At 42.6% G+C, this 1,093,684-nt stretch overlaps 5 protein-coding genes, 1 non-coding gene and 1 pseudogene across 15 annotated transcripts; 2 read left to right on the top strand and 5 right to left on the bottom strand.

Moving 5' to 3' along the window:
• Positions 1–1,750: 1,750 nt before the first annotated feature.
• Positions 1,751–51,270, bottom strand: RBM25 (RNA binding motif protein 25). Its single transcript, XM_063091229.1, has 19 exons — positions 51,116–51,270; positions 43,509–43,629; positions 37,966–38,015; positions 35,790–35,957; positions 33,157–33,214; positions 30,239–30,396; positions 23,789–23,974; positions 22,059–22,112; positions 21,710–21,793; positions 18,047–18,333; positions 16,120–16,342; positions 15,923–16,012; positions 13,499–13,572; positions 12,068–12,218; positions 10,546–10,870; positions 9,913–10,187; positions 9,480–9,578; positions 8,255–8,302; positions 1,751–4,385 (listed from the first exon to the last, which is right to left on the bottom strand). Exons 2-19 carry the CDS (start codon positions 43,612–43,614, stop codon positions 4,293–4,295), a joined length of 2,529 nt encoding a protein of 842 aa, XP_062947299.1. The 5' UTR covers positions 43,615–43,629; positions 51,116–51,270; the 3' UTR covers positions 1,751–4,292.
• A 35,865-nt stretch (positions 51,271–87,135) lies between these two features.
• ZFYVE1 (zinc finger FYVE-type containing 1) lies at positions 87,136–136,630 on the top strand. Of its 5 annotated transcripts, XR_010022920.1 has the most exons (13): positions 87,450–87,575; positions 88,673–89,594; positions 109,547–110,051; positions 114,046–114,260; positions 126,164–126,270; positions 128,619–128,727; positions 129,275–129,372; positions 129,456–129,573; positions 131,324–131,494; positions 132,459–132,639; positions 133,233–133,346; positions 134,878–135,679; positions 136,123–136,630. XR_010022920.1 is itself a non-coding variant. In XM_063090406.1 (12 exons), the coding sequence occupies exons 2-12, from the start codon at positions 89,112–89,114 to the stop codon at positions 135,108–135,110; spliced, it is 2,334 nt and encodes a 777-aa protein (XP_062946476.1). In that variant the 5' UTR covers positions 87,136–87,322; positions 88,673–89,111; the 3' UTR covers positions 135,111–136,630. The 5 variants fall into 5 exon arrangements, 4 of the variants coding, with proteins under 4 accessions (XP_062946476.1, XP_062946477.1, XP_062946475.1 ...); XM_063090406.1 differs by lacking the exon at positions 87,450–87,575 and adding an exon at positions 87,136–87,322 and having other exon boundaries at positions 134,878–136,630; XM_063090405.1 differs by having other exon boundaries at positions 134,878–136,630.
• An 8,108-nt stretch (positions 136,631–144,738) lies between these two features.
• On the bottom strand, positions 144,739–174,009 carry DCAF4 (DDB1 and CUL4 associated factor 4). 3 transcript variants are annotated; one of them, XM_063088993.1, is made up of 15 exons: positions 173,930–174,009; positions 164,445–164,529; positions 162,125–162,228; positions 161,546–161,703; positions 160,513–160,595; positions 159,133–159,235; positions 157,073–157,216; positions 156,497–156,535; positions 156,090–156,139; positions 150,503–150,582; positions 149,082–149,183; positions 148,858–148,955; positions 147,763–147,936; positions 147,295–147,409; positions 144,739–145,743 (listed from the first exon to the last, which is right to left on the bottom strand). In XM_063088993.1, exons 2-15 carry the CDS (start codon positions 164,519–164,521, stop codon positions 145,550–145,552), a joined length of 1,521 nt encoding a protein of 506 aa, XP_062945063.1. In that variant the 5' UTR covers positions 164,522–164,529; positions 173,930–174,009; the 3' UTR covers positions 144,739–145,549. The 3 variants fall into 3 exon arrangements, with proteins under 3 accessions (XP_062945063.1, XP_062945062.1, XP_062945064.1); XM_063088992.1 differs by lacking the exon at positions 173,930–174,009 and adding an exon at positions 165,189–165,324; XM_063088994.1 differs by lacking the exons at positions 156,497–156,535; positions 173,930–174,009 and adding an exon at positions 165,189–165,323.
• Positions 174,010–183,275: 9,266 nt separating this feature from the next.
• Positions 183,276–183,706, bottom strand: LOC134373355 (large ribosomal subunit protein uL14-like; annotated as a pseudogene).
• Positions 183,707–205,287: 21,581 nt separating this feature from the next.
• LOC134374405 (small nucleolar RNA SNORD50) lies at positions 205,288–205,355 on the bottom strand. Its single transcript, XR_010023254.1, has one exon. It is a non-coding gene; the product is annotated as a small nucleolar RNA SNORD50 (small nucleolar RNA).
• A 6,477-nt stretch (positions 205,356–211,832) lies between these two features.
• DPF3 (double PHD fingers 3) lies at positions 211,833–462,932 on the top strand. Its single transcript, XM_063090345.1, has 11 exons — positions 211,833–211,864; positions 318,378–318,538; positions 345,516–345,623; positions 363,279–363,406; positions 370,234–370,329; positions 375,461–375,539; positions 394,271–394,408; positions 410,195–410,323; positions 449,194–449,306; positions 461,644–461,725; positions 462,237–462,932. The coding sequence occupies exons 1-11, from the start codon at positions 211,833–211,835 to the stop codon at positions 462,305–462,307; spliced, it is 1,137 nt and encodes a 378-aa protein (XP_062946415.1). The 3' UTR covers positions 462,308–462,932.
• A 57,939-nt stretch (positions 462,933–520,871) lies between these two features.
• On the bottom strand, positions 520,872–1,054,924 carry RGS6 (regulator of G protein signaling 6). 4 transcript variants are annotated; one of them, XM_063091836.1, is made up of 18 exons: positions 1,054,512–1,054,924; positions 1,031,023–1,031,125; positions 688,452–688,551; positions 617,286–617,336; positions 614,205–614,311; positions 612,885–612,936; positions 607,441–607,505; positions 603,326–603,402; positions 601,002–601,083; positions 599,454–599,528; positions 597,712–597,810; positions 596,549–596,610; positions 579,874–579,984; positions 569,165–569,290; positions 560,507–560,693; positions 545,966–546,055; positions 542,258–542,311; positions 520,872–521,003 (listed from the first exon to the last, which is right to left on the bottom strand). In XM_063091836.1, the coding sequence occupies exons 2-18, from the start codon at positions 1,031,104–1,031,106 to the stop codon at positions 520,953–520,955; spliced, it is 1,473 nt and encodes a 490-aa protein (XP_062947906.1). In that variant the 5' UTR covers positions 1,031,107–1,031,125; positions 1,054,512–1,054,924; the 3' UTR covers positions 520,872–520,952. The 4 variants fall into 4 exon arrangements, with proteins under 4 accessions (XP_062947906.1, XP_062947907.1, XP_062947908.1 ...); XM_063091837.1 differs by lacking the exon at positions 1,054,512–1,054,924 and adding an exon at positions 881,104–881,195 and having other exon boundaries at positions 1,031,023–1,031,103; XM_063091840.1 differs by having other exon boundaries at positions 520,915–521,003; positions 542,258–542,307; positions 1,054,512–1,054,923.
• Positions 1,054,925–1,093,684: the final 38,760 nt, after the last annotated feature.

Below are 1,093,684 nucleotides of genomic sequence, written 5' to 3'. Positions count from 1 at the left end.
TAGTAATGTAATCCTCTTAAGACAAGGATGACCATGTCTTCAATACCATGAGTATCAAAGACTAAATATACACAAAAAATGGAGGGTTTGGCTGCTTAATTCAGTCCCCATTCTGTGCACAAGAATCTGTAAGTCACCACTCCAACTAATATGTGATGTAGCAGAGTAGACATTTTCAGGAATGTCATTTAAGTGAAACAATAGGGCTTGAAAAGAATTTTTATTCATTTTTGTTTATAGAAATTATCTTTATTTCCCTGGCATTTCAGATTGCCATTCCTAATTTGGCCTTCATGACTCATGACTCAAGTAATAAAATGTAAAGAATCTGTCAATTAAAGATAAAAAGCCAAGTATTCAAATGCAAATAAGCAAACATAAATACCTCAGTAATTTACCATAATCACATTTCAAAAACTCTACCTCTTTATTAAAAATCATAAGCTCACTTTAGTCTACAGTATGAATGTAACATTAATAGCTCCTGGGATTAATATGTATTTCCATGTTTTCTTCTTGACACCCAGACTATTTCTTTGCCTGCTTGGGATTCCTTCTCGCACGCTTTTGTTTCCAAAGACATTCGCAAATCAATTTCATCACCTTTGCTGGGCAGAACTATTTTTCAATTTCATATTGTTAACAGAAGGCTGAAATATAACCCAGAAAAATGTGTAATGATTTTGACACAGAATCTCTCAGGAGATTTTGGGTATTAATTAGGGACATTCGTAGAACTTTTAGAAAGAGCTGGATAAAATAAGCCTCACATAAATACTGTGTACCTGCTTACATTTATTTGCACTTGAAAATTTTTTTACTTCATATAGAAAGTAAAAAATGATAGTGTTTAGTTCAGTTTGTCTCTCAAGCCCAATGTTTCTTCAGTTTGTCCACCAGATCTGGTACTCATGCCTGATTAATACCTGCAACAGCACTCTCCACAAAATAATTAGCTTATACTACACTCATGCGGCTCTTAACAAGGATTTGTCTGAGAAATGTGTCATTAGGCAATTTCATCATCATGCAAACATCACAGAGTGTACTTACACAAACCTAGGGAACATAGCCAACTCCTCATCTGGGCCATATGGTATAGTCATTACTATCTTATGGGACCACTGCTGTATACACAGTCTGTTGTTGATTGAAACATCATTATGAGGTGCATGACTGTATTACATAGTTAATAGGGAAGTGCTATGATAAGTTTCAAAGTAAGTAACAACATGTTGTCTAAGGAGTAAACCTGAAGGGGCTGGCTGGAAATAAAGCCTAGAATACTAGGGTTGTTCTCAGGCACCATTTTGGAAGACTATGTTTATGAATATAAAATAATATGTATATTTGCCTCAAAAAATGTTTTTCTTCAAACTCTACTTAAAAAATATGTTGTATTTGTATAGTCTGTTGGGCTAAAATAATACTGAGTGGATACCTTACAGTGTAGTCCTTGAGTCAGTTGGTATTGGCATCACCTGGGAGCTGGTCAGCAATGCAAAACCTCAGGCCCCACCCCAGAGTCTGCATTTTAACAAGATCCCCCAGGTGATTCAGGTGCACACTAAAGTTCGAGAAAAATTTCTTCAAATTTTTTTACTTACCGTTCCTTTTTGTGAACAGATATATGTATTTAAAATTATTTTATTTTTAGGGTCAAATGATAAAAAAGCATTTTAGTTTTCAAACTGCCAGATAAAATTGATTAAGACTTTCATATAGTTTTTATAACAACTTGATTGGGCAATATGAATTAATGTAAGGTTTCCAAACTGAAATTAACTTACAGGCTTTAATGGTAAACACAACCAGAAAGTTCAAGCAATTTAATAGAAATTTATGTGCTTCCCCAGACACTAGAATATGGTAGTTTATACACATCCAATTCTTTATATACAATTCTCAAAAGCAACAAACTTTTCAGGAGGCTGGCTGGTTTGCTCAGTTGGTTAGAGCACAGCCTTATAATACCAAGGTCATGGGTTTGGATTCTGCCAAAAAAAGTCCCTAAGCAGTTTTCATGAAACTTGGTGGCAAAATTGGATTTGAACTGGCATTAAGCTATTAATTTAATGGCTTTTAGCTCTCACTGTGACCATTACTCCTCTGCTACAGAAATGTTAATATATGAATTTGGGGTTCTGCCACAAACTTCTTTGGAGGTGGTATATGGTATATGCCCCTATGGGTTTCAGATAAGTGATATCTCTAGTTTTTTATACAGGGTCCTGTAAGATGAGTATAGCAGAAAGAGCAAGAGAAGAGACCAGCAAGGGAAATTAAATCTGAATAAACTTTCATAATACTGGCTAAATAAAAACTTAATACGATGCCTTAGAAGCAGTAATTGTGCAGTATATAAACAAAAGACAAAGAGGCATAATAAACTGCTTAAACAAGGTCTTAGGCTGGGGGGTAAATCTGAGGAAAGCTTAGTAAATAAATTTGTAAATAGCAAGGGGCATCTTTCTGAAATCTTCCCTTGAGAAAACAAAATTTAATATAATACTAAATAGAGGTATTTCCACAGATGGAGACTCATCCAAAATAATGTAAATGGCCTCTTTAACCTTCAGATATCAAGTCATAAAAAACAAATCCATAAAAAATTCAGCCCATATTTTCAAGTTTTCTAGTATGCACCACACAATTACAACATGATGCCATTTATTTACAAGACTCTAAAAGCATGAGTCTCCAAGATCAAATATATACATTTTAATATTTGAAGTATTTACATAATGAAACCATATCATGGTTCAATGTTAAGAACAGTGTTTTCAAATGTCCTCTCAAAATGTAAAAAATCTAATAACTCAAACTCACAGTTATGCTTTTCTAACAGGCCACTGTTTAGCTTTCTTTTAAATAAATATTCAGACATGGGAACAACTAAACCTAATTTGTGTTAAGAACTATTTAAAACTTGTTACACTTTCAGGTCATTTTGCTCCCTGAAGTTCTGATCTACAATAAAGAAAGTTCTAGATATGTCTCTAAGCACATCGCCAGTATATTTCTGAACTTTGATGAGCAGAGGCAAAAACCAGGTGTGTGTGTGTGTGTGTGTGTGTGTGTGCGTATACACATACAAGATATAAACCAACCCTCTACAGAATAAAAATGCAAACAAAAATTAGTGGTAGGTAAATGCCTTGAATGATTTACTTTGTCCTTAGAAATGAGATGAAAAACTGTACATTGCCAAGCTAAATTTCTATTGTGTTGTCAAACTCTCCTGTCTATAAACTTGCCAAATTTTATCTTGTTTTTAAAAGGATGTTTTTCCACTTATGCTTTTGGAATAAAGACTTTCTTAAAAAAAAATAAAAAAATAAAAAACAAAGGAGTACACCAAAATTAAACTAAGGACCAATTAGTGCAAAAATGCATTAAATAAAGCTCTCCAGAACTTTATCTGCCTCATTTCTGAGCAATAAAATTAGGGACAAAAATCACTATGATCCACCCTCCTTTAAAAGAAACTGAAAAAAAAATTAAATAAATAAAAAATAAAATAAAAAGAGAAGCTGAAGCAGCCAGCTAACAGGGAAACCCCATCCTGATACCAAACTGTTGTTCACCACAGGAGAATACCATGCTCTGGGAAACTAATATCCTAATTATACCAGACACTGGGTTGGCACAATATCACTTTTCCTTTACGATTCTATTCTTCAATTAGGAAATATATAAGGGAGCCAAAGCAATTGGAGGAAAAGATTTTTACACATACATTCACACACAAACACATTCATACAGAGATACAGTAGGAATAGATTGTCTGCTACTTTTTGCACTCTAAGTTTAAATTTCACACCTTCACGAGGGCTTACCATTTCTGATCATAGGGGGAGGGAGTGGCAATAGATATGACTGGTATTCTTTCAATTGAAATCATTCATGTTGGTTCCTATACAGTACAGTTCAATATTAAGTGCAATTCTGCATAAGAATTGGGGAGTCATTTTAATATTTACAAGGAATAAATCAGCAGAACAAGATTATATCAGATAGGCTGTGTACAGTAGCTGCGTCTTATAAAACATACCAGTAATCTGTACCTGGTGAGTGTAAAGAGAACCAAGGATTCAGATGACTTTACAACCAAGGGAGTACACAGAGCATCAACAAATTAGAGGACAAAAAAAATTCACATTTTCTACATTAAAAAAAAAAATTACAGATCTCACAAATGTCTTTGAAGACAAAAAAAAAAAAAAAATCAAAGTCCTCTAAAAGGTGAGAAAGAAGAAATCTGAAATAGAACTCTAAATGTAAAAAGAGTTTTACTTCACAAGACCAATTTTCTTGGCTTCTGTTTCATATATCAATAATCTCCACATTTTGACTATAAAAACTTCTGCTTCTTCATCAAGTACCTAGGAAAGAAAACAGTAGCACGTGTAAGATAAGCAATCATTAGAATCTCCCAACAATAGAGAATAATGTAAAAAGGTTTTATCTTCTGACAAGCATTTACTTTCAATACAATGACATGAAGGAAATCTGTCTAGTGCGAGAAATGAATTAAAGTTCATGTAAATTACCAATAAAAAGAAATTAATCCAGCAAAATTCCATAGTTTACAAAACACTAACACAACAGTACTTTTTTAATCCAACTTTTATTCTAACTTTTACTTTTAACTATACAGATTTTAGCAAGTGTTTATTATGTATGTGACACTGAACTAAACATTAAACGAGAACATAGGTAAAAGCATTTAATACAGTGTCTGGGCTACAGTAAACAGAGTAAGTGAACACGATCATCAACACAGGGGACACAGATTACTGAACATGAATAAGTCAAATTATCTTTCTCTTTTTTTTTTTTTTTTTGGTCTTTTTCGTGACCGGCACTCAGCCAGTGAGTGCACCGGCCATTACTATATAGGATCCGAACCCGCGGCGGAAGAGTCGCCGCGCTCCCAAGCGCTGCACTCTCCCGAGTGCGCCACAGGCTCGGCCCATTCAAATTATCTTTCTATCTGTACTTATGAGTTAAGTGCCTTGTGTCCCCCCTACTACTCCTGCCCTCATCCCACACACAATATTTGGCCCTCTACACCAGGGCTGCCGCAAGGAGAAATTTCTGTCAATTTCTCAATGATGGCAACTAACTAAAGAAGTTTTAATCCAAATTCTATGAGCCAGATTTGACCATAGTTTGAGAACTATGCTATAACAGTAATTCATACGGAAGTCACACTTCAGAAATAATATATAGGCACAAAATGCAACCAAAGTTCAAATTGAAAACGAAGAAAGGTATAGTTTGCAAAAGTCAGATTTTTAATGAGTAAAATACTACTTGAGCTAAAAATTCAATCTTCTCATTTAAGAAACATTTAGAAGGCCCATGAGCTTTTGCCAGAACAGACGCAATTAGCTCAATTGGTTTCCTCCCACTCTGATCAATGAACCACAAAATTATAAAAAATAGGACTAATAATTTAAATACCAAAGAATTTCAACAGGCAAAAATGGATTAACACTTACACTATAAGATCCGTGCACCATGCACAAATCCCACAGACTGGGACGGCTCACTTCACAAAGACCATGAGACTGAGACCGATGCAATCAAGCAAGAGGGACTTTATTCCAGCATGCTGGGGTCACCTTGTCCCCTGGACAGAAGCGACCCCCAGTTTACAACACAAGCATCTTTTATACAGTTTTTCTGAACAGATCTTTGTGACAAGATGAGTTGTTGGTTATCTGTGGTGCCTTTAGATTTATGGGTAGACTTTAGCAGGCTGGTACCCTGACAGATTTGTGGCGCCTCTAGATTTACAGGTGGGCTTTAAAGCAGGCTGGTACCCCGATAAGGAACAGCACATTTCTCAATCGTTTATCTTTCCTGGGGTCTGGCCAGGTGGCCTTTTGATAAGGAACTAGTTAGTTCCTGGAACCGGGTGGGGGACATTCCCTTCCTTGGAATGTTTAGTGTGCTCGGGCCTGACCTTTGTATGGCCCCTTAGAAGCTGCTTTACTTAGGCATTTGTTACAAAACTGCATACATTAAAGTTATATTTTTCTACAATTCCCTTACAATTTCCTACAATTTTCTACATTTCCTACAACACATGAAATCTTCACTGCCTGTGACTGCAACTCAACCAAAAACCAGACCACTGATTTAAAAAAAAAAAAAAATTCCTTCACTCTGTCCTAACTATGACATCCTCTCTTCTACCCAAAGGATTTAAACATTTAAGAGCCTATAAGCTCAGGAAAGTTCAGAAACCACTCCCAGGGAATAATATCTATTCATGTTTCTCCTTTCCTTTCAGACTAATGTATTGTGGAAGCAACAAACTTTCCACAAACTTTTTATCAGTTCTAAGTAACAGCTGCATCAGGCTGGCCAAGCAGTAGAAAACCTTTGTTGTCTGCCTTTCACATCACATAGTGCCTGGGCACTAAACATCGCGACCTAACAACTCTTTCTTTTGGCTAGAAACCCCACTATGCTCCTCTCTGATGTCTTTGGCTGTGGTTCAAAATGCAATTTCTACCAATCATCTATCACCTCCTATGATGCTTGATACTGCTTCTTCCTCTCTGACTCATCTTCCCATTGATGCCTTCTCACTCTGGCCTTTGGACACCTACTCCGTTTTACAATAGCCATCCTCAACTTCTTTAGTTTTTTCATCCCCTTACCTTAATGCAGAGCCTGGTCTGTCCCCAAGAGCCCCTGACACTCCTGGAGCCGTCTCAAGAAGTTCCTCACAATGTCTTAGCCTCCACAGAGAGACTGTTGGATCTTCACTGTTTCTAATCTTGTTTTAAAAAGCACCTCCATGGAAGTTCCTGAGATCTCACTATACCACCTTTTTCATCCCAAAAGCAGCTGTCCAGCAAATACCTAGTCCTTTCCCCATGTTAAATGAGTGCTTTGGCACTTGGTTCTGTTATTTCTCTCCAATTCCTGTCCCAACACCCAGGAATTTCCCATGGCCATACCTTGTGCCTTGCCATCATCTGGACTGATTCTCAGCTTATTTTTTCATTTGTTTGTTCTGGTTTTTTTGCAGCTGGTTGGTATGGGGATCCAAACCCTTGACTTTGGTGTTATAAAGCCATGCTCTAACCAGCTGAGCTAACCAGCCAGCCCCACAGCTTTTATATATATATATATATATATATTTTTTTTTTTTTTTTTTTGTCTTTTTTGTGACCGGTAAGGGGATTGCAACCCTTGGCTTGGTGTCACTAGCACCGCACTCAGCCAGTGAATGCACCAGCCATCCCTATATAGGATCCGAACCCGCGGCGGGAGCACTGCTGTGCTCCCAGCACCTCAACCTCCCGAGTGAGCCACGGGGTTGGCCCACACAGCTTATATTCTTAACTTTACATTCCACTCTCCAACCATAACCTCTCTTTCTAGTTGTTACCTTCCAACACACCTCCCACAACTTCACGGGAACCAACACTCGTTAATTCATTCAAACCACCAGCTCTATTCAGGTATTATTTTCTTCTCTTCCTAACTTGGAGCTCATATTTCACTGAATCACTCTCTCACCTTTACCACCAATTCTCTTCTCCCTTCCTTTCCTTAAAAAATCACAAAGTTTAATAAATGCAAACACTGACTCTAATCCCAAATGAAATGCAATTGAGGATTTGATGTTTAACCACTGTGACCCAATAGACACCTGTCCAGACAACAAAATAGTTACACAAACTTCATGTCTCCATTTAGATGGTAATTTCCTGTGATGCTTTCTCTAACTGCCCTTAACACCACCAGATGCTCTATCTCCTCTGCCCCATTATCCTTTTCACAAGGAATACCTGATTACAAGCACATTATGGTTTCAACATCTGTATACCTGTCTCTCTGATAGTTCTTTAAGGGCAGACATTCTACACTTTATGCTTTTAGCACACTGCTCTAATAATCATCTAATAAATGTTCTCTAAATGTCTGAATGAATCTAGGATTTATATTTATAAACAAAATATCGAAGGCTGAATGAAGCAGGAGGTGGGAGTGTGGGACAGAACCAGAAAAAGAAAGAAACTCAACGTTTTAAGTGATGGGTGAAACTATCTTGCTGTGGGTGCTTTTAACCTTTTTAAGTGTATATTCAAATTTTAATTCACACCTATACGAGTCTAGAACCAACACGAGTCTAGAACCAACACAGGAAGAAAATGGATCTAATTTAGGAGTTACTTTGTTCACAGATACTAATTAAAATATTAATAGTAGTGAATTTCTAACTTACCATGGCAACATCATCTAAAATGCTCTGTGGTGAACTATGAGCCATAACCTAAAAGAAACATAATTGTTATGTTAAGAATAAACATAAAAGTAGAAATACAGTCAAGAAATTTTAACGTACAAACCCTCAAAACTGGTATGAGAATTTCTTGTGGCTGAGGAACCTTCCTATAAACTTTTTAATTCTCAGAATCTCACTCTCTTCAATGAAAGTTGGACACCAAAACCTGGGATCTTAATCTCTATAGTGTCTGTCTTCTAACTGTAAGCCAAACCTTACTTACATAAGTTTTAACTCTGCAATAACTAAAAGTGGAGACAGCAGCTTAAATTTGCTCTTCATATATATATATATATATATATATATATATATATATATATATATATATATATATATATATATATTTTTTTTTTTTTTTTTTTTTTTTTTTTTTTTTTTGGGCAGCTTAGCACTACAGGGATCAAACCCTGGACCCTGGTGTTATGAGCATCATGCTGTAACCAATGGAGCTAACCGGCCAGCCGCTCTTCATAATATTAAGAAAGCACTACTGGTGGAAAAGTAGCAGTTATACCTTTACAGGCATATGGTGCTCCTACTACAGTAACTATCTTATTAATAGTAAGAGTATGCTTTCAGGAGACAATGGAAAGATATATCTTCGTGGTTAACAGCAAATGTTTTAGAGGCAAGACTCTGTTACTTATGTATAATCACTGCCAAGACAATCTCTCACTAAACCTCAATTTCTTAATGTATAAAATGGGACTTAACATTTTGTTACATTGTGGGGAGGTTTAAAGAAGCATGCACAGTCAATAAACATCGACTATTATCATGATATGGAAGGAGCCATTCTGCTCGTCTTCCACAACATGGGTGTTAATGAGACAAGCTATCAGCTATCCCCACAAAACCTCCTCAACTGTATTTCAACAGCATTCTTCTAACCAAGACAAGAGGGTGGCATGCCATTCTCAGGGTCAGGAAGAGAGATCATAATTGGCAGCAGCCAGCAATTCTGTCCTTCCTGACCCTCTTAAATGAAAGAATGCAGCACGCAGAGTCTGAAGTAGAGGTGGGAAGGTTCATTAAAGCAGCCATGATTTGCTTAGTTGAAACTAAATTATCATAGACTCAGCTCTGAAAGACTTTTGCTTTAGAAAGTGTCTAACATTTTAAAATATAAAATAAACATTGGGAGTGGAGGGCATAAAAGACTAACCTTAGAACAAACAAAATCAACTAATGTAGCTTCTTCTTCACCTATGTATTCTATGATTTTCTTATTAATCCATGGTCTAATTCGTCGTTCCATCAGTATCTGCAAAACAAAGCAAGCTTACTGAATTAAAGAATTAAGGCTTTTTATTATACTTACTAAAAAGCCTAAAACCTCACCATTTTTAAGACTGTATTTGCATGTTTGTTCATAAGTTGAACTAAGGTAGGTATTTTATCAAGACACAATTATTTGCTTCTAATCTATGAAGACATCAAGTACCAACAAGAATTTTTCCAATAACATAAAGTCCTTGGCCATGGCATTTACATGGTGTCAAGATGATCATCCCAACTTATGTGTCATTAACAGAATCAAATGAGTTGATATGCCATATTAGAAACTACTCCCAATAATACGACGATTTGCTACTCACAGAATCCACAATAGACCAATCCAGGGGATAAGCAAAGAGCTCAGGTTTGGCTGTAGGGATTTTCTCGATGAGGCTCTTAATGTGTTTGCGCTTTTCTTCAGTGTTTACAGTGCCTTTGGCAGCATTTTTATCATCTTCACCATAATCCAAGGGAACTAGTTTCCTTTTTCGGGGTACATCATCACTATCTTCATCCTCAAATTTGTTAAAGACACTATCTACAGGTAGTTTCTTTCTCTTCACAGAATTAGGTTGACCAGGACTATTGGAAGCACCTACAGTAAAAACATTGTTAACGTGATGACTTAATTTTCAAATGTTACATCACACAACCCACCATCCCTCAAAAGCAGTGAAAAATATACTTCCGCAAATCTCAGAGAAAGATCCCAACTGTAAAAAATAACTCACTACTCACAAGTGCTAGAAAATTTAACTTTTCACTTCTTCTCAGAACTCGAAGCAGCTGCAGATATAGGAGCACTAGTAGAACTATGAAAACAATTGTGAGCTAGAAGGGCATTTTTGAATAATTTTCTATCTACCTACCAAGCAGCACAAAATTATTTTTTTCCTTAAATCAAAATACAGGTAATTGCAGGGGAGAAAAAAAGGAACGAAATGCTAACATACCCAATTTAAGACTCAGTCCTATCTTTGGCCTATGCTCCTCAGGTTGTTGTTGATCTGGAGAGTTTTCGTGAGGAATAATAATGCCACATGGAGACTCATCCCCAGGAGTGTTGGGTGTTGCATTACCACTGGCAGAGGAAACAGATGGGGCAGAGCTGATGGGCCTCAGAGTGGGTTTGAGACAGGGCTTTTGCTCTGGCTCTTCTTCTTCTTCCACAGGCTCTTCTCGTTTTTCTTCTTTTTCTTGCTTTTCTTCCTCCTCCTCCTCTGATTCTGGCTCTTGCTTTATTTGTGGTTGTCTGCGCCTCTCAGCCTCTTGTTCCATCTAAAACCAAAAAAAATAATCTGATTAACTTGGAAGACACTACAACTATACTCAAGTTGCTTTTTGTTTTACATTATCTTTTATAAAATACCTTTTTTCTTTTTCATTAGGAATAACTGAATGCTAAATTCAGAAAGAAACAGTATATTTTTGTGTTTTTATTAAAGAAATTATAACCAAAAGTTTTATTTTAGAACAATATACATAATACATAAAAGGTAACTCAAATTCTCAGCTCTGTTATATACAATCATTTGTTCTTTCTAGGTAATGGCTGAAGGTAGTAGTCACTTTTGCATTCATAAACAATAGGGAAAGGAAGAAATAAGGAAAAGAAGGGACCTTTGGCATCAAAGGCCTATATTAAAATGAACATTCCCCCTTAAATGATGAAAGATGTTTTTAAAAAATCATCACAAGAGCATTATAAAAAATTGTGTGAATGGAATACTGAGTTTTCTAAGCATGAAACAAAAACCAGAAAAACAAAGATAGAAATACAGATCTTAAACTACATAAAAATCCAAAATGTGTGCATGACATAACATACCATTTAACTACCAACTCATAAAGGAAGTACGACCATTAAACAATCCATAAAGCATTCAAACCTGCTCGTAGTCAGAGAATCAAAAAAATAAAAACATCCCCCAACCAAAATGCTACAATGCAAAAATATTAAAAAGACTGACAGTATGCCATGATGGTGAAGGTACGGTCATGCACTTAGGAAACTTTGTATGTGTGAGGGTTGTATACGTATACTTGTGTGATGACATTTTAAAAATCACCCCAGCATTCATAGTGATAACTGAATTATAAATCATATGCTATTTAACTGCTTCATTATTGTTTTTGTTGCCTGAATTTTGTTTTGAAAGAAAAAAGGGACATCTAACAAGACATGGTTTCTTTATCCAAAAGCATGTAACAGGTTAAAAAAAGTTGATATGAAAAAGATGTATTAGGTCTATGAGATAATAACCATTTAAAACTTTTCTACATGACACATTTTATTCTTAAACACAAGAACAGTGTATGACATGACACAGTCTTCCTGTTTTATATGAGAACTGTTCATGAAAACATCTTTATTTTAAAAACAAAATATTTAGGGTAGCAGTAAAAGAATAAACTTATAAAAAGATGACATGATAATCTTAAAACACCATCATTATGGATGTTACAGTATCTCACCCTCTGCAACTCTGCATCCGGATCTGGGTGCCCTTCTGCTAGAAGACGTTGCCTGATTTCCTCAAGCTCTTCCTTTTCTCTCTTCCTATCTCGTTCATCTGCTTCCATCTCCTTTTCTCTATCACGCAACCTTTTCTGAAGAGCACTTCCCCTGCAAAAGTAAATCATAACAGGCCTCATTTAATATTCAGATCATTGGCTATTACATGTGATGTTTCCAACAGCACCTTTTTTCGATACTAAAAGCTGTGTGCAAGGAGACTGAAGACTTAACGTTCTTTATCTACAGAACACCCAAGACACTCCACATGTTCATATGTAATAAGCACTGTCTTGTCATTTATCACCGTGCTTCTTTCATTCTTAGTCATTCTAAATAAGTGTCTATAACAAGTAAAAAGGAAGCTTTTAGGGGGAAAAAGATGGCTCTCATTTTCTGCCCACTCCACAGGGAATCCCCAACACATAATTTGCGTTTTCTTAGACACCAATCAGTGAAAAAGTAATACAAGTAGCATTAATACCACTAAGAATAAGTTCTATATCTACTCAAATTCTTTCCCTTGTAGAAAAATTCCAGAAGTAGTGCACAACAGAAAACAGAGATTCTTTCTATCTTGCAGTTCATTATGTCTCAGAATGCTGAAGTCATGCACTGCCATTTTGAGTCTAGTCTTTGATAATTTTGTTTTTGTAGCATTTTGTACAATCAAATCCTTAGCCTTCTTTCAGTAAGGTGTTAATATTTTCATTATTTTGACTAAAACCGTATTAAATTTAATTATATATTAAATGTTTTCATTACGCCTGCATATCAGACACACTACAGATAAAATGATATATCAACAACACTGTCCATATTCTCAGGGAACTTATAGTTTAGATGGGAGGTAGCAGAACAAGACAAACAATTTTACCATAATGTTATAAACGCTACAATAAGAATTTAGAAATGCCATGGGATTCAGATCCCCATACTGGCCAGCTGTCCCCCCTTCCCCCACCAAAAAAAGAATGCTGTGGAACAAAAAGATGACGGAAGGCAGGTCTCACAACTCTCACTGCACAGTAATATATCAATTTGAAAATGCGGTGGGGGAGATTTGGACTGCTATGTGTCATTCTTGAAATCCTGAAAACAAAAATTTCTAAACAACCCTAGATAGTTATAAAAATTAGTTATAATTTGCTATAAAAATTGAACCTATATAAAACACAAGAAAAAAACAGTTCTCCCGCAAAAGATGCATAGAATTGTTGATCCTTTTCTAACAGCTCTTTTTTGCCCAGAAAGCAGCATATGAGCAATGAAAGTGATTGCAAGATAGTGTGAAGATTTCTTGTTTTATTCCACTTAGTGAACCTGCACTCTCAGACAGACAAGGAAAATACAGTTAATAAAAAGCTGGAAGTGAATTCATAACGCAATACCTGTAGTATTTGGGATCATCTCTGTCATCATCATAGTCTTCTAAGAATTCTTTTAGTCTTTTAGCTTCTTTTGCCTTTGAGGAAATGAAGGACAAAGTGTGAAAAATTAACATACAAGTCATTCAGATCACCACCTCCCCCTTGCGTGGGAATAGATTTTCTCTTATCCATACCACTTAAATTTTATAGTTCTCATATACTTCACATATTAACTGTAAATCACATTAGACATTTACTATCTTTTACCTGTAAAACAAGTCAGCTTTAGAACTTATCTGTGAAATGAAAACCACATATATATAGCATGCTGCAATAAATATCCTCTCTGATATAATCCTCAAAGTACAATAATTATTGTTTCTTAAAACCTGAGCACACCAGGAAAATAAAAAGTTTTTGTTATTAAACTTATTAATTGGACAAAAATACTTTAAATTTCATTTTGTAGGTAGATGATGCTACAAGAAGTAGTTCTTATGAAAAGCAGGATTAAAAATTTGATCACATTCACGCATCAATCTAAAAGGCAATACCTATCTAACCTATAGTAAGCAAACTATAAAAGTACATAAATTTCTAACTCCTATTTTTGGAATTCCAAAGGCAACAACTATTATATATAAAAATTATATCCAACAATTTTATAAATGTTTTATCTACATATATATCTATATATATCTAATTATTATATCAAACCATGATTATATCAACACCTATCTTATCCACACATAACATTTTACACATTTTATCTAGTTCAAATGCTACCTTTCTGTAAAGGCTGCCCCAACCTAACCATCTACCCATGAACAATCCCCTCCCCACAGGCAGAATTAGTGTTCTTTCTCTGTACTCCCAAAATACTGTGAACACACCTATAACACACCTTAAATACACACACCCCCTTTACAATGTTATCTTATCTGACTACATTGCTCACTTGTTTCAAAATTGGGATCATTAGCCATTCTTACACACCCAGTACCTAGCACAAGGCTGGAACAATGTAAACTCAAAATCTGTCAAACGAATGAACGTAAATTGTCAGGTGCTAACAGCCACGACAGTATTTACAAATATTTTCAATTACTAAAGTATAGGCACACAGCAAGGCCCATAGGTAAATACTAAAATATAAACACCATATACTACTCAAGAAGATGAGGAGAGCCAAGCCCGTGGCGCACTCAGGAGAGTTCGGCGCTGGGAGCGCAGCGACGCTCCCGCCATGGGTTGGGATCCTATATGGGAATGGCCGGTGCGCTCACTGGCTGAGTGCCGATCACGAAAAAGACAAAAAAAAAAAAGAAGATGGGGAGAAACTTGCACTGTTACTTTATAAACCTGTGTTACTTGAACATGAGCAAGAACTACTTATGTAACTGGATTTTTTTTTAAAGCTCCCAAATGAAAAATAATAGGAAATTTTTCTCTAGGAAGATAGGTTGCAGATGTGCTCACAGGAAGCAGAATCATTTCAAGAAGTTTATTCCGTGATGATGTTGGTGACATTTCTTCAAATAATTATATCTCTTACTCTATTATTCTCTTCCTATTTCCTAATCTAGGGGTGAAAAAGAGTTTAGAATGGGAGCTATAGTCTCATTTTAAATTTAACTTAGAATAATTAAAATTACTTTAAATAATTCTATAATGTTAGAGATCTAATAGCTGAAAAACCCATATTATCTACCTAGTTGCTGCATGTACCCTTTTGGTTACTTACAAAAATTCCCTCTATGTCTCATGTTCATAAGCTATTTGAAGAAGATTCCTAACTTCAGTGAAGTTTTTGGAAGAATAATCTCCAAACTGGAGATAAAGAAACTTTCATGAAATTATGGCAAAGACAGAACACATGGAACAAACTACTGAAGCAAATACCATGATAAAGTAAATTATCTCTTTATTAGTTTACTTAATAACAACCTGTGCCAACTGCTTCACTGTTAGTTTATCAACAGTGTAAATTCGAAAAGCCAAATTCATTTCATGATCTTGCAGTAAAATGAAAGAATATGGTAGCATAAGGAAAAACTATATTCGTACATGTTATATACAAAAATAATTCTGATGTATGAAAAACAGTTCTCACCACATTTGCTTCATCCAAATGCAATATACCAATTAACCGATTTTGCAGATTCTTAAAGAATGGTCTATAAATTTTCAGTTTATATACTGTAGTGCAACAAATTTACTTTGACAGTATGCAAAACCAATTTTGTTTATGGTCAGCAAAAATTTGAAAACAGGAAGAAAAGATTTTGACGTACTGATATTGTCTCAAGGCTGCTAAAATACACAAAAATTATCTATGGATTGAGAAGCTTGTACATTTCAATTATCAAGTTACTTCTGGTTAAGAGTAAAGATTTGATCTGATTTTTATCTGAAAAATCACTTATTTTTAACCCAGAATCTTACCATTTCTCTTCTCCTTTCCTCTTCTCTCTCAGCCTCTTTCTCATATTCCCGGGTTTTCTTTCGTTCTCTGATTTCCCAATTCTTAAGGCGCTAAAAAATGAAATTTTTGAAGTTTCACAAACTTATACAAAGGATTCTATGAATTTTGACTACTAAGTATATCAAGCTTTACAAATAAAAACATTTCCTCAATTTACCTCTTGATAAGCAGCTTCTTTCTCTCGGAGTTTTCTTTCAAGTTTTCTTCGCTCATATGCATCTTCTTCATCCTCTTCTCGGTCCCGTTTCTTATCTTTCTCTCTCTCTCGCTCCCGCTCCCTCTCTCGCTCTCTCTCTCGCTCTCGTTCTCTTTCTCGCTCTCGTTCTCGCTCTCTCTCTCGCTCCCGCTCCCGTTCCCTTTCACGATCTCTGCTCTTTTCTCTATGTAAACAAAAGATTTAAAAATCTGTCAGTCTACATTCTGTTTGCCTTTAAAGACCAAGGGAAAGGGGGACATTTAAAAAATCATATATAAACTCACAAGCCAAAACTTAGCATTTGATTTCTGCAGAATTGTAAACTCCTCTATACTCATCAGAAACACAGACGGTAATTCCAGCACCAAATTCTGAACTGCATTCTAAAGTCAATGTTAATGCTTATTGGTATATCAGAAAACAAATAAAACCTAAATATAAACTATTATAAAGGATTGAAAAATGATTACAGAATGATTAATTATGGCTCATCATATTCTGAATTACTAGGGTACTTCAAAAAGTTCATGGAAAAATAGAATTAAAAGATAATATGAATCTAGAGGCCAGCCCGTGGCTTACTTGGGAGAGTGTGGTGCTGATAACAACAAGGCCACAGGTTTGGATCCCTATATAGGGATGGCTGGTTAGCTCACTTAGGAGAGTGTGGTGCTGACAACACCAAGTCAAGGGTTAAGATCCCCTTACCAGTCAACTTAAAAAAAAAAAAAGATAATATGAATCTTTAATTGAACTTTTCAAGTTCCCTTGTCAATCACATAATGGTATATAATAGAAAAAAGGAAAAATATTAATTCCTCGTCAATCCCCCCCAAAATATGAAGGACTAATGAACATGTTAAAAAGTAGTCTATGCCTCACTAGTGATCAAGGGATAGGGTGTTGGGCATACATGTGGAGAGAAGAGAATTTTGGCATGTTGTATGGATCAATTAAAATTATATGTATGAGCACTGGGAGCTCTCAAATATTTAATTCAGAGTGATAAAACCAAATTACAGAATTTATATAGCATTATGCCATGGATCTAATTATATAAATGTACATATGAAACAATATACTGTTTAATACATGTATGTCACAAAAGCACAAAAACATTGATTTTATACATGCCAAATTCTCAATAATGGCTATATCAGGGAAGGAAGAAAAGCAGGGATTTTAATGTTCACTAAAGATTGAGAGCATGGGACTTCAGTTCCAGCAACACGGTAAACTGACCTAAAGTATACCTCCCTCCAGCTACAATCAAGTAAAAAACTACAACACAGTACTGCACATTTTAAAAGTAGCTTGGATATGATGACCTCTCCTCTGGTTCCTTCCCCTGTTCATTTTTGCTCTACCCTCACTCCTGAAGAAAGACTCATCAAATGAGTTCATTATAATTAAAAAATTTTAAATAACAAAACAAACAAAAAGGTATAACTACTAGGAGGCATAAATGTAAATTTAGAACCAAAAAGGTTAAGTTGTGGCAGGTCAATGGGCTCACCTACACACAAACAAGGGCTAAAAGAAGTGGTGCTAGAACTGATTTCTCAGTATACAGAGGCTGAATGAAAGGGTAACTAGAAAAAATGTCCAGTGGTCCAGGGAGACAACAGGGAATCATGTCTGCCCAGAACACTGAGTACACAATCAGTGTGTTCTGGGTCTCTGTAAAAACTAGCTTCAGACAGAAACTAACCAGAGTTGAAAACGGTAACTTTCACCGATGTTATCCAAGTGTGTTAAACAGAAAGCTAGGCACACCCTGTGGCCTTACATGCTCACATGAATCACATGAATGCAAACAGTCCTACAGAGGGCTACCCTGTAGGTCTATTAAAGCTATCAGGAAACAGTAACTTATATAAAGCCTTACCTTGATCGACTCCGATCCTTATTACGATCTGAGCTCCTTTCCCGGTCCCGGTCACGATCTCTCTCTCGATCCCGATCCCGATCTCTCTCTTTTGTCCGGTCACGGTCCCTATCTCGTTCTCGTTCCCGCTCCCGTTCCTTCTCCTTTTCTCGTTCACGTTCTCTTTCCCTTTCTCGTTCCCGTTCTCGCCTTTCTCGTTCCCTTTCACGCTCCCTCTCTCTTTCTCTCCGTTCTTTCTCAATTTCCTGTCTTTCTTTTTCCTTTTTGCCTTTCTCTTCTTCCAGTTTCTAGAAACCAATAAAAGTACTTTTAGAGTTAACTCTGTAGCTCCAGTATTAAGATTTTTCCCGGTGCAATACTCAATATTGGGAACAAATACACCAAACCACTGGTACTTTATATAAATACTTGTGGTTCCACTTGACAAATTAAATTGAAGCAATCATAAGACTAGATAGATTTGTGCAAAACCATATATTCTACACAGACCAAGAATCTCCAATTGCAGATGCTGGGAGATTGTGTTAAGTGTGGCTGGCCACTCAATGACTATGTAATAACCAAAATGACCATGAAGAATGTGGTGGTTCACAATTATTCCTAGAAACACAATCACTTGTCTAAAACTTCATTCTGCCCATTATGAATTTCTATAAATCAGTGGGACTATTAGTACTAATTATAACCCCAGACTTCCCATTATCTAAAGGTGAGGATTTTAAAGGGCAAGTGGTGGGAGGAGACTAAGGTCACTATAATGCAACTAAATGTTCTGCTCTCTGGTTTGCCCGCCCACCAAAGGAAACACAAGTGAATTCAGCCAACATCTAACTTCTCATCTATGGAATCATTTACTCCCACTATTACAAGATGGACAGCCCACCAAATACAAAAAGTTTGAAAATCACTCACTTCAAGCAAAATGTACATAATTGTAACATTTTCATTTAAAATATTTAAAAGCAATATATATATATGCCCATTATGCCTGTAAGACAATAAAAATATATTTACAATGATAAATCCATCCTTGGAAGGAACGATTGTTTATTAACTTACAGATGCTGTGCTAGGACATGGATCTCCAACACTGGATTAACCTTGCCTACAAGCTATGTTTCTGGGAGGAAGAGCAAGTACATGGTTCACAAATAAACCAAATAACAAAGTCAGACCAAGTTTGTACCCTGACAAGATTACCAGTGCACACGGTTTCTATATAAACGCAGAAAAAAATACTCCAAGCAGGTAAAACAAAACACATTAATCTCTTTGGCTCCACGTTTAGTTTCACCAAAATGAAATTTAAACTGTAACAATAAAATGTACATTTTTTCTTTTCTCAGTCATGTAAAGCATTTAAAACAACTTTAAAAAGCAATCTTACCTGTTACTCTTTCTCTCTTGCTCATGGATCAGAGAACTGATAGAGGATTATGAAAGAAAAGCTAACGTATAAGAGATCAATATATTCAGCTGCTGTGCCAGTCTATATGAAAATAGAATGCAGGCAAAGCCAATACTGAATACATTGAAATTACAAAAGGAAGAGATAAGAAATGGTAGAAAGAAGACAGAATCTGAAAGCTATTAAAAAGGGGCAAAATATCATTTCTGAAACAGTTCTAATGGAATATAAAAACTTATACTGTAAAATGAGGCTAGACTACATAAAACTTACCTCAATGTCATATAAAGAAATTTATTTCTGAGATAATAGATACTTACAGATTATTTTAGCTGTTCCAATATTATTTTCTTTTGTAGAATTCCTCAATTTTTTACTCTTGCTTATTTACTGTGCTGCTTATTCACTTATGTAAGTAACAATTTGTTTCAGAACTCATTTCAAAAGTTTGGCTCTAAGTAAATAAAAATGTGAGTCAATCTAGCCATAATAAATGTTTTTCTAAAAGGTTATATATGCTATACACATATATATGCTCATATATTTAGCATATCCATGTATATTTTTAAGAAAGACTAGAGAAAGAGGAAATGAGTTGAGCCTAAAAAGATGTAAGAAAGTAATGAAGAGGAAGGGACAGATTTTTAAAAAATCATAAATCTTACCTTATTCTCTCTTCAGACTCATCCGTGCTGTAAATGGACGCCCCCTGCCACGCTGATACCCTGACAGTCCGTGGTTATTTAATAAACTCATACCAAAACATGCAAAGGTTCACTGAGCTCATATTTTGTTAATGGAGTTTCAAACATCCCCTTTAACCACACCACCCAATAAAAAGAACTGTTTTTGCTTTTCATTTTGATTTCTTTTTATTTTTAAGACACATTTTGGAAATTCAAAACATTCCCCACAGTAAAATACTAAGGCAATGAAATGCCTGAGGATTCTCAAACTCTGAAGCAAATGTCTTTTGAATTAATTTTTTAAAAACAAGATTTCCTCATAATTTACCAATAATATGACAGGGTTTAACAAATAAATAAAAACAAAACAGGGGTAAACCACACACACAACTATATACCATTTTTAAGCTTACTCAAACCTGAATTTGACTACTGAACCTAAGCAAAAGTATTCCTATAAAATGACTTCCCACAGACCATCTTTTTAACTCTCAAAATTAATTTTGGGAGAATTACATTTGTGCTTTAGACACGTTTAATTCCTGAAAAAGCATTATGTATGTAAGCTAGGGCTGGGCATCTGGATAATGTGTGATCAGCAGCACTGATTCACTGGCATTAATTGTCAAATCGGATTTTGAAAGCAATGAGAAAAAAGACAGAGAGAAAACACTGAACATTTCACCGAGTTAAATGTCTCTTGGTCTTGTGTAAGAACCAGTAAAATCATATTACCTCTAACATCAAAATACATTTCATGCAGTGTTTGCATTTCACCACCCGTAAGCATCACCTTCAACACCAGCGAACATTCACAGATGCACTGTCATTGAGAGAAGCTTTAAATAGGCAAAACTCGTGAGTGGGATTTACTATGCACAAATACCCATTTCCAAGCCAGTTACCCCTTTGCATATTTTTCTGAGGGGGCATCCATAAATATAATAAAAAACAGAAGCTCATACTTACATCCTATTCCTTGTTACTTTCCAAGCTGAGAGTTTCATCTTGCATTAGTCACCATATGATCTCTATCATAATGGTGGGGGTCAATGAATAGATTAGCTTTATGGGAATTTACAGTTCTTCCATGCATCTAAAATTTGGTAAGTCTGGTAACCACTGACCTACTTTTAAAAATCTCCCCCACTCAACTTAAATCTATACAAATATCAAATTTTAATCTCAGCTCTAAAGAAAATGTTTTCCTAAGATTAAATAACTGCCCCCAAAAATACACTACAGTGTCTGTTATCTTGCTGCCCCCTTGAATCTAGTTTAAATCTGACCTTGATGTTTATGTTGAAATCTAAAAACAAAATTAGCTTTTATTCTTATTAATGTGAGATGACTGCAGAGTAGTCAGAAACTGAAAATACTAAGCAAAGTATGTCAAGGACCACTTTAATATGTTACTGATCTTCTGTTTCTTTGTTTCTATCTAAATATCAATTAAACCTAAAAAAAAAGCATTTAAAATTATATTCTAATGTAAGGTTGATTTTTTTTGTCTCTTTGGACTGTGTAAAAAGTCTAGATTGGTATCAAGTGAAAAAGCAAGAATACTACCTTGTGTGTGTCTCTGAATTTGCTGATCTCTCGGGAAATCAGGTCTCTTTTGTCTTCTTCCATTTCTATCGCATTTATATCCTCCTAAAAGAAAAGGGGGAAAAGAGGGAATGAAAAAAGCTCAATCTACATCAATATAAAAAAAGCTAAATAAAGGTTAGATATTTTGTGCAGGTCTTACAAAATATATGAGTAAATAACATCTTACAGTAACAAATCTAAAAATCTGACTAAATAAACATCTACAATAACAAATCTAACAATCTGAAGTTAAAAATCAGACAAGAATCACAATTCTGGCAACTAGCAATAAATACAGGTATTGTCAAAGCCTACAATTTAAACAAACCTTAGTGATGAGTGGATAAGGGATCAGTGGGGCCACAGGAAATCTGCGGAAAATCTGCGGAAAGATCCACGAAGATTTTTTTAAAAAAACAGAGCTCATACTACTTTGCAAAGCAATGCCCTACACATTTACACTGTAAACAATACAGTACTTCTGTGATATTTTCTTGATTTCAAATTACTTGATAATAAAAATGATTCTACTCTCTTTACAACCCCTCCAGTCACCCACAACTTCACTTCCACTCCCTTTAACACTCCCAAACAATGGAATTAGGATGGTCCCCTAGTAGCAGGGCTTTCTCCTTGATCTCCTCCAAGACACAGGAAATAATCATACCAACAAAATTTACCTATAATTCCTGCCATAGAGCAGGATTCCTCTGATCCTCTCCTCCTAACCCACATTAAACAAATATGTCTAGTTATTTTTCTCCTTTCCCATCAATAGAGGAAGAGGAAGGACAAAGTCTACAGGCCTCAATTACCCTATACTTGACTGACCCTACCAATTACCATTCCCAACAGACTACAGCTCACTAGACAGGATTTTATGACCAAATGAGGAAGAACAAGCCAAGTAATAAAAATGTACTTGACCACAAAGAAAACCGAAGATGACCTAAAAAGGCACTGAAACCCAAAAGAATATGAACTGTCACTATCCCTTGATAATTAATCATAATATATATATATATATTTTTTTATAATAGTACTTTTTTATGGCACATAGCAGGGTACTTCAAAAAATTTGTGGATTTATTTTATCTTTTAATTCTATTTTCCCATGAATTTTCTGAAGTACCCTTGTACCATCCATATATATATATATATATATATATATATATATATATATATAAAAAAATAAAATACTTCTGATATTTTTTAAGAACAGTCCCCATAATTTCCAAGTTTATCTGAAGGAAATGAGTTTAAGAGAACCAAACATTTCCTTTCAACCTTGATTCCCTATTCTTCAATTAGCTTAGGCTGACAAAGAGGTGACATTCAATTCACTGAGGAGTATGTCATCTTGTGCTACTCTTTCAGAGTCCTCCAGTTTGATGTTCAATACCATTATTGTCCATGTAGGGGAATGAGACATAGTTTCTAAAAGAAAGGCAGCTAAATTTTTTTAAATGGGTGAAAATCTTTAGTGAAAGTCAGTTCCTACTTTATCACTACTCGAGTTTTTTGTTTCTGTTTTTTACTTAATTGAATCCACAGATAAGTACAAGCCTCCATGCCAGTGCATGCCAAACATACAAAACAGGAAAATTTGGGGCAAAAAATTAGGAAAGTAGCTGATAAAACATGGTCAAAATAGGATTCTATATGTATATATATATATAGAAAAGTATACTCTTTAAATATATAATACATATTGTATAGTGCTTTTTCATGGCATATAAAATAGTTCCAGTTTTTTGGGTTTTTTTGGTGGGGGAGGCAGCTGGCCGGTAAGGGGATCCAAACCCTTGACTTTGGTGCTCTTAGCACCATGCTCTCCCAAGTGAGCTAACTGACCAGCCATTCCAATATTTTCAAAGAGCACTCCCCATCATTTCTCTAAGTTTATCCAAAAGAAATGAGTGAAAAGTACCAAATATTTTCTTCCAACCTGTACATTGCAATAAATTCTAGTCATTCTGCTCTCCAAAAGTTAGAAAGCTCAAAGTGACACCATAAAAAATAAATTATAAAAATACTGTGTGTTGTCAGAACACATACGTCTTCCTTCTTTTCCTTCTTCTTCTTCCTAGGGTGAGAGTCAGATTCCTGTGAGGGGGCATTTAGCTCACTGGAGTATTCACGTATTAAAACTTCAATGGCCCCTTTAATCATCTGATCCCTTCTCTTTGTTTCTTCATCTAAAGCTTCTTCATCATCATTAGTGACAGTTTCTGGTCTGGCAGTCTTAAAAAGCAAGGCAAATTCAGGGGGGGGAGAGAGAGAGAGGAAAAAAAATCAAAGAGAAATATGAAAATCTAAAACAAAAGTTAATAAACAAAACAAACATGTTTTTTCAAAAACATCATTGTAGTCCTATTAAATGCAGAGTTGGTTATGATCTTAACATCACAAAACTAGCCTCATTTCTTTTACTAAGTGTTTTCCTGAGATACTGATACTTTACCATTTTCTTTCTTCCCTCAATAGCTAAAATCTTCGCCCATAACAAGCTACAAAAACATTAAATCACAGGACTAGCACACTATACAACACATCTGCAAAGCTTTCACAATCTGTCAGATGGTCTTGCTCAAAAGTTGACAAACTAATGATAATTACAGGTTGAATATCCCTACTCTGAAAATCCAAAATCCAAAATGCTCCAAAATCTCAAAGTTTTGGAGTGCCAACATGATGCTCAAAAGAGCATCTTAGATTTCTGGATCAGGGGTGCTCAACAGGTTAAGTATCTGCAAATATTTCAAAATCCAAAAAAAATCTGAAATCTGAAACATTGCTGTAAAAGCATTTCAGATAAAGGATATTCAACCTGTAATAAATAATGAACTCATTCTGGCAAATAAATATTAAACAGCTGGTAAACTGTTGAGAAAGTTATATGATAAAAGCAAAATACAATTTTAAGTAAACTATGATAGCCACCATGTCAAATGAGCAGAAGCATGTTTAGGTTAAACAAAAAAAAAAATCCACTAGATACATATATACAACAAAATGCAAGCATCAGAGGGTAAGGGACTGAAATGACAGTTTTTTTCTCTCTCTGCTTTCTGTAATTTCTATAACACGGAGTTCCACTTGTAAAAACAATATACTTATACACCAAAAAAGAATCAACTCTAAATACTGCACAAGTCTTCCTCCCCATAACGTTCACATGTAACATTATAAAAACTAAAAACATAAAATTCATGTAATGCTACTTGCAAATAAGTAACTGATTATTTGTAGGACTTTATTAATAATCTTTAAGAGAGTTAAGTTTAGATTGTTAACTCTGTGTCTCTCAGGGAAAAAAAATCACTGGCTTCTAATGTGGTGCTATTCTTGTTTCTAAGTTTTATTTTAAGTCCCCTGGTTATGGACTAAACCCAGGTCAAACTAGAAAAACTTCACAGAATGACCTCCAAACTTTGGATAATTTCCAGTTATTCTCAACTCCTCTTTACTTAAAACATGGAAAGAGGTAAAAGTATGACAAAGAAACAACAAGATAAACAAAAAAGAGTACGTATACAAAAACATTTTTTTCTCATTTAAAACCATATACACACACACTGCAAAATATTTATCAATTTACTTGGTAAACATATTCCATGCACATTTTCAGATACATGCAGGAACCACGCTCTTCTGCATAAATTCCTAGCTCTTGGACATAATGCACAAAATCTACTGAAGGTGGGTTTCATGCCTTGTGGCTCATTAACAATATAACCTAGCAATGATTTCATAACTCAACCACCAGCATTTTGAAAGCTGTCTCCAAAGGATATACATTTAACAAACATTTCTTTCTTAGCTTAATTTGCTTAATGAATTTTTATTAAGAGCATACTGTGTGCTAAAAAAAGAACTTAACTTCAAGCATCTACTACTACTTGGTAAAATATGGGTCATGACATATAACCTCAATATAAGGCATTATGTGGTATTACTATAAAACTAACCACATCGAGTTTCCTACTTTCTCAAACCTGCCTGTTCATCCAATCTTCTTGCAGACACCTTTCTACTTGACATCTTAAATAAAGATGAGATGCTTTACTCAAGTAATTAAACTGTTAAAATTATTTACCAACAATATAGTAAACTCTAATTGTGGTGACATGTTCCTTTCTTATTTTAAGTCAATAATATATCGCAGGGCTGGCTGATTAGCTCAGCTGGTTAGAGCATGGTGTTTATAATCCCTGTACCAGCCAACCCCTCCACCCTCCCCAAACCTTTGGTTTACTCACCTCTCACTAAAATCCCTTCAGTGATACTCTGCTTCTCTGAAAGTTTTGAATGAAAGAGCTAATCCTCCAGTAACTTGGCACTGAAACCTTACATATTCAGGCACATGTAGCTATTTCAACCCAAACTCTTGGCTGTTGAGTCCTAAATTCTGTATTATCAAAATATTAGTTGTTTGGGCTGACCCCATGGCGCACTCAGGAGAGTGCGGCGCTGGGAGCGCAGCAGTGCTCCCGCTGCGGGTTCAGATCCTATATAAGGATGGCCGGTGCGCTCACTGGCTGAGCGCGGTGCGGCCTGTCACAAAAAGACAAAAAAAAAAAAAAAAAAAAAAAAGTTGTTTATAGCATGGCCTTATAATACCAAGGTCAAGGGTCAGGTTCTCCCTACCGGCCAGCCAACAACAACAACAAAAAAATAGAAGGCATCCAGTCTTATCTTTGGCATATTCCATACATGTTGAACTCCTTCCAGTGAGCTGCTCACATCTCCACACTTGTCTAAGCACAGGGATAGAAGTAGGGTTATAAATCCAAAGGCCTACTCATATAAAAATACTAATAGCTCCTAAGTTGATTATTGCCCTGTTGTAAACCAAACTTTAAATATCAGTACGGGTATTTTACATGAATTAGAAATCAAACATTTGTAATGAACTAATAATTCACACACTTTTCAATTGACTGATTGCCCCTCGATCTACATTTTTAGAAGGAAAGCTTAAAAACAAAAATAACCTGATACACCATGGAAGGAGAAATTTTTTGTTAGAGAGACCATTCCATAGGCCGACAAGTTTCATCTAAAGCTCTACTTCTGGGTCCTAAAACATAAAAAATCTTCTGATTTCCAGTTTCTTTTTCCATATCAGAAAGTAGAAAGTATATTCAGTAATACTAGGGAGCAAAGGTAAAGGTTTTGGCCATACAAGAGGTTCACAGAAATCAAGTAATTATTTGGGATGTTTGTGTAGCCTGCCTATTTGGCTCTTTTCAGAGGAATTAAAAGCTTCAATAGCAAAGCTTTATTTTATTTATTTATTTTTGGCAGCTGGTCAGTACGGGGAACCAACAGTTGGCCTTGGTGTTATAACACTGCACTCTCACCAACTGAGATAACTAGCCAGCCCATGAAGCTTTATTTTAATTAAAAGCTACCAACTGTGAAGTTGTTAAATAGTTCTTCTTGACTCACTCTTTGGCACTGACTTCTAGAGTCCAAAACAAGAACATCCTTGGGAACTTAAGCAAATGCAGAGTTCTTCCTCTTGAGAAAATATAAACTCAAACCAGACTAATTTCCAAGCAAAGATGTGAAGGTGTTCACCTGGAACATCTGTCCTCTATTAGAATATAATACACATGGCTCTTTCCAGAGAATAGCTACTTTCAACACTTGTCAAGAGTTCCCATTCTGGAATGTATGATTAACAACCACTACTGTGACAACCAAATAGATATATCTACTCCTATACTATTACTGCTGGACAGTCAGAAAGCAATAGGACATGGATTAGATCAGCTTACCTCAAATGAAATACTTTTACTAAAGGCCAATTAAGAATTGGAAAGGAAAAAAAAGTTTTTCCCACAAACTTCACAAAATCTAAATAAAATTTTTCAATCGGGTTTTTTGACAAGGCACCTTACGCAGGCACCTAATTCCTCTTAAAATTGTGGATCACGCAAAATCTCTCCTTCCTTCCAGACAAACTTATGTTTCTTTTTAGTCAATGAGAACTACATAACTAATTCCACCTCAGAGTCAGAGGAAAAAGCCTGAATAAAGTAACACGAGGTTATCAATGTCTCATTCTCCTACCATATACCTAAGGATGACTGCTTTCTAAATTGCTCATATTTTATCTTGAGAAATCATGGCAAATCTGCAATATACTTCACGATATAGTTATATTTGCTTAAGTTATTTGAAAAAATTATGACTTTTTTCTTTTTATCTATATTGAGTAAAATTGACATTCCAAGAAAATATGCCATGTTTGTCCTATAATTTCAAGTACCTCTGGGTACCACACTAAGTACACCCAGAAGTACACATATAATAGTTGGAAAAATAAAACCCATGATGTCTGTTGTTTGAATTTAATTTTATCTCAAATAATTGTTTTGCGTCTTTTTACTGGAGCTGGCTTCAGGACCATTCTTAAAGAAAGATACAAACAGATTTAAAGTGTGGTTATTCTGGTAAACGGTGATCACAAATGAAACCCAGAGTCACACAATTGTGCATTTTCATATTTACATAAGATGACTTACGTCATTTTCCGAGTTTTTAGTGTACCATTTGCAAACGCTCCAAATTACACCACCTCTCAAAGCAATGATTAAACCCAATAAAACAGCGAGTCCTACACAATTAGACAAAAAGCTCTGAAGACATTGAATCCATGCTTTTATAAAAATAAGTATTCGGTTTTCACAGCAAGAAAAATCTAAAATTCTTGTTGGAGACAGTTTTTTTTTTTTTTTTTTTAAAGGTTTTAGTGATGAGACAGGCAACACTGATGATGTGAGATACAACTTATATTCCAGAGAAGTTGTATTTTATTATTTTCTTATAAAGCTGGGTAAGGATAGACTTAGACTATCAGCTAAGAACCATAACTGCAACTGTTATTCAATAAATGTTAATTCCATTCTTGATATGGACAAGACATTGTCCTATATGCTGCAGAGGTACAAGATGTAAGAGACACAGGACGTGAAACTTACTGTCCTTTCCACTTGTAATCAGAGATGGGGAGGCGGGGAAAGTATGGGAATGAGGCAGGGTGCAAGGGACTGTGAGAGACAGACAGATACAATACATACTACAAAGCAGACTGACACAGAGCAGTAAAAACCTGCTCTATCTGGGAAGAGAGAATTTAATTCTGCCTGAGAGGATCTGAGGGTACGGTTGATGAAGTCTATATGAACCAAGGGACATGTCAATTACAAGTCCATGGATAGAACTTCAACAGGGAGCTTGGATGAGCAATAAGGACATGAGATATCAATAAAGAACAAAAGAAGTTTGTGGGGGTAGGTGGACTGGTACATGGAAAGGGAGGGCAGGGGAAAGCTAGAAAGGTAGACTGAAGTGAGCCTTGAATGCCATGATAAAAATAAGGGCTTATTCTGTAAGAAATCCAAAATCGTTAAGGATGGGTTTGACATAATAAGCAGTAGTCTGACGTAATTATACTTGTTTTAAAAATACAGGCAGTACTGTGTTAGCTGAAACTAAATGCAAGGAAATCAGTTAAAGCATTAGTAAAAGTCCCAGGAAAAATAGGAATAAGAAAAAGCTGTTTATAAAACGATACTTAGAATTCAATTTCATATTCAAGTTAAAACTGTATTCATCCACATAGAGAAAAGTGTCCGGAAGAACATGCAATTGAAATGTCTACAGCAGTTATTTATGATTATGGGATTATGGGTGGTATTTAATTTGTCCTTAAACTTTGCTTTTTTTTTTTTTAAATACAAAGAACATACAATGTTTTTTTAAAGGGGGAGGGCAAGAAAGCAATTTCTATTTTAAAAGACAGTGAAAGCTTGACGAAGGCAAAGACTATTTTGGTTTTGTTTCTGTTGGAAGGGAAACACAACAATAAATCTATTTTTTGATCTGTTCGGCTTGAGGTGCCAAAAAAGAATAAGGAAGAGAAAATGAGAAATAGATACTCAGCTTTTAGATATGTTTTACTCTGTTGAGAGAGGATAATAATGCATACGTTACAATACAGCATACAAAAACTTCCTTTACTTTAGCTTCACTATATAGTGAATATATATATAGCCTGAATAAAGCCATCCAGCTGAGAAAAGTAGTAAGATTTATTTTCATTCATTTTAGAATCTATGTAATTCTAAAAGAGAGGGCAACTAATAAAAATTCTATAGGTTGAAACATATTTTATACTTACTTACAAAGCTGCCTTAATGAATTAGCTCTGTTTGGAATAGTCTGTACCAGTGTTTTCTCTGGCAAGTTAACCTTGTCCAGCCTCCCTTACTACCTTCATCCCAACCTGGAACAAGCAAACCAACAGTCATCCACCCACTGTGGGTAGACAAAAGACTTAAAATAACTACAAACTATAAAATACCCTCCTGCATTTAAGCCACACGCACATAGTATGATGATGATGATCTTGTGAAGCCCCATATAAGATTCATTTATAATGAGAGTATTTACACTGAAATAGTGTAGCTAGCCTAGAAAAGACAGAAAACATACCCCATTAGCTTTCTTCTTTGCTTTCCATTCATCCAGTTGCGCCTTTGTCTTTGCATCAACTTTAACAAGTAGCTTCTTCTCTCCAATCTGCAGGTCATGCAATAATCTGAGTGCACGAAGAGTAGATTCAGGCTCCTTATACTCACAGAATCCAAAGGCTAGCAATGCAAGTAAAGAATTAGTGAAGTATCAATGCCATTATGAAAGATAATAAAAATTTTTGGAAAAGTAAAATCACTAGAAACCAAATGTTATAATATGAAGATTACTCAAGTCATCACTCCACCCCTATTCTTTAATTCCCTCTGATAATCATTTCACTCTTAGCACCCTCAAACAACCAAAAGAGGGCTGGCTGCTTAGCTCAGTTGGTTAGAGCGTAGTGTTATAACACCAAGGTCAAGGATTTGGATCCCAATACCGGCCAGCTGCCAAACAAACAAACAAAATAAACAACCAAAAGAAAAGAGAAAAACAAAAATAGAGGAAAGGAAGAAAAATTCCACTAAGGCAGAATGCTACTCATTAGAAGCTCTGATAAAATATGTAGCAGAGTCAGTGAATTTCATGACTAAAATAATTCTTAATTATTGCATAAATCCATTCCAGTCAGACTTCCTAACAGTCACAAATAAGTGAGAACAGACTGTTTGAATCTATATCCTATATTCTGAAATGTTAAAAATTACAAAAGTAGTGATCGTTTATCCTAGTTGCCAGTCTATTTTTCCTATATATATTTCATTTTATAACTAGTCAATCTCACCATTAACATAATTTTAAATCAAGCAGGGATATTAAAACAAAATTAAACTTAAAAAGAACAATCCAAAACTTGAAAATAAAATTATACAAATGAATCTACATATGTATGCAGTTAATGAGATAACCACACCATTCTGAGTGATATTAAAACAGCAAATCTGTAGCTGGCCGGTCAGCTCACTAGTAGAGTGTGGTCAAGGGTTCGGATAACGGTACTGGCCAGCTGCCATAAGTTTCAATAATCATATTCTTGATGATAGTGCTGGTGCTGTTAGTCTGAAACTGTAATGTGAGATAAAGCAAGTCAGTAATTACTTAATGAGTCTGTACTCCCTAGTGTCCTTAAAACTCAAGATTCTCCGTGCAGGTGAAAGGAAGCACAGATACACGACAGAAGAAATTAAATAAAAACCTTTTAGCCCTAAACTTGAATTAGTGTGCCTTGGAAAAACCTAGAAATGGTTTTTCCAAACAACACTTACAATGAGTACACCTTTTGCCCACATTGTGATTTTGAAAACAATATCCCACTAAAAGGAACCAGAGTTCCCCGGAGAAATGGCAGATTCCAAATCTGGGGCAGAAAAACTAGATAAGCTTGGAACATCCTGCCATACCAGATAACAAAGGCAGAGTCATACCAAAACCAGGAGATATCCAACTTGCAGAGGTAACTTAAGACAACTTAAGCTTTAACAGCAATAATAACTACAATGAACCCATATTAAATATAATAACATTGAATATGCTTCAATCCATAAGTTCAAAATGATAAAAAAAAAAAAAAAAAAAAGCTAGTCACTGCTAGAGAATACTGAAGACACCAGCTCATTCTTTTGAGAAATAAAAAGAAGCACAAAAGCCATTTATCCTGTTTTTCCTAAATTATACGTCTCAGTAACCAAAGATGGAGGAGGAACTTTTCCTTATACATATTTTTCCCTAAAAAGTTCATGGAAAGATTCCTACTATCTTTTAATTCTATTTTTCCACAAACTTTCTGAAGTACCCTCACATTCTACTAACAAATGAAGAAATCTTGCTTTCCAATGAAGGAATGATAGATTCTTCAAAACAGACTTACATTTTGCAACCACCTAATGAATAAGTCAACCTAGGCATTGATAATCAACAGCTGCTACCATTAAAAAAAAAAAAAAAAAAAAAAAAAAAAAAACAACCTGGAAGAATACTACTTCTATAGTATTCTTGCAAATAAAAGCACGCCCCCCCCCCCAAAAAAGCACATATAAACTTAAATCTGAGTAAGTCTCAAAACAGAACTACTGACCAGTTTACAGAAAATGCAGAAGATAAATCCATGGCAAATTATACTACTGGAGCTGCAACTCTCAAAACCAGACTAAAGAAATGCTACTAGGCAAATGACTTAGTTTCAACAAATAAATTGCAAAGGAAATGAGAGATACAGAATAACTTAAAATACTAAGAGACTTAAAACCAACTGCCAACCAAATGGAATGGATGAACCTCATATAGATCCTGAATTAAATGAACTATTAAAATAAAATGGCATTTGAAACAACTGGACATCTGAACACTGACTGGCTATTAAGTTATTTTTTTAGGTCATCAAGAGTATTTATAGACAAAATAATCTGGCTCTTGGGATTGATTTAAAATAATATAAAGAAGAGGAAATAGGCAGGGTATAGATGAAACACAAATGGCCATGAATTTATAAATGTTAAAGCTGGGTGATGAGCACATGGGCGTTCATCACACTATTCTATTTTTATGTATGTATGAGTATTTACATATAAAAAGTTTTTAAAAATGCATAGCAAACAAGTGTAATGAAAAAGTTTGTTTTCAAGAGTAATAGGCCATCTCATTATCTCTTCTCCTACTCTAAGTTCTGATTGTTCCACCTTGATCATACAGTCCTGCTCTGAGATAAAAAGGACTTTATAAAGTATAAGAAACCAATTAGTCTGAATAATTTTAATTTTTTCCTCTCCTACCTCCTTCCTGTTACACTTTTCAACCTTCTAATCTCAACTCTCAGCCAACATCTTCCCAAATGCCTTTTAATCCTATTCCAATAAGAAGAAAACAGAGTGCTAATAAAATAAAGATCAAATTAATTTACACACACAGGTTAAAGTTATTTCAATAAAAACATGACCTACCTTGAAGTTTTCCAGAAGCACCCTGTACTCTCTTCCAGCTCAAAACCAAGCCACATTTCTTAAAAAGAAAACATATAAAGATCAAAGAAGAAAAAAAAAAAAACAGCAACCAAGTTTGTTAAAATTCTCCCATTTTCCACAAACTTATTATATGAAAGGTACAACAAATCATTTTAAGAAAAATATAAATTCTTACTGACTTTTTTATTTGCAGAAAATTCCCTTTTAGTAATTTTGAAAGTTTACACCATTATTTATCCTACCAAAAAAAAAAAAAAAAAAAAAAAAATATATATATATATATAAAAATCTAAGGCCTAGTATTAGAATGGTTAAAACAAACTATAATAAAGTAAATATCATGAGCTCATTAAGATTGTTTTAAAGCTAAATATATATTTATAAAAAATTTTTAATGACATGGGAGATGTTTGATATGGTATGCAAAAATAACTTGGGACAAGAAATTGCTGATATACAGTAAGATTTTCACTATGTAAAGAAAAAACAATTTTGTTGAATGATCAGAAATATTCCAAAATGTTAAGGGCGTAGGATATCTGAAGGGTGGGACATTATTACACTTTGGGAAAAAAGAAAAAAAGAAAAGGAAAGAAAGAAAAGAAGGAAAAAAAAAAAGAAATGAACAAATGAAAGATCACTCAAGGAGCCGAGGAAAGCTTAAAAACAGTGTACTACACTACACATATAAATCAAAAACAGGTTTTAAAAAGGAATGTTTAAAATTGAAAACATGTCCACATAAAAACTGGGACACGAATATTCACAGCACCATTATTCATAACGGCCAAAATGTAGAAACTCAAATGTCCATCAACTGAGAAATGGATTTAAGAAAATGTGATATATCCATAAGATGAAATATTATTTGGTAATAAAAGGAAATACTGATCCATGCTACAGCATAAATGAACTTGAAGACATGATGTTAAGTGAAAGAAGCTATGCACAAAAAGCCACATATTCTATGATTGTATTTATATAAAATGTCCAGATTACTTCTGGGCAAGAAAATAAACAGGAACTGGGACTTTCAATCGTAATGTTTTATCTCTTTGGGGAAAAAAAAAAAGTCTGAAGCTAGTATTATACAATAATATTAGGATTTGACAAAGCTGGGTTTTGTGGGTGTTCATTTTATTCTCTACTAAACTTTGATGCAAGAATCACACAATTTACAAAGCAGAAACGGCTATCATGTAGAGTACCTATAAAAAAAAAAAAAGAAAAGAAAAAGATTTTAAAATAACTTCTCCAAGGAAATAATGGAGATTAAGGAGGAAGTGAGTACAGGCACTGCTATTTTTTCATAATAAAATCATTCGGTATTATTTCACTTAATAAAGTGCATATATCACCAAGATAATATTTTTAAAACTAAGAAAGAAAATCTAAAGAACTTATTATTTCTGCTCAGAATAAATCAGTCAATCATCACTGGATGCTAAAATCATTGTTTTAAGGGTTGTTAGGGAAAAGTACTCACTCAGTATCAAAATATTAAAACAGAATTGGCTCATTAATAATAAGGGAGGGAAGATACCATTACTATGGAGAGAAAGGACCACCTTAACCAAGTAACTCAATGTCACCAAAAATAGGACCAAGAGACATCATGCGTCTTTTGCTATGCTGCACTGAGAATACATCATCCATAAAACATTCTCCCCAAAAATGCTTAATCTGAATCTAACCATGAGCAAGCAGCCAGTCCAAACTGGGAGAGACACCCTGCAAAAGATCTGGACCCTTCAAAAACGTCAATGTCATGGAAGACAAATACAAAACAAGAGAACAAACAAAAGCATAAAAGGCAGGGAACTGTTTTAAAGAAGCTATCTAAAGAAACATGATAATTACATGCAATATAAAACCCTTCACTGGGTCATAGATGAAAAACAACAGGTATGGGCCGGCCTCTGGCTCACTCGGGAGAGTGTGGTGCTGATAACACCAAGGCCACGGGTTCAGATCCTATATAGGGATGGCCGGTTAGCTCACTGGCTGAGTGTGGTGCTGACAACACTAAGCCAAGGGTTAAGAGCCCCCTACCGGTCATCCTAAAAAAAAACAACAAAAAAACCCCCAGGTATTATGGCCATAATTGGGAAAATTAAATATGAACCACAGATGTATGAGTTAACAATTTTGTATCAGCCTTAAATTTCTTAAAAGTGATAATAGCATTGGGATTATGTAGGAGAATGCCCTTGCTATCAGGAGATACACGAAGGATTTCAGAGGTAAAAGTCATGTCATAATTTACTCTCAAATTATTCAGAAAAAATGTCTGTAGTATGTGTGTAACTAGAGATAAAGTAAATGTAGCAAGACATGTTCACTGATGAATCTAGCTAAAGACTACAAGTGTGTTCATTGTTCTACTATTTTGTCTTTTCTGCAGGACTGAAATTTTTCAAAATAAAAAGTATTCGCTCTGCTTTTTCTTAAGTTCGAAATTTATAACAATAAAAAACTTTCTGGGCTGGCTCATTACTTCACCTGGGTAGAGCACAATGATGATAACACTAATGTTAAGGGTTCAGATCCCCGTACCGGACAGCTGCCTTCCAAAAAATCCTTTTCAATGAAAAATAAACAGTTCAACTTACAGCTAAGAGCTGTCTTATAAGCATGTCTGAGGCTTTCTCGGAAATGTTGCCAACAAAAACTGTCGTCGTAGGACCACAATTTTCATCATTCTCTTTAGTCTTTAGGCCTGGGTGATCCTTTCTTGCTCCCAAATGCTTTCCAACCATAGACACGGTGGGTACTAAGACCTAAGGTGAAAAAAAGGGAATAAAATTTGATCTGGCAATTAAATTTCCTATCATGTTTAATGTAATGTTAGGCTAAAAACATTAATTGTGAAGTTGACCTGTGAACAACATGGGGTTAAGGATGAAAATGCACATATAATTTGACTCCCCAAAGACTTTACCAATTGCATATTGCTGACTAGAAACCTTATCAATACCATAAACATTCAATTAACACATTTTTATGTTAATGTATTATATACTGTACTCTTACAATAAAGTAAGCTAAAGAAAATGTTATTCTGACAGGTCATTTCAGATAAAAAGAAAAAAAGAAATGGTATTAAAAAAATCATAAGGAAGAGAAAATACATTTACAGTACTGTACAATATTTACTGAAAAAAACCTGTACTTAAGTGGACCTGAGCACTCTAAACCCATGTTGTTCAAGAGGGTCAACTGTGGTTAATACACAGCACATTATTATTAAAGCTTCTGCATATTCAGTCTAACGTTCCTAAAGCACACAGCATGTTTCATTAATGCAAACTTATTCATGACAAGTAAGCTTACACTATTAGATTACCTTTCTTTAAAAAAAAAAACAAAAAAACTTGAAAAGCAAATAAAAATAACATAATTTTTTTATGTCTAAGACATTGTAAACCATTTAAAATTATCAAATATATCCTGAAGGGTTTTTTTCACAATTGTACTGTAAGTAGCAGTATAAAAGAAAATTTCAATTATCTCTGTTAATCCTCTGAAAGAATATTCAAACACTCCATAGCACTCTCCACACACTTAAATTTTGCCTTTGATCAGTTACTTATGTTCCTATCTTATTTTCCCTTTATAACTTTCAACCTCCCAGAGGAACAAATCTTTGTACTTGACTATGAATTCAGCAAAACACCCTCAGTAGGCACTGAATAAACAGTGGTGAACTTGGGAATCTGCTCCAAACACCAAATTCCACCTTTTCCTAGCCCTAAATATATGAGGGAAGAGTACCTGTCACTGGAGGCTTTCCAAAATAGCCCAACTATGGGTGTCCAATGCAAAAAAAGCTGGACTCCTCTTGGACTGCAGAAACACATCTTCTTAGTAGTTCGCCTCACAGCAGATTCCCATGTGCCCATGTAGTTCCCCTCTCCCTTTTACTATGAATACCACCAACCCCCTCCCTTCTCAAAACCCACAGATATTAAAAAAGTTGAAAGTAATGAGATCTACCCTCCCTCATAGTACAATTCCAAATGAAGACTGTTATACTAATTAGCTCAAAGAAAAATTCTGGCCAAATAAAAGTTAATAGGGTTATTATTTATTCATGTGCTATAGTACATTAGCATTCTTAACTAAGATGCTTGGAGTGCCCAGAAGCTTTGATTAATGTGGAGAACTAAGGTTCAAGATATAAGAATGAATAATAGAACACTTCAACAGAGGAAAAATTTCAGTAAAGCTTTATAAAGCTTGAAGATATATTAGAGGACAGAGAAAAGGAAGATGAAAATAGCTTGGTCATACTACTCTTAATGGTTAAAAAAAAAAAAAGAAAGAAAATAGCTTGGAAGGGGCTAAAAATTCGGGAGGTGGGATGAGAGAGTTAAGTACTCAACACTAATTTCACTTCAAAATTTAAATTTTTGTGGATTATTCCTACATTCTTTTCTTTTAAGAGAATAAATATGTCAGATCATTCTCTCATCTCCCAGGACCAAGATGAGATGAAGGAATGATGAAAGGGCAAATATCCTAAATCTGTAATAAGAAGATTCTAAAGTAAGGGAAAAATTTTAAAACTATCTATTTAGGGAGCATATTTTAGGGGCAACTGCACATATGCACATTAACACATAGCTGAGTGAAAATGGTATTTATTCAAATAAGTGAATAATATACGCATGAGTGCTCTCATTCTCTTATTATTCTTTTAAAACACATAATTTATCAAGCTTTTTTTTAGCATTAAAAGCACTAGCACTACCATAACTCCTAGTAAGTCCTTTAAATTATACTTACAGTTGGAGCAGGAGCCATAATGCTCATTGGTACAGGAATCATTGGGGTTCCTAAGAAAAAAGCATTATGAGACTTAAGAATACCACTATATATGACTGTACAGTATTCTATATCAAACTACATGCCATACAAATAAGTATCTTCTCTCATAGATAAGTGGAAATATAGAACAAATAAAAATGAGATACTGATGTCTTATTTTCAAAAGCAGTGTGGTATCAGGTTGCTGTATATGAACCTACAACAAAAAACTATACTGAAAGCAAAGCGGCTAGCAAAATACTCTTTTGCCTTAAGGTATATAAAAATCTGGATAGTTATCAGTTCACGTTCATCTGGATCAGTGATCCTCAAAACCAATACCTTTCACAAATACAGATTCACAGTTATGGGTTGTAGTGGATTGAATTATGTCCCCCCAAAACTCACTGAAACTTGAATTGTGTCCCCCAAGTTTCATGTATTAGAAATTTAGCCCACACTGTGACTGTTAAGAGGGTGGGAAATCCTATTATGGTAACTGAAAGGTGGAGCCTCGAAGAGGTGATTAAATTATAGGATCATGCCCTAGTGAATGGATTAAAAATGGTGGTCATGGGCATAGTTCTGAGGGCTTTAAAAGAGGTGAGTCTGTCTCTCTTGTGCTCTCTGCTCTCTCTACTTCCACCATCTTGCAATGTGAGACCCCCGAGTCACTGTCGCCACCACCAGATGGTCTTTGGACTTCCCAGCCTCAGAAACTGTAAGCAATAAATGCCGTTTTTCTTTATACATTACCCAGTTTCAGGTAGTTTGTTATAAGCAACATAAACAGACTAATACACAGGTGAACAATGGTATTAATGAATCCTTTAAATGTGAAAACACATTGTACAACATGGTGACTATAGTTAATAACAATGTATTGTATTCCTGAAAATTGCTAAGAGAATAGATTTTAAGTGTTGTAATGCATGTTAATTAGCTCAATTTAGCCATTCCACAATGTAGCCATATTCAAAACAACATTGTTGTCCACAATAAACATATACAATTTTGTCAATTAAATAAATACATTTAAAAAATCCTTCGGGGGGCGGGGGAAGGAAAAAAAGTATCAGATGAGAAACTAATCTGGAAACCTAAGAACCTTGTTATTTCTAGTTCTTTCAGATAATGGAAATCATGCAAAAAATGAAGATCAGTCATCTCAGCACTGTCAAAGAGGAAACTAAGACAAATGTGCTGCACTGAATAACTCATTCTAAGGGTTTAAAAGCTGTCAATAGCTATTCTACTACTGACAACTAAAGGGTATCTTTTTCAACTACACTGTTTATTAATCAATAGCTGTTATATTGAGAGTTCTTGTGTCCTTCCTTGTTCACAGAAGGAAGAAATCAAACCATTCAAGAACTAAGAAAAAGTTTGCAATGCAGGCAAAATTAAAGACCTGCCCACATTTCTAATATAAATTTTAAAATGCTTCTAAATATCTCAAGAAATTCTGAAATCACCCTTCAGTTCAAATTTAACATGAATTTAAGATAATTCTCCATCTAAGACTGGTAATAAATTCTTAAACATTTAACACTATCTCTTTATTTTTTAACATGATTTATTTAAAATAATGTTTTCAAAATAAAAATTTTTAAAGGTACAAATCAAAATTCCTATCAATAAGTCTACAGTAAACTGTGTAAAATAGAAAAATCACATTTCAGAGTCAAATTTGGGTTCATTTCTTCGTTCTATCACTTTCAGTTATGCAACCTTGGGCAAGCACTTTAACCTCAGCTTGTTTCAATTCCACTGAAGTAATTATTTCCTAACAGTTCCTGTGAAAGAGATAATTTATGTGAACCACTTACATACAGTGGATGCTCAAAACTATAATTAATCACCTTAACTTTGCAAAACAAAAATGAATAATTTCTCCCATTTATCAACTGTAATCTATGTGGCACTTCTTCCCTAGGTAAACTTTCTATTAAAGAAAACATTCAGAAAAAGACATCTTGAGGAATTTTTTTTCCTTTTTACAGTTACTCAGTTTAACAGTACCTCTTCTTTTTTTTTTTTTTTTGTCGTTTTTTCGTGACCGGCACTCAGCCAGTGAGTGCACTGGTCAGTCCTATATAGGATCCGAACCCGCGGCGGGAGCGTTGCTGCGCTCCCAGCGCAGCACTCTACCAAGTGCGCCACGGGCTCGGCCCTTAACAGTACCTCTTCTACCCCAACTTACTAATATTATGAAATTTAGAATTCACATTGAAAATGTATTGCTACTCATTATAAAAATCTATGCATATTCAAATGAAAAAAATTAAAGTGCACAAAATGTGAACAATGTGTTACTACCATTTGAGTTTTTTTAAAAAAGGAAGTGGGGAAAGAGTAAACATAAGCAAATACACTAGGAAATGCATGGTATCTCTCTAGAGAAATACACATTAGAAACTGATAAGGCTGCCTTTGGGGAAGGGAACTAAAAAACTGTGGGATGAAGACTTTTTTCTATATGCATGTATTATTTTTTAAGAAAAATAATAGCTATTTTCCAAATTTATTTTCTAATTTAATATATAATGTGATCACCACATACATTATCTCACTTAGAGATTACACATTAATTACACATGAAAACGGGTACTGCGGTTCTGAATCATTACAGCAGTTTAGCATACTATTTCATTACTTACTTTTTAAAGTACTGATGCTGTACACAGGCTGCTGACAGTGAGTGAGCTGCAACTAAAGTCTGATTTATCACCCAACTAAAATACATTTCCCCAGACACAAATGATATTGTACACTGCTACAAATGAAATCAGAATTGTAAGTGTTACCACTCTGTGAATAAATGCCACATTAGTATGGCATTACCTAAACAGCAACAAGAAATACAAAAAAATGGGCTTTCAGGGTCGCTCAACCCATTTAAAAAGATATGCAGGGATTAGTCTTCAAAGAAATACGTCCCACTTAGCTTCTACTTCCATTTATAATTTGGTATAATGCTCATGTGAATTTGTTATACTTAGATTTTTTTAATTCAAAAGAATTTAAATCTTTTCTAAACCTCATCTTCTGATAAGGAAATTAAAGCATGGATTTTCCATTGTTACCTTTCCTGATTCTGAACAAATGATTAAGCTTAACTCTCAATCCTTTCCTTAAATTTCTTCACAAAGAAATAGTAAGTAAACTATCCTTCCCTGTAACTCCTACAACAGCAAGGCTTTGTATCGTGGTTATAGTAAGGTCTATCAAAACCAGATCTGTAGGGGCTGGCCTGTGGCTCACTTGGGAGAGTGTGGTGCTTGCTCATAACACCAAGGCCACGGGTTCGGATCCTATATAGGGATGGCCGGTTAGCTCACTTGGAGAGCGTGGTGCTGACAACACCAAGTCAAGGGTTAAGATTCCCTTACCAGTCATCTTTAAAAAACAAAATGAAACAAACAAACAAAACAGATCTGTATTATCAAACTATAAATATATGAAAAAATAAGGATACATAAACCAAAGAAAAAAACTGATGCCTAAATGAAAGTGGTTCAGAACACTGTCCTTTTACAGTTACTAATCTGTTTGATGGCTGATAACTTTTTTCAGTTTTCTGCAAACTATACCTTCTCAATCCCCCTTTCAGCAGAATTTATAGTCAATTTATGATCCATTGTAGAGCACCTAAGTTACTATCTAAAATTCAGTAACTGCTACATGGATAAACTGGTTTTTAAACTTTTATACTACTCCCCTGGCAGATGATAAATACACATCCATGGTTATCTTGCAGTCCTGTTACAAGCAAAATTTGTATAAATACTGCATTCTAATTCCATGGAATATATGCATAATTGTTCTGATTTTTTAAATTATGATTTTTCCTCCAAATTCCTGAAGTCTTAAATGATATTACACAAAAATTATCATGTTTATCTTGTGGCTTTTTAAATACCTTTCTGAGGGGTAGGCTCTCAAAGCCTATGGCAGTAAATTCCCTAATTCAAAATTAAGAAGTCAAGTCTAATCCAAAATAAAGACAGATCTGCTGTTTGCACAATCCCTGTAACATACATGCTATGAAGAAACGACCTATCATATGAGCCACCTGCAATGTATTTTTAACTCTGCAACTTTCAAGCTCTTTAGTAAAACACTATAATTTCAAATAGAAAATCTGATTTTAAAACACAAGCCCCCCAAAGTAAAAGTTTCCTCAAATAAATACTTCTGGATAATTTACAAGACCATTTGCTGATTTCCATCTCAATAACATGGATTCTACATCAAAATACTTCTAGCAGGCAAATTAAGAGAGCTCTTAGATATTATCTTCAGGAAAGGTAAACAAACTAATTTTGTATGAAATGCTTTCAACCCCATTAAAATATAAAAATACCTGAACTATCACCCATAAACCAAAGGAAAACTATCTGTTTCCCTTAGGCCAAACAATGCTAACTATATACTTCAGGATAATGGCTCCCAAATATGGGTTCCCTATGCTTAAATGGATGCCTAGAATTACCTATAAACTTGTTAACAAGAAAAAGATTCCTGGACTCCAATTTCTAATGACCTGATTCAGGTTTTTGGGGTAGGGCTTGAACATATTTTTTTTTTAACTCCACAGAACTTTGGAGAAAGGAAACTTTTACATAGTGATTTGGAAAGCTCTCCAAGATATATTGTGAAGTGAAAAAAAGCAAGGGGCAGAATAGTGTATACAGGATGCTACTATACGGGGGGGTCTTCAAAAAGTTATGGAAAGATCAGTTATTATCTTTCATTCTATTTTTTCATGAACTTTTTGAAGTACGCTTTTATGTGTGTTGGACAAAACAAAAAAAAAACCCCAAAACTAAGAGATAAAATAATATATACTTCTCAATTCATAGTTCAGAAAAAGAAAAAAATATATATATGTATATTTATTTATTTATAATGGCTTACAATATGCATTTTTTTTTAAATCTGGAAAAGAAGGCTAGCTACTTAGCTCAGTTGGTTGGAGCACAGTGTTTATAACACCAAGGTCAAGGGTTTGGATCCCTATACAGGACAGCTGCCAAAGAAAAAAAAAATCTGGAAAAGAAGAAACTAATGACTCTGTTTTGTTTCCCTTTTTCAGTAAGGGAATAGTGACAGCAGTTTTGTGGGCATGTGAGGGAAACCTTTCACTGTATACCTTTCTATACTTTCTGATTTTTGAACCATGTGAATGTATTACCTATTTTTAAAATATATATATATTTTGTTTTGGTGGCTGGCTAGTACAGGGATCCAAACCTCTGATCTTGGTGTTACTAACACTGAGTTCTAACCAACTAAGCTAACCAGCCAGTCCCTTAAAATGTTTTTTAAAACTTCCCAGATGAGTTTGATACTCAGCCAGACATAAAAACTACTGCCATAGGAAAAAGAGACATCCATATTTCCAGAATGATGCTGACATCATTACTACTAATATAATTAATATACATATCATTTTCCTATAGTATCACGGTGACGAAAATACAGGTTTAAAAAACAAAAAACAGTATCAACAAACTTACCTGGAGGTACAGGTGGAGGAAAGCCAGGAAACTGTGGGGGTGGAATCCCTGGTGGGAGAGCTGGGATTCCCATGGGAGGGCGATTCAAATGTGGGGGGAAAGACATTCTTACTGCAGCAGTCTAAAGAAAGAAATCAAGACAAATTATTTTAATTGAAAATTTTACATTTTGATATGTCCTGGTTTGTTGGCCTTCATTTTTAGAGTATCTGCAAAATTCTAAAGTTTTCTTACCCAAAGGAGTTGGCAAAGACCCTCTTTTCTCTGTCTGTCCATTGAGAATTTTTAAACCTTAGATCTTTTCTAAAATAAGTTCCCAAAATGTACACGATCTAAATTCAGGATAGACTCCTACAATCATACGGGAATACATATAAAGAAAAAAAGAATTTTGAGGTTCAGTTAATATTCAAAAATTAAATACTAAACATCAACGACTCTTTTTAAACCAAACTTAGACTCCAGGAAGGTATCTAAGTGTTTTTTCAGAAGTGTTCTAAGAGTTTTTTTTTTAGAAGCGTTCACTTTTTTTTATATACCCATCAGCACCCCAAAAACTAAATTTACAAGGTAACACAGTATTTGTTGATTCAACGTTGGCCAGTTCCTCAAGGACAAATGTGTCACTGAACTACAAACCTGGAAGTGGGGGAAGAACTCCTGACATCAGGTCACATAGTAACCACTCAAATATAAAAAGAACACCCAACTTGTGACAATGATTTAATTTTTCTTAAAAATTAAAAGCAAGCCTCTTAACCATTCTTGAATCAAATCCAAGAATCGCATGCTAGTATTTGATTTTTTTAAGTATAAAAAGATGGGCTGGCCAGTTAGCTCAGCTGGTTAGAGCATGGTGCTGATAAAACCGAGGTCCAGGGTTTGATCCCTGTTTAGGCCAGCCAAAAAAAACACACAGAACAGGAACACATTGAACTGTTTCATTTTGTCATAGTATTAAAGGAAACTCTGTCCTTTTGTTAAACAAATATAAGTATTTAAAGCTTTTCCTCCCTCAAAATTTTATATTTCATCAACATACTTAAGCCTCCAGAACTACTGGAAAAAGTAGAAACACAGTGTTAGGATGTCCTAGGAGGGGGTTCTGTGCACCAATTTTTAAAAAGCAGCCAAAATAAGAGGGTCAATCCCCCATCAGTGATTCCACTAAAATTAGTGATTTGGAGGTATTTCTGTTGGACACTAGGAAAAATTCTCCCACTTATAACTGAAATTTCCCCACTTTATAAATCATCTAGAGTTGTTAAAACCTTCTTAAGAATGTCTGTCTCTACTATTTTCTCCTTTGTGTTTTATACTTTTACTCACCCTTCAGAAGAAAGAAGATAAAAAGCGCAAGTCTTCCACACTTCCTTGCCCCCTAATCCCAACATTTTGGTACATATTATTGTTTCTTTTAAATATCATTCATACATAATCTAATATATAATAATTTTTCTACATACAATTTAATCATACTATATTATTACATGCATTTCTCCCTCATTATCAGTGACCTCTCTTCATGTCAGTTCATAAAATTCTACCTCACAATTTGTAATGCAGTAAATTATTCTAATACAAATATACAATAATTATTCAACCAACATTAATGATTGGCTCTACTTTTTAGCTCTTACAAATAATGCTGAACATTCTTGGATATACTGGACACATGCACCTGTGCAAGTAATTTTATAATACAGGTTAGTACTGCACACATCCACAATTTACCTAATAATCACCCCCCCAAAACTAGTGTACAAATTTATATTCCCACCACCAGTATGTCCTTTTCTCATATCCTCACCATTACTGGAATAAATCAGTGTTTAGATTCTAACAATGTGATATGTAAAAAATACTTTTTATTTCAATTTACATTTCCCTGACCACTAATGAAGTTGCTATCTTTTTATCTGTTTATTAGACATTTCTTTAAAACAGAAAAGCATGTCCTTCTTGCCCACAACTGTTTTTCCTCAGACTGTTCCTTTGATTTAATAAGTTAGGATAATATAATATTCTATAAAATCTAAATTTCAACTTCAGAAAACACTTTAAATATTTAAAAAGCTTTAAAGGTAAAGGAATTCCTAGGATGACTTTATATACTTAGCAAATAAGGAACTGGAAATGCTTTAAATATTAGGTACATATCAGCATATATTACAAAAGAAAAACACAAGATTCTAAGATTGTAAATGTGTTGAGTTCTTTAATAACCTTTTTGTAATACTTTTGGCCCCCAAACAAAAACAAATACTCTACATGAAAGGGCATGTGTGTGAAGGGGGGAAGTCTCCTTTAAAAACAGAGAGGGCTACTGTCCTACTTACAGAAGCTCTTGTATTATCATTATAATACTCTATCTCAGCACTTTCTTAGGAGGGCAGTTGGTTTTAATACCTGTTGAATAAATAAATTGATTAATGAATGAATCAGTAAACAAACCCTGAGGACCTCAATAAACAAATTTATTAAGAAGCTATCACATGCTAAGTAGTATGCTAGCAATGGCTCACTTCCTAGCTTCAGAATGATTACAACATTGGGCCATGAATTCATCTTTAGAACCACTTTTTCCCCACCAGTATTAGATACAAGTAACACTAAAATAAAAAACTCTATATTCCTGGTGTGTAAGCTAGATTGTTTGATTCTAAATGTATAATTCATCCAGTTATAAGTTAACCAGATAGATTTAACTTTAGTTTATGCCAATATACCCATTCTGTTCACTCCTAAATTTTCTATGAAATATTTCCCTTTTATTTGGAGCTGCTCAAAACTTGCTTATTCATATGCTGCACTTCAAAGGTACAGGTAAAAATACCACAGTTAATGGCTACTTTTTATGAATATTCCTTTCCTTCCTTTAAGAAGATAATGGCTCCTCCCATGGAAATTCAGAAAACAAATATTTCTGGAGATCTTTGATAAATACTAATCCTCACTTTAAACATCTTAATTAGAGTACCAACTACTTATTTCAACATAAAGTTTAGTATGTTTTGCCATGTGAAAATAATTGAGAGTTGTTTTACCTACAGATGATAAATAAGACAATAGAAATTATAATACTTAAAATCATATATACACTGAAAGTTGTTAGGAACTTTGTAGACAAATAAAGCAGGGAAGAGAGCTAGGAAGTGGTTTATTTTAAATCTGGTGATCTGGCCTCATCAAGAAGGTGAAAACTTGAACAAAGATTTGAAAGAGGCTGAAGCAGAAAGCCCTATTTATATTTGGGGGAAGAGCCTCCCAAGCAAAGGTAACTGCAAATACAAAGAGCCTAATGTAGGAATGGCATGTATGAGAGAGGGACAGCAAGGCCAACAGTATGGCTGGAGAAGAATAAATGAGGAAAGACAGAGATAAACACGGAGTATTGCTTTGGGGAGGGGGGTTCAGAGAATGTAGAACTTAGCAGTACATCATAAAGGTTTTGATTTTTACTCTGAATGAAATGGAAAATATTTGAAAGATTTTTGACTTGATTTACATTTTAACCATACCAATAACCCTGGTGTTAACTGGAAAGGAACAGGATGGAAGCTAGAGATTACTGCAGTAAACCACACAAAAGTGGAAAAGGTGGTAATGGTGAAAGCAGTATCAAGTTATTGGATTCTGGATGTATTTTGAAGGTAGTCAATACGATTTGCTGAGGGACGTATGTGGGGTCTAAGAAAAAGAGAGAAGCAGTTATTTTATTAACACTGAAATCATTTAAATAGCACTTTTAAAAATATTAAAAGTGCTCATTTTTACCTGCCAAGTATGAAACTATGTGGCCCAAAATAACAAAAACAAGCACCTATAATGGAAGCATTTCCTATCCCTAGTGTGGCAGTGGTTACACAGGTGTATGCACTTGTTAAAACTCACTGAAACTAAAATGGATGCATTTTACTGTGTATAAATTTTATCTCAACAAATTTGGTCCAAAAAAGGAAAAAAAAAATCTATCAAGGGTTCAGATCCCAATACCAGCCAGCCTCCCAAAAAACAGAAAAAAAAAAAAAATCTAAATAACATTTATCTCTATTACTCAACATATGCATACACTCTGCTTTTCTCTTTTCCACTTTTTTCTCTTTACTTTTTCAAACCATTCTTTTTTTCTGCACTCCTGAGAATTCCAATACCATAAGCATACAAAATATAGTGAAACACTGCTTTTAAGTATTCTTACACTACACTACAAACTTATACTATACTACACTATACTTATACTATACTACAAATTTATCCAGATAGGAACAAAATATTTCACCAGTGACAGATTTATAGACTAGCTCCATCAGGACACCTCACCAAATTTCTGAACTGATAAGAGTGAACCAATAAATTCCTCTCAGGAAACATTCACATACAACTTATTAATTAATTCATTCCTTCAATAACTAGCTAGCTCCAATTATATGCCAGGTTCTTTTCTAAGTACTACTTATAATAGTTCTGAAAGGGCAAAATTTAAGTTATTATATAAAGTTATACAGCTAGTCCAATGGTTCCACAATGAATATATCCAATAACTACTAGTGTAACATGGAGTTTCCCACCCTGTTGATAGCCTGCAAGGTACTCTGGGGGCTGAGATTAACTGCCCCATCCTAAGCAAAGCAAGACCTTAAAACATTACTTTTCAAATTGAATTTCACACAATACTGGAGGCTGCAGGAATTATTCTGACAAAAAAGTGTTCCATGCCCAAAGAAGAATGGGAAATGCTTGATTAGCAAAAAAAAATTCTTTTACACCAAAGCTTTTCAGAGTCATGAAAATACTCAAGTGTTCTGAATATCCAAAAGGGAGCTGATCTTTTCCTGAGAGATTTCCATTTTGTTGTTTTACCATTTTTAATGATTAAAAAGCAACACTATCTATAGAAAAAAATCAGTGGTTGCTTGGAACCTGGGTGGAACAGTGTAACTTGCAAATAGGAAGGAGGGATCCTTTTGGGTAATGATCACACAACTCTGTACATTTAATAAAAATCATTAAAGTGTACATCTACAACTAGTAATTTTATGTGTCAATTACACCTTCATAAAGCTGTTTTTTTTTTTTTTAAAAAGCAATACCAATTCAGGACAACTGGCAAAATCTAATTAAGACCTATATATTAAATAATATTGTATCAATGTTAATTTCCTGATTTTGATCATTGTACTGTTGTTAAATAAGAGAATGTCCTAGTTTTTAGGAAATACACAAATATTACTAGTTAAGGGGCATCATGTCTGCAACTTACCAGCAAAACATTTCAGAAGAAAACTATAGAGAGAAAGAGAAGAGGATAAAGCAAATTGGTAAAATGTTAACATTTGGGGACTCTGGGTGAAAGATATTTAAGAATTCTTTGTACTACTCTTGCAACTTTTTTTGTAAATTTGAAATTATGTCAAAATAAAGTTAAAAAGGCAATATCAATATTTCTAGGTAATGGAAATATTTTCCTTTTATTTTCTACAAGTTAAAAAAAAAAGTAAAAAAGCTATTCAAGAAACTAAGAAGGAATCAAAATCTCCTTTTGTGAACGCCAGTAGTAGTGTTAGAAAAGATAAGAGATTTTAAAAATACACAGAATGTTTTTATAAGATGTTACGATTCATCAATGATTACTTTTGCTTACAAAGCTATAAAATAAGCAATATAATTTTTCTCCAAACCATGTGTAAATGAAAAAAGTAAATTGCTAACTTGTCTGTGGCCAAAAAAGTAATTTAACTTGAAAATCCCAAATTCCTATTAGGTCTGAAGTAGTTACCCCACGTTAACATGGATTAGTTTTATTAAAAACATATTTTCAGACACAGTGGAATAAAACAACAGCAAATCATGAAATAAAAAAAACAGTCAAAACCGTGATTAATACACAGTGCCTATGTGCAATAGTGGGACAATAAAAACCTTTTCTTCGTAAGAGTCTTTTGGTACTCCATTGGGGGGGACCACTTTTGCTGCCAATTAAGAGGAAATCTGGTAAATCCCCAAAGATGAATTTTTTAATAAAATTATCAACATTTTTATTTACTTTGGTTTACAAAAGTGTTCATCATACATTATCTCATTTAATCTTCCAAATTACCTGGTGTAGATTTATTATTCTCTTTTTACAAATGAAAAAGCTAACCTATGCAGAACACAATAAGTAAATGAAGACTCCAAGGTCCCCACTATCCTGAAATTACTTATCCAAAAGCCGTTTTCACTGTACCCTAATGCCTCTTTCTAGTAATAACATACCAATGATAAAAAAAAAGAAACTTAAGGATTAATTTTGACTTTGTTTATAAAAGTCTATTCAAAGTATACCGGAAGAAATGTTAAGAGTCAGGGCTAGGCTCTTGTACCTCCCTGAAAATTCTTAAATAATAAAACTATTAATACAGACTAAATGTTTACTGTATGTTACTTGGATATTGCGCTATGGGTTTTACATACGTTTTTCTCGATCAATCCCCAACCCCAACAACCTATGAGGTGGATACTATTATAATCCTCATTTTACAGCTCAAGACGAACAAGGCTTTAAGAAAAGCTAAATGAATTAGAATAGTATAATATCTACTTGAATCATGAGGAACTGATAAACTGAATTGCCTTTCTAGGCCTCTGAATGCTTTTGGAAATAACCTTTAAAAACGTAAAGCTCCAAAAACAATACAAAAATCGTTTATACACTACTGCCAACTACACAGTACTTCATATGCAAGAGGGGTCCACTCTCTTCCCTCCTTTTGGTCTGCTCCATTCTGCCCATTATCAAAATGGCATTTCCAAGGCAACATAAATCCATATCACACAACTTCAAAATGATCTCCATACCGCTAGATCTATTTCGAAAAACGTATTTAAAAAGCAATATTGAAGACCAAGAAGTGTGAGAAAGAAGTAACACATTTTAATATGGAGCTTGGTAATCGCCTAGAATGAATGGAGGGAGATATGGTTTACTGCATCCTTCAGTGCCGAAAGGATCAGTACGGCAGTACTCATCACAATCTTAAGCAAGCCGAGAGGTCTGCCTACGACAAAAGGTAGGCAACAGCTAAAATCACGGCGGTTGGGGCCCAGTTCCTTTGGTGGCGGGCTCTAGATAACCAAACAGAAAAGGAAAAAAAACCGTTGGTGGCCAGCACCTCGCCAAAAAGGGTAGGTGCAGGCTGTCTCCAAGGCAGAGCCTGGGGCGAGTGTGTCCTAGGCCCGGAAAACCTACCGTGGGGCTCCGCGGGCTCGGGTAAGAAAGGGTCCTCACAGAAGGGCTCCCCAGGGGTACACCGACTGTTCTATGACTAACACAGAGCCCAGAAGGTGCCCAGGCGATTCAACCCGTGGCGGAACGTGGAAGGGAAAGTGGGCGACAATGCAAGGAGAAAAGAGGAAAACTCAGGTAGCAGGTCCGGCCTCCACGGGCTCCCGCTGGGCCCACTGGTTCTCGAGGCCTCAGAGAAGCGGAGAAACCCAAGCCTCGTGCCCGTCCCCTCCCCCACCCCACCCCCCGCTCACCCCTACCCCACCCCGGCTTTTCCTCCTCCCCCAGCCGAGGTACCCGGTCTCCGGGTTTCCACACGCATTCAGAAGCGTGAACTCACCCGCCGCTGAGGAAATATTACTGTCTTCGCTGCCTTCCAGGCTCCAGGTTACGAGTGGGCTCCACCAGATCAAGGTTTCTGCGCGCCGCTCGCCCGGAGAGTGCGTCCGTAGCTCCTGGTCGCACAGGCCGCAAACACAGCCGCGCTGCGCGGGGAGCTTCTAGAGGTCTTCCTCTTGCCCGACGTGCACTGCGGCAGGGGGCGTGGAGCGGAGAACCATAGAGAGGAACATATATAGATAGTCTCCGCTGTTGGCTCTGACTCACCACGCAGAGACGGAATAACCATAGAGAAGGAGAGGCTAGGGGTGACTAGAAAGGCTCGAGCTGTAAATTACAACCCACCCTGCCATTTTTGATTGGAGGCGGTCGAATCTTATGACTACGCGACGCCATCTTGAGGTCAAGGTTCCGCTTCGGCACGGCGCTAGGGTTCTTAAGACTTTCTCATTTTTCGTAATTTTTCTGGGATCAGAATTCTTCTCTGTGATTCTTTCAGGTTCGAGGAGCTGATAACTGGGCCCAACGCAGAACCTCCGTAGAAACCCCGAGTGCTAATTTTTCCCTAGAAAACAACTACTCAATATCAAGGAATAATCGGCAAAGGCCGGAGTGGTTTTCTCAAAAAGTGTACACACGTAAAAGCTTTTGCACTATTGGCTGTGGTGGGTCGAAAGAGGTGGCTAGAAGATGTTGGAAATACGTAAAAAGGCCTGTAAGGTTATTTAACAGAGCTTCATTCTGTAACGTAAACGTGCTGAAAAGAACTTGGCTTATTAAATTAATGGGAATGGGGCTGGCAGGTTAGCTCTGTTAGAGCGTGGTGCTGATAACACTAAGGTCCAGGGTTCGATCTCTACTGACCAGCTGCCAAGAGTTTTAAAAATTAATTAGTGGAAATGAACGAAACTATTCACAAATGATTAGATTCAACTTACGGACTTTATATGTAATATCTATAGGCCTTTGTTTCCCAACTGCTTGGTTCTCAGATTTATAATTTATTTTCAAGTTATTGCTTCCCTGAGTACCTAGTTCTGTGCTAACTGCTGGAAGCACGAAAGTAAGTGGGAGTAAGATTTGCTCTTGTCCTGGAGGAACTGCAGCAAGTCGGAATAGATGATAAACCCTGACCACCTTAATAAAAAATGGAAACATATCTACACACTTCCTGCTTAAATTTGCTCTGTAGCACTTATAATCATCTGCCATATCATATATTTTTAAATTGATTTTAGTGGTCTGTCTGCCTTTACTCCTCTAGCATGTAAACTTAAGGAGTACATGGATTTGTCTGTTTTGTTCACTGCTGTAGCCCCTGTGCCTACAACAGTCCCTGGTACATAGCAAGCGCTCAATAAATATTTGTTGAATGAAGAATGATTATCAATTGATAAGTATCAACAGAACACAAAATGCAGTGGGAGCACTATTAGGAGATTCTACATATAACTCTTTACTACCATCTGTAAAATTTACAACCATCTGTATGTCTGCTTGTTACAGTTCCTTAGCATTAAGCAAGGTTAGTAATACTTATTCCCCAGAGAAATTGCCAAGATTAAATTAACTAATGTATGTAGAAGTACTCTGTTCAGAAAAGTGTTAGTCAAATGCTACTTACATTTTGTAAATAAAAAGAGTTTGTGCCTTTTTTTACATCCACAGGCAGAAACACAGAAATCCTCTCAGGTTACACTATCCGTTTGTATTGTTAGAAACACTGTATATGAATTCATGTATTATTTGTGTAATAAAATAAAACCTTAAGGAGAGAGAAGTTGTTTCAGACAACAGTTTGCTAACTTTCTTGTAGTAGGCGTTTATTGTTTATGTTTACCCAGCATGCATTCCCCCCACCCTTTAGTAGTTTGGATGGGAAGTCCCAGCTCTAACCAGACCCGTTAAGACACAAGAATAGATTTATATCCTAATCAAATCTTGATAATTTAGCCCTTATATTGTACCAGGCATTATATTAAGCATTTTGCAAACATCAACTCCTTTAATCCTCATAACAACCCTCTGAAGTAGAAACTATTGTGACTCAGATGAAGAAACTAAGGCTTGGAAAAGTTAAATAACTTGCCAAAGTTTATTCAAATAGTAAGCAAGCAAGCCAGTCTGGTTCCTGAGTTCGTGCTCTCAGCCTTTACACATATCTGCTTCATCCTATCAGGAATAATGCTAAAAAAGAGGGGAAGGGGACTCTATATTTTTTACTTAACTTAAACTTGGGAGGAATTAATGGGGATAAGAATTAAACCATTCCCGAAGAAAGCAGAGCCAAGAGAGGATGAGAGATTTTTGACAATATCAGTTGAAAACATGGATTCAGCTATTCCTGAAGCCAGCTGTGCTTCTAGGCTTCTTGGTATGTGCTATGGGTCAAATGTGTCCCCCAAAAGTTCATGTGTTGGAAACTTAATCTCTATTGTAGCAGTGCTAAAAGGGTGGGAAATCCAATTATGCTATTTGAAAGGTGAGGCCTTTAAGAAGTGATTAGATTGTGAGGCCTGTACCCTTCTGAATGGATTGATCCATTCATGGAGTAATGGGCATAGTTCTGAGGGCTTTATAAGGGAAGTGAGAAGATTAACTCACTCTTGCTCAGCCTTTTCTTACCATGTGATACCCTGCACTGCTGTAGAGAGTTCCCACCAAGAACAAGGCTCTCACCAGATGTATTCCCTGGAATTTGGACTTCCCGGCTCCCAAAACTGTAAGAAATAAATTTCATTTCTTTATAAATTACCCAGTTTCAAGTATTCTCTTATAAGCAATGAGGAATGGACTAATACAGTATGTAAGCCAATAAATCACTTTTCCTAAATCAGTTTGATTTGAGTTTTCTATTCCTTCGACAGAAAGAGCCCTAAATGATACATATACTTGTATATCACATGTAGAGGACAGGCCAAGCCATTTACTTGCAATGCCAATCAAGCCCCTCTGAAGAGTTCTTCACAGGACCTTGCTGAGCAAAGTGGCTGTAGAGAATTAATTTGGATATTGGTGGCCATATTATGTGGATTCTGACTGTATTCCTGTGGCCACATCTGACCCAACTGGTCAGCAGTATATCAGGTGACCTGTCAGGAAAACATTGTTTAGCTGGACCAAGCAGATCATCTCAAAAATTTAAACTGGAGATGTAGTGGAGAGAGCCAATAAATTGATAGAAGAGAAAAGCAGTGATAGGGTATGTGAAGCATGTTAAAGACAGGTCACTAGAATAAACACCTTTGCATATTGGATTGGGAGGAGGAAACTATTGCAATTCTTGTGAAGGCGCCTGAACTGTCATCAGAACTGCCAGACTTAAGGTGGTATCCTGATGTTCTAGTATCCCAGAAGCCCAGCTTTAGTTCCTACTTTGTCATTTCAGGGTATATAACACTGGATGATAATGATCTGTTTGTTCACATGGTCTCTCCTATTAGTCATGGAGTGTTCTGAAGGAAGGAACCATGTTTACCTTTAAATGGCTAACCTAGACACATAATATTCACAAAATTAATGTTTGGGCTGGCCTGTGGCTCACTTGGGAGAGTGTCATGCTGACAACAGCAAGTCAAGGGTTAAGATCCCCTTACCAGTCATCTTTTGTTTTAAAAAAAAGAAGTCTGAATATAGTATGACACCATTATGAGCTCAAAAACTGTCGTTACTAATAATCTATTGTTTAGAGAAACATATTTTAAAAACTATAATTTTCAAAAAAACTTTCTATTAGGGAATACTTAATAGAAAATGCAGGATATTGGTTCCCTCTTAGAGGGAGTAAAGGTGATGAGACTAGAAAAGTGCACACAAGTGGCCTCAATGGTTTGGATAATGTTCTACTTTATAAATTCAGTGCTGGGTTGACTGGCTTCAGTTTTATTATTATGCTTCATAATTTATTTTTACATTACATATTTCTTCAATTTACCAAATATTACATAAATTTTATTTATTTGTTTGTTTATTTACTTATTTTTTAACTTTACAAACTCAAATGACCCTTCTCTCTCTTTTTTAAAAAAATTTTTATTGAATCAAAATTGATTATACAAATTTGGGGAGTTCAACATTGAGATATGTTGATCAAATCAATATTACTAGTATATATATTGTTACAAATCATAATTATTATTTATGCCCCTTGTCCAATCCCTCCCAATCTCCCTTTCCCTCCCCCCTCCCCCCAATCACCCTAGATTTCTTCTCACCCTCTGAAAGAATAATGGTTACTCTGTTGATTTGCTGTCCAAATGATCTGTCCAATGCTGAGAGGTGTGATCAGGTCCCCCAATACTATCATAGAGCAGATGCCTCTTCCATCACTCTGAAATGGGCTCTGTGGAGGGAGACATCTCTTCTTTTCTTTATCTCTGCTGGTGACTCTCCTTGTGTTAATGCACTCCAGTGGCTGGCAGACCATCTGCATGGTGGTTGTGGTGTCTAGCCACTTTTGTGGCAGCCACAGTTATTGTGGTGGCTGTGGTGGGCTGCCCACATGGAGATGTTTTTGGCATGCTCCTTGGTGCTGGTGGTGTGCCTGGTTGTGGAGAGTTTCTGATCCCCAGCTCCATACCCCAGGTCCCTGAGTGGGTCCCGAGGCACTGGCATGGAGTGCCTGGTTGTGGGAGGGGGTTCTGGTCCCAGGCTCCATGCCCTGGGTCCCAGGCAGGCCCCGAGGCACTGGTGCAGGGTGCCTGGTTGTGGGAGGGGAGTCTGGTCCCCTTCTTCATTCCCCAGGTCCCTGGGTGGGCCCCGAGGCACTGGAGCAGTGAGCCTGGTTGTAGGAGGGGGGTCTGGTCCCTTTCTCCATGCCCCAGGTCCCTGGGTGGGCCCTGAGGCATTGGCGTGCCTGGTTTTGGGAGGGGGGTCCAATCCCCTTAACCATGCCCCGGGTCCTCCGGTGGGCCCCAAAGTGCTGGAAAGATGTGCCTGGTTGGGGGAGGGGGTCCGGTCACCGGTTCCATATCCTGGGTCCCTGGGTGGGCCCTGAGGCACTGGCATGGTGAGCCTGGTTGTGGGAGGGGGGGTCCAGTCCCCTTCTTCATGCCCCAGGTCCCCAGGCAGACCCTGAGGCACTGGTGCAGTGAGCCTTGTTTTGGAAGGGGGTCCAGTCCCATTCTCCATGCCTTGCCCCCAGACGGGGCCCTGAGGTGCTGTCATGGTGTGCTTGGTTGTGGGAAGGGGGTCCAGTCCCTGGCTGCTAGCCCTGGGTCCGTGAGCAGGCCATGAGGCATTGGTGGTGTACCTGGATTTGGGAGTGGGGTCCAGTCCCTGGCTCCAATCCTCGGGTTCCTGGGTGGGGCTCCAAGGTGCTGGCAGTGTAAGTGGTTGTGTGTGGGAGTCCTGTCCCTGGCTCCATGCCTCATGTCCCCTGGTGGGCCCCAAGGTGCTCCTGGTATGCCTAAGCCAAAACTAATTTTTTGTCCTTTGCTTACTTGTAACATGGGGGAACATCCTGTGGGAACCAGTACTTGAGTGTGTGGTTGAGCTAAATTGCTAGGGAAGACTTTTTGTGTAGCTCAGGGTTTAATTGTTGACCTTATAGATACTTCTGGCTCTGATACTCGGTGCACCAGGGTAGTGTAGAAATTCTGATGTGGGCCTGAGTTTTTTCATTAAACTGCACCCCATGCAATTCTGCATTATTACTGACCAGTCTCCTCTGAGTGGTCCTGTGTTGATTGGGGGATGGGTCGCTGTCCTTGCTGTGTCCCATTGTTCTGCCGGTGGGCCTGTCTCCCCCACCACCCATGCTCCAAACACTTCCCATGGGATGGGCCTTGCACCAGTCCCCTGTGTTGACTCACCAGCCTGTGAATGGTCCCCCTTTTTTTAGCTGTTCTGGCTCCTCACTCCTGCATGGGTCCACGGGAACCCTATTTGTGGTCTTGCTGTCCTGGGGGCCACCAAAGTCCTCTTCTCCCCTTCTGCCTCCAAGTAACTCCATCTAAAGGGCACAGCTGCGGCTTCTGCTGGTTCCTGCTCCATGCGCTCCAGCATTAAAGTGGCCTCAGGCCAAAGCGCTGAGAGCAGATTTTTTCTTTCTCTCATCGTTGTTTCTCCTGCCTTCGTGAGTTCCATAGGTCTCTCCTCTTCACCTGAGCTCCAGTGGCCCCAGCTTGGCTGATATTACATTTTTATAGTTGTAAATTCATTGATTTGTGAGAGAGAGTGATGCTGGGGACCATCTATTCCGCCATCTTGACTGGAACTCCTAAATTTTAAATTAAAAATAAATTATGCTAGCATACCTATATATGCTTATAGAAAATGTCTGATTTATTTTGCTATTTTAAATTTTACATAAATGGAATGAATAATAGTTATTCAACTTTCATTTATTGTTTTTTATTTTATTTTATTTTTTCTCAACTTTCATTTATTACTAGGGCTATGAAAGATTTGTTTGTTTGTTTGCTTTGCTTTTTAAATGAGTATATAGAGATTTACCTCATTTCAAAAACTGATCTTCAGATCCCCATACCCATCAGCCACCAAAATAAAAAATAAAAAACCTGATCTATCATTGTTTAAAAAAATTGCTACATTGTATTTGTTGTGGGCCCAACGCACAGAGGAATCCAAGACCAGCATCAGTGTTACATCTCTTTATTTTGTGTTGCAGCTCTTTGTTCAGTGTTATGTGCCTCTTTTGCTTATAAGCAAGGAGAGCACTGAGGAGCAAAGACTCCTAAACCAGTGTCTCCCAGAACAAAGGAAAAGACCATCTTATATAGCCTAGATTCCTGCCCTTTCCCCGCCCAAGTTCCCATTCAGGTCCGCTTATGTAAATAAGGGATGCAGTCCTGCTAATTTGGATTGGCTGATTATGGGACACACTGCATTGGTAACTTCTGGAGCCTAATTTGTATCCAGCCCTTGCGGGATGTGAGACTGCTATTATCTCACAGAGGGTGGATGCAGGAAGCAAGCAAGCTAGGTCACAGAGGCCAGAGTCTGCAGTTAAGGCAGTCAAGCATAGAGTTTCTAAAACAGTTTCTCAAGTGGAAAAGGGGAAAGGCTTAACAAGTAGAAAATATTTAGGGTTCCCTGCAACATATTCTATAATATGGTTGTTTCATAGCATATCTATTAGGATACTTTTGGAAGTAAGTAACAGACAACCCAACTCGAAATGGCTTAAACAATAAGGAAATATATTCACTCATTCAGCATAAATACTAGATAGGCTGCCCTTCAGGGTTGAGTGATCCAGAGGCTCAATAATTCATCAAGAACAAAGTCCTTCCTGTCTCTTTTTTCCTGTCTCTGCTCTACCATCTTCAATGTGGGCTTCATTTTAAGGATGGCTCCCCTCATGGTCATAGGATGGCTACACTGAGCCCACATGCTTTTTAATTCAGAAAAGAGATTGAGTTGATTTCAGAAGCTCTCTCAGAAAATCAAAGAAGAAGTTTCCAGAAGCCCCAGGAACCTCAATTGAATCACATGCTAAATTGAGTTTCCTGCTCTTTCCTGAAACAATCATTGGCAAGACAGATGCAGTTATCCTCAGACAGTCAGACGTATCCCTTAGCTAAAGGTGAGGTCAGCTTTCTTTAAAACCCAAGGTCCCAAGGGATAGGTAGACATCTGCACAAAATTTAGAATTCTGTTAGAAAAGAGGAGGAGGAAAAAAAAAAAGAAAAAAAGTAGACAAGGAAAATGGGTGCTGAGAAGGCAACCATCATCCTCTATATAATTTATTTCATCGTTCCCTCAGTTATGGACATTTGTTTCTCTGATGATGAATTTCAGGAGTTAACTTGTGTTTCTTTGCCTCTCACGCATTTGTCACCTCTTTTCCCCTGGGTGACGGAGCCACCAAAGATTACTCAAAGCCCATATCTTCTGAGCAGTGAGATACCCCACAAAGGGGTTAATATCCCAGAACCCTCAGGCATGAGGCATTTCTTCCATGTAGGAAATTAACCATGAATTGGGGTTCTCTTACTGTATTTATTCTCCAGGCCAGCAAGTTACAAGAAGAGACATAGGTAGGGTTTTTGCTAAGCACAGTTTAACAAGTTTAATAATAGAAGCTGGTAACATACAATTAAGTCAGTCCATTAACAAAAGCTTGATCGTAACAAACATTCTCTTCTTACAGCAATTTCCCAGTATCTTTGCATATCAATGTAACTTGCCTTTGAACCAGCAACCTTGCTGTGTAACAATTCTTTATCTTACAACAGAGACTCAATAGCCTGGGGAAAATTTCCTGTCCCTTGCAAGGTCAATATTTGAAACTGCAAGCCTTTGGAAAACCAGGCCCTGTGAAGTACATTTGCTTTATGAATCCTCTACATCTCCCCCCATTTTATTTATTAAAAAGAAAAAGCAAAAGTTATAGATCAGGTTTTCACAGTTAAGACAAAAGCATTTAAAGCAAAGTTGGTATCATTTAGCATGGCAAGTCCTTTTAATTTACTTCAGGTGAAGACTGATGATGTCATCATCTCAGAGTGGCTGCATTGGCATCATTCCAGGTGCTGTGAATTGGGTGTAATTACCAATTGTTGAAACTCCAGAATGGGATTCTGCTCCATATAATAGTTGATTCTGAGTCCAGAGAGTTTGTCAAACTGTCCAGGATATTACTGCTTTCAGAGCATCTAGTCTTTTGTAAAATTTTTGATTAATTACAAGTCTTTTGTTTAAGAACAGGATGTCTCATCCAAGTTACAAACACCCTCTTTAAAGCCAGGAAAATTTAGAGAGCTGTTTTTGTAGAGAAGATTTTCTTTCCCCATTTATGATCAAGGCATTCCTCATAAAAGCATTGATGATCAATATCTTGATTGAAAAGGTTTTACTTTTCTTTGAATAAGTCCCACAGAACTGGGAATGCTGTTTCCCAGGAGGGGATTGAAAGAAGCATCTCAGCTCACTTTCTTTCAGTGATCTGTCCCATGTCGCTTGGAAGACTGTTTCCTAGGTTGTGTTTTGTCCCAAGTTGGGGGAAAGATGTACAGCAGGATGAAGCAGCAGATAGGCCAAATTAAGGCAACATGAAAGAGGGGTCAGCAACTTAGAAGTGAGACATGCTATCCTATATCCAAAGTTTCGAATTATATCCTGTTATAAAGAGAGAGAGTTAATTTTCATTGAACTTATAAAAATAGCCACATTGCCATAATAATCATAAGGATACTTAAAGTTATTAAATTTGGGGGCAGATCAAATAGGGAGAAAAAAATACTTTTATCTCTGTTTTAAATGACATTTTACCAAACTGCTGTTATAGATCACTTGAGAGAGAGAGAGAGAGAGAGAGTTTTCTTACTTTTGGAAAACAAAACATTAGGATAGCCAGCAGTGTTTCAAAGTAGGAAATTGTTAAAACACATATTTTTAAAAATTTGTTCACTAATTAACCTTTGTTGTTTTGACCTTTGTGAACAATTTCACAAACCCATCAGTTTCTTTATTAAGATTTTGGGACTTTAGTTTAAAGCTATGAACTCAAAGTTTGGGGCTGGCCCCGTGGCTCACTTGGGAGAGTGTGGCACTGGTAGTGCTGAGGCCACGGGTTTGGATCCTATATAGGGATTGCCGGTGCACTCACTGGCTGAGCGTGGTGCAGACCACACTGTGCTGAGGGTTGCAATCCCCTTACTGGTCAAAAAAATAAAAATAAAATGTTTGTCAGGAAACTGTACCTATCAGAGTTTTTTCATGAGATATTTGAAGACATAACACTTTAAAATTATAAGTAAACCAAGATTATGACTGGTAGCAATTATATCAAGACACAGATACTTAAGAATCTTATAAGATTTTGGAACACATATCCATAACACCTTCAATACTGACAATGCTTTCCCATATGATCTAATTTATTAAATAAGCCAATTAGTTTTGATATATTTTTTATATATCCTTTAAGAAGTTCCAGGGCCCTTGGAATTCCTCAAAGTTATTTTAAACTTTCAGAATTTAGTGTTGGAAAGCTTTGTTAAATAACAAAAGGCTTAAAACACTTAGTTGAATAAAATCACAAATTATTACAAAAAGTAAAACAAAAGTGACAGAGGGTTTTAAAGGCAAAGAGCACAAGGAATTATCATGAAATAAGTTTCTTAAACCAGTTATCTAAGGGACAAAGAAAACCTTTTACAATTTTGTATTAAGAGCAGTCAAGTGACAAGACCTCTAGTAATCCTGTTTGATTAGTAAACCCAGGCAATGATGTGTGCTGATAAGAACATTTTTATACATTCATGTCAGTAAACAGGCAACCATTTATCAGAGTAAAACATACAAAGCCCAGTTTGAGTTTTAGCTATTTTTACCAAATACATATTTATGGTTTCCCAGCCAAAAACTTGGTGTATTAGATCTATACGCTTATCAGTTAATGTTAACTAGGGCCTATGCAATATTGGGCATAGGTCTCCTTTCACTAGCCATTTTGGGTCCCAGGTTTCCACATGGCATTTGGAGCCATGTGGAGCTAAAGACAGAGGGCGGTATTTACAAAGATAATGTCTAAAAGATATTGTTTCCAATCAGCATGGCCAGGAGGCAGAGCTGAGATAACAAGGAGACATGTTGACCTAGAGACAAATTTAGGTAAAAGGTTTAAATCAAAATTTGAAAATATACTTATCAAAACTTTAGAAAATTTAAGTCACATGAACTTGAAAAGTATACTTATTTATTTAATGAGCACACATTAATTATAAGCCAATTTGGTACCTTGTAAACAACACAATTGCATAAACAGACATGAACATATAGACATAACATACAGCTTAAACACGCATATATGCAGACATAAACAGCAAGAACAAACAAGGATCTTATTCGTTTTGTTCAGGATGTAAAAAAAAAGCTCACTAGTAAAAAGGACAGTTAGGTTTAGATTTTGTGTGTGTGTGTGTGTGTGTGTGTGTGTGTGTGTGTGTGTGTGTGTGTGTGTGTGTGATTTTTAAAGACTTATTGGTGAGGCCTCATCCTGCCTTAAAGAAAGCAAGATAACAAATCTACATTGTAAAGCAATGTATGCAAGTCTTTTCAAGAAGATGCAGAGAAGACTTTCTTCCTTTTAAGAAAATAGCATAGAATTCTACCATAGGATTTTGTGAAGAAATACACAAATGAGACTAGGAGAGAATTTAGAAGTCTGTTTAAGATAACCGGTTTGAGACCATCTAGTTAAACAGGTAGATTTTAGGCTAGTTTTTGTTTCTCAAATGAGTTACTGAGCTTTAGGGCTAAACTATTGAAAGCTATTTGACTGTTGAAGTTTTTTAATTACCCTGGGTCAATTTGGAGCTTGTTGTCATTGTTTTTATCACTGCTGGTCTGATATGTACCATCCCTGGTGAGATGGATTGAGGTGTGATGGCAAGGCATTGAGATTTTGGGATCAGGTTCAATTTTTTATCTGGTCTTGGGTTTCACATAAGGTTTAATTGCCTTAGCAGGAATCCACAGCGGTTCTGTGGGTTAGAGAACAGACACATACCCTATCCCACATGTTAACTATTTGGCAGATCTCAACCATTGTGGTCCCATTGGTAGATGGCAGTATAAAAACAAGGGTCTAGGTGTTTTTTTAGGAGGTATAAAGTGTCGCTCTGTGGCTGTTAATTTTGGGGAATTACAATTTTAAAAATTTAGTGTAAACAGAGCTTTAAAGACCTGTTCATGAGGGGCCAGTCCTATATCTACATTACCTCTCCTTTGCTTACTTATTTGAGATTTAAGAAGGCCGTTAGTTCTTTCAACAATTGCCTGGCCAGTGGGGTTAAATGGGGTTCCTGTGACATATTCAATGTTCCAGTTGTCACAGAATACTTGAAAGACTTTGGAGGTGTAGGCCAGTCCATTATCTGTTTTAATTTGATTTGGAATCCTCATTGTGGCAAAGGCAGAAAGACAGTGTTTTTTAACATGTTTAGCAGCTTCTCCTGTTTGGGCAGTTACATGAATAAGACCAGAGTAAGTATCAACAATAACATGTAAATATTTAAAAGTGACTTCCACTTGCCAGATTTCATTACCTGTTATTCCTCAAGGATTAACTCCTCCAAGGGAATTAGATTTAGAAAACTTCTGACAATCAGGACAAGCACAAACAATATCTTAAGCTTGCCTGTAAGAGATCTGATGCATGTTAGCCAAAGCTTGTGTACCCTGATGAAAAAACTGATAAGAATCAATAGCTTTCTGTAAAACATTATTATACATAACAAAGTGATCAGCCATATCATTTCCAATTGATAAAGGTCCATGAAGACCAGAATGAGAATGCATGTGAGTTACACAGAAAGGATGATGTCTTTTTTGAGTAAGTATTTGTAAATGTCCAAACATTTCAAAGAAAAGAAAATCATTTCCCTCATGGATAGGTGCATCTTGAATTACCTGTAAGACTCCAACTAGTAGGCAGAGTCAGCTACTAAACTAAGTGGCTGATTGTAAAAATGTTGCAAAGCTGCAATGGCAGCTGCCAATTCAGCCATTTGAGTGGACCCATGATGGACAGCAACAAAATGCCTCCAGATTCCCTGCTCCTGCCATGCTATAGCTTCTTTTCCTGATCTGCCAGAATCATAGACAAACACAGCCAGCACCCAAGGGAGGGGAACAGGGGACAAACAGGATCCTAACTGCATGGGTAGCATTCAGAGTCCCTGCAAAACTCTATCATGGGGTAATGAGAACTGCATCCCACCAACAAAATCACCCATAGCCATCTGCAAAGATTCTGGTCATTCAAGGGCAGTGCAAAAATCACCTCCAGAAAGACCAGGATTAACAACATCAGATCACACCCAGCAAGCACTCGACAATGGTGTCCTCCCCCAGTGAGCAGCCGAATACATTGCTCCAATTCAGTATATAATTTCCTTTTTTGTTGATGGGGTAAGAAAATCCATTTAATGACTCCTATTTGAGGAAGAAATTGGCAAAGCAAACCTGTGTGACTATGTGGGGTGTTTAAAATAATGAAATGAATGACTTGAGATTTAACAATATGTGTTAATTGTCTGGAATGTAAAAAGGATTCAATGTGTTTTAATTCTAATTTTGCTTCTTCAGATAAGTAATGAGGGGAGGACAGATCAGGGTCTCTTTTTAAGGTATTAAACAAATGTTGTAACTGATAATTTGGAACACGCATAGAAGGGCAGAGTCAGTTAATATGGCCAAGTAATTTTGTAAGTCATTTAGAGTAAAAGGCTCCTGAATAGGGAAAGATATATTTTGTGGCCATATATTTCTCTGAGTGACCAAAAAACCAATGCATTTCCAAGGCTCCTTTTTTTGAATTTTATCTGGAGCTACTTGTAAACCAGCATTATTAACTTGTTTGATTAAATGTAAATAAACTAGTGATAGCAGTTCTGGATTGTCACGAGCATTGTCAATTTGTCTAGTTATAGCATCTTGAAGACAATTAATAAAATCTATCCAAGGCACAGTGGGTCCTTGCCTAACAGTAGCAAAAGATTTATTGGGAATATTCTAGGGACTATGCAATAGCTTTAAATGTCCCATTTGTAACTGTTGTTTAACAAATAAAGTAGCTTGATTTAATTTCTCCCCTTTAAGAGGCCACTGCTCCACCCAAACTGGAGGACCAGGGGTCCATTGTAGTTTGACTGGTGGGAGTGTGGCTGTGGCCATCATGATAAATTTTGAAGGAGATGTCCCAATATAAACATCCCATTGAGCAGGTAGGTCTCTGCCCCATAGGGTTTGAGGTATATGGAACATAAGGCATAATGGAGGCAGTCTGTCCCTCGAGGCCAGTACACAACAAAGGATCTTTACTTTGAGAAGGGATTTTGAACCCACCTAATCCAGTCAGTGTAACTGGTAAAGAAGTTATTTTCCATAATGGGGTCCAATCCTTTTTAGCAATTATGGTAAGATCAGCCCCCAAATCCATAATTAATTTTTGTTCAACAGATAATGTCAACAGTGGCTGAGTCTTATCTAATCTTTGTATTAAAAACGCATCAGGGGAAGCAAGACTTTAAAGTTTAGATTTTCTTTCAGGAATTTTGTCCCAAGCCTTTAGGGGTGCTCTAGCTGTTTGGTCAAGCAAAATGTCCATGCTAATTTGAACCTCATCTAGTAAATTTTCAAGTGAAATAGCATGTAAGTCTTCCCAATATTCTCGTTGCCATACAGTATACTGAGCAGGAGTTAGAACAGTTTTTCCAAGTATTTTCCAATGCCGAGGGGTCATATTATACCCATTAGCAATTGATCCAAAATATTCCTCAGTAAAAGTACTATGTAAGCCATTTTCTGTGATGCTCTTTTTAAACCTTTTAAACAAGGAGAATGGGAGGTTTTCATGTCTCGATTGAGTCTCAGTTCTTACAACAGGAAAGACATGATGAGCATCAACTCCCATGTTATGTCTTTCTTTAAGACAGGACTCCATCGAGGGAACAAATGAATTGTTGGCCTCCAAAGGTGGAGGTGAGGGGAGAGGAGGAGGAAGCAGGGATTGTTTTTCATCCTCTTTAATGGCATAAACATGTTTTTTCCTTTTGTTAAGGTTCTGAATAATTTTTAAAGCAATTCGACAAAATTTCCAAACCACTATAAGCAATAATAATTTAGCTAGATGACGGTTAGTTACTTTATAACCTACTGCCTTAAGGAGACATAGAAGGACCAAACTATGTTGAATTTCCCTCTAGACAGTAAACTACCCATACTCGCAAGAATAGAGAGTTGAGAGAGTAAGAAAGCAAAACGTCTGGGCAAAGCCCTAGCTAAACCACAGCAGGCATGCAATCACTTAATTGAAAGCCACCTCTGTGATTCCCTTTACCAGGGTGAGTCCCCCTTACCAAGATTTCACTCTTGATAGGATGAGTAAACATCCTTTTTCCTTCGCTTCTTTTGTCGAGGCCTCCCCTTTTGACGGGGACTTCCCTTTTTTTTTTTTTGTCTTTTTCGTGACCGGCACTCAGCCAGTGAGTGCACCGGCCATTCCTATATAGGATCCGAACCCGCGGCGGGAGTGTCGCTGCGCTCCCAGAGCCGCACTCTCCCGAGTGTGCCATGGGCTCGGCCCAGGGACTTCCCTTTTGATGGGAACCTCCCTTTTGTTGGGATGAATGGTGGACTCCCTCTTTCTTTTCACCTCTTTTGTCAAGGCCGATTCTTTTTTTTCCTTTCCAAGGCGTGGCAGGTCAGTCTCCAATCCGTGGACTCAGAATTTCCTCACACTGGGCACCATTTGTTGCTTTGCCTCCCATGGATTTGTCACCCCTTTTCCCCTGGGTGACAGAGCCACCAAAAATTACTCAATGCCCATCTCTTCTGAGCAGTGAGATACCCCACAAAGGGGTTAATATCCCAGAATCCTCAGGCATGAGGCATTCCTTCCATTTGGAAAATTAACCGTGAATTGGAGTTCTCTTCCTGCATTTATTCTACAGGGTAGTGAGTTACAGGAAGAGACATAGGTGGGGTTTTTGCTAAGTACAGTTTAATGAGTTTAACAATAGAAGCTGATAATATGCAATTAAGTTAGTCCATTAACAAAAGCTTGATCATAACAAACATTCTCTTCTTACAGCAATTTCCCAGTATCTTTACATATCAATCAGTAACCTGTCTGTCTTTGAGCCAGCAACCATGCTGTGTTACAATTCTTTATCTTACAACAGAGACTCAATAGCCTGGGGAAAATTTCCTGTCCCTTGCAAAGTCAATATTTGAAACTGCAAGGCTTTGGAAACCAGGCCCTGTGAAGTACATTTGCTTTATGAATCCTCTACAGACTTGACTAGATTAAAGAATACATAGAAGCCCGGTAAAGCATTATTTTTTGGTGTGTCTATGAAGGTGTTTCCAGAAGAGATTAGCACACAGGCCTGAGTAGAATAGGTGGGAAGGATCTTCCTTCAGTACAGGTGGGCACCATCCAATCCACTGGGGGCCTGCAGAGAATTAAAATTGAGGAAGACTCTCACTCTCTATCTACTGGAGCAGGGATACACTCTTCTCTCCTGTGCATGGACATCCAAATCGAAACCCTTCAGGCTTTGTGTTCCAGGACTTACACCAGCGACACTTCCAGTTCTCAGGCCTTTGGCCTTAAACAGAGAATCACATCGTCAGCTCCCCTGGTTCTGAGAATAGGGGCTGGCTGGTTAGCTCGGTTGGTTAGAGGGGTGGTGCTGATAATACCAAGGTCTGGGGATGGATCCCTGTACTGGCCAGCCATCCAAAACAAATGAAAACAAAAATTCTGAGGCATCTGGACTTGGACTGAGCCATGCTGCCCACATCCACTTTGCAGACACCCTATCATGGGACTCCTCAGCCTTCACAATCACATGAGCCAATTCTCCTATTAAATCTCTTATATATTTGTATAATACCCTATTGGTTCTGTCTCTCTGGAGAACCCTGACTGATATGGTTTCCAATATACACACACTTAAACAATTCTTCAGTTTTCATCTTGTACATACTTCCTTCTACGTATGTGCCTGTAACTCTCTATGGCTGAAATCTGTAAGTGGAAAGGCAAGGTGGAAGGAAGTGTATGTTCATTTCTAAATTTGAAGACACTGCCAAATAGTTTTTTTTTAAAAAAGCTATACCAATTATATTTCTACAAACACTTAAAATTTTAAAAATCTAACACTTTAATGAGAAACAATGGCATATAATTTAGTGTAACTTTCACATTCCTGACTTCCAGTAAGGAAGTTATCTTTTCCTACAACTGTTATCTGGATATGGTCCCCACCAATCCAATGAAACTACTTCTACCTTTTTGCTAAGTCCAATGCATACTTCTTAACCTTTATCTTATTTTACTCCTCTAGCATTTAGCACTTCTAACCACTACGCTTTGGCAAATTTCTTTCCTTGGCTTCAGTGTTCCCACAGTCTTCCTTCTTCCACTTTGCTTTTTCCTTTTAAATCTCCTCAGGAGGATCCTTTTCTTTTCTTTTTCTTCTTCCTTTTCTTAGCATGGAGAGTCCTTTTCAACTTTCATGTCTTAAAATGTTGCTCTTCCACAGGGTCCTGTCACAGGTCTTTCTCTTTTCTTACTCTAAGTGATTCCCTAGCTGATTCATCTATGCTCAGGGCTTTAACAACCATCTGTTACCAGGTCTATATCTATAGCCTAGTTCAACTTGAGTTTCCTTCTCTATGTCCAGCTACCTTCTGAGCATATCCACTAAGACGTTCCTTGGGCACTTTAAACCCAACTTGGCCAAACTACACTCATTATTGTCTCCCTTGCTTTTCTTTCTCCCCGCCCCGGAGTAAAATTCATATAATGAAATTCACATTTTAAGTATTTAAAAATGTATAATTGAATGGATTTTAGTACATTCACAATGCTGTGCAACCATCACCACTATCTAATCCCAGAATATTTCCTCACCCCAAATAGAAACTTCATAAGCGTTAGGCAGTCGCTTCCTAGTATCCATTCCCACAGTCCCTGGCAACTACAAATCAGCTTTCTGTCTCTATGAATTTGCCTATTCTAAGTACTGCATATAAATGGAATTATAAAATAGTGGCCTTTTGTGTCTGGCTTCTTTCACTTAGCACAGTGTTTTCAATTCATCCATGTTGTAGCATGTGTTAATACCTCATTCCTTTTTATGGCTGAATTATTCATTCTGAATGATAATGCTACATTGTATTTATCCATTCATCAGCTGATGGACATTTGGGTTGTTTCAACTTTTTGTCTATTAAGAATAACGCTATTATGGACATTTGTGTACCAGTTTTTGTTTAAACATATGAGGCTACTTCAAAAAGTTTGTGAAAAATATAACTAAATATAATATGAATCTTTCCATGAACTTTTGAAGTACACTTGTATGTTTATAATTCTCTTGGAATTTATTGTTAGGAGTAGAATTGCCGGATTATATGGAAATTCTATGTTTAACTTTTTGAAGATATACCAAATGTTTTCCACAGCAAGTGAACCATTTTACATTCCCACCAACAAAGTATGAGAATTTCAATTTGTCTATATCACTGCCAATACTTGTTATTCTGTTTTTACCCCCCTAATTATACCCATCCTAATGGATGTGAAGTGATATCTAATTGTGGGGTTGATTTGCATTTCCCTTATGTCTAAATATGTTGAACATATTTTCATTTGGTTGTTGACCATTTGTACATCTTCTTTAAAGAAACGTCTACTCAAATCCTTTGCTCATTTTTAATCGGGTTATTCATCTTTTTATTAAGTCTTGAGAGTTCTTTGTATATTCTAGATATTAAACCCTTAAAAGATATATGATTGCAAATGTTTTCTTCATTCCGTAGGTTGTCTTTTCATTTTCCTTATAGTATCCTTTGAGGCACAAGTTTTAAATTTTAATGGATTCCAATTTATCTATTTTTCTTTGCTTATGCTGTTTGTGTCATATTTAAGAAACTATTGCTTCATCCAAGGTTACAAGGATTTATACCTATATGTTTCATGAGAGTTTTTCTTTTTTTTTTGGCAGCTGGCTTGCATAAGGATCGAACCCTGGACCTTAGTGTTATCAGCACCATACTCTAACCAACTGAACCAACCAGCCAGCCTTAGGTATTCTGTTATAAGCAATAGAAATGGACTAATTCAATGGGCTACATTTGTTATAATTGATGAACCAACATCGACACATTGTTATTAGTCAAAGCCTACAGTTTACATTAGGGCTCACTCTTTGTGTTATACAGTTCTATAGATTTTGACAAATGCATAATGCCATGTAGCTGCTGTTACATTAAAGTATCATTCAGAATAGTTTCACTGCCCTAAAAATCCACCCCCTGTGGTTCCACTTATTCATCCCTGTGTTGCTCCTGCCCCCAACCACCTGGCAACCACTGCTATATATATTTTTTTGTTTGTTTGTTTGTTTTGGGCGGCTGGCCAGTGCAGGGATATTGAACCCTTGACCTTGGTGTTATCAGCAACACTCTCTACTGAGGGAGCCAACCAGGCAGCCACAACTCATATTTTCACTGTCTCTGTAGTTTGGCTTTTTCCAACCTGTCATATAGTTTGAGTTATAAAGCATATAGACTTTTCAAAGTGCTTGTTTCACTTAACAATGTGTTTTAAGGTTCTTCCATGTCTTCCTGTGGCTTGATACTCATTTCTTATTTTTTTTCCAATTTTTTTTATTGTGGTAAAATACACATAACATAAGATTTAAAATTTTAACTTTTTTTTTTGGCAGTTGGCTGGGGGAATTACAATAAACATCTTAATTTGTAACAATCTAATTCAAATTAATGTGGCCTTAGTTTCTTTTCTTCTTATTTTTTTTTTTTAAAGATGACCGGTAAGTGGATCTTAATCCTTAGCTTGGTGTTGTCAGCACCATGCTCAGCCAATGAGCTAAGTGGCCATCCCTATATGGGATCCGAACCCGCGGTCTTGGTGTTATCAACACTGTACTCTCCCGAGTGAGCCACGGGCTGGCCCTATTCTGGGCTTAGTTTCAATAGCGTCAAAACCTTTGTTCCTGTATAACTCTGTTCCTCCTCACTTATACTGTTATTGTCACAAATTATGTTTTCATACATTGTATACCCATCAACATATTTATACTTAATGTTTTATTAAGTTGTCTTTAATCATATAGGAAAAATGAGGATTTACAAACCAAAAAAATACATTAATACTTACTTTTATACTTACCTATGTAGTTAGTTTTTATTTAGCCAGTGTTCTTTATTTGTTCATGTGGATTCAAGTTACTGTTTAGTGTCCTTTAATCGCAGCCTGAGGACTCCCCTTAGTGTTTTTTTGTAGGGTAGTATTACTAGTGACAAAAGTCTTTCAGTTTTTGCTTGTCTGGAATATCTTTATTTTCCTTCATTTTTGAAGGATAGTTTTGCCAGAAATAGAATTCTTGGTTGACAGTTTTAATTTTCAGCACTTAAAACATGTCATCCCACTGCCTGCTTGCCTCCATGGTTTCTGATGAAAAATCAGCTAATGATCTTATTGAGGCTTGGTCATACATTACAAGCTGCTTCTCTCTGGCTGTGTTTAAGATTATCTCTTTGTCTTTGGCCTTTGATAGGTTAGTTATAATGTGTCTCAGTGTGGATATCTTTGAGTTTATTCTACTTGGAATTTGTTGAGCTTCTTGGACGTGTAGATTGATGTTGTTCATCAAATTTTGAAGTTTTCAGCCATTATTTCTTCACATATTCTTTTTGCTTATTACTCTCTCATCTCCTTCTGTGACTTCCACTATGCATATGTTTGTACATGTCTCAATCCATTTGAACTGCTATAACAAAATACCTGGGTAATTTATAAACAACAGAAATTTATTGCTCACAATTCTGGAACTGGAAAGTCTAAGATCAAGGCATCAGCAGATTCAGCGTCTGGTGAGGGCCTGCTCCTTACACATGGTGTCTCCTTGTTGCGTCTTCATATGGCAGAAGGGGTGAACAAGCACCCTCAAGCCTCTTTTATAAGGGCATTAATACTATCTATGATGGCTCTGCCATCATGACCTAATCACCCCCTAAGGGCCTGACCATATAATATTGCATTGGCGATTAGGTTTCAACATATGAATTTTGGGAGAACATACCTATTTAGACCATAGTAGTATACCTGATGGTATCCCATAGGTTTCAGGCTCTGCTTATTTTTCTTTCTGTTCTACAGACTGGAAGGTCTCCATTGTCCTATATTGAAGTTCACTGATTCTTTCTCCTGCCTGCTTAAATATGCTGCTGAACTTCTCTAGTGAACATTTTTTTTTTTTTTTAGTGGTTGGCCAGCATAGGGATCTGAGTGCTCGACCTTGGTGCTATCAGCACCACGCTCTCCCAAGTGAGCTAACTAGCCAGCCCCCCCAGTGAACTTTTTATATGAGTTATTGTACTTTTTAACTCCAATTCCTTTTTATAATTTCTATCTTCTTACTGATATTCTTTATCTGGAGACATCATTCTTCTGGTTTCCTTTAGTTCTTTGTTCATAGTTTCCTCTAGCTTGTTGAGCATATTTAAAACAGTTCATTTAAAGTCTTTGTCTACAGTTGGTTAGAGCATGGTGCAGATAACACTAAAGTCCAGGGTTTGATCCCTGTACCAGCCAGATGCCAAATAAATAAATAAATTAATAAAAAATAAAGTCTTTGTCTAGTAAGTTCATTGTCTGGGTCTCTTCAGGGGCAGTTTTTATTAACTGCTTTTTTCTCTGTATAAATGGATCATACTTTCTTGTTTCTTCCTTTTCTTTTCTTTTCTTTTTTTTCTCTTTTTTGGTGGCTGGTTGATACTGGGATCCAAACCCTTGACCTTAGTGTTATCGACACCATGCTCTACCAACTGGGCTAACCATCCAGCTTAAACTGGACATTTTAAATATTATAATACAGCAACTCTGGAAATAAGATTTTCTCCTCTACTCAGGGTTTATGTTTGCTGCTTGTGATTTTTGTCTATTTGTTCTTTAGTGACTTTTCTGAACTAATTTTGTAAATTCTTTATTTTTTGTCATCTGTTGCCACTGAAGTCTGTTTTTTTAGCTTACTGTGTCAATTAGCAATCTGGTAGAGATTTCACTAAATGCCCAGAAAGCCACAAAAGATGTGGGAACTTTTCAAAGCCCTTATTCCCCATAGTCTCTTAATTTCCCAGCCTTTCCTCCCAAGCATTTTGGTTAGTCTATTGCTTGTTGCAACTTTTTATTCCTTGCCCCAGGTGCCAACAACTAACACATTTACCTTTGAATGTTTTTTAAAATCTGAACAAATGCTTCCTTGGTAGCTGCCTCAGCCTTGAGAGAGTTCTGAGTTAGGTGATATAAAGGCATGCCCTTTGAGTCAGTTCTTTGGGAGAGCCATGAGACAGACCAAAATAAACAACTGTGATTCTTTGAGTGTAAAGTCTATTCTGCTCCCTCTGGTACTGGCTACTGTTATTACAAATGCAAGCTGTCTTCAAGGTCACTGCTGTGCTGGGGAACAGGGGATGGTTCCATGTAAGTTAAAATGCACAAAGCTCTTCTATCAATGTCAGCTGTTTTTTCTTGATTAAGCATCCTCTTGGCTTTGGAAAGTCTTTGATTAGCATCCAGAGTTCTGAGAAATGATCATTCTGTCAGTTTCTGCCAATTTATTCATTACTTTTGTGAGGAGACAGATTCTTGATGTTACTACTCTGTCATTTTCACTAACTTCCCCTGTTTTCTCCTCCTTTGTTCCCCATCCCAGTAAGGTCTTCACCCTACCCAATTTCTAAGCCATTATCCTGGCATTATACCTTATTCTCTCTCTCCTCTCCAAACCCTTACAAACCTGCCCGTTTCCTTCAGTATTAAATGCAAACTTTTTTTTTTTTTTTTTTTTTTTAAGATGACTGGTAAGGGGATCTCAACCCTTGACTTGGTGTTGTCAGCAACACGCTCTCCGCAGTGAGCAACCGGCCATCCCTATATAGGGATCTGAACCCGTAGCCTTGGTGTTATCAGCACCGCACTCTCCTGAGTGAGCCATGGAGAATTGACAATGTGGTTTATAAGGTCCATCATGATCTGACCATTATTTACCTCCCAGCTTTATCTTTTGCCACCCACTCCTGCCCAGTTTCTCACTCCACTCCTACCACATACTCTATATTCCATAGGGAACTACTTCCTGTTCCCAGAATGCTCTTGCACTCTTATCTTGGGCTTTCAGTCATGCTATTCCCATCCTCCTGGAACATTATCTTCTACTCTGCCTACCCTGGATAACTCAATTTATCCTTTAGGTCACAGCTTAGAATCACTGCTTCTTTTTAGCTTTCCTTAGCTGCTCTGGTATAGATTAGGGGTCAGCAAACTTTTTCCGTAAAGGGCTAGATAAATATTTTAGGCTTTGTCAGTCAAGAAGCAAATCCAAGGATATTGTGTAGGTGCTTATATACCAATAATAATAAGGAAATAACATTTTTGTAAATTTTATTATTGACAGAATTCAATATAGTAATAATTCAGTACAATTTTTTGTAATACAGGTCTACTAATAGGAAAATAGAATTTTTTGGGGGGAGGGTTATAATGTTCTTGCTCAATTGGGTGTTGAAAGTTATGTTCCCATTATCAAAATCTATTGCAAATGCTGATTAGTAATAATATTTTATGTACTTTATCTTTGAAAATGTCTTTTAACACAGATCGATACTTCCAAATACTTATTTTAACCCACAAGCATATGATTTTCAAGGAGCATATTCAGCACTTGGAAGGCATTTGTAAAACACTAATAATTTCTTTTCTTGATATTAGTTGTTTACCATGTTATTACATTGCTAATAACAATGATTCTTAATCATTTCCAATGGAAGGTTAGGTGGAAGCTCATCTATGGAAAAATTAAATGGATTTTGAAATATAGAAATTTCCTTTGCTCTTGCATTGAAGCCTGAAAGGTGTTGCTGGAACTGAAGTTTGGGCTCATAAAACATATCCACAGCAAATCTGTGTGGGAATGGAGATCTTGCTTCTTGTGTTAACTTTTGACAGCATGGGAAATCTATCAAGCAACTTGACGTTACTTGTTATTGAAATAACATTGTCATTGCGATCAGAAAACTGCAGTAAAGATATCACGTATTTACAAGACTGTTTTGCTGTGTAATTTTAGGTTGAATTACTTAAGAAACATTACAAGTCTGCAGCAAAAGCTAATTTCCAAAACTATTCAGTGCTTGATAATGACTGAGAGCAGCTCTTCCAACCATTTAAAAATGTAAAAACTATTCTTAGTTTGCAGGCCATATAAAAACAGGTGGCATGTAGGTTGCTGATCCTTCATAAAGATAAAATGATCTCTGAGGCTCCTTCCTGCTCCAAAATACTATAATTACTATAAGTCAGCCTCTCCCCCAAATCCATCCAAATATATTTATTCTACAACCATTCCCTAGGGGCTGTTTTCTATGTTTTCCAAAGTAAGAGCTAAATAATATGATAAACTACACCTGTTTGATATATTTTAGCAGGCATCCTGGAGAATTTGGCCCTAATATCCCCTAAGAGATTCATTTTACTGTCAATTATATATGACAAGGGAAAGACTGTTTGAGGCTCTTCAGCTCATCTCTTATTGATTTAGTTCTAGGCTTTTCCACTCTTAGTTGCATGTTGGAATCACCTGGGAAACTCTGAGAAAACAAAACAAAAAATGGATGCCAGGCCCAATAAATCAGAATCTCTAGTAGAGCCTGGATATCTGTATTATTATTATTATTATTTTTTTGGTCTTTTTCGTGACCGGCACTCAGCCAGTGAGTGCACCGGCCATTCCTGTATAGGATCCAAACCCGCGGCGGGAGCGTCACACTCTCCCGAGTGCGCCACAGGCTCGGCCCAGATATCTGTATGTTTTAAAAAAATCTTCAAAAACCTTTTTTTTTTTGGAATGGGGTTCAGAACCCTTGACGATGTGTTATAACACTGCACTCTAACCAGCTGAGCTAACTGGCCAGCCCTAGATAATTTAAAAGTGTAATCAGGGTTGAATACCACTATGCATTTCAACTACTTAGAGGCAGTTCTTTTGTTTTGTTTCTCTTTCCCCCCCCCAGTTCTATTTACAAATTTTAATGTGCATAATAATCACTGCGGTATTTGTTAAACAGGGAGATTTTTCTTTACTCCACCCTCAGAGATTATAATTCAGTAGATCTGAGTGGGGTTTAGGAATCTGCATTTTTAAGAAGTGGCCCCAGATGATTCTCATTTGGGTGCTTTGAAGACCTTACTGTAAGAAACACTAACATAGGTATTGTGAATGTATCAGTGAGTTGGAGATTGGTAGTCCCATTTTTTCTCATCGTTTGATTTTTATAATGATCTGTTGAACATGATTTGTGTTCTAGACAAACTAATCTATGGCAACAGAAGTGATAATAGTGGCTGTGGGGTATTAACTAGGAAGGGGCAAGAGAGAGCCTTCTGGGGTGCTGGAAATACTCTATATCTTGATTTGGGTGGAAATTACATGGGGACTGTCTGTCTATTGCTATCTCTCTCTCCTTCTCTATCACTGAGCTGTATACTTAGGATTATTGCACTTAACTGTGTATATTTTACACCTCGAACAAAATAAAAGGAAATTTTAAAATGGCTTCAGTTCTTATCCCCTCTTATTATAGATTGTGGAGTTAGAAAGAAATTTCAAACATTTTATTGAATTTATGATCCAAATATACGAGCCCTTTATAGTTGTTTTGAGAGGATGAAAACTATAATGGGATACAATTCCCAATTCTTGGCTGTAACAATAACCATTTTTCAATACTAGTTTTTAAGTGATCCCTAAATGTAAAGCTACTAAATTTCAGTTCTTCTATACACCATCATTTACTGTAGTCTTTTTGTGAAGATCATGAACATAGGAACTAATTTATGGCTATAAACTTAAACTTTCTACTAAGAGGTATCAAAGTATATATTTCAAAAGGTTAAAAACATGACCAGTACCAACAAATATAGAAGATGTGTCAAAGATTTGTTTAACTCAATAGAACTAGTAGGATGGTGAAGATGGTTCAAAGACCATTTGAAAACAGATTTACAGTCAGATAGGAAAGGAATGGTGAAACAAGTTTGCTGAATTACATGTAAAGCAGAATAATGTATGGAGAAATAAAGTTGTATGTTAAGATGATCATATCTACTAAACATATGAATGTCCAATTGTTCTAGCAAAAATTGTCAAAAAAACTTTTCCTATTGAGTTTTCTTGGTACCTTATAGGAAAACCAATTGACCATATATGTGCGGGTTTATTTCTGGGCTACGTATTAAGTTCCACTGATCTATATGTCTAACCTTACATAATTACTACACTGTATTGATTACTATAGCTTTACAATAAGTCTGGAAATGAGGTAATGTAAGTAACTTTTCTCATCTTTAATAAATTGTTTTGGGTATTCCACACAGATTTTAGAATCAGCTTGTCAATGTTTACAGGACATGCTGGGATGCTGTTTAGTATTGCATTGAATCTAGAGATCAATATGGGTATAATTGACAGCTTAAAAATATCGAGTTTTCTGGGCTGTCTGGTTAGCTCAGTTGGTTAGAGTGCAGTGTTAGAAGACCAAGGTCAAGGCTTCGGATCCCCAGACTGGCTAGCCGTGAAAAAAAAAGAAATTGAGTTTTCTGATCCACGAACATGGTATACTGCTCTATTTTGGTCTTTTAGAATTTCTCTCAACAGAGTTTTGTAATTTTTAGAGCACAAGTCTTACATACTTTGTTAAAGGAATCCCTGGGTATTTCATATTTTTGATGTTGTTATAAATAGAATTGATTTTTAAATTTCAATTTCTGATTGTTGCAAGTATGTAGAAATACAATTCACCTTTGTATAGATTGTTGATTTTGTGAACTTATCAACTCACTTATTAGTTCTAGCAGCTTTTTCTTTTTTGTCTTATTTATTTTGGAAGCTGGCCAGTACTGGGATTAGAACCCATAATATTGGTGTCATAAGGCTGTGCTCTAACTGACTGAGCTAACTATTCAGGCCAATGTGATGACTTACATTGTTTGATGTTTAAATATTATGCAATTCTTACATTCCTGGGTTACAGACCACTTGGTCAAAATGAATTATTCTTACATATTCCTGAATTTCATTTGCAAAAAATTTTTAAGGACTTTGTGTTTATCTACATGAGGGATGAGGGATATTGGTTTGTAGTTTTACTTGAAATGTCTGCCTGATTTCTATATCAGGGTAATAACTGGTCTTATAAGATGAGGTGGGAAGTATTTCCTCCTCTTCTATTTTCTGGAAGAATTTGTGTAGAATTGGTACTGTTTCTTCCTTAAGTGTTTGGTAGAATTCACCAGCAAAGCCACCTGGTCTTGGAACTGTCTTTGTGGGAAAGTTTTTTTTCATTTTGGAGGCCAGCCAGTATGGGGATCTGAACTCTTGACCCTGGTGTTACAACACTGTGCTCTAATGGACTGAGCTAACCAGCCAGCCCCTGGGAATGTTTTTAACTAAAATTCAACTTAGTTAATAGATATAGGGTTATTCAAATTATCTGTTTCTTCTTGGGTGATATTTGGCAATTTGTACCTTCCAGGTATTTGGACATTTCTTGCAAGTAGTTGAATTTATTGACATTATCAATAGTATTTCCTTATTACTCTTTTATGGTATGCTTTTTTAACCAATCTGACAATTTTTGCCTTTTCATTGTAGTGTTCAGACCATTTACATTTAATGTGAATTTCAGCATGGCTGAATTTAAATATATTACCTTGCTATTTGTTTTCTTCTTGTCCTACATGTCCCTTACTCCTTTTCATGTCTTTTCTTGCCATATTTTGGATTGAGTACTTTTTATTATACAATTTCATTGCTAATACTGGTTTATTCCTATATATCTTTCTTTTGTTTCTTAGTGGAGGATGGGGTTCACAATATATATCTTTAACTTATTACAATGTATCTACAAAAATATAATACCATTTATATGGAATTTACCAATGCATACTTCTATTTCCCCTCCTGTCCTTTGTGCTATTATTTGCCTACATTTTACATATGTTATAAACTCTATGATACATTGTTATTTTTTTGTTTGTTTTAAACAGATAATTACCTTTTAAAGATATTGTCTTAGTCTGTTCTTGTTGCTATAACAAAATATCTGGGATTGGGTAATTTATAAAGAACAGAAATTTACTTCTCATAATTCTAGAGGCCAGAAGTCCCAGATCAAGGTGCTGACAGGTTCAGTGTCTGGTAAGGGCCTGGTCTCTGCTTCCAAGATGGTGCCTTGTTGCTTTGTCCTCACATGGTGGAAGGACAGAAAGGGGCCTAGGTAGTTTCCTCCATCCTTTTGATAAGTCTGCTAATCCCATATATGAGGCAGAGCCCTCATGGCCTAATCACCTCTTTAAAGGCCCTACCTCTTTAATACTGCTGCACTGGGGATCAAGTTTCAATGTGAATTTTGGAAGGGACACAAACATTTAAATTATAGCAGATATTTTCTGGCAATCTTCATCCCTTTGTGTCAATCTAAATTTCCCTCTGATACCATTTTTCCTCTGCTTGGATAATGTTCTTTATCTCTTCTCGGAGTGTAACTCTGCTTATGACAAATTCTTTACAATTTACTTTTTTTCTTAAGTTTATTTATTTATTAATAAATATTTTTTACATTCTATGATGTTGCAGAGCAGTTGGGGGGAGGGGAGAGGGGAAGACGGAAGGAAATAGGGTGAGAGAAGGAGGAAGGAGGAGGGGTGGGGCTGAGGCCTGTGGCACTCCCCTCATTCCTGCAGGGGACACCAGGGAACTTCCAGTGGTGTCTTGGTCATTGCTGGGCTGGGTGCAGATGTCAAGGGGCTGTGGCTAAAGCCCTTGCCCCCCACCGCCCTGGCTCCAGAGAGCCCAGGGAGCTTCCTGTGGTAGCTTGATGGTCGTTGCTGGGCTGGTTGAGGGTGTCCAGGGGTATGGCTGAGGACCCTAGCCGTCCCTCCTCCCTGGATTAGTAGCCCAGGGGAATTTTGGTCCTTCTAGGTTTTATAGGTGTTCTTTGGTGATGTGAGACCTTTATTAGTTAATATCAAACTTTGTCTCTGATGTGTGGGTATTTTGTTTTCTCTTCCAGTTCTGTGTTTGATTATTTGCTGTTCCTACCAACTCTATGCTGGAACTAATTTGTTGTCCTTTGCTTACTTCTAAATGTGGGAACGTCCTGTGGGGACCAGCACTTGAGTTCTGTGGTTGAGCTAAATTGTTGCTTTGCTGCTGCTTCCCTAGGGAAGGCTTTTTGTGCAGCTCAGGTTTTAATTGTTGACTTTACAGGTACTTCCAGCTCTTGTGAGATCTAGTACACCTGTGTTGTGTAGAAACTCTGGTCTGGGACTGAGTCTTTTCAGCAAACTGCACCTCCTGCAGTTCTATATACCTGATGAGACTCCTATGAGTGGTCCTGCGCTGATTGGGGGGCAAATCAGCTGTCCTTGCTGTGCCCCAGCGTTCCCCTGTTGGGTCCATCTCCCCCACTGCCTGTGCTCCCAACACATCCCATGGGATGGGCTGTGCACTGGTCCCTTGTGATGACTCACTGGCTTCTGAGTGGCTCCTTTTTTTCATTTGTTGTGGCTACTCACTCCTTCGTGGGTCCATGGGAACCCTGTTGGTGGTCTTGCTGGCCTGGGGGTCACCAAGGCCCTCTTCTCCCCTGCCACCTCCAAGCAACCTCATCTGAAGGGCACAGCTGTGGCTTTTGCTGGCTCCTGCTCTGTGTGCTCAGCAGCTCCAGCCTGGAAGCAGCCGTGGCACGAAATGGTCGGAGCAGTTTTTTCTTTCTCTCATCGTGGCTTCTCCTGCCTTCATGCACTCAGTACGTCTCTCCTCCTCTTCCCCTGAGCTCTAGCAGCCTCAGCTTGGCTGTTGTTGCTTTTTTACAGTTGTAACTTGGTTGATTTGTGGGAGAGAGTTACGCTGGTGACCATCTATTCTGCCATCTTGACCAGAAGCCAATTTAGTTCTTTGAAAAGAACTAAAAAACTTTATTTTGCTTTGATCTAGATATTTGGTAATTATAATAACTAAGAATCTCAGAGGTAAAATAACTTGCTCGTTGCTGATTCTTATTCATGGGAAATAGTTTTCGTCAGTTCATATTTAGCCTAAGTTTATCTGTGACAATACTTGGGAGTTTAGCTGGGGATGCTTTCCTCTAGAGAGGATTTGCATTTATACTTGCTCTGCGCCAGATACACTACCAGCCTGGGATCACTTCAATTCAAACCTCAGATGCTCATGAGAGTAAAACAAATTCTCAGAAGAGACTCTTATTATCATAATTATTATAGGATAGCCCACCTGGAGTCACACACACAGAGACAGTTTTCTTTTTTACCTCCCTTTGCTGGCAGGCAAATTTTTCTCTAGCCCACTTTTTGATTCAGCCTGTTGAGACTCCAGGCTCTCTTTTTTAAGGGCTCTCTTTTGTTACCCAATGCTTAGTCTCCCATTCTTCTACACAGTAATTAATCATCAACAATCTAGGATGGCCCCCAGGGCTTCCCTACTAATTTACCACTTTGGGGTTAGCTTCCTTTTCATTTTTTTTTTAACACCTGAGAATTCCTCCTGTCAGTTCAATAATGCATTTAAATATATATTTGTAGCTTGCTGGTTTGCTCAGTGGGTTAGAGCTTGGTGCTGATAACACCAAAGTCCAGGCTTGATCTCTGTACCAGCCAGCTGCCAAAACAAACAAACAACAACAATAAAATATATATTTGTTGTAGTTTATCCAACATCTAAATGTTCTTCTACATAGGGGTATTTAGAATATCAAGTCAGGTATACTCTTAGAAATGGAAGTCCCATACTGAATTCCAAACAGTTTTTTTTCTTTTTTTTTTTGTCATTACACTGGACTCATGGTCCTTGGTCAGCCCATTGATTGGATAAATGTCCCATCAACATTCATACAATGCTCATTTCTCCAAACATAGGAAGGAAATTAGACATTGGGCACACTTTCAGTAGCAAATGTCCACTCTACTCATTGTTTTTGGATGTCAATTCCAAATTCCCTGGGTGCCAGTTGGGATCAGGCTGATGTTATATAAATATGATTGGTCAGAGACCACGTCAAGGGTTGGTGTGGCAGTTTTCAGTGAAAGAGAAAATAACTATGCACTGAGAAGATACTTTAGAAGGTATCTATTTAAACTTCTGTACCTACTATAGAGTTTTAAAAGAGTTCATCAGTCTGCAGGTGCAAATGACATAATTGTTTTAGCCTTAACGGTAAAAACAAAGGGGCAATGTTTGAATACTGCCGGAATTCCTATGTTGAATACAACCTTGGTCTATATTTTTGGTTTATTCTCTCAAGTCCACATGGGCTTTTCTAGTACCTTTTCATAGAGGACAAAAAATTAATTTTATGAGGTCTAGTTGTATCTATTTTCTCTCTTATGAATTGCACTCTTGGTGTCATGTTTAAGAACTCTGCCTAGTCTAGGTCTTGAAGATTTTCCTGTATGTTTTCTTCTGAAAGTTTTATAGTTTTACATTCTCTATTTAAATCTACGATGCATTTTGAATTTACTTTTGTGTAAGGTGTGAAGTTCTGATTAAGGTTTAGTTTTTTGCCTATATTTTGTCCAATGTCTCAGCACCACCCTTCCTCTAGGATACAGTAAATGGTATCCCTCCTCTATGGAATTGCTTTTACACCTTTGTTAAAAATAAATTGAAAAAAAAAATTGGGTGCATTTCTCAAAGCTGAGAAGTGGAGAAGGAAACAAGTTCCTGAACATATATTATTTGAGTCCTAAATTGAGCTATGGCTAAAACTGTAATTTCCCAGATTGTTTAGTTATGTGAGCCAATACATTTCTTTTATGGATTAAAGCAGTTTGATTTGTGATTTCTGTCAACTAATGGGAGAAAGATACAGCTCATAGGTCAGCAGGACTTAAATGTAATTTGATGACATATTTTTGTATTTAAAGAAAAATGTATTGACCAGTATTAGAGTAGGTGAGCCACTCAAGTATAGAAAAAACAAAGTCCTCTTGGCAAAATATAGGGTTGCCTTTAATAGACATTTGTTCTTATTTTGTGGTCCAACATCTAATCCCCCTTCATATTTGGGGGTGATCCCCCACTGTGACATGCCTTCCACTCCAGAATTCAAGAGAAAAGATCCTTTCTTTCTCTACTTCCCTTACATCTAGGCCATATGTATGCCATCCATGTGAAATTATTGGATTCTCTTGTCCAGGATTTCGGATCTTGAGAAAGAGATACATAAAGACGCAGAGACAATTTAGAAATTATTCACAGCAGCATTGCTGCTTAGTTTTCTAATGCTGCTGTAATTAATACAAACCTAGTGGCTTAAGACAACATGGAGTTATTACCTTATATAGTTTTATAGGTCAGAAATCAAACACAGGTGTCTCACTGGGCTGAAATCTAGGTTTTTTTTTTTTTTTTTTTTTTTTTTGAGGCTCCAGGGGAAAATCCATTTCCTTGCCTTTTCCAGCTTCCAGAGGCTACCAGCATTTCTTGGCTCATGGCTCCTGTTCTCCATCTTCAAAGCCAATAACTCTCTGACTCTTTTTTAGTCATCACATCTGTCTTTGACAACTTTTATTTCACTGCTTTGTGATTACATTGGGCCTGCCCTGATAACCCAGAATAATCTTCTCATGTAGGTCCTTAACCTTAGTCACATGTGCAAAGTCCCTTTTGCCATATAATGTAATGTATCTACGGATTTCGGGGATCAGGAGGTGAACATCTTTTGGAGGTCTTTATTCTGCCTACCACAGTTGCCATTGTTGAGAATGCAGTGATGGAGGTGGCACAGAGAGTGTACTGGAAAAGGTGCTCAGTAGAATCAGTGCCAACTATGGTGTCCTACTCTGACGTCCTAAGGTGAGAACTTGATTGTGATTCCCAGTAACTACCGTCCTCGTTCCTGACCATTTTTTTGACCCAGGTTCTCCAACCTTCCAAACAATTCTAAGATACCTAATATTTTCCCAAAAGTTAAGTTTCTTCTTAAATTATCCAGAATCAATTTCTGAGCTCTGTCTTACTGGATAGCAAAGTAATGTCAAGGAGAAAAAGTAACTAGAGGAATCAGTTGTTGTTGCTTTGCCTCCCACAGATTTGTCACCCCTTTTCCCCTGGGTCATGGAGCTGCCAAAGATTACTCAAAGCCCATCTCTTCTGAGCAGTGAGAAACCCCGAAAAGGGGTTAATCTCCTGGAACCCTCAAGAGAGAGGCATTCCTTCCATTTGGGAAATTAACCACAAATTGGGGTTCTCTTCCCCCATGTATTCTCCAGACCAGGAATTTACAGGAAGAGAACATAGGTGGGGTTTTTGCTAAGTAAAGTTTAACAAGTTTAACAATAGAAGCTGGTAACATTCAGTAAGACAGGCAAGGTGACCTTCCATAATGCAGTTTGCAACAAAAGCTTGATTTTAGCTAACATTCTCTTCTTACAGTAATTTCCCAGTATCTTTACATATCAATCAGTAACCTGCCTCTCTTTGAGCCAGCAACCTTGCTGTGTTACAATTCTTTATCTCACAACAGAGACTATGGCCTGAGGAAAATTTCCTGTCCTTTGCAAGGTCAATATTTCAAACTGCAAGGCTTTGGAAAACTAGGCCCTGTGAAGTACATTTGCTTTATGCATACTCCACAAGTTGTTCTGCTACCATGGACAAAGACCATCTCTAGCAGGAGGTCTACACATGTTAGCCTTTTACCATGAATATTCAATTGATGTGATTCCTTTCCTCTTGTTTTGATTCTATACTCACCAAGCACCTTTTTCACTATGGTTCTCCTATAGCACCTTTATCATGAGAACAAATGTGCTGTGTTAATTTTGAACATTCCAGTCTGGGTAACAGTAATATCTTATTATAAACTATTGGCTTGGCATCATCAGTCTAGCAAGCTTGGTTAATGTGTGTTTACCACTAAGAGATGAATCTACTCTAGGTGAGTAATAAAACTAAATTTCTGTGCCTGCAAGGCTGAAGGTTGGTCTCTGAGCTCTGGCAAATTCACCAAGGAAATGAGTACCATCTCTTACAACCATGTGGGAAACAGACTTTGCTTAACCCTTTAGGTACCTGGATGTAGCCATATGAACTTAGGAGAGTATATCTTAATAGCTACATACCAGTTGTCTGTGTGTCTGTGTGTTTATACTGAGGACTTCCTTTAAGGGAGAAGTGGGATGAGAAGTTGAAGGGGACAAGCCTGGAAACCTGTCTTCTACTTGTTTTGTAACTCCTATTGTGGTTAAATATTGTCAAAACCTTTAACATGCTGTGTTGAATGGCTTAAGGAGATAATTTTTATTAAGTCCAAGCACTTGGCCTGCTTATCTTGTAGAACCTAATTTCATGGCACCTTTTACTTTATTCATTTCTTTTTCCTAATTAAATGTTTTAATTTAATTTTTTATTGTGAGATATATTATACAAATGGAAGAGTGCAAGTTAGATATCAACTGTTTAACACATAATTATCAAGTGAAGATTGGTGCAACTACCACCCAGGTCAAGAGCAGAACACTGCCAACACCCAGAAACCCACCATGTGTCCTGATCACATCAGCTCCCTTCCTGAGCTAACCGTTAGCTCAACTATTCCTTTTTTGTAATATGGCTCACAATATGGCAAACCAACCACCTGCTGAAAACAACAAAAAATGTTGGTAAAATATTGGAGTCATGGTTACAGTGTGGTGCTCGTAACACCAAGGTCCAGGGTTCAGTCCCTGTACTGGTTAGCTGCCAAAATTAAAAGAAAAAAAAAATTGAAGAGTCAAAAGGAAGATAAGGAATTATCAGACCAAAATCTAGGTGAAGGCAGGATTCAGAGAGTAAGCAGAGAAATGATGCACTTTTACCATGAGGGCATGTGCCTTCCTTGGTGAACTTAAGCTTGGTTTTTCAAGGCTTCATGGGGCAAGTAGGACAGAAGACAAAACCCAAGACCTGGTAGAAGTGGAAGTCTAAATCTGGGCACTCAAAGGCTACAGTTTCAGTAGGGTGAATAGGAAATAAACACATCCCCACCCAATGGACTGGAAAAGAAATTGCTTGGAAGGGAGAGTTTGTGGAGGATTCTGTGGGTGGCACTAGACCCTTAGGCCAGCCTTTCTAGGGATATGCAGCCCAGATACATAAATTTCCTGTTCTTATTATCCTGGTTTGTGATCTGGCATAGGAAAAAAAATTCTCAGCCACGTTGTGCAGTTAGTCGAATGATTAACTCTCTGCCCAGTCTTGAAAACATAATTTTCAGCAGTATAATCCTCATACATGGCTCATTCATTATTATGTAGATTTGGTTTTCCTATTGGTCGAATTACGTCCTTTGAATCATTAAGTAAAAAAATATGGACTTACAAGTAAGCTGATAGGGTCTAGTCCCAGCTTTGGCAATAATTTGCTGTCTGACCTTGGCAAGTCGCTTAACCTAAGTTTTCTCTCCTGGGTTAACAACTATCAAGATAGAACCACAGAAGGTTAGAATTGGCAGGGACCTCAGAAATTACACAGTACAATCCCTTCATGTACGGAGATGTTGAGTGATTTACCTCAGCCACCTATACAGTCAGGAGCTCTTCTAGAAGAAGTACCCAGTCTTTGGCATCGCAGACCAATGCTCTTTTCATTTCATCAGGCTTTCTTTCAGTGTTGTTCCAAGAAACGACACTTTTTCCCCCCCAAAAGTGAAAGCATTAAACAAATATAAGGCCATATTAAAAAAAAGACAAATAAATGTTAACCATTAGCCTGCCCTGTAGCCTGAAAGCTTATCTGAAAATGTACCACGCCTAACTTAAAGATAATTTGAAATTCAGAAGTTCTGAACCTATATGAGGAACGCTCAGAAAAATAATACGTAGGAAAAAAAAAAAAAAAAAAAAGATTGGCTTGGAGAATACCCTGGAGGGGAAAACAAAACTCCCACAAGAGTACTTACATTTGCTTATCAATTCTTACTGGTCTTTTCCGAGTTTGTGCCGGGGAAGTGGGGACTGCCTGTTTTAACACATTTCTGAAGAAATGGTGTGCAATAAGGGTTACTTGAAACCAAATTATTTGCCTCGCCATTTCCCACTTATACTAAACATTATTACATCACTTCTCTAATTTAGCACCATTCTTTCCCCTGCCACTAACCAAAACAACGCGCTGAAACCTGCAGAAACCACAGTCAATGCAAAAACTCCAAGTCCCGAAAGGCTCGACGGCCGAGTCCACCGCCTCCTGGCAAGAGCAGCCTCTTGGTACTGGGAGTTGTAGTTATTCAGAGTCTTCACTTCCGGGACATGGCCGAGGACCCACGACGGGGAACTACATCTCCCAGGAGGCTGTGCGCGCCTTCCCCGCCTTCGCTGGCGCCGGGCTCCACCCTCTCCCGCTCCTCCCTCTCTGGACTGCACCGCTCACGCCTTCCTGTTAGTCCGAGCTGGGAGAAGTTCACTCCGATCAGCTGATCCCAACTGACAACAGGAGAGGAGGAAGCCCGGGAGGCAACGAAGGAGGAGGGGGGCGTAGGTGGAGATGAGGATGGACCCACCGGTGCCCTGAGGAATAGCCCCCGCCCCACCGGCGCCCCGCGGCACCCCGACGCCGCCTCGTCGCTGCCGAGCTGCTCAGTGGTGGGATCCCCGGGCCACTGCGGGCAGGGCTGGGAGGGCACGGCCCAGTGCGGGGCGAGCGATCGTCCTGAGGCTTCTGCTGCCCCGGGAGGAAGAGGGTGCGGGTGCGGCTGTGGTGGGGGTGGGGTGGTATAAACAATGGATTCGGCTCCGGGCTTTGCCGGATTGGGGAGGTTTTGGGGGGACCTTCTTTGTTCTTAGGCTCCGCTTCTACCCCTCGGGTTGTGGTGGTGGTGTCCAGGAGGAAAGAAAGGTGAGGAACCCCCGGCTGGAGAGAGGCATTGAGGTGGGGGGGGCTCGAGTGGACAGATGGTTTGCTTGGCCTGGTTGGGGGGTGAGGTGTTCTTTTCAAGGTTGATTTTATATTTTTCTCAATGGTGACAAGTTTGGGGTTTTGTTTCCGTTTTGGAAGCTAGCTGGGCATGTCTGAGATCAGGGTGTAAATAAGGTCCCCTAGTCACTCCCTTCGCCTTACTTGTTTATCTAAAAATGAAATTGATAGATTGATTACCGTAGGGGAGGAGTAAATATCTAAAAGGAGGGCTGTACACTTTGTTGGGGCGTTGGATCAAGGCAATGGCGAGTTAGGAATATAATTGTTGAAGTGACAAAAGCCCCTTTCCTGCTTTTCCTGCCCTAGTTATCTTTTCTCCTTTTTTTTTTTTTTTTTTTTGAAGTTATTTTTAAGTTAGTTTTTGAGTGACAAAGAGAAAAATTATTTGTTTGACTCACTGCAGGCCTGGCTTTGCAATGAGGAATTGTCTCCTGTTGCTCCCTTATTTTTGCAGTTAGAGAAAGAAGGGACAAAAGGAAGTACAATAATTGTTTTTTAGTGTTTCTAAACAAGAAACTGTGACTATTGTTTCCAGGTTTAGAGCTTAATAGGCATCTGTCTAGAGTTGAAACAATCCAGTTACAAGGATAACTGGATCTGCCCATGTCTTTGATGATCTGAAGTTTATTACTATTAATTTTTTAGCATTTTACAGGCCTCTTACTTCACCTCTCCCATCTGGGGGGTTCAGGGATTTATCCTTCCAAGGAATTTTTGCTTAGTGATTTCGATTCTGAATTTAATAACTGAATGAACAGAGCAGTTCAGTCTGGGAAATACAGCAGCAAAGTCTCTTAAATGCTTTGGGCCTAGAGGTGGTGTTTGTTTTCAAAAGGAGCAGCCTTAGCCATGATATGAGAAGAAATTTCTAGCATCAGAACAAACCAGTATAAGTTTCACAAGAAAGAATGAGATTTCTTTCAATAGTTTTGGCCTAGTATTTAATAACAATCTTTTTTTTAAAGGTGCACTTCTGTTTTTTAGATGAGTGAAATCTTTTCCTTCCTCTATTCTAGGTATCCCCTGAAATATTGACTTGAGGTTGAAATATATTGAAAAGTCCCTGACCACTTTCTTTCGTTACCAAAACTTTGTGGCTGAGGCCCAACAGATGAACCCACCTCTGTGAACCCATCAGACCTCTCTCAGATAACCATAAAAGACCTTTTCAAGATAACTTTGACCACATATTTGCCTGCACTTTATAGAAGATGAAACCATCAGACCAAATCGACGTTGCTGCTGACACCAGAGCCTTGGAGGCAGAAAATTAAAAATTTGAGTATTTGTAACTGTGTAAAGAATTACAATACGACACTGAAGATTTTCTTTTTGAAGGTGTCCAGAACCCTGTGGAAGTTCTGTGCAGGCTTCAGACTCAAAGCCTTTGTCTTCACTGCTAGGGAAAGCTCAGTGACTGTTATATGGTGGGTGTGTTTCCTTGCCAATCTGATTATGAGTGCCCAGACTTTTCCAGCAGAGAAGGGCCTGAATCCGGGGCTGATGTGCCAGGAAAGTTATGCCTGCAGCGGGACTGATGAAGCTGTCTTTGAGTGTGATGAGTGCTGCAGCCTGCAGTGCCTTCGCTGCGAGGAGGAGCTCCATCGGCAGGAGCGCCTGCGAAACCATGAACGGATAAGACTCAAACCTGGTCATGTCCCTTACTGTGATCCTTGCAAGGGCCCCAATGGGCATTTGCTGGGTGTTAGGCAGAGGGCAGCTGTGAGGTGCCAGACCTGCAAAATCAACTTGTGCCTGGAATGCCAGAAGAGGACTCATTCTGGGGGTAACAAAAGGAGACACCCTGTTACTGTCTACCATGTCAGTAAGGTCCACGAGTTGCTGGAGGCAGAAGAGATGGATGAGGAGACCAAGAGGAAGAAGATGACTGAGAAGGTTGTGAGTTTTCTTCTAGTAGATGAAAATGAAGAAATTCAGGTAAGCATTTGGATATGGTGGGATTCACGTGGTAGTGGAGCAGTTCTACTGTGGGAAGGTAGCTCTCAAAAGGAAAGTCCAGGAGGAGCTCACATTTTAATCATTAAATGGCAAGACCTCTGAAGGCTTAAGTTGCATGGAGTCAGATTTAGTTACCAGCTTCGTAAGGTCGGGCTGAATTACTCTACTTCTCTGGGTCTTAGTTTTCTCATCTAGAAAATGGGGACAGTGCCTACTTCATTGGGTTGTTGTGAAGATGAAATGAGACTGTTTGTAAACCCTGTCACATAATAAATGCTCAGTATATGGTAACTGTTGTTAGTATTGTTATTAGTATTATTATTAAGAAGAAATGATTTACAACAGTTTTCTGAATGAGAGAACTTTGGCAAGTTGTGAGTAAATGTTAGTGATCAGAGACTGTGCGTATCCAGTCAAAGAAATAACAATGGGTCCAACGGGCGTGTAGGCAATATGGCATAAACCTGCTATCTCAATTTAAAGAGGCAGGTCTTTAAAAAGTGGCTTTTAAAAAGGACAGTATTCTCCCAGATCACTCTTATTTTCATGTACAGGCTTCTGATCAGTAAAAGCCCATGAGGGCATCTGGGAGTACAGAATGATGAGAGGATATTTGGTTTGCTTCCGAGTTGGGGAGAAGGTAGTGTGTGATGGGAGCAAGCTAGGGAGATAGTGTGTGACAGTTAGGAGCGATTGGGGAAGGGGTAGTATAATGTTTATATTTTCGAGTGGCCTTTCAAGTGAAGGCTGATTTTATTCATATCCTAGTTCACAACTCACTGGCTATGTAACTGTGGGCAGGTTAAGCTCTGTGCCTCAGTTTCACTTCTACTTTATAGGATTGTTGAGAGGGTTCAAAGAGATTAGGAATGGAAAGGGCTTACTACAGGGTCTGGCACATGGTGTCCAGTATCAGTTTGTTGTTGTCCTCAGTGTCATTGGAGTATTTGTGGTCCATTGACTCAGTACTTTTGGTGGTGATGACTCCAGTCTCCAGATTGGAGAAGTACCTATGTAAGTTACCGTTTAAGAAACTCCCCAGTTACCTGCTAAATATTTTTCATCTCTACTTTTTTCTCTCCTTGTATAAGCTTTGGAAATGAATTGCATCATGATTCCTATGTACTTCCATAGTCAGCTAAATACTTTGCTAACACAGACTATCCTTTATTGGTTTGAGAGGAACTAATAGAGTTATGGAAGGGTGATGCAGATCCCATTCTGCCTCCCTTGTCAGCGATAATGTCTTCATTATGGATTATGTGCTAATTGGGCGACATTGTGGACTAAATATCTTATAAATGGAACCCTTGGATTTGGATGATTCCTGTTGGTTTTGCTGTCAGTTCTCTTTAATGTCAAGCTTCAGAAAGTTAGAGTTTGAGTTGCTGTCACTTTTGTAAAGTGAGAGGAAGATTTGGAATGAACCAGTAACCCTCATAAATATTGTGTTAGCACCTTTATCAGCACCACACTCTCCCAAGTGAGCCACGGGCTGGCCCTAAATTGTGTTAGCACCTTTAAAATGAACTTTTTTGGGGGAAGAGGATGTGCATTTTTTTTTTTTCTTTTTGCAACATGTTCCTTAGTTGAGAATTAGGAGAATACAATGTGTCATGAAGAAGACAAATCCAGTTGCCCAGAGATACTTGTCCTTCATCTTTTTTTTCTTGTAATGTGTAGTATGTATATAATTGGGTTGTTTGAAAAGATTCTTCCTGTTTTTCCTCCTTTCAGAAACATTAACCACTTCCCAGGAAATAACAGTTTATTAATCACAAACAAGATTTGTTGGGACTAATGGGTTAGAGATAGAATTCATTCATTTTAGATGGAGATTTGTTCTCATAGAGTCATAAGTGGAAAAATACTTACAGAAAACATCTGGTTCAGTTTTCTGATACGTGGATATCCGAAACAATTAGAGAGATTATTGTCTGATATGTATCTAGGTTATAAATTAAGCTAGATTGTAAATTCTTGGAGAACAGGACCATGTTTTACGCCCTATACCACGTACAGTGGCAAGCAGGTCGTCAGTGCATACACGCTTGTTGATTGGCGATTCCTTTCAACTTCAGTTTTTTTAAATGGATATCACACATATAGCTAGTAAAAAACTAAAGTAATTTAAAAGGGTGTACAGTGAAAAGAGTTTCCTCTTACTTCATACCCTTAATCTCCTTTCTTAGAACAGTTGCTATTAACAGTTAATTGCATGCCCTTCTAGAATTTTTTCATGTATACTTATGAATAAATATATATCCTTTGTATTTTTAAACAAAAATAAAACCTAATAAACTTGCTGTTCTGTACTTGCCTTTTTTTTCACAAAAGGATACATCTGGTAGAATTTCCCTTATCAGCACACTGAGGTGTACCTCATTACTCAAAGGCTGTGTAGTATTTCGTTGAATGGCTTTTCTATAATTTTAGCCTCTTAATGGATTTTGAGTTATTACAAACAAGGATGTGTTGAATATCCTGTGTAGTTATCTGTAAATGGTATGTGAATTTTAAATTTAGGTAGATATTACCAAATTTCTGGGTTGTTTTTTTTTTTTTTTTTTTTGGCAGCTGGCTGGTATTGGGATCTAAACCCTTGACCTTGGTGTTATAATGCTGTGCTCTAACCTCCTGAGCTAACTGGCCAGCCCCTATCAAATTTCTGAACCTCATTTTCTTAACCTCTGAAGTACTTCTAGGAGTGTCCACTGGGTTCTGGTTTTGGCTTGTAATAGCTAAAATTTAAAAAGCTCTTTTTATGGTGCTGGGTTGAGCACTTTATGAGTACATGTATGAACTCATTTAATCCTGATGATAACCCTATGCATTAGTTTCTTATTGCTGCTGTAACAAATTACCACAGATGTAGTGGCTTAAAACAACACAAATTTATTCTCTTATACTTCTGGAGCTCAGAAGTCCTAAAGTGGGTTGACAGGGCTGTTTTCCTTTTGGAGGCTCTAGACGAGAATCTATTTCTTTATGTTTTCTAGCTTCAACAGGCCACCTGCATTCCTTGGCCCTGTCATTCAGCTATGAAGCCAGCCGTGTAGCATCTTCCAATATCTCTGTCTCTCTCTGCTTCCCTGGTCACATCACCTTCTTTGTGTGTGGCCCGCCTGCCTCCCTTTTATAAGGACCCTTGTGATTACATTGGGTCCACCCAGATAATCCAACATAATCTCCCCATCTCAAGGCCCTTAACTCAATCATATCTGCAAAGTCCCTTTTGCCACATAAGACAGCATAATCATAGGTTCCAAGGATTAGGATGTGGACATCGTTTTGGGAGAGAGGGCAGTTCAGCCTCTCACACTCTATGAAGTATGTTGTTTGTAGATGAAGATGCTGAGGCACAGAGAGATGAAGTAACTGGCCTACATCAAGTTACAGTAAGTGGCAAAGGAGTGGAACACAGGCATCTGGCTCACAAATCCTTGCTGTTAATTATCTCACTCCTGTTGTCTCTGACTGAATCATTTAAACTTTCTAATTGGACTTCATTATGGTCAATAGTACCAGCCCAGCAACTCCTCATGGCTACCGTGAGGACCACAGGAACCATAGAGCTATGTAAGTGTATCATCATTTGTCATTATCAAAGTGTTCTCATTGAAGAACTCCTTTCTCATAGCAGTAAAGATTTATGAGTTAGGCACCAACTTTGTTTTTCTTTTCATTTCTATGCATTTGTGGGTTTTGAGCACTTTCAGTTTAGTACATAGGAATTATTCTAGCACCTTGTAGGCAGTGACTGTTCTGTATGGTTTCCTCAAATTCTGTTACCTAGAGTCCCCTAAGATTTGTTGCTTGTGATTTTAGTATTTAGTTTCTTTTGGAAAACCTAGAAGGACAGAAACCTCTTTCCTTTTAGAGATGAAAATTTTATCATTACCTTGTCATTTGAGTGTGTACTATAGGGTAAATGTGAGGAGAGACTGACTTTTGGTCTCAGAATTATAAAGTCACTGTGTCTTAAGTTGACACATTTGGCCTGCTAGCCAAGGATATTCACTAGTTCATCACATTTTTTGAGCATATATTATGTGCCAGGCACTTTCTAGGTTCCAGGTTAATTATACAAAGCTAATAAGATGTGGTCCATTCCTTCATAGAGCTTACTGTTCGAGTAGGGAAAGCAGATTTCTCATGTGGAAACACATAAAAAGACAGTTCAGATGCAGAAGTGAGTATTCTTAAGGAAGAGTGACTTGGAAGCCACTTTTGCAGGATGGTCAGAGAAGGTCTTATTGTAGAGGTGACTTTTAAGCAGAGACCTGATGCTTAATACTAGCTGGGGAAATAGACCTCCAGATAGAGAGACTGGGAAAACAGTGAAGATGGGATGACATGTTTGAGGTCCAAAAAGAATGCAGTATGGCTGGAGGGAGTTGGCAGAGAGTAGTAAGGAAAGAGGTGCTGAGGTAAGCAGGTGCTGGAGCATGTGATGCCTTGCAGGCCATAGAAATAAATGTGGATTTTATTTTAAGGGTAATGGCAAGCACCAGACCGCTTTAATGCTAGGAAGTCACATGACCTGATAGAATAACTGATTGCTCTTGACTTTAATGTGAAGACTAGATTGTAGTGATTGCAGAGAGACAGAAGAGATGGCAGGGAGACCACATAGGAGTCCATTGCAGAAAATGAAGTGAGAAGTGGCATAGATTTTGGTGTTATTGAGATGGGGAGATGGGGAAACTGATGAATTTGGGACGAAGTCTGGAGGTAAAACAGTTAGGAATGCTGATATATTGGGCAGAGGAGTGAGGGAGTAAGAGAACTTAGTGGTGACTCCTAGGTATTTGGTTTGCAAATAACACCTGCTTAGTACCCCAGATTTTACTGACTTAAATTGATAAAACTAAGTCTTTAAGATACTGCTTCATAACAATAAAGAGAGCTAAAATAGTCTCTGTTATCTAACATAGTGGTTTGAAACCAGGAGTGATTTTGCTCCCTCATGGGGCATTTGGCAATGTTTGGAGACATCTTTGGTTGTCACAACTGGGGAATGAGTGGGATATGCTACTGGCTAGTGGGTAGCGGCCAGGGTGCTGCTTAATACCTTACACAGAGCATGTGGCAGCCCCCTGCAAAAAGAATTATCTAGTACAAAAAGATCAGTAGTGCTGAGGTTGAGAAAATGATCCAACAGATGAAAATTTAGTCTGATAGGTGATTTGGATTCTAGTGAAGTGGAAAATATATGAGGGACAAAAAATTTAACGAAACACCAGTTTTTCCTCTCTTGGTTTTGTTCGCTCCTCAGAAGTAATCTCGTTGGTGAAACCAGTATTCTCTTTTGGCATATTTTGTAACCTCTCTAGTGAAATGTTTAGACTTTCTGGGTTGTATTTATTGATTATTCTAGACCCCATTGGAACTGTACTAGGAAAACCAAAGGACTTACAGATCCATTATTTAGAGCCCATAATAGATAAATGATCCACGCTACAAGTCAGCTACAATCTCTTGAAGCCAGAGGCAACACCCTTGGCAAATAACTCAAAGGTTAGAAGAATAAAGTTTCTAGCCATTAGAGTTCTTAGTGGAGGAAGGGGATAGTATTTTCCTGGCTGTTGGGTTTTGAGAGGGAGTCAGACATCTTGCCTTATCCGAATGTTTACCACTTGGGGGAAGAATGTGAAACACTACAAGGCATTGTTTTTCTTCATTCTTGTATTTTTTTTAACACCCCATACAAGCTTTTCCTTTTTTCACAACCACCCGGTTCTCCTCTTTGTCTCTTTTCTACGAACTTCCTATGACTGTTCTCTTTACAAGGGAGTGGATAGAGCAGGAGACTGACGAGAAAGTTTCACTTTCTTGCTGACTGACCCCTGACTGGAACGTAGGGGAGCCTAGGAGCTTTTCATGCCAAAGACTCCTGAAGTTAAGTCCTCTCATGCTGAACATGCAGGCTGGTAAGGAAGCCCAGTGACCCAAGAGTGGTCACCAAGAGGCTAGGAAAGTATCCACCTGGGGCAGGCTCTCCTTGACTCAGAAATAGCCCTGGGCCCTCTCTAAAATGGGAGTCCACGATGAGAGTCTTCTGTCCTTCCATTTACAGGAGTCACTGGTGGACGTCATCTCGCTGAGACCGTTCCTTTAAGAAGACCCATCACATTGCTTGGCTGCATCACTTGTTTACAGTCCCAGAATAGTGCAGCTGAAAATATGGGGACTTCGCTTGTTGTTTTTTAGGTTGGCTAAATGATTCTAGCGGGTTTCAGGAATGGAGAACAGCAGAGGATGTTTTCTTACTGTATGGGAATTCTTTACCACAAGCTGGCTGTGCTGGTCTGCTACATTTCTGTGCTGCATTTCTGTCTCAGTCTCGTCTGCTGTTGACCTCCTTGGCCCTGTCCTCTGCTTCCTGGTCTAGGGTAGCTTCTTGGGGCTTGCTCTTGCCAAGCCGTCTGTTTCAGATAGTCTGGCGGAAACCCCTCAGGACTTCATTTTGGTCAATGGGTCTTGAGCCAGAGGGATGATAATCTCCTAAATTCTTGGCTTTCCCATTTTTCTCTTTAAATGGCCGGACTGTTATAGAATAAAGTATAATATAAGTATAGTATACATTATAAACTAATTTTGGTGCTGTACCTGGTTAGCCCTTTGGCAAATTCTGGTCAAAACACGAATATATTTACTATTGGTTTCTTAGGAGGCTTTTTTAAAAAAAGTAACAAAAACATAGATCTGCTTAGGAGCTGTCTGTCAAAATCAAAAGCAATAGTTGGAGGAGTAGCAGAGCCTCCTTCCCCCACCACTGCCTTTTACTCACAGAAACCCAAGTAAAAGCCCCTTTTGTTCAGTGATGGTGGTGGTAGAGGGGAAGGCATTATATGGGATTTACTGGGAAACACAGGGTTGAAGATGACTCAGACAAGCAGAAAGATGAAAGAGCCCTTATTATGTGCCTTCAGTTTCTGCTCAGCATCTTGTGAGCTTTCTCTGCCTTGGGTTCATTCAGTTATAATAGACTCCTGGCATTTAACCTGGGAGGCTATTTTGTTTAGTACAGGGCTGTTTAAAAATTGACCTGTGTAAGCCATTGAAACCACTGTGAGTCAGCTTTTCAGGGAACCTATCTTTAACTGTTTTAAGTTACCTCCAGTTTGTGTGATTCTGTTATTGGTCTGTCAATGCCTTGAAGTGATTGATTTTTCTGGAGTTGGACAAGCATTTGGCTTTTTGAGCCAGGGTTGATATAATAGGGAGATTTCTCATTAAATTTATCTTATATGTTTTCCCTGTGAATGCATCTACTGCTGTGTCATCCTTGAATTTATCCTGGAGATTATGTAGCACTGAAGCACTTCTCATGGCTGGTTGAACTTTTCTGGGGAGTCTTGCCTGCTTTCAGAGGAGCTCCCATGAGATTATTTCTATGAGGTTGGAACTGCTAAATGCACTGAGCACATTTGATTGGTGATGGGAAATCAGAGGAAAGCTAGTGGACAGACCATGAGGATGGAAGAAAAACAAAGATGTAGAAAGTTCCAGATAAGAATTGGAAAGACCTATGGGAAGAGACACGGAGGGACTTTTGAAGGCAGGAAATGGCGGATGCTTCCTTGGAGGAGGATTTGTTCATTTTGTCCTTTCCAGTGCTTTTGGCCAGCAATTAAAAGGCTCTGTTTGACTGGTTTGTGTGGTCAGCTTGGTGTTGGCTGGAGTTATTGGGCAGAGATATATACCAGCCATATGTGAGCACCTGCCTTCTGGCTTAAGGATAATTTGACTTTCTGGTAGCTTCTGGAATTTTTTTTTGCCCTTTGGATTTCCTTCTACTTGAGATTGGATTATTGCTGTCTTTCCCAGGGAATTTGACTCTAGGTACTAGAATGCTTGAAAAGAACTGACAGATCCTGGTTCTGGCACATGGTAACAGACACTCCAGTTTCAAATTGAGGACAGTATAATCTCAAACAATCCAGCAGTCAAAGAATATTCCAGAAATTCCTCTACTTTCCAGCTCAATCCCTCTGTCTGGGGAATATATCGTCTACATGGTTATACTGTTCTATAATCTCTCATAACCCTTTCTTTCAAGGAGCTCAATACATTTACATAACAACAGTTATGAACGTTTATTGAATTGAGTATCAATTGTGTACTTTGTTAGTTTGGGTAATCTCTCTGTGGAAAAATGTTTTAAAATGAAAACTCAGGTTGAGTGGGTCTGGGGAGGGATGGCAGAGGCCTTCATTCCCTGGAAAACCCAGCTTTTTAGTGTTTGTCTCTGAGTAGAGGCTGTTTGAGGATCCCACAGTTCTTCCTGCACACCCTTTCTGGTCCTGGTGACCATGAGTTTAGTTTGTAGTTGATAGGTCATTGGGTGCACTATTGTTTTTTTCCCCATGTTTCAATAAACTCTGTTATTTAGATCTGGAATATTTGTCAGACAGACAACCTCCCTACATACCTCCTTCCCTTCTTTCTTTCTTTCTCTTCCTCTCTTTTCCCCTAACCCCACTCCTTTCATGAATGAAGAAATTAAATCTGCCACTGCCAGGGGAAAAGCTTCTTTCTAGAACTGTATATAAATGATTTTAGATCTATGTACTGTTTTGTATTGTTCACGGCATTTTTTTTTTTTTTTTTTTTTGGCTGCTGACCAGTAAGGGGATCTGAACCCTTGACCTTGGTGTTATAACACTGTGCTCTAACCAGCTAAGCTAACCAGCCAACTCTGTTCGTGACTTTTATTTTCCTTCCATTACCACAGAAAATTGAGTTTGCTACATTTTTTAAAAAAAGGTTGGCCTAAAAAAGGTTTTGCCTTATAGTACTTCCTTGAGTGCCATATTTAAAAGAGCAACCCGTCTCCACCCTGTCTGCTGATTTTCCTTCTTACCGCTTGCCACCATGACATAATATGTATTTTTAAAAATTTATTTTTTTTTATTGTACATGATTCTGGGGTACAGTTTGTTGTTTCAGTTCATGCATATATTGTCTAATGATCTACTCAGAATAGTTAGCATATCTATCACATAAACATTTATCTTTGTGGTTATAACATTAACATTCAAGATCCTCTTTTCCGGCTATGTTGAAATACACAATACAATATTGTTAGCTATTGTCACCCTAGAGCACCAGAACTTATTCTTCCTATCTAACTGTAACTTTGTAACTTTGTACCCTTCTGCCAAGCGTTCCCTGTCCCCAACTCTCGTCTCCTTTTCCCTACCTCTGGTAACCACTACACTACTCTTTATTTCTCTCTCTTTTTTTTTTCCTTTTATTTTTCTTGATTGACCCATGATAATTGTATATATTTGTGGAGTACAATATTGTTGCTTTGCCTCCCACGGATTTGTCATCCCTTTCCCCGTGGGTGACGGAGCCGCCAAAGATTACTCAAAGCCCATCTCTTTTGAGCAGTGAGAAGCCCCGAAAAGGGGTTAATCTGCCAGAACCCTCAAGATAGAGGCATTCCTTCCACTTGGGAAATTAACCACGAATTGGGGTTCTCTTCCCACATTTATTCTCCAGATCAGGAAGTTACAGGAAGAGAGCATAGGTGGGGTTTTTTCTAAGTACAGTTTAACAAATTTAACAATAAACATTTCATAATGCAATTTTCAAGAAGTTAAGTCGATCCTCCAACAAAAGCTTGATCTTAGCAAACATTCTCTTCTTACAGTAATTTCCCAGTATCTTTACATGTCAGTCAGTCACCTGTCTGTCTTTGAGCCAGCAACCTTGCTGTGTTGCAATTATTTATCTTACAACAGAGACTATATAGCCTGGGGAAAATTTCCTGTCCTTTGCAAGGTCAGTATTTGAAACTGCAAGGCTTTGGAAAACCAAGCCCTGTGAAGTACATTTGTTTTATGCATACTTCACACAATGTAATATTTGCATACATTGATACTGTGTGCAATGATCATTTCATGGTGCTTAATATATCTATCACCTCAAACATTTGTCACCTCTTTGTGTTGGGAGCATTCAGCATCATCTTGACTAGCTATTCAAAGATACACAGTACTTTGTTGCTGACTGTAGTCTCCCTATATTGCTATAGAATGCTAGATCTTATTCTTCCTATCTCACTATAATTTTGTATCCACTGATCACTCCGTCCATCTCCACCAACCACTTCCCCCCACTAGTTTCTTTTTTATTTTTATTTTTTAAAGATGACCGGTAAGGGGATCTTAACCCTTGACTTGGTGTTGTCAGCACCACACTCACCCAGTGAGCAACCGGCCATCCCTATATGGGATCTGAACCTGTGGCCTTGGTGTTATCAGCACCACACTCTCCCGAGTGAGCCACGGGCCGGCCCTCCCCCCACTAGTTTCTAATAACCACTATTCTACTTTCTACTTCTATGAGATTAACTTTTTTAGCTTCCATAAATGAATGAGAACATGTGGTATTTCTGTCTCTGTGCCTGGCTTATTTCATTTAATATAATTTTCTACAAGCTCAGCCATGTTGCTGCAAAAGGCAGAATTTCCATCTTCTTTTTATGGTTGAGTAGTATTCCACTGGGTATACATACCACATTTTTTTTTTTTTTAAAGATGACTGGTAAGGAGATCTTAACCCTTGACTTGGTGTTGTCAGCACCACGCTCTCCCAAGTGAGCCATGGGCCAGCCCCTTACATACCACATTTTCTTTATCTAATCATCAGTTGAAGGACATTTCGGTTGGTTCCAACTCTTGGCTATTGCGAATAGAGCCATGATAAACATGGGAGTGCAGGTGTCCCTTCAGCTTGTTGAGATATAAAATGTATTTTTAAAAATCAGGTCTATTGAGGTAGAATTTATGCCTGATATATAAACATTTTAAATGTGCAGTTCTATGAGTCTGACAGATGTATACACTTGTGTAACCACCACCACAATCAAGACATAGAACGTTTCTGCTACTTGAAAAAGTTCCCTTTTGTGTCTAGGAAATCAGTCCCCAGCAATCACTGATCTGTTTTCTATCACTACAGATTAAAGATTTGACTTTCTTAGACATTCATATAGAATCATATAGTATTGTTTTATGTCTGTCTTCTTTCACTCACTATAATGAGTGTTTTTAAAGTTCTTCCATGTTGTTGCATGTCTCAATAGTTCATTTCTTTTATCCGTTCACTTGATGATGGACATTTTGAGTATCATATATTTAAATATTTGAGTATTGTCTCTCTTTCCCCATTAGAATGTAAGTTCCAAAAGGGCATTGTTTTTTTTTTAATTAAAAAAACTTTTTTTATTATTGAGGTATAATTCACACAACATAGAATTAAACATTTTATTTATTTTTCTATTTTTTTTCTTTCTTAGTGGCAGGTAGTTATGGGAGGAAAAATTAACCATTTTAAGTGTATGGTTCAGTGGTATTTAGTACATTCACAATGTTGTGCTACCATGACCTCTATCTAGTTCTAAAATATTTTCACAGGGCAGTGATTTTGTCTTTTTAATACAACTTTTATTATTTTCTAATTGTAAAAATAACATAGACTCAGCATCTGAAAATACTGAAAATATAGAACTACAGAAAAGTATAAAATTTTACCATAATTTTATAGTGTAAGAAAGCTATTTTTATCTCAATCCTTTTCAATGTTGCGTTTACTTTTTAAAAGAACTTTATGGAGATATAATTCACATCCATGCAATTCACCCATTTAAAGTGTACAGTTTTAGTACACTTTTAGTACATTCACAGATATGTACAAACATCACCACAGTCGATTTTAGAACATTTTCATTTAGCAGTGTTTCCCCCAAACCCAACCCAGGCAGTGGTTTTTTACTCTTCTGTTGATTAGCATCTAAACTAGTGTTTAGCACATAGTAGTACTCAAATAATATTTGTTAAATAAATGAAATGTGTATCTTAGTCTATTTGTGCTCCTCTAACAAAATACTTGAGATTGGGTAATTTGTAAACAATAGAAATTTATTTCTCACTGTTCTGGAAGCTGGGAAGTTCAAGATCAAGGTGCCAGCAGGTTTGGTATCTGGTGAGTGCCCAGTCTCTGTTTCTAAGATGGTGCTTCTTCCAGAGGGGACACATCCTGTGTCCTTACATGGAAAAGGGACAAAAGGGAGTGAACCCACCCCCTCAAGTCCTTTTATCAAGACCTCCTAAGGGCCCTGGCTCTTTATACTGTCACATTGGTGATTAAGTTTCCACATGAATTTTGGAGGGGACACAAACATTCAAACCATAGTGTGAGCTAATGAGAATAAATCAGTTAATTCAGCAAACATTTAAGCTGTGCCATCTGTGTGCTGACATCTGAGGGAGATACAAAGCGACACTGAGACACAGAGCTTGCCCTTGGGGAGAGGACAATCTTGTGGTAATAGAAGACAAATATATAGAAATAAAGTGGATAATGTCAGAGTGGTATGGAGAGGATATTGTGGGAATTCAGGGGAGGGTGATGTTGCTGGAGGGGTTACTATTATTATTGACTTTAAAGAGTTGTATGCTATATTGTTACTTCACCAGGGCTCCTCTATCCCATTTCATATAGAATAGAGGGCTGGCTGGTTAGCTCACTTGATTAGAGTGTGGTGCTCTAGAATCAAGGGTTTAGATCTAAATCTGAGGTCAAGGTCTAAAGTGAAGGGTTTGGATCCCCATACCAGCCAGCTGCCAAAAAACCCACAAAAAACCAAAATACTAAATCGTGTAAGATAGAAATCAGGCCCATTAGTCTCCACCTCAGATACCAAAGGTCTCCCTATAAAGCTGTGTCATCTATTAAAATATTCAGCATAAACTATGAGAACAACATTTTAGTGGGTCTCTGGTGTAGTAATAATTCTTGGAATCATGTTATATTCTTTTAAATACTTTCCTATGCATAATATAAATTATGCAATGTGATAATAGCCTTTTTTAAATTGAAAAGATACATCCTTTCGAGGGAGGTAGTGGAAAGTATTGAGTAAGTATCCTCCTCGTTCAATTATCCCTGTTTCTTTAATGAGGCATTTTTAGGAAACCTTCCCTAAGGAGGGTTTTTACTTGGGATAAGGAATGAAATTCTGTGGTGGTGGTGAAGACTGTGGCTCAGGGGCGAACCAGAGCAGCTACAACAGTGATGTCAAGCAGCTCAACCCTTCTCTAGCATTTACTATGTCCATCCACTGTGCTAAGTGCCTGATGTATATTATCTCATTTAATTCTCACAGCAACCTTATGAAGTAGGTTGTGTAGTTATCCTCATTTTACAGATGAGAAAACTGAGGTCCAGAGAACTTAAATAACTTCTTCAGTTTTATTCTAAAGTCAGTGAATGGTAGGTTTAGGCTGGTTGAACCCTTAGTGGTGATATTACACTGTTCTCTCCCCCAGAGAGAATATAGCATCTAGACATTCTGTGCTGTGTTCATTCATTCATTTAACAAATATGTATCGATTTCCTATTATGTGTCAGGCACTATGCTAGGGATACAGTGATGAAAAACACAGACCAGACCCCTGCTAGCATGGAGTATGTTCTAGTTGGGAAGCTCAGAGTTGGAAAAAATGGGCAAATATTAACAGACATGGTGGGTGGCAGCAGAGGCTTTGAGCAAGACAGAGGTTCAGTAAATTGCCCATAGTGTGATTTGAACCTAGCTTTCTTGTCTTCTGTCTAGCTTGGTTTGTCTAGTGTAGCTTTTACTGCTAAGGATAGAACCTTTACCAGAGCTTAGATCTGTTTTCATAGCTGGCCAACATGGGTATACCATGCCACTTTAAAGGGGGACTGCATCTCCCATATGAAAGCTCCTTGGAAAAGTCCCTGGAGGATGATGTGGGTCTTGAGGATGACTCAGTATTTCCAATCTGTCCTCAGAATTCAGCTTTGCCTTGGAAAGCTTTTTATTCAGATATAAATGGAGAGCTGAACTGGGTGAGTTGCGTGTCGTCAAAGAAACTGACTCTTTTGAAAGCATTTGTTTGTGGATCATCTCTACATAGAAACAACCTCTTTCCTACCAGAGGGCAGGAGAGGAGCTGTAGGCAGTGTCTGTGAGGTGAAGTGTCAGAAGCACCCCTGGTAGTTATAAGACATGGGAGGGGAATTCCGGACCTTTCAAATACTGGAACACTTTCAGAACACTGGTGTGGAAAAAAGTGATCTTTGCCCTTGCCAAATGTGCTCCATGTGTTCGTGAGGCCACCCTTGTGACTTCAGTGGTCTTAGGAAAACATTTCATTGAGAAACTATTGTGTTTTTTCATGAAAGTCTATTTCACATACATGGATAAACAAAATATATACTCTTTAGGATAGAATGAAAGGAAATTTTTTGAACTTGCTTTGTTAGGGAAACGGGTTTTTTTTTTTTTTTTTGTCCTTTTTGTGACCGGTAAGGGGATTGCAACCCTTGGCTTGGTGTTGCCCGCACCGCGCTCAGCCAGTGGGCGCACCGGCCATCCCTATGTAGGATCCGAACCTGTGTGGTGGGAGCACCGCTGCGCTCCCAGCGTTGCACTCTCCCGAGTGCGCCACGCGTTCGGCCCGGGAAACAGGTTTAATAGAACTTTCTGGCAATAGAGGTTTGCTATTGGAATGGAACCTCCTTATCAGTTCGACTTTAAAAATAGATGGGCTAATGATCTGTTTGACATAGTTTAAGTAAAATTTTGTTTGACAGTTAGGCCATGGACTTAAATCATTGCCTGAAGCTCTTTTCAGTATGATGAAGGTGGCTCTGGAATTCTTAAGGGTCCTCTCACCTTCCACTTCTTCTTTCCTTCCCCTAGAAGAAAGAAAATGTTACCTAAGTTCTGCACCTGTGCTGGTTGAACATCAATAGGTCAGTGCTGGACACTAGATGAAGCTTGAGACATGTCTATTGACTGAATGAAGCAATCAAGTTCTACTTGCCTTTTGGGGTACTGGTCCCAGTTCTGATAAGAGCGAGAATATTGTTTGGTTTCTCTGGTTCTCTCTCTCTGAACTCAGCCAAAAATGGAATGAAAGCAAAATAAACCAGACACCAGCAAATAAAAGTCATTAATAGGAATTTAATTTGGGGAATAACTATCAAGTTAGGTTTAGCATCTCAGCAGAGATGTATACAATAATCATTTGTTGGCCCAGGGGTGGAATTTTTATAAGCATTCAGTTGAGATGGGAACAATCAAGCTTCCCATACCTCTGTGCATTACTTGGGGAAGGAGCTTGTATTAATCCATTTCTGTTTATAACAGGAATATCAGAAACTGGGTAATTGGTAAAGAAACAATATTTATTGCTTACAGTTTTGGAGGCTGGGAAGTCAAAGTCCAAAGGGAACATATCTGGTAAGAGCCTTGTTGGTGGGTACTGACTGTTCACTGCAATGCGTGGTGTCACATGGTGGGAATGGTGGAGCAGAGAGAGAGCCAACCCTTCACTCTTTCTCTTTTTAAAGTCCTCAGAGCCACACCCATGGCCACCATTAAACGTCAGTGGATTAATCTATTTACATGGGTGTGGTCCTCACAATCTAATCACCTTGTTGAGGTCCCACCTTTCAATTACCATAATAGGATTTCTCACCCTCAACAGTTACAGTGGGGATTAAGCTTCAATGAGTTTGGGGGGACATCCAATCTGCTGCAGAGCTGATTTGTGCCCTCAGTCACAGGGAACACCTTTGTAAAAATTTAGAAGACTGTATGATTGTAGTTGGAACAAATTAGATCCTTTTCATCCAAAGGGGCCAGAACTGAAAGGACCTTGGTGCTGAGCTACTTTACTTAGGAGTGTTTTCTGGTGTCTTTGTGGTTTAAGTTCTAGAGTGTGACTGTGCTCTGTTGAACTTTCCTCTTTCCAAGGCTCTTTACTTTAGTTCCTTTTCCATCTCTTGCTTTTCCCTCTCCAGGCCTCCTTGGAACAAAGCCCATGTGTGATCATTCTTCCTGGAATGATTCTCTGAGGGCTAAGAAGGGACAGTGTCTTCATTCCCTTTGCCTGCTTGGATTGACTGTGGAACACTTTTCACTACTATGAACTACTCTAAATTCTAAATTGGAACAATGGGGATCATTGAGTACTGTTATATTTCACTTTACAAACTCGGCTTGAAACTCTATATGAAGTAAGCTTTGTGGGTGAGATAGAAGGAGAGAGAGAGAAATAGGTAGGTGCTATTGGGTTTCTTAAAGAATAATATGATATTAGATAGTTACTAAGAGCCAGCTATAAAGCCAGTATTAATAATAAAACATTATTTTGATTAGAGGGAGAGGAAAGGAGTTATCTGAAGCAAGCAGTGAGAGCTTTCGTTTTTTGGTAGAGTCAGTTTAGATCTCACCACATTGCCGAACGGTCCCTGAATGAGCAACTTCTGAGCAATAAGCAGGTGCAAGTCCACTTGCTACTGCGGCTCACCTGGGTGCTTTCCCAGCAAGCTGGTCTTTAAATAGTAATGGCTTACATTTATCTGTGTTCCAGGCACTGTGCTATGTCCTTTACATGCTTTATCTTATTTAGTCTTCTCGGTATACCTAGGAGTTGTATAGTTATTATCTTGTTTCCCTGAGGCTTCAATAGTTAAGTAACTTTTCCAAGGCCACACAGAGGCAAAGCCAGGAGTGGAATTCGGGTGTTTCTGACTTGCCTGAGGCCTAAGAATCTAGCCAGCTCAGGGAGGGTGGAAGGCAGAAGTTGGGGAGGGGCAGCTGTGGTGTCACTCCTGCCTTCACTGTTGTGTAAGGGCCAAGGACCATTTCAAACATGTAAATGGGGGTGGGGTGGGGTGCGTGGCCATTTGGTAGGGCTCAGGTCAGGTAGCTTATTTCACTCCAGGAGTGGAGCAAAGTGGGGTCATTGATTGCAAACAGGCAGAATGAGTAGAGCAGAAGCTTTGTTCCCTTCTGGCTCCTTCCTTCCCTCAACAAAGGGAATCTTATTTTTCCTTTACTTTTGCCTTCCCTGACTGAAAACCAGTCTTGCTACCACCTAGGCCCAGGCTGTTCTCTCCTTTCTGGCTCAGGGGAAGATGCCCACAGGTTAAGGATGAATTAGTAGTAACAAAGAGCAAAATAACAGGAAAGGTGGAGGAAGGAAGAATGAAGCGTAGTTTCAGCTTGCCAGGCATTTTCTCATTTATCGGTTTATTTGATTAGCAACTACTACTTGGTCAAGGGAAGCAAAGATGGTTATATCCTCATTTTACCTGTGGAAAATGCAGTCAAGGCATGTTAAATGATTGTCCATGGCTTGTCAGTAGAAAAACCAGCCTAAGGCTTTGAGCTTCTCCTCCAGAGTTCTTTGCACTGGACTCACATGCATTTGCCCAACACATGAACACATGTGCTTAACATACCCTAGGACACCGCCTGCCAAAATAATATCCCCAGATGCTGACATGGAGTGTTTTATTTCTATCCCAAATGAGTTATTTGTTTACATAATGTGCATCATTTGGTGGGAACTTAATATGAATCCTGAGATATTTAATTTTGTATCTAAAGGCTCCCACATGCCCCTTTTCAGGTGCCCACTCTTAGGTATTTGGACAGCAGTTGTTGGTTGGTTTGTTAACAGATTCATGACAGTAGATTTCCATGGGGAAATAATCCTTAGGCCTAGCTTCCCACCCAAGGACTGCTTGAGAAAGTGGATGGCTCCTCCAGCCAGCCACCCTGACCTGATCTGACTCCTTGCTGGTAGAGATTCATGGAGCTTTTATTTTGTTTCTCTTGCTGGCCAGCTTAACAGCTTGGAACCAGGCTGGCCGAGTGACACAGGTCCAAATGGACTGTTCTGTGTAACTTCTTGTTTCTCTCAGTTGTCTGGTGGGTCAGTTAGCCCATCACCAGGTTTATCAAATGCTGCTGTGTTTCAGCCCTGCTGAAGGTGTATGGTGGGGAAAAGTGATTAAAGTACCTAGCAAGGTGCCTGGCATTCATTCATTTGTTCATTCAGTAACTAGATATTGAGCTCCTCTGTGCCAGGCTGTATCCTGAGTGCCGTGCATGTGGCTCTTAATACTGTAACAATGGTGATGTCATTAATAGAATAATGAGTGGTTTACCATCTTGATGAGGTTACAGGAAATAAGGCTTATCATATTTTCACTCATTGGTCTGTCTACATTTCTCTAACGGTTCTCTATCAAACAGCAGAATCTTGAGAATCAAAAAGGTGTTTTTTTCTCTGATGGCTGGAGGATACTTGGTGTAAATGTTCATCAGTCCTTTAGCTGGAATAGAAACAACCTATTTAGATTAGGAGCTTTGACCCTGGGGTTCTGTATCCTAAGAGTAGGAACCTTGAGCATCTGGAGTGCCAGTCTGGGATCTCATTGGCCCCAGATCTTTCTTCCTGGCCTGGCTTTTTATAAGGACTGCAGTGTTTTTTAAAACTGTTAGTGGTGGGGTTATGGGTGAGTGAAGTAATTCCCATGCCATAATATTCACCCTCTTAAAGCATACAATTCAGTGTTTTCAGTATATTTATAAAGTTGCCCAACACTTACCACTATCTAATTCTAGAACATTTTTATCACTCCAAATAGAAACCCTGTACCCATTAGCAGCCTCTCTCTATTCCCTGCCTACTTTCTGTCTTTATGAATTCACCTGTTCTGGAGGTTTAACATAAGTGGGAGTCATACAATGTGTGGCCCTTTGTGTCTGGCTTCTTTCACTTATGTTTTCAAGGTTCATTCATGTTGTAGCATGTATCAGTACTTCATTCCTTTTTTGTTTCCCAGAAGTGTAAAGCAAATATCATTTGGTAGTTACTTTAATTTCACACAAAAATGTTTTGACATTTCTACTTAAATATTATTAGATAACAATGACATTTTTATTATGTCTAGAGGGAAAATATTTGCACTTCGGCCTCTCCACTCGATAATTGGGGATGGAGGGTGTAAAACTGTTGCTTGTCCACTTCATAAGCATATTTGAGGTTTGGATTACTGATAAAAAATACTTTGGAAATATAAAACAAAATATTACGAAGCCTATAATTATAACTGTGCAAAATGTTTTAATGTCTTTAGAATAAGAGAAATGTAATTTTTTTCTTTTTCTTTTTCTTTTTTTTTAAATATCTTTGGTACTAAGACAAATGTGATATTTTACATGCTTTTCCCATTTTCCCAGTCTAAGGTTAGGTAAATGAAACTTACCTAAAAAGACTTACCTTAAAAGACTACCATGAATTGAAGGAAAATCTGCCATCATAATAATTTTTCCCCACTGAAAAACTAATGGAAATGGTTCAGGATACATTTTCCCATAGAATCTTTCAGATGTAATTTCCTTCAAATGCTAGTCTCATTCATTTTCTAGCCAATCATAACAAGTCAATAGGGAAATAGTATAGTTTTATAAAACCACTACTAGGTCAGTAGACATTACTTCAGTACAATGCACGTTATTTTCCAACAGTAGGAATATATAGTCTCACTGTAGCATTCTAAACCCCCTCTGAAGTTTAGCAAGCAAGGATTTAGGAAGACTATCAAAGAGGAACTGGTACAGTCACGACAAGAAACAATTAGGACACAAATATTTGCTGAACACTAATCCCTTATCAGATATATGATTTACAAATATTTTCTTCCATTCTGTGAGTTTTCTTCTGACTATCTTGATGGTGTTCTTTGCAATACAAAGTTTTAAATTTTGATCAAGTTTATGTTTTTTCTTTTGTTGCTTGGGCTTTTGGTGTCATATCTAAGAAACCATTGCTTAATCCAAGGTCACAAAGTTTAATTCCTATGTTTTCTTTTTAAAGTTTTAACTCTTTCATGACCACTAAGTTCTTTACTGACTAAGCCTTCAGGGGCTCCTCCTGTGGGGGGCTCTTTTCTTGGGGTTTCCTTTCCTTGCCACTTTGACAAGTCAATCAAAGACTTTGACCCTGGGAAACACTCATTCTTCTTGTAGGTATTCCTAGCTATTTTGCAGTTTCTATATTTCACTATCTTTTTTTTTTTTGAAGGTAACAAATGAAGAGGACTTTATTAGGAAATTGGATTGCAAACCTGATCAGCATCTGAAAGTGGTTTCCATTTTTGGAAATACAGGTGATGGAAAGTCTCATACCCTTAACCACACTTTCTTTTATGGCCGTGAAGTCTTTAAAACCTCCCCTGCCCAGGAGTCGTGCACCGTGGGAGTGTGGGCAGCCTATGACCCAGTCCACAAGGTAGCAGTGATAGACACGGAAGGGCTCTTGGGGGCTACGGTGAATCTAAGCCAGAGAACACGGCTGCTACTTAAGGTCCTGGCCATCTCAGACCTCGTCATCTATCGAACTCATGCAGACCGGCTGCATAATGACCTCTTCAAATTCCTTGGGGACGCCTCAGAAGCTTATCTGAAGCACTTCACCAAGGAGCTCAAGGCTACCACTGCCCGCTGTGGCCTGGATGTCCCCTTATCCACCCTGGGCCCTGCAGTTATCATTTTCCATGAGACTGTGCACACTCAACTACTGGGCTCTGGTGAGTACATGTGGTACTGCATCCCAGATTGACCGTTCTGGGTACAAGAAGGCGGCCATTAGGCTGCAATAGCTACTTGGTGATTGTGGATTGCCCAGAAAAATTTCTGCTGTGGTAAGACATAAGAAGTGTTTCAAGAAAGATGGAATGGTTAACCATAGCAAAATCTGCTGGTAGGTCAAGTGGGATAAGGATTGAGAATGGTCAATTGGCTTTGGCAATATAGAGGTCCTTGGTGATCTGGACAAGACCTGTTTTTCTGAGGTGATGGGGATGAAAGCTTGATCAGAATGAGATCAAGAGAGAATAGGAGAAGAATAAAGGTAGTAATATATTCAACTCTTTCGGAGTTCTATAAAGGGAAGTAGAACAATGAAGTGGTTGCTGGATGCTGATGTGGAATTTCAAAGAATTTTCCCTTCTTAAAATTTAAGATGTGAGATATCACAGATATTTGTGTACTGATGGGAATGATTTGTTAGAGAGGGCACAGTGCAGATGCGCCTGCATGTGAGAGAGGAACAATGGGGTGATGCCCAGGTAGAAGGGCGGGCCTTAGTTAGGAGCATGGACAGTCCATAACAACAAGAGGGAGAGTAGATGGATACGGTGGCAGGTACACACGTGGATGTGGTGTGTGTGTGTGGAAGTTATTGTTGTATTGTTTCTATTTTCTTAGAGAAATAAGCATGATCATTACCTGAGTGGAGGATGAAGGAGGAGGTACAACAGCAGTAACTAGATGCAGGGGGACAGTGGTATGGGCCCCTAAAACAATGACACTATTCACCTGTCCACTGTCAGCAAGTTTACTGAGTGCACATGTCATGTGCTGAGCACTGAGGCTCAGAGCTAAAAACAATTCCCACCCTTGAATAGCTAGCAGTCTAGTTGGAGAGACCACGTGGTATTCTGTTCTGTAGTATATGCAGGCTCTGAGTTGTGGGGGTGCAGAGGAGGGATTCTTTATACCTCCTACTGGAATCTAGGGAAGAGGAGGTACATTTGAACTCTGAGAGACTTGGCTAGATAGAGGAGGGAAGGAAGATGTTCTAGGAGGAGCAAACCTCTAGTGACTTCAAGGAGCAAGCTGTGTTCAGGGAACCTCAGGTGGTTCTGCAATAGTTTCCTAAATCCCATTCTAGCCCCCTTCAATGCATTCCGCACACAGCATCCAGAGTGATCTTTTCAAAAGCTTAACTTATAACTTAGATCATGTTGTACTCCTGCTTACAACCTGTCAATGGCTTTTGACTACATCAAAAATAAAATCCAAACTCCTAAATATGGTGTCCTCACTCTAACTCCTGCTGGTGTCTCTGACCTCCTTCTCTAGGTATCCCCCTTCTTTCTCCCCCACCCACTGAACGCTCCCCCTACCATGTGAATGCGTGTGCATGGCACACACACATGGATGTATACACTCACCCCACTAGGCGTACCAGCCCTTTCTCTGTTCCCACCTTTGTGTATGCTACTCTATATGCCTGGAGCACTCTTCCCCCAGCTAGCTGTGTGTCTCTCGGATTCAACTCAACTCTCACCCACTTAGAGCCTTTCCCAACTGCCTCCTGTCATGTGGTCCTTCCTATGCCCTAGTGATTACACTCGCATCGCATCACCCCGTCCATTTGTGTCAGGGCACCTGTCACTATCTGAAGCCATCCTGTATGTTTGCTTACTTGTTGTTGGTCTTTTCCCATTAGAATGGAAACTCCATGAAGGCTGGAACCTTGTCTGTCTTATTCACTGCTGAATCCATAGAGCCTGGATGAGTGCTTGACACCCAGTAGGCTCTCATCAGATGTTTGCTGAATGAATAAATGAAGAGGCTTAGTATGTCTGAAGCATAGCTTGGTTGGAAGGGAGTGGTGATAGAGATAGCGGGGATCAGATAATGGGTGGCCTTGATTCAGTTCTCAACTATGACAAGAGCCCCTTCAGGATCTTAAGCAGAGAGTTATATGATTGGATCTATATTTTCAAAAGATCCCCTGGCAGCCCATTGCAGGATGAATTAGAAGGATATGCTAGACGGCAGGAAGACCAGTCAGGAGGTTATCACAGTTCTCAGATGAGAAGTGGTGGGGACTGAGCTAGGGCTGTGGCAGTTGGAGGGAAGTGGACAGACAGGGCCATGAAGGAGGTTGAATTTGAAGGACCTGGGACCAGTTGATTCTGGAGGTATCAGTGACTCATGACCTATAGGAAGACAAGAAATCTAAATGTTCCAGAACGAAGGAAGAGACTCATTAGCAAGTGACTATGAAGTAAGGAGAGCAGGTGAGAAATGCTGACGTTAAGATGTCTCCTGTGATCAGTACTTTTATGCCACTTTGGATCTTTACACCATGGTGAGGAGAAGGTTTAATTGCCAGTTCAGGATTTTGAAATAATCAGCCCCTGAAAAGTTATTTATTGTACTTTTTGCTATGTGCCATATACTATGCTAGGTGTTTTTGAAATAAATGCTATCTTACTGTATCTTTGTTATTCAGCCTATAAATAGCAGCCCCTTTTACAGATGAAGCAACTGAACTCAGAGCTTCTTATGTTATGTACCCAAGGAAGTTCTAGCTAGTAAGTTGCAAGAGTGGGATTCAAAACAAAGTTTTTTAACTCCTAAATCCAGAGCTGTTTCTGGAATACCATGCTGCTCTTGAAACCTTGAGATAGAACCAAAGCAGCCAGATTTTATGTAGGGTAGGAGAGATGCTAGAATTGTGGGCAAATTGATGAGATTTTTCTCTGTCTCCTATAATTTCTGATTTTCTGTTTGATCCTGTTTTTTTAGTGGATGGAGAATTCCTAGGTAGGAGTTTAGTAGGCAAATGAATTATTCCTGTTTTACAAATGGGCAGAACCAACTTATTTGGGAACTGTGATATATATGTCCAGGGACAAGCTGTGAGGTGCTGTTGGGAGGAAGTGAAGTTAGCCTGGCTGGGCTCCTGGATGGCTTTGGGAGAAGTTGGTGACCGATGAGCTACCCCCAGGGCACTGCCTGCTACTTCCCTCAAAAATAGCTGCCACTGGAAAAGTTAAAGAGAAAATGGGTTTAGGGCATAACTGCAGAATTATGGCTAAGTCTCTTTGATGACTATACCTTTAAATTTGAGCTAATATATCTTCAATGTTATTTGGAGTGATTTTGTTGTTAAAATATTCAAGGAAATTAAAACAAAAAGTCCTTCCAACCTTTACCTCCAAATCATTTACTGAATCCATCTGTACAACCACTGCCCAAATTTCTGGACAAATGGTGAGACTATAGGCAAGTTAATACTCTTATACATTAGCAGTTTGGCTGCAACTTCATCACATGAGATCAAAAATTTTTAAAGTACAGAATTTTAAATCTTCTTTAGTAAGTGACTGGTTAAATATGTGCACAGGATGGACGACTATATAGCTGTTAAAAAGAATAAGGAACTTCTCAGAGTATATTTGACAAGGACATTTACTGACAATATGTAATTAAGTGATAAAAAAGCAAGTTGCACATATATGTTGCTAAGTGTATATTAAAAAAGTTGGAAAGAGGGAACATTGAACTGTAGTTACTTTTGGGGAGTGGAAGGGAGTGGAGGACATATATTTCTTTCCTTTTATGCTTTGGCATGTTTTGATTTTTCTTACAGTGAAATTTTTTTGTTTTTAAGATTTTTCCTTGAAATATAATATAGACAAGTGCACATCATATCAAAAGTGTATGATGTGATGATTTTCACAACCTGAACACACCCATGTGATTAGTACCAGACCATGAAACACCAGCTTCCTCTTGCTAGAAGCCCTTCTCATGCTCCTTTCCAGCCAGGGGCAGCTGAATCCTAACAGCATCCATTAGCTCTGCCTGTTTATGTACTTTACATACATGGAGTCAGAGTATGATTTACTTTTATAATGAAAGATAGGTAGTATATATATATATATTTTTTTTTTTAAAGAACGGTCGCTCACTGCTCACTTGTCTGTGATTCTCATTGCACAGATCACCCCTCAGAGGTGCCAGAGAAGCTCATCCAGGACCGGTTCCGGAAGCTGGGCCGGTTCCCTGAAGCCTTTAGTTCCATTAGCTACAAGGGAACAAGGACCTACAATCCTCCCACAGACTTCTCTGGGCTTCGGCGTGCTTTGGAGCAGCAACTAGAGAACAACACCACCCGTTCTCCCCGGCACCCGGGGGTCATCTTCAAAGCCCTGAAGGTCAGTTAACGCCTGCCCTGAGCGCTTCTCATTGGGGTACCCACGGTGGTGAGAACACTCAGTCCCCAGCTTCTTTGGTGCTGATCATTGGAAATCTGGGATGGAAAAGAGAGACTTGTAAGTAGAAGAAGTGCATGAGTGGAGTTTGCACCTGTTGAAGGCCTTTATCTTGCTAGGAGCTTGAATACAGAGGAGTGATAGTAAAAAAAATGACAGGTTCGCATCTTGGAGAAAAAGCAGGCATTTGGGGAATAGGAAAAAGCATTCATTTCTGGATGGTTTGGCCCTGCCCTGGGCCTTGTGTTGAGGCTCAGTTATCTGGACAGCCTTTATGCTTTATATCCACTCATTTTACCTAAATTAATTTATTGAAGAAGGAATCTTTTATCACTATAAATGGAAAGCTAGTATCATAGGTAGAAAATTACCAAGACAAAAAACAAACAAAACCCAAGTACATGATAACAATAACTACTGCTTATTATGTACCAAAGTTCAGAGTACTGCACTGGTATATGGACTAAGTTCATTTCATCTCCACACCAACTCCCTGAGTTGTGTTCTATGATCATCCTCATTTTGCAGATGAGGAAAGTGAAGTGCAGAGAGATGAAGTAATTGGTTCCACACCGTTACTAAGTGACAGCAGGCTTAAACCCTAGAGCTCCTTCTTATAACCGGGAAGACTCTGCTGCCTCTCAACAAATAAAATATAATTTCGTAGCTAGAGATTGTTGCTCATGGAATGTTTGAGATGGGGGCCTGTTTTTTCTTTATTTGAAAGGGAGATTTGGGAGATGATAAAGATATACTATTATCTCATGTGAGACTTTCTCCTTAACAGAATCTGAGATTTTGAAAAGGGATTGGAAAGGGAGTAATTTCTACTGTGGACCAATTTTTTTGGTGTTATTCAGTGCATTGCCTATAGTCGTGTCCTGTATCACCTAAAATCCATCATATATACCAGTGATATAAGGCCTACCTTTGGGGAAACTCATCTCTAAGCATTATATCTTTTGACCCTTAAAATCAGGTAAATTGTTTTTTTGGTGTGTATCCCAGTAGTAATATCAATGTATCGTTTTGGTAGTACAGTAAAATCCCTCACTGTTCCAGATTCAGTTTCCTTTGTAGCATGTCCTGATGGACATTGCTTGCTTCTTTGTATCACAGAAAGTCTGCTACCTGGGTGGACTGCAAGCCTTCAACCTTGACAGGTGCAGTGTAACCCATCTGAGCCCCTCAGGGATTCATCTGTTGCTCTTTCTTTATCAAATGGTATCTTAGGCCTCACAGCTACCTGGGTAGGAGGAGATTACTGTACTGGATGTAATCGCTTCACTCCTATAGTGGTACTGCTGCCATGCTACTCCAACACTGTCACAGCCATCACCAGGCAAGAAATTGCTATAAAGTGACAGTAGGGTTAACAGAATAGGATAACTGAAAACTATGACTTGGGGTATTACTGATTATTGAAAATTGCCTTTTTAGAATTGGTTAGATAGTCTCGGTAAAATTTTGATGTCTTATCACACGTACATTGGTCAAATCATTCCCTGGGCCCATTAAAGCTGGGAAAAGTTTTTCCAAAAGAAATTTAAAAGTTGTTGATATCATATGGAAATAAGAATTCTAATTTTAGGACAGTTTATTCAGTGATCAATTCATATTGCATTTGTCTAAATTCATATCCATCTAGTTTACATAAGGAATCTGTGCTAAGTGTAGAAAATGTGGATATCACAGTAGAGTATAACTGAAAACAAAGACTCCCTATAATCCTTCACCTAGGGATAGGTGTTAACATTTTCATGTGTGCCCTTTCAGTATGTGCAATAAAAAGAAGAAATATGGCTTGCCATTATATTATAGATACAAATTTGTTATCCTTTCTCCATGCAACATCATAAACACTTTACTATTTGGTCTTTGTAAATAGTTTTGGTTGCTGCACAATGTTTTCTGTTCCAAATTTATGTCTAAATGTACGAAATTAACAACTGTTGTACAAGATACTGTTAGTAAATTTTCTCTATTATAAATAACACCACAACTAAATATCATAAAAGCTCTATGTTTGGAATTATTTTCCTAAGTTATATTTTCTTGAAAAAGAATATTGTATCAAAAGGTTATGACTATAAATATACATATTTTTAACAGTGAACATCTATCACATTTCGAACATTTCACATAGTTGGATATATAATCCTATTTAAGTATTTTTGCATTTGTGGCATCTTTTTCTATTTTGCCTGTTTCTAGTATTTCAAGGATTTTACTTCAACATAATCTCTTGTCTTAAATAGGTACTTCTTTAATTTCCCATTCTTCATAATGGATTCATCAGCTTGATGCTTGCTCTTTGCAGTTTGCTCTGTACATACCTAGTGTTTCCATGCCTGTGGGTCTAGGGCAGAGGACAGGAGAGGAGTAGGGCCTTTGGGACAGTGCTGGGGGTGGGAGATCTTGGAGAGAGGGCAGGGGGAAATGTTGACAAGAGGATAAGAGCTAGGCATGAGGATGCCCAATGGGTTAGGCGAGACAGACATGGGACCAGGAGGAATGGGAAGGAAGGGATAGGAGAAGGGGGTTTGACGTAAAGCTGGGCATGGTGTAGTTTACACAGGAACATATTCTGGGTATATGCTGATTTGCTGAATCTATTGAATGTAAAAGGTTTGCAGTGGGGCCCAACGGAAACAATGAGTGAAGGGCCGACCCCGTGGCGCACTCGGGAGAGTGCAGCGCTGGGCGCGCAGCAGTGCTCCCGCTGCGGGTTCGGATCCTATATAAGGATGGCCGGTGTGGCCAGTCACAAAAAGACAGAAAAAAAAAAAAAAGAAAAAGAAACAATGAGTGAATCTGGGTAAATTGTGTATGGGAGTTCTTTGTACTATTTTTGCACCTTTTCTACAAGTTTGAAATTACGTAAAGTGAAAAGTTACCAAAAAAAGGAAAGGGAAGCTGGCTCGTTAGCTCAGCTGGTTAGAGCAAGGTGCTGATATGGGTTCAGATCCCCTTACCAGCCAGCTGCCAAATTAAAAAACAAACAAGAAAAAAGGTTTGTGTTTTTTTGCACAGTATTTGAAAGAGTGGGCTCTAGAGTCAGATAGACTTGTGTTGGAAGCCCAGCTCTGCCACTTACTAGTTGCTTGGTCTTGGGAAATTTGTTTATTTTTTCATTCATTCATTCAGCAAATAAATGAGTATGTCCATGTGTCAGGTAGTATTTGAGGTGCTGCAAATACAGTGGTGAATAAAATAGACAAAAATCTCTGCTCTTGTAGTACTACTTCTTCAAACCTTTCCCTCATCTATAAAGTAGGTGTGATACTAGAATGTTCCTAACAAAGTTGAGGTGGGGACTAAATGAGGACATACATAAGAAACAAAGTGCTTGCTACATAGTAAATATTCAGAGAAAGTTAACTATTGTGAATAGTATTAAGGAAAAACTATGAAAATTATTATAGTTGAATGATTTGTGAAATACGTATTTCTTTCTTTTTTTTTTAATTTTTATTTTAAAAGATGACCGGTAAGGGGATCTTAACCCTTGACTTGGTGTTGTCAGCACCATGGTCTCTGAAGTGAGCTAATATAGGCCATCCCTATATAGGGATCCGAACCTGTGGCCTTGGTTTTACCAGCACCACCCTCTCCTGAGAGAGCCATGGGACTGGCCCTGTGAAATACATATTTCTAATTAGAATTTGAAGTTAAAGTGTACTTAGATGTCTTGGCTAATAATGTCCTTGTAATGGCTAGAAGGCAGTCAGAGTGGAAGATTACACTTGAGTAATGCAAACATTCTTGAGAGAGGCTGAATTCATGCTGTATATACAAAGGGCTGTAAATCTGATCACTATAAATTCTAAGGCAAATTGGCCAATGGCCAGATTATAACGGTTCTTTAGCTCTTCTTGAAGCTAACCAAGCTTAATGTTTAAATAAGACCATCAGGGACACCTAGTATTGTAAGCAGTAATTAGTGCTCAGGGATTTTCCCCCTCAGGAGTCTTGTATGTCCTACCCCAGGCCAGTTTATTAGGCATCTTGAGAAAATAGTTACACTGTATTCTTATGAGGTGATGTGATTCATGAAGCTTTCTGTGATTAAAATGAGCGTAGTCATCTGGAATTCTGATTATTCTTGGTAACTAGTTGCTATGGGGTTAAATGTGTTCCCCAAAAGTTCATGTGTTGGAAGCTTGACTCCCATTGTAACAGTGATAAGAGGGTGGGAAATCTGACTGTGGTATTTGCAAGCTGGGGCCTTTAAGAGATGATTAGATTGTGAGGACTGTGTCCTTGTGAACGGATAGATCCATTCATGGAGTAATGGCATGGTTCTGATGGCTTTATAAGGAGAGCAAGTGAGAAGATTAACTCATTCTTGCTCAGTCCACTCTTGCCACGGGGCACCCTCGTCACTGTGGGACTCTGTACAGAGTTCCCACCAAGAAAAAGGCCCTCACCAGATGCACCCCCAGGACCGTGGACTTCCCAGCTTCTGAACTTGTAAGAAATAAATTTCATTTTCTTTATAAATTACCCAGTTTTAGGTATTCTGTTATAAGCAACAGAAATGGACTAATACACTGGTATGCCCCAAATTTTACCTGGACCTAATATTTTCTATTCTCTGAGGTAGGGGCTGTGCTGTACTGAGATGTGGGACCTACCCCTGTCTATGGGAAGGAGTAATCTATTTTAAGCTGGTTTGGGCTCTCCCCAGGGAATTGTGCATTTCTTGCAACCTACACAGATCTTTCAAAAAATTGTTTCTGCCTCTTTTTGTTTTGCTTTTAACCTCTTCCTTTAAATTAGAAGTGTTTAATTCTCTGATTATGACTGTAATAGGAAGCCACCATTTCGATCTACATTAGGCCAATCGGCCAAGTAGAGTTTTTTTTATTGCTGTTTAAGTGGACTCTAGCTGAAGTTTTCATAGTTCATAGCAGTGCATAATATAGTGACTGTCTATTCTTCTCCACTCAATTTTAATTTTGTTTTATGCTGTTATATTTACTTTTATAAGTAGCATTGAATCATTTTTAGGATAAGAGAGTGGGGGTGGGCATAAACAGATAAATTATCAATGCCGGAATAAGTCGTTTGGCTTCTTGTTTCTCCCATTTTTTTTCTCTCTCTCCTTGATAGTCTTTATTTCTTCCAGTTCCTCACTAATTCAACTGAATAACCTCTTTGAGAAGACTGGGAACATGTTTTAATATGATTGATATGCTTCTTTGCTTCTTTATTTATTTATTTATTTATTTATTCATTCATTCATTCATTCATTCATTCATTGGCTGGCAGCTCGCTGGGACAGGTATGTGGACCCTTGACTTTGGGGTTATAACACCATGCTCTAACCAACTGATCTTTGCTACTTATTTAAAAAAGAGTATTGGGGTCATGACGTATGTACGTGCAGTTATGTACTATGCTTTTTTTCATAGAACATTGAAGCCTAGCATTTTTTCCATGCCCTTAAATTGTCTATGAAAACTTGGTTTTTAAATAGCTGCATGCTTTTCATTTATATGGATGTATCACTTTTTACACTTAGTAATTCTGCCCTTATTTTAATAGTGATTTCCATTTTTCCCTATTGCATTTCCCTATTGCATATTGTATATAAAAATATTTGTCCACATTCTGCCTATTTCCTCAGGATAAATTGCTGCTCCCACTACTGTTGGCCAGCCTTTCTGGAGTGCTTACTGTATGCCATGTACTGCTCTCTGCACTTCATGTGTTATTAATTGATTTAATCCTCATACGAACTGTATGAGGTAAGGAAACTGAGGCACATAGAGGTTAATTAATTTGCCTGAGATGACTCACCTAGTAAGCAGTGGAGAATTTCAACCGGTAGTCTGGCTCCAGAGAGCTTTTAATCCTATGCTATATACCTTCTCAGTGGTTATTCTACTTCTAAGGAGGTCAGAGGATGTGACTATTAGTAAAGGTATCTGATACGTATTGCCAGTGGCCTTTAGAAAAGGCATTCCCATAAGCAGTACTTAAATGTTCGGTTATTTTAATTAAAAGAAGATGTCCCTTTAAAAATTATGAAAGCAAAGTATGTTCATGTTAAACAATTCAAGTAGAAAGTGAGGCACAAGTTAAGTCCCATTTTCTTTCCCACCTCCGCCTCCTCACTCTGTAGAGAAAACCATTATTAATACTTTCTTACGTATGCCTCTAGAATTTTGCAGTGCTACGTAAGTGCATACATAAGTATATATATAATGTGTGTATTTTTCTTCCTAAATAAGTGAGCTCATAGAGAAGTTAAATTATTTTCTCCTTCCCCATGTCCTCTTCTCACTTTGCAGATAGCCATTGTTAGTAATTTATTGTATATGCTTCTAGAAATTTTCAATGCTATATAAGCGTATGTATATTTTATACATATCTATTTTTTTCTTTCATAATGAGATTCATTCATACTGTGTTAGTCCATTTCTGTTGCTTATAACAAAATACTTGGAAGTGGGTAATTTATAAGGAAAAGAAAATTTATTGCTTATAGTTTCTGAGGCAGGGAACACATCTGGTGAGTGACAGTGACCCAGGGGTCTCACATGGCAGAAAATAGCGGAGCCTAGAGAGACTAACCTCTTGTGTGCTCTTCTTTTAAAGCTCTCAGAACCATGCCCCTGACCACCATTATTAATCCATTCACTACAGCATGGTCTTACAATCTAATCATCTCTTCAAGGCCTTGCCTTTCAATTACCATAAAGGGATTTCCCACCCTCAACAGCTACAGTGGGGATTAAGCCTCAGTGAGGTTGGGGGGCATCCAATCTATAGCAATACTATTCTACAGTTTGCTTTTTTCACTTAACTATGCATCTTCGTTATCTTTCTATATTAGTAAATAATATATGCCTTATTCTTTTTAATGCCATTAGTATTCTTTTCAAAAGTTATTAGCTATGTCTTATTTATGAGGTTTTACCTGATTAATGCAGCACTATTGAATTCAAAGGAAGTCCAGGTGCTACCTTTTGTGTTCATTATTGAACAGAAAATGTGGATTTGGAAATGTGCTTAATGAGAAAGAATGAGAGTTTGGCGAGAGAGAGAGAGAGAGAGAGTGCGTGTGTGTGTGTGTGTGTGTGTGTGTAGGTAGGTAAGAGAGAGAGAGAGAAAGGGAGATCTGCAGCCACTTTCTGTCCTTGTGGCTTGCCCATATGTGCCTGGAGTGATTTCCTTATTCTCCCTCCCTGCTGACAAGATCATTTCTCCTGCCGTTCAGCCACATTGTGGTTCAGGCCCCAGTCCCTTTTTTTCTAGCTAGGTTATTTCCTACTTCTTGACCATTCAATTCACTCCTTTGCTCAGGATCCACAGTGTAGCAGCAGCCCAGATACCTATAGGCAGAGCATACCCTCATTGAACAGGTAAATCTGTTTAAAGGAAAGAGATGCTCAGGTTCCTGTTGAATAGGGGAATTAATATTGAATAACAGGGAATTGAATATTGACTTAACTATGATTGTCTATACTTACAGTTCTGAATAATTGGGAGAACAATTTTAAAGTTGAATTTGTATAGATTTTATGTAATCTTTAGCTTCTGATCTCTAAACTCTGACTTTCCAATTCCATCACATTGGCAAGAATCTATTAAGTATTTATAAAGTTATTATGTTGGGGAATGGCATCATTGATTATAGAAGAATGTCCATTTTGAGTCAGGAAATTCACTGCTAGCCCTTGACGACTAGTGTTAACCTTATAGGTACAATAGAAAGAGCCACACTGTTGCCAAGACAACTAAAGTTCAAGATCATCTGGTCTCCAGGCAACCTTTTCCAGACTTGCCTCAAATGCTTTCCCAAGCTTTCTCAGGAGAGGCCCTTCCCCGCCTTTCTCTTCCAGCTTTGGGGCCACAGGAGCAGGAGAGCCCAAGAAATTGTGGAATGATGTGAGGTTTGGAATTTGGAACAGGCAAAGTATATGGATTAGGTGGTAGGTTATGTCAACACTGGAAAAGAAAAATCAGGTTATAGAGAAAGGACAGTTTCTTCCTACCCTTGTGTCTAAAACACTTAACATGGGGTGTTTTTTAAAGAGTTACTGTTATATTCCCATACCCTTTATTCTTGTAAGGCCCCCTGAAGCTTGTCAAGGTCTGATTTATTACTGTCAGCTTCTGACTTGTGAAAGAAGTGACATGCTTGTTCTCTTATGCAGCATGTGAGAGGATGGGTGACCAGCATCTGCAGTGATAAGGTTGCTTTGTCTAGGAGCTCTTCTCTTTCTGATGTCATAAGAGGGTCTACGGCCATAGCACCCTGAACACACCGATCTCGTCTGATGTCATAAGAGGTTACTGTTGCCTTGGACAACACAAGCTAAGACTTAATATGTCTAGGGCAGGGAATGATGGTGGTTTTATGGGCATAAATACAGTGGGAAATCAGGCTGTAGACTGTTTCATGCCAAGCCATGAGATACTTAAAAATGCCCCCTATTTCTCAGAAGAACTTTCAGAGAAGTAAACCAGGCCAGTTGGGTTGAAACAGAAAGAACCTTGTGCTGTCATTGTTACTGGGCTATAATTTTGTATTTATTGGGGGGGTGACATCCTCCTGAATTCAACCCAGCTATTGCATTCATGCTAAATTTGATATTTGTTTCTTAGGAAAACTAGTGTTTAGGTTAGCCTTTCAGTTACCTGTTTAAAAGAAAAAACTCTGAGGCTAAAAGATACTATTCTTTGGTTTTCCTTATACCTTCTATAGTGGCTTCTACATTCTTTAGCTATCTTCTCTTTTTTCCTGAGTTTCTTGATCACCTCATTACATACATGAACATCTTTGTGAAGCTATGTATTCACCCACAAATGCAACCAGCCATGAAGACCAATGAACTGTCACGGAAAGGAGAGAGGTTCCCATATCTCCTGCATTACCTGGATTAGAGAGTGCCCAAGGAAGAAAATAAGACAATTCTCAGCATTAAAAATAATAAAAATGATATTAATAATGGTTTAACTCTTTGTGAGCTCTCGGTCAATGCCACGTTCTGTACTTGAGTAACCTCATTTGATCTTCACAATATTGTCTGTGAAGAGACCTGTTGAGGAAGATACTACTGGCATTGCCATTTTATAGATAAGGAAATAGAGGCACAGAGTTCCAAAGCTGCCAACTACAAGCTGAAATGACTTTAAGAGTCACATGTTCTATTTATGCAAATTTTCCATTTAGTTTTATACTATAGCCTCTTTAAAAAAATACATATAAAAATAACTTCCTGTCCAAATCTTTCAGTACATTGACGCATTAGGAAGATAATGCTCTGTGTTCCCACCATGTATCCCTAGAGTTGAGTGCCTGTTTGAGAAACACAGCCTTAAGAGTTATCATTAATTTGGCTAGTTAGGGAGTAGTTAGCCTTAAATTTGAGAGGCCTGTGGGCATGGGATGAAGCCTTGGGCAAGGCCAGGGGTGGGGTTGGCATGTGAATGGTGGGTTGGTGCTGGGACACTTCATTCCAAAGGTCCTAGCTGAGTGCCCATTAGGACCTTTGCTAGGATTTGGAGGATACCAAAGGTAGGAAACTGCTTTCACTGCATTTATGATCTAGTCTGGGAGGTAAATTCATACAGTACTTCCCCCTTATTCTAAGGGGATACATTCCATCACCCCCAGAGAATGCTTGAAATTGTGAACTTTACTAAATCCAGTTGCTGCCAATCGGAATATGTTTCTGTTCCTGTCTTCCAATCACACATTTAATGCCTTCTCCATCTTAACTAAGCACTTACCATGTACCGCGGCTGAAACTTTTGTACACTGAGGTATGGCAGCAAAACTAGCATGGATTTCTTTCTCCTTCTTCACAAGATTCATTCTTACTGTAGATCTTAGCAACCTCAGTATATGATTTTTTTTTCTTTACTTATTAAGTCGAGAACCTTTTACCTTTTCACTTAAAGGAAGCACTTTACAGCTTCTCTTTGGCATATCTGAATTGCCGGCATCACTACTTTGCTGTTTTGGGGCCATTATTAAGTAAAGTAAGGGTGACTTGAACACAGGCACTGATACCGCGATGGTAAATCTGATAACCTGGAGGGCCACTCAGTGACTACTAGGCAGGGAGTGTCTAGAGCATGGACACGCTGGACAAAGGGAGGGATCATGTTCCAGGCGGGCCAGGGCGAGATTTCATCACACTACTCAGGATTGTGTGTGATTTATGAGTTATTTCTGGAATTTCTGTTTAATATTTTTGGACTGCGGTTGACAGTGTAACAAACTGGATAAGGGAGACTACAGCAGACTTATAGCTTTGCATCGTTGCCTAATTACTCAATAATTAATAACCACCTAGTTCAGGTGATGCAGAGAGTGATATGGTCTGGAGTGGTTGGGAAGCCTAAATTGGAACAGGTGAAACCAAAAAAAAAAAAAAAAATCCCTTGAGGGATGGGTCACATTTAGAAATAGGAGAGAGAAGAATGATGTATCAACTAACGAGTGATTATGCTTCTCATTTATGCTTACTAGTACTCAGGAACATATTCATTCATATTTTCTTTCAGAATCTTCATGTTTTCACCAAGTTACTCTTTACAAAATTACCCCCAAGAAGGACAGGACGTATATGTGATATTATTTGTCCGACCACTTTTTGTTGATCTAAGTCCAGGATCGCTCTTGGTCAGCCACTGCTGACAGATGGTGATTTATGGGCCTGCATTATCCTTGCAGAACCTGAAGTTGAATGTCCTTGGGTGAGTCGTGCACCCTCAGTTCGACACACTCCTGGCCACTACTCTTGTCTTAACACCCGACCTGACTCAGAATTGATGTGGTGTGCCTTTGTAGGCACTTGTGTCTGCAATTCATTAAAAATAATAAAAAGAACCTTAAATAAGTTCTCATGAAGTGAAACTCTTCAGAGCTTGAGAACCTTAGTTTAAAACCTAACCTGCCCTTTTTCTAAATCTCATCTTAAAATTTCTTCTGCTGTTTTTACTGAAGGAAATAACATCTTGCCCTTTCGTTTAGGCTACTTTCCCTTCTCTTCCCCTAAATAGTGCCTGGCTGCCTCAGACTGAGAGACTGAAAATTAGAAGCTTGGAACAGCATGCATTTAAATGATTTTTAACGCATGGAAAGCCCATTTCTGTAATCAGCCTGAAAAATACTCTCAGTATAATCTAATGAGTGAAAACAGAGGATTAGAAATGGAAGCTAATGAGTGAAAAAGCAAACATAACATTTTTAGTTTGCTTTGCATATACTTTCTTCTTGTCATTTATTCTGGCCATTTGCTATCTTTTAGGTTAGAGTTGATAAGCAGCAGCCAAACATTATAATTCTTCTTCCTTGTTTTTTTGGCTAATGACATTTTTTTCTACGTTGAGATAGTTCTGTGGCCTATGAAACCCCAAGTGAGCACCTGTGGTTAGAACTGGGCTAGAAGCCCAGGAAACTCCCAGCTCGCTTCTTGGCTCTGCCCCTGACTTAAAGAGGAGTCACTCTCATGAGTCTTGGTTTCTTGGTCCCAGCTTTCCAAAGATGAGATGGGCAATGGTCAATATTTGTGATGGTCTTGAATGTGTGACGTGTTTATAACCTCCAAGGCTATTAGGAGAGAACAGTAACTGCTTAATTTTGACCTCTTGGGAAATGGGCTGGTTCTTTCCAAGGTTTGCTTTGGTAAGGCTTGGTGCAGGTTGGGTCAAGAGGGTCGAGAGTAATGAGCAGAAGTTATTGGGTTCCCTCCTTTGCTCTGGTGCTTATTAAGAAATATGCCAGCAGTGAGGGGATCTTAGAAAGGCAAAGAGTAGTGAAAGGGCCAGAGCACAGGGCTGTCTCCTGAGTGCCTTCGTGTGTCACCTTCTCTCCTCGGCAGGCATTGAGCGACCGCTTCAGCGGTGAGATCCCTGATGACCAGATGGCGCACAGCTCCTTTTTTCCAGATGAGTACTTCACCTGCTCCTCCTTGTGCCTCAGCTGTGGGTAAGTGAGGCCAGCAATCTCCCGCCCACCACCTTGAGACATTTTTCCTATGCTGAGATAGTTCCATGGCCTAGTAAACTCCAAGTGAGCGCCTGTGATAGGCCTGGGATAGAACTGGGATAGAAGCCTGGGAAACTCCCAGCGTGCTTCTCGGCTCTGCCCCTGACTTAAAGAGGAGCTTAGAGTAGAGGCTTAGAGTAGTGCTTCTCAGACTAAAGTGTGCATACAAGTCACTCTGGTTCTGGCTAAGTTACGGGTTATGATTTAAAAGATCTGGGGTGAGGCCTGAGATGGTACATTTTCAACAAGTTCCCTCAAGATCCTCATGGTCTGGGGACCACACTTAGAGGTAGTAGAGGTAGCAAAGGCTTCAAGGACACACAATTATGAATAATCCCCTGAAAATTCCAACCTGGTGTAGATGTAAAATTGACTGGCTTCTGGTTTGGGCAGTTTTTATGGCAGAAAACTTTGGGTTGCCTGCTTTTATATGGTTCTTCCACCAGGGCTTTCAATAGTATTCAGTTTATTCAACTAATATTTGAGTGAATCACTTATTCACAGTGTTCTATATATATTCAGCTAAAATTTGAGTGCCCCATGTGTGCAGAGTGCTGTGGTATTGATCCGAGGTGATTTCTTTCACGGTGATGGTAAATGCTTAGAGCGTATTAGAATTTTCTGGGGAGCTTTCAAAATTACTGAGGCTGGGGCTCCATCTTTAGGGAATCTCATTTTACTGATCAAGGTGGGGCCTCAGCATCAGTGTATTTAAAAGGCTCCTCAGATGATTCTAATGTGTAGCCTGAGCTGAGAATGTTGAGTTAGAGCAGTCCTTTTCACACTTTAATCTGCATATGCCTCACCTTGAGATTTTGTGAAAATGCAGACTCTGGCTCAGCAGGTCTGGGCAGGGCCTGAGATTCTGCATTTCTAACAAGCTCCCTGGTGATGTCTGTGCTGCTAGTCCATGGACCTCACCTTGTTACAGAGGATTAGAGCATGATTCTCAAATTTTAGAATGTACTATATCAGAAAAACCTGAAGGGAGTGTTAAGACAGATTGCTGGGAACGGGTAAAGGGTCATGAAAATCGACTACAATGTATATTAAGAAGTTAAAATTAAAACAAAAACAAAACCAAAAAACATTGCTGGGCCTGCCCCCACAGTTTCTGACTCAGTAGGTCAGAGTTGGGGCCTGAGAATTTGCATTTTTAATAAATTCCCAGGTTATGCTGATGTTCATTGGGACCACACCTTATGGGTCACTAGATGAGTTTGAGCTGCTGATGGCTATCATATCAGTCTGGTGACTTGTCTCGTGGGGCCCAGGGGATTGAAATGCAGCATGGCAAGGTCAGAATGCAGTCTTCATGGCCTGTAGACACTCCTTACCCACCCCGCCCCCAACCTCCTGCAGGCCCCTACACCACCGAATTCTTTGTTCCTCTCAGGACCACTGCCTGTGTCCTCTACACTTGTCCATCTACGGAGGAGACCTGAGCCTACTTCTGTTATGAATGGCTTTTTTGTATTGACCCCTATAGTTTACCTGCTGGGTTCTGAACCACCTGTGACCTTGGTGAAGAGGACTTGGCTCTTGGATTATGCAGCCTGGGCTAGGGAGAACTAAGGATTATCTTGGAGAGTTTAGCTTGGAAAGGGAAGAGGGATGTTCATTGCCATTGTGACTTGCTCACCCCATGAGCCCAGCATGAGGAGCTGAAGGACTGTTGGAGCATTGCTTTTCCATTCTAACAGCCTCATCAGGATTTCCAGAACTTTCCCTTTTATCATGGTAAAATTCTGAAGTCCCGATCTGTTTTTGCATTGTCAGGATGGCAGAGATCACTGTTCATCTGGACGGTTTTCATGTTCAGTTTAAGCCTCACCTTAATGCATTGCCAAGTTTTGGGGGTTGGTTTTTGTTTTGCATCTTGGCAGCCTGTTCTGGTTAAACTTTTCATTTCATCCTGTTTGGATTTTTGAGTTTCCTCTCAGGAATGAGCCATTCACTTTTTATCTGTGCTCAAGTTGGTGTCTTCTGGCTCTTCCATTTCTGCTGAGGAGCCAGGTAGTTTTTCCAAGAAGAGATTCCTTTTCCCCTTTTCCCTCATATAGAAGTAATAGTTGGTCTGGGTCTGTCTCTGTAGTGCTATTGATTGCGAGTGGAACAGAGGCATGTAGGTTTCTGAGATGAACTGCCCTCTCTGTGCTCAGCATCCAAAGCCCAGTTAGTAACCAAGGTCTAGTTTTGGCCCTGTGCCTGGCTTAGGTTCGACTCTTCTGTGTAAGTGGCATTGGTTCCTTTAGCTGTTTCATTGTCAGTTTTTGGGCTTCCCTCAGGGTTGGATGTAAGAATAGCATGAATCATGGGAAGGAAGGAGTGCCTCATGAAGCCAAGAGCCGCTGCAGATACTCCCACCAGTATGACAACCGAGTGTACACCTGCAAGGTGAGTCCTCTGAGCCTCTCCCTGCTCCAGCAGCTGGCTTGCTGGCTACCCTCTCCTTTTGGAAAGACTGCCTTGGGGCTGCCCTTTGCTGCATCCCAAACTATTTGATATTCAAATTAAATAAGTCTGGAACTTCTCCCCAGCTCTAACCAAAAGAACTCAACAGTTCAGTGCTGGGGCCCCCTGTGTTTAATTTTTAAGCTTATTTCCCCCCTCATTCTGTCGAGCTTGTTTGTAAGGGTCATATACGGTGACTATTCATTTTTCCTAAGAGCAGAAGTGCTTTTCAGGAAACTAGCTTTGATAGATTTCTCCTGTCTGTGAAGAGCTCAGTTTTGGGGACTGGGATGGGTACACATTCAATTCAATATCATTCAGGGAACTGGCTTTTTTACAGAAATGTTAGCACCTTCCTCTGAGATGCTAAACTCAGGGTCTGTAATCTTTAGCTGGTATGGTTTGCGGGGAGTCGAGCTGGATGGGGGATGTGAAGAGGTCACGGGTCTGGTGTACCTAGAATAAGCTGGCAGAGTGCTCCATGTTTCAGGCCTGCTATGAGAGGGGCAAGGAAGTCAGCGTAGTGCCCAAAACGTCTGCTTCCACCGACTCTCCCTGGATGGGTCTCGCAAAGTATGCCTGGTCTGGGTGAGTTTCATTCACATAGCTAAAGAGGTTTTGGTGTGTTTGTCTCCCCTGGCACCTGACTGGGTATTTTGCCTCCCTTGTAGGTATGTGATCGAATGTCCTAACTGTGGCGTGATCTATCGTAGCCGGCAGTACTGGTTTGGGAACCAAGATCCTGTGGATACAGTGGTGCGGACAGAGATTGTGCATGTGTGGCCTGGAGTAAGAACTTTTTTCTTTGTTTTTCTTCTTTCTCTATTGTTCAGTTATCATGTGTGTGGAAAAGTGGAACTTGTTTATAATTAAGGTTAACCATGAATTTTGATATATTGGTGGTTTAGAAAGGCATGATCTGGAGAGCCTTTCTTGTTCTAGGCCTTCACTGTTTTAATTTTTAATTGCGTAAATTAAAACACAACTTTAAATAAAATTAAAAAAAATTAATCTAGAGTTCTCCTTTGGCAAATAAAACTTCATTTTTTCATGTTCTCCTCATTCGTTTTCCATATACATGTTTTTATAGATGCGATTATAATTTACACGTCATTTTTCTGCTTTTTTCTCATAACACAATTTTATTTAGTATTTTTTTCCACATCGCTTCTACTTTTCACGATTTGCATTTGTAATCATGGTATAATATTCTGCCCACGGTTACATTTTGAGTCACCATTCCCTTCTTTTTGGACATTTATACTGTTTATGATTTTCCATTGTCAAAGAAAATGCTATAGTGACCATCTTCATATAAGAAAGCCATTCCTGTGTTTTGGGAAATTTTCTTGAATAATATTCTAAGAAGTGGGATTACTGCAGACCTTTAATTACTATTTTTTAATTTGACTTGAATTCAAGATGTTGGAAGAACAAATTTGTTTATGAGGCAGTGATATGGTACTTTTATTCTGCATTAAACCACTATTCACACTTGGAATTATCTGTAAATCACAACAAATCCAAAACCTTTTTCCTCATGGAAAAAAAAGACAAGTGATTTTCTCTAAGGAACTTATTTTACTCTGTGTTGTTACCCTTGCTGGGTAATTCCTAAAGTCACCATTCAGCCTAACAGTTCTACCTGCAGATCCACCTTTTAGCTTTCTTATATCCTATAGGTATCATGAAACCTGAAGATTTTCTTACTTTTCTCTTTTTTCCAATTTCCAGGCCTACTGTAATTTGTTATTATAGTGAGGTCCCATTTCTGGAGCCCATCCCCTTGGTATAATGGCCTAGGCCATCCTGTCTCAAGGATTTAATGTGACCTTAAAGTGAGAAAGTGTAAATGGTAAGATAGCTTATATTCCAGAAAAACAGTAGTACAGTAGTTTAATCTTAGGCTACATTCCTCATAGTCCTTGGGATTTAGGAGATTGTAGGTGCTTCCCTTTCTGTTTTTTTGTTTGTTCATTCATTTATTCATTCATTATTTCAGTATTTGTTGTCAAGTACTGTGTGCCCAGAATTGAGCTAGACTCTGTACAAAAATAAAAAATGAAAAAGATAGGTTATTGTTTTCAGAGAGTTCAGTCTAATAGGGAGTCAGAGATGTAAATAGATACTGCACTTGCACACAGAAATAGGGTCCCTAGAGATGTATAGGTATTAGAGGAGATGAGAGGAAGGACTCCTAACTGAGCCTGGGATGGGGGGCTTCCTGGAGGAGGTGTCATCTCCTGTATCGTATGGGCAAAGTCAGTCCTGAATTGAACACTGCACATTGAGTCTCTGATCACCTTGAAGAGACTAGATGAGTATTGCCTAGAAGCCAGAGAGATTCCTGGCTGTCCCCATTCTCCCCTGCTGGGGAGTTTCTGAATCTGAGTTGGCTGTGGTGAGTGTGCAGGTCCCCTGGGGAGTTTCTGAATCTGAGTTGGCTGTGGTGAGTGTGCAGGTCCCCAAAGACCCCTCTCCCTGCTTCCTTTTGCTCCCTTCACTCCGAGCATGACGGGAGCCTACGTTTTCGTTTCAGACTGATGGATTCCTGAAGGACAACAGCAATGCCGCCCAGCGCCTGTTGGACGGGATGAACTTCATGGCTCAGTCGGTGTCTGAGCTTAGTCTGGGGCCCACCAAGGCTGTGACTTCCTGGCTGACAGACCAGATCGCCCCTGCCTACTGGAGGCCCAACTCCCAGATCCTGGTATGGGGTGGCAGGATGCCCTCTGTCCCTGGCACAGCTGCCCTGCTTTTGCTGCTCTGCCCTGTGCTAGGCTTGTTCTGTGAGGGAGGCTGTACTAGTCTGTTTCTGTTGTTTAGAACAAAATACACGGAACTGGGTATTTTATAAAGAACACGAAATTTATTGCTTACAGTTTCAGGGGCTAGGAAGTCCAGAGTCCAGGGAACACAGCTGATGAGGGCTGTCTTCAGTGACGGCAGGGTACCACGCTGCGGAAATGGCACAGCAGAGACAGCAACCGCCTCATTCACTCCCCTTTTAAAGCCCTCAGAACCACGCCCCTGACCTCTATTTTTAATCCCTTCACTACTGCACAGTTTTACAACCTAATCACCTTTTCAAGGCCCCACCTTTCAATTACCATAATAGGATTTCCCACCCTCAACAGTTACAGTGGGAATTAAGCTTTGGGGGTCATTCAACCCAAGGCAGAGGTGCACAGTTTTTCTCCCAGTGACATGGGCTCCAAGAGTATTGGAGAGGGCAGGATGTGTTGAGGCAACCAGTGTCCTCTTTGCCCACTTATTTCCCTTTGTGTTATTCTGCAAGTATTTTCTTTGTGGTGGGTTTTAGTTTTCTCACCTGTGAGAGCCAATTATTATTGCTCAAGATGTCTGAGGTCGTAGATACAGAATCTGGGAAAAAAGGGGCCTTTGGAGGTCATTTAGTGTCATCCTCAGCTTGATACATAAATCTCTACAGCACCCAAAGCAAAGAGCACTGAGCTTCAGCCCAAACGCTTTGTGACAGGAAGCTCACTACTTACCTAGCTTCCTTTCCACTTCCTTTCCTCATTACTAGAAAGTTTTTGTTCTTGTTGAGCTGAAATCAACCTCCCTTGGTTTCTGGTTGCTCCCTCATGTCTTGTTGACTTTCTCAGCTGAGCAGACACCTGCCTCTCTGTTTTGTTTTGGGCTTGGAATAGAGCTGCAACAAGTGTGCGACATCCTTTAAAGATAACGACACTAAGCATCACTGCCGGGCCTGTGGGGAGGGCTTCTGCGACAGCTGTTCATCCAAGACCCGGCCAGTGCCCGAGCGGGGCTGGGGCCCTGCACCTGTGCGGGTGTGTGACAACTGCTACGATGCCAGGAATGTCCAGTTAGGTAACGTGGGGCCCGGGAGCTGCAAGGGTGGAGGGGGAGAACCTCCCTCCTTGGCACTGAGTGTTGGGAACTGGACTCCCGCGTGCCCCAACTCTGATCCTAACCGCATCACTCTTCTGAGAACTCCTGATCCTCTGGACTTGGCCAGTCATCCTCCAAGCTCTTTGTTAACAGAGCCTGTGGGTGCTATTCCTCAGGGAGGTTGAATTGCACTCTGAGCTTCAGAGGTGCTTCTGAGGGAAGGAAATACACGTAGCAGTTGATTTCTGAAAAGGTTTCAGTGTTTGCCAGAGATGGCTTAGGCTGTGTCTTCTCTCCGGAGAAGGTTCTAGGTCATGCTCCCAGAACCTTCTGGCTTACTTTAGAAAAAGGTTATAAAATAGCTCGAGGGTTGCAGGTAAAGGACTAGTAAGATGCCACCCAGTTTCAGGATCTGGGCTGAGGGTCGGGACAGCCCAGACCCTCGCAATCATTGCAGGACAACACAGTGGGACCCTGGGAGAAAAATCCAAAGTGCTCGGCTGTTGCCCCCTGAGTTTTCCATTTGGGAAGTGACTAAGAGGCAACAGCTTTTCCTTTATCATTGTCTGCAGATGTTATTGAAGCTCAGGCGGACGATGAAGGTGGAACACTGATTGCTCGGAAGGTGGGCGAGGCTGTGCAGAACACCTTGGGAGCTGTGGTGACAGCTATTGACATACCACTAGGTGGGCCTGGCAGTGCTTCTCTTGGGTGTGGTGTATGTGGGATGAGGGGTTTCGGGATGCCCTGGGATGTCATTTTTGTCAAAGGCTTGCCAACCTAGATTGAGTTGGGCAGCAAGAAATCAATTAAAAATTTACATGTGCTTCTGCTGAATACCTTAGTGGTTTCATGTTTATTCTTGGAGGCCATCCTCTTATACCATAACAAACTACTCTATAACAAACTACCTTAGAATATAAAGGCTTAAAACAACAACCATGTTATGATGTTGTACAACTTTGTAGGTCTTGAAGTTAGGAAGGATAATTATTCTCCAAGTAGTGGTGCCTGGTTTTCCAGGATGGCAGCTGGACTGGTCTCAAGGGTCCAAGCTGACCTCACTAACATGCTGGGTGTCTTGACAGGGACAGCTGGAAAAGCAGGCCCCCTCTCCCTCTCCTTGTGTCCTCCAGGTCTCTTCACATAGTTTCTCCAGTGGTAGTTGTTCTGAAGTGGTGGCTCAGGGTTCCGAGAGCTAATGTTCTAGAGACAGGAAGTAGAAGCTGCCAGTCTCTTAAGGCCTGGGCCTGCAAACAGGCTCTTCTACTATTCTGCAAATAGTCTCTTGTAGACTATTGTAGTCACAGAACCTGCCTAGATTCAAGGGAAGGGACCGGAGTGTCATAAAATCTGTGGCTGTCTTTCATCCATTACACCAGCCAACCTGTTACTAATTTAATTTAAGGTTTAAGATAGGTACTCAGCTCCAGATGCGAGGGGTACCTGTAGCCAACCAGTGTGTGGAGGGTTTAGGCAGGCTTGGCCGGGCCTGGGGCAGTTTGGCTCATTGTAGGGAAGAGACCAAAGACTCCTGGGTGGGTGGTAAGTAAAGTGGCTCATGAAATGAGTAGATGATGAGCCTTTGACTCAAGGGTGTAGGACTAAATAGATTTGCCCAGGCTTGACGCTCAGGTTGTAGCTGCCTTCAAGTGTACCTGGCAGAGGCATGGCTGCCCTTGGCACTGATGGCTTGTCAACTGTGCTCACCAACTGCTCACTAACCACACCCCCACCGAGTGTTGGGCCCCAGTCCAGTGTGTTAGACACATTATTTCTTGTCATCCCCATAACAGCTCTTGAAGGTGGGTTGTTAAAGATGAGTAAGCCCCTGAGAGGTTAAGTAACCTCTCTTAATCCTGAGCTCCTAATGAACTTGTGCTCAGTGCAAATGGAATTTGAATGAAAGTACGTCTGACTCCAGAATCTGGACTTCTTGATAGTTCCTCCAGTGGTTCTTAGTGCACCTGCACTCTAAGATCACGTGGCGAGCTTAATAGATACATAAATATCAATACCTAGGCCCAGCCCCAAAGATTCTGATCTGACGGTAAGGGGTGGAGGCTGGGCATCTGCATGTTCTAAAAGCTCTGTGGTAATTTTGGGTGCAATTGGGATTGCAAGCCAGTAAGTGACTTAGGATGTCTTCTTGCCAGTTGGGACTCAGGGTATTGGGTTTTGTGTGTCCTGACCATTGTTGTTCCTTCCCTGCCACAGGTCTGGTCAAGGATGCAGCCAGGCCGGCCTACTGGGTGCCTGACCATGAGATCCTGCACTGCCACAACTGCCGCAAGGAGTTCAGCGTCAAGCTGTCCAAGCACCACTGCAGGGCCTGTGGACAGGGATTCTGTGATGAGTGCTCTCATGACCGGCGGGCTGTCCCCTCTCGTGGCTGGGACCATCCTGTCCGAGTCTGCTTCAACTGCAATAAAAAGCCCGGTGACCTTTAACCCCAGCTCCCTCTCCGAGTCCCTCACAATTCCTTAGGTTCTCAGGGTTAGAAGCCGAAGTCTTGTTGAGGTAGGGCCTTCTCCCGGTCACCTCTTGCGGTGTTTGTCCTCTCCTCTCCTCATCCTGGGGCCACTTTCCCTCAGTGGGGGCCGAGCCTGGTGGCAGGCCTGAAGGCAAGAACCCCTCAGGGCAGGGGACCGAGCAGCTCATGGTAAAGGGGAATGAACCTGAATCCGTTGCATTTATTTCATTTAAAAATAATAAATATATATATGTGTGTGTATGTATACATATATATATATATATATATATATATATCTCCATATGGACATATGAAAGGAACTTGGAGTGTATTGAGGCTGTGGCTGGCTGCAGAGACTTACCACAGTCTGTCCCCAGCGCAGGGAGGAGGTGGCAGTGGCCATAGGTCTTCCCCACAAAGCCGAGCCCAGCCCAAAGCCACTGTGTCGCGGGTCACCTGCTGCTGCTTCTCGCCCCGTCCTGGAAGCCTCTCCTTCCCTGGCTTGCCCCGCCGCGCCTCCGAGTTGCCTGGGGAAGCCGCCTCCAGGTGCGTGTGCTCAGAGCAGCCGAAGGCCAATTCTGCCTGCGCCCTCCGGGGATCCAATCCCAGTTCTTGGCTTAAGCGTGTTTTAGTCAGAGACCACCCAACTCAGCGTGCAGGTCACCAGAGTGGGTGGAGGCTCAGAGGTCGGTGTTCAGCCCTGAGAAGTCAAAATGCAGGCACTGGGGGGGTGTCCCTCGTACTAGGGAGAGCACAGAAGGAAACGGGCCTTCCCTGGCAGCGTTTCCTGCGTGCTGACACTTCTGGCTGTCTCCACTGGGCTTTCCTAAAAGGCCGCACTTGGCTCCTAAGTCCGAGCACCTGCCGTGTTCCCCACCTCAACCCCCCATGCCCCCACCCCTGCCTGCTCAAGTCCATGATTTGCTTCTGAGTGTCGCACTAGGATTTTTTATTGCTTATTTTAAAGTGTCTTAATTCTTTGTTCCCAGACATGCCACCTCTCTAGCTATTGGAGGGCAGGTATTGTGAGAAACCTTCCAGGGAAACAGCACAGAATGGACTGCTAGTTTTTTTTTTTTTAAGGTATATATATATATAAATATTTCAACAAATCATAAAGAAATTCTATCTCTTCGATCCTTACAAAAGAAGTCAAATGAACTTTTTTTATCAAGAGCTGGGACATCTACATATCTATCTGGACTGGAAAGAGACTGTTGTGCTAAAATCCTGTCATCATGGTGGATTTTATCTTCAATGGCCAAAAATGAAGAATTGAAGCAACATAGTTCTTGACTGAACCGGTGGGTGGGTTGAGCTTCAGGGAGGTACATGGGCGGTCGTTCCTGGCATGAGTATCAGTGTGACATGAGCCCTGGAGGATGCCGGTCCTTCTCAGACCTGTCCCTTACTGCCTCCTGTGGCCCAGTGACTGAGGCCCTACCCTAGAACTGTGTATTATCAAATTTGCCATTATAAAGCAATCTTCCTGTGGAATGTGGACTGTGCTGGCTCTTTCCTCTAACTCCATCAGTAAGTCTTGCTCACCACCCCCTTTCCAGCTGATGGGAGAGTAGCTGGTGGCTTTCAGAGCAGAAGCCAAGTGAGGCATATTTCTAGGGTGGAAATATTTTACCTGTAAATACCTTTTTATCAGTCTGACAAATACAAATTTTTTTTTTTTTTTTTTGGAAAAAGCATAGCCAGAACCATAAAACCATTGTCATGTGGAGTTGGGTTTTAATCTCAGAATGTTTTCTCTCAGCTTTTAGGTAGCATGCCCCAGACCAGCTCATGTGATTGTCATGAGTATTTCTTCAGTTCCTATTCCTTTAGGTGATAACTGATGGGCACAGGACTCTTTCTAGTGACTAGAGGGCTCCACACGCTCTCACTCACCATCATGCTTTTGTCTTGTACTTTTGGCTGTTCCTCAGACTTTTCACAGTGGAGATGGGGACTAGGTGGGGGTGGGGAGGGCCACAGCACAGGCTGAGCTAAGCTGGCCTGGCCCCTGTGGGCAGCTGAGTTGGTGCTGCGCAGCTCTGTGATAGCAGGTGACAGTTTTGGTTCTCCAGGTTTCACTTGGGGAGCTGTCAAATCAACGTCCATGGGGGAATCCTCTGTCTCACAGTAGAAGAGACTGGGCATTACTCCTGATTTGCAATTTCTAGGATTATTTATTTTAATTTTTATTGAATCAAAATTGATTACACATATTTTTGGGGTTCAACATTGAGATATGTTGATCAAATCAATATTACTAGCATATATATTGTTACAAATTGTAATTATCTTTATGCCCCTTGTCTAATCTCTCCCCATTTCCCTCTCCCTCCCCCCGCCCCTCTAATTACCCTAGATTTCTTCTCTCTTGAAAGAATAATGGTTACCCTGTTGATTTGTTCCCTAGATGATCTGTCCAATACTGAGAAGTGTGTTCAGGTTCCCCAATAATATTGTAGAGCAGATGCTTCTTCTATCACTCTGCAATGGGCTTTGTGGAGAGAGACATCCTCTTCTTTTTTCTCTCTCTGCTGGTGACTCTCCTTGTGTCAATGCACTCCAGTGGCTGGCGGACCATCTGTGTGGTGGTTGTGGCATCTAGCTGCTTTCACGGCAGCGATGGTTATAGTGGTGGCTGTGGTGGGCCACCCACATGGAGGTGATATTTTTGGCATGCTCCTTCGTGCTGGCAGTGTGCCTGGTTGGGTGTAGTGTCTGGTTCCCGGCTCCATACGTTGGGACCCCAGGCAGGCCCTGAGGCACTGGTGGTGTGCCTGGTTGTGGGAGAGGGGCTGGTCCTTGGATCCATGCCTTGGGTCCCCAGGTGGGCACCGAGGTGCTGGTGTGGTGTGTCTGGTTGTGGGGGGGTGTCTGGTCCCTGAGTGGGCCCTGAGGCACTGGTGCGGTGTGCCTGGTTGTGTGTGGGGGGTCTGGTCCCTGGATTCATGCCTCATGTCCCCTGGTGGGCCCCAAGGTGCTGCTGGTGTGCCTGGGCTGGAACTAATTTTTTGTCCTTTGATTATTTCTAAAACAGGGGAACTTCCTCTGGGAACCAGTACTTGGAGCTGTGTGGTTGAGCTAAATTGCTTCTTTGCTGCTATTTCCCTAGGGAAGGCTTTTTGTGCAGCTCAGGGTTTAATGGTTGACCTTATTGGTACTTCTGGCTCTCCAGAGACCAGGTGCCCTGGGTTGTGTAGAAACTCTGATCTGGGCCAGAGTTTTTTCATCAAACTGCACCCCATGCAATTCTGCATTCCTGACCAGTCTTCTCTGAGTGGTCCTGTACTGATTGGGGGGAGGATCGGCTGTCCTTGCTGTGCCCCAGTGCTCTCCCAGTGGGCCTGTCTCCTCCACTGCCTGTGCTCCAAACACTTCCCATGGGATGGCTCTGTGACAGTCCCTTGCGATGACTCACCGGCCTCTGAATGGCTCCCCTTTTTCAGTTCTGGCTCCTCGCTCCTGTGTGGGCCCATGGGAACCCTATTAGTGGTCTTGCTGTCCTTGGGGCCACTAAGGCCCTATTCTCCCCTGCCGCCCTCAAGTAACTCCATCTGAGGGGCACAGCTGCAGCTTCTGCTGGCTCCTGCTCCATGCGCTCATCAGCTCGAGATTTAAAGCGGCTGCAGCCTGAAATTCTCAGAGCAGTTTTTTCTTTCTCTCATTGTGGCTTCTCCCACCTTCATGCACTCTGTAGGTCTCTCCTCCTCTTCCCCTGAGCTCCAGCAGCCCCAGCTTGGCTGATGTCACATTTTTAAAGTTGTAACTTGGTTGATTTGTGGGAGAGAGTGACTCTAGGAACTGTCTATTCTGCCATCTTGACCGGAACTCCAATTTCTAGGTTTAAAATAGACCCTCCTCGTGATGCATGGAAGCGTTGAAAAGAGATGTTTTCTACCCGTGATTGTGCCACTTCCCGCTTCATCTCCCCTCCCCTTCCTTGTCCCTGCAACTCCTGTGTCCCACCGTGTCCCCATTCCCTGTGGCCACTGACACTCTGGTCTTTGTCCTCTCCCTTCTTGCTTGCCCCATCTTCTCTCATCTTTCTCTTTCCTGCTCCCATCTCTTTTACCCTTCTCTTTTTATTTTTTGGGTGGGTGGGGCAGGGTGGAGGGTCTGGGGAGGGCAAGTGAAAGGTGGTGGCCATATTAGACCTGGTTGGTTGTTCTGTCTTCTGGCTGGGGCACCTCTGAGTGTGAGCCCACCTAGCCACATGGTAGTGACATTTCTAGCCCGTCTCTGTCCTAGTTTAAGGCTCTCTTCATAGGAATCATGCAGAAAAATCTTTTTTTTTTTTAAAAAAAGATGACCGGTAAGGGGATCTTAACCCTTGACTTGGTGTTGCCAGCACCACGCTCTCCTAAGTGAGCCACGGGCCAGCCCTATATAGGAATCCGAACCCTTGGCCTTGTTGTTATCAGCACTGTACTCTCCCGAGTGAGCCATGGGCTGGCCCAGAAAAATCTTCTGAACTCCCTTCCTTCCAGTCCAGTGGAGGAAAGAGACGGTACCAATGTCAAATTCATAGGAGTTTCCCTTGTTCTGTCTGAATCTAATCCCAGCCTGAACTAAATATATGGTGAAAACCAGCTACATATAAGGTGAAAACAAAGGCTTTAAAAAACCTACTGAACTATGATCTATCTACATTTCAGCTTGATTTTCTCACAACACATTTTTTTTTCTCACAACCAACACCCAAATTAAGAAACAGAACATGACTGTACTTCAGGAAATGCCAGTCCTTTGCTCCACCAGAATTAACTACTATCCTGATACTTAATAGCATAGATTTGCACCCCGCTCCTGTTTTAGGGGGCTTTTAATAACTTTCTGGTTTAAAAGACTTGCTCGTTGGTGGAGATGGTTGTTGAATACATCCCTGAGGGCTGAGACTAGAGATTTTAGCTTGTGGCTGAGAACTAAGTGGTCTCCTAAGCAATGGGACCCAGTGGGATCCTTACACATCCCTTGGGTTTAACTTTGCTGGTCTGACTTATTTGGGAATTGGAAAAGCAAAGAGAACCAATATATAGGTGCCTGTTACATGCCAGGCACTGTGCTAGGAGCTTTATATGGTTGATAATTCTCACAAGCACATCAGAAGGTAGGCGGGCAGTAGTGTTCATGTTTTATAGCCGAAGACATTGGCTCAGAGAAGTTCAGAGCCCAGAGTAGCCTGGCCAACGACAGAGACTGGAAGCCAGCATGTATCCAAGCAGGCCGATCTGGAGTCTCCAGAGTGAGCAATCTGCACTCTGCCTTGTGCAACAGTCTGCCAGCAAGGTGGCACAGACCTCCCCTTAAGTTTTCCTTCCCCTCCCAGGTTGTGAATTCTTTAGCATTTTCAGATGACCTTATGGTCAGTATCTTTTCCTTAAGAGGAAAGTTTAAAAAAGTCAAGGTAGCTACTAGCTACCTGCTCCTACTGCATCATTTCCGTTATCCTCAGAGGTTCTCATGGCAAAGGACAGTAACACTTCTCTTTCACTAAAAGCAGCAAGGAAACTGGCTTAGAGATTAAGCAAATTGGTCTAGCCTATGAAACAAAAGCTAAGTTTACAATTGTTAAAAAAAAATTCTGATTTAATGGTAATTTTGCAACCATATTTGCATTTTCAACTTCAGAACTACCCTCTTTCAGGGAGAGAAAATTGAACTCGTAGTGGTAGCCTGTAACTCTTCTTGTCACATTAATGGAGTTAGTTTTAGTTAACTGTACAAAAGTCTGAATTCTTCCTTTCTAACTATTAAATTGCAACCCCTGAAGGTTGGCCGGTTAACTCACTTGATTACAGCATGTTGCTGATAACACCTAGGTCAAGAGTTCCGATCCCATTACTGGCCAGCCTCCAATAAGTAAATAAATAGATAGCACCTGGTACAATTTTTTTTTCTTCTTGTACTTAAGAAATTGTCACAGACTTGTGGGTTAGAGAATCTGTAACTTAGTGATAGGCTCATATGACCAAAGCCATCTTTGAACTACTGTTTGCAGACAACACAGTACGGTATGGAGGTTTATAGGGTTAGAGAATCTGTAACTTAGTGACAGGCACGTATGACCAGAGCCATCTTTGAAACTACTGTTTGTAGACAATGGTATGTCTTTCTGTGCTTGGCAGAATCCACCAATACTATGATGCTAATACTGAGTAATTTCATCCATTGCCGTGTTTTCAACTGCCACCTTATACTGATGATACACAACTCTAGCCTGAATCTCTCTGCAAGTCTCTGGCCCCATCTTTAGACAACTCCCTTCCATATCCCGAAGATGCAACTCAACCAGAGCCTAGAGTTCCCAGTTACCACGTCACCTCCGTTCTGGCTGCCTTGGGCTATCAGAGCATTTTTATGTATGTGCCTTTGCTTTTCTTCAGTAAATTGGAAACCTACTTCAGAGTTGTAAGAATGAAAAGGAAATAATGCTGGCAAAAACTGTTCATTCGACATACCGAGTGTCTAGTTGTGTCAGTTGCTGGGGAGACTAAACTTCCTGAAGATGTCTTTCAAGCTAAGCCTTAAAAGTTGGATTTTTCTAGACGGAAAGGGGTGGAGGGTGGCTTGAGCAGAAGCCTAGATGAGGGAAAACTGCATATGGGAGAAACTTGAAACATTTGTGTCCTAAGAGCAGCAGGTAGGAGGCAGAGATGGGGCAAAAGGAGGGAGAGGCACATGCAATCAAATCACAAAAGGTCACAGATTCTATCAAGGCACAGGAAGCCACTGAAAGCAGGGATCTGGAACGATCATTCCTATGGCAGTACAGTGGCTGGACTAGAGGAGTGGGACCAGAGGTTTTTAGCAACATATACAAATAGAAGAAGAAACTGAATTTAGCCTGAAACTGGTTTTGGAGATGGTTATGTGGAAGATTTAGATCAGAGAGGAGCAGGCTTGGTCTCAAAGGACACCTCTGGGGACTCCAGAACATGCTGAGCCAGCCGATTCTAGGGTGATACACATCAACATGGAATATAAAGCAGTTTATTTGTGGGCATTTTCGATAACCAGTACGTGCCATTGTTCTCAGCTCTATTTATTTATTTATTTATTTATTTGTGTGTGTCGTTTTCATGACCGGCACTCAGCCAGTGAGTGCACCGGTCATTCCTATATAGGATCCGAACCCGCGGCGGGAACGTCGCCGCGCTCCCAGCCCAGCACGCTACCGAGTGCGCCATGGGCTCGGCCCCTCAGCTCTATTTAGAACGCTATTACCAAGCAAACACTGGACTAGTAAGCAAGGGGTGTGTCATAGCTCAATGCTGCTGTCACAATCACCTGCTCATTCTCTACCTATCATTGTCACCTGGAGAGTAGGGAGAAATGCCCTAATAGACCTGCAGTTGAAAAATGCTTCAAGACTGTAATGTATTAATCTTTATGACACCATGTGAACAAGCAAACAGACCAAAATGCTTAATCAAATTCTCAGCCAAGTTTAACCACTTTTCATACAACCTAGACCAAATATTAGGTGCAGTGATTACTAACGAAATATCAGACACACACTGCTGAGTTTTTTTTTTAATTGAATCATAATTGATTATACATATTTTTGGGATTCAATGCTGACATATGTTGATCAATATTACTAGCATATATATTGTTACAAATTATTAATTATTCTTTATGCCCCTTGTTCAATCTCTCCCCACCCTCTCCCTCTAATTACCCTAGATTTCTTCCCTCCCTCTGAAATAGTAATGGTTACTCTGTTGATTTGTTGCCTGGATGATCTGTCCAATGCTGAGAGGTGTGTTCAGGTCCCCCAATATTATCATAGAACAGCTGCTGCTTCTGTCACTCTGGAATGGGCTTTGTGGAGAGAGACATCCTCTTTTTTTCTTTGGTCTCTGCTGGTGACTCTCCTTGTGTCAATGCACTCCAGTGGCTGATGGAGAATCTGCGTGGTGGTTGTGATGTCTAGCCACTTTCAAGGCAGCTGTGGTGGGCCACCCACATGGTGGTGATATCTTTGGCATGCTCCTTGGCACTGGTGGTGTAGATGGTTGTGGGTGGGGGGGGTCTGGTCCCTGGCTACATGCCCTGGGCCCCTGGGCAGGGCCCCGAGGTGCTGGTGTTGTGCCTGGTTGTGGGCTAAGTTAGACGTTTTTAAAAACTTTCTTTTTGGTGGGGGAGGGCTAAATAGAACCTAACATGCTTCACTTTACCATTGTATTTGCCTTTAAAAAAAAATTGGGCTGTGGCAGTTGATAAAAGGAATTAAGAAGGTATGTGGCGATAGGACCATACATGCCAGAACTCATCTGGTATTGAGTGGTCAGACTGTCTCTGTTGCTTGGGGAGAGACCAAAGTTCGACTGAATAGCCACCTATGGGCTCTCTGCTCCATTAAAGTAGTATAAAACTATGGGAAAGCTTTGCTTTAATGTGCAAGACCAGTAAGTCTAAATTGCAGATCCTATAATCAATATACCTGAATAGTCTATTGTGATAACCTAGAATTTGATGGGGACAAAAATATGGGTAGATGTTAGTAGGGTCATGGCTCAGCATTTATTGTACTTGTTTGTGCTCCTGGCAGTGGCCTGTCACCAAACTTAATCCAAAAGACCCTGCAGTGACAGGGGCCATCTGGACCCTTCCTGTGTATAGATAGTTCCTAGGGACTTACATGCAGGTCAGTATGCCAGGGCTGTAGGGACAAAATCTAAACAATTCAACACATGAGAAGTTTGGTAGTTAGCAAGCTTCTTACTTACTATTGAGTGCCAGAAAAACTCATTTACCTGGTGATTAAATGTCATGAAATTAGCATCACCCATAAATGTGTGTCTTGCACCGAGCCACTTGATGGTTTTTCTACAGCACTGTGATACATAAGTCAAGTATTCTGTCAGTGGTTTATCTGTAAAATGACTGCTGATAATTTTATATTAGTACTACTGTACTACCTCCTTCATGGGTTGTTATGAGGATCAAATCACACAAGATGGGGTAAAGTTATTTATAAAACGTGAGACACTAAAAATTATTATAAAATGGAGCTCATCTAAAACATAACAAATCTGATAGTCATTACTTTTTTTTTGATTTGGTTTTCTTTACAGTAAGTTGTATTAAGAGTTCTGGCACGAAACAATTGGAACATTCAATAATTGGTGAAGCATCAACAGTGCTTCACAGTGAGGTGCAATGACCAGCTGTAGGTTGGAGGATAAAAGTGGAAAGAACAGTTATTGGAACCCGGAGAGCTGCGTTTCACCAGCCCAGCAGGAAGTGGGCCAGAGAACTGATAATTCCACCTCACTCTGCTCTTGCCCTCTGCTTTCGTGCTGGTACTTCCCATTGGCTGAACTCACCTGGCCCTAGGGGTCAGGGAGCCCTGACTAGTCCAGAGGTCAGTCTCCTGGGGCATGCACAGAGCAGAGTGGATATGGGGAAGGGCAAAGTGGGTCTAGGGGGCAAAGGGAAGCTCTCCAGCAAGGCTATATTACAGCTTGTCTTGGTCTCTACCCTTCTGTTTTGTCTTCACCCCAGATTCGAGATGAGACATCACTGCAGCTGGTTTGCTGCTACAGCAGCCCAAGCATCAAGATCTTCTAAGTCATAAACAGAAACAACACGCCACACCGTGGTTCTTTCTTGTTTATTGTTTCGTAGAAAACAGGTTCCTTAACACTTTGTACGAACATCTCACAAACTGCTGCTCCTAGATTACAAAATGTCAAAGCCAATTTTCTTTGACACTAGGCCCTTGAATCTGACGTTCAAGTCACCAAATAGAAACCGAAGCTGCTCATGGCTGTATCTTACATTCTGGAAGGTGCCTCAACAAAAGCACGTTAAAGACTTTAAAACTTCTAGCATTTAAAAAGATCCATCTTCCCTTCCAAAGCCTATGAATGATAAAGTAGAATCCCAGAGATCTCCTGCTGATATTGAGCTTGAGAAGACCAAGCTTAAGAATTCCAAACTCCAGCCTTAAATGTCTCTATGGAGACTCACAGAAATGACCTCCCCCGTCCTCTCCTCTCCAGTGGGCTTTCTCAAGTACAGATGCATATCTTCCTGGCACCCAGGCAGTGACTACTCAAACGGTCTCAATAGTCTCATCATTAGGCTTGTCCAAAGGGCTTTTAGTGAGAGATGCAGCTTTAATTTAGTCCTTAGAAAAGTTTTTTTTGTAATAATAAAAAAAAAAAAAGGTGGGGGACTATGCTAAGAAATAACAAGAAAAAGAAGTACCTTTTATAAAAAGGACTTTCAAGCTCCCTGAGCCCACAATTTAACTGAAATAACTTTACTGAAGTGTCTTCACGTAAAACACTTAGCACCTTGCCTCCAGCAGCCAAATGGAGGGGATCTGTGTACACTGAGCGTCACTTAAAAGTGCCCTCATTTAAGCCAAATCCACATTCCTCCAGGCTGCACCCTGCAAAATTAGCTGTAGGTGAAACAGTAAAGGTCCCGCCGGACAGCCATGAGCAGCCCTGGCGCTCCCCGGAAGCCCCCAAGACGAGAGGAGAAGGCCACACTGGGAATGTCAGCCTTGGAGGCGGGGTACGGGGAGGGTATGGTTCTGAGTAGGTGGCCATCGTGGAGGCTCCAGATTCTGGTGTAGCAGTCCTGGCCCACTAAGAAAGAGGGAACACATGGCAGGTTAGCGAGAGAAGCAAAGGAAAACTTACACACACGTGGACAAAGCTTCTCATGATTCCTTAGGGATAAATGTGATTTCATGTGAGCCAAACATAGACTCATTAATACAAAGTATTCCTACTGATAATATGTACTTTCTGAACATCAAAATTATGAGTCACCTTGGTGCTCTAGAACCATAACAGGTACTGAAAATGACAAGAGGCACTGGTTGGTTGTGACACCATGGGTGGCTCAGCAGACATCCTGGCTGATGGGTGGGGATTCTGCTTCTCTTGGTGTCAAGAGCTGTTCAAGTGGGAGCCCAGCCTACAAGGTCTAGATGACAGGCAAACCACTTCCGTTTTATGAAATAATAACCAGGAAGATCTCTCAACTTTATTACCTCCTGGTGACAAACCAGGAGAAACTCTCCTCAGAACTCTTTCTGGTTTAATGGTTTAGTTCATGAGGCCAGTCAAAGGCTCTGGGCTCCCAGTTCTGAGGATGTGGCACATAATACTGTGGGTTATGGTAGCCCAGGCACATGATATATGCTACTGGGGATCTTCAGCAGGAGCAGGATGGCAGGCCTTAGGCAGTCATGGATTCCACATTTGTGCTGTGACCGCCCAAGTGACTCTTCAGACCACAGGTGCTACCTTGGCTGAGGATGAATTCAGGTTGCAGTTTATTATTGCAGTTGGCTGACTACCCACATGTGCCTCTCCACTATACAGCATACAAACTCTTTTGAGATGAAAACTTGTGGAAAACAGACTTAAAAAGGAAGCTAAGTGCTGGTATTGATGAGTACTAAATACGTCAAAGAAAGTTCTAACAAAGTGATGTTTCTTAGCCACAAAAAAGTTATATGGGGAATAAATACTTTTGGTAGAAACATTAGCAAATTTGAGGACTCATGAAGAGTGAGAACATATTCAAAGGCCTACTATTTCATAGGTAAAAACACGTATCTTTCACACTACCAGATTATTCTACAGCCCAGAAACAGTGTAAACTATAATCAATTTGTAACTCAAGGGGGTTTAGTGGCTAGACAGCTGCTCCTATTCTACAGATCATGGATCCACAGGCAAGGTGTTAAAGGGTCAGGAATCAGTTACTTTACAATGACCTTAGTTTCTTTTCTCAGATCCTCTAGTGGAAATGTGAGCAGAAAAAACAGGGAACCCAAGTTTTTGGACAAAACAGTTACATGATGGGATAACACTGACCTGATGAATAGACTCAAACCCCAAACCCAGGTCCCCAAGCTCCTATGTTTTATTTCCCATCACCTGCCTGTCTCTGCAATGTTCGTCCACTGACATGAGGACAAAGGGCTGTCCAAGTAGTGTGTTATTTACTAATATCCAACTCTACTTCCCTTCTAGTCTCCCCACCTAACTTTACTCACATTCCCCTTTTACTCCACATTCCCCTTTACTCAATCCTACTTTTAAGTAACATCTCCTGCTGCTGCTGAAGTTGCTGGGACTCTAAGATAGTATTGGATGGGATGAAATCTCCACTCCCCCAAGTACCTGCCACCAGGATTCCTTCTTCCTCGTGCACATGCAGGGGCAGGTAGGCGTACTCATTTACGTGACCTTCGTATTGCCTTATACACTTAGTGGCCCTCAGGTCCCACAGTTTGATCTGTGGGAAGAAGCACAAAGGGCCTAAGGGAGTGTCTGGCAGGTACACTGGTGAACCCCAGGTATAAAGCCAGGGAGGAGGCCTCTTCAGGTTATGAAGATCTACATCTTGAACTCCTGAGCCCTAGAATCCATCAAAAGCAAATAACCAGAGAATTCTTTTCACTTCTGTCTAGGCCAGATTAGGATCAAAGCAACCCCCCTGGATGGCCTATAACTTGCTTGGTTGCCAGCTACCTCCTCCCTGTCTGGTGTCTCTGTACAAGGGCCTCGGTCTTATCTGCAGAAACCCTTCACCTGGTAGGGCTCTGGGCCACCAGCTCCTGTGACTTGAGAAAGCCAGTGTGCCCCTACCTTTCCAGCCATGTCTGACGCCATCAAACATTTCTCTGTATGGAGGATTTGTATGGAGGTCACTGCTGAATCGTGGAACAGGCGACTGGCCTTCCAGCCCTCGCCTTGATTTGGGCAACGCAGATCAATGGCAAAGATCTCCCCAGAACGACAGCCATTATACAGCAAAGGAGCCTGTGGAAAGAGGGACTACTCGGTGCCCAACTCTTACTAACTCCCTCTAAAGCTGGGAAGGCTGTGGCCTCCCGAATATAGCCGCTGGGTCAGTGAGGGTGGAGATGGGTCAATCACGATTTGGGTGTCAATGGAGTTGGAAGGGAGGATGAGTCCTTGTGAGGGGGTAAAAGCCTGGACCCCATGTATCCTCCAGCATTCTCCTTGCGGGGGGCACACAGGCCCTAGGTGGCGGCCCCACTGGCTGCACTGGCCCCTTAGGTCTCTCTCTGAAGCCCCTGTGACAGTGCACTGTCTCTGCCAAGGCCTCTGGTGAGAAGCTGGGGTGATAAGCATTAAGTAGAGGAGACTAGAGATCCAGCTAATTAGGATCCAGGGGTCCTCATCAGAGGGGAAAGAGGACTGAAGAAGGTGAAGATGGCCAAGATGAACTCTATGCTTACTGCCAAAAGCAGGTCAGCAGACTCCCTTCTCCATGCTCCTAAAGAAGGATGGTATTTTCCACAAGGTAAGTCTTAGAAATACAGTAATGACTAGAATTTTGATTTATAAATATGTAAAATGTACAACTTGAAAGCTGTGTATAAAACTAATAAATGCATTGGTACTAATAAGTACATTCGTACTTAATGTATACATTTTAAAAATAATTTGTCCTGCTGGCTAATCCACGTACTCAAGAGTTGCTAACAATTCATTTACATGTGAAACTGCTTAAAGCCAGCCTAGGCAGGCCTCTCTGGATCAGCCAACTTTCACTGAGTTCAGACATATTCAGGAAGTAACCCATTAATCCTTTCCAATGCTCTTTTTCCCCTGTAAAACTGGGAGCACTGATGCCACACAGGGGAATCTCATTTCAATCAGCAAAATTTCCACTCTGGGGAAACTTTCTATTACGCCCTTTCCAATCCAACCAACCAGGAGAGCAAACTGCTGGGCCAAGACATCGCTGCTGGTCCCAAAGGACTGCCGGTGTCCCGTCACCACGTTGGTCAGCAGGACCCGCTGAGACAAGCCTGGTGGAGACAGAGAGGGGCCAGTGAGACAAGTGTCACTTGCAGTTTGGGAGAGGGACCGCTGGATGGGATTTTCAGGCCTGTTAAATACTGTTCTCTGGGCACTGAGAGGCAGCCACGGCTCACCTGTACTGAAGCAATTATTTGCCTGGATGTTCAGGGACCATGCACAGGACCAGGCACCAGGGATCCGGAAACTGCAGAGCACTCCAGGCCGGTCTCTGACTGCTGTGGAGATCAGAGAAAGTAGAACATGACTGGCCTCTAGGATATAGATTTTCCCTCCACGCTGCCAGGCCAGTCAGAGGGTTTATAGCTTGGCCCCATTCTGGGTTTCATGGAAGCAAGAGAGACAGTCAGCTGGGGTGCCTGGCTCAGTAGTTATTCTGAGAGTGACTGTATGTTGCATTCACAGGAGCAGTGTTAGCAGTACTAACAGCTGGCAGGGAGGCAGAATGATGTCAGACAAGATGGTTTCAATCCCAGATCACACCCCAGCTGTATAATCTCATGTAAAAAAAAAAAAAAAAGATGACCAGTAAGGGGATCTTAACCCTTGACCTGGTGTTATCAGCACCACACTCTTCCAAGTGAGCCACAGCCAGCACCTAAAATATTTCTTAAAATAAACTTTTGTATTGACAGAACATACATAAAGAAAACAAACTGTAAGGATGCAGTTCAATGAATTATCACAAAGTAAGTATAGCCAGGTACCCACCATCCAGATTAAGAAATAAAACATTCCAGTACCCTAGAAGCCTCCCTCATGCCCCCTTCCCAATTACAACCCGTCCCAACTCCTCCCCAAAGAAAACCACTATAAGGCAGATTCTGAACCTCTCTTTGCCTCAGTTTCCTCATCTGTAAAATGATGGTTAGCCACACTCTTGCCCCATAAGCTTGCTGCTATACAATGAAATGCCAGGCACTGGGCTAAGTGTACATCACCTCATCTAATTCTCTGTGAAACTTGATGGGGTAGGCACTGCCTTCACCTTGCAGAGGTTAAGCAATCTGTTCAAGTTGGTACAAGGAGAGCTGGGATTTGTGCCAGTTCTGCCTGAATCCTGCACTCTTGAAGGCCTGACCCTTTTCTTGTCTTATTGATCCTAATTCTCTGAAAGACTAAAAACTTAATATTCACAGTGCTGCCAGGAAGGAGCAAACTGCTTTTAGCCAGAGAGAGTGTAATTATCCCTGATAGCACCTGTCATACAGTAGGAGCTTAATAAATGTTTTCCAAATGATCTGTACAGATGGCCCAAATCAATGGTTGATCTCTCACACACTTTAACTCTGCTCTGGCTGCTGAAATGACCCACAAAGGGTAAAATGGAGGACACTATACAAGTACACATTCTTCCAGCACTAATCCTGGGAGGGGATTCAGGAATCCTCCCACAGTGTTTCTGCATAGCATCCCCACCCAAAAAGCCTGTGCTTCCCACACCTCCTCTCCACCCCACCCCATGCAGCTGCTGGGAGGCAGAAGTCAGAGACCACCCTCAGAGCACTGACTTACCCAAAGGATAAGGACCCCTTACCTGGGTGACTAGTGACGAACAGCGATGCTGGGAGCAGAGTGGCGCAGCCTGGAGAATCTGCGAATCCCATGAGGCACAGCCTGGAGAAAGCCGTTAAGGACAATCAAGTACAAGGCTCTCCTTCGTGAGCAAGAATGGGCATTAGTATCCTTCAAGAAAATCACACAACACACAAAGTAGGACAGAGAATAGCACCCATTACCTAGATTTCACACATACACACTTGCCATCTATACCCTCCTATTTTTTTCAAGGAAAAAAATGCCATATATACAGTTAGAAGATCTTTCTGACCACTCCTGTATTAGTCCATTTATGTTGCTTATTACAAAGTACACTGAACTGGGTGATTCATAAAGGAAATGAAATTTATTGCTTACAGTTTCTGAGGCTGGGAAGTCCAAAGTCCATCTGGTGGTGGTGACAGTGACCCAGGGGCCTCACATTGCAAGATGGTTGAAGCAGAGAGGGCAGAGAGAGACAGACTCTCCTCTTCTTTTAAAGCCCTCAGAACCATGCCCCGAGCACCATTTTTAATCCATTCACTACTGCACGGTCCTACAATCCAATCACCTCTTCAAGGCTCCACCTTTCAATTACCATAATAGGACTTCCTACCCTCTTAACAGTCACAGTGGGGGCTAAGATTCTAATTTTTTTTTTTTTTTTTTTTGTCTTTTTTTTCCGTGACGGGCACTCAGCCAGTGAGTGCACTGGCCATTCCTATATAGGATCCGAACCCGCGGCGGGAGCGACGCCGCGCTCCCAGCGCCGCACTCTCCCGAGTGCGCCACGGGCTCGGCCCTAAGATTCTAATATATAAAACTTGGGGGATACAATTCAAGCTCTGGGAGTTTTGGGGGGACATAATTCAATCCACTACACCTCCCTAGTCCAATTCTCCCCTCTCCCTCACCCAGAGAGAACTGCTCTTCTTAAACACGTATAAGTTTTTCTGGGCCATGTTATAATACTTCCACTACAAATGATGTTTGTCCATGAACAATATAAAGTACTGTTTATGTTTTTAAAATGTATGTAAATAGCATTACGCAGAATATCTTCTACAACTTTTCAATCTCCATCGTCTCCTAGATTCAACTATGTTGATTCTTACAATTCCAGTTCATTCATTTTCATCACAGGGCACTCCTTTATGTGAACACACCACAATTCATCCAGTTTCCTGCTGACGGGCAACTAGGCTCTTTTCAGTTTTTTTGCTCTGCTGCTGGAGTGAGCATTTCTCCGTCTCTCACTCCCATGTGTGGGAGCTTCTCTAAGGCGGGGTTTCCTAAACCTGTGCTAAGAGTTTCGTTTTACACTACAACACAATATATACACACAAACATTTGAAACGTAGTTTCGTATTTACCCTTATTAAATATAAAACTGACATTTTCTAATCTAGTTCATTAAAAAAATGCTGCTCAGTAAACTGATTTGATGGCCTGTGAGGAGCTGCCCGAAATCGCCATTACAAGATGGCGCTGATTTCCGGTGGAGGGCAGGGCTGCTCGGTAACACGCCTGGGCCGATTAGGCAGCCACCAATAAGGTAGGAGCACGTCCTAGGCGAGGAGCAGTCTCTATATAAAGGGCGCGGGTTCCCTCGCTCGGGGTCTCCATTTTTGGCAAGCTTATGCTCTCCCTCTCAAGATGCATTAAAGCTGATCTGCAGAAGGATCCTTTGTGTGCCGCGTCGTTCTTGCTGGCGAGACGGTAGCGCGGGACAATGGCCCACCACTAGGTCATGACCTGCAGTTTGAAAACACTGCTCTAGTGTCTATATCTAGGGTGGAATTGTGGGGTCGTGAGGCACATACACCTTCAACTTAAAGTGGCTGTATCAATTTACTTACACCAGCAGTGTAAGTGTTCCTGATTCTCCACATTTGCCCAAACTTGGCTCTATCAGTCCTTAGAATTTCTGCTTATCTGAATGGGTATAAAAAGCCATCTCATTATTACTTTGCATTTCTCGGACTACAAATGGGTGCATCTATTCATACAGTTACAGTTATTTGGGTTTTCTTTTTTTTTTTTTTTTAAAAGATGACTGGTAAAGGGATCTTAACCCTTGACTTGGTGTCAGCACCACACTCTCCAAAGTGAGTGAACCGACCATCCCTATATAAGAATCCGAACCCTTGGCCTTGCTGTTGGCAGCACCACACACTCCAAAGTGAGCCACGGGCTGGCCCTGGGTTTCCCTTCAATTGCCTCTTTATACCCTTTGCCTACTCATCTAGTGGGCTGTCTCTTTCCCTTCACAGCCACACTTCTCCTCAAAGAGAATATGTTTTTCCCTGCTTCCTCACCTTTCCGTCTTCAACCCATTGAAATCCAGTCCTGACCATCACCTTTCCACTTTAACGTTCTCAGCAAGGTTTCCGATGAGCTCCCAGTTTCTAAATCTAATGAAAAGGTTCTGGTCCTACCTTTCGGCCATGTAGGCCAATTTCAAACTGCATGCTCCTGCTTGGCCTCCAAGCCAGCACTGCCTTGGAGTTCCATCCGTGGACCTTCTCCTGTCACCGGATTGCCTGGTTAGAACCTAAGCGCCGTCCTCCAGTGCCCTCTCCTCCACTCCTGTGCATCAGTCGTGCCTGCACTGCCGCCCCTAGTCCTGCAGCAGCTTTCCATTTGAGGTCTCACCCTTGCCAGTCTAACCCCCTACAGTAATCTTTTACCAAAGTAATCTTTTAAAAAATGACTCCACAGTCACAGTCCCCCAGGGCTGTCCTTCAATCCTGAAGATTCAGTACTGAAAGTCAGCTCTACCTAGCCAGAGACAGCATGGATTCCAAACTGCTGCTAAATGTACCAAGCTCTTCCTGCCTCTTCCTTCAGCTAAGAGCTCCCATCCACTCCTTCCCATGTGGGTACCACTTCTAGGAAGGCTGCTGGCAATAACCTGTTGCTGTGGATTGAATATCTCCCAAAACTCACTGATGTTTAATCCCCACTGTAACTATTAAGAGGACAGTAATCCTATTAAGGTAACTGAAAGGTGGAGCCTTAAGGAGGTGATTACATTGTGAGGACTATGTCCTAGTGAATGAATCAATCCATTCATGTTGTAAAGGGCGTGGTCTGATGGCTTTAAAAGGAGAGCAACTAAGAAGCTTTGCTCTCTCTTGCTCAGTCATTTTGCCATGTGACACCCTGTGTTACTGTGAAGAGTCACCACCTACCAAAGAGGCCCTCAGTGGATGTGTTCCCTGGACTTTGGACTTCCTAGCCTTCAAGAATGTAAGCAATAAATATTTCTTTAAAAATTACCCAGTTTCAGGTGTTTGTTGTAAGCAACAGAAACTAATACACCTGTTGAACTGCCTGTCTCTAGCATCTTGTACAGGTTTGTATACGATCAACAGACATTCGAAAAATTTTCAAAGCAACCAAGCAACATTCTTGACCATATGAATTTGTAATGTGTCTGTGACATATTGCCTTGGGTGGTAAGCTCCATGTTAAATATCTCCAGTACACAGAGGCTACTAAGCTATAAATGAGAATACTGTAGCTGGGTGGCTAAATTCCTTTCTAAATAAACCTCTTTTGCTTTTGGGCTTGGAGGGCAAAGATGTGGGAGAAAGGCCTTACCCACATGCACTTTTAGTTACTGCAGCTAAAACCCAGGTTACAATCAAACTTTGTACAGTATTTATGGGGCCAGTATCACAGATTTAATTCTTTAATGGGCCATGGGTTAACTAAAAGCCCGGTAAGTGTAGAAAGAATTCAAATTTCCCATCACAGCAGTCACACAGGAGGAAAAATGTGGACTGCAGGTCTGAACAAGGTGCCATTTTTGTAAAGGGATAAAGTTCCATGAACTTCAGTAGAAGCAAAAAAAAATCTTCAGCATAAAAGCCTGAAATGACCACCAGAGGGCGCCACTGTTAAAGCCACAATAGACCATACTCTATTATAGTCAATTACAGTTGTCCCTAGGTATCCCTGGGAGATTGGTTTCAGGACCTTCCTCAGGTTCCGAAATCCATAGGTGCTCAAGTCCCTTATATAAAGTGGCATAGTATTTACATTAGCTACATATATCCTCCTGTATACTTTAAATCATCTCTAGATTACCTACAATACCTAATACAATGTAAATACTATGTAAATAGTTATTGTACTATATTGTTTACGGAAAAACAAGAAAAAAAACTGTATGTGTACAGTACATACACAATTATTTTTCCCTGAATATTTCTGATCCATGGTTGGTTGAATCCACAGATGAGGAACCCATGTATATGGAGTGCTGACTGTATATGGATTTTTATCACTCTCCTTAGCCCAAAGACAGAAACATGAAAAAAATCCATACTGTTTTAAGATCGGAAATGAGAGCAAGGTTCTTGTTTTCTTTCTCTGTAAAGCTTGGCCTCTTCTCTCATCTAGTTAGATCATCATAGAAACAGACAGTCCCATTACCCCACAGAACCCCATCAAATGAAAGTCATGTAAAATTTTCAGTATAGAGAACAAACAATTTTGTGCCTTACATAAAATTTATAATCAGATAGGTAATGTACTTGAGGCTTTAAAACCCTTTGAAATGGAGTGCTGTGAAAGTAATTGAAAGGCTCCAATTCAGCTGTCATTTTGCTGAGGACCAATGATGTGCCAGAAACTGTGCCAAGCACATTCACAGAAGTTAACTAGTGTTAATCTCATGACAGCTCATGAAGTAGGTGTTTAGTGCAAAGAGCAGTCACACAGCTTCAAGAACTCATTTATTGTGGGAATGAACCAAGTACAAGAGTTATTAACATGTGGCTTTAGCTCTAGGCCAAACAAGTCTTGTGCAGCATTAAGAGCACCTAAGGGTCCCAGAGAAAGGGCCCAGGCACCATGACACTGCACTACTGTGGTCCTAGCAAAAAAGCCCTGACCATTCTCTAAGAAGCAGAAACTAAAGTGAGAGTGCTCTAAAGAAGGCCAGCCCTGCAGAGACCCTATGCCTGGAGCCCACAGACCTGTGGCCAAGGCCAGAGGAATCCCTTCCCTGGCTCTGCCCTCAGCCTTTCCTGGGAGACACCTCCCTCCCCCGACCCCTGCCGTCACTGACCGCTGCTTTCTTCCTTTGCCTTGGGAAGATTTGGGGTTCTTCCCCAAGGCTATACTGTTCCGTTCTGCTTTCTCTGCTAAAGCACTGACACTCTGGCATGTAGTGACCCCAGAGACCCAGACAGACCCACCAAGTCTGTCTAGTGACCCCAGAGCCCAATGCTGCATGCCACAGTGGTACTGTGCAGGTTCTGAAGCCAGACTCCCTAGGTTCTGATCCTGTCTCCACCGCTTACATGTGAAGTTCCAGAACAGTATCTGGCACATAGTGACAGCTATTTCATCCTGAGAAACAGCCACCATGGGACCCTGACTATTCCCATGCTCCACGAGAATCCTTGTTTTCTACTCAGGTGCACTACTTTTTACTGCAGGGTGATGAGACATAAGTGCGGAATGGCCCAGCCCTCTGGCCACTAAGATGCTATTTTGCAAAGTCCACAGATGCCCAGATCCACATCAGGGCATGGCCTGCCCACCAAACCTCTTCAACTGCCAAAGGATATAGAATGTGGGAGTCCAAGTGATTCAGCGAGGCCCAGCACACAGAATTCACCTGGTGAGGAAGCACATAGCAAGATGGACAGATTGGCTGGACTGTCAACAAATGGAGAAAAATAGTAGAATGCTTTCTTCTGGAATAACTAATGGGGATGCAGACATGTGACTTCTTTAGGTTGTGACCTCTTAAAATGGGCTGGAGCAAGCATTCTGAGGACAGGGGATCTCCTTGCCCTGCAATGTGGGGCCTTGAGTGGGACAGAGGGAGCAACCCCCAGGTCTCAGTCCTTCAGCATCAGCACAGGTCCCACAGTGAGCCATCTGGCATACCAACTGGGCTGGGGCAGAATTCTCCACAATAGTAGGGGACAAAACTAACTCTGAAGGTGTATTGTATACTTCACTCACGGACCATTTTTAACCTGTATCCATCTTGTGGCTCATGTCCCAGCTGAAAAGAAAATCACAGCTTCTTACAGATGCAGCCATTACCCCACTGTAATTTAAGGCCACCTCAAAGATGGCGAGCTCTTTACATTTACTTAAACCTCAGTGTTGGCCACGGACTGGCTGATGGATGCACTGTTCTGATGCACAGGGGAGGATCCCTCCCATCCAGGCCACACCCACTGGTGCCCACATCCCAGGAACTCTGTGCCTTGGTGTGGGTCACTTCAGATCAACACCTGAGCCTCCTGGAGGAAAGGTCCTCATGACCAGTTAAAGAAGCACTGCCTCAAGCCTACCCAACCACCTAAAAGCATTTTTTCTTCCAACACAAGAAACTCCTGGGACCTTTTCCTTCCCTTATGGGTTCTCAGGAACTGAAAATCCACTTGTCCTTTGGGAAAATGAGGTAACCGTGCTCTGCCTCCTTGATAAAGATCTCTCCTCTACTCTGAATTTGGCCAACTGTGGCAGTGCCCCCGGATCCAAAAGCAAAGCAGGCTAGGCAGTGGGCTACGAGGCTACCGAGTGGGCCACACACCTTCCGGTTGGTGAAGTAAAGGTTTTCATACATTCGCACGCTGAGCGTAGGGGTCTTCAAACCACGCAGGCTGATGATGCCGTACTTGGAGCCTCCGACTTTCACATCATTCACTGTGAAGAGCCGGCTGCTGTTGGTGTCTGCCTGCAAGAGGGAAGTGGGCTGTAGGTGACCTCCCAGGCCGAGCCAGGTGGGCTGCCTGGGACCACCTGCCTGTCTCTCCTGGACCCTATGTTCTGTGCATTTTCACAGATAAGAGCTCCTCTCCATGAGGGGGCACGGAGATGACCTAACTTTGCTTTACTCAGCATAGCCATGTCTGGTCAAAGCTAACAGGTGTCTGGTCCAACAATCCAGGAGCAGACATGAGGACAGCAGGGAGGGGGTGTGGCCAAGAAGAACGAGGCTCGCACAGTAACCCCACTCAGAAGTGGGTTTGGAAGAGTCCCAACATCTTCCCGGAGAATGTATCAAGTGGCCATCATGAAAGTCATGCAGCAACATGGAAAATGTTAGCTATAATTTATAATTGTTAAGAAGTAAAGGAGAATACAAAATTGTATTCCTATACCAGGAAAAAACAACATTGCAATGAATAAAATGTACAATAAAAAAGACTGCATTAGGATGTGAGCTATTTTCAAGATTTTTGGTTCTCATTTAAAAATATAATGTGGTTAATAATTATTTCAAAGCAAAAACTGTATAAACTCTACATTTATGTGTTTTGTATCTATTAATAAGTATACACACATACACATGGGTTTGGATGCTGGTGAAACTGCATTGACTTTGCAAATTTACTCAGGAAGAACAGTTATGTTCCTGGAAGAATCATTACCAGTGACTAGAATCAGATCTGAAAAATTATTCTCTGGGTTGCAAACTGCCTTTCCCAGCCCTCTGGCCACACCAGCCAGCGAGAGTCGCCTGTAATTTTGGGTGAAGGGGAAGATCTACAAGGGCTGCCCACACAGCTAATGTAAGGTGAGATGAAGCGTGAGGATCAGCGTGTTCAGGTTTATAACTAAGCAGCATGTGCAATACCAGACTCCACACATTAGTGATCTCCACAGTCCCCACTTGGTTTACCCTAGGGAAAGGGTGCCCGAGGGAAACCACGGCAAGAAAATATTCTACTGATTCAGGTTAAACTGCATCCCCAAACGCACACGGAGAGTAAAGCCAAAGGAGAATCTGGGCCATGTTCCCCAATACCCCTTACGTGGAAGGGCTCTGCTGCTGAGGCCTCCTGGGGCCAGAGGACTTGGCATCAACCTCAAAGGTCAATGTGTAGCTTCAGTGCCCAGTACTGCCAGCAGATCACTGAGCCCAAGCTCTCTGTTTCTGCATCCTCCTCTCACTCTCCTAGACTTGCCCTTGGCCTCCAGGAAGGGTGGGGCTTGCCAGGCAGGCCATGCTGTCCTGTGGCCTGTGGAGAGGTGAGGCTTCTTTCATTTGCAGCACACCCTCAGCTCTCTGCCAGCGTCTCCCTGGCCCCTGGGCTCAAAGCGTTGGCCTGGTTTCCAGCTTGGGTCTAACCAAAGGCAGAGATGACTTTGCACACCCTACAAATGGTGATGGAGGTGTGCTGATGTACAGGCCCAGGGACACAGGCTTGCAGGCCCTGCCACTGAAAATAGAGACAGCAAGCAAGGGAGTCATACCCTGCTGCTACCAAATCCTGCCCCTGTTTAGGAAGGGTTAGAAGTGGCCCCTGGTCCCATGAACCATTTCAATTGCATACACAACACAGGCAAGGAGAATCTTATTTTGTGATGGTTCTTAGTCAAGGTGTGGCTAAGCCTAGGCTCCAACATCAAATGACAGGGCAGAAGTGGGGGTGACAATGGTCACAACATAGCCTAACCTGCCAGCTCTCCATCTACCAATGGGGAGCCAGTAGGTAGATTAAAATTGTAAAACCAAGACGCCGCTACCTGCTTTCAGAGCAATTGGCTTCTACATAGCCAGGCCTGACAACCACCAATGCTAAACCACAAAGTGTTTGGGTGGATGGCAGCCATACCCCAGCATCCAGACTTCTCCTGTCCACTCACCAGTATGAGGTTAAATCGGTCGCTTGCCAAAGCGGAAGGATCTGAGCTTTGAATGTGGACCTTCTTCCTCTGCATGCAGCTCACACGCAGCTCATGGGCTAGACTGCAGAGGGAGACAGCAGAAGGGCGGGGAGAGCGCTGGCACCATAGCAAGACATCCACAAAGATGATTCAGGGGATTCTGCCCTCTCCCACCCCTGAAGGCCGTCTCTCCTCTTTGGCCCACTTCACATTCCTTCTCAGCAATGGAGCTGAACAAGATCCCACATAATTTGAATCTTAGTTTTCCTACAAAATGCTCAGGAAAACTAAAACAAAGAACTGGGTGGTCCATTCACAGAATCAAAGAAAGTTAACTAGAGTGATTTGTTTCTAGATCACCTAGTACAACTCCTTCTCTTGAGATGAACAGAATGTGCCTGAGATGAAACGACACACAGCCACTGAGAACAGCCCAGGTGTGCACCCGCCTTACTGACCCCGTTCCCGCTTCCACAGCACAGCTGCCCCACCACTAAGAACAAAGCACATTTTAGGGTGAAGAACAGATCTGTCTAATGAGAACTTTAAGTCTTTCCCTCTCAGAAGAAAGGAGATACAGGGTTAGAGTGTGATGCTGACAACACCAAGGTCCAGGGTTCAATCCTCATTGTGGCCAGCAAAAATAAAAAAGAAGGGAGATATAGGAGAGGCCTGCCCTGGTGACACTCCCTACACGGGGCTGGCGTCTCCTAAAGGGGTAACTGCTCTAAGGTGAGAGGGCTGTGTCCCTGGTAAGGAACCTCAAATGCATGTCTTGTACAGCAGGAGACAGCAGAACACAGGGGTTAGGAGTTCAGGTGTTAAGAGTTAGAAAGATCCTGCTTTTCTAGCTTTACCCTGAGCAAATCACTCTACTCTGAACCCCAGTCTCTACTTCAAGAAATGGGTTAGTGTCAACCTACCTCATAAGGTTTTAGTTAGAATTCTATCAGCCACCACAATTATTCTGATAAAGTTTAGTATATACACATCCATTTAACACCTCATATTTTGTGACAACTCATTAGAATGGGAAGAGAAGGAGGCAGGAATTCCATGGGAATCATAAAAATGATTTATGAGTAACAAAGAGTGAACATCTTGAATGATTTCTGCCCAAATCCCCTTGTCCTCTCTCCCTATCCTTCTGGAAGAGTCTCCCTCACTCCCTCACTCTAGATAATGACTTTCTCAGGGCTGGTTTAAGCAGCAGAAAGCAGACTGTGAACTGGAGCCCCTCAACGGTGAAGACTCCTCACAGAAAATCCACATGTCCATCCTCATTGCATTCTTGGACCATGGAAATAAAAAACAGGAAAAGAACATTCATGAAGAAAATATAATGAAGCACTGTCTTACCGGCAATAACTGGTGACACTGAGAAAACCCAGCTGACTTTTTTGTAGCAAGGAAGATGCATTAAATCCCATCCTGGCTATTTTCTAAGTTAAAAAGAAAAAAAGAAAAATTCACTGAAGATTTATTTATGTTATGGGATAACCAAGAATGTTTTTAGGTTCACAGTTTTCAAAGAAGGAAACAAGCACTAAATTGGCAGAAATTATGTGCATAAAAATCTGACAGTGTCCTTTCCAAGTCTCCTCTTCTTGGCAAAAGGAAAAGCCCAGCACAAACAAGGAAGTATGTGAGAGCTGGAAAGTATGCTCAATATCTCCATCCCACCCCCCGACCCTGCCAGTCAAGTTACACCTGGGTAGATGATGCCACCAAGCTAGTGAGTGCAGCAATGGAACTAGAAACACAGGGCTGCACTGTGCTCTCCATTTGCCCTCTGGTGACGCCAAGGCCAGGATTTTCCAGTCCACTGCCACCACAACCAAAGAATATCGCATTGCAACCTGTCTTCAAGACTGCCTGAGGCACTCCAAACCATGCACCCCAGTTTTCTGTTTAAAACATACAGCTACTGAAATTAAATCATGCTGCTTCCCAAGATTCCCCTAGGGAAGGACAAAATGTGAAAACTACTGATGAAACTTAGCAAACAAGAAAAGAGGGGTAGGGGGCTGGCTGGTTAGCTCAGTTGGTTAGTATGCGGTGTTGTAACAGCAAGATCAAGAGTTCAGATTCCCATACCAACCAGCCACCAAAAAAAAAAAAAAAAAAAGAAAAGAAAAGAAAAGGGGGATGGGAGGAGGAGGGGATTTCTTGCCTGTTCCTATTCTCTTCATTGTTTTCCTATAGGGAAAATCTGGGGCCACACTCCTTGAAGTGCCTACACTACATATCTTTTTGTATTCTTTTTCTTTTTCTTTCTTTTTTTTTTTTACACTACATGTCATAGGGGGTCCAAGTGGCACCTCCTTGCAGCACCAATGCATGCTGGCAGGAGTGAAGGGGACAGGGCGGCCCTCAGGGGCATGGAGCCCACCTTTTTCTGCTTGTCTTCTTCCTCTAGCAGCTGCAGTCTCTTGCTCTCCATTTCCTTCTGCCGGATGCCCTCCTTCGTGAGGGGGTTGCAGTTGTTATGTCCAGGAAGCAAGCGGAAGTAGCGGTTCTTTTCAGGGTCGAAGTAATACCCTGGTAAATCTTTGTTAGAAAAATTAAACTCACCAACTTAAACCACTATGAACTGACCCACCTAGTAAGGAGCTCAGCAGTCTATCCATGGCCTCTCACAGCTTCCTGTCTTTTCTGAGGCCCAGGCTGGCACTGTCTGTCACCATGCTAGACTGGATTCACTCCTGGGGGAGACCATTTGCCTCATGATCACTTTTCCTGACACCCAGCTTCTTCCTTTAGTGTTTCAATTTGCTCCTAGAATTCCCATCAAGCCAGGAATGGGCTGGTGAGACCCATGCAGTGAAGAGACACATAGAGACATACACTTGAGCCCTCGCTGAGGAGGAAGGGCAGCCAGAACAGACACAACCAGGTGATGAGGCATGATTAGGTTTCATCTTTCCCTGCAGGCAGGGCCAGAGGTGTCCTGCCCAGTAGACTGCCTTACCTGGCACGGAAGAACTGCCAGCTGTGTCAGATGAGGTCGATGGGGAATCACCATCATCGCCATGCTCAGAATCCTGCGGGCTCTGTAGTGCCTGGGTGTTATACCTGTTGATACACAGCGGTGGTAACTTGCAGTGAAGGGCTTGAGTTTCCAATCACTCTCTGACTGGAGGGGTCCTATTCAGGCAGTTCTGTAGCCTTCACCCTGGCCCTCTGATCTTTCTGATTGTTTGGGGAGCACTGACCCCATACTAAAAATACATCAAAATGAGGGCAAGGTGTTGGTTTCTCATTCTTTTCTTTCTTTCTTTTTTTTTTAAAGAGGATGCATGACACAATAATTCCCTCTTATCTCACTTGAGCATTCTGTAAGGTCTTCTGGAATTTTCCAGATAAAAAGAACAGAAATCTTTGCCAATAATAATTTTACCAGCAGGGCTCATTTGTCAGCTCAACAGCAGTTACAAGGTCAGGTGAATTTCATTTTTTATTGGATTCAGTAGTATAAAGAGTTTAAATTTTACTTGGCCACTCAGCTTTACAGATGGAGAAACAGGGGTTCAGGGAACAGTGGTAATTTGCTCAGCAATACTGGGACAGAGCCATGGTTAAAACACTTTATGTGTAAAGCCACAAACACCTTCTGTGGCAATTACATGCTGAAGGAGAGTGATAAAACAAAAGACCTTATTTTAGAATCCTGATAAAATTTACTTTAAAATCAAGAACTACCACCACCTCCACCACCACCACCAAAAGGAATACAAACTGCAAGATCTAGGTTGAAGGAATGAAAGAATGTTCTCTTCCTTTCATAAATACTAATGCTATGCATAGTTTCAGGAAAATTATTTATTCCCTTTTGTGGCCCAGAGCTTCCTGAGGTAGCTCATCTGTGATTAGCAGGAGGAGGAAGGATTAAGTGTCATGACAAATGTGTATGTTTCTAGTTCAAGGAGTGCTGCTCCATTCTTTCTGCACGGAGCCTAGAGGGTAGCCGTCCAGCAGTTTCCAAGCCACTCTGCCAAAGCTGGGCCAGGACTCTCTTCTTGCATAGATCACATTTTGCTGCAGTGTGTTCTTGTGGGAAGGCTTGGGGCCCAAGAAGTATCCATGGTTCTCTGTACAAAACATACAAACATTGGGCACTGTCCTGATCTTTCTACAATATGGTAAATTTGGAAATTTGTACCTAATGACACCCACGATGTACTGAGGGCCTACTCAAAGCCAGGCAGCCCACTAAAGGCTTTATACACATTACACCTCCTAAAGGGGTATTAGCACTGTTTTCTACAAGAAGAACAGAGACTCGGTGTGATACAGTAAGTTGCCCAATTCCCGCAGGAAAGCATGGTGTCCAACCCAGACTTCCTAAATCTAAAGCCCCATCCTCTCCACAACCTTTAGATGCTTTCTGATCCTGCTTGGGTTACTCTGTTCTCGAGAAGCATCTTGATATTTGACATCTTCTGACCCTATAACTAGAAACCTGTTCCTTTTAAAAGAAGGTCTGGAGTGTGCAAGAGTTTGAAAATTGGCAGACGTGTCCCCTTTTGTGTGGAGGGAGCGTGTGAAACTGAGGGCTTCTTATGGCCAGGAGTCACAGCAGCAGCCCTGAACTTGTAGAGATGTCCTCTCCTCCTGGGGTGCGGTAAGGAGAGGGGCATCTTGTTTGGAGACGAAATTGTACTTCCTTTGTGCAGAAAAAGAAGCAGAATGTGGAAAATGTTTATATGGGAGATTTCAACTAAGTATAGTCTAGGTTTTATTTTCTAAGCTGGGAGGTGGGAACCTGGTGTTAATTGTGTTATTTTTACATTTCTGTGTATATTAAATACATATTTATAAATATTTATATATTTATGTGGGTATATATATTATATATATTTATATAAACTAATGTAAACATAAACATCTGTATTTCATTTTCCAGGACTTAGGCTGAATTAGTAAAATTATATTTCCACAAAGATATTTTTATTCATTGAAAAAAAGAAAAAGCCTGCAAAATGGAGAAGTAGCTCTCTTAACTGTATCAGGTAATGTCTACTTCTAGCCTGATGGTTAATGCTCTGGCCAGAAGTCATGGTCACTCTGAAAGAAAGAGTGTGGCTCTATCTCTTTACTACTTAAGGTGCGGTGTGCTGACTGGTGGCATGCCCTCTCCCTAGGCCCTGCCTTAGACTCACTGAATCAGAATCTGCATTTTGACCAGACCCCCAGTGATTCCCATGCACCTGAGCATGTGAGACGCACTGTGCTGGACAATGCCAAAACAGCACTAAGCAAAAGCCAGCTCTCCAGCCAAACACACTTGCCTCTCATTAGAATCGTGTGGTCTGAACCAAGGGCTCTGGTATTTTCTTCTCCTATTCTGCCGGTTGCTTTTACTCATTTCTGTTCCTAAAAGAGAAAAAAGAAATAATGTTCATCCCCATATATGCATGCTTTTTTTTTTTTTGCTTCTTGACAGTTCTTCACGCTCAGAACTAGGCAAGAGGATGGCCCAATCTGGGTTGTCATCAAAGCTGCCACACCAAGCCTGGCCTGTAAAGGGCTGCCTCCAGTACTCTCCCAATGTCCCTTCCTGTCACCCTGAGTAGATATCATAGTGCTCTACCCCACAGAGAAGGGATGTTACATGTTATCAGTCATGAACACCCTGAATTCTCTTCTACCCACTCCACAAATATCTGCTCTTACTAATCCTAATTGTCTTCCCTTGTGGAGAAAGAGATGTCCCTGTGCCTTTCCAAGGCAAATACCCATCCCATCTGGCGGTTGATCTCATCCCTCCCCCCAGGGACTCTGCTGACATCGGTTTCCATATATGTATAATGTCTCCCTCTCCTTATCTCAGCTTATAAATATGCTGAGGCTTTTCATTTGTATGTGTTCCATCTCTAATCCAAAAGAAATAGAAATACGCTGAAAGAGTGGTCTACAAGCATAATTTCAATGTCTTCACTTCCTAATATTCCTGAACCCAATGTAGTCAGGATTCCTCCATCTTACCTGTCTACTAAAATGCTCTTGCTAAGGTATTAATATCTCCTACTCACCAAAGTTAGTGGTCTCATCTCAGCCCTTAATCCTGCAACACATGACACCATGAAGCTTCACTCCTCCTTTGGCTTCTCCACTATCTTTCCCTTGGTTCGCTTGATTGTCAAATTAATCCTTTGTTGGTTTCTCTTGGGTCACATTCCCTGTAGCTGTGTGTTTTCCACTGTTCTGTCCTAGATCCTCTTTTTATACTAAACACCATCTCATCCGCCAACACTGGTTCATTGCCAACCCTATCATATGGTCTTCTGGGCATCAAGTTCTTATACTGCTGCCTCCTGTCTACTTCCACACACCCAGCAGGCTCAACAGGTTCAAAAGTGAGTTCGTGATCCCTCTTTAGTCCCCAATCTGCTCTTTTGCCTATCTATATCTCCCTTTTATGTAAATAATACCACTGTCCTCCCAGTCTAAAGGTATAATCATTTTATTCATTTTCCTAAACAATGGTTCCTGAATACCTCATGTGTGAGATATGTTCCAGCCAAAGAATAAAGTTATATTTATTACTAGTTAAGTCACAAGCTGAAAGGCACTGTGCACAGGAAGGGAAACATGTATGGCCAGTGCTAAGAAGAATGTTAGGAAAAATAAGCCATATTATTACCACCTCTACAAAAAGGTCAGAATTTCTTTAAAGTGCACATTCTGAACACGAAATGATTCTAGTTAGTTTTAATTATGTAATAACGTATGAATACAGTGAAGAACACATGTACTGGTGAGTCGAAGACTTCAGATCACCCATCAGGAGGCAGGACCATGCCTGCCTACACCATTATCCTCAATAGGGGGCTGCACAATCAGGACACAGTAGATAATAAAATAACTGGTGAGTGCTGACTTTAGCCAGGGAGAACATTTCTAAACCACCAACTCGCACAGGCACAGGTTCAAGCACTGTAATAGGATAAGGGAGGATGAGAACATCAACTGATGTTATGAGCAAGATCAAGCCAAAGTCATTTTAAAAAGCCACACTAATAGAAGCCTTCTAAATATAGAGAGGGTTTAAAGACTAGGATGAAAATAGTATCTTTCCAGTACTTTTAAGAAACCAGTTTCAGGTGTGTGGAGTGAGCCTTCCCCAAATGCAAATATAGTTCTCTCTCAATATCTACTCTATGGCTTATGCTTACACTTATCATTCTGTATTAAACTTTGCTTATCCTCCCATTTCATACTGGATGTGATGTGAATTCTTTAAGGCAAAGATCCTGTGTCTCACTTTTTTCTCTTCCTATTCTTGGCATCCATGACATAGCTGTCTCTTAGTGAATTTTTCAGACTAAATTTTTGAACTAAAACAAAACCTGCAGCTACTATAAATCCTTCTGTTCTGGGTATTTTCATTTCATATTCAACCCACATTTACTTCTCGCATCCACCCCATGTCAGGTGTGGCACTGGGAAGTGGACAAAGATGAGTAAGCTGTGGTTTCTGGCCTCAGGCACTCACTGTTTAGTAGAGGAGATGATGCATAGACCAATTCCTGCAGTGCAGAACGAGGGTGAAGACCTGGGTCTCTCTGGTGTGGTGGGAGAGGAGTGATTGCTCTGTGTGGATGGGCCAGAATGGGAAATAGAGAGAGGCTGAAGCGCAGTCTGAAAAATGAGCACGCCAGGCAAGGTAGTGAGGGGAAGGAAGGGTTTACAAGTGCTTTGGTATGGTCAGAGTACAAGTGTTTGGGGGATGACGCCGGAGTGGCAGGGCAGGCCAGATCATGAGGACTCCTGGTGCTAGGGGAGTGGCATGATTAGCTCTGCTTAGAAAGAGCACTTTAAAGGCAGCAGCATAGAGAAGGTGAAAGTGAGGGACTGTTCTAGCAACCCAGGTGAGGTGAACTCACACTTACAACCTATAGAAGTGGCACTTGGGATAGAGGAACCTGAATTAAGAAAGATTTGAGAGGTGAATTTAATGAGAGATGTGGTGAGAGAGGAGCTGAGAATGGGTAAGTGAATGACTGGCTGTTTCATGAGTTGGGAGACTAAAAATAAAGGAGGAAGAGCAGTTTGGGGAGAGAAGAGAGTAAATTTGATTTTGAACAAACCATACAGGCAGTTGGAAATAAGGGTCTGGGAATTCACAGAAGAACTGAGGCTAAAGACACAGATTTTGAAAGTCATCAGCACGTGGTGACCCAGATTGAGATAAATATGGTTCCAAGGCCAAATATGTAGTGAGAATTCAAATTTACAATTAGAGACAATTTTTTTTCTGACAATAATATGAAATCCAGCATATATCACAGTGTATAGATCAGTGCTTCTTAACCAAGTACAATTTCTGCCCACCAGGAGATCTTTGGCAAAGTCTGGAGACACTTTTTGTTTGTCAGAACTTGGCAGGGAGGAGTAGGCTGTTATTGGCATCCAGTAGGTAGCAACCAAGAATGCTGCTCACCATCCTACAATGCATAGGACAGCTCCTTCAATAAAGAATTATCTGGGCCCCAAATAGTGCTAAGGTTGAGAAATTTGTTTCAGATAGGAAGTGCTCAATAATAACTTGCTTGAAGGAATGTTGCATCCAGAACCTTTGGAGCTACTCCGCAGGGCAGACATTACAATCAGATGTGTTGCAGAAGGCTGAACTTGGCTTCGCCTTACAGATTACTGAGGTTTTTTTTTTTTTTATTATTTATATTTATAGGAAATTTATTCATAATTGACAAAACTGGGAAGCAACTGAGGTGTTCTTCAGCAGGTGAATGGATAAATAAAAGGTCACATCCAGACAATGGAATATTATTCAGCCCTGAAAAGAAATGAGCTATTAAGCCATGAGAAGACATGGAGGAACTTTAAATGCATATTACTAAGTCAAAGAAGCCAATCTGAAAAGTCCACATAATGTATGATTCCAACTCTACGACATTTGGGAAAAAGTACAACTATGGAGACAGTAAAAAGATAAGTGGTCACCAGGGGATAGAAGGGCAGGGAGGGATGAACAGGTAAAGCAGAGAGGATTTTTAGGGCAGAGAAAATAATGTATGATACTGCAGTGGTAGATACATGTCATTACACATTTGTCCAAACCCACAGAATGTACACCACCAAAAGTGAACCCAAATTTAAACTATGGACATTGGGTGATAATGATGTTATCAATGTAGGTTCATCAATCGTGACAAATGTACCATCGGGTGGGGGATATTGACAGAGGGAGGCTGTGCACTTGTGGGGGTCGGGGGATACGAGAAATCTCTGTACCTTCCTCTCAATTTTTCTATGAATCTAAAACTGCTCTAAAAATATAAAGACTTTGAAAAAAATATTCAAAGAAAAAAGGAAAGCAAAGCTTGAGGAGTCTGGGCAAGATGCCCCAGAGTCTAAGGCAGGTGGATTATTTTTATTGCTTCTGTTTTTTGCCATAATTCCTAAGCAGGAGATTTGGGACCTCCCCATTTCTTCTTCAGTCAGAATCAGTTACTCATTTGGGGTCAGAATCACAATTCTGAGAATTTCCTAGCCTCCTTAGAAGCAACCTGTTTGACTCTGGACAAGCTTCTTAGCCTCTCTGAGCTTGTTTCCTTATCTGTAAGATGGAGTTAATCATGCCCATCACAGACAGTTGTGACAATTAAATGAAATGACCTGCATGAGGAACCAAGTGCAGAACCTAAAATGTAGATATTTTTTATAAAATGTGATCCCCCCCCAAACCAGATAATCTTTTGAGTACTTAAAGGCATAAAGAAGAATAGTTTCTAAGAGAGCATTATTTTGAAAAGACCGAATGTTAATCTCAAGCAGTAAATAAACATGATTTGACTTTTTGGAAAATGACTGGGAAATATTTATCAAGTAACTTATAAATGTATATGCCTTCCTCCTTTTGGGAGTTGATTCTAAGAAAATAATCCAAAAGACTGTAAAAGTTATATACAAGATATTTATTACAACTTTCCAAATCATTTTATGAGACCAGTATTACCCTGACACCAAAACCAAAGACATTAGAAGAAAACTATAGATCAATATACCTTATGAATACAGAGACAAAAATCTTCAACAAAATGTTAGCAAGCCAAATTCTTCTATAACCAGGATTATATACTGTGACCAAGTGGGATTTATCCCAGAAATATAAAGTTCAACATATGAAAATCAATCAACATAATACACCATATTAAGAGAATAGATGGGGAAAAATCCCTCCATGATTATCGTGATTGATGCAGAAAAAGCATTGTTAACAAGTTTAACAAAGTTGCAGGATAAAAGATCAATATATACAAATCAGCTGTGTTTCTATACACTAACAATGAACAATTTGAAAATGAAATCAAAGAAAAGTTGGATTTACAATAGCATCAAAGAGAATAAAGTACGTAGGAATATATATTTAATAAAATAAATGCATGACTTGTACACTGAAAACTATAAAACACTGTTGAAATAAAGTTAAAATAAAAAACTGCTGTTTTTGCAGAAATGAATAAGCTGATCCTAAAATTCATATGGAAATGCAAGAGACCCAGAATAGACAAAACAATCTTGAAAAAGACAAAATTGGAGGACTCACACTTCCCAATTTCAAAACTTAACTACAAAGCTACAGTAATCAAGACACTGTGATATGGAAGTCTGAGTCTAGAAATAAACCCATATGTCTATGGCCAACTGGCTTTCAGCAAAGATACCAAGACCATTCAATGGGGGAAAGAACAGTCTTTTCAACTGCTAGGACAATTGGATATTCACCTGCAAAAGCATGAATTTGGACACCTACTTCACACCATATGCAAATTACTAAAATGCATCCAGAATCTAAAACTATAAAACTCTTGGAAGAAAACAAAGGTATAAATCCTTGTGATCTTGAACTAGGCAATGGTCTCTCAGATATAACACCTAAAGCACAAGAAGAAAATATAAGATTGGATTTAAAATTTAAAAGTCTTAGGCATCAAAGGACACTATCAAGAAAATGAAAGACAACCCACAGAATGGGAGAAAATATCTGCAAATCATGTATCTAATAAGGATCTAGTATCCAGAATAAAGAACTTAAATATCAAAAAGAAAAAGACAATCTAACTAAAAAATAAGCAAAAATGCTGAATAGACATTTCTCCAAAGAAAATACACAACTGGCCACTTAGCACATGAAAAGATGTTCAATGTTGTTAGTCATTAAGTAGATGCATATCAAAACCACAATGAGACACCACTTCATATCTACTATTATAGCTATAATTTGAAAATTAAGTGTGGGTGAACATATGGAGAAATGAGAATCCTCATACACTGCTGGGGGGAATGTAAAATGCTGCAGCCACTTTGGAAAACAGGCAGTTCCTCAAAAGGTTAAACATAGTTATCAATGACCCAGCAATTCCACTCTTAGGTAAACACTCAGGATAAATGAAGACACATGGCCATACAAAAATTTGAATGCCAATGTTTAGAGTACCACTATGAAGGTACTTCAAAAAGTTTGTGTTAAACCAAGGTCAAGGGTTCGAATCCCTACATCGGCCAGCCACCAAAAAAAAAGAACAAAAACAAAAACAACAAAAAAAGTTTGTGTTAAAATAGAATTGAAAGATAATAGAAATCTTTCCACGAACTTCTTGAAGACTCCTTGTATTTATAATGGCCAGAAAGTAAAAACCCAAATTTCCATCAACTGACGAATATTATTCAGCCATTAAAAAGGAATTAAGTATTGATATATCCTACAATGTGACTGAACCCTGATAACAATAAGCAAAAGAAGACACAGAAGGCCGCATATTTTATGATTCCATGTATATGAAATCTCCAAAATAGGCAAGTCCAGAGAAAGGGAAAGATTATGGGGAGGGTGTGGGAGTGACTGCTAATTGGTATAAGGTTTCTTTAAAAAAAAAAAATTAATTAATTAATTAATTAATTTTTTGGCATACAGGCTGCCATGACATGGGGCTGGCAAGGGTTTTTTAAAAAAAAAAGAAAGAAAAAACTTTCTAGAAAGTCTGTTATGAATTGCTTTTCCCAGTTATTCCAAATGAGCTGATAAAGGATCTAATTAAACTGTTTTATATTTTCAGGAATAAGAGTGACTATACCCTTTTATTAACCAGGTGGTAGCTTAATAAAATTTTTATAGAATTTTATTTATTTATTTTTGCAGTTGTCTGGTATGGGGATCTGAACCCTTTACCTTGGTGTTATATCGCCATGCTCTAATCAACTGAGCTGGTCTTTTACTTTGTGGAATAGAATTAGAACGATTACATACATAGGATCCTCTTCTGGTGTCAACATAAAAGAAGTTGGAATTGTTAGAGCCTCTGGCTTTTATATCTACTTACCATACCACTACCAACTAAGTATAGAACATTAATACAAAATACTTTGAAATCCACAATCTAAAAAAAAGGGAAACGTATACAAAAAGATCAAATATCATTAGGTAGGGCACTGAAATAACTGGGTGCATAATATTTTTTAAATTTAAATTTTTAAAATTTTAATTTAATTTTATTTTTTAAAAGATGACCGGTAAGGGGATCTTAACCCTTGACTTGGTGTTGTCAGCACCACGCTCAGCCAGTGAGCTAACCGGCCATCAAAATATAGGGATCTGAACCTGTGGCCTTGGTGTTATCAGCACCACACTCTCCCGAGTGAGCCAAGGGCTGGCCCTCATGATCTATTTTTTAAACCTTGGTTTTAGGTCAGCATAAATTTCCTTTTTCCCCGTTTCAGTAGCACTTCATTTTAAGTTTAACACAGCGGGCAAGTAAAAGTATAGTATCTGTAGCATATGCATACAATATACGCAGAGGGTCCCGAAACTTCCCGGATGACCGGCCCTTCCCTTCCTCCAGACCTAGCCTCGATATCCCAACGGTGTAGGCCCGGCAGTGCTGGAACCCTGGCCCTGGGAGCCCAGCCAGAGCCCCAGAGCGCAGCCGGGCGGTCCAGCCTACCGTACAGGGCCAGAATTCGGGCTGAGGGAGAGGCTCCACTTCCCCACCGGGCTGTCACCGGTTTCCAGGCTGAGCCTAGTCATCTGCCTAGCACGTGGCGGAGGGGGCTGAGAAGACGGAGGACACAAGACCAAAAACCTCGGCTCTGAGACCCTGGGCCACACTGGGGCCCATGGGGTTTCTTTTTGTGGTGACAAAAAAATGTTCTGGAGTTAGAAAGGGGTGATGATTGCACAACCCGGCGAATACACTAAAAAAAAAAAAAAATCCCACTGAATTTTACACTTTAAAATGGTGAACTCTATAGTACGTGAATTATATCTCACAACAAAACAAAAAAGATGTTTACATAACATTTAAAGTGGAAAACATCCTAAATATCCAGCAAAAGGCGAATGCAGTGAGATTCTGGAGACGACTGGACTATCTTGTCGAAAACGCTGATGCCACTGGTTTGTAAAGCCGAACGCAAAATTGGTTCTAAGATAAGCTTTCCTGTCCGTCAAAACTTAGTAGACACATGCACAAGAACTGGAGAGAAACAGAAAAATGCAGGCGGGTTCAGTGTGTTTTGTTGCGCGCAACCCCCGCTCCCCCCCAAACCTTAAAGTCTCCTGTTAACACTTAAGAAATATTTCAAGACGGCCGACTTTGTACCACCGTGAGCTGGTATTTTTAGCCTCATTTTACAAAGGAGAAACTGAGGCTTGGAGAGCTAACACATCCAGAAAGACACAATCAGGGGTGGAAAGGAAACAGGGATTCCTCCCCTGCAGGTCGGACCCCAGGGCTTGGTTAACCACAGGACACCACCTCAACCATAACTTCCATTGTTATTTAAAGCAAGAAGGCTTTGGGGCTTTGGAATTCTGCTTCCTCCAGAAGTTGTACCACCAGTTTTTTTTTGTTTTTTAAATTTTCTTCTTCTGGCGGTGTTGCTCGATTCACAAGACAATGAATACCACCGAGGTGAAGAGTGCGTCACTGGGGAGACGAGTCTTCCAGAACCCTGAAGACCTAGTGTGCAAAAGCCGGCTTACACACACACACACACACACACACACACACACACACACACACACACACACACACACACACACACACACACACACACACACACACACACACACACACACACACACACACACACACACACACACACACACACGGCTCGGCACGCAGGTGAACGCAGAAGACTCGGTCCCGACACCCCAGGCTTTCCCACTTGCTAGCGCGTGCGTTACCGGGAACAAGCGACCTCACTACGCCCCCTTCTGCGTCTGGCAGATACCATAGGGACTGCATTCGGAAAACTTAACGCCTGTAAAGCATTATTAGTGCCTAGCGCTTAGCAAGCGCTCAGTATGTGTTGCTGTTAAGTTGCCCCGTCAGGAAAAGTCAACCACAACGTGAATTTTACGGGTGAAAACGTTTCAAGGGCCCGCAACCCAGTCACTGCCAGGTGTTGGGTGGGACCTTCAGCATTGGGGCTTAGAAAAAACGCTCCTACCGAAGACGAGGCGACACTCGGGGCACCGCCCTCCCTTCCCGTGTTCACGGCCGCAGATCCCTGCCGGCAGGACACGCCGGACCCACGCGCCCGCGGACACCGCCCTCCCTCACAGGCCGAGCGCGACGGCCCAGTCCCCCACCCACGCCGCGGTCGGCCGGCGTCCCACGTGCTCGCGCCTCCCCGCCCCTCTCCCTGGCCTGTCCCCCGACGCCCCTATCCCACCCCGAGATCTGTGGCAGGAGCAGCAGCAGCCCTCGGACCGACGTCACGGACACCGCAGCCAGCACACGCTCACCTGTCCGGAGGGTCCTTCCCGAACACCCCTTGGGCCCAGCTCGGCAGGAGCAGCGGCAAAGTGTGGAAAAACCCGGAAAGCTCAAGATGTAGCGTCAGCCAATGGGTGTGCCTATTTTTGTGTTTTCGCAGCCGATAGGGCTACGGCGGCCGCCCCTTCCTGCTCATTGGACGTGGCTTCTGTGTGTCATTGTCATAGGGGCGGGCTTACGGAGAGGGCGGGGAGTGAGGCTTCGGCTCCGCCCAGGCATGGAGGGTCGGGGCCGGCGCACGTGGGGGCGGGGCCGGGGCTGCGTGGGGAGTCGTGGAGCTGTCGGGTGGCCTCCTCCCGGGCGTTGGGTACCTTCTTTTCCCGCAGCCGGCTGGCCAGTCCCCGAACTCCCCTCGCCGCTCGCGGTCGCTAGCTAATCCGCGAACTGAAACTGAGATCTGGGGAGAAGGAAAGATTGTGTTGTGGAAAGGGTGAGGGAAGCGTGAAATGAGGAAGAGTACAAGGAACAGGTGGTGACGTCTTCGGTAGTGACCTCAGGTGGCTGAGCTTGCTGACCGTAGACCTATCTGTGTGTGGCTCAAAGGTGTCGAGGAGCGTGCCCCGAACTGGGTTTTAGGAGGCCTTGGTTCTAGGTGTAGTTCTGTTTTCTACTTGCTGTGTGACTTAGGGCGAGTTTCGTTCCTTCTCTGTGCCCTGATATTTTTCTGTCAAAGTATCAAATGGAGGAAATGGAGGCCTGTGTGTAACGGTCACTTGGCCAGAAGTGGCAGTTTTGTGAGGAGAGCTGGCTTCATACAGGCCAAGCTTGGTGGAGGCCACTAGCAAGCCCCATGTACTTTGTAACCTGTTAACCCAGGCGCCTGTGAGTGGCTGGACCCATTAGAAACTAGGTTGTGTGTTTTATCAATGGTACCCCATGAGTGAAGGCATTTCTGTCGGTAACAAGGAAGGTAGAGTTTTGGCTGTCAAGGAGCTTGCATATTTATAAGTGACTAGGTGGTGAAAGAAGTGAGAATTGATTATAGTCAGAATAAAGGACGGCTTCATGAAACTTGAGAGGCCTCAGAGAGAAGGCAGAGAGAAATTCTAAGCGGAACAGACAACATGGCTGGAAGCCTGATGAAGGAATAGTTTCGGTGGGATAGGAGGGGTGTCTTGGAAACAAAACCAGCAAGGTGGATTGGGGCTCGATAACACAGGGCCTCAAGTGCCAGGGAAAGAGGAGGCAGTGGGAGGCTCTGAAGGTTGGAGAGTTGGGGAGTGAGAGGACTAGAGCTGTTCTTGGGGAAAATCACCTGGGCAGCACTGTAGAGGAGATTGGAGAGGAAAGAATGTGTTAACTGGGAGATTTGTTAGGAGCTGATGGCAACAACAGGCCTTGTGAAAGGTGGTCGGGTGTGAACCAGGGTGGTGGCAGCTGAGATGGGGATGGAAGGGAGGGGTAGATGGGAGACACGTTTCAGAGAGAGAATCTGCCAAGACTTGAACTCTGTGGGAGGAGTTAAACAGGATTCTGTGCTGAAAAGCATGGTTCACTGGAAGAAGCAGGGCGGAGGAGTTGGCTTGGGACTTGCTGAGTGAATGAATGGCAAACAAAAATGGCAAAAAAAAAAAAAAAAGAGCCTGGGGCTTTGTTGACTGCCCACTAAGGGAACAGTGGGGTAGGCACTGAATGTGCCTTGGGGACCTGTAACAGACACACAGAGAAAAAGTTAAATAACATTTGCAAGTCAATGCTTAAAGGAAGCTTGGCCTTGGTCAAATCCTTTGGTAACTGAACCTCAGTTTCCTCACAGGTAAAATGAGGATAAGATACTGAAGAAGGTTGTTGTGAGGAGTAAATGCTATGATGAAAAATCACCTCACCCAGTACTTGGTCTACAGCTCCCGTTGATTAAGCACCTTCTATTGTGAATATAGCTTGGTATCTAGATGGTGCGACTTTAACCATCAAAAGTAAAAATAATTACTTTTTTCCATTTCATTGCCAGAATTTGAAGTCAAGGCAATTAAAAGTTTTTCTTTGAAATGGGATCTGGAATAACTTAACACTTAATTTGACAACCTAAAGAAGTATACCTTTCTAGTTCTTGCCATATGCCAGATTATTTTTTCTCTCTTTTTTAAATTGAAACATAATTGGTTGTACATATCTGTGGGGTACTGTGGTGCGTATCAATACCTGTGTGCAATATGTGATGCTCAAATTAGGATAATTAGTATATTCAGCATTATACAATGTAATCATTTTTTGTGTCCCTTTGCCAATTTCTCAGTAACCCCCCGCCCCCTTGCCCGTTCTCACCTCTGGCGACCTCAGTTCTCTACTTCTGAAAGTTCAGTGTATTCTTGTGATAATTATATATATATATATTTTTTTTAAATTTATTTTTTTGCTCCCACTTACGAGTAAGGACATGTGGTATTTCTCTTTTTGTGCCTGCCTTATTTCACTTAGAAATTTCTCTAAGTTCATCCGTGTTGCTATGAATGGCAGAATTTCATTCTTTTTTGTCATATGCCAGATTTTTTCTAAACCCTTTCCATGTATTCTCTTAATTACAACAACTTTGTGAGGTAGGTACTGTTAATATCATGACGTTACTGATGAATTGTGTGACAAGAGAGGTTAAGTAACTTGTGCAGAGTCACACAGCAGGTGAGTGGCAGAGCCAGGACTCAAACTCAGGCAGTCTGGTTCCAGAGTTTGTGCTCTCAAGGCAAAAACTATCATAAGAGTTGAAAGACATATGCAAATTTGGTAAAATATTTGCAAATCATATCATGGGAAAGGGCTAATTTTCCTAAGGTATAAAGTGCTCCTACAAATAAACTCAATAGAAAAATGAGGAATGGCTATAAACAAATATACAGAAAAGGAAATAAACACAAAATGATGCTCAACTCACTCAATATAAAGAAAATACAGTTTAAAATTCCTGTGACATATTCTTTTCATAATCAGCCATAATCCAGTGTTTGTTACTACAGTCTTCAGCAGGGGGACTAGTATCCAGACTAGTGCGGATACCAAAATCTGAGGATGCTCACGTTCCTTATATAAAATGGCGAAGTATTTGCATATGACTGATAACCAAAAGAATCTGCTCTGACCAGGTCAGAGCACCTTGGGAGATCTGGGATAAGTCAGTAGTCACGTCTACCTGTCTTGGAGAACATTATGATAAGACCGTTTTTACTTAGAAGCAGACTTAATGGCACCAGAAAGTCATAAAATAACCTAGAATGCTTTTTGTAACCCTTATGTAACCTAGTAATCCCAAATCTACACGTTATGTACAACCAATAGATAACCTGATAAAGTAATTAGGCAGGGCTGTCCTCTCTTTCTCCTTTGATCATTCCCCCTTCTTGTGATTATAAAATTCTAAGCTCTGCTGGCTCTCTTTGGAACACATTTCTCAGTGACCTGAGTATGCATCTCCCTGGCTACAGTCATAACATTGGCTCGGTAAATCCTTGCTATGTGTATTTGGCCTCAGTTTTTTTATTTTTTCATTTATTATTATTACTTTTTTTGACAGCTGGCAGGTATGGGGATCAAACCATGGACTTTGGTATTATCAGCATCATGCTCTAACCAACGGAGCAACTTGCCAGTACCTACTCAGTTTCTTTTTAGGTCAACATAAACTATGCACATACTTGTGTATACCTTAAATAATCTCTAGATTACTTATAATACCTAATACAATGTAAATGGCGATGTAAACAGTTATTCGGTATTGGTTTTTATTTCTATTTTTAAAAAATTTTTAAATTTTTATTTTTTGAATATTTTCCACTTGCGGTTGGTTGAATCCAGGGATGTGGAACCTGCAGATATGGAGGGCCGACTGTACTCAGTGAGGCTCTCATAAATCTCTAAGGGAGACAATTTGGCAATATATCAATATTTATCAAAATTTAAAAATGCATATACCTTTGACCTAGTAATTACACTGCTGGGAATTTATACTAAAAGTATATTTGCTAGGCTGGCCAGTTAGCTCAATTGGTTAGACCATGGTGCTGATAACACTAAGGTCCAGGGTTCAATCCCTGTACCAGCCAGCCCCCCCCCAAAAAATATATGTGCGTGTGTATGTATATATATACGTATGTGTGTGTGTGTGTGTGTATGTGTATGTACATATATTTGCTTATATACAAAGTGACTTAGGAGCATTGATTATCATAGTAAAAGTTTAGAAGCAATCTTAATGTCCATTAGTAGGATACAGTTAAAAAAAGATGGTACACTGATTTTTTGGAATACCGTGCAACTGTTAAAAAAAGAATGAGGAGGATCTTTATATACCAATGTAAAATTACCTCCAAGATAGATTCTTGGTGAAAAAAGCAAGGTGAAGAGCACCATGTAAAGTATTGTAATATATAGGGTGAAAAGTGTGCATGTGTGTGTATACATGTATGTGTCTCCCTGGAAGATACACAGGAAACTGATAAGATCTGTTACCTCTAGGGAAGGGATCTGGGTAGTTAGAAGACGGGGATGTGAGGGAGTTTTTCACTATATGCTTTGTTGTGCCTTTTGAACTCTGACTATGTATATTAACTATCAAAATATAAAATTTAAATGTTACTTTAAACAAATCAACATATTGTGTACAGCAACCAACTGCAGAAGTTGTCCATTTTAAGAGGTGACTTGTACATGTGTTGGTAAAGGACCTAGGATGCCTGTCAAATCCCATCAAGGAGGCAATAATCCAAAATATAATCAATACAAGAGAAACGTAATTAAATTAGCATGTCCATTGTGTGGTAAGAGTTCACCTACAGCCCAGAAAAAGGATCCTTTTCATTAGAATTTGTCAATATTTATTTGGTAGTTTCCAAGGGAGGTAAGTGGCTTGGTCACTGGAAATATGGATCCAGAATAATTCTCTAGTCCATTCCCTAAGCTGAATGAAATATCCCACAGAAATCTTCAAACCCCATTGTATGATTGATTACATGTTCACCAAAGTGCTGATGACTGACTCCACTACCATGATTTTGGAAAAGAGGGAGCCCTGGGTATGGGCAAGAACATTCTAGGCAACAGGAGGTTATTTATCCCAGAAGTAATTAACCTATCATGTTGGTATTCTATGTACATGAGTAGACTTTAAGCAGTTTTCAGTTATATATTATATAACTGATAATATAAAATGCTGGAACCTGCAAACTCAAAGGTAAGACTTGTGCTTCTAAAATACTCTTAGCTGGGCCGAGCCCGTGGCGCACTCTGGGAGCGCGGAGAGGCTCCTGCCGAGGGTTCGGATCCTATATAGGAATGGCCGGTGCACTCACTGGCTGAGTGCCGGTCACGAAAACGATAAAATACTCTTAGCTGGTTAGCAGCTTGACCAATTTAACAATAATGCATGATTCATGCAGAAACATGAAAGAAACAATTCATGTGAAGAAAAAGAAAAGCACAAAGCAAAAATATACCCAAACTACTCGTTATAAATTTATCCCTCTAAAAAACCACTGTTAATATCTGATGTCTTTTCTCCTAAGCATTCTAAGCATTTTTCTAAGCAATTGTAGTTGTTTATATACTGTATTTCATTAATTCTTTTAAAAAATACTCACTGAGCACTTGGAGTGCCCGGTCTATTCTATGTGCTGGGTATGTAGTTGTATTTTCTTTTTTAAACTAAGAAAATTATTTTTCAAACTGAAAGAAAGTGAGCCAAGATGCCAGGTACCATTCGAGCTTTATTAAAGGAAAAGAATCTGTCGGGTTGTGCCCAAAGTGGGCGGCAGCCCATGGTTGCCCTCAAAATGGAGGACAGCACTAGATGTGGGGGGTGAGAGAGCTTATATGGACTGATACAATCAAGGAGGGGCATTATGCTAATGTGGATCAAGGTGGAGAACTGCGCCCTTGCAGAAGCAAAAGGGGTTTCTGTTTAAGTCAGGAGGCTTCTTCTAAAAGGGAAGGGGGGAGGGGCTTGGTGCTGGAGTGGAAGACGAGGCCGGTGACTGTCTTGTGCTTATTTTGTGCACAATGGCACTGTTCACGTCCCAAATCCATCAGAAACAATCACAAACTAATAGAAAAGTTCCAACTACAGAACTTCTTTTAAATTTTTTCCATAAAAGTAACTACTGACCTGATGCCATCACTCTGGAATACTTTTAGTTTATATTTTCTACAAACAGGGGCATTTGTTGATGTGTCCAAAGTATAATGTTCAAAATCAAGAAACTAACACTAATAAACTACTACCATCTAATCCTCAGCCCCATTCAAGTATCATCCGTTGTCCTCAAATTTTCTTTATGGCAAAGGCTCCAGTTATGAATTACATGTTGCATGTTTCTTAAGAATCCTTCAGTCTCAAAGAGGTCTTGTCTGTCTTTGATTTTCATGACCTTGGCACTTTTTTTCCCCTTTATACTTCCGCTAGAGACCTTGCCATTTTTGAAGATTACAGGCTAGTTAATTTGTAGAATGTTCCTCAATTTGGGTTTCTTTGATGCTTTCTCGTGATTAGATTCAGACCACATCTTCGTTAGGAAAATCTTAGAAATGACACTGTGGTCTTCTCATTGCATTCTATTGAGTGGCACATGACTCTGTCCCATAACGAATCATGTTAACATTGACTTCTTTCTTAAGGTTATGTTCGGCCAGGCTTCTCCAATGTAAAGTTACTTTTTTCTATTTTTTTTCTTTAAAAATTAAAAAACTTTTGAAATACAGACTCACAGAAAATTGCAAAAATAGTGCAGAGAGGTCCCCTGAACCCTTTATATAACTTCCCCAATGGTAATATCTTACCTAAATATAGTACAACATTACTTTCTTTTTGCAAGTTTTTCTTTTCTTTCTTTCTATTCCTTTCTTTTCTTTTCTTTTTTTTTGCTTCTGGCTGTATGGGGATCTGAACATTTGACCTTGATGTTATAACACTGTGTTCTAACCAACTGAGTTAATTGGCCAGCTCTCTTTTGGTAATTTTATAAGTGTTTGTGAGGCTATGTAAATATTCTATTCCTCATCAAACATTCAGCTTATTCATTTATTTGTTTATGGACATGGTTTTCTATGTTATTCATTAGATTAAATCCTTTTTTATCATTATTTATTTGGATGCTCAAATAGTCTCAGTTTGGCCAGTCAAAGCCCCTTCAAACTGGCTTCTGTGTCCTTTGGGCATGTGTTCTCATCATTCTTTGAGCATTTCCTTGCTTTCTGGCAAAAGATATTCAGGCTCTTCTTGCATTTTCTCTGGCCTAGCCATGATATGAGTCATTTCTCTAAGGAGTTCTAGGCCCATTTAATGGAGATTGGTATTTAGAAGCCAAGATCTGAGTGCTATGTGTGCTCCTTGCTATTAGGATGTCCCTGTTCCAAGGCCCTCTTAGTTGTTACATTTGGGAATATACATCTACACACTCCCACACACAACACACATACATTTATATCTATATTCATTTGTACATCTATCTATTGTCTATCTATCTTGAAAACCATGAGTTCACACCAGTACCTCTGATTCCAATCCCATCACTAAAGGGCTGATTCTAGTTTTCTTCCTTTCCATATTGTATTTCCCTTCTCCAACATTGAAGTTCTCATTTTCTTTAATTTGTTAATCCCCCTGCCTGTAGCAGTCTCCTGTCTCTGCCCCCACACCCTCCCCAATGCAGATGCCCTCCTTACCCCACTCAGGCACTGAAAACATGTGCTGGGCCATGCCCTCCACCTCTAACCTCTACCCATGAGGATGCCATCCTCACTCTTCCTGGGCTCCAACATTCCATGTGGAAATAGAGTTTTGAACAAGATAGAAATTCCTTGCTTTCAAGGAGCTTACATTCTAATGGTGGGGAAGGGAGGACAAAGAACTAAAAAGAAAATAATGAAAAGTGCCGTGATAAAACAGGATGATGTGGTAAGAAGTGACTGGGGTGCTACTTTGGGTGGGGTGTTGGCTATTCTCTCTTTGTGTTTCCCCTGCCCCCATCTACTCTCTACCCATCTTTGGCCTGCTGTATACATCTACAAAATCTACCTTGGCTCCTTTGCTGCCAGCTTTCTGGTTAAGTTCAACCAATGGGAGGCTAGTAGATAGGTGAGTGGGAGGAGAGAGAAATGAGGGTTTTGCTTGCTCCCTTCCTGTTTTGGGATGTGTTTTCTGGCAGTGGTCTCTCTTCCAGGCCCCAGAAATTCCATTTCTTTCCTTTGTTCCTTCAAGCCTCCTAGTGGTAATAGCTTCCCGCTCTTGCTAGCTCCTGGGTGTCCCAAAGGTCTTGTTTCCCTTTACCTTGCCTGAACCTCTGCTAGTAGTTCCTTCATGAAAGTCTCCTGAACCATCTGTGTTGAATTCTATTTCAGGAAGGGGCTCTTTGAGGAAGTCACTTTTTTTTGTTTGCTTGTTTAAACAATTTATTATGAACAGTTTTTTTTTTTTTTTTCCAGGTCAATACATATTCTTATGCAATATGACTTTCAAAAGCAGTCTGATTAGTTAAAAAGGAAAACATTAGCCAGGCTTGTCTTTCTGGATCTGAGTGCAGAATGGATTACCCTCTTGTTCTTCCCTAACCTGATGGCTAAGTATCTGAAGTTGTACATTCAAGGGAGTGTGTGCACATTGTTGTGACTCGACCTCCCCAGGCATCTAGATTACCCAAGTAATGTCATTTTTGGTTTCTTTATAGTCCAGAACTGCATTTCCTTCATCAGGATTTATCCTCAGCTGTGCATTTCTCCACTCCCTGCTGCAGGGAAGGGTCTCAGTCATTAGGAATCAGAGGCCTTTCTTGGACTCAGAGACAAGCCATTGCAGGGGTTGGTGCCAAGAATTGTGCTTTTATTTGGAGGATTCTTCAAATAATTTTAAAAACTTTCCCCCACTCTTTGTGCAAATGTGGGGTTTTCTTCCAAGAATGGTCTAGACTAGAGAATGAGGAGGGACTCACAGGAAGAGTACCTTGCTATAGTTTTCATGAGCATCATTCATTTCCTCAGCAAGACAGAAGAACATTAAAAGGATGTGCATTGTTTTCCTGGACCGACTTTATTGGTGTCAACAGCTTTATAAACATAAAAAGCTACAAGATTGACAGAAGGGAAAAAAATCCTGTAGAATAAGAGCAGGGAAAAAAATTGAAGCATGTAGTTGTTCAAACCTTACTGCTTCCCTTGTTTCTTCTGCATTAGAATTTCTGCTTAACATTGATAGGAGGATTGCCCTTAGGGGACATGATGGAGTGGAGAAGAATCCTGCCCTAGATAACTACAGAAGGACTTGAAGCCAACTTAATTCATGGGTGTGTGCAGGTGCCTGGGTGTTTTTTTATTTTTTTTTACAAATACACTGGAGAATCATGCAATGCTGCCAGCATTAGACGCAATCCTGGATGCAAGTCTGCATACTCCTTTGCAGCTGGTCCTGTGATGGCAGAACCTTTCATCTCACCTTTATTGTTTACTATGACCCCTGCATTATCTTCAAAATAAAGAAACACGCCATGTTTTCTTCGGTATGACTTTTGTTGTCGAATTACCACTGCTGGATGTACCTTCTTTCTGAGCTCTGGTTTGCCTTTCTTGACTGTGGCCATCATCACCATGTCACCCACGCCAGTGGTGGGAAGTCTGTTCAGGCGTCCCTTGATCCCCTTCACAGAGATGATATACAGATTTTTGGCTCCTGTGTTGTCAGCACAGTTGATCATGGCTCCCACTGGAAGAACCAGGGAAATCCGGAATTTCCATCCAGAGTATATGGACTCACCATGTCCTCGCTTCAACATCTTGGATGCCAGAAAGGGAGAGAAAGAAAGCCCTGGGTTTTAAAAAAAAAAAAAATCTGATGGGAATGTTGTTCCTGGCCCCAGAAGGGCATAGGGATTGGATGAGCCTCTCTGTTGTGTTTTCTGGGATTGCATTTGTATAAAATTAGGTAAACCAAGTAGGCTAGAGTAAGGACCCTCTTCCTTACATTAAATTTAAATTGTGTCTCCCACCCCCACCCCCTATCTCAGGTGAGTCAAAACCTATGGGCTAATCTTCACAAAATCAATTTCTTCCTTGTTCTGTCCCAAATTCGACTACCTAGTCCTCTGTTATGCATTAAAGGAGGTAATTTGAGGGACTTGTGAACCTAGCTTTTGAGATTAGAAAAGTATCGCAGTTTGTATAAATGAGACAACTTATTTGAAAGTGTTTTGTGTATTGGAAAGAAGACACTTTATAAATATTGCTTATTACTGTTAATCATCACCCAAAATACAGCCTAAAGGTTAAAGCTGTGTGATGTGGAGCAGTAAGCATGTGTTCACATTCCTGTGCCTTCACAGTTTAGCTGTGGAACTTTGGGCATGTTACTTGACCTTTCTGAGCCTCAGTTTTGCCATCTAAGAAATGAGGATAATAAGAGTATTCACCTCAATGTGAGGATTATATGTACTTGGATCATGCAAAGCACTTAGAACCGTCCCTGACCCACAGTGAGCACTTGAGACCTCAGTGAAACTGAACCCAAAAGTCTGCATGATCACCTTCCTCCACAGACATAGTGGAAATCCCAGCAGCTTAGCTGCATCTCCTTGAGCAAAAGCTAGAAAAGTAACAGAGAATTGCAGAAGGAGCTTTTCTAGGCATCTGTTTTCCCATTCTGAGGCATAAGTGTGATTTCTTCTCTCCTTAAAAGGCAGCTCCTTCAAACAAAGCTAAAATTCAGCCATGATGTGTTCCTGTTGCAGAAGCTTTAACTACCTCATCTTACAGTGGAGGTTTCAGCAAAATAAGCTTCTTTTTCTGTAAATGGCTTCTTCCCGTTGTACCTCTGTGGACAGTGTCTAGGGTTGGCTCATTTTCTCAAACCAAATAAACATTTGTTCCCACTAGCCCTATGATGCTGTGCCACCATTAATGAGCTGCAGTGTTGCCCATTGCTGCAGGACTCATTAGAGAAGGCCTGATAGAGTTCTGTTTATTGCCAGGGGAGGTGTCAGAGGCAGAGAAAGCACAGCTGGGGCTTCCAGCCCCCAGCAGATTGTGTAGTGCAAGCAGCCAGAGCAATCACTCTTAGTCTCGTGAAGTCAGGACATAAATTCCAAGAGGAGTAAAACTGGGTGAGATAAAGGATTTGGGATCTGTGATTTAGAGTCATTTTCAGGTTTCTGAAATTTTGAATAAGTTAAGGTAATAAGGTAGTGCAATTTAAAGCACACTTCCGGAGGGGGTAGCAATTTGAGCAATGCTCTAGTAAGGAACAAGCTAAGCTCTGAGCTCGTTTCTTTGTGTCAGAGATTGTGCTCTCTGGTGTTCTGTAAATATGCGTTGTCAGTGTTGCAGATTGGCTGAGCCATTGGGGAGATCATCAGAACGAATAGGGTCTATCATAGTGCAACATGTACAGAATGTATGTTCGCACAAAATCCGTTGGCCTCTTAACTATATAACACCAAACCAGTCTCTGCAAACACTCTGAGACTGTGCACAGCCAGTTGTTCAGCAGAGAATACTGAATGTATATAGAACATGAGATTGCTACAGAAATAGGGGCTTCTCAGAACTTGCTTGTGGCAGGCTGGACTATCACAAAACATTTGTAGGTGCTGGTTTTAGATGAAATTGCCTTTGGCTGGGTGGATCTGTATTAGTTTGCTAGGACTGCCATAACAAAATACCACAGACTAGGTGGCTTTAAACAACAGAAATTTATTTTCTCACAGTTCAGGAGGGTAGAAGTCCAAGATCCAGGTTTCAACGGGTTTGTTTTCTTCTGAGGCCTCTCTCCTTGGCTTGTAGATGGCCTTTCCTCTGTGTGCAAGCATCCCTGGTGTCCAAATTTCCTCTTCTTATGAGGACACCAGTCAAATTGGATTAGGACCCAGCCTAATGACTTCCTTTTAACTTAATCATCTCTTTAAAGGCTCTATCTCCTAATACAGTCATATTATGAAGTACTAGGAGTTAGGGTTTCCCTGAATTTTGGGGGGGATACAATTTAGCCCATAATATAATTCAATAAGTAAATATTTTGCAAATAATGGGAGATGGGGTTCTCACTGTTGCAGAAGGGAGCTATACATTAGAAAGATAGAAAACTAGGTTGGAATTGAGGTACTAACGTGAGATAATGGAAATACACACACAAAATACACATGTAAATGTGTGTATGTACATATGTATGTATTTCCTATCTCTGGCCACAGAGAGGGCTCAGGAGCAGCCAGCACCCAATAGTAATAAGCACAACTAGTGTTCAGATCTTGGTACCAAAATACTATTTTCTACCAGAAGGAACCAGGTTTTGTATTGTTGTTGTTTTTGTGAGAAATGGCTGATTCCAGAGTTAGGGCTGAGAAAGTCTAAGATGAATCTGGAATATCCAATTTGAAGGGGCTCCTTCTGGCCAAATCTGGGACTATTTGAGAATTGGAATGAATAATATTAGTAATGGATTATAACCCATTGAATAAATAGGAATCATCAAGTCCATACTGATATAACTAAATGAATAAAGAAGTGAGAAGATAAAACTTTTTCTTAAAGTAGAATGTCAATGAATAAATGGAGAAGGGATGATTGAGTTAGAAAATTACTATTTGGCAATCATCATAGTGATGCCAGAGGAGAGGGTCTTGGAGGCCTGGTAGTCAACCTCAACCCACCCTGTCCTCTTACCACGTTCTTGACTCCACCACAGGAAAGAATTCAAGAACAGAGTTGCAGTAGAAAGTGAGAACAGGTTTAATATGACAAATAAGAGATACAGATTTCACAGAGAGAGTGCAGCATAGCTCCAGTGACTGAGAAGTGCCCACACCAAGTTTAACACAAAAGTAAGAAATACACACTTAAAGTTTAGGAGAGAGTACAGGCTGGCCTAAGAGAGTGAGCAGCTACCTGCTAAAAGTAAGCTTTAACACAGAAGTAAAGCATACACAGCTCAGCCGGTGAAGTGCAGGTTGGCCCCAGGAAAGTGAGCAACAACCCCACTTCTGCTGGGATTCAGCTTTTATAGTTTTGCTATCTAATTCATATTCATGCTATCTAATTAATATTCAGTTAAGGGGGTGGTTCCCTGTTAAGTCACACAGTCTTACACGTGCTTATTTGGTCTCTTTTTGGAGCATGTTCATTCATCAGATCCTATCACATGCACTGAATATATTCAAGAATATTCTGTGCTCTTTAGCACTTCTAGTGGAAGGTCATTCAAGGGATTAAGTCCACTTTAAAGAGCTTGCTTGGTTGCCAGGGTCATATAACCCTTCTCTACTGAGCATGCCCAGCCACTGGATTTGCATAAGCCAAACCCCTTGCAGTCTCAATTTCCCTGTGTTAGTGCCAAAAACAGGTCTAACAAGCAACAGTAACTTTCCTCTAGAGAAGGGCCTAAAGGGAGAGCCTGAGACCTTAGGGAGTGTTTTGAAACCCAGAGGTGTGTCCTGAAACACCAACCCAGGGAAACTGAGCACCTCCTATCTCAATAGTAATAATTAACTCAGCAAAGAAACATCAATGGATGCTGAAACTAGAGGGCAAGCATTTGATGATGTAAGGATATATACATACTGTAATTTCAAAATATCTCCTAAAAACACTTTGTAATTACAAAGAGGAAAAGAGTTACTATACAGTGAAGAAGGCTGGCAGATACCACCTTAATCAAGTGATCAAAGTTAATATCACCAGTAATGACACAAATCTAGATTGGGTACCATCTGATGGGATGCAGTGAGAAGAACACAGCATCACTTTTGTAATATTCCTGCCAAAACACATAACCTAAATCTAACCATGAAGAAACATCAGACTCACTCATATCAAGGGACATTCTACAAAATAACTGTCCTGTAATCTTCAAATGTTTCAAAATCATGGAAGACAAGGAATGTCTAAGGAAATATTCCAGATTGAAGGAGACTAAAGAGACATGACAACTTAATGCAACATGTCATCTGAATTGGATCTTTTTTTCTCTTTGGCAGCCAGTACATGGATCCAGATCATTGACCCTGGTGTTATAAGAACACGCTCTAACCAACTGAGCTAACCAGCTGGCCTGGGTCTTTTTGTTTTCTACAGGATGTTATTGGAACAATATGCAAAACTTGAATAGGACTCTAAATTAGATGGTGATAATCTATATTGTTAATTTCCTGATTTTGATACTTGTATTTTGGTTATGTAGTGAATGCCCTTGTTTATAAGAATTACACATTAAGGTGTTTAAGCGTGATGTTAAGCTATCATGTTGGCAGCTTATTTCCACACATGGTTCAGGAAAACACGAGTTCTTTATTCTAGTCTTGCAAATTTCTTTACATTTAAAATTATTTCAAAGCTACAAAATTGAGCAAAAAAAAACAATGAAGATAAAATAAAGATAATTTTATTGGACAAACAAAAACTGAGAGTTCACTACTAGCAAGCCAACTAAAGGAAATTCTAAAGCACATTTTCTTTCAAATAGAATGAAAATGATCTCAGATGAAAAGCTGGAGATAAGTGAAGGAATAAAGAACAAAGTAAGGGGTAAATAAATGGGTTATGTAGAAGAACACCCACTGTAGAGTTTTAAAATAAAATACATGACAATAATAACATATAAGTTGGGAGTGGGATACATGGAGTTAAATATTCTAAGATTTTCTTGCATTTTCTGGGAGGAGTAGATGTACTGATTACATTAGATTTTGATAAGTATGCATATTGTGATTTTTAATGTACACACTAAAAGAATAGAAAAAGAATATATAACTTCAAAGAGGGTAAGAGAATAAAATAAGAAAATGCTCAATTGATTCAGAAGACAAAAAGTAGAGAAAAGGACATAAAACATATGAAACAAATAGAAATAATAATAGTAATATAATAGATTTTAATCTAAATATATTAGAATTTAAATTAACTGTATGTAGACTAAATGCTTCAGTTAAAAGACAGAGATTGTCAGACTGAGTACAAAACAAAACAAAACAAAACCCTACTATCTGCTATTTAAAGGAGACACATCTAAAACATAAGGATATAAAAAGTTTGAGAGTCAAAAGAGAGTAAAAGTGTAGCATGTTAATAAGAAGAGACAGTTGTGGCTATGTTAGTATTAGACAATATAGATTTTAAAGCAAAAAGCATAACTAAAAATTAAATAGTCACTTCTTAATGATTACAGGTTCAATTCACCAGGATGATCCAATAAATCTACATTTGGATGTACCTAATAAGTATGACTTAAGATATATAAAACAAAAATTGACAGAACTACACAGAGAAACCAGCAAATCCTAACAATGGAATGTTTTAACATACATCTCTCAGTAAGTTATTGGACAAGTAAACAAAAATCAGTAAGCACATGGAAGATTTGAACAATATGATGAGCAAACTTAATAGACTTATCAACATATAATACATTGTATCAAATTACTGCAGAATACATATTCTTTTCAAGACCAAGTAATATTTATAAAACTTAAATATATGCTGAGCTATTTAAAGCAATTCTTGACAAATTTAAAATGATTAAAGTCATAGAGTGTGTGTTTTGGGACCACAATGCAATTATACCAGAAATCAACAACAAAAAAAGATAATTAGAAAATAGATCCTCTTTGTGTGTGCAAACTGTATTCGTCAGCTTTAATTAGGTTATCCTGCAGACAAACAACCTCAGACTCTCTCTGACTTACAATACATGTTTATTTCTCATTCATGTTAATGTCACTGTTGCAGCCCTGCTCCCAACAATGGGTTAGCTTCAGGTCTGCTTTCTTTGTCTTTTTATTTTGGGTCACATGTTGAAGGAGCAACCACCACATAGGACATGTCTTTCTCATGGTAGGAGGCACTGAAGTAAAAAAGGCCTGGCCAAAACACACAATCAAGTGTAAAGCACTGCTCCAATATGTCACACATCTACTCACAGTCTATTGGCCTAGGAAAAACACATGGCTGAATCCAAAGCCAATGGGGTGCGCAATGTGTAACACTACTATAGTAAGGAAGGAGTGGATAATTGAGAAAAATAATATGATCTATGACTTAAATTAAGAAATATGTTTTCACCCTCATTTGTATAGTGGTGAGTAAAAAAAAAAAAAAAAAAGAAATAAGTTTCTAAATAACCTATGGGTCAAGGAAGAAATCACAATGGAAATTAGAAAAAAATTTGAATTAATAAAACAACATATTAAAACTCTGGTATGCAGCTAAAGCAGTTCTTAGAGGAAAATTTATACTTAAATGCATATGTTAAAAATGAAGGAAGAGTGAGAATGGGATAAGCATTGATTTGAGGAAGTGAGGAAATGAACTAGTCTACAGTGGTAGTGTCTTGGGAGGGGCACTGAGTGGCTGGGGACAGAAGTAGAAAGGAGAATTCTTTTTCACTTTATATCTTTTTATATTTTATACCATATATCCTTATAATTTAGTTTTAGGAAGCACAGTTTTGAATATGGCTTATGATGTGTCCTTTTCTTGTATATATTTGTTTTGAGGGGCTTGAAAGGAAAAAGAGAAAAAGTAAAAACAGACAAGTTTAGGAATGAGAAAGGAAACGTACCATAGTCCGAAAAAGAAAAAGATGAAAATAATTTTAACAGTCTGCAACATGCAGTTCTATGACAGCAAATTTAGAGTTCCAGAGAAAATGAATTATTTCTATCAAAATACAAACCATTAAATTTGACCCAAGAGGAAATGAAAAACCAGAATAGATTACTTACCATAGAAGAAATTGGAAAAATGATTGAAAATCTACCATTTAAAAAAGGGGACCAACTAGATTCGGAGCTGGATTTTATCTGACTTTAAAGAATGGATACTTCTGAAGTTGTTCACAATATTCTAGGCTGTAGGAAAAATTAAAATTCTCTAAATTGTTTTACAAAGTCAGCATAACCTTACAACCCAACCTTATTAAAGTAGTACAAAAATAGAGAGAATTATAGAACAATCTCACTAATGAATATATATTTTCAGAAATTCTAAATGAAATACCAGCAAATAGTATCTAGTGAAAAGAGCCTAGCAATATATATAAAAAAACAACAACAAAACTTCAATATACCAGAATGGGAAGGCTTTGTTGAGGTGACTCAATGTCAGAACATTTCTTAAGAAAATCCTTGATTTAAATAATGGAGAAAAAACATATGATCACATCAATAGATGCTAAAAAGGCATTTGATAAAATTCATCTAATTCCTAACAAAAACTCTACAAAAACAATAATAAAAGGAAACAACTTAAATATGTCAAAAGCTGTTTACACTAAACTATCAGCAAATATTATTCTACATGATAAAACATGAAAACAATTTCCATTAAAATCACCATTATAATTGGACTGGCAAATTAGAAAAGAGACAAGCTAACCTTTTTTTCCCTGATGACATGATTATATAGCTAGAAAAACTGAGACTCTAATTAAAAAAAAGAGGTATCAGAATTAATAAGAATTTGATAATAGGAACGGATTTTAAATAAGTCTAAAGACAAATCTACAGTCAAATCTCAAGCTTCAGGGGGTTTCAAGATGGCGGTGGCTGCGGCGGTTGGCGTGGAGTAGCTGAGGTGGAAAAGGCGGCCACTGGGCCTCAGGCAGCCGGGAAACTTGTGGACCTTCCTCTCGCCATCTCTTAAGGGAGGACCGCTGCTGGTGGCCAGTCGTGGGGGCTGACCGCCACTTTGTCCTCGGCAGGAGAGGCTGCCCCATTTATAGGCAACAGCTTTGAAGTATGGAACAGGAAAAGAACTGTTTCGTAGCTGCGAAAGCGAGTCTCTAAACAGGGAACACGGCGCCAGGGCTGCTGTGGATGCAGACAGGATCCCGGAGGCCGGGGCTGTGCTGAAGGCGGCCAGCTGCCCTATTCATGATTCGAGGTTTCAGTCCTGCATAAAAGAAGATTCCTGGGAGCGCCCGAGCTGCCCCGCGGGACCGAGCAAGCAGCCCGAGGCGGCAGGAACCGAGAATGGGGAAGGCGACAAACCAGAGGCAGAGAGTGAGCGCCAGACCTGGCACAGCCCTGTGAGTGACCCCTGGCCTGGCCCCGCTCAGGGGGCTGACACCCATCCGGCTTCCGCCTGCATCACCGGGCCACTCACCGCCCCGGGGCTGCCTCCATTTTCTCAGGTGGTGGCAGCTCCGGCCTGGCTCGGCTCCTCACTGAGCCTTCCCACTTGCTTGCCCCGGCGCGGGGCTTCCCGGGGCTTGCGGGTGGGCCTCCACTCCCACTCCATCCGTGGTTCTCTGGTGGGGCTGGTGGCGTGGGGCGTCCCTGGCCAGCGTCGGGAGGGCAAGGAAGTATGGGCAGGGCCGACTGTCACTCCACCACACCCTGGACTCTGGCCCCTGGTAAACTTCCTGTTACTGGGAGGCAGATACCATCTCTGAGGCCACCAGTTCAGAAAAACGCCTAACCAATTTATGGTTGGGAATAGTGTGGTAGGAGAGTTCCCAAGTCTGCTTAAACCTGCCGGAGAGCTGTCTGCAGGCGGGCACTGGACTCGTCCAGGCCGGGGGGATACAAAGGTGAACCGTGTGCTGCAGGCTCCTCCCCCGAGGAGCTCACGCTCTGGTGTGGGAGATAAGACAAGTACACAAATAACTGTGATACCAGGAGGAAGGTGATAAGTCCCGAGAAAGATCTACACAGTGCTACAAAGGCACCCAGAGCGACCGGTCGTCTGTGCCTAGCAGAAACCTGGTAGACTTCCTGGGCGAGGTGGTGCCGAACAGTGTCTTGAAGGCCCAGCTGATAGATGAGGGTTGCAGAAGACACGTCCCAGCCCAGCCCAGTGCGCACAGAGCGGGGAGACGTGCGGCCAGGGAGGTGGAGACTGGACAGAAACCACACACCCTGTGGGGTCGCCACTGCACGATCCAACAGCCTGGGCCAGAGCACACGGAACAGGGAGAAGTCCTGCACGGGAAGTGGAAGCTCAGCAGAGATCACACACCCTGTGGTACGTGATCCAGCAGCCCAGCAGAGTCCAAGCTGACCAGAAAGGTGGCTCCCCGGAGAGGCCCAAGACCCGAGGCAACCATACACACAAGGCACTAAAGGCCAACTGAGCAGTCGTGGAGGTAGCCATACCAAATTGGCAACCACAGCAACATCTTAGTTAGTCAATAGTCTCAAACCGGTGGACTGTGAAACCCCCTGCCACAATGAATAAACATCAAAAAAAAGATACCAGAAATACAAAAAATCAAGAAAGTACACCACCAAAAGTTAATAAATCTCAAACTCTAGATCCTATAGAACAAGAAGCCCTTGAAATGACTGACAAGGAATTTCGAGTGATAATTCTAAGGAAACTGAATGAGATACAAGAAAACTCAGCTAAACATCATGATGAAATGAGGAAAAGTATACAGGACCTGAAAGAGGAAATGTACAAGGAAATCAATGTCCTGAAAAAAAATGTAGCAGAACTTGCTGAACTGAAGAAGTTATTCAGCGAAATAAAAAACACAACGGAGAGTTTAATCAGCAGGCTTGTGGAAGGTGAAGAGAGAACCTCGGAACTTGAAGATGGGCTGTTTGAAATAACACAAGCAGACAAAAAAAAAAAAAAAAGGAAAAAAGAATCAAAGGCATTGAACAAAATCTGAGAGAGATATCAGACAACCTTAAGCGCTCAAATATCCGAGTCATGTGTATTCCAGAAGGGGCGGAAAAAGGAGATTGCATTGAAAACATATTCAACAAAATAGTGGCAGAAAACTTCCCAGGTATAGGAAAAATCACAGATCTTCAGATCCAGGAAGCTCAACGATCTCCAAATGTATTCAACCCAAAAAGGCCATCTCCAAGACATGTTATAGTCAAATTGGCAAAACTCAGAGACAAAATGAGAATCTTAAAAGCTGCAAGAGAGAAGTGTCAAATCACCTATAAGGGAGCCCCAATCAGGCTAACACCAGACATCTATATGGAACAATAAAAGACCACGCATAGCCAAAGCAATGCTGAGCAAAAAAAATAAAGCTGGAGGCATAACGCTACCTGACTTTAATCTATACTACAAAGCTATAATAACCAAAACAGTATGGTACTGGCATAAAAACAGACACACTGATCAATGGATTAGAATAGAGAATCCAGAAATCAACCCACACACTTACTGCCATCTGATCTTTGACAAAGGCACCAAGCCTATTCACTGGGGAAGGGACTGCCTCTTCAGCAAATGGTGCTGGGATAACTTGATATCCATATGCAGGAGAATGAAACTAGGTCCATACCTCTCACCATATACTAAAATCAACTCAAAATGGATTAAGGATTTTAATATACACCCTGAAACAATAAAACTCCTTAAAGAAAACATAGGAGAAACACTTCAGGAAATAGGACTGGGCACAGACTTCATGAATATGACCCCAAAAGCACGGGCAACCAAAGGAAAAATAAACAAATGGGATTATATCAAAGTAAAAAGCTTCTGCACAGCAAAAAAAAAAAAAAACAATTAATGGAGTTAAAAGACAACCAACAGAGTGGGAGAAAATATTTGCAAAATATACATCTGACAAAGGATTAATATCCAGAAAATACAAGGAACTCAAACAACTTTACAAGAAAAAAAACAAGCAACCCAATTAAAAAATGGGCAAAAGAGCTAAGTAGGCATTTCTCTAAGGAAGATATACAAATGGCCAACAGACATATGAAAAAATGCTCAACATCACTCAGCATCCGGGAAATGCAAATCAAAACCACACTGAGATACCATCTAACCCCAGTTAGGATGGCTAAAATCCAAAAGACTCTGAACGATAAATGCTGGCGAGGTTGCGGAGAAAAAGGAACTCTCATACATTGTTGGTGGGACTGCAAAATGGTGCAGCCTCTATGGAAAATGGTATGGAGGTTCCTCAAACAATTGCAGATAGATCTACCATACGACCCAGCTATCCCACTGTTGGGAATATACCCAGAGGAATGGAAATCATCAAGTCGAATGTATACCTGTTCCCCAATGTTCATTGCAGCACTCTTTACAATAGCCAAGAGTTGGAACCAGCCCAAATGTCCATCATCTGATGAGTGGATACGGAAAATGTGGTATATCTACACAATGGAATACTACTCAGCTATAAAAACGAATGAAATATTGCCATTTGCAACAACATGGATGGACCTTGAGAGAATTATATTAAGTGAAACAAGTCAGGCACAGAAAGAGAAATACCACATGTTCTCACTTATTGGTGGGAGCTAAAAATTAATATATAATTCACCCCCCCCACAAAAAAAAACCGGGGGGGGGGAAGAAGATATAACAACCACAATTACTTGAAGTTGATACGACAAGCAAACAGAAAGGACATTGTTGGGGGGGAGGGGGGAGGGGGGGAGGGAGAAGGGAGGGAGGTTTTGGTGATGGGCAACAATAATCAGCCACAATGTATATCGACATAATAAAATTAAAAAAAAAAAAAAGTCTAAAGACTAAGAACTTTTTTCTGTTAAATGTGAAAATGAGAAAAAGTATTGCATTTTCAATAGCAACAAAACTGGTCAAATCCTTAGATATAAATTTAGCAAAACACAGGACCTATATAAAGAAAACTGTAAAATATTATAATAAAAACACAAATGGAGATCTGAATGGCAAAGGCATACCATATTCTTGGATATGGAGACAATATTTAAAATGTCAGTTCTTGACAAAATAACATATATATATAAAATACAATTCCACTTAGAGTGCTTATAGAGTTTTTCTAAATTAGATAAAATAAACTTTACACAAAGAATAATTTAGATGACATGAAAAAAAGAATATCAAATATCAGAACTTATTGGTATAGGAATCATTAGATAGAGCAGTGAAACAGAACTGAGAACCCAGAATTGGCACACACAAGAGGTTAATATACGATAAAGAATGCATTTGAATTTAGTAGATAAAAGATGAACTACTTTTTAAGTGATATTGGTTTGGGGAGAAACTCAAGATGGCAGAATAGATGGTCTCCAGTATCACTCTCTCCCACAATCAATCAATTTACAGCTATTAAAAAAGCAACGACTGCCAAGCTGAGGCTGCTAGAGCTCAGGGGAAAAGGAGGAGAGACCTACGAAGTTTGTGAAGGTGGGAGAAGCTGTGATGAGAGAAAGAAGGGACCGCTAGACTGTTTGGAGCCCTGGCCATTTCAAAGCTGGCCCTGGCGAGCACATAGAGAAAGAGCTGTCAAAGACCACAGCTGTGCCCTTTTTGTGAAGTTGCTTGAAGGCTGCAGGGGACAGGAGGGCCTTGGTGGACCCCAGGCCAGCAAAACCACTGAAAGCGTTCCTGTGGACCCCCATAGGAGTGAGGGGCCACAGACAACTGAAAAAAGGAGCCACTGAAGGCTGGTGAGTCATCGCAAGGGACTGGTGCACAGCTCGACCCATGGGAAATGTTTGGAGTGTGATGGGGGAGACGGGCCCACCAGGGGAACCCATGATCCATCCACAGCATGGATCCAATCAGCACAGGCGCACTCAGTGGAGACTGGCCAGGAATATAGAACTACAGGGGGTGCAGTTCACTGAAGACTCAGGCCCAGACCAGAGTTTCCACACAACCCAGAGGTACTGGACCTCACAAGACCCAGAAGTGCTTACAAGGTCAACCATTAAAACCTGAGCTGCGCACAAACCTTTCCACAGGGAATCAGCAGCAAAGCAGCAATTTAACTCAACAGGGCTCAAGTGCTGGTCCCCACAGGAAGTTCCCACATTTTAGAAGTAAGCAAAGGAAAACAAATTAGTTCCAGTGCAGAGTTTAAGTGGTGGGGGTAGCTAAGAATCCAACTCAGAACTGAAAGAAAACACAAAACACCCACAGATCAGAGACAAAGTTCTGTTGTTAACTAGTAGAGGTCTAACACCACCAAAGAACACCTATAAAACCTAAAAGAGCTGGAAGCCCCCCAGGCTCCCAAGCTGGGATGAGGGGAGCCCTAGGGCCTCAGCCACACCCCCCAATGTCCATATTCAGGCCAGTGATGACTGAGCCCCAACCAGAAGGCCCTGGGCTCCCCAGTCAGTGTGGGGGTGGGTACAAGGGCCTCAGGCTTGCACCTCTGACATCTGCATCAAGCCCAGTGACAACCGAGCTGCCTCCTGGGCTCTCAAGCCAGGGTGGGGAGCTGAGGGCCTCATCCACACCCCCTGACGTCCTCATCCAGCTCAGGAACAACTGAACCACTGCCGGAAACCCCCCAAGCTCCCAAGCCAGAGTGGGGAGAGTCTGCAAGCCTCAGCCACGCCCCCCCCTGCCTCCTCAACCAGGCCAGCCTCGCCCCCCATCTCCACTTCCCTTTCCCTACTCCCCTCCCACCTTCCCTCCCACTGCTCCACAACATCTTTGAATGTGAAAAAACAAACAAAAAAAGATATTGGTTCAACTGGTTACCCTGCTGGAAGAAAATAAATTTGGACCCTTATCTTACTTCATATACACAAATAAATTCCAGATGGAGAAGAAAGATAAATGTAAAAAGTAAAATAAATATTTTACAAGGTAATTTAGGATACTACTTGTATTTTCTGGGGATCAAGGAGATCTTTTTAGCCAATGCTGAACTGCAAAAGTTATTAAAAAAACAAAACAAAACATATATGCCTAAAATAAAAAAAACCCTATATTGTAAATGATACCATTAACAAAGTTAATGGGCAAATGATAGTATCTGTAATGCAGATGATAGAGTTAACTTCCATAAAGTTAATCTTTCAAATTTTAGCTCTTTTAAATTGACAAGAAAAATACTAAATAATGGAAAGAGAAATTTTCTATTGCATTCCAACAGAAAAATGAGCAACAGATAGGAAGGGAAAATTTATACAAGAACAGTTCAAATATCCAACAGCCATTTAAAAAGATGCTCAATTTTTTTGGTGGTCAGGACAGGGCCACTGGCAGCACCTTCCTATATAGAAAATTTCGGGGCCCCTGCTTCTGCACTAAACGCAGTCAGGATGTGGTTTTTACATCATTTGTGGGCTAGGTTTCAGCCTCACCACCCTATCCACAAACTGCACAGTGTATACGGTGGCCCAGACTCAGAGAAATGCAAATTAATAATGAAATTTTGCTTTAAATGCATTAAACTGGCAAAAAATTAAGAGCTATAATACCTGTTGCCAGCAGGGATTTGGGGTAAAATGTGCTCTTGTCCATTTCTGGTGGAGTTGTAAAGCATTCCAGACTTTTTTGGAAAGCAATCTGGCAAATCTATTATCTTTCTTTTGTTCTTTTCTTTCTTTCTTTTTTTTTTTTTGGCAGATGACCGGTACAGGGATCAAATCCTGGACCTTAGTGTTATCAGTACCATGCTCTAACCAAGTGAGCTAACCAGCCAGCTCTGGCAATATCTGTTAAAATTAAAAATGCACATTCCCCTTGACCCCAGAATCCTACTCCTAGGAATCTATTCCATAAAAATAAAAGTGCTAATTTGTAAAGACGTGTGCAAGAATGTTCGTTGCAGCAGTGTTTGTAGCTGCCAAGAACTGGAAACATGGTTAATGGCCATTAATCAGGAAATGGCTGAAAAATTAAAATATATTACTCCATAGAACATTATATGGTCATTAAATGGAATGAATTATATAGCCTTACCAGATGTCTTAGAGAGATTTCCATGAGATACTGGTAAGTGAGAACAGTAAGATGCAAAATGAGTGTAACATGATTCCATAATTGTAAAAAAGAACAAAAAACTTCTCTGTATATGTTGGTGTATATGAAAATGTATATATGTGTGTACAATTACAGAGGAAATATATATGGACAAAACACACTCTAGCTTGTTAATGTTGGGGAGGAGAGGAAAAGAGAACAGTTGTCCATAATAAAAACAGCAAGTATGATATGATCCCATTCTTGTAAAATTGTGGGAGTGTCTGTGCATAGGTGTGTGTGTGTACAGGGGTGCACATAAATGCATCGAACGATGTTCACCTCATTGTTAATGGTTAGAAGTGAGATTTCAGGGGGATTTTATTTTCATGATTGTATCTTCATGTATTGTTCCACTTCTTCGTAATGGACATGCATTATTTTTATATCCAGGAAAAAGATGAAATTATTTACACTTTGAAAATAAAATAACAGCAAAAATAACCCCCAAACTCATAATGCTAGTAGGACTCAGTAATGCAGACGTTTTTATTTATAGCTGGCATGAAAGGGATCAACTTGGAAAAGGAATGGAAAAGAATGAAGAAAAGGAACACACCTATTGCGCTGCAGTGTTACCTCCATTGCAGATTATGGGGCGGGGAGGGGGAAGTGTTTAAAGTCACACGTGTATTTGTTATGGTACGTTTTTGATGGTTTTACTGTGTCAGCAGAATTATTTGTTGCTTTTGGTAAACTTTTAAAAACATTTATTAGACGTTTGATATTTTGGCATTTGCTTTTTTCCTTATGGGGTGTGTACTACAGTAAACTGGTTTTGAAAATCTCCACCCTCTTCAGAGGGGGAACATAGAGGTGGCAGAGAGGCCATGGGAGGAGAAAAAACTATACAAAACAAAGGGTGGCGAGGCCTCTAACAGTTGGGGGGCTCTGGCTTTGTGTTGCCTGATGCTTAGAAGGTGTCCTTACTTTTATCCATTTGAGAAGGAGATTTCTTTCCTGCTTTTCCTATAGCTAATAAAAATAGCATTGGGTGATACCACAAACCCAACCTTGCAAATTTTAGATTTGAGAGTTAAATTTATTTTTGTATTTTGAAAGAAGAGTTATTTGGACGGGGATTTAGAGATTGGTAAACTTGTTGATCTAGTTTTAAGTCAAGGCTGCTGGTTAATATGGGTTTGCTTTTGCTCAGTCATTCTTTCACACACTGAGAAAACAGAGGAAATCTTTCCTGCCTGTAAAAGGAGGTTCTTGAGAGTATGTCTAAGGAGTTGTTGAGAGGCTTAAATAGGCTCATACGGATAAAGCGCTTCAGAACAGTGCCTGCACTTGGGAAGCCCTATCCAAGAGTGGCTCTTATCATTATTATTATTATTCATCCTCTCTCATTGGTTGGGCTTGCCTGTCTGCTTGCACAGGAAGCACACTGAAAATTTTTCTTTTGGAAATTGCCTGTAATATAATTTAAGGTATTGATGTAGTTTAAGATTCTGAGATAATGCTTACATTACTTTGCATATACTTCACCCAATAACGTGAACTTGAGGGCACTAAATTCTATTCAATGGCAAAATTCAATCAATGGTTACTTATAGTCAATTTAAAATGAGATTCAGGGATTTAAGAGGATGTTAAAAATACTTTTGATTTCTTTAAATAACTGTGCTTTACAATAAAATCAGGTGTCACGGCTGCTGTTTGGAATAGGACACATAGAAAGTTTAGCTCTATGGGATATCTAGCAGGTTTCATGAAGGATTTCTTTTTTTAATAATTAAAAAAGAGGATCTTTTATGATATCATGCTATGAGGATGAATGAAACGGTTTTGCTGTTGGTTTTGGCATTTTGTTTCATCCTGTTACAATGTCCCACCACCTATAGGACCTCTATAGTTCTGAGAGCAGAGTCTTGGAATGCCATTACTCACTCTCTATACCTCTTCCTCGCTCCCTCCTCCAATTCTGGATAAGCTATTTTGACTCACCCACTGGGAGAGCACTCTTGGTGTTGGAAGGTCAGGAGCCCTGAAAAGAAGGCAGGAGAAGAGAAGGCCTAATTCCTCTGCATTAGCTGTGAGCCTGCAAAAGAATCCCCCTCCAGGGCTCCCAGATTTTAAAAGCACCCTGGTGAGTAATGACCTGGTGAGTAATGCTCCTGCAGAGCAAATGCGGGAGGACTCTGCTCTGTCTCCTACCTCATTCCTTGTAGTCATTACTTAAAATAGAAACCAGTTAAATGTGCTGGCCAGTTGGTAGCCTGAATTTCTACTCCAATTGCTCACCTACCTGCCTCACTTTTAGAAACATTGAGAAAGTTCTATCCTGTTTTGGCATCTTCTTATAAAGGGCTTTGTTAGGGGGACAGTTTTATACCCTTTTCCCAGCAGCAGCATGTACTCTTGATGCATTTAAGGCATCTGCTCTCCCTTTATTCTCCTGGTCCTAGAAAGAATTGGGAATAATCATTTGAGCTTTCATACAGCACTATTTAGGTACTCTCTGTAGAGTATCTAAGGGCATAAGTCTGTCTGAAACTTCTAGCCAAATGAATAGTCAACCGAAGCATCAACTATCAGTAGGTATGGCCTTTGGGACTTTTCCAAAAGGCAGGGCAGGCCTACTCTGTAAAACAACATCTCTGGCTGTTCTGCTGGATGATCAATTTCAGGTAGTTGCTCATGCAGGGGACATAAATAAAAACTATAGGTACAACATGCATTCACATGGGAAGAAGTAGTAGTTGCTACAGATTTCCTAAATGAAGAAAGTAGCATGGTGTGTGCCATACATTTGCACTGAAGTTGTACAGGGCGTGTCTCTCCAAGCTCTCAGAAGCAGGGAGAATGCAGGTTCCAACGCATTAATGGCTACCCAGCAATACAGGCACTCTGATCACAGTGGATCACATGCTAGGGCTGTTTTCTTTTTTTTTTTTCCCTTAAGCCTTGCAATCCTTTTGGGCAAAACTGAAACTGCCAGGGAATATTTTCTCCGTATATGAGGGTACTTCAAAAACTTCATGGAAAGACTCATATTATCTTTTAATTCTATTTTCTTCCCCACGAACTTTTTAAAGTACCCTCATATTGTTGAATCCACTGAATATAAGTTTCCAGCAACAAAAGAACTGGACTGGCAAGCAATTTGAGGTGAGTCGCTGTGGTTAATTTTTTTCTTCCCCTCTCAGTGAGTAACAGATCTGATGCCAAAACAGCTCTGGTTATGGAACTGGGCATGTTTTTTCCACCTGACTCAACATGGGTAATAAATAAATCAAGTATATTTTACTGCTCTCATAGTACGTGGGATCATAGGTAATCTTTTCTCAGAGGCAAGCCATGGTTCCCCACTCCCCACAACTTTGCAGATGAATTCATCAAAGCTCAGAGAGGGAAAGAGGACTTGCTTTTATGACAGCATGCACATTTAGGTTGACCCAGTAGAGCAGATTCTTTAATTTTAGCGAGGTGACCTAGCCATGGTTGTTACTCAACTGTATCACCCAGAAAGTGAAATATGAGCAGTCAAATTTTTCATTGCTGCATTGGTTTGATGGGTGGTGAATTTATTACATGTCAATACACTGATGTGGCACTTAATCTAGGACTGTTTCCATGGACCTAATGCCATTCACTCATTCAACAAACATCTTGTGAATAACTGCTATATTTCAGAACCTCATGACAAAAGGACTCATTTGTATCACATTGGTGCTTTTTCAATTCCTGTAAATACTGTTGTTTGGCAATTTCTTTTAGGGCTGGAACCCAGCAGCGTTTCCCAACTCATGGCTTTCAAAAAGTGCTTTTCCCAGTAAATGGCACTAGAGGGTGCTCAACTGTCAGTAACAAATGTGGGCTCTGGGACTTGGTGTACTCTTTCCAGACTTTGGTTTTACTCTTTTCAGTAAAAAACAGTCATACAACTCCGTCTTCCTCCCAATTGGGCAACGAAACAGGAGACATTCTAATGTGGACTAGACATTGGTTTCCATTAAGGCTTTCTGCCTTAAAATCCAGGCTTTTGAAATATCCCTGTTAACAGTGAACAACTTGGTAGTAACTGCCTAGCCTGGATGTTACATTTAATCCCATCCTATTGTCACCCACCACATTCATATCTAATTTCATGATATCCCAAAAGGAAGCTCTTGAAAGGACTGTCTCCTTTCTAAACCTCAGAGGGTTTACATATGGGCAAATCGGGCTCTCATTTTGCTTTTTGTTTGTCTAGTGCTCTTGGGCATAGGCAAATCTTGTCTCCTGTTTTGGCGCAGAATTATCTGGCTTCAGCTGATTTGCTGGGTCACATTCTGTTAATCTCTGACTCCCCCTGACTCCACCGTTCCTTGTCTTCTGTTCTTTCCCTTCTTGGTGCCTCTTCGGCAGCAACCAGTACTCAGTCTTTCGTTCTCTATTTAAGGAAAAGGGAGAAGTACAGACATTTCTCAAGGGCTTACCATGTGTTGTTATTCTTCTTTATGTCACTTACACTATTGCACGTAGAAGCTGGTAGGAATATCCCCATTCTATAGCGGACTAAAGCAGAGTCCAGCATCAAGTCACCCTCCAGAGGTTGTATACCTTGTAAGCAGCTGAGCTAGGATTTAGTTCTAAGGTGTTCTGATTTTGCTCTCTTCTGTCCCACACGACTTATTCAGACTTTCATACCCTTTAATATCATCATGAGTGTTTCCAGTCATATTCCTCGTCATGTTCCTTGGTTTTACCACATGAAAATTTGTTTAAAATTCATAACTCTTGATTGAAAAACCTAGCTTAAGACATTAAAAAATGAAAAAGTACTTAAGTTCTAAAGAAATTATCCCTCTTAACCTCAATATATTTTAATAAAAAAGAAACCAGAACTTGAGATAGGCGTAGCTTTGGTGATTAAGTAAAACAGGTTCTTGGTTCAGCCCTGGTGTAAGATTTCACCTTAGGAGTCAGTCAGAATGGCTAATATGCAAGATTAAAATACTTATATTGGGCTTTGTAGAAAGACTTCTTTAGAAACCTGGAGGCCTTCAGAATCATTGTTAATGAGCTCACTTGTTTGGTCAGGGTTATAGATTCAATATTTCAAGCTTTTCAGGGTAAGGCATTACTTGGTATGAAGCAAGAGGCTAACAGGAATATAGAATCACCAAATTTAAAATTGAATTTCCTTTGATAGTCTACATTTTCTACATGTCTAATGCAGTTTTAAAGAAGAAAATAGCCATAGACATTTCTGGCTTATTGGGCTTCTGGCAATTATTACGAATAGAGATTAAAAAACCCAGCTTTATTGAAATGTAATTCATATACCATACAATTCAGCCACTTAAAGTGTACAGTTCAATTGTTTTTAGTATATTCAGAGGTATGTGCAACCATCACCACAGTCAATTTTAGAACATTTTTATCACCTCAAGAAGAAACCCTGTATCCTTTAGCTACCATCCTCTTATTCCCACATTTTTGCCTCCTCCAGCCCTGAGTAACCACTAATCTACTTTTCATCTCTGTGTATTTCCCTGTTCTGGAATTTCATGTGAATAGAATCATACAGTACGTGATCTTTTGTAACCAGCTTCTTCTACTTAGCAGAATGTTTTCAAGATTCATCCACGTTTTAGCATGTATAGATACTTTGCTCTTTTTTATGGCTAAATAATATTCTATTGTATGAACACACCACCGTTTGTTTATTCATTTGTTTGTTGATGGACATTTGGGGTACTTACATGTTTTGGATATTATGAATAATGCTGCTACAAACATTCATGGACAAGTGTCTCTGTAAACATGTTTTCATTTCTTTTGGATACATACCTAAGAGTAGAATTGCTGGGTCATATGGTAACTCTATGTTTAATTGTGGAACTTCCAGACTGTTTTCCAAAACAGCTGGACTATTTTATGATCCCACCATCAGTGTATGAAGATTCTGATTTCTCCTGCATTATTGATAACACTTGTTATTTGACTCTGATATAACCATCCTCATAGATGTGGAGTAGAGGTTTTTAAAAAATAGTGTGGGATTTATATCACTAGATTTATTTATTTATACTTTAATTTATCCTTTCAACTACCCATTATTAACTGTCTGCTAAGCCTTGGGCCAGGGTCTGGAGGTTTCAAGGCGACATACCTGCCTTCTACATCTCGTGGGATAGGGAAACAGAAAATGAGATGCACCAAAATACGAGTATTTTAATAGAGCTATGGATAAAAGTCTATGAAAGCCCAAAGTAGCAAGTGACTAACTTGAGTTCCGTTTAATTCAAAGAGGTTTAAATTCAGGCTGCTAAATGGGTAAGATTAAAATATTTAATACCAGCTTTATAAAAAGCCTTTCTAGAAACAGGATGGCTTTTAGAAAGTAGCTCTGGTTTCCAGAATTGTCATTGAGTTCCAACTATTACAATATAGTCGCTGTACCAATTTTTGTCTGCTGTACAGGGATAAGATAAGTCGTGTCATCCTTTGATTGGTGAGAACAGAGAACATCTGATAACTTTGGGAATTCAGGCGCCAAAAATGATTTTTTTTGCTGCCGTGATCTTTAATAGTTCCATTTCATTGGATTTTTGCTTTTCCCCTTAACAAAAGCAATTGCTTCCATTTTTTTTTTTTCTAGGAAGGGGAAAACATGAGATTTACAAGACTATCAACATTTATTTTATTTAAAACCATAAAATATTTTTATTAAAAAGTATTGTCCTTACAATTGTCTATCTCAGAAGCCAGGTCCATATTTTTTTTCAACAAAAGTTCAGGTTTGGGATAGTATCATCATAGATCTCCTTCCAATTTGTCTCTTCTCCCACCTCACTGATTTGCTCTGAACCATTCCTCTGTTCATTGTTTCCTTTGAGGTTCTAGATCCTCTGGGCTGTGCCTTCTATCCCAGAACCCAATGCTGTTGGATTCCACACATGGAGAAGTTGTCCTCACGCTGGCTTAGATGCATTAAAAATGCACTGGGCCTTCTGTGGACTTAAGGAACATTTTTTCACCTCCTTCCTTTTTCCTCTGGAGTAGAATAAACATGGAGTTGAAGTCCTTGTGCAGCTATGCAGGCCAGAGTTCATCGCCTCGAGCTATCAGAGAATAGAAAACACCTGCTTTAATTCAGCAGGCCTCTGTCCTTGTCTTTGCCAGAGTGTGGGACATTTTAGGTCCTGTGGCTTCTGTCCATCTCTCCTGCTGTGGACACCTATTTTTATATGGTGGTGTAAATATTTGCAGAACAACCGGACTTAATATGCCCTCCTGTACTTGGCTTGTAGAGTTCTCCTGGATGATTCCTGCCTAATGACAGAGTAAAAGCCTGAGGTCATGTAAATTGTGTGAGTGAGGGAAACAGGTGCCTGGGAGTGTCACCACACTTAAAGCAACACCCTGCAGAAAGCCCTTTTTGGGGGCCCGCAGGGCAGCCACCTTTGCAGATGGAAAGAAGCTTCTTTACCCAGAAAGTGGTCAAGAGGATGCATTTATTTCTCCATGTATATACAGTCTTACAGAAATTTGGTTCATGAACATTTTGGTCATTCTCCATGGTGGTAATGGTGGAGTTTTTTTTTTTCCCTGCTCCATTCTGTCCCTTGTTGCAGGGGGCTTTGTCAGTTGCTTTGACTTAGGGCGCAAGAGCTACCAGGATTTCAGATATGGTGCCTGTGTGGATGGGCCAAGGGAGGGCTTGGCAAATGCAGACTTGGCACGTAGAGGAGGGTATAAGAGAGAGGAGTTTGCTATCTTAAAAAAATAAACACCCCAGATCTCCCAGTGGCCCTATCAGGAAGAAGAACTAAGGCCCACTTGTTGATAGTCCGGCATTAGTGAGACAGAAAAGGGGCTGGGGCTGGTCCCCAAAGTAGACTGTGATTACTTTGTGTGATTTGAGTGGAGAAAGCTCCTGTGTAAAAATATCCCATCCTCTCTTTCCTGGTGCCTGAGTTTCTAATCAAGACACAGCTTGTGTGTGTGTGAGTGTGTGTGTGTGTGTGTGTGTGTATGTACTGTGTATCTCATGAAGTCTTGACCCATTCCTTGTGAAGGTTTTGGGGTGTCCTAGAATCCCCTCTTAAAATGCAACTACCCAGGAGGAAAACTCCTTTAAGCCAATTTAAAGCATGTCCTGAGGGAAAGGGTGGGGATTAGCAGGAGGGGATTGGAAGAGGGCCTTAATTGAAGGTGGGATTGAAGGGGAGTCCATGGAGAAAGGAAAAAGAGAACCCAGCCTAGGTCACCATACCCCCAGAAGAAGAGATTTATACCAATAGTAGGGAAGGGTTGGGGGATGAGGGATTAAAGTCTTCTAGGGAGCCAAGTCCCTCCCCCACAACAGAAAATCCCGGTGCTTCCCTAGTCTCCAGCCTTCAGGTCTTGGCCTTGACTTCATGCTTCTCCAGTTAAGTGGAGCTGACTGATGTCCATTCCCAGGGTCATCATCCTGGGTCCCTCCCCTGTCCCTCAAGCCCATAGCGTGCTGGTCACCAAGTCCTGCAGGTTCTACTTCCTTAGAAACCAGATTCTGCTCCTTTTATCTTCCCCCTCATGCCACAGCCTTGGCTGCCTGCCGCAGCTCCTAGAAGGTTCCCAGGCCTCCAGCTCAGCCTCCTCCAATCCATGATTACTCTGCTGCTGAAATAAGCTTTCTAAAAAGGCAAATCTCTTCCTTTTTACCCCTGCTTCAACTCTTTCAGTGTTGCCCGATTGCCTCCCAGGAAAAATAGTACATTTCTTAGTATTGGCACCCCTCCATGCCTCTCCAGGTTTTTCTGTCTCACTTGTCCCCCCTGTAACTACCTTCCTACTGCAGGAATCCCCTGAAATTACAATGCCCTCTCCCACTTCCCCGAAGGTGCAGCCAAATCTGCAGAGCCATCCTTTATTCCTTTGGGTCATTCTGGACTCTGCTCAGGCATCACCTCTTCTAAGAAGGCAACCTTGACCTTCTGGTCTGGTTGGTGCTCCTCATCCACCCTCACAGTGCTCCCTGCTCCTCCACCTCCTGGCTCCTCCACACTGTAACTGCCTACTCCCCTCCCCTACCTTTCACATAGGATCCCTTTAAAGGTGGGGATTGTCTTAGGTGTCTCTGTACCCCAAAGCCCAGCGGTAGGAAACCTGAGAATATTTGCTCTATGAATTAATTGTTGCTAGGTTATATTTTTGGTCTGAAAGGCCTCTCACCCCTTGGCTCACTTCTAAGATCTCCCCACGCAAGGCCCAATTAGATGTGATCTCCTTGAAGCCTTTCCCTCCCCCAATGTTAGAACTTCCTGCTCTCTCCACTGAGGTTCTTCTCCTTTGTTTTATTCTAATTTACGAAAATCCTGATATCTTTAAACCATGAAAACCCAAAGGAGTGCATGCACTCAACAGACACCCAAGGAGGCATCCATTGGGTTATTGGCACCAGGCCAGGAACAGAAGACCGGCTGGGCAGGCTGCTTTTCTCTTTTAAGTCACATCAAGTAATTGCTCTGCTTGCTCACAGGGTTGGGCCTACTGTCTTTATTCACTCTCCAGATGGATGGAAATTGCTTTCTGAGGGTTGTTTCCATGTCTGGTTTATTTTTATTTTGCCACCTGTGCCTAGCACAATGCTTCCCTCAGAGAAAGCCCCCAGTGGATGAGTGAATGAATGAACTGTTAGTGGAAGCAGTGATTATTTGACTCTACCCTGAAATATAAGCCTGCCCTAGGAGCATCACCCATCCCAGAACTTGATTTTTTGGGGGGTGAGGGGAGGAGTTTGTGCTTTGAGATGCTGTGAAGGGAGTAAGAACCCCTCTGCCCACATCCCCCAAGAAAAGAGAAAACCAGAATGCAGTTTTAACCCCTCTTTTCTTCAAAATAATTCCTCTTCAACTCAGTGTCTGGAATACACCAGAGCCAGTTCTGGAACTCAGGGAGCCAGCCACGGCCACCTAGCTGCAGAGTGCATGACTGGTTGTTCTGTGGATGAATGAAGGGGTTGAGGGTGACCTTGTCCTTTTTCTTTAGAGGCTGGCTGGTCCAGGAATCGAACTCTGGATCTTGGGGTTATCAACAACACACTCTAACCAAATGGCCAGCCCTATTCTTGTTTTTAATAAGCCCAGGACTTAAAACTCCTTCAGTTCCCAGAGCCCTCTAGGAACTACATTTGTGTTGGATGGTTTTGTGGCACACTTCCTCTTTCAGATGAACTCTTTGGCTGCTTGGGAGCCCTGTGTCTCTTTCCCTTACTTCTCTCTCATATTTAGATGTGCCTTTAAAAAGTCAGCACTTGTTACAGAAACACTATTCTTCTCTGCTTCTGGATGGGCATCTCCTCAGAGGTTCGTCTCATTGTCTGCTGAAACAGCCTTCGAACTTTTTTAGGAGTAAACAGAGGTAGGTGCCTCTTGTGATCCTTGGTTCCACGCCAAATGTTCCTTTGGATGGGTGGCATTCAACACATACTTGAGCTGCGGCAGGGAGTTTTTTAGGTTTATGTAGTTATATGATCCCTCAATACATTTCTACTTATTTTCTTCTCAAAGTGTTGATTTGCTCATTTTTCTGGGATTGAGCTTAAAAAACTAAACTTGATGGACAGTTTTACTCTTTATTGTGTCCTCTTATTCAGATTCCCTACATTCCTTATGCCACCAGGAAAGAATTAACTCTATAAAAAAATAATAATCAACGTATACTGAGAGCATGCTATGTGTGAGACTTCACATTATGCTCATTCAATTCTGGCAAAAAGTTGATGAAGTAGGTTCTATTATTATTGCCATTTTTCAGGTGAGGAAGCTGAGACATTCAAGTTGCGAAGTAAACTTGCCCACGATAACCCAGCTGGTAAGTAGTAGACTCAGGCTACTAGACTACTAACCATATACAGCACTGTTAAAATTTAACAGTCTCCAAAACTGTGTTCAAGGCACCTGTCTCCTTCAAACACATCTACTCTAAGCTCCCATGCTTTTGAGAATTCTGCAAAAAATTTGTGTATTTTTTACCTATGATATAAAAACTAAAGTTAAAATAACAACAACTCACTCATATGTCTCAGAATTGAAGAAAGGTGAATTTACAATAATTCTGTTTACTTAAAAGTCATAACTATATTAACAAAGTTAAAATGACATTCTATTGGATTTCAAAAAGCAAGGCTACCCTACTTTTAAAAAAATTAATATCTTTCATTATTTTTCAATTCAATCATTATAGAACATAACTTCAGTGTTTAACTTCTGGATTAAAATTTCTCAAAGTGAAGACAGATCTGATCTTCCATTTTCACGTGTGCCAGGTAGTTAGGGATTATGCTGGTTTCTGCATTTGGGCCTTTTAAAACAACAAACGATATGGACATGCTAAGAGTATCTATTTTTTCTTTAATAGATAATATAAATTTCTTTTTTCTCTCTTCTCCCATTAAATTGTAAACCTTGTTCAGAGCAGGTTCTACATTTTCTACTTCCTTTATCAGGCTGCATATATTAAAATATGTTGTCTTCTAATCTGAATTACTGTGCTTTTGATATCTCAAGGAGGTTGGTGGGAGTTCTGCCTGATACTTCAAATTCATACTTCTTGTGTCAGAATACAGTGCTTGCTTTGTAATGATGTTAAGGCCCATTTCAGGCAATGTACAAACTTTTGAACCCATCCCTTGACAAATTAATAAGGAAGGAATTTTTCAAGCCTTAATTTTAGAAAAGGAGACAGCCCGTTTAAACTGTAATCGCTGCAAAGATGCTATGCAAAGAATTTACGATGGAATCTATAGAACTAGATTCTGATATTAACCAGGCAGAGAGAAGGGGTTAAAAATTTCAGGTCTATTACAGACGTACTGATTCAGCCCATTCTGTTTATCTGTAACTCTAATAGTGCATGGAGTTAAACTCTGAAAGTTCTGGAACGTTTTATTTTTTATTTTATTCATTGCCTTGGGAGGAGGGAAAGGAAGAGAGAAGGCACATCTCTGAACTGGCAATGTGGCATCTCCTCTCCCCCTTCCACCCCTCCCCCACTATCTTAGTTATTCGACCTGATTAAACAGCTTTGAGATGGTAGCCGGACTTCTGTATGCTATCGAGGCCCCTGCCTTGTTCGTGATTTAGTGCGATTTCCATCCCTCCCGAGCTTCCCAGTGCCCAGTGGAAGCCCGACTTCTCAGAAGTCTCCCAGTTTTGTCAGGGGTTCGCCAGTGAAGAGTTCACACTGACTTGACGTAGACACAGACTCTCTGGATGCCTCGGGTCACGTCGGATTATTCACTAGCAAATTCTTTTCACCTTCCATCTAAGTCGTGAAAGGTGACGCCAGAATCGCGTGTGCCACTCCCTGAAAAGGACTCTGGCAACACCCAGTCTAGGTTCTACAACGTCTGCCTAGTTACTCGCTTTCCTAGTAGCAGAAAGCGTTCCCCCAAATTGCCTTAAATCTCTCCCGCCCCTGTGCCTACAGGTCAGAGCGCCAGGTCTCAGCGCTCCAGTCAGCCGGAGTCTGATAATTTCGGGAGTTTCTGTCTTGGGGGGACAACAGAAGGAATGGTAGTGGGGAACCGCTCAGTGACCACCGGGCGTTACGTAACGACAGCCCTGGCTGCAGGAGGGAGTGAGACTGACATTGAGACAGACATTCCAGGGGGAGGGTAGTTGCTGTCCTGGAGTCACCAGGAACAGCGGCTGCAGTTCCAAGAATCCGAGGGAGGAAGGTGGCCGAGATAAAGGAAACACTCCGGGAATAAGAATATTAAAAAGCCGCAGGACCCAGAGCATTAGCTAACGGCAGGACACGTGTAGTCATTTGTTAGACAAAACGGCAGCCTTCCAACTTTTGCACGGGAACACGGGGATTTACCCTTTGGGGGATTAAAAACGTTGATACGCAAAGCCAAGAGCTAATGAATGGGATTCAACGGTTTGTTGGCGATATTTAAATATTTCTGTCCAGGAACGCAAACTCTCTGCAGTTATTTAGAAAAGTAGGAACTCAGATCAAACTATAATACTCTCCCGTGCGTCTCCACTTTCCCTAATCCGAAAAGGAGCTGCTAGCGAGGTACTGCCCCTTTAAGACCTGCTCGCTCTCGGGCTCTACAAAAGGGAGTGACCTCTGGGCTTTGACAGCTCCCCTAATAACTACCACCGCGCAGGCCCCGCCCACTTGGCGACCAGCCGCGCCGATTGGCCGGCGGGCCGGTATCCCGTGCTCTGATTGGCCAGCCGCTTCCCCTGAGCGAACCTTTAGAACTCTGAGACAGACAATATTCTGTTACATTGTAGCAAAATGGCGACTGTCATTCACAACCCCCTGAAAGCGTAAGTAAGACTAAAAAATGTACATATTCCGCGTGGTTTCAATATGAAAAAAAAGGCGCCTTCTGCGTGCGGAGCGCTGCCAATGCGCTGCGCTTGCAGGCGCCTCCAGCCGCGGCGGGGCTTCTCTCTTTTCTTCCAGCTCTTACTTCTTCATCTTCTTTTTTTTCCCAGAGCGCAGAAATGTCAGGAGATGCAATTAACAAGAAGAAAATTGTTACATTTGTGCTCTGCTTAATTGGCGGACCTAGAGAGAAAGGGGTTGCCGACAGGGAAGCCGGGCGCTCGAGCGCTCTACAGCTAGGGTCGAGGGCAGCTCGGCGACCGCACGGTCCCCCGAGTCCCCGGGCTGCGAGCGCGGCGCGGGGGGCGGCCAAGCGGGGGGCGAACGCTGGGCAGGGGCCGCCTCGGTGCACTTGGCTGAGCCCCGCGCCTCTGGAGCCCGCGGCCCCCGCCCCGCGGCTAGGTCCGCCGGGGCAAGCGGACAGACCGCGGCGGCCCCGGAGTTTGCAGGGCGCTCTCCGCCTTCCGATCGCTCGCGGGGAGTTTGTGCAAACCTTCCGGAGTTGGGAGGACCGCGGGGGCAGCCGCGAGTCTCGGGAGCCCGAGGGCCCGGGTGGTTGCCCGGGGCTCTCCTACCCCGGCAGCCCCCGGATCATGAAGGCGCTGCGGGCGGTCGCCGCTGTGTCTGCGTGTGTTTGTGGGCGAACTGGCTATAGCACATTAACGACCCGGACCAACTTGGGGTTGACTGGGAGGCAGGAAAGCTGCAGGTCTTATGAATGGTGTTGTCGCCTCCTCTGCGTGGAAAGCCGAGGCGGGCGGAGAGGCGGTGTGGGGCTCCCGGCCCGGGCGAGGGGCAGGTGCCTCTGGCCGCCTCGGGGAGACTTTGAGCGGATGCCCAGATCCGGGACAGAGCGGGGCGGCTGGGCCAGGACTCGCGGGGGCCAGTCCCCGGGTCCGATAACCAATTCCTGCCTGCCTGCCTGCCTTCCTCCTCTTTTTCATCCTGGCTTCCTTCCTTCCTTCCTTCCAGTCGGTGGAACTGTTAAGCCGCCAAGTCCGCTCGCGATCGCAGAGCCTGGGGTGGCCCCAGAAAACTAGTGTCGTTTTAAAAGGGGTACGTTGGCAGTGATGTTGGGAGAGGGTGGCTTCCTCCTTATCGCGGCGCGACGTGGGCTCGGGGTCCGCGCTCTTTCGACCAGGACTTCCCCTCCCGGCTGGAAGCCGCCGACTAGGGGAGGGGGAGGTGCGGGTGGGAAACGTTTCGTGCCGGATTCTCCCCGGTGCGCGGCAGATGTCGACCCTGGTTCTGTCAACTCCGCGCACCCGCACCCTCAGCCCAGGCTCCTCCTGGAGTTGAACACCGGGCGCGCAGCGGGGGGCGGTAGGGGGGCTCCTAACGCAAAGGAACGCGCAGGGAGAACCGGACGTGTTTGCACCAGCTGATCGCTCGCCAGTAAAAAGAAACAGGGGCAGGAATGTCCCAGGTCTCGGAGTTTTAAATACACATGTAATATTAAAGCTACCCCTCAAGAAGACATTGGGAGCTGAGGCTGATCGAAGAAGAGCTCCCGGGTTCAGTTCTCGCTCGGAAGCTCGGACATATACTTCACCTGAATGCCACGGCGTTTCACCTGAGAAAGAAAATGTTTTATGGCAGAATAAATGGGCGTAACTTCGCCGCATCCTTGCTCCGGGTTACTGGCGCCGCCACATCGCTGATGCTGTGAGTTTCTACTGAACCCACAGCTGATTTGCAGTTTCCCCATTTCCAGCCGAAATCACGTAGCAGGGCTGATGCCACCTGGTAAACTCAAGTTAGAGAAATCTATTTCACATGTGCGCCGGGTTTGTTTCCTGCTGGGAAAGCCGTAGCCCTGTTACCCGGGAGCGCGAGGGCGGGCGCAGTATCTCTCAGCTCCAGGGTTCCCCTGCTCGCTCCAGTTTTTTTGGACCACAGAAGGGATGTGTGCTTGGGGAGGGCGTCTATCTAGGGTTGGGCTAGGAGTGGGGGCAGGGACGGAGAAGCGGGAAGAGGGTGGCCGAATCCCGGCTGGTTAGTGGAATTAGTTTTGAATTATACTTGTACATAGTATAATTAGAAACAGTTGCAATGTGATTTATTTGTAATTCTGTGTCGCCACACACACGCACACACGGCATACACACAACACTCCTACCTGCTTTTGCTACGTAGGAGTTGAGTGGTCACTTATAATTAGCCGTTCCTTTTTGCATCTCAAACCCTTTCCCTGGGGTTGAAGGGTGTAAACAATACTCTCGACCAAACCGATTCTCTTGCGCCCTGGACGGTTTTTAAACTCCTAATGCAGGAGCACAGGCGTTGTTATTGGAATACGGAAACCATCTGCCTTTATTTTTTAAAAAATAACTTGTTTAATAAAACATATTTCATTTGTTTTTAAAAGTTGCTGATCAAGAAGCAATACACACGTGAATAAATTATGCATGGGATAAATTAGAACAAAGCACAGAGACTCATCAAGCCGAAGGGATGGATGGTGTTGCAGGGAGGAGGGGGTGCGGGGAGAATGGTTTAGAGAGCTATGTTTTTATCCTCATGTGTCCCTCCTGACAATGAAACGGAGCTGAACGACATTAGCATTTTCTCTGTGTGCGTTGTGAGTCTCTCTCCCCATCCTTTAAAAAAAAAAAAAAAGCCAACACCAGGACGCCCCCTACAGAAACTGGTTTCACAAAGGTTTCCACTAGGATTGGGGGATAAAGTGGTAGTAGTTAACGCGCTGGTGAGAAAGAGCTCAGGTTTCACGCAACACCTATGAAGGCTCTGCCAACTCTGAGTATGGACCCTTTTTCACTATACCAGCTTTTTCCACATGGGGTATTCAATAATTCAATTAGCTGGGGTAACTGGCTGGCACAATTTGAATCTCATTGCTTTGGGGTCTTCCTTAGGCCCCAACCTCGTGAAGCCACATCTCCTCTCTTAGCAGTTTGGCTTTCTTCCTGCCTGTCTTTGATCTCCCCTCAACTCCCTTTCTTCTTCCTCCTTGTACCCCCTTGTTCACCCCCTTCCTCTCTGAAGCTGACAGCCTGGCTTCTCTCTCTGTTGTTGCCTTTAACATCTTATTACTGCCCAACAGGGTGTTAGAGGCAGAAACTGGAGCCGCCTGGACTGATCAGATCACAAAGGGGACGCAGCAGGTGGCCCCACAACCAAGCAGTCACATCTGGACAAATAGAATTTAAAAGCACTGATGGACATGTATGAAGTGTAAATGTGTATTACACATTATTTAATTTAGCAGCTACATTGTCTGAGCGAAGATGCGTGAGAGTAATCCTCATTTCTTATATATTCAAGCAAGATAAAGGCCATGCAGTGAAGTAAATACACGTAGGTAACAAATATGGATTTGATAAAGGTCTGCCTGTAATCTAGTCATATTACATATTGTATTCTGGTTGATTTCTGCATACTTGGGAAACAAGCTTTTAATATAAATTCTAATCTTAATATTGTAGTTCAGGTAAGCCACCTTCCCCCATATCTGCAATCTGCGCTTTAAACAATTTACTCTTTTATTAAGTTATCAAAACCCTGGTTTTGTATGCACTTAATTGGGAATGCCTGCCACCTTCTGCCAGACTTGATTATGCAGATATGTATCTATTATTATAACTGCCTACTTAGAAAAGAATAACTGTTGTTATTATTTAATTATTTCATATAAACCAACAGGCTTTACCTCAAGTTGATATTTATTAATAAAGAATGAGATTAGCAATTTATTTTGTCATGCTTATAACTGTGAAGATACATATACACACTTATACTGAAACTTTCTTTTGTAGGAAGTTACCCTTGCTTGGAGGTATGTGTTTATATCCCTGTTTTATTATTAACGGCACAATAAGGTCAAACAGCAGGTCATGTATATAGATGGATCTCAGATCTTCATCTCTTTACACATTCTGTGATCTGGATACAGTGTATTCCAATCTAAAGTGGTTTTGTGCATGTGAAAGTTAGAAGCCAGACTTCACTGTTGCTGTGGCACTCAGATATCAGAGAGGAAGGGGCAGGGGGGGCGCATTCCTGGTTCTAATCTCCTCTCAGCTCTTCAACTCTTTCCGTTGGGGAGGGGGGATGTGGATAGGTACTAAGTGGAGAGTATTGGGGTTGGGACTTTGTGAACTTGCAGCCTTTTATGGACATTATTTTAGCCCCTTATGAAAAAGGACCCTCGGACATTTTAAGCCAACATATGCGTAACAACTACCTTCTCCATCTGCTTCTGGTTGCCACTGTAAAAAAGCCCTAAGTTCTCCAATCTTCATTAGCACACATTATTTTTCAGTGAGATGAATGTCTGGTTTTGATGAGATACCCATAAAGGATGTTAATTTTTGCCAGACCCCAAGTGGAGGCATTGTCACAGGGTAAACCTCTGAAAATAGCCTGGCCTGCAGACCTCCCGGAGACATCCGAGATTGCCAGTGAAATGGGAACTGCTCAGACCCATAAGGTGGGCTGGAATTCAGAGACTACTTAGTTGGAGACTTCTCATCCTTTGTGTTTTTGGAATCATGCAGGTAGCTGGATTTGGATACATCTGAGAAAGACTATAATGTCTAAAGCTGTTTCAGAGCAGTCTGCTCAGATCAGTGCAGAAAACCAAAATATCATGGTCAGCATGTTTTGTTTTGAGCAGGCCCCAGGAAAAGAATGGAAACTGAGGCCAGTGTTTCAGTTTTCAAAATACAGCCATGCTGCTTGTTGGGGGTGGGAAGGCTGGGTCATAGAAAGACACCAGAATACAGGCCTGTTTATTATCCCAACCTCTGCAAAGTAAGTTTTGTGGTTTTTGAGTGTTTTCAAAGTGACTAGAAGACAGAAGTTTAGCCAAATGTGGCAAACCTCTGGCCAAAAAAAATCCCACAGCCACTGAAATATTTTTTACGCAGCCATGAGGTCTTATGTAAGCATGACCCTAGTCTTAAATAGTCTTTAAATGTAAAGGTATTTAAAAAGAAAGATAAAGAGTGGCCTGGGGGTGGGGGGTAGAGGGAGGATGGATGAGTGGATAAAACCACTGTGTGGCCTGGAAGTCTGAAAAGATTATTGTTTAAGTGCAAGAGAGATGATATTATGATCCACTCCAAGTTCCAAAGTTTTGTGTGAGTGACTGGAGAGAGAGGAGGTGTTGCAGGATTTTTGTAATTTGTTTTTCTTATTGGTCCGGTTACTGGTGTCTCACAGTCTGTCAAACCATATGGATGAATGGAGCTAGCCTCGTAAAACTGTCACTGGGAGAAGGTTTTTGAAGCCTGTGATTTGCATCAGAGTTTTTAAGCAGCGGTTAGGAGGTGTTGGGGTGGGGGTGGGAAGGAGGAGCAGACCGTGGAGACTTTCTAGGTTGCATGTTTGTGAATAGTAGTAGTGTGGGGGTGGGCGGTGGCAAGGGGGGAGAGAGAAGCCTTGAGGAGGTTAAGATTTAGGGGCTAGGTGTGGAAGCAGGGAGGGGTGAGGGGATTAGGCTCAGAGCTCCTAATAATGGGGTTCAAATAGCCCACATTGAGTCCTCCAGCACCTAGGCCTTGATTCTGAGCCTGGGGAACAATATGACACACGTCTAATCCCCCTTTTGCACCCTCTCCTCCTTCCCTGAATCCAGGGACTGTGGTCATCTCAGGTTGCTGTGAAGTGATGAGTTCTTTTTGTTGTTATTCACCTTGAAAATCTGCTGTTTGTATTGTCTGCAATTGGAAGCTCCACTAGAAAGTTTTTCCTGTCCCCAAACTTTCACCTGCCATTGGCGTGGAGCAGTCTCAAACTCTGTCCCCCTTCTGTGTTTATTTCTCACAGAGGCTGGTCTTTTGTAGCTTTGGTGACTTCAGGGTAGTAATGCAGGAGAGAAAGCTCTGGGAGAGGAATACAGATTCGTGAGCTCTGCTCCCAGCCCTACTACCAACTAACTATGTGATCTTGGACATGAACTTCTTTGAGCTGTGTATTTCTTGTCTTTAAGATGAGGATGATGTGCCTTGATTGCCAAAATTCCTTTCAAGTCAACAACTTCCTGGCTCTTACTATGGTTGATTAGAACAGGGAGCACAGCTAGGGGCCAAAGTTCTGATTCTTTCTTGTTTTTAAAGTGTGGCGCTAAAGAGGAGTTGTAAGACTGGGAGACTTTTCTGCAGTTTCTTATCCTCTGGTCAAGTCTTGCCACATAGGGCTCCAATTTGGGGTTCTAACCTGAATGGAACTTCCTATCCCTCCTCAGGGACTAAGGCTGAGGACCAGGTTGTGGGTCATTTAGAACTTGGGCTTTTCCTTTCTTTGAGTGTTTTTCTGCTCATTAGCACCCCAACCAGAGGCTTAGGAGAGAGGAAAGAGGAGCAGGAAGACCAATTGGCCTATTTTGATGTTTATAAACACTCAGATAAAGTTTTTGATTGTAAAAAAGACTGGGATTACTGAGAACATCTATCTTCTTTCCCCTTTTTCTTTTTAAAAAAGTGTTTGAAAGAAGAAGGGGAACCAAGCCTTCAGCCAATCCTCTGGATTTTATTTATCTACACTCCGTCTGGTCTCCTGCTCTACCATGCCATGCATCCCAATTAATGTGAAAATAAAGTGCTTATTTCACTTCAACTGGGACAGCCTCAGGTATCTAAATGTTTAGTGAGCTAAAGTAAGTGGATCTGTACTGATGTCTCACTGAGCTTCCTCTGGTGTACCCTGTGTGACCACTGAGGAAAAGAAGGTGCCCAGCAGACACACAAGGGCTGGCCCGCATCTGGGTAGGTATTAGCAGTGTCTAGGTTGGAATTCATTGCCTCCCCTTTAGTTACATGCCTCCAAGCATCCCAGATTCCACTGGGCCATTGTTATCAGGCTTTTCCTTGGTCAAAAGGTCCTTTGGCAATTTTCTGCAAGCCTAAAGGAGGAAGATGGGGTTGCAAAATCCATCAGAGAATGCACAAAATCTGGTGTGTAAATTATGAGACTTAAGCAAAACAAAAGAAAAGCAAAATGGTCACCCTGACCTCCAACAGAGAGAGGCATCTCCTTAATATTTTTTATCATGGTAAAATACACATAATATACAGTGTACCATTTTAGCTATTTTTATGTGTGCAATTCAGTGGCATTAAACATTTGTAATGTTGTACAACCATAACCACTATCCATTTTCAGAATGTTTTCATCATCTCAAACAGAAACTCTATGCCCATTAAACAGTAATTTCCCTATTCCCTGCTTCCCACAGCCCCCAGTAACCACTGTTTCACTTTCTGTCTTTATACATTTGCCTATTATAAGCACCTCATATAAGTGGAATCGTATAATATTTGTCCTTTTGTATCTGGCTTATTTCACTTATCATAATGTCTTCAAGTCTTGTCCATGTTATAACATGTGTCAGAACTACATTCCTTTTTAAGGTCATTGTATGTATATACCACATTTTGTTTATCCATTTATCTGTTGATGGACACTTGGGTTGTTTCCACCTTTTGGCTATTGTGACTAATGCTGCTATGACCATTGGTGTACAAATATCTGTTTGAGTATATGGCTAGGTCTCCTTCATATTTGGACTCTTTAAAATTTAGATAGTACAGGCAACCCACACCTTATAAACTTTAAAGAAAATACTGATAGTATTATAGAATTCAACCTCTTCACCTCCCCCTCCATAGGCATATCACTGTTTTTGGGGGCAAATGCACTGTGAACTGGGAACCCAGAGACTCACCTCTCCCATCCCTAACCACAAGGTTTGCATTCCCCTTGTACCCCATTCCCTTGAGGGCAGGGACTCCTTGTGGGGGTTCAGGGTTTGGGTTTGGGAGGGTTCCAGGGGCTGTAGCAGTAGTAGTTGCCTGGTAAGGCTTGGAGTGAAGGTTCCCTAGGCAGATGTAGCTGTGCTGTATGACAACAGGGGGTGGAGGGAGCACTAGGATGACAGGATGACTTGAGAGTCAAGAGTTAACAAGTCAGCCTGTCTTTTTTGTTTCTTGGTGGCTGGCCCATACAGGGATCAAACCCTGGACCTTGATGTTATCAGCACTACGCTCTAACCAACTGAGCTAACTAGCCAGGCTAGGCCCATCTTTTCATACAGTAAGAAGGGCTTGTATTTCCCTTCTCCCACCCCCTGTGCCCAGCCCTGCTTATCTCACAATGGGCCCAAATGACAAAACATTTCAGAAGGTAGGAACTGCAAGTGTGAGGTGTTACTAGGAGAATGAAAAAGTTTTCTGTAGCTGACTGAGGCCTTCTCAGAGAGTCAACAACGCCTAATCTATTAAACATTATTTTAAATGTTAAAACTAGAATAAATGAAATGTTTCTGGCATTGCACATCATGTCTGATCATTGTTTCTCGGGAAATGCAAAGCCTTACTCATCTAGCCATGTGTAAACAGCCCTGGGATCTCAGTGGGATTTTCCCATTGTCTGGGTTTGAAATAGGTGAGAGTATGAGCTCAAGGGAAGCCCTCACTTCCCATCATCAGCCCGGAATTGAGTCCACCCACAAAATCAGAGGAAATGGAGACTCAGTGGGCAGAGAAGAGTGCTTTCCTGGGAACTTGGGCTTGGGTCTTCTCTAGTGTCTGACTCTCCTTCAAACTAGGAAGAGAGAAAGAAGGGGTAAAGGTGGGACTGGAGCTTAGATCTGCTAGTGAACAAGGACTGGGAGCCATTGACATAGGCCAGTGGCAAGAATGGATTCTTTAGTAGACTATGGAGAACCTCACGGTGGGGTTCAGATCTCAGAATTAAGAGATATGTCTTGGTTACCAACCTTAGAAATGCTTCAGATTCAGTCTTGCTGCAAAGCTACAACTTTCCTTCACTTTCTAAGAGCAAATTAAGCAAAAATATCATCCCTACTCCCATTATACCCTCAACTGACAACTCTTTACATGTCTTTGTTTGCTGCCAGTTGAGCTCAGTGAGAACTGTCTCAGCCTCCTTGGAGCTTTCGTTACCCTGTTCTGGCCACCACGGTTGCCAGCCTGTCCCTCAGAATTCCCTGCCTCTAGGAACTTCTACTCCAAGAAAGCCCTCTGGTCTGTCTGTTTCTCCTTCTAGACCCTTGTTCTTTGGCAAAGTAAGTGCTCTTAAACCAGGAGCCTGACTGCTCCCCTAGGTCTCTCCTAGGAAAACCACTGTCAGTTGGGGAGGTGGAGAGAGGGGAGGCAATGTGGTGCTGGAGATGGGGGGAGGGCAGGGTAGATGGGGCAGGGGGAGTGGAGAGAATATATTCTCTCCTGCTAATTATTTTCCCTGAGGACTTAACCAATGCAGAACCATCTATTATCGTGGGAGCGCTCTATGGTGGCTCTGCCTGTGATGAATGCTAAGTGGAAACAAGCAAGAAAAATTAACAGGCGGCTGCTTCTGTCCACCTAATTAAAATGCATATCCAAATGCATAATTCCTTATGTTTCCCCATGCACACACTCCCTTTCCAATCCCAGTTTTACAGAGGAGAAAAAACACTTTCCCCCAATCATTTCTCTTGATTATATTTTCATCAAGGAAGAACTGGAGGGTTTCTCTTAGAATAGAGAAGGGCCCGTTCTTCTAACACTTCTAAAATGGCCAGGTTTTGACTTAGATTGGGCCGAAAATTCTGTGCTTCTTTTGTTTAAAATAAGAACCAAGAACTTTATCTGCCGAAAAAAAGGAGGAAGGAAGGAAGTAAAGAAAGAAAGAAAAGAAAAAGCGTTCCCACCTTTTCTGCTGACCATTGAGTTTTGAACTAAAAGTCTGGCTTGGACCAGCAGTGAGAATTTTGAAGGTCTTTTCAATCTCCTCTTCCCCTCTGTTCCTTGACCTGATGTTGTACTGCCTACTCCAGTCCCCCCAAACAAACATAACCCAAGCTTTTGTAGAGAGATTTTAGAAGAAGAAGATGCGTCTACCTTTGCAGATCAGGTAGACAGAAACAAAAGCCTCTGCATTTGGGCGCAATATCAGAGGCGCTGACACCACAGTACCAAGTATGTTTCAAATCAAACAAACAATACCTTCGTCTTTATCTTCCCCTGCGTTCACCCGGCTGATCATTTTCCCCCTCTCCCAAGAACAACTTTATTCAGTGGTCATAAAATATTTAATAAAACATGAAACTTAAGTCACTGTGTTCAATTTGCCATCACAGCCGTCTCTGGCAGGCCCCCTCCCCCGGCCAGCCCACCCCTCCTGAAGCCCCCGGACTGCCCTCCATGCAGCCCCAGCTGTTGATTTATCGGGGCCGGCTCAGCAGTGCATGGAGATTGCTTTTAATTAACTCTCTTCATTTTTCCCAATCTTCAGGGAGCAGCAGTCCTTTAATGATTTTAATATTTTATCTGAATTTATATCCGCCTTATTTGTTGTTGTTTGACTTCTGCATTTGTTCTTCCTGAATTGCTTCCAGATTGATATATTTATTGCCCTTTCCCTTTCCCCCTGTCACCCCCAAGACCATTCAGGAGAAGGGAGCATGGGTTCCAGAGAAGGCTGTGTTCCCCAGCTTCCCACTGTCTGCACAGGGAGAGGGGCCCCGTATTGGCCAGGGTGAGGGTTTGGATAGGAAACTTTGTCTTAGGACCCCAGTCTCACCTGACTCTTAGCCGAAGGAGTTTCTGAGCTTTTCACTTACAAACAAACAAAAAAAAAAAAAAAAAAAAGAAAAATTCTGTATTTTAGAAAGTGAGGTCTCTGCCTCTTTTATGCTTACTCCCTCTGTAAGGGAGTGAGCTGCCCTGGAGAGGTGGTTAGAAAACGGCTTCCTGGATTTCACTGAGAGTAGTAGTTTGAGGTCTGTCTTTCCACCCAGCCCAACCTTACAGAGTTCAATGGGGTTTTTGGAGCTGCTGCAGGATGATGGCTTTAGGGCAGGGCTAGATGTAGGTTCGGTCAATCTTCATGCCACTTCATGTGTCTTTAGGTATGGCTGGAATCTGCTCAGTAACTGCTTGGAAGAATAATTGTAGGTACAGCCTGAGAGAGGGAGTGAGGTAGCACCAAAGGCCTTCTTTACCTGAGGCTGCCTTCTCCTTCAACCCTCTGTTCCCCTTTTCATGCCCCCTCCCAGAGATGGGAAAACACACAACCATCGGCACGTCCTCCCAGCGCCCCCTCCCAGCCTTCTTTTGGCTGCAAAGTCTGCCTCTTCCTCATCAGCCCCAGCAATGCTGGATATGGGGGCTAGTTTTCAGAACCAGCTTGTTCACCAAATGCCCTTTTGGCATCTTGGTTTGGTGATGTGTCTTCAGGGTTACCCATTGCTAGGCTACTGCCCACCAAAGCTGGAACCTAATTGGGATTGCAGTGAATTGCCCTGGTGACTTGTATCCACATTTAGGGACTTTGATTTGTAATATTGGCTCTGGGAACAGGAAGCTAAGATATTCTTCCATGTGCCTTTCTGGAAAGAAATATTGGTTTTTAACATCTGGCCCAGTGCCTGGCACACAGTCAGTACACACTGATGTTTGTTTGGGTGATGAAAATGGTGATTTCTTCACATCCCCTTGCACTGGAATGCTCCTCTCATCCCTTTATGTCTGTGAGGTCTGAAAACCAACTATGTCAGGCTAAGCTACATGAAGGAGACGAGGGAAAAACATGGCTTCCCCCCACACAGTCTAGTGTTCAGGCTCCTCAGTGTCCTCTTGGGTGTTTCTTCTTTACCTTTCCTTGGCAATCATGAACCCTTTCAAGAATCCTACAAAAGTTGTGGATCATCTCCCCAGAAAAAATGCACAGAAGTATAAATACCTGTACATGAATTTATGGGTTCACAGAGCTCAGGGAGTCTGTCTGTGGATGCTCTAGAGGTGCAAGGACTCCAAGGTAAGGACCTCAGCATGAGAGATGGGGTGAGCTTTGTGTCCCTACTTGGAGAGACAGCCCTGGTCATACTTGCCCCTGTCGTCTCACCAAACTGCTTGTGGCTCCTCTAGGCAGCTGTTTGATTGTCCTCTCGCACATCCCCCTCTCTTCCTCCCAGTTGTGCTTGGTGCACATCGGCCTACTCATCTCCAGGCAGTGTAAATGGCCCCTCTCGCAGTAAAGCCCTTGCTGACCCTCAGGTAGAATTGGCCACACCTGCCCTTGGCCCTACAGTGCTGAGTATACTCTTCTCTCAAAACGACTGAAATACTTGACGGTGGTTAGTTAGATGTAAGGCCCTGGAAGGCAGGGACAGTGGCTGCCTGTGCCTCTCTATCGCTAGAATCTAGCCTAGCAGGCATTTAGTAAATATGTGTGGAATGACTGAGCTAATGAAGTCAGCAGACAGGCACACTGCTCTGCCCTCCTAAATGTGCTTCTAGCCCTTTAACGTTGATGCATTTCTCATTCTCTCCCTTGACGGCAGGAGTTTGAGAAAGGCAGCAGAATGCCTCCCCAAAAATTCTTCAATTTCAGTTTCTTTCTTTCTTTTTTTTTTTGTTGGCTGGTCGGTCCAGGGATGGAACTCTGGACCATGGTGCACCGTGCTCTAACCAGCTGCACCATCTGGCCAGCTCTAGATTCTTCAGTTTCAGGTGTTGGGAAGGAGATGCAGGCTTAGCCGTGCTTGCATGTAGGGTGTGCGGCTGTGACGCAAGGCAGCCCCACTCATCCTGGTCCTTTGTTTCTTGATCATGTCATCCTTGTAGATCTAAAAAGCTTGGCTTTTCCCCTTTGGGCTTGGGAGGTAAAGACAAACCTTTTTGCTTTGCTTTCTTTCAGGGAATAAGTAACCTAGGGCTTGTGAATAGCCACTGATAAATCAACCATATTTTTATTGAGTGCCTACTATGTGCTTAGCTGTGTGTGGGATTTCCTTTAGCCTTCTTTATATCTTGGGACTTTTTTGGTTTTTAAGATGGAAAAGACCAGAAGATGCAGAGTACTATAAAGGTTTCACCTAGGTTGGGATGTAGTGAGAGTACACTGCCTGTTCTATTGAGCTTTGGAAGTGACTTTAATCTAGTCACTGCTTTCAGATACATCTTCTTTGAGAGAATGCCTACTGTATACTTTCATGGTATCAATGCCTAGTCAGATAATAACTTTCCTTATGACTCAGTAGCCCAACCATATACAATGCACATAACTTCGCTTGACAATGAAACAAAAAGGATGTCCTGGTGATCACGCAGGGACCCTTACCTCTCAAATCGAGAGAGATAAAGATATCAATCTATCATTGTAACTTTTGTATGTCCTCTTATTGCTTTGCCACACTCCGAATCATTCTGCATTGGGGGCTATTTGTTAGAAGTCACCACCCTGGAGAGGCCTGGCTCTGTGTCAGGAGGAAGATGAAGACCCAAGGAGAAGACGGACTCCTGGAGACAAGTTTTAGTTAGGATCCTGGTCTGCTAGACACTGTTCAGCATGGAAAGTCAGAGAAAATGCTGATGGTGCACAAAATATAGGCTGTTGTACAGAATTGTAGAGAAATATTTGTCATTTTAGGGAGGTCATATTACAGTGACACCTACTCTTGAAGGTAACTCTCTCTCATTCCAGCGCACAGCCCTTCCATACAGAGGTGCACACAGGGCTGTCCAGTTCCTGACGCTCATTTCCTTTCTGGGAAGCCATCCCAGTATAACAGATACTTATACACATTCTGTCCTCATTTTATCTAATCACACAATCTCTGGGGGATTTTGGACCATTCAATTTTAGGTCAGTTGTGTACAGGGTAGCTGGGATGAGTACTGATCTATGGAGTTCTATGAAAGTTGGAAAGTTCCTGTAGTTCCCTGACCCAGAGCACACCAGGGGGCATTATTTGCCATCTCAGGGGCTGGCGATCCCAGCAAGCGTCAGGGCAGAGATGGAGCCTGGCCAGTTTGTGAGTCTGAATTTCAGAACCTTTCTGAGACTCAGCTAGCTCTTGCTATCCTTAGAGCAATAGGACTCTCGTTTTAGTATTTTATGATCTGCCAAACTGACCCTAACCCAATAATATTGTAGGTTATCACCCTACTCTGGTGATTCATTCTTATCCCTTACCTGGAATGTGTTCAGTTTCCTGAGAAGTACAGAACAAAGAAGCTCTGATTGATGGAACAATCTTTATCATTGCCCATTGTTGCCCCAAGTGTCTGTCTCCTTTACTACCCAGATGAACTGGTCTGGGTAATGTGCAAGTTCCAAAACATCTGCACATTTCTCTAAGACCCAGAGCCAGCAGCCTCAGGCAGCCTCATCTCCTGGAATCTCTCCTCCAGGCTCTACTGTAGCCTTTTAAATCCTCAGGAAGAAAAAGCCCCCTAGGAACCCTTTTATTTTATTTTTTTGCTTCTGCTTCTTATTTCATTTCTTGACTCAGAGCTAAACCACCCCAAGACCCTCTGAGCCTTGCATGGAGGAATGAATCACTTCATGCTGAATATCAGGGTTCATACCTCCAACCTAGGTTTCCTTCTGACTTCTTATCCCCTTCATCCATTCCCCACTGATGTCTTTCTCCTTCCCCACATGGTTGGCATCTTGATCAAAAAGCATTGAAGGGGCACAAAGGAAGGGAAGAGTCTTCTGGCTTTGTCCCCAAGGAGGGCCCACTCAATCTCATGGATATGGGAGTGGGTAGATGGAAGGAGGAAAAGGACAAAGCTTATGTACAGCAAAGGGTGCCTCTGTGGGAGAAGAAACAGGGTGGGTGAGGTGCCACGGTGGTGAATACTGCACTAGATGATGCGTCCAGGCCGTGAGGGATCTGTGAAATCGGAAGGGAGAAAGCACCGGGTCCTGAGGTTGGGATGTCAGAGAGGGCTTCAGGGAGGAGCTGAGTTTGGAAGGAGAGTGGGGTCTGAGCAGGCTCGGTGGAGGGTCAAGCTAGGGGACTTCAGGCATGAAACGGAAGTGAACAAAGACTTGGAAAGTATTTGAGTGATTCCTTAGAGAATCCTCTTCCTTTCTGGGGGAAAGAAGGCCAGTTAGGAAGGAATGTGTGGAGGACAGCAAACAGACCCTTTTGGCTTGATGGGAGTGGAGGGGTCCATGAACACAAGGGAAAAATGGAAAATACGCCTGGGCCAGGTTGGTCTGAGGTGGTTCTTTCTCAGAATACCCAAATATCAGCTTCAATTAAGTAGTACGCAGTCATCTGGGCTCCCGATTGAGGTGGAGCCGCAGTTTGGCAGCCAATTCCTGGAAGTACTCAAGCACTTTGGGGAAAGAAAGAGAGGACAGGTTGGAGGTGTCATTCCGTATCCCCCAGCAAGGAAGATTGTCCACCTCCAGTCACTACCCCTCACTGAGGGGCTGAACTGAATCTTGGTCCTCAGTTTTTTTTTTGTTCTGTGTTCTGGGTACATTCCAGGGCACCTCTCAGACGGTTTAGAGGTGAGGGGGATACACTATGGGGCCTGCACTGGTGGGAGCAATGAATCCTGTCGGATACGGGGCAGCCCTGCCCAGCTGATGGTGGATTTGCTAAGGAGGGCAGACTTGCTGGGTAGAGCCCATCCAAGTGGTGGCTCTCAATGTCTTCTTCCCTTTCTATGCTTTAGTCACTATCCCTTTTCTTTAACCACCACCACCTATAAATGGTATAAATAAAATGTACAAATCCAACCTGGGGTGGAAAATATAAACATTGACCTTTGTAGCTCAAAGCCTGGTACCCTAAGAATCAGTTTTCATGGTTTGAACAGGGGAGAACAAGCCTATAGGTCTCTTAAAACAGTGTGTTTCCTCCTGGGGGGCTGAGGTGGTTTATTTGCAAGGTGGTACTTCCTCTCTCCCACCCAGGCACCCATTCAGCTGTCCACCTGCATGCTGGCCGCTCCCTCCTGCAGGCAGGCCCTGGGCCCAGGGAGCTGGCTCTCAGGGGGAGGCGGGTTGTTATACAAGTCCTTGGGGTTCCTCCGGGGCCTTGCACTCTTTATAAGCTCAGACTCTCCATCCTCGGTGTGTGTGGGGGCGGCAAGGGTGTGGTGAGCAGTTGCCCTGTGACATGTGGCTTGGGTGCAGGCTCTGGAACCAGAGTCTGGGTTCAAATCCAAGCACCATGACCTTGGGCAGGATTTCTAACCCCTGTGCCTTAGTTTCTTCATCTGTAAAGTGGGAGTGATAGTTTCTTCCTTTCTAGGGTTGCTGGAAGAATTAAATAAGTTAATGTATGTAAAGTGCTTAGAAGAGTTGGCACTTATTACCCTCTTAATAGATGTTTGCAGTGACCTTGTTTTTCCATCTGTAAAATGGGAAGACAGACTAGCTGATTCCCTGCCCCCCCCATATTGGCATCTTAAGGAAAATGAGATAAAAAGTAGGAGAAGCTCTGATTTTCTTAGAAGAAAGAAGTTGTAGAAATGTATGGCATTATTATTAATTTACTTTTTTATACTTAGAACAAAGTGCTAGAGAGACTTTGAGAAAGATTTTTCTATGGATACTTTGTCCAGGGGCCCAGATTATTGCATACTATTTAATTGGTGCTGATATCAGGTCCTTCTAAGAAAGAATAAGAATTTCAAAGGTGCCTGTATTTCACAGATGTGGAAACAGAACACAGAGCGGTGAAGTGACTCTAATGTGACAGGACTCCTGGTGCATGATGCCATTCTCCACTCATGGCTGCCACATCCAAGGGGAAGGACAATGCTTCTTGCCTGGATAAGCTCTGTCCTTTCCACAGCTAGAAAAGGGCTTGAAAGTCCTTCAGACCAAAAGGGGTGAGGGTTGAGGGTTGGCCTGCATGTTCATCTCCTGAGTGAGCCTGACACACTGCTGTCAGGGTGGTAGGTGACAGGCTGAGGCACCTTGTTCATTGGCCACCCTCCTGTGCTGGTTGGTGTGTGTATGAGTTCCCAGCACACACTTTTGGTAGGCAGGGATCGTGCTTGACAAGCTGGCATTCCAAACTCCAGATCTTCCAAACACCAGACCCCTATGTTATTTTTAACTGTCCAAAGTTTTTTCCATGGGGTGTAATTAATGGGACTCAATAGCCTAGTCAGAGAATCTAAACTTCAGCTTGTTTTGCATCCCTTGAATGGGCATGTTACTGATAACTAAGCAGAAAAACACCCTGTTTTTTAAATCGACTGTTCAAAATCTTCCTGCCAGCCCTACCCCACACTCATCTCTGGGGAAAGAAAGCAAGCTCAGAGATAACCTGAGTTTGACTGTTTTTGTGGCTCCAGATAGGAGGGAGGAAGATCATTTCTGTCCATGACCTTCTCCTCCCTACCTCTCTGAGCCCTGATAGTGAGGGACAGAGCTACATTTTCAGAGAGATAACAAGCAGGGCATTGAGGAGGTTGGCAGTCCTCTCTCCTGACCCTCTTTTTCAGCCCCTGCATTCCCCAGAGGTAAGCCACTTTCTCATTGTCCTCTGTGGATAGTCCCAGAGAGATGCCCTTATTTAAGAGAGCATGAGATCTTGTGGTGTCCAGTGACCAACATCCTTGTGACAATTGAGAAGGTTTTCAGTTTCTCATGTCCAGGAGAAAGTGTGCTGTCTCATGCTAGCCTAACATTTGCATCATGAATTTCCCCAGCTTGTGCCTCACTTTTCTTCTCCATCCACATGTCTCCCCAGGCCACAGTGCACTAGGCGATTATGCTCTAACTGTATTAGTTGAGCACGTATGATGTACCAGCTACTGTGGCTCTGGATACATAATGGTAAGCAAAACCAACATGGATCCTATTTTTGCAGAATTTATGGTCCAGTTGGGGAGACACATTAATCATGCAATCATATAAACATATAAATAAAAGTGGAATTTGTGTAATGTTGAAAAGTTCAAGAAGATGTAGAGAGTATAGTAGGGGGAACTGCTCTGCTCTAGTGCGTTGAAGGAAAATTTATTTGAAGAGGAAAAATTTCATCCTAGGAAGGGGGAACAGTATGTGCAAAGGTCCTGTGGCATGTTGGAGGACCCAAGAAAGGCCACTGTGGCTGCAGTTCTAGAGAGGGAGGGAAAGCACAGTTCATGATATGGTAAAAGAGGCCAGAAGAGGCCAGAACACACAGGGCCTTGATAGATAACCTTAAGAATTATGTATTTTATGCTAAGAGCAGCTGTGGAAGGATTTAAGTTAGTAAGTGACTTGATCCAATTCACATTCTAAAAATTTCCCCCTGGCTACAGGGAGATTTAGTGATGGAGCCTGGGAAAGAAAGGATGAGTAAGCTCTGGGGAGGCTTTTCTGGGTAAAATTTAGAAAATAAAAATGAGATATGAGCATATACATGAGGGACAGTGTATTAGCTGGAGAAGGCTTTGACAAAAGAGCTGTCCCTCTTTCTACCATTCCCAAACCCACTTGGTAATTTAAATAAATGGACACCCCGTGTCCATCCTTGGAAGTTTCTGGTGCTGTGGATAGATTTGTTTTCCTCCCAAGTCCCTGCTGCCTGCTCCAACTGTTCCTTTGGGGTTTCTCAAGGTGTGGTCTGAGGACTACCTACATGAGGGGCACCTGTGTGACCAGGTCAATTCCTGAGCCTCACCTTAGACCCACTGAATCAAGATCTCTGGGAGTGAGGCCATGCGATCTAATTCTCATGCCCTGGGAAGTGTGAGCACCACGGTCCTTCCCAGCCCTGCATATGCAACAACAAATGTAATGATGATTTCAATGTGTGTGGGGCTATGGGGGTGCCAAGTGCTTTCGGGGCACAGGTGGTCTCCTATAGGCCTTGCAACACTGCAATTGAGGAGACCAGGGATTTGGGCCCTTGGGTATCCTAGTTGATGTAATTACAAAGTGATGTAGTTGGTGGGAGGATGGGGCTCAAAGCCAGATGTCTGACTCCACTTTACCCTTCTTTCATCACACCTCTTTTCTCCAGGGTGCAATGTTATAAAACATTGAATTCTGACAGTTTCCAGATGTAGTTCCTTTAAAAGAAAGATCAGTATCTCTATGGGGGCTAATGAGATCCATCTGGAAAGTGGGTATCCTGTTAGTACCTGGAAGGGTGGATCAGGTGGGTTTATTGGTGTTATTATTATAACTTTTTATTACGGAAGATATCAAATGTATATTAAAGTAGACGGAATAGTATAAAGAACCCCCATGTATTCATCACCCAACTTCAATAGTCATGGGGACAGCATCTTTTCAGTTCAGACTTTGCCCTGTGATGCTCTTGTTTTTATGTCCAGAGAATGGGCGGAAGGGACAGAGAAGCTTTCAAAGTACCCCTACCAGCTGTTGACTACAGAGGGAGAGAGTTCTTTTGACTCATCTGTCCCTCAACAGTACAGCTCATAGGCAGAGCTAGTGCTTGGATGATAGATCTAGGAAACAACTTACAGATAACTGGAGGTCTCCCTCTCTGTCTAGACATGACAACAGAGGCCTGGCAAGGTCTGAAATAACCCTCAGGCCTCACACAGCTATAAGAGGTGGATCAGGTCCCCCATGTAGTGCAGCCCCATCTCCCTTACAAATCACAGAAGGTCTCTTGACATTTTTTTGCTCTAGTGTTTTCTAGCATGGAGCTGTAGGAGATAGAACTCATATGCAAAGCTGTCCAGAGCTCCAGTGGTTGATATACCAGTATTTGGCCACCTTGGCCTTTGCTTCATTCTTTAAAAAAGACCTCTAGTGTAGCCTGGAGGTCTCAAGGTCTGGCTAGAAAAGAATACACTTATAAAATAGAGTGAGTACCAGTGGAAGCAAGATGGGCCACATGCTTAATGTCCCTTATCTCTGCCTGTCCTAAAAGTCTAAAGGCTTGAAGTCAGCATATGACACAACAGTGGTTCAGACAATGAGTACCATAGAATTTCAGGGAAGGAAGAAATCAATTTCACTGGCCAGCTCCATGGGGGAGGCAGGGTTTAAGGGAGCCTTGAGGGATGGGCAGAAGTTAGGGAGCTGTTGAGATGGGAGCCTGCCCTCTGAAGAGGGGAGCCAATCTCGGCACAGCACATCAACCAGAAATCATGGAGCACCTCCTAAGGTGGAAGCCTCTGTACTTCACACTGTGAGGGTTATTGTATTAGACTGTTTCTGTTGCTTATAACATAAATACCTGAAACTGGGTGATTTATAAAGAAAACAAAATTTATTGCTTACAGTTTCGGGAACTGTGGCTGGGAATTCCACAGTGTAGGGAACATATCTGGAAAGGGTCTTGGTGATGGCAACAGTGACCCAGGGTTCTCACTTGGCAGAAATGGCACAACAAAGAGAAAGCCCTCAGAACCACTCCCCTGGCCACCATGAGGGTCACCTGTGTGACCAGGTCAATTCCTGAGCCTCACCCTAGACCCACCGAATCAAGATCTCTGGGAGTGAGGCCATGCGATCTAATTCTTATGACCTGAGAAGTTTCAGCACCACGGTCCTTCCCAGCCCTGTGTATGTAGCAACAAATGTAATGACGCTTTCAACGTGTGTGTGGCTATGGGGTGCTAAGTTAATCCATTTATACGCCGTGCTCCTGCAATCTAATAACCTCTTCAAGCCTCCACCTTTTAATTACCATAATAAAATTTCCCACCCTCTTAGCACTTTCAAAGTGGGGACCAAGCCTCCAACACTTTAAACTTTGAGGGGACTCAATTCAGTCCATAATAGTTACCAAGAAGTAGAGGATACAATTTCTGTTCTCCAGGAACTTTCTGTGTAGCTGAGGGACAAGACATATGTTGAATACCAATCTAAGTTGAAGACTATAATACTATATAAGATGTAAGTTGACTTTTAAGATAAGCCCAAGGAAGAGTGCAATGGAAACCAAGAGGTGAATCAGAAAGTAGAACATAGGACCAATGGCCTTGTATCCAAAGTCTTCTGTGTGTGTGGCTGAGTGCTGGATGCTGCGATAACCACAGCATTCCACAGGATCCTTTCAGAGCAGTGACCATTCTCAGTCCAGCTACTGTCACTTGAACACACCTGTACTTTGCTCCACAGCCCTGCGCTATGAGCTTTACACACATTGACTCATGTAATCCTAACAACCCTATGATGCAGGTAGTAGTAACTTTTTTATAGAAGAGAAAACACCAAAGAGTTTAAGCAAAACTTGCCCAAGACCTCACAGCTGGTAGAGGAAGTCCAGGCATGTGCATATGAACAAGTTTGGGTTCAAAAAGGAACCATGAGAACACCAGCCAGCCTGGGTTGTTGAGAGAGAGAAGGCTGGACGGGTAATGAAGGGCCCCGGTTATACACACCTGTGGGAAAAGTCAGGTGGTGATCCTATAGGTGCTGGGGAGTTATTTAAGGTGTGGCAGGATGGATATTGAGGGTGATTAATTTGCAGGGTGGCTTGAGGGAGGAGGCTGAGGCAGGAACGCACACTGAAGTGACAGGGGTGTAGCGGAGGGGGTGGCAGAGGGAATGTGCCTGGTTAAACCAAGTAATCAAAACCCTCACGGCCCAGTAGACATAATTAAAATCAAATGAGCACCCCAGCAAACCCATCTCATACCAAGTAAGGATGGAGATTCCGGATCACTACGAGGGTATTAGTGCTGGTTTCGCTCTAGCTGCAGGGACACAAATCTTCATCAATATATGATATTTGTAAAATATGCATATGCTCTGCATCGATTGGCTCGTTACACATTTATGGTTTCAGCCCTCAGTGAGATCTCCGTGGTCCATTGTATCTCTTCTCACCCCCTTCCATTTCTTCCCTATGGCAGGGAATATTCCAGTATTTTTCCATTTACCTGAAAACTCTTTCCATCTCCTCGTTCTCAGCAGATGACATCACCCCAGACTTGTCCAAGAAAATCGAAGCCTTGAAGCAGGAACTTTTCTTGTCATCCCTGTCCTCTGCCTCATCATGGCAAAAGCACCTCTTTGGAAGGGCCTTCCTTGCCCACCCATCTGATATTGTCCATATATCATGATCCCATGACCCTGTTCTATTTTCTTCACAGCACACACAATATCAGAAATTATCTTCATGAATTTGTTTGTTCACCTGTCTTTTGTCTGCTTTTCCTCTTGGAATATAAGTTCCATGAGAGCATAGACCTTGCTGGTCTTGGGATTTGCGGCGTTCATAGTCCCTGGTACACAGTAGATGCCTGGGATGTGGCAGAGGCTCAAAAAGATAAATGAATGAGTGAATTCCCTTGGCTGCAGCCAGCCCCATGATTCAACCTTCCTCTTTCCTCCTGACTATCCTACTGCCCAGATGTTCCCCCTCAAACTTATATCCTAAATGAATTTAACTTCCTCCTTTAAAGCTGCTTACTCTCTTTGGGGTTCCTGGTCATCAAAGGAAAAATCTCGGGGTCCTCTTTGGTTCCTCCCTTCCCTCATCCCCACTTACACTTAGTCCTGAGTCCTGTTGACTTAACTTTGGCAATATCTCTGGACTCTGTCCCCTCTCCCATTTGCCTCTCATTCAGGTCACATTATGGTTCATGGGGACACTGGCAGGAGTTTCCTAATTGTCTTTCCAGCCTGCGGTGTCTCTCCCCCATCAGGCCATCCCTCTCCACAGGGAGAGCTTTGCATGGTTCAGTTTCATTATATCTTTGACAGCTCCTACTGATTACAGCATTCATCTGTCCATCCATCTGTCCGTTCATCCATCCATCCGCCATTTCCTGAGTGCCATGCCTGTGCAGCACTGTGCAAGGTGCTGGGGTAGAGAGCTGAAAGCACAATCTTTGTTCTCATATACATTTTCCATCTGGTAGGAGGGGACAGAAATAAACAACCCAAATCAAGTGTAACTTTTTATTCATTCATCAAATATTTATTGAGCTCTCACTATGTGCCAAGCACTGTAGGTGCCAGGGATACAGCAGTCTATAAAACAAAGTCCCTGCCTTCATGGGACTCACATTCTAGTAGAGGAAACCAACAATGGCCAAATACACAAGTACAAATGCAATGGAGGAAAATAAAGTGGGGTAAAGGGCACGAGAAGGTGACGACTGAGCAGACACCTGCAGGATGGGAGGGGGTGGCACTTGCAGATATCTGGGGGGGAAGCCTTCCAAGCAGAGGCAGCAGCTGATGCCCTGTGCCAAGACCCAGACTAGGAGTGTGCTCCGGGGAATGTGCCAGGGGGTGTGGTGGGATGCAAAGGAGAGGAGGGATCAATTCTATCTGGAGGGATGAGGGGGAAACACCAAACTCCCTAGCCCAACATTCACACTCCAGCTTCCCATTTTTTCTATTGACTATGGGCTTGAATCGTGTCTGACTGTGGAATTCCCACCTCTGGGTCTTTGCTTCTGTGACATTCTCTGCCATGATCCTCATGCTTCTACCTTATGAACTTTCCCAGTTTCTACTCACCCTTCAAGGCCTGAGTCTTCTTCAGGCAATACCAGCTGGCCCCTCTGTGGGTCCCAAGGCACTTAGTTCATGCTAGCAGTGCACTTAGCATAGTGACTTCTGGGAGGCTGTGCCTGTGTCAGTCACTTCCACCAGCCGGAGCTCCATGAGAGAAGGAATCGTGTCTTAGATTCTCTCAGTCTGCTGGGCACCCAGTAGGTGGTTCCATGCACATTCAAAGCAAATTCTTTTTTTTTTTTTTTTTTTTTTTTCGTTTTTTCGTGACCAGCACTCAGCCAGTGAGTGCACCGGTCATTCCTATATAGGATCCGAACCCGCGGCTGGAGCGTTGCCGCGCTCCCAGCGCAGCACTCTACCGAGTGCGCCTGTTGGAAAACAACTTGTTTTGTTACCAGATCACTCTATCTGGAGATGCAGGCAGACACACATACCCTTTTTCTACACATCAGTTGCCTTTTAAAAGAGTCCTGCAGTTCCCAATGAAAGCAACAGGGTCATGAAATTAATTTGTCACTCTGGTGCCAGCTTCACTCAGCTGACTCATGGCCTGAGAAGGAATTTTTTAAACATGTGTTTCTCATCTATGTGCTAATTTCTCTTCCTTTTCTCAGTAATCTTCTCTTCCTCTCAAATTTGTGAGTGGTAATTGCCTTCAGGTTGGTGGCACCTGCACCTCCTCCTGTGTTCACTGAGCAGATGTTTTCCAGCTTTGGGCCTGGGAGGAGAGGTGGGGGTCCCTGACTTGGGAAGGGTTAGAGGGAGTAAAATGAGATGAGATTTCCTTCTCTTTTGAAATTCATCCAAGACTGTTTGCTTGAGAAAGGCCTAACAATTAAAAAAAAAAGGTATACACACATATATATGCAAATGTAAGTGCAAACAAACACATAGGCACATGAGGGTACTTTAGAAAGTTTGCTGAAAAATAGAATTAAAAGATAATATGAGTCTTTCCATGAACTTTTTAAATACCCTCATAAATAAATGTATATATTTGCTATGAGCCGATCATATGTCTTTAAGGAGATTTGGTTATTTTCCCTCCCTGATGGGGGTATAAGAATATTTCCAGGTGTCCTGGGATTAATTTATTAATTCAACAATATTTATTGAGCACCCAGCACTATTCAATAAAGCACTATTTTACAGCAGTGGACAAAATTGCCAAAATCCTTGCTCTCATGGAGCTTACATTCTAGTGGGGACAACTTGATGATAATCTGAGTAAACGAGACATGGTGGTAAGTCTCTGGAGGCAGCTAAAGCAGGGAGTTGGGACAGGGAGTGTTGGGGGAGGATGATTTAAAATAAGGTGGCCAGGGAGGATCTCACCAAAAAGTGGCATTTCAGGGCCATTTGGGAGAAGAGCATTCAAGGTGGAGGGAACAGCAAGGGCAAAGGTCCTGCTGTGGAGATGTGGCTGATGTTTTGAAGAACAGTAAGGCAGCCAGTGTGGCTGGAGCAGAGTGAGAGATGACAGGATTTACAAAGGAATTGGAAGTGGGAAACTGACAGCAAGAGAGGCATCATGAATGACCCCAGAGTACTTGGCTTGAGTGAACGGAGGATGAGATGGAGATTGCTGAGATGGTGAGGACTGGGGGGCAGCAGGTGTGTGTGGGCTCAGTTTTGTACTTGGAGAGCTTGAGATGTCAAATTGACATCCAGGTGGAAATGTCCAACAAGCAGGTGTATTGCTGGGCCTGCCCTTGTCGAGTGTCTACCCAGGGAGATTAGGACACTGTCCAGTGGGTCTCTTTGGGACCTGGATACAAACCGGTCACTATAAAGGCACGAGGAACTAACTCTGGGCTTGTGTCATTGAGCCTTAATTTTTAAATAAAAAAATTTTTTTAAGGCACATCAGGATTCAATTCAAGAATTATGTACTAGCTCCAACTATATGCGAGGCATTGTGCTAGGTGCCAAGCATATATCACAAGAGTAGGACTGAAATGGATTGGCTCCTTGGAGCTTATGGTCTATGGGTGAAAGTGTATAAGCATACATTTTTATTAGAACGATGGTAAATCCAGAAGTAATACAGAATAGACATTACATCTTTATCAAATAAATTAAAATCTTTACTTAACGACACTCCATTTCCATTATTGTGATAAAGCAAGGAAATTTGAAAATGTTTGTGGTTTTTCCAAATTAATATATATATATATATATATATATATATATATATATATATATTTTGCCAAGAAAGGTGATTGGGAAGTTCCTGTGCACCGAGTGCAGGCATTATTAGGCTTCACCAAACATGGCTAAACATTTTCCCACTATTAAGCATTCATATAGGAGGTCACTGGTTATAATACCAAGGTCATATAAATTATCCCTGGCAGGGAAGTTTTGCTTTTAAAAATAACTGCTACAATCATGTATGCTGGTGAAACTGCCTAATTCATCCTCAAAAGTGAGTGAGAAATATGTACTCAACATATTGAGAGAGGACATGCACAACTTAAGGAGAGCTAGGGGTTTAAATTAGTGGTGAGAACATACACTACTAAGCAAATGAGTTAAGACAATTATTAATTTCAGAGAATATAAGTTATACAGGGGAGGAAATGTAATCATAGAGTACTACGTATCTCAGCTCTGAATAGAGTTTACATAATCATAGTAATATAAAGAGTAATCACTGAGAAAATGAAAATATTATATCCGTTCAAAAGTATGCACACACACGCAGAGGGAAGAAGGTGGGGGAGAGATTATAGCAGGCAGAGAACAGAGGACAGAGAGAAAAGTTGTGTATGGTGGGGACAGGTAAAGGAGAAAGCACATAAAAGAAGGGCACCCCCAATTCTTCCTTACTGGAAATATGATAGAGTCTCAGACTGAAAGATCAAGAAATAAGTTAAAAACACATTATTTAGAGGTGTGTAGGTAAATATCAAAAGAATCAATTAAAAGAGTTAAGTGGCAGGAGACCACTATTTTGTAAAACAAACTTTATAACACTAAATTTAAAATGTTAATCAAACTAAGAATGAAATGAAAGCAATGAAAAATAAGTGGATGAGAAATTTTGTCACCAAGGGAGTCAAAGTTATCAAAACTCTGACATGCACTTGGCCCTGGTGGCCTGGAATGGTGAGGCCTGGATGCCCTGTCCTCTGCCATTGTTTGCTTACATGGTGGGCTTACATCATTTGGGTCTTTGTGTCCCATGAAATGGGGAAATGGGTTGGGGTGGGTAGATAGGTGGTATTTTAGCTCTCGGCATCAGATTATTTATGTCTTGCAGGTTGACATTCCTTATTTTGGACAAGATCCCAGTGATCAGGGATGTCTTGCAGAATATACCCTGACCCTAAATCTTGGGGGGTTGGGGAGATGACATTTATAGTAGCTCCTTCTCTAGTACGAAACTCTGCAAAGGTGGCAATTTTGTCTTGTTTACCACTGGCTCTCCAGCATCTGGCTCAGTGCCTGCTGCAAAGTAGGTGATTGGCAAGCATTTGTTGAGGGGAATGAATGAAACGTGCCCCCATCAACTTCCCCCCACCAGTCAAAGTGTTCTGTCTCTAGAGCAAACAGAGCCTGCCAGTAGTTGACTTTGAACGGAGGTGTGTGGGAGTAGTGCTCAGGCTCATACCCTCTGTCCCCTGGGCAAAGGTAAGGTCGAATAAGGATGGCCTGGGCACCAGAATGCATCAGTGGTCTGGATGTGTGATTCTAGAAGGTTTGGGGGATGGTGTGGGAGTGCGAGGCAGCCGCAGAAAAGAAATGAAGTTCAACCGTGACAGTGAAAGAGAAGAGGAAGCCAAGTGACAAGCCTGGGTAAAAAGGCTGCCAGCTGGGCACTTAGCTTTTGGGAAATATTCTCTGTGGCCTTGAAGGGAGATCCTTTTTTACCTGTATAGTGTGGAAAATTTCAAAAATATAGCATAATGAATCCTCATATACCCATCACCCAGCTTCAACAATTAGCAATGCATGATCAGTCTTGTCTCACATAGAGTGTATCCCTATCCTCCCACAGTAGGGATTATTTTGAAATAAATCTCAGATATCATAAATATTTTGGCATGTACCTGCAAAAAATAAGAATTCTTTTAAAAAACATGTTCATTAATCTTATCTAACAGTAACTTCTTAATATCATCGAATATCTAGTTAGTGTTGAGATATATATATACATATCTGTGTAATATGTATGTGAGTGCATATAGACACACATACATGCACATAAATAGGAGGGCTCTTCAAAAAGTTCATGGAAAGATTTGCCGTATCTTTTAATTCTATTTCTCCATGAACTTTTCGAAGTACCCTTGTAGTATTGTTTAGCAGTATTTAAAAAATGCCTGTTTTTATAGAAATGATGTATATTTGTTACTAGAAATTCATGCAACATATAAAAGTAAAAAGATGAGAGCAAAAATATCACCCCAAATCCATTAGACAGACATTATTTCAGAAACCTCTCCATGCCCCAAAGAACAAATAGCAGATGAGTGTAAATACTGTCCGAAATACTTCGTATGTTCAAGAGGAATCTCTGAGTAGTAGTTTAGAGCTGAAAGGGCACCTAAAGCTCCTTAGCTTTTAAGGCAGGGCTGGACAGTAAACTCCTGGAGGGAAGGACCATGCCTTAGTTGTGTTTATATATCCCCCCAACCCCTATCACAGTGCCCGTCACTGAAGTGGTAGGTCAATAACTGGTTTGAATTGAAGGGGCTCGTGAGAAATCATTTGATTATTTTATGGGATAGAATGGCCCATGAGTTGAAATCATTTGCTAAGATCCCACAGCTAGTTGGACACATGTGGGGCTGGAACCAGCTCTCCTGAGTCCTATTTCAGGGCTCTTTCTGAAGCCCATGGGATTTAGCCATATAGCAGAGAGGTTAAGTGCACAAGCCTGAAGTTGGACACACCTGGGCTTGATTCTGCTCTGAATCTTTTCTGTGACTTGGCAGCTGTGTGATTTCTCTTTCCTCCCAGTTTACCTACTTCAAAGGGCTGTTGTCAGGAGTAAAGGAGATGGTGCATAAAAAGCTCACTGCACAGTCCTAGCATGTACTGGGTGCCAGATAAATGCTCACTGTCGTTGTTATTATTATTTGTAATAATAGTAGCAGCAGTAGTTGTAGCATTATTATTTTCTTATTCTTTGGGTATTGTCAACTCTAACTCAAAGATACTTCAACTCCCCCCCCCCCCCCCACTCAGACTTCTAGTTGCAGGTGGAACCAAGTTTATAACTTTGACTTTTGCTTTCTCCCTGCCATGGGGAAGAAAAGATTATTTTATGTGGGAATCCTTTTCCTGTATTGCATCAGCTTCTGGTTGGCCATTTACATTTGGTGGTCAAGGTTCATGTGTCTTCTCTCTATACATGGTTTAGACGTGCTGTCTTAACAAGGCTTAGCAAATAGTTATTCTAAACTCTTCAAATAGAAATCCTGGGCAAAGGGCTGGGTGCAAGATGTCTGGCCTTCCTGGCTGACCCTTCAGTCTGCTGACTCAGCAGCCCTTCCAGGGCCCTCCTCCAGGCCCTGGGTCTGTCAGGTCGCTAATGGAATCTGCTGGAAGCAAATTAACTCATGAAAAAAGGGCTAGCAAATCACTTCAGCTGTTGGTGTCTGCCCCAGGAAGGCTGGCACTTCCCCATTGATTCATAAATCCTCACCCCACATTTCATACCTCTCCTGGGAAGCCCCACTTTCCCTTGCATGGTTAATGAGGAGCATAGAGGCTGCTCTGGAATCTCAGCCTCACCACAGCAGAGCTCTGGCCTACGCAGGTGAAAGGCCGTCTGTGGGGTCTGCCTTGTCCTCTGGTGTGGGAGGTGCAGAGCCGGCTTCATGCATTATTCACACTTTGGGGTTTGGGTTGGCTTGGCCACTTGCTCTAAGTCGGGGCTGGGAAAAGGGGGACAGGTCGAGGAGCAAATAGCTATGTTCTTAAGCCTGGGCATGGGCACTTCCTCTTCCTCAGTTAAATGTGTGCTCTTTTCCAAATATTGCCTCCTGCAGGGGGGATCCATGCTCCTGCAGGTCTGTCCAGCCCCCCTGCATTCCTGGAGTGCAGTTTTCCTCCCTAGACCTGTGTAGGGTTTTGGGGGGGCCTTCACCATGAGGGCTGGGAAATAGCTTGCTTCCAAAAGTGCCAGCCCCCCATTGCGGCCTTCCTCCTCCTTTCTTCCCCCTCCCCCAACTCCCCCAAAGATGCCTCATGGATCCCTGAGTAAATTGAGGATGTTCTGGCTGGGGGTCCTGCTGGCTGCACTAGGGATGATCAGAGGAGAGGGAAAGATGTTCTCCTGCTTCAGAGGAGAAAGGTTCAGGGGCAAGGATTTTGTGGGTTTAAAGAACCCACAGCAGTACCCTGAGGTACTCACAGAAGAGGAGAGTTTGAGTAGTGGAATGGGGACTGATACTGTGTCTAGGGTGGAGGGAACCATGCACATCCTCCTCCTTGACCTGTGGATGGAGAAAGTCCAGACAAGTTGTGTCCTGCCCGAAGCCATAGCATGAGAGGAGCTCTGTGAAAGCCAAAGCACAGGCCAGGCCGTAGGAGTGTGTAATGAGGCCACACTCATTAAACACTTTCTTTCTTTCTCTACAATTCTTCCAGCTCTTGGGTAGTAGTGGTTGATCTCGATTCTAGAACCTAAGTTTCCTGACATTCCCTGCCCAAGAATAGATCCCCTGAGCACAGGGATCATGATATGGGCCTCTTGTTGATCACTCATGCCTCAAGGCATTAAAAACCCCTGAGGTATGAGGTCCCAGCTAACAGCACCTTGATGCTGTTCTTTCTCCTGTCCTGGTGTCCCCGGGTTGTACTTGTTGGTTGGGACCAAATTTACAAATGGGTTATATATACTGGCTCCCCACCACCCCTTGGCCAGTGGAACTCTGAGATTGGTTTAGTTAAAAGGCTCCCTGTAAAGCTAAGTTGGGTAGAAGCAGGATGAGCCAAAGGAGAGAGCTCCAGGCTGCTGTGGAGGAGGCCTGAGTTCTGTCTCCCACTGTGTGGCTGAGCCTTCTAGACACATCCCACAGAGGTCTTCACAGACCAGTATCACTGAATACATATCAATGTACTAAACAGACCAATGCTGCTTCTACAAACCGTGCTGTCCCGGTCAGGTCACCACTCTGTGCCTCAGTTAACTTTTCTGTAAAATGGGGCTAATAATAACAGTCTCCTTTCTCACCAGGGATAAGGATAGGATGGTATATGTGAAATCTCTTTGAAAAGAAGGTAAAGGGTGGGCTCAATTCCTAGTTCCCTCATTCCTATTGATTTTTTAATTGTCATGGCAATAAACCATTGGAGATTTCATTTCACTCATCTCACAGATAAAAAGGTAGAGGGTTAAGCGTAGATCATCCCTGCTTAATAAACAGGAGTGATTGTCACCAGATGAGTCAGTAATGGAGCTGGTAGAAGCTGGGCCCCAGGCCTCCCCGTTTGGTCTCCCAATCCCTCCTGCTTGTTACTTTTTCATATTCCATATCAAAGTGTCAGTTGTTCTTTCAAGTCCTATGTAGTCTGGGCTCTGATCATCTGGGGACTGCACAAGTCTTATTAATATTAAAGGTGAGGGTTTTTTTAGTCTGTTTCCCTTTGTTTCTAAATCAGTCTTGGAAAGGAGAGTGCAAAAGTAGAATCAGAAGGACATCTATGCCCCAAAAGGAACACATTCTGGTTTCTTGCAAATTTTGGCTCCCTCTGGTGACTTTAAGGATTGCGTTGAGTGAAGTGTGAACAGTAACTGATTAGCGGCAGAACTTCTGTGACTATTTGAGGCTTTTGATTTCAGGGTCAGGCTGGAAATTGATAATTTGATCCTGCTGCCTAGCTCTGCCAAATACCAAGAGTTTGAGAGACCTAGAATGTACATTTTCCTTCATTTCAGATTCCAAGCCACTGGTTTGCTGATAACAACTGTATCAAGGTATATTCATGAGAAAAACAGATATAAGTGAAAATTTTGTAAACAAATTGGATTCTTCCATTGGCTTCATAACTTCAACACAGTTTTTAATCACTAATTACTTTACCACTGGGAAGGGTCCTTTGAGGTTAGGTTTCCATTTCTCAAGCTTCTAACTGAAATATTCTCTAAATAAATACTTAAATGACCAAAGAGGCTGCTGTCACTTGAAAAGTACCTTCTTTAAGAGAAGAAGATGATTTTAAGAATTGGAGGGATTTCAGTCTATGGGTTGGTTTTGTGAGTTTGTGTGTTCTGGCAATTCATAGGGATCAGAGAGTGGGAACAGAAGTGTCCAACTTGTGATGGACAGGAGTAAAAAAAGAGTAATGGCTTTTCAGCTGTGCTTGTCAGGTCATCCTTAAAGAAGTCAAGTCACGAAGCCTGAGTTGTTTGCCAGGTATTGGAGTATCTGACTTAGTGTCCCGCCACATGCGGCTCAGCCTCCTCTTTTGTTAAGTGGGTTTGAAGATACTGTCTCTTCTTAGCACGGTACATTCCAGATGAAGCAACCTGAGTATTGACAGATGATAATGAAATTTACAATTTTTTTCATGTGTAAGAAACATCAAAATATTTCCAAAATCTACTGGCTTACGTCACATAGGTCTGGTGACAAAGTATCACACTTGGGGAAAAATATATGATCTTAGAGTAACTTTTTCATCTCATGATTTCGAACACTTAAAAAGCAATGTACTGATTGTAGAAAATGCACAGTACCAAAGGGGGATAAAACAAGAAAACAAAAGAAAAGGAAAAAGAGACTTCCTCCCTGTCTGCCCGTTCTGTTCCCACAGCTAAGGACAGATTTTTGTATATCCTTCCAGATATTTGCTATATTTTCTGCAAGCAAGAGTGCGTGTATGCAAGGCTATGTCAGAATAGCCGTTGGTATTTGAATTAAAAAAAAAAATGTCATAGAAGAATTTTTCTTATTTCTTTGACTATTGGTAAGTTGAGAGAAATCCCATTTAGATCCTTTAGGAAAATCCTTTCAATAAACACTTAAATATCTCCAATAAGCCTCTAACTTTATACATGGCATGGGCTCTCTTTAGTGATGCAGACGGTGCATAGCATGTGGCAAAGAAGGTTATTCTCAGTGTTAAACAAAATGCAGGCTAAACACATTTGACGTAGAAATCAGTGTGTAAAGCAGTAACACTGCTTGTGTGAGTGCAGAAGAGATTGTGAGCTGTTTTTGTAACATTTGACCAGTGGCATACAACTTTTCCAGGAATCTCAGAACAAAATATTAAAGGTTGAATAAAAGTGTAACGTGAGATTGTGTGATGTTTATTGTCAAACACGGTGACAGACTGTGATCCTTACAACTGTGATCCTTACAAGTGTGATCCTGGATTGGTTTCCTTAAGATGGAAAGACCAGCCAGGCAGGGCATTGCCTCTGTTTACACACATAAATCCTACCTGCCCACCCCCCATGCATTTCAAGAAAGGTGGGGGTTACCAAACCAGACTCAGTGTGGCAGATTGGATCCAGAGTTCAGTTTTTCCTCCTCCCACAGACTTAGTGGTCATTATGCTAAAGAAGGGTTTTTGGGTGCAGGTTCATTGTTTTAACTCTTTCTCTGGTTCCTGGCCTGGTGCACACAGAGCTGTGCTCAGGCCTCTGACCCTATTTTACTTGTGGCCTCCTGGGGGATGGAGCAGCAGGAAGCCTTGAGGGCCACACTCAGGAGCGGTGGCTTCTCTGCCACCTCCTCCTTTGCCCCGGTTCTGTAGGTTCATTCTTCTGCAACCTGACTCTCTTTGGAGAACCAGATCTGGGGCTGGGAGCCCAGTGCTCCATTTTCTCCTCTCCTCTGTCTTCCTGTCAACTACCTGCGGCACCTCTTAGCTTCTACATCTCCAAAAGGGATAATGTTCTCCTTGAAAGCATCTTTTGAGGATTAATTGATGTGTACTCTATGCTTTGAAGAGAGAGAGAGAGAGAATCCTATCAAGTCACTCTGCTCTCCTCAAAGCTTGTCCTGGTTCCAGCTGGTGCCAGGCTCGGCCAATCGGGCTGCAGGGCGAGCCGTCTGCTCATTGGCCGCCTTTCTGGGCATACTGTTCCTCTGCTCATTACACGTAGTAGAAGGGCGATTACCCAAATAGCGAGAAACAGATCCTCCAGTGGACATTTTGTACACTCTACATTTTTCACTTGGAGGAGGAGTATTTGCATCAAATTGATCATGATTATCCCTCAGGAAGTTAGTTGGTGGCCATCTGTGACATTTTCTCGTTTGGAAATTGTTCTTTTCTGCCTTTTTTTTTTTTTTTTTTAAAGCTTTATAAGTGTAGGAGCAAGAGTAGTTATAATCTGCCACCTCTCAAAGAAGTCCCTTTGCCAGGCCATTTATATGTTAATTGCATGTGGTTTGGGGAGGAAAAGGATGTTACCTGCTCATGATAAGCAATTTCATCTCAATGAATTCTTTGTTGGAGTCGTTTAATCAAAGAAATGGAAACGGCAACCTACTTATTGGAGAGATCCAGATAATGCAGCCTGAGTTAAGAACCTGAGAGCTCTATGGAGAAGATGGATAAGGAAAAGAAGAAAAAAAAAAGTGGGTTTTTTTGAGGATAGACCAAACAGGGACCAAAAAACTATTAGTCAAAGACATTCTTAGTTGTTTTGTCACCATGGAGGACAAGGTAGGAGGGCAAAGCCAGCCAAGCATGCTGGGGTCCTCTTCCAAGTCCTAGGATGGGCGTCAGGGCACGATGAGGGATGGAGGGAATAATGCTGACTTTTCTACTGGGCTGTTCAGCGGGGAGCCTTTGTTTCCTGGCATCCGTATTTGCCCTCCAGCACCTGATCCTTGGGAAGTCTGTCAAGCATGGGGGTGGCGGGTGGGGAGGTGGGAAATTTGTTTCTCAACACAGGTTTTATTAATAGAGTCCATTGTTCCCCTTGTCCAAATTATATTCCTGGCTTCTTGAAAAATTGAAAAAATCTCTGAATCTTGATTCCACCAAGGCAACCATCAGCAAGCAGTTCCTGCCCCTATAGATAGGGCAGTGGGATAGCTACTCTCTGGTTCAACAAGTGGGACAAATGTTGACTTCTCATCTGTCTGAGAAGTTAATGAGAAGAGTGTTAATCTAGAAGCACATGTGTGAGCATGTGTGGGTGAACATGCATGTGTGTGTGGACACACACACACACACACACACACACACACACACACACACACCCCACCAGGATTCAGGCCCAGGGGGATTAACCTAATAGAAAGGTTACCCCTTAGCAGGTTCAGGGGTATAATCTGAACGACAGATTTGAGAAGAGTTAATCTTGGGGTGAGGTGAGGAGAATCAGATTATCACCCAATAAAAGAGATGCTTGTGACCCGTGTGTTGAAAAGCTGAAGTGCCACCCTCTGGCATGCCACGTGGATGAGTGTAGTGACTGGATAGAGGCATGGTCAAGGGACCTGCATTTAAACCTGTGTGAGTCTGGGACATCCAGGAGCTTGGTAAGTATGATCTAATGATAGCTAGCCACGTATATGCTGATGAATGCCACTTTGAGATCTGGAGGACTAACTTCTGTTCTTTCTCAGTTTGCTCACTAGCAAAATGGAGACACTACAACAGGCTTTGCAAACTTGGATGCAGAAAGGGGCCAGGCAGGCCATGTAAGCCAGCAAGGAATGTCTGAATGGGAGAAGTAGAGGGGACAGTGGTAAACTGGGAAGTTCATGCCAATCCTGTGGGAAGTCCAAATTCAACTCCAGCCAGTTGCACATGGGCAGGTGAGCCTGGTGTTGTAAGGGCTCCTGATTTTTAAAGAGAGGTTTCACATTTGAATTTGTATATGAACTCTTTTATTTGGTAGCTGGCTGGTACAGGGATCGAATCCTGGACCTTGGTGTTATTAGCACCATGCTTAATCAGTTGAGCTAAATGGCCAGCTCCTGTATATGAACTCTAACAACGTTAAATGTAGTTAATTCACTTTACAAAAAGCGTACTGCAGACTAAAGAAAACATACCTGGGGATAATATTTGACCCATGGCACTAGGTTTGCAACCTCTGGGATACAGCCCTCCCCACCTGGCTGCTAACTCTACTTTGCTGCATCTAGGGTACGAGGAGAAAGGACTTGTTGTGGATGAACATTGATGTAGGGACAAAGTTGGGGGGAGGGTGGGATGTGAAACTTGGGCCACATCATTGTCAGGCTATTTGGGCAGGTCTGGACCCTGCTGACTTTAGCTAGAGAAGCTGCAGGGCTGGGCAAGGATCGTGCGTGGAGGCAGGCAGGAAGCCAGGGAAGGCAGCTGAGGGGACACTGTGTGGGCTGTGGGCGGTAGCAGCGCGGGCAGGAGGGAGCACAGGTCAGGAAGGTGGCAAGGGCAGCCTGGGGAGCAGGAGAGGGCAAGAGTGAGCTGGCATGGACCCCGTGGCTGAGGCAGATTGCCTTCTGCCCTCATGTAGCCTGGTGGGTGTGCACATCCCCTCCCCAACCATGCACAGAGGGACAGTATTATAGCTACCAGTAGAAGCTCTGTGCATTAGGCATCTATTGAGATAAGCACACAACTTGGCCTGGCACCCCAAACTTGTAATCATAGTTGGGAATATATGCCTGTCACACATGAAAGGAAAAAGAGTAGCAGACTGTGGTTAAGAAGAGAATAAAATTGGGCTCAAACAACTTGGGTTTGAATCTTACCTTTATCACTTACTAGCCATGCAGCTGGGGCAAGTTACCTAACTATTTTGGGGGTCTGGTTTGCTCATTTGGGGATATTAATTGTTTCTACCTTGTAGGGTTATTGTGAGGATTCAATGAAAATGAATGCTGTAATGCAAATGAAGTACTTAATACAGAACCTGGCGCGTAGTAAGAACTCAAATGGAGCTCATTATTATTATGAGACAAACAGTAACCTCAGCTAGCTTGTGGTGAAGCACAAAATCCATTGTCTCAGCAGTCAAAGTTTACCGCTCCCCTATTGTAAACACTTTCCTAAACATAGACTCTCTGGCCTGAGCTTCTGTTTGCCAGGAAAGCAGGAGACATTGTACTTACCTGGATGAGGGTCATCTGCAGAGATTGGGTAAGTCAGTTTGGCCCTGGTACTACCTGCTTTACATAATGGTGTTTGCATTCATGTAACAAATATTTACTGAGCCACTACTATGTTCCAAGCCCTAGGAGAGTGTTTTGGGGATGTTGACTAGAATAAGATAAGGTGTGGGCCTTTTGGAGCTGAATCTAGCATATAGACTAAGCTGCTGTGACAGAGATCCCCTAATACAATGGCTAAATAAGACAGAGGTTTATTTATCTCTCAGGTAAGTCCTACGGTGAGCATGCCAGGCTGACAGGGTTAGTCCATGAAGTCATTTATGGATCCAGGTTTTTTTCCATTTTGCATCTCTAAGTCTGTGTTTCAGGATGTGAGAAGCGTGAGGTGAGGAAGTCCAAGACGAGCAGCTTGTCATTGAGGAAGTTCTCATATCCCATTGGTGGGAATTTAGTTACATGGTCACATCTAGCTGCAAGGGCTGCTGGGAAATGGAGTTTGCAGCAGATGGCCATGTACTTAGGTGAACCAGAGAGGTAGGAGTTCTCATAAAAAGGAAGAAAGTAGTGTTGGTAATGCCAAGATCAAGGATCCCCATGCTGGCCAGCAGCCAAAAAGAAAAAAAGAAATAGAATGAATACTGAGGTGCAGTTAACAGATTATGCTTCAGGGAGATAGAGAAGTCAATTAATGCTCATAATACAGTTAGCCAGACACTCCTTTCCAGAGCACCAGCTGAGCCCTTAAGTGGAGAAATAAGTTGTGGCCCTCCTGGAAGCTTGGGCTTTGGAATCAGACTTCTGGGTTCAAATCCCAGCTCTGTCACTTACCTCTGGTACCTACCCCACAGTGTTGGTATTAGGGTGAAATGAGTTAACCCATGTGAAGCTCTTAGGACATGGTCTGGCTCTGGCTCAGACTAACTGCTCAGTAAGTGTGAGCTCTTACTGTTGGGGAGTGAGGCAGGATGTGTTTGAGTAAGGAAACCGACTCAAGGATATCTGTGGAATTGCTCACAATTTACCACCTCCCAGTTTGACAGCTTCCTACAGGCCTGTCTCTGTGGATGCAACAGGGGGGTGTTGAACCCTTTGCCCCTCTTATCACTGAGAAATGTTAATGAAGATAAACTAGGCCATCTGAAGGGGCTGGTGTTTTGAAAAGAATGGAATCAATTTGTGTTTGCCTGGACAAAACTAGGGGAGGAATTTAGAGAGGATGTTTCAAGGTCCTGTTCTACAGCTTGAGTAGGAACCAATGAATTTAGTCCATGGTCTGCAGGTCTCTGTGGGAAGAGTAAGAGCCCCTTTTCCTGGGCATGTCTCCAGATAAAAGACTCTAGAAATTATTTAAAAACACTGCTTCTTAGCTAAATAAAAGGAATGGTGGGCAGTGAGGCCTCATCGGGACCTGGGGAGAACTTTACTCTTGGGGAGAGCCCTGATGGCCTTTCTAGGGCTCCTTCAGCAAGAGGAGAAAAACGGAAAAGCTGCCCCTGCTGGGTTCTGTGCTGGCAGGAGTTGGGGTATCCTCCTACTGGGAGCCCGGTGTCCTCTGATATTTAGAGGATATCAGGTTTTCCACCTTCTGCAGCTGCTGTGTGGAAAGAGAACCTTCTTTGCTCCGAACAAGAAGCTTTACTTTCCTTGGCAACTCACACAGTTCATACATGTTAGCAGGAAAGGAAACGTTCGGAAACAGTTTTCCACTAGCTTTCTGTCCCATGTCATCTTCTAAGCTCTGAGGGGCTTTAATACCTGTTTTGCCCCTTTGTCTTGGAATTGGAGTTCACACTCCTCTGGAAAGTGGCATTGTGTGCCATGTGGCCATGGGCACCATTTCTGACTCTCTGAAGGTATCTAATTGACTCCCAGGAAGTGGGATGGACATGGGAGAAGGCAGCAAGATCCTTCTGTGTTTAGGACCCCACCTGTGCCTGTGGAGAAGCTACAGAGGTGGGCCAGGGCGAGAGCAGAGCTTCCGAGGGGCTGGGTAGGACTAGCTCATGGGCAGGTAGGCTCTGGTTGTGTTCCTGCCTGCCTCTCTTGTGTAACCTTGGCTGACCTCCCAGACTTGACCTGTAGAAGTCCTGAGGATCCTACGCCTGGCTAGCCTGGCTCTGCTGGTGGCCATGGTCCAGTATTTTCACCCACATTTTCTCCCACTCTGTGCACCTCATTTCTTCCCTGTCACCTTTTCCCACCTGGGCCTTTGCTGTTCCCAGAGGTAACACTGGGCCCAATCTTTTGTTCTCCTCACCTCACAGAAGGCTTATGAAGGGGGTTGGGATGGCAGTGGGAGCTGATTAAACTTGGGTTTCCCATTCATGGAGGCCTCAAATGAGACTCTGATATTATCTTTGCACCAGATTCTATGTGTAGTCATCAAAAGGCTTATCACAGAGCGTCAAATGCATCATCTGTGCCAGGACCACGCTATCCACAGGGCATTCTGAATTAATATTTTAAAAAATAGATACTGTAATTCTCTTGTGAGCTTAATTACTTTACATCGTATTTGAGTTTGTGTGTGCGTGTGTGCAAAGTGTGAGTTTGTGAACTGTGAGCGTCTACAGTGTGCCACAAATGCTGTAATTTTGCTTTGTATTTCTTCATTTTTAATATACTGGGTATCTGGCCCCCTCTCACCCTGAAGGGCGGCCCTGTATTCAAGCCTGCCAGATCAGTGGTGAGCAATCCTTTTTACACAAGAGGGCAAGTCAGGAAAAAATAAACATATTTACAAGGTATTCCTTCCCCACCCCCCCATCAAAATGAAGAGAGCTTTATTGAGTCTCATGTCCCAGGGGTGGGAGGTGATGTGTCAAGGAACTAGCTTAGACTTACAAATTACTCTTTTGAATAAAATAGTATCAGTGAGAAAATGGGTACTGCTTTTTAGTCATTGAAAACTTAATATCCAGGTGTTTAGATACAGTTTTCTAAATTTTCATTCTGAATTTAGACCTCTGGATGCCTGTGTGATCTTCATCACTGCATGGACTATAAGCCTGTAATCCACGGACCAGTGTTTTATACTTCTCAGTAACCCTCTTGCCTAACATAGTGTCCAGCACATAGTAGAGACTTAATAAATGCTTATTAGGAAACAATATGGTATAATGATTAATAGTACAGATTCTGTAGCCAGACTGCCTGCCTGCCTCTGTCACTTATTAGCTATGTGACTTCAAGTGAGTTACTTACCCTCTCTGGGCCTCAGTTCCAGTCTGTAAAGTGGAGATTATATCAATCCCTACAACATAGATGGAGATCGAATGAATTAACGTATGCGAGCTCTTAGAGCAATGGCTAGCATATATAAACCCTGCCAAGTGTAAGCTGTTATTATAAATATTATTATCAAACTGAATGGAAACTCAAGTTTGCCTGTGGCACTAGAGCCTTACAGTGATTCGTTTCCATCTCTGGCTTCCATTTCTTCACCATTGACCAGATCTCTTCTCCAGTCTCTCTTTGTGAAAACAGATTTGATTTCCATGTAAAATAACAATACCTTCTTTCCTCTTTCCAAACAATTTTTTAAAGGGAAGCAAGAGCAAAAAACAAAACCCTCAGATATTTTTGAGTCAAACCCAGGTCCAGCTGTAATAGATAGTGCATTAAATTAATTACCTGGGGTAGGGACTGCACATCTAGATTTTGGAAACTTCTCTTTTTCAAAGAAAGTGCCAGACTCTCCGTTCCTTTTCACCTCTTACAGAATGCTCCCCTCCATGCTCAACTCATCAGTCATTGCATCGACAGGGGTGGGCTCCCTGGAATGATATACGCCAGATATGACCTGGCTCCAAGAGCCTTGTCCACCTGACTATTTTATCCTTAATCATGTTTATTTTTGTTCATTGGCTTATTATTATTTTTTTCACCTCCAATCTCTCAGAAATTGGCTTATTTTTAAAAGTTTTAAAAATGGAAGTATAATACATACGGAAAAGTGCATGTATGTTCAGCCAATACATTTTGAACATGCTTGTGTCCACCAACACTCAGATTAAGAAATGTTACAGAAGCTCAGCTGTGCCCCTTCAGTTCTACAATACCCCCTACCCAGCCATCAAGGGTGACTATCCTGATTCTAACCCCATTGAGTGGAATCTTCTAATATGCCCACTTTAGTGTCTGGATTTCCCCCTCAACATTGAGTTTGTGAGATTCATTCATTATGTTGACTGTAATTGTAGATCATCCATTCTCATTGCTGTATAGTATTCTGTTATGTGAATACACTGTGATTTATTTGCACATTTTACTCTTGATGGGCAGACAGTAGTTTCTGGTTTGGGACTTCGGTGAACAGTGCTGCTATAAACATGCTGGTACATGTCTTCTCGAGACCTTAAGTATGCAAAGCTCTCGGTGGAATTGCTGGGTCATGGGGTAGGTCATAGATGTTTAGTGGATGCCGCCAGATCCTTTTCCAAAACGTGGATGCCAATCATTGGCTAGATTTTGATGAAGAAAATTATCCTATAACTAGACTGAATTCAGATTTTAAAGAGGAGTACCATTACACTAATTCAGCTGATTTTACCATTTCTCATACTCTCAGGCTTAAGGTCCACATGGTAATCAGGTAATTTCACTTAACTTGCTGTAACTGCTTCTTTATGGGGAGGCTCTTGAAAGACTTTTAGCACTGCTTGCTACTTGAAATGGAAGTTTTAGGATTTTTTTCACCCTAAAATTTCTCCTTTTTTTCAAGAACAGAAAATACAGTCACTAAACCCCTTGCAAAAGTTGTTCTCCAACCCACCCCACACCTTTTACTGAATGAAATTTAGAGTTTAGGAAACTTTTGAGTGAAAATCAAACACCTGTGAGATTCCTGATTTTCCAAAATTTGATAATTGGATCATTCCTCTCCTCACTTCAATTGCTATTGCCCCTTCTTTGAAATCTGGCAAAGCTGGGCAAGTGGAGAGTCAAAAGTTCCTCTGTCCAGTTTCTAACTTTTCCTTGTAAACAATCACAGTGCAAGGTGCTTCAGAAATGCAGAGAGAGAAAGAGAGAGAGAGAGACTTCCCATCCAGCCCCAAGTACCTTATAAATCTCAGAGGGCATATAATTGAATCAGTTTTGGCTTGCCCTCCCTTCCCTGACCTCCAAACAACAAGCTAGAAACACCATCCCGTAGAATAACAGCAAAAAATATTATTTCACACACTGCTCCCTCGTAAAAATCCCTTGCCAAGCACTCTCGAATCCTGCAGCCTGGGGCAGTTATTATTTTATTTTACAGATGGGAAAATGAAGACCTGCAGAGTTGACCTGACACAGTAAGACCCTGAAAGAACTGGTGTTTGGAAGCCAAACCCATGCCTAGGGATTTGTACTTCTAGGAGCGGAGGGTTTCTTTTCTAAGGAGAATTTTAAGAATGATGTGGCTACTTTGGGAACTCATCATGAGGTCCTTTTGATGGGGGACATGCACATCCTGATGCTTGGCATTTTGTCTGGTTAGAAAATGGTTTTTGGTAAGGATATATGGTCAAGAAATTCATTGCTTTTTTGTTTGTAGTGACCAAGAATTTTGGAATGGAGTGAATACCTATCAGTAGGGGGATGGCTTAATAGCTGTGATAAGTTCATATCATGAATCATAACAGAATTATTGAAAGGATTTTGGCAAATTATGGTAGGGAAAAAAAAGAGGGAGAAGGATGTGTATGATATATAATTCCATTTTTGTTAAGCAAAAAATAACTGCCCCTCCAAACCCCCACTATTCGTGTGTTTTTGTGTGTGTGTGTGCGTGTGTAAAATTACATGATTATGGAGAAAAACGTGAAAGGATACAAATAAGGTGTTTACATGGCTACCTGGGAAAGCAGGGATGGGGGTGCTTAAGTAGGAGGATGGGGTGTAGGGAAACAGCATAAGTGATATAATGCCATTTAAATAAATTATATATGTATGTATATGTATATGCATGCATAAAAGAATGCATAAAAGTATGTGTATAAATAAAAAAAACCAAGCAAACAAAAGAGCAGTTCTAGTAAGAACAAGGCTCTGAGCCCCCATGGATCAGTTAGTGTGGCAAGGGTGAGAGCTGCATGCTGTGGCCGAACACTTAACCCTCCAGGCCACTTATGTGGCAAGTGAATGACACTGGTGGAAAGTGGGTGGCTGAGCACAGACACACTGCTGTGTTTGGAAACCAACAATCACAGCTACCATCTTTGAAGGGTGTACTGTGTGCTGACATTCTCATAATTTCTCAGAGTTTGATATTTTTATCCCCATTTTATGGATGAGGAAAAACAAGGACAAGTAACTCAAGGCCACCTAGTGAGTGAGTGGGGTTGAGATTCAAGCCCAGGTCAGTTTAATTCCAGAACTCCAGCTTTTTAGGTCTTGCTTCATTGGCCTCCTGCTGCTCTTAGTGGGGTGAGCAGAGCTGGGCTGCTTTGATCCAAGCTGAGATTACTGCAGGGCACGGTCTCACAGGCCTGGGCTCTAAAGTGCAGGTTTTGCTATGAAAACTAATCAAGCCACCTGCTAGTGACTGTTTCCTGTGTGCACTTGCTGGTCTCTTTCCTGGTTTTGGAGGCAAAGCTTCCTACCAGGGTGAGGGGAAAGCAGCCTGTTCAGGCCTCTGTTCCCCAGGGAGCAGGGCTGCATCGCTAAGTAGGATATTGGTTGTCCTACCTCAGGACAGGTAAAAGGCAGATGGGCTTGTAAAAAGGAGGACAGTTGGACTAAGTCTGACATCTGGGCCCTGAGCCATCTCACCAGCCACTTGGGGAGTAAATGCTTGAGCTTGCAGGGGGATCTCTCTTCTACCTCTGCTCACCATGCCCCCAGTCTCACTACCCACAGAAGAACTAACAGTAGTAGTTTGTTTTGTGGCCTGGTAATGTGACTTCCACATAATCCCTGAGTGCCGTTGTTGTGCTGTGCCAAAGGTCCCTCAAAGTGAGTTCTGAAGATAAAAAACCCAGTTCTACAAATGGATGTCGCCTGAGATGACCCCTTCTCTTTTCTTTGCCTTGGTTTCCTCATTCATAAAATGGGAATCTGATTTTTCTCTTGCTTACCATTAAAAGAATATATATGATGTATAATCTTTTTTTAAATAGCAAGTGACATGTTATATACTAGGAAGATAAGGCCAGTTCTGTGTATTATGTTTTGGCTGAAAACGACAGTGCTGCTGACACCAACAGTAATCGCCATTTTTATTTAATAAGTCTGGATGTTTCCAGTGCGACTGGACCACTGTTTCCTACAGGGTGCTGTGTTTTAACAACGTCGTTGACGACTTCCAGGAGCAGGCCTGGTTAATACAGGTTAACTTGACTGCTGAGGCTAGCTGGCTGCAGGGGCAGCCTTCCCTGGTGGGGTTGCGGCTGCTGGCACCGGAGCCACTGCCTGCTGCCTTTCTCACTGCCCAGTGGAAGGCGCCACAGATCCAGGCAGGGGAGGGTGGAATGAGGAGAAGGTGTGCAGCAGTCCAGGGGCTCCACGTGAGGATTTGGGGCAAGGCCTGCCCACAGCCAGCACTTTTGCTCTCTGCCCACAGATTGTAGATGGAGCCTCATGGCCGTAGACAAACTGCCTGGTCTTTCAGAGCCTCAGTGTCTCTCTCTAGAGGGGTAAAATTCTTTTAAAGAAGCCTGTGTAGGTATCATGATGACGAACAATGATCTTATTATTAGTTCCTTAAGGGCTGGGACTAGATCTCCAGTACTTGGCATAGTTCCTGGCACATAGTGTGACCCCAAAGAAATGCTTTTCATTGGCATGAAATCCCCTATAGATCCACGGCTGGGCAGCACAAAAAGTAATCATCGAGAGAGTATTTTTCTTTCTTCCTTTACATTCCTCTGTGCATGATCAAGTGTGGGATTTGTATACCTTTCCCCCATCCTTAGTCCTCTTTGCATTTATTTTACTTAAAAAGCAATTTCCTTTTGACCAATTAAGTAAAGCTGATAGGACCTTACCACACACCCCTCTTCTATTCTGAGAGGGGATGGTGAACTACGTTCTATTTGGTTCTGCTTAAATCTGGGAGATGGACCAGCTTGGGAGGAGAGCTCTTTCTGCCTCCTGGGAGCTGTTCCCATTAGGACTGTAGAGTTTTCTGAGGTCCCTGGATGGTGTAGTTTACCCAGATCCAGATAAGACATGGGCTGGAGCTCCCAGTGGGCCTCCAGGCACTGGATAGGAGGGTGTCCTTTAGAGAAAAGGAAAAAAATCCACCCAGATGGAATGATAAAAGGAGTGACATCACAGTAGGCATGGCAACCGCAGGGGAATCATAATCTCCCCGTGAGGTGGTCAGAACCCCCAAGGGAAGGCCTCGTTTCGTGGTGTGCCCTTCCCTTTGGGGCAGGCAGGGTCGGGGAGGCATGGAGGAGGGGTTGCTTATCTAGTGGTTAGAGCAGGCCAGGGGGCTTGCTTTTCACCCCAGAGCTGCCTCCCTGCTCTGACAATCTCTCTGGTGTGGTGGCGTGCCACCTGGAGGCATTTGCATCCTGTTACTTTATTATCCAGGGCTGCCCTGGGAGTTTGGCAGATGAGAGGGAGCGAACGGGACAGTGAGGGAAGCACATCACTGGAGACTGAAGTAGAGATATGCTTGACCAGCAGGAAGTTCTGCAGAACCCTGGAGCTCGTCCTCGGCTCCTCCTCCCCAGAGGCTCTGACCCTTCTGACAAACGCACAGTCAGCCCACTGTCCTCCGCTTGGCTTCTTCGGGTCTGGAGTTCTGCAGTGGCCGGTGTGGAGCTGGGTGTAAACCATGTAAGTTGTGCTCATTTCAAAGCCACCCATGTGTCAAGCCGAAAGAGAAAAAAGATTCCCAGTAACTCCCTGAGCACCCGTGTGTACATAAAGAAGCGTAGGGTAATGCTGGCACTCGGGGACCTCTGGGAATGACAACTTGGGCAAGTGTATCTCGAACACAGTGCAAGGGTTTTAGGTGTCAAAGAGCTGAGTAAGAGGGATGAAGGGTGAGGCCGGTATTCTGGGGTTTCTAGGTGCCCTTGGCCCAGAAATCATTTCTCCTTTCCTGCCCATGTGGGATAACTGTGCCCAGGCACACCTGGGTGCTCTCAGTAGGTCAAATCGCAGTTTCTTGTTTGTGCTCCTGCCATCCTAGCATTTTGGGGTCTTAGTGGGTGAGGCAGCCTGAATGAGGAGCTAGTAGCTGTCATGAGGCTGGGTGATCTATCTTCTATGCTTCTCAGAGCCCGTCACCCCCAACTGTGGACATGTAAGGGTCTCCTGAGAAGCACACTCTTGGCTTTTTTAGTCAGAATATCTGGAGTTCCTGTTGCAAGCTGGGGAATCTGCTTACCCAGATCCTCTTGCCTATGGGTAACTTTGTAAAGTGAGTTTAGTTATTATTTAATTATTTTATTGAGATAAAATTCATATAACGTAAAATTCACCATCTTAACCATTTTAAAGTGCATAATTCAGTGGTTTTTAGTATATCCATAGTGTTCTGCAAACATCACTGCCATCAAATTCCAGAACATTTTCATCACCCTGAAAAGAAATCCCATACTCATTAAGCAGACACTGCTCTTTCTCCTGTGCTCTCAGCTGATGAGAACCACTAATCTACTTTCTGTCTCTATGGATTTCCCTATTCTGGATATTTCATATGAATGGAATCATGTAGTATGTGAGTATGCGGGCCTTTGTGTCTAGCTTCTCTCACTAAGCATAGTGTTCTCAGTGTGCAACCATGTTGTAGCATAGATCAGTACTTTATTCCTATTTATGGCTGAATCATAATCCGTTGTGTGGATATACCACATTTTATTTATCTGTTTATCAGTTGATGGACATTTGGGTTATTTCTACTTTTTGGCTATTACGAAGAATGCTGACATAAACATTTGTGTACAAGTCTTTGTGTGGACATACGTTTTCAATTCTCTTGAGTATAAACCTAGGGGTGGAATTGCTGGGTCATATGATATATGTACATTTAGTTGTTAAGGAACTGCCAAGCCATCTTTCACAGTGTCTGCACCATTTTACATTCCCACCAGGAATATACGAGGGTCCAATTTCTCCACAGCCTTGCAGACACTTGTGATTATCTATCCTTTTGTTTAGAGCCATCCTAGAAGGTATGAAGTGGTATCTCACTGAGGTTTTAATTTGCATTTCCCTAATGACTAAATAATGCCACATATCTTCTCATGTGCCTATGAGCCATTTGTATATTTTCTTTGGAGAAATGTTGATTCAAATCTTTTGTCCATTTTTTAATTGGGTTATTTGTCTTTTTGTTGTTGAGAGTGAGTTTATTTTAACACATCATTTTTCTTCCCCAGTCCAGCATGGTGTGACCAGCCTGTGGAGATGGAGTTTAGTGGATCACTTAAAAGCAGGCTTAGGTCTTTGCCTCTTGGGCTACTCTTCAACGTCCTTGGGGAGTCTCCTCTTCCTTGACTACCCCTAAATGTTTTTCTACCCAGAGTTTCTGTCCTTGACTCAATTCTTGTTTTGCTCTCAGTTCTTCCCCCGCTGACCCCAACCACACCCATGGCCTCTATCACCATATATGAGGGTACTTCAAAAAGTTCATGGAAAGATTTGTATTATCTTTTAATTCTATTTTTCTATGAACTTTCTGAAATACTCTTGTGTATGCTGATTACTCCCAAATGCATATATCTAACCTGGACTTCTCTCTGGAGCTCCATATTTACATATCTTCCTGGAACCTCAACATGTTCAATTACCACATTCCTTTGCCAAGCTTTTTTCTCCTTCTGGATTCCCACCTGGATGTGCATCCTTCTCATCTACCAGGTCAGCCAAGCTGGAAGTCATCTTGGACTTCTCTCTCCCGGGCACATCTGCCCTCTTCCCATCAAGTCCTGACCACTTGTTCTTTCCAATGGCCCTTTCTAATTTATCCTCAGTTCTTCACTCCTGTTCTGACTGCCTTAGATCGGGTCTTTGTCATTCCAACTAGCCTCCCTAGTTTCCAGTTACCTTCGTCCATCCATACTCTGCCAGAATGACCTGATTATATCACTGCTCTCTTGAAACCCTTCAGCGACTCCTTGTTGCCTGAAGCATAAACATCTGACTCCTTTGTTGAGCATACAGGCTCTGCTGGATTTGGCCTCCACCTCTCTCTCCAACCTCATATTCTCTTGCTCATTCTCTCCTCCGTCCTTCCTTCAGCCGTAAGAAATCCCTTGAAGTTTGCTGAGTGGGCTGTGTTGCCTCAAATCGCCATGTCTTCAATGCTGTGAAAATGGACTTAGATATGCTGAGGGTGAGGAAAGGAACTGGGGAGAGCAGGGTGATTGAGGATTCATTTATTCAATCAATGTTAACATATTGGTATGAGTTTTATATATGTGGCCAACGACAGATTTTCAGGGCTGAATTACGGATCTAACATGGCCCAAAATAAATGCTACTACGGATAGAGAACATGGTGACTGTTGTTGTATATGGATTTTGAGTCAACAGTTTATTTATGTGAAATAATTTCCTGAATAGAAATTAAATTCACAAATTCCCTATATTGTAAAGGTGATGGACTCTTTTGGAAAAATTCTGGCTTTTTTTCCATCCATATCCTGTAGTTACTTTACTTTCCAAACCAAAACCAACAGGATACATGGTGTGACAAACGTATGTATTTTGGGAGCTATGGGACAAAATATTTTAAATCAGATTTGGATCCCAAGGTTGCTATAGCTACTGACTACTATGAGCACCAGCATCACATATGTGTTGGAGTCCTACACCTTTAACCTCTGGGACGTCTTACAACTTTTTCTGAGGATGTTAGTCCCTAGTTAGAGAAACTGAATGAAACTGAAGGAGTGATTCCTGGTCCTTTCCAAACAATTTTTAAGAAAGTTCAATTTACCTTAGGTTGTTATTTTGTGCTTTCTTTTTCTCCCTCAAATTGTTACTTAGAAAAACTTCGAACCTTTTGAAAAGTTGAGAGAATTGTACACTGAACACTCCTGCCCCCTTTGCTTAGATTCACCATTTACTGACATTCTGCCACCTTTGCTTCCTTTCTCTCCCCACCTTTTCTGCACATGTGTGTGCATGCATGAGCACACACTCTGCCCAGAATGCTCTTTACAGTTCTCTTTGTATTTTGGCCACAGTATCAAGGTCTGGAGAAGACAGGTGATGTGTGATGGGACAGAGAAAGAAGTTGCTGGATTCTCCCACGGAAGGTGATTTATTCTCTTCTGTTTTCCAAATGGATGGAGAAGCCATGGGACTAGATCCATAGCCCCTTCTGAGAACTTGTTAGCCCTCTCTCTCCTCATCTCAGGCTGTGGATGTGATCGTCTATATTTTCAGGAAGAGTGAGATTTAGTTTATAGTACACATTCTTCTTCTCGGTGTAATTTCAACCCTCCGGCAAAACTCAATGCCAGAACTGAAGCCTTGAGTTCTTGGTTCGGTGCTGTTAGTCACTGACTGGAGCATGCTTGGATGACCCTGAGCATGTTCCTTTCCCTCTCCGAGCCTCAGTTTCTGTATCTATAGAATGAGAGCTTGGACAATCTACTCTTTAAGGCCCCTCCCTGTATTCAGAGTCCTGTGGCCCCATGATAACCAGAAAACTCAGTCCTTAGGGAGATTGTCAAAATTGTGAAGTGAACCCTGGAAATTTATTGCTGTCTGGGCTTTGGTCAGGACTGTGTCTGGTATATAACAAGGAGCATTTCTCCCCTTGTGAGAGCTGTCAGTGTTTTGCCTGCGGAGGTGGGAGGTGGGCTTGGTGGGGACAGAGGAAGCAGCAGGAACTCAGATCTGCTTGCTGCCAAGTGAGCAGCTCAGAGAGGCTCAGAACCCCCCGCCCCCGCCACGGTTCTTTGAGGTCGCCTGCTTGTATCATTTGTTGTTTGCCTTGCTTCCCCCCACGCCCTTTTATAGCTACTTTTGTTCAAGGATCTTGCCACCTCCTTTTTCTGTCCCTGGCCCAATGCCAGGTTAAATATCTAGGACGGACAGCAGCAACCTGAAGATGTTCATGACATGGGTGATTTTCATGGCTGGATGTAAACAACAACAACAACAACAACAACAACAACAAAAAACAACCCTGCACTCTCACAGGTGGGGTGAGAATTATTCAAAGACCAGGTAGTGAGTGGGGTATGGATACTGCTTGCTAGAGGCTTCCACAATGGTGCCACACACAGAGCCTGGGCAGAAGTCCTAGACTGGCCAGACTTATTTTATGGGTTTAATTCCCATGGTAGGACTTGAGAAAGTTCCAATAAGGGAGAAAAGGACTTAGATTTGTCGAGGATGAGGAAAGTAACTGGTGAGAGCAGAGTGATTGGGGATTCATTTATTCATTCAATAAATGTTTGTTGAGGACCCACTATATTCTGTGCAAGGTCCTTTTACCCACAAAGTCTTAATTTTGGGTAGCTATTGTTCATATGTACCAGACACTGCTATGTGTTATAGAAGTGGTAGAAATATTAATAATTGTCATGCCTCTCTGACAATTGCATGCTACGTGTGTTACTTCTATTCCATTTAATCCTCCCAATGACTATGATGAGGTAGTGTGGTCCTCATTCTTCAGGGGAGGAAAGGGGGGCTTAGAGCAGCCCCTTGCTCAAGGTCAGGCAATGAGTAGAGGCAGGATTGGGATTTGAATTCAAGTTTGATTTCAAGTCCTACAGTCTTAACCTCTGTGTCTCTTGTTCCCAAAAGCTGGTTTATGGACCGATACCAGTCTGTGATAGTTTTCACTGATTTAACTAGAATGCTAATCAGGCTTACTTTATTTTATTCGGCAGTTCTCAACTGGGGTGATTTTGCCCCAGGGTACATTTGGAAATGCCTGGAGATATTTTTTGGTTGTTACAACTGGGGAGTGCCACTGGTGTTTAATAGATAGTGACCAGGAATGCTGCTAAACATCCTACAGTGCACAGGACAACTCCCCCCCCCCATCTCCTCCCCACCAGCAAAGAATTATTCAGTCCAGAATGTCAATAGTGCTGAAGTTGTGGAACTCTGACTTAATCTGAAGAATTATCCTTAATCATAAAATTATATTATTCTGACTTTGGGGATATGTGTGAAATGTCCCTTTTTAAAAGAAACAATGTTGTTAAAAAAAAAGTTGACAAGACTATATTGATCCTTCTGATTTTTTATGTTGTTAAAAATTTCTTGGACTGTGAAATTCAAACATCTAGGAATTACTTGATCTAGGAAATTACATAAAAAGTACTGTTTGTTAGGGATTAAAGAAAGAAAGGGTCTCAAGTTGCAAGTGAGGCAATGCCTAAGGTGAAGAGTTCTTGGTGCTCCTGGAGTTTGATTTAATAGCAAACATTTACTGAACACTTGTTACCTAGTACTGTGCCAGCCTTGTGGGAGGTCAAAAGGAATTTTGCCCTGATGATCTTAGTGATCTCCACAGGACAAAAAGTAGACATGCACGAAGTAGGCAACAAGGAAAGCCTGGCAAATGATGGTTAAATTTATTCACTGGTTGGTGCTAACATGGCAGGGGGTTTCTACGGGAAAGAACTTTAGATTGTTGCCTTAGTTCTGCCATCAAGCAACTTATGTGACCTTAGCCAAGACACTTAATTTTTCTGCCTCTTGCTTTCTTATTGATTTGCTATCTTGGATTGAGGGCCCTTTAAGCCCAAGTGAGAAAACTGTCTCTGAAACCTCCTTTTCTTCCTACCTCCAGTAGGGCACCCAGTCCTGCTGATTCTACTTTGAAAATATTTCTAGAGTCTGCCCAGTATCTTCCTATTCCAGTGCATTCTCCACCCAGCAGCCAGACAGAATAATCTTGCTAAAACATAAATCTGATCACATCACCTACCTTTGCTTAAAACAGTCAGTGGTTTCCTGATTGCCCACAGGATAAAGTCCAAACTCTCTGGCAAGCCTTTCTTGGCTCTGTCGCCTGAGCCCAGCCTCCCTCTTCAGTCTCTTCTTAGCCTTTGCCCTTCTCCACACTCACTCGTGGTCTGGACACACAGATGGCCCACTTCTCTCTGAGCACAAATTGCTGACCCACATCTCTGGAATCCCCTGGCCTCTCTTTTCCACTGGGAAAAATCATACAAATCTTTTAAGGCCTGTCTCAATCATCTCCTCTGGAAGCTGCCGCAGACCCTGGAGACAAAGTTCACCTCCTTGTCTTTTTCCCCTGGTCTGTGACCCTGTTAAAGGCAGGGCCTGCCTTTGTCTTGCTCTGTCTTGCAGATCGTATGCTCAGCTTGGTGCTTAGTACATGGTAGGTGCTCAACCATCATTTACTGAGTGGAAAATAAATGGAAAAAGCAGGAAAAATTTAAGGTGGAGATAATAATGTTCATCCTTTGTTACCACCCAAGGTTGCTTTTGGCATGAACATGAGATGATATTTAGTGAAGAACTTTGAAAAAACATAAGGATCCTCAAATGCAAAAGAAGGTATTCATCATTGTTTCCAAAAGTAGAGATTATTAACCTTTGAACTATGGATAAAAAACCTTAGCGTTTCCTCCATTACACACCGGGTTTCTAAGAGTAAAGGGGATGGTTGTTGGGTACTGAGAGTTGGTATACCAAGTGGAAAAACCTCCAGGGGGTAAGAATTTTGCACAGTTATGCAAAAATATGCCTTGTTGGTACAGGAAGCAAATGTGGCTTCAGTTGTGACCCAGTGGCATGGCTCTGCCTGGAGGCCTCTGTTGAGGACGTGTCCTTTTTTCTTCCTGAACTAGGACTGAAGGTAGTGAGAGCCATGGCAGGAGGGAGGGGCTTGGTTTTCTTTCTCTTGTGTGTCCTATTTTCTTTCTCCTCTTTCTGATTCCCCATTTTCTGAATGTTGTCTGTCCCAATCATCCCAAATTGAATGTGCTACGTAAAAGAAAGAAGCAGCAAAGAAATGGAAAAAGAAGACTTGACTTGGGTAGCACCTTGTGAATGCTACAGTACTAACTTTTATGATTGACATCTCTGAATGTATATTATTCCCAGCACTACCCCAGACTGCAGTTCCATTGAGGGCAGGTGTTTTCCTGATATACGTTTGCACCCTCTATAGGTAACTTGCACACAGTAGGTGTATGTGAATGTTTGCTGAATGAACAAATGAATGCACTGAGTAAGAATAAAGTTCACCTCTTGCATGCATTCCCTGATGTACCACGTCTCTCTTTTGTTTGTTTTTTTTCTGAAAGGAGGGATTCTTCCTCCTTTTACCCACATCAGGATAGAGGCAATTTTCTTTGACACTCCCTCTGGGCAATCCTCACTGTCACCCCTTGGATTCTCCTCCAGACAACACCTGAGGACTCAGAGGCACTGAGTCTTGGGGCTGGATCCCTCGCTTCTCAGACCCTGAAGGTTGCCCTGTTACTGAAAGGGGGAGCTGGGAGGAGACAGGGTGCAGGGAGAAAGTCTAAAGGATTAATTGGTTAAACTTTAGTGTGAAGGCTGGTCCTATTGTTTACAGGCCATTAAAACCATTATCATCTTCCCAGGCTGGGCAGACAGCCCCTAGTGGCTTTGATGCATGTCTTAAAGAGATAAGGAAAATTTATCCCTTGTTTTGACTTCATAATTTCTTCTTGGTTTATTATCTGACACACTATTCAACTTTCTCTCCAAAGTTCCTGATCTCAGACAACTCTTTCAAGTTGTTGGTAGGTGAGGTTCAGGTCAGAATCCTACAATTTTGGATTGGAAGAGACCTCTGAGATATATGACTGTTCCTAACCTACCCCCTCCCTTTCCTGCCCCCTGTGTATCTTTCCTCCATGGCAGAGCAGTTCTTGGATGTACCAGCTTCTCAGGTAATTTGCACTTATTGATCTCTGAGCAGAGCAGACTTTTCTCCTGACCTTCAGCTAATCCTCCCACCTTCATGGCCACATCTTTTACTCTGTGGACAAGACTTCTTAGAGCTCCCCCTGTCCCATTCCAAATGACCAGCTCCTTACTTAGTATCCCCAAAGGACTGTGCACATGGGTGAGTGAGTTATCTTAACTGCCGTCTTCTGTGATAGGTACATCTAGGGTTCCCCTGGGCAGAGCCCTTGGGGGCCCTCACCTGCATCCCAATCTGTCTCTCCCAGGGGCCTTCTTGAGGGTGTAACTTTCCATTTGGACAGATACAGGCAATGGAGGTAGGCTGAACCTACCTACCCTGCAGTGGTCAGTTTTTTTCCCAGTGATCCTCTGGGATTTTCTGTGTCCCATATCTGAAAAGAAGCCCTCAGTCAATACTCAACTTGCTTTTAGCTGCTTGATTAAAGAGTTCACGTGTGCTCTGTAAGAGAGAATGAGCCAGATTGGCAGACATTAGGCACTCACATGGTGGTTGAGCAAATGAATGAATAGATGTAAGAGTCAGGAATGTCAGCTAGTACCATGTTGCTCCTTGTGGGTCTGTGGGAAGAACTGAGGCTGGGAGGTCAAAAAGATGTGTATGACCTGAGCCTTGACATTCAAGAGTTCACATCTAGAGAGGAGCAAGACTGATTATAAGGCAAGGCAGGAAAGCCTAAGTGGAAACAGAGCAACAAACATCTTGTTGAAGGCGCATAAAGGGCAGTGGGTTAATTCTGAATGAGGAGATAAGAGAGCTTCATGGAGGAGATGAGCTTTTAGGATTCCAATGAACTGGCAGAGTGGGGGGAGATGAGATCCACGCTAGTGAACAGCAAGGGCAAAATTACTGAGACCCGCAAGGGCCCTCAGCTTGCCACAGACAGTCCTGACAGCCCGAGTGCAAAATCACATCCCTCTTCCAGCCCGGGTGGCTCCAAGTCCATCTCAGACAACACTGAATAATCCCAGGAATTTTTTCCAGGCGTCTGACCCTGTGGCAAGGCTCAGGGCAGACATTCCTTTCCTCTTGACTTTGCTGGTGCCCTTGGCTGCTAGATTTTGTTCTCCTTGGAGGGTGCATAGGATACACAAAGGGATGCCCTGGAGTTGGTGAAGGTAGAAAAGCTTCCAGTGCCAGATCCCTCAGCTTCCATGAGACATTTCTTTGCCATTCCCCAAGCCTTCCTCATTGTCAAGACAAGAACCACCCATCTCCCAGGCTTTGCTCATGCTGTTTCACCTCCTAAAAGTCCTTGCTCCCATTTGTTTGTCCAGTTGTGTCCACCCCTCCCCAGATTCCCTCCACCTGGAGGGAACCACACCATTTGCTGAACTTCCAAAGCATATCCCCTGCTCTCAGCAGGGTCAGAAATCGGCCCCTCCCTGTCTCTCACAATGCATGCCACTGGGTGGCTGTCCCTTAGATGGAGGAAAGAATGGAGCTTCTTTCTCTGTTTTATTATAGACATGTATCTAGGGTCAATATGATTTTAACACAGTAAAGCAACTCACACAGAAAAATCCCTGATATTTCCATGTTCTCAAGGTAACTGCTTAGTTGTGTTCCAGGACTGCGATGAAGCCAGGGAAGAAGATTCTTAATCTTGGGGAGCAGGATTGAACGCAGAAATGTCTTGGAAATGGAAGATCCTCTACTCCTCGCTATGACAGTGCTGCAGCCCATCTAAAGCTGTGGGCAAGCTCCCTCGCTGCACGCTTATCTCTGTCTCACAGTCACAGACTCACCAGCCTGGAGTCTCTCTGGATGTTGGCCAAGCCAGTTGGGAATGCATAATAGCTGAGATATGGGCTGGGGCGAGTCCGCCATGTCCTTGCGTGCCACAGTGAAGGTCCCCTGACTCCCCCTCTTTCCTCCCTTCTAGCCTTTTCTCTAGCATTGGGAACTAATCTTTCTGGTCTCACCTTTTTAATCTTTGAAAGAAGGGAGACCCAGATCCCACATTAGCAGGTGGCTGTGCAGGTAATTACGGACACCCCTGGGAGAATGGGAAGGAGGTCTGGGTGAGTAGATTTAGACCAAATGGCCTTTAGACAGCTGCCATTTTGAAACCTCAGTTTTGGTTTTGTTTTAGCGTCTTTCTGTTTTGCTTTCTGTCCTGGTAGCAAGAGGGACGAGGAAAGGAAAGGTGTCTGGAAAGAAGATTCTAGCCTGATGGGAGCAAGTGACTCATGGAAAGCCGGAGCCTGCACTGGGGTTGTGGCAGAGGCAAGTGGTGTAGGACCTTCCTGTCATTGTTCTTGCTCTGGCATCCTCTCCGTGTTTGATATACAGCTGGGCACCCCACTGAGTCCCTGACTATTGGTAGAACTATGGAACAGTTGTGAAAAATGTAGCTTCTTTTTTGAAGATGTCTTGGGCACTGACAGATGGGTAGTTTCACTTCCATAGACAAAAGCTGAGTCACTAGCTAGAGTTACTGGGGGTTCTCTGGTATGTTCTTTAATTTAATTCAACACCATGGATTCTGGGCAAGGGCCCATTTCCCCTTAGGTGGGTGGTTGCAGTACTGACGCTTAAGATTGTAATAAAGTCAGGTGCCTTTGGTGGTTGTTTTATGTTTTTAGGTTGTGTGTGAGAGTGTGTGAGTGTGTGTACATGTAGCATTTACCCCACAGCTACAAGAGCGGGAATAGGGTTAGATGATGGGGTTATGGGATAAGATGCTAGTGATGTTCCTAGGATGGTTGGTTTGACCACTGTGAACCTTATTTTTGGTTTGATTTTGTGTTAACATTCTTCCCTGTATTAGTTTTCTAGGGCTTCTGTAATAAAGTATGACAAACTAGGTGGCTTAAACAACAGAAATTAATTGCCTCACAGTTCTGGAGGTCAGAAATTCAAGATCAAGGTATCAGCAGGGTTGGTTCCTTCTGAGGCTGTGAGGGAGGACAATATGTTCCAGATCCCTCTTCTAGCTTCTGGGGCTTTGCTGGCAATCTTTGGTATTCATTGGCCTGTAGAGGCATCACGCTAATCTCTGACTTCATTTTCACATGGTGATCCCTCTGTGTGTGTGTGTGTCCATATTTCTCCTTTTTATGACACCAGACAGGTTGGATTGGGGCCTACCCTAATGATATCATCTTAACTGATTATATCTGCAATGATCCTATTTCTGAATCAGGTCACATTCTGAGGTACTGGGAGTTAGGACTTTGAGATATGAATTCTGGGGGACACTTGCCTTCTTAAAATACGTATGTGGTGTGTGTGTGTGTGTGTGTGTGTGTGTGTGTGTGTATTTTATAGAAATTTTTTTTGGTGGCGTTTTTTGAAAAAGAAAGACCTGTATATGGTAAAAAAAAAAAAAAAAAATTCAAATACTACATAAAAGTAAATTGGGAGAGAAAAGTAAATGTAAGTATACCTCCCTCCCCTGTTCCCACATCCTTGGACCCTGGACTTCCAATATAGAGTTGCCTATTTTGTTTCTGGTGTTCTATAAACATAAATATATATCTATCCTTTTATTTTTTTTCTAATTTTTTTTCTCCCTTCAAATAGCTGCATTCTAAATGTCCTGTTCTGCACCTTGCTTTTTTAATTTAACAATATATCTCAGAGATTATTCTGTATCAATAGGTACATATCTGTCCTATTTTCACAGATGCGTAGTATTTCATTGTGTGTATATACTATGATTTAATTTTATCTCTCTTGATGGACATTTAGATGATTTTCAGTTTTTGCTGCAATGGAAAAATTTGTACATACCTTTCTCTCCCCGTGAGTGTAAATCATCTACACATCTTATGCCTTCCTAAAATTCTTATATAGTTTATAAATTGGGCACATTTAAGAAATATTTGTTAAGTTCTTACCTTGGACAAATATTTGATATTTCATCATATTGACGTATCAGTGTTTGCTCGACCCAGTGACTTACCCTAGATTGTTTCTTGCTGTATAAACAAGTCAGTAATAAAAATTCTTGCACATATGAATCTCTAGTTTTGATTCTCTATCTTTGATTGTTCTTCAGCATGGGTTCCTATGAGTGGGCAGATAATCTGAAATTTTTTAGGATATTTGTGTTCTAGAAATGTACCAATTTATATTTTTACCAACAGAGTGCCCATCTCTCCTTACAATTATCATTACAACAAAAACAAAAACTCTTTGCCAGTTTAGTATGTGAAATATGGCATTTCATTTGTTTATTAGCTATTCTTATTTCCTCTTTTCTGGCTTGTCTGTGTCCTTTGGCCATTCATCTATTAAGGTCTTATTGCTTTTTATATCAAATTTGTATGGGCACTTTATATATGAGGGATATTAGTTTGTCATATCTGTCATACACATGGCAAATGTTTTGACCAGTTTGTGGTCTGACTTTTAAAAAGTTCTTTTTAAACTAACTTTATTATGGTATAATTTACATGCAATAATATGCACTCACTTGAAGTATACAGTTCTATGAGTTTTGACAAATGCATATACCCATGTAACCATAACCACAACCACACAGAATATTTTTATTATCACAAAAAGTTCCCTTGTGTCTCTTTGTAGTCAACTCCATCTCTGGCCCCAGGCAGCCATTGATCTGTTTTCTGTCACTATAGATTAGTTTTGTTGGTTCTAAAGTTTTATATAAACAGAACCATACAATATATACTCTTGTGTATTTAGCTTATTTTACTCAGCATTTTAATAAAAGACTTATCCATGTTGTTGTGTATATCAGTAGCTTGTTCTTTTAATTGGCGAGAGTATTCCAGTATATGAATATTCCATTATATGAATATTTTTTATCTGTTCACCAGTAGATGGACATGTGGATTGTTGCCAGCTTTTGGCTGTTATGAATAAAGTTGTCATAAGCATCTGTGTATAAGTCCCTTTTTTTTTGGACATAATTTTTTCCCCATTCCTCTTGGGTAAATACTTAGGAGTGACTCCTCTCACTCAGCTGTATGGCGACTGCACATTTCTTTGTGAGCAATTGCCACACTCATTTCCAAAGTGGTTGCACCATTTCATGTTCCCCTCAGCAATGTACGAGCATTCTGGTTGCTACACATCCTCACCAGCAGTTGATATCATCAGTCTCTTTTAAATTTTAGCCATTTTAGTGGGTGTGAATGGTATCTTATTGTAGTTTTAATTTGCATTTTTCTGATGATTAACAATGCTGAACATATTTTAATGTGCTTATTGGCTGTTTGTCTTCTTTTGTGAAGGGTCTGTTCAAATTTGCCCATTTAAAAAATTAGCTTGTTTATCTTCTTATTACTGAGTTGCTAAGGTTCTTTATATATTCTGGATATAGGTCTTTTGTCATATGTGTATGTACATATATGTACAATGCATGTGCTGTATATACACACATATGTATATGTACTACATGTATGTACTATGAATATATGTACTATGTACATATATGTACTGTAAATGCTTTTTTCCAGTCTGTGGCTTGCCTATTCATTTTCTTAATGGCATCTTTTAAAAAAAAATTATGGTAAAATATATACAACATAAAAGATGCAATTTTAAACATGTTAAGTATACAATTTCATGGCATTAGTTACACTCACATTGTTGTCCAACCATTACCTCTATCTTTAACAGTGTCTTTTGAAGAACAGAAATTTTTAATTTTGGTGAAGTCCAAATTATTTTTTTCCTTTTGTGGTTCTTGTTTTTTGTGTCCTAACAATCTTCACCTATACCAAAGTCGTCAAGACTTTCCTCTGTGTTTTCTTCTGGAAGTTTTATAATTTAGCATTTACTTTAATTCTATGATCCATTTTGAGGTGTTTTGTGTGTGTGTGTGTGTGTGTGTGTGTGTGTGTGTGTGTGTGTGTGTGTGTGTGTATAATGTGAGGTAAAGGTTGAGTTTTATGTACTTTTAAAATATGGATATCCAGTTAAAATAAGTAAAAATAAGTAAATGTTAACTATTATTTATTTTTATTATCCTCTGATTTATTCCACTGCTATGTTGTTTAGAAATTCCAACTCCCATTCAGCTATCAGATAGATAGTCACCTATATAATCTGGATTTTTTGAAAGTTAGTTATTTTTTTAAACTCAATTCTTTGATTCACTTGGACTATGTTAAGTTTATGTAAGAGTTGAGGGTCTAATTTGATATCCCCCCGTAGCTAATTGAATACTGGGAAAGGGAGTTCCAGACATAGTGGAGACATAAAAGTGGGATGAGGGTAGAGCTTTTGAGAAACAGGTGCCACTTAGGCTTGCTTGGGGTGGAGGAGTTGTGAGAGACCAGCTGGAAAGCTTGGCTGGGGCAGCCCGTTAGGACCCCTGGGCTGTGTCCACTGGGGGGTCGCAAACCACTGAGAGATGTGATTGGAGTGAAGCTTTAGCATCAGGTAGGTTGGTTCTGATTGGGGAGAGGGATGAGGAATGAGGGCTGAAAGTGGGCACTGGCAATTTCTAGCTCTAACAAGGGACTGATTGCAAGAGAGATTGAGGATGGATGGTGGGTGGATGGGTAGCTGTCACTTCTTGATTTCAGAAAGGGTGAAGCTGGAAGGAGAAATTAAACATTAACCTTGAGATTCAAGTTGAAACGTTGGGTAGAACATCTCTGGTTTAACCAGAAATAAAGATGACAGGAGGAGGAACTGGCTAACAAGGGGATGAAATTTAAAAGAAATGAAAATTATTCACTTTTGGAGAAAATTTGTGACATTCCTTGAGAGTATGATCAGAACAGTTCCTTATATCTTGTACGGCATTTTAAAGTTTTCAAAGTGCTTTTACTTACTACTTCTCCCCCACCCCCCCATTTATGGCTGGTGTGATATGCAGGGCAGGTATTATCTCATTTTCCATCTTACAGGTGAGGAAGGTGAGGCTCAGCTAGGTTAGGTGGATTGCCTGAGTTCAATTCTAAGTTAACAGGGACTTGTGGTGTCAGGGGATGGGGTGGGGGTAAGATTCTGAGCTTGGCTTCTGCCCACTTGCTGTGTAACAAAGTACTCAGCTTTCTGAGGGGTTAATTATATGGGGTCGATAATATCTGCACCATTAGCCTCACATAATGGGGAAGACCAAATAAAATAACCCAAGTGAAAGAATGCTGATAAATACAAAGCAGGATGCAAATGTCAGTCTTATTAAGGTTATAATTTCATCATAATAGGGCTGTAAATCATCTGGTCCCCAGGTGGGGAGGTGGGGAGACCCAGGGTCATGCCTGGCTCCACAGGCTGAGCTGCTAGTGAGGTATACAGAGGTAGGGGCAGTCACCCTTGGGCTGGGGTGGGAATGCCCATCCAGCGTAAGGCCTCCAAGGTTAAGGGCAGGTGGAATCCAAGGGCTCACATATACTAGGAAAAACTCTGGATTTAGATTCAAAGGCTTTGGGTTGAGTATGATTTTCACTATGTCCTGGACCTTGGGTGAGATACTTGATCTCTTTGAATCTCGGTTTCCTTATCTTTGAAATGTTACATTACACACCCTGGAAATATGGAATTACTTGAGTTTCCCAAACTTGCTATGCCTCTGGGTCTTTGATAAACTCCTCCTCCTTCAAGCAGAGATTGAGAGAGAGATCAGAAGGCGTAGTACTGCTGGCTTTGAAGGAAGGGGCCAGGAGCCAAGGAATGCAGGTGGCCTCTAGGAGCTGAAAAAGATAAGGAAACAGACTTTCCTCTCAGAGCCTCCCAAAGAAACGAGTCCTGCCAACACCTTGATGTTAGTACAGTGAGACTGATTTTGGGCATTCTGACCTCCAGAACTGTAAGATAAATTTGTGCTGCTATAAGCCACTAAGTTTGTGGTAATTTGTTGCAGCAGCAATAAGAAACTAATACAATGCACTTAAGATTCATCCATGTAATTGCAGGTATGGATGCATTCCATTGTGTGGATGTATCACAACTTGCTTATTCATTTATCAATTAATGAATATTTGGGTTGTTTCCGAGTTTTGGCCATTGTGAATAAAGCTGCTATGAACATTCATATATAGGTCTTTGTGTGGACATATGTTTTCATTTCTCTTGGGCACATGCCTAGGGGTAGGATTGCTGGATCATAAGTGAATATTTAACTTTATAAGAAACTGCCTGACTGCTTCCCAAAATGGCTGTATCATTTCGCATTCCCATCAGCAGTGTTGAGAGTTCTGGTTATTCTATATCCCTGCCAGCGCTTGGCATTGTCAGTCTTTTTAATTTTAGCTATTATAATAGATGTTAATGGTATCTCATTGTGATTTTAATTACATTTCCCTAGTGACTAATGATGTTGAACATTTTTTCACATGCTTTTGGCCATCTGTATCTCTTCTTTTGTGAAATGTCTGTTCAGTTCTTTGGCCCATTTAAAAAAAATTGGAACGTTTGTCTTATTATTGAGTTTTAGGAGTTCTTTATATATTCTGACTACATGTCCTTTATCAGATATATGTTTTGCAAATATTTTCTCTCAGTCTGTGGCTTGTGTTTTCATTTTCACATTAGTGCCTTTCAAAGAACAGACATTTAAAATTTTGATGTAGTTCAATATATCAGTTTTTTCTGTTTATGGCTCATGCTTTTTATGCCCTATCTAAGAAACCTTTGCTTAACCTAAGGTCACTGAGATTTTATTTCAAGTTTTCTTCTATAAGTCTTATAGTTTTAGCTCTGTGATTCATGTGAGTTAATTTTTATATAGGGTATGAGATAAGGGTTTTAAAATTTTAAGAAAAAATTATAATGTCTTTGGTTTTGGTATCAGGGTAGTGCTGGCCACATAAAATGAGTTAGGATTGTGCTAGGTACTTCACAGAATACAAAAGGTAAGACTCAACCCCTGCTGGAATCACACACACACCCACACCAAGTATGATAAAGGCAGAGTTTGATGAGCTCATAAGAGACGTGCAGATGACCTGCTGTGGGCTTTTAGAAAAGGGAGAAGCCATGGGAAGCCTCAGAAAAAGTCTACATGAGGGAAGTGACATTAATAGCTTTAGTAGGGCTGCAACATTGTCCAACTCGGGGGGCAGTATTCAGACAGTAGTCTATCAAATGGTGCTCCCTCCAGGGCACAGAGAATTAAACATGGATGATGCCCACCTGGAGTTGTAAGACAGAGTGGCTCTGCTAAAAAAAAAAAAAAAAAAAAAAGCCTACCAGTCAAGAGCTGGTAGAGATGGGGCAAGGTGGGTGGGGTGGGTAGGAAAGGATGTACTGGGTTAGAAAGGATTCTATTAAACTTAGCACTGGTTGTTTTATGTAACTATGCTTTTGTCTCCTCAATTTCTTAATTAAACTCCCGTTGATTTGCATCCTCCCACATTGAATATGGTGCTGGAGGGCCCTGGAGAGGAGGAAGGTAGGATAGAGGGGACCAGCCCTTGTGGAGCTCCCTAGCCTATGTGCTCGAGATGCAGCACACATCACCTCATTTAGTCCTCCCACCAACTCTACCAGAGAAGCTTCATTATTTCCATTTTTGTAGATTAAAAAATGAGACCTATAAAGGTTAAATGCCCTGCATAGGGTCAGCTGCTGGTGAGTGACGCAGCTGAAATTGCTGTTAGCCTGCTGGATCCCTTCGGCCCCTGAAACACCATCTCCCAGTGCTCTGGGAGGACTTCATTTCTGAGGAAGGCAGAAACTTGGACAGGAAAGGAGTGGTTGCCAGGGGGAGGTCAGGACTAGACATTTGTGAGTGGGTTTGTTCTGATTTAGCAAAAACAATCTCAGTGCTGTAGGCCGGGAGGTGGCTGATTGGCTGCATGGTCAGGGTTTGCAAAGCTTTCAAAGATCCTTTTGCTAGAAGGGCTTTAGAAGCTGCAAGCTCTCAGCAATTTCTATCAGTTGGGTTTTTCCCTCCAGATGGAATCCTGTCAGGGTTTTACTGGCTTATATGTTTGCAGAATGACACCATGTCCCCTCACCTGAGCAGAGCCAGTCTACCACTCACCATATTTCCTGTCACCTCATGGCTCCTGTGAAGGAGTTCTTCACCAGCCCTCTTTTGGTCCCTAACCACCTCGTCACTCTCCCCAAACTCTTTGTTTTCTCCAAGAAGTGTGGAGTTGAGCCCATCAAGGACAAAGGAATGCCAGGATCTTGTTTTGATCTCAGATTTGGGGGTTCGCTCCCCTTCCTGGTCTCATGTTTTGAAACATTTTCAAAGGAGCCCCTGAAAAGCAAGGACCCCATGGAGAAGCTAGTGCCATGAGGAGGGGGGGTGCATCTGGGAAACCAGAGGCCACTCTGTATGAAAGTTCTGTTGTCCCCGACCCCATTCCTATTCCCAGTCCCCCTGGCCCCTCGCTACCCTCAGACCCCTGTTGGGGAGCCTTCCTGCTTGCCTCTGGGCATTTGGCTTCTGGTCCTTTGTTTGGTCACCACAGGCCCTGCCCACTCAGGCAGACAAAGCTGGGGCCAGGCCCTGGGTGCCCAGCCTCCCGGACAGCATTACACACTGCTCTGTGTCAGCAGAAAAGGAATCCACTGCAAGTGGCATTCTGAGTGCCCTCTCTCTGGCCCCCAGCCCGCGAGGCCCCCGTGCCCTGCCTGTGCCCTGCCCATGCCCCGAGAGCCTTGTGCACCAGGCTGAGCTCGCCTCTGCCTGTGGTACCTCAGGAGTCCTGAGATAGGTGGCACCAGGTGACTTCGTGGGAAGTGTTCTGGGTTGTTTCTCCTTGCCCCCACCCCCTTCCAGACTTGCCAAAGATGACACCTCCAAACCCCTCCCTGCTCCCGAAATACCATTCCTGCCTCTGGGCTCTGGCAGAAAATGCTTAGCACATTAGCGGGTTTAGGTGCCACAGGGGCAGCCATTTAGGAGGCTGCAGAGGCACGTAGATTTCATTCTGGAATTCTTTCCAGTGCCTTGCTGTTTTGACAATGCTGGACAGCCCCGTTACCAAGAACCTGCCCTGCCTGTGAGGTGGAAGTGGGTGGGTGAAAGGCCAGAGGGTGGCGGGAGCAGCAGGGTGAGGGACCTTGAGAGGGACTGCACCAGTCTCTGACCCTGCTGCTGCACGTTTGCCTCCAGCAGGCCTACCTGGTGGGCCTCCCTTCCTGCCTGCTGGGTCTTGCTTGGAGCAGATCTGGGATACTAGCAACTTATTTTCACAGTCGCACAGTGTAGAGGCTTCTGCTGGCAGGAGGCAAGGGGCTCCAGGACCGCCAGGGAGGCAGCAAGACAGGCTGAGAGAAAACAGCCATGCTGAGCACAGTCTTGGATGCAGACGCTTTGCTGCGGTTCCTTCTCTGCCGCTTCACCAGCTCTCCAAGACTCAGTGTTCTCATCTGCAGAGTGGCAATACCATGGCCCGCCCTTCCCATCTCAGTGTAACGTTGGGGGAGCTACAAGAGAAGAGAGACGGTGTATGTAAAAGTGTTTCGTAAAGTGACACACATCTGCATACACATGAGCTCCTGGAGGGCAGGGACTGTCTTGTGTATCTTTGAATTCCTCCACGATATTCGGTTCATTGGATAGGGAAGCAAATATAGTGACTTTTTTTTTTTTTTTTTTTGTCTTTTTCGTGACCGGCACTCAGCCAGTGAGCGCACCGGTCATTTCTATATAGGATCCGAACCCGCGGCGGGAGCGTCGCAGCGCTCCCAGCGCTGCACTCTACCGAGTGCGCCACGGGCTCGGCCCTATAGTGACTTTTTGGAAGTTCCCGATTTGCCCCATTGGTGATCAGTGTGGTGGAGAATAGTGAGACTCTGGGTGGACTAGTTTGTTGGGGCTGCTATGACAAAGTCCCACAGACTAGGTGGCTTAAACAACAGAAATGTGTTCTGTCACAGCCTGGAGGCTAGAGGTCTGAGATCAAGGTGTCAGCAGGGTTGGTTCCTTCTCAGAGCTGTGAGGAAGAATCTGTTCCTATTGCCAAAACTGGTGGGCAGGGGTCTTTTTTGAAAGCCCAGGGGCCAGATCCAGGATAGGGAAGGTCAAGGCAGGGCACCAGGCCTGGCTGGGAAAAGAAGAGTCTTCTGATGAAATACTGAAGGTGTTTGCTGGGTGAGAGATCCTATTTTCTATGCTATTCTTGGATGTTTTGGAGGGTTCTTGTCTCTTATCTCTTAGAGTGAGTGTCATTTTTTCCTTTCTGAGTAGCTCCTGTTAAGTAGAATCCCTCCATTTGCAGTTGTTTGTTTGTTTTTTTTTTTTGGGTGGCTGGAGGGCATGGGGATCTGAACCCTTGACCTTGCTGTTATCAGCATTCTAGCCAATATTCTAGCCAACCCTCCATTTGTGTTTTAGACCCAAATGCGGTGCCTCTCTCGCTCTAACCCACTAACCCCATACATGCTTGGCCCACAGTTGCTGATGTAGAATCCTCTGGCACGAATATGGTTCACGTTCTCCTCCCCTCCCCTTCTTCTTTCGTGGTCCTCCACCACAGTGTCCCTCCAGCACATATATCTGATGGGAACCCCCATTCTGTGTGTCCCCATTTGACCTGGGTGCTGGCACATCAGTAGGCATGTTCTGAGTTGGAGGATCTGGAGCGGGCATGTTGCTGGACACATTGTTGGTGCCGGCAGTGGGAGCGCATAGAGGCGGCCTGGCCCCTTTGCCGCTGAACAGGAGGCCTCACTCCATCTGTTCCCATCTTCCCCGTGACATGCTCCTGTTTGGTAAGGGACTGATGTGAAAGAATGCATTTACAGAAGTCAACCCCGGATGGTAGGAGGGATCTACCGGATTCTCACTAAGGACTAGGCACAATGCTAAGTGCTTTGCATCCTGTTTCTCACTTGTTCCTCTCAATAACCCTAAGAAACAGGTACTTTCATTATCCTCCTTCTACAAATGGGTGGCTGAGGTTTTGAAAGGAATGTAAACTGCCCAAATTCACTCAATGAGTGAAGGCCTTAAACACTTGTTTCTAGAACCTCCAGTTCTACTCTCTAACCCACAGGATGCCTCAAGAGGTGGGCAGTGGCTGCTGGCATCAGAATTTCCTGGAGAGCTGAGTAAAAAGTTGGGTTCCTGGGTCTCCCCCTGATATACTGGATGACAAGAGACTGGGGTGGGGCCCAGGAATCTGTGTTTCAAACCAGCTCCCCAGTGACCCTGCTACACACAAAGGTCTGAGAACCTCTGTCCGGTCTAGCCTGCTGCCCAGGGGACGGTCTCCTCCCCAGTTCTGCTTTCCCTTCCTGTTTGTCCCAGGCTGCCGAGATCCACCATCTGCTGCAGACAGGGCTCTGGTGTGAAGGACACCTGTGACCTGCCTCCTGCCTCTACCTAGACTCCCCACCCCTCTTTTCCTCCCTGGTGTGGCGGCCCGGGAGTTGCGGTGGAGGACGGGCAGTCAGGCTGCACATGGCGGGAGACAGGGTGGCTTGCGTGGCTGTGCTGACCCCCCAGCTCTTCGCTCTTCTGGGGGTCCCCGTACCCCTCCCTGCACCACTTGCCCTGAGCTCCCAGGTGGAGGGACTGGTCTGGGGTCAGCAGGGCAGAGCAGGCCTGAGCCCTGTGTGATGATGATGGGGAAGTGTCCCCATGACCGAACATTCCAGAGTGAAGTCTTTGTGTGACCCCAGCAGAACTGCAATACCCTCCACTTAGAATTGAGCACCCTTTTCTCTGCATTGTCTTTGTCTGCACGTTTCTGTCTTCCTCACCATTTTTACACTCTCCTGTCCCCAGTTTCATTTTGTATCCTCTCAGCAGGAAATAATCCCCGAACCAACCAACAAACAAAAGCTCCCCTAAAAACCCAGTCCCTCCATCAACTAAAAAAAAAAAAAAAAAAAAAAAAAAAAAAATTGAAGGAACTAGTGCTGTTGTCTTGTTTACTGACTGGGTAATCATCACTCGCTCATCCTTAAGCTTCAAGTTCTCTCCTAGGGAGCCCCTGCCCAATCTCTTTCTCTGGGATATATAAGCACATCACGCAGGGTTTAGTTTTCCAAGGTTCTTAGGAATCAGAGGACACTGGAGCTAGAATGTCAGCCCAGTGAAAGCAGGAGCTTGCTGTGTCCCCAGAGTTTAGGACAGTGGCTGGCATGTAGTTAGTTGATGCTCAGGGAACATTTTTTGACAACGAATATTAGCACTGATGGGCATCATCAGGTTAATCTTGTCTAGAAGGACCTGATGAGCAAACAGAGGCTCAGAGAGGTGAAATCTCTTGCCTGAGTTTGCACAGCAAGTAGGTGGTGTGGTTGGGGCTAGAACCTAAATCAATAGAGTTGTTCCTGGACTTCCAAGAGTGCCAAAATCTATTTTTTTTTTTTCCTATGGTAAATCCAGGGCTTGTACATTTCAGATTAATTCAGTAAAAACTCACAAGTAAAGTAATGCACACTTAAGGGAAATATTATACAGACTTTTTCACACAGAAGTACATAGTAAGATTTAAAAAAATCTATTGCCATTCATTTATTTTTAAGAATGCCAAAATCTAAGCCATGGTTTCCGAAAACGGATATCCTTACAAGCCCGGAGACCACTGGCTGCTTCCCGGGTATAAGAAGCTGTTCAGACCTCTCTACCTTTCTGGATCTAAGCTCTTGGTGGGTCTGGGTAGAAGTAACAAGCTGTTTTCTCCCTCCCAGAATAGGCAGCATCCCTAAAAATGCTGGCTTGGATTTCTAGGCTGACATTCTAAACACTGCCTCATCCTAAGAGTAAATGGTGAACTATTTTCACACACTATTAAAATTTTAATTTGGAAAACTCCTGTCCTTGGAATGCAAAATTCACCAGGCATTTTATATCCTGTGTGCTGAGCTAGTCATAGAACATTCTTGCAAGTCCTGCTTGTGAGTCCCACTTGTGGAATTGCAGTGAGTACTGGTGGGAGTTGGTCAGCATAGTGACCTTTACTATTTGAGTTCAAAATGTCTTGTCTGTTTTAAAACATTCACTCAGTTAAGGTTTTTTTCTTCCTGTCCCATCTCCTTCCCGCCTCCCCCACTCCACAAAGCAGGACATTTTGATGCTATAGAGCGGCTGGGGGATGTATAAACAATTAAAGTTATTAATAAAAATTAAAATTAGAACCATCAATCAGATAGTCCTCAATTTCACCTCCAACTGCTCTCCAACCCTGCTCCTTACTCCATTCTGATCTTCCTACTTCCAGACCTCAAATCCATCTCTGATCCTCCCCTTTTCTACTTGTCACTCCATTCCTGACCTTTACCTCATTCCTAACTCCCACACATCCCTTATCCCAACTCTGAGCTTTTTTCCCAGCCCTGAAGTTGGTGTGGGGGACCCTGGGGGAGGGAGTAAGGGCGTTTGTTTCTCACATTACCTGGTATTTTTTAAAAGCTGAATTTAGTGGCTTATTTTTTAGGTGTTGTCAAAAGGCCCATTGGTTAAAATTAGCCAAGTCAAAGGGGCAGTATCAAAGCTATGCTGAAGTCACTGTCATGCACCCTATTTAACCTGTCAATGATAGTAATAGTAATAATAATGCATTTATTGAACCTTTGCTACATATCACACACAGTGTTAGGCACATTCTCTAGAGCTAATTTGTCATATCCTCACAATAATCCTAAGAGACAGGTATTTTAATCCTTGTTTTATTGATAAAATAAGGAACAACTATCTTAAGGAGTTTGCCCAAGGGCAGTTAGTAAGGAAGGCAATTACATAATGACTAAGTGACACAAGCTCATTTAGTTTGTGTCCTCAGTAGGTGAAGTGTTCGCTTCAAGGTCCCTGGATGTCCTACTTGTGGGCCTGCTTGGATGTTTTAGCGTGGTCTGATGGCGGCCTCAGAAGTGCCCAAGGTCAGAGAAAACTCACCTCCTCGGCTCTGCAGGTAGGCAAGCCCCCTGCCAGGCCATTCTAGAAATAAAGCTGCATGGGGACTCAGAAGAGAGGAAGCTCACAGCTCAGAGGAGACTGAGAAACTGAACTCCATGACCAGGGTAGACATACAAAGTGCCCAGGGAGAGGGGCTGGGAGGGAACGACGCCCAAGAACCTGTCATTTGGAGGCATTTGTTTGCACTTTTACCAGGGAACTTCAAAGTTTGTGGAAAATAGAATTAAAAGGTAATACAAATCTTTTCATGAACTTTTGAGGTACCCTCATAGTAGAGGTTTTCCACACTTCCAGAGTAGTGTTGGTTACAAGAATAAGCTCCTCTCTTTTCTACTGAAAAAAGTTTTGACAATGTAGAGTGTTTTTTCAAAGTTTGTGGAAGTGAATTTTGTTATTACAAGAGGTAATGAATGCGCAGGTGCTTTGAGTTTTTTAAAACCTTTTGCTGAGGGAAGGGGGGATTTGGAGCCATAGCAGCAGGTATGTACAGCGTCTTATCTATTGCTGTATCCCCGCCACCTAGCACAGGCTCAGGGAACTTTCATGGCAGGAACTGAATGGATGAGTAGAATCAGGGTTCTGAGAAGTTCGAGGAGTAGGTGACTAACAGTCAAACGTTGATCAAGCGGCACGACTACCCAGAAGTTGGATTTGGCATGAAGGAGGAAATTAGTGACTATGAAAAAGTAGTTTCTGAAGAAGGATGGTTAAGAGCTGAGGGGGATGGGCAGATGGGAGGAGCTTTTCAATAAATGTAAGGACTGAAGTTGGATCATTGCTAGATAGGCCTTTGATGATTTAAAAGAATTGTGTCCCTATGTTAGTGTGTGGGGAAGGTGGAAGGAAAGGAGGCCGAGCAGTGTTGAGGCTGAGGGTGCCCAAGAGGGAAGGAAGAAGCCGTGACTGGATTCCAGAAGAGGTGGCACCCGTGGGACCACAGTTCAAGAGGATGGGTCCACTTTAGAGGGAAGAGAGCTCTTTTCCTTAGAAACTAGAGATGTATTTGAAAACACCAATCCTAGTTTTCTCACCCTTTCTATTGCCAGGACACTGTCTGCTCCTGTGCTGTGGGAGTTCAGGCTGCAGTTCAGTTTCAGAAGCAGCAGGGTTCCTCCTTCCTCAGTCGTGGCCTGTGGAGGCAGGTCCCACATGTGGCTGGCGCTGCACCTTGAATTTAGAAGCGTGAGGATCTCCAGGGCTGGTGGGACTCCCTCATCTTGCACACGAGGAAACTGAGGCTCAGAGCGGAAGGTGACTGCTACTTTGTTATTTCCCTTGGTTGCTAGCCTCATGCTCGCCTGTGGCATGTGTATCCAAGGCAAATAGCTAGTTGGTGGCAGTGATACGAGAGAATTCAGATGTTCTGATTTCTTGTCATGGTCTTTTTTGTGACTCCACTAGGGTTCTGCATGTTTTATACTGAAGTCCCTGGAAACTAGTTTTAATGGAGTAGCAAAAAGGAATCTCTTTATTAATGGAATGGGTTCTCTCAGTAGAATCAGATTCAACTACCGTTGAGGGCTTCCTACATGCCATACCCCAGCCTTGGCACTTTTTCATGCCTCACTACTATTTCTCTTATTTTCTGCCTCCTTATTGAAAAAAAAATACAACTTCCCAACCCCTTCCCCCAATACTCTATCAATTCCAATGAAAGAAGGTCTTGTGCTTAAATAATCATGTGAAAAGAAAAAAAATCCCACCCCCCATAAATGTGAAAGGGTGCTGGCTTGGGCAGCTTCCAGCCTTGAATCAGAGATTTTGTGGATTGTTGTTATTGCCGTTGTTTGCTTCTTGTGGGATGGTATCCAGTATTCCAATGTTCATGTAATGCCTTGACTTTGCTATCGCTTCTCCTAGGATAATTATAGGTTGGCATAATGTACCTATTGTTCTAGTCCACAAAGAAGCACTGTCACAGAATGATGGGATGGGGCTGGAGGGGGGCTGCAGCGTGGATCTGGAGGGGAATCTTTGTCTGTGTTTGTGTGAGTGTGTGTGTCCTGGACAGCTATGCTGTGTCCTGAATTATTTTTCTTATTCCCTTCTTTGGATCCCTCCTACTCATGCCTTGTTTCCCTACTTGTTTGTCCCCCATTGTCCTCTCCAAGTTCCTGCTCTAGTCTTCTCTGTATTCTTCCCTTCTGGAGTTATCACTGAGTGCTGGGCATGGTGACTTCAACCACAGATGCTGAGCTAAAGTGTGGAAGAAAGCATTTAAATTCTTTCAGTGACCTAACTTGCCTGAGTATGATAGGCTAAGGGTTCACAGCATTGCAGGTGACCTCAGAGGTCATCCAGGCCAACCCCTTTCACTGGACATGTTTGTGTTTCTCATCTGGGTTGTTCAGAGCCCTTTGCACTACAAAGCTCATGATACTTTCTGGAACACATTGGACAACATATTCATCCATTCATTCATTCATTCATTCACTATAAGCTCATTGAGTGCTCACTATGAGGCTGGGTCCTGGACTAGACGGTGAGTCTTCAGTGATGAGGGGGGAAAAAGGACACCATTCCTGCCCTTGCAGAGTTTCCATTCAGTTGCCCACCTAGGCCACAGATCTTGCAGATGTGATGCCCTCTTGACTCCTGTGCAATCCAGGGCTGGGTGACATGCTAGGCTTGTCTTTTGTAGCTAGAAATTAGAACTAGGTCTTCATGGCTCATGTGTCAGCCATCATCAGACAACACCTTTTTCGTAGTGAGTTCTCCTAGGCTGGGATCTCCTTTGGAGGTTTGTATGTTAATACTGACTTCTCTTTTCTCCCTCTCCCCAGACCCTTCTGCATTGGAGCTGGGAGTCACGCTTAGAAAATTTTTATTCCATCTAGGCAAATTGGATATGTTAAGAAAAACAATATTTTTGACTCCAGCCATAAGCAGCTTTTTGACCAGGCCGCTTTGGCATCAGAAAGGGATGATTACCTATGTTACCACCAGCCTCAGAAGCCATGGCCTTAACACCTTACCCTAAGAGGGGCGGTGGCAGGCTTCATTGAACCCAGGACACAAATGCCACTGGGCTGAGGTTCTACGAGCACAGGTTTAGGACAGGAGGTTTTCTATCCTTGGAAGGAGACTGCCTCAGTTGTGCTGCCTGGGAAGGCAAATGTTACACTAAAAAATGATTTGTTTCTTATCTGATGCTGATATTTAACTCAGTCTTGTATTTGATCTGTCAACCTTATAGGGCTAAAGTGGGCAGCAGGGCAGGGACCCTACACCTCCAAGGGGTGATGATGGCAGGATGTGGTTTTTGGAGTGTTGAGGTCCTGAAGGGTGGTATGATCGTTTCCCATGTTCAAGGTATCAAACTGAGACAGGCTAGAAGACAAGAGATCAAAGATCTCTGCCATTTGTGGACTTTGGAGAAATCACCATGGAAGAATAGCATGCATATGAGCCAAAGAAAAAGAATGGTCTTTAGCCTTGCTTCTCACCCAGTTTGTATCTGAAATTACATTCTGTAAAATAAACAAATGCATTCCCTTTGTATATATTTAAAAAAACAATTCAAATTCTTCCCTCTTGGTAAGTTAAAACAAACACTCGGGGCCGAACATCATCCATGTAGTCAAGGACAGTGAGAAGGGTGTCTTGGGCCTGGGCTGCTTGGAGGGGGGGCATGTGCTGACATGAGAGGTTTGAGGTATAGCTTCTTTGCCCCCACTCCTAGGAGATGATTTTGAGCATTAATATCTACGTGACTGTCAAAAGCATAGGATGTGGGCACTGGGCAGGCCCTTGGAGATCAGCGAGTCTGGGAATCAGGGACTCACAGAACTTACGAGCTGTGAGGGTTTCACCTTACAGATGAGGAAACGGAAGCCCAGAAAACTCAGGATGGGGCTTTGCAGCCCCAGAGCAACAGAGCAGGAGGAGAACCAGGTCTCCTGACCCCCAGGTTGTATGCAGCATTTGCTGCGACTCTCACTCGCTGGTCTTGTCCCCTCTCTCAGGGATAAGCAGGCTGAGGGCAGAGAATGTGAGTGCTGTCTGTTTTGCAGCGTCCCCGGGGCAGTGAGGGCCCTGCACACCCAGCGTCCCTCTGTTGGCATTTGCTTGCTGGCACACACATGCTGCCATCTGTTGGTGCCACTCTCTCTGCTGCTCAGCAGGAATTTGTTTCCATGGCTCATCCCATGCCTGTGTTTCCTTGGCTCTGGGACTGAGTCACTCTGAAGGTGGATCCTGGCAGGGCTGGTGTCAGCCATGAAGGATTATTCCTAAGAAGCCAGTTCTTCTGAGCCCTTGGCAGCTACCCTTCCTCAATGTCCTTGGAGTGCCTGTGCGTGCAGCTCCATTTTCTCCCACCGTCATGAGCCTTCAGTTCTGGGCCTTAGGAGACACGAGATGCACAGTCCTCACATTGTGTTTTTGTGCCTTATCTTTGGGGTGGCATACCCGAGTGCGAACATGCCTTGTACAGGCGCCATTCAGTACGGGGCTGCTTTCCTGATCTGTCCCCACCGGACACCCACTTCCCGAGCAACGATGGCTGAACCCACCTGGCTACAGTATCACTCCTCAGCAATCCCTGGGAGGATTTTTCTGTTCAGAACTTTGGGATGATATCATGAAGACAATAAAAGGAGGAATATGATTCATAGTGGAATGAATGATATGTAGTTTTCTAAGCAATTGCCTGAACTCTGAGCACACATATCCACAATGAACAGTTCACAGTGTGGTTCTGTGTGAATCACCAGTTACCTCCCTGAGGTCATGGTGATGTTTTCAGTCAGGTGGCTGAGGGACAGGCCTTGTCTTAGATCTGACTCTGGTCTCTATAGCTGCTGTGTTTTTGATTTTTCTCAGTTCTTTGAACCATTACGTGTCCCTTACCAGGGACTCCTCATATCCTGTTTCAAGGCCAGAGCCCTATGGATACATTTGTGGATATCTGCCTGCAATTATTCCAAGTCCAGACACCAAAACACAGCACCTGCATCCTCTGTCACTTTTTCTGTTTCTGTGGCTGCTGCCCAGATCTGAGTGGATGCTGGGGATTGAGGTGGGCCTCTTTCTAGGTCTAGATTTTCATCCTTTGAATGCCAGGAATGGTTTCTCCTTGTGCTGCATTATTGGTGAGGTTGGTGAACCACCCTGTCTTGGGAGAGAGGAAGGCAAGTATCAGCGAATACTACCCTGAGAGTCATCCCCTGTTGTTACAAAGACTGAAATGCTGCAGAAGTCAGTCTATGGTTATCTCCTTTCCCATATTATCAAATGGTCCCCTGAGAGCAGTGGCCTGGGATTTTAATTCTTTATTTGTATCACGCTTATTTGTGTGTAGGCTCAACTTGCAAATATATAACCACTTGCCTGGCTGCCCATCCATCCATCCATCCATCCATCCATCCATCCATCCATCCATCCATCCATCCATCCAATTCACCCAATAAGGGATGGTAAACTTACGCACTTAAAGGGAACAGGCTGTTTGTAAATGAGGAAAAAGGGCTTGGTAAAGACAATAGGGAGTGGTGAGGACCATGGTGAGCTGGAGAGAGCGCTTCACTGAGCTGCCTTCCACAGCATTCCCTGGCTCAGATTTCCTCTCAGGAAATCTGATGTTCATGTGCTACAGTGAACCATCTTTATTTCAAAAGCATTTCAAAAGCATTTGGGTTCAAGTAGCCTAGAAGTGTTTAGATGGGGTCCCCGGGCTCTTCCTCAGCCCTGTATAGAGTCTGTTGGTAAAATCAGACTGGAAAGAGCCTCACTCAGGCCTTTTTAAGGTTGCAAATGGCGAGAAACTCAAGCTGCTTCAGCATGCAGAGGCATGCCTGGGCTCCCATACCTAGAAGTTCATGAGAGCATCTGCTGCGCTTGTGATGCAGCTGGGTCTAGTGGCTCCACAAGGCCATCTTGACTCGCTCCAGCTCCCTTCATCTCTCAGCTCCACTTTCTTTAACACTGGCCTCCTTCGCAGACAGACCATCTTCATGAATGGCTCCCCACGCTTGAGACACATTTTTATCCACTTCCATACCAAGCAAAAGAAAGCACCTCTTTCCCCCAGAAGTTCTAGGATGCACTCTAATTTGTCTGACTCAGGCTACATGTTCAACCTTGAACTAAGGCCTGGGGAGGTCGTTTTCTCATTGGCCAGGGCTGATCACAAGCCTGACTCTGAAGTTAGAGGGTGGAGTGCGGTTGACTTTACACAAGTGATGGTGAGGGAGCAGAGGTCCCCCTGAGGAAAAGAGGAGCATTTTTGCTAGAAGGAGGTGGCATGGCATCTGGGTAGTCAGATGACCCATGCCCATCACAGAGAGGAGGGCCCTTACAATTGCACTGTGAAGCAAGACCCAGAGTTCTGAGCAGGGCCAGAGTGGCCCATCCTTTCAGTCCTGCCCCACCCCCCAGTTTGAGGAGTGGTCACCCCTGACAACTTCTGTCCAGCCCCATCCTCCACAGGATGAGGAGAGGACACTGTCTAGTGGACATAGGCTGCCTTGCCCTGCCTCCTGCATACTTCTGAGATGCTTGGGTACAAGGACACCCAGTGCTTACTCCAGGACTGTGACTTTTGAAGGTCTCAGAAGTTCTGGGAGAGGTCAGTAACCCAAGAGGGTTCTGACATGCTTGGAGCACTCTGAACTCTTGTCTGGTTCTGCTATTGTAGGAGGAGTTGACAAAATAAAGGGTTTCCTTTTAGCAGTGGCAGACCTGGACTCAGAACTTGGCTATGCCGATCCCATGACTTCACTCAAGGCACAAACTGAGGCCTTGGAAGAGCCATGTTTGGAGTTTGGAGCCTCTGGCTTCCCACCCAGGGCAGAATGCCCTAGTAGGGGAGAGAGACCAGACAGTGTCCTTAGCATCTGGCAGCCCCTGCTGTAGCCTAGTGGGGGCCTGGAGTTCTCCAATGGGACTCTGACCCCAGAGAATAAATCATGTAAGTATGGGGTCTGACCATAGTCACATGTAATCCTCAGTGCCTGAAATACCAGGTCTCTTTGGATTGAGCAATAGTTTTCTTTGCTGTCCAGGGTAATTTTAACCATTTCCTACCTTGGTTGGTTGTTGTTGAAGATATGGCTACCAGAATGTAGAATATTAAAAGGAAGATAGCAAAAGGGTAAATGGAGCTCATAAGAGGATATATTACAAAAGCACTAGAAACTGTCAAAAAGTAAAACTCTGTTTATAGAAGAAATAGAATTATTGATGGTGGAAAACACTCAAGAGCCTTCACAACCTATTTATTTGCTACAACAACCCAGTAAGGTTGACAGGGAAGGATCATTTTCTTTTAATGTCTGTTTTATAGATGGAGGAATGGTAGTTAAGAGAATTAGAAAGGTTTCCCAGTTATGGGGAAAGTTGAATCAAGAACCCCAAACTCTTAACATCTAGTCTAGTTTTTAATCACTGTCCCCTACATTATAAGTTCATGTGAAACTTTTTTAACTGGTGGATATCTGATAACCAAGTCTAAAAATAGTCCTTAAACCAAAGTATCCCAATAGAATTATGTGATCTTACATAATTTCAGCTTTCCAGCATGTCACTTATTAATTCACAGTTTTATTGATTCATCAACTCAATACTGTATTCATGAAACATTTTCTGTATAACTATTATATACTAGGATTTTTATAAGCTGTTGAGAATATGAAGATAAAAGAAACACTGATTTCTGCCTGTATCTGTTAGTTTTACTGCTTACAAAAACACCCCAAAGCTTAGTGGCTTCAAATAGCAACCGTTTATTTTACTTACGTGGGTTGGCAATTTGATCCGGGCTCAGCTGGGTGGTTCTTCTGGTCTTGGCTAGGCTCACTTATGTGTCTGCAGTCAGCTGCTGGGTGGGTTGTGGGCTGCCTGGTCTAAATAGCTTGTCTGTGCTCCATGTCTCTGTTTATTCCTCACACCTAAGCTTGTTCACAGGCCAAGCAACTAGGCAGGATTCCAGGAGAGCAGAACAGAAACTTGTAGGGCCTTTTAAGATCTGGCCTTGGAAATGGCATAACTTAACCTCTGCTGTGTTCTTTTGGTCAAAGCAAGTCAATGAGTGTGTCCTAGTAGACTCTTCAGTTGCGGAAAGGCAGTATTACTTAGTCTGCTATCCATGTGTATTGCTTAGTCTTCTCTTCTACATGCCTTGCTGCTCTTGTTACTTCTCTGAGCCTCACCTTACCCCACTAGGAAGACCTGCCCTCTCTCTTCTCTTTTTCTCTAAATATAACTAACTTTTAGGTTCCACCTTCATAAAATCTCCTCAGGGTGATTTCAGACTCAACTGACCCCTCAATTCTTTTAATCAGCAATGATACCTATAGATTGCATCTGCCACTCACAGGGTAGTGCTAGGGGATGAAGACGCAAAACATATCCCTTCTTTCAGGAGGCCTGCTTTCTAGGAAAATGGGATAATAAAGAATACCTACCTCATAGCATTGTTGTCAGGATTAAATGAATTACTGCACATACAGTGCTTAACATAATACATGCTCTGTGAATCCAACATGCCAAGAGTTTTGTGTGATATTTTACCCATGGTACAATCTCTAGAGGCAAGTTTTCCTGTCTCCTTTTGCAGGCGAGGAAAGGGATGCTCAGATAAGTTATGTAATTTCCTAGTCAGCAGGTAATTGGCATAGGATCTGAGATCCAAATTCTTTTTGTTTGTTTGTTTGTTTTAATAAACCTTATGTTTTAGCACAGTTTTTTTTCTTTTTTTTTAGTGAAACATAGTTGATTGTACATTTCTGTGGGGTGCAGTGTTGAATATCAATATCTGTGTGTAATATGTGATGCTCAAATCAGGATAGTTAGTATATTCAACATTATACAATGTAATGTTTCTTGTGGCCCTTTACCAATTCCTCTGTTACTCTCCTCTCTTTCCCCTCTTCCCACCTCTGCTAACCTTAGTCTGAGATCCAAATTCTAGCATATATTTTTCTAGAATATATTTTTTTTAAGTTCACCTGAGATACTTCAATGATATAATCAAATAACTCATGATGTTGTTGTAGTAGGATAAAACCCTTGTTCCTTTGGTCCCTACCTCAGCTTGCCCATCTACAAAATGGAAAGGCAGAAAGATTCATGATGGAAATTGTTGAATATAACATGTAGCTCAAATTTATCACAATGCAATTTAAAATAATATGCTATGGTTTATAAGAGAAAGCAGAGGGAGATGGAGTTTGCAGAAGAGTGCTTTGGCTTAACCTTGTCTTCTTCTTTCTGCAGAAAGTAAACTGAGATCCCTGTATTGGTCCATATCCTAACTAGGAAATTTTGGTCTTACCTCTTGATTTTGGGTGTCTCTGCTGGGGCCCCTTGGACCTCATCATGAAAAGACAGTCTATGTGGGGCCAAGCAGTCCATCTGCTTCCTGAGGCTTGATGGGGCCTGGTGGTATTTGCTGACAGCCAAGTAGTTCATGTCAAGCTGGGTTTTTTAGTGACTGGGCCTGATAGAAGCAAAGTAACAGAATAACAGGAGTAGTGGCAGTTCATTAGTTGCCATCTACTGAGCATTTACTGTGTGTCAGGCAGAGAGTGAAGGACTGTGCAAGCATTTTATTCTTCATTCTTTATGATACATGGACCCTGCAAAGTCAGTACTTCTAGCTGGGGAAGTGGAAGTTCACACAATACCAAGTGGTGGAGCTGAGATTTGAGGCCAGAGCTGTGCGGCTCCAAAGCTCATGCCCTTAGTCGCCACACATATGCTTTGTACTTTAAATTAGTGTCACGAAGTAGGACTTCTGCAATATTCTTGAGTTTAAGGCAGAACCGTATTTCCCCCAATTCCTCACCATTGCTATGAGAGTATTCTAGTATACTTTGCAGCAGAACCTGCCTTCGATAGACAGAAGAATGGCCCCCAATGATGTCCACATCCTAATCCTTGGATCCCATGGATATGTTACCCTGCATAGTAAAAGGGACTTCACAGGTGTGATTCAGTTAAGGATTTTGGCATGGGGAGATGATCCTGGATTATGTGGGTGGCCCCTGTGTCATCGCAAAGGCCCTCCTAAGAGGGAAGGCAGGAGGGTCAGAGCAGGAGAGGGGTGATGGAAGCAGAGGTTGAAGTGAAGCGATGGGGGAAGAGGACACAAATATAAGAAGCCTCTGGAAGCTGGAAAAAGCTAGGAAGCAGATTCTCCCTTGGAGCTTCCAGAAGGAGTGCAGCCTGGCTGTAACCTTGATTTTAGCCCTGTAAGACTTGTTTTGGATTTCTGACCTCCAGAACTGTGAGATAATAACTTTGTGTTGTCTTAAGTCACTAAGTTTGTGGTAATTTGTTACAGCAGCAACAGGAAACCAATATACCACCTTTCCACATGTGCTGTTGAATATTCCCGAGTTCCTACCTGCTAAGGTCCTCCTACTTTGTGACTCAGTGCTCTCTAAACAAAGGCGATGGATGCCCTCTGCCCCTGCTGGGAGGATCTGTGCCATGAGTAGGGTTCTGCTGGCAGGGCTGGTTTTGCATGGAGTCATCCACGCTCATGGCTGTGCTTCTGACCACTGACCCTATGGCTGGACAGCTGATTGGAGGCTGGGAGGCTAGTCGTGTTGTGATCAGAACCAACGGCCTTGAGTTATTTTATGTTTTAAAACATTCTGCTCCTGTGCACGTGTGTGCACAGAGACCCCTGGAACAGACAGAACTGCTTGCGAGTTAACTCACAAGCTGTCTTTTTCCTGCCACTGGTGATGGCAGTGAGTGGAAGGTGGGACCCCACATCTTAGTAACAACAGCTCATATTTACTGATCATGCACAGTGAGGTTTTCCCATTTGTTCTTGTCAGTGAACCTGTGAGGAGGGTCCTATTATTATCCCCATTTTACAGATGAGGAAAGTGAAGCTCACAGAAGTCAATAGTCAGACAGCAAGTAAATAAGGAGCTGGGACTCAAACCCGGTATCCTAATGCCATTGTCCCAGCCCTTCATGAAGTGCTTTGCTGTTTCCACATGGGGCCATGTGGCATGGAGTAGGCACTCCTTAAACATTTACTAGCTAGAAGGATGAATGACAGCCACTTAGACAGGCCATGGGTGGCTTTATGAATCCACATCCAGAGGCAGCAGGGCTGCTAGGAAGCCCAGCCGGACAGCAAGGCTTGCACTTCTGGAGGTGCAAAGATCGCAGGGAGCTGGCTGTTCCTTCGGCTCTTGCATCTGAGCCGTGGGCAGGTCTGCCTGGATTCTTGTCGAGTTTGCCCACATCCTCTCTGCAGTGGAGCTGCAGGCAACAAGAGTGGGCCAGGGTTGCAGGCTCTCAGTGTCTCCCTCCCCCCTGGGGACTCTGTCACTGTATCTTTGGATGCTGTATATTGCCCAGCTGGTGGTCCAGGATGGATGTTGGGTGCAGGCTTGTTGATTTCCTTTCTTCCTCCCTGGATATGGAAGAGAGATGGGGGTGGAGCGTGAGGATGGAGACAAACTTATTGTGAAGCTGCAGGGGGAACCCGTATGGCCTTTGCCTGCCTGGAAATTACCAGTGTCCTTAATAGACTGGCAGTTCGTGGTGTTTCCTGCCTTTTGCTGTCTTTTGTGTCCTGCTTTTGTGAGAGAGTTGAGAATTTTCTACCAATGAGCTTCATGCCTCAGGATGAATAGAAAGCAAGTGACCTCAGCCCTCTCTCCCCTCCCTCTGTCCCCAGTCGTGTGAGCTTTAGTGTCTTCTTCACCAGCCAGTCCGTATGGGGCAATACTGCCTTGTTAAATTGCCTCCCGGTTGTTGTGTGACATTTTTGGTTTCCTTCCTCCCCAAATCTCCTTCAAGTTATTACTTCATTTGCAGCAGTGATCAGAGCAAGACAATCCTATTGATTTTTTTCCTTCTTTTATTCTCTGTTTCTCTATAAATTAATTGTGTCTAATCACGTTTGCCATCCCACCTTTAGGGGGGGTTAAACTTTCTATGTTTAAAGGGAGGGACAGAGAGTGTTTTTGATTGGAACGAGAGTGTTCAAACTCTAGTAGTGCAGAGATTTTAAGATGATAACCAGCTTGGTGTTTCAGCAGTTTTTTTTTTTTTTCTTATTTTGAAGAATAGTCTCTGTTCTGGATATTTTCCCACAGTCTGTAACATGCTGTGAGAGCCATTCCCCTATAGAAGTTGCATCAGCGATCTAAAGTTTGGAGGAATTGGGGGAGAGGAGGTTCAGGGCAGCTCTAGAGATTTGGGCCCCATCTCACACTGGGTCACTGGAAATGGCCTCTGCCAACTAGACCTTGTCTTGTCAGGACACAGAAGACTAGGCCACACTGGGTGGGCGGAATGGTCTGTAGATGCAGGCATAGCCACTGCTGGGTACTGGGAGTGCTTTGTTACCCTGGGGTATGAGAGCCAGCTGGCAGTCATGTGGACCAAGGTCAGGAGGCTGTGCTGAGCTGGGTTCTCCAGGAGCCCGTAAGAGCCAGGACCGAAGTGGGGACTATTTTGGGCTGTGTCGTGGCAGTGCTGTTGTGTGTTGGGTTTAGGGAAGCACAGTTTGGCTCCAGGTCCTGTAGCAGGAAGCCTATCCCCTTTTTGTGCCACCCTGTCCCTCTACCCTCCCCTTCAGTTTCCTGTGACTGTCCTGGGCATGACGTGGAGGGGGCTGTGCCATGCCTGCTGGCATGTTTTGTTGAAATGCTGGTGTGTGCCCAAGGACTAGTGCATGGCTCCTGGCCAGCTCTGCAGGAAGGAGCAGTGGGGACGTGTTCCAGCCCCCGGCTGATCAGCCCTTGCTGTGGTCAAAGAATGCCATGCCTCTGGGACAAAGTGACGCTTTAGGCAGCATGGAGCCTTCAACACGCTTTTCCTGAACCCTCACCAGTTCCCCTTGACCTTCTCCTGGTCATAGGTGGCCAGTGTACTTGAGTGGCCTGCCTGGACTGAGTTTGAGTTAGTGGCCCTCCTGCAGAATGAAGGGATTGGCCATGGGGCAGTGTGCACCAGTGGGAAATTAAGGTATCCTAATCCCAGTTCTGCCACTTCGTAGCTTTGTGGCTTTGATTAAATTCCTTAACCTCTTTGAGCCTTAGTTTCCTCATCTGTTAATATTAGAGTGAATGTATACAGATGGCGGCCAGTATGAAACCTGATAGTAGTTGCTTGATTACTGAAGCTGTGATGTTGGCTTTGTTTGAGCTATACAGTCTGAGGGGTCCCCCAACACCTACACATGAGAAGCCTAATCCCATATGCGACCCCTGCATTGGACCCAACAACCTCTGCTTTCATGTCACAGGTAGACAGCTTCCCGTGGTCCTCGCAGGGTTTCCTTGGAGTACCACTCTCCCCCAAGGACTGCCTCAGCATTAGTGAAGGGGCTGGTAGGGCCCAGGCAAAAAGCAGAGGCTGCCAGGGCAAACCTTCAAGCCAGCAAATCAAGATTTATTTATAGGTCTTGGAGGGAGACCGCAACCCCAGGCAGCTGCAGTGAGCAGGGGGCAGGGAAGGGGGCAGAGGCCGTGGTGGGGGGACTGGAGGTGGGGGAGAGGCCAGGTGGCACTGTGTCTGCAGAGTCAGGGTTCCAGCAAAGCAGCAGATTCAAGTAGAGTAGACCGAGGAGTGTTTAATAACATGGCCAGTTACAAAAGTGTGGGCAGGGAAATATACAGGGGATGGTGCAGAACCTGGGGGGCTCAGTCAAGGGAAGCGGGGAAGTCACTGGGATCTCTGAGATAGCTGTACAGAGAGCGCTGCCCCACAAGAGCTGTGACCTTCAGTGCACGGAGGGGCTGGGGGATTAAATACCACCCCCTCTCCATCTCTCTCTTCCTTTTCTCTGATCTGCTGTTGGCATCTGCCATTGGCCCAGGCCACCAGAAACAAAGGGAAAGGGACAAGTGGCTGACCATTCAGGTCAGACTCGTGCAGCCCTGAGCAGGGAGGAGGGTGGTGGAGAGAGATCTGGAGGGGCTGATGGAAGAGAGCCAGCCCAGAGGAGGGGAGTGGTGGTGGGGCTCTCAGAGGGGAAAAGTGAGGCTGGCACATTTTAGCATTTTAGGGGTACATGGGTTAAGGGAGCTGAGTTGCAGCAGAGGCAACAAGGCATGAGGATTAACATCGCAGACTCAGGGAGGCAGACAGAATGGGGGTTAAATCTTACCCTACTTCTGTATGGTCTTGGGTCAGCTGTGCAACCCCTCTGAGCCTCAGTTTCCACATCTGTAAAATGGGAGTGAGAAAGACAATATTCTCTATCTCACAGTGGGGTACAGTGTAATCCTAAAGGACTCAGCAAGGTGCCTGGTACCCTGTAAAGGCTCAATAAAGACAGAACAGATAGAGGGGTTTACATGAAAAAGTGTCCAATTGAGTAGCCAACATGTATTGTGGGACATTAAATAATTCATTTATCCAACTAATATTTATTGAGTGCCTACTATACTCCAGGTCCAGTTTTAGACGCTGGGAATACAGGAGTGAACAAATTAAACCAGTCTTTCTCCCAGGGAGCTTAGATATCTAGGGGAAAAGACAGTAAGTAAACATACAAATAAAATAATTTTTGATAATTGGCATAGCGCTAAAAAGACCATAAACCAGAGTGCTGGATAAAGAATAAGTCTGTAGAGAAGGAGTTGGGGGAAGGTCTCTCTGAGGAGGTGGGAGTGAGCAGAGCAGCTTGCAAAGATGAGAGAAAAGTGTGTCTGCTGGAGGGAGCTGCAGGTGCAAAGGCCGTGAGCATGAAGAGATGGGTGTTTGAGGAGGAGAGGTGGCTTGGTGGGTGGAACGTGGAGCTGATGATGGCCTTTAGTGTGGATGCGATTACTAAGTGGAAAGCTCTTAGCGCCATGATTGGCACCTGCACATGCTCACTGACCATTAGCTGTTGGCTATTATTATTATTCTTACTTTAATAAAAATTGTTATTTTAGAAAAGGATGGCATAAATATGTGGATAGATACAATACCAAATATCCCAATAGGTCAGCCAACGTTTACTGTAGAGGCACTGTGGGGTGGGGTGGCTGAGAGCCCAGACTCTGAAATGAGACCTTCTGCTTCAAATCCCGACTCTGCCACTGACTAAGTGACCTAAGACCTGTGACATAAGCTCTCTGAGCCCCAGTGTCCTCATCTCTATAATGGGAGATAGCAATAGCATCTCTCTCCTAGGGTTGTTGTAAAGATGAGATGCATTACTGTTTCCAAGCACTAGGACAGTGGCTGGCATGGTCGGGGCTGCCTGAGTATTATTTTTGGTGCTCAGGCTCAGTGGTAGATGCAATACTGATACAAGGAGATGCAAACCCAGGACTCTGCTCCCGAGGAGCTCACAAGTGGGGCCGGGACATGAATTTGAAGGGATTCTGGCATCCCCAGGCAACATATGATGGTCATCAAATAAGTAGCTAGACCATCATGGGAGGGAGGCATCATTGGAGGGCTGGAGTGGGGACGGGAAGACTTTAAGGAGGGATGTGAAGACAAAATAAAATTAATGCTAACCAGATCTAATGGCATTAGTCAGGTGGACAAAAACAATCAAATCAGTCTGCCCCAAAGCACTGCTTCTGCTTGTATGGCTAGGGCAATTGTTGGAATCCTGCCCACGTAGCCAATTGTATTACTAGGGCTAGGGCTCACAGACCCTTCAAACCTATTGTACAGACTGGGTCACAGACCCCTCACATGCCAGGCTGGGTCACAGCCCCCTCACCGGACCCCTCACATACAGGTCCACGAGCTAGGTAATTGGGAAAGATCCTGGGAGCTATTGGCACATGACACGAGCTCAGTCCTCAGCTTCCTCAGCAGCAGCAGCAGCTCACAGCAGCCTCCAGCAGCAGCGGTGGTGGCCTTTTGGAGAGTCCCAGGGGCCCTGGGAGCAACAGCCTCCAGCAGCAGTAGTGGCCTCCCTGTGGTCCCCCTGGTGGCGTCTTGGGGGTGGGGGGTCCCAGGGATCAGAGCCGCTTGACCAATAACCCAGGACACCTGGGTGCACATGAGCAATTATATTAGACAATAACCAAGGAACACCTGGGCGAACGTGCATATTTACATCAAATGCTTGGTAAGATTCTGAACCCCTGGAAGGATCCAGACCATTTATCTTCACTTTCCCTACACTGCCCTTCCCACATAGACTTCCCACGTAGCCTTCTAAACAGTCTACACTTCCCCAGGTCCAGGCCTCAGCTTTGGAGGGTTCTTATCTCTCACATCTGTCATTAAGTGACACCCCCCAGCCCCTTGGCCAGCTCCCACTGAGTCCTTGAATCTGCTGGAAGTTGTTGAGACCCCTCTGCCCCCTAGGCCAGAGAGGTATAGAAAGGTTAGAAGTCAGAGGAAGTTGGGGGTTAGGAGTGAGGGGTTGCCAAGGGGAGAGGAGCCAGGGAGCTGGGGCCAGGCAGAGGTAGAGAGCAGTGTTGATGGAATTAACCAGAACCCTGTGTGTCTGGCAACTGGCAGATTCTTCTGGTAAGATAAGTGGAACCCTCTGCAAGGTAATTATTAGAGAGCATAAATTCCCCAGATAACCTGTCCTCGGAAGAGATATTGATGGCTGTGGGGCACTTGCTGGAGGCCGCTCTCCCTCCACCGATATTGGCTCCCCCCTCCCCCCCCTCTCCTTCTTTGTTGCTCTTCCTTTAATCAGCCGCCCTGCCCCTGCCTCCTCCCCCACAGACCACAGCCTTCCGCTCACAGGAGCTCTTCTCGACCTTTCTTTTTGCTTGCTTCCCGGCTCTCTCAGAACACAGCATGGTCCTCTTGCATCTCTGTGGTTGAGCAGAATTGGTGGTAGAGGTGCAGCCCCGTGGGGAGGTGTTTCCTGAGAACAGAAGGAGGCTTCAAGCCAGGGAACACTTACCAAGTGTGGTGTCAGTCAGGGCCAGGCCCTGGGAAGAGCTAGGACTGGACCTTGCCGCAGGGATGGAGGGAATGTAGACCAGGTGCTGAGCACGACCAGGTGGGTAGTAGGCACCTGTGGGCACATCTCTTTCTCCTTAGAGTGCTTTCCACAGTCCTGTCTTCAATCCAGAGCCTGTGGGCCTCCCAGGGAGCTCCCACTATGGCTGACGTTCCCTAAATGTTTGTTTGATGAATACAGGTGTTTAAGAGGGGCAAATGGAGAGGCAGGGCCAGCAGAGAAAGCAATTCTGTTCTGGCTCCAGAACTGCACTACAACTCTCGACCAAACTGGACCCGTCTTCCTTAGAAGCCCATTTACTGCCATCACTGACCATGTTGGGGGGCTTCTCACCTCACTCTGACCCCAAACAGCTTATCAGTAAGGTGACCTTATCCTTAGGGCACTTTTGAGAGGGAAAGGTGTACTAATGACCTCGCTGGGACCTCCATGTGAACAAGGGCTGTTCCATGCAAACTGGGTCCTCTTCATCCAAGTTCTCTGCCTGAGCTGATACTAGTCAATATGAGCCTCTCCAACTTTGTACTTTTCGGGTGATGATTTGAGATAACTTAGCGATTGGACCGTGGGTGCTGCCTGGCTGGCCCACCCCGCCCCTTAATTTGGCTCAGCACATATGCTGTCATTTAGAATATCTGAGGATAATTCTCTCCATTTGACTAGTGGGAGCCTGGGGCCCAGAGAGGTTGACAGACTTGCTGAAGACCCAAAGTGGCGAAGCTCAACCTGGAACCCAGGTTTCTGGATTTCCACATCAGCCTGTCAGGGACAAACTTCCATGCCTTTATTTCATGGGATGACAGAGTGTCCTCACCAAGACGGTCGCGGGCTGTGATGCTTCTGTGAGCCTTGTGCGTATCCAGGTCACTTTCTGATGGATAAGCAAGGCAGGAAGGTACAGTAGGGAGAGTAGCCTAAATGAAAATCTCTTCTGTGCCTGGCTATTCCTGAGGATTTTATTTGGAGCAGTGGGGAAAGGATTTTGGCACCATCCTCTTTGACAGAGAGCACCAGCTCTCTTGGAGTACACCCTAGGGACAGGGCAACACTCAATTCTCCAGCTGCCTCAGCAATAGCCTTGAACTCAACAGGAGGAAATTAGGGCCACGCGGCTATAAGCAGCGTCATTTCACTCACTGGCTAACAGTGTTTCCTAAATGAAAAAGGGCTTTCAAGGGAGGTTAGAAAAAAAATTAATTTTCAGTGATGAGTTTTGCTTGCTGTAGTTAACAGTAATTATTAAATAGGTAGGGTGAGCTAGTGCTTGTTTTCCTTATTATTAACTGTATTTATGGGTTTTTATTAAGTTGTACCAAGCTGAGATAATTGTAAAACTATTTGTTTAAGCTGTGTGACTCTTAGGTCTCCTATTTTCTTTCATTTTGAGGGTGGAGTGTTTTCATTATTCAAGGCTTATGCCATAAACCAGGAGTCAGCAAACTTTTTCTGTAAAGGTCCAGATGGTAAATATTTTAGGCTTTGCAGGCCACGTGGTCTCTGCTGGAAATACTCAATTCTGCTATTGTAGCATGAAATCAGCCATAGACAATACATAAACAAATGGGCATAACTGCCTTCCAATAAAACTTTATTTGAAAAAATTCATGATGGGCCAGATTTGACCCAGGTGTTGTAGTTTGCAGACCGCCTGCTATGCATGGTAAAGAAATCCCTGAACTAGGAGTCTGGATACTCCGGATCTAATCCCAGCTTTGCTGCTGTGCGTCTACGGGACATCACTCATCTCTCTGGTTCTTCATTTTCATTTCACTAAAGCTGGGCATCAAGACTAGACAGTCTCTAGAATCCTGAGATTCTTCAATTTGACCCTTTAGTTGATGACAATCTGGCATTTCTCTTTTCCTCCCTTTAGTGTTGGTGTTCAGAACCACGGTGCCTCTTAGAATCCATTGCCCCTGGCTCACATTTGGGATGGATTTGGTTTCTAAACTACACAACCTTTTGTATTTCTCTGATATGTTTTGAAGAAGCTCCATCATCAACTCTCTTCTTGAGTTCCTGTGAGGTGGATCTGTGTGAACCTAGGGCTTACAGACCCCTCGAGTCTGTTGCACAGACTGGGTCACAAACCCTCCACACGCAGGTCTGTGAGCTAGGTAATAGGGAAAAAAAAAGGTCCTGGGAGCCGTGGGTATAGAAAAATGAATGGATTTTATTCAGATCTAGGAGCAACTGTCCTAGTGGCTTCTCTGAGCGTTCTGAGAGGCACTGTGGATCACAGCTGTTAGTCTTTTATACTTAAGTCCATAACCCCGGACACTTGGGTGTCCATATGCAATTATATTAAGTAGTAACAAGGAACACCTAAGGATATTTGTAGCAAATGCTCAGCAAGATTCTGAACATCTGAGGGGCCCTGACCATTTTCCTATGTTTTCCCAACAATCCACCCCTTCAGGGTCCCTCGCCGTACAATCTATGCGTTCAGAATCTTCTGCGATGTTCCCTTAGCAAGGATAAGTGACCCTTACATTCATATAACCTATTGTCTGTCCAATATGCCTTAAGGCTTGTCCTGTAGTTTTGTTCTTTCAACTATTAGCCACACATGTCCAGTTAGTAGTCATCATTGGTGTGAAGTTTAGTGTATATTCAATAAGCATATTCAATAAGCCAACACATTGGTCACACAAACATGTGTCTGTATCCAGTTGACTCTGGTGCCCACAGCCAAAACACTGTGGGCAAAAAGACAGAAGGGTTATTGGTACCAATAGGGGGAGTTCTCACCCCTCTGGTAAGATACATGCCAGTTTGCCATCCTGGGAAAGCACGGTTGCAGGAATAAGTATCTTATCTGGTTTATGATACCATACATTATCTGCTAGTACTGTTGGATCTGTAGGTTCTATATGTAACAGTATAGGGGAACTCATAATTGGCCATAGTGATAATGCAAATGTTCCCTTTGGAATAGAGCACTTATCTGTTCCAGGCCATGTTACCTTTACTCGAGGAGGCCAGGTACTTGTCACCCAAGGTGAAAATTGCAAGTCTTCTTCTAATCCTCTCCCCCAAGGCCTTATTAGGCCTACCCAGCGTATATAGGGGGCTTCTATTCTCCAAGGCCATTCCCATTGTACTGTCTGTCCCTGTTGTAAACAGGTTGGGGCCAGTAAGAGAATATTTCCATTCTTGCCATATCCTGGCTTCAAAAGCTCATCTCTAGTACTGACCCTATGCAACAGAGCTTCCACTGGAGAGGGTCCACCCTTGCGGGGTCTCTCATTTAGAATCCTGACTGTCGGCCATAACCGCCATGTCCACCCCTTCAGGAATGGGGGTTGGGCAGATAACCTTAGCCCCTTTTAAAAAAGACCATTGTATCGCTCAATCATCCCTGCTGCCTGGGGATGATATGGCATATGTAACTTCCACTGAATAGACAACTGTGAAGCCCACTTCTGAACATCATGTCCAGTAAAGTTGGTTCCATTGTCACCCTCTATGACTATAGGCTGGCCATACGTGGCTGTAAGGCTATTCAGTGCCAGTCTGGGGCCTTATAAGGCCATACAAACAGAAGACCAGTAGCTGTATCAACAGCAGTGAAGATGCATCTGAAATTCTCTGACCTTGGCAGTGGTCTGACAATGTCCACTTGCCATCGAGTCAGGGGCACCCTTCCTCGAGTTATTTGCCCATCTATATGGGGTACCTGCCAGGGGTGTGGACTCTCTTGAGCACATACTGGACAAGCACGACAGGCATTTGCTACATCTTCCCATTTTATAGGCAAGGCCCATCTTTGAGCTGCCATCCACATGGTTTTGCTGCCAGCATGCTACATTCGTTGATGTAACGTTAGGCTACATCAGTAGCTGGGGCTCTCTCCAGCGATCTTACCTTAGCCAAGGCATCGGCTTCATAATTTCCTGGAGTCGCTAAGGGGAAGTGTCCTGTGACATGGAAAAGAGTTACTTCTTTCTCATGCCTCAATTCCCATAACTCTTGCCACATGGCTTGTCCCCACAGGGGACGGTGGCCTACCACCGACTGTTAATACTTCCAAGTAGAAATCTGAAGGGTTAAACCTTTGTGCACAGCTCAGCTGTCAGTACAGATGGTTAATGGCCCAGGTTCATTTTTTATCACCATCCAAACAGCTGTCAATTCTACTCACTGACTGCTTTGCCCTGTGCGATTTTTATACCACATGGTATCTGTTAAGGGCTGGACAGCAGCAGCTGTCCATGATGCTGAGGGTCCCATGCTAGAGCCATTTGTATACCAAGCTTGCTCTGTGATAGGTCCCTGTCCCTCATGGAAAGGTGTAGCCTCCACCTCCATGGGTAAGGGTTGTGTCAAAGTTTCCTCCACAGACTCTACTGGGACTAGCACAGATTGCAACTCTTTGGACAGAGGACTCGTTGACACAGTGCTTCTTTGGTCTATATATGCTCCCCATTTAGACAGAGTGGGAGTCTGAGCTATGCCTGTTTTAGGGTTGGTTGCCCACGTGTGCAACCAACCTAGTATGGGATATGTTGTCCTTACTAGGACTTTGGCAGTTCCTGTGATAGCTTCAGTGGCCATCAAGGCAGAATACACAGCTGCTAGCTGTTTTTCTATTAGAGAATAATGCACTTCAGCACCCTTCAGAGCTAAGACCAGAATTCTACAGGTGTTTGGAATTGGTCTTATCTCTGCCACAAACCCCATCCTAACCCCTCTCGAGTGATATTTACATCTAATTCAAAAGGCTTAGTGGGATCAGCCACTTGTAAAGCCTGTACTTGCTGTGTTGCCCTTTTTGTAGCCTGGTAAGCCTGTTCTACTTCCTCAGTCCAATCTCAGGGGGCTCCTTTCTTTGTTAATGCATACAGTGGGCATGCCTTTTGAGCCATATGGGGTACAAAAGCTCTCCAATACCCCAGAGGTCCCAAATATGTCTGTAGCTGAGCTACAGTTGTGGGTCGAGGGTATGCCTGTATCTTGTCTACAATAGCTTCTGGGATGACCCTTGTCTTACCTGACCAGACCACTCCTAAGAATTTGACTGACAGCCCAGGTCCTTGTACTTTGGCTGTGTTCACGGCCCACCCACATTGTTCCAAATGGCTTAGCAGCATTGGAGCTGCCTGTGTTAAATCTGTAAGAGAATCAGGGGTTAACAACACACATCAATGCAGTGAAACATCGTAACTGCACTGGGCTTTGTCAACTTGGCTAGGTCCCCAGCCACTAAACCATAACAGATGGTTGGGCTATGCAGATAACCTTGGAGCAATACTTGAAAGATCCACTGCCTCCCTTCCCAGGTGAAGGCAAATTGATCTTGGCTATCATCCAAGATTGAATAGAGAAGAAAGCATTTGCAAGGTCCAATGCATAATAAGTTCCCAGCTGAGTCATCAGCTGATCCATCAAGTCATGAACTGAAGGCACGGCTGCATGCAAAGGAGGCACTACTTTGCTTAGTTCTTGATAATCTACAGTCATTCTCCAGGTACCATCGGGTTTTTTCACTGGCCATACTGGAGCATTAAGTGGGCTATGAGCTGGATGAATAATGCCAACTTTTTCTAACTCCAATATAGTGGCACCTATCTCTGCATGTCCTCCTGGTAGATGATATTGCTTTACATTAACTACATGTCTTGGCTGGGGTAACACCCTGTGGGTCATGTTTAGCAGATCTCCGTAACACAGGCTTTACTGTCCATATTCGTAGCCAAAACTCTCCAACTGTTGTTTGCAGGTGCAAGCCATAAAGTACATCTGTACCCAAGACGTATTCAGCTACTGGGGATATATATACAGTATACACATGAGGGGGTAATCGTCCTATGCCCAATGGCAGTGACACAGTTTTGACTTCAATAGTATGTCCTCCATAGCCATCTATATGAACTGTGGCCCCTGGAAACTTATCTGGATCGCCATATATCAGGCTACATTCTGTGCCTGTATCTACCAACACCAAAACATGCTGCACATTAGTCCTTGACCAGTGTATTGCCAATTCAATGTGAGGCGTCCAGTCCTTGCCTGCCCTCAAAAGATGAGTACCTTGGCCTGTTCCCTAATCAAACTGGAACGTTTCATCCCCCTCCTGGGAAGCAATCAAAAAATCCTTTAAGTCCACCAAGCGCACTTTGCTACCTGTTTCTGGATGTTTAGTGAAATGCTGTTCAGGGCATAATTGCTGCCACAAGGCAAACAGGACTGCATTTGGCTGCCGTTCAGTTTTCTTGCTATCAACCTCTGCTGCAAACAAGTCAAGCCACATCTGCTTATGGCTAGTCTTGCTTGGTCCCCTTGGTATAAGATCCTGATAATTTCTTAGGGCTTGGGTCTTAGCCACCTTCAAAAAAGGACCTCTTTTGCTTGTCTTTTCTCCTCTACTTTACCCAGGCTAGGTATCATGGTTGTTACCTCATGTACAGGATGACCAATGTATGGGGCCAGTATGGCCATCAGTGACCCAAAGGATGTTGATGGGGCATTTTGCAGCACTATGTCTCTCATGCTGCCTGTAAAATTTTCATCGTCCAGGCCACGGTGTTCACATTAAACATGGACTGCCTCATCCCCAGCTCCTGAATTATTTGAACCAAGTCAGTATATGTTTGCCATTTACTCACAGTCTTGAGCAGTTCTCCAGCAATTGCCCACACGGTTCAGGCAGCTGCACTCACCCATTCCATTAAGGGGTGATTACCTGGCCCTTGTGCATATCTGTGGCTATTCTGTAGCCACTGCCTCAGGGATGGGTGCATAGTAATAGATTCTTGGTTCCATTTCCTCATCAGAGCATATCACACTATCCACCCTTAGGTCCCATAACTGCAGCAGCCAAGCTTCTAGGGGCACCCCCTGTTTCTGCCAGAACTGTCTCCCTAAATCAACTAATTCAACCTGGGTATCCAGGACATAGGTAGTGAATTCAGTCACCTGTGGATCACCTGCTGGTTGTCTACCTGGTCTTATAGGCTACTCATGTTTCAATTTCTGGTGCACAACAGGTCGTGCCTGGAGACGCACAGTCTCCTTCAACTCACCACTGGGTTTGTCTTTCTTCCAAGTGTGACAGGTGGGGGTGCCCAGTCACAGCACATCATCCTTCAGACAAATTAACTGTGCTTCTAACAGCTCTGCTTTCTTCTTTAAATCTCGATCCGTTTGTATCATAGTGAGTAGTAGCCAGGCTCTGGTCAGCAGAAAAGTGGCCACCGGGCACCACATACTCAAGGATAGCCATATTTCCTCCCCCTCCCAAGGGGCTCTCTGAGGCTGCACTGCTTCATGGAGTGCCTGGTCTATGCTGATTTTTAGTATAGGAAGCAGCAACCAGATCCCGGTCAACAGGAAAGTGGTCACAGGGCACAACATATTCAGGAGTAGCCACATTTCCTCCCTTTCCAAGGGGCTTTTGGCTCCTGCACCTGCTCAAATATCCCGACGACTATGCCAATTGTAAAGCTAGGGCTTACAGACCCCTCGAGTCTGTTGCAGAGACTGGGTCACAAACCCTCCACACGCAGGTCTGGGAGCTAGGTAATAGGAAAAAAAGGTCCTTGGAGCTGTGGGTATAGAAAAATGAGTGGGTTTTATTCAGATCTAGGAGCAACTGTCCTAGTGGCTTCTCTGAGAGTTCTGAGAAGCACTGTGGATCACAGCTGTTAGTCTTTTATACTTAAGTCCACAACCCTGGACATCTGGGTGCCCATACACAATTTACATTAAGTAGTAACAGGGAACACCTGAGGATATTTACAGCAAATGCTCAGCAAGGTTCTGAACAACCGAGGGGCCCTGACATTTTCTTATTTTTTCCCAACAATTTGTGATAGGAAATTTATCTCTTAGCTATTTGGCAGTTTGGGAAACTGAGGCACAAAGAAGAGAAATAGCTAAGATTACCCAGCAAATTGGTGATGCTCTTAGAGAGAAACCTGTTGTCTCCAAGAAAAGAAGTATTGCTCAGGTTATTCTAGTTCTGGGGGCAAAACTCACTGTGAAGGGATAGTGGTGCTAGTGTGGGAGTCAAGAGCAAGGTCTGGGCTTATATCTTAACTGCCACCTAAGTCCCTAGGCAAATCACTTAAAACTCTCTGTGCCTCAGTTTGTTAATCTGTAAAATGGGAGGAAATCAGTGTATGGGGTTGTATGAGGATAAAATGAGATAATACATGTAAAGTGCTTAGAATAGTACCTAGCACACACATTAAGTGCTCAATAAATATTAGCTCTGCCACTATTATTATTACCATCCTCCTGTTATCCTGCAAATATGTTGACGGTGTCTCTTCTTCATTTTTATGCCAGACTAATCTTCAACTTTTGTATTGGAGGCTTGGGCTGAATGTTTTCCTCTGATCTCTATGTTGCATGACTTTTTTTTTTTTTAACCAATTATACTTTATTAATTTTTTCTTTACATTTTGTGAAGTTGTTGTGGAGCAGTTGGGAGGGTGGGGGAGAGGAGAAAGGGGAAGGAAATGGGATGGAAGAAGGAGGAAGGAGGAGGGGCAGGATTGAGGCCTGTAGCAGCCCCCTCATTCCCACAGGGGAGACCAGGGGGCTTCCAGTGGTGGCTTGGTCCTTGCCAGGCTGGGAGAGATGCGGATGTCAGGGGCATGTGGCAGAAGCCCTCACCCCCCCCCCCCCCCACTACCTAGCTTGTGAATCCAGGGCCCTTCTTTCTGCAGCTTGGTGTTCTTTCTCTGGGTTAGTTGTGGGTGTGGGGGGAGCGTGGCTGAGGCCCTCAGCCCCCACTGCCCTGGCTTGGAGAGCCCTCTGTGCTTCCTGTGGTGGCTTTGTGGTCGTCACTGGGCTGGTGTGTGGGTTGGGGGGCATGTGGCAAAGACCCTTGGCCCCCACCCTTGGGACTGGTTGCGGATGTTGGGGGGCATGGCTGAGGCCCCTGGTCCCCCTTTCTTGCTTGGTATCCCAGGGGACTTCTGGCCCTTCTAGGTGTTATAGGTGTTTGGTGAAATGAGACTTTTACTAGTTAATATCAAACTTTGTCTTTGGTTGTGGGTACTTAGTGTTTTCTTTCAGTTCTGTGTTGTATTATTTGCTGTTCTTACCACTTAAACTCTGTGCTGGAACTAATTTGTTGTCCTTTGCTTACTTTAAAATGGGGGAACTTCCTGTGGGGACAAGCATTTGAGCTCTGTGGTTGAGTTAAATTGCTGCTCTGCTGCTGATTCCATGGGGAAGGCTTTTTGTGCAGCTCAGGTTTTAATGGTTGACTTTATAGTTACTTCTGGCTCTTATGAGATCCTGTTACACCCGGGTTGTGTAGAAACTCCGATCTGGGCCTGAGTCTTCAGCAAACTGCACCCTCTGCAGTTCTATATTCCTGATCAGTTTCCACTGAGTGGTCCTGTGCTGACTAGGGGGCAGATCAGCTGTCCTTGCTGTGCCCCATTGTTCCCCTGCTGGGCCTGTCTCCCCTATCACCTGTGCTTCAAACACTTCCCATGGGACGAGCCGTGCTCTGGTCCCTTGTGATGACTCACTGGCCTCCGAGTGGCTCCTTTTTTTCAGTTGTTGTGCCTCCTTGCTCCTATGTGGGTCCACGGGAACCCTATTAGTGGTCTTGCTGTCCTAGGGGCCACCAAGGCCCTCTTCTCCTCTGCTGCCTCCAAGCAACTTCATTGGAAGGGCACAGCTGCAGCTTTTGCTGGCTCCTGCTCCGTGTGCTCAGCAGCTCCAGCCTGGAAGTGGCCAGGGCTTGAAATGGTCAGAGTGGTTTTTTCTTTCTCTCATTGTGGCTTCTCCCACTTTCATGCACTCTGTGGGTCTCTCCTTCTCTTCTCCTGAGCTCCAGCAGCCCCAGCTTGGCTGTTGTTGCTTTTTTATGGTTGTAAATTGGTTGATCTGTGGGAGAGAGTGACGCTGGGAACCATCTATTCTGCCATCTTGACCAGAAGTCTGTTAACATGACTCTTAATGAGATGGAAGGATTGGGGCAGAAGATGGTGGAGGGGAAAGGCATGGGAAGGAAGGAAGGATGGGAATGTGGGAAAATAGGGGCAGGGATAAAGGAGAATCAGATTCTAACTTCAGTCAAGCTTCCTGGTGGTTTTTGGGTAGGAAGAGAAAGTGATTTCCCTTGCACAGCATGGAAGTTTTGGCATCCTTTGTCATCATTGGGGATGTAGAGGTGATGAGGGCAGATTGAGGTGTTTCTAGAATGCACTCAAGCTTTCAGTTTTGGATTTCTTGGATGTTCTTGGATTTCTAGGGTATTTCCACTTTTTCCTTCAGAGAGAACTTAAATTTGGGGACATAACTAGCTTCTTGGTCAGTGTGGCTTTGTTCTGTCCTTAATAAAACTTTCACAAGTATGTGCTTCAAAAAATGGCAGGCCTGAAAGTTTTCTTAGGGAGCTGCCAAGAGAAACTGGGGGGACTCTCAACCTTGTAGCAGGTTAAATGAGACTCAGTGCTTCTTTGTTTGGCTGGATGTCCCTTAGAAGGACGGCCCAGAGATCATTTGATGTGCAGGGCATTTGCTTCTGCAGGCTGATTTTAACCAACTCTGACAGGAGAGCAGAGCCCCCCAAGCAAGGTCAGGACCACAAATCCCATCCCAGCAGGTGCATGATGCAGAGACAGCGCCCTCCAGATGACCTTCAAGTTCCCATTGATTTCCTGTCAAGCAGCTCCCCACTGCCCCTGGCATTACCCGTAGGCTTGGGGCTCTGCATGAGGACATGGCTCAGCTCTCTGGGAAAGAACATGCAGAGGAGGTTAATTCAGAGAGACATCCTTTCAGGCACAGACATTGGAGGCCGTCTTCTGGCACTGTTAGTTTACAGTGCTAATGTCAGGCCTGGAATACCCCGTCTGGGCATAGAAAGGAGTGACTGATGAATGGCATCCACTTGGCCCCACCCCCTTTGCAAGTTTCCAGGCACGTGGGTTTTACATGAACAGGATTCAAGTCTAGACTGTGGAATGGCCGCTAGCCTGCTGTCATGGGCGTGTTGGGCATAGAGGGTTAGGAGGGAGGAGGCAGCGGTGTAGTTCTCATTCCCCTTGCTGGGGCTCCCTCAGAACTGACTTCCAGCCCTCTAGAAAGTCACACTCCCACACTGTCCAAGCTGTCTCTTGCAGGCAGGCATAGCACTTTCATTTATTTGTTCAATGATATCTGTTGAGCAGTTCCTATGTGCCAAATCCTGTGTTGGGTATAGGGGATCTGGTGAGACAAGGACCTGCTCTCACAGAGCTTGCAGTTTAGTTGTACAGAGATGAGACAATCAGCAAGCAAAGAGAAAAATTTTGACAGTGACAAGTGTTACAAAAAAAAAAGTAGAATATGAGATAGCAAGGAACAGAGCAGGAGTGGGTGGGGTGGGCTGCTGTAGATGGGCTGAGTCAAAGAAGACTTCTCTAAGGAGAGGCCAACCATGAAAAGATCTGGGAGAAGAGTGTGCTGGGTGGAGTAGACAGCATATGCAAAGGTCCTGAGGTGAGGTGACCTTGGTATATGAGGGGAACAGAAAGAAGTGCAGGGAGGGTGGGCCCAGCAGGCAAGGGGGGCAGGGATGAGATGAAGCAGGAAAGGGGAGCACAGCCAGGGCTGGGGGCCTATAGCCAGAAGGAGCTCAGATTTCATTCTGAGTGCAGTGAGAAGACACTGGAGGGATTTAAGGGGGAGAGAATGTCATGGTCTGATTTCCATTTTAATAAGATCACTTGGGCTGCTGTATAGAGAATTGACTATAGAAGAACATGTTCTCTGTGGCTTTGGTAAATGCCAGACCAACATTCCCTTTACTGGGGAGGGCAGCACCGAGGCCCTTGTATTTCAGCAGCGAAGATGAAGGCTGAGGATCTGAGAGTCTAAAAATTGTTGTCTCTAATCAATGGTCTGCTTCTACAGTGGATCACACCCAGCAGGCAACATACCAGTGCCTGGCTCACAGTTGGGATTTCAGAAAGGACTCAGTCTAGGAACCAGGGAAACTAAAAATACTTTCTCGATCAATGAAGTTTCTGTGATGAGTGTGTATTTTCTTTCTAGGTATGATTCACTCTAGATAAAGCAGGCTTTTTTGGTTTCTTGTTTTCACTTTTGAAAGTTGGTTGCATGCTACACATTCTTAAGCCTCCAGAGGAGAGATTTATTTTGTCATGTCTGGGTGCCATTTGAATGGCAAACCTTGGATATGAGACAAGCTACAGTCTCTTCCTCCCGAGAGCATCCCCCTTTTCTGATTCCTCTGCCCCTCCCCCCATTATTTACTGGAAAGAATCACACTGCTTTTCTCCTGCCTCCAATCTCCTGTCCTTGGCAGCCCCTTGACTTCAACCCTGAGTTGCGTATGTCATCAGAACACCCAGTGGCAGCTCAGAAATCATGGCCAGGTTCAATATAAATTCTGTCTTGCTTAGGCAGCTTTGCGTAATAAGACCCTGAAAAGTCTTCACCAGAGTAGATGCTGGGAAAGGGATTTATTGGGTCTAGTGGGCCTGAACATCAGACTGAGTGGCATTTAAGTCATGACGGAAGTTTTAGGGATCAAATTCTTTGTCTGATGTGGCTTTCACAAGGAATATCCTTGCCACCAATTGCCTTTCCTGTGATGTTCTGAAGGTCAGAGCCACTGACAGAATGATTCCCTGAGGATGTCATGGTCTTCTCCATACATTTGCCCTGACCAGTCCTCGTAGACATTTTATTAGGGATGAGGACTTCTGTGAGGTTAGTTTGCTACAGGTTAGTGCTGCCAGATTAATTCATGCCAGCTGCCTGAAAGAGGTTCTCCCATAGGAACAAAACCAGCTGAGTTAAACAAAGTCAGCTAACTGGGGTTTCCAGCTCTGCCATTAAAACATGGTGGCCAAAGAGCGTTGCAAAGGGTGTTTTTCATGCCTTTGTTTTAGAGGTTGGGGAGCTATCCTCAGATCAGTGAGTCTCATATTTTCAGAATCACTGGAGGATCTGAGATGTCTGGATCCAATTCTAAACCTCTAGAATCAGAAGTTCATAGACTCCCACCCCCTACTGATTCTTTTGCAAACCCAAGTGTGAGAGCTACTGCCCACACCATTCTTGTAGAGAGTGGGGTGATGGCATTCTTGATAAGCATGAAAGGGGCGTTTCCTGCATCAGCAGAGGAGGAGCTGGTTCTCTTGGGGTAGGTCTGATGTCAGCACAGTAGAGTTTTCAGTGAGCTTCTTGTAAAGTTCAGAGAAGGGGAATGTCAGTCCTGTGGCACCTTGCAGGGTGGTGTGAATTTTATAGATGGAGAAATGAAAATCTCAAGAGCTGAAATGACCTTTTTTTTTTTTTGTCTATTTCGTGACCGGCACTCAGCCAGTGAGCGCACCGGCCATTCCTATATAGGATCCGAACCCGCGGCAGGAGCATTGCCGCGCTCCCAGTGCCGCACTCTCCCGAGTGCACCACGGGCTCGGCCCTGAAATGACCTTTTTTTAAGGAGCTAAGAAAATTCAGTAGAATTTGAATTTGTAGAATATCTGTTTTTGGATACCCAATCCTGTGCTCCAGAAAAGAAGCCAGATAACTTCCTTATGTTCATATGGAGAAAGTTAGAGCATCCCAAACATCTCTCAACTGTGAAGCTTCCATCAGATTGCTAAGCATGGCATGACATTTCAATCAAGCAGTCCATATTTATCACATGCTTCTACATTCCCAGCATGGTGCTTGGTTGGGTAGCATGCAAGTATAGAGTTCTCAGTCCCTGTCTTCAAAATGCTTAAAATCTAATTGAGTAGGGAGAAATAAGGAGGGTGGTAGATACTGGCCAAATTAGGTAGCTCAGAGAAAGCAGAGAGCAAGCAGGGATAACCAAAGAGACTTTCTGGAAGAGGCAGAACTTCAGCCAGTCCTCAAACAGGGTAAGATCAGCTGGGCCCAGGACAGAGGGCAGGGCAGGTGGGAGGAAGGACATGAGTAGGGTATTTTGGCGGGGTCCAGGAGTAGAGCTGTTCACTTCATATATGCGGGAAGATCAGGTGAGGATTCATTAATTCATTCATTCACCCACTCACTCATCATTCAGCCAATGTGGCAGGCTCTGTACTGGAATTTGAGCAACAAATAAGCCAGGTGCAACTGTGCACCCAGGGCAGGCTTTGGGTGACTGCTGGGATCACCACGCTCCAGCCACTCTGCTTGCCCTGAGGCCTGGGGTTCAGTCTTGGGGACCTGGCTGCTTTCTGTCTTGGGACTGAGGTTTGGGTGGGCCCCTGATAGCCTCAAAGAGACTGCCATGGTGGGTGTGGCATGTATGTGTGTCATGTGGAGGGGATTAGGCTGCTGTGGCAGAAGGTCATGCCACAAGTGACAGAAAATACTACTCTTTGGGGGAAGGAGAAAGGAACGACTGCTGATTGTAGGTATTTACATCTGTGTGCTGTGTGTTCTGTCTTAATAAATTCTATCACAGACCTGAAGTCTGGGCTGTGTTACCCATATTATGGGTGGTAGAATTGAGGCTCAGGGAGGGTAAGTGACTTGCCCAGCACTGTGTCATTAGTAAGTGGTGGACCTGGACTCAGACCTATCTGATTCCAAGTCTCTTTTTCATTCTACTCCAATACACTGACTTTCCAAGAGCCTCCACAGCCTGGCAAAGGGATTTGGGCATCATTGGGAGCCATCCTGGGTTCTACACCAAGGAGCAAAAGACTAAAAACTGGGTTTGAGGGAGATTTTGCCTGGATGGGTAAGAGGAGAGCTGTAGTGATTACAGTAGGCATGGGGTGATGAGGACTCAAGGAGAGTGATTGCAGGCATTCTCTCTCTCTTTCTTTCTAAATTGCAAGTAGACAGCCATGCAGTCCAAATCCCCAACCTGTATGTGTAAGAAACTCTACAGACTGTGCATAGCATGCAGCATACATTTTACTGCTCTAATTTAAACACCTGCCCTAAGTGAGTGGTACGCGAGTGATGTCAAGTGCAATTCAGCAAAGACTTATCGGGCACCTGTGAGGGTACTTCAAAAAGTTTATGGAAAGATTTTCATTATCTTTTAATTCTATTTTTTCTAGGAACTTTTTTGAAGTATCCTGGTACTCTGCTGGGCTCCATGCTGGACAATAGGGGGAAATCAGCAAAAAGGCCAGATATGCAGGGTTGCTGGGCTACCCCACTCTAGGAGGTGCCATTCATATTAAAGTTGATATGAACAGCACCCCTGGAGTTTAGTGCCCAGCCCCAGTGGCTGTGTGCTGTGGCCCTGCAGATGTGGTATCTGCCCTCCTGGAGTCTAGTAGGGAAGACAAATATTAACCATTGACGTTATTAGTAGTATCATTATTGTTGTTTTTATTGAAAGATAAAATGAGGGAGGAAGAGGATTGTAATGTCTCTCTCCCTTATCCTCCTTAGCACTTTCCTATTTGAAACATCCAGAAATACTGTGTTAGCTACAGCTGTTGTAACAAAATAACCATAGATGGGGTCGCTTAAACAACATTTATTTCTCACAGTTCTGGAGGCTGGGAAGTTCAAGAATAGGGTGCCAGCATGGTCAGGTTCCTGGTGAGGTCTCTTTTCCTGGCTTGCATACGGCTGCCTTCTTGCGCTATCCTCCCGTAGTAAAGACTGAGAGAGTGTGAGAGCTATCTCGTGTCTCTTCTTACCCTCATGACCTAATTAATTCTCACCTCCAAATATTATCACATTGGGGGTTAGGGCTTCAACATATGAGTTTTGTAGGAAAGGATGACACAGTTCAGTCTATAACCATCACTAAACTTTGTTTTCTGTCAAGGGCTGCTTTAGGAACAGTAGAACTTCAAGGGAAATAGAAAGGTTCCCCCATCTTGCCAAATATTTCCCCTACTTGCTATTTATTATAAAATAAGTAAATGGGAGACACAGCCTTCCATGCCACAGTTAGAGTTAAATGTGTTTAAATGCAAATATTGGGGAGTTAGCATAGTGGTGTAGGTGGCTTTAGTGTGTGTTTGTGGGCGACTGTGGAAGTATGGGCAGCTGAGCGAGAGCAGGAAAACCAGGTGCCCACAGAAAAGAAGAGGCGCTGCTGGGGGAAGGAGGGGCCAAAAATCCTGCCACAGGCCAGGACTTCTCTTTATCTCTGCTTATCTCTGTTTATGTGCACAAATGGCCGTGATGGTCAAGGGCCTGTTTTTACAGCAAAAGAGGACTTGTTTTATGCAATGGGAATGGAGAAAAAAGGACAGCTCCCTGAGAAATGAAAGGACTCAGTGTGAGATGGTACGAAGGCAAAGGGAGGGTCAAGGCCAATTTGCTAGGGAAATGCAGAGCAGTTTCTTGCAGGCCTCACTCCCACCCCTAGAAGAATGGAGATTTAGGAGTGAGCAGGCTTCTGAGAAGATGAGGAATTTGCTTTTGGACATGTGTTTGAGGTACGGCAGGACACTGTACTTGGGTCAGAACACAGAACCAGAGGGACAGTGAAGGATTCAGCCCAGGTGTCTGAGTTGGAGAGAAGGACCCAAGAGGGGTCATTCTAAGAGAGCAGGTGAGGTCTCAAGAACAGAAGGTTGGAAGAAGAGCAGCAGAGGGTCTTGGAGGGGGTGTGACAGGCTCTGAGAATCACATCTGGAGCCTAGTTGGCAATCATTTTGGAGAAGCCTCATTTTTTCCCACCCTGAGTCCTTCTTAGCTCCCAGGAATTCATCTCGTCAGAGATATGCTCAACAGAAGTTTGCTGGAAACTTCTCATAGGAACACCCAGCTCTCAGAGCAAGGGTGGCTCCCTTACTCCAGATGGGACCAAAAAGGGACCACCTCCTCTTGCAAAGCCCACTAGAATGAGGCAGCCAGCAGGCTGCTGGGGGGTTCTGGCTTGGCTCTCGCAGAGAGCCCAGCAGTTTGTCCCCCTAGCTTCTCCTGTTTCTGATTGCAGCCTTGAGCAGCCTGAAGTCAGCTGTTGATGAGAACATCATTTTGCCCTGCCTTGTGCCAGCTTCCTCGAGCCTCAGACATCCATCATCTCCTGCAAATCCAACCCCCCCATTTGGTGTAGACAGGTGATAGCTAATGGCATGCTGGTCCCCAATCCATAAAATGAGTCATTGGCTGCCAGCCTTTCTCTATTCCCTCTGCCCCTTGTGACTTCAATGCAAATGTCACCCCTGGGATCCTATCACGGTGGGATTTTTTGTTTTGTAGGAATGCCTATATTGGAAAGGACATTTGTCCTCTCTCCCATTTAAATTGCTTTCTGTGGGTTAGGAAGACCTGGCCATCGAGTTTCTCCTCGAGCACAGCATGCCCTGTGAAGATTTTGGCTAATTAACTTTTGAAGTGCTACATGAGATTATCAAGGAGGTTAAAGTCTCTCTTTTCTTCCCATATCTTGAAAAAGGCTTTAAACTTTTGTTTCTGAATCTCTGCCAACACCTGGTCTGTTTAAGATGGACTTCCCTGGAGATGGTGGCAGAGGGGCTGTTAGATGTCATGTTTTTGCAACTTTGATCTTTAATATAGTTGTTCCAGTCCTCAGAAAGTCTTTTCTGTTTATGTAACAGAGGTATCATTCACACAAAGATTACATTAAAAAATATACATTTCCCCCCAGCACGCCTGTTACTAATAACATTGCATGTTGTGAGAATGGAAAGTATTTAAGATGACATTAATTTTCTCCTGGCATGCCACTTTGTTTGCCTTTCTCGTTCCATTTGGTGTGGGGCACCAATGTTGGCCAAGCTCACTCTTCATTTTTAGCAAGTTCACTTTCTTGTTCCTCTCCTCTGGATTGACGCTGTTGGAAATAAGTTATGAACGTATCAGGAAAAATCCAATTTGAAATCCTACTGTCGATTTCTTTTGTATTGGCTTCCAGAAGTTTGTTTTGAAAATGGAAACACTGTTTTCTCCAGTAGATGAGTTTCAGTGTATAATTTTCCTTTTTTTTTTTTTTTTTTTTTTTAAGACCTGATGTTATGGGCTCTTTTTCAGTGGAATTTCTGGTGTTAGAATAGTTAACATCTTTTTTGGTGGTCTGTCAAAAGATTGCAAGAAATAGATGACTGTTTCTCACATCAGACACCTCTTTCATGTCTTCTGGTCACTTCTCATCAATATGGCATGACTGGTGGCTGTTTCACAGTGGGAGCTGCAACATCCAGGACACCCTGGACAGGCTATGTCATCTTGGCTGGGCTGGGCTACCCATAATTCCGTTCCACTGAGCTACATCTCCTTAGCAGGAGGTTTTTTTTTTTTTTTTGTCTTTTTCGTGACCGGTAAGGGGATCGCCCCGCACCGCGCTCAGCCAGTGAGCACGCCGGCCATTCCTATATAGGATCCGAACCCGCGGCGGGAGCGTGGCTGTGCTCCCAGCGCTGCACTCTGCCGAGTGCGCCACTGGGTCGGCCCCAGAAGGAGGTATTTAAGCTGGTGTGACAAAGATGAACACTTTGTGGAACATGGATCTTTATTTTTGATCAATCTCACGATCCTTGTTACCAACTTTGATTACATCAGCTTATGTGCCATTCTGTTTTATGGCATTTTAATGGGCTTTCATCTCCCTTCCCCAATTCATTTCCAGCTGTGTGACTATTATGATTTGATCACAGTTTGATTTTGTGACTTCCAGGACACTTTGTGAGCATGTTGTGCCTGCCTTATCAGTGTGAGCATGTTCAGAGGTGAAAAAGGCGCAAAGGGGTTTATTTTTTTGGATGCTTGTCAACAAGTAATTACCAAATGATGCCTCAGAAGCTTCCGTGGTTGTATTCTCCTGTAGTAAGATATCTGCCTTAGACTCTTTGGTAAAATCTGACCCACTGACTTTTTAAGAAGCATATAGAAAAGTCCATTTAAAACTTTGCTTTTGAACAAGTGGTGGAGAGGATGCGGAGTGGTTGGAATCCTTGAGCTCTGTTGGGGATAATGAAATGGTACGGCAACTGTGAAAACCAGTATGGTGGTTCCTCAAAAAACTAAAACTAGAAATACCATATGACCCAGCAGTTCCTCTTCTGGGTATATACCCAAAAGAATTGAAAGCAGGGTCTTGAAGAAATATTTGTATGCTCATGCTCACAGCAGCATTATTCATGAGAGCTAACACATGGAAGCAACCCAAGTGTCCAATGGCAGATGAATAGATAAGCGAAATGTGGTCTCTACATACAAGGGAATAATGCTTAGCTTTAAAAAGGAAGGAAATTCTGACAAAGGGTACAACATGGGTAAAACTTGAGGACATCATGCTAAGCAAAAAAAGCCAGTCACAAAAAGATAAATACTGTATGATTACACTTAGATGAAGTTCTTAGAGTAGTCGAAATCATAGGCACAGAAAGTAGAATGGTGGTTGCTAGGGCTGGGGGCAGAGGGAGAATGGGGGATTACTGTTTAATGGGTACAGAGCTTCAGTTTTGCAAAGTGAAAAGAGTTCTGGAAATGGGCGGTAGTGATGGTTGTACAACACTATGAATGTCCTTAATACCACTGAACAGTACACTTAAAAATGGTTAAGATGGTAAATTTTGTTATGTGTATTTTACCACAATTAAAAAAATTGGAAAAACTCCCCACAACTTTGCTTTCTTTATTTCTCTAAATATTTTGGTTAAGAAATTTATTATTTTTAACTTAGAGACTTTCCCTCCCAGATTTTGGCCTCCTCAAATCTATATAGAACCCAAACAAAGGGACAGTCATAATGTTGCCTCAAAATGCGCTGTCGAGTCTCCCTTTTGCCGCAGCAACCCCTGTAGCTCCTCTCCTTCCCACCTCTTCCTCTACCTCCCTTCCCCAAAAGGCTCAAGTTTACCTGGCAGAAATTACGTTATTACGTTTGTAGTTCCTTAAGCCACTTATTAGCCTCCACTGTTTGCCTATGTCACGTATTCGATTTCATGGATTATTCTTGTGCTTTATATTTGATCAATTGTATCAATGTTATATTTTTGGCCTTTGAAAAGGGCACTATCTTTGCTTGATACTTTATTTTAAAAAAGAAAGGATCACTATCTTAAAATTAGTAGCATCGCCACCTGTCCAAGGATCCCAAAGATTCAGGAACATGAAATTTACTGTGCTTAATCAGATCACCACTCCAGTCAACCCGAAAGGTCTTTCTAGTTGTGCTTTAAACACTGGGAGTTGAATTATTTTGAGTTCAAAATTCAATCATTATTATTTTATTTTACTTTTTAAATTTGCATTTACATTATTTTATTTTATTTGTTTATAAATAATAATATTTTTTCTTAGCATCTTAACCTAGAGATATTACTTTAAATGCTCCTTTTATTTGTTTTCCATCCAGAAAGTTATTTTTCTTTAAATGAGTGGTTCCAAAAGATTAGTGCTTATCCCGCCTTCCCTCTTTCCGTGCGATAGCTCCTTACAGGATGTTTCCTCTGTCCTTCTTCTAGACTTCGTTTCTATGGAGTTTTCCTTTTCGATAGTAATGGAAATCTGGTTTGGGTTCATCTAGGGGGCCTTTGCTGGTGACCCTGAGAGCACAGTGTGGCTAACGGGCGTGCTAATGAGGGGCTCCTGCATGTCCTTGCAGATCCCATAGCCGTTCCGGAGTTCCTCCATTCTGGAACAGGTCCTCGTGCTTTCTAGAACAGGGACTTGTCTTACCGAGGATGGTTAATTCTTGGGACCCTCGGCTCTTTGTTAAAGGAGTTTTCAAGTTCCCTGTTGGATTCGGGATGTAACTAGCTGGCCGAGACCTGATACCGAGTGGCATTGTGCCCGTTGGTAAGGCTCTTGGTATTCAGGACTGCAAAATCTTCCCAGGGAGATGGATGGGTGACATCAGTTTCCCTTTGGGTGAGTTTTGCTTTTCCCTGGTCTCACTCCTTCCTTTTCCGTCTCCCTGCAGGCTCGGGGACCAGTTCTACAAGGAAGCCATTGAGCACTGTCGGAGTTACAACTCGCGGCTGTGCGCAGAGCGCAGCGTGCGGCTCCCCTTCCTGGACTCGCAGACCGGGGTGGCCCAGAACAACTGCTACATCTGGATGGAGAAGAGGCACCGAGGCCCAGGTAAGCTGCGCCACTCGGGGACGTGCGCCTGTGCCGGCCCCCCGGCTGCAGGCCCGAGCACCAGAGCGCGTCTGGGAACCCACACTGCCCTGGCGGGTGGCGGTGGGGCAGGCCGCACTGGGGGGCCTTCCAGAGGCTTGCAAGAAACTCAGCTACTTTGGGGCTGTCCAGTTAGCTCAGTTTGTTAGACATGGTGCTTGTAACACCAAGTTCTGGAATTCGATCCCTGTACCGGTCAGTCCACAAAAGCAAAACAACAAAACCCACCTGCTTTTGTAGCTCCTGGCAGGTGTTTCAAGGAGGGGGGCACTGAAGCCACGTGGCCAGGAGTGAAGGAATTCAAAACGTTTGTCCCAGAGAAGGCAAGACTGAGGACACACAGCAATCTTCATCTTGTAGTCTTGGGTGTTGGTTACAAGCCGAAAATCTGTAGTCAGATCTGGGTGTGAGGCTTAGCTTTGTCACCAAACCTCTGTCCCTCAGGTTCCTCATCTGTAAAATGTAGATAATTATAGTACTTACCTCACAGGCTCTTCTCAGGATTAAATGAAAATATTCTTAAAAAACTCATAGCATGACTTTAGCACATAGTATGTGCTCTGAAAATGCTGGCTATTACTGTTGATGTTACTATTTATTAATACCGTTACTGTGACACTAGCCTTTGAGGCTCATGAGGACAGATTAAAAGGAAGCAACTAGGAACACACTTTCCTGGCTCTATATGGGTATATTTAAAAAAGCTTTTTATTTGGAAAGATTTCAAAGCTATGTAACAATGGAGACAATAGTAAAATGAATCTCCATGAATCCCAGCTTCAATAATGACCAACTCATGACTGATCTTGTTTCTTTTATACTCACCCATCTCTTTCCTCCTTGACCCCAGATTCTTTTGAAGCAAATCCAAGACAGCATATTATTTCATCTGTAAATGTTTTGTTGCATATCTCTAAACAGTAAGGGCTTAAACCCACAATTGCTATTAAATCTCAAAGAATTAACACTAAGTCTTTAATATCATCATGTATTTGGTCAACATTCATTTTTCTGATTTTTAAATCAGAATGCAAATAGTCTCTCTACATTGCAATTTGTGGGTGTGTCTTTAAAAACCTGTAGGTTTCTCTCTGTTTCTGTCGCTGTCTCTTTCCTCCTTGCATGTTATTTGTTGAAGATACTGAGTTGTTTGCACTGTAGGGTTTCCCAGAATCTGGATTGCTGATTGTATCCCTGTGGTGTTATTTCTGTGAATTGTTAGTTAGGTCTAGAGACTTATTCAGGTTCAATTTTTGGGGGAAGAATAACTAAGTGGTAGTGTGTACTTTCATCAGGAGACTCAAATGGTCTAGTTATCTCTTACTGATGTTAGCAGCCCTTGATGATAATTGCCTAGATTCTTTACTTCATTAAGGGTTGCAAAAAGGTTATTATATTTGATTCAAGACTATCATTATTTCTTCATTTATTAGCTCTTCAACTTCTATAAAGAAAAACACCCCCTCATTAAAATTTTGGTTATTGCGAGGTACAGTTCACATGTGAAAGGCAGGGTAAATGATTTTTTCCCCTTTATTTACCAGTTTTCATAATAATGAGTTGGTTCCCTAACGTTCTCCAAAGGTGATTAATAATTTTTTTTTTTTGAGTACCATCATGAACTCAGTTTTAAGCATATTTGGTGTATTTTAATTAGCTGTTATTCTTATTGATGCTTACCATTATCGTATTTTTGGCCAGTAATTGTTTTGCCCAGTGCTGGTGGTTCTTTTGGTTTTTGGTGGCTGGCCAGTACAGGGATCTGAACCCTTGTCCTTGGTGTGATAACACCGTGCTCTAACCAACTGAGCTAAGTGCCAGTGCTGGTGTTTTGAAACAGCCCTAATAGTTTCTCATAGCCTCCTTGCTATCCTGATATTAGGACAAGATTGTTCAGGCTCATCTTGTACACTTCTTGCCCCATGCCTGGAATCAGTTATTTTTCTAAGAAACTGGTTCCTTTTAGTAGGAAATGTTATTTAGAGACCACAGTCTGGTGATATTCATTGTTTCTGGGTTGGTCATTGTTTTTAGGCCTTTTCAGTGAGAACAACTAAGAAATTTGATTTAATTTTTCTTTATCTTTTTTTTAAAAGAAAGAATATATTATGAAATTATGAAATTATACTGATATTTCCCATTCAATTCAGTTTTAAACAGTTTTTACTTAACTTCCTTTATTCTGTATCTCCTTTCTCCCACACCGGAAAAAAAAAAAAAAAAAATCCTGGTCATTAATGATACCGATGTAATTACCTATTTGCTTTATACCACAATGCACAGACATAGTATTGGAATAATAGTAAGACTACCAAAAATAACATTATTGAAAACGGTTTAAGATTTTTTTCTTTTTTTATAACTGTTTGTGTCCTTATGGTATATCCCATTAAGGATGTAGAGTCAAATTACACTGCTTTAAGGTCACTTGAAATAGTTCCTCTGTGTGGTTGTGCCACTAACTCAATACACAGTTGGATTTATTTGTCCCATTTTGCTTTCACTTAGCAGGGGTTGCTTTGGGGGTGGTGGTGATTTTATATAATTTCTTCTTTTTTAAATTAGCTTTTTATCTTGAAATAATTATATATCTACAGGAAGTTGCAAACATAGTACAGAGAGATCCCCTACACCCTTCACACAATATCTCCCAAGATGGACACGTTTTACAATGTCAAAACCAGAAAACTGACATTGGTAAAGTGTGTGGGGTAGTTCTATACCGTTTTATCACGTGTAGATTTGTGTAACCATCACCACAATCAAGATACAAAACTTCCATCACCTCAGAGATCTTCTACGTACTACCCCTTTGTAGTCACACCCAGCTGTTCCTGTCATTTAAATCTCTTTACCCTCTCCCATTTGTGATATAGTTTGCTTAAACATTTCCTTTACATATGCTGAAAACCACACCAGACAGTGTTATAATTTTTGCTTTAGCCATAAAACTTAATTTAGAAAACTTAAGAGAAGTGTTTAGTGTGTGCTCATATTTTCACTCTTGCATCATCCTTCCTTCCTGCCTGATTCCTTCTTTTATCCTTTCCTTACTTATGAAGTACTTTCTTTAGCCATTCTTTCAGAGCAGGTCTGCTGATGACAACTTCTCTTCCTTTTCCTTCATCTGGGAGTGTCTTGATTCTTCCTTGATTCCTGAAGGATATTTTTGCTGGTTATAAAATTTGGGGTTGACAGTCTTTTTATCATAGCTCTTGAAAAATGTATTACCACTTCCTCTGATGGTTTGTGATGAGAAATCTGCTGTCATTTTAATGGTTTTCCCCTTATAAGTGAGATATCATTTCTCTCTCATTGTAGTCAAGATTTTGTCTTTGTCTTTGGTTTTCAGAAATTTGATTTTGATGTGTCTTGGTGTAGATATCTTTGGATTTATCCTATTTGAGGTTTACTCAGCTTCTTGAACCTGTAGGTTTATGTTTTTTGCAAAACTTGGGAAATGTTTAGCTGCTATTTCTTCGAATACGTCTTTGGGCTCACTGTCCTTTCCCTCTCCTTCCGGACTCCAAAAACACAAATGTTAGATCTTTGGTTATAGTCCCACAAGTCCCTAAGGCTCCGTTCATTTTTTTCAGTCTATTTTCTCTCTGTTGCTCAGATCGGGTGATTTCTACCATTCTCTCTTCAAGTTCACTACTTCTTTATCCTCTCCTCTGTATTCTGCTGTTAAGTTTATTCATTTAGGGTTTCTTTTGGTTACTTTTTTTTTTTTCCCAGTTCTCAAATTTCCATTAGGTTCTTCTTTACATCTCCTATTTCTTTGCTGAGACTTTATATATATTTTTTGTTTGTTTCAAGTGTTCATAATTGCTTGTTAAGACATTTTAATGATAGCTGCTTTAGAAGCCTTGTCAGATAATTCTAACATTTCTGTCATTTTGGTGTTGGTATCTGTGTCCTTTCTCATTCAAGTTCGGATTTTCCTGGTTCCTCGTATGATGAGGCATTTTGATTGAATCCTGGACATTCTGGCAGTTATGAAACTCTAGCTGTTATTCAAATCATGTATTTTAGCAGGCCTCCTCTGACACTGTGCTACTGCCCCCACCCTTCATTACTGTCAGGTGGCTGTGAAAGTCCAGGTTCCCGATTGGCCTCTGTTGACACCCCAGGGGGCGGAGCACTTTGTTGTTGCTGGGAGTGGGTGGGAGAGCAGGATCCCCACCAGGCTCCCACTGACACCAACCCAGCAAGGCTGTTGGTATACCTAGCTGTCTTGCTAGGCTGCCCCTTTCCTGGTCCTTTGACTAGAGAGAGCGGAATTTTCTTGGCTTTTTTTGGTCTACATTTGTTGGTGTTATTGGGTTATCAGCTTTTCTAGAACCCAGGATAGGGTATATGAGATTAAAAGAATACCCAGGGAACTCACCACCATATTGTTCCTCAGGCCCCAATGTCCCTAGCTGGTCTGCCATATTTCCTTCACTTTTCAGTGCTTTCTTATGTTTGTTGTATGAATGATGTCCAGGATATTTAGTTGTAATTAGAGGGAAGAATATGGAAAAATTTTATCTACTCCGTCTTTCTAGAAGCAGAAGTTCTTGGGATTGCTTTTTCATTAAAAAAATTTAACAACTTTATTGAAGTATAATTATATACGATAAACTGCACATATGTAATATGTGATAAATTTTGACATGCATACACCTGTGAAACCATCACCACAATCAAAATAATAAACATATCCACGACCCTCCAAAGTTTCCTGGTGTCCCCTGTGTCCCTTGTGATCCACCCCTCCTGCCCTTCCCCATCTTCACACTTCTTTACTCCTTCTCTGCAGGCAAGCACCGACGTGCTTTCTATACTGGAATCATACACTATGTACTTCTTTTTGTCGAGGCAGGGAGGATGTCTGGCTTCTTTCACTCAGCATGATTATTTTGAGATTCATCCATATTTTACAATGTATCAGTAAGTCCTTTATGCTAACTAGTATTCCATTATATGGCTATATCACAGTTTCTTTATTCAGTCACTACTGATGGACATTTGGATTTGTTTCCCGTTTTTGGCTATTATAAATAAAACTGCTAGAAACATTTTTAAAAAACTTTATTTTTTTTAATTGAAACATAATTGATTATACATATTTATGGGGTACAGAGTTGACTATCAGTATTTGTGTACATGCTATAAACATTGTGTACCAGTCTTTGTATGGATAGGTGCTTTCATTTCTCTTAGGTAAAGTACCTAGGAGTAGATAGAAGGGCTAGATCATAAGGAAGGTGTATGGTTAACTTTCTAAGAAACTGCCAAGCTGTTTCCCAAGGTGTTTGTACCATTTTACATCCACTGCAGCAGTGTATGAGAGTGCCTGTTCCTTCCTATCCTTGCCAACACTTGGTATAGTCAGTTTTAAAAATTATGTTAGCTATTCTAATAGGTATATAGTAGCATTTCACTGCATTTTAAACTTGTATTCCCCTAGTTAATGGTTTTGAGCTTCTTTACATGTGCTTATTTGCCATCTTTAAGGGAAAACAAACTGTTTTCTTCTCTGTACTCACACCCAACACTTCTGTGACCAGATATGTGGAGTTTTAATTTTTCTATACCAAGCAATTCTCCAATTCTCTGCAGTCACCAACTGGGTGTCTCACAATATAACTCAACATTGACACTATCCACCTGGAGATACCATCAGATCCCACAGCTTAAGGGTTCAGTCCCACAAAATTGCTCCCACTTCATATGCCAAATGCAAGTACAGGTTGTCAGCCATGCTTCTGACGGACCAGCTATATATCAAAGGTTCCCAAGCCTGCCTCTCAGGTTTGATCATTTTTAAAAGTGGCTCACAGGACTCAGGAAAAGAGTTTACTTACTAGATTACCAGTTTATTACAAAGGATTCACCTCAGGAGCAGCCCATGGAAAAGGTGCATAGGGCAAGGTATGGAGAAAGGTACATGGAGCTTCCATGCCCTTTTCCGTGCCACTCTCCCAGTGTTTACCAAAACGAAAAACCTCCACGTGTTTACCAATGCAAAGCTCTCTGAACCTCGTCTTTTTGGGTTTTTATGGAAGTTTCATTATGAAGGTATGATTGATTAAATCATTAGCCACTGGTGAGTAATTCAACCTCCACTGCCTCTCGTCTCCACGGAGGTCAGAGGTTGGAGGTTGGTAGGTGAGGCTGAAAGTTCTAGCCTTCTAGTCACTTGGTTGGTTCCCCTGATAATATCCCCAATCCTGAGGGTACAGAGGAGCCCCCAGACAGGGTCATCTCATTAGCATACAAAAAGACAGTTATGACTTGGAGATTCCAAGGGGTTTAGGAACCGTGTGTCAGGAAATGGGGACTAAGACCAAAATGTGGATTTCTTATTATATCAAAATATCACACCTTCCATATATGTTCTTTGGTAAAGCGTTCAAATCTTTCATCCATTTTAAAATTGAGTTGTTTGTCTTCTTTTTCTTGAATTTTGATATTTCTTTATATATTCTGTATATAAGGCCTTTATCCGACATATCCTTTGCAAATATTTTCTCCCAGTCTGTGGCTTGTATTTTCATTACCTTACCAGTCTTTTTCAAAGAGCAGAAGTTTTTAATCTTGATAAAATCCAGGTTATCAATTTGTTCTTTTATGAATTGTGCTTTTGGTGTTGTATCTAAGAAATTGCTGCCTAACACAAGGTCAGGGTTTTTTCTTGCTTTTTTTTCTTAGCAGTTTTATAATTTTAGGTTTCACATTTAGGTATATAATCATTTTGAATTAATTTTAGCGTCAGTTTTTTTTTTTTTTTTTTTGTGGCTGGCCAGTATGGAGATCTGAACCCTTGACCATGACCTTGACGTTAAAACCACGCTCTAACCAACTGAATTAACCGGCCAGCCCTTGAATTAATTTTGTATATGGTGCAAGGTATGGTATAGATTTATTTTTTTTACAGATAGATATTCAATTTTTCCAGCATAATTTATTGAAAAGACTAGCCTTTCTCCATGAATTGCCTTTGTATCTTTATTAAAAATTTGATGTCTACATGTATGTGGGTCTATTTCTGGACTCTCAGTTCTATTTAATTGATCTACTTTTCTATTTTTACAGTATTATCACACTATCTTGATTATTGTAGTTTTATAATGTATCTTGAAATCAGCTCTACAAATTTGTTCTTGTTTTTCTAAGTTATTTTGACTATTCTAGGTCCTTTGCACTTCTATATGGATTTTACAGTCATTCAATTTCTACAAAAAATCTGCTAGGATTTTGATTGGGGTTGTGTTGATTCTGTAGATCCATTTTGGGAAAATTGGCAATTCTTACTATTGAGTCTTTTAGCCAATAAATAATGACATATCTCTCTGTGTACTAATGTCTGCTTTAATTTTTCCCATTAATGAGTTTTAGTTTTCAATGTATAGGTCATTCACATTTTTGCCAGATTTATCTTAAAGTGCTTAGTATCTTTTAATACTATCATAAATAAATCTTAAAAAATTTCAATTTCTGATTTTTTTTTGCTGGTATACAGAAATATAGTCGATTTTGTATATCTATCTTGCATTCTATAACTTTGCTAAACTCATTTATTAGTTCTAGTAGCTTTCTGTAGATTCCATAACATTTTCTACATAGTTGATTATGTTAATGAATAAAGAAAACTTACTTCTTTCTTTTCAATGTGGATGACGTTTATTTATTTTACTTGTCTGTTGCACTGGTTAGACTGTCCAGTACAATGTTATGTAAAAGTGGTGAGAGTGCGCATCCTTGTGTTGTTTTTATCTTAAGGGGAAAACATTCACTTTTTAAATAATTAAATATGATACTAGCTGTAGGTTTTTGTATATACTCTTTATCAGATTGAGGATGTTCCCTTCTATTTCTACTTTGAGAGTTTTTATCAGAAATGGATATTTGATATTATCAACTGGTTTTCTGTATCTATTGAGGTGATCATGTGGCTTTTCTTTTGTGGTTTGTTAATATGAGTTATATTGATTGATTTTTGAATGTTAAACTAAGGTAAATCCCAAATTGACATGATGTGTTTATTCTTTTTATATATTGTTAGATTTATGTTGCTAAAGTTTTATTAGAGTTTTTGCATCTACGTTTGTGAGGGATCTTGGTTTATAGTTTTCTTGTAATCTCTGTGTCTGGTTTGGATATCAGGGTGATGCTAACTTCATATAATGAGTTGGAAAGTATTCCTTCCTTTTCAGTTTTCTGGGAGAGTTTATACAGAATTCGTATTATTTCCTTTATAAATGTTTTGTACCATTTACCAGTGAATCTTCATAGACCTTTTTGATCTTTTCCCTGGCTAGTGACCTCGCAATTTCCTTGTGCGAATGTTTTAAGCTATAAATCTAATTTCTTTAGTAGGTATAGGGCTATTCAGGTTATCTCTATCATCTTGAGTAAGCTTTGGTGGTATGTAACTTACAAAGAATTTGTCTATTTTGTCTAAGTTGTTTAAATTAGTTACACAAAATTTTTCATGATATTGATATATTATGCTTTTAATATATGTAGAATCTGTGGTGGTGTATCACTTCATTCCTTATATAAGTAGTTTGAATTTTCTTTCTTACCTCATCATTCTGATGGGAAGTTTATCAATTTTATTGATATTCTCAAAGAAATAGCTCTTAGTAGATCATGGTACTGACAACACAAGGGTCAAGGGTTCAGATACCCATCCTGGACACCTGCTCCAAACAAACAAACAAACAAAAAAGAGATAGCTTTTGGTATAATTGATTTTCTCAATTGATTTTTCTGTTGTTTATTTTATAGTTTTCTGCTCTGATCTTTATTTTTTCTTTTTTTCTACTTACTTTGTATTTAATTTGCTCTTCTGTTTCATATTTCTTAAGGAGGAAACTGAGGTCATTGATTAAGATCTTCCTTATTTTCTTCTAGAGGCATTTTCTAATATAATTTCCAGTAAATATTGCTTTAGCTTCATTTCACAAATTTTTACATTGTATTTTCATTTTTGTTTAGTTCAAAATACTTTCCTTTCTGGTTTCTTCTTTTAGCCATGGATAATTTAAATGTTTATTATTTAGTTTCCAAACATTTTGGGTTATTTTCCAAAGATGTATCCATTATTTATTTCTAATTTAATTCCATATGGTCATAGAATTCTTTATATAGCTTGAATCCTTTTGAATTAATTGAGACTTGCTTTATGGCCCAAAATATGGTTTATCTTGGTTAGTGTTCTCTTTGCTCTGAAAAAGAATATGTATTTTGTTGTTGTTGGTTGAAATGTTCTATAAATAACACTTAGGTCAAGTTGATTGATAGTGTTGTTTAAATATTCTAAATCTAAATATCTAAATATTCTAAAAATCAGTACTTACTGATTTTTCTGTCTATTTGTTGTGTGAATTATTGAGTGGAGTAGGTATTGAAACTTCTGACTATAATTGTGGGTTTGTCTGTTTCTCCTTATAATTCTATTGGTTTTTGTTTCATGTATTTTGAAGCTTTATTATTAGGTACATAAACATTTCAGATTGTTATGTCCTCCTGATAAATTGATGCTGTTATCATTATGAAATAGTCTTCTTTATTTCTTCTAATATTATTTGCTCTGAAATCTACTTTGTCTGGTATTAATATAGCTACCTCAGATCTCTTCAGATTAATGTTAACATTAATGTTCAGATTAATGTACCTGTTTCCATTCCTTTGCTTTTAACCTATTTTGCATCTTTATGTTAAAAGCAGCCTTTTTTTGTGTGTGTAGGCAGCATATAGTTGTGTCTTGCTTTTTAAATATAATCTGATGGCAGAGGCAGAGAGGGAGCCGCCCGGCCTGGCACAGCCCCGTGAGTGATCCCCAGCCCGGCCCTGCTCGGGGGGCAGACACCCGCCCGGCTTCTGCCTGTCCCACCAGGCCACTCACCAGCCCTGGGGCTGCCTCCATTTTCTCAGGTGGTGGCGGCTCCAGCCTGACTCGGCCAAGCCTGTCCTCCTTGCCTGGCTCAGCTCCTCACTGAGCCTTCCCACTTGCTTGCCCCGGCGTGGGGCTTCCCGGGGCCTGCGGACGGCCTCCCCTCCCACTCCCTCCACGGTTCTCTGGTGGGGCTGGTGGCGTGGGGCGTCCCCGGCCAGCGTTGGGAGGGCAAGGAAGTACGGGCTGGGCCGACTGTCACTCCACCGCACCCTGGGTTCTGGCCCCCAGTAAACTTCCTGTTACCGGGAGGCAGATACCATCTCTGTGGCCACCAGTTTGGAAAAACGCCTAACAGATTTCTGGTTAGGAATAGTGTGGTCGGAGAGTTCCCGAGTTCGCTTGAACCTGCCAGAGAGCTGACTGCGGGCGGGCACCGGAGTCGGTCCACGCCGGGGGGGATTCAAAGGTGAACCGTGTGCTATGGGCTCCTCCCCCGAGGAGCTCACGCTCTGGTGTGGGAGATAAGCCAAGTACACAAATAACCGTGATACCAGGAGGAAGGTGATAAGTCCCGAGAAAGATCTACACAGTGCTACAAAGGCACCCAGAACGACTGGTCGTCTGCGCCTAGCAGAAACCTGGTAGACTTCCTGGGCGAGGCGGTGCCAAGCAGGGTCTTGAAGGCCCAGCTGATAGACGAGGGTTGCAGAAGACACGTCCCAACCCAGCCCAGTGTGCACAGAGTGGGGAGACGTCCGGCTAGGGAGGCGGAGACTCGACAGAAACCACACGCCCTGTGGGGCTGCCACCGCGTGATCCAGCAGCCCAGGCCAGAGTGCACGGAACAGGGAGAAGTCCTGCATGGGAAGTGGAAGCTCAGCAGAGATCACACATCCTGCAGTACCGCCCTGTGATCCAGCAGCCCAGCAGAGTCCAAGCTGACCAGAGAGGTGGCTCCCCGGAGAGGGCCCAAGACCCGAGGCAACCACACACACAAGGCACTAGAGGCCAACTGAGCAGTCATGGAGGTAGCCATACCAAATTGGTAACCACAGCAACATCTTAGTTAGTCAATAGTCTCAAACTGGTGGACTGTGAAATCCCCTGCCACAATGAATAAACATGAAAAAAAGATACCAGAAATACAAAAAATCAAGAAAGGACACCACCAAAAGTTAATAAATCTCAAACTCTAGATCCTATAGAGCAACAAGCCCTTGAAATGACTGACAAGGAATTTCAAGTGATAATTCTAAGGAAACTGAATGAGATACAAGAAAACTCAGCTAGACATCATGATGAAATGAGGAAAAGTATACAGGACCTGAAAGAAGAAATGTACAAGGAAATGAATGTCCTGAAAAAAAATGTAGCAGAACTTGCCGAACTGAAGAAGTTATTCAGCGAAATAAAAAACACAACGGAGAGTTTAACCAGCAGGCTTGTCGAAGTTGAAGAGAGAACCTCTGAACTTGAAGATGGGCTGTTTGAAATAACACAAGCAGACAAAAAAAAAAGAAAAAAGAATCAAAGACATTGAAGAAAATCTGAGAGAGATATCAGACATCCTTAAGCGCTCAAATATCCGAGTCATGGGTATTCCAGAAGGGGAGGAAAACAGAGATTTCATTGAAAACATATTCAACAAAATGGTGGCAGAAAACTTCCCAGGTATAGGAAAAATCACAGATCTTCAGATCCAGGAAGCTCAATGATCTCCAAACGTATTCAACCCAAAAAGGCCTTCTCCAAGACATGTTACAGTCAAATTGGCAAAACTTAGAGACAAAGAGAGAATCTTAAAAGCTGCAAGAGAGAAGCGTGAAATCACCTATAAGGGAGCCACAATCAGGCTAACATCAGACTTTTCATCACAAACCCTAAAAGCTAGAAAGGAATGGGATGATATATTCAAAATACTAAAAGACAAAGATTGCCAGCCAAGAATACTCTACCCTGCAAGGCTATCCTTCCAAAATGAAGGGCAAATAGTATATTTCTCAGACAAACAAAAACCGCGGGAGTTCACTACCACACGACCACCCTTACAAGAAATCCTCACGGGAGTACTGGGTTTGGTTCCTGAAGAATAACTACCATTGCTATAAAAACCCAAGAAAAATCAAAACCCACTAGTATAATAAAAATGGCATTCATGAAGAGAAAACAATCAAACAAAAATGCTATCTATAACCTAAGGAACCAACAAACACAGAAACCAAACAGTAAATCAGAAAGCAAGGAACAAAAGACACCTAAGACAACCAAACAACCAATAAAATGCTAGGAATAAATCAACACCTTTCAATAACAACTCTTAATGTAAAAGGCTTAAATCCCCCAATCAAAAGACACAGACTGGCTGACTGGATCAAAAAGGAGGACCCAAGTATATGCTGCCTACAAGAGACCCACCTCACCCATAAAGATTCACATAGACTAAGAGTGAAAGGATGGAAAAAGATTTACCATGCAAAGAGAAAAGAAAAACGAGCTGGAGTAGCTATTCTTATATCTGACAAAATAGACTTTAAACTAAAAACCATAAAAAGAGACAATGAGGGACACTACTTAATGATAAAAGGACTGATCCATCAAGAAGACATAACAATCATAAATATGTACACACCCAATGTTGGAGCAGCCAGATTTATAAAACAAATGCTATTAGACCTAAAGAAGGAAATAGACACTAATACCATAATAGCAGGGGACCTGAACACCCCACTGTCAATATTAGACAGATCATCTAGGCAAAGAATCAACAGAGAAACACAATATCTAAAAAATACTCTAGACCAATTGGAATTGGCAGATATCTACAGGACATTCCATCCAACAACCTCAGAATATTCATTCTTCTCATCAGCACATGGATCATTCTCCAGGATAAATCACATGTTAGGTCACAAATCAAGTCTCAATAAATTCAAAATATTGGAATTATCCCATGTATTTTCTCAGACCACAATGGATTAAAACCAGAAATTAATAACAAAGGAAACTCTGGAAACTATACAAACACATGGAAATTAAACAGCATTCTACTTAATGACATATGGGTCCAAGAAGAAATCAAGCAGGAAATCAAAAAATGTATTGAAACTAATGAAAATAATGATACATCATAACAAAACCTGTGGGAGACTGCAAAAGCAGTATTAAGGGGGAAATTTATTGCATTAAATGCTCACCACAGAAGAATGGAAAGATGGCAAGTGAACAACCTAACACTTCACCTTAAAGAACTAGAAAAACAAGAACAATCCAAACCTAAAGTTAGCAGATGGAAAGAAATCATTAAGATCAGAGCAGAACTGAATGAAATTGAAACCCAAAAAATAATACAAAAGATCAATGAATCAAAAAGTTGGTTTTTTGAAAAGATAAATAAAATTGACAAACCATTAGCATGGCTAACAAAAAAAAGAAGAGAGAAGACTCAAATAACAAAAATTAGAAATGAAAAAGGTGATATTACAACTGATTCATCTGAAATACAAGGAATCATTCGAGACTACTATAAACAACTATACGCCAACAAATTTGAAAATCTGGAGGAAATGGGTAAATTTCTGGACACACACAAGCTCCCAAAACTGAACCATGAAGACATAGAAAATTTGAACAGACCAATAACAATAAAGGAGATTGAAGCTGTTATCAGAAGGCTCCCAACAAAGAAAAGCCCAGGACCAGATGGATTCACAGGAGAATTTTACCAAACATTCAAAGAGGAATTGACACCGATTCTTTACAAACTATTCCAAAAGATTGAAACGGACGCAAATCCCCCAAACTCATTCTATGAAGCAAGCATCATCCTGATACCAAAACCAGGTAAAGATATAACCAAAAAAGAAAACTACAGGCCAATATCCTTGATAAATATAGATACAAAAATCCTCACTAAAATACTAGCAAACAGAATACAGCAACACATACATAAAATTATTCACCACGATCAAGTGGGATTCATCCCAGGGATGCAAGGTTGGTTCAACATATGCAAATCAGTAAATGTGATACACAATATTAATAAAGTCAAACACAAGGACCATATGATTATCTCTATAGATGCTGAAAAAGCATTTGATAAAATTCAGCACTCATTCATAATAAAGACCCTCTATAAGTTAGGTATAGAGGGAAAGTATCTCAACATAATTAAAGCCATATATGACAAACCTACTGCCAATATCATCCTGAATGGGGAAAAGCTGAAAGCTTTTTCTTTAAGAACAGGAACTAGACAAGGATGCCCACTTTCACCACTCCTATTCAACATAGTGTTGGAAGTACTAGCCGGGGCAATCAGAGAAGAGAAGGAAATAAAGGGTATCCAGATTGGAAAAGATGAAGTCAAACTGTCCCTGTTTGCAGATGACATGATCCTATATATCGAACAGCCTAAAACCTCTACAAGAAAACTCTTGGAATTGATAAATGATTTCAGCACAGTAGCAGGATACAAAATCAACACACAAAAATCAGTAGCACTTCTTTTCTCCAATAGTAAACATGTAGAACGAGAAATCAAGGAAGCCTGCCCATTTACAATAGCCACCAAAAAAATAAAATACTTAGGAATTGAGTTAACCAAGGATGTGAAATGTCTCTATAATGAGAACTACAAACCACTGCTGAGAGAAATTAGAGAGGATACAAGAAGATGGAAAGATATCCGATGCTCTTGGATTGGAAGAATCAATATAGTGAAAATGTCCATACTACCCAAAGTGATATACAAATTCAATGCAATCCCCATCAAAATTCCAAAGACATTTTTTTCAGAAATGGAACGAACTATCCAGACATTTATATGGAATAATAAAAGGCCACGCATAGCCAAAGCAATGCTGAGCAAAAAAAATAAAGCTGGAGGCATAACACTACCTTACTTAAGCTATACTACAAAGCTATAATAAACAAAACAGTATGGTACTGGCATAAAAACAGACACACTGATCAATGGAATAGAATAGAGAATCCAGAAATCAACCCACACACTTACTGCCATCTGATCTTTGACAAAGGCACCAAGCCTATTCACTGGGGAAGGGACTGCCTCTTCAGCAAATGGTGCTGGGAGAACTGGATATCCATATGCAGGAGAATGAAACTAGACCCATACCTCTCACCATATACTAAAATCAACTCAAAATGGATTAAGGATTTAAATATACACCCTAAAAAAATAAAACTCCTTAAAGAAAACATAGGAGAAACACTTCAGGAAATAGGACTGGACACAGACTTCATGAATACGACCCCAAAAGCACAGGCAACCAAAGGAAAAATAAACAAATGGGATTATATCAAACTAAAAAGCTTCTGCACAGCAAAAGAAACAATTAACAGAGTTAAAAGACAACCAACAGAATGGGAGAAAATATTTGCAAAATATACATCTGACAAAGGATTAATATCCAGAATATATAAGGAACTCAAACAACTTTACAAGAAAAAAACAAGCAACCCAATTAAAAAATGGGCAAAAGAGCTAAGTAGGCATTTCTCTAAGGAAGATATACAAATGGCCAACAGACATATGAAAAATGCTCAACATCACTCAGCATCTGGGAAATGCAAATCAAAACCACACTGAGATACCGTCTAACCCCAGTTAGAATGGCTAAAATCCAAAAGATTCTGAACGATAAATGCTGGTGAGGTTGCGGAGAAAAAGGAACTCTCATACATTGTTGGTGGGACTGCAAACTGGTGCAGCCTCTATGGAAAGTGGTATGGAGATTCCTCAAACAATTGCAGATAGATCTATGATATGACCCAGCTATCTCGCTGCTGGGAATATACCCAGAGGAATGGAAATCATCAAGTCGAAGGTATACGTGTTCCCCAATGTTCATTGCAGCACTCTTTACAATAGCCAAGAGTTGGAACCAGCCCAAATGTCCATCATCGGATTAGTGGATACGGAAAATGTGATACATCTGCACAATGGAATACTACTCAGCTATAAAAACGAATGAAATACTGCCATTTGCAACAACATGGATGGATCTTGAGAGAATTATATTAAGTGAAACGAGTCAGGCACAGAAAGAGAAATACCACATGTTCTCACTTATTGGTGGGAGCTAAAAATTAATATATAAATTCACACACACACATACACACAAAAAAACCGGGGGTGGGGGAAGAAGATATAACAACCACAACTACTTGAAGTTGATACGACAAGCAAACAGAAAGGACATTGTTGGGGGGGAGGGAGGAGAGGGAGGACGGAGGGAGGTTTTGATAAGGGGCAACAATAATCAACCACAATGTATATCGACAAAATAAAATTAAAATAAATAAATAAATAAATAAATAAATACAATCTTACAAAACAAAACAACAAAAAATAAATTAAAAAAAATTATTGTAACCTGACAATCTGTTTTTAAATTGGGGTTTTTAGACCATTTATATTTAATATGATTATTTATATAGTTAGGTTTAAATCTGTCGTTTTGCTATTTGTTTCCTATTTATTCCGTCTGTTTATTCCCTTTTATTTCTTTGCTGCCTTTCACTGGTTAATTGAATTTTTTATGATTCAATTTAATATATATCTCCTTTTGGTTGGCTTATTAACTATAACTCTTGTTTTGTTATTTTACTGATTGCTTGTGTTTATATTATGCAGATGGTCCCCAATTTACAATGGTTCAACTTACAATGTTTGGACTTTATGCTGGTGTGAAACTACTGCAATTTCAACTAATGTCAAATTTTCAATTTTGATCTTTTCTCTGGCTAGTGATACGTGATACATGAGATATTCAGCACTTTATTTATTTATCTTAACCCTTGACTTGGTGTTGTCAGCACCACGCTCTCCCAAGTGAGCTAACTGGCCATCCCTATATAGGGATCCAATCCTGTGGCCTTGGTGTTATCAGCACCACATTCTCCCAAGTGAGCCACGGGCCAGCCCCAGGTTCAGTAAATTAAATGCATTTCCAACTTATGATAATTTCAACTTAAAATGGTTTTGTAGGGATGTAACCCCATCATAAGCCGAGGAGCATCTGTACATCTTTAATTAATTATAGTTAACTTTCAAGTGATATTATTCTATCACTTACAGAACTCTACAGTAGTATTGTGATAAACAGAATAATGCCCCCCCAACATCCATATCCTAATCTCTGAAACATGAGCATATGTTACCTTATATGAAAAAGGGACTTTGCAGATGTGATTAAGTTAAGGATCTTGAAATGGTAAGATCATCCAGGATTATCCACATCGGTCTAATGTAATCACAAGGATTCTTATAAGAGGGATGCAGGAGGGTCAGAGTCATAGTAGGGGATGTGATGATGGATGCGGAGGTCAAAGTGATGCAGTGAAAGAAGGGGCCATGAGCCAAAGAATGTAGGTGGCCTCTAAAAGCCAGAAAAGGTGAGGAAACAGATTCTCGCCTAAAATCTTCAGAAGGAATGCAATCCTGCTGACACCTTGGTTTTTAGCCAGTGAGACTTATTTTGGACTTCTGACACCCAGAACTTTAAGATAACAAATTTGTGTTGTTTTAAGTCTCTAAGTGTGTGGTAATTTGATACAGCAGCAATAGGAAACTAATACTGGTATGCTTATATTTTTCCCCTATTGACCTTTGTGCAATTGTTGTTATTCAATTTATTTTAACATATAGTATAAACCCCATACTACATTGTCATTATTATTTTTTAAATAGTCAATCATCTCTCAAAGAATTTTAAATATCTAAGTTTTTTTTCCCTCCAGTAAAAAAAAAAAGAAAAAAGAGTATTTTAAATAATAGAGATGTCTTGTATAATTATTCATGTACTAAACCAATTCTGATAGTCTTTATTCCTTTGTGTAGATCCAGATTTAGATCTGATGTTAATCTCCTTATGCCTAAAAGACTTCTTTTAAAATTTCTTATAGTGTCAGTCTACAAATGATGGATTCTTTCAGCTTTTGTATGTCTGAAACTATTTTTAGTTTGACTTAGTTTTTTGAAAGATATTTTTGCTGGGTATAGAATTCTAGGTTGACAAGTTTTTTTTTTTTGTTTTTTCTTTTGGTACTGTAATGATATTGAACCACTCTTTTCTTGCTTGTATTGTTTATGATGATAAATCATCCTTATCTTTGTTTCTGTATATGCAACATGTCTCCTTTCTCTGGTTGCTTTGAATATTTTTCCTTTTTCACTATTTTTGAGCAGGTTTGATTATGATGTGCCTTGCTGTAGTTTTCTTCATGGTTTTTGTTTCCAGTTTTGTTGTGCTTCTTGGATTTACAGGTTTATAGTTTTCATCAAACTTCATAAATTTCCAGCCATTATTTCTACACATATCTCTTTTCTCCTCTCCAATTACACATATATTAGGCTGTTTCATGTTGTCTCATAGATCATTGATGCTGTTCTTTTTTCTGTGGGTTTTATTTTGGATAATTTCTATTGCTGTTTTCAAGTTAACCAGTTCTCTTCTGGAATGTCTAATTTGACCATTAAGTCCATCTGATATGTTTTCATCTCACACATTGTAGTTTTCATTTCCAGAAGTTAAATTTGAGTCTTTAAAAAATACATATTCTAAGTTTTTACTAAACTCTTAAACATGTAGCTCACAAATAATAACTGTTTTAAAGTTCTTGCTACTAATTCTAACATCAATTTCAGGTCTGGGTAGGTTTCAATTGATTGATTTTTCTCTTCTTTATAGGTAATATTTTCCAACTTCTTTAAATGACATAATTTTGGATTGGATGCCATACATTGTGAATTTTACCTTGCTGGATGCTGTGTATTTTTTCATTCCTATAAATGTTCTTGAGTATTGTTTTGGAATACACTTAATAAAGAGTTTGATCCTTTCTTGTCTTGTTTTTAATTTGTTAGGTGGAGCTGGAACAGTACTTGGTCTAGTGAGACAAGACTCTTCTCTACCCAGTACCCCATGAATTATGATATTTTTCATACTGGCTGGTGGGAACAGACTATTCCTGGCCCCTTGTGTACACCAGGCATTGTTACTTCTAATCTTTTTGGGTGGTTCTTTCCTAAGTCTTGGATAGTTTCTTCACAAGCCTGCACTTATCAGTACTGAGCTGAATACTTGAAGGGGACCCTCTGTGGATCTCCATAGTTGTTTCTTTGTACAGCTCTTTCTGTTTACTATTCTGTCCCTTGAATTCTAGTCACTGTGGTGTCCCCAGACCTTCAGCTCTTTCCCTTTAACTTAGACTCAGGGAGTCTGCTGGGCTGTATCATTGTCCCTCCTCTTTGTGCTGCAATCTGGAAACTATTTCAAGGCTATAAGCTGGGGCAATCATATGGCTTATATTGTTTGTTTCCAGTGTCTCAGAGATTACTGCCCTTCAATGCCTGATGTCCAGTGTATTGCAAACTGTTGTTTCATTTATTTTTCTCTCTTTTGGTTTCAGGTAGTGGCTAAATTTAGTCCTTATTTTCCATTGTAGTCAGAAATAGATGTTAGTTTTTTATTTTAATTTAATTTTACTTTAAAATTGTGTAAAATATTTGCATAGTTCTAAAGTCAAATCTATAAAGCATGGTATATTTAGAGAAAGTCTAGCTCTATCTTCCCTTTAACCCTGTTCCTTTCTTCTTCCTATAGGCAACTTCCTCCTCCTCCCCCTCCTCTTCATCTTCTTACAGGTTGAGTATCCTTTTTCCTAAATGTTTGGGACCAGAAGTGTTTCGGAGTTTGGATTTTGGAATATTTGTATATATGTAATATGTCTTGGGGATGGGACCCAAATCTTAACAGGAAATTAATTTATGTTTTATATACACCTTATACACATAACCTGAAGATGATTTTATACAATATTTTAAATAAAGTTTGTGTACATCAAACCATCAGAAAGCAAAGGTGTCACTATCTTAGCCACCCATGTGGACAGGTTGAGGTTGTTTGGCATCACTATCATTTCTGATTCTGAATTTATGTGCTATGATAAGCAATTACTTACATTTATTTACACACGAGTACTTAACAGTAAAATATATGACATACCATTCATACAGTGAAAAAATATGGTGTTGATAACATCAAGGTTCAGGGTTCCATCCCTGTACTGGCCAATTGCCCAAACAAACAAACAAAACAAAACAAAATAATGTGTTCAAGGTAACTAAGCAGCACAGTGACATCACCAGAGTACCTGGGGCTGCTGAATAAACTGTGTGTTGTGTGCTTTCGTTTTTCTTGTGACATCACATGAGATCAGGTGTGGAATTTTCCACTTGTGGTGGCATGTCAGCCCTCAAAAACTTTTGGATTTTGGGGCATTTTGGATTTTGGATTAGGAATGGTCAGGCTATACTATTATTTTGTTTTTGTGCTCTCTAAGTAGCCTTTTTTTTTTTTTTTTTTAGTTTTTGGTTTATCTTTCCATTAAAAAGAACTTTTGCAAACATATAATACATTTGTTTATGTACATATATGTGTGTATCCCTATTTGTTAGATAAACACTGTATATCGTACACACCATTCTCCACCCTGCTGCTTTCACTTAACAATATATGCCATTGCAGTGTATACTTCTCTGTTGGTCTGTTTTTCTTTTAACAGCTTCGTAACAAGACATCGTGTGTATATACTATTGTTCATTTAACCAGGTCTTTATAGATGGACATTTGGATTGTTTCTAGTATTTTCCTAGTATAACAAATACTAAGTGATACATAATTTTTTATTTTTGCACGTGAATCTGTGATATAGATTCCTAGAAATGGAATTGCTAGGTCAAAGGGCAAATACATATGTAGTTTTGCTAGATATGCTGAATTCTTCGTTACAGGGTTGTGCTGTTTGCACTCCGCCAGTGGTGGATGAGAGTGGCAGGCATATTTCTATCAACAGCGTAGTTTGATAGCACAGTTGAATGCTTAATGTCAGGGTGAGAACTAGAATTATTGAAATAGAGGCTGGCGTGAGGGGCACTTGTCGCGGATGTTGTAGAGATGATTCTTATATCAGGTAGGGGTCAGACCGAATAACTTCTGAGTTCCCTCCCTACATTGTAATCATATTATTCTTTAAAAATATTCGTCTGATGAATTTAGAAAGTAGATCCTGGTGTTTTTTTTGCTTCTCCATACATTTTACATGCCTTATTACAATGCTTTTATATTACCAGGATGCATTTCTTTCTGAGCAATTGTAGTTGGTAATGTCATAGGAAAGGAAAAATAAATTCCACAAGAAGCGGTTTAGTGGGGGTGGGTGGTGGGCTGGGGGCTGTTTTCCTGCATGGCTTTGGTGTGGGTATCTGTTTTCCAATAACGGCAGGCCTCTGGGTTTCAATCCTGCTGTGTCTGGGCCAGCAATAGGATGGCTCAGTGGGGATTTAGGTAGGATGTGGAGAGATTTTGCACATGCGCTGTGGGCTAGACTCCCCTTGGGAACTGTATGATCTTGGGCCAGTTACTTAATCACTGTCAGCCTCACTGTCCTAAACCTTTAAATGCCTCATAGGGTTGTTGCTACAATGAGATAGTAGTGAATGTGGGATGCTAGCCTTGCACAAAGTGAGAGCTCAGTAAATGTTAGCTATTGTTACTGTGTCAGCTTTGGCTGTGGTGGCAGCTGTGAGGAACTTGGGAGCCCCTGGACCAGAAGAGGTGGGAAGAATTCTGGATTTGAAGTTTACCTTGTCAGGAAGGCCTTGGCGCAAGGGACACTGGAATTGAATTTTAGAGAGAACAGAGGGAGAACATTGGGAGAGCAGGCAGGAAGGGGATGGTTGGTGGGCTGGACAGAGAGCTGGGCTGAGTCCTGGAGTGTGGTGCCACGTGCCCATCAGGGAAGACAAGGTGCTGTGGCCTGGGTTGGTTCAGGAGGGCTTTACTGAAGAGGTGGGCCTTGAAGTCAGGACAGCTTTTAAAGGGGCCAGAGAAGAGGTGAGGCAGAGCCCCAGGGATGCTGCTGGTGTAAGCACTTGTGAAATGCTTGCCCACTCCTCAAGACCTACCCAGGGGCTCGTGGCTCATCCCTCCAGCTCTGTAGAGTTGCTTCAAATTGGTGTTTTCAACCACAAACACGGATGGAACGCCTGTTATGTACGGGGCAGGCCCTGCGAGTGTAAATATGAGTAAGATGAGATCTGGTGCTAAGTTCGTTATGTGGCAGTTTTTCCAGCTCCAACTGCCTTGGTGTGTCTCCGATATTCTGGTTCGGTAGGGTTGGGCTAGGGCCCAGGCATCTGCCCTTTCTAATAATGCTTATGCAGCTCTGATGCCCAGTCTTGGTGAAAAATCCCTGGCTCATGGCATTATCTGTTTATAAACATGGAGGCTGTTAATGACCCATTGTGCTGACACGTGTGGGAGCAGGATGGGGAGGAGCTCTTTCAATGGCACAGAAAAGCCTGGAGAGGAGCCTCCTGTTCCATCGGCAGCTGCGTTTGGATTCTTCATTTGGAGCCTTTGATCCTGTTACCTGGTTCTGAGCAGGTGTGGTCATTACCTCTCTCCTCCTACCCACTTTCACTCCAGTTCCTCAGCTTCTTGGTTGACTTCTCTTCAAACCCAAGTGGCTATAAGGGATGGAGGCTTGGGATGCGGGTGATTCTTGTTCATTGTTGGGACAGAGGGTCGACACATTGGCATAAGTTACATGAAGGTAGATTTTGATTCAAAATAAGGGTGGGGTGAATCTTTTTATCATGATAAACGTTGGCCAACAGTGGGACAGACTGTCCTGTGGAGTCACAGGTTTTTGTTGTCGAGAAGGTTCAGCAGCAGCTGCGGGTCTGCCCCTCTGAGTCGCTGCAGGGAGAGCCCTTTGCTGAGCGGGCTTGAACTGCCGCAGTTCAACTCTGATTGGGGAAGAGGAAGCTGCTCCAGCTCTTTTCTTCCCCCCAGTATCCTTCCCTTTCTTTTCTATCCCATTTCATCTTCTGAATTCTTAATCGCTCATGCTGTGTCTGTTAGAGAGGCTCAGAACACTCAGGCTCCACCTGCTGAACTTGAGCAGTGTGGATACTCAGCTGTTTGTCTGGAGTCAGCTGACTGTGTAGGCATCAGGCCCAACATGCCACGTTTTTCTACGAGCCCGTTCTCCCAGCGAGTGTATGAATTTCTGTGCGGCTGTGTGTGTGCGCGTGCGTCGTGCCTGTGCTTGCACACGGGCGTGAGTGTTGTAACTGTAGTTGGAGCTCAAAGTAACAGAAAAGCAGTTTGCTCAGTGGGTGTGCAAATGGAGGAGTAGCTGTGGCCTTGGTTACCAGGGAGGACTGGTCCCCCCTCTTGTTTCCTGCCTCCCGTTTCCCCTCGTCTGTATCCACCTCTAGCCCCAGGCTTATTCCTCAAGGTTAATTTCCCTGATAGCAGCTGTGACTCCATCCTTCTCTCCTTCTCTCCTCATCCTTCCTCCATCACACACACACACACTCACACACAAACACACACACACTCACACTCACACACACACACACACACACACACACGCACACACACACGCGCACACGCTTTGAGTTATGTACCTCCTGTTCTAATGAGATAAACAACATAAGTCTCATGAGGCTCTGCTTTTCCCTCCACAAGTGGAACTCGGGCTGAATGTGTTGGTTCTCTAAAGAAACCCTGGTGCCTGTCAGCCTCGCGAGGTGGTGAGGAAGGGAATAAGGATTGTCGAGACAAGGTGGATTCAAAGCAGACATCAAAGAGAAGGCTGTTTCCACCCTTGTGGCTAAAGGACCAAACAGCAACATGGGGGGCAGGGTGGGGGACCTTGCCGTGCCATGTGGGCAGATGCCAAGAATCGCCTAAGTCAGCTAACTCATAATAACAACTGACATTTGTCAAGTCTTCGTGGTTATGGAGAATGTCCTCTTGAATATAAGTTAATCCCCATTACAATCCCTACGAGGTAGGCATTACTAACTCCCTTACCTTACAGGCGAGGGACAGGCTCAGAAAGGTGTTGGGATATTTCCCGGGACTCACGGGCTCTTCCTCTGCACCGTGGAGCTTCTTCAATCCACCAGAGAAAGAATGAAACAAAAATAGTCTCCTCTTCTGGACAAACTACTTATAAAATGGACTCTCCTAGGAGAGTGGGCTGACAGCTACAAGCAGGGTGGCCCGAGGCTGCCTCGGTGCCGCTGACCAGCAAGCACAGACACTGTAGTCTCAGGGAGAGGGTAGGACCTAGACAAGCACTGGCATTTTCAAACTCCTGCCACTCAGACCTTCGAGAGTGCTCGTGTGGACTGGCTCCTTCTCACTCACCTGCTTTGGATCAGCAGCCTATGGGGCAAGAAGGAGACCGCCATGCTGAGGCTGGTGGGCTGGACTCAGTTCTGGGTCCACCTTCTGGAGTCCCTCTTGGATGGTTTGGATCTGGGTAGATGAGTCTCTTGTAGTCATGAACAGCAGGGCCAGTGGTCATTTCTATATTTCTGAGTCTGGTTCAGTGATGGTTGAATTTATGTGATAAGTATTCCTTGATGTGCCTGCCAAGCACTGTGTGCTAAACGTTGGGGAATACTGCAAATGGATGCAGTTCCTGCCATCCTGGATCTTATAAAACCAGTAGGGGAAACAATCTAGTAAGCAGGTAATTAATTATAATGCCTTGGGGAAATACAAGGAACCTCAGGATCCTACAGGAAAGACCATTAAACCAGTCTTGGTACATCAGAGAAAACATGCAGTGACTAGATGATGCTTAGACATCCAGAGGTCCTCACTTAGACATTGGAATGATCTACAAAGTTCTTTAAAAAAAATAGTTGCCCGGGCCGACCCCGTGGCGCACTTGGGAGAGTGCGGCGCTGGGAGCGCAGCAGTGCTCCTGCTGCGGGTTCGGATCCTATATAAGGATGGCTGGTGCGCTCACTGGCTGAGCGCGGTGCAGCCGGTCACAAAAAGACAAAAAAAAAAAAAAAAAAAAGTTGCCCAGTTCCCTCGCCTACCACATTCAAGTCTGGCATGGATTTTGATCATTGGTGTTTTTGAGAAGTTCTCCAGGGGATTTTGTTTTTAGCCTGGGTTAAGAATCACTAACCCCAAATGAGTGGGGATTAGTGGGACCAGTTCTGGGACGTGGAGTAATGGGCCAGCCCTTGTACTTGGCCTTCTCTGGGATCCTGGGGAACACCATTTCTGGAGATGGCCTGCACATATGGAAGGGACCCAGAATCAATGCATCCATTCAGGAATTACAGGATCAGGGATGACATGGTCCTGGAGTGAGCCACACCAGAAACATTGAGCCATTCCCAGTGATGCCTTCCCTCAGAGGTCACAATCAGACCTCCCAGGGGAGGGATGGCAAGCTTACCTTATTTGATTCATTTGGTCACCACAAGTCTGGTCCTCAGAGCTCAGGGAGCTCAGTGCTGCAGGATCCTCCTACTCTGCAGAATCCCATGAAGCAGGAACCCCCTAGGCTCTGTCACCCTAAATGGTTTCTAAGAATCAAAGGGGGAGGGGGCAGAACCTCCAACTTGTTTATGGTTTTGCAACCTTTAGGAGTAGCTGTGTGATTAAAATGATGCTTAGCACTTTAAAGAGACCTGAACATTTTGGTTCCTTTAATGCGGGGATAGTTGCCTCCGTTTGGGACCCAACCCAATAAATGGGTAGAGGTGACTAGTGAAAATGGAAAATGAATGAATGGATATATAGCAGCGAAATGTATGTGGATTTTCTTTGCAAAGGCACAGAATGAAGTCAGTTTCCTTCTTAACTTTTAAGGGCTCCAAGGTGGAAGCCAGTGGATGGGAACAGAACTGATGTTTTCCGAGCCTGGTGGCCCTAGGTAAATGCAGGGACACTCTCATGTGAAGGTGCTGACAGCTAACAGCTGTTGCCTGCCACGTTTATCTATAGAAGACAGAGTTGTGACTTCACGTGAAGCCGGAACATATTCGTTCATTCTTTCAACACATATGTAGTTCGATCTCCCACATGTTAGGCACAGTTCTGGTTCTGGGGATTCTGACAAGAGCAAGACAGAAAAGTCCTGGTCCTCACTAGGCTTTTCTCCCTGGCGGGGGTTGGTTGGTTGGCTTGCTGATTTATTTGGGGGCCATCTGACAGCCTTTTTAAGACTGCAAATCACCTAGCCAGTCTTAAGCACCTTCCTCTTACCCTTAGCCTTCAGCTCCTGCCCTTTTCTCTGGGAAAAGACTGTGGTCTAGTGTGGAGAGTCCATGTTTCTCCAAGGCCTCTGGCTGCCACACTATGTGCCACAGGAGCCACAAAAGTGTTGTCTGATGAGCAAGAGGGCTCCTCATGGGGTGCTTGGCATGACAATGATGCTTGTGGTGTCAAAGGCCAAATATAAATGGAGACTGTCATTGTGTAATGGTTTGGTACATAAGCCCAGCCACTGGACTCCTGCCCACTTCTTTATGTAAGGCCCAGAAGGTGGTCAGGGATATACAGATGTGCTGGCTCTGCAGGCCGTGGAGCCTGCTCACCAGAGTAGCCTTATATTTTCATGGAGGTTGCTTAGGGCTCCCTTTGGCTTTGGCGAGCTACCAGCAGCCATCAGTAGGTGGGAGAAGCCAGTAAGTAGATCTGGCTCCTTGGATCCTGTTCCCTTGAAATTCTTCTCAATCCAGGCTGTCCCTAGTGTAGGCCAGCTGCCTTCTGTTGCTCCACCTTGAACAGAAACTATTTCACTTGGATCTGGACAGAGGGGCAGTAGCTGGAGACCCCACTGCCTTGAAAGTACTGTGGTGAGGTTGACTCTGGAAATGTCCCTCTTGTGGTCTGAAGGTCCCTCGGTTGTTCTGTCCAGTCTGGGAGAGCAGAACTGGTTTTGGTAAAGGTGATGGCTGTTTCTGGCTTGGGCCTGCTGAACAGCATGGTGGAATAAACAGAGCAAATGTCCTGGGGTTAGATGACATAAATTCAGCCTTGGCTCTATTGTCAACCAGCTGTGTGACCTTGACAAGTCACTTTGCCTCTCTGGGCTTCAGTTTCCTCTCACTGTGAACGACAAGATTAGTCAAGGTAGTTTCCAAAGCCCCTTCCAGCCTGGAGCATTTAATCTTTACATTGTCTCTGTCCACAGGCCTCGCCCCAGGCCAGCTGTATACATACCCTGCGCGCTGCTGGCGCAAGAAGAGACGATTGCACCCGCCGGAGGATCCAAAACTGCGGCTGCTGGAAATAAAACCTGGTCAGTGCCCTCTGGAGCTTGGCTGGATCCATGATGGGAGAGGTGGGGAGGGCTGGGCTGGGCCCAGGACAAGGGTGGGTTCTCCTTTGTCTGTAGAGCTAAGGTTTCCAGGAGGGTAAACATGCCCACTGGTGCTCTGTGTCCCTCTGGGCCAGCTCTTGTGTATAAACATGTCTGTGTGTCCACCTGAGCTTCCCTCCCCTCTGGGCATCGCGTGGCTTCTCCCTCCTTTTGTCTCCCCTCTTTCCATCCCAGGAGTAAAGCAGGAGCAGCAGGGTAGGCCCCGGCCCAGGGGACTGACTTTCCAATAGAACCAAAGGAGCTGTGGCTCCTTTGGGTCATCTGATACCTTCGTTCTGGCCTCAAGTAAAGAGACCTTGTCCCAGGTTGTGTGTTTCTAGGGAAAGAGTACATGTGGAATCTCTCCTCACTTGCCCTGTGTAAACTTCTGAGCGTCTTACACAGAAAGGGGTCAGTTTGCTAAAAATAGAACTTGCCTTGGATACAGAAGTGGAAGAATTTAAGCTCAAAATTTACCTCTGGGTGATGCAGATGGCTTTGTGGCCATGTGGAAGGAATTGGTTGGTTGGTTTATCTTGACTATTGATTTATTATTACACTTCCGACTCTGTGGCTATCTGCAGCCAGGCCATGTGATTGCCCCCAGGTCCTTAGCTTTAAGGGAACCTCCGTTTTTGGGGTGTTGAGGATGGGACATGACTCAGGATGGTGGGAACAGTACTATCCAGTGGTGCAAATACAGTGTTGACACATTTCTTCCCGCTGTCACCAAAATGTTGCAGATCAGTGAGGCTGGCTGCCTGGCAGTGTTACCCAACTCCTTCCTTCCCACACTGACCACTTGGGCTGTGTTTGCTCTGCAGAATCTCTAGCTATAGTCATTTGGAGTGTTTTCACTCACAGTTCTATGGCTAAGACTGTTTTGATTGTTCACTTTAACCCAGGTTTCACTTGTGTTGAAGTTTGATTTCTTAGGGGGTGGATGGGGGCTAGATTCTTCAGTGTGCTCCATCCAAGTTCTCAAATGTCCTTTCATAATTTACAGATCCTTGCAAACACTCCAGTGATGACTGAGGTTCCAAACCCTTCCCTTTGCCCCCCACCCCCAAAGATGCAGGTCATAGGAGAGTCAAGTCTCCTAGAGTGACTTGATCCAGTAGAAATATAATACAAGCCAGTGGTGTCATTTTACATTTTCTAGTAGCCACATTAAAAAAGGAAAAAGAAACAGGGGAAATGGATTTTAACAATAAATTTTATTTAGCCCACTTACCCAAAATATTATCATTTTAGTGTGTCATCAATATAAAAATTATGAATGAGATTTTTTTGTTATTTTTTTGGCGCTGTTTTTGAATTCCAGTGTGTATTTCATAGCTCCCCACATCTTGTTTTGGATTAGTGACATTTCAGGTGCTCAATAGCCACATGTGGTGAGTGGGAGTCATATTGGTCAGTGTGGTTCTAGCTCCACTCAGAGTGTGGTCATAATATGGAGCTTGTTAGAAATGGAGACTCTTGGGCCTCACCCCAGCCCTGCTGAGTCAGAACCTGCATTTTATCACGATCCCCAGGAGTGCATTCTAGAATGCTCGCTGAAGTGTGAGAAACACTGGTCTCAAAGACTGTGGCTGGACTGCAAGTCAGCATGGCATGATTCCACATCGTCTACATTTAAAAAAAATTAGATATAAAGAATTATTGATAGGGACAGTTCTTTTGAGGCCAGGAATGCCCTCCTCCCTTGCCCCAGCTCCCTTGGTCCTGGTCTTGTGGGAGTGGCATGATGAATGACGAGGTTTGATCCTTACCTGGACTTAGTTAATTCTCCCCCATCCAGAGCCCTTCAGGAGCTGCTGCAGCGAGAGGATAAGCACATGCCAGGTTGGCTGTGTGGACTTTGCGGGAGGGTATTACTCAGGCGTCTGCCACTAGTTGGATGTGTCCCCTTGTTTGAGTATGTGAACCTTTTGGATATATGTCTCCATCTGTAAAAAAGGCACCGTGGCACCTGGGATTTCTAGCTTGCCTTGCAGGTTTATTATGAGGATCAAAAAAGCTATATGTAATTTTTAAATTAAAAACTTTAAAAAATTTGTTTGGCTTTGAGTAGGTAATACAATCACATGTTTTGACATTCAGAAGATAAAAGGGACATGTTATGTAGTGAAAAATAAGACATGATCTCCCAAGAGGCAATCAGTAGTACCAGTTTTTTTGAGATTCCTTCAAGAGATAGTTCTCCTGCATGCACCAGGAATTACATCTACATGGTTTTCCCCTCCTCTGTTTACACAGCATAACTACCTTGGATTTCCACTTTCCACTTAAAAATGTGCCTTAGATATTGGCCATATCACTATATAAAAAGTTTCCTCATTCCTTTTTTGAAATAATGTAATATTCCATTGTACAAATATACTGCAATTTATTTAAACAGGCTGTTCCCAATTTTTGTTTCTAATTTTTTCCAATTTGACCAGTGATGCAATGAATATTTTCCATGGATATGAGGATGTCTCAGATGTAATTTGTTAATTTGAAGCATTTTATTATAAGTACTTGACACTAATTTTAAATTATTAGTCTTTATTCTTAACAATATAAAACATCTTTATTGAGAGCACTTTATACCAGACTAATTAGGTCTTCTTTCATAGAATCAAAGACATTTAGCACTGTAAAATACTTTAGATATTATTAACTCCAATTCCTTATTTTATTAAGATTCAGACAGAAGAAACTTGCTCAAAGTCACACGGCAGTTCCTGTGGATCCAGCAGAGAATCAATCCAGGTTGCTTGATTTCCCTGTCAATGCTTTTTCTGCTTCCCCATGCTGCTGTTAGGTATGCAACTTTAAAGAAACTTTAACAAGACTTTTTTCTCTTAAAAATTTTATTTTATGACTATACAACCTAATATATATGACTTACTAAAACACAGCAAGAGATAGTTAGAATTTCTTCAGTCATAAGTGTTAGAAGTTCAAATCAAATGAGCCTAAGCAAAAAAAGGGAAGTTGGCTCATGTAACAGTGAATCTTAGGTTCACTTGGCTTCAGGCATAGCTGTATCCAGGTGCTCAAATATTGTAGTGAGCTGTATGTTTCTTTCTACCTCTAACACTCTCTTCTCCTCATGGGGCAGGCAGGGTGACCACCAGCAATTTCAGAATTAGCACACGCCATGCCCAACAGAAAGGCAGTCCCGTTCAACAGCTGTGGCAGAGAAGTCCCAGGAAGGACTGATTATCTGGCTGAGTTTATGTCTGTCGCACTAATAACTGCCACCCATGGGATGGGACACTCCGATTGAATTGTAATCATCATCATAACCAGTGTCTGAATAGCACACTGTAGTTTACAAAGTCTTTTCATTCACAGCACTTTTTAGGTCCCTACCGTAGCCCTGGGAGATAGAGAGGAAAGTAAGGGTAAAAGATCAGGAAGATCAGGCTGTGCACAGAACCAAGGAGAGTTTTTTTGTGCTACTCACGTGTCTGAGAACCAACAGTCCACTGTTGATAGGACTGAGGCAAGAAGCCACTTTACAAATGTTTGATCCTTCTGTCTGCGGACATTTACTTCAGGCACAGCGGCCTTTCAGTAGTGTCTATGCCCTACCTGTGGCTGAATGTGGAACAGCTGGGTTCACAGCTGGCTTTGGACCTGCCCCATCCTCAGGCCTGCTGTGACATGTGAGAGTAGGGAAAGGAAGACCCCTAGGGCTGGTGGTTTTCTGTAGCCAAGTCCCTACCAGCATACCGTGTCTGCATCTGTGATCATTTGAAAGGTTTCCTCAGCCTCTGCTCCAAGCCTGAAGCAGAATTGGCTGTACCAGGTTTCAAGTAACAAAGGCCCAGCCCCAGAGATGATCAGTGTCCTGGGCAAGCAACTTCTTTGGAGTGCCAGCCTCGGTGATGACGGGCCCTCAGAGATGCAGCTATATCTTGGGGTGGGAAAAGTTGGGCTCACCCAAGGCAAACTGGTTCTTCCAAATCCATACAGAGATGCTGAGAATGAGAAACAGCCCAGGAATGGAATAAATAACTTTTTAAATGACAGACCTCTGTCTTAGATGAACATGTTTCCTTCTTTGGGTAATCAGACTTACTACGAAGTCTACCAAAACCAAAACCAAAACCTCAAAGCCTTTGGCCTGATATTTGTCATTTCCTGATCCTGCTCTGAGTCTGTACCACCAGGCAGGCCTGGCTCTCAGAGTGTGGCACCACACCAGCCTGCAGTGCAGGGGGACAGTGTCATGCATGGCGTGCCCTAGCATCAGTCAGAGCAAGTCTCAGCTCTATCCCTTGAAGCAGCCCGGGCCCATCTAGAGAATGCAAAACAGCAAGACCAGAGAAATGTACCACTGTCTTCCCAGAGGCGACACAAGCTTGCATTTGAATTTTTCACACAAGCCAAAATTTCAGAAAAGCACCTTCATCCAGGGCCTCAGCTAGTCCATATGGTGCCTTTGTGCAAAAGTCGAAGGCAGTACCCACTCTGGGTGGACATTTACAAAATGATGCCCTTTCTGTTTGGTTAGCAGAGCACACTCTGGATCCCAGCTTCTTTCCTGTGCCCTTGACAGGTGTCCCTGTGCAGGCACAATCTGTCCACCTTCTGGTGCTCTGCCCTCGTTCAAAAAATGCAGTTGCCACCTGAGAGGACCTCCTCCCTTTTTTGGCATATGTCCTCTCTAAGCACAGGGTTGACATGGACAATATTTTAAAATCACTATCTCTTATTTTTATTCCATTTGATGTGGGTTCAAGGAGAGCTTGTTTTTTGGTTGGTACGTTTAAGTGTGACTCAAAAAGAGGAGAGTCACTGGCCAGAGTCCCTGGAGAACTTGCTGTAAATTCCTAGTAGGTGGGGCAATGAGCTGGTGGACTGGGGCAGACCTTCCCAAAGACAGAGGAGTTGGTGAAGGAAACAGTGATGGAGATGGAGGGAGAGGCCAGGGTTATGCTCTCTTACATGCTGCAGTGGAATTGGGAGTAACCTTTGTGAAGGACAATGAATTGTACCTATTAGTATTTAAGAAACACATGCCCTTTGACCTAGAATTTCTACTGCTAGGATTTATCCTATAAATATATATATTTTATATGGATGTAATATACATATATATAATATATTCATTGTGGCATTGTTTGTAACTTCAAACAAGGAATGGAAACTACCAGCAGGTCCATTGATAGGGACTGGTTAAATACAAGGGTACTTAAAAAAAGCTCATGGAAAGATTAGCATTATCTTTTAATTCTATTTTTCCACAAACTTTTTGAAGTACCCTCATACATAGTACATTCATCAAATGGAATACTATTTTGTCTTTAAAAAAAGTGAGTACAAAAAAATGGAAAGATGCCCAAGATATATTGCTCAGTGGGAAAAAAAATGCAAATTGTACAATATTATGTATAATCTTCTTTGGGTAAAACTTGCTGAAAATTGATAATCAATCTGTCTATCCTGGGCTAAATCGCTTTAAATTTATGGAAACTAGAAGACTGAGTTTATGTTGAAAGAAAACCAAACAATCATCCCCTCTGGCTCCCATCCACCCCCAGCTCCCTACGGTGCCCAACCTTCTCTTTCCTGTCCCACCTCCTGGCAGGGGCTCCCTTGAGCTCCCCTTGACACGCTTCAGGAATCTAGCTATGTCTGTGACTCTTGAAGTCGCCTGGGTTCACCCATCAGCACCACCCCGAAATGTCATCTCCTCGGGGGAGGGGGGAAGAGTCTCCCTGGTCCATGAGAGACTGAGCAGGCACTGGGCTGGAGCAGAACTGTCTCAGAGCCCGGGTCTCCTTCCATGCCAGACTCTCCCGTGGATGGTGAGGAGATGCCATAGCGATTCATCATGCCAGCACTCAGCTTGCTCCCCCGTCTTTGTGTCCCTGCCTGAGTTCAGCAGTGTTGGGCTGCTGTCAGCAACAAAGGCCAGGGTGTAATGAAGGTTGCAGTTGTCCCTGACCCCAGGTCTGCAGAGCTTTGTCAGAAACCAGGACAGGGTTGAGGGAGAGAGGTGCAGGTTCAGGAATCTTGAGGGACCTTCGAGATGGTCTGAGGACAGGGCCGCAGAACTGTCCACTTCTGATTCAGACTCCAAAGCACAGAGCTCATCTGGGATTGAGTAGACCTTCCAAGGTGTGGAGTGGGGAGCTGGGTCTTGGCTGCTGCTAAGTCATTCAGTCCTGGGCAAAATATGACCCTGATGGAGTGACTCCCCAGAGCTGCCTCCTCACCCCGCCCCCTCACCGTGAACATGCCACCCTCCTGTGTTTCTTTACTTCTCGCTAAAAACAAAAATGGGTCTGTAGGGAGGTGAGAAGGGACTGAGAGCTGGGAGAGCCCCTTGGAATTTGAAAGCATTCTCAATGTCCCCAGACCTGTGTGTTTTGCATGCCAAACAGCACCCCTCCAGTCAATCTTGAATAAACATCTTGCAACCTTCCACTTGCCTGGGTGTCTGAAGGACAACATATACGACATTATTTCTTTCCACTGAGTAACAATTGAGTTCAGTGTTCTCTGCAACCTGCACTTGGCCACAGAGGCGAACATAAGGTGTTTCATGACGCAGACATCACAATTCCTACAACATGAAGACTCGGGAAGCAGTCTGCTGCCAGCGAGGGGCCTCCCCTGGACCATCCCCCAAGAATAGAGCTCTGTCCTTGTGACGGGGGAGCCGAGCTGGCAGGAGAGAAAGGTGGATAGTAAATATCCACCAGAAGGCCCTGTAGCAGGGCAGATGTTGGGCAAAAGCCAGCTGATTAAAAAAGAGGCCTTTAACTTCAGTTTTTTTTTTTTTTTTTTGAATGAAGAAAAGTAAAAGGCTGGGAACAAACTTTTACTTGTGTCCCTCTGGGTTAAATGCTCAGATAGTCTGCTTAGAACAATTTCGCATCTTTACCCCAGACCTTTAGTCCCCATGGTCTAGGACAGATATTATCTTCATTTTAGAGGCTGGGAAGCTGTGACAGGGAATTAGGAAGTTAATTTCCCAGGGGCATCAGCAGCGAAGCCAAGGAAAGAACCCTGAGGGAAGCGTGTTGGAACTGGCACCATGTTGCTCCAAGACCCAACACACATTCATCCTGGTGTTCGCAGATGGAAAGGGCTTTTGCAGCAGATATTCCTCCTGCACCCAGAATGTGCCTGAGGCCTGGGGCACCTGGGGAGCAACACAGAGCTTTGCCACCCTTGCCAGATTCCAAGGGTGATGGGAGGGAAGGCAGCAAGGAGTAGGGTTCTCATTCTTTCCCTCGGTTTTCTCCTGGTTTTGGCAGTACCTCAGTGACTGGGGATGGACGGCCAGGATAATCACCCCCCATTACACGTTGCGGGAACAGGAGGGCAGGAGCTCTGAAGGAGACAGTATCTTAGAGTGCCCCAAAGCAGAGGGGGACATGAGCCGGCCAACAGGCAAGTCACAGGGACCCTCAGAGGGATGTCCCCCAAGGGGGTTGTTCAGGCAGAGGGGCCTGAGTCCTGCCTGCTTGGACAAGGGTGGAGGGGCCTGGTTCGCCTGCCCAGGGTGCTGTCCCTGCCTCATGGAACTGCCAGAACTCTACAGATGGGAGCAGGTTGCGGCCAACTTCCCCGGCTTTTGAAAATCCTGCATGTTAATTAGTTCCCTACTGCTTTGTACATGGCCCACATTTTAATAGTCTCCAGGCCTCTTCCACCATTTGCTCTCTGATGTTCGGCGCCATTTCTCTTCTCCTCGAGACAGTGCCCCTGGCTCCTCTGACACCCTCCTGGTCCGGGAACAACTTAAGGCACGCCGATGTGCCAAGCATGTAGCCTGAGATTGATGAGCCTGTCAGCTGGCTCCCCATGCCCCCAGCCTCCCCCTCGCCGTGTGCTCCTCAGATGGATGAGCCGGGTGGGGTGGGCGGGATGGGGGGAGGCGAGCGAAGGGACCCGGGAGCCTCGAGCCAGGTGTGAGCCAATGGGCAGCGTGACCTTCTCCTGGCCTGCAGAGGAGTCTGGCTGTGTCCTTCCGACGGGGAAGGACGCTGCGGCTCCCACCCCCATCTGTCAGTGCTTATCTGTCTCTGTGCGGGGGGTTGCCTGAGCTTGGTGCTGGGAGAATGGATGCCTTCAAGTGCATCAGGGGGAAATGACCAGCCATTTATCTCTTTCCTGCAGTGTCAGAGCCTGCAGCCATCCATCCTGGAGGCCTGCAGCAGCAGCAGCTTCTTCAGCTCTGGTTGGCCTCCTGAGTAGGGGAGCCGTGGAGAGGTGGGCAGGCCACTCCAGCCTCTGCTCCATGCCACAACTGCTTATGCTCCAGAGACCTGCTCCTTTTGTCTTCCTGGCAGTCCCAGGAAAGGAGCTGGGGCTGGAGACTGAGTCTGGGTGTCCTCGACACTGCTTGCATTCTGCAGGGCTTGGGAGCTTGGGTGGGCAGAGGAAATGGACCGGCCACTGGAAGTGCTGGGGCAGTGACATGGCCACAGCAGAGATTCCATGGCCATGTCTGCAGAGCCATGTGTAGAGCGTGGGTTGTAAGTCTGAGGAGTCACTCAGTCATGCTGTGGCCTGCTCACCTGTAGCTCTCTCGGCTGGAAGGTACACACTATGAGGGTAGAGGGCAGGGGCCCCTCTGTATCTAGCACACAGAGTGAGGCTTGACACATAGTAGATGGACAGTAAAGATTTATTAAAGGGATGAAGGAAAGAAATGTGTCTGGTATTTCATCTCGAGCTTGGAGAACATGACTTGGCTTTCATCATCTCCATTTCACCAATGAGATGGAGCCAGAGAGGAGAAGCTTTAGGCAGCTGGGCTGGGTTTCTCTTGGTTCCCAGCCTGGCCTGAGGGGCTGTCTTGCCTCTCTTTGGTTTTAGGTCATAGAGTCCTTCCCTTTGTCAAACAGCTGTGCTCTGCAGGAGAAGAGGTACCAAACAGGGATGCAAGGCCTTGTTTCTAGTCCAGACCCCTCCACCCTCTGGCTTTGTGATTTTGGGCAATTACCTAACCACTTGGCCTTGATTCTTCTGCTGTGAAATGCAGATCATGGTAGCTCCCTGGGGGTATTCTGAGAGTTGGGTGGGATGGAGAAAGAGTACTTGGCAAGTGCGAGGAGGCATGTGATGCCACCTTCCCACTGCACTGCTGGGTGGGCCGAGGGGGTCTCAGCTAATGCTGTTCCTGTCCCCAGCACTGATGATGAGCTTGTTGCAGACAGCTCGCTACCCAGCTGGAAAAGTGGGTGCCATCTGACCCAGAATGGGGACTCATTCTGCCTTTGAGTATTTTAAAAGGCCCCAGTCTAGTATCTTACACACTGAGAGGACTTGGTACCTGGCTGCGGGACCCACTTTCACCAGAACCACAGCTTGCATGAGCTCACCTCTGTGTCCCAGAACTCAGCCTTCTGGCATATATTGCCTGGGGCTTAGAGCTGAACTAGAAGGTTTCCTCTCTGCCTTTGCTATACATGTTATCCCATGGTGTGCCAGGCCAGGCCCGTCTGGCTGGGTCTTTCCCCTGCATGGCCTAGGCTGGTTTGTTTTCTTTTTGGAGAACCATTCCTCTGTGGATTCACCCTGGTGTGGGTCCATACCTTGGCCTCCTTAACATGGGACACCTGGCCTCCACCCTGGTTCACTGCAGGGAACCCCCAGTGCACAGGGGTCTAGGGACTGCTTCCCCATGGTTGCTGCCCCCGGGATGTGTCTGATGAGCAGATAGGTGTAAGTGCCAGGAGGACAGAGCTTTGTCCACATGGTGCACAGCTGTCTCCAAGCACCAGGCTCATTGGTGGGGCTCCATACATATTGCAATAACTCCTAACTGGGCTCCCTGCTACTTCCCTTGCCCCTCTTCAGTTGTTTTCAGAGTGATCCTGTTAAAATATAGGCATTATCATGTCACACTTTGCTCAAAGCCTCCAATGACTTGCCATCATACCTGGGGTGGAAGCCAGTGTTCTCACAGCCAACTGCACAGCCCTTCAAGGACCCTGTAGCTCTCTGAGCTGGTTTCCTACTGTTCACCCCACTCTCCCTGCTCCAGGCAGACGAGGCTGGCTTCTGGGCCTCTGCACTGATGGATCCTTTTCCTGGAACATCATTGCCTGGACATCAACCCTCCCTCTCCTCCTTCAGGTTTGCACTTTCCTGGCCACATTTGAAAATGTAACCTCCCTCCTATCACCCCAATGCTCCATCTTCTCCTCTGCTCTGATTTTTCTCCAAGGCACTGATGACTGTCACATTGAAGATTTCACTGGTTTATTTCATGTATTGTTTCTCCCCTGCTAGAATGTAAGTTCTACGGGGGCAGGGATTTTTGTCCCTTTTGTTTTCACATCTGTGTCCCCAGCACTGAGAACAGAGCCTGGCATGTAGTAAGTGCTCAATAATTATTTGCCAAATGAAGGAATAAAGCAGGCCTCTTCCAGTGTGGTTCTGCATGAATTCTCCCCCCAGAGTTGCAAGAGCAATGCCCACACTGGAACTGAAGCAGGGCCAGCACCTGGGCTTCTGAGCTGTGTCTCATCCTCAGCCTCTTCTGTCCTCTTAACTGCTGCAGATTCTGCTCTTTGCTTCCATTCTCCCCGATCCCATGCCCGTGCTAGGGGAAGATGTGCCTCACTACCTCTGTTGGTCTGAGAGGGAGACTTTAGGAGGTGAAAAGAAGGGAGCTCCCATTTGAGGACCCTGCTTCTGTCAGGCACTTTATATCTGTTATCTCCTTTGGCTCCATGACAACAGTGGGAAATGGGTTTTGTTCTCCCAGTTTACAGATAGGAACTCAAGGCCATGTGTGTGATTTAGGGTAGCAGAGCTGAGATTTCACCTCAAGACAGCTTTTTGCACTTTGCAGTCATCTGTATTCCCTTTAACTATTTTTATTTTATTTTATTTTTTCCCCAGCTTTATTAAGGTATAATTGACAAATAAAAAATTATATTTATGATCAAATGAAGCTAATTAACATGTGTATTACCTCACATACTTATCTTTTTTTTTAGTAGTGAGAATATTTAAGATCTACTCTTTAAGCAATTTTCAAGTATACAATAAAATTGACAACTCTAGTCACCATGCTGTTCACCAGATTTCCAGAACGTATCTATCCGTCTAACTGAGACTTTGTGCCCTTTGACCAACATCACCTCATTCCCCCACCTGCCCTTGGAAACATTTCACCCACTCAGTCCACTCCCACCGTCCTTCCCCTGTCATCAATACCCTGCTAGGCTACATTTCCTCAGCCTGCTGGGCAGCCTGGTGGTGGGCTTCCTTTGACAGTGGGGATGTTTTTCTGTGTCTTGGGGGTGGGGAATGCATATCTGTGGTCCTGACTTCTGGATGCTGGAACCATCCTTGAGCATCCACTTGGGGTCAGTGGGTAGGAGCCGCAGAGGCCACATGAGGGAACTGTGAGTCCTCCTGTTGTATGGGTGTCCTGGGATTCCAAAACAAGTGGTGACAACGGCCTGCAGGTTGCAACCTGGGTGATGGATCCTCAATGTGGACCTCATCTATTTTGAATTTATGAGTCACGAAACAGGGAGCCCAACACAACCAAGAGAAGCACCCCTAGGGAATGAGCAGACGGATTCCTAGCTCTTCCACCATCTTAGAAATGAGTTCTCAGGTCCTCCCCAGTCTCTCCCCTGTGAGGTAAGAGAGAACAATATCCTGTCCTTTCTCCTTCCCCATGAGTCTGAGAGTCTGATGGGGATAAATGATATAATGATTCTTAAGCTCCTTGCTTCTTGGTGTAAGTTGATGTATAAATCCAAGGAAATATGATGAGCTTAACTCCTCAAAATAACATGCACCCAGAAGAGAAAACTGCATGTTTTTATTTTTAAAGAAAAACTGGAGGCAGGTAGAAAAAAAATCTGAGCGCTCATGATCTCGCGGGAGGATTCTCTGCCATTGTCTGTGGGATTCCTCCCTCCCTCTTGCACCGTAACTCTATCTCCAGGCCCCTGCGTCAGAGGGAGCCCATGATGGATGGATGGATGGATGCACCGTGTCGGGGTGTTTCACCACGATTTCCCTTGGGGCAGTCTGTCTGTTGGCAGAGCACAGCCTCCCGAAAGATGGTATCTCTTGCAAACTCGACAGCTAACAGACAGCTCCTCTCTTTATATATTTCCCCAAAGAAGAACTGTCTTAATCTGTTTTCTATATGGCATATTTTATTATAATCCACATATGACTTGCAGGTTCCCGGTCCTCCATCCTGAGCTGAATAACGAAGGAGAAGGAGTCAGAGGCTCTGTAAGCCGGTGACTTCTAAGGCGTTTGCATTTTTAAATGACCTGGGATTTAATTACTCACTGTGCTCCCATGTTGCACTTTCAGACTCATCTCGCCGGCATCCTGTTAATGAGCTTGGTGGCTCCAACAACCCAGTGGAAGCTTTTCTTTCGGTGTATTGGGTGGCAGGCTTGGGGCACCTGTGTCAAAAGCTTGTGGCTTTGATCAGCCCTCGAGAGGATGCAGCCCTGTCTGTAGCCCTGGAAAGAAGCTATTGCTCTTTATATACTGGCTTTTTTTTTTTTTTTTTTGCTTTGGTTTTATTTGTGTTATTTTTTATTTTTAAAAGACTTTCTGTGCTTCAATCCTTGTTTGTCTAAGAGGTTTTTTCTTATTTGGAAACCGATTTGCTTCGGTTTGCACAGAAGCTGTCTCTGGTGTGATGGATCGTGCTGGAAGTCACCCAAGGAGTATTTCTGTTCCCAATTAGAAGTGGAGGCAGAGCTGCTTACAGGGGCCCAGGGAGGCGGCTGGCTTGGGTGACAGCTGCTGCCGCTCTGGAGAGAGTAACGATCCATGGGTTTATATCCATGTGTATAAAATCAGGCTAATTTAAGATAAATTATGTGTATGTTTTGCACCATATTCTTTTAATGTTAAATGTTTGATGGCTCCTGTTAGGTTATGTGGTCCCCAAATTGTATATTTATTCAAAATAAATACACTTTTGAAGAATTACTCAATCCTATATCCAGATGAGCCATATTAGAATAAAATTGAATCAATGAAATCCCTAAGGGCTCAACAGGAGTGTATCTAGGACATGCATTGTGTGAGAGCTTGGACCTGTTACCTTTTTCCCCCCTCACTCTGGGACCTCTTGTGGCCAGATGCCAGGGAATGCATCCTCTGCTGGTTTGTCCGCTGAGGCGGTTACCTTTCACTCTGACCTCACAAGCCTTACCCATAGTGCTTTGCAGCCAGGTTTTATCAGTAGTTAGAATGCTACTCTTGGGATGGCACTCTGCCGGGTATTAATTAGGCAACATTAAGAACCACATTTAGATTCTATTTTTTGGAAGCAAAATCATAATAAATGTTATTTGTAATGCTATAAATCTGAACTGTCTAATGTGGTAGCCACTGGCCACATGTGGCTATGGAGCACTTGAAATGAGGCTCGTCTGAATTGACATGTGCTGTAAGTGCAAAATACACACCAGAATTTGAAGAGTTGGTGCAAATAAAAGAGTATAAAATATTGCATCAATATTTCTTGTATTGATTTCATGTCAAAATGGTAATAATATTTTGGAAATGTTGGGTTAGATAAAATATATAAAAATTAATTGCACCTGCTTCTCTTTACTTTTTAAAAATGTGGCCACTAGAAAGTATAATATTATATATGTGGTTTGCATTATATTTCCATTGGACAGTACAACATTAAAATCAGAACTATTCAAACTTTGACAATAGTAACATTTAGCATTTGTAGGGCAGTTACAATGTCCCAGGCTCTTTACATATACTGTATGATCTAATTTTGAATCTAAGTTTTGAATAGAATTAAACAAAAATTGATAAGCCTCATTTTTTACCCTGTTTCTCATCTAGTTTTTTTTTTTTTTTGGTGGGTCCTTTCAGAGTTTCTCTATGCAGTGTATTACCTTGTTTTATTCTTACACCAACACTATGAAATATATACTATGACCACCCTCATTTAACACATAAAGAAATGGAGACTTAGGTTTAATAACTAGCCCATGGTCCCCCTACTAATAAATGGCAAGGCTAGGGTTTGACTCCAGGGCTGTCTGAAAGCAGATCCTATGAGCCAATTAAATATGTTGGTAATTAGGGAAGAATGATGCCACTAAATTTCTCTGTGACCTCGGGAAACTCTCTAAATCTTTCTTTGCTTTACTTTCCTCATTAAGGGATCGGACTCTAGATGCTGTTGGAGATGGCTTCTAGCTCTTTGCATGTGAGAGAGCCCATTTCACTTTTTCTGTTTTGGTTCCATTTTCCCTCTTGATTCTTATGATCTGGTAAAGTTTTGTTCAAGAGGACCAAGAGAGTAGACTGAAGTGTGGGGAAGCAGGATGGAGGCATATTTAGTGGAGGAGGAAGAAGGAGCAGAAGGAAGAGGAGGAAATTCACAACTGATGGAAGATTCTGTATGGGGTCGATACTGTTGTGGAAGGGTGAACACCGCATGGGGATGTTTGTATAGAGCAGAGCCCAGAACCATGGCACAAACCTGCCCTCAGCCTCAGCAAAAATCTGCCTTTTATCTTGAAATATGAAGACTATGGAGAGAGTCTAGGAATGCAATGAAAACGCATTCACAGAGGTTTGGAAAAAGACTTTCAAGGAAGGATGGTAGAGAGGCAGGGTGGAGTCCGTGCAGTCTAACCAGGTGAATGGGTTCGAGAGGCAGATTGAGTTCAAGGCTGGACTTTGCCCCTTACTGGCTGTGTGATATTAAGCAAGTTCTAAACCTCCTTAAGCAGCACTGTCCTCATCTGTAAAATGGGATAATAACTGTGCTTTTGAGTGGGGTGGGATAAATTGATACAACGCAATAGCAATAACAATAACAGCCGCTACATTTTGAATATTTACTATGTGTCAAGCCCTCAGCATGTATATAAATGTACCAAAGCACGGTTGAGGCTCAGCCTGGGCCTATCAACTACTAATAAGAATCCAGTGAATGGGGGCTCTTGTCATGATCTCAGTGGCATTTTGGAAAGATCATTTGGCTGAATTCTTGTCCTGCCATGTGGCTTTTGGACAAGTTACTTAACTTCTCTGAGCCTTGGTGATTCATTTATAAAATGAGATGATTGAATTAGATGATCTAAAATGCTCTAAAGTGCTGTGCAATTCTGGAAATAAGATTTATTTAGTATTGAGAAGGCTAAGGGGGATACTAAAATATGAACTTCATATATATATGTATACACGATTATTGCAAGCTTGAGAGATGGTGACCATCTGTTCTCTCATGACTGAGGATGGGACATGAGACAACATACTTTAATTGTTTTAGATTAGACACTTAGAAGACTTTTCTGACTTAGGAGAAAAGGTAATATGTCATCAGAGCAAGCTATGGAGCTGAATGTTCCGAACTCATTAAAGCACACAGTTGACTATTTTTCTGACACTCCACTTAAATGTGACTCCATCACACAGGCCTTCCCTGACTCTGTGATCTAAAGTAGACCCTATCCCCCTTTATTCTTTCACATTTCACTCTGTTGTTTTCCTCCAGAGCACTTAAGACAATTCATAATTGCATCTTTATTTTGTATTTAGCATATAATGTCTCTTCAGACTGTAAACCACCTAACAGCAGGGCCTGTCTTTATTTGGTTCACCTACTTTGTACTTAGTCCCAGCACAGTGGTTGTCACGTGGCAGGTGCTTGGTAAACATTTGTTGAATGAATAGATGGATGGATGTGTTCCAGAGGTAGCTGATTTAGTGGGAGTTCTTGATGGAGGTGGTTCCTCTGCTCTCCTTTTTTGGTAAGAAAAATCCCAAAGACCTTGCCTCTCTCAGAAGATTTTAGATACTGTTTCTCCTTCCTGCTTTCTTTTTCTGGGGTCCGGTCACCCATGGATGTGTATTTGTTCAGTTTTAGTGGGATGCCCGGTTGCCCCTTCCCTGTGGACTGGTCAGCTTACATCTCTTTCTGGTGGACGAAATGGAAAGGGTAGGTGGAGTTCCACTGGAGTCAGAAGAAAGCCCAGTGGAGCAGGGCTCTGTGGTGCTGCTGGCTTCCATTTGCCCTTCCAGATCCACCCTTTGTCCTCCTTTATGCTGTGCTGTGCCCCAGTACATCACTGAGGCTCCCTGAGCTTGGCCAATGGGCGAGGGCACAGCAAGAAGATGGAGGAAGGCGGAGAGAGCAGTTGGGCTATGGCTCCCCTGGTCCCCTGGCCTCTGGGCTCCTGCGCTGCAGGCCACAGCTCCTGCCCTGCTCTCCTCTGGTGCTTTCTCCCTCTGTCCCTGCAGGAATGGCGGTGGTATGGCTCCTCGCCGGAAACTCTGCTGGGGCACTTCACCATTCCTTGCTGGGTCCTGTCCACACCTCTGTAAATAGTCCCTGCCCTATACTCTCAACTCCCCCCAGCAGTGGGCCGTTTGTTTCCCCCGACTGTTCTCCCACATCGTGTTTGTACACCCACCTTTCCTGATACAGTGGTAGGAACCCCACCTCCAACTGCCAGGGACAGGGAGGGGTACGCAGGAATATTTTGTAGTAAATCAAAATATAATCACTTGTAACTTTGGTTTCTGTTTTTAATTTAAAAAAACAACAAAATCTCTGTCAGGTTAGGAGTTTGGGGAACACCTCGAGGAAGGGGTTCAACCTCTTTCTCTGGTTTCTGTCATGGGCAGGGCTGGCTCTGGCTACCACTGCTCAGTTGGCCTGGTGACCTCAGCCTTAGTTAGCCCGTCAGACTCCTGATGTTATCAGAAAAAAGCCCTGGTGCACGGGCACTGCAGGACCCACTCCGCCCATCCCCCCTGGTGTATATTCACTGTGGCACCCACTCTGCCCATCCCCCCTGGTGTATATTCACTGCGGCACCCACTCCGCCCATCCCCCCTGGTGTGCACTCACTGTGGCACCCACTCCGCCCATCTGTCCTGGTGCGTATTCACTGCGGTACCACTCTGCTGGTCTGAGGCCTGTCCGGCATTTGCCTCACTCCTTCCCTTCCCTTGGCTTTTGAGGCCTCCAGTTCCGGTGAGCTGATGAGAGCAGCCCCCCTGAGGCTGAAGTAACTGTTCATGGAGTACACTGGGGCCAGGCAGCCCACATGGCCATGGGGTGGTTGGTCGTGGACCTGCCAGGCAAGAGGTGGGAGAGATGGAGGGAAAAATGATAATTGAGGCAATGCTGGTGTACTGACTGAGAGTTTTCAAAACACTGAACATACATGAACATGTTTCTGCCCCCCAAAGCAAACTCGTGGCATTGGGCATTGTATTCCTCACTTTGGAGATGCAGAAACAGGCTCCAGGCAACTCGTGCACCTTGCCCTGTGTCACCCGGCCGGAGAGTGGCAGAGGCAAGACTGAGACTCAGACCGTCTGATCCCGTGTTCCTCTGGCAGCCTTTCTGCTCTGCCTCAGCCTACCCTGAGGGTGCGGGCAGGGTCGGGATCTATCTCTGGGATTATGAAATGGAGCCGGAAAAGCTAGACTCAAGTCCAGTGTTCCTGTTCCTCCAGGAGAGAGCACAGGCCATCTGGAGTCCCACCCGGGAGCTGTGGTCTTTGCATAGCCTCAAGGACCATCCCTCCTGTGCCACCTGCTCCACCTGCTCTTGGTGGCCTGACCTGCTGTTCTGTTTCTTCTTTGCAGAAGTAGAGCTGCCCTTGAAGAAAGATGGCTTCACCTCAGAGAGCACCACGCTGGAAGCCTTGCTCCGCGGTGAGGGGGTTGAGAAGAAGGTGGATGCCAGAGAAGAGGAGAGCGTCCAGGAAATACAGGTATTTCTGTGCCCCTGGGGGAGCCATGTGGCACCCCTGTTGAGCTTCCAGAACTCCAGCACCGGCTCTGGAGCCTCATCTCACGGGCTAGGGTGACATCTCACACTGCCTCATGGCAACCGTTGTTAGGAAGCTCACCAACTCTTTTTTGATTTAACGTGTTCCCCAGAAGAAGTCCTTATTCCCTTCCAGTCTGTTCCTCTCTCTTGATTTCCCCATTCTTCCATTTGAGATGTATTTATTAAGCCTACTAAGCACCAGGTACTGTGCTAGGTCCTTGCGACCCAAACAGACTGAGTGCTCGGCCCCGTGGAACGCACAGTCCACTGTCCAGGCTCGAAACTCAGGGGTGTCTGCAGCAGCTGGTCCCTGCCTCACCCCTGTCCCTCCGTCCTCACTCCCCAGCCCGGCTCTGGCTCAGCAGACTCCTCAGTCCTTTCCCAGCACACACGTGCATCCTTCATGGCCAGTTTAGCTATCACCCTCCTGCAGGGCAGTTGCTTCTATCCCCATGTGTCTACTCCTCTCTGTTCACACCACTACACAGGGTTAGATTGGTGTTGCTGCTGCCTTTTCTTATTTGTTTTTCATCCCCTGCTACAGTGTCTAATACACTGCTTGGCACAGAGTATTGTAAAAATATTAATTAATACTAATATTAAATAGCACAAATAATTAAATATAATTAAATTATTAAAGTTAACCTATATTTATGCTAAATTTATATTGCATATTAATTTTTCTATTTTATGTTATACACATTATATATTTATTAATTTAATATTTAACTTAATGTTTATGTTTACTTAATTTATATATTACTTTATTAAAATTATAATTAATAATAATAACAAATACATTTTTGGTTTGCTTAATAAGTACCACCAGTCTGTGAGTTCCATCAAGTCAGGACCATGCTGTCGTGTTTGCCATCGTATCCCTGGGACCTTGCGCAGGAGGGTCTCAGTAAAGGTGATGAATGAATCAGTGACTCTGGTCTTCTTCTCTGCCATTGCTGTGTTCAGATGAATGGTTGAGTCTTTTCCATGAAGTTGCCACAACCTGGCTTTTATTTGTTCCCTCCTCTTGTTTCCGTGAGCTTCAGCCCTAGTAAAGATCCTCATTAACTGTGACCTTTATTTGTGTAACAGACCTTGGAGTCGTCTTTGACTCCTGCCTTTCTCTCGCATCCACCATCCCATCCGTCAGGAATCCTGTTGACTGTGCCTTCAACGTAAATCCAGAGCATAGCCCCTTCTCCCCACGGCCACCACTGCTACCCCATCCAGGCCACTCTCATCTCTCATTTGAGTGGCTGTGATTGCCTTCTCAATAGTCTCTCTGCTCATGCCAGAGAAGGAGCCTTTTAAAAAAGAAAAAAAAATTTTTTTTAACAGAAGTTTTAGGTTCTCAGGATTGGAAGGAACAGAGGTTTCCTGTATGCCCACTGCCCTCACACATGCACAGCCTCCCCCGTTATCAACATCCCCCTCTGGAGTGGTGCATTTGTTACAATTCATGAACCTACGTTGACACATCATTGTCACCCACAGTCCATAGTTTACATTAGGGTTCACTCTTGATGTTGTACATTGTATGGGTTTGGACAAATTTATAATGACATATATCTACTATTATAATATGAAATGGAATAGTTTTACTGCCCTAAAACTCCTCTGTGTTCTGCCTATCCCTCCCTCCCTCCCTCCTGACCCCTGGCAACCACTGATCTTTTCACTGTCTCCATAGTTTTGCCTTTTCCAGAGTGTCATATGCTTGGGCTTCTGTAGTGTGTAGCCTTTTCAGATTGGCTTCTTTTACTTAGCTGTGTCCATTTAAGGTTTCTTCGTGCCTTTTCATGGCTTTGATTGCTCATTTATATCTAATGCTGAATAATATTCTGATGTCTGGATGTACCAAAGGAGAGGGAGCTTCTTAAAATTTAAGTTGGTTTCCATCATTCTTGTGCTCAAAACCCTGTGGTGGCCCCTTTGGTCTCAGAGTGAAAGTCAGAGCCCTCTCACCCCTCTCTGACTGGGCTCCTTCCTCTTTTCCTTGCTCATTTGGCTCCAGGTGCGACCTCTCTTTGCTGCTCCTAGAACGTGCCAGGCATGCCCCTGCCATCGGGCTTCTGCTCCGGCTGTTTCCTCTGTCTGGAAAGTCCTTCCCCCAGATGCCTGCTTGGCTCTCACCCTTGCGTGCTCCAGGCCTCTGCTCTTATCTCTCCTTCTCTACAAGGCATACCCTGACTGCTCTGTTTAATACCTCAGCCTGTGCCCTGCCCACCCCAGCTCTTCTGATTCTGTTCCTCTCCTTTCCTTTTCTTTTTCCCATTACTTTTATCACCATATAACGTACTTTGAAATTTACTTATTATATTATTTATTGTCTGTTTTCTTCTAATAGAATGTAAACTCCTCAAGGGCAGGAGGATCCTTTGACTATTTTTGCTAACTAATATATCTCACACACCTGAATGGTGCTTGGCACGTAATAGACGCACAATGAGTACTTGCCCAGAGGGTGCATGAGTGAACAGATTCTGGCAAGTCACCCTGTCCCCAGTCCTTCCCCTCTCCAACACGTCCTACTTTTCTAGCTGACCTTCTGTTCTGAGGCAAAACCCTTGTGCCACTCCCTTGCTAAAAACCCTTTTGTTTCCTACTAAATAAACCCAACACAATGGGCATGACCTTCCTAGGCCTCCCTTCTCTTGTCCTAGCCTAGTTTTCAGGCTTACTCTCCATTACTCCGTTACTTCCTCTGTTCTGCAGCCTTGTTCCCTCGGTGTCTTTGGTCATGCTGTGCCCTTTGTCTGGCGTGCCTTTTCTTCCATCTCCACATGTACAAATTCCACTCATCTTTTAGGCTCAGCCTCAACGCCACCTTCCTTATCAAGCCTTTCCTTGATCCCCCACCAGCCAGAGGGATCTCTTCTTGCTCTGGTGTTTAGGACAGCTACTGCTTTCTTCCATGCGTGTGTGTATTTGCTGTTCATGTATTAGCCCCCATTTTTGGACCGTCAGGTTGTGAAGTCAAGGTCTACCATCTCTGTATTACCTGTCAGAGTATTTTTTGTTCAGTTAGTGTAATTTGACACAGTCAGTGAATGGAGCAGAACCATTGCCCAGAGTCTTGATACTCTAGTGATGTGTAGCCCTTCTCTACAGCTGGTGGTGGGTTTGAGCTCTTCTTCTCTAGCACTCGCTGGTACATGGGTCATCACTGTTGTATCATCATCATCACCATCACCCCCAACACATGCTGAATGTCTACTATGTGCAGAGACGTGGCTACTATCTGCTGTGCTAGAAGATAAAACCAAGACCATATAAGCCAAATGAATTTGCATGTTTTATTGGCTTTACATTATTAAAATACATATGTAGAAAATGAGCTATATTTTTTCATACATTTATTCCTTCATTTGACCAAAGTTTAATGAGAGCATCCTCTGAGAAACAGAGCCCAAAAGAGACCTGTCCCCTCCACTCATATTCTAGTATGACATACAGACAGAAAACAAGTAAAGCAAATAAAATAATTGCATTTTAGGATAAATGCCATGAGAAGAACCACCAGTATGAAGATCAATGTAAGAGGTGGGACAGAATCTAGGTAGTGTCCTAAGGCAGACGGGGGATTTACCCTCAGTTCTATGGGATGACAGGGAGCCAGCAAAGTGAGAATCCCGGGGACGAGAAACAGTGTGTGTGACACCCCCACATAGGTCAGAGCTCATCATGTCTCGAGACCAGACAGGAGGCCTGTGTGGCCAGAGCATGGTGCCAGGGAGAGAAAAGCCCAGGATGGAGTAGACAGGTGGGCAGGGACCAGATCACTCAGGTCTCACAGGACACGGAAGTGGCTTTTGGTGTCATGTGAAATGAAAAAGGAAGCCATGTGGAGGATTTTAATCAGGGCAGTGAGTTTATATTTCATAGAGATCCCTCTGGCTGTTGCATAGAGAAGAGATTGGATACAGGCCAGCAGTAGAGGGAGGGAAATCAGTTCTGAGATTGTTGTAGTATTCCAGGCCAGAGATAATGGAGTCTTGAAAAAGGAATTATTTATTTTTTTAAAACACAACTCCAAATCACTGTTATCATCACTGTAAAGACTGCTTAGAGCAACAGGGAGAAAAGTTATTTTAAAATGTGTTTATTTTTCAGATAATGTCCTTGGACAGGGAATGTCAGCAGGGGATCAGCTGATTCTGTTGTTGGACCACCCCTGCCCTTCACTCCTAATACAAGACTCCCCCTCTGCTGCCTGGGCCGAGACACTTTTGTTTGTTAGGAACTGCTGGCTCCTCCTGAGCTACGTAGAGAGGCTTCTGGGGTCAGGGCCACATTGCAGGAAATGCAAACACACTAGGGCAGCTGCCATCACATCCGAGGTCCCAGGGAGGCTCTAGAGTCACAGGGAAGCTGACGGGAAGAGGAAGGGAGCCTCCAGGGGAAGAGAAGTCAGTTTACTGCTGGAATCAAAGCCAAGCAGTGTTCTGGGGACTAGCTCAGCCGCCTTCTCCAGTCTTTCACCTTCCAATCCAGAGTCCACATTGCAGGTAATAAATATCCTTATAATGAAAAATGAGTAGAGTCAGAACTGTACTGAGATTCCAGAGGCATGACCTTTCTATTTGAGGTACTTGGAACTTACCGTGATTAAATGACGTCAAGACCTGGAAAGTTTTCAAGATGGCTATATGAACAGCAGCAGCAGTTGTGATAATATACCTTATATTCACACCATACCTCTTCACCAGTGGCTGCAGAGCACTTAACCTGTCATTGTCTGGCTTGACTTTCGCTAGTGTTCCTACCTACAAGTCAGGAACCCAAGGGGTTTGCTCTGGACGTAGGCCGACATTTCCTAGCTGTGGACCAGAGGTGGTGCCCAGCAGACGATGCTATTTCTCTGTTAGATGGCTAAGGTGGGCCCAGACACCCATAAGTACTGTCAGCTTGTGGCTTCCCAAATAAACCTAGCAGAGAAACCAGAGAAGAACTCACTAGACCTGTTTGAGTTCTTTGGAAGGACTGAGTGACCATCAGTATCCTGACCCCTGTGATTGGAGCAGGACACTCTGGCAAGCAGGCAGTGGCAGAAGATCACTGGTAACTCACTCCTGGGCTTCCTGCTTTGAGGACGGACCAGAAACATTGTCCAGGAGGCCACTTGAACAGTGATGGCAATATCAGACACCGTGCAGTACACAGCTTTCTAAGCCTGTTCATAGTTTGTGTGACTTTTGCACTGACGCCACAGGATGGGGAGATGGTGTTATCCTGGGCAATGTGGTACTTGCCCACCTTTCTAGCTCCATCTTATGCTATCTCTCCCTGAGCCCCTGAGCTCTGGTCACCCCAGCCTCTTTCTGCTCCCTGGACAAGCCGTGCTCCTCTCCCTGCCTCAGGGAGTTTGCTCATGCTCTTCTCTCTGCCTTGTCACCTTTCCCTCTTTCCCTGCCTGCTCTGTCCCCACTCACAAGGCCAGTCTTTGCTCCTCCTCCAGATCCAACTCCCTTAGGTCACATCCTCAGGTAAGCTTTCCTCAACTCTCAGATTAGGTAGAATTCCCTTCCAACACTCTCTCATGGCACCTTGAACTTGCCTTGCACCGTTTTTATAAAAGTTGTAATTATATGGTGATGTATGCTGTTTAAATCTGTCTTCCCTTCATTAGACTGTAAAGTTCCTTTGGGGCCAGGACCCATTTCGTAGCTTGCCTAGCACAGTTCCTGGCATGTAGTCAGCACTAGATACATGTTTGTAGACTGAATGAAGGAATAAACTCTTATTTTATAATTGGGGAAACTGAGGCATGAAGAGATGGTGACTTGCCCAAGGTCACACAGTAAGCTCATAAAGAACGCCCTATAGCCCTGACATATGGAGTCCAGTGAGCTCCATGCCCCTTCCCTCTTATCCTTCTCCCCCTATGGGGCGCTGGGTCCTCTGCCACAATCTTTTATCCCTCCTTGAACCTAGAGGTAAGTACCCTACCTCCCCCGACCCCCTCCTCTAAAGGGGGGGCCCTCCACGAACAGTATGCTGTAATGTACCTTGGAATTCTCAGTCACCAGGGCTGAGAAATGAATGGGAAACTGAGCTGATGAACCTGACTTTGCTTTGGTCATGGCTTCGCTGTCTGATCTTGAACAGTGAAAACTGTTTTCAACCTCAGTTTATTCACCTGCGAAATGGAAATAGAATTCTATGCGGCAACGTGACTCACAGGGCTGCTGGAGAGGGATAATTTGAATTCAGATCTTTAAGCACAAGTCATGCGCTGTAATGAAAATCTATTTTTCTTAAAAAAAAGAGTATGGATTATTATGAACAGAATAAGAATGTTAAATCTGGTCAAATGAACAGGAAGTTACTTGTTTTCATCAAACAGGGCAGGATTCCAGAATGGCAGGGAAAGCATAAACGTATTTTAAATATTTCTGAAGTGGCCCTTTGGGAACACAAGGAAACGTTACATTTAAGAAAGTAAGTTTTGATAAAACATCTTGGCCCAACATAGAAAAGCACTTGTACCAGAATATTCTCTTGTTAGAAAACTCTTCTTGGGCAAAACGAGTTGAAAAGGGGTTCAGTGTTCTGGGAGAACTTGGCTGGGAGGTGCCCAAGGGTTTGGGAGGGTGTCAGTACCACCAAGAGCCCAATCTCCTGGGCAGCATTGCAGAGGCCCGACTTCCCAAGCATCTTCACTTTGTTAAAAAACAACAAAACAGAACACCCCAAAATTACCCTTGCATGGTTTTGTCCTTTGCATTTTCTTTCTTAACTCTTCTATTTATTTTCCTCTTGTTTCAGAGGGTTTTGGAAAATGATGAAAATGTCGAAGAAGGGAATGAAGAAGAGGATTTAGAAGAAGATATTCCCAAGCGAAAGAATAGGACCAGAGGACGGGTAAGTTGGGGGTGCCATGAGGGAGGAAAGAGACCGGGGAGGCCGAGGCCAGGAAACAATTGATCCCCAGACCCAAGGTCCCACTGCAGCTAGATGGAGATCCTATCCATGGTCGTACTGGGAGAACACTCAGAGAGGAAGACTCCAGAAGATTTCTGATCCCAGGTCAGAAATCTGGAAGAGTTTAGAGCTGGCAAGAAGGAGGAGAGGAGGTGGACGGTTCCCCGAGAGGACAGTGAGGCAGGGGGAGGGTGGAGGACGAGGAGCATGTGTGTGTTGTACTCATGCTGGGTCATTAAAGAGGGCCGAAGGTTTCCTGCCTGTTGTCACTGAGGCTGCCCCCGAATGACAGGGTTGGGACACCTGCTTCGGGGTACGCTTCACCAGGTAGAGAGTAGGAACATCCTGGGGAAGTGTGGGGGCTGTAACTAATGGCTCCAAGTGGGTTTGGCGTGAGCTTTGGAGGCTTGTGGTCCTGGAATGGGGTGAGGAAGAGGTCAGAGCCCAGGGAACGGCAGAGGGGAATCCACGGTGGAAGGAATAAAAACAGGAGTGGTCCCTGAGGGGAGGGAGCCAGGCCTGGGTGGTGCTTTCAGGCATTCAGGATGGGTCTCCAGCATCCTCATGTTCAAGCCCAAAGGGGCTTTCTGAGGTCCCCTTCAGGGGTCTTCAAGGGCATCTGACAGTGACTGGGTGGAGTGGGACCTCCAGGGGTAAGCTGCTGCTCTCCACCAGAGAATTAACTCCCTTAGGCCTAGGGCCTGGCTCCCCAGGCTCAAGGCAGGACCCTTACCCCTCCCAGGGACAAGAGGGTATTCCTGGGTGCCCCGTGGGTTTGCCCAGTGATAATTATGGCCAGCTTTCCTACTCTCGTGGTTCTCATGCCTTGGCGAATGTTCATATCACCAAGAGAGCTTACTGAGATATAGATTCCTGTGACCCACACTCAGAAATTCTGATTTAGGAGGTCTGGGGTAGGGCTTTAAAATATATTATAAGCAAATTCTCAGGTGACTGTTGCAAGTAGTCTAGCGCTGCCCACACTGTGAGCTAAGATGCTTTAACCTGTTGACAGGAGCTGGGATTTCTCAGTCTGGGCAGGGCAGCTATCCGATGGTACATCCTGACATAGCTGTCACCCAGCTTCACTAATTGTCAATATTTTGACTATCTTCTCTCATTTATTCTTTTCTCCTACTTTTTGTTGGTTTATGTTTTTATTTGATTTTTATTTTTCTTGGAGTATTTGAAAGCAAGTCCTAGACATTTTATCATTTAACTGGCACATACCTCAGTGTATATCTCTAACAGATATCATTATCATACCGAACTCAAATAACAAATATTCTAATATCTACTATCCAGTCCTTGAGCCAGCCAATAACCATGGTCAGTGGGGCAGGGCCATGTGGTCCATCGTGCCTGCTGTGGCCCACCAGTGTGTGATTGGGAGGAGCGGAGTGGGGTGGGCAGTTCTCAGGGAGCAAGGATTGGCTTCTTTGGGACAGTCAGCTTCAGAGGCTTCTATGATAGAGTTTGGAGACCTAGGTCCTCTTCCTTCTACTGGCCCTGTGACTATGGACAAGTCAGAACCTCTTTCATCAAGTGCCAAATAGGAATAACACTACTTGTTCTAACTCATTAATTGTAGAAATTAACCGAGCTCATACATGCGATAGAGCTTTTGTGCTGTGTGCATAGCACAGTGCTGTGTTAGGGGTTCATAATAAACAAAAAAATACCATCTTTGCTCTCAAGGACCTTAGGATGGGGGAGAAGTTAATACCCATGATACAAATAGAGAAGAGCAGGCTTCTGACTGTGCACTCACCAAACGTGATAGGAGTTCAGAGGAGAGAGATCAACGTGGGCAGGAGGGGAAAATAATTCACCGGCACTGAGCGCTGTCCCCTGTGGTTTCACACACTCTTCTAACCCTCTCAACGACTCTGCTATATAGGTGTTGCTGTGCCCATTTCACAGCTGAGAAAACTAAAGAGCTTAGAGAAGTAACTTGTCCAAGACATGTAGCTGGTGTATAAACCTGTGGCCGTCTAAGTTTAAGGCTGATGCTCTTTTTACTCCTCCATGTGACAAGAGGCAGATGCTTGGAGGAGTGGGATGTTAGTTGGGGGTACAGCAGGGATCAGATGTGGTGGGCAGAGGAGAGGCTGGTCCATGTCAGGGATCAATAAAAACAAAGATGCGGACAGAGCATGGGCATCGGGTGAGCCTGATGGGATGGGCGCTAGGTTGCTTTGGATGTGTGAGTGGGTTGTAGGTGGTGGTGAATGGACGTGTGAATGAGTGAATGAATGACCATGGGCTCCCGTCCTCCATCCCTTTATCTAAGTGGCCTGGCAGTCATGCAGGATGGCTTGGCTGGGGCAATGTGAAGGGAAAACCCCAGCTGGTGGGTTTTTTGAGCAGTGCAGTTCAGGGGTCAGCTGATGAGCTTGTGGTTTAGAGTGTGGAACAGAGAGGAGTTGCAAAGCCTGAGGTGGCCTTTGAAGGAAGACACAGTAGCACTTGATATAGAGAATGAAGGGGAAGAACGAAAGATGATTGCCTCACTGCCTGACTGATTGATTTCTTTCTTTCTTCGGCAAACGTTTATTAAATGCTTCTTGTGTGGCTGGCCCTACGCCTGGTTCTAAGAATTGTGGTGGTCCAAGTAGACATGTCCTGCACCCTCATGCGGGGGAGACAGACGATCAAGTAGACAGCACGTGTGTTCTGTAATGCCTGACAGTGCTAGGTGTGCTCGAATCACAAGCAGGGTAGGGGAAGGAGACGACGGAGCGGATATGAGTGGACATGAGTCGGTCAGGGAGGGCTTCTCTGAGGAGGGGACATTCCAGCAGGACATGTAGGATTCTGAGTTTCCAAGCCTGAGATCTTCCGGGAGACTGTAAGAGTGTCATCCTTGCATGTCCCCTCCCATGCCCTGGAGCTACAGTCCCTGGTTTGCAGTAGAGGAAACTGAGGCACAGGGAGTGTGGTGGCACGCCGTCACCCTGCAGCTCAGCCCTGCAGAGTGAACTGAATCTGGCTGTCAGCAGGGCCCTCCCCTTGCTGCTGGCGGCCACGCGGGAGCTTCGGCTTCACTTCCGCACGGCTCCTCCTCCTCTCCCTCCAGGTATTTTTAGTCTCCTGGAGCCCCTTCCCCGAGTCTGCTGTTGCCTCGTCATTCTGCTTGACTTGCTTTCACCTGCTCAGAGGCGGCTGTGACAGGGCTGCAGGCTGTCAAGCTGTTCCTGCTTTGCTGAGGGGTGTGGGGGTGAGGGCAGCTGAGGGTGACCGCCCTCGGCATCGTGAGCAGGCGGGGAGGACTGTCAGTGCCTTGGGGTGACTGCCAGCGCCTCACAGCTCCCTCTTGGGGTCAGCTCTGAGGAAGGAGGGTGAGGGGAGGAAGGCTGCTGGCTGTCAGCCTGTGCGGGGCGGAGTGGGGACAGGGTGGGCAAAGACTCATAGGATGGAGGGGAGTTTTGTAATTTGTTTTGGAGAGAGACAAGCTGAGGAGGTGGCAGAGGTGGTAGCTTGGCAGGTGGTGTTGATCGTGAAGTGTGTGTTTTGTGAGAGTGTGTGAGCATCGCAGGCCTGGGTACAGGCCTTTCCACTGTGAAGCCCCCAGTGTGTGTGTGTGTGTGTGTGTGTGTGTGTGTGTGTGCGTGTGCGTGTGCGTGTGCGTGTGCGTGTGCGTGTGTGTTGATCGTGAAGTGTGTGTTTTGTGATAGTGTGTGAGCATCACAGGCCTGGGTACAGGCCTTTCCACTGTGAAGCCCCCAGTGTGTGTGTGTGTGTGTGTGTGTGTGTGTGTGTGTGTGTGTGTGTGTGTGTGTGTGTGTGTGTGTGTGTGTGTGTGTGTGTGTGTGTGTGTGTGTGTGTGTGTGTGTGTGTGTGTGTGTGTGTGTGTGTGTGTGTGTGTGTGTGTGTGTGTGTGTGTGTGTGTGTGTGTGTGTGTGTGTGTGTGTGTGTGTGTGCGTGCGCACCAGGCCTGTCCCTCGGGAACTCCTCGGCACCACTGTTCCAGGCCAGGCCCTGGGACAAAGCCTGCCCTGTGTCCCTTGTCCCCCAGGCTGCTGCTGTGTCTTATGCCTCATCTGCTGCCCCTTCCTCTCCATCCTCAAAGACCCCAGTGGGCCCTTCCGCAGTTGGGAGTGTGCTGCTAGTCATTTCCAGAGGATGACCTGGAGGAGGCTGGGTGCTGTGCACGTGACCAGTGTGAGACTTACAGAGGTTTAAAAATAAACCTCACAGCATTCTTGAAGCCACTGTCCTGGGGCCGCAAGCTGCCAGCAGCCTCTCTGGCTGGTCTCTTTTGTTCTTGAAGGTAGAGCTTGTTGCACCCCCACCCCAGGTTGTGCTGACCCTTTCTGGGAGACGCACACAGGGTGGTATCAGGAGACCATGAGGGGTCAAGGTTGTTGTCACTGGCTGGAGGCCCAAGGCAGGCCACACAGGGAGGCCTTAGCTGAAGCCCACCCCTACTGAGCAGGCCAAGTGTGGGTGGGGGAGGGGGAACTCCTCCATGCCTGGGCTGCTGCCCGGATGCCAGGCCTGGCTGGCTCTTGTCACACTTGGGGGGTGACAAATGGGGGCACAGGAACCTGGGGTGACGACTACAGTTATATTTCTCGCTCCCCACATGCCCATCAGGTGAGCAGCTGAGGGAGCAGGGTGGGCATCTTTATGCTGTGCCCATGAAGCCGGAAGGCCAGGAGCTGGAGGAGGAGGCCCCAGTGGCAGCAGTAGTGTGTAGGAATCTGGTACATATGGGCTTTTCAGTCACTGTCCTGAGTTTATGTCCTGGCTCTACAGTTAGTAGCCAAATGACCTTGGGCGAGCTACTTATCTGTGTTGCCTCAGTCTCCTGATCTGCAAAATGAGATCACGGTAGCACCTACCTCTTGGAGTTGTAAAGATTTAATGAGATGGTACAAGAGACTAGCTGAGTGCCTTGGGGCAAGCTGCCTAAACTCTCTGGGCCTCAGTGTTCTCACCTGTAGAATAGGGTAGATATTAGTTCAAAGGTTGTGCTGAAGATGGTATCAGGAGATACAGGCACATGCTCAGGAACTGTAGAAATGATCATAGTAACCAGCATCCCTGCCCCCCAATGTCTCCCCAGGCTCGAGGCTCTGCAGGTGGCAGGAGGAGGCACGACGCCGCCTCTCAGGAAGACCACGACAAGCCTTACGTCTGTGACAGTAAGTATGGGCTCTTCTGCCCCTGTCCCTGGCCCCACCCGGTCCTGTGCTTCCTCAGCTGTGACACCCCAGCCTCAGGGCCCGCTCGCTGCCTCCTTTCAGGCTGCACCCCAGCCCGCCTGCTGCTGTCCCCACCGCAGTCACACCTGTGCTTGCTGCTGCTGCTGCACGAGGGGAAGGAAGCCAGTCAAGGGAAGCCTCCCCGCCCTGGACGCAGGTCCTCTCTCTGACAGTGGCCTCCTTTGTGGCGCTCTCTCTTTCACTCTGTCTCCTTTAAGATTCATCCTGGATTTCTTCCTCTGTTTCAGAGAGGTACAAACAAAAGCATAACTCAAAACCCTCAACCATGGTACTTGCCTCCTGTGGTTTTTCGTTTGTTTCCCTTTAATTTCCTTCCTCTCTCTCTCTCCTGTCCTAGGTAGGGCAAGCTATGAATCTTTCTATGATGATGACTTACTTTAATAAATGGCCCTCAATCTATCTCCAGCCTTTCTTGCTTGCTTTAGAAACCTCTTTTGGACAAGTGACTGCCTGGCTCCTGAGTTTAGGGTCTGCAGACAGAGCTGAGGAGGGGCCGAGGGAGAGGATTGCAGCTGGAGGGTGGATCACGGTCAGTGCAGGACAGCTTCTGTCTCCTTCACCCTCCGGAGCGTGGGGTGGTGGGTGTACAGGGCTTGCCCTAGCCATCTTCTCGCCGTATCGGGCGCCAGCGGCTCACTCCGTGTGTGGTGAGGCAGACACACTCCCAGACACACTCCTGACCCCTCTCCTTCCCGTCTTCTCTCTGAGGATGCAGAGCTCTGCCATGGGAGAAAAGGGCTGCTGTGAGAATGGCCACAAAAAGCTGTGGCTGGGCCTTGGCTCGGTGGTCCCTCAGATGTCCGGCATGTCTTGTCAGGGTCTACCGTCTCTGCAAAGGCAGGGAGAGAGCCAGGAGAGAGGGGCATGGGGAGTACGCTGGGGCAGCATCTTTTTCCTCCTTCTTCACTGGTCTCTTTTGATTTCAAAAATTTATTCTGTGCCCAGTGGGGTAACAGCAGGTTGGAGAACATTTTGCTAGAAGAATTCAAACTCCGTGACACCTGTTTGGCTGTATAATACACTGTGCAGGTGACATTCCTGAGACCACTCCTGCAGGTGACATAGCCACCCCAGAACCATTCTGTTCTAGGATGAGGAGGGAGCAGCCCCTAGTGTCCACTTACTCTTGGCAATACCAGGAGGCACCTGCTTTGGCCTGGGTCTTGCTTCCTGGGTGGCGTTGTGACACATAAGAACCCAAGTGTGCTGGCCCTTGGGAGACTGGTTCTGGGCTGTGGGCTGGAAAGGGTCCTCAGACCCCACGAGCTGCGGAGCAGCTCATCTATGGAGGATGCCACCCACTGCTTTGGAACTGAGGCATTGCCATTCTCTTCCTCCTTTAAACAGCTTTCTTTCCCTTACATGACCTTCTGCTACCAGAGACAGTGGGATTACTTTTTGCTCGCTCTCTCCAGCTTCCGTTGGATTCCCAGCCAATAATAATGCCATATGTCCCCAGGCTGTGTGCCCTTTCCTCTTGCTTCACCCCTTCCAGTTCCTCTCTTCCCACCTGTGTCTCTGACATTTGCATCCAGGAGGCACCTTTGTGGGGGTCCCTCTCTTGCCTGGCTCCCCACTTTCTGCACAAAGTGCTTGCCTCGCACCTCTCTCTTTCAGCACCTGGGCCTTTGTTTAGGGGCTCTCAGTGCTATTTGCTATTTCCTGTTGCCCTCCCCACAGGGTCTGTTTCTCCTCCTGTTGCCCTACAGGGCTCAGGAGGCCTAATCGCAGGCTGATGTTGGCTTTCTGGAAGTCTCACTGGCAGCTTTCTGGCTCTCCCTGCACACATACTGCCTCCCTCTTCCTCCCTTGGTGGAGCAAGTTCCGCCGTAGGTTGCCCTTCTCTACTCTGGCTCTCGTAGGAAACTGTGTGGCAGCTCAGTGATTAATAGACTTTATTTTTATCTGGTGCCCTTCAGACATGTGATCCTTTGGGATGGAATGACCTTTGGAGAGGTCATGAGGTGCACCCCCCACACCCAAACTGGGCAAGAAATGCTTTTAATAATCTCTAATGCATCCTAAGTAGGGAGGTGTCTGGTCGCTTCCTTGAATGTCCCCAGGGATGGTGTTACCATAAGCTGCCCTTTCTTCCATGATTCCAGCTGTGCTTTGAATGATTGTTTTTCCTTTATAAGAGCTGAAAATTTTCTCTCCTAGGTCCCCTTGTCTTTTGTGCATCTTTCCCCAGCAAATAGGCACATTCAGCATTTTGTCTATATGGGAGGTCTTCTTAACATCCCCTGTAGTCTCAGTTGACCTAGGGCTGCACCCCCTAATCTCTGTGGCACTCTGCTCTGAATTCCCTTCCAGGTCTCCACTTAAGCACAGCACTCCCATAAGAAGTAGCATCAAGGCCAAGTGGCTCAAAGAGCAGCAGATGCATTCCCTTGTTTATTTTACATGTCAGCTCTTAGCACAGCCACATCTGTGGAGCCTAGAAGCCTGTGCCCACCCCATCTCAACAACTTCCCACCCAGTGCCCATCCTGCCCCCAGTGACAATGTCTCTCCAGGTGTGTGCTCTTTTCTACCGGTGCATTTGATTATTCCTTCTTCCATAAATCACTCTGCATTTGGCCCTGTTGTGTCCCAATAAACAGATAAAATAATCTGTGACTCCAAGATACAAGATCCAATAAAGGCAAATTTAAAGACATAGCCCGGTTAGTTAAATTTCATTCTCCACAGATTTGCAATTGCTGCCATTTTTGTGTCATCTGTGGTTTGATTTGCATAATTCCCACTCCATCTTTTGAGTTATTTATGAAAATATTAGGACATCTTGGACCCCAGCACCTCTTTCTGGGTTTATGTGCAGAGGTAATAGCTATTTTTCAGATGTGGTTGTATTTAACCCTTCCTGGTATGTGTTCCTAAATATAGTTGTCCTATTGTGTTCTTAGTCCAAAACGGGTGGTTGAAATATGATCTGAGCTGCTAACTTCAGGTGATAGATAGTTTGCCTGTTTACCTTTCACTCAGCCATTGAATTTATTCCATCTCAGAGAAATAGTAAATCATCTGAATGTAATTTATTTTTTACCCAATCTATGGTGTGTGTACATATGAAGACTTTGTTTTCCAGCAAGTAACCAAGCTCTATTAATTATCTTGAAAGTTTACCAAGCTTAAGGATTAAAGTTCTGTTTTTTCCCTTTCAATCTCTTGCCTAAAGAAAAGTGTTTATTACCCAGAAACAAAGCAACTGAATAGGAATTTGTGGAAAAAGCTGCTGGTGTTTCTCAAAATGTAGACGTGGGCCACCTGCACAGAAATAACCCAGATGCTCATTAAAATGCAGATTCCTGGGCCTCAAACCCAGTTTCCTACATTACAATCACTGGAGACAAGCCTCGGAGCCTGCATTTTTTGAGAGCTCCTTAGGAGATTCTTTGTACTGACTTTTGAGAATGACTGGTCAACTTCATTCAAATTTGAAGGCTTCTGGCTGCTGTCTACTTAGCTCTTTTATTATTCCTTGCTTTTTGCATCTGGAAGTTCTTGAGTCTCCAGGAATTCTCCAGGCAGATTGCCACTGGCTTGCATCATGGTTTTAGTTGGTCTCTTTAGAATCCTTCCTTTCCAGTTTTTTCAGCATTGATATAAAACTCAGCAGTTCAGTACAAAACTCAGCAATCCAGCACTTGATTTTAATTTAGTTAGTAGCTTTAAATCCTAGTGGTATCATTAGCCCCATTTTGGAGGTGGGATGATAACTGGGGACAGACATGTGAGAAGAGTCCTTGGGTTTGGGCTACTGGAGTGTTTCAAAGGTTGTTTCAAGAGTTTGCTTCTTTTCTTTAAACTGTTCCCTACCCTGGATTTTCTGTTAATGTCACTGGGGCCAACTCCTGATGAGAGACCCACTTTTCCATTTTCTTTGTTCAAGGAACATCATAGAAAAGAAGGTGGTGATGATGGGGTAATGTTCAGGGAGAACATTGTGTCTCTAAGCGTTAGCCATGTAGGGAGGAGCAAAGCGAACCTCTCCCCATTTGCCGGCACCACAGAAGTGATGTGTGAAGACTTTTTTCCCTTTTCAGTTTTTTCTGAATCATAGTAATACCACTGTCAATGGGTGCTGATGGTGTGCAGAGCATTCCCTAAGCATTTTACATAGATTATCTCTGTAAATCCCCACACTAACCTTGAGAGGCAGCAACAGCTGATCTCACTTTACCAGGAAGAAACTGAGGCTCAGAGAGGTAAAGGGACTTGTCCAAGGTCACACAGCTAGTTAATGCTAAAGCTGGGATGTGAATCCCCGTTTCTTCAACTTCGAAACTGACATACTTAGGACATCTTCTGTACAAACTGCTCCTCAAATATGCCTCCTACCCTGGAGTTTGGCTCTCCTGAGAGCTGAGGAAAAAAACACGCTTTTAAAGTTAATTAACGAGCACACACACCTTATTTATGAGGCAAAGCCCTGTCCACTGTTGACAGATGGCTTCTAGGTGTCAGGTTGGCAAGCAGGAGTTAGGTAGTAATTATACTTGAGGTGGAATGGAATGGATGATATGATTTTGAGCCTTTTAAATTTAAATCTATTAAAATGGTCCCCATCCCCAAGCTAGGGCATTAGGGTGGACTAGTGACAAAAGGCAAATAGAGTGACTGAGCCCTCCTCAGAACATGACCCCTCCGGGTCATATCGGGTGTTGACACTTCAGGAGTGGTCCCCGCACCTCAACCTCTTTATCAGTGGAGTCTTTGTTCTCCCCCCCCCGACCCCACGGACATGCATTTTCTGTTGTGTGGCCTGTGATGGAAAACGTGGCCACTTCACAGTGTTGCCTCCCTTCTAGAAACCCAGTGGGAGGTGTGACTGTCCAGTGGGGGCAGTGTCAGGATAGGGTCTGGGGTCCCTTCCTTCTCCTTGGTGGTGGCGTGCTGGAAGGAGGAGGGTGTAGGGCTAAAGGCAGAGTCCAGAGGGAGGTCTAGTGCTAGTTCCACCCCTCAGTGGCTATGGCTCTTGTTTCCTCATTTGCCATTGAGGGGGTGGCTCCACTGGGGTCTCCCGACTGCCCTGATCACTACCCTTCCCTACACTGTGGCATCTTTTTTTCCCAGGCAGCAGCATAACAACGGGGCCTTACCCCGGAAGACAGGTGTCTGGAGGCCACTTGGGAAGAGTGGATAGTGGGACACAAGGGATGCTGTGCCACGGCTGGGAGGAGCGATGGGGTGGGGGTGGGGTGGGTGGATGGGATAGACACCACTTAAACCCAAGGCAGTCCCAGAAAATCTGCTGGACCTCAGCCTCCTTCAAATTACACTGGTTTCACCCACGTCTGAGTGCAACAGGGAGAATTCAATGACCATTGTGGTTATATGAAAATAATTTTTTTGAGAGCATTAAGGCCCACATTCTCTAAGGCTCAAGTGCTTTAGCTTGAGCTGCAGTGGAAAAGCCAATACCGTGGCCTTCGGGCTTGCTGCCCTTGTTGCTGAAGGGAAGCCAAGCTCATCACTCAGTTGCTTCCGCTCTTATCTCACAGGCCCTTGGATGGGAGTGGGCTCTGGGAGGGTGGGAAGGGCTCAGTGCCCCAGAAACTTGATTTGTGGAGCAGGGCCTGTGGCATGGGACTGATCCCTGGAGATAGAGTGCATTTGTTACAGTAAAGCTGGGCCTGTTTAAATATTTAAATGCCACCGTGTTGTTGCCACAGGTTGCAGAGGGTCCCAGCAGGGCTGGCCAGAGGCAGGGCTGGGGTGAGGCTGGTGTTTCCCTCTGCTACCCTCAGACCCTCCTGTCTCTGTTTCCTTTGCTCCTACAGTCTCCCCACCCCGCCCCCAGCCCACCCACTCCTCTCCTCTAGGGCTCTCAAGAATCTTGCCCAAGAAACCAAACCTAGGTTTGCCTTTTTTGAGCCATGACCCATGCCCTCTGGAACTATTTTCTTATCCAGTCAGAACATTGTTCTCAGCTAGCTGTTACTTGATGCAAACTTCATGGCATACAATTCCCATTAAGATTGTAGTTGACCCATAATTAGGGGAGATAACATTTGTAGATGTTCTTCTACTTTTAAAAATAACTTTTTCTGTGGAATCAGTATTTGTTCATTGCAGAAAAATCAGAAATTACAGATATGCAAAAAGGGAAAAATAAAAATCACCTGTAACCTCACTCCTCAGAGATAACGTACATTTTGTTTTGCTGTATACTGTTCTAGGATTCATTCTCTCTCTCTCTCTGTACACACACACACACACACACACACACACACACACACACACACGACCAATAAGTGATGCATGCTATTTTAACCCCTTCCTCCCCCAACAATACATGAGGAACATCTTTCCATGTCAATGTATACATTTTTATGACATCATTTTAAGAGCTATATGGTGTTCCATTATACGGATATACCATAGTTATGGACATGTGCCAGTCTGCTCAATGTTCCACCTGTTAGGCGTTTAGACAGTTTAAAATTTGTTCACATTTAAAACAACATTACAGCTATGTCTTTGCATAATACTTTCATTCTTTCCGAGGAGCAGCGTTGTGAGGTCAACGGGCCTGGTGCACAGCCTTTGGTTTCTCTTATCTCAAGCTGTGGTGGGGGGTCTCGGGAAGTAGGCAGCCCGATCAGTGCCCCTAGTGAGGGAGAGCTGTATGGAGTGAGATGGCTGAGGTCAAATTGTGGCTCTGCTGCTTGTTATCTGGGACTTGGAGAAAATCGTTTTGCTCCTGGAGCCTCCGTTTCCTCAGGGGTGCGGTGGGGATGGTGTACGGCTGGGAAAGCTAACTGCAGCAGTGCATACAGAAAGGTTTGCATGTGGTACGTGCTTAATGAATGTTTCTCCCACCTCTGCCTTGTCCTGTTTCCTCTTTCTCCAGTCTACTTGGAGAGATAAGGCTGATAGCACACAAGGAGGTAGTGTTTAATTGAATAGACAGTGAGCACCATAGAAACAGGGGAGGAGTGGTCACGGGGGCTGGGGTGTCAGCAGATGCTCCCCAGGATGGCAAGAAGGACCTCAGTGAACACGGATTGAATTGATTTCAGTCTCCAGGGATGGAGGGGTGTGTTCAGTGGTGGGGGGGATGAGGTACTAATAGTAATGACTAAACTTTGTTGACTTATATTATGGGCCTGGAATGTTCTATGGGCTTCATCTCTATTAAGTCTTTAACTCTCACAAAAGTGCCATGAGGTAGATGCTGTGGTCATCTCTTTCCCACAGATAAAGATACTGGGGAGAAGAGGGCTTAATTAACTTTCCTGAGGTCACACAGCAACTAAGTGGCAGAGCGAGGATTTGATCCCAGTCATTGGTCTCTCTGTCCTTTCCCCCCAACACACAATCGCTGACCCTGTGCTGGAATCTGCTGGTACCTTGTGTGTGCCTCCATGTAGGCTGCCTGTCACAGTGTCTGATAATAGTTTGTCTCTCTGTCCGTTCCCTCCAGCTGGACTGTGAGCCTCTGAGGGCAGGGACCGTGCCATCGTCAACCTGCGTCCCAGCCCCAGCACAATGGTGGTTCCAAACTGTTGATGGAGGAAATGTAGATGGATGTACCTGGACAGAAGATAGGCCAGCGGGGCCAGAGCAGAGTGTTTGGGTGGGGCGGTTAGGGGCACAGAGTTGGGTGAAGATTGCTGGGAATGCCAGGTTGAGTTGCTTAGAGGTTGGCCTGTGTAGTCGATGATAATCGTGTTGATCTGGAGACATCTTCAGAAAGGTTCCTCTGTGGGATTAGGCGTTCAGGGAAGAGAGCCTCAAGCCTGATGTTAGAGAGGAGCCTTTTCCAGGCAGCTGGGAGAAGAGATGAAGTCTGGATGGTGGTGATGGCAGGAGCAAAGTGGACAGGCAACCAAGAAAGGCTTCCTGAAAGCAACTGCACAGAACCTGCTGATGATGGACAGTGTGCAGGGGACAGAGAGGGGAGGCAGGGCGGGAGGGACAGTGATGGTTCCGGCATCTTGAGCTTGGATAGCTGAGACATGATGGGAAGCTTAACTGGAATGTTCTCAAGTGGGAGGTAATTTTGGGCGATGGAGCTTTGACACATGAGTATGTGGAAATGTCAGGAAATCTAGGCAGAAATATCTAACAGATGCTAATGGACATTTGTTTTCCCCAAGGAACTGAGGAATTGTAGGTGAAGGGGGCCTACCTCAGGGAAGAGGCAGTGAATCCCACTAGATAGGTTGGGGCTCACGAGTAAAGCCTGCTGTGCATCTGAGCAGCATTTATGCCAGATATTCACCCAGGCATGGGGGTGTATAGAGTCGCCGCTGGGATTCCCAGGTGTCTAGGGGCTGTCACAACTTCTGGTAATTGGGTCTGATTTTTGACCTTTCTCTGTTTACCTTCCCCAGAAATATGGACAATTATATTTATTATTTAAGTGATTTTTATTGTAAGATTAAAAAAATAATGATATTGTACTCTTTGAGCTAATTAGAGACATGCTAATGTAGGACTCACTAGAATAAGGAATCAGGGAGACTGTCCTACAAAGGATAATGGTCAGAAGATGGTTCTGAATCAGAAGCCCACAATGTGAATCTTTGCTATATCTTCCTAGCCATGACCTCAGGCAAATCAAAACATTTCAGCCTCAGTTCCTTTGTCTATCAAGCAAAGACAATAATATTAACCTCAGAGGGTTTCCAAGAGGGTTAAATGAGACAGCTTGTAAAAACAGCTTGCTGCCAGGTTCATAGGCATCCTCAAGAAATATTTATTTTTTTTTATATCAAATCAAGAAAGGATACTCAATTAACACCTAAGCTGGGTTTCCATTTTGTTCTGTGCACTAGCTGCTGGAATTGTCAGGGTCTAGGGAAGCAGTTTGATAAAGTTAAATGAAAGATCGAAAATAGCTTGTGCTTGAGGAATGTGTGCTGTGTGCATGGCACTGTGTTTTTCACTAGGATGCATTCTTTACGTTACTAGTTACGAACTATTATTATCCCCATTTTGCCGACAAGGAAACTGAGGCTTGGAGAGATTAAGTAACATGCCCAGGGTCACATAGCAAGTTAGCTGACCTGGGAAGGCTGCCTCCAGAGTCCACCAGCCTTCTGTTACTCTGTTTCTCAGCAGGGCACGAAATAGTCCCACTAACACGTGTAATGCTTTGGTTTTGGGGGGTTCCTAATTTTTCTGCTGGGGATCCAGAATCAGATTATGTAGTGTTTTGAAATGAAAGTCTTGTTGCTTATCTCTATTCTTCCTGTTTTTCACTGGGAGTCACATTCACAAGTAGTAAATTCCTAAAATAAGCAGAACACACTCCCTTGATGAAGCCATGGACTTGCGGATCACTGGAGTTCGATAGATCCTGGGTTAGTGCCAGGCCCCGAGGAATGTGGCTGTAAAAAATGTCACACCCACCCCTACTCCAGCCCCCTGTGTTTCTATCCAGAAGAATTCAGTTTAAAATAAGCATCAAGGGTGGCCTGAAAGAAGAAATGAAGCCACAGGAACACAGCTGCAGACCTCGCTCCTTGCTTGGTGGGGCAGGGGGACGGGCGCGGCCACCCCGAGCGATCCTGTGGCTGGGAGCTGACATCATTTTTCTGTCACAGTTGAGGGAATAATAGCCTCAGGAGGCACACAGACCTTCGAAGGCCCAAGGAAAACAGGGAGTTGTGAGGAGCTGGGATGGAAGGGACTTAGAGATCATCTGCTCCAACCCCCCTATTTTACAGACGAGGAAACTAAGGCCCAGAAAGGCCTGAGATTTATCCAGGGGTGCATAGCGGGTTAGAATCAGAGCCAGGGCCAGATCCCAGGACTGCAGAAGGCCACCCACTGCTGACCTCTGGGCTTCAGGGGCAGGGGAGAAGAAGCCCACCTAGGTATGGGAGCCCTGGACTGGCCCAAGAGGGACATCTTGTCATTTAAATGGGGGTGGGCCTAAACATTGCAGGACCTGGATGAATCTCGAAGCCACGACTTTCATCACTCTGAGCTCTGTGGAGACATCGTTGGTTCTTGAGAAAAGCATGAACATTTAAAATGATCGTAGGGATTAACACCCTCACCCTGAGGACACATGTCTGAGCTGGTGGCTTTTTGAAGTATCTCCTGGGTTTTGTCCCAATCTGAGTTTGTATCTGAGAGTCACACAGGATTTTTCTCACTTTGAGTTTTTCTCTACTTGGGGAAATTGGTTCTGCAGAGAGAGGGTGGATGGTTGTAGGAAGTCGTGAGAGCCCTGAAAAGTCTATGAATCACCCTGGTAGGGTGTGATTGTCGTGTCAAAAAGTATCTGCTCGGGACCTGGCAGGACATGGAACTCTACTCAGAAGGGCTGAATGGAAGAGAATTTGGTGACAGAATGTTTATGGAGGTGTGCGCAGGATTAAGGTACCAACAAGGGAGAGCAGGAAACCCTCCCTGTCCCCAGCCCCAAGGAACAGGGGGAGGACACATGGTTCCCAGAGCCAGGGAGGGCTGGAGGTGCAGAGGGATACCTTGTACAGCACAGTGCCTAAGCAGGGCAGGGCAGGGCACAGATCCCCAACTTGTCTCTCTTCTCAGCCTCCATTCTCCTGCCAGTGCCTCCTCCCAGCCAAACTCCACCAGAAGAGGAGAGCAAGTAGGCAGGCATGAAGCAGACTAGAGAGGTCAGCCCTAGGCCAGGCAGACAGATCTGGGTTCAAATCCTGGCTCAGTTTCCCCATTTGTGAAATGGGGATCCTTGCCTCATGAGCTGCTGTGGGATTCTTTGTAGGAATGTGCTCCTGCCTGGTGGTCTGTAGGTAGGAGGTCCCAGAGGTGTCAGCCGGTGACAGGTGCTGCTGGGGCTGTCACAAGTGAGGAGGTTGAGCTGCAGAGAGAAGGGACTAGCGTCCTCAGGGTTGTCTGTAAGTGCCACGGGGCAGAGCTGGGAATGAGATGCAGCCCACCACTCCCAAGGCCCAGGCTTTGTCTCTTGGACTCTCCTCCCGTAATTGCTTTCAGTCGCTGCTTTCAGCCTCTCGGAAACCACTGGCTCAGATACCCACTGCGTGCTCCAAGTTGGGCTGATGAAAACGTGCCAGAGTCATTAAGTTATCAGTGGGGAAGGTGGCCGCTTCTCCCCGGCAGGAAGGATTCTGCTGTCTGCTGCAGCTGGCTTTGTTCACATAAACTGCCCTGATTCTCTCTCCTCCAATCCCTGTCCCCTGCCCCAGACAAAATATGAGTGGGGGTAGGATTGAAGGGGGGTGGGGCATGGTGTAAATGTTCTGGGGCAACACTGAAGGCATTCCTAATTCCACACAGGAGGTCCTGCTTGCAGAATCCAGTTCCAGATTGGGAAGCGGGCATACACTATTTCTGCAGCTTGACAGATGGATCTGCCCCAGGGGGAAGGAGGGAGAGGAAGGCAAGCTGGACCTCCCTTATTGTCACAGCCGCTGCTGTCCACACGCACTGTGCCAGCAACACACAGCCAGGTGCACGCTGGCCAAGGTGAAAAGAAGGACCTTTGGTCGTGCACAGGCAGAGCTGACTGGTCTCAGGGGTGATGGCTTAAGAGGTGCAGGATGCAAAGGAGTGTGCCCTAGGGAAGGAGACTGTGGTGAAAGACAGGGGCATGGCCCTCTCTGCATGCCTCAGCAGTCGTGGGGCTCAACCTGATTCCTCACTGATATTTCCAGAATAAGATTGCTGACATGGTAAAAGGATAGCAGATGGTTCCAATACTTTATTTTCAAAATGTTTCTTTCTCCACCCTCTTTTCCTTGCTCTTCCATCACCCCAGACTTCAGAGGAGAAAAAACTAGACCCTTCCCTGGGTTTATTCTCTTTGCTAGCCACTCTGATGGCAGTAGTCATGATGACAGCTGACAGTGACTGAGACTTCCCATGGGTGTGGCTCTGTTTTAGGTGCATTCTCTTGTGTGACTCTCACTGCTGTGAGGTAGGTGTGCTGTCATGATCATCCCATTTTCCAGAGAGGACACTGAGGCACAGAGAAGTTAAGCAAATTGCTCAAGATCACAAAGTTAGTCATCAGCAGAGCTGGGACTTGAACCCAGGCAGTTCAGATCAAGCCCACCCACTTACCCACTGCAGATCTTGCCTCTCTGAAGGCAGGTCTGACCCAGAGGCAGGGCCAGAGCAGTTGATGGCACTGGAATGATGGCTACTGAGTGGCTAACCTCTCTGGCCAGACTTGTAAAGTTAGCTAAGGAGGGAATTCCACTCTGACCCAGGGTTGATTGGGACCTGGACTCACCTTGGCAGCTCTTGTGCTATTGGGTTAGCTGTTTGGAATAACTAAGTCCCAGATCTCCACTCCCAGCCCTAGCAGGTTTCCAGGCAGCTATGTAATTTGCAGGGTCCACTGCAAAATGAGAATGAGGGGCCCCTTGTTCGATAAATATTCAGAATTTCAAGATGGTGACAGCAGATCATGAAAGCAAGTGTGGGCCTTCTAAACACAGGACCCCGTCTGAATGGCCAGGTCATGCCCTTGAGGCTGAATCATGGTGTTTGGAGTGACAAGAAGACAAGATTAAATGCAGAAGGTGAAACAGTGCTGGCTTTTCCTTCTTCACCAAGCCAGTCAAGGCAGGATTTCCATTGAAACATAGCAGTCTGATCCTCATGCGATTCAGCCAAAATAAATCTTGGAAGTCTTGGCTGTATCTCTTGCCCCATGATGAAGTCATTCGAAGGAGGAGACTTGGGGTTAGACACTTCGTTTTGGGGTCAGGCATCCTGCTCTGTTAACTCCAGTCCTTCCTCACCCTGCCTTTCAAACCTGCTTCCCTCCCTTCAGCATCTGAACCTGCTCAGAGGTCTACCCTGGTAAGAGTAAGCTCCACCCCAGCCTTCCCTGTCCCCGTGGTCCCCTCCACCCACCAGTCTCCCTCTTTCCTCTTCCTACAGTGACGCTGGGAGGGATAGTCTGTGGCCGTCACCGCTTCCTCACTTCTAGGAGCTTCCCGGGCTCTGCAGTCTTGTCTAATCCTCCATGAGGCTAAAGATTCTCTTCTTGATAAAGTGACCTCCTAGGTGCCAAATCCAGTGGTCTCCTCCCAATCCGCATCTCTCTCACCGTTCTTAGGCATCTGACATTATTGTCGTTCTGCCTCTATGCCCAGTCTACTCATCTTTAAAATGGGGATGCGGGTCGCTGCACGTAAATTTACTTGAAGCACTTGGAACAGGCCTGGCCCATGGTAAACACTCGGCTGTTAGCAGGAGCTGTGACTGGAGCTATCACTGTTACTATCATCTGGATGCCTACCTCTTTGGCTTATTTTGCTCACTCCTGTGTGAGTCTTTCTTAACAAATTAAAAAAAAATCAGTTTCTCTTTCTCCACCAATCTCTTAAGATACTGGTGTTTTCTGAGCTCTGCCCTGTGTCCACGCCTCTCTTTTCTCTCTCTCCACACTCTCTCTTGGCACTTCTCTCCATACCTATACCTTCCATTGCCACCCTGCCAACTCCAAAATTCACATCTCTCACCCAGGCTCTGGGTATGTAAAGCCAAACCCTGCTCAACTCATTCTCGTCTTTCTTGAAATCTGCTTTCCTTTTCCATCCTTCTCCCTAGTGCCCAAGTCAGAAACCCGGGCATCTTCTTCGCCTCTCTTAGGTGACAACACAAGTCAGGCGCTGTGCTGGTCACTGGGAACACAGTGTGTGCAAACCACAGGGCCTGCCACGCTTGCTGCGGGGGGAGAGTCATATACTGACACCTGATTAGTCGCAGGAACATACAAAACTGGGGTCCTGATTTTGACTGGAAAGATTTCCCTGGGGAAGGACATTTGAACTGAGATCTGAAGGATGATTCAACCCCAGTCAGGCAAATTGGGGATGGGAGACATTCTAGGCAGAGGGAAGAGCTTGTGCAAAAGCTCCATGATGGGAAGAAAAATGTTTAAGAAATGAAAAGGCCAGCAGGCAGGAGGCGGGATGTGGTGTGGGATGAGTCTGGAGAGGTGGATGTGGCTGACGATGCACTGGGAGGGCCATGTTAGCCTTTCTAGGCCCTCCTTGCTTTCTTACATGCACCCCTTTCTACTGGATTCTCTCTATCCCTCTCCTACCCCATTCTTCCTGTCCATGCAAAAGTCCTCCTCGTCTCACCCAGAGACAGTTAAAATAGCCTCTTGCCGCCTTCTAACCCATCTTCTGCTCTGCAACTTAAGCACCATTTCTAACATATCAATGTGATGTGGTTGGTCCTCCAGATAACACCTCCCTTGCTCCCCTGTTGTCAGGATAAAGTCCTGTATGGTTTCCTCTCTTGTTGGTCGCCCTCACACCCCCTGAACCCCTACTTCGCTCCAGCTTGACTGAGCTTCTCGCAGTCCCCTGAGGTGTGGGCCTGCATGTGCTTGGGTGCCTGGAATGCCCTTTGCCTCCGCTGTCCGCCTGGTGAAGTCCTGCTCATTTCACAAACTGGAGCCCAGGGGCTCCTTCTCTGGGACGCGGCCGCCCACCCGCTCCAGCTGTTTGCTGGCAGCACATGCTCACCTGCGTGCATCTACCCCGCCCCCACTTGTTTACCTGCACATCTCTGCTAGACTGGGAACTCCTCGAGGGAGGGGGTGGGGCTCTTTGTGCTTCTGGTGCCACAGGGCTGGGCACATATTAGGTGTTAATTAATGTTTCCTCGAATTGAAGACTTGGTGATGAAGGAATGACATGGCACAAGCAGGGGTCAAAAAGGAAGCTCCATCCAGAGGGCTCTTCATCAAGGAGTCCGGCTCCAGGACCTCCTTGTGTGTCTGGTTCAGATTCTTCTGATAGCCAAACGCAGGTCTCAGGGCTGCTCCACTGTCCCTGCCTGCCACATCCCCATCCATCTGGAAGGGCGGGTGGACGCAGAGTGCGTGGAGTCACGCCTTGGTATAGTTAACCCTGCAGGGTAGTAGTAGCTACCTTTAGTGTGCATCAGAATCACCTGGAGGGCATGTGAAACTACAGATCGGTTCTGATTCGGTAGGTCTCGGGCGGAGCCTGAGAACTGCATCTCTAACAAGCTCCTAGGTGATGCTGATGGGATGCTGAGAGCTGCTCTTTGAGAATATCTGTCCTAGCAAAAGAAGTAGCTCTAAAAATTATTCTCTGTGGTGTTGGGGAAGGAGACAGAGGGAGCTTTTTGCTAGGGTTTGGTTTTGTAGATTTTAAGAACAATTAGGAGTTGAACGTGGAGAGATGGCTCAGATTTACAAGCTTACCTCCTCCCCGTCTCCTGTCTTTTCCACAAAATGTTTCTGGGTTGATTCATCAGCCACTCAACAGATATATTTTGGAGGTATAGTGTAGGGTCGGGGACTGTTCTGTTACTACATGACTACGCCAAATGTATTGTTAAAACAATTCATAACTAAAGCCAAAATGTTTCATTATTATAGTTACACTAAGTTTCCATTTGTATTGTCTGGTTTAGGAGTTAGGGCCCACAGACCCTTTGTACAGACTGGTTCACTAGACCCCTCACACGCAGGTCCACAAGCTCTAGGTAAATTGGGAAAGATCCCGGGAGCCATTGGCAGATGACACGAGCTCAGTCCACAGTAGCAGCCACAACCGTAGCCTCTCGGGGTACCCAGGGGCACTGGCAGCACCAGCCTCCAGCAGCAGTAATGGCCTCCCTGGCGCTATCCCGGGGGCAGGGGGTGCCGTGGATCAGAGCCACTTGTTCTTTATACTTAAGTCCATAACCCAGGAAACCTAGGTGCACATGCGCAATTACATTAGACAATAACCAAGGAACACCTGGGTGCACGTGCATATTTACAGCAAATGCTCAGCAAGATTCTGAACATCTGAGGGGCCCTGACCATTTTCCTTCACTTTCCCTACGTGTTGTTTGTGCATGGCTACCTATGAGGTGGAGTTGTTGATATCAAAATTAAATCACTCTGAAACTGTCCCTAGGAGAGGTCCTCCAGTGCAGACAGAACCATAACTCAGGGAGCCCAAAGGAGAAATGCCTGCTGTGATGGGTGGTGAGCTGCCTGTCAGTGAAGTTGTCCTGGATCAGGCTTCTAGAATATTAGTGGGAGTAAAACAGTTCTATAGATGGTTAGACCAAATGATTGTTAAGATCCTGAAATTCTGTGATTAAGGGAAACAGGGATGACTGCCATAACAAAATGGCACAAATGAAATGCTGTGGAGTTTATGATGGGGAGAGGTGCAGAGGCGGCTCCTCATGTAAATACTGACAATGTTATCATTCCTTTTAATAAACATTTATTCCTCACCAACACTGTGCTTGGTGACTAAATGGATTTATATCCAGTGACCCCATAATTTGCTGCTTATTAACCTCAGATCATTTAAAAGCTTAAATAGAAAAAGCCACAAGCAGGCCCAGAGTGCGCCTCAGGGGCCTCTTTGGGTCCCGCTTCCTGAGTCATGGAATTGAGAAGCATAGGGCTGTTTTATTGTATTTTTTGCAATATTTACCAGAGAGAGACACACACACAACATACAGAGAGAAGATGTAAGTAGCCAATTGTAGGCCTTGAATTTATAGTTGCTAGGTTACCACCTAGAATTTCAGGCTTATCATTTACCTTATCAGGGAAATCCAAACAATTGCCACATTCCATAGTATGAGGCATGGGTCAAAGTCCCTCTTCAGGAGGGTCCAGCCCCTAAAGCAGCAAACAAAGCTGACGCCCCTTGCCCTTCACTCAACATTTACTTAGCATCTGTTGCATGCAGGGTACTGAGTGAAGTGCTTTATAAATACTGTTTATAATCCCTTTACCCATTCTTTAAGGTGAGTATTATTATCCTCATTTTCAGATAAGAGAAAAGACACAGAGAGATTGTGTTTCTTGTCTAATTTCACAGAGAAAAACTCTTCAATTCAGTTCTGGAAGTCAACATAGCCATATAATCGAAACCTGGTAAAAGATAGTCCAAAAATAATAGATCCATCTCAAGCCTGAGTACAGTTGCAAAATGCAATATTAGCAAATGGAATGTGGTAGTGCATCAAACCAACACTATCCTCTGACCACATGGAGTGTGTTCTAGGAATGCAAGAATGGTTTGATAATTGGAAATATTAGGAAATTAACATAATTCACCGTATCAGCAAACTAAAGGAGAGTCATATATTAGAGGAGACTGAAAGAGCAGTTGATAAAGTTCTTCTATAATAAAACTCTGGAACGGGAATAAAAGGAACTACTTAAATTTGATAAAGACTAAAAATTAGCCACATATGTCATTCTAAACAGTGAAACACTAATTCCAGCTTCATTAAAATAGAAAATGCTTGCTTTTTCTATTTTTAAATATTGTCTTGGTGATTCTTACAAATGAATTAAGCTAAGATAAAATAGATAATATATATATAGGGAAAGAAGAGATGGCATTATTTATTTTAGTCCTACAGAAGTAATAAGGGTATTGGGTAAGATGACTGGATAACAGCTTCATACTATCAGGGTCACACAACCACTGAACTTCAGCAACTGGAACTGAAACCTGAACGTAGGTCTGATGCTGTGGTCTGTTCTCTTTACACCTTGTGAAGTATTTCTGCTCACTGGTGTAATCTTTGTCATGTCAGCGCAAACAGAAGGGAGAGTCTCTTAGAATTTGTAGCCCTCAAGTGCTCCAGCAGAGCAGGTGGGGTTTGCTCTGATGGAGGGGTGGGGCAAGATTAGAAGATTGGCATGGAATTTTTGCTGTGAAGACCCTTGGGCATCTGCTGTCAGCAACACTATCCCCTAGGGGCTGAGATATTGGGCTGTGTGTTGGGGGAGGTTGAGGGTGGCAGTCTGGTCTTAAGCCATTTAGCCAGACTTCTGCTTCCTAGGCACTGAGCTGCCCCCTTTCTTTTGGGCTCCAAGAGATTGTATTGATATTGCTTGTTGTCCTTGTCTCAAGCCGTTGCATTTGAGAGGTAGTGCTTGTGAGAACACCTTTTACAGAGTGTGAGTATCAGAGGCTGCCCCTGGGCACCAAGGGCACAACCTCTTGGTTGCCATATCCACCAGGGATGCCTCAACTTCATGGTTTTCATAGTGGAAGTGGAACATGTTTTTCTGGCACAAAATCACTGGTTAATGCATCAAAACTACTATCCATATAAAACTTTTCTACATATAGAGTCAACTACAGGGTGGTAGGAGGAACACTGCATATGAATCCAGGAGACACGGGTTCTGGTGGCTCTGCCACTGCTAGCTGTGTGTTCCCAGGCAAATCACTTAGCATTGCTGTGCCATGGGGTGTTGGACTAGATAGACTCCAGTGCCCTTTGAATTCAGAGTTACAGAAACAGTTACCCTTACCACGTGCCTGACACTGTTCTAAGTACTTTGTGTAGAAGTTAACTCATCACCACAACCCTATGGGGTAAGTACTATTACTATTCCCATTTTATCTCTGAATAAACTCAGGCGCAGAGAGGTTAAGTGACTTGCCCAGGGTCTCACAGCCAGGAAGTGGTGGAGCACTTACATAGCTCTTAACCTCTCTACTCGACTTTGATGGTTTTTCTTCACATGAGCCATGTTGTTAGAGTGGTGTTGGTTCTGTTGGATGGGGGCAGGGGTGTGGGGGTGGGAGCCACTTTTTAGGTGAAGCCTGGCTCTGGGGTGGGTGGATGAGGGTCGTTGCCTGGGGGAATGACAGCAGTAGCTGAAGAGGTTGCTGACATTTGCATTTCTCCTCTCCCCCCTCTTTTCCTCTCTAGTCTGTGGCAAGCGCTACAAGAACCGGCCAGGACTCAGCTACCACTATGCTCACACTCACCTGGCCAGCGAGGAGGGGGATGAAGCTCAAGATCAGGAGACCCGGTCCCCACCTAACCACAGAAATGAGAACCACAGACGTGAGTCCCCACTTGATAGTTTGGGGCAGTGAGGAAGTGGGGTGGGCAGGGCTGGGGAGCATTCCTTTTTTCACCTCTGGCATCTGCTGGTGGCATCCATTGATTGGGCCTCACCATCCTATAGTGAGTTGGCTTCTTCAACTTAGCCAGCCGCTGCCTCGTGGCTCAGCTGGGCCCCAGGCTACGAGTGAGCTGGGCAAGGCGAACATAGCCAGCTCTGCTCCCAGCAGAAGGAAGGCGAGTGGCAAGCAGAGGGACAGGCCCTTACCTTGCCACCAGCAAATGCCAGACCTGCAAGTCTTTTGCCTCAGCTCCAGAAGACCCACTTGTAGCTGTTAAACTGAGTTGGGCACAGCCCTTGGGTATATCAGTTTAAACAGATATTCCAAATATCTGCTTGGCCACTAACAGCCCTAGAATATTCTTACCTAATGCTGTGGCTTTACTATAGGGGGTCACAATTTTTGTACAGGGCTCTCCTGCCTGGAACCTTCGTGCTCTTTGCTTGGGCACTCAAGTGGCAAATGGGATCTAGATGGATTTGTCATTTGGGATGTCGGGGTCTGAAGACCCAAAGTGATCCTGAAGATTTGTATTTCCATTTTTGTTCATTCTTTCCTTCCTCAACTTCCATTTATGAATTAGGGAATCAACAAAGAGCTTAGCATGTACCACTTGACTTGCCTCTGTAAGATCCCTGATGGCCTCTGGGCCTACAAAACATCAAACAGGATGGAATAATGGAATCTTTAGAGCTTGCTTCAAGATGTGGGCCATGCTGAGATCACTTGGTGAAGAATATCTGTGGATGTGTGTGTGTTTATTTGGTCACAAGATTTGGTGGTAGGTGTTCTTAAAGTGAACAATTCAATGCAATGAAAGGTATTAGAGATTTAAAAATGTTCAGACTAGGATTCAAGGATGACTTCTGTGCATTTCAGTCAATCAACTTAGTCAACTGATGTCAGCTGGCCACTTTCACCAACTGTTTGAAGACTTTTCTCTGGATTAGTGTGTGATTTCCCCCAACCCCAGCCCCACTTTCCCTCGTATCAGTGCCTTCTTTATTAGTTTACTAGGGCTGCCATAAAACAGCACCACAGACTGGGTGGCTTAAAAAACAGAAATTTATTTCTTACAGTTCTGGAGGCTGTAAGTCCAAGATCAAGGTGCTGGCAGAGTTGTTTCCCTTGAGGCCTCTCTTCTTGACTTGCAGATGGCTGCCCTCTTGCTACCTCTTCACATGGTTGTCCTTCTGTCCACATGTCCCTGGTGTCTGTGTGCCCAAATTTCCTCTTATAAGGACACTAGTCAGATTGGATATTAGGGTCCACCTTGACAGTCTCATTTTAACTTTACCTCTTTAAATGCCTATTTAAAGACCCAAATATAGTCACATTCTATGTCACATTCTATATATTATGGTACTATGTGTTATGGCTTCAACTTGTGAATTTTGGGGGGTGCGGGGTATAATTTAGCCCATAATACCTTCTTTAATTTTTACTCACTTTTGAGGTTCAAGCCTTTAGTGTGACTGGCCCTTGTTTTCTCCCCTCCTGCTGTCACCTGGACAGAGTCTGAAAAGCGGGCAGGAGGCGTCCGATAGAGCTCTGCCCCCTCTCCTCGTCACTCCTGCGTAGCCATGACACTGATGTCTCTGCCTTCTCTCTGGGGAGAGGTTACCCTGGCCCAGTCCCCCTTGTCTTTCAGAAAGGAAATTATATTGACCTGGACCGAGGTAGCCAATACATGCATTTCCCTGTCTCTCCTCTTTCCCTTCTGTGTTCTGAGTGACCAAGATGTCACGAGGAACTGTTGTCTCCTGTGACGAGGAGGCTGAGAATATTCTCCTTTGATTTGGCCGCTGTCTGGGAGGTATTTACTAGCAATTGTTGCTCTCTGTAAAGTGTTTATTGGCTTATCATTATTTCTCACTCCCCCTGCAATGCCTGCTTGTCTCCTCACGTCTCTTCTCACGCACTGGGCCACCGTGTTCCTGTGTGGAGGGCTTCCTCATGCTTCAGGGCGGGAGGGCTTCTCTTTCATCTGTGACTCACTTTCCCCTGTTCTCCTGTAGCCTCATGATAGTGAGGGTGTGTGTGCCCATGTGCATGTGCATGGTGGTGACAACAGCAGAGGGAGGTGTGGTGGGGACCCAAGTGGAATGAGGCATTCTCCTCCCTACTGCTCCTGTGTCCCTGCAGGTTGGCTGGGGACCTCTGAGACTGGTGCTGGGATATTTTATTCTGTCCCCCAGGATCTCCTCACGTGCTCTCGATGGTGGGTGTCTTTGGCTTTCTGTGTCCTCCCCGAGAGCCCAGATGGCCTTGCTTAGTGAGGAAGCCGTGCCCTCTCTCCTCCTTCTGTGTGGAGACCCCTCCCTAGGGCTCTGTCTCGGACACTGTTCTCCACTCTCTGTGGGCTCCTCAGTGAGCTCACGTGCTCCAACCCCCTCCATACCCCTTCCCCCTTTCTTACCCTGCTGGTGAGAAACTGGGTTCTTCAAAAAGGATTGTTTGACTGGCCAAGGGTTTTAAACCTCATAGAAAATAATAGCTGTATCTGGGCTGATCCGGGGCCTCCTCACATGAAGAAGGTTCTGGAACCCTCACAAACACCTTTCTAATGACATCTTTTCTCACAGTGCCCTCTCTGAGAACTCTGTGATTAATCCCAATTTTGCGAGTGGGAAGGGTGCAGCAGAAAGGCCTTTCATGTCTACAGAAGCCATCTTGTCCCCCTTTCCCACTTTCTGTGAACAAACCCTAGAGATACCTGCTCTTACCGGGTTCTCTGCACCACAAGTGCCACCAATTTGTCTGCTCCTTGGAACATACGTTCCGTTCTCTTCCACGTTCTCCTGGTGAGCAGCCCCCCAGCCATTTTCTCGGGAACACTGATTACCAGCGTCATTAATCTCAGCCATTAGCTGCCCCCACTGTTTGGGGGTAGGGGTGGGCTCCCATCCGTCCTGCCCCTAAATGCCACTGTGTGGTGAATTGAATGTGACAGCTCGGCCGTGTCCTAAGATCTCAGCTTCACCATCCTCCCTTGGCAAGGCTTGTGCCGTGGGGGAGGGAGGCAGGAGAGCTTAATCCTAGAGGCTAATCTGTGGTCCCCCCAGGAGAAGGTCTGGACACTAGTGGTATGGAAATGCTGACTTTCCCCCCATTAGCAGAGCTACAGGGTGACCACACTGCTTGTGAGCGGGCCCTAATGGAAACAGCCCTGCAGACTGACGCAGGAGCCTGCAGGGCCATGGGCAGCCGGTTTCTCACCACCTGCAGCAGTAGAGACCTTTTGACTTTAGTCCTCCTGCTGTCCCTCACTCCATCCCCCCAGCTGTGTCTTCAGCAGGGCCTGTTGCTCATCCCTGGCCTGCTGCTGCTGCTGAAAGGGCAGAGTGGCGGCTGGAGCTGGCTTTGACCTTCCGTGCCCCCGCCCCGCCCTGCCAGCTCAGCAGTTGACCGCCACTCCTCATGTCCTCCTGCCCCTCCCGGCTGGCTGACGCTCGCTCGCCTTTGTTTCTTTCCTAGTCTCTCATTTTCTCCTGAGTATGCCCTTTCCTTTGTGCCCTTGCCTCTCTGCCTAAACTACAGGTGACCCAGGGATGTCTCCCTCGGGAGGGAGTACTTCTCTGATGGAGTCTAACCCACTTGAGCAGCTGCCTTTCCTTTCCCCGTGTGAGGCTGGATTCTTCCTCCATTTCTCTTAGCACCTTCATTACTCTCTGCAAATGAAATTACCGTGTGTGTGTGTGTGTGTGTGTGTGTGTGTGTACATACAGAATCACATACACACAGATATACATACACATGAATAACTGGAAGGAGGGCTTGGGGGTTAGGACCCTGAGACGTGCCACTCAGAAGCATTCCACCCTGACTCCTTAAGTGCAGCCTTGGCAGACAGCCCCGCTGGGGCTTGGGTAGCAGAAAGAGCACTGGATTTGAATTCAAACCCCCTTTGACATAGCTTACAATGTCAAAATTCTTCCCGAATCTCTTTACAACATCTCTGCACAGTGGTAATCTATTATAGATGATGTTCTCAAGGTGCTTTTTGGGGTAGGGATGAACATTTATGAAGTACTGGACCCGGATGAAAATTCTGTGTAAATAAATTGAGCCTCATCCATCCATCGTCCACTCATCAGTTGAGTAACCGGGCACTGAATACTTTCTATATACTGGGATTAGGAAGTACAGATGTGAGTACAACTCAGCCCCTGTCCTGGAGGAGCTCATAATCTTGAGCAGGGGTGTGTGATGGGATAAGAGGGAAAGGATTTTTAAACTGTGGGTCTATAAAATTTATTTCAAGTTTATTTTTCAGGTAGGTCCATGAAATTGAAGTTGCGTTGTCCGGATCCCTGGGTATCTCAGCCTCCTGTGCAATGGTGGTGTAAGGATTAGTCTTTCCATCTCTGTTGAGAGAAAAAGAGGCCCCAGTCCTAGGATGCCTTTCCAGGGCAAGTTGTACTCTGCAGAACTGAAAGGGGAGAACCGAGGTGATTAAGGGTAACGTCTGCTGATTAGATAATCTGAAAATTAGTCTGATAATGTGCAAATTATCTAAAAGAAGCATATGATGTCATTGCCTGATGGGAAAGATCTCACAGATGTTAATCTTCTGACATCTCTTGTCCTCTAACATATGGCCCAGGGACAGCTAATACAGCTTTAAGAGACAGTGAAAATTACCTTTGAAACAAGCTTAAAAAATTTGGGTCACTCTGAACGGTGCCTGAAAAGCCATAAAGCCCATACAGCCAACCACTTACCCAGCTTCGACCCAGGAAATTCAGCCTTTGTTACAGGGGAGATAAAGGAAACTTCAGATACAGGGCTTTTTCTGAGAAAGCGAGCTGCTTCTTGCTCCCCAAAGATCAAATGTGGAAACTAGCAACAGGTGTTTTTTGGTGAATTATTATTTAACTAAATAGTTTACAGATTACAAAGCAAAGAACCTGAGGTGTTGCTCTCGTCCTTGGTGGTATACTTGGAGTTAACTTTCCAGCCCCATGGGTCATCTACACCCTTGACCTAGTGGCTGAGAGTGGCTTTGGAATTGTTCAGGTCAGGGTGTGAATCATGACCTTGCCACCCTGCTGTCTTCTAGCTGCATAGGTGTGGGTCAGTTACTACACTCTCTGCCTCATCTGTAAAACAGAGATAATAATCACACTGGCCTCATGCGGTTGCTTTGAGTCTTAAATGAGATAATGTCGGTGTTTGGCACAGTGTCTGCACTTTGTGAGTGCCAATATCCCATCTCTGTCCCATTTGGACCAACAGAGCATGTGTGTGATCACAGATGGCTAATCTGAGTCAGGGGCTCCATCCGAGGCAGTGTGATGGGGCTTTTCTATTCCTGTGAAGCTAACTGCCTCTGGGATCTCATTGACATCAGGCATAACTATCGGAGCCTGAGCTGGCCCTGGCACGTCCTGCACTAAATCTTAGATAGGGGACACGGATCCTTCCATTATGGCTAAATATGAGTATTTCTTGAGTGCCTAGTTGTGGGGATAAATGTAACAGGCCTCTGGAAAGGTCCAGTGGTGTCAGCCCTAGGAGAACTTCTGGTGTGATCGGGGACATAAGATGGATGCATAAAACCCAGTGTGGTGTGGAATCTAGCCAAGTGTGGCACCCTTTTCTTCAGAGTGCCGTTTCCTCAGGATCAGATCTCCACATGTCTCTCAGCTCTCTCTGAGCCTCTTTTATTTCTCTCACATTTTTAGCTAATTACCTAGAACGTTCAGGATTGAAAAGTTCCATGTACTGAACAACACATTGACGATACTACTTGCTGCCATACTTGAATGTGTGAGACACTGTGCTGAGTGTGCCACGTTTACCTCATTTATTCCTCACAATAACCCTGGAAGGTAGGAGCTATATCCCTTGAGGACAAAAGACACACAAAGACCAAGTGATGGATGTGGAGCATGAATGTGCATTCACAAGTCATATGCCACTTCTTGGGAAAGCTTACTTATTTAGGCCTTTGACTTTTTTCCCCCTGCCTTTTCAGAAATAAAATTATTTTGCCTGTGGGAGAGGAAAGAGGGAAAGAAATGACAGAACACTTTCTAACATGCATCATCTCGGGTAATGTTCACAAGTCTGTTGGGCATGTGCCATTACTCTCATTTTACAGACCAGGAAACTGAGGCTTAGAGAGGTTGAGTAACTTATCCCAAGTCACACAGTCAACAAGATGGGAAGCTGAGATATGAATGGGCTTGAGTTAGACACCATTCAGTTTTGTCAGGACATTGGAACCCCAAGTGATGGGTACCAGACGCAGGCTTGAATCTTTGTCACGGTCCTACTGATGATGCCTCTTAATTTACATCTATCAGCCAATTGTCTAATGCATCATACTGCATAGTGGCTTTTCAAAAGAGGTGAATGTATTAAGAGGCACTCTTAGTCAGTTAGGGCTGCCATAACACAATCTTACAGACTGTGTGGCTTAAACAACAGGAATTTTTTCTTACAGTCTGGAGACTGAAATTCTGCGATCAAGGTGCCAACAAGGTCCGTGTCTGGTGAGGGCTTTCTCATTGGGTTGCAGACAGCCGCTTTCTCCCTGTGTTCTCACATGGCCTTTGCTCGGTGTGCATGGGTGCAGAGAGAGAAGCAAGCTCTCAGGTGTCTTATAAGGGCACTAATCCCATTCTGAGGGCCCCATTCTCAGAACCTCACTAAACTTGATTACCTCCCAAAGGCCCCATTCCAAATACCATCACATTGGGGGTTAGGGCTTCAACTTATGAATTTTGGGGGTGATGGACACACTTCAGTCCATAGGAGGCATATTTACCCTTCAAAACTGTTTACTACCTTCAGCTGTCTGTGATGTTGTATGGACCCCACCCCCTGCATTACAAATTCTGGTTGAAACTTTAATTGGTAAATAAGTTTTACTATAGAAAAAAACTACACATCACTCTATTCATTAATTTTTCTGCATCTTTCTCATTCTGTGTCTCATTGTCTTTCTTTGCTCTTATATCTTTTTTTGACCTTGTTCTTTAAAAAAAAAAAAAAAACAATGTTTGTGCCTGAAGAGAAAGTCCTAGGATTCACTCTTGGCTCTTTGTTTCCTTCACCGCCCACAGCAGCTCTCCCTCCAAGATGTACCCTACGTCTGTCTCCCTCTCTCTGTGTCCTGGCCACCAGTGGGGAGCTCATAAGACATCTGGAATCTCAGGCCCTAACCCGATGTATGAATTCTAATCTGAATTTTAATGAGATCTCTAGGTGATCTGCACAGTAACATTTGGAGAGCCCTCACCTGTAAAGCCCTGCGTGCTTAGGCCCTGCTGACCTCTCTGATTGACTTCCCTTAGGTGCGTGGCTATAGGTGCTCATGGTAGGGTGGTATCTCCGGTGGGTCAGCTAAGGGCCACACTACCTAGGGTCAGAGCTGAGTTAGCCACTGACTAACATGTTACCTTAGACAAGCCACTTAGCTCCTGGTGCCTCAAGTATCACCCCTGTAAAATCAGAGCATCAATGGTATCTATCTCATAGGTGATGACGAAGATTAAATAAGTTAACTCATACAAAGCAAAGCATTAACAGAAAATGTATGTGGCATAAGGTGATATGACTGTCACATGTCACATTAGAGCCATGGTTCTCAAGCTTGATCTTGCATCCGAATCACCTGGAGGGTTCTTTAAAATGCAGACTGCTGGATCCCACTCCCAGAGTTTCCAATTCAGTAGGTGTGAGGCATGGCCCTGGAATTTGCATTTTCAGCAAGTTCCCAGGTGAACCTTTACCTTAGAGAAATGTAGCTTTCGAAGACTGATGTTCAGTCACTCTATTTCCTTTTAATTCTTTTTTCCTTTGGATGCTCTGAGTCAGTAACTGGCCAGGAGTCAGGTTGTACTGTTAAATCTAAGGGGTAAGCTTGATTTTTGTTCTTTCCTTAATGCTCCGTCCCACGTGGGTTAAACGTCTCTGGCTTCCAGCATCTACTTCCTGGCTTGCCTTTTGGGGGTGTCCTGGCCTGGGCCGTGCTGCCCCTCAGCTCTGTGGTCTCTTGACTTGTTCCTAATCCTCAGGTCTGAAGCAAGAGGCACATTCTTTTCCTTTTCTTAGATACTGTTTTTCAGTGTGAAGGACATAGAAGATGCTGATCTACTTGTGGACTGAGTTCAGTGCTGGTGGTGGTTAGGCAGGTGCAGAGGGGCAGGAATAGGCAGAATGGGAAGGGGCTTGCTGAATTCTAATCGCCACAGTAATCATATCCTGACAACTTCAATCAATGAAGCTTGTCCAGCTCTAACATACCAAGATGTTGTGAAATTCTTTAAGGGGAGAGACAGCACTTTGTTTAGAGCCGTGTTGATATAGTCACTTTCATGTTAACATGCACCCCTCAGCTGGCTCATGTGGTGGCAATAACGAGTTGCTCTGCCAAGGCAAGAACTGACCCCCTGATCTTCCACTGGGGAAACTGAAATACCTTGTTGTGCTTTCCCTAATCACACTGAGAAAATTCATGTGCTTTGCTGGGCCTTTTTCTCACTTTTCCGAAGCATCAGTGAGGCACAGCATTACCTGCTCAAGGCTGGAGCACCGAAGGACATTACTGGTGGGTCATGCAACCTTCTAGCCCCAGAACTGGTGACATGGTGTGCAAACTCCAGGCAGATTGTTGCAACCTTCTGGCAAATTGCAAATTGCACCTCTAACCAAATATGTCCTTTAAGGTGGAGACATCAGCATGAGCCGATACGTGTTTTCCGCTTTTACAGCCCAGTTTTTAGGAGTCAGTATTCACAAGGTTTGTATCTGAAGGTGCGAGTTTTATATCTCAGGGTACTTCAAAAGATTGTGGATAATATAAGATAATATGAATCTTTCCATGAACTTTTCGAAGACCCTGGGTATGATGAAGGAAAAGAAGACAGGCATAGGAGGGGTGGGAGGGCTGACACCACACTTAAAAATTTTTATAATATTTTACAGCCACCAAGACACATAATAAAGCAGGGCCTGTTTTCTCACTGGCTACTGCTGGACCCAGTGAGAGGCTGAATGAGATGCTGGGGCCAACTGAATCTGGGAATTCTTAATTCCTTCCGTTCTGGCTTTCTAAGAAATGCCTAAGGGAGAGGATTCCTGTGGGAGAGCAGACCGTGGGCTTTCTTCTCTCCAATAGGCCAGTTATTTCTACTCCCCACTCTTTCTGTCTCCTGATATGGAAGGGACTGGTGCTTGCAATGCCTTGGGATTGTCACTCTGTACTCAGGGGCCTTTGCAGCCGCTCAGTCCCTACTCTTATTTGCCTTTGCCTCTGTGCAGATTTGTCCATCCTTCATTAAGTACTTATTGTCAGCTCTGCATCCGTCACTGTGCCAGGGATACAGAGGTGAAGGACACCGCCCCTGCCCTTAGGGAGCTCACAGCTGATAGGGAAAGAGGCACATACACAAATAGAAAACAGCGATGGAAGTTCAGCTTCCTCTGGAAAACTTCGCTTTTCTGTCTCTTCTTTCATCCTATTGGAATCCTCAAAGGATAGGCCTAAAAGGCACCTTAAGGTGTCATCTGGCATATTCTCTTGCCTCTGCATAGGCAGTGCACCCAAACAGCTGGGACTAGGGCCCCCTTCCCTGTGTGCACAGGCCTATTCCGAGAAGCCACCCCTCTGACCATGACTTTGGCTGTTTAACCACCTCCATTTCTAGTGTCCTGTTGTATGTGCTGCCATTTCAGCTCATTTTGTTTCATGTTGTCCTCGGTGATATGGGGTGTGATGGTTTATCAGCCCCCTCCATAAACTTGAAGCTTTATTAAATCAGCCCTCGGCCTTCTCTTCTCCAGGCGAGCTAATCTCAGTGCCTGGAATCATTCTGTGTTACCTTCCCCCCAACCCTTATCATACATGCACAGCATCCTCAGTGCTGGTGGTAACATGGCCCATGGGGAAGAGCGGGTTCTGTGCTGTGCAGGATGCGATAGCCTCATGGCGTGTGGTGAGCAGGCCCTGCTGTCCGTTCCCTGGTGGGCTCCTGGTTCCCCTGCCCCTCTACCTTCTGGAGGAAGGCAGCAGATGTCTTCCTCCTGGAGCCCGGGAATGAGGCCTGAGTCACCACTGGGTGGCCAAGAAGGCCCAGCCTGAATGACATCCCAACACTTTTATTCCTGGGATGCGTGGAGTTTATTTTTTCATCAGTTCAAGGGAAGCAATGAAGAAAGGTGACAGGCCTTGGGGATAATTTATATGAGTAAACACGTAGGGAGCAGGGCATCGGGAGCATGAGAATTAAGGCCATTTATCCAGGCTTTGATGCTGTTTGCCCTCGGTCCAGCCTCCCACAGTCTTCCTGGGCCACTTTTAACCCTCTCCTGGCCGGCTCCATACCCGGCGCCCACCTCTTTTCCCAGCCCATGCCTGCCTCCCCTCCCTTCCCGTCCCTCATTAAAGGCTGGCTAGAAGGTGGCAGGATGTGGCGGTGGCCTCCAGCTGAGGCCTGCTGGCTGATTTGGAAGGGAAGGCACGTCGGTGCACACCCTGCCCCTCACCCTCCCTGCTCCGCAGCTTCCTCCTGTAGCCCGGCCTGTCCTATGAGGCCAGTGTGGCCAGCCTGGGGCTGCCTTTCCACTTCCCCTCCTTTCCTCTCCCCTTTTCTTTCCTCTGTCCTCTGAAGATGCGCTCTGCACAGCCAAGTGGCACCGGGCTAGGATGCTTTACACTTGAGAGATGAAGTAATAACAGGTGGCAAGAGCAGAGGCTGCTGGAGCCCAGGATTCTGGTTGCTATGGAAACATGTCAGACCTGCAGAGGGACACGGGAACTGTCAGCTGTGGAGGGTGGTGGGGAACAAGAGAGAGGGGTGATGAGAGGCACATCTCTTCCCGGAGGGCTCTGCTCACTGCCCCCGAGATCCCCAAGGGCTGTATTCCCCAAACTAGCAGGCCCCCCACCCCCAAACAGCTGCTGAACTGGGGCTGGGGCCAGGATGGGCTGGGGGACACTGAGTATGGCCGTGTGTTGTTGCACACCAGGCCCTGGCAGGAGGTCTGAGCTTTGCTCAGGATGTGAGACCATGCTTCTGTGCGTGTGCCGAGGAGGAACTTAAACTTCTGGCCTGCTTCCTCTTTCCCTAGGACACTTGGGATGCAGCTTTGGTCTCAGCAGAACCCAGATGAGGAGCAGTTGCTGGTGGCCAGACTGTCTCTGCCACTCATTCTTTTCGTGACTAGCAGGCACATGCAGCAGTGATCAGACTGAAAGGGGGAAAGACAGCCGTGTCTGGGTAGTAGCTTTATGGAAGATTTGGGGTCTAATTTGCCATAGACTCAAGGCCTGATTTAACTCAAAAATCCTGTAGCATGTACTAATACCTGCTAGAATCCCTGCTCTCCTCTTCCTGAGCGTGGAGGTGGGACTGTTTGAGGCTTGGCTTTTCCTTTTTCTTGCTTTGATTTACTTGAATGCTCCCTCCCACCATCTGTTATTTTTTTCTGCATTTCTTCATGATCTTTGTTCCTAATTTCCCTTTTAGCTTTTTAGAGTTATCTCCCCCAGGTAAATTCTTAAACGCTTAAGGCTCACTTTATTTTCTCGGCAGCTTATTTGTATCTCTTATATGATCTCAGCCCATGAACATTAATCAACAGAAAACTAAATCCATCATCGTGGGCACTGCCATTGAGACACCTCTCGGGTCTTTGCCCTGCCGTCATCTTATTCTATAAAGCGGGACTCAATTTCCCATATGCAAAAGCAGAGACTCTATTTAAATCCCACTTGCAAGCTCCGGGCAAACTTCCTATTTATAGTAAAATCCTTTTTATAATGATCTCATAGACAGTACCAGGAAATTGCTCATGGCTGGGTCAGGCCAGAGGCCAATCTAGCCATGGAGTGAGCTTTATTTTAAAAAGAAATTCCTACATGAGCCTCTGGAATTCTCCAGAGAAGTGTTTTCACAGAGTATATGACAATAAACAGGATCGCCCAGGATGGATTACTGTGGTAGGGGCGCTACACTCAGGTTCAAAGGGAATTTCCACTTTTATCAGGCCAGTATCACTTTGGGCTTCGTAAACAACATATTGAGTGAGTCAAGTTGACTCTAAAAAGATTTATAAAATATTTTATATGCAAGCCACGGCCAGAAATTGTTTGCCTCTGGACTTCCCCGGAGGCAGAGAAGTGTGATTAGAGGCAGAATCTTGGGGACACAGACAAACCAGGGGTGAATCCTGCCTCTAAAAAGGCATAATTGGGGTCTGGAGCCAGCACCTTAATCTCTTTGGATTTCAGTTACCTCATTTGTCAAATAATCCCAACTTCATAAAGTTTTTGTAAGAATCAATGGCATAACATATGTAAAGCATCTAGCATAGCATCTGCCACCGTTTTGTAGTATAATAAATGTCCGCTTCTTTTTCTTCCCAACAAAAAGTTGAACTAAAGGGAGGCTGAATGGGGGGATAGGACCTGGTACCCCCTTGTCAAGAGACAATGAATCATAGCCTTGTATTTTCTTGTGTGCTTGTGTATGGAATGATGTTTCACCTAGCATAGGAGGGTACGGTGTTGTTCTACCAGCATCCAGGGCCCTGAGCTACCCACTCTTGATACCCTGGGAGCTGGCTGTGAGACCAGGCCAGACGACTGACCAACCCATTTGGACATACACCAGCTCTCCTCTCTGAGGAGTGGGGAAATAAACCAGAGGCAGTGAATGATAGCAGAGGGATGGAAGAGTGTGCCACAGGGAAAACAAACATAGTGCTCTGTCCCCCAGGAGAAGGTCCCAGGGACATCACCATGCCGCCTATTCACACTCTGCCACCCCTTTCTGAGTCATCATCCCACCAATTGTTGGCAACCATTTCTGGTGTGCAGTGCAGGTAGGTGTTCCAACGAGTTAGATATGGTCCCTGACCTTAAGGAGTGGGTTATTGAATACAGGGAGATGAGGCAGGTGTATAAGGGTATAAACAAGAGAAGGGGCATGATAGGAATGTAGACAGAGTGCCCTCCCCAAGGCAGGAGTGGTCACTTCTGGCTGGGAATTTGGAGAGCTCCATGGGAGAAGCCTCACTAAGAAACCAACCCTAAATACCGGAATGTATAAGAGAACCAGGTGCATAAGCTATTAGTTCCTCCCACGCCATTTTTTCCTGATGGCAAGATGCTTTGAACTCATTGTCGTAAGAAGAAAGTAGGAAATGAAGAAGCCAAAAGGATTTCTCTGAAAATAAACCATAGCTGTTCACTACCACTTTCTATTCTGGGCCACTGCTAGACTGAAATGCACTGGCCCGCCGTGTCATAACTGCACACACCAGGGCCTACAAATGGGATTTTAGAGTCTCCTTCACCCCCTTGAACAGGTACTTTGTATGGCCAACAACCAACACAAATACAGGTGGGGACCCTGCTCTGATGCAGTCTAATTGGAAACTTCCCTTCTCCAGATGAATAAATTCTGTTCCTTTGGTCTTTTTACATAAGATCAGTTCCTCCCTCAACATCTGCTTTGCTTTACTAGATCATTTCTGAAGTTTTCTTATTTCTTGCAGTATTGGAGTTCCTGATTCAATAGAATGTTCTAACCATGGCCTGTTGGTGGTGAATATTCTAAAGAATTATCTGGAAGTTCTTATCCTCTGTATTTTACTTATCCATCCTTATACATCACAAGAGATACAGTGTGTTGGAGAGAATCAGATTCTTTGGTTGCTTAAAGATTTTGTGAATGGAGAGGAAGTCAGACGTTATAGGAAGTCCCTAAGAGTATAGGAGAGAGTCAGATGGGGAAACTGGGCCCCCTGAGAGTTTTTATGGAATGATTTACATGGGATTCTTTGATTGCCTTTCATGCACGAAACTGCCTAAGTTGTGATTGGCATCTCCACATCTTATATGTAGTTCAAATTAATCATGAAACTCGGCCCCTAAATCGAATATATCCCATCTCTTCTTTCTGTTTATCACTTGATAGATTTCCATCTGTCTGTTGATGAGGAAACCCTGGGTTTGTTTGCTTCGTGGGTGTGCTTGGGTTTTCTTAGGAGAGTTCTAAGAAAGGGCAAAGATGGCAGTTGAGGGAAAAGGAAGAAAGGGACCCTGGAGCTTCTGGATTTGGTCAATGGACATTTTATAGGCAGAGTGACATTTTTGTAGATATAGTAGTTTTGGAGATTATTTGCAAAACCCTTCTGTATGCCACGTGGATGTTTTCGAGATCCAGTGACTGATGAAGAAAAGCCCACGTTTGCCAGACCACGGGGGGTCGCCAGCTCCTGTCTCCCCAAACAGCCAACACTTTTCCTGCAGAGAATTGTCTGCCTCCCTGAAGATGGAAATCAATGACTGAGAAACTGATTAAACAATCCAAATAGCAACTGATAAACGGATTAACCCTCTATAATGTGATTCTGCCGGCTTTTGTCTTCCGCCTTCCCCAGGTAAGTTTTCTGTTCCTGGAGGCAAAGCAGAAGCTTGGAGGAAGTCAAGGCCAGAGGGAATCATATTAAAGTGGGTGAATCTGTTTATCACTTACTGTCTGGATGGTATTTCTGCCCACATATCTGCTTCCTTTTACAGATTTGTACCCTATGGGACCCAGATTAATGTAAGTCAGTGAATAGTGAAAGATAGCAGCAGACACTGGGTATGGGGAGGAGGGAGATACCCCAGTGGTAAGGGCTGATCCCATAAACAGAGAAACTTTTCCTTTTAGTTGCAAACAAGAAAGTGTGAATGTAACAAAGAAATGTCCACAATAAATAGGGAGAGAAAAACAGAAGAAAATGGAAGCATTTCTCGCTGTGCAAAGAACCTGTCCAAAGCTTTTCAGCCAGCCCCTAGAAACTGAGAATGATTTCAGTGCCTGAGGTCCTGTGCTATTCTCACAAGGTTTTGTTCTCAGGGTCATGTCTCAAGATATTACTTTGTCTTTGTTTAATGACTCTCAGCAGAGGTAGGTTGTGAAGTCAGTTTGTTCAGTTCCTTGTGAAGGTTTTGAGTGAGAAGACTTGCCCACTAACTCACCATTTAACCCTCTCTGGCATGAGGCTGAGCTAAGCGCCTGGTAAACCCATGTCCAGGTCTGATTCTAGGTAGATGAGGTCTGCAGATTAACTTGTCCTGGGTGCTTACCATTATCAATGAGTCTGGAATTCAGAGAAATGAGGGTGAACAGTAATGGACACCTGCGTACCTGCCAAGGTGTTCATCAAAGTCCCCAAGAGCCTTTTCAGTGTCTTACTTGGAAATGACCACACATTGGTGCTTCTTTGTTTTCCTTTTCAGGGACAGGATGAATATCTCCTAAACAAGGACATCTTTCCCGAGGGCAAGGTCCCTGCAGTGACTACTTGTCTTCCTCTTGGCACACCACTGTTTATGGTTGCCATCTGTTGTCTGGGACCTGGCCATGATGGCTGGTTGTTCAGGGCTGAGAGTAGTTCACTTGTCCAGTGGTCTGTCTGGGTGGTTTGGTCATCCAGGGATGCAATCAGAGGAGCCAGGTGACTTCTATAAAAACAAAGTGCTGGGATATATTGTAAAAATTTAACTCCGGATGACTTGCAAGGCATTGGTACCTTTGAACCGAGAAGGATCAAAAAGAAAACCTAGCCCACTTTAACAACTTGGTTGTAACAAAACCTCAGATTCTAAATTGCATATTCTTTCTGGAGCAAATTCTACCACACTGTGGGAGGAGAAGAGGGGACAGTAGAAACTCATCTCAGCCTAAAATTGGAATTTTATTTGATGTTCCCACAGCCCAGAAAGGACCGGATGGTACAGTCATTCCCAATAACTACTGTGACTTCTGCTTGGGGGGCTCTAACATGAACAAGAAGAGTGGGCGGCCCGAAGAGCTGGTGTCCTGTGCAGACTGTGGACGCTCTGGTGAGTGTGGCCCCTTCCTGCATCGTGTGCCTGTAGCCCAGGAACTGTTCCTCTCACATTCTGCTGCTGTCTTGTGGTGGGGTTTTGGACAGTGGAGCGCAAAGGTTTTGGTGGTCATGATTTCAGGTGCAGAGGGGTTTGCAGGTCATTTTGATTTTTTTTTCCTTTGGGTGTTAAGAACCAAAAGTGATGTCCTAGGGTCCAGGGAAGAGGGCAGGGAGAAGTTTTTGACTTGTGTCCGGCCTTTCTGTGACATGGCTATTTCTTTGTGTGTGTTGTGATGGACCGCAGTGAAACACCCAGAGACACAGGCAACATGCTTTGGTGTATTGGGCAATGCGCACGTGACAAAAACATGTTTGTTCTGTGGAAGTACCTGGGGCACACCTGAAGAGTGTGGACACATGTATATTGGGAGAGCAGCCACATCTTGAAGCCCACATCTGTGGATGTCAGATCCCTGGGTTCCTGGGTAGCAGAAGAAACACCCCCCCCGCCCACACATTCCATTTTCTCCCGTGGACCAACAAAAGAGACCCTGATAGATCCAGGAGACAAAAGGACAGACATTCCTAGGGTTAATCTGGAGTTGACTTGGCATATGTTTCTTCATTTCTGACCTATCCAAAGGCTAAAATAACAAAAAGAAACTTTAGGTCTTATTTCTTTATTCTTAAAACGAGTTCAGGTCTTCAAGTTTTGTTCAAGCTGTTGTTTTGTTTTTCACTTCAAACCATTATTTTTGGCTGGTCATGATTGGTTGGTACTACCTGTTTTTTATATTGTTTTATGTCACAACTTAGACCAAAGTGCAAGGCAGGGAGGAGAGAGGATTTCAGCCTCATTTTTGGTCTCAACTACTGACTAGTAGGTGAAACACAGTTCGATTGGGCAGTTAGTTCCAGCAGTGAGGAGTCATTTCTCCCTTATCTCTTTCTATCCAGTGTCTTTTCCACTCCCAGTCCCAAGAGAAGGAGTGAGCTGACCACTTGGCTCTACCGTAGCCCCTCAGATTTTTCCCGTGCTTGGTCTGCAGACCTTAGGCTCAGCCCTCTGATATTTTGATGTTAGGGTTGTTTGGGGCTCAAGACTGACTTGCATGGCAAGTCAGAAATTGGAAAAAAGACTGTGGTTTCTGCTGCATGCAACTCTCAACATTGAACTCTCCAGGACCCTAATGGTGGCCCATTTGTGCAATTCTGTCAATTCATCAGTGTCCAAACGTGATACCTAACATTAAACTTTTTACTGTACTGGTGCTTAGAAGACAGGGCCCTTGTGACAGTGAACTCTGGTTTTTAGATACTTAAAAAGAAAATAAAACAAACGAAATTTAATTTAGTGTTTTTTAAAAGTAAAACAATTAGACAAAACCTCAACTGCCAGAAGCAAGGACACTTGGTGGAGTGATTTTCTATGCAGAACGTTATGGACTGCTGTATGTTTGGATGGGTTAGAGAGGGAAGCTTCAGAATTCTCACTGCAAACTGCTATAAATTTCTCCCTTTCTTTCCTACAAAAGATGGGCTGCTTGAATTTAATCCATGGGTATCAGAAGTGGGAAGCTGTTTTTTCTACACGAAGCCTCTCTTTGCATAGCCTTCACTCAGCTTTCCTTTCCTAGGTTCTGTCTGCTATGTGACCAGGGGGCCATTTATACTAGCCTAGGTATTCTCATTGCATTTGCCAAGGATTAATTCTGGTATCATTTAGTCAAGGTCTGACTCTGTTCCTGAAATAGTTGATACCTTGGGAATAAACAGGTAGTACTAGCCCCTGGGATGTGCTTGTTAAGGCAGGTGGGTGAATACGTCTCTGGGGCCTCCCTAGGGTCCTTCCAGAGAAGAGTGTGGAGCTTGAAAGAGCTGTCCTTCCCTTGCCGTCAACCCCACTGCTTCTGTTTCCAGGGAGAAAGTGAGAGTCCTCATTCTAGCGTCATCAGTGGGACATCACTACCTTATGTGGGTGCAGTCCTGGGTCTGTTCAGAATGTGAAAAAGTTTAAACCTGAGTTCAATAGATTTCAGGATACTGTATTTTATTAGGCTTTTTTTTTTTTTAAATTCCCTATTTCTCACCTTTTTAGTGCTCTGAGTTAGATTTGACTAGTCTGAACTTTCTGGAGTAACCAAGACCTGGGTGTGTTTAGTGGCTGGAGTTTGTGTGTCTGAATGAGTGTGTGTGTGTGTATAGGCGTGTACACATGCACACAGGTATGTGGGTACAGATCACAGAAATTTCCTCCAGTGGTTAAAGCAGACGAGAGACTCTTATTAGTCACCACTTATCAAACCTTCCAACTTCCTTTCGCTTTCAGTGCAAATGAACTACATGGTGTAAGGGCAGAATTGAAAGGGCTCTGAAAGAATGGGATTAGAAGCAGGTAAAAATAAAAATGAAATGGATGGAGGCTTAACCACCTTGAATGGGTTATCTGACAGTAATACCTTTGTAAAGCTGACTGTCAAAGTGAAGGACAAACATTGTTCAGAGAAACACCAACTAAAAACACCAAAGAAATACCAACCAGGCTTAAAAACCACCAAGGAAAATCTTTGTCTGGGGTGGGGCCGGGTGAGCGTGCATGCATGTGTGTGCATGCAGAAGAGAAGAAACCACGGCTGAATCTTTTGCTGGCGGAAGCTGTGGACGCACATATTATGGTAGAGATGATGCCTTTTCTGGGAGGGGGCCACCCTCTTCCCTGGAAATGTTTGCTTTGTCCCAGATCCCTGTCACCAGGTGATGTACCTGGTTAATCCCTTTTGATATGAAAATGGTTTATTATCTTGCTATTATGAATAACATTGTAACAATGTAATGAGAATATGAATAATGCTGTCTGTTGCTTAACCCATGTGCTGATATATTCATCATACATGTCAGCTCATTTGGGAGGAGAAGGCGGGAAGGAGAAGGAGGCAGCGGCTGCAGCACGCACCACGGAGGACTTATTCGGTTCCACGTCAGAAAGTGACACGTCAACTTTCCACGGCTTTGATGAGGACGATTTGGAAGAGCCTCGCTCCTGTCGAGGACGCCGCAGTGGCCGGGGTTCGCCCACAGCAGATAAAAAGGGCGGTTGCTAAACCCACGGAACAGACTCTCTGGGCCATCAGCCCCCTCTGACTTTGGTCATTGTTCTGGTTCTGATTTTTTCTTTTTTTAAATGAAAGACAACTTAGGTTTTCCCTTTATCCTTGCTTTTTCTTCTCACCTCCCATGTGTCCCTTCCCCTGCTGTCCCTCTATTTTGAGTACATACAACAGAGGCACAAACTACTGAAACAAAACTAAACAAAAGCGCAGAGTGACAGTTCTTCAGAGAGAGGGCATCGTGATGTGCTATTTATTTTCCATAGAAATAGAAAGTTAGGCGGATTATCTCTTTTTGGGGGGAAGGGGATCTTTCTGACATGAGCAGAGTTGATTTCCTCAGTTTTCATATTTATTGGCAAAATGAAGAGAAGAGGAGCATTGGGTTTGGAAACAAAGAACCAATCACATTAAAAAATTATTATTTATATATTCTGGCTGTTATTAGAATCAGGTTTTTTTTTTTTTTTTTTTTTTTGGAGAGAAGGGAAATCAAAGAAATCAAAGTAATATCCTGTTTAGAGGCGAGCCACGGGGGGAGAGCTTCCTCAGTGGGAGATGAGTGCACTTTCCGTGCCCCACGGAGCCTGTGGCTCCCCACGGCAGACCCCTCCCCACTTCTGCTCCCTGACCTTTCCATCTTCCTCTCTGCTTGCGAGAAAATTGCGAGAGAATGTCAGCAGTTCCTGAGAAGTCCGGGCCCTCCAGCGCCGGGCTCTGACCAGCAGTGGCCTCCTGGGCTGGCTCCTCCTCCTGCGTCTGCAGAGCTGCTGTTTTGTTGTTGCTGGTTCGTCCTCACTTTCCTCCTGGCAAAGAGCAACTTCCAAACGCTGGAATGGAATATCAGCTGAAAGTCGTGGGCTCAGCAGAGACCGAACAACCCCAGGCTGCCCTCATGGAAGAAAGAACGATACCTCGTAGTATAGTTCCCTTCCCCTCCCCCTGTTTAAACACATAAATACCCGTTGGATGATCAAGTCTCCCGTGTTTCTTCCATTTTTTGATAGTGCCTCCCAGGCACTTTGTTTTATGTTTCCAATAGCACCTCCTGAAATAAACCAAAGCAACAGTTGCTCAAGACCCCTGGGCGATGGAGAAGACCCGCCACCTCGCTGGCAGTCCCAGGAATGAACAGCAGCGAGGTCCTAGTCAAAAGGTATGTTGGCTGACCTGTCTTACAACGAGGGCAAAACCATCATATCTGTCTCTCAATTTTTTAGTTTTCTTTTTCTTTCCTTCTTTTTCCTCCCCCACCCTCCAGCTTGTTTTTTTGGTTTTCTGGGTTTAGACCCCCTTCTGCGTGTGGGAATGTCTTCTGCCTGGCCCTCTGCGGTCTGTGTGTGCATGCGTACCCATGCGGGCCTGGGCGTAGGTATGGGAACTGAGGCTGGCTTGGGCTATGGGAGGGGTTCTGTGTAGAGAGTGGTGGGCTTCTGCACTTTGTGGCTCCAACTATAAGAGAAAATGGCTGGGGAAGTGCTTGGCTAACTCTGCCTTCCTTAGCTTAACTTGAAAGTGGAGTCCAGGGAATTGAGGTTGGAGTTGGCTGGTGGACTTGGGTAGGAATAAGGAGATATAGCCACAGGGCACTGAATGTCTAGGTGGTATTCCTTGCTCCAGCTACCAATTTTGCAGTCAATGAGATGAATCCACATTAAAGAAGATCCCTAATTAGGCACAACACTCAACTGGGCTGTTTTGAAGATTCTGAACTCCCACTAAGTGTGGCTAGTGTCTGTGGCCTCCATGAGAGCACATGTCCAGAGACGTAAGCAGTGTCACTTGGCTTGGGTTGTGAGATCTGAGTGGCCGTTCAGTTAACATGCTGCTTATAAGTGTCTGTGAAGATCTGCTTTGACAGTCCAGCCCTTGCAGATCCTCATGAATTAGACTGCTCATTAAGATAACAAACCAACCCCCAAAGCAAGGACAAGCGAAGAAACCCGAAAATGGACCCCTTGTGCTTTTCTGGTAGCCTGAGACCAGAAAGGGCTTCCACTTTTCTCATGCTTAAGATGTGTATGTGCTCACCTGGGCATTTGTTCTCAGTTTTGAGAGAATGAAAGTAACAACCCCACCTGCTTTTGGGATGTTTTGCCTAATCTGTATGTGGCTCTGTTCCTAGGAAGTATGGCATAAACCTCCAATGTTGTGATATGCCCGCATGCTCCACGTGTACGTAAGCTCATGTCATTAGTTCCAGTAGGGCTCTGCTAAGGGGATGTGACCTACTCTTGCTGTCACTGTTTCCTCTTTACTTTGTTCCTTTGACTCAGATATTGGATTCATCGCATTACAACTTGCTTTCATTGATGAAATGTGAGCTTCTGTATTACTAAAAATATGTTCAATCAATCCACACTGTCATTTGAAATCTGTCTAGTTCATAATCCTAGAATTTTCAGTGATAACTTGCCATTGAATTTGAGATTTTTTTTTAATCCTCATAACTAAAACAAATTATAAAAGGCCACCTAATTTCAGAATCTATCTTGGGGTTCTGATGGGGAACAAACAATTTAGAACTGTCTAACAAGGGAATAACCCCCGGAAAATATTTATCGGAGGATGAGTATTGCTTGTCTGTTTTATTTTTACTGGTATAGCTTGATCCTCAGTTTCTCTTGTTGGGGGTCGTAGATGTTCTCGCTTTTCTCAGTTGGTGTAGCCTTTGTGAGCCTGTGGACGTTCCTTAGCACTGCCTGAGCATCTTGTCTCACTCGTAGGGATGACTTACTTATAAAACATCTTTGTACAGACTCAGAATCTATATCCTTAAAATAGAAAAGAACTGGAAGGGGCTTTTAAGATGTTGAAGTTCAAATCTTTCACTTTTAAGTTGAGAAAAATCAACCCAGAGAGCTTAAGTTACGGGCATTGTTTTGGAGACAGATGTCTTAAGGCAAAGGAAGGGAACTCTGAGAAAGTACAGGAGGAGGAAACTGGCTGTCGTGGGTTTTCTACCGCTTTAATAGCTGATGTTGTGTCCCCCTTTCTCTAGATAATAGTGGTCGATATTGATATGCAAGGCATTGTTCTGAGTGCTTTCCTTGGGATATTTCATTTAATCTTCATGACTACCCCCATGAGATAGGTGCTTGTATTAATCCCCAGTTTGCAGATTAGGAAACAGGCATAGTAATAAGATTAAGAAATGTACAGGTAGTAAGGAACCAGGTGTTGATTCCTGGCAACCCGATTGTAACACCTGTGCTCTCACCACTGCTTGCGCTGCTCCTTGCCTAGTCCTTAGTTAAGGAATCTATATATGCCGGTGCGCGTATACATGCTTTGTTTTTCTCAGTTGCCATGGAAGAAAAGGGTATTTGTAATAAATAATAAGTTTACCTTTAAAGGTAAGCTTATTAAAAGCAATTTCAGCAACTGAAGAGTGAACAATTAGATCCTGTAAAAGAGAATTTTGATTAAGATTCTATGCACAATGTTATAGGTAACTCATCTTCTAAACCATCATTTCTAGACATTCCCTCCCAAAGCGTACTAGGGACAAGGAGATCTTTTTTTGACTTCAGGAATGACAGAAGTTGAGTGAGCAGTTAACACAACTATCTTTTTGTTGTTACTTTTGTTAAATAAGTATCACTACTCAAATTTTAAAATAAAAAAGGAATTAGAGTCATCAAGATAAAAACTATCTGACCAGTTTCCTTTGCCCTCAGCTCAGTGAAGTCCCACCCAAAATGCTGCAAAAATGTTACCTAATTTTCTGAGTCCCAGCCCAAATACTTTGGGGAACCAAAGATATAGAACTTTCTAAATTTGTTACAACATTCAAATCCCCAGGGGGGAACTTTTGATGTAAAGGTGAATATTTTGTTGTCTGTCTGATGTTTTTCCTATCTAGAACAATCTAATCCTTTATTTCTGTTACTGAGATTATATAGAGATCAGATATTATAGTCACAACAACACAGGGAATGAGAAATATGCGTTTAATTTTTTAAAGGTGCTTTAAAGTGAGTAATCCAATTTGCTATTGGTATTTTAGAGAGAAGGGTTTCATAAAGAATATGATGTTCCCATCAATAGTATCCCTTTGTCTCCTGTGTACTTTGCATCTCTCTATGCAGCTAATGGGCTGCAGCCTGATATTGCCTTTACAGGCACCTGAGGGAACCCAGGATCATTACTTGGGGAGAAAACTGAAGGCCGTTTGGAGGTTCTCACTTCATGATGGGATAAAATTAATTAATTTTATCCCAATATGCTTCCTGTTACATCTGAAGAATACAATCTTGAACATGTACTTAAAGTTTGAGCAGGCTCGTGTATTAGGAATTCTTTCGCAAGGGATTTTGTTTAGCTTTGGAAGTGGAGTTACTTGTGTTGTATATTTTCTGAGTGAGGCATTTTTGATCTGGTAAGTGGAAGCCTAGAGCAGAAATGAAGAGTTTTGGTTCTAGACTCAACTCTAGAGTTGACGTGTTGTTGACACAGATCTCTGCCTCAGTTTTCTCTATCCCTAGGGTATGGATATTTCTTTTCCTAATAGGTAACCAACATGATCTCATTGTGATTCTTTAAACAACCCTGTGAGGTAGGATAAATGTTATTTATTCCCATTATACTGATGAGGAAACTGAGTTTTGATCAAGTGAGATGACTGGTCTGAAGTTCTAGGGTCAGGAAATGGTGTCTGGGTCTCCTAATCCTCTTTCCTCAGTCTATACTGACTTCCCCATACGTCACATTTTGAATAATTCTCAAGTAAAATTAGTAAAGAGCTTCGAGGTCTTTTATTCAAGATCTCAGTGGATTAAGAGGAAGTATTTGATGCTGTAAAACAAAAACAAAACAACCAAAAAACCAACCTATTTATTATACATTGAAATCCTGCTGAGAAGTAGCTATATTTAAATGATCATGAACTTTCTCAAGGAACTAAGTTTGAGCTTCCTAAATCATCAGTGTTTTGGTGGTGATGGGGGATGGTAAGGTAGCAGAGAGTGAACACTTTGGGCTCTGTTTTGTTCATATGCATAAGTGCTAACACTAAAACATTGATTTATTTAATACTGTTATGGTTAATAAAGGTGATTTCTGGCCATCTACTCAAAATAACATATAGGAAAAGCCATTCTGCTTGATTGATTTACAAAACAACCAAAAATGATGGAAGATTCCTGTCAGAACTGAATTATCAGCTAAAAGACATTGACAATTAGATTTTTAAAGTAACTTAACACTGGACCTCAACTAATGACTAAGACTTTTTTAAAAAAAAATTAATTTTGAAATAATTTCACACTTACCAAAAAAATACAAAGAATTCCTATATACCCTTTACCCAGATTCTCCAAATAACCACAATACAATGATGACAATCAGGAAATTGACATCGACACCATACTGTAACCTATGGATCCTGCCAGTTGTCTCACTGATATGCTTTTTCTGGTCCAAGATCCAATCCAGTCTCACACGTTGCATTTAGTTGTTATGTCTTCTCAAAGTCCTTTATTCTGGAATAGTTACTTCCACAGTCTTTGTTTTTTGTAACCTTGATACTTTCGAAGAGTATTGGCTATTCATTTCATAGAAAGCTGTTCACTTTGGGTTTGTGTGCTATTTTCTAGTGATTAAAATGAAGTCGTGCATTTTTGGTAAGAATACCACCAAATATATCCTTCTCAGTGCATTATGTCAAGAGGTACATGATTGATTTATCTCATTACTGGTAACTCAGACATTTGGCCTGATAGCTGAGGTTTCAGGCTAGTGTGTTTATAGACTTTGGATGATATTTTCATTGCGATATACCTTTGTTCATTTGGTGACTAAGGACTGGGTAATAGCAGTATGCATATGACTGTTCAGCATTGTGAAGGGTAGGATGAAATTAATTAAACATGCAGGCAATGGATTTATTGAGTAATGGGTTTATTTGCAATCTAGTTGGTCAGACTACATAATTACAAATAGTTAAAAACGTTTATGAGTTGTCATGGAGTAGCACGTATATACTTTTGCTGTGGATCAAGGTAGACAATGAAATTTTCTTAGAGGAAGCCATCCAGATCGACAAAGAGCTCTAGCCTAACTATTGCTACTTAGTTTGTAGGCAAGAATATTGTCAGAGAGAATGGAGATAGAGTTGAACAAAAAGCAAAGCTGGGAATCACAACCTAATCCATTCAAAATGGCAATAATCAAAATATGAAAACATGCTTACATGTTGTTCTGTATCATTTTGTTCCTGCTACTTGAGTGGTACTTGTCACAATACATTATGATGGTCTGTAGTCTTTCTCCTCAAACAGATGGTGTGTTCTCTGAGGGCAGAAGTGATGTGACTTATGTCCCTTGGACAGTGCCCAGCATCATTGTGTCATAATTATCTGTTGAAATAAACTGAGAACTGACAGTGTTTTTGAGCTAATTAGTGGAACTTGTTACTAAATCTCATTCGATACATAGTGGGTACTCAATAGATATTGTTGATGGAAAGGTTGGAGAAGTCATCTCTGGACACAGCATCTGCTGGTCAAGTCTGAGGGGGTGGATTAGAGGTGGGAGGCAGTGAAGTGGTGGTGAGAGATGAAGGAGCGAGAATGAGAATGGGAGGATGGGGTGTGTGGAGGGATGGGACGCTAAGGCTTCGTGCAGGGATTGAGAGCAGGAGACTGAGAACACAGCTGGACATTTTCTGTGGTCTGTGGGTGGCCTAGCCAGAGGAAACGAAAGAGAAAGTGGACATTGAAAGTGCAAAGTTGGAAATTAGCTACTTTCTAGGTGGCTTAAATAAGGCAGAAGAAGAAAAGTTAGTGTGTGTGTGTAAGTGTGTGTTGGGGGGTCGAGGGCAGAAATTTGAGGAAACTGAAAGGGCATGGGGTTATGAGACAGACTTGCTAAAAGAGTGGCAGGTGACATCTGACTTGGGAGAGGGACAGAAAGACTCCTGGCAGGGGGCATGCCCAAAAGAGAAGAATTGGCAGGCACTCTGTTGGGGGGTCAGAAGAAAGGCCTCCCTGGTCAATAAAGAGGAGAGGAGCATGGGGCAGGGGAGAGAAGGGCACCAGGAAAGCAGGTCAGAGAGGTGAGGCAGTGGGGTGGGATGGGGTGGAGGGGACAGGAGCAGGGACAAGGGTGGAGGGAGGACTTAGTGGGGATGGAAGGGAGCCCTTCTCGGCCTGCCTTTGAAACCATAAGTAGATGGATGGAGTCTCAGCTTCGGAAGGGCATCTAGCCATACACCTGGCCAGCGAGTGATGCCTTGGGGACTGGAAGGAGAGATGGGCCAGAGGAAGGGAGTTTCAACTTGGAAGAGGCTGAGCTGCTATTTGGTTTCAAACTTTATTCTCTGCTGTCTTGGCCATTTTCCATTTAGGCTCCTCTTCTCTTTCCTCCCTCCCTCACCGCTCAGCTCAATGTGATCTGGGTGCTGTTGGGGTCCCCATCTTGGCTGCCAGGAACTGCTTCTAGGATGAAATGTGATAACACTAAGCTTTTATTGCTTACTCCTTTGTATTGACTGCTCCATTCCAAAGATCAAAAGAACTTAGCAGATTTCGTTTCAGCTAAAAGCAAATCTGTGCCTGGTCAGTACCCATCCATGCTAAAGGACCCACCTGGTTTGAACTGCCACCAGTTAGCGGAGGACTGGAATGGATCTCTGGGCTTTGTTCTTTCTCCAAGTAGTTCTACGCCTTCGAATCACTTGGGGGCAGCGTTGGAGGCGAGGGTGTGTGCATGGGAAGCAGAGTCCTTTGGGCCTTAGGTCAAATGGGGCATCAGTTGGAGCTTTCTGTGGCTGCAACTGGTTCTATACCATATGAGGGTACTTCAAAAAGTTCATGAATAAATAGAATTGGAAGATAATACGAATCTTTCCATGAACTCTTTGAAGACCCCTCCTAGAACTACTCATTCCCATTTGGGTGATAGGCAGACAGATTGCATCATAATAATCTTTTCCGAAGTATTTTAACTGGGAAAAGATTCAGTTTGCTTGGTTTCCAAGTGGAGCAGAATAAAAAAAGATTTAGCTATCACCCAGTTTTGCTGCTACACCACCTAGGAATTGAAAATCCGGCTGTGTTCTCTCTGTCTCTTGTGCTGTTCAGTTGTCCAGCAGCCATAGACCTGCCCTGTTCCTGGAGGATTTCGTGCTGCTGAAGTTCAAGACACTGGAGACACTAGCCTGGTTTTCACTGTACCATAGCCTCATTAGCTTGGCGATTAGTTGGTGGGTTTTTATTTTCTTCTTCTTTTTTTTTTTTAATTCATTTCATTTCTGTCACCCCCTTAATTTTAATCTTTCTATTTTTAGGTAGTTGTTTCGTGCAGTTGTTTTTTTGTTTTATCTTTCATTGCCTTTCCCTCTGCAGTCAACTCTATGACCTGGGGACTCCAGCATCCTTCAAGCAAGCCATTTCTGAAGAAGGTGAAAAGAAGCCACGATGATTGGCAAATGATTGGCACCTCCTGCTTCTCCTCCTCCTCCTCCTCCTCCCTTGCCCGGCCCCCTCCTGTGCGTGTGTTTCAGCCAACACAGGAGCCTGGATTGTGGAAAATCTTCCGGCACAACTCAGCTCAGCTCAGAGAAGTCTTGGGAATGGCCTCAGTTTGTGCAATAAGAAGATTTTTTTTTTTTCCTTTTTTGAAATTCTTCATTACATTTTCTTTAAGTGTCTGTGAGAAAGTACCCAGGTCAGACTGGAATTGCTCTACAATAGAAATAACTGAACACAAACAAACTGACAAAAAAAAAAAAAAAAAAAAAAAGTTAACTATTTTATTTATTTCAATATTTAAAAGAAAAAAGTGCTGACATTGCACAGTATTTTTGTTTAAAGTTCCTTCTACTTCAGAATTTAAAAGCAATTTTGTGAAGACGTGAAATCGAAAGAGTACCTAATGTAAAATAAAGACTGCATATTAACTCTAAGGAAAAATACCCCACATTTTTAATAAGAAAATAAAGATCAACTCTGCTCTCTCAGGCTTTTACAAAAGCCATTCATGTATGTGCTTTAGGTATTTTTATTTCTGCGAGTTGGATGTGGTAAGTGAGGAGTGATCAGCTTTTATTTTCCCTTCTTCAAAAGTCTATTGACAGTGCTGGTGACGTTAAATGATTATGTGTTAAGACTCGACTGAAATGAATTAGTCACAAATCAGCAGTCTCCCCACCCCCACCCCCACGGCCCCCTCACCTCAGACAAGTCCCATTTGTCTGAATGTCAGGAAGCAGTCTGCCTCTGGGGTATCATGTCCCATGAGGCCTAGTTCAGAAAGGAATTACATCTAGGGACTGAATGTATCTCCTCAAGTTCAACAGACTTGGACACAGACAGCTTTGTTTAAAATAATGCAATGAAGGAAAAAAAACAGCAAAAAATAAGCATCAGCTGAGACACTATTCATTCAGTCACCTAACAACTTCTAGAGGATGCTGAGCTGGCTTTGGGTGCCTGGGTTCCTAGAGCTGTCCCCAAGGGCTAGGAAGGCCGATGTGAATGATGCAAACCTCAAATCAGTTGCTGGTGGGGGTCAAGGAGGAAGGAGACTGAACACGTCCTTTTATGGCCATGCTGGTGGAAGTGAGCCTGAAGGCCTGTGAAATGTAGCTCAGCATTGTGTCTGTGGCCCAGCGAAGGAGCTGGGTGGACTGCCTAGGCCACTTGCCCCTGGCTCTCCACTGGGCCGGCCTCCTATTGCCAGAATCACAATAGTACATGTACAATCAAATGCTGGATGTTCCTGTCAGCAAAGTCCTAAGTCAGGGTGTTACTGAGAATCCCTTTTGCTCTAAGAGGGGATGGTGGGTGGTCACAGACTCCCTGCCAGACTTTTCAGGTTTCCCATTCAAGGCCAATCCGAGGGTGGGGGGAGGGGGATCCCCAAGACTGTCTGTGTATCATTTTTGTAGCCCTTTTCTGTGACGTTTTCTGATAGAAAACGTCCCTTGTCAAAATGCTAATAATGATAATAATCATCTGCTCTCCAACCAACTCCCACAAGTTACAACACATGTAGCACTGTGATAAAGCTGTGCGTAATGTAGGGTTTGTATCACGTTCGTGTAAGTTTCTGTTTAATAAAAGTCTGTTTCCAATGCTCTCATAGCATCTCTGTAAAATTTGCTTGACCAACCATCCTCATCCTACATGATTCGACTTTCACACCAGCATGTGGAAGGGACCCCTGAAAAGATTCTGCCCACTTGCATGCCCAAGATTTGTTGAACCTTAATGTTTCATTTAGAAGCACCATCTATTTTTCCTTTTTTTGGTGGCTGGCCAGTACAGGGATAGAAGCACTGTCTAGAACAGCAGTTGCCGCTAGCTTGGCTGGCAGGTGTTGGCATGGAAAGTGAACAGCACCCAGGGTTGGCGGCAGCATCTGCTCTCTGAGCCCACTCACTGCCCCTACCAGCACCGTCCTCCTCCTCTTCATGGCCACAATAGACCTGTTGAAAGCCTGGGTACATGCACAGAGCTAATATACCTGTTTAATGTTGTTGTCACACCTAATCCAAGAATAGAAGTTTTGCACCAAAATGCGAGATTTAGTGTGTGCGTGGAACAAGACCGGAAGTAGTTTCCATTGTCTGGAAGGCTGTTGGAGTAACCTCCCCAACCTGCCGGTTGGTGCGGCTGTAAGATGTACCCCCAGAGGTGGGCTTTTCCTCGTGTGGGAAGATGCGCACTCTTCCTGATGGGTCCTCTAGGTCAGGTAGACCACATCGTCATGTCAGGCCAGCTCTCGCCCTCTGAGCCTGGGCAGCTCCCCCTGGGCCAGGTGGAGATGGAGCGTGGCATCGTCGTGCTGCCGCTAGCGTGCTCGCTCTCTTTTAGAATGAACATCATGTTAGGACTTTCATTAGGGATTTTATAAGTTTCCCTATCAGTAAAAAGGAGTTGTTTTCTTTTTTTCTTTTTCTTTCTATTGTGGCAAAATATGCAAAACATAAAATTTGCCCTTTTAACCATTTTAAAGTGTACAGTTCTGTGGCATTAAGTACATTCACGTTGTTGTGTGACCATCGCCACCAACCACCTCTAGAAGTTTTTCATCTTCTCCAACAGAAACTTTGTGCCCTTTAAACACTAACTGCCCATTCCTGCCATCCACAGCCCCTGGCCACCACTGTTCTACTTTCTGTCCCTGTGAATTTGACCATGCCGAGTACCTCACGTAAGTGAAATCATACAGTTTTTGTCCTTTTGTCACTGCCATTTCATTTAGCATAATATCTTCAAGGTTCATTCATGTAGTGTGCATTGAAACTTCCTTCTTCGGGCTGAGCCATATTTCATTGTGTGTATAAAGCATTTTGTTCATTCATCTGTTATGGATACTTGGAGTGAAAAAGAAGTTTTACATATTTATTATGCACCACCCACTTCCTATAGTGACTCAGGAGGTCACCTATATTTGGAGGTCACCTAGAGAATTAAATATCTTCTTTGGGGGTCAGGGGAGTGGTTGCACCTGAAATCTTCCCTCTAATTTACACCTTAGAAAAGGGTACCTTGATTCTGATGGGCAAATGCTTTCTACCCAAATGGTGTCTTTCTTCATTACTAAGGCATCCTTTGTAGATGTTGTCTTTGGGCTGCTTATAGGGATAAGAGTTCTGGCATGGAGCTGTAGGATCAATGAAAATAACTAAGGATAGAGAAGACCCAGGAAGATCAAATGTCCATAATGTTGGCCACGAGGCCCCTTCTTGGATGTCTGATGGGAGCTGTTGGCCAAAAACTCATGTGCTTTATGTCTGTAGTTGGTCGCTGACCAAGAGGAGGGGGAAAGTGTGCATGTGAGCTGGAGAATGAGAAAGGGAAGAAGAAATCACTTTCCTCATCCACTTGGAAACAGTTGCTATAAAGGATTAGTTCTGGGGTTGAAATTCAGTTGCCTACAGAGCAGGTGTCTTTGGTGAGTGAAGCAGGCCAGGCGTGAGGAAAATAACAATGCTAGAGAGATGGGAACAGACCTTGGTGCTCAGGTTCAGGTCACAGACAGCAGGAGCGGTACGGAGCGTATCACACCAAACAGCACCTGTGCTTTCAGTGGGGGACGTTGCTACTCAGCTCAAGGGATGCTGCCTGCAAAAATGTTGGTTCAGGGTTCCCAGGTTTTCTGATTTTTCAAGAGAGGCCAAAAATTAAAAAATTTTGGTGAGTTCTGCCCATTTTTAAATGCTGGTAGTAAATTAAAAACAAACACCAAAGATGAGCTTTATGTGGACTAAACCAAATGGGACTGTGTACCAGATATGGGTACATTTTGGTGGCTTTGGGGAAGCTTTCCCTGAAGGCTGCCAGTCTGGGTAAGGTCGAAGTTGAGGTTGGAATGCCTTGACCCAAATCCTTCGTAACAGCTGATTCTCATCTTAACCTGTGAATGCATCTAGTGGTATCCTGACTTAGAATTGCTAGGCGGTGGGGACAGGTCCCTGGGCTGGTCTCTGGGTGGAGCAAGGTTGTTATTATTCAGCATATGTTAGGGATTCAGGATACAGTTTCAGTAGGAAACATTTCCCCATCCAGTTCCTTTTCCTCTGCATGTACATGAAAGATCTTCCCTTTGTGCTCTGGGTAGACACATATAGTTTAGAGATAAATTTTTATTTCACTTTATTCTTACTGATGATCAATTGTCTATTACATCACATTCCTTTTACACTTGTTCTCTAAGAACCCCAAGTCACTCTATGTGATTAGAACTGAATTCAAGTTTTATTCTATCCCCAAGCCAGCAGATTCAGAATTTCCTTTGACTTAAAAATCAAATTTGATTTATACATATATCTCTCCAGAGTTATTGTTATTTAAATTTGTCTTTTAAGTATTTTACATCTAATACATATCTTATTTCAGAGGCTACTTTGTAAGAGAGTTAGAAGAGCTTCTACGCATGCAAAAACTATTCACACTTGGGTCACGGTTGTTTTCTGGTTTTTTTTTTTTTTTTTTTTTTTTTTTCTTTTTTCGGGGTAGGGAGGAGGTTATTCTGAATAAACAGTATGTTTTCTTGTGATCATATTCAGCATGTTAAATGTCTGCTCCATTTGTTCCAAGCTCCACCTCCTGATCACAGCTGAGGTCACCCAGACGTCAGTATTCAGGTATAGACTAGGAGAATGATTCTTCAGACTGAAAGTTAGAGAATCCTATGTTTTGTATTTTACATAAATGTGGTGTGAGCAGCGCACATCCCTTGGTTACTTGATCTTTCCTTATACCAGAATAGGGAATACTTTGTTGGGAAGTGATGACAGTGATCGTCAATGGTTCAGCCCTGACCTGATTGATCTAAGTGTCATTAGTCATCACCTGGAGAGGCACAATCGTAGTTGACGTAGATCCGGAAGTCCCAGTAGAATCCTAGCTGAAGGAGTATTATGTTATTTTTAAGTAAGCATGATACCAGGTTGTGTTAAATTGGGAAAAACGTGCAAGGCCTGGGAAGTAACTCTCCAGCTCTATTTTACAGTTGACATCTCAGTGTTTGAATGAGCTAAAAAGGACCATGGAAAATCCGAAAAGAGCAGAAAAGACTGTCAACAATATATTTAATGAGATGAATGATAAGCTCTTTAAGGAAAGGCTTAAGGATTTGGGGTTTTTTAACTTGGGGAAGAGAATGAGGGGTTACTTAATAGCTGTTGTTATAGGTATCACTGAGAAAAAAGACATTGACCAGTTGCTTTTGGTCTTCAGAGGAGACAGGAGAAGCACCTTGGAGCTTAGAACAAATAGATTAACTTCTTTGACACCAAGAATTTTAGACTGCTGAGGCTGATAGGGAACTCATCGCTAGCCAGGCATTTCCCTGTGTGCTGTAGGGGCACAGGCCAGGTGCAGGACTTCCTGGGGTCCCGTCTAGCTCTATAATGCCTTGAGTTATATAGCTGGTTAACCTGAAAGGGCTAGTGCCTAGCTCACCACCAGGGACTGGGGAGGCATGGGCAGAATTAGTTTCAGGAGTGTGTTTTATGGTCACTAACTAAAGTTCCATTTCTAGGCTTGTTCCTATTCATACTGAAGTAAAGTCCCAAACCTTTTATTGACTGCCTTTGTTTTGGTAGCGTGAGACATCAGCTGGGAAGTGAATGAAGTTGCAAGAGACATTTTCCTCCAGAGAAGCGAAGTATGTGACACAGTAACGGTGAGAAGCCACTGAAAAGGACAGTAAGGCTGAAAGGCCACAGGTGAAAGTGGCTCTGCCGAAAACTCCATGTGAGCCCTACCCCAGCTCTCATCTCATTGGACACTACCACGTCCTACATCATTCTTGGTGCACGGCTTTTGTGACTGCTCCTAGGACCTGGATGTTATTCTCAGCTTGGTTTTCGTTGAATGACCTCACTAACATTTGTGATTGTCTACCTTTCCCCCGACTTAGTGGGGGAGGAAAGGTCTTATTAAAAGACAAAGTTAATTATACGATAAAAATTCTGCTCGGGAAAAGAAGTGGTCAGCATTCTTTCTAAGTAACTTAGAAAAGAACTCCTGTAGAATAATTTTGCTCTTTGTTTGATTTAAAGTAGTAGCAAGAATTGTACTAGTTCTGGTGGGTGAAGTGAACTTTCTATGGACCATAATATAATATAGGTTGGGAATGGAGTTGAGTAGGAAAGAGTGGAGGATGAATTGCTGGCATGAAAATTTATGCTGAGACTTCTGCTTGGCTGAGTTATGGGTTCAGAGAGACTGGCAGCTTGTAGTCCTGAAAACGTCTTTAGTTAAAATCGATTGTTTTCCCTTTGTAAATATCAACCTTTTGTCCATAATTGAAAATTAGATCAATATGTTCTGACCACATGCTGTTACTTTGTGTAATGACCCTCCAGTTATTGGTTTGCTTTATGCTACTAATCAATTAATCAAACGTTTATTGAATACCTTCTGTGTTGCAGTACTGACTGTGCTAGGTTTTACAGGACATAAAAGAGAAGCAATGGGGAACTGGAACAAACTTTTGGGGGGATACTTTCTATGCGCTAGTTACTGAGTCTAGGCTTTCATAGATGTTAGCTTGTTAAAGCCATATATCAGACCTTTTGGGTTAAGATGACTGTTTTACAGAAATGGAAACTGAGGCTCAGAGAGACTGAGTAGACAGAGTGACAGCTGGTAAGTTCTGATTTTTCTATCTGAGGATTTTCTGGCTTTAAAACCCTCTCCATTGTGTAAGACATCTTTTCTGTTCTTGAGGAAGAGGGCAGGTGGTTAGCATATTATTCAAAAGAAAACCATTTAAAATTAAGTGCCAACTTGGTGTAAAAAGCCAGACAGGCTCAGGAAGGGGAGTTGAGTGAGAAGGAAGTTTTCAGAGAAAGATGGATGGAATTGAGGAGCAAAGAGAAGGCAGGCCACTGAGAGCAACAGTAGGAAATGCCTGAGTGCGAGCTCAGAGTTGTGAGTGGGCAGGGGTTTTGGAGCCAGAGTGGAGTCGAGCCTGAATGGAGTGGAAGGAAGATCTGGGCTGGGGTGAGGAGTCAGGGTGTGTGAACAGCATCCACACTGGTGGGGCTTGATCCACACAAAGGAGTTAGGAGCAATAGGAAGTAGGGACCCATTGTGAGCTCTTGAGCTGGGCAATGAATGCGATGTTAAAATGGTTATGTGAGGAGCAAAACCGGGCATGTCAAGAAGTTTGGGTTCATCCACCCTTCCTTACCAGGCTGCCTCTGATTCTGGAGTGGTTGTAGGATCCCAGCCCTCATAGGGAGAAGAAGCGGTCAGCATTCCTTCCAGATGACTTGTAACAGAACCCCAGTTTCTCCTGTCTTCTGTGTCGCGCTTGTCCAACTGGTAAAATCTTCATCTTGCAGAGTGTCAAACCTGGTGGTTAATGATTCCATGGGCATTTCCCACCAACTATTATTCTGAAACCAGAGAAACGGCTATTCCCCTACCTACTGGTTTGTAATGCATTTGGGAGGAGCATGGGATATCCTGAGAGGCTGATTGGCCCCGGAGAGCTTTGTATCTGAGAGGCCAATTTAAACCTGGGGTCAAAATCTATGATTGTCCTCCTAGTCAAGCTGGAGAAAGGGTTTATTTAAAAAGTACCCTTTAGGTTGATAAGTCACTGAATGTGATATGAGGCAAAGAGAGGAAACCAGGTTTAAATGCTGGCGATGGCCTGTGTTTGGGTGTGGAAGCTCCTTGCAGTGAGATTGGCTCGATACCCTTAGCTGATTCACACCTGGAGGGATTGAGAGATCCTGAGCTTGCGGTCCCCGAGTCCTCACTTCATTTCCATGCCTGTCCTCTCCTCACTTCGCCTTGTCTCTGGGTTGCTCGCTGGCCCCTGCAGCTGAGAGAGGTGCAGCCATGTGTGAGGAGTATGGATCGTGAGTCCAGAGAATACGGGCCATCCCTTCCACAGTGGCCAAGAGTGCCTGGTGCTCCCTGACGGGCGAAATAATTGTCACTGCATGCTCAGGGTAATCTTCCTAGCAGCCTTGTCAGAAGTTATTGTCCCACTTGGCAGAGGGGTAGACCAGCATACAGAGGGTTAAATGACTCGCCAAAGGTACACAGCAGTGGTAGGCCAGACGAGACTCCCGGTCTTCTCTCTGATGTTTGCATTAGTGCGTTTGCCACTGCATGTTACTTGCCTGTAATATGTAGTGACAATTGTTTTGGCTTAAGCATGGCTGAAAGTGGCAGAGCACTGGACTAAAAAGGTTGTTTGACAGCACAGAACTGAAACTCACAATAGAAGAATACCTACCTTCCTTCTGAGGAAAGAAAAAACAACTGGGTGTAGACCTCCAGAATGATCCCTCTTCCCCATCCCCATGGTTTATGCAGCACTGCACCTTGTACAGCACTGTCTCACCAAACCTTCACAGACTCCCTCTTTCCTTCATGTGCCTTCAGATTGTCATGCTTATGTAGCTCTGTACAGCCTGCGTTCTGGGGCCCAGTGTTAAAGGTGCATTCGGTGCAATGGGCAATGTTCTGTCGGTTGTATGCATCCACCTATATTACCTACACACTGGCTTGAAATTTTCACTGTGCACTCTGCAGAGAGCACCTCAGACGGCCTTAGGTATACTGCAGGCAGATCTCAGAGTGGACTTTGCCCTGCTGAGGCTGAGAATGTTGGCTTTAAAGGGACTCCCTGCCTGCTGAGGGGCTCAGGGAGAGATCTCGATCTCCCCACTCTCCCTGCATTCGTTCCAGGAAACTCTGCAGCTCTCTCCTTGCCAACCTCGTCCTCTGGTCTCTCTGCTGTGCTAATCACAGCTCATTTCTGCTGCATGCCTCATTTGGGGGAAGAGCGCTCCAGGGCTCCCAAAATGTGAAGAGGGAAATTAAGGATGGTTGGCCAAACGAGTCAACCCACCGCCACCACTGATGAGTCACCAGGACCGCCATCCTCTCTCTGACCCTGGGAAGCTTTTCCCGGAAGGCCCCTCTGCCTTATTCCGGGGCTCACTGGGAAAGAGTTGCCCCCTGGGCTTTGCCTCGGGACCAGATGGCGCCTGCTCTGTATTCTAAGGGAGAGAAAGGGAACCAGGCTCACTGAGCGAGCGTATTATTCCAGCTTCTCTACCCTCATTAACTAACTACCTGTGAGGCAGGGGTTGTCTCCATTTTAGTGCTGGGGAAATGAGATTAAGAAAGGGGAAGTACCTTGCCCAAGATCAGGCAAACACCCATGTCTATTTGACTTCAATGACTGTGTACTTTCTTTCCTTTTTTTGCCATTGCCCAGGGAGTGGGACCCCTCCCATGCCTCCTTCTCTCCCTTCACCCAGGGGCTCTGGCTTCTGTTCATTCTTGTTTTCTCTCATCCAGCTTCCTCTGGGGAGCCTTGCTTTTCCTCTAGCAGCGAGTGTCCTGCTGGCCCCTGGGAGAACCCATCCTGGCTGTGAGTCCTGTTGCCCACTGGTCAGCACTGCGGGGGTCCAGCCTGTATGCTAATGAGCCTGGGCTGCCCAGGGACAGCAGGCAGACTGGGTAGTTGCAAAGAGCCAGTGGCCCTGGCCAGGCTCCCTCCTGCTGGGCAACTCTGCAGGGCCATTTCAGGTGGCTGTGAGCCTGCCAGGAGGAGGCAAGGAGCCCTCTCTCAGTCCCAGCCAGGGTACTTTTCCCTTCCCGGGATTTCTTTGCCTCTCATTATCTCAGTTTAAGGCCATAGGCATCATTTGATTGACCTGCTTCGAAAGAAATTCAATCTTCATCTTTGTAAATAATGAATCCAACCTGGTATTAATCAGATGATCTTGTAAGTTGCAGGATGCCATTTTGGTTAGAAAGTGACATAAAAAATAATCACTTTTGGGCCGAGCCCGTGGCGCACTCGGGAGAGTGCGGCGCTGGGAGCGCAGCGACGCTCCTGCCGCAGGTTCGGATCCTATATGGGAATGGCTGGTGCACTCACTGGCTGAGTGCCCATCACGAAAAAGACAAAAAAAAAAAAAAAAAAATCACTTTTGTCTTCCAGCTCCCTGTCTTCCTACCTTAGCCCCATTGCCCAAACAGAGGAGTGCTTCTTAGGGGGTCCCCTTTCTGTAAAAGCCTTTAGAGCTGTCCCTTCTGGAAACTTCTCCATCCCAGGAGGCTGAGAAAAAGAGCTGAGTGCAGAACTGACAGTACGGGAGTATTTTGGCCCTGAGGTTTTGATGTGCATTCATCCTTCCGGAAGGCAGGTCAGGAGTCCATCAGCTGGCCCAGGTCCCAGGGGTTCTTGTTTGCTGTGGTGGCTGAGCAGGAGAAGGAGCAGCCCCAGGAGCAGGATGCCAAGATTCCAGACCACCTGCCTGCCCCCACCCTGGGCCACACTTCCTTGGGGACCAGGGCCATGTTGGGGAAAGACAGGAGAACAGGTTAGAGTCTCAGCTCTGCTGCCATCTTGCCCTGTGACCTCGAGCAAGTCATTTGTCCTTTTGGGGGCTCAGTTTCCTCCTATTTGTAAAGAAAGGGTTGGACTTGATGGTCTCCAAGATTCACTCTGGTTCTGACAGTGTCTGAGTTGATCAAGTAAGGAATCCAGGATAGTGCTACCCTGTTTGAGAAACTTGTTTTTTTTGCATTTTAGCTAGGGATTTTTTAGAAATTTGGTTTTTAAGCCACTGGAGCAACTTCAGTGGTGCAAGTTTCAGGCACTGTTAAAGAGGTCTATGAAGGGGAGATAGCATTGTATACACCCCTGACCCCCATTAGTCACGTCTTGGAGGCAGATGCCTCCTCTGTCCTCTATGTCCACCCATGCTTGTGACTCCCTCTGACCCCCTAGCTCCATCCACTTCTTGCCCTGATTGAAGAGGCAGGTGGAGAATGACATGGTTAGAATTACAGGGACATCTGCTGCATCCAGAGCACTTGTGGGGTGCACATTTGCAGACAACCATTGGTCTCTCCTCTTCCTGGCCTTACAGAGCTCAGGGCCCATTGTCCCACAGGCTGGACCCTTACAGACAAGGCTGTGTTGGCCACAGGTGCCTCCCTATATGCTGTTGGAGAGAAGAGGCCCTAGAGCTGATCAGATAGAGGAGAAAACAGAGACACAAGAGAGCCATTGCCAAGATCTCAGAGCTCCCCGGGGGCCATGCATGAGTCTCAGGACTCCCAGTCGAGTGCTCTTTTCCTAGCGGGGCCTTGTCCTCCAGCTAACCCCTTTATCCAGGCTCTGTTTCTGCCCTTTCCTTTCAGGGAGCTAATTAACTTCTTTGCCTTTTAAGCTGTTCCAATTCCTCACCTTTAACTCTGGGGGGGTGGGGTTTGGAGATGGCCTTGACCTGGTTTTGCCCTAGGGTGAATTGGGGAGTGCCTTTAATCCAGGATCCTAGATTAGCTGCAAGGGCTGGGATGAGTGGTTCCTCCTCACCCTCGTGCAACCCTCAGAGTCCTCAGTGTCCCTCAAGGGCAGCCTGGAGTGTGGACAGCAGAAGCAGGGTTGTGGCAGTGAGAGCAGATCAGCGTCTCCTGGCCCGGCCCTGTGGCTGCTCAGGCCCAGAGCTCTCAGGAGGGCTGCTCATCAGCCCCTCAGGCCCCTTGGGTCAGGGGAGGGTCTTCCTGCTGCCTGTGTCCTGTGACTGCGTGGTGTGGTGGTTACCTGCATGGACGTTAGAGTAAGAGGTGGGTTTGCATCTCGCCTTTGCTAGCCCCTGCTAGGTCATGAGTGACTCCTTAACTGTTCTGAGCTTCAGCTTCTTTGTAAAATGGGGACAATAACACCTGAGTTAAAGATTGTTTCAACAGTCAAACGAGGAAGTGTGTTCAAAGAGCCTAGCACACAGGTGCTTCCTCACGAAACTGTAGTTATTAGTATTCATAATACTAATACCCCCCTAGGAATGAGTCAGAGAATGGAGTTTCTGCGGCTTTTTGAGAATTCGATCAGAATTCTGGTTGTGATTTCAAAGCAAGGACTAAAATCTTTTTCTAGTTTTTATTCTCATTTTTTTTTTACCTGTTCCTTCTAGCTTCCTTCTTTGTCTCCCATCTTCTTCCTCTTCTCACTTTTTCTCTCCTCTCTGTTCTCACTATTCTGGATCCTGCAATGACCTCTTTTCTTTACTTATTCATGATCCAAAATGCATCCTGGCAGTTCCTAAAGCTGGTGCCATCCAGCTAATTTGCTGCCTGCTGTAAGTTCTACCTCCTGCCTCCAGGAGGATACCACAGCCCCCAACCAGAGGCTCCCCTCGTGGCTAGCAGGGTCCCCATCACCCCTTGAGATGGGTATTTTTCCACAATGATCCTTCATCATCTTGAATCTTCCTTATTTTCTATTCTTTGGATTCCCAACTACCATGGCAAGTGGATATACGAGTCTGGAATTCAGGGAGAGGTTTGTGCTGGAGGAATAAACTTGGAAGTTACAGGTATATAGATAATATTTAGGGGAAGTGAGTCAAACTAGATAAAAAGTCAAGTTGAGAGTAAGGGAGGAGAGGAGGATCCAGTGAAGGAGAGTGGAGGGAGGGGATGGAGAAGACGGGCCCTTCCGAGTTGTGCTCAGAGGGGGAGCAGAGGAGGTGGGCACCAGCGGGAGGGGGATGCTCAGTCAGGAAGGGTCTTTTTGAGAGATGGGAGTTTTTGCAGCATATTTGTGTGCTGGCAGAATGGTCCACTAGAGAGAGAGAAATTGGTGGTGCGAGGGAAGTAATAGTGGGAAGGGAGTTTGCAGTATGAGAGGTTAGGATCTTGGTGCAAGTGGGAGATTGGCGCTGGGTAGGGGCTGGGGCAGTTCATTTCTGGTAATAGGAGAGAGACCAGGGCAGGGGCAGAGGTGCGGGGAGCTGGGTGGACATGGCATGGAGAAGGTGAGATGGCTTATTCTAATTGCTTATATATTTTTCAACTAAATAAGGAGAGTGTGAGGAAGGGGTATATGAGGTACGGGAGATTTGAGAAGACAGAGGACATGGGAGAATGATTTGCCCAGGAGAATATGGGGGTAATGCCAAGATTTGTGGTCACCATTTTAGTTGAGACAGGTCAGCACAGTGGTGTATTTTCCTCTGCTTCGTATAGGCATAGAGTAGGTGGAGAGCTGGCATAAGTAGGAAGGAGAGAGATGGGGTAAGCAGTTATATGAGAGGATGTGATTGTAGGGATTTTAGGATGGCATGAGAAGAGGTGATGTGAGAGGGCATACCTGGTGAGAAGTGGGGGGTCGGTTGATTGGAGCTCCTGATGAGACTGGAGAATTGATGGAATCCATCTCACTGCCCTCAGTGAGTTAGGGCTGGACTAGCCATTGCTAGCTGTCCTCTTTTGATTTAGGCTCGGGTATATTTCTCTTCAAATAGTAGACTAGATTCTAAAGTAGAAAATGTCAAAAAGCAATGCTTGTTCTGGGGCTGTTTAATTCATTCATCATTTAATAAGTGCAGTTTAATTAGGTTGCAAAGATATTCAATGGTTCATAATGATACAAAGGAAAACATCTTAAATCTATCGTAAATCTTTCCTATTGTGGATCAGCCCCACAATACTAGGATGGGCATTTGTGTTCATTCTTAATAATACAAAGGAATATCCTAAGTGCTTTGTCATCTAAAAGGCCTTATCTTGAGGAGAGAGTGTATGTTCCCTGTCTTAAGCCGCTGAGAGGAAGCCAAGGCCTCCTGTTTATGCACGAGGCCCACAGGTCGCTGGCAAACAGAATTGCTTTCAGGAAGACAGCTTGTGCCTGGACACTGGCCAGTCTGAATTGATGTCCTTTGCATCCAACAATCACAGGCCTGTCTGAAACACTTAAGAGTATGTTGACAGTGGGTGATGAGGTTGAGAGAAATAGAAAATTTCTGGGAATGGGAATAGAGGTTTGGTGATGCCAAAACAAAAAACAGAAGAGTGGCAAACATTGCCTTTTTTTAAAAAAAGTGTTTTCCAGTTTAACAAAGCAGTAGCATATACCCTATCGCCTTGATCCTCACAACGAAAGGATGAGGTGGGCAGGAAATGTTTTTGAGCCCTCATTGACCAAGGCAGACTCAGGATCAGAGTGGTCCGTGGGCTTGCCCGTGGCCCCACATGCCTGCACCATAGCACAGCTTGCTGACGCAGGAGCCTCCAGGAGAGGCTGGGGGGACAGAGGGTCTCCAAGTGTGGCCCAGGACCCCAGCATCAGCCAAATAGGCAGATCACTGCTGGGCTGGTGATGAGACACTTTGGAGCCAGGGAAGCTGCAGGTAAAGACTCTCCCTTGGTGATTCTTATGTGCTCTGAAGTGCAAGAGCCATTGCATCACCGGAATGGCATTGCTGTGGCTTGGGGAAGTGGCAAGACCAGTGGTTGATGTTTCATCTCTGAGGTTCTTGTTCTCCAGAGGAAAGAGTCTCCACTGAGGCAAGAAGAGTGAAAGAGATGGGGCTTGTAATGTGAGTTTGAAGAGAGCACAGAAAGGTCTTCAGGGGGGTTGAGAGGTCAAGGCATGGGCGTAAGTGGTTAAGCACTTAAACAATGGAATCTGATTGTGATCAGCTCACATGGGGGGGGGGGGGGGGCTCGTGCACAAAGCAGTGGTAGATTCTGCCTTGGAATTCTACCCTGCCCGAGGCTGAGAGGGGCTCTATGGGAGGTCGCAGGCATCCTTCCTGGTGCTTCCTTAAAGGCGGTACACGGGAGCTCATTCACTGGGCTTGGAGTCAGGCAGACTCCACTTAGTAGCTGTGCACCCTCAAGCAGGTCTCCATCGTCTCAGCGCTTTGGTTTCCTTATCTGCATTGGAGAGCAGAGAAGGCTTCACAGATGAGGCGTCATTTGGATTGGACTTGAAGGGTGAATAGAAGTTACAAGGACAGGCAAAAGGTAGACGTGCTGATTCATTTACACTTTTATTCATATATGCATCGATGGACTCACTCATTTGATGAGAGGTTTTTTTTGGTGAAAAGGTCAGGAGAGAGGTCAGGTTAGAGAGAATGAAGACTGAGTGGGTATCCCATAAAGGAAGGGAGTGAATTTAGGGCAGCACGTCTCAAAATTCACTGTGTACACGAATCACCTGGGGATCTTGTTAAATTGCAGATTTGCTTTGGTAGGTCTGGAGTGGGCATTTCTAACAAGCTCCCAGGTGATGCTCATGCTAGTGGACCAGGGGCCAAGCGGCACTTTGTGTAGCCAGACAACTTGTTTGATGGTTCGGCTGTGGGTGGGAGTTGAGAGGTAGGGCAGGGAGACCTTCGTGTGTGGAAGTGCGAAGTGCAAAAAGAGCGGTGGGTGTTTCTGGGGGTGGCTGGGGTGGGTGGGGGAGAGATATGGCAAACACTTTTCTGTGTGACCATTGCCTAGGGTGTGGTGGTGGTTGGGTCAGTGATGGGGAGAGCAGATGAATCTAAAAAAGGCCATTGTGACCAGACAGCAAAGAGGCTTGCGTGCTAAAGAGCTTACTTCATGCTGCGGGCAAAGAGACAAAGGAATGACTTAGGAGGGGCGGGTGGATGCCTCCTAGCTGACTGAGTAGAAAAAATATTAGCCACCATTTAAAAAATCCCTTTTTAGAAAGGGTCTTTCAGATTATTTTCTGTGAAAACAGAAGAATGTGACTGTAGGAATACTGTCTGTTATCCAACCACTAAACAAGGCCACCACTTGGCTTGTGGTCTGACTTCTTTTGGTAGGGTCTCTGAATCATGGAAAGGAAAACAGGAGTTATATATTTGATCAGTGACCTACTTAAGATTCGAATCCTTAATTCTCATGTAAGGCTTTTAACCTGTTAAGCTTAATAGCTCCTAGCTCAGAGACAAGAAGTAGGTTTCTTCTTGTATGCACACTCCTAGATGTCTGCTTGTGTGTTGTGTTGAGAATGGTCCTAAGGTCTCATCCCTGTGGACTGGAAGAGAATGTTGGATTGATTAGTAATGTCTGCCATGAGTACGGTATAGAATGGTGGTGCATGTGCCATGTATTTAGCCATCCCTTGGAGGGTGGTCGGATTTCTGGTGATGTGTTCCAAATTCCCTCACGTCTATTCCTCAGGCAAGCCAGAGCCCTTTCAAAGATGGTTGGTGCTTTTATTTCTCTGATTATGGAACGGAGTTAATCTCTACTTATCTAGCAGGGCTTTGTCAATCTTCAAACAGCCGTGAAGCTCTTGTCTACTTTTACAAGTACCAGGAAAGGCTCTCCTTCCGCATCTCTCTAATATTGATGGGTGTTTGTGTACTGAACAGACTGAGTAGACTATGTGTCTTAGGGCATCATTTCTATTAAATCTGAAGACAGATGCTGGTAACTGGAAATAGCCATTGATTGCTTTCTCTTGTACTATCCCAACTCTCTAATTTCTCTAAAGGAAAAAAGAAAGCCCATGTAAAAATCAACTCCTCCAGCTTTCTAAGTAAACAGCCAGATCAATTCTCATTATGAATTTGTTGGATAAATATTTGTTTGATTATCAGGAAAAGTTGGATTAATATTAGATGAAAATTTGGCTGGTGGAAACTGACCTATCAGTAGGACTGAGTGGCCAAAGATACAGGGTGAGGGCAGACCCAGTGCTGCCTGCACGCTGGGGGTTGGAAGCAAAGGCTGAGGTGATACACGGCCAGATGGTGCTGGATTTTGATGTGCTCCCATGGAACCCAAGGCTCTTTCTCCTTTAAGCAGTGTTGGTTGAGCGTGATTTTTGTTTTCCTCGTATGGAGGGTATTGAAGGACACCAGGGCCCTCAGGAGCTCAGGAAGCCTGGGCGAGAGACTTCAGGGGAAACTGGTTGTCACCGTCGCCATCCTTTTTTCCCATTCTCCTGCCATTGCAGTTTGGAAAATGAATTTTTGACTCGGGGAAATTGGGAGGTGAAGAGTGAAAGGGAGAAAAGGATTAAAAGGAGCCAGTGAAGCTTTGCTGGGCTGGGCTGGGGGTAGGGTGCTGGACATCCTGACTGCCGCTCAGTCTGGTGGCTGCAGGAGGAGGGCCTCTCCCGTCTGCTCTTCTGTGCCTCTCCTACATAAAGTCAGTAAGGAACATTCCTGTCCCTTCTTGACTGACAGTGTAATGGAGGTGTCAGGGGCTGATGTGAAATTGCTGTGGAAGCCAGACGTCTTTTTGTGCTCCTCTAAGGCACTCCAAAGGGAGAGTTGGGGACAGGCAGACATTTGTGGTGGTGCTAGGGAGTGCCTGGATGACAGGCTCCATGTGGGAATGACTGGTCCAGCAAGATTGCACAGACCATGAGGTGGGGAGGGGGGACGACACCTCCCCCTCCAGTCGCTGGCCGAGGAGCTGTGGCCAACGAGGTGGGGGCACCTCTGACGAGTTTCTCAGGAGCCAAGGCCCAGTGAAGCCACCGTAGGCTGCTGCCCTACTTCCTGCAGCCTCCAGGGCCCTGTCGTGTGGGCTGGACTGGCTCGCTCCTGGGCGGTTCTTCCCCAGGGTTTTCCAGGATTAGTGACTTGCAGTTGGTAAGGACTGGATGCCCTGCCTCATGCAAGCAAGCCCTGCTTCCTGAGGGATTTCACCCAATGCTTGGAATGTTGAGGCCCAAGGGACCTTAGGGGACAGCAAGTCTACTCTGTGTGGTACAAAGTGAGGAAACTGAGGCATGGAGAGATCCAGTGACCTACCTCACTGTGCTTAGCAAACTTCTTGTGCCTAACAGGGAAAGTGTGGCTATACTGAACAGCTTAAAATAAGGACCTAGAATGAAACTGGGCCGCACACTTGGATTGGCCATCCCGGAACATGATGTACTGAGAGACCAAAGCACTAGAACGTAAAGACATGGATTCTAGCCCTGACTCAATGACTTGCTGGCTGCCTGAGCCATCCTGAGCCTCAGTTTCTTCATTTGTAAATCAGGAATATTCATATCTGTCCTCCCTTCCTCACAGGATTATTGTGGGGAATCAAAGAAAATCAGTGGATGTAGAGGGGCTTACTTGGAAGTGTTATGAGTAATGCTCATTAAGGTGTCCGAGCACTACTTTCTTTCGGTCAAAGTACTAGCTGTAGGTTCTTGTGCTGCTCATGTCAGTGTGACCGTATTTCTAGGAGGCCGCTGACTTTCTAATATTGGGGACTGTTCCAGGGAAAGCTTGTTGGAGGTGAGACAGGCTCAGGCAGGGGGAAGGAGGGTGGAGCAGGGTGAGGGTGAGGCCAGAGGCTGAGGATGGCAGCCTCTCTGGGGGGGCGGGTCTCCTCGGGGCCACACTGTGGGAGTGGGCTGGGCCCAGGAAACCGAAGGTGGATGCATGCACGGTGCTGTAGACGGTGAGGAGTCACTCCCATTCACTTCTGCTTGTGGTCACCCATGCATGGTCACTTAAATTACCTTAGTTTACACTATTAGCTCTTTTAAAGAAGGTTCATTGAAAAAAACAAACAAAACAAAAAACAGCCCTCCACGGAGGAGAAGAAATGATATAAAATCTCAAACCCTGCTTCTGCCCTTCACTGTTCAGCCCCGTGGTGGGGCTCACCGTGGCCGGGAACACAAGTCAGACTCTGCCTGAGCAGGATCCTGTCCAGTGTCTGGTCTTCTAGAGCCTTCCAACCAGACCCCTATTGTTTCCCCTTTGCCTCTGGATTAATTTTCCGTTGCTGTGTAACAAATTACCCCCGACTCAGCAGCTTAAAACTATAAATGTTTTTCATCTCCTAGTTTCTGAGGATCAGGAATCTGGGGATGGCTTAGCTGGCTGGTCTGTCACAGGGGGTCTCAGGAGGCTGCAGTCACGATGTGGGCTGGGGCTGCAGCCGTCTCAAGGCTCGACTGGGGCTGAAGGAGTTGAGTCCAAGCTCACGCTCAGGTTGTAGGTTGGCCTTGGTGCCATGCGGCTGTTGGGTAGAGGCCTCCCTCAGTTCCTTGCCATGTAGCAGCTCACAACACAGAGCTGGCTTCTGCCAGTGTGAGTGATCCGAGAGAGAGAGAGATAGATAGAGATAGAGATAGGTAGATAGATAGATAGAGAGAGAGAGAGAAAGAGAGAGAGAGAGAGAGAGAGAGAGCAAGCAATCACAATGGAACCCACAGTGCCTTTTCATAACTTAGTTTCCAAAGTTGCATGTTGTCACTCCTCTTTGCTGTACTTGTTAAAAGTTAAGCCCAGCTTACATTCAAGGGGAGGGGAATAGCCTCCACCTCTTAAAAATGAAAAAAGGAAGATCAAAGAGTTTGTGGGCATTTTAAAAAAGTGCCACAGCCATCAGCGTGGCTGCCTGGCCGTCACTTTCATCCTCCCCTTCCCATTCCACCTGGCTTGCAATGCTGCTCCTCCTGCCTTGGCTCTCACCTCCTTCCTAGGTCTGGCCACTCCTGGAGACTTTGCACCGCTGCCACTTAACCAGACCCTGGGGCTGTGGGAGAAACCTCCACCAGGGCCTGCCCCAGCCTTGTGGGCAGGGCTCAGACAGCTAGGACTGAAGAGCTTCAGTCAAGATCAGGAGGAAAGAAATGGCTTCCAGTGAGACTTGATGCACCCCTGGGGAAGGACAGAAACTAAGGCTGGCAGAGTCTAGCTTTGGCCATGGAACCTACGTTAAAAAATGACCCCTGCTATTAATGAGTGGAGTTGGATAAAGACAACATTCCTAAGACTATTTCACCTGGTTCCTCCAGGCTTGAGTGTGTTGGAAAAAGCCTGTGGCAGCAGAAGCATGTTGTGGGATATCTGCGTGTGACTTCTTCCCTCCACAGTGTGGAACCATCCAGTCACTCAGAGAGGCAGGAGGGCCCCTGCGCCTGCAGGCTGCTTTAGTTCTAGTCACCAGTGGCTTGCCCAGGGCAACATGTTCCCTTCAGTTCTTACCTTCATCTCTCACTGCATGGTGGTGTCACCCCTTCCCCTGCCCTGGACACCATGGAGTGCCTGCCTCCACGTTCTCCTCCTTCCTTTCTTACCACACGGCCTCCGCCTTTCTCTGTGGGTGCTCGTCTTGATGACCTTTCACGCCTTCGATTGCAGCGGTTACCCTTCCCCTACCCCCAGCCAGGTCCTTTTTATTGTTCACTCTTGGTCTCTCCCTGAGTATCTCACCAAGTTCCAAGCCTTCATCTACCACCCAAACCTGATGATTTCTAAATTATGTCTCCAGTCTGGTCCTTTCTCCTGAATGTAATCCCATATTTTCTCACCGATTCCTGCACATCTCCTCTGAATGCCCCATCTGTACAGCACATGCAGTGTGCCCCGATTGGATCCATTATGATACCCTGCAAGCTTTCTGTCCTCATCTCCGCTAAGAGTATTATCACCTACTCTGTGGCCTGGGAATCTTGGGGTCCTTTTTGAGTCCTCCTCACATCTATATCCAGGGGGGCATCATGTCCTGTTGACCAGTTCTACCTCACAAATGTTTTCTACTTTTATCCCCATTACTATTAGGCCTGTTCTGGACTAACGCACCCACTCGAACAGAAGCTCTGCAAGGGTGCGATTTTGTCAGTGTTGTTCATTGCTCAGCACCTACCATCCTACCTGGCACATTGTAACTGCTCAATAAAAATTCATCGAATAAATGGATATTGCAACTGATCACCCTCCCCGGCCAGCTCCACTACATCTGCCCTCTGCCCTGCTTCTGGATTCATCTCTCCAAAACATGGTCCCTGCTTAAAAACCTCTGGGGAGGCCTCACTGCTTACAAAATCAGACCCTTATGCCTTCGCATCCTTCCCCGTACCTGTCCAGCATCATCTGCTGCCACTCTCCCCCTGCTGTCCTTGAGCTACTCTACTTTGCCCGAGTGGACCATACACCTTACACTTCCTGCTATTCCCTTTCCCTGTAATGCTTTTTCCTTTTTTTTTTTTTTTTTTTTTTTTCACTTAGAAAGCTCCTATTTATCCTTCAAGGCCCAGCTCAAGTGCTACTTCCTCTCAGGGGCTTTCCATGAGCTTTCCCAACATTATTTATTACTTCGCCATCTGTAAGGACTTTATTTACTCCCCAATTACAGCACTTATCACATTGTATAATAGTCGTTTTTAAAAAGGTGTCTCTCTCCCTGTAATAGTCATCTGTTGCTGCATAACAAATTGCTCCAAAACTTAACAGCTTCAAGCAACAAACACTGATTATCTCATAGTTTCTGTGGCTCAAGAATCTAGGTGTGGCTTAGCTGGATGTCTCTGGCTCAAGTTTTCTCATGAGGTTGTAGTCAAGTTATCAGGCAGGGCTGTGGTCTCATCTGAAGGCTCACTTGGGAGAGGATCCAATTCCAAGCCCACCACATGGTTTTCAGAAAGATTCACCTCCTGGGCTGTTTGCCTGAGGCCTCCCTTTATTCGTTACCATAGGGACCTCTTCATAGGGCATCTCACAACATAGCAACTGGCTTCCCTTAGAGCAACTAAGCACAAGAGAGTTCGCTGAAGATGAAAGCCACAGTCTTTTTATAACCTAATATAAGAAGTGACATCTGATCACTTTGCCATATTCTACTGGCTAGAGGTGAGTCATTAAGTCCAGCCCACACTTGGGGGGAGAGAATTACACAAGGGTATGAATGCCAGCAGGGAGGCATGACTGGTGGCCATGCTAGAGGCTGCCTATTACACCTGCTAAACTGAGCTCCTCAATGCAGGATTCATGTCTCATTCCTCTTTGGAACTGCAGCACCTCGTATGGTTCCTGGCATTTAGTAGGTGCTCAGTGAATTGTCCAAATCAAATGGAATTCTTTTTCTGTAAGAATCTGATCACAATAAGTAGATTACAAAGTCAGAAGAATTCTCAAAACTAGACTAAAAAATGATTTTAAAAATGTAAAACGAAGTGTCTGTGTCATGAGCATACTGTCAGTCCCTTCCTTCTAGGCACTTCCATGATTGCTTCCCAGTTTCACCTAGAAAAGAATAGGAAAATGAGAAAGTATCTTTTTTCTTTTGATTTAACACAACTCTATGAAAAAAATTTTGAAATGTTTTGAGAAAAAAAAAAAAAAAGGGACTACCACTTCAAATGTCTTCAGACAACTCAAGAACTTAGACCACCCATGAATTCATCTTCTAATTCATGGAAGACCAGCAGTTGGAAGATCAGAGGCAATCAAGTGTTGACTAATCACTGCCATTTTCCACAAGCTACCCATCAATTACAGACATAAAACCCTGCTGGACTTACCCAGGACTGAAGGAAGCACAGGGATTACAGGGTCTGAGCAACAGTTTCTTCTTCAGCCTCACTTTCCTAAAGGAAACCCAGAGCCTTTAGCCAGTGCCCATGGTTGGATGCTCCTGATGTCCAGAGAGGCCTGAAATGCACAGCCAATGTCAGGATTCACATCTGAGATGATATCGGGCTCTGGACAACGGTCAGGCTGGCCTCCACACACTGCTGTTGGGGCAAGAAGCACTTTGGCAAGATGGTTGCCTGCAGTTTCAGCTAAGAATTTAAAAGGAGAGCCAACCTGAGTCACTCATATTGGTGATCCTCTTCTCCCACTCTCTTCATGGCAATATGTGTCCACTGTCATACAATCAGCTTAGCCCAGATCTAACATTCCTCATGGGTGGGACCTTATCCTCGGCCTCTGTGTGCCTGCAGATTCACGACAGCTCATCTGAAGAGGCCCAACTCATTGCATGGGATGGGTGGTGTGGTTGATGAGAAGTACTTCAGACTTCTACATTTCTTTAGCTTTCTGTCATGGCCATATTTTGGTGTTGATATTGGACTAAGACTGGGCTGATCAACATGAGAAAGTTGACATGAAGTCTAGCAGTGCTTTCTGGCTATTTTAATTTCCTTCTTAGTTTTTTTTCACTTTGACTTTTAGATGGCAAACTTTAGAAGGCTTGTTTATCCCATCAAGCACATGGGCGGTTTGGGATCAATAGTATCTCTAAAAATATCATTTACGGGGCCGACCCCGTGGCTCACTCGGGGGAGTGCAGCGCTGGGAGCCCAGCAGCGCTCCCGCCGCGGGTTCGGATCCTATATAGGGATGGCCGGTTGGCTCACTGGCTGAGTGTGGTCACAAAAAAGGACAAAAAAAAAAAAAAAAAAGAATCATTTATGGGTGGCATAGATAGAGCCACAGCTTCACAGATAACAGATCCTAATCCTTTAACATATTGGAAAATTAATGTCCAGAGAGGCAAAGGGACTTGTCCAAAGGACTCAGATACTGCAGTGTATCTCAAATGGTGGTAGGTGTATGTGCCATGAGCGCAGGGATTTGGTTTTTCTCGCTGCTATATCCCCAGTACCTAGAAGAATGCCTGCCACATTTATTTAGTCAAAAAATACTGTTGAAGGAATGAATAAATGAGTAAATTATCTTTAATCCTCAGCTGCAGTGACTAATTAGGGACTCTGGGGTCGTTACTGTGACACTTGACATCTTTCTAGTACTGTGCCTTGGCTCCAACCTGGGCCAGTCAAATAAGTAACATAAATCCAGGTCATGGCTTCTCCATCCCATTATTTCACCTTAAGAGGACCAACCACAATGCTCTCAGGTTTACAGATGGATGTAGATCCATTTCCAGGAGACTCTACATTGGACCAGACTTGACCATGAAAACTTGGGGAATTTCTAGGGCCATTTGAGAATGGCACCGTGAGCCCTTAGCTGGTTAGCACGTTAGAAGTGCTCCTCATGCTCTTGCAGGAATGTGCTTTGTATGGTTATTTATAATAAAGATTCATACAGCAATCTCTGTTTCACATCCCATGTGGCACCTGGGTGCCACCGAGGTTGACAGCTTGAGGGGGAGGAAAAGCAGACCTTTAAGATGAGCTGAACTTGCTACACAGTAAGGGGTTTTGCCCAAGTGAAAGGAGCCACAGCGCACACCATCATTTATTTTTAATGCATTTTTGTTTGTTTGGTCTTTGTCCTTCCCACTCTCTTTCTCTTCTTTGTCCTCTTTGAAGTACATTAAAAATGGTGAGGAAAAAAAGGGGAGCCATTCGGGTGCATCCAGGTGCCACGTGGTAATCAATTTGCAGCTGTCTTAAGTGTTAGAAGTAACATCTGGAGCAGATAGAGGTGACTCTGTGGACCACTACAGGTTTACAAAGCAGGGTTTGAGAAATACTGCGTGTGAAGAAGCGCCTGGTTAACACACCTGTCGTGATATATGTGTAAAGAGGTTGAATTCTTGATTGCTCAGAATTGGTTCACCCCTTTAGAGATTAAGTATAATGACTGAGAGCCTCCTTCCTTCCAAAGTGGAGGTGGGGAGAGAGAGAGAGAGAGAGAGAATGAGGAGAGAGAATGAGAGTGAATGAATCTGATTGGATGAAATGGCTTCCCAAAGTCAGCTAGTAATAATTTTCTCCTCAAATTACTCTTTAGCATCATGATTCAGATTTTATCATACTTTGCATAAATGCTTTAGTTAAAGCTTCATATGTATATTTGTAACATGTAAATATTAGAAATTTTTTATGTGTGTGAATAGAGAACTATGAGAAACTTAGCCAAATTATTTTATGATGAATGCCCATGGAGACTTGTTTTCGGTGCTATTTCAGGTTGGAATTGATCCTATGTGTTTTAATATAATACAATTTCTGTAAACCACACATCAGACCAAAGAGTACATTGCGTTTTGCACTTACTTGCCTGAGATCTATGGATATTTATTTAGGTTCTCCTTTCCTGAGAAATTAGTTTTTAAGAGATCAACATTGATAAATAAGGTAATAAAATATAATTAGATGTTTATAATTTCACAATGAATAAATAATAGACCATGCTAGTCCCCCAGTTATTTGTATCTGTTTTATTTATGTTTTCAGTGCATACCTAGCAAGATAATGTTCTTCTTTTTCCTGGAGCTCTAATTTAATCAGTGATGTGGTTTAGCCTCACCAAAATTAAATATCAGTGATGATGAAATAAAAAATTCTTTTAATAAGGATCATAATGTAAGGGACACATGCCATAGCTGTTTGTATATTTCATTTTGCCCATGGTTTGTTGAAAATGAACTGTGTTTCTCTCACTGTACTGAATAATCTATAGAGGGAGATTGAATGGTTAATGACTTATGTTAGCTTCTAAGTCATGATCTAATGTGAGCTTAATCAACAATGAATATTTAGATATTTTCTTCCCTAAAAGGTTGGAAATGTTCATGTGTAGGCAGTTGTGGATGAGCATATATGGAAGCAGGCAGCTATGAATGTGCGACTCACACTGGTTTTGCCTATTTACCTGTGTGCCTTCTCGCTCAAACACCATGAAATCCCATTTGCTGTCTCTTGAACATTCTCAGCATCTACGCACATGTGTCTGGAAAGACATGAGATAAGTCCTTGGAGTGGCAGGCCACAGTCACTGCTTCTAGTTGCCTGCCTTCTCTTTTTTACTGAACTCTGTGAACTGTAGTGTCATAAACACCAGGTTCCCCCAGCCTCATGGACTACTTTCTCATGTCTGAGAGTTTCCACACCCTGCTGGTTTCCCTTTTTTTCCTATTTGCTGAAATAGCACCCTGAAGCCAAATCCCCATTCTCTGAAAGCCCAGGCCATGAGTTAGGTCTGCTGCGCGTGGTAGCCATGGATGACATTTTCTGTTTCAACCTCTAGGGAGGCATGAGGTCAGTTTCAGAAGAGGTTAGGGCTGGATTGGGAATGCCTTTTCACACCAAGTTTACTACTAGACCAACTAGACAAGTGGCCATATTTACTGAACTCTCCTGATAGAACTAATTTGAAGGAACATTCAGGAAGGACTTGGTTTTTAATGATCCGGCTGGGATGAATCATGCACACTGCACCACTTTCTAAACTCATTTTGGTAATTGGAATCTTATAAATGTCCTGTTGAATCATTGCACCTGGGGGGTTCCTGGGAAGGGTGGTCTCCCTTCACTACATTGGGCTATTTAAATAGTAGTGCAGGTATTCCTTGCTTTACGAAAACTGGAGATATGAAAACTCTAGATTTCCAAGCACGTGTATTACAGAATGATGGTTAACTTTGCAGAAGAGATTAAGATAGGAATCCTCAAGTAGCGACTGACCATAAGTAAATTGCTTTATAGCAATGTGCCTCTTTTTTTCTGCCACCCTTGAATTAGAAAAACTGTATCTGTTGTTCTCTTACTTCCAAGGATTTTAGAAATTAATTCTGGAAATGGGCTTCTCCCACTTTCCTTAGAAACTTTTATCCTTTTGTCAATAGTGTGCATTATTTAAGTCATTTCCATGGCAGAAGAGAAGTCTTATTCTTGCAGTTTTATCTGGCAAATGATTTTTCCAGTTTTTAGAGACAGGCAACAGGCAGCCAATGTTATGGTGGTACCAACAGGAGGATTTAGTTCCCGGCATAGTTTTTGCATCTGCTGATGGCTGCTTGGGTGATAGCTTTTTGTGCCTCACCCTGCCTGGCTGAGATGCAATAATATTTCCATCCCCCACTCTTCTCTCACACTTGAGTGATGTCCTGAGTTATGAGGAGAAGCAGCTCTGCAGCCAGAGCTCATGTTAGTCCTGCATTTTACCGGGGCTGGGGGCTCTGTGAGCTTAGTTCCCTTCCTTTGGGTTGATGGTCTTTGGGAGGCTGATGATTTTCTCAGGACGGGGACACAGAGAAAGCCCATGGAATATTTTCAGAGACTTTCAACAGGAGTTTCCAAAACCCACTTCCTACCATTCACTAGTCTAAAGTTATTCCAGAAGGGTTCAGAGCTCAGCACAGTGGTCTGAGAGAACCTGGACCATTCTCTTAGACTGTTGTCTTAGACTCTTAGAGAGAGGTCTGTCAATAAACACGTGTGGAGTGTTGCTGGATGCAGAAGCACGCCCCTGCCCCATGCTCACCCCTGCAGGCAGCTCCAGGTGCACAGTTCAGGGCTTGGACTTTGGCTGGTCTCATGGGCTTGGGCATGGTTGCGCTCGATAACATTGCAGTGCCTTATATTGGCTCTGAGCACTGTCCCTAGAAACCTTACCCGATCATTCTGGCATCCTCACTTGTACCCCAGTGTGACCAACTTTTTGGATCAGAAGGCCTAGCTCTGAATAACTATTCTGTGTTGCTCCTGCCACAATGATGCCGAGGCCTAGGGGATGATGCCGGCATTTCTCGTGGGGCTGCCTTCTGGTTCTCTCTGATCGCTACTTTCTGTCCTCATCATTGGTTATGCCTGTGTGGGGACGTGGCTCTTAGGGCAAGGGGAATTGGATGGCATCTGTCCCCAGTAAAAGGTTAATGCTTATTTCTCTCTTTGGGCCTCAACCTGATGTAACTGGGGGTGGTGGTGAGGAGTGGGGAAGGGCCACATCCAGGCACCCAATTTGTTTCCCAGCCTGTGCTATTCCCACACTCCCTCCATGTTGGGCATGAATGTGTTTCTGGTTAGGGGTATTGAGGGGTGACAGGTCAGGCCCTTTTGCCCTAATGCTGCTGTTTTTGGCTTCCTCCAGGTCACCCGACCTGCCTGCAGTTCACCCTGAACATGACTGAGGCCGTCAAGACGTACAAGTGGCAGTGCATAGAGTGCAAGTCCTGCATCCTCTGTGGGACCTCCGAGAATGACGTGAGTGTGGGGCTGCCCCTGTGTGGGCAGAGACCCAAGTCCTCAAGGGGTGGAGAGGAGGCAATGCTCTTGTCACTGGGCTCCTGGGGAGAATGCCAGCCAGTCTTGCTCTGTGCCATAGGGACCCTGGGTGCTCTTTGTGCCTGTGAAGAGAGATGCAGGAGGTGGCCACCAGAGGCTGCCTTAATGGCCATTTGCCCTTTACCCTGGCACTCAGGAGCAACCTGGCCATTGGCTCTTGAGGGTTCAGTGACTGACAGCGGTGACCATTGCTTATGGCTGGGATGTGCTTGACAGTTTCTACCACATTCTATGGTGTATGATCTCATTTGGTCTAAATGGTAAATATAATAAATGTGGAATTTTCAAAAACACTTTTTGTTATGGACAATTTCAAACATATACAAAGGTAGAGAGAATAGTGAAACGATGTACCCCATCACAAGCCTCAACAATGATCAATACGTGTCTAATCTTCTTTCATAAATACTACTGCCTCCCCCTCCATAGCCTGGTCATAATATCATTTCTCCTTAAATGTTTCACATGTATCTCAAAAAGATGAGGACTTACTTTATAACAAAAACAGCCAAAATGCTAACATAGCTAAAACAAATCAGTAATTCCTTAATATAATCAAACATCTAGTCAACATTTCTATTTCCTCAATTGTCTCATAAATGTTTTTATTACAGCCTGTTTATTAGAGTTGAGATCCAGATAAGGCCCACACATTGCAATTACTTGATATGTCTTTGAACTTTCTTTAAATATATACAGGTTTATATAAGCATATATGTAGGTTCTTTAAATAATGTATAGATTTTTCCTTCATCTTGTTCTCATTTTTCCCCCCCTTAAATTCTTTGTTGAAAAAATCAGATCATTTGTTCAATAGAGTTTCAATGACTGTATTTTACTGAGTGCATTCCTGTGGTGGTATTTGGCATTTTCCTCTGTTTCTTGTATTTCTTATAGATTGGTAGTTAGAGCTAGAGGTTTGATTCAGGTTATCTCCCTCTCTCTTTGTATCTCTGTCTCTCTGCATCTGTCCCCTCACGATCTCTCTGTCTCTATCTGTTTCTCTCTCTGTCTCTCTGTCTCTCTTTTTTTTTGGCAAGACTACTTCATAGATGGTCGTGTACGCTTTCTTCAGGAGGCGTGTAATGCCTGGTGTCTCTCTTTTTGTGAAGGTAGCATCTATTGATGATATTCAACTAGATCGACTGTTTCATTAGGGGCTGAAAAATAGTGATATTCTTATTTGAAAACTTCTTTTTTGTTTGTTAGCTGGAGTCATTCCATAAAGAGAAACTTTCCCAACCTTGTTTTTGGGAAACAGATATAGACTATATAGAAAAGGCAGGATAAATGCTTGATTCTTTCCCTTTATCAGTTTTCATAATAACAGGGTGGTTAAAGGACCTATTCACGATACAAACAAAAAACCAAAAACAACACTCAAGAAAATAGTAATTACAGGATACCTTCTTAACATGATAAAATATTTATACTTTTAGAACTAAATCCAGTATCTTATGTAATGGGAGAAGCACAGGAGGCCTTTCTACTAAGATTAGGAAGCAGGTGGAGATGCTCACTGTCTCTCCCACTACTGTTTGACAGCATTCTGGAGATATTAGTCAGGAGAAACCAATTAGAGGCATAAGAAGGGATATCGAAGTAGTAAAACTCTATTTTCATATGATATGATAGTATATCTGGAAAACCTAAGATAATCAATGATAAAGCTCACTTAAACCTAAAAGGCAGCAGGATAGGAAAGTAACCTACAATCACTAATAGCCTTCATATACACAAATAATAACCAGTTATAGAATATAATTTCATTTATAATAGCAACAAAGAAGAAATACTTAGAAATATCTTTAACAACAAATATGTAAAGCCTATAGGAAGAAAAATTTTAAATACTTTTTTTTTTTTTTTTAAAGATGACCGGTAAGGGGATCTTAACCCTTGGCTTGGTGTTGTCAGCACCACGCTCAGCCAGTGAGCTAAACGCCATCCCCATATAGGGATCCAAACCTGTGGCCTTGGTGTTATCAGCACCGCACTCTCCCAAGTGAGCCATGGACTGGCCCTAAAATTTTAAATACTTTTGAAAAGACACGAAGAAAAGATGGAAAGATCTTGTCATTTTGGGTAGAATGATTTAGCATTATGAAGATGTCCTGTTTAATTTACAAATTTATTTCAAGCCCAATAAACATATCAACAAGCTTTTTTATGGAGTTAGACTAGTTGGTACTTAAGTTTATATGAAAAAAACAAACATACAAAATTAGCCAAGAAAATACTGATAAACAAGCTGTCATGGAAAATAGCACTATCAAACACTAAAATGTACTATAAAGCCTCTATAGTTAAAGCAGTGTGGTACTGATGCAGAAGTAGACAAATAGACCAGCTGGAATAGAATAGAAAGCCCATAAATAGACACAACTATATATGAAGATACAAGATAAAGCTTGCATCTAAAATTGCTGTGTCAAAGATAGACTTTCTAATGAATGGTCTGAAACAATGAGGTAGCCATTTGGGAAAAGACAAAATTAGATACATATCTCATACTATACATAACAATAATCTCCAAATAGATTGGCGATCGAAATGTAAAAAGTAAAACCATGCTAATACTAGAAGAAAACATGGGTGAATTCCTCTTGATCTAAATATAGGGAAAGTTTTTCTGTGACTCAAAATCCAAAAGCAATGAAATAAAATATTGGTAAATTTGACTACATAAAAAACTATGCCATCAAAAACATGTGAAGTCAAAAGACAACTGACAAACTGGGAGAAAATATTTGTAGCATGTACTACAGATGAAGGGCCAATTCCCTAATATATAAAGAACTGTTAAAAATTGAGGGACAAAAACAAACAAACAAATACATAAATAAGAGTCGTACACACAAAAGTCTGGCTGGTTAGCTTAGTTGGTTAGAGCATGGTGTTATAACACCAAGGTCAAGGGTTCAGCCAGTTGTAAAAACAAACAAACAAATAAAGTCACAAAAGTTGAGGGGCAAAGGACCAGAAACCCAAAAGGAAGTGAGAAAAATACAAGAAAGACAATTCACAAAAGATATAAAAATGACCCTTAAACATGTGAAAAAAGAATGTTCACTTGATCTTAGCCAAAAGGCCGAGAAGCGATGAAAAAAGAATGTTCAAATGGGCCAAAATTAAAAAGTATGGTGATACATTCTGTTGATGAAGCTGTGGGAAAACTGGTACCTTCCTATATTGCTGGTGGGACTATAAAGTGGTACGACCTTCTGGAGGGAATGTGGCAATACCTAACGAAACTACGATGCACTTCATGTTTGACTCAGCAATCCCACTGATAGGAATCTAGCCTGAAGTTATACCTCCAACACTATGAAAACAAATTATGCATAAGGTTATTTATAGTAGCAATGGAGTACTACACAGCTGTAAAAAAAGAACAAGGCAGATGTCTATGAGTTGATATGAGTGATTTCCAGAATATATTGCTAAGTGAATAAAAGGAAAGTAAAATAGAATATCTATAGTATGCTGTCCTTACTGTAAGAAAGAAAGAGACATAAGAAAACATACATACATTTGCTCACTAGGGTAAAAGAAATACAGGGAGAATAAACAAGAAACTAATGAGATTGGTTATCTACAGGGGTGGGTGGGAATGGGTAGAGAAAAAATGGGGAAATGGGCATGGGGTAGCAGAGATAAGGGAGAAGCAACACTTATTTTTTCTAGTTCTTTTTTTTAAAAAATTGAAACATAATTGATTATTCTTATTTGTGGGATACAGAATTTACTACCAGTATTTGTGTATAATATGTGATGATCAGATCGGGATAGTTGACATACTTGTCATTACAAAATGTACCCTTTCTTTGTATCCATTTATAAGTTTCTTCCTAACCCTCTTCCCCCTCCCCCACAATAACCACAGTTCTGTTCGTTCTTTCTGAAAGTTCAATGTATTATCTCTTTCTTTCTTTCTTTCTTTCTTTCTTTCTTTCTTTCTTTCTTTCTTTCTTTCTTTCTTTCTTTCTTTCTTTCTTTCTTTCTTTCTTTCTTTCTTTCTTTCTCTCTCTCTCTCTCTCTCTCTCTCTCTCTCTCTCTCTCTCTCCCCCTCTCCCTCCCTCCCTCCCTCTCCCTCCCTCCCCCTCCCTCCCTCTCCCTCCCTCCCTCTCCCTCCCTCCCCTCCCCTCCCTCCCCTCCCCTCCCCTCCCCTCCCCTCCCCTCCCCTCTCTGTCTTTCTCCCTTTCTTTCCTTCTTTCTCTCTTTCTTAACTCCTACTTATGAGTGAGGGCATGCAGTATTTCTCTTTCTGTGCTTGGCTTATTTCACTTAATATTATTTTCTCCAAGTTCATCCATGTTGCTGAGAATGGCAGAATTTCATTCTCTTTGATGGCTGCATAGTATTCCATTATATACCACATATTCCAATATATACCACATTTTCGTTATCCAGTCGTCTATTGATGGACATTTAGGTTGGTTGTTTATCTTGGCTATTGTAAACAGAGCTGCAATAAATGTGGGAGTGCAGGTATCCCTTCAACATGATGATTTCCATTCCTTTGGGTATATACCCAGTAGTGGGATTGCAGGATCATATGGTAGCTCTATCTGAGAGACTGCCATACTGTTTCCCATAAAGGCTTTACTAATTTACAGTCCCACCAACAGTGTTCCTTGACAGCATTTGTCATTCTCTGTCTTTTCGATAATAGCCAGTCTAACTGGGATGAGATGATAACTCAATTGGTTTGATTTGCATTTCTCTGATGTTTTGTGATGTTGAGCATTTTTTCATGTACCTGTTGGCTATTTGTATGTCTTCCTTTGAGAAATGTCTATTCAGCTCCTTTGTCCATTTTTTAATCAGATTACTTGTTTTTTTACTGTTAAGTTGTTTGAGTTCCTTATATATTCTGGATATTAATCCCTTATTGGATGCAGAGTTTGCAAATATTTTCTCCCATTCTGTAGGTTGTCTTTTCACTCTGTTGACTGTTTCCTTTGCTATGCAGAAGCTTTTTAGTTTGATATAGTCCCATTTGTTTATTTTTTCTTTCATTGCCTGTGCTTTTAGGGTCTTATTCATGAACTCTTTGCCCAGTCCTACATCCTGAAGTGTTTACCCCTGTTCTCTTCTAGGAATTTTATAGTTCCAGGTCTTATATTTAAGTCTTTAATCCATTTTGTGTTGATTTTGGTATATGGCAAGAGATATGGGTCTAATTTCATCCTTCTACTTCTGGATGTCCAGTTTTCCTAGCACCATCTATTGAAGAGACTGTCCTTTCTCCAATTTATGTTCCTGGTGCCTTTGTCAAAGACCAGTAGGCTGTAAGTACATGGATTGATTTCTGGGTTTTCTGTTCTGTTACATTGGTCTGAGTGTCTGTTTTTATGCCAGTTCCATACTACTTTGATTACTATAGCTTTGTAGTATAATTTGAAGTCAGGTAGTGTAATGCCTCCAGATTTACTTATTTTTTCTCAGGATTGCTTTGGCTATTTGGGGTCTTTTGTTGTTCCATATGAATGTTAGGATTGTTTTTCTATTTCTGTGAAGAATGTTGTTGGTGTTTTGATGGGGATAGCATTGAATCTGTAGGTAGCCTTGGGTGGTATGGACAATTTCACAATGAGAAGCAACACTTCTTTGAGAAAACTTTTCTGCATAGCTCTGACTCTTAGAACCAAGGTAAGGTTTTACCTATCTCCCCAATAGATAAATACTTAAAATCAACCAGGATGTGGGGAGAACCTAAAATGAAATACAAACAATAATGAGTGAACCTAACTATGATATAAATAGATAACATAACCATACCAAAGAGTGGGGAAGAAAAGAACCAACCTAGGTTTGGAAAACAGTATTTTAACTGTGTATCTTGGGGCTAAAGACAGAAATAACTGTACCGTAAATACTGTATTCTAGCTAGTAAAGTTGTTTTTACAAGTATATGAATTTGTAATTCTGAAATGACCTTATATGCATGCTAGGTTTGAACTAAGATCTATGTATTGTGGCTAATGAGAGTCAGGTTTCTCAATGTCAGAGAAAGAATAACCAGAGGAAGGGGGAGAGCTAGACTGAACCCTGTGGTATTGGATTGGAATAGGGGGTATCAGTATAAACTCATGGTTTTTAATCAAATCTATCTATCTATATGTATATACACATATGAAATAAATATAGATGTATGCATTTGTATCTGTGCATACATTTATTTCCTAGCTCTGTTGGCTGGGAGGACCTAGAAGCAATGACAACCCAGATGCAATGAGGACACACAGCATCCAGATATTGGTTTTTAAATACGATCCTGTCATAAAAGGGACCAGGGATCCTTGGAGATCTTGATGCTGCGGATGGAACACAAAATATACAAGATGAGCCTGGAGCATTTCGTGGTGCTGGAAAATAAGGAAGTGCTCAAAAAATGATAGGACATGCCTAAAGGACACAGGAGCCTACTTGAAGGAACTCCTAATGGCCAAATCTACGAAAATCTGAGCAAAAAAAAAAAAAAAAAATTATTGGATTATAACCTGAAGAATAAAATAAATATCCATATTGATATAAAAATTGAATAAATGAATAAATGAATAGGGGAGAAGGTAAGCTCTTCCTTACAGCAGAATTCCAATGAATAAATGTAGAGGGAAAGGGAAATTGTCAGGCAAACATCCCAGTTATAAGGTTGTAAGTAAGAACCATCAATTGATGCTAAAATTAGCAGGCAAGTATAATGAGAAACAGGATATTTGCATAATCTCAAAGTATCTCCCCAATAAGATTACTTATTAATATGTTACAAAGGAAAAAATAGTAACTTTACAGTGGAAAAACTGGCAGACATTAATGATCACAGTTAACATTACAAGCAGTAAGACACACTGGCATCAGTTTCCCCCAATATGATGCACCAGGGAGGGCACAACATCACTTTAGTGGTATTCTTGCCAAAAATGCATGTGTACCTCAATCTTCTCATGAGAAAGATCCAACTCAAGTTGAGTGACATTTACAAAATCACTGGCCTTTTCTTCAAAAGTGTCAAGGTCATGAAAGACAAAGAAACTCAGAAACTTGTCACAGATTGAAGGACACTAAGAAAACAGTTAAATGCAATGTGGGATCCTGGGAAAGGGGACATAGTGGGAAAATTCAAATAAGGTCTGTAGATATGTTAATACTATCTATATCAATGGTAATTTCCTGCTGTTCATGATTCTACTCTGGTAACGTAAGAGATTAATATGAGGGAAAGCTGAGTAAAGTGTGTACAGAAAACCTCTGTGCTATTTTTGCAACTTTTCTCTAAGTCTAAAATTATTTCAAAATAATAAATTTAAAAAATAGTATGATATTTCTGTAGTATCTTTATGAACTCAAGTACGTACGCATATTTCAAGTATTTAAACATATTATGTTGGTTTCAGTACATTGGAATTAAAATCGTCCCATCTTTGGCCAGTAGGAACATATTCAGGTTGGATCCTAAGTCCTTTTGATGTGGTCCCAACAGTATGTGATAGCTTCCTTGCTTTCTAACATGTAAAGATGTTTGTACATTTTATGCACTAGACCTGGGATCAGAAATTTCTCCAATAACTCCTGGTTCCTTGTAGGGGGCAGTGGTCTTTAGAGAACATAATATGGGGGCTAGAGGTGCTATTTTTTATGTGTTAGTCATTGTTTTGGGGCATTTTCAATGGAAGAGCTAGAAAACATTTTTTGTTTGTTTTGAAGATAAACTATACCACTAATTAATACTGAGACTTCCAGTTCATATCTAGGGCTAACTATAGATTTTTTACTTAGACTTCTTGTCTTACATGTGTGTTTCCTTACAAACGTTAAAAATCTTGCTTCTCAATTATAACAACACAATTGCTCATTTAATACACATACAGCAGCCTTAGAATATCAATTCCAATATTATCACCAACAATATAATTGCTGAAAAGAAATATATATGCATAGTTGCATTTAATTTTTAAGGATATACAGGAAATTTCTTGTTTTAAAGTCCCTTGGAACAGTTTGTGTGGTTATGCCATCAACTGGATACATAGTTAGATGCATTTGTTTCATTTTTCTTTTGTTTTTTTACAATTTAAATTTTGTTTTATGACTGTGCAAACATTTGCTGGTTCCAGAATCAAATCTATAAATAAACAATACAAGAGGACTTCAAAAAACTTGTGGAAAATGGAATTGAAAGATAAAAAATATATATATAAAATTTATTTCTCAAAGTAAGCTCCATCAAGTTCAAGACACTTTTGTAAGCAACGATACCAGCATTTAGACCATCTCTAAAAAACTGAGGGTCCTGGGAATTTAACCATGTCCATGCAGTCTTTTTTACGTTATTAATTGAAGAAAATGGGGGCCCTTTAAAGATTTTTAAGATTAGGAAACAAAAAGAAGTCAGAAGGAGCCAAATCAGGACTTTAAGGTGGATGCCTAATGATTTCCCATGTAAACTCTCACAAAATTGCCCTTGTTTGCTGAGAATAAGGACTCTCTGGTAAAGCTTTCCTGGGCATTATTCTGCTAAAACTTTGGATAACTTTCTTAAAACATTCTCATAATAAGCAGATGTTATCATTCTTTGGCCCTCCAGAAAATCAATAAGCAAAATGCCTTGAGCATCCCAAAAAACTGTTGCCATGACCTTTGCTGTTGACTGGTCTACTTTTGCTTTGACTGGACCACTTCCACCTCTTGGTAGCCATGGCTTTGATTGTGCCTTATCTTCAGGATTATACTGGTAAAACCATATTTCATCTCCTGTTATAATTCTTCAAAGAAATGCTTTAGGATCTTGATCCCACTTGTTTAAAATTTCCATTGAAAGCTCTGCTCTTGTCTGCAGCTCTGGCCACAACAGTTTTGGCACCCATCGAGCAAAAAGTTTTCTCAACTGTAATTTTTCAGTCAGAATTGTGTAAGCTGAATCACTTGATATGTCTGTGGTATTGGCTATTGTTTCTGCTGTTAATTGTTGGTCCTCTTCAATTAGGGCACAAATAAGATTAATTTTTCTTTGCTAATCGATGTGGATGGTCTGCTGCTGTGGGCTTCATCTTCAATATTATCTCATCCCTTCTTAAAATGAGTTATCTGTTTGTAAACTGCCGATTTCTTTGGGGCATTGTCCTCGTAAATTTTTCATAAGGTGTCAGTGATTTCATCATTCTTCCACCCAAGCTTCACCATAAATTTGATATTTGTTCTTGCTTTAATTTAGCAGAATTTGTGCTGCCCTGATAGGGGCTCTTTTCAAACTGATGCTGTATTCTTCTTAGTGCCTTAAACTGGATCGTGTTCAGACATGTTACAACAAGTTAGTATGAATTTATTTTGGTGCAAAAACATTTTGCAATCCATCCACAGTTTTTTTAAAAAATGTATTTTTCATGAATTTTTGAAGACCCCTCATATATTTAAAGAAATCTATCTTCTATTTCTACCTCTTCCACACTATTCCCTCAGTCTGATTATAGGTGAACATTTAAAAAAAATGTGTGGTTCCTTTTTCCATTTTGTTTACATGCAGACATATGTGTGTACATATAAATCCATAAAAAAATGGTAATAGATATTCCTTGTTTATTTCCAGTGAATATCTTGGAGACTACTCCAGAGCAATATGTAATCGTCTTTCGGTATCATGTAGGATGGTTCCAGGACCTCCCACAGATATCAAAATCTGTGGATGCTTGAGTCCCTGATATAAAATGGTGTAATATTTGCATATAACCTATGCACATTCTCCTGTAAACTTTAAATCATCTCCAGATTATTTATAATACCCAATACAATGTAAATGCTATGTAAATAATTGTCATATTGTCATGTTTAGGGAATAATGACAAGAAAAAAGTCTGTACATGTTCAGTACAGATGAAATTTTTTTAGGATATTTTTGATCCATGGTTGGTTGAGTCCATGGATATGGAGGGACGACTTTATAGATGTATTTTTTATTCCTTCCTTCAGCTGCATACTTTTTTTTTTAGTTTATTCAACCAGTCCCTTATTGATGAACACTTGGATTGATTCTCATCTTTGGCTTTACAAATAGTGTGAATGCAGAGTTTTTCTTTTGACTTAGCAGAGCCTTAGGCAGGAGTCAATGAGTGAAGTTGCTTGGGTACTAGGGTTTCTCTCACGTGGCCAGGGATTTACCCTGCATACCCTCGAATGGGATTCCCATTCTGCTAGAACTGTAGCCAGAGGTGGATCCTGGTTCTTGGATACTTGGGGGTAAAGGGTCCTTAAATTGTGTTTTTCATGGGAGTTAGCATGAGCTGGGGTTCTTGGTGGTTTTGATAGGCAATTATCCTGGAAAGCAGATGGAAAAGAAGAGAATATAGTGCTAGACAATGATCTGCCTATACACAAAATTGTGCATATTATTTCAAGGGGTTCATGGATGCCCCTCCATGAGTACAACTTCAAAGACATCTACTCTCACAAACTCTGGGCTTCCTCTCCTAGGACATTCATTTGCCTTCTCATCACCAGTGACTTCCAAAGTCATATCTCATGCCCAGACCTCTCTCCTGATCTCTAGCTGCCTCCAGGTCATCCCTACCAGGTGATCTATAGATCTACAGAACATATCTATAGCTGCGGTTGCCCTCCCCCTGCCACAAGCCAATCTTCCGCCCATGTTTCAATGGATGGTTGCATCACTTGGCTTGCTGACCAAGCCACAGTCTGGAAGACATCCTTGATTTTTTTCCCTATCACCCTCCACATCTAATTAATGACTCTTAAATGGGAACAAGACCCATTTCTTTTCCTTATGACATAACTCTAGTTCCGGCCACCATCATCTCTCACCTGGATGGCTGTAGCAGCTTCCTAACTGGTCACATGGCCTCTTGAATGAATGTCTCTTGGTCATCTATTCTTACACAGTACTAGTGAGATCTTTCTATACTGCAATCTGATATGTCACTTCCCTGTTCCTATCTCTTCAAAAGCTCTTCCATTGCCCCATTCCCATGTCTTAGCACAATGAGAAAGGCCTCCTTGCCTGCTCACTAGGGGTTTCCAGCTTCTATTCCCAATTTTTATACAGAATTTCTGCAGTGGTGGGAGCCAAGGTGAGAAGCGATACAAACTTTATTTTGCAAATGTCTCATAAGCCATCTAAGCAGGTTCAGAGATCACTGAACAGAACAGGGCTGAACCTGGAGAATGGGGCCAGATCACAAACACTTTCTGAGTAGCTGCTCTGTGCAAGGAAGTCACACAGGGGCACAGAGTTGAGTGAGACAAGGTTCTGCCCCCCAGGGCCTTACAGCCCATAAAGGGCATGAGAGGTGGATGCAAGAGGCATGTTCCAAAGGAACTGTTTGAGAAAACAAACACATGCAGATGTCTAGCACATGCCGGGCCTGTAACACAAAACAAATGCAATTAAGTCTCACAAGAAAGGGAAAGTATTGTGGGTACGTAAGAGGGAAGGGAGGACTTCCAGTTGCGGTAGTTCAGCAAAGTTTTCTTCGTGGAAAACAAGTGCTTGAAGACTTGAAGGGTAGTCAGAGAATGGTCATGCAGAGACGGGCTCAGGGCCTGGGAGAGCCTCCAGGCAGTCTCCAGGCAGGAGGAACTACAGGAGCAAACTTTGAAGTTACCCACAGCCCTGGGGGTCCTGCTCTCAGCTGGGCTCCAGCCTCCAGCCTGTAAGGAGGTTTCTGGAAGCTGAAGGATGGCACTCCTTGTGTTCTCTACCTTCACGTAATGACAACGTGAAGAGGTTCTCACATGTTGTGGATAACACTGAGTACAGCTATTGCAAATTTCATAGATGGAAAGAGTGGAGTCCAGAGGAATTAAATTAGCATTTTCAAATAAAGTACTTGCTATATACTAGGCAATCATCATGGGGAATGGAGAAATGCATAAAATTCATTTTCTGCCCTTTGGAAGCAAGGTTATTGGCTATGAGAGTTCAGAAGAATAAAGAATCCTTTTAAGCTTGGACGTGAGGTGGTAGTCAAGAAAGGCTTCCTGGAGGAGGTGTGAGTTGAGCAGAACCCTAAAGTGGGGGTAGGATTTGTGTAGGTTGGGAGGCAGAGGGGGAAATTTCAGGTGTGGGCAAAGCATAAGACATGTTCAGGGCATAGCAAGGACTCCAAATGGGGTATGAAAAGGGCATCCAGGGAGGTCGATCTACGGAAGTAAAGCTGGAGTTATAAGAAGGGGCCAGAGATTGGCTCCAAATAATTGAATCTATTTCCTTCTCTTCTCTATCTGCTCCGTATTCCACCAGGACCAGCTACTCTTCTGCGATGACTGTGACCGTGGCTATCACATGTACTGTCTAAACCCCCCAGTGGCTGAGCCCCCAGAAGGTAATGACAATGAGGTCAACAGTAACAACAGCAGCTACTACTACCACTTATTGAGCCCTCACTGTGGTGCAGGCCTTGTGCTAAGGGCTTTACATGACTTGTCTCATTTAATCATCACAACCCTCCGAGGTAGGTATGACTACTGCCATTTCACAGGTGAGGAAACTGAGGCACAGTTCAACCAGCTGTAATTTCAACTTCAGGGCGGAGGAGATGTTTCCCAGACATGTAGCGGAGAGGGTGGGGAGATGTGAGTTTGCAGAGGAACTGGCTCAGGCCGGTGATGCTGCTTAAGAGGCATGAGCCAGGAGCAAGGGTCCTTACAACAGTTCAGCCGATCATCTCTGAGCACTTACTTTCTGCTGAGCAGTGGACTCCAGCATGTTTTCAGGACCGGGACTTGGTCTCTGAAAGTCAAAAGAAAACAGGGTTCACAAGAAGTTAGGGCCATTGGGGTGGGGCTCAAGAGTTAGGAGAGAGGCTGCTACTAACACCGTCTTGTTTCTTGTAGGAAGCTGGAGCTGCCACTTATGCTGGGAACTGCTCAAAGAGAAGGCCTCGGCCTTTGGCTGCCAGGCCTAGGGCCCAGGTCACAGAATGTGACTTGCTGTTGGAGAGGCTGAGCCAGAGCCTAGTTCAAACCAGATCGAGCCCTCCTCCCACTCATCCAGACAGACCAATGTAAGGAAAATAAATAGTCACAGAGGGGCATGGACACATGGAACCAAGAGGGCGAGGTACCAGTCACCTCCCCCACTCCACGTACGGTACTGCAGCCAGCACCTCCTTGCTTCTACCAGAGGATCTTGCACTTTTGAAGAACCACCTCAGCCCCAGCCCAGTGGAGCCCCTCTCACTCTTACCCTGGCACTGTGGCCCTCGCACTGGTTCCCACTTTAAGGGAAGCCATTTTGTGACCACTCATCAGTTATTTGTGTGTAGTTTGGTGTTTTTTAATCTATTGTGTTCCAAGAAACCTTCACACAGTCTCCTCACCCCCAGCTTAGACTCTTCATCCTAAACTCTCCTCAGAGGAACAAAAAGCTGTGGAGATGTTATTATTTCTTACAAGCCTTACTGGAAGCTTCTAGACTTGGAACCTAGGGGCCATTTTGAAGATGGAACCTTGAAACCCCTTTTTGTTCCTTGGTCTCTGTGGAGAGGAAGAGTTGCTTTCCAGAACCCCAGCCAGGGTGGGCCTTGATACACTACGTTAGGTCACTTGATGTGGGGGTGGGGAGGAAAATAGGGGCACTGAGAGGTGGGAGGAAACATTGTGAAAATAATGCTAATGCCCCGCCATAGCTAGTCAGTATTTGTTATCCATCAGGAGAGACCTTGCATGGGACCAGGCTAGTTCCTTGACCTTTCGAGCTGGGACCTCCCTGAGGTGACACAAGCCATAGTCTATAGACAGAGGAAGATGCTCAAAACTCTGAGCCCCAACTGACCTGGATCTAGAGGCTCCCCCTGGTGGGATTCAAGAACCAGGAAGGTGCACGAAGGCTGCCCCGTCAAGTGTCCGAATGTGGGTTACAAGGGACTGCAGATTTGAGAAAACTTCAGTATTGATGAGACACTACAAATTCCTTTTCCCTGAGTAATTTCTTCCTTCCACAGTAGTGTGTGTTCGCCTTCTGAGACCTGACTGGAAATGTGAGGATGGGGGAGAGATGATTGTCACCTAAATGGATAATTAGGGTGGTGTGATTATTTATGATCAGGGTGGCAATGATTCAGGACCCTCACTTTGAAGGCTACTCTTGTCCCCTAAGTTTCCCAATACGTGTAGGACTCTAGTTTTCAAAAAATATTTCTAGAAGAAGGAGGTGGGGAGGCTCAGATTCTGAGAACTCTGTGTGTTGGAAGACAGCCCTGCAGGCTAGAGCAGATTGGGCTGTCTTTGAATTGCAGCAACAGCACAATAACTGACACATTTCTGGAAAAATCATTTGCCCAAAGGGCAGGTCTTGGTGAGCAGGACCCTCACGCATGCTCGGTCGGCTTCCTTGAAATCAGCACCATCTCGGTGGTCTGGCTGCTTACAACAAAGCCCCAAGTTATTTTTAGTCCTTCAGCTCCTGAAGAAACCCCTTGAGACTCGGGCTAGTTGGGCCGCTTCTGCCTGCAGTGTTTGCTCTGTGGCTCGGGCAGGCGTGTCCCTCTCCTGGCTAATTGCTCTTGGCTAGTGGACCCAGGGCAGCCTGGTATGGAGCCAAGTGGTGCTGGTCTCCCCAACTCCTTTGCAGAATGACCTGAGGCAAGAGATGGGGGTCACTCTCCTGCAGGGCCTGTGGCCTCAGAGTGAGTTACACACAAACATAATGACTTCATTTAAAGGGCCCCTGTCCGGATGAGACTTTCATCTTCCTCCTAAGATAGCTACTTCCCGCTGCTGGTTGGTGAGACCGTCTGGATTCTGAAGGCCTGGGGGTGGGTTGAGAGGGTCCCGTCACATCAGAGGGACATAGTTCTTCACCTGGCTACTCTGGCTCTCTGTCCTCCCACAAAACCCAAAGCAAGGTGTCCTCAAAGGCTGATTATTGGTTTTGAGAATTTGTTTTAATTTTAGATACCCGAAAATTTTTCTAAATGTCACGATGGCTTAAAAGTTTAAAAAAAAGCAAATCTGAAAGCAAAAATTGTGGCTCTCCTCCTTGACAGACTTTCTTTGGAGTATGTGCAAATCTATTTCCCACAGAAATTCCGATGATGGTTGGCGCTAGTCTGTCTCCAGCCGTGTCTGCTCTTCCCACAGAAGCTGAGAGTGGACTGAGTCTCCCAAGCCTAGGCAGGCTGCTGGATCTTGCCTGCAGTGGTGGGGTGGTCAGGGCTCTGGAATGACATTAGGAAGGCCCCAGAGTTCCCCTCTCAGTTTCATTACTCCCTGCAGAATGGGCTCAATTCCTTCATCTTTGGAGGCCTCAGTTTCCCCATCTGGAAAGTGGGTATTGCTTATGGGATGACACTGTCAGGGTGCTTCAAGCAGACAAAAAGTCTCCATTGTCACATTTATTACCTTCTTGTGTTGAAAAAGGAAGGTGTTGGTAAACTTCAAATCAGTTTCTTTTTTTGAGCTCCAGAGAATGAGCTGGAATCATAGGGTACCTGTGAAGGATCAGGGTTTTAGTTTCACCTCTGCCACTAAGTTGCTGTGTGACCTTGGGCAAGTCACTTAACATCCCTGACCCTTAGTTTGCCCACCTGTAAAATGGAGACAGTAACACTCACCCTGCCTATTCCACAGTGACATTGTGGGGGGAGGGGGGTCTTTAAAAAAGCATAATGTTACATAAACAATAACTGCACAGCTGAGCTTGTCTGGGAGGAACTCAAGATGCTTCCATGTCTGCTGTCATGTGTGAGCCAAAGTTAGATGCCTTCTTGGAATCTTCCTTTTGACCAAGGACAATATGCGTTTCAGGGGCTGGGCTGCCTGATGTCAGGGCCACTAGGCCAAAGCTGTGTCCAAGGAAAACACGACTATGCATGGGCTGTGGAGGGAGTTGAGGGATTTACCATGGGGTTGTGGTGTAATGAAGATACCCAAGATACTACCTTCTGCAAGATTAACCAGTTTAGAATGGAGAGCTAACTGCTGGAGAGGACTATAGTTCATCTCAGGTCAGGTGTGACACTCACTTTGTGACTTGGTTTAAAGCCTGGCTCTGCCACTTTGTAGCTGGTTGACCTTAGGCAAATGACTTTACCTCTCTGAGCCTCACTTCCCACATCTATGAGGTGGGGGAATGTGGCCTCTCCACAAGGCCATTGCAGGTAGTGCTGGCAAAGTCCTGGCATGCATCTGGCATGATGAAGGCCCCCATGCCATGGGAGCTTTGTCATTTTGTGCAGAGGCCACCAAATGGAGATAACGATTCTGTTGCCTCCCAGCTCACGTCCCTAACAGCCATGCTACCTTTGCCCTGCTCCCTGCCTCATCGAGCCTCCAGCAGACCAAAAAGGGGAGGCTTCAGGATCCCAGCTGCAAGTTGAAATCCTGTTTCCTGGAGGCATTTTTGAAACGCTGGTTTTTGGGCGTGTAGCAAATTCAGTGCAGGCAACTCTGTGAGGAAATAGAGACAAGGCCCCTGTGAGGATAGCTACCTTCTGGCTTTCCTTCTCAATGCCTTGCAATCACAGCCCCTGAGGCAGGAGCCGAAGTCCGGGGCTTTCACCCCAGTGCCCGGGGAAGCCCAGGCAGGCTGCAGAGAGCAGCTGCTTCCATGCTCCAGGCTCAGACGTCTCACTGGAACCAGGGCAGAGCCCGTGGGTAGGTGGGAGGGAGGCCAGATTCCTTCAGAGCTGGAGAAGATGACAGGTTTTGAGGTTGGGGGAGGGTTTGGGTTTCACGGTGATGGTTTCAAGATACCCCGGAGGGTTACACTCCTGGTGCATTTTTGTCTTTGTGCTTTGAATACAGCATGATTCTCTTCCCTTAAGAAGTTCGGATATTGTAAGGAAGAAAAATGAGATGATTGTTATGACTTTTCCTTAGGGGACAAGTTTAGGAGACCTGTGCTCTTCTGTGTTGCTGATGAAAGATTACTGGCAACCTGGGCTTCAGGACTCGGAGAAGACGGGCTTGTGTCCTCCTCTTGGATTCCGAGAGCATGTGCGTGAGTGTGTGCATGTGTGTGCGCGTGTGCATGTGTGTGTGCGCGTGTGTGCATGTGTGTGTGTGTGTGTGTCGTGTGTGTGTGTGTGTCGTGTGTGTGTGTGTGTGTGTGTGCTTGCGCGCACGCGCACGTGGTGGGGGTGGGAGGATGTTTGGGGGTGGCCCAGGGTAGGGCCCTGAGGACCACCTTCCCTGACCCCCAGGCCAGGTCTCAGCCTGGTGTGGAAGTGCTGGGACAAGAGCAGTCCCCCTTCCTCTCTCACTCCCCTGTCCCCTGCTGCCCACTCTGGGCCCCTCCTCAGGGAGTCCCAGTGTCACAGCCCCTCTGTCCCCTCCCCTGCCCCGGGCCAGAGCCACGCTCACACGCTCCCGCTCCTGCTCCCGCTCCCACTGAAGTCGCCGTGAGCTCCAGGCCTGGCGCCTGCGCTGGTGTCTGCTTTAGTGGAGGGAAGGGAAGTCTGGAGGAAGGAGGTGGGGAGGGGCGGGCAAGGCACGAGGAAGAGGAAGGAGGTGGGAAGGGCACGTGGGGAGGGCGAGCATCTGCGACAGAACCAGAGGGGAATCTGATTCCCTCAGGGAGAAATCCTGGAACTAAACAACCAGAAGGCGTGGGGTGGGAATGAAGAGTTAGTATAACCTGTTTCTTCCCAGGCCTGTGATCCTGGACAACGTTTTTTTTCTTTAAAGGTCAATCCCTTGCCCAATTTTGGACCCCTAGACAGATCTCTCTTTCTCGAGGCCCCCTGGCCTCGAGCTCCCTGTTGGTTGGGGATGGGGGGCTTCAGAGGGCAAAGCAGGCAGGGGTGGTGCCCCTCCCCCAGCAGGAGGTGGGAGGGACCTCAGTCTTCTGGCCAGTCCCTGTGGATTTTCCCATGGCCACAGGACAAGTGTCCTTCCAGTTTTCTGAGATGAGCTGCTGAAGCTCCTCTGCTCTGGGTTGCAGGGGGTGGGGTTGGTGGGGAGAGAGATGGCAGAAAAGGGTGGTCTAGATGGTGGCTGCAGCCTTGGGAAGCAGAGGAATTCCGGGTACTGATATCAGAGGGGTCAGGCCCGGCAGGTCCCCCTGACCTCAAGCCCAGCTGGGAAGTGAAGAGGGGGTGGGCCTGGCCAGTCCTGCCCCCTGCCCGCACCTGGCAAGGTGGACGTGCCACCTCTTCTCCCTGCTTGTGTGTTACCCCTTTTGGAATCTTACTCCCACCCTGAAGGGATGCTTTTTATTTTCGGATGAGCCCAGTTTCACCTGGATACCAGGTGAGGAATGGAGAGGACGGTGGGAAGGAACAGACTACAAGTCTCCCCACCCAACCCCCACCTGCCCTTGGGTCTGATGTTTCAGTGGTCAGAAGGTGGGCTCTAGTTGTCTGTGAGCTGGGGCTTCCCTTCCCCATTTCTGAGCATTCCCAGGGCTTACGAGTCTGTTTGTGATTCTCTGCCAGTGGCCATGGCCACCATCCCCAAGTGTAGAGACAGAAGGACAGACGGGTTGGTTCAGGGCTTTTGGGCAGCTCGAGAAGGGTCTTTGAGAGCTGGGAATCTCTTTCTAAGGAGGCTGGAGACCCTTTGGTCTGTGTGAGGGGACAGCTGAAGTGCTGTTCTGAGAAGGAGGCAAGAGGGAGGATAGGAGGGAGGACACGTGGCTGCCTGCTTGGCACCCTGGATTTGGGGGGGCGAGCAGAGCCCCCCAAGCAGATGGAGTCGAGGCTTCCTTTGAGCGTCTCAGCAGCTGCTTCCAAGAAGGCTGGGCTGCGGCTGCGCAACACCCTCTCTGTGCTTCCAGCCCAGGCTGCTGGGAAGAGAGGCCCAAAGGAAGGACCTTCAGGAAACTCTGACAGGGAGGGGTCTGGGCCTTGCCAGTTCCACATCAAGTCGGTTTCCCAGAGGTAGGAACAGGGAACTCCCCGTGTGAGGGGAAGGATTTGGAAGTGAGTGGGTTCCCAGAAAAGGCCCTCTCTGTGTTCTGAGTGAGCCCTGGCTGTGCCCCCTCAGGTGGCTGTGACCTGAGCTAACTCCCCAGCACCCTGTGAGGCCTGCGGGGTAGATCGGGGTCAGAGGGCACAGGCATGCCGCTTGGTCTCCGCCTCTGTTCCCCCCTCCCTCCCTTTCTTTGCTCCAGAGCCAGCCTCAGTGGTGGGGCAAGTGGCCTCGAGAGAGGGACATTCCACCGTGTCCCCCTTTTGGCCCCACCAAGAGAAGGGAGTGTTTGTGCTGATGGTGACATTTCCCAGGGCAGGCCAGAGGAAGGCAGGAACTGGGACTGGCAGGCAGCCAGAACCCTCTGGACAGAGATGTAATTACTAATAAGGACCTCTAGCCCAGGCAGCGAGCAAGATGGCCTTTCAGGTCGGCACCAGCCCAGTCTGGCAAATAAGCGCTGCTGTGGGGGGAAGGGAAGGCAGGTGAGCGTCCCCATGGGAAATAGGGGCCATGTACTTCCTCAGCAGCGCAGCTCTGCAGACCTCCACATTATACGGGGCACTTCAAAAAGTTCATGGAAAGACTCGTATTACCTTTTAATTCTATTTTTCCCTTGTATTCACACTCTCTGCATCTTGATTATTCATATCAATATTATTTATACTGGTGATGAGAACAGGGACGTTCAGGTGCATGCAGGTGCATACTCATACACAGACACACACCTACCCTGCTTAATGAACTGAGGGAGCCTTTGGTGTTGCTCCAGGATGAGAGAGAACCAGGAGCCACCTGACCTGATACATCTTCCCTGAGGTCTCCCCAGCCCAGCTCCCCCTGCTCTCAGCCCCTGCACAGCCACCAGCCACCGGGAATTGGGGAAGGAGTCTTGTGCTGGGAAAGCTGTAGGCTCCACGGCTCTCTCCATCTCTCCCCTTCGCTCACCTCTGCTTCTTTGGGGGAGATGTTTGCTAATACTCGGGGGCTTGGAAATAAGTCTCAATTCTGTTATAGAAGGGATGCAAAGATTTTATGGCTGGAATTGGGGTTGTGGGTTTTATTGACTGAATTTGCCCTTTCATATTTATTCCCCACCAAGACCTTTGAGACCTCGTTCTTGCCTTATCCTGCCTTCTCCCGGCCCTGTGCCCTTCCCACCCGACCCTCCCTTCCCTCCTGCCAGGCTAGATGCTAAAGAATGGGGGAGGGGGTGGTAGTGGGAAGAAAGTGACATAAAAGAAAAAGAAAATATACCCCCTGTACATTTTCAACGTGTAGTTGAAGAGGCCTAAATTGGGTATTAGAGAGAGAGAGAAAAAAAAAAGGAAACATTGCTAGATAATATGTGAACAAGAGCATGAAAATATAGAACGATGATCTCAGAGCAGCGGAGGTGGGGAGCAGGTGGCTGGAGAGAGGCGGGTCGGTAGGCAGGGAGTCCTGGCTTACCAATGCGTCTGGTCCGTGTGGTGTTTGGGGATGCAGACAGGTCATCCTTTTGCAATACGTGTTCAGATGCTTAGGGAGCATTTGTGCTCCCCTGGCTGGGGAAGGGCAGGGTCTTCCTCCTAGTTGTCCTCCACTCATCTGCCATGTTTGCCCTCTCTGGGTGTTTTTCCTCTGAAGGGAAATGAACACATCTCTTGCCTGCCGTGAGTGATTGCTGCGCAGGCTGGTACTGGCTTAAACACTCGCCAGGGTCCCGACTATGTACAAAACAATGCGCTGGGTCCTATAGGGACTGGAAAAATAAACCACATCCTGGCCCAGCCTTCAAGTTGCTTTTGAGCCATAAAATTAAACTCTCCCGAGGAATCCCAATCATATGACGGGTATTGTACCACCAGGGAAGGAGTATGTGTATCTAGGTCTCTCTGTTTCAGGTGCATGTTCACCGATAGAAGACAAGCAGGTGAAAACATCCAGCTATTTCCACCCTCCAGAGGTTGGTGGGAAGAAAACAGATGACCTCAGCCTAGTTGCTTTTATCTGTTTCTCCAAGCACTGGCTGCCCTTGGAAGATAAGCATCCTTGGCATTAAAGGTAGTGAGATGAAGTGTGGCCTGGGCTGCAGTGGGTATGGCAGCCAGAGAGAGTCTGAGGCTGTGCCTCTGCATGCTGCTTTCAGATTCCTGGGATGGAGGGCAGGGAGGTCCAACTGGCAGGGCCTGTTCAGAGGTGGAAAGTGGCCCACACAATGGTCTCGTCCAGATCCCACTAGAGAAAGCAGAGGGGGAACGGTGGGGTGGGAGCCTCACACAGGGATTGGGTGGACTGCATGGAGACCCCGGAGAGGTGGGGTCAGCTGCAAGGTGCCTGTTTCTGGCATGGCTGTGTGCATGGGGGTGAAGGCCAGCGTTGGAGGCATTGTCAGTAAGCCTCCTATGCCCACCTTTGGCCAGATGTTCGTCAGAGCCCAGCTTCATGCTTCGTTAGTTGTCTGTACTGACAGTGTCGGGAATAAACCATTTGTTTCATCTCCCCTTTTCTCTGCACATGTCACAGCCAGATTTCAGCTTTTAGCTATTCCCTGAAGAAACCTCACCATGCTTGCTTCCAAGTGCAGTGCTGGGCTTGGGGGAAGGCATGGATCTGCCCATGTGTAGATGTCAGCTCAGAGCTGGCCTAAAGAAGCCTTTAGCTTCTCTGTGGGGAGGTCCCGGGAAGGCTCTTCCAGGCCTCTGGACAGTGCGTGGCTTGCAGCAAGGGGAATTCTGTCGATCTCTGTGGAGACAGGGACACAAGGCTTTCATGATGCTTGGCTATGAGTCTGGTTTAAAGTACTTGAGAGCCTGAAATACATCTGCACCATGTGAAAGCCTGAAAGGTTCCTCTGAACCAAGCTTCCTTTGAATGACCTGGCTTCACCCTGTCTTTTGTGCTGGTGGGAGGGGAAAGGGAAAGGCCATCAGACCTGGATCCTATCCAGGCCAGACCGAGAACACCGACCGCCCCAGGCAGCCAGCTCGGGTGGACCCTGAGCCCACAGTCTCCAGCTCTATGAGGGCTGGACTTGGGAGCCCGAGAGCCTGATGGGCCAAGCTCTGGGAGGGTTGCCCCTGCCACTTCCACTCAAGTGCATTCTGAGGCAGAGAATTTAGGCTGCCCGGACTTCCCAGCTAATGCTGACACACTGGACCAATTAGGAAGTGGGGACCTGGAGGGGTGACTGGCCTGCCCACGGCACATGGGTGACACGTGGAGGAGCCAGAACTAGTCCTCAACCAGGTCTGTTACCCCACTTCAGGTGTTTAGGCTCAGAGTGATTTTAAAGCCCAGTTTTGATCATTTTCTCCCTTTGACAGCCAGGAAATGACCATCTCTGCCAGGAAGACAAAAGAAATTGGTTTTCATCTTCTAGTTGCCAAAGCCCCACTGTCTGTCCTTAGGGTGAGGCTGGTTCTGGTGGCTTTGGTGAGGGCTGCCACCACTTATGAGTCCTGGGGTTCCTCTGAGTGGATTTTGGCAGGAGGTCCCTGGGGTAGGAAAGATGATGAGGTCCCGTAGGAGGCGGCATCTGCCCCACTGCCACGTGAGGAAGCTCATGCCTGCACAGGCTCCTCAAAGGGCATGGAAGTCCTGTGGTTGGGCCAGAGAGTGGGAGGAGTTTTGGAAGGGGTTAGTTTGGTCTTCATTGCCCTGTCCCAGTCAGTGAATAGACCCTGGATGTCTCCCAGTCTTAGGAATGTACTGTCCCTGGATTGCTTTGGGCTGCATTTGGAAAGGGAACCCTGAAAATGTTCCGATGATCTCCAACTGCTGTATCTCCATTTATATCTCTAGACCCATAGATATGATGCAGATTTGGGGGTCACTTTTTACATATGTTTTTACACAAGAGAGGGAAGCCATTTCAACATTTTATCCCCATCATTCCAAAATGCTTTCTGGTCTCTTGTATCCTACCCCCAACTCCTTCTGAAACTCTTAGTCATAAAAGAATGGCAGGAGAGTTGGTCTCCAGCGATAGACATGCCACTAATGAGGGTCTTTGGTTCCCTTGAACTTCATCCCCATTGGGCCTTGCGACCCAACACCACATAGACCCTTGCAGACTGGACAACCTAGAGCTTTCGCCTCGAGCTGCTTGGGTACTTCAGCCAGCACCCAAGACTAAGGCTGACACGGCTTTCATGAGGTTACAGAAAAGGGCTACAGATTGGGAAGTTGTGTGTGGAGGTCCGAAGGTGATATCTCCATTTGGCTTGCTTTGGCTTCTCTAAAACGCAACCACAGCAACAAACACCTGCCCCCACCCCCACCCTCTAACTCTCCTCCTCTTTCAGCTGTGATGTGGTTGTAGTCTCAATGTGTAGGTGTGTATGTGACACTCTGGCCCTCTGTCTCATGGGGATGCTCCTTTCTCCTGTGTGTCAAGTTCTCACTCTTTTGTGGCTCCTAACGTGAAGTGCTGTGATGTTTCTGCCCTGCCTAAGGGCTGTGTCAAGACCTCTCAGTGTTTCAGTATTGGAGATGAGTTTGTGCCATATTTCCCACTGCCCTAAGGCTGGTTCTGGTTCTGTGACTTCCCAGAGAGCTGGCATATTGTGAAAGGCTCCAGGAGAATCTATAGGTTGGAAATAGCCCACATCTGGATTTGACTTTAGGCTTTGCCTGGAAGCAGAGGAAACTGTTCTTTATTCAGAAGCCTGGCTGGATGGGCTGCCCATGTACAAGGGCCCCCAGCCCCTCCCTGCCCTTCCTCCTGTCCTGACCAGGTTCTGGGAGGGGAGCCTGGAAGAGGTCAAGACCTGTAGCTGATGAGATAAAGAGCAATGTGGGCACTGAGCAGCCTTTGTCTTTGGAACCTGTGGATATCCCAGCTCCTCTGTGGAACCTTTGAACATTCACAAAGACTGAGTCACAAGCCCCCATCCCTTCCTTGCTGTGATTAGTATTTTGTTCTGTGATTGGTTAGTGGTGTTGACTACCCACGTAGCAAATCTTTTGTCTGCAATTTAGAGAATGTGTAAACAAATAAAAGGCTTTAAAACTCTTGGGAACTCTTGGCTATTTTTTCCCCTCAATCTTTAAAACAATTGCAAATGTATAGACCTGCGGGGTAGAGCCCTTTCATGGGGTGTGCAGAGGGACTGCGCTGTGAGTGTGTGTGTGCGTCTATGTGTGTGAACCCACGCATGCGTGTGCATCAGGCTCTAGGGAAACGCTGGTGCTTACATGTGTGCAAGGAGACTCCAGGAGCAACAGATCCAGGTGTTGCTTGCTTCCTGGTGACAGAATTCTGACCCCATCCTGCACGAGCTGTGGGGAAGCCACCGTCCTGGTAGCTTTCATGGGCACAGCAGGCAGCACAATTTCAGGCCTCAACCAAGAGCTTCATCTGCAGGAGGGGAGTGGCTCATTTTAGAGACTCCTCTGAGAAGATGGCAGGGCATTCTGAAGGGAGCCCACTGGAGTTTCTGGGGGAGGGTAGGTCGATGATTCAGAGACAACTCACAGTGGAGGTGGGAACATGGCAGAGAAAGAGAGACTTGGGTTCAGGACCCATCTAGAAGCCAGCTGCATCATTGCTCCCTCCCTCTCGGGTCAGAAACCACCTTCCATGGAAGGTGGTGAGACAGCTGCTTGGGCACGGAGCAAGAGGCATCACTGAAGACATATCTGCCTTGAGAGTTTCCGGAGTCTGCTTAGCAACAGCCTTCAAAGGAACGGCCTCCCCGTGTGGGACTCCTGGTCCACGTGGGAATTGGTTTCCCAAGGCTGCAAGCTAAGAGTCAATCTTCCAAAAATAAAGTTTGGATAAATAAATAAAGCCTCTGCTATGTGCTAGGCACTGAGGATGCAGCAGGAAGGCAAAGCTTAGTCCCTCATGGGGCTGACAGTCTAGCCAAGGAGGCAGGCACCTGACAGGTGATAGTCCAACATATGAGGGGCAAGGTCAAGGGGGAGATTGGGGGAGCTAGAAGAACCTGAGTGGGGACTTCTCCCAGTCTCAGTCAGTTACTGTACTTTTAGTGGGAATCTACCGTGCATTTCAGTAAGACATAGGTGGACACAGCAGTGGGGAGATACCATGTCACTTTTGGTTCCCCCACTGAGTGAGTGCTCTACTGTTTGTCAATAAGTCACTTGTGTGGCTTCAGCCTTTGCTTTTCTAAGCACAATTCAGGGCTATTATTTCAGCAGAGGAGCCATTGATTGTTGCTGCAGACATGGGCCACTGGGCAGGTAGTTGAGCCATCTCTGCAGAGGGAGAAATATCTGCATCCAGGGGCCACTGGAGAAGGATCAGACTTTCACCCAAAGTGGTTTCAGGTGATAGCTGGGCTTGCAAATGCTGAAATGCTTATTCTAGCAGGGGGTCGGGGGTGGGATATAAGCCCATAGCAAAGTCCAGGCAGGAAAAGATCCCACATTCAGGCCTTTTGTCTACACGGAGGGCTGTGCTTGTTTCCACTTTAACCCCAGGGACCCAGCACTGCATCCCATTCTGCTATAGTCTGAATGTTTATGCCCCCCCCAAATTCATATGTTTAAATCTTTACCCCAAGGTGATGATATTAGGAAGTGGGGCCTTTGGGAGGTGATTAGGTCATAGGGATAGAGCCCTCATGAATGGGATCAGTGCCTTTATAAAGGAAGCCCAAGAGAGACCTTTGCCCCTTCCACCATGTGAAGATATAGCAAGAAGATGGGCATCTGTAAGCCAGGAAGCAGGTCTTTACCAGACACCAAATCTCCTGGCACCTTGATCTTGGACTTCCCAGCCTCTAGAACTGTAAGAAATAAGTATCCGTGGTTTACAAGCCATCCAGTCTATGGTATTTTGTTATAGCAGCTTGAATTGAAGACAGTCTTCTTTCACCAGTTGCTAAGAGAGGGCTTTGGAGGAGGCAGTAGGCACACCCTGGCCTGCTGGGTCTGGGAAAGTTACCAGCACAGACCAGAACCAATGCTGCCCTGAAGAGTCAGAGAGACAGGGGGTGGGGTGGGGGGGTGGTGGTGGCAGGAAAAGCTGGAGGGATCCAAACTATGTTTAAGTAAACAGAGCAGAGCAGATTTCCTCTGCTTCTTCTTTGTGGGGAGGAAAAGGCATGGAATGGTGGTGGGGTGGGGTGGGGAGGACTAAGAAGAAGGGACCAGTGGGATAAGATGGTGATGTTGCTGCCCAGCACCCAGTGCTGGAGGGAATCCAAGGGGTGGGCTTGTGATAGGGATAGGACATGGTTTCCCCTCCTAGGGTTAGCAGAAAGGATACTGGAGAGGAGTCAGAAGTTCTAGGTATTGTACTATCTAGTTGGGTGACTTTGGACTTTTATAGGCACGGGCATGAGTTTCTATGAAGCCAGCACTAGACTCAGGCAAGTGTGGGTAAGAAGCCAACCAGATCAAGATATTGATACACACAAATGACCATGCCTGTCCTTCAGCCCACAGAGCTTGCCTGAGTTGGAGGCCCTATGGGGCATCTGACAAAGCTTCTCTCCACACAGCCCCTTGGAATGGCATGGTTAACACCAGACTCAATGATGCCAGAGGTTTGGGTTGTTCTGGAATCAGCCAAGCAGATTCTGCAGAGGCTTAGGATTCCAGGAGGAATTTGGGGATGTCCAGAGGCCTTGGGGATGGGGGTGGAAAGAAAGCTCCTGAGACCCAACCTGTACTGCAAACAATTGATCAGCACAGCCCTGATGTGATCTGTGTTTCATATTGGTGGTTCTGCTCTTTTTGAAAAAATGCAACAGTTTGAAACCATCTTTGGGGCTGGATGGTGGGAGAGGCACAAGGGATATCCTCTGAGGTTGCGGAAGTCAGCGTGAGGATGGGAGACCACCATGCTCCTGTAACCCTCCACCAGGTACAAATGGACACAGTGTGTTCCCAGCTTTCTCCAAGGGGGCCTGACCTCCACCTGGCGCTCCTCCCTTGGGTGTCTCTTAAGCAGAGCAGAAGAACATTGGCATCATGACCAGGAGGTTCCACTTTGTCCTCTCCGGGGCGTCCCTGCAGTCTGCAGTGCTCACTGCCCTGCCCACCCCCACCCTGGCCCACGTGGAGCTCAATGTGGCATCTTCGCCATAAGCTTCAGCCCCTGCGTTCAACCACCAGTGCTTTAGCAGGGCCAGAACAACAGTGTGTCCCCGAGGCGGTGGGTTAAGAATGTTCAGGCTAAACTTCAGGTAATTAGCATTGTTAATGCTCGTTCTGTGATATTACAGCTGTGAGCCTCATTAAAATGTTCTCCAGGGGAAGCAAGCCTAGACTCAGGTGTCAGCTCTGCTCTCCGCATAAGCGCCCGCCTGCCATCTCCGAGCCTCTGTGCGGAAGCCTGGCTCATTCCCATTCCCCCTCCTGTTCCCGCTCCCTGTCTGCTGGCATCTGGGCTGGGCCTGCTTCCCTCAGCGGGGATTTGCTCCTTCCCACGCCTTTCTCCAGCGTGGAAAGCTCTGTCGCCTGTGCTCTCCCCTCCACCCGAAGAGAAACGTGCCCATGGCAGAGAGTGGCATGGCTGCCACTGGTCCTTGCTGCTGTGACTCAGCTTCGAAGGAAATGGTTCTCTGCTCCAGGCAGGGAACCCGAGCCTACCCTCTGCAGTACTGGGGCATTTTATCCAGGGCTGTACCCTCCTTCACTGCCCAGAAAACCCAAGACCTGGTGCCTCCCACCTCCTGGCTGGATTTCCTGGGCTCGACTGGCATCTGCTCTGGAGGCCCCTCCTCAGAAAGAAACACGAGTCCCTCTGGCTTTAATTTCTGGGATTCCTGATTCCTGGGAGGGGAGGCAAGGGGCTGACTATTTGCCAAACAGAGAAATATGAAACGCTCTTCAACCCCCTTGAAACCTTGAGGAAAATAATGGCAGCCACTCCAGGGACTAAACACAGGCTCAACCCAAAACAAAGAGGGAAAACACAATTCCAGAGAGCCTCCCTGGGGGCTGGGGGAGCTGAGGAGGGTCTGACAGGGGCCCAGACCCTTGGTTGTCTCCTCTTTCTGCTTCCTTCAAATCCTTGGGTCCTCAGTGTCCACAGAGACGCTCAGAGGGTTCATGAAAGCCGTGTGTGTGTGTGTGTGTGTGTGTGTGGATGTATTTTTTATTTTATTTATTTATTGTTCTTGGCAGTTGGCTGGTAGGAGCATCCAAACCCTTGACCTTGGTGTTACCAACACCACGCTCTAACCAACGGAGCTAACTGGCCAGCCCTAAGTCGTTTTTGATGAACATGACTTGACTGTCTTGAATGGCGGCAGACTGCGAGGATACATAGAGCTCAGTAACATTAGAATCTCCCAATGGAAGAAATGGCCAGTTGAGGGAACTAGCACATGCACCAGTGACTTTAATTCAGGATGGAATGACAGACATGTGGTCCTGTACATATGCAGGAAGGGAGATCATACACAGAAGGACTTGAGGGGTAGGTGTATGGGAGCAGAAGCTTGAGGCATGTGTAGGAGTTTGACAGCAGTGATTGGGAGTTTGGGGATGGGCTTTCCAAGTGGAGAGGGCAATCTGAGCAAAGGCTCCCCTTTATTCTAGGGATGTTGGGCTGGGCTGGCCTGGGACCTGTGCCTTGGACATTGGGACCAAGGCTGCACCCCAGATCTAGAGCAAATTCTCCCATGGAGTCCTAGTTGCCACATGACTGCACAGAGGGCTGCCTTCTGAAGCTGAGAGTGATGTCAGAGTCTCAGAGTCTTTCCCCTGAGAGAAATGAGCCTGAGATCTGCTCACAACTCTCTTGTCACTTTGTGTGATGTGTGGGCTTGGATCCCGTCAAACTGTAACCTTTATTCTCTCTCCCACCGTCTATGGATCCTCTGGAAAGATAGCCCTATAAGCGCTTCTCAGCTCCTAAAACCTTCATCTGAATCCTTTTTACATGGTTTCTTACAATCCTCATTTCCCACAACTAACCACTCCAACCTTCCATGCCAATTGAGTTGTCCTATCTAGAATGCTACCCCCCAACTACCCACACTCCTGTTTTCATGCACACACTCTCTCTCCACCTACAAATGTTTTTAAGGCTCATCTCAGCCCTCTCTCCTTGTGGAGCCTATTATAACTTGCTCTGAGAACAGCCACTCTTTCCACAGAGCCCCACCATGTTTTGTCCACATCTCTCTTATGGCACCTGGCACTCCCACAGCCATTTGTCAGCTTTCTCGCCAGTCTCCCCCATCAGACTGAGCTCTCTGAGGACACAAACTATTCACCATTGAATCCCAACTGCCCTGGTGCATGATCAACAAATGAATGGCTGGATAGATATGTGAATGTTTGAACAAAGGATCGAGTGAGTGAATGAATGAATGAGCAAATGAGAGAAAATGAAGTAGAGTGGGGAGTGGGGCACAGTTTGCAGCACAGACACGGGTTTTTTCCTCTCTGGGGCAGGCCCTGGCACAGTCAGCAGCAGGTCACCTCCCCGGGCCCGGGGGGAGGAGGGCAGCTCTGCTGGCTGGGAATGGACCTGGTAGTTGGGCCTTTACCCATCTGTCTCTGCAGGGTCACTACAGCCCACTTAAAGCCCAAATCCTCCAAGTCCCAATGCATTATTAAACAGGATCTATTTTAAGTGAGCTACCCTGTGTTCCTCTTAAAGGAAATCCACTATGCACTTAAAGAAATAATAAATTATAGAAATGATCTCCATGTGTCTCTGGGGCAAAAAGACCAGCTTTCTCCTTAAAGAGCTCATAAAGGATCCTGAAAAAATACATTAATTAGATTAGTCTCTAAATAGGCATCCACAGGCTAACACTATTTCTAAAGAGCACCTAAAAGTACGGGGTTTAAAACTGGTGGTTTATAAGTACCCTTTGATTTTAAAGGAGTAGGTAAAGATCAAGGTCTGCCTTTCTCTAACTGGATCTAACTTTGGAGAGGGGCAGAACGCAGCTTCTGGGGTGATCATTTAGTTGTGCTTTTTTTGTGTCATAAAATCATTAGCTTTCCTCTAGTTACGCTATTTAAAAATATATACTGTACTCCTGTATATTTTTAATTATGTCTTGATGCCAAAATTATTGCCCTTGGGAATACATTTCCAATTATATAATGCAAGTCAGTAAGAAAATACTTTCAGTTACAAAAGTCATTGGACTCTAACATTTGGGGATCCATTTGCTTACTGGAGGGAGTCGCCAGGAAAGCTCATCCCTGCCTCAGTGCACACTGTGAGACCGGTGCCGGGCTCCAGGGCCTGAGAACATGTGGAGGGAAGGCCAGCGATATTGCTCAAAGGCTGGATAATTGGTGGTGGGCCTATCACAGAGCCTCCATGAGCCTCAGTTTCCTTGTCTGTAAAATGGGGATAATGATGCCTACTTTGTAAGGTTGCTATGAGGATTAAACATGATCACTCTCTTATCCTTCTCCTACCACCCTCTCCCCCACCATTTAATGACAGATGTGGCAATAGCTTGATTCTAGGGTAAAAGGTGAGTAAGATCTTGGCCTCAGGACATGATTCCCTCCAGAAATTTAGGTGGGAGAAGAGGACAGAGGAAAGTGCATGGGCTTGGGAGCCAGACAGATGTGGCTCTGCCTCTTCTTCCTCAGCTCTTAATGCAGAGTTACACCTGCCTTCCGCCTTGTGTTCGCGGGAAGTGTCAACGAGACAATGTAGGCAAAGCTCTTGGCCCTCTCCATGCGTGCGAGAGCCTCCCACTAAACAGCAGTTGCATCTGATACTGTCCAGTTTACCCATGGAAATTGAGGAGAATGTGGCAAAGGCCACAAGAGCAGTCAGATGCCGTGCCATGAGGGCTTCCAACTGGACAGAAAGCTAGAAAGGCTTCAGAGAGGAGGTGGCATTTGAGCTGATTTGGACATTAGTGGTGGGAGAAGGAACGAGGGAGAGATTATTCCAGGCACATTTATGTGGAGACAAGAAAATGTGGCTAGGAGTCTAGGTCAGCCAGTGTGCAGGAGAGTTTCAGAAGGTGAGGTGGGGGTGCCTGGGGCTGGGGTCTCACCTGGAGAGTCTTGAGCGGGGTGTCGGCAGCCTCTGCGGAAGCACAGAAGGGCCACTGGAGCTTCCTGGGCAGGGGGTGTCAGGACCCTGCTGAATGGGCTGCAACCAAGGAGGGGGTGAAGGAGGCCCCTGGCTACTAGCACTCAGAGCCTGCTGCCAGCAGATGGCTGTGGGAGGCCGGACTTTCAGGGTCAAGGCCGGATGCCAAGGGCGTGTGGGCAGCTGCGCTGCAGACCTCACCCCCCAACCAGGCTGAGCCCCCTTTGGGGGTTGGGACGGAGGGGCCAGAGGCTGCAGGCCCTTTGCTCTACACCTGCTCCTGAGGGACCGACTCCCTTTCCTCTTCCTCCTCCCCCCTCTCTTTCCTCCTCTCTTCGCCTCTTTCATGGCACGCAGCAGGCTGCGGGAGGGCTAAAGGCAATCAGGGGAAGCCGTGCAGGGGGCAGGGCCCGGTGGCCAGTGGAGGAGACAGAGTACGGCAGAGACTGGGAAGCTCGAATGGCCAGGCCATGAGGAGGGGCAGCTAGCATGGCATGGGGGAGCTGGGCCCAGGTCCTGGACTCAGAACATGAGCATGGGCAAGACCCCTGGCTAGCCTTTCTCTAGTCCACGGGGTCATGGAACTTGTCTGTGAAATCATGTCTGTATGTGTGCCTGGCTTCCATCAGATTCTCAAAGGGATCTTGTCTGTGACATCCCAAAAGCTTAAATGCCCTTTGTCAGAGCAACGCTCCATTTTCCAGATGAGGAAACTGAGGCCTAGAGAGGGCGAGTGATGCACTGCGTCCCACAGCTAGTTAACTGCCATCCAGGGCAAAGTAGGGAGAAGGAAAGAAAGACGTTTGTCAGGAGAGCAGTGGTGCTGGGAGCTGGCCCGGGGTGGAAACAGAGAGCAGAGGGGGGCTGGAGGGAGAAGAAAGGAAAGCCCAGAGGTGCCTGGGGATCAACCATCTGTGTGTTTGTAGGGGCCAGTCCCCCACCAGGACACCTGATCCCCTTCTCCAGGCATTGTTCATGTTCTTTCCCAGGGACAGACTGGGCTGTCTGGGCAGAGGGGAAGGGGGTGTGGGATGGAGAGATGGAAGGTAGTAACCAGTTACTGTGTGTGTGAGTGTGTGTGTGTCAGTGTGTGCGAGTGTGCGCGAGTGTGTGTGAGTGCGTGTGTGTCAGTGTGTATATGAGTGTGTGCGAGTGTGTCAATGTATGTGCGCGCGTGTGTCAGTGTGTGTAGAGTGTGAGTGTGTGTGCGAGTGTGTGTATGTGAGTGTGTGAGTGCGTGTATGAGTGTGTATGAGTGTGAGTGTGTGTTTGTATGAGTGCATGTGTGTGTCAGTGTGGGTATGAGTGTGTGTGTGAGTGTGCGTGTGTGACTGCGTGTGTGTGAGTGTGCGTGTGTCAGTGTGTGTGTGTGCGTGTGTGCGTGTGTGTGTGCAAGTGTGAGACTGTGTGTGCATGTGTCAGTGTGTGTGCGTGTGTCAGTGTGTGTGAGTGTGCGTGTGTGTGAGTGTGTGTGTGTGAGTGTGCGTGTGTGTCAGTGTGTGTGAGTGTGCGTGTGTGTGAGTGTGCGTGTGTGTGAGTGTGCGTGTGTGTGTGAGAGTGTGTGTGCGTGTGTGGTGGGAGAGAGGGCAGGAGGCACACCACAGACAGGTAGCGAGGGCTGCTGAGGACACAGGCAGGAGAGCCCTCCTTCCCTGCCCTCTGAGGGGAGCTCCCTGGCTTGGGAAGTCTTCCCGAGGCCTCGAGGCCAGGACAGGTGTGGGTGAAGGCTGAGGGCCTCCCCAGAATTTTCCTGAAGGGAGTTCCAGGAATAGGGACGTGTTAACCTGCGGATGTGGAGGCCGACTGTCTCTTCCCTCCCCGCTCTCCTGGGGGCCACGACTGGCTGTGTAATCACACGCTCTGGCAGCAGAAAGGGATCTTAGGGACCAGAGAGCCCAGTGACTTTCAAAATGTGCTCTGATGAGCCTCTGGGTGCCAGAGGGTGAACAGGGGTGGGGGGTTGGGCGAAGAGTGGGGCCTGACGGACTTCCACCCCCAGTGCTGTTTCAACCAGGGCAGCACTTTTCCTGATGGGTGTTCCATGTAAGACTCTGTTGGGGAAAGTTCCTTGGCTAAAAACACAAATTTTAATCCCCTCGCCCCCCTCCCCTGAATTTTATCGAAGGGAAAACTGAGGATGAGACTTGCTCAAGGTAGTAGGGAATTCCGTAGCTGGGCTGGGTCTCAGGTGGGACCTCCCAACTCCTAGACCAGTTGTCTGGTCTCTTCCTCCTCTCAGTCTGAGGGAGAGGGGACTGAAGGCCTTGCAGGGGAGAAGGAATGGGCCGAGTGGTTTGCAAGGCCAGGGAAAGGGTGGCAGCTGTACTGCTGGCACAGCACGAAGTCCTCCCCATGGGCCCCTGCTAGAATCCTCGATTATGGGTGTGGCCTTCTGCTCCTGCCCAGCAGAGAAACTGCCTCGGGGTGGGGAGGACAGGGGCTCCCGTTTGTTACTCTGGAGGTTTAAGCTCTTTCCTCCTCCCAGCCCAGAGGTGTTGGGTTGACTCTTGTGTCCTTGTCAGCTTGGAGGGAAGCTGTGGCAAGCCTGTCTCTCTTTCTTCCAAGGCTGGGTAGACAGATGAAGCAGGCCTCAGCCGCTGAGCTGGTGCCCTAAGCAGAGGTGGCTTCTGGACAGCTGTGGGAGGCCTCGTTTGCATATATGCAAATGAATGCCTGGTGCCTCTCCCTCCCAGCATCATCCAGACAGATCCAGGTGCTGTTGGAAGAGTTCCAGATCCCGCATTGAAATCAGCCTCTTGAATGAGTTTTTTGGTTTCCAATGTGAAAATTCCTTTGAGTTCCTTCCAAGACCCTGGGACCCTTCCCAGTCCTGATTCCACCCCCCTTCCAGTCATATTAGCTTCTCAAACCCTAGGGATTGGAGCTGAAGAAACATGTGGAGATAACCAGAATGAAAGACAGTGTGCAACCTGGGCAGCAGGAGGTTCCTGGCTCTGCCATGGTTCAGCGTTATCTGGGCGAGCCACCTAACCTCTCCAGCCCACAGTGCCCCTGATGGATAAAATAGAGAGGGGCTGAAGATCCCTTCCAGCTCCCACTGGCTGCAAATATTTGTGAACACTTGTGCATTAGGACTCTTTGGCTGTAAATAACAGACACCCATCAAGGTCACTAAGTTGAAACAGAGGGACATATTAGGACACAGGGTGTCTGAAGAACACCCTTGGCTGGGAATGGGGTGGGTGCACGAGGGGAGGGGAAGGAGGGGGCAGAGAGCTGCCTGGTCTCTCCATGTCTCCTCTCAGCTCTTTTCTGTGTTTTTTTTTCTCAGCAACTGCTTCAATCCTCTCTCTCTGGATGGAGACTGATTTTTCTCTGCTCCTCCATGCACATGGTGAAAAATGAATGTCCCGCAGCACCCAAGTCCAAGAAAAATGACCCACAGAGACTGAGTCAAATGTCTGTCAGAGGCCTGACTCCAAATGACTGGGAGAGAACATCTCTTACTTCAACTGGAGTCAGGTGACCACTTTGGTCCAAGCAGCCATGGACAAGAGGTCAGGGGCACACAGGAGACACATGGCTGGCCCAGCCATAGCCCTGCCTCCTGGTGAAGGTTTCCATGTACTGGGCAGACACCCAAGGAGTCTGCTGCATTTTACCAAACTGAATTATAGTGACAGTCATTGAGCCAGATGCAGTGCTAGGCATATTTCATACAATATTCAACAAACCAATGAATTAGATGCTACTATTGTCACATTTAATCCTCATAACTATCTCTCGAGGTGGGTTCCATTATTCTACCCATTTTACAGATAGGGAACCTGAGGATTGATGAGGTTGAGCAACTTGCCTGAGAGCATGCAGCCAGTACCAGGCAGAGCTGGGATTTTCACCTCAGTCTCTCCGAGCATCACATTTATCCTCTCTAAAATATTAGCTTTTGTTTAGTGGGACTCTTGTGAGGAGTAAGTTATGCGAGGTATGACATTGCTTAGCAGAGTGCTTGGCATGTCATAACCTCTTATTCATGATGAAGTGGTCCTTTGGCCTATGCTTGAAGTTCTCTAAGAACTTGGGATTCAATATCTTCAATAGCTGTCAATTCTACTTCTAGGCAATGCTGGCTATTAAGAAGTTCTTTATTTCCTGAACTTTTGGACTATTACTGAAATTGGACTCTCAGCAACTTCTATTGGCCCTAACCTTACCAGTGAGGGGCTGCAGTCATGGCCCCTCATAATTGTCTGCATCCTAATCTTTAGAATATGTTATATTATATGACAAGGGGGAATTAAGGTTGCAGATGGAATTAAGGTTGTTTATCAGCTGACCTTAAAACAGGGAGTTTAATCTGGATTGTACAGGTGGGTCCAATATAATCACAAGAGTCCTTAAAAGATGGAAGAGGGAGGCAGAAGAGTTGGTGTCAGAGTGACACAATGTGAGAAAGACTCAACCAGCCATTGCTGGCTTTGGGGATGGAAGGGGCCATGAGCCAAGGAATGTGGGCAGCCTCTAGAAACTGGAAATGGCAAGAAAGCAGATTTTTCTCTACAGCCTGCAGAAAGGAATGCAGCCCTGCAGACACCTTGATTTTAGGACCTTTGAGCCTCACAGATAATAAATAATAAATTTGTATTGTTTCAAGTCACTACATTTCTTAGAGCAGCAACAGAAAAACAAATACAGGGGCATGCCAAGCAAATCAGATCCTTGGAACCAGTATTCTGTTCCCCTGAGTGTCTTTCCCTCTCGGCTACACAACCCTGGTCCCCTCAATTGCTCCTCACATGAATGTATTAAAGAGCTTGAGTCATATCAGAACCAAGATGAGATCATTAAGTGTAGCGGTTAGTGAGTCACTGGTGACTTTCCGTGGAGGTAAGCAACATAAACAGCGCAGAATGGATGGAGTCTAGACTGCAACATTTGCCACTGCGTGATGGCAGTGATATGGAGAAGGGTAAGAGCAGGTATAATTTATCACGTCTCAGGCCCTTGCAACACCCTGCTAAATACCAGAGTCACCTTTAAAGAAGGCAAAGGCCATCAATTAAATAAACAGATCTCTTGATGGAGAGTAGAAGTGTAAACACAGCACAATCTCATAATTTACTGACGGTAAATTGGCCTTATTTGCTTGGTAGGCCGTTCTCCATTCACACTAAAGAAAAGGGAGGAAATCCATCACAACAGTGTGAAGACCTTCACAGGACCTACTAAATACCAAAACAGATTACTGAGAAAGGTCTGGCATCTTCTTCCTGGCCTTAAGCTTCCCCCCCCCCCCCCACAAGAGGTTGCATATGAGTCTGCCTGGAATGATTTAGGAAATGCCTTTAGAGATGCAGAGGATGAATTAGATGGCCTTTGAACAGTTCATCCTGCTTTGTCATTCCAGGATACAAAGGTTGTGATTCAGTCTGCATGTTCACACTCATGGTGAAACCATGTGTACAGGGTTTTTAATACAGAAAGAAAAATACACTGAACTAGAGTATTTAGTTCCAGTGACCTGAGGATGTGTATGACATATTTAGCAAAATTGGGCCAGGGATTAATATTTCTAAGGTCAGGGTGGTCATTTTGGGCTCAAAGGGGGTAATCTTTCATAAGGGTTCACCACTCTTCCAGATCTTAGTTCATCTAAAATGGACTGGCAGAGAGAGATGGTTGTTAGAATATAAAATGCACTTAGAGTCCCCTTGTGAATCATTTATGGAAGACACAATGCTTAGTAAAGACTACGAAAATATGGCTGTTAAGGCCAACTCAGGCACTATTTCTGGCTGGCTTTCAAGCATGACTACTGACCGTGGCAATGGACCTGGACACACGGGAACGATTCAAGCCTTCAGGGCGGCAGGGAAAAAGTGTGGGCAGAGGCTGAGTCCAAGGGGGTAACCTTTAGAAGTCACCATGTGGTGGTGCGCGTACTGTGAGGAGCCCCTCACCTGAGAAGGAGCCTTGCGTTCTGCACAGAATGACTCTGGTTACATTTTCACATTCCCACCATGGACCAGAAGAGGACAGGCTAGCTGAAGAGGCAGTTAATTCAACAGAACTGAGGTCTGGCAATTAACTTTTACAGATGCAAGCAGTTCAGGAGAGAGAGGAAGTGGTTTTCTCTTAGCACAGCCACCGAAAGATGGTGTGATGTTATCAAGGCTTTCGGGCAACCAGCAAAAAGTTTTTAAATCCCCACTTTGCCCACACTCAGAGTATCTGAGCCGTGATAGCCTAATGATAGGGGCCTCAGGAGCCAGAACGAGGAGAGAATTGGTGCTGTCTGGGTCAGCTATAAATAGAACTTGTTAAGATCTTTCTAGAAGCCTGGGGTGGATGGGTAGAGGGGAAGCATTCAGCTAACCAAAGAATTGTGCAGGAGTTCGCCCAAGGGGACCGTTTGACCTAGGCTTTTTATTTCCCTTATAGTCGATAACTAAAAGGAAATGTATTTGCTTCTGGAAGGTGTGTTTGAATGACACCAGGCTGCCTGCTGGGAGAGGGCCTGTGGGGAAGGGAAAGCTGAAGCCTGCCCTTGGGGGCAGGAGGGCCCTGCTCTCAATCTTTGCTCCTCTGTATTTGAGTTTTTAGACCTTGGAGAAGTCACCTTACCTGCTCCGGGCTCCACTGTAAAGTAAGGGTCAGCATACTTACTTCACAAAATACTTACCTGTTACAAGGTTTAATAAACAAGGTTAAAAAATCCACACTATTATGGGGGGGGGGGTTGTGGGGAGACAGAAACTACTGACCTGGGAGTTAGGAGATCACGGTTCTGGTTCCATCTCCACCACCAATCCATTGTGCAGCCTCAGGCAAGTCACCCCCCTCTGGTAAACCCTCATTTCCTCTAACGTGAATGAGGGGGTACACCGAGTGCCCCACACTTTACTGATGACCAGGATCACCAGGGTGATTCAGCTTCCCAGGCCCTTCTCCTGGAGGTTTTGACTCAGAAGGGGTAGGGTAGGTCCAGGGAATTTGTTTCTTATCATTGGTGACGTTTGGGAAACACTGGACTGGATTACTGTCTCTGAACATATCAGATCACAAGAGTTATAGGGTGGATATGAACATTTCTATTTGAATTCCTAAGCTATAGTGCTATCCCACCACTGTTTATTCCATCTTTGTAATAACTGCCCTGTTAGAATACAAGCATTTTTATGCCAGCAACATACCAGAAAAAGATGATTTTAAAAGGATTCGTTTTTTCACTTACGGTACTAAGAAGGCTTTGCTGAGGTGTGGAGTGTATGCTGGTGGGGTGATCTGCTGCGATTGGCCGTGGGTGACTTGCTGACCCTCCAGAGCGCCTGATTCAGGCAGAGCTGGACAGAGGGTAGTTGACATCATGGGGACATCGCAGAGACTGTGGTCATTGGTAGAAACATCATTGCAGGTAAACAATCTTCTACTGTATTGAGAGGAGCTAAAGATCCACCCCTTACAATCAGGGGTCTAACACGGACATTGTGGGAAGGTATAAGTTGTCCTACCTCCCGTCCCTCCCGCCCCCCCCCCGCCCAAGTTAAGAAAAGGAGGTAGCTCTAAGACCAAATCAGAGAGGGGAAGAAATTAAGAAATTTATGAGCTACTCTTAGTTTTTTCTTCCCTTCACAAAGTCTAACAGTCCAAGACTTGATTGTTGCTTTAGTGAGGGTAAGCAGGGGTGACATTTAAATATTTAACAGATGTTTTGGCACAGATAGCCATCAGGCAGAAGAGATGCCTGACTGTAGCACACAGACATGGTCCTGCAGACCCCCTGGCAGGTGTTAACCCTTTAGTGACTGGATTATGTAGAGGTGGGAGAGGGTCCTGGGAGAGGAGCCAGGGAGGGTGGCTGGGGACACCAGGGAGGCGTGGGGGCAGCAGCCATTTACCAACTGGATGGAAGGATCTCCTATTTTTATATACACTATGGCCAGACTTGTTTATCTTAGGTGAACATCAGCTCTGAGTGGAAATATTCATAGACTTTAACCCTAAGGATCATTTAGACTTGTGTCTGCCAGACATACCTGATTATATGAATCTCCTGATGTGCTGGTTAAAATTGGGATTTTCTAGGCTGCTGGGCTGCTGGGTTCCATTTCTCCTTTACCACTTATGACCCGGAGCAAATTATTACTTAACTTTTCTAAGCCTTTGTTTCCTTGTCTGTAAAATTTGGGAAATGAGAAGATTGGATCAATCTCACGGGGGCTTTTGTGAGAGCTTAGTAAGACTTTGCAAGTCAAGTATTGAGAACACTGTCTGGCTTATAGAAAGAGCTTAGTAATAAATGTTACCTGAAGATAAGCTTTTTCTGTAAAGAACCAGATAGTAAATATTTTAGACTTCACAGGTTATGGTCTCTGTCACAACTATCCAACTTTGTTGCCAGAGCCTGAAAATAGCCACAGATAATATTGCAACTGAATGGGCATGGTTGTGTTGCAATAAACGTTATTTACAAAAATAGGCAGCAGGCTGGATTTGACCCACAGGCCATAGCTTGCTGATGCTTGTTTCAAAGGAAAACAGGTATTTCATGGGAAGCCAAGGATAGTTAAATCGCCAGGCCTCCTGGATTATGGAATATATAATTTCAGACCTGGAAGGCTCTGTTGGGCCTTTAGGACCCAGATGACCTATTGGCTCTTTAGCAGTAAAAGCTGTTGCTCTTTTGCCATTTTAGAGATCTACCTCCTCTGTTTGCACTTCTGCTGCTCCTGCCACTGCCAATAAACAAACTCACTCTCTTTTGCAGACACCTTTTCTCTATCTCATGACTTCTCCTCTCTCCAGTTTCTGCTTACTCACGCATCTGACCAGTGGCTTCTCTGGTACACATATGGGCTTTTACTCCCACAACTATTTCCTGACTCTGGTCCTGCATTGGAGAGAATCCAATTGGTCTGGTTAATTCCCATTGTCCCTGTTTAGGTAGAGATTTTGTTCCAGATCCCTTTATAGGCCCCCCCCCCATAGGTGACCCAAGTGTTGGGGCCTTTGTGTCAATCAGCATGGTGGTTGGGGGTGAGGGCCATGGGGTCCAGGACCTGCTCCTCTCAGCAAAGGGCTGTGGATAGGAGTCCCTCGGAAGGGATCTGGGTTGTGGGGTTTGGCTGTCTAGCATACTGTCTTCCTGTATTGGTTTTCTGGCATCACAGAGCCAGCAGCCAAGCATCCTATAATCCCTCACATTACATTGCCCATTAGAGTCTCTATCTAAATATTTAACAATGTGGACAGGCATCCCTGTATGGTGAAAGGGAAATGGTCTCTACAAACAGACACTAACCAAAAGCAAGTCACTTAACTTTTGAGTCCCAGTGTCTCCTCTGTAATGGAAATAATAGCATCACCTTGCATGATAGTGGCAGAAATCAAAGGAGACGAGGTGTGTAAAAGTTACTGGCCCATGGGAATTGTTCACTACAGCATTAATTTCATTCCTTCCTTTTCCCCCTGAACCATAATTCAATCCACGATTATTTCCTTTTGGTGCTGCTGGCAACGCTGGTAGAAATTTCTGGAACTCCTGTTTTGGTACTGCAGAATATCCAGGTCCTGAGAACACTAATTACTGCTCAGATGACCTTATGCCTTCCTTTGTAGGGTTTCCTGCATTCATGGTGCTTCTTACTGTCTCTGGGTCTCCTTGTTTGTCCCTTTGAACCTTTTCATTGGGTAGCCCAGACCTCTATCTAAAGGACTGAAACTGAGTCCAGCTTTGGGGAGGAAGCATTCTTTGGTTTTGGAAAAGCAGTGAATTCCACAATCAAGATCCCTGAGATGTAATTTTAAAGCAGGGCCATTTTCATTCCCATCATCCTTCTCAAATGCATTCATGGAGGAAAGTCCTTCTCCTACCCCTAGATGAAAACTCACGCAGTTTCCTGACTTTTCTGCTCACTCTTAGATGGCAAAAAGTTCTGTAGTCACTGTAAGTCCCCCAAAATTGTCTCAATCCAGAAATGAGAGTGCCTGGGCCCGTGCAATATCAAAGCTCTGCAACTCAACGGCAAGGACTATGAAAGGCAGGAAGCCTGTGGCTGGTGGAGTGGTGGAGTATCTTCTTTCTTTACTAGTTCCTTCCTCTCTATTTCTCCAGTCAGAATTTTGACCCCTTTGGAGTTGGAGCAGGCAGGGGAGAAGCAGGGAGAGGGGCAGGGAAGCTCTTACTTACTGGCAGTAAGGAAACATCTGGGCCCCTGGTGTTCTCTCGTGGGCACGGGTCACTGGAAGGCTCTCAACCCAATTAAAAAGTGAGCAAAAGATTTAAACCAACACTTCACAAAAGAATATATGCAAATGGCCAATAAAGTTTAAGTTTTACAAAATTTATATAGAGACTTGCAGTAAAAGATGGCACATTAATTGTGTGTACCTCTCTCCAAGATGCCACCAAACGATAGTAAAGAAAAAAAGAACAAGAAGGGAGCCCAGTTTCAAAAGATGTGGGCAAGTTGGAAATCTGATGGAAGAGTGATAGCTGTCCCAGCAGGGTGATGGGTCTCTCAACCTAGAGCACACTCACTGGGTGTTTGATCAAAAAAGGAAGGCTGGGGACACAGAAATGCCAGGCGTGAATAAGGGCAAGAGTGAGGCGAGGCGGGGAGGGGGTGACTGCAGAAGAATTAGTTGCATATCTGTAGGTGAAACAGTCTATTTTCATACCCCACCATGCTGTGAAATTATCAAAGAGATAATACAAGAAAAATTTTCAGAGCTCAAGGACACGGACCTGCAGAATAAAAGGACCCACAAATGCCTAGCACATTTTACTAGTGACTGAAAATGACCTGTGCTTGGCACGTTATTATAAAATTTCAGAATACTATGGATGAAAATAAAATCCTATAAGCTTCCACTAAGTGCAAAATAAGTCATCTACAAGGGAATGGGACTGACCTCAGTCTTCTCATAAGCAATGCAGGCGATGATTGCAATGTTCTGAGAGTAAATTACCTTAACCTAGAATTCGATTCCTGACAAAAGTATCAATCAAGTGTTAGGGTGGAATATGCAAGGACTCAAAAACTGTACCTCTTTAACACCAAGTTTTTGAAAGTTACTTGATGTGCTGCAACCAACCAGAAAAAGGAAAATATAGAAACTATGAAAAAGAGGAGCCAAACCATGAAAAGAGGGAGAGGAAGTCTCGGCAGGGACCGTGCAGCAGGCCCAGGGGCAAAAAGACTAGATTGGAGCAGGACAGAGGAAAGTCTCTGGAAAACAACAGCAAAAATTACAAAAACTTCCGATACCTGACTGGATGGAAAAATTGGAGTGGAATAGAGAATTTGATAACGACAAGAGGTTGGAGTATGAAAACCTAGGCAAAACAGAGAGCTGCTCAAGACAGCAAATGCATCTTTGGAGCACTGCTTGGCTCTGCAAGTAACCACAGTGACACAGACACAATGGCATAAACACTGTTTACCGGTCCTTAATTTTTCAGACTAACCTGGAGGAAAAATGCAAAACTTAATTGTCACAGAACATGATCTAAATGTTGAAAAAGTCAAAATACTGTGGAACATGGGAAGGAGAGAGGAAGAACACGTGGAGGTGTTAGTATCCTCCGTGTAGAAGATGAAGGGTCAAAATAACTGTATAGAGTAGATGGAACAAGATTAAAAAGATATAAATGCGTTGCTTACAGCAAAAAGTAGCCAACAGAGGAATTATAACTCCGGGGAAGCAGAGACAGAGGAGCCTCGTCATGAGAGCAGGAAGCTTAGCGGATAATGTCTAACATCGCAAAGCAAGAAACGGTGGTGAACCCATGTCATCTGTAGATACAGACTGACATAACCACCTGAAGAAAACACCAGAAGGGCTAAAATCAGCTGCCTCCGAGGAGCAGGACTGGGGATGGGAGGCGAGAGGCTTTTCATGCCTCTGTACTTGCCATTTTTATTAACCACGTGCACATATTACTTCACGAAAAATTAAAAAATACATTGAAAACAACTTACATGGAATATGGCTATCAATATTATAAAACAGATTCAAATAAATTCATAGAGAAAAAAAGACCTGAAGGAAATACAGTAGTTATGTCTGGGTGGAAGTTTTATGATGCTATTTAGCCTCTTCTTTATATTCTACCATTGTTCCAAATGTCCTACAATAAGTGTAAGTTATTTTTATAAAGGGGGAAAAAATATAACATAAAGAATCAAAATGATGTTTAGGAACAAGTTTTAAATAATATTGTAAATGAAGTGGAGGAAACAAAATTGAAAATAAAAAATCAATTATGTAAAACAATATGCATGAAAGCAGAGAGATTTAAGAAAATATTAATGATAATTATCTTGGTGGTGAAATCACGGGTGATTTTTTTTTCATCTTTCATTCCTTTTTTTCCATAATAAGCGCGTATTAAATCAGGTTTGGCTGGAGAACTAAATATGACCTCTCTACTGGCTTCAGAACAAAATAATTATGTAATGGCTTCATGTGGTGCCAGACCCCTAGAAAGCCCTGAACGAACACTCGTGGCGTTAACAGAGCTGAATAGAAACGAGGTTTGCTAGTAACTGCTTCTAATTGAGCCGGTTGGGCTCCAGTCACTCAATCAGCCTTTACCTAGTGCCTACTGTATCCAGTGACCTGCACAGGAGACTCCATGTGGGTGCTGGAAGTGGAAGATGCTGGTAGACTCTGACCTTGTTGTGTGACAGACCAGTTTGCAGACGAGAATAAACACTCACACGTGAAAATAGATGGATAATGTGCCCAGAGCTACGTAGCAAATGGATACAGCTAGCCGGAGGGGTGGGTATCCTGTGCAGGCCAGCCCCACCCTGGAAACCCTTGTTGGAATCCTAGATGGCAGCCTGTCCTCTCCACATCTGTTTCTCCTGCATCTGCTCAATGCCCACTACCCCCTTCTGCTACACTGAAACCAACAGCAGCCCTGGAAAGTCAGTTCCCTCCTTCCCCAGCACCAGGAGGTGAAAGTCTTCCAAAATGTCTGAGACGAGGATGAAGAGCAACAAACACCTGGGATTCTTTACCATTCAACCACACTCGACTCCAGGAGAGCTGGGCTGAATCAGTCCTCCCACGGGGCAGCAAAGAAGCCAAGAAAAGAAGAAAAAGAACACCCTGAGCACTCTCTGAAAATGCTCTCCGAGGGGAGGCTGAGGGATCACTAGCGTGTCTTCTGGCCATCAGACAGCAGGCAGAGGGAGAAGCCACAGGACCTTCCGATGGTCCCAGCCAAACTTGCCAGTTCCCAAGAGACTGTCAACAGTGAGCAGTGCGTGGCATGGACATGGATGCACAGTAGTCTGTATTTCAAGCATCAGAACATTCCTTGGCTGTTCCTGTCTCCAAGACCGAAGTAAATATAACAAGATGTTAAACTGAAAATTTTGCCTGATATACCATGATACGTACACATAATATTCCAGAGTTAGGTGCCAGAAGAAGATGCAAATTTTCAAGGAAAGATTCAAAAACTTATTACAGAACTCCAACTTGTCACCCACACCCACATTAAGGGTATAAAATAGTCTGGCCTTTAGAGATTAAGGGAGAAGGTTTGTGGGAAAGATTTATTTAGAAAAAAAAAATACTAATGTTCTGTGATCTTCACTCTTTCAAATCTTTCAAAGAGGGAGACCACTCAGAAAGCTTGGTACATGTCCCCTGTGATGGGGAGACACAGTGGACCGGTGTTGAACTTCAGCCTGGAAATAAAAAATTCAGGGGAAGATGTGCTGGCTGGCTGCTCGCACCAACAGAAGGAAGGGGATGTTTCTGCAGCCTTGGGACTGACCTACAAACTCCAAGTGTGTCTGGGCAGGGACACCTGAGAGTTTCCCTTTGACCAAATGTGAGCCAAAGGCACAAGAGAGAGCAGGTGTGGTCACACTGGGCCCTGTCCGAGAGGGGCCACCTTGAGGGACGAGCATTTCTCAGCAGAGAGAAGCTGGAACGATCTCCAATTCCTATGCACTGTGGGAAGAGTGTCATGAATGTGCTGGAGGCGAGTGACTACCCTGGACAAGGGAGCTGCGGGGGGGGGGGCAGACGGAATCTTCTTATTTAGTTGTAAGATTGGTTTATAGTTTGGAGTCAGGTCTTTTGTAAGATAGTCCCTGTGTATGTTTTTGAGTTCTGTGTTTCCCCTGCTTCATATTGTATTGTGAGCAATTCTTCATGCAATGACTTTGTTTGAAAACATGATATTTAATATTTGTTAATATTCTGTCATATAGATGTACCATATCTGTTTTAATAGTTCTCTTGTTGTTGGACACTTATGTTTCCACTTTTGTGATTGCTCTAAGAACAATACAATTCATATCCTCTCACAGAAACTGGGTTTGTTTCTCAGGTTGGATTCCTAGAAGCAGAATCACAAGGTCAAAGGACAGACCATTTTCAGGGCTTTTGATATATACTGCCAAATTGCTTCCCCAAAAGGGAATGTATCCATTTAAAGTGCCACCAGCAGCAGGTAAAAATTCCACTTTACATACCACCATCGCCAGCTCTGGAGATCCTTATTTTTTTTAAAAAATGCTAATTTAATGGGTGGAAATGGTAACCGGTTTCAAACTGCATTTCTTAAATTATTAGTGTGGTCAGACATCTTTCCAAGTGTTTAGTAGTCATTTATTTTTCCTCTCGTGTGAATTGTTTATTCATGTCTTTGGTCCTTGAATGCGTTTCGGAGGCACGTTTCTCAACTCTGCAGAGAAGTTGCAGCAGGTGTAAGTGCTTGGAATCAGGGTGGAGGGGCGTGGGGAGAGAATGTGGGGGCGGCCGACCAGAGAGAGGGGGCCGGGCTTCATGGGCATCTGACGCCCAGGGACCCTGTGTGCACCCTCTGCAGCTCCTTTCTTCACCCAGCCCAACCAGTTTGCAAGAGTTCCCATTTCTTTCTGTAAATAACAAGAGGGCAACAAGGAGGTGGTCCCTAAAGAGGAGGAACAGAAGCTTGCCTTCTGGGAGTTAAATTGTACCATTGTTGCCTAATGGAGCACAACAGTGATATGCGAGTTCACCAGACAGGGTGTAAATGGCTCCTAGGCCAGCAAGTTTTGACAGTAACCTCAACAAAAGAATTGCCAGGCCTAAATAATAAATTTGTCACTCAGGAGGGGGACGGGGTACGGTTCTAAGTAATCAAAATGAATGTAGAAATGCCCCCAGGTCTGTGGGTAAAAGAAGGTCACAAAAATTGTAATCCTCAAATTTTACTGCATCTCGCCTCAAACTGATCATGCAGAATGTCTAATCACGGCAAAAGCCCCCCTGCCAGTATTTTGAGCCCAGGAGTGCCTCACATACTCTTGCAATACGCCCCCCCCCCCAGGAGGTGGAGTCCCCAGGGGTGTCTTTCATAAGCTCATGAATGATAGTCCCTCCCAGGCCCTTCTGGGAATCCCCAGGGCACGTCCTACAGTGCCCACTAATGAGAGACCCCGTTATATTATTTATGGGAGTTCCTCAGGAGTCCCATGCATGTGTTCACAAACAAGTCCTCCTGAGTATTTCTGAGAACACCCAGGAGGTGTCTCATAGGGGTTCACAGATGAGAGTTCCCCCAATATTATAGGGATCTCCAGGGAGCATCTTAAATCTGCACCCCAAAATGTTCTCATGACCAAAAGTTCCTGGGAGTCCCCAGGGAGAGTTGCACCTGAGTTCACAACCATGGCCTCCTCTTTCTGGTGCAGCCACTGCTCCAGCGAGAGGCTCCCCAGGCCCTAGAGCCTCCTGTGGACAGCTGATTGGGCACTGCCATCTCTTGCTGGCCAACCATGTCTCCTGTAATGAGAGCCTTCGGGATGTCAAAGCTGCAGGATGTTGTGAAGCAAAGTGGGGCAGAATCCTTCTTTCTTCCCTGCAGCCAAGCAGGACCCAGCGGGGCTGGTTGTGCCTCAGTGTTTTACATAGCATTAGTAGACGATTCTCTCTGTTTTTACTGACGGTTCTGTTCTGAAGGAGACTTCATAGGAGTCTTGGTGGGCTGGGCTGGGAGATGAACCTGAGGGACAGAATTATCCTTTTGTTGACTGAGGCTCTGTTGCTGGGTTAAGTTCAGCACATCTGACTTCTCCCCTTGTGTGCCCCGCTCCCCCCCAGAATGAACCTTTTCCAGGGAGAATCCTCAGGCCTCCTTGGAAGTGGGTATATTGCTCAGTTGCTAGTTTAAGAATAAAGGGATTGATTACAAGGTGTGGGATAGATTTTACTGAAGAGTCAGAAAATGAGCCAGGATAAATGTCCGGTGTCCAAATGGGCAGAAACCCACTGCTGGGCCCACCTGGACCTGCCTCATTCTCTCTGAGACTGGGGACCAGGCAGCAGAAACTCCACCACTGCTGCCCCCAAGAACTGAACACGCCTGAGCCAGTTCTGCTCAACTGGCTCGCGGCTGCACCCCACATCACTCACTTCCACTTTCCGGTCCTGTCAGTGTCTGCTTGGTGGAAAGTAGGCCACGTGGGGGCTGGACAAGGAGGTGGTTTTCAGCGCTCAGTCCCTGCAGTGCAGGAAGGCACATCAGAAGGGGCTGGCACGGGAGTTAGGTGAGTTTCAGCAGGCCTCCCGTGCACGTGTCCCAGTGGCTCGCCAGAAACTCACAGGCATGGCTGACCCTCAGCTTATGTCAACCCATGCTCAGGGACAAAGGGCTGTTATGCGTGGACAGTCCTGACTCTCTTGGGGCTGTTGCTCTGGTATGAGGATACAACCTGTCCATTGTGTAGACTGAGTTCATTAGAGTACCTATCTTGTTAGTAATATTATCATTCAATAATATTAGTAACTCCTCTTATTCTTGTTGGTTGACTGACTTATTCACAAAACATTTTCTGAGAGCCCATTATAGGCCAGGCACTGCAAAATAGTATTTGGAAGTACTAAAAAGAATACTCTGTTCTCAAGGATCGTACTATATTACGGGGAAGGTGCACAAGGCGTCAGGCCATGATGAGAGAGCCAAAGACCGAGATGTCCTGGGGCAGAGTAGGAAAGGGTTGTGTTGAGTATATTGTTTCAGGATAGAGTGAGCTCTGCATTGAGTCCTGAAGGTCAGAGAAGGTAGAGATTGCAAAGATTTTTCTGACCAAACAGCCACATGTCCAAAGGATCAGGGAACATTAAGTCATGCAAAAAGGCTAAGCAGAATCCAGGGCTGGGAGCAGGATGAGATGAGGACAGAGGAGTCAGCAGAGGCCAGGTTATGAAGGGTCTGGAATACTAGGATGTGAAATTCAGATTTCATCTTGAATAAAATTCAGATTTTATTCTGAAGATAGCCAATGAAGAGTTTTAAACAGTAGAGTGATGGGTTCAGGTTGTGCCTTAGAAAGGTAACTGTGGCAGTCTTGTAGAATAGAGACTGGAGAGGGCCAGGGTAGCAGGTTGAACCTTGTCCAGGTGAGAAATTTTGAGACCTGTACTAGTATCAAGGTGGAAAGAGAGAACAGGATGGCTGGGAGAGATGTGCAGAAGGTAGACCCTCAAGAAGTCTCTTGTGTGAAGATGGGGATGAGACAAAGGGAGAAGTTAAGGGTGATAGAATGGATGCTTTGATGTGCCACCCGGAACCCCTCAAGACTGAAGGACTTACTCCTGTGGCTTCCTGGAGAATTGCCCTCTGTGGAAGACAGCCATCTTATCCAAGGTCACACTGCCTTCCTGGACAGTACACATCCAATGATCAGTCAACATCTGGGTAAAAAAGCTACATCTCAGATCCCTCACCCCAACTCAAGACGACTCTGAGGGGCCATCCCAGCTCCAGCACTCCCTGAGAGGTTGGCTGAGACCTTGGTGGAGACTTCCTTGCAGCTCAACTTCCTCCTCTTTCTGATCCTGCTTTTTTCCCCTTTCCTCCCACAGGTGGGAATCTCAAGAGCACTTTCCAATACATCTCCTTACGCCCATCTCCATCTCAGAGTCTCAGGAAACTCACGCCCACGGTGTTTATTCACCTGGCTTGTAAGGAGTGTGGGTGGTAGTGTCATTCACTGATATGTGGAATACAGAAAGAGAAGGTGATTTGGAGTGGATTTGGAGGGGGATCATGAGTTCAACTCCGGAAAAGTTGAGTTTGAACTTATGAAGACTTTCAGAGTTCAAGAAATGTGTAGACTACAAGTATAGATGAGGGAGTCAGTGTTCTGGAGTTAGCTGAAGTCTTGAATTGGCTCTTATCCCAATAGGAAGAATATTCCAAATTTCTTGGAAATGGGAATGCCATGATCCTTGGGTCTCTTCATTTTTGACTTCACCTCTAGCTCCTGACTGAATCTTGGGTTTCTGAGTGTAGAGCTAGAGCTAGGGTCTGGAGCTCAAAGACCCCTCAAGCCCATTCACAAACCCTTCAACCGTAGGTCTATGAGCTAGGTAACCAGCAAAAAGGTCCTTGGAGCCTTGGTTGAAGAAGGAATAGTCTTTATTCAGCACACACAACACTATGAGGTAAACAGCACACAGAGAAACTCAAAAACTCAACTGCTACCCTCAAAGTCCAAAAAAAAAAAAGAACCTTGAAACTGAGCAGCTGCCAGCAGAGTAAACATGCTCTATTTTTAGACTGGAGCTCTGTGGGCCAGCTTGCTTCACAAACTGAAGAACACACAATAGCAGTAACTAAAAAGATATGTGGGTGCACATGTGCACTAACTCCGCCCACACACAACTTGTTTACAAGAAATGTGCTGCTCCACCCCTCAACCAGACCTAAGCCAGGGAGCCTGACTAAATTATCCTATTTTCCCCACACTGAGTCATTGGATTATTCTGGCCTCTAGCTCTGCTCACCTGGACTCTGACCCTGGGCTTGGTTCAACCCCATCCTTCGGATATACCTCAGTTTCAGCTTTCCTATACTTGCCTGCTTCTTTTTTAGCCTGGCCCAACTCCTCAAAACCTGGCTTTCCTCCCTGTCTCCATGATCGCCTGCCAAACCTAGTCCTGTTCTGAACCCCTCTTATAATTCTGAGTGTCCCAATTATAGATAGTGTTGAGCTAGTCACCATCAATCCCTCCCTTCCCCAGACTCTTCCAGCTGCAGGTGGTGATACCTTCAACACATGGCTAAATCCATTTCTGGACCTCTCCACACTGTTGGTGAGAGTTTTGCTCTCTGTAGGATCACCCATTTTCAGGATGCTGCTATTCCAACTATCTTTGAGAGCTGACCTGTCTCTCCTTGGGCCTTTGCAAGCATTCTCCCAGTCCCTACATGATTAACTGTCCCTCCCTTAACATTCTCCCAATCCCTGCATGATTAGCCGGTCCCTCCTTAACATTCAGATTGTCATTCAGCTTCAAATGTCAGCTATTCAGAGAGGACTCCCTTGGCCACCCAGCCTAAAGTAACCACACAGTTCCTCTTGGTCACATCACTCATTTTTACTTTTCTGCATAGCACTTATTACTATCTGACATTTTTATATTTGTTTATTTGTCTCTCTGTCTTTCCCTGACTGGAATGTAAGTCTCTGAAAACGAGAGTCTTTTGAAAATTGTTTGCCATTTTGTCCCCAGCACCCAGAATGGTGCCTGGCACATGTGGGTGTTCAATAAACATTCAGTGACTAGCTGAATAAATCTATTCCTTTGCTGCTGTAGACCCTTATTAAATTGAATTTATTAGACTGAACAACTCCAGATATTGCATCAACTGGAATTATATCTGAAGCCCCCACACCCTCTGTCTCTGAGTTTCCCACATGCTCTGAAGCAAAGCCTGCCTAAAATATGACCATTTATGCTACTGTAATCTGGTTGCATCTGCTGCCTCCTTGGCCAACAACTCATTTCAGCTCTTGGATGATGGTTATTTCTCATTTTGTTTTCTCCTGCACCACTGGCTTGATTGGTGGTGATTAGCAGAGAGTAGTCATTTAGGTGGAACACCTGCTTCCCACCTGTGTCCTCATGAGCAATCAGTGCTGGACACAGCACAGGAAGCTGGTGGGTGTCCTTCAAGGCTGAGTGGGCTTCCAGAATTTTCTGCAGGAGTCAGATCCAAACTGGCACCATATGGGTGGCCACCTGTATGACGGTTTGCCAGTATTGCATCGAACACATCTGCCAGCTTGTGAAAGAGACCTGCAGAGACCTGGGGGCATCAAGGAGGATTGACAGAAAAACTTGCCCAAGAAGGCCGAGTCAGAGGAAAGCAGTTTCCACTTCGTGAGTCAGGTTGTAATTTAATTGGCGTTCCTTCACTTCTTCATGATACCAGCAAACACACAGCTCAAAAGAGTGTTCTTGGGTAATTCCCATCTACTCACTCTGAAGAGTGGACAGATATGTCAAACATTATTTTACTCCGACCCAGTGTTGAAGAGCAAATCCTGGCATAGCAATGTTGCTATGTGTATTAGTAAGGGTCCTTCAGAGAAAGAGAAGCAGCAGGATCTATCAACTATCTCTATCTCTATCTATCTATCTATCAATCATCTATCATCTGTCTATCTGCATCTATTTATCTGTATCTATCTATCTAGATATATGAGAAGGGATTTATTAGGAGAATTGGCTCATGAGATTATGGGGGCTGAGGAGTCCCACAATATGCCATCTACAAGCTGGAGAACCGGGGAAACCAGTAGTGTGACTCAGTCCAACTGTGAAGGCCTGAGAACCAGAGGAGCTGACAGTGTTAACTCTCAGTCTAAGGCCAAAGGGCTGAGAAATTGGGGGCCCCTGGTGCAAGTCCTGGAGTCTGAAGGCCAGAGAACCAGGAGTTCTTGTGTCCAAGGGTAGGAGAAGATGGGTGTCCCAGCTTCAGAAGAAAGAGAAAATTCACCTTTTTTCTTACTTTTTGTTCTATCCAGGCCCTCAACAGATTGGATGATGCCTGCCCACATTGGGTGAGGGCAGAGCTTCCTTACTAAGTCTACTGATTCAAGTGCCAATTGCTTTCGGAAATAGCGTCAGAGATACACCCAGAAATAATGCTTTATCAGCTATCTGGGGATCTCTTAATTCAGTTGACACCTAAAATTAATTACCACATCATGGTAGGGAAGCTACAGGGGGTGGAGGCTGTGATTATGCTCCTAGTCAACACACTATATCCAAGTCATTCATCCAATACCTAGTCAGGTTAAACTACATGCTAGTTACCAGACATTGTTCTTTGGGTCAGTAATAAGTCTCATAGAACCAAGAGTCAACACATTTGATTGGATGGGTCTGGGTGGAGTACACCAGCTGAAAGTGTAGGGGAAACTCTGAGCTGAAGGTACTCCATTTGAAAACATTTCTTAGTTTTGCATGTGCAGTTTTCCTATGTGATTCTGCCATCTTAATCCACAGTTACACTTACCCCAAGCTATTGGCCCATTGGGTAATTTACAGCCTCCTCCATTATTTCATTTGTTCTTTCACAAATTGATCATTTGATACGTCTGAAATGGTTATTGTTATATGCTGTAATAGGCATGGGGGGTACAAAGTTGAGTACAGCAGCATCTTTGCCCTGAAAGACCCCATAGAGAGCCAGGGGAGACAGGCATGTGCAGATAATACACAGCAATAGCTCATATAAGGTGGCCCTCATCCCAAGTTTGGTGGGAAAGAGGGATCTAAGAAGGTTCCTTGAGAGACAAGGCTCCTGGAGCCAAGTTCTGGAGGAAGAATAGGTTTTAGTCTAGTAGGGAGGAGGAAGGAAAGTGTTCCAGGCAAAGGCAGCACTGAGTAGTTTCAGTAAGTCTGCAGTGCAGATTCATGGGGGTGCAAGGGGTCAGATGAGGCATTTGGACACCATCCTAAGGACAGCAAGAGCTATGGAATGATTGATCAGAGGTGTTGCAGAATCAGACCTGAAATTTCTGGAAGACCTTTTGGCTGCGGTGTGGAAAATGGATTGGAGAGGGGCTGGACTGCATGCAGAGGGCCCTGTTGGGCTGTCGTGGTGGGAGCTAGAGACATCCTGAGTGGCAGTGGACAAGGAAGAAAGTAGTTGGGCTGAAAGATGTGAGAATAGAATTTTCAACTGATTGGACGTGGAGGGGATGAGGTAAAGGATGAGACCCAAACCCAAGCCTTGGGGGTGCCATGAACTAAGACAAGGAACCCCAAGGAGGAGCCAGTGGGAACACACCTTCCTCTTTCTGCAGTCTTTGAAGAAGAAGGCATGGATCTATCAAGTGGCCCAGAAGGGGCTGGGCAGGAAGCTTCATCTATTGGGGGACTCTGAGGACCTCTCTGCCCTCAACAGGCTGCCCCTAGAAATGAGACTGCTGTTGAGTGTCCTTGGAAGGTTTGAAGTGGACGGGATGACCACACTGGGCATTGGGCACTGGACACTTTCCACCCTGGGGTGCAGAATGAGGCCATCTGCCTGTGAACTAAAGAGAAGTGTCCTTGAGCCAACTGGCCATTCAAGGACCCTGGACCCTGACTCGGACTATGTGAAGGAGGCCCGTGGCTTGCGCTTTCTCACACCAGGCAGGCAGAGCAGGTCAAGGGCGGGGCTTTGCCTGGCAGACCCCACTTGCTTTTGAGAGCCAGGGAAGTGGATAGTTCTGACTGTGGTTAGCTGGAGACCAGAATCCTATCTTGGTTGTGTAGGAAGCTGAAGAGCCACTTGAAAGAGATCATATGCATAGATTGTACCATCACAGGCTCTGCTTTCTCTGAAAAGCAATTTCAAAGCCACTTCAGTCTCCACCTGCATTTGGCTAATAGCCTGATTACAGCCATGCTAAAAACCTTCAAACTCTCAGGAGCAGCCTTGGCTCTGAAAGGTGCTGCTTGCCTTCCTCCTTGCCCTATTTCACGTCTCTGGGACTGCAATGACAACAGCTGTGCATTCCTCCCAGGGCCTGAGTTGCTGGGAGGGGGGCGATGTCTGGGGCTATTTCCTGATGTGCACTTTTTGGGGGTCACTAGTCCCAGATCTCGAGCTGACCCCCACTCAGGGCTGCAGGTCAGAGCATGAACAATTCTCCATGGAAATAGGTGCTGAGGATGGAGGCTGATTGCTTCTGTGCTGCAGGGCAAAGCTGTTGCCCTGGGTGCGTATGACATTTTTGCTGAAATAGAGGGTCAGAGGGCAGGATTGTCCCCTGAGACACAGGCAGAACATTTTAAGATTTAGGATGCCGGCCACTTGGAGAAAGGTGTCACTATCAAGAGAGACAGCACAGAAAGGAATTGTGTATGCCATACAGTCTCTCCATTCAGTTCTTGCCTCTTGCCTGGACAGCACCCAGTTAAGTGGTTGGATGATTCAGGGTGCTGCAGGAGGATTTTTGCAGTGGCTAAGAATTTGGATGGATGAGTATCAGGGTATCTTCTCATTTTAAGGGGCTAGGTGTCCTAGTTTATGCCTTGGCTGATGGTATTCTCCTGGGTTGGGCTTTGTCCCTCTTTCTTTTATTTTTTATTACTCAAAATATTTTAACATTTACTTGTACATATTTGTGGGGTACAGTGTGTTGTTTTAATACACACATAAACTGCACAATGATTCACTTAGGGTAGATAGCATAGTTTTGTACCCACTAGTTCTTATTGTCCAGATATCACCCAGTCTCCATGGTTCAGCTTGTGCCCCACCCATCTGCGCCTTGAACCCACCCCTGAAGGCTCCAGCCCACACTATGACTCTTGCCGTCTGAAGAGCTTGGTCACTGCTGTGACTGCAGGCAGGCACTTTGCTGTGTGCTGCCATGCTTACTTGTTGCCCTGCTGGGCTCTCATCTGCCCAAGGAGACTGTGAATACCTTCTTGCCAGGCAAGTGTTCCCTACTGTCCACTCTTGGTTAGTGCTGAGCAGCCAGCAGTCTAAGAGATGAGTCTGCAGGATGCTCAGTGGGGCTGGGCATTGTAACTGGATGTCATTATCCTAGGGCTGTGGGAATGCCTCATCCCAAGAGCGTGCTCGGAAGACTGGTCCACGGGCTTCCCTCGAGTGTCTCTGGCAAAGGGCTGAAGGTTTCTCCTCTTCCTGCCCTTCCGTGCTCCCGTGATAGATCTGTAGGGAGAGGGATGCATGCTGACTTGGGTTTGTTACTTGGATGACTGGCTTTCCATCTGGTGTAGCAGCCGGGACAGCGTGCTGCACTCTGGCCTAATTTCGATGGCTTTTTGCTAAAGAAGGCCCATGTGGCACATGACAGTGATGGCCAGGGGCAGTGATGACACATCCAGAGTTCCTAAACCACTCAGGGGCTTCCGTATGGTGGTCATGGAGGATCTGGGCTTATTAGATTTTGTGTGGTGGTCACACTGGGGTCATCCCTTTTCCTTAGGGTCAGCCATTGATCAAGAACCCAGTCAGTTAGATCTAGGGCATGGCGGGGGTGGAGAGAGAGAGAGAGAGAGAGAGAGAGAGAGAGACTTTGGGACTTGGGTACAGATGGAAGGAGTGGCTGGAAGTGAGACAGGAACCTAGTCTGAAGCAAATGGTAGACGCAGGTTGATGTTTTTTTCTAAGGAGTTTAGACTTAATGTCATCTTTAGTCCCATTCTCCAGGCTCTTATACCAGAACACTTGCTTGTCCCCCAAATGCCACAGATGGTCATAATTTTATGGTCCCTGAAGTGTCTCTTTTATCAGTGTCCACTTGACAAATGCCTACTTGCCCATTTAGCCTCAGCTCAAATATCACAAGTCTTCTGCAGTGTCTTCCAGCCCTGACCCCCAGGATTCCAAAGTGTTTTATAGTTTGTTTTCTTTAGACTTTTCCTATGAAGCCACGTTCCTGTATGTGCCTATCTCACTGTGAACTCTTGAAGGGCTCAGACATGCCCCATTCAGCTTTGTGTCCCTAACACTAGCCCAGTGCCTGACATGTCACAGGTGCCCAATACATGTCTGTGGAATTGAACCGAGTGAATTTTGATGGCAAAAGGGAGCTGTTGAGATGTTTCAAAGTAGGAAATGGATATATCCTGCTCATGCTGGAGGCTTTTGACTGGGGACAGAGAGGTGACTGTGAACAGTCAAGGTCAAGTTCTGGACCTTGGCTAAGGGGAGGCAGTAGGAAGGGATGGAGTGGAAGCAGAGTTGACAGGATTTGGCATCAGGTGGGGTGTGGAGGCAGAAGGAGAATTAGAGATTGACTCCCAGCCTCTTGTGTCACGAAGTGGGACCCATGGAGCACCATTAAGGGAGGCCTGTCATATGGGAGGAGGAGGTTGTGGGTGTCCCAGAAGATGGTGAAGGTTCTCTGAACCTAAGAAAAAATTCTAAGAGCATTTCCTCTCCCAAATTAGTAAGATAAGGATCTTTCAAATGAGGGAAACTAAGTGCTAATGGTCAGAATGGGTAGATGGCTGGTTGTGTTCTGGGTTGAAGAGAGGTAGATAAGTTCAGACTCAGAATCCAGGTGTAAGGGAAGGTGAGCTAATTCCAGCCATTTACTGAAAGGGCCTGAACATTTTAGAGGTCAAGGTGTCTGCGCCCTGGAGGTAGAGGAGAGGCTTTTACCTTGTATGAATTTCTAGACCACTCATGAAACCTACGCTTTGCCTGAAGGAGACTCACACCGGAGTCTTACCTCTGATTTCTTCCTGTTTAAAGCTAGATGTATTCCGGGTTTTGAAAGCAATAAACCCATCTTTTACTGGGGCCAATTGCTCAGGTTAGATTGCCACTAATCTGGCTCTTCCTGTGTCCCTGAGATCTGGAAATAGCAGCTCAATGGCATGAGGAAGTGGCTTTCTCCTGTGGGGGCTGTGCTGGGCTCCTTCCAAGGACATCAGGCCACGTAAGTCACCTTCAGCCTGAGTAGACTGCTAGGTGTTTCTGACAGCACGTGTACCTGGAACTCTAGTGTCATGGTGCAGACAGGTGTGTGGGTTTTTTAATTGCATACTTGGGTAACTTAATCCAGCTTTCTTCAAATTATACTCCTCTTGATGTTTCCTGGTGACACTTCAGCTATTGCTCGGTCAGGATGGTAAAGACCGGAGCTGCACTAAATGCGAGTGTTTTTTAGAGGCTGGGTGAAAGGGGCTCAACTACAGAGGTAGGAAGGGTGGGATTAAGAGATCAGCGCTAAGAGCTGGCAAATGCTACAGGCATGTGGAACCCTGGCCATGTTTAAACACAGAGAATTCTGTATTTCTTCTTTGAGAGTTTTTGCTTCAGTGTCCGCAAATTAGCCACAATGGACCACCCCTAGCAGATCACATTTCAAACTTTCAACTTATTTACTTGGAAAATGTTCATATAGATATGAATTTCATATGGCTACGAATATAGAATTCTGGGCAAGAGAAAATTATCGATCGCCCAGGAGTTAGACACGATGGAGACAATTTAGGGCTCCACTGTCATTGTCAAATAATATACCTGCCTGTTACAGCTCCCTGTTGGGAACTTCAGTGCAAATATGCATGAAGATGACTTTAGTCGACAAAATGGGGGCGCAGCCTCGTGTGCCCGGGGGCCCTCTTCCAGCAGCCTCACTATTCAGATCACACTGATGGTTCCAGAAATAAAAGGGAGGCATTCTCTGAACAGAGGCAAATGCTGTCACAAAGCCTATGTGTTTACTTCACCTGAGAGGCAGAAGGTATCTCAGAGCCTTAGGATCTCAAACTGGAGCCCAGATTCAGAATTCACTGTAAATTAATGTTACTAACATTTAATTACTAATGTTGACATTACTAATATTTCGGACCTCCTCTGAAAATCATTCATTCTCCCCCAAGCAGCAGATTAGAAGCGCTGAGGGGCTAGAAGAGGGTGGCTGGATGCTGAGAACCCCTGATGGACAGCGAGGAAGAGAAGAGCCAGGTTTCAGCTCCCCAAGTCTGCCTGCATCATGGGGCCACAGCATGACTCTAAGGACAAGGCTGTATCACAAAATGATATTGTAACAGACACTCATTTTGATGACGTCTTTGCAAATAGTTCTGTTTCAAATAGCTAAAACAAACAGACAAAAGGGTTTATGTTTCAAGGTGCTGAAAATGTTCTGTGAGATTACAGATGTATCCAAATCTGTCTGCTGCCAATAGTATATTAAAGGAATGACATTATTGTGTTAGAGACCTGGGTCCCTTTGCTATAGATTATCATCATTTATTTTATTTCTGTTTCAGATTATGGGATGATGTTATTGAATGAAGACTGTGTGCACTTTTTCAGAGGGAGAACAACACAATCTTGCTTTGTTGTAGGGAACTCTGCATGTGGGTGGGCTTGTGTGTAACTTGCCCACCCTTACATGGCCAAACAGTGACATCTAAAGTGGTTTTATAGGACCTTGAGGAAATGTCCTAAATAGAAAAATTGGGAGAATAAAATTTGTGCTGCTTGTGGGGAAAGGAAAGTAAAAGGTGACAGGAGAGCTTTCCTTGGTTGCGTTCATGGAGCCTGAAATTTGCAATGAGGCAGTTCACCTTGAACTTGGTGGAAGGGTCTAATGACTGAAAAATCAAAGGCACATCATCATCAGGTTGTTCCACTAATGAGGCAGTTCTATGAGATGGCCCCTGAAGATGGGGATGGGAGCCTCCAGCGTCTTAGGAGGCATTCCTGGAGAGGCACGGGGAGGACCGGTGGGATGCCGTAGCAGAATGAGGTCGGACAGGAGAAGTCAAGCCAGTCTGGGGCTCTGGTCTGCACCGAGTGCCACACACTGCACCATTTTCCAGGCAGGACTGGCTTTTATTCACAGAAGTAGTGGAGGCAGTGGAAGGTCTGCTCCAGATGCACTGCTGAGGGGATCTGGATGAAGCTGGAAGCGGGCACACCTGTGCCCTCCCTGCTTTGCCACCTTTAGGTTGCCAACCCGTTATCTCTGTCCAGGAGCCTGTGTCCTTCTGAAGGAACACTGATTGGTCACTGCAGCTTCTCCTCATCCTCAGTGCCCTCATCTGTGGACCTCCAGGTCACGTCTCCATATCCGCCTTGGACAAGGACACTAGTCCCCGACTCCAGGCTCATCCTCCACTCTCCTGCAGTTGTTCTTGGTGACCCCAGCATCCACCCGATGACAATACACCCCCAGCTGCCAAGGCCCTTTACTCCTCCACTCTGACCTACCTGCTCCTCTCCAGTCCAGCGACCCCCAGGGCCATATCTGGATGCTGCAAAATTGTGCCACCTCTGAAATCATAAACTCTGAACACTCTTCCAAACACTGCTTCTATCATTTCACCTCCATTTCTGCCCTTTTTTCCAGGGCATGTGCTCCCAGCCTGCCAGCTCTGTCCTCATCCCCCTTTTGGACTAGCTCCCAGGTCTACTGGGTCCACACAGTTCCTCTACCCTGATTGGAACCCTCTGAAATCTTCAACCCTTTTCTCCCTTTCCAACCCCCATATTCGCTGAATCACCAAGGGCTTTCCATTCTACCATGGCATCTTGTGATTCTGTCCCTCTGCCCACCCTCACCACCAGGCACTGGCCTGGTTTGAGCCCTCCTGACATCCCTCTGTGATCTCTCGCTCCAACCTTTCTTTCACCTCCACGCCCTCTCCAGTCCTCCACACTGCCTGCTGCAGCCACAGGTCCACCCACTGTGCCCTAAACAGGCCAGGAATTTTCATGCTGTCTCCCTCCCAGTTTCCTCCTAGGCAGAATTAGTTGCCCCTTGCTATGTGCATTTTATTTGTGCCTGTGCCCATCTAACTGTGTCACAATAGGTTGGTGTGGAAAACACTGTCAAGCAAATTTACTTCACAGGGCCTGGTTTTCCAAAGCCTTGCAGTTTCAAATATTGACCTTGCAGAGCACTGAAAAATTTCCTCAGGCTATAAAGTCTCTGGTGTAAGATAAAGATTTGCGGCACAGCAAGGTTGCTGGCTCAAGGACAGACAGGCTACTGCTTGGATATGTGTAGATACTGGAAAATTGCTGGAGGGAGAAGGAATGTTTGCTAAGATCAAGCTTTTGTTGATAGGACCCCTTAATTGTCTACTGGAATGTCATCTGGCTTGCTTCACTGAAAGTTACCAGCCTATATTGTTAAACTGTAATCCCACCTATGTTCTCTTCCTGTAACTTCCTGGTCTGGAAAATAAATGCAGGAAAAGAACCCCAATTTGGAGTTAATTTCCCAAGGAAGGAATGCCTCTCGCTGGAGCATTCCCAAGGGAAGTTAGCCACTTTGGGGACTCTCACTGCTCAGAAGAGATGGGCTTTGAGTAATCCTTTGCATCTCCGTCACCCAGGGAAGTGGGGTGACAAATCCGTGGGGGGTGAAGCAACACAAAGCAACAAAATGGGAGCATTCCCAAGGGAAGTTAACCGCTTTGGGGTCTCTCACTGCTCAGAAGAGATGGGCTTTGAGTAATCCTTTGCATCTCCATCACCCAGGGGAAGTGGGGTGACAAATCCGTGGGGGGCAAAGCAGCACAAAGCAACAAGTTGGCTGCATATCTGTACCTTCTACTAGAAGGTGTAGAAGAATTCAACTTGTCCTCAAGTTTACTCAGCTCTAAAAGCTTAGCAGCTAGTGCAGTGCCTGCCACATGGCCAAGCTCAACAAATACTTGTAGACTTCAATTTCCCAGGACCTGCCTTCCATCGGACCTGCCCCTGGGTCATTATCAGGGCAGCCACCAAGCCCTGCCTCATTCCTACCTGTCTGGTTCTGGGAGGAGATGTACTCCTCCCTTCTGCTAGCTTGTCCTTCCTCCTTGAAGTGCTGATTGCTGGGTGGCCATTTCTATTCTGCCATAACATGGGGCTGGGCCGTGGGAGGGGGTGGGAGGAAGCAGGAAGGGCTGAGGAATGTCATAGAACAATGTGCAAGTGAACCGGCAGAAGTTCTGTGGGCTTGCCAGCTGTCACCATGGGCAAAGCCAAAGGGAAAGTTCATTTTTTCTTGCCCAAAACTCAGAATCCTGAGAACAGTAATGAGCCTGAGTGTTAAAGGCTTAGGAATGACAAGTGTCAAGGTCACCTCTGCTTTGCACCTGACCAGGAAGGGGAATTGTGGATTGTGTGTGTGTGTGTGTGTGTGTGTGTGTGTGTGTGTGTGTGTGTGTTGGTATATGGGGCTATTACAAACCACCAAGCATGTCTGGATAGCTAAGAGCATGCTTCACGGCAGAGTGAGAGGAAGATCCATTAATCCGATTTGTAATTTATCTTTTGGTTTGATCCCAATGTTTTCCCTTTGTTTCTGACTTGATGCATTTATCTAAGGGCTCAGTGAGTTCACCTTGGCAAAGTCTTGCATGAATAGAAGCATTTAACTCTATAGATCAGCTCATAGTCATGTGTGTGTGCGTGTGCGTGTGTGTGCGTGTGCGTGTGTGTGTGTGCACGCGCGTGTGCATATGTGCAGCGTCTTTAACCCGTGAGGGCCTCCCTCCCAGGAGGAGAACCCAGCGTTGGTTGCTACAGAACTCAGCTCTGCGAGGGTGGCAAGCGGAGAGCCAGCAGCACATGAGGAGCTATCTCCCTCTCTTTGTTTCCACTGTCTTGCAATGTGATAGATACCCTGTGATGCTGAAGCCACCACCAATGAAGGCCAGAAGATGTGTTCCCTGGACTTTGGACTTCCCGGCCTCTGAAGCTGTAAGCAATAAATTTTGTTATCTTACAACATATCCCGTTTCAAGTACTTTGTTATAAGTAACAGACACGGACTAATACAGTGGCAGATCCGAGACAAGTACTCTCCATCCAGGGCATTTTCTCCTACAGCCCAAGTGTCCCTGGGACTTCACGTGTTGGGAAGCAAGGCTCATACTGGATACAAGAGAGTGTGTTGAGTGCATCTGTTATCCTGCAGACCACTAATCCACCTGTTAAATTAGTTTCCCACAAGTGGGGGCCGAAGGGCTTCAATTCCCAGAGTGGGCAGAGACAGCTGAAAAGGACCACTCACTCTGGAGTGACCTGGCACCTCCTGACCCTGTCTTCACCCACTTTCTCTAAGGACAAGCCCTGTTCTCTTGTTGACTTAGAAAAAAGCAGGCTTGGCTTTCTTCCTGATCTGTAGCTATCTCCCCTTCCTCTCCCTCCTTCCTTGCCTCTCTTTTTCTTTCTCTCTCTTCCCTTTCCTTCCTTCCTTACTTCTTCTCTCCCCCCCGCTTTTAACAGCTTTACTGAAATATGATTCACATACCATACAATTCACTCATTTAAAGTGTATGAGTCAATGGTTTTAATATATCCACAGAGTTGTGCAAACATCACCACAATCAATTTTAGAACATTTTCATCACCCTGAAAGAAACTCCATATCCATTAGTAGTGACTTTTCATTTCCACCTTCTAAACTTCTTAGCCCCAGGCAACAACTAATCTACTGTCTGTATAGATTTACCTATTCTGGAATTCTGTATAAATGAAATCACATAACATGTGATGTTTTGTTACAGGCTTCTTTCACTTAGCATAACGTTTTCAGGGTTCATCCACATTGTGGTGTCTATTGGTACTTTATTCCTTTTCATGGATGAATAATATTTCATTGTATAAATACACCAAATTTTGTTTACCCATTTATCAGTCGACAGACATTTGGGTTTTTTCCATTTTTTGTTTATTATGAATAATGCTGCTATGAACACTAGTGTCCAAATTTTTGTATGGCCATATGTTTTATTTCTCCTGGCTATATACCAATGAGTGAAATTGCTGAGTCATATGGTAACTATTTTTTAGCCTTAAATTGCCAGACTGTTTTCCAAAGTGGCTGCAGCATTTTACATTCCCGGCATTTTACATATCAGCATTCTTTACATTGTTTGGGAGCTCCAATTTCTCCACTTCCTGACACTTGTTATTATCTGCCTTTTTTTACTGTTGCTATCCTAGTGGGTGTGAAGTGGTATCTCATTGTGGTTTTGATTTGCATTTCTGCAATGGCTAATGATGCTGAGCGTCTTTTTCTGAGCCCCTTAGTCATTCTTCTTTGCAGGAATATCTATACAGATTCTTTGCTCAACTTTTAATTGCAGTATTTGTCTTTTCATTATTGAATTTTAAGAGTTCTACACAAGGGTACTTCAAAAGCTCATGGAAAAATAGAATTAAAAGATAATATGAATTTTTCCATAAACTTTTGAAGTACCCTCATATAAATTCCAGATATAAGTACCTGTCAGTTATATGATCATCAAATATTTTCTCCCAATCCGGGGATGTCTTTTCACTTTATTGGCAGTGTCCTTTGAAGCACAACCTTTTTAATTTTGATGAAGTCCAGTTTATCTATTTTTTTCTTTTGTTGTTTATAGTTTTACTGCTATGTTGAAGAAATCATTGCCTAATCCATGATCATGAAAATTTACTCCTATGTTTTCTTCTAAGAGTTTTATTGTATTAGCTTTTTTACACATTTTGAGTTAATTTTTGTATATGGTGTGAGGTAAGGATCCAATTTCATTCTTCAATTTCAATTTCATTTAGTTGTCCCAGCACCATTTGTTGAAAAGACTATTTTTCCTCCCATTGAATTGTTGGCACTCTTGTTAAAAACCAACTGACTATAAGTGTATATGTTTATTTCTAGACTCTCAATTCTTTTTTATAGATCTATATGTCTATTTTTATATCGGTACCACATTGTATTGAATACTGTAGTTTTATTGTAAGTTTTAAAATTGAGATATTTCCACTTTTTATGTCCATATTTTGGCACACACAGTAAAGGCTGGATGTGGCCTGAGTGGAAAGGCCTGACAAGATGGACTGAGGACATGTAAGGAGAGGAAGAACAATTAATGTATAAGGAATCAGGGGACCTAGTCTTTAACCCTCCCCCTGCCATCTCCCTGTGTAACCTTATGCAAGTCACTTGATGTTCTGGGCTTCTGCTTTCCATTCTGTAGAATGAAGCCTCTGGGCTAGTTGATTGTTAAAGGAATTTTTAATTTTAATATTCTGGGAGGCATGAGAGAGAGAGTTTCCACAGGCAAAGTCTGTCACAGACCCCCTGATTTTATAGCAAAGCATTCGTAGACTTTTGCTCACTTGGAACTTAGGTATGGGACAGGAAATATACAAGATGATTTTGGATTATTTTGTCATACCAGATCATATTAAGATTATCAGAGACTACCAAGGTCAGGTCTAAAGGACTCAGGCTCTCATTGGCCAAAGATGGGGCACTCTGGACATCAATAAGGTTAATGAATGTGATGGATCAAAACACACCAAATATATTTAAATTCATGAGTTCATAATGTGGCTTTAAGAAACTCCAATTATTTGGAACTTCTGGATAATGAAATCTCTAACTGAGAGAATCCCCAGGTCATCTCATCCACTTGGCCTGGTTTTCAGGCCTGCACTGCTCTACTCTGTCTCTCTATTTCCCTGAAGACTGTTCTAGCACTTTGCTTCCAGTTAGCTTTTATCACTTTGCTATTCTCTGTTAATCTGTTTGGAGAAGGCATGGGAGAGCACAGAGTCATGGGTAGGGGCCTGCCAAACCAGAGTTGCACCTAGCAGTGCCTGCTAACTGAACAAATAGTGCCTCGCTCTGATATGCACCATGGCTTTCCTTTGTTTATGAGGAAGCAGCTTCTGTTGAATGAACAGAGCATGCATTCTCTTCAGCGTGCAGGTTCTGTGATCATTTGCTTTCTCCAACAGGGGCTCACAGATTTGGAGGTATTAAAAAGAGACTTTTTGCTGAAGAAGTGTGGCCAGAGGGCCTGAGGGGCTGGGGGTCGTCAGGAACCATACTCTAAGCCCTGCTTCTCCAACCCTTCTCTGCTGTCCTCTCCCCACTCTGGGCCTCCGTTTCTTTATGTATAAAAACAAAACGTGGAGGAATGTACACCTGTGCATGCACCAGTGTGCACTGAGCTAAGTGACAGAAGCCAGACTCAAAGGTCATGTGCTGTAGGATGCCATTTGTGTGGCTTTCTGAAAAAGGGAAAACTACAGGGTCAGAAAACAGATCAATAGCTGCCAGGAACAGAGGGGTGGGGGGAAAGTATTAACTGTAAAGAGGCATGAGGGAACATTTCGGAGTGATGGAATTATTCTCTATCTTGATTTTTGGCGGTGGTTACATCATTGTATAATATGGTATGTAAAAACTGATAACACTGAAGGTAAAAAGGGTGAATAGTGCTGTGTGTAAATTATAGCTCAGTAAACAGACAAAAAAGTGTCTTTTTCTCTCATATGTGCACATGCATGCACACACACATGCACACACAGTTGGACCAGAAAATCTCAGAGGTCTCTCTCAGTGCTGTATTCACGGATTCTCTACTGAGGGTATGATCATGGGTAGGGTAGCAGGAAGGGATAGCCTGGGTCTTGTCTCATTTCTTAAACTTCCCCTCCCCGATCCCTCCCCCACTAAAAACAGTCTTTCTGTGATGTAACAGGAGAGAGAGGAAAGGTAGGCTTCATTGGCTTGGTGGCTGTTTTAGGAAGGAGGCGGCTTCTGCCGTGGAAGTGCACACATGCCCATGGATGGAGGACAGAGGCCATGCCCAGCCCTGTGTCCTAGGTCTGAGATCTGAGTCCCTGGCCCGAAATAGAGCATTTCTGAACAAGAGCTCAGCATCCGAATCCCAGCGAGGCAGCCACGAGGCCTGCAGATGAACGGGCGACTGGATGGAGAGTGCGTATCTCCACTGTTCTGTTCCCATCCAGGTCTGGAGGAGCCCCCAGCCCTGCGCTCTGCTGATACTGAGGCCTAATGCAGCGTTATTGATTGAGGTCATCCGAGTGACATAGTGAGGGAAACAGTCCCTCACTGGGAAGAAGAGAGCCGGGGGCTTGTCACAGGCAGAGAGAGGCTGCTGCCTGTGCAGTGAACAGAGCCCTAGGCTGGCGGGAAGGGCTGGCATGCAGGGCTGACCGCTGGGGGATCTGTCCGTCTGGTAGGGGTTTGCAGAACCCCTTCACTGCCTCTCAGTGCCTGTCTCAGACGTGGCACTAGCCAATACCAGCTCCCATTTTGTGAACACTTGGTATGTATCAGGCACAGTCTAAACCATCAGTATTAATCCACAGCCACCATAAAATTTCAAAATTCTTATTCCTATTTTACAAATGAGGAAACCCATGCTCAGACTAAGGGTGTGTGGCTCAGCCTCTGCAATCAGGGGCTGTTTCCCGGTTTTGTCTGCTGAAATAAGCCAGACCTGGCCAGGAAAGCTCTGGGGCTCTGAGGAGGACAGAGCCCATGCTTTAAGAGAGCAGGAGTGGACCCGAGAGCTCTGTTTCTGATGGAGCTTACGCTGAGCTACACCCCCGACCCCAGGCCCCTTTAAAATAAGCCAGACCCTGCAGCCTCTCTTTGGCCAGGGGGGCCTACCCCCCGGTGTGCAGGGTCTGGGACAGATCCTGTAACCCCCCACTGTGGGTGCTGAAGGGCTGGGTGCAGGGAAAGAAGCCCAGCCGCAGGCCTGGGAAATCCCATTAAAGGGAGCCAGGCATTCATATGGGTGCTTCTGTGGAGGAAGGCAGACCGAGGGTGGCATGCCAGGCAGAGCTCTGTGGGCCCAGGGAGGCACATACCCCACAGAGGGACACCTCGGTTTGGAGGCTGCCACATTTCAGGAAGATTCCTAGGAACAGAGACACCCATTAGAAGCCCTGATGGTCCCTCGGAGGCTGCGACGGAGGAAAAATTGGAAGCTGCCACCAAGGGAAAGAACAGCCCATTATGCCAGAAGTCCCCAAAAGGATGTAGGGAAAGAGGAAGCAGTCAGGGTGGCTTTCAGACATTCTTGGGTGGGCACAGCTCTTTGTGTTATAATTGGTAGCCCCAAATCTCCACCTTTACCCTGGACCTGAAAGCGGATCTCTGTGTGCATACACAGCGACAGCTTGATAAACAAAGCTTCTGGAAGTAAGCCAGATGGTCTGGCTGGGTAGGAGGAGCTGCAGGTTCCCTGGAGGTGGTGAACGTGGTCAAGGAGGACAGAAAAGCATGGCTCTCTTGTGGGTGGGCCAGGACCTGATTGTGGGACACACTATAGACCAGGGGCAGATGTGACCTTGATTTTGACTTTGTGGGGCAAGAAATACTACTCAAGGAGATGGCCCAGGCATCAAGAAACCCAGATGAGACTGGAGATCCATCCCCATGCCTCTGAAATCATTTCTACCTTTGGGAACAAAATTTCTGCTGCTGAAACATGCTGCCAGGTGCCAGCCCTATCCTTAATAGAGGGATTGAAGTGCAGTGGGTCCTTTTTCCTCGTTCTCTTCCTCCTCCTGTCAGCCTGATGCTCAGGCTCTCAGAGTCCCGCTGCTTTGGTGTGAGTAGGAAATGAGATTGTCTGTCGCTCAGGAAACCAAGACTCCCTGTAAGGAACACCGTCTGTATGTAGCTGCCTTCGATCCTGAGACTTTATTCAAGAGGGTGTCAGAGCAGTCACTGGGTTTTGTACCTGAGCACAGATGATGGGGCATAGAGATCACCCAGCCAAGGTGACCCTGGCAGAGTCAAGGACTTCAGCCTTCTGGTGACACTGCTGTCCCAACCTACCAGGATAAGTTCAATACCTCAGAGATTTAGCTTTTCTGAGCTACTTAGCATTCTGCTTGAGAATGAGAGAAAAATAGACTCCCTGTGAGGGCACACGTGTGTGCGTGTGTGTGTACGTGTGTGCGCGTGTGTGCGTGTGTGTGCGCGTGTGTGTGTGTGTGTGTGTGTGTGTGTGTGTGTAGGGCACGGAGTGGGGAGGAGTGGCAGATTTTTTATTTTAGAGGTAAGCCCTGCCCAACAAACCCCCAAACCAAGGAGCCACACAAAGTTAGCTGGATTGTAGTGGGTTCAATTCATTTATTTTTTAGATTGTACCAGCATGTTTGGTTCTGGGGTCCAATCACCAAATTCCAGAAAAATAAACTAATGAGAACCACATGCACTATGAGGAGGCCATTCCGACGTGTCTGTGATCATGCTGTGAGTGGGCTTAGAATATAGAACAGGAGCCCTCGGTGCGAGGCAGGGCCTCCTCTCCCGACAGCTGTCAGCAGCTGGCCCTGAACCCTCACGGGGCTGGGGAGAGGGCCGAGGCCAGCTCATTTAGACTCTGTCCCTTTACAGCCTTGGGCCTCTTATTGCTACATTTGCTACTTTGCTACGTTATGGCCCCTGGGTCTTGCCCAGGGGATGCCTTATCACTGGGTGGTACTAATGAGTAGGTTGCTGGCATCTGCGGTTGCCATGGTTACATGAGCACAGGCCTCTCTTCAGAGGGTCCTGTGATGAGATATTAGTGATTCATTTGGCCACTATTTGACTTAGTCCATGGTCCTTGCTACATAGTCAACTTAGCCAGCTCCTTTTAGAGGCTGGTGGTACATGATCTCTCGCCCCAGCCCAGGGCTTCCCAGTGCCTGGACCTTGCTGGAACATCTCTCTCCAATACAGTCTGCAAGGCCCAAACACCAACAGCCCTCAGCCCTTTGCACCTTCTGGGAAGGTTTCCTGGTTGTAGCTTTTGAAGCCCATGCATTTGGAGCAGAACAGGAAGGGTGTATTTTAGGAATAACATCAACTTCCACAACAAGTGAGGGGGTCAGACAGGTGGCAGGCTCCTGGTTCAGTGTTCTGTTGGTGAGGTAGTTTGAACGCACCAGAAATCCTGCCAGGGAAAAGGCCCCTGGAGCACGTCCCCGTGTGTTCAGATGCAAGAGGTCTCTCCTGGGGCGCTGGCCTGGTACCTGACCACTCAGCAGTGGTGAAGCTCCCAGGCCAAACCGACTTCACTGGCAGCTGGGCCTTGCTTTGTTCCTGGGGTAGCAACATCTTCCCAGGAGGACAAAGCTGATGCATCACTTTCTGGAAGGGCAGGAGCCTTCTTCCGAGCCCAGAGAGTTCCTGCTGCTTGGGTCAGGCCATCTGGCTGCTGATGGGCATTTGTGCCAACCTACAAGATTTACTCTGCCCATGAAGGGAAAGGTTATTTGAGTCAAATGCCCAATACTTGGTGCCTTGTATTTCTTACCCGATGGGTGGGTGGTCACTTGCTACGGCTGCCCTGATGCTTTGGCTGTGGGCTTCCAATATGACATTTGTTCTGTGAGCCCTCATAGGGAAGAGTCCAGGCCTAGAGAACACACCCAGTCAGGGGAGCTAAGGCAGCTTCTAGGGGGCAGGATGAGGCAGAGGAATCTGCTTTGCTACAGAACTGCCTTCAAAGGTCTAACTGAGTCTGAAGTTTTGGCTGCGTAATCCAGGCCAACCGCAATCTGGCCAAGACCAGATTTTCCAAACGTGCTTGCATACCTAGGTCTGCATGGTAGACTGACCTTGGCCTGGCCAACCAGAGCAGAGCAACCTTGTTCCACTGCCTTCTTGCAGGACTCTTGCTTGATCTACTGGTGAGCACATAGTGGTGGTCACCGGACTGAGTGTGCCCTAGTTGGGGGGTGGGGATGAGGGAATATTGCTCTGGTTTTGAATCCATCTGAAGCGTTCTTACCTCTATTAAGCCTGCTGACCCTGCTCTCCCTTCTGGATGTCCCCAGACATGTTGAGAAGGCTTCACACTGCTCCATCTCAGGGCTACAGTTCACCTGGCTCTGGGAGAGCCTTCTGGGGACCTCATGGGTGAGGCCAAGTCTCAGACCAGCATAGCCCAGTGACCATGGGTTGGAGAAAGAAGGGGACACAGAAGTCATGGCCAGGGAAGCCAACCTGGCCTCTCTAGAATGCCCCCTGCAGCCCATGGGGAAGAGCAGGAGGCAGCCAGGCCCCTTGTCCTGGAAAACTGAGGGCACAGAGATGCATGCTGCTTGGAGACACCCTTTGTCCACATACCCTACGCCTTGGTGTCAGCACAGCCTGGGACCCTTAGTAAGAAAGAGCCTCCTTTGGGTGATGTTGGGTGCAGAAGAAATTGGACTGCACTTTCCCCCCCCTGGAACAAGAGGTTTGTATGAAGGGGAAGGGGATAAAAAGATGTGGAATGAGGAGAGGAGGAGCCAAGAGACCCCACAACGGGGGATAGGGCTCATTTCATTCATTTTCTTATTAAGTGGTTACCGAGTGTCTATGAAGTGCCAGGCTCTGTGCGTGTGGGAGTGTCAACAAGAATCTGGGTCTAAAGGGCCACCTCTGGACACACTCTGAGGACTCAACATGTGTCATCTCTCTAATTTCTGCTGTATCGTGAAGAGGGAGAAACTGTTGCCAGTGGGGGAAAGCGAGGCGTGGTGGTCAAGAGCAAGGATGCAACCATAGTGAAGACTCCTAATGCCCATGGTGGCTGCTATGAGGGATGGAAGGTGTTGTCCTGAGGACAGGGCTGTGTAGAGGCAGACAAAGGCAGAACTCACAGGTGGGGGCTTTAAAGATGGTTCATGGGGGAGTTCCCAAGAGGCCAGGACTGCTAACAAGCATAGGAGCCTTTGGTCACCAGCTGGTGAATTTGCCTACATGAGTAAAGAAATACCAGTGATTGCTTCTTTGCTTCTGTGTTTTCTGTTTATACTCTCCCAAGGGAGACTTTTCACCTATGGCCGAAAATAGATCAAAGGAGGATAGTCATAGCAGGTGGTGGAGTGAGTGTCTGAATTCAAAAACAGGTTACTTAACGCAGCTCTGTCCGAGGGCTTGTGGGCATCACAAAAATAACAATGACAAGCACAATGGTATTAGCTACCATTTGCTAAGCACCTACTACGCATCAGGCCCCTGACTCGGTGCTTTACGTACATTACCTCCCAGCCAAGTTGGCAAATAGTCATTTTGACACACACACACACACACACACACACACACACAAAGGGAATGAAAGTGGATCTTTTGCAAGTTTTTGCACGTTTTGCTTTTGCTGGGCCTTCAGGTCAAGACTGGGAAGAGAACCCCATGGCTCCGGCTTCAGACCCAACTGAGTCCTGACCCAGGAAGGTCTGGCCATGCCTGTCAGGACGTCACCGTGGGGGCTGCCAGCCCTGCCATCCAGGCACTCCTGGGCTGGGGGCCTTCCCAGTTTCCACGTGGAGCTGCCGAGGGGAGAATCCCAATGGCCCCTGAGTTCGTGGCCATGTTTATTTTGAGTAAAATAAGGAGCGAGGGGGCAAAAACAGAATAAGTTATGAAATAATATTTTAAAAGATGGTCATTGCAACCTCCACGGCTGTCAAACAACAAGCTCCTTCATCTACACTGGTGCTTCCTCTAGTGCTGGACCCCTGACACCTCCCTCTGATGGGACCGGAGGGCAGCCACCACGCGGTGGAGACCTCTTCTCAAAGGGTGTCGAGAGGACTTGAGGCAACGCGATCCGCGAGGTTGCTTTGGTGCTGAAGACGTGAAGTGGACATTTTACGTGAGAGCAGTGCCCAGTGCTGGCCTGTTATACCTGGGTGGCCACAGAGAGGTGGGGAGGCAGGCGGCGGGTGGACACGGTGGCTGTAGCTAGGGTAGGTGCTGTGGGCGACCTCGAGGGCAGGGAGGTGACGCATCACACTGGATGTGCCGGGTCCATCGTCCCTCTTGAGTCTGCTGGAAGGTGTGACCTCCAGACAGTGGGAGGAGTGAGGATAGTAAGACTATAATCTCGAGTGATAGTTGCAACAGGAACCCATGAGGTGCTCTCCCCGGAAGGAGCGGTAAGCCAGGGCCTCTTAGGGGACAGAGCGCTGGAGCACAACTGGGCAGGGAAGAGCAGGTTGTAAACAGGAGCCACTCCCGGGCTGCCCAGCCTCTGTGGGCTCACTCTTTCTGGCCTCCCCATCGACCCACCAAGTCTCCCCACCACTGCCCGGCATTGCCCTCACTCTTTCTCCTTCACAGTGACCAGATCTCCCCGTAAGGACACTCTGTCCGTGGATGTGGAGCGCCGCCGCCCGCCAGTGTGGTCCGTGGGCCCGGGCCCTGGCCCTGCAGCCGGGACGGTCAGGAGGACTGCATCAGGCCGGTGAGGCGCTTGCCCGCCAGCGACTTTCCCTGCAGAGACAGCGACAGAGAGGCACGCACAGGCGTGCGCACACACACACACAGGGACAGAGACAGAGAGCCAGACAGGTGAGTTAATTATTGCATGAGCCACATAGGCCAGATGACTAACCAACCCAACTGACCACCTTGATAGCTGAGCTCTAGGTATGGGAGCTTTAGCTGCAGACTGCTGGAAACACCAGGACTCCAGGGTAGGTGAAGGGAGTGAGGGTGTGTTGTGATACTTTTTTGGGGGTGTGGGCATTTTACTTATCAAAAACAAGGCATTTAAACCCTCAGGTAGAACATCTCCTAATGCTTGTGGCTACCCCTGAACTTGATTTTATGCAAGTGGGAAGGAAATGGTGGACCGGGAAGTACTGAGATCAGGGAGGGTGGGTTGACCCAAATAGATGGTGGCTAAGGATCTGGGTGATTAGAAACGAATGAACTAGTCTTAAGAATGCTTTCAGGAGAGAACAGAACTGTGGTTACTAGAGGTAGGAAAGGGAGAGGGGAGGGGGACTAGTGAGAATTGGTCAATGGACACAATGAGTGATTACATTTTGTAATGATGAATATGCTAATTACCCTGATTTGATCATCACATACTGTATACAAGTATTGATAGTCAACTCTGTACCCCACAAATATGTGTAATCGATTATTTTTCAATTAAAAAAGAAAAAGAATGCAGAAGACCTATGAATCCTGTTTGAAATGTAGCATAGGCACATAGGGTCCTTCCTCTTTGATGGGTTCTGGACTGTGAAAGTGACAAGGGCATTCACCGAAGCTCAGAGCCACCATAGGTCCCAGGGCAGTGCACTCCTGCCGTCTCTGATGTTCCTGGCTCCTCATCTGTGGTACTGAGACCACAGGAAGTCTACAAGCTCTTCACTTACAACCTATGTGGCAGTTCTTCTCAAGAACTAAAAATATAAACTGGATGACAAGACCCAGTGCATGAGGCATAGAGGTCCTAGGAGAGTCCAGTGTCTGTCTACATGCCCTGGAGAGGTGGTTGAGGAGCCCTTGATCTGGGTGGGGATTCAGGACCGGGCACCAAGAGGAGGGATGAGGAGGGTGAATGAGGCTCAGGGGCCCTGCTTATTTCCTTGACATGGTCTGTGCCTGTTCCCTGGCTCACCGTCTTTAGAATCTATATCACTGGACACGGGTCTAGAGGAGAGTGTGGCTGGACCCAAGCAGATTGATCACTGTGTCTGGGAAAACACTCAACCCCCATCCCATTATTGACAGTGGGTCAGTGACACCATCGCCATCTGCGAAGGGCAGCACGTGGTCGTTTGGTAGAGAGATTGCAAGAGCCAGCAATTCCTCATGTTCATTTCCAAGTGGGGTGTGAGGGCTCATCTTGTTTATTGGGCTTGGCTGCCTGTAAGCTGGTTGTAATTAAAAAAAATTGATCAGATTTGTGAATCCTGGTAGAGAACTCAATAAACCTGCTGATTGACGAACTGATGAATAATGGGTATATCTAATAAACGAACAGCATGGGGTGTGAGTTTGCTGGATTCAGGATACTGTGTCATCTGGCTTAGATCTCTACAGAGGGAGATGGCCAGCCTGACTCTGAGAATTCCGATGGCACGAATGGGAGCTTGTCCAGAAATGGAAAGTCTGCTCTACCCCCCTTGTTCTTCTTTTTCCCTTTCCCTCCCCATTTTCACTAGTGAGACAAAACTTTTTTTCTCCCCTATCTTAAAACAAGCACACACACACGCACACAAAATCTCTCCATCAGCAACCTTATCTACATCTTCAGATGTACTAAACTTAGCCTGCAGCAGGAAACATTTATACTAGGCTAAGGATTTTTTAATCAGATTTTTAAAAAAAATCCTAGAGGGTAACAGTGTCAGTCTTTGAAAAATCACTGAGACAGGATGGCTACTTCTTTGTCTAGAGTAGGTTAGGTACTACAGTAGCTTTCAGAAGGCAGAGGCTGCTTCAAGGACCCCCCACTCCAGCCGGGAATTTGATGGCACACACCTAGCTGTTACCCCCCTTGAGTGCTCTTTCTCACATGGAGCTTGAGGCATTTGTCATCCAGTTGGTTCACCTGAAGGCAGGAAGCATGGGGGCGTGTGGGTCCTCGGGGAAAGTGTGGGGCTGCTGAGTCTAGGGCCTCCTGGCGCTGGTGTGAGAGCTCTCACAGACGTCGTCCCTCATTCCCTATTACCCATGTCCGTCCTGCTCATAGAAGGGATTTTGCGTTCCTCCTGGATGCTGCTTATTGCTGCATTAACCAGGCACTAAATACCAGCTCCTCCCCCTCCTTCATCCCTCTTCCACCAGGGACACAAATTACACATCATGTACCCAAATATATATGTTCTGGGTTTGCTATACACAGCATTTGGGGCTCTGATTTAGATGGCAGATGTGAAAATAAAAAAATCACAAGAGCTTCTGTTGCCAATGTGTATGTTAAAAGCCCAGAGACAAAGAAGATGAGGTTTACCAGTTTCCCAAACCCTCATTACAGCTTCTCCTCATTAGTGAGGTCATTTTGGCTGGAGAGGAGGCTGTGGGTTGAGGGAGGTTGGAGCTTCTATTTCTGGAGAATTGTGTGTCTATTTCTTTTAGGTGAGTTTGGCCCTGAGGCTCCCCCCACCCCCAACCCCTCCTACTTGTAAAAAACCAGCTGGGCTGGGCTTGGAGCCGCTAATTAATCTCTTCCTGCCTAAGTCCTACAGCTCTGACTCCCAGGACCTGTGGCCAGCCTGTCACTGCCTGCCCCTCCTCTTCCCTCAACTGCTTCCGTTTCTCAGGACTTCAGGATCGATGGTGAAGCTGACCAGCTTAGGGGCCACCCCTGGGATTGCTCCCAACCTCTCAGCAGCCCAAGTGCTGCTGCTTGGCATTTTTGTCTCCCTCGCCCCGCTTCTATGCTCATGCATTTGCCAAATGCCAGTTCTGCTGCTGAAGACAGAGGTCACAAGGGTTCGGGTTGGCTCAGGAAGCAGCTCAGCCCAGCTGCAATCTACCCGCTGCACAGTGACCTCCCGGGTGAATGAGGGCAGGCTCAGTCTGGAAGGCGGTTAATCATGCAGGCTGCAGGCTGGCTAGATGCCTGGCCCAGGGCTTTGGGGAAGAAAGCCTGCAATCACACCTGCTCAGCAGCTACCTCCCTTCTGAAGAGTGAGGCTCCTGTAGCTTTCAGGGATCACAGTGAAATCTGAGAGCAGAGGCTACCTGCATTCAGAGATGAGTTGCCCCTTTGGGCTTGCAGGGAGCTACTGAGGTACTTGCTCTGCCCAGAGAGAGGAAAGATCCCACCTGCACCCTCTAGGACTCTTTCCTCCCCTCTCCTTTTTTGCATGATTCTGAAGGAACCGCTTAGGAAGGGGAGTGGCAATTCAGCCTGTGTCTGGCAATTGCATAGTTATGGAGCAGGCAGTTTTTTCAGGGTGAATGTATGATATTCCTCAGTCCTGGTCAATTGGGAACAGATCATGGTGCCAGGAAACTGCAGCCAATTCAGCCCGAGGCCTTGGCGCAGCTGAGCAAAGCAGCTGAGGGTGGTTGAAAATGCTATTAGCAGACAGCTTTTGTCCAAGTGAAGAAATACACAGTGATTAAGAACTGAACTGCAGAAGGTACATTCCAGAGACACTAAAGCTTTGCATACGGACAAAGTGCTTTTCACCTATGAGACATTTGGCAAAGTGTCATCCAATGGAATTTGGGATCAATTGCATGGACTATGGGCTCTTTGCTGGGTTCACAAACACCCACACATTCAATTCCCGCCGTCCATCTGACTAATCATTTCAGCTCTGTAGCCATCTTGATGGCTAGAAGCCTGGAATAAGGTGGTCATGGAATCCTTTGTTTCTGAAAGGAAATGCACAAAAGGAATAGCTCCCTTTTGTGCAGTGCTTCAAGAAAAATCAACATGCTGCTTGACATGCTGTGGCTCTGTGCATTGCACTTCCAGATATTAATCAACAAAGCATGCACGGTCCGGGTTACCAAGAGCTTTCACCACTTACTTACCTGGGAGATGGATGCTAAACTCTTTGGCTGGGAGGAGGGTTGTGGCTGAGAGTAGCTCTGGGGGTCAGATGGCGTATTGGGGGCAGCAGAGCCAAGCACTAGGGGCTCAGGGAGGACCCTTTTCAATGCTAGGGAAGCAAAAATATCTGAGCTGCTGATTGCACAGACTATCTAAGACCAGTGTTACAGATCAAGTCCACTAAGTCAAAACCCAGGCTGTTAAGGGGATAGAAATCAACCATGGTTGCTTCTGGGGGAGAGAGAGGGAATTGATTGGAAATGGGCATGAGGGACCTTTGTAGGGTGATGGGGTGTAGGTTATATTGTGTATACATCTGTCAAATTCATTCAGCTACATGTCAGATCTGTTCATTTTACCATATGTAATTATACCTCCACAGAAAAAAAAAAAAAAAAAGATTAGAAAAATCCCAGCTATCACATCTCTGCCCCGGAGTTCCCCACTCCTTATTCTTTTTCAGTTGCTGGGCCCATCTTTGCCTTTAGAGAAATTCTTGGTTCCCTCTCCAGTACAGAAGAAACCCAGATTCCTGTCCTCGTGGAACTGGAGCATGCAACAGAACTAATCTGGAACACTGTTTCTAGCCTCCCTTGATCTAAGCTGATCCCCTTGGTGTGGCACACATGCATTTCTCATTCTTCCTAATGAAAAATGGTGTTTTGCTGAATGGGGCTCACTAAGTGACCTCGGCAGGCAAGAAGTGGGAAGCCCTAGAGATGAATCGCCCTTGCAAGGAGGCTGAAGGTCACCTGTGAGTAGATGATGCTCAAGTTCACAAAAAATATGCATGTGTGGAACCACAGACCTGGGGGCAGGTGGAACTTTTTGAGGAGAGCAGTTAGGAGCCTGAGAGCCAGGTGGAAAGGTAAGGGGTCCTGGCTTGGGTTTGGCAGAAGGGGGAGAAGCCAAGGACCGGCCTAACTCCATCAGGTGACTCCCTGGAGGCTGGCACCTCTGATGCCCTTCTCCACTGAGCAAAGCAAAAGGAATAATTTTTAAAGGGAGTACAAAGGACTCCATAGCAGATCCTTTCTCAATAATGTTTAAAATTGGAGAGAGGGAGTGCTGCCCATTTGGGATGATTAGGGGTCTGAGAAACTCTAACAGGGGTGGTAGGAAAGTCCACACTTCATATAACATAATTTCAAAACACTTTTCAACTCCTCATCTCTTATCGCCCTCTGATCCACTCTGTGAAGGAAGGTGGGGCAGATGAAATGGGAAAACCAGGTTATGGGACTAGGCAGAGATTACACACGGCCAGTCCACAGCAGAGGCAGGCTGGACCGGCACAGGAAGGAAGAGGGGATGTCTCTGGCTTTGTCACCCTTCAGTTGTGAGTTGAGGCAGGAGCCCTGTGGAAAGATCCATTCCTGGGGTCTGAATTACTCCAGGGTCTTCACTAAGCTTTCTGATCTCTCTCAGGTGCTGAAGGGCATTTTAGTTGGTTTTAAAATATTCTTTTTATTCAATTTTTTTTAAATGAGAAGATATACTGCAAACATAAGACAACACCCAAATTAAGAAAAAAAATCAAGGGATAGGTAAAAATTGAATTGATAACAAAAACATTCACTGGCTGAAGAATTAACATACTCTCATGTATTACTAAACCTGAACCTTTTTTTCAAAATAATATAATAAGAATAAAAATAATGCATTCTTTTGCAACAGCCCACCACCTTACCTACAGTGGTGCGAACAACCAGGTTTTGCCATGTAAACGGCGGGGATGCAGAATCTCCCCAGCAGTCACATCATCTGAAAGCAATTCCCACAAAATGGCCCTGGGACCATTAGCAGGTCCAGACTCTTTATTCTATGCTGCATTAGCAACTACCAATGTTTTTAAAAATTTTATTTAAAATTTTTAAATTTAGAAAAGGTGAGTTGCCAGTCCTCCTATCTGAATTAAATGTAAAGGGACCAATCTATCCCCTGGTCTCCCAAGGCCTTTTTCTTTGAATTTCTTATTCTTGATCAATGGTGTGGCATTGATATCTCATGTACCCTCCCTTCTAAGTGCTTTCCTCTCCAAATTGCCCACACCTTGATGGTGGCAGGGCAGGGATGGTCCCGTTACCAAGGACACGGCTCAGCTACTGGGAACAATTACTTACAACTACCCACTGGTTGACCATTGACCTAGTGTGTCAAGCATGCCAGGCATTTTACAAACACTTACAGTCATGTCCACGGCATCCTTGCCGGTTAGGTATTCCTTTAACTCCCACTAAACAGAGGAGGAAGCAGACTCGAATAGAGTGAATAACTTGCCTGGGAGTGCACAGCTAGTTAGTGGAAGAGGTGAGCTGTTCAGCCTTCATGACACTTATTTTGAACATGCCTGTCACTCTCAAGGAAGGAGACAGATGGAAACCTCAGGGACTAAGGACTCCTCCATGCCACCCACACAAGGCCACATCTCTGGGTAGTGGGGGGTGATTTTCTCAACCTGCTTGAGAAAGAAACTTCAGCTCTCGAGCATGCTTGGACCCATCTCAGGCTGTTTCTGTTCTGCTAAGGTGCTTCCTGTTATCACACTTGGGAATCCTGAGATTCTGGCTGATAAGCCTGGCAAAAGGAGTCTTCGGATACTATGCTGAGCTGGGGTGCAGGTCACCACAGTTTGGTGCAAATAGATTAAAAGCAGTGGCTGCTGCACAGACCAGGTGGAGCCACCATTCTGTCTGTGGCCCTGTGTTATTGTTGCCAGTGCCTCTGGAAGCTCACATAGCAACCATCCTAGGGAGGACAGAAGCAAGGGTGATGTTTGCCTTTCTAAGGTGGGTCAGGCAGAGTGGCCTTTCCCCAGTTAGAACCAACCCCATTTCAATTCATTCTAGGCCAAGTGCTTTATGAGAGATATCCCAGCCAGAAGCCCTCCCTGGGTGGTATTCCTGACACCTCTGACTCCTGCCTCCTCTCAGACTCATCACTAACGGGCTCTTTGCAGAGGCCAATGTCTGCCTGTCAGTTCTGATGACTGATGGGAGACCTCCCTCCAGCTGTGCAGGGACAAATCTGGAACCAGGCAGGGATGCCAGGAGTGACAAGGACTCAGCAGCTGAGGCCTACATTCATGGAAGAATGCCCAGGCATAGAGTCCCCGGCCTCCTTTCCAATTTGTGCATTTCCATTTGCCCTGCTGCTCTTTATCCCTGGGCAGTGGAAATGCCCCCTTTTTACTTCTGGCTCTCTCTCCTCTACTTCCTTTCATCCCCACTGACCAACGCTGTTGCTCTTTCTACACTCGGCTTGCAGGAAGCTCTTGGTGGCCTCAGGAGTGGAGTGGAGGGGGCGTTCTGCTTGCAAGTCCCCTCAGTAGGATGCCTTCCTGTGGCCCACACAATGCCCACCTCCTCTTATCCTCCTCCCCAAATGTGGCACCTAAGGTCTGGTTTGCTCCAAATTAGGCAAAGGCCAAAAGACTCAAGGAAACAAGGACATGGCTGTGTTACTACCGGCAACAACTTGATGCTACTTTTTCCCAATTAAGAAGTTCAAGTAACCCTTGACTATGACTACAGGGGACAGTGCAGCTGAACTTTAATAACTCGATATTGTGGACGAAGCAGCGAGAGGAAGTCACTTGCTTGGCAGCATGAGATTCTCGCAAGGACTCATGTGGACTCAACTCAATCCTCTAAGGGTACTTATCATGTCCTGCAAATATGTTCACTCATTGGCTGTTCACAGACATTGGCTGGAGTCCCTGGGGAAGCCAGCTGCCAAGTCAGGGCCTAGAAGGCACAGGCTGTCAACTTGATGACCACCCCATCAAATGCTTCGGGGAATGTCCATATCCATTCTGATGCATGTGCAAAGGAGCCGGCACATTTCTCTTTCCCCCCTACTACTAGCAACGCAGTTCAGCAGGCATTTATCAGACATGCATTCCTAACCTGAAAAGTTCAGCAGGGAATAGGTTAAGCAGCATTTTCAAGTGATGCCTGGACAGAATCTTGGGTCAATGGAATTCCTAGCCACAGAGAACCTCTTACTTCCTTACAGACCCTTTTCACATGCTGCTGAGATGCTTTTGGTCCCAGTGGGATAGGGGATGGGTGGTTTCCCAGCTTCCTTCTCCCCTGGTAGGATAGTATGCAGAAACGTGAGATTTCTGAGTTTTCTGCAGGACTTAGCCCAGGGCCCACAGAGAAGGGTTACTGAAACTTTAGCCAGGAGATGAAGTGTAGAGAGGCTGTTGTTGGATTTAAAAGCATCTTCATAGGTAGTGAGCATTTCTGTCCTGTTGTGTTAGGAAATGGGGACCAGCAGAAGTGAGCCACAGGATTAATAACTAAGCATGTTATTTGTCCATTTCCTTTGGGACAAGGGACTCATCCTGGCATCATTTCTGGACCCCTGAGCTCTTTATTTCTTTGGAAGGAAAAACTATGGTGCAAAAGATAGGCAGAAAAAAATGGGGACACCAAGAAATGAGTGCCACTGACTATCCACGGAACCAGGGTGTGAGAACAGGAGTGGTGGGTGGAGACAAAGCCACAGACAAACAGATCATCTCTTCTGGTTTTGGAGCACCTTCTGTGCAGAAGGACCCCAAAAGTTAGAGTGTGCAGACGCCGGGATCACTCACCCACTGCTGGAAGGAAGCCACCTCGGGGGTGAAATGCAGCGGCCATTCTGACTCTGCGCCAGCAGCACTAGGCAATTGTGTTTTTAGGAAGGGAAGTGAAGAATAACTTATCCAGCTGAAACTGTGAAGACCTATGGCTTTAGAGGAGCCCCTGCCCAGACATGCACACAGCTGCAGTGGGCATGCAATCCACGCACAGAGGCACATGCAGGGCTGCAGCGTATGGTTACACATGCACTATACACTGAGCTTGGAGTAACGTATTAGGCAGGCAGCACATACACCTGGGTATACACCTGGGCACATGTGTATACACCTGTGCACACATTCATGTGCATGTTTACACTGCAGGCATTCACATAAACATCACATGCAAGGTACATAAGCAACCATGTGATTGGCCGTAGATGCCAATCTTTGACAAACACTGCAAACTTAAAGTATTTACCTTAAAATACACATATAAAAATTGAATTCTCCCTGGGAAAGAGCCATTCAGTCATGTCAGTGGAGATGACCTCTCCACATCTGCCTCTGTTAATACTACAAGCAGTAGGAGCACACACCCCAGGGGTCTGGTTGATTCAGGGATTTCAAAGCATTCCCTGCCATTTGCTTCTGACTTTTCCAACAACCTCGCTTTGTAATAAGTGGTTAATAAATAGAAACCTCTGATTATCTGGCAGATGGAGCAACTGGACTTGGTGAAGTTGTATTGCTCAGGGTGGCTCCAGGCAGAGAAGTGAGTGTTTCTGGGAATGAGACTTCTGTCATGCCGAGGGCTACATTTGGAGGACAGGGTTTCATGCTCTTATCACGGGTAGAGCCATTCCTGGTCTGTGTCTGGAAGCAACAGGCATCTTAGGGTCCTGCGCCTCAGTAGGGGGCCGAACGCCAGATCTGGCAACACACTCAAAGTTTTACTGGTTGCTTTCCCCCGTCCCAGGCTGACAAGCCCCTCAGGTCCCACAGCTTCCTGGGAAGTGCTTAGGGGCCTGAGAAATCAACCTGGGCACCACAGTCCCTTCATTCCCTAGAAAAACAGAGAAACCAGCTCTCTGAGGTGACTTTAAAAGTAAGCCAATAATAAAAGCTACCTTTTATTGAGTAGTTACCATGAGCCAGTCACTGTAATAAATAGGCTTTGCACACACCGTCATCCCCACTTACCCATCCCCAACTGCAAAGTAAATGTAACGATACCTACCTCTCAGAATACTGTCGGAAACTGCATAAGGGAGTAAGTGAAGAGCTAACTAAGCATGGACCGTAAATAACATCACAATGATGAAAATACTACTAAGAGTAATACAAGGGTACTTCAAAAAGTTTGTGGAAAAACAGAATGAAAAGATGATACAAATCTTTTCATGAACTCCTTGAACCTGTTGAGCATATACACTACAGTGTGCAAAGCACTTCCTGTATTTTCCCCACTTCATCATTTACTCTTATCTCCCTTTTACAGATGAGGAAACTGGGACTTAGAGGAGCTGCCCAAGTCACACAGCTAAGTGGCGGAGCTGCAGAAGAGCCAAAGTTCATCTCAGGCCAAGCCCAGCATGACACTGTACAACACTGTGGGCTCCCAAGAAATGGCAGCCACAGCTATAATGCCACATTTAGTGCCGGCATCTACCCTGGGCACTAGGCTCGGTTATACCCAGCGGGCACGTGAGCAACTTGCTTAGGGCCTCATACTAGCATCAGGTGGAGAAAAAGGGATTTGACTGGGGATGCCTGTCTCTACCGCATTTCAGTGGGTGCCACAGGGTCAGTGTTCTCAGGGGGCAAAGCAAGCAGGTCATCTCCCGTAGTGGATGAGAATGCAATTGGGAGAAATGTCCTCACTAGGTCTTGATACTTAACTCTGGGTAGTCGTGCTGCTCAGTCACAACCCAGCTCCTTTCTCTTTAGCGACACAAGCCGTGAAGTAACTGGCTACTATCAGGGTCAGGAGCAGTCGGGATGGCTCAGGGCAGTCAGCATGAGGAGCCCATCAGGGACCTCCCCAAAACACACTCCTGCTGGAGCAAGATGCACCTCACTGCGCGGTCCTCTGTGTAGTCCCGGGGGAATACGGAAATGAAGGGAACCCTGACACCAAACCTGCATGAAGCTGCCGAAGGGAAGGTGAGGGGGCTCTGGTGGCTCCCACCAAAACCACACTCCTTGGTGGTCCTTCTCATGATGTCCTACGGATTTGATGATGATTCAAGAAAGCTGTGATTGAGGGCTATCAAATAATGGATGAAGCTGTATCATTCCCGAGGAAACCTCCATCAAGTACATGACCACTGGGTTGTGATCACTCACAAATGCTAATAGTTGACTTCTTTGCATATTCATGATTATGGGTGCCCCAGAACCTTCTAGTAACATCCAGGACAAAGAACCCATAAGAATTTTCCTACTACTTTTGTTGAAGATTACAGGGTTGGGTTGAGTTTTGCACTGGATGCTTCATCTCCATTTCCCAACATAATGTGCTATGATGTGAAGGCTAGCCTTCCTGTCCTTGCTCCACAGTCTGTCTTTTCCTATTAGGCATGGGGGTTCAGATGCGCCATGCTCTTGGCGCCCATGAGAAAGGCCAGGGGCATGGTGCAGAATGGTTCTCCAACCCTGTGAATATGTATAGGTGTCCCCTGGGTCCCTAAACTTCCCTTCCCCTCACCTCTCATGCCCAGGCACCAATTGTGCCTGACAGCATTTTACAGGAATGTCTGAGAGAACACAGCAACAATCAACTCTGACTGGGCTTTCTTTAGCTTTAAAAAATGTCTTATTAAACTTTGCTGACTTTACCAGGAGCGCCATGTTTAATGAGAGGCCTCAAAGAATTTGAAAGCAAAAGATGAAGAGAGGAAAAAAGCCATAAGCTGTAATCACCATAATTACACAATCCCACGATGAGTTGAGCACAGCTCTGGTGAAGCCCGAGAGGAGGGAGTGTCATCTGCCATCGGGTTGACTCTCAGGACAGCTGGAAAGAATGTGACATGAAAGCCCTTCCCTTCCCCTGAGTTGAGGTGGAGATGAGTCCTCAAAGCAGAGCCCAGGAGGAGGGGAGCCCAGGGATGGCAGTTTCTCTTCTGTCTGCGGTTTCTGGGGGTATGATCTGCTCCTGGCCAGGCTGAGATGTCTGGGTGTCAGCTTGTCCACCTGGAATCTGCAAGTGGCTTTGGGTAGAAGGCAAATGGCTTTATCACCTTTTTTGCTTTCAGCAAAACACCCTTTCTGTGATGGGAACTATGACAGGCCAAGCTTTCTCCAGCCCAGAGCCAGACGCCTCTCCTACATGACCACCCTGGCTGTGCTCAGCCTAAGTGCAGTATGGTTGTCAGCCTCCCTGTGCCAGTAGCACCTGTGTCCTCCATCCGCTGACCTCCTTTTAGGTATTCAGGGCAGAGAGCCTGGTTGCCCAGAGCTCAGCATCTGCAGCAGCAAATGCCTTAAAAAAAAAAAAGAGAGAGAGAGAGAGAGAAAGAAAAAGGCCAGGATGACACGTGAAGGGCAGTAATTCCACTTCTTGACAGTTTCCTTTGCGTTGAGTGTCATCATCTGGCTCCTTCTCCCTCAAGGCAGAGTCTAATATGAATCTTTCAGATACTTCTCCTCCAGTCCCAGCAAACTACCTCCATCTCATCTGTTCTCCTTTTCCACGACTTATTTATAAGCCACAGAATGAAATGCAGTAGGATCCATTTAACAAATATTTAATGCAGCACAGAATTCCAGTTGCAAGATATCATGGAATCCAATGCAGAAGTCTACCCTACAATATCCTTGGCCATTCAGCTTCTAAATGTTTCCATTTAGCTGTCGACATTAAGCCAGAGGGCTCATTGCTCCTTGAGGTGACATATTGCGTTGTTAGGTAGTTGCTACTGTTAGAATGTTCTTCAGTAGAGTCACCCTCCCTGTACCTTCCACCATTTGTTCTAGCTTTACCTTCTGGAACAATCCAGAAGAATAATCCACTCTCTCTGGAAGACAAATACAAATAGATCTCACGATGGTCACTGAGTCTCCTTGGGGGCTAGACATCTTGACCAACTCCAGCCTCTTCTGACATGGCTTCCAGAGTCCCTTTCTCACCCTAGTTATTTTCTTCTAAATTTTCTCTAGCTTCTTAAAGCTCCTGATGAAATGTGGCAGGTTAGAACCAAGACTCAATACAGTTTAGAGCAACACAGAGCAGTGGAACACTCCTCTCTTCTCTGACTATCCACTTGTCATCAAAGCGTACAGTTGCCTTTTTTTGAAAGGGGTTGCAACCTGCTTTTGCTTACACTAAGCTTATAGTCAACTACAACCCCAGAAGTTTTTTTTTCACTTGAAGGCTACAAATGCCATTCTGTAGTCATGAAAGCGAATTTTTTTAAAAACATAAGTATTATCTGGTTAAATTTTTTTTGACCCATGATAATTGTATATATTTATGGAGTACAATATGACATTTAGATACATCTATACAGTGTGTAATGATCATATCCGGGTGTTTTGCATATCATCTCAAACACTTGCCACCTCTTTGTGTTGGAAACATTCAACATTCTCTCAACTAGCTATTTGAAGTTATACAGTACTTTGTTGTTGACTGTAGTCTCCCTATATTTCTATAGAACACTAAATCTTATTCTTCCTGTCTCTCTACAATGGATAAATTTTATCTAGTTGTTTTTGACCTATCATCCCAGCTGAAAGAGATACTTTTCAAATGTAATTTCATTATCTACCAAGTGAGCAAAACCTTGCAGGTTTGGATCTTTGAATATGGTTGGCATTTTTGTCTCTTCATCCAAGTCATCAAAAAGGATGTTGGACAGGACAGGGCAATGGCTGGACTCCTGTGGGCCACTGCCAGAGATCATCTTTCTTGTTGACATAGATGGATTAATCCACCCTCTCAGCAGCTGCTGTGATACTGTGAATACTCATATACTTGCTTCACCTATTCATGAAAAAAGTGGAAAGTGGAGGTTGGCAGGGAGAGAAGGGGCAAGAGTGGACGTTATTGTCTACTTTATTGCACTAAAAACAGGCCACAGATAAATGTTTTCTGGAGCAGAGGATGAAAGTATTATAGTTACCTTTCTAGAGTAAGTCAGACTGACAGGGGGGTATGAAGAGTGCCTGCCAACGAGGCCCATTCCCATTTGGGGCCATGGTGCTGTTTCTCAGGCCAAAAGGATGTGACCATGATTAAGGAGTGTGGAAGAACCACAGTGTTCTTTGGGTGCTGCCACTTGTGCAGTGGCCACACACACCCAACCCTGTCGCACCTTTCCATCCACTGGGAAGCCACCAAACAAACACCCAAGGATCTTTCTCACTGACCTTCAGGCAACATCACAAAACTGAAAATCCCACTGCTCTGAGCTCCTCTCTGCTCCCCTGGGGTGTCCCATATAGCCATTCTGCACCGGGGCAGCGTCTCACAGACTGTTTCTACATATGGGCATGAATCCCGCCCTCCTTCTAGAATGCCATGCTTTCCTAACTCCTCTCGAACCAGGGAGACTCATTTGCTGCCGCACAAAGGAAGCATCCCTAGTAGATTTCACCAGGAGCTCATTTTGAGGGGAACTCCTCGGGGGTCTTACTTCTTAGCCTTTGAGATCTTAGATCTTGAGCCCTCTGACTTCTTTAACTCTCCAGTTTGGATAACAGTCAAAGTTGGGTCTCTTCTCTTTGACCTTGACATTTGACCTTGGCAGTGCAGTCCCCTTCCTAGGTCCTGCTATTGCAGAGCCTGGCTGGGGCCTGAAGGTTTCTCTCCTTCCCCTTCTTGTGTGGTGCTGCCGCTCTCAACAGGACTGAGGTTGACTCTGTCCTCTGCAGAGGCAGGTGTCCTGTCTCCTGAGTGGTCTGCCTTTCCGGCTGTCTATCCTGCGAGAGCCGTGCATTCACCTTCACCCTCCGGCTTCTCACCACACAGATGGGAGCCCGCACGGTTCCCGGGTGGCTGCGTGGGGACAGGCACTAGAGTCTGACTGCACAAGTGACAAGGAACAGGCTGAAGTCCCACAACCCCATCAGCCCTTTCTAAAGGGAGAGCTCCTTTCTAGAAGGATGTCTCTCCTGAGTGGGGGTGGGGAGGAAGGTGACACTATGGCAAAGGGCTGCAGGTCAGCTCCAGAAATAGATCCCTGCCTGGCGCATCCGCACACAGTTTGCCCCCAGCCTGCCTCGCCAGGAGACTGGCAGGGCACGCCATTTGGATCAGAGTCAGCGGCTGTAAACACACAGCTGTGCCTTTCTGCCTCAGAGGAGTTTGATTTTCACTTGACTGCTTGGCTCATTGGGCTCTGGGGAAGGCAGGAGAGGCCTGGGCGGGGGTGAGGAAGGGCCAGAGCGGGGAGGCAGGGAGCAGCTGCCCCCACGAGCCTCCTGTGCCCCTGTGTCTGAGTGGACGCGCGTGGGGAGGGCAGTTCTGGCTGCTTTCGGTTGACAGGTTGAACCATCAGCTGCAACAGCTGGGGATTCCTCCATCCAAGAGAAATGGCAGGGTCTAGGGCCGAGTGTCTCAAAAATGACAGCCAGCCTCTGGTCCTTTCTGATCCATAGAAATCTCATCCCTCGCCAGAGTTTCAGAAAGATCCTCCCCTGGCCTGCCATGGAGAATCACTTTCTCACTGTGTCCCCTCTGTATCCACCAGCCATGCTGGTCCTGTTGTTTCACATTTTATAGGCTGTTTATAAAAGACAGACATCTACATTTTTATGTTCGAGCTACAAAATTATAATAGTAAATATGCTTTTCAAACTTTGCATGGAACCAAGCTATAGAGAGACTTAAGCTACTATCAATTGTAACCAGGATCACACTGTCTTCTGTTAACCTTTTTTTCCATCTCTAAAAGAGGACAGCGACAATCTGGTCCAGGGTTCCCTAGGGAACCAGAAAGTATTGTAGCAGATGAACAGCAGAGTGAGGCTGAGGCTCCCAAGCTCATGAGTCACCCTTCCTGTGCCCATAGGGCCCCTGAGACACCACAATGTGTGGGGGGAACGTGGCAGCACCCACCCTGGGGCCCACCTTTCTGCCCAGCTGACCTTGACAACCCTGCTCAAGGTGCCTCGCTATGTATATACATAGCGAGGCACCCAGACCAGAGGGTGGGACTGCAGCACTGGCAAAGCTGACAGGATGTGTGTAACTTACCCTGTCTTTGTGACCCGCCCCACCCTCCACTCACAAGGCATGGGTGAGCCCTGCAGAACCTAAGGGGGTCTGCAGGGTCGGAGCAGAGATCTCGTGGCACTCAGTTCTCCTGCCACGGCTTGTCTAGGGTTTATGAATACACACAACCCAATTCTATCCCTGGTTTACTTCCCACCCTCAAAGGCTGGTAGATACGTCCGAATCAGGTAGCTAGGGCAGGAAGGCAGCTCCTCTCTAATTCTAGGGGATGATTCACAGAATTCAAAAATCTCAGGATGGAGAGGGGCACAGACCTGTGGAACACTCCCAGTTGGAAGGGACTGTAGAAATTATCTAGTACAAGTCATTATACAGAGGAGAAAACCAGGGCTCAGAGAGGGCTAGTGATTTGCCTGAGGTCACACAGCTAGCAAGCCAAGACGGCAAGCAGAAGCCACTCTACGTGGGGGCTGATGAAGCATTTCAGAGTCCCAGAAGACATCCTTGCTGCAGATTTTCATGCTTTCCCTCCTAAATAGTACTATGGAAGTCCACCTCCATCTCTAGCCAGGGCTAGGGTTTTACTACAGCTGGATCTCAGAGCTCTGAGTTGGGAGAGGCTGGCGCTAATGTCTGTGACCCTGTGGTCCCAAAGGGGTCCAAGGGCTGTTCGCAATCAAAACCAACCCTGTGTAAGGATTTTTAGCCAATTGGCCTTTGCTGGAGGCCTGAAAAGATTTTTGTGGCTGAGGTCAAAGCCCTCTGGGGGCTCTGCTGAGTCTAGGCATTGAGAACTCATTACACCAGGGTGCAAGGCTGTTCCCCTGAAATGCTGAGGAGGAGAGAAAATGACCCCTGGGGGAAGGAGCTGCTCTGCTGGGCTGGCCCATTGCCCTGGTCATCTGCCCTCTCCCTCCCCTGCCAGGAGCCCCAGGCTTACACTTCTGGTCAACACCTAAGCCTGGAGCTGGAGGTTTCTTTCTGCAGTTTCTTTCTTTCTGCCTAGAAGGGGGTGGATGAGTGTTGACTTCCTGGCTCTCATCAGCGTTTCCTTGGCTTTTGGCCTGGGAGGGAGGAAAGGGGAAGGGGGAGGGGGAAGGGGAGGGGAGTGACAGCTGGCTCCCAGAGCTTCCCGATCTCCATCTGACTTTCCTGCTGCATTCCTTGGCAGGCAGGACAGAAAAGCCTGTCGCAGAGATGCCACTTGTCACGTGCTGAGGCTTCCTCAGCTTCTGGCCCTTGCTGCTGCAATTCCAAGGAGCACCTTGGCAAAGCTAAACTTCGATGTTCTCTTAGGAGGTGGAGAGATGCCTGGTCCTCAGCTCCCCTCTCCTCTGTGGCTTCCAGTGCTTGCTCAAGCACCAGCAACCTCATTTCCCATCTTTGGAACCCAAGGTGAGAGCTGATCAAGCGAAGAGGGCAGCTGAGGCTTTGCGGGCACACCCAGGCAAAGGTGCCCAGGGAGGCTGGCGCATCACTGGGCTGCTTTTTCTCACCTAGTGCCGTCTCCCTCTGTGACTTCCTTCACAGAACTGTACACAGGCAGCAGAGGACTTTCTCCAGCTTCTCCCTGGGGTGGAGTTCTCACCAGATGGCTTCGGCCACCATCCAAAAAGGGAAAATCATCTCACTGCGGCTGCGGCTTGGCTAAAGGCCCTTTGCTTCCTCTAGCCCTCCCTCCCACGTCTCCTCCTGGTTCTCTATGTCAGAGTTAGGCCCTGCTGAGCCCTCGGGCCTTTATGGTAGGCCCCGTGGAATCCGAAGGGACAGGCACACTTAAGGGAGAGCAGCGGCGAGCCTTTCAGCTCTGGCCACCCTCATGCCCCCATTGTCATCTGTCAACTGCAACACCAGGAATACAGCAGCAGGAAATGGTCTTTAGCTTAGAGGAGAGCCCCCTCCCTCCCCAGTCAGGAATACCCAGGACTTCTCACCAAAGAATCTGAAGAAGGGATGGAAGGTGATGCGAAGATAACCCACAATGACTAGCCAGATGTTTCCTACTGTGGTTTCCATATTTTATGGCCACTGAGAAAGGAAGATTCCCAGTGAGGAGGACGAGGGAGAGACAGCCTTTGAATCATCTGACCTGAGGCCATGTCTGGGGTTCCCCTTGAGAAGTGGCTGTGTGTTACAGATCTTTGAAACTGCAGCTTCCTGGACAAGGGCCACCATGTACAGTGGTGTGGGTTATTCGCTGCAAAGGCAGCTGAGGGTCATGTAGGGACTGAAATCCAGCCTGTGTTTTGCTTGGCCAGTTGGGCATCTGAGGGGCTTGGCCCAGCAGAGAGAATCCTGTTCTCGGTTTTGAATAAAGGTGCACCCTGCCATGGACTTTCACTCATGTTTGTTTCTGAACCTGAGCCTTCCCTGTTAAATAAGCAAGGTTTGGGGCAGGCTTTATGGTTCCAGTCCACAAAACACAATGCTGGCACAGCATCCAGACATTTGCTTGGTCTATTCAAGTCCTGGGTGACCTAGAATAAAACTTCCATTGGAAGAAGAAGCTCACACAGCATTGCCTCCATTGGGGGTGCCAGGCCCTTCTGCACCCAAACTAGCATGACCCAAGAAGTTCCCATGAACCACATCAAACTACTCCTTAGGTTTTCATATAAAAGGGGGCATCTGTGGCCTTCAACAGAAAACCCCTCCACGTCATGATACATTATGAGACTTGGAAAAACAATTTGCTTTCTTGAAATATTCCTCTTTTACCAAGGAAAGAAAGGACATTGCATGTTCTAGAGAGAAAGTCTGGATTCAGGGTCTGTCTTGACAAGACTCTAGCTGCCTGAGCTATCAAACCACCTGGATCAATGTTTTTTGTGCCATCGATTAGTACCAAATGGCAGCTGGCCTCATGTCCTTGGTCTGTGAGCTGTCCAGCTTCACTCCTTTGATATTTCATTATTAGCCCCATGACGTGTGTGGTCTTCTTACACATCCTTCCCAGCAACATGGCAATGCCATTGAACAAGCCCTTCATTGAGCTTTATGGTTTGCAGTATGTAGCAGGTGAAATATTGATGTTTGAGAGAAATCAGACATTTTATATAAATAATATTCAGAGAATGGACATCAAATTGCAAGGCATATTGGTTTGTTGGTTAGTTCCATTTGATTAGAACACTGGCCACTGAGACCAAATTCTTGGGTTCTAGCCTTGAGTAATCTAAGAGCCAACACTGTTCTACAGCCACGGGCCATATCCCCACACTCAGCCACATCTCATGGGGATGTGGTACTATCCCAAGTGCACAAGGAGCATGGATAATTCAGTGGAACTCCATCCACCGGAACCAGAAAGTCTGAACACACCACCCATTAGAGTCTCCAGTGCTAAAAAGAGCAGCAGGAATTTAAGAATGTATTTTCTAAAAGTTCGGGCCTTTTATCATATAGATGCTAAAGACCTGAGAAGCTTGGGATATTTTTCTCCTTCAGTCCTCCCTGAAAACATCTCTGTAAGTTCTCCCATGTGCGCACTTCAGATGCTTGGAGGGTGTCTGCTGCTTTCTCATTCTGAACGCTTCCTTAATAGACCTTGAAGAACCACTGAGCCAACACCACTTTTGGGATGAAGGGAAATCAATAAATGCTCCTCACAGAGCTTCATTGAGACTATTCTTGCCTTTTCTGCTACCCACTCCTCATGAGAAGCAGCCTGAAGATGTCTGCTCATCTTGTCCTCTCTCACCCGTGGCTCACATGGTCAACTGAAGATCTCTATGGGGCTGTCAGAGCTCCGCTTTCCTACATTTGCACCTGAGAGTCCAAGTTGACCACACAGTACACTCTCAGCTTGTCAACGAAGTCCCTAAACATGCTCCCCCCACAGCAGCCAGGCCTCCACAGAGACAGAGAGCTGGGACCCCACCACTTTCTGTCGGGCCATTGTGGGGTGGGGGCAATTCCACAGGCCTGGCCTCTGACAGCCCGCGGCAGCTCGTTGGTGTGTGAAGCCACATGGCTGTGGCAAAACAGCCACGGAGACAGACAAGGGACCAACAGGCCTTGCATCTGCATGTTCTGCTTTCTCATGAGAAAGACCATAGAGAGGGAAGACAAAACAAGAGAAGGGACGAGTACCCATATTTTAACCGCCAACACAGTAGAGTTATTGTGATGTCTACATCTAGCAAATCCAAAATACTGTTTAAATGTGGTTAAAATGTATCTAGCTATGACAGGTAAGTGGCTAGGTTGCTTTCAACTCAGAATTCTTAGAATTTATGTTAAAAGAATGAAAGAAGGATATTCATCATACAGTAATCAGGTTTTATGAGGACGTTCCTCTTCCACACAGGTGGAGAAAAGGCAAGTCAGCATCAGTGGACTCTCACCCTTTGGGCAGGGAGGTGCAGCCAGTTCCTGCATGGCATCCCTGTCCCCCCAGCTGCTGTCTTGGTTCCCTCTGGTTTGATGTTACCGGTGCAGGTTAGGCCCCATGACTTCAGTGGCTTGCTTTTGGTAAGCCAGTGAATGAGTGGGATTGAATAGTTCCCGTGCACCAAGCACTGTGCTCAAACCTTGGAGAGACCAGCATGGAAAGAGGAGGCAGGTCCCTGCTATTCTACAGACTCTGGTATAGGATCTCCACTGTGCACCCCAGGGAAGACTCACTCAATGACGGCTCTCACCTGTTACCGGAGGTCTCCTCATGTGCCACTGTGTGGGTCTCTACCACTCTCTCAGCTGGGTGTGCATGGGGGGAAAGCCACTTCCCCACAAGAACAAGGAACCTGTAGCCTGTCTTTGCCCCATCTGTTAGAATCAAGGCCTCGGGAGTCTGACAAGACCTTGCCCTTGGGGAGTACCAGGGCCAGTGCCGTGCCAGGACTCAGCTCCTGCCCTCCTTTCCCTGTCACACTATGCAAATGAGGCTGCCGGGGCTGTAAGGAACTCATGCAGAGGTGACTAACACACACGCCAGCTTGACTACATTGCCAGGACCCATGCAGCACGGCCGCTTTCTGTACACAGCAAAAGCCACCTGCACAGCAACATCAGTGTGCGACCCGTACCAGTGTGACTGCCAGGGTCCACGGAGGGAAATTTGGATTTTTTTTTTTTAAGGTGAGCTATGGTTCTGAGCCAATTTATTTCATCGTATAGTTGGATGGCCTTCTCCCCAGGCTGCTGCAGAAGATGCACAAACCACACAGCCCCAATGGCAGCAGGGTCATTCCTCCTCAAAGCCCTGAACAGATCAAGTGCCCAGGCCTGAGGCTGGCGGTCAAGTGTGCACCTTCTGCAGAGGGGATCACTTGCTTTTTTGCAAATCCATCCCTAGAAGAGAAGCTGCAGACACTTGCAAAAGAAAAGGGGTGAGTTGAGGGAGAAAGCACTGGACTCCCTCCCACCCCAAAGGAAACAACCAAAAAAAAAAAAAAACAAAAACAAAAAACTGAAAATACAAAACCAAAAGAAACGTTGAGGGAAGAAAAACCGACTGAACTTACCACACTGCGAGTGAACTTTTCTAGGGAAGTTCTACGACCTTGCTCACTTTCTGGCTTTAGGGAAAAAAAAAAAAAAAAAAGGTAGGGAAAAAAATACAGAAAAAAAAAAAAAACTTCAGCTTACATGTGGTTTCCAAACAGCAGCTAAAGAAGAACAAAAACAAAAGCAAAATGGGGGGAAAAACGGGAAAAGAGAAGCAGCCAGAGCTGTTGGCAGAGTCAACGGGAGAGACAGAAAACAGAAGCCCACGAGCAACGGCGCTGCCTCCTTGGACAAGTAAGCGGGGGTTGGGGGGAGGGGCTTGCTTTTCGGGGGCCACAAGTAGTGCTGCAGGGCTTGGATTAGGAGCCACCAAGGCTTTGCACAGGGACCGTGGTTGGCGGTTTCAAGTGCTCCCTGCTTTCCACTGGCCGTGTCCAAAGGCAGGAGCCCTGGTGGCATTGGCCATGAGGTCCCAGGCAGCCATCTGGGGGCTCTGAGTGGTGACACAGAACTGACTAGCTCTGAGGGCCATGAGGGGTGTAGGGGACACTGGTGGGATGTCAGGAAGCAGTCACCAGGGAGGTGAAGTCATAGCGGAGGTGAAGCCATAAACTCGTCCTTGAGTCTGGGTTAGGCCTGTTTTCTCTGAGCTAAACTTCAATGACTTCCTAATGACCCTCATTCTGTGTCCTTAGAGCAAGGAGGGTCTGCCCGTGTTCTTTGCAATGACAAAGGGTCTTGGGCCTCAGAAGACATTGATCTGAACAGAAAGTGCTCTCTCAGTACCCAGGCAGGTGACCCCTCCCAAGGTGTGCTCAGGATAGGCTAGAGGAGGCTCAGGAAACTCCCTGAGGACCTCTTAGCTGGACAGGGGCAAGAGGAAACTAAGGCCTAGCTGCTCTCTGCTACGGGAAAAGGAGAGGTGAGGTGTGCTCCTGATCCTCCCCCCATGTTTCCTCCCTGCAGAGGTTTCAGCAGAATAGAAGTACATCCCATATATCTGCTAGTTTATTATAGAGCCCTGTACCAGGGTCTTGAGGCTGAGGCTGGAAAATTCAAAATATACACATGCACATGGACACGCACACACACCCAGCAAATAATTGAAGTTAGGGAGCTGAAGAGGCAGCCAGGTGTCTGTGGGTCTGCAGGATGTGCTGACAGCAGAGGGGCTGGCCGAAGGCAGCCATCTGTCCGTATGGATGAAGTTGAGGGCTTCCTTGGCAGCCAGACCCCAGCCATTCAGCCAGCTGCTAGAAGACAGATACGGGGTTGCAGAAGGAAAACACACCACAAATGACACACTATCATGGAGTTGGACTGGGCTGCCTTCTTGTACAAGGAATTGAAGGATCTGTGCTTGGCTCTGTGTACCATGCCATGTCTCTACTGTGGGGATGGCAGGACTCAGCTCTAATCCCATGGGTAGCCTGGGTGGCATACATTTGGCTCAAGCCTGGCAGTCCTAGGCCCTGCAGCTAGCACTCTGTACCTATCATTCTTGTCCTCTGGCTACCAAGGTGCTGCTTGCAGAGGGTGGCCGCTGGCCTGACTCATTCAGGTTCCTCTGCCATGCACAGGCCATCTGACCTGCACTGGAAAACTGTCATGTACTTTATTGTCCTGGAGCAGCCCTTACAACCCAGCTCACCTATCCCTTGAGGATCTGGTTCTTCAGAGCGACTATTCTTTTCTTTGAAAATATTAAAAATTAGGAGTTAGGGATAAAGGATCAGAAGGCTGTGCCTCCAGACTCCATCAGTGGCTGTTCTCAGCAGAAAAGTGAGAGTCTCCCAGCTGGAGGTTGTGAATATCACACACCTTTTATGACCTGGACATAATAACACATGGTGAGCCCATCCCTGAAATCAGAAGAGCTTCTAAGCCGACCTGAAAGTGCCAAGTTACAAATCAGATCTGTACCTGGGGGCTCTCAGGAAGAAAGGAGAAAGTAGGTTTGTCACTGTTTTGGGAAACAATTAACCCCCAATATTGAAAAGGTGCTGGCATCAGCAAGGGCTTTCTGCTTCAAGAACATCAGTTCACTTGGGGACAGGGAGGATATCATCGGTGACATCTCACGGGAAGGCCTTCAGTTCCTTCCTCATTCAAATGCCCTCTTCTGAGAAGTCTCCCTCTCATAAGGGGGCATCTGCTGGCACAGGCATCTCAACCCACCTCCTGGGTCGTGCTGCATTTCCTCGTTGTGCTCAAACCTGCGAGGAGACTGAGTGGCCTCTGACTTCTAACTGTGTGGACAGGCCCAGATTGGCCAAACTGCTAGAGCCTTAGAATATCCCTAAATTGTGATCAGTTCAGGTGTCTTGAGCCACAGGAATAAGGAAAACTTACTTTGACCTTCTCCCAAGGGATCTGGGCTGGAGATAACAAAAGTCTCCATAACCTTTCTCTTTCCTCCAGCTCTTGAAAAAATGGGCATCAGAGCCATTTGTGGGGGTGTCAGCCTCCCCAACCAGAACCCCTCCATTGGTGTTCTCTAGCAAGGGAGCTGGCAAGGCAGCTCCAGCACAGGAGCTACACCTGAGGGAAGGATGCCAGAAGCCAAGAGAGCTGGGTTTCTGACAAGCGGGATGTTCCAGAAGCCCTTTCTCTTTCTCAGACTATTAGGGCTCTTCTCAGGGCTACCTGGGGCAGGAGGGCAGAGCATAAACACTCCCCTAAACTCTGGAGTTATGTAGTATCAACCAGATACGCAGACAGGATCTGGGCTCATGAGGTGAACAGTACACAGAAAGAAGGATCGAGTGGCCCCGAGAGGCACCTGCCAGTGTGCCTGGGGCTAGACAACCACCTACTTAGGGACCAGGGTGAGGAGGTGGGAGGGGAGAAGAAAGGGTGCATGTGCCTTAAGTGGCATGGCAGGGGAGCTGAGCCACACTTAACCGCACACGTGGGCCTCGGATGGGTGCTGAAGGTACAGAGGGTGGCAGGTCTACTGCGATCAGGGGCCATCTCTCTCGCCTGTCCTCACCGGTACCTCTGCCCCTCCCACCCTTCCTCCCCCAGAAGTCCAGTGGATTTCATCCCTGCTTCAGGCACCCTCACCACCTGCATGCAGAGCGTTCCTGGGCCCCAAAGCCACGACTCCACGGGCTGCAGGGAACCAGGACTTAATTCCAAGTGGAGGAGCAAGAAGGAGCTCGATGCAGTTACTTCTCAGCTAAAAGCAAAGGGCAACACTGTGGGGAAGAAGGAAACACATGGAGAAACAAGCCCGGGGTAACTTCAGGTGCTAGATTGCCCCCTTGGCACCAACAAGGTTTTCTGTCAGTGATGGAGCTGCCCAATCCCAGTCCCTGCCTCTCACCCATCTCTGGGCTGGTCAGGGAAAGTCTGTGGTGCGGGGCTCTCTCTGGTGTCCTGAGGGTCTCACTGGTGTCACTGCCAGCCCTGTACTGCTGTGCAGAGCCACTCTAGCCTTGGTATGGGTCACGCTCCCACCCACACCACCCATAGCAAAACATGCAGACAGAGGCTATGGGGACATGGAGGCAGGATGCCACATTCTGGACCTTGGGTGGGGGGAGAGGCTGGGGTAGTGACAATCCTAACTGTTTTCCATTGGAGTGGGAGCAGATGGAGAAGGGAAAGAAAAGAGAAAATAAACAAAACCCAAGGGATGGTGTTCTCATGTCACACCAGCAGCAAGCAGCAGCAGGAGCCAACAGTGCTAGGAAAGGCGAGCCCACCCTGCCCAAAGATACCTTCTTCTTGGCCAGCAGCAAGTCCTGGTAAGCGTTTGACCGGAGGAAGCGGGCATAGCTGTCACTTTTCATCAGCTTGTAGATGTGCTCCTGGGGAAGGAAGGAGGCAGGGAGACACAGAAAGAACTGTCAACCAGTGCTAAAGGAGATGGCAACCCAGCTGACCACTGTGTGGGGGAAAGAAACAAAGGAACCTAGGTTTGTTTGCATGTACCTAGGAAAGCTGGCAATGTGCCCCCTCCACTTAGAAACACCAAACAAAACATACGAGGATACTTCAAAAGTTTGTGCAAAGATTCATATTATCTTTTAATTCTATTTTTCCATGAACGTTTTTGAAGTTCCCTCATATTTTCTCTCTGACAGTACAAGATCCTTGAGTATCATGTTGCAAAAGATTTGTCATTGGGCCTTGGGGCCATGTTGTAGTGCTTAATTTAATGATTAAAAACACAGGCCCAGCAATAGGAAGGAACTCACTATTGATACACCCCACGACTTGGAGGAATCTCAAGGGAATTATGCTGCATGAAAAAGCCAATCCCCAGGTTACTTACTCTACAATTCCATTTATATAACATTCTTGAAATGACAAATTATAGAAACAGAGAACAGATTAGTGATTAACAGGAGTTAAGAGATGGAGGAGGAGAGGGAGGAAGGGCAGGTGGTTTGGTTATAAAAGGCAACAGGAAGGATCTTGGTGTGATGGAACTGTTCTGTATCTTGACACATTACACATGTGATAAAGTTGTACAGAACTAAATACACGCATACATACACATATGTGTACAAGTAAAATTGGGACATCTGAATAAGGCCCGTGGATGGCAGCCATGTCAATATCACGGCTGTGATGGTGTACTACATTCTGCAAGACGTTGCCTTTGAGGGGAAGTGAGTAAGTGATACATCTCTGCATTATTTCTTACAACCGTACGTGAATCTACAAGTATCTCAAAATAAAAAGTCTAACTAAAAAAACCCCACAGGCAATGATGCAACCAAGTCAGTTTGTACCTATCAGGGCCACTGTCTCTTCCTGAAAGGGTGCTCTGGGCAACCAGATCACAGGGCGGGTGGGCAAATACTCCAGGCCTGAGGCTCACATCCAGGAGGGCACGTGCCGTGGCATGGTGCCACCTCTTCTCCTGGGCTCCTAGAGGCACTTACATTCTGGCCTTGGCAATGAATTTCACCCTCGACTTCCAGCTAGTTCTTAGCGCCTCATGGTCCCTTCCTAACAGATCTGTCTTCATCAAGGGCAGGAAAATCCTGGTCCATTAAAAGTGAGAACTGGTGAGTGGGAAAAGGATTATTTATCTGTTGAAGTGGAACTCAGCTCAGCTGCACAGAAAAGCTTGGCTGTTCCCAGAGAGGACCTGTTAGGAGGGAGGGTGGGCTTCCCTAGGGATGAGACTGTTAGAGGCTGGGCTGGTAGAGGAAGCATCTTCTTGTTCATGCCATGAAGCTAGACAAAGGCTAGCTTCCCCCATGGGGGATGGGGAGATGGGGAGGGAAGAGAGGGTGCTTGGCTGAGAGCAGGACTGGTCACTGAGGACCTCTTCCTTGGGTCCTCTTCCCAGGGAGGGCATGGAAGGAGGAGGCAGGGATCTCCATCTCTGAAAGCTGGCGGACACCTTTCAGAGATGCCTGGCCAGGCTTGCCGAGATGGTCTCCCCACCCGGAGTAAAAGAAAGTGAAAGCATAATAGTCATGACAGGGAAGCAACCCATGTGTCTGACAGTGGGTGAATGGATAAGGGAAACGGGGTATCGACACACAATGACATACGATTCAGCCTTAAGAAAGGAAGGAAATCCTGTCATTTGTGAAAACATGGATGAACCAGGAAGACATTATGTTCAGTGAAATAAGCCAGGAACAGAGACAAATACTGTATGATCCCCACTTACGTGTGGAATCTAAAAATGACGGACTCATAGAAGCAGAGTAGAATGGGCTGACGGGGGCAAAGGGGTGGGGATGGGGAGATATAGATCAAAAGGACGTTCCAGTCAGAGAGGAGGAGTGAGTTCAAGAGATCTACTGTACATCACGGTGACTATAACAACCTGTTGTATACTTGAAAATGGTTAGAGTAGATGCTATGAATTCTCACCACAAAACAATGATAAGCACGTGAGGTCATGCACATGTGACATAGCTTGATTTAGCCATTTAATAATACGTACATAGATCAAAACATCACGGTGTACACCATAAATGTATACAATTTTTCCTTGTCAAAAAAAAAAAAAAAAAAGAAAGCAAAAGCAGAATGCAAGAAATGTCTTAGTCATGTGTAGCACCCTCTCTTTTGGTGGACCCCAGAGTCCTACTTGGGGACCAGCTTCTTTTCTCCTGAGATGCCCCCATATTTACAAAAGCAGGGTGGTAACCCCACTCATGAGAGGGGACCCACTGTGAGGAATCAAGTGAAATTAAATAGTTGCTTCATTCTGAGACCACTTGGACAATCCAGATGTGTTCTGATTTAACAAGCTCAGTGTGAACATGCCTCACTAAGTGTTTTTGTGAAAATTTCAGACAAAAATCCAGCCTCCTTTAGTTTAAGTTCCTCGAGGGTGGGAACAATATGTTTCTATCTTTTATAGATGCCCAACAACCCGCACAGGGTCAAGTGTTAGTTGAATTGACATGGTTTCTTGGAAATCTCTGCTTGAGTTCAATGTTCAGCAAGCCTGCAGACTCCATACCTGTTTTGCTTTATGACTGGCTCACGTTCCTGCTCTCTGGGAAGACAGTGAGGGTTATAAGCTCAGAGGAGTGAAGGTACCTTGGTTCATCCAGCTCTAATAGCCTTGGAGCCCAGACTGAGGGACACTGTTGGTCTTTGCTTTCATGTGCTGTCTCTTTAAATTGTTCTAACATTGAAATCTAAGGTACAAATGTTAACCCAGAGTCAAAGTGACTCACTGTCTCCTTCTTCTTGTGTCAGGCATCACTTCAGTCTGGCCGACAAACCAGGTTGCTCCTGAATCATCTGGAAAGGCCTGTCAAATGCCTGGATCATCTCCAAACACCTCTCCCAAGCAACAGGTCCCTGCTTCTTGTTCTCAATTAAGATGGAGAAATCTTAATTCCTAGTATTTATCTCCAAATCCCAACCCTCCCCCCCACTGCTGCAACAGGCGTATGGAAGCCTTTCCTAGCCCAGCCCTGCTAGCCTTGGCAACTAATTTTGCCCTCAATCCAGCTAATTCTTACAGCCTCATTGTGGGCAGGAAAAGCCTGGCCCATTAAAAGAAAGAACTTGTCAACTGAAACAGAGCAGGATAAAGCAGATACCTAAACCTTTAATCACAACAATATTCAGCAAATATTTACTGAGCACCTCCTTGGTGCCAGGCACTGTGTTGGGCACTGAGATTACAGCATGCACAAGACAAACGTAAAGCTTAGATTCTGTTAGGCAAGAAAGACTTTGCACAAAGATGCATGTAGCCAGTTGAGCTAAGGCCTGCCAAGAAGCAGGACAATATGAACTGGGGATGACATATCTTGGAATGGTGGTCTGCCTACCAGAAAGATCCTCATTAAGGTAGGAATACCTAGGCAGATAGAAATGTGTCTCCCGAATTAGTGGGAATTGGGAGGATGGAGGGTCTGGTCCTGTAGCTGCACAGTCTGCTCAACCACAGCAAGAAGAACAATCTAGGGGCAAGGGAAAAAGAGCAGTGGACAGCATGGTCACTCTCCGGGGGGTCAACGTGAGTCAGAAGAGCCGTCAGGGCACCACTCTCATCTTCGCGTAGTCGTACGACAAACTCCAAAGCCAGGTGCCCAGGCAGGGGTGTCGTGGGGAGCGAGAACAAGACCTGGTGGAGGATGTGTTGCATGAGGTGGTCTTACCCTGACAACCCATTGCTAGCCCTGGACCATTGTCATGACAGTCTCAAATCACCCTGCAAAGGAACAACAACCAAAGCCATAGTAGCAGATCCAAAGTGCAGGTCTGAGAAAAACAGAATCCAAGGACCTCTGCAGATCTCCCACACCCCTGCAGGGCCTGTACTTCAGACTTCCTCTGGCCCGGCCTCCCTTTCCCACAGCCGGGGATCTGTGTCTCTCCCCTGCCCTGCTACTCCTCCCCCAAGCACAGAAATGCAGCCTTTGATGTACCCAGTTATGGAACCGTGTTCCTTCCTCGTTGCCAGCTTTGTCTAGGAAACACAAAGACAGTAAACAGGGGGTGGGTGAACAGGGAGCCGAGACTTTTCTGGGAATGAGAATTAAGATCGGACTCAGGGTCTTTGGCCATTTCCCAAATGCAATGAGTTTATCACTGCCAGGGACAGCAAGTGTACAAAGCTCTTGGCAGTGACCTCTACTGATTTATGGGGGGTTCTGGTTTGTTTCCCCTGTTCTGCAGACAGCCAGTCTTAAGGGAAATGTATATCTAGAATCTGCTAAGTGCAAGGGAGCCACTGGCAAAACCAGCCGAGCCCCCACTGAGAGGAAATTCCTAGGGGGCTGGAGAAAGAAGTTTTCTCTGTTTTTTGCTTTGTCTTGTCTTGTCTTATTTTCCTCCCTGCCTCCTCCCACCCTCCTTCTCTCCTTCTCTCTCTTGCTGTCATGCGCTCTCTCTCTCTGTCTCTGTCTCTGTCTCTGTCTCTCTCTCTCTCCCTCTTTCTACAAGAGAGATGACTGAGTTGACTATGAGCAAGCAGAACTACCGGAGGTCACACCTGCCTCCGGACCCAGTGGAGGGGCACCACGCCAGGGAGGATAAGACTGGTTCTCCATATGTTGAGAAATCACACCAAATGTCTTAGCCACAGTTCTCAGCAGTGGGAGGGAATCAACCCTGTAGTGGCTGACAGCTGAGCTGCAAGGACACCACCCTGGTGAGACACTCCACCTCCATTTTCCCTTCCCGGGCCAGGAAGCTCTGATATTGGGGTGCTCTGCTGGCCTGGGACGCTAAGGCAGGAGCAACAACAACTGGAATCAGCAGCGTCCGAGACCCATGTGGGAGCTGGAGGGAGCGGGCAGTACAAGCTGCCTCAAAACCACACCTGCTACAAATCAGTACTTTGCTGTGAGAGTCCTCATTTGGGAATCGCCATTCTTTTTAGACAAAACACAGTGGCTCTCACTAGTGGTGGGGGACGTAATCAGACCAGCGCCTGGGACGTGGGGCCTGAGGCCACAAGCATGCTGGAGCAGCTGAGCTCTTCAAGGATGCCCTTACGTCCTCCCCTTTGCTTTGGGCACCTAAAGCAGCAAAGATCTCCCCTCACAGCTTTAGAACATCCTCCTGGAGTAGGGAACCACTCAGCTGGAGCATTGCACAGCAGCCAAGAGCTCTTCTTGTGATTTTCAAGTGCCCTATTTTTCTTTCTGCAGGTGTATGTCATCACTGCCCTCTATAACTAGGCTTCCTGGAATAGCATCCAGACTTTGGGAGCTGTTAGGTCCCTTGTAGAAGGGAGAAGCTTGAAGGAAGATGAGGCTGTGGGACAGAAGGTGACACTGCTGTGGGGGTGATAGAGAAGGAAGTGGGCTGGAAGTCAAAGACTGGGATGCGGACTTACTTGGACCTTTCTAGCCCGTCAATCACATAATTAACCACGGAAATATAAGTGGAAGGGCAAAAAAACACTTGCATGTCAAGTAATAATAACTTCGTGTTGTGACTGTCCTTGTGAAGATGAGACAGAAGATCAGAAGTTTCTGGAGAAAGGGACAGGGGAAGCCAAGAGGATTTGGGAGCTGAGTCCAGCTGTATGATTTTAGTGGTTGGGGCTGTTTGCTCTGAAGCAGTGCAAGCCCATTTTACAGAGGAGGGTATGGAAACCCTAACGGGTTACGTGGCTTGCCCAGGGTAAGTACAGAGCCAGGATTTGAACCCAGAGCTGCATGATCCCAAAGCTCATGCTCTTTCCACTTCGATGTGCTGCTTTTCATTGTCCTTGACTTGCAGTTCTGAGGGGAGTCAGTGTTGCTTGGCTGAGACCAATACAGTAGTAGCCCTCTATCCATGAGGTATATGTTCTAAGACCCCCAAATAAATGCCTGAACAAGCAGATAGTACCAAATCCTATCTATACTATTTTTCCCTATTCATGCATACATATGATAAAGTTTAATGTGTAAATTAGGCACAGTAAAAGATTAACAACAACAACTAATAATAAAATAGAACAATTAAGTAAAATAAGCTTTACTTGAACACAAGCATCATGGTACCGTGACAGTTGATCTGATCACCAGGATGGCTACCGCGAGACTAAAGGCAGGTTGTGTGTACTGCATGGAGATGCTAGACAAAGGGATGATTCATGTCCCGGGGGAATGGAAAAGGACATGTGAGATTTCATCACGCTACTCAGAATGGCATTCAATTTAAAACCTGTGAATTGATTATTTCTGGAACTTTCCATTTAATGTTTTCAGACCATGGTTGAACATGGGTTGACCATGAGTAAAGGGGACTACTATAAAGTCCCTCCATCTGTGGTTGCAGGAATGTTAGGGGCTTCCTTTCAAGTCTTAAATGTGGGTCATCCTAGTAGTAGGTGTAACCAATGATCACCATTCCCTCTCAGGGACCATTCATGACCACCACTGTTAGCGAAGGTAACAGCCAAGACACGAGGGGTGGCCCAGGCTCTGGTTTCTCACCTAACAGGCATGCCATGCACAACTTACCTTCTATACTTGAAGGAAGTTGTGAAAAACCTTGGGAACAAGGTCCCAACCTGGCAAAGCATTGAGGGCTGATGGGGCCTTAGGAAATCATAAGCAGCAAAGTCTGTATCCTTGAGTTTCACTTATCAAGAGACTGGAATATCTTAGGTCTTTAGACCTTACTCATGATTAGCTGAAGGCTTGGGAAAAGTAGAACTATTTATAACATAGGTTCTGCAGGACAGAGTACTGCACGATGGTAAGGACTTGAAGGGGATCATGAGTAGTACTGCTTAAGAAACATGGAGAGGCAACAGAAAAGACGCCACAGGCAATATGGACATCCACCGAAGCGCAAGACAGTAGTCACTGATCTCACAGATGCAGCTTTGGATGACCATCCTAGGATCATGTGGATTTTAAATGAGAAGCCCCATTTGGCTTTCCTTGGCCTCCTAAGCAGGATACGGGGGGCCCCTTGTTTCCACAAAGGGCATCACTCAAAGTCATGAGAGGGTGTAAGAGTAAATGATCATTTGCCTTTCCCCTGCAAAGCATCTGCATAAACATATTTAATTTAACTGGCCAAAGGGCACAGTATTTTCATGCTATTCAATCCCTATTCTTAGATAAGGGTAGCTTCAAAGACAGCTTTGCATATTTCCTTTTATCTATCCAAACACCATGGGTATTAACTTAGAAAAGTGTTCTTCCCCTCTTCAAGGTCATGGGGTTTGGTGCAAGAAATCTATGCTCAGGAGTAGCAATAACAAATTTTTGGAATTTAATTCTCTAGTGCTTTCTCTCCAGGAACTACTAGTCTGTGTGGTAATAAACAGAACCAGATCACAAACAATGATTTGTTCTTTTCAGAATGCATCCCTCCCTCTGCTGTTCATCTCCCTAAAATAAAACCACCCACAGAATAAAATGAGTAACTCCTGGAGCAAGTAGTACCATGGCATTCTTTATTAAAACATGCCTGGCATGGCAGTCTAACAGGAAATGCCCTCCAATAGAGGATTAATACCAGGAAGCTTGTACAGTCTTGTGACACTGGCTCACAGTGCCACCACCTCCACCACTGGAGGAAAGGCTGACAGCCTTACACCAGGCTAGGAATACTTCTACTTCTGAGTAGTACGGGGCAAACATAAAATGATACTCCACTGGCCTTTGGCTTTTAAATGAAGTGAATGTTAATAATCTTGTATTCTTTAATCAAGTTGCTCTTTAATATCTAAGTTTAAGTAATAGCAGAAACTTCTGGCTAGAGGCTTCTTGCTTGCTCATGGTGGTTGTAGACTTGATGGTGTCTTTCTCAGCTTTTTTTTTTATCACCCAGATCTCATTCTGACCTTGCGGTTGCTCTTTGATCATTTCATGAACTGATGATGGCCGAGGAGGGATTTGTTCACTTAATCGAGGACTGCTTAAGGGAAAGGGCCTGCCTATGTATCTGCATATTCCCAGAGCCTAGAACAACTGGCACCTAGTGGGTATTCCAAGTTTTGCTGAGTTGGCATATTGTAGAAATTTAATTTAACCAGTATTTGATTACCTACTGTGTGTGCTCCCCAAAGTTGTTTGGCCGGGCTCTTCAAAGTCGAAAGCCAAGGGACAAATTGCATCCCCTTCCCCTTTATTTTGTGATAGGCACAGCTAAGAGTGTTATAATTCTGGATTGAGTCATCAGGGAAATGTTTTTAAACTTCCACCATGTACAGAGGATTACGTTAGTGTAGGAGAGACTTATAAAGGGTAAAGAACATGAAAGTCCCCCTCTCAGCAAAGAACTTCCAAATCCAGAGGTTTGGAAGGCCCAGACACTCCAAGTACAGAGCAGGGTGGGGCATCTCAGCAGGTACTGCAGGTCAAGCGAAGCCTGGAACATTCGGTAGGCTGGGTGGGATCTTGCAGGGACAAAGCCAATGGGCCAATTCAACTGTCAGTCCATTTGAAGGACAGACTTCTAATCCAATCCAATTTCAGTGAAGTGTTATCTTGGACCTGTTTTGTTTTGTATATAAATAATGATATGCTCTTAGACAAGATCTGCATGATGGCAAAGAGCCATCCAGGCCTCCTATTTCCTGCGTAATTTCTCTCAGCATAGAACTTCACACCCCACAGGTCAAGGTCTTCCCACTCGAGTGAGAGAGTGGATGCTCATGAAATGGCCAGCTGGGCAGCTGCACTAATGGCTGAATGGATCCACAGATACAGTCCTTGTGACATCCTTGGATACTCTGAGGTGCTTTAAATTAAAGCCAAGCAGCCACTGTGCCGGCCCGCTGCCTCCTGTCTCCCTTCTGAAGCCTGTGGAAGCTCTGGAAAGAGGTAAAAGCCCTAAGAGTGAGCCTTAGGTTCTCAACACTTCCTGTGGTTTAATTCTCTCCTCTAACGACTGCCAGCAAAGCTTGAGACCCATGCCCCAGGATTCAGCCCTTTCTCCCGGATCCAGGCCACTCTGCCCAATGCCATGCAGGCCACCCTCTTCCACCACAAAGCCTCCAGGGCTTCCTACTGTCCCCAGGATTAGAGCACTCAAATTCTTCAGGATGACACTCAAGCAGCCCCAAATTTGGCTCTTACATACTTTTCCTGCATTTTTTTCCCCTTCTAAGAGCAGACATCTTCTGGAGAGAATTCTTTTCTGATTTAGCTTGGAATGATGAAGCCCTAGAGAGTACTTAAGCCATTAATTTTTTATGAGTTCACACTTACAAATATATAGCACTTCTTACTTTTTCAAAGAATTTTCAGGGCTATGAGCTCATCTGATTTCTCCAAAATCCTTATGGGCTGTCAAGAAGACAGCATCCCTGCTTTACAGATCAGGAAACTAAGGTACGGAAGGTCAAAGCCCTTGCCTGAGACCACATAGCAAGTAGGTGACAGTGCAGGTCATCTGATGCCCACAGTCGAGAACAGCGAATTCAATTCCTAGCGTAAAACCCTGAGTCCTTTAAAAAACAAAACATGGCCCGTTTTCCCCTCCCCTCACAAGGCTAAATCTGTGAAACTGGAACAACACAGCAGACAGCTGAGGGCTATGGTCACAGCCCACAGAACTTTATGGAAGATTTGGTCTTGGCCCAAATTTTTGAAAAAGCCAAGTGGATCAGCAAAACACAAGTGCAAATGCCGGGCCCATACTGATGGGTGTCTGGTGAAACATTTCCACAGGAAGCAAGCACAGGCAATTAACTTTTTTCCAACAATGCATGCGGTCAAATAAAAAACAGAGTCTTCAGAAAGAGGCTGCACCCCACCCCCAGCTCCCCTTCCAGCGAATCCATAAATTTGGCTGGGTCTTCATTCAGGCTACTGACCACTGACATTAGGGCACATGACCATTGTCAGTGGGTGTCTGAGGACCATCCTGACCGACTGAGGAAGCAACCCAGAGCTTCTGATCCCTATGGGGGCTTCGAAGGGCTAGGTGTCACCTTCCCCACTTAGCAGATGGGCAAACTGAGAAGAGAAAGTTTAAAGGACTTAAATGAACAATTCTAGAAAAAGTGTACAGCAGAAACAGGATCAGAGCCTGCTCCCTGGTTCTGGGCCCTTCTCTAGGGACCAGAGTTTCTCCAGGTCTCAACGCGACAACCAAACTCTCAGTTCTACCAATCCAGGGACATTGTGGTCTTGACCAGCAAATCGGGCGACCTGAGTGCAGGTCCTTGCTGGTCACGGGCTGCTGAGGGTTTTAACCTCCCTTCCTCACCTGGTGACTTCTGAACTGTGCCTGCTTTGCTGGCCAGGAAGGGTGAGGCAGTGTGAGTATCATGGTCATGGCCAACATCTGCTCCGAAACCCCCCACCCTGACATAGAATATTTGCAGAGGCTGCGGCATTGCTGTGAATGCACCACAGTGAAGTCTCCTCTAACACACTCTCCCCAGAGAAACTGAAGATTAACTGTTCCCAAGCCTCTATCCTGTATTGAAAACTACTGAAGCATTTCAATAATTTTCATGATATATTGTTTAGTACATGGGTAGCAAACTACCATGTGGTTCAAATCTGGCCCACTGTCTACATCTTTATATCCCATGAGCTAAGAATGGTTTTTACATTTTTAAATTGTTGAAAAAAAAATTTTTTTTAAATGATATTTTGTGAAAAATTACAGGAAATTAACTTTCACTGCCCATAAATAAAGTTTTTGGGGGCATGGCCATGCCCACTTACCTCATTTATGTTGTTATATTGTTACACTGTATCTGCTTTTGTATGGCAGAATTGAATACTTGTGACATAGACCATATGACCCGCAAAGCCTAAAATGTATACTATATGGCTCTTTATAGAAATAGTTTTTTTAACTGACCACTGGTTTAACGTAAAAGGCAGTTTACAGAATCACCCTATTTGCATAATCACCCTGTTATGGACTGAATGTTTGGGTCCCCCCCAAATTCATATTGTTGAAGCTGTAACCCCCAATGTGATGGTATTTGGAAGTGGGGCCTTTGGGAAGTAATAAGGTTTAGATGAGCTTCCATGACGGGATTGGTGTTCTTATAAGAAAAGGAAGAGAGGCCAGGGCTCTCTCTCTCTCCTGCCATGTGAGGACACAGCAAGAAGGTGACCGTCTGCAAGCCAAGAAGAGAGCCCTCACCAGGAACCAAACCTGCCAGCACCTTGATCCTGGATTTACCAGACTTTAGAAGTGTGAGAAATAAACATCCGTTGTTGAAGCCACCCAGTCTCTGGTATTTTGTTATAGCAGCCCGAGCAGACCTAACACATACCTACACACACAAGTTGAGGAAGAAAATATACCAAAATAGGGGTTATCTCTGGGTGCTAAGATCACATGTAATTTTTGGATTTCTTCACCAAATATGTAAAACATACAAGCATAAAAATAGAATATTAATGACATTAGGAGAATAAAATAGTAAATATTTAGTTTATCTTACTGTGGGCCAGACTCTATTACTTTTTGCTGTGCTTCCTTTCCCCTAATCCCCACCCCACCCTATGCATGGGTTCCATTGTCTCTCTGCTCTACAGATGAGCAAAGGAAGACTCAGAGAATTTAAGCAACTTGCCCAAGGTTGCTCTGCTAGTAAGGAGCACTTTGTATATTTATGGTGGTAACACATTTAAGAAACAATAGGGAGCAGGCTGAAAATAGTAACTGGCTTAGAAAGCGTGTTTTATCTGAATTCATGGGAGACCAATTCTAGCAGATAATGGGGAAGTTAGGGATGCGTAAGACATTCTCATGTCTAGTCTACCATACAAGGTTACCATGGGAATGAGATATAATATAATGAGATATAATATATAATATATTTGGAAAAATGGCAGAGCACTCTACTGATAAAGGCTGGGTGTTCAGAAACTTGTCAAGGCACATTATGCTGACTTCACCTATCAAGTCTTTCTTGAATTAGAAACAACATAAATGTCCAAGAAGAGAGGACTGGCTGACTAAACCATGGTGCCTTCACACAATGGAATACTGCGTGGCAATGAAAGAACCTGGGAACCATCATATTGTTGCTGCAGTGTTGACATTGCGGTTTTGAGGTTGCCCTGTGGTAATGCAAGATAAAACAAATGAGTAATTATGCTACCATCCATGGTGTCCTTTGGAACCAGGATTCTCAGCATAGAGAAAGGAGGCACAGATCTAAGAAAGGAGAGGTTAAATACAATCCCCTGTAGTTCTGACTTTGAGTTGAAAGAATCAGTATAAACTCATGGTATGTTTTTACTACAAACAACAACATATTTCCTAGCTCTGTCCATTGAAAAGTCCTAGAAATGATCACCAACCCAGAGACAATTAGCACTTCTAAGTGCCCATATTGTGGTCTCTAAAAACCATTTCCCACTAAGAGGAATCATGGAGGAGACACGGTTTATTCCAGGTCTAGGGCAGAGCCTGGAACATTTTAGCTTCCTTGCTATTTGGATGATACCAGAGACTTCTAGGGTCATGTCAGAAGGACCAGCTGACCAGAGGTGGCACAATCCAAGCATCAATAAAAATAACAAGCAAAATGGATTAAAACACATCAAATATGTTTAAACTCATGAGTTTACAAAAATACTAAAAAAAAAAAACCCTCCAAAACTCTAATTGATAACCATAGGAAAATGACAGTAAACTACTCATTCTTTTGAAAACTGGTAAATAAAGGGAAAGAATCATTTATCCTGGCTTTCCTATATGAACTGCACTACTACTGTTAATCAAATAGTGACTGAGAGAAATTTCTCTTTATGGAAGTATTACAGCTAATAAAGAAAGAAAGTGATAAAATTAGAACATCACCATTCTGTAAGCCCTAATTAACTAATGGATCTAAGCAATAAACATCAATAGTTGCTAAAATCACAAAAAAAAAGACAACTGGACATTATGTGCCTTTTGGCAACAGAGCACAACACAATCCATGAAGTAGTTTTGTCCAAACCTAAAAAATAAAACGAAATAAAAATCTAAATCTGACTAAATATCTAAATCAAACAACCAATTAACAGGAAATGCAAATGATAGAAGAACATGCTAAATAGCACTGCAGGGCTGCAATCGGAAAAATTCAGATGATGGAAATCTTTACAGGACAAAGTATCCAATTCCTCTATCAGATAAACTGTAAGGGGTCAGGGAGGGGAAGAGAGAGAAAGGGAATCTATAGATTAAAAGACACTTAAATGTCAACCTACTACAATATTCTACTTTGGAGCTGCAAAGGGTGTGAGGGGTTTGTGATTTCATGAAGCAAAGACACTGAACTCTAGAGAACCAAATCTGCCTGGTACAGGCATTCAATGGAGTTCACTACCAGGGGATCAGAAAAGACAGTTATGGTTTTAAAGTTGGTATGTTACCATCCTGAAGTTCTGAGCAAATGATAAGGCACATTGGATGACAAGGACACCGGTTGTGTTCTCATGCCATTACTCACATTGGTGCAGCTACAGTGAGTTTCCTAAATTAGATAATAACATCCACAGGAGTACAAACGACTCAAATTCTCTGCCAGGAACTGCATGGTTGAGAGGAATGAGGAGTGGGGTTGAGGAGATATGAGCAAAATCTTAAGCCCTGTCCCTGGGTGTGGGGTGGTGGGAGAAGACAAAATTAGGGGCCAGGAAGTAAGCAACTGATCTGATGCTCATCTTAGAAATGGCACCTCCGAGCCCTGAAGATTAAGCCCACTGTCTAGGGTGGTTTCTGTGGCTCTGTGTCTTTCACCAGCTTCTCTGGCATCTGTGAGAATCCTAATTGTGCCATACAGGGCAGGGAGTCCCTCTTGCCGGCTTGCTTTAACCCCAGAGTTCAGCCCTTTGGGGCATTTCTCATGCTGTTGAAATTGCCCGTTTACTTAGGGCAGGGCAGGGGCTTTTTCTGTTCTTTGCGGTATCTCACCACACAGCACCGAGCCTGGCACATAGAGGTGCTCATCAAATATGCACTCATAGCTGGGATCTCTGCAGAAGCAGCGCAGAGTCATGGTTATGAGGGTGGGCCTCACAGTTAGACAGATGGGGGGTCGACTCATGCCCCTGCCAGCTCACTGTACCCACTTTGCCCATGCTGTGTTATGGTTCCCTGATTCTACTACTGACCTAATACAAGTCTTCAGCTTTTGTAAAATGTTTTGAGTTTTCCTGGAAAAGATAAAGCATATAAATGTACATTTCTGTTTCTGTGCAGTAACATAACCAACCTAGGCAAATAATCTGGGAATTTCTTTGTACACCTACGTGGAATGGTTTCCTTTGGTGGACTGATAAATAATAAAGCTTGAAATTCTAACTACCAACAATGCCTTAGACTTGTATTAGAGGGTCCGGTGGTGAAGTAGACAAAGAAACACCTTACATCACAACCGTTCAAGTAGATAAGCAAACCTGGGCATCTTCAAATGTGTATCTCCCTCCATCTTTGACATTTTGACTGGTTATCTCATAGCTGTGAGAATCCAGGTTGATTGCACTTGGGGCCCCTGGAGCCAGGAACTCTTGCCAGATTTCTTCTACCCTCTTGGCCACATCCTGTAGGGGTTGTTTCTTGAGATCTTGGACAGCCAGCCAGAACCTGAAGTGGGAGCAGAAACACGGTCACTTCCAGGGGGCTCAGCATCTGGACCCTGCTGGCCGTGATCCCAGAGCTGATGTCCCATGAAGTTTACTCTGCAGCATCACCCAAGCTGCCGTGATGCCATGGGTCACAAAGACCATCGGGACTGCCAAAAACACACAGGGTATCTCCCTATTGTGAAAAAGAAGGTCAGCTTGCTTCTGGTTACCAAAAAGAGATTTCTCTCCCTTTACATCAAGGTTTCTCAATCTCAGCACTATTGCCATTTCAGGCTAGATAATTCTTCATTGTGGGGGCTGTCCTGCGCATCATAGGATGTTTAGCAGGAGCCTCTGCCTCTACCCACTATGTACCTAAATGGCACCCCACCCGCCAAGTTATGACAACTAAAAATGTTTCCAGACATTACCAAATATCCCCTGGGAGGTGAAATCATGCCTGGTTGAGAACCACTGCTCTACATACGTGCTACTACACAGACAATGTGAGTCCCTTTGTCGAATCTGGTTGGGATCAAAATGAAGGAAAGATCACAGAGCAGGCAGAATCCTGGAATCATAAAGAATATTTGAGCTGGAATGAACCAGACACGCATGTCATAGATTGAGAAACTGAGCTGATTCACATCAGTGTTCACCATGGTGCTTGACATGTAGTAGGAGCTCAATAAATGGCTTTCAGATGGAAGAGGGCTCATCTGGAACAAAGCTGAAAGGGTATACATGGGGGACTCTTTGCCAAAAGATTCTCCAGAGAGTGCCAGAAAGAAAAGTCTCCTGCTCACTCCCATGTTTGCCTCTCTCTACTCCCAGCATCTGCATGGGAGCTGCCACCAGGAGAGGCACTGTGAGCTCCTTTCTGCTGAGAGCAGCAGCAACCAGAGCCAAGGCTTGGACAATAACTCCCAGGTCCTGGGGATGGTTCCAAGGCAGCCTTTCGGCAGGACCAGGGTCCGGGCAGCACACCCTTTGCCCTGTGAACGGAACAGGCCAGTTTCCCCATCAATGAGAGAAGAGGACAGGTCCTGTGCTGTGTGGTTCCCATGGCTGCAGGAATCACATGGAGTCTAGTCAATGAGAACGGAGGCGCAAGAAAAGCTGAACCACGACATGGTGAAAAGTGCACTCAATCTGTCATCAAATTTCACCCAAACTAAGATGTACTTGTTTTTTTAAAAAGGTTAAGCATGTTTTTGTTGCTGTTCAGAGAAATGCCTTTGGAGCCAAGTTCATGGCCCAAAGGTGCCACTCAGTGGCAGAGAGAGGTAATGCAGCCCCATTTCCACAATGAATAGAGAGGGTGAGGGTGTGTGTGTGTGTGTGTGTTGTGTGTGTGTGTGTGCGTGTGTGTGAGTGTGTGTGTGTGTGTGTGTGTGTGTGTGTGTGTGTGTCCAGAATGCTGGGCTCCAACTCGTCCCCTGATTTGCCATCTAGGGTTCTAACGATCTCCTTAAAGAAAACCCTCACGGTTCTCTCACTGATCCTGAAGAGCCAAGTGAAAGCAGGGAAGGAGCCTTAACGACTTCACTCAGTCAGATCAGGAAACAGTTCTGCCCTCATCCTGACTATGTCTTGAATTGTCATACCTTTCTGGGTGTCTCTTTCCTCATCTGTAAAATGGGCACAAATTAGGTAGAGGGATACATGGCACAGGTCTTGAAAACTTCCCATCCAGGGGATGGGAGCTGAGGAGGGGTCTGTGTGGTGGCCACAGGTTCAGTGCTGGCCAGGTACAATCTCTACAATGCTGTCTCCTCCTCCTCAGGTGGGCTGGGCAGATGCTGCCAGGGGCTCTCTCTACTTCCATCTGTTGCCACCTGCCCTTCAGCACCAGCCCTCTTTCCTTCTGCCCAGGTCCTTGGTGCTTGTGTCCTCTCTCTCCCAGGGGACAGGAAATCCCTAGTGCTTCTTTAGCCAGGGTCCAGAGGGGTGGGGAAGGCAGAATCTAGAAGGAGCTGTTAAACTGCTGAGTAGTTCTGGTGGGCCCTTGAAAGTCGAGCTGGGGAGCGGGTCTCCTCCATCTCTGAGGCCCACTCCCTGCGTTCCTTGGGGGTTTCTCTGGAACTAAGGTCTGCCATGAAATGAAGGAGGTGGCCGGAATGCTTTCTGGTGATGAGAGTTCCTACAGGTTTTCTCTGTCTGAAGACAGTGTTTGATAGGCAGGTGAAAAATCCAGGAAACCTGGCTCTAAAAAAAGAAGCTGGTATTGGTTTTTCAAAGGACTGCGCGGAGTGCTAAGGGGCAACTCGCCACAGACTAAGTCAGCCAGTCCTCCTCAGCCACATGCTGGGCAGATGGGAGAACAGCCCTCTCTCAGGGAGTCGCCTCTGGGCTGAATCCCCGGCTGGAAGCAACTTTTGGGGCCAGCATCCTTCCCACGCCTCCCAGGCCCCTGCAGCGCCTCATAGATAGATGACACCCGGTGATTTCCTGACCCTCCATCACTGTCACGTGGGGTCTTCTGTGCTCCAGTCTGCACTGAGGGGGAGCTACTGAATCCTTCTAGGAAGGCCCTGAGAAGCCTGGCAGCTTCTGAGCTCGGCAGCCTCCCTGTGGCTCCTGGGGCCTCCAGGTCCCTTTTGCAGAATTATTTGGGAGCCACATTAATGCACATCACTTAGCTGGATACAGAGAAGGTCTGGAGCTAATGTAAATGCAAATTTTAAAATCAAATTTAAGAAACTTTAACAAAAATAAATAAATAAATAAATGAAAGGTGCTTTTTGTGAGATAGAACTGAAATTGCATTACAAGCTCAAGGACAAACAACTGGCATGCTGGCGTGGGTGGGAGACAGGAGAGGAGGAGGAGGAGGAAGAGGGGGAAGGTGTACAGTGACATTTAGTAGACAGCAGTTTTCTCCTGCACAACGGGGACTCTCCCCAGCCTTCTGGCTGCCTTGGAGATGACCTGCCTTATCCCTCTCAGGTGACAGCAAAAGTGCTGTCACAACAGCATCCTGACATCCCATAAGTGTTTACCATCACTGGCTCTGAAGAACCATTGTGTCAATTTGAAATTCCGAGCAGGCTTCAGCTTGTGTTTGCCTGAGCTGGGAGCTCCGGCCACACTTCCCCCACCCCCGTTCCCACGGAGCCACAAAAGGTCCTCCGCGCACATCTACCGCGGATGGGAGGCCCGCTGAGGCTCGCTGAAGCTTCTGCTCTTATCAAAAGCCTGCAGGTAGCGCTCCTCCCCGAGGACACGGGGACGGGGGACGGGGGGAGTGAAATGCCAGCAGCAGCAACGTCAGCTCCACCCATCCTGCCTGTCGTGACCGGCAGGCCGCAAGGACTCGCTCCTATCGGGAAGGCCACCTGTCCCGCCTCCACTGGTCGCCGCCAGCCGTCAGAGCAGCAGGGAGGCAGCCGCGTGCCGGCGTTTGATCCATGTTAATAGCGTAGAAATGCAGGCCTTTGGGGAGAGGCAGCCGGGGCTCAGAAACCAGGGGGTGAAGCCGTGGTGGACAGGGGACTGGAGGGCGTGCAGGGACCGCCCCAGGTGGCCTCTTTGCTCCCTGGATGCCGACGGGGAATGGGCTTTCCTGCTCAAGGCTGGCTGCAGCAAGAGAAACCAAGTGGCCGTGGGTCTTTCTGCCTCCTGCCAGGAGGTCTGGGCAGTCCCTCAGGGACCAGCTTACACCTCTTTTCACACCCTAGAATTTGTATGGTTAGAAAATACCGCCTTTGGGTCGTTCTGCGAGGAAAGCAACCTCGGCGCAGGCGGGCAGCAGGAAGCGTCTCTGCGCCCTCTGCTGGCCGGCCGGAGACTCGGGAGGATTAAACTTGACTGCGGCGCGGGCCGGGCTGGGATTCCCGGTGCCTGAGGTGCAACCAGCACCAGCACCCGGCCGGCGCCGTGGAGGCACCTCTGCTCCGATGAATCATGTGTTTGGTTAGCGGTGGATCCCGCCGGGCCCAGTGAATCTTCCGAGGTCTTCCTGGGACTCCGGGCGATCGTTGCAGGTGGGAGCTCTCCAGGCAAACCTGGCAACCCCCCTGTGCTGTCTTTTAATTGCTTCTGCCTTCAGCTGACACTGCGTGGAACCAGCATCATCAATCTGCAGGCCAGAAGAACAACTACGTTCTCTCAGGAGACGTTACTGCTCATAAAAAATGTACGGGGCACGCTCTGTGCTGAGTTTTGATTTTTAACTCGTACCTTGCCTTGCGGCAGAGGGTGTCAAGCCAGGGATGACAAAGATTTGTGCAGGGAAAGTATGAGAGAGGGGGGAGAAGGTGGCATGGAGCGATGGTCACCATTCTGGGAAAATGCACAGAAAAGGGAAAAAAGAATGAGGTCTACTAACTCAGCCGGGTTCCCTGCATCAGAACTACGAGGCTCCTGCCCTGTGGACAAGCCATACACGGTCCCTTGGCACCCAGCAGACAACTGTCCCCATGGGCCACCAGTGTGAATGGAGCCCTGGGCTCAGCTGAGGCTGGGTTAGAAAAGGAGAAAGAGAGGCAATTCCTGCCATAGAGATCTTCCAGCTGCAGCAAAATGCGCTGCTGGCCATGCCTCGTCCAGCCCCCGGAGGTGACGGCCCTCCCTCATCTTGTACAGTCGCCCAGAAGGAAATGACTAAGGGGACTTCAAACTATTTTATATTGTCATGGAAGTCTTTCCTTGAAGGATTCAGGGTGACGCTTTGGGGCTTCTCTGTTCCACATCCTGAAGCTCCAGTATAAATTCCACTACTTGGCCACTTAACTGGCACTCTGTGTGCTGTGCAAAAATGCTATGATCTAAGCGCCCCTTCCTCTAGAGAGATGGGAGGGAGCACAGGACACAAAAGAAGTGGAGAGTCTCTCTTTTCCTCTCAAGTTCCAATGCCAGCAGCCTGGGCTCTTGACCCATCCTGAGGAGAAGGGATGACCCCAGCCAACACAACCAATTGGCAGGATCCTCAGGCTGGGCCACTCTGCACGACTCCCAGGGTTACCTGCCACTCTCATAGACCATGGTGGGGGGCATCTGCGTGGCCAGCCGTGGCCACCCGGGAAGGACAAGGGGAAAGCACAGTCAACTCTGAATCTTTGAGAGCAGGGTCATGGTAGGTGCTGAGCCAGTATCTGTGGCCGAAGGAATGAACACAAAGGGAAGGGGAAGAAACCACTTTGGGATGGGTGACTGAAGAGTCCAGAAGCTGTGTGATTTAGAACTGAGCTTCCCCCACGTATTCAATTCTGCTGAATATCAAAAACATGGAATTTGGGCCTCCAGAGAGGATTTTAGAAGCTCTTGGGCTATACTTTTTCTCTCTGCTGTTCAATTTTCTGCGTCCTCTTTTCTGTTATGTATCAGAGGGGACCCTCCTTAAGTCTGGATTTATGTGTGCATGCTGGGGGCATGCGCATGCGCTTTCCTCCACTCAAGATTAAATGTAGAACTTCTGGCAACAGCAAGGAGCTGGAAGAGGCACGAGAGGTGACGGCAGGAGGAAGTGCTGAACACCTGCCAGGGACATACTCCTCCATTCACTCTGGGCCCTAGGTGTCATGCATATTTTGTGAGACTTGTCTGAATCAATATGTGGCTCTGGCTACACTCAGGGCTTTCCAGACTGGGCAAAGGGGCAGCTAAACCACTAGATGCTCCTGCCACCCTCACAATGGCCAGGCCCCTGTAGCCATTCTTTAAACTCCCTGCAACAGTACAGGTGGCAGAGGGTCATAGGGCCACTACTAGGCTGACATAGTGAGGTAAAGGGGGTCTCTATACCACCCCACTTTTGGGGCTCAGAAAACAATACCCCAAAGTATGGCGCTGTGGCATGCTGAGGACTGTGAACTAAAGGACATTGGAAGGCCTCAGCAGTAGCTTCGGAATCACGTTCTCTCTGACCTCTCCTGCCTTCCTGCCTCTTGCCCCTCCCTTCCCCCCAAGCGAGTCATTGAAACCAGAATTCTTCTTCCCCAAAGTGGGTCATAGAAACCAGAGCCCCCTTCTCCCAAAGCCAGCCATAAAACCTAGAAATATTACTCTAAACTTCCCCTACCTTTCTGTCTAGCAGCTGACCATAAAGAAATTCTTTGACCTACCTTGTCTGATTGTAGATCATAAGACCCTCATTCCAGAGGGGTCCTGCTCTATACCCCAGAGGAAGGAATGCCACACAGGGGCCCAGAAGAACCTGAACAGACAGGCCTGGCTGGGTTCCTAACTCAGTGAATTGCTGTTAGATCATTCGTTTTTTGTCCAATCACATTTCTACACAGCCATCTAGTCTTCATCGAATCTAAGCACAAAAATGAACAGTTTTCCCTGGGTCTTTGGGTCTTCACTTCTGAAGCCTCCAATGGCACGTAAAACTCTGATTAAATAAATTTGTTGTGCTTTTCTCTTGTTAACCTGTCTTTGTCATAGGAGTGTTGGCCATGACCTTTATGAGGGGTGAGGGAAGGTGTCATACCTTTTCTGCCCCACACCATCTCAGGAACCCAAGTGGAATAGAGTGAGAGAGGAGATGGGAAGGATGCCAAGGTGTGACTTATGGGGACCATGCTGGGGGTGGAACCTGGGACTGAGCTGGCCATACAGAGAATTAGTTGTCTTAGGACCTACTATCAGACAAGGGTAGTCAGAGAATTTCTTTACGGTCAGCTCCTAGACAGAAAGGCAGGGGAAGGTTAGAGTAATAATCCCAGTTTTTATGTCTGGCTTTGTGGAAAAGTGGTTCTGGTTTCTATATGACCCACCTTGGGGAAGAGGAATTTTGGTTTCTATGACTCACCTGGGTGCATCAACTGGTCACAGAAGGGCTGGTTTTCTACCAGCATCTGCCTTGAGGCATAGCCTGGGAGGCTGTCTGAGCACCACTCCAGTGAAGAGTATTAGAAGTCAAGCCTTCTGTCACAAATACTTTATTAGGAACTGAAGCAAAGCTCTGAGATGTTTTTAGAATAATGCTTTAGCGTAAGGAAAGAACTCGTGTCATAACCTGAAATAAGGTGTTCAACCTTATCTGGTTTATAATAGACACATGGATTCCTAAGTACTGGTACATATAGTTAGTTGGCATGTACATATCCTCCCAGGACTTTATGGCATGGAGGGTCCCACTGCCACCCCTGTGCTCATACAGGCTTCAGCACAGGACATTCTCCCCTCTTCTCTGTGTATCGATAGCCTGTGTATTCTTCAAAGTCCAGCTTATGACTTGCCTACTCTAGCTTACATTGATTCCTCTCTCCTTAAATACTTCTAAAATGGTTCTTAGAGTTTACACTCATTTATGTACACTTAATGATTGAACAGTTTCTTGTGTTTTTTTCCTCAAGGACCTACAAGGCCATTGCAGGCAGAGATCATGCATCCTGACTTTCTTGCATCCCTCAGCAAACTCTTGCGGGACTTGATACAGCAGAGGTCTGTCATAAACATCACTCGATCGATGTATGGGACTAAGATGGTCACCAACTTCAAATAAATAACATAGATTTTGCACATTAACATTGGAGGAGAGAGTCTTTTGTTTGCAGTATATGCTCTGACTTTTTAAGTCAGAAACATTTGTAAAAATTAACAAAATCCTTTTTAAGAAAATAGCACCAGAAGATGGGAATTAACCTAGTATATAAAAGAGAACCTGGTTCAAAGAAAAACAAAAGAGAGATAGATGTTCATCTTACCCATTGAGAAGTCCCCATTTTGCTAAGATCACTATGGGGTCTTAGATAAGTCATGTTTCCCATGGGTGTCTCTGTTTCTTAATCTAATACAATAAAAAGCTGAATATACCACAAATTCCCAAGTTTTTCATGACCAAGGACGCTTTTCCTCTCACATTGGACCCCGTGTGTTGAATGTTTCATTTTTCTCCTATTGAACAGAAATTATTAATACATTTTTCATAAAGTATGTTATAGACCAATAGAAATCAGATGCTCCCACTGGCATCAGATGATCAGAGTAACCCCTATGTGGAGTCAACAAAAATCCCCCCAGAAGGAAAAAGCATGTCTTAATCAGCTTGCACAGTTATGTCTCCAGTTATTGAATGATATTTACTTTGGCTTTTTGAAATTCTGAAATGAGCCCATTGACCCCTCTCTTTTCTGTTTAGCCTTTCAGACATCCAGGACCCCAGGGTGGGAAGTTCTGGAGGAGAGAGACTTTGGACGATCTCTCCAGTATGAGCTCCACGGTTCTGCGGTTTTACTTGATGAATAGTGTCATCAAATCTGCCTGACTATTTAATTATTATTGAAGACATGTTTCCAATTAGTTGAGCAAATGTCATCCGGACTTAAAGAATGAAAAATGCTGGTGTTGGTAGATGCTATTCTGGCGGTAACAAAGTTGCATATTTTAATTTGATCTTCTCCATTTCAACCTTAGCCAGATTAGCTGGAATTTGAACTTGAACCCTAATAATATTTTATTGAAAGAGGGAGGAGGAGAGACTGATTATGCAAATTTTCTCACACACATTCTTCACACGGTGCAAACCATCCAGAGATTTACCTGAGGTTTTCTGAACTGAATTCAGACTCCAGGAATCGTAGGAACTGGTCGCGTCCAATCTGGTCCTTCAATATCTCGTCGAAAGAGAAACCCCATCTTTTGACTCGCTGCTGGCTAGGCTCTTTGCTTTGGAGATGGAGGAGGAGGTTTAAAAATGATCAATACCAGGCAAAAGTGTATGCCATATTCTCATCAACAACTCAAATCCATTTTGCTGTCATGCACCAAAGGAAAATGTCTCATATTTAAGGGATAGATTTTATAAAACCTGCACAAATTCCAAACTCAGACTTTTGTTGGTTATACCAACAGTAGTCAACAGTACAAAGTTTCTTTAAAGGTGGCCTGTGAGAGGGACAGCATTTAGTCAGGGTTACCAGGGTGCCTGTCCAGTGGCCACTGTCCCCAGAAATGCAACACTACCATTGATTAGACCTCCCTGGACCATTCCCATCAATTATGGACCCACCTTCCGTCTCCATCACTTTTTTACTTTTATTATAACCCGGGATGCTTCATGAATTCAATCTTTCACCAAAGACATTGTCTCCCACTTCTCACCCCTTCCTCAATCCACAGGGGAGAAATTAGGGGCTTGTTTAGAGTTGAATGACGTGCACTTAATCAGAAACGCACCAACTCATCCAGGATAAACCGGATTCACTGTTTAGAAGCAGAATATTGCGTTTACTTACTGATTCAGCAACTACAGACAGTGCTTACAATATAGTAGACATTATTCCAGCATTTTACATCTGCTAATTCACTGAGTCCTCACAACTACTCTGTGAAAGAGGTACTCGTATTATCCCCATTTTCCAGACAGGGAAACTGAGGCCTAGTGACAATTTGCCGAAGGGCACGTAGCTAGGAAGTGGTGGAGTCCAGAATCAAGTCTAAGACAGCCGGGCTCCAGGGTACAGCTCTTCACTCTGCTGTGCTGCACAGCTCATCTTTGCTGTGCCATGTCCCATTCAGACTAAGGAAGGGGGGTTGGTATTGTTCTTCTGGTTGGACAATGAGAACATTTCCTTCAGCTTCTGTCTTTCCATTTAAAGCTGATGTGCCGGATTTATTCTTCTGAAATAGGGTCCTAACTCACATGCTATAACTCCTCCTTACTCAAGTTGTGGCTTGTGGATGCAAAGTAGAATCATAGGCGCCACCCAGACCTGCTGAATCAGGATCTACAGTTTAACAAGATCCCTAGGTAATTTATGTCCGTGTTAAAATTTGGGCAACATTGGTCTAGCATCACTTATTTTTCTTCTTTTTAAAAACAGACACATACTTTTTATTATTTCTAACAGACAGTAAGTGAATAAAAATCATGTTTCTTCTTATCATGGAGTTGACATAGTCTCAATATTTATCTTAGAAAATTACACTTGGTAAAAAGGGGAAGAGAGCTTGTGTGTTGGAAGGCGTGGAAATGCCAATAACTCTAGACCAGTACTGTCCTGGAGAACTTTCTGTGATGATGGAACATTCTGTATCTGTGCTCTCCAATATGGTAGCCACGAGCCACATGTGGCTATTGAGCACTTGAAAAGTGGCAAATGTGACTGATGAACTGGATTTTAAATTTCGTTTAATTTTAAATAATTGAAGTTTAAATTTAGATAGCCACATGTGCCTAGTGATTACTATAGCAGATACACAGGTCTAGATACAAGCCATCCAAACCTAACTACTTCTGCACTGATAGATGTAATCAGCAACAGAAGTATCTTCTAATTCCATGGATAGTGACCAATAGATCATGTGCTTGGGGGATCAGGGAAGCTCTTGTACAATTTTGCATTTCCAGGCATAGGCCAATAGGGTCACAGTGGTGGACTAAGCCCATCAGGTCAAACAATGGAGAATTTCATGAAAGATCTCTTCCAAAGCACCAGGCTGGGCCTTTTACAACAGGACATGAGGACATATCCTGGATTCTGTCAAACACAAACCACAGAACTCAACAACTCAACAAGTTTCCAGAGGACCAAAAAATACTGTTTATAGAGAAATCCTCCTGGGGTTGAGGCTAGCTGAAAATTTAAGCCCCAGACTGCTGTAGGACGCTGTCTCTTTCCATCAGAGTCATGCTGAGACCTAGGATGGACACGACCATCTGCTCTTTGTTAGCCAAAGATTCAGGGCTCTTTAGGGATCGTGCTGGTGGCAGCTGCACTCTGATTAAAGGCTGCGCCCAGAGAGCCAGCTGTGATAAGTCGCTCAGTCTCTGCAGCGATTGACTCATGAATGCACGCCCACCACCAGTGTCACCACTTTCTGGCACCCAACCCGTGAGTCCACATTCATCCCACCAGATTCCTTGGTGGTGGCAGGGGTGAGAGAAGGGAAATTTTTCAAGTGGGCCAGAAGGCTTGGGGTGTCACTGTAGGTGTAGAATCAGAGGAAGGCCTAGGACAGAAGTCGGGGATGTCTAGAAAGCTGTAAGGTCACCTATCAGCAGAAATAAGGGTGTCTGGAGAGACAGAACACCCTGGTATGTTAGTTTCTTAGGGCTACCATAACAAAGTACTAACAAACTGGCTTGCTAAAACAGAAATTTATTCTCTCACAGTTTCAGAGTCTAGAATTCCAAAGTCAAGGTGTTGGCAGGGCCATGCTCTGTCTGAAAGCTTCAGGGGAGAATCTGTTCCATGCCTTTCCCTTGACTTCTGATGCTGCCAGCAGTAGTAGGCATTCCTTGGCTCATAGGTGCATTGTTCCAATCTCTGTCTCCGTTATCACATAGCACCCTCCCTGGGTTTTTATGTCCTCACATGGCCTTTGCTCTCTGTATGTCTGTGTCTCTGTTTTCTCTTCTTATAAAGACACCAGTCACATTGGATTAGGGGCCCACCTTACTCCAGTATGACCCCATCTCAACTAACTGCATCTGCAACAACCTATTTCCAAATAAGGTCAGATTCTGAGGTCCTGGAGAGGACATGAATTTTTGGGGTGATACTATTCGTCCTAATATACCTGAGTGCCCTCAATTATCCATTATTCAAAATCCTATTTCCACAACTGGATGCTCCACATTTGCTCGTTTTTTTCCCAAGTACTATTTGGCCATCAAGATTCTGTTCTATTAAAAGCTTCTTAGATACAACTTCCCCATATCTATCTTTACTGTATCACTTGGGTATTTCCAGCATCATCTGCTTTAAGGTTCAAGAACAGATCTGAACATGTTGCTACCACTGAATGGTCTCTTGCAGTTATAAAATAATTCTGAAAATTAAAATATCTCTCAACATCCATCCTCAGGTGACTGGTACCATAATTATCTCTTGGCCAAACTCAAGCAAAGAATCCATGGAACTCACAGCCCTTTTATTTACATTCAATTGTGTAGAAATGCTTCCTTATAACATTTTTTTTTTATTATAGTTTTGTATCATCATTCGGGTTTTTTAAGGGTTTATGTTGTTGTCTCTCCAGCTATCTTGTGAGCTCTTTGAGGAAAGACCATGTCTCACGTGTCTTTGTATTCACCATAGTACTTTTCACATGGCAAGTGTTCAACACTAAAAGGAAATCAATCAAAAAATTGTGTATAGTGCTGACAGCGTTTTCTAATTACTAGCTGGATGCCGTTTTCTAACTCTTATTTGTCCTCTGTGCCCATTGATTCTCATCAAATTCTTGCCTCCCACTGGGCAGCCCAAACCAGCATACAGTAAAGACAGGTGGCTCTCCAAGGGAGTCCATTTTTCATTCCAGCTGATCTACCAGCTAAAGAGCATGGAGAAAATCTCCCAAACTGAGAACAAGAAAACCAGATTCAGAGGAAACAGCTATCTATGAAAACACTCATTTCTGCAGGGCCTGAACAATGCTAGGCCTATGCAAGAAGCTGTCCTTACAGTGCCCCATCTGAATCTCAGTATAAGTGAGAGAGGTAGATATTTGTATTTAAATTTCCAGAGTTCAAAAGAGGTCAGAATGTCTGAGGCTGCATAGCTGGTTAAGTGGCAGTCTGGAATTGGAACCCAGACCTACCTGTCCACTCCACAACTTGCCTTCTATTTCTCTCGTTTGATGTCTAAACTAAGAATTGAGGAAAGATGCAAGCTACTTTCATATGTTATGGACTGAAAGTTTATGTTTCTTCCCAAACTCATATGTTGAAATCCTAATCTCTAATGTAATAATATTAGGATGTGGGGCCTTTGGGAGGTGATTAGTTCACAAGTGGGATTAGTGCCCTTATGAGAGACCCTGGAGAGCTCTCTCACCCTTCAGCCATGTGAGGACATAGAGAGAAGATGGCCATCTATGAACAGAGATCAGCCCTCACCAGACACTAAATTTGCTGGGACCCTTGACCTTGGACTTCCCAGTCTCCAGAACTGTGAGAAATAAATTTCTGTTGTTTATAAGCCACACAGTTTATGGTGTTTTTGTTATAGAAGCTAAGACAAAAATTGGTACTGAAAGTGGGATGCTGCTGAAACAGATACCTACAAATGTGAAAGCATCTTTGGAACAGGGTAATGAGTAGAGGTGCATGAGAGGGTTTTGAGGTATACGCCAGAAAAAGCCTACACAGCTGTGAACAGACCTTTAAAGGTGATTCTGGTGAAGGCTCAGAAAAAAAGAAGAGAGTTGGAGAGAAAGCCTCAATTTTCTTAGATAACACCTAAGTAATCCTGAAAAAACTATAATAAAAAAATATGTCACAAGGAAGCATTTCTACACAATTGAATGTAAATAAAAGGGCTGTGAGTTCCATGGATTGTTTGCCTGAGTTTGGCCAAGGGATAATTATTGTACCAGTCACCTGAGGATGGATGTTGAGAGATATTTTAATTTTCAGAATTATTTTATAACTGCAAGAGACTATTCAGTGGTAGCAACATATTCAGATCTGTTCTTGAACCTTAAAGCAGAATGATGGTAGAAATATGAATGGTAAAGACCATTCTGATGATTCAGATGGAAATGAGGAATATGTTATTAGAAGTTGGAGGAAAGGTAGTCCTTGTTATAAAGTGGCAAAGAAGTTGGATGAACTGTGTTTGTATTCTAGTATTAAGTGGAAGGTAGAACTTGCAAGTGATAAAATTAGATATTTAGCTGAGAAAATTTCTAAGCGATATATTGAAGGTGCAGCTTGGCTCCTCCTGACTGCTTATAGCAAAATGTAAGAAGAAAGAAAAGGCTTAAAGATGGCACTGTTAAGCAAAAAAAAACTAGGACCCAAAGATTTAGAAAAGTCTTAGCTTATCCATATTGCAAAAAAATGAGAGCACTAATGATGTAGCCAAATGACCATTTAGTAAGGAAATCAGTATGGATCAGTCATCTCAACAAAAGCCAAGAGGTATTCTTCAAAACAATGGAAGAGTGATCCTGAAGGTGATTCAGAGGACATCAGGGCTGTCATTCCGACCACAGGCCTAGAGTGCAAGGTGTATCTGGGTTGGGGGAAGCAGAATAGTTTCAAAGGGTGGGTTACCTTTCTAGTTCAGGTAGGCCAGGATTTCTCAGAGGTGGAGTCCCCACAGAGAGCTGTGGTATGAGCTGCACCCAGCAGAGCCATGGGGACTGGGTTGCCTAGCAGAGCTATAGGTGTGGGACCTCAGCCTGCAAAACCATGGGGCCCTGCAGATAGCTGCTGCAGGGCCATCCCACAAGGTTGTGGGGATGACGTTGCCACCCATGTGGGCCAGGAAGGCAGAGCATCTGTCCAGGAAAGCCATGGGTGCCCAGGAAAGCTATGGAGGTGGGACCACTGCCCCAGTGGGTCTGGGAGGCAGGCATTGGGCCAGAGAGGATTATTCTTGAGCCTTAAGGTTTAATGTTATTTATGCTGTTACATTTTGGACTTATTTGGGACCCATTACCCTTTTCTTCTTTCCTACTTATCTTTATTTTTTATTTTAATGGAAATGTCTATCTTATACCTTTTCCACCATTGTAGTTTGGAAACACATAACATGTTTGGTTTCACAAATTCACAGCTACAGAGGATTTTGCCTCAGGATGAACTGTACCTTGAATCTCACCCATATCTGATCTAGATGATATTCAGATGAGATTTTGGACTTTAGATTTTAGAGTTGATGCTGAAATAAGTTAAGACTTTAGGTGCTCTTGGGATAGAATGAATGTGTTTTGTATGCAAGCAGACATGAATTTTGGGGAGTCAGTGGTAGAATGTTACACACTAAATGTGTCTCCCAAACTTTATATGTTGAAATTCTGACCCCCAGTGTGATGGTATTAGGAGGTGGGGGCTTTGGGAGGTGATTAGGTCATGAGAAATGGGATTAGTGTTCTTAAAAAAGAGACCCAAAAGAGCTCCCTTGCCTTTTTGCCTTGTGGGGACAAAGCAAGAAGATGGCCATCTATGAACTAGAAAGCAGGCCCTCACTAGACACTAAATTTGCTGATGCCTTGATCTTGGACTTCCCAGCCTCCAGAGCTGTAAGAAATAAATTTCTGTTGTTTATAAGCCACACAGTCTATGGTATTTTTATTATAGCAGCCTAAATGGACTAAGATAAGTTATTAGAAAAATTATAATACAAGGGACAGTTCCTTAAAGAGAAAATATCCAATTACCCCATCTCAGGGCCAAGGCTATTGAAGAAAAATAGTCACAATTTTACTTAATAGCCCAAGAACAACCTGAGTGTCCTGAATACTCTCATGAGAAGGGTCCAGTTATTTAGTGCATGTAACAACCCATCCTAAAATCCAGGGGCTTAATACAGTTTGTTCTTGGGCCACATATCCAGGACCCAGAGGGGAACCCTAGCAATTTACTGTGCCCACCCATTAATACACTCAGGTGAAGCTCTACAGCTATATTAACTGCTCAGAGGAAAGCATGGCAGGGGGAACAGAGTGAACCACACCAGGGGTTCTCAAACTGTGGTGTGCCTCAGAATTACCTAGAATGCTTGCTAGAAATGCAGCTGCCCAGAACCACCTCAGGATATTTGGTATTTTCAATGAGCACCCCAGGTGATTTGGATGCACACCGTGATTTAAGACCCACTGATCCACAAAATTGCTGAGGGAGCCCTCACCAGCTGCTGATACAGTCCTCCTAGACCACGACTGCAAATTAGAGTCACTTGGGGAGATTTCAAAGAATACCAAGGTTTCATTGCCAGAAATTCTGAACTAATTGGTCTTGGGTGGGGTCTGGGCATTTGTATTTTTTATAAACTCCCTGGTGGTTCTAATGTATAGTAGGATTGAAAGTCCAGACATTCATTTATAAAAACAAGACGTCCTCCAAATTGCTGGACATATGAAAGGAATGCTCTTCTCTGAGCAATGATCAGAGTAATGAAATAATGAAACCAGAAACAAGGATCCTCGAATCAATGACCTCCAATGACACAGACTAAAAGGAAGACATAGCGGGGAGATATGAAAATATAAAATATGAAAAAAATCTGTATCACACTCTCAGAGAGGATTCAAAGAATATGCATCAATAGAACAGAGAAGTCTGCTAAGAAAAAAAATAGCCCCAGAAATTTTAAGAAGTCTTGGAAATGAACAGCATGATTGTCAACCATCCCTCCCAATACTCAGGAGGAAAAGAAAAACTCATTAAAGTATGAAATCACTGAATGGACTCCATTGAAAACCAAAGTGGTGACTCTGAAGAGCAATTCAAGGAATTCTATCTTTTGAACATAGAATAAAAAGACTAAAAGATGAAAACTATCATTGAAAATATTTCAGATATATGGCAGCTCCATCCCAGAGGCTCACGATTCCTACAAAAGGATTTCCTGAAAATCCTTCTTGAGGATAGAACAGGAAAAAAGAGAAGTAATATAAAAAGAAAGAAAAAATCCTCAGTTAAAAAAAAAATTTAAGTTCTTGGATCAGATCAGAAGGGACTACCTAGGACAGGTCAGAAATATTAGAAAGAAGACACCTGTCTATATACCATTTACTTTTTTAATATTGAGAGAAATATATGTTCCAAAATGTTGTTTTAAATGTGTCAAGTTAACATACCTATGCAGGAGAATGGGATTTGCAGGAGGTAAAGAGAAACTTCTACTTTTTATATACCTCCCTACTATTGGTATGAACTAATGACATTTTTAATTAAAACATGTGACTATAAAATTAAAAATGTTTTTAATTAAAAATTAAAACATTTAAAAGTAAATATGACTAGAATAAAAACTAGAGTAAAAAATGTGAATATAAAACTTGATTAATAAAGCAAAAGTCATGGAAGAGAAGAACAAAAAGAAAGAATGAGATTCAGAAAACATTAAGAAATATCAAGAAATAGATAAAATATATGATCCAAGTAAATGTGACTATTTTATATCCCAATATCCAAAGCAATACACACCACTAGAAAATGGGCAAAGAACACAAGCACAGGCAAGTCACAAAAGAAGAATGAATAGCTAATAATGATGTGAAAAGATTCTCAAGTACATTATGAAATAAAAGGTAAAATGAGATAACCTATCATATTTGCAAAGATAGAAAGATAATGTTTGGGTTGGTAAGAATGTGGGGAAATGGGCACTTTTAAGCTGAGGGCATGAAAAAAATTTGTTACAGTTTTGCTCAAGAGGAATTTGGGCACATGAACTAAAATTAAAATATCTATATAATTACTAGCAATACTACTTACAGAAAATTTATCCAAAAGAAATAATTGGACTGTGTATAAGGATGTTCCTTGAATCACTGTTTATGTTAGAAAAGAAAAAAAGAAAAAAGAAAAAAAGGACACCAACTAAATATTTATGACCTGAGGATTGGTTAAATAAATTTTACTTCACTCATGCCAGGAGTCAGTACAGTAGTTTCCCCTTATCCACGGGGGATATGTTCCAAGACCTGCAGTGGATGCCTGAAACCGCGGATAGTACCGAACCCAATATACACTATGTTTTTTCAATCTGATAATCTAGGTGGTTACTAAGTGATCGATGGGCAGGTAGCATATACAGCATGGAGATTCTGGACAAAGGGATGATTTGTGGTCTGAGGAGGACAGAGCAGGACAGCATAAGTTTTTATCCCAATACTCAGAATGGCATGTAATTTAAAACTTATGAATTGTTTATTCCTGGAATTTTCCATTTACTATTTTTGGACTGTGGTTGACCACAGCTAACTAAAACTGTGGACAGTGAAACCGTGGATAAGGGGGACTACTGTAGTTACTAAAAAGGACAAGGTAGCTCTATTGTTTACATGGAAAGGTTGCCAAGATAGACTGTTATTTAAAAAAATTATTGGACAGTGTATGTATAGTGAACCCAATTATGCAAAAAAATAGGATATAAAAATCCAAAGGGATAGACACTAAATCAGAAATTCCCAAATTTTCTGAGTTCACAGTGTCCTTAGTGTCTCAGCAAGTTTTTCACGGTGCCCCTGGGCCAAAAGAAATACCTAACAGTTTCATTTATTAGTGCCATGACCAATCAACTTAATATGTATTTATGTCCTAACACTTTAGCTGTTTGAAGCACACATAAATTAAAAGAAAAAAATAGTATTTTTATTTCATTCTTCAATAACCTCAATGTGCGCCTGTTGGGCACTGCACATTTTCTCAAAGTTTGGAATCAGAGTGGACCGTACCACCCTCATTTCCTATTCCATGTTCATTTTTGCATGGTACTTTATTTTTCTCATAGCAACTGCTCTGAAAACCCAGATCTGCAAAGATGTGACACCATTGAAAGGAATGTAATGTGCTCTAATGTTGAAACTGAACTATCTTAGTCTGGTAGTGTATGCGATATCTGATATATGTCAAACATCACTGTATTACCCACAAAAATTTAGAATATCCTTTGGTAACCCTGGGAGTTCCCTGCGGTGCCCCAGGGTGCCCTAGTGCAGTTTGAGAACCATTGCATCAGACTATAACCAAAGGTTCTTTTGGAAAATGAGATTAGGTTAGAGCAAGAGAGAATTTTCTTCTTTATGCACCTCTTGATAGTTTGAACTTTTTATAATAAGCATCTTTGACATTTATTACTTTTTATAAGGTTTTTCCATTTCAGGGAAAGGAGCCAGAAAAAGAGCAAAAGTGAAAAAGAATGTGAGAGTGATAGAGAAATGAAAAATGAAATAAAAAATTGTGCAGGCAAGGGGCAGAGTGTGTGAAGGCACACCACGCCAGATTTGTCCATGTGTTTCCTTCTGTAATTTTGAAAGTGGTCCACGTCCCTCTGGGCTTTTGTTCCTCAGCTATTAGGTAAACATGCTGGCTTCCCACACTGGGAAGGAGCTACTGGATGGAATTATTGCTGCCAGTTACTCCAGCAGAGCAAAGTGATGACAATCACAGCTCCGGAGCCCTCTGCCTGGGTTCAATCCCAACTCCGCCACGTACGAGGTCTGTGACCTTGGCAAATTCATTAACTCCTCTGTGCCTCAGTTTCCCCATATGTTCAACGGTGAGAATGTTTAACTGTTGAGGAGATTCAATGGAAAGACTTACTGTGTGATATGGCAATACAGAGTAAGTGCTAGCTATTATTATTGCTGCTGCTGTCTAATATGAAATAAGCAAATGGGGCCAACAAGTTCTTTTTCTCCAGCAATCGCAACTAAGAAATGGTGAGGGACTGTCCCAGTTGTCATGACATCCAGAGGGTCAGAGAGAGGTCAGAGGGAAGCCACAAAGGATCCATGTACAAATCAAAGCTATAAGGAGGTTGAAATCATTAAAACATTGTTCTTACCTCATCTCTATGTCCCATAAAGCGATGTCGTCACTGATCCAAGGATTGGATGGCTCGGCTGGCGTTATAAAAGGGTCATATTCCACGTACTGTTCCGTGTAAGTAATTAAGCTGCAAAAAGGAAGCAGAGCAAAGAATGCCACTGATTTCCTCTAAAAACTTTTATTCTGTTTTACGCAAACATTATAGAAGTCCTCATAATTCTGAATTAAAGGGAAAAATTTGTTTCTACTCCCACTTCTGACATATCAAACTGTTTTCATTTGTCGGTGTTCTCTTCTCCTTATGAACATATCATTTTTGCATTGTTGCAGTCATAGTATACATGTGCCTTTTATGTCTTTCTTTCTCCACTTAACTCTTTACCTGGTTATGCATCTCTCCTTGGTTATGCTAGCCTTATTGATACACTAGTCCAAACCTGCTTGTGTATTGACCTTCCATAAAGACAATGGTTCTCGAAGCATCCAGTGCATGCAGAAGACACTTCATCTCCACCAGGCTGCCTCTCAACTGGATGACTTTCTTATTATAAAGACTTTGAAGTTCTGGGAGACCACACAAATATTTTTCCAAAAAGCAACTTAGTGTTTTCTAGTTATAATTGCAATCTAATAAATATGTTAATCTAATTGATAGTTAATATAACATAATCTATTTTAAACTAACTTTTTAAATCAAAATGCATGTAGTTAAAACAATAGATTAGTACTAAATGATTACTTATACAAAAAAAGCAAAAGCAATTATGTTTTTCTCCTATCCCTGCTCACAGAGACATCTACTTTCTACTTTCTATCTTTTCTAGCATTTAACTGTATATTTCTAAACTATATGCTTTTGTAGTAGTTCTTGATTTATCAGTTTTAGACAAGGTTATAACTTACTATTCACCAGTCCCTAACCCCCCCACTATCCTCCAATGATCTTCCAAATACACTTGTATAATAATTTTTGTTAAATCAATGATCAGGGTCCACATAACTGAACTAGATAAAATTGTTTGCTGCTCAAGTGTTTTAACAAACCTATAAAACTTCTAGCAAGAATTCTTCCACATCGTAACACATCAAGTAATTGATCAGTTCTGTCTCCCTGCCTCTTGGTGATCTTCTCCCCCAAAGTCTTTAGTCCTCTTGCTCCAATCTGGACTGTTTGCTCTGTAGTCTTGATGCAAAATAATCACCCTGAGACTTCCTTCATTTCTGTGTCGGAGCCCTTGTTTCCTGGATTCCGTGTCGGTCTCTTGGTTTACTCTCTGGTTGCATTGAAGCACATCCTTTAGTAGTTTCCTAACAAAGTGTGCATGAAAGCTAAATATTTTGAGGCCTTGCAGGTCTAAAATTGCCTTTATTTTATCTCCATACTTGACCGATAGTGCTGGACATAACAATGCTAGGTTAAAAATCATTTTCCTTCAGAATTTTGAAGGCATTGCTCTGGAGGAAAATGAAGGAGAACACATCTTAAAGATGGAGGCACTCTTGCTCTCCAGGACTTAGACTGTGTCAGCAGAAATGCAAAAAGACGGGGTCGGCAAAAATTCGCAAGGCTTAACCGCAAACCACAGACTTCCTATTGAGTTGCCTAGGAGATGTGGAGGTATGGGAGGGGCTCACTGCTGGCTCAAACATATATAATACATGCCTGTAGACAATAAAGTTGCTTAGTGCATGCACTAAGTCCCAGAATTTTGCGTCTGGCCTCTGGCTGTCCACCTCCCCAGGCGGCAGCCCCTAGCTCAAGGCGTGCCCTGAGCAACTCACCTTGCTGCACTCTCTTGGCAGAGCTATGTGTGGCCCTGCTCCCTGGGGGACTCCTGGCAGAGGCTACGTGTAGTCCTGCCTCATGAGACCCCCAGGACCAAGAGAACCATGCGTTGCTCCACTTTTTTTTTTTTTTTTTTACTATTGTGTTACTATTGAGAAGTCTGGATCCATTTTGATTCCTGTTCTTTTGTTCAGTTTCTTTTCTGTCAACTTTATTGATAGAGTTCTCTGAAATTTCATGATGACTCTTGGTTGTTTTTATTCACTGTGCTAGGTACAATGTGAAATAGATAAAAAAATATTTCCCAGAAATTCTATATTATTTCTTTGCTAATTTCATACACTTCATTTCCTCTGTTTTCTTGTTCTGTAATTTTTTTTAAGTTAAATATTGGACATCCTGAGTTGTTAATCTAATTTTACCTCCCATTTTTTCACTTCCTTTTCTTTTTGTTTGACTGTCTTTGGACCTTTCTATTTATTTAGTTTTAAAATTTGGAAAGTCACTTTCTTTTCACTCTTGTTTATCACAGTATCCAGTTCTCATTTTATGGATGAAATATCTTCTCATATCTTAGAGGATATTAATTCTATCTTTTTGTTGTACGTTTCTTCTGTTTGGTGAATTGTTTTTGGTTCCTCCAAGTTCTTTTCTTGTATTTGTTTATGCAGATCATTCTCTTTTACTTTGCAGTTTTCCCTGAGCGTCTGGAAATTCTTTGGACATCCATTTGTGCTTAAGAGAGAGATTCTAAAACCTGCTTGGAGGTTCATTGTGCTTGGGGACAGGGCTTCATCATTGTGTTGTGGGGCAGCTTGCCAGTTTTTTCACTAAGGCTCCAAATGAGGGATCTGAAACCTTTCCTATGGGGACATCTGTTTTTCTCCAGCGCAAGGGTCAACAAGCTTTTCCTGCAAGCCCAGAGAGTAAATATTTTAGGCTTTGTGGGCCAGATGATCTCTGTTGCAACTACTCAGCTCTACTGTTGTAGCACAAAGCAGCCATAGACAATTCATAAACAAATGTGTGTGACTGGGGTCCAATAAAACTTTATTTGGGAAACCAGAATGGAGTAGATCTGGCCCACCAGTAGTAGTCTGACAGTTTCTTGCCTGTGGATGTATGTGAGGGATCATCAAAAAGAGATTTGTGTTACCTTTCAATTCTATTTTTTCGTGAAATCTTTGAAGCAACTTCATGTCTGGCTACTGGAGGCCTGAGAGTAAGGCAGGGGAGGGGCAAAGGGTCTCTTGGGGCTTGGAACCTAGTACCCCAAAGTACAGCACCTTGGCACACTGAGTACTTTAAACGAAAAGAGATTGGAAGTATCTCAGAAGCAAAGCTTTTCAGATCTTCTCCTGTTCTCCTGTCTTCCACCCCTCTTCTTCCCCCAGAAGTGAGTCAAAGAAACCAGAATTCCTCTTACCCAAGGTGGGCCATAGAAACTAGAACCCCTCTCCCCCAAAGCTAGTCATAAAATGTAGAAAGGTCACTCCCTCCCTTTCCTTTGAAAACCCTCATTCCAGAGGGGTCCAACCCTATACCCTGGAGGAAGGAATGCTACACAGAGAGCCCAAGAAGAATCTGAACAGACAGGCCTTGCTGCATTTCCCCCTCGGTCTATCACCATTAGATCATACCCTTTCGTCCCTTCCCATTTCTGCACAGCTATGCATTCTTCATGGAATCTAAGCATAAAAATAGACAGTTTTCCCTGGGTCTCAGGGTCTATTTTTCTGAAGGTGTCCATGTCATGTAAACCTTTGATTAAATAAATTTGTTGTGCTTTTCTCTTGTTAACCTGTCTTTTATTACAGGAGTGTTGGCTGTGACCCTTATGATGGAAGAGGAAAGGAATCACACCTTTCCACCCTTTGAGGTCCCACAGTTCAGTATGTAGAGCTGCCATTAATTCTCTTGTTTTCAATTGGCCCCTTATGATGTCTGATACGCCCAAGTTCTGAGCTTATGTGGCTCAATTTCTTGGGAGAATAAACTAACTGTTCCTCCTTTACAGTGGTGGTGAGTAGGACGAGTATTTCCTAGTGGGGCAGGGGATCCAGGGATCCAGTCTCCCGAGCTAGGCTTGACCCCTTCTTCTGCTGTTAGCTCTGGAACTCATTCTTGCCTTCCAGGGCCCTGGTCTCTTCAAGAGCCAAGGCCCGATTTTGTTGGGCACCCTGGCTCACTTTGTTACAATACTTCTGCCTCAACATGTAGGTTATAATGTTCTTCACTCTGTCCCCATCGACTGTCTTCTTTTTTATTAAACTTTGAAATATTTTAGCCATACAGAAAGGTATCAAAATTGTAAGAAATCACCCTTGTATTTGACTACCCAATTAAAAAGTTAAAACATTACAAATAGAGAAACAGGGGCCTGCAATTATGTGCCCCTATTCCATAGACTTTTTATCTCAGAAAAATTTGTTGAAACCATTAATCTGCTAATTACATGAACTTTTGAGTTCATACCATTTTTATTCCTTTAGTGACATGTTGCTTTTGGGGAAAGAGAGAAGATAAACATATGTCTACAATATTGTCTTGAGTGAATTTATTATAGTCTTCTTAATCATCCCCTTTATATTAGACATAGACTTTTAATTTTTTTTTTTTACTGTACATAGTGCTGTAGTGGGACACCATTGTTCATTCAGGTTTTTTCCATCTTCCTCCGGGTTATTTATTTAGAATTCACATCCATAAGTGGGATTTTTTGGCTAAAAGGTATGAATATTTTTATGTCTGTTCTCCTGTCTCCCACCCCTCTTCTTCCCCCAGAAGTGAGTCATAGAAACCAGAATTCCTCTTACCCAAGGTGGGTCAGAGAAACTAGAACCCCTCTCCTCCAAAGCAACCCCCAATAAAATTTTCCTTAAGCATTGCCAGCCTGAGTGTCAACAATTTTCTCCACAACTGGTAAAGCCAGAGCTGCAGTTCCTCCTACTGAATTGCAAGGGGCACCATGACCAATTAGCTTAATGCTGAAATGTAAAGAAATTAGTCAGAGGCTCCCTTTCATTGCTACTCAAAGTGTGACCCATGGACCAGCAGCACAGGTCTCACCTGGGAGCCTGTTAGAAATGCAGAATCTCAGGCCCTGCCCCAGACATGCTGAGCCAGAATCTGAATTTTAATAAGATTCCCCAGGTAATTCACATTCATGTCAAAGTTTGTCAAGAACCACATCTTATTCCTCAATGTTCTGAGGGACTCAGGACACAGGACTTTTTATTCATCAAATCAAAATGAAGGAGTCTCTGATAATTTTGGTTTTAATAACTTCAGAGCCTCCTCTCTTTTCTAGGTGTAGACTATCCCAGTGGGGTAGAGGGAGCCGTGGCCCAAGTTGAAAAGCCTTGGTTTTAATTCTCCATCGAGTCATCGATCTTTGTCAAATTCACCATGTTATGAAATAGCCTTGTTGAGTACCCAGGACCACTGTGATTAAAAAAAAAAAAAAAAGAGGAAAAGCATCTCTAAAGGATCTTGAAAATTCTCTACAAATATAAAATATATGATTGAAATCACCATGCACAGTAGAGGCATATCATCTGTCCTGTAATCCTCCTACAAGCTACGCATCTTGCCTGGCAAGTCTTCATTAATAAGAGCTTTACAGCATCTCAGGCAGAATGAATGAACATGAGAGCTCTAAGAAACCACTGTGGGGAGGAAAGGTCAGGCTCCAAGGTGGTGCCACGATAGGAAGCCACCCCTTTGCCATGTGGGTGAATTTCATTCTTCCTGGTTGCATACTGAGGAATGTATTAGTTCCCTAGGACTGCTGTAACAAATGACCACAAACCTCATGGCTTAAAACAACAGAAGTTCATTCTCAGTTGTGGAGGCCAGAAATCTGAAATAAAGGCTGCAGGGCTGTGCTCCCTCAAAGCCTCCAGGGAAGAATCCTTCCTCGCTTCTTCCAGCTTCGGGTGGTTTCAGGCAGTCCTTGGCTTGTGGCTGCATCACTCCAGTCCTTGGCTTGTGGCTGCATCACTCCAGTCCTTGGCTTGTGGCTGCATCACTCCAGTCTCTGTCTTTGTCTTCACATGACCTTCTCTTCTGTGTTTGTGTCTTCTTTCTCTTATAAGGACACTTGTCATTGGATTTAGGGCCCATCCGGACAATCCATGATGATGTTATCTTGAGATTCTTAACTTACATCGCAAAAATTCTTTTCCCAAATGAGGTCTCATCCACAGGTTCCATGGGTAGGTCTTGGACATATCTTTTTTGGGGGGCCACTATTCAACCCACTACCAGGAACATGAAAGAACAAGCTGGAAGTGGGGATCTGGAGGGCACACTTGGCCAGTTGACTCCTTTGCTCTGATTAGCACAAAGACACACCTGCAGCAGGTAAGCTAAATCTTGTTCAAGGGGTGACAGCCACACGGTGGTGCTCCAGGGTGCCTGAGTCATAATGATATATTGGGGGGCTCTCCTGATTATGAGACATTTGGGCATCTGCAGCATTCTCAGAATCTGAGATGACACAGAGTCCACGGGGCTCCCCTCAGCCAGGACCCCTGTGTCCCCCCAGGATGCCTGCCCAGGCCATTCCAATCATCTCAGCCTCAGCTGGCTTTGTACCTCAAATAAAATACATCCACTTGGCAGTCCAGGCAAAAGGTAAGGCCTTTGTAAACTAGTTAATTACAAATTATGAGGGAAGAGTTTTAAAGCCAAAAATAGATTTCCCTGAAGCAGAACATAGGAATGGAAAAAACAAAACTTCCTCCCTAGGTTTTTGTGAGACAGGCTGGGGGTTCCACAGATCCCTCCCAGCTTGTGTTTTGTCAGGACTTTCATACCTCCAGCCTGAGAAGGAAGGTCCAGCCACCCAGGCCAGGTCCCCTGCATAGGTCCCCAGTTGGAGCCCTGAATGAGCACTTGGGGTGAGAGGGGGCAGGGGAGGCTTGGGAGAGGCTGGGATGGGAATCCAGAGAGCACTTGGGCACTTGGAGGAGCCTGCAGTGTGGACTGCCTGACACTGCAGCTGTCCACTGACCAGCCTGAGGCAGCGGACTCTTAGAAGGCCCGAGAGCAACCAAGGAAATGGGAAGTGGTAGGTCGTGACTCAAGTTATACTGAAATATTCTCACAGCGCCAGGTGTCTCCTTGAGAAAGTGAGACTCATCCTTCAGATGGGTGGGTGGGGGAGAGCTGGTGTGGTTGACAGCTCAAGGTGGGATTTTGTTACCATCCACATTAAGACCACAGATATGAGTTTGTAACAGGCATTAAGCATGAGTGGGATTGTTCCTGTGACCCGGCCCCACAATGTGCCTTCTCAGGTAAGGGTCCAGGCAAGCATCAGCATATACTGTGGAGCAGCACGTGGAGAGAGGAGTACGACCTTCTCTGCAGGAATTCCTGACAATCTGAGCCAAGGTAACAAAGCTAAAGTCAGCACGATCAGCTAACCAGCCAGCCAGTGTCAGTGATGGGTGGTATTGGTCAGAAGGGAAATCTACTGCACTGGAGGAAGGAAATCTATTTTGTTAAGTTACCATAAAGTTAGGTAGAGACTTTGTATAGGGAACAGTAAAACTACATGGGCATGTGTATGTTGAATGTTGTATTTAATTGGCAGATGTAGAATTTACTGAATTATCAGAATTAGACCTCTGTCTTGGAGCTATAAGAGAAACTCTTGGTCACAAAATATTTAGAGATGTAGATTTTTTCAAAGAGGAAGAGGATGAAAAATTTGATCTTCCGAGATTCTAAGAGAAGGGGAGAGATTGGGGGTGGTCCATTAGTTTCTAATGGCTGCTGTAACAAATTACCATATACTTAGCAGCTTAAAACAACCCAAATGTATTATCTTATAGTTTTAAGGGTCAGAAGGCTTCATGGGCTAAAACCAAGCTGTCAGTGGGACAGGCTTCCTTCTGGAGGCTCTAGAGGACAATGCATTTCTCTGCCTTTTCCAGCCCTGGAGGCTGCACACACGCCTTGGCTTGTGGCCCCTTCCATCTCCAAAGCCAGCAATGGCTGGCTGAGACTTTCTCATGCTGCATCACTCTGACACTGACCCTTCGGTCTCCCTCTTCCACATTTAAGGACCCTTGTGATTACAGTGGCTCATCAGATAATCAAGATAATCTCCCTATTTTAAGGTCAGCTGATTAGCAAATAACTCCATCTGTAACCTTAATTCTCTTTGCCATGTATAACCTGTTCGCAGGTTCTGGGGATTAGAATGTGGACATCTTTGAGGGACCATTATTCTGCCTGCCACAGATGTAATTTGAGAGGAATTTATGCAGAAGGTAGAAAATGAAGTCACCTGGAGGAGGGTGTGCCAGTAGATAAAGGTGTATAGAAGGCCTGCATGGACTTTTTGGGAATGGCACCAACGTGCCATTGCATATTTCACTGCCAATGTCACAGCCCAAATAAAACCAGTGTTCACGAGTCTATGCTGCCTCATTCATCCTGTTTGCCATCATCACCGCATGGAAAAGACAGGAGATAGCAACATGCATTTTCTTGGAGGTTCCTATGAGTGACCTGGGCTTTTTGCAGTCTGCTGCCTCAGCTGCTCTCTAGACTCTTCTGCAGTGGGGTCGATCTTTCCCAGAGAGAGTGGCAGAGAGGGTTAACTCCACAATTGGGGTAGCAGAAGACTGAGAGGAGGTGAAAGAACACCCCACACTGGCCAGAGAGGGAAGGAGACTCCTTTCTTCTGCTTCTCAACATCACCGCACTGTGCAGAAACAGCACAAGGGACGGAAGCAAGGACTGCTTGCCTTCTTCCTGCCCTCGTGTCGCTCTCATCTGGGCTGGAGGTGGCTTATGCTTGGGCGCTAGAGCTTCCAACGGAGAAAAGAAACAAAGGGTCAGCTACATAGGATGAGATCTAAGCTTAATGCAGAAAGATTAAAAGGCTTTTGGGTTTGCTTCTAGGCTGTCTAGCACCAGTTCTCAGGTGCGAAAGGAGGTTCGAACAGAGACAGAAGCGCTGCCCAGGAATATAGTGAACATACTTGGTCATGGTGACTCTCCTGCTGGGTCTCTTGGGAATCTGAGTGAAGCAGATAAAGATGGGAGAGCAGGCCCAGAGGATGTCTCTGGGTTTCTGCACGGTTCTACCCTCTCCTGAGAGATGTACTCAGGAGACAAGTACACAGGGATACTTCGGAGGCTGCTATGGACTTATTGATAAGCCCTGCTCCTGGCCATGGTTGACTTGTCCAGGAACCATCTGATCCAGGCAGGTTAACATCCTCTTTCTCTAGCTTCAGCAACAGCAGATGCATAGTCACAAAGTTCAGGGGCTGGCGGTGGTCATGTTTCCTGCACATGTCTGCCATGAAAGACAATGAGGTGGTGTGGAAAGAGGAGCAGGAGCAGAGATGAGGAAGGGGTCCTGGATGTGCTCGAGGGCTGTCAAGCACCAGCTCTTCCTGAGCTTAGTGGCATCGCTGCCCTTCACAGAGTTCAGCCCTGCAGCCCTCGTTGTGTTCTGGGAGCCAATATATGCTTCTTTTTGCTAAACCAGGTTCAAGATGGGGTTCTTTCACTTGGAACCAAACTACTAGTATGGTTGAAAAGGGGATGAAGGTGATGGGAAGGTAAAAGCAAGTATATTGAGGCAGCCTTTTGTAGAATTAGCTAGAGAGGTTCCCTCTCTCTCAGAACCTGTGCTTCCCGGGGGTACCCAGACAACAGGAGGAACAGAGTGTGCTTGGACACACATGCCAATGGGAAGCCAGGCAGCAATGAAGGAGGTGGCAGCGGCTGACACATAGTACTGCTGGAGTCCAAAGTCAACAGCAGCGATCACAGAAAAACATGAGACAGGACAAGAAAAGCAAAAGGGAGAACAAAGCAGGCACGTGAGGAGCTTTGTAGAATGCTCAGTGCATAGCAGCATGTAAGTAGAGATGGCCCCAGATAACTGGGTCAGCAGAGGAGCAGAATTAGGAGGAGATGGAAAAAGAAAATAAATCTAGGAAATCCAGAGGAAGCGTGTTAGGAACAATGTTTGTCCTTGAGAAATGTGAACATTCGTGTCCCCGTATCCCCGACTCCTTCTGATTAGTATATGGTTTTCTTATTTCCAAATGACAAATTCTCACGTCATTGGAAGAAGCTGACCTACCAACCTTTAGCAACCATTATTGGGTGCTTTGAACTGGTTCTTGGGTGGAAGGGTGGAGCTGGCTGATTTGTTCATGTGCTCCTGCCCCATCTACTAGTAAGTGACAAAAATCACCCGATGGCTGTCAGGTACACTCTGTGGTCAGTCAGTCACTTAGCAGGCCCAATTCAGCACCTACCAATGTCATTAAATAGCAAACAGGAAGATGTTAAGGACAGCTGTCACAGTTTCTAACTACATTAACCAGTCATGGTGGGGGGAGGGGTTATTAATACAAAATCTTCCTAATTGGGGTCTATCTTTGATAAACTTGGAGAGGAAGGAAATAATGAAGGAGAGTTTAGAAAGCGTTTAGTCCAACCACCTGAAAAAGTTGGAAACAATTTTTAGATTTCATCTTTTCTCCCTTAACAACGACAACAAAAAACTCATAATTACTCATGTTACAAATTGTACAGATGTGAGAAAGAAAGGTATGACAGGTGAGTTTGAGGAAGAAGAGATGTGTCCATCAAGAGCTGAGCAACACCTGGGAAGAGTCCCATGAGAAGTACAGCAGCTCCCTTACCCATGGGGCAGACGTTCCAAGACCCCCAGAGGACACCTGAAACCGCAGACAGTACTGAATCCTGTATACATTATGTTTTTTCCTTCACATATATACCTACGATAAAGTTCAACTTATAAATTAGGCACAGTAAGAGGTTAACAATAACTACTAATAAAATAGAAAAATTGTAACAATATACTGTAATTAAAGTCAGGTGGATGTGATCTCTCTCTCTCAAAACATCTTATTGTAGTGTATTCAGCTATTTACGGATTGCAGAAGGCAACACCGAGGATAACGGGGGACTACTGTACACATGTATGGGGTTTGGTTTACAGAACAGGTGGATGAGAAGATGAAGAGATACTGACATTGGCAGGCTCCAGAGAAAAGGGACAGTGAAGTATAGCTGGTGGCTCCAGGAAACCATTATTCAAGGGAAAACAGGCATGGAATCTAAAGCACTATGGGACAGTGACCACCATTCCTGCCTTAGGGATACAGTAATGATGCACTGCGTCACTCATGAATTCAGGGCCTCTAAGCGAGAAGGAAACCTGGGAACCGAATGTGAACGAGGGGGTGGATTGGAAATTATGGCTGCACGTTTCCCCTGCTATGTGCAATTTCTAAACTATAATGCATAGAAGGGAATGAGGAACAAGAAGGGGATCTGATGAGAAAGGAAAACAAAAAGCTGAACAGCACTGCAGAGAGGAAAGAAAGTTTGGTTCCCTTTAATTAAGTCATTCATTAATCTAATTTCTTTTTCATGCTGGAGAAGGTGGGGAGGAGAGAGAATATAAAGAATTCCTTAACTGCAGGTCACCCAGAGAGCGTACATTCGATAGAGAAACGTGGAAGGACTGAAGGAACATGCAGGTGAATTTAGCTCGTCAGAAAGAAGAGCATAAGCCAGGCCAGGTACCATGGCCCTTTTTCCCACATGCTACAGATTCCAGATCTTGGTCTGGATACAGTCACCCTGGCTAAAATGTTACCTCTGATCTTTTCTTCTGTCCCCTAAGATGGGCTGGGAGAAAGGAGAAGCAAGGACCCTATGGATTCTGGAGTCACATAAAAACCAAGTTATAATGACATCTTTGACCCCTTTTTTTCCTCCCCTGAGACTATCATTACACATTAAGTTCATGGACTTCTATCACCCCAGCATGTTTTTAATAGACCCCTAGGGTATCAAGGCCTTTGCTGTCTTATCTCATTTCATTAATTATATCTCATGATCACTGAGGGTCAGGAGGTGGAGAAACCAGCATCCAATTTCAGGGAGCAGCAGCAATCTCAGAAATGAGCAAACAAAATGATATTTAAAAAAATCAATTTGGCAGTTGGCTGTGACACCCAAATGGCTCCCAGTAATAGAGCAAGGACAAGGCAAGCACAGATGCAAGTACAGCACAACATGAAACAACCCATCTCTCCATGTGCAGCAGCGTGGGGGGCCTGCGGGGACTGAGGCGTGGCTCAGCGTCTCTCCTGGTGGGGAGAAGTCTCAGGGGAGAGGCAGGGAGATTCCAGACAATTTGGAACTAAAATGTACAGATGTTTGCAAGTCTGTTAAATGTTGTAAGGCTTGGGTGAATAACAGACGGGCCCCTGTGGGGACTCTTGCAAAGAGTAAGACTTCATTTACTTGGCAACTTCAACTATAGATCATAGATAAGATAAGTGACCCAAAGTGCCTCTGAGCAGAGTCTAGTTCATTGTCATTCAGAAGAACATACCTCACAGAGAAGGCTCTTCACTTCTGCTTTAGGATCAAGGCTTATGAACTTGGTTATTTGATTTCCTGGTATGATCAATCAATTTAAAAAATGCAGTCTATTTCTCCAGTCCTTGAATTTAGCCTGGGCTTGTGACTTGCTTTGCCCAATAAAATGCAGCAAAAGTGACAGAGTGCTAGCTCCAAGCCTCAGAGGTTTTGCATGCTTCTGTGCTCTCTCTTGGAATCCCTCCGTCCCTAGGTGAACTAGGTCAAACCAGCTGGCTGGAGGATGAGAGACCATCTGGAGGAGAGCCCAACTGTCCCAACTGAAGCCATCCTAAAGCAGTTGAAGCCAAACATGTGACAGAGTCCAGCCCAGATCAGCAGAGCTGCCTACCCAGTCCACAGGTGCACACAGAGCCTGCTGGCACATAGACACATAAGTAACAGGAAAAGCCTATTGTTTTAAGCCACTGAGCTTTGGGGTGCTTTGTTACTCAGCAATACCTAACTGATACAGCTGGTTTGCTACAGATTGGAAATGGGGACCGGTCAGAGAGGAGGAAGAGCTAGTAGAGACAAGCATGCTGACAGGACAAGAAAACAAACCAACCAACCAACAGCTAAAAGTCAGAAATAGCAACTCAAAGAACATGATGGTTTGAGGCCATTTAGGGACGAGGAAGCAGTCTGTGGCACCTTATCAGATCCTGATCACTGAAAGAGTTTTAAAGTATAATATAAGAACACTGACCCCGATCATTCAGAAAAATTAACTGAAATGTAGTCTCTTTTCTTTAGGAAGGCAAGTGCATGAACCATATTTAAGAAAGATTTTCATTTAAAACAGTCAAGATAAAAAGCTTAAAGTATTAAGTGCTATTTATCTGGAAAATTCATTTATGTATGCAGGGACCATACTTTCTGAAATAAAAATTGGGTAACATCCGAGAGAGGCTTTTGTATTGCTTCCAGGTGCAAAAGGCAGCTTAGAAAATGCAGTCTGGTTGTCATCTTGCTGGCATTTCAGGGACATTTAAGCATTCGTGGGGACCATGGACAGAATACTTGAAACTGGATGACCTGAGAAAATCTGTGCAGAAGAGCCAATCTCTTCTTGTGTGACCCCTCCTCCTCAAAGACACCAGACTTTTGTGGTGGCATGTGTAGCAGTGGAGGGGAGACGTGTAGACTATGACTGCTGTGGGGCCAGCTTCAGGTGACCTGCCACACCCCTGTGTGGGAGACTGAGAAGGAGAGAGGGTGGGTGGGAAGAATTGCACTAGCACCAGCTGCGATCCTCAGGGCAAGCCTCCTTGCTGGCCTGCCCTTGTTTGTTCCTCTGCTGTCTTGTGCACTTGAATTCTGTTCTTTTCCAAAGCACCGTTAAGTGCCACACTGGAAAATAATAATAATTGTTCACATTCATTGCACGCGTTCTGAGTGCCAAGGATGGGACCAAGCTCTTGCTGTGCGGTAACTCATTAACCCTATAAATTTACTACAGGCTGAGCACCCCTAATCTGGAAATCCACAATCTGAAATGCTCCAAAATTTGAAACATTTTGAGCACCAACATGACTCAAAGGAAATGCTCATTACAGCATTTTGGATTGCAGATTTTCAGATTAGGGATGCTGAACTGGTAAGTATAATGCAAATATTCCAACACTGAAACAAAACAAAACAAAACAAAACAAAAATCCAACTCCGAAATCTGGAACACTTCTGGCCCCAAGCATTTTGGATAAGGGACACTCACTCTGTATTACCATCTCCCCTTTAAAGAGGTGGAAACAGAAGCACTGAGAGATGAAGCAACTTACTTCACTAGTTAGAAATAGGAAATGGCAGAGGCAGGATTCAAGGTCCGATGGTTGGCTCCAGACCCAGCTGCCTGTACTGCTCCTTCAGTTTGCAAAGATTCCTTATTCCCTCCCTGCTGGGTCTGGCTGCACCCTTTACCCCCACCCTGACACTTGCTTTATCAGCTCTTCACTATCACAGGGCCCCCTCGCTTCTCCCCACCATTAGTTCTCAAGGAACTAAGTGAAAACAACGGGACCTTCTCTCAGGGGGATGGGGTTCTGACTAATCACCACTTATCACCAGGAGCAGACCCAGGGAAACCAGGTCCGGGGTGGGGATGTGTGTGCCCACCTGAGAGAGCTCAGCTTTCACCTCTGGCCAGCTGCCAGTGCCACCTCCCTGTCCTCATGCCTGCAGAGCCACTGACAGACCAGGCTTCAGGCTCCAGGCTGCTTTATCTCCCGCTGACACCTGTCTCCTCTCCCTCCTCCATATCTGGGAGTTTCCTCATAGCTCTAATGAAAAACCCTTGTGTCACATTGAAAAGTTGCCAGTTATTGCTGCAGGGAATAAAATCCAGCCTCTGCTGGGTGGAGACTCAGGAAAGCTTCTAGCTGGTGAGGAGTAGCCGGTTGGAATAATCCTTTCAATGTGAGCAGTCTCTCAAGCGTAATCAGAGGGTACCGGGTGGTGCCCCTCCCTGACAGCGAGCAAGCAAACAAACAGTAGGACGTGCCAGGCTCCCCACCACACCACACTGTGGCTTTCTCCCTTCTCTGGCCTCAGCACATCTGCACGATGTCTGCGCACCTCGTGCCGATGGTTCAGGCTCTTTCCCCACACCCCAAAGAGAAGACAAAACTGATGTCCCTTCTGATATGAGCTCTCAGTAATGGCTTCACCACATCCTCTGATGCCAGGTCAGACCACTTGAAGACAGTCCAAGATGCAGATTCCTCGGATCTACCCTGGACCACTGAATCTGAATCCCTAGGGCTGAGGCTAAGGAATTTCTATTTTTTAACTCCCCTCCCTCACCTGGACTACGGTCTGGCAACTAGGCCAGAGCAAAGTGCTCCCCGCCACACGCTGCTACGCCTGCACATGCCAAGTGCCCTTCCAAGGCCAGATCTTAGCATTGCTGGCACGAGCCTCACAATATACCAGGGCAGCCATCTCTGTTCCTGTTTCACAGAGAAAGAGCTCGTAGTTCTTCACAGGTTGTGACACCAATAGAGTTGAGGTCATCTGGCTATGTCACTTACAGACACTTTGTGGAGGCAAAGGAAACCACAGTGAGATCTAAAAAGCATTTTCACAGCCTGGTAGTCTGGCCAGAAGCCCCACATTACGACAGTGGAGGTGGGTGTGAGGGGCTCTGCAGCCTACAGAGTTAGCTGAAGCTGCGACTCCAGAACAATGAGTATGTAAGTGTAAGCCGAGCTCCAGCCATGGCCGCCTTCTGGAGCATTTGCATTAGAGAAAATAGCAATAATCAGTGATTATCAATGGGATGATTTTGCCCCCCACCCAGGGGACATTTGGCAGTCTGGAGACATTTTTGGTTGTCACAACTGTTGGGGAGGGGGGCTTTTGGTGTCTAGTGAGGAAAGGTCAGAAATGCAGCTAAATATCCATAGGACATCAAGAACACAACAAGAAACGATCTGGCCCAGAATATCAATAGTGTCACTACTGAGAAAATCTGGAGTAGATATGAGATGCCACCAAAGACATGAACCCCTATCCAGAGATGTCCTTAGCCTCCTGAAGGCAGAGTGTTAATTCAGGCTTTTGGTTTGGGGCTGGAGTTTTCGTAGCTTCTGTCTGTTGTTATTTATCTAGAAAGAAGATGTGGATCAACCCAGGGGCCAGCAGAGAAAGGCTTACAGGTTGATCACATAGCCTGTATGAGCTGGGCATTAGGACTCAGTTTATCTGATGTCCAATAAATACCAAGACCCAACTTAAGGCCTCAATTCCTCCAGAAATCAGTCATCGCTTTAACAGTAGCATATGGATGAATAAATGTTCAGTTCTGATTTGATTTATTTCATACAGATTCCCCAGGTGATCTGCCCTCATCACTGAAGAGTTAAAAAATAGACCATTTAGTTAATAAAATTGAGTCTCCCACAAGTTAACGGCATGGAACCAGCTACTGGTGCAGATAGTAGCAAAAATGCTGCTGTGGGAGACAGGCTGGAGGGGCCAAATATTTTCTTTACAGCTGATTTGATCCAGTTCAGTGGTTGATGGTGTGTGGAGGCGGGACACCTCCTGATGATCCAGTCCCCTCCTGTTTACGTGGCCAGCACCTCAAAGAACACATATAATTTCTTTCCCCCTATAAAGTGAATCTGGGCATTTTACAGCTGAAAGGGGAGCAATTCCATTTGAATTAATCAAGAGTCTGAAGGCAAAGATGCATTTTGTGGCTTTTAAGGACATTCTTTCTTGATTGGCAAGGTCCCATGGCCACCCCCTGAAAAGCATTAGCAACACAGCACTTCTTGACATCTCAAGGGAGGTCTGTTATCTTAGTTATACTCACACGTAGCCTGTGGTTTTTCACACCCCAGTTTAAGGAGTAACTACGGTCTGACTCTGGGAGTTGAACACACTCGTTGACCATAACCCTGTAGCATTTCTCCCTTGTTAAATTAGAAGAAAGCAGTCATACTACTGAGGGGAAACATACCTTTCGGCCACTTTGGACATTTTCAAACAATGTCTGTCAATCTGCACATTCAAAAATGTTATCTGAGGATAGAGAGAACAGGGGTGTTAAGACTAAAATAGAAATCTTTTCTTCCCTTCACCCCATGAGCCCAAATCCTATATTTCCACCAAGATCTAAACACCTCCTCTGGTGAGACATCTCTACCCTCCTAGTTTTGCACGCTAACAGCCAATTTACCCCTTTGGACATTCCTACCACACTTACAATTCATGCTCTACAATTTAGCCTATGTTGCATATTCTCCTGTACTGTGTTATAATTTAAGTCTCGATTCCCAAAACTTGCAGTATATAATCCACAAAGCTTAGCAACAGTATGGACAGGTAACATGCGCACTGCGAATATCTATACTGACTGCGCCCCAGCGGCCTTTCCTCTGCCCACCGTGCACACGTATAGCGCACCTGTGTGCCTGGTTAGCTGGACCTGCACCATTAAATAGCTTCTTTACATAAACCTGTTTCCTCTTCCCCACCCAATAATATGCTTGCCAAGGGCAGACACCTAAAAGTTAACTCCTTTGGGTTTTTCCCCTCCACAAGCAGTAAGACATAATATCAATGGTAGGCCCATAATTTGCCTCATTACCAGTAAACTTCAGAAGGGATGAAATTAATGAGATAAGCCATCATCTGTTGACCTGGGCTCCTCATCACGAAGGAAAATACCATTCAACCAAATCATGCTGCAATGGCATTGGGAGTGGGGCTTTCTTTATTCTTAAACTTTCCTTTTGAATCACAGCAATGAGGTTAGTGGTGCTGAACTGGTTTACTCTGGAAATGCATTACAATTTTAAGGACCCTGTGATGTGAGCCCCTCCCCCCTCTGGCTCCCGCAGCGGTCTGTGGGAGACCCGAAGGCAGCAGTCACCCTGCGGCCCTGCGACAACTCCTTGACATCCTTCTCTAATGACTGCTGGAGGAACTGGGGAGAAAATTCTTCCTCTCCAGCTTCCGAGGGTTGTTCAGACACAGCATTCAAAGGCTCAAGTCCCCCACGGCTGGGTTCCACTGTGGTGTCCAGGAACTCAAAGCTCACTCAGCCATCAGAGATGAACATTAAAGGGCTTTTACACTGGCCACGTCTCCTCCTGGGAGTGCAGCGGTCACTTCAGTCACCTGTTTCCGGATGTCCTCTTTTGTAGTTTTCCTGATGGGTTGACTGGGGATGTGCACAGGGCTCTGCGACTGGGACTCTTCAGTCACTCCATATACTGACTAGAAGAGGCAAGAATATAGAATCACCTACCCTCAGAGTTGCAGGTGGCCTACCAGTCAGCTAGTTCAACCAGTCATCCGATTCTTTGAATCCCCTCTATGACATCTGGATGATAAGTCATCGACCCCCGCTTCAAGTTCTCCAGTGACCGGAACTCTGCCTCTGGAAGCATCTCATCCCATCTGTGGGCTGCCACTGTTACAAAATCCTTCCCTATATGTTGGGCTTGTAGATCAGTGTTTCTCCAAATATGGTCCATAGGCCATCAGTACCTGGTAAAGATATGCCTGTCCCAGACATACTGAATCAGAATCTCTGTGGCTGGGTGTGGGAATCTGCACTTTTATCAAATGCCCCAGGTGATCCTGAGGCAAAAAAAAAAAAGTTCAGGAACAACTGCTGAAGGTTACACACAAAGGCCCTGTCTAGATTTTCTCTTGGTCAGCAGCTGGTGCGCTCATCTGGGACACAGTTAAGACCGCAGGGTTTCAGGTTTTCCCTGTTAAGTTAAACAGTTTCCTGGCCTCGGTATCTCTCCATGTCTACAGCTATGGCTACTTTTAAAGCTGTTCCTAGTGTTATGGACAGGCTAAAGACAATCTTTGCCTTGGGAAAGGAAAAAAAAAAAAAAAAATCCTGAAGGGTATTAGCTGAAATCTTTAAAATCAAGAAGGGCTCTGATAATGTGTATATAACTCCATGAAATTCTGCAATATTAGAATTAGGGGGGCCTTAAAGATTAAATGAGGACGTTTTAAGACAAATATTTTAAAGTACAATACAGTGGGCATTGTTATCTCAGTGAAGAACAAAGTAAAATATATAAGTAGATTCAATAAGTTTATATATATGTATATGTCATGTTTCTCTCATGTGTGTGTTTGTATCAGAAAGGGATAATTGGTCATTATAAGAAATAGGGATGTTTGGGGACACGTCTAATCTGTTGGAATAATATGGAGTGCAGCCACGTGCTCCCACAATGTGGTCCGTGGTGCTGTGGTGAGGGCGGGTGTATGGATCGTGGGGCAGTCTGAGTGAGGCACCCCAGCTATGCCGTGACCCCTGCACTCTCTCTATAGAGAAACACAAGTGATCGTTGGGGTCATTCACAGTTGGGCAAGATGGCGATTCAAGTTTGGACATGCCAGCTCTACTAAAAGACTTTCATCTGCTTCTAAGTACCAAGCTCACTTTCACCTGTGGGCTTTTCCACTTTTTGTTCCTTTAGTTTCTTTTCCTCTCTGCCACCTCCCCAGAGCCAGCTGCTCCTGACCCTTCAGCACACTTGGCCCTGCTTCCAGGAAGCCCGTGGGAAGCCCCCATCTGTCTTAGCTTCCCCTCCTGGGCGCTCCTGAACCATCCTGTACCTCACCTAACACAGCAAGGATGGTCCTGCTGCCTGTGGCTTGCTCCGTTTCCTGCCAGACGGTGGGTTCCTGAGGACCTGCCACTGTGTCTCAGCAGCAAGCACAGTGCCATGCACATGCCAGCTGCTCAGGAAGAGTGTAGAGTGAATGAATGAAATGGTTCCAAAGACAAGAGGTGGTAGGATTACAACTAGTAAGATACTGTTTGAACAGTAGCAGAATTGGAAGGGCTATGTGCATCAAGAACTTTTAATTCAGCTAAACTTGCGAACCTTTTTAACCTTTTGAGGATTCTTCAAACGCCGACATTTTCTGATATCCATTTCTGTTGTGTTCACGCAGCCTGGCTGAGAAAAACAACAACAACAACCACAACAAAAAAACCATCATGTATATTACTAAGTAAAAATTACTCTTCCAATTTAGCCCAATTAACACCATCAGAACCAATCTTTATCTTTCTCATTACGGATAAGGCATACTTTTTTCCATTTTGCCATCATATGTGTCCCTCCATGGAGTTCTTATATGGAATGTAAAAGTTTACCTCCTACTATCTAAGGATGATATGCAGAGGGTATAGTGTATAGTTTTGAAGCGCAAACCTATTATTCAAGCGGCAAGATTGCTTCAGCCGCAGCCTTGGTTATTTTCCACACCTAACCATCTGAAAAAGACTCCAGTATCAGGATTAGGGAGCTGCTTTTTTATTTTTGCTTTTAATTAGTTTTTAGGAAGGCAGAAATACCTAATTCATTTTTAGCTCCATTTCACGAGGGAAATGCAACAGTTGTTTTAATAACATGAAATTAGAAATGCAGTCAAATCTTGCGAATGACAGATTTTGTATTTGTGAATTCGCCTACTTGCTAACATTTATGTGTAAACCCCAAATTTGTACTTGTGGTGCTTGAACAACCCCTTGCAGACATGCACAGAGCAGCAGAAATGTTGTCACCTGATGTGCATGTTCCCAGCTGAGATTGAACAAGGTGACACTCTGCCTTCTTGTTTCGGGCCTCATACTGTACACCAGTCTACTCGGGGTTTATTTAGTGCCAAGTTTTCTGCATATTTGTGCTTTTTATTGGTGATTTTGCTGTTTAAAATGGCCCCAAGTGTAGCACTGAAGTGCTGTCTAGAGTTCCCAAGCACAAGAAGGCCGTGATGTGCCTCATGGAGAAAATGCACGTGTTAGGTAAGCTTCCTTCAGGCATGAGCTATATAGTGCTGTAGGTCATGAATTCAATGTTAACGAATCAACAGTATATATTAAATAAGGTGTCCTTACACAGAAACACACATTAGACAATATTTTGTATTGATCGGTTGACAAAACTGTTGTGACCAGAGGCTCCCAGGCACCTAACCTTGTACTTCCCCCAGGAGCAATGTTTCAGTATTTACTAATTCAGTGTTGGCAAAGGCTTAATAGAACACAACTAGTCTGAATAAAAGAATTCACTGTATTTGAAAGAGAATATTTTAAGATTGAGAATTAATTGACAGTGGAAATGCAAATTGTTAATTTGGGGGAAGTAAACTTCTGGGGCCCAAAGCTACCTGGTGGAATTCCCATAGCCTCCCCCATTCCCAATTCCATATTTTCATAGATAGATAATTTTCAACAGGTGGAGCTGACATACATTCCAGAAAATCTACTGAGATTACATGAATGAATGGCAAAACCAGTTTTACAAAGCTGAGCAATTTTCTTAAGAATGAGACACCTGGTGGCTAAAGGCAGCCCTTTCTTTCTATAGAAAGAAACTAGAAAATTAAAAAAGAAAACCCTAGAGAACCAAGTAGAGCTTTCTCACCACTGGCCTGTGGACATCCCAAAAGGCCCGTTCTTGACTATCCAAAATTTTCCTTTCCGTCTTGTCCTTTTTCCGATCAATCCTGAAAGAGTAAAGAGAGGAAACAAGAGGCTTCTGTATCCTGTTTTTCCTCCTGACCCTTGCCCCAGCTCTCTGCTCCCTTTTCTAGGAGCTAAGTGCATGCCAGGCTATTGGCATCTGCCTGGTCCCCGCTCTCTGCAGAGCTATGAACGACAAGTGTACAATTCTCTCCAGGGAAGCTCAGAAATTCCACACATGATAAGAGAACTTGTTTTAGGCTAGATTACAGATTGCCGTGTGTGCAATGAACATGGTGGGCCTAAGGGAAGAGCAAGAACGCAGCTGTCCATCTGAAGTACTGAGATCTGGATTATTAAGAACTGAATTATCCATTGACACGTGTCCCCCTGTATCAAAATGGGTACCGTGTACACAGATGATAAGAAGGCATGTAACCACAGGCACGCCAGTGTTCCATCTTCAAATTGGAAAGTTTGGATTCAGGGTCAGTAGAAATGTGTTTAAAATGCTGCAATTATGCATTTTAAAAGTCACTTAAACCCTCTGGCTTTCTAAAGGCAGAGTAATGGCCCTAGCATGTGACAAGATCCAGAAGGCAAACATCACCGGCCTCCGCTGCGGGAGGCACAGATTGAGAGAGGGAAATGACAGGTGACAAAGACAGATCCTTCATGTTCTGATCAGCGGCACAGATAAGAGGCTGTTTTTTGAAAAAAGTATGCATCGCTTCATATTATCTTTCTGAGTAGAAAGCAACTCATACTAAATGCCATGTAACTTCTGGTTCTTGGCTCTCTTGGGAACACTTTATTTTACTAGACTGAAATAAATCCATAATCACCCCACGATTTTGTGATAATTACTGTGTACTTAAATGGCCCACAATTACAGTGTAATTGCAGAATTAATCAAAAAAGTTAATTGACAAATGCCACATATATACAAAGTGACAATCCCCCCCCCCCCTTTTTCTGTTTGATTCTGGAAGAACAAATTAGCGCTCCTCTTTGCTTCCCAGTGGCTTCTGAGTACACGGGCACGATGCTACCTCAGTCCAATCAAATCCCAGCCTCCTTCCCACCTGCTATCCACCTGCCCACCTTCCACTTCCTCAGGTGCCTCCTGCTGCAGCTCAGCAACCAGTGCCTAGTGCCCATCTCCCTCGGGGGCTGCTGGAAGCACTGGGGTGGTCCACAGGTGGCTGGCAACACGGGCAGGGGAAAGACTGCACAGGGAGGGCAAGTGCAAGGGCAGCGTGCAGACTGCTAGACCAGGTGACCTCAGGTCATCTCCAGCTGTGACCATAGCTGCGATCGATCCTTACCCACCCAGCCTGAGACCCGGCTCTAGGTGATGGGCCACAATGCTGACACGGAGTGTGAAAGGTCTGCTCCAAGACCCATGGGCACTGCTCACACACAGGCGGTGCCTGGAGAAAAGGTACACACATTCTCCCAGCTCAGCACGCCTTCCTCACCTCTGCTCTGTCTCACCTCTGTGAACACTCCTGCCTAAACCAGACACCATGGCTGGGAAGGGCAAGGGCGGTCCTGACCTGAGCAATTCTGTTTTGCAGAATTAAATGGAGCTGGTTGACAGCTGTGTTCATGGGCTGGGGGCATTTATTCCCCACTCCTCATATTTCCTTAGAGAGGAATGAATTTCCACTTTATTTCTGGGAGGAAAAAATATGGGAAAAACCTTTCCAACTTTTTCCCTACTTTCATCTCTTGTCCTTTGGGGAGGAAGAATGACATCACTTATTGGTAGATTTGGAAGGAGAAATTGAGAAAGCGCAGGCTGGTCCTTTCTGGGCCTCGTCTGGGTCCGCCAGTCCTCAGGATACCTGTTCTCTGCATGCAATAAACTTACAGGGTCAGCTCTGTCCTGGTGGGGGTGGCCTACAGATACCCACCCCTGGCCAGGAAGGACAAGAGAGAGAGGAGAGGATACTTGTGGTCCTCCCTAAAATCCCAATATATTTTCCTTTGAAGATGTAATCTCCAGTCCTCCAGGTTAAGTGGGTCTGATGATTTTCAGCCTCGGAGCACAGAAGAATAATCGGAAATCTCCTGGGGAGATTTTGAAATTATTTTAGAGTGACATTGGTTACAAAGATGAAACTTATCCATCCTAACCTTACTTTCTATTCAGTTGCTCTCAAGAGAGATTAGAGAGCCTAACACCAGCTGGAGACCTCTCTTTGGCAATCCCACTCTCACACCATCTCCAAATTCCAGAGTCTTTTTCTCTCTGAAAGGGTCTCTGTTAAGTTCACCTACTTTACTTGTGCTTCTGCTTGCATGAAGATAAATTCCCACTTTCTGGCAAAGGCCCTCTGGAGTCTTGCTAAGTTTTCCTAGAGAAAAATGAAAATCAACAAGAAGACATTCATCATCATAAATCAGCACATTGACACCTATGCTCATTCCAGAGCCATCCATTTTGGTTACTCCCAACAAAACAGCAGGACCCACTTTAAATTGACTGGACAGGTACCCAGTTTGACTTTGCACCAGACCCTCTGTACAGAGCTGAACTATTAATATTCATTTACGCATCCAAAAGTCTGAAGTCTCTATGGGTCACCTGGTTCCTCTCTTCCTGTGTTTTATAAGAACACAACTCACTCAGCACTTGTTATGAAGGCCACTGAAAATAGAGACAATGGTTTGTGTCTGGGGAAGGAACGATGCGCTCTTTGCACCCTGTTGGATATCTCTGAGAGCAAAACCAAGGATGGATTTCTCAGGACTCGTCTTCCAATAGGGAGCTGGGAAGGTCACAGGAAAGTAGAACCAGGAGCACCTGGCATTAGTGCTTTGTAAAGTCAGGATTCAAAAGTGGACCAAAGAGAGAGTCTATGTGGTGATGTTCATCAAAGAAAACCCAAAACAGAAAGAAATAAAAGTCACTGATGGTCACCTTTAGAGGAAAAGGGGAGAAATATTTTTTCTAAGTCTGTAGACTTACCTAGTGGAGCATCAGGGCAATGAGAAGGGGAGTTTGACAGGTTCCCTAATGATCCTCCTAATTCTGATGAATGCGAGGCTGGGGCCCACATTAAGCTATGTATTTTCATAGAGCTCATGCCAACACTAATTGATTACCCTCATTAGTGGATTGTTAATATAAAAGGAACTTCAAGGGAAGACCACCACACATGAAGTCACAGTTATTACTAAGGCTTGCTGTGCAAGTACTTCTAAAAACCGTCCCATTGACTCTTCCCCTGATCATAGAAAGCAAAGTTGGTAATGCCTAAATGTCAGTCAATTGGGAAGTAGTGACATAAATTATGACATGGTCATACCATGGAATACTAGGCAGCCATTAAAAACGGTAATGCAGATTATTACTACTGACATGGAAATATTCCCAAGATACCTACAGCATATGATTGAAGAAAGAAGCAGCTTACACACTAATGTTTATGAACTCGTTCTATTTTTTTTAAAAAAACTGTATGTATAGAGAAAACGGGGGATCATTAGGTTATTTTCTTTCCTTTCTTTGCTGTTTGAATTTTTTAAAAATAGTATATGTAACTGGAAAAATTTAATAAAATTACTGCATTTTGAAAACAAGATACTTTTTTAATTTCTAACCATTTTTATGCTGAACTTCAACCTGAAAGAACATCTTAATGCCATATTCTTTGCAAATACCAGACCAGAACATAATAGGGCAAGAGAAGAGAAAACTGAATAAATACATCAGCAGTTGATGCTGCCTTATTTCTGCGTCGGGCTTATTCTAAAACATGGATGTGGGGAAGAGAAGCACAGGATAGGGGGGCCACATGCTTCTGCAGTGTGGGTCTTTCCTAAAGGTCATGTAAGGGAAGTGATGTAGTCATGTTTAAACTCTTTGCACTGGGTGCACAAAGAGTGAAACAGCAGTCTTCTGAAAGAGGGGTGATGTGAATTCTGTGCATCAGGACAGGCAGGACTGGGCTCCCGGGATGTTGAGAGCCACAGAACAACCATGCTGGGGTTTGCTTGGGAAAATCATAATGTTCCAGCCAACATGTGATTTGATATGCAAACTTTAGCCAGGTCCTGAGGCTCTGGACAAACTTCTGCACTGTACACCCTTCTCTGCTGGTTCCGCCCATTCACAGGTCTGTGATGCTGGTGGGATCGGAGAGGGTAGAGGGCCACACTCAGGATCTGCTCTCCAATGGCATGCATATTTGCACTTGGGCAGCAGAGAGGGGAGCGATGGTCTAGTGGGCTTGGTTAGTATAGGAACCCAAGAGAGGCAAGGCCTGGCAGAATGGGGCCTCAAGCTTGCTTTGGAAAATTGAGATAGTGAGAGCAGGAGGAGCATTTGGAAGGTGGTGGGTCTGAAGAAGTTAAAGGATTCTCCACTGCCCTCTCTTTCTCGCAAAGCTGCCACCCTTCAGTCATTCTGGTCCGGCAGCACCCTCCCTAGGGAGTGCGTAGGGAGAGGGAGTGGAAGGTATGTGAAAATTTAGCCAATTTCTCTGATTCTCTGTGACCCATATAACGTTTAGCTTGGGGAAAGATTCTGCAACCAAAGTTAGAAATATATTTTAAATTATCTGTGAGTCTTTGAGTTGTCTTGCTTTGGTTTCTGGGCTCTGTCAAATGGGATTGGATATGAGCATGGAGGTAGGGCCTCTGAGTTTTGCAAGGAATCACATCTTATGAAGGAAGATGGAGGAGGAAGGTCAGAAACCTGGGGAAGCAGATACCTCTTGTGACCTACATCTTGTCTTTATTATCTGGATTGAATTTTGTCCTTAGATTTTGCCTCTACTACCGAGCATAGGAGTATGTGTATAAAAATGCAATTTTTAATTTCAATTTTAAAAATTATTGTATCGTTAAATTTGACTTTTTTCCTTTTGGTACAGTCCTGTGAATTTTAACACATGTGTAGATTCATATAACTACCACCACAATCAGGATACAAAATAGTTCCATCACCTTCCAAAAACCTCTTGTACTATCTCTTTATAGTTGCATCCTACCCCATTCATAACGCCTGGCAATCACTGATATGTTTTCCTCCTGACGGTTTTGTCTTTTCAAGAATGTCATATAAGTGGAATGGCTAGCCTAAGAATGGTGATGTTCACTCAACATGTCCTCGACACTCATTCAAGTGGCTGAGGGTTTCAATAGTTTGTTCCTTTTTACTGCAGAATAATATTCCATTGTATGGATGCACCATGGTTTAACCAGTCACCTTAAAGTGCATTTAGGTTGCTTTCAAAAGCTGATTATCACAGATAAATCTGGTTATTATTAGGCCTCACTGTCAGCTTAACATAAGAATATCTGCTACTCCCTCACTCTGCCCCCTGTCCCCTCCCTTTCCCTCAAGGCCAGTATGTTCCGATAAGGACACATATTCGTGGTACAACTCACCCTGTCCCCCTACCTCCTTCCTTTCTCTCAGGCTGCTGCATTCTGAAAAAAACATCTCGTATGAAGCAAAATAACCCCCCAAAACTGCAAAGCCCTTACAGAATGCTGAGTGCTCAGAATAGCTGCCCAAACCCCTCCAAACCCTATAAAGCCTCTGCTAGTCTGTAAGAGGGCGTAACACTGATCTTTCAGTTTCTCCTCCAGGTTTGCTGGAGTAAACTCCCTTGCTTGATAAACATTTGGCTTGGAGTCTTTTATTCTGTTTGGCCTCTCAACCTAACGGTTATCACAGATAAAGCTGGTATAGACAATAGTGTACAGGTATTTGTGTGAACATAAGTTCTGATGTCTCTAGGGTATGTACAAGGGTAGTTCAAAAAGTTCACGGAAAAATAGAATTAAAAGATAATACTAATATTTCCATGAGCTTTTTGAAGACCCCTCATGGGTAGGAGTGAGGGTGCTTGGTTATATGGTAAATGTATGTTTAACTTTATAAGAAGCTGCCACACCATTTTCCAGAATGGCTGTACCATGTTGCATTCCCACCGGCAGTGTAAGAGAGTTCTAGTTGTTTCACATGCTCACCATCATTTGGTATTGTCAGTACTTTTTATTTTAGCCGTTCTAATAGGTGTGCGGTGGTATTTCATCATAGACTTAATCTGCACTTCCAAAATGGCTAGTGACGTTGAACATCTTTTCACGTGCTTATTTGTCATCTTTTTGTCCTCTTTGGTGAAATATCTATCTGTTCAAGTCCTTTGCCTACTTTTAAGTTGAATTTTTTTTTAATTGAGTCTTGAGTGTTATTTGTACAAAGATACAGCTTTATTGTGAGGGTAAGCAGAGCTGAGAAGAAAGAAGGGGAAATAGAACGGCCTTCCCTTCCACTGTCTGAAAAGGACTAGGGGGAAAAGGAAAAATACAAGCTTAAGCAGAGGTGCAGACATGATTTTACTCTTCCCACGCATAGCCTGGAAGATAATCATACTTACTGCTTCGTAATCTGCCAATTCCAGCCTCGCCTTATTCTGCATCGTCCTCTTACAGAGATAGATCGCTGAGGGAAAAAGAGAAATTACATGCACAAAACCAGCCGTGCACTGGAATCATAAACCCACCCATCCATGCATCCATCCATCCATCCCTATGTGCCCAGCACTGTCCTGTGAAGAACAGGAATATGTTTTCTATGCGGAAGTCACGGCACCTGCCCTCCATGTCAGGATCAGATGAGGACCCATCTTCCAACCTGCCAACTTCCCTTCACCCTCTTCACTCTGCTTCCAAACATCCTCCACTCTGAGTGATCTTCCTCAAATAGGACCCTGTGACTCCCCGACCTAAAAGCTCTGCCTTGAATCCTCAGTGGCCTCAGAAGTAGGTTGGGCTCCTCAGGGTGGCAAATATGGTCCAGCCTCTGCTTATCTCAGAACTCTTCCCCTCCCTCACGAAGGCATGGCAAGGCCACCAAACTACTTTCAGCTTCACTCCTCTGCTTATGTGTCCTGTGCATGGAAGGTCTTTCTGTCTATCTGGTGACTTCTAACTAATCTCTGAAGACCCAGCTCGGTGTCCCACATAGCACCAGGACACCTTCAAACATAAAACCTAGTTCCATTGCACTGACATCCTGGGGTGGTGCCCCGCTCTAGGCTAAAGTTTCTCTAAGGGCAGAGGCAATGTCCTACTCAGCTTTAATCCCTGTCCATAGCACCAGGGCACCTTCTAACATAAAACCTAGTTCCATTGCACTGACATCCTGGGGTGGTCCCCCGCTCTAGGCTAAAGTTTCTCTAAGGGCAGAGGCAATGTCCTACTCAGCTTTGATCCCTGTCCATAGCACCAGGGCCTGTCCTGCCAGGTGGAGTGAGAGAGCAGTGCAAAGGCAGGACAATTCATGTCTCTCAGTCCAGGCTAAGGAAGGGTTCCTGGCCCTCTGTGGCCAGGGCATTCTCCCTCAAACGTGGCCTTCGTCACCTCCTCGCCCTCCCTGTGCTTCTTCAGTGTCTTCCTCCCTCCCCAGTGCCAAGTGGAATGACCCATGGACAACAGTGGATGCATTATATGAACGGACAATAGAAGGATCCAGAGAGAAGGTCACAGAGGACCCATGATTGTCTTGTTACTTGACAACTTAACTAGACTAAAAAAATCTCTGGTCGATTCCTTGCTGGATTAGCCAACTTCCTCCATTTGCTCTAAAATAATGTACTGACAGCAGGTAGCTGGTGATATTCTGGAACCTCGCAGCTCACGGTCTGCTCTCTGGTACGCCACGCTGCTGCTCTCACCAGTGGAAGTGTGTGCTCACAGCGTCAGTTGTGGTCGTTCCTAAATCTGCTACTGTCAGGCTCATCTGTTATTTTAATAACGTAAGTTCACTAAATATTACACATACCAATGAAGTGTGAAAAGAGAAGAGGTTGTTGTTTGTACAAAGATTCAGTTGGATGGTTTGGAACAACCTAATAAAGGAGAGTCAACTAAGACAATTGCCGGTGAATCCGGTACAGGTAAGAAAACTGGAAAAAAACTGAAAAAAGTAATAAAGATCTAGGAGAGGCAATTAGAGACACCAAAACTTGATGGTTTATTTTGAGTGTGATTTATTTAAGAAAGAAACTCAAATTATTGGGACCCATAATCAAAAAGAAGTCTTTGATTCTACCTCAAAAGGTTGTCAAATGAATGTTCCTTTGCATATTTTACATTTGTATGAAGTGCTTAAGGTATACATATATCATTTTAAAAAATGGTTTTCTATTCACCAACTTTTCCAGTGACCCAGGCAGCTACAGCTCTTCCCTGCATCTGATCGAGGGGAGTCTGCTCTATTACAAAGTACCTCCTTCCGTCTCTCGGGCCACAGGCAGCCTGTGGAATTGGGGGCCACCTCGAGCAGGAAGGTTGGCATGTCACCAGTCCCACTAGGCCTGGTCTTGATGACCTGCAAGCAGTGCCAGACAGTGGAGGTGGCGGCTGCTTTGACGATGCTGCCCCAGAGAGTGTTTCATATGGGCCAAACATAAAACTCAGAAAAGGCTAACCTAGATTTGGACTATGAGTTGTGGTTTGTTTTGTTTTTTGGCAGCTGGCCAGTACAGGGATCTGAACCCATGACCTTGGTGTTAGCAGCACCATGCTCTCCCAAGTGAGCTAACCAGCCAGCCCCATGACTATGGGTTTCATGTAAGCAGAGTTATCCCAAGAAATTTCCATCTGGGTCCAAATGGGCCAGGTAGGTTGTGAAGTAAAGTACTGAGCATGGAATGTAGCAGTGCCACTCCTGATGACCTCGAGCCTACTTCCTATGGCTAATGTCACACATGAGGGAGTCTCAACAGCCAGTCCTACAAGAGGGCACTGGAGACTTGTTTGAACCTCAGATGTTGGTTTCTCTTGGATATTTAATTCTTACTAAAAAATCTTTGTCTCCTTGCCTCATACTTGGCATTCCAGCCGCACCTGTGTCTCCCTTGATGAACTCACTGCCATCTCAAGCTCACCACATTTATATGACAATGGGTACCACATCTGTAATTAACATTTTAAAAAATAGTAAACTGATCCTATTTCAATGTATTTAAAAAACAGACTCCCTTTCCAAATTTTGTCTTTACTAGTGACATGACTACTTACTTCAGTCTCCTAAACTAGGGAACATATAAATCACTTATTTCTCTATTTTCCTCATACTCTCTACAGTAATTCCCCCTTAGCCATGGTTTTGCTTTCTGCAGTTTCAGTTACCATGGTCAACCATGGTCCAAGAAAATGAAATGGAAAATTCCAGAAATAACTCATAAGTTTTAAATTGCATGCCATTTGAGCAGTATGATGAAATCTCCCACCATCCTGCTCCATCCTGCCTGGGACATGATCATGCCTTTGTCCAGCTCCTCCACGCTGTCTGTGCTACCCACTCGGTAGTCACTTGGTAGTGCCTGGGTTATCAGATCCGCTGTCACAGTATCACAGTGCTTGTGTTCAAGTGACCTGTATTGTACTTCATAATGGCCCCAAAGTACAGGAGTAGTGATGCTGGAATATTGTTATAATTGTTCTATTTTATTATAAGTTGTTATTATTGTTAATCTCTTGCTGTGCCTAATTTATAAACTAAACTTACTTAGGTGTGTGTGTGTATTACATATAGGAAAAAACATTGTGTATATAGGGGTCAGTACTATCCATGCATCCACTGGGGTCTTGGAATGCATCCCCCAAGGATAAGGAGGGACTCATGTAATTACATTTTAGAACAAGAGAACTTTAGCTTTGGGAGTAACCTCAGTAACCATCAAGTACAGACCCCTATTTACAGACAGGAAAACTAAAGGCCCAGAGAAATGAATTGACTTACCCGAGGGCTACTCAGTAATAGAGTTGGAATTAGAATGGAGGTCTAGTTCAGAGTTTCTGCTGTGACATTCACTGACCCATTTACTTATTCATTTAATCACTCACTCATTTAATTTATGGAGGGCCTCTGATGTGCCAAGCACTGTTTTAGGTGCTGGGGAAATCACCATAGTAGCAGTTACTGCTTATACTGAACTCAATGAATGTCAGGCACTGTTCTAGAGACTTTCCAAATGCTCATTTACTTAATCCTCATAACAACCCTACAAGGTGGGTGCTGATATTGACCCCCTCTTACAGATGAGAGAATTTTTTTCAAGTCATTCTTCATTATTGGGGACCCACAATGGCTATCCACTGCTGAATCCATTCTAAATGTCTTTCTTTGACTACCAAGGCCTTTTTATAAACCTGCTCTTCCTGACCTATTTGACTTTCTCTGTCACTCTTCATCAACATATAATCTGTGACTACTCAAACCAGATCCTCATCCTGCCCTTTTGCCCTTATGATGCCATCTCCCCAGCCTGGAATGCTCGGCGGGCAAGACTGACTTATCCAGATCTGTGACATAAAAATCCCACCCAGTAGGTGATCAGTAAATGTTCATTGCACGAATGAAAGTTTCTGGTTCTTCATCAATCGAAATCATACCTATTCTGAATTCTTAGCTTCAGGGTCACATCCTTTCTGGTGAGAGGGCCACCACAGTAGTAATGACACCAACCATGACCCCCAATAGTAATAAAATAACCACCATAGTAAAGAGTATTGATGCCTTACTACATGTCATGCACTGAACCTTACATGCATTTCATTTAATTCTAACAAAACAACACTGGAGACAGATACTATTATTACTCTGATTTTCATACGAGGTTTCTGAGGCTCAGAGAGGTTAAGTAACTTGCTGAGATCACACAGCTAGTGAAGGCAGTTGATTCGAGGGCCTGCTGTGCTGGATTCTCTTCTAGTAAATACCTACTGATTTTCCAATTAAACTGCTTTGGAAATACTTGACTTCTCCCTCTGATTTGTCATAATTTAAGGCACAGGAATTAAAAATAATTTTGCTTTAATGAGAACCTGACACAAACTGTCATTTCTCTCCTTGCTCGTGATGTACAACTAAAATTATGAAATGGAGAAAACCTATAGAGACAAGAAAACAATGTCCTTATACAAAATATTTTAATCTGACTTGGGCCAAGGTATCTGGTCTTACCATCCTCCCACCCTCTCCATTTGTCTGAAAAGATACTGCTCTTCACATTCACAAGGGCACATGGCTGCTGCATGGAACTGAGCTAGTAATTCCTAGCTGGGCTTTTGTGAGCAGTCCTTCAGCCCCAGAAGTGCTTGTTCTACGAATGAGTGGCCAAATGCAGCTCCAGTCTGGAGCCACTTATTGCATCATTTCAGGCACAGCATGGCTTTCAGAGGGCCCATGGTGGTGCCTGTGACAGCTGGGCACACAGTTGAGGGTCCTGCCCTTCTGCATGAGGGTCATCCTCCGGGCTTGGAAGCAGAGCAGCCATAGCCCTATCAGGCAATGACTCACTGGCCTCCCATCCTTAGGACTGCTCCTAATTGCTGGTCTCCTCCCTCAAATGTGTGATGCAGAGGTTTCTGGATGTCTTGCCTGAGCATCACCCAGCTGCCCTCCTCCCTTCCAGTCACCACAGCTGCATCTGTCATCCTGTTGCAAACAATCCTGCAAAGAACCTAAGAAGAAACTGCAGGTCACTGAGTGCCCGAGTCCCGAAGAGAGCCATGGAAGAGAGCCATGGGCTGCACTGCCACAGCAGCCAAGGCAGCAGCAAGGATGCCGTGCAAGCGGCCGTGCAAGGACCAAGAAAGGGGTATGGGCTCCTCATGCACAAGACTGCATCTTTCGGTGCTCTGCCTTCCTTTATTACATGGAACAGAGTCCACTACATGTCAACAATATGAGAAAGGACTAAGCAGGGTAGAGACCCTTCTCGCCACACACCACAGTCGCCCAGACACTAAGCATCTGTTTTCTGCACACTCAGGAGTAACATGAAGTGTGGGTCACCGCTTCAGTTCTCACCATAGTCAGTGTTCTCAGGTTCCCAGCAGTTCGAAGGCCAGAAATAAGGCGCCTGCAAAAAAGCACATGGTGTCAGGACCCAGAGGCACCCCGGTTCTTGCCCTCCCCTGCACCCAGTTAGAACACTCCCTCGTGACAGGCTCTGTCTCCAACTCCTTCTTGCTGACACCACACCCCGGCTCTCTCCTGTTCTTTACACAGTTGAGGCCAGCCAACATTTTAATCTAGGTGTTGAGAAATGAAATCCAAGGTAAGCAAAATAAATGCAAAAATGAGAAATAGTTTACAGGGCAAAATTTCTTATCTTGAGACGGTAGAAGTCTCACTACAGAAGACAGGCTGGCACAGTTTACTGGGAACCCAAGGCTGAGTTCCTTTTATCCCTATCACCGTGTCTAAAGAACTCTCCTACAAAACCTTTCGGTTTAGACCTTAACACAATCCTTATCCTCTGCCCCAATTCTCTGTAGAGCAGGATCTGGGAGAAGGAGTGTAAAATGGGAGAGAAGGATGATGAGGAAGCAAATAGAAGCTTCACTCTAGGAAGGCAGCCTGATATGGTAGAAAGATCAGGACTGTGCTATCAGGCTCTCCTGGTTCAAATCAAGGCTGCCTCCTAGATTTCCTGAATGCCATATTAATTCTCTGAGCACCTCTGTTTTCTCATCTGTAAAATGAGTGATATTTACCTCCCCAAACTTTGTTTGTTCTTCAAAACAAATGAGGAAATATGTGCAAAGTGTCTGCTAAGGTCTGAATGTTTGTGTCCCTCCTAAATTCATCTGTTGAAATCCTAATCCCCAAAGTGATGGCATTAGGAGGTGGGGCCTTTGAGAGGTGAGTAGGTAATGAGGATGGGGCCTTCATGAATAGGATCAATGCCCTTATAAAAGAGGCCTAAGGGAGACCCCTTGCCCCTTCTGCCATGTGAGGACACAGCTAGAAGGCACCATCTGTGAAGTAGAGAGCAGCCCTTACCAGACGCTGAATCTGCCGGCACCTTGACCTTAGACTTCCCAGCCTCCAGAACTGTGAGAAACAAGTTATTTATAGGCTACCCAGTTTATGATATTTTATTATAGCAGCCTGAATGGACTAAGATAGTGCCCAACAAATAGTAGGCTCTCGATCAAGGCCTTATACTGTCATTTAAGGGAGTCAACCAAAAACCCCGACAAAACTTCTCTTGGCTTTTCCAGGGTTGGCAAGAGGTGAGGGTTGCTCCCTTAAATACCCTTAGTTTTTCTATGGAGTTCTAATCGGAGATCAGATGATAATGAGAAGAAAAGTTTCTTCATGAGGAGGAGCCAGCAGGCCTACCTGGAAACGATAGAAGGTGCTGTCATCCTTCATGGTGAGCACGTGGTCCGAGATGGGAAAGATGTAGCCCTGGGCAGCTATAAGGCTTCCCAGGTGTATTGCTTCAACTGCATGGACAGAGCATGGGAAGGAGAAGGAATTAGGAAGCAGGTTACTCAGCTGCAAGGTGAGCTGAGAGAGCAGAAAGGCAACAGAAGTCAAGTATCACCCCCAGATGACTGTGTTGATGATGCAATTGCACTTGTTGGGGGTGGAGGTGGGGAGACACTAATAATTGGGAAGGGCTGCCATGTGTCTGGGACTCCTCTGGATCCCAGCTCTGAGAGTCTGACATTGCTTAACCCCCAACCCCAGACCTTCCAGAAGAAAGTCTAGATTCATGGTTAAGAACGTAAGCTTTGGCAGTGATAAACCTGTATTTAATTAAGTGAGCTATTTCACATAAAGTGCTTAGCAGTGTCTAGTACAGGGCAAGGACTCAATGAGTGTTGGCAGCCCTGATTCATACTGTTGGTTCCATCATGTTTTGTCATCCCCAGCAATAAGAATGAAGCCTCACTTCCCACAGAGACTTTGGGCTCACCCTGCATTCCTCAATATGACAGTCCCTTCAGCAATGAGGAGGTGTTACCCTTCTCTTGTGGACAGAATCAAACCTCATGTTCTTAGAAAATTGGAGGAAGGACAATGGAGTGGGCAGTGGCATAGGGAGGCCAACCTGATGGAAATATTTATATTTTTGCCACTATCAGCCTGTCATTTTGGTAATGTAGCACCAGCCAGAAATATAGATTTACAGAGACAGTTAAGAATTAATATGTATCCTGAGCAGAGCTTATTAAATATAACAAAACGAAATGGTTTTACCACACTTAATAATCTCTCACAAATCAAAAAGTACTTACACTGGTTAAAAACTAATTTTGGGACATGGAAATTACTGAAATGCTCAGGAAATTTCTAGCAATTATTAATTTCAAAAGTTCTGGATTTTAAAAGTGACTTGTTTTAGCATTACTTGCAAACTTTTCAAGAGGCTGCATATAATCCACATGTTCTGCTTATTAAGGATCGCCTATTAAACTCTGGGAGAAACATACACTTGTAACTGGTGGAACTGGAACAAATGAAGTTATATTTTACTAGCTTAGTGATGACCAGTTTGCTTTTTGAAGTCTATATCCTTTGAGACTCATGGGTCTAGCAGGTGGAGAAGTTTCATCATCTCCAAGGAAAGAAGAACAAAATCCAGTAAGCAGGTGACTTTCATGTCACCAGCCTTGGAGCAAAAACTCTTATTTCATTCTTTGAGCAAAAATGCTTTTGCTTAGAAATTTGGCAGATGGGAAGAAAGAACAGGAGGCGAGCGGGGGGGGGGGGGGTTGGGTGCAGATGCTGGCCATGCCTGGCCTCCCAGGGCCTTGGTTTGCCTCATCTCTGCTCTCCTATTCCCAGCTGGCAAACTGTTCTCAACTCCTCTGACTCAGCCACTTCTCAGAAGCCCAGACAAGGTCCAAACACCATGATGTCCTCCCAACAGGCCTCCGTAGACGTGGCCTCATAATTCGGGACCTTTCCCAGAAGCTTCTCCTCCCAGGGCCAGGGGATTTCTGAAGCCCACTCTCATGTACTACTAGTTGGTTCAGCGTTCTCAGAATAATAATAATAAAAATAATAATAATGATAATAATAATAATAATAATAATAAATATATGTCAGAAATACAATAATTAGAAGGGAGAAGAAACCAGTGCTCTTAGAAAAGACTGCCACGAGGAAAGGTGTTCCTTAGTTTAGCATCATAATGAAAAGAGATGTTGACTTTAATTAAATGTGACTAAGCTGGTAGATGCTTATCTGGCCCAGGTTTCACAAATGGACAATCAGAATTCCAGGCTGTATAACGGAAATACAAAGGCGAGTTGATTTGGGTCCTGTCCCATAAAAGGGTTGGCATTTGTGGTTTATTCCATGAATTAAGAACTTGACTAGAATAAGAATTTTCACTAGTTGTGAGAGTGGCCATCAATCAAGGTGGTGAAAAGCTAGGGTCCCTTCCATGAGTGATCTGCTTTCCTGGCATTCAGATGTCTGGCGACTGTCTTTAATTGAGCTGTATGTAAGTGATATTGTTTCATAGTCAACAGTAGCTTAGGATGTCAGGTTAAACTACAGCAATGCCCAAGCTGACAGACTCATCCCGGCAAGGAATCATAGCTGAAGGTGTGAGCATCTAGAATGAACACTTCAAAAAAGTCTTCAAAAAGCAGAACGGTTGGGGGCCTCTGATCTGGGGCAAATAGGTCTAATCACCCAATGTCCATCAAGAACATCAGAGTATGATCGTGGATCTTTATAAATATGATCTTCAGGCATCAAGAATATTCAGTTAAGCAAGACAAAGGAGTGTATAACAAATTCAGAAAAGTATTAACTAATGGTACATGGATAATAAGCTTTACTTATTTAGAACTTTTATTTTTCTGGAATACCCCCATAATTTCCTAATTATGCTATGAAAATAAATTTTACTGCTTATTTTCTGGTGGGAGGATAGATTTGGAAAGTGTTTTATTGGCCAGAGTTTTGTTGTTGTTTTTCTGGTAAGGTTTTCCTAATGGAAATGCACAATTAAAGCTGAAAAAAAAAAAAAAAATCATTCCTTCAGTTCTTGCACAAGCAGAAAACCGAAGGAGTCTTAGCAAATAATTAAACATCTTAATTGTGGATCAGGCAATCTAGTTTTAAGAGCTGGCTCTAGAAGGCTGTTCAGTGACAGTGCTACAACTTATCTTTAATTGCTGTGGCTAACGAGAATTCATCTCATTTCACACGCTATTGTATTAGGCTCTTTGGCATTCTAAATGGTTGCTCATTTCCTCAAAGGGTGATTTAAATTTAAAGATAGATATTCAGTGGAGGAAATGAATTAATTTTATTTATAAATACAGTGATTCTGCATCTTGGAATTCATATTTACAAGCCTGGTTCTCAGGAGGGTAGGAGAATCCAGTTTGGAACTTGGCTACGGGAGGTTTACTGATACCAGGGGGGATATAGGCAGGATCAAGAGTCAAGTACCTGGATCCTCGATGGAAAGGTTCTTCATAAGCCACTGCACAATGTCAGTACCTGCAACGATAAAGCAATTTAAGCTGAAGCCCTCAAGAGTGTTTAGCTCTATGGCAAAAGGAACACGTCTACCTAAGATAGTCCTAATGCCAGTCAGCACACACCCAGAGAGCTGGATAAGATTGATGCTTTTCCATCCTAACCAACCCTTTCCATCCACCATACACTTCCAGAGTTACAATTCCATTCTTTTCCAAAAAGCATTCACTTCTGGTGGCTCAGGATAACCTCATATGCACATTTCTGGGGAGTACCTACAGAGGACTTCCTCAAGACAGGCTGGGTAAAGTTTTGTCAGCCCGGGCAAATCATCCTGAATGAACGTGCCCTTGCATCTGTGCAGAAACTTCTATGTGTTCGCCACAACATCTTTTCTCTACCCCCCGGGGCTACAGCTAGATTACATTTCCCGTCTCCCCTGCAGTTGGGTGTGAACTGAGTTCTGCCAATGGAACACGGGATACAGGCCACTTCCAGACCTGGACCATAAAGTCTCCCATGTGGCCCTCCATATCTCCACAGCCTTCTGTTCCCCATCTGCTGGCTGGATGGAGGGGACTCCAAGGGCCTGGGGGAGGGCAGAGCCACAATATGGAAGGAGACATGGTTTCAGCCATGAAAACTCATGCCTATTTGGGGCTCTGACTTGATTGAGAAATAAACTTTGTCGTGTTAAGCCCCTGAAATTTGGAGTTTATCTATTTTACCATTTAGCATTATCTTAACTAATATAAAATCTTAAGAGTAAAAAGGGACTTTTAAAGTTTTTCTACTCTGACAGTGAATAGATGACATTATGCATTTGGCAAAACCCATAGAAATATACAACCCAAAGAGAAAACCCTAATGTAAAATTGAGTTAATAACATATCAATATTGGCTCACAGTTGTAACAAATACACCACACTAATGCAAGATGTTAATAATAGGAGAAATTGTGTGTGTGTGTGTGTGTGTGTGTGTGTGTGTGTGTGTGTGTGTGTGTGTAGGAGGGGTATGGGAGCTATCTATACTTTCTGCTAAATTTCTCTGTAAACGAATAAATGCTATAAAAATAAAGTTTATTACTTAAGGAGAAAGAAAAACAGCTTACCTGCTCCAAACCTAGCTAATGAGTCCTATCCACAACACCCTGGAAAAGAGGTGCTGTAACCTGCATATAGGAAAAGCTCAGTACCTGGGAACCCACAGATTCCCCACTAGGCAGCCTGTCTAGCTAAGTCGTCCTTGATTTGTCTGAACAGGAACTTCCTCTCTGACTTCCTCCCATTGGCCTTAGTTTTGCCCTCTGGTGATGAAAAAACAAACCCAGACCCGATCACTCTGTGGGACAGTCCTTCAGACATGTGGACAGTCCTTTCAGTATATACCACCAACGTCCCCACTCCAGGGAAACGTGCCTGGATCTCTCAGCCGTTTCCATGTATGACGTGACCTGGAGTTCTTCACTGTTTTGGTCACAATTCTCTGAATACGTTCCCTTTTGTTTGCCTCCCTTTGAAAATGTGGCATCTGGAACCAGTGTTCCAAGAGCAGCACAGTTCACATGGGAGTAGAGGCGTCCATTTTCTGGAAGCTTCTAAACTTCCAGAAAAAGTTCAAAGCACCTTTGGCACCCAAAGGTCTCACTTTAAACTAGTGTAGACTGTTGAAAGTGGCTTTGTCACCTCAGGATGGAGTGTTTGATGGAAAACAGCCTGAAAAGGGGGACATTTCCAGATATCCGAGTGCTACTGTGGGTCTGAGGCTTTGATGTGAGGGAGAGGACTTGCCACTAGCTCCCCTTTGCTAGATTCCCCGTGGAAGGACTGGAGATCCAGCAGAGGGGTTTAATGAATATTACTCTTCTCCCCAAGATCAAATTTCTCAAAAATTTGACTGGTGGCCAGTAGTGGGACCAGTGCAACTGGAGAGCCTGGACACTTTGCTTCTCTCTGTTTCTGTGGAAGATGAAGGAACCCTGCACGTAGGACTGCCAGGCCCACTCTACTCTGCCCGGGCTCCCCCAGGTCCAGCCTCCACTAAAATGGGCTTGCAAGTTCCCGCATCCCAACCTCAAATGCAGGACTCTAAGCTTCTCCCCACTCTTGCTCCTGAATGGCAGCTACGAGCTGAACTTTGGATCAAAACCACCCCTATTCATTCACATTCTTTGAAAGAAAGAGAGAGTATCTGTGTGTGTGTGCGCGCGCTCACATTGCCTCCAAATTATACAAGTTCACCATTTGTCCTAGGAAATGAAGAACAAAGCAGAAATCAAATAAGAACTGTAATCCCAAATTGGGGGTGGGGGTGAGAGACTCTAACCTGTTTTTTCCTCAAAAGAAAAATAGTTCTTTTTTGTGGGTTGCCTAGAAACCAGGAGGTTTCCAGCCTGGCTCTAGCTCTCCCCGGGGCAGGCGGATTATCTTTCTGCTGAGCTTGCTAAACCATTATTTATCACCTGCCAAGATTGATTACTCACCCTAGGACAATGACAGCCCTTCCTTTCCCCTGTTAATTACTGTCATCATTAATATCCATGTCACTAATTAGTATTCATTCACATTGAAACTCCTTCCTCGCTATCATATCCGCTCCCCCCTCCATCCCAGCCCCAGGCTCCAGCACCATTGTCTGGGTTTCTACCCACTCTGGCTTCCTGCGCTCAGTCTCTGGCCTAATTGTTCTCCCCAGTCCACCAGGCCCTGGTTTGCATTCACAGAGCTGAAAGGTCACATTCAAGCACTGTTTTTATTTTGTAAAAAAGGGGAAGTCACAAAAGCCGCTTTCCTTTTTTTCCTAGCACCGTGGGGACCACAGAGCTGGGTTTGTTGTCCCTGGTGCAGCCACCACAACAGTCACTGTCTCATCCGGGGACTCGGTGTGGCTCTCCTTGGTCCCAGACGAGGGCTGTGCTGCTGCCACTACCTGTGTGGCCACTGCACCCAATGGGCAGCAGTATCCACCCACCACCACCCCCTACATGCCGAGGGACAGGTGGGCATTCTTGCTATGAGGGCTTCCTCAGACTGATCCAGAAGTGGCCAGCCTCCAGCCTTGTGGCAGGAAGTGAACCATTGGGAATGCAGCCCCAGGAACAAGGAATAAAGGGAAATCTGTCATAATATTATGTCCTTTAAAAGACCTGCAATTCTCACACTGTAGAATCTGACAAGAATAGTGCAAATACCTGGAGGAGAAAGCATTTTTCTTTCTTTTTTCTCTTTCCTTTCCTCCCTCTCACCAACCCCAATCATTCTTTCCTTCCTATTCTAGAAAGAATTTGAAACAGATTCTTTTCTGTTCTATCTAAAATTAATTGTTGCCATTTGTTACCATTATTGGATTCTGGAGCTTATCTTAGTCAAGCTCCCTTGCTGAGGACTTAAAGCCAATGTAAGCACACAATAACATAACAAATGTTATGTTATAACATATAACGAATGCAGGATAGCTACCCTGTAGTCCCAAAGATCCCAAAACACTTTTTTGAAAGTTCTCTTTTTGAGGCTAATTTATCAACATATATTCCAGGTATATCCATGAAATACACCAGAGGGCACCCAAAACATCTCTGCACTGCACCGTGTGTTTTATTAACATGTTTGGGTACATATTTATTATACACAGCTATGTGTTATGTTTCCACATGTGTCTTATATTTATCTTTCAATTATGTCTTTTATATATAATCATGTTTATTGGACAGTTGTTTGGAACAACCCAAAAGTCCTTGAATAGAAGACTGAATAAATAAATTATGGCTCATTCATGCAATATTTATTGAACACCTACTACATTGAGTGGAAAAGCATATTGAGAAAAGCATATATTGTAAAGTGCCATTTTTACAACAGAAAAATATTTACATTTATATGCTATTAATTATATATGTATAGATATATACAGCTATAGAGAAGAAAAGTTCTGAAAGTATATTTAAATTCTTAACTTTAGGTTATCTTGGGGAGGTGGGAGACATCAAATTATGGGAAATTTCTGTACTTTACATTTCTGTATTATTTGAAGTTTGTAGAGCATTCATATAGTGTAATACTTTTGCATGGAGAAAAAGACTTTTTATTTTAAAGAACAGAGAGGGAAGAATTGGCTTTTGAGACCAAAGTGGAGAGGAAATGGAGAACTTTGAAGGGCCTCTGGCTACACTCAGACCCTGTGCATTTTCTGCTCTCTGGGGAAGGCACAGAGAAGAATGAAGGGGGGAGACTCAAAGCTGTATTTTTCTGGAGGGGTAAACAGTGGGAGGCTCGATCATGAGGTTCAGTCATGGTCCTTAAATTAGTGGCTCTCTATGGCCATCTGTCACCCCCGGAGCCTCAGAGTAGACTTCTGTAGACTCAAACAGGGCTGTTTACCCCATAGTCTTGGACTAAAGGTGTCAACTTGCACCCCTCCCTGGTGTGTACTTGTCCACTTGGGTAGAGTAAGACTCAGTGACCTCTTCCTAGTGACTTCCTACACTGTATTAACTCTGGATCAATACAAACTAGATCTGAGCAAGCTGGTAAGATCTTCCAATATTTAAGGGGGTTCTGTTTCTGGTTTTGGGGAGACCCTTATTATAAAATTCTGGACTTGTCTTTAGGCGTTTTATGTTCCTCCAAAGATTCAGTGTTTGATAAGGATACCTTCCTCCCATTAATAAGTCATAACCCAAGGAGATCCTTGAATGAAACACTTCCTGATCTTCCCAAAGTATTGTACCAATCTGAGCTCAAATCAGATAATACAAAATTGGTAAAGACTGGTTCCAATCACTGCAAATTTCAAGTTACCTAAAACCTGGTAGGTTATATAATGATAGTACTGATAACCGAAGCAATCAAAAAGTTAATTATCAATCCTCACCATTGGGGAAAGGCACTTTCTTTTAAATAAAATGTTTCTGGAACCCAGCAAAAGATATAATGGTTTCTGCTGTGAGTGAGCTCACTGTACTCCTCAGGTTCTGAATTGATTCCCCATTGGGTTTTCACATACCTGCCACAGTCTCTGCTGTACCCCTGGGTGGGGAGGACAGCTTCATGCCATCTCCTCATGTAGATACCACGTGCAGGCCAATGCTTATTAAAAGGGAGTGATATTTCCTGAGTGCCCATGCATACCAGGTGAGAGCTGGGCGATTGACTCTGTTATCACATATCATCGTGACAATCATTGTGTAAAATATGATAATTATTTTACCCATTTTGAAGATTTGACCCAGAGAGGGCCAAGGCCACATACTAGCACCTATAAGAGCCAGGGCTGGAATCCAGACAATCTCATGCCAAATATTATTTCCATGACACCGTTCTGTTTCTCTTATCACTGAATAACTTTCAAAGTAGTATACAGGAAAAATAATTAGAAAACTGATATTCAATTTTTTTTCTGAAGCAGAGGCATTAATTTAGTGATAATAATAATTACTGCATGTGATCCTTGACTTACGATGGGGTTATGTCCCGATAAACCCATCATAAGTTGAAAATATTAAGTTGAAAATGCATTTCCACACCTAACCTACTGAACATCATAGCTTAGTAGAGCCTACCTTAAACGTGCTCAGATCACTTACATTAGTGATGTAATCCTACTATAATGATCCTATGATGTAAATAGATTATTAACTTCATTTTGCAGATGAATGGAAGAATAGTGTAAGTAAGGCAGTCTTTATGGTTTTAGACCTATTTTTATGCCTAGTTTTTAAAAACAACAATAAAAAGTGCAACAATCAGCTAGCAGAGAAAGCTTAACTTAAGACGAAGTGTTCACTGGGCTTTGGAGGATAGTCACAAGGAATACCTGGGAATAAGACAGAAGGAAATACATGTGGGAGAAACAGTGTGATGAAAAGTTTAGAGTCATTTGTGAGTAGCATTGTTTGGTCAATGGGCTTGAGATTTTCCAAGGCAAAGCATGACAAATTTAACACTTGCTTAAGTGTACGATGCAATAAGGCACAATATTTATAAAGTTGGACAGACTTAAGTGCAACTCATGGTATGTCACTTACAAACTGTGGGACCCTAGGCAGGTCCCTTAACCATCACGCACCCCAATGTCTATTTCTTCATATGTGCACTGGGGTTAATACCACCTACTTACAGGATGAAATAATATCATGTATGCACAACCCTCTTCCTAGAGCCTGGCTCATGGTGCTGCTGAAATTGCCTATATATTATCAGGTCACCTACCTGCTCTGTGCCTTAATTTCCTCATATGAAAAGAGGACAATAATAATGGGACCTGCCACATAGTCTGTGAGGGTTAAATGAACTGATGTGTGATGTTAGCAGTGCCTGGTGCAGAATAAGCATTAACCCACATCAGCTATTTGTAGGGTTTGTGCTTCAGGGACCTTGTATTGGAGGCAAGTATCTAACCAAGCCATCTGCATGACTGAGAGAAACATCAGCAACTTGGAATTCCTGTGTGATTTACCTGCTTTTTTCATTTTAGGCCTTATAGAATCTCAAAATGTCTTTGATGCTTTTAGGAAGGGATCTGCTGATAAACGGTTTGTTGGACAAAAGGGGAAATAAAGGAGGGGTCTGCAGCAGGCAAACTTTAGCAGTCTAGTGAGGCCTCATGGAGAGACTAGGATCCCTGCCTGGCAGCTTTTTGGACCCTGCTCCTCTGGATGTATATTTCCCAGGAAGTGAGGGCAGAAAGCAAAACAGGTGCCCCCACCCCATAGTAATTCAGTCAAATATAATGGGGTCTGCATGGTTCTGGTCTTGGGTGTGCTGGTCCTTGACCACTCCTACCCTTTTTTTCCCTCCCCTTCTCCTCTTCTGCCACATGGACGTCCTTTCCATTCCCAGAACGCACTGTGCTCTACCTGCTGCAGGGCCTTTGCATACGCTGTTCCCTGGGCCCATAGTGCCCTCTCTGCCCCCTCTACCTCTAGCTGACTCTGGCACATCCTTCAGCCCTAAATTCCTCAGGAAAGCCTTTGTTGCTCTCCAGACTAGGTCAAGGTCCTTTGGCTTTCACTTGCAGAGAATGGAGTTCCTTCCTCTTGGAGTAATTATCTCAGTTTGGAATTAGACAGCCATATGTGATTATTTGATCAATGTCTGCCTCCTCTTCTATCTTAGTTTGTTAGGACTGCCATAACAAAGTGCCACAAACTGGGTGGCTTAAACAACAGAAATTGACTATCTCACAGTTCTGGAGGCTAGATGTCCAAGATCTAGGTACTGGCAGGGTTGGTTCTCTTCAAGGGCTGTGAGGAAGAATTTGTTCCATGCCTTTCCCCTAGCTTCTGGTGGTCTGCTGGCAATCTTTGGTGTTCTAGACACCTGATTTCTTCCTTAGTCTTCACATGGCATTCTCCCTGTGTGTGCGTGCGTGTGTGTCCAAATTTCACCTTTTTATAAGGACACCAGTCATATAGGATTAAGGTCCATCTTAATTACTTCATCTTAACTAATGACATCTGCAATGGCCATATTTCCAAATAAGCTCATATTCTGAGGATCTGGGGAATTCTGATATGGGAATTCAATCCATATCATCCACTAAACCACAACTCTGAGGAAGCTGGGACACTGTTATACAGTTCTAGCCCTGACATGGAGCAAACACCTGGCACAGAACTGAGGTTTAATAAATGCTTATGCATCAATAGTTGTATTCAAATATACATCATGTCATATATATGTGCATATTCATTACATTTTTTTAAAATTTCTCAATTTTTTGTGGCCCATGAAAACTTCATCACAAACCAATACCAGATCTCAGACGGGCCTTTTGCAAACACTGCTTTAGATAAAAGGTTCAGAGTTTTTACCCATTGACACTATTTTCTCTCAAAAAATCACCTTTTCTTATAAAAAAAAAAAAAAAACCTCAACAGATTTTAAAAAAATATTAGGTAGCAATTCAAAGCTTTCTCCTTTTCCTTATTAAACACTGGCTGTCACCTGGATGAGGACAGTGAAGGTAAAGGTAAAGTAGGAAAGGGAAGTCTTCAACCATCTTCCTCCCGGCTGAAAGGCACTGTCGCCCTCCCACCTCTCCCACCTGTCCCCCTGTTCCACTTGCTTCTAGACTGCAGGTTGACGCTGTCTTTGACTGGCTTTGGTCCAATGTGTGATTTTCCCTATAGAAAGTCCTCTGAGTCATTTTGACTTGGTTTTGAACAGGTTGGAGGAATTAAATCCAGACACACCAAAGATGATTTGGGAGCCAGTGATACCCCAGCATCCCACCATATGCAGTCCTAAACCAGGGTCTGCCAGAGCCACCTCCCTGGGATCTTCTTCCAGGCCAGGCAAATAGGCTCACTGGCCTCCATGCACAAGTGACGACTGCACCCCTCAGGGACCTGTAGCCCACACAGCAGTAAAGACAATCAGTTGTGGGGAGACTCCCCAGCCAACCCTCCCCCGCTCAGACTCTGCACTTCCATATTCTTTGAAATTTAAAGCTTCCCTGTGCATTATGAAAAATAATAGGGGCAGGAGACCAGGAGAGGTTATTAGCAACTCATAAATCAACCAGGAGGCTCTGAGGTTGTGGCAAGTTGTCTGAGATGGGCCCCTCCTGGTTTGTTATCTCACCCAAGCCCCCATGATTGATTCATAACCTCATAGCCCTCCTGAGTCTGAGTCCCAAGTCTTATATCTAATTGTCAGCAGCCCAGTACATGATTTGCAAGAGGATGCGGGCAGCGGCAGATGCGGGGGAGGAGGAGAGATTAGTTTTGTCAATCAAAAGCGTCCAGGGTGAGGCGAAGAGCATGCGGGATTTAGCTCAACAATCAGCTTATTAAAGGCAAGGCTGGATATGGCTACGTTGATTAGGCCTCAGTGCAGGGAAATGGCAGATCACAGCTACTGTGGGCGTAGCTTCTGTTCCCCGAGGGTGGCTGCTGCTGCTGACTGCCTTCCACTCAATCCAAAGGTAGACAAGAAAACAAACAAGCAGAGCTGCTGCTTTGGGAGAGAAGCCATCTAATGCCAGGTGCCCAGCAGCACCCATCAGAAAGCATTATTAATGTTCTGAGGGCTACTGAGCGTTTCTGGGAGGGCTGGAAGGGACCCAGTGGCTGGCAAGCTCAGGGACTTTATTGTCTTCCAGTGTTGTCTAATGGGCACTTCATTTTTGCAAATTTGAATCTGAAAAATGTTTCATGAACATTGTATTAATCATGGGGGGAGGGGTGCTAAGGCTTTCTGGAGGGGAGCAGGAGAGGAGAGCCCAGAGGTATCCTTGTAGAAGCCAGATCTGCAGGCTGTAGTCACTCACCCAGAATCTGATCAGCTTAAGCACACTGACAGCAATAACGCTGAGTACACTTTCACAGCATGCTCTAAGGTTTGGTTAAAGTCTGCAAAGTCCACTGGAGTTGGCCATCACTTTGTAACAAAAGAGGTGTGCATAGCAGGGTGTGAGCAAGCCAGGTTTCAGGCACAGTCTGGGACATACAGGCTCTTAAGTAAAGCTTTTTTTGGTGTTGCACTCTGAGCCCCAGTTTACCCAGCTGCAAAATGGGGCCATCATGGAATCTTCCTCCGATTCTGTTATATGAGGGTTAAAATGAGGAAATGCAGGTAGAGACTCTTAGCGAGGTCCCTGACACCAACTCACCCTACTTCCTTTTCCATCTACAACAGACACACATCCTGTCCATCTGCCCTCACAGCTGATCTCCTGGGTGGAGATCCCCAACATGTAATCTACCCTTTCTGTCAGTATATTCTTTCAGTATCGACTATAGGCTTTATAGTCCTGGACAGTTCAGAGACTGTTCTAGCTTGGCTCTTTCAAGCTGCTCTGTTTCATTCAAAGAGATGAGCCCATCCTTTCAAAGTCAGTCTGAGATCTTCTCCATTAGCACAGAATCTACTCCAAGATCAAGTTCCAGTTCTTGAGACAAAACATCAGAAGATCCTGAGATCTCTCCTTCTCCATCCCAGCTACGGCTAAGCCCTTAGCCTTCTTTCTCCCACAGGAATGGCCAGGAGGCGTGTGGCCTGGGTGTGAATCCAGGTTCCTCCTGCCACCAGCTCTGTGACCTGGGAGACATACCTTACCCTTTCCAAGCTTCAGTTTCTATAAGGTATGATAGGAGCACAGTCTGAGAGGGTGGACATGAGGATAATGCCTGTAAAAGCTTGAGTCCTATGTCCTGCAGTGCACAGTAAATGTGGACTTTACCGTTGTTTTTATTGCTATTATTACTGACTGGAACATTTTCATTCATTTATTTACAGTGATGAATAAGACAAGGCTCTGTCCTTAAGCAGGTGCACTGCAGTGTTGCAAGGGCTATGACTGGAGTATTTGTGGGATGCTATGGGGCCACAGACAGACAGGGTAGTACTTGATTCCGACTGACCCAGTGTCAGAAAAAGATTCACAGGGAAGGGCACACTTAGAATCAATGGGAAACAGTGAGAAAAAATTGATTGAGCAGGGAAATATTAGATGCAGAGTCCAACAGAGCAGCCCACAGCACGCCTCACTGAGAGGACTCTGTGATATCCAACATTTCTATCCATCCAGGTTGGGGTGGGTTGAACCTGTGAAAAGGCAGTGTCCTAGAAGGGCAGAGTCACCAGCATGCTCTGGTATCACCTGTGTGCCAAGCTAGACACCAGGGTTGAGATTGAAGCATGAAGCAGAAAAAGAACCGAGCTTAAGAGCTGGAGGGAATTGTCTGGCATCATTGATGAATGGTCTCCTGTTTCCCAGCATCAGGATGCAGGCCTTTCCTGCCATCCCAGCTCAGCCTGGGCCTGTGGCTGCCCCTGCAGTGCCGTGCATGAACCTTCCTGCATCCTGCCATGGCTAACTGAGGCACTGCTGGGTCAGTCTATGGGACCTGGAGCCAGGGTGCCGGGCAGTGCCAGTTGGCAGAACCCACCCCTCTGTTGCTGGTCACTGTCCTGGGTTCCTGCCCAGCTGCCTTCAGTGAGCCCCCCAAATCCAGAAGGGCTTGGTTGGTGTGCAGGACAATGGCACTCCGCCACTGTTTCTCCTCTCACCATCTTTCAGGGGAAGGCCAGCAGCTCTGGGTTGTTCTGGGGTCCGCTGCCCTCCTGCCTCCCCAGGACCCCCTGGCTCCACCAAGGAAGGACAGCCACATGCTGAGCGCATATGACCACAAAACAGAAGTGGTGGCAAGAGTGACAAAAGCCGGTCAGAGGCCTGTTTGCCCAGCCTGACTCTACTGAGGGCTGGTGAGGGCTCTGGGTCATGGGAGGCCAGCAGGAGGTCATCAGTGAGAAGCTGGGGCACTGCCCACAGCGGGGAACTGGCAGGGACCAAGCCACACCACTGCCACCTTCTCTGCCTCACTCTTTCCTCCTAAAATCCCTAGTTCTTGTTTCTTCCTTGGGCATTTAGGTAAGGGATCAAGGCCTGGCTTTGAGACCTTGAGAAGAAAAGGGAAGCCAGCCACTTGAGGCTGAGGGGAGCTTTTATAGTCTGCAGTTCAAACCTCCACACCTGCCTTTTCTGGTCTTGGCAGGCCAGGTTCTCAGATCAGTGACATATGGACACACAGGGAGAGGAAGGGGTGCTGGGGGAGGGAGGCGAGGTCTCTGTGGCCTGCAGGGGTCTGGCTTACTCTCTGTCACGTCCTCAGCCTCTCATCCTCAGTATCGTGTGTGTGTGGGAGTTGGGTCTGTATGAGTGAGTGTGAACATGTGTGAGTATAGAGACTAACTCCCACATGCACACGATACTCACGCCTGTTCACACCCACTCATACACACCCAACTCCCACAAACACACAATACACACATTCACACCCACCCATATACACTCACACACATACACAGATGCAACACAAACCCAACTCACACATGCATGCGACACTCTCACATACCTAATTGCTTCTGTAATATGTCCCCAACCCTAAAATACAGGCTTATCCATAAAGCATTGTTCAGGTGAGTCTTACTATTTAGCACGCTTGCTTCAGCGGGGCAGGGACTTGCTCTGATGTGCTGGTTACTGCAACACTGAGGCTTTACACCTGTAAGGAGATCTAGAGCTCACCAGGGCCTCCACGTGCAACCCCTCTCACTTCACCGTCATAACACACCTGAGCCTTTGCACAGATGCTCCCATCTACAACTGAGGAAACTGAGGTTTGTGGAGGCTTGTGGCTTCTTACTTCATTTATTCATTCAATAAAGCCTTTCTCCTATGGTGCCCTACTGAGCTCCTACTGTGTCCAATATTGTCTCTGTGCTGAAATGGTGAATGAGACAGATGTGGTCCCTGCCTTCTCCAAGCTCACACTGTAATGGAGGAGTCAGACAATTTGCAAGGAAACAGCACAAAAACAAGCAAAAACAGTGACAGTGCAATAATGAAGCTAGAATGGGGTGACAGGAGAGAGAGACTAGGGGCTACTGAGCTTGGGCAGTGAGTGAGATGACATCTGTACTGAGACCTGAGTGACAAGAAGGATGTGGTTGTGTGACTATTTGGAGGAAGAGCATCCCTAGCAGACAGACAGCCAATGCTAGATCCCAAGGTGGGAACTTGCTTGATATATCCAGAGAGCAGGAGGCAGGCTTGTGTGACTGGAGACCGGAGACCCAGGAGAGGGTGGAGAGGAAACCAGAAAGAGAGGTGGCTGTGTCCCCTAGGGCCCTGTCAGATTTTAAGAGCAACAGGAAGTCTCTGGAGAGCTTCAACTGTGTGTGTGTGGGGGGGAGGGGGTTTCCGGTCTCTGTTTTTAAAAGATGACTTCGGCTGCTGAGTGGAGATTGGATGATATAGGGCCAGAAGCAGAAGCAGGGAGACCAGCTCGGAGCCATTTCTAGCAGGTTAGAGAAATCTAATGCTGGCTGGGCATGGCAGGTGCAACGAAACTGAGAGAAGCAGATGGGTTCGGGTCTACCCTGGAGGCAGGGTTCCTAGTCCTGTCTGGTGGATGGGACTTGGTGTGTGAGAGAGAGGGGCCAAGATGGACTCCAGATGTCTAGCTTAACTAACTGGATGCATGGCGGGGCTGAAGCTAACCGAGATAGGCAAGTAGGTTGGGGAGGAAACCTGGGGACATGTGCTGGCCATGTTTAGTCTGAGATCTATAGGAGGCATCCAAGTGGAGACGTTGAGTTCATCATTGGATGCATGAGCCTGGATTTTCAGGGAGAGGGCAGGCTGGAGACATTATTTAGGAGTCACTCGTGTGTAGGAATGTGCCTCAAGCACCAAGCAGTGAGGTTGGCTGAGGTCACCCAGGGAGAAAATGTAGAGAGAAAAGAGAGGGCCTTGGAACCAGGGCCTTGGCTTGTGAGCAGCGCAGCTGGCAGGGGAACCCAAGCCCATCCATTCTCAATCTGGAATGCCTTCGTCACCCTAAAGTGCCCGACCTTCACTCTCCTGTGACTTAAACTGTGATGGTGGCACTCTATTCCCTTCTCTCAGGAGAAAGCAAGAAAAATGAGTGCAAGCAATGGAAGCCTCTGCCAGGCCCTCCTGGAACCTGCCTGTCATAGCCTCCTCCCTTTTCCTGCTCCTGTCTCCATGCAGTGAAAAATCTACACTTGCCACCATTGACAGCATCTGATGGCTCTGCCTCACGACCAAGCCAAACAGACAGCTAGGGATGTCTGTGCTCTTTTCTGATTTATAACAGGTTTAAACTTGTTTTCTGGCTTTTCTATCATTAAATTACAGCATACTCCCTGAAGCATCTTGTGTGACTTGGGAGCTGGCCTATGGCCCAGCACTGCAGTGTGGGCACTGCTTCCAAGTGACACAGTCACACAGCCAGGGAAGCGACTTCAAGCCCCAGCTTCCACTGTGTTAGAAGACCCTGGGATGGGATGCCCTCAGAGCCAGGAATCTTTCTGATGTGCCATCCTTCTTGCACACTGATCAGCTCCAGACCAAGAGATACTGACTTTTGTTTAGAGAACATGCTGAGAATATTCTCAAATGGGGAAACCCTGTAACTAGGAAAAGGACAGAGTAAATATAAAACTCATCACAAATTTATTCTTTCTAGCCCTAATTCCTCATCATCAACCCTGCCCCCAGTGCTGGTTATTCCCACGATGGGTTAGATTTGAAGCAGTGGATAATTAAAGAAATTACTAAAACTAATGAAGAGAATATAACACGGTCCACATAATGTCTGGGGAGGGAGATTTATGAGAAAGCCCTAGTGAACGTCAGCTGCTGTCAGTGATTACAGAATTTAGCTTGTGACTCCTGGCAATAATAAAACAAAACAACAAAGTCTACTGCATGGATTGCTGGGCCTGCTTCTCCACTAATGCAATGGAGTTCCTCAAGGAAAAGGACCCCCATCTCCTCAGCTCTGCATCCCCGATTCGCTGCAGAGGCCATACCACAGATTTACAACAAGCATCTGATAAATATGCTGAAGAATCTTGGCCAAAATCAATAACTTGCATTTTGGTGTTGCTAATAACTATGTTACTTTTCCTTACAGATATCAGTTTTAATGGGTTTGTTTACTTCTTAGGGCCACGTCTGAATCTTGTTAGTAAGACAATCCAGATCTTCAGTGTGGAAAATTATCTTGCTCTTTGCTATTGCAGATTATTTATATGCATGTTAAAGAAGAGGAGACCAGTGCACGGCCCTATTTTAAGCTCATCAGGACTAGAGCTTGATATGTTACCGGCCCATTCCTGCCCACCCCAATTCTCCTGAGAGTACTATGGTGGAATACAGTCAAAGCTCTGAAAGAGTGTGAAAAGCCCAGATAAATATTGAGGTTGAATGGCTCAGCCCACAGGCCAAACTAAAGGCTTATGACTGATCAGTGCATGACAATAACACTGTGCATTTTTCTATAACATTTTCTCAGCAATGATCATATACATTCTGACTACCTGTCTATTCCTCAGACAGAGGAATAGGTTGAGAGACCTAGGCTTACAGTTTATTAAGAAGAGTGTTGTGTATAGTTTTGAGGGGTTGGGATTAGGTACATCCCAGAAACAACAACAACAACAACAACAAAAAACCCCCACACAAGCAAAATAACAGTGCCTTAAGATAGAAGTGTATTTGGTAAAAGAAGTCTGGAGGTGGCTCCACGGGGTCATCAGGAATCCCATGCTTCAATGTTTCCCTTCTACCATCCTAGTGCTTGGCTTCCATCCCCAAGGTTACCTCAGGGCTCAAAATGGCTGCTGAAGCACCTGCCATCACATTCCAGCTTCAGGAAGAAAGGAGGAGGAAAGGCAGTAGAGAGAAAGAGTGCCCTTCCCAGTTGAGACACCTTCCTTTAAGCACATTTCTGAAAGCTTCATACTCTACTCACATATTGTGATAGGCAGAATAATGGTCCCCCAAAGATGTCCATGTCCTAATCCCTGGAACTATAAATATGCTACTTGGCAAAATGGATTTTGGAGACGTGATTAAGTTAAGAACCTCGAGATGGAGACATTATCCAGTGGGCCATTGTAATCACAAGGGTCCTTAGAGAGGTAGGAGGGTCAGAGAGAGAAGGAGATGTGCCAACAGAGACAGAGGAGGGAGGGAGGGAAGAGAAGGCGGGGGAGAGAGGGAGAGATGGGGAGGGAGGGAGAGAGAGAGAGAGAGAAAGGGAGAGAGAGAGAGAGAGAAGAGAGAACACAAACATGCTAGGGACGAACATGCTAGAGAGCTGCTGGCTTTGAAGACATGAGAGGTTACTGTACTGAGGAAGGTGTGGTGCTTTCTGACAAGGACTAAAACTTGTAAATCTGGTTAAAGCAAATGTGCTAGGTCTCCCTTCCATTATCTTTCCTCTTCGATGTCTCATCCTTCCATTATCTTTTCTCTTGTGCACAGTAGCTATGAAAGCAGCTCGAGCTGCCCATTGCTTGGGACACGTCTTCACTCCTGGAAGGTGAGAGGCTAGGGCAGAGGCTGTTCCTCTCTCTCTTTAAATGACATCCATCACTTTCTTAGATCATGTAGAGTTTTTAGTTGCTAGAATCGAGCCTGCCATTAATGCGGACTAGAAAACTATCTTGGTACAAGGAAACTGGAAAATGCCCTTAAACATGGATTAAAATGCCCTTTAAAATGTCGTTAAAATGCCCTTAAATATGGTTCTGGAAGGAAATTATTCTGGCTAGAGAGAAAGGACTCCAGTCCTTATGTTCCTGGCTACTGAGTCAAAGCCTGGCAGAGGCACAGCTGACTGGCAGAAGATGGATTATATCCTATGTCCTGGCTGCATCCAGAGCTGGACAAGACAATATCCAGGATTTCCAGCTTCTATTGTTGGGAGTGGTCTTTGCCCCCAAAAGCCCTCATTAGTTGGAAATTTCCTAGTCAAAGTGAGACATTCACATTTGGGTAGAGAAAATGAATGACAAATGCCCCCTATGCTTTCTCCCCGCAAACTCAGAATGAGAAAATCCCAAGGGCCAAGACCAGGGAAGTCTTAAGGGAAGGAAGGCAGAAAGATACCCTGTACCACCACCAGCATGAAAGGAAAACAGGTGGCCCAACTTGGACGGCCGTTTGGAGAACCAGGCAGGCATTAGCCTAGAGAGCCCTCCCTGCACATATCCCTTGGGAACCTGGTGACGGGTACAGGGACCTTGGAAAGCAGTACGATGAGATTCAAAGAACTCATATCTGGTGGGGGAGAAGATAAGTACCACGCTCTCAACAGTACCGTGCAGTGTATGAAAAATGTTTTATCTGGAGAACTAGACTAGAGAGAAATTAATTTAGACCAAAGAGAAGTGAAGTTTTTGCTCCCAAAGAATTTTCAGTCTTTTCAGGAGGAAATTAAGAGTAACTGTTATGAACTGTAAGTTTATATACCCCAGAATTCACATGTTGAAACCCTTACCTACAATGGGACAATATTAAGAGGTGGTACTTTGGGGAGATAATTAGGTTTAGATAAGAGCATGAGGGTGGACACCCCATAATGGGATTAGTGTTGTTATAAGAAGAGAGACTACAGCTCTCTCTCTCGGCCATGTGTAGCTACAGTGAGAAGGCGGCTGGCTGTCTACAAGCCAGGAAAGGGGCAGACAATGGATCTGCTGGCAGCACTTTGACCCTGAACTTCCTAGCCTCTAGAACTGTGAGAAATAAATGGTCTATGTTTAAACAATCCAGTCTATGGTATTTTTGGTATAGCAGCCTGAACTAAGACCACAACTTGTGCCAAATATCTTAACACAGTAGCTTGCCTGTCTTAAGAGCCAAATGAATTACAAATGCTACAGGTGCCAACTCCTTAGTAAGTCATGTTGCTTCACAACATGACCTTAGCTTACCTCTGCAGCTTGGTCCACCATTTCAGCCCATGAGTAGATACATTGCTGGTTTCTCAATACAGGCATATCTGGGATTTCGTGCTTTCAGGGTTTTGCTCAAGGGACTTCCTCCACTTGGAATTCCTAGTGTCTACCTTCTATAGAGGACATCAAAGCGATATTTCCAATAACCACCATTTCCATGGCAAATTTGACCTCACAAAATCCTTCCCAAGACTTTGAGCTGTCCCAGGAAGGGCACATGAACACTGTCATATGTTAGTTTCCATGTTTCCTTGTAATGATTAGATCTGAAAATCTCAGTCATGACTAAAGAGAGAGCAAAATATTCAGCTGAGATGCAAAGTCAGATGATAGCTCCAGGATTGCTTGGCCAAATTCAGGAATTCCTGGGGCAAAGCACAACAGATAATCTGAAACTAGAGGCCAAGAGAGAAATACAGAAAACAGTAATGAAAAGAAGTTTGGAAGGCTTCAGGACTTCAGGACAAACCGGACTTCAGGAGTCAAGGAGTACATAGATAGGGGAGGCCCAGATATAAAAAGGGAGCCTAGTGAGAATCCAGGGGAATAGAGATGCCAGAATCCTGTGGAGGGTGCTGGAGATATAAATTAAAAATTCTCAAGCACAGTAGCAACAGTCCCTCCACCTGCATTCTGCTCTTGCACCCTCTCTCATACGGTAGAGAAGCAGTGACCTTGACTGTAAAGAGCAGAAACAACTGGGTTCTTGTTAAGATCACAGATTTTGGGGCACTATCCTAGCAGGTGTGGGAAGAACTCTAAAAATCTGGATTTTCCCCACAACTCCTCAGGATAATTCTGGAGTAGGTGGTTTATGATCTGCACTGAAGATTTTGGCTGCTGCACAGAATAGGCATCTGGTCTACCTGAAAGATCCTAACATTCACCTTCCTGGTTTTCATTCTTTCCAACTAGACTGTAAGATCCTAACACATATGGATTTTCCCCCCAATTCCATTTTATAACCTAGTAGCAATGTATACAGTAAATGCTTAATAAATGTTTGCTGCATGCATGATGCAACACTTGCATATCCATCATTCAGGCTGTCACCAGTGTTTCTGAACTTCTCTCTTCCAATCAGAGGGAAGAGGACAGCCAGCAGGGGAGGGAGAAGACTCAGCAGAGACCTGACTTAGGCAGGAAAGAACAAAGGAACTTCTTTTTCTTGGTTAAGTGATATTTTCTGGGCCCTGCAGACCACAGACACTAGCTGTTGAAGGGGTTTAAAGCCATGGTTCCTACCTTCAAGAGGCACACCCATGGGTAATCGGCATGAGGGAGAAAAAATAAAACAGATGATGTAGAAGATCAAAAAGAAAGCTCACACATGGTATGCCTACTCACACCCTGGTGAGAAAAAAAAAATCCTGCAGGTGCCAGACTCATGCTGGGGCTCTAGGAGAGAAGGGCTGCGTAACTCAGAGAAGGTGGAAATTTTGCTGAGTAAGACTGAGGGACCTAACGGGAGACCTCGGTTTGGGTGCACACACAGCACACCACTGCAGAGACGAAAGTGAGAGTGCGCCCGTGCAACCCCCGTCTTCCCTCCTCGCCGGCCGAACCTCTTCAGTCTCTTCCCCCAGCCTCCCACCCTCAAAGGAGAGTCCTTGATAAGCCATAACATTCTTGGGCTTTTTTGTTAATGGGAAATGGGAAGAAAGTGGAAGGGGAGGGAAGTAAAGAAAGAGTCGAATTTAAGTAATGACTGGAGGGTTTTAATGTTTCGCTGTGTTGAAGGTGGAGGTGGTGGGGAGAGATGACACAGACTGGCCATAGCATGGCAGGGAGGTGGTGCCTGGGCCCATGGATCCCCTTCATGAAGTTTTAGAACTACAAGTACATGGGCACTTCAAAAAGTTCATGGAAAAATAGAATTAAAAGAGAATACAGATCTTTCCACGAACTTCTCGAAGTAGCTCCTGCTTCGTATTTTCTCTAGGTTGCATGGATGGTCGTCTTTCAACACAGTGCTAAGCCTACGTATTAGTGTAACCCGTTCATGACAGGGCCTTCCTGGGCTACTTGTGTCCTATGCCACCCGTGCACACCTGAGGCCAGATGAGCACATTACAATACCTTCTCTAAAGACACAGATCCAAGTTCTTTTTTTCTTTTTTTATCTTTTTTTTCGTGACCGGCACTCAGCCAGTGAGTGCACCGGCTTCCCATATAGGATCCGAACCCGCGGCAGGAGCGTCGCTGCGCTCCCAGCGCTGCACTCTCCCGAGTGCGCCACGGGCTCAGCCCCAGATCCAAGTTCTGATGAGGGATATCAGATGTTGCTCCTCAAACCCACCCCCGTGTACCCCTCCCCCAATATCTCTTTTAGGGTCAGCTTCACCCTGTTGTCCCACCCTCTCCAGTAGTCTCCTTCACAGACTTCTCCAAACACCTCAGCTGGCAAAAGGCTGCCCTTTAAAAGCCAGCCGACAGCATGAGCAGAGGACTAGATGAATAAACTGATCATTGACTCCTCTTTGTTTCTCAAGCATATTCCTGGGGTCCTGGACGTCAACTCACCCTGCCATAGGAAGAGGTAAGAACACCTGATTTAAACCTCGCCATGCAGGATGAAGTGCTTCTCAAAGCGTGGTCCTAGCAGTAGCAGTATCACTCGGGACTTTGTTAGAAATGCACATTCTCAGGCCTGCGCAGTTCTACCGCATCGCCAACTCTAGAGGGGCCTGGCCACCTGGGTCTGAACAAGTCCCAGTCAAGTTGACAAGACTGACTAGGAAGAAGTTTGGAGAGAGTTGGCTGTTTTAACCATAGCATTATGATCTTTATTTTTAAAGGGTTGAAAGTGGTACAGTTGTGCCCTCTAGGTTTTCAACTTTCAGGTCAGAGATGAGACCCGCTTCCTATTTGCTGCAGCAAGGCTGCACTTCAACTGCTACATGGAGTTTAACCAGGGCTCCAGGAGCCATCACAAGTGGGCAACAGGAGTTACTTGACCATTGGTAAAGGGAGTTCTGCAGTTAGTGCCTGTAGACCCTAGTAATAGATCAATCCAGAGAGGGCTGAGGATATTCAGGGAACCTCACCTTTACCATCCATTACTTCCAACAGGCAGAGAGTGCCTGGGAGCTAACAAATCCTGCCAGGTTCTCTCAGAAACCCCCCAAAACCAGGAGTGAGGCTGAATCTCTCAGACAGAAGTCCTCCCATCTGTCCGTCCATTCTTCCTTTTATCCATCTGCCATCCATCCATCCATCCACCCACCATCCATCCATCCATCTCCCATCCATCCATCCATTACATACATACTTTTTAAAATCCAACTAACTCACAAATATGTACTAGATTACTTGTAACTTGTGCCATTAGAAATGCTGAGACCAGCTAGTTCCCCCTCATCCTTAGGCAGTGGGTAAGATCCAAGTGCCTCTGAAGCCCCATTTTTTCTCAATCTCGTCTCTATGTTGTTTTGAGTTTCCTCTTCCCTTACGACCCTGCCCCATGCGCACTTCTGGAACATCTGTTCTCTGCCTCCATTGGTGAAAAAGATTTCCATCTAACCTTTTCCTAAGCTCAGGAGGATCCCCCTACCTCTTGGCCCTCACTCACTTCCCTGCAGTCTTTTCCAAAGCCCCTTTCTCTCCTTTACCTTCCCCTACCTCTGCCACCCAACTTGGGGTTAGGAGGGGAAATGAGCATCTTTCTTGTCTCTAATGCCCTTCAAGACATTTCTCCTTTCTCTCATGTAAAAATTTATGATTATTTGAGAATTGTATATTCCACTAGGTTCCTCTGTACTCCTCCAAGCAATTTATAAACAGAAAGAGTAAGATGGTTTGAATTTGGTCATTGGAGTAGAGGACAAGGAACTGAGAAGCTAACATATTAAATTGGTCTCCTTTATGGACAATAGTGTCACCAAGGATCACAACAGGATTTGGGGTGGAGAATAAAATTGTGATCCAGGTGCCAAAGTCTGCCACAACTGAGGAGGAGTTAACAAATTAGATGACAGGCAAGACTCTCCCACCCTTCCACCTAATTTGGGGTTAGGTGAAAAAAATGAGTATGACAAATTGCCCCAAAACATTACTTATTTTGCTCAGGAATCTGCAATTTGGGCAGAGGTTGATGGGTTCCACTCACTTAGCTCAATGCAGTATCAGCAAGGGTGAGTTGATTAGGAGCAGGAGGATCTATGTTCAAGATAACTCACATGGCTGGCAAGTTAGTTCGTGCTGATGGCTAGGAGCTCAGCCAGGGGTATGAGCTGGGGGTGCAGTTCCTTTCCACGGGGTCCTTCCTATGGGCTGCTTGGGCTTCCTCACAGCATGGTGGCTGGATTCCAAGAGCAAACATCCCCAAAGAGCCGGGCAGAAGTGCATGGAATTTTTATGATTTAGCCTTGGCATTCACATAGCATTGCTTCACTTGGCTCCACCTTTTGGGATGGAGGAATGACAGTTCTACTAGAGCATGTGGAACAAAAGGTATTATTCTGGACATCTTTGGAAATACAATCTGCCACACAAGGTTGGTCCTCCAAGTCTTATTAAACCACACCACCCACGTGGAAAAGGCACTTAAGAGGGACTTAAGCAAATCACAAACCTTTAGGAATAGAATAGGACAAATTGGGGTCTTTTAATGAAGTTAGAGTTTATTATGCCAAACTGAAGTAGACGGAGCAAGGGATTTGGACTAAGTGTTTAAATCCTAACTTCACCACTTACTGTGTACAACCTTGGGAAAGTCACTTAACCTCTTTGAGCCTCAGCTTCTCCATCTGTAAAATGGAAATAATAAACTTTTCTTGCCTGCTTGACACTAATAATCTATCAGGATAATGCCTGGGTAAGTGCTCCCAAAACTATACAACAGTTTTCTCCACACCTTTGCAGGCCACATGGTCTAATGGTCAGTTGAATTTTTATTCTGAAGCAAAAGACCACAGAGGAAAGAGTGCTCAGCTATGGATGTGGCACCCTGGACTTCATGGCCAGTCCTGCCATTTACTAACTGTGTAATATTGAATAAGTCATTTAACTTCTGAGTCTCATTTTTATCACAGAAGGATAATGTTACCTGCCCTGATTAAGTCTGAGAATTCTGGTAAGGACTTAATATAGGTCAAGTCAGAGGGTTATGGTAAGGATTTAATAATATAGGTTAGATCACTTAGTAAATGTAACATGCTTTACAATATAAAATATTACAATTATATTATTACCTAAGCAGCCATGACTTTTTATTTTAGAAAAAAACTAATTTTTGTCAATACAAAAGTAAGAGTTCTTTTTTTAAATAAAAACTCTAGAAAATACAGCTAAGTGAAAAGAAGAAAATAAAAGTCACAGTTTTCCTCCTCAGATTCTCTTTCTTTCTCCCCTCTTTATTTTTAATTTTCTAATATTATATTACATCCAGTTTCTGTTAGCAGAAGAAGTAGTTTTCCACTTTTTTTTTTTTTTTGCAGTGATCAACAATATAGCAATAACAGTTGTGACTTTTCACACCTCCTGTGATTTCCTTAAGATAAATCTTTAGATCTGAAATTTCTGAGTCATTTTCAAGGCTTTGGAGTGTGCTGTGTAACGAGCCCTTCAAACATGCTGAACCAAACTATCCTTCCTCCAGAAGTACATACACTAATCATCACCGATTATATTCTAATCATTACCTAATTTCTGCATTTTTGTTTATTTTTGCCAATCTGATTGGGAGAAAATGATAGCCCATTTAGGAAAATAATGATGTTTTTTATAAGTGAGGTTTAAATGTTTCTAATACATTTATTGACCATTTGTATTTCTTATATTAGGGTATCCATATTTTGACATTGATTAATAAGAATTCATTAAGTATTAAGGATGTAACGCTTTATCTGAAATTTATGCTATATGATTTCCCTCCTCTAATCTGTCATTTATACTTAAGGTGCCTTTCGAGGTAGAGTCTTAAAATGTTTTGTGTCCACATCTAGCAAATCTTTTTTTTATGGTTTCTGCCTTTGGTGTCATGCTTTCAATATTGTCAAGACTTTTGAAGGGATGTGCTTTTTATACGTTTTTATTGGATTCATTTATTCGTTAATTCAACAAGTACTTGTGGAATGTTTCCTACATGCCAGGCACTGTTCTAAGCACTGGAGTATCACCCAAAGCATAGAGCTGAACTCAGAAGGAAAACATCTATCATCAAAGCGTTTGTGAAATGGAATAACCACAACCCCCAGACACATTTCACTCTACTGAAAGACCAGCTGTGCAGGGCAAGTTTTGGTTCTGAGCAGGAATTATAGCGATGCCATCAGAACTTAGATTCCTAGATCTCATGGTATTTTACGATGAATAAAATCTATATAAACATGAGGATGCCAAGAAAATAGTAATGCAAACATCCACGAATGAGAAGACTTTAGATGACACAAAAGAAAGTTCTGATAGCATTTTTTCCATCTCAGCCAAAGAGGAATAATCATCAGTGATATAATTTTTCATTTCACTAGTGAGTTAATGCAGGTATTACCTATCCCCTGGGACTCTTTTTACAATCCTGCTGAATCAAAGAATCCCAGCAAGGGCAGAATTACTTCCTTTGAGGGTTTTCATTGAGAAAGGCCTATAAGGGAGGAAATAGCATCTCAGGGTTTCTGACCCTTGGCTGGATGCTTGGCAACTCTAGAAAAGCTGCAGTGTCCGCAGTGGGCTGATCTGAACTGAACACTTCACTTCTTTGTATCTCACATTTTTCTTCTTAAGTGGCACATAATAAATTCAATGAAAACTCACCTCAAATCTAAGTGCCATGGAAAAAAGTACAAAGGACTCAAGGCCACAGTGCTTGGAACATTCTAGCAAAGACCGGAACAGGACAGAATAGTTGGCCTGCCCTCATTACCCCTGGAGAGAGGACATGGGCTTCTCTGGAGACAGGCAGAGCTCCAGGACTTACTGGGAATACCCTTATGTCAGTGGCAGCCCAAGGAGACCAACTAGAAACAACCCGTGCCTCAAATGCCACCTGTACAGCTTCATCCTCTGTGTACATGTCCCCGTGGACTGGAAGCTACCTGTGGAGAGGGACAGGGTCTGCTTTTGCTCATCATAACACCAGTCCAGCACTGAATGAATGAGTGGGTGAGAACAAAGCTTGCAACCAGCATGTGAATTCCTGGGGATGGGGCAGGGACCGACTTATGACTCGTATGCAATAGTGACTGAAGTGAATAAATTGTCAACAGTTATTTCCATCTTATATTGTACCCTAGAATTCACTTTTGGGAAGAGAAAGGCAGCTTGAGGCCATGAGGCATGTGCATGAGGGTCAGGTAAATATCACATGTGGGAAATACAGGTGGAGAGGAAAAGGCCCTATAAACAGGACACATTTCTGCCTATTTCACAATTTTGTCTATGATCATCCCTGACACTAATGGTCCCCCAAAAGAATCACGGCCAACCTGTATTCCTCACGACATTCAAACCCTGCAGAAGGATCTCCTCTTCATGAAAGCCTTTTTAAAACTACCTCCTATGTCACTCAGCTATTCAACGCGCCACCACGTGGCCGCATGCCAGGCCTTTCTGCTCTTGGCAGTATTTTTTCTTTTTCTTTGGAGGGCAAAAAATCCGAAATTTATTCTCTCCCAGGTCTGGAGGCCAGAAGTTTGACATCAACGTGTCAGCAGAGTTGGTTCTTTCTGGAGGCTCCGAGGGAGAATCCGCTCCACGGCTGTCTCCTGGCTCTGGTGGTCACCAGGGGTCCTGGGTGTTCCTTGGCTCACAGATGCGTCATGCCAGTCACTGCTCCGTGCTCATATGGGCTTCCTGTCTTGGTCCTCTTCATATTGTTAATAAGGGAGTCCACTCATGTTTGACCTCCCCTGCCCACTGAATGGCAAATCCCCCATGTCCCACACCAGTTTACTCGTCCCTATGATACTCTTCCGGTGTGACCCCACCCACCCTCATAGGGACACACAGGCTGTGGGTGCCCCTCCCTGTTCCCCGAACAAGAATGAGGGTTGAGGCCGCTCTCCCGTGTATGCAGCGCGCTCCCAGTCTCCGGGGCCGGCCCACTGAACTGGACCAGACTTTTCTTGGAAAAAATAAGATATGACTTTTCTCACTCACTTACCTCAAGCCCCAGGGCCACCTTTCCACAGCTCTGTTTCAGACTCCTCATTTCTCTAGATTTGGTTTCCCTAAGAATGTAGACGCTAACAAGAAATTGTTAGGTTATCTTTCCTCTTTATGATACTATATAATAGAGATACTAGAAATCTTTGTATTACTGTATATGTTTATTCATAGTATCAGATAACCCAGATGTAAAGCCGCATATTGCAGTTACAATGACATAAGCATTTCATTCTCATATCCCATTTAACCCTTGAAACGATTCTGTGAGGTCAAGGGGAGCACGATTCTCACTTTTCAGACGAGGAAACGGGCCCATCCCTCCTGAAGCTCACAGTAAGGCAGGCAGCACCACGGCCTCCAGGGGAGGAGGCAGTGGGACAGCATGCAGGGTGCAAGTGACAGGAGTGCACTGTCCATAGACAATTTGAGAATAAAGAGTATCAGTGATGAATAGAGCACCCTACTGATGCTGGAATGGAACCCTGCTTGGGGTTTCAAAGCCAGTGATCTCTCCCTCTACCAAGGCCCCTTGGAGGTCAGGACAGAGGTGGCATTAAAGGCTTCTGGGGCAGCATCACTCATAGTCAGCTCACAGTCAGGAGAAACTAAATCTTCCTTTCTCAAGTGAGTGTGTTAGAGTAGCTTGGGGTGGGCAGGCAGCCACCAAAGGCAGCATGTTAGAGCTGGGATTCCTGAACTTTGGTGACACCACTTTACTTCTCTGTTCCGGGTGCAAGACATTTCAATGCACACTTTGATTTGGTTTAAAATACACAATACTACATTTCCCATCACTGATTCCCAGGTAAATCTTACCCTGTCCTCTCTGCTCTCTGCCTCCCAGCCCATCAGGCCACACCCCATCTTTGCAGTGCCCTTCCCTCCATCCTGCCAGCACAGCCCTCTCTCTGCAGCCCCATCCCTTCCACTCACCCCACACTTTTGAACCATGGAAATTATTCCAACCAATCCATGCTGCTCACTGTCCTTTTCCTTATTTTACAGGGAAAAAGAGATCTTCTCCAAGTTTTAAGACAAAATCTCAGTACCAAAAAATCTAACTGCATTCATCTTTTTCCGGAAACAGACTGTTGGCTTAAAGAAGTTATCTGGCAATGAAAGGGGGTCCTTGCCTTTGGCCCACATTCCTTCCACCTAATTTTCAATCGCTCCTGGGGTGCAATGCACACTATCACCACGTAGGGGCGCTGTTGCTCTTGAAAGCCACAATGCTTCCGCAGGCTGCGGTCTCCAGTTAAGAAAAATTGGCAGGATCCAGGATTGTGATATTGATTTTTTTACCTCTTCTAAATTAAAAATCATTGGTGGTTTGAATACTGCTTAATTTCTTAGTTCTAGAGGTACAGATATAAAGTCTGTTTGATGTCTATAGCATTTTCCAGAGGCAAATTATGAAGGCCAAGGGAAACCTTTGGTTACAGCTAAAGCTACTTGTGAAGGTTTTTATGAATTTAAAAGTGTTCCTGGACCTGCAGGTTATACGGATTAAATCAACTTGTTAAATGTGGTGGTCCAAAAGATAAAAAAGAGAAAAATGAGTGGGCAGGAAAAAAAGTTTTAGATTTATTAACAGACAGTTGGCGTGAAAGCAGAGTTAGCTGCAGCAAGCAGGAACTGTATTATACCAGGCCTCATAAATTATGCAGCAGTGACGCCTGGTTATTAAAGAAGCGTAATTAAGCCAGTAGTTCCAGAATTTAGGAGACTGTGGATTGGAAGCCTAGCTTCCTCAGAGTGTCTGCAGCAAACCCTGATTCTCAAATCTTCAGCTTCTCCCAGTGTAAAGTGAGCGCTTAGTCTTGCCTGCAGACGGGGTGATTATTTAGCTCATAGTAAGTCCAAGTACATAACTCCACACACAAGTTATGTATCTGGAGACCTTCAACAGAATAGGTCATAAAAACGTACGCTCTTCTGGCATGTTAAGACCCTTGCTACCCACATGATTGTGCTGGGCGAAGAGCACAAGGACAATTTGGGGCAAGCCTGAGGTTTGCGACTTAGTTCTGCGCTAACGTTGGTTGCATTTGGCAAGTCACTTAACCAAAGCCTGCCTGCTTTCACCTGTAAATTGAAGCATTTGGCTAAGCTGCCCTTTGAGTCCATTCTGAGTCTGACAAACTCCTCCCTGCCCCTCCCTGGCCCACTGCTGAAAGCCTGCCTTGTCATGCAGTCCATTTCTCTGCCTCATGCTGTTAGGTGGCGAAATTGGACCATTTGCTGAACCCTGGACAAAGCTTCTTTTCCCTATCTCTGTCCACTTTTCGTCTACTTCTCTTAGCCTAGAAAGTCCTTCGCCCCCTCCACTGCATTTGCACGTTTTAAATTCCTACTTCAAGTTCCAGGGCAAAGGTCACCCCCTCTGAGAAGCCTTCCTTGATAACACAGGTGCAGAGTCTCTCCTTTATGATTTGCAGCACATTACCTATACTCCTCTGCCATTTTCTCTCTTGTGTTATAATGATTTCTGAAATCTTTTTGCACCAACCAGGTCTTCAGAGCCATGGCTGTCATGGATTCATCCATGTCATAGGGTCCAGGCCATTGGCCAGCACACAGCATGAACCTGGGCGATGGCTGATTGAATTAACAATCACACATGCACACACACATTGTATTTTGAGCAGAGCATCTGGACTCGGCTTAAAACTGATGTTCCGCTGACAGGATTTGGCCCCTGGTACACTCACACCATCACTCCTACAGCTCAGGCAGGCCTACGTAGTGGTTAGCGCTCGGACTCTGGAGCCTGACTGCCTGAGTTCGTAGCATGGCTCTGCCACTTACCGGCCGTGGGAACTTGGACAAGTTACTGAAATTCTCTGTGCCTCCGTCGCTTACCCCTACAATGAAAAGAATGATGGCGCCCACTTTCGATGGAGGCTGTGAGGATAAAATGAGCTAATACTTGCAAGGTGCTTGAAAAAGTACCCAGTGCAAAGCAAGCTCTCAATAAATACTAGCTTTGAATAGTATTTTTACTATTGCTAATTAAAATACAAACACCTCAGGACTTCTTGCCAGTTAAGAGTATCTTTGTTTAATGGTTTAAAAATAAAAAAATCCCTTTGTGCTTACACTTATGCCCATTCACACCTCTAGTTGGTTTTACTGGCATCCCCTGCAGAAGGCCAGGAAATGCGACCCAAGACAGCCCACTCCCTGGGTGGGCTCCAGCTTTGGGTGTTCGGAGTGAAGTTAGGCAAAAGCCGTGAGTGCCTGGAAAACAGATTAACTTGCTGTCATTTCAGTCTGCCACTAGCCATTTGCTAAATTGCACAATTTGATATGGCAAGCGTTCTCCTGCCCCCTTAGACTGCCCAGGCGCCAGCTTTGCTTCTTATCTATATAAAGCTATGGCTGTAATTCACCTGACCACTTGTGACATGCATCTTCTCAGCAGATTTGTCCTTTTATCTGCTGGATTCAAGGACAGAAGAGGAAAGGAAAGAATAACAAGAGGTAAGAAGAAGCAGCATTCTGGCAGAATAGACATGTTTCCAAGCATCTTCCATGGAGGAGCTCTGGAATATTCTCTCCAGCAAAGAGCTCATCCGTAGAGGGTGTGCCTCTCTGTTGTTAGGCATGCTCTCACTTTCCTATCTTCCTGATCCTCCTCTAATTTCTTTCTATCCCTCTCAATTCTATTTCCCAGTGAAGATGTTTATTTTGAAGTTAAACGCCAGCACTGAAAGAAAATGTTATGTCTGCCCCATGGACTTCTCCCATACTACCTGGATCTAGTTAAATGAAGCCGTGGCTTTCAGTGTGTATGCCCAGACTGGGGACAAAGGATGAAGGAAGGGGGGGGATGGGGGAAACAGGGAGAGCTTAACCTGTCTTCCTGCCTCCACGTGCTCACGCCTCCTCCAAGATACCCTATAAATCACTGCCACAGTAACCTTAAAGTATAGCCCCAGATCTCCTGATCAAAAACCTGAGTACAAAAGGATGTGAAACTTTGCAGTCTACTTGCTTCTTATAAAGAAGTGGAAACTGGGGCCCAGCTGGGGCAAAAAAGAATAATAGTTAACACCTACATAGCTCTGATTATGTGTCAGGCACTAGTCTAAGTGCTTTACACAGATGAACTCATTTATGCCTCAGAACAACTCCGTGAGGTACGTAGTACTATTTCATGCACATTTGGTTGCAGGAAACTGAGGCACAGGCTTGTTAATTAGTCCAGAGTCATCCGGCCAATGAGTGGCAGAAGCGGGATTCAAACCCAGAGCCAGCTCCAGAGTCCATGCTGTTATGTTCCCTCCCAGCGGTGATCTGTTTGTAGCAGCACTGTCAGTGTAGAGTGCCAGAGGGTCTAGAAGGGTTTCTGGTCTCCAAATCCAGGCTCCCTCTTATCTGGGGAAAAAATAATATGCCCGAAATAAATCTTCAGCCTGAATTTCTGTCTGTTTCCAGCCTAATGTCCAACTACCTTTCCAGGCTCAGCTGTCACTTTCTCCCACACACACAAAGTCCCTGTCAACTGTGGGCCGAGTGAAGGAATGATGAGTGAATAAACGTAGGCAATGAAGGACCGACCCCTCCTGGGCTGGCCTGGGGGATCGTCTTCCTATTTGCTGTCTTTCAGTAGACTGAGAAGGTTTGACAATGGCGTAATCCATATCTCAGTAAATCATTCCCGTTCTTTCAGAGCCTGGTGCTTATCACACAACTCAGCTGGCAGGGAGCATTCCTGAAATCAGAACACCGGCTGTCCGCAAGCCCAGTTCTTCCCTTCGTGCAGGTGTCACAATCAGGGAGAAAGGCTGATAAATACCCAATGTTGTAAGCTCCTTTGTGCTCCACTGCAGCAGCAGTAATAGCAGCCAGCTACCATTCTAAGTGTTTTATACATGCCAGTTAACCTGTCTAATCCTCACACCACCACTATGGGGGAATATGCACTATTATTAGACCCATTTTGTAGTTGAGACACTGAGAAATTAAGAAACTGGCCCAAAGTCACATAGCTGGCATCAGAGGTGGAATCTGAACCCAGGTTGCCTGTTGTCAAAGCCTGTGCTCTTAACCACACTTTGTAGCTGCTTTAGAGAGCTGCAAGAGAGGCGCATGTTCCTTCTTGCATCTGTCTGGGGGATATTTTCCATGTTTGCAATGGGCAGCCACCGACACAGGTTACATTAGTGCTGGAGTCCAAGGTCAGGTGTCTATTGCTACCTCCTTAGGAGAGTTGTGAAGTTCAACCAAAAGGCCTGAGACTCTATAAACAGGTGACTTAAGCTTAATTTTTTGGTGGGGGGTGGGGGTCACTTTATAGTTTGAGGTTGACTTGATGAACTGAAATCACTTTGAGGGAAAAAAAGACAATCAACTTCACTCGCAAATCTCATACTTTATGAGTTTTAGGCTTAATACAAAATACTGGCATATTTGCAAAATGTTTCCCATTCAGAGGTGAGAACAGGTGACAAGAAGAAAAGGAGACCTGCCTTTATGCCTGTTGCCAGGGCTCAGGGACCATGAGGGATAGGAATATTCACATTAATGTTTCTCAAATTTGAGTAAAGTATACAGAGCTCTGTTAAAGAACAAATTCTCATGGTGCTCTAGTATTTATTTATATTACAGACAGTCTCCCACTTGTGATGATTGACTTACAATTTTTTGACTTCACGATCAGTGTGAAAGTACTATACACATTCAGTATGCTCCTTGATTCATAAGGGGGTTATGTCTGGATCAACCCATTGTAAGTTGAAAATATCATAAATTGACTTAATCAGGACATAACCCATTTGTAGGTCAAGGAGCATCTGTATTTTTATTTCAATGTTATAAACATAAAACTAGGAATAAGCTTTTCATGTGAGTATATAACCAAACAAAGGCACACATGAGTACAGAGATGGAATGAGTAAAATCTAAATGAAGAGCATCACTTGTCTCATGATGGACGTGGTTCCTCTGACACTAAGTTCGTGATGTTGTGTTTTGTAGATTGAACCATAGGCAGTTACCATTTTTGTAGGTCAAAAATAACAGTGATGTTAAAAAATACAGACTTTACCATCCAGAAACCACCAACTAACCTCTAACTAGAGACTTCCCACTCTAACCAATCAAATGTATTTTCTTTGTCTCACTTCTGTGTTCAGCCTCTAAAAGCTCTCTACTCACACTGCTGGGCCAGAGCTCTCGGAATCTCTTCCAGTTCTAAGTGCTGCCCAATTCATGGCTCCTTTAATGCTCATATAAACTCTGTTAAATTTGTTTCACCTAAAGTTTTTCTTTTAACAATGCCAAAAACATTAATTTACATGCTTTATTTATGTTGACTTGAATCTTTTGACTCTGAACAGGAGGGACCCCCTCATTGGAGTCTCTGTTATTATTATTATTTTAAAATAAGGTACTAGTTTTCACAGACCCAATCCAAATGTACCCTAATATAGATGACTTAAAAACTTTAAAAACTTTCTTTAATCAAAATAAGAGTCATTCTGTATTTTCTGCTCTACTTTCTGCTATGGAATTATTCCAGGTTGGTATGTACCAAGAGGGGACCCAGAGAATAAGATGAATCAGGTACAGATGCCACAGGGCAGGCACCCTGTGATGACTCACTTCTTCCATCATTTTTATCCTTCCAAATTGCTATGAAACTTGTTTGTTCAGCCTGTCATGACTTTATTTAGTAGAAATGCTTCCATTACCTAATATGCCCTTTTCTGTCTTTTATCACTTGACTGTGACACTTAACATAATATGTGACTCTGATGTACTATGACATTTCCATGATGACTAATTGATTTATTGACTCTAAGAAATTAAACTCTTGGTCTATAAAAATGTCATTCAACTGTGAACTATCATGGCAAAAGAGAAGTTCTGTTTTTTACCTGGTAATAAAGTCTAACACAGCACAAAATGAGTACAAGACAGATGATGTCAGCCAAATGACAGCCAGATACACCTTCCAAACATTTAGAGTTCAATGATGTCATTTTACACGATGTCTAGTTTACCAACAGGACCGAGGACACAGACACTGAAATCTTATGACAGTACTTAGTTATAAGGTAGTCAGCTAGGTTATATTTGCATATAATTAAATGCAAACATTGAAAACATTATCATAAAAATTGTAATTACCATAAAAAATAAAAAATACAAAACTAAAAAAAAAAAAAATTAGTAGAAATTGTAAATCCCCAAATCATCTGAGAACCACCAGTGGTCTGTAGATCTTAGTATAAATAGACACAATTTGATCTAAAACTTCTTAGTGCAAGTGAGCCTTCAGAAGATAATGCTTTGCCAGCTATGCTGGGACAACAAAAAAGGACTCTTTGACACTTCCTATGACTAGTGTTGTCAGTAGATTAACAAGCATAAAAACAAAAAAGGACTCTTTGACACTTCCTATGACTAGTGTTGTCAGTAGATTAACAAGCATAAGTCAGTTTGTTAAAACTTGATTTAAATACAGCTTTTTTGGGAGCATATCACATAAAGCCAGAGTCAATTACTCTAGCCTCTCCAGTGGAATTGGGGGGAGGTTGCCTGGAATCAGAAAGCTAGGCCTGGAGGTGTAATAGTTGGTGATTCTGTTTCAAATTAAGGATGCTTTAGAGCCCTGGTCTACCTCCCTGTTTAACACAGACTGCAATGAACGTCACATTACGAGGAGAGCACAAGTTAAGAAGTGGCAACGGGAACAGCGCTCTTGATCTGTCCGGGCTGTGAGACGATCCAGCCATCACTGCATGAGCTATTTCCCTAGTGCTTCAGCTGTGGGGGGAGAATTTTAATGTCATTGCATTGGAAAGGTCAAGGCATCTGTTTGTTATGCAAAGTCAGATTCTAAAGGAAACTAATGCTTCCCGACAAAGGGGGCTTTAAAAACCTCTCCCAGATCACTGTCTGGAGTAATACTGACCTTGCTAGGGTGAAAGTGGCAGCTGAAAAATAACAGTACTCACAATAATGTTTGCCAAATATCTGGGCATCCGGTGGTGACTGTAGATCTTGAAACTTCTCAGCCTCCATAATCATGTGAGCCATTTCCAACTCTCTTTATGCTTATGTATCTCTGTGTGTGTGTGTGTGTGTGTGTGTGTGTGTGTGTGTGTGTGTGTGTGTATACACATCCATACACACATCTATCTGTACACACACACAGAGCATTCATTAGAAAGACATTAGGAACTGCAATACCATGGAGCATCCAGAGAGAATCAAAGCTTTCCACAGATGTCAACCAATAAAAACTTAATACTGCAAGCTGGTGTTCTGGACAAGCCCATAAGCAAAGGTGAATACTCAGCTATGAGGGCCATGGAGCAACAACAACAACAAAAAAAAATGTAGGCATGCTTGCACAGGCAGCGTGGGGCAATGCTATATGGGACATACAGGAAAGGACACAGATCATTCTGGCCTATCAGCATTATGCCACACGAGTTAAAGGTGATCACCAGTTTTTAAGAGAGGAAGACCTGGGGACTTGGTATTAGAACGTGCAATACAATAGGACATGATACAGTACAAACAGACTTAGTTAATAATGAATAGTATATAACAACATCAATGTAAGTAAAGATAATTGTATGTAGTTTTCATTACCATATGGGGCTTTAGCCATTCTCATTAGTTATTTTCATAAAATCTGAGTTAATGTTACACACAGATATCTGAACAGTGTAGACCAACCTGGCTACTAGAATCAAGGTTGGATGCCCACACGGTGGGCAAAACCAACACTGCAGCTGTGCCCACCCTCCATCCTCCTTACTGAATACAGCCTTAGGAGGCTGATTTCCCCTTGCATCTGTTACCTGTAAACAACAAACACCTTTGTGTGGGGGGTGGATTGCAAGCCTTGGCCCCCAAATACTCAGATGAACATACCCATGTTATTGCACACCACCTACAAGGAAAAAAATAGATGTTGTAAAACACTGAGAAAACACAAAATTGGAAACTGTCATTAATGGGACTTTTTCCTTCTTTAGGATAACTCAGGTAGCTAGTGGCAGAAATGAACACCTCCCCACCCCCCTTCATAAACAGTTAACGAGCTTCTGTGCAGTTCCAGTCCCTGGCCACTGACACCCATACAACTGCCTCCACCTCAGTTTTCACAGCAATAAACACCCAGACACATACAACAAACTGCTTATGTGATGGTTTGGTAAACAGCAGTTTCTCATTTCTTCTTCAGTTATGAGCCTTTCCTCCAGGCCACTGGATAATCTTTAAACACCCCCTTCTACCCCTCCATTTATTGTCCACAGTAACATTAAATTCTGGATTCAGACATTCTTAGCAACCCTGAAGAGGACACCTTGAAAAACAGAGGGTCATCTTATGTGAAGACAATAGCAGCCCTGAGAAACCAAGGTGGCATTCCAATTTTTGAAAGAGGGTACAAAGGGGTGACCACAATTAGAAATGAAAGCTGACTGCATTTCAGAAAGTAGAAAATTAAATCCCATCACCAAAGGAAGTCCCTGGCAGTGATTCTTCCTGCAGAGGGGGACAGGCAAGGAGACCTAATGCAAATGCTGAGGTTTGTGTTTCCCTAAAACTGGTCGCTGAGAGCCTAAATGAACTTCTTTCTGATGACATGAAACCGCAGGGGTTAGAGGTGATTACTGTTTATACATATGTGCACATTTTATATATATTGTATATGACATGTACATGTCATCGTGTCTACGCTCACAACAACCAACCTGGGTGGACAGAATTGCTTTACAAAGGAGGAAGTTAAGGCTTAGCGTGACTGCCCAAGGTGACACTGATAGTTACTGGTGGAGCCAGCCTCTGACCCCATGTTCTGAAAGCAAGTTTCTTACTTTTTGTTTTGCATTGTTAACATCCTTTCAGAAGTTGAAATAGCTAAACAAACATAAGGGATGCTTACTATCACTTAGCGGTCACTTTGCTTTCCTGCTCAGAGTAGTGCCTAGTCAGTTTTTAGGAAAAAAGAGGTGAAAATATTGCAATGAGGTCCTCTTCCCTCTCTTTTCCGTACTGCCTTCTGGCCTCCCTCACAATTTACAGGATTGCAAACACGAGGATTTGGAAGGCAGCAAAATCTTTGCAGGGATACATTCCAGCTTCTTGCCAGGTATCATCCAGGCCTCTCCTTTACTTATGAATCCTTTGACATTTTTCTCTTCTCCCCGGTCCCTATTTCCTTTCACTGTTCTTGGCCAATTTTGCAGACTCATCACCCTCCAGGAAGAAACTGGGATTTGTCATTGTTCTCTTCAGTGGGTGCTCCAGCTTGTAGACAGCTCTTCTCTTCTGATGTGCTCCTGCTAGGTCCAAATACAAGAGGACTGACAGTTCCCTCACTTGAGACACGCTGATTCCACCTGTAGCAGCAACTGCAGTGGGAGCCCCGCTACTCTTTTGTCCTTCATTCTGGCCAATATTTTGCATGTGCTGGACAAACTAGCTTCATAAACCATAAAATTTCATTACATAACATTTTCTTTAATTTGGTTCATTGGTTCCTCTAATTTGGTTCAATTTTGCAAATTCTGCCATTCAGCCTCTTCCTCATGCTTGTCCTATGGGGCCACACAGAGAGAGTCCTGAGGCATGCAGGGCTGCTGGCAGGGTCTCTGCATACCTGGGGACAGTTCCCACCACATCACTGTTGGCAGCAGCAAGACTGGCAACAGGGATTACCCTGAGGGGTGAAGGGCCATTTGCAGGAGCTGGAATCGGAAGTTCAGAGGCAGTGCTAGTTCGAGATAGAAGGGACATTCTGGTTCTGCTTCTATCCAGAACATATCAGACAAACGTCACCAAATACCTTCCTTCAAGCTTTAGGCAATATATTCCTACCCATCCAGAATTTCCACCTCTCCCATGGCATCATACTCAGAGGCATCTTAAGGGAGTTGCTGAGACGTTCACAGATTGATTTTCATTTCCACCTTTGAGTCACTCATAACTTTGACTTTGACATATACCTCCTGTCTTCATTCAAGACCTTCACAAAATCTTGGGTAGGAGTTGGTCAGAGAGAAGAATCCTGTGCCCTTCTCTCCTCACGTCATGTAAGCATCACTGATAATTAACACTCATGTAGAAACGTTCAGCCAGGGGTTAAGTCCAGCCTTACTGCACAGCCAGCATTTCTCCAGCATATTCATTACCAACCGGACCTTGAGAAGCTCCATCAAACACATTCCTGACACCAAGATACCTGAGATCTTTAACATTCCTTCTAACTTCAGTAACTTTATTATAGGTTTAGTAATATGCTATTTTCACCCTTTCTGGAAATTGAACATACATTTTTTTCAGCACTCTTACAAAATAAAATTTACATAGGTCCACAAACTGTTTTAAAGAAGTTAAGAATTGGTTTACCATTTTGACCATTTTGGGCTTTGTTTTGCCCTCAGTCCTGTTTATTCTTTTCTTTCCAGTGAGATCAATGTCTTTGATAGGAAAGATCAATGTGAAGTCATTACTGAATTCTCAATCTGCTTTCTCAATGTCAACTACTATAACAACTCAACCTCTTGTAGTAGTAAGTAGTTCTGTCCTCTCCTTGACTTTTTTGCTGGATATTTTCCACCTGTCCCTCCAGAACCACCACCTTTCTCCATCCTGCTCTGAGCCCTGGGAGTCCACCCTGGCTGGCTGGGTCAATGTCTCCCCTCCCCCCTCTGGTTTCTGGTTGGGTTTGGCCAATGGGAGGGAGCATCTGGAAGTGTAAGGAGACACTCACTGGGTCAGCTTACTTCCTGCCTGATTGCGTGGCTTGGCTGGAGTCCACCACTGACAGCCACTGCTTCTGTTATGTGTCTCTTTCCAAAAAATTACTCTCATCAGGTTCCAACTTGCCCATCTCTTGTTACTCCCCCTGTACTCTACCTACACCTTTTAAAAATAGTCTTTTTATTAAAATACCCTCAAATGTCTTCAGGCACCATGTGTTTCCTCTGAGACCCACACTGATACATCATCTTTGTGGTCACTCCCAATCAGATTGTCTTTTTGTTGTGGTGGACGTTGACCTCAGGATATTTTGCAAGACTCCAGGCTTTCTCATGGTTCTCCTACCTTAATATGATTGTTACAGCTTTAGATACTTTATGCTTATTTCTTCTTGTCTTCCTTGCTTTATTATATGTATCTTTTCAAAAATTTAGCATTTTAGAAAGCTCCCTATGTAGTTTTCTAATTTACTTACTTTTTTTCTCTTTCTCATGAGAAACATTTGAAAATCCCAAACTGCCATAGAAACTCAGGTTTGGAAGGGATCTGGGAGGTCCCCTAGCTCAACTTTTCTTATTCTATACCTTCTCTCTTGGGCAATATCTCACCCACATCAAATCATTTGTGAATGCTGGCTCTTCATTTCTAGAAACAAAGCAGTTGTGATACCCTCACAAATCACGGAATGTGTTGCAACAGTGAGACTTGTGAATCACTGAACAAGCCAGTTGACAAATATCCTCCCATCTGCTTTGGAACTCTTCAGGAGAACAAGCCAGAGCTGGGAGAGCTCAGAAGAGAGTGAGCAAAATATTACTCTTTTTGGAGTTGATCCAACATGAAGCATACAAGGAAAATTCAGTTGACGTATTTGTCCATTCCTACTACAGGAAACACAGTATGGCTTGATTTTATATCAAGGGTTTGTGTTCACAACAGCATTTTGAAGAGTTAGACTTTGGGTAAAGAGAATACAAAAAAGATCAATCATAATATTTCTCTAACCTAACAATACTTGATAAAATGAACAATTATAGCATCAAAATAGTAAAAACAATCAAAATTTTTATCAGCAACAACCAAACAAGGAAGGAAACATAACCTAATGCTACATACCCCCAAAACCTGCAGCCAAGGAAGTTAGGCAGAGAAGCAGTGGCCTAGGTCCAGCCTGTGATGGCCACCTGGCCCCACCTTGTTCCTCAAGAGCAACCTGGGAATTAGCACAATGGAGGAACTTTCCCTGTGAACCCGGAAAGGAGAAAACTTTTCCTTCTTCCAATGAGGGAAAAGAGGAGAGGGATGCTGGAGAGAATTAAGATAAGAAAGTAGGAGAAGGATGGGCTGATTTCAATGAGGGAAGTGAATTTATAGTATCATTTCATTTTCACAAAAGTGTGTTTGGCTATCTCTCGAGTCTGCCAGACTTCTACTTATATATATATATGCATAGGAAGAATTCAAATATAGAAACAATGCTGAACAATAATGAGGCTTATGGGTAGTGAACAGAATCAGCACAATGTCAAAATAGCAATTTATTTTTTCTCTCTATCAAAATGCAAGAACTGTGATGGGTGAGAATTTTGTCTGTTCTGTCTACGGCTTAGAGCTCTAGGTCCAGCACCTTGAAAGTGCCTTGCACAAAAATACTGCCCAAATAAACACTGGTTGAACGAACTACAAAAATTGGGAGGTAGGGGATAGAGAAATGGAAGAAGTGTCAACATCCTCTTCTTTTAGAGCAGGGAATTGACTGGTATTACATAAAATTGAACCATGAATTAATAAAAATATTATGAATCCAATAGCATTTATAATCTCTTCTGATAAGACATTATTAAACAAAAAATATGAGTCAGAATTCCTCCAGTGTTGCTTCAGTTTCTTTTACTTCTGTATATAAGTAAAACTGATCTGAATATATATTTTTCAAATTAAAAGAAGGCATTAGAGTATGATCCCATTTATAGTCTGTCTATCCAGCCAGCTTCTCTCTCATATATACACATGTATCTGAATACACACACACACACACATACCCCTATATAATCTTTGAGAGTCTGAAATGATGTCCACCTAATGCTCAACATCGTTATTTTTTGGAAGGTGAGACTGGAAAATAATTTTACTTTTTTATTCTTACTTTTCTGTAACTCTTGAATTCTTTAAAACGAGCACACATGGTCTTTATAGAAACATACTGCCATTAAAAATATTTTTAATAAAGTAAGTGATAATAAAAGTAGATGTTGGTATATCATGTTATTGCCACAGATTGAAAATATCCAATAATTTGATTTTGTTTCTTCTAAAGTAAATGATTGATAGTGATGAGGATAGACTGTAGGTTGAATGTTACTTTGCTATTTACAAAGGTTTCTTTAATCCAATTCACGATCTCTCTCTCTTTCTCTTCAAAGCATGCTGTCACAGAGGCTCCTGGCTCAAGTCTATTTTAGACTGATCATGTGACCATATGCTAGTTAAGATGGCTCCATTTTTAGGAAATCTAATTATTGGTTATTAAGGCTCTCCTGTAATTTATAGAATCATTCCCAAATGCATTCCACTGAACAATACATTCCTAGACTCATTTATTTTCCTTTCTCTTTCTCACACTATGGACAAGATAAACTAAAAGGATCAGACTGCAGGGAAGTGCTAGACCGTAGGGTCATGTGTCTGTCCACATGCTTTACAAGGGAGTGAATAACCAAGCCTCAGTCTCCCTACCTGTCTTTTGATAAGAAAACGCTTTTCGAAAATCATCACATTCTCAGGACACAGTAGAGTTTTAATTTACGTTTTAACATATGCTTCTTATTGTTTTCAGCAGGGGATATAGCGGAGTTCATAGTGGAAAGTGATGCATTCAGGAGTCAGGAGGCCTGGGTTCTATTTCCGTATGCACTGCTGGCCAACACACCTCTCTTCTCTATGACTTAGCTTTATTATCTGAAAAGAGGGAGATAAGCCTAGATCCCTCGTTCTAGAGTCTGGTTGCAAATTAGAATCACCTGGGGAGCTTTACAACTAGTGGTGTCTTGGCTCCATCCCCCAAATCTCTGGGGAGCTTGGGCATTTGAAAGGCAGTAAAACTGTGGCAGGTAATTCTAATGTACAGTCAGGGTGAAGGACCCTTGATCTAATCACCAAAATACCTTTATTCTCAAATTCTGTCTTAGAGCACAAACTGTATCTGCAGGCTTGGTCCTGGCTCCCCAACACTCTGAGAAAAGTGGGCACCGAAATGTGTCAGATCTTCACGTGTGTGGGTGGCTTGGGGATCTTCAGGTAGGAGAAGGCAGAAAACCACCCGATCTATTTATCTGGTTTAGCAGATAAACCAGAGATGAAATGGCATCAGACTGTTTCACTGACATGCCTTGTAGGGTCAGTATTAGCTTCAGAGGCTGTCACTTTTTATTTGGTTTGGCCATTAAGAGATTCTCTTTTACCTCCACTTGCTCTAATTGTGATGGCCAAGGTTTGCGTTGCTGCCAGATGGACTTGTAATGTCATTAGCTGCAGCTTTTCAACCTTTGCCTGTTGGCAGCTCATTTGAGGATTCCAAATTCCTCTCTGGTACACTGGCATGCAGAGTGGAGAGGCCCTATATCCAGAAGGTACACACTTGACCCAAGTGACTAGGGTGGGAACAGCAGAGAGGAATGTGGAAGGCTCTGCACACCCACTCTCCATGTTACAGCCAGGCTGCCTGTGGGGCTTGTGAAGTGTCAACTTGGCTAAGCCAAGCCACCTTCCTCAGCTCCCCTTTCCTGGATGTCTCTGGTCAGGGTGGGCTGCGACAAACGTTCATGTGTGAGATATGGAGGGTGGACAGGAAGCGGTGCCACTTCGTAGCTCACACAGGTTGTTGCTTATCTGCACTCGTCTTTGGGTGGGGCAGCAGCCAGGCCTGGAACTGCTCCACCTTCCCCTGGATTTTCCTTCAGCTTCTCTGACCCCTGGATCAAGCGTGTGTTTATGTCTGTGATGATGGAAGCCAGTGTATCCTGCAGGACAACTACACCATTAAAGGAGGCAGTGAGACTGACGTGGGTCCCAGCTTGTCCTTGCTGTACTCCACATCCATCTTCCTTTGCCAACTGCCTGCCCCATGGACTTCAAGCTCCAACATCTGACGATCAGATGTGAAGATGACAGCCTTACAGAGACTGCTACAACAGCCACCAAAATTGCATAAGGTCAAATCCCTGTAACAAATATATATACACACACACATATATGTGTATACACACATGCATGTAATGCCATACCCCATGGTTCTGCTTTTCTGATTGAACCCTGACTGGTAGTGACCTTTCCAAATTCACATCTTATCACATAATCCCCATTTAACACGTTCAATGGCTTCCCACGGCTCTCAAGACCAAAGTCTCAGCTGCCCCTCCAGCCTCACACCATACCACGCCCCTCTGCCTTGTCTCTCTGCTCCAGCCACCACGATCGTCTTAGAGTGACTTGTACTTGCCCGGCTGTCTTCTGCAATCGGATTTTGCACACGCTCTTCCCTCTGCCTGGATCTCTCTTTTCAGCCATCATTACCTGGTTAACACCAACTCCTCTTTCACAGCTCACAGGTCAGAGTCTCTCGGGTGATCGCTTATATCACTGCGTACCTCTCCTCTGAACATCATCACATGCTTGATTGTTAATTTATTTGTCTCATTTCTTGTCTACTGTTTCTTTCCTCCACTGGCTTCAAAGCTCCAGGAGGGCAGGGAGGGCTGACTCTTCTTGCTTTCCATTGTGCTTTCTCTACACTGAGTCCCTTCCTTGGCTGGCAGTTAGCTTTTCTCCTTGGCACAAGAAATATCAGCTGAATGAATGAATAAATAAAAGATGCTAGACAGATGAAGGAGATGAAGAAGGAGCAGCAGGAAATGACCGAGGGGCGATGTATAAAGGAATTGAGGCCTTACATCTCACCCCTTGGAGGCCTGGGGGGGTCCCTCAGGGTCCACCAGGGAAAGCCAACCCCAACAGCACACAGTTAGGCGCTGTGCCTTTCTTCAATAGGAGACTAAGGAATTACTAATTCAGTAAGATGAAAACTCGTGAACTAGACAGACTTCCCTTTTCCATGGCCAATGTTTGCTAATGATTTTTTTAATGTCATGACAGCTGATATTCTTAACTGTTGAATCAATCACAATACACTATTCAGCTTTTTTCTTGAAGTTCAAATTGCTTTAGAGTAAAAGTAAAACTTGGAAATGTAGCATTCCCTTCAGAATAAATTAGTGAGTGTCTGTGGAAGAGGAAAATAATTAACACATGTGTAAATTATGCTTACATTTCCATCTTTCGTTCCAGAGCAATTTATAGACAAAAAGCTTTCTGTCCTGGTTCTAGCTGATTAATCCATGTGCTTGCATTTGCCAAGGTACGTTTGAATCTCATAGTCCCTGTTTCCAGGCTAGGACAAAACCCTCCTAAGCCCTGGACACAACTCTGGAGCATGAAATCTGATTGGAAGATTCTAGAAGATTGGTGCTCATGTGCCCTGGACAGAACTCGGGAGCATGAAATCTGATTGGAAGGTTCTAGAAGATTGGTGCTCACGTGTGGCTCCAAAAGAGAGTAGCCAGCAATCTTAGAGGTTCAGATTGCTACACGTCAGCCATGGACTAACAGCCAGAGAGCCTGGCTTCAGCTCTTGACTCCACCACTAACTAGCCACGAGACCTTGGAGAGCTCACCTAACCAACTTCTCCGAGTCTCCATTTCCTGGCCTGTAAAACAAATCAGCTGGACCAGAAGATCGCAAAGGACCTTTTAAACTCTGGTATGATTCTAAGGTTTACCCTTTCTTGCAGCAATCATGGTAAATGGTTTTTATTGGACAAATACAACAATTTTTGGAAAGATCAGTATAATAGCTAAATTTATGAAATTACTACTTACCCTAGCTTTTCTCAAACATTTTCCCCCTCTAAACATCTTACCTCTGAATATTTCACACATAAACATTTTAAATCTGGGGATGATATTTCTTTTGTGCATGATTATATCCTGTAACTTTCATTTCACATGACAATTAAGATTTATAATAAAAACTTTTCCCAACTGTGCTAATGTTTTCTTTCATCTTCCCATTAAGCTTTTTTATCATGTCTATACTTGGGACTTTTCCAGACACCACTATAGCTGACATGAAAGTCTTCATTTTCCACTAAGAATTATGGCTCTTTATACAATTCTGTTTTATTTGGTATTCATTTATTTTAAGGACTCATTTATTTTTTTAAGGATTTTTTTTTTTTAAGTTTCCTACACTTGGCTATTCCCACCATCTGTTGCTGAGACTGTAACTACACAGTCTTTATTTAATATGTGCTTTCCTTGGACCCTAACTTTAAGTTCCAATTGGACTTTTATCGTTAATTTTAAGATATGCAATTAAATCATAAGAATTTATGAAAATTAATTCAATAGACTCATTAATTAACGTCACTCCAAGATTTTTATTCACATGGGAGACCTCAACTTCATTACTTTAAACAAAGCGTTCAAACTCAATTATAAGATATACAAGCAGTTTTACTGTGAACTTTTCCCCCCTCAGCCTTAAAAATAGTTTTAGTCTAAATGACTAAAAAACAAAATAAGCAACCATAATTATTGGTGGATCTTGGGAGGTAAACAGTTACACCACTCAGGATGTTACTACTTATGACCCTTGGACCATGTGTCAGGCCCTAGGGATCGGGGGATGGAACACAGGAGATACAGCCCCGCTCTTGGGTGCTGGAGGGGTCTTTATAAAGTTTCCCTAGTCACTGGGGAATATTTTGGTAAATCAACTTAGGTGATTTTCCCCTACCATACCTGTCACCCAGCGTGTGTCCTGCTCTTCACCCCAGGGAGGAGCCGGGGGACTTGTACCCACTGCCTTTGAGGAGTGACCAGCAGAACCAACAGACCAAGAGTCAGTCCCATCTGACTCTCATCAAAAGGCCATTCGTTCTCTCAGGGCCTCAGGGCAAAGCAGTCTGGAGGGAAATGGATGCAAAGCAAAGAAGGAAAGGAAGCTGGGGGGCCAGGCACCCCTGAGAGTAGCCAGCTACACAGTTGATAGAACAGATTTGGGCATGCAGGACAGAGACAGTTTGTATCCCTCCACTTCTCAAGGGAAATATAGGGAGCCGGCAAAGTCCCACCCCTCTTTGCACCCCAGCCCCACAATGTGTATTCCTGGTGTGCTGCAGGAGCAGAAATAATGGGTCTAGCAGATAGGCCTGAGATACCCAGCAGAATCTCTCACAGCTAAGAGAGGTAAATCAAGTATTTTGTGTGCTTCTACCAATGCTAATACTAGGAATCACTTACAGTATATAGCTCTTACTGTGGAGTAGACACTATTTTAAATATTTTTACATATTAACTCATTTAATCATCCCAACAAGCATATGAAGTGGGTACGATTATTGTTAATAGCTCTAATTTACAGATGCAGAAACCGAGGTGCAAAGATGTTAAATGAAGTGGCCAAGGTATATAGCCGGTGATGAATAGAGTTGGGATTTAGACCTGGAGAGGGTAGCCCAGAGTCAAAACTCAAGAGGCCTTCAGGTCAGGACAAAGAGGATGCAGCAAAGACACACGAGAAGTGGCCAGGTGGGAACGAGGCTGTCCAAGGGACACCATCCTGGAGAAATAATTGTATACTCTGGCCGAGGTCCAGAAGAGATGCCCACCTTCCTTGACTGAGACCACATACCCCTCGCCCCCACAAACTTAGATGCAACTCTGATGAAAGGGAGATTCATAACAGAAATAAACTTTAGCCGCCAAAGAATAAAGTTATAATTCTTGTGCAGCTGTGTATGAAGACGGTACTAGTTATGGCATCAGTGTGGAACGTAACAGATACAGGTGACAGGTGACAGATCACAGAGACCAGCACAGTCTGCTGATCTTAGTGTATATTTGGATCTATAGATTACCTCTGCCTCACTTGAAAAAAAAAATGTGTATATATAAAATACATGCTCCTGGTAAAAAATTCAAATATAATCAAGGTGAGTAAATTAGTAAATAAAGGATGTCAGATGCCATTCCCCATCTGCTGTGGATTGAATGTCCCCCTAAACTAACTGAAACTTAATCTCCACTGTAACAGAGTTAAGAGGATGAGAAATACAATTATGATATTTGAAAGTTGGGGCCTTAAAGAGGTGATTAGATTGTGAGCACTGAGCCCTTGTGAAGGGCTGGATTCATTCACGGAGTAATGGGCAGGTTCTGATGGCTTCATAAAAACAGTGAGCGAGAAGCTGCGCTCTCTTGCTCAGCCCGTTCTTGCCATGTGATACCCTCCGTCACTGTGGAAAGCCACCACCAAGAACAAGGCCCTCACCAGATGTGTTGCCTGGACTTTGGACTTCCCAGACTCTGAAACTGTAAGCAATAAATTCTATGTCTTATAAACTACTCAGTTTCAGGTATTCTGTTGTAAGCAACAGAAACAGAGTAAGGCACCTTCTGTCATGGGCTGAATTGTGTCCCTCAAAAATTCATATGTAGAAGTCCAAATCCCATGTACTTCAGAATGTGACTGTATTTGGAGATAGGGTCTTTGAAGAGGTAACTAAATTAAAATGCTGTTATTAGGGTGTGCCTGGATCTAATATGACTGATGTCCTCATAAGAAGAGGAAATACGGACACAGACGCACACAGAAGGGACACCATGTGAAGACACAGGGAGAAGATGGCCAAGGGGACGGCCCTCAGAAGAAACCAACCCTGCCAACACCTCGATATCAGACTTCTCCAGAACTGTGAGAAAATACATTTTTGTGGTTCAAACCACCTACTCAGTAGGACTTTGTTATGGCAGCCCTAGCAGACTAGTACACCACCTCTGACCTTTCCTAGTCCCCACAAGTTTCCATTGACCAGATTTTCTTCATACCCACCTTTGGGGAAGAGAAGGTAGAAAGGGATGTCATATATACACACACATATGTATGTATAAATATATACATTTCTGACTTCTTTACATTATAAAAGTATAGACACACAGGGATAAATGTACCGCACATGCACTGTTTTAAGTGTACTGTTTGATGAATGTTGTAACTATGTACAGTTGTGTACCCACCATCACAGTCAAGGTACAACAGGACTCTCACCTTAAGAAGTTTCCCAGTGTCCCTTCATGGTCAGTTCTTCTCGCACCTACCACTACCCGTAACCTCCTGGGCAACCACTGATCTGTTTTCTGTCACCATAGTTTTGCCTTTTTTTAGAATTTCAGATAAATGAAGTATTTGTTATATTTTTGAGATTATTTTTAAATGCAAAAGTCATTCAGTTACACTTTTTATTTATAAGGATGTAAAAATAAAATGACAAATAGCATGGTGTGGCGAAGAGAGCATGGGACGGGATCAGACAAACTTGTGTTCGAATCCTGGCTCTGTCACTTGTCACTTGGGGGCAGAAGACCCCACATCTGAAGATGCGGTGGCCACCACCTCTGTGAGGGAGCACCGTGAGAGAGCTGTGGCGGTGGACATGGAGGGTCTGGCCCACAGCTGGCTTGGCAAATCCCCAGCTGGTTCTCTCTACAATCATGATGTGTGAGGACTTAACACCGACTCCCTTCCTCTGAGCTTGTCAGTCATCAGAAATGAGGCAGTTTCGTGGTATTTACGGTTCACAAAGACATTGCCCCAAGAGGGGCAGGACATACTGGGATTGAAAAGTGGTGTCAAAACTGAAGAACCACCCTATATTGTAGAGTTTTTGAAGTAGGCCAATTTTGAAATAAAAATTAAGTTCCTTTCTTTTCTCCTTATACGTGTGTGTCAGGGAGGGAAGGCAGGTGGAGAGCTGGGGTCAGGAGTGCCCCACATGTCAGGGTTCTGGGCTGTGAGGAAGCCTTCTTATGTCTCCACCCCAGAGGCGGACCCTGGTGGGAGTCACTCCATCTCCTATAAAGGGAAACAGGTGATCCCAGCTCCACTAATAACGTTGGTGGAGATGGTGACAACGACCAAGCAGGAAGCTCTTACTTAGTAAATACTGTGCCAGGCTCGGTGGACATTTTCTCATTTATGCTTTGTAACAACTCTGTGCAGTAGGTTGTGTTATCCTCATTTTACAGAAGAGCAAACAAGTCAACACAGTCAGATACCCAGCATGAGGCAGACAGGGGACTTGAACCCCATCGGTCCAGCCTGGGTGAGCTCCTGCCCCTGCCTGCTTTGCCTTGGCCCTTTGCTCACGGAGTTTGCTCGTGTACAAATGCTTCCCAAATGCTCTGGGAAAATTCCCCAAATATTATTTACTATAAAAGTAGGTTGCTATCAGACCTGATTCTGCACGTATTTTCAGATGGGAGGAAGTAAGAGAAAACGATCAAAGATGTACTCAGAGTCGGCGCCAGGACTGGAAATAGAAGGTGGGTGACCCTTGCTGCTCAAGACACTGGTGTTCGCCCTTCAACCCACATCCTGCACACACCTATGACTGAATAAGAAAACCCAGGGACAATTCCCCTAGGAGAGGGAACACTCATCCAAGAGCATGAAATTCCTAAAGTTTGCTGAGCCCCCTGTCAAGAATGTGTTCTCTTTCAGAACATACAAGGAGAGCTTCTGGGTGTCAAATGGAAGGTCACCTTGTGACAGAATCTTTTTTTCCACCCTCATTCATGGTGAAAAGTGTACCAGATGGAAAATAGATTTTGGCCATATTTACAAATTAAGGAACAGTTCAGGAAAAGTGCCACCTTTCCCACTTGTCCCATAGGAATACTTTGTCCAGCATTATGTTGAAGATCAAAGCAAGGCTGAGACACAGGAGAGAGGAGTGGGGGAGGATGTCCCCACGGGGGCTTTGGTGCCAGCCACACTGCACTAATGTCCTGGCTCCACTGCCAGCCAGCCCAGTGTCCCTGGGCAGATGAGTTGAGTCCCTTAGCCTCACCTTCACCTTCATCAAAAGGGCCCCCCGCATATCTATGCTTCACGTCACTGTCTGCAGTTTTCAGTAAGACAACAGGTACTGAGTACTGATGAACCAGTAGGAAACTCCCAGCAGTATTGGTTTTTCCCATTCCCTAAAATATATTTAAGGAATAGACCTCAATTGCCTGAAATTTATTTTTCAAGAATTCTTTCACAAGAAACACAAAGGAGACTTGGGTACCGACAATCCCCCCAAATGTACACACTGTCTGATAACACTGTTTTACAGCGGTGGTCTTCAAAAACTTTTCTTCCTTCTGTGATCCCTAAAAGAAATTGGAAAGACAAGGTACCCTCTTAACATATTTTAAATATAACATTAAACATTTAAAAATACATTGAAATAGCTGTAAGGAATGTAATTTCAGGAATAATGTATATTATGCCCAAGCTTCAAATACAGTCATGTGTCACATAATGACGGGGATACATTGTAAGAAATGTGTCATTAGGCGATTTCACCTTTGTGCAGAGTGTACTTAAACAAACCAAGATGGTATAGCCGACTACAAACCTAGGCTATATGGTATAGCCATTATAATCTCATCGGACCACTGTCATATATGTGGCCTGTTACACAGTGCATGACCGTATATTTTTTACAAAATTTTGGAGATTTAAATCATTCAGTCTATGGAAAATGACTGCCATGTAAACTAAACAGCAAGCAAGGTGTGTTCTTAGGAAGACCAAGGTTAGGAAAGATAACACAAAGAAGCTAAAGATTCCCTTAAAAAAATATGCAAACCATGTCCCCTCTAGTTTAAAGTCATTACTTAGGACAATTCTTTCTCTTGGCCTTTAGCTCTTCAGATTTCCCATTGACACCCTGAGGAGCTGAAAGGAAAAGAGGATTACAGGGTATACCGACATATTTGACATCTAGAACAGATCATTTTTAACACCCTCTCTTTACTGACAACAACCAAAAAGTGAACTTTAATAAAATTGAAACATCTGCAAATAGCACAATTTAGCAACCACTAAATTATATCACTAAGCAACAATCTGTCATTTTCTGGATTTTTAAAATACTTTTAAAACCAAAAAATGATAAGACAAAGAATAAATTTCAATTCTGAAGATATTTCTAAAATTCAGTAACTACTTCACATATCAGCTGAAATTTATATTTACCAAACAAAAATATTACACCTTGCAGTTTTCACTGTTTTAAATTTAAAATACAAATACAAGCTCTAAGTGGTCACCCAGAATGACAGAATTGAAATAACTTACATTCTGTTTATTCATCTTTACAATCACTATGCTCAGCATTTATTTTAACCTACTGCTTAAAAACTACCACAGGAGTCAAGACATGAACTGTGCCCAATTGCCAACTGTTAGGCATTTACTCTCAAAATGAGTGCATGGTGCTGAGAGTGTTGGGAGTCCCTGTATAAGTGCTGGTTCTTGACTTAACTTATGTGTAGAACATGATGTTATTAAGGATAAATAATTAAAATATGCTAATTTTAAGCTTACAGATACATAATTATAACTGAACAGAAACTGCAGCAATTTAAAACTCTTAGGTCAACAAAATAATTTTGGGGGGAGGAGTATTTTAATACCTACATCGATTAGAATTGCATGGTGATAACATAAAGCAGATCAACTTTTATTCAGCTTTATGATTACTGTAAAATACTCCTCTGACAATCCTCCCCTCCCTTTTAATGCCTGCATTTGGCGTGGACAGCTCCCCCAGCCTGCCCTTGGTTCACCACCGGAGGATAAATGACCATCCTTGAGATGGAGTAAAACAGAAGGAATTAGGTGCGAAAACTTGGTACCAAAGGTGAAATTCTCTGCTCTTTTCGTTTCCAGTCTTGCTTAGAACTGGACCAGTGACCCATAAGGCAGGTTGTCAGCTCCAGGCAGGAATATCACCTGTTTAATAGGCAGAATAGGTGACAACTGGATAATGAGAGCAGTCAGATGGATCATGTTGCAGGTTTGTTTACAGAAGCTTGGCAGTGTGGGTGAAACACAACTGTACCCCCGAAGTAGTACCACATTTTTGAAAATACACAGGTTTGAATAGTTTTCAGTGGTCTCCTGTCTACTAAAAGCTCAAAGTTAGATTTCTGAGTCAGGGTCTAATTCAAAAGCACAGCAAGGTCAAATTTATCTTCTAAAAGTGAATGTGTTCCTTTAGTCCCTCTCATGATATACTTTAATTTTGTATTTCTTTAAAATCAATCTCTGTCTCCTTCACCCATCCACACACACACTCATGTACACATACACATAATTTTTACATGGTTGTAATTATAGTGTAAACCGTTGTAAACTCCCGAGAAGATTTTCACTGTGAAATACATCATAAACATATATGTAAAGATATAATGTACAGGTACATTTAAAAATAATAAAATGACCACTCATATACCCACCATTCAATAAAAGAAAGAAAACATTATGAGTACACTTGAGATCCCCTTAGCATTTCCTGTTCTTTATCCTTCTCAGAAGAGCTAACTCCTCTCTTTGAGTTTGTATTTTTACCATTTAACCAAATATGCAAGAATCCCTCAATAATACATTGCTTAATTTTGCCTGATTTTGAACCTTATACAAATGGGATCATGACATATTCTGCAGCTTGCTTATTTTTTCCTCACTATTAAGTTTTTGAATTGCATCCATGTTAATGCTTATAGTTGATTCATTTTCATGGCTGTATATAATTCTACTGTGTAACTACAACATGCTTTCTCTTTCCATTGTAGAGCCAAAGGCCATGCCCAGGTTATTCCACATTTTTGCTAATATGAACAATGCTGCAGAGATGAGTGTCCTTGGGCCAACCCTGTGGCTCACTCGGGAGAGTGCGGCGCTGGGAGCGCCGAGGCCGCGGGTTCAGATCCTATGTAGGGATGGCCGGTGCGCTCACTGGCTGAGCGTGGTGCAGACGACACCACGCCAAGGGTTGTGATCCCCTTACTGGTCACAAAAAAAAAAAAAAAAAACAAAGAGAAGAGATCAGTGTCCTTGATCACTTGTACAATAGCTTCTCTAGTCTACAATATGCTCGTGGTAGTGGAGATGCTGAGTCATCAAATATGTATGAGTTCAACTTGAACAGGCATTACCACAATGTTTTCCAATGTTGTTTGTCAACTTACACTCCCACCAGCACTAGGTTAGCATTCTCTTTGCTCCAAATGCTTGTGCACACTTGGCATGGTCAGAATCCTCAATTTTTCCAAGTTGCTGAGTTGAAGTGGTATCTCACTGTATTTTTAATTTGCATTTCCATGATTATTAATGACACTGAGCAACTGTTATATGCTTATTGGCCATTTAGATTCTCTTTTCTGGGAAATATTCAATCATGTTTTTGCCCATTTTCCTATGGAACTGTTTGTTGCTTTCTTAATTTTTAGGAGTCTTTTATATATTTATAATTTTGATGCTTTATTGGTATGGGTTGCAAATATCTTCTCCCAATCTGTGCCTTCTTTTCACTTTCTTTATAGTACCTTTTGATGAGCAGAGTTCTTAATTTTATTAATATAGGTGAACTGAATTTTAATATTTTATTTAACTTTAATTAATTTCAATTTAAAAAGTTACATATGGCTGCTATACCATACGGGGCCAGTCTACAACCACTGAGTATCTACCCTTTTTCCAAACAACATAGGACCTTTATAAATGCTAATTGATCAACTCCTCACAATTTTCATGCTTTTATTTAGAAGTAATTTTGTTTATGTAATTCAGTTTATGACATAACTCCTCACAGTAGACATTATTGTTTTTGCTTTATACATTCCATGATTATTCAGATTAACCCATACTTCCCATGTTCCTTACTTCTCATTCCTCTTGACATCTCAAACTTTCCTTCTGGGGTAATTTTCCTTTTTCTTGAAATATATTCTATAGAAATTCCTTTGGTAAAGATAAGTTATCAATACATTCCTTTCATTTTTTGTATGATAATTTTGCTCTTGTTGCTGAAAGATAGTTTCATCACGTGTAGTTTTCTGAGTTAATTGTTATTTTCTCTAAGCTCTTGGAAGGTTTTCTTCCACCACCTTGTAACTTCCATTTTTACATAGAAGTCATCCGTCAGTCATTTAAGATAGGCAATCTGTCTTCTCTGTAGTTGTTTTTAAGATCTTCTTTTTGTATTTAGCATTTTGTAATTTGATGTCAATCTAGCTAGAAATAGATTTGTTTTCATTTCTTCCTGCTCAGAATTTGTTTGGCTTTTGTGATCTGAGGATTGATGCCTTTAATCAACTCTGGAAAATTGTCATCTATTATATCTTTAAATTGAGAAGGAAAGAATAGACAATGAGGAAGAATTGTCCTTCCCATTTTCTCTATTACTTCCTTCTCGAAATTTGATTAGATGTAAAAAAGAGTGAGAAATTCTAACAAGTCTTTTAACCTCTCATATTATTTATGTTCCTGCCTTTCCATGATGCATTTTAAGTATTTTCATCTGCTCTATCTTCTTGCACATCAATTCTCTTTTTAGCTGTGCCAAGTATGCTGTTTAATGTTTCTATTAAGTTTCTAATTTTAATTATTATAATTTTCTTTTCTAGAGATTACGTTTGGCTCCTTATCAAAGTTTGAGTCCTTTTTGAGACTACTTCATCTTTTATCCTTCAACATACTTTCAATACTCTCTTATTTCTTTAAAAATATTAGGTTAAATATTTGATATTTAATGTAATATGCAGATATTGACAGTTTTGAACTATAAATAGTTCATATGGTCTGACCGAATAGTATTCTATAATCTGAATATAAGTCCCATGTCTACAATATTTATGGGTTGAGTTCTGCTATTTGTGCTTCCTGCTGACTTTCACTCGTGTTGTTCTGTTTTCTTATCCTATTAGTGGTTTTTGTTTTTTTCTGGGAATTTTTGAGGCCCACACTTAAAGTGTGCTCCTACAGACAGGAGATGTGTTTGCTTCTGCCAGGTACCCAGGGAGCAGTACTGAAATGGAGAAATTTTAAGTTGTATGCTTGGATTTTGGTGGCCACATGTGGTTAAGTGAGACACAACAGCAAGGGGAGACTTAGAATTTGGAATTAGGAATTATCTAGGGAGACTTTTTTCCTTCTTTCACTCTGTTAATAGCCAAAGCCATAACAAATATTTCCATCATCTTCCTCTCTAAAGCCTTTCCCCCCTACTCCCTTGCAGTGTACTTCATTGCTCCTCAGGAGTCTCTGAACTGACTGCCCCACACTCAATTTTTTCTTGACCCCCATATTCACGGGCTTTTAAAACACAGACCCTAGGCTACCCAGGATGGACAGGTGTCCTCTGAGGAAAGGCTAACTCAACATCAGTTCACTTTTCCGGATTCTCACTTTCCACTCTCTAAAGATTTCCCTTACCTTCTCACCAGTTTAGTGTTCTGCATCAAAGGGTGTTCTTCTGACATCTAGTTGGTTGTATCACCAGAAACAGAAGTCCCAGCCTCCTTTTGTCATGACGTGTTATATCCAGTTTACTGAACAATATGAACTCCATGAGGCACCAACATGAAATGTTTTTACTTTTCCTTAATCATTGTCCTCAAATATGAAAAGTCAAATTTTCTTTACCATTGTTTAACGACATCTTTAGCTTTCTGGTCACTTTCAATTAGTCCAGTTTAAAATTTAAATCTTGTTTTAATTCCTCCTTCTTTCCCTTCTACCAGCCCTGTCTAGTGACCTTGAGGTGGAACAGGATGGGCTCTGCTTCATTTCTCCTCTCTCTATCTCTTCTCCTTCATTCTCCACGGAGATCCTTCCTTGTGCTTCTCAGGGTCACAGGGATCCTGGGGGTCAGTGCTCCGTATCTTTCTCCTTGGGTTTCATACTACACTATGATTCCTATTTGCTTGCTGGTTTGGTGCCCCATCTGGCTCCTTAGCCTCAAGAAGCAGACTTCGGTCTCAGCCCACAAACTCCAAGAGGTACCTGACAAGCTTCCCATGAACTTTACCCTATTTTCCTCTTTGGCTGCAGAATCAAGGAAGAGCTATGGGTTCAACAGCTCAGCAAGAATCCAGTTAGTCAACACTCCCTTCTTGTGGCATCCCTAATCATTGCTAGTGACCTGCTGGACCTCCTCACTTGGCTTAGTGGGAGGAGATACTCGGATTTAGGAAGTGTGGTTTAGAAAAAGACCTATAAACATTGACTCTGTAGAGTGCTCTCTTGGGACTCCCCAACTCACCCTCCACCCCAGGAATTTGCTTATCTATCTATCTATCTATCTATCTATCTATCTATCTATCTATCTATCTATCTATCTATCTATCAGGATAAAGGTGAGAGTGTTTTAGACAATATTGATAGTCAACAAATGTTATCTATGACAAGCTCAACAAACATTTCTTTTATCATTGATTCTCATTAAATAAATACCCTAAGGACACATAATCTGGGGAATATGTAAAGTATAAGGCACAACTGTTGAAGACCCTGAGCCAATGATATCTAGAAAATGATGTCTTAGAACGAAAAACTAGGTTTAGTGTTATAATCCAGGTTTTATCGAAAAATAACTTCAATTTGTTTCTGGCTGCAACTGAGAATAGAATTAGGCTTTATTTGTACAAAATATGCCCTATTAAAGTCAACATATTTAAGGGGAAAAAAAGCCTGTATAGATGATTCAATGTCAACTTCTAAATTTAGCTCTTAAAATTTTGTGTATGTAATACAAACCATAATTATTTTAATGTGCCAGTAAAAAGGTTTTGTGTTTCCAGAAGTTAAAGCTTTATGTGGTGCTATTGTCCTTAGTAGAACAGAGTAACAAAATCAACCGCACAAGGAGCTAAGCTGAAAATTAAAGGTCTCCATGTTCACAATCTTTGTACAGTCTTCCTGCCAGCAGCATGATTTTTCTAGAGTCTTCCCACCAGCAACAAATCCAGCCACTTTAGTGTACAGAATTAAATGCCACAACAGGAACGAAATCAATGAAGTCAATAGTCATTGTTGCTAACCCATCGCCCCTTGTTTACAGGGCATGATGCCCACTACACTTTCCTGATTCTTTCTTTAAAAAAGACCCCAGGTCAGTTACGATAAATCTGGATTTCATGCTCTTAAATTTTATCTCACTCTAAAACAGGTTTTTTAATAGAAATGTTTGAAAAGAAATTTTAGAGTACAATTAGAGGGTTGTATGGTAGTTTTACTTTTAATAAATGAGCTATTTTTTCCTTCCTTCATTTCATTTAGTATCGAACAGGGAAAAATGTGGAAAAAATGAATTAATGTGACATTTAGAGTAAGACTTTAATGGCACAAAGGCCAAGAACATCAGAGTCATGCCTTTTGTTTTCACAATTATAACTTGACAGGATTTGAGGATGTAGTTACTAAAACAAACCTCATCAGGAGAAAGTAAAAATGTGTACATTTAAAGAAAATGTGGTGGGAAAGAGGGAGGGGGAGGGAGGGTTAGGGAGAAATTGGTAAAGGGCCACAAAAAATCTTTACATTGTGTAATGATAAAATAAAAAATAAAATTAAATCTAAAAAAATAAAGAAAATGTGCTATATAGTGGAGTTATATTTGTTAAGGCAACCACAGTATAATCGATATTTAATTAAGCATTATCTTTTTCAGATTGGGTCCTGCGGAAGCCACACTGTTCTTTCAATCAGTATTGGCTGTGCTATGAGTATTTTTAGAAATTCTCTCTGGAAATAAGCCTATAAACCAGTCTACAAGGACAAGAAGAAAACTAGCTTCGTTTACTCAGACTCACACCTTATTTAAACCAAAATTGTCATTTCCCTGTTTGACTACAGACCTTATTCACCAAACTGACTTCAGATTACTTCATGTAAAATAAAAGAAAAAGGAAAGCTATTTTTTTATTGTGAAATAATACACACACAGAGAAGTGCTCAAAACAAATATGTATAGTTTAAATTATTTTTAAAAAATCATGTTACCAGGGCTGGCCCACAGCTCACTTGGAAGAGCGTGGTGCTGACAACACCAAGTCAAGGGTAAAGATCCCCTTACTGGTCATCTTTTTAAAAAAAAAAAAATCATGTCACTATAAATGACGTTAAAAAAATTTTTTCAACATGCCAGTAGTCCTTTGCTTGTATTGTCCCAGTCACAAAACATTCCCTGCCCCTTAGAGGTAAAGAGTAATTACTTCCTGTCATAAATTTGCTTAGTATGGTTGCTGCCTTGCCACCCATGTGTAGTACTGACATAAGTTATTTGAAACTCAGTTGCACCTCATCACCTTTGGTCTAGTTAAAAGCTCCCCTCCCTGTGCAGTGATTTGTGACATAGCCCACTTGTTTCTCATCTCATTGACCCAAAAGCCAACACATCCCACAGCTGCTGACCCTGATAAACCTAATGGTCAATAGCAGAGTCACGTAAATAAGTACCTGCCCCCCACATGTTTTTGTTAAGCTAGCCAATCCACAAACCCCACAGGAAAGCCTAGGACAATGCCCATGGGTCTTAAAGGCAGAGTCCCACAGGTTCTCTGTGCTCTCTTGAGTGTGCTTTCCTCTCTCTTACTCTGCAGCACTCTTTTGCTCTCTCTCCCTCCCCACCTGCTGAGTGAGCTCCCTGCAGCCTCTGGACTTTCTGTTGGCCTCCAGTTAGCACCCCTCATCTCTCTGGGACCTGTGAGTAATAAATTTCTTCTGTTTCACGCATTTTGGTTTCATTTCATTGTGTCTCACCTGACTGACACACCTGAGCCTAACTTTCCCCCTGGTCAGGGCTCTCCAAGAGAGTGGTTATCTTTGCTTGTGGCCACTCTCAACAGAGACCTCAAAACCAAATTAGAAAAAAACAACAGTAATAAATATTATAATACTTCTATACTTTCCCTGTCACTTTTATCACCTCATTATATGTCCCTCGATATTATTGTTTGATAGTTCTTGTTTTTTGAATTTTATATAAGTGGGCTCATACAGTATATATCATATTCTTCAGCATCTGAATTCTTTTGCTCATCATCTTGTTTGTGAAATACATCTAAGGCAGGAGTAGGCAAACTGTGACTTGCCACGTGTTTTTGTAAATACAGTTTTATAGAAATATAGCCATGCTCATTCATGTACATGTTGTCTATGGCTGCTTTTGCATTACTCTGCTTTTGCAGAGTTAAGTAATTGCAAAACAAACTATATGGCTTGCAAAGCCTAAAGTATTCATTTGCCTTCTGGCCTGTACAGAAAAAGTATGCCAATTCCTGACTTAGATATACTATTTGACTCAATTTTCTAATATTTTGTTTAAAAAAATTGCATTTATTTTTATGACAGACATTGGACTATAGTCTTCTTTTCTTGTAATGTTTTGGGTTGTTTTTGGTATAAGGGTAATATTAGCTTCATAAAATGAGTTGGGAAGTATTCCCACCTTCTCAATGTAGAATTAGTATTATTTATCCCTTGAAATCTTTAATAGAAATCACTTAGGAAGCCAACTGGGACTATAGTTTTGTTTGTGTGAAAGTTTTAAACTATGAATTTAATTCCTTTAAAAAGGTATAGTTTTATTTAATTTTAAAATTCTTCACGTTAGTTTTGGTAATTTGTATTCCAAGGGATTTGTACGTTTCATCTAATCTGTTAAATTTATTGGCATAAGGATATTCTTGCTATGTATAAAATTTTAGCTTGACTCTTTAAGTCCATTGTCTTTCAGCTTCCACTGTTTTTCAAGAAAAATCAATTTTTGGACTAATTGTTGCTCTTTTGAGGTTAGATCTGTCTTTTTTTTTTTCACTTGCTGTCTTTACAACTTTTATCTTTTGTTTTCTGTAATTTTCTTTGTTGTATCTAGGTGTGAATTTTTTCTGCTTGAGGATTGTTGGGCTTCCTGACTTTGTGGGTTGGTACCTTTAATTAGTTTTGAAAAGACTCTCAGTTAATTTCTCTTCAAATATTGCTTATGCCTCCTTCCTTTTCACTTTTACATATAAGACTCCATGCAACATTTATTTAACTTTCTCATATCTTCTATGTCTTTTACACCCTCTTCTGAATTTTTTGTCCTTTTTGACTCTATATTCTGGATTCTTTTTTTTCCTGAATTATCTTTTAGTACAAATCTCTTCTGAGCTGTATTTAATATATTATTAAGGCCATGCATTGAGTTCTTAATCTTGGTAATTAAATCTATGCAGTTCTAGAATTTCCATTAAAAATATTCTTAGTTCTTTTTTTTTTTTTTTTTTTTTTATGGTTTGCAGTTCTCTGCTGAAATTTTCCTTTTGGTTCTGTCTCCTTGAAAATAGTCATGATAGTTATTTTAAATGCAGTGTCTGATAATTTCAAAATCTGGAGCTCCCTTGACTGTGTTTCTATAGTTCTCATTCATGCTCACTTGTCTTTTTGTGTGCCTGGTTTTCTTTGATTGTGTACTGACCTTATATTTAGGAATTCATTAATAAAAATAATTTGAGGACTAGAATAAAGTTATCTTACTCTAGAAAGTATTTTTATTTGCTTTTTTCCAGTGCCTGGGGGCATTAACAATCATGAATCACTTTTCACCAATGTCAAGAATATATATTTTTCTGACCTATCCCAATTACTGGAAGCTGTCTTTCAGTACACCAGAAGGCTGAACATTTTCACTTCACCTTTACCTCTGAGGTACACCCTTTCAGAGTCTCAATCCAAAGTGTGGTGAATTTGTCAGGGCCACGTCTTCAGTGGTCCTCAGACTCCAATTTTAATTATCTGCATCCCATGATGTTGTTAAAAGCTCTGCTCAGCTTCACAGTTGCCTCTTTGGATTGCCAAATGTCCCCAGGACAAAAACAGCACCTATAGCCAGGATTATATCTATGGATGTTCATATTATCATAAATCCTGGCCCAGGGCTGAGCCCGTGGTGCACTCAGGAGAGTGCGGCGCTGGGAGCGCAGCGACGCTCCCGCCGTGGGTTCGGATCCTATATAGGAAGGGCCGGTGCACTCACTGGCTGAGTGCCAGTCACGAAAAAGATAAATCCTGTCCCAGTGATTTTTTACTGTCTTGTTCACTCTCCAATGACTTAAAGTTGGCTTTTTACCTGCTTTTATATCCAGACAATTGGTCTGGGTAGGCTAGTCCACTATTCCCCAAAGCAGGAATCTCCAAATAAATTTTTACTATGTAGATACAGATAGATATATATAGATTTATGGCTTTGCTTCTGTTGAGGATATTTAAACAAGTTTTCAGAATCTTTAAAAGCTCCTACACAATATCTGGAAATATTCAAAGCAATGGAAGCATTCTTGAAATAAACATGCCACTTCTCAAAGTGAATATTTGAAAGGAAATATATATATATAAGTGCTGGCATGCTAATTAAAAATAAATTAAATTTTTTATGCTACTAATTGATTTAATTTAATTCATCACAAACGTAGGAATAATATGATTACTTAGGATATCTGAAGAATATTTTAAATTACATTAAGACCTGGGCAAACAAAATTTGTGTTATAATATTATTAAACAATTTAAGCTCACTACTCATTGAATAATTATACTACATAAATTCATGTCAGTAGTTTGCATTTGAAATCAATATTATAATTTATATCTTTTGACTAAAACTTTGGAAGAAAACTATTAGTAAGCTTTTGTTTGTTTTTCAATTGATAACTTCTCAATTTCTTAAAAAATCACTCTGTCATTTCCTTCACACTACAATGTGTTTAGTGCAACTGAACTGTATTAGTTTTCTATGGCTGCTTAACAAACAACCAAAACTCTGCAGCTTAAAACAACAGAAATTTATTATCTCACAGTTCTGGAGGGAGAAGCCCAAAATTAGTTTTACTGGTCCAAAGTCAAGGTGTCAGGAGGGCCACACTCCCTCTGGAGGTTCTAGGGAAACTTCTCATGGCTGCTGGCATTCCTTGGCTTGTGGCCACATCATTCCAATCTATTCTTCTGAAGTGACATGGCCTTCCTCTCTTCTGTCTGTGTCAAATTGTCCCCTTTCTTTTATAAGGATACATGTGATTGCATTTAGGGCCCATCCAGATAGTCCAAGATAATCTCCCCATCTCAAGATATTTAATTTAATCATACCTGCAAAGACCCTTTATCAACATAAGATACAACATACAAATTTTAAAGATTAAAGCCTAATATATTTGGGGTCATTAGTCAACCTACTACAGGCATCCAATAAATTATGTCTGTTTGGAGTCATTTTCCTAGTTCCTTTTCCTTTCAATATAGAAGCAGGAAGAGAGAAACAAAGACTATGAATGTTTATTAATTTAGGGTAGTTCTCAGGTTTCCCAACCTAGTTCTCTCAGTTTCTGGTCTGGGAATATCACAGTATAAGAGACAAATGGTGACCTGGCTTAACCCAGGTGTAGATTCAGTTGGAACATCTAGAGAAAAAGTGGAAAGCACTAACTTCAGATAGGCCTTCGTATATGTCCTGTGAGGAGGAATCATGGGAGACCAGACCCAGAATGGACCACATATATCGTTTAATCCAAAACTTACTGATTAACAGATGAGGAAACTGAGGCTGGTGACCAGCTCAAGGTTGCACAGCTATGCGCTCAAGTCCCACAGGCAGTTTGTAGCCCTAGACTCTCTCCCAAACTGTACTGCCAAGAAGCCATAAGGAAAATACTTTTAAACGTTTACATAAAGCCATCAGAAATAAATTTGTGGACTATGAAAAGAGATAGAAATGTACACATGAAAAAACGTGTTGAGATAATCAGAATAAAGATGCATGTAGATATCTAAGATATTTTATGAAAATTATTTGTATAATAAAAATTCATCAGGAATAGCTAGGAGGGTATAATTTTAATCAAATTCATTGCTTTATTCTTTGATTATGAGAAAGAGGTAGAATTGGGACTAATGAACTGAAGCAACAGGGTGGCAGATAACTTTCAGTTCATTATAAGGAAGAAGTTTCCAAAGGTCAAAGTTGTCCAAAGATGAAAGGAGAGTTAATGGCATTCATCATTGGAGGTTATTAAAACAGAGGCTAGAGAGCACTTGGCAGGGGTTGTACTGATTCCCACATTTGGACAGGCTGTAGGAGATAATCTGGGAAGATGCTGAAAATACAGCTTGATTCCAGACCCACGGGGATGTCTTGTATTTTTTACAAGCTACACAGGTGATTCTCATGTTCAGGCGGAATGCATCAGACAACTTTAGGGAACTGATGCAGTTTGAGAGTCTATAGTTTTCTGCATGAGGTAATGGAAATAGTTTGTAATGGTAGTAAGGAATCCAGATTCTAGTCTTGGTTCTGTCCCTAACAAGCTATGTGATTTCTGAGCACATTGCATCATGTCTTTGGGACTCAATTTTCCTGTCTGCAAGAATAAGTGAGACTAGATGTCTCACTATGGCTCTTATAATGATAGTAATTTGTGTTTCTGAGGGTGATTTGGAAGAAATTAATCTCCAAAGTCCCTGGAAAATTCTTCATGACATTCAGGTGACAGTGAATGATCCTGGAACGACAGTCTATGACACTTGGGCAGAGCTGTGCAATCTGGCTGCTCTCCTGGAGTCGGCAGGCATTCTGCCCAGGATATGTCCATCACATGTAGGACAGGTGGGGAGTGGACACAGTTGGCATGCTGGAAGTGGAAAACTCAGAAACCTGACCATCTAGGCTCCATCTTCTTTGTTAGCTATTTACTATTCAAAAAGGAGAGTGTGAGGAGGCTGATCTGCTGTCCTGAAAGGGAATGACAGGGTGACCATTAGGTGCCCTCTCTGCTCAGAAATCTCAAGCCTCTGTAAGGTGAGATGGTTTGGCATGGAATTTCATTTCTTATGTGTGGGTCTTTCCCCACAAAAGCCAATGTGCCTTGGCTTTTGACCTAATGTTGGGTTCTCCTTTCTTTCCCACTTACTTCTTCTCTCTCCAAGTCTCCATCTATGTTCCCTTAGGAAACATTTATTTGCTAAGCCTCACCCCCTGTAGCTCTCAATTTTTCACTTTCTAAGGGAGTGGTTGTGTCCTTATAGCGATCCCTTCTGTTGGATCTTCTTCTAAATACATCCATCCCCTATCTCGGTAGGTTTACTCCCTGGGCTGGCCTTCCCAACCCCAACGTGTCTGACCCACAGATGAACCACTGGGCATTCCTTCACCCTCTTCATCCCAGAAATGTCTGGAAGTTCACCTATGAGTTCCTATCTGAGAGGTGAAGGCCATTTGCTTTACACATTGGCAGGGAATTTTCAAATTCAAAATGATAAAAGATGGGAGTGGGTTAACAGGCTAACTCAAGGCTAGGGTAGGGCATAGACTAATACATGGCATATAGATGACAGTGTGAACATTGTAGTACCCTGTCATGTCCCTGGAGTCCCCTGCCATTTAGGCTCTGATGACTCCCAAATCCATATTTCTCATATAAAATGTCCTCCAGAACTTTAGTCTCCCACTTCTGTCTCCTGGACAGCACCACCTAGATGCTGCTTCAAAATCTCAAACTCAGCATTACCACGACTGATCTTGTATCTTCTCCCCCAAACCCATAACTTCTCAAGTCCATATACTGGGTAAAGATGGTTACCCAATATAGGTTAGATCAATACAGGTTATCTTTATTTTTATTAAATGTACTTATTTAAATTTATTGGATTAACATTTATCAAATATTTATTGTTAACAAAGATATAATCAATGAGGTTAGAGCAGACACTTGAAGGCCAGAAATATAAAGAAGAAAATAATGTGATAGAAAAAGGTTTTATTTTTAGTATAGATGATCCAAATAGGTGCTTTCAGTCTAGGCTCTGTAGGGGTCCTGCAGGAATTCACCAGATAAGTTTAATTTGTAAGATGGAAACTCAAGAAATGCCTACCACCTCTTGTGTCACTACTCCAACTGGTAGGCACCAACACTGTAGGGAGGTTGTAAACACAGGTACCAAAGAGCCTGCTGAAAAGAGATCATCTGAAAGAAATAACATCCCTTCAACTCTGATCTTTCTGTATTACTTGGTGCCAAGGATCTCTTTGATGTCACCTGTGAATTCTAGAAAACTTTATTTCAATTTTCTGCTTCACTTATAACCCTCATCCCTCTCCTCATTCCTCACAAATTCTGTTTTTCAAAATGCATTATTCCCCAGGTCTATATTTTTTCCTTTATTTCGCTTTTGACTTTTTTGGGGGGTGGGGGCAAATACATTCTTGTTCTGGAATCTTCTCTCTTACCCAAACTCATTTGATCCATTACAAATGTACACATCTGCATATTTCTATGCATTAGTTTATTTCATAGTGTAGGTCACTAGAATGCTTCTCTTTTTGCTTTTGGGATGCTTTGGATAAGTTGGTGAGACTCAGTTTAGTAACTGGACAGCACAGAGATGGGCCTTCCAGCGGGATCCTTCTTTCTTAGGGCTGCTGTCTGCAGCTTAGCATTATTCTCTGATTTTCCCCATGCTGCTGAGAGCGTGGTGATAAGCAGCTTCCCAGTGCTTCTGACAGTGACGGAGTCTTGGGTGCACTGGGGTACACTCACAGCCTCTTCCTCAACATAGTCTTCAGGAGGAAGCTTTCGCCAGCGACTCTCATCATCATGTTATTTGTCCCCATCTTCATGCCTTCATCCATTGAAATCACTTGCTGTTTATTTGGGTGGCAGGTCACATGTAGGTATGGACAGTCTGTTGTCCAGCAATGCCAGAGAGACACACACCGTGTCAATTAAACCAGCCTTATTATGGTCATCGTTCTTTCATCTTCACTTTCGATTTTTACTAAGGAAGAGAGTCCCAGTACAGGAGAGAAAAAGCAACTCCCCCAGCTATTGCTGTTGGAGGGGAAGCCCCAGCATTGGTGATGAAAACTCCTAAAATGTATCAAAGGATGTCTGCTGGTTTGAGAGGCTGGCAATCTCACGGATGGTTAGAAAGTCTGATGCAGCTGCTGTTGGAGGAAAGACTGCAATGTGAGCTGATTACTGTTCCGGGTAGACACAGCCTCCATTGGCACAGTGACAGAGTGGTCATATATCATGGATTTCTACCTCAGTTTGGGCACCCATGGGTCTTGAAGATCTGGATTTTTCTGTATGTAGCTCTCCACTTTAGTACCAGCAACTTTAGGAGGGAGAAAAGGAATAATGTTTTCCTAAAATACTATCCCAGAGTTTTTTTCTAGAGGAGGTTGGTGGGGGTAAAGAACTCAGGGTTGGTGTGTTGGTGCCAGCATTCTGGGCTGTGGGCCTGAACATACTGCTTATGGTGCTGGCTGCAGTTGTAGCTTCATCTGACAATATTATAGCTGAATTCTGTGTCTTGGTCTGTGGCTGCTGAGTACTCATTGGTGCAGATTGAAGTCCTTGAATGTTGATTGGCATTGTCGAGTGAACTTCCTGTGTTCCAATTGCCAACTACTCCCTGTGCCATAGCAGGTGCTGACTGAATGCCATGCTTGGTACCTTGGACAGGGTAAGCATGAGATTCATCATCTGTCCTGGGGTTTGAATGGTCTTGGGAGCCATCCCAACACCAACCTGAGCTGCGTTGGTAGTGTGTAGGACCCTGATATTGCTAAACAGTAGACACTGAGCTAGTGATTGGCCTGTGCACTAGCAAAGCAGATGAGTATGTTGGAAAAATGCGTTCTAACTAAGTAAAACAGTCTGCTGCTGCTACTAGCTTTTGAGCCTTTTGAGGACTCTATCATATAAATAGAGCTGTTTCTTAGCTTTCCCCACTGACGGGTGATGGTTAGGTTGTCTCAGGGCTGTTGTCAGTTACCACTCATTCATTTGGTTTTCAGATCCCTGAATTTTGTTGCTGTTGTCTCCAGTGTTGGGAGGTAATTCTCCATGAGTCTCCTATGAATCTGTACATCTTGAGAGTGAGGCACTGACTGCTCTTTATATTGGACTATCTTTTCAAGGATATTTAATCCAAGGATGTTTATTTCCATGGTAGATCATTATAATAATGGCCTCCAACTTTGGGCTTCTGTTTTTAAATATGTTTTTAAAATATTTAAAATATTTACTTTTCTGTAATTTTTGAGGGGTTTCAAAAACAAAAATGTTAGACTAATGTATTCACTCCATAACCTTAACCTGGATCCTATTTTGAATGTGTTACCCTATACCCCGCATCTAGTCACCAAGTCCTGTCCGTTCTATCTTCCACTTTTTCCTCTGGCATCTTGAATCCTCCTGCTACTATCTTCTCATGGTGGCCCCTATAGGCAGAGATCCTGCCATTTACCAGCTGTGACCTTGGAATAAGTTACTTCAGCTCTTGAATTAGTAGTTTCCTCTGTTATAAGATGGAGATAATAACAGTTCCCATCTTGTAAGGTTTTTGTGAGGATTCAGTGACGTGGGGCTGTAAAGCGGTGGTTTCAGCTGATGCTGTGGTGATTGTTGGCAGGCCTTCCCATTTCCTGCTTAGAGTCTCTCATCTAGAGACTCCCTAACTAGTCCCCATACTCCCCACAGGATTCTGCTTGATCTTTTATCCATTTTGTGGATGTTATTTCCCTCTTATTTAAAACCTCTGGTGGCAATCCTCTACCTCTGGAATAAAGTCTACAAGTCCAAGTCCCTCTATAATCTGTTAAGGTGGAGACTCATATCCTTTTAATTCCTGTGGCTGTTCTGCAAACATGCTCCTCTTCTCAAACAAATACACACATAAATGTGTTTTAAACTCCACCCTCATAAATAAGCTCATCTTTACTAAAACCAGTCATGTTTTTCATGTTTTGGGGCCTATGAAAATTCTATTTTCTCCACCTGGAATGACCTTCCTTGGGTTTCTACTCATGTTTAAGGCCCAGTTCTAAAATTAGTTCATATAGTAGACAATTATAACAACAGCCTTCAATAAATCACATCTCCCCATGTCAGCGTGACACTGCCACTCCTACACCAGGAGATGGAGTTGGTTTCTCCGTCCTCTCCAACTTAGCGTTGGTCTTGTGATTAGCTTCAAAGAACAGAATGTGGTGAACTTGACATTGTATGAGTTCTGTAGCCTGAGCCTTAAGAGGCCTTGTGGTTTTCACCCTCTCCCTCTTGGAACCCTGAGACCATCAGGCTGTGAAGAAGCCCAGTCTAACCCATTGGAGGACACAAGGTGACTGGAGGAGAACTGACGCCCCAGCCAAGAGTAAGCACCACCACCAGACAAATGAGCGAGGCCATCACAGACACTCCAGCCCCCACTGAACCATCAGATGACTACGGCCTCAAGGGTGAGACCAGCAGAGAACTGGCCAGATTACCAACTCATGGGATCATAACCATAAGAAACAAAAAAACATTGTAGTTTGAAGCCATGATAGTTTGTGGTGGCTTGTAATGCAGCAATACAGAACCGATACACCTCCTCAGACAGATGTTCTAGACATACCCAAGAAAAATTCATGATTCTCTCCTCTGGGCTCAAACAGCACTTTCTTTATTCTTCTATTATAGAACATAGCTCATATAATTATTGGTCTACCTGTGTCTGTTTCTCTCACTAGATTAATCAGTTTTGAAGAACAGAGATCAGGTTTTTGTCCATCTTTATATCTCTTATGACTACTCTAGTGCCTTGAACATAAAAATCACAGACATTTATTACCCAGGTCACATACTTGCCATCTCTTGAAACCCTTTCACCCACTTATTTGTGCCTCTGTGCATCTACCATGACTCCCTTCCTCTTCCTATGAATTAATTACATGTTTCCAGCTAATGCCACCCACTTATCTGCACGTAAGATTCAATCCCCTCTTACCTACTCATTGATATCATTCCTTGAATTTTCTCTTTATCCAGTACATTTTTTCCTCTCTATTGAGTCATTCCTATTATCATAAAAACATGCTGTCATTTTCACATTATAGTCATGTGCCACATAATGATGTTTTGGTCAATAGCATTTATAACATTTATGACAGTTGTCCCATAAGACTCTAATGGAGTTGAAAAATTCCTATTTCCTAGTGATACTGTAGCTGTCATAAACAACACATTACTCATGCAGACTATACCATGCAGCCTAAGTGTGTAGTAGCTATAGCACATAGGTTTGTGTGAGTACACTCTATGATGTTTGCACAATGATGAAATCACCTAATGATGCATTTCTCAGAATGCATCCTCGTTATTAAGTGATGCATGACTGTATTTAAAAACTTACATGTCCTGACCTAATTTATCCATCTAGACACTACTGCATTTCTGCCTTTTATAGGAAAACTCCTTCAAAGATGAACTATGCTCATTACTGTAACTTACTTTCTCTTCCCATTCTGACCTGAACGCACTTCAATAAGGCTTTTTGCCCCCAATATTTCATGGAATGTGCACTTATAAAGGCCAACAGTGAATTCAATTTTGCTAAATTCAATGATTAATTTCAGTCCTTAGCTTACTTGATTAGCAGAGCATCTGACTTAGTTGATTGCTCTCTACTTGTCTTTGAAACACTTTCTGGAAACTTTGGCTTCCAGGAAACCATATCCTGCTGAATTTCTTCCTTGTTTTCAGTTACTTCTCAATTTCTTTTGCTGTTTTCTCCTTCTCTCCTTGACCTCTATATACCAGAGCAGCCCAAGTTTTAGGGATTGGGTTATGTTTTCTACCCATGTTCATTCCCTTGGTGAGCTCATTAATTCCATGGCTTTAAATACCATCTATATGCTGATGACTTACGTCCCCAGCTAAGACATTCCCTTAAAATCTAGACTCACATATTCAAATACCTACTTGTCATCTCCAATTGAATGTCTCATAGGTTCCTAAAATTTAACACGTCTAAAATTGATCTGTCGATTTCTTACCCTTCAGCTAAACAAACAAACAAACAAACAAACAAACAAACAACCTGCCTGCCCCTCTCACAGTCTTCCCATTGGAAGTTATGGCAACTCCATTCTGCTGCTGCTCAAGCAAAAAGTGTTGAGTCATTGCTGATTCCTTTCTTTCTCTCACATTCTACATCTGATCTATCGCAAAGACTGTCTGTTCTGCTTTGAAACTTGAATTCTAATCTGCCTACTTTGCACATCTCCAGTGCTAATAGTTTAGTCTTATGAGTCACCACTTTTAAGACAGCCTCCTATCTGGCACTTAAGCCCCTGGCCCCCTCGCTCCCAAGTATTCTGAACACAAAAGAGTGGTCCCATTGAAAGGTAAGTCAGACCATATCACCCCATGCATGCGGCCTGATAGAAACCAAGAGGCTTGATAACCAAACAAATCTGCTCTGACCAGGTCAGCTAAATTATGGTACCTTGGGAGATCTGAGATATGTCAGTAATCATGTCTACCTGTCCCGGAAAATGTTATCATAGATGATTTTTCTTAGAAGCAGACTTAGTTGAGCCAGAAATCCATAAAATAACCTAGAATACTTCTTATTATTCTTACTGTAGATCCTTGCATGTAGGATGTAACCTAGTAACAATCCCAAATCTATATGTTATAGACTAGCCTGATGGAGTAATTAGGCAGGGCTGTCTCTCTTTCTCTCTCTCTCCTTTGACCCTTCCTGTTTCTTGCAATTATAAAATGTTAAGTTCTGTTGGCCCTCTTTGGAATACATTTTTAGTGCTACCTGATTATGTGTCTCGTTGGTTGCAATCATCATATCGGTTCAATAAATCCTTGCTATAAGTATTTGTCTCAGTTTCTTTTTAGGTCAACAGGCTACATGATGTAGCTCACCATTATCAGCCTGACTTCATCCCTACTATTCCTTCTTTACTCCAGCCACTCTCGCTCCCTCCTTGCAGTTCCTCAATACACCAGGAACACTCCTGCACTGGCTGTCCGGAATGCTTTTTCAATATCTACGTGATTCAATCCCTCATCTCCTTTCCATCTTTACTCAGATGTCACCTTCTCAGTGAGTTCTTCCTTGATGACCCTTTCCAAAATCACAACACTCCAACATTTCCTATCTCCTTTTCATATTTTATTTTTCTCCTTGGCCTTTATAACTACCTAAAATTCTATAAATTTTCCTTGTTTATTATCTCTTCTAATAGAATACAAATTCCATGAGGATAGAAATTTTTATCTGTTTAATTTACTTCTGAATTCCAAGTGCCCAACAATGCTTAGAAAATAGTAAATACCTAATAAGTATCAAAATGAATAAACAATAAATAAATGAATGAATAACCAAGCATATTGGGGGGAAAAAAGCAGACAGAACTTTTAGAAATAAAAAATAAAATAAGTAAAATTAAACACTTAACAGCTGGATAAAGAGGAAATCATTTTTGAGAGAACAACATAATATCAACAAAAGAGATAATACTTCATGGTTCATCTTATGAGGTATCAGTTTGATAACCAAACCAGCAATGATGATAACAAAAATCATAGATCATTTTTGCTTATGAAAACAGATATAAAACTGTAAATAACATATTATCAAACAAAATCTAGGAATGTATTAAAATAATATATCACAGCCAATACATATAGTATAATTCTGTTTACATAAATTTCACAATTAGAGAACATCACACCAAGACAAGTATCCTTCATTATCCAAATCTACTTGGTATCTGTTACGGACTGAATGTTTGTGTCTCTTCAAAATTCATTAAGTCGAAGTTTAATCACCAACGTGGTAGTATTTGGCAGCAGGGTCTTTGGAAGGTAATTTATGAATGGAATTATCCTCATGCATGGAATTAGTGTCCTTATAAGAGGAGGCTAGAGAGCTAGCTAGCTCTCTTTCCACCATGTGAGGATTTAATGAGAAACTGGCAGTCTGCCAACCCAGAAGGAGTCCTCACCAGCACCCAACCATGATGGCAACCTGATCTTGGACTTCTCAGCCTCCAGAACTGTGAGAAATACATTTCTGTTGTTTATAAACCACCTAGCCTATGGTACTTTGTTATAGTAGCCTGAACTCACTAAGACAGTACCTGAGTTCAAACATTGCAGTCTGGATAATGGGTTGGGATACTTAAGAGTACTTCAACTGAGTCTATTTACTTTTTAGGTTAACATATAGTAATATTGGCTTTTTAAAAATAGGTGTATAGTAGAAACTGAGTTTTTGAATTTCGTGAAGCAAATAGCCAGATTTAGAAAATGAGAGAATCATCTAAAATTTTATCTTAATTTATTTGATTATTTGATTGGATAGCAAGGGATACGTATCTATATAGTTCTACTATGAAGAAAAGCAATGCATTGATAAACATAAAAGTAGGTAGTGGCTAGGGAGGTGGACGCAACCCAGTAGGTACACAAGGGGACTCTAAGATACTGATAACATTTATAAAGCAAGATATTGGGTACATGTGATGTGTTTTACTATTCTTTAAACTATACTCGTGTGTTTAATATATTTCACAATTAAAAATTTTGAGCATACAAAATATGTAGAAAAGAAATACAGAAAAATGTTTTAAAACTATTCTTTCAGGAGTTCAAGTACAATGAGTTAAAAAACTTAAGGGCCAACCCCGTGGCTCACTCGGGAGAGTGCGGTGCTGGGAGCGCAGCAGCGCTCCCGCCGCGGGTTCGGATTCTATATAGAAATGGCCAGTGCGCTCACTGGCTGAGTGCGCTGCAGGTTGCGATCCCCTTACCGGTCACGAAAAAGACAAAAAAAAAAAAAAAAACTTAAAAGTATTCCATAGAATTTGAACATAAGATTTTCTTAAAACTTAAAGCTTTCATTAAAACCTGTTTAAATTTAATTTCTTTAATATTTATGTGCTTGTGTATATTCCATAGGTCAAATTGTTAATGGGTCAGTTTATTAATGGGTTTATCTGCAGAGTCCTCAACCAATGCATGCTTGAAGGGCTGGTCACGGTAAAATCATTCTTAATAATTGGCAAAGAGGAGCTTCTTCCTAGAAATGAAGAACAGCATGGGACTTGGTCTAAGAAACACACTGAACATTTCATTTTTACTATTCACAGATTCTTAGACATCCCCCAGGTCACCTTATAGACTACACGATTCTTGGGTAGCTGATTCTGGTTTCACCAGCACCTTGTGAGAAGAACATTACCTGTGACAACACTGGGGATTTTGGAAAGAAAGCTCTTGACTGTTCTGATGGGCACACCTCCTGTCTTGTCATCTTGCATCTTTGTAATGATGTCTTCAATCTGAAAGAAGTTAAAGAATAGAAGTGTTATTTTCTTGCACAAAGTAATAGTATATGGTACTTTTATAAATGGACCAAATAGGTAAACATGGATGTCAACAACAGATATCAGGAAAAGCTCCCACCTGGTCGGTCAATAAACATAGTATCAGTATCTGCTGTGGACCAAGTGCGAGGTATGAAGAGGTCAGAGGGTGATATAAAAGAGCGTAAGGCATGTTCTATAGGAACAATTCCCAGTTCAACAAGGTAAAGAGGGAGAAACACATTAGGATTCTTGATGGGATCTAATATGTAATTCAATACGTATGTGATAAAATTCTTCCACTTTCCCAAATTGAATTTATATGTAGGTTAAACCACAGGAAACTGCCATATTCCACACCCCCAAATGTCAACTTCCTATGGTTCAACCAGCTATGTTAACATATATTAATAGAATGCTATTAAGAAGTGCAGACAGTCTGCCTTTGGGTCTGGAGGACACAGCTAGAGTCACATGAGAGAAAAACAAAACTGTAAATCAAGACATGGAAAGCCCTGATCTGCAGAAGTTAGAAAACTGGTCAAAGTGCTTGTGAGTGGTGGTGTGAAGACGGTCACCTTGAGCCAGGAGTAATGTGGTCGAGGACAGGATCCTCTCTGTTTGGAATAAGGAAGACCACACTATCAGGAGAAAGATCATCATGGGCTGTGGCCTGGAGCCAGGTGACATCTTATTGGTGGAAACAGAACAGAGAGCAGAGATGGACTAATGAGGATGCAGGTGTCTAAACTGGGAAACAATTTATAGCTAAGAATTTATAAACCAGATATAATTTCCTGAGGAGATATCTTCAGAATAGGGCAGAGCAAATGAAGGAGGAGAGAAAATAATGTTTGGTATTATCACATATTTTGTTCTTCTAACCAACAGAAATATGAAGGGACTTCAAAAAGTTAATGGAAAAATAGAATGAAAAGATAATACAAATCTTTCCACGAACTTTTTGAAGTACGCTCATGTCTTTGAAACACCAGGATGGATTCTTGGAATGATTCCTTAATAGTCACACAATCTTAAGGCTAGAAATTTAAGCGGTAGCTCATCTGGTCTAACATACCATTATTGCAATTTCAGCTTAAGTGATTTCAAAGATACATGACTAATAGCTTGTTTGATAGAAATAGATAACTTGTTAGAGACAAACAAGTTAGGACATGACAAAACATCATCACCATCAATATCATCAGAAACAATAATCAAAATATACTAAGAATTTATTACATGCTAGACACTATTCTAAGTATTATACACACATTATCTTGTTTAATACTCATAATTACTTCATAAAATAAATTCCACTCTATCCTCATAGGAAGAGTGAGTTAAGCTGTGGTAGCAAATAACCCAAAAAATGTCAGTGGCTTAACACAACCAAGTTTATTTCTCTGTCATGCCCTTGTCTATTGCAGGTCAGCAGTGGGACTCTGCTCATGGTGGTTACTCTGGAGCCTGTGCTGCTGGAGCAGCTGCCATCTTGAATGTTGCTGGTCACTGTGCTAGAGGGACGAGAAGGAATTCTGGAGAGTCTCTCACTGGGTATTAAATGGTACAGCCCCCAAATTACATATAACATATTTATTTGGCTGACAATTCTTTGGCCATAACTAGTCACATGGCATCACCCAACCACAAATCACTGGGGGCTTAGTCCTCTGGGTGCCAGGATGAGAGAGGAACTGAGTATCTGTGATCAAATCAATGACCATGGCAGGGGTTAAGCGATTTTCACAACATTCACAAGGGCACACAGCTACCCAGGTGTGAAGCCAAGTTTGAACACAGTTGCAGACTTAGGCTTCTAACGCCTAAACTACTCTGCCTCCCAGTAAGGTTCCCAGAAAACGAGCCAAGCAGTGAAACCATTTTCCCTTGCATATTTCTGGGTTTCCATGAGAAGAACATATGGTGAGAAAGAATCCAAAGGTCCCAGCCCCTCAGGCGGTAGATGAGTGTATCATGCTAGGAAAAGGGTCATTCTCTGAAGATCTGCATTTCACCCACATTCATTTTAATAGTGTCAGCTACTGCCCACCTTCTGTCTCCTAAACTCAACTCAACAATTTAGAGTCTTTTAGTATTACTTATTTATAGCCAAGGAGAGCTATTCTTAGAATAAATGGCCACATTTTCAAAGTAATCTATGTTTCTGATTTAGTGTTATTATTTGAAACCAGAAGTATCAGTTACATTGATGGTTTCTATGAAATGGCCAGAAATCATTGAGAATTAGAGAAAAACCAATAATTCAATTCAGTTAGATCCCTGAGTAGGCATTAGGTGAATTCAGTCTCTGCTGCTGTGGGCTGGATTTGAAAGACAGAGGGATTCTCCATGACTCCTTTCTCGTGGCTCAGTTTAGCTGCTTCATCACCCTGTGAATCTTAAAAGGGCTCATTAGCTAAAGAGGAAGTCCCATCTTTTATGTCAGACCACCAGGTACCGAGAGGTATATTCCTCATGAGGGGTTACAGCTGCATCAAAAGGACAGTCTCCTCAACTGACCAGAAAGGGGAGTACATTCCAGCAATAGTTTACAACATCACAGGTGTGAAAGGATAAATTGTTGGCCCCCAATTCCTGAGCCCTCCACGGTAGTAATACACACCTGAATCCTTGCCCAGGCCTCGTGGTGGGCAGAGAGTCTACCCCTTGAATTCTGGGCTCGGCCATATGACTTGCCTGCTGCTGGCATGTTACTGCATGCAGTGTGAGCAGGTTTACACTGTGCCTGCATGGCTGTGCTTCCCATCTTCTCTTGCCCTCTTGCCTTTGGCCGTGAGAAGAACAGGCCTTAGATAGATGCTACTCCAAGAAGATGAAAGACACCCTGACAAATGGGACTGAACCCATAGCTAAATCAGCCAAACCTCGGCTGACCTGCAGACTCATGAGCAAGAAGTAAATGATTGTTGCTGTATGTCACTAGGGTGGTTTGTTCTACAGCAAAATTATGATATAACAGGGCTCTGAAAAAATGAGCTTATCAAAAATTGCTGAAGCCACAGCAATATTTAATGATCAAAATTAATGAATCTTAGAATTGGGGTATCTTAGAATCCAACCCTTTTTAAGAATGCAGAAATTCGGGCCGAACCCGTGGCTCACTCGGGAGAGTAGGCGCTGGGAGCGCAGCGGTGCTGGGAGCGCCGAGGCCGCAGGTTCGGATCCTATGTAGGGATGGCTGGTGCACTCACTGGCTGAGCACGGTGTGGGTGACACCAAGCCATGGGTGACACCAAGCCAAGGGCTCCGATCCCCTTATCGGTCACAAAAAAAAAAAAAAAAAAAGAAAAAAGAAAAAAAAGAATGCAGAAATTTCAATTTATACTATCTACCATCTACTTAAAAACTCTTAGAGATTGCAGTTCCAGGTAGCCCATTCCATTGCTGTGTCAGACAAATTTTGACAGCTGTGTTTTTTTTTTTTTTTTTTTTTTTTGTCTTTTTCGTGACCGGCACTCAGCCAGTGAGTGCACCGGCCATTCCTATATAGGATCCGAACCCGCGGCGGGAGTGTTGCCGCGCTCCCAGCGCCGCACTCTCCCGAGTGCGTCACGGGCTCAGCCCGACAGCTGTGTTTGATTCTGGAGAACAATCCACTCTAATATCAGCTAAAAACACTCTCTCTGAAATTCCTTGTCATGGTTTCTGGAGAATTCCCAAGAGTGCAGACCCAATAAAAATTACGAGTGGGCTCCCATAAGCTTATAAAAATAATGACAAGTATTTTCAGAACATCTTTTTTTTTATGATCAATAGTGTTCTAGATATTTTAAATAAATTATCTGATTTATTCCTCAGTCTTAAAAGTTATTTAATAAAGATGTTGAAATTGAGGCGCAGAAAGTTTAAGTGATTTATCCAAGGTCACACAGCTGGTCAGTGGCAAAGCCAGGATTCCTAAGCAACTCTTCCTCATTCCAGTGTACAAGTTCTGTTTATCAAATAGAAAGCTCATCTGCTCACTGTCTCTCAGATCCCCTTCTCTGAGTTGTGTGACTATTAGGTTTAGCAATGAGGGCAGATCCTGGAAGGTAATTATCAGAGGTACGAACCCAGTGAGTGGCCCAGAGACTGGCTGATACCTAAGAATCTTACTTCTCCCATTGCCATATGCCAAGGTCAGTGCTTTGTTTGCTGTGGATCCCAGGGCACTTTCCAGCAGAGCCTGGGGTTGGCACCTTACACTATAGAACCCGTTAAATCTTGAGCTGAACACAGTACTCAAAGAAAGCTTTTAGTCTTAGTGCCACCTGGTGGACTCCGATCTTTGTTAACTTTTCCACCTTTAGTATTTTCAATTCATTTCTTCCTTGCTGGACAATAAGTATAATTTATTTTACCTTTAAAAAAGGTCAACTTGGGCTGGCCCGTGGCTCACTCGGGAGAGTGTGGTGCTGATAACACCAAGGCCATGGGTTAGGATCCCATATAGGGATGGCCAGTTAGCTCATTGGGTGAGCGTGGTGCTGACAATATCAAGTCAAGGGTTAAGATCCCCTTACCGGTCATCTTTTATAGAAAAAAATAAAAATAAAAAAGGTCAACTCTTTGCCTCTATAGCCTCAGTAGTTAATTACAAGTATGGAGCAGAGACATATATGAGTATCTACGAGGATACTTCAAAAAAGGTCATGGAAAAACAGAATTAAAAGATATTCAAATCTTTCCATGAGCATTTTGAAGACCCCTGGTACAACCTTTCATCTCCCACCTTAGATTCAAATCCTTTTGTAGGCAGGGACTGCACCTGGAGTTTCATTTCCATTTTCTTAGGCAACACTTATGGAGTATTTACTCCAGGCTAGACACTGTTCTAAGAGCTTTACCTCTATATACTCATTTAATTCTCACAGGAGATAGACTATTATTCCCTCATTTACAGACAAGAGAACTAAGATCACTGTGGTATCCTCGACCAGTGCCTGCTGACATCCTTTTCAGAAACAAGGCACTTAACACCATCCGCATTGAAGGGGAAGTTTGGCTCAGTCCTAAAGGGAAAGAGGAGGATGCAGAGAAATCAATCCATGTAATTAGATTCTCAACAGTCTCAGGATTTATTTCTGCCCAATGACTGCTGCTGGCTTGCTGCTCAGGGTTCTCTCTCTCTGTCCCATGGGTTTGGTTGGATTCATCTCCCACTGGTAGGTCACAGCTCCTGTGTTGGGGTTGGGGAAGTGGAGGGTATATACTTACATTTTCTTGACTGTTCAGTTCTATCTAACTTCTGACACCTTTTGTTCCTAAAGAAGAGCAAGATAAATTCCCTGACATCTTTAATATGAGGTTCTGTGTCACTCAGGAGTATGTTTGGACCTAAGAGTCACTGTGCCAATAAATCAGCAGGTGGCCCTTATCTGACAGCCAAGCCACGTGGAGAAACCACTTGGCCACTCGGCCAGTTCTGCCTGGATGGGCCACGACAACTGGGACAGCCTTCTTCAAGGGGCTCAAAGCTCAGCACTGACACGCAGGTAGAGCATTCTTCCAAACAGCAGGAAAATGGAAGCCATTGCACCATAGAGTGCCTTTTCTTTGCAATGAGAAATATCCTAAAAAGGCAGACAGGATTCGCTGACATAGCCCCGGCGTGTGAGAGTGGAGTGAGAAGAAGCAATTCTCTCTTTTCCAACCAAAGCCCCAGGCGGCCAGCAGGAAGAACACTGGGCTGAGGCCCGGGAGGCCTGTGGCCTCAGCTTCCCCGGCTGCCAGTGTGGACCTTGGCCCAGCTGCGTCACCTCTCTGGGCTTCTCTTGCCTCACCTCTACAGGGGTAGGCCCAGGTGCTAAACGAAGGTTTCTGGTTCTAAAACATGAGAGGCTGCTCTGACCGGACACATGCAAAACCGTGTCTGTGAGGAAAGGGCGGGCCAGGCAACCAGGCCTCTGTGCTCCTCTGTGTCGTCCACCTCTCCAGGAGGATTCAGCAGATCCCTTCCCTGTGCTAAGAGGTGCAGGGTCAGGGGACAACATGGGGAGGGACCTAGGAGTTTCTGGTGTTTTCAGAAACTATGTTGGATAAATAGCATCAGAAGCCAAAGGGAGACACAGTCCAAAGAGGCCTGGACACTGCTTGATCACGACCAGCCGGATGACTGCCATCCCTGCCTGTATGGACGGCACCCCTAGCAGAAATGACAGAGGGCCATATGAGTTTTGTTTGTGCAGATTCATGAATCAATGAACTAATTTATTTAGCTCCACCGATTTTTTCCTCAGGGGATGATTAAACAGACATCAAGTATAGGCAAATTGTGTTGCGATTAAAAAACAAAAATCCACCACAACTTTGGCAAAGAAGGGGCAGAGCGTGCCTCAGGCCAAGGTCTTTATCGAAGCGTTTCATCCTGACTTTGCAATCAGTCGACTATTTCTAGCTACTAATGACTGTCACCTCAGCTCCTGCATTTCATTAAAGACCCCTTCTGTTTCGGTGTCTTGGATGAGTGAAAATGCCTTCTCGGACCCCATCTTATCAGCCTGCAGGCAGGAATCAGAGCTGGCAAATGATAATCCTATTTCTTCACCCACAGTGTGCAGGCTTCACTGAGCGTGCTCTGCCGCATCTGCGTTCCTGAAGAGCAGGCCATCTCTCTTTTTATCTTTAAAAATATAACACACTGCTCTTGTCAACTTTTAGATGTACTCAGATTCCCTTACTGGTGTAGTGGACATTTATTGAGAATCTACAAAGTGCCAGGCACTGTTTTAGGTAAATGACAAAAGTAGGTAAATGACAGTTCTCCTTCCTCGTGGACTAATAAATTTCAGAGTGATTCAGGGATCTAGTCTCATAGTTAAGGATGTGTTGGAGACAGCAGAGCTAAGTGTGGGTTCCAAAGAGGCTGGTGGTGAAACACCAAGGATACCACTTTAGGAGGCCCGTGAAAGGGGAACCAACAAAACCTCCTCCCTCTTTGCCACCCCATTCAAAAGACTGGGATTTTAATGGCAGGGCGGGGGGGAATTTTGAGATTCAGTGTGCTAAGCGATGCTAGAAATGGCTATTAATTTATTTTGGGTTAAACTTACTTTTGAATAACTGTATCAGTCTAGGATGCTTTTGATGGAAAGTAACAACAACAACAACAAAAATCTAACCTCTAAACATGGGAGTTTATTTTTTCCCATATAACAAGCAGGCTGCTAACATTTCTGCAGCAGCTCGATTCTATGGGAGCTGCCATCTTGGTCTTTCTCTCATGGTTGCCAGATGGGGCTGCCCCAGCTTTAGGCTTCACTTCTCTGTTAAAGTTAGGCAGAAGGGGGAAGAGTTCATATAGCTGTATTGGTTCCTTTTAGAAGGAAAAGCATATTTCTTTCCAGAAGACCCCAAAAGATTGCTGCTTGGGTTTCAGGCCAGAATAGAGTCCTATGGCTGCATCTAGCTGCAAAGGAGGCTGGGAAGGGGTATTTGGCTTTTCCAGGCTCTATACCCCATGGAAGCAGAGGAAGGGGAACATGGAAATTGGGTTGGGCTAACCAAATAACACTGTCTGCCACAGAGACCCTGTACTGAAGAACATTGATAAAGGATGGCTGGGCAGGCCCTGGTTCCTCTCTGATCTGTTTTCCACACTGCAGCCTGTATGATACTTTTAAATGGGAAAATCTGATCACTTAACTCCCCTACTTAAAATCTGTCTATGGTGTCCCAGTGCCTATCTTGTTATAAGCTCTTATAAGACTGTCTATCTTTTCTCCATATCAATTATCATCCTAATTTGTATCTGCATCTCCCATTAGACTGTTTTGCTCACCATTGAATCCCAGTAGTAGGTACTTAAATATTTCTTGAATGAGTATATCAATAAATGAATGAATAATGACATGAGTGCCATATTTTTAAAGATCTTTATCTTGGATTCCAGCATTGAGTGGGGCTTTTAATTTGGTGAGAGTCTTGAGGTAGTGATATTGTCAGGCTAGGGCTCAGAGACCCTTCAAACCCACTGTGCAGACTGGGTCACCCTCATATGCCTGCTGGGTCCCAGACCACTCACATGCAGGTTGCAAGCTAGGTAATTGGGAAAGATTCCAGGAGCCCTTGACAGAGTTGACCTGTTCATTCCAATGCGAGCTCAGTCCTCAGCTTCCTCAACAGCAGCCTTCAGCAGATCTGGCAGCAGCAGTGGTGGCCTCCTGGAGCATCCTGGGGGCCCTGGCAGCAACAGCCTCCAGCAGGAGTAGCAGACTCCCTGTGGCTCCCTCCCCCACAGGGCATCCTGGGGGCAAGGTGGGGCACTGTGGATCAGAGCTGTTTGTCCTTTACACTTAAATCCCATAATCCGGGAACACCTGGGTGGAGTCAGACAACCAGAGAACACCTGGGTGCACATGCTCAATTACATTAGACAATAACCAAGGAACACCTGAGTGCACGTGCATATTTACATCAAATGCTCAGCACGATTCTGAACGTCTGAGGGACCCTGACCATTTACCTTTACTTTCCCTACAGATGTCTACAATTTAAAGTAAATTTGGTATTTACATTTAAGGACATTTTGCTTTGGGAATGGGTTCCATAAACAGAAATGTCAAGATTTCATGAGAAACCTTAGCAACAATGTTCAAAGAACTCCACAGGCACCCGAGTACCAGGTGAGCTAGGAGCCAGTTCCCCAATGTACTGTGCCTGATGTCAGGGGCAATGCCAGGGCAGATGGATGAAGTGGCACTATTTGTTTTGTCCCCTGGAGGCTTACTTTTATGGTTTTAATATTGCCATATGTAGTGCTTCATAAATTACTTTTATGGAAAACATTTTCGCCCATTTAATTGAAGAGAAAAGCAGGCAAGAATGAGATTCTAGGTCAGTGATCAAATGGCTTGTTGACGATACTTAAGGGAAAATGTCTTTCCCCTGAGCTTAGCTGGAATAGCCAAGCCTCACAAGGCATCATCTTTCTTCCTTAAGAATCTGTTGTTTGCTTTGAAATATGAGTGGAGCAGGTCCTTTGGGCAGGCTGTGGTTTGAGGAATCTCTGACTGCAGAAGGCCAGCTACAATGCAAATGAAGACAATGGACCCTGGCCAATGAAACATTTTGGCAACTTCAGAAGACCTAAAATCCCTTTATTATAATCTCTTCAAATTACCCTCATCTGAGTGTGTCATGTGCTTCTTGTTGAGAACCATTCCTCCTTTACAGAAAAACATGCTGATATTTAGGGAGGGTAAATTGTTCAAGGCCAAATGAGACTGTTGAATAAATGAGATTATTTGTATGAAACCCAGGCAGTCTTGCTCCAGAGCTGGCCTCCAGGCTCACTACACCAGCTGGCCAGGGCAACTGCCAGGGAGGCCTGGGTTCACCTAGGGCTTTAGCTGGTGGAAGAAGATGCAGAAAAAGGGGCCACATCATATGCATGAAAGCTTAATACATAGTATGGAAGGCAGAAAAATGCCCTCCACCCCCACCAAAAAAGATGTCAATGTCCTAATGCCTGAAACCTATGAATATGTTACCGTCCATGGCAAAAGAGGCTTTGTAGGTGTGATTAAAATAAAGGACTCTGCGATGGAGTGATTATCCTGGGTTATCCAGGTAGGCTCAGTCTAATCACATGAGTCCTTGAAAGCAGAGGATTTTTCCAAGCTATAATTAGAGAGGGATGTGATGATGGGAAAAAAGGGTTAGAGAGATGTGACTTTGCTGATTTTGAAGACAGGGGGAGGAACCATAAGCCAAGAAATGTGGCAGCCTCTAGAGACTGGAAGAGGCAAGGAAATAGATTCTCACTTACAGCCTCCAGAAAGGAGCAGCCGTGCAAGCACTTTGATTTTAGCCAAGTGAGACCTAGCTCAAATTTCTGACCTTTAGAACTGTGATATGATAAATTTATGTGGTTTTAAGCCATTAAACTTGTGGAAATTTGTTATAGCAGCAATAGAAAACTAATACACACCCAGTGACCTCCCTCCTGAACTAGTTGGCTAATCAAATTAGTATTTTCTCCTCCTGGTCAGGAAGTGGGTGGATTTACCCACATTCTGTTGCTCTCTGTTCCTTCTGAACAGCTTCATGGCAAACCAACAGTCAGCCAGGAATTGGGGCAGCCCACCTGGGTAAGAGTCAGAGATGAGGACAGAGAAGATGTCTGACTATGACCCAAAGTAATCGCTCCCATGGCATTTTCAGTGCTTCATTTTTTGGTCTACTTGGGACCAATTAGATGGGTAGCTCAGAGGTTATTTCCAGGAACTTCTTAAATGGGTCACAGTAACCTATTAATGAACTCCAGCACCACATTCTGCACATGGAAAGATAAAGGTCCTTTTTTATTTCTCATCTCCAGTTTTACCAAGTCACATTTTTCCACCTAGCCAGCCAAGGAGAACAGTACATGGGATACCACGTGGCAACATAGTCCAGATAATTAGGCCAGCACTGTAAAATTCTCCAAATTTGCACATAAGGCCCTTTATATTAAGTTTCTACAGAAATATTCAAGTCCTACCATGTATGAGGTACTTCAAAAAGTTCATGGGAATATTCATACTATCTTTTAATTCTATTTTTTCACAAACTCTCTGAAGTACCCTTGTACTTCACCTTTCGTTCCCCTTACTGCTGCAGTGAGAGCAATATCCTTGTTCCTGAAGAAAAACTGGTCCATCCATCCAGCATCTTGGAACATCGCTACAATTTCTTCCTCCTGGAGAGGAGTGAGTATAAGATCTTGTCCCCCCTCTGACCCAAGGACACCCTAGATTCTGGAATCACTCGTTTTTTCTAGCTCACTTCCTTGCTGAGTTTTCCTCAACACCTTTCCCTACCCCACACCGAACAACTGAACTGGTAACTGGGGCGAATTTTAGGGCTTGGAACAATTGACGTAAATGATCTCCCCATCAAAAACCTGCTGTGAATAAATATAGGAACATTTATTTTGTTCCTACAGCTACAAAATAAATGCCAAGTTTCCTACTACGGAATTCAAGGTCTTCTATCATTTAGCACCAAAGTACCTCTCCAGCATTAATGCCCCCTCTCCCGCCAACCTTTTTTGCTTCTGGACACACTCATCTACAAAAACCTCGCGCATTCTGCCCCTGCTCCTCATGCACTGCAAACCCATCTGAATCCTTGTGGTGCTTCCAGGCCCTGCTCAAAGAGCTGCCTCCTCTAGGAAACTCCCCTTGATATTTCCAGTGCATGTGTCCATGCGTATTATGAATGTCTATATTTTGTATTCCCTTTTTCCATTCCAAGGACGTGAGGCAAAAAGCAGAACAAACGTTTCTCCCTCTGCTCCAATAGTGCATGCGGTGTGCTGCTACTCAGGACTTATTTCATCCTCTGCGTTCCCCAAGTTCAGCTTCTTTCCTTCCTGAACATAACTTTCTGGAGGGAAGAGAGAGTTTCCAGCTCTGAAGCATCCCTGGTCCTCCACACCTGGGCTGCACCGAATGGAAAAAGAGGGTAGAGAAGGTCATACTCATTCTTTAAAAAATATTTCAGGGAAATGAGGGCCTTTCGCAGTCTCCCAGAGTGTCTGAGAGAAGAGTATTTCCAGCTGGGACAAGAGGGGCCAGAAAGAAGTGTCCTCAGCACTTGGAAAAGCCAGAAAGCCGTGAAAAGGCGTAGAGAGTTATGAAGAAACAGCAGGTCTGCATCCGAGGCCAAGTCATCCCCACGCTGCACCCCTTTCTTTTCTTTGTCCACCGGTCTTCCCACAGGGGCGCCCCCGACGGCCCACCCCATCCTGGGGGTCTTCCCGGCCTGCCCGCCCAAGGGCCCATGTCCTCAGCCCCCACTCCATGGCCACAAGCCGAGCGGGGCAGAACCTGAGGTGGCCTCGCCTCCTTGTGCCAAACATCAGGCTGGAGCTGGCTGTGGCCGGCAGGCTTCCCTCTGGGGCTGCTGTCCCCCTCCTCGGCACAGCTGGCAGTGCTTCTGTGCATTTGGGGCTCCCTTAGGCCCCTCCCAAACCTGCCCTGAGGAGCCCTGTTGGGAAAATATAGGAAAATGGTCAGGGCTCCTCAGATGTTCAGAATCTTGCTGAGCATTTGATGTAAATATGCACGTGCGCCCAGGTGTTCTTTGGTTATTGTCTAAGGTAATTGCACATGTGCACCCAGGTGTCCTGGGTTATGGACTTAAGTATAAAGGATGAGTGGCTCTGATTCACAGAGTCACCACCCCGGGATGCTGCTACTGCTGCTAGAGGCTGTCGCGGCTCAGGGCCCCGAGAGGCCACCACAGCGCTTCCGCCGGATCTGCTGCAAGCTGCTGCTGAGGACTGAGCTCGTGTCATCTGCCAGTGGCTCCCGGCATCTTTCCCAGTTACTTAGCTGGACCTGCATGTGAGGGATCTGGGGACCCAGCCTGGCATGCGAGGGCTCTGTGATTCAGTCTGTACAATGGGTTTGAAGGGTCTGTGAGCCCTAGCCCTGCTGGCTTTAGTTATGAATTGCTTTAACAGTACAATTGGCGTAGCTATTAGCTATTGCCTCAGCCTGACAACTAGCGTAGTCATGGAGCTTTACAAGCCCCTTTCTCTTCACCATTTCCTCAGAGGGAGGCCTCACTGCTCCTCATCATGTCTCATTGTCCGCTGGTGTTTTCTTCTCTGGTTACATCATTCTTCATGTCTGATGTCCCAAACCGCTCCAGTGAGCATACAAGAGGCACCACTTTGCAGAGGGAGACTGAGACAAATTACAGTGTGGTGTCCCCAGCCCATCCCAGTTCTATATAGGCAAAATCAGGTGGAAGTGAGCATCAAGGTCGGCCCTGAAGGGGAAACAGGAGAGTCGCCACTTATTCCAAGTATCGTGGTGCACTCGCCATGTGCACGCTGCTGGGAAACCAGCAGGCAGGGCCCTTGGCACTCACCTCTCAGTGGAGAGGCCCCTCGGGGATTTTAAATGAGCCTAAGGAAGGGGAATGGTCCCCAAGGGGGCCACGTGGAAGGTGGGGGCTACGGTGCAGCAACAAGGTTGGCTTTAGGACATTCCTGTCTGAGCCACTGCCCAGCAGCCACCTGAGGTGCAGCCCAACACCCTCAGGATGGGTCCAGGACAACCCCCTGCCTGTGCTGCTCCAGTTTGGTTTTTACGTGGCTGTCTCTCCCGCTGGTATTTAGTGCTGCTTCAGAACTCACCTGCCTATGTGCTGCTGCCTTCAGGAACACATTTCCATGTGCCACTAGAGTGCCGCACCTGCTCTGTAATGAGGGCCCAGAAGCTGCGGTCTCATTGGATGAGTGGGAGTCCTTCCCTTCATGGCAGTCCTGCACCGTAACATGCCCTCTGCAGCCACCCCCTCCCTTCCACAGAAAGAAGCCCAAGGTCCCCCTGGTAGTTCTGAATTGGCTGATCCCTCCTCTGCCCGGCTCTTCAACCCAGCCACCACAGGATTCAACAGGACAGGCTAAGGAACGATGGTGTCTTTCTCCACTTGGGATGCTATAATGAAATATTTTAGACTGGGTAATTTATAAACAGACATTTATTTCTCACACTTCTGAAGGCTGAGAAGTCCAAAATCAAGACACTGGCAGATTCTGTGTTTGGTGAGGCCCATTCTGCTTCATCGATGGAACTTTCCATAAGTCCTCAAGTGGTGCAAGGGGCAGACTGGTGCTCTCGAGCCTCTTTTATTAGGGCACTAATCCCATTCATGAGGGAAAAGCCCTCATGACATAATCACTTCCCAAAGGCCCCACTTCCTATGACTGGCACCTTGGGGGTTAGGTTTCAACATATACATTTTTGGGGGTAGACAAACATTCAGACTATAGCAGATGGGTGACTTTTTTTTTTTTTTTTTTTTGGTGGCTGGCCAGTTTGGGGATCCTAACCCTTGACCTTAGTGTTATAACACTGTGTTCTAACCAACTGAGTCAACTGGCCAGCCCCTGGATGGGTAATCCTTATTCTCTTCTTTATGCTCTACACTTCCCAAAATATCACTAATATCCATGACCTACTTTTTATTCATTTTAAAGGGTAATAGTTTATTTCTAAAATTTACATGAGCATATAGGCAAAGGTTTCAGTGCAATGCCTGACACAAAGTTATTCACTCTTGAATAAATGTTAATTTCCCTTTCCTTCAAAATTGATTTAAATCTCTTCTATCCGAAGCACATGAGTCACCACAGAAGACTCTACGGAAGCATTAGATTGGAGCTTCCTTCGTGCAGTTCCCTGCGAGGCCTTGGAGGACAGCAGCTGGGACGGGCGAGCCACCCTTTCCAAACACTTCCAACTTAACAGGCCCCACTTTGTACAGGTTTCCAGCTGCATAGAAAATGGTTATTTTTTTTAACCAACTCTGCATTTACTCTGGGCTCCCTGGAACAGCCTTATTTTTACTGCCCTATGTCCCAAGCCCCAGTACACAGCAGGGTAAGCAGCAGGACTTTCCTGCCCACAGGAAGCACCTTGCCAAGGGGAGGCCACACTGCCCAGAGGAAGGATAAGCTTTGTAAGCCCAGGAGAAGGTGATTGTTAATTTCCAAGTCCTTTGCCTCGTGCTCCTGAAATCACGGACTGAAAGAGAAACTTATTTTTCATCCCCAAGAAAATGAGATTTAGTAAAGCATGTATTTATCTGTTTAATCCCAATTTTAATCTAAAAAAGAGTCCTAGCAACCCTGGGAAGCATTTAATGAACTGTTGGCTGAACACTGAAAATCAATGGGATAAATACCAATAACTGAAAATAAACTCTGTATGCCCCTCGGGAGAGTGGCAGGGTCATTTGCCAATTACTTCCGTTAATCACACAGATTAAGTGGCTTTTGCAGCACTTCTCCCTGCAGCTCTTCTGCAACAGGGGGGCCAGCATGTGTGAGGCGCAACCTGCAGGTTCTCCAGGGCCTAGGAGAACCGCTAGGCCCCCAGCCCCACCTATGGGAGAGATGGGCCCTGCTGCCCACCCATCATTAAGCTGGCCAAGTAGACTGACTCCATGTTTAGATGAGGATGCGACTGTCTACTTCAGTCACCAGGAGGAAAGAGAGAGAAAGATTATGAGCAGAGCACCCAGTACCTCTTGTCTAAACAATAGGGTCCTTCTCTTCTTTGTCCTCTACTTGTACATTAAGGGGTCGCAGGGGACCAGGAGGTGGAGAGGAGGGATGTAAATTGGAAGACACTGGATTTGAACCACTGACCACAGTAATTTGGAAGGGAGTGGAATGGGTTTTTTTTCCTCCACCTAAGAAGAAAGGCTTTTACAGTGAACTAACATATCTGGGGGTGGGGTGGGGGGTTAGATAAATGGGTGGTGGGGGTAGGCAGGGACCAATTCAAGAGCTGAATCACATTAGAAAGGCCAAGTCTCACATGTAACTTCCACAGTGGTGTTTCTACCTGCTTTGCAGGAACTCCTTGCTGGATTGGTGATGTTGTTATTCCAACTCTTTGTGAATCCCCTTGCTATGGGTTGAATTGTGTGCCCCCCACCAAATTCATACACTGGAGTTCTAAACCCCAGTACCTCAGAATGTGACCTTATTTGGAGACAGGGTCTTTACAGAGGTAATCATGTCAAAATGAGGCCATTGGCATGGGGCCTAATCCAGTGTGACTGGTGTCTTTATATAAAGGGAAAATTTGTACACAGAGACAGACATGCACAGAAGGAATATGAAGAGGCGCAGGGACAAGGTGACCATCTACATGCCATGGAGAGGGGCCTGGCGCAGAGCCTGCCCTCACAGCCCTCAGGAGGAACCAACCCTGCACACGCCGTGGTCTTGGGCTTCTAGCCTCCAGAACTGTCAGACAATACGTTTCTGTTGTGTACACCACGCAGTTTGTGATACTTTGTTATGGCAGCCCTAGCAAACTAATATACTCCTGAAATGACTGTGCAGATAATAGAAATTCATTTTTTCCAACTTTTTCTGTCCAACAGGTAATAACAACTATTTCTTCTTACCTTCCCTTTCTGTCCTCTCTCTCTTCCCCTCCTTTGCTGCCTTTCCCTACAAACACACACACACACACACACACACACACACACACACACACACACACACAGATACACGCAGACATACATGCGTACATTCTCTTTCAGGAGATGATGCCTAATTATTTCCAAATTAAGCAGTGTCCAATGTGCCAAATTGAGTAATATGACTTCTTACATGTTGTCTGTTTCCCAGTAAGACACAGAGCATGCTTCTTCAAAGCTCTGGCCTTCTGAAAGCCAGCACTATGTCTAATATTAGGGGACATAAATGAACACCAGATTCAAAAGCAGGAAGGTCAAGGAAGACAAAGGTTTCCAGAATCAGGAGTGAGGAATATTGTGATCAGAGTTTGTTTTGTTTGTTCTAAGACCACATGTAATAAGGAACAAATGTAAACTCCTAACTTAGGGCACAGGTATACAGATAGAACATCACACAGTTTGAGAGAGAAATGATTTAACAGCCTAAATGTTAGATATTTTGCATTTGAGTCAACTGAAGACTTGCAATATAACAAGTTGATTTGATCTCAGGATGCATTAACAGAAAGGTAGTGACCTAAGGGAGGACATAGCTCCTTCATCTGCAGTAATGAGTCCACACTAAGGAATACCAAGTTCCCTTCTGGCAGCAGACTTAAGAGGACATCCCAAAACTGTAGTGATTATAAAAACAAGTGACAAACATCTTGTGAAAGCATTAAATTTGATCTTGGGGTAGAGGCTGATAGGACAGTGATTAGGTCCTCTTTCCAAATATCTATCAACCTAAACAAAACCACAATCCAGGTTGAAAACCATGTGCTTGCTCTGTAGATGCAGCTCGAGCAAGGACTGCAGCCCTTTCTCTACAGAGATTATGGATCTGCCACTGCCAAGCTCTAGAAGCACTTCTTGAGCCAAGGCCCTGGTCCCTGGGAGTCACCTTTACACCTTAAAATGGAATTAAGCTAATTTGGAAGGGAAGCTCTTCAGCCTGTTAGTGTAGTCCCCCTGAGGATGAATTAGTCCATCAGATCAGCTAACTCTTACAAGGAAACCCAGAGAACAAGATCCCCCTAATGGAACAGGGAAGGGGTGGGTGGGCAGTGAGAGGAGGGGTGGAACCTGCAGCTTGAACTCTAAGGAGGGCAGGCCTAGTGAGGGGCTGCAGGTGGAAGGGGTGTGGGTGGCAGTGGCATGGAAGGGCCCCTCTAGACACAGACCCTGTGGGGAGAGAGTGTCCAGGAGGAAGGGAACATGCTGATGGGGGTGGGGTGGAGGTCTCATTTCAAAAAGCCATCTTTTATGCAAGTTGCTTTTCTGCATGTGGTTATAACCCTTGCTAGGTTGTGGGACATCAGTTCCCCTCTGAGGTTCTCTGACTCCTCATGAATAAATTGGATGAGCTCCACCATGGAAGACATTTTTGCAGAAAATGTTTAAGACAGACATTCCCCTTCTCTCTGAAATCTGAGTGCCTCAGTGGGTGCTGATTGGGTTTCTGGGTGTTTCTAGGTCAATCCAGCCCAGCACCCCTCCCTTCTGCCATCAAAGTGAATGATGGTTCCATGGGGGAGGTTGGAGGAGTGAAGACAGGGAGAAGGGGAGGAGAGGAGGAGGAGGAGGGAGGGGAGAGGAGGAGGGGGAAGGGAAAAGAGCCCTGTGACTTGTCTACCCTTAACCTCTCAGCTGCCTGCCCAGCCTGGCTTCAGACATTCTCCTGGGGCATTCAAGACTCTGGGGAGTTGGGAGGTGAGGATTTTAGGTGAGAGGGTGGGTGAGATGGAGAAAGACATGCATGACTTGCATTTGCCATAGTGTGTGTGCAGCGAAGAGACCACTTCCATCTAATAACAACATCTGACAGATAAAAAGCTTTTGCCAACAGGTAGGTCATTTGGGGATGCAGAGAATTGATGGGAATAGAAATCTGGTGTGTGTGTCTGTGTGCGTGTACTTGTTAACCCTGCAGTGCTGGAAATAAAACTCAGCTGGTGGGTGGGTGTTTGAGTATTTAGATTGTGGTAGCTCCCCCAGTAGGGAGGGAAGGAGAGGCCTGGGGAATGTGATGACCAAGGTGCTGGCCTCCCCAAGTTCATGGGCATAGGGGAGGGCCCTTTCCTGCCTTCTCTAGCACATGGTGTGGGGCTCTACTGGGGCCCAGACCAAAGCACTTCAGGGCTGGAGCCCAACTCTCCAGCTGAAGAACAGACAGTGCACGGATCTGGCGACGCGGCAGGCAGCTGGGAGAAATGTGACAGTGGGATGGTGACAGTGGGATGTGCCAGTGAGTAAATCCAGCAGTGGGGGCTGTGTCCAAGGGACAGAAAGAAGAAGTCCAAAGATCTTCCTGAGTTCTGAGCATTTGCAGAAACAGGCATGACAATGATCTCCCTCGGATCGGAGCACCCTCTCCCTGGTCTCTCCCCAAGCTGGCTGTCCTGCCCTGTGACTCAGGCGAGAGCTGACTGCTTTCCCAACAGTCTGCTCAGAGTCTAGAGAGCCCAGGGACAAGGCATCAACAAAACCACTTTATCTGACTTGATTTCATGTTGCATACATTTTTTTTTCCTTAAATTATCACTTGCCATGTCTAGCAGTCTGGTCACTGTGCATCGTCTAAGCATATCCTGCTCCCAAGGAAGGATAGATAGGCCTGCGGCCCACAGTGGGGTGGAGCCTCCAGGGCCCAAGAGGCAGGATGGCCACCCATGGGGAGATTATGGGTATGAAAACCCACTGCTGTGCCATCACACAGATGTTCTCCATAACATGGGGGGAGGAGGATTAAACTAAGTGCCACACAAAGCCAGCCCTGCTCCTCACTAGCTGTATAACCAGGGGTGAGTCCCTGGCATGTCTGTGCTTCAGTTTCCTTCTGTAAAATGAAAGGGTTTCAGTGGCTTTTAAAATCCTCCCCAGCTCTTGGAATCTCTCTGACTCCCTCCTCCGCATACACAGCTTGTCATGTCTTCTTGGGATGTGCATGGAATGCTGCTTTCCCTGAGGAGGGCTTTTCCCCAGATGCTTCCATCTCTTGCCACAGCCTCCACCCTCTCGTCAGCAGGAGAGCGGAGAAACTCACCAAAAGGCAAGCATGGGCAAGGCACAGCTGAGGAATTGGCCCCTGGCTCTTGCTCTAAGAAGCTGGGTGCTTGCAGAAAGTATGGCCCATCTTTGCTCACTACGCCAGGGTAAAAGGGACCGAGCTCCTGCCGCACGGGGTGGGGGTGGAGGGGAGAAATATGGTTTCCAGCACTGGGTCAGAAGTGTGCCTCCATTCTGGGGTTCCAAATCAGGACATCCAAGGTTGCTGTCCCCTACGTTCCCAGGTAAGTCAGTAATGAAGGTGACATTTTGATCTCCACCTGCCTCACTCTTCTCTCTTTCTCTCTCTCACTGGTTCCAAATTCAGAGAGGAACCAGGAGTGTTATTAAATGAACTCTCTAAAACCCCAACAGTAACCCTTGCGTTCACTGCATGAAGGCAAACCTACTGCCTGGATTGAAATATTGCCAACTCTCTTTTTTGGCAAAGCTTTCAGGATTCTGCAAAACTCCTCTCTAGTTTGTGAGCCATCTGGAGCTCATAGGAGCTTAGTTCAAATTGTTCTCAAGGAGATCTGGTTCTGGCAATGGCCCGCAGGTTCTGTCAGCTGGTTTTCTTAGCTAAGTGGAAGCTAAAGGGCCACTAACTGCCCCTTCAAAGTAACTCGGGCTGAACTGTGTCTAGCCAGACACAGAGCCAAAAGTCCTTTAGGTTATATAATTTTCAGGCTGCCTCTGGGTATGTAAACACAGTCCTGTCTAATGCAGGTTGACAGGTGATTTTATGCATCATTTAACTCTTTGCAGTGCTGATGAATGCAACAGAGATTAGATAATTGGAATAATTTCACATTTGTAAACGGATTTTTTTCTCTAAGGAACAAATACGGTGAACACTAGTTGTAAAAGAAGCAGTCATCCGGATAGCCCATGGAGAATAAGAAAATCAGGCGCTTGTTATAATAATGAACTGGACACACCTTCCCTTCCAGCAGAGTGAGTGGCCTTGAAGAAAGATGACCAAGGCCAGCGGGAGATGCCACTCAGGCTCTGCTGTAAAGTACCTGAGAGCAGTGGAAGAAACAGGGAGAAAAGAAAGCAACAAAAGAAAAGGACAGCATCCCTTGACCCTGGAACCTTGGTCGGAAAGGGACCTTGAAGCCCCAGGTGAGGCCACCCCTGCCCGATACGAGGTGGAAATGCAGCGTGGCCCTGTGGGCCGCTCTCCCCAGGACCACTGTCTCCAGTGAACCTTTCACCGTACTCAACCCTCTACAATAAAAACTTAGCTGGGCATTCTCATATTGCAAAGCAGAGGACATAAACCCCTCAAGAATATACAGTCGGTTGGCCTCGTGTTTATTCCCAGATTACAAATGAAATCTTAGTGCCTGGTCACTTCTCTAACAAACTGCTATACTCCGTAAGGAAAGTGTTCAAACTCCATAGGCAAACAGCCCAAATTTCTTGAACAATGCAGTGGTTTTAAGTCTGGTGATGAGTTACGACAGTGGGCCAGTGGGGATGCTATGGGAAAATGTACAAGTGGACCTATGCCCCCTTCTTGAGTCTTCCCGACCTCTGCTCTTGGACAGGTGACCTGTCTCTGTCTAGCAGAATTATGGGCAGGTCCACTGCATTGATCACGGCCCTCTGCAGACTGACCCTTCAACGGGGTCAGTTGAAAGCCCTTGTTGGCCTGGGCCAGCACCCCTGTTTGCATTGTTTGTGATGAATTGATTAATTGTGGCAGAGGAGGCCCCACTCCAAGGCACCCTGAAGACCACTGGGCTTTGGAAAGAACAAAGAATGACAGAATCTTGCATCTTGTCTGGGAAGACAGGGTACACCAAAAACTTTAAAAATGCCATCTCAGAAAAAAAATCCTTGCAGGTGTGTAGTATAAACCTGGTATGGAACTCCAGTCTCTCCATATGGCCTGGGAGTGTCTAGTTCCCACGCGGGGCCTGCTTGAGAGGGTTTGGAATTTGTTCTGACAAGCATATAATATTAAATTTAGATGTGGGTCCTGTGGATCTGAAATTTAACATCTTGTCACTAACACAGATTTTAAAATCTCACGTAGCTGAGGTGTATGAAAAGTTAGTGCCCCTGCAGAGGAATCAAACTCAGAGACACACGTGGCAAAAGCCTTGATTTTTCAACCTGCCAACGATCTCCCTGGCCTGAAGGAGGGGAGCATATGCTGAGGGCACTGGGCCTCGTTGGGTTCCCATTTTCCCCAGGGGATGAGTGTTCGGAAGTCAGCAGGTTCTCAAGGGCTTCTTCCGCATTTGCCATCTACCCCTCACAGCTGAGGAGTGCAGCAAGGTGCACCCACGTTACAGATGCTCAGGAAAGACAAGGAGGGCTTGGGACATCTCCTTTGCAGAAGTATTCCTCCTTCTACAATGCCACCCTGACATCACTGGCTTGTGTGTCACACTGTCTCAGTGGGCTGTTAATACATGCATTCAAGGCAATTCATTGTCATGGACAAAGACTGAGAATTGGTGGGAGAAGGGACTGCAAGTTTTCAAACAATCATCCTGGGCTTGGATTCCAAGGGCAGGTCTTAGCAAGGCTCCCGGTGCTGGAGGAACATTTGCTCCTACAATCTCTGTCCCTCACTAACACTGATTATGAACCTACTGTGTCAGATGCCTTGGAGAACACACAAAAACACAATAACGTCAGTGTTTATAGTTCAGCATGCAGGAAGCTTTAGTCCACTTGGGAGTTGAATGTGGTGGCCTCTGACCTCAGAATCCATTGCGCAGAGAAGGGCAGTAAGTCGTGTAGCCAGAAGCGGTGACAAGAAGCTGCCCCGAGGTGTCCTCCCAGAATCAGTTCTTAGGGCCCCATTTAGGGGACAGTCCTTCGTGTCCCTCCCTCTTTGTACTCCAGGTACTCACTGCCTCCATGCTTGTTCCCATCTGTCCCCAAGATCCCTCACTTAGATGCTCCACCTGGCCTACTCTTTCCAAAAGGAAATGAACCTCTCCTGGGACCCATAATTCAGGGGCCCTCCTCTTTTCCTAAAATGAAGACAATTGTGTGTTGCTACTTAGTTGATACTTGCCTTCCTCATAAAAGAATTCCGACAGGAATTTTCCAGATAGCTAATGCCAGTTTGAGCCTAGCCAGGACAGTGTCCACTTGGGGGTTGCAGTGTGGAGCGTGACCACCACCTGCCCCTGTGTTTTCCAAGATGCTCCCTCTGAGCAGGCAACGCTTCATTTGCTGGCATGCTGCCCACTTGCAGTGCAGGGGTCCCAAGTGACCTGGCACAGGGGAAGGGCTGGAAGTTTTACCTCGTTTATCGTTCCTCATTGACTTCACCATATTACCATTAATGATAGGAAGCTCCATGGAGAGTGTATTTGTGTGTGTGTGTGTGTGTGTGTGTGTGAGAGAGAGAGAGAGAGAGAGAGAGAGAGAGAGAGAGAGAGAGAGAACAAGAAAATTTTCATTAAAACTTTCCAACATCTAAAATAATGAATAAGAGCATGTGTGTGTTACATATTTCACATTTTTCTCAGTTGGGTAAGTTTTTAATGTACTATATGTAAATAGAGAAGTTGAAAATGTCTTTGCTTTTTGTTACTACTTAAGCCTCACACCAGTTTTCATCTTGTTCCTACTGGTCCTTAGACCTTCCCGAGTCAGTCTGGGGCGTGCCGGACTGGCCCTCACAACACGATTTTCTCTCCTGCTTGTTATTCTCTCTACAGTTAGTCAACGTGGCTACCAGTTCACTGGTGGTGCCTTCGAGAGGGAAAGGAAATTTCTTTTTATTAGTCATGCTCACCCTCTTCACTTCAGTTTCTACCACTAAATGGCTCGATGTTCTAGTTATATGAGTCTTTGTTTCATCTCCCTATTAATTTGTATGGATCTTGAAGGTAGGGACCATTTCTTGCTCCTCACACACAGAAGGTGTTTGATACTCGTCCCAAAATATTTGTTGAGTGCCTACTACATACTGGGTACTTTTCTAGACTAACTTTATTTAATCCAGACTGCACCTTTGATGGTTAATTTTATGTGTCAACTTGACTGGGCTAAGGGATGCTCAGATAGCTGGTAAAACACTATTTCTGGGTGTGTCTGTGAGCATGTTTTCAGAAGAGATTCACATCTGAATCAGTACACTGAGTAAAGAAGATCCCTTTCACCAATGTGGGCGGGCACCATCCAATCCATTGAGGTCCCAGAGAGAACAAAAAGGAGGGTGAATTCCCTCCTCTTGTTGAGCTGGGACATCCATCTCCTGCCCTCATACATCGGAACTCCTGGTTCTCGGGCCTTTAGACTCTGGGACTTACACCAGCAGCATAACAGGTTCTCAGGCCTTTGGACCCAGACAGCATTACACCACTGGCTTTCCTGGTTTACTAGCTTGAAGATGGCAGACGATGGTACTTCTCGCCTTCCATAATCATGTGAGCTAATTCTCATAATTAGTAAATTCCCTCATATATATCTATATTGTTAAGATATATCCTATTGGTATATAAAATATATATCCTATTGGTTCTGTTCCTCTGGAAAACCCTGACTAATACAGCACCTCTGGAGGTAGTTATTCCCAAGTGATAACCACGGAAGGGCATAGAAGTAAATGAAACATCTCCAGTGATAAATGGCCACTAAGTGACAGTCAGGAGTGACAGAACCCAGGTATCTCAAATCCAAGGCCAGCACATAATTGTGCTTCAGCAGCTTTAGTCCTTTTAATTTTATTCTAGTCGTGTCAAGTGATGGTTAGTGTCTAGGCTTGGCTTTGAATAAAAAGTGTTGCTTTTACAACAGGGAAAGAAGTATGCCAACTAGTGATGCTCTCCCACTTGCTTAATCCCGTCTAAGAAAGCCAGATGTTTAAATCATTCGTGTATTACAAAGAAAATAAAAGACAGTAAAGCACAAATATGCCATTATCAAGTTGTAATAGTTAGATGCAACTTACTTTAATTCTGGGGGAAAAGAGGTGGAGGGCATTTACCAAGCAATTACATGTAATTTCCAGGTCTTTCCCATGATTATCTTACGTAGCTCTGATCACACCCTGGGAGTGAGAATTATGAGCATCCCTGCCCCACAGAGAAGGAAACTCTATGCGGTTTGCGCTAGGTCACAAAGCTGGAGATGTAGGATTTGAATTGGGATCTAAACTAATTTAAAATCGATTAACTTTTTGAATAGGTAAACATATACAAGTTATAAAATTTAACAGATAGAAAAGGGGGTACATTAAAAAGTACCTCTCACTGCTAACCCCAGACAGTTAAGCCCCCGCTCAAGAGGTGGCCACTGTTCTCAATTATTATCAAGATATTTTAATATCTGATAGGGCCAATCTCTCTCTTAATTTTCTTTGTCAGAATTTTTGGGCCTGTGATTGCTCATTTGTATTCAAGGTTTAGAGTCTATCCGTTTACTGCTATGAATCCTTGTTGGTTTTTTTTATTGCACTGTATTACATTTACAGTTTAGTGTAGATAAGACGTCTTTATGTTAAACCTTTTCATTTATTTACATCATTTTTCATGTTTCTCAGAAGGATTTAAAAATTTTATTTGTACAAATTTGGTGCATTTCTTGTTCAATTTATTTCTACTATAAATGAGTTCTCTTCAGTTATATTTACTAACCAGTTCCTGTTGGTACATGGGAAAGTTGTTAGGAGTAGTATTTTTGTACTCAATCACCTAAATGAATTTCCTTATTATTTATACTATTTTTATTTGATTATTTGTGTTTTACAGTATATAATTATATAATCTTCACATAATAAAAATTTAAATTCCTGGTTCCAATTGCTGTGCTTAATGTTTTCTTTTATCTATTTGGGTTGGCTGGGATCTCTGGAGTAATGTTAGCTAACACTATCGATTAAGACATCTTTTCTTGTAGCTGACATTAATGGCACAGTATCTACTCTCTCCAGCAGGTAGCTTTGGGGACATATGTTGCTAAGCATGTGCGAGTGTGTATGTGTGTATGTATGTGTGTATCCCTGTGTGTGTAAATGAAGTATCATTTTATTATCAGTTTTTGATCAAGAATGGAGAATTTTATCAAATGCCTGTTCAGTTATCTATGGAGATGATAAAATGATTCTTAATTTTGATAATATTTATGAATTGAATTAATATAGTTCTGGACTTTGAAACATTCTTACATTTTTAAGAATAAATTCCTCTTCGATTTGTTTGCTAATATTTTAATTACGATTTTTTGTATTGGTATTCATAAGCAACATGAGTACTAGTCTTTAGTTTGCCTATTTTGTGCTCTATCAGGAAATGGTTGATGGATTCTAGTTTAAGAAAAGAACTTAGAAGCTTTCACTTTTTATATGCTTTAAAAGAGTTTAAATAATATTGGACCTACATTTTCCTTAAAGGTTTGGTAGAAGTAACCTGTGAAACATTCTGAGACTGGTGCTTTCTTTGGAGAGATTTACTTCACATTCTATGTTATCTTATTCTATGCTAATGAGTTTCCTTAGATTTTTTTTTTTCTCTCTCCATCAGGGGTCATGCTTCGTAATTTATATTTTACTAGAATATAATTTATTTGTATCCATCCTGGTTAGTTTACTAATGATTTATTGCTTTTTTCCTAAAGAACCAACTTAAAGATTTATTCATTCTTTTTTTCTAATTTATTATTTTCTACTTTTATTATCATTAATCTCTTGTGTTTTCCTGAGGTTAATTTTATTAGTTTCTTTTTTAACTTCAAGAGTCAAAGACTTAATGCATTGATCTCCTTTATTTTTTGTTGATTAATTTAAGTACTTGCCTTGGATTGACTGTCCCCCCAAAACCTAATTCCCAGTAATTGAGAGTGGGAAATCCTATTATGGTCATGGAAAGGTGGGGCCTTGAAGAGGTGATTAAGTTGATGGCTTACTGGTGGTCGTGGGCATGGTTCTGAGGACATTAAAAGGAGAAAGCATGAGGAGCTCTCTCTGCTCTGTCATTTTCTGCCATGTGAGACCCCTACATTGCTGTAAAGCCACCACCAAAGAGAACCCTCACAAGATATGTTCCCTGGATTTTGGACTTCCTTGCCTCTGAAACTATAATCAGTAAGTTTTGTTTTCTTACAAATTACCCAGTTCCAGGTATTTCCTTATAAGCAGCAGAAACAAACTAATACAATACTTATGTCTGTGAGTCTTCCTTTGAGCAAACGCTTTAGTTGAATCCATAGGATGTGTAATGGGGTTATAATCATTATTATTAATTTTAAATATTCTGTAATTTCAGATTGATTCCTTTTTGATTCAGAGTGATTAGAGGACAATATCTGTACCACTTCTGATTTGTGATGTTTATTGAAGTTTTCTGTGTGGTCTAGAGTACAATCAGTTTTTGGAAATGTTTTATGGACACCTAAAAGGATGAGATAGTCTCAGTTTTAAGGGATAGAGTTTGATACATGTAACTTTGCTAATTATATTATTTAAGCCACCTAGATCATTACTTTTTTTTGGCCCATTTTATCTGTTAAGCCTCCTATAACTAGAGTGTTTCTATTTCTCCTTGTATTTTCTGTAGTTTTTGTTTAACCACTTTTCATGCTACACTAGTTGATGCAGACGTACTTAGGACTGCTAGATCTTCCTTGTGAATTATACACATCTTATCAAAGTGTCTTTCTGTTTTTTGCTTATTGCTTTATGCTTTAAATTCGATCTTGTTTTATTCTACGATCATTGACCTCTACTTTCCTTTTTGTTGACATTTGATGATACTCCTTTGCTTGTCCTTCTGTTTTAAGTTTCTGCATCACTTTTCTTTAGGTACATCTCTGGTACATGGTGTATGGTTAAATTTCATTCTATTACTCAATTTGAGAGTCTTCTTTTAATATGTGAGCTTAGTACACTTATAATTGTTGATATGACAGACATGTTTGGTATTAATTCACAATATTTTGTGTCATGTTTTCTGTTTCTATTGCTTTTTTTAAAAAAAAATCTTTTACTTTTCAGTTTGTTTTCCTTGTTCTATTTTTGTGAGTGTTCCTTGTACTATTTGGGCATGTTTGTATTATGGTTAATACCAACATTTAACTTGCCACCAAACAACAAAAAATTCTTCTTTACTTTGTCATTGTTCTGTTTATCACATGAATTTGGTTTAATATATTGTAAAATTTGATTTAATAAATATATAATATGTATTTATATATTAAATACATAAGACATATGTTTAAAATATATATGATATATATCTTAAACTAATATATATGTTCGCTCTTACCTAATACTTCTTACCTTTGTATATATTTAGATATATACCAATTACTTGGTTTATCATGTTCTAAAGAGATCTTTTGATCTTTAGATATTAATTATAAATAAATCAATAGACATCACCCTCTGCCTTCTCTATCCTTAACATTATATTGGTTATAATATTTATATACATTCAGAGTTTATAGCTTATATTTTTTTCTGTAATAACAAAAATTTCCATATTTATTTTATTTAGACTTAGTCCAAAAGCTAAATAGATTGAGTGTTTGCTGAAAGTTCTTTAGCCAGAGTTTCTTCATTCATCTCTTAGCTAAAATCTTTTCTTTAATAGTTTTTAAAAGAAGGACTCATGAGAATTATCTTCTGTGGGTTCTTAAATGTTGGACAAGTTTTATCTATTGCCTCTACAGTTGAATGACAGTTTGGCTATGCATTAAATTCTTAGGACACACACTTTTTTTTTCTTTCTTTCACTGAGGGATTCATAGGCATTACTCTTTGCTATCTTTGAATGTTTCTATAAAGAAGGCTTAGGTTAGCCTGATTTTTTTAAAAAAAATTTGGTCTTGTATAAGTTAGTTGATATTCCTGCTGGGCAGACCAAATGATTCTTATCTCTAAAGTCTATTAATACTCCTATAATACACTGTAGTATTCATAGTTCTGTAGCAAATTTTTCTGGAACAAGGTAGAAGACCCCATCGGTCTATAAATTCAAACCTTCTTTTATTTCTTAAAAGTTATATGGAATCATATCTTTGACTGTTATGTTTCATTTGTTTAGTTCTCTTCTTCAGGGATATTTTATTATGTATTTCTGGGGGCTACTTTTTCACCCAAAGATATCATTCTCTTTCTAATACTTTAATTATTTATCTATTTCTTTTTTAAATTTAAACACAAATGATTATATGTATTTGTGGGTTACAAAGTTGACTATCAATAGTTGTGTTCGATGTGTAACAGTCAAATCAGGATAGTTAGCTTATTCATCATTACAATATGTAATCATTCTTTGTGTCTCTTAACCAATTTTTCAATAACTTCGCTTAATCCCCCTGCCCCTACCCCTTTCCACTTCCAGTAACTGCAGTTCTGTTCTCTCCTTCTAAAAATTTGATGTATTATTGTGATTATTTATTTCTTTCCTTCTTTCTCTCTCTCTCTCTCTTTCTATTGTTTATTTATTTATCTATTAATTCAGCTCCCAGTTATAAGTGAGGACAAGCAGTATTTCTCTTTCTGCGCCTGGGTTGTTTCACTTAACATAATTTTCTCCAGGTTCGTGCATGTTGCTGGGAATGGCAAAATTTCATTCTTTTTTTATGGCTTAGTATTCCGTTGTGTATATATACCACATTTTCTTTATCCAGTCATTCACTGATGGACATTTAGGTTGGTTCCATGTCCTGGCTATTGCAAGTAGAGCTGTGATAAACAAGGGAGTGCAGGTATCCCTTCAACATGTTCAGTTTCTTTCCTTGGATATATACCCAGTGGTGAGACTGCTAGAAAGTATGGTACTTCTACTTGTAGTTTCTTGAGAAACTTTCATACTGTTTTCCATAATGGCTATACTAATTTACATTCCCACCAACAATGTATAAGAGTTCCACTTTCTCTGCATCCTTACTAGATTTTATTATTCTATCTTTTTTGATAATAGCCAGTCTAACTGGGGTAAGATGATATCTCAAAGTGGTTTTGATTTGCATTTCCCTGATGATTAGTGATGTTGAGCATTTTTTTCATATACCTCTTGGCCATTTGTATGTCATCCCTTGAGAGATGTCTATTCAGTTCCTTTGCCCAGTTATTAACTGGGTTGTTTTTTGACTGTAAAGTTGTTTGAGTTCCTTGTATATTCCAGATATTAATCCCTTGTTGGATTTATAGTTTGCAAATATTTTCTCCCATTCTGTAAGTTGTCTTTTCACTCTTGATTGTTTCCTTTGCTGTGCAGAAGCTTTTTAGCTTCATATAACTTTCTAATACTTTTAAACAGTTATTTCCATTTTATTCTACCTGTGTTGATAGTCCTGCCCTTCACATCTCCTATTCTATTTCCAGCAGTGTCTATTTTACCTTGTGCTACTCCAGAATCATCTTTATGTCTCTGTTGATTTTCCTCTTGCAGTTTGTTTCTTTTCCTCTCATTTCACCATATCATCCCTGACCTTTATCTCTGTTTAGAGCTCTTTGGTGGTTTGAGTAGTTTGAGTTTGTGACAACATTACTTCTTCATTTGCGTGTTATAATTATCTACAGTGAGTGTACTGCATTTACCATTTGTTTTCCAGTTTTTTCCCCTCCTTTTATGTTGCAATCTCTTTGTACTGTCATGCAGTATGTTACAGTATCTTGTGCTGATTCCTCTTTTATTGTTACTCTCCACTGAATGTGTAGAACTCTTCTTGATCTAGATATTTGGAAGTTTTTGTGGGATAGGAATCAGGATGTTGTGAGTTGGTAAAAATTTGCTGATTCACTGTAAAATTTATTACAAAGGGTTGCGTGTTCATGAGTTATTTTAGCCATTACTTCTTCTCAGCAAACAGCCTGCAGCAATGCTTTACCAATAGACTGCTTCCTGTGCACACAGTATGATTCTGCATTTTCTTTCTCGGTTTCCCTTGCTACTACATGGTGCCAGGTAGGGTCCAGGGATGATTCTGCTTCCAGCCTTGCAATACTATTGCCATTTTCCAAACAAAGAATTGGGGCCGAGCCCGTGGCGCACTCGGTAGAGTGCTGCGCTGGGAGCGCGGCGACGCTCCCGCCGCGGGTTCGGATCCTATATAGGAATGACCGGTGCACTCACTGGCTGAGTGCTGGTCACGAAAAAAACGACAAAAAAAAAAAAAAAAAAAACAAAAACAAAGAATTGTTGGTTTCATCCTTTAGGGTATGTGTACTCGGGAGAACCAGTTTTGGAGATGTGTTTTTTGCTCACTTTGTCAAAATCTACAGCCTGGTCACAGTCCTCTTAGCTCTTCCTGGACTCCCGCTCCGTTGTATTTGGCCAGCTCTACAGCATATATTGTGGTTCATGGATACAGAATCTCCCAGCTTTATTAAAAGTGAAATTTATGCTTTCTACTCATTTTTCTATTTTGTGGTTTCCAAGAAGAAAATCAGAAGATTTTTTTTTTCCTGATGACATCTTAAAATTTAAAGTGCACCATGCTGTTTTTACTACACCAAAGCTTATAGCAGACTCATGGCCTTATTCCAGTCTGACATTCAGAATAGCTGTTTTACAAATCAACACAATACAGGGGACTGGAGTCAAAAAACACCAAATCAAGTATTGGATTTTGAGTCCCTAGGAATGTCAGTAAAGCAGTTGTCTAGAACCATTAGGCAAAGTGGTAGCTAAGCCCTTTGACAATGGAAATAGAGAGAAAGGGCACACGTACATTTTCACCATTCACAAGCTCCAAAGAAGCTTTTCTAGGATGCAAAATCACTGACCGTTAAGAAAAAAAATTGATTTAATCCTGGAAGGAAAATGGTGTTAGGTTAAGTTAAAAAGGGACCATAACAGATGATTCCAGACAGAGAAAATTGGAACACTTTACCTTGGTTGTTACATATTTCATAAATGTTCTCTCAATCTGTAAGTCTTGAAATAATTCTATTATTGTTATGAGCAACAATAATACCACCAATTGAATGCTTTTATGTGCCAGATCCTGTACCAAATGCCCCCTACATCTCTATGAGCTGAAACTGTTATGTTTCCTCGATCATACACAAGGAAACTGAGACCTGGCAAGATTGGCTAACTAGCACAAGGTCACATAACCAATACGTGCCATAGCCAGCATGAGAAGCCAGGTCTGACTGATGCTTACATCTTTTATTTTAATCACTGTAAGTGATCAATAACCTAATTTATACTGACATTTAAAAAAAATTATTTATTTATTTATTATGAATATTCATGAGATACAAAGCTAATTGTCACCCCTCATGCCCATAATGTGAGGGCCAGCTTCGTACTGGCAGCATACCCATTACCATAAATTGCACTGGTACCCCGTGTCCCCCACCCAATTATCCCCAACCTCCCTCCCCCTCTCCCTCCCCCCCCCACTCCACTTAGTAGCCCAAGGAATGTTCCCTCCCTCTGTTGGATCATGGGACTACTGTGGTCTTTCTTTCCTTCCTTCTTGCCCTCTTAGCTCCCACATATGAGTGAGCACATGCGGTATTTATCCCTCTGTGCTTGGCTTATTTCACTCAACATAAGTTTCTCCAGATTCATCCATGCTGTTGCAAATGATAGTATTCCATTCTTTTTTATGGTAGAGTTTATACTGCCATTTTAATTGAATTACATTCTAATTTAAAAGCAACATTAACCTGAGTGACATATATTTCATTTTCCCCTCAACTATCTGTACCCAGGAAACAACTTATATACTAGCTACCAGATGGCCCCTTTGAGAAATGCAGGTTTACTGATCTGGCTATGTATTTGACTATCAGAAGAAAAAAAAAAAACATACAGAATACCAACCAATAATCTGAATATAATAAGAGATTATTATTTTTCTTGTGCAACAAGGAATCTAACAGGCAATCTAGGGCTGGGCAACTATTCGAGAATGTCACCAAGCAACTATTCTTCTTTTATCCTCCTGTTTCACCAACCTTAACCATGCAGGTTTCCTTCTCATGGTCAGGAGGTGGCTAGAAAGTGAATCTTTTTTTCATGAAGGACGAAGAGAACAACAAAGGGTAAAGGGCTTTGGACCGAGGGGAGGGAACTTTCCCCAGGGAATTCAATATCTTTGGAAAGAACTATGTCTAATGGCTACCCCTAGCCAAGCCACAGGAAGGCTGGGGATTTGAGGTTTTGACCTCTGTGGGAGAAGCAGACTAGAGTTAAGTGAGCCTGTCCCTTGGGTCTGCCACACTGCCTGGGAAGAACTTACTCTTATGAATAAGTGGTGGAAGATCTTTATTCCTTCCCAGCTGTCATGTCCCAGTAGTTACATGACCACTCAGAGTCTTGGTCATTTATCTGGAAAAGCAGAGCTAAGAACCATACAGGGCTGGGTGAGAATTTAATGATCTAATGCTTATAAAATTGCCTAACCTGGTGCCTGGCACGTAAACATCGGTTTCCACTAGGTTCAATAACATTCCGATCTGTCAAAACTCTTAATTAACTTAGGGGTATCAAACACCTTTTCTAAAAATAAAAGACTCCCCAGAAAAATGCAAGGGGATGAATTTTGTCAACACTGAACTACGATTCTCTCCAGGGCAGCTATTATTCAGTTCACCTACAGGTTTCACGATTTATTCAATGTTTCGACTACTGACTAAACATTTAGCAGGTGCTGTACTTCCAAGTTACTGCCAGGAGCATTTAAAGAAAACACAACAAAAATACCTTGCACAACATCCTCCAGCTAAAAAGGAAGAAACTGGCGTAAGTGTTATTCCAAGTATCTCTAACAGAAAACATATTTACATTTCCAGATTCTGTTGTTTCTCTGCCTTGGACTGCATTCTCTAGCCTGGCTTCCCTGCTGTGGTGATGACAATGCAGAAATTCCATCTTGGCTTCTGTTTCTAATCTCTGGAGCTGATATTTATATGTCTTTTTGACTCTTGCTTCAGGAAAGCGAGTGTAATAAATTACTAAGGGCATTCAAATGCGATCTTCATATGTAAACAGTTCCTACCAAAAGATAAATTGGCTGTGATTTGAAGAGCAGTGGGAAGGGAGGAGGAACAGCCTAAGACTTGAAGGGCCCAGAGCTGAAAGCAATGTTTCATGCAATTTCTGTTATGCATTTCCAAATATACTACAACCAGTTCTACAAAACTTCAAACGCACAGAGTTTCACAGGTGAGGAATGAATTTTCTATAAGCCACCTTATCTCCCAGTTTTACATAACTTGGAGGAAGTTCCTTCTGAGGAAACTTAAGGCAAGGCATAGTGAATTTATTCTCTGTTTTTAAATTTCCATAATGCAGAGTGACTTCTGTCTGCTTGTTTCAGCAGGAAGTGGACAAGTTGGATGCTACTGAGTGCAATTTTAAAAGAAGAGCAGTGTGGCAAAGCAGCAAAAGCGCTAAACTCAGGATTGGGGACCTGGTTCAGGCTCTGTCCTTGCTACTTGATATCAGGATACACTGTTGTGTGCCTCACCCAAGAGGTGTTTTAACACCCTTCACTCTCACCACCAGAATAAAGGCTGGAAAAGCTAAAGACCCACTTTCTGAGCCTTTTATGTAGCTACAAACTTCCATAGTTCTGGCCAATGAGACCTAAACAGAAGTCTGCAAGCCAGGGGATGCTTGAGAAAATAACTTTTCTGAGAAAAGGAAACTCCTATGCATTGGCTGAATCGTGTCCTCCAAAGTTCATATATTAGAAGCTTAATTCCCACTGTAACTGTTGAGGGTGGGTGATCCTATTAAGGTAATTGACATGTGGAGCCTTGAAGAGGTGATTAGACTGTAGGACCATGCAGTAGTGAACGGATTAATAATGGTGGTCAGGGGTGTGGTTCTGAGGGCTTTAAAAGGAGAGCATGTGAGAATCTCTGCTCCACCATTTTCTGTCACGTGAGACCCCTGCATTGCTGTAAAGCCACCACAAAGAAGACCCTCACCAGATGTACTCCTTGCACTTTGGATTTCCTAGCCTGTGAAACTGTAAGAGAAACAATATGCCTGATAGTGTTTCTTCCCACATGTCCTCTTCTCTTGACCATGGTCATGGTGCCTGGAGACAAGGCAGCCATCTTGTGACCATGAAGGAAATGCCAAGAGAACGGCAGATGGGAGCCATGATGGCAGCGAGCTGTCCAACCCCTGAGGCAGAGGTCTGCCTCCAAGCCTCTTGTTGGGAGGACCCCCTCTCCCCCTCCTTCAATGCAGACGCTGTAAGTCAGGCTCTCTGCGACCTGGAGCCAAAACGTTCCCAACTAACATCGTAACTACGGAAGGTTATTCTATCTTCTCCTCCATAAAACAAAGATACAAGTGGCAACCCAAACTCACAGATACTGGGAATCCTGAATGAAACAATGCATAACAAAATACTGTGTTAATTATGAAGTTCAGAACTAGGAACCCAAGCCTACAGAAAATGTTCAGTTGGTCTAATTAGTGGAAGTGGCTGAAAAAAGTTGGAGAAAGACATTTAGGAGGTGATTTTACAGCTAGTCTGCCTCAACTATGCTTAGAAACATGGCAGCAAAATGGAATCCTTTGTGAAGTGCAGGATTTTATCTTCTCGTATTACTTTCATTTTCTTTTATTCTTTTGTCTTTGCCTCAGTTTACCTTCTCTATCCTAACTCCCCTACCCTCATACATACACCCTATCCCCTTCGTATGCATGTGATGCTGTTAGTTCTTCATTTTTTTGGGTTGTCTTTGAAAAAACTTGGGAAATATAGACATAGAGATGGAGGGTTGTGTAGATAAGCTATTCTCTCTCAATCCTACCACTCGACTCCATGATTTCAGGGGCAAAAGAGGAAAAACAGTTTAACCATCAGAAGGAACCATTCTGAGAGGCTTGTGAATGAAACTGTGAGAGGAAGTTTAAGACTAAAATCAACTCTCCCTAGGGATTTACCGTTATCAAGAAAGAAGAGAGAAAAGAGGAGAGGAAAGAAAGAAAAGCAGAGTCTTTGCTGAGCGTCTACCAGGTGGCAGGCTGCCACTGCCAGGATCTGCGGCCATGGCGGGCTTCAAGGGCATGTGACCTGTGAAGCTGCACAAGACCCTGTGCTCAGACGGCCCAGGCTTGGTTTAATGCTCTGCTGTTGCCATCATGAAATCCTTAATGTTTGAACAAGGGCCTGCATTTTCATTTTTCACTGGGGCCTGCAAATTAGGAGGCCTCTCCTGACTGTGGCATTTGTGTCATTTCAGCACATTAACTCCTCTGTGAGGGAGATGGCATAACACTAATCCCCAAATGAAGACATTCAGGTACAAGGGATTGATGAAGGTTGCCCGGGATCCGTCACACCCAGCAAGGAGGGGGCAGAGCTAGAACCCATACTCAAGTCACTGCAGCACCAAGGTCATTCCAACTGCAAGGTCATTCTGTGTTAAGGCCAGATTCCCTTAGGACATCTGAACTCCGCAAATGTCTGGAAAGTAGGAGTGTGAGGCTCCAGCAAGCAAAGACTCTAAAGCCAAAGAATACTAGTGGCATTAACCTTTGAGGCTATTTAGTCTTCTTTGCTTTATATGGGAGAGAGGTTATGGAAGGCATTTGGGAGTGACACTCCCGCTACTTGGTCTTCCAGCTGCCATGTACTGGATGTTATTTATGTGTAAGGCTGTCTTCTAAGCCCTTTGACATTTGATCCTCACAGTCACCTTTTGCATCAGGTGTATAATTCATTACTTCCTGTGACACATGAGAAAACACTACCTAAACATTTTAGAATTTTGCAAACACTTTCACATGTGTGATTTACTTTACCCATACTGTTATGCTAAAGGTTGGCTGGGGCAGGTATTATTAGCTCCATGTGACAAATAAAGAAATTAATTCCCAGAAAGATTCAGACTCTTGCATAAAGAAACACATTAAGTTGGTGGTAGAGCTAAAACCAAAGCCTGGCCTTCTCATCTTAGATGGATTCATCTCCTACTAAAACAAAAAAAGATGAAAAGGGAAAACAAACAAAAAACACAACAACTTAATTGGCCACTTTATAGCTTTCTTCATTAATGTTTCTTAGCAAATAGTGAGTGATAATAGAACTGCATAAGAATTTATCCCAAAATTTTCAATGGGTGTATTTGTGTCAAAGCTATAAAACAATATTTGCCAGAAAAATATTAGGGCTGGATATGAAAGAAATATTTACCAGCCAAACTAAGGAACTGTATAATTTGTGTACTGAACACCAGAGTGCACACCCCCTGCAAAAGCTCTGCAGGAGGCCATCCTTGCAGTATCAGCAAAGTGAGCCCAGTAACTTCAGGCTGCCCCCAGGAGCTGGTGCCCTTTAATGGGCATCACATGTTACCCAAGAACAGTTGCTTCTTTTTTCAATTACTAGAAATCCTAGGGCTGGAGTTTTCTGCTGGGGGTCTTCAGATTGCTGACTAAAGAAAATGAAGAAATCGATCTTGACCCTTGTTATCTTTTAATTTAGCAAGAGAACTGGGAGCAGAACTCTTTTTAATTTCCTATTGCATCGCCAAAGGCCGTTCTTCCTTTTCCCATCAGAAGTGATAACTCCCATTGCCACAGCTCTAAAACCAAACCAAAGTTGTGTATGCAAATTAACTGTGTACATCAACAACAGTAATAAAACCCAACGGTGGTCTTTTTGGAGCACTTTGAAGATGTGGCACATTTCCAGGCATGCTTTTCATCATCATCATTAGAAACAAAGAGCAAGAGGGAAGAGACAAGCCACATGAACGATACAAGGGAAACCGCCCCATCACCAGGAAATGTCTATCCTGGGCTTGGCAATAATAAGTTTATGCTAGATTCATTTGAGTAAGAAAAAGGAACAACTACAATAATGTTTTCTCTCCATTAAAAAAAAAGGCTCTCTTGACCTTCAGTAGCAGGATTATCACACTTTGATGTAAGTGCATTAAACATTAACAATCTTACCGTGTTACTCTCTCAGGCCAGATCTTATTAGCATTTAGTTCTGACATTGGTTCTTGCTGGTGAATTATTTTAAAAATGTAAGAGTCTAAAATGTGTGATAAAAATCACATAGTAACATAATGGAGGTTATTAAAGGCCTTTGAAGATTTAAAATAGGCAAGACCAGTAGTACATGAGGCTCTTAGTCTGTTTTGCTTTCATTAAAATGTTTTGTGGAGCAAAGGGCTGTTCCTTTTGTGAGCCATTCTGAGCAAGGCTTGAAAAACTTCAGGTGCATTGTCCCTGTAGGAGATTAGGACTAAAAAGATGGTCTTTCCTTCTCTCTACTCTCCTTAGCTAGGGTGATCACATAAACCGCTCCCTCACTTTCTAGATTAATTCTAAGAAAAAGGTTGCCAGGTGGCTGGAACACAGCAGGATCCTATTTCCTTATTCTGTCAAGAAAAATACCTGTTTTAACTTTTGGGAACTGGGAAGTAGGTATCTCATTGTCTTTCTCCAACATTATCCTTTTACCTTTGGATTCTGAATTCTTAAACATGATTTCTGACCATCACGGGAGAAGCCAGAATCAGATGAGTCCCTGGAAGGGTCTACATCATTAACATTCCCTAAAGCAGCAGCCTGTGTCTCGTGAGGGCTCAGGGGAGGCTGGCTGAGGACAGAGTTCAGGTGTGTAAATTATGCATACAAATGTGAAGGTGGACAGGTGTTCCCATGGCGTGACTCCAGGCTTCTCTGCAGAATCTGCAAGCAGAGAGTCTGCCTTCAGAAAGGGCACCCCATGCAAATTATTCACCAAATTTTATCCTGTCAAGACTTGGTTGAATAAGTAGGAAAATGGAGAGAATCAGTTTCTTTTCTTCCAGTGTTTGTCCCCAATTACTAAGCTAACAACACCCATTAGCCTCATTCCTCCTGACTAAATAGCAAAGAAAACACTCTAAGGAATGGGCAGCTGATGTGTTGGAGTAAAGGTCAAGAGCCTAGGAATCAGCCCCCTCCAGAAAGACAAAGCTCAGTATTTTATACCCAGGGGTTCTCTGCAAATGAACAGTTTAACCTTTTGCTTCCTAGAGAACAGAGGAGAGAAACAAACCCTCCCTAAGCCTGGCTGCTGCTGCCCTATCTCTTGTGCCAGGCATCCCCTCCACCAGGCAGGAAGAGAAAGAGCCGTGGCAGCCTTGAGCAGCAGTCCTGGTCCCCCACTAGATCCTGCACCTGGTTCTGCTCAGCAGTGCACAAGGGCTTCGGGAACACTGGGGTGGAGAAGATGCCGAAGGGTGATCAATAATAAATAACCAACCTGCCATTGAAGAGCTGGCAGAGAGGAAGGAGGAGAGAAGCTGACCACTTAAAGAGCTGACACAGGCAGCTGTGCACCTGCAAAATTCAGTTTCTATCAATGTTGGGGGAAAAGGAAGAGAGGAAGGAATGATAGTGCCTTCAAATGAAAATTGAGATGAACTAACAGCCACACTAACCAGAGACTATCTCCAATTACAAAGACATTCTTTGAGTTTAATATTGCTAATACAATTTTGGCCAACCACAGAAATGACAGTGCAGGTGGTCTGTAATCGTGGATCCTCTCCTCCTTGGGCTATGATCAGAGATTTGAGAAACCAGTTTGTTGCCATCATCACTAGTGATTTTGCCCTGAGCATGAAAGAAATAACCTCTTCTAAAGAGCAGACAGCTTAAAAGGATTTGCTGCTGCTTTCAATGCCTGTGTTCTTTCAAATGCACGAATTAATAATAAAACCATATTTATCCAGTAAGCAATCTAAAGTTCACAATATTGCCTGAGGACTTGGTTAAGGAAATTTTTCTAAACCAAGTGCAAATATACAAACTACCGACGTCAATCGTACTGAAAAATTAGAAAAGCCCATAGTGAAAGTCAGTTCACAAGCCAGCTCCTGGTGAGACACATGTGCACCCACTCATTCACTTACCCATTTAGTTGTTCATGCATGGAATGGACATTTACATAGAGTTAAATATGTGCCAACCAGCATGCTAGGTTTTAGGGTGCTAGATTTGTCCTATCATGGCTTATCACCCGAGGAGGCACGACACTGAAGCTCCCACACCCACCTGCCTAACTCCATCCTCACTCCGGCCCCCGAGGAGGTTGGTAGGGAGGTGGAAGCAGGCTAATGACAGCCCACCCCTGGAAGAGCTCCAGCTCTACTTTGAACATTTTTATATAGACTTGCAAGGGTGTGTGGATAACTCTGGTGTGAGGGGGTGGAGAGCGACAGTGAGCATACAACACACTACTGGAGAAGCTAAAAATAGGAATCTAAAATCAAGAGGACATTCCACACTAGATAAAACCAATTGCACATTGCAAAGAAACCAAACACTGATACTAAAGTCACTCGCTCTATTATCCCTGTTGAGAGAGGCTTTTTAGAGAAAAAGATTTCAGGGTTAAGTGTAAAAGGCAGGAAATGAATGACTCGATGATTTATGTCATTTCATCTAGATTTAGAGAACTGATCAAGGTTCAAGGGTTCCAAGCTCTCTGGCTGCAAGTGGCTTTTTCCTTTCTATTTCGTTCCCTCTATAACAACGTAAAGGTAAATGCTGTACCTCCTTTTTGGCTAGTGCTGAATATGAATATGTGTATGTGTGCATTCTATCAGCTGGATTTATAATTATTACTCAGGGCTAAGTGCTCTGTATGAGAATCTCACATTTTATTCGATGAGATGTTTACTTAGAGTTTGAGTAGATTTGGGGCCGACCCCGTGGCTCACTCAGGAGAGTGAGGCGCTGGTAGCGCCGAGGCCACGGGTTCGGATCCTATATAGGGATGGCCGGTGCACTCACTGGCTGAGCGCGATGCGGGCGACACCAAGCCAAAGGTTACAATCCCCTTACAAAAAAAAAAAAAAAAAAGAGTTTGAGTAGATTTGAACAGATCTTCATATTAATTAATAATTAAGCAGCACTGTGTTGAGCACTTGCTGAGTGCAAGGCACAATTCAGAGTACAACTGGACAATTAGTCGAAGTCCCTGCCTTCTCTGTGCTTGCAAAATTTTAGGGGACTGTATAAGACAAGCACACAGATAACTTTAAAAAGTAGGAAGAGACACAGGAGAGGAAAATATGAAGTTCAGAGGAAGCAAAGACAACTTCTGTTGAGATCAAATTGGCTTTTGAGGAAGGTAGATTTTGGCTTCTCTATTCATCAGTATTTTACATTAAATACCAGCATAGGGAAGAGATAAAAGAGACACTGCTCTGCTTCAGAGGAAACCACAGCTCCCAGAATCCGCTCAGGTCCACGGTTTCCATATGCTCCACCACTGCCCATCCCAGAGCAATGCTCCACTGAATTTTCCCAACCAAAAGTAATCTCATACCTGAAGGGGCAAATGGGTCAAAGGCTACGCATGTTCAAATTTTGATAAACATTGCCAAATTGCTCTCCATAGAATATGTGCCAATTTAGACTTCCACAGGCAGTGTGACAACCTGGTTTTCCACATCCTCGTCAGCCCAGGATATTATCAAACTTTCTGAGCTTGACCAAAATGAAAGGTGAAAAATGTCGAGTTGCTGTGGTTTTAGTTTACATTCTTCTTATTAGAAGGGAGGGCAAGTGTCTTTTCGTATGCTTAAGGTCATTGTATTTCTGGCCATTTTCTTATTGACCTGGGGAAGCTTTTCCTACATTAATTAGTCCTTTTTCTATGATATAGAGTTGAAATTTGTCATTTATTTGACTTCGTTTATAGTAGGTTTTGCTGTCCAGATTTTTATTTTATTTTGTCAAATTTATCTTCTTTTTATGGATTCCGGTTTGGGGGTTATAGACAGAGAGATCTCCTCCTCTCTATTAGTTATATGAAGAAATTCTCCTAAGTTTCATCTAGATTTTAATGGTATAATGTTTGTATTCAAATTTTTGATTCATCTGGAATCTATGCTGACATAAGCTATGAGATAAAGATCAAAACTTTGTTTTTTCAGTTCATTACCTACTTGAGAATAATTCCTCTTTTCTCTGCTAATGTGCAATGTCATCTTTATCAAATACTGAGAGACTGTTTCTGGTCTGTGTTCTGTTCCGTGGATCTGTCTCTTCATGCACTAACACAAGGATGCTTTAATTGTTATATATTTAAAGTGCATTTTAATATCTGTTATTATCTACATTGGTCTTCTTTTTCTTATTCTTGCTTATTTTGTTTTCCAAATGAACTTTAGAATCATCTTGTTGACAACTCCATGAAAAAATTTTATTGCTATTTTTGGGTTAGTGGAAATTTATATACTAAATTAAGAAGAATTCAATCTTTAAGATGCTGAGTTTTTCAATCAAAGAATGTGATTATGAATGTTATTTCTTTAAAGCTCTTCATGGCCACCATGAATAGTGTTTTAAAGTTTAATTTATACAGATCTTGCACATGTCTCATTACATTTATTCCTAGGTATTTAAATAGTAGTCTTCACTTCCTTTGAGATATCCTAACTAGTTGTAATTTACAAATGTTAAGGCTGTTGATTTCTACATATGAACTTCCCCTAACCACCTGACTGAATCTTAATTATTTATAATAGTTTCCCAGGTATACAATCGTATTATCTTTAAATATGATGATTTTTCTTCCTTGTGCTCAGTTTTTATAGTCCTTATATCTTTCCCTTGTTTATTTTAGGTTGGTCTTCAGAATATCACCAAGCAAAGGATAAAGGATGTCTTTATCTTATTCTTGACTTTAATGGGACTGCTTCTGTGGTTTCCCCACACTGAGTATTAACTGACTATCCACCATGTTCCAGGCACCAAAATATAGCAAATCCAGCTGTCATTTAGGATTCAACTCAAATCCACCTTCTTCAAAAGCCTCATTTGATGGCCTCAAACAGAAGTTGTCTTTGCCTCCTCTGAACTTTGTATTTTCCTCTCCTACATCCCTTCCTAATTTTTATCCTGTGAATCTTGGCTCTGCCACTTCACTGGCTGTGTGACATTGGGCAAATTATTTCACCTCTCTGTGCCACTGTTTCCTTATCTGTAAATGTGTCTAATTGTTGTACCTACTACTACTGCCACTCAATAAATGGCAGTAGCTGCTGTTGTAATTGACTATAACCCTGTGAGATAAGGAGGACAGGTATTATTGTAGGGGACTGTAGAAAAATATAAACTTTAGTATACACAGTTTTGTGACAAATGCTTGCTAACGACATTCTAAGTAAAACAGCTTCTAAGGGGCTATTAAGCAGCTTCTAAGGGGCTATTGAGATGTAAAGCAGCTTCTAAGGGGCTATTAAGCAGCTTCTAAATAGGCCGTACAAAGGGCAGGCGGGCCCAAGTACACTAAACATTCCAAGAAGGGAATGTCTCCCACCCGGTTCCAGGAACTGACTAGTTCCTTATCTAAGAGCCTCCTGGCCAGGCCCCAGGGAAGATATACGATTGAGAGAAGCACCGTTCCTTATCGGGGGTACCAGCCTGCTAAAGCCCACCTGTAAATCTAAAGGCGCCACAGATCTAGATCTATCGGGGTGCCAGCCTGCTAAAGCCTGCCCATAAATTCAAGGGCGCCACAGATAACCAACAACTCATCCTGTCATAAAGATCTGTTCAGGAAAAACTGTATAAAAGGTGCTTGTATTGTAAACTGGGGGCCGCTTTTGTCCTGATGACAAAGCAACCCCAGCATGCTGGAAGAATAAAACCTCATGTTTATTGCAACGGTCTCTATCTCGTGGTCTTTGTGAGGTGAGCCATCCCGACGCGTGGGATTTGTGCATGGTGCACGGGTCTTACATTTTCACTTCCACTTCACAGATGGAGAAACGGAGGGTGGAATAATAAAGTAACTTTTTCCAGGTCATAAAGGGGCTAAGAATAGATTTGAAGACAAACTGGATTTTCAAATCTGGTGATTTGGGAGGTTCATTACTTATAAATGTGCAGAGTCTTTTCCATCTATTAGCAGTATTATGGGTTGAATTATCTCCCAAAATTCATATGTGGAAGTCCTAACCCCCAGTACCTCAGAATGTGACTTTATTTGGAAATAGGGCTCCTGCAGATGTAACTAACTAAGGTCATATTGGAATAGGGTGGGCCCTTAGTCTAATATAAATGGTGCTCTTGTTAAAAGGGGGAAATTTGGGGACACAGGGAGAATACAATATGAAGAGGAAGGCAGATCAGGGAGATGCTTCTACAAGCCAAGGAATGCCAAAGATTGTCAGCAATCAACTGGGAGCTAGGAGGGAGGCACAGAGCAGAGTCTTCCTCGCAGCTGTCAGAAGGAGCATGCCCCACTGTCACCTTGATCTTGGAGTTTTAGGCTCCAGAATTGTGAGATGATACGTTTCTGTTGTTTAAGACACAAGTTTGTGGTACTTTGTTGTGACAGCCCTCTCAAACTGATACAACCAGGGAGTAGCCATCTACCAGGCTATTTTCCTAAATGGTAAGAGAGAAAATGAGAAAGAGGATCATAGTTTTAGCTTTTCCACACTTGAGACAGTAAGACATGACTCTGTCAATTAAAATAAAAACAGATGAAGGACAAATAGTAAATACTTTGCTGATGATGCATTGACTTGAAATGTCCATCTGGAGTAGTATATAAACATACAAGAAATACTATCTCTTTCCTGAAACAGGTATGCACACACATTTACTGAACTGTTAAACCCATCAATCTTAGTACATGACAAGTAAATCAAAAGTTTCCATATATTTACACTGATCAAGGATCACATCTTTAATTTCTTTTATATCTTTTCCATCTCATCACCCCTGTTCAGTACTTGGCAAGCCAAGACTGAATGTTTTTGATATAGTGGAACAATCAGGTCTGCAGGTCGAATGTACTTTCCTCCTCCCACCAGCTGCCTGTCTGCACATCCTTCTAACCCAAACAATGCAATTTACCTAACTTTCATCTCTAGGTTCATTTCAGAGCAGCAATCTACTTAACCTTTCTGACTCTCAGACTTTGGCTTTTTTAATCTGTAAATTGGGTATAGTATATTCTCTTTAAATTTTGTGGGAACAGAATGAGGAAATCTATGTTAAAGAAGTTTTTCTAATCTATTGATAGTACCAGAAAAAAAAATCAATTAAGACAAAGAAAATCTGAAAACCACTATCAATACATCAAACACTCTTTTCAAGTTTACCTGGTATGTTGACCAGGATAGACACACACCAGAAAAAGCTAGTTTCTTATGGTAAAAATTTAGATTATTGGGCCGAGCCCGTGGCGCACTTGGTAGAGTGCTGCGCTGGGAGCGCAGCGACGCTCCCGCCGCGGGTTCGGATCCCATATAGGAATGGCCAGTGCGCTCACTGGCTGAGTGCTGGTCACGAAAAAGACAAAAAAAAAAAAAAAAAAATTTAGATTATTGATCTAAATGATCTAGTGAGCAAATTAAATTCAGGGTAAAAAGAAAGGAAATAGTAAAGAGGAGGAATAAATTAAAAAGAAAATTTGCAAACAATAGAGAAAAATCATTAAAGCCAAAAGCTGATACTTTAAAAAGGTCAATAAAATTGATAAAACGCTATTTATACTAACAAAGAGAAAAAAGAGAGAAGACACAGATTACCAATATCTGGAAAGTGAAAAGGGACATTGATACAGATTCTATAGCCCTTAAAAGAATAGAAAAGCTGAATGGATATTTCTCCAAAGAAGATATATTCAAATGTCCAACCAGCATAGGCAAAAATGCTCAACATCACTACCCATTGGAGAAATGCAAATCAAAACCACAATGAGATTCTATGTCACACCCACTAGGATGACTATAGTGAAAAAGACAGATAGTAACAAGTGTTAGCAAGAATGTGGAAAAGTTGAAACTCTCACACACTGCTGATGAGAATGTGAAATGGTGCAGTCATTTTGAAAAACAGTCTGGCAGTTCTTCAAAAGATTAAACATGGAGTTATCTTATGACCCAGCAATTCCAATCCTAGGTATATACCCAAGAAAAATGTAAACATGTCTACTCAAACACTTGTACATGAATGTTCATAGCAGCATTTGAACCTTAAAAACATTAAGTGAAAGAAGCCGGTCACAAAAGACCACATATTATATGATTCCATTTATACAAAATGTTCAGAATAGGCAAATCTATAGAGACAGAAAGTAGATGAATGGTAGCCTAGGGCTGGGGAAATGGGGTGGGGGGCACTAGTATAGGGATACATGGTTTCTTGTGGGGGTAATGAAAATGTTCTCAAATTGATTGTAGTGATGGTTGTACAACTGAATATACTAAAAAACCCATTGAATTATATATATTAAGTGGATAAATTATATGGTATGTGAATTATATCCCAATAAAGATGTTAGCAAAAAAAAAAAAAGAAAAAAAAGAAAAAAAAAAACCTTCCAAAAACCAGGAAAATGGGTAACATGAAAATTTTATAAACCAATTTATGCCAATAAGTTTAACAACTTAGATGAAATAAGCAAATGCCTTGAAAGATACAAATTATCAAAATTAGAAGAAATAGAAAAATTGAATAGTCCTATATTGACTACAGAAATTTCATTCATAATTATAAACTTCCCACAAAGAATTCTCCTAGCCTAGTTGGGTTCATTGGCAAATTCTACTAAACATTTGTGGAAGAAAATAGTAAAATCCTCCAGAAATCTCTGAGAAACAGAGGAGGGAACATTTTCCATCTCTTTTAATGAGGCCAGTATTACCTAGATAACAAAACAAAATAAAGTCATCACAGGAAAAGAACATCAATGACAAACATCTCTCATAAACAAACATAAAAATCATTACTGAAATATTAAAAAGTCAAATGTATCAATACATAAAAAGGATAACACATCATGACCAAGTGAGATTTACCCAGGAATGCAAGGTTGCTTAACGCACTCTAAAATTAGCTAATATAACTCAACATATTAATAGCTTAAAAGGAAAAAAACACAATCATCTAAATTGATGCAGAAAAAGCATTCAGAATAAAAATTATCTGTTAAGAGAGAGAAAAGCCTCTTTCACTGTAATACTTTAGTAAATTAAAGTTTTATTCCACTCTAAGAAAAAAAAGAAAAATTTTTTTAAAAATAACAAAACACACACACACAAATAAACAAAACCAAAAACAAGGAAAAAAAAGTTTTATTCCACTATAATGTAGTTCCTGACTGATATCAGCTATAAAATAGTGTACAAGATAGAACAGCAAAAGACAAGTATGCAATATTTAAATAGTATTTTACAAAGCTATACTTAAGTATGTAAACAAACAGGAATAAATTAGCAAACCTAGTCAAAAAATAATTACATCAGAACAATCTTTAAAAAATCTTCTAAAATGAGTAATTCAGCAACATAGCATTTAAAAATACTATATATAATAGCACCTGAAAACAAAATAAGAATAAATTTAATGAAAGATGTGCAAAACTTGTATACTGAAAGCTATAAAACTGCTGAGAGAAGTTAAAGAAGATCTAAATAAACAGATATACCATGTTCAAGGATTGGAAATCTCAATATTATTAGGATGTTAGTTCTTCCCAAATTTATCTAATGACTTGATAGATCCCAAATAAAATTTCAGAAGATATTTTGTAGAAATTGATAAACTGATTCTAAAATTTATACAGAAATGCAAGGGACCTAGAATAGCCAAAACATAACTGAGATAGAAGAACAAGGTTGGAGAACCTATTCTATGTGATTACAAGATTAACAGTGAAATCAAGAGTGTGGCGTTAGTGAAAGGAAAGAAAAATAGAACAATGGAATAAAATGACAGCCCCAAAGTGGGCCCACATATATATGGTCAAACCAATTTCAACAAAGGTGCCAAATAAATTCAGTTGAAAAAGGAAAAGTCTCTTCAACAAACGGTGCTGGAACAACTGGATATCCAGATGGGAAAGGAAAAGAACTTTGAATCCTACCTCATATAATATATAAAAATTCATTCAAGATGGATCATAGACATAAGTGCATAAGCTAAAAGTATAAATCTTCTAGAGGAAAATATAAAAGAATATATTTTTGACTCAGGGGAAGGCAGGCAGGATTTTTTTGAACACAGAAAGCAATAACCATAAAAGAAAAACATTCATAAATTGAACTTCAAAATTTAAAACTGCTCATCAAAAGACATCCTCAATAAAATAAGCAAAACACAGATTGGAAGAAAATATTTGCCAGACCTATACCTTACAAAGAACTTGTATTCTGAATATAGAAAGTACTCCTACAACATAACAATAAAAAGAAAGATAGTACAATATTTTTTAAGCACAAAAAATTGAACACATATTTCACAAAAGAGAGATAATGGTCAATAAGTACTTGAAAAGGCAATCAGCATCATTAGTTACAGGGAAATGCAAATTAAAACAATATCAAGATACTCCTACACATCCACTAAAATGGCTAAAATGTATTCATTCATTCATTCATTCATTCATTCATTTTAAACAGATGACCGGTAAGGGGATCCTAACCCTTGACTTGGTGTTGTCAGCATCCACGTTCTCCCAAGCGAGCCAACCGGCCATCCCTATATAGGGATCCAAACCCACAGCCTTGGTGCTATCAGCACCACACCCTCCCAAGTGAGCCACAGGCCGGCCCTAGAATGGCTAAAATTTAAATGGCTGATAATATTAAGTGTTGACGAGGATGTGGAACGACCAGAATGCTCATACACTGCATGGGTATGCAAAAGGGACAATCGTCTTGGAAAACTCTGTCAGTTTTTTAAAGATATACATCTCCCTTATTATTCAGCAATTCTACTCCTAGGAATCCTATGTATTTATTCTAGAGAAATAAAAATATATGTCCACAAAAAGCCTTGAGCAAGAATTCACAGCAGCTTTTTCATACTGGCCAAATAACTGGAAACATTCCAGGTGTCTGTCAACAGAAGAATGGCTTAACTGTGGCATATTCATTTACACTGTGGAACACTACTTGGGCATAAAAAGGAACAAGGTATTGTCATATGCTGCAACATGGATGAATCTCAAAAATATTATGCTAAGTGAAAGAAACCAGACACAAAAGAGTACATATGGTATGACTCCATTTATACAATGTTCTAGAATAGAAAAAGTAATTATGGTGATAGACATCACATCTGTGGTTGTTTCTGGGTAGGGAGGGATTCACCGAGAAGGGGAATGAGAAGACTTCCTGGGATGATAGAAATGTAGATTTTGGTAGAGCTGTGGGTTACACAAGTATATGCACTTGTCAACACACATCAGATTGTGTACTTAAAAACTGTGCATTTCACTGTATGTAAATACACCTCAGTACAAACAAATAACTGAAAAAAACTATCAAGATCTTTAAACGCACAGCTGATGTGCTATTTCACTCTCATGGGATCAAACACTAACAGCAGTTTTTTTGTGAGTAGTTATTTTTATTTATTTTCTTCTCATTGGCTGCTTAGATCTAATAGACTATAAAATGTGAATATCACATTAAGCCTTACAATTCTATATTACAGTCAATAAAAATATTCTAAATATATATGCAACAAAAAAGTTTAGATTACGGGAACTAGAAAGGAAAGGGTGTTTCATACCAACAAAAGCTGGTAGAAAATGTTATCACCCCAAATCACTCCATTTCTTTGTGCTTAAGTTGTCTTATTTGCAGAGTGATGAGATCAGTAGTTTTCAGACTGGTCACTGGAGGAGTTTCAGCAGCCACCTCTGGCACAGGCAGGATGCTGAGGAGGGGACTAGTAAGTGGCACTCTTGGTCTTTCTTCCAGTTGTAATGGAGCAACACCCCCTTTTCAGGTGCATATGCAAGATTTTATTTGAGAAAAGAATAAGAAGTGGTGGACTGATGGGCACAAAACTATGCCATCTACCCTAAGTGACTCACTGTGCAGTATATGCATGTACTGAAACAACACACTGTACCCCACAAATATGCACAGGTAAATGTTAGAATTTTTAAAAGTTTAAAAATCATGCCTTGATTATTATATTTTAATATTATATAGTTTTAATATTCTACCATTCTAAGATGGTGGCCTAAATCACAATTTTTGGAAAGGACCAGTTTTGCAAATGGACTATGGTTTTGGCAATAACCACTAACAAGACTCCTAATCAAACGAACTCTCCTTCTTTGGGGTTCCCGTTACCTGGGGTGGTTTCTCAGTCTACATCTCTGTTGTAGGTCACACACCCCACTGCCAGTCCCTAGGTGTGGGCCAAGGCAGCCATGTTTGAACCATGTGACTCGACTTATTTCAGTAACAGTCAATTGGATCAAAGGTTGGCCCTTATCTTAATCCAGGAAAATCAGAGGTGAGAGAGGGAGAGAGAAAACTAAAATAAAACTTTAGCCCCACTTTAAGACTTTAGTTTGAAGAAACTTTCAGAACCTTACCCCAATCACAGTTTGAGGAACACTGTGTACCAGTTCCACAGTTTTTTGCAAATAGACCTCATCTGTTGCTTTACTGTTTTTTGATGCTGCCTCAGTAATCCTCAGAATGCACAGGGATTGTGAAGACTAATTGGGGTTGAAAACACAATTTCTTTGAACTTGTTAGATGATAGTGACTTAGAATGAACCAGAACCAATGGATGGGAACCCCAGTAAGAAAACACCTCTTTGATGTAACTATATGTAGGTTTTTATTTAGAGTTTCTTTAAGAGGGATAAAAGAAACTAACAAGCCTAAAGTGATTTTTTTGTTCGTTGTTTGGGTTTTTTTTTTTTTTGGACAAAGGAGGAGTTAAAAAGGGATAGAATTCTGACAGATCAGAATAACCACAATAAAAATATCACCAGGGAAAAATCAGTATCCTCCAAAGATGAGAAAAAGCATCTCATAAGAGACTAAGAGCTGTCAGAGGAGTGATATGCTCAGAAAGTGCTACATCGTTCTTAACTTATCAGCCCATGCCAAGGTTCCCGTGTCATCTGTGCCAAGGCAGCTCTGGGCCTCTTTGCCCAATTTAGGAGGTGGTAAGACTTTCAACAGCTAGTGGGCCTTTACAAAGAAATCTCTCAAGAGCATGAGAGACCCTCCTTCCAGGGGAATGGGATGGCTCACTTTTTATGCTCTTAAGAAGCTACAAATCAGTAACAGCTTGCTTACCTCAAAAAAGCTTTGGGTTCAGCCCCTTCCTGCAGAAAGTTCCTGACAAGCACAGAGGGGAGGGGAGGCCCGCAGAACACTGTAGTTTGGGATATAGCCTGTAGAGGGCACTGTTAAAACAGTCTGATGGGGAGAAATGAAAGGAAACTGAACAGAGAAGGGAAAAGAAAGGTTTATTTTATTACCAGGACCGACTCATTGTCCTCTGGCCTGAAGATATAGGTCGTCCTAAGTATATGGGATTTCTCAGTTCTTTTTAATTCCATCATTCCACTTGCCGTGGCTCGGTCTGCTTTCCTCCTGTCCATTCTCCCCCTGCCTTGGCAGTGGAGAGGTGGCTCTCACTTCTTCTCTCTGTGTGTACTCAGGCAAAGAGAAGTGTTGTGACATCCTAGATATAGGCTGCAGCCACTGTGCCAGAAGAGAGGACAGCGGAGCCAGTGACAGACAGAAGTGATCATACAGAGGTGCTAAATCCATGCTTGTGACTAAAATATAAATTTACTAAGTAAAATGCTTGAAGCCCTGGTAGGGACTAACTTTATTCCATGCTGTCAGAAAAAGCAATGAACTGGGGAAGGCAGGCATCACAGCTCTTGGAGTGAGGAGTCTCCACCCAGAGCCTCTTTTGCTCGGAATTGTCTGAATCATGGTGCTCAATAGTGATTCATGAGAGAATAGCTCATGTCTCTTAGGCTTGGGCTCCTCTGGAGTGTACTACAGGACACCAGACTTTTAAACACATTGGTGTGTACACACACACACACACACACACACACACACACACACACACACGGGCATTTAGGTACAACTATTTCAAGGTTAATAATGGAGTGCACTCGGGGCCTTAGTTGTGAAAAATGATCAGCTCTAAAATAGAAAAAGCATCTGCTCTTTCTTTTAGTAACTTTCTGCTGTGCTCTGTACTTTTCCCTGTACACAAGTGTGCTCAATAAATACTAGAGCAATATTTTAGCCAGGTTTATCCCTTCCCATCTTTAGAAAAGCTAATCTGCTCCACCTTTCTAGGTATATCTTTCTAGCTCATCAGAAAGGTTGGCTTGCTGTTCTCAATTCACCTCTTTTCAACACTGGCTTTGCAAAAAGAACTCTCTTAGGTACTGTGAGGTGGCAGAGATGAATAAGACACAGACCAAGCCCTTGAAAACTTTAAATGTAGTGGGAAGAAGAGCCTTTCAGAGTACTGTAATACAAAGCAGAATGGAGTACTTGCAACCGTGCTGTATAAGAGGAGTATTTTAGAAGCACTGGAAAAAGAACAATTAACTCTTACCAGGAGGTGGATTTGAACCCAGCCATGAAGATATTAATAGAATTTCCTTAGGTGGGGAAGGGCAGTCCAGCAGAAATGGTGGCATGAGGACACAGGGTATGTGATGGACCAACAACTGCTCATAGTGGCTTGCCCACTGAGCTCATGGAAGGATGTAGGGGTGGAAACTGACACAGGGAGGTCATCCAGGAACCTGAATGCCATAAAAAGGCTTGAACTTAATAGCGTAGGGAACGAGAAGTTGGAAAACTGGAGCCTGGGAGATCCTTGGCTGAGATTCCCAGCCAAGGGACAGGGAGAGTGTGAGCTAGCACCCAGGCAGGAGAGAAGAGGTAGAGTTGAGAGGCACTGTGGTCATCTGGAGCAACATTCACCCCTCCATTCTTCCATATCTTTCTCCCTTGAGATTCTGCAGAGTGAGTGAAAGAAATTTGTGCCTTTGAAAGAACACAGATTCAAACCTTTCTCCCCTTTTGCACATGTTTGGCAGCTGCAAAAAATTCAACCCGGCCAGGAAAGTTTCACTGGTGAGAGTAATTGCTTTTAATTAACTAGTGCGAGGAGCTAAGATAGGTGCAAACTGGATACTTCCCTTAAGATCCCGTAACGAGGATCTCAATTTAATTATGAGTATTTTCTAATTAAGAGAATTTTCTTCCACGACCTGCCTAGTTTCCCCCTTTTTCTGTTGCTACAGAAGCAACTCTGATTTGTCAGCAATGTGATTCTTCAAATCAACCCCCAAAGTGGAGACCATATGAGGCCAAGAAATTTCTAAGTATGAGACTCAATACATGGGTTTACTCAGCAAGGATCAGTTTAAAGGGATTTCCTGAATACCTTGAACTGATGCTGTAGAGACGAACAGAGCTGAGGGAGTAAGGGGGCTGGCAGAAGGTCAGAAGGAAACATCATCACCTCCTAGGTTTGAAGCTAATGAGGGCATGAGGGTGGAGGTAGTTTGGGATTGGGGAAGGCAGGACGAAAACTGCCTGAAAAGCCTGTGGCCCAGTAAAGGGGTGGAGCAGGGAGGTGACATAGGAATGATGTCGGCTTCTCGAGAATGAACCTGACTGGTGACTTGGGTTTCTGCAGCATGTTGGGTATAAGGCTCAAACTCTGAGATCAGCCCAATCTTAGCCTTTGTGCTGCTGCAAAATTCTTTGCCAGGAAATCCCTATTTCCTCATTTTGTTTTATGAGATTGGTCTTCCTAGGATTTCTCTATTGCCTTTTCCATATTTGTGATTTCCCACACCAAAATGTTTCAAAACAGAATAAAAAGTTCTATTTGTCTTTGATGGTGAAGAATAAACACATTTTAAATGCCAAGTTTTTTCATGCTTAATTTTTTAAAATCCAATTTGAGGAGTGACAGGAAAAACAACAGTTCTGACAAGAAGCAACCAATAACTTTCAGCAAACACATTCATTAGGGTCATGTTTCTACTTCTTGTTGTCAACTAAACATCTGCCTAAATAGGTTTTCTTAGTCTATAAGTCAGAACCATCTGTCCATATGAGCTAATGTACTGTACTTAAGTTTTATAAGTATGTGAGAACTGAAGGCTTATATTATCTGTTGGAAGAGGGATTTGGCTGTATAAAGTGCGCTGGACGCGGAGTCAGGAGACTGGGCAGAGTCTCACTTGGTAGCAGAGATATCTCAGACAAGTAACCTCTGTTTCAGCATTTGTAAAAGAGAAATAAAGACTATCTCCCAGGACAAATGTGAATGTGCAACTTGTGCAAAAACGGGCATTGAGACCTTAAAAAATAATGTCCTGAGAAACTTTTGCTAAGGGTAGGGATGAGGAATACTACTTAGCTGTGTTGCCCAGTAAGCAGCATGGCATTCTGTGCAGTGGGCAATTCATCAACAGATTTTGTTTCACACGATAAAGAACTCAGCCTAACAATAAGCTTTCAATACCACAGCAGAGAGAGAGAGAGAGAGAGAGAGAGAGAGAGAGAGAGGGAGAGAGGGAGGGAGGGAGGGAGGGAGGGAGAGAGAGAGATTGAGAATGCTAACCTGATAGGGAGAACATGAGATCCAAAGAGATCTGGGATCAGCCATCACTTTCCAGATCAAGTGGATAGAAAGCAATTACCGGGCAGTAAAAGAAATACAAAGAAGAGGATTCACACTGGACTAAAATGATTTCCTGAGCTGCTGATTAAGGGTTAACACCAATAGGTACTGGTTATAATACTTATTTCAGAATTTGGGTTTAATGGCTCAACAGAGCCCTCTGTCATCTTTAGTGCTATTCAAGGACTCCCCTAGATATTGGCATTTATAAACACCTGGGCAAGTGGACCTTATCTAAGTACTAGAATCAAGATTCAGGTACTTGGAGTGAGCAAAACCAGAAAAACTGCCTTCCTTTAAAAATTCTGTCTTAATAAGGTGTTTCTGGTAGGGTGAGAAATCTATGACAAAAGTTCGCTGACACAACACCCCCAAGGAGGCATCCCTCTGGCTGGCATTCCTGCCAATGCTTCTTAGAACACTCAGCCTTCTAACATGCCTGGCCTTCTTTCTCCCTAGCCTCACTCCCCACTTTATTCTCTAAATCTCCTTGGCCCACAACCCTCACTGTCATTCACCATCTTTTTTTTTTTAAAGATGACTGGTAAGGGGATCTTAATCTTTGATTTGGTGTTGTCAGCACCACGCTCTTGTAAGTGAGCCAACCGGCCATCCCTATATAGGGATCCGAACCCTTGGCCTTGATGTTATCAGCACCACACTCTCCAAAGTGAGCCATGGGCCGGCCCTGTCATCCACCATCTTATGCTAGACTTGCCCCTTCAGCTCAACACACATCCAGTTTCCCCAAATTATCATCTTGACTTCCCTCCAGCCTGCAATTTCATTTTTCTACTTTGACTTGGCAGACTCTGGAAGACTACTTAGGTTATTTTTCTTTAATCCCAATCAGACCAAGGTGACCTTCTGCCCTGCTACCTGTGGGGACAACTTCCTACCCAACCTGTCCTGATATTGGAAGCTGCACCTGGTCAAAAATGAAGTCTATTTCCAGCAGAGGATCCCTTTCATTCAATAGTATTATGAAGTGAACTTCAGTATCACGGTGTCACTTAAGAAGCCAAAACACCAGAATAATGAGAGAGTCTTAAAAACAAGAATTGAGTTTTCTAGTACCTTCTGAGGAACAATTCTTGACTTACACAATTACGTATGTATAATATTTCTGTTATGGCCTCAATGGTGAATTCTACCAAACATTTAAGAATTAAAACTAATTCTTCTCAAACTATTCAAAAAATTAAAGAAGATGGAGCATCTCCAAACTCATATCAAAGCCAGACAAGGACATTACAAGAAAAGAAAACTAAAGGCCAATGTCCCTCATGAAAATAGATGCAAAATTTTCAACAAAATACTAGCAAATAGAATTCAACAGTACATTAAAAGGATCATATGCCATGACCAAGTGGGATTTATCCCTTGGATGCAATGATAGTTTCACATATGCAAGTTGATTAATGTGATACACCACATTAACAGAACAAAGGACAAAAATCACACGAGCACCTCAATAGATACAAAAAAAGCATTTTACAAAAACTCTCAACAAACTAAGTACAGAAGGAGTTTATCTCAATATCAAAAAGGCCATACATAACAATCCTACAGCTAAAATCATACCCAACAATAAAAAGTTGAAGCTTTTCCTGTAAAATAAGGAACTGGAGAAGGATCCCATTCTTATGACTTCTATTCAACATAATATTAGAAGTACAACATAGTACTGGAAGTCCTAGCCAGAGCAATTAGGCAAGAAAAAGAAATAAAAGGTATCCAAATAGGAAAGGAATAAGGAAAATGATCTCTGATTGTAGATGACATAATCTCATATGTAGAAAACCCTAAAGACTGAATAAGAAAAACTGTTAAAACTAATAACTGAATTTGGTGAACTTGCAGGATATAAAATCAACATACAAAAATAAGTTGTATTTCTATACACTAACAATGAACTATTCAAAAAAGAGATTATGACAACAATCCCATTTCCAACAGCATCAAAAAGAATAAAAAACTTAGAAATAAACCTTACAAAGGAGTTTGAAGGTAGTACCCTGAAAGCTATAAAACATTGATGAAAGAAATTTAAAAAGACAAATGGAAAGACATCCTGTGTTCATGGGTTGAAGGCTTAATATTGTTAGAATACTATCTAAGTGATCTACAGATTTAATGCTGACTCCATCAAAATCCCAATGCCACTTTTCACAGAAATAGGAAAAACAATCCTAAAATTCATATGGAACTACAAAAGACACTGAACAGCCAAAGCAATCCTAAGAACAAAGCTAGATGCATCATACTTCTTGATTTCAAAGTATGTAACAAAGCTGCAGTGATCAAAACATTATGATACTGGCCTAAAGGCAGACATGTAGACCAATGAAACAGAACAGAAAACTGAGAAATAAACCCATACATATATGATCAACTGATACTCAACAAGGATGCTAAGAATTGTGTAATGGGGAAAGGTTAGTCTTTCCAACAAATGATGGTGGAAAAACTGCATATCCATAAGCAAGAAATTGGAACACTTTACACTGTTAGTGGGAATGTAAAATGGTGCAGCTGCTATGGAAAACAGTATGAGTGTTCCTCAAAAACTTAAAAGTAGAACTACAATATGATGCAGCAATTCCACTTTTGGGTACATATCCGAAAGACTGAAATCAGGATCTTGAAGAGATATCTGCACTCCCAAGTTCATTGTGGCATTATTCACAGTAGTCAAGATATGGAAACAACCTAAATGTCCACTGATGGATGAATGAATAAGGAAAGTGTAGTGTATACATACAGTGAAATATTTTTTAGCCTTAAGACAGAAGGAAATTCTGCAATATGGGACTATGTGGATGAGCCTAGAGAACGCTATGCTAAATGAAATGTCAGTCGCAGAAAGACAACTACAACCTGATCCTGCTAATACAAGGATTCTAAAATAGTTGAAATCATAGAAGCAGAAAGTAGAATGGTGGTTGTTAGGGTCTGGGGGGGAGGAAGAAATAGGGAATTATACTCAACAGGTATAAAGTTTCAGTTACGCAGGATAAGTTCTGGAGATCTGTTGTACAACATATTGCCTATGGTTAGAAATTTTATATTGTGTACTGAAAAGTGTGTTAAGAGGGTCGATCTTCTCATGTTCAGTGTTCTCACTACACAAACATACACACACAAACAAAAATAACAAAGGAGCACGTGGAAACTTTTGGAGGTGATGGACATGTTTATTATACCTTGATTGTAGTGATGAAATCACAGGTATTTACATATGTCCAAACTCATCAAAGTGTACACATTAAATATGTGCCAGTTTTTTTATAAATATACATCTGTTATACCTCAATAAAGCTGTTGGAAATATTTCTGTTATCCTACCAGATAAAGAGAAAACTGGGCTCGTCTTACACCAGGGGTAGCATACGCACGGGCTGAGTAGGTGGCCACCACTGCCTATGTGGTTCTGTTTTTTCTTCTGACCTGTCTCCTACTAGATGCTATAGACTTGGAAATCCCAACTTTGTTAGAGTCAGAGAACTAAGGGATTTTTGACAATTTGGGCATTTCAAGTGGTTTAAGGAACCCCTTTACTTAAAAAGGGTAACACATTTATTATCGGTTACAGTGACCTAAAAACTAATCAATGCTAATCTACTGGTACCCTGTCATATGAAGGTCAGGTGGGGGGAAGTGACAAACGGGACCCTACAGCCATCATATCCATCTCTTGTGGCTGCTGCAACTCAAGGGGCTACACCACAGCCAGGATCCTAGCAGTTTCTTTACTCTTACTGATGCTTCAGATGTTCCCCATTTTTCCCCATCTTGTTCATTTCAAGGCTGACATGTATGAATGATCCAGTGCACGATAATCTTTTAAAAGAGCAAAAAGTCTAGAGGTGCTCTATAAGTGATACATTTATTTATAGCAGCCACAGTGATTTCCTTTTCTTTCTTTCTTTCTTTTTTTTTTTTTATTACAAATGAGATCATGTCACTCTTGCTTAAAATTTTCCAATGGCTTCCCCTGCACTTTGTATAAAATTCAAATTCCTCACTGTGGGCTACAAGGATTTGCAAGATCTCCTTTTCTATCTTCCCAGATACATAAGCTACCATGTTCCATTCGCTCACCAACCTCCAGCCGCTCTGGTCTTCACTCTGTCCTCTGAGCACATCAAGCTCATTCCTGTCTTAGGGCCTTTGCACTTGTGTTCCTTCTCCTAGCATGGATTCCCTCCAGATTTTCACGTATCTGCCTCCTTCCTATCACTCAGGCCTTATCTCAATTATTTCCTCTTCATAGAGCCTTGCCTGACCGATCAATCTATAGAGACCTCCTCCCCAGTCACTCGCTCCAACCAACCACCCCCTTTTATTTTCTTGATTGCATTTTCACTCTAGTAGTATAAACTCAACATCATTTGAATCCATGAAACAGACGTAGCTAGTTCACAGTAGTTTCTCTTGCCCTAAGAATCTTGTTTTACTTCCTACCCTTCAGCTTGCTTCAAATGCCTTACTCCTGCGTTGATACACCATAACTATCTCTGTATTAATAGCAACCAACAACTTTCAGCCAATGCCCTCATTAGGGTCATGTGTACACGTCTTGTCATCAATTAAACGTCTGCCTAAATGGGTTTTTTTAGTCTATAAAGTCATAACCATCTGTCCATGTGAGATAATGTACTCTACTTAAGTTTTATAAGTATGTGAGAACTGCAGGCTTATATTTTCCATGGGAAGAGGGATTTAGCTGTGTAAAGAGTGCTGGACATGGAGTCAAGAGACCTGGGCTGAGTCTCACCTTTGACACTTGGTAGCAGAGAGGTCTTGGACAAGTAAACTCTGTTTCAGCATTTGGAAAAAAGAGAAATAATAACTACCTCCCAGGGTGAACGTGAATGTACAATTTCTATGATATTGGGCATTGAGATTAGGTAATAAATATTTATCTATTTGCTTTTACCTATCTCTTCTCACTACATCATAAAATCCATTCCAGCAAGGACACTGTCTCTCTCTTCATTCCTGTGTCTCCGGTGCTGGGAATAGTGCCTGGCATATAGTTGGTGCCCGTTACATCTGTTGGCTCACTGGTTTTTCCAATAGTTCTGTGAGATAAACACATCATCGCCACTTTGCATATGAAAAGCCTGAGGTTATAACAGGCTGACCAGAATGGCAGAGACTTGATTCCAAATTGCACATTCTTTGTACGATGACTTGGAGGAAATCAGGGCCTTTTAACCCTACATATGGTTTCAGGGGCCATTCATGCTACCACTTTTACTTTGCAGAGTTTTAATTCTAAAACAAGCCTTGTTAGTTGCTTTCTGTCTCCATTCCCCACTATTTCAGAAACATGTTTATCTACTCTGATGCTTGTTGTAATTCTTCAGCCCTTTGGTTTCAAATATATCCATTGCCTCCAGCCCGCACAAGAAGAATAAGATCTGTTCCTTTTTGGAAAGGAAATCCAAGTAAGTAGGCTTTGGGCTGGGGGATGGTAGGGACTGAGCTGACTTCACAAGCTCTCCTCGGATAATGTGGGGTAGGAGTCGTACATTAGTCATTTTTATGGGCACCAAACACAGTACTCTCTAGTAGTAGAAACTCGATATCACTGAGTCCATCAAGGAAACGTGACTAGTTCCAGATGTTCTCTTGCCCTAAGAATCTTGTTTAACCTCCGACTTTTCAGCTTGCTACGTATGCCTCACTCTCTGCATGAGCCCAGTCTGACTATCCTGTTCTCCTGCTCTTCTGTTACCTTCTCTATTCTACACGCCTACACTCTGGACTCAGTGTAGACCGTCACAACTGCCATCCTCGCCTCTCCCTTCTCAACCTCTTGTCTCACTCTGAACCAACAACCTGGCTCCAAACCACACTTCCTTTATTTGCACACTTTTTCAGCAGCAAAGATCCTTTGGTCCTTTGAAGATCTTTCTCTGGGCCATCAACTGTTCATCTAAGTACTGCTAATGGCTCCCATCTCCCTTAACCCTTGACATAATTTCTCTTTAGAGACCGTGGTGACTTTGGAATGTGTCAACTTGGCTGGACTCAAAAACTTTCCCCAGCATTCCCTGCCTGTGTGTTTCTGAGTGGAGAGGGCCACTGGAGACCTTTGTGTGGCAGATCTTGAGGACAGGACTGGCGCGGTGACATTTTGAAGCTCACACATGTTGTCACTTATCTGCTGGCTCCCTCATTGGCAGGCAGCAGCAGCCAGACCTACAACTGCTCCACCATTCCCTAGAGCTTCTCCAACTCCTGGGCAGCCGTGTGTTTAGCTGCATGATGAGAGGCACCAGCTTCTCCCCCAGGACACCCATCAAGGTCAGAGGCAACAAGAACTGACATGAGTTTCAGTCCATCCTTGCAAGTTACAGCTTCTGCTTGTAGGTTCCAGCTTGTCTCTGTCTCCCTATTTTACATCTGTTATGGACTGAATGTTTGTCACCCCACAAAATTCATATATTGAAGCCCTAACCTACAATGTGACTGTATTTGGAGATAGGGCCTTTACAAAAGTAATTAAAGTAAAATGAGGCCATGAGGAGGGGCCCTGATCTGATAGGATTAGTGTCCTTATAGGAAGAGATACCAGACAGCTTGCTCTCTCTCTCCACACATGCAAAAAAATAAAAAATAAAATAAAAAAGAGGTCATGTGAGCACACAGTGAGGAGGTGGCTGTCTACAAGCCAGGAAAAGTGACTCATCAGAGACCAAATCCTGCTGAACCTTGATCTAGGACTTTTCAGAACTGTGAGAAAATACATTTCTGTTGTTTAAGGCACCCAGACTGTAGTATTTCATTATGGCAGCCCGAGGAGACTAAAACAGCATCCATCTCCCTTTCTGATTTGCTGTCCCATAGATTTCAAACTCCAGATTCAGACACAAAGACAACAGCTTTACAGAGACTGTTTAACTAGCTCCCACATTGTGTAAGGTCAAATTCCTGTAACATATTTCTTATTTATTTATTTATAGCTATATAAATATATAAGTATGTGTATGTATGTGTCTATATAAATATACACACACCCCTCCTAGTGAAGTTCCTTTATATAGATGTTAGTTGTGTTAAAACAGGCACCAAATCATGCAGAAAATCTATGGCATGTGGCATGTGCCTTCACTGCCATGTGTCTCCTGGGTAGTGTGACTTCCCAGTGCAGCAAGCAAGAATACCTCTGTCTGTCAATGTCTGTAGGAAAACAAGCCCAAGCCTAGGCAGAGTGAAGTCAACTAAGCCTGCTTCTGACATATCTTCTATATCCTCTCCTCATCTGCTTCCTCAAACTCCTTGCCATGAGCCTGTAGGTCAACATTCCCATCTTGCTCCTCCTTCTATCAGAACTAAATTGTTTTTGGACGAGGTGTTCATTGGACATACTTGTTTTGAAAATATAGGAACCTCTGAATGCCACTCAGAGATTCACAATGCATGTTTGTGTTAACACCAACTGACTTTAAAGCACAAAAACTGTCTGTAAAGCCCCGCCCTCAGTCCCCCACGTGCACCTACAGACTGTCACCAATATTTTCTTTTCTCACTCTGCCTCACCCTCCTATTAAAGAACGTTATCAACTGTGTGTTACTTTTATGCACTGGGCTAAGGAAGTACCTGGGCCATATAACTGGGATATTAGTGGTTGGAGGATTGGCAGGAGAGGTATTAAAAAGGCAAACGATGGATGCTTGAGTCTGCAGGGGCTTTGCAATGAGTATCAATAAGCACAGCATAAAGAAAGAGACCTTAGATGCACCTGCTACCATAAATTACCACGGAAGAGCCCATCTCCTGTGCTGTTAGAAAACCTTCAACTTGCCAACTGCACTGTTAAAAGAAAATTAACTCTGGGACACTCAGAAAACTTGTTCATTCACTCATTTAATTAAACATATATTGATTGAACACCTCCTATATCCCAGGCACCATTCTAGGCACTTAGGATATATCAGTGAACGAAACAGACCAATATCCTTGTCTTTTGGAGCTGCTATTCTACTAGAGGCAGACAGACAAAAAATAGTAGAAATCAGTTATTTAAATTTTACTATAAATCGGTGTTTCTCAACTTTATTTTCATTATCACTCTCCTAAGGAAGATTTTTAGACATTTTTTTCCAATGGCTTCCAAATGAAATTTTAATACCACAGATATATTAAATATCAATCCATATATGAACATCTGTGTTTTATACAAAAAAAAAAAGAGTAAGATTTTTTTCACCACACTCATCCCAGAATCAATTTCTTGCTCCCTTGGGGGGCCACACTGCCTCCATTGAGAAGACAAGCTCTAGATCCTTTCCTTACATTCATTTTAAAAAGTTGGCTGCTTGGATAGTTACAAATGAGGAAAGATAGGTTCAATGTATAGGACTAAGATATCAATTTTTAAAAACATTCATAAGTTGTCAAGTTTTGTGCAAAAAGGGATATGGTAACATGGGATTTTTCAGTATAAAGATGGGCCTTCCAATAAACATATCAATGTTTATTTATGGATGGACACGTACCCAGCAGCACACCGAAATAAAGCCTGTACTGTTAGTAAATGGAAGCTGCCCAAAGCTGTCAAGTGCCTCTTTCCCCTGACTCTGCCCTGCTATCATTCCCAAAGTCTCCTGGGACAGAGGGGCCTAGAGCCAGGAGAGAGCTGTCCCCTTGTGATGGTGCTGGCTCCCTGATGGAAAAATGCCCAGGGTCCATCTGGCCACTTCTCCTGAGATGCTGTCCACAACTGTTCATGGGAAGGGGAGACTCTGCAATACTTGTGCTGTACCATGTGCAATACCATGTGCAATACCATGTGCTATACTTGTGGTTAAAATTTCCCAATATCTTCCTTACTTATAGGCAAGAAATTAACTTAGAAGCTCACATCGCCCACATGAGGACATTAGAGGAAGAGAACATAAAGAGGATAGAAAGGCACTGGTAGTATGCAGCAGGACAGAAAGGAGAAGGGGATGGATGAGCCCTACCGCAGCTACCTGAGAATATTTTATGTCAGTAGATGCTAGGATTATGCAGGAATCCCACCCACAGAAATAAAATAAGTGAGGCTATAGCCTATATATAATTGAGACTATAGACATTAATGCCATATGCGACATGAATTGCCAGGTTGTAAACTTTAGAATCTGTAGCCTGGATTTTGGTTCCCCCTACTGTGATATCAATGGATCAAGAAACTTTGTTGCTTAGTTATATCTTTTCATCCTCATACCCAATCTTCCAGAAGCATACTTACACCCTTTTGCTATATGAATTGCCTCATGAACCAACCTAAATACTAGGGCTTATGAACCAAACTTGATATTGATGACTATCAAATGAGATAGCACATGGCCTGAGTTTGCTAGCATTATGAATGTTAAGGGACTAAAACTACAATTTATTTATAATGCTTGTATTAGTTTTCTATAGCTTCATGACAAATTACTACAAATATAGTGGATTAAAACAGCATGCATTTGTTAGCTCACAGTTCTGAAAGCTAGAAGTCTAGAACAATGTGACTACGTTCTCTGCTCAGGGTTTCACAAGGCTAAAATCAAGGTGTCTGCTGAGTTCTCATTTGGAGGCTCTGGGGAAAAATTCACTTCCAAGTTCACTTTTCTTGTTGGCAGAATCTGATTCCTTGCAGCTATAGGACTGAGGTCCATATTTCCTTACTGGCTGTCAGCGAGGGCCACTCTTGGCTCCCATAGGCTGTTCGCCTTCCTTGACACCAGGTAACCTCCACCTTCAAGTGATCTATGGCACATCAAATCCTCATGTGTCAAACCTGACTTCCTCTTTTGCTACCAGACTAAGAAACTGTTTGTAAAGGGTTCATGTTATTGAGCCACGTCTCCCCAAATAATCTTCCTGTTGTACAGTTTGTGTCATATTACATACCTAATCACAGAAGCCAAGTCTAACAATTCATAGACCCAGAGATGAGGCAGGGCATGTGTATCTTTGGGGGCTGACTTGGAATTCTGCCTACTACAGTGCTCCTATTAAACAACCTGAAAATTGAACGACCTGCAAATACTAATTCCTGTGCATCATTCCTGGTGATTTACTGCTTTCTCTTAGAGGACAGCTCTCCTATTTTTCTTCTATCTTTCCATGTTCTCATAATGATTAGATAACACAGATTAGGGTACAATAGCAATAATTCATTTCTTTTTTCCTTAAAAAATTTTAATTATGTCATTTAATCACAAAATTAATACGTGTTAATTAAAGGTATTTTTAGAAAATCAGATAGCAGAAATAGTAATTCCACCTTCCAAATACAACTATTACGTAAGCAAATGAGCATTTTGTTCACTGCAATATGAAAGCAAAATACTATAGCAGACACTCTGACCTGCCCAAGGTTGATGCTACAGCGGTTTGTGGCATTTGTTGGAACCAGAGTGGTAAATTTTCACTCTGGTGGGTAAGGGTAAGATTTCTGTTGAAGGAGATGAATATATTTTTGTTAGTTAACCCATAAAGTGGTTAATCTTGCAAAAGGGAACAAAGTAAGCTGGAGGTCAGAAGTCTAAAGTGGGTGGCAGGGCTCGGTTCCTCCTGGAGTCTCTGGCAGACAATCAGTTTCTTTGCTTTTTCTAGCTTCTAGAGGCTGCTCGCACTCTCTGGCTTGTGACCCCACATCATTCGACCTCTGTTTCCATCATTACAAGTCTTTCTCTGACTCTGACCCTCCTGTCACACTCTTATTGATTACATTGGGTCCATCCACATAATGCAGGATAATCTTATCATAACTTATTCACATATGCAAGGTCTCTTTTTCCATGTAAAGTAACATATACATAGGTTCTGGACACTCAGACATGGACATTGCTATAGTGTGAATGTTTGTCCCCTCCAAACCTCATGTTGAAACTGAATCCCCATTGTAACAGCATTAAGTGGGTAATCCAACCATAGTATTTGACAGTTGTGAACTTTAAGAGGTGATTGGATCATGAGGGTTACTCCTTCATGAACGGATTAATCCATTCATGGGTTAATGGATGAATGGGTTATCGTGGGAGTAGACTGGTGACTTTATAAGGAGAAGAGAACGTGTGGACATGCTCAGCCCCCTCACCATGTGATGACCTATGCTGCTTTGGGATTCTGCAGAGAACCCCAATAAGGAAGAAGGCCCTCACCAGATATGCCCTGGGCATTAGACTTCCCAGCCTCCAGAACTGTAAGAAATAAATTTCGGGTTTTTTAATAAATTACTCAGTTCAGGTATTCTGTTATAAGCAAGAGAAAACGGACACAGACATCATTGGGGGCCATTGTTTTGTCTACTGTGTGAGTCTTGGGCTTGAAGGAGAGAACCAATTCCTTTGGGTTTACTCTTGGAGGAAATGGTAGGACTGGAATGGTGGGGGTTGAGCTGCCCTAACCATGTCACTGATGGCAGGGAGCAGAACCCCAAGCCTTGGATGCAGCACTTATGTGGGTTGAGAGCCATGGACACACACCTGAGTTCCAATCCCACTTGACCTAACAGACTCCAGCAGAGCACAGATCCTACCTCTTAGGCCCGAGGAGAAAGCTGTTTCTGGGCTCAGTGAGCACTGGTGCTAGAACATCTCCTATCTGATATACCCCTAATTGGGTATGACAGGGGAAGGAATACCACCCTCCCTCAGATTCCCAGGAATGACGTGGACATAATTACTGACTATGTGGATGGTACTAGTTGGGTATCAGCACTCGTTCATGGTGAGGAAACACTGCTTCTTGGTAGCAGTAAATGGTTCCAAATCAGGCAGGGAATACCTGCCTTTTTGCAGCTGGCACATTTCCATACACACTCCTGATGAAACTCCACTTCTATCAGCATATACCAGGGTCAAAGGTGTCCTTTCTATACCTTCCTTCAACGACAGCTTTCGCTAATGGATGCAACTTCACGTACCTGGCAGACTTAATGTTGTCAGGTTTGCCCGCAGCCACCCAGAGCTATTCTTTGAGCAACTACAAAGGTGACATTTGCTAGGTGTTCTTTAGGCCTACTCTGGGAGATAAAGGTTACCACGGAAGATTATACTCGAGGCATTAGAAGCCCTTAAGTGAAACTAATGCCTTCATAAGGCAGGAATGTTTATCAGCTGCTGGTAACCATATTTCCTCTTATAGTGCATGACTTTAAATCTTAATAGGGCCCTTGCACTATTCAATGGCTTATCAACGCCGGCAACACAGTGTCGTTTATTTCCTGTGTATATACCGCTTGCTGTCCCTGCTGTCTACACTCATGCTGTGTGAGCTGTTGACCCAATTTAACGCCCAGCTGGAAACTTTCCTCTCAGTTGTGATTAAAGGGGAAAAAGAGAGAGAAGAAGAGGTGATCCAGTTACTTGCATATGTATAATTCTTTGATTAAAAAAAAGGTAGCGAGGGAGGAGGCTGTCTAATGACCCACATACGTGTGATTTCTTTTTAGGCTCAAATTTCTTAGCCATAATGCAAGCTTTGAAAGCCTGAATCAACCTTCTCAAGTTACTCTGGAATGCTCACTTTCAATTATGTGTGACCTCATACATTTCTAAGTCGATTTCAACTGTAGAGCCACTATTTTCTCTCTCATTCACTGGCACTGCTCTTTTGGCATAATTTCCAATTTGGGAAAACATGACTGTGGGTGGACATTGTGCATTACAATCTTCAGGGGCAGGATGATGGGGCTGGGCCCGGGAGAGCCAGAAGGGGTGCAGACACTGAGCTGTGTATTCAACAACATTCTGTCTGTGATTCCAGTGTTCTGAGGCTGGAGTGACGGCATTACATTTTCAACAGGCCAGCCTTTCTCCATTTCCAGAACATTCCGTGGAGACTTAGGGAGCCACAGAGAACTAGAAACTGAAAGATCTGAGACCATCTAACCACCACCTTCACTTTACAGGGGAGGAAATGAAGGCCCAGAGTTGTTTGACAACTTGCCTACAGAAACTCAGCAGTTTGTTTACAAAAGAGAAACTAAAACCCCTGTCTCTTGATTACCAGGTGAGTGCTGTTTCCATATAACATGCTGTGCATCCTTTTTCCCTTGACTGAGTAACTGCATTGAGCATGGTGATAGGAGGTCACTCTTGGCAAAGGCCAGGTAACCCTCCCCTCTCCTGGGCCCAGAGTGCATATCCCCAGCCCTTATCTGGTTTATCACAATCAGTACTTTTAAAGACTAGATCTAGGGAGTTTTTGTGGACAGAATAATGCCCCTCCCAATATATCCAGATCCTAATCCTCAGAAGCCGTAGGTTCTGAATATGGTAGGTTACGTGGCAAAAGGGAATTAAAGTTGCTAATCATCTGTTCTTAAAATAGGAAGTTTATCCTGGATTATCCAGGTGGGCCCAGTGTCATCACAAGAGTCTTTAAAAGTGGAAGAAGGAGGCAAAAAAGGTCGGAGGGATGTTACATAAGAAGGACTCGACTCACGGTCACTGTCTTCAAAGAGGGAAGGGGCAAAGAGCCAAGGAACGCCAGCAGCCTCCAAAAGCTGGAAAAGGTAAGTAAACAGATTCTCCCCTAGAGCCTCCAGAAAGGAATACAGCCTGTCAACACCTTGATTTCAGCCCAGTGAGACCTGCATCAGACTTCCAACCTACAGAACTGTATGAGAATGTATTGTTTTAAGCCACTAAGTTTGTTGTAATTTGTTACAGCAACCATAGAAAACTGCTACAGAGTTGGGATGACAGCACACACATCCATTACACGTTGAAACGCTGTGCTCTTGTGTGGAAGAGGCAGCATCAGCCTCTCATCGGCTCATTTGACTATGACTGGGGTGACCCTGGTCATGTCTTTGGTGGGTGAACAGGTGCAATACTTTCTCACTCTCTCCTTCCCCTGGTCTCCCAAACACCGTTGCCTATGCGACTTCTCTTGCTCCATAACATCCTGAATGGAAGGCATGGGTTTTCCAACCACAACTTTTTCATCATTTTAATCTCGTTGACTAGCATAAAGCTTGGCATTAAGTGGGTGGTGAATAAACCTTTACAGAACCAAATGCACACCAGAAGGGAGTGCCCTGTGTCTTTTGCACCTCTCACTGAAATACGTACACAGAATGTAAATAAAAGTAAGAAATTCTCCCTGACTTTTGGTGCATTCAAGAGTTTTTTTGTGGCAGAATGAGGGCTTGGGGTAAGTTATATCTGCACGAAGGGCAGAAAATCATGGCCTTTAATGTACTACAAAGTTCTTTAATGACTCATCTTCCCCAACTGCCCAACAACAAATGAAGATGTATTTTAAGGCCTGGTTGACAGGCGGTGTTGGAAGTCCAAACTATTGTTGCTCCAGTGGAACAGCATGTCACAGCAGCGTCATTATTCTTTCTCTGAAAGCTTGGCATAGGATCTGCAACTGAAACTGCTTTTGTTTAAGACTCAACTAATGCCACCAACCAAGCCAAAATGTGTAGTCACTGTGTGCGTCTGGCTGCATGTTAATTGTGGCAATGTCCTCAGGTGGCATCTGAAAGGCTGGACAGTTGACAAGGAACACATCATGGTCTTTGCCAGTTGTCCTCTCCCCCACCCTTCCCTATCGGCAGTTCCTGTGATTATGCCATCTCATTTCCTCTCTGTTCATTTTCCTCCCTGCCCTAGAGGATTCCATTTGTTTTGGCTGTCATCCAGTCCCATTCCTTTCCATGGACCAACACTGTGGGCATAAACCTCATCTTAGACAGTGGCTGAGTGCCAGAACAGTTGCACATGAGCTGAAATCTTGCAAACAAGAGCATTTTGAATGCAAAGAGGAGCATGTGGCAAAAAGGAACCTGCTCTAAATCATCCCGTGTGTCAGGGTCTGATCTACTAGCCCCTCCTCCAGGAAGCCTCTCTGGATTTCTACTGAGTGGCTCTCCCCACACAGCACTTGACTTGCACGCTTTCTGGCATGTGTCACATGCTGCCAGAGGTTCTAGCTTTTTGTTTCCTCCCCCCACCAAAATATAAACTTCCTGAAGGCAGGACCTTTTTACCTTTTTACCCTCTAATTTCCCTGCAGAATAGTTTACACAGAATGGACTAAGCCCATATTTGATGCATTACATTAAAGCCATATAGTACTTCATTGAGATAAAATGTGTGTATGTGAGTGTGTACGTGGAAAGAGAGAGAGAGGATGTGTGTGAGAGAGCACTAGCTCTTTTGAACATTTTTTCTATAAAATTAAGGAAGTGCCCCCCCAGGAGGAAAAAAACCTATTCTATTATATAATATCACCTATAAAATCATATATTCAAATAACTCACATTTTTCAAAATCTCAGACTTAAAAGGAAAACAACTAATTTTTTACTAAAATGTGATGACTGTTATATTAAAACAAATCTGTCCTGAGTTTCTTACTATTAAAAATCTTAAGGAGTAAGGTCACAGTCATTGGAGGTCCCTAAAGATTTAAAACATTTTCCCACATCTTGAATGTCTTAATCTCTTTGAGGCTGTGGTTTTAGAACACTGAAGGGTGTTTCCTCTCCCATATGCATTCTCCTCTAATCTTATGTAATAAGTAACAGCCCCTTCATGTTGATCAAGCCAATTTCATCCCAACCTTATGCATGTCTCTTAATGTTCATCCCTTCATTTAAGATGACTTCACCAATCCACAGAATCCTAAGATTTTCCTAATATATTTCTAATATCCTTGATAGCCTGTAATGTTGATCTCTATGTTAACTTTACCAAAACAGAAGCATCTATTGATGACAGTGACAATGGACAAGCCCAATACCGCCATGTATGCACAAGAGTGTAGTGGCCTCTGATGTTGACAACCGGAACTATTCTTATAGAACTACTGTATCAAACTAAGGAAGAGCCCAGAGCTCAGTACTATTTTGACATAAAATGTGATGGCTGTGGCATTAAAACAAATCTGTCCTGAGTACAGGACATTGCACCTAGGACTGTGAGGAAATAAATCTAGAAAAAGAAAACGGCTCTGGTCTGCAGAGAGCTTAAGCCTTTGATGCACATTCAGAAGGAACCAACACAAACTAAGCAGCAGGTTGTTCATTTAACTCACTGAATCAAAGGACAGAATTTCTGATGTGCAAAGAATAGTTATGATTGTCTACCAACTTCGATATTTTACAGACAGGAAAGTGAAGGACCAAAGAGATGATATCCAGAGCCCTAGGCACTTATCTAGGAAGCCCATCCTCTGGGATTTTGTCTCATGAAATCAGCCTTTGTAATTATAAACTACCAACGTCCAAATGGATCTCAGACATCAGGGGTCTGTACATGTGTTCTTTAGCTATTTCCTGAAATGAGTCGCTTTCTATTCATCAAATTATATAAAAGTTAACCAGAAGCATTGTGGAGATCTGGAAAGAGAAAAGGGGCTTGGATTTTGAGTCCTAAGATTGAATAATTTACTCATTCACTCATTAAAGCTTACTGAACATTAACTATGTGCCAGGAACCATGAGAGGTACTAGGGACCTGGCAGTACATAACATAGAAGTCATACCCTCGTGGAGCTTACATTCTAACAACAGACAGAAAATAAACAAATAAATAAGAAACGTAGCATATCAGATGATGTCTAGTGCTATGGAGGAAATTAAAGCAGGTACAGAGAATAGGGAATATTGGATGGGCAAGGGGAGAGGGAATGAGAAAGATTTTTAAATAGAATGGGCAAGGTAGGTTTCACTGCAAAGACATTTCAGCAAAGACATGGAGGAGGTGAAGGAGTAAATCATCTAGTTTCCTGGGACAAGAGTGTTCCAAGCAGAGGGAATAGCATGCACAAAGGCCCTGACTACTCAACAGCCAGGAAGCTGCTATGGCTAAAGCAGAGTGGGCAAGTGATGGGAGATAAGGCCAGAGAGAAAGTGGGCTAGGAGGCAGACTGCAGCCCCTCTAAGGACTTCGGCTTTGATTTGGAATGACCCATGAATGGGAAGCCTGTCATTGTGAGTTTGATCTAGCTTATCTGCCTGTGTGCTGGGAATTGATTTTAGGGAATTAAGGGCAGAACAAGGAGACCAGCTAGAAGAAAACCACAATGATGCTGGAGAGAGGTGATAGTGGCTTGGAACAGGTGGGAGTGGCAGAGGTGATAGCTTCTGGGTATATTTAAAAAATGAATCCAGCAGGGATTTACTGCTGGATTAAAAGTAGGACATGAATCCCACCAACACATTCACATGAGCAGGTGGAAAGATGGGGCTGAAATGGAGAAGGCTGAAGAAGGGGTAGGGGGGTCAGGTAATTCTAGCTGTATGTCATTGGGCAAGGCTCTTAACCTCTCTGGACCTCAATATCCCCTCTATAATTGGTAATGTCTATTTAATTTACAGACTCGTTGTAAGATTCAACCAGGACAATGTGTCAGATGGTATATTTCCTGACATAAAGTGTGTAACACTGAAGGTTGTTACAGTCTCATGAGGCAGGATTCTGCTACAGCTGTTCTGCCTGTCTGTCTCCCCTCTCCCAAACATCCTCCCTCACTTAAAATAAAATCTCTCTCTCTGAGCCCAGGGTAAATGCATCACTGCTGCAAAGTCTATTAGAAGTCATGAGCAACTTATAGTCACTGCGTCCTACAATGTGACCAATGCAAAAACAATAATCTACAAGACAAGCCAAATGCCAGCAAATTTCAATAAATACAATAGAAATAGTTTAAAAATCATTTGTAGAATAATTGCAGGGGGTAGGGGATGATGTCTCTGAAAGTTAAGTCAGACCCTCGTGCTACCTTTTCTAAGGTGCTGCACGTGTGCCAGTGTATGAGCGTGTGAATAGGTGTGTGTCGTTCACTGCTCCATCAGTGGCTCAGGAAACTGAGAGAATGACAGAAATAATCATATTCTATGCTTCGTGCAGAAATTAGTTGGCTATGGGGACAAAAATTTTTTTTGTCTCTATATTAAAAATCACTAAGATACAGTGGGCTGAAAGAAGGCATTCAACTGTGAGGAATATTCTAACAACAGAAGTCTTTTCTTCTTCCAGTTCAAGTAATTCGTTTTTTCCATGGCTTTTGGGAAGCCATTTGCTCCACGGACTTGGGATGACAATGTATTTGTTCCTAATGCTATAGCAGTCTTTGTCTCTCCTCCTGTCACGTCAGCGTCCCTTCACAAGCTATACTTTCTGTTCTCCTCACCGTAACCCTGAGCCGGGAGTCCAGCTTTGGAAAATGCCGTTGGTCTTAGTCAGGGTCAGCAAAAGAGTCACTTGTCTCTGAAGAGTGAGATAATAAATATTTTTGGCTTTGCAGGCCATATAATCTCTGTCACGACTACTCAGCCCAGCCCTTGTGATATGAAAACAGCCACAGATAGTATGTAAATGAATGGGCGTGAGTTTTATCCAATGAAACTTTATTTGTGGACACTGAAATTCAAATTTGACATCATTTTCATGTGTCACAAAATACTATTTTTCCTTTGATTTTTTCCCCCAACGATTTAAAGATGTACAAAATCGTGTTTAGCTCATAGGCTGTATAAACACAGCTGTTGGACTGGATTTGGCCTGCAGACCACAGTTGGGTGGCCCCTGGTCTAAAGTGGTATGTCCTGGGGGGTAAATGAGCCTTCATTCAGCCTGACAGTGGCACTGCTGCTTGGCTTGCCTGTGACAAGGTAGAAAGAGCAGTGCCTCATAGCTCCCAGCCCGACGCACCTGGGAAGAAATCCAGAAATGGCTATCAGCTCAGTTCCAAGCCATAAGCTATGAGATCAGAAGAGGTATCCCCAAATTGCTCCAAAAAGCCCTGACACCTCTTTGAGAAAGTGGCCAAAGGGGAAAACTTTCTTTCCTCCAACGCTTTTCATTTCAATGCCTATTTCTTGAGACCTGCCCTAAGTACCAAAAATGAATGAGACAATCTAGGTTTGGATAAAGCAGCACATTACTCAAGAACATGAGATGAGAGATATGTTAAGTGTGGTAGATTAATGGTGGCGGTGAACTCTGCTGCACTGCACGTTGAGAGGTAGAGTCTAGGCTCTTGTCCCTTAAAACTGGGAGGACTATGTTAACTGCTTGACCACTAGATTATGGCAGAAGTGACACTGGGCCCAGGCTTAGGAGACTGGCAGCTTTCATTTCCTTTCTCTTGAAATGCTCACTCTTGGGGAGCCAGCTGCCACAAAGAAGTCTGACTCCTTTGAGACCATCATGTGTGGGTGCTCCAGGGGGCAGTCCCAGCTGAGCATGCCTGCCAGCCATCTCACCAAGGCACTAGGCCCATCTGCCCACTGAAACCACCTAGTGACCTCAATTGATGCCATAGGGAGCAAAAGCATTTCCCAGCTGGAATAATAAGTTAAAAGATTTAGTGATTAAGCCACTAAATTTGGGGATAGTTTGTTATACAGCATAGATAACAGAATAGCTAGTATAAAAAGACACACTTCCTCTATCTGCCCCCCCACCCCCCAAAAAGTGGTGTGACTGAAATTCAGAGGAAAAGGTCAATAAGGGCTGGAGTCACTGGGGAAAGTCATAGGAAGCAAAGAAACCAGAGGCTGGATGGAACAGGAAAGGCAGGCTTTGTACAGGGAGCTTGGGGAAGGGCAGGAGGGTGAGTGAGAAGGATGGGCAGGAGATGGGTGAGACCAGGCAGGTGTGTATGTGTGTGAAGGGTGGGTGTTGGCAAGGAGAGAAGGGGAAGAAAAGACCCTTGACAAGGAAAGCTATTGTAGTGATGCAGGGCATGCCAATTTGGCTCCTGGTGAATATCAAACTCCTTTTGCCAACTTGGCAGCCTTCAGTGGCAGGTAGGGGTGGTGGGGTAGTGGGAAGGGGGCTGTTATAGGCAACTGCACTGCTAGTGGATGAGCCCAACTGGCTTGTCATATAGCCATAGCAAGCACAGACGACCCTACAGCCTGTCTGTGGCTCCTGAGAAGACCTACTGTCTGAGGTCTTCTCCACCCTTGAGTACACTGACCAGCACCTGGCAGGACAGGCTCCATTTAAATCCCCAGGTCTGTGGCTGACCCAGGTGGCAGGATTCCCTGTGAAGTGAGAAAGAGACACAGGGTGAGTGGGCTTGAAGACCAAACACTGCCCTGCTGAGGGAGTTGCTTGGCTGTCTGGTTTTCTGATATCTCATCCATGCAAGGTTGCTGAATTCTATGTCACCATCACTAACCAACCGTATGAATTAAACACCACCAATTTAACCAATGCCAAAGTGTTTTCCAAATTAGCACATTCCACCTGCACTCAGCCAACCCTAAAGTCTTCATAGTTAGTGTTTACAAAGTAAACCTCTACAATTCTAATGAGACAGTTACCCCTAATTCTATTTTCCCGCATGCATGGCAGCTCACATGCGATCATCTGGATTTAACAGAAGATCCTTTAAGCCCCTCCTCCAAGCGCCTCCTGGCAGGCAGCAGGGAGAGTGCATCAAATTCTTCCATGACAGTTGCCAAGCACCACAATGTAGTATTGAGAAATTCCCGAAAACATGGTATGTTGAAATACATCAAAGACACTCGGAGCTGACAGATGGAATAACTGAGACATCATGATGATAAGTGTTTGACACACACTGGCAGGAACATTAGCAAAACCAGAATTGATTCTTCCCTCCATGTCTCCCTGGCAGAGCCCAAGCATTGCAAACTTGAAAATTCTCTTTAACTTCATGGTTTAAAGTAGCAACTAACTTACTTTTGATGCTTGAACTGCTTTCACTCCTAATAAGAGTGTCCTCTAATTTCTGTGCATAAAGAGAAAAGATCTGGAAAATCCTTTTGTGAAAACCCCACAAGGGTTGTTGGAAATAGAGTATGAACAAGTTTCACGTTGACCTGATTTTACTCAGTCATAATCTTTTTATGGTGAGAGTGCTCTCTTCTTCTCTGGATAGTATGTTGTACTTTAAAGAAATGAATAAATATAAACTTTTAGTGAAGACACTGGCAGTCTGCTCTTCTGCACAGGTATCCACTCACATAGATACATTTAGATCCTTTAGATACTGGAAAGTGCTGCTTTAAGTTACAATGTTTCTTAAGTTTCAAATTTGATGGAGACCAGTAAGAACTACTGAGATTCCAACAGAAATATTTATGAGCACTTATCATGTACAAGCAAATAAGGTCCAGCATCTGCTGTTTACAATTCTGAAATACAAAGAACCCTAAAACAAATCTTTCTTGTAATTTGTTTGGTAGCAAACCTTGACCTGAACTGATGTAAGATTACCATCGGCTTTCTTTATCTCACATAGTGTGAATATCCACATGTTTCACTGAAAGAATGTTAAAGAGCTGGATTTCTGGGTGCTGCCCCAGCTTCTGCTAGGGGTGTCAGTATGCAGTTTACATACAGAATGGCCTTTCTGAAACTAGAAACTGAGTGCCAGAACATATCTGACCACGAGAATTTCAGATAAGAGATCAGGCACCTGTACTCCCATGAGAGAGGTGTCTTAGACCATTTGGGCTGCTATACCAAAATATCCCAGGCTGGGTGGCGGATAAACAACAGACATTTATTTCTCACAGTTCTGGAGGGTGGGGAGTCCAAGATCAAGGCACCAACAGATTTAGTGTCTAGTGAGGGTCTGTTTCTGGTTCATAGACAGAGTCTTCTCGCTGTGTCCTCATGTGGTAGAAGGGGTAGGTGGTCTCTCTCAGGACTCTTTTATAGGGCACTAATCTCATTCATGAGGCCTCCACATTCATGACCTAGTTACCTCCCCAAAGTGATACCTCCTAATACCATCCCCTTGGGGGTTAGGGTTTCAATACATGAATATGGGGGGACATGAGCATTCGGACCATAGCGGCAGGTGTGCAGAAGAGGGGAAGAGTAGGGGGAGGTTGGAGGAGGAGTCAAAAACCAGGGCCATCAACCACAACATCCTGGAGGCAAATCTCCAGGCGATGATGAGGCTGTGTCATCTGACGTTCTGCAGAGCAACACCTGCAAAAGCCAACATGACACCAATAGACTTTCAGCAAGGTTATGATTACCTTCAAATAGAGTCTCTCAGAGTATGGTAAAGATGAACTAATTTGAATCTTCTCTGGAATGTCTATTATACACTTACACAAGCACAAAGTGTAAATAAGCTTAGTTCAGAAACCTAGAAGGGGAAGACTGTGGACCTAGAATCTTCTCTGCTTCAGAGCTGGTCCTCTCCTAGCTGCAGGGACTGCCAGCCTGTAGCCACTGGGAGGGGCCCTGGCTCCAGACTGCCAACACGTATCCCTGACTCAAGCAGGGGCAGTCAGGGTTGACCCTTGGGAGAGAGTGTCTCTCCTCTTAAGGTAGAAAATGCTAAGGGCCAGGTCAGCCTGGAGCTGCCCCAGGTCATCAAGGCCACCACAGGGAGAGGACCTACTTGAACAAGAAGCCAGCTCAGTGGGAAATAGGACTCCAGGAGAGGACAGAGAGCTGACAACACAGATCCCTGAGCCTAGCTGTGGCTGACGTATCTGACCCTTGGCTATCTGCTATGTGAGCCAAAAAAAAATAAAAATCTACTTTTGCTCAGGCTAGTTTGAGTTGGGTTTCAGTTACTTGTAAAATAAATAAATAAATAAAGAACCTAACAAATGTTAAAAACCATAAAATACCTTGGGGCAAGAGCATAAAAAAAATTCACAGGCATGTGATTCTAGAAGTCTATTAAATTTGGAGAATAAACATTTTCCAGAAATGTCAACTTAAAGAGGAAAAAACTTGTTAAGAATCTCTTCCTTCCTCCCTGTAATGAACTGAATTGTGTATCTCCCTCCCCACTCAACCCCCAATTCATATGTTGAAGTCCTAACTCCCAAGGTGACTATATATGTCAAGACAGGTCCTTCAAGGAGGTTAAATGAGGTCATAGGGGAGGGGCCCTAGTAGATAGGACTGGTGACCTTGTAAGAACAGCAAGAGAAACAAGAGTGCTCTCTCTCCTGGGTGCACAGGGAAGAGGCCATGGGAGGACGCAGCAAGAGGGCAGCAGTCTACAAATCGGGATACCAGCCTCCCAGGAAACCAGTAACGCTGTTGTTTAAGCCCCCAAATCTGTAGAACTTTCTTATGGCAGCCCAAGCTAACTAATACACTCCCTGTAAAGTTTCTGAGGCAGCCAACTCGATGGTATGTCACATTGCACAGGTGACCTTCAGTCCAGCGTTCTTTGCCACGCTCTGCAAGAAAAAGCTAGGATGAGGATGGACCAGAGCCTGCCTTCCAAGACTGGAGCTGCTAGAAGGTACAAGCGACTAATGCAATGAAGGAAGGAGTTCAAGATGTTTTAGGTTCATTTCTTCATATTTTCTGTGAAACATGAAGTTACAGTGATTTAATAACCTCATTTGAAATCACCGTGACTAAAGATGAAAATCAAAATACAGTTTTTAACTATTAGGTATCATGACTCAAAAATCATCCCTGAAATAGATTCACCTCTGACACTAATTAACCAAAAGAATTTGCTTTTTTTTTTTGTGTGTGTGTGTGTGTGTGTGTGTGTGTGTGTGTGTGTCTTTTTCGTGACCAGCACTCAGCCAGTGAGCGCACCGGCCATTCCTATATAGGATCCGAACCCGCGGCAGGAGCATCGCTGCGCTCCCAGCGCCACACTTTCCCGAGTGCGCCACGGGCTCGGCCCCAAAAGAATTTGCTTTAATTTAACCATAAGAGAAAATATTTTCAAGTGAATCCTAAAGAGATAAGATTTTGACTTTTGGCTACCAGACTTCAATTTTGAACAAGAAGCAACCTCCAAAAAATGGTTATGGGATACGTAAGTTAGCAAGAGAAGCAGCCGCCTTATGTGGAAAGTTTCATATCAGAATCTCATCAAAGAATGTCTCAGTGCTATGTGAGTCTGGTAACTAGTTTATCGAACGGTGGGAATTTAAGGATTATTTCTCTCTCATCATTATCTTTGACATGTTCTGTTGGATTTCTATTCCTTGCGGCTGGACAGTATCTCAGGAAGACCCCATAGATTTTTAATCTCTTTCACTTATAATAATAGTCTTATTCATGGAAACTGAGATTCACTCATTGATTAAAGGTCTAGTGATCAACCTCATATCCAATTCAGAGCTTCTCTCTGCCTCCCCACCTTGCATGGCCTGTAGTGGGGAGGGGGCCGTGGCCTTTCCTTCCAGCCTCCCCACCTCTTTCAAAACCCCTCTTCGTCACCCTGCTGCTGTATCTCCTCTGGGGTCAATGCATGACATCAGTGGGTTGGGGGCTGGATATCTTTTGACAATAGTTGGTAGCCAAGAGCTACGTCTGTGGGAGACAAGCAGTCACACACTGGCACTTTCATGGGGTGCATTTGTAGATTCTATAGAGGCCCAAATGGACTTTCCCATGCCCAGTTCCCTAACATGGTTGGAAAACCATTTGCTGGCCTTTTGTGACACTCTCCCAACCCCCAACACCTCCTACCTCAGCATACACTTCACAGTCCTTGCTGCCTGGGTCACTTCATCCCAAAAGAGACTTTTTTTTGCTCATACTCTCTACTTTTCCTGATGTTGCTTGGCCCAATGAACACACACATCTTTTTCTGCCAAATGATAGAACTTGATCTTGCCAACTGCTGAACACCATTTTCCTTACCTCACTATTATGGGCTGCTTTAGCAACTTTGCATCTACCAAGTTCTCTATGGTGGGAGCAGGCACCTGACTCTATATTTGCAGTCCCCCTAAGCTGTCACTGCACTGCACTCTGATGGGCCTGGAGGCAGCTCAGCAGGCATCCAACTGGGAAGTGAGATGCCAATCTCCCACTGTTGGCATGACCCCTAGATCAGAGCCCTTCTCCCTTGGCTTGGAGTAGGGTGAGAGTGCCCCTCTCCTCTCTCCATGACACCAGGAGGGGAGATGTCCCAGCACTCTTTACAAGGCTCCATACTGAGATGACTGTCTACAATTGCTAATCATCTCCAACACAGGCTAGAGCTGTGATGCGGACTGATAGTTACTAGACCAATTTTGACATCTTTTATTAAACACTCCGTACCCATGTCTAGTGTCACATTGTAGAACATTTGATAATTATCACTAATTTTCAACTTTGAAGCATTAATTCCTTCTGATAATTAGAAAAGTCCCATTTAACATCCTTGCTTCAAATTATGTTTCTGGAAAATCAGCAACTCAGTGCTGAAAACACCTTACGAAACTCAACGAGTGTTGAAAACACCTTACCAAACTTAACGAGTCCAGAAGCCAGAAGTGGACCTTGGTAAAAACACCAACTTTACAGGGATTTCACTCTAACAGTAATGACTGTTATAGCCATATAATAAAGCCTAACAATCATACTCTATACATTTCAAAGCATACTTAAGAAATGCCATCCCTGTAATACCATTTTCATATACAACTATGTTACTATTAAATGAGCTTTTCTTAATTTTTTATTTGATTGAAGAACAACTAGAACAGATACTCTGGGCAAGCTACTTGCTGGGAGAAGAATACTTTGGAAGATTCATAACTTTGTTGAAGTTGTTTTCATTAGCTATTTGAGACTCTTTTTCATCCAGCATTTTTTAACCCTCAGTGACCTGGTTTCAGAGCACTAAGAGTAACAACCCTATCATGCACTTCAATTGTAGTACAGTATTGTACGGTGTGCCAGAATTTTCCCATATATTCTCTCAATCAATCTTCTTATGTATTATTAGCCTTATAAAACATATTGCTGAGCCTACTAGAGGATGTTAGAGAATAGGAGTCACTAAATCAGATGCTTCAGTTGCCAAGCAGGAAATATAACGCAGGAAGTGAGGAAGTGGGGAATAGTGGGGACTGTGGCAAACCTGAAATCATGTGCTACAGAAAAACAAACAAACAAAACTGCTACTCAGTGCCAATCAACTTTGACATGCAGTTGCAATGTTAACTAATCATCTGATTTAAAAAAAAAATTAAAAATTCAATTATTGTGAAATGTACTGATTTTTTTAAAATGTTGGATCAAATTTTTTAGACACCAAGCCAAAACAAAACAACACAAAACCCCCACAAATGCTGACATTTGTGGGCTGCCAGTTTGCAATCTATGTAGCTGATGTTGGTTGCATTATGCACTGTCCTCTCTACATAGACCCTCGAGAGCATTCTCCTTCAGTTAAGGTACTAGGAAAAAGAAAACTTTTCCTGAGTTCCTAGTTTGTTGTTGATCTCATAGACACTGTGATTAAAAAAAATGATAAGGCTTTCATTTTCTGCTTAGCTACCAGAAAACACAGAATCAAATTTGTGGCCCACCCCTAGCAAGCACACAGATATGCACAGAAGATGCAATCTCTTGGCCCCATTTTATGCACTTCTCCCCCTTTTTCTTTCTCATCTACTTTTAAGTTGTCATCTTGCTGTATTTTATAAAAACCCACAGGTCCACTTTAAATCCTCTTTGGAACAAAGCAGAGTATAAATGATCTTCACAACAACCGCTGTGTAACAGACTTTATTTGTCCCATTTGGCAAATGAGTAAATCGAGGCTACACAAGATTAACTGACAATAATTAATCAAGAAGCATAAAGAACCAATCTGACTCTTCTGGCTCTGAGTCAAGTGTTCCATTGACTATTAATTAAAATGATGCAGTCACATAGCAGAGATCTTAAACTCAGATGAAACCCAGACTTGTATACTGTAGGAGATGGAGAGGGTGTCACCCAAAGCCACTACATTGTGAAGGGTTACAATTCCCTAGAACACAATGTGATCACAATACAAATGATGCCACCTGGCATTGTGCAGTGTAGCATACCCCTTCTGAGGACATTAAAATCCACTGTGCTCATAACGACAACAATAAATTAATAGGCTAGACTTGGAACTGGCACCCCAGTTTGAAAAGTGAGCTATAGAATCTGGCCAAGTATAACATGTGGGCACACTTCTATATAAAGAATGCGATTCAAATGAGCCTTGTGAAGATACAGTGGTGTATCCTGTGGCATGTCCAGGAGAGGCCCTCACTGCAAAGCTGTGTCTAAAATCTAGGCCATGGGGCAGCTTTATGGGTGAGAGAGCACAAAGAAATCCTCTGGATTTTTCTGCAACCAAATCCCTGGAGAGTGCTCCAAAATGAATCTGCTGTGTACAAAACTCTGTTCTTTGCCTAGAATTAAATTATAATCTGGTTTCAATGTATTTGAATTAAATTATAACTGCATGAGAGCACATTATGTTTCTAGGTCTAAGGAATTACTTGTTCAAATTCAGTATTGCTATTATTCTTAGTTTCTTTCCTCATAAACAACGCTGGAGCAGTGGTTTTTAAACTTGTTTAAGCAGTATTCCTTTTTTTTTTTTTTAATTGTATCTATCTTTGTCTGGTTTTGGAATCAGGGTGATGCTGACCTCATAGAATGAGTTTGGGAGAATGGCCTCTGTTTCAACTTTTTGGAAGAGTTTCAAGAAAAGTGGTATTAATTCCGTTTAAAGGTTTGGTAGAATTCAGCAGAAAAGCCATCCAGTCCTGGGCTTTTCTTTATTGGGAAGCTGCTGACTGCTTCAATCTCATTGCTTGTTATTGGTCTGTTCAGGTTTTCTGTTTCTTCTTGGTTCGGTCTTGGTAGTTTGTATTCATCCAGAAATTTATCCATTTCCTCCAGGTTTTCAAATTTGTTGCTGTACAGTTGCTTATAATACCATCTAGTGATTATTTGTATTTCTGTGGTATATCTCCTCTTTCATTTCTGATTTTTGTTATTTGGGTCTTCTCCTTTCTTTTCATATATAGCCTAATGGTTTGTCTATTTTGTTTATCTTCTCATAAAACCAATTTTTTGTTTCATTGATCATTTGTATTGGTTTGGGGGCTTCTATTTCAATTAGTTCTGCTCTAATCTTAATTATTTCTTTCCATCTACTATATTGGGGATTGGACTGTTTTTGTTTTTCTAGTTCTTTGAAGTGTAGTGGTAGATTGCTTATGCAAAATCTTTCTATTCTTCTGATGTAAGCGTTTATTGCAATAAACTTCCCTCTTAGTACTGCTTTTCCCGACAGGTTTTGGTATGATGAACTACAGGCCAATATCTTTGATAAGCATAGATGCAAAAATCCTCAATAAAATATTAGCAAACAGAATACAGCAGCACATCAAAAAAATTACACACCACAATCAAGTCAGATTCATCCCAGTGATGCAAAGATGGTTCAACCTACACAAGTCAATAAATATGATAGACCACATCAACAAAATCAAGGACAAAGGCATATGACTATCTCAACAGACAAAGAAAAAGCATTTGACAAAATCCAACACCTGTTTACGATAAAGATTCCCAGCAAATGAGGTATGGAAGGAAAATATCTCAACACAATAAAGGCCATATACAACAAACCCTCCACCAGTATCATCCTGAATGAGGAAAAGCTGAAAGCTTTTCCTTTAAGAATAGGAACAAGACAAGGATTCTCACTTTCACCACTCTTATTTAACACAGTATTGAAAGTACTAGCCAGAGCAATCAGGCAAGAGAAAGAAATAAAGGCATCCAGATGGGAAAAGATGAAATCAAACTGTCCTGTTTGTAGATGAAGTGATCCTATGTACAGAAAAACCTAAAGACTATAAAAACCTCTTAGAGCTGATAAACGATTTCAGTTCATTTGCAGGATACAAAAGCAACATGCAAAAATAGCATTTTTATACTACAACAATGAACTAGTAGAAAAAGAAATCAAGAAAGCTAGCCCATTTACAATAGTCACTCCCAAAAATAAAATACCTAGGAATAAATTTAACCAAGGAGGTGAAAAATCTCTACAATGAGAACTACAAATCACTGTTGAAAGAAATTAAAGAGGACACAAAAAGATGGAAAGACATTCCATGCTCTTGGATTGGAAGAATTAACATTGTGAAAATATCCATACTATCCAAAGCAATCAACAGATTCAATGCAATCCCCATCCAAATACCAATGACATTCTTTACAGAAATAGAAAAAAAAATCCTAACATTCATTTGCAACAACAAAAGACCCTGAATAGCCAAAGCAATCCTGAGCAAAAAAATAAAGCCAGTGGCATAGCACTACCTGACTTCAAATTATACTACAAAGCTATAGTAACAAAAACAGCATGGTACTGACATAAAAACAACATTTGGACCAATGGAATGAATAGAAAACCCAGAAATCAACCCCCATACTTACAGCCAACTGATCTTCCACAAAGGTAACATACACTGGGGAAAAGACTGCCTCTTCAATAAATAGTGCTGGGAAAACTGAACCTCCACATGTAGAAGAATGAAACTAGACCCCTATGTCTTGCCATATACCAATCCCAACTCAAAATGGATTAAAGGCTTAAATATAAGACCTAAAACTATACAACCCCTAAAAGAAAATGTAGAGGAAACATTTCAGGAAGTGGGAATGGGCAAAGACTATGAATATGACCCCCAAAGCACAGACAACAAAAGGAAAAATAAACAAATGGGATTATATCAAACTAAAAAGCTTCTGCACAGCAGAAAAAACAATTAACAGAGTGAAAAGACCACCTACAGAGTGGGAGAAAATATTTGAAAACTATGCATCTGACAAAGAATTAATATCCAGAATATACAAGGAACTCAAACAACAGGTTAAATAAATAAATAACCTGATTGAAATAAAAAATGGGCAAAGGAACTGAATAGGCATTTCTCAAAAAAAGACATACAAATGGCCAACAAACACATGAAAAAAATGTTCAACATTACTCAGCATCAGGGAAATGCAAATCAAAACTATATTGAGATATGACCTCAACCAAATTAGACTGGCTATTACCAAAAAGACAGAGAATAACAAATGCTGGTGAGGATGTGGAGAAAGGGGAATCCTCCTTCACTGTTGGTGGGACTGTAAATTGGTGCAGCCATTATGGAAAATGGTATGGAGGTTCCTCAAACAACTACAGATAGAACTGCCACACAATCCAGCAATTCCACTGCTGGGTATATATGCAAAGGAATAAAAATCTTCTTGTGGAAGGGATACCTGTACTCCCATGTTTACTGCAGCTCTATTTACAATAGCCAAGAATTGGGACCAGCCTAAATGTCCATTATTGGATGACTGGATAAAGAAAATGTGCTATATTTACACAATGAAATACTACTCTGCTATAAAAAAGAATGAAATCCTGTCATTCACAGCAACATGGATGAGCTTAGAGAAAATTATGTTAAGTGAAATAAGCCAGGCACAGAAAGAGAAATACTGCATGTCCTCACTCAAAAGTGGGAGCTCAAAAATAAATAAACAAATAAAAGAAAGAAAGAAAGAAAGCCACAACAATCACAATAATACATTGCACTTCCGAAGGAGAGAACAAAACTGAGGTTACCAGAGGTGGGAAAGGGTTGAAGGGTAAAAGAGGAATTGGTAAAGGGCCTCGAGAAACCATTACATTGTGTAATGTTGAATATACTAATTATTAAGATCTGAGCATCATATATTGCACACAGGTATTGATATTCAACACTGTACACCACATATATGTACAACAAACTATGTTTCAATAAAATAAGTAAACAAACAAACAAACCTGTTTAAGCAGTTGAACTCTTTTGCACTTGGCAGAACCCAGTGCTCTGTGGCTGGATGACTACTGAGAGCGGGCTGTGGTCTAGCCTGCAAAAAGCTACCCTTCTTTAATCTGAGCTGTTGTAAATACAGCTTGGCCCATCCCCTCTCCCCTAGAGGGTGGCCAACCCTCAGGGCTCCTCGGCTATTGTCTTATTATTGAGACTACTTTAATGTGATCCAAATGTTTAGGGAACCTCTAAAGTAGTTTTGAAGAATCCTAGGATTCCATAGAACATGACTCACAACTACTCTTTTTCAGGACATATCATCAATTCAGTAATTGTCTAGGTGATCATCTAACAACATCACTAGAACCAAAAAAAAAAATATGGTGCTAACTAATTCTGGTTTCCACAGCAACTTCTAACATCATTGGCAGAACTCCCACTGAATTAGAAAGTGTCCTCATGTGAAAATGTCTTGCAGGTGCCAACCCATCTCAATGGCATGATTTCGGGTGCAGGTACGTATATGTTTCAGAGGATTGCTATAGGCTTTGCTCCAATCCCAACACCAGTGACTTGACAACTGCCTGCAGTTACTAGTTATCTTCAAATGAAATTCTAAAACTGAATAAAGCATAGCATAAGACTGTTTACCAAGAGCAAGTGATTTATTTTCTTATTTAAATTTTAAAACATTTAGTATGTGTCAAAAGAAGTCGTATGATTCCAAAATCAAAAAAGAAATCTCAAAGGAAAGCTACGAAAAATGGAAAACATTTCACTGACATAAAAGCCAGTAAAAATATGCATATTGGAATAAGACTCTCCTTGTAAGTTACCACTTAGTTCTATCCCTAGGGAATGTGAGTAACTAATTTTACTTAGTAAGGAGTGGTAGAAAAATGCGAAATGGAATAAAAGTTTTCCAAATAAGCAAAAATGCTCTTTTATGTATAAAGTGCATGGTAAATACTTTGAACATAAAAAGAGAAGTATGCAATTTTTAGTAACAGAAAATCAGCTTCTTTGAAGACCTGACTAAAAAGTATGGACTGAATAGTTAGAAAGTATTTGTGGCTCCCTGAGGTCCCCGCGGGTCTCAGTTCATCTGTAGGCACCAGTGAGGAAAAGCATTCGGAACCTCTGCCTAAACAAACACAGACTTCGGTCCCGAAGCCCATACTTTCACTCTTACTGGACATAACAAAGCTTCAGTGTAAGGAATACTTGTGGCAGGTACCAGTTCCCAACACTTTGGTGTCTGTCCTAGTTGTAATATGGCTTTTGTGTGCTGTCTTGACCCTGTTTTGAGGCCCTGACTGGAGGCCAGGCAGTTCCATCTTCCTGAGTACATTAAATTCACACTCCTACCCACTTCCCTTAACCTGCTCACACTCCGGACCCCCTCATCGCCCTGGGCCAGGTACCAGACAACCAAGGACAGCCCGTATGCCCCAGAGCCAAACAAATTATTCAAATTAGCTGGTCCTCTGCCTGTTCACCCTATGCCTCCCCTTTCCTTCCCTAGAAAGCACAAGGAAGGTGCTTGGCCTTTGTTCCTCCCTCCCTCTCTGCCTGGGGGCCCACTTGAGCTTCCCTTGGGTGGCCCTGCAAGGCCCACTGTGTTCTCCCCAAGGAACTGTAACAAAGCTGCCAGACTCTTTTCAGTTTCTCTCTCTTGATCTGCATCTGGCCTCACCATACCTCACCCAGGGTAATAAGATTGCGACACTTGTCTGTAAACTTTTGCAATAAAGATTCTAAGACTAACTGCAGGGGATGCTGGAAGGAATGTATGGAAAGTATGAGCCACTGTTATGGTGCTAAAGAGCCCGGACCCCCGAGACACGGAGCTGCACAGGGACTACATGTTCTCTGGGCAACAAGGGATGGCACCTCTTGTTCTGTGGCTCCACTCAGGATTTGCAGTTTGACATAAGGAGGGATTGCTGCTTCTCTCTGAGATTTATTCTCCCTCGAGCATGAAGAAGGGAGAAATTTCCCCTGTGAAGAGGAAATTTTCCAGAGATATCAGTGGTGACCACAGAGTAGGTGCAGAGGGTCTCCCAGCAGGCTCAAACTGAACAATAATTTAAGGCTGCAGGTCGAGACATTACACAGAGAAGCAATTAACCAGCCCTGGGATAGGAAGGGGGACTGTGGAAAGGACAATTCTCATGCAGGCACTGCCAAGATGCAGGCTGGCTGTACACGTGAAAGGAGATAAGGCAAAGGAAACTGCAGGCCCACACAGACCATCACACAAGAGGCCTGGACCTGACAGTGTTGAATACGGGCTGGCTACATAACGTGATGACGTCAAAGAGTGTACATTTTCATCACCACCCAGGAGTCTGATAATGAACCTTGCACATCAGGGAGAATATGGCTGGTGCAGCATTATTGAATTGGTACTTTTCCAAAGACCAGGCTTGTGAATCAAACTGTTAACAGATTTGATCTACTGCAAATTGAATTAAAAATTATTTTTGATGATTTCATTCTTTTGAAAATATTCAAGGTCTCATGAAGTTAATTGATCTATTCGTAAAATATTTGCAGTCATGTTGGTTCAATAGAACAATCCTCCCCCACATGGATACTATAATCAAAATATCATCTAAGTAAATTCTATCATCATGATCAACAACCCAAACATTATAAAGAAGTCAATAACGTGGAATGCTACATGGTGTGCACTAGAATGGCTGAGAGCGAGGCTGTCTAAAACATAACGCCAGATAGACCTGTATCCACAAGGATAGGTTGATTTCTTAGTTATGCTACATATTTATCACGGGTGACCAGATGCTAAGCTTTGTTCTCTCTGGAGACTCAGGCTGACAGAGTAGTCACCACTTATACCAGTTCTCAAAATGGCTTGCGTTCCACTAGCCAAAGCAAGTGTCACACCCAACTTCACTGGCCATGTCCAGCTTCAAGGAAGTGGGGAAGTAAAATCCTATGGCAGGAGTGGGCAGCCCACAGGCCAGCTACCTGTGTTAGTAAATAAAGTTTTATTGGGACACAGCCATATCCATTTGTTTACTTACATATTGCCTGTGGCTGCTTTTGCCATAGAGTTCAGTAGCACAACAGAGATTATATGTGGTCCACGTGCCTCATATTGTTACTATCTGGTCCTATAAGAAAAGTTGGCAATTTTATTAGTCGGCTGTCACTAAGTTATGCTGCAGTAACAAGCATCACAGGGGCCTACAGAAACAGAGGTTTATTTCTAATTCACCTTACGTCAGTAGAGGGTGGGCTGTGGCTCTGCTTTGGGTCTTTTTCACAGGCTAAAGGAGGATTCCCTGTTGTAACACGCCATTCTCATGGCTGAGAGAAAAGCATGGCTGGGCCACCAATGGATCTTATCACTTACGCACACAGGTAGGCATAGCTACGTCACTTCTGCTCACATTTTATTGGCCTAAGAAAGTCACATGGCCAACCCTGACATCACTGGATACAGAAGTGCACTCCCCCCATAAGGAGGCACTGTACGTCCCCTATGTGCAGAGGTGTGCAATACTCGTACAGAGAAGGAACAAAGAATTGGGAACAACACGACTGACCATGCTTACCATGCTTACTGAGCAGTTTGTGTGGACACCACTAAAGGCTGGCACAGGACCTTAGGAAGTAGCCCTGGCATGCTGGGGTCAGCTCAGTACTGTCAGAAACCCAGGACTGAGAGTTAATAGGCTGTGGTTGCAGAACAAGTCACTGCATCCTTTGAAGATTTTATAGAGCCCTCCTCTATAAGACGAGGTGTGTAATTGGACTGCATTGCTGTTTTCAACCTCTTCATGTCAATGCACTCTGACCCATCCCCTCCCTGACCACGACTACTGCTTTACTTTGAGTAACCGTAGACTGAAAACATGCATTTTGCTAAAACCATCATATTCATTGATTGTAAGCTACTGTTTACTATCTCTGAAGGTAATTTTGAGAAAATTGTGAATAACAGTACTTCTCTCCCAGGACTGCTAATTAACACTTGAGCAGATTTGTAAAGGCTGATAGGGAGATGGGAGCAGACATGCTGGCTTTGAGGCAGCTTTTCTAGAATTACAGACACCTAAATGTACACCACAGATAAACATAATGAGATTGGCACTAAATTCACTAGATGGTATTTATCTGTTAGTCTGTGTCTATGTCTGACTTGGGGATGTCTTACTCACTACTGTATCCCGGGGACTTAATACATAGTTGATGCTCATTAATTATTTCTAAACTAGCTGATAAAAGGAATCATGTGTTCAGTAATGTTTTTAAATGATTTTTTACCTTTTCTGTCAATCAAGGTGACACATACATTTGAAAAAGAATGATGGGTGTATGTGTGAGTGAACTGTATTACTTATTTAGTTTACAGGTAATACCGGATGTTTGTATGGATTTGCTTTTCTTGCAACACTTTCTTAAACCTCTAGGGATCTCTGGTTCATGAGTTCAGATCCCTGGACCAACGAAACACACATGAACCCATCCTATGGTGCAAAAACTAGTCCAACACATCCCTTTTAGTTCAGTTCACAGTCTTCATTCCAATGGCATTGCTCATCCAGGGAGTAAACTATATTTGAGGAATTGAACTTGGTTTTCCCCACCTTCAATAAGTTTCCCATCAGGACTAATGATCGGTCGTTAAAAAAGCATAAGGTCGTAAAATACCTAAGTGTTAAACAGGACTGGAATTCAAATCTCTGGATGGGTCCTTGCTGGATAAAGGCAAAATGAATAAATAATTGAATTCATACACTTAAAAACTACACCCTTTGTTTGCTATCTGTTCACGTATTTGACTATATCATCTGTTCTTAATCCTCACTGTGCATCAGAATCACCTTGTCAAAACTTTAAAAATATACGAGACGTACTTAGCCCTGTCTAATTCTGATTCAATCACCCAGTCATGGGTATTATGTTTTTTGAGCTTAGAGTGATTCTAATGTGCATTCAAGATTGAACCCCAATGGCCTATTACTTCTCCAAGGTTAAATAAACGAGGCAGTTTAATTTTGAAAACCAGAATATTTTTTCCCTTTCAGTTATAGCTGAAAACCTAATTAGGAGAGAATCAAAGGAAGAAAGAGAGTCAATCAACATGGGAAAAGATCCCATCAAGATTCAGGAAGGAATAGTTGAGCCATGCTCCTAATCCTGAACTGTGCCTTAAAATCACCCAAGGATCTTGTAAAATGCGGACTCTGGTTCAGTAGGTCTGGGGCAGGGCCCAACAGTATGAATTTCTAACAGACGTCAATGGTTCCAAGATGAGGCTTTGAGTAGCAAGGCCAAAGAATTAACATAAGAGCTAATTAATTTTTCCACTAGATTCAGTTGCAACAAATTGATTTGATTGGGAGATAAGCAACCAAAGAAATAACTTTAAGAATATGTTTTTTCAAATACCTGCCTTAGTCTAAGCAGTAGTAGTTCTCAAACTTTGGTCTTCGCGCTCTTATTGAGGGCCTCAAAGAGCTTTTGTTTATGTGGGTTACACCTAGTGCTATTTGCTGTATTTGAAATTAAAACTGAGGAATTTAAAATATGTATTTATTAATTTATTTAACATGAACAATAAACCCTCTACCTGTGAACATAAATCAAATATTCTTATGAATTACAACTCTGGCTTCCCAAACAAAAAATTTGGTGAGAAGACAGGCACTGTTTTACATTCTTTGCAAATCTCTTTACTATCTGGCTTAATGGACCACAGCTGGATTCCCACAGCAGCTTCCACACCCAATCTATTATGATATTCCACGCACAGGGTTTCTAGAAAACTGCACCGTATACTTGAGAGAGGAGAGTGTAAAAGGCCAGTAATGTCGGGTGATGTTATGAAAATCATTTGACTTCACAGAACCCCCGAGAAGGTCTCTGGGACTCCTGGGGGTCCCTGGACCATATTTTGGGAACTTCTGGTCTAAGATAGGAGATATAAATAAAGATGGATTTCATTGACAGAGCTGAGGGTATGCTAATATCTCTTCAATGAGTGCCTCCCCGGGGTCCTAAAGTTGCTGTTTCCATGGTAAAATCGGAAATTAACTGCTGATGTCGATTTCCCTTCTCTCCCCTCACGTGTCTTTGGGAACTCTGTTTCCTTGAAGATAAGTGACTGTATTTGGTCACTCAGATGAAAGTTTCAGGAAAAACCTCATAAAAAGCAATCACATAAAAAGTCATGACAGCACAATGAAGTTTTTAGGGGTCAAAGAGTTGTGTTTGAAGAATTGGAGTTGGTTACTACAAAAGATACATCTTAATCGGCTTCCTCCATTTGGTGTGTTTAGGGCAGCATCAAAGGGGGAACATGAGGCATAATCCAGGCTTTCAGGGAGCTTTCATTTTATTTTGGAAAAAAAAATATTAGAAGGAAGTCTAAGCTGGTGCATCATACATATTACATTGTATGGGAAACTATAATATGTTAGAGGAATTCAGAGAGGACAGAAAAGACCTGAATGTATCAGGGCAAAGTCTTCATAGAAGAAGTAAAGTTATTCTAGGCTTTTAGAGAGGTGTGGGAATGGGGGAGGAAGGAGAGGAGAGAGGAAGTACCCAGTTTGGGAAAATATAGAAAATGGTCAGGGCCCATCGGATGTTCGGAGTCTCGCCGAGTATCTGATGTAGATGTGCGTGTGCGCCCGGGTGTTCCTTGTTATTGTCCAATGTGATTGTGCATGTTCAGTTCCACCCAGTCCACCATCTTCTGCATGGAAATTGCAGACAGTGGGGTGACACAGCAGCAGCAGGCTGAGGAGGCCTACCTGCGAGGGGAGCGGTGCGGAGGACAGGGTGAGTGAAAACTTTGTCATTGATTTGATAGCAGAGTAACCTGGGAGTGAAGTAGAGACTTGGGAGATCTTGTGTGACCAAGGAGGGGGTCCCTCAGCCACCTGAAAGTGTACATCCACTTGGACAAAGAAGCAAAAACTGGGATATGTGATTATTGTGGACTTGAGTAAGAAGGACTAATGGCTCTGATGGGTGAAGCTTCTCAGGACGCTCCAGGAAGCCACTAGGGTGGCTGCTCCTAGCTCTGAATAAAGCCCATTATTTCTTCACCCAGAGCTCCCAGGACCTTTTCCCATTACCTAGCTTGTAGACCTGTGTGTGGAGGGTTTTGTGACCCAGTCTGGACAATGGGCCCAAGGGGTCTGTGAGCCGTAGCCCTAGACCTAGCTTTACACCCAGAATGTTTGATACCCAGAGGGGTCATTGGAGACCCCCTTCTCTATACCACAAAATCATCTCAGTGATGGCCTTAACATAAAACAAATAATAACAAAGGCCAGGAATAAAGGGCAAACATTAAAAAAAAAATGTTCTTTATTAAATTTTGTATATATTCAAGCCAGTTTTAAAAAATTATTATTACAGTAAAAAAAAGGGAAAAAGTAATATATTTATAATTTTTAATTACATTAAAGTGTTTCTTTTAAGGGAAAAGGGACACATAAAAGATACAGTTCGGAAAAAGAAAACGCCTCAAGGTTAGAGAAAGATTTGCACACAGTACTGCAATAAGGCAAGCTTTGTTCTTTATACTTACAATTGCTGTGTTATTACTGTTTGTTTGGAACCTGCTCTCTAAATATAGGACTAGGTAGTGTCACAGGATTTAAGAGACATGAACTGTGCTGGCAGCAAACTCAAACAGTTCCAACCCTTATGAACTTATACTCGATTATGTACAGCTGAGTAGGGAGTCAATGGTTATAACTGGGAGCACTGCAGATTAACCTCCAAGTAGAAGACAATGTTTCTTAAAGGATAAGTCACAAATGTGCTGCTTTGATTGTTATTATTATTACTATTAAGACTCAGCAATCATTACAGCCATTGCTTAGAACTTACCAACAAAGGAATCTTCTGGGGAGAAGTATTATTATATCACTGATGACAAAGTTCAGGACATACTACCCCCAAATATGGCACCATGGAATACTGAATACCTTAAACTGAAGGAATTTGAAAAATAGCACATGCAGGATTTTCTCACCGTCCTGTAAAGCAGGTCATAAGACCCTCACGTGAGAGGTGCCCTCCCTATATCCAGAGCAAAAAAAGCATCCTTATCTCCCAAGACACAGGGACGCTGAAAGGAATCTGAATGGACAGGCTTTGCTGTCTCTCCCAGTTTACTACCCTTTAGTTCACTTTAGTTCATACTTATTCTTCGGTTACATTTCTCCATGACTCTCCACCCTTCATAAAACCTAGCTTAAAAACAGTCAGGTTTAACTGCTTCATCAGATCGTCCCTTATGAAGATACCTGTGTTATGCAAAACTCATATTCAGTATATTTGTGTGCTTTTCTCTTGTTAATCTTTCTTTTGTTGCAGGGCCCCAGCCAACGAACCTAAGATGGGTAGAAGGAAAAGGTACTTTTCCTCCCTGTGCTGACATCACTTAGACTTGCTGGAGCATGATGATGATAAAAAAACACTTTCAATTGGTTTTATTATTGTTTTAAAACTTTGCACAGACAATGCACCTATTATGGTCTGTACTGGGGACCTGGGGCACCCCTTAGCCTCACCTTGGTTCACCACCACAGACTTGGAAATGAGGGAGAGGATGACATACTTCGAGTGTGAATGTGGGATACAGGGATGGGGGGAGCTTGCTCCAGGCCCAGCTCTAGCCCTCCCTCCACCTTGTTTTCCTTCAGTTAGTTTATGAGTAATTGGTTCCTGGTGTGGAAGAAGTTGCTAGCAGCTGGGGTAGGGGGAGAGATTGTCCTTGGAGCAACTTCAGGCTCCACTGGGAGGCGGAAGGGCTGACCTTACGAGATCAGGTGCAGCCAGTCCCCTTCTCCTTGGGAGACAGGGAAAGATGGGAGTGCAGGGTAAGGAACAGACAGCATCATAAAGCAGTGGGCAGTATCATCTCCGTGGTAGCTGTTTTCTGGGTGAATTTGAAAGCGTGGGTGGTTTACTCAGAGAGAGGTAGGTAGGGTTGGTTGACTCTTGAGGAAAGTAACAAAAGTCTGAAATAAAAAGTCTCCCCCCAAATAAATAGTTAGACTAATAAGAAACAAAAGTATGGGGCAGGGGTTGGGAATTCTCATGGAGGTCTTAACTGCTGAGCTCCCTTGCCTCACACCCTAGTTTTTCCATGTTCCCTGTGCCATCGGTCCTCAGCCATCAATACCTCTTGGAATGAATGGGGACTTTAGAGTCTCAGTTGGTTCCATATGTTTAGCTGTTCCTAGGGCAGATGGGGGGTGGGGGCTTTTCCAACTTGCTAAATATATCTGCTGTTTCTATCTTCTATATATAATTAGAGTCACTGATTCAGGCCAACAAAAATATTGAGGAATAAAATTCAAAGTAAAGCTCCAGCAAACCTTTGGAGAGCAACATTTCTGGTTCCTGAGCTCCAGGCTGTTATTTCTCTAAAGAAGGGGACTGTATTCCCTTTACAGCTTCCTTGTAGCTCTAGAACTTAAAAGTCATTTTGTCCCAGTTTGAATAGCTGAATCAATGACCCTAGATATCAGGGTGATGGAGGTACAGGAAAGAAGGTCCTTCTCCTAGCGAATGTAGGAAATGTTTAAGTGCCCCCCTCCCCAAATAAAATAAAAGGAAACAAGGCAATTCACTCTGAGCAATGCAGTTTGTCTTCATATGAAATCTAAATGAAGGGGAGAGTTTATCTGGTTGAAATGGAAATATCCTGCCACCCGAGTGATTTATGCCTTTGTGACGGGCAAAGGGCTCTGCAAAGAGTTGGAAGGCAATATGTGTGGCCAGTACTCAATGGACAGCCCAGAATGAATAGCCTTGTCATGCATAATGAGCCTCTGTTTTGAGGTATGGGACCCATTTTCTCGCTCATCATGCCTTTCAGTCATGTCTCTCACACTGCATAACCCACAAAAGCTGCTGGGGGATGTTCAAATCAAGGGTGGCTACAAAAGTCAAGATTCAAGGAACTGAGATTTGCTTGAATAATATCTACAACACACTGTTTTCTATGTGAATATAAAAAGAAGAATTAAACTAATTTTCCACCCCTGATATTTATGGCTACTTAGCCCAACTAGTGTAACTCAGAAGTTATTAACATATCCCATGACTGAAACCTGAAATAAGTGAACTTTGGATAACACCGTGTCATGGGTACATTAAAAATTCTTTGAAACCCACAACTACTATCCACCTGTCTTCCCCAACACACATGTCCATTTCTGTCTAACTTGTCTTCTAAAAGTAGTTCTCAGTTCCAAGCAAATACATTTGTATCTGTGATAAAAAATTATCCTTGTGACATTTTTTTCCCCCTTTTATCTTCCTATATCATTCCCTTCCTGGTAATTTACCTGTTCCAAATGACAGAAAACATCATTATTACTAATCCTCAGCATAATTCATGGTGGAAAATGTATTCATTATTAAGCACATTTGTTTGTGATTAAGAAAAATAGAAAGCATAGGGACCCCCAAATTTGGTGATAAACCAGAAATCTGCTCTGATTGAGGTCAGCTAAATTAATGATAGCCTTGGGGAATCTGGAATGGGGCAATGGCACGTCCACACATTTTGAAACTATTACCACAAGACTATTTTTAACCTGAAACCAGACTTACTAGCACTTAAAGAAGTTGTATTAAATTAGGAATGCTGAAAATGTATCTTGTGACTCTTACTCATATATCTGTACCTAAATGCGACCATGAACCAATCATTAGCCTCTATAATGCAATGTAACCAACAGAAAAACTGATGTACTGATTAAGTGACTATCTTCTTTCTTTCCCTTTGTTCTCCCATTCTCTATAAAAATGCTAAAGTTCTACTAGCCCTTTGGAAAGCACTTCCCAAAGTAACTTGGTATTTTCTTGGGCTGTGGTGACACATATGGGCTCAAATGAACTCTTTGATATTTCATCCGTGCTTCACTATCCTTTTGTAGGTTGTCATTGTTATAAAGGTTGTTTTAAAGTGAAAATGTTTGAGCTGCAGAAGATGCAGAGCGAAATCTTATCCAAACTTCCCTTATCTGACCAAAGCAGAGCCTCCCCCAAATAAAGCTGCCATTAACCTCCCTCCCAGGGAGTGTCCTGAAAATTCAGCTTCCATGGAGACATATTACCCATTGTCATTAGCCTAATAGAACTTTCATACTTTCCCACTGAAGCTCTAACCACCCCCTCTCCACTTTTGTTAAGGTGGAATATAAACCTTTGTCTCTGACTATTCAGTGAATTATTCATTACTGAGCAGCCTTCTCAGGCACATGTAAATCAGTGTTGTCTTTTCTCCTGTTAATCTGTCCGTTGTCAGTTACTTTGCAGGCCTCCAACCACTGGATCCAATTTGGGAAAGGAAAAAGGTTTTCCTCTGAAGAAAAGCAAAATGAAGCACTAGAACAAAATAGTACATTATTTGATATTCTGGTATATTTTATTCATCAAGATTCTGAATTCAAAAACTATAAAGTTACCAAGTGAATATTATTATTATCTAATTAGATATATCAAATGGTATGGCTGAAGTGAGACAGGCACTCTGAAATGCTTCTAGTGGACTGGAAATTGGCACAATTTCACAGAAGGCTATTTTTCAATATTTATCAGGAACTTAACAATGTTCATGCCTTTACACATAAAAATTCTATTTCTAGGCATCAAAGAAGATAATTAGAGATGCTGTCAAATATTTATTCAAAGAGCTACCCAACACACTGTATATTTATTATTTGCTAGAACAAAAACTACTAACATCTTAAATATCCATTTGACAGTTTGATCAAATGTTAAGGGGTAAAATAAAGCCATAAAGCTGTGTGATCTAAATTACGCTTGCTATATATGCCTAGAAAGTAATCTAGAAGGATATACATCAAAATGCCAATAATCATTTTCTCTAATCTGGAGAATTATGGATGATTTTCTTCTTCTTCTTAAATTAAGAACAACAACAACAAAATAGACCAACCCGTAGGTAAAAGAACCAAAATGTACGTAATTATCCGTGGACCCAGTTAGTAAACATTGTTTGGAGTTGGATCAAGAGACAGTAAAGGATTTAAAGTATTTTCAAAAATTAAGCACACAGGAGTAGTGGGGGTGTCCTTGTCAATGCACACAGGAACTTGTTTACAGCCATATTTGACTGACATTGAGTTCCCATCACAAAATCACATACCAGGCTTTTTCTTTTCTTTCTCTGTATTCTTAGTCCTGCAAAGACATATTTTTATTGTTATTAGAATTAGCTACAAGTTATTGAATGGGCATACTAAACCACATGGTTAAATATGTTCTAGAAATGCCTGCTGCAAACCATAAGGATAACATTTTAGTAAGAAGAGGAAATGCAATTCAAAGCTCATCTCTCAAATCACCACACAACTGTGATGATGTGAAGCGCTGGAAATAAAACCCCCAACCTCTTGGTATATTACTAAGGAAGCATAAATATTTATCATTTCTAACTTTAATACACAACTTAAAGAATTCCCTGAGAAACCGGCTACATTATAAATTTATATCACCATAATTAATAGCAATTAGCACAGCCAGGAATTCAGAATAAGACTATAAACTTAATAGCAATAGTTACAATGTGAGTGGCATTTTATTTTACTTTATTTTATTTATTTATTTATTTATTTTTTAAAGATGACCGGTAAGGGCATCCTAACCCTTGACTTGGTGGTGTCAGCACCACGCTCTCCCAAGTGAGCCATGGGCCGGCCCTAAGTGAGTGGCATTTTAACAGTCCTGAGTAAAATGACTCTCTGTCCCAAACGAAAGTCACTTCTGATAGCCAAGAACCATAATCAGAGCTGCGTTTAAACTTTAGACTTATTAAAATGCCCGCAGGTAAATCCTTCCACTGGTTAACTCACACTTGATTTGCCTACTCACTGGTTTGCTATCTGAGGGTGCGAGGAGATGAGGGAGATTAGGGTCAGGGCTGGAGCTCTAACCACATTAACTGTGGGGGCAGAAAATTATGCTTATTCAAAGGATTCCCTCAAACAGAAAGCTCACGATTCCAGTGGAAATGCAGTATTACAGAGATACTGGGTGGGGATGGGGGAAGGACGGATACAGAAACTCTCGTACCTCCCCAACTCGATCTGTGTTTTACGCTGAAATACTCAATAGTGAGCTTTCCCTGTGTGTGGACTCACAGTAAGCCACCCCCGACAGGTACTAGTTTACATATAAAGTGAGCATTTCAAAGATGCCAGAGTTCATGCTCCTAGACATGGCTTCATAAAAGCTTCAAACCCCACTACCTGGATCTGCACCAGAAAGTTTATTAACTAGTGTAAAGAAATACTAGGAATCATTTTTCAGTGGTGAAATGAGAGACATGTGGAGATGTGTGGATTGGCTAAAAACCTCAAGGTTTGCATGAAAAGATACCCGGCTTGGCCAGCCTAACGCACTAACTCTTTCAGAGGAGGGCTGAGATCCAGACTTCATTCAGCCCGGTCCCACCCCTGCCTGGAGGGCTCTGTCTTATCCTGCTATCAGACCAGCGCCTGCGCCTGCAGAGAGGTGCTCACTGGAGTACCTGAAACTACCCGGGGGGAACTCCTGGAGTTTACAGACCAGGCTGTACAAGTGTTTTAAGGGTAGTATATGAATCTCCTTGTCAATAAATGTTTCTGTGTGATGGAGAATCAGGTCTGGGATTGATTTTTATTACCACAGAGCAGTTGGAGCATTAGTAGAGAAGAGAGAGATTTAGGAACCTCACAACTGACTTCTCTGATTGGAGGTGATTGAGAGTCACCAACAAGAACTGCCAGATTGGCTTAGGTCACTTCTCAACACCGCCCCCTCCACAGCCCCCCCAGCCCCCTCTACAGCCCCCCCGCCCCCCCCCCCCCAGCCCATACACACACAATGAAGAACTAGCAGTGAGAAAATGAGGTGATGTGGAAGAGAAAAAATTTCATAAGTTCTGGGGACCAGGAGCTGAAATTGTTATAGCCATTAGTTTTCTGGTTTGCCAAAGTACAAGCCAGAAACTCTTAAAGGCCATAACCATGGTCAGATCCAATGCTTAGGGGAAGGGTAGGATACAAGGCAGAGACACATTCAGTGTGGCCCTGGGATAACGAAAAGAGCACAGGACTGGGAGTCATGAAACCCAGGTTCTACTTTGGCTCTAACAGTTAATTAGCAAGTACCTTAACTTCTCAGCCCCTGCTTTGTGGATGGACTTTGCCTCTTTAACAGGTACTTATGAAGCTCATATGAGAACAGATGAGGAAGTTTATGGAAAAACAGAATTAGAAGATACCATACATTTTTCCATGAACTTTCTAAAGTACCCTTGTCTATACAGAAGTCTAGTTAATGATATGCATACTGAGCCGTTTAGTGGTGAAGTGTACTGATTTCTGCAGTTTAATCTAAAATACATAAAAAATAAGATGGAGAGAGGGATAGATACATGAATAGACAGTGTTAAAGCAAATACAGCAAAACATTAATTGTAAAATGTAGGTGGTGGGAACATGGGTATCCACTGCACAATTACTTCAGATTTTCTCTTTGTTTGAAAATGATTCTAATAAAATGTTGGGAAGGCCCCTGACCACCCTCCTCTCCCTTTCATTTTGCCAAGCAATTTTAAGATATCAAGAAAATGAAAGTGTGTGATAAACAGAGCTGCTGTAAGAACACATTTTTCTATGCATCACGAAAACTGCGTTGTCTACAAATCTTGCTTTCTTTAATTATTGAAGAAGGTACAAAACTCTCCGGGAGTAAGTAACTCCATTTGATTTGGAACAAGGTATTATTTTAATGGCCTTGAAGATTTAGAGAAAAAAATAATTCTAGTTTGTAATTCAATAAATACAAGACAATTTCTAGAATTTATATATATATATATATATATATATATAAGGTACATCTGATAAGAAACACTGGACACGAGTTAAAATTTTGTGGATTATTCACAGAACAAAATATGCAGAATACATACATATCATCCATCAATGAGCTATGAATAAGGGGCAAATTGGTGGACTATACTGACGCCAAATAATCATATCCTGTGTTTGAAGCTGCAAAAAGGCAACTACTGAGCCAATTTATTTTCCCTTAGATATCAATGCCTAAAATGCAGGTGGTTGCTACCAGGTAAATGGTGCGACATTGTAGATGGTAATACTTAATATAAAGATGATAAAGAAAAAAATGATTTAGTACAAACTGTACATGATTCATCTGGCTCCGGATCTTATCTACAAAGATATTAAAAACAGGACAACTTGTTCATCAAAGTTTATTTCAATCATGCCAGAGAAAGGCCTTCAACATTTTTGTCACGCTGTTCCCCAGCTCCAGTCCCCAACATACCAGGCTGGTTCTTTGAGGAGAGGTAGAGACACAAGTCCCCCCAGGACATGCCCTGAGTTCTCACTTGATTTTCATTTTGGCACAGGTCTTCTCAGCTCTTCTGCCCTCACCGCCTCCCCAAACTGAGGCTGGGTGTGGTACAGCCTTCAGAGCCAGACAGACTTCTGATCCAGGGCCTGCTTGATCATTCTTCCATCCAACACATATTTATTCTGCCTGCACCCATCTGTGCCACATTCTGTTCCAGGTGCTAGGAATATGGTTGTGAATACTGGAAAGATCCTGCCCTGACAAAGTGTACATTCAAATGGGAGAAACAGACAGTAAACACACAACTAAATGAATACCATCTTAGATGGTAATGGGAGCAAAGGAAAAAAGATAAACAACGTAACCTAGTTCGCTCAGCTGTAAAGTGGGTAGTAATACCTTCTCTCAGGTGGGAGATGGGGCTGGCGATATGGTGCCTCTCCTCTCTTCTTACCCTTACCCACAAATTTGAAAACAGAGCAATAAAATTTCTCTGTAAAGCTTACAGCCATAAAACGAACACAATAGACTAAAACAGTGATATGCAAAGATACCACAAATGGAAAATTTGCTCCCAAAGCAAGGCTAAACTTACTGAAGCCCCAGTATTAAAATGTCTAAAGAAAGGATGTATCAGTCCAGGTGGGTGATGGTCAGTGCTGGAGGCACAGCAAGCAGAGACTAAGGGAGGCCGGGAGCGTGGTGGTGTCCCAGCGTCACAGCAGGCAGGGCAGTATAGGGGCCGAGACTCCCCAGGTCTGTGACCCTGTCAGTAAGATCGCCTACCTCACTCAGCCTGTACTGCCTATGCTCATAAGTAATCTTCTGGCCTTAATTTATGTTCTCATATAAAATTGTCTTCACATAGAATGCACTGGTCAGAGAACAAATGTACCTGGTCACAGGATTGGTTTTTTTTTCCTTCTCACTGTGGAATAACCAGCTGGCATTTCTGTTTTTATACATTAGTTTCTTATGAGTCAGGATAGTGTGTGTCAGTCTCTGAGGCACCCATTCAACTCTGGTTATACAAATCAGAATTTTGACCCTAACACAGCTGAGATCCAGACCTTAGAAAATGGTTACCCCTCTGAGGTGCAGTCACTATGTGAGGTCCTGTCAAGGTACCAGCATGTCTTAACTGCTCGCCTTCCTCAAAGAGCAAAATGGAATGACTGAGAAAATTAAAGACAATGGGTGCTAAGTGATTATCAGGACACAGAGCATAGTAGGTGCTCAATGAAAAATATAAGCCACACAACCCTGTAAGGATTCAGCCCTCACCCCTTCTGAGCCCTGAACGTAGCTCTCAAGCGCCCCCCAACCATGCCTCCCTAACCTCTTAACCAAGCCTGAGTGCAGCCACCACCTCTGAATGTTATGGTTGAAATCTGTCCGTACCATGAATGCTCAGAAAGACTTCCAGCCACTCTGCTCCCTGCACCAAAAGCCAAGGTTCTGGAGCCATGGCTTGCCCTCCACAGAGCCCTGTTTAGCCAATGTACACATCATTGGCAGAGAGAATCACACTACTGCCCTGCCAGCTGGACATAACCTTTAGCTTCTGGTGTGTGTGGTGCAAGCCCACGACCCTCTCCTTTCCAGCTGACTTGTGATACCACGGAGGCAGGCATCATGATGCCTTCCACCCACTGTGGACATTCATCTATAAGCAGTCCTGCCAAACATGCACTGAAAAACAGCTATAGAAAATGGTATTACAAGCCGTGCACTAATGTGAGTTTACAAAGAATCAATCCAGATCCTTAACGTGGATTTAAATTTAAGTGACATTTCATGTGGAGTATACTAACACTTATAAAGCAAATTTATTTCACAGGGCCTTGCTTCCAAAGCCCTGTAGTTTCAGGTATAACCTAACTTTTAAAATTTACATATAGAAATGTTAAGCTTGCAAAAGACAGGAAACGTTCCCCAGCCTAAAGTCTCTGTTGTAGATAAAGAATTGTAACACAGCAAAGTTGCTGGCTCAAGGACAGATGCCCTTGGAGCAGGTTAACCTACTGATTGATATGTTAAGAAAGTTGCTTTATTGTTGTGTAAAAATACTAAGTAAATTGCTGCAGGAAAAGACAGTATTTGCTAAGAACAAGCTTTTGTTGGTGGATTGACTTAACCTTTTGCTAACCTTTTGCAAATTGCATTATGGAATGTCACTTTGTTATTTCACTGATGTCACCAGCTTCTGTTGTTAAACTATACTTAGCTATAACTCCACCTATGTTCTTTTTCTGTAACCTCCTGCCCTGGAAAATAAATACTGGGAGAAGACCCCCTTCCGGTATTAATTTTCCAAGGAGGAATGCCTCTCTCTTGAGGGTTCCTGGAAAATTAACCCCTTCGGGGATTCTCACTGCTCAGAAGAAATGGGCTTTGAGTAATCCTTTGCATCTCCATCACCCAGGGGGAGAGAGGTGACAAAGAGAGTGAAACATTTCATATGCAGAAGCTATGGAAGTTGCTGATCTCAATTCATTCTTAATACAGTTTCCACATAAAGCACTTTTAAAGTTCCACAAGCCTTGCATTCCACAAACAATTTACCTCCCTTGAGACATGCCCATGCTCTGTCCTTGTGGAGGTAAAGACTGAAGCAGTATTTGGAGAGAATCACAGGATAATCCCTTCACCTGCTGGCCTCTCCCCTGAGGACTCTACTCATGCAAGGGTACTTTTATAAGGGCCATTTTGGAGGCTATGTGAGGGATGGACAGTGGGAGGACAGGGGTAGAAGGAGGAGACTGGTTATGTTACCTTAACCCAGGCAAGAAGGATCTGTGATTAGAGAGCAGTGTGTTAGCAGGTCTAACAAGGCCAGGGCCAGGCCATGGGGATGCGTTACTGGAGTGGCCTGCTGGCAAAGTTCAATGTGGTCCAGAACAGCATTTCTGGGAGGTGTCTTCTACATTAACATGCAACTTGTTCAGGATGGGGGCAGGATGGGTAGGGGTGGGGAGAAGGGCTGTGATCCAGGTTCTGCAGTCCTTCCTGAGTGAGAGGGCATGACTAAGAAGATGGTGGAGGATGGCTGCAAAGGCGTATGAAGAGCAGGTTTAGCTGGATGTCAGGAAGGCCCATGAGGCTCCTGCCTCAGGGCCTTTGCATGTGCCACCTTCTTTCTCTGGAACACTCTCTTCCTCATATCTCTGTGGCTCACTTTCTTCCTTAATTTTTTAATATTCCTATTTAAATGTCACTTTGTCAGAAAAGTTTTCCCTCATGAGTCTATCAGCCCACCCAGCCCTGCCTGCCCCCAGCACTCTGTTCCCTAACTCGACTTGACTTGCCTTCCTAACACTGTCACCGCTGGACCTGTTGCTGGTTTTATTGAGCATCAGCTGATGCCTCCTCCCACCAGCAGAACGTAGGCCCCACGAGGCAGAGACTTTGCCTCCTGCTCACTGCTGTATCTCCAGCACCTCAGCAGTGTCTGACTCATCATCAATACCTATTGAATAATTGTAGGTTGTAAATAAATACACTGCAATATACCTTACTTTTTAATTTTAATTTTAATTTTTTAAAATTTTATTTTGTCGATATACATTGTGGGTGATTATTGTTGCCCGTCACCAAAACCTCCCTCCCTCCCCCCCACCCCCCCACCGATGTCCCCTCTGTTTGCTTGTCGTATCAACTTCAAGGAATTGTGGTTGTTATATCTTCTCCCCCCCGTTTTTTTTTGGTGTGTGTGTGTGTGTGTGTGTGTGTGTGAATTTATATATTAATTTTTAGCTCCCACAAATAAGTGAGAACATGTTTCTCTTTCTGTGCCTGACTCGTTTCACTTAATATAATTCTCTCTAGATTTATCCATGTCGTTGCAAATGGCAGTATTTCATTCTTTTTAATAGCAGAGTAGTATTCCATTCTGTAGATATACCACATTTTCTGTATCCACTCATCCGATGATGGACATTTGGGCTGGTTCCAACTCTTGGCTATTGTAAAGAGTGCTGCGATGAACATTGGGGAACAGGTATACCTTCGACTTGATGATTTCCATTCCTCTGGGTATATTCCCAGCAGTGGGATAGCTGGGTCGTATGGTAGATCTATCTGCAATTGTTTGAGGAACCTCCATACCATTTTCCATAGAGGCTGCACCATTTTGCAGTCCCACCAACAATGTATGAGAGTTCCTTTTTCTCCACAACCTCGCCAGCATTTATCGTTCAGGGTCTTTTGGATTTTAGCCATCCTAACTGGGGTTAGATGGTATCTCAGTGTGGTTTTGATTTGCATTTCCCGGATGCTGAGTGATGTTGAGCATTTTTTCATATGTCTGTTGGTCATTTGTACAATATACCTTACTTAACTCATTCTTTTACTCCCACAAAATCCACTCTTTAACTTAATGGAGGCTGTCAGTTCCTTGAGAGTTAAATGATAATGAAACAACAACAATGATAATGGTTTTAAATTAATGTGCTACTTAGTTCAGTGCCCAACATAAATCTTTTCCATGCATTATGTATTTTAACCTATGTGGTTGAGCCTCTTATTATCACCACTTTTCACTTGGGGAACTAACTTCTCAGTCCAGCTGTGACCCTGGGGGACATCATCCAAACGTTTTCTTAACAGCAGCTTCAGAATCTCCCCTTGAGATGCCAGTGTCCCCACCCCACAATTCTGCCAATCTGGAATCAATTTAACAGTTCATTTTCTCTGCTCTTATTGCTAGATAGTCTGCTGAACTGAAGAAGAAAAAAATCCAACATCATGCAGATTGGTTTGTAGAGTTTATGGTTTCTGTGACACTCAGTCTTATGCATCAACTGGGTAAGGCTGTAGTACCCAGTTATTCAACCAAACACTAAATTAGGTGTTGCTGTGAAGGTATTTTATTGATGTGGTTAGCAGCTATAATTAGTTGACTTTCAGTAAAGGAGATTATTCTTGGTAAGGTAGGTGGGCCTCATCCAATCACTGGGAAGGCCTTAAAAGCAAAACTGAGGTTTCCTTGAAAAAAGAAATGCTGCCTCAAGACTGCAGCACCAGCTCCTGCATGAGTTTGCAGCCTGCAGATCTGCCCTACAGAGCTGTCAGCCTCCACAATCACATAAGCTGATTCCTTGAAATAAATCTCTCTGTATATATGTACACATATAACACACACACATACAAGTGTATACATACACATATATAACGCACGTCTGTGTATATATGTCAGTATATACACATACATATATATCCATTCTACTGTTTCTCCAGAGAGCCCTGACTAAGTCTCCAGTCTTCGCTGGGTTCTCAGTATTTCTTAGCTCTTTTCATTGTCTCTGGTCAACTATATCTCTCATCCCTCAAGCCTTCATCTACTCTCTAAAGCTCCCCACTCCGCCTTCCTCTCTCATTAGCAGGCAACTTTGTTTTTGATTTCACAAGGCAATTACAGCTGCTAGGTCTGCACTCCTTCAGATTCCAACCCCACACATATAAACCTCTCTCTGCTTGCAGACCTCCCTGCCTTTTTCTCTCCACACTGACCATAACTCCCAGAAGAGACAGCCATAGGTACCACGTGACATTACCTCTCTCCTCACCACGGGAGAAGATGCCCAATCCAAGCAGAACTAAAACAGACGTTAGTTGTTTTGCCAGGCCCAGCCCATCACTGTCCCTTCCTTTCAAAGAGTCATTCTTCCCTTTCCATTTGGTTTTGTTAAGCCCAAGCCCAGAGCCATCAGATGGTATGGAGCTCGGGTTGAGTCATTCACCATATCCTACACCCCCTGCACAAGTGGTTGGTTGGTCTGTGGGATTGGTATAGGATGTAAATTAGGCCAAACAGGGCCCTTACCCAGTAGGGTTTTGCGGTGATGGGGGAGGGGCAAGTCATTTCTCATGCATCACTTTGAGTTATAAGGATATGACTCCAGATCTGCTCATGGCCATATTAACCACACCATGAAGAGCATGAGGCCAACAAACAGGCAAAAAATGGGGAAGGAGAGTCCCACAAATCTCTGAAGGGAGCTCTATCCCTGTACTTCCCAGTTCAGTGAGCCAGTACCTTTGTGTTTCTTGAATGTGCATCTGTTACTTGCAAACCAAAGTCCTAACTGCTATAAGAATAAATTTCCCAGAAATGTGGAACGAGGACCCTGAGTGACTCTGTCAGTCGTCTGGGGAGAGCTGGGCCAGAATCAATACTCTGACATGCCATGTATTGAACAACATGGTAAAGAGCACTGCTGAAGCTGCAGTCCCTACAAGCAGACACCAAGGACAGCTCTGTAAGAGGTGCCAGCCTATGGTGCTCAGCCTAGCCTTGGGAGGACCAGATGGACATCAGGCATTTAGTGACCTCCAGGGACCTGATTTTCCCCACTAGGGTCACGATCTGCTTGACCAGGGAGCATGAGGACAGAGGCTGGAACTTGAGAGCCATTAGGTGTGTACATAGGTGGGGCTGTTGGGGAGGGGGTGAGGGAAGTGACCATTTAGAAATCAGCATCAAAAAGTATATGGACGTTTCAACTCAAAATTGCTCATAGATCATAAAAATTTTAGAAGGGCTTATATTGCTATAGTTTTGCAAGATGTTATCATTGGGAGAAAGTGGATTCAGAGTACATGGGATCTCTCTGTATTATGTCCTATAAATGTATCTATGATGATCTCACATGGAAGTGGAGATATAAATAAGGAACAACTGTAGTAGAAGACAAGTGGAAAAGGTAGGAAAACACCTTATTTTCCATCTTAATTAAATGGCACCAATAACTAAAAGTTATCGTAACTAGAATCCTCAGTCTTTGTTGTCTTTTTACTTTCCCTATCCCATGTGTTTGCTCAGCCTCTGACACTCTGTTCCACTTGTGGTAAACCTCTGGACTCTGTCCTGCCACTGCTACTGCCACATGCACTGCCTCGGTGTGAGCTCATCTAGTGGCTGCAACAACTTCCTAGTTGCTCTCCCTTCTTCTGACCTCACCTTACTCTCTTGCCACTGAACTACCAGAATGATCTTTCTCAAATACATATCTTATGCCATTCCTTGGGTTAAAATCCTCCAGTGGCTCCCTACTGACAAGAAGATAAAGAACACCATTTAGGAACATGGCAACCTACTTTTGTATTTTTACATCCATTCTTACAGTTACTTGATGCATTGTTTCCTCCTGGTTCCCCTGGTGGGGGAGGGCAGGGGAGAATCCTACTTATCCATCAAGATGCAGTCTGAATGTCCCCCCACCGTGAAGCTCTCCTGACACCCTCATACAAAATAGGTGCCATCTCCAGGCCCAGGACACTCCTGCCTTTATGATTATTGGCACATACATTGCTTTTCCCTCCTCCCCACTGAACTACCTGGCACACAGCAGTGCTTATGAATAGTCTGTTAAATGACTCGTGTTGGGAAGGGGCTCCAAATCCTTAAAGGCCACTGTCACCCAAAACAACAGGGTTTTGGTGAGCACCTTCCCTCACCCTTTTCATTTTAATATTGTACACCGGGAGATTTTTCTAAAATTTAATATTGTATTCTGAGAGATTAAGAAAAATCTCCTAGTATACAATATTAAAATTAAGAAAAAAAAAATGAAGGTGCTCACCAAACCCCCTATTATGAAAATAAAGTAAGAAACACAGGTTACTTTATGTAACTTTTCCTTTATGTCAATTTGTTTGAATGCATACATTCCAATATTAAGGTACATATGACATCTTCATGTTTTAAATCACTTTACAAACACTACTGTAAGAATCAATTCCTTTCAAAGAAATGCTACGTATCTAGTGGGGAGAAGTGGATGGAGGTTGTGTACATGTTTGGTTGGTCTGATTTATGTGGTGTCCTTGAAAACAGTGCTTCTCAAACTTTAAAGTGTATAAGAATTACCTGAGGGTCCAGTTACAATGAAGACTCTGATTCAGGAGGTGAGGGTGGAATCCATGGTTCTATCTAACAAGCTCTTGGATGAGGCCGACGCCAATGCCACTGGTCCGGGGACCGCACTTTGAGTAGAAGGCTCTACAGAACTTCCACATGATAAATGTGGCAGCTCTGGGTCCCAAAACACGATATCAAGCCATAGCTAATAGAAAAGTTTCTCTTTTCTCCCAGAAGTCTATCCATATAGACACATCTAGTTATATGCCATAATTTAGCCAGTGAGAAGACAGGAGAAATCATATTCTGAGTCTGGTGCACTTTGATATGACATGTAGATTCTAAAATTTTAACATCTGATAGAATATGCTAAACAAGAATATATCATTAAAATGCTCCCTTCTTAAAAAATACTGCTTTTGAAAGCCAAATTATAACTTGCTCTAAGAACTGCTAAATGTCTAATTAAAAATGATTTCAGTGGTATTTTCAGGTTTTTTCCTTTGAGATTTCAGAGACTGAAGTTGATTACTTTCAGGGGAGGGGAATGGGCATTGGCTATAGATTTGAGTTTTTATCTATTCTTAGTTTCCAGAACAAAGTGAAAAGTAAAAATTTCACCTAAACACCCTTGACTGAGGAATTTGCTTTTAAGAAAGAAAACCGGACTCTACAAATCATTTGATTCTTCAGAGACTTCAAGATTAGCCATAACAGCAGCAAAAATCCCAAATGTTAATGTCTACAAGCACAGAAAGACATCAGAAAATCCAATTTCTCAAATAAGCCTAAGTATTCATTAATGGGCACTTAGTTAAATAAAATGTGTACATAAATATTACAGAATTCTAGCAGCCAGTAAACATTATAAAATAGATGTAGTTTATTGATATAGATAGATATTTAGGTGTATTGTACTAGTCCGTTTGTGTTGCTGTAACAGAAATACCTGAGACTTGGTAATTTATTAGGAAAAGAGGTTTATTTGGCTTACGATTCTGGGACAGCTGCATCTGGCATGGGCCTCAGGCTGCTTCTACTCATGGTGGAAAGTGGCAGGAAGCCGGCGGGTACAAGCAGATCACATGGCGAGAGGAAGCAAGAGAGAGAGAGGAGGTGCCAGGGTCCTTTAAACAATCAGCTCTCACAGGAACTAATAGAGCGAGAACTCACTCACTACCCCCCCCCCGCCGGGAGAACATTAATCCATTCACGAGGGATCTGCCCCCATGACTCAATCAGTTTCCAACACTGCCACACTGGGGATCAAAATTCCACGTGAGTTTTGGAGGGGACAACACATCCAAACTCGATCATATATTAAGTGAAAAAATCAGCTTTGATAATGCTTAGTATGATCCTATTTTCTGAAAAAAAGTATAGAATGTACGTTAGAGGAACAAGTTCTTCAGTGTTAATGTATTAGGTATCTTTGGTAATAATAAGATAGAAGATTTTATTTTAGTTTTCTTTGTTCCAAAGTGAACAGTTTTTTAAAAATCTAACTGATAACAGGCCTGGACCAAGCCAAAGGCCATTTCCACACATCCCTAGACTAACTCTGAGATTGCAAAGCCCATTTGCTGGAGAACATCATCTTCACTTGCTGTGGCAAAATATGAACACAGGGGCTAAGCCTGATCAGGAGCCTAATATCATTAGTAGGGCATAATTCTATTAAATTTATTGAATGTGGCTTTGATTATGGTTCTTTTACCATAGATAGCACCAGGCCTTGATAAGTGAATAGCGCAAAATCTGGAACTTGCCACCCAAGACAGGTCAATCTCTAATATTCTTGTGGGGAAGTAAATATTTTTGTGGCACTTCTGACAGATTTAAAGGTCTGAGTCAAAGCACTGAGGGCTGCTGGATCCCTCAGTTTTGCTTTCTTTCATCTGTTCTACACAAACCAAGCCCTTTTCCTCCTTGCTATGGCTGCTAGACGGGTGCAGCCACTTGAGATTGTGGGGCAGCAGATGGAGTGGTTTGGGCTCAGGTCAGAGGGTCTTAAATTGGAGTCCATGGATCACGAGTCTATAAGTCCCTAGAAATTAAATGTAAAACTCTATACACTGATGCACATGCACTTGTGGAAATCAGGATCCATGCTTTCTTCAGATTCTCAAAGTGTAAAATGCCCTAGAAAAAATTATGAATTACTGTTGCACACTTTTCAGGAGTAGGAAAAATAAATTTGAACACATCATGATTCCTATATGTACAATAAAAAGTACAAAAATTATTTTATGCAGCCAACTCAAATATACACAACTAAATAAGACCACACAGAGCAAGAAAAGAGAAACCAAATCCTCTTAAGTCCAAAAGAATCCATTTCTTATTATTTGCTGCAAATTTGACATCCCCCTCCCCGCCAAATAGCTTCTCTCAGCTACTGAGGGCAAAAATCCAATAAATACAAAGTGAATGGTTCCTCAATAGTATATTACAAAGTGCCCTGACGTCTTTGCCACACCTAATTTGTTTCCCTGCCTCTTCTCACAGGCTTCTCCTGTGGTGGTTCTCAAGCTTTAGTGAGCCTAGGAATAATCTGGGGTGCTTGTTAACCAGGCAGATTCCTGGACCTATCCCCAGCAGTCTGGAGCATAGCCCTCGGACTTAGATTTTTTGCAATCTTCCCAGATGATTCTGATGCAGGTAGTCTTTCCAAGGCTTGTGGAGTAAAGCCGGCCTAATGGGAACCTTCTTTCCATTGCAAAACCCCTCTTATGGATTGGTTGAAGTAATCTACTTTTTCCTCTGGGGTAAACCACCTAATTTCCTAACTGTGGAACAAGGTTCACCTGGCTAACAAGGTTTCTCTTGTCTGTTACTAGACTAAGTGGTGTCACCCTGCCTCGGCTATTCCAGTCAGAATCCCCAGACTATATCTGCATGAATGGCTTTTAAATGGGTCCCACCACCCTGACCCACATCCAATTTGTGTTCTAAGCAGAGACACCACTTACACTAATTAAAAGTTGAACACAGATTTCTTCACAATCTTATTACTGACAGGAACTAATGACTGTAATGAACGAAAACTAACACAATCTATTAAAGGTGACAACCAGAGGTGTGATCAGAACCCAACTAATGAATCTGCTAATTGAATCTCAACGCTACATTACAGTTTGGTTTTAAGTCATTACGAGAATCTCTTTAAGGGAGTGAGTTACCTGCAAGACAACATTGAGGCCGGGTTTGTAAAGCTGTTCTCGTTACAGCCTTCCACAGTAAAAACTGGGAAGAATATCTCAAGAGGTTTTCTTTTCAGGGTTCATAGGCTGATGGTTTGTTTTCCAAGCTCATTGTGAAGTCTAACAAGAAAATTTCATCTACAAATCCAAACTCTTGAAGGGAAAGTCTTTATAGAATTCTAAGGAATTTTAATCAGCATGCAGTTAAATCTCATTAATCTGGATTCCACAAACACAAAATTTATTATAATTTGTGCAAAAACCACAATAAAGTTGGACTTTGTGATATGAAGAAAGCCCTTTTAAAGTAAATTAATGAGATAAATAAAAACACTCAAAAAATTTAACTTTAATTTATACTTAGTTTTGGAGCTGAAAGGAAACTTGAAGATCATTCAGTGGAGGTGATTTGTGGACAGTGGCGTCTATAGTAAACAAAATTAGCACTAAGCCTCCTATCTTCCACTCCAGAACGCTCTTCATCCTACTGATAATTACTGATAAGATCTCTATCAGTCGGATGTATACTTTGTTGTCCTCAGTAAATATTACTGAGTTAGCTATAGACCAGATTTTTTGTAAGGACACTTGGTGGCATAAGGGTTACGGAATCAATCTTTTTGTTTTGCAAATTCACCCTACATTTCTGCAGTTGGTACGGTTATGGTGATATTTGTCACAGCACCCTTAAACTGAATTGCAGCTGATCAAAGTGATCTCAATTTACGGTGGTGAAGGTCTGGAATCAGGCTGACTCCATGAAAATAGGAACTGAGTCTGTCTCACCCTACACAAATGTTACTGCTGAAATCTTACATAAAGAAAATATAACACTCCTGGCATCTATGACAGTCTCAAGGGTTCAAGTAGATGGTAAGAAGCGCAGCGGAGGGAGACCCCGGAAGGCGAGTAGACTGCATGTCAAGATGGCTCCTAAGGAGCCATTTACCTGGAGAATTCCTTGGTCTGATATCTGACCCTCATCCTGCAGACTCAACACCTGGTTTGAGGTAGGGCAGACCAGCTCCATGCCTTGGAGGTAGGGGTGGAGGACTCACATTAACTAAACTCAAATATGCTGAATCATGAAATCTTGTATATAAATTTATTAACTAAACTGGCAATCAGACCATAAGCTCATATTTTTTTTAGGTTACTTCCTCTTACATCATTCTGTTATAAATTACATGGGAAGTCAAATCTAACCAGCGGATTGCTCAGGGACCATGAAAGCAGAGTAAGAGTAGTTAGTAATAAATTTAATGCCATCTCCACAATAGGGATGGAGTGGACATGTTACTTAGCCACTTCCCATCCTAACCTCTCTTTTGTCTTCCTTCAGCACCTCTTTCCCATGGGGCTGCGAACAAGTAGAATGAATGGGATTGACCCCAGCTCCCAGGGAGGGCCCTCCTTGCCTAAGTCAACTAGCACACAGCATTTCTGTGGCCAAACTAATTGGATAAAGGGTTGGTGTGGGATCTAAAATAGCCCAATTAATAAAGCTCAAGGATTTTTACATTCTCACAGGGGAAATAAATGCTTTTTACCTCTATCCTACATTTCTGCCTCATTGCTGTTCATGATTGTCTTTGGCTGAATGTATGAGTAAATTTAACTAATATTGTTTAGATAAATTAGGTTTCTTCTTTCCCATTCATTAAGTAATAAGAAGAAAAGTAGTAAGTGATTGGCTGTCATTTGTTCAGAGGCTTTAAAATGCCAGATCTAAGGTCCTAGCAATTCTCCTGGCCTTTCCCTCATGAGTGCAAGATGACCTGTATAGTTTCAGAAATGATAACCACGCCCAGACAGTAAGAAGGAGGAAGGTACAAGAAGGAAGAGCAACACTTAGGATACCAAAACTTTTTAGAAGTAATCAGCAGACTTACTTATGTCTCATCGCCTATGTCACATGGCTACCCCTAGATGCTAGGAAGTTTGGGATGTAATATTTTAGCAGAGTCATTGCAAAAACAGATGTTCTTGTTAGTTAGGGAGAAAATTAAGATGAGTAATGGATAGCATTATGCAAATTTTTGTAGATATGAATTGTAAAATCTTGCAATTTTTTTTGGCATGTAAAAAATTGCAATACTAGTAGCAGTAGTAGAAATAGAGGAAATCTCTTCTTCCAAGGTATTACTTTATGATTAGCTCTCTGGGACATACTGGGGTCTGACTTCAAAGAAGGCAATGATAGGGTCATAGGAGGGAGTGATGAGGATTTGGCATCCTCTTAGAAGCTAGGCAAGGTCTTCACAGAGTCTTTAGATAGATTGTGTCCTTCAGAGGAGAAGGGCTGCTCCTGCTGATAAGGAAGATTTAGTGAGGCGTGGGAGGTTGGGCGTATGAGTCATTTGAATCCTCCCAAATGTCTCCTCTCCAATTCTCAGGGTCCCATTCTTTTTCTCCCAGTGCTGTTTCCCTTAAGGAACCTAGCAAGTCTGTGAATTCAGACTATATCAAAATTCAGCAAGTCACAGGCTCAGAGCATGTTTGATGTGCAGCTTCATTAGGCTGTAAGAGATCATATTCTTTTAGGCCAGTCCTAAGTTCCCTTGTTTTCTAAGCCTGCACTGAGGCAAGGATTTAAAACCTCGAGCCTGTTTTCTTTACCTTTCTTTAAGCTTTCTAGCACAATTACATGTAGCCAGTATAGCCACATGTCCTTAATATATTATATGGAAGCATCCACTTGAGTTCACCAAAACGTGGCCTTCAGCAGGTACTTCACTCTAATTAACCAAAACCAGTGTTTGAGAAAATGTTTCACTCCACATGCCTGTAAACCCAACTAGATCAAATAACCAATCCCAGATTCCCATTTCCTTAACAGTCTGCAATGTGCAAACACTTTCAGCACCAATTATTATTCTTAGTTGCAAAACCATAACCTACTTTAACCAGGCTAAGTAGAAAGGAATCAGTAAGGATATCAGGTAGCTCACAGAATCTTGGAGGGCCTGGGAACAGGGGTCAGATGCTGCAGATTCAGGAACAACCCAGACAGGAAAAAAAAACCCAAAAAGCAAAAAACACTCAGCCACATCACAGACTGACACTGATTCCCATTATGTGACACCAATCCTGCCTGGTTCTGGACTGTAGAAACTCTGTCACAACCACCAAAGAAGAACCATACCAATGTAGAAATATGTCCACCACAGCCACTGTGAAAGAATGATAAAGAATATAGCCTTAGTTGCTGTTGGTAAACACCTTATGAAAAAGAAAGCCAACTTTAGGTAAAAGCTGATATTGAGGAAGGCTGAGCACGAAAGGAAAGAAACTAGATTCTTAAAATGTCATTGAGCTGCTGGGTCAAAGCAACCTGAAAACCCATTCTACCTTGGATTTTCCAGTGAGGTGAGTGAATGAATTCGTTATTTTTATGCCACTTGAATTTGGCTGTCTAATGCTTGTAACACAGAGCCCTAACTGATGTAGGAGACAGACCTACGATGTGGCACATAGATCATGTCTTTGGGAGAGACTATTCTTTTCCCTGGACAGAACTTGAATGAGCACCACCTACTTGTGGCTTATCGGGTTTCCATTCTGTTCCATGGGCTCACTGGTCTCAAACTTTAATTAGCATCAGAACTAATAGAGAATGTTCATCTGGAAGAAAACGAACAAACATAGATCCTACCATATACAAAAACATTCTAGATGCATTCAAGATTGAAATGTAAAATATATAACAATAAAAATATTAGAATAAAAATTTGAAGTCTATGCAATTGTGGAGGTATAATAAGATAGGAGACGTAAAATCACAAAAGGCTGACAAATATATTTGATTATTAAAAAATATGTCAAAGAGAGCCAAATAAAAAATAAGACAAGCAATAGGATGGAAAAATATTTGCATAACATACAACAAAGGGGTGACCTCCCTCATATACAGAGTTTCCACAAATTGATGAGAAAAAATAAGCCACTTAATAGGAAAAGGGGCAGAGTATATGAACAGGTAAGTGACCAAAGACTGCATTCGAATGCACAACAAATGCAAAAAAATACTCTCGACCTCACTAGTAGCTAGCAGCAAGGAAATATTTTTCACAAAAATCTCACAGATATTTAAAAAGTGATAACATTCGGTGAAGAGGAAGGACAGTGAGGATGACAGACACATTGCTGATGGGATCATGCAGTCAGTCCTTATTATTTGTGGATTCTGTATTTACAAATTTGCCTACATGCTCAAATTTATTTGTAACCCCAAAGTCACTTTTGTGGTTATTTGTGATCATTCATGGACATGCTCAGAGTGGAGAAAAACTTGAGTCACTCAACCTGCGCATTCCCAGCTGAAGTAGAACAAGGTGACACTCTGCCTTCTTGTTTCAGCCCTCATGCTGAAAACAAGAGTCCTTTTTGTGGTCAGTGCAGTGCCCCATTTTCTGCATTATTTTTTCCTTTTGTTGGTGACTTTGCAGTTTTCAACGGCCCCCAAGCATAGCACTGAAGTGCTGTCTAGTATTTGTAAGTGTGAGCAGGCTGTAAGGTGCAGTATGGAGAACAATGTGTGTTAGATAACGCTGTCCAGGCATGAGATATATTGCTGTTGGCCATGAGTTCAATGTTAGTGAATCAACAATATATAATAAATATATTGTCTTTAAACAGAAAGCACACAGAATAAAGTTTTGTACTGAGTTGATGAAAATGTTGTGATCAGAAGCTTTCAGGAACCTAACCTATTTCCTGTGGAGTTAATCATTAATATATTGACATAGTGTATTAATACATTAACACAATAATTCAGTATTTGCTTCTTCAGTGTTCAAAGTGATTTTATACGACATAACTACTAAGCAGAAAAAGGATAGCTGACTATAATTTGCCTCAAGCTTTTAGGAAAGTAATATTACAATACTAATAAAATTAAAAAACAACAACGCTTTTGACCCAGAAATATCATTTCTGCTAATCTATCTTCCTAAAATAAAGGTATTATTTATAATGGCAATGAAATAAAACATATACAACAATAGGAAACTATCTGAAAGTTTATGGGGAAATGTTTGAATCTTTTAATATATTCATACCCTGAAAATTATATAACAATTTAAAGGAATTTCATGCACATAATTCTTCAAAGTTTTTTTTAACTTCCCTTATGGTACTTGTTGAGCATTGTGTCAGTATTTAGCCTTAGATGGAGTTTGTCATCCATTTTGAGCTGCATTTCCAAGTAACCTGACACACACACACGTGTGTGTGTATGTATGTATGTATGTGAATACATACGTATACGTACTTAAGAAAAAAAAACCTGGAGGGTTTTCCATTATGACTTCAGAAAAGTAAATTTCAAAATACTGTGTGTAAATACAAACAACAGAAGCAAAAATTAACAAAAACAAAAAACCCCACGTAATTATATACTATCTATGTTTGGGTGAGTGTGGAGAACAGGAGGAAGAATGCTCATCAGGCTAACAGTATCGTTACCTGAGGGTAAAAGAAACAGAGGGGTCAGGTAGGACTTACTTTTCTTTTAATCATATTTGCATTTTTAGTTACAATGGGCCCACCTTATTTTTTTATTTTTAGAAAATTAAAAAGAAACTATGCAAAAGACTATTCAATTGAATATAAACAAACAATATGCCAATTCTTTGAGCCCACCCCAAATATTTTCAGTGTTGTGGTTTGAAGCCCCAGGACCTGCACCTTTACAGGCACCCCGGGAGATTCTCAGCACACGTGAGAAACCCGGCTCTGGGCCGACGTCACCCTCTATCCAGGCAGTCTTCCTATGGGAAGACTACTGATGAGGGTGTTACAAGCTAAATGCAACCATTATCCAGTTCCACTACCAAGAGATGGCTCCCAGGGCACCTCTGCTGAAGTTGGGGGTGTTCTCAAACTCTTCAACCTTGCATTGATGGACAGTCTGTTACTTTCCCACCACAGATGGCTAATGGCATCCATTGCATGTGGGTTTTACCGCATTTTAGCCTCAGGGGACACCTTGGTTTTCTATATCTTCAAGCTGTGAGGGGAAGGGATCTGCTGCCAGCTCCACGATCCAACAACTTTGTCATTTTTCTTACAAAGGTCTTTCTTAGAAGATGCCATCATAAAATGAAACCCACACCCCCAATGTGCCTATTTTAACATTGCTGAAGGAAGGACTGGATTACTTTTACCACAAGGTCCAAGTTCTTTCTTTTACACATTTGTAAAGTAAATGTTTCCTCCCTCCAACAACAAATATATTGGGGGAGGTGGTGGAGAAGTGGTACAAATGGGTACAAAACTATGCTAGCGACCCTAAGTGAATCATTGTGCAGTATATGCATGTATTGAAACAACACACTGTACCCCATAAATATGTACAAATGTTAAAATAATTTTAAAAAACAAGTATATTCTCATCTATGTAATCACCAAAGAGAACTGTGACCTTGTTACCCAAAGTAAAAATTATATGTCTCATCAAAGGCATAGAAAGAGGAAAGCAGAGATAAAAAGCAAGAGATGAACAATAATTGAAGAGACAAAGAGACAGAGAGACAGAGAGACAGAGTGCGCCTCAGTGCTTTTGAAGCCTGATTAGCTTTTCAGCATTATTTCTAAAGGTTCATTATCTCACTAGAACTGTTCCCAGTCAGCAAGTATCATTTTGAACTTAACATTAATTACTGTTTCCTTAGCACCAAAATTGTGAGACCTGCAACTTTGTGCACATGTTCATATTTTCCTTTACATGTTAGTGAAATGATCTTTAAATATCTTATTATATTTCATAATTAAAGAGCCTGGAAAGAATTTTACCCTATATGGTAGGATACTTCTCTTAATAACAAGATGATAATTCCTTGTGTTAGGGCTCCCCTTACCTTTATTTTATTTTCTCTTTAGTAATAATAGGAGGAATTAGGATACATGGCAAAGACTGCATGAAAATATCTGTGGTTGCATGACATCTTTACATTTATAGTAATCCGACAGCTAAAATGCAGTCATGCATTGCTTAACGATGGGAATACATCATTAGGTGATTTAGTTCTTGTGTAAACATCATAGAGTGTACAAACCTAGATGGTATAGCCTACTACTCACTGAGGCTAGATGGTATAGCCATTATAATCTTATGGGACCACCATTGTATACACGGTCCCTCATGGACCAAAACATTGTTATGTGGCACAGGACTGTACTGGGCAACCTCCAGTGAGTTTGGCTGGACTGAAGGTTGTACCTTACTTTGGGTGAGACATGTGTCTTACCAAGTAAGGCTTTGAGCATATCACTCAACCTCTCTGAAATGAAAATTTTACCTCCCTGGAACAAACTAGGTTTGTAGTACACGTAATTCTCAAAAGAGAGTTTGGCCCCACTGTATAAGATAAAATGTATACAGTCAGCTTTCTATATTTGTGGGTTCCATATCCATGGATTCAACCACCTGCAGATGGAAAATATTTGGAAAAAAAATCATGTCTGTACTAAACATGTACAAACTTTTTAAAAAAATCATTTTCCCTTAAACAATATGGTATAACAACTATCTACATAGTATTTACATTTCATTCAGTATTGTAAGTAATCTAGAGATGATTTAAAATATATAGGAGGATGTGCATAGGTTATATGCAAATACTATGCTGTCTTATCTAAGGGACTTGAGCATCCATGGATTTTGGTATCCACAGAGGTCCTGGAACCACCAATCTCCCACGGATACTGAGGGAAGACTGTACTTCTGTGCACTGTTTGTCCTGAGATTTTCTGATGATAGAATGGATGATAGGGTGGGATACAATACTAGCTTAGTACATAGGATACTTTCTGTTTTTCCAGAACCTCAGGAAGATCTTTGGAAGATTTGAGAAGTTGAGGGAACAACAGAAATACTGCCTCTCTTTCTATTCCCACTTCTGTCAGAAAAGCAGCAGCCCCATGTACTCAAAGACAGACATAGCCTCAAAGAGGTAATGGAGAACGTGAAGACCTTGCCTCTGATTAGCTGATTGGTCAGAGTCAGGAGTGAGTCCACATGCATCTGAATATGGAGGCTCACCAGAAGAGGGGGAGACAGGAGTGGACAGCTGCTCCTGGTGTGGAAACCAGCAAGGGAGGCCACAAGTTGCAGGGGCTGACGGTTATATGAACAACAAAGAACAAAACTGGAACAGTTTTCTAGTCTTTGTTACCTGGAACTCACAAGAGGAAAGGCTCCATGGTGTACTGGTGAGAGCCCTAGACCAGAAAAGAGAATAACTGAGTTCTAATCCTGGTTCCGCCACTTCCAAATCAGGTGAATGCATGTCAATCAGTTTCTCAAATCTCATTTTTCTTATCTGTAAACAGGAATAATTCCTATATTCCACTACTCTATAAAGCCTCCTGGTAGAACGGTTCTCTTCCATCCTTACCTGCTTTTGTCCTTTCCCCTTTCTGATAAAGTACTGTATATACATGTTCCCCCAAATATTATGCATATAATTAAGTCGTTTTACTATCAATTGCTATTTTAAAGTTTGTTTTTCTGAAAACATTTGCATGCACTGGGGGTAAAAATAAGATGGTGGTCAGACACTTGCATTATATCTCAATAGCATTTCAGAAAGTTAACTTATTTATTCTCGTGGTTAATTTCTACATATAAGTGTTTGTGTTTTATACACACACGCATGCACGCACAACGTGCTAGACAGAAAGTGTGAATGCTAGGATTATTTTTTAAAGTGCCGTTTTTGCCAAGTGAAAGATCCCCATTATTCTCTACCAAGTGAGCTCAGTGTAACTCAGAAGTGCATGACAGAAAAATAGCTTTTCTCTCCCAGATGTAAATCAACTCCAGTGTTCGTACTAAATCACCCAATATCCTACCCAGAATTGGCCTGACCATTGACAACAACCTCTTCAGCAAAGTGCAATAACTTACAGTCTTAAGGACAAAGTTAGGTTATCAAGAAAAGGTCATGTTCAATACATTGAGTATTAAATAATAAAATAGAGTAGAATAAATAAAAGCAAATCCAGACCTAGGTAAGAAGAGACTTTATTTTAGAAGGCTATTTCAAAAAGGGAAGGTGATTTTTGCAAGAGGGAGAAAGCTCTGACCTTAAGCTGTGTAAGCATCCAGCTCAGGCAGGAAGGGCCTTTCTTACTCGGGAGGAATGAACAAGGCTAGAAGGCGCCGGTGTGGGGGATGAGCAGGTGGCACAGTCTGAGAGTTGAGCAGGAAAGACTTTCTCTGCAGCGAGTGGAGATTGTCAGGAAAGGTCACTAAGGAGGGAGTGTTCCACCTTTCCGTGCTCACTTAACCTCAGGGCCAAGTCAAAGTTCAGAGGCCTACAGGGAGGAGAGAAGCTTAACTAAAGTCTGGTCAAGTCAAATAGTAAGCATTTTGTCCAGATTGGCCAGTGGGGGAAATCATTCGGCTAATCATTTATGTGGCCAAGAACGGGAATTTGGGGAGTCTGTGTCTGGCTTTATCGTAGGTAAACAAGAGGATCGTCTGTGACTCTGACATGTGTCATATGTCTTTTCTTCTTCATATGGGGACGGTGATTCTTTGCAGTAAGCTGTTTCCCAGAACACAAGAGGATGGGAGGATTTCTTAACTGCCGCTGTTTTCCAGAAGCACGGGGCTCAGGTGAAGTTCAACGCTGTTAAGAAAAATTTCCACCTTAACCCAAAACTGCTGATGTCTACGAATAAACCATCACCTACCTGGAACTATTTGCTTTCTACCTTTAGGCAACTACAGCTGCCCATCTATCATGGCTTTGATAATAATCTAAAAGTCTGCCCTTACACATGGTCTCTCAAGAGGCTGTTTGTGGGAATTGCTGAGGATGCAAATGTCTTTGGGCAGAGGGGCCTATTTTCTTTCCCATCAGACAGTGCTGTTACCTGGGGTGCTGCTGTAGACTTGATGCTCCCCCAACCTCACTGAGGCTTAATCCCCACGGTAACTATTGACGGTGGGAAATCCTATTATGGTGATTGAAAGGTGGGGCCTTGAAGAGGTGATTGGATTGTATGACCATGAAGTAGTGAATGGATTACAAAAGGCGGTCGGGGGCGTGGTTCTGAGGGCATTAAAAGGAGAGCATGAAGAGTCTGTCCTTCTCTTTGCTCTGCCATCTGCTACTATGTGAGACCCCCCTGGGTCACTGTCACTACCACCAAGACCCTCACCAGATGTGTTCCCAGCACTGTGGACTTCCCAGCTTCTGAAACTATAAGCAATAAATTTTGTTTTCTTATAAATCACTCGGTTCCAGGTATTTTGTTAGAAGCAACAGAAACGGACTAATACAGGTGCTTAGTAGGACCCTTTGGCTAGCTTGGGTATGTGACATAACTGAGTATAGTTTGAGGTGGGAAAGAAAAGAGCATGTGACAATGTGACAACCTGGTATACAGTGTGGCTTTGGGGCATCTCTCCTGACCCATTTCAGAAGCTCCCAGGGGTAATATCAAAGAAGCATTCATAGAAAGTCTTGAGAGGCCAACCTGCCCATTTCATAGCTGCCAGTGGAGAATATACAGGAGTAATGTTAAGGATTGGGAAAGCAGCCCACAGATGCAGGTAAGACTATTTTTCCTTCAAGGAGAAGCCTTGCTAACCCCAGGCCTCACAGGTAAGCTCTTAGAATTAACACAAGAGGGCCGACCCTATGGCTCACTCGGGAGAGTGTGGCACTGGGAGCGCAGCGGCGCTCCCGTCGCGGGTTCGGATCCTATATAGGGATGGCTGGTGCGCTCACTGGCTGAGCGCAGTGCGGGCGACACCAAGCCAAGGGTTGTGATCCCCTTACCAGTCCCAAAAAGGAAAAAAAAAAAAAAAAAAAAAACACACAAGAAACTATAAAATAACCCAAGGAATGCTGCTCTGACTAGCTTTGGTCTCCCCTGTACCCTCTGCCCCCACTTGAGTCCTTTACCTAGGTAACAGAATACAATTACACAACTAGTGTAGAGACCCGATAGGTAGGACTTTCAACAGAGTAAGTGGTCAGTTACCTGTGTATGATTCTGTTTTTGGGTGTTCTCTCCCCTCTCAGTGATATAAAAGAGTCAGGAAGATGCCCTGTTCCTCCCTTGATGTACAGGATACCAACTGACAATCCTGGCCTGGACCTTCCCCACCACCGCGGAAGTTGAATTCTTTTGCTTTTGCATGAGCCTACAAATGGTGTTATTTTGTGGGTTTGTTTCCAACAACAGGACTAGAGGATCATTCTTAGAGGGCATGTACTAACTTAGGGCTTCTCTTGTATCTTCCGAAATTAAGAACAGTGACAAACACATACTGGGAGACAAACATTGACTAAGCATACAGGGGAAAAATGTCACACAAGGCAAGAACACATACTATAATAATTTATTAGAGCTCTGATGTTTCACTGGAGAATTTCCAAGTGTAACATGCCTGCCAATTTTGGAAAAATCTCAACCTTATTCAGCTACCCACAGCATCTATTCACAGCTCCCACCGACAAAAACACTGTCTTCATGGCCCCACATTAATCAGAACATGATCTGCCTCCAGTTTTTCCATTACCCTCCTCTCTGATGAAATTGTTGGCAGCCAACACAGGCAATTTAGCAAGGTCAACTTGGCTGAATTGAGTCTTTGATTAGGTTAAGTTATCAATATAAATACAAGACAGCCAATCAAGAGTATGCAGCATAATTAGTATTGTCATGTCCCCAAAGCACTGCTCAGTGATTCATGTCTCAGTAATCTTGGTGCCGAGTCCTCAAAATGGACACAAGAGAGTAGTGAGCAAGAGGAGTCAGGAAGTTAATGTCTACTGCTCACAACTATTTTAAATTAATTTTTTAAATTCTGGCCTTTCTCAGATACATGATCTGTGGTTCTAGGCATGCTTCCCCAGGTAATATATTGGTTCCACGTCAGTTTCTTGCAAATATTGAAAACTGTCACCAGTTCAACTTGAGATAAAATCTAGCTGCCTGACCACACCACCTCTCTCAGATTATGGGAAAGTTAGATTCACCTGTGATGATTTTATTGGCAATGCCTAGTTTTTAATTTTAATTTCATATATGCTCTATTCCTTATTTTCCAAGACCAGATGTAATATCTAATGTAATTAAATTCCTTAAAGTCAAAGATGGAGCAAATGCTAACTCAGCCTTCCTCTTCTTTGCAAACTCCAGGCCAGACGGGCCAACCTGAGGTTGCCTAAATGCAGAAAATATCTGAAAACAAGGTATTTTCCAGGTGAACCTTGTATCTCAGGTCTATTCTAAGATGATTCTTGGGTACGGGGTCATTGTGGATCTCAGGAACTTCTCACCTATTGTATTATATCTTCTCTCTTGGTTATTCAACCTCTCCTGTCCAGCTGAATCCTTCCTATCAGCTTCCAACCTGTTGACGTATCTCCCAACTAAAATAAGGCATCTCCTAGTCCTCATATCCCTATATTCCTCCAACTACTGTTCTATCACTATCTTCACAACTAATTGGAAGAAAGCGTCCATACCTACAGCTCAATTTCCTTACTTTTCTCTCTCTTCTTAACCTACCAATTTGACTTGCTAGCTCCATAACTCCCCTAAACCAATCATTGTAAGGTCACTTATAACCTCCAAGTCTCTAAATCCTAAATATATTTTTAGTTCTTCGTGTACTTGGTGTTTTAGCCGTACTTGACACTTTTGACCATTTCCTCCTCCTTAAAACACTTGCCTTGGCTTCTGTGACCACCTCTACATCCAGGTTTTCTTCTTACCTTTCTGATCCTTCAAAACTCTTCGAGATTTATCTCTGGATAACTCCAGGTGGTGGCCAAGATTAGTGTCAGTGTCCTCCTCTGTTCACATATATTTGTCTGCATTTTTTGGATACGCTTAGTTTTTTTCTTAGGAATTTACGCTCCCTCAGATTTAAAAACAAAGGGTAAAATAGAGGGCTCTGATCTTGACAGAGGATAAAAAAATGTGGCATTGCCCATCTTTGATTGATATTTCAGTATTAAGTATCTTGATTGGTAATATGGATACATGCAGATAAAAGTTTGTTATTTATTGCTCAATTAAAGAGCACTGTTTGGAAGTTGTCCCTTTATAAGATGGTGAAAATAAAAACAAAAACAAAAAAACTGGCAGAGAAAGGATAGAGGGAAAGGGCAGTTAAAAGTTTTGGAAGAGTTCCTGGGGATTAAAGACAGAACAGGATGGAGAAAGGAAAAAGCAGATCAATCCTAAAAGAACATTCCACTGCTCAGGTTAGTCTCATTTTTTTAGATTATTAGATGCAATGACTTGCAAGCGCTTTCCCCCCTGCCACCAGAACATTCTCTCTGAGACAGCATTTAAACAAGGGTGAATCCATCATCAGGACAAAGACCTGAAGTGACAAAGTCATTTCAATTTGTGAGAATTGGAGGGACTCAAAAATAGAACACTCTCCTTTTTTTCAAATGACATAAACATTATTTTCCTCAAAGATTTCCCACTTAAATGTACCCACAATATGGTATCGTGTCCTTCTCTGATTATACACAAATAGGTATTAAACTTTGCACAAATTTGAGGATGAAATGAAGATATGTGGAGCCCCAGAATAAGTGAGAAACGTACAAGCAATCGAAACTAGGAGACTCTGGAAGCCCACCTCTTTGACAGCAAAAAAGTGCCAGAGGTAGTTTGTCGTTTCCCATCCCTCCATGAAGAATTTGCTTCTTCTGTGCTAGGAACAGTGTGCTCAGTCTGCAAGTGGCTGTCATCAATGAATTAATCCTCAACCCCAGCATAGGCCAACCAAGTACTTGAACACTTTATTAGATGGCTTTCTCCATTCATCAAAATTCCAACTCTAAAGGAAAAAAGTGATTCAAGGATACCTCAACTTGATTTTCAGCTCCTTCCAGACAAGAGATACACCATATTCTAGGTATCTTTGTATTCCACAAAGAATGTGGTCCATAGAAGGGTGCTCTATAAATATTTACTGAATAAACATAGCAAAAATCCATTTTATTAAGTACCAATATATAGATAACTGAATGATTGCTTTATGAAGCATAATTTCATAAGCATGAGGTGGGCCATAGTATAATCTTTACTCTTATGCTCTGAAAATGTAACCTAAAACAACATGAATTGTCCAGAGATGCAGGACAAGCATCATGATTTAGGTGTTTGATAACTGAATGATTGCTTTATGAAGCATAATTTCATAAGCATGAGGTGGGCCATAGTATAATCTTTACTCTTATGCTCTGAAAATGTAACCTAAAACAACATGAATTGTCCAGAGATGCAGGACAAGCATCATGATTTAGGTGTTCTTTCTGCTGCATGCTCCCTGCACACGAGGAGTCAGGAAGCCAAGCACAAAATCTTTCTGGAGTGAAGGCTCTGCAGTATTTCTCTTCAGGCCATCAATCCCCAAACCTGAGTGTCACCAAGTATGGGACAATAAGCTGGCAGTATGGAGAGGGGAGAGGGTTTCTTGTGACCTTTAAATTGGCCTGTGCATACACAACTGTATCACTTCCCCAGCTAATTCAGCAGCTGGGCATAAGCACATTATTTCTGTAATCTTGAGGGACTTTGAATTTAAATGTTTTACTATTGAAATAGCATATTTTAATGAAATCTCTCATTTAAATAATAAGAAGAAAAGAGAAGAAAAATTTATAAAACACAGACTCTTGAACTCAAAAGACCCAAATGATTGTTGCCTTGTAAAGAATAGAATTTGTTAGTTTTTATCTTTCATTTTTCTTACTGGATACCTAAAGGTTTGCATATTTTGTTCTTCTTTCATTGATATTTCACTCACTTGGAAGTAAAGTAACAGACCTGTCATGGGAGGGCAGAAAGGGAGGAAGTGACATAATGTATCATATACACTACCTGCCTCTTAACAGGCACTCAATAAATTAATTCCTTCCCCCATCCTATTATGTCTTCCTGATGGGATCAGCAGAATTTAGGCCCGGGTAAGCAGGCAGCATTGAACAGGTTGTGCCAGAACACTGAAGGTAGCCTCTGAGGCATTTTATTCATTCAACAAATACTTAGTGTCTAACAGAGTTGAGTGCTATGCTGGGAGCTGTTGACTGTGTTGGCTCCATTCTCAGAGAGGCTCCCACCTGTAATCTCTTGGCTGCAAAAGCAGTAAGCCTAGCATACGTTACACTCATGCCGAGAGAAGAGTTTCTCTCCCTCAAAAATTAAAGCCTTGATAGTGACTCTCATTGGCTCAAATTGGGTTTTGTGCCCTCTTCTGAACCAATCACAGAGGATGAGATTAGCTGATTACCTTAGCAACCTCTAGAGCAGAGGGTGAAACCAATCTCAACCCAACCAGATGGACTGAGTAAAAGAGAGGCGATTCCAGTACCAGCAACCGCAGCCTCCAACACATGGAGCCCTGACTATTACCAGGCACGTCTAAGCAATTGAGATGTATTCATTCACTTCCTCCAATTAACAATCTGAGGAGGTAGGCACAATTATTGTCCTATTAATAAGTTATCAGCCTGAAGCCAAGGTCTCCCACACATAATGAACTATTTTGTCAGGAAAAGGGAAAATGCCTGTTGAGTGTTGCTGTAGATTTGATGCCCCCCCAACCTCACTGAGGCTTAATCCTCACTGTAACTGGTAAGGGTTGGAAACCCTATTATGTTCACTGAAAGGTGGGGCCTTGAAGAGGTGATTAGATTGTCAGACCATGCCGTAGTGAATGGACTAATAATGGTGGTCAGGGGCATGGTTCTGAGAGCTTTAAAAGGAGAGTGAATGAGGAGGTTAGTCTCTCTCTCTCTCTCTGCCCTATCATTTTCAGTGTGAAACCCTGCTGTCACTGTCACCACCACCAAGACTCTCACCAGTTGTGTTCCCTGGACTTTGGACTTCCCAGCCTCAAAAACTGTAAGCGATAAATTTTGTTTCCTTACGAATCACCCAGTTCCAGGTATTTTGTTATAAGCAACAGAAACAGACTAATACAGGTGGCAAAAACAAGAGGTGTTCAGGACTAAGAGTAAAATGCTATGGGGATTAGAGAGGTGACTGACAGAAATGGCATCATAGAAGCTGAAATCTTTAAGAGGAGTGAGAATAAGCCGGAGCCAGGTGGGTGGTTGACAGGAGTTGGAGTAAAGGTGTTGACCAAGTATGTGGCTGGAGGATAAATGTGAGCTAGAAAACCAGGGACCTTGTAACCCATATAGGGAAGATGAAATTTTATCCTGAGGGCAGTAGGCAGTTTTAAGACACTGGCAGAGCTTAGGTACAGAGTGTAGACACTGTGGATGTAGGGATGGACAAGACTGAATGCAGGACACCAGGTAACAGGGTACTGCATTAAGAGTTTACCTTGCCCATTTCAAATTCCTAGTTTCGAGTAATCTCATGTACCCAAAAGCCATAATATTATAATCATTAGAAATATAATTGAATGTCTATGGACACATAAATGTGTTTATTATGTGACTCTTTAGAGAATAATCACATTTATCACATATTGCAAAATTAAAGAAGTAGTTTATATAATAGTCTCTAGGGAATAATTACATTAAGAAATACATGTGTAGAAAAAGGTATGGAAGATTAACAGAAATTGTATTTGGGTGGAGAGATTATGGGTTTTTTTTTTTCTTTGCTTAAAAATAAACATGTTATTTTTAAAATAAGTTTAAGAGGTAATTTTTAAATTGTTTCATAAATTACAGATACAGTGTATGCTAATTATAAAAAATTCAAACAAAATACAAGTACATACAGTAAAGCAAAAAAAGGCCCTCCCACCACCTAGCAAATTCTATTCCTTGGACATTTGCATGGAAGAAAGAGAATAAACCACAGTAGGAAGAGTAACCACTATTAACAGTTTGGCATGTATCCTTCCAAACAAGTCTATGTGGTTGTACATATATTATGTGTGTATATAATATTGTACATATACAGATAAATTACACATATTATATAAATGTGTGTATATGTGTGTATGTATGTATATACGTGTGTGTGTATATATGTATGCAGGGGTGTGTGTGTGTGTGTGTGCATGTGCGTGTGCGTGTGCGTGTGTGTGTGTGTGTGTGTTTTCCTGCAGACGAGATTGTAAGACTTGCTTCTCCCAGGTAACAAAATACCATGTCCATCTTCCCATTCAAGTGCACACAGATTTGCTTCATAATTTTAACTGCTGCACAATGCTCCAGAGTAGAGGAACACTACAATTGATTTGCCTGGTCTATTACTGATAAACACTTAAGTTGTTTCCAACTTTTTTATTATTAAAAACAGCACTGCAATGAAGGCCCTCATATATACACTCTTTGTATATATGCAAGGATGATTTAAGATTAATTTCTAGAAGTAGAATTGCTGGGCCAAAGGATATGTACATTTTAAATTCTGATAGATGCTGCCAAATTGCCTCCCCAGAGGCATGTTCAGTTTACACTCCCAGCAGCAAACAGTCCATGACTGTTTCACCATATTCTCATCAACCCTAAAGGTTATCAATTTAAGCAAATAGTTCTTCATTCCACAGAACATACTTTGGAAAACAGTGTTCAGAAATTTTGGTTTTTTGAGCATTAGCCAGTAAATAATTATTTCAAATGTTTTTAACAGTCTTTCCAAAATACTTATCACTAGACATCTTTGCACAGAATATTAATTCACTTCTTTGGCTTGAAAGTACAATCATCTGAATTTTCAGCCAATTAAGAATTTGCATTGCTAGTATTCTATAGGATTGCAGAAGAAAAGTATAAACATATGGCTGGAATAGATGGTGACCCAGAACACACCTACGAACTGATGTTTGGAATGAAACCTGTTTAAGGTTAACCTGGGAGACAGGACAAGAATTTAAATATATAGTGTCATTTGGGGGAATTTTAAAGAACTAGATGAAAAGCAGCCTGCTTGCTCATTGCATCAACCCCTGCAAGAGCTCCAGAGGAACCTGCTGTTTCTTATTCACTGCACAGGACAGTTCATGGGGAATGAGGGGAGACACAGTGAAGAGATTTTGGAAGAAAGAGAATAAACCACAATCGGGACAAGATAGTATCTTGTGGTGAATGGGAGCAGCTGAGGGAGGCGTGGACTGATTCCCAGAGAGGGTACGATGAGAACAGATGAGCTAACAAGCTGCATCCAGCGCAAGCTTCTCCTTCCTTAGAGGAAGCTCTGCTCCACATAATGATCAGGCTAGGAAGGAGCGTTAGGGACCAGATTCTGGGTCCCCACAGTTCTGTCTCTGCTCATGCTGTCAGAGGTTGAAAGGTCTGACAGTTGCTGAACCATCATGGGGAGTCTAAGAGGCTGTGTGGAAAGACACTGTCTGGAGGTGGCTGAACTTCAGGGCTCAGGGCCATCCATTTCATCTCACATTGATGAGTAGAAAACTTGGTGGTGCCCCCCTGAATACGAGCATAATTCTATGAGGTAGGTAATATTATCTGCCGTTAGTTTTGTTGAGGATTTTCACATCTATGTTCATTAAAGATATTGGCCCGTAGTTTTTTTGTTGTTGTATCTTTGTCTTGTTTTGGTGTCAGGGCGATGCTGGCTGCATAGAAAGAGTTTGGGAGAATGACCTCCATTTTACTTTTTGGAGTAATTTGAAAAGGATTGGTATTAATTCTTCTTTAAAAGTTAGGTAGAATTCAGCAGTGAAGCCATCTGGTCCTGGGCTTTTCTTTGTTGAGAGACTATTGACTACTGCTTTAATGTCATTGTTTGCAATTCGTCTGCTCAGGTTTTTAATTATTTCTTGGTTCAGTCTTGGTAGTTTGCATGTGTCCAGAAATTTATTCATTTCCCCCAGATTTTCAAATTTGTTGGCATGTAGGTGTTCATAATAGTCTCTAATGATTCTTTATATTTCAGTGATATCAGTTGTAATCCTTATTCATTTCTGATTTTTGTTATTTGGGTCTTCTCTTTTTTTTTTTAGTGTACCTAATAGTTTGTCTATTTTGTTTATCTTCTCAAAAAAACCAACATTTTGTTTCGTTGCTCTTTTGTATCATCTTATTGGTATCTATTTCATTTAGTTCTGCTCTGATCTTAATTATTTCTTTCCATCTACTAATTCTGGGATTGGATTGTTCTTGTTTTTCTAATTCTTTGAGGTATAACACTAGGCTGTTTATTTGAAGTCTTTCTAATTTCACATAAAGCATTTATTGCAATAAACTTCTCTCAAAGTACTGCTTTTGCAGCATCCTATATGTTCTGGTATGACGTGTCTTTTTTTCATTAGTTTCAATAATTTTTTTGATTTCCTGTTTACTTTCTTCGTTGACTCATAGGTCGTTCAGGAGCACGTTGTTTAATTTCCACATATTTGTATAGTTTCCAAAATTTCACTTGTTGTTGATTTCTAGTTTTAATCTGTTATGATCTGAAAAGATACTTGAAATTATTTCAATTTAAAAAAATTTGTTGAGGGCCGAGCCCGTGGCGCACTTGGTAGAGTGCTGCGCTGGGAGCGCGGCGACGCTCCCGCCGCGGGTTCGGATCCTATATAGGACTGACCGGTGCACTTACTGGCTGAGTGCTGGTCACGAAAAAAAAAAACGACAAAAAAAAAAAAAAAAAAAAAAAAATTTGTTGAGACTTGATTTGTGAACTAACATGCAATTTATCCTGGAGAATGTTCCATGTACTGATGAGAAGAAGGTACATTCTGTAGTTTTCAGATGAAATATTCTGTAGATGTCTGCCAAGTCCAATTGATCTAAAGTGTAGTTTAAACCCTGTGTTTCTTGGTTGATTTGTTGCCTAGATGATCTGTCCAATGTAGAGAGAGGGATGTTGAGATCCCAACTATTATTTTATTGGATTCTCTCTCTCTCTTTAGGTTTAATAGTGTTTGTTTTACATATCTAGATGCTCTGGCATTGGGTACATCTATCTCTATAATTGTAATATCCTCTTACTGAATAGATTCCTTTATCATTATATAATGACCTTCTTTGTCTCTTTTTATAGTTTTTGGTTTAAAGTCTATTTTATTGGGTATAAGAATAGCTACTCCTGCTCATTTTTTATTTCCATTTGTGTAGAACATCTTTTTCCATCCCTTCACTATTAGTCTGTGAATCTTTCAGGTGACGTAAGTTTCTTGGATGCAGCATATAGTTGGGTCTAGGTTTTTCACCCATTCAGCCAGTCTATGTCTTTTGAGTGGGGAATTCAGTCCATTTACATTTAGGGTTGTTATTGAAAGGTACTGCACTACTCCAAGAATTTTATTGATTTTCTCATGGTTGTTTTAAATATCTTTTGTTCCTTTCTTCCCCCTTAATTGTATGTCTTTAGTGCTTGCTGGTTTTCTGAGGTGGTAAGATACAGTTTCTTTTTCTTTCTCATTTGCATATCTGCTCTACTAGTGTGTTCTGTTCTCTCTCATGTATTTATGGTGGTCATTACTGTTTTATGGACTCCAGATGCAGGACTCCCTTGAGGATTTCTTATAGGGCTGGTTGTATGGTGGTGGACTCCTATAGTTTTTGTTTGTCTGGGAAACACATTATTTCTCCTTTATTTCAGAAGGATAGCCTTGGTGGGTATAGTATTCTTGGCTGGCAGTTTTTTCTTTTAGTACTTTGAATATATCATCCCATTGTCTTCTGGCCTGTAAGTTATCTGCTGAGAAATTTGCTATTACTCTGATGGGGACTCCTTCATAGATGACTTCACATTTTTCTCTTTCTGTTTTTAGGATTCTCTTTTTGTCTTTGACTTTTCACAGTTTGACTACAAAAGACCCTCTTGGAAAGGACCTTTTTCATGAATCTGTTTGGGGATCTTTGAGCCTCTTGGATCTGAAAGCCCATCTCTCTCCCTGTACCTGAAAAGTTTTCTGCTATTATTTCATTGAATAGCTTTTCAATTCCTTTCCCTTTCTCTTTCCCTATTGGAATACCAATGATTTGGATGTTTGTGTGTTTAATGTTGTCTGATAGCTGCTGTACATTTTCTTCATTTAAAAAATTTTTTTCTTTCTTTCCATTTTTTTTTTTTTTTTGTCCACCTGAGTTATTTCAAAAAGACTGCCATTGAGATCAGAAATTTTTTCTTCTGCTGGCTCTAGCCTGCTGCTTAAGCTCTTAGTTGTATTTTTTATTCTGCTGAGTGAATCCTTAAGTTCCAGGAATTCTGCTACATTCTTTTTTAAGGTATCTATCTCTTTGTAAATTTCCTCCTTCATATCCTGGATTGTTTTTCTCATTTGATTGTGTTGTCTATATGAGTCTTCTTATATCTCATTGAGTTTCCTTAAGATTGTTGCTCAGAATTCCTTTTCAGTCATTTCAAAGGTTTATTGCTGTTTGGGATCTGGTACTTGAGAATTATTGTATTCCTTTGATGCTGTCATATTTTCTTTCTCTTCTTTTTGTATTTCTAGTAGCCCTACATTGATGTCTGGTCATCTGATAGAGCAGTTGCTTTTTCTATTATTCTGCAGTGGCTTTTGAGAGAGACTCCCTCCTATAAATGTGTTTTACATTGACTGCTGGGTAGGGTTTTTTAGTTTTGGTTCCAAGTAGAAGGAATAGTGTAGTCTCCATGTGGTTACTTTGGCCATATCCAATGTCATAGTTGTCTGTGAGTACCTTCATGGCATAGGCACTGGGGCACTCAATGATTCCTTGCTGAAGTGAGTGACATTCTGTTGGGACACTGAAGATGTTGGCAAGATCTTGAGTTCTTGGGAGAAGTACCTGGGTGCCCTTTCACTGGGGGGTGAGCTCGGGTGGACTTGCTGGCACCCCAGGTAGTGTTCCATGACCCTGATAGGTACACTAGGGTGTACTAGAACTCCTCAGCTTGAAAGGATGACCTTAGGCAGGGTTTCTCTTTCCTTTTTTCTACAGGCAAAAGCTTCTCCTGGGTCCTTGCTTCTCCCTCCTTCCTCCTTCCTAGTAGAATGCAGTAATAACTGATCTGATATGGTGGAGCCAGTGGCACCTGGGCTGGGCATCAGCAGGAAGTGGGATGGATTGCAGGGAGAAGGGCAGCAACAGCAGCAATGCTCTGGGGCTGGGTGGTCGTGACAGCAGTGGCCACAAGGTCATGCTTTCCTCTATGGTTTGGGAGCTGGACTGCCAAGGGTGGAGTGGCTGAGCCGCCTTTCAGGAAGTATGCAAGGCCACTAGGAGGGGCTGCAGTGAGGGGGCCCATCTAGCCACTTCTTGTGTGGTGGGCAGGGGAATTTTCCTAGTTTCTCCAGCCTAGATTATAATTATTCATGAGTCAGTCACTCTTATCAGATTGTGAGTTCCTTAAAGACAGAGAGAAAGCCTTACTCACCACTGTGCCAAGTCTTTTGGTACACAGTAGAAGGAACACATAAGAAACATACATGTCAAATCATTAATTGCCAGATAAACAATTAACTTATAGCAATCCTGATATATTTGAACATGAAGAGAATGTAGGATTCTTTTCTCTGCATATTAAAAAAAACAGGACCAAATAAAGACCACAGCAGCCACCTGCCTTTGCTTTTCATTTGTTGGCCCCTGAGGTCACCCTTTCCCTGAGGAAGTCACTGTGGCTGACCTAATCCTTGGAGGATGAGCAATACCAGCTCAAGTTGGCTATGAAGGCTCATGGTTTGGGTTACTCCCAACATTTTTTTTTTCTTTTTTCTTTTTTTATTTTTTTGAGCAAAGCATATTCAGGAGTAAATATCTCCTTTTAGGAACTGTCCCTAAATCATGCCATACCCCACCCCCTTGCCCTTTGATGATTTCCCTAGGTGGTCTAAGCAGGAAGCCATCTCCAGTCAAGTGTCCCAAAGAGCATTTGACTCTTCCACTTTTTGTGACAGTCTTAGGAGTTTCCATAAATAAGTAAAACACACTGAGAGACTGGGATCCTCCTGAAGATTTGGTGCTTTTGAGATGAGGGATGTGTAGACCATGATCTTACAGCAACCTCGGGATTCATGGTGCTGAGCCATACAGTCACTGAGGAGCACTTGTGCCATTTCCAGGGAAAGCCCTGTCCCCACTACCCTCCTTGTGCCACCCCATCCTCCCTCTCTCCTTCAACTCCTCTAAGTTGCTCAAACCTCTAAGGGAAGTCAAGACTTCTTATTCTACAAGTAGGGATAAAAAGCTTCAGGTGGGAATACCCTTGGAAGAAGTAAGAAGTGGACAAATTAAGTGAATTGAAAAAGAGATAAAGTGAGGTAACAGAGTGTTTGTTGACATGGCTGAGAGGCAGGAAAAAGTAAAAGGCAGTGGGAGAAAGACATGATGAAGGAAAGAGGCTCAGGAAGGAAGGGCTAATGGGTGAAAACACAAGCATCTGATGCACAGTTCAGCTTAAAGCCAGCTCTGCCAGGTAGGTGTCCTGAGTGAAACAGCATCTTGCCAGCCTCCAATTTCCTAACTCTTTTAAGAAAGTAGTAATCGATGTTGAGAATAGACTAGATTCCCTCATTAGAGAAGTCAAAGAATCTTCCACAAAGGAACAACCATCTAGAATTTCTTAATTACCCAAATGGGACAGATTAATTAAGCCACTTTAGAGAATCAAACAAATAAAACATACATAAGCTGAAAGCACAGTGCAAAAATCATTACATTTAGACTGCATGCACCGGGAGTCTGCAGGATAGTAAATATTTTAGACTCGGCAGGCCATGTTGTAACTATTGGACTATGACATTACAGTGCAAAAGCAGCCAGAGACAACCTGTAAATAGTGGGTGTGACTAATTTCCAATAAAACTTTATTTACAAAAACAGACTGTGGGCCAAATTTGGTCCATGGGCTATGGCTTTGCTGACCTCTGGTTTACATCATGTTAAAGGAAGTGTATACACTTCCACCACTCAGACCTTGTAGGTCACAACATCATAGAAAGGTTTTGGTTCTGAAGTCAGCAGAATAATTAGAATTACCTCTTAGAATCTAGAATTGCCTGTGGAAACAGCCCCCTATTGAGGGAAGAGCATATCACGTCTCCCACACTAAGTTCCTCCTAAGTAAGTCACTCACGGACAGCAGAAGAGCTCATGCCACTTAAATTATTTTTCCTGCCAATAGTTTCTCATAACTTAAATGTAAGTGCAATAGGACCTTGGTGTTTACAACAACCTTGAATAATGTATGGGCTCCTTCTAAAGGAAAGGTAGAACTTCCTAGACCTTCAGCATTGTTTTAGATTACTTGTATTGCAATGTTGCTTAAATATACAAAAACTAACACAACTAGATGCCAACTTCTTTGCTTATAGTTCTTATACAATTCTGAAACCAAAATATACATAAAAGTTAAATATATAGCCAGTTTAACAGTTGGTTGCATTAAAATAATGCAATGGGTGATGGTATTTAGCTGCACGTAAATCACCAATGTAAAACCTGTGATGTAAAAACATCACTCACTGCCACAGCCCTAACCTACCACAAAACACCATGTCATCACCGTGCCTTCCCTTGGTTGCTTCACATATATTTACAGATCAATTCTCCATCTTTCTCCCCTTTATTGGCCAGGGCAGTGTCCTACCCACTCATAGAAACACATAAAAATTCTGAAATTGAGCTTTAGATGATGCAAAATGTGTGCATATTTACTATTTGCAATGGGAACTCAAGTTCCCCTAAGAATGCACCTGAGCACCCCAGTTTGAAAACCATTGCTATAGATACTGGATCACTTAAACCTAGTTATGTTTTGGAAGTGATTTCTGTGCTCCTATAATCCTCTATAACATTTATTGTTTTCACCATTAAGGTGACACCTGGCATTTCCCGTCTAGTACTGCTTTCTTTTCCCCTGTATCTCTTTTCTTTTTCATAAGCTTTGAATATACATTGTTCTTTCCTGCTTCATTGATCACTGGCTCCTTCAGACTAGAGATCAAGGCAGACAGACTCCTCTGGAGGCTCATGTTCTAACTTGAGTTACACTGTATGGCTTCAAGAAAGTCACTTTTTTTTTAAGGCTCAGTTTCACCTTCTGCAAATTAGAGGGGTTGAACTCCATGGTCCTCTCCATCTCTCTCTCTCTCTTTTTTTTTTTAAAGATGACTGGTAAGGGGATCTTAACCGTTGACTTGGTGTTGTCAGCACCATGCTCTCCCAAGTGAGCCACGGGCTGGCCCTTATCTTTAACGTTCTCTATTGCTATGAGCTAAAAGAGAGGGAACTCAACCAAAACAAAGTATTCTTATCCACGTATGTGTAGATGCAGAGACAAGTACAATATCTTACTCTGGGAGGAACCCCATGAATATATGTTGATTTAAACAGAAACATCAGATCAACAGAATATTACAGCTCAAATATACCCCAAAGATCATTTAGTGTACTGTCCTTATTCAGTAAATTAATTCATTTGAATGCCTGTTTATGGGCTGGGCCTTATGCTGGAGATTAACAGCAAACACTACAAACTACTTACTCTCATGGAGACTAAATTACAGTGAAGGGGATTGAGATAAGTCAGCAAGCAATTAAAATATAATCTTAAAAATTATACATATGTAGTAATGTATGTTACTATGGCTATTTTAGGAGTACTGGGAGGCACCTACCCCAGACCTGGAGGATCAAGGCTTCTGAAAGAACATCATTCACCAGCGAGTCCTGAATGGCCTCAGAGCTATGCAGACAGCAAGGGATGGTAAGGGAGTGGGGCCCCCTGGGGACCACATGCCCTGCGTTTGGGAGGACACCAACTCACCTCCAGTTGATGGATGTCAAGTGGGAATATGGGCCCTGATGTGCCATGTCTTCTGATTTTTCAAGAGAAGCAAGATATTTGGATCTTTACATAAAACTTACTGATTTTTAAATTTTGACACTTGATTTTAATTTTTAAAAATGTTATTAAATAAAGCTCCCATTCAGCCCATTTGTTGCACCATTGGTCCCCTCTGCTCTTTACCCATCATTCCACTGGGCCTTCTCTTCTTTGTTTGCAAAGTCTTCTGCCTCTGTGTCCACACAGGGTGGTGGAACCAAATCGTGTGGACCCAAGACTCTAGGTATTTGTAATCAATTCTGAGATGAGCGCTCCAACATGGGTATTTGAACTCAACAATCAGAGAATGCTGGGAATTTGGGGGGCTGGAGAGGGGGAGATTCTAACCATTCATCTGGTTAAACAATCCTTCCTTTAATTCTCTCATTGCTCCAACAAGAGGTCAGAATGTACCTTATGAATTAAAGCAACTTAGATCCCTGGGGAATTTATAGATTTCAAAACATTTACCAAACTCAGTTTGGGGTTTTTCCCCAACACTTAGCATTAAGCTGCTACATCAGCCTTGGGAAACTTTCATTTCATAGTTGAACAGGCAGTTTTCAGGAGGACAGAGCCCAGGATGGGAGAAGCAGATCGTGAGTCATAGCTCCAAAGTGGAAAATTAAACACTGATGTGCACCTGACAGATGCATGAAAAACAAATCCCGAGTGTTTGAAGAGGAAAGTTGCCATGGCATTTGTGCAAAACGCCGCTACTGAGAATGGTAATTCTGTGGTACACATACATCCTCCTTTCTCTGTTTTTCTCCACTGGGCAAGAACATCTGAAGAGCTACAGAAAGAGAAAAATCTGATGTTAAGGATACCCCTCAGTGCTGGGTTTCTGCGGGGAGCCGCGAGGGGTGTCACGTCATGGCAGAGATTCAGGGTCCCCCCCTTCTTCATGCACCACTGCCACTCTGGGGGTGGCTCAGCTCCTCTCCTCCCACCCCACAGGGGGCAGGCAATAGCACTAATCAGCCACTGCCTAATTACCAGCCAACTAATTAGTGAGGAGGGGAGCTCCCGGGTCTCCGCTGTTTCTTAATAATTAATCCATAAACTGGTTAATCTGACAGCCCCTTCTCTCCATCTCTCAGCAAAAATTCATAGTGGCTCTGTCCCCCAGTCACACAAGATAGAAACCCAAGAGTTGTCTTCAGTCTCTCCTCTCACACTACCCACCCACAGTCCCTTACCAAGTGCTGTCAGTTCTACTTTCTCAATAATGTCTCGCGCATCTGGCCTCCCCTTGGCAATCTCCCTGTTCCTCCTTTGGTTTGGGCCCGCCCCATTTCACGTCTCGACTACTGAAATAGTCTTCCCACCTGGTCTCCCTGTCTATTACCTCTCCTTCCTCCAACTCATCCTCCCTTCTGCTCCCAAAAATATCTACATGAAACAGGCTATGATATGTCACTCTCCTGCTTAAAAACCTTACCTCAATCCCCACTGCCTATAAGTCTAAGATCCTGTGTGTGGCATTCAGAGTCTCCTATAATCTGTACCAGCTGCACTGCCTTATAGAATACTATTTATTCTTAAGTGATCCACGTCGATGCTGGCAAACACGAAGGGCTCAGCACTGTGTTTCAGGGGGCACACAGTGAGAGCGCACCTTGATGTGACTCCACACACCAGTCCAATGGCCAATGGCAGGGTAACTTGATTACTTACTGCTCAAGATGTGGCCTGGAGGAAAGATGTCCTAGCGTGCCGCCCCCAACCCCTCACCACCTTGCCTGATGCTTTGGACACAGTCGGTTGCTCTCTCTACCTTCAACTCTTTATTCACGCTCCTCATCTTTCTCCAGCCTTCCTAGCTGCTCCTTCTAGTCTCCTTTGCTAATCTCTCTTTTCTTCCCCCCACTTGGAGGCCTCAGCAGCCCTTGGCGTGAGCCCTCTTTTCTCTCTCTACACTCACTTCCTAGGAGATTTCTTCTGGTTCCACGGCTTTAAAGATCTTCTAGACTCTGAAGATTTTGAAATTTATATCTGTAGCCCTGGCCTCTCCCTAAGCCTCAGACTTGAATATCTAATTACCTACTTGATGTCTTCACCAAGCAACAGCTCAAACTCAATACTTAAAGATAACAGCTTCATTATCCCACCCTAACCTCCAACCTGCTCCTCCTTCAAAATAAACAAGGACCTGCCCACTTTTCACAGGCTCCACTGCTAACACCCCAATCCAAGTCACCCCATCTTTTACTTGGATTATTATGGTAGCCTCTCCCCTGATCTCCCTGCCCCACTCCCGTCTTGCCCCACTCAAATCCACTCTTCACTGCACACAGTAGCCAGAATGGTCTCTTTAAAGAATAAATAAGATCATGTCCCTCTTCTGTGCAAATCTCCCCAAGGCCCTTCCATAACAGACCGTGGTACTGCACAAAGTCCCTTCTGCTTTGGCCCCTGCCCACATCCCTGCTGCTCTTCCCCTCATTTCGTGCTTTCCAGCCACAGTGGCCGCTTGCTGATTGTTGGAGAGTCACCTTCACTCTGGACTCAGAGCTTTACACCAGCCCAGTACCTTGCTTGGGAAACTTTTCCCCAGAATGTCACATCAGGCCTTTGTCCAAGTGTCACCTCCTGAGAGTCCTTCCTTGACCATCCTGTCTGCCACTTTCCCATCATCCAACATTATCCTTGCTCTCCCTAATTCATTTTTCTCCATAGCACTTATTACGGGAAAGAAAACTTATTTGGTGACTTGTTCATGGACCATTTCACTCATGAGAATGTAAAGTCCAAGAGGGCAGGGGTCTCTGAGCTGCTCACCTTTTATGGCAGGGTCCAGGAGTGCCTGGCACATAAAACTTGCTGAGGGAATGAATGAAAGGCATTCCTGAGGTGGCACACAACCCTCCCTGAGGCCTGCACTGTCTCCGGGGGAAAGCATGTGCCCTCGCATTGGAGGGAGCAATCGCTGCTAATGGGACACTTCCAAGGCCTGTCCTTTTCCCGCAGCAGGGCCAGGCAGATGTGCAAACAGTGACCGTGGGCTTCCACTGTAGCCACATGGAGTCACTCAGACCAGGTGTCAGGTCCTTACACTGATGAAACTTCTGCAAAGGACTGTCAAGTGAACAAGTCTAACAAGAGACAGTACTTCTGCGGAAGCCAGTTGATCTTGAAGGCTAATGAGAGAGCCAGTTCCAATTAAGTTCCTCACGGTGGAGAGGATAAAATAAACCTGAGTAACAGAAAGAAAATTATGTTCTACCAGGAGATACTTTTTATTGCCTTCTATTTATTGTGGAGCTTAAAGCAAATAGCCTCTAAGAGCAGAGAAGAACAAATTGGATGTTTTAAGGGAGGCATGGGAGAGAGGGGGCCTAGAAATGGGCAAAGCATTGATGCCAAGGAAAGGTTTCTAATCCCCTTTGTCCTTTTGCTGCAAAGCGAGAGGGGAATCTCCTCCAGTACTTCTCCTGATAGAGCGAGCCTGGGGGAGTAGAATGAAGACAAAGCTCAGAGTCATGGAACCAGGTCTGTGCGCCTGCCACGCTACAGGCTTCCCGGGCAAGTCAGTGAACCTCCACGAGACTGGCTTCTCTCATCTGCAGAGTGATGGCTTCATTTTTCTTTGGACCATCTTACTCCCTCTCCTAAAGGATTTATTTGAGACAGCTGTAAATAGAGATAATGATACAACCAGATCTACCTGCCAGAGTTACAGTGAAGACTGGAAAGAACTTTGCAAATGGTGAACAAGGGGGTGGTGTTATACTCACCACCAGAAAAGTGATTATTTAAAGTCTCCAGATCATGGGGTTAGACCTCACCTAAAGCATATTGGGTCAAATATTCATTAATAGTTCAGTAATCATGGACATTCCAGCCACTGTGCTATGAGAGTTATATACAAACTCAGTCCTGCTCTCATGGAGCTTATAATCAACTGGAGGAATTAGATGCCCATAAACAAAATGACCCACATGCATATTTACTTGTTAAATGGCCAGATGACGCCACTCACTTCTACAAGGACACCCAGCAGAGGAGCCTGTTCCCATCTGGGAGCTCAGGGAGGGTGACCCTGGGAAGGCTCATTGAGCAAGTTATAAAAGACAAGCAGGGGCCAGCCCAGGGGAGGTATGCAGGAGGGGAACAGCCCACACAAGGGCCTGGGCTGCACAAAGCATTGCAGGTTCCAGAAAGGAAAATGACTGCAAAGGTCATTGTAGATGGAGTTTCACCTGTGATGAGTCCAGAGAGGGCGCTGAGGCCTGACTACACTGCAGTGACCTCCTGGGCACATGAAGAGTGTGGGTAAAATGCAGATGTGGGCCATAGCTCGACAATTAGATTTTTTAAAATAGTGCATTAAATATTATTTATCTTGACCACTGACTTTTTAGACACTCCCTTAAACTTTGTATCCTAGCCCCAACCTCATTAATCCTAACACCCTTGGGAAGCGATGAAGCAAGAGAATCACATAATTAGTTTTCTCTCTAAAAGATATGGAGTAATTCACATGGAATAATATCGATAACTTTTAAGATACAGGAGTGAGGAAGACTTTCTATGGAAAGTGAGCAAAGGATATCAAACCCATTGAGAAAATAAACATATTGCTAGTGAAGAGAGGAAGATCTATTTCTACGTGACACCCAGTAGTGTTTTGACAAGTTCACTAGATAGGACATCCCACATGTCTAATCCCAAGGATTTACAAAGATTCCAAAAAGACTAAAGTAAGGATTAAACAGCTAGAAGAGAGGTGCAATCGGAGTTTCTGCATGTTAACAGTGTAATTCATGCTTTGGTGGGCTGCACGGTCTGTTGTAAAGATGGGACCACAGTAACAGTAATAAAGTATATACCCCAGACTCTCAGTCCTCGCACTGCATGCCCTAGATTCTCCTCCACATACTTCTAGAAGTCTCTGGGCTTCTCCCATGTGTGTGCACAAACACATCTCATCCCAGGAAGCCCATAAGAGCACCCAGGCCCTGTCCTGGTGCAGCCCATGGAGAATTAGGGTCTGGGGCATTATAGTGACTCTCCACGGCCTTGAAGTATTCAGTGTTGTTGGGCAGCCAGAACTGGGCAGATGCTCAGGGAGCCTCTTCCTGTGCCAGTCACTTCCAAAAATCCTATGAATGGACATAATGCCAGCCCAAGCAAAAGCTCTCTCCCACTAACACACACACACACACACACACACACACACACACACACACACTCTCTCTCTCTCTCTCTCTCTCTCTCTCCAAGATGTTGTGTCTCTGTTTACTCCCCTCTGGATTCATAGAACCAAACCGTGGAAAAATAGTCATTTTAACTTACAGAAATAAGAATAACCAAACACTGAAACTGTCAGTAGAATTCAATGAAGTAGAGCATTTTATTCACCAGTGTGAGACTGCCCATCCCAGTGAGTTCCCTGCACTTCTCTCCCTAGGGAAAGAGACTCAGTGTGGAGCCATGAGATTGCCAGGCCCAGGCAGCTCAGACAGGCCCGGGGAGATGAGCGGGCAGAAGGGAGACTCCTCGGTACACCTCCAGAAGAGCAGGCATGCACAGGCTGGTCGAGGAAAAGGGGGATAAAGAACCCACATCCCATGTAGCAACTGGATACCTAGACTGTGGCTTATGTTTAGGTTACCAGAAAGACGCTCAAGGCTAAAGATGGCCCTGAACCTTGTAAATGTCTTAACAGGCACTATTCATTTCTTCCTAGAAAAGTTGAGGGATCATATGTAGGATTATGAGTTCAAGGTAGAAAGCCTCTCTTTCACCCCTCATTGAATGATCACCTGACCACTGAAAATCTATTTAGAGCTAACATCTACTTACTGCTGGGTACATACAGCATTAAGTTGTTGTTAATGAAAATCATGTATTTCACAATGACCAAGGCCCTACTCTTTCCATGAGCTTCTGGTGGCTGCCTCAAAGTGCAGACCCTTCCCTAAACTTAGTGCCTGAATCTCTTACATATTCTTATTGCCCACTGGATGTGTGCAATTACATATTAATTTACATGATGATTTTATTAAGATCGCTCTCTCCCCCTCTAGACAGTAAACTTCATAAGACATGGAAAATCTTGTTTTGCTACTTTTTTTTTTTTTTTTTTTGGCAGCACTCTTGCTGATGTTACTAACAAACAGTACAAAGACTGACATACCAGAGTCTTGTGGAAGAATAAAGTAATGAACAAACTGCCCACTTTGGCATGCAGACATATTCTGTTTGGAATTGTGCCTTAATTGTAAATAATGTTTTACTGGAAGACAACCACACTCATTTGTTTAAGTACAATTCGTGAATACTTTTGGCTACAATGACAGAGTTGATAAGCTGCAGCAGAGATCATATGGCCCACAATGTCTAACATATTTACTATCCGGTGCTTTACAGAGAAAGTTTGCCAACCCTGGGATTAGACCATCACTCTCATTAAGACTAGAATTATTCCTCCTCTGTAATCCCTCAAGCACATTGTTCCACTGAATAATGACCCAAACCCTCTGACTTAAAACACAGATTTCCATGGGAGGAAAAAAGATCACATAATAAATTTCTCTGCTCAGTAAGTGTCTTCTCTCTATTGCTCAGAGAGAGTCCTTTTTTTACAATTAATCATAGAATTTTAAGACTTGCTGGTGTCATGAGCAATTAAGTCAGTCTTATACTTGAAAAGGGCTGCTCCTAAGTCATCCCAGGAAGAAGGCTTTCAACACTTTCAGTCAACAAGACCAGAGAAATGAAGGCTGTGTCATAACACACAACGATGCGCATGACAGAATGGTAAGTGGAAAAAATTATTCAAAATTGTGCGCATTTTAATGCAGTTTTATAAAAATGTGAATGCAGGGAAAAAGACTGAACAGAATACTCAAAATGAAGACAGTTGTTGGGATAAAACAGTGGGATTACTGGTAATTTCTTCCCCAAGTTTCAGCTTATGATGGTGATGACAATGACAACAGCTGCAGTTGGCACTTATGGAGCACACTGCAAGGCACAATGCACTTTATAGGCGTCATCTCATGGGTTCCTCATGAAACCCGGAAGAGGGAGATGCAGTCTATTCTCATTATCTGTGGTAGTTACATTCTATAAAGTCTTTGTGAACACTGAATTAGTGAATACTGAGCCATTGCTCCTAGGGGAAATACAGGGCTAGGTTCCTGCAAGCCTCTGGTCGCAATGCTTTCATCAGCCAGTCAATCCATAACCTTGTTTTTCGTGTTTCTCTTTAAAGACAGTTTATTTAATATGTTGTTGATTCACTAGCATTGAACTCACGGCCAATGGCACTATAACTCAAGCCTGGTGAAGCTTACTGAACGCATGTATTTTAACCATATGGCACATCATGGCCTTTAGACACTTAGAGCACTAAACGGCACTTCAGCACCATGCGTAGGCCATTTTAAACTGTAAAATCACCCCAAACAAGTACAAAGATATAAAAGATGTAGCGCTGAGTAGGCCACAAAAAGGACACTTGTTTGTACTATCAGGGCTGCAACAAAGAGACTGAATATCCCTCTGTTTGACTTCAACTGGGAACACGCAAGCTGAGTGAATCAAATTTTTCACTTCTCTGTGCATGTCTGCAAATGACCACAAAAGCAGTGTGAGCATTGATTTGGGGGTTACAAATAAATTTTAGCAAGCAGTGAATTCACAAACATGAAATATGTGAATAATGAGGATTGACTGTTTTCTTGTTTCCTCCATTTAGTAGACACGGAATCTTTGAAGAAAAGAAAAGGAAAAGAGAATGGGGGAGGGGAGAAGTGTTAGAGCCAGAGTAGGTTTGTCAGACCTTTTTTAAAGGGGATATTAGTGAGTGTTCGAAGTCTGAAAGTCCTTCCTAGTGTCAATTTACATTTGAATGAAATTTCAAGCCTGTTCCTTGATTCTTTGCCTACTGTCAAAACAGAAAAATGGCTGCCAATCTGTGTGCATATGCAGACAAGCAAGTCTGCTGCCGACTTTGATGGAATCTAACCTAAGGAATCAAACATATTTTTATGGCAGAGCTTATCACCAACTAGTACTAACAGACCACCAGTGTGCCCTGAGCCTTTTAGGGTGGCAGAATCAGCACAATGCACTTGTAGCCACAAAATAGAGACATCTTTGAAACAAATGTCATCTTTATGCTACCAGCAGTATTGTTTCCCAACTTATTCAAGACATATTTTGCAGTATTCATTTAATGAGGCTCAAGTTTCTTGATGTCAACTTGTGGATTTTAAAAAATCAACACATATTGAATAAATTATTCGCTTAGGCCAATAAGTACCATAAACCAATAATAATGCCTTTACATTTTCCAAGTCCTTCAGAGCCTGTTCATTCACCCTTTCTTGAGGCATTTGCTCTGTTACAAAGCAGAAAATCCAGATGGCCATTTTGTGACACTTTGCATTCAGAGAGAAACTAACTCGCCACCTGAATTTGTGTGATCATTGCATCAGCCTTTCTGCACCTGAGGGGCTCAAAAGGTGTTCTGTTGGCCCAGAGACAGACATTACTCCCAGCATTTATGCAATCAGATCCCACAACTGCTTCCACTGACTCATTTCAGCTGGGACACATGTATTCAGCATCTATTTAAATAGCACTTATCGCCATAAGACATTTGAATAAGCCGATTATTTTTACAAGAAAATAGAAAAAGTAGATGAAACAAAAAGAGGTTGTGCTAAGGCCTATAGTGATCATCTTCCTTGGCAGGCGGAGCAAGAAGGGTTAGAATCAGGTCAAGTTGTCCCCAGTAACAGGCGTCAGTCATCTGGAATGTTTTTGTTATCCCAGACAGAAATAGGTCACCTCAGCACACTCAAAGTTGGCCAATTAGACTAAAGTTGTTGTGCGGTAACTAATACAGCGAGTTGATGCTTAGCAGAAGACCTCTGCCCTCCCAAAGGAGGTGGACCAAAATCCCTGGAGAAGATAAACACTTCAAAGCCTTTCATGCTACATCTATCTCCTTCAACCAACAGCAATCTGCAGGCTCATGTTAGGGCACCTGGTGACATGCTACACATTGCTTATGCAAACTCTGTATTTCATCTGTGCTAATGCCCAGCGAAATGCCCTTAGAAAGAACAGAGGTCAGGACAGCAGATCGATTTTGTTCAAGTTGAGAAGGATTCTTCTAGGGCTCCATCTACTTCAGCAAGAGAGAAATAGGATCAGGTGACGATGTCTGCTTTGGTATGTGAAAGAGCCAAGGGCAGTTGGCTTGACAGACATCTCCAGTCATAGGCTTTGGAGTCAAAAGTATTGGACTCAAATCATCGATGCCCTGCATGTTAGCTGCCTAAATGTAGGAAAGCCAATCACTTCCTAAAGACTCAACTCCTCCATTTATATAAAAAAGATAATGATACTTACAGGATTGTTTTGAGCATCAATGACATAATGTTTGGAAAGTGGTTGATATATCACAAAATTGAGTAAAATGATAACTATTTATTTATTTTATTGTAAATGCTCACGTGGAGCATTTATATTTGTAGTCCAGCCCAAATAATTCACACTACGTACTAGTTAACCACATTCTAGCCTTCCTTTGTGGTATTGTCATTTTGTGGTATTAAATACTGTCTGAAATAAGTTTGTCATTGAAAGGACATGGATATCATCATTATTGTTATCAAGAGTTTTCTATGTGGGCACTTTAATAGGATTTGATCTGTCAAAAAATAAAGCATATCACTTACAGAAACACTGAGATGGGAATATACATATAAATATGTTTAACAGAATTTTATATTTGTGCAAACTATACATTTTGCCAGTAGGATAAAAACATATATTTCCTTGTGCTTAAGCAAATCATAAGCTTTGCCAAATGACAGCGAGGAAAATTTGATATTTTTGCATCTACTCCATAAGAGACCCACGAACAAGTATATAAAGTAACATGTCCAAGTTCTCCTCTCCTGCCTTTTGTTTCAAAGCATTCGCACACCTGGAATATCTATGACAGCTATAGAAATGGTCATGGTTTACTCATAGCTTGTACATAACAGTACAATAAATATTCACAGGAAAGTATAAAATAACTATAAACTCAGTAATCCTCAAAGTGATTTTAACAATTTCCCTTAAGTGGTTTGTTTGGTTGGGTTTGTTCTCTCTCTTTCTCTCTGTGTGTGTGTGTGTGTGTGTGTGTGTGTGTGTGCGCGCGCGCGCATATATGTGTCTGAATGTAAAATACTTTTGTTATATAAATAGGCAATCACTAAGTGTACTTTTACCGCCTTAATAAATAGCTTAAAGGTATTTACAAGCCTCACAGACTCGGTAAATTACATCACTCGTTTATTCAATAAATATTTGTGGAGAGCACTATAAAAGATAAAAGGATGAATGAGATCCAGTTTCTGCCTGTAAGAAGCTTCATGAAGGAGAAATTACATCCGACAGAAAGCCTTCAACAGTGTGTAAGATCGGGCTAAGTAGAGACAAGGTATAGGGACTGACTTGTAATTAGCAAAGTTCAATCAAAAGCAAACCTCTGAATCTAATGTTACACAAACAGAAGTTTCAACTGGCAAAAAAAGACTTTCAATGTGCAGACTGCTAGGAAACAATCCCCTGCATGGTATATTATTAGGTTTTTGTACATCAATCGTCTAGAACATTAACTCCAAGTTGAGCCAACACAAGCAACTACATCCTCCGAAAGGAAGAGTCTTCATTGCCAGCGCCTACCATACCCCTTCCTACCCGAGCCCGTCCGGTCACGTAGAGGGAGCTCAGATTCCAGAAGGGGAAGCATTCCTTGCATCTAACTTAAGATGTGAGCCTACTGGCTTTCATATTTCTTTTCTTATTTTCTTCTTTGTTTTGAAACTTCTCTGCAACATCTCTTTCCCCACTTACTCTCTACCCCCCTCCCTGCTTCCCAGTTGAGTGTATTATTCATGTCCTCTCAACTACACTGTCCCCCCACTGTACTGTACACTGATGTACTGTTTATGTACCAAATTGGAACTGTGTGTCCTGCCTTAGGGTTGAAGAGTAATAGTGGTTCTCAGTGAATGAATGATAAAACCACTGCAGAACCAGACAAATATAGAAAGGGACCTGCAATTACACCTATATTATTATGATAATTTATAGACCTACAATATAAGTGGTAGGCCAGACCCAGAGTCTATTAATCACACAAATTACACAAGAGGCTACACTGGGTCTTGGATCTACATGCAGAAGAGATGTATGGTTGTGACCATAAAAGACAGAAGCGAAGTTTGCAGGGACAGAGCAATTCAATTCAGCCAGGTTTGAGCACCGCAATGCAATTACCTAAGCCAGGCTTTCTTTGTCCCTATGGAAATGGAGAACAGCCACTGAATACTTTATATCTTGCAGTACTCAGCTTGACCTCACTTTTAGGTGACATAAAATAAGGCTATCCTATCAGATCAAATAGAAGGGGACTTTTGAACCTGTAATTAATAGCATATCTGAAGGCAAGGAAGAATGCATTTCAAAAATCACAGCTGCATAAGCATCTACTTTTGAACTGTGTGGTCTCTATCCAATGTCATGGGGGCCTTACTGTGTGGCTAAAAAAGGTACCAGCTTAGGGGTAGCCACGGAGGTGGATTACACTACATTATCCTTTCTTTCACTCACATATGACCTGATCAAAAGACAGTATGAAAAAAAAATCAATGACAACACCACTGTTTTTCCAAAATGTTCCAAGACACATTTCTGCTAAATCTTTCTTTTTTTTTTTTTTTTTTTTTAAGGGGCCAAGTTGGCTTTTTTTTAATTTAATTTTTTCATTGTACATGTTTATGGGGTACAGTACAGTTTGTTATTTCAATACATGCTAAATCTTGCCTATTCCAACCTTTAACCAAAAACAGTCACTGGCTTATTTCCCCACTATGGGTTTTCCCTCTTACATCCTAGAAATTTGCTGATGATCTAAAACAGTGTGTGCACTTCCCTGATTTATTCCTAGCTTCTTTGGAAACACCCATATTTGAATTTGTTCTCATCTGGATCAAGTTTCCATTTGGCTTTTGACAGTGTCTCAGAATACCCTGTTTACCATCTCTCTTCCAGTGAATTAAAAAGCCACCGTGCTATTGGATTGTGCCCCTAGCACCAACCCAGCATTTTAAAATTTGTTTTGTTGGAGTTAATGTCAAATGTAAGCCAAACATTTTCTAGAGAAAAAAAAAATCGGAAAAAACTCAAACCTGATTTCATTATGGAAAGAATAATTTTCATTTCTGAATCTTTGTGAAAATCTAGACTGAACCACAATGCAAAACAAGGAGTGGACAGCAACACATCTAAGTAATTCTCCTTCCCTTTTTCTGTGATAAGTCAGTCACCTAATCTGTGAGTGCACACACATTCATTGCTGATAATCATTCCTATTGCTGCCATTGCATATTTGTACAATAAGGACAAATTGTTGGTAACTCAATTGTCATGTGAATTACTCTTACACCGTGTATTAGGCACATAGAAGGCACTCAAATACTGATTTAAAACAAAAACAGAAAAACCTGTGTTGTTAAGAGGACTGCCAAAGAAACAACTTACCAGTATTCAAGGTTATAGAGAGCCTGATTATTTTTACCATATCATCAAGGTATTTTCAAGAAAATATCCATCATCCAAATCTGGCTAAAGAGGTCTTCACTTTACACAATGCAGATCAGTATATAGCACATTATACTGAAGGAATCAGCTCAGTCCTGCAAAGCCACGTTCTATGGCATACATAGGTTCCCCAAATCCCTACATCTGGAGGCTCAAATACTAGCAGCATCAATTCAGTTTTTTATTCTTCAAAGGAAGTCACATTTAAATAACAAGCCATTTGGTCTCTTGCAGAGCTCTTAACGAGGGTAAAAGAATAAGAGTTCCGTCAGCACCTTATGGTCAGGAAGGATCTGACTTTGAACACTTCTGCACAGCCATGATGAGAACCTGGATCAAAGTATCAGCTAACAGAGCCTTGCTTGTCCCTGTGGCACAATAACTACCAGCAAAGAAAATTGTTTCATCTGCTACTTACCGACTCAGGAAGGTCAAGGATGGGAAATCCCATTTCTGACACTGAACTAAACAAAAAGTCCCAACAATAGCTTTCTGTGATGTGAATTATAATTACACGGGGCAAACAAAGCAAAGTACTTTAATTAAAGCAACATTGGAGAGACAGTGAAGGGATGCTTTGCCAGGTCAGGTTCCCAGTCCCATGCTGCACAGGCTCTCCAGTATTGAGAGCACCTGGATACAAATAGAGGTAGAGAATTATAGTACAGATCTTTCCTACACTCTATCTTGGCTATTCAAGATATCTTGGGGGTGAATTTTCAGTTTTTGAAAGTGATAATTGTAAAGCTAGGGCTTACAGACCCCTCGAGTCTGTTGCGCAGACTGGGTCACAAACCCTCTACACGCAGGTCTATGAGCTAAGTAACAGAAAAAAAAAAAAAAAAAAAAAAAGGCCCTGGGAGCCATGGGTTTAGAAAAATGAAGGGGTTTTATTCAGATCTTGGAGCAACTATCCTGGTGGCTTCTCTGAGAGTTCTGAGAAGCACTGTGGAGCAGAGCTGTTAGTCTTTTATACTTAAGTCCACAACCCTGGACACCTGGGTGCCCATACACAATTACATTAAGTAGTGACAAGGAACACCTGAAGATATTTACAGCTGCTCGGCAAGATTCTGAACATCTGAGCAGCCCTGACCATTATCCTATTTTTTCCCAACAATAATGAACTGAAATACACCTCAACTGAATAGATTTGAGGACATTTTTGAGACATAATTTTCCATAATAGCCAGGTGAGTCCATAATGACCCGAGACTGAAAATTTGCAAAGTAAGAAGGGACATGTATCATAAAGGCTGAGATTGAAGTTACCCTCACCTGTCATTTATAAAGTTTGGAGTAAGCCATTCACTTCCTATTCTATTCAATTAAACAAACATTGATAGAGCATCTCTTATATTCAATTCAAACAACAGTTCATATGGAGAAGTGCCTTTGTCTAGTCCAATGCAAGATTTCTGGTTGCTAAAATTTCACTTGCTTGGGGACATATCTGTCACTTAAGTGCTACACCCAAAATGGCAGCTCAGATGTAAGCAGACATAATACACCAAAGTTCCAACAGATCACAGGAGTCCTTGGCAGTTTTAGTCATGACACAAATAGTGGAGAAGAAATAGACTTGGCTTATGATTCTCCCACCAGTAAGAGCCCAGACTTCCTTCTTAAACTGTCATTAGCTTTCTACCTCTAATCTCGAAAATCCAAGATGATCTGCAGGAAGACCAACACAGAAAGCATCTGACCCATAAGAACAAGTTGTGTTCTTCTGACAACAGTATTGGATTTGTGTTATCCTCATACAGCAGTGGTTCTCAAACTTTAATGTGCATTAGCATCATCTGGAAGGCTTGTTAAAACACTGACTGCTGGCCTCACCTCCAGAATTTTTGATTCCATAGGCCTGGGGTGGTGTGAAGTATGCATAAGACAAATGTATTTCACAGGGCCTGGTTTTCCAAAGCCTTGCAGTTTCAAATATTGACCTTGCAAAGGACAGGAAAATTTCCCCAGGCTCTATAGTCTCTGTTGTAAGATAAAAAATTGTAACACAGCAAGGTTGCTGGTTCAAAGACAGACAGGTTACTGATTAATATGTAAAGACACTGGGAAATTGTTGTAAGAAGAGAATGTTTGCTAAAATCAAGCTTTTGTTAGTGGATTGACTTAATTGCATTATAGAATGTCACTTTACTGAATGTTACCAGCTTCTATTGTTAAACTTGTTAAACTATACTTAGCAAAAACCCCACCTATGTTCTCTTCCTGGAACTTCCTGGTCTGGTGAATAAATGTGGGAAGAGAACCCCAATTCGTGGTTAATTTCCCAAATGGAAGGAATGCCTCTATCTTGAGGGTTCCAGGAGATTAACCCCTTTCCGGGGCTTCTCACTGCTCAGAAGAGATGGGCTTTGAGTAATCTTTGACAGCTCCATCACTCATGGGAAAAGGGGTGACAAATCCGTGGGGTGGGGGGAAAGCAACAGGGTGGGACCCAAGAATTTGCATTTCTAACAAGCACCCAGGTAAGAATTGCTGTTATATCAACTGACTTAATTCACAAATAACCTAAAAGGATAGCCCCTTCAAATACGGAGTTAACAGAAGAGTGAAAAGGACATCTAGGTCATACAAAACTGATGCTGTCATGGGTTAGCACAAATATTTGGCTGAGTACTCTGCTTCCTTTGAGACCAGAGTCCTGCTCTGCACATAGCAGGGAGTCAGAGAAGGCTGGCCTTTCCTGTCCCTGACATTTGGCTACATTACTGCCAATTAGCAGTGCTGCTGCCTGTACCTGCTGGGAATATCTGCTAGTTTAATAAACAATGGACCTATCATGTGCCAGGCACTATTATAAACTGAGCAGTGCTTGCCAGCCTAGTGTGGCTGGGTAGAAATTGCTGAAACATGAAATCTGGCCTGATAGCCCTCCTTAATCAAGACAGCTGAATTTTAGGAATCCCAGCAGGCCTGACCACACCTGGAGATGGTATTTACGTGCAGATTGGGCTTACATTTCAGCCATGGAAAAGGAGCAGAGGAGATATACTTGCATAACAACAAAAAAAGATTTCACTTGTAGTTTTTGGAATAATCTGTTCCAATGCTTGGGCTCATTTGTCTATTTTCACTTCTGAAAACAGCTTCTTACTTTTCCAAGAAACAGTCTTGGGCCAGATTTCTGTTTTATAATTTTCTGATTATTTTTATGACTGAGCTTCTCTTAGACTTTACCAGATCAAAAATATGTGCTGAATTCCACATGACAAAATGTGGTATGTAAATGTCCAGAGACTATATCTATTAAAACTAAAGCTGAGGGATGGACTTTCCCCAAGATCACATAATAGCACTTCTTTTTTGATCTATGAGGGCACTTCAACAAGCAGAACTATTCTCTTTCAAGTCCAAAGGTTGAACTATTTATTGAAATTAGAAAGACCTTTCCCCTTTAATAAATTCTGTAGTATTACCTAAGATGTTTCCTATCAATATCCTGTCCACAATCCTGCAATTTAGGTAATTTGTCACTAGGTGGCAGTAATGCACCGGCACCTTCTCACCCTGAGTAGAGCTTTTGACAAAACCATTTCCCACTTTCTCTTTATTCAATATGAAGGATTTTCATGAAATATTTTATATATACTACCTATCAAGCTAAGAACTAAAAGTAGAAAGATGAACTGACCTGGTCTTGATTTTATCACAAATATAACTTTTTATTAAAATAGCTAAGCTTCAGCAAACAATAAACACAAGTTGTAAAGATATTTTAGTGCAGCTCTTATAATAAAGAATGAACTGGAAGCCAGTGAGGTCTAAAACTGCTCGCAGTAGGAGGAGGTCAGAAATGACTGGCCTCTGGTAATACGCCTATTCCCAGGACCAGGGTTGTCTGCGGGGGTGGGGGGGGGTGTTCCTCCCGCAGGAAGTTGTGCTCTTTCGATGGAGAAAGCTTCCTGAGGCATCTCAAGTGTGGACTCCAGCCAGTAGGCTGTGAATTAGAAACCCCCAAGGGCTCCATCTTATTTCTCCAGAGCTCCCTCCCGTTCTGGCAGGAGGGTCAATTCACAGTCCCTAATGGGCATCAGAAAGACTGGGAATAAACTGTTTTCTCCAGTCCCTGAGCAAAAAGGCTGGGAGAGAAGCAATTAGATACAGGAGTGACCTCTGGGGGCTGCTGACTTTTTTGATGATTTGGCCCATCAAGAAAGAAGAGTGAGGTCTGTGCTATGCCTGGGAGTGGGTGGGGGCTGGGCAGCCATGGCCGTAGACAAACGTCAGGAGGGGCATCAGAGATAGCTCAGTGTGTACTCTAGGGGCCAAGAGAAAACCTCGCTTGTACTCTCTGAAGGTCACAGAAAATCAACTGAAAAAAAAATGCATATTAATAGGAGAAAAGGCATAACAAATTTTATCTGATCATAGCTGTACGTGACACGAGAGCCTTCAGAATGGAGACCCAAAGCAATAGGGAAAACTGTCCATTTTTATGCTTAGGTTCTATGAAGTACGGGCAGCCGTGTAGAAATATAATTGGACAAAGGATTTGAACTAGTGCTAATAGGCTGCATGGGGAACCCAGCAAGGCCTGTCTGTTCGGATTCTTCTTGGCCTCTCTGTGTAGCATTTACTCCTTTTGGGCCCCACCCCTCCTGATGTAGGGGTCTTATGACCTACAACCAGATGAGGTGAGTCAGAGAATTTCTTTATGGCCAGTTCCAAGACAGAAAAGCAGGGGGGAGATTAGGGTACATTTTTAGTCTTCATGACTGGCTTTGGGAACAAAGGGTTTTGGTTTCTATGGCTTGCCTCAGGGGGGAAAGAGGCTGAGACAGGAGGGCAGGAGAAGGTCAGAGAAAGACTTTGCTTCTGAGGCTGTTTCTGAGGTCTCCACGTTGGGAATTGTTTTCTGAGCCCCAGTAGTACAGTGCTGGCTGCAGGGGCCGTCACTGGAGTTAATTTGTGAGGGAATGAAAATGACCCACCAGCCTACATCCATCCTGAGATCTGGTTTGCAGTGAGGGACACGGAACAGCCAGCAGACCAGCTGGCACAGTGGCTGAAGCACTGACAGTCAGGGAGGAGATGGCCTGGCACAGATGCGGGAAGGCTGGGCGGGGGGGACAGTGCTCTCTACGGGGTGCAGAAAGTCGGGGAGGAGAAGAGGTTCGGCTGCTGCCCGTGGAGGACGAGTGACACGTGGCTGGACGCGTCTAACGAGGAAATCCCTAAGACACACATAGTTTCATATGCCCTTAACATCCAGTTGTGGGTCATTGTCATGGGTCAATAGATAAAGGTAACTGTGAACTTTTCTTACTAATCTCCAGGTGATTTTTCTCTTACCACTAGAATTGGTAATTCACAACTAAGCTATTATTGGTACGATTATAAGATGATGAGAGCTCCAAGGCCATTTAGGAATTACCCTGGAAGGCCTTTTTATTTTATAAGTGAGAAAATAGGATCTAAGAGATTCTGTGATATGCCCCAGCTTGTGCTAGAGGACAAAACTGGAAAGCAGAATGAAAATCTTTCCATTTCTTAAATCACCCCTCTACTCCTTTACTTTTTAATATTTTTTATCATTATGCTCATATCAGCTTTCCCTGGACCAGATGTAGTAAAAAGTTATTCCTAAAGGGTCTTCCCCAGTCTCTGGGTGATGGCCATCGTGCTGCTTCTGGGATCTTTCCAGCATTCCGCTCTCCCGCCCCTGCACAAGCCAACTACTTACCCTGCTCACAAGGGAGCCTTTTCCACCTCCCTGCCTTCAGACACCCTGTTCTCTGCCTTTGTCCTGGACAGAAGAATAGAACAAATCAGGTATAAAGCCACAAAGGCCTACCGAGGTGGCCTATGGAACCCATAATTTCAATCTCAGAATCTTCATCCAAGAGACATGAGTGCCTATATCCACCAAAAGATGTGCACAGGAATATTTGCAGCAGTTTCATTTGAAAGAACGTAAAATTGCAAACAAGTCAAATTTCTATCAACAGGTGAATGGATAAACAAATTGTGGTTTACTCATACTATAGAATTATGCACAACATTAAAAAAGAAACAAAAATACTGATACATGCAACAACTTGGACAAATTTTATAAATATTATGTTAAGGGGGAAAAGCCAGACACAAAAGAGTACATATTATATGACTTCATTTAGTCAAGTTCAAGAATAGGCAAAATGAATCAATGGTGATAGAAGTCAGAATAACGGTTATCTCGGTGAGATATTGACTAGAAAGGGGCACAAGGGATCCTTCTGCGGTGGTGGAATGTTCTGTATCTTGACCCAAGTGAAGGTTATACAGGGTGTGTGTGTGTGTGTGTGTGTGTGTGTGTGTGTGTGTGTGTGTGTGTGTGTGTGTGTGTGTGTGTGTGTGTGTGTGTGTGTGTAAGTTCACACGGACAGGTAAGATCGGTACACTTTATATTTTCAGCCTCTTCTAGTTTAAAATCTTTCTTGGTTTCAAATTATTATTATTTATCTTTCTATTCAGGCAGATTCACATATTTCATTAACTCACTGCTGTTCGCAGTCCTCAGATCGCAGTCCCCAGCCTCCTCCCTCACTTCCTAGGCTGTTGGATTCCCAGGAGGCTTCAAGCTTGCTCTCTGCTTTTTCTTGGTGGCAAAGCAAGGGAAGAGTCTACTGTGTGGGTAAAGGCCTGCCAGTGGAAACAGGACACAGCTCAGTGGTTCAAGGCATGTCCTCAGCTGGCTCTGTGTGCTGACTGGAGTCCTCACCCCTTCTGGAGGCATCTATTTCTGGGGTCTTTCTCCTTTGCTCTGAATGCACCAGAGCAGATCTGCAGGTCCTGCGCTCAGCAAACTTAAGGAGCAGAATTCCTTTCACCTCTCCTTGTAGAGACCCCCAAAGTACATGGAAAGCATGTCCTGTGTCATCTCTCCCTGAGGGGTAGAAGAAGTAACAATGTACCACATTCTTGGGTTCCTCAATTATGGTTCTCTGAAATGCATGCTTCCCCTGACCTCCAACGAAATTGCTTGAAAACAATTGATTGATCTTGCTGTTATGGGACCCCAGACAAATTCTCCATCATTCTAACTAAGGTATGGATTGGAAAAATCTGCACAGAGACTTGGGGCTCCCTATGAGATTTGCCACATGGAATTTATTGTCTTTGTTTTCAACAGAGAGCTCCCTCCCCAGTATTCCATGTCCTTCCCATAAGTCCTGAAATGGGGAGGAAGAGAAGAAGCCTGGTGGTAAACTGGAGACACAAGGAAGGGAATCTCTTAGAGATATTTCATGGCATCAACACAGACACGTCACCCAGACCACATGGGCTGAGAGTTCATTCATTACCAGATTAAGCAGAGTGGGTACCAGCACTGCCCATGTTCTGAGTTGGTTTCCTCAGCTGCTTTCCCTCTCTCCCTCCCTTCCTCTGTCTCCCTGCCACCCTCTCCCCTTGGCACTGCTATAGCATTCCAGCTGATACTTCAGAAGCACATACCAGCACCAGGCACTGCACAGCCCTGGGGATCTAGTGACACCTCACCACAGTCCCCACCCTAAGAAACTTCTAATCTAGTCTCATTGACCAAAGCATTCACTTGTGCGCTGCCTTGTTTCATCCTAAACCAGGGTTTTCCAGCGCAGTTTACAGTCTCCTAAGCCAATGTCTGGTCTTCAAGACCAAACTTACTTGAGAGAGGAATATGTCTTATTTCACCTTGACATTCCCCACAGGGCCAGCCTAGGCCCAGTGAAGTTTTGTTGAGTGCATGTGTGCATGAAGCAGGTCACTATAGATATGATAGGTTACAACCATGCCACTTTGCCTGTAGTGAGAAAAAGTTGATTACTGGCATTGTGTGAAACATAAGTGTCACTGCCTAAAAATTCTAAAAGTGACAGTGTGCTGAGACATATCCTCTCTTGCCTTATTTTGCTGCTTTTCTCCTGTGCTGGAAGACTTAACCAGACTACAAGAGTTCCAGGTGCAGGTCATGAAAGTGGCAAACAGAAGGAAAGAGTTCTCCAGGGTTCTGAGGGGATGGGGAGGATGACTTCTGGGGGGAAGACTCCTGGGTAAAACAGAGAAATTGCCAAGAAAACATTTAATAATTACAGTAAGAACAAAGTTCTGCTGAGTGACTGGCCATTCCAGGACACTCTGCACAGGCTCTCCACTGCGTTTGGAACAGCTCCAAGGCAGGGTAAATCAATCCCTTAACGCACTGCACAGAGAGCAGACCTGCCTGGCACCGAAAACTCAGCAAACCATCCTGATGCTCTCCCTTCTGTGAAACACGTGAATGCCCCGCATCCCTTTCCATTTCCTTTCCATGGGAAAAAGGTTTGATAGGTCCATTCTGCACAACGGCCTCTGTGAGGGCTACCAGCCACCAAGACTGCCCCTTCCTGACGTCGCTGTGACGCTCAGACTGATAGCCATGCTGCCTCATGATAGATTAGCTCCAATGGGTGGTGGGTAACCTGAAACTCCATCCAGGTGCCAAGTCCCTCCCAATCTGTGTGTAGTTGGGGAGGCCGCTGGCCTGCAGGAGGGGTGAAGACCAGGACATAACCTTATATAACAGACCATACACCCTGACCAGGTCCACTTCAGGCTTGGCTAGATATTGGGATGGCAAGTGATGTTTCTAGGGACCTCCAAGAGTTAAATTACATGGTATATTTTGAGAGTTTCAAATAAGAATAATTTTTTTGAAGACCTCCCTTCTGAAGCTTACTCCTGAAGTATCCTTGAGCCCCACTGCCTTGTGGCTGGGAGTCTAAGAGCCAATTCCAAGAATCACAGGAGACCAGGGCATTTGGTTTGGCATCAGACTGCTTAACACTTGCCTCAATAAAACACAGGTGTGCAGGAGCACATGGCGCTGAAGCACGTTCTCCAGGGAGAAGCCACCATGCAGGCAAGCCCTCCCCGTCACCCCTGCACACTTGGGGCAGGAAAGGGGTCTGCTAGTATGTTCTGTGTGTAGCATAAGAGGCTGTGGCCCTACAAATCTAAACAGGCATTTACCTCTAATAGATGGCCTGAGCATCCTCTCAAATCACTCCGTGGATGAGAAATCCTGACAGCTGAGGAGCAATTACCAAGAGGCTACAAAAGAGAGAACCATAAAGTGCTTCTGAAAAAGAATATCTTTCATCTTTTGGATCCACAGCCATAACAAAAGAGGATGTTTCTATTTCACTCTTCTATTGGGGGTTGGGGACAGGAGGGTTCCAATAGGTTATTTTGATCCAAAGATCTTGGGGTCATTGAGTATTTTTAACTAAAATTCATAAGACAGGTCCAAAGCCCAGATAGATAGCTCCTATTGAAATGTATATCACCCATTCAAATGACGAGGTTAATGGAGATGGACTGAAAAAATGTGTCATGGAAAAAATGTGAGGGATCTCTCCCTGAACACACAATTTATTGGTGAGTATCCTTGGCAAGTCCAAGTGTAAAGACAGCATCTCAATATTGCCATTATCACTGATGCTCTGTAGAAAACATTTCTTTCACCAAGATGCGCCATGGCATAGGCTCTCCCAGGCCAGAAAAGAGAATCCATGCCCACATGGGAACGTCTGCTGAACCCCTGGGCAGTGTGGCTATACAGCAGGGTTTCTCCACCTTGGCACCAGTGACATTCTGAGTCAGATAATTCTGTTGTGGGCAGCTGTCCTGTACATGGTAGGATGTTGGCAGCATTCCCAATTGCTACCCACCAGATGCAGTAGCACTTTCCAATTGAGGTGTGACAACCAAATATGTCTCCAGATATTGCAAACTTGCCCCTGGTTGAGAACCACTGCTTTAGAGCAAGGGAAGCTCTAAAGGTGAGAGCGTTGGGAAGACAGCCCCTGAGGTCCTCTGCTGAAGTATCACCGTAGCTCAGCCCACTTTCTCAAAGCACTTATCCCCACCTGATAGATGACATATTTGTCTTCTCTCTGGCTCCACCCACTGGCCAGTCAGATCCTCTGTGGAGTGACTGTTTTGGTCACTGCTGTAATGCCAGTGCCTGGCACATAGTGGGCGCTCACAGAAATCCACTGAGCATGTAAGAGGACACAGTGCTAGGTCTAATGCCAAATGGCTTACTTCTCACATATTTAAAAACTTAAAGTTTTAAAGTGCAATAAACATCACAATTGGCGGTAGTTGCAAAATATTAGAAAAGAGTCAGCAGAACACCACCTGAATTAATCCATCAATGCCAGGAATCCCTCAGCACTGTATTTTTCAAACTGTAGGCCATGTCCCATTAGTAGGTAATAAGTCATTTCCATGGGTCACACCAGCGGTCTTTTTAGTGGAAAGGAATGGAACAGAATGTAACACACTGGAGTATATCACATCCTAAGGTGAGTAGTTTCATGAAATTTTTGTATATATGTATGTGTCCATAAATATAATAATACATAATATGTTTTTATATATTCATGTAAGTGTGTGTGTACTAGTTCTCAATGCTATAAAAATAAACTTTAAAAACCACAACCTAATTTTTATAGTCCCCCAAACGGTAACTAAATACCACTTCCTAAGCCTCAAGGGTGTTGTAAGGATAAGATAACATTTGTAAAGTATGTTGGCTTCCTCCTGTGGAAGGCATTACTAGCTTACACAAAAGAACTATGACATCATCTGGAAAGGACTGCTGAGTGAGGTTCTATGGAAATCTAAAAGAGTTCAAATGCATCTTAAATCATCACAGTTCTTGATTTTTGCAAACTAGCACAGCCCATTAAGAAGGGAATGAAATTGATTTCCTTGGAAGCCCCACCCTGCCAATGAGCCATTTTTGTATCCCTGAGCAGTCTGAATCTTTGAGAAACTTCCATATTGAAATGAGTTAGAATCACAAAATGTGACACTTAGGGAATGACCATGAGGCATGGCAAGCTCTCAACCTTGCGGTAGAGCAGTATGGTTAAGAGCCCCACTTCTGGAGCCAGAGGGCCTGGGTTAGAGCACTGTGCCTGGGTTTCTTCCTCCACAAACCGGTATAGCAACAGTTCCTATCTCACAGGGTTATTGTAAGGATTAAATGAGAAAATGCATGTAAAGCTCTTGTTGTTAATAATTCAGATTTCAATATGAAAGGTCAGAGTAATTGAACTCACATTTTGTGGTGTTATTTACTGTTTCCTCTCCTCTACCACTGAAGATAATGATGAAGTCAAGATGTGCAGTTGGGCCATGAAGTTTTATGGCAGGAACCAGGCAGAGGACAAGTGGTTCCTTCTCCTCCTACTTCAGAAGGAGAATATCCCCCCTACCCCTTAAAAAAAATCTGAGCACAAATCACCCCTAAGATATTTTAGGTGAGAAGTGGAGGAAAGTTAAAATTTGGTAAAACTGTTATCACAGTGGTACCTAATCTTTTCAACACCTTCATGAACCCCTCAGGTTAGGAAACACTGGTCTACTGCTAGTGTAGACCAGCTGCAAAAGAGATTCAAAGAATCTTCTTTTCTTTACCATTAAGCTGGTGGTTCTCATATATGACATTCTGCTTGAATTTTTGCAACAAATGGAAGTTGTTGTTCCTTTCTACAATGACTGGCTGAAAGAAAGAAGGGAAGCTGCTGGGATTTGTGTGTCCATGCCCAGGTACATGCGTCTGTGCATGTGCACGCTTGTGTGTGTCTGTGTGTGCATGAATGCATGCACGGGCAAATCCCTTCAGCTTCTCTTCTTACTTCCTCTTCAGCCTGTGTGTACACATGTATATGTCTCTAATTAAGGAAAATGATAAGGCTTAAGTATGCTGGTGCTTTAACAATTTAGCTCTAGGTATAATTTAAACCAATAAGCAAAATTACCTAGATTTCTTAACTAAAAATCTCTCAATATAGGGAACTCTATAGGTTTTAAATGCTGGCTCTTCCCAATTCAACACAGACAGCTATTACTGGAGACAGCATATACACTCAGACGTACAAATACATGCCCGATAAACTCATCCATCTTGTTAATACTTTGTATCTCCAGATCCATAGGAAAAAAAAATAGTAAATGTCTCTTATTAACACCTTAGAGGTGGATCTTTGAGGGCTTTTCTGTACCTATCATAAGGAAAACAGTTCGCTCCTAATTGGACTGTTCTGTATACTAAAAATGTATGGATTAATAGATGAATACATAAATAACCATACTCCCTGTGATAACAAAAAGATATACGTTTATCATTTTAACTTGTATAATTAAGCTACAGAAATCAATATTGACCTAAATAAATTACAGACAGTCAAACGACAGCAAGGTAAGAGAGTTGAAAGAGATGAAAACTTACATGCTTACTTCTGCATCTTCTTTCAATTTGGCTTTCATAGGGACTGTGCAAATGAGTGACCTCACTCATTCACAGGAGAAATGGCAGTTTCCACCTCTTAACCTTGCTGCTACTGGGAAGTGAAGAAGGCAGTTGAAGAAGAAAAGGACAGAAAGATGGGAGAAAGAGGGAAATTTATAAAACGTATATCAGGTGAATGTAAATTGGCTGGTTAACATTTTGTGATGTTGCCGATTTTTAAAAATCATTCACAAGGCTTTGCTAATATCACTTATAAGGTCTACCTTGGTCTTTATTAAATGTTTTGGGTATTGGAGGTACAATATGATCATGCTGGTAAGCAGAGTCCCTTGGTAAGACGGGCATACATTACAGGAGCACAATGTTCTTCAAATACTTTGAGACTGTATTACTCAGGGAAGGCTGACTGCTGTAATGAACAACCCCCAAATCTCAGTGCCTTAATAATGATAAAGTTGTCTTGTTTATGTACCAATCTAAGCTGGCTGCTCCTATGGGCAGCTCTCTAGGATGGTTCTCCACGTCACAAGGCAAGGACCCAAGCTCCTTTCATCCAGCAGCTCTGTCACCTTCCAGGGCAGTGTTTCTCAAATGTTAATGTGCATAGGTATCACCCGGGGATCATGCTGAACAGATTCTGATTCCCTAGGTCTAAGGTGGGGTCAAAGATTCTGCATTTCTAACAAGTTTCCGGGTGATGCCCATGTGTCCCCAGATACTCTGCATCCCACAGATAGAGGAAGAAAAGGAGAAAGAGTAGATGATAGAATGGGCAAGAATACATCACTTCCACTAACATCCCATTGGCCAGTCTCAGTCACATGGCCACACCTAACTGCAAGGGAGCCTGGGTAATGTAGTCCAGTTGTGTGTCCAGGAAGAAAAACAGTATTATTAACAGTTAGTTCTCTCTTCCACAATAAGAAACAAAGCAATAAACTAAAGAGATTTCAAACATAAAACATTAATCCTTCCTACATGTAGCCTCAGATCAAATTTATTCCTAAGTAAGCCATTGCTTCTGTTGAAACTCTAAAGCCATAGTCTAAAGCTTTGATTGTAAATTCTTAAAGCTGTCATCAAGCAGCATGCCATAAGCATGAGTTTCTTGAGCAGGTCATAAGGGACTGTCTAAAGTCTCCCTCTCCAGAGATTAGATAAGTAAATGTCCTTCTTAGAAGGCATATGCATTGTTCAACAGAGCTTACGTTAACCTCTAACTCACATAGCAAACTCTTCACCCTACCAATCCAAAAGTGTTCCCGATCCTTATGTCATCACTCTGCTAAAGGAATCAATTCAGAGAGATAAATGTGTTCTACAAACTAAAGGGAGAGGAAGGGAAGAGACTCAGTGCCTGTAAAAAAAATTGATTAGTGATTAGATTCTGTCTTATCCAAAGAATAACAGCTTCTCAAAAGATTTTTGTTAATACAAAACAATTTTACTTTCTGTGCCCAGTATATATTAATTCAAAAGGGGTGGTTGTTGTGGCAGAATGGGTGGAAAGTGGTGGTGGAGGGTGAGGGGGACAGGAAGGTTTTCTGCTCACCTCAGATAAAACTATGTGTGAGCAGAGAAAACAGAGATTTGGAGGTGATTTAGCCATGAGAGGGTGAGAGATCAAATAAATTACGAACATCACCTTAAAGCAAAACCACACTAAGGGCAAGAAAAGTCCCTGCCTGGGGCTCGATGATTTAAAGGGCTCTGCTCTGGCTCCTCCTCACAGGGCAAGGAGTCCAAGGTGCCAGGGGACATGTCCTAGCAGAGTCACACTTGCCCCTTCTAGACCAGCACTGTCCTATAGAAATGCTAAGGGAGCCACAAATGCAAGCTACATATATAATTGTAAACTTGTTAGCAGCTACATTAGAAAGAAACAGGTAAAATTAATTTAATATATTTTATTTAACCTAACATACAAAATACTATCATTGCAGCATATAATCAATATAAAAATTATTGATGAGATATTTTATATCCTTTATTTTTTATATTGTCTTCAAAGTCCCGTGTGTACTTTACATTTGTGGCACATCTCTACAAGTGCTCTACAGCCAATATGTGGCTGCTATGCTGCTCAGCACAGCTTTGGATCATGTTCAGGTTCACAGGACCCTGGAATTCCTGCTGACAGGATTCCTCGTCTGCTTCCAGGGCTTGAGTGGGCCTTCCCCAAGCCCACACTCCTGAGGACAGATTATGCCATACTCCCAAGGGGCCCAAAGATAGCTGGTTGAGGGGTGTTTGGGAGGGCCTCAACATACAGCCTCGGTCGTGTGAATGTGCACCAGGCACTTCATGTGAGGGCGGTGGCAGGGGTGGAAAAAGATGGGGAGTGGAATGTGGTCCTGGAGACAGCTCTCCCCTATCCCATGCGCTGGCTCTGAACTTGACAGAATCCAAGAATTCCAAATTCAAACTTGACCTGCAGATCATCATAAAGTCACATTGGTTGAGGTTGAAGGACAGAATACATTTATTTTGTTGGCTTGGTGGATATATTTTACATATTTAGCCATATGGTATTCTGTCTTTTGTTTATATCTCAACCCAGCCCTATTTATATTAAGGGGGGAGCTGCTTTAAAAATCTGATAAAAACAATAACAGCAACAGCTTAGGTGAGTAACAAAATCTGGGATCATTGCCAGGGGTGTCTTTAATTTCAAAACAAGTGAGTGAATAACGAGACAATCTGCAAAGACCCAGGGACCACTCTGATAATAATGAACAACTCCCTAAGACCTGCCCTTGCATTTCCCCAGGTCAGAACTGTGCCTCTGCACTTGATTGTTTGTTATAGGTCCCAACAGGTAGATGCTATGAGGTTTCAGGTGAGTCACTGTCCTCAGAAGCTCTGAATTAAAGAAATTACTGGATATGGTTACGCTACAGAAGTTTAGCACTGCATTTCAAGTTATGCCCTTATTTCTCTGTTTTGTGCACTCCCGTGTCTCTAGCAACTAGAACAGGACCTGGCACATAGTAGGTGCTCAGTAAATATTTTTTAATAAATTGTCCTAAATACTTTTGGCTCTTTATACAAAAAAGCTGTAAATCACATGGATGTCCAGCCCCTCTAATAGAGCTCAGGCACTAGCACAGGCAATATTGGCTACATTCCCTTTCTGCATATTACAAATATCATATATTGAGAAAGTGCATAAGGATTAGCTATTATTATTAGGTGTTAGTAAAAGAGCTGATATTCAGGCAGTTTGTGCTGCTATTGCCACACTGATTATTAAGTAATTAAAATATGTCTTTAATAGTAACAATAACTGCCCTGAGATCCCCCAGGGTCCTCTACCATTATCACTCAGCCTCCCTCCCCAGAATCTCAAGAAAACTCTCTCTATTCAGCAACTGATGGGTTAACATCAGGCACAGTGAGGTCTTCTAGGCAGGTGCTGTAATAAAGCCAGGGTCACTGCATAACACCTCTGCTGTACAAGCTGCTCATTATTCTATCACCCCTAGCTATTTAATATTAACTATTGTATTTTGTAATTTCTGACCATTTCTCCTGGTGATAATGTTTTAGTTTACACACAGTATACAAATGGCCTTTACTTCATGTTGGATGTTAATTACATTTCTGGAATAAGGATTTTAACACCAATATGCCCTAAAGTTTTGATAGTAATAGTCACAGATGGGGTAAGAAAAGTAAAGCAAGATCAAAAGGTATTGTCTGGCATACAGTGAATTTTCCTCTCCAGAGTACTGCTGTGTACAAGTACAGACTCTATCAATATTCAGTGTGCACATAACGTGGAGGACAATGGTCTCCAACGGCCCCACCTCTTGGCATTTCATGTACTTGTGTAATCCTCACTGCCTGGGGGGGCTGGAGGAGGAGAGGCTATGACTTGCTTCTAAATAATAGAATATGACAAAAGGGATGAGATGTCACTCCTGTGATTACATTACATAGGATTGTCACTTCCGTCTTGCTAGCAGAATCTTTCCCTTACTGACTTTGATGAAGCAAGTTGCTATGAGGGGGTCCCTGCTGGGGCAGGAACTGAAGGTGGTCTCTGGCCCACAGCCTGCCAGGACCTGAGACCCTCAGTCCAACAACCTTTAGGGAATTGAATCCTACCAACAACGACACAGATGAGCTCAAATGTGAATTTTTTCCCAGTTGAGCTTTCAGATAGGACCCAGTCCTGAACAATACCTTAGTATAGCCTCACAACAGACTCTGAAGCAGAGGACTCTCAGTTAAGCCATGCCCAGATTTCTGACCCACAGACACTGTGAGATAACAAATGTGTGTTGTTTTAAGCTTCTGCATCTGTGGTAATTTGTTACACAGCATAGCTAGCTAACACAGCACATACATTTTCATTTAAAATATACAAATATGTATATATACACATATATCCACATATAAATTTGTGTATGTGTAGAACATTTTAGATTAATAGGAAACTCTTAACAGGTAAACTGTCTTAAATCTTGAGAGAAAGCAATTCAGGGCAGAGAAGAAAGACCTGACTTTGCTTGTGTAGCCTTTTGCACTACCTTAGTTTGTTGTCATGTTCATGTTTTATTTTCATAAATTTAAAAAATCTAGCTTAAATGTACAATAGATTGAAGACCATTTTCTTCCAAATAACATAGTCTATCCAGGAAAATATTTTGATTTTTAGAACTGCAATCTTGTCTTTCTAACTAGGATAAGATTGTTAAGCCGACAAAACACGAATCCACTAGCTCTGATGCACTAGCTTTGCAAGAAAGGGACCATTAGGAAACTGGCCTTGCTGATTTCACAGGTAAGATGTCAGGTGGACAGGGGCAGGGGTCCTGGACTAGGAGGAGACACCAACTCAGCATCTGTCACCTGCCCTACCTGGTTCAAAGCAGAACACCCAGGACTGGGAATTCGGAGAGGGGCAATCAAAGCCATTACTATCTTCTCCTTGAGACCACTAGACCCAATAAACAAAAAAGCATTCTCCCTTAAAAAAAAACAAAAAAAACCCAAACCCAGTATTTAAAAAAATGACATTCAACTGAAAGATACAACTGGTCTAGTAAGGAATTGGAAGAGGTTAAATTATCGAACCTAAAACAGTGCCCAACATTTAAAACAATACCTGGCAAAAGCACACACAAAATGATTGGATGAATAAATGAATGAATCAGAACTAAATTAATCCAACTACCCATCTTCAAAAAACACCATGAACACTTAGATAGAGGAAACATTCACAATAAATTGAGGACATTTGACAAGGAAGACCATAAACAGAGTCTGGAGGCTGATTATCTCCTTCCATGAGCTGTGCTCTATCTGCTGAAATCAATGGGTCTATAGAAAAGCACATTTTTTCCCTAATGGCATTTTCAAATTGTGAGATGGACCCACTCCTATCAATTATTCTCTGATCTCAAACAAGAATGTCTCCTATGCTTCCTTACTTAGATTTCTCAAACCTCCCTCCATCTTTGTTCTATTTCTAAAGTCTAACACAGACAGGCTTCAGTGGTATACTTGGCTAGCTACTGTTGCTGTATAAGGAGCTCTCCCCTTCTAGAAAATTCCTGAATTCAGAATCTCCTGATTATGTGGAGAAAAACATAATTCCCTATTCCTCTCTTTCATATAAATTTACTAGTCTCTATTTAGGATTAACTTGAGAAAAATACGTAGAGAAAAGAGCTTATGGATACACTACAAATTGGAAGCCCTTTAATTTCCACTTACCAATATGTTTTTGAAAGTAAGAAATATAGTAAAAGAAACGAACTGCAACAGAAGTGGAGATTTTGAAGGCAGAAAGATAATAGAAGTAGAGGAAAGGAATTTATCTAACCATCAGTAAAAACCAGTAAGGTATGGCAGTGTCAGTCTGCTTGTCTTTCTCTAAAAAATGGGAATTAAAAGGGATGGTCTGATGGGATTTTCACAGGAAAGACAAATTTTAAAATATTCAGATAGATATTATTGATGGACTCTGAGATCTCTTAGAATATGTTACCCTGAGCTGTTTTGGTAAATTTAGTAATACAGAAAGTTTATAAAAAGGGGATTTTTAGAATGTGTGACAAATTTTACCAGTGCATTATTACACTAAGCATAGCAGGAATTGTCTGAAAGAGTTTTAACTTGCAAAATAACAGCATGTCAACAGAGAACAGGCCCATTTTAGATTCTTGAGTTCTGGAGAACTAGGCAGAGTGAAAAAAGATTCTGAGCAAAAACACTGCCAGGAAGAGGCAGTGCTGGCGCATGGCTGCCCAGTCTCCTCAAACCCATGGCACATCCCAATGCATTTGCTCTTTTCAGTAGTATTTTCAGAAAACGACGGACTGGCATTTGTAAACATGTTGCGTGGGTGGAAACATGCACAAGCACGAGGCCAGCTTGTCTTACCAGAAAGAGCCACCAGACCACCACAAACAAAAACAGGGCCCCCGAGGGACCCAGCGATGCTCTTCTGAATCACGAGCTAAGACAAAGGTGTTGGCCGTAAAGCCTAATCACTTGTCACTGCGGCGATGGGAGAACTCACTGCTCTTTACGGGTGAGGCCACATAAAAAACTAACACTGCACATCATCCTTCTTCAGGATGATGCAACTATGGAACTGCTTTGTCCCCTCCTCAGACTCTGTTCCCCACAAGCAAATTCTTCTGTTGGGTAGACATTCCCCAGATAGTCTTCCTTGCATCTCCAGACTGGGCTAACATGCTGCTTGGACATCCCCTAACCACGGCACATACACATGACGCTGACTTTTCTGTGCTCGAGGCTGACTCATGTCCTATACTCAGTGAGAAACTCAAAGGAAGAGCCCCAGATTCTTGCTTTTCTACCCCTAGCAGGGTCTCTGGCTCCTGGTTGGAACTCATGAATTATTAGCTGAACCACCACTGAAGTAAGTGCCCCTGGGACAGAAGACGTGGACCTATAGTGAGCTCCCACCTTCCCGGTCTCACGTCAGCCCTGGCTGGTTGGTGACGTCATGTCTGCTTTAAAGGGCTGCAACTTTACCCTGAATTCATGAATAGAAAATAAGTGATAGTCATAGCCATCTCCCACCTTGTCAGGCCTGCTGAACAATAACTTTAAATGTTACCTTTGTTAAAATTCTAGAATAAATTATGGTTATAAATTTAAGTCAGTCATTATTTATTCAAAATGTACCTCTACTACTTAAGAGTTATCATGATTCATCTGAAGATCAATGAAGGAAGGGAGGGTGGGTTAAATCATGAAATTTCCCAATTCTAACAAAAGAACATTGGTTTCGAGTCATGCAACTGCTACCTACACTTCTAGCTGTCTGACTGTGAGCTACTTGCTCTATATTTGAGGTTTAGTTTCCATAATATAAAATGGAATATAATCCCTATATCAAAGCGTCATATCAAGGATTCGATGAGATGATTCCCTAAGACGTCTGACACAGAGATCTCCAACAACGAGTTCCAGGTCCCTTTCTCTCTCCCCCCATTCATCCCACTTGCTTTCTGTGCCTACCCATGGCTGGTCAGGCAGGGCTGCAGTGAATACCCAGAGAGCAGCCAGATGAAATATTCCATGCAAGTTTTACTTGATACAGTGAGCAAAACAAACCTGTAAATCAAAGACTTGCTTTCTTCTTACCACCACAGAGCAGTACAGTTCTAAAACCCTGTGCCTGGAAGGCAGAGAACACCTTCCCTCTCCTGGGCTCTCCTTTACTCTCATAAGAAAATCTCTTTGCACAAAAGAAAACAAAATGCCACAAACTGAAAGGAAAGCTGTAGACCAGGGGTTGGGGAGCTGTGGACTCTAGAAGAGGGCAAGTTTAAACAATTGACTTCCTGTCTAGAACAGGTCATTTTCCCCCTAAAACTTTCTTAGGTGACTAACCACACCAAAACGGAATGTTTTATCTTATTGCCTCTCCCTTGGCATGCCTGCCTCCTGCCACTCCCCCCACCACCCAAAGATTAATAGCTCACGCCTCAAACTTAGCACTTGTGTGCATCTGACATTGTTAATTCACATTAACTACCATAAAATCTCTAATTAGTGCAACAGAAAAAAAAGTACACTATATAGGAAAAAAGAATTTGAACAGAAACAATCTCTTTCCATATTCTTACAGCAGAAATTTCAAAGCTTCTATAATAGCATTTTTGCTAATAAAACCCAAGTGTCTCTGGTCTGTATTTCCCCCAAGTTTTTCAGCCTTCTAAGTATCACCATTAATGTGTTTATTTTAAATGGCTCATCCCAAACCCTCACCAACCTCACATACTCTTGGGAGTCTGGCTCAGAATTTCTGTAGATTCCTACTAGGTCTGCATTCTGCATCATCTTTTGACTTGTTGGTCTTACTGAACTCTCAACTTCACTTGCATTTCATCTCCTGTACTGATTCTCTTTTCATCTTATACTAATACTAATGTGGAAACTATTAGAATATGAATTTCCCAGAAAGAAGGCTCTAGTGTGTGGAACAGTCTTTTATGAAGGTTTTGGAGGAGTGTGGCAGACGGAGGTTACAGAACAGCAAAGCTCAGTAATATTAGGCATCATTGTCTTGCTGCTGCCTGCTACAATGTCCCCCACCTTAGGGACCATGTCCTTGGCTGGCCTCCTCAGGCCTCCACTCCAGACATCACATCGCCTAAGCCCATCATTCTCATCATATCTCACCCCTCTTCTCTCTATATCCCAGAACTCACAAAATTCCTCCAATTTCATTTTGCAGAGTAATTCATCATTATCTCTGTTCTAAGGTGTCCTTCCAGACAACCCAGCAGGGGATAAAGGCAGGCCAGGGTCTTTTCACAGTCCAAAAAGCCAATCAAAGGCATTTTTCTTAAAGCGTTGAAATAAATCCAACCCTTCCCTCAAATGAATAAAAGAAAAGCAACCAGTTTTCCCCCGCCACAGCATATTTTTTTCTGTTGCACTAATTAGGCATGTTATGCTAGTTAATGTAAACTAACAATGTCAAGTGCATACAAGTGCAAATTATGGGCTACATCATAGTCAAAGTTTTGGATTCTTGAGATTTGGATAAAGAATTCACATCACTCAAATTTCTTAGCAGAATTCTGCTCTGCTATTAATCTTGCCCTTAAGTATATTACAAAAACACAGTGGAATAGCTGAGAAGAAGAACAAAAGAGATGAAATAATTTGAAATCAAATACCCTGGATAGAATCTCTCACTTCCCGTGGGTTTCCCACAAAACTTAAGAACAAGAGGAAAGCAAAGAAAACAGAAGCCCCATTATACAGCACACGAATGAACTCGACTTCAGTTTTTCTCATCCGTTATTCAGCACTCCAGCTGGTAGATAAGGTCAAATAGTTTAATTCAAGCAAGGCTGGCCATCAACAACATTCTACATGAAAGGCATCATTACTCAGTACTCCTGTAGTGTGGCTAATTGCTCAGTTTGTAGGAAGATGGCCCAGAACGACATGCAGAAAGTTCACAGAATCAGAATATTTCTTTTTTTTTTTTTCTTTTTAAAGATGACCAGTAAGGGGATCTTAATCCTTGACTTGGTGTTGTCAGCACCACGCTCTCCCAAGTGAGCTAACTGGCCATCCCTATATAGGGATCTGAACCCGTGGCCTTGGTGTTATCAGCACCACAGTCTCCCAAGTGAGCCATGGGCTGGCCCAGAATATTTCAATAATGAAATTCACCGCAGTGTCTGTTTTGAGTCTCCTAGTTCATGTCAACTGTGTGAAAAATCCCACCCCACTTCATCCAATTCTGGGGACAGAATTGAGGAATCAGGAACAGGTACCATGAGAGATAGGAAGGAGATTGTAGTGGATTGAATTATGTTCCCCCCAAACTCATTGAAGCTTGAATTGTGTCCCCCAAGTTTTGTGTATTAGAAACTTAGCCCCCACTGTGACTGTTAAGAGGGTGGAAAATCCTATTATGGTAATTGAAAGGTGGAGCCTTGAAGAGGTGATTAGATTGTAGGACCGTGCAGTAGTGAATGGATTAAAAATGGTGCTCGGGGCATGGTTCTGAGGGCTTTAAAAGAGGAGAGTCTGTCTCTCTTGCTTTCTCTCTGCTCTCTCTGCTTCCACCATCTTGCAATGTGAGACCTCTGGGTCATTGTCACCACCACCAGATGGACTTTGGACTTCCCAGCCTCAGAAAACTGTAAGCAATAGATATCATTTTTCTTTATAAATCACCCAGTTTCAGGTATTTTGTTATAAGCAACATAAATGGACTAATACAGAGATTCACAGATCTTTCATAGTCCACTATGATACTAAGAATACTTCCTCTAAGCAAGAAAAAGGTCTACAACCATTACCTTTATTTTTTATATTTCTGAATCTGTGGTTCCTACAAATGCTGAAAAGTAAGTGGTTGTATTAGTTTGCTAGGGCTGCCATAACAAAATACCACAAACAGTGTGGCTCAAACATCAGAAATTTATTTTCTCATTGTTCTGGAGGCTGGAAATTTGAGATCAAGATCAAGGTGTCAGCAGGGTTAGTTCTTTCTGAGGCCTCTTTCCTTGGCTTGCAGATGGCCACCTTCTCACTGTGTCTTCACATCGCCTCTCCTCTGTGTGTGCACATCCCTGGTGTCTCCTTCTGTGTCCAAATTTCCTTTTTATAAGGACACCAGTCATAGTGGATTAGGGCCCACCCTAAAGGACTCATTTTAACTTACCTCTTTAGAGACCCTATCTCCAAACACAGTAATTTTCTGAGGTATTGGAGGCTAGGGCTTCAACATATGAATCATGTGGGGACCAAACTCAGCCCATAACAAGGTCAATAATTCACTGATGGACTGAGTTTTGCTCCTTCTGACACCGGTTCCATTCATTTCTGCTGCTTGCAATTAAACAACACGAATCATGTATGAACCAAATAGTAGCCCTGCTCCTATGGCATTTGATGACTCATTTATATATTTATTAGCTTCTAATTTCATAGGTTGACTTTACTATGGGGGAGGGAAGGAAGTAACTATAATTCTATGTTTATCAAAGAACACTGGATTTGTTAAAATAACTTGTTCTTCCACCCAAATTCAATGTGTTTTAAGGCATAATATGGTCATTCCCAGTTACCCAGAGAAGAGGTTTAGATCATATCTAAGTTCTTTATTCAGCTGAGCACCACTCACCATTTACTGAACACTTACTACTTCGCAGGCATTACTGAGCTGTCTGGTACAAAGTTAAGTAAGTCTTATTGCTCACGCATAAGTTGGTTCATAATCAAATGGGTAAAAGACACATGGATAAAGGACTGTAATCCAGTGTGATAAAAATAATTTTATAAAGAACCTTACACTGAATTTAAAATATTGAAATTAGTAAGATTGGTCAACTTTATAGAAACTTGTAAAGTTTCAAGTTGGCGATACAGGGTCATGTTAAAGATGTCTTCCCCCAACACACCTCATCACTAAGAGGACAATGATTTCTCCCCACTTATTTTCAGTGTCCATGCTTGAGGATGCAATAAGGACCCTGGTGAAGACCACACTTTGGAGAACAGGGAGGAGCTTTTCTTGAGTGCAGTGTTCTAGGTATCATTAGGAGTCCTGCAAGAAAAGCCACAGGCTGCATGCCAAACACGGGAAACACATCGTAAAACCGACATGTGGAGGACCACTGGGCACGGCCAGCCCATGACAGGGCAACTGAATTCCACAAATATGATCTAGGAAACCGTCTCATTTAAAGATTTTCTCTAGCATCAATCAGCCAAGAAGGGTTCAAAGTTCAGCACCTGGACAGTATCACGTCCCGTGATGCGCTGACCAAGGGCCAAGTTCTTCTCTGGCCTCCTTCTCACCCAGCTTTTGCCTCTTTATCATTTCTCTTCTCGGGATGCTTCACCCCTGGGGCTCACACCTCGCTCTGCCCCAAGGCCATCCTATCCACACTCTGGCCACCTCCCTGGGGAAATGCCTCTATTTTTTGGAGTTCTTTTTCTTTTCCCATAGGTGACCTCAATAGTGAAATAGAATTTAGGGACACTGCCATATGCTTGGGATGGTTCACTTAATGTTTTAGAGCCTCAGTCTCTTCATCTGTAAAACAGGATTAATTCTTCCCACTCTGAGGGTTGTTATAAGGGCAAAGAAGAAAACAGGTAGGGATATGCTCTATAATTTGTAAAACAGAACAAAAGCAACAATAGCAGCTTACATTTATCACTGCAAGCTGGCCACAGACAAAGCTCGCTTGTAAGCACTTGATATGTGTTAGCTCATTTATTTTCTAAACCACAATATGAGGTAGGTGCTATTATTATGCTCCTTATTCAGAGGCAGAAAGAATCACAGACAGAGTAACCTGTCTAAAGCCACATAGAGAGAGGGCAGAGCTGGGATCTGAACCTAGGCAACCCAGCTGTGGATCCCTTGCTATTTCCCATAGTGTTATACTGGATATTCTAAACAGGCTGTACCGCACCACACATCTTAGTTGTTGTACATCAGTACTTTTATGCAATTTGGTAAACAAATTCATTTAGTAGCTCATTAGTTGCTATTATTACTCCTCTATGTAAAAGGAGTGCTTGTTTACAGAAATTATCTTAAAACACTACTTTATGTAACCAAGTAATTCTAGTGATGGGATAACAGGTACGAAGAGATGACAAACATAATTTTGGGCAATTGATGGGTGGAGGAGGGGGTTGCTGGCTCTTGAAATACACCTTAAAATAGCGGTAACTACCTAAGTGTAAGGCCTCCAAAAGTGAAAGTATCCAAAAGGACTGGTTGTTATGGACTGAATTATATCCCCTCAAAAAATTATATGTTTAAGTCCTAATCCCCAGTATCTCAAAATGTGATCATGTTTGGATATAGGGTCTTTTTAGAGGTAATTAAATTAAAATGAAGTCATCAGTGTTGGCCCTAATCCATTATGGCTGAAGTCCTTATAAAAAGAGGAAATTTGGATACAGACACGTATTCAGAGGGAGATGGATGTGAAGACACAGGGAGAAGACGGCATCTGCGCAAGCCGATGAGGAAGGCCTAGAACAGACCCTGCCCTCACAGCCTGAGAAGGAACCAACCCTACCGACACCTGGATCTCAGACTTCCAGCCTCCAGAACTGTGAGGAAATAAATTTCCATTGTTTAAGCCTCCCAGTCAGTGCTATTTTGTTATGGCAGCCCTAGGAAACTAACATAGTGCTCTAGAGAAAATGGTGTTCTTGGGGTACCAGCCTCAGAGAAAGCAAAAGAATGGATAACGGAACTAACTGTAGTATAATTTAACTAATTGCATTTTCTTTCCTATGGATGGATGCACAGTGTTCAAAGGGTATTTTTCTCTAAGGAACCCAGAGTGTTCTTTAGAGACTTTCCCTAATTCAGCACTTCCTGTATGAGAGATGAAGGGCGCTAGCAGCCTGGGGTTGGGAGAGCAAATCGCTTTCACAAGAAGAGAAGGTCAACAACATCCTCATCTTTCCAGTCAATCCTAGTGACTTCCCTGAGAGTCACAAGAGCCTAGGAGCCAGCCTTCTCACCCAGACCTCCCCTGGCGGCCAGTCTGTCATTCTCTGATGGCCTCAGTCTTGGCCGGCCTAAGAGCTCTAGTCTTTCTGCCCCTGTGCATGGTGAGCCCAGTGTGAGCACATCAGTCAGGCTGCAGCCTTTTCCTTTAACCACAGCTTGTGGACATGGCCCCACACCCATGGCTTGTTGTCTGAGTTCCTTCCTTGATCTTTTCCTGCTGGAACTGCAGATCCTGTCCCATTTCCTAGAGAACTGTCAACCTGCCCAGTCCTTGCCATCATTCTAACCCTTAGCAGCCACATCCCTTCCCTATACACTCATCAACCTCATCAGTAAACATTCCCCGGAAACTCTTGCTACCACCGAGTTAGACCTCAAGCATGAGAACGCGAACACATATCACAATCCTATTTCTAAGCCCCCTTGGCCACCACTATTGGGACTGCGCTCCTTGTTGGCCTGTCCCTTGAGACTGGTTTGCAAGCCTGCCTGCATGCCGGAATTACTCAGGAAGACTGTAGAATTACACATGCCCAGGCTGTACCCCAGACCAATGATATCAGACTTTCCAGGAGCCATACCCAAGCCTCAGGACTTTTTTAAAGGTCCCCAGCTGATTCTAACGCACAATCAAGTATGAGAACAACTGCTCTAGGCCCTTTTTTCAGTGGCACCTCATTTTCTCTCCAGCCCCAAGCTGAGGTCCCAGCATGGCTCAGGGATGCACCTAAACAGGCAATGACAATGCAAGAAAATAAATACTGAAGTGACAGCATGAAGATGATGTGGTCCCCAGCTACCTCAGTAGATGTGATGATTCAAACGAGTGATATTAGAAAAAGAAATTGCCAATGTTGGTCATTTACCACTGTGTTGTTGAAAGTGGGTCAGAGCTTTGTGTTAAGTTCAAAAAATGGCTTGTAGTGAATTGCAATTGGTAATCAGAAAACCCATCATAAACTCAAGGAATCCAAACCACTAACAATTAAGGTTGGAAGTCTGAGTAAACCTCCATCACAGCCCAGCTCACTCCCGTGGGTTTCATGACACCCCCAGGACAGGCTATTTCTCCTGAAACGACAGGACTGCATGAGTAACCACATATAATATTACTAATCTGCAATGTGGGTGGTTAGTTCTGGAAGGCACATCCTGGGGAGGTTGAATTAGCTGACCTTTAAGGTTCTCTTTAGTCCTAGCAAGTCTGTGTTTCCAGGTGACAAGCCCTCGAGGTTCCGAAGAATGGTGGGAAAGAAATAATCAGTTGTTTATCTCAGCCACTGTTCTGCTCCACAGAGCCAGACCAAGCCAGGGGAACAGAATGCCCCACTGTTCAGTGTCAGGTTGAATTTGGCATTGCTGCAAGACCTGAGCTAACTAGAGACAATCATGATAGTTCCAGAAAACCCAAGGTGTGACTCAGAGGGACAACTAGGAGGACTGTGTGGGTGAGTGGGGCCCCCACATTCTGGAGGGAGTAATACATTTCTCTCCGCCTTATTTACTGGCTTCCCAGAAAGCCAGCAATGAAGCTGCAGGCTGAGCCACATAAATGTTTGCTTCACCCTGCATCGCCTTCAGAGACAGGGCCAAATTCTCTCAGGGATTTCGTTACTGCCCACTACCAAATGGTGTACTGCCTCTCCCAGGCTTGCAGGGCACCACTGAGTACTGTCTTTCTTAGCGTGCTGCTTGGGAACATGGCCATGCTGTCGTAATTCACCAGGATCCCCTGTGAGGACAAGCTTCACTGGGGAACACTGATGGGAAGGGATGTGGGGTTTTCCCACTTACTGGGAAAACAGCAGTCAGAACAAATAAATAACCTAACAGCTGGAGACAGGAATAGCAAAAATCAGAAAATAAATAAATAAATAAATAAGAAGGCAGAAAGAACACCTAGTATCATTAATCTATTGAAAAAGGGAAGATTTGCAACCTTGAGTTAGCCAGAACTAATAGCAAATTGATTATAAATTGCTTTCATGTCAGCTTACTGGAGTCTAATGCCAAGGCCAAAGTCAGACATACCATCCCCACGCAGCCGGTAGCACCGTGCAGGGAGATCAGACTCTGTGAACACAAACGACTCCCCTTACCTTGATCAAATAGTCCCCAAAGGTCTCGTTGACAACAAGAGGAATAGATGGGGAAAACTTAACTGTGCTTCTCAAAAGAGGCTCAGTATTCATCCAAATATGGTCCCCTGTGAAAAGGAGGTAAACTGCCTCCACCTCCCCCACTCTCTCCACACTCTGCATTATGCGATTGGCCCAGTCCACCTCCTTCCTGCTGTTCTGCTTTAAACTTTGCGGTCACAGGAAACGCATGTGTGAGTAACCCTGTACCCCAACCGAGCCTATCCCAGAGGTTTCCAAACTGGGCTCCAAAGAGGAACTTCAAAGGCTGATGCAGGAAGACCATCTAGGCTTCATGACGTGCCAGGTTTCTCAACAGAGACCTACTGACGTTTGGGGTGGGATAATTTCTCATTGCCTGGGACTGCCCCACTCATTACAGGATATTTTGCAGCTCTGGCCCCGACCTGTGAAATGCCAGTAGAGCTCCTCAGTCGTTAGAGAAGTCTAAATATGCTCCCACCCCTTTCTGAAATGCCTTCCATGAGGGTGACAAGAATGTCCCTGGTAGAGAACACCTGGAACAGCATCCCTGCTCTTATACGTCTTTTTGTATATGCTTTCTGCTAATAAAACTTCCTTAAGATAAGTGTGGTCAGTTTACAAAACAACTGTATGTTGGTCGCTGCTCCACAGGAAGCCAGAAGCCCCATGACAGAGCTGGTCCAAGCGGTCTCATTTGCTAGAGAGTACGTCTTCAAAACATGGCACCTGCTATGATTGCTCCAGCAATTTGGAATGGACTACTGAAGCAAGGCGATGTCATTCCCAGACCGTTTGTTAGAAAGTTCCACTTTATGTTGCATTAAAATTTATCTCCGTATGACTTCCACCTGTGGGACTTGAGACTGACCTCCAAAAGCCACGAAAAATAAGTTTGTTACCTCTTCTCAGCTGCCCTTTAAATATTTGAAGAAAGCTGCCTTATCCCTCCCCAACTTAGCAAGCAGCCTGGTTCAACTGTTCTTATATAATGTTATCATTTTTAGATCACTTAACTACGCGGCATTCACTTTACCCTGTTATCTTTGATTATCACAAAACCCCATCAGGTGAGCATATTGTCCCCATTTGGTGGAGGAAATTAAGCAATCAACCCAGACCTAACCAAAAAGTAAAGGACATGGCCATATTTACTTGTTTTCAAGTCCAAGCTCCTTTCATTACAAACCTGTGGTTCCCACACCTGACTCCCAGAATCAGCTGGGCAGGCTCATTTTAAAAACTGAAATACAAAGGTCTTAAAATAGACTTTATAAATCAGAACTACATATTTTTTTTTAATTGAAACGTAGTTGATGGTTGTACCACACCGTGTCTATGTGGTACACAGCTGGATACCAATACCTGTGCGCAATATGTGATGCTCAAACCTGGATAATTAGTATGTTCAATATTATACAATGTCACCATTTTCAGGGCCCTTTACCAATTTCTCCCTTACCTCTCTCCCCCTCTCTCCTTCCCGCCTCTGGTAACCTCAGTTCTGTTCTCTCCTTTTGAAAAGAAAGTTCTGATAGAACAGATCCAGAGGTCAGCATTTAAAAACTGCTGCCTCATGTGATATGTTCCTGTTTCCCATTTTGGGGGAATAAAAATCAACACTCTTCCCCCAATGTGTACTCCAAGTGCGGCCTGACCAGTGCACTCCAGAATAGATCCACTCTCCTCCTTACACATGGAACCTGACATCCCATCCTTCACCCACCAAAGAGGGGAAACCTACACCCAAACACACGCCACCAGCTCTCCTGCCAGTGCCAGGTATTCAACATGGCCACACGCCTCTGATTTTGTCCCGTCGGCTTCTCTTTCCTCCATACTGGTCTTCGTGAAGTGCATCTCTTGAAGGCAATTAAAATTACACAGTGCCCTGATTTCAATCCTCCTGTAGCCATGCTGAATATTTTCCACTTTAAAAAAAAAATTAAGTTTTAATTAAGTTTTTTCATCAAAACACCAGTCCTGCTGATAATGTCAGGAAGGTCTGAGAAAGTAATTACGTGCACAATCTGTTTTTGACACACTTCATTCTCCACTGGGACACTTCTGTCTCCTTTACTTCATGAAAAATCCCTTGTTGCCGTAGGAAGCTTGCTTTCTTCTCTACTTACCATAATAAAGACAAAGATCCAGGTTCCCTCCTCCGGCCCAGAGCAGCAGGACCTCCTGCACGGAATGCACTTTGTTAGGCATTCTGGTGGCACATGTGGGTCCTCATTCTGCCATTTCCCTTTGTTCTGATCGTCTACCAGTGCAGATAAAAGGGCCAGCCCACAGAGACGAGGGCACTTTGGTGGAGACTACGATTTACTCTTATTTCCTGTCCCAGTCTGATGTATTTAGCCGTTACATGGGGGGGAAAAAAAAAAAAAAAAAAAAAGCTAAACTCTCTAATTTCCTGAAAGTAAAACTGATAAAAACTGATCAAAAAGTAAAACTGATGCACAATTATCGACAGACCAAAACTTGTTTCTGTTTGGCACTTAGGAAATCCCCACTCATATTTTCCATATCTGGCTCTAACTTCTTGTATTAGTTTCCTAGGGTTGCAAATCACTACAAACTGGGTGGCTTAAAACAACAGAGATTTATCCTCTCATAGTTCTCTAGAAGTTTGGAATCAAGGTGTTCACAGAGTCATGCTCCCTCCAAAGGCTGTAGAGGAAAATCCTTCCTTGCCTCTTCTGGCTTCTGGTGCCTCCTGGCATTCTTTGGTTTATAGGTGCATAACTCTAATCTCCACAGCTACACCTTCACGTGGCCTTCTTCCTTCGCTCTGTGTGTCCTTTCCTTACCTTATACCAACACCAGTCGTTGGATTTAAGGCCCACACTAAATCTAGGCTGATTTCTTCTTGAGATCCTTCACTAATGACATCTGCAAAGATCCAATTTCCATAGAAGGGGACATTCTGAGGTTCCAGGTAGGCATGAATTTGGAGGGACCACTATTCGACCAACTATGCTCCTCCTAATGCAGTCCTCTGAGGCAGCCCAATAGTGAGACTGGAGGAACTGGAAACCACAGCCAGGAACTGAAAGATGAACATGACTGTGGTTCTACTAAGAGATAAAGGAGAAATAACCTTCTGATGGAACCATCCAGGCATACCCTTCTTGACTCACATTTTCAGCTGGCATAAGGTAAATCATAAAGCCCCACTGAAGAGATCTGAACATGTCTACAATTCAGATTTTGAGATATATTATCTGTAATTTGTAGACTAGAAGCAGAAAATTGGCATGAATCATTTTATCAGCAAGTAACTGAACTGTTACCTGTACTTCTGATCTTTATTTAATACATCTGATCTTGTATTCTTCCCTGACAATTTGTTTCAGGGTTCAAAACAATGGATTTCAGAAAATTGGGCTCCACCATAATTTAGTCTCAAACTGTATTTTAACCTATAATCCCGACTCTTCATGACCCTTCACACATTCTCCAATCCAGTCAACCGCAATCACTCCACTTCTACTGAACACAATTTCTATTTTCCTGTTTCAACCCGTTCCCTCCAGCTGGAACATCCATTTCTTTCTTCTCCCCACCTCTTACTCCATGTGGTGGTAAGAATCCCACCCAGAACATACTCTCAAATTCAACACTCCTTCCATCACAAGCTGGATTCTAATTCATCTTGCCTGGAATATAGCTAGACCTAGTGACTCACCACAAAGCACTGGTGTGAGCTGCTGCCTCCACTTGCAACACAATTCTGCACCCCATTTGTGATGGTTCATTTTAGGTGGCAACTTGACTAGATGAAAAATTCCTTTGATACCTGGTAAAGCATTATTTTGGGGGTATGCCTTTTAGGATGTTTCTAGAAGATACTAACATGTGAGCCTGAGTAGACTAGTAGGAAAGATTTACCCTCAGTATGGGTGGGCACCATTCAGTCTGCTGGAGGCCCAGAGAGAACAAAAACAGAGGGAAAAGGTGAATCTCTCTCCCCACTAGAGCTGGGATACACTCCTTTCTCCTGTCTGTGGACATCTGACCTTGAGACTTCAGCTTTTTGGTTCCAGGACTTACACCAACAGCACCTCCAGGTTCTCAGGCCTTTGGCCTCAGACTGAGAACCACACCATCAGCTTCCCTGGTTCTGAGGCTTTCGGATTTGGACTGAGCCATGCCACTGGTATCCAGTTTGTAGACGGCCTGTCATGGGACTTCTCAACCTTCATAACTGCATGAGCCAATTCCCCTAATAAATCCCCTCTCATATATTTATATACATATCCTATTGGTTCTGTCTCTCTGGAGAAGCCTAATACATCATTCTTTGCCAAATGCTCCTCGTCCTTCAATCTTCCTTTAAATTTCATTTCTTCAAAGAAGCACTTGGACCCCTGAAGTGAGATTCCTCTGTTATACATCTCATGTCACTCACCACACTTGCAATTTCACATTTACCTGAATGATTGAAAGATTCATGAATGTCTTCTCTACTGGAGCACAGACGTTGTCTTCTTTTGCTCTCCACTCAATTCCCAGTTCTTAGCCACGTATCACGTGCACAATAAATATTAACTGAATTAATGAACCATTTTTCCTTTATCTTTAAATCTAGCACAACACCTTGCTCCAAATAGATTTTTCAATAAATTATGAATGAATGGAGAATGCTATTTTAAATCATTCCAAAGGTTCTTGCAGCAAAAAAGACTTAGTAGAGAAAAAGTTGAATCTCAAGGCTCAAAAATACGATCATGTTTCAAATGTTAATCCAGGAGCTCAGGAAAGAAAAGGTTGTCCTAAGGACATGGTAAGGTCCATTGGGGAAAAGAGATTTTAAAACATTAGACATAATTTGCAAATCTTTTCCTTTAGGGCATAATAATTTTAGGTTTTGTTTTGTTTTGTTGCCGGTTATGACTCCCTTGTTAAGTGGACACTATTTGAAAACAACATTGAATAGAAAGAAATGGAAAGAGAGTGGTCTTATGAATGCATGCATTTCAGACAAATTTATTAAGGTTGTAAATTTTCTCTAATTTTTGAGAGTAAAGGTTTTCTAGACCAAATGTACTGGGAAACATGATGGCTCTCTAAATGCATAAGTCAAATGGTCTCATCATGGGACATCAACGACCCAAGATTTAGGAATAATTTTCCTAGTCTTGCCAATGTCTCAATGATGAGTTTGAAATTCTTCAAAAATGAGTCTAGTTGTCTCTTCAATTTCTTTGGTTGTCTTTACCTCACATCCCCGAAAGTCTTGACGGTAAAAAATATTATTATTAATAAATGAAGACTTTACTAAGCACTATCTTTCCTGCATTACACTTTGTTATATATATTGCCAAGAGAAAATTATGATTTCCTAATCTAAACAAACCATCCACAGAACTCTAAATAAGTTCAAAATTTGAACTAAAATGTTGGAAAATATTGGACATTGGATTTTAAAGACATGTTCTGATAGGAGAAAGGTCTAGGAACGGCTAAGTGAGTATTCCCTTACTTCAGAAACCACATTCCAATTTGCTGAAGTATTCATCACTTTTGCCTTGACATTAATTGTTCTCCAAAAGCCATTAATCATGTTGGCAAAATGGTCCATTTTAGAACTGATGACCTGCAGTGCCTATAACTTTTAATTTCCAGCTAGAAGGGCAAAAGGCCAGTAGTCTCTTAGGTACAATTCCACAACAGAAATGAAAGTTACTTAATCAGCACCAATCAAATAAAAGACAAATGGAGGGTAAGAAGAGAGCTAGAAAAAGACTGTTGTGTTCTTTATGCAGAAGTCTCCTTCCTTTCCCTCATGTACCTCCTCGTGGTCTTCCAGAGCGATTTCCCTGCTACCAACTTCTTGCACAATGGCCACTGATGTCAATAAGAGCTTTGCTATAAGTCTTAGAAATGGGAGAGGATTCCTAAGAATTATATTAATTAATATCCATCTGAGATCGTGTTTGACTCTTATTTAGATGGACGTCAAGATTCCTCTGTGTATGGGCCTCTCTTACAGCACAAAGGACCCCTTAAACCATTTGTCCATCACTTGTGCTCTCATCTGTTGTCACTAAATAAAGCCTTACCTGTGTAAATAAAGAAATGTTCTCTCAAGAACAATACTGTAAATTGGTTCTTGAGGGAATAAAACATGGGCCAGATTATGCTATGAGACCATTACTACAAAGACTAGTGTACAAAGAGCTGCACCCCAGGGCCCAAACTGACCATCAGCAATCGTGGAAAAAGGAGTCCCTCTCCCCAAACCAGCAGAATGCCATTGCCCTTGATTCCCTTTGACTTACATCAGAGAAACGCATGAAACAGATGGAAATGATCTCAGAGACCCTTGGGACTTCCTCTGAGTGATTTTCATGCAGGCCTCGTGAAGCAATGACGCAAAGAAGGGGACTACATAGTTATATTTATTTTAATCACTGAAAAGTTTTCATTTATAATTCATAGGTACTTAGAGTTCTTGGGATGCCTTATTAAAACGGATGTCATTTTTTTTTTTTTTTTTTTTTTTTTACCTCTTTCTAACCACAGGAAAGAGAAACCTCTTAAATGTGGTATCAGAATAAATTGTTACCAAAATAGAAGCTGGTGCCCATTAATTACAGTGCTATCCAACCAGTATTTACAAAATCATAATCATCACTCTATGAAGAGAGGAACATATAATTTAGCCTTAAGCTGGTACAATTAACAGGTTTTTAAAAACAGCACCGTAACAGTATCTATTGGATGACTACTAAATATACCAATTCTCCTCTCTCAAAAAGTCCTGGCTCAGTAACTCCCCAAAGAAGAGAAGCAAATAGTAGGGACCAAGAGAGGAACATTGGAGTAGAAAAAGTTACTTCAATGTATATTTAATAGATGCAAGCATTTATCAAGAATTTCAGTATGGTCCTAGATACCTTGGGGGATTTTTTTTTTGTAACATAAAATGTGTAATCTAGGAACTAATCTAAGTAAGAACAAGAATCGTGGGTACTTGAGGTTCCAGCAGAAGACAGGCTTGAAGAGAATCACAAGGATGGCAGCTCTGAGGCTTATTGGTGGTTTATTTCTCTCTGCACCATTAGAGAGCTTCAGGAATTGACCAGAAAATCAACTCCTACAAGAGGAATGGAACCTCAGAGTTGTCCCTACAGTGCCCCCTGGGGCACTGTGACTGGCCACACACCAGAGAGAGAGGATTGAGGACTTCAGCACCAGGAGAGTCTGACAGAGAAGAGAGAACCTGGGGGAGCGGAGGAGCCATACCCCTGAACACGAGCACTCAGGGTGATGGACTCTGCACAAGTGCTGGAGTTCTTGAGTCATGGATGAGTCAGCAAAATGGAGTTGTGGCACTAAAGACCTGTGTCAACCCCTCTCAGCTGGGTGTTGTTCCCTCCCTGTGTCAATGTCACCAGCTCCTGGGTGAGAGAATGGCCCCAGAAGCACCAGGGGAAGGCTTTGATCAACAACACAGACCAGAACATAACCACATCTCTGGATGCCTACTTAAAATGTAAATAGAGAATGACTCAGTCTTTGTCCTTGCAGACCTTACCATCTGACTAGGAAAGCAGGACCCACATGCACACAAGAGTAGATGGGAAAGCAACGTTCAAATACAGTTTGTTATGTCTTGACAAGGACTGCTGCACATTTCACCCAGAAAGAGGTGAATGGTCCAACGACCTCTCCCAAATCAAAAGCAGTGGGCATTGAGTCCCTGCTTATGAATGGAAGAAGGAAACTGGAGTGCCAGCAGCCCACTGCAAAGATCCTCAAAAGATTCTGTGCCTGGCTCGCCCCCATCCCCAGGGTTGACAGCCAGCCTGTTCAAAGCCAGCTGAAAAGTCACAGGAAAAGACGAGACACCAGCACAAACAGCCATTCTGGAAAGGGGCAAACGCAACACAATCTCAGATGCTGGATACGTGCTGGTCAACATATCAAGGGTACTTTTCCTCAGGAGTGTTTTGAGAACCCCCCGTTTTAATACTGTCAGGGACCTCTGTTAACATTCATAACGGTGTTTTGGGGTGTCATTTCTGCCCTTTTTACCTATAATAATCACAGTCCTCAACTCCTTCAACCCTCCCGAACTGGGCGTCTAACAATGGAGGAAACAGCATGGCTTTCTAGGTGACAGGTAAGTCCTAAGCCACCACTCTGATTCTGTTACCAGCTCCCAGCCAATTAACATCCTGTGTTAATTCCATCTCAATGACACACAGTTTTCTTGGAAAATGATGCCCATAATGCCATACTCAGGGCTTTGGTGATGTTGGGAAAAATAGGAAAATGTCAGGGCCCCTCGGATGTTCAGAGTCTTGCCGAGCATTTGCTGTAAATATCCTCAGGGTTCCTTGTTACTACTTAATGTAAGTTGTGTATGGGCACCCAGGTGCCCAGGGTTGTGGACTTAGGCATAAAAGACTAACAGTTCTGCTCCACAGTGCTTCTCAGAACTCTCAGAGAAGCCACTAGGATGGTTGCTCCTAGATCTGAATAAAACCCATTCATTTTTCTATACCCACAGCTCCCAGGACCTATTTTTTTAACCTAGCTCACAGACCTGCATATAGAGGGTTTGTAACCCAATCTGTGCAACAGACTCGAGGGGTCTGTAAGCCCTAGCTTTACAGGTGAGAAGCCATTAATTAAAATAATGATAAAGCATTTTTCAACTATAAAGTCTACATATCAAAGCTGAAGTAGTAACAGGGGCATAGTTTCCGGAGCTCTTGCCCAGAAAGTGTTCAAGCTAAATGTGAATCTCATTTGCTTTTCAAGAAGCTGGTTACGGTTTCTGGTGCCCATGAAGCTTTTCTCACCTTCTCCAAAAACCATACACATCTCAGGGAGAGCATCTTAGCACAGAGGTGAGATGGTTACTGGAAAACGATCACACAGGCCAATTTCATCAAGAAACATCAGGACCTTTTTAACTTGTAATCAGTGAGAGAATTTCTAATCTTCACTCTACTGAGCACTTGGTGGCATTTACAATTCTAAATGGTTTCCTTAACAAGTCTCATAGAATTGAAATAACTGAGAGTCAAGTGGGAAAAAAAGCCTGACCACTTTTTGTGTGATTTTTAAATTGTTATTTAAATATGCAAGTGTAGGCACAGAATACCAAGTGGTGGGGGAAAAATCTGCCTGAGAAATGTGAAGTACTCTCATAATGAATGTTAAAGATTTAAGTGTTCTGGGTTCTTATACTCTATTCAACATTTTTGTCCTCTTTGATGTTTTGTTTTCTCCTTGCTATGGGTTTTCCTAGTTCCTGTTGTTGGATAAATAGGCAGAAAATATGAATCAACCTTTGGTGCTTAGCTGAAATGTTATCTATAAGCAACTTTACTTCCTTATATTTTAATGTTCAGTGCAAAAAATATTTCTTTCTTTGCTTTCTTCTTAAACTGAGAAACCCAAATAATCATGCTTTCCCACATAGAGCAAGTTTTTACTATGAAAGTTAAATTAATATGATTCATATGGCCCATGGTTGTCTCTAAGTTGCCTAAGCAGCAGGTGATTTATGCCAGGTAATTATGCAAAGCCACACAATAGTGACTGAATTAGACAGACTCAGTGGCTGCAAGCTACAGAAGTTGTATCTGGCTTCATTAGGCAGAAGAGGACTGTATTAGAAAGAATATTGGAGAATTGACAGTGTCAGAAAACCAGGCAGAAACCCAGGGTAGTTGGGCAGCAAGTCTTGCCACAGGAAATATCTGCCTAAGGCATGGCAGCCAGTATCAGCCCACTGGACTCAGACTACTTCTGAGGCAGGACAGAATAGGGACATACCCCAGGGAGGCTGCTCATAAATATTCAGACTGGATTGGTGCTAGCAGTTAATGAAGCCATAATGAGTTGAGGATAGTTTAACCACCCTACCAATCAGAATGCACATCTGGAACTCTGCAGATTACAAAAACTGCCGCACCTGCGCACTAGGAGGAACGAAAGTGCAGATGACCACTACATGACCTTCCACCCATGATGGTAGACCACAAAGGACAAAGTTAAGGGAAAAACAACCCCACTGCATGTGATCAAAAACTTCAAAAACTCAGGGACACATGACAGGAAGCTGATACAACTTTGCATCAACCTGTTAGGCCTTAATTACCCTAAATCTGTCCCCATGGCTGAATATTCCTCCTCTTAGTTAGGACAGAGAAACACCCCCATCCCACAACAGCATATAAACCCTCCCCCTAAGATCCTGGAAAATTCCTCCCTCATGGAGATGCCTGCACCCTTCTGCGCATACTTTTGCCTTGTAATAAAGTCCTATTGTTTGAATGTTCCTCTGTCTGTCCCTCTTCCTTTTTCTTTTGCTGAGTGGGTGCTCGCCAGGATGTGGACTCTACTTGGTCCTGTGAAAGACTTTTCCTCATGGTTTAACCAAGAACCTGGAACTGGCTTTCAATAACACTTCCACCACTGGCCATCATCACTACTGCCTTGAAGCCTTTCTCAAGAGTTGCTTAGTCTCTACAGAACTTATCCCAGATCTAAAGTTTATGGTGAGAGCATCCAATTGGCCAAGGCTAAGTAGAGTACTCTTGCTCTAGCTGCCAGGAGGGCAGAGAGATGGAGTCTCCAGCTATAGAGAAAGTGAAGATAAATGGTCAGGGTCCCTACGGGGTTCAGTCTTGCTGAGCATTTGATGTAAATATGCACGTGCACCCAGGTGTTCCTTGGTTACTGTTTAATGTAATTGTGCATGTGCACCCAGCTGTCCTGGGTTGTCTGACTTGCACCAAGATGTCCTGGGTTATTGGACTTAAGTATAAAGGACAAGTGGCTCTGATCCACATGCCCCCCTCCCCCTGCCCCCCGATGCCCTGTGGGAGGCCACAGGAAGACTGCTACTGCTGCTTGAGGCTGTTGCTGCAAACTGTTGCTCCCAGGGCCCCTGGGATGCTCTGGGAGGCCACCGCTGCCACTACTGCTGCTACCACCACTGGAGGTTGCTGTAAGCTGCTGCTGCTGAGGAAGCTGAGGACTGAGCATGTGTCATCTGCCAATGGCTTCTGGAATCATTCCCAATTACCTAGCTTGTGCATCTGCATGCGAGGGGCTTGGTGACCCAGCCTGGCTTGTAGCTGGCATGTGAGGGGTCTGTGACCCAGTCTTTACAATGGGTTTGAAGGGTCTGTGAGCCCTAGCCTGACACCAGCCATTTCAGCTTCTGAGATAGAAGGTCTCACCTTTCAAGAAAGAAAAGAAAAACAAAACAGGTAAAGGCCCACAGTCGTTAAGTATCAAGTTTCCACAAGAGAGGATGCAAATACATAAAATTCTACCTGAGGAAGAGTAATGAAAACATTATCCCTTCCCCTTAGTGTGCTCACGATGCTCATTTCTATGATGCTGCTGGTACCAAACTTCTCCATCTCTGCAGGTGTCCTGGTCAACCTTACACTTGCATCCTGGTTTTTAACAGCAGGTTATGTAGCTTATATTCTCCTTCCCAGTATCTAGCAGGCCCTTGGCATTAGGGGATTTTATATTTGTGTCTTTTATTCTTAGGGTGTAAACTTTATATGTAGTGCTTTATGATAGGTATAATATAGTGATTTATAATAAGAAATATATATTTGGTCTTCATCCTGGCACACAGCTCCTGAGCCCTTGGAATCTCCAGTGTAATAAGTCCCTTCATATGCTAATGAGATGGCGGATGGCTGGAAGGTGGTTGTCAGGGGAACCAACCATGTGATTAGCTGTAGGAACATTCAGTCCCACCCCAGACCTCTGGGGAGAGAAGAGGGGTTGAAGGTTGAGGTGATCACCAATAGCCAATGATTTAATCAGTCATGCCTCTGTAATGATGCCTCCATAAAACTCCAAAAGGACTGGCTTTGGAGAGCTTCTGAGTTGGCAAAAAACAACACATCCATGTGCTGGGAGGGTGGTGCACCCCAATTCCATGGAAACAGAAGCCCCTGTGCTCAGGACCCTTCTGAACCTCACCCTATGTATCTCACCATCTAGCTGTTCATTTGTATACTTTAAATATCCTTTGCAATGTACAGTTAGATAGGAAAAATAAGTTCTGGTGCTCTAGGGTAACAATAGCTAATAATATTGTATTGTATATTTCAAGATAGCCAGAAAAGATCTTGAATATTATAACCACAAAGAAATGATAAATATTTAAGTGCTAGATATGGTAACTATTCAGATTAGATTATTACATAATGTATGCATGTATTGAAACAACAAGCTGTTCCCCCTAAAAAGGTACAATGAAAAAATTAATTGAAATAAAATTTAAAAAAATTAAAAATAAAATATCTTTTATAATAATGGCAATATCAAGTGTTTCCTTGAGTTCTGTGAGCCACTCTAGCAAACTAATTGAATGAAATGAGGGGGTCATGGGAACCCCCAATTTATGGCTTTTTGGTCAGAAGTACAGGTTACAACTTGGGACTTACAACTGGCATCTGAAGTAGGGGACAGTCTTACAGGACTAAGGCCCTTAATCTTTGAGACCTGAGGCTACCTCCAGGTGGATAGTGTCAGAATTGAAGTGAATTAAAGGCCATCCCCTTGGTATCCACTGGAGAATTTTGCTGAGCAGTGAATGTGTGAGAGTAAGAAAAACAGTTTAGTTTTTCCTATTTGCTACAATAGGGTTAAATGCTCTAATACCTTCCATATGAGGTATGATAGGTAAACAAAAATAAGATTTTATCACAGAAAGGATTCAAGGAAATAAGGTATGTAAGGCCCCCAGCAAAAATGTTAGTGTAGAAGATCAGAGTCATGAAGCCAGTGAGGAAGCCTAGCTTGACACCAGTGGCTGCGCCTTGGTTTGTAGTGTTTGAGGATCTGGGGACCCTCTAAAGTTTTGGCATGCCTCTCCCCATGTCCATGAGCTACCGCAATCCCACGGGCTTTCCTCTGTTGAAAAACATGTGGGGTTAGGGGTACACAGAGAAAGGAGCACTGGGTCCAGGCTGGAATGTAAAAACAAGAAAAGTAACAGTCCAAGGCATCCTCTTTCCATTTCACTTGGAAACTATGTGAGCTACTTCCAGGGGAGTAGGTTCTCAAGTTAGCATGCTAGGAAACAGACATATTAATGTAACTGAATGTCTATACAATAACCTGTTGAACTGACAGTTTGATGGGCAGCACATGCCAGTGGACAAAGCAAAAAATATTCAAAGACTGCTTCCCTAAATAAGCTTGATAACTTTCTTTATTCCCCCATATCTCAGTTCTCTTAGGTTAAGTTAAAAGAACAAACAAACATTTATTGAGCACGTACCATGAACGATATACTCGTTCTGTGTTGGAGATATGAGGTCCTCAGACTACAGCCTCAGTTCCTTCTTTGTAGCTATCAATAGAGAGAGTGTCTCTTTTATGGGGGACAGTGTGAGTATGCACCAGATCTACCCAGGGCGTGGTACAATTCCTCAGCAGAAAGGTGTGTCAATCCACTGCATCTATGACTTATGCAGGTAAGGTTACTTGGGCAAGAGAGGAAGCAGCTCCAGCAAAGCAGGATTTAGAAAGCTTTCTGTTAAGGGAAATGATAACTATCAGGCAAACAGTGCAACAAATTTCCTTGCATTCAATCTCAAAAATTAAGATCATGCAAAAATGTGCTGTTTCCTTGACTCTCCTTCCCCCCTTTCTCTTCCTCCTCCTCTTTCTTCTTCTATTTTGATGGTAGGTTTAAGCCTAAAAACTTAAGCCATCTTACTATTCAGAAAAATAGATGTTATTTTAATAACACTCCTAAAATGGCACCATATAACCATCTGTTGTTAATCTTGCAATTCTGCATTTTCTACTTCTCTCTGAATATCAACATTACTACAGCCACCCACCAGTCCACCCACCCCCCCAAAAAAAATGTCAAGAGAAGGGGAGGAAAGAGCAGTTCAGCAGAGAAAAAAAAAAAAAGAGTATTAGGCTTCTCAGAATACAGTCTTCTGAACTATTTCTTATCTCTTTCTTGAGCTATAACAGCTTCTAAAGTAGGGACAAATTTATAATATTAAATACAAAAAACATACCAGAAAGTGGAGGATACAGAGCCTGGAAAAAAAAAAAAGACTCAGAGAAGTTTAGGGCTGGAAGGGAGCTTGGTGATCGTTTAATTGCATCATCACATTTCACAGCTGGGAAACCTGAGTTTGCATGTCTTTAGGGGAACCCCAGCTAGGGCCTGGGCAAAGGCTAGCACCAAGTGAGTATCTGCCCACAGGCCAGGGAGTTAGGTCTTCAAGATGCCAAAATACCTTTCAGTTTGTCATTAAAAAAAAATAAAAGCAAAAAATAAATAAATAAATAAAAAGAACCCTTAAGGCTAAGGTTTTTGTGACAGTGTGTTAAATGCCATAAAGAGAACCCCAGGACACGGGCTCTTCCATAGGTGTTGGCGAACTCAAGTGATAAGATAGTAACTCAACCCCTATACATGTACAAAAAACACAGACAAAAAAAATTAAGCTATTTTAAAAATATATGTGAAGCATATTGCAATGGTTAATTTTATGTGTCCACCTGACTGTGTTAAGGGATACCCAGATAGCTGTTAAAACATCATTTCCGAATGTGTCTATGAGGCTATTTCCAGAAGAGATCGGCATTTGAGTCGGTAGACTCACGTAAAGAAGATCAACCCTCACCAGTGCGGGCCAGCGTCACCCTATCCATTGAGGACCTGCCAGATTACAACAAAAGGGTGAATACAACAAAAGGCAGAGGCAGGGTGAATTCCTCCTCTCTCTTCTTGAATTTGGATATGCATCCTTCTGCCCTCAGATATGGGAGGTCCTAGCTCTTGGGGGTTACATCGTAGGCTCCCCTGATTATCAAGCCTTTGGACTGAATTGCACCACCAGCTTTCCTGATTTTCTAGCTTGCTCACTGCAGATCATGGGACTTCTTGGCATTCATAATTGTGTGAGCTAATTCCCACAATAAATCTCCTCTTATTAATCTATATATATCCTATTGGTTGTCTCTCTGGAGAACCCTGACTAATACACATATTAAATGGCACATTCCTGCCTCAATTTCTGTGCCCAGAGATCTAATTAAAGACTCTGTTTGTGCACATAGAACAAGAGAAAATAGAAATGCATCTGCAGGATTTATCCAGCAGCCTTGACATTGTTGAAGCATTAGAATATCATGCCAAGCAATTCCAAGACAGCTATGTGTAGTCTTTAGGAAAAAAGAATAGTCAACCCACTTCTAATGGATGGGGCACTGCCCACCACATATGAGAAGAGAGTTACGGACCGACTAAAGACAACGACCTCAGTGAACGTGGGATGTGTGTGTAGAAACTACTCTTCTTCTAGAGATGGCCAGCACATTCAGAGGTAATAGGATGTAGGAGGATATCATCAGAGAGCGTCAATGGATAGGTTCTCCAGTCACAGCTCACACTGGAATGGGGTTGATGCAATTGGTTAGGAAATAAGTGAAGAGGAATGATCTAGCCAAGAGAGGACTAGCTGCCAGGGATAGGCTTCATTTTTGAATGACAACTCTAATCAATTGAAGTGGTTGCCTAGAGTTCTTTATTTAGAAAGCTGCTAAGTCCATTTGGGGAAAGAGTGCTACAATATGCCATGGAGATATCATTTCCATGAAGTCTAGCCCTTATCAATACTGGTAAGGGTAGAAAGACCAAATATGAAAGATGTCTTCTAGAAAGCAGCAATATGATTTGGCCACCAATCACGTAAGTGTGCATCCCTAGCTTTGCGAGATGAGTAGACTGCTCATCGTAGCAGAAAAGCTTGGCTCATGGCAGAAGGTTGTCAGAGAAAGGAGAGGAGCCACACAAATCAGGGACTTACCTGATGGTGGAGGAACGGGCAATATCCGTTTATGTCCATCTATCAGATCCTGTGGTTCTTTAACATATAGTGTCTTCTCATATAGTGTCTCCCTGTAAAGGGAGGGAGCGTTTGGAAAAGGCGTATGTGTAAGGCATGGGATTTTAAGGAGGGGGGGTTATTGCAAATCAGGGAAGCAGCCAAGTCTGGGAAAGGGGAAGCCTCACTAATACTCTCACGGAGAAAATCAGGAAGTATTAATATCCTTCATTGTTCAGCATTGTCAGCATTAATTGATTTTCCTGCCTACAGCCTCAGTGCGCTCCTCTTAACATCCCCTTTCGTGTAGATAGCAAAGGGTCCCTACTCGGAAACTCTGGACTCTTTCAGTGCCTCAATTCTGAGACAGGAGCTGAATAACTGGAATACATCTCCAAATGCACAAAACATAATAGAGCAGACTAGAGAGGACAAAAATTTGAAAGTATTGGAAATGTGGAGGAGGAAAGCAAGATAGGTAAAGGATATGGAAAAGAAATGCCACCAGAGATCTTGAAACTCAGAGATGAAAGACATGCAGCCAGAGGAAGAGCTGGAGAGGAATCAGCAAGATGATGCAGAGACAGATAAGTGGACGCTGTCGCTGCCGGGTAAGAGATGACCACATTTCTGCTTCTGCCACATCTCCTATGTCCAGGTTCCTTCTTCTAACAGGAAGCCATCCCAGTGCATTTAAGATCAGTCACATTTTAAAGAAACACCACAAAAATATGGGCTTGAAAATGTTGAGTGGAGCACATTTCCTTTAGTCCAAAACCAAACACCTTTTACTGAATCTTCTGTAGGAGCAAAACAATGCCAAGGACACTAAGATCAGTGAAGCCAAGTCTCTGGCCTCAAGGCATTCATCAGAAGCCTACAGTGCAGACCCTGTCTGACAGGGAAAAGACCAACAAAACACATCTGGCTTCCAAATCTTTGTTCAGAGATATGTTAACAAAGCTTAGAGAACACTTCACCACAAGCATGGTCAAGGAATTTTCCTAAATGGTTGAATTTCTTGTCATAGGAAAAAGAGTGTTACAAGGAAATACAGATGCAAAAGGATTGGCACAGGCAACAAACATACAGAATATAAACAAAATGAGGACCGTCTTTACACTTTGGAACACTAGGACCCTGTATAGTGCCTGGCACATATCAGATGCTTAATTAAAGTGATTGGATAAGCAAATGAAGACAACAACCCCCACCCTTGAGTTGCTCAGGTCCGATGGGTAACACAGGTTAGTAAACAAGCAATGACAAGACCATGTCTGAGGAGTTGTAATACAGCTGTGTAAAAAATCCTACAGGGTATGGACAAGAGAATGACTAATCCCAAAGAAAAGTTTGGGTTAGACTCCCAGAATGGTGGCCTTTGGAATGAGTCTTGAAGATTGCCTTGGTTTTACTGTACCTTAAAAAAAAAAAAAAAATCCAAACTCATCTTACTTTATAATCATAACTTGAACTTCCATGGAGCCCAACCCAATGGTGGGCTCATAGTAAGCACTCAAAATTAATTGACAGTATCAAACCTATAAAACAGGCTTAGTTTTCTTTAATGTTTGCTAAGAAAGTAGAGGTCAGAGCTGAAATAATGGGGGAGGGGATGCTTCAATCCTTGACACTGGAAAATCTCTTCTTTATTTAATTCACCAAAACTGCCCCTTAAATTATTCAGTCTATCCTAATTAACTCCCCAGAGAACTATCTTCAAGGCACAGTTAGCTGGCTGTTGCCTGAGGCCAAACTCCAAGTTAGCTCTGGGATGTGGGAGGGATACAAAAATTTCTTTGCACTTGAGGATTTCAGTTACATGGTAACCTTGGGCGAGAAAGAAGGGAATAAAATGATCTCGTAAAGAATACTGTTGAACCTGAAGGGGCATATGGAATTTCATATTATAAATTGTCACTGGCAGCTTATGAGAATATGTTCCTTACAAAATAAAACTCCAGATATAGGAGCATTAAGCCTTTTAAAATATTTGAATGGAGACAATATGGTTCTTCCCAAAACAAAGTGATAATTTCCTTTATGCTGCCAATGTGAGGTGGGAAACCATATAAAGAAGACTCCGGCAAGAGATCTCCAAGCTAGGCCTGGTGAGATAATGATGCCAAAAATTCACAGTCAGACACTAAAATAGCTTTTTAGCAAGATTGGGTGGAAAAAATATTCAAGAAACCAGAATAAAGTGATCGAGTTGGGGGGCTAGGAATCTGGTGCAAGAGAATAGTCTGTGAGTAAACAGGCAAAAGGTCTGAGTCAGGGTTGGGTGAACAGAAGGCAATGGGTGGGCGAGGCAGTGATGGAGACAGTTGGTCAAGTTTCGGGAAGCTTGAGTTTGAGCCTCCCCAAGGCAGAGCCCAGCAGGCATGAGAGCTGAGGGGTCAGGAAAGCACCTGCCAAAGGAGTCACGATTGGAAAGCAAAGCAACACCAAGGCTGTCACAGGAGGCTCTCCTGTCTCCCCTATGCACATCAGTGCGACAGACGAGCTCTGGAGCTTCCCAGTTGGCAAACACACTGATGTACCTGGAAGGCAGGGCATCCTGACTCCTATGGACATTTTCATCTGGTCCATCATGTGTCCTCTATGATAAACTGTAATCATAAGTATAGCCCTCTCCTGAGTTCTTTGAGTTGTTCTGGTGAATTACCAACCCTGAAGTGGGGCCAGGGAACTCCCAAATTTATAGTCAGCTGGGCAGAAGTGTGAGTAACTTGGAAATCTTTCACCTGGCCTGTGAGGTGGGGGCAGTCTTGTGGAACTGAGCCATTAACTTGTGGGTCTGCACTAACTCTGGGTAGTTAGTGTCAGCATTGAACTGAGTTGTTCATCCATTTGTTTATTCGTTAAACAAATATTTACAAACACTTACTTTGGTCTAGACTTGAACTAGGTCCTGAGTGCACACATGAAAGCAAATTCCTGCTTTCAGGGAATTCTCTGCCAATTCATTCATTTCTCTCCTTCTTTCCTAATCTGTTAACGTTTATCCTCCAGTAGTATTTCCTTCGTTAGCTTCCCCACTTTCTGGGGCAAGCAAGATTCAGCTCAGGTGCCCTTCCTCCATAAAGTTTTCTCAGACCAAATTGGTCTCTGTATTTTAATTTCTCCAGCTTTAAAAGAAAGCCCCAAGGGGGCTAACAATATTTCCAAAAGATTGTTATCAGGTTAAAACAGAAAATAAAATAAGACTTTATACTCTTTAGGAAAAATTTACCAAGCAGGTGACATTTTTCTGTCAGTTCTAAAATGTGTGTATCTGTGAATTATATTAGAAGCATCGACAAATGACCATCACTAGGAGCATCTGCTGGTCATGTCACCTCCCTGTGCCTGCCAGGGTCGACACGAGCAGATGCACACATACACTTTGTGGGATCTCAGGGACAGCAGACAGGCTTTTTCTACTTCCTACCAATGCAACCACAAGTTTCCCCAACTGATTTCCTACCATCCATCAAATAAGCTGTAAATTCACTGGTTCTGCCTGGGCTGGCTCTTCTATTCATAATCGAATGTGTTTAATTAAGCCTCTTCATCAGAGACTCCAAGTGCATAAGGGTATTTAATGTTTTTAAACCATCTACCAGTTGGGCTTGGCAGCAAAAAAATAAACACAATCAAATGCTATCACATTGCCAGTTTCAACAAACACACTGAAATGTGTGAGTGATGCTTCATAAAAGCAAATATTTATAGCCTACACTGAGCAATCATTTAGGTTCAAAACAGAAATGAACACATGGGCACAATATAATTATTTGCAAATTCGATTGTGGACATTGGCCAATAATTTACTTAAGTTTGATTAATTTAAATACCATGAATAGACTATATTTATGAAACCAAGCTACTTTGAGCTAGACTGTCATAGTTCATAACATTTATTTTAATCCTAAATGACTCTAAGCCTTTAATCTTACTCTCCCCTCCCCATAAATACTCTTTAATAAGACATAGCCATAAGCATTTCTATAATCGTGGGTTTTTTTAAAGTCCTGCTTGCTTTTGTGTAACAGGCAAAAACTGGAAATGACCCAGATATCATTCAGTGGGTGAACGGTTAAACAAACAGTGGTACAACCATACCACAGAGTACTACTCATCAGTCAAAAGGAACAAAATATCAATACATACAACAACTTGGATGAATCTTAAAGAAATTATGCTTAGGGAAAAAAAGACTATCCCAAAAGTTTACATACTATATGATTCCATTTATGTAGCATTCTTGAAATGAAAAATTATAGAAACAGAAAACAGATTAGTGGTTGTCAGTAGTTGCCACGGATCAGGGATGGGAGGGACGGTGGGGTAGCTGGAAAAGGGCCACTCAAAGGATGAGCTTGTGTTAATGGAACTGTCCTATAACTTGACTGTGTCAATGTCAATATTCTGACTGTGGTACTGTACTAACAGCTTTGTAAGTTGGCACCACTGGGGGAAATAGGGCAAATGGAAACACTGGTACTCTATTATTTCTTACAATTGCATGTGAATCTACAATCACCTCAAAATTAAAAGTTAAATTTTTTTTTAAAGTCTTGGTTAATTATGTCCTGTGCTAGAACCCTGCTGAAACTATAAGTGAATACTACTTTTTCATTACCTTGCATTTTTAAATCAGTAATGTGTTCTACCATAAAACACTGTTATTTCTTAAAGTAATGAAAGGCAGCTTAAGAATTATCTCTTGTTTTTAAATAACGGTTTAGGAAAAAAAATAAACAATTTAAAATGTATTCAAGCTATACTTAGGTGATATAAATCTCATAATTTAAAAACTAGAGGTAAAAATTTAGTACAGTAAACAAAATGCTCCTTTCAAAATGCTTTACTTTCAAAGTAAAGGTTGCAATTTCTGCATTTATTTTAGTAGTACTGCTATTTTTTGCCCACCATTCTCAAGGTAGTTTAATAGGTCAGTGACTTTACAACCAAAGTCATTTTTTTCCTATTTTTATCACTTTCCCTGTTACTTTAATCTTAAATGACATTCTCAAGATTCATCTGGGCAGCCCCTAGAGTTCATGGCAGTCTCTTTAAATGGAAAAATACAATGGTGTAGGACATTTTGATAAGACAAATTTAACACTGCTCTTTTGACTTTGGGAATTTTTTAGAAATGCTTTTCAAAAATTAAGCATTCAGCTTTTTCTCTCCCAAACAATGCATGATACCCACCCCCATCCCCAACCTCATGCCTCCATAGTTCCCCACCTGTGGGATGGGCTGAAGCTGAGAGACGACGGGGGGTGTGGAGTCAGGGATGGGCACTTAAATAGAGTGACAGTGGTGAGAGGTGCATTTTGTATATTACTTGGCTATTTAAAAGACAAACAAACAAACAAAAGCTGTGCTTTCCTTATGGACTTAGCTGCATAAGCCCAGCCGGTTCTAAACATCCTTCCTGTCAAACCAGCCTCAGGGAATTGGCTACCTACAGCCAGCCACATCCAGTGCCCTGATTTAAAGATAGCCACGTGCAAAACAGAGAACTCAAGTGTTTCTATTTTCTTAGTAAGCATTGCCTAAATAGCCCTCACCCAAAAAGCCTGAAGGGATTCAAAGGTATCAGCTGATGGAATACATAATGAGACGAAGATGCTCACGAAGCCGAAGGACTAACCAGCAGGCATAAGCCATCAGCGGGTCTCAGCGAGTCTCCATTGTGGGAAATGGGCACCACTTCCTAACCAAGAGTGCTGTGTGAGCAGAGAGAACCCTCAAGAAAGTCAGGACAGCAATGACAGTAGACAGCAAATCTAATTCTACAATTTACTGTGCTCTGGAGCTGGTGGTCGAAGGCAGGGGCTTCCTGTGGAGCTGCAGTCTGCTCAGGGCACCTGGGGGCTTTGCTTCCTCCCTCACCTGAGGGGCTGCCCAAGAGCATGGGCCACTTAGCTGCAGCCGTCCCCACTGGGAGGTCAGCCAGCCCCCACAGACAACCCTTTCTGGCAGACCTGCCACAGATCTCTACAAGTCACAGACAAATTAGCTGGTGAGGAAAATGAGACTTCCACCTCTGAAGGGGAGAGTGAAGGGGAGGACAGATCCCACCGCAGACTTCCTGGAAAAGGATCTAAGAAGTAGCTGAATCTATCTCTTCACTGCACCAGGGCAGATGATTTCCTATTATACTTGAAAGGAGGGACGGAGGATGAAGCTTGGGGCCGCTGGGAAAGGTAAGCCCCGACACACACCTGCTCGGCACAGCACCCTTGCAGTTCTGAAAACCCAGACCCGATACAGAAACTGGTGATTTAGCATTTTCACAGCACCCTCGAGGTAGCGTAGGTGCACAGTTTCACCCAACTTGGCTGACCACAGTCTGGAAAAGCTCTGCTCAGCACCTGGATGGGTGGCCGAAACTCCTTTGATGCCTCCCTTTGAAGCCAGGTGACGCTACCTCTCCCCTGGGCGTTCTGAGTGACCCAGCCTCAGGTGCCAGCAAGGACTTCCCTTTCAGGACATCTGGAGAAGGAAAGGTTGGAGTGCTTCCTATTACAAACATTTGGAGTCTGGAGGGAGTTGACATATTTTTTTATTTGTTGACTAGTAAAGGAGGACCATTGAAAAAAATTATCATTAAAAGTCTTGGAAAATGTCAACTGATGTCTCTCCACTAAATGAGACAGCCTTACCCTCGTCTCTAGTGCTGCCACTCTCTATTCTGACATTATTTTATCTGACTTTTGGCCTTTACACTGCTTAGAATTGGAAAAGGGCACGTGGGTGGGGTAAAAAGCTTTGGTCTCGGGCCAACCCCGTGGCTTGCTCGGGAGCGCAGAGGCGCTGGGAGCGCCGAGGCTGTGGGTTCGGATCCTATATAGGGATGGCCGGTGCGCTCACTGGCTGAGCGCGGAGCGGATGACACCAAGCCAAGGATTATGATCCCCTTACCGGTCACACAAAAAAAAAAGACAAAAAAAAAGCTTTGGTCTCAATTCAGTCCTCAATTTCCCACATCTGTGTGGTCACTGAACTGTTCCGGGCACTTTTATGTAGACTGAGCAAGAAAAAGAGCTTTCTATAGTACAAATTATTAAGGAGGGATAAACAATTTATAATTCAATATTTATACAAAATAAAACTACCTTTATATTTCTGTAGGTACAATAACAACCAGTTACTGCAAATGCTTTTCTATCTCTATTTTAAAGAATCCAGATTTTTATACCAGCAATGGATTACTTAAAACCTATAGTAAACTCTTTACAGAGTAAATTATATCTCACTTGCCCAGACATGCTTGCTCTTTAGAGGCATCCTATGGTGATTTGTACAGTTAAGAATCCTATTGTAAAGCCTCTAATTTAAATACAGATTTTCATATGGTAAGTCTTTACCCAGAACCATGGCCTCATTCATTGCTATGCTTTCCTGTGTATTGTGTTCATTATAAAAAAAAAAAAAAAAACACGTTGGATTAAGCCCATCTTTCCCAGTAGTGGTTTGCTGCAAACTGTACAAAGCAGGTGAAACTGATGAGATCCTGGGAGTTTATAAAATGAAAAATGCAGCTGCAAACACAGTGACGTTTTTATAATATTAAAAGCTCACAAAGAATAAACAACATAATAATGCAAAGACGACAGTAACAGTGAACCGGTTAAATGGCTGTTATTATTATTATTATACAGTAAGTAAAAGAACTGAGTTCCATGGTTATGCTGCTGGAGACCACAAAGCAACTGTCACCTAGCTTCCATTCCAGATCCTAATTAATGCTTTGGCCAGCAGTTTAAAGGGAAATCTTAAGTGAATGCTATATACTGTGACTTTGTATATTCTTATGGATATTTTGGGGTCATTTCAGTCATCACCCAAAATAAGCACACTCTGGTCAGTTTGGGATAAACTTAGTCCTTGAGCAAACCAGGGACAGGGGACATTTGTTATGGAGTCAAACAGAGGGCATTTCCATTTATGTACATGTTTTCCTCTGAAGCCTCTAAATGTTTTTCAAGGTTTTAAGGCATATTTATTTCTCAGTAAAGATACATGACCCTGTGAAAGGTTTTATGGAGGTCAAATTTCTGAAAATCACATCACTTGAATTTCAAAATTGGGTCTGTTATTTTAAGAAACGCTCTTATTAATTTTTTAGCATTAACAAGTAAGTTTTCATCAAAAAAAAAAAAAGGTGACTCCTAATTTACCTGATTCTTGCCACCCTAGATTTCCAAAGTGCCCTACTATCATTATGATTACACGTCACGCATGATTATGCTCTGTGTTTGGTTCTCCCATTTAAAATGGGGAAACTGGGCCGGCCCTGTGGCGCACTCGGGAGAGTGCGGTGCTGCGCTCCCGCCGCGGGTTCGGATCTTATATAGGAATGGCCGGTGCACTCACTGGCTGAGCGTGGTGCGGGCAACGCCAAGCCAAGGGTTGCGATCCCTTACCGGTCACAAAAAGATTAATAAATAAATAAATAAAATGGGGAAACTGAGGCAGAGACTATCTGAGAAGCTAAGCACTCTTAGAGAAATAAGAAATGGCTTCCTAACCCACAACGAAAGTTTAGAAAACTGTTATTTCTTGATTTCTACCAACTGCACCAAACTTTGCCTTTCCTGCATCAGGGTAGTTCTTTCTTAATTCCTACATCTTAAACTGTTGAATACTGGAGGTTTAAACCAAGAAAAATGGATACATTACAGTTTTTTAAAAAAACTCTATGATCATAAATTTTAAGATCTAGAAGAAAATCTTATTTATTACTTTAAAGATGAGAGATTTATAAGTGGCTTGTCCTCAGTCACACGGTAAATTAGTGATATAACTAGCAAATGTTTTGCTTTTCATTTCATTCCAGATTTTTTCCACATTTAAATGTGTGGGAAGTGTACAGAGTGAACTACAGGATGAACTAGAAGCCTGAGTGGTGGTGTCATTCAGACCCAGAGCAGAGAAGGCAAAACTACAGCTTATAACATAGTGATGTCCTTGCAGTTAGGTAAAAGCCTAAGGTCTGGACCAAGATTCCCAGAGAAACTGTAATGAGGAAAATCAATTACGCGAGGGAGAGGTAAGAATATTTAAAGAAATCCAAAAAAGCTAAAAAGACAATATAAATGATAAATGATGACGTTAGGAACCTCAAACAACCTGGGTTTCAATCTGGCTCCAAAACATAGTAGCTGTGTGGCCTTGGGCAAGTTCATGAGTCTGAGTCCATTCCGCCCCCTCCTCCACAACAGACCCCTTCTCAGCACAGTGGGTAGAGCTCCCTGGTTTGTGCCATGGCCTCTATTACTCTGGCTGTGGTTGATCGGATGAGGTAGCTGAACCTGAGTCAAGGCAACATTGGCTTACGAGGTGGGCTGGTTCAAACGCTGCAGAAAGGCTTTTCCAGTCAGGCTAGTGACTACCTGACTCAGTCAGACACTCCTCACCTCAGAGTTTGAACATGACACTTAGAGAACCACGCGTGGTAACAGAAGCTGAGACCCGTCACAATCGAAACACTGGTCCCAGCCTTGAGTAAACAATGATTACGTGATGTTATTGGTCTATTGTCTTCTGTACAATAAAGTATATTCTAGATAAAGGTTTCTCGGTCTTGGCACTACTGACATTTTGGGCTGGGTAATTTTTGTCATGCAGAGTTGCCCTGTGCATGGCAGGATGGTTAGCATCCCTGGCCTCTACCCACTACATGCCAGTAGCACCCTGCCCCCAGTTTTGACAAACAAAAACATCTCCAGACATTGCAAAATGTCCCTTGGGGCAGTGCTGGAGAAATAGCTCCTAGTTAAGACCCACCTTTCTAGACTAAGGCACTGTTGTGGGTACTAGAAACCCAAAGATGATAATGATACAGTCTCAGTCCTTGAAAAGTTCTCAGCAGACTGCGGGAGTCTGACATGAACACATGGAATGTTATGCATGGGCACTGTAGCCCAGGACCCTCCAGGCAGACAAGAGGACAAAGGCTCAAGAGTTTAGAAGAGCAAGATATCCTGGAAGAGCAGTCAGCAACTCCCTGGGGCTGACTGCAGTCCCATGCTTCCATGAGACAGAAAGCAGTAATAAACTCTCCCCAACCTCCCACCTTTCTCTTGGAAGGATGCTCTTAACAAATAGGCCAAATAGCATAGCACAGTGTGTGGCTCAGAGTGCGACCCCTAAAGGAGTTAAACTGCACGTCTGTGTAGGAAAGACTCCAACCTAACAACAAGGTGTGCCTGGAGAGGTGGCGTTCCATCAGTGCAGACAGGCCTGCCATGGAAGCCACCAACACCTTCTCCTGTGCCCCACTCCCAGCAAGCAATAACATGGTTAAGTTACACAAGTCCCCCAAGTCTACAGAATAGAATATGGTTTATGGGTGGGTTGGCAATACCGGTAAAGCATGGTACAAGAAAAGTATGGCTGTATTCGCCAGTTCTGGTTTCACTGTAGGAAGATAAAAACACCGAGTCAGAAACCCCACAGTGCTGTCACGTTAACACTTCTCAGCAAAAGTGAAGTCTTCACGCTAGTGGATTGGGGGTGGGAGAAGGAGTCGGCCTTGATGTCCTGTTGGTGATGAGGACATAGGGCTCTGAGGGAGGCAGGTGTGGTGAAGAGTGCTGGGGCAGGGATCCTGGAAACAAGCTCCAGCCCTTAGTCTTTCTCATAACTGGCTATGGGAACTGGGCAACTCACTGCCTGAGAACCCCTGCACCTAACTTTCATTAATGAAGATATAATTAACATACAATAAAACACACACATCTTACATGTTCCATCTGATGAGTTTTTACAATTGAATACACAAATGTAACCACCCCACAAAACAAGATCAAGATTTCCAACACCCCAGAGAGTTCCCTCGTGCTCTTTTGAGTCAGTTCTTCTCCCTGCCAGCCAGACAACAGCTTCCTAATTCCCTTCCCCATAGATTAGTTTGTCATGGTCTTGGATATCATATAAATGGAATCTGAGAATGTGTACTCTTTTGTGTTGTGCTTCCTACACTTAATGTTTCTGAGATTCATCTACGCTGTTGCAAGTATCTGGAGGTCTCTCCTTTTACTACCAGTTAGTATTCTGTTTCACGACTACAACACGAGTTGGTCATCTATTTTCCTTGTTGATAGACATTTAGGTGGTGCCCCGTTTTCAGCTGTTATAAATAAGGCTGCTAGAAATCTTATGTGTCTTTTTGAAAACACATGTTTTCATTTCTTTTGAATTACTTCTTTAAAATGGCAGGCTGTCCCATGATTTTGAGCTTTCTATGCAGGCACCTTGGGGATTGCTACAGGCGTGAAGAAACAGCAAACAGTAAATGCAAGGCTCTTGTCAGCATGTTTCCACCAGAACTGCTCTTCTCTTTTTATAGGTGAGGCATTTGTGCAAGACGCCATTTGAAAGAAGGTTTCCACTGTGTCAAAGCAATATTTGGAAAACACTTCAGTACATAATCTCTAATGTTCCTTCTAGCTCAAAGAATCTATGATTCCTTAATAGTTTCAAGGAAAGTATTCCACAGTTTAGGTGTAAATTATGTCCTTTAAATTCTCCATGACAGTCTCCTACAGAAATCCCTCTGATGAATCCTACATTGCATGGAAGACATGGTGCAAACCTTCAGCAAGATCTTTGCAATTGTTCTCTGAGTCAGTCTGCGTACTTTCCAGGATCATCTCCAGTACCTCTGCTTCCTCCACAGCTCCAGACACGTGACTTTATTGTCCTCACAAACAAAACAAGCAACGCCCAGCTCTGCACCTTTGCCCAAGATCTTTCTGCTACCAGAATATCCTTGCTGACTTGATCTGCCTAGGTTCCATGCTTCCCTCTTAAAACAGATTGAGATTCACACCCTTCTAGAAACCTTCCTAAATCCACAAGAATAATTTTGCATGTACATTAGGAAACATTTTACATCACATTTATATCCACATTTTACATCAGATCTACTTGTGCATGTACCTATATCCTCACTTCCAAATTCTAACAGCCAGAGAAAGTCTGTCTGTCTCTCTCCTTTGTCCCATGTATAACACCAAGAATAGTTTGTGTTCATAAAAGGCTAAAATCAATACTGGATGAATTTGATTTGTGAATACATATGACCGTTATTTTCCTAAATCTTCAAACCAAGTGAAAATTCAGGATGCTCACAGAAAGAGCAAAATGTAGAAGACATCCATGCAAAATCATGCAATTTCTTCAATAGCCTTTCAAATCTATGTAATCTCACCCCCACAAAGCTACCACCAGCACAAAAGGCCTATGCAAAACTAAGGCTGACTTTCTTTTAGGACCACTGGGATATGATTTCCTATCAAAGCCCTATAAAAGCTAACAAAAATGCTTTCTAAGTCCTTGTGTTGCTAGTTTTTGCCCATGGTCTAAGTCAACTATTTTCTCAAACTGTGTTTAAAAAGCTCAATTTGATTCCTCTCTAGTCATTCTCCAGCTAAATGTTTCCTTCCTCAGCTTCAGATGCTGCTCCTTCCTTCCTTGTTACATCCGTTCAGGAAAACTGAAAGGAAAGCGTCTGTATTCCTCAAACCACCCACCAAAATCAATCTACTGAATTATTTTGCACCACCCATATATACTCCAAATTTTGTGTGTCCTGGAAACCTTACAACATAACACAAAATGGATCATATATATATATATATATATCAAGAACACATGCATTGAAGCAAAAGAATGCATCTTTTGGAACAGTCCACTGGCAATACTCCAAATAATAAAATTTGGGAAAGAAGTAACCTTTAGAAAAACATTCTGGATAATCAATTGTTTTCCCAGACAAATAACTCTTGAAGCACCAAAACCACTTCAATTTTTTGTTTATTATTTTAAATTGAAGTGTGACTAAAATGTGTAACATTTCTTGTTAAATTATTCTAAGAAGAAATTAACTTTATGTCAATGTCTCGTGATCTTCATTAGGAAATCCACTGTCACTCCAGTCTGTCACACAAAGAATGCCTCAGGATGACTAAGGCATAGAGGTGCCCAGGGCTACAACCCTGTACTAACCTCAGAAAGATGCTTTTGAATCCTGGGTCTATCGTCCTGCTCCCAGGCTGTCAGAGGCTGCGTGTCACCTCTGCCTGTAGCAGGTCTCTTCTTTCCATCTTCTTCTCTGCTTCTGCTCAGACAAGCGGATGTATTCAGGTGTCCAAAAGGAAAGTAAATCCTTTTTCCAGGAACTCTTCTATGAGTAAAGAACATCAATGTTCACGCTTGTGTCATTCAAATATAAATGGGTGTACAACCACTAAAGAGTAAAAGCTCCTGAAGGCATGGAGTAGGGAGGTGCGGGATAGATGGAAGGGATTAGCCCATAGAGTAAAAGCTTTATTTATTTATTTTTTTATTTATCTCTATATAATGTAATTGATTTTTGTGGCCCTTTACCAATTCCTCCCTTTCCCCCCTTCCCCCCTTCCCCACCCCCATCAACATCATAGCTGTTCTCTTTTCTTAACAAGTTCAAGGAATTATTGTGATTGTTGTATCTTTTCTTCCCCCTATTTGCTTATTTATTTATTTTTATTAGCTTCCAAACATATGTGAGAATGTGTGGTATTTCTCTTTCTATGCCTGGCTCATTTCACTTAATTTTCTATAAGTTCATCCACGTTGCCATGAATGGCAGTATTTCATTCTTTTTTATAGCAGAGTAGTATTCCATTGTGTAGATGTACCACATTTTCCTTATCCACTCATCTGATGATGGACATTTAGGCTGGTTCCAACGCTTGGGTATTATAAACAGAGCTGCAATAAATGTGGGAGTGCAGGTATCCCTTCCACATGATGATTTCCATTCCTTCGGGTATAAGCCCAGCAGTGGGATGGCTGGGTCATATGGAAGTTCTACCTGTAGTTGTTTGAGGAACCTGCATACCGTTTTCTGTAATGGCTGCACCATTTTACAGTCTCACCAACAGTGTAGGAGGATTCCCCTTTCTCCACATCTTTGCCAGCATTTGTCTTTTGGATATTAGCCAGCCTAACTTTTTAATCAAAGAGAAAAGAACATTACAGGTAGTAATCAGGCAGGAGGCTTCTATATCTCACCCAAACTCACAGTCTGGGGGGGTCCCTCCCGTTACAGCCACAGGAAGAAGCTGATGCTCACCAGAGTCTGCAGAAGGCCTGTTTTTAAACAGTGACAGTGGGGCCCAGCACTTCAGCAAGAATATTAATGTGTACACATGAGGACCAGAAACAAGTAGCTCAAGAAATGCTGATGATGACAGTGCCATACGTTCAAGCCCAATTTTCATCATGTACGGACACCGAGACTCAACATTCTTTACCATTAGCCGGTTCGTCCTAAGAGGTGAAAGCAGCAGCTGCGGCTGGGCATCATGGGTCCCCATAGGTCGCAGGACAGAGAGGAAGAAGGAGAGGCAGAGGCATGTGTGCACCCACCACATGGCAGCCAGCACACTCCTTTAAAAGCATAAATCAGATTTCATCACTCCCTTGATCTAACGTTTCCCATGACTTCTCAGTGTAAGTAGAGTTAAATGCAGATTCCGTAACCATGACCCATGTGCAAAGACCCCCAAGTTCATGGCCTTCCCTCCCTGCTCCACACACGCCTCTTTCTCCTTCCACTCCTGTGCTCCAAGACCCCTGGCATTTCTGAGCTTTCAACATGCCAAGCATATGCTCACCCAGGGCCTGGACTCCAGCTCATCCTTCTGCTTGTAGTATTTTGCCCAAAGGGCTGCCTGCATCTCAAATCAAATGCCAGTCCTCAGCACAGCCTTCCTTAACCACCCTGGCAGTCACATAACCATGTCATTCTACTTTATACTCTAAAAAGCACCTATTAGTACCTGAAAGTATCTCAGTGGTAATTATCTGTCTCTTCCCCTGAAACAGTGGTTCTGAACAGGGGGTGATTTTGCCCCCATGTGATATTTGGCAATGTCCAAAGACATTTTTTATTGTTTCAACTGCAGAGGGAGGGGTAAGATGAAGGAGGATCACTGGTACCAGTAGGCAGAGGCTAATGCTGTTAAACATCTTACAGTGCACAGAACAGTCCCCCACAACAAAGAATTATCCAGCTGAAAATGTCAACAGCACCATGTTTGAGGCACCCTGGAATGGAATGTAAGATCCTTGGGGCTGACACTGTGCTATTAACTGTTGTGTCCACTAGTAGATGTTCAATGACATGTGTTAACTTACTTGCTAAGTGACTCTTGTTCCAAGGTTTCACCAATGCACCAATGAAGACTGTCTGGTGTCTTCACTAGATCATTCTAGATCAATATCTGTATATTATTTGCAGTACATACGTGTGTATAATATTCATATCCATTTATGTTTATGTATCTCCACATCAGATATGACTACAAGTACAGCTTGCCACACTGTATTACTGGTGAGTCTCAAATAATCCCTTTGATGTCATTATGAATTCAGAAGTTCAAAGACTACCGTTCGGTAAGCAGATCCTCAACAGGGAATACAGAACTGATGTTTGCATCTGGTAACCTCATGGCCTAGGTAAAGATTCATCCTTATAAAATGGTAAACCAACAGGGATTATTCCAGTCTGGGTGGGCCCCACATTACAAATGGGCTTAGTGAGACCAGGTGTGGTAGATTTGTATCACATCAACCTGGCTAAGCAGGAACTAGGTTTCCCAGACTCCCCTGTTCTGCACAGTCTGGTAGCACGAACCCCAAGAGGCATGCCACGTGAGATTTGAAAGAAGGAACTGAGGCAGCAACTGTAGCCTTTGGCAGGTGAAAGTTGGTTCAGGGCGCCAGGGGCTGTTGCAGCTCTCGTGTGTTATTATTCATCTGCTGGCTCACCGGCAGGTTGTCAGGGCAGCAGACAGGCCTGTGCAGCCCTTTCTAGGTCTCCTCCTTCCCCTCCTCTGGCTCCTGGCCACCTGCATGCTTAGCTCTATGATGAAGGGCGGTCAGCTTCTCCTGGAGGTCACCCCATCATGGAAGGTGCTGGAAGGCAGTGAGAGCCCAATGTGAGTTCCACTCCATCCTCAGGAATCGCAGCTTATCTTTCTAGGTTCTTGTTCATCTTTGCTTCCCCTGCTTCCTGTCCATCTTTTCTTCCTAACTGTCCCTCTTGCTGACCTCAGGCTCCAGCATCAGACACAGACGCAACAATCTTCCATCAGCTGCTTAACCACAGCCCACAACAGCACAAGTCAAATCCAGACACTAAATGCCAGTGGTTCTGCTTCTCTAATCAGACCCAGAACGAGACACTAGGGTTGATGATTTGGCAGCCTTCCCACATCCTTCCATATTCTGAGACATGTTCCACGTTGACAAGGTTGCCACATAACTGAGATCCAGGTCGATGGAATCTTAGTGGAAGAAAATGGATTTTACCGTGACGATACACTCAACTTTGACTCCAGATAATTAGAAAATGACCTGTTAAATCACATAGTGGTCATACTTACATAGTGCCTAAGGTTGTGATTCTTTCCACCTTTTTTAATGTTGTTGAAATGTATTTAAACTAAGTAGACTGGATGTGTGGTTTTTCATATCCCCTGATGATTTTCTTGTTTCCCTTTGTAATAATCATTTGTCCCACAAGGTAATTAACCTCCCTCTCAGGCATTTGGTGAAAAGCCCTTGGATCATTTGGCATTTCTGACTTGTGATGTTTAATAACTGTCATCCAAGTAATTAAACTTACTGGGAAAAACAGCCTTAAGTAATATGGGGAGGTTCTGTCTGCCCCAATCCTCTAGAATTAATTCTTATTTTGCGTTTATAATTCTGTGCATTTAAATATTTTGCATTTGTGTTTTTAAACTCCTCACAGAGTCCAATTCAATAAATATTCTACTGGGTAACTCCTGCACCATTTTTTCAATGTTGAGATCCAGAAATGCTGGCATATTGTGTTCTTGGGCAGATTTTGCATTGTTTGGCCTCTTAACCATTTTGCTTGAACCACATGACAAAGCAGACAGAATTAAATGACCTTAGCAGAATCTGACAGTTTATGAAAGCTAATTAGCTAGGGTAGAGTCAGAAGGTATAAAGTACCCGAGGTTTTGGCAACTGGCCCAGGAATGGCTTTCAGCAGGGAAAGGCTTAGAGCTCAGAGGTGCAGTGACACAGAGATGGTGGCAAGGAGAAACTGATCTATCGGCCAACCTAATATAAGTGTCAGGGGATGGCAGTGACAGGAGGGAGAAGGAAAAGCACCAAATAAACAAGGACAGAAGCCAACCAGGTTTTGTGTTGTGCATCTCTCTTTCTCTCTCTTGTACTTAGGAGCATATGCACGCACATGCACACAGACACACATGCACACAGACACACAGACACACAGACACACACACACACACACAGACACACACACAGTTATATATCTACTTGAGTTAAGGCATAAAAGGATGAGGACACTGACCACAACTCAAGCTGGCAGCCGCTCACAGGCAACATCCCTGAGGGCTGATGATCTCTGGTACAAGTCTCCTGTCCTTTACACTACAATAGCCACCTCTTATAGATCCTATGGGTACATGTGGCTTGAAGGATTTAATTGCTTTCCAATTTAGACAGGGCAGTGATATTACAATTTTTTTGAAGAGTTGTGATAGATCACATTACTGGCCCCAATTCTTCACCCCTCTCTGCATCCACACCTTGCATGGCCTCATTATGAGCAGTGTACTTCCCCATCCCTTGACTTTGGGCTTGACCATGTGACTTGCTTTGGAAGGGATAGTATACTGGTTCAAGCCTAAGCCTGAAAGCAGATGTGAAGAGCATGCCCTGGCTAGGCCACTGTCCAGGGAAGATGAGAGGCCTATGGGGCAGAGCCACCCCAGTTGCCCCACTGCTGCAACCTGCAGCACAGCAGCCCAGCAGAGCCCAGCCAAACCCCAGCCCAACCCTTGCCCGCCCACATATGCCTGGGCAATAACAATTGACTAAGTTTTTGTAGCAGTTTGTTACACATCAATAGCAAACTGTAAGAATGCCAGACCCTCTTATAAAACAAAACCACATGTGGAATCCTATAAGTCAATCAGATAAAAGCAGAGCTGCTCCAGTTGAAGCAGGAAGTAGGTCCTTGAGTCCCCTAGTCTCAGTAGTTTCTGGGGCACTTCCATACCCCACAGTTTGAAAGTTATTACTCTAGCAGAAAGTGTACTAGATCAAGAAACAGAAGTCGTAAGTCTGAATGCACTCTGTCTCATTGAACCTCTCAGAGGGTCAGTTCCTTCCCATATGAGGGAAAAGAGAATAATAATAGTCAACTCACTGCTGAGGTACATCAAATAAGAATATGTGTAAACATACGAGGGTACTTCAAAAAGTTCATGGAAAGATTCGTATTATCTTTCAATTCTATTTTTCCATGAACTTTTTGAAGTACCCTCATATGGGGTGCACTAATACAAGTTCATCCTCACGGTGTGAGGACTTGCCAGAAACACTGACCTCACCATAACCTAAGCAAGAAGGGGTGTGTATGTGCATGTGTGTTGGAGGCTTAACAGAGGATAGAGCTGGTAGTTTTCAACAGTCGCTCCCAAGCCCCCACTAAGTTCAAATGAAAAATGGGACAACACCTAAGAGAATTCTTTTCTGCAATTCATTCAGGGGAATGATAACTTACACATTTTTTAAAAGTCTGCTTATCCCTTTGTGTGTGTTATGCTCAAGGTCACAATAAATGATCTACAGAATTTTGGCCTGGGTGAAGCAAGAGAGAGCCACCTGCAGATGGCAGGGCGCCAGTCTCAGATGTCCAAGGCTGTTTGTGCCAGCAGGCACTAAAGCAGAGCAGACAAGACCAGAATCACACCAATCTGGATTAGAGTTGGAGCTGTTCACTAGCTGTGCAATCTAGCTGGCAAGTCAGTTAGCTTCTGGAACCCTCAATTTCCTCATCTAAAAGTGGTGATGATATTACCTATACATAGGACTGTTTGAAGGATTGGCTGAAATCATGTCTATAAAACAATTAGTACAGTTTCTAAGGACCCAACAAACAATTACTATTGTAATTATCATTGGGTGAAGGACTATTTCATGCCCATTATTCTGCCCAAAAAAGGACCATTATGATTTCTATGACATGATAATCTTTTAAATTAAGATCCTGAGCTTTCAAGACTGAGGAATGAGGCTTATATTCCTGCATCTCTGCTACTTAGAAGCCTTGTGACCTTGAGCATAGTGTTGAATTTCTTAACCCTGACTAACTACCAAGGTGCGTGTTACAGGGTGGGGGTGTCCTGCTGGGAGCCTCCTGGCCCATCTTCGGCTGACAGTGCAAGTGCTCCTTGCCGATCAACATGGCAAATGCCATCACATGCCCAGTGTGACGAGGACCGATAAACCTCATACGTTTTACAGCAGTGTTTCTCTAAGACCCAGAGCCCTGCCAGTGGATTGTGGCCTCTCAGGGGGATTATGCCAAAGAGCCAAGCAGCTCTGTAGCCAAAGAGGAGGCTAAAACTGAGAAATGGGCAGTAGAGAGCAACTTATCCAGCTCATTGAACATTGTCAGTTAAGAAACATCCTGGACCTGGATTAACCAGTTGCCAATTTTTACAGGCATGTGATGATTTAAGCAAATGGCCTGCACGCTCCTCTGAGATCCCTTTGTGAGTCCACACTGAGTGGCTGTAGGAAGCTGCTCCAGTTACTACCGGCCTGAGAACGCGGCTGCCCGCAGACGTGCAAAGGTGACCCCCGCCAGGTCTTCATCTGTGGACATGGTAACCTCTGACAGGAAAAGGCACTTTATCGAAACTGTTAGGTTTGATGTGGATAAAATCCAATGGCAATCAAGATTTTTGATGTCCTACTCTGCTCTAGAAATTTAACTAGGCCTTTTAACATGTCTATATGTGGCTTCATTGTTCACATTGTATTCTGAAGAGATACATGTGGACCAAGTATACAACCCCTTCTGTCTCCCCATTAGAGATTCTATTAGATTTGTAATTTGTAAGTGGAAATGATGTAGAAATGCTGTGGAGCTACTGAGAGGCTTGCTCGTTTGGCGTTAGTTACCATTTCCCTTCCATATGGAATAGACATTCACCAGTTAAATTTGCCTCTGAGTGTCCTGCAAGGACAACAGCAAGAACATCTGTCCACTCCCGAGATGGCATCTGTGGCACTCTAGTGCCTTTTTCTGTGGAAGGAGGAGGTTGAATGTAATTTATTTTAGCTAAAAGAATCGATTTCCTTTTACAGTAACTGTAGGGGGAAATATGTTACTCTGTGAAAGCAGGAGGGGGCAGAGGGACGCAGGCTGGAAGGAAGAGGAGGGTTGACCATCGTCAGTCCAAGCCTTCCTCTCGGAGAGCTCAGGGTGGTAGGAAGAGAGTAGAAGGAAAGATTAGGAAGAGACCTGAAGGTCAGGCAGAGGAGTTTAGATTGGATTTTGGGAACAATGGGAAGACACCAGTGGATTCTGGGCAGGAAAGTAACCTCACAAAAGAAGAGTTTTAGGGCCTGAGTTGGTTAGTGGGTGCGATGGGTTTGAGAAGGATAAGGACCAGGCAAGGAGCAAGTGAGGGGGCTGCTGGACATGATTAAACCCAAGAAAAGATGAAGGCCTGGCTCAGTTTCTTCATCAGCAAAGTGTGGGCCATGCACCTACCCCCCAGCCTCACATGGTCATTGTGACAATTATATGGCCAATGGATATAAAGGTTCAAACAACAATTAATTTTTCCTAAACATTTCTGGTTTTAGTTATTGCTTATAGTTACAACTATAGTTAGTTACAGCTCTCCATACCAAAGCAACAGGTTGTAAAGACTTCAAGTAGAAATTTTACACAGAAGACAGCACAAAAATGTACATGTTGGCATGAGTTAAGAAGATAAACTGGATTTACACTCTGATGCTTGATAAGCTATTTGCTAAGTAGGGAGGTGGAGTAGGAAAGAAACAAGGCAGGAAAACAGAAGTGGCTGCCTCCTTCCTACGAGACCCATTAGACAGGGTAGACTCCCTGCCAAGACAGTCATTCAGGATACTTCTGTGTGTGTGTGTGTGTGTGTGAGTGTGTGTTGGGGAAGAGAGGGCAAGGGTATACACAAACCATGGCTCCCACAGAAATGAAAAAAGTATTATTTGCTGCACAGAACACTTCAAAAATAAAAGAAGAAAGTGTCTCTTACTGTAGATCCGCAGTTTATTACCAGCAACGTACTTTTGGGCAATGTACTCTAAGCTGTATTAAGTCTCCTCATGTGTAAACTAGAATGATGATAATACTTAGCCAGTTGGTGAGGATTAAATAAAAGCATGTTTGCAAAGCAGCCAATGATGTCTGGAATACAGCAAGTCACTTGGTGAGCGGTGAGAGCTATGTGAGCCTGAACAAAAGAACGCTGCAGTGAAAGCTGCACAACTGATTTTTTTTTTTTTTTTTTTTGTCGTTTTTTCGTGACCGGCACTCAGCCAGTGAGTACACCGGTCAGTCCTATATAGGATCTGAACCCGCGGCGGGAGCGTCGCCGCGCTGCCAGCGCAGCACTCTACCAAGTGCGCCACGGGCTCGGCCCACAACTGATTTTTTAAGAAAGAAGAATTCACAATATTCTTCAAAACATGGTATGCACTCCATGTCAGGAAGTTTTCTTTTTTGGCTAACAAATTGATCCTCTGATACTTAGTGATGAGAAGGAATATTGGGGTGGAAGGAATCTTGGTCTGGGAGTCACAGATATCCAGGCCTGTAGTCTAATTCTCAAAGTCCCTATGTGGTACTGGGAAAGCCACTGTACTTTGTACACTGTACCTCTCACTGTACTTGGCCACATCTCAGGTCCTCTGTGTGTAACGTTGGTAAACAGTATCATTGCGTGGTAGGCCAGGCAGGCAAGGGTTGGCATATTTTTAAAGCACTTAAGACAGCATCTGTCCATTGAAAGCAACTATGTAAATTTCTTCACTTTATGAAGAAATAAAGTGTATGTCCTGAAAAGGAACCTAAACTGTGTTGATTAACCTACTTCATTCCCAAATCACATTTACTTCTTCCGTATTGTCAATATTATCCTGATTTTGCTCTGTAATTGGGCAAGGCAAAGAGAATGTTTATTCATCTTTGCATTATACTTCATTACATTTTAGAAGCCAATTCTTTTCATTACTTCTCATAATTACATTTACGACTTTTTTCCCAGCTCCAAAAATAATATCATTCTCACGTTATAGTCTAAATTTCCATAATCATCATTTAAAAAATGAGGTATTCTGAGGGGAAGGTGGTGGTAGTAGCAACATAGTTTTGGATCTCCCAGATCCCCTCATACAAATAGAGCAACAGAAAACCAAAAATTCATGGACAACATTTATAACAAAACTGGGTGACAAGGTACTCCCACAAGCACCAAAATACAAGCAGGTGAGGATAAACCATCAACAGCTACGTGACTAGCCAGACCCAGCTCCCAGGACAAGGCCTCACACTGGAGAGAAACTCCTGGGAGAAAAATCAAAATTGAGCAAAATAGGGATAACAAAGACAAAAAAAGAGAAGCTCCAGACAACAGTAGGGAAGAAAAAGAGAACTGGGAAATTTCACACAGCAAACTGTTTTCTAAACACTACATGAAAACAATAGAAGAGGGAGCTCTGTGAAGTTGGGAAATGCTATCTGAACCAAGTGTCTTCCAAAACTTCAGGAAAATGAGCAACACAAAACCAGGGAGATCAAATTTCATACAATATTACCATAAGAAAAAAAAAAAAAAGAGGAAAAGGAATAGCATCCTACAGTCAATGAAAGTACACCAGGAAAACTGGCTTAAAAATCAGATCACAATCATAACATACAATTTCCTAATTTGCCAAAAGACACTAGGAAAATACATTGGACATAAAGGAACAACCTAAATCAGAAAGAAAAAAATTCAGAAACGAGGTGAAAAAAATTCAGAAATGAGGTGAAGTATTGATTAATCAATACTTAATGAGAACAGGAAATGGAAAATTCTAAAAGTCAAAAGAAATGAAGAAAGAAAACTTGAAGGAAAGTGACAAATTTTGAAGACAGGCAAGTAAGATGCAACATAAGGATAATAGGAGTCTCTGAATAAAGAAAAAAGAAAAAGGGAAAACAAGAGAAAACATAAGAAATTTTTTAAAAAACTATAATTCAAGAAAACTTTCTGAAATACAAAAAATTTAGAAACTACATGTTAACATACAGTTTTTAAAAAAACTACATGTCTGAGAATAACAACCCAAAACTACCAACACCAAGATATATGTTAGTAAAATGACAGGACTTAAAAAAATAACAAAAAACCTTTTGGGATTCTAGCCAAAAAAGAGAATGTAATGTAGAAGGAAAAGAAAACTGAATTATCAAAATTTGACAGCATTTTAGGCCAAAAGGAAATGATGTAACTAACATATTTAGGATACTCAAGGGAATAAAATATAAGCCAATGATTTTATATTCAACAAAACTGAACCTCAAATAGAGAGTGCAGACTGTTTGCAATGCACATATTGTTCTCATAACCCCTTCCTAAGGCATCTACTAGAGAATGAGTCTCAGGAAATGAAATGACTAGCAAATTGTTAACATAAAGACAGTGGTGAGTGTTAAGTATGTGAAACTAAGAACACTAAGTGAGGTTTAAATGGGAGAGAGTATAGCATGTAATAACTATTATCTGATAACACAGATTAGGTAAAACCATAAAATATTAAGGGGAAATGGGAATAGCATATGCACAAAAAAAATTTAACTCTTTTTAGTAATCATAATTGGTGGTGGCAGTAATAATAATGTGTGTGTGATGTGGTATACAGCAGATGAGTAACTATCCAGCATCCTCCATGTCCTTCAGAACCAAGATTCTTGGGGTAGAAGAAAGTAGATAAAGATATCATACAGAAGAGGTTAAAAACCTGTAGTCCTGAACTGGAAATATCAGAATAAACTCATGAGGTATTTTACCTTTAAATATATTTAAATACATATTTAATTATAAAATATAGAGATACATATCATCTATACATGGGTATAGAAAAAGATACATAGATATTTTCTAGCTTTGTCCATGGAAAAGACTCAGAAAAAAGGACCACAACAGTAGTGGTGAGTTTGTGGTTTTGACATATTTTCCCATTAAAAGAAACAGGTTTCTTAGAGAAATGGCTGCCTCTTGGTCTGGAGCAGGGAATGTACAAGATGAACCTGGAACTAAAATGTAAGCAGTAAAGAGTGGTAGAGTTGTATGAAAAGGAATTGGGAGCCAAGTTGAAGAGGCTCCTGCTGACCAAAAATGGGACATTTGAATCTCAATAAGGATAAGATTTGCCATCATTTTATACTCTTCCAATACATTTAACTTTACTGGTTCATGATATTTTTTTTTTTAATTGGCTACCTTCTGAACATGACAAGGAAGCAATTCAGTTTCTTGAAAACTAGGTAAATAAAAGGACAAATGAGCATTTGGCCTGCTTTACATGTATGAAATCTACAATTGGGTAGCCATGTAGTGATTTAAGTTTATTTTATATAAGGTCTTTCAGCTAATAAATGAAAAGAAAAATGAAATGATAGAATACCACCATTATGTACCTCCCCAAAGACCTAGGTATTAAGCAACTTTGGCTGCTAACATAAAAAGAAACAGTGAAAATTAGACACCATGTGCCTCCTGATGAGAAAACACAACACTACCTACAGACTTAGCAAAAGGACTAGGCTTGGGTCTGATGAAGCCCTTACATCCAGCTACCAATATGCAGGAGGTACAGAGGAACATGTTACGCCACACCGTGAGTACACCAACAGCAGCATCCACACTCTGGGAAACTCCAACAGGTCAAACAGTCCAGGTTCTTCAACAGATACATTGTATGAGAAAGGGACGGTGGGGGAATATGTACATTGAAGGACAAAGTTAGCATCAAGGGAAAACACTAAACTATAATGTCAAGGGATGTGCAATTCGGTGACAAAACTATAAAGAAGCAAATGAGTAATTGCTGCAGATCTCAAGATTGTGGTTATTTTGGAAGGAGGAAGGAATTGTGGTTGGGAAGGGACACATGAGAGGCTTTTGACATGACTGGCAAAGTTCTTTTCTTGACCTAGGTGGTGGCTACAAAAGTGTCCACCTCACAACAGTTCATTAAGCCAATGGTTCTCAAACTCAAGCACTGCATGCTTGAGAATCCTCTGAAGGGCCTGGTGAAACAGATGCCCCACCTCCTCAGTTTCTGATTTAGTAATTCTCCACTGGAGCTCAAAAATTTGCTTCTTTAACAATTTCTAAGTCAATGCTGATGCTGCTAATCTGGAGACCACACTTTGAGAATCTTTGCATTAAGCTATACTTTGCATTAACCATATTTTGTATGGTTTTTAAGTCTGTGCTTTATTTTTCAATAAAAATGTTAATGAATGATTCAATAAACAGATGGATGGGTGGATGGGTAGAAAGCTAGGCAGGCAAACAGACTGACAGATATATATAAAACTAGGAAAAATGTTATCAATATCATGAGAAGACTGCCTTACCACTCATGTATACCGGGTCTCTCTTTGTTCACTGATGTGCTTTATAACTGATTCACATGTTTGTTAGGTGTCCCACTGTGACCTCTGGATCTTTTTCTTCCAACCATTATCTGAAAGTTTCTCAATCCAAAAGAAGAGTTGGAATGTACTTGGTGCCCATATTGAAGATATCTTACAATGGTTTATTGCTTTCATTTTCCTCATAGGAAAGAAATTTATGCACAAACCCTATGTCTGTGCTATATAACTGACTCATATATTTGTTAGGTGTCCCACTGTGACCTCCGAATCTTTTTCTTCCAACTTTTTTATCCAAACCCTACATCTGGGTATCTCTCTACAATCTTGCACTTTCTTTTTAAAAAACAATTCACTCTGCCACATCTTTTGACGAGACTTCTCTCCAGAAGGTTGCTATGGGACTATTTAGAAAAGACAAAATCTGGTCACACAAATTATCAATTAAATAAGTGTTTCTAATATTAACATTTATTCTCAGACCAAAAGAAAAAGCAAATGAACCTGAGAGCCAAGAGTGAAGAATAAAAATTGGGTGTATGTTCAAATATCATAGACAGAGCTTTAGTCATTAAGTTTTAGGAATATTTCCTAGAAATTAAAAAAAAAAGCAATAATAGTAAAAAAGAAAGAACAATCTGAAATACAGCATAAAGAGCAAAATTCCTGGAATTTTATGAAAATCAAACTTTGGCTATGCAAGTAGTAAGGGGCACTCACAAGATTTATCTAGCTAATAAATTCAATTCCACAAATAGAATATGCAAAAATATCTGGAACATGATCCTTGCCCTCAGGACATAAAAACTGAAAAAGGAAGCCATACCTTAATTTCAACTATAAGACCAGGCAAATTGTGAGTTGTGATATAAGGAAAGTACCAAAAAAATTTGCATAGGTAAAAAGAGAAAGATTTGATATATTAGAGGCAAAAATACAACTGGCCTATCCCACTGGTAGAGGAATTATCTATGAATTATGTCTGGAATGTCCAGAGGGGGTTTTGTATAATCCTAATTTCCTCCTGTGTTACTGACTGATACCTGGTAATCAATTCATGCAGATTCATACTTAGTGTCAGGATTTGATTCCTACAGGGCCAGTATAATACGTTAATAACCTAGATGCATTTCATGCTTTAGTGCAGTAATTCTTAGACTGGTGATTGTGGAACTATCCATAGATAGGTTAATATTCTACTAATTCTTAAAGGTTTGTGTGTTTCTTTTAAATAATAGTCTAAAAAAACTGATAGAACTATAATTCGATCCATGTAGACAAAGTGTTACCCCAAGACCAACAGCAGAGGCATATCCTGAGAGCTTGTTTAAAATTCAGAATCCTGGACATCACCTCAGCCCTACTGAACCAGAGTGAGCATCTTAACAAGACCCCAGGTGATTCATCAGCATATTATAATTTGAAAGGCATTAAATTAGATCTCGATATTATAACCAAGTACTGTCAGGTGATTTCAGTGCCAGTCTTTGTATTTATAAACAAGTTGATACCAAGTGGTGCCATGTTAATTTTTGTAGGCTGGGCTTCCAGTCAAGATGGTGGAATATACAGTCCCCAGCATCACTCTCTCACACAAATCAACCAATTTACAACTACTAAAAAGCAACAATAGCCAAGCTGGGTCCGCTAGAGCTCAGGGAAAGAGGAGGAGAGACCTATGGAGTGCATGAAGGTAGGAGAATCCACAATGAGAGAAAAAAAGGCCCTCTCCCACCATTTCGAGCCCCGGCTGGTTTAAGGCTGGAGCTGGTGAGCACACGGAGCAGGAACTGGGTAAAGCTGTAGGTGTGCACTTTGGATGAAGCTACTTGGAGGCAGCAGGGGAGAAGAGGGCCTTTGTGGTCCCAGGCCAACAAGACTACTAATAGGGTTCCCATGGACCCACATAGGAGCCACAACACTGAAAAAAAGGGATCACTAAGAGGCCAGTGAGTCATTGAAAGGGATCAGCACATGGCCCATCCCATGGGAAGTGTTTGGAGCGCAGGGAGTGGGGGAGAGAGGCCCACCAGGGTAACACTGGGGCATAGCAAGGACAGCTGATCTGCCCCCTAATCAGAAAAGGACCACTCAGTGGAGACTGGTCAGGAATATAGAACTGCAAGGGGTACAGTTTGCTGGAAAGACTCAGGCCCAGACCAGAGTTTCCACACAACCCAGGTGTACTGGATCTCACAAGACCTGGAACTATCTATAAAGTCAACAATTAAAAACTGAGCTGCACAAAAAGCCTTCCCCAGGGAATCAGCAGCAAAATAACAATTTAGCTCAACCACAGGGCTCAAGTACTGGTCCCCACAGTAAGTTCCACCATTTTAGACACAAGCAAAGGACAACATATTAGTTCTAGTGCAGAGTTTAAGTGGTGGGAACAGCACATAATCTAATACAGAACTGAAAGAACAAACAAAATACCCACAGACCAGAGACAAAGTTTGATACTAACTAGTAAAGTTCTCACATCACCAAAGAACATTTATAAAACCTCTTAGAAGGACTGGAAGTCCCCTGCACTACCAAGCCAGGCAGTGGGGAGGGCTGGGGACCTCAGCCATGCCCCCTGACACCACAACAAGTCTCAAGGGTGGGGGTCCAAGGGCCTTGGCCAGGCCCCCCCGACACCCGCAACCAGCCCAGCGATGATCACCAAGCCACTGCAGGAAGTGCCCCAGGCTCTTCTGAGCCAGGGTGGTGGGGGTGAGGGCTTCAGCCATACCCCCGTGGCATCTGTACCCAGCCCAGTGATGACCAAACCATTGCTAGAAACCCCCTCGCCTCCCCGGCAGGAACGAGAGGGGTGCCACAGGCCTCAACCTTGCTCCTCCTCCTACCCTGTTTCCTTCCCCTTACCCCTCTCTACCCCCCACAACTGCTCCACATCACAGAATGTAAAAAATATATATATTAATAAATAAATAAACTTTAAAAATAAGTTTTGTAGGCTGAAAAGAAGTGAACAGAGGTGGACTGGGTATCTAAATGATACTTTGATGCCAAATGAAAATCAAATAATGTCACAGCATACCGTGTAACTGAAAGGTTTGCAGCCATCCAGACAGAGAAAGCTGTGGGAAAACTGAGGTGTCAAAGACCACAGTGGTTTTGAGTCTGGATGTAGTTTTAGTAAAAATAACATCATCCGTCATGTTGGGTTAATGCTGCTATTTTGAAATTTTGAAGTTTTTCTTTAATTTTAAAATCTGTTCAAGTTTCATTTTCATTTTTTAAATTTTATAGATGCATCAAAGATATACACAGCATAATCAGTTTGTACATAGCTCTATGTTTGTACACACTTACGTAACATTATAATAAAAACATAAATCAACACCTAACCTCACAAGACTGCTTTCCCTTAAAAGGGAAATATCGCTCAAATGTGGTAAACACTACAATGGTAGAATCAAGGATCAGAATTCATTTCGACAGAGAGGAAAGGAAAGGAAACGCACAGTGCACACCTGGCAATCCCCGACAGCACCACCTAGAGCGGGGAGGCAGAATGGGCTGGCCCTGGGAGCAAAAGGAATCTCTCCCATCTCACATTTTGCCTAGAATGGCTATAAGTAACATTTTCAAGACCTGAAAAGTCACTGTTGTTCCTCCTACATCATTTTAAGAAACAAAACAAAGGTAAGATTAAAGGATATGCATTTCAATAAACTCCAGCAAATACCTAGATAGAATAATAACAATGATAATGATAAATTGCACAAGAGCAATTACTACACATGAGGCATTATCCTGTGAGCTTTACCTACATTCATTTGTTTAACACAGTTAACCTATGATCCAGTCACACCTTTGGTAGATCATAAAAATGGCCACAATCCTTTTCACAGGTGGCATCTCTTTCTACATCCTTTAGAATCTGGCCTGGCCTCGGTGACTTGCTTTGACCAATGGCACATGGTGGAAGTGGCCATGCACACTTCTGCACACTCCTAGGAATTCTGACACCACCATGGGCACAAGCCCAGGCCTAGTCATTTCAACGTGGGAAAAACACCTTTCATAATTTGATTTTCTTTCCTCAGTGGAAAAGAAAATCCACTATAATTTCCTTCACTATAATTATGATTTTCTGTCATTTTCCTTCCTTAAGGAAAGAAGAAAAAGTTTTCTTCCACCATTATTGTTTTCCCTAAGTTGTTGCATGTACAAAAATATGTAAGTTCAGGAGAACAAGAAGGTGGTAGATGTTGGCTTGATGATTGCTGATACTGGGAGAAAAGGAGATAATGAGAAGTTATTGTTTTCCCACTATGTTTTCAAGATGTTGGCTAAAATTGCACAAAAGATACTAAGTTGCATAGATAAGACAGAAATTTTCCACCAAAACATTAATTTAAAAATCATTCCAAAGTGCTGAGGGTTTTGCTTTATTTCCTGAGAGATACTTAAATACAGTGCATGCCACATTTGACACTCAGATGTCCACAGATTGCAGTTTAGAGACTTTTAAAAGATGATTCAAGCTTGGTTTCCTGGTGGGAAGGATGGCACTGGAATTACTGGAATGCAGTTACAAAGGGGCTTCACGGGCCAGCTACTCCACTGCAGAGAAGCCTAGCTCACTGACAGACAGGCAAGATTGCACAAGAGCTAAGAAAAGACTGTCTCCTAAGTCCTAAATAATGGGCCGATCAAATTCCTCTAAGATATTTTGTACACAGTGTTCAACTCTGAGCGGCAAGCCAAGTCTTCGGTTCTTCTTCTGGGCCTTATGACAATTTTGTAATTGGGATTTTCTGGAACATCTCCCAGTTTAAATATTCTGATCCATTATCAACTCATGGACCCTGAGTCAGATCTTGTGATTTCATGAACAAGCAAACTTTTAGGGAAAAAAAATAATGACTGGGGGCCTGACATTAGACTGCCAACTTTTAACCAACAAAGGTACTTAAAAATAATGAACAGGTTTTAAAAACATAATTATATTTTGCTTTATGAAAAATTGTCTACATTATCTTCATTTTCTTATTTCATTGTGTACCCATGAAAACTTCATCAGAAACTATCTCTGGTTTTTAATTTTTTATTATTTATTTATTTATTTTTGGAATTTGACCAAACATCATATTTATTTATGTATTTATCACCCCACCCCCAAACACTTTATTAGTTTCCTCTACAAGAGACAATAACATCAATCTTTTTAACCGAAATCTCAGGTCATTTGCTCTCTCTGGTTTTTAGACAAAGGTGAAGTGATTTATAGTCAGGCATGCTACACTAAAATCTTTACCATGTATTAGCTACATGACCTTGAGCTTTGGAGCCTAACTTTTCTAATCTATGAAATGGTGATGATAATATTTACTTTGCAAAGTTCCGTGATTAAAAGAAAGTACCTAAAACCTTTAGCCCACGACCAGCACATGATAGAAACACAATAAATATGCGAACAATCCTTTCTCTCTAGCCTACGTTGACCTTGGGATTTTGGGCTTCCTCTCCAGTTCTTAGTTTTTTATATTCACTTTTTTATTTATTCATATTTCCTGCACACATACTAATATTGTTTGTGCAAATGTGTTTTGGTAAAGCAGAAGAAAAACAAAAATAGAAAAAAAAACTTAAATAGGAAAATAACATCAGCCTCTGAGTTAGGAATTAGGATTCTGTCTAATTTACAGAGAGGACCTTCTAGAAAAACAGCAAATCACAGTGAGCATGTATTCCAAGGGGAGTGATGTCATGCATATACTCAGAGATAGGCAGACAGACTTGCTGCTCCTTTACCAGAACCAGTTGACAAGGAAAACTGTCTCCTTATGTAGGACCACATTTTCAAAAGTCTAACAGAAGGAAATATTAAGGCAGCAGAAACTGACAACCATTCCCTACAAAAGCCCCTTTTCAGCTGATCTTGTCTTCAACTTGAGTATTAAGGTTTGTCAAAGCCAAGAGGCCAACCCCAACTATGCAGCTGAGGAGAGGGCAACTGAGAGGAGGATGGGAGGGAAACACAGCTCCAGGGGATCAGAGAATGTACTAGTCTGCTCAGGCTGGCATAATGAGATGTCATAGGCTAAGTGGCTTCAACGACAGATTGATTTTCTCATAATCTGTCTGTAAGTTCGAGATCAGGATGCCAGCACAACCGGGCTCTGGTGAGGGCTGTCTCCTCGCTCACACATAGCCACGTTCTCACTGTGTCTTCACGTGGTGGAGAGAATGAGTTTTGGTGCTCCTTCCCATTCTTTTAATGGCACTAATTCCATCACAAGGGTTCTACCCTCAAGACTTCATCTAAACCTAATTATTTTCTAAAGTCCCCATTTCCAAATAACATCATATTGGGGGTTAGGGCTTCAACATATGAATTTGGGGGGGGGTGGGGAACACAGCTCAGTCCATAACAGAGAATGTGCTTGGAAACAAGGAAGATGCACAAAAAGCATCCAAGTGGTCACTTGGCAAAGCCTGATTTCACATTCCAAAGGGTACACTTTTCCGAGGCAGCAACCCCTCTGCCTTGAAGAAACACAAGAGGATCACGGCCCAACAGTCTAGATCCAGAGGCCTCAAAAGCAGAAAGTCTGCTGGCAGCTATAAACAATGATGCTGGTACCATTACTGGAGCACAGGATTCTCTTAGTGCTTGAAATCCTAAACCATTCACTCATTCTACAAGTATTTGAGTACCTATTCTGTGTCAGGTACTGTTCTGGCACTGAGAATAAAGAGGTGAACCAGTCAAAGCTTACTTTGAAGTGGCATGGAGCACAAAACGTTGTAGACACTTAAAAATGAAATTGATAAATGAGTGAAAGAGCATCTCAGTAGACCTTCTCATCTGTGTTTCAGTAAAATCGAAGCAGTGGCTGTCAGACCTGGCCACACATTAGAATCATATGTGGACACTGATGTAAAAATGCCAATGCCTAGGTCTTATCTCTCAGAGACTCTATTTAATTGACATTGAGATATATGGTAGGAGGGGATATTTCTTGGGTTGTTTACAGATAGGTTCATTTGGGAAACAAATACATACTTACTGAGTGACTGTGGAATTCATTAGGGAATATTTACTGGGTAAGCTGGGGAAACTACGTAAAGAAACTAGGGACATCTTATGGTAACCTTTTGGACATCTTCAAGTGAATGTTACAGGAGCACTTCAAATTAAGTTCAAAACAACTCATGATTCTTCGCTCGCCTTTCCCCACAATTACTTCTAATATTCTTATCTACCCTCTGTCCAAACTAAAAAACTGGAAATCACTCCCCTCTTTTACCAGGCCTTGCCATTTCTACCCTCTGTTCCCTCTCAAATCTACCCCTTTCTTTGCCAACCCTTTAGTTGGAGCCCCTACATCCTCTCGCCTCTACACACAGTCTCAACCAATTTCCCTGCCTCTTAATGCTGTTCCTGTGGCCCACCCTCTGCTTGGCTGTAGGAGCCAAATTCATGAAACACACACATGATTACAACATTCCTCTGTCTAGGATCTTTCAAGAAGGCCCCAACACCCACAGGTGTTAATCAGCTTCCCAAGTGCTATGCTGGTTATCTCTGAGGCAGAGATTAGGAACGGCTGTCTGGGAGGCTCCAAACATCCAGGTTCTGCCCTGCCACAGCCATCCCCAATGAGGACACCACAGTTGAGGAATGAAGGGAGATGCCCATATGACATGGTCAGCCGAATGTACATTATTTCTTACTATCAGGTTTTATCTCACACATGACATTCATCCCCTGGGGAGTTAGGCTGATACCTGGAAGACTCCATTTAACTGAGCTGCTAAGAACATATTAAAGAAGCTCATTTCCAACTTTGCTTAGAGGAATACTCTGCCACTTACTAGCTGTATAATCATGAGTAAATTACTTAACTTACCTAAGCTTCTATGCATAAAATGGGGAGAGTAATAAACAAAGTTTGAAGGTACTTACTCTAACATCTGACACTGTAAGTGCTCGGCTAAGTTAATCATGACTAAGGCTATGATTACCACTACTACCAAAGACAAATAACCCTAGCCAAAGCTATAGGAAAGAGTGAAGGAGAGTTCCTTACAAAACCAGTGGCAGAGCTGTCTGAATACATCTGCCTCATTCTTTTTCTAGGACATGCACAGCTTCCAAGGACCTACTAAAGCAATCAAGTGGAAGAAAGACTCTCCAAAGAAAAAAGAGAAAAATCAGTATTTCCCGTGGCAAACCAGCTGTTGCAGAATTGGGATGCAGATGTGTGGGACCCAGGTACCATCTCAAAGTACACAATCTCTAATCAGTATGGCCACTGTCACCTGACCTTTACCCACCTCTGCAGCCCTCTTTCGCTCATCTCCTGAATACTTGGCTCAAGTCTTTCCCTTGACCTGACTTAACCACAGCATTATCTTCCAGGCAAAGCATCCATCAACTGCTTCTGACCCACTCTGCTTGCAAATCCTACTGAGGCTCCCGCACCTGCTTCTATTACACACTTACCACAGTGCTATTCTTAAATGTTTAAATTTATGTCATTGTCATAGTTAAAATAATTATAAATCATACAACCAGGCTTAGCATAATAATTATTTTACATCCAAAATCCCACATCTAACACAATAATTATAAACATTTAACTGTATTTTATGCCCATCTTTTTTAATCTTATGCATGTTTACATAGTTTTGCTCACTGTGTATCTGTTATCTTACTTCTCAATTACCTGGGAATTTTTCAAATTACTTTGCAGTCTTCAACGTCATCATTTAACTACCTCATAACATTCTATCAAAAAATGTTTTTAATTTACTTAAGCTTGTCCTCACTGTGGAATGTGCAGAGCATTCCCTATTTTGGGTTGTCATAAATAGGACTGCAATGAATAATTTCCATACAAATGGATTTTACCATATGTTGAATTGTTTTCTACAATTAGGTTCTCAGAAGTTGCATTACAGGATCAAAAGGAATGGTCATTTTGATGGCTTTGGATACATATTATCAAATTATCTTTTATAAACTGTCAAATCATTTTGTAAAATAATATACTGTTTCTTGTGCATAAGTATCCATTTGCTTCTTAGTCACTTTCCAAGCAACTCATTCTATCTACTCTCAATTAATTACCTCTGTCCCGCACTCTCTATCTACCCTCTATTGCTTCCCTGCTGTCTGTAGTACCAACTGTAGAAAATCTATTCTGTAGGAACACAGACTGTCCATATGCACCCAGAATGTCTCACCTTGGTCCAAAATCCCCGATGAAAGTTGTCTCTCATGTGTACCTTGGGGTCCTCTTTCCTCTTCAGGAAACTCTCTTATGGATAGAATATTAAAATATGCTTGCAACACAATGGATTAATCTGTTTTAAGTGAAAATATATTTGAAGTTCATGACAATTTGTATATGTATTCTGGATAATATAAAAATTGTATACTTTTTTAATTCTAAAAAAAATATTTTCTAATACTTCTAATGTATGTAAAAAAGTATTTTCTACCTCTAATCTAATGTACTCATGTCATAGTTTTGCTTGCCTCAGGAACCATTTCTTCTGTTTGTATTCTTGAACACACAAGCAATGAAAAATGATGCCCTACAAAGTGAAGTGTTTAAAGTGACTAGTGTTTTTACATGTCTACCTGCCCCCACGAAACTAACACTTCTAAGAGCAGAAACTATCGTATTTTTCTCTGCAGCATCAGTGCTCCATAAAGGTTTTGATACAGATGAAGAGAAAAGATGGGGGAAAGAGAAGAGAAGGGAAAAGAAAGAGAAGAATAAGAAAAGAAGCAAAGAAAGTGGGAAGATGCTGGAGGGAAGGGAGGGAAAAACAACCAAGAAGTAGAGGTACAGTGTCCAGGGACTATGCACTGCAAGTAGGTGGCTCCAGAGAAAAGATTCAAAGATATGGTTAGGTCTAAAGATGCAAGTAAATCCCTCGCTGCACAAGTATTTTGCTACAAATTCATCTTTTGTGTTCATGCAAAAAAAGACTGTGCTTCTGAAGGTCAATTATATTGCATACTTTAAACATTGGGACCCTCCAAGTTTAGCTTTCTTCGGAGTGTACTGATTAACAACAACAACGAAAACCAGCTTTGGCTTTGGCACGGTTATCTCTATGTCCTTCTACTTATGCCAGGATCAGCTCTGTGGATAAGCAACAGGACCACCACCACTCCCCAGAACTTGATGTTCATATCTGAGAGCTCATTTAAATGCTCACAAAACAACCATTTAAATAAAGTTATGTTGTCCTGGGAATAAATCTTAAAGATGTGTAACTCTCTCCACCTGTGCCTGAGTTCACAGCCTGCCTAGGACACTTCCTGGCTACCTGACCTGGTACTTAAAACTCTGCTTCCCACTTGTAAAGTGAGGAAAATGAAAGCTCCTATCTCAGAGTTGTTGTTTTGAATTAACAAGTTAATATACATTTAGAACAGTAACCAGTACATAGTAAGTGCTCAATAAAAAAGGATCTATTATGATCATTATTGAATAAACAGAATGATGGAAAAACCATGCAATTCTAAGGAATGCATGGATAGAGAGTCTGATACCTCTTAAAGTGTACACAATAAGAAAGAAATTCACATATAAGCTGTTCATATATCAGGTTTTCTCTGGCAGCCCTGTGTGTACTAGGGCTCTATTCACTTAGCAGTACAACAGCACATACGATGGTCATTTTCTAGAATCATTTATCCAGAAACCAGGCAGGAAACACAAATGAAAGAAGAGAACGTGGGGTACAATTTTACAGGGGATGAGGGAATGGGGGCTCATCTTCTGTCTAGAGGGGATGGTCGCCACTCCGTTACAAGAAATTATTGCTAACTGGGAATAGAGGTCCAATTCTGCTACGACATCCAAATGTTTAAGAGAAACTAGAACTCTCTATTATGTACAGTCTCCTGATTGTTAAATGATGGAAAACCCTGTGCAGTCAATCAAAATATGTCTGTGAGACAAATATGCTCTTTCAGCCAAAGAACAGTGTCCCTAAACCCTTCCCCCGTCCACAGCTTCAGAACTAGTTCCCACCACGCGAAGGTGTGAAGCGTGCAGCATGTCAGTGTTCAGCAGATATCCACGCACTGCCACAGTCAAGGACACTGCCATGCTGTCAAGGACAACTCCAGTGAGTGTCTGCTGCAAATTGACATGACGTTGCCACTTTCAGGGGACACAGAAAAAGTAAGACCAGGAGCTTATAACCTTAGCCAAGAGGCCAGACAGATGAAAGCAAATGTTAAGCTGTAACATCAAGACACCTGAGGGACTGGGGGGAAGGGGAGACTCAGGGCTCAGAGGGCTGCAAGAGGACCTCAAGGAGAACAGGAGTCCTGAACCAGACCATGAGGAGGGGCAGCTTTGGAGAAGATAGAGGGCTAGGCTACAGTTGATAGGCAAAATGAGCTACATCACAGCCTTCTGAAGATATTATAACATCTCTCCCATCCTTGGCTTGGGAAACATTTGTATGGTCCAGTTTGTTGTTTTTAGAGTTTGTTTTATTTTAGTCAGGGGGAGGTATAAGCCACCCAACACAAGTGCCAGCAAACATCAGGAAAATGACCCATACATCAGTGTAGTTGACTATGTATTCCTGCTTTCAAATTTTTACCGAGCCTCTGTACACTACACTTTGCTTGGCTGATGGGCCCAGGCTAAGGGCTGATCCCTGCCCCTAAGAAGCCACAATCCAGGGGAGGAAACAGGCTATGCAGAGACAAGGTGATAGGCTCAGGAATCGTGGCTGTGTAGGAGGAGAACCCTGTCCAGGGAGATGAGGTGGGCTTTACACAGAAGCCACCAGCTGGGCCACATCTGGGGGTGAGTGGGAGTCTGCAGGGGGAGGAGGGGTGTTCCAGGTAGCAGCAGCAACACAGGCCAAGGCGTAGAATGGTGAAAAGTAGTAGTTTACACAGCAGAGATGCCCGCCCTCTTTTCCACCTCTTCATTCTTGGTCTGTTTGCTAATTATGACCTTCCCATGTCTTAGCAAGACAGGAATCTCTGGGGATCCCTTAGAATTCTTAAAAACTTGCTCTATTGCATTCATTCACATGAAAAAGCAACAAAGATGAAAACCTACCCAAGACCAACATAAAGAGAATGATTTAAAGTGCCTATGGTACATTCAAATGTGCTTAACTGTGTCCTTATATTCTTGGCACAAAGAAAGACAGTGCTGTTAGTAAAATCAATTCTGATCCTATTTATTTTGGAATAGAGCATTCTCTGCTCAGCCTCTAATACAAGAGGAGATATCCACATATAAAGAATAGAAATCGCACATCAAAGCTCAGGGTTAGTTTTGTTTGAGCTTCAGATTATTGCATGTTTTGCTTTTTTCTTGCAACTACTAACATTAAAAGGAATTTTTTAAAAAGTTAATATTTACTTCGTTTTGCTCTGAAAGGTTCAGTGAAAAAGGTAGAAAGCTTTAGATTTCAACTACTCGCAATTACCACTGTCACGCTTCAGATGGCATGAAAAGAATCTTCTAGGTACTAGAGTGGCAACTCTTAGCATCCTGGGTTCACTACCTGCTACGTACATGCAGCAGTGTCCTCGCCCTTTGCCTCTCTTTCTGACTAGCTTCTGATGGCCCTTTCAATCCCCAAGGGAAGAGAAGGAAGGCGGTGTGCTGGCTTGTCTTCAAAGATGGTCCCTAACGAGCCACGCCTCTATTCGTGCCCTGTATCTGCCCCCCTTTATCTGGGATGTCCCACACAACAACAGAAGGTGGGTGCCACAGGACTTGCAAGGCCAGGCCAAAGAAGCTTTGCAAAGCCCCCTTGAGCTCTTGGAAACTCCAGCTTCAGAATCCAGCCACAAGACTGTGAGAAGCCCAAGCCACATGGAAGGGCCATGTGTAGGAGCCCCTGCTGCCACAGGAGGGCAAGAGCATGAGAGACTGCAGTGAGATCCACCCAGCTGAGCTCAGTCAACCCACAAAACCAGGGTTTATTACCCAGCAAGACATAATGGAAAAGGGATGTCAAGGGAAAAAAAGGAAAACTTAAAATTAAAGAAGAATCTTTTCCATCTGTGGCAATGTGTTAAATGATATTGAAATTTGCAGCCCAACTGAGGATGTTTTTTAGCTTTTTTTTTTTTTTTTTTTTTTTAAGTGTAGTTGTTAATTATCTCTGGGCCCCTGTCCCTAGCGAGCACCTAAAGATAACCAATGCACAAAAGTATGCATTCTCTGTGAATATATTACAGAATTAACAAGCTCGATTTCATATGTCTACATGTTTTTCTTAATTATTTTCAAGGTTCAGTTTTTAGCTGGGAAATACAAAAGCAAAATCTTCTGAAACAAAGCAAGATCAGCTTGCCTCCGCCAATATTCTTTACTCAGTAAGGTCAACAACCAAATATACTGATATGCACAGTGCCCCAGCATTTCCTAGCTTTCCATTTTAACTATGGAACTGGTATGACGTAAAAAATGTGCTGGTTTTCCATTTTCGTGGTGATGGCACTCATTTTTATACGTGATGCTTAACAGCAAAACTCATGTACAATAAATAATAGGCTGACGATTGGAAGTTATTTGCCTGGTCAGCATTCCCTCCCTCTCTGTTCCCTGGTAATGCCCTCCGCTTTGTTGGAAATCTTAATGTGTCAGCAAAATACCCAACTTTCTGAGCCTTCATTGAAACTGGGGCAGCCAAGTGACACTGTCACAGCCATTCAGAATGAAGCGAACAAGTCTGCTGGGGAGTTCTGATGAAACTTTTGCTATCCTGACAAAGAGGGTGGGCTATGGCCAGCACACTACACCTCCCTCCTAGAAAACCTGCATCCCAGCAGCCATTCTGCCCCCATGAGGCAGTAAGCACAGAGGATGAAAGTTACAACGTCAGAAGAAGAGAGCTGCAGGGACAAAAGGGCTCCGAGGACATCGCCACGCAGCTGAACCAAGCCTAGAAGCCGCCTCTCTCTAGATTTGTCCTGGGAGAAAAATAAACCCTGCTCTTTAAAACTACCATTGATTCAGCTTTCTATTACCTGCAGCCAAGTGCAGTTCGGCTTGATAGTGCAAAACTATCCATTAAAACCTAATAAGCCCTTAGATGATGGAGCTCAATTACAGCTGCTCAAATGTAATGTTTCTTCAGACCATACTATGATCCATGTGGTTAATGATGAGGTACATTTTTACCCACTTCAACCACTCATTTAGATAAGTGACATATTCATACTGGGAACCTATCCTTTAAACAGCATCTTGCCAAGGAAGAGTCAGCTACTCAGACTGACAGTCAAAAAAAAAAAAAAAAAAAAAAAAGTCAGAAGGAAAAGCATTAGGCTTTCAAAAGCACAGTGGTTAAGAAAAACACCACAGTGATCTGTGGGAGGCTTTTCTCTTCCTTGTTTGTTGTGTAACAGCAGTACTCTTCCTGCCTTTGGAATATACTTGCAGAAACAATCCTCATGGTTATCAAACATCTCAGCTTTGCTTTAACATTTAATCACCCACAAAACCCCACTTATTGTTTCTCCTACTCCTCCATAGTTATCAGAATCCCATAATTAAGGCAAAATGAAAAGTAAACAATGTCACAGAAAACTAGATATCTTTAAAAGGAGAGTAGTTAAGGCAAGACAAATGTTCCTAAAGATAGCAGTACAGCCAAGTGGAATTGCTAAGGAGTTCTGTTTGTATGTGTGTTGCTGGTGATTAAAAAGAATCATCATTTAAATGAAATATTTAGAGGACAAATTGACTCTTGATGGATAACAGATTAATTTAGAAAATTTACTTTGAAATCAAGCAAGCATACTAATAGCAAGACACCTACACAAACACCACAAAACCAAAAGAAAGGAAGCCATTTGCCTCTGAAAAACTAAAGTGGGAGTGACCGATGGCTTATCAATATCTTGTCTTCACTCCACAATTTATACCTGTTACTTCCAAAATGATTTGGTATGAAAACCACACACACACACACACACACTTTTTGTATACCTGGAATGTTTCATAATAAAAAGCAAGAAATGGCCACAGACATGTCTCTAAGGAGTCATGGAGACATGTTGACTAAATGCAATTCTGGATGGGATCCTGGAATAGAAAAAGGACATTAGGTTAAAAACTAAGGAAACATGAAAAAGTGTGGACTTTAGTTGATAACAATGTATCAATGTTAGTTCATTAACTGGAGCAAATGCACTATTCTAATGCAAGATGCTAATGATAGGGGACACTGGAATAGGTATATGGGAACTCTGAACTACCTTCACAACTTTTCTGTAAATCTAAAATAATAGGTCTATTTTTAAAAAGTAAAGAAAGTAAAAATATTCTTCAAGTTGACCTTGCTCTTAGCAATCCTTCAAAAAAGGCATAAGCTGTAACAAACTACTAAACTTAGTAAAAGCCCTCCTATAGGAAGCTCAGATAACATGGTCCAAGTGTACTGGTTTTCAATGATCTGACTTATTCTAGGAAAGAATTTGGAGAATAGTGAGTTACTACGTCCCCTGGATTGCTGTATTCCTCTTGAATATCAGATGGCTCAAGTTATCCTGTTGTAGGAGCTGGACAGCAGTCAAATACGGTTTCATACCCATGAAGTGAGTACATCTGAGAACAGGGTCCTGCAGAAAACTGTTTATTAACTGGCGTGGCCCCTTCCACTCCCCAACGTCTCTTCCCCTTGAAGCTTCTTCGTCCTGCTTGCTTAGTTAGGCCACTTTCATATTGAAGTGAAGCCAAATTATTTACACTCTCTTTAAAGCAAAATAAAGTAAAAAAGATTCCACAGCACATACAGAGGTACCACTTGGGTTCCAATATATTTAAAAGGGATTGTATCCTTAAAGCCCATCTCAGATGCGATGAAATCCACAGAAACGCAGAGCCAGAAAGAAGCCTGGAGCTCAGCTCCTCTGGCTCCTCATTGAAGGATGAGTTTAGCAGGGTCCAGGGTAATCTGGTCCAGGTCCGCTCCCTCCACAGTGCCCCTTCCCAAGCTAAGGGTGCCTAATGCCCTCCTGATGTGAGGAAGGGAAAATGGGACCTCAGCAGCAAGCAGATCTCCTCTTAGGGAAGGAATCACCTAAGCCTTGCTGCTTATACCAGAGACTGCCGGCGAGGGGGAGGCCCCAGGGCCCTGCAAGAGAGCAGCAGGGGAGAGGGAGGCAAGGCCAGGAGCCTGAGAGACGGTCAGGGCAGTGCAAAGTCCCCTCCCTGTGGCAGGGTGGCTGGAGGGCATGTTAAAATTGGTGTTAACTTTCTTGACCTTCTCTATTATAAACCTCTGTGCCACTCCCTCTGCCCATCTTCAGTGAAGTCCACCACCCTTGCAAGTGCTCACAAAGGGGTTTATGTAGTTGTCTTGGGCTGAATGCCCCCCCCAAACTAAATTCCTACTGTTAATGTTGAGGGTGGGAAATCCTATTATGGAAATCGAAGGATGGGGCCTTGAAGAGGTGATTAGATTGTAGGACCGTGCTGTCGTGAATGATCAAAAATGATCGTAAGGGGCGTGGTTCTGAGGGCTTTAAAAAGGGAGTGAATGAGGTCAGTTTCTATCATTGCTACGCCGTTTTTGCAGTGTGATACCTTACTGTCACTGAAGTTGCCACCAAAGAAAGCCTTCACCAGATGCGTTCCCTGAACTTTGGACTTCCTAGCCTCTGAAACTGTAAGCAATAAATTTTGTTTTCTTACAAATTACCCAGTTCCAGGTATTTTGTTATAAGCAACAGAAACGGACTAAGAGAGTAATTGAAATCACTGAAGGTGATAGGGGAATAGAGATGGTCCACCCAGCAGCAGGACTTCTGTGTCCAGATGACCAGAGAAAGTAAGGTCCCTGGCAATGAAAGCTACTGGTAAGGAGGGAGGACTTTGATTGCATGTGGCAATGGGAGCATGGGCCAATCCTATGCAGATTTCAAGGACACTGGCTAAAGAACCAGCAAGGCCAAGCTGGGTCCAGTTAATGCTTCGTTCTAGTGAGCACGCTAGCCTGGCACTCTCCCAAAAGGGAGCTTTGTGGGAACTCTCCAACTTCACTTTAGCCTCCTCTAAGAAGACCCACTTTTTCACTGGTCCATGTGTGGATCTGATCATTTAAAGAAGAGCTGCCTATTTAAAAACCTGTGAGCTTTGTCCAACTAGGACCCATAGTATAAAGGGAGGATGAGAAATCTAAAGGGATTCAGGTTTCATATTTGGCCACTACTGAAGGCTTTTAAAGAATTTTTATTACCAATACAATTTGATGTGTTATATTTACTTAATGTCTTATGTGTCTCTTAAAAGTACCCATGAACGAAAAGGCTGTTTCCCATCTCCCCTCCCATCAGTCAGCCTGCTCGGGAGTTGGCACTGCACTGAGTGTGAGGACAGCCACTGGGGAAGGGAGAAAGAGGACTGTCCTGTGGCAGCCTGAGGAGCTCCTACCCAGGCTGAGCTGTGAGATGGTGACGAACAGCAAGTTCCAGATCTGGCCAGGGAGGGAGGCGGGGAGAAGGCATGAGAGTCATTTTTTTTATTCTGCTTTTTGTCATGGAGCTCTCCCTCAAAGGAACTAAAAGGCATTAGCATATGAAAAACACATAAAATGCTTTATTAATTATCTGATTCTAGTAAATACTCCCCCCCCCCACACACACACACCCCTGCTAAACTATTTCCATCAAAAGACCAGGAAACAAGGCCAGGCAAGCTGCTTTCTCAGCTGAGAAAAAACAAATTGGATAGAGCAGATAATCTTTATATCCCTAACAGGAAAGACACATCGTAAACTAATTAATCCAGTTTTGATTGCAGGAAACTAATAAACAGTGTGTGTAGGAATATAAACTCACGGCATCTGATGCTGGCCTACTTCTTTTGGCAATATTTATTTCAATGTACACTAGTGGGTCACAGCATTTCTTACATGCCATTCCAGCTATGTGTGCTTCTTTTCCATCCTTTGTAATATCATTCCAGAAAAATGGTAAGGTTTCCCCCATGTGCACTGGAGGCTTATTGGAAGTGATTTAATTTGGTTATGTATGTGATGGACATCCACGGCAGTGAGTGAGTTTTAATCTTCAGTCACGCTTTCATTTCCTGAATGCTTTCTATGTGTCAGGCACTGTTCTGGGCACAAGGAATGCAATGGTACCCAATCAAATTTCTTGTTCTTCTTGTGGAAATTAATTGTAATCAGGACAACCATAAACAGATACATGAATAAATTTCAGAGAATAGTAAATACAGTGAAGATTTTACAAAGAGGCAATGAGATAGTTTCCCTACAGGTGGGGCTGGGCTAATTTAGACTGGGTGGCCAGGGAAGACCCTTCTGTGAAAGGTGAGAACGTTCCAGCTTTGTGATGATCTGGAGCAGGAACATTCTAGGCGCGGAAAGAGTGTATGCAAAGGCCTTGCAGAGGGAATAGCTTAGGGTGACTAGGGAACAGAAAGAATGCCGGGGTGACAGAACACAGAGAACAAAAAGCAAAATGGCACAAGATGAGGTAGGGAACACAGACAGGGACCTGATCATGGAGCACCCGTAATATGTGACAAAAGTGTGGTTGTCATTCTTAGAGCAATGGGAAACCACTGGAGGATTTTTAAGCAGGAGAATGATCTAGTCCAATTTAAACCTTCAAAAGAGCACTCTGGCTGACGACAGAAATGGGCTGGGAGGGTGTGGGGTGGGGGCATGAAGGCAGCAGAGAAACCCCATAGTTGTCCAGACAAGACACGATGGTGGCTCGATGTCAATAACCCTAAGGGAGATGGTTCCCAGCATGTCATTTCAAATGAAGCCCCACTGCTGCTCTGCCAAGAACAACAGAAGTCTTCATAGAAATGTAGTGATACGTGATGAATGTAGAGCTGAGATAAGCTCTCAGCCAGCAATCCGAGCAGGCAACAGAGCCTACGAATCAAGGAGCTGGTCACTCAGAAACACATCTATGTGATAATGGGAAAGAGGAGTGAATCACAGATGGCAGTTTCAGCTTTAGTTCCAATGAGTGGTGCTCATATTTATTTCTGATGAATAAAATGTCCCTGCATGCCAATTAATCAAAGCTAAAGGTAGTTCAGGCTGCCGGCCCACAGATGGGTGGGGCAACTGCCCTTAGAAGCTTAGTCTTCTCTCAAATGCGGAGAAACAGACGCTTCAAAAAGACTCTAGTCTTTTCTCTGCTCAGCCCAAAGCACAAGCTCCTCCACATTGGTCTCTATCTGACAAACTGCCGGTTCCCATCTGACCTGTATTTCTGCCATCAGGAACTAGAGGCCTGTTTGTTCCTGAGGATCATAGCTATAAATCCAAAGAACAACTGGGAACAGCAGAAACTAACAATCCCAAATTTGAAATGGATGAGCTCATCCATGAGATTTATTTCAAAGGATCTTAGATGATCAGAATTGATAGTTCTTAATTAGGAGAAACTATCATCTTTGGTCAATATGTGGGGACCTATACAAAATTAATTTTAATAATATAACGAAGAGCTGTGATCTATGACTTAATCCAAAAATTAGAACATTACCAGTATTTACCTACGTGCTAACCTTTCCCCACCATAACCACTATCCTGAATTTTGTTTGCTTCCTTCTTTAAAAAAAAAAAAAAAGAGTGTACTGTTGAAGTTTGCATGTTTCCAAATTTTGTGAAAAGGGTATTATACTCATTGTATTCTTCTGGAACTTTCTTTTTCACAGTTGTTACTAAGATTCATCTATCTTGTGTGTGTCTACGGTTTATTTATGTTTGACTATTTCGTAATGTTCCATTGCATTCCATATTTTTTAAAAATGCATTTCATCTTATCTGATGAAGGAGGCAAAAATACTCAGAGAAAAATATTCTGAGTCTTTCTAATTCAATATTTTATAATTATGGTCCTAAGAACACAGAATAATAAACACTTCAGGGAAAATATATGGAGTTTAAGTATTTAGTAGTCAGAACAATTAACTGTTTGGGGGACCTTGCTCATTAGCTACAATTATTCAGACACTATTTAGCTGACTGGTTAGAAACTGAATCAAAGGAAAACTTGTGTTTTTAACTTCCAGTTAGAAATCTTACATTTATTATTCTATGCTTTTACGATCCAGTTCACAAGACTTTTTTTTCTGCCATCTAATTGCAAAGGAACTCATCAGCTTCAGATATGTCAGAGCATACCTTGAAACAAACCCTGTAAATCTCGTTAGTGTCTTGGGTGTGGATTTGGGTCTGGGCTGGGGCGGGGAGGTTGAGTGGAGAAGGGGATTTATAACTGCAACCAGGAGATAGGAAGGTCTGGAAAGTAGATACTCAATCCAAATACACGGCTCAAATCAGCTGCAAAATTCCTTTGCACAGGGCTCAGAGAAGAATTAAATATGCTCCAATACAGTGTAGTAAGGTGAAAAGAAAAGATGTAGGAGCAAAAAGGAAAGAAAGAAGGCCTCCATCAAAAGCAAAATATCACTGGGGTCATTCTCAAGGTTACGTAGCAGAAAAGCCCAGCCTAAAGTAAAATGCTCATATCCCTCCTTCTAAAGGTCTTCAAGAGTCAGGTATGAACACAAAGAAGAACTCCAACAACCAGGGTGTCATAAGTCCCAAATAACAAAGCCAAATACTGGGAGAGAAAAACTCTGATGGAGGGCACAGGTGTCCTTGAGATATCTCTGAGACCCAGAGCACTTTCAGAAAACTGCTTCATCTCCCGTAGCATCTTATGAGCAGGGCATGGGATGCAGAAACTGGGCAGCACGGTTGCATTCTGGATGTGTACACAGCTTAATTGGAGTCTTTTCTAAGACAATCATCATTCAGTGTATTTCATTCCCGAGACTTTTTAAAATGACTTTAGTGTGTCTCTAAGGGAAAAGAGCAGAAATCACCACCACAGCCCTGGCATCCTCAGCAGGAAGAGTGGGGACAAAGATGAATACAAGGCATCCAGGGAAGCAAACTCTTCTTTACTGCGAGATGAAGCAGAGATAACACACTATGAGCCAGGCAATATCTTCCTCACAAGTGTCACTGTAACCTTCTGATGCTTATTCTCTTCCTATTAAGCATAGTCCCAATTTCTACACTCTCAGAAATAAATTAGTTTATCATTTGAGAACAATTTAGGCTTCAGGGGGACAAACACAATACTATACACTGAGCTGGTGAAAATTAACTTTGGGCTCTTAGCTTTTTATATACGTGCTAGTTTCAGTAGGAAAAAAAAAAAATCAATAAATGAACTTTGACCAGATAGATGCAGGCCTGAGAGATTTCACCTGATTGCTAAAAGCAACAGAAGAATGGGCACATGCTAACTGTAGCTACCATCAAAATCATGTGCTCTCTGGAGCTGAGCAATGATCTATTTTGTATCTGAGGTAAAGGGAGTTGCAGGACCTGTGAGATCTTATGATTCAATTTATTTTACAGAGGAGGATCCCAAAGCTGAAGATAGTCAAACTATTTCTCAAAGTTGAGTGATCGAGCTAGGACTTGCAGAAGATCCTTAAATGCTTAATTCTGAATGTTCTAGGATATTATAAATTCCAAAATCACTGTGTTTTTAGAAAGAAAGAAATGTAAAGGCCTATACACTATGGAATTTTATCACATGACTATTTCTGGCCATTCTCAACCCTCTATGTTTGGAGGTACAAGTACCAGTGAACCTCTCTGACCTCCCTAGCTGTCTTCCAGACTGCCCCAGTCCCCAAGTACAAGACTGATAAGCAATATTGCCTACTTCAGGCCATTTTTTCCATGCGGCACTTCTTTTGGCTCTTAGTCAACCAATGCACAGGCTCTCAGATTTTTTTTTTTTAAGTGCTTTTTAAAATTCATTAGAGGGCTGGCCTGTGGATCACATGGGAGAGCGTGGTGCTGACAACACCAAGTCAAGGGTTAAGATCCCCTTACCAGTCATCTCTTAAAAATAAATAAATAAATAAATAAATAAATAAATAAATAAATAAATAAATAAAATAAAATTCAATAGATTTATCTTTAGCAGAAAGTTTAGCAAGAAGAGTAGGAACGAATTACAGAATAGCATGACATTCAATGTGGTCAGTTAGTTTTTAGGAGTAGTCTAAAACCCCAAAATTTGAGCCTCCCTTTCTGAGCAGCTCAGAAGATCAGTTACATGAGCAGAGCAGAGCTGCAGTGGGCACTCTTGGTGGTCTGCAGAAGACCCACACATCCCCCCTTTAGCCCTGTGCTTCAGTGGAACATAGCCCTCCCCTCAGCTCTGAGGAATGAGATCCTGATTTGCCCATGTCAGGGTTTCTCATCCTTGGCACTATTAACATTTTGGGTTGGATAATTCTTTGTTGTGGAGCTGCCCCATGCACTGTAGGATGTTCGCAGCACCTGTGGCCTCTACCCACTAGATACCAGTAGCGGGGATCCCCCAGGTGTGACAACCAAAGATGTCTCCAGACATGGCCAAATGTCCCTGGGGATAAAATTGCTCCTGACTGGGAACCACTGTTCTATGTCAGTCATGGGAATTCTATTCTTTCTTTCCACCAATTGATTGAAAAATAAGGATATGAGTGAATTCTGGCTATTTAGATCCTACAGGCAAGTTTTCCTCGGGAATTCTGTAAAAGTTTTCCTCACTCTTAAGCAAGAAACACAAAAGACTAATGGTGTTTCTCATTCTTGAGGATACTGGTACACCTAGAGGTGTGCACCCCTCTAGGTGTAAGTACACCTGGGATTTCTCTAATCCCCCCCCCCCCCACCTCACGTGACAGCATGAGGACCTGGACTGGGGCAAAGCCGAATAGTCCTTCTTATGTGTGAGGAACACATTTCTTTACTCTTTAAGCCCATTTGAGTTGGGGTTTTCTGCAACTTTCAGCCAAAAGAATCCTGATACAATACTCCCATTGCATTATTCATTACAGATACTTATGAAACAATATTGACATCCAGGATTTGAGTTCTATGATACTGTAAAATATGCTTATTTCCTCTAGAATTTCTTTGTACTGCTTCTGGCATTCCTTTTATTTCATTATCCTCTAATTCACAAACAACTGTCTAAGTACTATTAAACAAATAATTGAATGTCTATGATAGTATTTTAAAATATAACCACCCTTTTAAAAAAAGATTTGAAACAAGATAAAGGTTAGCAGTTAAAGCTTGCTTGGGCTAAATGAGAATTTTCTGCATTATTTTCTGTTTTTATTTTTTTAATTAAAAAGAATATGAGAAGAAAAAGTAGGTGCGGTAATAATTTTCTAAAGTGTAAGAAAGCATCACTGATTTTAAAACTTTAGTCTTCAGATTGAAAAATTTGCTGAGCTGCAGGCAGACTTGCATTTTCAGAATTAAAAGGCTCAGAAATCCCCGTCAGGCTTAATTTAAAAGACATCTGGGCACATTCTGGAGAAGTTGTTCCAAGGACAGAGAAAAATTCTACAGTCTTTCATATAGACAGAACAAGTAACTTAAAAAGGAAAAATAATTAGCCTACCCTCAGACTTCTCGTCTGCAACACTTGACAACAGACAGAAGTAGAACAATGATTCCACACATCAGAATAGAGAGAAATGCAATCTCTAAGACCACACAGCTGAAATACATATTTGAGCAGAAACAGGTAATTTAGAAACAAACTCAATAAAGTATACCAACACTGGGCTCTAAGAAAGCATCCCAGTCAAATAAAAATCAAACAAAAGAAAAGATCTCAAGGGGAAGAAAAAGTGTAAGATTAAGTCTGAAGTAGCATTTCAATACACTAACAACAAATTCAATAATTTTTTTTTTAAATCCCATTTACAATAGCTACAAAAAATAAAATAAAATACTTAGGAATAAATTCAACCAAGGAAGTGAAAGATCTGTATACCAAAAACTGTACAACACTGATAAAAGAAATTGAAGAATACACAAATATATGGAAAGATATCCTACACTCATGGATTGGAAGAATTAGTATTGTGAAAATGTCCATACTAGCCAAAACTATTTACAGTTTCAATGCAATTCCTACCAGAATTTCAATGATATTTTCACAGAAATAGAAAAAAATCCTAAAATTTATATGGAAACACAGAAGACCCCAAATAGCCAAAGCAATCTCAAGTAAAATGAACAGAACTGGAGGCCTCACACTACTTATTTTCAAAATCTACTACAAAGCTATTGTAATCAAAATAGCATGGTACTGGCATAAAAACAGACACATAGACCAATGGAACAGGATAGAAAGCCCAGAAATAAATCCACGCATATACAGTCAGCTGATCTTTGACAAGGGTGCCAAGAGTACATGTTACAGAAACGGTAGTCTCTTCAACAACTGGTGTTGGGAAAACTGGATATCCACATGCAAAAGAATAAAATTGGACCCTCATCTCACACCATATGCAAAAATCAACTCAAAATGGATTAAAGACTTTACCCAAGACCTGAAACTAATACTACAGAAGAAAACATAGGGGAAAGCTTCATAATATTGGTTTGGGCAATAATTTTTTTGGATGTGACCCCAAAAGCACAGATAACAAAAGCAAAAATAGACAGATGGAATTATATCAAACTAAAATTGTGTTTCTGCATAGCAAAGGAAAAAACAGAGTAAAGAGACAACCTACGCAATGGGAGAATATATTTGCAAATCATACATCTGATAAGGGGTTAAAATCCAAATATATAAAGAACACAAACAATTCAATAGCAAGAAAACAAATAGCCTAGTTTTAAAAAATGGCCAAAGGACCTGAATAGACATTCCTCAAAAGAAGACATACAAGTGGCCAACAGGTGTATGAAAAAATGTTCAAGATCCCTAATCATCAGGGAAATGCAAATTGAAACCACAATGAGATATTACCTCACTTCTGTTAGAATGGCTATTATCTAAAAGATGAAAAAATAACTGGCCAGCCACAAAAAAAAAAAAAAAAAGACTAATACTTAAAAAAAAATGAAAAATAAAAGGAGTTGGAGAGGCTGTGGAGAAAAAGGGATCTCTCTGCATACTGTTGGTAGGAACGTAAATTAGCACAGCCACTATGGAAAACGGTGTGGAGGTTCTTCAAAAAATTAAAAATAGAACTACCATATAATCCAGCAATCCCACTACTGAGTATATATCCAACAGATATGAAATTAGTATGTAGAAGAAATATCTGCACTCCCATGTTCATTGCAACATTATTCACAACAGCCAAGATATGGAATCAACCTGTGTCCAATAACAGATCAATGGATAAAGAAAATTTGGTATATATACATTGGAGAATACTATTCAGCCTTAAAAAATAAGAAAATTCTGTTATTTGCAACATGTATGAAACTGGAAGACATTATGTTAAGTGAAATAAGTCAGGCACAGGAAGACAAATAGTACCTGATCTCACTTGTATGTGGAATCTAAAAAAGTTGAATTCATCGAGACAGAGAGAGGAATGATGGTTGCCAGAGGCTGGAGGTGGAAAGATTGGAGAAATGTTGGTCAAAGGACACAAACTTTCAGTTATGTAGGAGGAATGTGTTCAAGAGATCTATCGTACATATGGTGACTAGGAGAGGTCTTTAAAAAGTTCATGCAATGATCTGTATTATCCTTTACTTCTATTTTTTCCACAGAAGAACTCATACAGTTAATAACAAGGTATTGTATATTTAAAAATTGCTGGGCGAGTGGATTTTAGGTGTTCTCACCACAAAGAAATAAGTATGTGAAGTGATATATATTTTAATTAGCTTAATTTAGCCATTCCACAGTGCATACATATATCAAAGCATCATGTAGTATACCACAAATATACACAATTTTTATTTGTTAATTAAAAAAATAAATTTTTTTAAGAAGTAGTGCTTAGCAGTACTTTTTATACAAACCACTGCTGAAAGAAATTAAACAGGACACAAAAAGATGGAAAGACATTCCATGCTCATGGATTAGAAGAATTAACATTGTGAAAATGTCCATACTACCCAAAGCGATCTACAGATTCAATGCAATTCCCATCAAAATATCAATGACATTCTTAACAGAAATAGAAAAAACAATTCTAACATTCATATGGAACAACAAAAGACCCCGAATAGCCAAAGCAATCCTGAGCAAAAAAAGAAAAAAGAAAAAAAAAAAAAAGCCAGAGGCACCTCATCCCAGTTAGACTGGCTATTATCAAAAAGACAGAGAATAACAAATGCTGGCAAGGATGTGGAGAGAAGGGGAGCCTTCCTACACTGTTGGTGGGACTATAAATTGGTGCAGCCATTACAGAAAATAGTATGGAGGTTCCTCAACCAACTGCAGACAGAACTGCCACATGACCCAGCAATTCCACTTTTGGGTATGATACCCAAAGGAATGGGAATCATCATGTCAAAGGGATACCTACACCCCCTTGTTTATTGCAGTTCTATTTACAATAGCCAAGAGTTGGAACCAACCTAAATGTCCAGTGTAGGATGACTGGATAAGGAAAATATAGTATGTATACATAATGGAGTACGACTCTGTCATAAAAAAGAATGACATCCTGTCATTTGCAGCAACATGGATGAACTTAGTGAAAATCATGTAAAGTGAAATAAGCCAGGCACATAAAGAGAAATACCACATGTCCTCACCCATAAGTGGGAGCTAAAAAAATAAACAAATAGATACTTTTAAAAGAGGGAGAAAGGGAGAGAGGGAGGGAGGGAGGGAGGGAGGGAGGGGAGGGAGGGAGGGAGGGAGGGAGGGAGGGAGGGAGGGAGGGAGGGAGGGAGGGAGGGAGGGAGGGAGGGAGGAAGGAAGGAAGGAAGGAAGGAAGGAAGGAAGGAAGGAAGGAAGGAAGAACGACCACAATAACACATTGAACTTTCAAAAGGAGAGAACAGAACTGAGGTTACCAGAGGTGGGAAACGGGGAGGGGAAGGGAGGAATTGATAAAGGGCCATGAAAAATGATTATGTTGTATAATATTGAATATACTAATTATCCTGATTTGAGCATCACATATTGCACACAGGTATTGATATGCAACTCTGTGCCCCACAGATGTGTACAATCAGCTATGTTACAATTTTAAAAAAAGATAAAAAAGATAATGGTACCAATAATGAAATACACATATATGAATAAATTAAATACATAATAATGTAGTTAAGCCAAAATGGATAATATATATGTGACTAAATATGTTTTAAAAGCTTTGATTTTTTTAAATAGAGGTATGCTGGGGGAAAAAGTTAATAACATCTTAAAACTAAAATTTGAAATTATTTCAACAAGCTTGAGAATTTTCAAGGAAGAAAGAGGGGGAAAAAATAAAGACACAAAAGTCTTCTAAGTGTCCTACCTCAATTTGGGAGATTGTGTGTGGGTTTGGCACATGACAGTAAACACTTTAGTTGAGAGAGGGCATCTCGGTGTCCCTTAACTTTAGTACATCAGTGAGGAAATACAGTTCGATAGAAGACTGTTAAATAATAGAAGGATAAGCATTGGCAAAATAGATATATTTAGTTGAATTAACAAATTATGAGGGTTAAAGGAGATTTACAAATTGTAATAAACTCAGTAAAAGTATAGAAGGAGAAAATAGAAAACAAAATATTAAAATTATAAATATAATGGAAGATATGAAATCAAAGATATAAGCTAAAACCATGATTGGTAGCTGAAGTTGGAGACTTGGATCCAGAAGAGTAATGGATGGTTGTCTAAGCATGCCATCAGGCTGGGACAGTGTGGACCTAGACTATCAGCAGTGTCATCAGTGTGATCAGGCTCCACGGGAGGGTAATCATGCTGGGGGGAGATTTGAGAATGTTGATACCATCTTTGAGAATCTGGAAGAACTTAAGGGAATAAAGACAAATAATACCTACACACGAGCTTAGACTGGAAAAATTCTACTACAAAGATGTCAGTTCTCCCATGAATTAGCTGAAAAGTTAATGCAATCTAAATATGAATATCCCTGAGATCTTTCTTGGAACTTTACACAATATATAAAATTCATTTGAAAGAATAATCATTCAAGAAGAGGCTGAAAGAAATTTTTTAAAAAGAAAATAACAGGCGTGCTTGTTCTACTGTTAGACATAAATATGTATCATGCAACAGTCGGGACAGTAAGGCACAGCAACAGGAAAACGCAGATTAAAGGAACAAAATTAGTGAGCTTCAAAATAGATTATGCTGGAGCATTTAGTAAATATTAAAAGTGACATTTCACCATCATTTTCCAATAGTTTGATAACTTTGAGGAAGGAAAGGGCTTTTTCTATGCACGCCATTAAAACCAGAAATAATATAGAAAAAGATTGAAAGATATGATTACATAAAGTTCAGCATTTCTGATGGAAGAAAACAACTAAGATTCAATGAGTAATGAAAAACTGGGAAGAATATTTGCACTATTACTGTAAAATAGCCAAAGCTTAATGTCTTCACTATATACAGAGCCATTACAAATTAACAAGGAAAACAACCTAATGAAATAATGAAGAGAAAATTCACATACAAAATTCTAATAAAGAAATGGAAGGATGTTCAACTTTTCCAGTAAACAATATAAGTCAATATAATAACTTTTATTTATCTGAGTTACAAAGTTCGAAAGGATTGTAAATAATCAGTGTTGGCGAGGCTCTGGGAAAAGGTAATTCTAATGCCCTGTTGGAGGAAAATGAATTGGCACACTTCTTTTGTAGAATAATTTGACTACATACATATAAAAATTTTTATTTATATATATATATATATATATATATATATATATATATATATATAAATCTGGCCAATTTATATATTATATATACACACACACACATAAATGTTAAATGTATACATCTTTTAAGCCAGCAATCTCCTTTGTAGAAATAAATCCAAATAAAAGAATATTCATTAAATTATCAAAAAACTAGAAATAGATATCAAACAGTTGATTAAGTAAGTAAATGATATCCATACAATGGAATGTTATTGAACTATTAAAAGCTATACTGAATAGGAAAAAAGGAAAGAATTGAGATTTATAAATGGATGAAACTAGCAAGATTAGTAATAAAGTTAGCGTGAGAAAGAACAGAAAAAAGGTATGGCTGCAGAATATTTTCTCCTCTTTCTATCATGGTGGAGCAGAGAACAGAGTTGAGGTTTGCGTCAAGGCTGCACAATGAATCCTCTTCTCGGGGTTGCTCTGGCAGTGGTCTCTTCTCCCTCTAATAATGGTATAATGAAAAGAAGGAGCAAAATGTAAATGCTATAAAGGTAGTCAGAGGTAAAGTCACATCTGGTCTACCCAGAAGTGCTTAGAGAGAAGGTCTAGGTAGGAGTATGGGAGGATTTTGTTCTCTTAAAAGCAAAAAAATTTAGAAATTGAAGGAAGAAAGTATCAAAGTTAACTGGAGCCATGTGTTGGGGAGAACTCCAGGGTATCACTGACATCTTGTTCTTGCCGCTGACTTTGGTCAGATGAATCAAGACAGTCAATCAGGCTTTAGCACATTCCCAACAACAGCCCACCTGTTCCAACACTGGCACTGCTGCCAGAGGACACCCAACGTACCCAGGACTGAACATGGCAGGTGCTCATCCTTTAGACCTGCATAAGCTGGTGTGGAACTTCAACAATTGTAGCAGCCTACGAATATACAGAGAGAAGGTCTGCAAGAAAAAATGTCAGCCTGTAAATACACAGAAAAAAATTCCAAGAGTAAATAACAAAATGTTAACAATAGTTATTGCTTCTAATGGTGGGATCACAGGTAATTTTCTCTTTCTTTCTTTATTATCTCTCTTTTACAGTGAACATGTATTATGTTTATAATAAAAAGTTATCCATCCTGTTTTGTAGAAAAGAAAAGATGACCTAGATTATGGGAAAGACAAAACGTAAAACAGCTTGATTTGGGTTCCATTTTCATCTTAATTCTGTTTATATCTCAGACATAATACAAACACACTCACTATGAAGTCCTTAAGTACAAGGCTGTATCATATTAATTTATCTTATTGGGTATACCAATAATGAATAAATAAATGCGTTTAGAAATAATGAAACTGACTCTTTACAATGGGAACTAAGTAATTATATTAAATTAATTATATTAATTTAATAATATTAAATTTTATTTCATAAATGCCCTGATTAGCATGGTATCACAAGTCCTGGTATACTTGTAAGCACCATGGGAAAAGTAACTAATTTTCTTAATGATGATGATGCCTAATTGGACAGACCAGACTGAGAGAAATAACCAGAAACTATATTTGCACACATCTTTTACCCACAATAAAAAATAAATAAAAGGCACATCCAGTACAGAGGTAAAAGCTTAAAGAACATGGCAAATTTCTAAATAAAATCCTGAATAAAAGATTATTTGCCTTAAAAAAAGATTCTTCACTTCACTAAAATGTTTCTTTAAAAAGACACTTCACTTAAAAGTATGTTTCCACATTTGTAAGAACAGAAGCTAAATAAAAGACCTGAAATCAGCGGTATTGCCAGTGGATGAGTCAGAAATGGGAATAAAGTTTCTCTGTAATTATCAAATAATTTAATGGGAAAACAGAATATGATTTACAAATGCAACTCCTGTTGCTGATTGCCTTACTATCCACTTGAGAGAGAAATAAAAATACAAACGCAAGACACAATAACATTTAAACCCTTTTGTACAAGGGTACTTCAAATGTTTCGTAGAAAAATAGAATTAAAAGGTAACATGAATCTTTCCATGAATTTTTTGAAGTGCCGTCGCCCATGAGATATGATAGAAACAAAAGAGGATTAAGAATGTAGATCCTGGGAAAAACTGGCTGTACGCTGGTACAATTTCAAAAAGTAATATAATTCACATTAACAAAGATTTCCTCTGAAAATCTGAATATTTTCAACAATAACGGTAAGTATTAAATTATTCTAAAGATGCTAATTTTCAGTTTAAAGAAATGCTCACTCTCGCACTTAGCATTTTTCTCTGTTATGGTGGGGAGCACTTCCTCTGGTCTACCTACAAGCTACCAATCGTTCCTCTGCAAATATCTTGATTTAGTTTCTGCAGTCTTCTGGAAAGAAACATCTCAAATGATTCCAACAGAAACCTCCTAAATTCAGAAGGTAATCAGGACTTACTTTTAAATAAAGCCATGGGACAAAAAATTAAATAAAACCAACCAAACACCAAAGCTGGGTTGGTACTATGCAAAACTTGGTTTGATTTACATTTTTAGCTTTCCACAATGCTTCTGAGACAGAGAACATCCAATAATAGTAATGTTTTTCTCAGTAGTATATTTTAAATTGTTAATAATAAATGTTTATTTTGTGCCAGTCACAATTCTAAGCATTTCACATATATATATACTCATTTTATCCTCACAACAATGCTTTGAGATACTATTTTTATCATTCATCCCCATTTTACAGGTGAAGAAATTAAGCAACATTGACATTGAGAAACATGCCTAAGGTCACACATCTAGTGAGTGGCGGAGGCAGGATTTGAAACCATATCTCAACATGGCATCTGTATAATTAACTACCATCAAGTAATCCTCAACCTTAGCTATACAGCAGAATCAACTGGGGAGCTTTTAAAAATACTGGTGCCCCAGGCCACACCCAGACCAGATACATCAGAATGCATGGGAGTGAAGTGCAGGCAGCAGTATTTTTTAAAGCTCCTCAGGAGTCCAATGTGTAGCCAAATTTGAGAACCATGGCACGATGCCATATTGCTCTAATGATTACAGGGCTAACTTTGACTCTACTGTGAAGCTGCTTAATATATTTTGACATGAAAATTAACATCGATTTAGAACTAACTTAATCTGTAAAACATACATTAAGTTGCTAATTGAGTGGAGGACTGGGGTTTACCTACAAAGACTGTGAACTGACAAGTAAACCACTGCCTCCTCAGACCACAGCTTCTGCTTCCCCTACATGCTATCTGCCTCCTGATTGAGAACATATATGAGATTCCCAGACCTATGTTCATTTTCCAAAATAAAAAGGGGACTTTAGGTTAAAGGAGGAGAAGGTCCATTGAGAATAAGATGGTGAGATCTTGATCAAGACTGTTAACCTCTCCATGCTTCAGTTCACTCCTCCATCAAGGGGGATTAATAATGGCACCTGCCCCAAAGGTCGTGGAGACGATTTAATGAGCCAACACATGCCATGCACCTGGCATGGTGCCTGGCACATAGAAGGCTGTAAGAGACTTCTGCTGTTTTTATTTCTATTACTAATGTAAAAAGACTTTACAGAAAGTATTACACCTGATTGTTTCAGAGAAGGAACTTAAATGGCACCAAGAACAATAAATCTGCAATTCCTTTAACTAAGAGCAATTCAAAAGCAATTGATTTGGCTTATAACAGAGATTTCTATGAAACATGAGAGATAATGTGAACCATCTTGAAAGTATTTAATTCTATGTATTCAATTCATATTTTTTTAAGTATAACAATCATCATTGTTTTCAAATGTGACAAAACAAAGAATGTGATATACATGTTACCCTGGCTAATTTCTATTCTGAGTCTCTTCTAGAAGTGCCTATACAACAAGACAAATAATATATGAATATAGCTATTTTAATTTCAAGGAACAAATTATAACAACTGAACTAAGAAGCTACTAGGTACACCCACCTAATAGGCAAGAATTAAGAAATCTGACAATACCATGAGTTGGTAAGATGTGGAGTAACAGAAACTCTCATATACTGCTAATGAGAATGTACTGGTACAACCACTTGGAAAATGATTTGTAGTTACCTAGTAAGGTTGGGCATGTGTATACCCAATCAACCAGCAAGTCTATCCCTAGGAATATATTCTAGAGAAAATCCTGGGCATGTGTACCAGAGGAGATATATAAGAATGTTTTGAGTAGCATTATTCATCATAGCAAAAATTGGAAATAATCCAAAAGCCCATCAACAGTGGAATTTGAATAATTAAACAAACAGTGTTGAACAGTTAAATTCATATATTGGCATGTAGAAAACATGGTGAACTACAACTACATGCAAAAATGTTAAGAAAAACCAAGTTGTAGAATTACATAGTTATTCTATTCACATAATGTTTAAAAACAGGCGAAAACTAAACAATACATTGTTTAGAGATACAGATATAGATGGTAAAACTAAAGAAAAGCAAAGGAGGTCTCCATCTAGCCAGTCTAGTATATCTAGTGATCTACCCTGACCTACATTCCTGGTGAATAAATATTTTAAATGTCTTATTTAAATGCATCAATGAGATAACAAGAGAGTAATTAATGCTCAATGGTAAGATATATAGATATATATACACACATACACACATAACACACATACATACACTAGATACACACAACACATGCATATGATCCCTGCAAAGTAAGTTATGCACTGAAGCTGGCTTTTGCTTTCAGGTCTCTTGTCTAACTCCAAAGTACTTGAGCTTTGGTTTAAGACTGAGGAGAGGGACCACAGCAAAACGAAACTTGCTGAAATCCAGCCTGTGCTCCCTTTACCAAGCTAAGTGCCCCTATCTGTCTAGAGTGCAACCTTTTCAAGCCTGACAAAGGAGCCATATAGGCTAGTAGAAGCACTCTCCCAAGGGTTCAGGGAGCCTCAAGCAAAGCCCAGGGCCTGCCAAAGATAGGATTGCTAAGAGGATCTCCTCTCCAGCAGCAGCACCACTACCAAGAACAGCAACTCAAGCTATATTCCTGGATGAGTGCAAGGACACTTGTTTGTCTCAAATCTTGGCCGTGAATGGAAGAAGAAAAAAACAACCCTGAGAATTACAACAAACTAAAACTCATAAGTTTGCAGAACAAATTCATGCAACTATTAGGGTCCCAAAGACCCTGAAGCAGAGAATTTAATATAAAGGGTCACAGTTGGTCATAATGCACTTACATAGCAGAAGCCACCTTAAACACTTTCTGAAAGAATTCTTCCATAACCCAGACCTGCAAGAATCCTCACAGACAAAATTATGAGAAAAATGAGCAGCTCACAGTTAAAAATTAATCATCTGATTGATTAATTCATGCACACACATACAACTAGGAAACAAAGCACAGTGAGTGACAGCCAACAGAATCAAACACAAAAAGGCTTCAGATACTGGAAATACTTCAGCTACTAGAAATAAAAAAAATAGTGAAATCGAAATAAAAAATACAATGGATAGATTTAATAACAGATTAGAATAAAGGCAAAATAAAGACATTTGCAGACAAAAATCAAGAGAGTTTGTCATTAAGATACTCTCAGTTAAGGAAAGTCTAAAGAATTCAGGTTGAAAAGAAAAATGATCCCAGACAGAAGGTCTAAAATGCAAAAGCGAGTAGTAAGCAAAGACTGTGGCAAATGTAAAGAAAAGAAAAAGAAAAGGAGGGAAGGAAGGAGGAGAGGGAGGGAGGGAAGGAAGAAATAGCAAATATAAAAGTCGGTGATGTTGGGGTCGTCCGGGTTGGGGCTGCAGCGAAGAGGCACACCACTGGGAGGGGAACGTGGAAATCTTCATTCTCCGAGGGTTGGAATACCTGGAGTACTTCCACATTAGCCTATGCCCTCCAAGACTTAGAATCTAAATTAAAGCCAATGTAATGCTAGAGCAGTGCTGCTCAGTCTTTCATGCACACATGAATCACCTGGGGATTTTGTTAAAATGCAGATTCTGATTCAGCAGGTCTTGGGTAGGGCCTGTGATTCAGCATTTCTAGCCGCTGGTCCCTGGACCACACTTTCCGTAACAGAATATTAGAGTACATGATAAACACAAACTTAATTTCTTTACAAACAGAGTAACAAATAAGGTAAATATAATCCAGAGAAAAAGAAGGACAGGCCCATAATCTAACTTCAAGTCCAAACTTCAAAAGTTTTGAAAACAAAGATTGTTTATTTGTTTGTTTTGTTTCTAAAGTATTTTAAGTTTGATGCCAGGACTCAATAGGCGACAAAACCTTACCTAAACCGATATGACGTTATTCATAGTTTTATCTCACTTAGTGGGAATATTCATGTTTCACTACAGAAATATTAGTGTGTTTGATTAAAAGTGCTGCACCAAACCCTGCTAAAATCCAAATGTATTATTTTCCTGAAATCCAAAAAATCTTGATTTTCAATATACATCTGTCCCAGAAGTTTTGGATAAGGCACTATAAACCTTTTCCTTCATTCTCTGACTAATCAGAGCTTTTCATCTTTTAAAAAACAGTTATCTCTAAAGTATAAGAACACTGGGAGCAGAGAAAAAAAATTATTCAGTAGTATAATAATTATTCAGTCCCCCAAACGGTTTTTTCAGGAAATTAAGTACTTAAGTAAAATCCCAAGTCATTACTCACTTGGGGTTTTATTTTTGTTACCTCAAGACAAAATAACACAGACCTGATTTCAGCTTTTCAGTGGACAGCCACAAGTGAGCATCTTCTAGGCAGAGCTATTCCTTGGAGATGCCGTTCTTTGAAAGGAGATAGATGCCAGATTAACTTAAAAGCACCTAAAAAAAAACTTTTGACAGAACTAAATAAAATATATCTATGTAAAATATAATTTCTATTAAAGTGCTATTATCTTGCGTATTTAAAGAAAACACAACTTCAGTGAAACCAAAATTGCTAGTTGCTGGGCTTGAAGTAGTAACATGCAGAGCTGTATAGAGATATAAAAACCTATGGGAAAAAAAAAAAATCTTTGACCCCATACAGGGTTTTTCCAAACTGTTATCTCCCTTTGATTCTCAAAGCATGAAACCTGGAGAGATAACAAAGGCAAAATCTCTAGTGACCTGTTCCCTCCCACAGACGAACCAGATACCTTCAGAGATCAAAAGAACTTCGAAGGCAACAATTAAGTGGTCATATCAGGCTTTGCTACCTTGTTTCTTCTGAGATCCCAGCCCATTTTATGGAGGACTTTTACACCTCACCTGCATGAAAGAACACATACTCCCATACGTTTGCAGTGAACACTCTGACCTCAGTCCATAAAGTAAACAGATAGTTAACATATCGATCAACAGGCAGAGACATGATTAAACACCGAGGGCTACTTTCAAAAGCCAAGTGATGTATAAATGCCTCCCACTCTTTATTCCTTTAAACATGGCCAATTTGAAAACCCTCCCTGTTGAAGAGAGGCTTTGTCAAAGATTTGAAAATAAAGAAACATCCCGATGTTCCCAATGACTTTTGAGGGGTTGTTGTTGTTTTAAGGACAAGAAGAAAATGGAAATAGAGATTATTTTAAAAGGGAGAAATTTTATTGGGCAGTCAAGAATGGGTAAATAAAACAACGAGTGAGTCTCCTCCTACCTCTGCCAAATTAAACCAACAGTCATACTTGTATTAAAACTTAAGGGAGTGTGCACCATCAGCCCCAAAACATATGTTAGTGTAGGAATCAATCAAAAATTATTTCAAGAAATAGTTCCTGCCAATAGTTCTGGGCTAAAGCTCCCAAAAGATCTACAAATCTTGACCTGTAAACCATTTGATAAAAACCAATATGCAGGAAAAAATGAAATTTGTAAGCCTGATCCCCACCCAACCCCCCCAAAACAGAATCAAATACATAGGGAAGTTGAAAACCAAAATAAAACTAATGCTAGCTGCTCAGATAACATTTTCAAAGTGTACCAGCTGGATATTTAATAAAAGTAGCAATTATCATATTTCAGTTTCAATTCAGATGGCTCTGCTTCTAGACAACATATGTTAATCATTGGTAAAATTTCCCCTGAAAACATGATGTGTGTGAAAATACTTAGAGGAGATTTTCAATAAATATGAAATGAATCTGACTATTGTAATAGCTCTGGCCAGTAATGCCCAAGATACTGTAAAATATAATTGCAAGATTCATCTGTGATATTAAATATATTCTTATATATAAACACCATTTACCATTGCCATGTCTTTGATGAGGACATTTTTATATTTCCAAAGCAAGTTTTTTTTCTAATTCACTGATGCTTCTCAAGATAAGTACATATGACAAATCTACAGTAGAGAGATTTCTTTGTGTGCTATTATTTAACAACCAAATAGAGGACATCTAGCCAATACTCTCCCTTTTGTGACACACCAAAGCTTCTTTTGTTATGCCAACCAATACCTTATCTTCCAGTTTTATCTCCTTATATGAGGCTTGATGGCCCCCCTGAAATGACAGCCCTGCCATTCCAGCCTGCCAGTTAAACTGCAACAAAGCAGTGAAATTCAAGGAATCTAAGCATCACTAAGTATTCCGTTCTGCTTTCTCACTCATCTCCTTTTATGGGTGAAGACACAGAAATAGTTGACTAATTTTAATGACTTACCCAAGAATATCAGTGTGAATATCCTGGTACAAAATGAGTTGAAGTCATACTTGAAAAATACATTTTTTTTCTCCAGCCACGCAGCATTAGTAAGTAATGCTTAAATGTCTCTTTTGAGATTAAGCTTGAGGAAAGTTGCCAACTTTTTATTTCAAAGGTATTTGCAGCTCATTCCCTGTAGTGCCCCAACTTCAACAATTCAGTGTCAATGCCCCCTGAGCCCATGGACTTGACCACATCTTCACGGTCCATCATCCCCTTTACATCTTTATCGTCCTCCTCACCCAGCCTGGCTATGGCACCACATAATAGTCACTCCCTGGCATTGTCCACAGCCCATGTCTGCCCATCTCCCCTTCCACATGATTCAGTTGGCAAAACTACCACCATGTTTGAATACAATTCTACTTGGATTCCCTTTCTACACCACAGCAACCGACCCAACCTAGAGGACAACTATACTGGCTGGTTTTGCTTTAAAGTTATGACACTATCTCAAAGGGCTTTCAGGTCTGATCAGCAATTGTTATACTTCCTAGGCCAATTTACACTCTTCTTGTGAGGAAACTATCTTACACTTCCACCCCTTCCTCCCACTCATCTGATTTTCATTTTTCTTAGAAAACAGAAGCAAGCAAAATATAATCATAGAATCTTCCCCCAACTAGGTACATCCACCTATGTGTGTCTGTACAAATCTAGAATATGTAATGCCTTAGCTCCAGGTGGTCAACCCACCACTTGATGCACTAGATCTCATCCCCACTAGCCTACTTAAGGATATTCCTCTGTCAATTCCTTTATCTCTAATAAATAATTTTCATCTGTTTTCAAGCATACTGTAACACTCATCTTTAAAAAAAATAATAAACTGAATTTTTCTGACCTCACATCCTATACAGCTATTATCCCCCATCTCCTACTCCATAGCAGAAGTCTGTCAAGAACTCCACAAGGGTACCTCAAAAAGTTCATGGAAAGACTTATATTACCTTTTAATTATATTTTTCTACAAACTTTTTGAAGTACCCTGATATATTCCATCTCCATGTCTTTATCTCTCTTTCTCACCTGAACCAAGTCCAATCAGGATTTTGCTCCACTGACAATGATATTGTCACTGTCCTTATGCTCTCCTACCCTCAGTGGCTGCTCCTTTTCAGTCCCCCTACTGGTTCCTCTCCAGCTCCTCAACCTCTAAATGTTGGGAACACCCCAGGACTCAGTCCTGAACATCTTTTCTTCTTCCACTACACTCACTCCCTTGGGGATCTCATCAATCTCATGGACTGAAACCCACCTGTCCATCAAATGCCCAACCTTGTTTCCCCATTCCTAACCTTTCCCTGAACTCCAGGCTCATGCATGCAATGGCCACCTTCTCTTGGATAGGTAAGAGACATCTCGAACATTTTCCTCATCTAAGAAAATGATATCACTGATCAACCAGATGCTCAGGCCAAAGTCCACATCAAATCAGTAAATCCTAACCTTACCTTCAAAATATATCCTGAATCCAACCACTTCTCACAACCGCCACTTACCAACTGTATCCAAGCCCCATTATCTCCCTCCTGGACTTACGTACAAGCCTACCTAGTCCTCTACAGACTACTCTGGGATCATCCATTTAAAATATAAAGCAGAGTGTGGATCTTCCACATTCAGAACTCTGACAGCTTCCCATCAGATGTGGAGTAGGCTCACAAGGCCCTAGTTACCTGGCTCCTGACCACCTCTCTGGCTTCATCTCCCACCCATTCCTTACTTGCTCACCCCTCCCCAGCCACACTGGCCTCCTTACTATTCTCCAAATACCCTACGACCTTAGGGCCTTTGCAACTGCTATTTCTGTTGCCTCAAGCATTCTTCCCCAGGGTATTCACCTGGCTTTTTCCCCACACTTCCTTTAATGTTTCATTCAGTTGTCACTTTCTCGAGGTCTTTCCTGACCATCCTATCTAAAATCGCACACCTTGCCAATCTCTATCTCATTTCCCTGCTTTGTCTTTATAGCACTCATCGCTGATGTCACATTTTACTTGTATTTCTTTACTTGTTTATTACCCAGTTCTCTCACTAAAATGTAAGATTCATGAAGTCAAAAACTGTTTTGTTCCTTGCCATACCTGCACTATCTAGAGCTATACCTAGTTTATGCCAGATGCCTAATAAATGTTTGTTGAATGAATTACCAATTAAGGAATGAATGAATTACCAATTTAACCAATATTAGCTATGGGTATGTGAAGTCAGGCAGGCTGCCCCTGCATACTAAAAAGATGAAGAACCATTTTGATTAGTAGTTGCCATCAAAGCAAATCTGCAGTGTTATAAAGACTTTTATTCCATTTCCTATGTAGACTATAATCTAATATAGAAATATAGAAAGAACAATATAGACATAACTCATAATTAGTCTTTTTACCCTCAATTTCAAATGAAAGATATCATGCATCTATTGGCTAATTAATAGCAAATCTTAAATGTTCTAAGATGCATAGACTTTTTTTGATCAACTGTGATCTGAAAGTCTCAGGAAAAAAAAAGTTATTTTTTCCAGTTGAAACTAGGGTCTCAGGAATACAGTCAAATGCTCAATCTTATGCTATAATCAGCTTCTCTCTCGTTCAGTAATAATGTGCCCTATTGAATCACAAGCACCCTGAGTATAAGAACATTTCTTTGACCCCCTAACAACAGTCAGATTAGGTTCGCTTTCATCAGGTATGCTGAATCGCAGTTCCCTATATCAACAAAATCTCAACAAAGGAATATTGCTTAAGATATATGTCTAATACAGGGGGCCCACAATTTGGCTTATATCAATTAAGGACCAAGAAAACGGAGGCTCCATTTCAACACTTGCTTTCACAGTCACCCTGGCAATGGGATGGGATTGTGGTGGACCATGCACTGGCTTGTGAAGCTTCCAACACTTTGTGCACATTTCATTGGCCAAAGAAAGTCATACTGCTCCTACCTGCCTTCAAAGGAGGGGAAGTGCAATCCTACAATCCTGCCAGAATATCTGCAGCCTTTGGGACTGCTGCACTCCCTTTACAGAGCCTCAAGTAATAACTTTCACATAGTAGCAGGTGAATACATTTCCATGTACCCTCTGTTTACCCAGTCACATGTTTGGACACACAGATGGCCAACAGTGGATAGCCCCAAAATCCCTGGAAAAAAGAAAGAAAGGAGAGAGTTCATGTTTTAGAAAATTAAAGGCAAAATTAAACACTGTTTCATTTCCTAGGGATTCCACCAACAGCAACCAAAGGCCTCCATCACCAATGCATAAAATTTATTCGAGAATAAAATTTCAGTGAACAGAACCCTCCTCTGATGCTTCTTTGGCAATGCTTCTAACTTTTGTAGGCACTTGACGTGAGATCATTCTTGACTATAATCCAACCTATTTGGATAAAAACAAGCTCTGGCCTGAGATAATTTCAGCTTCATCTAAAGATTACCCAGAAACCAAAAGAACAAGATAAGATTAATAAATAGCTTTAAAAAATTGGTGTCTATACAGAGATTTGTTTCTGCCAGACTCAGTACTCTTCATAAGAAAATGACAGATAAGGCAGACAGGATGAAAGTGAGGAATATCTGCAGTTTTTCAGCCTTTCATAGGTTAGGTTACGTAAAAGCACATGGACCATGGTGGAAAAAAAGGGGGAAGGGGTACCGAGGGAACAAGAACACTACAAAAAGATTATAAGCAATTATGGAAATAAAGAGTAGATAAATATTTTCAGGAAAATTATTTTTATGCCATACAAAATAACTTTATTATAAAGCCTTCATGTTCTACACAGACCTGTGAACGTCAACACTATCCCAGCTCTTGATTCACTTGAGTAGATTTTAAACCACCAAAGATCTAATGGAAAGGGGTTTGATGACTGTTCCTGCTTGAGTCCCTGGCCCAGTGACCCTTGCAGCATAGGACATTGGTGGACAGGGAAGAAGAGATCCTCACAGCATCTGAACAGGCATGCCTCTTCCATTAAGGAGACACAATGAAAGTGTGTGATTTAAGAAAACAAGGAATTAGGCAGCTGAACAACACACACTCCAGCAGAGGTGTCTTAATCTACTCTGCTGCCATAACAAAATACCATAGACTAGGTGGCTTAGACAACAGAAATTTTCTCACAGTTCTAGAGGATGGAAGGTCCAAGATCTCCTTGGCTTGCAGACAGCCGTCTTCTTGCTGAGTCCTCAGATGGCTTTTCCTCTGTGCTTGTGCGGGAAGAGGGAGGGAGATCTCTCTCTTCCTTTTGTTACGAGGTCACGAATCCCATCATGAGGGCCGCATTCTCATGACCTCATCTAACCCTAATTCCCTCCCAAAGACACCATCTCCAAATACCAGCACATTGGGGGTTAGGGCTTCAACATATGAATTTAGGGGGGACAAAAGCATTCAGTCCATAACAAGAGGTAACACACGCCACGACTGGGTGATAATGAGACACAGATCCCTCTCTGAAGCACATGTTCAAAACTCAGCACTGGGTCTAAAACACAATATGGCATCTGTTTTAAATGCCAGGTAACTTCATAGTTAAACGAGAGCACACAAGTAAGAAAAAACACTACCTCATTCAGCTTTCAAGGGAATCAACACACGATAAGTTATCAACAGATTCTATCCCAAACAATGTCCCTGCCCTTCTTCCAGGTTAAATCCTTCTAAGTTACAGTAGGAGAACTTTAAAAGACAGAGCAGATCCAGTATTTACAAGGCCTCCAAACAAAGTCATTGTAAAAACTAAAAAACTGCCATCCTGCTCTAGTTTCCAAGGTCCCTGAGAAAAGAGTATTGAAAATAAATGCAGTTGTGAATTGACTAACAAAAATTAACTACTTATTTGATGGTAGGCTTTGGGTCAATAGTTTAAGATGCAGTCTAATATAATATTGACAATAATCTATAATACATATGAAGAAACTGAGGTCCATGAATATTAAATTATTGGCAGAATATCACATAATCAAAAGTATGAGTCAGGTCTCAGACAGCATTGTGCTCTAACCATGCCACCATATTATTGGACTGGGAAACAATTTGTTGGGCCACTAAATAGCTACGGGACCATAAGCAAGTGACTTAATCTCTCTGAAATTTCATTTCTTCATCTATAAAGTGACGGAGTTAGACTGGATGATCACTAATCATGTTTTCCTTTCTCAAGTTTTATGATACTCTTAAGTAACACTAGACTAAAAATAAAAACACTTTTATACATACCCCACAGAGGCTGTTATAAATAATAAATAAGCTAATAAATGTTAAAAAAAATTTTTTTAATGACCATAAATAACCTAAATAACCATGTGATTTTAGAGTTTTGTCATCATCATTTCATGGCCAAAGAAGGAACCCCCAACTTCAACCTGCTCTCTAAAAATATTTAACACTGGAAAGAGAGAATGGATGAGCCTAAAAGAAAACAACCCCAAAATGTATGCTCAGTTGGCAGCTATTTCACTGCATCAACTTAAAGAAAATATTCTGGAGATGGGTATCCTAATACAAATTTTTCAGACCCTTGTTGAAGCCTCAGCACAACTGGGAAAACTGGATGGATCACAGTCATGTTATCCGCAAGCCAATGCCTACGGTCTGAAAACACTTACATGGAAAATGACGAGGGAAAAAAGTCGTGAACTGACAATACGATAAACAGCATCGCATAGCAGGATAAGCAAACATTTTCATCACGGTGGATTTAATGTCACTCTTGCCTCATGGCGTGCAGAGATGCAGTGATCCTAAAGCGGAACCCAATAAAGAGACACACATCCTTTAAGGGACTTGGAGAGAGTGTGGGAGCTAATCCAGCATTGACTGCCAAGCCAGATGGAAATTCCAGAAAGCATGAAATTTTAACTTTCTGAACATGGGTGGCAGGTCTGTTTTTCGAGCTGTTGACTTTGTACCACCTGTGAGCAGTAGCACAAAATGACCCTCAAAAGGCCCTGAAATGAAGCCTTTTGGAAGTCATTTGAGAAGAACCCACTTCAACTCGAGGCTGCTACTTTGATAGGGAGTTCAAATGTGAACACTGGAGGGAGATGAGGGTGATACTAGAGCAAAACTTCCCGTAAGTATGTATGTCGGCAGTGAGTACTGTGATGAGAAGTGGTGGCAACAGACGCACACACTTTGCATACAGCCCACAGAACTGGTGGCTCTCCTGGAGCAACGGCACTTGGAAATATCCAGATGAGAACTGAGCAAGAATGTTAACCACAGACCTGTGACACCCTTCTTGGAGCAGCTATAGATACAAACTGGAGTACAGCCTTGACATATCACGCTGTGTAAACAGAAATGTGCCTCCAGAAGCAAACATTCTTAACAGGATTGTCTTTACGTACAAGGATATATAGCACAATGCCAACACATGCGGTAGCATCACATTTATTACAAGTAACATGAGAAGGATATGTAATTATCGAGAGTGATTATGAGGCTTCAACAGCAAAACATGGACATCGACATCATCACAAAGTTTCCCTGACAAGCTACCATCTGCTCACAAGTGGAAATAAAACTAAAAAGTATATTGTGTTTCCTGTAGATATACACAGCTGTATTACAGATGGTTGCAGATGTAGTACAATATAAGCATAATTGGAAATACATAGGCCAAAGGCCCAGATTTCATGGTAAAGTCATAATTTGGGGGTAGGGGGTGAACATCTACTGAATATAAGTTTTTAAAACATATACAGAAGCACTTCCATCCACTTGTACATGAGTTTAGCAATAATTCTTAAGAGGTCTTCATGGAAGTCATCAACTAAAGCCATTGTTTTAGGGTGAAATAAGAACAAAAATAGAACACATTTGGGTTTTTTTTGAAAGCTCAGTCTTTAATAAGAAATTATCTAGGGCCAAGCCCGTGGCGCACTCGGGAGAGCACGGCGACGCTCCCGCCCGCGGGTTCGGATCCTATATAGGACTGGCCGGTGCACTCACTGGCTGAGTGCCAGTCACGAAAAAAAAAGACAAAAAAAAATATATATATATATCTATGTTCGGTTTTCTTTTTTTTTTATTTTTTTTTTGTCTTTTTCGTGACTGGCACTCAGCCAATGAGTGCACCAGCCATTCCTATATAGGATCCGAACCGGTGGCGGGAGCGTCGCCGCGCTCCCAGCGCTGCACTCTCCCGAGTGCGCCACGGGCTCGGCCCCCAGTTTTCTTAGAAAAAAATTAATCCATCTCGAAATCAAAATCAAGAGTATTGAGTCAAGGCCGACCCCGTGGCGCACTCGGGAGAGTGTGGCGCTGGGAGCGCAGCAGTGCTCCCGCCGCGGGTTCGGATCCTATATAAGGATGGCCGGTGCGCTCACTGGCTGAGCACGGTGCGGCCGGTCACAAAAAGACAAAAAAAAAAAAAAAAAAAAGAGTACTGAGTCAATGGCAGGCAAGTAAACAATTCTAGCTTTACCTTTGGTTATCTGTGAAACAAAGAAAGTTACTCATACATAAGTAAAGTTCAGCACTAATCATACAAAAACACAAAAATGCAAAGTCACTATGTTCCTCTCAAATTAGCAACAGACAAGCAGAATTAGACATCTACCGCTTTGACTGCCCAGCAGTCCCAGAGCCTCATCTGGCACATGCTCCACCCTCACGGGACACTGTTCCTTTCTCCATTCCCACGAAGAGGCTGACAATGACAGCTGCCCTCCTTCTGTATACAGTTAACGGATCCTGGGTCAGGCATGTCCCCAAAACTAAGCCAGAGCCTTCCCAGGGTTGTACACACTGGACCTGGAATAGACACCGCCCTCACTTTCCAGTGGTGGAGCTGTGAAGGACGAGGCAGTGCTCCTGCCAAAAGCCACACGTGCCACTAAGTAGGAGAAGGCAGTCAGAGGAGGACACCATCGTGTAGAGAGGGATAGGAGCTCAGGATCCCGAATGTGGAGAGGTCCCTGAGCCCCAGCTGTGCCCCGCTACTCACTTTGTTACATAAACCAGTAAGTTCCCCTTTACTTGCTGGGCTTGGTGTTCTCTCCCTAGCAACCCAAATTGTCCCAAATAATCAAAACCTAGAAATAATTGAAACTTATATGTGCAAGTCTAAAAGAAGACACTTGCATTTGGTTACAAATCTACGGAATGAGACACACTGTACAAAACACCAGATAGCTCAGGACATGTTCAGAGTGCAGCCCACTTGAAGATCCAAGAGAGTGAGGTGGGGAGAGAAAGTCAGCCCATATTAGGGAAGAACGTAAGGGTAGAGAAGATAACACATGGCCCAAACTCTGGCAGACTTCCCCAAGTTTCTGGAGCCTGGGAGGCACACTTTGAGCAGGGATGAGACAGACAGAGCAAAGGCCTGACCCCTTGGTGGCTGTGTGACCTGGTGCAGGTTTCTTAACTTCTCTGAGCTTCACATTCCCTCATCTGTAAATCTGTAGGTACAGAGCATATTACCTATACTGTAGGATTATTAAGAGGCAGTTTTTCTCCAAAGGTGATCCTAGAACCACCTGCATCATAATCACCTTGCTGGAATGCAGATTCCCAGGCTCACACCCAGACCTTTGAATCAAAAATCTGCATTGTAAACTAACAAACAAAACACCTCCCAGGTGTGTTTTCTGTACACTAAAGCTTGAGATCCACAGTTATAAGCATAAAGTAAGTGCCAAACAACCACTAGCCCATACTTCTATTGAATGTCTACAATTTACTTCTACCAATAATGAACACCAAAAAAAACTCTCAAAGGCTGCCGAACTTGAAATTAGAGCCAAGAGAATTATCCAAAACAATGCAAACTTTATACTTTAGAAATGAGAAAAAGAATAATTTAACAGAATCAGGCAACCCTGAGCTTATGCTTGCTTATCAAGACTTCCATAATTTAAAGCAGTGCCTTGCAACCTTGACTACACATTGGAATCACCTAGGAAGCTTTTTAAAACTCCTATGTTCAAGGCTGTGCCCCAAACAAATAAGTCAGAGTCTCTGGGGGTAAGGTCCAGACATAAGTATTTTTTAAAAATTTCCCAAGTGATTCCATTGTGTAGGCAAGGTTTTAATATTTCTAGCAAATGTGGGAAAAGAGTGTCACTACATGCAGTGAGATAACTGGAAGAAAAATTTGGGTGCCATTACCTTAGCAGGACTGATCATTTGTTTTCTAGCTTCTACACATGAAGGCAACCAAATCTTATCTCCTACCTTTTATCTAAATGATAGATAAAATACTTTTCAAGTATATTGGTAGATTTATAACCACAAAATTGGCAAGAATTAATGCCTGAAAATGCAAAGAGATGGTGAAGATGTGAATTAATGGGATTTTTTCTGCATGCTGGTGGGAGTGTAAATTGATACTACTACTCTGGAAAGCACTTTCACATTATCTTGTAAAGCTGAACAATCTCATATGCTGCAACACAGCAGTGGTTGCTGTTTTACCTTTAGGTGTATGGCAAGGGAAACCCTGGCACATGCATACCAGGAGGCTTAAGTGCTTACAAGCAACTCTGGTCAAAAAAGCAAAAACTGGAAACACCCTAAATGCCCAATGACAAGAGTAAGGATAAATCATAGTATAAATTATACTATAATTTATGGATAAATTGCAGTATAATCACAAATTAAAATATTACACAGCAATGACAGCCTGGGTGAATCTTAGTAACATAAGATTGAGTGAAAAAAAGCAAGTCTCAAAAGACTGTATAAGCCAGGGATGAAAACTCTTCATACAGTTCAAAGCCAGGCAAAATGAAACGACATATCACTTAAGCATACCTGTAGACAAAGGGGGGCAAAGAAAGAGAATGATAAACAATGTTCAGAATGGTGGTTACCTCTGTGGCAGAGGGATGGGGAGACAAAAGAATAAGATAAAGGAGAATTACAGAGATAGATGTAAAAAAATAAATCATGTTCTGATTCTTAGGTTAGGCAATGTGTTCACAGGTCTTCATTTAAAATATAAATAAAATGACAGAAGGCCATGCATGGACAGTTGGTGGTTTGTCATGAACCAAGAATTATAAGTACTCTCATCCTGTGCACTGGAGTTCCAAAGAACAGAAGGAAAAGAAAATCCGATCAGTAAAGACAACAGAATCAAATACCAAGTAGAAGGAAATTCAAGGGACTCTGAATGATTCTAGTTAAAGTCAAACACTTAATATGCTATAATCATTCCATCTTCTAGGTTCCAACCCATTTTAGAAGAATGTCAAAATTGCCAGGCCAAGGTACAGAACTATCATCTTTGAGCACAGTGACTCTTTCACCTGGCCAGCCAAGTTGCTTCTGTTGGAGATAATCAAGAGTAAACTGTCATGAAAGGAGGAAAAACAAAAAACTCCCCCCAAAATCCAATTTCTAATTTAACAACTCACAGCTTTGAGGTTGTATACTCTTTATATTTCTATAAGAAAGCAATGTAATTTCATCTCTGACACAGCAGGAGTCATCTAGTATGATGGCTGTATCAATTGTCTGTATTGTTGGTTGGGGAGGGAAGGGTTATTTATTTTACAATACTGTCACCCAAAAGATAGTTGATAGGAGTTGACAGTTATGGACATTTTTATTCTCTTTTTCTCACCTTTACTCTCGTGATGTAAAATTTATCTCAACTATTTTATCTTATCTCAATTTCCTCCTTTAAAAACCAAATAACAGGCTTAGTCCTTTTCCATTAGAAACTTTTGAAAATATGTTTTGACTTTCAAGAAGCATTTGAATATATAAGCGTAAGGTCAGCAATTCTGGCAGGCAGGAGCCAGAGACAGGACAGGTTTGTTTAGCATTTGACTCAGCAGGTCTTTATAAGATCAATTTCTAAGAGGAATTTTGAAGAGAATATTCCTCCTACCCAGCAAGGCTTTTATTAATTTGAAGACAGTGTTCCAGTTTTACCAAAAATAAATTCTTCAACTCCCTTGTATGACATAAAATGAAAACAAAAACAGCTTTGCTTGTAGAAACATAATGGCCCCTCTCAGTGGTTCTCAAACTTTGGGGAGCCTAAAACCCCCCTGGAGACCATGCTAAATAAAATGTAGATTTCTGGGCTGGCCAGTTGGCTAGCATAGTTAGAGCATGGTGTTGGTAATGCAAGGTCAAGGGTTGGTATCCCTGTACTAGCCAGCTGTTCCCCCCCCCCCAATAAAGCAGATTCCTAAGGCTCACCCAAGACCTACTAAATCAGACACTGGAGGGCAGGATTAGGAAGCTACATTCTTAACAAGCAGTTTAGGCCATTCTGATGCAAGAGACCCCTGAACAACACATTTCAGAAAACTGCAAATGAAGGTATGCTCTGTCCTGGACATTAGACACATTGAAAGACCCTCTGGGGATCTATCGGGCTAGGGCTCAGATCCTTCAAACCCATTGTACAGATTGGGTCACAGACCCTTCCTGTGCTGGCTAGGTCACCAGACCCCTCACATACAGGCCGTGAGCTAGTTAATTGGAAAAAGATCCTAGAAGCTGCCAGCAAGGTTGACGTGCTTCATTCTGACACGAGTTCAGCCCTCAGCTTCCTCAGCAGCAGCAGCAGCAGCAGCAGCAGCAGCAGCTTACAGTAGCAGTGGCAGTGGCCTCCTGGAACATCCTGGGGGCTCTGGCAGCAACAGCCTCCAGCAACAGTAGAGGCCCCTGGGTGTCTCAGGGGTTGGTGGGGGGCACTGTGGATCAGAGCCATTCATCCTTTATAGTCAAGTCCAATAACCCAGGGACACCTGGGTGTGAGTCAGACAACCCAGGGACACCTGGGTGTCCATACACGTCTACATCAGACAATAGCCAAGGAACACCTGGGCACACGTGCACAGTTGACATTTACAACAAACAGGCTAGGTCATATGCTGCAAGATTCTGAACCCACAAGGGAGCCTGACCATTTACTTTCACTTTCCTTACAGGGTCTGGAATTATGTCCACTCAAGTTTATCAAGAAGTTTAAAAAGACACTCTTGTGGCCATTGAGAGTTAATGCACTTGCAAAAATATCTCAGCTTCCTTACCTATAAAACCTGACAGCAATTTTTAAGGAACAGCACAGTGTTGGACCAGTTTTAAGCCCTTGGAATTGCTATTTTCTTTAGCTCTCCTGATGTTTGAATTAAAATAAATCACTGCCAAATAATAGCATTAAAAAAATCCAGTAGGAAAATTTCTCATGTGGGGAAACCTAGTTCTTGAGATCTTACCAGATTAGGACACCTAAACAGGTAAGATTCTGACCACTGATCTGCCCCGTTTTCAGTCCACATGTTAGAGTAAGTCTTGTCTACCATCTGGTATCAACCATACCCAGACTTGGGAGAAACTGCTCACTAAGTGAATTTGTCTGTATTGATTTTGCCACCATTCCAAATCAGTACATTATGAAAAGTGGGAAGGGGACAAGGGTAAGGAACAGCTATCGCTTGTGTTCATTCTAGTTTTCATTAATAAACTATTTTACAAGTTTTTAATAAAACAGCACATAAACATGTTCTATGTTAGGTATTAAATGCACTAAAAATATCTATCATTATAGATTGTAATAAGATCACAACACTATTTGATTAAAAGGTACATACAGGCGGCTTTAAAAAAAAACAAAGTGCTCTTCTGCCTTCCATGCAACTTTCTCTTCCAAGTCTCTAAAAGCTATTCCTGATGCTCAAAGCTCATCTTTCTCAGGCCCTCCCTGCCTCCCTCCTACCCCCCACCCCACCTGACATTTGTACAGGTACCCAGCGGACCTCCTTTAGCCCTCAACCTTAGCTGCCATTACAGGAAATGCGTCATTCCACTGAAATTTCTTATATAGACTAGAATCTATAAGATAGGAAGGGCATTACAGTTGCATGGGGGAGAATGAAGGTCCACAGAAACTTTTTTTTCTTTTTTTTAGGTCAGGTCACTGTTTTACTGAGTTGGGAAAATCAGCAGTCTTAGTTCTCAGTGACTTAGTGATAAGAACAGAATATTATAGCTCACATACTAAAAATCATGGCTCTATCTCCTGATAATACCTTTATCTCAAAGTTTTCCATTTTATGAGATTCTACCATGAGAAATGTCACAGAAGTAAAACTTTTCTTTTCTTCTACTTCTAGGAAGTGAGTAAAACCTATGATTAGAATAAACTGCCCGCACCCTTCCCACCTCCACACACAGCCATAGCCCAAGAACCCTGCCTTTCAAATTTTCTTTGTAGATGCAGACTTTTTTTTAAGTATTTTATTTTTGCACATAAAATTAAGCCATTTACTTATTCTAATTGTCTATGCACTAACAGTTCTTTACCTTATTCTTTAATTTTTTTTATCGCCTAAATTTTTCCTAAGTTTTTGCTTTACAAATTTCAGTGCTATTTTTCCATATGTAAAGATCCACAGCTATAGTAATTTCTTGGTTGATTGTAATTTTTACCATTATAAAATATTGTCCCTTGTCCACTTAATGCTTTTTGTATTGAAACTACACCATGCTAATATTACCAGCGCTGGTTTCTCTCTGCCTGCATTTGTCTAAAATCTGTGCCCATCTATTTATTTTGTTCAGGTACCTTTCTTGAAAACAACAATGTGGTGGCAGATTTTGCTTCACTTTTTTTTTTTTTTAACTGTATTTGAGACTTTTTTCATAGGGAAATTCAACAAAATTTTGCTAGTATAATTGCTTATCACAGCTTTTGGCAAATAATGTGTTCACCTGTGTTTTTACCTTTCAATTTCAAAACATGCACATAGATACTTTAAAAAATAAATAGAAATTAAACAAGGATATGGACTGAAAAGTGCAACTAGCCTTACCCCCATATGCCTCTCTGAGCTTTAGTCAATTTACACTGATTCCTTGCGATGAGAGAGAAGAAAAAATTGAGACAAATGTCTCCTTTCCTCTTTGTCATCTTCATATATGTAATCTTTTATTTGTTACTTTAATCACACAGTTATATTACTAAATCTCTATTTCTCTATTTATCAAAATTAAAGAGTACCATTCAACTATCCATTATGAAACAGGAGAAAATATATGCCCACATGTTCCACTTCATCTGCGAGTCCCTTCTCTCTTTCACATTTTATCACCTGTATCAGTATTTTACAGTGTCAAGTTTTAGAGCCTTTCCATTTTGTTCAGTAAATTTAATTTTTTGTTCATGCTTTGCATTTAGATTAATTACAAAAAATGGAAACTAATAAAATGCTTCTAATATTACAATTAGGTAAATATTTTTATTCACTGGAGATACAGATAGTGAAACTAGATCAGTGCTATGGGTTAATTGTGTCCCCCAAAAGTTCAAGTATTGGAAACTTGACCCCCATTGTAACAGTGTTAAGAGGGTGGGAAATACAATTATGCTATTTGAAAGGTGATTAGATTGTGAGGACTGTGCCCTTGTGAGTGGATTGATCTATTCATGGAGTAACGGGTGTGGTCCTGATGGCTTTATAAGGAGAGTGAGTGAGTTTAGCTCTCTCTTGTTCAGTCCATTCTTGCCATGTGATACCCTGTGTCACCATACAGAGCCACCATCAGAAAAAAAGCTCTCACCAGATATGTTCCCTGGGCTTTAGACTTCCCAGCCTCTGAAACTATAATAAATAAATTTCATTTCTTTATAAATTACCCAGTTTTAGGTATTCTCTTATAAGCAACAGAAAACAGACTAATGCAATCATTTAAAGAAGACATAATCCTTTGTCACTAGTTCTAAGTAAGTTCCAATGTATTCTTTTTTTTTTTTTACACACCATCAATTACCCAGAATTCTGTCACACTTAAATTTACCTCATATTAAATTGTGACTTCCTTTGCAAATTATTGTTTTTCCAAGAATTTCTAATTTCCTTTCCTTTTTCTTGTTAACAAAAGAAACATGTTTTTACTGCATCAAAATCATCTACATGATTAGTTTTGGACAAGTCTACTGTTCAACTGTATTTTTTTTTCAGTGTCACTGTTTTGGTTGCTTTTGGTTGTTACGTAGTCTATTTTCTTAAATTGCTTCTTTGATAAAGTAAATCTTCAAAAAAAATTTTAGAGACTATGCTCAGTAGATAAAATAGCTAGTCCTTTTCTGTCTGAAACTACAGATGGGTCAACAGGAGGTTTCCCATTCAGAGTTTCAAGAACAGAAACCAATCAGCAAATGAGGCAGATGACTGCAATAGGACCTCAGAGACAAAGCTCCAACTACACTGAACTGTGTTCATCAAGAGGATACCGGGGGCAAATGCTGCAGCCAGCCACTTCGTGTGGGATGTTGGGGTGACATGTCCAGACCCATTTGTTTGCTTCTGGCTGATTGCTTCTGACTCACCCACTCCTTCACTTTCTACTGGTGGGATCTTAGTGCATTTCCAGAAGATTAGATCTATTTTTACCATAGGAAAGCAGTAAGCATAAAAGTAGATATCAGAAGGGACTTACACCATTTCACTAAGCTTTCCCAATACCCTGATCTGTGGCTTGAAGCCCCTTCTTCTTTTTGAAACTAATGCCCATATTAAGGGCAAGTGAAGCCTGGGGCCAATGTTATGACTAGCTCTCTGTGTTCCAAAAGTTGGCAGTTTCCAAATTAACATCCTTTAACTTGCCATTTCCCACTTTCATATTCCTCCTGTTATCAAATGGAGATTTTCCAAGGTTTTGTTGGGAAAACGATTCTCCTTATTTCTAAGAATGAATCATAAAAGCAAGAGTTAACCTCCTGTGTCTTGAAATTAGAACCACCCAACACAAAAGCACATTTAAAAATTTTTTTCACTTCTCTCTACTTTCCAACAGAGAAAATAAAATCCTGACTTTCTATTATGGTCATAATTTCAAATCTCTGTGAATTAATTCTGGGAAATTATTTATAAATCAGCATCATAATAAAAGTACTATTAGTCTCTCAATATTTAATGAGTAGGCAACATAAAATGCAATACATAATTGCACAGAACTTGTGAGATGAACGGAGTTGGAACTTATCTCTGGATGGTGGGCTTATAGAAATTTTTTTTTTCAGTTCTTCTGTATGTTTTTAAATTACTTCAATTGCCATGTATTGTTGATGAAGTTAAAAAGTTTAACAACTAGAAAAAGAACAATTATGGTTTGGTTTATTATTTTTGTGATTGAGGAAACAATTTTATATCTTAATTTCCTCTGCTTAAGGAAAAAGAAAATCTGCAAAAAGGAAGAGTGTCCCTGTAACAAAGGGCAGTCTATATTGAGAAAAGGCTAACCTATTATTTCCTGAAGCCTGAGAACCACTGATAAGATCACTGATTGCCTGGAAACTTCTAAATACCTGATGGAAGAGGTATGACCGTAAATCTCCATTCTAATTCAAAAGGCAAATCAGCCCAGAAAAATCCCTCATTTCATACTGCTTCATGATTTCTTTCTCTTTCTGTTGAATTTCAAAGGGAGACTGAAAGCAGTAAGGTACTCAGGAAATAGAAAGGAAAATAGGTACTTTCCACTAAAAGACCCTGAGAAGGAGTTAACATAGACTCTTTCACCTTTGGCAGAGGAAAGACCTAAAAGAGTTTTGACACCGAGAGAACTGAATTAAGGGCCTCACTGATTGGAATAATCCTAGAACAATCCTAAGAAAAAATTCATAGTTCTGAAGCATGACAAAAATTCAGGGTTAGAGCACCTTTTGGTAACTCTCTTAAAGTGAAAACATATAAAGATGGCTGGTAATTTAGTTATTTACCCTCGGACACATTGTGACTACCATTCAGAAGTATGACTATATAGGAAAAGTCTGAATCAATATTCTCTCCAGTTTGGTTCATTTTGCCTGGGTAATTCCTGGTTTGGTAGAACACGAGCCCCTCCTGCAGGTGCCATGTGGCAGCTTACCTCAATGGTGGGTATTACGCACCTGAGGCAAGGTCTTCATGAGATGTATGCAAACTCTGTGATGTAAAGGCAAAGGTCAGATAGCACCTTTGGATAAGCCTATCAAGCATTATTAATGCCACATCTGTTGGGCATTATCTCAAGTAACTCCAGAATCACCCTCCTATAAGAAATAAGTTTTTCTTTACTCTGTGTCCTCAATCACGACTTACCCCTCCTTTGCCCCATTCCTTCAGTGGTCACCTGACTAGTTGACTAATCTGGTAAAATGTGTCTGCATGACGGAGTTCATAAGAGGAGTCTTCAAAAAGTTCATGGAAAGATTTGTATTATCCTTTAATTGCATTTTTTCACAAACTTTTGAAGTTTGTGACGTCAATGGTAAAACAAGACATATTACCAGCTCCACTTACTAGTATTTGACCTTCAGAGTCTTCATGCTTAAAAGGGGGACAATATCTACCAGGTCTGTCATGAGGAGTAAACAAAATAACACACATAGCGCCCACAGCACCGGGCCTGGCACACAGCGAGTACTCACTATATAAAAGCTATTTCTGCTGAGTCCATTACCCATTCAGGAAACAACATAGTTTAATTATGGGCTTCCATGGCTTTAACAATCCAAAGTAGCAAGAAGGAAATTTCAGATACCAGAACATGCCAGAGTAGAACATTATCTGGGGCTTTTGCAGTTCTTGGTGTACATTATGTTATGGATCCTGGACTTCTTTCAATTCAGGTCACTAAGAAAGATATTGAGGCAAGTGAAAGAAAATGTATGTGTGTTTAATGTGACAAAGACAGCATCATAAATCAATGAGAAAGAGACATATTATTTAATAGGCAATTTGTGGGAAAATTCAAAATATTCTTTACCACAATATTTAGCACTAAATATTTTATGAAGCTCAAAGGAAAAAACTGAAATTCAAAAATACAAAGAGACTACCTGTTTCACTCTGACATGTAAGGAGCTTGGAAGTCATCACTCCTATTCTTGTAACAGGAAGTTTTCAATGACTTTCTTGGGCCCATCAAAGAACTGAGGTTGCAGGGCAAACTGCCACCCCAAAATGTGGAGAGAGAGGCACATCCAGTGAGTCACAGCCCAGACCTGCTTCCCTGGAGCATAAGGTGCTAGAGCCATAAACTGATAGAAACATTTAAATACTAATTTTCTCAAATGCTGGAGGCTGAGTCTGGAGTAGCTTAGAAATGAGAATTCTTAGGGGCTTCAGTCTTAGGGGCACCCTCACACTTTAATGGGTTTTATCTCCAAGAATTCCACAGGTCCCCTTATGGCTCTAGCAGGGAGAGGAGAAGAGTAACTGCACTAGTCAGCTCAGGCTGCCACAGACCGGGCGGCTTCAACAACAGAAACTTATTTTCTCACAGTTTTGGAAGCTGGAAGTCCAAGATCAGGGTGTCAGCAAGGTCCCATTCTGGTCTCACCCTGACATGCAGACAGCTGCCATCTTCCCATGTGCTCACATGGCCATTCCTGGTGTGTCCACACACAGAGAGAGAGGAGAGGAAAGGAGAGAAACAAGAAGAGAAGAGAAGGGAAATGAGAGAGAGAAGATGAAAGGAGAAAGAAGAGAAGACAAAACAAGAAGGGAATTGAGAAAAGAGAAGAGGAAAGGAGAGGAGAGGAGAGGAGAGGAGTGCTCTCTGCTGTTTCTTCCTATGAGGGCACTAATTCCCGTCAAACCAGGGCCCATCCATATGAACTTATCTAACCCCAATTACCTCCCCAAAGCCCTGTCTCCAGAAACCATCACATTGAGGGTTAGGGCTTCAACATATGAATATGGAGGGAACACAAAGTTTCATTCCATAATAGTAACCACTGCAAATATTGCCCAGAGAATTCTCAAGAATAAAGGCCTGCTCTCCAGAGCAGAATCCAAAATGACTTTACCAGAGCCTTATTCCACCCAGGGGAAGAACATTTTTCCTATTCCAGCCCCCTTTAGCCTTCTTGTCTCTTCTGAGGAAGCTTAAAAAAAAAAACAAAAACAAAAAAGCCAAGAAACACCTATGAAGGTCACAGTCCAGGAATTCAGCCCAACTAAAAGACTGAATGCATATCCTTCCCCATACCTTAGCACCGTACCTTACCAGTATAATATTGTATTATTCCACTTCTGTTGCTCATAACAAAATACATGGAACTGAGTGATTTGTAAAAGAAAAACTAAATTTATTGCTTACAGTTTCTGAGGTTGGGAAGTCCAAAGTCCATCAGGTGGTGGTGACAGTGACCCAGGGGTCTCACATTGCAAGATGGTAGAAGCAAAGAGGGTAGAGAGAGAGAGAGAGACAGACTCTCCTCTTCTTTTAAAGCCCTCAGAACCATGCCCCTGACCACTACTACTGCAAGGTCCTACAGTCCAATCACCTCTTCAAGGTCCAATTCAACCTTTCAATTACCATAATAGGATTTCCCACCCTCTTAATAGTCACAGTGCAGGCTAAGTTTCTAATACATAAAACGTGGGGAACACAATTCAAGCTTCAATGAGCTTGGGGGGGACATGATTCAATCCACTACAAATATCAATAGATTATAGTAGATTATAGCTGAAAAAACTGCAAGATACAGACTCTCTCTGAAGAGTTCATAGGGAATCCCAAAGACAACAGGTACAACATATGTGTAATTGAATACCAATAGGGGAAGAAAGAATGAAGCAAAAGAAATATTAGAAGTAGTAATGACCAAGAATTTTCTAAAATAAATGACAAATAACAAAACACAGATCTAGGAAGCTTAGAGAACACCGAGAAGGATAAATGCCAAAAAATCTACACCGAAGCTATTATATTTAAACTGCTGAAAACCATAGTCAAAGAGAAAATCTTTAAAGAAGACACAGGGAGGGAAACTTCTTACCTATAGAGGGACAAGGATAAAAGTTACAGTAGACTGTTTCTCGAAAACCATGCAAGAAGAGAGTGGAGTGAAATACTTAAAGTTTTTATTTTGTTTTGTTTTGTTTGTTGGAAACCCACTAACTTGGAATTCTATATTCAGTAAAACTATGCTTCAAATATGAAGAAAAGTAAAGTTTTTTCAGACAAACAAAAACTGAGAAAACTCACTGCCAGCAGATCTGCCTTGCAAAAAATGTTAAAAGAAGTTCTTCAGGGACAAGGAAAATGGTATAGTCAGAATGTTGTATATATATTAAAAACTTAGAAAATCTAGTTGGAGATTTATCTAATATCTGGATGGGATATGAGTATAGGAACAATAGCAAAGAAAAAAATCACTAAAGGAAAATTGTGCAAATTTGACTAAATAAAGGTTTCAACATGTCAGAACAAATCAAAATTAAAAGCTATATATACTGTAAATCAGAGGGAAATATTTACCACAATGCTAAGAAAGTATTAATGCCCTTACTATATAAAGAGTAAGAACTAACTGAAAGAAAAATTTCTAATATCATATTAGGTAAGAAGGCAAAGGGGATAAAAATAAACAAGCCACAAAAGCAGAATAATTAATATGTAAATGGAAGACCTGTTCAGCCTTGGTAATAATTGTATTAGTCTGTTTTGTGCTGCTATAACAGAATACCTGAGACTGGGTAATTTATAAAGAACAGAGGTCTATTTGACTCATGATTCTGGGACAGCTGCATCTAGTGCAGGCCTCAGGCTGCTTCTACTCATGGCAGAAAGCAGCAGGTACAAGCAGATCACATGGTGAGAGGAAGCAAGAGAGAGGAAGCAAGAGAGACAGACTCTCCTCTTCTTTTAAAGCCCTCAGAACCATGTCCCTGACGACCATTTTATCCATTCACTAGGCACGGTCCTACAATCCAATCACCTCTTCAAGGCTCCACCTTTCAATTACCATAATAGGATTTCCCACCCTCTTTGCAGTCACAGTGGGGGCTAAATTTCTAATACATAAAACTTGGGGAACACAATTCAAGGTTCAGTGAGTTTTGGGGGGACATAATTCAATCCACTCCAATAATCAAAGAAATATAAATAAAATGCAATATAAATTTTACCTATCAAGTTAGCTAAAATTTTATAAAGGATAATACCCACAAGGAATATGAACAATTTAACAGATACTATCAACTTTGTTCAGAAGCAATTGGCAAAAGGCAGAAAACGTTCTAAAGTAATTCATGTCCATACCCTTCTGTGACCTAGGAATTCGATTTCCAGAAATCTATTTGAAGGAAATAACACATTTTAAAGATATACAAAATATTTCTACAAAAACATTCATGGCCCCATAATAATAATAACCTCCCCAAATAGAAATATAAGATATGGTTATATAGTTAAAAAAGGTGTGGTATAGCCATACATAAGGACGGTTTGTAGCTATTGAAAAAAAATCACTAAATGCTTAATGCAGGGGGGAAAAGTTCATTATATAAAGCCTGGTGGTCAGAGAGTGAACAGACAGAGAACATTTAAAGATACATAATTTTGAACAAATTATACAGACATACAAAATGTAAAGGAAATACTCAAAAATGTTTATGGTAATTAATCAGGTTGAACAGATTACAGGATGATTTACATATATATTATACTATAAGCATTCATTAGGTTTATAATTAGAAAAATATCAAATAAAATTTCTTTACTGTTAATAAAAAAAGAGAAGGCAGAGGATAAACAATAAATTTCTTCTGATTTTATAGTTTCAAAAATATGCTACTATAATTCCCTAATTGAGCACCATTTTACTTTTTCATAGTGCAGCAGTAGTTCTACTTTTAATGATAAAAACAGATGTGGACTCTTAACTACTGACCCCCAATACAATGGCCTTTCCACTGCCATACACTGATAGGTATAAAATTTGATCTTCCTGAGAAGTCATGTAAGCAAGATGGCAGAATAGGAAGCCCCATGTCTCATTTCCCCGTAGACACACTGACTTACCAACAATATACGAAACACCTAAAAGTACACAAATATTAAAAATGATTCTTTTTCAATGGATATGTGGGGGATTTTTCCTATATCCATTTATAGCATGCATTCATAGATTGTCTCTAATGAGTAAAATAACATTCCTTAAACAGCATGAAAGTCACAATAAAACATTTCAAAAGGCAACTCTATCATTTAATATTTATAAAATAAAAGTTTTCCAGAAAGATTACCCCTTGGCATGAAAATGCTCCCCTGAAAAATGGGGTTTACTTGGCCAATGTTCTCATTTATTCAGTACACATTTATGCTTACCCACAATTACAGTATAACACTGTGTATCTTGTGTCCTGTGTTAACTAATCTCAAACCCTAGAAAATTTTTGTTGTTAAAGGTCTTATTTCTTTTTCTTTCTAGATTGAATCCGTATCAGCTACAAATGAATCCAATTAAATCTTGCCTTATTTAGAGTATATCATTTACTAAAAAATAAGCTAAATCATTGGTCAGTAAAAAATGACCATTTTTGGCTGTAGAGTCTATTCCCCAGTGAACTTGATTTCTACTGCTTTCTCCCACCCCTTTCACAATTAAGATAATGATATTGTTAACATAAGATGTTTCCAATTAAATTACAACGGCTTAACAAAGTATGTTCCACTTATTTCACATAATGATACATAATCCACATCATGGTTGAAAGGCCTCTCCAGATGCAGTAAAAAGCCTACATCTTTATCAAACAGAAAAAGAAATCAGCAACAATTACAAAATCTTTCTAGTAATCATGAAATTTGATAATTTTTTTTGTAACTATAAGAAACCCTGATTGTGAATACATGCAACATAAAGCACAAACCCATACGAGAATCAACCATTTCCATGATATCAACTACATCTCCTTTCCTTTGATATTTGCATAATATATTTTTCCATTCTCTTATTTCACAAACTTTTATTCCCTTATCTTCTAAATATGAAGGGTACTTCAAAAAGTTCATGGAAAAATTAAGAGATAATACAAATTGTTTCATGAACTTTTTTTTATTGGTTATGAATATTCATTAGTTACAAAGCCGATTGTCACCCCTCATCCCCACGATGTGGGGGTCAAATTCATACTGGCTGTGTACCTATTATCACAAATTGCATTTGAACCCCGTGTCCCCCACCCAATTGTCCCCAACCTCCCTCCACCCCCTCTTCCCCCCCACTCCACTTTGTAGCCCATAGAATGTTCTCTCCCTCTGCAAGTCCAATGCACCACTGTGGTCTTTCTTTCCTTCCTTCTTTCTCTTTTAGCTCCCACATATGAGTGAGTGCATGTGGTATTTATCCATCTGTGCTTTGCTTATTTCACTCAACATAAGTTTCTCCAGACCCCTTATATATCTCCTGAAAGTTTTTAAAATCCATCTGACAGTCTTTGTATTTTAATGGCAACATTTAGCCTGTTTATGTGTAATATAATTACTGAAATATTTGTGCTTACATCTACCACTGTGTGCAGTGCCTTTGTCCCAATGTTCAAATTTTCCTCCTCTTTTGTTGCTATTGTTTGGCTTATTTTTAATTATTTTATTTTGCTTGCTCACATGGAAGTTATCTACTCTTTTCCTATTCTCTTGGGTGTTATTTTAACAATTACAACATGTATCATTAACTTATCAAAGACTAATATTGATTGTTATTTCTGCTTCTTCTCAGACAATGCAAAGATCTCAGAACCCTTTACCCTTTAACACTCTATAATGATGAGGGAGAAATAGGATAAGAATCAAAGAGAAAAGACTAAATATTTTGCTTGGAACTCAGACTCCTGCTATATATATCTATAAGAGCAGACTGCTGGCCTCGTCAGAGAGGAAGCTCAAATTCCATCACTTATACTTCAACACAAGCCTCTAGTTTAAATATGACACTCAGCATTGACCTTCAGTTCTTTAATGAGCTAGTTCTCACCACAGAAAGAATAAAACAGTTCACCTTCCTCTCTCTATCTTGAGGCCCAAGAACCTCGTTCTTTTTTAGCCAAATTTCTTCCTCTATTCAAAGGGAAGGGAGAGGAACACTTTTCATCACATGCAAGTGGGGAACACTTCTATCAAGCATTGCATTGCCTTGGAGCTTATTTATCATTTCATACCACTAATTAGCAGAAATTGAGAAACACGCTTCCACTGCATTCACAGTTGGACGCTCCTGCTGCAAAGTAGAGCACTTATGGGTACTGAATGCAGACTGTGCAAGAGGCAGTGTCTGTCTGTGAGAATATAATGTTAGAAATCCAGCAGAATAAGCCTAGGGCACTTTCATAGCAGTTCACACACTAAGCATCAGGTGGTTTGATACCTTCATGATCAAGAAACCCAGCAGGTGAATCACATTGAGGACACTGAGTCTGACACATCAAAATACAGTGATAGCTACAGTTTTCTTATGTGACCAAGTGACAAGAGGAATGTACATCCATAATCAGCAAGGCCACTGATGTACAAGTTCTGGCAAGATCCGAAGTCTTTGCGTGACAAGGATTACACAGTTGCTGTTGCATCTGAAACTAGTACAGGCCTTCAAGATAGAACCTAGCTACAGTCACTGCAAGAGGGATAAGGAAAAACCAGTTCCTGCTACAGGTAATGCTCAATATCGTTTAAAAGTGTGTTGTGACTTACAAGCAATGTCCATATACATCCTCTGTGAGTATTCCTGATATAAGAAAAATTCTTGACAAAATATAATCCTGCCTAACTCATCAATGAATAAGAGTTAACATTATTCTTAAAACCAGATAATGTGTTATGGGGATTCTACTGTTTATGAATCCAAATGTTTATGACACATTTCAATTACAACTTGACCTGTAGATGAGCAACTGTCAGAATGACTTCAAGAAGACTACATTGTTTTTTGCTTCACTAGATGACCAAAGCAACAAAAAGAGAGCCAACCCATGTTGATTTTTAGACTGTCTTCTGAGAATTTAACCAAAGCCAAACAAGCACTAAGTCTTTTCTAGCTACTTCAACTACCTACATTGACTCACCTAAGACTTCCATACCCACTAGTGGAGCACAGACAAAGCCTTAGATTAGGGTCTCTCTGTGATATATTTTTTAAAAATTACATTAGCAATATGTCCAGAAGAATGCATGTCCTTTGAAAACATATTATGAAAATATTTCTCCAAAGATTTATTCACTGCACTTTGAAGTGCAGCATTAGCCTGCTATTATCATGGCAGACATAAAAGTCACTATCCACAGTGTTTAGTATGTTTAAATAAATTCTCTTATCAGAGATAACTATAAGATGTATTAATTAAGAGAGAAGAATGATAACAGACTTCCTTCTGAGCTCTACTAATTCCTTGCTTGTATTTTTATTTCCTGCTACTCCATGTTATGTATACTCAGGAATTCTGTGAATAGCTGCCAATCTAGGGAGAGGGTGTCTGAAAACTAGGCTGCAATTCAAATGTGAACAAGCAAACACATCCCTGACATATCCAAGGCAGTTTGGAGGTGTGGCTGAAGAAATGAGCTCAGTAGTTGGGAATGATGAGAGAGAGAATAAATTCCAGCCAGATATGAGTTAATGCTTTTGGACGAGCAAAGCAGACAGGAATTAAAGAGAAGCCTACCCTCCCACCCAAAACTGCAAGGCTGGCCCTGTCATCTCACAGTGTAAATCCAGCATCAAAGTCATCAAGAGCCAGCAGCACAAACATGCAGTCACTCAGTGCAGCAACAGTCCCCAAACTAAAACAGTGAGCACATATAGCATTCACATCCTAAAGCAATTTAAATCATGCTTCAGGAAGTAACTAACAAAACTCCCAACAGAAGATAGTCAGATGATCTCACTGAAGCAACAACTGCATAAGAGCATTAAAAGGAAGCATATTTCAGTCTTCTGATTGGCACCTGTCCCCACCTGTCACTATCCACCGTGTTTAGCATGTTTAAATAAAACATACTAAAGAAACATAAAAAAAACATACTAAGAAAGGTGATCAGGATAAATCATGACTGAGAAATGCAGACACTGAGCTTTATGTGTTGTATTAGTTCATTTCTGTTGCTTATAACAGAATTTCTGAAACTGGGTAATTTATAAAGAAATGAAATTTATTTTTTATAGTTTCAGAGGCTGGGAAATCCAAAGTCCAGGGAACACATCTGGTGAGGGCCTTCTAGTGGGTGGTGACTCTCTACAACGATGCAGGTATCATATGGTGAATGTGCTGAGCAAGAGAGAGCTGACCCGCTCACTTGCTCCCCTTTTAGAGCCCTCAGAACCACACCCATCACACCATGAATGGATCAGTCCATTCATGAGGGTACAGTCCTCACAATCTAATCACCTCTTAAAGGTCCTACCTTTCAATTACCATAATAGGATTTCCCACCCTCTTAACACTGTTACAGGGTGGATTAAGTTAACAATACATAAAACTTTGTGGGACACATTTAAGCCATAGCACATGTAATGACTAAGAAAAATGATCAGCTAATATATTTAGGAGTAGAGCAACCCCCGCTCTGACTTGGGCTGGCATTCACAATGATTTGGGGTCCTACTCTGATACCAGACTATGTGTCTCCCCAGACTATGTACCCGACACAATGCAGCAGCTTTATAGTACAGTGACCAGCCTCTCCATAGACACACTTTTTACATTGCTGATCATCTGTCACTGGGCCACATCAGCAGTAAAATCACCTCATTAATGTAACTACCAAGGGGAGAGGGTGAGCAGGTTCAGGAACATACAATGGAGGGTGTACTCACATTTTCAATGGCATCAACACTTTTACAGACCTACCGGATCTTTGAATCTAACCACAAAACTATTGTGTGCATGTGTATAAATATGCATGTGTTTGTGTGTGTGCATGCATGCGCACACACACACAAAGGTATAAAAGATTCTAGGAGGCACTCTTTACCCTAAATACCCTCATCTCCTTTCCTCCAATAGGTGTATATATGCATATTTATAGATACAGTTGTCTCTCGATATCCACAGGGAATTGGTTCAAGGACCCCCCCCCAAGATACCAAAATCCTCAGATACTCAAGTTCCTGATATGAAATGGCATAATATTTGCATATAACCTATGCATATCCTCCCATACGCTTTAAATCATAGCCTACTTATAATACCTAATACAATGTAAATGCTATGTAAATAGTTGTTATACTCTATTGTTTAGGAAATAATGACAAGGAAAAAAAGTTTGTATGTGTTTAGTATGGATGCAATTTTTAAAAAATTTTCTATTTGCATTTGGTTGAATCCATAGATGTGGAACCCACAGACATGGAGGGCCAACTGTACAAATAAGACCATCCTTTCAGCAGAGGAGATGGTCCTTCCCTGGGTGATTTCCTGCCTTCCCATTACACTTGGAACAAAATCCCAAATCCTGACTGTGCACGGTCCACAAGGCCCTGAAAGATCAGCCTTCACCCATTCCCTCTCCGGCCTCATCTTCTACTTCTTCCCCAGACACACGGGCATCCTCTCCTACCTCGAGACCTTCCCCTCTTTCTGGAAGCTCTAGGTCTAGATCTGCGAATATCTGGATCCTTCTCAAACCTTTGAGGCCTCCCTGCACACATGCTACCACCAAAGAGGCTCTCCTGAGCTTTCCATCTACAGCAGCCTCCCCTACCTGTCCTCCTCCAACCTCTTACCTATACAACTTTCTCTGTGACCATATGCTACCTGGTGCGTGTGTACTTGTTTCATCAAAGGACAATGGATTGAATTATGTCTCCCCAGAACTCACTGAAGCTTGAATTGTGTCCCCCAAGTTTTATGTACTAGAAACTTGGCCCCTGCTGTGACTGTTAAGAGGGTGGGAAATCCTTTTATGGTAATTGAAAGGTGGGGCCTTGGAGAGGTGATTAGATTATAGGACCACGATGCCATAGTGAATGAATTAAAAATGGTGGTCATGGGTGTGGTTTGGAGGGCTTTAAAAGGAGAGCATGAAGAGTCTGTCTCTCTCTGCCCTCTCTGCTTCCACCATCTTGCAATGTGACATCCCTGGGTCACTGTTGCTACCACCAGATGGACTTTGGACTTCCCAGGCTCAGATACTGTAAGCAATAAATTTTGTTTTCTTTATAAATCACCCAGTTTCAAGTATTTTGTTATAAGCAACAGAAACAGACTAATACAGACAATGAGATCATCCCTCAGTGTTTGAAACAGAACCATAAAGCCGAATTTATTGCTCACTATAGTAGGGGAGAGCCATGCTGGCCAGTGTCTCTGAGCAGAACAGATGGCTGATCTCATAGAGCATTTTGTAAAGTGTGGGGCTCTGTGACGGGCAGACGTTCAGAGGCATATGAGGTTGACATCAGGTGGGTGCTCAGGTAAGGCTGTTGTTGATTGGTTGTCACTCAGAGGAAGGTTTACTGGAGAGGGTCCATCCTTGACTGGTGACTTTCAGAAGTAAGGATTTGACACTGATTGGTTCAGTTGGTTTTAAAACCAACTTTCACTAAGACAAGCTGCTGTTGACCAAATGAACAGATTTAAAACTGGTTGTAGTGGCTACCTGTTGCCATGGCTGCAGAACAATCCGGCTTCTCCTAAGTTTGTGGGAACTTTTTGTTCTATTGTCCTCTGAAGGTAAACTCCACGTGATCAGGTCTGTCTGTTTTATTCATCCTATAACCCTAGACCCTACTACAATGCTCGGCACACTTACTGCTGAATGAACAAATGAATTTTTTTTGCTGTATTACCGATAGTGACAGCTTTTATTTTAAGGTTTGCAACTTTATTCTTATAGCAGAATATAGTGGTTAAGAGCATATCTTTGTAATCATACAGTCCTGCTTTGAGTTCTGACTTCCACACTAACTAGCGGATGGCCTTCCTGAACTTCCATTTCATTACTTGTAAGAAAGGTGGGAGAAGAGAATAACAGTATCTACCTCCCAAGGCTCCTCAGGTTTATTGAAATAATGCCCAATTCCTGCAACATAGTGTGCAAAAATACTAAGCACATGTATACTTACTCTGAAAGTTTCTGAAGGGCTCAAAGAAGATATTTCAGACCATGGAAACACGATTATCAGTCTTAGCCCCATGGAAAGACATGGAGTAAGCTCTGAAATAATAGACTCTAAGAGGCACTCCAGACCCTAAATCCCCCCAACTACTTTTCTCCAATCCTCCCTTAACCACAGCTCCAGCACCATCCAGATCTTGGCCTCCCTTCAACCTCCCCAGCAGGCCAGTCACTCCTGGTATTCCCAGCATTAATGTCTTCCATGCCTGGAGACATGTTAAGTGAGTCAAATCATTTTCTCCCAAAAGAAACACTATTTAGCAAGTGCATTTTGTTGATCTATTTATTTGATTAATCCTGTACTATTTATTGTAACCTACCAAACAGCAAAAACCTGAAACACCAAGACGCAGGACAGATAAATTTTGAAGGAAAGGCTCAGACACTGATTTGGCCCGGTTGGGGCAGAGGATTCTATGGGTGTAGATAGAGGTTTAAGGCAAAGTCCGTCTACTCTGCTGTTCTGCTTAAGTCCAGCTCTGGGGGAAAAAATGATAGTTTTCCAGGCCTACATAAAATTTGATTCACTCTCTCTCAAACACACACAGTCTTTCTCTCTCCCCCATGTATACAGAAACACGAGGACTCTTACAGTCTCACCCAGCATCTCTGTCCCCAGCTCATGCCAATCAGAATCTCTAGTCCCTTTAATTAGGTTGGGGGGCACAAAGAAACATCAGGCTGAGTGTTTATTCCTTTGCAACTGTCTGAAAACTGCCAAGAGCTGGGTTTGTCTGCTCCCAATGATAGTGAACTGTACTCCCTCTATAAAACACCACTTCACATTACCTGAATTTTGTTATTATTGTCCCTGGGTCTCAGTAAGATGGATACATTAAACCGCACTCTACGTGAAACATAATATAGATCAGTGTTACTCCGGGAAAGCTGCCTAAGCCCGATGAGCTGGTTTCTTCATTTATGCCCAACTTGTGAGACTGTTCTGAGAATATCAACAGAGAAACCACAGGCACAGACAGGTGTTCATCAGGTAGCAGCTTAAAATACACATGAGTACCCAATACTTCAACCCACAGGCTGCAAGAGCGTGGTATGAGTTCATCAGTGATATTGGGTAAGAATCTCGGAGAAAATATGGAACCAACAGGGATACATGATGTCTTGGAGGACAGGGGGTAAGCAGGAATGATAGTACCCACTTGTCGTAATGCAGGATTGGGGAAGAACTGTTTCAAAGCCCACAGGTTGGCCATAAATGAAAACCTGAAAGGGTTAGGGTTAGGGTTAGAGAAGAATTCTTGTGAGCCTCCTGTAAACTTGACCCAACTAAAGAAAGTTGGTGCCAGCTACATATCTGATCATTCTGCGCATTTTCAACAGGAGGAACGAGGAACGAGGAACGAGAAACTGTGCTGAGTTGCTGGAGAGCACGCACAAGGGCGAGAGTCCTGAGTACACCCTGAGGCTTCTCTCCCAGTTTTCCAGTACTGGAGTGAAGACTGCACTTGCTCCTGCTCTTAAGAAGGCACCACCTGGTGGTCACTACCAGAATGACAGTGCAGAGCCACTCCCAGCAACTGATTATTTTTTATTCATTCAACAAATACTGAGTCTTTATTATGTGCCAGACATAGTGCTAAGTGCTAGATGTACAAAGTAGAATCAAATTCAGTGGTGGCTCTCAGTGAGCTCATTGTCCAGAGAACTTTTGAGTGCTGGAGTTGTGTGTAGCTCTTTCTCCCCAGAAAGAAGAGTAATGATGACCAGGTCCATGTTGTAACTTGGACCAAACCCTCTGCTGTTAAACCTCCTTATCTGTGAAATCCCATCGCTTACCTGAGGAGGACTATTTGCAAACACATGGCATTCCTTTTCACCTTGTTCCTCGTGCCTCCATCATCTGTCTTTCCAATTGCACCAGAACAGATCTTTCCTTTTATTTTAAACAGCTTTATTGAGATAACATTAATATACCATAAGATTCACCTGTTTGAAGTGTATAATTCAATGGTTTTTAGTATATTTTACTATTTCCCTAATGACTAATGATGTTGAGTATTTTTTTCAAGTGCTTATTGGACATTTGATATTTTCTTTGGTGAAAGGTCTACTCAAATCCTTTGCTGCTTATTTTTTTAAATTGTTCATATTTATGGGGTACAATGTGCGATTTCAATACATGTATACATTGTGTAATGATCATATCAGGGTAATTAGCATATTCATCATCTTAAACATTTACATATCATTTCTTTGTGATGAGAACATTCAAGAACCTCTCTTCTAGCTATTTTGAAATGCATTTTTAGAATGAAATATCCCACTCGGTTCTTCCCTGAGGAAGGCTTGAATTAGGGAGGGAATGTCACTTCTTTTTTAAAAAGTTTTATCTGCTTCCTCATGACTCAAACCGCCTCTGAACATCTCTCCTTTCATTCTTACACTGCTCCTTCCTCCCACTCAGAAGTAGATAAGTGAGGGATAACAGCTTAAGAAATAAGAACGCTCCAGACCCATTTTTTCCCCAATTTTATCCCTTGACATTTTGAACATTTTCAGAACTCTTATTTCAGAATTTGCTGTGGCATGTTCTAGTGAATATCTAGTTTGAATCCCTTGAGAATGGATTCGATTTAGAGAAATAGTCAAATTTTAAATGGAGTCCATACTGATGACTCAAATGGTGACTGGACTGGGCTCTTTCCATCACGTGTCCAAAAATGAGTCGCAGCTATTAAAAATGGAAATTGACTTTCTCGGGTAGCTGGAAAGCAATTTAGAAAAAGGAGCTCCACCAAATGTGTTTCAAGCCCCGGGAACCTCTAGAGAAATAAATATATATTCCCCAAGACCATTGCTTAGAAAAGTTTTACTCATTTTGGATATATGTTTTCTAAGTAGTTTAGGATCACATGAAAAAGTATTAGGGAAGTTAACGAGAATGGCAAGTTGGTGATAAGGACTAGAAGAGCTACAGGTGCTCAGACAATGGCCAAGCACATCCTCTGAAGTTAGAATTGACCTGAAATGGGCAGGACACCCCTTCTGAGAGTGAAGGCTGGAAGTGCAGATGGGCATGAATGAAGGTCAGAGAGGAGGTGGAGTCTGAGCTGGGCATGAAGAAGAGCAAGTTTAGGTGGAAAGAATGCAAAAGCACTCACTGCGTAAGCATAGCTGTAGCTGTGTTTACCTACATGACACATTTCAGTGTGGTCAGCAAGGGTTGTCACAGGAGGGAACTCAGATGCAAAAATGGAAGACAGGTGAAGTATGGCCCAGGTATGCAACACCTTGAATATTATTCCAAAACATCTGGACATTTCCCCACAGATAATGGGGCACATGAAAGAATTCTGAGCAAAGGAGTGAGAGATCAAAGCAGGGTCTCAATCACACTTAACAGGAGGGTAGAGGCAGCTGGAACTAGTGGCTGGAAGGAGCCTATGGATTCAGCCAGACCTGAGTTCAAATTCTACCTTAGCCACTTACTGGATCAGTGATGACCTTGGGAAAATCTGTTTCCTTCCCTGTAATATGGGAATCATAATTGTAACAGCATCAAAGTTCTCAGGTGGAGAGTCAGTACATGGCATGGAGTGAACACTCAAATGATGGCTATGTGTATTAGCATTTTGGCGGTCATAGATCAATGACAGCAGAGAGGCTAGCAGCTGCCATCACATAGGAGGCTGTCCCAGGAATTCTGGAAAGGAATGGCAAGGTGTTCAGCCAGGCCATGGTTTCCTTTCCACAAAGGCAGGTGAAAGGAAGGTTTGGCTGTCACACATATTTCAAATGAAGGTCAAAGAGGTTTGGCAATTAGAGAAGGAAAGAGGAGGGAAGGGCGGGGGTTCAGGCCTAGAGCCTGGGCTCTGGGAGAGAGTGGCCCCATCTGCAGGGAACAGAGAGGGGAGGGAAGGCTTCCATGCTAGCCAGTCTCCAAGATGGCCAGACCCAAGGATGAGGCAATCTGAAGCAAAGTGGGCTCACTCCTCTGCCTGCCTGGAGACTCTGTTTTTCCCAATATCCCCTCATCAAACAGGCTTTCCCTAACCAGCCCCTGCATGCACGGTCACTCCCCACCCTGACACTGTTTCCTCTTCAGAGCACACCTCCGCACCTGCTGCAGTCTGTGGGTGTCTACGGTAGGCTTTATTGCCTGGCCGTCCCCCAATAAAAGGCAGGCTCCAAGAGGGACTGCCTTCGTGTTGCTGACTTCACATACCCTGTCTAGAAAGCAGTACCTGCACACAGAAGATGCTTTATAAATGTCAGTTATAAGTGCCTGGCACATAAAACATATTCAATAAATATCAGCATTTATTGGTGAATATCTCAAAAAAAAAAAAAAAAGGTAAGAAAAGAAAGGAGCAGGGAAGTGCTGAACCCTGGAGAACAGAGTTACACTTGCTCTCCAGGAAGAGGAAGAAGAATTAACAGAGAAGCCGGACTTATGGAATGAGAAAATCATGGTCTCCTTTTTGGCAGAGAAGAGAGGTGAGACCTGCCCACTGGGAAGGCCACACCTCAGACCACGGAGCCATAGTCTTGTCCAAATATTAATGCAGAAAGCAGAGAAGGGAGGCAAAACCAGTTCATTCTGGGACAGGTCAGCGGTCATGAGGGAAAGAATGGGTGTTTTCTGACAACAGAAAAGGCAGGCACTTGTGCTGAGTGAATTTCTGACTATAAGAAATTAACCTGCAATGGCCTCTTTGGCCCAGTCCTTCCCTTTCCTCTTGACAGATCACTCAGAAATCCAGATTCCGGCATAATTCACAAGAGCTCAGTTAGCTGGGAGACCAAACATCAAGCTAATTAGCAGACTCATAATTGACTGTTCCTGATACACCAGGATTGCAAGATCAGCTCCTCCAGCAAATATGCCTAGGGTGCATTGAGAAGACTCTTGCCAAAGTCATTAACATAACTTCACAGTGATACAGCTCCATGCAGCTGGTAGAACAGAAGTTCTGCTACTTCTCAACCTCTTGTTACTGGGTGGCATATCCAGGTTTTTGATCCATGAAAAAAGAATCTTCATGGCACCGGCAAAAGGAAAGGAAGAGAGGGACACAGAAACATAATTGGGCTTTATCACCAAGTGAAGGTATATGCCAAAGTGGGCAGGCATCTCCACCAGAGAGAGACACACGTGTCCCCGACCTTCTCCATCCTCTCTGTCCCACGTGCAAAACTCGTAATGGCTGACCTCTGCCCCTCCTGTCCTGCCTAATCCAGTCTGAATATTTATGAGCAGCCTCACAGAGGAGTGTCCCTGCTCTGTTCTGCCTCACTAATATAGATCAGGGCTCAGAGAAACCATGACTGCCCAAGCACCTTCTCTCAGGTGGCATCCCATAACATGCAGTGTTTAGAATGCTCTTACAGGCACTGAGCAAAAATTCCCAAGGCTGTCTTTCAATATGAATTAAGATGCTGCTAAATTAGATTGTGAACAAGGGCGAGCTGTGGTGAAGTACCCTGGAGTCCATCCTCAGCCATTAACTGAGATTAAAATGTCAGCCATCTGTAACTCCCTAATCAAAAAATATAATGACCATTGACTGCATCTTTCCAGAAGCCTTGCCTTGATTTCAGAGTATGAGCAAATAAACCAAGAGAGGATAGAAAAATCCACCACTCTGTAGCCTTCCACAAACCACATGCATAACATAACATCCTTAAAACATGTCTTAGTAGATCAGGGAGTAAGATACATTTCTCTAATATCTTGCCAACGTGGAAAACAATGGATCCCTATTAATTTCCTGGAGATCTATCTTGCTCATAGGAAGTGCTAGTGGTGTCCCTTGTTCAACTGTTGAAAACACCTAAACCACTGCTTTTCCGATTTGTCTTGAATTTAAATCCATGCAAACTTGTGAATTCTCACAGACAAGCATAATCATAATTCTATCTTAGAATTACCAGGTGAGACAAATGTATAAATATGTTAGGAATGAAAATGAAAAATAGTGTTGACCTTCACAGTACAGCCTTGAGAAGGGGTATGCTTAACAACCAGTGTGACCACTGGTCTGACATTTCAGAAGAGGAAATATCTAATAAAACTGAAAGTTTTGCCTGGCTCAGCCCTGACAAGCCACTGGGCCAGTTGTTCTCCGTATAAAAAGAGTTAGGGTTTTTTAAGAATTACCTGAGCTAATATCAAAGAACTCTACGGGCTGCCTGGTTTATGGTTAGTTCCTTTTGGGAACTGATTCTGAGGTTGGGTTTTTCTTTGGGGATTTCGTTATTGTTTTGAATATTGAAATTGCATTTAGAGGGCAGCCTCTCATTGCAGCAAGACAGTGAGCTAAGAAGGCATATTCACACACACCTGCTACAAGCACCTATAAGTATCTTATATAATATCTTTTTAAATGCATAGCTGAACCTGCAATAAAGAAGGAGAAATTACCACATGCCAGAAACAAAGCAACAAGTAAAAACCAGAAGTAAGCACTGGAATCATCTGGGAGGAATCAGCTCCTCAGGGAGTGAGAGGGGGAGGAGGACAAGGGGGAAGAGGAGAAACCAGTACTGATCCAGGGGAAGTAAGGGTTTAGATCTCAACCAGCATGCAAAGGAGAGCCAAAGCCCTCTGGGCCTGCCCAGGGTAGAAGCCTGCTGCCCCAAGAGGGCCCCTCAAAGAGCTGCAGCCACAGGTAAAAGAGGCTGAAAAAACATTCTCCCACCAGCTCAGATCCCTTATCTGTGTGTCTCCAGAGGAGGAGAACAAAAGACTTCCCTGTAAAATTTAAACCTCATATTTCTGCCTTTGGAACATTTGAGGGGTACAAATTAAGGCTTCTTGCATGGTCCAGAAATGTCCAACCTGAGAAATTAACATAAAAATTGGTCCTAGATCAATGTCAGGCATGGGAAAAGTGGGAGCAAAACTCCTGCAGCGCATGCTGCAGACAATTCCCACCGAAAAATCAGACCCACTAAGTTCACAAGTTATAAAAGCACATTACACAGGAGGATTCTAGCCCCAGTACCTGGAAATAACAGAACAATTTAAAAGAGAATATAATTAAGTATGTTTAAAACAAGAGAAAAACTAATCTCAGATGCCAAAACCACATCTGAGAAAATCCAACATTCACTCATGATTTTTTAAAATAATAACAACAAAAATCCTTCTTACAGATATAAGAATAGAAGGACATTTTCTTACCCCAGCAAAGAGCGCACACCAACCAACCTATAGGTGGCAATCTTGATGGCACAAGCTCTCCTTTTAAAGTCAGTAATGAGACAAGAAAAGTTACTATCACTGCCTCTCTTCAACACTGTCCTGTGGGGGATTGGCAAACTTTCTGCAAAAGTCCCAATAGCAACGACTGTGCTTTGCAAACTAGGCAGTCTCTGTTGCAGATAGTTGACTCTGCCATTGCAGTGCAAAAGGAACTTCAGACAACATGGGTGTGGCTGTGTTTCAATAAAACTTTATTTACAAAAACAGATGACATAGTGGAAGTCCAGGTCAGTACGTTCAGACAGGAAAAAATAAAAGTTACACGACTTGGAAGAAAAAAAAAAAGACCTGTCATTATTAAAAGGTTATATATCTTCTGCATAATTTGCAAGAGTATCTACAGACAAACCACAAAAGTTAATGAGAGTTCAGCAAGATATACAAAAATAAATAACAAACATTTCTATACACCAGCAGAAACAGGAAAAGATATAAAACGATTTCATTAACAGCAATAAAGACTATAGGATACTCAGAAATACATTTAACAAAATTAGGTAAGAAAAATATGGCAAAAATTACAAAATTCTATTGAAGAGTTGTCAAGCTCTTAATCCTGTTCATGATGCCAATTGTAAAGCTGGGCTAATGTTGGAATCCTGCCGACTGGGTCAATTGTAAAGCTACATGACTATGCCAGTTGTAGATCTAGGGCTGGGTCTGGAGCTCACAGACCCCTCAAGCCTGTTCCAGACTGGGTCACAAACTCTTCACATGCTAGACTGGGTCACCAGACCCCTCACATGCCAGGCTGGGTCACCAGACCCCTCACATGCCAGGGTGGGTCACCAGACCCCTCACATGCAGGTCTATGAGCTAGGTAACCAGCAAACATGTCCTTGGAAGCCATAGGTTGGAAAGCACGGCCATGCGGAGCAGACGTCTGAGGCAGGCGCCAGCAAAGGTGGCAGCACGGGCATGCGCACCAACTCCACCCACACACAACTTGCTTACAAAGAATGCTGCACCACCCCCAAACCAGCCCTGAGGCAAGGGGAGCCTGATTAAATTATTCTATCTTCCTAACAAGGTTCTTAAAAAAAAAACAAACCTAAACAAACATAGCTATACTCAAAATATACACAACTGTGGTTGTGGATGAGAATACCCAGTATCTTATGAGGGCAAATTCTTACAATTTATCTGTAAAACATCTTAGTAATTCCAACAAAAGCCCAATAGGGCTTCCACATTCCTAAAATATATTTGAAAGTATAATAAGCCTAGAATAGCCAATACAATTCTAAAGAAAAAATAAAGTAAAATGAAACTTAAACTACCCAAACCTATAATTCCAAGGTAATTAAAACAGGGTGGAACTAGAGCCAGTAGATAAACACACTGTTAACAGAGGACAGAAAAGAAATATACCCACATATTTATGGGATTGTGGTATATGACAGTGGGGAAAAGATTCGACATATGGAACTGAGACAACTGGACATCCACATGGAAAAAGATAAAAGAAGATTCCAATGTTACATATATATAAAAATCAATTCTAGGTGGCTATAAAACACTACCTTTCAAAACTTTTATTTTTACGACATTGAACTAGAGCAGGATTTCTTAAACACACACCAAAAAGCAAATACCATAAAGGAGAAATTGATAAATATGACTAGATTAAAATTTACCACTTCTTTTCAATAAGTGACATCACGAAAAAAGTGAAAACATAAACCACAGATTTGGAGAAGATATTTGAACCCATCAAACTGACAAAGAATCAATATGTGGAATATAAGTGATTCTTAAAAATCATTAATAAAAAGGCAAATGGCAGAAGGAAAATCAGCAAAGGATATGAATGGGCAATTTACAAAAGAGGAAACTGAGATGGCCACTAAGCACAGAGACGCTTGATCACACTGGTAAACAGACAAATGCTAATTGAATTGGCAAAAATTAAAAATCTGATATACCAAGAGGACATGGGGAAATATTAACTGCTGAGGAGAACACAATTACAACTGCTTTAGAGAGCAGTCTGGAAATATCCACTAAACTGAAGATGTGCATATTCTAGAACCAATTTCCCCTCCAGGAACTGACTCTAGACTATCTCTAGAACAAATTTCTAAACAGATATGCACTCAAGATATTTTCTGCATCACTATTTGTAATAGCAAAAAAGTGGAACCATCTTAACCTTCTCTCAGGTGAACAGATGAATAAGCTGATTTATTCACACACTGGCATACTGCAGAGCAGTGCAAACAAGTCAACACGGATAAATCTCAAAAACAATGTCAGAAGGATACCTACAATATAATACAATTCATGTAAATTTTAAAACACTTCCCCCAAAAGGCACAAACACACCTGGGAATGAAGCATAGCAACTTTGCAGAGCCATGTGTTTAACTGCAGATGGAGGGAGGGATGGAGGGAGATGGGCATGCGGGCAGGGTAGGGTTTAAGGAATATCTAAAACATTTCCTTTCAAAGAAAGAAGAGGGGAGGAGAGGGAGATGAAAGAACGTGTGCAAATACAGTAAAATGTTAGCATCTGTTTAACGTCCGTGCTGGGAACGTGCCTGTCTGTCATACAGTGTTCCAAGGAGTTCTGTAGGCTTGGAATATTTCATCATTTGAGATATTATTTTAAAAAGAAATCATGTTTGAAACAAACGCATATGTCTCATGACATAATTAAAAGACCTCTAAAAGCATATGTTTCCTTGGACAAAACCAATACTCCCTGCCCTCATAACCAGCCTCAGTGGTGCCAGTGACTCTTCATTCTTTCCAAAACCCAAAGCCTCCTACAAAGAACAAATATTTGTCAGGCCCAAGAATATTCACAAGAATGTGCTACACACTCTGAAGACAACTTAAAAAGAAGGATTCCAGAAGTGTCCGGGGCAATAGTAAGATCAATGAAAGCATCAAAGAATTACATCTATCCCTAGGTCACTACTTTGAAGAGAGAAAAATCCATTTATGCTGTAAGTCTGATTTTTTTTTTTTAATTCAGCCACAGCAACTATAGTCATTCCTCCCATGACTGTCAATGTTATCCAATATCAGAGTCAATGTACTGCACTGAGAACTCCCTAGGAGTGGTTGTTGGTGCCAGCATTATAAATTACACCACATCCTTACAAAGAGCATGTCGTTCGACACGCGGCTCACACGATGGTTGTAAATTATCGCAGATCCTCGCAGCATCCAAAGGGGATTTACTTAGGTATTTTGCTCAGAAAATGGGAAACTTGTTAATCAAACACTGAACCCCATGGGTCAGCAGAAAGGAAACACTATTTTCACAGCAAGATTAGATCCAGCAGCTACAATAAGGACAGAGCACTCACATGGGAACGGCAGAGGAATTAAAGAACATGACCAGCATAGACTGAGGGATTTGCTGTGAACACCAGCCTCCTGCGCTATTTCTGAATCTATAATCAGAACAGCCTGAAAGCCTCAGCTCACTTTGCAGACAAGAATTTCATTGTCAATTGTCAGTTCATCATACGAAGCCTTCATTACTTTTACAACATACACCAGGATACATTCAACAAAGCATAGACATGTTTGCTCATGAATATTTATTTACTGTCTGAATGTTTATTGAGTGGACCAAGAGCTGGACCAGTATACAAATGGTAAACTGCCCTCGTCAAGTTTGCTGTAAATTAACTACATTGTTTACAAAATAAATGACAAGTTTCTTCTAACAAGACTTTAATTCCCCCCTCGTCTGTCAATATATGGATCTGCCTATAAAAGGGCTCCTATTTACCTTTTAAATAATATGCAAGATTACACACTATCCCTATAAATTACCACATAATGAGATTGCTGTATCCATAGATCCTGGATATAAGAACTGATAAAACGGAATCATTAATATGTCATTCACTTTATTGAAGTGAAATTAACTATGATTAACGTTGTTTACCTGAGAAGAGAAATACCTTGGGAATAATTGCTACAATGTACTGTTTTTTTAATGCTATGCCATGCACTATTAAGTACTTTCCACTTATTAATTCGTTTAATCATCAACTAGGCAGTGTGGCTATTATTGTCACTTCCAGTTTACAAATGATGGAAAATGAGGCATAGTGAAGTTCACAAATTGCCCAAAGACACACAGCTAGTGAGTGGTTGAGGCATGATTCAAATTCTGATCTGAACTCTTCACCATTATACAAAATTGCCTTAGACACAGACAAAAAAGATGGAGGTAAAACCTTAACTCCTCAAGGAAGATGCTACTTTTAGGAGTCTCTCCTAAGAAAACATAACAGACACACAAGGCATTTGGTTTTCCAGAATTGTTCATAATAGTGAAGAAGGAAAAAAAAAAAAAAACTAGAAGAGCCTAAAAATTCAACAGCACACAAATTAATGTATCTAAATGAATTATTTTTATATCTTCATATAATAAAGCCATTAAAATATGTGGAAAAAGAGCGTTTAGTATCCAAGAAATGTTTATGACATTCTTTAAAGTGCTAAGTACAATGTACAAAAGTTATACAAATTATAAATTTATCGTGGTTTTCCCTTTTTAAAAAGAAAACCATGTCTGTATGTATAGAAAACTAGCTGAAAGGAGCATACAGTATACATTCGTACAATAAAATGTTCACAAAAGTTACCTCTGAGTGGTCCTATTACAGGTGGTTTTAATTTACTAACTTTTGCTTGTCTAAGTTTAAGAAATGTTCTCTACAAAGCAGAAACCCATCTAATAAGCAATTAAACGACAAGTGTCAGTCAAATCATTTACATCCAAACTTAATATCCAAGACTATTTACAAAATGCCTATTAATATGTAATCATTCCTGGTCTTCACATCTTTTCGGTTGTGTTTCCCAGTCACTCAAAAATTTTAGGATGCACTTCCCATAGATGAATATTTAGTTATTTCAAAATTATATTTATTCTCTAACTTTACATACATATAAAATTTTCATAAAAACAGAAGTCTTGAAAAACAAAATAGAAATTCTAACCTTATTTTCATATCCTAATGGATTATCATCCACAAACCCTGAGTAACAATAGAGCATAAACACTCTGTGTCATCGGAGTACTAAAAATAAAGTACTATATAATCCAGAACAGAAAAGGCGCCATCCTTAAGAAAGCAGGAAAGACTTCATGGAAAAAACTGCCAACTTGAGGTGAGGCTCAAAGGTGAGGACGATTTCAACAGGCAAAAATGCCACAGACACACACGTTTCTTCACAAATGTCAATTCTTTCCAAATTCCTGGGTTAGGTCTGATCTCTAGAATTGCCTGCCAAGCTGTACTCTGCTCACGCGACCTGATCTGAGGGGGTACGATCAGCAAATGCAGGCAGGACGGCCAGGGCAGGAAGGAGACGAAGTACGCCCTGCGGTCACTGGTGGTTTTCAAATGATGCCATCCTGGGGCAAGCATTTCACTTTCAAATGATCCATCGGGTCCAAGTAAATGGGATTGAAAGCAGGACTGGAAAAGTAGAGAGGGAAGCCTTTGAAAGATTCTCTGATACAAGAAGAAAAACAACATTTTTAAAAATGATAAGAGTTCCTGTTAATTACCCTGGGATTGTCAGGAAACTAAGACTCAAGATCATTTGCTAAGATGGAAGGAGACATGAAGAGAGGAAAAAGGTTCTGACAACTGCCAAGAGGTTTGCCACTGGAACCAATGTGGGAAACGGGGTGTGTTTGCACCTTTTGATTCAAATACTTTTTTAAGAAACTGTTCATAACTCAAAGAAGTCTACTTCGAGTATCCATTTTGGACTTTCCCCCTATATTAAAGCTGTCTTAGCCTGAAGGGTTCCTATCTTTCTCTATGTCTATCTCAAGACAGTTTGCATAAACAGGGCATGTGGGGTACAATGTAAAGCAGAAAGTTCAAGTGTCTGAACTTCTCTCAGGGCAACCATATGATTAAGAGGCCAGACTCAACAGGGAGATATTAATATCGTATAAGGCCCTGAAACACTTGGTAATTAATTTTTCAGCAGGAAAAGGTTTTTATTTCAATATTAAGAACAGCTATCACCACCATGGCATAGAAGAGAAACAAAGAGAAAGAAAGAAAAAAAAAAAAAAAAATCCAGAGACCTAAGAAGTGAGTAAGAGAAGAGGAATGATCATACACTAATTCTTGTACCCCTGGGTCTCATTCAAAAAGGACGGCAGAACCCAATAATTTTAAGACAGGCTGCTACCACTGGGATTGGTTCTTCCAGGCAAAAGAAAAGGAGGGTAAGCCTGCTCTGCGATACCAAGCCAGGATTTTGATTTCTTCAGCAAAGGAACCAGATGGACTATAAAATTCTTCAAAGGCAGAAATATCATCAATTCATTCAACAAATATTTCTTTAACACCTGTGTTCTAGATACTATGCTAAATGCTGAGGAGACAGAAATGACTGACTTTGTGTATTACCTATGGCTGTGAAGCAAACGACTCCCAAATTCAGTGGCTTAAAATAAATATTTATTATCTCAAAGTGTGATGGTTAATTATAGTTGTCAATTTGACTGGATTAAGGAATATATAGAAACCTGGTAAGGCATTACTTTTGGTGTGCCTATGAAGGTGTTTCCAGAAGATATTAGTATGTAAGCCTCAGTGGACTGGGTGGGAAAGATCCATCCTCAGTATGGGTGGGCACCACTCAAATCTGCTGGGGGCCCAGAGAGAACAAAAATGGTGGAAAACGTGACTCTCTCATTCTATGTCTGCTGGAGCCGAGATACACTCTTCTCCCCTGTCTATGGACATCCAAACTCGAGACACTTCAGCTTTTGGGTTCCAGGACTTACACCAGCTGCCCACCTGGCTCTCAGGCCTTTGGCCTCGGACTGAGAATCACACCACCGGCTTCCCTGGTTCTAAGGTTTCCAGATTTGAACTGAGTCACTACTGACATCCAGATGGCCTATTGGGGGGCTTCTCAGTCTTCATAATCACCTAAGCAAATTCCCCTAATAAATCCCTGCTCATATATTTATATACATATCCTATTGGTTCAATCTGTCTGGAAAACCCTGACTCATACACAAAGTTTCTGAGGGTCAGGAATCTGGGAGGATCTAGGTGCTTCTAGTTCAGAGGCTCTGTGTTGTAGATTCCCAAGATCACCCCCAAGTTCAGTGATGGCTGGGAGGATTCACATACATTATTACTCAGGACTATGATTTATTACAGCAAAAGGATATAAAGCGAAATCAGCATCTTTTCCCTTTGCCAGATAGGGAATCAGGTGCAAGCTTCCAAGTGTTCTCTCCCGGTGGAATCACACAGGATGGGCTTAATTCCTCTAGCATTGTATTGTGACAAACATGTGAAGTGTTGTCTACCAGGAAAGTTCATTACAGACTCACTACCCAAGGTTTTCATTAGGGGCTGCTCATGTACACACCCCTCCACCTAACATGCATTAAAATTCCAGACTTCCAGGTGGAAAACAGGGGTTCAGCATAAATAATATTGTTTACACAGTTTAGGCACAGTGAGCCACTCATCTGTTGGGGAAAGGTGGGGACCCTCCCTAAATCCAGATTCACAGATGCTAGCCAAGAGCCAATCTTGAAAGATAGCAGTCTCACGCCTCCTAAGGCAGCTCTTTTCTACACTGTGTCTCTCGAGATTGCCATCAAGCCACTGGTCCGGCCTGCATCATCTGAAACCTTGACTGGAGCTGGAGGGGACACTACAAGAAAGCTCTCTCCCATGGCTACTGGCTGGAGGGTCTGTACTCCATGGGCCTCCACAAGGCTGCCCGAGTGTCCTAAACAGATGGCAGCTGGCTTTCCCCATGGCAAGTAATCTCAAAGAGCGAGTGAAAACATGCCCAAGACAGAAGCTGTGGTCTTTAAAGAACTAATCTCCAGAGTGACAAACCATCACTTCCACCATGTGCTATTGGTCACACACAGCAACCCTAGTGCAACATGAAAGGGGGAGAAGATGAACAACTCTGTGAATCCCAGGAGTCAGAGATCACAGGGGGCTGTCTTGGAAGCACTTACCATGTCCACCCTCTGGCTATCAATGATTCAAATCCTTCCTGCATGCATCATACACTAACCCCTCCCAAAGTCCCCAAAAGTCTCATCCCATTACAGCATCAGCTCCAAGTCCAGACCCTTATCATCTAAATCAGGTCTAGGTACAGATGAGACTCCTCATGTGTAGTCTCAGATGTATGGCTTCTTGATTTGTAGGCATGTATAAGTAAAGAAACAAGTTATCTGTCCCCTTACACCCAACATACAATGGTGGGACAAGCAGAGGATAACCACTATAAACACTCCTACTCACAAAGGCGGAAAGGAGAAGTGTGCAGGGTTAGCAATTCTGAAATCCAGCCATTCAAATATTGGATGATCCTTGATGAGATCTCTAATTGAGGTCTGGAAGTAGTTCTCCATGGCTCTTTGCTGCATTTCCGAACTCCTGGTTCTGCCCTCTTGGTCACCCTTCCATTTTCATGAAAAGTAACCCATGCTTGAAGCTCAGTAGTTTTCTTTAGCTTGTGTCCTATGATACTTCATGGTCAAAAGGTCTCTTTTCATTTTGTACTCTGTATCCCTTTCATTTCAAGCTGATGGTGTTTGTTCAAGTATAACTGTCTTGAAACTTTGTGGGTCTTCTGTGAATTCTTTTAGGCTTCATTCCACTGGACAAAAGCTATACCCACAAGCCTCGTTGCAACAGATCCTTCTTCACCTTGGGCTTCTGCTGAGGTACAATGTCCTTGAGCTTCCAAGAAGCCCTATTGTTTGATAGAAAGGAGCTGTAAGACCAACTCTTGATCTCCTGAGAGGGCCTATTGTCTGACTGAACAGTACTCTGAGACACCATCTTTGATTTTTGGGATCTTAAGGGAATATTTTACAGTTTTACCCTTGGCTTCATGTTTGTAACTTGTTTTCCTAAAAGTGCCCTGAATTTGATCTTTGCTCAGAAGCCATTTCTTAATTTTAGCATCATGTGCCATGTGGAAATCTTCAAAAGCAGCAAGTCCTGGCTCTTTCTTATTTTATAGTTCTGCCTTCAGCTTCTCTCCCTCTTCTTGCATTTTACTATAAACAACAGGAAAAAAACCAGAAAGCACTTTCAACACTCTGGTTAGAAATCTCCTTAACTGGATCACTCAATTCATCAGGAACATTTTCTACTTTTCACATCACTGCAGATGACAATGTTGCTAAATTTTTTGCCACTGTATAACAAGGATTCTCCTTTTTCCAGTTCCCAATTGGATTTTTCTCATTTTCCTTTAAGCCTTCACTGGCAGCCTCCTCAAAGTCCAAACATCTATTAACAATGTATTCAAGGAACTTTAGGCTTTTACTAACATGTTCCTCAATTCTTACAGCTTCTTCATTGCCCTCTGCTGAGTTCAAAGCTACTACCATATTTTAGTTTTTTATTACATCAGCACCCTACTTAGTACCAACACCTGTATTTTTTATCTGTTGATATATAATTATTCCAAAACTCAGAACTTAAAACAACAAGCATTTATTGTCTCACATAGCTTCTGAGGGTCAGGAATTGGGAGCCCTTTAGGTGGATGATTTGGGCTCAGGGTCTGTCATGAGGTTGAATCAAGCTGATGGCAGGGCCTGCAGCATCTGGGGCTCAGCAAGGGAGGATCTGCTTTTAAGTTCACTCACATGGTCATTGACCAGCTTCTGCTTCTTACTAGCTGTTGCCCCATGAGCCTGTCTTAGTACATTGCCTGCCTGTGTTCACAGCATGGCAGCTGGCTTTCCACAGAGTGAGTAATCCAAGAGGAAATGCCCAAGATGAAAACCCCAATCTTTTACAATCTAATCCTGGAAATGACACGAGTATGATCACTTCTGTCAACATCTGTTTGTCAAGGGTATGAATATGTGGGGATTATTGGGGGCCATGGTGGTAGATAGCTACCACATTTCCTATCTGGAGGCCTAATGGGATAATAGACCTCAACAACTACTCACAATAAAATTTAATATGAGCTATAATAAACATATGGAGAAGTCAGCACCAGCTTATCGTGGGAATGTCAAGACAGGCATCACAGAGGAGGCATGTCTGAGTTAAGGCCTAAGGGATGAATGAGATTTGTCTGACACATGGAAGAGCCTCTGCCTGGGGAAGTATGTCCATGCATTTCTCTTTTTGCATATCCTACCTGCCTGGTAAGTTTTATAACCTCAAAGCTCTTCCCAAGGGTAAATATGGAATGATTTGATTTCATAGCAGTATTTTTGGAGGACACATTGCCATTTAATAGATGAATCAAAAGCAGAATGGTAGGGGATGGATGCTATGCATGGAAATGTCTCATCTAAAGGACAAACTCAAGAAAGAAAAAGTAAGGAATAAAGTGAAAATGTACAGCTTGATAGCAAATGCAAGAGTTTGAATAATTGCCCTAATTTGTAAAGCATACAACTATGCAACACATAATAGTGATTATTTAAATAAGAAGGCAGGAAGAAAGACATGGAGAAAGAAATGCTAACCAAAGGACTCTCCACGTGAAACAGATATAAGAGTGGACAGAAGATAGGTCAGACAAGTGCACCGAGATATTAAAAGCTATTTTTTATTTCTCATTGTAAGAGTGATACGATCTCATCATAAAAATCTGTAACATATAAATAAGCATAAGAAAGAAAATAAAAATCATACATGACCACAAATTCCAGGGATAACCACTAATTGGATTATAGGCTGTTCTCTTTTAGGCTGCTGAATGAATAAGTAGAGAGAGAATTGGACGGATGGACTGATGGACGGACGGACGGAGATGTAGATATAGGGAAGTGTGTGTAATTTTGGAAATGGCTCCATGCTTTTTGTGAATATAAAATTAACACACAAAAATTAAATGAATATATGTGTAATAATTTTAAAATCTAAATATTATGAAGAGATGTGGAATGACAAGTAAAACTCACCTGTAATTCTTCTACTTGGGGGAAAACACTGTTTAGTGTTAACATCTGGTATTTTTCTCAAATGCATTTTTCAATGTGAATATACTTTTAATGCAAAAATAGGCTTATACTATACTGTTTTATTAACAGAGTCTCTCGTTCAGAAGTACAGTAGTCCCCCCTTATTTGCAGAGGATACATTCCCAGACCCCCAGTGGATGCCTGAACCATGGCATCAGTACCAAACCCGACTGCTGTCAACGGCAACACGTTTCTGTTCATGTCTTCCACACACAAATTTAATGCCTTTGTCATGTGAGCTAAGCACTTACTCACTGTGACCATAACTTTTGCAGCTGAGGTGCAGCAAAACTAGCATGAATTTCTTTTTTCTTCTTCACAATTTTACAGACAGAAATTTGTTCTTAACAGTAGATCGTAACACAGCATAAGATTTTTTTTCTTTCCTTATAAAGTGGAGAACTTTCACCTTTTCACTTAAAGGAAACACTTTCTAACTTCTCTTTGGTATATCCAAATCGCCACCATCAATGCTCTTTCACCTTGGGGCTGTTATATGAAATAAAACGAGTTACTTGAACACAAGCACGGTGATACCACAACAGTTGATCTGATAACCAAGAGAGCCAATAAGTGACTCAGGGGCAGGTGGGTGGGTGGCATCAACAGTGTGCAGACGCTGGACAAAAGGAGGGTTCATGTCCTGGGTGAGGGTGTGAGATTCCGTCACACTACTCAGAATGGCATGCAACTTAAAACTTACGAATTGTTTGTTTCTGGATATTTTCAGACCATGGTTGACCTTGAGTAACTAAAACTGCAGAAAGTGAAACCATTGATAAGGAGAGCCTACGGTACATAGGTATCTACCAAAACTTATCTAACCAATACCCCATTAACGAGCATTTATGCTGCTCCTAATTTTCCACTATTGCCAGCAAGACTCAACAATTACACCTTATGCACACATCTTGACACACTTACCTGTTATCTCCTCAGGATAAACATCTAAAGTTAGATTTGCTATGTCAAAGGCATTCACTTTTTAAGGGTTTTTATGCATACTGCCACATGTCCCACCAGAAATGTTACGCCATCGTATACTCACACCAAGAGTATGAAAATGTGTTCTGCCACCACCTCACTGTTACTGATTACTATCAATTCTTTTTGTCTTTGCCAATATAATAAGCAAATATTGTCCTAATTTCATTTCTTCCAGTTACTATTAAAACAATATATTTTCAAATGTTTAACGATTGTTCCAATTTCTTCTTTGTGAATTATGCATTCTTGCTATTTGCCAAATTTTTATGGAGGTGTTTACTGTTTATATATTGATTTGTAAGTGCCCCCACCCACCCAGATGCACCATCCATTCATATATTTACAAGCCCAGAGCAAAATCTTAGCAAAACATAAATAAAAACTTACAATTAGTAAATGGTTGAGCCAAGTTCAAGTTTGTTGAATCCAATGTTCAGGCATTTCCCACAATGGTGTACACTGTGCTGATGCCCGTTCAAGACTGAGAGGAGTCATTCCCAATCTGTGTTGCTTACTATAATCCCCTGGAAAGTTTTAGAAACTCCCAACACCCACTTCTCACCCCTATTCCAATTAAATCAGGCATAGTAATTGTGAGGATGCAAAAGTGATTACAATAGGCAGCAAAGTTTGGAGAACTACTGACTGAGCATCTCACCCTCCAGCTGCTGGCTCACAGCCTTCAGCTGTCAACCCTACCTTGCCCTTGACTGAAGAGAGTTGCCCAAGCTCACGCCCCTTCCTGGGGGTAGCCTGCTGCATCCTATGCCTGGATGATATGAAGGTATAAAAACCCATCTCTGTTGCCCCAACCTCCTTCCCTCCCCCACCAGCATTGATCCTGAGAGAGACCCTAATAATGCTAGTCTCAGAGGCTATTTCCCAAGGGAACCCAATCTGTGTCATGCACTATTTGGAATTTCCCCTAAAAGAATAAACTCACCCTAAAACAACAGACTAAAAAAATCTCCCTCGTAGTTCTTATATATATGAAGACAGTAATCAAAGTATATTTAAAAATCCTTTCATGGAGAGTTATTCTTTAATGGGTACAGAGTTTCTGTTGGGAATGACGAAAAAGTTTGGGGAACAGATATCGGTGATAGTTGCACAACATTGTGAATATAATTAATGCCACAGAACACTATTTTATGAATGATTAATGTGGCAAGTTTTATGTTATATATACATTAAAATTTTTTTTAAAAAGTAATGTACCAAAAAACATTGATTTGTACACTTTGCATGGATGAATTGCATGGTATGTGAATTATATCTCAATAAAGCTGTTTTTAAAAAAATTCTTTCAGTACAGTGTAATGACATGGGGGTCAGCAAACGACTGAAGTAGCTCTACTTCTGTCTATTAATCCATAGAACAATGATAATATTTTTAAGTCCCCATCGAGGAGTTCTCTTTCACTCATTGTCTCATTCCCCAAAATAAGGAAACAAAATGCTTATTGATTTGTACTTTACATATCATCAGTCAGCAGTAATTCAGGATTTATATGCTGAGTGGTACAGGAAAAAGAACAAGAAATTTCTTGGACCAGCTCCCAGGTTTCATAATATTTAAAAACTACTTGAGGGCTAAGATATTGGCAATGTCACTAAATTCAGTTTTGCAGTAGTGCAAGTGTTCAATTTAACTGAAGTGCAAGCTCGTACTCACAGAAAACCACCATGAAGCTAAATAATAGACTCATTTCTTAAAAAGGAGCAAAACAAGCTTGTTTATAAAAACAAGCATGCACCAACGGCAGCAGTGTCCGGAGGAGAACGTATGCAAAAATCTATCTCCACAGAAACACACAGTCCACTGCCACTCCTCCAGGATTTATAAAGTACGTCACATTTGCAGACTCTGCCATAATCATCCCAATTAGTCATTCCCAAGGAGCCCGGGAGTTTCTATTTTGTGAAAGGTTAGCAACCTCCTGCCTCAATCTACACCCTCCCTTGACAAGAGACCTCCATTCAATAAGGGCCAGACCTCCAAAAAGGGTAACTATCATTTAAAGCCTGTGGTTTCTGCTTCTGGGCCTTCCACAATCAATGTACTACCAGAAACCAACTTGATCCGATACAAAGCCTAAACATTGAATTTCCTAAGAATGGAAGAAAACATTAATGTCAAAAACGCCACTCACAGCAGAATGAAAAGAAATAACCAATCTGGAGCTGGAAAATCTGACCTTCAGCTCTGAATCTGCTGCTAATGAGCCGTGTGACCCTGGGCTAGTTATTTAACCAGTCTGAATGCCAGCTCCTTTAGCTGCAATGTGGACTTAATGATGTACATGGGCTGCCTATCTCACAGACTGTCCTGAGGTCAAATGAGATTAATGGATGTCTAAACCCTTCAAAGACTAAAGTTCTGTACAAATGTGAAAGAGTACAATAGCACTTCTAATTTCTAAAAAGCTCCAGAGAAACATAGCTCAGGCCATGCAGGTACAACATAACTGGTGAAATATGACAGTGAGGAAGAGAATTCTACTGGGGGGAGAATATTCATCCAAGTTACCTCTTCTTGCATCTATTTTATAATCCATTTGAGACTAAGATGATTATGTTGTGGAAGCCACAAACCAAGATGTAAAAGAAAATAAGAGTTAGAATATATCTTTAATTTCAACTGACAAAATTGGTCCATTTAACTCTAGAGTTTGTTTAGTTTACTGTTTGGTTGGGTTTTGCTCTTGTTGCTGTGTTGTGTGTTGTGTGCATGTTCTGTTTTTACTTATTATCTCAGAAAGCACTGGTATAAAATACTCAGTTCCTTTTGGGGTTGGGCATACCTACTTTTTTTTTTTTTTTTTTTCGAGAAAAGTCCCTGGAGAGAACTAAATTTTCACAGCACTGCACAGCAACTCTCCAGAGGATTTTGAAAAACTTCTGTGAGGTAAGACAAAAATCATCAACATGCTCATTTCATATCCCACAAATGTGTAACCTCTGAAATCTCAAAGTCAAGGACTTATTTTTTTCCCACTGAATGAAGTCTTAGATTGGGACGAATACATGTTCCAAATTTAGCAGGGCCACAACGACTGGAAGCGGTTGCTTAACAACTGCACACACTTGTGTGTGACCTCACAGTTGCCAGGAGATGCCACCGACAGAGCCAAGAGCAGAGGCAAGTTAGACACAAACAACTGACCAAAAAAATGAGTTCCTAAACCAAGAGACAACTGGCTGATGTTTCTCATTCAAACCGCTTTTCTTTAGGAAAGCTGGAGGCAGAAATCAGGATATACTCTGAGGCAAGCCATTCGTGATATTCAGGCACTGAAGAATTAATCAGCTTTAAAACACACACAAATTTCAACCTACCATCTCCTCGCTTCTTTCCTTTCAATATCAAACTCCCCGAGAGAAGAGTTCACACACCGCACAGCTCTCTCAGGGGTCACCCACGATGACTGTGTGATCACCAAGTCCAGTGGCTTTTCACGACTACTTCTTGACCTCCCTGAGCAGACGACATGCCCAGCCATTCCTTGTTCTGGAAACAACCCTTTGACTCCTACGACACAGCCTCCATCCTGCCACTCTCACCACCCCTCCTACCTCATTTTCCTACTCTTGTCCCTCTCCTAGTACTTGATTACTGAAGTCCCCTGGGTTCCCCTTTGGGCATCCTCCCCTATCACACTCGATCAGAGATCTGGGCTCTTATGTGGCTCCCTGTCCAACTCCCAACTGATTCCATCTTGAACATGAAGCCCACATTTCCCATTGCCTGCTCTTATTTCCACCTCTCCCTCTCAGCACCTCATGTCCTAGATGGAACCCACCACCTTTCCCACAAAAACAAGCTCCTGCTCCTAGCTTTCCAAGTTTTGTTGTTTGTTCCGTCTCTTCCTATCAATGATATCCTTCTATTCCCTCAACCTTTACAAGTTTCCAGGTCCTATGACCGCTGCAAGACGCCCCTCGTATCCACCGCTTCCTTTGCGTCCCCTGGAACGACACTGCAGTAACTTCCTCAGTGAATTCTTGTTGGCCGTGTCTTCTGACTCTCAAAAAACTCTGCACAGCAATACCAGATAATTCTTCCTGAAGTAATGTGTGTGTCACAGCCCTGTTCCAGAACTGTCCGTGCTTCCCATTTCAAGTCCAGTTTCCTAATCCTAACATCTGAGGTTCTCAGTAATCCAGTCTTATCTCTGCTAACACCGTTAAAGGTCGTGATGTTCAGATGAGTTTCTATTCCTAGCTGTTTTCCTAAACTTGCCTTGAGGTTTCTCATTCCACCGAAAATGCTCTTCTGATCTGCCCCACTTCCATCTCCACCTCTTAAAACTGTACTTTTCTTCAACACCTAGAAATTTATCCTGATTTCTCCTGTCAAAAAATACCTTGTACTCAAAAGCACTATGTACCTTTCTAGGAGCATTTACCATGGTCTGCAACAATGAAGCTCACATCGTATCTCCTCTTTCAGATCCCAAGCCTCCTAAGGGGAGGGCCCAAGCATCATGGTTTGCTGACAAGAGCATGAACTTTGAAACCAAAATAACCAGAATGTGTTTGCACTTGCACTGGCTAAATGACAGTCTCTCTGGTTTTAATTCCCTCATCTACAAAAAGAACCTATAGTAATTATTGTGAATTGACTTGCTTACCTGAGGGGTTGGCAAGCTATGGCCCACAGGCCAAATTCAGCCCACTACCCATTTTTATTAATAAAGTTTTATTGGAACACAAGCACACTCATTCACTTAGGTACTGTCTATGATTGCTTTTGCACTACAAGGGTAAAGCTGTGGAGCTGCAGTAGAGACTACAGGGCTCACTAAGACTAAAATATTTATTATCTGGTCCCTTAAAAAAAGAAAAAAAGAACCCCTTTTCCAGCTCCTTTTAGGCAAGGAGGTGGTATAGTTAAAAATGTTTTCCAGACTTATCTACATCTAGGGATCCAGGAATGAACTGGGTTTCACTAATGAGATGCACTCATGCCAGGAGTTCTAGAAGGAAGAAGTTAGATGGGGTCATTTTCTGGCTCCTTCTTGACTGTTCCCTGCTGTTAAGAAAGGTCATGGAAACATGAGACTGTTTAACTACAGCAGTGTCCAGCATCCTTTCTCCAGCTTCACTAGCCTCCAGAAGAAGTTGCCTTGGTGGCAATAGCCATGGTGGCTTTGCAGTCCCAACTCCCCAATGCAATGCCAGATGGCAGCTACAGGGATGCACTCTGACCTTGGTTCTATATTGTTCTGGAAATCTTTCCCTAGGACTCGCCCTACCAGTGGTTTTGTAAGCACCTAATTCTCTGCATGAAATCCCTTCTTTTCAACTTATAGCCAAGTTTTGTGTCTTGTACTGAACCCTGACACAGAGCCAAACTGTAAATATCTAGTTCAGTTATGGAGAGATGAAATGACAGTGTATGCAAAAGTGCTTTATGAACATTCCAGCTATTGTTAGCTGTAAATTTTTATCTCATCCCCTATACTCTGGCCCCCAACCTCTGACGTAGCACAGTACCTTCCATCCCTGAAATGCTGATGGTCCCCACAGTGCAGCCTCCGGCCCTCTTCCCCTCTCATTCTGCTGGAGAAATCTCCCCTCTCCTTCCAGCTTTAATAACCATACAGATCAAGGGTTAACCTATTTGAGGACAGGGGCATTTTGCAAAGTTAATACAAAGCTACCTCTCCAGAACAATGCACATGCATTATAATTTTAGTATAATTACTAAAGTTTGTGGGCCTTCTGAATTTTATCCATGAACTTCTAGGTTATGTAACCCTGATCTTAAATGCCAGTGAGGGTACAAACCCATATCTCAAGCCAGATCATTCTCCTGAGGTGAAGACGGATGCATGCAACTGCCCACTGGACTTCCCACAGGCAACTCAAACTCAGTGTGTCCACATGTGAATCTGACCTTCCCACTGCCCCTCTTTCCATGTTATTTATAACATACGTGAATGGTTCCAGTATCCCCCAGAGGCCTGGGCATCATTCAGACATCTCTCCTTCCGCTCCATGGACAATACTTGCCAGGTCCTGACAATTCTACATCCTTAGCTGATTTTAATTCTAGCGACTTTTCCATCTCAGATGACGGTAATTTGCCCAGTCCAACCAACTCTCATCAAGATTCCTGCAGGAGCTATTGACTGACTCTCTTCTTCCACTCTGTCCTCTCTAGTCCACTTCCTGCACCTTCAAACATGCATATGGAATCTCATCACGTCTTTCCTCTACGTAAAAACTAAGAATTCTATGTTATGCTCACAGTTCAGCCTTCCCCAGGCCCCCGACCTTGAGATGGCTCCATACCACCCACCGTGTGGGCTGACAGTTCCCAGACAGCCTCTGTCCCTCCCTAAGGAGCACATACCACTCCCTCCCCAAGCTGTCTTTCATCACCACTTTATTTCCTACTGTCACCCCTTTCCTTCCCAGCTCCCACTCTTTCCTCCTGGCCGACTCCCCATCCTTTGGTTCTCAGCTTAGATGTTACTTAATTTCCTTACTTATCATATATTTATGGAGCTTCTATTATATGTCAACCTCTGGGCTAGCACCAGACGCAAGGCAAAAAGATAGCCACACCCCCTGTCCTGACAAAGCTCACTCTTATAGGAACATTATTAGATCAATAATGACAAGTATGATGATCCCCAAAAAGACCCCAGTCTCAACCCCAGGCTGAGTCAGGATTCCCCTCTCTGGCATCCCATAACCAACACCAATGATCCCCCAACTCCACCCACTGCTGGCTCATAGGTTTCTCCCAATGACCAGACTGCACACTCCTTACAGACAATACCTCTCATTTTACCTGCCATGTAATGGATCTGGCACCCAGGAAGTGCTTAGTAAATCCCCACTGATTAACAAAAATTCAGCACACAAACATTAGCTGAATGAGTCAGCACCGCTTAGGAGTGACCCTATAAGGATAATGCAGTTGGGGGAAACAATTGGTGGGGAAAGGGGGGCAGAGGGCCCTCATTGGCTGTTTGCTGGTCTGGACTTTGCCAGTGCCTTGAATAACAGGTATATGCTTCTAACTAACACTGACTTGCTGCCTGGATTTCATGGTAAGCAGCTATTCCCAGCAGCCCTTCTTGCCTGCAGGATAAATACCTGCATGCTTAACAGTGTACCTAATTAGAGGGACCCTGGAGACTTTGAAGGCCTCGGGAGGCCAGTCACCAAGCTGTGCCCTTGGTCACCGGAACTGAAACAACATAGAAGGCAGGTACCACAGGGGACTTGGCAGCCAGGAGAAGCCCAGGAGCTCAGCCCAGTTAGATCCCAGGAGCTTTGCTCTAAATTCGCTGCTAGGCCAGCCCTAACTGTGTGTATAAACCACCACCACATTTCTAAATGCATGTGAAACTGTCAGGGGATGGGAGAAGCAAAGAAAAACCAAGGAGTAAATACAACCTTCTTTATGAAAAATAATCAGGCAGTGGATAACTGGTGATGAGATTTTCCTGAAGACATAACAACACAAGTGAACATTTATGGGGGCCTGCTATGCGTCAGGCTCTAATCTCTTGATGTGCATTAAATCATTTAATTCTCTTGACACCCCTATGAGGAGAGCACTGTTATTATCTCCATTTACAGATTAGGAAGCAGAGGCCCAAGGAGATTAAAAAGTCTCCCCACGGCTGCCCCCCAGCCAGTAAGTGACACAGCAGGACACAAACCCGCACTGTGACTCAGAGCCCGTGATCAGAAGCACTCCACTTACATCCCAGTGAGGGAGGACAACGTTCTCACCTCCAGCCTACCAGGGTCCCAGGCTCCAGTGCCCACAAAGTCTGGGTACGTGATGTCAGACAGGACAGACATTCTCTGTGTCAAGGGGCAGCCCCTCAGCCTGGCCAACGACTGCCATGCAGTAATGAGGGCCTGCTGTTGCCTCATCTTCCCTATTTTCCAAAAGAAGGCAGAAATCCAGGTATTTTAAAAATTGGGGATGAGAAAAGGAAGGGATCACAGAGGGTTCTGGCCAGAGGGACCACTAGGACCAGGATAACAATAGCTAGGTGGGCTTCGGAGAGAAATGGTGTATGTGTGGTTTTTACATGCTGAGTCTCTGGTGCTGAAGATGCCCAGAGGACCATGAGAACTTGGGCTGGAGCCCACGACCAGGAGCACAGAACATAAAGAAGGCCCTTCGGTTACTTTGTTATCAGTCTCCAACCCCCACCTCAGCCCCTAGTACCACATAAGACAAGGTCATCTAAAGCACCCCACCTTGGTTGTGGAGATGATTAAAAACACCAGGCTTGTATTAGTTTCCTGGGGCTGCCGTAACAAACTGAGTGGCTTAAACAACAGAAATTTATTGTCTCTTAGTTCTGGAGGCTGGAAGACTGAGATCAAGGTGTTGGCAGGGCCACGCTCCCTCTGAAGACCCCGGGGAAGGATTTGTTCTGAGTCCCTGTCCTAGCTTCTGGTAGTTCCTTGGCTTGTGGCAGCAAGACTCTGATCTTCACACAGTGTTCTGCCTGTGTGTGTCTGTGCTCAATTTTTCTTTTCATAAGGACACCAGGATCAGGTGGGCACCTAGTCCAGTATGACCTCACCTTAACTAATTATATCTGTAACAACAGTATTTCCAAACAAGGTCACATTCTGAGATAGTGGACATTAGGAGGTCAACATATGGATTGGTGGGAAAGGGGGACATTTGATCCATAATAAGACTCTAAACAGTGGTTTCAATTTCTAGAGTCAGAATCCCTAAGAACAGGATTAAGACATGCCATCATTTACCTTTGGAAAATTACTATATTCATGGAACCATGCAAATCCTACAGAGAATACAAAACTGAATTAAATCCCAATTCTCAAGAGACTTTCAATGGAGCTGGAGGGAAAAAACATCTGCACAAAAAACTATCCTACAAATAAGTAGGTTATAATTGACTTGAGAGTAATATAAATAGCCATACAAATCAAATAGGAAAAAAGAAGTCACTTTTATCTGTAAAAATCAGGAATTGATCCTTAGGTTGCATTTAACCCCAGTATTGAGGGAGGCCCAAAATTCTGACAGATAGAGACTGGGGTTGGGGAGAAGAAATTAAAGACATTCTAAATAGATAAAACAGGCTGAACAAAGGAGGAAAAGGAAAAGCACAAGCTGCGTTTGGATCTGGTCTGTTTGCCCAGGGAATTGGGTACGTATGGTGCAGTCATGTGACAGAAGACTAAACCGTAGTTTGGGGTCAGTTCATAGCACCCTGAATTGGCAGGAAAAGGAGTTTGGATATAAATCAGTAGACAACTGGGAGTAATTTAGGTGGTCAATAAAAATGGCTTTTTTGTCCTAGTGCCTACTGTACCTCATACGTTTTCTCCATTAGAGACCCTCTTCCAATCTGATGGTCCTCGAGAGAAGTTAAAGATAGAATATATTGGGGTAGCTACGCTTTGGGCTCCTCGAATCCAATAATCATCATAAGTCTTATCTTTATAAGAGTGTGAGTTATGGAACTGAGTCAGATTCACTGAGGCCCATTGATCCTAGTGCTGTTTTATATTCTAGCGGTGCAGACTCCAGCTTTGACAATCAAGAGCTTGCCACATATCCTACCACCACTGAATTAGGCAAATACCCCAAAGTCCTTCCTGTAATAAGCTCGTGAGACTCAGACAGTAGAAAATCAAGGCCAAGGTCAAGCTCCACGACTTACCAGCTGCATAGCCCAGGGCAAGCCACTTAATTTTTCAGTGCTTCAGTTTCTTCATGTATAATATAGGGATAATAACAATATCTATGACATAGGGTTACTGTGAAGATCAAATGAAATAATGGGATACAGTCAGTGATCAGTAGATAGTAACTGTTAATTTCACTATTATTACTGTCATTATTATAAAATTATGGGTCTACCATTCATTAATTCATCTAGACTCTCCATGAATACACTGGATAATAAATTCTATCTAAAGCCATTCTCTAAAAAAATATTTTGTCAAGGTGTATGCTGTTCATGGGAGCTAAGATACGTTGCCATGGCCACAGCAAAGCAGTAGTTCCAATTAAAGAACACAAATCCTAGTGACTTAAGAGATGGAAACTAAAGGGACAAGTTCCCCAACAGAAATAAGTTCTCTCTTACTTTACAGTTTTTGTGGATTTTTTGTTTCCAGGACTCTAACTAGTGCTACATTAAAACAAATATATTTAATTCTCTTCAATTGTAAAGACAACATCTCTTTAAAGTAAAAGGATCATTTTCATAACAAGCAATGTAACATCAACTTCAACAAATCAATACAAAAGACAAATGCTCTTATAGAATAATGGGGAAAGAATATGAATGAGAAATTCACCTAAGAAGAAAATATGGATGAGAAATATATATAAGTTAAATGTTCACCTGTATTTAAAATTTTTAATGTGATTTAATATGAACCTTGTTTCACCTATTAAATAGCAAACATTTTAAAGGTCTTCATTGTAGATAAGGGTGTGGGAACACATCTGTTATATATCACCTGAGAAATATGACTTAGCCATAAAAATCAACTGGGTAACACATATCAGAGCCTTAAGATGCACTTGCTGTACTAATTCTAGGAATTTATCCTAAAGAAATAACAACCAATGAGCATAAAAATGTGAATAGTTAAAAGCCTGGCTTCTAAAAATCAAACAAACTTAAATTTTGCCTTTTCTACCTACAAGCCATCTAACCTTAGGTAAATTACCTACCTGTTTCTTATCTGAGTTTCCTCAACTGTTCAATAGGAAGAATGATGCCCACACTTTACAGAGTTATGGGCAGGAATAAGGGAGAAAGTAAAGAGAACAAACCTAGCAAAGCACAAAGTAAGGCGTCAAACAACATTAGCTATTTCTCTGACTGGTCAAGTAAACCATGATATATTGTTAACAGAATACTAATTAGCCATTAAAGATGATATTCTAGAGAAGCACAGGCGAACTACAGACCAGCCCATGAACCAAACCTGGGCTACCACCTGTTTTTATAGATAAAGTTTTATTGGAAAATACTCATGCCCAGTGGTCAAGATGGTGGAATAGGCAGTTTCTAGCATCACTCTCTCAAACAAATCAACCAACTTACAACTATTAAAAAGCAACAGCAAGTGGCCCGAGAGCCATACCAGAACAGGCAGGAGCCGTATGTCACAGGACCCCCAGCCCAGGCCAATCTCTGCCACCCAGAGAGACCTGAGAGTCACCAGGCCCACACGTCCGAGACAATCACACCAGAACAGGCAGATGCTACACGCCATGGGACCCCCAGCACAAGCCAGTCCCCACCACACAGAGTCCTGAGAGCCACTGGGTCCATGCGCCCCAAGTCAGCCACACCAGAACAGGCAGGTGCTGCAGGACCCCCAGCCCAGGCCAGTCCTCACTGCCCAGAGAGGCCTGAGAGCCACTGGGCCCACATGCCTTGAGACAGCCATGCTAGAACAGACAGGCGCCAACACTGTGGGGCCCCCAAACCAAGCCAGTCCCTGCCACACAGAGAGGCCTGAGAGCCGCTGGGCCCACATGCCCTGAGTCAGCCATGCTGGAACAGGCAATCACTGCAGGACCCCCAGCCCAGGCCAGTCCCCATTGTCCATAATTGGCAGTCCCTTCAGGATCCAGGCCAGACATAAGGGTGGAACAAGTGGACCATGATACCCTCTGCAACAATGACTAAACACCAAAGGAAAGATACCAGAAATATGAAAAATCAAGAAAATACAACAGCACCAAAGGAAAATAATAACCCTCAAGCACTAGATCCTACAGAACAGGAGGAGTTCCTTGAAATGACTGACAAGGAATTTTGAGTGACAATTCTTTTTTTTTGACCAGTAAGGGGATTGCAACCCTTGGATTAGTGTCATCTACACCAAACTCAGCCAGTGAGTGCATCAGCCATCCCTATATAGGATCCAAACCCACAGCCTTGGTGTTATCAGCACCGCACTCTCCCGAGTGAGCCACGGGGCCAAGCACTTGAGTGACAATTCTAAGGAAACTAAATGAGATACAAGAAAACTCAGTTAAACAACACAATGAAATGAGAAAAAATATATAGGACCAAAAGAAGAAATGTAAAAAGAAATCAGTGCCCTGAAAAAAAATGTAGCAGAGCTTGTGGAGCTGAAGGATTCATTCAACAAAATAAAAAACACAACAGAGAGTCTAACCAGCTGGCTAGAACAAGCAGAAGAGAGAATTTCTGACCCTGAAGATGGGCTGTTTGAATTAACACAGGCAGACCAAAAAAAAGAAAAAAGAATTTTAAAAACTGGAGAAAGTCTAAGAGAGATAACAGACAACCTTAAGCACTCAAATATCTAAATCATGGGTATTCCAGAAGAGGAAGAAAAAGGAAATGGCATTGGAAACATATTTAATGAAATAATAGCAGAAAACTTCCCAGGTATAGGGAAAGTCACAGATCTTCAGATTCAGGAGGCCAATAGATTGCCAAACATATTCAACCCAAAAAGGTCCTCTCCAGGGCATGTTATACTCAAACTGGCAAAACTCAAAGGCAAAGAGAGAATCTGAAAAGCTGCAAGAGAGAACTGTCAAGTCACCTACAAAGGAGCCCCAATCAGACTAACATCAGACTTTTCATCAGAAACCCTAAAAGCCACAAAAGAATAGGATTATATATTCAAAATACTAAAGAACAAAAATTGCCAGCCAAGAATACTTTACCTGGCAAGGCTATCCTTCCAAAATGAAGGACAAATAGCATATTTTTCAGACAAACAAAAACTGCAGGAGTTCACTACCACACGACCAGCCTTACAAGAAATTTTCAAGGGAGTACTGGGTTTGGTACCTGAAAAACAACCACCAGTGTTGTGCATACTCAAGAAAGAATGAAACCCACCAATCAAACAAAATTGCTAACATTAAAGAGAAAAAATAGTTTATCTACCACTCCAAGAAGCCAACAAACACAGAAGAAAAACAGAAAATCAGTAAGAAGGGAACAAAAGATACTTAACAAATCCAAACAAAAATCAATAAAATGCTAGGAGTAAATCAACACTTTTTAATAATAACTCAAAATGTAAAACGATTAAATTCCCCACTCAAAAGGCACAGACTGATTGACTGCATTAAAAAGATGGGCCCAACAATATGCTGCCTTCAAGAGACTCACCTCATCTGTAAAGACACACATAGACTAAGAGTGAATGGATGGAAAAAGATATACCATGCAAATGGAAATGAAAAACAAGCTCGAGTAGCTATTCTTATACCAGATAAAATAGACTTTAAAGCAAAAACCATAAAAAGAGATAAAGAAGGCCACTATATAATGATAAAATGATCTATCCATCAAGAAGACATAGCAATCATAAATACATACACACCCAACGTCAGAGCAGTCAGATTTATAAAGCAAACACTATTAGGCCTAAAGAATGAGATAGACCCTAATACCATAAGAGTGGGGGACCTGAACATCCCACTCTCAACATTGGACAGATCATCTAAGTAAAAAATCAATAGAGAAACACAAGATCTAAACAACACTTGAGATCAACTGGACTTGGCAGATATCTATAGAATATTCCATCCAACTTCAGAATATTCATTCTTCTCATCAACACATGGAACATTCTCCAGGATAGACCACATGTTAGGTCACAAAGCAAGTCTCAACAAATTCAAAAAATTGGAATTATTCCATATATTTTATCAGATCACAATGAATTAAAATTAGAAATCAATAACAAATGAAACCCTGGAAACTATACAAACACATGGAAATTAAACAACATTCTACTTAATGACATATGGGTCCAAGAAGAAATTAAACAGGAAATCAAAAAATTTCTTGAAACTAATGAAAATAATGACACATCATAACAAAACCTGGGGGATACTGCAAAAGCAGTACTAAGGGGGAAATTATCACATTAAATGCTTACTTCAGAAGAATGGAAAGATGGCAAGTAAACAACCCTAACACTTCACCTTAAAGAATTAGAAAAACAAGAACAATCCAAACCCAAAGTTAGTAGACAGAAAGAAATAATTAAGATCAGAGCAGAACTAAATGAAACAGAAACCCCCAAAAAACAAAACAAAAGATTGATGAAATAAAAAGTTGGTTTTTTGAAAAGAAAAATAAAATTGACAAACCTTTAGCAAGGCTAACTAAGTAGAGAGAAGACCCAAATAACAAAAATTAGAAATGAAAAAGGTGATATTACAATTGATACCTCTAAAATACAAGGAATCATTAGAGACTACTATAAACAACCATATGCCAGCAAATTAAAAAATCTGGAGGATGTGGATAAATTTCTGGACACATACAAACTGCCAAAACTGAGCCAAGAAGATATAGAAAATCTGAACAGACCAATATCAGTAAGAGATTGAAGCTGTTATCAGAAGGCTCCCAACAAAGAAAAGCCCAGGACTGGATGGGTTCACTGCAGAGTTCTACCAAACCTTCACAGAGGAATTGATACCAATTCTCTACAAAGTTTTCCAAAAGATTGAAACAGAGGCTATTCTACCAAACTCACTCTATGAGGCAAACATCACCCTGATACCAAAAACAAGACATAGATAGAACAAAAAAGAAAACTATAGGCCAATATCATTGATGAATATAGATGCAAAAATCCTCAATAAAATACTAGCTAACAGAATACAGTAACACATACACAAAATTATCCACCATGATCAAGTGGGATTCATCCCAGGGATGCAAGGTTGGTTCAACATACACAAATCCATAAATGTGATACACGACATCAACAAAAACCATATGATCATTTCAATAGACGATGAAAAAGCATGTGACAAAATTCAACATTTGTTCATGATAAAGACTCTCTACAAGTTAGGTATAGATGGAAAGTATCTTAACACAATTAAAGTCATATATGATAAGCCCACTGCCAATATCATCCTGAATGGGGAAAAACTGAAAGCTTTTCTTTTAAGAACAGGAACTAGACAAGGATGCCCACTCTCACCACTCCTATTCAACACAGTGTTGGATGTACTAGCCAGAGCTATCAGAGAAGAGAAGGAAATAAAAGCTGTCCACATTGGAAAAGATGAAGTCAAACTGTCCCTGTTTGTGGATGATATGATCCTATATATTGAACAGCCTAAAGCCTCTACAAAAAAACTCTTAGAGTTGATAAATGATTTCAGCAAAGTTGCAGGATACAAAATCAACACACAAAAATCAGTACCATTTCTACTCCAACACTGAACGTGTAGAAAAAGAAATCAAGAAAGCAACCCATTTACAATAGCGACCAAAAAATTAAAATACTTAGGAATAAAGTTAACAAAAGATGTGAAAAATCTTTACAAAGAGAACTACAAACCACTTTTGAGAGAAATTAAAGAGGACACAAAAAGATGGAAAGATATCCAATGCTCTTAGATCGGAAGAATTAACATTGTGAAAATGTCCATATAACCCAAAGTGATCCACAGATTCAATGCAATCACTATCAAAATTCCAATGACATTTTTCTCAAAAATGGAAAAAACTATCCAGACATTTATATGGAATAACAAAAGACCATGAATAACCAAAGCAATGCTGAGCAAAAAAAAATAAAGCTAGGGGCATAACACTACCTGACTTTAAACTATATTACAAAGCTATAATAACCAAAACAGCATGGTACTGGCATAAAAACAGACACACTGACCAATGGAATAGAATAGAGAATCCAGAAATCAACCCACACACTTACTGTCAGCTGATCTTTGACAAAGGTGTTAAGTCTACACACTGGGGAAGAGACTGCCTCTTCAGTAAATGGTGCTGGGAAAACTGGATATTCATATGTAGGAGAATGAAACTAGACCTATGCTTCTCACCATATACCAAAATCAACTCAAAATGGATTAAAGAATTAAATATACTTCCTGAAACAATAAAACTCCTTAAAGAAAACACACAGCAAATGCTCTAGGATGTAGGAGAGGGTACAGACTTCATGAATATGACCCCAAAAGTATAGTTAACCAAAGGAAGAATAAACAAATGGGATTATATCAAACTAAAAGCTCCTGCACATCAAAAGAAATAATCAACAGAGTGAAAAGACAACCAACAGAGTGGGAGAAAATATTTGCAAAATATACATCTGACAAAGGATTAATATCCAGAATATATAAGAAACTCAAACAACTTTACAGCAAAAAAACAAATAAGCTAATTATAAAATGGGCAAAAGGGCTGAATAGGCATTTCTCAAAGGAAGATACATGAATGGCCAAGGGACATATGAAAAAATGCTCAACATCACTCAGCATTTGGGAAATGCATATCGAAACCACTTTGAGATACCATCTCACTCCATTTAGGATGGCTAATATCCAAAAATCTGAGAATGATAAATGCTGACGAGGTTGCAGAGAAAAAGGAACTCTCATACACTGTTGGTTGGACTGCAAAATGGTGCAGCCTTTATGGAAAATGGTATGGAGATTCCTCAAATAATTACAGATAGATCTACCATATGACCCAGCTATTCCACTGCTGGGAATATACCCAGGGGTATGGAAATCATCATGTTGAAGAGATACCTGTACTCCCATGTTTACTGCAGCACTCTTTACAATAGCCAAGAGTTGGAATCAACCCAAATGTCCATCATCAGATGAGTGGATACGGAAAATGTGGTATATCTACACAATGGAATACTACTCTGCTACAAAAAAGCATGAAATACGACCATTTGCAACAAAATGTATGGACTCAGAGAAATTTATATTAAGTGAAATAAGTCAGGCAGAGAAAGAGAAATACTACATTCTCACTTATTTGTGGGAGCTATAAATAAATAAATATATGAATGAATAAATAAATAAATATATATATATATACAAACAAATACATGGGGGGGGTGAGAAAACATAACAATCACAACAGTTCCTTGAACTTGTTAAGACAAGTGAACAGATATGTAGTTGCGGGGGGGACGGGAAGGGAAGGAAAGAGTAACAGGTAAAGGGACACGAAAATCAACTACAATGTATATTAAGAAGTTAAAATAAAAAATAATTTAAAAAAATTTTTTTTAAGTCATGGTCAGTCATTTACATATGGCTGTGTCTGCTTTTGCATAGTGAAGTGGCTACAACAGAGACAGTATGTCATACAAAGCCTAAAATAGTTACTATCTGGCCCTTTACAGAAAAAGTTTGCCAACCCCTGACCTAGAGGAATATTGACTATCATGGGAAAAGGTCCTCAATTTATTAAATGAAAAGAAATTTCCCAACAGCAAGTATAGTAAGTCTCTGTTTTTGCTTAAAAAAATTATGTAGAAGAAAAGCATACAAGTAGGTACTTCAAAAGTTAACCACAACTCTCTGATTGAGAGGGGTTACACATTTTATTTCCTTTTTTGTGCTTATCTATAATTTCTGAATTTTTTTTACAATAAACATAAATCCTTTTTGCAATAAGAAAAAAAATTCAAAGAAAGAAGCTAAGAAAGAAAGCAGCTGTTTTACTCGAGACACACAGAGCAGACAACACATTTAATGGTAAAACAAGATGGAAAAGTATTTTTAATCAGTAAGCGAAATATAGATTTGCATTCTTGTCTTTGTTTTTTCTCATTCTCTCTCACCCAAAGGAATGTGAAGCTGTGGGGAGAGGGAAGGAAGAAAGCAAGGAAGGGAATGTGAGAGCAGAATTGTTACATGACTTGGAAAGCAGCCAAGCCAGTGATTCCTGAGACAAATAACTTGGCAAGCCTAGAGGCTCTAACCAATCTTAGAACCTCGGGGTTACACAATGTACCCCATGTAAGGAGGAGTCGCGTGTCACAAAAAGTCACCTGAGAAAGATAACAGGATATGTCTTTGGAATGCTCAATCGATAGGACTACCCATCAGACATTTATTTATTGCCTACTTGGTGACAAGCACTCACAATGTCATAGGGAAATGCACATAAAATGTAACATACACAAAACTAGAAGTATGTACATGGCATAGAGTGGGAAGTGATGATTCTTGTCGAGGAGAATCAGGTTCACATTTCTACTCAGATGCTAAATGGATGGATGATGTTCCACCAGTGCCTGAATCCCAGAGAGAGAACCATTTCAGGAAGGCAAACAGGGAGTTGTGTTCTACTTGTTGAGTAAGTGGTAAGTGAGGAGGATTCAAACAGTGATGCCCTTTTAGCAGTTGAATATAGGCATTTGGAGTCGAGAGAAAGGATTTCAGAATCCCCAAATCAGCATGCAGAGAGGAGGAGATGGCCCCTGGACCACAAGCAGAAGAGGAGGGGCCAAGGATTCATGGGGTGAGCAGAGGATGCTCCTACAGTGAAGAAGGCTGAGAAGAAATGTGCAGAGATAAGGGCAAAACCAAGACAGAGTGCTTGTTAAATGTGCCCAAGAATGAGCTCCAGTATTTGAAATTTGCTTAAAATGAGCTGTTTCAATCAATACCCTGCACACCTATAAGCAGCAGTCCTGATTAGTGATATATTCCTGAGTCCCAAAGAACACAAACCTTCTTTAAAGATGTGTTTCCCTGCGATTCTTCAGCCTTTTTCTGAGCAGAACATGCATTCTGCCCTCCCTTATTTGAAGTCATGTAGTATGTGGAACCGTGAGTGGGAATCTGCTTTTGGTTTTGTTTTGTTTGGTTTGAGGCTAAAACTCAAGCAACAGATGTGGGGATACGAACAAGAAAGGGATTCATAAGTACACCATATTCAACATCATCATGATTTTAAAATAATTGCCACAAAACACCTACAACATGAAATTGGTCTTTGGAGGCAGGCCGGTGACTACCACTGAGCATGAACTTGAACACCATAATGCCTAGACTATAGCACAGCCCTCTGCTAAGATTAGTTAGAGTGGCACAGCTCTACGGCCAAAGCCCAGGCCCCGCTTCATGGAGAAGCCATGGGAAGTGGTCTACAGAACACCAGACCCAAGGGCAGGAGGTCTGGCTCTGCCACTAAAAGCTGGTTGACTCCAAGAGAAGGAAATAAAGGGCATCCAGATTGGAAAAGATGAAGTCAAACTGTCCCTCTTTGCAGATGACATGATCCTATATATCAAACAGCCTAAAACTTTTACAAAAAAAACTCTTGGAGTTGATAAATGATTTCAGCAAACTAGCAGGCCACAAAATCAACACACAAAAATCAGTAGCATTTCTATTCTCCAATAGTGAACATGCAGAAAGAGAAATCAAGAAAGCTTGCCCATTTACAATAGCCACCAAAAAAATAAAATACTTAGGAATTGAATTAACCAAGGATGTGAAAAATCTCTATAATGAGAACTACAAACCACTGCTGAGAGAAATTAGAGAGGACACAAAAAGATGGAAAGATATCCCATGCTCTTGGATTGGAAGAATCAAGATTGTGAAAATGTCCATACTACCCAAGGTGATATACAAATTCAATGCAATCCCTATGAAAATTCCAATGACATTTTTCTCAGAAATGGAAAAAACTATACAGACATTTATATGGAATAACAAAAGAACACGCATAGCCAAAGCAATGCTGAGCAAAAAAATAAAGCTGGAGGCATAACACTACCTAGATTTAAACTATACTATAAAGCTATAATAACCAAAACAGCATGGTACTGGCATAAAAACAGACACACTGATCAATGGAATAGAATAGAGAATCCAGAGATCAACCCACACACCTACAGCCATCTGATCTTTGACAAAGGCACCAAGCCTATACACTAGGGAAGAGACTGCCTCTTCAGCAAATGGTGCTGGAAGAACTGGATATCAATATGCAGGAGAATGAAACTAGACCCATACCTCTCACCATATACTAAAACCAACTCAAAATGGATTAAAGAATTAAATATACACCCTGAAACAATAAAACTTCTTAAAGAAAACATAAGAGAAACACTTCAGGAAGTAGGACTGGACACAGACTTCATGAATATGACCCCAAAAGCATGGGAAAATAAAACAAATGGGATTATAACAAACTAAAAAGCTTCTGCACAGCAAAAGAAACAATTAACAGAGTTAAAAGACAACCAACAGAGTGGGAGAAAATATTTGCAAAATATACATCTGACAAAGGATTAATATCCAGAATATACAAAGAACTGAAACAACTTTACAAGAAAAAAACAAGCAAACCAATTAAAAAATGGGCAAAAGAGCTAAATAGGCATTTCTCAAAGGAAGATATACAAATGGCCAACAGACATATCAAAAAATGCTCAACATCACTCAGCAATTGGGAAATGCAAATCAAAACCACACTGAGATACCATCTCACCCCAGTTACCATGGCTAATATCCAAAAGACTGTGAATGATAAATGCTGGCGAGGTTGCGGAGAAAAAGGAACTCTCATACATTGCTGGTGGGACTGCAAAATAGTGCAGCTTCTATGGAAAATGGTATGGAGGTTCCTCAAACAATTGCAGATAGATCTGCCATATGACCCAGCTATCCCACTGCTGGGAATATACCCAGAGGAATGGAAATCATCAAGTCGAAGGTATACCTGTTCCCCAATGTTTATTGCAGCACTCTTTACAATAGTTATGAGTTGGAACCAGCCCAAATGTCCATCATCAGATGAGTGGATATGGAAAAATGTGGTATATCTACACAATGGAATACTGCTCTGCTATAAAAAAAAAATGAAATACTGCCATTTGCAATGACATGAATGGACCTAGAAAGAATTATATTAAGTGAAACAAGTCAGGCACAGAAAGAGAAATATCACATGTTCTCACTTATTTGTGGGAGCTGGAAATAAATAAATACACAAAAAAAACGGTGGGGAAGGGGGGAGGGAAGAAGACATAATGATTACAATTCCTTGGGGTTGATATGACAAGCAAACAGAAAGGACATTGTTGGGAGGGATGGGGGGAGAGGGAGGTGGGAGGGAGGTTTCAGTAGTTGGCCACAATAATCAACCACATTGTATATTGACAAAATAAAATTAAAGAAAATAATAAATAAACAAACAAATAAATAAATAAAATAAAAGCTGATTGACCCCAAACAAGTTTCTTAACCTCTCTGAGCCTCAGTTTGCTCATTTAAAAAGGAGAGATAATAACTGCCTTCTGTATCTCATAGGACTTTCACAAACATAATATGAAGGACGTGGCATGCTGGAAGGAACTACAAAATGGAAGTCGATATCACTCAAAGATTAGAGCATCTTGCCTTTGAGGTTGTGATAGTCCTAGTATCCCAAAGAAAAGACCAGAATTAAGCAGCTCCCAGGTGGTTGTCTAGTTCCTTTCAGGCCTCGTGAAAAAGAACATGATCTAGGATGAAGAGGCAGACTGAGCTGCAATTCTGGCTGCACACTTAAACCCCAGGCCCGGGTTCTCACTGCAAGCCCCTTCCTCATATGTGAGTGGGAATAACAGTGATCTCAGAGCAGTGCTGTCCCTGTGAGCAATTCAGGTGCCAAAGCATTGGCCCAGTGTCCGGTGCAAAGTGGGTCCTGGAGAAATGACAGCCACTTGGACACTGCATCTGAAAAGGAGTTGGCTGGCCAGCAAGTGCACGTCCCATTGGGATAGTTCAGAACACACAGCCCAATGCTTCCAGCAGCTCACTACACCACTTTTTACTTAAAACACACACACACACACACACACACAAATCTCATCAACAATGTACTGGTTTTAATATGTGACCCCTCCGTAAAGGAAGCATGATATTCAAGTAGTGAATGGCAGGACTTGTATATTATGTACAGCATGTGAATATGCACTGGTTTCTAAGTTATCTGGTACACCCATTCCCCAGTTAGACCCTCCGTGGGTTCCTGGAAATGAATCAGCACTATGTGGAATCACTGGGTCTTGGTTCCTATGGAAATATTGTCCCAACAAGGACATTTTCAGATGCTTTTTTAGTCTCTTCCAAATCTAAAACAGAGGCTGCAAACTTCTCTGTAAAAAGCCAGTTAGTAAATATTTCAGGCCTCACCGGTCATACGGACAAGTCTCTGTCACAACCACTCAACTCCTCCGTGGTAGCTCAAAAAAAGCCATAGATAATTCATAAACAAATGATGTGGCTGTGTTTCAAAAAAACTTGATATATAAACACTGAAATTTGAATTTCACATAATTTTTACACATCGTGAAGTCTTTGCTTCTCTTTTGTTGTTTTTTCCAAACATTTTCAAATGCAAAGGATACGAAACTGGCAAGGGAGCAGATTAGGTCCAAGAGCAAGCAGTTTGCTGACAGCTGTGCTAAAGTTGTAACATGTCATCAGACATAACTGGTTTTTTTTTTCAACTTTAGACCTCTCCTTCCCAGCAATGCAGTGAATTTGATGATATTAGTAATTCCCTTCAAGAAGAAAAAGCTGACTCTTCACTCGCACGCTGACCTTCAGGCTTTATTATCCGTTTCCTTGAGAAGCTGCTTGCAGGGGTTCCTCGGCCTTGAGGCATGTTAGCAGGCAGGGTCATACTCTTCCTCGGTGGCTTTACTGCCACCACTATCACTTATACACCTTCTTTCAGCCACTGTGTGTCACCACTGCTCACCAGAACATAAAAAGGGGTCGAAAGGTGGGGCCTCGGCAGAGTCAGCAACAGACTGGCTCAGGCCTCTCAGGCCGGGGCAAGCGCACTGAGCCAGCCTCTCTCTCACCCTTCGAAAGAAACGTGAGGCCTCCTACGGGACGGGCTGGCCAGCCACGGGCAAAGTGCTTATTAACGGTACTGTGTAGTATCACGTTTTTTATATACTTTAAAATATAAAATAATTGGAGACAAACAGTCCTATAAGGAAGCCACACTGGATTGTACTACAGCAAATGAGGTTTTCCTTCATTCATTTTGAATGCATCTGCCTGCTCATTTCCTGTCAAAGGCATGGGTTTGTTTGTACCCTAAGCAGGGCCAAATACTGACACCCAGTGAGGAGGGAGTGAAGGTCTTTCACTAAGACACCCTCCCATCCTCACTGCAACTCCCTCTTTTCTGTCCTCCAATGGACTTCAGCCAACTTGAATGGATGTCCCAGATTTAGTTTAGCTCCCTGCCTATCGACCACCACAGTTACAGGAAGGAAAACCGAAACTGCAGCATACTCCCTCCCTACCTATAAAAAGGAGACAAGATTCCAAAATTATTTGTCTTTCCTTTTCTCAGACAGACAGTGTGGTAGGCAGAATAATGGCACCTCAAAGATATCCACACCCTAATCCCCAAAACCCGTGCATATGCTACCTTACATGGCAAAAGGGACTCAGCAGGTATGACTAGATTAAGGACTTTGAGATGGGTAGGTTATCCTGGATTATCTGGTGGCTCCATGCAATCACAGGGGTCCAATAAGAGGGTGGGGAGAGGGTCAGAGTCAGAGAAGGAAATACGATGACAGAAGCAGAGGTCAGAGTGATGTGGGGCCATGAGTTGGGGCATGCAGGCGGCTTCTCAAGGCTGGAAAAGGGAAGAAAACAGATTTTCCCTTAGAGCCTCCAGAGCACATGCAGCCCTACCAAATCATTATAGACTTCTGACCTTCAGAATATGAAGAGAATAAATGTGTTTTGTGTTAAGGCACTAAGTTTGTGGCAATTGGTTATAGCAGCAGTAGGAAACTAATACCAGCAGCTGCTGAAAACATTACAGATAAAGAATAGTTTCCAACAAGTCAGCCACTGCATCTCACTACACTTAACCCTGAAGAATGAGACGAAAGTTCTACTCCTCTTTTATCCAGGGTCCCTAACTACAAAACCACTGAACATTTAAATAAAATGAGGCATAAAATGGAAGGTTGAAAGGGGTGAGTGGGCAGTGAGAGAACACTGTAGTTATATACGAAAAACATTACCCAAGAGGACTGCAAGGGCTGAGATAGAAATGGAATGACACTTATTTATAGCAAAGCCTGCCTCCCCACTCAAGTGTGTGACAGAAGAGCTGTTTTAAAGTTTTATTCTTCAAACTTGGCTGCAGAACTTGGCTGTTTCTCAGAACTTTGCTTTTGTATTTAGCTTTAAAATGTAAGAAGCAACCCTGTGGTTAAACTGCAGGCAGAGGTGGTGCAGGCAGAAAAAATGCTGTGGGGAGTGGAAAGAGGTTGAAATGTTATTCTTATTTAGTTAGTTGCTTAAGAAAAACAAATAGAGAATAAAATAGCAAATGGCTTGGGAAGGTTCCAAGTTGAAAATTTCTGAATACCCCAGCATCGACGAAGCTCTCAAGATAGAGGTGGTGCTGCAAAGCTAGTCAGACACTATGATGGGGGTGCAGATTGAGGTGGAGAGTAAAGAATACACTGGCCCTAATTGTTAGAAATCCCCTCACTCTTTTTTCTGAGTTCAATGACACAGAACTTTTACAACAACCCAGGTTTCTGCGATATACAGAAGCACAGTCTCCATATGCATAAACCAATATTGACCTTTTAGAAAATAATATGTATATACTAGGAATCATGATGCAGGTCGCGCCTTTTGACCTAGGAATTCTAAATTTTAATATTAATAACAAATAAGAAACTCAATAAATTATGGTATATTATCTACTTCACAGAATATTTTGCAACCTTTAAAACTACGAGGATGATGATGACATATTATGGCACAGATTAATGCTAAGGATATGGTAGAGAAGTAGAGAAGCATAAAATAGTACATACAGTATGATTACCCACCAAGCTAACAAGTTATATATACTACTGATACAAAGCAAAAGACCAGCAGGACACAGACCAAAATGTTAACTTTAGTCAAATTTGTATGGTAGAAATATGTGAGGTTTTTTTCCTCTATACTTTCAATTATTTTAAAATTAATTATTTTCAAAATGGAAAATAATTTTTTTAAAGAAAAGAGAAGAAAGAAAATCAGTTGGTAGAAAGCTCAGCTTTACCAATATCTTCCCATGGGAATTTCGAAATGAAAATTGTTCATGTTTTCTTGCTTCGGGGTCTCTGTATGAAGAATGAGGCTATAACTACATCAGGTACATCTCTTATATGTAGCACTATAAAATATTCTGTCTCCTAAATATAGCTGATATTTGCTTATCAACACACTTTTGCTCACATCGCTCCAATACCTGGAATCATTTCTTGGCTCTTTTCTACCAGGCCATACCCTACCCTTTCTTAAAAAGATGCAATTCAAGTCATTTCTCTTCAAACTTCTTCCTCCTCTGTAAGCCTGCTATGTCCATACCAACTTTCTTATAATTAATTACAAACAGCCTTGAGATTTTTTCTTTTTTTTTGTACACAATTCAGTTTCTTCCAAAAATCCTCAGGCTTTAGAATAAAGCAAACCTAGATTCAAATCCCCATACTGCTACTTAATACCACTTATTTATTCCTTCTAATCCTCAGTTTCTCTATTTATCATATAGGGTGAACACCACTTACCTAATAAGCTATTCTGATGATTAAATAATTGTGTATGTGTATAGCACCCACCACAGTATCTGGTACACAGTGGGTCACCAATAAATGCTGATTTTCTTCCTTAATCCTATACCATTCTTGGTCTCCCCAATTAGATTGGTAAAGTTGTTAGACTGAGGGACTGTGTGCTATGCTACTTTTTATTCCCCACACAATGCTTTGCCAGAAGAAAAAGTTCAATAAATACACTACCTGATTTGATTTTTGCAAAGGGCATTGAGCTTCAGGTAAAGACAAACTAGGAATTGTTGTGGGTTGAACTGTGTCCCCCAGATAGACATGTCCTAACCCCCAGTATGTGACCTTATTTGGAAATTGGTTCCTTGCAGATGTAATTAGTTAAGATGAGCTCATACTGGATTTGGGGGAGGGGAGCCTAAATCTAATAACTGATGGATGTCCTTATAAGAAGGCCATGTGAAGACACAGAGGTGGACACACAGGGAAGAAGGTCACATAGGACAGAGGCAAAGATTGGAATGATGCAGCTGCAAGCCAAGGAACGCCAGAGTTCACCGCAAACACAAAATGCCAGGAGGAGCAAGGCAGGAGTCTCCCCCAGATCTCCAGAGGAAGCCTGGCCATGCCAACACCTTGACTTCAGACTTCTAACCTCCTGAACTCAGAGAAAATAAAACAGCTTGTGGTAATTTGTTACAGCACCCTACGAAACTAACACAGAAATGTTCAGAAATGTCATACGGACAAATATAAGCTACTTCCTGATTGTTTTCTACACCAAAAAGGTCTCTGGAGCCAGGTAAGGTTTCCTCAAGATAAAGCTTCTTTTCAGGTCCATTTCTTATTAGAATTCTTTGTCTGAATATATTCCCCCCTTCCTAGAGTCTGGCAGAACAAGGTTGGGGTGAATAAACATCATTCTGTTCCTGTGGTAACATGACGTGTCAGTGTCACTCTCCTCCTCCTACTGACCCCCTGACTGGCGCCAGCAGCCACCCTGCTACCCAAGTCCAAATCCTGGCCCTGAGCCTTGAATCCTTCTCTCTCCACCTCCATCTGAAATTAATCACGGGTCAATCATACTTCCTTAATATATTGAAAGTGTCTCTCACTTTTCTTCATCTCTACCTACCACCACCATCTTAGACCAATAAAACACTCAGGAAATGTCTTTTCTAAAATGTTTTAAGAGCAAACTGAGGCTATGAGCAACAGATCCATCTTCTTTCAAAGCTAATGTTCTGAGTTCTTCTGGCAATGGCTAACTAGACATTTTAGGATAACCTTCCTGCTGAGAACAGCTAGAAAGGCTCAAAAATATTTTGTTAAATATGTTTGAAGGCACTGGACGGCTACCAAGGGAGCAAGATTTTGTGAGGCCAGGACCCCAAAGAAGAAAGTTAAAAAGGTGAGCCCCCAAAATTAGAGCTGCTTTTTTCTCTCAAGGTCATTGCCAGTTTCTTAGGCAGAGGGCATGACTGAGAAGCTGAACAGGGCTTTTAGCAGTCTCATGGAACTTAAGGGACAAAAGTTGGAGGTCAGAATCCACCAAGGAAGAAGGGCCTGAATGGACACGCGTAGGGTTTTGGTTAGAACCAGAAGGGCTCTCTACAAAGAGTAAAAGTGATCTGGAAATATACTAGCCCTAACAAGAACTAAAGTCCAGCTACAAATAATCTCTATCTGATTAGATTAAGGTAATATGCCCCTATTTTAACTGACCGACATAACAGAAAAAAACAAAACAAAACTGAATCCTTTCAGGAATAAAATAACATTCCCCTAGAGCCTTAAGTTAACTCTCCCATATTAGTTATTTAAACAACATTCAGAACTCAATAAAAAGTAACTAGAAATACAAAAATAAATGAAAAAAAGAAAAGATAATAGAAACAGACCAGCAAGTGATAAAAATTTTGAAGTATCAGATATGTACTTTAAAATAGTTATTATTAATATGTTTAAGGAATTAAATGACAAAATATAGAATTTTAGCAGGAAACCAAGGTTATAAATTCAATAGGATGGGTTTAGTCACAGATTATCTAATCTGGTAAAGAGAGAATTAATGAACCGGAGGATAAATCAGCAGAAAATATCCACATCGAAACATGAAATGACAAACCAAAAATACAGAAATGAGCATGAGAAACACGTAAACCCAGAGTAAAAATGTCATAGCATATGAACAGAATCCCAGGAAGAGAGGAAAGAGAAAACTAGGCACAGCCAATATTTAAATAGTTAATGCTGAGGGTTTTCCAAGCACCAATCAAATAAAAAGAAGTTGCTATGAACTCTAAGGAGAATAAATTATTTTTAAAAAATCATCCCTCATAGTAAAACTACTAAAACCAAAGTGAAAGAAATCTTAAAAGCAACCAAAGGAAAAAACAGGCTACATTCAAAGGAGCAACAACAAAACTTACAGCTTATTTCCCAGCAGAAACGACAGACACCAAGAGACAATGAACGTCATCAACATAGTATGGAAAGAAATAACAGACAATCTAGAACTCTATATCTAGAAAAAATACTCTTCCAAAAATGAAGATGAAACAGAGACATTTTAGACAAATATTGAGAGACTTGATCTTCAGCAGACGCACACTAAAGAAAATACTAAAGGCAGCTCTTCAGACAAAAGAAAAATAATCCCAGATATAAGCACAGAGAAGCAGAAAATAATAAAGAGAAACGGAAAAGATAATATTTGAATAAATCTACATAACCATCATATTTAACAAATAAAACAAAAATTTTGTTAAAAAATGATAAAGTCGTGTAGGGTTTTAAAAAATAAATAACATTCACCCTAACCATATCCCAGAACGTCAGTAGCTATCTTCCTTTCAAAGTAATCATTAGATCCACCAGAAGAGAAATCCAGAAAACCAACTACGGAATCATTCCAAATATGAATATTACCTGCCATGGTTTGAATGCTCAAAACTCCTATTGAAATTTAATCCCCATTGGAAACGTATTAAGAGGTGGGAAATCTGACTATGGTATTTGTAAGGTGGGGCCCTTAAGAGGTTATTGGATCATGAGGGTTATGCCCTCACGAATGGATTAATGGATTAATCCATTTATGGATTAATGAGCTATTATGGGAGTACTGGTGGCTTTATAAGTAGAGGAAGAGAGCACTAGCACCTTCTTGCACTCTCGCAATGTGATACTCTGTGCCACCTCGGGACGCTGGAGAGAGTCTCCACCAGGAAGAAGACCCTCACCTTGGACATCCTGGCCTCCAAAACTGTAAGAAATAAATTCTGTTTCTTTATAAATTACCCAGTTCCAGGTATTCTGTTACAAGCAACAGAAAATGGGCTAAGACACTACTCCACTACAATTATTTATCTAGTTCCTCATCAATGGATATTTGATTTATTTCCAGTCTTTAGATATTATTTACCACAGACCTATCAATATTCTTTTGGAGTGAGTGCATGTCTAAATCTATAACATATCTTTACATATTTTTCCCTCCCCTCATTAAATAAATTTTTAGAATTGAGAATGCTGCTCAAAAGTTTTGTCCATTTTCTATTTTGATTTGTATTGGCAAACTATAAGAATTTTTAAAAATAATTCTCCTATCCTTAAAATCTTAATTTTAAGACATATCTGTTCCTTTCACAGATATCTATTCGCTTTTAATTTTTCTTGTTTACAATCCTGCCAGTAGGGAATTTATTCTATGGCCATTCAAGTTTTCATAGTGTAAGAATACTGCAAAGGAGTGTCAATAGCAAGAGTGATAAATTGTCTACCAAAATGTAAAATTGTAGTCTCTTAGAAATGGAATGAGGAAAAATTAGAAAGTATCCTACTCATGGAAAGACATCACATAAAACCACACTGAGCTATTCCCCACACTAAAAATACCATCCCTTTCAACTGATACCACTGGTCTGGGACTTGCCTGCACTCCTGTCTCCTGCCAACCAAGATAATGTGATGGGAGCTTTTCTTTCAGCAAGTCTCATCCTGCAGAGGAAAGGAAAACAGAACAGTTTTTTCCTAGGGCCATAAAAAACCTTCAAAAAATTTAATGAAAGGAATCTTAAAATGCAGACCAAACAATTAAATTAGTTACCCCGGACACTCTCTGAAGTTAGTCCTTGGGAATTTTATTTAATGTTTAAAAAAAAAGAAAAGAAAAGAGTGAAAGAAAGCAAGCCCTAAATGTTTAAGACCAAAAAGCATTTGTTTTAAACAGTCTGACTTGCCTGTTTTTAAAATTTTGCTTGGGTTAACCTTTTACAAAAAACTGAAAAGAAAGCAAAGGAGGCTATGAAAGAATAAACAGATAATAAAATGTGGATTTCTTTATTTTAGATTATGAAAGCCCTAAAATGTTAGAAATGAAGAATACTTTTGAGTTCACCCAGCCTAGCCAACCCCTCACTTCACAAATGACAGAACTGAACTTAACAAAAAGCAGAAACAAATTACACATGGCCAAACATGAGCTAGTGGTGCAGCCAGAATAAATACCCAGAGACCTTGGTCCAGTCACGTATTCTTTCCACGGCACTCTCAATTTGCCTGTATACAGGGAACAGAGGGGCAGGCAATCCAGTTCTATAGGAACTTGGTTCAAAACTTTGTCCCGGGAGACTTCCTGAGCACTCACAGGCATAACCTGGTGAAAAGACCCTTTGTCATCCCTCCTCGTTACCCTCAAATCCTTCCTACATCTTATCAGTCACCAAATCCTGTTGATTTCACCTTCTAAACATCTCTCAAACACATCCCCTCATTGATATTACCACTACCAATGATCTGGACATCATTTTTCCTTACCTGGATGCCTGTAAAATCTCCAAACTGTCCTCCTGCCTATAATCCTAACATTTCTCCCATACCCTCCTTCCACATAGCACCCCCTCCACAGTGACCACACGTTGACCTCCACATTAACTTCCCTGCTTCAAATACCATTCTCCACATTGAACACATGACTTCTCTGCTTTGAATCCTTTCATAGAGAATTTTTTTAATGAAGAAAATGGGGTCACAATGGTTTCCCTGTGCTTGGGAGATAAGCCATGAGTCAGTGTCTTATCGGTAAACAGATGGCACTCAAAATACAGGACAATTCAAGGAAGACTTGTTTCCAAAAAGACTAACTATAACAAAGTAGCAGGGTACAGAGGAATCATAAAGAAATACTCAGGGACTTCTGGCTAGTGGAAGTAGAACTGTGTGGTTAGATGGCTTCTAAAATGGCCCACAATGATTTCCTAGATTCTAATGAGTCCTGGTTATTCATGCCCTTGTGTAAACCCCTCACCTTGGGTGAGGGCTGAACCTACTAACTTGTTTCTAACAAAAGGAATGGAATATCATGTCTAAGATTATGTTATGAAAGACTAAGACCCACCTACCCCCCGACCCCCTGCCTCTTCTCACTTGCTTGCTCTGATGAAACAAGCTGCCATGTTGCTCTGTGTTGTTCCACAGAGAGATACATGTGGTGAGGAACTGAGTGGCCTCCAGCTAACAGCCAGTAAGGAATTGAGGCCATCATTCCAACAGCCCTGAAGGAACTAAATCTAGCCAATGACGACATGAGTGAGCTTTGAAGTGGACCTTTTCCCAGTTGAGACTTCAGATGAAACTGCAGTCCCAGCCAACATCTTGACTGTAGACCTTCGAGAGACTGAGCCAGAGGACCCAGTCTGTACCTGGATTACTAACCCCCATAAACTGACATAATAAATGGATGTTCAGCTGTTGAGTTTGAGAGTAATTTGTCGCATAGCAATAGATAACTAATACAAACTGGAACCACCTCAAGTCCCAAAAGGATAACTAAAGGAAAAGGGTGTCAGGACCCATAAGAGGAGAGGAGTCTGCCTTAAAAGAATCAATGACCTGCAGTCGAGGGATATAGCCAGTGCAAGACCTTGTAGAAAGGGAGCCAGGGGAAGAAATTCCCTGACTGTGCTCTTTTCCTTCCCTCCCATATTCTCCCAGGCTTCTATTAACCAAACTCAATTGAGAGCCAGAGGTCACAGGAGCCCTGTAGATGTAGCCCACACTGCCCAGCATCCTGGGGCAGAGATTAGCACGTAGAGGAGTAGAACGTGGGTGTGGAGGCACAAAGAGAAGATACCTGCACAATGTCCAAACTCCTTGACCTGATGCATAAGGTCTCTTGTGATCTGGCCTAATCTACCCACCTAGCTTTATTTCTCTACCCTTCATCATAGACATCTAGCTCCATAAAAACAGCCACCTGATGTTTCCGGAACTGTGCCCCTTTGCATGTGCTAGTCCTTCTGCTACACTTTTTCTTTCCTTCTTCAACAGGTTAATGCCTATTCATCTTTCAAGAATTAAGGCAGGCACCAAATGCTCTGGATGTCTTCTATGACACCATCATCTCCCCTCCTGGTAGGAATTACACAACCCTTCTGCCTCCTCCCCGCCTCTTCAGCTTGCCTCTACCAACACTGTAATTATCTAGTTACCCATCTCTCCCCCACTGGCTTATGGGCTCATTCAGGACTCAGCCTCATTTTGCATTCCTAGCATCTACTGGTATCTGGCACACAAATAACACAAGACATATTTGCTGATTAAATAAGCATTCTATAATAAGAATTTCTAATCCTCATCATGCCTTGGTCACCGGCACCTGCAGGTTCCCAGACTCTGTTGTTCTGACTTCTACCACTGCTTTGCTATGAATTCCAAAACAACATCCTATGCATAGCTTCCTCCATTGCTTTGCTTCTTCCAAGCTAGATTTTTCCTTTCTTGCTGCATGCCACTGCCTATGTAACTAAAACAGTGCTGGATTTACTTTCTGGAAGTATTCCTAAACCAAGTTCTTCTGCCCAGAACTTCAAGAGTCCTAGATAAGGAGGGAAAGTGACTTTGGGATATCACAGCAACACAAAGGCTACACTCAAATTCCAGCAGAAAAGGAGTCAGTAACTAGAAATTAATGGGTGAACAAGCCATCAGTGACAAAGCTATGTAATACCCCTTTGATATATGAGGACATTGGCTTTTTCTTCTTCCTCTAAAACTCCAGATTCATCCATGACGCTATATATTACTGACAATGTACGATGTTGGTTCTTAAATACTGTTCCTGCTATCTACGTAACATACAATCAGTATCGAAATGATAATTGTACAAATGTCTTAAATGTTATTAGCAAGCCAAAGAAACAGGTCAGCACCAAGAAAATACTTTATCTAACTTTCACTGTTGAATGTTAAATCATTACAATTAAAATCTTTTCTTCTGATGCCTGACAAAGTTGGGTTTAATCTCAAATTTAGGTTATCTATGACTGTGTAAAATATTTCCAGAAAAGTTCAAAAGACCTTTAAACATGCATATAGTCTCATAACATTGTTTTGAGATCAGAGAAGTGTATTAACTTCTGAAAGACCAAAAAGTTATACAATGAAACTTTGAAATCATTGCAGAAAGGTATTTGCACATGATTTAAACCCATTCTCTTACTTTTCAGAGGAAGAAATGAAGCCAAAGTAATATTTTATTTATTAAGCCAATGGGGGTGCACAGAGTTAATTATTTATTCTTCTGTCTCCTTCACATGGACACTGAATATATTCTTTTTGTCCTAGAAGTATTTCACAATTGGGAAGTAAGGAAGGAAAGAAAGAAGGAGGGAGAAAGACAAAACAAGAAACAGAGGAAGGAAGTACCCCGTCCAGGGAATCAAAGCAATAGGATCTAAAGCTTGGACCCAACACCTGGAGCTTCCAGCTCCCTGTTTGGCATCTTCCATCACATTCTGCTGCCTTTTGACCCAAACCTGGGTCAAGTTAAGCTACAATTTTCTCTGTCCACCCACCATCTAAGAGCCCAGAGTTCTACCAGATCAAATTACTAGTCTAGTTGGAAATTTGTCAAGAGACATGTTAACATCACTCAGAGAACCAAGCAAAATCAGAAAGCAACCTACTCTTACTCAAAAGAATTCCTAGTTATAAACGAGAATACCAGCAGAATGAAACCTTAGCACTGCACATGCAAGAAGTTAACCCAAGTCAAGTCTCTGAGAATAAGCATGAAAGCCAAAGATCTGCCACATAATATTTTCATGTATTTAATTTAACCAATGACTACTGAGCTCCAACAATGTGGTAATGGTAGTCTGTGGCTGATAACATGGTAGTTTGATAGCACTGTGGAAAGGACACTGACTGGGGCAGTCAGACTCCCTGGGCGTAATCACGGCTTCACTGGGAAACCACTGAATAACCTCAAGCAAGTTACTCACCCTCTCCATACTCTTAGTTTTTTCCACTGTAAAGTAAGGGTGTTGTCTGAAAAATCTGTAAGATAAAGTTACTAAAATCCATTAATTCTAACACTATGACAAGAGCTCAGTTCTCATACATCTTGAGAGATCTACAAATAATTATGAAATCCAAACTCCAATTCAAAAAACCAACTTTCCCATTACTTTGCAACACATACTATACCTAGATATTGTAAAAGACACCAAATAAGTGCTTTTCAAACTTAGTTGGGCATCAAACTCTCCTTAAAACATCTTAAAATCCAGATTCCTAAGACCCAGCCCAGAACTATTAAATGAAAATATTGTGGGGAGGGAAGACCTTTTAGGATTAGTATTTTTATAAAGCACCTCTATATGATCTGATGTACATCTAGGTTTAAACATCTACACTACAGGGCTTCCAGTCAAGATGGTGCAATAGATGGTCCCCAGCATCACTCTCTCCCATGAGTCAACCAATTTACAACTATAAAAAAGCAACAACAGCCAAGCTGGGGCCACTAGAGCTCAGGGGAAGAAGAGGAGAGACCTACAGAGTGCACAAAGGTGAGAGATGCCACAATGAGAGAAAGAAAAATCCACTCTGAGCATTTCATGCCGTGGACACCTTAAGGCTGGAGCTGCTGAGCGCATCGAGCAAGAGCTGGCAAAAGCTGCAGCTGTGCCTTTCGGATGGAGTCGCTTGGAGGCGGCAGGGGAGAAGAGGGCCTTGGTGGCCCCCGGGCCTGCAGTACCACCAACAGGGTTCCTGTGGACCATCATAGGACTGAGGAGCCACAACAACTGAAGAAAAGAAGCCACTAGGGGCTGGTGAGTCATCACAAGGGACCAGAGTGTGGCCTGTCCCATGGGAAGTGTTTGGAGCATGGGCAGTGGGGGAGACAGGCCCACTGGGTGAACACTGAGGCACAGCATGGACAGCTGATCTGTCCCCCAGTCAGTGCAGGACCAGTCAGAGGAGACTGGTCAGGAATATAAAATTGCAAGGGGTGTAGTTTGATGAAAAAACTGAGGCCTAGACCAGTGTTTCTATACAACCCAAGTGCACCAGATTTCACCGGATCTGGAAGTACCTATAAAGTCAACTGTTAAAACCTGAGCTGCACGTAAAGCCTTCCCTAGGGAACCAGCAGCAAAGCAGCAATTCAGCTCAACCACAGAGCTCAAGTGCTGGTCCCCAAAGGAAGTTCCCCCATTTTAGAATTAAACAAAAGATAACAAATTAGTTCCAGTGCAGAATTTAAGTGGTGGGAACAGCAAATAATCCAACACAGAACTGAAAGAAAAAACGAAGTACCTATAACCAGAGACAAAGTTTTATAACTAGCAAAGGTCTCATTTCACCAGAGAACACCTATAAAACCTAGAAGGACAAGAAGTACCCTGGGCTACCAAGCCAGGAAGTGGGGAGGGCCAGGGGCCTCAGCCATGTGCCCCGACACCCGCCACCAGTCCCGAGGATGGGGGCCGAGGGCCTTGGCCACACCTCGCCAACAGGTGCAACCACCCCAGCAATGACCACCGAGCTGCTGCAGGAAAAGCCCTGTGCTCTCCTAAGCCAGGCAGTGGGGTGCCAAAGTCCTCATCCATGCCACCCCCCAGGAACAACCAGCCCAGCAGTGACCACTGAGATGCCGCAGGAGGCACCCCAGGCTCTTCTGAGCCAGGGTAGCAGGGGGCCAAGGACTTTGGTCACACCCCCCCATGCTCAACCAGCCCAGTGATGACCAGCAAGCCTCAGCAAGAAGGGCCCCGGGTTCCTGAGCTGGAGTGGTGAGGGGTGAGGGCTATTGCCACACCCCTTGACATCTGTACCCAGCCTGGCAATGACCAAGCCACTGATGGAAGCCCCCCCTCGGTCTCCCCTGTGAGAATGAGGGGAGTGCCACAGGCCTCAATCCCACCCCTTCTTCAATCTCATTACCTTCCCCTTTCCCCTCTCCGTCTCCCTCCCAACTGCTTTACAACATCGTAGAATGTAAAAAATATATATATTAATAAAAAAATTTTTAAAAGAAAAAATCAAAAAACAGAAAAAAATAATAAATACATAAACATCTTCACTACATTGGGCAATTCAATGACCAAGGATCCTTGGGCTCCAGGAATATAAAAAAAGTTAACAGGTCTGGTGTCTTAATGAATAATGAAGATTTTCTTTTAAATAGATCTTTAATGTGATGAATACATTTTTCATACATACCTCCAATCCAAAGTGTGAATATGAAGGATGAAAAACTAAATTAGAAACTCTGTTCAAGTCAATAAATAAATCATGCCTTGTGAAAGTACAACCTCTCACAGTTAAAGACATGAAAACATGAAAAGAAAATGAAGAATATTCTGAAAAGTATGGGCTCCATAGACCCACCCATCATTACTCATATGTCAGGAGGTTATCATCCTGAATGGCATTTAAAAGTCACAAAACATCATGGACGTAATCATCCCACTTATTACTCAGAAGTTTATCCCAAAGCTCCACTTCACTTAATTTGGCTTTTTAAATGTCAGCATCTGAATCAACACAACACAGTCCAAGCAAAAATCTCACACTGAAAACATCTAACAAGAGAAAGAAACAACAAACAAGAGAAAGAAAATAAAAATGAAAGTGCAGTTTTTTAAGATGTAAATTTTAGTTGTCTAAGAAAAGATTTGGTTTTATGGCTACAGCCTTGAATAAATGATTACACAAAAGGACTTCCATAGAAAATGCTTTGAATTGACCTTGGTTTCAAGATTCTGCCTTTGCTAATATCTTGATGATAATGTCCTACAAAGGATACATTCTTGGTCACAGCCAAAGGACAGCCTACAACACTGGGAACAGAAAACTATGTGAATATCCCATTGGTCAAGTACAACCATGGTTTAAGTAAGTCAAGTTAATTAGATTTAAAATTATTCCAGGGCTTGGGCCCACACTGTGCAATAAGTTTCTTTCTAATAGGTTCTACAGTAATTAACTAATACAGCAAATAACATGAACACATACCCCACAAACGTTTGTTACAAGGAAGCAAGATATATTTCCATTACTAATGGTCATTTCTCTAAAGAACTACAGCAATGACAAGTTTGTTTCTAAATTAAACCAAAAAAGAGCCTCTGCTACTACCCAAAAAGTAATAATTAAGTTCCCACAAGCCTGTAGGAAGTATTTTCTTTTCAACATAATACCAAATATTCTAGAAGAAAGGTGTTCAGATTGTATGACCTTTACATTTCTTATTAACCTTTAATAATCCATGGATTTGCAGTCCTGTGAATAATGTAAAAATATTTGTATTGTTTTCCTGTGTCTTAAAATGCAATGCACTGTGAATTTACTTTAGTCAACTTATTAAAAGCACCAACATTTATACATTTTATAATTTATTTCCTCTCCAAGTGTCACTGTCTCTGCAAGATCTAAAGATAAAAGAAAAAGAAACATTCACTATGGACTACATTATGGGCCAACTAAGATATAAGATGCCTCACTCACTTTATTTAATGGGTGTACACAATAACCTTTCTCCCACTTTTTTTTCTTTTATAGATGAAAACATTGAGGATCACAGAATTTAAATAACTAACTTATGGCCACACTGCTAGGAAGTAGTAGAGTGGGAATTTTAACACAGGTCTGACTCCAAAGCTCGTGTTCCTGGCTGGCACAGGGTCTCCCAGTTTGGGGTGGGATAAGAAGGTAACAATCAATAAATGTCTATTATCCTGTATGCCTCACGAATTGCTCAGCCCCATTAATCTATTTTTCCTTTACTGTAATTTAATAAGCATCTCTTTTAGAGGTGGGTTATCTAAGCATTCTCTTGCAATGCAAAGAATTATGGAATTTTACACTCAAAGCAAGAATAATTTGAAAGCTCTGTTTTTATAAGGAAAGAAAAAAATTCACCACATTAATCATCCAGGAGCATTTCGTCCAACTTTGCCCATATGATTAACATAGACCAAACACGGAGTCTTGCAGAATGCACAGAACCCAGCACACAATTCAAATATTTAGTGAGATGAATGAACATTAACTCGTTGCTTTATTAATACGTAATATAATTGGGTTATATTTTCATAAACATGCAAACATTAAGAAGTTATATAATAAGCAATTATTTCTCAAATCAACATGAGCAAAAATAAACTTATGTGCCATATTTCCTTCCTTTAAAATGTATGCTTCCTCCAAATGTCCCTACTTGAATTAATAGCACCAATGTCTATCACCCAAGGTCATAAACCCAGTTATATTAATCCTCTACTTGCCTTCTAATTCCATATTCAATCTGTTTCCAAGTCATTTTTAATCCAGACGCTTTAATACCTCGTCAGTCCCTCTCAATTTTGAGGAGCATTTCCTGAGCTAGATTAGTGTCCCCCTTACCTTTCTCACAGACACAGAAATATCCCCCCTGAGGGCCTGCACTCTCTTGTGTTAACAATCCATTTGGCACAGTTGGGAAACACTCAGAATCCCAGCACAAGTTTTTCCTTATTAAATTGCCTATAATTCAACACTCTAAAATCTGGCTCCATCCAGGCTGTCTTCCCGAAATCTTACCTCCACTTACTCCTTGAAATTTACCCTATGCCCAAGCTAACTAGTTTTGGTCACTGTTTACTTTCCCCCGCTCTGTGCCTCTTCTGAACACATCACCTGGAATGTTCTTTTTCTCTGCCTTCCGTATAAAGCAATACTACCCATCCTTTAAACTGAGTTTAAAGACCACTCCTCCACAAGCTCATCCTGACCTTCAAGGCTGGGAGAATTCACCCCCTCCTCTGAGATTATATAACACTCTATTTTCACTTCCCTTTCGGAAATTAACACTTAGACTCTATTACAGTTATCTATGTCTCGTAACAACTGTAAGCATCTAATGCAACCATACCTCTGTATCTCCCATAGCATCTAGCCCAGATCTTGTACATACTATGAGTTCAAAGAACTTTCAATTAACAAATCTTACACTAAGGCCTTTACACTAAAGGAGAATTATGTCTCCATCTGCGTTGCTTAGACAACTTTTGGGTTAAAAGAAAACTAAATGGCATAATATTTTTCAAGTTTTCAATACCAAATGTTCAAACATGACAAAACCTAAATTTCTTGAATTTTAGAATTGGAGAATCAGAGGATAAGAGAAGAAAATACTCATTTATCAATCAAGGCAGTTTAGCAGAAAACATTTGTCTCCCTGTCAACCATCAGTCAACCCTACAGAGAACACAGACACACACATAGGCAGCATGCACAGAATTTAATCAGACGCCTTACTTTGCAGTAGACTATCATGTTTGGAGAACTCTCCTCAGGGTCAGCAATCCCTACTGCTCTTTGATCCCCGGATCCCTGAGCCATCCTGGTGTCTTCACTCACACTGCAAAAATAAATGAATAGGCCAATAAGTCGTAAAGAAATTATATAAAGAAAGCTTTGAAATACAAAGAACTAAGTATCTTTTGGAAGATGCCCATTAAAACAAAGCACGATATAATTCATTATTGTTCTTCATCAATTTAAAAGGTATTTTTTAAAAATTAGGGGATGATTGTGGTCTTACTATCGACATACACTCTTCTAATCCCAAAGCAACAGGTTCTTTATTTTCAGTCCAGAATCATGTACCCAAGGAGTGAATACACACCAATCTTAAATAAATCTCCTGGAGATAGGTGAAGCTAATCATTTTGATATTGATTTTGTCTTACCAAAAGTCATTTTCTGATTAATTCTATGCATTAAAATATGAATCTCTTACTAGGGAAATGCAAATGAAGACTACAAGGAGATACAACTTCATGCCCGCTAAGATGGTTTTATATATATATATATATATATATATATATATATATATATATATATATATACTTTTTTTTTTTTTTTTTAAAGATGACCGGTAAGGGGATCTTAACCCTTGGCTTGGTGTTGTCAGCACCCATGCTGTCCCAAGTGAGCTAACCAGCCACCCCTATATAGGGATCCGAACCCGTGGCCTTGCTGTTATCAGCACCACACTCTCTCAAGTAAGCCATGGGCCGGCCCATAATTTTTAAAAACCTCAAATAAATGTTGGCAAAGATTTGGGGAAATCAGAACCCTTGTATGTTCCTAGTAGGAATGTAAAATGGTGCAGTCACTGTGGAAAACAATTTAGTGGTTCCTCAAAAATATAGAACTACCACATGATCTAGCAATTCCACTTCTAAGTATGTACCCAAAAGAACTGAAAACAAATATTCAAACAAATATGTGTACATGAATATTCATAACAGCACTATTCACAATAGCCAAAAGGTGGAAACAACCCAAATGTCCATCAAGTGATGGATGGATAAACAAAATATGTATATTCATACAATGAAACATTATTCAGCCATAAAAAGGAATGAAGTACTGATACATGCTAAAACGTGGATGAACCCTAAAAACATTATATTAAGTGAAAGAAGACAGACACAAAAGGTCACATATTGTGTGAGTCCATTTATATGAAATATCCAAAAGAGGTAAATCCAGAGAAACAGAAAACAGACCGGTAGTTGCCAGCAGCTGGGGAGGTGGGGGAGGGGGTAGAGAATGCGGTGACTGCTTAACAGATGTGGGGTCTACTACTTTGAGGATGATGAAAATATTTTGGAACTAGATAGAGGTGGTGGTTGTAGACACTGTGAATGCTCTTAATGCCACTGAATTGTACACTTTAAGGTGGTTGATGTTATGTTATGTGAATTTCAACCCAATTAAGAAAACTGAATATACTCACTTTGGCCTTTTCAAAGGCCTGAAAAGATAACAGTGAAATAATGATAAGCCTATGAAATTTTTGAGTAAAGACGGAAGTTCAGCTTCTGGTGACACTCTACTTGCTGTGTGACCTTGAGCAAGTTAAATAAACTGTTAAGTTCTCTTTGTTAATTTCCCATCAAGATGCACATATTGAACAGCTGCTACCTGCTCAAACCATGCCAAGGCACCTTCCTCTACATTGCTCTCATCAATAAAATGCGAATCCACCAAGTACTTCTCAGGTAAGGGTCGAATAAGCTAAGTGTGAAAGAATAGTATAAAACCGTAAAAGTCCTATACAAATGTTATCATTAATCTAAGAGCCTGCCTGGGTTATTTGCACAAAATTCATAGGCTTTTCATCAGAGAAACTTTTATAAATACCATACTTGACAGAAAAGGCCATTTCAATTTAAAATAAAAATGCAGGAAACATTTTATTACAAAATAAGTTGGTACCAAAGGTCATTCCTTAAAAACAAATTTGGGTGGAAGAGGAGACAAAACAGGAATTTGTAATTTATGCTAAGAATTTAATTGCCTAAAATCTCCCATTTGGATAATGTTGCCTGCTTTCTTCATCATTTATGAATTAGCATGTATTTTCAAATTAGATTACATGAAGAGATAAAGAGACTCATTCTATTATCTCTACCCGCTATAATATCAGAATTTCTATGAATATAGTGCTACATGGAAACATTGATTATTATTCTCATCTGCGGCTTTTATTTTTTTTATTTTTTTTTTAAACATTTATTTTATTTTATTTTATTTATTTTTTTTATTTTATTTTATTTTATTTTATTTTATTTTATTTTTTTAAATTTTATTTTGTCGATATACATTGTAGCTGATTAATGCTCCCCATCACCAAAACCTCCCTCCCTCCCCCCCTCCCCCCCAACAATGTCCTTTCTGTTTGTTTGTTGTATCAACTTCAAATAATTGTGGTTGTTATATCTTCTTCCTCCCCGCCCCCCGGTTTGTGTGTGTATGTGTGTATGTGTGTGTGTGAATTTATATATTAATTTTTAGCTCCCTCCAATAAGTGAGAACATGTGGTATTTCTCTTTCTGTGCCTGACTTGTTTCACTTAATATAATTCTCTCAAGGTCCATCCATGTTGTTGCAAATGGCAGTATTTCATTCGTTTTTATAGCTGAGTAGTATTCCATTGTGTAGATGTACCACATTTTCCGTATCCACTCATCTGATGATGGGCATTTGGGCTGGTTCCAACTCTTGGCTATTGTAAAGAGTGCTGCGATGAACATTGGGGAACAGGTATACCTTCGACTTGATGATTTCCATTCCTCTGGGTATATTCCCAACAGTGGGATGGCTGGGTCGTATGGTAGATCTATTTGCAATTGTTTAAGGAACCTCCATACCATTTTCCATAGAGGCTGCACCATTTTGCAGTCCCACCAACAATGTATGAGAGTTCCTTTTTCTCCGCAGCCTCGCCAGCATTTATCGTTCATAGTCTTTTGGATTTTAGCCATCCTAACTGGGGTTAGATGGTATCTCAATGTGGTTTTGATTTGCATTTCCCGGATGCTGAGTGATGTTGAGCATTTTTTCATATGTCTGTTGGCCATTTGGATATCTTCCTTAGAGAAATGCCTACTTAGCTCTTTTGCCCATTTTTTAATTGGGTTGCTTGTTTTCTTCTTGTAAAGTTGTTTGAGTTCCTTATATATTCTGGATATTAATCCTTTGTCAGATGTATATTTTGCAAATATTTTCTCCCACTCTGTTGGTTGTCTTTTAACTCTTTTAATTGTTTCTTTTGCTGTGCAGAAGCTTTTTAGTTTGATATAATCCCATTTGTTTATTTTTCCTTTGGTTGCCCGTGCTTTTGGGGTCGTATTCATGAAGTCTGTGCCCAGTCCTATTTCCTGAAGTGTTTCCCCTATGTTTTCTTTAAGAAGTTTTATTGTCTCAGGGTGTATATTTAAATCCTTAATCCATTTTGAGTTGATTTTAGTATACGGTGAGAGGTATGGATCTAGTTTCATTCTCCTGCATATCGATATCCAGTTATCCCAGCACCACTTGCTGAAGAGGCAGTCCCTTCCCCAGTGAATAGGTTTGGTGCCTTTGTCAAAGATCAGATGGCAGTAAGTGTGTGGGTTGATTTCTGGATTCTCTATTCTATTCCATTGGTCAGTGTGTCTGTTTTTATGCCAGTACCATACTGTTTTGGTTATTATAGCTTTGTAGTATAGCTTAAAGTCAGGTAGTGTTATGCCTCCAGCTTTATTTTTTTTGCTGAGCATTGCTTTGGCTATTCGTGGTCTTTTATTGTTCCATATAAATGTCTGAATAGTTTTTTCCATTTCTGAGAAAAATGTCTTTGGAATTTTGATGGGGATTGCATTGAATTTGTATATCACTTTGGGTAGTATGGACATTTTCACTATGTTGATTCTCATCTGCGGCTTTTAAGGTTAAGTGAACAGAGTTTTATTTTTAAATAACTACTTAGTTGCCTGCTGCTTTGCCTTAATACAAAATATGGGAGAGCATGAAAGACAAAAATTGAGTGCCTTTATGTATGCTCATCTATCTACATAACAGAGCCCTTTTGGGTTTCCACTGCTTTATTTTAAAAGGAACACTTTCACTTTAATGAGCATATTCTTTTCCTCCTAGGAAACTATGTTATAATAGCAAGGTTGGAAATGACCTAGAAACAAGCGTGTCAGCCCTCCGTTCGCTTTGCCCTGGCCACCCCTGCCCATCAACAGAAGCATTCCTGTGTGTTAAAACAGGCTGATGTTCCAGGGTCTGGACTTTAAAGTGCTAAGTGCATGCAGATAGTCGCTATGCTAGAAATTTTAGTGAGTCTAGTATTCACTAGAAAAGCTTCTATTTTGGGTTCCTCTATCAACTTGTTTTGAAACTCAGACAAGCCATTTAACTTTTGTGTCTAGAAAGAATCATTTTTACAATAGTAACCTTCTAGGGTCATAGGACCCTTCTAGTCCGTATATCAGCAGATGTTTGAGAGAACTGTATGTGAATCCTACATAGGTGAGGAGTTTTCTAACTAAATTCACTGACTATAAAGCTGGGGCTCATGAAATTAAAGAACTAGATTTTCATTCATTCCAATATGGTGTAAAATATTTCTTTTAAATGAAGTACAATAGAAACAAATAGGAGTGTTCTGAATTTAGTGGTAGAGAAAAACAGAACCTTCTTCATTTTATTCATACGAGTGTATTTCAGAAAGTTCGTGGAAAAATAAAATTAAAAGATAATATCAGTCTTTCTCAAACTCTTTGAAGTACTCTCATATACAGTTTATGTATACAAACACGGTAAATAATCCAGGGACTTTTATTTTAGTAATTAAAGAATGCGAATGTTTTCCTGAAAATACATAACTGCATTTCAGTAGAAAGAAACATGTTGATAATATTATTTTCCTGTAATGACTCACAGCTAACAAAAGAGGAAAACTGAAAATGTGCTGAGACCACGCATGTCACAATCTCCAAGAAGAGACAATGCAGCTTAGAGGTTACAAGCCGACCTCTGTCATCAGACAGATCCATGTCTGAATCCAGGCTCCACCACTTACCAGCTGTATGACCTGGGGCAAGTTACTTCACCTCTCTGTGCCTTTGTTCCCTTCTCTGTCACGAACTACAGTCCCAGTATAGTGGAAAGCTCTCCAAATTGGAATGCCCTTACTCTGCAATTAACTAGCTGTCAAAACCAGGTCAAGCCACAGCTTCTCTGGACCTCAGTTGGACATTAGCTATCAAAACCAGCATCCTTAGAGTTTCCTCGGTTCTGACCTAGAACCTCAGAACTTCTCATTTCTAACTTTCCTTCAAAGACTCTCACCAGAACGTTCGATGCCACCTCTCCTCTGCTACCTATATTCTCACCCATTTTCCTCTATTCATGACAGTGCTATGCTGAACTTCTCAGAGGATCACAAAACTGCTGGGATGGAGTGCCCCCTGTCCCACTCAGCATCCCTCCCCATGCAATTCCTGTAACACCACCACCCACCCCAAAGGAGCGTGGGGGAGGCAAAGTTTGTCACTCCAGCCTAGGTGATAGCACACACAGTCATGAAAATCTGAAGCCCCAGAAGTGGCTCAGCACTGCACTTGATGCTCAGGAGCAGATGATCTGATCTCAAAGAGATTATGTGGGAGACAGCCCAGTGTGGAAAGTGAGATAACAGGGATTCACACCTATCTGAATTCATAGCATGTTGTTTATCTGTTTATCAAGAATTTCTTCTACTAGAAAGTCAGTCCTGCAAAGGCAGAGGGGCTTTGTCGGTGGGTTTCACCCCTCTATCCCTGGCACCTAGAATACAGCCTGGCACACAGTAGGAAATTAAATACTTTTGAATGAATGATGGAATTGATAAGATGCCACCAAAATGCAGTGTACTCCTTCTGGAACATTCATCCAGACAGCAAGCCATCAAAACTGCCCTAGAAAGAAAGCTCTCTATCAACAAAGACCCAGGTGTGGAATCACACATGAAGATTTTCCCTGAACTCAGGAATTCACGAGTGATTTAGGTGAGAAGGAATATGGGGGAGGACAGAAAATATAGTGTGGGGAGAGCCTGTGAATCACAGAACAATTGAGCATCTATGACAAAAGTGTTCAGTAATCTTTTGAAAAGCCAGCATTGTGCCTGCCATTTATTCCAAACTTACATTGCATTTGTAAATTGCAGTTACAACAAATGCCTGCTGTTTTCCTTATAACACCAGCCCCTCTGGAGCAAGCAAAGCCTGGGGTCCGGCAGATAACAATGCTGAGCAGAGCAGGAAGGAAGGCTCTCAATGATGCAGGGAAGGAAGGGGCTTTGAGGGCAGACCAGGAACCACATCTCAGCTCTGGCCTCACTAAGGCTACTGTGTGGCCTTTGGCAATTGAGCCCCCCACCCTCAACTTCCAGCTCTTTACCTGGAAGATGAGAACCCTCTACTCAGCAGGGTTGCTTTGAAAGAGGGAATAGAATACGTCCTGTAAATGCCCTAGCACAGAACAAATGTAGAAACTGACCAGTAGTCATGTTCTAGGACTATATTCAGCCGAGTGAAATTCCCAGGCCACGGGCAGCATCAGAATCAAAGGAGAAGCCCATCCTCCCACCCTCAGATATTCTGACTTGGTGCATCTGAGACGGAGCCTTTAGTAGTTTAATGACCTCCTTAGATGATCCTGAAGCAGAGCTAAGAGGAGGACAACAATTACACTACAGTGCCACTAAAATTGTCGTCACATGCAGCTAAAAGCCTTAAACATCATGCCTGCCACTCTTACTGCCCAGCCCTCCAAACCCTATTCAGGGAAACATCACGTAGGAGAAGTAATCAAACCCTGACTGTAATAGAGACTGAATATTTATGCTGCCAAATAAGAATTTCTGTGGATGTTGTTTCCTCTCCTCCACATTACATCAAATTCACATTGTTTGCCTCGGCCCATTAAAACCCAATGGATTTTTCTTCTGACATCAGCAATGTTACGCACTTCAGAAAAAAATTTACATGATGTGCACTAGCTCAGTATTACAAGCTTGTTTATATAGCTCTAATCTGAGTGGGCAGGAACCTCAAGGGGGAAAGAAGGAAGAACAACAGATCTAAAGAACAAATAACTCCTTCTGTTACAGCAGAGTCTGCCACCTTGACATTTCCTATTCACTCAAAGCTCAAATGCTCAATGACAGATCAAACATCTTTTTCAGGTAACACACCAAAGATCTCAAAGCAAGGCGACAGCACTCAACCCCTAAAGGCCAATTTTGGTGGCATTGCCAGCCACCCAATATTTTACTGGGAGATAACTGCCTAATCATTTCAGGACTTCAGTTAGAATTCAATGGTTCCCAAAAGCTGGTCTAAGGACCTGAACCAGACTAGAAGCCTCAGAATGACCTGGGTGAGATTCTAAATATACATATTCCTTGTTCCCATGCTCCAGAAATTCTGATCCAGTAGACCTAGGCGGGTCCCTGGAGATTTACAGTTCAAATGCTCCCCAGCTGATTTGGAAGTATAGCTAGGTTTGGAAACCACTAACCTAGATTCCATAGAGCCTGCCTTCCCTTCACCTGATCCCTTCAACCCGTCCCATATTGCCTAATGCCTGGGCAGATGTGCTGAGGTGGGGCTCATGTAGCTTCCCTTGTATTAAGGGAAAAATTCAATATAATGGATAAAGCAAGGGTCCTGGGATCAAAGAACTGGCTGTCAATCCTGGCTATGCCACTTAAGTGCTGTGTGACTATGTGCAACCTATTTAGCCTCTCTGAGCCTTGCTTCTCTCACCTTTAAAAGGAAACAAATACTAACCACTCTGTAGCAGTGGTTCTCAGCCTTGCCTGCTCAGGCAGGCAACAATCACCTGGGCAGTTCTTCACAGCAACCACAACAAGTGGATTATTATTCCCATTCTACAGATGAGAAAATTGAGGCTCAAGAACATAGGTAACTTGCCCAAAGAAACACAGCTTGTCAGCCAAGAAACTGAAATTCAAACCCAGGATTGACTCCAATGCCCACAGTCTTTTCAACAAGTCAGTCTTGGTCTCCACTGAAATCACCTACATAAAATATTTAGTGTGCAGCCTGGTACATGGTAGGTCCTCAAGTCATCTGTTTCCTTCATTCTACTTCCTAGTTTATCAGTGATGTTGACTTTATACCAATCCTACCCTAAGACATATAAATAAATACAATCCTCTCTAAGTTGCCACAGCTGCCTGACAGCCTAAATAGTCTCCCAAAGCTGCTTATAAAGAAAAATATTTTGCATTCCCTATGTTAAACAACAGCCCTAAAAATAAAGCTAGGAGGAAGAGGTGGAAAGTTCACCACCTAACATTTGTGTTAGGCCCTGGGAGGTGCCTCACGGTCCTGTTACTGCAATTGCTCCTGGAAGGCAGGTCCCCGAGGCACCTTCTCTTACCAGGGCTCTGAACTCCACACTGCTCTGGATACCCCCCAACTTGCTCACTCCCTCACAGACCATTCCTGCCCTTTGAGTTCTTCTTCCATAATAGTATACCCACTGAGTCCTTCCACCTCCTCTCTGAACTCTGACCTTCTGTGACCTTAATGGAAACCTGCCTTCCCCTCCCCTGTAGCCCAGTTGTCCTCACCTCGTATGTCTCAAGACCAGGAAGGGAGGCATCCCCCTGACTCTCCATTGCTGCTTCCAGTGATTTCCCTCCCTTCTTCCTCCACAATCCCTGCTCTTTCTGCATCTGGCCATGCCACTTTCTGCCCATCCTCACACACCTCCTGCGCATGCCATTTCATTTCCTGAAGACTCCAGCTTCCAGCTGTCAGAGGTTTCCTTCTCCATCTCTAACTCCTTCATCAATCTCAGTGACTTTAACATCAAAGGCCTACCTGAAAAGCTGGTTTCTCTGTTCCTTTATTTCCTCACCTGAACCTTTTTCCTCCTCAGCATGACCACATCCTGCATCCCGTCTTCATCAGTGACTGTAAAACCTTGAATCCCAATGCGAGCGTCCCTCAGCTGTCCACCTTCCCTCCTTCCAGCTCGCCTACTCTATGTTCACTGCAAACATTCTTCAGACTTCTTTAGACATTCAGTCCATGAAACCCACAACTTTTTTACCATCCTCACTCTGCCTTCACTTTCTTCTCTGTCTCCATCATCATAGTCACTCTAATCACTCCCCTGCAAACATCTGCTGCTCCCACCTCTCCGCCTTTCTGTGTTATGCTGTCCTGGCATAACTCTGACACTGATGGAACCCAAATATCCACCAACTTCAAGCTCACATCCAAGCAGATGAACACTTTGGAGTGGGGAGGAAATCACACAACCAGGTTGACTAGCTGCATTTTACATTCATGACTACAGACTTTAAATAAGTAATCGACGCTGCCCACTAAACCTAAAATGTTTTCCTATCAAGTTTGCCTTCTCCCTTCCTGAATTGATCATCTCATATCTTCCTCTTGCTCAAACATAACACATAGTCTTAGCTGATGATCTCACTTAAAAATTCCCTGAAGAAATGGCAGCAAGCAGAAGGTAAATCCCTCATCTTTGAACACATCATCTAAGCCACCATGTTCTCTGTCTTCCCTCCTCATAGAGGAAAGTGTCACTTCATTTACTAAAGGGAAGTCCCTCCTTTTTTGCTTTTAATTAGATGGTTATAGGACATTCCTGCTCACTTACACCCTACCACCACACCAACAGGGCTCCAGATCACAGGGGATTACAGTTAAAAAGACCCCAAGCTACAGACTCCCCAAGGGGAGTACCTAAAGGCAAGAAAGGGGACAAAAACAGGAACATTAGGGAAACTTGAAGGCTCTGGCATCTACAGCTACAGCAAACATTAAACACAACCCAACTCCGAGCCAGATTAAATAAAACCTCATATCAAAGGCCTATTTACCTCAATTCCTACTACCCAGTACATCACACTGGCTTTCAACAAAAAAGTACAAGGCATACTAAAAGGCAAGAAAAAACACATTCCGAGGAGACAAGCTATCATCAGAATCAGACTCGTATGACAAAGATGTTGGAATTATGCCTGTCCTTAACAGAAAGGAAACTTAAAATAACTATGATTTAAAATGTTAAGGGTTCTAATTGAAAAAGTAAATGGTAATGAAAGCTGAAAGACAAAAACTCCTTTTTTAAAAAAACTCTTTTGAAAAGGAAATGCTAAAAATCAAAAACACTGTAACAAATGAAGAATGCTTTCCATGGGCTCATTAGCAGACTCAAAATGGCCAAGAAAGAATCAGAGCTTGAAAGTGAATAGAAAATTCCCAAATGAGAGAGAAAAAGAGAGAAAGAGAACTAAGGGAAAAAAAAAAAAAAACATGACAGATCATTTCAACAACTGTGGAGCAATATCAAAAGGCATAATAACATAATTGCAATCAGAATTCTAGGAGGAGAAGAAAGGAAGAAGAAATATTTGCAGTAATAATGACTGAGAACTTTCCAAAATTAATGACATACAGCAAACCACAGATCCAGGAAGATCAGAAAACACCAATCAGAATAAATACCAAAAAAATTTAAACTACACCAATGAAAAACTGCTGGAAAACCAAAGACAAAGAGAAAATCTTGAAAGAAGCCAGACCCTTACCTATAGAAGAAGAATTACAGAAGACTTCTCATAGGAGGCCACATAAGCACAAGCGTAGAGTGAAATACTTAAAACATATTGTAAAAAGCCACTCAGTTAGAATTCTATATCTAGTGAAATTATCCTCCAAAAGTGGAGGAAATATAAAGACTTTCTCAGACAAGCAAAAATGGGGAAAATTCATCACCAGCTGACCTGCCATGCAAGAAATGCTAAAAAAAAGTTCTTCAGGCAGAAGAAAATGATACATGTCAGAGACACAGACCTACAAAAACAAAGAGCAAGTGTCAGAGAAAGAATAAAGGTAAAATAAAATCTTTTCTTTTTCTTATTCTTAATGATCTAAAAGAAAGGAATAGACCCTTCTGAACAATGTTTATTTGACATAAACAAATATTTTTAAAGAGACTAGCATGTAAGTGCCTAATACAGAGCTCTGGAATCGCCTTTGGCAATCTAGTAGCTCAACGATTGGCAAACTAGGGCCTGTGGGACAAATCTAACTGTTGACAGTTTTTGGACAGTCTGTGTGCTGAGAATGATTTTTATAGTTTTAGATGTTGAAAAAGTTGAAAGAAGACTATTTTAGGACACATGAAAATTGTATGAAATTAGAATTTGTGTCCATAAAGTTTTATAAGTAAAGTCCCAGTTGTTTACTTATTGTCTATGACCGCTTTTGCACTACATGGCAGAGCTGAGGAGTTGCAACTGAGACTGTATGGCCCACAAAGCTCAAAATACTTAGTATTTAGTCGTTTGCATAAAAAAATTCCCTGCCCCTTGAACAAGCCCAAGCACTTTGTTTTTCAGAGGACGACACTAAGGCCTGGGGGGGGGGGGGGCAAGTTGTATTCCAGCACCACCCTGCTGATTAGTAATAGAGACAGCATTAGAAGTCGGGTCTTGAGATCCCAGATGCCTCTCCTCACATGAGAGGACTTACATCTTGTAAGCATGGACTCTAAGATTATAGTTTCTAATACTACTGACGGTGGGGACTGCAGAAGTAACACCTTATTATTCTCTTATTTTGCAAGAAAGACTGTATGACTACTCGAGAAGCAGTAGGAGTGACAGAGTAGCTTTGCCAATTTTATACACAAGAAGGGAATGATTAAGAGATTAAGAGGATGACATGTTCCCAAGGGACCCAAGAAGAAGAGCACTCCTATTGGTTTGTTGGGTTTTTTTAAAGAATGTCAGTTTTTTTCCTTAGGATTTGATTGTTTTCCTTTTTTTTTCTTTGAAAAGAACAGGTAAAATCAGTATGTTTATACCCTAAAACTAGGCATTTAAATGTAATATAAGGTGCATCTCTTCTATGACTTCATAATACATATGCTTGGAGCAGCAATAGTAAGCTTTTCCTCCTCTTAAGATAGCCAAATTTAACAACAACAAAAAAAGATCTATTCATAAAGCTCACCAGCCAGAAGCAATATAGGTCAAAGAAACTGAATAGGTTCCTGAAGATTTATTTTACAGTTTTACTCATAACCTGTAGATGGAAGACAAAAATAGTACAATTAGAATGCACCACTTCCTACAATGAGGATCCACCTTGTAACAGACCAAACCTCAAGAACAACTAGAAAATCTGGATTAAATATACAAAAATGAGCTACCAAGGCAATGAGGACATATGGGACCAAGATCCAAGAGAAATGAGAAGTACAGAGACAAGCCTGACATCCCATGTAACTATCGCTTTAAGGCATTTAGTCAAATTCGACATCTATTCGTGAAAATACTCTTAACAAACTTTGAATGTAAGGGAACTTGCTTAATCTGATGAAGGGTATTTGCAAAACACTTACAGCAACCATAATGCCTAATAGTCAAGCTTTGAAATCCTTCCCACTGAGTTGAGAAATGAGACAAGGATGCCCACTATCACCACTCCCAGTCACCATTATATTAGAGGTCTTAGCCAACGCAACAAGTAAGAAAAAGAAATAAAAGTCACAATCATTAGAAAAGAAAAAGTAAAAATGGTTTTACAGATAATTTATTTCTGTACATGGAAAATCCATAATAATCTACAGAGAATTATTAGAATTAATAAATGAATTTAGCAAAGTCATTGGATACAAGGTTAATATATAAAACTCAACTGTATTTCTATATATCACCAACAATCAGAAAATGTCTTTTAAAGATACAATTTATAACAGCATCAAATAACTTCAAATACTAGGAATACATATTTTAAAAAATATGCAATATCTTTACAACATGGAAGGATACAAAAACACTAACAGAAATGATCTAATAAATGGAGGGATAGAGATTCAATGCAATCCCAATTAAAATCCCATCAAAAGATGATTTTAAAATTTGTGCAGTAATGCAAACGGCTAAGAATAACCAAGGGATCTTTAAGTAAGAACAAAGCTTGAGGACATACAATAACTGGATATCGACTTACTTTAAAGCTCAAGTAATTAAGACAGTGTGGTATCAGTATTAGGACAGACAAATCAGATGACGGAACAGACTAGAAAGCACAGAGACGGACCCGCATAAATATGATCATCTGATTGATAACAAAGGTGACATTTCAGAACAGTGGAAGAGAGTTTTCAATATGTGGTTCTGGGTTAATTGGATATCCATAAGGAAAACAAAATAAATAGGACTTCTTTCTCACACCATCGACAAAAATCAACCCCAGGTGGATTTTTGACCTAAAGATAAAAGGCAAAACAATAAAGCTTTTATAAATTAAAATAGAGTAGCTTCATGATCTTAGAATAGGCAAAAATTTCTTATGCAGGCATAGAAAATAATAAACATAAAGAGACTGATAAACTGCATTATCTTAAAAGTAAGATCTAGTCATCAAAAGAGAATGAAAAGCAAGCCACACAGATGAGAAAAAAATATTTTAAATACATATGACTTGTAAAAGTATTTGTATTAGAAATTTATTTTTAAAGACTCCTAAAACTTTGTAAGAAAAAGATAGACAATCCAAAAGAAAAATAATCAATAAACTTGAACAGGCACTACAAAATATGAGTAAAAGTGGCAAAAAAAAAAAAAAAGTGAGAGACAACACTATATTAAAAAGGCACAACATCATGAGTCACCAGAGAAATGCAAATTGAAACCTTAATGAGATACCTCTACACACCCACCAGAATGGCTACAATTCAAAAGTTTGACAACCCAAGTATTGCCAAGGATATAGAGACACTGAAACACTCATAAAATGATGACAGGAGTATTAATTGGTACAACCACTTAGGAAAACTCTTCGTAAGAACCTCAACATATGCATGCTCCGTGACCCAGCAATATAGTCTTAGGTGTGTACCAAACAGAACTGCATTTGTATGTGCAACATAAAATACATACAAAAATATTCATAGCAGCACTATTCATAACATCCCTACACTGGAAATGTTTCAAATATCCATCAACAGAAAATGAATAGTTTGTAAAATATCACCAAGTAGAATGCTACACAGCAGTAAAAACGAATAAACTACTGCTACACCTCAAACATGGATGAATGTCTGAAACAGTGTTGTGCATAAGAAGCCAGAAAAAAAGAGTACATACATATATGTATAAGTCCACATATATTTCATATTTCTCAAAAATGAGAAAGCTAAGGTGTTAGAAATCAGGTTAGTGGTTGCCACTGGGTAGAGTGGATTGCATACTTACTGGGAGGGCAAACGAGGTGGTTTCTAGAGTGATGGTAATATTCTGTTTCTTCAACTGGAAGAGATAACACAGATGTGTTTACTATTTAAAAATTCATCCAGCAATGATTTGTGTACTTTTCTGTAAACACGTTATGCTTCAATGGAAGTATATGTTTAAAAAAGAATAGTGCAGATAAATTCAGATCTGGGAGAAGGACACAGCATTTCCACTTCTCAAGACAGCAGGTGAGCTGTCTCGTATACAGTGATGCAAAAAGTGATTAAGTGACACCACAGCAGGGTTATGGTGGCAGGAATGGTGAAGGAACCAGAGACGTGTCTGTCACTACTACCTGGACTGGCCTCTATGTTTGTGCAGTGGGCATCAACAAGAAGCAATAATCACTGCACGAGAAAACGAGTATGGAAGTAAAATGATATGCAAATACATACAATTAAAGGAACGCTTCAGCATATCTTCCCTGGGTTGGAAAGTCTTCCAACTCATAAAATATTTCAGAACTCCCACAGTGGCTAAAATACTCTACAGTTGTTCTTAATAACTTTCTACTGCCCAGCAAATGAAATTCAAAGGCCTGCAGCCAATTCAGAAGATTGAGGAGATTACTGTTTCAGGTTGCCTCGTGCATCTTCCTATCAAATTTGCTGTTTCTGGTAAGGAAGGTTGGGCCTGTGAACAGTCCTGACTACATCATGCCTTATCACTAGACACAAAGACTGGACCAACAGAGACATATGACTAATCAGGACCAAAGTCCTTCCCTGAGACTGAGATAAGGAAACTGGGAGAAAGAAGATCCCTTCCCTGGGAGGTGACTGTGTTGAAAGGATGCAAGGGTAGGAATATTAGTGATCATCTTCTTTTTCTCTAATATCACAGAAGGAGGAAGTTAAGAAGATAAAGTGTCAAGTGTGAGTGCTGACAATATCAATCACTTAAGCTCCTGGATCCTACCATACCTGAATTTTCAGATATATGGCCAGATAAACTTATATTCATTTAGATTTTGCATGAGTTCAGTTGGGGTGATTTGGCTTGCATCCAAGAAAACCCCAAATCCCCATCATTATCATCACCATTGCCATAAATATGTGACATTCAAGCCCCTCCATAAACTGGGCCCAACTTCATTTCTATCTTACCAATCACTCTTTGTCTTCATATATCCAACAACACAGCCAGTCTCAACCACAGAAAACTTTCCCCAACCAAGAATCCCCAATAGGCAAAGGTCAACTTAAAACAGTCCAAACACATTTTTGATAGACAACTAGTCATTCCCATTAAGAATTAAAAAATATAAAACACTGGGGATTAGAAACATAATTTTTTAAGGTGGGAGAGGGAAGTCATGGCAAACAGGGGAAGTGATTTGTCCAAAGAAGCTTTCCAAAGCTAAAGGAAGCCAAAAAAATGAAAACCTGTAATTGACAGCATATGCTTTGGCATGACACTGAATACCCTATGCACTGGGGTGAGCTATCTAAGGACTTCCTAATCAGTCATGACAAGTAAATTAAATAAAGTTTATCCCAAGATTTATTACCCACTTTACCCTTGAGCCACAGGGAGACCCAGGAGTCAGTGGTCAACCTCTCCCAGTTTGAAAGGCTTTGAATGTTTGGACAGAGAGCCTGACATGGTGGAGGGAAATGCCCATTAGCATAAGAATTGTGCATTGAGTGTAATAAAGCAAAACCACCTATAAGCATTTCACTGCAGGGGAATGATATCCTGGAAAACAGTAGGAAGTAGCTGGAAATCCATTGTGGCACACACTCTAGTATCAACATCAAGTGAGTAAAATGTCACTCATAATCTACTTCTGTTTTCTCATTTTACTTTCAGTAAACATGACAAATATTTATTAAACAGTTTTGCTTGCAACCTAGATTTCCCCTATCCCTATTTTCACTTAAGTTTTAAGTTCATCAGCATGGACTTCTCCTGCTAGAAAGGTTTTCAAGGACCTGACTCTAAGTAAGACCGTATTAAGTATTCTTTGCACACTCTTTGCTCTTTGCCACCTCTGTCCTTTTCTTTACACTAAAGCACCTCAGGAACACCCTTGCCACCCCTCTCCTCTGGTCCCATCTCTGCAGGCCCTCCAAGATCCCATTCATCTACTCAACCTCTTCCTGAAATCTCTCTGTGGGAAGTAATCGCTCCCCCTTTCTGCTTAGGTGTGCCTTGCTTACCACGTTGTGTTTCTCTATCTTTTTGTCCCACAATATATTAAGTTTCTTGAAAACAGGAGCCATACCTGATTAATCATCACCTGGAAAAGGGTCTTTGACAGTGAGATTTACTGCCTGATACAGACAGGCAGGCCAAGGAGCAGGGAAGAGCAGCAGAGACTGTAGGCCAGCTGTGACCTGGGGTAGGAAACCTCCACCCCCAACCCCATTAAGAGTTGACTAAACCAGAGATTGTTTCCAGGGACACTCTCTCTTTCAGTAACGCTCTCAAGCAATCACACCTTCTCAGCCCTGTTCTGCAACTGGGAAGAATGCAAATCAGTAGTGTTAAGCTACTTTGTCTCATGTCACAGACCCCTGGCCCCAGAAACCAGCAGCCTACCCCCTAAACTACATGCTGTACTGAAAATGAAAGTGCTTTCCCCTAAAAAAAAATCTAAAATATAATCAATACATTTATTTTTTGTGAATGTGTCCTTTCTATTTTGGCCAGCTGCTGAATCAGTCTTTGTATTAGGATGTACATTCAGCAAAATAATATAATGGCACCTTCCGGCTCTGTTTGAATCTGAACACTGTAGCACTTACATAGCAGTTTACAGGAAAAATACATTAGACTCTTTTTAAAGTTGTCTTTTTTCTAGAGAGGTCACAAACAGAAAAAAATGGAATCAGCTCAAACAAGTCTTTCTTGTGGATTGGGCAGTGGAGATCTACATAATATTTTCCTAGTTGGAATTAGTTGTTAGTGATTTTAAAAATGAATTTAAAATACGGCAACAACAGGGTTTTCTGAGCAGCATACACCTTTTGCTTTAACACAGTCCTCACCTATCCCTAATGCCTTTCCAACCCCGAGGGCCAGTGCTAAATGCATTCATCAGCACACAAGTGGTTGTTTTGCTTTTAGAAAAAAGGAAGTGTTTCATACCCATGTCTTTGTCAAAAATGGATCAGAGGGCCCCATGTTTCAAGAAAAATGGGTATGTGTCTTTCTGAGAGTAAAAATTTTCTATATGTTTAACACACAAACAAAGCATATTTTTGATGAAAAATAAAACATAAGTTACCATTGTAAAGAAGCTTCACTTGTTTCTCTCGTCTACTTTACCTAACACGTCCTATTAGGTGTTTGAGTTTGCAACCCATTTTCTAATGCTTCTTCTTTCATTAATTCCACAAATAGTTCTTAAACAATTACTATGAACCCAAATCTGTGACAGATGCTGAAGTTACAACAGAGAATAAAACAAGTCCCTGCTCCTATGGAATGCATAGTCTAGTGGAAGGAGACAGCCAATGTATAAATAAATACATATAATGCGATGTCACGGTGATAAAGCTATGAAGAGAAATAGAGCAGGAGTTTCTGTGTTAGCTAGAACGGTCTGGGATGACTTTGACTATGACGATTTTACAACAGGCACTAAAGGGCTTTCATCTACAAAAAACTTTACAGATGCTGATTGTTATTTTGAAAGATCAGCCCACCACTATACAACAGATCCACAGCTTTGCAGACTGGACACATCTCTGTATAGGCAACCAATTTTTATCAAGCACTTACTATGTGTGTGGCCTTGTGCTGAGGATGGGGACATAATTAGAATCAAAAATAGAACAACAACAACAAAAAAAGACAAGCAGACTACAGCCCAGTGGAGGAGACAAACATTAAAGAAAAATTACAAACTAGGATGAAGGTCTCTCTATATCATGGATCTGAAGTGGGTCTAACCAGGTAAAATCACACAAGCAGTAAGAATGAAGGCTACAACTCTTTGCACCTTGCATCACACTCATACCAAGCCATACCTTCACACCCGCACCAGTCCTTCCTTCCTCCCATCTACTGCCAGCCCATAGCTGTCACTGTGCAAGTCAATAACTCAGCACACACTTACCAAACTCCTCTTATGTGCCAAGCACTGTAAGAAATACCAAAGATACAGAGAAAAAATAAAACATGGGTTTGCTCCAGATGCAGGTCACAACTTGGTACAAGAGATATCAGTGTAGCAACCTCTCCTCTCTTTCATGTCCTTCCTGCTGGTGATTAGTGACCATTAGCCTCAGGAAAATGGAGGCATCTGTGGCTACCATGAAAGAGATCCTCCCCTCTCTGCCTTCTCCCACGTGGATGTCTGGAACCCTTGGCTTTCTACAGGCCTCCTCCAATCCCAACATTAGAACTGTGAAGGGGGATTCTCAAAGGGATTTGGGAGTTCCTCACATGCTAGACTGATGTAGCAAGTCTTCAGGAACGGGGGGAAAAAAAAAGAAGGAACCATTACCCTGAAATATTTATTTCCCAACAGACTCATTATCAAAGTTAGAAAACAGATAGCACGGTGTGACCATTCCATCTGTCAAGTTATTTTGCCTCCTCTGCCCAGTACTCTGCACAGGATCCTGTGTTCTCATAGTCACACACACTCAAGGGGTATATTTATTATTCTTATTTTGCAATGAGGAAATCAAGGTTCTTAAGCACAATGAACAGGGCTTTTAAATGCCTGTTGTGCTACTTTAAGAGCAAAAAATAGGAGTTCTCTGTCTGGGCTCTGGGTAGCCAGGTCTCAGTGAGTTTAACACAGGTGTATTGGGTACTTCCAGTGGGGTGCCACTGCTAGTTCACATTCATGCAGGGGACCCTCATCTCAGAAGGCTTTGCATAATGTATGCTTCCACTTGGGCAAACAAATAGCCTCTTGGGTAGGGCAGATACCAGTACTAGTGAATAAAGGAATTCTAAAAAAAAATAAAATAAAAAAAAATAAATAAATAAAGGAATTCTATCATGCAAAAGTTTAAAGATGGCTTTTCCCTTTGATGATTTTACCAAACTATTTACAGAAGCCAAGACAGCTAGCCTCCACCACAATTCATTTTAATAGCCACAATTAAATGAGCATCTACTTTGTTCATATTCAAATAGTTACACATTTTTTAAAGTTTACATACATAAAAATGAGTATTCTCTGTACTGTATGTTTCCAACACCTAAGTAGAAAGAAAGGATTAATTTTCTATTCAAAACGTAGCTGCACAAGGATGACCAGAAGTTCTCAGTGGGGTATTTCAGCCTGTTGGAATCTCCTAACTATCAAATACACTCACCCAATGGCAGGAGAGGAAAGTGGTGAAGAACAACACCCTTTGGTGTCACGCCGACTCGGGCCTGATCTGATGCTGCCACTTATTAGCTTTGTGGACTTAGGCAGGTTAATTTGTTTCTCTAAGTCAATTTCCTCAGTCATAAAATGGGGACCCATCTCATAGAATGGCCATGGGGCTCTAATGAGCATTCTTTTGCCTTTTTCTTTTCCTTTTCTTTGGAAGGAGAAGATGGCAGGTGTTTGGGCCATTGCTTAGTTTACCTGCTGCTTTGATAATCGGGGTAATTAACAGTGAGTCCCCCCAACTCTTCCTTTTTAGCATATGTGTATGTTGAAGAAAATGACTTTCCTCTTATTAGTCTCAGGGAGGCAACAGCGAAGCAATGGGTAAGCTTCGTGGTTTGTATCATCTCAAGCAGGTACTACTAGTTGTTATTTAATATAATTCATTACGTTTAACATTCATTTTAATTGCCTGGTTGGAAGTATTTTTGCTTCCCTTGCAGTTCGAAGAACAGGGTTTCATGACTTACTATTACTCTTATTTCAGACTTAATGGTTCCAAATTTGGATGATTATTTTCCTTTTTTTTGACTACTTCAGAAAGTCCCCCCTCCCCCAGAGAAAACTGATATTGATTAAACCAATGCTTACTGAACACCTAGTGGCAGGTACTTTGCTGGGCACTGGGTAGAAAGATGCAAAGAAAGGTGAGACAGGGTTTTGCCCCCAAGGAATTTACCCTCTAGTTTTCAGTGTGGTCATCAGACCAGCAGAGTCAGCATCATCTGGGGACTCCTTAGAAAAGTAAATTCTCAGGCTCCACCCCAGACCAACTGAATCAGACACTCTGGGGTGACCCCTTGCTGTCCGTGTTTGAATAAGCCCTCTTCAAACAAAGATTATCCTCATCAAATGTCAAAGCAACAAACATGTCATCAGCTCATTGAGCTAAATCTAAAAGTGTTATTGTCTTTTCAGGAAACAGAGGCCCAAAAGCCAAAGGCCATAGGAGAGGTTGGTGGAGGAATTGCAACCAGGTCTCCCACCCTGAATGGCCAATGTTCTCTCTACTTCTTTTCTGATGCTTTAATCTCTACTTCTGATGGGGAGCCCCAAGTATTACTGGCCCAAAGTGCAAGCATTGCTTTTCAAAGAGCAGAGAAAGGGCTACCTACTCTTTGAAAAGAAGGACCACAAAAATTAAAATCTGATCTATCAATATCATCCAGTACACTAGCAGTAATTTCCCAAACCTTTAATACATATCGAAGTTCTATTTACAATACATTTGAAAATTTTGAATAAAAAAAAAATCTATATATACGTATTTGAAAATTGAGCAGGGAGAGGGTAGAAATACAATGCATAACATAACTAGATAATATCCGGAAGAATATGCAGTTTGAAGAAATGTTAATAGTCGTTCACTCTCTGTGGGGATTACAGATAATCTTTCTTTTTTTTTTTTTTTATATTTTCCTGAATCTTTCCTAATAGCTAAATATTACTTTTTTTTAATCAGGAAAACAGTAACACTATTTTTTGAAATGTTATATCCGTATCACTCAACATGAAGATTTATTTTCTAACTCTATTTCTTTCCAGACAGCAGGATGGTGTGTGTATAGTAATTATTTATATCATGCCATATGTTACAATGAAGATGAAATTTGGCAAATATATTTCTTCCAGCTGGCACTGCAAATGAAGAGGTTAAATGCATTCCTAGGTTCCAAGCACTATGAATTAAGATTGGCTAACTATAAAGCTAAAGGAAAAATTAATCCCAGTATTGAGATATCCGAGAGCATCCCTTTTGAAAAACGTTTGTGACACACAGCTCCTTAGTGACATCTCCCTGATGTTTAACCTCTGGCACAAAACAGAATGTTCACCAGTTCCTGGCAAAGTCTTAGGAGTTCAGAGGATAAAATGCATGGGAGACGATCAGAAATATAAGAAACAGAATGATCCTACTTTCACATAAAATTCTGTCCCTGTGGACAATAGGGCATCCAAAATTACTGGCAAATTTCATTGTCCAAAATACATTTAAATTTTTTTTTCTTTCTCAAGAAATGTTTGCTTACTTAAAAAATATTTACGTTGGCTATCTTATTCCACAAATCAAAAATAAGTAAATAAATAAACAGGCCTCATTTAAAGAGACATTTCTGTCATGTTGTAATGTTTCTACTTGACAGGACAAATTTGTTGCTGCAAAGAAACACTAGCATTGTTTTACTGAAACTCTCAGAATAGTAAACTCAGTGAATCTTAATTGAAATTTCTTAAAGGAAATGGGGAAGTAAAGAACCAATGGAATGAATGTGGAAAAGGGAACAACAGTGGCTATCTCCTTCATCAAAATACTGCACAATAACTGACATTTCTAGAATGTGCAGACTCTTTCAGGAAAGGATGAGTTACTGGGAATAGACTTCCTCTATATAGTTTACAGTACATGAAATCACCATATTTACACCACAATCTAGCTTAATAGTAGTATCAGAGAATTCAGGAAGATTTATCACCTTGGCTTTCCCTGTTCAGCCTGCAAGTCTGGCTTACGAAGGTGCCACTCAACTATGAGTGGTCTCAAATTTCCCTCAGTCCCCTACCTTCTTTCACAGGATAGTCTCACCCATTGCAAAATGAATAAATTAAGAATGAGAATAAAGAATATACAACTCAAAGTTTCCCACCAACAGCCCGGTTCCCATTCTATACAATTAACCACCCTCCTCTGAAAATAAAAGCCTTGTCCATGGCCTATTAAGCTAAACCTAACAGCTCCCTTTCAGTCTAACACGGACGGGACCACACACACAAACTTGTAGCCCGTTCTCGAGCTCCATTCTGAGACTTACATGCCCAGCGTTTATTCTTCCTTCTCTCACCGCCTCTGGATGAGAGGTATTACCTACCTAATCCTGATTATTTTTGCAGTTTTACTTTGGAGGTGCTAAAAGGTATCGATCGGAACCTACCTGCAGATCCAGTTCCTAAGCATTGATAAATGCCGAGGGAACAATTCCAAGCCAACAAGAAGACCCAAAATATCTTCAGTGTGTAGCATAGAAATGCCACTCCTCTCCACGAGAAAGAAAATAACGTTCCTACTCCATCAATTTTTTTTTTTAAAATGAAATACAGCAGCTTTCATTCTGAACAAAATTAGATTTTCTGGGTCACTTTCCCTATCTCACTGGGCCACTTTTACGCAGCCTGACAGTGACTGTAAACACGGTCCCGTCACGCAGGCGGTTTAGATGTCACCCTCTCCTCTCGGAGCGAGTCCCTCCCGTTTCCTTTCCTACTGCAGTTCCCAAACAACACACCTCACCCCCGCCGCCCCTGCCCTCGCACCTCACCGCGGAGACTCGACTTCTTTTCTTCCAAACCACAAATGGGCGAGCTTATTCAGAGAAAAAGTTAATGAATGTCTGCTTTTGCGGTTCAGCTGCCCTCCCTGCGATGACAAAATCTGAAGACTGGAAGTACCTGAAAGCACCTTCCGTCCGCGCTCTCGTCCCGGTCGGTGAGCGCTCCACACCCAGAAACCCGGGAACATGCTTTATATGCAGACCTGCACCCATCCCACACAAGTCCCCACCAGCTTGCCAACCACTTATGTAAGCTCGTGCTGCCACAGTCCCAAACTACAGACACACACACGCCGGCACCTGTCACACATCCGAGATGGACAAGCACCCACACCCAGGAGATGAAATCAACACAAATGAATGGGGGGGGGGGGGGTGCAGTTTAAAACCGTCTTTCCCCCGTTTGTTTCCTGCCCGTTTTTGTCACATCTACAATTACCTTAGCAACCAAAGAATTGCTTTGACTCTCCCTCCGGCTTCTGAATATCTCCTAAAGCCAAGCTGGCGCCAGGGTCATGCTAGAGCTAGAGAAGCCCAGGGAACCGGGGACCGGCAGCCTCTTGGGGGCGGAGGGGAAGTCAAGTCCGTCTCCGCGGCTCTCCAAGGTCTCGCCCCCTCTTGTCGAGTTTCCGCGGTGGCGGGCGCAGAGGCTCAGCAAGCGGAGAGCGAAGCCCCGGGCCCGCGAGGAGGCGCGGCGGGTCGCATGGTGCCGGGGCGCGGGGCGCTCGGGGTGTCTCCAGCGCGCTCCGGGCCGGCCTGACTCTCCGCGCTCCCGGGCGCTCGCCCCTCGCCCGCCTCCGCCGCCCCGGGCTGGCGGGCTGCGCGGAGGTCGGTCCGCCCCCTCGGCGCCCGCCGGCTCCCGCCGCTGTGGGAAGCCGGCCCCGGGCGGAGCTCTCGCCGCCGAGCTGGGCCGAGCGCGAGGAGCTGCCCCAACTCGCGAAGCCGCTCAGCTCCGCGGCCCGCGAGCTGCTACAGCGGCGCCCGCTGCCGGGTACCGAGCGGAGCTGCAGCGCCGCGCCCCGCGCACCTGGCGCCGGCACCTGGGCCCGGGCCCGAGCGGCGCAGGGAGGGGCCGGCGCCGGAGCCCCGGAGCGCAGCCGCAGGGCGCCGCCGCCCGTCTCACCTGTCCCCAGCCGCACGGAAGGTGCAGACCGTGATTTGTCCAGGGAAGAGAAAACCTAGAAATTTTTGGCACTTTAGCAGCCACCGAGAAAACTGCGAGACTGGCTCAGCCAGGCGGAGGAGGCTCCTTTCGTCAATTCTAAGCTGGCCGTGTGCGGAAACTTTAGTGGCGTCAAGGTTATCTTAAGGGCTCCCGGGCGGGGGTGGTGGGCCCGGTAGCTTCTGAATCCCTCACGGACGGGTAGCTGGCGCCCTCTAAATTAAAATGGGCCACCGCGATCGTCAGCGATACTGTTACTAACCTCGTCGTTTTTATTTATTCGACATACACACCGCACCCTGTATTTGGAGTGTTTTATAATCATTCTTCTCTGGAACACTACAGAAGAACTTTCCAGAAAAATTAGCTCTACAGATAGTCTTGGGGGAAGAAGAAAAAAAGTTGAAAACAGAAAATGAGAAAGAGTAACTGAAACTGACGACTTTCTTTTACGTGGGAGTTTTGAATTTTGATGTTTAGTTAAAGATTCAGGAAGCTGCAGGTGGAAATAGGATAAAATTGTTGGTGCTGGATGGTAACCATAGGATTTGGGTGCAATAGCCAGGTTATTGTTAGGTTCGGTGAGAGGGAGAGAGACCTGAGCCAGGCGCTATTTCAGCCAAGAAGCTTTATTCCACCAATGTGGAAGGGAGACTGAGTCAGATCCGTTCCCCTGAACAAAGGAAAGCAGGAGGTTTATAAGACTTTGACGGTTCTGGCAGAGTACTGGGCAATTTCAAAATCAGTGGTATGCAAGTTTATTGGACCACGGCCCATGTGGTCCAATTGTCTTAAGCTGGCCATGAGCCTAATAGTTATCAATATCAAGAATAAATTCTGTGTCACCAGAGGGGGAAAAAAATCTTGAAATAAAATACTTAAATGCCTTAAGGATGGATATCCTGGACTCTTCATCCACATGAGTCCACAGGTTGAAATTAAAGTCTCCTTCCCAACATGCGTCTTTTCCCACCATTTTACATTGATTCATGGATGTATTCATTTTTTTCATCCAATAAACAATAATTAGCACCTGCCGTGTATTAGATCCTCTGCTAGCATTAGAAATAGATAATAAGAGCAGTGCCTGCCCTCAAATATCCCCATTCAATGTGACAGTACACAAGCACATTAGTGCATTAAGATGGGCTGAGTACTGGGAAGAGGTGCCACCAAAACCTGAAGGAAAACCCTGCAACCAAGAGATGCCACACCCAAACCAGTGAGTAAATCGACTATCAGTACATGTCCCAGTAGTTTATTAAAGTTAAAATATAAAATCTTTTCTTCCCCAGGTTCAGCACTTGGCTTAAGTGTGGTTGTGGAGCTGGCTGCAGCTATTTGTACTGCTTACAGAACAGGCTGCTTACTGAGAGAGGCAGGGATTAGGGGCACTTCCTCTTTGGGCAGTCTGCATTTCTGAACCAGCAGCCCCTTAAGGGTCTGGCAGAGCCTAAGGGAACAACCCCGTGCAAGTATGAACAACAGGCTCCAAGCTCATCTGAAGAAAGGCCTCACCATGTACTTCCCTTAAAAAAACACATATACCTGTACATGAAATCAGGTATTTATATATTTATTTGTATTGATATATTTTACGTATTATATGGAATTTCTGATACACGTATATATTATGTATGATTTTTTTATATATAAAATGTCTGATTTCACATATATGTATGTGGTAAAGATGTGTAACTTAATAAACAGTCCACACTTTTCGCTGACATGGCCAAGAAATTGGTTTACATACTGGGGAGTTGAGCAAACAAGTAAATATGAGGGTACTTCAAAAGGTTTATGGGAATTAAAAGTATAAATCTTTCCATGAACTTTTCAAATTATCCCTACAGTAAGGATATTGGGAGCCAGGATTCTCACTGTTGGAGAGGGAATTACAGACACAGAAATGGGAAAGACGCAGTGATATGGCTTGAAATTGGAGATAACTGTGTGAAATGGTTTTTAGTTTAGACAGATGATAGACAGATACACAGATAAACAGAAAAATATAAGTATGTGTGTGTATATGTTGATAAATTTCCTATTTCTTTCCACTGAGAAGGCCTAAAAGCAATGGCACCCAATTACAATGAATACACCTGACACTCAAACCTTCGTTTCTAAATACCATTCTTCACTGAAAGGAACCGTGGCTCCTTGGTATAGTGGATGAAACTAAAATATTTTTTTGTAAGAAAATAAAAAGATACTTAAATAATTATGAACATATGTTAAAAGAATATAGGAGTCAGCTTGAAGGGCTTCCCACTGGCCAAATCTAGGACAATCTAAGGATCAAAATAATTAATGACAGTAACAGATTGCAACCCTTTGAGAAAAATAGGGATCCATGAGCTCATGCTGATGGGAAGAAAAAAGAAAGAGGAGAAAAGGAACTCTAGAATAGAATGCAACATTTAATAAATGAAGAAGGAAAGATAGAATGAGAAAATCACCATTTGGCAACCATCATCATAATAATTGAATCAGGCCAGAATCATCAACGGATGCTAAAATTGGTGGGTAAAAGTTTGATGAGGAATAGGATATCTACATACTCTCAAAGTATGTCTCTAAAAATGTTCATTAATACATTATTAATTATTAATTAATAAGTACAGGATACCTATTAATTAACATTGCAGCTGTAATACCTGAGAGATACCATCTTCATCAACTGGCAAAATTTTACATAAATAAAAACTAGTAATGGCAGCAACTTTGTGCTGCCTCCTGATACAATCTGCTGAGAACGCAGCATCCCTTCTAATGCTTGAGTATGTAACTCATGAGGAAACATCAGACAAATGCAAACTGAGGGAAATTCAAGTAACTGGCCTGCACTCTTTAAAAATGTCAAGACTATGAAAGTAATGACTATTCCAGATTGAAGGATGCTAAAGAGACAAGACAACTAAATGCAGCGGGTGATCTTTGAATGGGATCCAAGACCTATAAATGACATTAATGGCACAATCAGTGGTTTCTGTGGTTTAGATTAATTAAATCGGATCAACATTATTTTCCTGATGTTGAGATTGTGCTCTGATTATATTGAAGGGTGTCTTTGATTTTAGGAAGGACACGCTGAAGTATGAAGGGATAAAGGGGCATAACATTTGCAACTTACTCTCAGATGGTTCAGAAATGTTAACAACTGAATGAAGGGTATAATGAAACTCCTTGAACCATTTTTGAAAGCTTTTTGTCATTTCAAATGATTTCAAAATAAATGGTTAAAAATATGTATATTAAGGTATAATTGTTCTCCTTAACAAAAAAAAAAAAAAGCCTTTACTTTTCAAAAAGTGTTCACCATAGGTTTCCTTTAAGAATCAACTCACTCTTAGCTTTACTGAAAATATGATTTGATCTACTACTTTGTGAATATATACAATAATGTGATTCAGCTCAATATTTCATTCATTCACTCAGCAATTATTTATTAAGTTCATCCTGCATACAAGAATCTTTCCTGAAACTCATCTAAAGTATATAATGAAATACATTTACAGGTAAAATCCTGAATCTTTTGATTACTTCATTATCAAGCAAGGAGGTGCAGGGAAGTATATAATAGAATTGATTGTGGTATAGCTCTCAAACCTGGTGACAAATTGAACAAAAAAATGGAAATGAGTTGGTGATTTAGCTTAAATAGCTGCATTGAATTGAGAGGCCACAGTAGAAAAAATACTGTTTGTATCAGTGCACTTGGTACACGTGTGCATGGTAGCGGATATGGGGAGGATGATGAGTTTTGGACCATGTGGCCCATTTTCTAGGACTGTGCATTTGTGACATTTGACAGCTGATGCTGCTTTTCCTCAAACCTCCACATTTTCTTTTTCTCACTTTTTAGTGTAGTCTTCTCTGAGAGCTAAGGACTGCTTTCTTTGCATTTTGGCAATAAAAGGAGAAAAGATTCTGTGTCAGTTTTGCCTCTTGTTAAATCCTGAAAGAAAGTAAATGTCCTGATTAGATACTTTAGAAGAGGGTCTTCTCAAAGGGCGGCTTGAAGGCCATAGCATTAGTATTACATAGGTACTTATTAAAACTTAACAATAAAGATTCTTGAGCCCCACCTCAGACCTGTTAAGTCAAAATTTCCAGTAACGAGACCTGGCAACCTACTTTTGAACAAGAATATGTGAACCACAGCCTGGGGGTTGCTTCCTTCATAGAATGCCCAGAATTTCTATTACCGCCAATTGCATAATCTCCTTCGGGGGTGGGGGGGGGTGGTCTATGGCAAGCAATCTAATTATAGTGTGAAATGGATTTTTTCTCTTTCCAGTGTAAAGTGGATTTTTTCTTCTTTTTTCAGTATTAGCACTTGATGTAGAGTTTTGAAAACCATGTGTCTGGGAATGGACGTGTTTATATCATGGTGCTGGAATGGTTATATTTTGAGACTCAAAAGTAATGTTATGTCAGAGCGGAATGCATATTTACAAGGTCTTAATGTTTAATAATCAGGATGAATATGTTTATGTACAGCCAGTATACATGGGAGAAAATTTACATCAACAAGTTTGTAAAAACCTGCACTAGGCCCCAAATAACCATGGGATGCGGTTCACACCAATTCTTTGGACCAAGCTTCTTCTCCTAGCACCTCATAGACACTGTTTCGTTCACTGCTCTCCAGAATCTTGTAGTCAGAATTGTCACAGAATAGGCAGCTGCTTGTGTGATGTGGCTTGAAGGATTGGACAGATCCCCTTGACAAAAAATATCTGTTCCTCACCCTCAACCCTATTTACCTCCTGCTGAATACTGGGATTCACATAGTTTATCATAACCAGTTACAGTCATTTTGCTTAGGACTATAATAAAAAGGCAGGGAATGTACTTCAACAAGAAGGATGCTTTATTGAGTCAAAATATACCAGTTGCAAACTCTCAAAAGTCCCACTCATTTAAGACCACATGTAGCCCCCCAAAACTAAGGACACTAAGATTCAATGCATAACACTTCCTATAAAAGATGGCAAAGTTCCTTCTTAAGGAGAACCATATTTTAATTAATTTAAGTCCTTTTGTGGGTATTTAAGAACCAGAGCTCAGCTCACAGGGTATTCTCAGAACTCTTCTGAGTCCTATGTTTGCCAACTCTTCATTGATATTCTAAAGAACATAGAAATGAAAGTTGTAATATAACCTGAAATCAGAAAATGTGATGCCTCCAACTTTGTTTTTCTTTCTCAAAACTGCTTTCACTATTCAAGATCTTTTGTGCTTCCATATGAATTCTAGCATTGTTTTTTCTATTTCTGTGAAAAATGCCATTGGGCATTTTGATAGTGATTACATTAAATCTGTACATCACTTTGGGTAGTATGGACATTTAAACAATATTAATTCTTCCCATACATGAACATGGGATAGCTTTCCATTTATTTGTATCTTCTTCAATTTCTTTCATTAATGTTTTATGGTTTACAGTGTACAGATCTTTCACCCCCATGATTAAATTCATTTCTAAGTATCTTAATCTTTTCAATGCTATCATAAATAGGATTGTTTTATTGATTTATTTTTTGGATGGATCATCGTTGCTATAAAGAAAAGCAACTGATTTTTATATGTATTTGTAAACTATAGTAGTCAAAACATTATGGTATTGGCATAAAAACAGACACACAGACCGGTGGAACAGAATAGCACAGAAATAAACCTGATAATATACAGTCAACTAATTTTTGGCAAGGGCACTTAGAAAACACAGCGGGGAAAGGATAGTCTCTTCAATAAATGGTGCTGGGAAAAGTAGATATCCACATGCAAAAGAGTAAAATTGGATCTTATCTTTCACCACGCACAAAAATCAACTCAAAATGGATTAAAGACTTAAATGTAAAACCCAAAACTATAAAACTCCTAGAAGAAAACATAGGAGAAAAGCTCCTTGACATTGGCCTAGCAGTGTTTTGTTTGTTTGTTTGTTTTGTTTTGTTTGATAATACACCAAAAGCTCAGGCAACCAAAGCAAAAATAAACTAGTGGGACTACATTAAACTGAAAAGCTTCTGCACAGCGAAGGAAATAACAGAGTAAGGAGACAATCTATGAAATGGAAGCAAATATTTGCAAACTATATATCTGATAAGGGGTTAATATCCCAAATATATAAGGAACTTAAACAACTTAGCAACAAGAAAACAAACAAAGAAAATCTGATTAAAAAATGGGCAAAGGACCTGAATGTACATTTCTCAAAAGACATACAAATGGCTTACAGGCATATGAAAAAATGCTCAACATCACTAATCATCAGGGAAATGCAAATCAAAACTATAGTGAGATATCAACTCACACCTGTTAGAATAGCTTTATGAAAACAACAAAATGTAAGTGTTGGCAAAGATGTGGAGAAAAGGGAAACCTTGGATACTGTTGATGAGGATGTAAATTGGTACAGCCATTATGGAAAACAGTATGGAGATTCCTCAAAAAACTGAAAATAGAACTATCATATGATCAGCAATCTCTCTTCTGGGTACATACCCAAAGGAAATGAAATCAGGAGATTAAAGAGATATCTGCACTCCCTGTTCATGCAGCATTATTTGCAATAGCCAAGATATGGAAACAACTTAACGAGTCATCAATGAATGAATGGATAAAGAAATTGTTGTGTATGTAAACATACAATGTAATATTATTCAGCCCTTTAAAATAAGGAAATATCATCATCTATGACAACATGGATGAACCTGCTAAGTAAAATAAGCTAGACACAGTGAGAAAAATACCATATGATCTTGCTTATATGTGGAATCTAAAAAAAGTCAAAGACACATAAAAAGAGAGTAGAACAGTGGTAACCAGGGGCGGGGATGTGGGTGGAAATAGGGAGATGTAGGTCAAAGGGTACAAAATTGCAGTTACATAGGATAAATAAATCTAGAGTTCTAATGTACAGCATGAGGACTACAGTTAATAATATCGTACACTGGAAATATTCTAAGAGCGTAGATTTTAGGTGCTCTTACTGCACATAAAAAAGGTAACTATGGTAAGTGATGGATATGTTTATTTTCTTGACTATAGTATGTGTATCAAAATAATATGTCATACTCCTTAAATATAAATTTTAAATTATTTAATGAAAAATAATAGAAATTTGTGCCATTTGTCCAAACCAAAGCCTGGGCAGATTACCTTGTTTCTCAAGGCAACAGAACTATACCCTGTGTGGACATTTCTGGCAATGTCCTTTGTTTCTTTTCACACCATCACCCAAGACCCAAGAATAGTTTTCTCTTTAAATCAGTAGAACACTTTTATTGTCCCAAAATGTTCTTTTATCATTCCCCTTTGGATCCAGTCACCTTCCTCTACCCCAGTCCCCTGGCAACCACGGATCTGTTCTCTATCCCTGTGGTTTTGCCTTTTCTAGAATGTCATGTAAAATGGAATCAAAGAGCATGCAGTCTGTTGTGTGAGCTTCTTTTACTTGGCATAATGTCTTTGAGATTCATGCATGATGTTGCATGTACTAGCAGTTCATTCACTTTTATCACTGATAGTGTTTCATTGTATGGACACGTCACAATTTTTTTAATCCATACCAGTCATCTTTTAATAAGTGTCACACTTCTGATATTCTGTACCCCTAGAAGGCTATGCTCCAGTTGAACTTTAAATAGACTCTGTAACAGCCACTGCTCGTTGTCTACCAAACCCATTCCCTACCCCATCCCATCCCTGACCCCCCTCTACTCCTTCCTTCATCTTTGCTGGTTTATCCTCCTTCTGGCAGCCATGACTCAGGGAAAAGGACCTAATCCCACCTCCACCAAAGTGGATCTTTAATAGATTAAGCTAATTATGGCAGTTCCATTTCTGTTGACATGGTATAGAATTATGACCAATAAGACTCGATGGAAAATCATCTGGGGGCCTCTGGAAAAGGGCTTCCTAGCTGTTACTCTTTGCTCTCCTGATTTTCTTAGTCCCCACCATCTCCTGATTGTGAGATCAGGAACTCATTCATGTAGTAACCCACAGCAGATAAGCTCCAACAAGATTTTCAATGGGCTTTCTGCTGTAGAATTTTTAAGAACTATGGAGTCCAGGTTTTATTTCGTTGGTTTTCCATCACATTTGCTTTTGTTGCCTGTGCTGTTGGGGACATATTCAAAAAATTATTGCCCCCAAATTGATGCATTTTAACTTGCATTTCAGCAAGATGTAAGAGTTTCCATTAGGTTTAATATACACATGAGCAGGCAGTGGGCATTTAAAATACCCATGCCGGAGATGCATATTCTAAGGCTGGTTGCTCTAAGTAATTTTCTTTTTTCCTCCTTCCTCTGAAGCCTAGGCTTTTTTATTGATTTATTCTTATTTTTATTGAAGCATAAATGATTGTACACATTTGGGAATACAGTGTTGACTACCATCACCTTTGTACAACATATGTTGATCAAATCAGTGTTAGTATATTCATTATTACAAATCATATTTATTCTTTAAAATCTCTCCCCATCCCCCATTCCCTCTCCTTCTCCCACCTCTAATAACCATAGATTTGTTCTCTCCTTCGAAAGATTAACAGTTTCTCTGTTGATTTGTTGCCTGGATGATCTGTCCAACGCTGAGAGAGTGGTGTTCAGGTCCCCCGCTATTATCATAAAGCAGATGCTTCTTCTATTACTCTAGAGTGGGCTTCTTGGAGAGAGATGTCCTCTTCTTTTTTTGATCTCCACTGGTGACTCTCCTCGTGTCAATGCAGTGGAGTGTCTGTGGGGCCACCTGCATGGTGGCTGAGGCTACTGTGTTGGCATCTAGCTGCTTTTGTGGCAGCCGTGGCTGTGGCAGTGGCTGTGGTGGGCGTTTTCGGCGTGCTCCTTGCCTGATTGCAGGTGGAGGGGGTGGCCTTTAGCTCCCTCCAAGTTCTTATTCCTATTTCTCTCCATTCTGACCTCTTTTTTCCTAACTCCTTCTCTTCAATAGACCTCAGCCCATCACACACACTCAACGTCAGCCCCTGTCACTAGCCCACACCCTCACTTTTTCAGTTTTAGGACTTTCCTTCCGTCTTGACTCTCTGCACACTGTCGACACCCCACCCTCCTCCTTTAGCAGTCATATGATTATTCTGCAGCAAACCATGAACACAGGGCAACCTAAAGTGGATTCCTTAATAGATTCTTCTGTCTGGGTGATAATGCCGCTGAGCTGCCATGGGGGCGTTAACCATTAGCACAGGTTAATCAGTCCTCAGGCTCACCTTCTCCTCAGTCCTATGGGCAACAAATCTCAAAGACCTGCATCTGAATTAATAGGTGTTATGGATCTGCCTAAACCGAGGGTGGAACGATGAGTCTGCCCTGTCCCTGTGAGGGTGGCTGCCTGTGTAATATTTCTAACCCACCTATCTTGAACCCCACTCATTTTACCAACGACCAATTATTTTTCTAATGTGCATTATGCCAATTAAAAAATCCTCTAGTATTGACTGGAGATAAAGACAATAGAAGCTGCTTGTGGTAACTTCCCCCTGTCCCCCCACACACGGGGTTAGGTAGGAGTTCCTATGGACTCCCAGACTACTCCTGCCATAGGCAGTCCTGGTTAGGGTATTTCAGTATTAACTCCCTGCTTATCATTCCAATAAACTTAACTGACACATACACACACACACACACACACACACACACACACACACACACACACACACTCTCACACACACCCCTTTATCTTGTTGACATGCAAGTTTAAATACAGCTCTCTCATCCCCTGCGATCTGCTGAATCAGAAACTCTGGCAAAGGGAGCTAAATATCAGCACTCTAACAAGTTCTGTGGGCAATTCAGGTGATCCTGATACAGCCTAGAGTATGAAGACTCCTGCTGTAGAGAGTAAGGTGGGGGACCTGCCCTGGCCCCCACATGCCTTTACTCTGAAAATTTATGAACAAGCCAAAAGAAGAGCCAACCGTTGTTCCTCTGCCCCTAAGGGGCTGAACTGTACAAGAAGCTGTGGGAAAGCTGGGAGCTGCAGATGACAGAATACACTCCTTCCTGGAGTTCCCAAGCCTCTGCAGGCACATGGCCACAACGGAAGTAGGCCCTTGTCTCTTCTGTTTACCCCAGCACTGGGGCGGATCATGTATGGTTTCGTTGGGAGCATCACTTTCTTAATGGAAAAAAAAATATTCTCTAACCATGAAGGGGAAAGAATTTGAATACTTTAAATGCGTCTGCCTAGCAACTGCAGCTGTTTCGTCCCATTAAGTATGTTTCAAACAAACATTTATCATTGTAACTCAACTCCCTGCTTTTCTCTTAAGTGTCTCTTAGAATGCAGTAAAATCATATTATCCCTAAAAAAATAGAATGGACTAAAATGAATATTAAAAGCTGATCCCCAAGGAAATTATCAGAGTGGTTAAGTTTGAGGACAATAGATTATTTAACAGGACTGCATACCAGAAATAGAAATTATTTCACAGAATAGATAAAGATTGTTTAAGAAAATACACACACAAATATTTATACTTAGGGAATATTTTTAAGCAGGAGAACGTTCTTTCCTAACTACTGTATCAACTCAAATGGGAATACAATTATTTTCAGGTAAATTACATCTGTTTGCATCTCTCTCATCCCAATAAATGAAGAATTTCAGCAGTATGATCCCAATCTCAATAAATTATGCATTTTCATTTTCTTGAAGGGGCCTCTAAAACTAGGCAAAATTAAGAGAAGAAATCTATTGGCCAATCCTTCCATAGGATCAGGGTTTAGCACTGACTTAATGTAAGGAGTGGAAATAAGCCAGTACGTGGCAAGTACAGCCTCCCATTTCACCGTGACGGTAAGTATGAGAAGTGTTTTCCAAGTGAGATAAACTCAAGCTGAAAAATCGAAGAACCACCAGTACAAAAATGTACAATTAAAGGGTTTTTCCAAGCTGGCCTTTTGCTAGAGAAGCTTAATTGACAAGAAAACTCCAACACTAAGTTGGAAGTCCCAGATGATGGCATTTGCAGTGAGTCTCTGCTACTTATCTTACAAATGAGGAAGCAGGCCCAGAGAGAATCATGAAATGACCAAGGTCACACTGCTGAAAGATGACAGCTGAGATAGAATTCAGTTCTCCCAGATCCAGCCCTGTGTTCTTCCTACCTAATGGTGCTTTTCAAAGTTTTTGCTGTTGTTCGATTTGTGTTGCTTTTTCAGTGGAAACACTCAGGACTAAAATAATGATGGGAGAAGGAGCAGGTGGGCCACACGAGGGTCTGCAGCGCAGGCTGTGACTTCTACTAATCCTGGGGGCTCCCAGGGTCACAGGTAGAAAGCCAAGTGCTTCTCATCTCTTCAAATTCCCTGTTGACTTCCTTGACTTTGGAAAGTCCGATTACATAGTCCTCCAGGCTTCAATTGTAAACAGCGGTGGTAAAAATCTTTCCCCTGCCCAACTGCTTTATGTGTACTTTTAAAAGCAGCAGCAGAAAAGGATGTGTGACATCAACCAGGCGCCCTCTGTGATGAGGTCTGTCACATGGGCCTTGTGACCCTGACACAGGCCTGGGGAGCTCTGACGGCATTGGGGCCCATATATCTTCATCCCACATCTCCACACCATCAAAGCTGGCGGGGCTATCCAATGAGTTAGGAGAAACATCTAAGGTCATTGGCAACACGTAAGGGGTTCCTACGCATAGGTAATTAACTCTAAACTATTTTAAGATCCCTCCTGACCCAGGATCTTAAACCAGCTGACCCATGAATGTAGCCCCAAAGTGATGACATATGGCCTTCTGTTTCTGGCCCTGCTGGAACACTGACCTGGGCTTTCTGGCCACCAGTTTTTAGCCATTCTCCTGCCTGGCTAGGGAATTAAATGTCCTACCCTAATCCTCTGTGCACTCTAAGGCATGGGTTCCCAAATGGTACTCACCTCAGGTCATCTGGGGAGCTTCTTAAAATGCTTGGCCCCAGGCTGTGGACCCACAGATTCTGATTTAGTGACTTGGGTGTGTGTCCTGGGAATCTGTATTTTAACAAACCCCACGGGACCTCCATTACCCTTTGCCCTGCATTGCTGACCCATATGAGCCTCCTCACTGGGCCAGCAGGTACCTCCACGGGCCACTGCCACGCCTACCCCAGTCCTGTTTGCCCTAACTGCCCTTTCATGCATCTGTGTGGCCGACCCCTCAGACACCCCATGCCTCAGTGGTGTTACCCTCCAAATGGGTTCAGGCTCAGCCAGTAAAGAATTTCCAAAGTACTGTTGTCTCCCAGGCCTGCATCTCCACACTGCAAATCCACAGTTGAAATCAGGCTAATTTTCTTTTCAACCCTCAAAACACAAAGGATTCATTTCCTTCTTTTTCTTGGGCAGTGAAACTTATTTGCCTTGTGGAACCTACACTTATAAAATGCATAGGCCTATTAACCCAAATTTCTCAAGGGCAGCTTCTTCCTCAGCTTGTAAACACAAAGCATAGCCATTCCATCAGTTGGGGCCTCTAGGTTGCTGCTAATGGTCACTTATCAACAATAAAGAGATTTCTTGGCCTGTGTGACGGGAAGGTCCAGAGGTGGGCCAGCCTCAGGCCTGGTTTGATTCCACTCCTTTCCATCTGCTTTCTTGTTTTGTTTTCAATTTTTCTACATTGACTTCTATACCTTAAGCAGCACCCAACTTCACATCTATGAACTACAAAAGGGGAGAGAACACGTCTCCCAAAGCATCGAAGCAAAAGAATCCGAGATTCTTCCTGATTAGAGCACGCCAGTCACGTGCTGTATTAGTTTGCGAGAGCTGCCATAACAAAACACCAGACTGGGTAGCTTAAATATAACAGGCATTTATTACTCACAGTTCTGGAGGTTAGAAGTCCAAAATCAAGCTTTCAACAGGTTTTGGTTTCTCCTGAGGCCTCTCTCCTTGACTTGCACAGGGCCACCTTCTCCATGTCCTCACATGGTCTTTATTCTGTGCATGAGCATCCTTGGTGTCTGTGTCCAAATTTCCTCTTCTTATGAGGACATCATTCAGATTGGGCTGACTCTAAGGGCTTCATTTTAACTCAACCACCTCTTTAAAGGTCCTGTCTCCAAATACAGTCACATTCTGAGGGACTGGGGGTTGAGGCTTCGACATATAAATGGGGAAGGGGGACACAAGCCAACCCATTGCACATGCTTACCCCTGAACCAATAACAGCAGAACATGCTGATTGGCTTAAATGGTCCCACCCTGAAGCTAGGGGTGGAATGAGAGTCCTCCTATAACATGGATTATGTGGGGTGGGGTGGTCACTGGGTCCTATTAGGACGGGGAAAGTGAGGAACGGGTCACTGGATAGTCATACAATGGCTGGAACAGCTACTGCAGACTCAAAGTCCTCCCAGGGAACTCACAGTCATCTCTCTGACTAAAAGCAGCAGAAACAAGGTACAAAATTAGTCCGATACACATGAACACAGGTGAAGGATCAGTGACGGATAATCAAAAGGGTAGGGCTTCTATCAACGGAGGAAAGAGGTTAGATGACGGACAAGTTTCTCTCCTCTACTAACTTTCTCTTCCAAGTTGAATCTTAAAGTTTGCTCCGGATAAAAGTCTCTTCACATTTAATTGCTTCCATTCCTAAAGTGAATTGCACAATTTAAAAGTCCACTGATATCTCCTCTTAAAGGAGAGGTGCCTGTTTTCTTCGTGAGCATAAAAGGATGCTTAAGCAGAACAAATAGAAGTAAAACATTTTTAACCATGAAAACAGCAGTGTGCATGTCTAGATTTTTTTCTATCCTGTAAAGACATTAGTACCACACTGTTTTTAAAAAACACCTCTTTTATATTGTTGGGGGGAGGGGTAGAAGGCGTGGTTAAGTACCCAGAAATAATAAGGGCCTGATTCTCTTAAAGGAAACCAGCTGGTAAAATGAGAGAAACACTCATCAGCTAGAAGGGACCTGAGTGGGCGAAAACTTAAAGCCAAGTTAGACAGGGGACAAATTAAGATGAATTCATGCTGGAAGACATTCTGAGTAGACAATAAACTTACCAGGGTCCATGAAAGATCTCCAGGAAGAGGAAAGATAGGAAAAGCTCAACTTGGAGTTGGTCATCGGCATACATTCTCCTAAATCCATTCTATCCCAAATGTAGCCCATGACGATCATAGCAACCTCATTCCCAATGCCAGGGATTGATTTGGGAGGGTATGAAGAAAGGAACCACGGCCAAAGCAGCAATTTTCCTCGCTTCTCTAAAGAGACACAGGAAAGGACAATTCCTCTTCTTCCGCTGGGCATTGTCTTTCTGGGACCGATACCTAGAACTTAGCAGTCAGCTGACCTGAGGACAAGACCCACCTCCAGGGGAGAACAGAGTGGGAGAATCTCAGAGAAGCAAAACCAGGGCACGCCTGTCCCACAAAGACCGCCCGAACCCTGTGTCTCCTGTTACGTAGGCAATACATTCCCTGTGTGGAGCCAATCCCAGTCAGGATTTTGAATTCCTTGCAGCAGAAAGCTTCCTAAGAGATACACTGGGGTTTTGATAACCGTGAGTTCTAACAGTTCAGTTCTAGCAGGTAAATTAGATAAGCCACTTTAACTATTGGTTAGAATGTATTTGGCTGCAAATTGCAGAACACGTGACTAAAAGACTTTTAAACGGTAAGGATATTTGTTTATCTCGCTTAAGAAAAAGGAAGGAAGGTACTTCCAGGCTATCTAGCCAGTTAGACTCCAAATCTGTGACCCTCAGACGGCAATGATAAAAAGCAGGAAGAGAGACGTGGGGTTTCTTCTCACGTGTCTCTCCCTTTCTCAGCCATGAAAATTGCTCCCAGAAGTCCCCATCACTTCCCCTTAAGTCTCATTGAAAGAACAGGGTGGGTTATATTCCAGCCTCCCTAACAAGTTGGCTTTGTCAGGCAGGAGGATGTGGGAGGGGAATGACTGGGCAGGAGACCCCACTCATTTGGCCAATTTCCTCCAACCCAACTTAGGGGCACATCTCTGAGGGATGTCTTTAAACTCATCCAGCAGAAAATTTACAACAATGTATGAGTTCCAAATATTATATATTTAATGTCCAGCTGATATCAAATCCTTAGAAACACCCACAGGCTTTCACTGTGTGATATGCAAACTGAAGAAGCTCTGCATTTGCTAGCAGGTCATTACGAAGCCCTCTCGCAGGGCCAGAAGATAGTGGAGGTAGAGTGTGCCTCCTACAGAGAAACCATATATGTTCAAAGTCACTGGCTTGCTAAATGGGATAACAATTTAATCCTTGAAAAGTTTGAAACTACAACTGGAATTTTTTGCATCTTCAAAGTTTCTTACATTGTCCTTTTTTCCTCCCCCAATATCTAAGGTGCATTTTCAAAAATAAAAACAATGTTCTGAACTTGTTCTATGACTAGACCTTCCCATGGATGTCTGGGATCTGGTGCAGAACACTTTCCACCAATATATTTTTCCTTAGAAATGGGAAACTAAGAAAGTAACATTAGTTAAGCATCTATTATATGTCAGACACTGTACATGATACTTGTAAAGCTACACAACTATGCCAGTTTTTGAGTTACAGCCATTCATAACTAAAGTCAAAATGTTTCGTCATTTTAGTTCTACTAAGTTTCCATCTGTATTGTCAGGGCTAGGGCTCAGACCCTTCAAACCCATTGTACAGTCTGGGTCACCAGACCTCTCACACGCAGGTCCACACTAGGTAACTGGGAAAGATCCTGGGAGCCATTGGAAGATGACATGAGCTCAGTCCTCAGCAATGGCAGCAGCAGCTTACAGGTCCAGCAGCTTACAGGTCTAGCGGTGGCGGCAGCCTCTTGGAGGGTCCCAGGGGCACTGGCAAGAACAGCCTCAAGCAGCAGCAGCATCCTCCCCATAGACCCTGGGGGCATCCCAGGGGGCATGGGGCCCTGTGGATCAGAGCCACTCATCCTTTATACTTAAGCCCATAACCCAGGACACCAGGGTGCACATGCTCAATTACATTAGACAATAACCAAGGAACACCTGGGTGCACGTGCATATTTACAGCAAATGCTGGGCAAGATTCTGAACACCTGAGGGGCCCTGACCATTTTCCTATATTTTCCCAACAATCCACCCCTTCAGGGTCCCTTGCCATACAGTCTATGTGTTCAGAATCTTCCGTGATGTTCCCTTCGTGAGGATAACTGACCCTTACATTCACATATTCCATATTCCATCCCGACAGTCCCAAAAGTCTTGAGCTTATTGCAGCACCAACTCAAAAGTCCAAAGTCTCATCTGAGACTAAAGGCAAAACTCCTTTCAGCTGTGTACCTGTAAAAATAAAAAACAAATTTATCTACTCTCAAGATACAGTGGGACAGACATTGGGTACACATTTCCATGCCAAAAGGGAGGAACAGAAAAGGAAAAATAGGCCCCAAACAAACCTGAAACCCAAACAGGGCGACATTAAGCACACTGGGGCATCTGGACCCCCAAAGCATTGGGCAGCCTCACTCCTAAAGCTCTAAAGCTCTGCCAGGTGTAGCCCATTGAGCTTCCCTGGTGCCTGTGGCTTTTCCAGGCCAGTGCTGCATGCTGCCAGTAGCCCTACAATTCTGAGTTCCTGGCAGCAGTCCTGCTGTCCTGGCTCCACTCCCCAATTAGGGCTCTCTGTGAGGGCTCCAACCCTACTTTTCTGCTCCGCATTTCTCCGTAGAGGGCCTCCACAGTGGCTCCACCCCTGCAGCAGGTCTCTGCCTGAGTCCCTCAGCTTTTTCACACATCTTCTGAAATCTGGGGAGAGGCTGCCATGCCTCCACTGCTCTCAAGTTCCGCCAGCCTGCAGACTCAACACAACTTGAGCACCACCAAGGTTTCTGGCTTGTGCTCTCTGGAGCTCCTGCATGAACTGCATTTGGGGCCACCGAGGCAGGGCTACTCCAGCCAGAGCAACTGGGATGCAGGGAGCAGGTTCTTGAGGGCAGCAGCACCCCAGATCTGTCTTCTGGAGAAACTCGGTTCTCTTAGGCCTCTCGCTCTGTGATGGGAGGAGCACTCTCCCAAACTTCTGAAATGCCCTCAGGGCCTTTTTTCATTGTCTTGGCTATTAGCATCTAGCTGCCCCATCCCTGGCTCTTGAATCACTTGAATCAGCTGGGCTTATGCCAGCTATTCATTCACAGTCTCAGGCAGTTCTGCAGCATTCACCCACACAGTTCAGACAGCTGCATTCACCCAGTCCATCAAGGAGTGGCTGCCCTGTTCACGGGCATATCCACGGCCATTCTTCAGCCGCTGCCTCAGAGACAGGTGCATAGTAACAGAGACTAACTTTTCCACCTTTTCACCAGGTGAAAACATGCTTGAAACTCTGCAGTGGCACCCATCCTTGGGTCATCTGCCCATCTGCATGTGGCACTCTTTTCTTGGGTTTTACAGCACCCGGCCGGCCACCAGGTTTAAGTGGCACCGTCCAAGCCTTTTGCCTTCAGACAAACGCAACATGCGTTTACTACATAGTCTCTAGAGCACATTTCATCATCCACCCCTAGGTCTCATAGCTGTAGCCGCCAGGGGCTCTCCCTGTTTCTGCTGCTTTACTGTCTCAATTTCTTGTGCACAACAGGTTGTGCCTCGAGATGCACAGTTTTCCCCAACTCACCACTGGGTTGGTCGTCTTCCCTGGTGTGAGAGGCAGGAGTGGCCAGTCACTGCATGTCGCCCTCCAGGATAATCATCCTTGCTTCCAATAACTCTGCTTTCTGCCACAAATCTCAATCAGTTTGCAGCATAGTGAGCAGTATCCAGGCTCCGGTCAACAGAAAAGTGGCCACCAGGCACCACACGCTCAAGGATAGTGACATTTCCTTCTTCTTACAAGGGCTTTCAGCTCCTGTACCTGCTCAGAATCCTGCCAACTACGCCAATTTGTCTGGCTAGGCTAAGGTCTGTAATCCTCACCGTGCTAATTGTCTAGCTCTCTTAATTCTGTTCATGATGCCAATTGTAAAGCTACTCAACCACACCAGTTGTTGGGCTCTTTTACCTGCTAGTAATCTTGCACCAACTGGGCCGATTCTCAAGCTAAGGCTGGGTCTGGAGTCCACAGGCCCCTCAAGCCTGCTCACAGACTGGGTCACAAAACCTTCACATGCCAGGCTGGGTCCCCAGACCCCTCACATGCCAGGCTGGGTCACCAGACCCTTCATGCAGGTCTATGAGCTAGGTAATCAGCAAAGAGGTCCTTGGAACCATAGGCTGGAAAACATGGCTGCACAGGTTAGACGTCTGAGGCCAATGCCCACCTGCCTGCTTCACTCAAACTCCTCTCTCTCTTTTTCTCTCTCTCTTTCTCTGAAGAACACAAGAATAGCAACAAAACTAAAAAGATACATTGGCACACATGTGCACTGACTCCACACACACACAATTTGCTTACAATGGACATGCTGAACCACACCCAACTGGACCCAAGGCGAGGGCCCTGACCAAACTATTCTACTTTCCCAACAATTACCTGCAGTGGTGAACTGCACCTGGTGGCTCATGAGAGCTGATTTTTAAATTTTCAGAAATTTTTCAAACCAGTTGTTAAAGGGTCATTGGCATGATGAAAATATTTACACTATGAAAATCAGCAAGTGCTTTTTTCTTCCTGGAGAGTCAGTTGTAAAACATTTACTAGCATACCACTGATCATCTCCACTTGATAGATGATAGAGATGTTAAGCAAAGTGCCCAAGGTTACACAGCAAGTACATGGCAGAAATGGGGCATTAACTCATTTCTGTATAATTCCAAACCTGAGCTCTCTCTCCTCATCTGCAAGTATAATGTAAAGTATCCCAATTTTCACAGTCGTTCATTCTTTCGTTTAACAACTATTTAATGAGCACCTGTGTGCATGCAAAGCATTGAAGCCTGCCCTCAAAGAGCCCTCATCACCACACTAAAATTAAATCTTCAGGTCATTTGTACTCAATCCACTTGCCAGTCAGTAAGTGCTACTACCTAAGACCTACTCGAGACCTGGACAAAATTGGGAGGGTTGTGAACTGTCTCGGAGTCTGCCCCTCCTCACCCTCACTGCAGCCCAGGAGACCCCTTTCTCTGCTCAAACATGTCCCAGAGTGTTAGTAGACCATTAAGAAATGTGCTTATCCTGCATTAAGACAAGAGCTTCTCCTGGGGTTTTTTGCAGTTTTAGAGAATAATCATGAGAGAAAAACCCGTGTGATTAGCTAAACAGATTGAGAAATCAGCTGCTTGTGGACCATCACAAACCTCGGGGGCTATTTCACCTCCTTTCCGACTTCACCCAAATGCAGCACAATTTTTGAGGTTTCCCAAACTTTGATCATTCTTATAGTGCCACTTTACTTTTTCTCCGCATTCTATCATCTGTTTTTTCAAAATAAATAGTTTAAGTCAACTCACTTTTTTTGTGGTGTAAATGAATTTATTTTAAAAGAAAATGTCATGTCTCTGCCTTAAACAGAAAATCATGACTTGCCAAAGATGATAGTCATAAAAATAAATACTGTATGAACCCCGTGAGTTGCCCTGATGAAATAGACGAAGATAAGAAGGAAACAGATATTTACTGAGTTGCAAAACCCCTCCCCAAGGCTTGTTTACCACAATTGTAAAAGTTACAGATTAGCCTTAAGACTCCTTCAGGAATTCCCACCTGTGCACAAAGCATCAAGGTGACTGCTACAATGACCCTCCTGGGGTGGCAGTGATGAACACCACTGCCTACTGAGCATGCACCCATGATGCAACCAGGAAGAGCAGAACGGAGCACTTCCAGTGACGCTGGCCTGTACCTCTTAACTCCTTTCCCTGTATAAGACCCTGAACAACTCCCCTCGGGGGCTAGCTTTATCTGCATAAGTCTATCTCCTCTTTTAATAAAGCGTCGCTTGCTTTACCGTTGGGTACATTGTTCATTTCTATGACTTTGGAATCCGAGAGCCTAATTTAATCACTGGCAAAAATTGGAAAGCTTTGGGCACCAGAGAAGACTCTAGCTGCAATAGGCAAGTGGCCACTTGGACTATTTTGCTCCCATGTCTCTGCTGCTGGTAAGTCTCTCCTGGAATCCCTGGCCTAAATTCTGACAAAGCAATGCTTTATTCTCTTTACCTTTCTCTGATTTTTCTGAGCCCTCTTCTGCTGTTTGGTTGGATTGTATCCACTTCTATATAGGTGCACCCTGGAGGGCTCCTGGTTATGCTTTGTTTTTCTGATTTAAATCTAGTTGATACTTTTCTTTATGCTGAAAACAGTGGGGATAAAAATGCTTTTATCAATTACTGTTAATGGAATAGGTTGGCCCCACCAGTTGGGACTAGGCTAAACTGGACCCCACTGCTCCTCTTTTCTCTTTGTTTGTTTGCTTGGTTAGACATTTAGTTAAGTACTGATAATCTGTCAGCACCACACTCTCCCAAGTGAGCGAACCGGCCATCCCTATATGGGATCCGAACCCGTGGCCTTGGTGTTGTCAGCACCACACTCTCCCAAGTGAGCCACGGGCTGGCCCTAAGTACTGATAATCTGAATAAACCTTCCAATCCTTGCATCAACTTTTGGACTTTCAGGTCATTTGTTTAACACGAGAAGGCAAGCCGAGCCTGACCTGTCGGTAACAAAACTATTAAAATAGAAGAATTTTCATATGTTTACCTCTAACAATTATCTCACAGGCCAAAAATGGTACCTGCAGTCCACTCTAGAAACATTAACTATCTAAGATGTGGGCTTTTCTCTCCTACCGGAGGGTAAGTTACCATTTAAAATACACTAACCAGAAATGCTTATTCTAAAGATGGTTGCCCCAAGTTGATCTTTTTTTCAATTTGCAAGAAAGAATTCTAAGAGAGATTTATGAGCTTTCTTCAATTAACTTAATAACACTTTCTTATTCCTATTTCTCTCCATTCTGACCTCTTTCAGATAAAGTCTTTTTTTCCTAACTCTCTTCAGTAGACCTCAGCACCGTCATACACACTCAACCATCACTCTCTTCACCAATACCTACCCTCAGTCCTTCTATCGTAACTCTCCTCATTTGTAACTATATATATAATATGATTATTCCACAGCAAATAGCAACCTAAAATAGACCCTTTAGTAGATTCCTCAGTCTGAATGATAATACTACTGTAAGCCACCTTGGGTGTGTGAACCATTAGCACAGATTAAGCAGTACTCCAGGCTCACCTTCCCCTCAATCGTACAGGGCAACTTATCTCAAAGCCCTGCACCTGAACTAACAGGTGTTGTGATTTGCATAAGCCTAGGCTAGGACAATTAGTCTACCCTGTTCATAAAGGGTGGGCTGCCTGTGTAATATTTCTCTCCTGTCTACATATCTTGATGGCACTCATTTCACCAGTGAGAAACAGGATACTTGCATGATCCAATAGGAATCCCAATTTTGCCTAAAGATGGATGTCTTGTCCACCCTGGCAACTGGGAAAGTAGAAGCAATGTAATAAGATTTAGAAGAAATGAAGTGTGATGGTTCTTAAATTGGGGCGTTGCGTAGCAAAGTGACACCCTTTCGTCCCATAGAAATAAAGCCATTTTGGCCAGAGGACAGACAGTGATACTGGCAATTTTGCAGAGAGCTCTCTGCTGAACGCTCTGTCACAGTGCAAAGCAGCCACATACTCTGCCTATTTATAAGCTAAACGTGCTGATGACTCTGCTTTTTACACCTTGCACTTCCCTGAAGACATAAATATGTACATTTGTGAAGATATTTACAAAGCGCTTTCACAGGTCTCTTCTCCGAGATCGGAAATCAAGCCAGGGCAGGCAATATGTCTAATGGACAAGGAGACGAGACCCAGAGAGGTTGGGAAATCAAACAAGAGTTACCAAAACAAGAAGGGGTCCATCATCCCCCATGCCAAATGACTAAAGAGTCTCTCGCGCCAAAGTTTGCAGTGATAAAGATGTGTGCTTATTTGAGTCACCAGTCATGGAGAACAAGGCTTGAAAAAAAGAAAAGAAAAAAAAAAGGATAAAAGAAAAAGAGCTTGAAACCTTAGACTCCCAGTTAGCTTAACATCACAAGCACTGAACCGATACGTCGCTCCCAGATGCAGAGAGCTTAGGGGAAGTATTGAGGGCTGGCCATTTCACAAGGTCATACAACAGCACTATGAAAAGAACTCTGGTGTCATTCCTCCATACCCTGTCCTTGTACCACACAGACCCCAAGGAATACAGTTCCAAAAGGAACTCAATGTTTCCCCACATTGCCTCCTTCCTCCTGGGTTCCCATTGTGACAATAGCGCCATAATCCAATCACCCAACCTGGAAATTAGCATCTCCCTAAGCCTCTCCATCTCTCACCCCCATATCCCTCACCGTCACATCTTTGATAGCTCTGAAATCTGTCCCTCTCTGTCTTTACCCACTGCTGCTGCTCTCACCACCTCTCACCTGGACCCTTGTCAGGAAAAAAATATAATTTCTCTTCAACTCTCATAAGTTTGTAGTTGAGACAGACCCCTGTGAAAAAACCTGATTAACAAGAGAAAAACAAGCAAGTTTACAAATGCGTGCAACACACATCACACATCACATGGGAGAAACCTCAGTGAAAGGCAACTCACAGCTGTGCTTTAGAAGTCTGGCTTATTAAAGAGTGTATTTAACAAAGAAAAATATATTTGTAGGGAAATGACAGGACAAAAGAAAGCAGTTTTCGGCTTCCAAAGGTGGGAAACTGTGGGAAGGTAAACACGAGTACATGGGAAGAAACTCATAGAGTAAGTTTTGTTTGCAAAATTCCTTTACTGGAGACAACTTTAAAGGAGAATTAATATCCTGTCTTTAGGTGGAAAAGGGGGAGGATAGAGACAGCTCTTCCTCCATCTGCTGCTTCTTCATTGACTTTAGCTCAAAATATTTATGTCAAAGAGGCATATTTTGGGGTGACATATTCTGGTTTCCTTCACCCTTATAAAAGTGTTTTAATTGGTCTCTTTGCCTGTAGTTTGAGATCCCCTGCCGACCCGATTACTCCCTACACAGCTGCCTGAGCGAGCTCTCAGTATGCAGCTCTGAACACACTGCCCCTGCTTAAAAGTCTTCAATAGCTCCTTCTTAATAGAGACTGGAGTGCAATCTCAATCTCTCTGTCTCTTTCTGTCTCTGTCTCTCTCTCATGCATATGCACATAGAGTAAACTATACAAGGGTACTTCAAAAAGTTCATGGAAAAATAGGATTGAAAGATAATACAAATCTTTCCATGAACTTTTTGGGGTACCCTCGTATGTTTCATCCCTTCTAAATTGCATCCGGTGTCCTGAATACACCAGATAATTTTATAACTCTGTGTATTTTCCCTAGAAGGGTGTTCCCTTCTACACTGCCCATTCACCCATCCAACACTAGCTTGTAAGTCGAGACTCAGCTTGAGCATTACACGCCCCCAGGAAGCTTTGCCTGATCCGCCAATAAAACTGACAGTCCCTCTCCTGTGGCAACAATGTGCTGTGAAGGCACTTCTGCTATGGGGTCTGTTATGCATTATCACACTCACCTTCTACTTTTCCATCTCCTGCAGAACTAAAGCTCCTGGAGGGTAGAGAAAACATCTCAATTATCTTTATATATCACGTGTTTAGCATGGAATAAACACATTATACATTGTAAATAAGTGGATTAATGAATTTCCACAGTAATTTATGATTACTCACCAATAATTTTCAAATCAGATTTCTTCTCTGTTAAGAGAGATTGAAGCACCCCAGGGGGTACTCAGAGATATGCCTAGTGAATGGGCAAGGTAACCCTCTCTTTAAAGGAAAAAATAGCAAATTCATGACTAACCCCTCAACTCTTTACACTTGACCTTCACCCAACAGCTGCCCACTCTAAGAATTGTCTTGGCCTACTGGTTGGTCCAAGGTAGCTTGTCCACCCAACCATGCATTTTCTCAATTTGTTCTTTCTTGGGGTCAGGATTTCTCTTTTCTTACTAACGTATTGATTCTATATGGAGGGAACAGCATATATATATATATATATATTGTCTACAAGGAGCAGTAGGGCCACTGATTTGTCCAAACCTGAGGTTTTATTTTAGGAAGCCATGAGAAATAAGCCTAGGTAGGTAAGGCCAGATATGTTATAATGATATGCTAGCACTGGAAAAGAGCTTAGAAATCAGCCCACCCAGAATTTCCTAGAGTGAATAAATGAGTCAATTTAAAGGAAAAGAAATTAAGGAAGTAATAATAAAAGTGTAAGTCAGTATGGCCAATATAGGGAGGGTGGTAGCAGAATAACCAAAGCTGGAGAAACGTTGAGTTAGTCCAACACCTCTTCATGTTCTAGAACAGGGAACCAAGACCCAGAGAAGTGAAATAACATGCCCCTGTTCGAACATATGTATGGTCTAGAATGACAACGTAAAGATCAGCTCAGTAATAAATCAGACACTGACTCTTCTGTGTAATTTTAACTTATTGAATAAAAAGAGGTTTTATTGTTATTAAATAAAAATATTAAAAAATAATTTTAAAGCCAGGAACTATTTGAAGACAGAGAAGAAAGGTAAAAAAGACGAGAAAACCCTACCTACATCACCATAGCATGTCCCCAAAGTAGCCACTTCCTATTGCTGCTTCAAGGACGATGGAAAACTCCAACATTGGAAACTCTGGCTAGAAACGCTCTGAAATGATCAGTCATTGCGTGCTGTCCTCCCTGTTCTGCTTCATCACAGTTGAAGTTTTGCCGGCTGGGATTTTTGCTGCCTTGGCAAACATGATGATGGTGTCAAACCTAACGTTGCCTAAATTTTTGCAGAAATGCTGAGACGACTTCTGTGGGGGCCTGTTGTCAATTATCCAGAAAAAGAGAAGTTTGCAGACATTAGAAACATAACCGTGTGAGGTTAGGCTCTGGGTTTTAATGAGAAGGATCCAAATTAGAATGCTGGCTATTTCCTTCAGCCTGCTAAAAATAACCTGGGTGCCTGCTTCCTTCCCTCGAGCTTCATTTTCAGTGCCTGCTCATGCTGAAGATGCGGGAGGGATGGAAAAGGCTCCTTGGGATCCAGCACAAGCACTGTTTGTGCAGATAAATGTAATTGAGCTTTGGTCTGCTTGCTCATGCACCGATGGACATGCTACCTTCAGGCTCCTGTCAGATTTACACTTGAGGAAGCTTGAAGGTGATAGGGCAAGCATAAATAACAAGCCTTGCTGATTTCCTCTCTTAAATCTTTCCCATCACTGCCACCAACTTAGCCCCAGCCACCATCATTTCTTGCCTGAACCACTACAAAGTTCTCCTGGATGCTCTTCCCACCTTGAATCTGCCTTCCCCAACCCACCCTCAATCACATCATAGCTAGAACAATCTTTTCCAAAACAAATCTGAATACATCCCCAACTACTATGTTCACCACCACCACCACTGTTACCGGCAACAGGCTCAACTTGCTCTCCTGTACTAAACAAATGACCCAAAAGTCAGTGCAAGGATTGGAAGCTTTATTCAGATAACTGGCATCTGGGGTATGACCAGGCTGAAATCATCTCACCTTCTGATGCCTGTTCTGGGGGTTATAAAGGGGAAGGGACAGGAAGACGAGATAAGGGTTTTGTCCTGCAGGCAAAGGAGGAGGCTGGTCATGGGTTCAGCAGAGGGTCTGAGTCAGATGTCAGGGTCCCATGATGGACTGGGTGCTTTGGTTTCATGGAATCTGCAGTTGGTGGACTGGCCATCTTCAAGCCCTTGATGTTATCTCGGGGTCAGTGTCCTTATCTTCTAAGGGGAGATCAAATACAATAACCTCAGTCAAGCATCACTGGAACATAAAAATACCTGACTAGTACCTCTAACTAATGTGGATGCAATGTTCCCTTCAGCAAGGTGACTTAATGATCAGCTAGGGTTCTTGGCCTTTCTCTTGGAATTCCTTTGTTTGCTGTTGATTAGAAAAGGTAAGAAAAACAAGAAAACTCAGTTTCAATTCTTCATCGTAGGTGCACAACATCTAAAGTTGTAGTGGGGAACCCTGAGCATTTTCTGATTGTTAAACCCACCCCCTTCTGCTGGAGAAACTGTTTTAGAAATTTTATGCTTGGCTGTCTTAATCACGAACTTTAGCTTTTGCAACCCAGCTTGCTTCCTGCACCCATGCAAATTAGGCTCCAGAGCTGACAAATGGACTGTGTCCTATAATCAGCCAATATGAATTAGCAGGGCTACATCCCTCTTTCCTTTGTTTGGGGAGACACGAGCCTAATGCTTGTGCTCTCCTTGCTTGCGAGCAGTGAAATGCTGTAACACTAAAAAGAGCTGTCAACTATTAAAAGAGCTATAAAACCAACGCTGGTCTTGGATTCCTCTGTGCAAGCGCCTCACAGCAAAGTCAGTCAACATAAGAGGGTGTAATGGGAGATAAACAAAAACAAACTTTTGAGAAGGATACTTTGGGGGCATGATTTCATCCCTGGGCAGTTTCAGCCATATGGTCAATTCCTCTGCTAATCTCAAGGAATTGATTATTATCAATTCCTAAGTTAACGGCTAACTGAAATTTTCTGCTTGGTCTTAGTTACTCCAAACATGGTCGTTCTCTGGCTAAGGTGCCTTTCACCACCAATTAAAACTGTTCAGTGGCTCCCTATAGCATGTATGATAAAGACAAAAATCCTTGGCATGCACTACAAGCAAGGACCTCCTGAGCTGTGCCCTAGAACCTCTCCAGCTTACTCCAGTGCCTTCTGCACACCATGACCCAGCCCCCCACAGGGTCTCACCTGATGCTCTGGCCTCCCTTCTTTATCCACCTAATTTTTACTCATCATTCAGATTTCAATCTGGTCATCACTTTTTCAGGAAAGCTTTTCCTGATCCCACATAGGAAGTCAAATCCTCTCATAGCCCAACAGACCTCTTCTCTTTGCAGTGCTTGTCTCTGCTGCAACTGCACATTTACTTCGTGGTTACTTGATTTATAGGATTTCCTCTCCCGATAGTAGCTCTGTGAAGGCAGGAACCACATCTGTTTGATCATCATTATATCCTCAGCATCCAGTATTGTGCCAGGCACATACAGGGTATTCAATATTTGTTGAAGGAAATAACATTAATCTCCTGGTTTGGTGGAGACCCAAGCCTCCCTTTTTTGCAGAGGTCCTTTCCAGGAGAAAGGAAAATTTTCCCACATCTAAGTACAGCATTTCCTCTACCTGAATCTGGCCCTGTGGATTCCCTTGTTTCCCATCCCTTTCTTTCCTTGTCTTAGTCCTTACGATGGGAAATATCTGTATACAATAAATTGGGGGAAATCTTCCTCTGAACTTCCCTGAAATGCTGAGAATACATTAATATTATGCTTTGCAGCATAAACTGGTCTGACTTCTGCCTGATCTTCTGAGACAAGAGCACCTAAATCCACACCACATTGCCTCTCCCAGTCTTTTGATTCACATGAAAGACCTCATATATCATCATGTTGTAATACATACTTTTAACATCTCAATCCAAATGAAGTCTTAGGCACTCCTCATATCCATTAGGCCTCATGGCTAGCTTAACGTCAGCACAGCCATGTTAAGCAATTTTCCACGTGCTTCCCCCTCCCCTTTCCCTTTTCTGCTTTGGGAACCAGTCAGCGAAATTCCTCTCCCAGGAAGGGGCAAACATGACTGTTATCATCAAAGGAACATCTTGTGGGCTGTGGTCGCAGGCTTCGGGCTGGGCTGACAGGAATGCTTTGTACTGATATGGTGGCAACACTAATCAAAAGCCTATGCCCTAAATGACCAGATGTTATTGGACCACAAAGGCTGTGTCACCTTGCATACCATTGATTTCGAAATTGCCCATGTAAGACTGGCCCGAAAGCACAAATCTTACTTGTTGGGAAGGCTCATCTCACAAAGACCAGTAGACAGAGATTGCTGCAATCAAGCAAGAGGTTTTTATTCCAGCATGCTGGGGTCGCTCCATCTTCAGGACAGAAGCAGCCCCGAGCTCTTAACACGAGCACTTTTTATACAGTTTGGTAGGCAGACTTTGGCAACAGGATGAGTTGTATACAGCTTATTGGTCACCTGAGGTGACTTTTAAATTCATTGGTGGCTTTCAGTGGCGTGGTATACAGACGAGGAACTGGGGAATTGCCCAACATCCCACCCCCTATGTGGTTAGGCCCCTCCCAGCACTGGGTGAACTCTGGGCGGTTTGGGAAGTCCTCCATCTGCCCTTACCAGAAAGTCCCACCCGCAGGGGCCTGTAAAACCTTGCACAAGCTAATTACAGAAGCAGAAAAGCTAGTCAGTTAATATTTAAGGGTGGGGGAAGGGGTTCAGGTCCATACCCATTACTCTGCCAGAACCCTCAAAGTCTTATAAACTTCCTGCTTTCCTTTGTTCAGGAGGAACTGATCTGATTCAGTCTCCTGTCCACGTTGGTGGAATAAAGCTTCTTGGCTGAAATAGCACCTGGTTCGAGTCTCTCTCTCTCTCTCTCTCTCCCTTTTCTCCATCTCACCGAACCTAACAATATCCTGGAAGAGGTCTAGAGAAGGAAAGGCAGAGGGAGAATGAAAGGTGTTGGAGCGGGAGACTCAAAGGTTTCTACATGAAGCTTTGAGAAGCCTGTCTGAGGGTGGAGGGAGCATGAGATAAGCAACCCTCCAGGCAAAGGGCGGTGAAGAAAAGCTGATGTAAAGGTGAGATGTCCTTCCTCACCCAGCCTACCCATACCTATATCTCCCTGACCTGAAGTGGACCAGTCCTTTGGTTTGGGGTGAGGTGGACCTGGGGCCAGGGTGAGAACAGTGTCCCCACTGTGCAGCCAGCACCCTGCCCACCTTCCCTAGAGGAACAGCACTCAGCATCTGATGTTTTGCAAATCCAGCCCAGCCTGTGGTGAGTGGGTTATTATTGACACATTCTTAAATTGTATCATGTGTTTTAAAACAGCAATTACTGTGAGGGTATGCAGAGGTCCAAGAGAAGTCTATAAACACTGGGGAATTTATTTCTCTGCTTGCTGCTCAATGACAGCTGGGCCAGCTTCCACATGCCAAATGTTTTGTGGCAGGGTCAGATCAAGGTTTCAGATGATCACCAGCAGGGTGCTACTATTTTGGGGGCACAGGTCATGGGAAAGGTTTACAGCTCAAAGTTGTCTTCTACGCCTCACCCATAACTTTTCCTTCAGCCTCATGTATCACAATCCTCAACAATCCTGTTTAATTTGAGGAAATCCTTTGATATCTCTGTGTAAAGACCAGATATGGTGTTGTTGTACAAGCCCACATGATAAATAGGCTCACCTTATAGAAGAGGGAACAGGCAGCTTCAAGCTTTTCCTGCCTCTCATAGAAGCAGGGAGAAAGCAGGTAAACATTTAAATATCTTGTGATGCTCTATTTAAGTATATATTTTCAATTTTTGGTTTGGGCTGGGTTTTAGTCATACTACGTCCCTTTCAAAAACTGCAGCTGCAAAAAAATACAGAAAACTACATGTGAATGCACTTAGAAAATATAAGTTCAAATTTCCAAAGAGCAAACAGCTGAGTTTTGAGGTGGTTTATCTGGGAAATGTTTCCCAGCAAAGTGAATGAACAGGAAAGCTCAGGGTCACTCGGCCAACGAGAAGCCCATGGAGCTCTACCACTTCACATTCACATTCTGTCCATGCATGGAGACAGAAATTGATTGAGAGCTGACTTATGGTCTCTTGGGGAACAGCAGAAAGCAATCACAGATGAGGGTGTAGTGCTAAAACTTCAATTTCCAAACTTCGGTGCATAACAGAGCCATCTGGGAGTGTTATATAAATGCAGACTGTCAGACCTTCGTGGTGCTTGGCCCAGGAATATGCATTTTCAATGAGCATTTCCTGTGATTCCAAAGTAGCCAGAGGAAAAACTATGCTAGGAAAGCTAAAATCACAGTAGAAAAAAAAAAAAAAAAAAGAAAAGAAAATGAAGTCCAGTATGCACTATTATTGTAAAAAGTCCGGGAGTAAAAATACAAATCCAAGAAAAATTCAGGTTATTAGAAAGCTGAGTTCCATTTCAACATCAGACAAAACCAAAGTTAGCTTAGCGGTAGTTGAAAACAACTTGCAAAATAGTAAATGAAGTACCAAAGTTTGGTTGTAAAGTGAGAGAAAACCCAACTCTAACCAGCCTAAGCAAAAATTATATAGAATCTCTTGGTCCATGTGTATTAGTCCGTTTTGTGTTGCTATAACAGAACACCTACAACTGGGTGATTTATTAGGAAAAAGGTTTATTTGGCTTATGATTCTGGGACAGCTGCATCTGGCAGAGGCCTCGGGCTTCTACTCATGGTGGAAAGTGGCAGGCAGCTGGCGGGTACAAGCAGATCACATGGCGAGAGGAAGCAAGAGAGAGGAAGCAAGAGAGAGAGAGAAGGTGTCAGGGACTTTTTAATCAGTGAGCTCTCCTGGGAACTGACAGAGCGAGAACTCACCCATTAATCCCCCCTCCCCCAGGGAGAGGATTAATCCATTCATGAGGGATCCGCCCCCATGACTCAATCAGTTTCCAACACTGCCACATTGGGGATCAAATTTCCACATGCGTTTTGGAGGGGACAACACATCCAAACTCCATCACCATGTAAATGGAAGGTACAGTGCTTAAGCTGGTCTCCAAGGGATTTAGGGCACAAACAACATCATCTAAACTCAGTCTCTTTGTCTTTGCCTTTCGAGTGTCCTGTTTGCTCTTTCTTGGTTTTTTCACAGGCTCGCCCCTTGTGGAGAAGACATCTTTCTGAAGTTCCAATCTTGCATATTTGATTCTATGTCTGTAGGAAAGAGAACTCCTCTTTCCTAGTTATCCCAGGAAAAAAAAAAAGTCATGATTACCTCTGATTGGACCAGCCTGGGTCACATGACCACTTCAGAAACCATCTCCGTGTGAGGGGATTAAAATACAATATTGCTGAGCTCTGGATCGCTTTCCCACCCTCAGATTTTGGTGGGGATGAAGGGATGCAACGTGGAAACCAAACCTCATTTATTGAAACTATGGGGGGAGGGGGAAATACTATCCTAAGAAAAAAATCAGGACATCCTTCCCAGGAAATGTATGCTGTATAGCAGAAGCCACAACTGTCCATGACAATTATATTCTTGTCTATTTAATGATATAAAAATGTTCCTATCAGTTAATATTCACTTGGTTTAGTAAGTAGGGAGTTATGTATTTATATATGGGTATTATACTACTGAAATGGCCTGTTCTGTTGTTAATATGTCCCAGTGGATTATAACCCCCATGAGGGCAGGGACAGTGTTTATATTGCTTATCCGTGAGTAGAAGGGCAGTCTCCAAAGTAGGATGTGCAAAACAAGGTGGTACATGACAACAATAGCAAGATTTCTTTTTTCTTACCTATGTTTTTTTCAGGATAAAAGGAAGCTTTATTAACATTTAGTATATGGACAAGGTTATTACACGTGCTACCTTCAAAAGGCTTCTGCATTTTTAAAGGGAGCACTAGTGTTGGTCCTCACAGACAGGCCCAGGACTTCCTGCATCCCAGGTTGCTGGAGTTCTTTTCAACACAGAACCAGGCTTAACCCTGCCATGCCTAGACCAAAACAAAGGGGCTGGGAATGTATTTAGTTTATCTAGTGAATCAAGAAATCATCCCGTCAACAAAAACTAAAGAGTAAAGATTTGACTTCCAGATTAGGAATCAGACAAATCACCTGCCCAGTGCTCGTTCCAATAATGTAAACAGACTGGCTACAGTGTTTGTCCATCTGTGATCGGTGCAGGCAATACTGCCAATGCCCAAGTCATTTCATTAAATTCCAATTCATCTCTGCCTCAATTAGTGTGAAAGGATTGATATGCCTTTAAATAAATACCACACAATAATTTACTTTCAAAAGGCAAACAAGTTTATATGTTTGATGTAGTTCCTTTGTTATAATATGGCCCAGAAACAGTATCTATTCCTCTTTTATTTCTCTAGCTATATCGACTTTGCAAGAAGTTGGAATTCTGAGAGTTTTTCTCTCTGATTGTACCAAGAAAGGGAATTTTTTCTATCTGAATCTTACGTTTCCAAACAGTTTCACACTTCTCTGAAAAACACACCTGAAAAGAAAACTACTATATGTGAGCATTCAGACTTTTAAAAACTGTACTAATGAAATAAAATGTCCCCCAAGACATTCAAACTCCTCTTTGAGGTACCCAAGACTCCACATCAACAGGAATGAAAGGTTTGCTTTTTCTTAAAGCTGATAAAATTTGATCTCACTCAAGTGACTATGAAAATAGTGAATTTAGGTAAGAAAAATAAATAGAAATTCTACTATTGTCTACAAAAGAACTGGAGCAATTCACGTTTTTCCATAACTTGCCATGTCCTATAGTTGAATTACTTAGATTTTTTTTTAATGCAAGTGACAGAAAATTCAACTCTAAATGACTTAAACAATAAAGGAATTTAACCTAGCACAGAGCAAGAAGTCCTGGAGCAGGTTGGTTTTCAGTTGATTGACAACATCATCAAGAACCAGGTGCTTTCTCCAGGTTCTCCCCTCAGAGTGTTGACTCTCATCTCAGGCTTGATACGTTACAGTAGAAAGAGGGCTGCAGCAGCCTCGAGCATCACATCTTCACTTATCAACATCCTTACTTGCCTTATAAAAGAAGTTTTCTTTTCCAGAAACCTGTAAGATGTTCCTCACATTTCGTTGGCCAGAATTGTATCACACACCCATTTCTAAACCAATCACTGGCATGAAAATTGGAATTAATCCAGATTCAATCTTCTAAGGCATCCACGTGACCAATAACTGTACAAAGTTTTACCAATAGAAAAGATTTCTATCGGCAAGGAGTAATGGCTATTGAGTGGGCAGTCAACAGCTTCTGTGACCAAGACCAACCAAAGAACAGGGAGGTTGGGGTGGGAATGGGGATTGAGCAAAGGAAACAACTTTGAGGGATCGATTCGACTCTCACCTCATCTCGACTGGCCTGAGATTTCAGCCATTGGAGCCATTCCTTTGGCATCTGAACTGAGTATATTGCCTCTAAAAGTTCTCAGTTAATATGCACATGTTGGGAAGAAAAAAAAAGCAATGAGTAACTCACGTCCATTGGCTTATGGGCAAGGATTTATTGATCATATTAATTATAAGTCATTTTGGAAATAACAACACTATTAATAATTGTGTTAGACACTTATCACATGCTTACCATGTGCCAGCATTATGTAAAATACACGATTTACAGATTACAAAGTTGAAAACTGAGGCTAAGAGAAGCCATGTAATTGCCAACATTCACACGACTGGTTGTGTCAGAGCCAAGACTTGAATTCAGGTCGGTCTGACTCTAAACTCTATATTCTCATTATAGGTATTTAATACCTGAATTGATTGCGGGAAGCTATGAGTTTAGAAGTGTTTGGACCATGAGGCTGGCTCAAATCACCTTCTTCAATTCTACTCACTTTGGGAAAGACATGTCGTGCATCTAATAAGGAGAAGTCCTCTGTGTTATCCCTGGTAGCAGGAAGTGGAGAAACCAATGATTAGTAGTGAGACATAGTTTTCACCATCATTAAACTTGCAGTCTTCTAAAGGGAACATAGACAAGCACACCAAGAATAATCAGTTCTAGTTTCAAGACAACAGAATGAGTACACACGACAGTCTCTGCTCTGAAACAGTACAATTACAGAAGGATATTTTTAAATCAATAAGTGGCCACATACGAAAACAAGATAGGGATGTCTCATGAACCTGAAACTGAGAAATCTCTCAGTAGATCAGATAGAACAGGGAAATGGTACCCCAGGACATGTGCAGTAGTAGCTCATAGCCAAGTATAACTGATTTTAAGAAAAGCAGAAATGATACAAATGGTGATCTACATCCAGAAACAGTAGCAGCCAGGAGCCCAGGGTAGACAGATAGGGAATTAGAGCACCTTGAGGTACCCAGAGGACTGGGGACCCAGCCACTGAAGTACCCTACTGAACAGCAAATTCTGCCCATCTCTCACTCTCGAAGCAGAGCAGTGTACAAGCCCCAAGGCTGCTTCTCTCCTTCTCCCAGGTGGAAGGTGTAAGCAGAGGCAGCAAGCCATCTAGCAGGGAATATTAACTGTAAAGATATGGTTAAAATAAAGAGTTGCCAACATTTGGAGAATGCCAACACCCTACAAGAAAGTCATAAATCCTACTACAGAAAACATATACCAGAAGAAACAGTTAACAGAGGGTAATTTAAGTTAAGTTGAATTAATGTCCTATGAGCTATAAGAGAGGGGACGGTATTCTTGAAAGAGGAGCAGATGGTTGTAAAACAAGAACAGAAAAGGAACCAATTATAGATTTTGGACATAAATACAACTGTTGACTTAAAAGCTCACTAGGTAGGTTGATTAGCAGAATAGGCACAACTGTAAGATGATCGAGGAATTAAAGAGCTAAAGACTAGACTCTGACCAGCCTTCCTTAATGGGGGCTAAATGGCTACACAAGTTCCACATTTCACATCCACGTTCTATATCCAGGAGAGAAAATTTTGTATCCCAGAATTCTCAGCAGAAGTCTCAAGTTACTAGCTGATTGGATCACCTGTGAGTCAATCCTTGCAGCTAAAGGAATAGCACCCATTGATAGGTTTAGGCCTGGGTTACTTGAACCAATCACTTCAGCAAGGGGAAATGGGATTGCCTGGATCTGTTTATACTACGCAGGACCCATCTTTAAAACTGAGGGGTTGGGTTAATCCCACCTAAACAACACACAGTCATGTATCACTCAACGATGGGGATACGTTCTGAGAAATGCATCGTTAGGCGATTTTGTCATTGTGTGAGCACCATAGAGTATATTCACACAAACCTAGATGGTATAGCCGACTGTACACCGCTGCATGGTATGGCCTATTCCTCCTTGGCTACAACCCAGTACAGCATGTTACTGTACCAAATACTGTAGGCAACTGAAACCCAGTAGTAAGTTTTTGTGTGTCTAAACATAGAAAAGGTACAATAAAAATACAGCATTATTATCTTATGGGACCACCATTGTATATGTGGTCCATTATTGACCGACATGTCATTATGCGACACATACCTATAATTGTTACTCACGGTAGTGGAGGTAAAATCAATGCTGGGAAGACAGCCACATATCCTCAATAATACTTTCTTAGAGCGGGAAACTGGGGGGAAATTTGCAAAAGGAATTCATTACTGAAACTGGTGAAACCCTGCTGATACTCTAGGAAAGAAAAAGTATCTCTGATGAATTTTCTTGGCAATGGCTACAGAGCAAGAGGCAAGTACAAGCTGGCTCTCTAACAGTTGTGTTATGGATGGGTGTATATTTTTTTATTGTTTTTGCTTAATAAAAAATTCTTATTGAAGTTGATACGACAAGCAAACAGAAAGGACATTGTTGGGGGGGAGGGGGGGAGGGAGAAGGGAGGGAGGTTTTGGTGATGGGGAGCAATAATCAGCCACATTGTATATCGACAAAATAAAATTTTAAAAAAAAAGAAAAAAAAAAGAAATTTCGTACCAAAAAAAAAAAAAAATTCTTATTTTTTCTATAGTCATCTTTTATAGTTTTTAAATATTTTTAAAGGTTGTTTAAAAAAAATCAGGAGTGGAGTGTGGGGGTGCTTTACTGACAAGTACTTAGAAAGCCAGACCATAGGACATGACCAGTCACAGATTTTCCCACAGCAGCATCACTTAAAGGAAATCAGATTTAAGAAAAACACTAGAGTCATTCTTAGCTTTAGAAGAGAATTCATCACAGATAAATGCTTCTAATGCATTTAAAATATGTTCTAACTTATTCAAGTGTGTCTATATATTTTAGGAACATCTCTATCACACATAGCCCCATGCCAATTTTATAGGACATCCGATCCTGCAGATGCTAAAGGCATTAGACTAGGCTGAATGTGTTTCCACCAGATTTTACAAAAACAAATGACCAGTGATCATTTAAAGAGTAATTTCAACAAAACTTCAAAAGGAGTAGAATAGTAGTTACCAGGGGCTGGGGGGAGGTAGGGGGCAGGAAATGGGGAGATATTGGACAAAGTACAAATTTTCAGTTAGACAGGCAGAATAAGTTCTGGAAATCTATTGCACAGCATGGTGATATAGTTAATAATAACATACTGTGTACTTGAAAATTGCTAAGAAAGCACATCTTCAATGTTCTCACCACAAAAAAATAAATATGTAAGGTGACGGACATGTTAATTAGCTTGATTCCGTCATTTTACAGTGTATATGTACATCAAAACAACCCATTCTACCCAAAAAAAAAGAAAAGAAAAGAAAAAGAAGGAAAAGAGACTTCAAAGGAAAAGATAAAAAATAAATAAACCCTGCAAACGCTAAAACCTTTAAATTGTATGCTAAGCCCCTGGTTGTTCCTTCAAGAAAATTATTATTATTATATTTTAATGAGCATGACTCATTTGAAAGGAGTCCCCCCCACTGCTGTAAACATTCTTTTACAAAACCCAACAATATGTGGATGAGACCAGCAGCAGGTGTCACTCTATTCCCCGACTTTCTGGCTTAAGTTGACAGCCCTGCTAGGCACTTGACAGTGTATCTGATTTAAACTTCAATAAGTAGGTAAGTAAGTTTTATAATCCCCATATTACAGAAGAGGAAATTGAAGCTTGGAGAGATGGAACAATTTGCTAAGGCTGCATGTCTTCTAAGTAAGGCCAAGATTCAAACCTAATTTTTCCTTATTTCAGAACCCATACTCTGCCCAGTTCACTAACGCTGCCTTGCTGGCAGACGGCCAGAGTGTTCATTCATTTATTCAACAAATAATCATTGAGCACCTACTATGTGCTTGGCACCATGCCAAACACATCCCTTGGACGTCATGGATTATGGCCACTGGATGGGGAGGTGACAGGAAGACAATAAACCAATCAACAAAGTAATAACTATATAATTATGAATGGCAATAAGTTCAATGAGGGAGAACAGGTGCCGACTACAGAGATGGTAATGCGCTTGCCTAAGCCAATCTAACCCTTCACAGGTATGAGCATGAAGAAGATAACCTCCTCCTGATAGCCTCCCCTCCTTAGAGGTAGATGAAGCAGTAAGCCTCCCACCAGGTGGTGATTTACAATAAAAGCAAAGTCCAACCAATTTCTGCTACACATACTGAGAAAGAAAATTGTCCCTAAATTGAGGCAGAACTTTGTGGTCTGATGTGATTAGCTGCTCCTTTGGAGAGGTAATTACCATTCCCGATAAATTGCATGAGCTATTTTCTGGTAGAATTCAATGAGCTCAAGAGTACTAGAAATTTACTCTGCTTAATCTCCTCTTTGCCCATCCAGCTCCACTCCCCACCCTTCTCCACTTCCTGAGCCCTGGAAGGCTCCCTGGCCTTCCAGCTTGAGCTGTGTTTGGCCAGTGAGAAGCACCAGCAGATGCTTGGAGGGCAAGGAGCAGAAGGAGAGTGAGGTTGGGTATTCGTCCCCTGCTGTCTCCCAGCAGAGATGCCATGGGTTGGCTACTCCCCTCTCCTAGCACAGAGCACCTTCCACGGAGCTCCCTTCTTTGGGCTCTGGCACTTGCCCCGCAAGCCTGGGAACAGTAATGGCTCTGGCTGTTGCTAGCCCTGCAGATTGTACCACCCCTTGAGAGTATCCCAAAGCCCTGCATGCACCATAACAAATAGTCTCTGTATTCAACTGTCTCACATTACCCATTCAGAGTATTTGCTTTCTACCAAGACCTTGACTAACACATCAGTCAACTGGTTATTAACATTGAGAGCTGCTTAACAGTCTTTGATCAGTCTCCCATTGTCTAATGATCTTTATCTAAACATTCTTTAGAAAAATAATCCTGTCTAATAGTGATTTATCTAACTGCCTTTTTCTTCCCTAGAAAATCTGTATCAAGCAAAAAATATTTGTTTGCTCATAAGCCTTTCCCTTAGCAGTGAGTTTGAAAAATATCTTTGATAGATGCTGGCAATTAATTTGCCTGAGAAGTTACTTTAATGATATAAACACAAAGAGTCATACATCCTATTCTATAAACTTGATAAAGTTCAGCTTTCTGTCCTTTTAGGTACTGAGATAGTATCTTTTATTAAAAGTTCACTAAAAGGCGGCGCTCGTAGTGCCATAGTGCCGAGGCCGAGGGTTCGGATCCTGTATAGGGATGGCCGGTGCGCTCACTGGCTGAGCGTGGTGCAGACAACACCAAGCCTAGGGTTGCGTTCCCCTTACTGGTCAAATAAAAGTTCACTCAAAGCAAATGTGGCAAATTCTAGCGGCAGGATTCAGCTGCCAAGTCAAAGCAGGGTCACAAAAGTTCTCCAATCGGCATGTGAGCACAGGGCAAGTTGGGAATCAAAATCCTGGAGAGAATGCATTGGCC

This window comes from Cynocephalus volans, chromosome 3 (assembly GCF_027409185.1).
Source record: "Cynocephalus volans isolate mCynVol1 chromosome 3, mCynVol1.pri, whole genome shotgun sequence".
Classification (NCBI taxonomy): domain Eukaryota; kingdom Metazoa; phylum Chordata; class Mammalia; order Dermoptera; family Cynocephalidae; genus Cynocephalus; species Cynocephalus volans.
This window is presented reverse-complemented; position numbering and strand designations above follow the sequence as displayed.

Coding starts and splice junctions, on each gene's coding strand:
- RBM25 (XM_063091229.1), bottom strand. CDS start 43,614: ATGTCTTTCCCCCCACATTTGAATCGCCCTCCCATGGGAATCCCAGCT. Junction 23,975..30,238: donor CAAAGAAGAAAGCTAATGGG/GTATGTTTTCTG, acceptor TTGCTTTTTAAG/ACTGCCAGACCAGAAACTGT. Junction 16,343..18,046: donor AAGGATCGGAGTCGATCAAG/GTAAGGCTTTAT, acceptor TTGTTTACATAG/AGAAAAGAGCAGAGATCGTG.
- ZFYVE1 (XM_063090406.1), top strand. CDS start 89,112: ATGAGTGCCCAGACTTTTCCAGCAGAGAAGGGCCTGAATCCGGGGCTG. Junction 114,261..126,163: donor TCATCTTCAAAGCCCTGAAG/GTCAGTTAACGC, acceptor TCTCCTCGGCAG/GCATTGAGCGACCGCTTCAG. Junction 133,347..134,877: donor AGCTATTGACATACCACTAG/GTGGGCCTGGCA, acceptor TCCCTGCCACAG/GTCTGGTCAAGGATGCAGCC.
- DCAF4 (XM_063088993.1), bottom strand. CDS start 164,521: ATGAGTAAAAGCAACCGGCAGAATAGGAGAAGAAAATACCAGAGCCCT. Junction 149,184..150,502: donor GTTCGTCACTAGTCACCCAG/GTAAGGGGTCCT, acceptor TGATCTCCACAG/CAGTCAGAGACCGGCCTGGA. Junction 145,744..147,294: donor AGAAGGAATCCTGGTGGCAG/GTACTTGGGGGA, acceptor CCTCTTTCTTAG/TGGGCCAGGACTGCTACACC.
- DPF3 (XM_063090345.1), top strand. CDS start 211,833: ATGGCGACTGTCATTCACAACCCCCTGAAAGC. Junction 345,624..363,278: donor GCTGCTGGAAATAAAACCTG/GTCAGTGCCCTC, acceptor TCTTCTTTGCAG/AAGTAGAGCTGCCCTTGAAG. Junction 363,407..370,233: donor AGAGCGTCCAGGAAATACAG/GTATTTCTGTGC, acceptor CTCTTGTTTCAG/AGGGTTTTGGAAAATGATGA.
- RGS6 (XM_063091836.1), bottom strand. CDS start 1,031,106: ATGGCTCAGGGATCCGGGGATCAAAGAGCAGTAGGGATTGCTGACCCT. Junction 612,937..614,204: donor GCACCTTCTATCGTTTCCAG/GTAGGCCTGCTG, acceptor GCTTTTTTGCAG/GCGCCTTATTTCTGGCCTTC. Junction 560,694..569,164: donor TTCAGTTCAGAAAACCTCAG/GTAAATCTCTGG, acceptor CTCCCACTTCAG/GTTCTGGCTGGCTGTCCAAG.